General features: G+C 38.2%; 2 protein-coding genes, 1 long non-coding RNA gene and 2 other non-coding genes across 5 annotated transcripts; 2 read left to right on the plus strand and 3 right to left on the minus strand.

The window, feature by feature from the left end:
* The first annotated feature begins 111,665 nt into the window (after positions 1-111,665).
* HCN1 (hyperpolarization activated cyclic nucleotide gated potassium channel 1) lies at positions 111,666-646,249 on the plus strand. The gene is made up of 8 exons (XM_073236418.1): positions 111,666-112,183; positions 157,646-158,069; positions 340,068-340,229; positions 388,814-389,032; positions 435,711-435,857; positions 454,450-454,690; positions 641,390-641,554; positions 645,242-646,249. The coding sequence occupies exons 1-8, from the start codon at positions 111,783-111,785 to the stop codon at positions 646,111-646,113; spliced, it is 2,631 nt and encodes an 876-aa protein (XP_073092519.1). The 5' UTR covers positions 111,666-111,782; the 3' UTR covers positions 646,114-646,249.
* LOC118973090 (U6 spliceosomal RNA) lies at positions 370,446-370,549 on the plus strand. Its single transcript, XR_005062314.1, has one exon. It is a non-coding gene; the product is annotated as a U6 spliceosomal RNA (small nuclear RNA).
* On the minus strand, positions 472,313-474,539 carry LOC140848886 (uncharacterized). Its single transcript, XR_012130152.1, has 3 exons — positions 474,273-474,539; positions 473,997-474,128; positions 472,313-472,861 (listed from the first exon to the last, which is right to left on the minus strand). It is a non-coding gene; the product is annotated as an uncharacterized lncRNA (long non-coding RNA).
* Positions 646,250-890,497: 244,248 nt separating the features above from the next.
* LOC118973429 (U1 spliceosomal RNA) lies at positions 890,498-890,661 on the minus strand. The gene has a single exon (XR_005062740.1). It is a non-coding gene; the product is annotated as a U1 spliceosomal RNA (small nuclear RNA).
* Positions 890,662-1,000,886: 110,225 nt separating this feature from the next.
* Positions 1,000,887-1,006,886, minus strand: MRPS30 (mitochondrial ribosomal protein S30). The gene is made up of 5 exons (XM_017654442.3): positions 1,005,917-1,006,886; positions 1,004,387-1,004,532; positions 1,003,531-1,003,636; positions 1,002,289-1,002,465; positions 1,000,887-1,001,294 (listed from the first exon to the last, which is right to left on the minus strand). Exons 1-5 carry the CDS (start codon positions 1,006,497-1,006,499, stop codon positions 1,001,005-1,001,007), a joined length of 1,302 nt encoding a protein of 433 aa, XP_017509931.1. The 5' UTR covers positions 1,006,500-1,006,886; the 3' UTR covers positions 1,000,887-1,001,004.
* Between the last annotated feature and the right edge of the window lie 146,547 nt (positions 1,006,887-1,153,433).

Genomic DNA, 1,153,433 nt, shown 5'->3' on the forward strand with positions numbered 1-1,153,433 from the left:
GATCCTTAAAACAGAAGTTATAGGAATCCTCAGGGCACATGAGGTTCCCAATGGACAAAGACTTTAGGGGCGATAAGACACATGTTTTAATGCCGCCAACATAGGCAAATCTTGCCCATGAGGTAGAATGTATGCAGCGGAGTTGTCCTGTGTTAGGACTGTAGCAGGCATGCCATCACTTCAAGGTCTAGTGTACCAAACTTTTACGTCTCTGTTTCTGTGGTTACTGTGGGGTCTGTATATAGCGCTCCGAGACGTGCAGTCACTGGCCATAACGATAAAGCACAACCCCCCTGTAAGATGCTCCTACCTTCTGCCCATTCAGTATACACTGCTGTGATGTTTGGCTGACACCCTGCTGTTATTCGAGGAACACAAGGGAGGCCAGCTTCCAGACCTTGCCCGCAAGGTGCCGGGAGAGGCAGCCATCATTGGTCCATGTGTCCAAATTCCTCAGGCCACGTCCACTCAATGGAGTTTCCGGGGTTCTGTGCAAGTTAGTGCTGGCAGCAAGATGTTATTCTCGTGGCCAAACCTCGGTTCCAGTGATTCTTCCTTGTTTCTTACTTCCAGTTGTATAGTGGAGTCCGCCATGTGTGTTAATGTGTCTGCTTGCCTGAGGGCTTCCTTTCTGGGTGTCTCTGTTGAAGCCGTAGCCTAGCAACAGGCCAGTTACATCATAAAGTGGTTGAAGTTCAGTGAGTATCCTGACCAGAAGTACTCACTGTCCCAAAAGTCCAGCTCTCCAGAATTCTCGCCTTACAATTTACACGCTTTCAATCTTCTGCAACGGTCCCGGAGATAGAAAGCTGGAGAACTTTTAGAAGATTACACAATAGCAAGGGAACGTAACAGCAACTTAGACATGATAAGAATGAAGACACAGCAAGGTTTTGACACAGGTAACGATAATTATGGGTCTCCTCCGTCCAGATGAGGACCCTCATAACAAAAGTTATAAAAATCCTCAAGCCAGAGGAAGTTCCCAAAAGCACAAAGTCCGTACCGGTGATAAGACGCATGTTTTAATGCCGCCAACATAGCCAAATCTTGTCGATCAGCTAGGATGCATGCAAGAGAATGGTCCTGTGTGAGGACTGTACGAAGTCTAGTATACCATTCCCGGTCTAGTATACCAAAATTTACCTCTTTCCCCATGGGGGTTACAGAAGGATCTTTACATAGAGCGACTAGAGGTGCATGTACTGGCTGTAATGATAAAGCAAAATAACCCGGTAAAATGCTCCTACCTTCTGTGGCCGTTCAGTGTATGCTGCTGTGATGTTTGGCATCCACCCTGCTGTTATTCCAGGAATACACAGGAGACCAGCTTGCAGCCCTTGTCTCCAAGTAGCTACGTGAGGCAGCCGTCATCGGTCCATGTGTCGAAAGGTCCAAGGCCACGTCCACTCAGTGGAGTCTCTGGGGTTCAGTGCAGTTGGTGCTGGCAGGAATTTGTTATGCTGGTGGCCAAACCTCGGCTTAAGCGATTCTTCCTTGGTTTGTACTTTCAGTTGTACAGGGGAAGCAGCCACAAGTGTTGACATACCTAAGGAGTTCAGGGCTCTCCCTGGGGTTCATTCTATGGAAGCCATAGACTGGCGCAGGTCAGGCACATCATCAAGTGGTTGAAGTCCAGTGAGAATCCTGGCCATCGGAACCCCAACTTACCCACACTCCAGCAGCCCTCCAGTATTCTCGCCTTACAATCTACACGCTTTCAATCTTCCGCAATGTCCCTGGGCGAGAAAGCTGGGGAACTGTTACAAGATTCCACGGTGACAAGAAAGGTAACAACAGCTTCCAGATTATGAAAATTAAGATACAGCAAGATTTTGATGCAGGTAACAAAAATTATAACAGTCCTCAAGCCAGAGGAGGTTCCTTAAAACAAAAGTTATAAGAATCCTCAAGCCACATGAGGTTCCCAATGGACAAAGACATTAGGGGCGATAAGACATAGCTTTTAAAGGTCACCAAAATAGGCAAATCTTGTCCATCATGCAGGATGCATGCAACAGAACTGTCCTGCATTAGGACTGCAGGAGATATGCCATCCCTTCAAGGTCTAGTATACCAAAGTTATCAGGGATTACTCTGGGGGGTGTGCATATAGTGCTACCAGAGGTGCATGCACTGCCCGCAACAATAAAGCAAAACTCCCGGTTAAGATACTCCTTCGTTCTGGCCATTCAGGGTACGCTGCTGTGTAACCTCCGGCAACCACCCTGCTGTAATTCCAGGAATACACAAGAGGCCAGGTTCCAGGCGTTGTCCCCGGGGTGCCAGGAGAGCAAGCAGTCGCTGGTCCATGTACCGAAAGGTCCAAGGCCACGTCCACTCAATGGATTCTCCGGGGTTCAGTGCACTTCCTGCTGGCTGCAAGATGTTATTCTGGTGGCCGTACCTCAGCTTCAGTGATTCTTTCTCGGTTTGTACTTTCAGTAGCAAAGGGAAGCACCCACAAGTGTTGACATGCCTAAGGGGCTCAGGGCTCTCCTTGGGGGTCTCTCTGTTGAAGCCATAGACTGGCAGCAGGCCACTTACATCAGCAAGTGGTTGAAGTTCAGTGAGAATCCTGGAAATAGGAACCCCAACTTCCCCACACTCCAGCCCTCCAGTTTTCTCGCCTTACAGTCTACACGCTTTCAATCTTCCGCAACGGTCCCTGGGCGAGAAAGCTGGAGAACTGTTACAAGATTCCACAATAGCAAGACAGGGTAACAAGAGCTTCGAGATTATAAAAATTAAGATACAGCGAGATTTTGATACAGGCAACGAAAATTATAACAATCCTCAAGCCAGAGGAGGATCCTTAAAACAGAAGTTATAGGAATCCTCAGGGCACATGAGGTTCCCAATGGACAAAGACTTTAGGGGCGATAAGACACATGTTTTAATGCCGCCAACATAGGCAAATCTTGCCCATGAGGTAGAATGTATGCAGCGGAGTTGTCCTGTGTTAGGACTGTAGCAGGCATGCCATCACTTCAAGGTCTAGTGTACCAAACTTTTACGTCTCTGTTTCTGTGGTTACTGTGGGGTCTGTATATAGCGCTCCGAGACGTGCAGTCACTGGCCATAACGATAAAGCACAACCCCCCTGTAAGATGCTCCTACCTTCTGCCCATTCAGTATACACTGCTGTGATGTTTGGCTGACACCCTGCTGTTATTCGAGGAACACAAGGGAGGCCAGCTTCCAGACCTTGCCCGCAAGGTGCCGGGAGAGGCAGCCATCATTGGTCCATGTGTCCAAATTCCTCAGGCCACGTCCACTCAATGGAGTTTCCGGGGTTCTGTGCAAGTTAGTGCTGGCAGCAAGATGTTATTCTCGTGGCCAAACCTCGGTTCCAGTGATTCTTCCTTGTTTCTTACTTCCAGTTGTATAGTGGAGTCCGCCATGTGTGTTAATGTGTCTGCTTGCCTGAGGGCTTCCTTTCTGGGTGTCTCTGTTGAAGCCGTAGCCTAGCAACAGGCCAGTTACATCATAAAGTGGTTGAAGTTCAGTGAGTATCCTGACCAGAAGTACTCACTGTCCCAAAAGTCCAGCTCTCCAGAATTCTCGCCTTACAATTTACACGCTTTCAATCTTCTGCAACGGTCCCGGAGATAGAAAGCTGGAGAACTTTTAGAAGATTACACAATAGCAAGGGAACGTAACAGCAACTTAGACATGATAAGAATGAAGACACAGCAAGGTTTTGACACAGGTAACGATAATTATGGGTCTCCTCCGTCCAGATGAGGACCCTCATAACAAAAGTTATAAAAATCCTCAAGCCAGAGGAAGTTCCCAAAAGCACAAAGTCCGTACCGGTGATAAGACGCATGTTTTAATGCCGCCAACATAGCCAAATCTTGTCGATCAGCTAGGATGCATGCAAGAGAATGGTCCTGTGTGAGGACTGTACGAAGTCTAGTATACCATTCCCGGTCTAGTATACCAAAATTTACCTCTTTCCCCATGGGGGTTACAGAAGGATCTTTACATAGAGCGACTAGAGGTGCATGTACTGGCTGTAATGATAAAGCAAAATAACCCGGTAAAATGCTCCTACCTTCTGTGGCCGTTCAGTGTATGCTGCTGTGATGTTTGGCATCCACCCTGCTGTTATTCCAGGAATACACAGGAGACCAGCTTGCAGCCCTTGTCTCCAAGTAGCTACGTGAGGCAGCCGTCATCGGTCCATGTGTCGAAAGGTCCAAGGCCACGTCCACTCAGTGGAGTCTCTGGGGTTCAGTGCAGTTGGTGCTGGCAGGAATTTGTTATGCTGGTGGCCAAACCTCGGCTTAAGCGATTCTTCCTTGGTTTGTACTTTCAGTTGTACAGGGGAAGCAGCCACAAGTGTTGACATACCTAAGGAGTTCAGGGCTCTCCCTGGGGTTCATTCTATGGAAGCCATAGACTGGCGCAGGTCAGGCACATCATCAAGTGGTTGAAGTCCAGTGAGAATCCTGGCCATCGGAACCCCAACTTACCCACACTCCAGCAGCCCTCCAGTATTCTCGCCTTACAATCTACACGCTTTCAATCTTCCGCAATGTCCCTGGGCGAGAAAGCTGGGGAACTGTTACAAGATTCCACGGTGACAAGAAAGGTAACAACAGCTTCCAGATTATGAAAATTAAGATACAGCAAGATTTTGATGCAGGTAACAAAAATTATAACAGTCCTCAAGCCAGAGGAGGTTCCTTAAAACAAAAGTTATAAGAATCCTCAAGCCACATGAGGTTCCCAATGGACAAAGACATTAGGGGCGATAAGACATAGCTTTTAAAGGTCACCAAAATAGGCAAATCTTGTCCATCATGCAGGATGCATGCAACAGAACTGTCCTGCATTAGGACTGCAGGAGATATGCCATCCCTTCAAGGTCTAGTATACCAAAGTTATCAGGGATTACTCTGGGGGGTGTGCATATAGTGCTACCAGAGGTGCATGCACTGCCCGCAACAATAAAGCAAAACTCCCGGTTAAGATACTCCTTCGTTCTGGCCATTCAGGGTACGCTGCTGTGTAACCTCCGGCAACCACCCTGCTGTAATTCCAGGAATACACAAGAGGCCAGGTTCCAGGCGTTGTCCCCGGGGTGCCAGGAGAGCAAGCAGTCGCTGGTCCATGTACCGAAAGGTCCAAGGCCACGTCCACTCAATGGATTCTCCGGGGTTCAGTGCACTTCCTGCTGGCTGCAAGATGTTATTCTGGTGGCCGTACCTCAGCTTCAGTGATTCTTTCTCGGTTTGTACTTTCAGTAGCAAAGGGAAGCACCCACAAGTGTTGACATGCCTAAGGGGCTCAGGGCTCTCCTTGGGGGTCTCTCTGTTGAAGCCATAGACTGGCAGCAGGCCACTTACATCAGCAAGTGGTTGAAGTTCAGTGAGAATCCTGGAAATAGGAGCCCCAACTTCCCCACACTCCAGCCCTCCAGTTTTCTCGCCTTACAGTCTACACGCTTTCAATCTTCCGCAACGGTCCCTGGGCGAGAAAGCTGGAGAACTGTTACAAGATTCCACAATAGCAAGACAGGGTAACAAGAGCTTCGAGATTATAAAAATTAAGATACAGCGAGATTTTGATACAGGCAACGAAAATTATAACAATCCTCAAGCCAGAGGAGGATCCTTAAAACAGAAGTTATAGGAATCCTCAGGGCACATGAGGTTCCCAATGGACAAAGACTTTAGGGGCGATAAGACACATGTTTTAATGCCGCCAACATAGGCAAATCTTGCCCATGAGGTAGAATGTATGCAGCGGAGTTGTCCTGTGTTAGGACTGTAGCAGGCATGCCATCACTTCAAGGTCTAGTGTACCAAACTTTTACGTCTCTGTTTCTGTGGTTACTGTGGGGTCTGTATATAGCGCTCCGAGACGTGCAGTCACTGGCCATAACGATAAAGCACAACCCCCCTGTAAGATGCTCCTACCTTCTGCCCATTCAGTATACACTGCTGTGATGTTTGGCTGACACCCTGCTGTTATTCGAGGAACACAAGGGAGGCCAGCTTCCAGACCTTGCCCGCAAGGTGCCGGGAGAGGCAGCCATCATTGGTCCATGTGTCCAAATTCCTCAGGCCACGTCCACTCAATGGAGTTTCCGGGGTTCTGTGCAAGTTAGTGCTGGCAGCAAGATGTTATTCTCGTGGCCAAACCTCGGTTCCAGTGATTCTTCCTTGTTTCTTACTTCCAGTTGTATAGTGGAGTCCGCCATGTGTGTTAATGTGTCTGCTTGCCTGAGGGCTTCCTTTCTGGGTGTCTCTGTTGAAGCCGTAGCCTAGCAACAGGCCAGTTACATCATAAAGTGGTTGAAGTTCAGTGAGTATCCTGACCAGAAGTACTCACTGTCCCAAAAGTCCAGCTCTCCAGAATTCTCGCCTTACAATTTACACGCTTTCAATCTTCTGCAACGGTCCCGGAGATAGAAAGCTGGAGAACTTTTAGAAGATTACACAATAGCAAGGGAACGTAACAGCAACTTAGACATGATAAGAATGAAGACACAGCAAGGTTTTGACACAGGTAACGATAATTATGGGTCTCCTCCGTCCAGATGAGGACCCTCATAACAAAAGTTATAAAAATCCTCAAGCCAGAGGAAGTTCCCAAAAGCACAAAGTCCGTACCGGTGATAAGACGCATGTTTTAATGCCGCCAACATAGCCAAATCTTGTCGATCAGCTAGGATGCATGCAAGAGAATGGTCCTGTGTGAGGACTGTACGAAGTCTAGTATACCATTCCCGGTCTAGTATACCAAAATTTACCTCTTTCCCCATGGGGGTTACAGAAGGATCTTTACATAGAGCGACTAGAGGTGCATGTACTGGCTGTAATGATAAAGCAAAATAACCCGGTAAAATGCTCCTACCTTCTGTGGCCGTTCAGTGTATGCTGCTGTGATGTTTGGCATCCACCCTGCTGTTATTCCAGGAATACACAGGAGACCAGCTTGCAGCCCTTGTCTCCAAGTAGCTACGTGAGGCAGCCGTCATCGGTCCATGTGTCGAAAGGTCCAAGGCCACGTCCACTCAGTGGAGTCTCTGGGGTTCAGTGCAGTTGGTGCTGGCAGGAATTTGTTATGCTGGTGGCCAAACCTCGGCTTAAGCGATTCTTCCTTGGTTTGTACTTTCAGTTGTACAGGGGAAGCAGCCACAAGTGTTGACATACCTAAGGAGTTCAGGGCTCTCCCTGGGGTTCATTCTATGGAAGCCGTAGACTGGCGCAGGTCAGGCACATCATCAAGTGGTTGAAGTCCAGTGAGAATCCTGGCCATCGGAACCCCAACTTACCCACACTCCAGCAGCCCTCCAGTATTCTCGCCTTACAATCTACACGCTTTCAATCTTCCGCAATGTCCCTGGGCGAGAAAGCTGGGGAACTGTTACAAGATTCCACGGTGACAAGAAAGGTAACAACAGCTTCCAGATTATGAAAATTAAGATACAGCAAGATTTTGATGCAGGTAACAAAAATTATAACAGTCCTCAAGCCAGAGGAGGTTCCTTAAAACAAAAGTTATAAGAATCCTCAAGCCACATGAGGTTCCCAATGGACAAAGACATTAGGGGCGATAAGACATAGCTTTTAAAGGTCACCAAAATAGGCAAATCTTGTCCATCATGCAGGATGCATGCAACAGAACTGTCCTGCATTAGGACTGCAGGAGATATGCCATCCCTTCAAGGTCTAGTATACCAAAGTTATCAGGGATTACTCTGGGGGGTGTGCATATAGTGCTACCAGAGGTGCATGCACTGCCCGCAACAATAAAGCAAAACTCCCGGTTAAGATACTCCTTCGTTCTGGCCATTCAGGGTACGCTGCTGTGTAACCTCCGGCAACCACCCTGCTGTAATTCCAGGAATACACAAGAGGCCAGGTTCCAGGCGTTGTCCCCGGGGTGCCAGGAGAGCAAGCAGTCGCTGGTCCATGTACCGAAAGGTCCAAGGCCACGTCCACTCAATGGATTCTCCGGGGTTCAGTGCACTTCCTGCTGGCTGCAAGATGTTATTCTGGTGGCCGTACCTCAGCTTCAGTGATTCTTTCTCGGTTTGTACTTTCAGTAGCAAAGGGAAGCACCCACAAGTGTTGACATGCCTAAGGGGCTCAGGGCTCTCCTTGGGGGTCTCTCTGTTGAAGCCATAGACTGGCAGCAGGCCACTTACATCAGCAAGTGGTTGAAGTTCAGTGAGAATCCTGGAAATAGGAGCCCCAACTTCCCCACACTCCAGCCCTCCAGTTTTCTCGCCTTACAGTCTACACGCTTTCAATCTTCCGCAACGGTCCCTGGGCGAGAAAGCTGGAGAACTGTTACAAGATTCCACAATAGCAAGACAGGGTAACAAGAGCTTCGAGATTATAAAAATTAAGATACAGCGAGATTTTGATACAGGCAACGAAAATTATAACAATCCTCAAGCCAGAGGAGGATCCTTAAAACAGAAGTTATAGGAATCCTCAGGGCACATGAGGTTCCCAATGGACAAAGACTTTAGGGGCGATAAGACACATGTTTTAATGCCGCCAACATAGGCAAATCTTGCCCATGAGGTAGAATGTATGCAGCGGAGTTGTCCTGTGTTAGGACTGTAGCAGGCATGCCATCACTTCAAGGTCTAGTGTACCAAACTTTTACGTCTCTGTTTCTGTGGTTACTGTGGGGTCTGTATATAGCGCTCCGAGACGTGCAGTCACTGGCCATAACGATAAAGCACAACCCCCCTGTAAGATGCTCCTACCTTCTGCCCATTCAGTATACACTGCTGTGATGTTTGGCTGACACCCTGCTGTTATTCGAGGAACACAAGGGAGGCCAGCTTCCAGACCTTGCCCGCAAGGTGCCGGGAGAGGCAGCCATCATTGGTCCATGTGTCCAAATTCCTCAGGCCACGTCCACTCAATGGAGTTTCCGGGGTTCTGTGCAAGTTAGTGCTGGCAGCAAGATGTTATTCTCGTGGCCAAACCTCGGTTCCAGTGATTCTTCCTTGTTTCTTACTTCCAGTTGTATAGTGGAGTCCGCCATGTGTGTTAATGTGTCTGCTTGCCTGAGGGCTTCCTTTCTGGGTGTCTCTGTTGAAGCCGTAGCCTAGCAACAGGCCAGTTACATCATAAAGTGGTTGAAGTTCAGTGAGTATCCTGACCAGAAGTACTCACTGTCCCAAAAGTCCAGCTCTCCAGAATTCTCGCCTTACAATTTACACGCTTTCAATCTTCTGCAACGGTCCCGGAGATAGAAAGCTGGAGAACTTTTAGAAGATTACACAATAGCAAGGGAACGTAACAGCAACTTAGACATGATAAGAATGAAGACACAGCAAGGTTTTGACACAGGTAACGATAATTATGGGTCTCCTCCGTCCAGATGAGGACCCTCATAACAAAAGTTATAAAAATCCTCAAGCCAGAGGAAGTTCCCAAAAGCACAAAGTCCGTACCGGTGATAAGACGCATGTTTTAATGCCGCCAACATAGCCAAATCTTGTCGATCAGCTAGGATGCATGCAAGAGAATGGTCCTGTGTGAGGACTGTACGAAGTCTAGTATACCATTCCCGGTCTAGTATACCAAAATTTACCTCTTTCCCCATGGGGGTTACAGAAGGATCTTTACATAGAGCGACTAGAGGTGCATGTACTGGCTGTAATGATAAAGCAAAATAACCCGGTAAAATGCTCCTACCTTCTGTGGCCGTTCAGTGTATGCTGCTGTGATGTTTGGCATCCACCCTGCTGTTATTCCAGGAATACACAGGAGACCAGCTTGCAGCCCTTGTCTCCAAGTAGCTACGTGAGGCAGCCGTCATCGGTCCATGTGTCGAAAGGTCCAAGGCCACGTCCACTCAGTGGAGTCTCTGGGGTTCAGTGCAGTTGGTGCTGGCAGGAATTTGTTATGCTGGTGGCCAAACCTCGGCTTAAGCGATTCTTCCTTGGTTTGTACTTTCAGTTGTACAGGGGAAGCAGCCACAAGTGTTGACATACCTAAGGAGTTCAGGGCTCTCCCTGGGGTTCATTCTATGGAAGCCGTAGACTGGCGCAGGTCAGGCACATCATCAAGTGGTTGAAGTCCAGTGAGAATCCTGGCCATCGGAACCCCAACTTACCCACACTCCAGCAGCCCTCCAGTATTCTCGCCTTACAATCTACACGCTTTCAATCTTCCGCAATGTCCCTGGGCGAGAAAGCTGGGGAACTGTTACAAGATTCCACGGTGACAAGAAAGGTAACAACAGCTTCCAGATTATGAAAATTAAGATACAGCAAGATTTTGATGCAGGTAACAAAAATTATAACAGTCCTCAAGCCAGAGGAGGTTCCTTAAAACAAAAGTTATAAGAATCCTCAAGCCACATGAGGTTCCCAATGGACAAAGACATTAGGGGCGATAAGACATAGCTTTTAAAGGTCACCAAAATAGGCAAATCTTGTCCATCATGCAGGATGCATGCAACAGAACTGTCCTGCATTAGGACTGCAGGAGATATGCCATCCCTTCAAGGTCTAGTATACCAAAGTTATCAGGGATTACTCTGGGGGGTGTGCATATAGTGCTACCAGAGGTGCATGCACTGCCCGCAACAATAAAGCAAAACTCCCGGTTAAGATACTCCTTCGTTCTGGCCATTCAGGGTACGCTGCTGTGTAACCTCCGGCAACCACCCTGCTGTAATTCCAGGAATACACAAGAGGCCAGGTTCCAGGCGTTGTCCCCGGGGTGCCAGGAGAGCAAGCAGTCGCTGGTCCATGTACCGAAAGGTCCAAGGCCACGTCCACTCAATGGATTCTCCGGGGTTCAGTGCACTTCCTGCTGGCTGCAAGATGTTATTCTGGTGGCCGTACCTCAGCTTCAGTGATTCTTTCTCGGTTTGTACTTTCAGTAGCAAAGGGAAGCACCCACAAGTGTTGACATGCCTAAGGGGCTCAGGGCTCTCCTTGGGGGTCTCTCTGTTGAAGCCATAGACTGGCAGCAGGCCACTTACATCAGCAAGTGGTTGAAGTTCAGTGAGAATCCTGGAAATAGGAGCCCCAACTTCCCCACACTCCAGCCCTCCAGTTTTCTCGCCTTACAGTCTACACGCTTTCAATCTTCCGCAACGGTCCCTGGGCGAGAAAGCTGGAGAACTGTTACAAGATTCCACAATAGCAAGACAGGGTAACAAGAGCTTCGAGATTATAAAAATTAAGATACAGCGAGATTTTGATACAGGCAACGAAAATTATAACAATCCTCAAGCCAGAGGAGGATCCTTAAAACAGAAGTTATAGGAATCCTCAGGGCACATGAGGTTCCCAATGGACAAAGACTTTAGGGGCGATAAGACACATGTTTTAATGCCGCCAACATAGGCAAATCTTGCCCATGAGGTAGAATGTATGCAGCGGAGTTGTCCTGTGTTAGGACTGTAGCAGGCATGCCATCACTTCAAGGTCTAGTGTACCAAACTTTTACGTCTCTGTTTCTGTGGTTACTGTGGGGTCTGTATATAGCGCTCCGAGACGTGCAGTCACTGGCCATAACGATAAAGCACAACCCCCCTGTAAGATGCTCCTACCTTCTGCCCATTCAGTATACACTGCTGTGATGTTTGGCTGACACCCTGCTGTTATTCGAGGAACACAAGGGAGGCCAGCTTCCAGACCTTGCCCGCAAGGTGCCGGGAGAGGCAGCCATCATTGGTCCATGTGTCCAAATTCCTCAGGCCACGTCCACTCAATGGAGTTTCCGGGGTTCTGTGCAAGTTAGTGCTGGCAGCAAGATGTTATTCTCGTGGCCAAACCTCGGTTCCAGTGATTCTTCCTTGTTTCTTACTTCCAGTTGTATAGTGGAGTCCGCCATGTGTGTTAATGTGTCTGCTTGCCTGAGGGCTTCCTTTCTGGGTGTCTCTGTTGAAGCCGTAGCCTAGCAACAGGCCAGTTACATCATAAAGTGGTTGAAGTTCAGTGAGTATCCTGACCAGAAGTACTCACTGTCCCAAAAGTCCAGCTCTCCAGAATTCTCGCCTTACAATTTACACGCTTTCAATCTTCTGCAACGGTCCCGGAGATAGAAAGCTGGAGAACTTTTAGAAGATTACACAATAGCAAGGGAACGTAACAGCAACTTAGACATGATAAGAATGAAGACACAGCAAGGTTTTGACACAGGTAACGATAATTATGGGTCTCCTCCGTCCAGATGAGGACCCTCATAACAAAAGTTATAAAAATCCTCAAGCCAGAGGAAGTTCCCAAAAGCACAAAGTCCGTACCGGTGATAAGACGCATGTTTTAATGCCGCCAACATAGCCAAATCTTGTCGATCAGCTAGGATGCATGCAAGAGAATGGTCCTGTGTGAGGACTGTACGAAGTCTAGTATACCATTCCCGGTCTAGTATACCAAAATTTACCTCTTTCCCCATGGGGGTTACAGAAGGATCTTTACATAGAGCGACTAGAGGTGCATGTACTGGCTGTAATGATAAAGCAAAATAACCCGGTAAAATGCTCCTACCTTCTGTGGCCGTTCAGTGTATGCTGCTGTGATGTTTGGCATCCACCCTGCTGTTATTCCAGGAATACACAGGAGACCAGCTTGCAGCCCTTGTCTCCAAGTAGCTACGTGAGGCAGCCGTCATCGGTCCATGTGTCGAAAGGTCCAAGGCCACGTCCACTCAGTGGAGTCTCTGGGGTTCAGTGCAGTTGGTGCTGGCAGGAATTTGTTATGCTGGTGGCCAAACCTCGGCTTAAGCGATTCTTCCTTGGTTTGTACTTTCAGTTGTACAGGGGAAGCAGCCACAAGTGTTGACATACCTAAGGAGTTCAGGGCTCTCCCTGGGGTTCATTCTATGGAAGCCGTAGACTGGCGCAGGTCAGGCACATCATCAAGTGGTTGAAGTCCAGTGAGAATCCTGGCCATCGGAACCCCAACTTACCCACACTCCAGCAGCCCTCCAGTATTCTCGCCTTACAATCTACACGCTTTCAATCTTCCGCAATGTCCCTGGGCGAGAAAGCTGGGGAACTGTTACAAGATTCCACGGTGACAAGAAAGGTAACAACAGCTTCCAGATTATGAAAATTAAGATACAGCAAGATTTTGATGCAGGTAACAAAAATTATAACAGTCCTCAAGCCAGAGGAGGTTCCTTAAAACAAAAGTTATAAGAATCCTCAAGCCACATGAGGTTCCCAATGGACAAAGACATTAGGGGCGATAAGACATAGCTTTTAAAGGTCACCAAAATAGGCAAATCTTGTCCATCATGCAGGATGCATGCAACAGAACTGTCCTGCATTAGGACTGCAGGAGATATGCCATCCCTTCAAGGTCTAGTATACCAAAGTTATCAGGGATTACTCTGGGGGGTGTGCATATAGTGCTACCAGAGGTGCATGCACTGCCCGCAACAATAAAGCAAAACTCCCGGTTAAGATACTCCTTCGTTCTGGCCATTCAGGGTACGCTGCTGTGTAACCTCCGGCAACCACCCTGCTGTAATTCCAGGAATACACAAGAGGCCAGGTTCCAGGCGTTGTCCCCGGGGTGCCAGGAGAGCAAGCAGTCGCTGGTCCATGTACCGAAAGGTCCAAGGCCACGTCCACTCAATGGATTCTCCGGGGTTCAGTGCACTTCCTGCTGGCTGCAAGATGTTATTCTGGTGGCCGTACCTCAGCTTCAGTGATTCTTTCTCGGTTTGTACTTTCAGTAGCAAAGGGAAGCACCCACAAGTGTAGACATGCCTAAGGGGCTCAGGGCTCTCCTTGGGGGTCTCTCTGTTGAAGCCATAGACTGGCAGCAGGCCACTTACATCAGCAAGTGGTTGAAGTTCAGTGAGAATCCTGGAAATAGGAGCCCCAACTTCCCCACACTCCAGCCCTCCAGTTTTCTCGCCTTACAGTCTACACGCTTTCAATCTTCCGCAACGGTCCCTGGGCGAGAAAGCTGGAGAACTGTTACAAGATTCCACAATAGCAAGACAGGGTAACAAGAGCTTCGAGATTATAAAAATTAAGATACAGCGAGATTTTGATACAGGCAACGAAAATTATAACAATCCTCAAGCCAGAGGAGGATCCTTAAAACAGAAGTTATAGGAATCCTCAGGGCACATGAGGTTCCCAATGGACAAAGACTTTAGGGGCGATAAGACACATGTTTTAATGCCGCCAACATAGGCAAATCTTGCCCATGAGGTAGAATGTATGCAGCGGAGTTGTCCTGTGTTAGGACTGTAGCAGGCATGCCATCACTTCAAGGTCTAGTGTACCAAACTTTTACGTCTCTGTTTCTGTGGTTACTGTGGGGTCTGTATATAGCGCTCCGAGACGTGCAGTCACTGGCCATAACGATAAAGCACAACCCCCCTGTAAGATGCTCCTACCTTCTGCCCATTCAGTATACACTGCTGTGATGTTTGGCTGACACCCTGCTGTTATTCGAGGAACACAAGGGAGGCCAGCTTCCAGACCTTGCCCGCAAGGTGCCGGGAGAGGCAGCCATCATTGGTCCATGTGTCCAAATTCCTCAGGCCACGTCCACTCAATGGAGTTTCCGGGGTTCTGTGCAAGTTAGTGCTGGCAGCAAGATGTTATTCTCGTGGCCAAACCTCGGTTCCAGTGATTCTTCCTTGTTTCTTACTTCCAGTTGTATAGTGGAGTCCGCCATGTGTGTTAATGTGTCTGCTTGCCTGAGGGCTTCCTTTCTGGGTGTCTCTGTTGAAGCCGTAGCCTAGCAACAGGCCAGTTACATCATAAAGTGGTTGAAGTTCAGTGAGTATCCTGACCAGAAGTACTCACTGTCCCAAAAGTCCAGCTCTCCAGAATTCTCGCCTTACAATTTACACGCTTTCAATCTTCTGCAACGGTCCCGGAGATAGAAAGCTGGAGAACTTTTAGAAGATTACACAATAGCAAGGGAACGTAACAGCAACTTAGACATGATAAGAATGAAGACACAGCAAGGTTTTGACACAGGTAACGATAATTATGGGTCTCCTCCGTCCAGATGAGGACCCTCATAACAAAAGTTATAAAAATCCTCAAGCCAGAGGAAGTTCCCAAAAGCACAAAGTCCGTACCGGTGATAAGACGCATGTTTTAATGCCGCCAACATAGCCAAATCTTGTCGATCAGCTAGGATGCATGCAAGAGAATGGTCCTGTGTGAGGACTGTACGAAGTCTAGTATACCATTCCCGGTCTAGTATACCAAAATTTACCTCTTTCCCCATGGGGGTTACAGAAGGATCTTTACATAGAGCGACTAGAGGTGCATGTACTGGCTGTAATGATAAAGCAAAATAACCCGGTAAAATGCTCCTACCTTCTGTGGCCGTTCAGTGTATGCTGCTGTGATGTTTGGCATCCACCCTGCTGTTATTCCAGGAATACACAGGAGACCAGCTTGCAGCCCTTGTCTCCAAGTAGCTACGTGAGGCAGCCGTCATCGGTCCATGTGTCGAAAGGTCCAAGGCCACGTCCACTCAGTGGAGTCTCTGGGGTTCAGTGCAGTTGGTGCTGGCAGGAATTTGTTATGCTGGTGGCCAAACCTCGGCTTAAGCGATTCTTCCTTGGTTTGTACTTTCAGTTGTACAGGGGAAGCAGCCACAAGTGTTGACATACCTAAGGAGTTCAGGGCTCTCCCTGGGGTTCATTCTATGGAAGCCGTAGACTGGCGCAGGTCAGGCACATCATCAAGTGGTTGAAGTCCAGTGAGAATCCTGGCCATCGGAACCCCAACTTACCCACACTCCAGCAGCCCTCCAGTATTCTCGCCTTACAATCTACACGCTTTCAATCTTCCGCAATGTCCCTGGGCGAGAAAGCTGGGGAACTGTTACAAGATTCCACGGTGACAAGAAAGGTAACAACAGCTTCCAGATTATGAAAATTAAGATACAGCAAGATTTTGATGCAGGTAACAAAAATTATAACAGTCCTCAAGCCAGAGGAGGTTCCTTAAAACAAAAGTTATAAGAATCCTCAAGCCACATGAGGTTCCCAATGGACAAAGACATTAGGGGCGATAAGACATAGCTTTTAAAGGTCACCAAAATAGGCAAATCTTGTCCATCATGCAGGATGCATGCAACAGAACTGTCCTGCATTAGGACTGCAGGAGATATGCCATCCCTTCAAGGTCTAGTATACCAAAGTTATCAGGGATTACTCTGGGGGGTGTGCATATAGTGCTACCAGAGGTGCATGCACTGCCCGCAACAATAAAGCAAAACTCCCGGTTAAGATACTCCTTCGTTCTGGCCATTCAGGGTACGCTGCTGTGTAACCTCCGGCAACCACCCTGCTGTAATTCCAGGAATACACAAGAGGCCAGGTTCCAGGCGTTGTCCCCGGGGTGCCAGGAGAGCAAGCAGTCGCTGGTCCATGTACCGAAAGGTCCAAGGCCACGTCCACTCAATGGATTCTCCGGGGTTCAGTGCACTTCCTGCTGGCTGCAAGATGTTATTCTGGTGGCCGTACCTCAGCTTCAGTGATTCTTTCTCGGTTTGTACTTTCAGTAGCAAAGGGAAGCACCCACAAGTGTTGACATGCCTAAGGGGCTCAGGGCTCTCCTTGGGGGTCTCTCTGTTGAAGCCATAGACTGGCAGCAGGCCACTTACATCAGCAAGTGGTTGAAGTTCAGTGAGAATCCTGGAAATAGGAGCCCCAACTTCCCCACACTCCAGCCCTCCAGTTTTCTCGCCTTACAGTCTACACGCTTTCAATCTTCCGCAACGGTCCCTGGGCGAGAAAGCTGGAGAACTGTTACAAGATTCCACAATAGCAAGACAGGGTAACAAGAGCTTCGAGATTATAAAAATTAAGATACAGCGAGATTTTGATACAGGCAACGAAAATTATAACAATCCTCAAGCCAGAGGAGGATCCTTAAAACAGAAGTTATAGGAATCCTCAGGGCACATGAGGTTCCCAATGGACAAAGACTTTAGGGGCGATAAGACACATGTTTTAATGCCGCCAACATAGGCAAATCTTGCCCATGAGGTAGAATGTATGCAGCGGAGTTGTCCTGTGTTAGGACTGTAGCAGGCATGCCATCACTTCAAGGTCTAGTGTACCAAACTTTTACGTCTCTGTTTCTGTGGTTACTGTGGGGTCTGTATATAGCGCTCCGAGACGTGCAGTCACTGGCCATAACGATAAAGCACAACCCCCCTGTAAGATGCTCCTACCTTCTGCCCATTCAGTATACACTGCTGTGATGTTTGGCTGACACCCTGCTGTTATTCGAGGAACACAAGGGAGGCCAGCTTCCAGACCTTGCCCGCAAGGTGCCGGGAGAGGCAGCCATCATTGGTCCATGTGTCCAAATTCCTCAGGCCACGTCCACTCAATGGAGTTTCCGGGGTTCTGTGCAAGTTAGTGCTGGCAGCAAGATGTTATTCTCGTGGCCAAACCTCGGTTCCAGTGATTCTTCCTTGTTTCTTACTTCCAGTTGTATAGTGGAGTCCGCCATGTGTGTTAATGTGTCTGCTTGCCTGAGGGCTTCCTTTCTGGGTGTCTCTGTTGAAGCCGTAGCCTAGCAACAGGCCAGTTACATCATAAAGTGGTTGAAGTTCAGTGAGTATCCTGACCAGAAGTACTCACTGTCCCAAAAGTCCAGCTCTCCAGAATTCTCGCCTTACAATTTACACGCTTTCAATCTTCTGCAACGGTCCCGGAGATAGAAAGCTGGAGAACTTTTAGAAGATTACACAATAGCAAGGGAACGTAACAGCAACTTAGACATGATAAGAATGAAGACACAGCAAGGTTTTGACACAGGTAACGATAATTATGGGTCTCCTCCGTCCAGATGAGGACCCTCATAACAAAAGTTATAAAAATCCTCAAGCCAGAGGAAGTTCCCAAAAGCACAAAGTCCGTACCGGTGATAAGACGCATGTTTTAATGCCGCCAACATAGCCAAATCTTGTCGATCAGCTAGGATGCATGCAAGAGAATGGTCCTGTGTGAGGACTGTACGAAGTCTAGTATACCATTCCCGGTCTAGTATACCAAAATTTACCTCTTTCCCCATGGGGGTTACAGAAGGATCTTTACATAGAGCGACTAGAGGTGCATGTACTGGCTGTAATGATAAAGCAAAATAACCCGGTAAAATGCTCCTACCTTCTGTGGCCGTTCAGTGTATGCTGCTGTGATGTTTGGCATCCACCCTGCTGTTATTCCAGGAATACACAGGAGACCAGCTTGCAGCCCTTGTCTCCAAGTAGCTACGTGAGGCAGCCGTCATCGGTCCATGTGTCGAAAGGTCCAAGGCCACGTCCACTCAGTGGAGTCTCTGGGGTTCAGTGCAGTTGGTGCTGGCAGGAATTTGTTATGCTGGTGGCCAAACCTCGGCTTAAGCGATTCTTCCTTGGTTTGTACTTTCAGTTGTACAGGGGAAGCAGCCACAAGTGTTGACATACCTAAGGAGTTCAGGGCTCTCCCTGGGGTTCATTCTATGGAAGCCGTAGACTGGCGCAGGTCAGGCACATCATCAAGTGGTTGAAGTCCAGTGAGAATCCTGGCCATCGGAACCCCAACTTACCCACACTCCAGCAGCCCTCCAGTATTCTCGCCTTACAATCTACACGCTTTCAATCTTCCGCAATGTCCCTGGGCGAGAAAGCTGGGGAACTGTTACAAGATTCCACGGTGACAAGAAAGGTAACAACAGCTTCCAGATTATGAAAATTAAGATACAGCAAGATTTTGATGCAGGTAACAAAAATTATAACAGTCCTCAAGCCAGAGGAGGTTCCTTAAAACAAAAGTTATAAGAATCCTCAAGCCACATGAGGTTCCCAATGGACAAAGACATTAGGGGCGATAAGACATAGCTTTTAAAGGTCACCAAAATAGGCAAATCTTGTCCATCATGCAGGATGCATGCAACAGAACTGTCCTGCATTAGGACTGCAGGAGATATGCCATCCCTTCAAGGTCTAGTATACCAAAGTTATCAGGGATTACTCTGGGGGGTGTGCATATAGTGCTACCAGAGGTGCATGCACTGCCCGCAACAATAAAGCAAAACTCCCGGTTAAGATACTCCTTCGTTCTGGCCATTCAGGGTACGCTGCTGTGTAACCTCCGGCAACCACCCTGCTGTAATTCCAGGAATACACAAGAGGCCAGGTTCCAGGCGTTGTCCCCGGGGTGCCAGGAGAGCAAGCAGTCGCTGGTCCATGTACCGAAAGGTCCAAGGCCACGTCCACTCAATGGATTCTCCGGGGTTCAGTGCACTTCCTGCTGGCTGCAAGATGTTATTCTGGTGGCCGTACCTCAGCTTCAGTGATTCTTTCTCGGTTTGTACTTTCAGTAGCAAAGGGAAGCACCCACAAGTGTTGACATGCCTAAGGGGCTCAGGGCTCTCCTTGGGGGTCTCTCGGTTGAAGCCATAGACTGGCAGCAGGCCACTTACATCAGCAAGTGGTTGAAGTTCAGTGAGAATCCTGGAAATAGGAGCCCCAACTTCCCCACACTCCAGCCCTCCAGTTTTCTCGCCTTACAGTCTACACGCTTTCAATCTTCCGCAACGGTCCCTGGGCGAGAAAGCTGGAGAACTGTTACAAGATTCCACAATAGCAAGACAGGGTAACAAGAGCTTCGAGATTATAAAAATTAAGATACAGCGAGATTTTGATACAGGCAACGAAAATTATAACAATCCTCAAGCCAGAGGAGGATCCTTAAAACAGAAGTTATAGGAATCCTCAGGGCACATGAGGTTCCCAATGGACAAAGACTTTAGGGGCGATAAGACACATGTTTTAATGCCGCCAACATAGGCAAATCTTGCCCATGAGGTAGAATGTATGCAGCGGAGTTGTCCTGTGTTAGGACTGTAGCAGGCATGCCATCACTTCAAGGTCTAGTGTACCAAACTTTTACGTCTCTGTTTCTGTGGTTACTGTGGGGTCTGTATATAGCGCTCCGAGACGTGCAGTCACTGGCCATAACGATAAAGCACAACCCCCCTGTAAGATGCTCCTACCTTCTGCCCATTCAGTATACACTGCTGTGATGTTTGGCTGACACCCTGCTGTTATTCGAGGAACACAAGGGAGGCCAGCTTCCAGACCTTGCCCGCAAGGTGCCGGGAGAGGCAGCCATCATTGGTCCATGTGTCCAAATTCCTCAGGCCACGTCCACTCAATGGAGTTTCCGGGGTTCTGTGCAAGTTAGTGCTGGCAGCAAGATGTTATTCTCGTGGCCAAACCTCGGTTCCAGTGATTCTTCCTTGTTTCTTACTTCCAGTTGTATAGTGGAGTCCGCCATGTGTGTTAATGTGTCTGCTTGCCTGAGGGCTTCCTTTCTGGGTGTCTCTGTTGAAGCCGTAGCCTAGCAACAGGCCAGTTACATCATAAAGTGGTTGAAGTTCAGTGAGTATCCTGACCAGAAGTACTCACTGTCCCAAAAGTCCAGCTCTCCAGAATTCTCGCCTTACAATTTACACGCTTTCAATCTTCTGCAACGGTCCCGGAGATAGAAAGCTGGAGAACTTTTAGAAGATTACACAATAGCAAGGGAACGTAACAGCAACTTAGACATGATAAGAATGAAGACACAGCAAGGTTTTGACACAGGTAACGATAATTATGGGTCTCCTCCGTCCAGATGAGGACCCTCATAACAAAAGTTATAAAAATCCTCAAGCCAGAGGAAGTTCCCAAAAGCACAAAGTCCGTACCGGTGATAAGACGCATGTTTTAATGCCGCCAACATAGCCAAATCTTGTCGATCAGCTAGGATGCATGCAAGAGAATGGTCCTGTGTGAGGACTGTACGAAGTCTAGTATACCATTCCCGGTCTAGTATACCAAAATTTACCTCTTTCCCCATGGGGGTTACAGAAGGATCTTTACATAGAGCGACTAGAGGTGCATGTACTGGCTGTAATGATAAAGCAAAATAACCCGGTAAAATGCTCCTACCTTCTGTGGCCGTTCAGTGTATGCTGCTGTGATGTTTGGCATCCACCCTGCTGTTATTCCAGGAATACACAGGAGACCAGCTTGCAGCCCTTGTCTCCAAGTAGCTACGTGAGGCAGCCGTCATCGGTCCATGTGTCGAAAGGTCCAAGGCCACGTCCACTCAGTGGAGTCTCTGGGGTTCAGTGCAGTTGGTGCTGGCAGGAATTTGTTATGCTGGTGGCCAAACCTCGGCTTAAGCGATTCTTCCTTGGTTTGTACTTTCAGTTGTACAGGGGAAGCAGCCACAAGTGTTGACATACCTAAGGAGTTCAGGGCTCTCCCTGGGGTTCATTCTATGGAAGCCGTAGACTGGCGCAGGTCAGGCACATCATCAAGTGGTTGAAGTCCAGTGAGAATCCTGGCCATCGGAACCCCAACTTACCCACACTCCAGCAGCCCTCCAGTATTCTCGCCTTACAATCTACACGCTTTCAATCTTCCGCAATGTCCCTGGGCGAGAAAGCTGGGGAACTGTTACAAGATTCCACGGTGACAAGAAAGGTAACAACAGCTTCCAGATTATGAAAATTAAGATACAGCAAGATTTTGATGCAGGTAACAAAAATTATAACAGTCCTCAAGCCAGAGGAGGTTCCTTAAAACAAAAGTTACAAGAATCCTCAAGCCACATGAGGTTCCCAATGGACAAAGACATTAGGGGCGATAAGACATAGCTTTTAAAGGTCACCAAAATAGGCAAATCTTGTCCATCATGCAGGATGCATGCAACAGAACTGTCCTGCATTAGGACTGCAGGAGATATGCCATCCCTTCAAGGTCTAGTATACCAAAGTTATCAGGGATTACTCTGGGGGGTATGCATATAGTGCTACCAGAGGTGCATGCACTGCCCGCAACAATAAAGCAAAACTCCCGGTTAAGATACTCCTTCGTTCTGGCCATTCAGGGTACGCTGCTGTGTAACCTCCGGCAACCACCCTGCTGTAATTCCAGGAATACACAAGAGGCCAGGTTCCAGGCGTTGTCCCCGGGGTGCCAGGAGAGCAAGCAGTCGCTGGTCCATGTACCGAAAGGTCCAAGGCCACGTCCACTCAATGGATTCTCCGGGGTTCAGTGCACTTCCTGCTGGCTGCAAGATGTTATTCTGGTGGCCGTACCTCAGCTTCGGTGATTCTTTCTCGGTTTGTACTTTCAGTAGCAAAGGGAAGCACCCACAAGTGTTGACATGCCTAAGGGGCTCAGGGCTCTCCTTGGGGGTCTCTCGGTTGAAGCCATAGACTGGCAGCAGGCCACTTACATCAGCAAGTGGTTGAAGTTCAGTGAGAATCCTGGAAATAGGAGCCCCAACTTCCCCACACTCCAGCCCTCCAGTTTTCTCGCCTTACAGTCTACACGCTTTCAATCTTCCGCAACGGTCCCTGGGCGAGAAAGCTGGAGAACTGTTACAAGATTCCACAATAGCAAGACAGGGTAACAAGAGCTTCGAGATTATAAAAATTAAGATACAGCGAGATTTTGATACAGGCAACGAAAATTATAACAATCCTCAAGCCAGAGGAGGATCCTTAAAACAGAAGTTATAGGAATCCTCAGGGCACATGAGGTTCCCAATGGACAAAGACTTTAGGGGCGATAAGACACATGTTTTAATGCCGCCAACATAGGCAAATCTTGCCCATGAGGTAGAATGTATGCAGCGGAGTTGTCCTGTGTTAGGACTGTAGCAGGCATGCCATCACTTCAAGGTCTAGTGTACCAAACTTTTACGTCTCTGTTTCTGTGGTTACTGTGGGGTCTGTATATAGCGCTCCGAGACGTGCAGTCACTGGCCATAACGATAAAGCACAACCCCCCTGTAAGATGCTCCTACCTTCTGCCCATTCAGTATACACTGCTGTGATGTTTGGCTGACACCCTGCTGTTATTCGAGGAACACAAGGGAGGCCAGCTTCCAGACCTTGCCCGCAAGGTGCCGGGAGAGGCAGCCATCATTGGTCCATGTGTCCAAATTCCTCAGGCCACGTCCACTCAATGGAGTTTCCGGGGTTCTGTGCAAGTTAGTGCTGGCAGCAAGATGTTATTCTCGTGGCCAAACCTCGGTTCCAGTGATTCTTCCTTGTTTCTTACTTCCAGTTGTATAGTGGAGTCCGCCATGTGTGTTAATGTGTCTGCTTGCCTGAGGGCTTCCTTTCTGGGTGTCTCTGTTGAAGCCGTAGCCTAGCAACAGGCCAGTTACATCATAAAGTGGTTGAAGTTCAGTGAGTATCCTGACCAGAAGTACTCACTGTCCCAAAAGTCCAGCTCTCCAGAATTCTCGCCTTACAATTTACACGCTTTCAATCTTCTGCAGCGGTCCCGGAGATAGAAAGCTGGAGAACTTTTAGAAGATTACACAATAGCAAGGGAACGTAACAGCAACTTAGACATGATAAGAATGAAGACACAGCAAGGTTTTGACACAGGTAACGATAATTATGGGTCTCCTCCGTCCAGATGAGGACCCTCGTAACAAAAGTTATAAAAATCCTCAAGCCAGAGGAAGTTCCCAAAAGCACAAAGTCCGTACCGGTGATAAGACGCATGTTTTAATGCCGCCAACATAGCCAAATCTTGTCGATCAGCTAGGATGCATGCAAGAGAATGGTCCTGTGTGAGGACTGTACGAAGTCTAGTATACCATTCCCGGTCTAGTATACCAAAATTTACCTCTTTCCCCATGGGGGTTACAGAAGGATCTTTACATAGAGCGACTAGAGGTGCATGTACTGGCTGTAATGATAAAGCAAAATAACCCGGTAAAATGCTCCTACCTTCTGTGGCCGTTCAGTGTATGCTGCTGTGATGTTTGGCATCCACCCTGCTGTTATTCCAGGAATACACAGGAGACCAGCTTGCAGCCCTTGTCTCCAAGTAGCTACGTGAGGCAGCCGTCATCGGTCCATGTGTCGAAAGGTCCAAGGCCACGTCCACTCAGTGGAGTCTCTGGGGTTCAGTGCAGTTGGTGCTGGCAGGAATTTGTTATGCTGGTGGCCAAACCTCGGCTTAAGCGATTCTTCCTTGGTTTGTACTTTCAGTTGTACAGGGGAAGCAGCCACAAGTGTTGACATACCTAAGGAGTTCAGGGCTCTCCCTGGGGTTCATTCTATGGAAGCCGTAGACTGGCGCAGGTCAGGCACATCATCAAGTGGTTGAAGTCCAGTGAGAATCCTGGCCATCGGAACCCCAACTTACCCACACTCCAGCAGCCCTCCAGTATTCTCGCCTTACAATCTACACGCTTTCAATCTTCCGCAATGTCCCTGGGCGAGAAAGCTGGGGAACTGTTACAAGATTCCACGGTGACAAGAAAGGTAACAACAGCTTCCAGATTATGAAAATTAAGATACAGCAAGATTTTGATGCAGGTAACAAAAATTATAACAGTCCTCAAGCCAGAGGAGGTTCCTTAAAACAAAAGTTACAAGAATCCTCAAGCCACATGAGGTTCCCAATGGACAAAGACATTAGGGGCGATAAGACATAGCTTTTAAAGGTCACCAAAATAGGCAAATCTTGTCCATCATGCAGGATGCATGCAACAGAACTGTCCTGCATTAGGACTGCAGGAGATATGCCATCCCTTCAAGGTCTAGTATACCAAAGTTATCAGGGATTACTCTGGGGGGTATGCATATAGTGCTACCAGAGGTGCATGCACTGCCCGCAACAATAAAGCAAAACTCCCGGTTAAGATACTCCTTCGTTCTGGCCATTCAGGGTACGCTGCTGTGTAACCTCCGGCAACCACCCTGCTGTAATTCCAGGAATACACAAGAGGCCAGGTTCCAGGCGTTGTCCCCGGGGTGCCAGGAGAGCAAGCAGTCGCTGGTCCATGTACCGAAAGGTCCAAGGCCACGTCCACTCAATGGATTCTCCGGGGTTCAGTGCACTTCCTGCTGGCTGCAAGATGTTATTCTGGTGGCCGTACCTCAGCTTCGGTGATTCTTTCTCGGTTTGTACTTTCAGTAGCAAAGGGAAGCACCCACAAGTGTTGACATGCCTAAGGGGCTCAGGGCTCTCCTTGGGGGTCTCTCGGTTGAAGCCATAGACTGGCAGCAGGCCACTTACATCAGCAAGTGGTTGAAGTTCAGTGAGAATCCTGGAAATAGGAGCCCCAACTTCCCCACACTCCAGCCCTCCAGTTTTCTCGCCTTACAGTCTACACGCTTTCAATCTTCCGCAACGGTCCCTGGGCGAGAAAGCTGGAGAACTGTTACAAGATTCCACAATAGCAAGACAGGGTAACAAGAGCTTCGAGATTATAAAAATTAAGATACAGCGAGATTTTGATACAGGCAACGAAAATTATAACAATCCTCAAGCCAGAGGAGGATCCTTAAAACAGAAGTTATAGGAATCCTCAGGGCACATGAGGTTCCCAATGGACAAAGACTTTAGGGGCGATAAGACACATGTTTTAATGCCGCCAACATAGGCAAATCTTGCCCATGAGGTAGAATGTATGCAGCGGAGTTGTCCTGTGTTAGGACTGTAGCAGGCATGCCATCACTTCAAGGTCTAGTGTACCAAACTTTTACGTCTCTGTTTCTGTGGTTACTGTGGGGTCTGTATATAGCGCTCCGAGACGTGCAGTCACTGGCCATAACGATAAAGCACAACCCCCCTGTAAGATGCTCCTACCTTCTGCCCATTCAGTATACACTGCTGTGATGTTTGGCTGACACCCTGCTGTTATTCGAGGAACACAAGGGAGGCCAGCTTCCAGACCTTGCCCGCAAGGTGCCGGGAGAGGCAGCCATCATTGGTCCATGTGTCCAAATTCCTCAGGCCACGTCCACTCAATGGAGTTTCCGGGGTTCTGTGCAAGTTAGTGCTGGCAGCAAGATGTTATTCTCGTGGCCAAACCTCGGTTCCAGTGATTCTTCCTTGTTTCTTACTTCCAGTTGTATAGTGGAGTCCGCCATGTGTGTTAATGTGTCTGCTTGCCTGAGGGCTTCCTTTCTGGGTGTCTCTGTTGAAGCCGTAGCCTAGCAACAGGCCAGTTACATCATAAAGTGGTTGAAGTTCAGTGAGTATCCTGACCAGAAGTACTCACTGTCCCAAAAGTCCAGCTCTCCAGAATTCTCGCCTTACAATTTACACGCTTTCAATCTTCTGCAGCGGTCCCGGAGATAGAAAGCTGGAGAACTTTTAGAAGATTACACAATAGCAAGGGAACGTAACAGCAACTTAGACATGATAAGAATGAAGACACAGCAAGGTTTTGACACAGGTAACGATAATTATGGGTCTCCTCCGTCCAGATGAGGACCCTCGTAACAAAAGTTATAAAAATCCTCAAGCCAGAGGAAGTTCCCAAAAGCACAAAGTCCGTACCGGTGATAAGACGCATGTTTTAATGCCGCCAACATAGCCAAATCTTGTCGATCAGCTAGGATGCATGCAAGAGAATGGTCCTGTGTGAGGACTGTACGAAGTCTAGTATACCATTCCCGGTCTAGTATACCAAAATTTACCTCTTTCCCCATGGGGGTTACAGAAGGATCTTTACATAGAGCGACTAGAGGTGCATGTACTGGCTGTAATGATAAAGCAAAATAACCCGGTAAAATGCTCCTACCTTCTGTGGCCGTTCAGTGTATGCTGCTGTGATGTTTGGCATCCACCCTGCTGTTATTCCAGGAATACACAGGAGACCAGCTTGCAGCCCTTGTCTCCAAGTAGCTACGTGAGGCAGCCGTCATCGGTCCATGTGTCGAAAGGTCCAAGGCCACGTCCACTCAGTGGAGTCTCTGGGGTTCAGTGCAGTTGGTGCTGGCAGGAATTTGTTATGCTGGTGGCCAAACCTCGGCTTAAGCGATTCTTCCTTGGTTTGTACTTTCAGTTGTACAGGGGAAGCAGCCACAAGTGTTGACATACCTAAGGAGTTCAGGGCTCTCCCTGGGGTTCATTCTATGGAAGCCGTAGACTGGCGCAGGTCAGGCACATCATCAAGTGGTTGAAGTCCAGTGAGAATCCTGGCCATCGGAACCCCAACTTACCCACACTCCAGCAGCCCTCCAGTATTCTCGCCTTACAATCTACACGCTTTCAATCTTCCGCAATGTCCCTGGGCGAGAAAGCTGGGGAACTGTTACAAGATTCCACGGTGACAAGAAAGGTAACAACAGCTTCCAGATTATGAAAATTAAGATACAGCAAGATTTTGATGCAGGTAACAAAAATTATAACAGTCCTCAAGCCAGAGGAGGTTCCTTAAAACAAAAGTTACAAGAATCCTCAAGCCACATGAGGTTCCCAATGGACAAAGACATTAGGGGCGATAAGACATAGCTTTTAAAGGTCACCAAAATAGGCAAATCTTGTCCATCATGCAGGATGCATGCAACAGAACTGTCCTGCATTAGGACTGCAGGAGATATGCCATCCCTTCAAGGTCTAGTATACCAAAGTTATCAGGGATTACTCTGGGGGGTATGCATATAGTGCTACCAGAGGTGCATGCACTGCCCGCAACAATAAAGCAAAACTCCCGGTTAAGATACTCCTTCGTTCTGGCCATTCAGGGTACGCTGCTGTGTAACCTCCGGCAACCACCCTGCTGTAATTCCAGGAATACACAAGAGGCCAGGTTCCAGGCGTTGTCCCCGGGGTGCCAGGAGAGCAAGCAGTCGCTGGTCCATGTACCGAAAGGTCCAAGGCCACGTCCACTCAATGGATTCTCCGGGGTTCAGTGCACTTCCTGCTGGCTGCAAGATGTTATTCTGGTGGCCGTACCTCAGCTTCGGTGATTCTTTCTCGGTTTGTACTTTCAGTAGCAAAGGGAAGCACCCACAAGTGTTGACATGCCTAAGGGGCTCAGGGCTCTCCTTGGGGGTCTCTCGGTTGAAGCCATAGACTGGCAGCAGGCCACTTACATCAGCAAGTGGTTGAAGTTCAGTGAGAATCCTGGAAATAGGAGCCCCAACTTCCCCACACTCCAGCCCTCCAGTTTTCTCGCCTTACAGTCTACACGCTTTCAATCTTCCGCAACGGTCCCTGGGCGAGAAAGCTGGAGAACTGTTACAAGATTCCACAATAGCAAGACAGGGTAACAAGAGCTTCGAGATTATAAAAATTAAGATACAGCGAGATTTTGATACAGGCAACGAAAATTATAACAATCCTCAAGCCAGAGGAGGATCCTTAAAACAGAAGTTATAGGAATCCTCAGGGCACATGAGGTTCCCAATGGACAAAGACTTTAGGGGCGATAAGACACATGTTTTAATGCCGCCAACATAGGCAAATCTTGCCCATGAGGTAGAATGTATGCAGCGGAGTTGTCCTGTGTTAGGACTGTAGCAGGCATGCCATCACTTCAAGGTCTAGTGTACCAAACTTTTACGTCTCTGTTTCTGTGGTTACTGTGGGGTCTGTATATAGCGCTCCGAGACGTGCAGTCACTGGCCATAACGATAAAGCACAACCCCCCTGTAAGATGCTCCTACCTTCTGCCCATTCAGTATACACTGCTGTGATGTTTGGCTGACACCCTGCTGTTATTCGAGGAACACAAGGGAGGCCAGCTTCCAGACCTTGCCCGCAAGGTGCCGGGAGAGGCAGCCATCATTGGTCCATGTGTCCAAATTCCTCAGGCCACGTCCACTCAATGGAGTTTCCGGGGTTCTGTGCAAGTTAGTGCTGGCAGCAAGATGTTATTCTCGTGGCCAAACCTCGGTTCCAGTGATTCTTCCTTGTTTCTTACTTCCAGTTGTATAGTGGAGTCCGCCATGTGTGTTAATGTGTCTGCTTGCCTGAGGGCTTCCTTTCTGGGTGTCTCTGTTGAAGCCGTAGCCTAGCAACAGGCCAGTTACATCATAAAGTGGTTGAAGTTCAGTGAGTATCCTGACCAGAAGTACTCACTGTCCCAAAAGTCCAGCTCTCCAGAATTCTCGCCTTACAATTTACACGCTTTCAATCTTCTGCAGCGGTCCCGGAGATAGAAAGCTGGAGAACTTTTAGAAGATTACACAATAGCAAGGGAACGTAACAGCAACTTAGACATGATAAGAATGAAGACACAGCAAGGTTTTGACACAGGTAACGATAATTATGGGTCTCCTCCGTCCAGATGAGGACCCTCGTAACAAAAGTTATAAAAATCCTCAAGCCAGAGGAAGTTCCCAAAAGCACAAAGTCCGTACCGGTGATAAGACGCATGTTTTAATGCCGCCAACATAGCCAAATCTTGTCGATCAGCTAGGATGCATGCAAGAGAATGGTCCTGTGTGAGGACTGTACGAAGTCTAGTATACCATTCCCGGTCTAGTATACCAAAATTTACCTCTTTCCCCATGGGGGTTACAGAAGGATCTTTACATAGAGCGACTAGAGGTGCATGTACTGGCTGTAATGATAAAGCAAAATAACCCGGTAAAATGCTCCTACCTTCTGTGGCCGTTCAGTGTATGCTGCTGTGATGTTTGGCATCCACCCTGCTGTTATTCCAGGAATACACAGGAGACCAGCTTGCAGCCCTTGTCTCCAAGTAGCTACGTGAGGCAGCCGTCATCGGTCCATGTGTCGAAAGGTCCAAGGCCACGTCCACTCAGTGGAGTCTCTGGGGTTCAGTGCAGTTGGTGCTGGCAGGAATTTGTTATGCTGGTGGCCAAACCTCGGCTTAAGCGATTCTTCCTTGGTTTGTACTTTCAGTTGTACAGGGGAAGCAGCCACAAGTGTTGACATACCTAAGGAGTTCAGGGCTCTCCCTGGGGTTCATTCTATGGAAGCCGTAGACTGGCGCAGGTCAGGCACATCATCAAGTGGTTGAAGTCCAGTGAGAATCCTGGCCATCGGAACCCCAACTTACCCACACTCCAGCAGCCCTCCAGTATTCTCGCCTTACAATCTACACGCTTTCAATCTTCCGCAATGTCCCTGGGCGAGAAAGCTGGGGAACTGTTACAAGATTCCACGGTGACAAGAAAGGTAACAACAGCTTCCAGATTATGAAAATTAAGATACAGCAAGATTTTGATGCAGGTAACAAAAATTATAACAGTCCTCAAGCCAGAGGAGGTTCCTTAAAACAAAAGTTACAAGAATCCTCAAGCCACATGAGGTTCCCAATGGACAAAGACATTAGGGGCGATAAGACATAGCTTTTAAAGGTCACCAAAATAGGCAAATCTTGTCCATCATGCAGGATGCATGCAACAGAACTGTCCTGCATTAGGACTGCAGGAGATATGCCATCCCTTCAAGGTCTAGTATACCAAAGTTATCAGGGATTACTCTGGGGGGTATGCATATAGTGCTACCAGAGGTGCATGCACTGCCCGCAACAATAAAGCAAAACTCCCGGTTAAGATACTCCTTCGTTCTGGCCATTCAGGGTACGCTGCTGTGTAACCTCCGGCAACCACCCTGCTGTAATTCCAGGAATACACAAGAGGCCAGGTTCCAGGCGTTGTCCCCGGGGTGCCAGGAGAGCAAGCAGTCGCTGGTCCATGTACCGAAAGGTCCAAGGCCACGTCCACTCAATGGATTCTCCGGGGTTCAGTGCACTTCCTGCTGGCTGCAAGATGTTATTCTGGTGGCCGTACCTCAGCTTCGGTGATTCTTTCTCGGTTTGTACTTTCAGTAGCAAAGGGAAGCACCCACAAGTGTTGACATGCCTAAGGGGCTCAGGGCTCTCCTTGGGGGTCTCTCGGTTGAAGCCATAGACTGGCAGCAGGCCACTTACATCAGCAAGTGGTTGAAGTTCAGTGAGAATCCTGGAAATAGGAGCCCCAACTTCCCCACACTCCAGCCCTCCAGTTTTCTCGCCTTACAGTCTACACGCTTTCAATCTTCCGCAACGGTCCCTGGGCGAGAAAGCTGGAGAACTGTTACAAGATTCCACAATAGCAAGACAGGGTAACAAGAGCTTCGAGATTATAAAAATTAAGATACAGCGAGATTTTGATACAGGCAACGAAAATTATAACAATCCTCAAGCCAGAGGAGGATCCTTAAAACAGAAGTTATAGGAATCCTCAGGGCACATGAGGTTCCCAATGGACAAAGACTTTAGGGGCGATAAGACACATGTTTTAATGCCGCCAACATAGGCAAATCTTGCCCATGAGGTAGAATGTATGCAGCGGAGTTGTCCTGTGTTAGGACTGTAGCAGGCATGCCATCACTTCAAGGTCTAGTGTACCAAACTTTTACGTCTCTGTTTCTGTGGTTACTGTGGGGTCTGTATATAGCGCTCCGAGACGTGCAGTCACTGGCCATAACGATAAAGCACAACCCCCCTGTAAGATGCTCCTACCTTCTGCCCATTCAGTATACACTGCTGTGATGTTTGGCTGACACCCTGCTGTTATTCGAGGAACACAAGGGAGGCCAGCTTCCAGACCTTGCCCGCAAGGTGCCGGGAGAGGCAGCCATCATTGGTCCATGTGTCCAAATTCCTCAGGCCACGTCCACTCAATGGAGTTTCCGGGGTTCTGTGCAAGTTAGTGCTGGCAGCAAGATGTTATTCTCGTGGCCAAACCTCGGTTCCAGTGATTCTTCCTTGTTTCTTACTTCCAGTTGTATAGTGGAGTCCGCCATGTGTGTTAATGTGTCTGCTTGCCTGAGGGCTTCCTTTCTGGGTGTCTCTGTTGAAGCCGTAGCCTAGCAACAGGCCAGTTACATCATAAAGTGGTTGAAGTTCAGTGAGTATCCTGACCAGAAGTACTCACTGTCCCAAAAGTCCAGCTCTCCAGAATTCTCGCCTTACAATTTACACGCTTTCAATCTTCTGCAGCGGTCCCGGAGATAGAAAGCTGGAGAACTTTTAGAAGATTACACAATAGCAAGGGAACGTAACAGCAACTTAGACATGATAAGAATGAAGACACAGCAAGGTTTTGACACAGGTAACGATAATTATGGGTCTCCTCCGTCCAGATGAGGACCCTCGTAACAAAAGTTATAAAAATCCTCAAGCCAGAGGAAGTTCCCAAAAGCACAAAGTCCGTACCGGTGATAAGACGCATGTTTTAATGCCGCCAACATAGCCAAATCTTGTCGATCAGCTAGGATGCATGCAAGAGAATGGTCCTGTGTGAGGACTGTACGAAGTCTAGTATACCATTCCCGGTCTAGTATACCAAAATTTACCTCTTTCCCCATGGGGGTTACAGAAGGATCTTTACATAGAGCGACTAGAGGTGCATGTACTGGCTGTAATGATAAAGCAAAATAACCCGGTAAAATGCTCCTACCTTCTGTGGCCGTTCAGTGTATGCTGCTGTGATGTTTGGCATCCACCCTGCTGTTATTCCAGGAATACACAGGAGACCAGCTTGCAGCCCTTGTCTCCAAGTAGCTACGTGAGGCAGCCGTCATCGGTCCATGTGTCGAAAGGTCCAAGGCCACGTCCACTCAGTGGAGTCTCTGGGGTTCAGTGCAGTTGGTGCTGGCAGGAATTTGTTATGCTGGTGGCCAAACCTCGGCTTAAGCGATTCTTCCTTGGTTTGTACTTTCAGTTGTACAGGGGAAGCAGCCACAAGTGTTGACATACCTAAGGAGTTCAGGGCTCTCCCTGGGGTTCATTCTATGGAAGCCGTAGACTGGCGCAGGTCAGGCACATCATCAAGTGGTTGAAGTCCAGTGAGAATCCTGGCCATCGGAACCCCAACTTACCCACACTCCAGCAGCCCTCCAGTATTCTCGCCTTACAATCTACACGCTTTCAATCTTCCGCAATGTCCCTGGGCGAGAAAGCTGGGGAACTGTTACAAGATTCCACGGTGACAAGAAAGGTAACAACAGCTTCCAGATTATGAAAATTAAGATACAGCAAGATTTTGATGCAGGTAACAAAAATTATAACAGTCCTCAAGCCAGAGGAGGTTCCTTAAAACAAAAGTTACAAGAATCCTCAAGCCACATGAGGTTCCCAATGGACAAAGACATTAGGGGCGATAAGACATAGCTTTTAAAGGTCACCAAAATAGGCAAATCTTGTCCATCATGCAGGATGCATGCAACAGAACTGTCCTGCATTAGGACTGCAGGAGATATGCCATCCCTTCAAGGTCTAGTATACCAAAGTTATCAGGGATTACTCTGGGGGGTATGCATATAGTGCTACCAGAGGTGCATGCACTGCCCGCAACAATAAAGCAAAACTCCCGGTTAAGATACTCCTTCGTTCTGGCCATTCAGGGTACGCTGCTGTGTAACCTCCGGCAACCACCCTGCTGTAATTCCAGGAATACACAAGAGGCCAGGTTCCAGGCGTTGTCCCCGGGGTGCCAGGAGAGCAAGCAGTCGCTGGTCCATGTACCGAAAGGTCCAAGGCCACGTCCACTCAATGGATTCTCCGGGGTTCAGTGCACTTCCTGCTGGCTGCAAGATGTTATTCTGGTGGCCGTACCTCAGCTTCGGTGATTCTTTCTCGGTTTGTACTTTCAGTAGCAAAGGGAAGCACCCACAAGTGTTGACATGCCTAAGGGGCTCAGGGCTCTCCTTGGGGGTCTCTCGGTTGAAGCCATAGACTGGCAGCAGGCCACTTACATCAGCAAGTGGTTGAAGTTCAGTGAGAATCCTGGAAATAGGAGCCCCAACTTCCCCACACTCCAGCCCTCCAGTTTTCTCGCCTTACAGTCTACACGCTTTCAATCTTCCGCAACGGTCCCTGGGCGAGAAAGCTGGAGAACTGTTACAAGATTCCACAATAGCAAGACAGGGTAACAAGAGCTTCGAGATTATAAAAATTAAGATACAGCGAGATTTTGATACAGGCAACGAAAATTATAACAATCCTCAAGCCAGAGGAGGATCCTTAAAACAGAAGTTATAGGAATCCTCAGGGCACATGAGGTTCCCAATGGACAAAGACTTTAGGGGCGATAAGACACATGTTTTAATGCCGCCAACATAGGCAAATCTTGCCCATGAGGTAGAATGTATGCAGCGGAGTTGTCCTGTGTTAGGACTGTAGCAGGCATGCCATCACTTCAAGGTCTAGTGTACCAAACTTTTACGTCTCTGTTTCTGTGGTTACTGTGGGGTCTGTATATAGCGCTCCGAGACGTGCAGTCACTGGCCATAACGATAAAGCACAACCCCCCTGTAAGATGCTCCTACCTTCTGCCCATTCAGTATACACTGCTGTGATGTTTGGCTGACACCCTGCTGTTATTCGAGGAACACAAGGGAGGCCAGCTTCCAGACCTTGCCCGCAAGGTGCCGGGAGAGGCAGCCATCATTGGTCCATGTGTCCAAATTCCTCAGGCCACGTCCACTCAATGGAGTTTCCGGGGTTCTGTGCAAGTTAGTGCTGGCAGCAAGATGTTATTCTCGTGGCCAAACCTCGGTTCCAGTGATTCTTCCTTGTTTCTTACTTCCAGTTGTATAGTGGAGTCCGCCATGTGTGTTAATGTGTCTGCTTGCCTGAGGGCTTCCTTTCTGGGTGTCTCTGTTGAAGCCGTAGCCTAGCAACAGGCCAGTTACATCATAAAGTGGTTGAAGTTCAGTGAGTATCCTGACCAGAAGTACTCACTGTCCCAAAAGTCCAGCTCTCCAGAATTCTCGCCTTACAATTTACACGCTTTCAATCTTCTGCAGCGGTCCCGGAGATAGAAAGCTGGAGAACTTTTAGAAGATTACACAATAGCAAGGGAACGTAACAGCAACTTAGACATGATAAGAATGAAGACACAGCAAGGTTTTGACACAGGTAACGATAATTATGGGTCTCCTCCGTCCAGATGAGGACCCTCGTAACAAAAGTTATAAAAATCCTCAAGCCAGAGGAAGTTCCCAAAAGCACAAAGTCCGTACCGGTGATAAGACGCATGTTTTAATGCCGCCAACATAGCCAAATCTTGTCGATCAGCTAGGATGCATGCAAGAGAATGGTCCTGTGTGAGGACTGTACGAAGTCTAGTATACCATTCCCGGTCTAGTATACCAAAATTTACCTCTTTCCCCATGGGGGTTACAGAAGGATCTTTACATAGAGCGACTAGAGGTGCATGTACTGGCTGTAATGATAAAGCAAAATAACCCGGTAAAATGCTCCTACCTTCTGTGGCCGTTCAGTGTATGCTGCTGTGATGTTTGGCATCCACCCTGCTGTTATTCCAGGAATACACAGGAGACCAGCTTGCAGCCCTTGTCTCCAAGTAGCTACGTGAGGCAGCCGTCATCGGTCCATGTGTCGAAAGGTCCAAGGCCACGTCCACTCAGTGGAGTCTCTGGGGTTCAGTGCAGTTGGTGCTGGCAGGAATTTGTTATGCTGGTGGCCAAACCTCGGCTTAAGCGATTCTTCCTTGGTTTGTACTTTCAGTTGTACAGGGGAAGCAGCCACAAGTGTTGACATACCTAAGGAGTTCAGGGCTCTCCCTGGGGTTCATTCTATGGAAGCCGTAGACTGGCGCAGGTCAGGCACATCATCAAGTGGTTGAAGTCCAGTGAGAATCCTGGCCATCGGAACCCCAACTTACCCACACTCCAGCAGCCCTCCAGTATTCTCGCCTTACAATCTACACGCTTTCAATCTTCCGCAATGTCCCTGGGCGAGAAAGCTGGGGAACTGTTACAAGATTCCACGGTGACAAGAAAGGTAACAACAGCTTCCAGATTATGAAAATTAAGATACAGCAAGATTTTGATGCAGGTAACAAAAATTATAACAGTCCTCAAGCCAGAGGAGGTTCCTTAAAACAAAAGTTACAAGAATCCTCAAGCCACATGAGGTTCCCAATGGACAAAGACATTAGGGGCGATAAGACATAGCTTTTAAAGGTCACCAAAATAGGCAAATCTTGTCCATCATGCAGGATGCATGCAACAGAACTGTCCTGCATTAGGACTGCAGGAGATATGCCATCCCTTCAAGGTCTAGTATACCAAAGTTATCAGGGATTACTCTGGGGGGTATGCATATAGTGCTACCAGAGGTGCATGCACTGCCCGCAACAATAAAGCAAAACTCCCGGTTAAGATACTCCTTCGTTCTGGCCATTCAGGGTACGCTGCTGTGTAACCTCCGGCAACCACCCTGCTGTAATTCCAGGAATACACAAGAGGCCAGGTTCCAGGCGTTGTCCCCGGGGTGCCAGGAGAGCAAGCAGTCGCTGGTCCATGTACCGAAAGGTCCAAGGCCACGTCCACTCAATGGATTCTCCGGGGTTCAGTGCACTTCCTGCTGGCTGCAAGATGTTATTCTGGTGGCCGTACCTCAGCTTCGGTGATTCTTTCTCGGTTTGTACTTTCAGTAGCAAAGGGAAGCACCCACAAGTGTTGACATGCCTAAGGGGCTCAGGGCTCTCCTTGGGGGTCTCTCGGTTGAAGCCATAGACTGGCAGCAGGCCACTTACATCAGCAAGTGGTTGAAGTTCAGTGAGAATCCTGGAAATAGGAGCCCCAACTTCCCCACACTCCAGCCCTCCAGTTTTCTCGCCTTACAGTCTACACGCTTTCAATCTTCCGCAACGGTCCCTGGGCGAGAAAGCTGGAGAACTGTTACAAGATTCCACAATAGCAAGACAGGGTAACAAGAGCTTCGAGATTATAAAAATTAAGATACAGCGAGATTTTGATACAGGCAACGAAAATTATAACAATCCTCAAGCCAGAGGAGGATCCTTAAAACAGAAGTTATAGGAATCCTCAGGGCACATGAGGTTCCCAATGGACAAAGACTTTAGGGGCGATAAGACACATGTTTTAATGCCGCCAACATAGGCAAATCTTGCCCATGAGGTAGAATGTATGCAGCGGAGTTGTCCTGTGTTAGGACTGTAGCAGGCATGCCATCACTTCAAGGTCTAGTGTACCAAACTTTTACGTCTCTGTTTCTGTGGTTACTGTGGGGTCTGTATATAGCGCTCCGAGACGTGCAGTCACTGGCCATAACGATAAAGCACAACCCCCCTGTAAGATGCTCCTACCTTCTGCCCATTCAGTATACACTGCTGTGATGTTTGGCTGACACCCTGCTGTTATTCGAGGAACACAAGGGAGGCCAGCTTCCAGACCTTGCCCGCAAGGTGCCGGGAGAGGCAGCCATCATTGGTCCATGTGTCCAAATTCCTCAGGCCACGTCCACTCAATGGAGTTTCCGGGGTTCTGTGCAAGTTAGTGCTGGCAGCAAGATGTTATTCTCGTGGCCAAACCTCGGTTCCAGTGATTCTTCCTTGTTTCTTACTTCCAGTTGTATAGTGGAGTCCGCCATGTGTGTTAATGTGTCTGCTTGCCTGAGGGCTTCCTTTCTGGGTGTCTCTGTTGAAGCCGTAGCCTAGCAACAGGCCAGTTACATCATAAAGTGGTTGAAGTTCAGTGAGTATCCTGACCAGAAGTACTCACTGTCCCAAAAGTCCAGCTCTCCAGAATTCTCGCCTTACAATTTACACGCTTTCAATCTTCTGCAACGGTCCCGGAGACAGAAAGCTGGAGAACTTTTAGAAGATTACACAATAGCAAGGGAACGTAACAGCAACTTAGACATGATAAGAATGAAGACACAGCAAGGTTTTGACACAGGTAACGATAATTATGGGTCTCCTCCGTCCAGATGAGGACCCTCGTAACAAAAGTTATAAAAATCCTCAAGCCAGAGGAAGTTCCCAAAAGCACAAAGTCCGTACCGGTGATAAGACGCATGTTTTAATGCCGCCAACATAGCCAAATCTTGTCGATCAGCTAGGATGCATGCAAGAGAATGGTCCTGTGTGAGGACTGTACGAAGTCTAGTATACCATTCCCGGTCTAGTATACCAAAATTTACCTCTTTCCCCATGGGGGTTACAGAAGGATCTTTACATAGAGCGACTAGAGGTGCATGTACTGGCTGTAATGATAAAGCAAAATAACCCGGTAAAATGCTCCTACCTTCTGTGGCCGTTCAGTGTATGCTGCTGTGATGTTTGGCATCCACCCTGCTGTTATTCCAGGAATACACAGGAGACCAGCTTGCAGCCCTTGTCTCCAAGTAGCTACGTGAGGCAGCCGTCATCGGTCCATGTGTCGAAAGGTCCAAGGCCACGTCCACTCAGTGGAGTCTCTGGGGTTCAGTGCAGTTGGTGCTGGCAGGAATTTGTTATGCTGGTGGCCAAACCTCGGCTTAAGCGATTCTTCCTTGGTTTGTACTTTCAGTTGTACAGGGGAAGCAGCCACAAGTGTTGACATACCTAAGGAGTTCAGGGCTCTCCCTGGGGTTCATTCTATGGAAGCCGTAGACTGGCGCAGGTCAGGCACATCATCAAGTGGTTGAAGTCCAGTGAGAATCCTGGCCATCGGAACCCCAACTTACCCACACTCCAGCAGCCCTCCAGTATTCTCGCCTTACAATCTACACGCTTTCAATCTTCCGCAATGTCCCTGGGCGAGAAAGCTGGGGAACTGTTACAAGATTCCACGGTGACAAGAAAGGTAACAACAGCTTCCAGATTATGAAAATTAAGATACAGCAAGATTTTGATGCAGGTAACAAAAATTATAACAGTCCTCAAGCCAGAGGAGGTTCCTTAAAACAAAAGTTACAAGAATCCTCAAGCCACATGAGGTTCCCAATGGACAAAGACATTAGGGGCGATAAGACATAGCTTTTAAAGGTCACCAAAATAGGCAAATCTTGTCCATCATGCAGGATGCATGCAACAGAACTGTCCTGCATTAGGACTGCAGGAGATATGCCATCCCTTCAAGGTCTAGTATACCAAAGTTATCAGGGATTACTCTGGGGGGTGTGCATATAGTGCTACCAGAGGTGCATGCACTGCCCGCAACAATAAAGCAAAACTCCCGGTTAAGATACTCCTTCGTTCTGGCCATTCAGGGTACGCTGCTGTGTAACCTCCGGCAACCACCCTGCTGTAATTCCAGGAATACACAAGAGGCCAGGTTCCAGGCGTTGTCCCCGGGGTGCCAGGAGAGCAAGCAGTCGCTGGTCCATGTACCGAAAGGTCCAAGGCCACGTCCACTCAATGGATTCTCCGGGGTTCAGTGCACTTCCTGCTGGCTGCAAGATGTTATTCTGGTGGCCGTACCTCAGCTTCAGTGATTCTTTCTCGGTTTGTACTTTCAGTAGCAAAGGGAAGCACCCACAAGTGTTGACATGCCTAAGGGGCTCAGGGCTCTCCTTGGGGGTCTCTCGGTTGAAGCCATAGACTGGCAGCAGGCCACTTACATCAGCAAGTGGTTGAAGTTCAGTGAGAATCCTGGAAATAGGAGCCCCAACTTCCCCACACTCCAGCCCTCCAGTTTTCTCGCCTTACAGTCTACACGCTTTCAATCTTCCGCAACGGTCCCTGGGCGAGAAAGCTGGAGAACTGTTACAAGATTCCACAATAGCAAGACAGGGTAACAAGAGCTTCGAGATTATAAAAATTAAGATACAGCGAGATTTTGATACAGGCAACGAAAATTATAACAATCCTCAAGCCAGAGGAGGATCCTTAAAACAGAAGTTATAGGAATCCTCAGGGCACATGAGGTTCCCAATGGACAAAGACTTTAGGGGCGATAAGACACATGTTTTAATGCCGCCAACATAGGCAAATCTTGCCCATGAGGTAGAATGTATGCAGCGGAGTTGTCCTGTGTTAGGACTGTAGCAGGCATGCCATCACTTCAAGGTCTAGTGTACCAAACTTTTACGTCTCTGTTTCTGTGGTTACTGTGGGGTCTGTATATAGCGCTCCGAGACGTGCAGTCACTGGCCATAACGATAAAGCACAACCCCCCTGTAAGATGCTCCTACCTTCTGCCCATTCAGTATACACTGCTGTGATGTTTGGCTGACACCCTGCTGTTATTCGAGGAACACAAGGGAGGCCAGCTTCCAGACCTTGCCCGCAAGGTGCCGGGAGAGGCAGCCATCATTGGTCCATGTGTCCAAATTCCTCAGGCCACGTCCACTCAATGGAGTTTCCGGGGTTCTGTGCAAGTTAGTGCTGGCAGCAAGATGTTATTCTCGTGGCCAAACCTCGGTTCCAGTGATTCTTCCTTGTTTCTTACTTCCAGTTGTATAGTGGAGTCCGCCATGTGTGTTAATGTGTCTGCTTGCCTGAGGGCTTCCTTTCTGGGTGTCTCTGTTGAAGCCGTAGCCTAGCAACAGGCCAGTTACATCATAAAGTGGTTGAAGTTCAGTGAGTATCCTGACCAGAAGTACTCACTGTCCCAAAAGTCCAGCTCTCCAGAATTCTCGCCTTACAATTTACACGCTTTCAATCTTCTGCAGCGGTCCCGGAGATAGAAAGCTGGAGAACTTTTAGAAGATTACACAATAGCAAGGGAACGTAACAGCAACTTAGACATGATAAGAATGAAGACACAGCAAGGTTTTGACACAGGTAACGATAATTATGGGTCTCCTCCGTCCAGATGAGGACCCTCGTAACAAAAGTTATAAAAATCCTCAAGCCAGAGGAAGTTCCCAAAAGCACAAAGTCCGTACCGGTGATAAGACGCATGTTTTAATGCCGCCAACATAGCCAAATCTTGTCGATCAGCTAGGATGCATGCAAGAGAATGGTCCTGTGTGAGGACTGTACGAAGTCTAGTATACCATTCCCGGTCTAGTATACCAAAATTTACCTCTTTCCCCATGGGGGTTACAGAAGGATCTTTACATAGAGCGACTAGAGGTGCATGTACTGGCTGTAATGATAAAGCAAAATAACCCGGTAAAATGCTCCTACCTTCTGTGGCCGTTCAGTGTATGCTGCTGTGATGTTTGGCATCCACCCTGCTGTTATTCCAGGAATACACAGGAGACCAGCTTGCAGCCCTTGTCTCCAAGTAGCTACGTGAGGCAGCCGTCATCGGTCCATGTGTCGAAAGGTCCAAGGCCACGTCCACTCAGTGGAGTCTCTGGGGTTCAGTGCAGTTGGTGCTGGCAGGAATTTGTTATGCTGGTGGCCAAACCTCGGCTTAAGCGATTCTTCCTTGGTTTGTACTTTCAGTTGTACAGGGGAAGCAGCCACAAGTGTTGACATACCTAAGGAGTTCAGGGCTCTCCCTGGGGTTCATTCTATGGAAGCCGTAGACTGGCGCAGGTCAGGCACATCATCAAGTGGTTGAAGTCCAGTGAGAATCCTGGCCATCGGAACCCCAACTTACCCACACTCCAGCAGCCCTCCAGTATTCTCGCCTTACAATCTACACGCTTTCAATCTTCCGCAATGTCCCTGGGCGAGAAAGCTGGGGAACTGTTACAAGATTCCACGGTGACAAGAAAGGTAACAACAGCTTCCAGATTATGAAAATTAAGATACAGCAAGATTTTGATGCAGGTAACAAAAATTATAACAGTCCTCAAGCCAGAGGAGGTTCCTTAAAACAAAAGTTACAAGAATCCTCAAGCCACATGAGGTTCCCAATGGACAAAGACATTAGGGGCGATAAGACATAGCTTTTAAAGGTCACCAAAATAGGCAAATCTTGTCCATCATGCAGGATGCATGCAACAGAACTGTCCTGCATTAGGACTGCAGGAGATATGCCATCCCTTCAAGGTCTAGTATACCAAAGTTATCAGGGATTACTCTGGGGGGTGTGCATATAGTGCTACCAGAGGTGCATGCACTGCCCGCAACAATAAAGCAAAACTCCCGGTTAAGATACTCCTTCGTTCTGGCCATTCAGGGTACGCTGCTGTGTAACCTCCGGCAACCACCCTGCTGTAATTCCAGGAATACACAAGAGGCCAGGTTCCAGGCGTTGTCCCCGGGGTGCCAGGAGAGCAAGCAGTCGCTGGTCCATGTACCGAAAGGTCCAAGGCCACGTCCACTCAATGGATTCTCCGGGGTTCAGTGCACTTCCTGCTGGCTGCAAGATGTTATTCTGGTGGCCGTACCTCAGCTTCAGTGATTCTTTCTCGGTTTGTACTTTCAGTAGCAAAGGGAAGCACCCACAAGTGTTGACATGCCTAAGGGGCTCAGGGCTCTCCTTGGGGGTCTCTCGGTTGAAGCCATAGACTGGCAGCAGGCCACTTACATCAGCAAGTGGTTGAAGTTCAGTGAGAATCCTGGAAATAGGAGCCCCAACTTCCCCACACTCCAGCCCTCCAGTTTTCTCGCCTTACAGTCTACACGCTTTCAATCTTCCGCAACGGTCCCTGGGCGAGAAAGCTGGAGAACTGTTACAAGATTCCACAATAGCAAGACAGGGTAACAAGAGCTTCGAGATTATAAAAATTAAGATACAGCGAGATTTTGATACAGGCAACGAAAATTATAACAATCCTCAAGCCAGAGGAGGATCCTTAAAACAGAAGTTATAGGAATCCTCAGGGCACATGAGGTTCCCAATGGACAAAGACTTTAAGGGTGATAAGACACATGTTTTAATGCCGCCAACATAGGCAAATCTTGCCCATGAGGTAGAATGTATGCAGCGGAGTTGTCCTGTGTTAGGACTGTAGCAGGCATGCCATCACTTCAAGGTCTAGTGTACCAAACTTTTACGTCTCTGTTTCTGTGGTTACTGTGGGGTCTGTATATAGCGCTCCGAGACGTGCAGTCACTGGCCATAACGATAAAGCACAACCCCCCTGTAAGATGCTCCTACCTTCTGCCCATTCAGTATACACTGCTGTGATGTTTGGCTGACACCCTGCTGTTATTCGAGGAACACAAGGGAGGCCAGCTTCCAGACCTTGCCCGCAAGGTGCCGGGAGAGGCAGCCATCATTGGTCCATGTGTCCAAATTCCTCAGGCCACGTCCACTCAATGGAGTTTCCGGGGTTCTGTGCAAGTTAGTGCTGGCAGCAAGATGTTATTCTCGTGGCCAAACCTCGGTTCCAGTGATTCTTCCTTGTTTCTTACTTCCAGTTGTATAGTGGAGTCCGCCATGTGTGTTAATGTGTCTGCTTGCCTGAGGGCTTCCTTTCTGGGTGTCTCTGTTGAAGCCGTAGCCTAGCAACAGGACAGTTACAGCATAAAGTTGTTAATGTTAAGTGAGTATCGTGACTATGGGAGGCTCTGAATCTGCAGATGAGGCAAACGTAACCGGCTATCTAATTGACATGTTATGTGGTAGATCCTGGAAACTCTGAGACACGTCTGTAGAATAACTTCTGGTGGTCAAGGACACTCTTAGAGAGTTCAGTGCCAATTTCTGACTCTAGAATCTAAGTCTCAGTTTTTTGCTTATTTTGTTTGTGTGTGGGGTGTGAAAATAAGCTTCATATTATTGTAGGAACTGTTACTGGATATTAGGCTTCTAGGATATGATAGGATCTAGGTAATTCAATGATGGGTAAACATTTATCCAACTCTGATCCAAGAACCATGTTGAATACTTACTAATATCCAGAATTCTGGCGTCCTCCTCAGAAATAATTGGCTTGGAACATTCAGATAGGGGGTGAAGGGGTGGTAGCCACCAGGAAGATACGTTATAAAATAGGCCGCCCAGGTGGTTCTCTTGTGTAAGAAAATTCGAGAACCTCTATTTTGACAGGGGTCAAAATGTGATAGAAATATATCAGAACATACAACCAGCTTAAAGGTTAGTAAAGGCAGACTTGAAAGAGTTCAAGCTAACCTCTTAGGAAGGATTGAGAAATTATGGTACAGTGGGTGAAGACAAATAACTGGAATACAGATAGCTCCAATCAAAAGAGTATGTTCAGAGTCAAACAAAATTAGCATGGCATGAAGAGATCTGGTCCAACATAGTGGAAAAGATTTTAGGCAGAGGTGGAATCATTTTCTGAGAGTTCTTCTCCATGGGAATTTGGCCTCTAGGCTTCTCTTAATAATCTTGGTCATATTTTCAAGTTGGAACTCAATTTGATAAGGTAATGTCACTGTTATGTGATGTTTGCCCCTATGGGGCTTCAGAACCCACCTAATTCCCTAAAGAGCTTATAGTATTCTCCTCATAGGTGGGGCCATGTCAGCAGCCTTGGTTAGTACTTGCAAATGTCTGTATTTACAAGGGTGACTGTTTCACTGTCTTTTGATACCTAGTCTAATCAATTGTGTGTGTGTGTGTTTGTGTGTGTGTGTGTGTTTGTGTGTGTGTGTGTGTGTGTGTATTTCTAACCATCTCCCTCCTTGTCCATAGTTAGGAATCTTGTCTGGGTTATAGATCCTGATAATAATGTTCTATATTAATGTTTATTCATAGCAGTTGGTATTTTCATAATCCTAAAAAAGGAAGCACTGTCTCTAAGAATTTAGTGTATAAAATATAAGGACAGAAAAAGGTCTTAAAGAAGGGCGAACACTTTTTTTCTTCTTCCAATAAAACATCAGGGGAATTTTTCCAGTGCTCCTTTTCTCTATTCCCTCTCAATCTCTTGGCTTCTTTCATTTGTCCTTTCTTCTCCATCTTCTCTTTCCTGCCATAATCTACTTTATACCATTCTGTTATCAAAAATTAATGTGTATTTGTATACTGGAAACAAAGATTAACCAGTTAATGATTAATAAAGCCTTAATGCTATATATAAAAGATAAAAGCATCCATTATACTGCATTTAGAAAATCACTCTGTTAACCAGGGGATATAAATGTCAGTTTACTTCAGTAATCATTTCTGGTCCCTTTATCTCAACCCTCTCACAGATTATTATATGAACTGCTATACATCATGGGAATTTTTTAAATGCTCATTTAAAAATAACTATTACAAGTATACAAAATAATACTGGCTTCAACTTCTCTTTTACAATTATTAGAGTAGTTCCTATCAGTAACCACTGTAAGGTAGCTCATATATTGTGCTCTCATTACATTTTTGTGTAAAGTTATGAAGCAATAGTTTATATTATTTGAAAGTAGTGATAGTATCTTATTATTTGCATTAAATTTGTATTAAAACATATAATTAATAACTGTCCTAAAATTAGTAAATAGCAAAAGCTAAATAGTACAAGCAAAGAAATGCCATTCTTGCTGTGCTGGAGGCGAGCATTTTCCATTGAGAAAACACACAATGCTAAATATTTGATTAGTTCCCCATCTCCATCACTTTTTGAAAAGCTGAGGAATAAGAAGTCTTATTTATGTTCAATTTGACAGTAGTTTAGAAACAAAAAAATAATAATTGTGGTTACATGTCTAAGTTAAAAGATAGTATCCAATTAGGAAGCTAATTTACAGACCTGCATATATAACATCTCAGTGGAAACATATCTCTGCCCTGCATAGATTTTCTTTTAATAGCCATTAAATTGTTACTGCTACTAAAATATATTACTGAGAATTTGGACAGTTTAGATCTATTGCAGACTCACCACAGTAAGTCAATTTCCTGTTCATAACATGTCATTCAAGTTTTATTAGTATGAAAATTAACCTCAAAAATTTTTTAAATGACGAGTCTAATGTCTTTAAAAGTGTCAAATATTTTTATTTTTTGCCAGTGTTAGATATGGCAAAATGAAAAACTTTCTTGTTCCAGGAATTTGGGGCTAAGTTTTGACTAATGTTGGATTCTGATTCACTTCTTTCTCAGTGCTTAGCTGTAATTCAGTAATACTGTATATAATGAAGAAATATTTTGTTATAAAATTGTAATTCATAAATTATATAAGAAAAAAATCACTAAATTAATTAACGAGTACAAGTAATTTTTAGGTGCCACAGTGATACAAAGTCTTAAAATAGATCTTTATTAATTTCATGATTGAGAATGTTGGTACTTTAACCAGAACAAATCATGTTCCAGAAAGAAAAGAAAGTAAATGAGAAAAACATTCATATGATTACTTGATTAACAAAAAGAGGAAGTATCTTACACCAGCCATGGTCAGGGAATATCAGAGTGCCTAAAAGGACATTTAAAGACAAGGAGTCTTTTCCTTGGTATTGACTTGGCATTTTAGAAAATCTTAAGAGTAATATTTATTAATTATTACTTCATAATGTTAAATGCAATAGCTACTATATTTGTATTGTGAATATTTACTTTGCCCTTGTTATTATCCAAATATGCAACTCCATGGCTATTATAATGAATCAATCTTTCAGAAAAGAACTCTGGGTTTATTTTTGCTGTATAATTTAAAGTTATTTTGGAGCCTACTAGACAGAATAAGAGAGTATTACCATTTTGTGTTTTAATCTGAGTATTTCTCCTCTTGCTACATGAACCTGCCTACAGAAGTACTAGAGCATGTCCTCTTAGCTCTGTGGGTCACCCCACGTGTGAATTTAAATGATTAAAGAACAACATATGATAACCAGAAATAGAGTAGAAGATACCTTAACCAGCCATCATGTAAGTTACTGCTTCATTTAGTTTCTCCATTCCCCTTGAAAACAGAGTGGACTGCTGTTTCTGATATACTGAGAATTCACAATGAAGAGTTTGCTCTCCATAAGCCTGCAGACGTCTACTCTTAGATGTTTCTTACATGCTTATCTAGTGCATCAGTCAGGGTTGTTAAGCATCCTCCAGATAGTTTAAGCAGGAAAATTACATGTCTAAAATATGAGATAGCCTACAGAAACTCCAGGAAAGCTGGAATCAGTCTTTGAGACAGGACTGACCCAGCATTTGAGGAGCTGGAGCAATGGAACAGCAGTAGAACTCTGGCCCATAACCTCTCTGTTCCTCCCTTGCCTGATCCCATGTCACCCAAGAGTGGTATCTTGAACGTTTCTGTGGACACTTAGTCCACAGGTGGCCTAGAAAATGCAAAGCTGTGGTACTGTTAGCCTTCAGGAGGACTGAGCCAGCAGGAAATTTGGAAAGGACCAACAAAAAACCCCTTTAGCCAGGAAATATTGGGGTTTTGAGTTGCTGGAATATATTCTAGAAGCACATACTTCAGGTAGGTACTTCCTCTTCATCCCAGGGACTCCTTATTTCGTAGGAAGGGGTATGGCCATAGCAACACACAAGTTCCTAGGCTTTTAAAAGAAACCTTGGCTCGGAGCCAGTGCAGTCCGGCACACTGGTGTTACTGACCATCACTGCTAATGGCTGGCAACTTCATATTAGAATTGCTGTCACACTGCTGAAATGTTCACCACCATTCCCACTAGAAATACAATCCTTGTAGCCACTGTTTCTCCACAGAAAGAAAATCTAGGTAATTTACCTCTTTCCTAATGCATCCACATCTTAACTGGAGGGAGCTTGACCAAGACAATTTCTAGCCTCTGCTTCAGGGAAGCCTAACTCCGAATGTGGAAATTCTCCAAATCCAAGAATGAATGTTCAATATTTTTGCATGTCCCAAAGGCACACTCAGTGTTCATTAGGCTTTGGTTGTGTTTTGTTCTCAAAGCAGTTTATGTTGGTTGCACTTAAGCAATTACATAATTTAAATAAATACTATGTAAATGCATGGAAAGTAAATAAAAGAAAATTATTTCTTTGAAAACTTTGTTGAACACTTTGGAAAAACTTGATGAAGGTGAGTTGCTTTTAAAATTCTATTAAGTTAGGTGTGGGTGAAAAAATCATGAAACCCTAAAAGGGACTCGTCAGATTGCTTCTCAGTAGTTCAGGTTAGGTTTTCATTTCACTCTTAAGAAGGCAAAACTTGAAATCTATTGTAGAGAGCCCATTCTGGGTTTGGATAATGAAGGAAAGACAATAGGTTCCATCAGTCACAGACCCATATTTAAAGAATGGGTCCTACATCAAAAGATTGCTATCACAGTATTTATTAGGGTTAAAAACTGGGAGGAAAAAAAATCATGGTGTTGAGCCCTTGAGGAGAGCTATCAACCTGATACTCATAGTCTTACAGAAGCATTAAAGTTGTTTATTGAACAAATGAAGATAAATCCACAATATAGCAAACTTTATTTCATGATTCCTCACTTGGATTGGCTTTTTAAAAAGTAACCTGCTGATTAGTCTTGATCCCATTGATAAAGTGTCTTCTCCAAGATATCCAAATAATTAAAATTATGTTTATAGCTTTAATACTTGTGTTGTTACTTTGATCGGGATTAATTTCCTATGGATTCGATTTTACCATTAAGAAAATGAATGAAAGAATAGTCTCAAATTATTTTTGCCAAATTTGCACAGATAAAATGAAGAATAGGAATTATTATGTATAATTAATTACATCTGCTTCCAAGAAGAGGCATTGATGAGTTTTATATGTCAGTATTGGTTTAAGTTACAAAAGGCAACTGAAACAATTTTGTAGGTAATTATCTTTTTCTTTTCATCAGACTCTACACTATCAGGATCTGTGTTATGTAATTTGCTTTTATATCTGCAGATACCATCTCAGTTAGCTGTTATTCAAAGTTAGTAAACATTTTGGATACATTCTGCTTTAAAAGTGAAGTTTCTTACCCAGTTGTATTATGGTGTTTTCTCTTGCTACAGTCAGCTCTAGTTCCTTATTTTTACTGGGACTCAGTATGCTGATGTTTGTTTCTTCCTAGACCTTTTTTGACTCTTGTACTCTGTTCATGTCCTTAATTTGGCTTAACCATCTTTGATAAGAATTACTGACACTCTTAAGGTCATCTCTTAGGCAGAACCCCTGCTTAAACCTTGATGATCAGATTCTGAGTCCTAAGTGCAATTCACGCTGATTTCCATCACCTACTCTTCTATTTCCTGCCTGGTTACAACTTTCTTAGTTCTATTCATTTTCTCCCATTCATCACTTGCTGAAAACAAAGGCTTCAAATATTCAGGGAACTGAACTATCTCAGAATATAACTATTAATCCTCTTTGGTTCTTGGTATCATTTATTTTTCCCTTGTACTGCTCCGCTGTATTTATTTTTCTAATTTGTTTTGTTTATCAGCCCATATTTGTGAGACAAATTGATTCTATCTTGTCATTTGTAAGTAGATCTCCATCCATTACACCTTAACATATTCAGTCAGGATTGCACTCAGGTGCATATAACAGAAGAACCCAACTAAAAATTGCTTAAATAATTAGTCATTTGTCATATATTTTTTCCTCCACCACAAGAAATCTGGAGTTAAGAGGTTCAAAATCAATTTATCAGCGGAATACTGTAGACAGGGATCTAGATTCCTTTCTTTTTGGCTTCCTAATTAACTTCCTAAATACTTATGTCCTTCTTTAGCTTTTTCCAATTTTCAGCCTGTTCTTTCTTTCAGGAAGGATACCTTTCTGCCTTTAAACTTAAGAAAATAACTTTACTGAGGTAAAACTGACATGCAGTAAACAGAGCGTATTTGAAATAAACAATTTGAAAAAATTGGATCTGTGTAGACAAACATAGTATTGTCACTGAACTCAAAATAATTAGCATACCCATGACCTCTCAAAGCTCCCTAATATCCCTCTGTGTTCCTTCCTCCTAACCCCCTCCATCCCATGCTTTCTATCATTAAAATTTTTTTCCCATTTTCTAGAACCTTATAAAAATGGAATAATGCAGTTTATACTCTTTTTTTATTTTTTTGCTTGGATTCCTTTACTCAGTATAGTGATTTTGAGATTCATTCATGAGATCATATATATATCAATAGTAAATTCCTTTTTATTGCTGAATAATATTCCACTTTACAATATACCAGAATTTGTTTATCCAGTCACTCATTGATAGACATTTGCACTGTTCTCAGTTTTTCTTTCAGCCTTACAAATATGGCTGCTGGGGCATTTGCATAAGAGGCATTATATGGACATATTTTATAATATATTTTGCATTGTATTATTTATTACAATATACAATAAAATATTTATTGTAAATATTAATGTTGTATGAAACTTCTGTTTCCCAAAACATTTGTACCATTTATATTTCCACAGGCTGTATATGAGAGTCCCAGTTGCTCTATATTCTCACCAAACACAGCATAGTCCATCTTTTTAATTTTAATGTAGTGAGCATTTCATTGTGAAATTAATTTGCATTTATGTAGTGACTGTTGTTGTTGAGTATCTTTTCATGTGCTTATTTACCTCTTTATATCTTCTTGGGTAAAGTTTCTGTTAAAATCTTTTGCCTGTTTTTAATGGGTTATTTGTTTTCTTAATATTGAGTTCTGTATTCTGAATACAAACCCTTAAATATATGATTTGCCATATTTTCCCTTACTTATGGATTGTCTTGTCATTCCCTTGGCAGTGTATTTTGCAATTAGAAAATATTAATTTTAATAAAGTTAGACTATCAATTTTTATTTATATATTATACCTTTGGCTTCATATAAAAAAAAACTTTAACCAGCTGAAGGTAACATGGATTTTTCTCCTGTATCTTCTTTTAGAAAGTTTTACTTTGAGGTTTTAAATTTATGTATGATATATGTTGATTTTTAAAATGTTAAGCAGTATGGGTAGATGTTCATTTTTTGTGAGGATAACCAAATTTTTCCAGTATCATTTATTGAAAAGACTATGCTTTCTCCACTGATTTATCTTTACACCTTTGTTAAAATCAATTGGTCATATACATGTGAGTCTATATTTTGGAGTATACAATTTTGTATAGTAAGATGACCACTTTTCTTTCAAGCAGTGCACTTCATTCCTGTCCATAAGAACAGAGGAAATGCTAAAAATCTTTTATGAGACTTAAGGCTTTATTGCTTTTTGTTTGTTTTGTAATGAAGCTTTACTGAAGGATTTGAAACCTTCTCTCATGGGCCAAAACTATTCATATAGCAGAATGTAGTTGCAAGGCAGTCTGAAAGGATGAATATCTCCAACCACTATAATGGAATATGTCAGGAGAGAATGGGGATGGGGATGATGTTTGAGTAACTGGTCCATGAAGATTTAAAATAACTTCAGTCATGTGATTTTTCAGACCATCCTGGCTATTTTATTATATTTACTATGCTTTATAGCAGTGAGAATTTTTCATCTTCTATATAGAAGGAGGGTTTCCATTTCACATTGGGTATTCCAAGTTCCTAACTTTAAACTATTGAGTGAAGTCATAATTTCCCCAGGATTAAGCAATACTATTGCTGTTTAGACTGAATTTCTTTATCCATTAAATGTATTTATCTGAATGTAAATTTAATTAATTTTTTGTAGAAAATTTTTCTTATTATAGGGAGATCCAAGTTCTTGATAAGACCTATTGTTACTTTTGGTAGTGAGATCCAGTTATCAAGATCTCTAGTAAGAGCGGAATTTTGGCCTAGCTATCCCGGGATATCACTGACCCATAGTTAGAGGATGAGAAGAAACACTCCTGTATAAAGGGTAGTGTTTTTGCTCAACAACTAATGCACATGTCAGCCGATACTCCCCCAGCCTTGTGCCACATAATGTGGGAGATACTGGATATTAAAACTAGGAAATGTTACATTTTGTATTCAGAGTTTCTTCTGACCATATAATATTGGCCAAAAACATATACTTTGGAGCCAGCCTTGATGATCATTTTGTTATCTCTCTTCTGACTCTTTAGCTTTATAAAGAAATGAAATCTTCTAAGTTACTGCAAATCAGAGTGATCTTTAACATCTTTGAATTATCCTACAATTGCAGTAACTGCAAATAAATGCCATTAGTATATCTTTAGATGTCATTAATGACAATATACTGATAAAACACTATTTTTAAATCCATCTTTTCCATGACATAACCTAATATCACCTGGAGGCTACAGCCCAGAAGCAGACGGCAGCAGAAAATATAAGGTCTACCACTGAGGTGAGGAGAAGTGAATCTTTCCTGGGAATTATTTTCTTATTCTATCTGAAATGTACTGTTGTATAGAGATGATAACACAGATCATTTGGGGGTTCTAATACTAATTCCAACTCTCATTAGCAGAATGAACTTGGGTAACTAGTGAAATTGCTCTTGATTTCTTAATTTGGAAAATAGAGATAGTAAAATCTATTTAAATTTGTTGTTACCGTATGTAGAATATCTTAGGTGTAGTAAGTACTTTTAAATGGAAGCTAAATATAAGAACATGTAACAATGGTAGAAATAATATGGGGAAAATCCTAATTACTTCTTTTACTTATTTCTCTGAAACAAAATAAATCTTAGACTCTATTGCCTTCTATTCCAGAGAACATACTTACATTGCTTACTTTTACATCCCCTTAATCCACCCTTTCCCCAAGGAATTTGTGCGTCAGATGTAAATCTTTAATAGTTAATAGTGAGAATAAAACTAAAACATGGTACCGAAAATGGATGCCAAATTCCATTGATTCACCATGGTGGAGGTTTAATAAGATAACCTCTTTTTTCCTTGGATGTAGGGCCAGAAACCTTAGGCTAAAATGTAAGCTTATGGAATCAACAAGTTTAGTATCTCTTCTCAGACTTAAATAGAAATCCAGGTGAATCATCATTGGAATTACAAAATGGATTTAACCTAGATATGAAGGCATTGCTGTTTCAAGTTTGTACTGTTGAAGTCTGCATATCTATATATTTCTTGAGATTTTCAGCCATTTTCTAGTCACTGAGCTGTCAATGCATCATTGCTCCAGTTTCAAATTTATCTCAAAATTTAAATCTAGGGTTAGTGTCATTGGAGATTTTTCTTATGATAACAAAATGTGTGAGAAAAACAAACACTGGTGATCCAACATAAAGAAAATAAGTCAACTGTTAAGAAAAATGGCATTTTGTGATTCCTGACATATTGTGGAATTAGGCATAAACTAGATCTCATAGCATTTAGTATCAATCACCACTGTCTGGACAATTAACTAAAATTCTATATTCCTTGATTAGGGAAGTATAAATAATTTGGTGACTGGGAGAAAAAGATTTCAGTACCTCTACTTTAAATACTTGAGTTTTTGTTATAATTCATTCATTATGACCACACAGTTCAGGCATACATGTGCTCTTTCTATTTTACATGCAGTCAAAATGTTCTGTGTTAGGATTTCTTTATCTTGTTCTCCAAATGTTATTCTCCTTATAAATGTACCTGATAATTAAGAGCTAGTGGCTGATACATCAAAAATGTAGGACATGCAGTGTGGGAAAGGTAAGGGTTGTGGAGTAAGACTCAACAAATTGCAAGTCTCAGCCCCACGATGGATTTGCTTACAGTGGCATCAGGGTTAGAGTTTGGCTCAGGGTCAAGATCAAGTAATTAGAGTTCTATGTTTCACTTTCCTTGTCTGTAAAATGTGAATAATAACACTTCAGACAGAGCAGTAGTAATAATGGTAATACTAAAAAAGGTTAATAATGAAGTGTCTGACACAGGTTATCCTAAAAAAAGTGAAGCTTTTATAAGAGTATTACTTTGTGCTGTAGTGTGGTATCCCTTAGCAAGGGTGGGTTTGCATAATATGAAGTAACAGGTGTTTTCGCTTCTATGTCTGTTACATATCTGGCTGTTGAGCCTTTCTGTCACAGTTTAAGAAGTTTCTCTTCAAGGAACTAAACTCTTAGGGGATAGAATGTTCAACAAATTCAGGGCTGTAAAGGAATTTCTTCCCTATGAATTCGGGAGTTTACGCGGTGGAGTGGAAAACATGAATTGGGTACAAGAGAGAAAGGAGTATTTGTTGCAAGTCTTTTATTTTGCTCTCCCATCTCCATACTGTAAATATCATATCATTAGAAGGATATCATTTAAATCAATGTGTTGTCAAGTGTATGTACGAATGTGCATTTGGGTGTGCTTGTACATGTGCGTGTTAGTATATGTTCACACATTTTGAAAAGAAAAAGAGAAGCTCTTTTGGTTTTTTTATTCCTTAATTATTTTCATCCTCTTTCTTTTTTCTTCTCTTTTGTCTCTAAAAAAACCTGGTGCCTAAGAAATATGTTTATTTATGTAATGATGGACATAAAGATTCAGCACAAGCTTAAAATAACAACCACCACAACAGCATATTGGGGACATTTTAAACTCCAGCGGGTTATCAGTTCTGATTGAACTGCTCTGGCTATTTGCTGCCTAGATGAAGCTCTGTTGTGCTATCCTTGACTGAAACTCCCAGGGAATGTGCAAAATGTTGCTTTGGAATACGAGGAAGAGAACATCTTAGACGTACAGCTATATGCACGGAGAGGCAGGAAATGGCCAAGTCAGCTGTAGTATTATTTCATGTGAGTAAGATGTAATCTGTAAACTTTCTCTTTGTTTTTAAAGTAGAAAGAATGGATGGCTGTATACATTACAGAGCTATAAGTCATATTTGATTTGAATATAGCTGGCCTTATTAATACCTTTCAATTCTCAAAGCCTTTTTGTAATATAAAGAAATAGAAAAATCAGTGTATGAAACTCAGATACAGTTCGATGATTTCATGTATTTAGCCAAGATTCTGCCTTAGAAATTACCATGTAGATGAGCTTGAGGCTATAACATTCAAAAGCTTTCTATGAATATTTTGATCATGAACAAATTTGAGAACTGTCTTCACTTTGAATCCAGGCAATTAAAATGCAGTATTTGCCAGTGTGTGTAATTTTATGATCATTAGAATTAATGAAGTCGTATTTTCAAACAATAGAAATATCCACTGCACTGAAAAGAGTTTTTGGATATATGGAAACACATTTTATTATACTTTGTTCTCATCCTTTTAATTTTGGGGCCACTGATTATAAAAAGTTTTACCAGGTGACTAGAGTTCATGGCTTCCTGACCCAAAAGCCAACCTCCTCCTCTTTATCTGAATTAACCAAAGCACCACTAAAAACTCTAGCTCCTTAATGAAATATGATGCATAGGTTTACAATGTTCATGTAGCAGTTTTTCAGGCTTTTCTGTAGCCTTTTTTGGTCAACACCTTCAGTAAAATATTAGAAAACTGAGTTGCATCAGTCTTGCCTTTGATGGGTTAAGTGATACCTAGTTTTGTGTTTCTGATTTTCAATAAACGAAACTGGGGTGGATAATCCATAAAATACAAGATAAAGTACTTTTAAAATATTTTCTCACTTCTGTGGTTAATTTATAGCATATGCATTAGGTGTCAGACTTAACTTGATGTCAATAATCTGAGTTCCTCATGACTAAGAATTCAGAAAGTTCAGTGGCCAATTTGGCTTCACTTATCTAAATCTAAACCTCCATTACTGAGGGAAACACCAAAGCGTTTAAAGGCATTTATATTATATCTAACCAGTTTTATTCGTTAAACCTCTCTCTTGAGGACTCCTTAAAGGTGAAAAGAAAAGAAACCACCTTCTTCTTCAGCTACAAAACCACAAAATATTACAATCAAATATTTCATATCTAAGGAAGAAACACAGGGGCAGCCAGCTAACCCACCCCTACTCCCATGAACAGAATCAACCAACTTAGATGGAAGAGTGTTGTACAGGCCAGGGGGTGCTGTGATCCCTCTCCTTTCTTAGGGTTGTCTGCCTCAGTGTTGTGGGGGAAGTCAGGCAAGACCGTCTTGTGGAAAAACATTTATTTGTTGTTTCTATCCCCTTTAATCCAATGTGACCCATCTAAAATTATGATTTATACCATGGTACAGAATTGTTCCAGGCCATTTGTGAGGAAAGTTTAATGGTGTTGCCTGGGAAGCCATGCTTTCAGTGTAATTAAAATCTGGTTTTTTTTTGTTTAATCCCTAAAGAGAAAATTTTATTCCTGCCATCATCATCCCATCATCCAGAAAAACACAGAAGTCTCAGAATAAAAATCTCAATCTACAACAGTATGCAAATATTTTATGGTCAATAAAGAAACCCGTACAAACTGCATAAAGTGATGTTATGTGGTTATTTTCTTCTTTGTTAGTAGCCTCCTTCATGAGACTATAAGCCCTTTGAAGTTCTCTGGTTCACTGCTGCATCTGCTGTGCTCAAAACATAGCCTGGCACACTATAAAAGTTCAGTAAGTGTTTGCTGGATTAGTGAATCAATAATAAGAGTCCTGTAGCAAGAAGTGAGTATTCTGGCAAGATAACTGTGGTGGGAGGAGAATGATATGATATGGGATTCTTCAAAAGAAACAAAACTTAAGAGCCAGGACAGAGACATTTCTCTAAGCCAGAGATATATAGGGAGGATTGAAATGTGGTATCAGAATTTACAGGATATCCTCTATATACTTTCTCATTTATTGCATATAAATAGGAAAATTGCATGCATGTGTAAGTATATTGTCATATATTACGTACAATATAGGTTACATATAATATATGCTTATATATGTATGAATGGGTATAATAAATTACATATGCATATACATCATAACTTAAACTTTATATATAAGCTTTATTGCATATAAATAAGTATAATAAATCATTTACATATATGTTTGTTATATACATATATGAAGTATACATATATCTATAATACATATATGCATTACATATATATAATAGCCAAAACTAGAGGAAGGGTCTCACAGAGCATTTATCCAGTATGTTTAAAAGTAGGAGGAATAGATTCATGATCATCCTACACACACACCTTACATATAGATACTCCAAGAATATACTTCCAAAAGAAAGTCAGTGGGAACATAGGTATCACCGAGTCACAGATAGAGAGGTGAGATATTAATTAAAGGAGGGTTTATTTATTTATTTTTCTAACTGGTGTAATGATTCCCATAGAGAAGGTGGACTTTATACACAAGAGAGTAAGACTAATTGATATCTTTATGCAGACTTCTGGAGATAATAGGATCCCCAGCATAAGACTGAGCTTAAATACAAGGCTGGAAACTTGATTACTGGATGAGAGAGAAGAGAGTATAAAGGAGGCAGATAGAAGTTATTATGTCTCAAAGTGGACATTGGAAAAAACATGAAAAGTTTGCAAAAATTGGATAAAAGAAAACGAGATAGCTGATGGGAAAAGTGAACTGCATAAAGGTAAACATTGAGATTACTGTACAATGTCAAGAGTCCTTTTAAATTTGTGAAATCATGATTTTTTATTTTGGAATGAGGACACCTTGTTTTTTGCATTTTCCCAGAAGTCTTTGCTTCAGTGGATCAAGCATGAAGAAGATGAACCCTGCCTGAATCAGGGTTTACTTTTGGAATGGAATCTTACTCCTAAAATCTTCCTCAAAGTGGTTTATCCCACAGACATTTTAAATAATAATTGAGTAGCAAACTTTCCTAAATTATATGGTATTATGTAAATTTTTTTGAAGAAAGCTACCAAAGGACTATTCAAAACAAGTTGCCATTTATCCCATTGATAAGAAATCTATGATAATTATGTATGTCATCAAATACTTTTAGGCCACAGTGCAGCACTCCTTCTATATGTGGAAATAATAGCTTCTAATGGAGAAATGGCCGCCATATAATAAGGTACCATTAGAATTCTTGTTTAATGCAAGTATAGCAAAGCAAAGTGAATTTTGCTTGATTGCAAAGCTCAGGACTACTCTCTCAGGTAAGCAATGACCACTCTGATTTTATTATTGAATTCAGGATGTTACATATAGTCTGCTTCCCCATAAATGTGGAATGGATACAGCCCTTTAATCACTTCTGCCTGATCTCACAAGATCATTCAGTGCAGTTCCATTTCTTTTTGGCAAGCCAGTGTGCAGTTGCTGAGGTTTCTTTATATTTCTCATGCTAGAAAGAGAATAAAAAAGACTACACAATATGAGTACAACTCATGTTGGGCACTGAGATGTTTTTAAATCATATTTGAATGGGGGTTTCTTTGTTCTTTTGATAATTCAAAAGAACAGGTAAGATGGTGCTGCCGTATTTTGCAGCTATGAATTTAAGAGAGTGAGATCATTAGTTTTTGCCTTCAACCTGCCACACTATTCATAATTCTCTCTTTACTTTCTGTGCTTGCTGGCTTTTGAAACCCTTCTACACTGAAGTGCTCTTTTTAGAATTAAAGCAACTCTGGGTCATGTGGCCTTAGACTGGTAAAGAAATTAATTCTTCATGTCTTAGAACTTCTTGCTCTAAGACTGAATAGAAACAGATAAAATCAACAAAATGATTTGTCATGTATTTTGATAGTTAATGCACCACCGGAAAATGAGTCATCTTCCTGTGCATACTTTTTAAAGAATATAAAACATGTGTATGTTGTCATGGAGGACTCAAAATTAGGTGGTTGAGGTGTTTGAGTTTTCATTGTTCCTGGCTCTATATTCTTCTTACTTATTTTGGGCTCAACAGAAGCACTAACAGCTCAACTCTGGGAATGAGTTTTCATGTTAGCCTTGCCTTGAGACATCTGCTAAGGCCTGGGAAAGCTCCTGGCCTTTTCCATGCACAAAGCTGCCCATGCTCATGCAGTTTTGAGCTAGCGTTTATCCAAAAAGAATTTATTTAATAGTTCCTATTTATAGCATGATGCCAGAGCCAAATATAATTTTTAAATGTGTAGAGGTAGAGTTCTTATACTCAATACAATGAATGAATACAAAATTTGGAATGAATGATATGAGGGAATACTCAAATTTTAGAGATGATGGGTATTAGAGAATGGAGAGGAAATTTTTAAGTAGATGATTCTGAGAAGGTCTTACACAGGCAACATCACTGAAGATAGATCTTTAGTACTTAGCAGAAATAAAAAATTAATACACTGAATAAAATATAGTAAAACCAAAATTAAAGTTTCTAGATTAAATAATATTTTCAAATAGTTACAAATTTCCAGTATGAAAAAGTTTGGAAAAGAAGACAGGCCATTAGATTTCACACACTGCAATATGGGTACAAAAGCTTAGGAGTGTATTCACATGTATGTTTACTTATGATGTTTAGAATGTTATATATATATCTAGATTTGGATCTTCAGTTCATTTTCTCAATTATTTTTTAATTCATTATTTTTAAATATTGTGTTGTGAATGCCAAAAGAACAATTTTCTATAATTGGGCCTATGAAACAGAGCAATGGTTTGGTCTTGTTAGAGACAGGTCTGGATTGAATTCAAGTTCTATCACTTACAACTTACTGGATGTGGGCAAGTCATTTAGTCCTTGGTTCTAGTTTTATCCATCTGTGACAGAGGGGATGAACATATTTGTAGCTGATCAAACTGGAAAATCCTATAGAAAGCTTTAGAGTTGTCAGGGTAGAAAATGGGTGATGGATATTAAGGATGGAAAAAGATAAAGTGGGTAGAGTAATTCCTTGGCATAAATGTCAGGAGGGAGATGACATAGCTAGGTGAGGAATAACTGGAAAAATAGATTCTAAATGAAGATTTTACTATATTTTGCTGTATTACTTATACTGTAACATTGTATTCTGTATCCTTTATTAATTCTTCAGTAAGTAACTTATTCCTAATTCTAAAAGAATTGTTTTTCTTTGGGGAATGTACATGAGTTAGATCCTGTCTCCAGGTTAAAAAGTGATATTTGCTGCTGTTTTCTGTGGAGGAGTCATATTTAAGATATATTTGTAATGTGGACAGTAAAATTTACTTCCAGGATTGCTATATGTTTATAAAGTATTGAGCATGATACCTGATGTAGAGCATATGCTCAATGTAGCTTAGCCATTTATTATTTCTGGAGATAGTAGCATTAGTCACAATAATGTATAAGAAACCTCAAAGGTGGACATAATTTGTATTCTAATGATGTTTTAGCAAAGGGACAGATTGAATTTTTCCTTCTAAAGTTTGCTTACATAATGAATACATGACTAAATCTTGCCATGATATGAAATGTATCACTTCAATCAAAATAATTATTGTCTACTTTTGACTACATATCTAAATATGTTGACTTCAATTTAGGATATATTTTCTCTTTGTCTTCAAGATCTGGGCACGAGTATGTAGCAGTAACAGTTTTCAAGGTTAAATAGGTGTTTTTAAAGACATCCTCCAATGCAAAGTCTGTTTGGTTTACAATCTGTCTGGTTTATTTTCCAAACTGTGCAGAATACAGTGAATATTCACGTGAACGACACAGTGTTGAACAATGTATTTGCCTTCAAGTGATGAAAAGAGGTGTTGACTGAAGAGGCCCTGGTTGGGTTGGTATTTGTGTGCGGTGAGGGGATGGTCATTCATCCTTTTGTGAGCTGCCAGTCATCATTTAGAACACATGTCTGTGTGAGGCTGTAAACTGTGGCTGCTTGGGTGCTTTGCATTGTCCGGGCAACTCAGACACTGTGAGAAACCTCAGAACACATCACCTCTGGAATCATTTGAATTTCTCCAGAGAGGTAGCTGGGGAGCTACTTTCCCAGGTCTTCCTGGTTCCCTGTGGATTAAATCAGGCAGACATTCTGTCATCCAAGTCCTGTGTGACTTTAATAATATGAGTAACACCTTTGGAAAAGAACTACCCTCTCAGGAAGTCAGTTCTCAAAAGAGATGAAAAAGAAGAGAGAGGAGATGAAAAAATATATTCATGATATATAATTAGGTATTACATATATGCATATCTGTATGTTAGTTTCTAAAGTTGCCACCTGTGTGAGAAAATCAAACATCATTATTATACTAAATACAGCCCTTAATATCCATGAGTATATTTTGAACTAAATAAAAATCAGTCTTTTCCTACTTGTGTTGACACCCAGAAGTTAAAGAATGGGTGTCCATAATTAATCCTTTAATTAGTTTGTTAAAACAAGCCCTTTTACCATTGAATTGTGTGGCAAGTTCCTGACAAGCCAGAGAGAAGACAGTGGAAGCAGAGCCAACAGTTGGTTCAGTTAAAAGAAAGAGAGAATTGCTGACAGAACCTAGAATATCTATTGTACAAAATCAATGAAGAGATGATGTTTTCCAATTTCATTTGCTTTAAAAAATCATATATAACAATGAAGAAATATGTTCTTTCTGGCTAGAATTATTCTGTAGTTAATAGTTTCTGGACATTTTACAGAACACTATTCCAGGGTATGTAAATAGGTGGACAAAAAGTTGTAATTTGTGAAGTGACTTTATATCTCAATCTAGAAATTTCTGATTATAGCACCTTATAAATGGTACTGAAAAGCACAACATTTTTCTGATTGTTTTACCCGTGAAATGCTTTTTTTCTCAGCATACTGTGGAGGAATACTAGATCAGTGTTGAATCATCATAATTTGAAGAAAAACTGTGTATCCCTGGGGTCTGGGAATGCAAAGGTAAATAATCCATAGTGCCTGCCTTTGAGTAGGGGACAGGCAAATCCGTCACAATGAACTGTCACAATTATAAAGATACATTCAATAATGATAATAAAATTCATGTTTCCAAGGTAGTAAGGAAGAGGGAGTGATTGACTTTACCAAGAAGTTATGGCTTCGCAGAGAAGGTTTTGGGAAAAAAAATTAATTTGAAAGGGTTGGGAAGAGCATTTCATACAGAGGAAATAGAAAATGTAAATCCCTGAAAAATTTTAAGCCAGAAAGATACAAATAAAATTTAATTTTTAAGAGCAATTAATCTAACAAATTAAGGATTAGTAGGAGAGGACAGTGACTCAGTTCACTAGACACAGTCACCAGGTGACTAAAAAATTCACTAGACCTCTTCCTCATCACTTTACTGGTGCAGTCTACCCACCTTTGGGGCTAGGAGGGATTTGAAATACAAAATATGGCCAAACTCATCACTTCAGCTCTAGATTGTGAGTTAACTTGGCCTGTTATAGACTGGTCTAGAAAGTTGACATCTGTGTCTATGGCATCTAAGTTCATATAGCTGGGGAACAAATAAAGTTTTCATAGGTCAAAGACTTCCTATATAATTGTATGTTTCCAGAGACGAGGATCTAATTTATTCTGTTACCAGGTAGCAGAATGTGTGAGAACTGCTTGAAAATAAGGAGAAAAACTAAGTAGGCTCTCATGCCTTCTGAGAGCTGGCAAAGAGAGCAGTGCCATCAAGCTCCACTCTACATTAAAGGGTGGCTGGGAGCCAACCAAGTCCAGCTTTCCACATGATGGTGAAGCGTGGAATTGCCACCCACATCACAGCTGGCTTCTCAAGTCGTCTCATCAGTGTCACCTACAGAGCATCCTTCGCCTGAGATAATCTGGCAGAATCTCCAACCCAAGGATAATGGGATGCAGCCAGTCTCTCAGCATGGAAGTTAGCTCCCAGAAAGCTCATGTGACTATTGGGTATAGGGCTAATTGAAGGAGGGTGATTTGGAGCAGCTTGGACAGTAAAAGCTCCTTATGGATATAATAACTTATTACTCAGGCTGCTGGACTATTTTTCAGGCAGTAAAAAACCCCACAAACAATCTGATTTTGTTTACTTTTTAATTTAGTGAAAGATAACTATTCAAAATAAGAGAACACCTATCATCAAAAGTGTGTGGCAAACCACAAAGCAGTGTGTCCCAACAGATTCTGAATTTGAGAGTTGGCATACTCTATTTATAAATCAGAGCACTCTGTCATCTTGTCCAATGGCAGGCTTATTAGGCAGAATTCATGATATTTCATTTAGCATAATCTGGGGCAATATGTAGTCAGCTCCACTGACTTCTGGAAATCCATCCTTATGATTACAAAGCCAATGACTGTATTGATTCAGAGTTTATTTCTCCCAGGTTAAAAGGAGAGTTCTGTTTCTAAAAAAAATTAGTAATATACTTAGGAAAAGCTGAGGTTGCAACTGTGAGTGTAGGCCCAGTAGAATAAGGTGGGGCTTGTGGCCCTGGAAGTAGGGGAAGGGCTGATCCTTACCTGTGTGACCTGATATGAAGTTGATCATGAAACATCTACACACATTTCCAGATCATCAGTCAGTACTACCATTCAAAGAAAGACCTGTTAGGAATAAAAACAAACTACCCAATGGCAGAAGAATCCCATACCAGCTATCTCCATTAGCTGGCCAGGTCTGTTGTTCTTATGAACTGACAACCAAGGATCTCAAGACACTTGAAGAAAATCAACAACATCGGAGAGAAAAGCCTAGATGAACAAACAGAACAATTAGAGGTGATAGAAATCACTTTGAAAAGAAACGTATGATAAAATTATAATTACCATGCTCAGATTGGAATAAAGAGTACATATCTATTCAAGCAAGAATGGGTTGATTTAAAAGAGAACTCTGAGAGGATTAAAAAAAGTTGTTTCCAGAAAGCAGTAATTTCCAAATAAAAATGAATTGCAGTTCTAAAAGACATAGAAAAGAAATTAAAAATGCAGAGCAAAGCCATATAGAGCTGGAATACATTAAGAAATGTTAATAATGTAATAGGTGTAGATAAACCAGGAAGCCCAGCTTTTATGTAATAATCAAGGAAAGAATGCACAGAGAAGTGGTGAGGAGAAAAGAATTAAGGAATGAATTTCAGTGAAATAGGAGAAAGATGTGGGCTATAAGAATATTTTATAAGCATATTTTCTTTTCCAAAAGAAGAGAAAACAAAAAGTAAATTGCAGAATGATATATGTAGTGAGTGTGCCACCAATATCAAAAATTCTGTAATATGAAATATTATATTACTGTAATGTTTTAACACATTATGTGATATGATACATAGTTGTATGTTTATATGTTTATATGTGAGTGTGTGTTTGTGTAAGGGCTGTATAGAGATTGAGCAAAATCATGAAAATCTGCCAGAGAATGATAGACATAAAAACATAGTCATGGCAAACTCTCTTGGACCTAAACATGAGCAACTTCTTCATGAACATATCTCCCTGGGCAAGGGAAACAAAAGCAAAAATGAACAAGTGGGACTATATAAAACTAAAAAGCTTCTCTACAGCAAAGGACACCATCAGTACAACAAAAAGGCATCCTACAGTATGGGAGAATATATTCATAAATGACATATCTGATAAGGGTTTTTCATCCAAAATATATAAAGAGCTCATGCACTTCAACAAACAAAAAGCAAATAATCCAATTAAAAAATGGGCAGAGGATCTGAACAGACACTTCTCCAAAGAAGAAGTTCAGATTGCCAACAGGCACATGAAAAGATGCTCCACATCGCTAATCACCAGAGAAATGCAAATAAAAATCACAATGAGATACCACCTCACACCAGTTAGGATGGCCAACATCCAAAAGACAACAAATGTTGGTGAGGGTGTGGAGAAAGGGGAACCGTCCTACACAGCTGGTGGGAATGTAAATTAGTTTAACCATTGTGGATAGCAGTATGGAGGTTCCTCAAAAACTAAAAATAGAAATACCATTTGACCCAGGAATTCCACTCCTAGGAATTTAACCTAAGAATGCAGGAGCCCAGTTTGTAAAAGACATATGCACCCCTATGTTTATCATGGCACTATTTACAATAGCCAAGAAATGGAAGCAACCTAAGTGTCCATCAGTAGATGAATGAATAAAGAAGATGTGGTACACATACACAATGGAATATTATTCAGCCATAAGAAGAAAACAAATCCTACCATTTGCAGCAACATGGATGAAGGTAGAGGGTATTATGCTCAGTGAAATAAGCCGGGCAGAGAAAGACAAGTATCAAATGATTTCACCCATCTGTGGAGTGTAAGAACAAAGCAAAAACTGAAGGAACAAAACATCAGCAGACTCACAGAACCCAAGAATATACTAACAGTTACCAAAGGGAAAGGACTGTGCAGGATGGGTGGGAAGGAAGGGAGAAGGGGAAAAAGGGGCATTATGATTAGCACGTAAAATGTAGGGGGGCAGGCACAGGGAAGGCAGTATAACACAGAGAAGACAAGTAGTGACTCTATAGCATCTTATTACACTGATGGACAGTGACTGTAATGGGGTATGTGGGGGGGACTTGATAATGGGGTAGTCTAGTAACCATAATGTTGCTTATGTAATTGTATATTAATGATACCAAAATAAAAAAAAAGGAAGTGCAAGGAAAAAAAAAGACTGTGGGGAAATTTGACCTTCTGCAAAAAAAAAAAAAACATAGTGGTGGTTAACTCTGGGGAGGGAGGGAGGAGAATGGGTTTGGGGAAGGATTATATACTGTACTGGGTCCTCAAATTTATCTGTAATTTTTAACTCTATGTATGAAAGATAAGCAAATGTGCATCATTTTAAGATTTGGTAAAGCTGAGTTATGGATCTAAGGATATTTGCTATATTTCTTTATTTTGTGAAATTTTATAGAATTCATAATTATAAGGTAAAAATAAAATCCTAAATATGTAGATATGGCTATGAAATTCCTGAGAAAATGCCTTGCAAGAATATAACTTTGTAAGTAATGTTTCTTTCTCTTTTTCTCTTTATTGCCTACTAATGTGACGAAGTTGAAATAGATTGTTTTGGGAAATAATTAAAAACAAAGTGGACTTGAGGAGATAGCTGAAATCACACTTATGAGAAGTAGTTAACACTGGGAAGACTTATGTGAAGCCCCTAGCAAATTTATTAGGCTCAATATGGAGCTTTACCTACTTTCCTAAAGTGGGAAGCCTTTTGAGGGCAAAGTTAATCTGTCTGTGTGTTGATGAAGCTATTGGCTCATGAGTAAACTGTTCAATGAATTGGGAATAAAGAGACTATGATGACTTGCTCTAAAGAATAATATCCTTTTGTTTCACCCAGAATCTTAATGGTACTCAGGATTGAACTTAATTTGTACATTCAATGATGGGAAATTTCTATCATTTTGCCTATTGAAGTCATTGTGGAATGCTCTAATATTTTTTTCTTGTGCATTTGGAATACTTTTCAAATTAAACATCCACTACATGTCGCTATTCATTTTCAAGTTAGTAGTGGAAAATGACAGCAAAAGGGATGACAATACAAGTAAATGCTCTGAACTGAGCAGTTGAATATGCTTCCTCCCCATTCTCGGGAAGCCATATATAGAGTGTGCTACATAAATCTTGATACACACTAAGTGAAGTACTCCTATAAGTGTTCCACAATGGAGAGATAGGTGACAGATAGAAAGACATGTTCACATATAGCTGCATATAGAAACAAGGAGATGAATATAGATGTAGGCATGAATATATAGAGATATACAGAGATGGAGTTAGTTAGGCAAAAATCATCTAAGTAATGCCCTCAATATCTAGGAAGGTATATAGTTATAGTAGTATAATACAGGAAGTGTAATACAGAAATATAATATAATACAGAAAGAAAGCAATGTTATGATTAGCTAGTGAACAACATTCAGAATCTGGGAGAAGAGAATGCTTCTGTACTTTCCCTTTTTGGTTCACACAGAGCTACCTTGGATGACCCCACAGTCCTCTCTCTTCTGCCTTCCTCCCTATTCTTAGCCAGTCTCACCTGTTCAGTCTTTTCCATGGCTCTTGTCCCTCTACTGATCTTTCCTTCTTGGAGATGCCCTCAAAATCTCAAAAATCATGCACAGTGTGTGCTTCCAGGAAGGATTGCTGTAAGTCCTTGCAGTTTCAATGGAAGTGACTATTAACTTTGATGTAATTTAGAATGAAGCTTCTGTTGCTTTGGTGATGTGTCTAAAGTGGAATGTATACCTTCTGGACACACACCTTCAGAATGAAGGAACATTATTTTAACAATTACATTTATATTCAGTTTTTATAATTTCCTTGTAATATGTATTTTATAATGCTCTCTGTTGCAATAATAAATATACATATAGAAGTATATAAAATATAATTAAGTATAAATGCATAAATGCACATATATTGTGGCTCAATTTGTTTAAATAAGATAGGTTTACTATCAAAGGCTACTCGGTAGAATAAGAAAAACTATTATTGATATTGTTCAACTTTATATGTTAGTTTTGCTGCACTTTATACAGTAACAATAGCAACAGAAAACAGTATATTTTTATACCATTTTAATAAATTTGCTTTCCCTCCTAGGAATAAAGAGAAGGAAAGAAGGGGCAAAAGAAATCTCTCATCCTATTCTATAAGGGAAATAGCATATAAGGATGATTTTCAAAGTATGTCAGCTCTCTCAGGATGAAGTGAAGAATACAGAAAGAACATCGGGTGACCAGATTGCCTTTAATATGCTGTGCCCTGCTGCTCTTCCTGTTCTGCTTCCTTCTTCCTTCCTCCAGTCTCTGCTATATAACAGCCACCTAGGTCTTCATCCTCATAAATCAGAGCATGTCATTCTCCTGGTCTCAGCTTTCCATTTCTGCCCGATTCAGTATAAAATCTAAAATCCTTTCTCTGTGCCACAGAGTACATGATCTGGCTACCTCTGTGATCCCATTTCTTACTGCTCTTTTACCTTTGCTCATTGTCTCAGTATAACAAACACATTCCCTTCTTCCTCAGGGATTTGCATTTCCTCTTCTCTCTGTGTTCAGTATTTTTTCCCTATATACTCATATGGCTCCCTTTCTTACCTTTATTCATTCCTTCTTTCAAATAGTACCACCCTTTCAAATGACCATTGTAACTAGGATCCCTATGTCACTTTATATCCTCTTAATTTACTTTAATAATCCTCTGGGCACATATTACCTGGTACACTAGATGGAAGTTGAATAAAAAATGAGCTGGGAAAATTCACCTAGTCCTCTTGACTTCAAATTTCTCATTGAAAAATAGGAAAGTCTTAAACAGATCAACTTCCAGGAAACTCTATATATCCATGGAAGTTCATAATGAAAGTATATTTGTCTGATTTGGTTTGAATCAGCAGCATTATTGTTAGTTCATTCAACAATTGCAATTTTTTTGAAGCTTCTTGGCAGATTGCTCTTCTTTCACCAACATTTAGCAACAGTAATATTTTCTTTGGGATGAACACTGTTGAAGCAGATTTCTTTTTAGATTGAGAGGAAAGGGGTTAGTGACATGGTGAGCAAAGCTACAGGCCCTCTCCCAACATTGGTAGAGCCCAGAGCAAGAGATACACAAACATATTTCTAAATATGTAAACGTTTTAAATTAAACTATTCTCATAGTCCAGACTAGTCCCCTCAGTTTGTCTACCCTCACCAAAAACTGTTCCTTGAGTATATGCTTTGACATCTGGAAGCTGAAGGGGCAGCAGTTCTGCTCAGCCCACCATGCTATACAGAAACCTAGAGGGTAGTAGGAACCTGATGAGAAAAGACAAGGTGGGGGCAGGGGCCTTGGTGGTTACAGGATGTTCTTGAACTTGTGATAGAGATTGACAAGGTCAAACTCCCCAGAGAGTCAGAAACAGCAGCTTTCCTCCCCTATCATATCACTTTTCTGACTCATAATTTCTAGGCAGTTCAAAGACATATGCCACCCACCTTCAAAGATTTGGGACTGTGAAACTTGAACAAAGACAATCACTCTTTCTCTGTTTTTCCCAGAAAATGGCTATGATTTTCTCATCTCACCACCCTCCACACACACACATGTATGTACACACACACACACGCATGTGCACACATGCACACACACACACACACACACACACACCTTCTAGCCTGAGAGGCTAGAGTATTCAGCTCAAGTATTCATATCTTGTGATTTTTCATCATAACCCAAACTGTTACCAAACTTCCCAGAATTTTTCATGGGTGCCTCAAAACAAAAGAGAACATTTTTGTGTCAGTATTTGTAATATGTGTGATACTCCCAAGGCAAATGTTCCTCTTGCCCAGGTCTGAGTACAGGATCAGTAAACAGTGTCATGTCACTTATCTAAAAAATCTACTTAGTTCTCAGGGGTTCAGTGACCCATGGAGGCCTTATATACAACACTTAATTTTGCAAGAGTGTTATTTCTTTTTCCGATATTTTTTAACAATAAAACAACCTCTACCACTATCATGAGAATTATAAAGTTGGTTTGACAATTACAGATTGATTCATGGGAAATCCACAATATTTCAGATACATTGGATATCATAAATAGTGTACTCCCAAGATGTTTTGCAGAAAATGCTAACAATTTGTGTCTAAAACTTTTTACTAAATATTATGTAACTTGCATTCTACTGTATATAAAAAAGACTCTCCTTAAATGAATATAAGTTTAATCCTAAGTAATAGATAGCTGCCTCATTGGAAAAATATATGATTTAAACAGAACAACTGTATTAATTCAATTGTCACTTAAGATTAATTGAAATATAGTTGACATACAATCTTATATTGGTTTCAAGCATACAACAGTGGTTCAGCAGTTACATACCTATTGAATCCTCACCCCACCTAGTGCAGTTACTATCTGTCAGCATAGGAAGATGTTGCAGAGTCACTGGCTGTATTCCCCATGCTGTTCTACCATCCCCTTGACCAACTTATATTACGATTGAGAATTTTTATGCCCCTTTATCCCCCTCACCCTTCATTCTTACTCACCCAACCCCTTCCCCTTCACTTATCAGTGTCTATGAGCTTACTGCTATTTTTCTCATTTTGTTTGTTTTGGTTTTAGATTCCACAGAAAAAGTAAAATCATATGCTATTTGTCTTTCTCCACCTAGTTTATTTCACTTAGCGTAATACCCTCTAGGTCTATCGGAGTTGTTGCAAATGGAAGGACTTCTTTTTCTCCAATCCCTGAATGATATTCCATTGTGTTTATGTACTGCTTATTCTTTACCATTCATCTGTTGATGGACGCTTGGTTGCTTCCATATTTTGGGTGTTGCAAATAATGTAGCAATAAATGTAGGGGTGCATGTACCTTTTCAAATCAGGGATCTTGTTTTCTTTGGGTAAATTCCTTGAAATAGAATTACTGGGTAGTATGGTATTTCTATTTTTATATTTCTGTGGAACCACAATACTGCTTTCTACAGTAGCTGCACCAGTTTACATTCCCAGGAACAGTGTAGGAGGGTTCCCTTTCCTCCACATTCTCTCCAACACTTGTTAGTTCTTGTCTTTTGGATAATGGCCATTCTAACTGGTGTGAGGTGATATCTCATGATGATTTTGATTTGCATTTCCCTGGTGATTAGTGACGTGGAGAATCTTTTCATGTGCATGTCGGCCATCCATATTTCTTCTTTGGAAAAATGTCTTCGGGGGTTCTGCCCCTTTTGTAATTGGGTTATTAATTTTTTTGGCATTGACAGATATGATTCTTTATATATTTTGAATGTTAACCCCTTATTAGATAAGTCATTTATGAATATGTTCTTCCATACTGTAAGTTACCTTTTTGTTCTGCAGCTGGTGTCCTTTGCCGTACAAAAGCTTTTTTAGTTAATGTAGTTGCACTTGCTCATTTTTATTTTGTTTCCTTTGCCCAAGGAGATATGTCCAGGAAAAAAATTGCACATGCTTATATTCAGTAGATTTTTGCCTATAATTTCTTCTAAGAGTTTTATGGTTTCATGTCTTACATTTAGGTCTTTAATCCATTATGAGTTTACTTTCATTTATGGAGTTAGACAATTATCCATTTCATTCTCTTCATGTAGCTGTCTGGTTTTCCTAACATCAGTTATTGAAGAAACTTTCTTTTCCCTATTGTATATTCATGGCTCCATTATCATGTATTGATTGATCATATATGTGTGGCTTTATATCTGAGCTATCTATTCTATTCCATTGATCAATGGGTCTGTTCTTGTGCCAATACTATAGTGTTTTGATTACTGTAGTTTTGTAGCGTAGCTTGAGATTAGGGAGCAAAATACCCCAGCAGTGTTCTTCTTTCTCAGGATTGCTTTGGCTATTCAGAGTCTTTTGGGGTTCCATTTGAATTTTAGGATCATTTACTCTAGTTCTTTGAAAATGCCAATGGTATTTTGATAAGGATTGCATTGAATCTGTAAATAGTTTTGGGCAAGCTGGCCATTTAGACAATATTGATTCTTCCTATCCATGAGCATGGGATAGATTTCCATTTATTGGTGTTGTCTTTAATTTCTCTCATCAGTACCCTATAGTTTTCAGAGTACAGGTCTTTCACCTCCTTGATTATGTTTATTCCTAGGTATTTTATTCTTTTTGATGCAATTGTAAATGGAGTTTTCAATTTCTTTTTCTGCTAGTTTGTTGTTAGTATATAGGAATGTGACATATTTCTGTACATTAATTTTGTATTGTACAACTTTGCTGAATCCAGTTATTAGTTGTAATAGATTTTTGGTGGAGTATTTAGGATTTTATGTATATAATATCATATGCAAATAATGACAGTTTTACTTCTTCCTTACCAATATCTTGTCTGATTGTCATGGCTAGGACCTCCAGTACTGTGTTGAAATAATATGCTGAAAGTGGACATCCTGTCTTGTTCCTGATCTTGGAGGAAAAGCTTTCAGCTTTTTGCCTTTGAGTACGATGTAAATGTGGGTTTGTCATATATGGCCTTTATTATGTTGAGGTACATACCCTCTATACACATATTGTTGTGAGTTTTTATTTATGAATGAGTGTTGAATTTTGTCAAATGCTTTTTCAGCATCTGTTGAGATGATCATATGTTTTCTTTTCTTTTTTTACGTGGTGTATCACATTGATTGATTTACAAGTATTGTACCATCCTCACATCCCTGGAATAAACTCTGCTTAGTCATGATGGATAATCCTTTTGATGTATTTCTGAATTCAGTTTGCTAATACTTTGCTAAGGATTTTTGCATCTATGTTCATCAGAGATATTTGTCTAAATTTTTCTTTTTTTTGTAGTTTATTTGTCTGGTTTTGGTATTAGAATTATGCTGGACTCATACATGAGTTTGGAAGTATTCTCTCCTTTTCTACTTTTTGAAATACTTTAAAAAGGATGAGTATTAGGTCTTCTTTAAATATTTGGTAGAATTCAGTTATGAAGCCATCTGGTCCTGGAATTTAATTTTTGGGAGTCCTTTAATTACCAGTTCTATTTTATTAGTGATAATTGGTCTGGTCAAATTTTCTGTTTCTTGCTGGGCCAATATTGGAAGGTTGTTCTTTTTTAGGTTTGTCCATTTCTCCTAGGTTGTCCAATTTATTGGCACATAATTTTTCACAGTGTTCTCTAATAATTCTTTGCATTTCTGTGGCATCTGTTGTGACTATTCCTTTTTCATTTCTGAATTGTTTATTTTTGTCTTCTCTATTTTCTTGATAAGTCTGGCTATGAGTTTATGTATTTTGTTTATTTTTTTGAAGAACCAGCTCCTGGTTTCATTTTCTTTTTCTATTATTTTATTCCTTATTTTATTTAATTCTGCTCTGATCTTTATTATATCATTCCTTCTACCAACTTTGAGTTTCATTTCTTCTTCATTTTGTAGTTTCTTTAGTTGTGAGTTTTGAATGTTTATTTGGGATTGCTCTTGTTTCTTGAGGTAGGCTTGTATTGCTATAGACTTTCTTCAAAGTACTGCTTTTGTGGCATCCTGCAAATTTTGGACTGTTGAATTCTTGTTTTCATTTGTCTTCATGTGTTTCTTAATGTCTGTTTTAATTTGTTCATTGATCCATTGATTATTTAGAAGCATGTCGTTTAGCTTCCAGATTGTGGGGTTTTATTTTGTTTTATTTGTGTGATTTATTTCTAATTTCATACCATTTTGATCTGAAAAGTTGCTTGATAGAATTTCCATCTTTTTGAATTTATAGAGGCTCTTTTTGTGGTCTAGTGTGTGATATATTCTGGAGAATATTCCACGTACACTTGAGAATAATGTGAATTCTGATGCTTTGGATGCAATGTTTTATAGATGTCAGTTATACCTGTCTGATCTAATGTGTTGTTCAGTGCTTGTGTTTTCTTACTTATTTTCTGTCTGGTTGATCTGTCCATTGAAGTAAGTGGTGTGCTAAAGTCTCTTAATATGAGTGAGTTGCAGTCTATTTCCCCCTTTAGTTCTCTTAGTATTTGGTTTCCGTATTTAGGTGCTCCTATGTTGGGTGCATAGATGTTTAGAATGGTTATATTATCTTACTGGATCAATCTCTTTATCATTATATAATGACCTTTTTGTCTCTTGTTACTTTCTTTGTTTTGAAGTCTATTTTGTTTTATAAAAGTACTGCTACTCCTGCTTTTTTCTTCCTATTATTTGTATGAAATATCTTTTTCCATCCCTTCACTTTTAATCTATGTATGAATTTAGGTCTGAAATGAGTCTCTTGTAGGCAGCATATAGGTGGGTCTTATTTCTTTATCCATTCTGCCACTCTGTGTGTTTTGATCAGTGCATTTTGATCAGTGCATCCCTTTACATTTAAGGTAATTATTGATATGTATCTGCTTACTGCCATTTTATTAATTGTTTTCTGGTTGTTTTTGTAGTTCCTCTCGATTCCTTTCTTACTTTCTATACTCCTGTCATCTGATGGTTTTCTTTAGTGTTGTGATTGCATTTCTATTTAAATTTTTTTTCTGTATCTATAATAGGCTTTCGTTTTGTGGTTATCCTCACAGTCACAGATATTTGCATAAACATATAGTAGTCTATATTAAGTTGATGATTTTTCCATTTCAAACACAATATAAAAGTATTTCTTTTTTATTTCTCCTCTTCTACACTTTACGTATTAGATGTCATAATCTGCACTTTTTTGTGCCTTCTTTGACTGATTTTGTATACAGTTGGCTTTACTACTTTTGTTACAATTTCATACTTCCTTGGTAAGTAATTGGTCTACTACTTTACTGTGGATTTATTTTTACTGATGAAAAATATGTAGGTTTAAGAACATTTCCATCTACAGAAATCCTTTTAACATATACTGTAAGGGCAGTTTGGTAACGGTTAATCCTTTCAGCCTTTGTTTATCTGGGAAATTTTTAATCTCTCCTTAAATTCTGAATGACAATTTTGCTGGCTACAGGATTTTGGTTGAAGGTCCTTCTGTTTCAGCACATTAAATATTTTGTGTCAGTAAAATTTCCACTGAGAGTCTGCTGATAGCCTGAAGGGGTTTCCCTTATACATATTTTTTTCTCTCCCTAACTGCTTTCAGTACTCTCTCTATCTTTCATCTTTTCCATTTTAATAATTATAGTCTTGGTGTTGTCTTCCTGGGGTTCCTTTTGTTAGGGGCTCCCTGAACTTCCAAGACCTGGGTGTCTATTTCCTTCCCCAGATTGGGGAAGTTTTCAGCAATTATTTCTTCAAAGAGACTTTCTACCCCTTTATCTCTTTCTTTTCTCATACCCCTGTTATGCAAATATTGTTTCTTTGGTGTTGTCACACAGCTCTCTTAACATCCTCTCATTTCTAGAGATTCTTTTTTCTCTCTGTTCATCAGCTTTGTTGTGTTCTTCTTCTCTAATTTCCATCTTATTGATTGTCTCCTCTACTTGAAGCAGTGTATTGTTCATTCCTTTCATTATATATTTCATTTCAATTACTGTATTCTTCAGCTTTGAGTAGCTGTTTTTCAGCTCTTGTATCTTTGTTGAAGCCCTCCCTGAGATCATACTTTTTCCACAGATTAGTAAGCATATTTATGATATCCATTTCATTTTTCCCTCTTTCTGGTGTTTTATCCTGTACTTTTGTTTGTAATATTCCTCTTCCTACTTATTTTGTCAGGGTTTCTGTGTTTCTTCCTTTGTATTAGATCTGCTATGCTTCCTGGTCTAGAGAGTAATGACTTTGTGAAGGAGGCATTCTGTGGTGCCTGGAAGCTCAAGATCATTTACTCACCAGTTCTGCTTTGCAGTGGAGCCCCAGTTGCAGCTGGTGGACTGCGGGCCCACTGCCTTTCTGTGTGTATATTGGCAGTGATGTATCTTAGTTCACCATGGATGGCAGTTCACCTCAGCCAGCCCTTTGTGTGCCCAGCAGTGGTGGTGCTTCTGCTGGGATCATTGTAGGTGGGGCCACCCTCTGCCTGCCCTGCAGTGATGGTGGTGCTGCTGGGATAACTGGATGGGGGTGGGGGCAGGCATGTGGTGCTTGGGAAGCACTGGGGTGGTCACCTGCTAGGAACAAGGAGCACTTGGAGCTAGCTCCCACAGGTACCTCCCCAGTTGGGTTGGGAGAGGGCCAAGAAAGCTGGGAAGGCCTCCCTCTGCTTGCCAGGCAACAAAGTCTCCCTTTGCCTTCCATGTAGCAAAGTTTGTCACCACTAGGCTGGTTGCCCTGGTGGTGCAGTTGGGTGCATAGGGGAGCATCTCAGGAGTGAGCTGCCCATGTGGGGTGTGGGGCCTTTGGGGCTCCTGAAATCCCCCAAACAGTTGGGCTGAGGGAGGGCTGAGGAAGTGTCCACTTGGCCTTTCTCCTGTGGAAGGAGATCTGTCCAACCTGTGCCCCTCTGACACCCTTCCCACTGATGGTAAATCTTTCAAACTGCCACCTCTGTGTGGGGTCTCAACAAGACCAATGGAGTGTGTCTGTCCTCCACAAGCAGCAGAAGTCTTAGCCTCACATAGTGCTCCAACTCTCCCTGGTGTCCAGCCTCTTTAATCACCAAAACCCAAAGCAATGTGGACTTGTGTTCCCAGAGCAGATCTCCAGGGCCAGGTGTGCAGAGTTCCTGAGCACTTATCCCCTCCCTGCTCCATTCCTCTCCCTCCCTCTCATGGCTGGGATGGGGGAAGGGCTGGGGTCCCTATCTTGGCTCTCTCACTTTACCCTTCTCTGTGTGGTCCTTTCTTCCTCACCAGTGTAGGTGGGTTGTTCTGCAGTCTTCAGGGTTAGTTGTGTTTGCTATAGTTGCTTCCTTGGTGGGTGTGTGTCAGGAGGTTTCTACCTTGCCTTCCTACTCTGTCATCATTTTTCAGGATAATTAGACTTTATTTTAATAGCATAGACCATCATATGTGCCAGTGTTGAGAGAATGTGGATAAATCTGGGTAAGACAGTCACCTAGAAAATATTAATAGGTATAAATATGGTAATAATATTTAAAGACCTCTAACTACATTTCTTACAAATTACAGGTGCTAGATATACTAAATTTCATTTTTAAACAGCATGTTAACATATATGCTAACTTTGGCTTTACTCTAAACTAAGGTTTATGCTAAGGTTGACTCTAAACAAGGAAGTGTCAGCATATTTGCTGAGTTCCTATTTAGGATAAGGCACAGTGCTGAGTTATCTGGGGAGATACAAAGATGAGGAAGACAGTTCTTGATCCTAAGAAAAACATACTAAGACAAATATATACATCAGTATAGCATATCCTAAGATATGATTGATGTGTTTATAAAAATTTTGGAGACCTCTCTATATGTGTTGTCATAAACATCCAAAAAGATGGATAGCCATCTGAGATTATTAATCATATTATGGGTAAGGTTATGCCTTAATTTCTATCATGACCTAGTAAAATAGAGGACTGGCATTGGAGCTGTAAGTCTTTGGATTCCAAATTGAGTGCTTTTTAATCACATGATGCTTTCTTTTTCAGATGAAACATCATGAATTTTACAGGGCAAATGTTTGGTTCTGGCTGAATCTCTGTCTTTAGCTGATGAGAGTTGTTATTAGAGAAATCAAATTTATTTTAATACATCTAAACAATGTATTATTAAATAATATGGTAATAAGTCAATTTTGGATCCCATAAACAGGATAGAGATTAAATTATCTGAGCTGCTTTCTAAATGGAAGTTGACTCGTTTGGGGGCATTTTTCAGAGATGAGTTGAGACTGAGTGAGGGCTCGTTTGTTCTGTAGGTCTATGTTTTGTAAAGCAATTAAAACAAGGTTGGCTCTTTATAAATGATTGATATATATTAGCTATTACTGTTTTTGGCTCTTTTTGAGTTCATCAGAGAGCCAAGGAAACCTTTGGCTCAAACAGAAATCCCAGGCAGCAGTCACCAAGCTTCCTGCCCAGCAGGATAAGTGACAGGTGTCTCACAGAGTGCCTCTCACCCAGAGCCAGGGTCATTCACACGGAGGGCTGCTGGTGAGACTTGTTGCAGCAGTTGGCTTCATAACCTCTAATTCATCATAAATTCTTGACTGTAAAGAGGGAGAAAAACAAAAGGAGGAAGGAGAAATAAATGACATACTTTGCTAATAACTGTCTGATTCTACCTGGAATGGACCCAAATTCCTGTGAGAGAAGTTTAAATGCTGACACCAAGCTCACCTGAAATGTATCTGGAACAGCAGAGATCACCCAGCTCTGGCCAATAGAGAAATCAAGCTCAGGGCATTTCACTATTGTCATTTTACAAATAATTTTTTTCCTGTGGTTATAGTTGTATTCTTTTGCCTTTCTCTGTTTTTTTTTTTTTTCTGTAAGGAACACTCTTCTTTGCTCATAATCAGTAAATTTCCTTCTATTTGATTTAGTCTCTACCCTAGACTGTGACCTTCCAAGGCAGAGACCAATGTAATCTTTTCACATCAATAATCCTCTGATCCTATAATAATGTTGTGCAGATAATAATTAAATGAATGATTACTAGTATTAGGTAGGAACTGACAATCCATCCAATTATCTAGAAACTTTTAAAAAATAATTGAGTAAACCTGGTTCTATTATAATCCAAATGTAAATAATGTAACAAACATTGAGAAACGATCCGTTGAAAATTGAAAAGAAGCCATAGCATTATAAGCCTAGTTGTCAACTTGTAAATTCTGCAAAGATCAAAGATTATGAAAATAGGTAAAACAGGTTTTTGTTGTGATAAATGGGCCTAAAAACTTAGAATCAAAACATTTTCTAGTGACTATGGTACTGTTTGTAAGATATAATTTTATTTTCTCATTTTGAAATTCTAAACTTTTCATGTGACATGTGGGAGTTGATTTTTGGGCCATTGTATTCTAGCTGCTAAAAGAATGCAACATATTAAACTGTGTGTGGGGTTTTAAATGGTTCCTTCTGTCATATTTGTAGGACCGAGTCCTACAAATTGCAGTTTGATTTCATTATCATGTGCATATTCAGCTGATTCTGGTTCTGTGCCTTTTAAATGTTATTCTCAGTTCACACTGAAGTAGTGTTAGATGAGTATTTTTCTCTCCCAGAGGATAATTTAGTCTGTTGCATGTTAACCAATTGACTATATCCCCTTAACTGTAGCTGATGTTAAATAAAACATCTATTTCAGGTAAATTAATAATATATTTGAATCATATTAAAACAGTCCAGCTTGATTTTCCATTAGAAAACAGTTTATTTCAACCTTATTTTCAAAATAAAGTTGTTTTCACTGTACATCAAATATCTGCTCAGGAGTGTTACAATTTCTTAGGGTTTTGTAAAGCAAAAACATCAGGTAAACAATACTTCCCCACTCTTTTTTCATTTTATGCACTCTGTCTTTACCACCTTTGACTTACAGGACATAGTAAAGTGTTTGATACATGGAAAGTATTTACTAAACATTTTTTGACTGAGTTAATCAATAAATGAATCCTAACAGTGAACATTCAACTGACTACAGCCTTTTCTTTTAAAGATGAAATGTAATGACATTTATATTGCTTATTTGATGTCAGTCTGACCTTAATTTTTGATGACTCTTTATTCTGTCCTCTTGCATGAGACTAGAACTACACCACGGCTTCCCTAGGATCCTGCAGCCATTTCAAGTAAAAGTCCATATATAAATTAGGTAGAATACTGGTATTCATCCAGTTTCTGATAAAATGTAGCAATCTTTTATGAGCTATGCTGTAATTTCCGGATCAAAAAATCTTGGAAGAGAGTCAAAATCTTTAGAATAGCTATGAGTAGTAGGGTATGCCAGGAACCATAAACAAGTGGTTCTAATTCCCCAATATGCATTTTCAGTGTCCCCATGGTTACAAGGTAAATAGAGAAGCAAAATAATCACAGCACAACACAATTCATTAGTGAAATGATCACTTATAAAATTAGTCTGAATTCAAATTTCATTTTTCCCTAGTGTTTATATGGCCTGTGTTTTGGATGCTTGCAACAGGACAGTGCAGTAGAGAGAAAACTGGTGACAAAGTAAAACTGTCAATGTCAAGATTTCATGAAACCAATAATATGATGCCAGACTACTGCTGAAATCCAGTGCCCAACTATTTCCCAGTAGTAAAGGTATAATGGAGTGACAATAGACACAAATGCAAAAAAAAAAAATCACTAACTCTTAGAAAAAACAAACAAAATGAACGAAATTGTGTTTGTGTGTGTACATGTGTGCATGCGTGTGTGTGTTTGGAACAGGTAAATTTTCAGACACATTATATGAGAGGAGTAGGTATCTCAAAAGATAATATTTGCTCATCAAAGAATTGAAGTATCTGATAAAAATGTTGATGAATATTGTGTACAAAAATATGATTTATGAGTGGTAATTTGGCCATGAAAATCAAATGTGAGGTAAAAGCTGTGATTTTGTGATATCATAAAACTTTGGCAGAAAGATTATTCCTGGAAAAACAAAGACAAAAGTTTAATTAATTCACATTCAAATATTAAGTATATTGGTGTAAGTACTCGTTTTGTTAAATACAAAATAAACACTTTGCAAATTTTAGTTTAATTCTAAAATAGGAAAAAACAATCAATCTGTTTTAAAAATTATTTAGCTGAGTATCTAATTTATATGGTCATTTTCCGATATAATTTATCCTCATATAACCAAACATCTTATATTTCTAAGCATGATGGCATGATGTTAACAGATCCAAAGATATGGCAACTACAAGATAGACTTTTTTAGCTCCTTTCTGTAACTGCTAGAGATTCATTCTCAACTGAATACATATAGTTCTGAGACTAACACAACCATGAAAATGGTGATATAAGACAAAGACAGACATCATCAGAAACTCAAGGGATTATTGGAATATAACTAATTAAATGGTAGCATTTGTTCAGCATCATGAAACCAGAATCATGTCTATTAGAATTTATGGAAGTGCTTCTCAAAGTACTGTCTACTCACAGACAACACCAGAAATAATGAATCAATCAGAATCTCTGTATTGGGTATCATGAAATCTGCATTATTTTACAAAGTCTGAGAGATTCTTATGCATATAAATTTTGAGAATTCATGTTAATTTTAAGTATTGACCATATTCTTCTTAATACACTTGTTTTACATAAAATTCCTGTACTTTGGAGATGAGAAAAATGTTCTAATATTTTTTCCCTGAGAATCTCTGATCCTATTTCAAACATCTTGATCATGATCAGGCTTTTGTGACCTAGGTAAATTTTTGTCCATTCAAACAAGAAATGGATTTCAATCTTGTCACACATTCTCATATTCCTGCAGGGGTCATTGTTATGGCATTATCTTATGTCATTTGACCTAAGACAAAGTTATCTATTTTCTTATGTAAGAAATACCAATGAGTCTATTTGACTGCCTCTGTTATTTTGGTTTTATTGTAGGTATGAAAGCCATTTGTGTTTTTATTATATCTTTATAATATCAAGTTCATAAAACTCCCAGTAAAGAGTACTCACTTACCAGTCTACCACATACCAGTTACATGTAAAGTTATATATAGAATGATATCTCTCACTTTCTACTGCTTTCTAAATCTTTCATCACCTTTTAATTATTTTCCTAGGGCTTACAATCATGCTCTGCCTTTCCTCCTTTAAACATAAAACAAAGCACCTTCTTCCTTGATGAAATAATCAAAATTTTAAGGATCCTTACTTGATACTTTGAAAAACTTAAATTTAGCAGTTTATTATGTTGTTACATTAACATGAGTTTTGATAATATTGATAAATGATCCAAGAGCAATTTAGGCGGATGTATTTATGTATTTACATATATACAAACCCATACATAAGATCATAATTTAGAATCATTAATTGATTAAAATAAAAGTTAAAAATAAATTTGATAATTTTTCAAACTTTAAATTTCAAACTTACAGAAGTTTTGCAAGAATAAGACTTCTATAAAGAACACCTATATACCCTTAACTCAGACTTATTTCTTTTTAACATTGTAGCTCAGTAACTCTTTTTCTGTCCCCTTTCTATATACACTATATATTCTATACCATTTGATACTATACATGGTCCTTTAGCCCTAAATAAATTTCAGTATTTCACTCAAAATATATTCAAATATTACCAAGAATGTGGATATTCTTTTATTTATCAGTTTTGGTAAGCTTAACATTGATAAAATACTTAATCTACCATAAGTATTACAATTTTGTTAAGTAACTCTAAATGCTCATTATAGAACTGTTTTTCCTCTTGTATAAAATCCAGTCTATAATGAGCTCTTGCATTTTATTTTTATGAGTTGACCTGAAACATTTTCACAGTCTTTCTTTGTCATAAAGACATTTTAAAAGAACTTTTAATTATTTATTGTACTGTTTCTCATTTTGCATTTATCTGATGTATATCCTCATGATCAGATTCAGATTATGCATTCTTGGTTGGGAAGAATCCTAAGTGAGGTGTCTTGCTCAGGGAATCACACCTGGAGGTACATGATATGCCCCTGTCCCTCTCTAGTGAAGATAGTTTGGTCACTGGGTCACTTGTCTGATGTCTCCATTCTGTGATACTACATGTCCTTTGCAAGTAGTAAGCACTCTGTATGAAGACACTGTAAGGTCATGTAAATATGCTACCTGTCATCCTTTGGCAATAGCATCCATTGGTGATTCTTATCTGTACCAATCTACCACAATGATTACAAAATATTGCCATACTAATCCATACTTGGTAGTATTTTACTGTAAGCAAGGGTTTTCTTCCTCCTCTCCCTTTATTTATTTATTTGTTTTTTAAAAAATTTATAACTTATTATTGTCCTTACTTATTTTGATGCGCAAAGTGACCCAGATTTTGTCAGTAGAAGCCCATTCTAGCTGACTCCTGTATTCTTGTGATAGGCCTACATAATTTTCTTGAACATTTCCTTACTTTCTGGTGTAATCCAGTATTCCAGGCCCATCTTCCATCTTTGTTGCTCCAGCCCTGGAGTCATTTCTCTAAAAAAACTGAGGATTTTTGTAGTGGGGAATAATATTAAAGATATAACCTCTGGTCAATGTATACTCATTTTCATTGTGATGACTTTATTTCAAGGCTCTTTTAGCAGTTGAGAGCTAATAAAAAAACCATACACACCTACCTATATACATACTCATTTATACATTACTGATATATATGCATATCCATGTGTATACATGCACCGAAGTATTTTAAAAATCAGGATCTGGCACAGAAACATACCATCCTAATCCATCCTGAAAGGTTTTTCCTTTATTTTCTCCATTTCATATTTGGTGAGTCTTTTCTTCTACCCTAAAAACCCTGGCCCCCAACAACAGTAACACATTTGCTGACAATCCTATAACATATCTAAAATAGTTTAAGAATGGCTTCCTCCATAATTATTGATCAGTAAGTCTAAAATAACTATCATTTTTTCTGTTCTGATCCAGCAGAAGTATGCCTCTATTATTTGAAAATGAGTCTGCTTTGTCATTTGCAAAGAGGATATGTGCTAGCATAGATTTATTATTGTTAGTTTTATATTTATATTTTGCAATAATAAGGAAAATTCTCTTCCCGTGAATCAGAACATTGTTTCTAATCCATGGATTTAAGCATTTCCTCCTTGAATAACTATGAGGAATTTGTAGAAAGGAGCCCTAGACATAATTAAGTCAAAATACAAATTAGAAACTAAGCAGGACCTTCCCAATTAGCTTTCCTTAGTTTATTGCCATATTCTAAAATCCCTACTTTACTCTAAGTTACTTCAGCACTTGACTATATTTTCAGAGTCAATTGTGAAGAAATACAAAAACTGTAGTGTTGAGAGTAAACTTCCCAGTCAGATGAATCTACTGTTGAGGCCCAAAAGCACCATTTACTAGATGAGTGAGTTCTTTAAGTAAGCATGCAAATAAACCTAGTTAAAAGGCTTGTTTGTAAATTAAATTAACAATTTATGTAAAAGTGCTTAGGACAGGGTCTCACACAATAGTAAAGTTTGGTTAGTATTATTTGTTACATAAACCATATGATATCTGCATACATTATTTAATCCACTTAGAATCTTAGTACCTTATTCTAAATTGCAATTGTGTAGTTCCTGATTTTAACTGTATTTCACTGTGGAAATCCACTTAGTAAATGGATTGCTGTATTTTTCAGTCACACATTCTTTCCTAAAGAGATAAATGATGGGGTCGGTTTTTAATTTCTTCCATTAGTTTATTATAGAATAACTCAATTGTTTGCAATTTTGTAAAGCCATAAGATTGCCTGATTCCTAACTAGTTTATTATAGAATAACTCAATCGTTTGCAATTTTGTAAGCCATAAGATTGCCTGATTCCTAACTAGCACATAGATTCATTGTTCTTCAAGTATATCCAATAAAGAACTGATCTTAAAAATAAAAAGCTTGTAAAGTCTAAAAAAGGAAAGGCATTTGAAAGGTATAGCTGAGAGGAAGTCAGTGCATAAAATGCTGACCTTTTATCAAGTACTGATTTTTCTACTTTCCTGTGGGAGCATTAAGGAGAGAATGATCTCATAGATTTCCACTAATGTTGTGACCTATAGCTTCCACCCAACATTTCTGCCAATTATGGAGACTTCCCTATTGTCTTCACAATGTGCTTACCTGTTTTCTTATGCTAGGTTGACAGCTTGTTCACTTCCCTTGGCCTTGACCTTGGCTTTGACATCCACGGGAGGTAGGCAGACTGTCAATACTAATATAAGAATAGTGCAAAAACTGTCTGGCAGCTTGAATCTGGGACAACTTTGGCAGGTCCTGCAGATTTGTATTCTCCATGTGATTATTCTGCTGGCTCCCCCCATCCTAAAATGTTAGAATGCATTCCAGTGCTAGACGGCTCATACATGTAATTAGAGAGGCGTGGTTTTTGCTATTCCCATCCCATCTGCAACAGCTTGAGTACCACTGCATTACTCATTAGGAGTCATAAGCCCTGACCTACTGGATACCCAAAGGGCTCAAAAGCTAGGGGTGGACAGCTTGGAAGGGAGCCAACATTGCTTCTGACCTTGGGTGGTCAAATCAGCCCAAACAAGATTTATATTCTGCATCTCACATTAAAAAAAAAAAGATTTTAAAAGATTCTACTTTTATGTGTTTCCATGAGACCCAGTATTTTTAGCTATGTTTGCTTTTTATTTATTAATTTATTTTTACATTTTTAAATTTAGGGAGCCGTGTAAGTTTAGCAATATAGCATAGCAAATTAACAGTTTCCAAAAAGGATTCAAAAAGTAAAAAATATGAAAATATATATTGTAAAAAATACCCTTTAGTTATCATTTCCATACTAATAATAGAATACATTAATGTTCTTTTTTTAATAATTAGGAGTAAGACAAGTAAAAAAGATTCAGAAGAACTGAATTTGCAACCCCTTTGTTTCTTTCTGGAAATAACTCCCACCTAACTGGCTTTATAATTTGGGCAACTTGGTATTCTAAACAAATCAGGTGGAATATATGAAAACAGGTATAGGAAGATCTGTCTTTGACATTCTTGCTAGCTATTTAACAAAGGCAAGAAAACTGACTGAGATACAAAATCAAAATGATGAATGAAATCTTCCCAACAATGCTTCTACTCATGTTCCTAACAGGAGTCCAATAGAATATTTTTCCAGTAGTGACATATCTGAATGCTATCCTGACTCTGTCCTCCACTATCATGATCACAGTAACGTCTGAAAATGGAGAAAAGTTGTATGGAGGGAAAGAAGGAAAGCGAGGAAGAGAGGGAATGAAGAGAAGGAGAAAGAGATGGAGAAAAAGAAAGACAAGAAGATAAGGAAGATGATGAAGAGGGCAGAATAAAGGCATGAAAGTGGAATAGGGAAATAGTAGAATGAAGTAGTTTTACTTATTTTGTACTCATCAGGATTTTTCTAAAGAAATATAAAAATTCACAAATAATTAACAACAAAATTACCTGTCTTCTGCCTTCTTATACCTCCTCCCCAAGTAACTTCTGTTCTTGGAATTTCTTATCTTAGTAATTAACAACCTCATTATTCCCTTTGTATAGCTGGGAGAACTTGGGGTCATCCTGGCCTCTTCTCTCTCACATCTCACATCTGTGAATCCTGTTGGCTGTACACTCGAAACAAATCTAGAATCCTGTGATGTCTTTTTACCTCCAGCAATATCCCTCTGGTAAAAAGTACTATTGTTTTATGCCTGGACTTTTGCTTTAGCTTGCTAACTGGTTCCATGCTTCCATCACTGCTATTCATCAGTTGAAGTCTCAATGAAGCATCAGGAGATATTCTTTTAAAACATTATGCCACTCTTTAGCAAAAAAAATATCTAATGCCTTCCCATCTTACAATGAAAGTCAAAGATTTTAGTATGACTTACGAGGTGCTACTTATTCAACTTCTCTGCCTCCACCCTCTGCACCCACATCACAACTATCTTTCTAAACTCAACTGCTACTATTCTTCCCTTACCTCTTGTTCACTTTGTTTAGCAATTCCTTGATCATGTCAAATATGTTCTTGCTCCAGGAACTTCGTGCTTACTATGGTCTATGCCCTTTCTCTGAAAATTATCCTCAGTTTTGCTCAATTAACTTTATATTAGTAAAGTCTCTCCTGATCATCTATCCATGAATGTCTAACATACATATTTTACTTACTTGTTCATTATCTGCCTCCATCCATTAGAAAAACATGCACTTCATGAGAGCAGAAATTTGCTGGTTTAATTCATTCCTCTATTCCCAGGACCTAGAAGCATATGCTACTTCTATCTTGCTTGCTATTCAGGTGCTTGGTTATTATTCATTAAATAAATTAATGAAGGATTAGATTGAAGATGTGATTTATATTAGAACAAGAAAAACTGAACATAGGCAAAATTACAAAGGAAGTTTAGTTCATTTTTGCACTCTTTTTCACTTTCTTACCCCTGTTCTAGGAGACTGGCAGTAGCAGTGTAATATAAGGAAAATGAACTTTAGGATCAGAAAGTTTGTGATTGACTCCTGGCTGTATGACTTTGGGCAAGTTGCTTATCTTTCTGGGACTTGGTTGTTCTCTAGTGCAAAATGGAAATTATAACTTTACCCTGAAGAACTGTTGTGAGTATTAAATAATAACAAGAATATAAATTGTCTAGTACAATTTTGGCACATTAAGACATTCAATTATTTCCATTTTCTCTGGTTTCTCTTTCAGTATTGCTTCTTATTTTCTATTTAATGTTACCCTACAGTGCATGAGACCATATGCTTGAGTGCTTCAGGGTCTGACAAAGGTCTGGAACTCTCTAGAGACTAATGAGGTCTTCCAGTACTTGTCTAATTTCTAAGACATTGCTTTAACTTGAGGCACTAGAGTTGTGTGTATTGCTATATAGCAGAAAGACCCTGTCAGAGATCCACTCAGATTCCCTCAGATGAATTTTATCACTTTTACACATACCTTCCCTGGATTTTGTGTGCTTCTGCTGCTGACTAGCATCTACTACTTATTTGGGAGGACTTCCCTTGGGCTAATAAAGCTCCTGTGTCCTTGGAGTTAGAGAGTCAGAAATACCTAGGAGTTTACACCACCCCCCTTCACTTAAAGGTCCTTAGCTATTGAATGACTGGTGTGGGAATATAAAAGTTTGATTTCCTTGTCCCTGGTTAGAATAAATTCTGAGATCTCCTCCAGAATCAGGTTTATTCTTCCCCCCATGGGATTTTGCCTGAAATTGCAAATGTCCTTGGTTTCTTTCCCTTTTCTATCTTGTTTCCATCACTCCCTCATGTTTTTCCTGGGAACATTTCCTCAGTATATGACTTACACAAAAATCTTGATCTCAGGTCTGCTTTTGAGGAACCTGATCTAAGACTGTCCCATAAATCAATGTCAGGAGGAATCACTGATAAACTAGAGCCTAGTGTTACTTCCTAGTTGTAATTAATCTGAATAATACTTTCCCAACCCTAATGCATTAAGTAATTTGGATTCTGTAACAATTAAGGAATTTTATATAGGAAAAAAGTATCACATTCACCAAAGGGACCTGTTTTCAAAATTGGATCCACTTTTCTTTATTCTCCATTCTTGAAGTAGATAGGCTTGAATTGTGTGTGTTTGTTCTCTGCTTGTGTGTAATCTTTAGAGACAATCCTCTAATATTCAATTGATTCCTTAATTTCTCAGTGTTGCTGTTCTTCCCTTTACCAAAAAGGCTATACTTACTTATGTATAGCTCATTCTTCAAGTGTAGGCCATTCCCTCCTTAATAAAAACTTAGATAAATTGACACCCTTCTTTCTTTTCTCTAGTTCTTTCTGTATTAATCTTCTGTGTAATGCAATTTAGAGTATTTTTCAAACACTTGTTCTATATTTATTCTATCAGTTTTTGAGAGCCAGGAGTTGAAATCTCCATTAAGTAATTGTGGATTTGTTTTTTACCATAGTTCTATTAGGTTTTCCTTCACATATTTTGCTTGGTACAGGTATATATTTAGTATTGCTGTGTCTTCTTTGTGGAGTTACCCTTTATCACTGTATATCTTTCTCTGTCTCTGGTAATTTTCCTTGTTTTGATGCCTACTTTGATATTATGTTTTTTAATATCATGCTTAATAGCATGTTTATTAATACCCATGCTTTCCTTTCTTTTTGTTTGCATGATGTAACTTTCTCTATCCCTTCTCTTTCAATCTGACTATATCATTAAATTTGGAGTTTCTTGTAGATAGCATTTTGTTGGGCCATGTTTTTAAATATAGTCTGCCAGGCCCTGTCTTTTAATTAGTTTATTTGGAACATTTATATTCATTATAATTATTGATCTGTTAGGGCTTAAGTTTGCCATTTTATTCTTTGTTTTCTGTTTTTTCTATCTTTTTCTTCTTTTTCTTTTTCAGCAACTTGAATCTATAAATTATATCTCTTGCCAAATTTGGGAAATTTTCAGCCATTATTTCTCCAAGTATTTTTTAGCCTCCTTCTATTTTCCTCTCCTGGGATTCTGATCCTGGAACATTAATGTTGCATTTTTTATTGTGGCCCCACAAGTTCCCTGAGGCTTTGTGCATGTTTTTTTTTCAACCTTTTTTCTCTCTGTTGTTCAGATTGTGTAATTCTTTTGTTCTATGTTGTAGTTTACTGATTCTTTCCTCTTTTCTCTTCATTCTGCTGTTGACCCATTCACTGAGCTTTTAATTTTGGTGGTTGTAATTTTCAGTTATAAAATTTCCATTTACTTCTTTTTCATATTTTCTGCTTCTCTTTTTTAACACTGCTTTTATATTGAGTCTTCCTATTTTTTCATTTGTTTCAGATATATTCATAATTGTTGAAGCATTTTTATCATGTGTGCTTTAAAAATATTTTTTGGATAATTTCAAGTTCTCTGTCATACACCTGTTGATATCTATTGGCTTTTTAAAGAATTCAGTTTGAGATCTTCATAGTAGTTGGTATAACAAATAATTTGCAGTTGATATTTTTGTACCTTTATATGATGAGACTCTGCACCTGATTTTGTTTTAGATAGCTTTCTCCTGGTAGATCAAGAGATGGTAGGAACATCTCCTTGCTGCCAGGTGAAGGTAGAAGTTCAAGTTCCTCATTCATTCTCAGTTGCTACATGAAGGTGCTGGGTTCCACATTATTGTTGGGCAGTGGTAGGTGTTCTAGCTGTCAAGTGGGCCTCCATTGACAATCTGATGGAGGTGTTCTTATTACCACTAGGTGATAATTGAAGTTCTGACTGTACACTAGGTTTCTTCTGATATCATCCCAATGCGGGGTGGGGGGAAGGTACCTTGTTAGTGCTGAGTGGGTATGTAATCAGGTGTCCCACATAATCTCTACTGCCACTGCAGTTGAGGCAATGGTTTCCCCTTACTGGCTGGCAGGAATGAAAATCCAGCTCCTTACTCGGTCTTCTCTGACATTACCCTGACAGAAGTGTTTAGGTGGTTTTCTACAGCTTCACAATGGTGGACATCTAGATCCCCCATTTGACCTTTCTTGTTGGGGTGAGGTATTTATTTCCATAGTGTTTTTCTGGAGTGAAGTGTTTATTGTTTAAATAAGCATTTTGTTTTTCTATACTGTCTCCTTCCTGGTCCTTTGGCTAGACAGATAGCATGCTTTTTTTAAGGATTTCTTTCTTTTTTTTTTTTTGTACCCATTGCTGTTTTCAGGTTGCCATTCACTGTAATTTTCAGTCTGAGACATATTAAGTAAAAATAAAACCCAGGGAAGTACTATGATCTGTTCTTTGGGGTCCCAAAGTTCTTGCCAGTTTACCTTCTTTTCTATATCTTTCAGCATCTCCTTATGTTTGTGTTCTATATATATTTATCAAGTTGTTTTTAGTCATACTTAGGAAGGTATAGGGAAAGTACATCTTCACCGTCTTCCTGGTATCAGGAGTCAGAAGAAATTTTTTGTTGTTGAAAATTTTGAATGTATATGAAGACTTCAGTAACTGTTTGCTAATTTATTGATAGGTTGAAATAAACACATAAAACAAATGAGTAATAGAGTAAACTATTATCTAGGATGTAGGTAAATGTATTGGGATATAGTTTTGGTAAATCTTGGACTTAAAATCAGTCATAACTGTAATATTTTAGTTGATCATGTAGCAGACTACATTCCATGGTGTCCTTTATATCATTATTTTTTAAATAGTAGATATTGTGATTTTTAGGCCTTATAAAATTAGGTTTTCCCAATATTGAAACCACACCTTGTGTCAAGCCACAGAATTCTTCCCTAGCCCTGAGGAAAATTTATTAAGTGACAGCTCTTATTAAGGTAACTGTATTCTCTCTTCAGAAAAGCTATTTAGGGGCAAGAGAGAGCTTTGCCAAGGTGTCCAGTAAAAATTTGTTCCTGTAATTTTATGTGGGACAAGCATTTTGTGCCTAGTTCACATTAAGATTTATTTTAAACTCTCAGAATGACTAGGAGGAAATTTTGACATTTCAGTGTACACTTAGATAAGATGAACATTCTCATGAAAACTTTAACAATACTTTGTATTTGTGGATGTAATATTTGGAAACTTCTTTCAGATAAATTCTTTCCATACATTTGTCATTCTAAGTAAGTAAGCCACCTCATAAATTATTTTCAATTCCATTAAGCTGCCTAATAAATGTATAGAATTTGAGGTAGCATGTACACAAAAGAGAGAAGATATTAAAGAAGTATCAGAGAGAATTCTTAATTATGTTCAAAAAGTGATATTCTGTGATTCATCATTAGATTAAAAAATCTGAGTACTTTGTTAAGAAGCTTCTTCTTCCATTAATCTGTGACCTATGAGAGATGAAGTACGACACAACAGAAAAGGAAGAGGATCAGCTTTTAATCCAAGTGGATTAGTTAACCAAAGCCTGTTAACGTACATTACATGATTTATAAGTTAATGTCCCAAATGTTATGTTAAGTTCTTACAAGAGACCGAGTGTTCTAGTTTGTGTTCAAAAAGTCAACGTAGGCTGATTTTAGGGACAATATGTGGCATAAATCCCTATTAAATACCTTATATTTAATTTTATCAATTGTGCTATCATCCAGTTGATAAATGATTCCTTAACAGTGATGTATACAGTCTTAGCTCTTCATTTAGAATGGGGACATTTGATATTTTATGGCTTGTAGAGAAGCTGCAAAGGAAATACCGATATGTTGTATAATATTTAACTTTCCACTATTTTTCATATTTATTGATTGTAGCCTCTCAAAAAATCCTTCAAGTGAAGAAGTATATGCATATTTGCATATACTTAAAGAGGATGCCTTTGAGATACATAGGTAAAGGTGACCCAATAACTGGATTAGCAGTAAAGAAAACTAAGATGTAGCCCTAGGTATCATTAATCCATAGTTATCCTATTCTCAGACAAATCTCTTAAATTTATCATAACCCAGTATCCTCATTCATAAAGTACAAAAGTTGCCCCAGACCAGTGACATTCAAGTCATGTTCTCTGGAGACCTAAATTTCTTAGTGGTACATCAAGATTGCCTCAGGAAATGGGGTCTTTGGGGTTCCTTCTGTAACCAAAGCAGCCTTAGTTCTTTCTGGTTATAGACAGATCACTCTTTAAAATTTAAAATTAAAAAATTTTTAAATAGTTCTATTAAAAAAGAATAAACTTATAAAACCATGCATAAGATTCTATTTGGTTGCTCCCTGCTTTATGGTTATCTGATTTGTCAGAGATTACAGAGGGGGATAGTGGTAGGAAATAAAATTCTTACATCAGAACACAGAGTTTTGATTTTCTATTCTACACTTAGAATAATAAACTTAGGGTAAGTGTGTGTGTGTGTGTGTGTGTGTGTGTGTTTTAAGTAGAGAGGAAGCTATAGTCTTTCATCTTAACAACGAACAGAATTTGGGCCGATTTATATGCCTTCATTTTATTTTCAATTTTAATTGAAGTTCAAGTGTGCACTAAAGCCTTACACAAGAGGCCACTCTCTCTTAAAATAAGCTTTCATTAAATGTGTATATATATTTATGTCAATTATGAACACATTAATATTCATTATGTATACACACATATAGTGTATATATCATTATATATATAAACTTTCATTAAATATATATATACTTACGTCCATTATGAATATATTAATATTCAATATGTATCTTTATTTATAGTGCAAGAGGTATATATATATATATATACACACACATATATATATATATACACATATATACATATAGTGCAAGAGGTATAGTGCAAGAAAGTTAATCTGAAATGTCCTATCACATCGGAAAGCAAGCAAACAATCTATCAAAGACTGTAGAAGGAATGCCAAAAAGAGTTTTGATCCACTGTAAAGAAATACTCACTGGTGAGTTTTGGGACATCTTGAACAACAAATAATAAAACTACAATCGATTGAGACACATCAAATACCTTAAAATCTGTGGTCTCATTATCAAACCATAGTTGATAATACTGTATTGTTAATTTGAAAGTAGCCTGGTGAGTGAATCTTAAAAATAAAAAATGTTAAAAAACAATTTTGAGAATTTGCATAATAACTGGATGTTTTGGGATACTAAGAAATTAGTATTACAATTTTAGGTGACATGGAAGTATTGTGATTGTGTTTAATAAAAAGAATACATATACACAATGGAATACTACTCAGCCATAAGAAGTGGAAAAATCCAACCATTTGCAGCAACATGGATGGAGCTGGAGAGTATTATGCTCAGTGAAATAAGCCAAGCGGAGAAAGAGAAATACCAAATGATTTCACTCATCTGAGGAGTATAGGAACAAAGGAAAAACTGAAGGAACAAAACAGCAGCAGAATTACAGAACCCAAAAATGGACTAACAGGTACCAAAGGGAAAGGAACTGGGGAGGATGGGTGGGCAGGGAGGGATAAGGGGGGGGAAGAAGAAGGGGGGTATTAAGATTAGCATGCATGGGGGGGAGGGAGAAAGGGGAGGGTGGGCTGCACAACACAGAGAGGACAAGTAGTGACTCTACCACATTTTGCTAAGCTGATGGACAGTAACCGTAATGTGGTTGTTAGGGGGGACCTGATATAGGGGAGAGCATAGTAAACATAGTATTCTTCAGGTAAGTGTAGATTAAAAATTTTAAAAAAAAAAGAAAGAAAGAAAGAAAAGGGGGATTACTCCTTAACAGGATAAAACTATTGGTAAATCAAAGATCAACGCATGCTTTAAATATCCTTAATGTTGATCACTTAAAGGGTGTCAGATGATCAGCTATGGAGGTACTCTTTTCTGATAATATTCCTTTCTCTTAATTAAAAAAAAAAAAAAAAAGCAGTTACTGTGTGCTGACCTCCAATGAGTTCTGCACAGTGGTATAGAGGGCATGTCAAAGTGTGGGCAAAGGGTCTGTTTGTTTCTATGCAGAAGATCAAGGCCTAGCTTGGATACCCAGAAAATGAACTAAGATACGATATGAGGAGGAGCTTCCGGCATCAGCACTCTCTGGAGGACTCGTGCCAGGGGATGATCATCAAAAAGCCTCCACAGGGATCCGGACGATGCTGCGGTTGTGGCTGCATCCAGCCCACCGTCTCCTGGACTTGCCATAAGAAGGAGGAGGGAGATGTCTAGGCTGGCATGTTCATACAGTGAGACAACGAATTTGACTGGATCTGTACTGTTGGAACTCAACCAGGAGTTGGGAGGGGTGCAAGTTGTAGCACCCCAAAATCTCATGACTATAGACTATCTATGGTTAAAAGAACATATGGGATGTGAACAGATCCCAGAAATGGGCTGCTTTAATTTGTCTGATGGTTCAAGTACAGTTGGACAATATCCATCATATCATAGATAAATTTTCACAAATGCCTAGGGTGCCTAAATGGTTTTCTTGGCTTCACTGGAGATGGCTGGTAATTATAGATTTGCTTTGTTTATGTCACCGTATTCCTATTATGTTAATATGTGTGTGCAAATTAGTTAGTAGTTTAAAAACCTATACATACTTAAGGTACTATACAAGAAGATATGTCAAAGAAATAATCAATCCTCCCAAGTTTCCTTCATATGCTACATCTATAGCTTTTCTTCTTCCTTCCTAATTACAAACCTTAAATAGAATTCGTGCCTCATATCGAATTTACCGAGTATCATAATTCCTCCAGGTGGTAAAGATACCTCGAGACAAGTGCTGGGCATAGAAGCCACAGGGCATAAATCTGCAAAGAAGTAAAAAGCTAACCTTTGCAAACAATATGGCTTCTCTCTCACTTACCAACTTTACATTTCCCTGTATGGCCCCGGAAGATGACTGGTTAGCCAGAGACGGGTAAGATTCCTCAAGGGAGGAACAACCTAAGACAGGCACAGTCGCAGGGGGGCCATCAGGTGAGAATTTGGGGATCAACAGAGGTGAGGCTCAGAACCTCACCCCCCCTGCTTTGAGAGAAATCTTCTGCATCCTGGATGTCTTGCTGCCCTTGTCTAGCCTGGATTAATACTTAGTCCATAGGCACACACCTGATCATCTGATCATCTATATTTGCCTTCTTACAGCACTAAACTATGTTTTCTACCTTTATCTTGCATCTACCTACCACTTCAGCATTTTATTAAAAATAAAAATAATAATAATAATAGGAGAAATGTGGGATCAACATATAAATCATGTACAAAAATCAAATGAATATTCATATTTGACCTGATGGTTTATAGGTCATATTGCATGATCAAAACCGAAAGTTTCTGTGATGACTGCCCTTGTACTGTTCACCATGTAAGAATTTATTCACTCTGTAAGAATTCGTTCACCATGTAAGAACTTGTTCGTTATGCTTCAGAAGATTGGAGACTGACGAGAATTAGGCTTGAGATGGATTAATGATTGTACATTGAGCATTGACCCCCCTATACTGAATTTTATTGTTGTTAACAACCATTTGATCAATAAATATGAGAGATCCCCTCTCAAAAAAAAAAAAAAAAAAAAAAAAAAAAAAAGAATATTTTTCTTTTAAAGATATATAATGAAACATTTATGAATGATATTTGATGTCTGGGATTTTATTCATATGTTCTTGGTTAAGGAAGTGAATAAGAGTATGAATGAAACACAATTATCCATAAATCGACAGTTATTGAAGCTGGGTGACTCTGAGTACATGGGGATATATTACACAATTCTCTCTACCTTTGAATATGTTTTAAATTTAATAATACAAATTTAAGAGATAGTGTTAAAATTTAAAGTAAGGCTTTAATAACTAAAATTCTAACGCTGAGTTATCTTCATCTTTAGTGTCACTATAAAGTTTCCACAGGTAGGTGATTCTTAGAAGGACCATGAGTCCATCCCCAAACTGTGAATTAAGCTGTTAAAACAACACAAAATAGATACCTCAGTCAGGCAGTGGACTTTTTCATTCTAATTGCCTCTGCTATTCTGGGTGTCAAAGACTCTTCCCTTCACTTTGTAAAAGTGCAGTTCATATTTGCTTGGAAGAACTGGAGGTGGTGGAATATATGGCAGTGGGATGAAGGTGGTTACAAAAGCCAGTCCAGTCACATAATTCAAGAACAAGAAGTCATCCCATTTCTGCACCATGCAAAGGCTGATGTTGATGTAGCTGGCCGTGGCTTCCACGGTGAGGAGCTAACATGGTCTCTCAGCCTGATTATGCTGCGGCCTTCTCTCATATGCTGAGATTAGTCTGCAGCCCTGACTTTGGCTGTCTTTTGGGCTTTCTTCTTAAACTTAATGCTTAGCAGACACAAGAGGCTGGCCCTGATTCTCTGTACTGAGTCAGCGTATATCAGAACCCTGTTCTCCAACTCTCAGTCTTCTCTAAAATAAACGTCATCCTGAATCTCTGACCATAACCTAGGTTAATGCACTTTAAGATGACAGGGGAAAATGGGGTTATTGTCCTCAATTTTCTTTTATGTACTGTCAGTGTGGCCTCAACTCTGTGACTGACTTTTCTTGAATATTTTGTTTAATTATCTAAAACCTGGTTTGGAAGCTAAAAACTCAACATGCGTCCTCTCTTGCCTTCCTTTTTTTTTTTTTCTTTTCTCATTCCTTTTTTTCTTATCTCAATCCTACTCTTTGGAGCAATGTAGATGGTACTGATGGATTAAAGGAGAACTGGAGAAAAGATAATAATAAAAAATCACATTTCAAAATTATTTCTCACTGTATCAAGGCAACCTAAAGAGATTGCAATCAGGGTCAAAAACAGGACTGGTAAACAGGATTTCACTGTAGCCTATTGATTTTTGTTTGTTTTGTAACAAACAGACATCTTGCTCTGCTCTAGGAATGTTAGATGAATAATGCATAATCCTTGCCCTTGTTGATCTAACAGCTCATGATACTTCAGATGCCACACAAAAGATGTGCTTGAAGTAAAATGGGAGTCTGAGAAGCAGTGCTTTAACTCAGCTCCAAGAAAAGCCTCTCAGAAGTGAGAACACTAAAGCTGTGTCTTGAATGATTATTTAGTCAGGTTAAGAAAGGAGAGGGGGCATTTCACATTGAGAGAGGGGCAGGAAAAAAGCATATAGGACTAAAGAAGGGTGCTCTGGGCCAATAACTAAGATCAGCCTTGTGTTACTTGGACATAAAATATGAGCCAGGAACAATAAGCAAGTTATGTGCTCATGATATTTGACCAAGAAGGGTTTGGAGCAGGAGAGTAACAAGGCCCTTACATGTTTCACAGATAGTTTTCTCTATGTGAAAATCGACTCCAGGAAGCAAGACTAAATTCTTGGCATGGCTGTTAGAGGCCGGAACTGGAGCAGGACTAAGAAGAGATGGGGAGAGGGGGATGGTGTTGAAGAAGAATCTTGATTGGCAGAAGTCCAGAAAATGTTGTGAATTCTGTAGGCTCTCTTCAATGTCCTTCCCTGGCCTCCACTTCACCATTTACAAGCATGAATGAGAGGCCTTGGATTTTCCCTTGCTCCTGGCAAGAAACTCTCCCCGTCTTTTCCCCTCCCAGCACTTCCAGCCTCACCAACATTCTTTGTGTGAACACCATCAGTAGAAATCTCATTACACCCATTACACCCTTAATCCTCACAGTCATCACAAGGTGCCCAAGGATCTCAGGTCATGCTTCCTTGCTAATTCTAATCCCTATCTGGCTCTTTGAGCAGCAACATATTCTTCTACCCTCAAGCACTCCCAGAAAAAAAATGCAATTTCCCCCAAACGAATTTTTTCTTGCACCATTTCTGATATACTATATATTTTACTTATTTGATTGTCCCACTTCCTGACCTCCCCCCTCCACTGCCAACCCTCTACCAGTGCACACCCTAGAATGTAAGTTCTGTGATGGCATCAGTATTTATCTATTTGTTCATGGCTATTTCCCCAGTGTTTAGGACAGCATCTAGCACAATAAACATTAGTTAAATGAGTAAACTTAAAAGTGAAAGTAGTAACAGGGCTTGTCTATCAAATGGACTTAAAGGGTAAGGGAAAAACAACAACTGAAACCGATTTCAGCTTTTTGGCCTCAATGACCAGAAGGTATAATTGTAAATCTAAATATGTGGTTTCTTTTTGTATGCTATACTAATTTTTCATTCCCATGGCACTTTGCAAACAGTTAAATTTATTTGTTACAACCAGTGAAATTTGTTTCTCGGGGAACCTGTACAGATATTTAGAGATTAATATTTTCAGTGCAATAGTCAACAGAAACAATTTTTAATCCCATTTCCCAAGAATCTGAGGATTCATTAATTATATGTTAAATATCACAGGGTTTCAGGCTGTGGAGATAAATTAGTCACAGGTGCTGTACTGGAACATTGGCATCAAGTCTCAAGAAAGAAAATAAGGAGGAAGAAAAGAAGTTGGAAGGAAAAGGTGAAGGGATTAATTTTTTGACATTTCTAAAGAAAGACAACCTCAACAAAGGACAGATATGGAAGTTCAAGAAAATGGGGGGAAGAAAATTGACAAGTGACATCAAGCCTCACCTCAGTCAAGGATAGAACGTCCCCATATTCTGAGGCATGTTTCAAACTCATATTTTGTTATTCAATAAGAAATTGCTTGATATCTGACTTTTCGATAAAATTCCTCTAACTCTCTTCACCCCATATATACAGTGTATTTGCCAGTATACATATGACTCAAACATATATATACAGAATTTCCTATGGGAGGTTTTACATTTTGGCTCTTGACTTGTTTTGATTATTGCAGAATCATTATATGTAGTCACATATAAATAGATAGGAAAAAAGAAAAGTTTAAACAATATATATCCCATCAGGAAAGAAAGTTATATGGGAAAGTGGAAATGGAGCTCTCAGGAAAGGAAGTTTTATGGGAAAGTAGAAATAGAGCTGTCAGGAAAGGAAGTTTTATGGGAAAGTAGAAATAGAGCTCTCAGGAAAGGAAGTTTTATGGGAAAGTGGAAATGCAAATAAAAAATTGCATTTATTGTCACATGCAGTATTTATATACCTTAAAAATATTCTCATTAAATCATTACCATTATCCTGGAAAGTATTTATCATTGTCCCAATTTTACAAATGACGGTGAAGAATAAAGTTACTCAGCTGTAAACTGAGGGAATGGAAACCTAATCCATGTTGTCTGACTTCAGATGGACTGTTCTTTAACATACATTTCATATATATCTCAAAAGAAAAATAATTTTTGTGTGTTAGTTTCTAAAAGCCTTGTACAAAATAAGAACATGGTAATCATGTTTGGATTGCTAGCCCTCCCATGCTTTGTTGGCATTTCTAAAATTCTACTAAATTTTGCTCAGAAGCAACACACACTACAAAGAAGCAGTTGTTTTATGAGTGTTTTGGGAAGGAGGAGAGAAAGCAGGAATGCATTGTGGGAGTGCAGACAAAGAGCAGTGTTCTTAATGTGAAGTAGTAACTAAGAAAGGTTTTGAGCTTCAGAATAAGAGTGGGAGATATAAAGTATTACACAAGATTAACCTGGATTATAAGAAAATGTAAAGGCTAGGAGTTTCCACATTTGTCATGCTGAAATGTTTTAAAATAATTATTTCATAATGGTGTATATGTCTCATATTCAATTGCATTAATATATTTATTCACTGCCTAAACTTAAGCAAGGAAAAAAAAATTCAACATGCATTCTTCCACATAAGAGAAAGTGGATAAATCATATAGATATACCATTAGGAGAAGAAAATGATTTGAATGAGATATTCAGTAAAGATGTTGCTAATACCATTCTTTTGTTACATTGTACATTCACTAGACTGAAATACTTGGTATTTATTTTTGGCATGGCATGCATTACTTTATTTTATTTTCTAAGTTACAAACAAATGATTTGACCAATGAGAACAAGCATTCCTAAATATGAATGTTATGAACTTGTGTTGGAGGCAATAAACACCTGTCCACACCTGAGAACCAGTTATTGCGTTGTTTCATACCAACGAACAACTTTCCTGGAGAAACAGAAAGGGTTTTAATTCTGTGTCTTCTACTTCATGGGATTTGAGATAATTGAATATATTCTGAATATTGTCTCTAACAGGTGGATGGAGAATATTAAATGAGCTTACATATACGAGCTCAGTGGTTGGGACATGGTAGGCATTCTATAATGACAATTGTTCTTGCCTTTTACCTATTAACTGGGAGTCAAGGGATAAGTGTGAAGGAAAAAGAGAACAGAAAGGGGAAGGAAGAATAGAAGAATGGAAGGACAAAATATAAGTAATGTAGTGTTATTTTAATCCTTTATTTGAAGAAGTGATTCAATTTCATCAAGAGTCATAGAACTCAAATCTTTGAGTGATGTACCAGATGAAACATGGCAATTAAGTGATGTTACCTATCAGAGATGACTGGGTCTACAACATTTCAATGTTGATCAAGCTCTACAGGTGGAAATAGTCCTATTATTTTAATCATTTTGTGGGAAAAATAAAATGCTTTACAATTAAAGTGTTACTATAAATGAAGCAAGAAATACTGCTGATAATTAAATGAAAAGATTCTTAAAAGTAAGAAACAGCATAAAAGCTTGTTTTTAATTATATTTTGCTAACACAGTTTCCATAAATATCATCTTACATTTGGCTTATATCTGCAAAATTCCAACTGTTCAAAAATCTGTACGTAACAAAGAAATGTGTGCCATGACCTATGAATCAAGTATTCCTAAAAATGTACAGATAGAGTTTGTTTACCTTTAGATTGATCATTTATTGAAAGAATTAAATTATACATTAAGCAGTTGGCTTTCAGAATAAATTTGGTAAAGTGATGCAGATTTTTTTAATATCATAAAACCATAAATAATTTTATAATTACAGATTTTCTGTTAGTCAAAAAACATCAGACATGATTATATATCTACTGTAAGGCTTCTTTCTGGGTATGTGAGAAAATTTTCCCACAGAATACCAATTTGGTACAGAATATTCTACAGTAGAAAATTTGGAAATACAAGAAATTTAATATCTCTGAATTTTGTTCCTTTGAGAAGTGTCTGTAAGGATTTAGGCCAGTTTAATTACAGTATCTTCTCATGGCCTGTCAAGTATATATCAAACATATTCCCCTGTCAACATAAAATTGGGAGCATTCACTTCTTTTAATAAGTTAGGCAGGTTTGCATATATAATGTGCATAATATGCTCAATAAAATTATTTTTGCATTTCACACAGGATCTACATTTACTAGAACATACTCACCTAGAAGGAGAAAAACCGCTATTGCGGTTTATCTCCCCATTATTCTCAGTCTCTGGAACCTATAGTTTTCCCAGGTCTGGAATTTATTAAATACTATGAGAATGAATATAATACTTGGCAATTTTAGAGATATCAATCCTTTATGAGTGCCAGAAAGAACAGATGCCACGCAAAAACAGAATTTTGCAGGGGAAGTAAGCTCTAGAGAAAGTTTCATAAATAAATATAGAATTATAATTTGAAAAGAGCTAGTTCCTTTGTGATTGTTATAGGAAGCTTAAAGCATCTAAAACATTACTATTCTTTTTTTAATGAATAGGAGGTGAGAAATGGAAACTGCTAATTTCCTGTAATGTAGGAGTAGTCTACTATGGTAAAAGTGGGAGTATTACCATAAATTAGTTTGATTTCTAAAGAACAGAAATTAACTCAATATTATAAGAATGTTCAAATGAGCTTTGTGAAAAATTCTCTTTCCTTTTCATATGTGTTTCATTATTCCCCCTATGAATTAATGACAAGTTTATCGAAGATGGTGGGAGGACAAGAGTGTAGGTAACAGGAGACACTTTCTCTGCATTTGCTATTTCATCTGCAAGACAAAGGGCAAATGCACGTTACATTGTTTGATACCTGTAACCAGGTGGTAGTCTTACCAGTGTGCTATTTAACAACAAAACAAGGTATCTGAAGACTCATCTGGGTTCAGTGAAACATAATCCATTAGTAATGTCCAAAGACACCTAGTGAAAGGGGTGATTGGGTTTTTGCTAAAGTATTTGCAACTCCTGACCTAGAACATTGCTGGTATTTACTGAATGCTGAAAATTTCATGGGAGAATCAGTATTTGTTATTTTAATAGCTTTCTACTTCATGTAAACACAGGGTTTAGAAAAATTCAATTTTTAGAGTTTTTTGTTATATTGCTAACTGCTAATTCTCATGTTGTCTCAAGACTGTGATTTTGGTGATGCAATGGAATGGTGAAATGAAAAAAACATGTCATGATAGAGAAAAAAAAAGATCTATCCTGCTCATGCTCTGGAATTTCTCTCCTCTTATTCTCTTACATCCCCCAGTGTTCCCATCTTCTTTGATCTCTCTTCCTTTCTGAACAGTATTATTTAAAAATGTTCTTCTCTTTGAAGCAGCTAAATTTGAGTTGATATATGCAGTGTATAAGTTCCAAGTTTATCAGCAAATACTCAGCAGGAAGCTACCCCTCACAAGTGCACTTCGGGTTACTGGCAGCCACTATGCTTTGGAAGGCTGCCGTCGTTTTCTCTTGCTTAAATGATGCCACTTGAAAAGACAAATACCACTATAATTCCTGTTGAGTTGGGACACCAGCCTTCATCTAGCACACTATGATTTCATGAAAGCATAAATCAGGCTCACAAGATAAATATCTGAGTCAGCTGTTCCTACTTTTGTATTGAGTCTAATTAAAAGCATGAAACAAATGCTTGTCACACATTCTGCCTCACTGAAAAATAAATAAATAAATATGAAGACAAAGACTTAGAAGATATGGCAGTTGGAATGACAACAGGTAATTTTATCCAGAGGGACCTCAGTCAGCTATCTAACACCCAGATAGTAAGTTTAACTCAAAGTAGCATAAAACATGTTAAACATGTTAAATGCTAAAGAATTCTAATTAGTACCATGACAAGATATTTTTATTAAGATGGATAGCTGTCAAATGAATCATAGATGTAGCTAATATTACAGGTGGGCTGTGAGGAGGTCTGGTTCTAGACAATTGTATAATCAAAATTCAGACTGGACGCTTAATAGCAAAAAGGGACACCAGGAAAGTAAATAAAAATTACTTAATTTTTTGAGTACTCACTAACCAACAAATTCATTGTATTATAATTGCTGAACTTATAGTTCTTTTCAGAAACCCTTTCCAAAAATAAAATTGTTAGTAAAAATTTAAATCTATTGATACACAGTATAAAACATTTATGTCGATTATATGAATTTTAAAAATAAATTTAGAATAATAGTTGTCCTGGGAGGATTTTACTGATTTGGTATGTATTTCTGCCTGAGTATTTTCAAAGGTACTATGTTTTCAACTCTACCAGGGTAATATTTTAAATTAACATTTTTCAACCTAAACTCATCAGTGTTTTCTCTATTTATGACAGGCTTTATGACTTGTAGGATTTTTAACGTTCTGGTTTTCCTGACAAATTTTAGATTCTACAGCATCATAGACCCTCTCAATTTCATTTCATTCATATTCGACATCATAGTCGTAGCAAAACTTTTTGCATGTTATTACTCTGACTTCACCAAACGCAGCCTGGTGGTGGTGCGCATCTTGCAGGTTCCAGCCTGGGCTGTGGTGCACAAATCTGCCACCAAGGTTTGTCAAAGCCGCCGCCTGGTGCTATGTATGTGTCAATTGTATATATGAGTAAATGTGAGTCAGTGTAGACTAGAAAGGGTAATCTTCTCTCATTTACTGTTACATTTTGTTATAAAGATCCCAACACTCTTATTTCCTTTGCTCATACGTGTTAGTGAAACAGTTCTTTCGTTTCCTCTCTCATGGATACTGAGGCATCCATGAAGGTGGGGAGGGGTGAAGCCTAGTAACAGGCACTAACACTGTCTCAACATCTAACTTCTTTGTCTTATGACTGTTTCAGTTAGTGGTTCAGGTTCATGGTGCCTGTCTTCTTTCCTTGGCATGAGTTTTCCTAAGAAGCTTCTCAGTCTTCACACAAATTGGCTTCTGATTGTTCATTCACCAATTTACCAGTCTGCTTATTGACACTACCAATTTATGTTTGGGCATCCAAAGTCAACCTAGCCCCCACAGAAGTAAAAAGTGTTTCATCAATTCATGACCTGTAGTACCAATTATTTGTGCTAAACTCCGGGACCAGGAGTTGCCTACTGCCATTTCAGGCTGAGGTAGTCTGTGAACCTGTGAGTTCCCAATTCTTTGGACTGTCCTTGGAATGACTAATTTACCTTATTTCCAAGGCTTGCTATTCATAAGCAGTTCAGTCATGTAATGTTCCTGGAGAGTGACCTGATTTTTAGCATTTAAGTACTTTCCAAGACTTCTGATGAATAAGGGCCTTTCATTCATTTATTACATACTTAAATACCTAAATGTAATATATTATTAATTCCCTCAACCCCTAATGCATGCCATATATATGAACACTTTCATTTCTTCTGAAAAGTTACATTTTTTAAGATTCTGGTCATAAGATACTGGCTTTCTTTACCCAAATTCTATTTAGTGTCTCTGTAACAATATACCAACATCTGTTTTTTTTTAAGAAAAATAAATTCTTATCAAGCCTAAAATTTAGAGTCATTTCTTTCTTGCATTAAGTAATCTGAATATTTTTCAATTATATTATTGACTCAATAATTTTATTACTATTATATGAAATTACCCTAGTTCTGTAATGCAACTTTTCCATAGAAAATACAGATGAAGATGAAAGAGAAATAAATATTTTGTGAAATTTTTTTACCTTGTAAGACTATCTCCTTAAGCCTATAGTCAGTTGTATTAAAAATAACAATTGAAATAATTATTTAATTACCAATACATAATCAGATCTTTCATTGTAAATTTCTTTCCTTGAAGGGAGAAAATATGTCTATTATTTCATTTATCTGAAAACAATTTATTGAATAAGACTAGATGGCAATCATTGTTATAAGTGCTGGAGATACATCAGTGAATGAAGCCTTATGCACTTATATTCTGGTGGGGAGACAGAGGTCAATAAATATAGAAGTAAAAATATTAAGCATGTCACTTGGTGTCAACAGCAGTGGAGAAAAGTAAAGCAGGGATGGGAGATAAGGAGAAATAGGAGGGGTTGCCTTTTCTGTAAAGCTATCAGAGAAGGCTTTACGGATAAGCTATCCTAAAGCAGACACTGGTTTGAGGTGCGAAGGAAACATGGCAGGTAGAAGGAAGAGCGTTTACCAGGTCCTGAGGGAGAAGTGTACCTGGTAGGTTTGAAAAAGAGTAAGAAGGTCTGTGTGGCTGCAGCAGAGTTTGGGGGAGGAGTGGTGGGCAGTGATGTCATAGGGGTATTAGGGCCATTGTCAAGATCATGCCTTTTACTGGGACAGTCAGTCCCTGGGAGGACTGAGATTAGAGGAATGGCCTGGCTTGGCTTCTGTTACAAAATACTCACTCTGGTTGTGGAATTTGAGTTTAAATTATAAGGAGACAAAGTAGTGAGAAGTGGTCAGATTCAAAATGTAGAGAAAATAGCGTTTGTTGTCAAATTGGATATAAAGTGGAAATAAACAGAAAGACAAAACCATTTTCTATGTGAGCAGGTAGAATGCATTTTAGATTTGTAGTGAATATTTTACAAAGATTGTTAAAAAAGAAATGGGTTAAGAAACTTTTCTAAAAACAAGTGCTACCAAACAATATTCTTAAAGAACATACACTGAAGTGTACATATATATATTTAGTTAATATAGTTCACATATAAAAGTAATGAAAAGTAAACAGTTTTGATGATAGATAGATCAGTGGATCTGTGAGTCCTTTGGTGTGGGAAACAGATGCCAATTCTGGCAAAGAAAATTATTAGACCTACATTAGGAAGTTTCACTAGTCAAGATCCTGGCAAGACAAAGGTGGTACACTTAAAAGATTTAATTGAAGATATTTTAATGAAAGGAGGTATGCACACAGAGATATGAGCAGAGTTAAGGAAACCAAGGATGGTGAAGCAGCGACTTCAGAGGTAGGCACAGCAGTGACAGGAGAGAGGGAATTAATACTGAAAGGGCATAAACTATATGATTGAGAAGGCTTTAGGAGCTGTGGCCGTGGAAGGAAGCAGCCTAGAACAGGACTGTGGTGATGGAGGGAGGAAGTGGGACAATGGGAATAACAGCCCTCTTTTCTTCCCCTGCCCTTCCATCTTCTACTATTCCCTCCTTTTGGCCTTGAGAGACATCAGAGCATATGGAGCCCTGGCAATGCGATCCATGGGTGTCAGCCTCTGGGACACAGAGAGGGAAGAGAGGGTCAGACATTGAGTTTGGAGGGACAAATGAAGAATATACAGTAGAGAATTTCATGGAATTAATGGAATATCTGAACACCAAGACATGAATGAGGACAGGAATCTGTAGGAGAAACTAGAGGTTGCATCTCTACATTGTTCTCATGGAAAATTCAGTTTCAACTGCCCACTTTCTCACTTAGTCTGTTCTGAAAAGCTCAGATTCTGGGAGAGTAAGTTCCATGGTGGTAGGAGAAAGGAAGGGAGGAAGAGTCCTCTGAGTGGAGCATGATCCTAACCATGAGAAGTTAGGAACAGGCTCTAACTCAAAGAAGGGGATTGTAGACAAAATCAACATAAGGCTCCCTCCAATAAAGCATTTATATCATACATATATATATATCACATTGTATATATATATCACATTATATGTATATATACACCCAAAAGGGAAGGTAAGTTTCTCTAAATGGACACCAGCAATTCAGAATACAAGAATGTTATTTAATTCACATTTAATTCAAATTAAACCTTTGTCCTTTTGTGGGATTCTTTACCCTCTTTTCTCCAGCTAAAATTTTATCCCTAACTCCAGGTCATTTATTTTAAAATCAAAAGCTTAAGAGAGGATTTAAGTGGATAAGTGTAAAGTAATTGCTACTGTTGGGGTGGGAGGAACAAAACAAATAAAACCTCAGAATATAGGGTTTTGTAAATTGCTAGGGACAAGAATTACAAAAATTAACCTCCTTTAACCCAACTTATGCATTCTAAATGATTCAGAGACAAAACCAATAATAGTCTCATTTGTACTAATATGCAACTTCATTTCCAGACTTACTCTGAAATTTCTTGCTAAAGAGGTGGACAAAGTCAGTTGTGAGACTGAAAGTTGATCAATGGCAACTTTGTTGGTGACAGCCCCCACCTCTTCTCTTTTAGAGAATGAGTGAGTCATGAGGTTTGGCCTTGGAAGTGAAAGGTTAAGAGGGAACACGATTCTAAGAAGGAAAATAAAATTCATCAGTTCAGTATTGGCAATGGCAAACTGTTAACCCTGTTTTGTCTTGTTCATTCATTCATTTATTCATTCATTCATCTGGTGAGGCATTTAATAATTTTCAACACCAAGAAACATGTGAGTTTGAGAAATACATATACTTGTATACAGGGAGGAAGTACATCACTGAGTTGGGAGCACAGGTAGCTTTGGAGCCAGATGGAGTATGGTCAAGAGGGAGTGCCAGCCCGTTAGGTCAAATTTTTATGTGAATAAGCTCTGCATCCTAGCCTGTAAATGTAGACAGTATTTCCCTTAAGAATTTAAAGTGAGATACCTGTGGAGCACATAGCTCAGGGCCTAGCACCAGGTAGGCTGGTATTATCACTAGAAGTTATAGAACTAATATTGCTCATACTCTAGGGTAAAAAATGCACATTGGTAACTAGAATGCCCTGTACTCTTTGCACAGTAGTGAAATGCATAGTGATATATGGAACAAATCAGTAGCCAAAAATTTATCTGAAGAAACATAACAAACTCAAACATAACAAAACAAACATAACAAAACTCAAGTGCTATCTTGAGCAAAAGTGGTGAAAGCAAGCATCCTTATCTTGTTCTGTATCCCACAGGAAAAGCTTTCCGTCTGTCACCACTGATGTGATATTTGCTGTGGGTTTTTCATATATATGGCTTTTATTATGTTGAGGTTGTTTCTTTCAATCCTAGTTTGTTGAGTGTTGTCATGAAGGGGTATTGGACTTTATCAAATGCATTTTTTGTTCATCAATTGACATGACCGTAAGGATTTTTCCTTTGTTTTATTACTGTGGTATATTACATTGGCTGATTTTTGCATGCTGAACCATCTTGCATTCAGGAATAAATCCCACTTGGTCATGGTGTACAATTCTCTGAAAATGCTGATGAATTTGTTTTGCTTTTATTCTGCTCAGAACTTTTGCAACAATGTTCATAAGGGGTATTATTTTTCTTATAATTTTCTTATAGTATATTAATCAGGGTAATGATAGTCTCATAGAATGAGTTAAGGAGTGTTCTGTTCTCTTCATTTTCTTTCAAAAAGTTTAAGAAATGTTGATATTTGTTGTTCTTTAAATATTAGTAAAATTCACCAGTAAAGCTATCAGGTCCAGGGATTTCCTTTTTTGGGAGATTTTTGATAACTGATTTAATCCCCTTACTAGTTCTATATCTATTCATATTTTCTGTTTATTCATGATTTAGCTTTGTTAGGTTTCATGTTTCTAGGAATTTTTCCATTTCATTTAGGTTACCCAACTTGCTGTAGTACTCTCTTACAATCCTTTTGATGTCTATAGAATCCATAGTAATATCCCCATTTTAATCTTCTCTTTTTTTCTTGGTCCATCTAGCAAAAGGTTTTTCAATTTTGTTGATCATTTCAAAGAACTAACTTATGATTTTATTAATCTACTATTTTTCTGTTCTCTATTTCCTTTATCTATGCTCTAATCTTTATTATTTCCTTCCTTCTGATGGCTTTGGGTTTAGTTCTTTTTCTAGTTTCTTATCTTTTAAATTTAGGTTGCTAAATTGAGATTTTTTTTTAATGTAAGCATTGATAGCTCTTACTATGCCCCTTAGCATTGCTTTCATTGAGTCCCATCAGTTTTGGTATGTTCTGTTTTTGTTTTCATTCATCTTAAGTATTTTCTAACTTCCCTTGTGATTTCTTCTTGATCCATTGATTGTTTATGAGTGTGGTGCTTAATTTCCAAAAATTTGTTAATTTTCCAGTTTTATAACTGTTATTCATTTCTTATTCTTTTCCACTGTGGTCAGAGAAGATACTTTGTATGCCAGCTACCTTTCAAAATCTATTGAGAGTTAATTGTGGCTTAACATAAGGTTTATGATGGAAAATGTCCCTGTGCACTTGAGAAGAATGTTATATAGTTGATTACTATGGTGTACTTTGTTGTCTATTAAATCTAGTTGGCTTATTGAGATGTTTAAGTCCTCTATTTCTTTATTTATCTTCTGTCACATTGCTCTAACCATTATTGAGTGTAGGGTATTAAAGTCTCCAACTATTATTATAGAACTGTCTATTTCTTCCTTCAGTTCTGCTAGCTTTTGCTTCATAGGTATATTGACAGTCTGTTATTAGGTGTGTAAATGTTTATAATTGTTACATCATCTTCCTGTACTGAACCTCTTATTAATATATAATGTCCTTTGTCTCATAACTTTTTAATGTAAAATCTGTTTTGTCTGGCATTAGTATAGCCATCCCTGTTCTCTTTTGGCTACTATTGGATGGATTATCTTTTTCTATCCTTTCACTTTCAGTCTAATTTTTCCATGTTTACTTTGCATCAATTTTCTAAATTCTATTATTAAATATTATGATGGGCATGCAGTTGATTCTTCTGGGTTCTCACAGAGGCAATATTATTGACTAAAAATATGACATATTGTAGACATGCTGGGTATGAGTGTTTTGTTCTGACTTTAATAGTTCTATTGTTTCACTTTAAACATAATACTTGTGTTTGCTTTCCAGACAGTCAAGTTTGCCTGTGCATAAGACACAGAGGGGCTCTAAGGTTGCCTTCGGTGAACTGTCCTTTTCACTATTCCTTACCATTGCCCTCTTTAACAGAGATACATCTGATTTTATTTCCTTACATATAAAACACATGTTTAATATATTCTTCTATCCTACTAGGAGGACTAAAATGTTTTATCCTTTAAAACTTTGTTTCCCTTAGAATTTTCCAATAAACTGTCACATTTCAAGTCACCCATCTTTTTTGTTTCATTTCACATGTGCTTACATTGCTGCACAGTGGTTTTTAGTTTCATATTAGTCTGCTGCTGTCTCAAATTTGATATTAAGCAGAGCATTAAAGGAGACAGCACATTTTCAAAGGTGCATGATTGTTGTATGTACTGAACAGCACCCATTACAACTACTGATGGGACATTTTCATGAAATTAATTAATAATTCTCAGAAATCTGAATCCTCTGAAATACAATGCACTTTGATATCATGGACATCTAATGACACAGAATCAACATAATAGCAATCATATTTCTAAGATGACTGAAAACCACACTCTAATTTAACCTGGTGGATTTCAGCCTGAGGTAAAACTTCAATGAACAGACATGGAAACATGCTAAGAAGAGGTTATACTCAAAATCCAGACCTGTCCTGGGATATAGTATGCATGCATCTGGAGTGGGTTAGGGGAGGATAGACTGATGGGCAAAAGAAAGTGATAGTAGGAAAGTAATGTTTAGGTCTGGGGCTCGGAAGTGGGAAGATAAGGAAGAGCAGAGCCTAGATTGCTCTTACCTGTGATTCTAATCTCTACAGTTCTGCTCTGAGCAAATAATCAGTCCCTAATTTCTTCCTTTGTCAAAAAACTTTTCAAGTTATGCAATAAATTCAGAAATAGATCAGAACAATTAAACAATGCCAAAATTTGTCTGTTCCAGCCACCGAAGCCTAGTTTCATGATTGGGTCACATTTCCAATTCTGTCTGTCTGTCTCTCATTGTCCTGATCTTTTTGGAAGTTCTTTTTTTCTAAGGGAGTTTTCTTGAATGTAAGTACACATTCTAAATTACTTTAACTCCAACAATATGAAAATAGAGTGAAGAAACTTGACTTTTTCTATTGCTGACAACTTTAGGTTAATAAATTAATACACACATTCTCAAGTTTTAAAAAATCATGTATGTTTTTGAGAATTTAAATGAAAGAAAAAAGGTGGCCTAAAAGTTATGCCTGGAGCATCCAATGACTTGTGACCTTTAAGCATTTCTTTGTTCTTTTTTGAAACTTGTTTTTCAGTGATTCTTTTATATTAGTTTATTACAGACGTTGAGAATGAAAAAAATTCTGACCAAAATAACTGCCTGGTCATGATTAAGAGTAAGTTAGAATAAAACAAATAGAAGGATTGGCTAGAAGAAAAGATAAACTGACTTAAACTCAGCATAACATTTTAGATGGTATATTTTAAAATTATTATAACATTTAAAATTTATGTTAAAATATACATTGTCATACTCATGACTGAAAATAGTGGGATTGGAGAAGCTGCAGAATGGGAGAAAAGTAGGAATATCTTTAGTCTAATAAAGAAAAGCTGCCTGAGTAATTGGGCCTTTCTTAGGAAGAATTTTGCTTTAGACCATGTTTGTTTTTATTTATTCCTTTGGCTTCCTTCTGCCCTTGTTTGGCACCTGGTATCCTCCTCTGAGCTCTTGGATTTCCAAAGGCCCTACTCTGATCAGATCACTCTATTGTTCCTATTTTCTCTGTTGTTTACCACTGAAATTTGGCCACCTGTATTTGGGATTCTAGTTTTTGATTAGTTGAAAACAGATGGTGTCTGAGTCAGGATGAAGCGCACTGAAAAAAGAGATTTAGCATAGACCACGGTAAGTGGAATGGTAAGAGGAAACTTACAGAATTAGAACACGGGCCTAATGGCTTCTTGTTTTGGCTGCTGTTTTTTCTCTGTTCTGTGCTTCCTGTCTTAGCCTCTGTTAACCCATGAGGGCATCTAATTGGCTTCCTTTGTCTTTATCTCTGCCTCTACCAATATTAACTGGCTTCATCACTGTTCCATTTTGTAGGAAAGCCCCTTGACTGGCCCCACTCATTTTTCCATGGCAGGCAGCTTATCATGGATTCCCTCCCTGAGGGGCCCACCCCTCTCCCTCCCACAAGTGCAGCCATAGCTGATAGGAACCCTTAACATCAGGGATTCTTGGCAGGGCAGGGTTTCCTTTAAAGAGGCTGTGGGCTGGAAGGCAGTGCTGTATCTAGAACAGATGTTTGTGGCCATTTGGGAGTCTCGAAGCTCTTCAGACTCCGGCGCTGCCCTGCTGGGCGACTGGTGAGTTTGGCAGCACATCTTGCTTCCACTAGCTAATCCAGTGGGTTTGGGAGACACTGAGGGAGTAAGAGGATTCTCGGAATGCTTTCCTCAGCATCAGTAGGAAGCTTCAAGTGTTGCTTGAGAATACCTTCCCCCATCTGAAATGGTGATTACATTCTGCATAGAACATCTTGGCTTCCTGGTGAGGTGTAGGTAAACACTGAGCGACATGCATGCCACTTAGTGTGTTTTATTGATTACATAACCTACCACAAATGATAGACCGGCTCTGGCGAGGTTTTCCTAACACATTTTTCTCTCAGTAGTGGAATATCTACTCACATGTGTGCTGATCAGTGGCCTTGATAAGAAGGAAAGTCCATCCCCTGCTTAAGGATCTCCAAGAGAATAAATACGGATAAATGTAAGGAGGTCAGTTGTCTGTCCCTGGGTGCAGAGCCTTCATCTGAAAATCCCCAAGCAGCTGATTAACTAGACCTAGTCTCTTGCTTTGTTTTCCAGTACACACACACACACACACACACACACACACACACACACACACACACACAGAATTTCTCTTCTACTCTTGAAATTTATTATCCATTGTCAAATCTTTTGTACATCTCGATTTACACGTGAATTTTCTCCATGCGGAGCCAGCCTCTTTCCCTTTGCTTAACTGTACCACCATTCAAACGCGTTCAGGGTGACAGTGTCTCAGTGAGTTTGAAGATGTTTATTTATTTTGGACAAACACACATCTGCCAGCTCAGTCTTTCTCTGTTTCTCTCTCCTCTCACGTGCAAACATATAGTCGCTCACAACATGTGCAAATAAAAGTCTCCGAGGGCTCCTGAGTTCAATGTCACGCTGGGCCTAAGTGGAACAGGAGTGGAAAGCGTGCGGCGCGCGGGCGGGGAGAGACCCTTTCCGGCCAGCAGAGGGCAGCCGAGCGGAGGCGCTGGCGCTCGAGGGCTGAGTGGAGCCTCGCCTCGCTCGGCAGCCTCAGCTTCAGCACCAGGCGCGCCGGAGCCCGGAGCGCAGCCGCCGAGGGCAGCGGCGGCGGCGGGAGCGAGGCGCGCAGAGAGCAGCGGCGCGGGCGGGAAGCAGGAGCCGCCGCCGCCGCCGCCGCCGCCGCGACGGGCAGCCGGGCTCGCGGGCAGCCGGCTCGAGCCCCTGCCCCTCAGCCTCGTGCCCCCGGCGCCGGGCGGCCGGCGAGTCTGGAGCGCGCGCGGCCGTCGGCCCCGTGCCGCGGGCATGGAAGGAGGCGGCAAGCCCAACTCCTCGTCCGGCAGCCGGGACGATGGCCACAGCGTTTTCCCCGCCAAGGCGCCCGCGACGGGCGCGGGGCCGGCCGCGGCCGAGAAGCGCTTGGGCACCCCGCCGGGGAGTGGCGGGGCCGGCGCGAAGGAGCACGGCAACTCCGTGTGCTTCAAGGCGGACGGCGGCGGGGGCGAGGAGGCGGCCGGGGGCCTCGAGGACGCCGAGGGGCCCCGGCGGCAATACGGCTTCATGCAGAGGCAGTTCACCTCCATGCTGCAGCCCGGGGTCAACAAATTCTCCCTCCGCATGTTTGGAAGCCAGAAGGCGGTGGAGAAGGAGCAGGAAAGGGTTAAAACTGCAGGCTTCTGGATTATCCACCCTTACAGCGATTTCAGGTGAGGACCCGCGGCGCCGCCCGACCCTCCCTTCCGGGCGCGCCCTCCCACCGCGCTTCCCGGTTCCTGGGAGGGGGCGCGGGTGCTCGGAGGGAGGGGCTCCGGGCGCGCGGGGGCGGCGCTGCCGGCGGCTTTCACTCGGGGAGACGAGGCTCCGCTCGTTCAGCTAGCTCCCACCGAGGGGGGCTTGCCTCAGGAGTTTGGTTGCTGGGAACCGCGGGGGCCGCCCTCCTGTTTTTGCCTTGAGAACTTTGGGGACAGATGGGGGAAGAAGGCCACGCTGACCCGCGGATGGGGGAGGATGTTAAGTTGGTGTCAGGGAAACTTTACTTCGGAGATGGGAGTGTAAGGAAGCGGCCAGAAAGTCGTCTTGGGGGTGACAGCCTTTCTCGCTCTGCTTCCCCAAGAAGTGGGTCCCTCCCAAAGGGGATAAAGGCGCCCCCGGGGTTGAGGAGGAGAGGACGGGGCGGCTGGAGACACTCACAGGTCCTTGTGTTCCAGTCGCCCTCGCCCCTGGGGAGAGTTCGTCTGTTTTTCATCTGTCTGCAGGCACTGGGTATCAGTGCATTTCCTCAGAGCAGCGGCTAGCAGGCTGTGGAAGGGTGATTTGCGCTTGGGTAGTCCCCGACTTGAGATTTCAGGGGTACCGGCGCTGCCAGGTTGGGCAGCAGCGTGACAGGAAGCCTGGAGTTCCTGAAACAGACAGGGGGCGTTTTCAGAGCCCCCTTCCTGAGACAGACTTCCTTTCTTGACCTTGACTTCAAGTCTATTTCAGAAATCTCTTGCCCGTATCCCAGTTTGGGAACAAGGGCAAGAGAGCCGTCAGCTGTTTGGGAAGCTGACTTGAGGATTAAGACGTTGCCTGATCTTATTTGTCACCCAAGTATTTCGCTTATAAGCATGTTCAGAGATTATCAAACGAAGGTCGTGAAGTAGACCTTTTTTTTTTTTTTTTTAAGCGTGCATTCCCCTGAAGCTCCTGAATAAGATTGGGTTTTCCATTTAAAATTAAAAAACAAAAAAAAAATCAGGGTGGATTTATTAAATGAACTCTTTCGAAAAAGAATCGACGAAAAGATGTGTGCAAGCCCATCAGTTTTCATAGGCTTCTGTTAAACAACAAATGTAGCAGTAAAAAGTAGCATTATTCTGAGTTATGTTTAGAAACTAGAGAATTGCTACCAACCCCTTACCTTAATGGAGCTGTCCACGGTGCTGAATAACGTTAGTTCTGAAAAACCCACATACTCCTGCCACAGATGGCCTTAGAGTGACTGTCTTTACCCTCTCTAAGATAAATATAAATTGTCTCAGAAATAAATAGCCTGTATTATTTATGCATAGAGTGAATGGATTTTAGGAAGTACATAATTTTAATTCTTGTTTTCAAAAACACAGAAATTACAAAGGAAGGCAGACCTAAGAAACCCAATGACATATGTAGCCTACACAATTGGGTTTGAAAGAATGTTCCTATTAAAACTTTTTACTAAATAATCTAGCTTGTTTCCTCCATTAGAAAGTCACTTATAGAAGCAAACTTATAAATGACCTTGTTCTAAGGTATCTAGGGTATATAAGATTGTCATGTTCTCTAGAATTTTAAAGATTGAAATCAAATGTAGAATACTACCTGTCCCTCAGCCCTCACTGGGAATATGTTGCAATACATATTACATTTTTTTCATGAAAAAACTTTGCATGGAAACAGCCTTCATTCTTAGTAACAAAAGTAAGTATGGTCTTTCTAGAAATATGAGGTTCAATATTCACATGCAAATAAAACACTAATCCTTGTTTATTTAATTTCACACCCAATTAAATAATTACATAAGATACTTTTATTTCTTGAACAATATGGAAAGAGTCTACAGTCTTCAAAATGGTGGCATATGTCAAGTAATTGAACTTCCACCACATACTGGACAAAAACATAGGGCCACCTTCCGGAATTGGAATAGTGTGCCAAAATCTTTCGAATGAATGAAATTCATGAAATTAAATATCCTTTAAATTTTTCCATAAATCATATAAGACTATATCTCTCTTTAAAAAACAAAAACATTGTTATTAATTAAAAGGAAGAAATTGAATTCAGATGATGGTTCAACTTTCTTATTTATTTCAAAGAAATGGAAGATGGTTGAAAAGTGAGCTAATATTCAAACTCCAGTGTAAAGTATTTTGGAATATTTGATATAATTAGAAGAAGAAAATGACAGACATAAACTCTTACCATAATTTCAGTTTTTAAGTGGAAAGTATCTGAAAAAAATAGATTTTCAAAGTCATAATTACAATATACATGATTTTCTAAAACAAAGGCAATAATCTCATAAATACCTATTTGCATACATTAAAACACTTAGATGTGTAATTAATGTTTTCATATCTCAATGCTAATGTAAGATTTCTCAAAACCTATTACATATCAGGATAATGTAATGAAAAAAGCAAAGATAAGAAAGACAAACTTCTGGCAGTATCTTTTCCTTTTCTAAAGGAAAAGCAATATGAGACTAATCTCCAACAAAACAGAAATGTTATGGTCATGATCTGTTCACCTCAGGTACTTCCCTTAAGAAGACACTTTAAGGGTTTTTTTGCTGATTCCTGTAATGCCCAACTTATGAACAGCAATAATTTAGCGACTGAGAAAGTGGCACTTATGAATAAATTTCCATGGAGGGGAGAGCAATACTAGAAGTAAAGATACCCAGAGGGTTTTTTCCTTGGCATTTTCATAAGCTTTTGCATGGCCAGGGAAGTTTACTCTGTCTGCTCTTTGGTCAGCCCCACACTGCTGAGTGTAGCGTGAGTCTGCTACTCCAGAGCAGGTCAGGACTTTAATACCATAGCTAATGATCTGGTATTCCTTCTCAGGAAGATTTCTAAGGTGGCTTCCTTCCTACTTCCCTTAGGCGACAGAGTTGTGCTCCCACTGAGACTCTGGGAGAGCTAGCTAGGTGCCTCTTCCACCCGCCAGGGCCCAAGAGTGCTATTGCTGTGTCTGGCAGCTAGTTTTCTCCTACCTCCGGTGGAAGTAGGGCAGAGGCGCTGTATTTCCCTTCTTTCTCTGGAGAGGATGATGTTAGAAACCTTCAGGGACTAAAGAAGAGTCAAATGCTACCGAGTGTCAGAAATAACTGGGTGGGAGCTAGAGAATTTAGTGTGTTTACTTATAGAATGGTTTATAATAATCCAAACTAGGGAAAATAAAGATAGCTACTTAAAAAATAAAATTACACTGATCGTCACATAGTAAAGACATGGTCTCAGTCTTACTGAGTTTACCTGTGTACACACACAAAACTATTTAATGTGGAGGTTAAATATGATGTTTTTTGAGATTACTAACAGTGATTATATATTTATTAGCTGAAATTTTAATTTTAATTTATTTTATACAAAAGAGACACTGGCCAAGCATTGTGCTTTCACAGCCAATCCATGGTCATGATATAATCATGTAAATGGATTGAAAGAATAATGTAGAGTACTTCTGTGGATTTTTATCATGCAAGAAATATACCTTGTAGGACTTTATCACCAGACTGTTTGCCATTTCAGTGATTCTGACATTATTTTGCTGGAGCATGCTTACATAAGGGCTCTTTCAGAAATGATGCTCTTATTCCATATATATTGTCAGCCAACATCTTGCCACTGGTAAGGGAGGATATTTTAATATCTAGATTTGTTACTTTGTCCACTGCTTTTCATCAGTTAGTGTAAATAACTGCATGAAGAGCTTACTGTATCCTAAGTACACAAGGACTACAGATGGAGTCACTTCCTGAAGATACTGCCCTTTCTGGCCATCCATCTCTGCCTCCTGGTGCATCCACAACTGTGCTGATGTCAGAGGTCACTGATGTGTTTGGTAGTGAAGGGAGGGTTCACCCATATTACACAGAGAATAAACCCTTGTTTGCAGGAGCTTCTCAGGAGAAAATAATTCAGTCTTCTGGGGTTTAAGGACTAATTAGCCTACTGTTATGTTATCTTTGAGCTGAATGTACCCTGTACTCTCCCAGCAATGCTCCTTTTATTTGCTTTTCATGTCAACACAGCCAAAGTTAACCCTAAGAATTTACTTTTTTTCTCTGTTAGGTGAACCTTTTTATTTCTTATGAATTCGATTAAGTTTTTCTTGGTGGCCCTAGCAATTGTGAGACCCAATTAAAGTGAAATTATTTGGAAGATTTGAAGTTATGAATTTATTCAGTTCCTTTTTCCTAGTATACATCTTTATTGTATAATACTTTATTGAATGTTATACTATACTTTATTGAATGTTTCACTATTTAATTGCATTTAATAGTATTACAGTGATATTTTACTATTAAAATATTACAAGATGTTTTCCACTTTTTTCTGACCAGCTTTCCCTTTAAATTATACCAATCAACTTGGTATAAATTGAGGGTCATTGGGAAGATGAACTTTTTTTACCAATTCATATTAATTATGTGGACCTGTATTATTAACTCAATATTGATTAATATTGAAAGAATTTTAAATGCATTGGAATGATGTTACTTATCATAGGCTCACTGAAGAAAATCTAATTAAACTATATCTACGTGATTAAAAACCACAAATACCACCAACACCAACACCAAAAAGCAACTTACATAGTATTTGTAATTCTGCATTATTCCACTCAATGAACCTGTGTCCCAAGAGTATGAGGCAAGCAAAATGTGTATGATGTGATTTTCATGTGAGCATTTGCCAGTCTATTTTTAGTAGGTAATTCACTTTATTACTTAGAGACAAAACATGGGCTCAGGATGAGAACTATCAAATAGAGTTCCTTATAAGTGCAATACAAATTTTGGAAAACAATAGCACTGTAAGAAGTGTACTGAACATTTTCAGCACCTGTGATGAAATTTCTTTTTACCCTTTTGTGTAAAGAAGTAGAAAACTATGAATTAGGCTGACACCATGTATCTTAGGGCAGAGGTAGTGATTAATGAAGAAAAACATCTGCATGCACTAGGAAAGAAGACTACATTCACTTACTCCAAGTACTCTCTTCTAAAAATAATTTTCTTTGTGAAGGCATCATGATGTATAACTTACTGTTATTTTGCCTGAAAAAGAAATCAGGGGACATAGCTTCCTTGTGCATCTGTTAATTCTGTGTGTGTGTGTGTGTGTGTGTGTGTGTCTTGAGGATATGTGACAGGAACTATTCAAGACACATCTGTATATGATTATGGACACATAAGCATAAGCATATATCGACGTTGGTTATGTTTGGGTTTCCATTTATCTTACACATTTCACCCAAGTTTGAGTGACAAAATTCATTTCTTGACCCCTTTCAAGTTTTTTAGTTCATTTCCCCATAATAGTTTTTGATTGTTTCATCTAATAACTGATGATCCAGTTAAAGCAAAATAGCAAAATTACACAAGCCCTATATTTAAAATTTGACAGCTTTATTTATATATAACCATTTTTATTTTCAAGGCATTAGCTATAACTCTAAATAAGTAAGGCTGGTTACACACACAGGGTTAGCAACTATTTACATTTTGTACATTCAACTTTCTTTCCAATATTTCAGTGTTATGAATAGTGCTGCAGCAAACTTCTTTGTGTATTACTCTTCATTATATTCTGGGCAGAGTTCAAGGGATAGAATTACTGGCTATAAACTTTAAAGAGATTCTCTGTATATTGGTTTTACCAATTAATACTGCCACCAGTTGAGACACTTCTTAAAATTATAAGAGTGATGTAGATTCTGCAATGTTATTTCTGTTTAGAGATGCACAGGCAGATTTAGGACAGAAAGTCAAAACTGTCCTCTGTTCTTCATAGAGTGGCAAGAGTGATCTTAAAAAGCAAATAATGTTATCTAATGTCTAATACTGTTGTGATGCTGCTTAAAATGCTTTCGAAGCTTCCCATTACTCTTGGAATACATTTAACAGACCTTCCATGAGCTACAGAACCTTGCATAACTTCAGCCTATAGAAAATACCTCATCATGCACCACTCACGCTCTTACTGTTTTCCAGCCATTTGTGTAATTTTCACCTGCTAGAACAAGCTGAGTTCTCTCTTGCCAAGAGATTTTAATCTGACATTTAACCCCACTGCCTGGCATTTTCTTTTCACTTTTCATTATTCTGCATCATAGCTGGTTTTTCCTACTTTGGAATTTTAGTTTAATCATAGTGACACCCTTAGCACTTCCCCTCTTCATTTTATTTTACATCTGGGCTTCTTGTTCATCAGAATTTCGAATTACATGTTTATGTATGTTCTTCCACTAAAATTTAAGCTCCATGACCTTATCAATGTTATTGAATTTTCTATTTTTAATGTGCACATAATAGACTTTTTTTTCCTGTTAAGCTTTCTCAAATGCTTTACTTTTAACAGCATTTTTGAGCTATAAGTTACATACCATGCAATTTACTCATTTAAATTGTATGAATGTTTTCTAATATGTTCACAGAATCATGAAACCATTACCAAAATCAATTTTTAAAGAATGTTATCACCCTCACAGGGAGTCCTATATGCATTAGAATTCATTTTTACCTTCCCATTCCCTCCCCCAGCAGTTCTAAGCAACCACTAATCTACTTTCTGTCTCTATGAATTTTGTTTTATTCTGGACATTGCATGTCAGTGGAATCATACAACATGTAGTCTTTCATTGACTTCTTTCACTTAGCACAGTGTTTCCAAGTTTCGTTCATGTTGTAGCATGTTTCAGTACTTTATTCCATTTTTTGCTGAATACTATACCATTATGTGGATATACCAATTTTAATTTATCCATCCATCAGTTGATGGACATCTGGAGTCTTCTACCTTTTGGTCATTGTGAATATGCTGATGGAAACATTCTTGTACAATTTTTTTGTGCAGAAATGTATTTTCATATATCTGAGAAGTAAAGTTGCTGGGTCAATATAATAGACTTTAAACAAATATTATTGAGTGAATGGACAAAGGATTAGTCTCTGACCATGTACACATTTACTCTTAGAATTAATAAATCCAGAGAAAGAAAGCTCTTTCTTTCTCTACAGCAATTTCTGGCATACCTTTCTTGCTGCCACCTGTCGGTGTGTCCCAACTATTATATTTTCCTACCCAATGTGCAGATGACTAAGAGAAATTACAGGAAGGTTAAGCAGCATGATATGGTAACATAGATAGATAGTAAGAACTCGGCCAGGAATTCAGCTTTTATGAATCTTAATCCTCTCTTTCCAACTGTTTTACCTAAAAAGAAATAAAATTACTGGTATAAATATTGCTCCAAATCTGCAGAGAAACATTACAGATTAAACCTAATAATTTATTCCTTCTCCCTCTTGAAACCACTTCAAAATAATATGACAAGCACACAGATAGACAACTAGAGGAAAGAAGAGAAAGCAGAGAACAAATAGTGAATGGGGAAGTTATTCTACTTCCACGATCCTTCTTCATTCAACCCCAAAAATGTTCAGGACATGAAGGTAGCAGTTTAATTATTTTCGGGAAAGACAAACTGAAATCAGTAGGATTAAATTAGGTCTCCTTAGTGAGTACTGAACTCTCAATCCTAAAATTTAGAATGCATGAAGACTGGTCATTTCTCTGCAGGCAGGAAACTGGAGAAAAATACCTCCAATGGGAGACATTTCAAAGTCTTCAAGTAAAAATTCTTATTTATTACCTAAAATCTTGCAAAAAGCCTCACATATGTACAAAGAGACTGTAATTTTATTTTGGTATTCTACTGTCTAATGGATCTGAAAGCAAAAAGATTATGAGACTTTTGAGACAAGTCTCTATCATAAAAGACAAAAAACAAAGTACATAGGACAGAGAAGCATTTGGGATAAGGGAAAACTACATTTAAAAAATTACTCTATAAATGATATCTTCAGGAAGATATTTTATCTATGCAATGTAAGAGCAATATGCTATGAAAAGAGTACCCAGAGAATAAAAAAGAGCACTTGGATGTAATAAGGTGTCACATAAAAATTAGGAAACCTTGCCAAATTAGGGCAAAAAGAAAAAAAAAGAATAGAAAATATGAATAATATAAAGGCTAATTCATAAGATTAAAATCTATAAAAGGCATTCCAGAATGAGAACAAAGTGTAAAAATGGACATATGGAATTAACAGAGACATTTTAAACAAATTTTCCAGATAGGGAGTGAAATGTGTTTTCTGAGAAACTCAGAGTGCTTAGCACTGAGAAAGAAAAAGACCCCAGCAAGGGTCATCACACAGAAGTGTCAGGACACCAGTGAATTAGAAAAAAAGTACTGAGTCTTCCTAAAGAGAGACTTAGATATGAAGTGGGGAAAATACGGCAAGCTAAAAGACAGTGCAACCAATTCTACAAAATTCTGAGAGAAAGTGATTTCTGAAAGAATCGTGTATCTTGCCATAATATGAACATTAAATAACGACATTCAGAATTTAAGACTCTAATGTTAACTACCCATGTATCCTTTCTTAGAAAGTGACTGGATATTGTTCTCCAGCAAAACGGGAAATCACACTAAATGATGTGAAAACTTAGAGAATGAGATATGGGATCTAACCCAGGAGAACCTTGAAAATCAGGCGTACTCCTTGGCAGCTGGCCTTGAAGAAACAGTTCAGACAAAGACAGGAAAGCAGAGCACTGTGAAGAAAGACTTTCAGGGGGAAAAAAATGAGTATGAGCATTTAAAAAGTAATATTTAATAGGTGTTCCACAGAACATTTGAAACAAGGTATCTATGAATTTTATATAAATACCTGTAGGTACATTGAATACAAGTAAATAAAGAAAAGACCTTTATCAACTCCGGAATAATGTGAAGGGGTATAAAGAAGGGAAATTCTTTGCTTGGCTCAGCAATGAGTAATACTTGTTCATAATAATGTTAACAAGATTGATTGATTGACGCAAAGATTATGGCCCAGTTATTCTGGGAGGGCTAAAGAAAGGTTAAAGAGGGTTCAGTGTTGTAAGAAAGCCAGATACTCATCTGCCATAATTGGAAATTACCAGGGTTTAAAGGTGATATATCAATTTCTTTTTGAAGTATGAATTAAATGTCAACCTATTAGGATGTTTGAATTAGGAAGGTAGGTGTGTTCAGTCAAAAGAATGGGCTATATTCTTCTTATAATCCTTATAATACTTTTCTGCTTAAAAAAAAAAAGACTATGGGTATGTTTTGAAGTAACAGTTTTGTTAAGAAAACAGACTCTGGAGCCAGACTGTTTAAGTTAGAATCCCATCACCTGCCACTTTAGTATCTGGGCCTCAGTTTTCTCAATTACAAAACAAGGAAAATGGTACATGTATCTTGTGGGACTGTTTGGAAGATACACATTTTATATTGATATAGATATTTAGTGTCTAGATATATACTATTTGGAAATTATGCTCTGCACCTAGTGCTGTGTGTTAGCTATTCTTACGACAGTAAAAATGAAAAAGAATTAAGAAGTGTGAACTCTTTCAAAAAGGAAAACATTGTCTATATGCTTGACAATCTTCAGAATTCCCCAAGCAGATGTGTCTGGAAAGCAGGGCCATGTAAATCATACACTAGTCTGTTTTCTTTTCTTATCGTCATGGAAGTCTGGGCAGCCGAAGCCCTGATGTGCAATGGCAGTTTTTGTGTATGCTATGTGAGACAGGTTTGCTCATGAGGCAATTAGCATTGGAATACTTCTGATACATCCTGTCTCTGCAGAATTTTCCAGATATAGCAATATTATCTTCTGAGTTGGTGTAGAATTCTATAGTAGTCCAGACTTAAAAATAGCTCTTAAGGATAACTCTAATGGTATTGAGTTGCATGTATTCCTTCCTGTTTATTTTCATCAGAAAATGGCACAAACCATTTATGATCTTATTTCAAATCAGTTTAATGTTATATATGAGCCAAATAGGATGATTGATAACTTGCTAATTCATTTTCTTTTTTATTGTCACACTAATAGTCTATGAAAAATGGTTATTTAGAAATGTAATATAAGAAACATTGCAAATTAAAGAATGATTTTTAAATCTTTTTTACATCATTTCAGAGCAGATGTGACTTTCTGTCCTTGTAGAAAGTGTGTTAGTTATTAAACTATTAAAAAAGAAAGATACCTTATTAAAATTTATACAATCTTAGTTGTTTGAGAGATACAAGCAGAGACTGAGAAAATGGATATTGAAACTTTTATGAGTAGTACTTATAGGGAGAATGAGGATTTCTTATTTTTTTTCTGTAGAAGGTTATTCATTGTTTAAGTGATTATTTTTTTAAAAGATTCTTTGTTCTGAGCAGTAGATTTGGTATTTGTCTTGAATAGCCCTGTTAGTGAATTATGATGAAGATTAGAGACATATATGTTGTCTGGGATCATATGTAGTTTTTTCAACATATAAGATAGCAGAAATATATGCCAAAAGCACCTAGTTATGGTTGTATGTGTACTGAACAATTATAATAACCCCAGAATTCTGTTAGCTGTAATTATTAATTATACTGATCATTCATGGCTATCTAGTCATGTTAGTAAGTCTTAGACTTCCAGGCTCATAGAATGAGAATTAAATGAAAGCTGTAGTAGACCCTCTACCCTGGAAAAGTGCATATATTCACGAAATTTTGTCTGTGATTTTGGGAGGTTTATGTTCCCTGCGAGCACATCTGTTTCTGAATTCCAAGTTAAGAATTCATGAGCTTTCTAATATTTGTAAACAGAAGTATGGTACTAAAAACAATGTATAGAAGATAACAGGAATAGTGTTTTGTTTGGACAAGCCACTTAAGAATTAGAATTGAAGCCAGAAAGACCTGGCCTTGAGAGAGAGAGAGAATTCCCAGTCAATTAGGTAGTTGAGTTTTGAGGTTTTACCTGGTCCTCTGGAACTGAATAGAGCTTTGTCTGGAAGGGTCAGTCAGTACAATAAGGCACAAAGTTATAGCTAGAAATATATCTTGGGTGAGTTAATTTATTATAAGTTAATAATAAATTAACTTATTTTTTGCAAATGATGTTTACCTTGCCTTAAAAAGATGATTGAACCAACTGATAAATGATAAAATTAACTTTAAAGTTCAGTAAGATGGGTGATTATAAGATAAACATTTTAAAATACATCAGTATCTTTCTTACTTATTAACAGCTATGATTGAGAATGTACAAGAGAAAAAACATTACTGATTACTGAAACAAAAATATGAACTATTTACCCAGATTCAAATTAATACAAAAGATGAGTTATACAATAGTGTTAATCAACTGAAATAACTGAGTAAGATCTATTCTTATCAGTTTGCAAGAAAATTAAATCTAAATATGTTTAAATTTATAAAAGCTAAAAATAACTGAACTCAGAGTTCCTAGAAAATTTAGTGAATTATTTAATAATATTGCTATGGGGGAGAGCTTTCCAACGTATAACTCCAAAGACTATGTCAATTGTTTGAACCTCTCTGAAGGTCATAGGGTTATTGAAAAATGTGTGGGCTAGTAAATTATCTTACAGAAAATATTTGACATGTTTGCAAATACGTGCAAGAATGATCCCTATAATAGTTGTCATAAAAGATATAACCTGAGTAAAATTTCAAGCTTGACTTAAACTCCTAGCCCCACCATTTCTTCATTGAACTTAACATAATTTATTTTGCTAAATATTTTATGTAATTTGATTATTGTCTCCCATTATCTATAATTAAGCCTCAGTTATAGTGAGGGTTTAAAAATATTTTAACCACTGTATTCTGAGAGCTGTACCCATGCATGGCATAAAGTAGGCACTCATTAAATATGAATGAAGGAACTTAGCAACATTATGCTCAGTCTTGGTTTTTATACTCGATTTCCAACTAATAGATGGTCTTTTCCCCTGTATTTCCTGCATAAAATGTAATATTTTAATTTAGCTTTAAAAAATTGGGAACATATATTATGGATATCTTGGGATGGCCTTTGTTTTACAGCCCTCTAAAAGCATTTAAATGTCACTGCCTTTGGAATCAATGCTATCATCATGAAAACAGAGTTGAAAATACATTTCTTTGGGTAATGACTAAGAACGAATGACATTTCTTTCTTGTATCTTTCATCTTTTTTTTTTTTTTGCCTTTGCCAAATTGGGCTGTCTTGGTATAACAGTGCACACATGTCATTTCAAGCCCTATTGTATAGAGATGGACAATTCACACTGTCTTTATAGGTATAATTAATAAAGTAATAGGGAATTAATTTTGAATTTAACTCTGTGGTAAGTAGGTTTTTTAACTATGCTCACTAAACCTAAAGAAAAATCGTGCCAAGCAAAAATTTTCTAAGCAACACTAGTAAACTAGTCCTTGTGTAAAGTTAATGGAAAGGATAATCGAAGATGTTAATTCATGAAAATTAAAGTTGACATAATTTTCAAAAGAAGAAAGGTAACTTCAGTCTGAGAAAATAGTGGTAGCTTAGTTTTTGCACATAATAACCAGAGCAAATAGACAGCAAAACCAGAAACACCATGGACAACATTTTTGGCAAAACTGTCCCCATGAACCTAAACGATAAGTACAGGCATGCATACCTTATTTTATCATGCTTGGCTTTGTTGTGCTTTAAGATAGTATGTTTTTTACAAACGCTCTGTGAGGACCCTGCACCAAGCAAGTCTGTTGGTGCCATTGTTGCAACAGCATTGCTGTCCTTATGTCTGTATCACATTTTGGTGATTCTTGAAATATTCCAGACTTTTTCATTATTGTATTTCTTATGGTGATCTGTAATCAGTGGTCTTCGAGGTTACTATTTTAACTGTTTTGAGGGTGCCATGAACCATACCCATAGAAAATGGTGAAATTAATTGATATATGTTGCCCATGTTCTGATTGCTCCACCAACTGGCTGTTCCCCATCTGTTTCCCTCTCCTCGGGCTTCCCTTTTCCCTGAGATGCAGCAATATTGAAAGCAGGCCAGTTGATAACCCTACAATGGCCTGTAAGTGTTCAGGTGAAACGAAGAGTCACATGTCTCCCACTTTACATCAAAAGCTAGAATTGATTAAGCTGCATGAAGAAGGCATGTCAAAAGCCAAGATAGGCTGAAAGCCAGGCCTCTTGTACCAGTTAGCCAAAGTGTGAATGCAAAGAAAGTGCTGAAGGAAATTAAAATTGTTACTCCAGTAAACACGCGAATGATAAGAAAGTGAAACAGCCTTATTGCTGATATGGAGAAGGTTTTAGTAGTGTGTATAGAAGGTCAAACCAGTCACATTTCCTTAAGCCAGAGCCTAATCCAGAGCAAGGCCTTAGCTCTCTTTAATTCTGAAGGCTAAGAGAGGTGAGGAAGCTGCACAGGAAAAGTTGCAAGCTAGCAGAGGTTGGTTCTTGAAGTTTAAAGAAAGAAGCCGTCTGCGTGACATGAAAGTGGAAGATAAAGCGGCAAGTGGTGATGGAGACGGTGCAACAATTTATCGAGAATATCTAGCTAAGATGATTAATGAAGGTGGATACACTTAACAGCAGAGTTTCAATATAAAGAGCCTTCTATTTGAAGAAGATGCCATCTAGAACTTTTATAGTTAGAGAGAAGATGTTATTGCTTGGCTTCAAAGCCTCAAAGAACAGGCTGACTCTCTTGTTAAGGGCTAATGTAGTTGGTGACTTTAAGTTGAAGCCAGTGCTCATTTACCATTCCCCAAATCCCAGGGTCCTTAAAAAATTTTGACAAATATACTCTGCCTGTGCTCTGTAAATGGAAAACTGAAGTCTGGATTATGGCAGTTCACTTCACAACATAACTTACTGAACTTGTAAAGCCTTCTGTTGAGACTTACAGCTCAGAAAAAAAGATTCCTTTTAAAATATGACTGCTTATTATTGACAGTGCACCTAGTCACCCAAGACCTCTGATGAAGATGTACAGATTGATACTGTTTTCAGGCCTGCTAATGCAACATCCATTCTGCTGGATTCATGGATCAAGGAGTAATTGTGACTTTAAAGTTTTATTATTAGGAAGTACATTTGTAAGGTTATAGCTACCATAGATGTTCCTCTGACAGATTTGGTCAAGATAAATTCAAAACCTTCTGGAAAGGATTCACCATTCTAGATACTATTAAGAACATTCATAATTCATGGGAAGAGGTCAAAATATCAACATTAACAAGAGGTTGGAAGAAGTTGATTCCAATTCTCATGGATGACTTTGAGGGATTCAAGATTTCAATGGAGGAAGTAACTGTAGATGTGGTAAAATAACAAGAGAACTAAAATTAGAAGTGGAGCCTGAAGATATGAGTGAAATGCTGCAATCTCATGATCAAACTTGAATGGATAAGGAGTTGCTTCTTACAGATGAGCAAAGAAAATGGTTTCTTGAGGTGAACTCTATTCCTCGTGAAGATGCTCTGAAGATTGTTGAAATGACAACAAAGGATTTAGAATATTACGTAAACTTAGTTGGTAAAGCAGCAGTAGGGTTTGAGAATATTGACTGCGATTTTGGAAGTTCTATCCTTGGGAAAAATGCTATTAAACAGCACTGCCTGCTGCAGAGAAATTGTGTGAAAAGAAGAGTCATCAATAGAGCAAACGTCACTGTTGTTTTACTTTAAGAAATTGCCACAGCCACCCCAGGCTTTAGCAACCACCACCCTGATCAGTCAGCAGCCATAAACATGAAGGCCAGACTCTCCCCAGCAAAAAGATTACAACTTGCCAAAAGCTCAGATGAGGGTTAGCATTTTTAGCAATTAAAGGATTTTTTAATTAAGGTATGTCCATTTTTTCAGACATAATGCTATTGTCTGCTTAATAGGCTACCATGTAGTGCAAACATAACTTTTATATGTGCTGGGAAACCAAAAAGTTAATTTGACTTGCTTTAGTAGGATATTTGCTTTATTGGTGTGGTCTGGACCTGAGCTCGCAGTATCTCCGATGTATTATGTAGGTTGGGACAAACCTGTGACAACTGCAAGACCTGTGTTTTTAGAACCTCCACCTAGGTTTAAAGAAGGACATATGGGAAACAAAGTCATCTTATATACCTGAGTATAGGTGTACCCCCTGCATACCCAATGGGTGTTTGATTGGAAAAGCGTTTGAACTGGAATAGTATTCACACAATCCAATAGGAAACTGTCTGTAGTAATTTGAAGACGAGAAATGGCTTATACCAGTTCTGGGACAGGAAATACATGTTAAGGTCTGTAACAACTTGACATATGAGACAGTAAAGAAGTTATCAGATACCACCAGGGTAATATGAAGAAGAATCAGGAGCCAGCTTGAAGAAACCAATATAGGCTTCAAAAGATAAGAATATCACTGAATTGAAACTCATCAGATGTTTAAATTTGAGTTTATAATGATATAAATAATGGTTATTCACTGAAACTTATAGGGTACCACTTCATTACCTTGAAACCTGGATAAATAAAAGGAAAGAATCAAGCACTTACCTGCTTTACCTATATTATCTGAACCAATGTGTAACCAAATAGTAGAGGTGGAAAAGAGTTTCCATATAAAATTACTAAAGCTAATACATGAATAGGTAATGACATAGTTAGAAAGTAATGATTTTATCCACAACCCCCCATTCAATTCATGTATCTAAATGTTGAACATCAATGACCATCAATTACAAAAAAAGATAAAACCACATACTGCATTTTCTTGCTGAAGGAACATATACCACCTGCAGTTTTGCAAGTGAATGGAATCTGAGTCTAACCAGGCCTCTGGGTCCAGGTATCAAACTGCCAGAAATACAGAGTGTGGAGAAACATGCTGAACTTGTACCATGAGCATATAATTAGCAAAACCCAGTGTTGGAGAACTAACGGGGCTGCCAACCAGGCTCCTCAACAGGTAAATAAGGAGATGAATGAGATGGAGGGCAGATTGAGGCACTCTTAAAATGGAGGTTGGAGCAAACCAAACTCTACCATTTCATCACAATTGTGATGAAACTGGAAAAATTCAAGGAAGCAGCTACTATGAAATTCAGCAGAGCTGTTATTTTAGAGGGTGCCAGGGGACTGTGATTGGGACTGTGAATGTGGACAGGCTTCTTGCATCGGGGGCAAAGTTCTTGTCCTGAGCAGTGATTTCAAGGGTGTTTGTTTGAATAAATCACTCTTTTGTGGTTCTCCATCTCTGTTTTATTTTACAATAAAAAGTAAGGGGAAATGAAATGGAAGAGGTCTTAATTTTTTCAAAAAGATCAGGCTACAGTGCAAAAGAAGTACAATATTACTGTTCAACTCTGTGTTTTATTCAGAGATTCTGATTTGTATTTGCAACAAATCCCTAATAATGCTAAGGCAAAGCAATGTAGTGCAACTTTATAGTGAGAAAATGACCCAGCATAATCTCAGAAAAGTCAGAACCTTAAATAAGTTTAATTTGGTTTGAGGAGACAGTCAACCTCTTTAAAGCTAATCTGTAAAATGTGAGAAAATAATCTGTCCCCTTGAAAATGTAATATGTGAAAAGTGCTTGACATATAGCTAATATTTAACAAATATTAAATTCCCTTTTCATTTCCTTTTTGTTATCCTGCTAATGATTACTCTGTAAGTACAAATAATGAAATAACAGTAGTTTATCTAAAAAACATGGGATTACACACATGAATTCACTCATTCAATAAGTATTGCTAAGTACTGAGTATGCTTTCAGGGGACTGTTATGTGCATTAAATAAGAAAATAAATGAAACCAAGTCACAGCTTTTCAGAGGCTTTTTGTCTAGTAAGAGGACAGATATATAAGGATATAACTTTAATGGAGGGAAAGAATGCCAATAGGGTAATTGTGCAACATGATGTATTTCTAGGAAAAAATCATGATGCATTAATTCTATAATAATCATTAGCTAAGGTAAATTTAGAATTTTTTTTACTGTTTATTTCTCAGAATTTTTTTTTGGTAAACCTTCACAAATAATCCATACTTTTGCATATATTAAAAAAAATAAATAGTAATTCCCTATTGGGATAAAATTATCTCAGATTTTTAACATTTAAATCTTTATTAGTCCTTGTTATACTGTTGTGATTTCTGAAAACAGAGTATTTTTAGGCTTGTTTTAAAAGTCAATCAAGTTGTGAATTATTTCAGAATTTTGTGTTTAAAAGAAAAATCTGTTGGAAAATAGCAAAGGAATTTACTTATTGACTAAAATGTGGACTGCTTCTGTATCTCTTCCCTGTATAAAATAAAGGTAATGTATGTTCATTCTGTATCAACAAATTGGGAAGAGAGAGAAAAGCACTTAACCTACTTTTCTTTCTTCAGTTTTCAACTTTATCATGCTTGTTAATTGCCTGGGTGTCCTTTAACCATCTCTTTCCATGATTCTTTCCCAGAGGCTTGGTTTAATTTTAAAAGTGCAGTGTATTCAGCCCTAATTATGTGAGAACTCACTGCAGGCAAAAAAGCAAGTGATAGTAATGACCAAAATGTGTTCTTAAATCAGTGCCACAGACACCACAAACACATTGTTTGTAAACATTTAATAACTAGGAAATACAACCATATAAGGTAATACTTAAATTTAGTGATGTGAAAATAGGATTCCTTCCTAGAAAATAACTTCACTGTGTTTTTTAAAATATGTATTTTTTGAAGTTTTGCATTTTTTCTTTCTTATCAAGTATTTAAATCAGCTGAACATCCACACAGTCTGAAATTCTTTTCATAATCAATATGGTTCTAATTTCTCTGAATTAGAATGAAGTTCACAAAATGTGTAATTTGTATTGGAAATATTGTCCATTGTCTTCTTTGAAAATCAAGCTACTATGTTGACTTAAGTGTCAACAATAAATTAAGATTTTAAGCATTATCTGTCACAGTTATTTTTACATTAACATAATGGAAAGAACTACCATTGAAATGTTTTAACTGGTCACATTGGAAAAAGCAACAGTGGTTTGTGCTACAAAGATGTTCAAAATGCAGTATTACCTACTAAGGTCTAACTATGTGCCAGACACTCTTAAGTCTCTTTATATTATTTATGTTATTTGTATATTAAATATCTTAGTCCTTTAAGCATCCCTACTAAAGGACTTGTGTCATATTATAGTTTAGAAAACCAACTCATGAAGAGGTTAAATGTTCAGACAGCTTCTAAGTGGAGAAGCTGGGATTTGAACTTAGGAATCTGGTTCAGAGCGCAGGATCTTAACCATTATTCTTTGTCCCAGAGGAATTCAATCATATCCTGATCAAGTTATTCAGTTGTTTTCTCTGACTTTATAAGTACTATTAGAGTTTATATGTTCTTTTTCTGGTTGTAAGAATCAGTTATTTTGAGTGGGAAATTGTGCCCCCAAATTGTGGCAGTTTTCTGAGACCTTCATTTCTAGTTTATCATGTTGGATTGGATCCTATGTGTCAAAACCTAATTATTTCAAATGTTCATTTGTTTTTCAGAAAAACTAAATAATTGATGGTAAAGAGTTAAGGTTAAATATTAAAAACTGAAATGGTCATATCCAGGCAGGAAAATAAAACAGAAATGAAACTATAAAGACTTATTTTAGTTTTTTGACTCTACTTAAGTTTAATACTACAGAAAAATATAAGAACCAGTGAAAACAATTCTACTTCCTAAAAATGCTTTTAGTTTCCTTTCATTTTATTTTTCTGTATTCTTTTAAACACTAGTGCTTATATACCAAAATGCACAGACTATTCAAATGAAAATAGCAGTGAAGAGCTGTGCCCGTAATGAAGGCACTGGTAGGTGTATGGAAATAGAAAGAGGTCATAAGACTTTAGTTACACATATTATTGAAGAGAGACATAGTTAATTGCACAAAAAGGACAATGTGTGCCATTAGGTTGCAATGTACTACCATATAACTGTAATATTATATATTACATATAAGGTAGCTTATAAATTTGAGTTCATTAGAGTAAAAATGGATTACAATTGCTTGGGAAATTTTAGGAGAATTTTATTAGATTTTGAGTCTACTGAAAAAAGGTAGTTTAGAAAGGAAAAAAACAATGTTTATGTGGCAGAAGCCCAAGAAATTTCCCCCAAACTATAGTCCTGTTGTATCTCTGAGATCATTCCCTCTGGTTTCTTTAAGTCTGATAACAAGATATTCCATTGAATGGACTCACTTATAAACAATTATTCTTACCATAGTTTATTGTAATTTTGGAGCTGTAGAAATAACCTGAAGAAAATAGATGCCAAACAGAATTAGAAGAGAAAAATAGAGATATTGGAGAACTAGGGAAAATCCTGCAGATACTTATCTGTAACAAAATGGGGTAAATTTAAATTCTTGGAAAATGAGATAGGTCATGTTTTCACCAGTCTTTCAGATCAGGATTTCCTATAATAATGGTTAATTTTAAAATGCTTTTGATCATTTATCCTTCATAATTTAGGTAAATTTAAATTCTTTATAAGAAACATGCTCAAAACACTTGAAACAATGCAAAATGAAGCAAACGCTTGGTTCTCAGTTATTTTTCCTACTTCCATAGCTTACCTCTTTACCTTTACAAACTTTGGAAAAGAGGTATTTATATTCACTATGCCTCTCTTGCTTGTCATTACTTCTAAATCATGTATTACCTGGCATTCCATTTAAGCAGTATCCTAAAAAACAACCTACCAGCCAATACATCTTGTAAATGTTATTTAACCTCATTTCTAAATCTCGTAAATAATTTCCAGACCTTACTTAACTTGAGCCCTTACTGGCATTTGACATTTCTTCCTGACTTCTCTGACCCTTCTCTCCTCTGATTATTTTCCTACATCTCTGTTCACAGCTTCTTAAAGTCCCTGCCAGGCTTTAACTCTTCTGTTGTTAAGTTACATGTTGGTCCTCAAGGTCTAGCTTCAAGGCCTTTTCTTTTTTCACTGTATATATTCTCCTTTGGAAATGTCATCCATTACCATGCCTTGAACTATTGCTGCCTATATGCTAATGATTCCCTTGTCTATTCCATCCCAGGCCATACTCCTTAACATCAGAACACATATGCAAGCACCTCTGTGATTTATTATGTTACCTTTGACCTGATAGGCAAATCTCCTTGTTCCTCCATGGCACTCAGCATCAGTGTGCATGTAGACACATACACACACTCACACACACATGCACCAGGCCCACCATGCCATACATATTGTACCTCCTAAATATCTCCTGAATCTATCTCTGTTTCTCCATCACCATTACCATGGATGAAGTCATCTTCCTCTCTAATTTTTCTATCATGACTCATCCACTGGCTTCTAGCACAGTTTCAAATCTGTCTTCCAAACCAACACCATGTTGTTCCTGCAACATTTTGCTTATTATCAACATACATGCAGTGGTCTTTCATGTGTCTCTAATTTTGCACATTTTTTCCAAGTATTTAATATATGTCAAGGATAGATGTCTTTTGCGCATTTTTCCAAATATTGAATATTTGCCAGAGGATGCATATATTTAGTATATATCTAAGGACAAAGCCAAAATTTAAAAGCTAAATAAAACCTTTATCTAGTTATCTATTCTGTAGTGTTATGCAGAGGAACTATGCTAGGTTCCAGAATTAAACTAGAGATAATGAACCAGAGCCAGACTATTTGCAATGGAATTTAAGAGGCAGGGCTGTGAGAAATTTTCTGAAACTCCATAGCTGTGCAATTCAATTCAATACTGATTTACTAATCACCTAGTGTGTGCCAACCAATAAGCTAGACCCAGGATGGAACACTGAAGAAGGCAGACATCGGTCCTGTTTTTTATCGCTTCCAATCTTGTGTGAAATGCATGCATTCAATGAGTAATGAAAGATATTCACTGTTAACAGAGGAAAACTTTAGGGTAATTTATGGAAGGATAGAGCTAGGGGTTTAATCTAATCCAGAGGCGTTAGGAAAAGCCTCCATGAAAATGTGACAATTTAATCAGAATCCAAAGACAAGCAAAAATGAGTGAGGTAAACCAGTAATTTCAGGTGTGGGTGAAGAGAGAACAAAAAACCTGAAAAATGACACTTGCAGACAAACAACTGTTGATGAACATAGTTGTTTTCCATAAGTATTTGTTGGATAGATAAGATAGATGGGCTGATGAGAGATCAATAGGTAGATAGAGAAGTATCTCTCAAGGATCACACTGTGTATGGATTTCTTCTATATTGTGTCATCACAGTCTTTGCCTATTTTTCCTCTGGCATGATTGTGTTTGAATGTATTTCCATTCAAAGCTCAGATTTCCCACAAATCTTTCAACACATAAATGATCATTTCTTTACTTTGCATTCTCTTGGAGTTTATTTATAATTCATATTCCATTATCTTGAGACTACATTCACTTTCTGGTTATTTTAGCCATTCTATTCTTTCCTCTATTTCTTTCCAGAGCTTTTATGTCTTCTACCTCCTTTTGCTTTTGTTCTCTCCCTTACCATTATCTAAATGGCATGAATGTCTTGTTCCAAGACATGCTCCAAACATGTCTTACTGAAAACATAGTAACTTTTTCCTTTGACTTCCATGTAGAGAAATAAAAAAAAAATTAATAGTACAATTATGGTTTTACTTTATTTTATGTAATATGACTTTTGATATAACATTGATAAATAAAACTATATAGGTATATATAGATTTGATTGTGTATGTGTATACTTTTTCTAGAGTAAGTTAAAGCTGTACTACTCTTTATGTAATGGCAAGGTGTATTTTAAAAATCTGGTTGTTTTTCTGAAGATTTCATAGACAATCTGACTAATTCTCATGATGACAAAGCAGATCATACTGGAAAAGCTAAGTGGTAAAGTTCATATGGACATTTGAAATAAAGTGATACATCAAGAAATGTATCTTCTGGGAATAAATCTTATATGGTACAGTCCAGCCATGTTGAAATACTCATACATACACATACACATATTGTCTAAATCATATGGAGCATGGAAGTACACACCCAACTACAGTGGAGAGCTCCCTATGTGTTTTGATCCAATTAATCTATGGTCTGCTTACCAGCCTTTTCCTACAGCGTTTTCCTTTTTCACTAATGTAGCCTCTTCCCTATTAAAAGAGAAAATATCTAACATCAACCATTATTAATGGTATTTAGACTTAAGTATATGCACACAGAGGTTACTTTATTTTTATACTTATGTTTGTTTATATCTAGTAGTAGAAAAGAAGTTATTCACAATGGAAAACAGTGAGTACATTACTTAATGCTGGTGGGTGATATACAGAGATGACCTTAAATTATATTAGGCTTACTTGGCTCTTCCTTAAGGTCAAGCTGACTTAATACTTTGGGATGATCTAGGGAAAGGTCAAAAGATACTGTAAAGTATAACAAATGGAGCTGAAGTTGAAGAACATAAATTTGTGGTGCCACCCTGGTGTGGATGTGTGACTTTTCTCTAAGGTTTAGGTATCTCTGGGAATACAGAGAGAATTCAGATTATGGCCTAGATCCACATTTAGGTCTGGCCAGTGTATGTGTTTGAATGAAGGATCACTAGTGACTCACTGGCCTAGAAAATGAGAACTGTAGGTGATCCACTATGACATCTAGTATGGTTGGGAAAGAAACAGCCAAAAAAGGTTTGAGTGAATGTATTATAGACATAATGTGACTCGTGAGAGAGAGGGATTTGGCTGGCATAAGAGATCTTAAGAAACAAAAGTTGATTTCATGCCACATCTGAATCAAGAGCAAAGCTGGTGTCAGACATGATTTTGAAGGGGCTTTGCAAATTATCTCCAAGTGTGTAGCAGTCTGTCTCTCCCAAAGTAGATCTTGTAAAATTCAGAGTAGTTGTGAGAGTACTAGTTACAGAAAGGTTATCAAATCATATTCTCCAAGAAATCATATTGTTACTTATTTATATTTTCCTCACCGCAATAATTATTTGGGAATTCTGAAGTTATATGCCACATACATACAACATATGTTAAATGCTTTTATGTCCACAATCTCTTACTGAAGATGTATTCGTTGTGGACTTTCTTACTTTAATTCCCACAGACATTTTTAATGTACTCTAAAATGTATTAGCAAAACATTCAGTTTTCAGGATACTGGGGAATCTTTTCAATTTGTAACATTATTTCCTGATTTATATGTAATGATTAAAAATACACTTAAAATTGTGTTAAATTAATTCTGAGAGATGGAAGAGGACACAAAAATTAAGTCTTATCTAATAAAAATGCATTACTATGAGTCCTAGTATAAATCACAAAATAAATATTCTGTTTCATCCTTCCAAACTCTTAGTTTATAATGTAAGCATAACATAATATTATGAACAAACATGCAAATTATGTAGATAGAAGATATTCAATGGAGAAATATTCTTTGTAGAATAGAAAATGTCCCTCTTCCCATTTTTTTTTGTTAGCAGTTTTAATAATTGGTGGCACTTAAAAAATATAGACCTCTAAGTTCTCCTCATAAAACAGTTTTAAATGATTTAATTCTAACTGGAGATATTTGAAACTTTTTGAGTATTAATCCCAAAGAGATTTACATAATTCATAATAAGCATCTTAGTTGGGCAAATTTGTGTAGATGTGTAGACTAGAAGTCAATCCAAATTAGCATTTTAATATTAAAATTTAAAGCATAACTGTCTCATGGAAAGCTTAGTACAATGCCTGAAAGGTCTTCATTTATTATTTAAATGTCTTAGGTTGTTGTTTCATCAAGGAGGGAAACATTATTTTGCCTTAAACATTAAAAGAAAAATTACTTAAAATGTGAAAATAAATAAATGTGTAATAAATAATTTGGAGGAATCAATATATTCATACTTAAAATTGTATGCACTGAGAGAAAAGTAATACAATGATTCTGCTGTGCCTTTCTTGTTGTAGAGAGCACAAGGTGGTGACAGTTGCTTAGGGGTCTATTTTAGAATGTCTTATCAGTTGATTGTAGCTATAGAAAACTGTATTTGAAGACAAACACATTTCTCTGTCACCTCTAACCCTCCATTTGTGATGCTGATACAAGCAAAGAATTGTGCTACTTGAAAAAGCCACTAATGACTAGGGATGCTGGGGTGGAATTTGAAAAGATAACCTAAAGAGCCCCCAATGACCAAATATGGAACAAACCAAGCAGCTGAATACAGAAGAATATTGAATTATAACCCGAAGTAAAAATAAGTATCCATGAGTCCATATTGATGTAAATAAGTAACTAAATCAATATATAGAGGAGAAGAGACAAATCTGTGGGTCAAAGAATTCCAGTTAATTTATGTAAATACTCAGCCCTCAAGGATATGTACTGTAACTCCCCATCCCTTAGTTGTGAGCTGTGAGTAGTGACTTCTTTCAAATCAAGGGTGAAGTGGGAGGAACTTCACAGTGGAGAAACCTGACCAGCACTACTGCCCAGCTAAGTGATCAAGATTAACCATTGCTCACCCATGTTGCTAATTACAGACTTGTGACATGATGTGGGCTCTATCTGTGGCCTTGCTCTTTAAAACCCATAACCCCAGTCTAGTCATGAGAAAAACATCAGAAAAATCCCCACTTTGAGGGTACTTTATAAAATACCTGACCCAGTTTGCAAAACTGTCAGAAGCAGGAGTCACTGAGCCATGACAGCTAAATTGTACGATGGTATTCTGGATAGAATCCTCGACCTGAAAATGGACAAGAGGTAAAGAATACAGACATCCGAATGAAGTATCGACTTCAGTTAATAATAATGTACCAATACTGGTTCATTACTAATGACTAATCTAAGATACAAAAATAGGGGAAGCTGGCTATGGGGTATATGTAAGTTTCCGTAAATTTGAAGTTCTCCTAAAACGAAGTTTATTTTAAAGAAAAAAGACAATAGAAACAATCTTTAACATAGCATATTTTTATGACACTGTTTGTATTTCTATGGCAACTTTCTGTTCCAAACACTTAGACCAAAAGCTGTTAGGGCAAAATACACCTACTTACTCATCAGTTATTTTGCCTTAAGGGCCTAACCAGTTTTAATCCCTTAATAAATTCAGTTATTTTGTTCCAAACTGAATCAATAACATATTTACTTACAGCCTGTGAATGCATTCTAGAAATACACTTAATGTTGAGGAAGTGTCCTCTGAGAACACTCTATGACTAGTCAGGCCCACTGAAACCTAAGGAGATTTTGCTGTCTAGTTTTTGGAGTCCATTATCATGATGCTAATAATATTATTTAAGAAACCCAAAACGTGTAAATGAGTACAATAAAATAACTTATAGAACTTTCAGCGCAAATACCCTAATAAGGAAACCTTCTTATGTACAGTAGATATATGTCTTGGTAGGATGATCACATTTAATTTGAAGTACAAGCCTAGCAATCCACTCCACAGTTCCGTGGTGTTTTATGATTGGTCAGATGCATTCCCATAGTCAAACTAATTTATACACATAGATGAAGCATTGGATAATTTATATTTTACAACATTCTTTCTTTCTTCTTCCCATTTTCTCATCACATTTTTGAAATTCAGGAGAAAAATCATTTTAAAATTTAGATTTTAATTAAAAAATTTTAACACTTGGTGCACACATATTTTTTAATGGATTATAAATTTCAAACTAGCTAAAAAAATGTATTATCTTCTAAGTTAGATTTAGTGACTTTGCAAAAGGTAAATCCTTGAATGTAACAATAGCAGTTTCTCTGCCACCTCTGACTCATTTGTAATAGTGGTAACTTAGAATAGAAACCATATCCCTTCCATAAGGAAAGTCTTACTATTCTTTATAGTGGAACATTTAATTCAAAGCTTTTCTTTTGAAAGTGGATATGTTGAATAACTACATTCAATATAATGAATTGATTCCACATTTCTGATGTGGTTATCATCAAAAAATGTTACACTTATCAAAGCTTACTTAACTTATAAGTATTGAGTTATTAATTGGAATTGATTTCACCTTTTCTATGTGGTAGTCATCAAAGAATATTACACTTGTCAAAAGCTTTTCAACATAGAAATATTGAGTTATTACTACATATAACTAGGTGCCATAATAGATTCAAAGAAAAATTAGACATGAGTCTCATTCTCAAGGGCCTTACAGTCTACCGGGGGTGGAAGGGTTGAGGGATGAAGCATTTATATAAGGTACTTTAATAATACATAATGTCAGATTACCTAATGCATAATGAAAATAACTTCCTGTTAATGAACATTAGGGTTAATGGAATAAAGTGAATACTTGAAACTGCAAAGTTCCAGAGAGTTAGTGGACGTTGGTGGCATTTGAGTTGAACCGTGAGAAGAAGTGGGATTTGGGTGGTGGAGGTAAAGAGGAGAGAACAGACATTTCAAGCACATGGTTACAACACTGGTGATAACAGAACTGTTAGTGGGCGATATTAAGGAAGGTGTTTGTTTCTCAAAAATGACTTGACAGTGGGCTTGGGTTTTCTGATTGAGAATGCATTTAATTGATGTTTAAGTACAGGTATTGGCACTTTCCCAGGAATTAAAACATTTGGTATTATATTGAAAACAATTTGATCATGTGACTTAAAGTGTAACATAGAGGCATCAAGTTCCTTGTGTCATCCATATGTGTCAGTTACTATTGTAAAGTGAGATTTAGGAATATGTGTTTGAATCCTTTTTGTTAGGTGCTGTTTACTTAGAATTTTTTAAAATGAAACTAATTTTTTGAGGAAATCTTATTGTGAGTAAATACATTGTAACTAACTTTATTGTAGAATTATGTGAGTATATGTGTTACTAATATCCTCTGGAAAAATATGCATTAAAAGCAGGATTTAGTCATTTTTTAAAAAAAAGAGATCTTTTCCCAGTAGATAAATCCTGAGGTAATAGAGCTTATGTTTGATGCAGCTCAAACATTAAAGAAATTTATGTTTGCAAGTTATAGCATAATAAATGGAGGCTTTCTTGGATTGCAGTAGTGTAGGGTCCAACAGTTTAACAAATTTATTCTATTAAATATATGTTCCAGAATTATATAATATTCTAATGGAAAATGATTTCTTATTAGGAGCGTCCATCTTGAGGACTAATGCTTACATCCTTTCAGGAAAATGCACTGCTGTGTGTAAAAGCTCCTTTGGGAGTAATATTTTAAAGAGGCCGAGGGCTTGAAGTAGGCATTAAAATTCTCTCTGAGTTTCCATGGTTTAACTAAAAAATATATGGAATGTGTTGGATTTAGGATATGGCAATTACGTTTTTTTTTCAGGAAAAAAACAAGCCCCACTAAAGCATAATTTGAACTGGTTTTTCACCCTATGTTCCTAAATTTACTTTTCCTCCTTTTTCTTCAGTCTGTGTGGACTGAATATATCACATCTATGATTCAAAGCAAATTTCTCCACTTTGGTTTATGTCCCATTATTTCCCCTCATCTGTATTTCTCATATTTTTACTATTCATAATAATTTTTTAATAGTTTTCATACTGTCAGCTTTCAAATATGATCAGATGTCTCTTAGTCCTGGAAAGTAGAAAACAAGTATATGTACATCCCCCTCTTCCAGTCACAGAGGGGGATAGGGAACACTGCAAGTTACCTAAATAAGGGAATAAAAATTTGATTTGTTCTTCATACTGTCCCACTACCATTGCTTTTGTATTGGTAACCCATCTTTGCATGATCAAACCAGAAATTTATGCTCCACTTTCATATTTCTCAAATGTTGAACATTATTTCTTATACCCATTTCCTAGTTTTACCTGTGCTTCTCTAACCTTGAACTTTCTGTTATCATTAGCCTCTATTCCTTTATTTCTTCTGTACTCATCATTCACTGCCTCTACTCACATGATTTTTAAACCAACACCTCCACTTCTGATCCCTAGTCTTCCTACTCTTTAGACTCATTTGTTTTCAACTGAAACAGAACATTTTCACATGGGTGTTCTTTCAGCCTCCTCAAAATGAATATGCCACAGAGCCAGATCCTCCCAATCACAAATTTCTGTACGTGGCATCATCTTTACTCCTTTATGCTAGATTCTCAGGCTGGGAATCTTAGAATTCACTTTCCCTTGCCACCCTTCCATTTCCGCACTAGGTATTCTCACAAAGGAAAACCTATTTCCTCTTTGTCCTTTATTTCCACTGTGTCTAACCTAGTCAGACCTTCATCATCCTCATCATCTCATACTACCAAAACCTCCTTCTAACCGAATTCACTTTCCATCCCAATTCATCATTTACATTGCTTTCACAGCAAATTTCAAAGAAAAAAGAGTCATATTTCATTATGGTGCTCAGTTATTCAAGAACTTCCAGGCATTCTTACTGTATTCCATAGTGACTCCAAATTCTTTAGGCTATTTTAAAATTCCTTTTAATGGAAACCATTGTATCTATTGCTCTCTATTTCCAACTTTTCTCCAGAATTCGCTCTTCTTCTCTGCAAGGGTTGATTTCTGCCCAGTCTCTCAAATACTTTCACACTTCTTTACATATTGGCATATTTTATTCCTCTTGACCCTTTCATTTTGCCTTTTCAAATCCTGCCTGTCATATCTAGCTATTCCAACCCCTTCTCTCTCCCTTCCACATATGTTGCATTTTTTGCCTTGAGCTGCATTTTCATGAATTTATTGCAGTTAGGTAGTTAGTCATTGGCTGGGTCTGGGAAAATTAACCAGCTGTTAAGATTGGTTATACAGTCATTCACACTGATTTCATCATCATTCATTTTACTTTTATGCATATGATTCTTAAATGTGCATCACTGCTCTTTGTCCTCTTGTTGGGTGAAGAGCAAAGCCATACTTATAAGATGAATGTAGTTTTTATACATATTTTATGTGAAAATGAAACTAAAGTTTTAGGGAATTTTAGATAAACAGTATGCATATTTTCAAGATTTGGATGATACAATACCTATTGAAGTGTCTGTATTATTACAGGTGAGAAATAATTCTATTTCCAGGCCAAATATTCTCAACCAAATTTTAAACATTCAATTAATTTTTTAAAGTTAGGCTTTCTCAGTTTGAGCTTACATTTTCAGTGAAGACAGTGATTCTCAATAACTCTTGGAGGTGGGCAGAGAACAGTAGCATCATCAATAACCAAAACTACCTCTATTCACTTGTTGCAATCTACATTCTAATTCAATCATGTGACTTTCCAAGGTTTGAATGCTCATTCATTCAATTAATCATTCCTCAATACAACAATATATTTGGAACATCTACTTTCTGCCAGTATTAAGTCATATGCTGAAGCTGCTCCCTTTAGGCCTTTCCGAATCCATTTTTTTTCCATCTGAAATGATCTCTAGCCCCAACATCATCTTCAGGTATTAAAATCCGTAGATCAGCTAAATGTCACTTCCTGGCAGTTTCCCCCAACCCCTGAACTAACTAGTTTTCCTCTCTTCTGAATATCTAAAGTGCTTTGTTTATGTTCTATTAATTGTCATCCAAATTATTGTACCTTGTATTTTAGTCATTTTCATACATCTTACTTATCATAATGTCTTATAAAGTATAAAAGATAAAAACTTCTGTTGAACTGAAATAAAATTTTGTGGCAGTGAAAAACATGCCACTACCAGTACTATGTTTAGGTGAATTATCAAACATAGCATTTCACACTGATCAATATAATTACATGATGACTTGTCCTGTCTTGGCTTGGGTTATTAAAATCTAGCTAATAACAGACTTAGGAAAATATGTATTTATTCCTAAAAGTGAGTCTTGTGAAGCATTCAATTTTCATTTTAGAAAATCTTCACTATCACGTTAGTACAAATAAATACAAAGACATATTAATTATTATGGTATAAGAACCTAACTTATATAACTATCTTGGATTAGTTACTCTGTCATCCTTGGAAAGACACATCTCTCTGAGCTCTTCATGCCAAGCCACTGCCTTCTTCTCACAGAGATCTCCATCTCAGCCTCATTTCCTGGTTTGCATTCTTGTTACCCAAGAATGGATATGGCTTTTGACCATCACTTTGGTTCTTTCTCCCATTTTGTCTATAATTTCTCCCTTGGAGGACTCATGGTCTCCCAGGATGTCAGTCTTTAAATCTATACAAAGACTCTTAAAGTTGTTTCTTCAGTCCTGACATCCTAAGTTCTAGAATATTACAGTTCCAACTCTTCTGGAATGTGAATATGAAACATTAAACTCATTATTTCCAAAATTGATCTTAAATTTTCCCCACATCTACTCATAAAACTTTCAAGTGATGATTTTCTAGTTTTTCTGGTGTAAGAGAGAGACGTTTTATTTGACTCCTTTAATTCCCTCTCAAGACCAGACAATCCTACATCTTATTTTTTTCTCACAAGGATTCTTCGCTATCTTTTCTTCTCTGCCTTCCCCAAGTTAGCTTTCATATTAAATCTCTCAGTTTTTTGCTTTTACACACAAATAACTCCTACAAAATAAAACTCTCAGATTTGAGAAGATTGCTTGAACCTGTCTCCATCACTTTATATAAAGAAAAAGGGGATTTTCTCAAGATTGTAAGGTTTTGATAATACTAAATATCAGAAGTTTCTGCTATGTTATACTGTTTATACTTAAGTATTTTTTCTAGCATCAATAATTTTTTTGGCTAATAATAAGCATAAATATGACTGACAAGATAATAGCAGATGACTATTTTGCCTTAGACACATAACTGTTATTTTACTATAAAATTATTTTAAAGAAAGGGCTATTAAATTGGAAAATATTTAAGCAAAAAGCACCAACATTATGCTTATTAAATAAGACTCCTGTGACCAAGTAGAGTGCTTGCCTGTCTGTAAATATCCATGAAGGTTGGAATTTAATAAGTGGATATCACCTAAGTCCAAATTATGGATCTGTAATTTTAGATGCATTTTTGTTAGTACCTATTTGGAGGGAGGCAGAGATAAATACACAGTTTTGTATTTCTGACTATTTTGATGATTAATACTTATTTTCAATTAAGTCACTCCTGTCTATATAAGGAAAATTGTGCTATGACTATGGCATAAACAATATTGTTTTTGTATGTAAAAATACAAATAAATAGAAATAAAAATAAATACAATGCATGATACCGTATTGGAAAGAAGCCTGGGTTATTTACCAGAAACCCTGGCTTCAAGCCTCAGATGCCACTACTGGCACACTGATCTTGGCTAAGTTACATACCATTTTGTTTCAGATTTCCCATCAGTAAACATAAAACTAATAAAACATTTTTATATGTCTCACAGAACTGTTGAGTAAATACAATAAAAATGATTAGTGTGAACATATTTTATGAATACTCACTTGTTTTATAGCAATTGGAATATAGCTGTTGTCTAACAAACTCCTACAATGTCATTGTAGTTTGACAACCAAGTTGAAAGGTAGCAAACAGGGGTGTAAAGTTGAGTCACCTTACTAGTATTAGTTCCTAGATTTTCGTCAAGTGAAAATTCAGAGTATCCTAGAATGTTTGGGTTAATAATTTGCAGAACATTTCATATTAATTATAGGTATAAATTTCTTTCAGTATATGTTTGATAATTTTATGTACTGTAAATTTATTAATGGCATCAGTGTCTGCTAGTATTTTTCCAGAGTCTATACCATATGTTTGACACAGTGCTAGTACTTAAAATATCTCAACTCATTGTTATTTTTCTTGAAAGTTTTTGGAAAATCCAGTAATTTTCAATGTGAAGGGATTTGTCTTTCTAACATAATACCTCTATTTCTTTGGAAATCTGACATACAATTTTACTCAAAGTATAAGACAAGTGGGTATAAAACAAATAGTTTTCCCTTGGATGTTTGTTTTATAGCAAACAGTGTGAGAATAGTAGCTTCCACTCCCACCAGGTCTCAAGGCAGATTGTAGACCAAACAGTCCTTGAGCTCTGGTCTTAGGGTAAACCACTGGGTCACTTCAGGGGCCCATGATATTTGAAAAATAACCCTCTAAGCATTCTTAATGTACCTCTTTGCTGCTTGTTTCTTGAAAGCTGTTGGCATTTGTAAGACCAGCCAATATGCATTCTGTGGCTCCTTGTCCACTCTCTTATTATATCAGTTAAACTAAGTCCTTGTTTACTTGGAGGAATGTGTGAATTTGTTCATGTTTCTTCAAAGTTTTAATCTAGCCAAGTTTTATGAGTTCAGGCTCTTGAGTCTTTCCTCACAAGTTAAGCTTTCCATTTCTTTAATCATCTTCACCCCACCTATTCTTTACTGGAAATCACCTAGCTTGTTCACATTTTCATGATACTAAGGTGCCCAAAACATAGTAAAACATTCAAGGGACAGATACTTGTAAAACTGAAATTACAATACAGTGCCTTTATTTCTGAAAGCCCTGAGAATTCATGCATTCATTTATCCATAGAGAGTGTTCACTCTGGGATTTGAAGACGGTTTACTTAGTTGCAGGCACTGCATTAGTCAGTGTGGATATAATGGGAAGCAGAACAGATGTGTTCCCTGACCATGATACATCCACTGTATGTAGCTGCAGAAACAGACCTTAGAAAAATTGTCCACATACATATAAAAATACAAGGCATTTTCTGTGTGTAATGGAAAAGCCGAGATTATTGGAGACTGTATGACTGGGTTTCTGGCCAGTTCTGGAGGTGATCTCTTCATTCCGTCTACAAATAATTCTCTAGGGCTTACCATGTGCATTGCCTTACTGTGGGCTTTCTGTAAATTCAGTAGAAGAATAAGACATAGGCATTGCTTTCCACAAAAATACCAAGAAATGGCTGTGAGAACTTATGCCCACCCAGATATTTTTTGCAATCTTGTATGAAGTGTGAATAAATATGTTTAGGATATGTTGCTATTTTTTACTGACCAGTGATTAAAACTAAGTAAAAACAGTGTGCTGGCTAAGGAAATAGTTCTACTTCAAATCCTCATAAATCCTTTTCCCACATCACCAGTTTGCCACCTCCTAAGGCCCCCCAAAACTGTAATTTGGAGATGCCATTGCTGCTGGATTAGGCTCAATACATTCTAAGGTTCATGTGCCACACATGTTTAGAGGAAAAAGAGGAGTGACTGTGGCTTAGAGACCTGTGGATTGTACTGGAGAAATTGCTTGTCCACTTGTGGGTGGAGAAGGTAAAGAAGTGAAGGGGTGAAATGTAATTCCAAGCACTTCCAGGGGGAGCAATTGTACAGAAGAAATCAAGAAAAGAAGTGTGAAGGATTAAGTAATTAGATTATGCTGTCTAAAGCTCTGTGATCTGGTTGAGGATTAGTGAGAGAAAAGGTCAGAGAGATTGGGTAGGATGTGAATGAAGACATCTACATTGATTTTAAATTGCCAAAAGTTTTGGCATGATTTAATTCTCATTAACATTCTATAGGTTGATATTTCTTTTACACTTTTAGGTTAATACATAACACCATATGGGTTTTGAAATAATGACTTTTGAGTTACTAATCTCAAAAGTTAACCAAGTAATTTCAAGAATTGCTATTTTTGACACATACACAATCAGTTCTTAAGGCTTTACTTTTTTTCCTGTCAGTTATCTCTCTGGTACCAAGAAAAGTCTTAAGATTTTATTTCTTCACAAGTTTTCTGTTCTTGTTATTTGCTTTTTTAGCTGTGGAAGAAACTGAATGCACAACCTGTCACTTACCTGAAGGTGGAAGCCGTATCTTTAAAAAATGAACTGAAATGTACAAATCACGAAAACTCTTGCAGAATTTACAAAATTTATAATTAGTTGTAACATGTCCTGCAAGTCACCGTGCTACATAGAAAAGCACATGTAACTTCCACCTGTTAATGGGATTCAGTTATTTTCAGAGCAACATCGTATTATGGATATATTCTCTGTTGAAGCAAAAAAAGGTTGAAAAATAAGTATTACTGAAGGAAGGGATGAAAGAAAAGAGGCCAAACTACTTTGAATTACAATTATGCAGAAATGTATATATATGAGTTCTTTGTGGGGACTGAAGTGAATTGGAGTGTGTATTCATTTAACTCGTGTGTAGGTGACTGAAAATTTCTTCTTGTACTGGCAGCTCTGCTTAAAATACATCCTAGTGTTTGTGTGAATTGCCCAGGCAATTAAAGAAACTTGGTCCTCAATTCTTAAATATTCCACAGCAAATGTTACTCTGCCCACACACCCTTGATACTTGTTACAGACCTGGGAACATATGCTCCTGGTAGAAGCATTTTCTTCCTTGATGCTTCACCCATTCTGTTATTCAGATAATATGCAGCTGCCAGTGGGTAAAATCTTTAATGTATTTTGAGTATGAAATAGCATCATCAAGTATTATCATTTTAGAGGAAAAAAACAAGTTAAATGGAAATAGTATTCCCATTTATCCATGTAGAACCTAAATTCCATGAAAATGTATAATCTTCAACTCTAGAAGTCTGTTAAATAAGTAGACATTGATTATTTTAAAAATATGACAAAGAAAATGTATGGTACTATAACATTTATGAGCAGAACTTAACATTTTTTAAATTGAGCTTTTGTTAGATCACATTCTTGGCTGTTCCTGATCATGATCCTTCATTTTAACTGGGAAATCAAGGTTTTAAAATATATGAAGAGAAAACACTTGATGCAGCCTTAGATTTGTTTTATATCATAATAGCTAAAGTGTTAACTAAAACAGTAAATACACCACCAGACCTTTTAACTTTTCATGGCATTTAATTCCTTTATCTCTACCTTGCATCTGTTTCTTTTGGTATTCCTAGTGGCAACCTAGAAACTAGCAGTTTTAGTGCTCAGTAAATTTTTGTGGTGGTGTTGCATATACCAAAACAAATTTTTGTAATTGTGTATGTAAAGTATCAGTTCACTGACTCTATCAAATCCTGCCCAACTCTCCTGTCTTTCCCCCAAGGAAGACTTGATCTATACTCTGGTTTTGTGTGCTTTAGGATTGCTCTTTATATATAATAGAATTTATAATGTTTTGCAAGACATTTTTGAATTGTGTTCTTAGACCTTTTCTTGAGGGCTGAGCTAGGTCTAATTCTTTTTGTATGTATAATGATAAACCCAGCAAGCAGCACATAGTTGTTGATAAATTAGTGTTTGTGCCATGACTAAAATGCAGGCTCAGGAGCTGCTCAGCAAATGCTCTCTTTGAATTTCCTTAATAATAATACTTTCTTTGAATAGATGATCAAATTTTCTCTCTTGGAAACCCAGAGTATCTATAGTGTACTAGTTATGAACATGTCTTAGATACTCTCTTACTTTTATTTAAGTACAAGTTTTTGTTTTCTTATTAAGTTGAAGGTTCTTGAGGGCAGATTTTGCATATAATTTATATTTGCATTTCTCAAAAAGTGATTAGAAAATACCTGCTATGTAGGAGATAGCCAATACATTTACTATTTGGAGAAAATATTTGGTACTAAATTTGACTCTTGCCTTCCAAGTGCTTTTTACCTTTTGTTCATCTGAATTGACTTCAGTTTATAAACCAATGAGGTATCTTTGGAGGACAAGGCAGAAAGAATTGAGAAACCCCTTTGAAATAGGCAATACCATTGCTCCTTTATTTAGAAGATGTGTGCTACTCTGGGTGTATGGGCAGATGAGCTATCATGATGACTCTCTGGTAATGTAGGTAAGCTCTCAGTGGCTTCTGTACTGAAAGGCACTGAAACAAAAGGCCAGTCATTGATCCATACACGCAGCACTGTAGTCTGTTCTCCTTCAGGGCTTAGACCTTCCATTGTGAAAACAATTTTGTTTTCATTTCAGATGGGTGACTGATAAAGATATGTGAAAATGTGGCTATGTTGCACTATTAAGTGTGATAAAGTGTTTATTTAATGCTACTCTTAAGTCTTTGAATCATTTATTCAGGTATTGAATGTGGCATAAGGAATGTAGCCATGGAAGTTGACTGTGGAAGTTGAGTTCAAAAGCACATTTCCTCATTTCCTGCCTACAAGAATGGTGACACTGCCTACCTCTTTGACTGTTTTTTATAATAAATGAGAATGTTTACAAAGTGCTTATTATCTAGTAAATGTTACACTTTGTTGCCCTGATGCTGCCTTCTTTTCAGTATTCAGGAGGTAAATTATTTTATACAGAAATCAAGATTATGAACACATTCTAAAACTTCCAGAAAATATAAGCATTTTGCAGACTTAAGGAAACAGTAATATGCTTGGACATTGATTCTGTACCTTCCATCATACCCTCAAACTGGAGCAATAATGCAGAAGATCTGTGTGGGATTGGCAGTTTAGGAATGACAAAGAAGATGAGGGTTTGTTGAAATCTGCAGAGTCACAAGAAACACAGAGGAAGTGACCTGTATTATCAGTGACAAGAAAGAAAAGATGAATGATTTGAAAATAAGCCATGTGGTAGGAAGATGATGATAGCAGTGAGGGAAGAATTATTCTGAAATTAAAACCTCCAAACTAGAATAAACCTTACTTAGCTATGTATTTAGACAGGGACGAGTTCAGTTATCTTCATTCTTCCCAAAATTTCACAGTGGTTGGATCACAGTCCATCTCTAAACATAAAGCCCTTAGCACCTTATAGTCACATAACTGAGCTTCAAATTAAAGGTGTATTCAGTGTCTGTGGCATAGTACTATCAGAAACATCACCTAATATCAAGTTGCTTTTAGTCCATCCTTGGAAACAGTTAAAAAGAATGGATATCAGCTTGTTGAATTTTACAGTAGAGTGAATGGTGCTAGAACACATTTATACTGACATGGCCACTACACTTTTTGCTTTCCTTGAAGAATAAAGTGTTATGAGTCCTAAGTAGAGAATAAAATTTAAAAAAATCATTCAATGGTAAATTAAATAAAAATGCTAAGAAGTTAAGGAGTACTTTTATACTAGATTTTTTAAAGAACTCTAAATTTGTTCATTAGGAGCTATTATACATTTTGTACTTACCTTTTACAAATTAAGGATTTTTATTTTTATGGAACATCTATATGTCATCATAAAGATAGAATACTGTGGCACAGACCTACTTAATCCTCATGGAGTTCTGTCCTACTCTGTACCTTTTGATTAAAGCTGTAGACTTAGAGAAACACATTGCGTATGTGACAATTAGGGGTTAACAGGTATTTTAATTCAGTGGAATTAAAGTTGTGGCCTTCATTTGAAATCTATTTGAATGACATAATGAATTTACCCCTGAATAATATCTTTCTTCCTGTTTTCTAAAGCAAGAAAATTAGAGTAATTAAGAAAAATGCGTTGTAATTCTACCACTCAAGGAGAAATAAAAAACGGCTTATTCCTATTTGATTTCCAAACCATCCATAAGATGGTTTGGAATTAAAATAAAAATTAAATCTCAAAATGTTGTAATAAATATTCATTAACATAAATGCGATTAATTTGGGATTTAATCATTGAGAAATTGGAAGTATGTATACTATTTGTTAGGCAATATAAGTATAAAGAAGATTGGCATTTGTGCAAAAGCAGTATTTTCAGACATTGGTAAGTGGTCCTTATCAAATTATTATTGACACAGTAGTATGTAAGATATTCACTGTTCACTGTTAGGTGTCCTCAAATGCTGGAAATCACATAGAAGATAGAAGTTGAGGCAGGGAGGAGATAAACTCCAGCTGGGCTGGGTATGGGGTAAAAATGAAAGCTGTGAAAGAGCTGGCATTTAAGTTGACCATTGAAGGAATATTCAGAAATTTAGAGGTTGAGTTTGGGTTTTGGTGGAAGGAAATCTGAAACATTTGTTGGGCAGTGGCAGAGACAAGGAGTCTGAAAAACAGAGTCTTGTTAATTTAGCTAACAACTTTGTATGTTCATAAAGGTAAGCTTGGAAGATACAGAATTAGGACGCTTTATAGAGGATTTTGAAAGATTACATTTTGTTTTGCAAGCAACAGGAAAGTCTGGTGAATATAAATAGGAAGTAATTGGGGCAGGTAGAAACAGGAAAATTAATAAGCAGAATAATGATATAAAAGTAACTTGATGGAGGATGTTGGCAATGGAACAGAATGAAAAGCTAAATATGAAAACTGTTGTATTAGAAGTAATGTATGGCTGGACAAAGGATGAAATGCCAGAGCTGGGCTGACGGAAGAGTCAGGGCTAATTTTTAAGTTTTCTGCGTAGTGACTGGTGAAAGAAAAAAAAAATTGGAGAGGCTATGCTGTAATAAATGGGAATAAAAGTATCAGGAGAATTATTTTGGGGCCTTGAGGTTAATTGGCTTGGAATTTAAACCTGTTGGGATGGCTGTCCCATTGGGACGTTCAGAGGTCACTAACTATGCAAGGTGTAGTTAGAAATGCATAAGTTCATCTCAGAGGTTAAGGCCAGTAATTGCTTTGAGAATCACTGACATTAACATATTATTAAGGCTGTGGGTGTTGATGAAATCAAAGGGGAGAGTGAGTTAGGAGGATGAAAAGTTGGGTGAGATAGTCATGTAGAATGCCCACCTCATAGTGGAAGAAGAGGATTCAGGTGGAGGTCAATGAAAACAAATTTTCTGCTAATATATAAATAGGAATGATGACGAAAATGCAGAATCACAGAAACCAAAGATTTGGGAGAGTGTAGAAAGAGTGAATAGTCTAAGTTGTAACATGCTACAAACGAGTATTTTTAAAACAGTATATCAAGAGTATGGACCAATGTAAGCCAAATAATATCAGCTGTTAGATTAACACACAATGAAAAAGTGCAGTTGCAGAGGAAGAGAAAACATGTTTACTTTTTCCTTGATTGGTACAGATCTTAGTACTTTTAGAGGGATTACATTTCTATCCCATTAGCTCATTTTAATAAATAAGGTGAACTAAAACATAATGCACCTCCTACCCATCTCATGTTCTCATTGGGTAAATTGCTATATTTACTGGAAGGCATCTAAATGCCATCAAGTATGGTCTCACTTAGTTTATCCATAAATCGGGCTAAACTTTCCTTCAGTTGCAATCTTAGCAAGGTTTTACTTGTACTAAGAAAGCTAGCATATTTGCAGTTCAGATTGCCTGTATTTGGATTGTTTTCTGCTATCTTCACTCTCCACCCCTGACTAACTAGTGAATTTATCCTTGTAAGACATCCAGGCATTAGACCAAGTAGTAGACCTGATCAAGAAAAGCAAAGCTTAGGAAAGGTGTATGTCCTGCAATATGTGAACTCCAGTGTGAGTGTTCTGTGCATAAGTAAAGTTTATGAGGTGTCAGAGGATGTCTGAGAACCCAGCAGATGTTCAGGTGTTAGCTGCTGAGTTGGTGGGGTGAATTACCGCTGGTAGCACTAAGGATATAGCATATAAGAGAAGTCACTTCGTGTTACTGTTCAAGAAATAGGTGCCCCCAAATCAAGACATTAATTGATTTTTTAAAATTGAGTCCATTTTAAATAAAATTTGAAATGTAATTGCAGGGACTATGTGTTCTATAAAAAGTAAATCCAGCTGTGCATTTATTTATGTAGATTGATAAACTGGTTTGCAAATGTATGTCCAATTTATGGTTGTTACCTAAAAATAGAATTTTTAGGAGTGAGTCCTAAATATGAGTAATGGGACAGGTTTGTAGTATCATTTGACTGCAGTTATAGGTAAAATAGTAGCCACATATAAATGTTATGCCATTTCAAAAGTTTAACCAGATGTCCTTTTTTCCATTTTACTTAATGACAAATATTAATTTCAAGAGAGAGGAGAGAACCAGTCATTCAAACTGAGAAAGATTTAAAGGCAATCACCTCTAGTAGTGAAATATGGAAATTATTTAAATATCTTCAAAGCTTTAGTTTAGAAATGTCTGACACATTATTTCAGCTAGAGCAGATATCATAAGGGGGACAGAGGAGCATGAAGGACAGTGGGAGATTCTTGTTAGGGTTGTCTTTATTTACTACAAGCCTTACATAAAGAAGCATGACCGCATTTTGAATTCCTCACTGTTCAGTATCATGGACTCATGTTCACACTGCCACTTTTTCTCTTCTAAACACTTATGGGGAAAAATGAATTTTTAGCATAAAAATTAATTTGTCTGTGAAAATTATTTTCATAGTAATTAAAATGCTATGTTATTAGTCACATATTATTATAATTGAAATACTCTTTTATTTGTTCTATTTTATCCACTTTCTGTATAAGGTAAAAATGATTACCCAGGTTATTACTCTATTGTAATTGTTAAGACTGTTGGGTTTTCCAAAGAGTGTCCTCTCTGCTGTGCTAGTCTTTCAGAGAAAGAAACTTTGTATATAACAGGCCCACACTCTACACTTTGCATACATCATTGCATGCAGTCTTCCTGCAGAGAAGCTCGGAGGGTCGCAGAAGAAAGTTGAACTTAAATACCTTGCCCCTAACCACACAGCTAGTAGGAATAAGGTTTGAACTCTACTTTGCCTTCAGAGTCCAGTCAAGATCTCTTACAAATATTGTCTCTCTAGAGCAGGATGAATAAAAGGAGATGGGTTTTATAATATACCAAACCACTGTGAAATCCAAAATCGTTTTGTTTGCAGGCTGTCTGACCTAAGAACATATTTGTAATCTCTTTGTTTCCTATTTAATTTATTTTAATGTATTCTGTCTTAAAATACATACAACCCTCAATGAGTGAAAATCCAGTTACTACAAAATGGATAAATTAAGAAATTATGTACTGCATTAATGGCTCTTTGTCTTATTAAAAAGGATTTCTTTAAAGTAAAAAGCTAACCTTTTCAAACAATATGGCTTCTCTCTCACTTACCAACTTTACATCTCCCTGTATGGCCCCGGAAGATGACTGGTTAGCCAGAGACGGGAAGATTCCTCAAGGGAGGAACAACCTAAGACAGGCACAGTTGCAGGGGGGCCATCAGGTGAGAAATTGGGGATCAACAGTGGTGAAGCTTAGAACCTCACCCCCCCTGTTTTGAGAGAAATCTTCTGCATCCGTGGATGTTTTATTGCCCTTGTCTAGCTCAGATTAACACATAGTCTACAGGCACACACCTGATCATCTACAATTGCTCTCTTACAACACTAAACTATGTTTTCTACCTTTATCTTGCATCTACCTACCACTTCAGCATTTTATTAAAAATAAAAATAATAATAATAATAAAGGGAGAAATGTGGGATCCACATATAAATCAAGTATAAAAATCAAACGAATATTCATATTTGACCTGATTGTTTATAGTTCATAATGCGTGATCAAAACCGAAAGTTTCTGTGATGACTGCCCTTGTACTGTTCACCATGTAAGAACTTATTCACTATTTAAGAATTCGTTCACCATGTAAGAACTTGTTCGTTATGCTTCAGAAGATTGGAGATTGACGAGAATTAGGCTTGAGATGGATTAATGATTGTGCATTGAGCATTGACTCCCCTATACAGAATTTTATTGTATTTGATCAATAAATATGAGAGAGGCCCTCTCAAAAAAAAAATGATGTTAGATACTTGTAGTACCATTTAAAATACAAGTGATTATGTGATTTCTGTCTATTTTTGCTCTGTGTTTGTAAATTTAGGATCCTGAAAAGGTCTGTAAATGTAAATTTTTAATAAAATTCACATTATTAAAAAAAAAGGATTTCTTTAAATATCCCCCACTGAAGTGTATATGTTCATTAAAAATTCAATTGAAAACAAAACAAAATGAACAGAACAGCAGTAGACTCATAGATACTGAGAAGTGACCAATGGTTACCATGGGGGAGGGGTTGGGGCAGGTAAAGAGAGGGTGAGGGAGATAAAGGAGCACAAAAATTCTCATAATATAAGTTGGTCACAGGGATGATAGTTCAGCATGGAGAATATAGCCAATGATTCTGTAACATCTTCCTATGTAGACATATAACTGTACTAGTTAGAGTGAAGATTTAATAATATCAGTAACTGTTGAATCACTGTGTTGTATACTTGAAACCACTATAAGATTGTATATAAACTATACTTCAATAAAAAATTCAATTAATATGTCTTCTTAGTATTTACTATCCTAGATAGCACAGAAGTTAAACAGAAGACAAGATGCAGTTGTAAACTTCAAAGAACTTAAGTCTAGTAGTGATGGAGGAAACACAGACAATTAGTATCAAAAGCAAAAATAAAATAAGCATACTGAAAAGTATATACTGCTCTGTGGGCTGTAGAAAAAACAGAATTGAGAAACGTATTGCTAGAATAGGGCTTGAAAGATAAGTGGAATGCTAATAGGAAAAAATGGTAGAATGGAGGTAACCTAATCTCTTGTACATATACCTAGGTGTGCATGATGGCAAGGTAAGAGCAAGTACTCTTGCTTGTGACCTGAGGTGCTTGCCATGAAAGTGTTGAAGAGGCTGGAAGGGAGGAGGAGACTATGTTACAGAGTTCCTTGAAAACAAGGCTAAGTTGTTTTTATTTAATTTGAGAAAGTCATTGATGATTTTTTACCTGGCAAGTTACATGTTAGATTAATCTGGGACTGTCAGGTGGAGTTGATCAGGTTCCATAGCTTGAGATATTGTAAGCAAGAGCTCGCTCTCCCTGCACTGGAGATAAAACAATGGGAATGAGAAAAGAGAATGGATAAGAAAGACAATTCTGTCATAAATGTATAAGACAAAGAAACAGAGTTAATGAAAAGGGAACCCCTGTGTATCTAAGATAACATTTTCAGAGCAAAGAATCAAGGAGAGAAACTCATGGGCAGATAGGCAAAATAGACCCATGAGGTCAGCATTCAGGAACATACTCCTTGCTTAAAAAACAGAAGTAACATCACACTTCCAGAGTGGGTGGTAACTGTATTTTCCTTGCCTAGTGAAGGAATGAATCCACATGAACCAAAAAGGTGTTATATTATTCAGGGTCTATAGCAAAATCTGGGTTTATGTCAGTACAATAGAGTCAGTGTTACTTTAAAAGGAAATTATAAGGTTTAATGGGATTTCATATAAATAATATGACATCTTAATGGTTTCAGACCATTAAGTACCACTTATAAAAAAGCTGGTGTAATAAACATTATTGCTATAATAAAGAGTATATGGTACTTTATCCTGTTGACTAAGAGGGATAGAGTATGATATTTTTCTTAAAAATACAGCTTCTTCCTTAATGATAGCAATGCAAGGATGTCTGTAAAAGTGAGCATTTTTCAATGGGCTCCTGGCTGCTCCCCACAGAATTGGGTTCTTTTGATAAGTAAGGAAATGTAAATGAATACTGAGCAGGCCACCAGCACTGTGTGCCATAGTTTGTTACATGCTAGGATGTGTGATTTGCATATATTATTTCATTTATCCTGTAAAACCCTGCACATTTGGTTATATAATAATTTTCATTTTACAGATCAGAAAATTTAGGATTAAAGAATTTAAGTACCTCATCTCCAATAAACATCTGGTAAGAATTTCTGGTTGAAGGTAGCTGCAGTGGGAATCATAAAGGGAAAATGGGTGACTATAGCTTATATTTAGGTATTAGAACCAAACCGACTTAATGATTGATTAAATGTGAGATTGAGTAGATTTAGGGCCAGAAGTTACCTAGGATGGCTCTAAAGTTTCTGGCTTACAAATCAGATCCAGAGTTGTTCCATTCCCTGATATAGGGAACATATGAGCCATACATGTGGGAGGGCATGCTGTTTGATATGAGTGTGAAATCCTAGGGGGTAGATTTAATAGACTGCTGATTATAAAGATTAGGAGGCTTAGAAGACAGGAATGGACTGGAGATAAAGCTTTTGGAGTGCTCAGTTATGAATTAATCATTAAAGACATGGATGAGTATATAATATTGCCCAAAGAGCATGTGTAGAACAGAATACCAAAGGGCTCTCTATGTGACACCCAGGGGAACAGTGGTCGTGAAGGGCAGGGCAGAGAGAGGAGCTCGCAGAAGGCACTGATCAGAGTGTCCAGAGAAGTGAAAATTCTCAAGGCACACAATTTCCTTTTAGAGCCCAGTGATGTCATTTCTTTGTGAAAGAGCTATTACAGTATTGCATCTCCTCTGCATCTCTCTTCTGTCCTTAGCGTATTAAATGGCACATTTTACATTTCCATTAAGAGAAGAGAAAGAAAAAAGATAGAAGATTTCAATGACATTGCCAGTGCATTATGTATGATTGGCAGGGGTATCTGTATACTTGTCCATAGATTCTTAGGTAAATGTTAACAGAAAGACTGGTGAAATCTTAAAAATGTCAAACACTTGTTTTTTATGCAATCCTGAGGGTGGAGATAAGGGGAGAGAAGGTCTATTATAGTTGTACAACTGCTTTTATCCCAGTAGTTATTCATAATTCAGAATGATAGTAACTTTGAAAGGGTTATGCAAATGTATACCTTCCCAGAATGTAGCCCAAGTAGTCTAAGTAGGAGAATTAATGTAAGATGAAAATATCTAAGTGAACAGAAACTTCTGTCATAGAAGTTCATATTGTTTGTACAATAAATACACCAGAAGAGGACACCAGTGACCAGGATGAAGTAATTCATTTCTGGAGACTACTTCATGGTTATAGAGATGTATCAATTGTTTTGTTTCTTTAGTTTTGTACATATATACTGTAACTAGTATAAATAGTCCATCTAGTCTGTTAACTGCATTATCAGGAAATTTTGAAAGAACCTGCAGGAAAATAATGTTATAAAATCATCTTTGATGAATTTAGTTATGCTATGTTAACCTGGAGCAAAGTTCCTGGTTTTCTCCCAATTTTAAAGTAAGGTGAGACAAGAATGTTTCAGGGAGTAGTTTAGTAGTCATAAACATGTTGAAAATTAAATTAGAAATTTTAAAAAATTGGAAAAATAGTGGCAATCTATTTAAAATAGGTATTCAATGAAGTAGAAATAAAAGTGCAAATTTTAGATATATTCTAGTTTAAAATATAGAATCTGTTTAGTTGTTTTCAGCTTCAGGACAAAATTAGTTTCTCATTTCAAACTAAAGAAGAAGAAAGCATAAATATTTGGAGTACTGCAAAGCTGTGGGTTAGTCGAGGATCCATGACTGACCTATTCTGTACTCCTAGAGGTAAATCTGCAATACCAATATTTTTAATGTAACCTGTTTATTGTATATTTTAGTCTGTGATACAAAGCCTCCAAAGGAGTCTTCCCAAAATTGTTTCTTATGGTAGATGTGTTGGTCTTATACTTCTTGTTTCCATCCACGTTATATGTTAACTTTAAGGGAATTTTTTTTTTTACCAGATATATGGAGGTGTGGGTATTTTGAATTTATTTCTATCACACTTTATATATATCATATAATTTTCAGAATTATATAATCACAATGCCAAGTTTTAAGAATATATTAATTTTACTTAGATTTAAATGTATAGCCCTAGGAGGAGTTACCATATTTACAAAACAACATTTTGTTCTTTTACTTAATTATTTAATTATAAGTCAGTAATAATTTTTTGAGGGGGCAGAAAAATGGCCTGGTTGTTGTCTATATGTTAAAATCTGATTTTTTTTATTTGTTATAGGTTTTATTGGGATTTAATAATGCTTATAATGATGGTTGGAAATCTGGTCATCATACCAGTTGGAATCACATTCTTTACAGAACAAACAACAACACCATGGATTATTTTCAATGTGGCATCAGATACAGTTTTTCTTTTGGACCTGATCATGAATTTTAGGACTGGGACTGTCAATGAAGACAGTTCTGAAATCATCCTGGACCCTAAAGTGATCAAGATGAATTATTTAAAAAGCTGGTTTGTGGTTGACTTCATCTCATCAATCCCAGTGGATTATATCTTTCTCATTGTAGAAAAAGGAATGGATTCAGAAGTTTACAAGACAGCCAGGGCACTTCGCATTGTGAGATTTACAAAAATTCTCAGTCTCTTGCGTTTATTACGACTTTCAAGGTTGATTAGATACATACATCAGTGGGAAGAGGTAAGACACATTTTTCACTTTTTTTAATGCCTCTATATCATGAGATTATTAACTACCTCTGTTTTAAAATGAACAATTGTGTATGTATAATGGATTTTATGAAATTCAAGGAGAAAAATTTCATTTGTTTCTTTTTGGTACATAAATGATGTATTTCTATCTTCAAAAATATGGCCAAATAGTGGGTTTAAATCAACTGAAAAATTTAGTGATCGTAAAGCAATCGTTTTATGCTGATTCAGACTCTTTTTTAAAACAAATTCACTTTCGCCAACAAATTTTTATCCTAACCAATGCAACCCCTCCTTTACCATGGGAGGTTGTTTTTACCTACTATGAATACGTCAGGTACCGTCTTTGACAAAGATGTGTAGGGTCTGATTGCTAATCTAGTTTCTATTGATAGTTCTGTGAGATAATGTGGCATATGTTTCCTTTAACATTGAAGTTTCAGAGAATTTGTGTTTGAAGAAAATATAGTATTTTTGAGTATTTCCAAGTTTTATATGCAAATATTAATTTTAGTGTAATAATTTTGCTCATGCTTTGGCTATAATTATTTATTATCATTACTGTTTCTCCCTATTCATTTTATAATACTGAAAAACAGCATACCCAGGAAGGAAATTATTACATAGAAAACACAAATAGTACAGTGAATAAATACAGTGAATCTGGCCAATATTTTGCTGAACTGAGCATCTGTTGTTCTTAGGGAGTTGGTGGGACCCGAAAGGGCTCAGCTAACTGGAGTTTCTGAAGATCTAAGTTAAATGTACTATCACCAAGCCAAGGAGTTTATGTCTCTAATTCCAGAATCTGCATATTAACATTTTTGACTTTCTTTTTCTTCTCAGTCTACTTTTTTCTATTAATTATAACCTGGATTTTATTGTCTGCTTAAAAATGAGGGTCACAAATGCACTGCAGAGTACCTAATTCTGCACTAATGAAAACTATACTGGCTGTAGATTCATGTTGATTTAATTACTACAGAAATGCTTTTTAGCATTTTTTTATATACCTTTTATTTTCTTATCTCATTTAATTGCTTTAGTTAGGACTTCTGTACTATGTTGAAAGTGTAGTGAGATGACAATCCTTGTCTTATTCCCATCTTAAGATCTAGTGTCCTACCATTAAGTATGATGTTAGCTATGCTTTTTTCTTTGTAGATATTCTTTATCAAATTGAGAAAGTTCTCTTCTATTCCTAGTTGGTTGACTGTTTTATCTTGAAATGGGTGTTGGATTTTGCTATATGTTTTTCTGCACCTATCAATATTATTATTATTATTTATTTTTATTTTTATTTTAGTATCATTAATATACAATCACATGAGCAACATATTGGTTACTAGATTTTCCCCATTATCAAGTCCCCATCACATACCCCATTACAGTCACTGTCTATCAGCGTAGTAGGATACTATAGAGTCCCTACTTGTCTTCTCTGTCCTATACTGCCTTCCCCGTGCCCCCTGCTACATTATGTGTGCTAATCCTAATGCCCCTTATTCCCCTTATGCCTCCCTTCCCACCCATCCTCCCCAGTTCCTTTCCCCTTGGTACCTGTTAGTCCGTTCTTGGGTTCTGTGAGTTTGCTGCTGTTTTGTTCTTTCTGTATTTTTTTTTTGTTCTTATGCTCCACAGATGAGTGAAATCATTTGGTACTTTTCTTTCTCTGCCTGGCTTAATTCACTGAGCATAATACCCTCTAGCTCCATCCATATTGTTGCAAATGGTAGGATTTGTTTTCTTCTTATGGCTGAATAATATTCCACTGTGAATATGTACCACATCTTCTTTATCCATTCATCTACTGATGGACACTTAGGTTGCTTCCATTTCTTGGCTATTGTAAATAGTGCTGCGATAAACATAGGGGTGCAGATGTCTTTTTGAAATTGGGCTCCTGAATTATTAGGGTAAATTCCTAGGAGCTTTTTAGCATTTTTAGGAAGAATTATGTTTTGAAAATTAGGTTTAAAACATCATAAAATGGAACTTTTGTGTGCATTAGCTCTGTGAGGCTATAGCAATAGTTTTCCATGTGCTTGTCAATGACAACTGGTTTGCAGGATTTCAGGTAATGATATTCAGTAATAAACCTGCGTGAGACACTGCTAAAGAGACATAAGTATGGATCATTCTTAAAACAAGGATGTACATTGTATTTAATATCAGGTGAAGCACATTTGAGAAGTTAGATTCTTGTAATGTGTCTCTGTATAGCACATTTCACCCAAAATTTAATGAATGTTTGGATTTCAAACATTATACCAATTCGAGATTAATATCAAATAAGTTGATTATTGATAATAACAGCTAACATTTTTTGAGAACTTTTTATATGTAAATGTATTTGATTGTTTACATGGATTAGTTCATGAATCTTCCTAATAACTCTGATACCTTGCCCAGATTTAGAATTAGTAGTAGGTGGAGCTGGGATTCTGACCTCGGAGATCTGACTCCAGAGCCATGCTCTTAACCACAGAACTATAAGCTTCTACTGTAACTATACTCTTTCATTGATAAATACTTTAATATTCCACCATTTTATAGATTAAATAAGAAATTTTGTAGGAAACTTTTCTTAACTAATATTGTGTCCACACAATATAAATAATTGAATAATTACGTTGTAAAACATGGCCACAAAAAATATTTGAATGAATAGCCTGTGAGAAGAACAGTCACTCCTGATATAAATACCCAGTCAATTAAAAATACAGCAGGCAATGTGACTGTCTTCAATGTCTTACAGTTTTAACCCAATTACTCTAGGGAATGGCAGCAGGATGAACAGATGGCATCCTGTCAGGTAAAATGGCAGGGCATGCAGTCATGGAGGAGGACACTGTACACTGACATCCTCTGGTTCCTGGCTGTGCTTATAGGCATCTAGTTTTGTGTAACATGATGGTATGGTTTTAAAGATTCCATGATGTAACTCAGGAGCATCAGCACACTGCCATCATTACTGTAAAATATAATTTAATATGCACTTACAGGCATTTGGTCACCAAACACATTCAGGCCAGAGCTGTAAGTTGGCAAGGTCTTTCTTATAAATAAATGACCTTGATAATTAGTGAACCAGAAGCTCATTTAAGTGAAGAATATTCTCTTTGTTTTATGATATCCCCATAGAATACCACGTACATCATGGCTATTTGATGTCCATTAGTAACACTGTTAAACAGGGAGGAAACAGTAATAATTAATCCAGAATTTAATATGAATTCATTGTTTCATCATCTACATGATTTAAAACAAACTCACAAAGAAACTGGAATGGTTCCAAACCAGCAGATCTCTACCTGATTCCTATAAATGCCAACAGGATGTGTTTACAAGTAGAAATATAACAAATCAGAAGTTGCTCTGTGAGCATTTGCAATGAGACTGCAGAGAAGATGTGAGTTCACCCACATGTCTTTGAGTTCTGAGTGTTTTAATACTAAGCTGCCAATGCTAAATTCAGCAAATTTGGGGAAGTAATGTGTGAAGTCTGGAAGCTGCCACTGTTCTAAATGAATCATTCCCAAGGAAAGCAGCAGCCTTCTATAGGAAACTGCTTCCATCATCATGATACTCTCCCCAACCATCTAAATTAGTTCAACTGAAACTAATTTTCAGTTAATTTTCAGTTAACTAGACTAAGTGCCAAAAGCCAGATAAACTAGAGAAATATTGTAAATGAAATAGAGAAACTTTAAAATTTAGCCCTTATGTTACTACCATTACTAAAATTGAATGTAGTGGCTAATGTAGAAGAAAAGAGCTGATTTGGCTAACAAATTTATGAAACACATGGTGTTAAGAAGTCAGAAGAGAAGTTGTTTTCATGAAGCAATTATAAGATCAATGACTTTAGGATAAAAAAATAGATCTCTTTGATGCTATACTGTATATGTATTGCCAGGTGAGGCGAAAATCTGGGGCAATTTAGATAGATCATGCCAAAAAATTCCATTTCCTGTAATCTGCAGAAAACTGAGGTGAATTTTTCCCACTCTTGTATTTTGGTTTAAAAAAATCATTCCCTTAATTCAGCATTGTTGTTAATGTTGTATTTCAAGTAAAGACAGTGACCCAAGTAAGTGTACTCTTTTGTAACCAGTCACAGGGGGAACCAATTCTCTGTGATCCTCCTAAAAGAAACATCTAGAGAGGAAATCTCTGAAAATTAAATGAAATGTTATTAATAATTTGTGACAGTCACAAACCACTGGAGATAAAGGGTAGATTAAAAATTTAGTAGTTTAAGGTGAAGAGTGTTAGGAACCTTGAATTCTACAGCTGCTGATCCAATTTTGTCAAAGGGGTGGTGACCCTTGTGATTATTAGAGATTAAGGAAATAATAATTAAAGTGAGAAATGGTTGTCTTTTTGTAGGATTCAATGTCAAAGAAAGTGTAAATTCTTCATGAGCAATGTAAAAAAAAAGTATGGGAACTAAATGATGCTCATATAATATCTATGGTTTTGGAATACATATGTATAATATTTTATTTTTATTCCTTATTTACTATCCCAGCAATCTTCTTTGTGAAGATTTTAGACATATAATAATTAACTAAATCCATTTTGTGGCACGAAAGAGGGCTTGTAGTTCAGATCTTTACATGTCTGTTTCACTTTCAGGTGAGTCATGTTTCTGGAACATTGCAATGCTCTTCTAGCAATTGATAATAGATTTTTATGTTGGCTTAGAGATAGACTTATATACAAATTATATTTAACAACAGAGCATTAACAAAGAAATTTATTCCACAGGGAGCTAATGCAGACTGCAGTTTCTGTCTTTGGTTAATTTTAGCATTCTAATTGATTTAGATTAGAAACTAACTCTTGCTATATATAAATTGCCTATCTGTAATTATACAATGTATATTTGAACTACTTTCATTTTTTAGAAAATACATAGAATTCTAGGCTTGCCATAAGCAAACAGCAGTGTTTTCCTAAACCTGCCCTCTACTAGACCTAAGAGAGGCTCCCCATTTCCTATAACATCACATCAAATCTATGTTTCTTTGCTGTGCCTTCAAGGCCCTCCAGCAAACTGTTACCCCGTCTTACCCCGTCTCACTGTTGTCATTTCATATTTGTACCCAACAACTCTTTCCTGTTTGTTTGTTTTCTAGTTTTACAGTGAATCTTGCAGAGAATGATTCTTTCTGCTTCTGTAATTTTGCATGTGCCTCACCTCAGATTTGAAAAGCCATTCTTTTTCTATTACTCCTTTAATAATTGGGCTTAACTCATCCCCAGAAAATACTCTGCATCAATTGACTGGGACTATTAAAGATAGTGGTCTGTATCTCTACTTTGAACAATTCTAGTGACTCTGCCTGCATTTGTTCATGTTGATAATTGTTGCCAATGCTTACTGACATGCATTTTTCCTTTCTTTCATTGGACATAAACATCTCTAGGGAAGAGTTGGTGTCAGCTTTTGTCCTTGAATGTGCCTGTACACTAGTACAGAGTTTTAAACACAATAGGTTATCAGAGCATGCCTATCCTCTAAATCCATCCTCCATGTTCTAAATCCATTAAATAAAATTGCAATGGAACACTCATTCTTCACTCCCAAGCATTTACTGAGTAGCTTCTATGTGCAGATGTTGCAATGAGAATACAAAGCAGATCCCAGCTTTGTAGGAACAGACGTGTGAGCAAATAATCACAGATGGTGCTGTAAGTGGTGGCATAAAGGAGGGAGTAAACAATGCAGTTTTGCTCAGGCAGGGAGATTCACAGGCACTTGAACTGAGGTTGAAAGCTGGAAGCTGGATTACCAAGCTGAGCCGGATGGGTTAGGAGTGCATTCCAATAAGAGATGAAATGGAAAAAGTCTAGCACAGTAGTTCTGGATCTTCAGACCCTAGGTTGTCTAGGGAGTGAATTTGGAGGTATAACTAGGAATTTGTGCTTATGATGGACTTAATCAGGTCTCACTGAGGCATTTTAGGCAGAGGATTTAAATTGTAGCATGTTGCAGAGTGAGGAGGACTGAAGACCACTGAGGATGGAGCTAATAACGCCAGTTAAGAGAGAGATTTACCATTCATTTGCATTATTTTAATATGCAGATTACATAAGGCACGATACTTTTTTAGATATCTAAAGGAGGTTTATCTTTGTAAAGCACTCTTGTCCTTGAAATGTTTGTATCAAATAATTAAATGTGATAAGGACTTATATAAAGTATTTTTGTAATGTTTCACAATTTAAATACCAACTGCATTTGCTATAGTAATATATAATATGCTAATATAATAATTTAACATTTTTAATATTATTGAAACATTTATATTTGAGATTTGTATATCATGCCACCACACACATGGTGGTATGAAATGGAGCTTATACTAGAAATTAGTACATGTGGGTGTTTATTCAAATTGTGCCTTTTATTTTCTGTTTAATCTAGGTAGTAGCACTTAAAGTGACTTATTTATGCCTACAAACTTAATACAAGGAATAATTGTGAAGTTCTAATAAAATGAGATACATGGGAATTATTTAAAATATTTAAATTCATATATGCCTCTAATATTTATAAATATTATGATTCGTTTTTCTCAGATTAGCAAACCTACTGACACTAACATTATTACCTGTGTGTGAGTTGCTTTACATTTTCTGCAGGCAAATATTGATTCTACTAAAGACCACTAGGTGTCCTCTTGGTTGTGTTACTTCAAGGTTCTTTATTCTAAAACACCAAAATAGTCTTTGAAATTTTTCATTTATACTATCTTATAATCATCTAATTTCTTGGCCATCTATGTCTAGATAAAGTAGATGACCATGGATATATCATATAATGTAAAAGTTATTTCTCATTATACTTTCTTCCCAAGGTAACAAAGAGTTTATAAAGTTCCTTCTCTGAAAAATCATTTTTTATTCCAAGAGAATTGTTTTCATACTATACTGTTCATTTTTTAAGGTGGTATTTTGACAGATGCCCTGAAGTTCTAAGGTATAATATGAAGAGTTCTATTTGGATAAGAAATGTTATTAAATCAAGACAGTTAAGAAAAGATTAATAAAGTGTGTGTGGGTATATGTATATGTGTATAAGAAATAGATACATAATCCTATAAATGCCCTTAGTCAGTGCCCTTCAGCAGGTCTGTATAATTCTGAAGCCTTTGATATGGAAATCTCAGTTTAGTGCTAAAATATTAAGATCAGAGTTGAAATGTTCAGGCGCATATTTCAGGTTAAAATATTAGACTTTATCAATGCCCTATCCTTGGCCTGAAGTATATTCCTATTTTGTATGTTTTTATATGCTTCCATGACTATATATTGGTAGTAATCAGATCCAAAGCTTCAAAATTATAAAACTCTCCCTGCTGTCTCAAGATCTACATGACTGTGTGACATCTCTGTAAAGACACCTCTTGAGCTCCTCAAGCTCAGTATATCCATTTCCCATTTTAAGATCTCTCTTGTTTATTGTTGCTCGTCAGAAATGTAAGAGGTATCCTTCACCCTCTCTCACATTCCACAGTTAACAATAAGCAAGTCCTAACAGTTCTACTTCTTGATGTGGTTTATATTCTAATACTCCTTTCCTCAGTCCTCTCTATCATTGTCCTAGTCCAGGCCAAAATCAGGCACTTCCATTTTTCATTTTTATAATAAATCTATGCTTAGGCTTACCCTTGCTTGTCTTCCCAGGGCATCAAATGTGATATTTTTGGAAAGCAAGTATTACCATGTCATCTACCTGCTGGAAACACTTCTGACTTTTCATTACCATTACTACAAATTCCACAATTCAAGATCCTTTGAGATCTGAGTCTTTCTCATTGTAGCCTGGGAAACTACTTGCTAATTATTTTTTAACTGTGCTGAACCTACTTGTCATGTCCTCTGTTTTAAAGGCTTTACATGTGTTGTTCACTTTTCCCAGAACTTTTTTCTTTCAGTCTCCCTCAATTTATCCATTATATTTTGTCAGTTGACTTTGACTTTAAGCTTTTTGGGGTGAAATTAACTAATCTCTTAGGTAATGTTAGTTCCGTCTCTAATATGTTGCCATAGCCCTGCATGCTTTTGCTTTGTAACACTCATCACTTTTGTAATTTTTTTTAAACTATGCCTTTTCATCTACATTAAGGGCAGAGGTCATAGATTTCCTGTATCTTCAGTTCTTCAAATAGTATCTGGAAAACAATAGGGCACAAGGATATTTGCTAAATGAGTTAAATTATGTCAAGAGAATTTTAGTTCAGTAGAAAAGGCAAACATGTAAAGAAACACATAAGTATACCAGCAGATTGTCTCGAATTCACTATTAAATGTATTTATGGTATGATAATAAAACAGAAGAGAAAGATGTATGGAGAGAGTGGTAGAGGTTAGAAAGGAGGTTCTAAATAAGGCATCCTAAACATGGCCACTTGGGAATTAGGTTTGAAACTATATGTCCGTCTAAGTTGAAAAGCCTGGGAAATATTCCAAGGGATGTAAGAAATCAGACAGTCAGTCAAGTTCCACATGTATAGATGGGGTGATAGTATTCTTCTGCCCAATCTCAGAATTATTCTGAGGCTCAAATAAGGTGTTATTGTTGAAAATACTTGAAACTTAAAAGTTTATAAAAATATAAATTATTATCACAAAAGTTTCTAGTGTAAAATATGAAAATTCTCAACAGATAGTTCTACTCTCGGTCCTTTGCTTTGCTGACTTAACTGCCTTTGCAAATATTAGAAGCATTATAAATGTTACTATGTATTACTTCTGCCCAAAAAATACCAAGTGGAGAATTGAAGCAGCAAATGAACCATGCTGATTTAGGACAAAATGCATTCAGCCTTATATTTATCTGAAGTTACTGAACAAATGTCTCAGTTTTGTCCTTTCATTGTGCATGCAAATGTATCTGGTATTAATGGCCACTGCAATTTTAGAGTCATCTGTATGTTGTTAGAATGAAACTGGGAATGCCATTGGTTTGTGAGTATTGGACACAATTTATGATGTGATTCTTGTTCAAACTTGAATTCTGGTTCAACTGTCAGAATGCTTTATAATAAACATGTGTTACTTTATCTGAGTAGTTACCTCAGTTGAACAGGTCACTTTGGTTGGTGTTATGTACTGCGGTGCACCTGTCTACAAACCAGCAAGGTGTGATGAGACATGACACAAATTGGAAATGAAAGGTACAGTGACACTCAAGAATATTTTGTTGTTGCAATGAAGTGAAATTGAGCTCACTCTTATGAAAATGTTGAATATCTTATCTAATCAGAGAATGTGTTCTTGTTTTGATTGTCAGTTTCTAACAAATCAACCTTTCACTTTAATCAGATATGTCAAAGGAGTTCTTATTAGCTTGAAATATTTTGGAAAAAAATTATGCTTGCATTATGTCAAAAGCAGCAGTTGCTTCATTTTCTTTGGTTGAACCATAGTCATTGAAATACATTAGAAATTGTCACAGAAAGTCAGTTTTTGAGGTATTGTAACTGTGTTATGAAAGCTCAACAGTAAATAAAATTAGAACCCTTCAGTTGCAGAGGGTAATGACTAAGAAAGACCTGCTTTGACTTCTTTTTCTGTCTTGCTCCTTAGATTTTGTATTAGAGGAGTCATATCTTAGTGTAAAAAGGAAATACAGTTGGGTGGTTATTTAATTCTGGTGGCTATTTTGAGTGAAGTCTGCCATTTAGACCATTTTTTTTTTTAAAGAGAGTCAAAATCTTTTCCCATCTTAAAGTAAAAGTATTTATTGAATAAGGATTCTGGAAATTAGTCCCAGGGTTCCATATAATTTAAAGTGGTTAGAAAGTGAGAGAATAGCTTTTTAAAGATAATCTTATCCATCAGGAGTGGGAGAATTAAAAAAACCAAAATTTAAGACTGGTCCTCAGTGGGAGTATTTGCAATTACATACTATTTATCTCAATGTGCTACTTTTTCTTGTTACTCTTGTGGATTTATGAGTTGGGTGAATGTGCAAAGTAAATGAAATTCAGCTGAATTGAAATAAACATCAAGCAAACCTTGCACCGTCATTTTTAGATACTTTCATCTCATTTTAAAATTGCAGATGGCTTCTACTTCTCATATAATAAAAGAAAATTCATATGAAAATGCTTTGTAAACTCTAACATTTTAAGTCTAAATAGCATACAGTCAAATTATTTCACTGAGTTTTTTGTCAGAATTTTTAAAAGAATGAAATTCCCATCTTTTTCAGTAATCTACATCACATTAGAAAGTAAAATGTAGAATTTGGATTGTGGTGATGTGTGCTTTGACAAATAAGAATCCAAGAACTGTAACTAATAGTACCTAACAGTAATATTTGGGGAATCAACTAAGATTGTACCACATCTTCTTTATCCATTCATCTACAGATGGACATTTAGGTTGCTTCCAATTCTTGGCTATTGTAAATAGTGCTGCGTCCAGGACCTTCCCCCTTCCAGTTGACTGGCAATTAATCACAAGCATTCAAATTTATAGGTTTTAATAATATTGTACAATTAAAAATGCTTCCCATTTTTATTTAATCTGAAATTTTGGAAAATTCAGTCTTAGGTAGTCCTTAACCTGGTGAGATTTACCTTCCCTTTTCCATGGCATATGTTTGTTGTAGAAGCAAAATCATTTTATAATGACAATAATTACCAAAAAAATTCTAGTCAGTTTATTAGGAGAATTACTTAAGAACTTCTGGATTCCATTGCCGTGGCTAGGACCTCCAGTACTATGTTAAATAACAGTGGGGAGAGTGGGCATTTAATTATCTGATAAAATTTTAGGCTTCATTTCTGATTATGTTGATTTGTGTTGACTCTCTTTTTCTCTTAATAAGTTAAATTAATGACTTTAGAATCTTTGGGTTTAAGGTGAGTTTCTTGTAAGCAGCATATAGAGCTTTTTTATCCATTCTATTACTCCTTTTGATTGGTGCATTAAGTCCATTTACCTATTGAAAGATATGTACTTATTGCCATTGCAGGCTTTAGATTCGTGGTTACCAAAGGTTCAAGGTTAGCTTCTTTAGTATCTTACTGCCTAACTTAGCTCACTTATTGAGCTGTTATATACACTGTCTGAGTCTTTTCTTCTCTCCCTTCTTATTCCTCCTCCTCCCTTCTTCATATGTTGTGTGTTTTGTTCTGTGCTCTTTTTAGGGGTGCTCCCATCTAGAGCAGTCCCTGTAGGATGCCCTGTAGAGGTGGTTTGTGGGAAGCAAATTCCCTCAGCTTTTGCTTGTCTGGGAATTGTTTGATCCCACCATCATATTTAAATGATAGTCGTGCTGGATACAGTATCCTTGGTTCAAGGCCCTTCCTTCCATGCCATTCTCTTCTGGCCTGTAGGGTTTCTGAGAAGTCTGATGTTAGCCTGATTGGTTTTCCTTTTTAGGTGACCTTTTTCTCTCTAGCTGCCTTTAAAACTCTTTCCTTGTCCTTGATCCTTGCCATTTTAATTATTATGTGTCTTGGTGTTGTCCTCCTTGGATCCTTTCTGTTGGGGGTTCTGTATAATTCCATGGTCTGTTCGATTATTTCCTCCCCCAGTTTGGGGAAGTTTTCAGCAATTATTTCTTCAAAGACACTTTCTATCCCTTTTCCTCTTTCTTCCTCTTCTGGTATCCCTATAATACGAATATTGGTCACATATTTCTCTTAGTGTTGTTTCATTCCTGGAGATATCTCTCTCTATGTCAGCTTCTATACGTTCCTGTTCTCTGGCTTCTAATATGTTTGTTGTAGAAGCAAAATCATTTTATAATGACAATAATTACCAAAAAAATTCTAGTCAGTTTATTAGGAGAATTACTTAAGAACTTCTCAATTTATGATATTTTAGGCTCACATAAATTAATGACTTTAGAATAATATTAGAACATGTATGGATTCCGAAAGTAGTATATGTTTTCACTCTTCTGACTTGGAAGGCCAGCTTATGAATAATGATTCTAAAGTTCTAAATGACTGACTCATTTTCTACTCTCAGATATTTCTTGGGAAGTATGACATGGCTGATTAAAATTTTACCATTAAGGGATGATTAATATATGTGTCATGGCTTTCTCAGCTTTAAAAGTATCCTGTAGAATCTCAAATATACTTTAAGCCATTTTGGATAACATCTTGGCAGCTGATTGGCTGACAGGTAGTGAGAGTAATTCTCAAGTATTTGAGAGTAATTCTCTACACAAAAAAGATAGTGTATAGACGTGCATGTCACAACTTTAGTGAGAGGTACATTCGTGTGAGAAAGGGGTTCTGCAAGGATAATGAGACATTTTGTTGGACTTCAGAGGAAACAGGAGGACACCAGAAGCAATAAAAAAAAATATTTCACAGTTTTGCTTAAGTCTTTCCCTGTTGCCAAATTACCAGTCTTTGCATAGTGTCAAAGACGAATGTTTTAATGTTTCTAAGTGTTATTGCTGGGAATTTTACCAACTAAATATCCACCCTCCTTTCCCATTTAGTTGAATTGTTATTTCTGATGTTCCAAAAAATCTCCAAGGTCTTGAAATTAGAAGATGACTCTGTGGCTTCAGATGAAAAAATTTTTACTTAGCATATGTTCTAGTAAAATGCTACTGTTTTTGAAATAATTTTGTTGTTAGCATATTTCTTAAATGTATGATTCTATACATCCAGTTAAATATTGGATATGTAATGATATACTATCCTAAATAAAACTAAGAGATGTAGGTAGTTACTTTCCTGACTCATTTGCAAACTTCGTATCTTTTTTATTATTATCAAATATCTGGCCACTTACCAGATGCTGAGTACTGTATTACATATAGGAACACATAGGTGAATAATTCACAACCATTAAAAGAGTTTTTAAATAAGATTTTATAATCTAGTGGAGGAATTAGAAGAAGAAATCAACAATCTCAACAGATATGTGTGAATTCCTATCTATTGGAAATTGCTGAATGAAAGATTTTGAGAATAGTTTTAACACTACATTTCAGCTCATTCAGAAATTGATTCATTATGTCCTCTAATGGAGCAGGAATGGGGAGTGGTGGTGGCTGGGCCAGATACTTACCATCCTTTGGTAAGTCAGTTGAAACAGAAAGGGCTGTTAAGTACAATATTAAATGCATATTATATAACATATCATATTATTATATAAATGTACATATTGTGTAAATAAATGTACATAAAATACATATTAAATACATTAAATACATATGTACTAAAATGTGAAATTTGCTAAGTTTTACAAACAAAAAATAATTTTATTTAAAATAATAATACTTTATTGAGATTGCAAAATGACTTCCTCATACTGGATTATGAAGCATTTGAAACGTGAAGGTTTTTAGGAAGAAGAAAGAACAATATATTTAAATTTCATTTAGCTTAAAAATTTGTAATTAGAGAATTTAGCTTAAGAAAACCTAGTTTCTCTCTCACTTTCTCTCTTTCTCTCTTTTCTATCATATGGATGCTCTCTTGCACTGAGATTCCTAACCAGAAAATATGTTATCACAATTCCTAAATGAATAATCCCTAACCTGGGTGCCCTTCTGCAAATTGGTTATTGTGTAGCTATGAAATACCAGCATCATTCAAAATGGCTAGAATTTTTCTTACATTTTACCCTTAAGTATATTATTTGTTTCCTTGCACCTCTACTTTTATTCCTGCATTGACTCACTTATAATATGAGTGGCTGTTGTAGATATTACTGCATCTCTCTCTCCCTGATGAATCCATGTGTTGATGAATTCTGTCTTCAAACAAAATGCATTCTTTCCACCAAAAACTTGTCTCAAATATCCTTCCGTGATAGGAGTATTTATTGATGTTGTTTTTATTGTCGTTGTTATTGTTGTTACTGTTGTTGAGAGAAGCTGGAGGCAGTGAAATTAACCAGACTCTGATAATGAAATGTATGCTTCAAAATAATAAAGGCCATATAGACAAGCCCACAGCTAATGGTGAGAGAAGCTGAAAGCTTTTTCTCTAAGATTAGGAATAGACAAGGATGCCTACTCTCACCACTGCTGTTCAGCATAGTATTGGAAGTCTTAGCCATAGTAATTAGGCAAGAAAAAGAAATAAAAGGCATCCAAATTATAAAGGAAGAAGTAAAGCTGTCACTATTTTCAGATGCTATGACACTTATATAGAAAAACCTAATATGGTTTATATGTATATATATATATATATAAAACTGGTAGAACTAGTAAGTGATTTCAGTAAAGTCATGGGATATAAAATTAACAAAAAGAAATTGAGCTTTTCACACTAATAACAAGGTCCTAGAAAGAAATTAAGAAAATAATCCTGTTTATAGTGGCATTAAAGAGAATAAAATATCTAGGAATAAATAAAAGTGAAAGACCTGTACTCTGAAAACTATTGATGAAAGAAATTGAAGAAAGCACAAATAAATGGAAAGATATTTCATGCTGATGAATTAGAACAATTAGCATTATTAAAATGTGCATACTTCCCAGAGCAATCTACAGATTCAGTTTAACCCCTATTGAAATGCCAATAGTATTTTTTGCAGAGCTAGAGAAAATAATCCTAGAATTTGTATTAGTTGAATATTTTAGAATCCCTCTCTCAGGAATAACCAGTACAAGCAGTCATAAAATCAGTAAGAATAACACATTGTGAATTGAACTAGTTGAAAATTATAGAACACTCCAACCAATAAGAGCAGAAAACACCTTTTTTTTTTTAAGTGCATATAGAACATTCACTGAGAGAACTATTTTGGGCCATAAAAAATTTTCAGTAGATTGGAACTAGGCATAAAATTACAAAATGATTAAAGATATGATAATAGGAGCAACATTTACTAGTAGGCTAAGAATTGTACTTGAGTACTTTTCAATTGTTTGAATTGTTTGAAAAATGAAGCCCAAACAAAAGTAATATATTCAAAGGAAAATAGATATATCTATGAGCAACATTTAAGATCTGGTTGTTTAATTCTTGCATTTCAAGTGTTCTCAAGATTTCAAGTATAATAAATTTTCCTTGTAAAATAATTATCCTGATCATATCATATATTTATAACACTACTCTGTTTGATTGGGCAAAGATCTAAAAATTAAGCATTAAATTCTTTTTAGTGTGGAGGATAGGAAATTAAATTATGCAAATATCGATCCACATTTAATAAATTATTAAACTCACACTAAATCTAATGTTTTGAAGCTTGGAAATCAGTACTTCCATTAGTAGAGTGATTTAAATTCCTATTAGGGTTGAGTTCACTTATAAAAACTAAGTAAAATAAAGCTTCCTTTATAATTGATACCCAAGAGGCATCTCGAAGGAAGTCACCAACTGGCATCTTAAGTGCCAGTTCCCTTCGGTGCCTAAAAGAATGTCCATCAGCTTCCTATGTACTTTGTGAGCTTAGGAAAGATGTCATATGGTAGCACCACTATGGTCACTCCAACTCTTCATGTCTTGTCTAAAATATAGCACATGGCATTTAATGGGGGTCCTACCTTACATTCTTATCTGCCTCTTTTACAAAATATTTGTATGCTGTTTTCAGTCATATTTATGTGCACACAGTACAGCAGAGAGGGAGCAAGACCTATTAAGATTTTGGACCATAGAGTATGATTGGGTTTAAATACTGGCACTGTCATTGAATAGCTGTCCAACTTGAGCAAAATTGTTCATCTCTCAATGCCACACCTTATTTATGTGTTTATAGACATAATGATACTACCTATTTAATAGGGTTGTTTGGGGATTAATTCAATTAATATTTCTTAGTGCTTAGAAGAGCATGTAATTTCATAGTAAGTACTACATGTTTGTTAGGTAAATATATCACATTGTTGCGCAAAACCTTTGAAAGTTTTCTTTTATTGCACTCAGGATAAAGTCTGCACTGTTTAATTTGACTTTCAAAATATCAGCTTATATTTCCAACCTCTACTCTATATACCCAAGCTATATAGTCTCTAGGCTGTTGAAAAGACTCCTACATGTCTTTTCACACAAGTAATATTCCCTTGACTATGACACATTACTTTTACTTTTTCCCTAAGTTCTTCTCATCTTATGTCTTAATTCAGATATCATTTCCTGCAGGAAACCTTCCCTTGCTCCGAAACTGTGGTACACCCTCACAGAGAACTCTGTAATGTACCTCATCATAACATACTATATTTCAACTGCTTTTTACTCATATGACTAGACTGTAAGCTGTTTAAGAGTGGAAATTATTTCTCGTGTACTGTTGTAATCTATAATGCATATCATACAATATGAATCCATTATATATGTATTCAATAAAACAAGAAAGGATGAATTTAATTAATGATACTATGAATGTATTATAGAAAAGTATAACACATTCCCTCCATCATGACCTCATTCACTGTCTAGAAGGTTGTCTTAAGACCAAAAATATCTATGAGAGAAAAACAGTGGGATGGTCAGGCAGCTCTGTGATTTATTTTGAATAGTTCAAAGTTTAATGCAAGTTAGCCACAGGCCTACTTAGTGAGCCATTCAAGATACACCTTTTCTCCATCTCAGTTATTCCAGTGCCAAGTAGAGTTATTAAGCAAATAGCTCCAGTTCTGCTTCCCAGGTACATGGTAGATTGCTCTTCTTGACTTCCTTTTAGCTGGGTGGTGTCATGTGACAAGTTCTGATCAAAGAGTTATAAAAAATAACTTTTATCTCTTTGAGTCAGATCATTTAGATGTCCATCAAGACCTTACTGAGCTTTCTATCTCCTTGTTAGAATAACTGGCAATGGTCAAGAGGGAAGCTGCTTGGTCAGTCTGCATCCAGGTCCACAAGGAGCAGGACTACTCGCCCATCCATGATGACTATGTAGCAGAAGCAGATAAAGACCTCCATCCACTCTGAGAAGCTACTAAGATATCTTGGGCCAGTGTTAACACATTCAACCTAGAAAACAAAAACAAAATTTTGTCTCCATCAAACCATTAACAACTCACAGAACACACACTAAGGAATATTGAGTAAGATTTCTAAAAACTCTTAGTTAGAGCACAAGAGAAACACTAAAGAAAATACTCCTCCAAATTCTATGACACCTTTATTTTCTTCTGTAGCCCCAAGTTTTTAACAGTACAGTGCTTTTATGACTGAACTGTGAGGAAACAATTTTGATTGTTTTCTTTGGAGAGAAACCGAACTTATTTTTTTTTAAATTTACTTCTAGGAAAGTTCTAATAGCATAATTTGGGAGAAATTGTTTATAGAATAATTGTAAAATTTTATCACATTTAAATTATATTTTAACCTGAAACACTTACTTTCTCTGTGTCAAATAAAATAATTTAATGAAATAAATTATCATCTGGAGATTTGGATTAGGTAAAGAGGAAAATAATTAATCTGAACTGTCTGATTTTGCAAGCTGAGTGTTATTTTGCCAATTTGGAAGTCTTCTATTTTGAATTTAGTCATCTCATTAATTGCTTTCCTTTTTTCATAGAATTTTTTTTCTTTATTTTGGAAGTCAGAAATAAAATGATATAGCAATTCATGAATATATAAAACCAATGATTCTCCAACCAGGGTGTGGATCACACTGGTTTATTTACCCCAATAACACCTTCCTTCAATTGGAATGGAATATAATGCCCAGAATATAAGATATTAATACCGAGAGTCCTGAAATTGGATGTACTGGCCCCATGCTAAGTCTCCATAGTCTGTGTGTGTGTGTGTCCTGTTAACAGAAATACTTCTTTTTTTTCAATAGTAAAAAACAAAGACTAATAGATATTTTGTTTACACTCTTTGTCAGCAAATCTTCTAATGGAAAATGCTACAGAAGAAAAAGACAGGGAAAAATTAATGCTACCATAAAGGTAAAGGTGATAAAAGGAACTCAGAGTATTGGCAGGACCTTGTTTTCTCAGGGAGCAGGGAAAGGTGTTGATTTCATGAGAATTATTATTAGAGCTGCGATATCTGACCTTTCACTTCCTATAAGAATAGATATTGTTATCTCACCCAATCACATTGATTGATTTGAAGATATTGAACCATCCTGGCATCCCTGGAATAAATCCCCTTTAATCATGATGTATAATCTTTTTAATATATTGTTGAATTTAGTTTGCTAATATTTTGTTGAGGATTTTTGCATCTGTGTTCATCAGGGACATAGGTCTGTAATTTTCTTTTCTTTTTCTTTTTTTGTGGTATATGTCTGGTTTTGGTATCAGTAGTGCTGGTTTCATAGTATGAGTTTGAAACTATTCCTTTCTCTTCAGTTTTTTTGGAATAATTTGAGGATAGGTACCAGGGTTTCTTTAAATGTTTGGTAGAATTTGATGGTGAAGTTGTCTAGTTCTTAACTTTCTGTTGTAAGTTTTAAGATTACTGATTTAATTTTGGTACTTGTAATCAGTCTATTCAGATTTTCTACTTCTTTGTGATTCAGTCTTGGAAGGTTGTATATTTCCAGGCATTCATTCATCATTTCATCTAGGTTTTCCAATTTGTGATATATTGCTGTACTTAGAATTCTCTTCATGCTCCTTTGTATTTCTGTGGTGTCAGTTGTAACTTTTCTTGTTTCCCTTCTGATTTTGTTTATTTGAGCACTCTTCCTTTTTTTCTTGATGAGTCAGCCAAAGGCTCATTGATTTTGTTTATCTTTTCAGAGAACCAGCTCCTAGTTTTGCTGATCTTTTCTAGTGTGTGTCTTTAGTCTCTATTTCATTTATTTCCACTCTTATTTTTATTTCCTTCCTAGTACTAAGTTTGGGCTTTGCTTATTTTTCTTTTTCCAGTTCCTTTAGGTGTAGTCACTTTTTATTTGGGAATTTTCTTGTGTCTTTTGGTAGGCCTCTATCACTATACACTTCCCTCTTAGAACTGATTTTGTGTGTCCCATAGACTTTTTTTTCATTTTGGTATCAATATATGTAAGCAACACTGTGGTTACTAGATTCCCCCCATTACCAAGTCCTCACCACATACCCCATTACAGTTACTGTCCATCAGCATAGTAAGATACTATAGAGTAAGATACTAAGATACTATATTTCTTCTTTGGAGAGGTGTCTGTTCAGATCCTCTGCCCATTTTTTAATGGGTTATTTGCCTTTTGGGTGTTGAGGTATGTGAGTTCTTTGTGTATTTTGGATGTTAACCCCTTGTCAGATATGTCATTTACAAATGTATTCTCCCATACTGTAGGATGCCTTTTTGTTCTATTGATGGTTATCCTTTGCTGTAAAGAAGCTTTTTAGAATGATGTAATCCCTTGTGTTCATTTTTTATTTTGTTTCTCTTGCCCGAGTAGATGCGTTAAGGAAAAAGTTGCTCATGTTTATATTCAAGAGATTTTTGCCTATGTTTTCTTCCAAGAATTTTATGGTTTCATATCTTACATTCAGGTCTTTGATCCCTTTGAGTTTACTTTTGTGTATGGGGTTAAACAATAATCCAGTTTCATTCTCTTGCATGTAGCTGTCCAGTTTTGCCAACACCAGTTGTTGAAGAAGCTGTCATTTCCCCATTATATGTCTATGGCTCCTTTATTGTATATTAATTGACCATAGTTGCTTGTGTTTATAGCTGGGTTCTCTTGTCTGCTCCATTGGTCTATGGGTCTGTTCTTGTGCTAGTACCAAATTGTCTTGATTACTGTGGGTTTGTAGTAGAGCTTGAAGTCAGAGAGTGTAATTCCCTCAGCTTTATTCTTCCTTCTAAGAGTTGCTTTGGCTATTTCAGGTCTTTTGTGTTTCCATATGAATATTAGAGCTATTTGCTCTAGTTTGATGAAGAATGCTGTTGGTATTTTGGTATGGATTGCATTGAATCTGTAGATTCCTTTAGGTAGGATGGCCATTTTCAACAATATTAATTCTTCCTATCCATGAGCATGGAATGTGTTTCCATTTATTGGTATCTTCTTTAATTTTTCTCATGAGTATCTTGTAGTTTTCAGAGTATAGGTCTTTCACTTCCTTGGTTAGGTTTATTCCTAGGTATTTTATTCTTTTTGTTGCAATTGTGAATGGAATTGTTTTCCTGATTTCTCTGTAAGTGTATAGGAATGCAACAGATTTCTGTGTATTAATTTTGTGTCCTGCAACTTTGCTGAATTCAGATATTAGATCTAGTAGTTTTGGAGTGGTTTATGTAGGGGTTTTTATGTACAGTATCATTTGCAAACAGGGACAATTTAACTTCTTTCTTGCCAGTCTGGATGTCTTTTATTTCTCTGGGTTGTCTGATTGCTGTGGCTAGGACCTCCAGAATTATGTTGAATAAAAGTGGAGACAGTGGGCATCCTTGTCTTGTTCCAGATCTTAAAGGAAAAGCTTTCAGCTTCTTGCTGTTAAGAATAATATTGGCTGTGGGTTTGTCATATATGGCCTTTATTAAGTTGAGGTACTTGCCCTCTGTATGCATTTTGCTGATAGTTTTTATTATGAATAGATGTTGAATTTTGTCGAATGCTTCTTCAGCATCTATGGAGAATTTCTTGTGGTTTTTATCCTTCGTTTTGTTGGTATAGATGATGTTAATGGATTTTTGGAATGTTGTACCATCATGCATCCCTGGAATAAATCCTACTTGATCGTGATTGATGATCTTTTTGATACATTTTTGAATTCTGTTTGCTAATGTTTTGTTGAGTATTTTTGCATCTGTCCCACAGATTTTTTTAAATTGTGTTTACATTTTCATTTGACTCAAGGTGTTTGATTTCCTCTTTGATTTCTTTCTTGACCTATTGGTTTTTTAGTAGCATGTTGTTTAGCCTCTGTTTGTTTGTGTTTGTCCAGTATTCTCCTTGTAATTGATTTCTAGTTTCATATCATTGTTGGAAAAGATGTCCAATATGATTTCAATCTTTGAATTTACTGGGATTTGTTTTGTGGCCTAACATGTGCTCTGTCATGGAGAATGTTTCGTGTGCACTTGAAAAAAATTTTATTCTACAGTTTTTTAATAAAATATTCTGTATATCAAGTCCATCTCATCTACTGTATCTTTCAAGGTCAGTGTTTCCTTATTGTTTTTCTATCTGGGTCATCTATCCATTGATATAACTAGAGTTTGAAGTTCCCTACTATTATTGTATTACTGTCAATTTCTCCCTCAATATCTGTTAATATTTCCTTATATATTTAGGTGCTCCTCTGTTAGGTGTATAAATACTTATGAATGCTATATCCTCTTCTTGGATTGACCTTTTTAAAATTATGTGAAGCCCTATTTCATTATTTATTATATTCTTTTTTTTATAATTTGTTTTTTCTGATATGAATATTTCTATTCTAGTTTTGTTTTTGTTTCTATTTTCATGGGATATCTTTTTCCATCCCTTCACTTTCAGTCTGTGTGCATCTTTAGATTGAAGTGAATTTCTTGTAGGCAACATACAGATGGAAAAGCATACAAATGTTTTTCCCATGTGTATTTTGGTGTTTCTTTCCTATTTAACGGACTTTTAAATTAATTTAATATTTTTTTCTTTTTCTATTTTATCTCCAATATTGAATGATTAACTATGCCTCAGTTTTTTTCCAGTGCTTGCTCTGTAAAAGGTTTACAATTCATCTTTACCTTATCATAGTCTATATTCCAATAATATTGTACCATTTAACACACAGTATAAGAAATTTAAAATAGTACAGTTTCCATATTTCCTCGCTATCCTTTGTGTTATTGTTACATAATTTACTTCTATATTTGTTATAAATGCCAGAATGTATGATAATTATTTTTTCTCTGAACAGGAAAATGGACTTACTGTTGCTGTTTTTTTCATTCCTTTGTGTAGGTCCAAATTTCCATTTGGTATCATTTTTCTTCTTTCTAAACTTCCTTTAATTTTTTTTTTCCTAAGAAGGAAAACATATTTTTTATTAAGGTAGCATTGATATACACTCTTATGAAGGTTTCACATGAAAAACAATGTGGTTACTACATTCACCCATATTATCATGTCCCTCCCCATACCCCATTGCAGTCACTGTCCATCAGTGTAGTAAGATGCCACAGAGTCACTACTTGTCTTTTCTGTGCTACACTGTCTTTCCCTTTTGTAATAGTGATCTGATGTTGATTAGTTCCTTCACCTCTTTTATGTCTGATAGTCATTACTTTGTCTTTATTTTTGGAAGTTACTTTTGCTGCATATATTTCTAGGGAGGTTTTTTTTTTAGTACTATGAAGATATCAGTCAACGTTTTTCAGCATGCATTTTTGATGATAAGTCTGATGTGATTCTTTTCTTTCTTCTACTGTATATACTATGACTTTTTCCTCTGTTTACTTTTAAGAATTTCTCTTAAGGATTACTTTTCAACACTTTGATTTTTGTGTGCCTTAATATGATTTTAATCATGTTTCTTTTGTTGGAGTTTGTTGACTGCTTTGGATCTGTGGGTTTATAATTTTCTTCAAATCTGTAAATAAAGGCTGGACATTATTTCTTCAGATATTTTCTGTTTCATCTACTCTTTTCTTGGAAGCTTCTCTCCTGGCCTTTGTAGTGACTTCACACGAATGTGACATGTACTCAGCCAAAGACTCAAGGAATTCCCTCTGCTAGTCTTCAAGCTTTGTCTTGTGAAGCTCCTTTACCTTTGGTGTTTTGCCACACGCATTCCTGCCACCACACTCTGACTGTCAACTCTGTGAGACTGCTGAGCTCTGTTTGGGTTCCCTTTCTTTGCATTGTGCCCTGAAAACTCTCCCTAGGCAGGGGACTGGTTGTAAGGTTAGGGCTCAACTTATTTCCATCCTTTCTTCCACAGATACTGCCTGTTATCCAGTATCTGAGCAGGAAAGTTTCATGGACTTTTTCAGGTCTTCTATTTTACAGTTGTTTAAGCAGAAAGGGAAACCTGATCCCTGTTATTCCATTATGGTTAGAAGCAGAATGATATGCCTTATTTCAAAATAATCATGTTTTATAGAGATTTTCATTTCAGAGATGGATATAATTTAAAATAATAAGATCATAACATTTTAAATTTATCTGGTATAACAGCATAACTTACATTACATTATGGATGAAGAAAAATTGTTACAAATGGCATCATTTGTTTTATACAATTATGTCTATATAGAAGGACCAGGCAAGCAGAATAAATGCGTACATCACAGAAAGTTTTTTCATTGAAAAAGTAAAGATTATTAAACTAACCTTACATGTTGTTATTATGCTTAACTAGCCATGATTAGGCTTAAATTATAGCCATTTGAAATTTTAATAATTGTAGTTCATTAGGTCCTGGCTTCTACAACTGAGATTCCCAGTGCTTTGGGTTAGTTCACCCAGTCAGTTCACTTAGTATGGGCAATTTAAATAAAAGGCATGCTCATTTCATGGACAAAGGATTTAAGAAACAATTCTTGGCCATGATACAAAGTAACACCTAGGTTTAGTATGTCATTGTAGACACTCTTGAAGAGGTACATGAATAGTCAAAGCTATTTCTCCCAAGAATACAATACATGTTCAAGTAGCCTAGGGCCTCTATTTTAATTCAAATATCAAGCACTCTTAAATAATAGAATAACTGTGCAGTTTAGTTATCTTTCACTAAGACAACACTTTTAGAGGGACATAATAGGAGGTAGTATGATGGTCCTGGCTAAAAATGTTTCATTCCCTTTTTTAAATTGAGACTTTAAAGGTGAACTTTTTACTCTGTTTTCATTTTGCTACCAATAACCATTTTCAAAACAGATATGGTTCTAGCTAATTCTTAACGGCATTCTTCCAATACTCAGGCAGTGGTTTTAATTTCAACCAAATGGATCTGTCGAATGAGAATACTTTAGGACAAAATGTATTCAGTGAAGGTAGTGAATATATTTTAAAGTTATATAATAACTTTACATAAAATGAATAATAATCAAGAATATATTTATGGATCTAGGTTGAAATGTACATATACTTTTTGTTCCTTAGTAGAAACACAAATGAGCACCTGTGAAGAGTGAAAAAATGGGATTTCATCTCTGCAGTTATGCTGGATTTATCCATTAACAATTGGCTTGGTTACTTTCTTCTAAAATAGCAGATCTTTTTTACAGCACTAAACTTTTTCCAACCAAGTATTATGAAAATTGTCAAACATATAGAAATGTTGAAAGAATTTCACAGTGAACACAAATACCATGTTCTTTAACTAACATTTTACTAAAATTTCTGTATGGCATATTTATCCCTCTATTCACCTATAAAGGTTTTCCCTCAATGCATTTGAAGGGAAGCTGCAGACCACAGATATTTTCCTCCAAATATTTCAGCCTTTATCAGATACTCAATATTGAAGCTCTCAATATTATATATATACTATAACATATATCAGCACTTACTTTGATATAATATAGTTTTATAACATAACAAGAATAAGAATGATCAGGTAATATGAATAATATTATGAGCACTAAGAAACTTTGAGAGATTATAAAACCCATTCCAATGACGATTGTTCTCATCATGATTATGTTTATTCAATGACTATCATATTTTCCTTTTCATGTCTCTAGCTTCTTTAATCTGTAGTCATTTTTATGATCAAAGTAGTAAAGCTATCCTAACATTAGAAAATATTCTTAATGTCCTTTGATTTGGTTCCTTCACCTCTGTAAAGAGGTTGAACTGGGGGACACTGAATAACGTTTCTAGGTTTGGCTTTCCCTGATCCTCATTCTTCTCTTTTCTTCTCTTCCTAACGCATCAGATACACCGTGCCATGGTTTGTGAAAGCAAATAATTTGGACTCTTTCAAGCTACTGTTCTTACAGCCCATATTCAAAATGTATTCAGTGAGGGAAATGAGAAGTTGATCTTTCTACCAATAGACATTTTATAAAGAATTGCTTGCTTCTTAATGCATTTCTGTTCACCAAATATTGTTTACAAGACTTCAGAAAAACTTTCCCTGCTTCTCTGTAGCTTTTCTTCTTTCTTTGCTTTTCCTTTTGTGATTTTTTTTCGAAGTAGGTGATTTCTTGAGAGCTGTATGAAAGGGTCTACAATTTATATAATAAAACAATAACAGTAACAATTGTTCTCAGCAAGAAGCACCATGGCCCACATTATCCAAGTTCAGGTGTTTGGTGGTCTGCCAGCCGATAGGTGTCATGTAAATATTCAGCAGTGTTAGGGAGACACTGACTTTTTAGATTTGTTGTTGTTCTTTGCTTTTTAAGTTCAACTCAAGGCAGTCTCTACCTTAACATTACAGAACCAACATTTATTTCACCAAGAAAACTGAAAAGAACCAAGTTTGAAAACATAATTTGGCATTTTATTGTATGTTTATGCTGACAGTGTTCTAGTGCTTCTTACAGACTGAAGTGTCCTAGAAACTGCTAGCTTGCCAGTTCTCTCTTCCGGTGTGGCGATCCATATATTATTCATTTTGCCTCTATACTTCGTAGGTTCCATAAATAAAATGTGGTATGTTTAAATAAAGGTATCTAAATGTTTTCAAATTAGCTGAGAATATTACTGATTCTTTGCTTGTGAATAGTTTATGAAATCATTTGGTATTATGACATTACTCTGATACACAAACTCATGGGTAATAATCAGTTAACCATAATAACCTTCCCTGCCACTCAAAGTAAATTGATGTATATTTCATGTATATTTCCCACCATATCCATTTAGCCCAAAGCTAACCATATTCGTAGACAGCAATATACAAGATAGGTTGTATCTGTATTGACTGTGAACCCTAAATCCACAGTTCTTGGCTTTTATTTCATATGCAAGAAATTAATTTTCTTCTGAAACAATCTGTGTGGTACAGAGTAGATATTTTAGCTTTTTATTTTGACAATAAGGGACTTAAAAAGAAATATGCCATCTACTATTATTACAGTTTTGTATTAACACTAGAAATGTAGGAGACCATGATTCACAGTCAATGAAAAGCTCCCTTGCTTTCTCGGATTAGTGAAAAATCTCACCATGGCTGCTCCTGGCCCACAGAGGAACATTTGGAGTAATGGCTTAGTCTAAAGCAAATCATTGAGAGGATTAAAGAGAATGTTATACATCCTTTTTCATGTTGCAAATTGATCATATGCTATCATACCCTGATTATTCTGGGAGAGAAGTGACACATGTGTAATTTAGGAAGAGAAGGTATTCCTGCTATTCAGGTATGAAGCCTTCTAGTGGTTTGGAATGATAAATGGCCTATTTTGCAGCTTCTGCATTTCAGTGTCAGTTGCCAGAAAGAAACCTGTCATCTCAAGAGGAGGAACAAGATGAAATCAGAATTACCCGAATTACAGAATTGTATTTATTCCTGCCTCAAGGCATAGTCATCTTATTCAGCATCAGTTCTTAAGTGTTTGACTTTGAGAAATATATTTGGAGTAGACTTAGGCAAATTAATGGACCCTGAAGGTCATATATATGTGTATGTACATATAAACACATAGCATATGTACACACACACACACACACTCAATAATATATATTTATTTTCTGTGTTTTCTTTTCTTTTCCAAATTGGATCTTGTAACTCCTCTGAATCCTCTAACTAAAATCTTGCAATGACTTACAATAAAGTCTAAATGCCTCAGCATAACCAAGACATGCACAGTCTGGCCCCTGCTTACCCCCAACTCAGCTTGTATCACTCACTGCTTTTGCAGACTGTTCACTAGTTCCATTAGACTTACATTTGTTCCTTGAAGCTTGACCCTTCATTAGCAGTTTTTGCATTGGTTGTATTTTCTGCCTCCCCGTCTGCCTCAGATGTTACCAGAGGGATATTTTCTGAATACCGTTAGCTAAAATAGCTACTTCTCTACGTTCACTTTTACATTATGATAGGTCTCTTCTTCTTGGCACTTAGAATGGTTTTGTTTATTGTGTGTTTACTGGTATATTTCTCCGTCTCCATAAAATGGTAACTGGTTGAAATTAAAATATCTCAGCTCTCTGTATTAGTGTCATATTCCCTCCACTTAAATATAGTCCCTGGTACATGGTGAACACTCAGTCGTTTGTTGAAAGGTGTTTTCTGGGAAAAGCCACTGCTGATGGTGGTATATTTATGATTTCCACATTAATATTCCAAACCACATGTCTAGATAGTCATGTAATTATTTTCAACAAAGAAGCATTATTAGATGTTTATTTACAATTAGAATGAATAATCTTTCACAATTATCATAAAATTGATAAGTGACAGGAATGTGATATCGTCAGTGTACACATGGTTGAGTTGAAACTTTGTTTCTATTTCTTTTGAGCTCTGTAACCTTGCTAAGCCTCTATTTCTGCATCTGGATAGTAGGGGTAATAGATAACTCTTGGGAATGTTGGAAATGTTGAAGGAGCTCATGTATCTGTAAAGAGCCCAGTACAGGGCCTAAACACAGGACATAGCATACATAAGGGAGTTTCTTAATTGTAAACCCAAAACTTTTGTCTGTATCATTTCAAATTTTCTCCTTTTTGCTATAACTATGCCTTGTATGTAAACAAGGCCAGAGAAATAATTATATAGATGAATCAAAATGTGGCATAATAATTTATGGAAATATTTACTTAACTGTGTTTAGGTGTTTATAATAAAGCAATGTATTTCACAAAGCAGCGTATGGTCAAGGCTTAGCTCAGTGCAATTTTGCAACTTTTAAAATTTGCATTTTTTTGATATATTTTAAGAACATTGTTGATACATAAAGCAATGCCTTTTAGGCTTCCAAAAATATGTAGTTTTGTTTTAAAAAGAAAAATTCCCTTTGTTGCTGAGAATGTTTTGCATTCTACTATTTTAGAGGTAAATTTTTTAATTAGAGCTCTGAATATTTTTCCCATTTTATATCTAAATAATAGAAACATCATTAATTAAATATGTCCTTCTCTATAATATGTGCAGGCACTAAGTTTACAGAGGATAGTGGTATGAGGTGTTAGGGAAATATGAGCTATAGCAAGCCTGAGGGAACTGGGGTTACCATATTTTTGTACTTGCTGTAGGAGAAGGTAAACCCTCTCTAATTGTACATGCAGATAAATGCTTATCTAATACTAACATGTAATCCAGTACCTCAAATAGCTACATGCTGTTAGATCAAGTGTTCCTATGAAAAAAACCAAGGATAGTATTTTGGCCAGGAACCTGAGAACAGAGGAGAGACAGTTTATTCTTATTATCTCAGAGCACTACAGGTTCCTGGCAAAAGGCCCCCTCTGTCCAGAGCTGACTCACAGCTCTATCACCAGTCTGCCTGATTTGTCATCCAGACTAATGCCAGTATGCCTCACATCCCAGTTTGCTTCTGTAAAAGCAAGAAGCCCCAGATTATCATGTGTTTTCCATCCCTATATTACCATGTGTTTTCCATCCCTATATGGCTCCACACATCTGCTATCCTTTCCGATCACCATCTCCTGCTCCTTTTCAACCACCATCCTCCACTGTTTCCACTGGGCCTGTGGAGAGCTAGAGGATTTATCAACAGAATCCCTCTGGCCTCTAATTCTTCTTTTACATATTCGATTCACTTTTTTTTTCTTGAACTGAAACCTAGTTTCTCACTTAAGGAAACTGCCCTGCAGCCCATGTAAGTGGTGACTTTTCTTTTTATTTCTGCTGATCCCCTAGGCCTGCAAGAAGAATGAGTTTGTTAGTCCTCATTGTCAGTTACAGCCCATTTCCCTCTCTCTAGCCCAGTGCTTCTTGACTCCTCTTTCCTACTATCTCCATATCCAATCTGTTGGCTCTATTTCATAGTAGATCTGGAATATGACCATTTCTAACCAGTTCCACCTTTACCATTCTGTTTCAAGCTACCATTATCTCCCACCTGGGTTATTGTAACACTTTGTTACTTCTACCCTTGTGCCCTTTAGGCTTTCTTTCCCTATGGCTGCCAGAGTGTACCTTTGAAAACCTAAGTCAAATTATGTCATTTCATGGCTCCACACCATCTAATGGCTCCAGTCCCATAAAGAGACCCAGATGGTTCTACATTATCTGATTTACCAATTACCTCTACTATTTTGTCTTCTACTATACAGTCCTTGTTTACTTCTTGCCAAACCGTCTTCAAGCTGTACTAAGAACTTTGCCAAAGATGCCCTTGACTCATGGCCTTTGCACCAGCTCTTTCTTTCACCAGATATTTTGTCATCTTTCACATCTCTACACAAAGGTCAAGTTATAAGTGAGATTGTCTTTATAAACCCTATATAAAGCAAGGATCTTTTCCCTATTGTTGTCCATCCACCCTGTTCTATTTTTCTCTTTGATAGCACTCATCACAACTTTGTGTATTTTATAATCATTTGCACTTCTCCCTCCAGAGTTAAGGCTTGAGGAGAAATGAGCTTTTGTTCATTTTTTATTTTGTCCTCTTGACCAGAACAATTTCGGGGAGTTAGCAAATTTATAGTCATTATTTGTTGCATCAGTGTTTAAATTATCTCATCACTCTTTTGAATTAGAATAGAATGGATTCTTCACTTCAGTCACTAGATGTTTCTCCTACCTGAAGAGAACTACCTTTCCCAGTCTAAGTGAAATTATAGAGGATGGAAAGACAATGAATGCAGGATAATAATAGTAGTTAAGATTAAGATTTCTTGGGAATTTCTTGTCTAAGTCAAGAAAAGGATATTACACAGCCTCCTTATTTAAAGGTTAGAATTTTAGAGATAGAGTTGATCTTAAGAGAAACTGAGACAATAAGGGGCAAGTGAACATGTCTAAAATAATTAAACTAATTCATGGCAGGCAGTGCTTCATCGCACTCTTATTATTCTCCATTCAGGATTAGTTTATTTGACAGTGAGTATTTACTGAGAACCTACCCAGGGTATCTATGGGCAAAGAGGTACAGACACTATCTTCTCTGATAGATCTTACCGTAGTATAGGAGGTAAATGCTAACAATAATAAAATTAAACACATACATGGCTGGGCTAAGTACTCTGAAGGAGGAGGCACATTTAAAAAGTGGTGTATGTTTGTGAGAGGAAACTGACCCTATCTGAAGGATAAAGTATGCTTTCCCTGGAAAAGAGCAGTCATGAAGCTAATGGGGTTTTGAGTGTTCAGATGGAATTAGCAAGGGGAAAAGAATGGGAATATGTTCCTGGCAAAAAGGCCAGACATCCCCTAGATGGAACAGGAAGGAGCCCAGTGCTAGTACTTTACTGAAGAAAGACTTAAGTGACTTCTAATGCTAGAATCCTGTTCTGATATTATTATTGTCATACTGACTACTTACTGAAGAATAATAGATATTGAAAACTGTAACTTTATACGCAACTTAACTATTAATAAAACAGTTCTTTTGCCTGCCTTTTTAGTTTTAGGAATAGGTTTGCCATTAGCTGAAAACCTCAACTTCTCTGGTTTGTGTTGATGGACGTATTTTCACTTCCTATTCTTTCTTTCAAAGAGCCCCTTCCGGACAATCTGGTTCTTTGTCGCTCATCCTTTCTCATACATCTAGCTTCCTATTTTTATTGCTGAATCATACAATCAGGCTTAATTGTCTCTTTCTCCAGCTGGCTCTGTCCTTTTAGAGAAAAAAAAATTCTGCTATAGGTGCATTTTTTATAATTAGGAAAATATGAGTGACTAAATAATGGCACAGCTATATTTTAATGGTGAAATCTGAAGTCATAAAAGATGATGAGTGTCTTTCACATTTCATCATGGTGACCAGTAGATTTTGAATCATCTTATCACAGGCTGACCTGTAACACTCACTGAAAAATACTTCTACATAATTCCTTACAAATAACTTTTAGTTGTTGCTTAAGTATTTTTCTTTTCAGAAATTTTAGATCAATTCAAAATTGAGTCACACAGTTTTTTCTAAGGACTTGTGATTTGAAATAAAAATAGAACTAAAACAAAGTCGGGTTTGGAATTATTGACAAATCATTTGATTTCTCCTCTGTTATCCATGAAGAATGAGATTTCCAAATAAATTCATTGCTTAAATATTGAAAGTGGGTGATTAACCTACTTAAGAAGAAGGCTTATAAGTCCTACTATATGGAAGTCTTTGGATGAATGTTAAAAAAAAATGAAGTTAACATATATGTAAAGTTTCTAAAACACTTTGTTCTCTGTACTTAAAAATAAGAAACAGAACTGATTTTAATGTAGTCTATTGGTCATCAACAATTGGTCCTAGTTAGTGAATTGCACTGAAGGTAAATAAAACATTTTTTCTTTCTCAGTTTATTCAAATATTAATGTTCAAATATTTATATTAGGCTTACCTCTTCATAAAAATTTCACTTATATTTTCCCAGATGACATGTTCTAACTCAAGTAGATCAAATAAAAGATTAAGGTTGTTTGATACATTGTGCTTTATGGGCCCAGCATCTTACATGATATTCAAAATGTGGCCAGAAAACTTTTTTCATCGGATATTTAATTTCCCCCTTTACTGTATTCATATTGACCTAGCTCCACAAATAACTCTTGCTGAAGTATCTGATATTCTAAATTTTATTTATGGGGCTGCAGTTGATGAGGAAATAAAGGGAAAACTTAATTTAGCATCTACAGATACTGTGCTAGCACTTCACATGCATCATATCAAACAATCCACACAGTAACTACAAAGATAGTTATTATTTATCTCTTTTACGATTGATGAAATTCAAGTTCAGAGAAACTAAGAAATTTGATCATCATAGAAAATCAGTGGAAATGTCCTCTAAAGAAAAATAATTACTGGTGTACTTACGAATTTCATAAGTATATAGTAATGCTCCATTGGCATCTCCATCTTCCATGCTTCACAGTGCTTTGGAACACCTTTCCCTGATAGTGAGAGTACTACAGAAAAATAGAATTTAATTCAGCGTGATAACATGAGGTGAAATAAGGCAAACATGAGGAATCCAACACTTCTATTTTTGGCTTTGTCACTATCTCATTAAATGAGCTTGGGAAAGCATTTAACCTTTCAGAGCCTGACTTTCTACTTCTGGGGAAAAAAAAGAAGTATAACAATTACGAGATTCATCTAACAAGGGTTTTCTGAAGATTAAACAGCATTAATTTTAAGTTCCTGGAATAAAGGATGCTAGAAGCAAAAGCTCATTAAATAAATCATTTGGGTGAGCTCAAATCACCCTTAACAACTGCAGACTTTTTTCATTTTTTCCTGGTTACAAAGGACACAAATATGTTTTATACCTTTCCCAGTGTCTCTCTTCAACTCAGAATCATTAATTGGGTTGAGAAGAAAGTTGCTGAAAAAGAGACTGATTTTTTCTAGTCTACTTCTATCATTGTTTCTTTGTGCCTTGGTGAAGTCATTTAAATACTGGAACCTCAGTTTTCTCATCTGAATAATCAGGGATTGGATTAGGTGGGCACTATTGTCTGTTTCAACTTTTAAGTTACATCGGTGTGATCCAGTCTCCCAGAATAATAGATGCTTGGCACATAATAGATGCTCAGTAAATAGCAGGTTGAGTGAGTAATGAATGGCTCATTACGCTGCCTTCATCAGCTTCATTACATGAGGTGATGCAGACCTGTCAGGGTGAGAAACTACAAGCATTCCCTGTGAGGGCAATACAGGGGCAGGGGAGCATGTTTGAATGAAATTAATAGTTTTCTCTTATGCTTACCCATGAGAGTTGGGCCTCTGGCAACTTGGAAAAATTGCCTCAGTGTACTGTGTATATTTGTGTTTCTGATAATCAGCAGAGAACTGCCTTGGCATAATAATCACACAGGTATTATGTTTTACTTGATTTCCTCACATAGTTTAGTCCCTTAATACTCGCAGCATTTGTCTTCTGCTACTAGTGAGGTTTTTTTTTTTTTTGCTTCTTATTTTGAAATAATTTTAGATTTCCAGAAGAGTTATGAATACAGTAGAGGTTCTGTATACCTTCACCCAGAGTCCTTTAATGTTGCATTTTATGTAATATATACATTTATTAAAACCCAAAAATTAGTTTTGGTACATTGTACATTGGCACACTATTAACTAATTGCAAACTTTGTTTAGATTTCCCCAGTTTTCCACTCACATCCTTTTCCTATTTTAGGATTCCAGAACACTTACATCACATTTAATCATCATGAGAACTGATCAGATATTTGCAGAATTTTTTTCTGAAGTTTTCTCATCATTGGACTTGAATTACAGCTTTATTTTTTATGAAGAATATTGATGAGGTGAAGTGTTCTTTTCATCACATCTTAGCAGGATATATGACATCAACATGACTTACCACTGGTAATGTTGACCTTGATAACTTGAAGGTGGTGTCTCCTAAGTTCTTCCACTGTAAAGTTACTATTGTTCCCTTTTCTTACTTTGTTCATTAGAAGCAAGTCACTAGGAACAGCCCATATTCAAGGGGAGGAAGTTTATCACTACCACCTGGAGGGAAAAATACCAAAGAATCTGTAGACATGAGTTATAATCACCACATTAATTAATAAAAACTTTGTGGGGGATGCTTTTAGGTTAAGTGACTATCCTGTTTCCCTTAGAGTTTTGCTTATTTTACCAGTCTTCATGAACCTTGGCTTTAGCAAATATTACTGTGGTATCCCAATGGTGATTTTTCTATTTCTCTCATTTCTTCCACATTTATTGTAAATTCTTCTGTAAGGAAAATTTGCCTCCTGTATTTAGTTCTTTATTCAGTCATGTGTTCACATTAGTATGGACTCTTGAATATTCATTTTATTCTTTGGTTTTAATACAAAACTATTGTTATTTATTTTGTTGCTCAAGTTGTTCCAGCTGTAGTCAACTCCTTTAAGTTTGCTCCTGTGTCCTTTTGACATGTCCCTAATTTTTTTCCAGCATCAACTTTTTGACACTACATGATGCTTTAGATTCCTCATGTATTTTCCCTTCTCTAGCTCTGGAATCTGCAGTTTCTCCAGGAAGCCCTAGATATTCTTATTAGAATGGTGTTTAGAAATTCAGATCTGAGCACCACTTGTGCTTATTGCTACTGAACTATCACTGCTTCTAGACCGTCTCATCAGGCAGACAGAGAGAGAAGTCTTAATCCAGGTTAGTGTTCATGTATGAACACATTTCTTAAGAGGCTTGGTTTCCATTTCTTCTCATTATTTCAGTCACTTGAAGACTTTAATATGACTGATTATATATTCCCCACTTTTTCTACCAATTAAATGTTAAAGGTAAATTTTAAAGCACTTGGCAACAAAGGAATAAGATTTTGCAACTATTTAACTGTAGTGACTCCAAAATTGCACCCTAAATCACTTTTCTAAGTTTCAGGCTTATATGCCTAACTCCTTGCTGAATGTTCATATTTGAAAATCTGTGTGGTACTTCAAATCCAGTATATTAAAAGGTGCACTCTTCATGTACCCTATAAACTGATCTTTCTCCTTTTCCTGTATCTTAACAGCAATACCACCCATCCAAGTCATTTAAGTTAGACTTCATCAGCTCACCCATCCAATCATTGATGAAGTCCTACTGCTTTTACTTTCTAAGTAGAATCAATGTTCTTTTCCTTTCCTTCTTATCTTGTTCTAGTTCAGAAATTCATTGCTTTTCTCTGGGTGAATTGCTCCTGTTTCCTAACTGGTCTTGTTTATATGGGCTTTTTTCCTGCCCATATCCATTCTTCTCACAGCACAAGCAAAAATCTTGCCATGTTACTTTCTGTTTAAGCTCTCTCAAATGAGTCTCCAAGATTTACTGTAATAAATCCAGCTCTTTAAAATATCATACAAAGTTTTCTAAACCTCTGTGTTCCCCAAATCCCTGTTGGTAGTGGCTCTTCTAGGGTGCTTCTGTTTTTAAGTGCTTTTGTGCTTCCGCTTATTGTATCCTTTCAGCAGACACAATGCCTCCCTTTCTCTCCCCTTTGCCCTCCCTCATCCCTACCCTTCACCGTGTGACACACACTAACACACACACACACACACACACACACACACACACGCTTCTAGGATTCCTTCCCTGAGTTCATCTCATTGGTTGGTTTAGTAGATTTTCAATGCAGCCATGGCTGCCTGCACTTACATAGCTGTTGTTATTATTACTGACTGTTTATAACATGCCAAGAAATCTGCTAAGTCAATTACCTGCTTTATCTTTGTTATCTTCCTTAAATTATTACATCATAATTTCCCATCTGTGTTTCTGGATTCTCAAGTAGAGTGAGCTTCTGAGGAATGCACTAGACCTTCCCTTTGTTGTATCAGTGGTAATCAGTTTCTGGTGGGTAGCAGGTTCGTAATCTATTTTATAGTGAATGAATGAATGGTTGAGTAGACTCTGGATGAGGCTGGTGTACAGGGAGGTCAGTTATAATCTCAGAATGTTATTTTGTTGAATTTAATTTCTATTCCTAGAAATTTTGTTTTTTTTGAGAGGGCATCTCTAGTATTTATTGATCAAATGGTTGTTAACAACAATAAAATTCTGTATAGGGGATTCAATGTACAATCATTAATCCACCCCAAGCCTAATTCTCATCAGTCTCCGATCTTCTGAAGCATAACGAACACGTTCTTACACAGTGAACAAATTCTTACATAGTGAATAAGTTCTTACATGGTGAACAGTACAAGGGCAGTCATCACAGAAACTTTCAGTTTTGATCACGCATTATGAACTATAAACATTCAGGTCAAATATGAATATTTGTTTGAGTTTTATACTTGATTTATATGTGAATCCCACATTTCTCCCTTATTATTATTATTATTATTTGTTTTTTAATAAAATGCTGAAGTGGTAGGTAGATGCAAGATAAAGGTAGAAAACATAGTTTGGTGCTGTAAGAAAGCAAATGTAGATGATCAGGTGTATGCCTATAGACTACGTATTAATCCAAGCTAGACAAGGGCAAAAAAACATCCATGGATGCAGAAAATTTCTCTCAAAACAGAGGGAGTGAGGTTCTAAGCCTCACCTCTGTTGATCCCCAATTTCTCACCTGATGGCCCCCCTGCGACTGTGCCTGTCTTAGGTTGTTCCTCCCTTGAGGAATCTTACCCGTCTCTGGCTAACCAGTCATCTTCCAGGGCCATACAGGGAAATGTAAAGTTGGTAAGTGAGAGAGAAGCAATATTGTTTGAAAAGGTTAGCTTTTTACTTCTTTGCAGACTTATGCCCTGTGGCTTTTATGCCTAGCATTTGTCTTGAGGTATCTTTACCACTTGAAAGAATTATGATACTCGGTAATTTTCGATATGAGGCACAAATTCTACAAAAGGGTTGTAATTAGGAAGGAAGAAGAAAAGCTATAGAAGTAGCAGATGGAAGAAAACATGGGAAGATTGATTATTTCTTTGACATATCGTCTTGTAGAGTAACATAAGCATGTATAGGTTTTAAACTACTAATTAAATTGTGCACACACATTAACATAATAGGAATACAGTTACATAACCAAAGCAGACCTACAATTACCAGCCATCTCCAGTGAAACCAAGAAAACCAGTTAGGAACCCTAAGCATTTGTGAAAACTTATCAATGATATGATGGATATTGTCTAACTGAATATGAATAGTTTGAGAAAAATCAGACAAATTAAAACAACACATTCCTGGGAACTGTTCACATCCCATATGTTCTTTTAACAGTAGATAGTCTATAGTCTCAAGATTTTGCAGCACTGCAACTTGCACTTCTCCTAATTTGTGGTTGAGTTCCAACAGTATAGATCCAGTCAAATTTGTTGTTTTACTATATGCACAGGTCAGCTTAGATACCTCCTTCTTCATTCCAATGGCAATTCCAGGAACCCATGGGATGAATGCAGCTACAACGGCAACAGCGCCAGGATCTTTGTTGAAGTTTTTTGATGATCATCTTCTGGAATGACTCTTCCAGAGTATGTTGATGTTGGAACTTCTTCATATCATATCTTAATTCGTTTTAGGGGTAGCCAAGTTAGGCTTTGATCCTCTGTATAAACCCAAACATACCCTTTGCCCACACTTTGATATGCCCTTTATACCACTGTGAAGAACTTTTTGGAGGTCACCACACAGGAACTGCTTTTTTTTTTTTTTTAAGAAAATGAATATTATCAGAAAAATGTACTTCCATAGCTGATCATCTGACACCCTTTAAATGATCAAAATTAAGGATATTTAAAGCATGCATTAATTGTTGATTTATACTTAGTTTTACCCTATCGGGGAGTAATCCCCCTTTCCCTTTGTTTTTTTTTTGTTATCATTAATCTACAATTACATGCAGAATGTTATGTTTACTAGGCTCTCCCCTATACCATGTCCCCCCTATAAACCCCTTTACAGTCACTGTCCATCAGCATAGCAAAATGCTGTAGAATCACTACTTGTCTTCTCTGTGTTGTACAGCCCTCCCCTTTCTCCCACCACCCCCATTATGCATGCTAATCTTACTACCCGCCTTCATCTCCCCCCCCTTATCCCTCCCTACCCACCCATCCTCCCCAGTCCCTTTCCCTTTGGTACCTGTTAGTCCATTCTTGGGTTCTGTGTTCCTTCAGTTTTTCCTTTGTTCTTATACTCCACAGATGAGTGAAATAATTTGGTATTTCTCTTTCTCCGCTTGGCTTATTTCACTGAGCATAATACCCTCTAGCTCCATCCATGTTTTTGCAAATGGTAGGATTTGATTTCTTCTTATGGCTGAGTAATATTCCATTGTGTATATGTACCACATCTTCTTTATCCAATCATCTACTGTTGGACACTTAGGTTGTTTCCAATTCTTGGCTACTGTAAATAGTGCTGTGATAAACATAGGGGTGCATCTGTCTTTCTCAAACTTGAGTGCTGCGTTCTTAGAGTAAATTCTTAGGAGTGGAATTCCTGGGTCAAATGGTAAGTCTGTTTTGAGCATTTTGAGGAACCTCCATACTGCTTTACACAATGGTTGAACTAATTTACATTCCCACCAGCAGTGTAGGAGGGTTTCCCTTTCTCCACAACCTTGCCAACATTTGTTGTTGTTTGTCTTTTGGATGGTAGCCATCCTTACTTGTGTGAGGTGATACCTCATTGTAGTTTTGATTTGCATTTCTCTGATAATTAGCGATGTGGAGCATCTTTTCATGTGTCTCTTGGCCATCTGTATTTCTTTTTTGGAGAACTGTCTGTTCAGTTCCTCTGCCCGCTTTTTAATTGGATTGTTTGTTTTTTTGTTTGTTGAGGTGGGTGAGCTCTTTATGTATTTTGGACGTCAAGCCTTTATTGGATCTGTCATTTTCAAATATATTCTCCCATACTGTAGGGTTCCTTTTTGTTCTATTGATGGTGTGTTTTGCTGTACAGAAGCTTTTCAGCTTAATATAGTCCCACTTGTTCATTTTTGCTGTTGTTTTCCTTGCCCAGGGAGATATGTTCAAGAAGATGTCACTCATGTTTATGTCTAAGAGGTTTTTGCCTATGTTTTTTTCCACGAGATTAATGGTTTCATGACTTACATTCAGGTCTTTGATCCATTTTGTATTTAATTTGGTATATGGGGTTAGACAATGGTCCAGTTTCGTTCTCCTACATGTAGCTGTCCAGTTTTGCCAGCACCATCTGTTGAAGAGACTGTCATTTCGCCATTGTATGTCCATGGCTCCTTTATCAAATATTAATTGACCATATATGTTTGGGTTAATTTCTGGAGTCTCTAGTCTGTTCCACTGGTCTGTGGCTCTGTTCTTGTGCCAGTACCAAACTGTCTTGATTACTGTGGCTTTGTAGTAGAGCTTGAAGTTGGGGAGTGAGATCCCCCCTCCCCCCACTTTATTCTTCTTTCTCAGGATTGCTTTGGCTATTCGGGGTCTTTGGTGTTTCCATATGAATTTTTGAACTATTAGTTCCAGTTCGCTGAAGAATGTTGCTGGTAATTTGATAGGGATTGCATCAAATCTGTATATTGCTTTGGGCAGGATGGCCATTTTGACGATATTGATTCTTCCTAGCCACGAGCATGGGATGAGTTTCCATTTGTTAGTGTCCCCTTTAATTTCTCTTAAGAGTGACTTGTAGTTTTCAGGGTATAGGTCTTTCACTTCTTTGGTTAGGTTTATTCCTAGGTATTTTATTCTTTTTGATGCAATTGTGAATGGAATTGTTTTCCTGATTTCTCTTTCTATTGGTTCATTGTTAGTGTATAGGAAAGCTACAGATTTCTGTGTGTTAATTTTGTCTCCTGCAACTTTGCTGTATTCCGATATCAGTTCTAGTAGTCTTGGAGTGGAGTCTTTAGGGTTTTTTTATGTACAATATCATATCATCTGCAAATAGTGACAGTTTAACTTCTTCTTTACCAATCTAGATTCCTTGCATTTCTTTGTTTTGTCTGTTTGCCGTGCCTAGGACCTCCAGTACTATGTTAAATAACAGTGGGGAGAGTGTGCATCCCTGTCTAGTTCCCGATCTTACAGGAAAAGCTTTCAGCTTCTCTCTGTTTAGTATAATGTTGGCTGTGGGATTATCATATATGGCCTTTATTATGTTGAGGTTCTTGCCCTCTATTCCCATTTTGCTGAGAGTTTTTATCATGAATGGCTTTTTCAGCACCTATGGAGATGATCATGTGGTTTTTGTCTTTCTTTTTGTTGATGTGGTGGATGATGTTGATGGATTTTCAAATGTTGTACCATCCTTGCATCCCTGGGATGAATCTCACTTGGTCATGGTGTATGATCTTTTTGATATACTTTTGAATTTGGTTTGCTAATATTTTATTGAGTATTTTTGCATCTACATTCATCAGGGATATTGGTCTGTAATTTTCTTTTTTGGTGGGGTCTTTGCCTGATTTTGGTATTAGGGTGATGTTGGCTTCATAGAATGAGTTTGGGAGTATTCCCTCCTCTTCTATTTTTTGGAACACTTTAAGGAGAATGGGTATTATGTCTTCTCTGTGTGTCTGATAAAATTCCGAGGTAAATCCGTCCTGCCCCGGGGTTTTGTTCTTGGGTAGTTTTTTGATTACCATTTCAATTTCTTTGCTTGTAATTGGTTTGTTTAACTTTTGTGTTTCTTCCTTGGTCAGTCTTGGAAGGTTGTATTTTTCTAGGAAGTTGTCCATTACTTCTCAGTTTTCCAGCTTTTTTGCATATAGGTTTTCATAGTAGTCTTTAATAATTCTTTGTATTTCTGTGGAGTCTGTCGTGATTTTTCCGTTCTCATTTCTGATTCTGTTGATCTGTGTTGATTCTCTTTTTCTCTTAATAAGTTTGGCTAGAGGCTTATCTATTTTGTTTATTTTCTCCAAGAACCAGCCTTGGTTTCGTTGATTTTTGCTATTGTTTTATTCTTCTCAATTTTGTTTATTTCTTCTCTGATCTTTATTATGTCCCTCCTTCTGCTGACTTTAGGCCTCATTTGTTCTTCTTTTCCCAGTTTTGATAATTGTTATGTTAGACTATTCATTTGGGATTGTTCTTCCTTCTTCAAGTGTGCCTGGATTGGTGTATACTTTCCTCTTAAGACTGCTTTCGCTGCGTCCTACAGAAGTTGGGGCTCTGTGTTGTTGTTATCATTTGTTTCTATATATTCTTTGATCTCTATTTTAATTTGTTAGTTGATCCATTGATTATTTAGGAGCATGTTGTTAAGCCTCCATGTGTTTGTGAGCCTTTTTGTTTTCTTTGTAGAATTTATTTCTAGTTTTATACCTTTGTGGTCTGAAAAATTGGTTGGTAGATTTTCAATATTTTGGAATTTACTGAGGCTCTTTTTGTGGGCTAGTATGTGGTCTATTCTGAAGAATGTTCCATTTGCACTTGAGAAGAATGTATATCCTGTTGCTTTTGGATGTAGAGTTGTATAGATATCTATTAGGTCCATCTGTTCTACTGTGTTGTTCAGTGCCTGTGTGTCCTTACTTATTTTCTGCCCGGTGGATCTGTCCTTTGGGGTGAGTGGTGTGTTGAAGTCTCCTAAAATGAATGCATTGCAGTCTATTTTCCCCTTTAGTTCTGTTAGTATTTGTTTCACATATGCTGTTGCTCCTGTGTTGGTTGCATATATATTTAGAATGGTTATATCCTCTTGTTGGACTGAGCCCCTTATCATTATGCAGTGTCCTTCTTTATCTCTTGTTACTTTCTTTGTTTTGAAGTCTATTTTGTCTGATATTAGTACTGCAACCCCTGCTTTCTTCTCTCTGCTGTTTGCCTGAAATATGTTTTTCCATCCCTTGACTTTTAGTCTGTGCATGTCTTTGGGTTTGAGGTGAGTTTCTTGTAAGCAGCATATAGATGGGTCTTGCTTTTTCATCCATTCTATTACTCTGTGTCTTTTGATTGGTGCATTAAGTCCATTTACATTTAGGGTGACTATTGAGAGATATGTACTTATTGCCATTGCAGGCTTTAGATTCGTGGTTACCAAAGGTTCAAGGTTAGCTTCTTTAGTATCTTACTGCCTAACTTAGCTCCCTTATTGAGCTGTTATATACACTGTCTGGAGATTCTTTCATTCTTCCTCCTCTATTCTTCATTTGTTGGATGTTTGGTTCTGTGCTCTTTTTAGGAGTGCTCCCATCTAGAGCAGTCCCTGTAAGATGCCCTGTAGAGGTGGTTTTTGGGAAGCAAATTCCCTCAGCTTTTGCTTGTCTGGGAATTGTTTAGTCCTGCCATCATATTTAAATGATAGTTGTGCTGGATACAGTATCCTTGGTTCGAAGCCCTTCTGTTTCATTCCATTAACTATATCATGCCATTCTCTTCTGGCCTGTAGGGTTTCTGTCGAGAAGTCTGATGTTAGCCTGATGGATTTTCCTTTATAGGTGACCTTTTCTCTCTGCTGCCTTTAAAACTCTTTCCTTGTCCTTGATCTTTGCCATTGTTATTATTATGTGTCTTGGTGTTGTCCTCCTTGTATCCTTTCTGTTGGGGGTTCTGTGTATTTCTGTGGTCTGTTCAATTATTTCCTCCATCAGTTTTTGGTAGTTTTCAGCAATTATTTCTTCAAAGACACTTTCTATCCCTTTCCCTCTCTCTTCTTCTTCTGGTACCCCTATAATACGGATATTGTTCCTTTTGGATTGGTTTCACAGTTCTCTTAATATTGTTTCATTCCTGGAGATCCTTTTATCTCTCTCTTTGTCAGCTTCTATGTGTTCCTGTTCTCTGGTTTCTATTCCATCAGTGGCCTCTTGCATCTTATCCATTCTGCTTATAAATCCTTCCAGGGATTGTTTCATTTCTGTAATCTCCTTCCTGGCATCTCTGATCTTCTCTGGACTTCATCCCATTGCTCTTGCATATTTCTCTGCATCTCTGTCAGCTTGTTTATGATTTTTATTTTGAATTCTTTTTCAGGAAGACTGGATAGGTCTGTCTCCTTCTCTGGTGTTGCCTCTGTGATCTTGGTTTGCCAGTAATTTTGCCTTTTCATGGTGATTGAAATAGTTTGCAGAGCTGGGACGAGTGACGGCTGGAAGAATTTCCCTTTTTGTTGGTTTGTGGCCTTCCTCTCCTGGGAGAACAGCGACCTCTAGTGGCTTGTGTTGGGCAGCTGCGCGCAGACAGGGCTTCTGCCTCCTGCCCGGCTGCTATGGAGTTTATCTCCGCTGTTGCCTGAGCGTGGCCTGGCTCGGGCTGCAGCTCCAAAATGGTGGAGCCCCGTTGGAGGGGGAGTAGCAGTGAGGCTATTTATCTCCGTAAGGGGCCTCCATGCTCCCTGCTTCCCAGGGGGTTAGAGTGCCCAGAGATCCCCAGATTCCCTACCTCTTGACTAAGTGTCCCGCCCTGCCCCTTTAAGACTTCCAAAAAGTCCTCGTCAAAACAAAACAACAAAAAATATTAAATAAATAATTAAAAAAAAAGAAAAGAATCCGCTCGCTTTTCTTTGTCCTCACTCGCCAGCCTCAGGCACCTGCTCACCAGTCTTGCTGCCCTGTTTCCATAGTATTGGGGTCCCTGTCCCTTCAAGGCTTCCAAAAAGCACTCGCCAAAAAAAAAAAAAAAAGCCAACAACAACAAAAAATGGCCGCTCGCTTTTCTTTGTTCTCCGGTGCTGGCCTCAGTCATCCACTCACCAGTCTTGCCTCCCTGTTTCCCTAGTATCCAGGACCCCACGCATGCACTGTGACTGCACTCTGGTCCGGAATCCTGGGGCTGGGTGTTCAGCAGTCCTGGGCTCCTTTTCCCTCCCTGCTGTCTCCTCTCCTCCTGCTGGGAGCTGGGGGGATGGGTGCTCGGGTTCCACGGGTCTGGGGCTTGTATCTTACCCCCTTCGCGAGGCGCTGGATTCTCGCAGGTGTGGATATGGTCTGGATGTCCTGTGTCCTCTGGTCTCTATTCTAGGAAGTATTGTCTTTGTTATATTTTCATAGATACATGTGGTTTTGGGAGCAGATTTCCGCTCCTCTACTTATGCTGCCATCTTGTCTCCGCCTATTCCTAGAAATTTATCATGTTTGTTGCTTAAATGGTATGGATGAGAACTGGGGAGACAACTGACACTGGTTATTTCTTAGTGAGTATTTAGGAGTTCAAAACACTTCCCTTAAGTATGTTACACAGATTTTTCTCAATTAATCTTCATAAAAACACTACAAGGTAGGTTTTCTTCCCAATTCTATAAATGAGGAAATTGAAACTTTCACAGAGGTTGTTAGAGCTTCTTCTAGAACTCACAATACCATTTTGTCCATTCTACCTAAAGAGTGGGAAATGAAGTGTTGGGACTGAGTTGTCTTCAGTAGAATTTAGTGAAAATCATGTGCTGCATTTTTATGCCTGGCCCATAACACCTTCCCACATTTCATCTTCCTTCTCCTCTCCTTGCTGTGGCTTCAGCTGTGGTCACTGCTTGTTGAAGATAGTGGAACCACAAGATGGAAAGAGCCTGAGTCCTGGAATTTCTATGTGGAACAGAGACACTTGTTAAAGAGAAACACTGTTTGGACTTTGAAGAGCATGATTAATTTCTGTTTCATCAAAAATCTGAGATTTAGAGTTGGTAACAACTTTCTACAGTGGTGTCTTCATAACAGACACCTTCAAGATTAGGATAATCCCTGTGGTATGTAGAATATTTTTGGTGACTGATTAGACTCCATGACATTTCTAGGTTTTTTATTGTGTATTGGAAGTATAGTTGTTCAGTGTTTATGGTGATAAGAGTCATTTTATTTGGCTAAAAGCTGATAGAAAAATTGAACTAGCTGATAATATTTCAATCAACCAAGTTTCTTTTTAATTTACTGAAGGAGCAAAGAATGTCTTTTCATTAGCTTCTCTCTTTTCCTGAATTTTCAGTGTAATGTAAGGTAAAGTTCATGTTTTTATTAATGAAACCATCATTTAAAAAACTTACTACTACATACCAATTACATCTTTTAGTCACTGTCATTTGCATACTTCATAAGTATATAAGGTTACTTGAAATAATACTTTAAAAGTGTCTTTTAAACCTTTTATTTTAGTTAGGTTATTTTTCCAAATCATTTTAGAAAAATAATTTCAGTGTTTTGAGTAGACTAACTATTGTATTTCAAACCATATTACAGGTAATCACTACAGGAGAGTCATTAGTAATCAGAATTTCCTGAAGAGAGGAGTGAGGCCAGTGCGTCATCCCCCCCGCCCCAATAGTTTGTGTGATCGGAGGAGGGCCAGGACACAGATGCAGGAAAATAGTAGATGACCCCAAGCCACCTATATTTTGCTTTAAAATAAGTCTGATAGCTTTGAGAAACAGATTTACATTGAAAATTAGATAATATTTGACAACATTTCTACGGTTTTAATCCTTAAGTACATAACAAGTTATATAAAGCGGCTTTGACTGAGAATTGTAGCAAGATCCAAGATGTGAATCAATTGTGAAATGATCCACTGACAGAGCTTCTCTATTCTTGCGTCTTGTAACTAAACGCTGCATTCTGTACCAATATTAACATGTCTGTGAAGCTGCAGTGTGTTTGCAATGAGGCTTTTTGCAAAATTGTTACTACATAAATTTAGTTAGCATCTGTTTCCTCATAAAGGTACCAAAAATTTTTTTTCATTCCTTGTGATGAGGACTTTTTAGAATTTTCTCTCTTAGCAGCATTCAGGTATAGCATACCGCAGTGTGAACTCTAGTCACAATGTTGTACATGGCATCCCCAGGACTTATTTATCTTATAACTGGAAGTTTGTACTTTTTGAACACTATCAATTCTCCCCCCTCCCCCACATCTCCTCTCTCACTACTGATAACTACTAATTTGGTCTTTTCTGCTACGAGTTTGTTTTTTTGTGTTAGATTCCACGTATAAGTAATATCATACAATATTTAGCTTTCTCTTTCTGACTTATTTCACTTTACATAATTTCCTCAAGAACCATCCTTGTCATAAATGGCAGGATTTCCTTCTCTTTTATGGCTAAACAGTATCTCTCACACACACACATGCACACACGCACCCATCGCTTCTATGTCTTCATTACTGTAAATAATGCTGTAATGAACATGGGGTGCAGATTATTTCTTTGTTGTAGTGATTTTGTTTCCTTTGCACATATACTAGGAGTGGAATTGCTGTTGTATTTTCAGTTTTTTGAGGCTCCTTTACTGCTTTCCATAATCACCGTATACCCATTCACTTTTAGTATAGATCCCACATGTTGTAATTCATTCTAGCTTAAAGATTCTTTTGCATATAAAGAGTTAACATACAGTTTAAAAGATAATTTCCATTCTATTTTAAGCTTTGATAATTACTGCTTCCAAGAAAGGTTGTGAATATTTTCCATGTAAATTATTATGAATAAAAGGATTGAAAGAAACAATGCAAATACCTTGATATTAATGAAAATTGGCGCATTCTATGTGAAGATAATCATTGGGGGTGGAGTGTGGGGTGAATTAATTTGGAGTGTGTCATATAGAAATAAAAGAACATAGAAAGTGGAAAATCCAAAAACGTGGGCACAACATTCTATGTGAAGATAATTATTGGAGGTGGAATGTGGGGTGAATTGATTTGGAGTGTGTCACATAGAAATGGAAGAATATAGAAAATGGAAAATTCAAAAACATATGCAGAACTAAAGTTGCTGCACAGTGCTCCTTATGTACACCAAATTTTACTGTTTTGGTTTCTTGTCTGTTTTTGTCTAGCTAATTCAGTATTTGTGTTTTAAGATAGCCAAAGAGGAAAAATCAGGAGAGAAAGATGACAAGCCACAGGGATAGCTCACAGACTGGATAATCAGTCCCTGAATAATTGATAGGTGATAAGATTTGAAAGGCTTATCAATAACAAGAAACACTCAGGTAACCTTAAACCTGACTATTGTCAATGGGGAGAAGTGATCAATTTCAAGTTTCCTTTTCTTTATCTGCTTTGGCAGCTCTTGTGAAAGAACACCATAGCAAGCCCCAGCCTAAAAAACTGCTAGAGACCCCTAGTTTGTTGTAAGACATGTCTTTTACAAATATATCCCTATCTTTTCAGGAATATGTATCACTGGTTTTATTAAAATGACAGGTCTATATTTTCCTAGGCAACTAGGAGATAGATGGATAGATAGTTACATATAACATGAATAAATAAATGAGGAAAATGAATCACCCCCCCAGGGTAGAAATGAAAATGTTGAATTTCTTTGGATCTGCAAAGTTAAGATAGTGAGAAAGGGAGGGACATTTGAAAATGGCAGTTTGGGTTAATAGAGAATTCCTGAGTATCAGTGATCAATATCACAGAACAGATGCCCTATAGTGGAGAAATATTATCTGGGGTGTCATTAGAACATCATTTTCCACTACCTACTGTACTTGACAAGAATAAACCTGAGTCCAAACAGCTGAATTTTACAAATGCATTATTCAACTTACTTTATCACAGTAACCTTTTTTTTCCTACACTTGAATTTGGAGGGCCCATAAGACTATAGATTATTTACAATACCCTGGATCATACTTGAGAACATTTCTACCACAGAATGCAAACCCTACTGATTTGGTAATGATTATTGGTATAGTAAAAGTTTTTTCTTTAATTTCACTGAGGATTTCTACACTGAAATTAAATTACATCAAATAGTGCATCCCTCTATCCAACATGATTTGTCTTTTTAAATAATGAACTATTTGAAAATAATCATTAGGGATAGCTGCCAATTAGAGATAGCCTGAAATAACAATGTGCATCTCTCAACAATTAGTCTTTGCTCTAGAACATACCCAATACATAAAACTTACAAGTACCCCTCTGTTTTCCAAGGTCATTTTCATTTAGCCTTTTGAAAACAGAATGGGGCAAAAGGGGATATAATCAGGATAAATGGCTGTGAATTTGTCAGTGAGTTTGAAATGTACACAGAGCTTTCAGGATTCATTAGTGTAGTTGGAAGATTGAGCAAATATACCCAAACCAAGAAAAATGTAAAAATACACAAAAATAACATGATTTGATATAAATCAGTAGAGTGCAAATTATATTACACTTAGATGTCTGGAAACAAATATTTTCTTTGCATACTATCATAACATATCAAGATGCATTTATCTTTCAGTATGAGAAAATTTAAATGGCTTTGATATTAATAAATATGTATTGTGTTGACTTCAATATACTGTCCTATCCTTTAGGCTATATAGTGGAAACTAAAATTGTTATAGTACACTCAGCTGGCCTTGAAGAGGTTTATAACCAACTGAATCTGAAATTTAGAATAATATATTTTATAAGCTAAAAGGTATATGAATGGTGCAGGCAACAGTTGTCATTAAAAATTGGAAATCACTGAAGAGTTAGAGGGCTTGATCTAGCATTTTAAATTAGACACACTCTTTAGGTAAGAATGAGACTGAGAAAAGTCACGACACCAGAAGTAGTATTTTTAACTATTGGAAGATTAGGCATTACACTTGTGATTTTGATGAAGTTTGTTATTCATGTGTCTCAGAGGTTTTAAATCTGGGAACAAACTTCAAGTTAAACTCTGAAAAATTTGTTTGCCAACATTTTTGTCCAGGGGCAACATAAATATTTAGAGGAAGTATTCAGGTTCATACTTTTTTACAGCTTCATAAAGTGGCATAACTTCCCTGAAAGGTTGAGAATCTTTGCTGTGTGTTCAGAACTTTCTCCCACAGATACTTTTTTCATAATCACTAATCAGCTTAAACTTGACTGTCCAAGTTACTGCATGTTTTATGCTAAAATAGGAAAGTTTTGACAAAGATGGTCTTGCTAGTCTATAAAAGAGTTAATTGAATTTTTAAAATAAAGAACCATATTGAAATATCTTTTTTATGGCATGATAGTGGACTAATACAGTGTATAAATTCTAACATTATTTATGGTTCTTATTTTTAAAAATAAGGTTCAAATGAATGAAACTAATCAATGTTTATTATATAATTAGAAATTTAATGGATGGAATTTCAATTTCAGGTACCAAATTAAGGTAATAGTTCAAAACACTGTATTTTTTTTTTTTTTTTTTTTTTTTTTTTTAGAGGGCATCTCTCATATTTATTGATCAAATGGTTGTTAACAACAATAAAATTCAGTATAGGGGGGTCAATGCTCAATGTACAATCATTAATCCATCTCAAGCCTAATTCTCGTCAGTCTCCAATCTTCTGAAGCATAACGAACAAGTTCTTACATGGTGAACGAATTCTTACAGAGTGAATAAATTCTTACATGGTGAACAGTACAAGGGCAGTCATCACAGAAACTTTCGGTTTTGATCATGCAATATGACCTATAAACCATCAGGTCAAATATGAATATTCATTTGATTTTTGTACTTGATTTATATGTTGATCCCACATTTCTCCTATTATTATTATTATTTTTATTTTTAATAAAATGCTGAAGTGGTAGGTAGATGCAAGATAAAGGTAGAAAACATAGTTTAGTGCTGTAAGAAGGCAAATGTAGATGATCAGATGATCAGGTGTGTGCCTATGGACTAAGTATTAATCCAGGCTAGACAAGGGCAGCAAGACATCCACGGATGCAGAAGTTTTCTCTCAAAGCAGGGGGGGTGAGGTTCTGAGCCTCACCTCTGTTGATCCCCAAATTCTCACCTGATGGCCCCCCTGCGACTGTGCCTGTCTTAGGTTGTTCCTCCCTTGAGGAATCTTACCCGTCTCTGGCTAACCAGTCATCTTCCGGGGCCATACAGGGAAATGTAAAGTTGGTAAGTGAGAGAGAAGCCATATTGTTTGCAAAGGTTAGCTTTTTACTTCTTTGCAGATTTATGCCCTGTGGCTTCTATGCCCAGCACTTGTCTCGAGGTATCTTTACCACCTGGAGGAATTATGATACTCGGTAAATTCGATATGAGGCACGAATTCTATTTAAAGTTTGTAATTAGGAAGGAAGAAGAAAAGCTATAGATGTAGCATATGAAGGAAACTTGGGAGGATTGATTATTTCTTTGACCTATCTTCTTGTATAGTACCTTAAGTATGTATAGGTTTTAAACTACTAACTAATTTGCACACACATATTGACATAATAGGAATACGGTGACATAAACAAAGCAAATCTATAATCACCAGCCATCTCCAGTGAAGCCAAGAAAACCATTTAGGCACCCTAGGCATTTGTGAAAATTTATCTATGATATGATGGATATTTTCCAACTGTACTTGAACCATCAGACAAATTAAAGCAGCCCATTTCTGGGATCTGTTCACATCCCATATGTTCTTTTAACCATAGATAGTCTTTAGTCATGAGATTTTGGGGTGCTACAACTTGCACCCCTCCCAACTCCTGGTTGAGTTCCAACAGTACAGATCCAGTCAAATTCGTTGTCTCACTGTATGCACATGCCAGCCTAGACATCTCCCTCCTCCTTCTCATGGCAAGTCCAGGAGATGGTGGGCTGGATGCAGCCACAACCGCAGCATCGTCCGGATCCCTGTGGAGGCTTTTTGATGATCATCCCCCGGCACGAGTCCTCCAGAGAGTGCTGATGCCGGAAGCTCCTCCTCATATCGTATCTTAGTTCATTTTCTGGGTATCCAAGCTAGGCCTTGATCTTCTGCGTAGAAACAAACAGACCCTTTGCCCACCAAAACACTGTATTTTTTAAATCATCTTTTACAAATTATATTTTATTATTATTAAACAAATCTAAAATAAAGCTAGTTTTTAAAAAGCAAATAGTTTTCTTTTAGGTTATTCTAGATAAAAACAGTTGTAAAGAATATTCCCATTATTCTTAATTTTATACTATTTGTATTATGGACACATACCTTTGCGCAGAAGTAATTTAATTATTATAAAACAAAGCAGGTGTACAAGTTAAAGGATATTTTAAATTGTTCCCTATTTATCTATTATTCTCTTCATTCTTCATTAAGTTGTTAACTTAATTATGGTATACAGAAGTAAAAATTAATATCTTAACTAATGAAAATCATATCATTAAATCTAATACCATGAAATCCTTAAAAAAATTTTTCATCATAAAAAGTTTGGAATTAGAATATATAGAAGTATCTTCTTGAAATAGAGTTGGTTGAAATTGAAATGGATTTTCATTCTTCATTTCAGAATAAAAATTCACTATATATTCCAATACCAGTTTTTAATTCTTAACTTCTGGTTTCACTTTTTTTCTGCATCTACAGTTATATTGTTATGCAGATATATGATTTTATGTGTTCACAGATAGTTTCATAAGGAGGTAAATACTTCAGTGCCATTTGTACTATATTGCTTACATTATCAGTGTTATTTTCTCCCAGAATATAAAACCTACAAGTAAAAGAGTTTAAGTTAAAAGAGGGACTAAACACAGGGAAAGATATTTATTTCTGAGAGTGATAGCTCCTTGTAATATGTTCTCTATACCACTGTCAAAATCTTCTGCAACATAAACCTTCTCTTCCCGTATCATTCCTTAACTCATTCATGACTCCTCATTTTCTGCAGGATGACATTCTGACATATTAGCATCATACACAAGACCCCTTTTGATCTGACTGTAATTTTCCCCAGAAGCAACTTTTACTGCCACCTAATGCCAAAGTCTTTTTATCCCAGCTTCACACAGTTACTCTCCATTTCTCAAAGAAGCTATGGCATTTCAACTTGTTTGTACCTCTTGTGAAGTTTCACCCTCCCTCTCAGGCCATTTGTTGGCTTTTCCTCTCTGCTCCTGTTCCATATATAATACTATGACTGTACTTAAAGTTTTTTTACAAGTCTGTCTCTACCATTAGACTAAAAGATCTTGGAAGATATTTAAAAATAATAAATAAAGATATTTAGTTATATTTTAAAGCAAGGACTACCTTATTCATCAGTGCATCCTTTGGAGCTAGTGGTATAAGTAGAGACTCCATCATGATTTACTAAATTAATTCTCACCAGGCTAGGTAGAATTGATATTGTTACTGCAGTAGCTCTTATTAAGGCCTAATGGTCCTGATTACTTTAGATACAAAAGGACAATGTTAAGGCATGTCCATTGACACATATAAGCTCTTCACTCTGTCCTACCATTGTGAAACAGCTATCATGCCTAAGATACTTTGAGCACTAATATTCTCCTTAGTCCAACATAGCAAACAGGAAAAATACAGAGGTAGGAGAGCTAACATTCAGTTCCTTTATGTCAGCTATAACCATACTGTCAGTGGACACTTGGATCACTCCTAAGTTTTGTTGTTGCAAGCAGTTTTACATTTCTTGTGGTATACATTTGCAAGATTATACGTAAAAGTAGAATGCCTTCCAAAAAATGTTGGGGAGATGGCAAAGATGGTGATATGAGAAGTGAGGCAGAAATATCTTCCCCAAACCACATATAATATGAAAATACAACAAATGCAACTATTCCTAAGAGTGACCAGAAATAAGACTGTACAAGCCAGTCTACATCTGGGGAAAAGGGTAAAGTAATAAAGCTGCAACCCAGTGGGACACTGGAGCTCACCCCACCCCAGCTCACCAGTGGGAGGAAGAGAATCAGAGCGGGGAGGGAGTAGAAGCCTAGGACTGCTAAATACCCAGCCCTAGAAATCTCCAGGAGCACAAACCCACATTGCATGGTGCTGTGGAGGTCAGAGGGGTTGAAAATCAAAGTCAAAGACTGAGACTCCAACCACATGTGGCCAACAGGTTCCCATAACCAGCTGCTCTCGGGCAAAAGAAAGGCGGAAACTTTCAAAGATTTCCCAACAGTGAGAGGGCTGCTAAAGGTGCAAGGGTTCAGGAGAAGGAACAGGTGGACAAAATTGTTCAGGCACTCAGCCCAGCAGGTTGGGAACTTTCAGGAGCTTCAGGCACTCCATCTCCCTGGCTGGCAATGCAGCCCCAAGGCACCCCACCTGCTGCTCCTTCCTCCCTGCAAGCATCTGCATACAAAACCGCTGCTCCTGCCATCGCTCCAGACCAGCTGGAGGGCAGCCCTGCCTTCAGCAACTACACGGATTAATGCAAAGGCTGCTCACTGCACACATGGCTAACTGGCCCTGACAGCGGAGGCAGGCACTCCATCTGGGAAACAGGAAAGGGCTCTGTCCTCCCAGCAGGCATCAGTGAAGCTTGCCTGCAACCTCCGCCATCGCTCCAAGCCAGCTAGAGGGCAGCCTCACCTATGGCAGTTTAGGAGATTAATGCAAAGGCTGCTCCCTTTGTGTGACTCACTGGCCCTGATAGTGAAGGCTAGCTCTGTGGCCAAAAAGCAGGAAAGAGCTCACTCTTTAGGGTAGGAACCTGCACTGCTAACCTGTGACCACTGTCATGGCTCTAGGTAACTTTGCAGCTCCTGAGAGCAGAGCTTCTGGGTACTAGAAGGTACCGCCTACCCAAACCTTACATTACTTACTATACAATAGGATTATGAAAAGGCAGAGGAATCTTGTTTAAACCAAAATCCCACAAACACCAGAAAAAGGATTCAGTGAAACTGAAATCACCAATCTTCTTGAGAAAGAATTCAAAGTAAATGTCACAAGCATCTTAATGGAGCTACAGAAAAACACTGAAGAGGCAAGAGAGAAATTCAGTAGGGAGATAGAGACCTTATAAAATACAGTAGCTGAAATGAAAAATACAGTGGAGGAATTTAAAAGCAACAACATGGATGGAGCTAGAGGGTATTATGCTCAGTGAAATAAGCCAGGTGGAGAAAGACAAGTATCAAATGATTTCACTCATCTGTGGAGTATACGAACAAAGAAAAAATTGAAGGAACAAAACAGTAGCAGACTCACAGAACCCAAGAATGGACTAACAGTTACCAAAGGGAAAGGGACTGGGGAGAATGGGTGGGAAGGGAGGGATAAGGGGAAAAAGGGGCATTATGATTAGCACACATAATATGGGGGCAGGGTGCAGGGAAGGCAATATAGCACAGAGAAGACAAGTAGTGTTTCTATAGCATCTTACTATGCTGATGGACAGTGACTGTAATGGTGTACGTGTTGGGAACTTGATAATGGGGGAAATCTAGTAAACACAATGTTGTTCATGTAAGTGTATATTAATGATACCAAAAAAATTAAAAGAATAAATAAATAAATAAAAATAAAGTATCTCCATCTCCAAAAAATAATAATAATCCACTCCAAATGAAAGAGGACACTAATAAATGGAAATACATCCCATGCTCTTGGGTAGGAAGAATTAGTATTGTCAAAATGGCCATCCTGCCTAAAGAGATCTACAGATTCAATGCAATCCCTATCAAAATACCAACAGCATTCTTCAATGAATTGAAACAAATAGTTCTAAATTTCAGATGGAATCACAAAAGACCCCGAATAGCCAAAACAATCCTTAGAAAGAAGAGGGGTGGATTATACTCCCCAACTTCAAGCTCTACTACAAAGCCAGAGTAATCAGGACTATTTGGTATTGGCATAAGAACAGTTTCTTTAGCCATCTGACCCTGATGTTTTTTTTCTCTTAGAAATACTGTTTAGTAATGACTCATTTTTCAAATTGTTATTCAGATTTTCTATTTGTACTTGAGTTATTTTAGGTCATTTATATCTCTTTCCAAAATGTGACTTAAGTTTAAAACTTGAGGGCATAAAATAAAGGTGCTCATATGTTACTTCATTTTAATATCTGACGTTAATCATACTAGTTTTTTCTTTCTACTTTCTTTGGATTTATTCTTCTGTTCATTTTCTAACATCTCTAGTCAGGTGCTTAGTTCATTACTCTCCCATCTTTTCTCTAATATAAGCATTAAGTCTGCATGTATACTTCTTAGTACCACTTTAGTATATCTGACAAGTTTCTTGTGTAGAATTATTATTGCTCAGTTTCACATTATCTGGAGATTTAGACTTATCTATTTTGATATATAAGTCTATGTATTTTGATTGATTCCCGACAACTTCTCTTTTCACAACTGTTTTATCTCACTTTTTTGTTGTTGTTTTACTTTGTTGCCTCCTTGGGGCTGAGTCCTTTTCCTCCCTTCCATTTTCTCCTTACACCACTAATAACCTAATTATATTATCCTGTCTCATTGCAAACCCAGGCCTAGAAAGATGGTTGATTTTTGTGGGATGGGTTTTATTTTGATTTATCTTCTGGGAATGTGGCTCTTGTTCTCTGTTTTGGGATATTGGAGGATCTTTCATTCAATGTTCCACCTTCTTCTGGGAGTCCCTGAACTTCTTGCCCCACCCGCCTTTTTCACTGAGTGTATACAGTCCTTTCAGATATACTCTAGGCCAGTAGAACTTGACATATTTTCTCAGAATGAATTCCAGCTCATGAATTTACCATTGTGGAATCCTATTTTCTATTGTTTCAGTCTTTTAGTTTTTTTTTTTTCTTTTCCATAAGCCCAAACATGGGGCATCTATACATGTATACACACACACATATATATCCCCCGGCTCCTGCACCACTCAAGATCTGTTCTGCATCAGGTGGGGTTTCTTTATACATGCACTTTCTCATATTGTCCAAAAGTCTTTTATTTCCATTTCTTAGTTGCTTTAAAGCAAATGAAAATTTGTTAGCATATAGAAAATGAGACTTAATTTTTCCTGAGAATGGATGCCTAAAAAGTGGGAGTCCTGATGGACTTGATTGTGGGTCCATAACTGGAGGGATTGGCTGTCCTAGCCTTTCCAACCCAGTTTAAGAATATGAGACAAAACTGAGGTAAAAGTTTTGCATTAAAAAAAATAAAGGACATGAAGCTAATATTTCCGATAAAAAATTCTTATCTGTGAATTTTGATTTTGTGTCTTACAGTTTTCATTGTTCACATGTAAGAGAGAAATGTGAGCTATGCAATTTCCTTAGAATTACTGATTTCTCTCTTTTAAAAACCTTTAAAAAATTCATCCTGTAATCTTCACAGGTGAATTGGCTTTGTTTTTTTTTTTAATTTTAATTATAGGAGTACTGCAGCTATTCTATTAAAAAATTCTAAACATAAATCTTAAATATGCTAATAAGCAAAAAATCAAAGTCTTCATATCATTATATCATTCTAATTCACTAACTAACAATTGTCAGTTGTTTGATGTCTGTGCTTCCAGGTTGTTTATGCAGTCATTTACAATACATAAAGACAAATTTTGTATTACAAAATTTGTATGTTTTTAAAACTTTGATCATGTTGCCCATACCATTATGAAACTAGTTTTTTTCAATTAAAAATCTGTTACAGACATCTTTTCATATTAGCATTAGAGCTACCTTAGTATTTTTAAATAATCGTGCAGACTTGTATTCTGTATTATTCTGTATTCTGTATACACAATATAATTATTCCTTAACTGATGGGTGTTTAGATGGATTCCAGTTCATTGCTATTAGAAACAATGCTATAGAAAGTATTTTTATACATAGCTCATTGATCAGACTTTACAATTATTTTTGTATAACAAATTCTAGAAAAAGAATTACTGAGTTAAAGACATGCATATTTTTATTTTGAAGAAATATCATTAAAATGACAGTATTAAAATCATTAAATGTTTGGTTCTAGTCACAAGTATAGAGCTATCCATTTAATTTCAAGCATCCATACATTGCAAAAGCACCTGTCTCAAATATATGCCAACAGGCAAACATTTGCTTTGCTCTTATTGCCTATTTGATTTAGATTATATGCTTACATAATAAAATACTATGTTCTTCTCATTTTCATAAGCTTTTGATAAGCCTTAAATATTAAAAGTTGCAATGTTAATGTTCGTGTTTTATTTCTATGGAAATATAGTAGAAATTATTTCAGAAAATATAGTAAAGCAAATGAAAATTTGTAAATTTATTGACACATGGCTAAATCACCTTATTTCTCTGTCCATCCCAAGCAGCAAACTAGTGTTGCTTAATAAAAGGTATAAATTCAAGTAAATTACAGTTTAGGCACAGTCTTTGGGTAATTTGCTAATTTTATAAGGGCATAGTTCCCTTTGCCTGTATTTGTGAATTAGTTATGATAATCATTGTCTGGTATTTTGAAGTTGTGTCTTTAGTTTTATTATTGCTCTCAATTATTCTCTAAGTATTTTCGATTATTCAGTATCCTGTAAGTATTTTATTTGAGAATCTTAACATTAAAATATTCAGTAGCTCAAGTGTATCATTTTTAAAAAGTTGTTTGATATATTTAGCTTCTGTGACCATATGACATGCAATTTCTGTCTCTTTATTATTAATACATTTGAAGAATCATTAATCAGCAGAGCACAGAACAGTAGTTAAGAGATGTTTTGTCACCTCTGTGACTGGCTCCTTAATTTCTTACAATGCCACTATTTATTGATTGGACGTTTTTATTGAGTCAAAAGCACAGATATTATTTAATGTTCCTAATTCGAAAGTTGAATAATGACCTTTCTATTAGAGTGGTTCAGAGTGTGAAATTGCCAACCAGTCTGCCTGTTGGCATCTTGGCTATGCCACTCACTAGCCGTACCGCTATAGACATGGGCAACCTCTGGGTAACCACGTCTATAAAATGGGAGCCTAAGTTTTATCTTCCTCATTCTGTTAAGATTAAGAAAGGAAGTTTGGTTAAACTACTTATAAATATATTGGCAGTTGGGTTATTTCTAAAATTCTTCTTGTCATTCCTTTGAATCTATATAAATGATCAAAAATCACTCCATTGGAGTTTGAATTCATTGCAATTATTTGTGAACAATCATTTTAGAGTTCATTGATGTAAAATTTTAAGTAGATAAGCAGTTCCCTTTCAAAATCAATTTTTGTTTTGCATTATCTGCTATAAGTTCTTGGTAACTATTAATAAATTAATCAATTTGTAAAAAGCAAAATACATTGTTTTATATATATATACTTGCTTTGCTTTACCCCTTAATATACTTGCTTACTCATATATATTCAAAACCATAAAAATAAGTGAATATTTCATTAACTGAATAATCTTAGATTATCTGAATTATCTAAGGTGCCAAAAAACAAAAGCAAAACAAAGAAATAGGAACTTACGATAATTGTGATTGAAATATTATATTTATGTCATGAAAGAAACTGTAATGCTTTTTAGAAAAATACCTGGCATTCAGTTACCCACCTCTTCCTGTAATGGTTAAGCTTTATCTTTATGTATATGGAGTTGCCTTTGATGTAAATTTTAAACTCTTCAGGTAGTATTGCTTGGTTTTCAAGTGCGCGATAATTTTCAAACTTGTAATAGAAAAATCACTATAAGGGAAATAGCTCAGAGAGGGAAATAGCCGCAAAATATTTGCAAAAAATAAACCTTTTACAAAAATCAAGAGAGAAAAAACACAGTATTAATACTCTGAATGGGCAGGAAGCCTGTTTTTATATTACTATATAACACTGACAGATACCTGTAACATAATAGGTTTCTAATAAAGTTGAATACACAGAGGGAAATAATCACAGGTGTGTGTCGTGTTGGGATGGGGGTACCGAATTCATCATCATTGCAATTGTCTGTTGAATACATATTATTGCTACAAAACATTAGCACAAAAAGAACTAATGTTAAAGAAGCATGCATTATAATATTGAAACCAGTCAAAGTAGGGTTATTAAATACATAATAAATAAAACCCTGTAATAAAAGACAGTCTGCTCTCCTTAAGAAAAATTAAATAGTATAAAAGGTTTTCTTCATCAATTATTTTTTAAAACTGGGTATAGATTTAATGTTCGCTACACTCACTCATGTCCGCAGACTAAGTAAGACTATCTTCCTGGCAGTGTGATAGAGAGAATAGACTGGCTACTATGACAATGCTGCCTCTGTAAGCTTTTACCTGGATTTATCCAGAAATTATGACATTAAATGTTTTGTTTTTATTATCAGACTAGCAGCCTTAATGATTCACTTTTGGAAATGAAGGAAAAACACTATTCAAAAGCAAAAATAATATTTTAGTGCAGGGATCAGAAAGAAGACCAGAAACACATTTCTCTTTTTTAAAAAAGCTTGGCATTATAATTCAATCAGTAACTAATTATGGAAAGTTTGAGTAGACCAAAAAAGGCAAAACTGTAAAACAATTAGTTGCATTTAATTGGGATTTTAGGGATTGCAATTTGGGAACATAGATTCAGGAGGAAACCCAAATGTATGCTCCAAAGAGGGGAAAGGGCTTACGATTTTTGACGGAAAAAAGGAGAACTCCAAGGGGGTTTACATGAGTTGTTTCAAAAGAATTAAGATTGGCTAAAGCTATTGTAATCTACATTTAGCTCCATCTAATTGGTTACATGGCTAAGGCTATTCCCTAGGCAGGAAGTGCATTTTGTTGGAGGTAGCAGTTGTTTGTCCACAATGTTTATGGTTTGATAGAATAGAAAGTTTAACATTCTTCTGAGAACAGCTAGTTTCACAAAAGAGGAAGTGCATAGACCCAATTTCCTTAATGGCTCTTTGACCCTAATTTAATTTACTCTCATTGTCACTGGTGACTCTATTTTGTCTGTGTTTACATTTGTTATATGATTAATCATATTTTAAAATCCATATGACAATGTTTTCAGTAACTGGTGAGGTTTCATTTTGCTTTATTCTATGCCTTTGGACATAGTCCTTCACAAATTGATTACCACTTTAATGGTTTTGTTGGCAGTAGAGATTTTGTGGGCAAGGATTTCAGTTGTGAATTGCATACAGGAAGCATGTATCTACTTTTCCCATTAAAGAAACAATCATTTAATGCTATATTTAGAGTCCATTTTAAACATTCTATAGAGAGAGCATGAAAAAATTATTAATTTAAAAAAGCTACTTGATAGATGTGCTATCATTTACCTTTATCCATTATTCATTTGTAAGAAGTCATCTCTAAGAAGCTAGATTACATCATCTTCTAACAGCCTTTCCAGACCAAACTGCCTTGTTCATATGTACCACTGCATAGCATTTTATGATTTTTTTACACAAAAATGCTGGAAACAAATTGGCAATTATTCTGGCCATTAGAATATCTTTGAGCCATATAAATCTTAAAGCATATGCCTGAAGGGATGTCTGAAAACAAAAGAGAATTGGTTGGAGAGCTTTTTTTCTTGGCAGTGCTATAGCAAGGAATGGATTCAGAGTATATAAGATACTGTGACAACATACATTTGAGTTTTCATCTATATTATTATAGGTCATGTTTCTTGGGTATTCCTGAATTTCTGAAAGGATGAGAGGTAGGGAACATTAATCTAGTCATACTGACCTATGAAATATAGTTAGTTGAGATACTTCCAACTCTATACTGGCCACTCTATTTTCTCCACTGAATTGGGCAGATGGTTGGGCAAGGTAACCAGTTTGGACTGTGTTGATATTATGTAGGAGCAGATTGCCTCTAAACAATAGAAAACAAGAGCTTAAACACACATATACATTACTTTTTTTATATTTTTAAATTTTGGTATCATTAATGTACAGTTACATGAGCAACATTGTGGTTACTAGACTCCCCCCATTATCAAGTCCCCCCAACATACTCCATTAGAGTCACTGTCACCATGAGCATAGTAAGATGCTATAGAGTTACTACTTGTCTTCTCTGTGTTATACTGCCTTCCCTGTGCCCCTGTCCCCCTACATTATGTGTGCTAATCATAATGCCCCATTTTCCTCCCTATGCCTCCCTTCCCACCCACCCTCCCCAGTCCCATTCTCTTTGGTAAATGTTAGTCTATTCTTGGGTTCTGTGAGTCTGCTGCTGTTTTGTTCCTTCATTTTTTTCTTTTTTTTTATACTCCACAGACAAGTGAAATCATTTGATACTTGTCTTTCTCCACCTGGCTTATTTCACTGAGCATAATACCCTCTAGCTCCATCCATGTTGTTGCAAATGGTAGGCTTTGTTTTCTTATGGCTGAGTGGTACTCCCTTGTATATATGGATTTGTTTTCTTCTTACGGCTGAATAATACCACATTGTGTATATGTACCATCTCTTCTTTATCCATTTGTGGATAAAATGAGAGTTCCTGTGGCCAAGATTCTCACCTGGCCGTGGTTGACTAGCTCACTGCACACCTGTGGGAAATACATGGCTGTTGACTATAAAAGGAGCTCTGCCCAGTGCTCTGGGCACTACATGGTGGCAGGGCTGTAAGGCTGCAGGAGAGCAGAGCAGAGGCTGGAGTGGTGGCAGCACCAAGGACAGAGGCCCAGAGGACAGCTGTGCAGGACGACTGTGCAGAGAGGCCCAGAGGACGGCTGTGTGAGACCACTATGCAGCCAGGGAGGCCCAGAGGATGGCTGTGCAGACAGAGGGGCCCAGAGGACGGCTGTGCGGACAGAGGCACCCAGAGGCAAGGGGAGAGACCAGCTTGTTGCGTGCAGACTTGCTCTGAGTGAACGGGATTTTAGTGACTGACCTGCCACCTGGAAATAAAGTTGGGTATATCCCTTTCACCCCAAGAACGTTTTGCTGTCAATTTCTTTGGTCACATTGAATCTATAGCGAACCTGCCTGGGGCTGAAATACATTGGCAAGACACCATTCATCTACTGATGGACACTTAGGTTGCTTCCATTTCTTGGCTATTGTAAATAGTGCCATGATAAAAATAGGGGTGCATATGTCTTTTTCAAACTGGGCTCCTGCATTCTTAGGGTAAATTCCTAGGAGTGGAATTCCTGAGTCAAATGGTATTTCTATTTTGAGTTTTTTGAAGAACCTCCATACTGCTTTCCACAGTGGTTGAACTAATTTACATTCCCACCAGCAATGTAGGAGGATTCCCCTTTTTCCACATCCTTGTCAACATTTGTTGTTGTTTGTCTTTTGAATGTTGGCCATCCTAACTGGTGTGAGGTGATATCTCACTGTGGTTTTAATTTGCATTTCTCTGATGATTAGTGATGTGGAGCATTTTTTCATGTGCCTGTTGGCCACACATCTACTTTCATTGATAGTTAATAAGAATAAAAATGACATTTGAGTGCAAAATCCAGTCTTATTTTGCCACTATGCCAAACTACATGCATGTGTCTATGCCAGTAATTTAATGAATACTCAGAGAGAGCACTTCTCAGACCTTGAATATGAAGAGAGGATTATAATGTTATAAATACATATGATATCTTAATCACAGGAGAAATAAAGAGAAACTCTGGCACTGTTTTCCCAGTCAGCAATCACATAAGTATTCAATAGGAAGCAGCCAAATTCTTGATTACTTTTGGTATATATGGAAAGTGCGGGAGGCACAAGTATTAGTTTGCTTGGGCTACCATAAGAAAATACCACAGACTGGGTGGCTTAAACAGCAGAAATTGATTTTCTCACAGTTGTAGAAGCTAGAAGTTTAGCAGTTTTGTTTTTCTCTAAGGCTTCTTTCTCTCCTTCACTTGCAGATGGCCAACCACCTCCTTGCCGTGTCCTCATAGGGTCTTTCCTTTGTGCATACGAATCCATGGTTGTCTCTATGGGTCTAAATTTCCTCTCCTTATAAGGACACCAGTCATTTTGGATTATGGCCTCAATTTAATGGCCTCATTTTAATTTAATAACTTTTTAAAAGATTTTATCCCCAAATACAGTTACATTCTGAGATAGTAGAATTGAGACTTCAACATATGAACTTTGGGAGAGTACAGTTCAGCCCATAATGGTATACATCCCATTCTTTCCCATTTTCTTTCTGTAAAGTATAGATGAATTATCAGGACATGTAAAGATTTTTGTTAGTTTGGTTTAACTATTTTAAACAAAAATATTATTATGCAGTATATGGAATCCCTAGGTATTGTTAACTAATCAAATAACTGGGACTCTACTACTATTTCTCTAAAGGATTTTGAGCTACCTGAATGGATACCATGAAGTCCATATACAAAAGATCATATGCATTACTCACAGGAATACATTTTAGGCCCTCACTCAAAGCTGATTTTTTTTAATTTATACATATTTGTCACAGAAATGATAATCTGATTTTCTAGGATTATAGCATTAGAAAAGAATTAGGGTTAGAATTAAGGTGATCTTAGCTCTCATATCCCAGCTTCAATTTTATAGGTGAGAAACACAGTCCCTGAAGGTCAGTGGAAGGATCCACTCTAAAACCTGCCTTCCTGGATGGATATCTACAGCTCTCAGATGGGCTGTTTGCCAGTGTGGAGTTGGACTCCAGTGTCTTAGGTTCCACAGAAGCTACGCTTTAGTGGAAAAGGATGCTGAGTTTACCTACCCACAGTGGGGCAAAAACCTTTCTTAGATTTTTTTTGTTCCCATATATAGAAGAAAAATCTACTTAATATGACAAGTCAAATGACATTGAAATACATGACCAAGGCCAGATAGGTCCATCCACCACCCACAATATACTAGTCACTGTGCATCCTCCCTTACTCTTAATTTGCATAAGCATTATTCATTTTTAGCTTTTTCTTATAGTTGGCTAGAGGTAGTAAAATATGAATAGGAAAATACGTATCTTCTGTCCAACCCTGTACCCTCTTCTCCCATACCCTGTATTGTTTCAGTCTTACTTAATTAACACAGGGAAGAGGTGAAGAATTTAAGCTTCAATTTCTATATTCTTCACATCCTGCTTTCCAGTGTACTTTGTTCACAGACACAAATTTGGGCTGTTTTTAGTATACTTAAATGCTTTTTCCAGGAAGTGTTTCCTAACTACTGTAACTCACAGAGCTCTTTTCTGGAGTCCCCAGTAAATACCCCCTGGCTGGAATACTCACTTGATTGTCATCTTGAGTGATGTGTGCCTTTTTTCTTAAATGGATTGCAGAACTCTTGGTTGCAGGGGTTTGATTCAATAGCTCTATAAATTTGCTTGTTCTCAGGTCAGGAACTACCAACAAAGTCCATTTCTGTCTCCAACTGTTTCCAGTCAGTAGCTTCAAAGTGAGCTGCTCTTAAAAACCTCTCCTTCCAGGTGAGCCAGACTATAGATTTCTGGCAGGATCTTTTGATGGGTAGTATCATTCTTATTATAATTTTACATGGAAAGGAACATTTTCATATGCTCTGAAGTTCATATAGTACAACAGTTGGAAATTGTTCTTAAAACTATCACTATTTTTATAGAGTAAATCCAGATATTTACTTAATCTGTCCTTATAAAATGTCATGGCCACATATCTAAACACATTACACTAATCACCCGTGTTAGCTTGAGGGGGCTTCTTGTTTTTATCCTCCTGAAGCCAGCAGGTGCTGAGTTGTGAGCAGACCTGGACAAATGGTCATGATCTAAATATCATTTTCTTTTAAGTTCATTGTCTCCATGGACCTTTAATGAGACAAATAAAGTTCCGTGTTAAGATCTGCAGTGAATTCAGTCTCACATTTGTTTCAGTGAAGTAGCACAGAAAATGGAAAAGGTTTAAAAAAAACAGAAAATAACTCTGTGTAACCTGCCCGTGGAGATTACTTAGCCAATGTCACAGCCAGTTACCCCATGGCAACCATCACCAGAGTCTAAAACATCACAAAACTTTTTTCCCAACGGTGATAAAAAGCAGCTGGCTGTCCATGTTTTTCTAAGAACTGTCAGTCACTGGAAGAGCTTCAAACTGTTCCAAACATAGACTGTCTTTTTTTAATGGAACCCCAGCAGTTTTTTTGTTTGAAATCTCTAAGAAGTAACTTTCTCTTTTAAGATAAACAAACAAGTAATTAACAGCCAAGCAAATAAAAGTACTCTTTGATTTGAAGGAAATTTTAAACACCTCTTCTTTTTCTAGTTATTTCTGGTCTTGCTTTAGATATTCTTCTAATTTTATTTTGGGTGATGCAAAAGTTCCAGAGCTTTTCTAATCTAGTTTGTCCAGTCAGCAGCTTTCCCTTCACTATGCAATTCTAATGGAAATTATGAACTAATTATGTGGAAAAAAAATGTGCATAGCATAACATTGAACTGTGCACAAGATTTCATAAAATTCATGGGCAAACTGAACCCTTCATATAGGTCCTTGTTTAAAAGCTTTCCCTAAATGGCTCTTTGACAGGAAGAAAGTCACAATTTCACTCTGCTAGCCCATGTTCTAATCCCCTGTTCTGAGAAGACAATGGCTGGACTTCTTTGCTGTTTGCCATTTAACATGTTTCATGTCTGTCTCCATGCGTTCTGTTGACCTATACATGATTGTGTGCATGAACTATTTATTCCTTGGCACTCCTCTTTGTCCAGCTGAATTTCTCTTGAATGAGGAGTCAGACTAAATGAGTTATTTACAGATCACAGTTTTGTGCAAGGCATTGCCACTCTGTATAGTTGGCAATTCAGAAAAGCTGATATTTTTGATTACCTCCTATAGGCAAGGCATTGTTCATGCACTGCTTTATTTAAATGTCAGTGACCTCAATGCAATGACCACTATATCCACAAGACACTGACGCACACAATGCCTTTTGGTTTAGTTGTTTCATATAGAGTCACTATATATATACATATAAAGTCAAATATCTTATTAAGATGTAGAACCAGAGTAAGTTGCTAAACTAAAGGATTTGAATGTCTCTGCTCATTTCACTTTAATGTACTTTAAATATATCAAGATATAAACATTTAAATAAATGTTGAAACTATACAACGATTTGTTGAGCTTTAAATATATCTATTTCCTTTTCAAATATACTGAGACAATGATTTGTTGAAATTTAAATATGGACTACTCAAGAGATAAGACTATTTTATTTAACGAAATTAGACAAAGCAAAGCACCATAAGGTGTTTGAGCATCTGTTTCATAATGTGTATACCAACTGATTATCCTTAAAGCTCCCAACTCAGTCAGAATCAGAATGAAGAAACAAGGTTTCATAAGGAATTCCCAAAAGTTGAATTTCTCCTTGTGCATTACTGGTCCTGGCAGCTTGGATGTTAGAAGGCTTCTGAGTTTTAGTTTTTAAAAGTTTGGAAGTGTCTGAACTTCAATACCTATTGATCTCTGTTACTTGCAAAAAAAAATCCTCCTTTTCCTGCTATTACCTGTTTTATCATTTATTTTTCTCTTCCTGGGTAAACTCATTCCATGTCCATAACTTCTCATGACAGTGATTCCCACATAAATATTTCACTCTCAATTCTTTCCTGAGCTCCAATTCCGAATTACCCATAAATGTTTTAACTTAGATGTTCTACGGGCCAGAATTTTCAGGTCACTTATCTCCTCCTGGCTAATTAATTCCATTCTATATACCCACATTGATGTAACTCCTCTTCTTTCATAATGATCCAAATAAGAAAAGGTGACAGGGGGAGATTATTTCTGGTGTGGAGAGATGTTTAATGTAAGGAAGCATCGCTAATATGCAGTTGGATTTAGAGCTGGATGTTGTACTAGAGGTAACCTTTAGAGAAATAAAGAATCTCTGTGTGCAAAATGTGTCTGTATTTTATGTTTTTCTCACCCTTCCTTCCTGTCTTCCTTCCTTTCTCTCATTCTTTCTTCTCCTCCTCCTCCTTGCCCACTACCTTCCCCTTCTCTGTAAGACTCCCTTGTGGCATAGCTAATGATGAAGTTTAATCACCTTAAAGTCAGGTAATGCTACAGTTAGAATTTGCCTTAGCAATCATTTCGTCTAATGATTTTTCTTTTCAGTTGAGAAAATTAGGATCTAGAAAAGTTAGGTGACATGGTCAACAGTTTGAGCTAGGGCTACTTTTCTGGGCTCCTCATGTATAGTAGACAAGTTGGGAATGCTTCAGTAGGTGGGTTTCACTAGAATTTCCATCATCTGTGACTGATTCAAGCAAAACGGATGCATCTTCTTTCATCTCAGAGAGAGGATTCCAGAGGCAACAATTTATCTGAATTGAAAATAGCAGAATCATTATATCATGATACCTTGATGTAATATTGGCCAACTGAATGCAAAGAAAATGCATCACCATCAAACAACAGAGAGAACACCTTTTTCCTCTGAGTCCTGGAACTCTGCGGCACTTGGGGATGGAGGCATGACAGCACTTTCATTTCATCAAGGGAAACAATTTAGTAAATTGCCACTGAATACTCTTAAGAGTCCACTAAGAATTCTGCAAGTGTTAAGGTAGCTCCCAAAGTGTATGGCCCAAGCCCAGGTAAGAACAGGGGAAATTAGGGAATAATAATAACAAAAATAGCTACTTCTTATAACCATTTAGAAGCCATTCTCTTGTAGCCATTTTGCTCCTCCGCTTCATGTTGGCAGTAGCAAGGTTAAATGAGGTTTCTTGCCTGTCTGTTAAACATGTGGGTATACCCATTGGAACTCTGCCCAGGTGTTACCAAGATTTACCAGCTTTACAGTTTTGCTAAATATGGCTCATTGTCAGGGATAAGCAAGGTTGTGATGAGAATATTGAACTTGTTTGCTAGTGTGAATGCAGCACAATGTGTCCCATGTGTCATAGATATGTTTGTGTGCCTGTCGATGTCTTTGTCAATCTGGCTGTCTCTACCAGTGTGTGTGTGTGTGTGTGTGTGTGTGTTTGTGTAGGAACTAATAAAGTCATTATTCTAAAAATAAGAAAAGATATGAATAGAATATATGAAAAATATTTCCGTTTAGTGATCCAAAAGATTTGAGGGAAAAGTGTTACTTTCGAGTTAATTTTCCTTTCTGAAAATTAAACTAGTGATTTTGTTAAATATTTTAAAATAAAAGCAGTAGGGTATATTAAGACATATTTATTTTCTTAACATTTCCAAAATGTAAATACTTTTAAAAAGAAGTAACCAAAAATTTCTGACAATGCTTTAGTGAAGGTATCTAGAGAGGTATGAATAAACTTCTTACCCTAATCTTCACTAATTTTTCTGTTGTGCTTACACTGAAGTAGACATTACCTACCATGGTTTATAAAGTCTTATTATGTGACTATGTTTATGCAAATTCAAATCCCTATAAGGTGTGCAAATAATGGAATTTGTATAGTTATATTAAAATTCATTAACTATACTTCTTTAGACATGTTCACATTTACTGAGTGAAGTACAAGGAAATAAAAAACAGTTCAAGAAGAAAGCCCATTCCAGGAAAAGAAAACTTCCTAAACCAAACCAATATTTTTGATTTAGAACATATGATATAATGAAATAAAATTTATTTAAGACTTGAAAATGTATGAATAGAAGAATGCATGGATAATTGAAAATCAACAGCTTACTGGAATCCTCTATTATTTATTTTCTTTCTCTAAGGTAATTTTTGTTCCTATGGAAAATGAAGCATTATGCTAATACCCACAGTCAGTCAAATAATGAACTCCCCATTGACATTCCATTATGAGTCTCATTTACAAAATAATCATCAATTATTTATATCTACTCTTAAGGACTTCTTCATTCTCAGTTTAATTTCTTTATAAATACTAAGCACTTTAATATTTCACTATTTAAAAGCATTTATTATAAATGATATTGAAGGAGAAAAAATATCTATAAGAAATCTATATTCCCATTCACATGGAGGTATAGAACAGTCTAGAAAGTACATGTAGAAAATGTCATGTTCACAAAATATCATTTTACTTAATATGGTAGAAAATTTGTCTAGTACATTTCATGGGGTGAACTTTTAAACGAATGTGAAAAAAGGTAGGTAAAGTAATCAAACAACCAATTCTGTTAGGATATACCTGAAACTACCCTGAGGTTTCAGGTCTTTGAGTCTGAGAAGGTGTACAAGGACAAAGAGTTTTCTTCATTTAGACAAGAAAAGTGAAAGAGAAAAAAATATCTGTAAGTGGAATAAGTACTACACCCATCCAATTGCTGTCTTCTCTCTGATGATAGATTGATATTACTTTCTAAGAATAGGTTGGGCAGTGTCAAGAGTAAAGGACAAAGAAGCTGCAAGCTATCAAATGTGTGCCCAATGTAACCATGAGCCTGCAAATTTATGAAGATCATGGAGCTGTCCTGTTTAGGCCGCTTGTCCAGATGTCAATATATTACTTCAAGAAACTTAACTATCAAGTGATTTTCTTGTCTAATTAACTGTTAGCACTTGCAACCACTGGATAAATAAGAATTATTACATAATGCCAGAATCTGTTGACATATTAGTGGCCTTATGAAACATATATTCCCATACACATGGAGGTATAAAACACTCTAGAAAGCACATGTAGAACAGACAGAACCTCATTCTTTTGAAGCTTATAACCTCATGTTCTACTACCTCCTTCTTGTCAACCTAAGCCTTTGTTTACACTGTCTTTATTTGTTACTATTAACAACAACAATAGAGAAGACATGTTTTTCTTGCTGAGAAGTATAATGGTCTAATGTAGTCTGGTGGGCAGCCAGTGACATCTTCCTGGAGGGAGTAATCCCTGACTTGAATCTGTATGGATGAATAGGAACCAGTCAAAAATAAAGGGTTTGGAAAGGGATTCTAGGTCTTTTGTTGTTATCATAATGACTGATTGTGGGGAGGGCTTGCTATAGAGGGAAAAAAATACTGACCCAAATGAGCTATTAGGATTTCGTTTGACTGTAAGTCACATTGCATTTCTGTTTGTCATTTGTCAACTTGAGGATTAGGCTTATCTTTTTAGGATATTTTCAAGTTTTGCAATCAGTGATTTCATGTCTTATTTTTCAATTCAATAGTTCTGTGAATATTATTTATTAGACTAGTTTTTATAATAACATTATATGAAAATACAAATAATAAAGTTTGGCTAAAAATGTTCCTTCTCATATGACAGAGTGCTTGCTTTAAGAAGTTTGAAATCATGAAATAACAGTGATGACATCTGCAAAAAATTGTTTGCAATACTGATTAGTTCCACCGAGGTGAGTGCGCACCATACAGTGTAGTGGATGTGTAACTCAGATGTCATTTTCAATTTACTGTATTGTTTTTGTTTTATGTATCTTGCTGCCCATCACAGAATAATGAAAATACCTTGCTTTTTCTTTGCTCTTTGTTCTAGAGCAAAACTGCCTATTTGAATGTCAACCCTGTTGTTTCCACTGTGTGCTTTGGCCAAGTTAATTAGTTTCTCTGTGCCTCTATGTTCTCATCGGTAAAATGGGATATTAATGGTATCTACCATATAGAGCATTGGAAGAATTAAGTGGATTAGTACATGTAACCACATAGAACAGTGCCTAGGACAAGTAAATGTTCAGTACTGATGGGCCATTATGATTCAGGAGTCATGCAGTCTCCAAAATTGGATTAGAGACAGTGTGACGGTATAGACACAGCGTGACTGCGGATGTTTGCCTCACCGCCTCCCACTCTTATCTAATGCTTCCTAGAAACACTGGGATAAAGTTGTGAACACACGGGAGAGAGACTGAACTGGGTGCCTTTTCCTTCTTTCTTTTTTTCTCCATGGCAACAAGGAAGGAACAATATGTATGGCGTTTTAGGTTAAAAGGCTTCAGTATTTTACTGTCCAGCCAGAATCTGGAATCAGTTTATATTCAGTGCCAAGAAGAGACCACCTAGTCACTGCCTGGGCTGTGCTCCGAGCCTGGTGTTGACATCTGTGAGACTGTGGGGAAAACAGTAGCAATGGAAACATCCAAATCTTTCCTTATCACACCTGTGAGAAAAGACTCCTTTCTTCCTGGGGTTTAATTGGCTTAACTCTACTGTAACCAATCATATTATATGTGTTTGTGAACCTCCTTACACCAGTGAATTACAGGCATATGTTCAAATACCATGGGTTAGAAATGAGACACACAGAAGAGCAGCTACACTACTTCCGATCAGTATGATCCTTGGCTAATGGGACTTTGAAAATAATTCTTAATATTTAATATCAATCCAGACAATAATATTGTTTTCTTAATTTTTAAATTTTATTTTTTTCCTTCAAATTCATTTAAAAGGACAGATGCATTGCTTCATATTTCTAAGCACATTTAAGAAAATAGATCTCAAACATAAGAAAAAAATACTTCATGAGATAAGGTTTGTTGTGTCAGAAAAGCTCATTTTATAATTTGCATATTAGTTGTCAACATAAATGTTAAGATAACTAAAGAATTATATTAAAGATATTTTAAATGTTTTTTTTCCTCCATGTGAAGATTTGTTATTTAAGGACTGGAGACAAAATCTTTTGTAAAATTACAAATTATTTATTATATAAATAATCATTGTAATATATCTATGCTGGGCCTATAATTTTACATTTCCTATATTCTTATATGGTTGTATTTTAAATTACAAGATGCTTTGCAAATTGAATACAGCATGATTGGTGAAACTAGTTGTATGTACATTTAACCAAAATGCCATATGACATAGCACAGCTAATTCCCCATCTTGACATTTTAAAATTATGCCTAACCACCAAGGCCCAGCACAGAAGTCACCTCTGCTATTCAGCTTTATAGATCATCCCAGCCAGAATAATTTTATCTTCCTTTAAAACCTCTAGCAATTTTTGCAAATACATACCGTTCATGTTGCTATAATTTGCATGTGTGTTTTTTCCATATATTATAACATTGAAGGGAGGAATAATTTTATTCATTTTATTTATCTTCTACAACACTCTGATTATAATGGGAAGTTAATAATATTTACCAATTAAGAGTCTTTATAGAGAGAGTAGCTGCCAGTAAAGTTTGTTGATACTCAAACCCAGGAAAAATAAAGGTTAGATTCAGGGAGATAATATTGTAGATGTGGGAAATATTTAGTTCACTCATTTGGTTCAAAGATATATAAAAATATGATTTGTAACATTTAGGATACTGTAAGCTTAAGTAGAAGAATAAAAGCCTGAGTGTATTTCCTTATGAGTGGGAGAGGTGAAGGATGAGGTTTAGGATATTCAAGAATTTGGAAGATGGACCAATTGGGATTTGGGAAATTTAAGTAAGTTTTTCCAGAGGTAATAGGTATGTATCCTCATGGCATCATAAATAGCAAAAAATTAATTTTCGTCATTCAATGTCATTTTCAAATGGAACATTACATTTAATGATCAGTCATAAGCTGTTTCACTGTCATCTGCTATTGAGCATCTACTTATCTTTAAGTAATTCTTACAAATTTTAATGTAAAAACAGATCTTAAAAATATTTCTTTTAAATAATTTTTTGTTCAGAAACCTCATTTGGTGGTTTTTAAAAACACACATTCTAAAAACATTTCTTATAATGTAAATACCTTTTTTTCAGAGACCTCACTTAATGGTCTTTAAAACACTACTCAGAATGTAATTTCCCATGTCTAAGTGTTAGCAGTCAGCAATAATAGATATCTTAAATCAATCATCTCAGTATTTTCAATCCACATAGTTTTTATCTGAAAGTGAATGGCATGGCATTGGGGAGCAATTTGTAAGTCTATTTCTGGGAGACACTATTCCTTTTAGTAGTACACAAAATCATTTTTTTCCCTCTTCTTTTGGTTTCAGCTCTCTGACAAAATGACTGAACTTGTAAACATACAAAAAATAAGAGAAGTTCACAGTTAGCTGTATTTGCACTAGGACATTATTAGCAATGGGATTTTGGGAGTAGAAAATGCGTCTTCCCTGCTGAGAGAGTGCCTTAGTTATCCCGAGAGTTGAGTTACAAGAAGGCTATCTTAATGAAGTCCAGATTTTGAACTGCAATGCTTGGGGTGGTCATGTTCCTTACTAAATTATAAAAGGAAGGAGAGAAGAAATAGATCTGGGAGAAGGTGATTAGTTTAATTTTTAACTGTTTTGAAGCTAGGTTCTTTTGGGAAATTTGAACAGAGACCTTTATATGCATAGAGACTATTATGGACATGGAAATTTCTTAATGCTAATACGCTCTTAGCACCAACCTCCCAAGCATGAATTTCTGTGTGCCAAAATATTTTGAACAGCATGCCACAGCAATTGCTAATGCAGGTGTTTGCTCAACTGTTACTTGTCAATAAGGCCTTTCCTGACTATCTTTTCATTAAAAAAAAAAAAGCAGGTCTCCACCTTATCTCCATACCCCCTATTCTACTTCATCTGCATTTTGTCTCTTTATTACTTATCATGATTTGACATTTTATATTGCACTTGTTTTTTTTTTTAATCTCTTCATCCCACCCACAGCACTACAAAGTCCCTTCATGAAGGCAAGGGCTTAAGTTCAATGCTGTATTTCCAACAGCTAAATTTGTGCCAGACACATAATAGGTCCTCATAATTTTGTTGAGTCAATCAATGAATACTGAGTCAACTGATAATCCTTGAAGTTCTGTTTCAAAAACTTGTATATGTGGTAAGACTATTTCACCATTTAAAGAAATAAACATGTTTCTCCAATTTAAAAACAAAGCCGTATGATTCTATTACCCTCAACCTTGGCTATATATAGGTTGAAATATCACAGATGTACATCCACACATACAAAAATGACACAGCCATACTTTCTTGTGAGAAGTGTTTGCAGATTTTTTCCAAATGATGAGTCCTTATTATATTAGTCCTGAGCAGACTGCAGGATATCCAGGTTCATTCTTTTTACACACGAGTGACAGAATTAAGTTTTAGGGCCAAAGAATAGCCTAACTATGTACATACCCAGAAGGAGAATATTAAAGGACAATGAGAAATCCTTCCAACTTTTTCACAATTCCTGTAATTCTTTGATTAAATATTCCATTCCTCTCATTTCAGGTTTGATTTAAAGTCCCCATTAGAATGAAAGTGCCTCTTTAACGGTGTGTATTTATTACTAATCCTTTGACATTAATTAATTATCAAAGCACTTTTATGGTGAGGAATATATTAGTAAACGATAATGGGTATCATGTCTACACATGAATGGAGGGGAGTGGGAGATAAATCTGCTTAGGAATCATCGCTTCTGTGTTCTGACTACATCAAACATTATAATTCCTAACAAGGAAGGCCAAGCAAGGATGCCCCCAAATGCATTTATAAATAAAATGTAAGTGCCCATAACTCTTACTGAGTTTAAAATTAGGATATTTGTTATAATTCATAATAGATAGCCTGAGGTAGATCAGGTTTGGAGGTGATTAATTTGGTGACTCAAAATTCTCATCAAACATCTGGATTCTTTTATGTCATCCTTTTAGCCCCTCCATCTGCAGTGTCTGCTTTGGTCTCCATTCTAGCTTGTGCTGGGTCACAATATGGCACAGAAATTATAAGTAATATAGTGTACAGAAGAGAGAAAAAACACAGCTTTCCTGATTCTCCTTTTAGGAGTCAGGAGATATTTCCAACAAGCACCCACAAAACCACCCTACATGCCCAATTTTATACTAATCACTGTCAGGGGGAATGGGACTACCAGGTTTGTCTAATAACCTGGATTTATAGGAATTACATGGGGACTAGTGGACACACAAACTTCTCTCTGCTATTAGGAAAGACTGAAGAAATGGCCATAATTAAGATGATGATGCCTGCTATTGGAGCAAAAAGCTCTAGAAACCAGGACAACTTAATTAAATCAATGTACATATGGAAAAGTTGAAAATGTGAACTACACAAATAGCCCTCTGTACTATTTTATTCAACAATACAAACGTATCAAATATTTAGATTATCAAGTGAGCAAGATTGCCCATAATCCTTATCAATGCTAATAGCAAGAGTTTAAGATGTGAACATGTTAAAAAAAAAAGATACTTGTCACAGGACAAATTGTTTCATAAGAATTTTAAATCCCTCTAGTAGTTTTTTAAACATTAAATTTCTTTATATGTTTGTGAATGAAACATCAAATAACTCTAGAGTAAGGATAATAAAAGTTTGAAGAACTATCTGATTTATCTTTTGCTCTTAGAATATCTATTACTCAAAGTTTTAATCTTTTAAAAATTAAAGCAATAACAATGGTGTTTTGTTTTGTTTTTTTGTTTTGTTTTGTTTTGTTTTTTCTTACAACTAGGCCAGTTCAACTATCAAGTTTGCAATTTAGGAGAGATAGGATGTAGAGATAAAAGTCAGCCAAATCATCTAAGTAATGCTGTAGTGACCTAATATTGAAGATATTTGGCTTGCTGATTTCCATATCTTCTGTGTAAACCATGATAGCAACAGTAGATTACCTTATCTCTATTATAATTATTGCTTCACTAAAGCTTCTCTCCCAGCTGGTAAGCTCGTGTGCTGGTGCAAAGACTATTGCTGTAAAATCTCATTATAATAGATTAGCCTTCCTGCCAAACATGGAGATGATCAGATGAAAAAATGGATGAGTCAGTGGATTCTATGCTCTAGATGATATGGAATGTAGGAAAGTTTAAAATGAGGGAAATATAGGCAGTAAAAAACAGAAGATTCTGAGTCAGCTTTTAAAGATGCAATAAAAATACTCTGGGGAAAGGAGAAATGGTGGAAGAGGGGGAGGATCAGATGGAATTAAATATAGATACAGGATGTTTAAAGTCACATAATTAAAAATAAAAATAACTTTGATAATTAAAAATAGTGAAATAACTCCAATTTGCACTAATATTTTATGACACAACTTTAGATAATGCATTTGGCAAGTTCCTACAAACTTATTACTTTAGTCAGTGGATTGCCACTAGTCAAATCTCTCTGGAAGGTTTGGTAGTTAAGCTTGGTTTTCCCATCAGGTCATACAGATCAGTTCTCCTCTCTATGTCAAAATACACTAGCACAAGATGTTGTATTCTTGGCTCCCAAGCAAGTCATAATAAAAATAATGATAATAGGCCCATATAATCCACTTGCAAAACTATAGATTAATTAGAATGGTATTGTTAATCTTAAACTTCTATTAACAATATTAAGCCTTAGATGTAAAGTTATTATATCAGTGTAAAAACTAAGTATTTGAATTTTATGAGAACAGGCAAAGACTGTGACAATTAGATAAATCTTATATTACTGAAGAAATTTATGAGTAGTTTTATTTCTGATGTAAATGTTAACAACCAGTACAAAAGTCTGAGATCCAATCTAATAAATAAATAAAGTATAATGATAAACTTGATTGAATATTATGAACTAAACTAAAGTTTCGAAGTGAACTCATAGAAATCTTGAGGTTTCACATATCAAACAGACTTTCAGATATATGTAACAGCCTGGTTTAACAGCATCTCTCAATTTCCAAAATGAATTTCTGAAACAAATCTATCTTTCCACAGGGCAAAAGCTTCAGAACTACATAATTTAAAAATAAAGGTAGTTTTTAAAAAACAAAATTAATGTTTTGAATAAAAAAATAGTTGTAATGCTCCTAAGATTTTGAAGCATACAGTAAAATTCTGTGAGCATTTAAAAACTAATGATAGCAATAATAATAACAATTACTAACATTTACTAAGTGCTTAGTAATGCCAGGAAATCTTCTAAACTACACATATTAAGTAATTTAGTCCTTATAGTAATTTAGAGTTAGACACTATTAGGATGCCTATTAAATAATGAAAAAATGGAAGGTCATTCTGAGACCAGTGTTACTTTGGTCCAAGTTACCATGCCTTTTCAACTTTTGTTCTTTATAAAGAAAAAATGTAATAAGAAAATTCAAGACCTTGTACCTTTCCTACATCATCTGGGGAAGGTTGAATTGTGTTCATGATAGAATCTTGTTTATTAGGGTAAAGAGTTGAAGATCAAATATTTTTAAGAAGAAAACTTTGTTCAAAATGTAATTTTTAGAACTGATATAAAAAGTAGCTCAAAAAGGAGAAAGGCTTTTCTCAATGTGCCATTACAAATGACAATGATGACTTAAACAGTAGAAATAGTAAAAACAATAACAAAAACTTGGCTACCCATGATTTTATTGGAAAGAAAGATCTATCATAGGTGATGGTAATACTCACTTTAAGTCTTTACTGATAATATAATTTCAGGCCCATCTCTTAGTGAACATCTTAAGTACCATAATCATTGTTTTTGCTGTTTCTTTACATATGAAAGTTAGATAGAGATGGGATAGGTATAGGTTTAAATACATAACCATGCTGAAATGCAAACAAGTGGAACAGGCTTTTAAGAATCCTGCCAAGAAAGGCTGAATACAGAATCCAGGTGGATTTTAAAAATATGCCAAAACCAATAAAAATGGTTATTTCAATGGGATTCAGAGTTAGAACTCAGTCTTACCCTCATTTGGTTGACAGGCACTGTTGTAGGTGAGGTTTCTTGTTCGGTCAGTATTTCCCACAGAATGCTTTTATCAATTCAGTCTTTTTAAGAAGCTGTGTTCTCTTGTGCCATCATGCTTTTTACACTTTTTTATGTGTGTCTAAAGTAAATGCCCTCTTGTCCCTCACCCTGTATGTTTAGATAACCTGTTAATTGTTAAGATTTACTCCTGCATGCCAACATTTAATTCTGAAGACAGCTCAGAGTTATCCTACACTGTGCCCCACAACTCCTTCCTGTCTGTGGTTATTCATCACAGCACTTTCATCAAACAAGATGTTTTATTACCAATCTTCTCCATTTCTTTACATAAGAGAGAAGCTTTCCTTCTTTGACTTTGTATTCCTAGAACCAAGAACAGTTTTTTGCACATAGGTGTAGAATAATTTTTGAAGAGTGAAGGGAAGTGCCAAGAGAGGATGACCAAAAGAGAGGAAGGTAATTTTGTAATGCAGGCAAATGAGTACATTTCAACTCAATTAATATGTCTTAATTCCACTTTGAAGTTATTAGCTCATCTTGATTGTCTTAATTCTTTTGTACACTACAAATAATTTTAAAAGCAATTAAGTGAAGTTCCCTTATGAATTAGGGACAGTATTCTTAAACCCTGAAACATTTCATGAGCTTCAAGTGGACAAATCATGCAACAACTCAGTCCCTCTGAGATGGGCCTGAGTTTTTTGTTATTCTCAACCCGACAGAAAATAACGACGAAGGTACAGGGGTCAGATTGACTTTTATTACATGTATGTGGCTCATTCCAAATTTGATTTGTTCAAAGACTTTCTGCTTTGTAAAGCTCCTGTGAGTTGCGTAGGAAACCACCTGAGAGTTTTTGCTCAGGCGTTTTCCCTCGTAGGGTATGGAAGGCCTGAGCCTAGAGAAAGCCATTGTGAGAGCCATCCACTCAGGTCTGGGAACCTGTTGTCAGAAGTGTGTTTTATTTTAGTCTATGTCAGTATTCATTTCACTCTCAGCTTCCTCAGCTTTCCTTAGCTTCCTTTCACTCTTGTTTTTCTTTGGAAAAAATTAGTATCAATTTCTACCTTGTGATTACTGCTTCGTATTGCACCGGTCCCTTTTGCTGTTCTGGATTTTTACTTATAAATCTATATTTACCCTTTGACACAAGGATTTTAGACACTTAATGCAAATTTAATATTCTAATTTAAGATACATTGTAATTACTTGTGTAGTCATTGTAGAATTTAAGTAGATAAATTCTATATACAGAAACACTGAACTACTTGGAAGTGGAAAGTGCTGAGTAATGAAAAATGAGCATTTGACCATTAACTTTTAGACTTTATAAATATGGGAGAATAATGATGAGAGGGCTATTGTTTAAAAGGAAATTAGCTTCCCCTAATTAAGTTATTATATCCTTTTCATTCCTTGAAGACAACTAGGTATAAAGCTCAAAAAGGAGGTCAAATATGTATATAATCAAGGTGGTATTATACTGATCAAGGCTACTAGGGATGAGGAACAAATAGTAATTCCACTGTTAGGAAGAACAAATAAATGCTGGCTTCTGATGGAGAGAGAGAAATATTGACGTGTTGTGAAAGAGCTATTCAGTTTAATAGAACCTCAGTGAAATGGCAGCATGCGAGTTCTGCCGCTTATCCACAACTCATTACACCACCATAATTTCAAGTTATGCTGAAAATGCAATTCAGTTTTATTAGTGGCCAGAATGAGAATATTCTTCAAAGTAATTTTGTCTCAAGGCTTTAAATCATGTTCAGTTAGGAGAATCCTTACACTGAGAGGGTGATCTTAACATATAGAAATCTTATTTATCATTTTTATAACAATGATTTGACAGTAAGTTGATTTCTTGTTCATACAAGATATCACTCCTCAAGGCAACAGTTTCCTTGATTACAGCTTTGTTTAGTGATGGTAGAACAGGCATCATTATACATACAAACATATTCAATAGAGAAAATCACTTGTCATGTGTGGGTTAGCTTTTTGAGGTCACCAAGTGCTACAGAGTGAGTAGAACTTGATAGGTGCTGGGAAAGACGTCAGCTCAATAATGATACTTCCTCCATTCATTGCTCCCATTAGTTTCTGCAGACAAAAACATCTATAATGAATTTGATACCATTCCCTGGATAGAACATTAGGGAATGTAGCAGAGCATCTGAAGGAATAAAGGAGAAAATACCCACTAGTGTCGTAACTCATGAATTTGTTAGTCCCATTGGAGGGAACCTTAAATCTGATGATTTTAATTTACCTTTCCCTTCTCTTTTCTCTGATATCTTCTTCTCATGAAGAATTTCAGTTCAATTTAATTTGACTACAATACAGAGAAGATTCTTCTGACAACATAATTATTCTGGGCTATTTTGTAAGGTATTTTTAGTTTACAAGGCAGAGAAAGAAAGGAAGCTCTTAACAAATAGAAATGTGTAGCTTCAGTATGCTTTACAAATCTCTTTATGTTTTTCTCCTGCTGTCTGTTTTTCCCTTCTCCTCTGATACAGATTAATAACAGATGTAATTCAGGCTGCCACCTGTCCCTTGTTTATTTGAGATTATTCCTTTTTATAGTCTCATTTTCCTTACTACTGATAATTATGGAAAGCTTATTTTGATATCAGGTTTTCTATGAAATATGATCCTTTAAAAAGAATGAAGATAATACTTGGCATATTTGACCTTACACAATTGGACCTGCTTAAAGGAACTTAAGTCAGAATATAATAATTGCTGTTTTAAGAGTCTACCTTTAAAACATCCAAGAAAATACACACTGACTTCTTTATGTTTACATGGCATGTCTAATAGAATAAGACTTTGGAGTTGGAGGTAAGAGTTTGCTGCAAGTTCATCCACACTTAATTTCCTGTTCGCATTACTTGTAGCGAGTGGAAAGTACATTTGTGAGGTACCAGAGTGGAATTAATCATTTAAAATGTTTTGTAGAGTAAAATGAAGTTAAATTAACTGAGTGTTTAAATTTTGAAATAATTAACAATTCACCTTTTGTCAAATAAGAATTTTACTACATACATGACTGGGTCTGAGGTTACAGATAGTCAATGGTGAGGCCAATGCTTTTGCCCAAGTGCCATATGTTTTTGTTCATGTTTCTCTAATCTGTGGACGTACTTGGAGGAGCACCTAGTACCAACTAAAATTAAACTAATCTAGGTAGAAATTGGAAGAAAACTCATAAGTAATCGGAAGAGGGCCTATAGAGCCAACTTAAAGGACTTAGGCATGGAAGGCAGGAGGACCCTCTCAGTGCTTTAGAGATAATATATTCTTTGTTATGGCACTCCTTTTTCTGGGATTCAGTTCTTTCATCTAAAAATAGAGACCAAAATGCTTACCTTGCAGGATTAGAGATAATGTTTATAAGACACCTTATGAAAGGTGTCTGCTATATGATGAATGTTCACAAACAATTATACATTTACTGAAAAGTGCTTAAATAAATTTAACATCTAAAATTTTTTTTATGAATTGATGTGAAACATTATTGGAATTTTTGTGGGAATAATTTATATTATCTTAATAAATTTGAGAATGCTTAAGCCTGGCTCCTTTAAATGTAAGAATTCTGATGTAAATCTTACATTTGTAATTCTTATATTACTTTCAGCATATGTCCAACTTAAAAGTGAAGAGATAGAGGGATTCTACTATGTACGGTCAAGTTCACTACATAAATTCACTGCGTAAAAAGGAAAATAAATTTAGGTATGTCAAATATTAAATTATTTCCTCTAGATTGATTAAGGGATTGGTTAGGGAAAAGCCATCAAAATACTTAAAATTTATTCCTTGGAATTTAACCCTTTGAGAAAAACTATGTTACAGTACTGTATTCTACCATTCAGTATCATGTTGTTATGATGTTTTGAAATAATTAACAATTTACCTTTCTTACAAGTTCTAGTTTTACATGGTCTATTACATACCATAAATACTTTGTTTAATCAAAGTAATGTTGCCTTTTATCATTTGCCCATTCAGAAAATGAAATGTCAGCCCTGGTGGTAGGAAATAATTAAATTTATATGAAGCATGGTCTATACCAGAGAGTTTTTCATCTATTAAGCTATTTTATTCTGAGGTGATCTGTAGGAAGGAAATGCGATACTTTTCCTTTTGGCCTTTTTATCACTTTCACTCTGACAATTCTCACTTTCTTAGTATTCCAAATCACAGAATCCATCTCAGGGGGTTACCTTTGTAGCTGTTATTTTTACCCAGGTGTTCATTCATAGCTTCTCACTGTAGTGCATTTGTGTGTGTGTGTGTGTGTGTGTATGTGTGTGTGTACTCGTGCATGCATGCATGTATAAAATTCATTTATTTTCAGTCAACAGACTTGCCTAGGACCTTTTCTGTGATATTATTCTGCTGATGAATATCCAGAGGAAGAGGATTGGGAAATATAGTCTGGTAGATTAAGAGGCATGTATATAAATGCGGAGAATAGTAGAATAAGAAAACCACAAAATGTGTGCACTTGGGTATACTGTAATATAATTGCGATGCTGACCACCTGGAGTTAGTGTCAAACTCCATAGGTTTAAAGATATGAAGCCCGACAAAACTGTCACTCTAAATGCCACCCACAAGCTTGGTGAAGGGTCCCCAGGCCACCTGCACTTTTGACCAACTGGCCACAAATCTGAGAGTTCCCATGACCACTCTCAGGTTTGATAATTTATTAGAATGACTCATAAAATTCAATAAAGCACTATACTTATGATAACAGTTTTATTATAAAAGAAACACATGAAGACCAGCTAGATGAAAAAACACATAGAGAAGGTCTGGAAGAGTCTCAAACAAAGAGCTTTCATGCTCTCTCCCCATGGAACCAGGGAGCAATACATTCCAGGTGCGCTGATGTATTCTTTAACCAGGAAGTTTCAAAGTGCAAACTTTTTATTGATTTTTCATTATGTAGGCATGAATGGTTGAAAGATTGAATCATCAGCCACATGATTGAACTCAATTTACAGGGCCCCTCCCCTCCTAGGAGGTCACCTCATGGGTCTTTCTGATGACCAGCCCTGTCTAAGTAATATCCATAATATAAACTTAGGTGTGATCCAAGGGGCTCATAAATAACAAAGACACTCTTATTACTTGGGAACCTGGAACAAAGGACAGTGAAATTCTTTATTATGCAATAGTGATGAATCCAATATTAAATAGTGAAGTGTACATTTCATCTTGGGTAATACACATTTTCTCTTTTTGCTACCCACTAGGAAAGTCTGATTTATAAAACATGCTAGCCTTTGAAGAATGACTTTAGAAATCAAGACCTAGATGTGTCACAGCTGAACTTTTTGCTAACATAAGTCCTTTAAGTTTTGTTTGCATTTTGTTTAAGGTCAGCTGGAAATTTTAGTCAAATAATTCAAGTATTTGATTTAACAAAAGTCACATTTGGAAGCTTTCTGTTAATAGAAATTGTTAAACATAAAGCTTGTGCAGAACACACTGTAAAAAAATCAGGATATTTCACATCCATAATTCAGATGTTCAGCTTGTCTTAAAAAATTAGATCCAGAAACCCAGTTCAAGTTCCAACAAGGCAGCAGTCAAGTACAGCTGCCTTTTGGGGAAAGAACATGATTTCATTAATTCACTATGGTTTCCAACATAGCCTATTCTGTCCAATACTAAAGCTTAGTGTCCATTCTCACTTTTTATTTTTGCTTACGCCATGCGTTTGCTTTATAATAATGGAGAAATATTTCTTTGTATCCATATCTCTATGTAGAATGGAAAATCAAAATCAGCTTAAAAGTGGACATCGTATGTCCTGCATATCAAGAAAACAGAATACATGTATTTTTGCAGAAGTGTAAAAATTTCTGCCTGATTCGTATGAAAACTTTCAGCCTACTTGCCACTTTTCCATTATTTTTCTAGCTCTGTAGACATGTAAGCCCATGCCCTTTGATTTACACTCAACAATCCAAAATTTAAAATATTTAAAGTTCATTACACAAATTCCTTAGGTAATTTGGTTTCCTAGAGTTTCTACTTACAGAACATAGGTACCCTGAATACTGCACTAATATGCATTAGCAGTAAATCATCCTGGTGTCTAAGGCTGTGAGTTTGGGCAGTGTGATTTGACCATGTGAAACCTAAGCAACCTATGTAAGTTGTTGAAAAGAAAAGAACTTCTGGGAGGATAAAGAGGTGCTGGATTGTGCTTAATCAAGCACCTAAAATAGCTGACTATTCTGGTCCTTGGTATCTCTTTATGTGAAAAAATGCGTCATATTGTTCTGAAGTTTTTGCATGTCAACATTTCTGAAATAAGAATTTATCTGCCATATTTAATATGCAGTCTTTTCTCTTTAAGCCTCTAAATAAATGTTATTAAATTGATAGCCCCTAAACAAAGAGGAAATTAAGTAATAATTGCATTAATATATACACTTAAAGATCCTGAATAGTAAGTAAAAATGCTAAAGAATTCTGGCATGGTAGCAGCTCTAGAAGTAAAACAGTTTTGGAAAGGTAATCTTTCAGATCACTTCAGATCACTTGTGTAGGTAGTTGCCTGTTCCCTGAGGGAGACTGACCTGAGTGTGCTGTCCTTGACTGTATTTTTAATTCCAGACCATTTCATCTTCCCTACTATCCTTCAAGAGTTCGGATTGCCTTCCTCCCTCATATAGGCAAATATATTGAGATTGCATGAAGAGATTCAAATATTTGCTTAAGTGAAACCTTGGTAGAGAATCAAAAAAAAAAAAAGTTTAAGGGACACTCAGGAGTTCCAGAAGGTCTCTCCCACTTACTCCCATTTGCTCCTTAAAGAAGTTTTCCTTTCCTTCCTGATTCCTAGTCTCATCAGTGGACCACAGAGCTTTGGTGCTGCCTCTGAGAGGCCCAGAATAAATGCCAGACTTGCCAGGCAACGACCCTCCAGCCTGCAACAGTTAGTCCCCCTACACATCTCAGGCAGAGTAAACTTTTGTAAACACTATTTCCCTCAAGTCACTCTGCACCCCCAATCCTCCAACCTGTTCTGCCTGGTTTATGGGGCCCTCCACAATCTGGCTTTTTTATCTCTTTAAATCCTATCAATTGTTAAAAACCCAGCTCAGGTTTCATATCCTCTTTAAGACCTTTTCAAGTTTTTGTTGGACTTGTCTCTGAATTCTTTTTTTTTCTTTAATTCATTTTATTATCATTAATCTACAATTACATGAAGAACATTATGGTTACAAGACTCCCCCCTTCACCAAGTACCCCCCCACAAACCCCATTACAGTCACTGTCCATCAGCATAGTAAGATGCTGTAGACTCACTACTTGTCTTCTCTGTGTTGCACATCCCTCTCTATGCCCCCCCGCCACACCTTATACATGGTAATTGTAAGGCCCCCTTTCTTTTTGGCTGCCCTTATCCCTCCCTTCTCACCCCTTCTGCCCAGTCCCTTTCCCTTTGGTAACTGTTAGTCCATTCTTGTGTTCTGTGATTCTGCTGCTGTTTTGTTCCTTCAGTTTTTCTGTTCTTATACTCCACATATGAGTGAAATCATTTGGTACTTGTCTTTCTCCACCTGGCTTATTTCACTGAGCATAATATGCTCTAGCTCCATCCATGTTGTTGCAGATGGTAGGATTTGTTTTCTTCTTATGGCTGAATAATATTCCATTGTGTATATGTACCACATCTTCTTTACCCATTACTGATGGACACTTAGATTGCTTCCATTTCTTGGCTATTGTAAATAGTGCTGCGATAAACATAGGGGTGCATCTGTTTTTTTCAAACTGGGCTGCTGCATTCTTAGGGTAAATTCCTAGAAGTGGAATTCTTGGGTCAAATGGTAAGTCTATTTTGAGCTTTTTGAGGAACCTCCATACTGCTTTCCACACAATGGTAGAACTAATTTGCATTCCCACCAGCAGGGTAGGAGGGTTCCCCTTTCTCCGCAACCTTGCCAATATGTGTTATTGTTTGTATTTTGGATGGTGGTGATCCTTACTGGTGTGAGGTGATATCTCATTGTGGTTTAAATTTGCATTTCTCTGATGACAAGTGATGTGGAGCATCTTTTCAAGTGTCTGTCGGCCATCTGAATTTTTTCTTTGGAGAACTGTGTTCAGCTCCTCTGCCCATTTTTTAATTGGATTATTTGCTTTATGTTTGTTGAGGTGTGTGAGCTCTTTATGTATTTTGGATGTCAACCCTTTATTGGATCTGTCATTTATGAGTATATTCTTCCATACTGTAGGGTACCTTTTTGTTCTATTGATGGTGTCCTTTGCTGTACGGAAGCTTTTCAGCTTGATATAGTCCAACTTGTTCATTTTTGCTTTTGTTTCCCTTGCCTGGGGAGATATGTTCATGAAGAAGTCGCTCATGTTTATGTCTAAGAGATTTTTGCCTGTGTTTTTTTCTAAGAGTTTTATAGTTTCATGACTTACAGTCAGGTCTTGGATCCATTTTGAATTTACTTTTGTGTATGGGGTTAGACAGTGATCCAGTTTCATTCTCTTACATGTAGCTGTCCAGTTTTGCCAGCACCACCTGTTGAAGAGACTGTCATTTCCCCATTGTATGTCCATGGCTCCTATATGTTTGGATTAATATCTGGGGTCTCTATTCTGTTCCACTGGTCTGTGGCTCTGTCTTGTGTCAGTACCCAACTGTCTTGATTACTGTGGCTTTGTAGTAGAACTTCAAGTGGGGGAGCGAGATCCCCCCCAGTTTATTCTTCCTTCTCAGGACTGCTTTGGCTATTTGGGGTCTTTGGTGTTTCCATATGAATTTTTTAACTATTTGTTCTAGTTCATTGAAGAATGCTGTTGGTAATTTGATAGGGATTGCATCGAATCTGTATATTGCTTTGGGCAGGATGGCCATTTTGACGATATTAAGTCTTCCTGGCCAAGAGCATGAGATGAATTTCCATTTGTTAGTGTCCTCTTTAATTTCTCTTAAGAGTGTCTTATAGTTTTCAGGGTATAGGTCTTTTACTCCCTTGGTAGGGTTTATTCCTAAGTATTTTATTCTTTTTGATGGAATTGTGAATGGAATTCTTTTCCTGATTTCTCTTTCTATTAGTTCATTGTTAGTGTATAGGAAAGCCACAGATTTCTGTGTGTTAATTTTGTATCCTGCAACTTTGCTGTATTCCGATATCAGTTCTAGTAGTTTTGGAGTGGAGTCTTTAGGGTATTTTATGTACAATATCATGTCATCTGAAAATAGTGATAGTTTAACTTCTTCTTTACCAGTCTGGATTCCTTGTATTTCTTTGTTTTGTCTAATTGCCGTGGCTAGGACCTCCAGTACCAAGTTGAATAACAGTGGGGAGATTGGGCATCCCTGTCTTGTTCCTGATCTCAGAGGAAAAGCTTTCAGCTTTTCACTGTTCAGTATGATGTTGGCTGTGGGTTTATCATATATGGCCTTTATTATGTTGATGTACCTCCCCTCTATACCCATTTTGTTGGGAGTTTTAATCATGAATGGATGTTGAATTTTGTTGAATGCTTTTTCCTCATCTATGGAGATGATCATGTGGTTTTTGTCCTTTTTGTTGATGTGGTGGATGATGTTGATGGATTTTCGAATGTTGTACCATCCTTGCATCCCTGAGATGAATCCCACTTTGTCATGGTGTATGATCCTTTTGATGTATTTTTGAATTCGGTTTGCTAATATTTTGTTGAGTACTTTTGCATCTGCGTTCCTCAGGGATATTGGTCTGTAATTTTTTTTTTTGGTGGGGTCTTTGCCTGGTTTTGGTATTAGGGTGATGTTAGCTTCATAGAATGAGTTTGGGAGTATCCCCTCCTCTTCTATTTTTTGGAAAACTTTAAGGAGAATGGGTGTTATGTCTTCCCTGTATGTCTGATAAAATTCCGAGGTGAATCCATCTGGCCCGGGGGTTTTGTTCGTTGGTAGTTTTTTGATTACCGCTTCAATTTCATTGCTGGTAATTGATCTGTTTAGATTTTCTGTTTCTTTGTGGGTCAATCTTGGAAGGTTGTATTTTTCTAGGAAGTTGTCCATTTCTCCTAGGTTTCCACGCTTGTTAGCATATAGGTTTTCATAGTACTCACTAATAATTCTTTGTATTTCTGTGGGGTCCGTTGTGATTTTTCCTTTCTCGTTTCTGATACTGTTGATTTGTGATGACTCTCTTTTTCTCCTAACAAGTCTGGCTAGAGGCTTATCTATTTTGTTTTTTTTCTCCAAGAACCAGCTCTTGGTTTCATTGATTTTTTTTCAATTTTTTATTCTTCTTAATTTTATTCATTTCTTCTCTGATCTTTATTATGTCCCTCCTTCTGCTGACTTTAGGCCTCATTTGTTCTTCTTTTTCCAATTTTGATAATTGTGATGTTAGACTGTTCATTTGGGTTTGTTCTTCCTTCTTTAAATATGCCTGGATTGCTATATACTTGCCTCTTAAGACTGCTTTTGCTGTGTCCCACAGAAGTTGGGGCTTTGTGTTGTTGTTGTCATTTATTTCCATATATTGCTGGATCTCCATTTTTAATTAATTGACTATTTAGGAGTGTGTTGTTAAACATCCATGTGTTTGTGAGCCTTTTTGCTTTCTTTGTACAATTTCTAGTTTTATACCTTTGTGGTCTGAAAAGTTGGTTGGTAGAATTTCTGTCTTTTTGAATTTACTGAGGCTCTATTTGTGGCCTAGTATGTGATCTATTCTGGAGAATGTTCCCTGTGCACTTGAGAAGAATGTGTATCTTGTTGCTTTTGGGTGTAGAGTTCTATAGCTATCTATTAGGTCCATCTGTTCTGGTGTGTTGTTCAGTGCCTCTGTGTCCCTACTTATTTTCTGTCTGGTGGATCTGTCCTTTGGAGTGAATGGTGTGTTGAAGTCTCCTAAAGTTGCAGTCTATTTCCTCCTTTAGTTCTGTTAGTATTTGTCTCACATATACTGGTGCTCCTGTGTTGGGTGCATATATATTTATAATGGTTATATCCTCTTGTTGGACTGAGCCCTTTATCATTATGTAATGTCCTTTTTATCTCTTGTTACTTTATTTGTTTTGAAGTCTATTTTTTCTGATACTAGTACTGCAACACCAGCTTTTTTCTCCTTATTATTTGCATGAAATATCTTTTTCCATCCCTTGACTTTTAGTCTGTGCATGTCTTTGGGTTTGAGGTGAGTCTCTTGTAAGCAGCATATAGATGGGTCTTGTTTTTTTATCCATTCAGTGACTCTGTGTCTTTTGATTGGTGCATTCAGTCCATTTACATTTAGGGTGATTATCGATAGGAATGTACTTGTTGCCATTTCAGGCTTTAGATTCATTGTTACCAAAGGTTCCAGGTTACTTTCCTTACTATCTAAGAGTCTAACTTAACTCACTTAGTATGGTTCTAGTTCTCCTCCTTTTTCCTTCCTCCTTTATTCTTTATATATTAGGTATCTAATTCTGTACTTTTGTCTATCCCTTGATTGACTTTGGGGGTAGTTAATTTAATTTTGCATTTGCTTCATAATTAGCTGTTCTACTTTCTTTACTGTGGTTTTATTACCTCTGGTGACAGCTATTCAACCTTAGGAGCACTTCGATCTATAGCAGTCCCTCCAAAATAGACTCTAGAGATGGTTTTTTGGGGGTAAATTCTCTCAGCTTTTGCTTATCTGGAAATTGTTTAATCCCTCCTTCAAATTTAAATGATAATCTTGCTGGATAAAGTAATCTTGGTTCTACACCCTTCTGCTTCATGGCATTAAATACATCATGCCACTCCCTCTGGCCTGTAAGGTTTCTGCTGAGAAGTCTGATGTTAGCTTGATGGGCTTTCCTTTGTATGTGATCTTATTTCTGTCTCTGGCTGCTTTTAACAGTCTGTCCTTATCCTTGATCTTTCCCATTTTAATTACTATGTGTCTTGGTGTTGTCTTCCTTGGGTCCCTTGTGTTGGGAGATCTGTGGATCTCCATGGCCTGAGAGACTATCTCCTTCCCCAGATTGGGGAAGTCTTCTGGTACCCCTATAATGCAAATATTGTTCTGTTTGAATTGGTCACACGGTTCTCTCAATATTCTTTCATTCTTAGAGATCCTTTTTTCTCTCTGTGCCTGAGCTTCTTTGTATTCCTCTTCTCTAGTTTCTATTTCATTTATTGTCTCCTCCACCATATCCAACCTGCTTTTAATACCCTCTATTGTGCTCTTCAACGATTGGATCTCTGACCTGAATTCATTCCTGAGTTCTTGGATGTCTTTCCATACCTCCATTAGAGTGTTGATGATTTTTATTTTAAACTCCTTTTCAGGAAGAGTCACGAGGTCCATATCATTTAAATCTTTCTCGGGAGTTGTATTAAGAATTTTACTCTGGACAAGGTTCCTTTAGTGTTTCATGTTTGTATATGGCACCCTCTAGTGTGGAGCTGCTCAGCTCCTGAAGCAATGGCGGGGGTCGCAGGGGAGTGGTACTGGTGCCTGGAGGGAGGAAAGAGCCGTTCCCCACCTCCTGGCTGCTGTGCCTGTTTCCACTGCCTGAACCAGCAGGACGAGCACACAGGTATAAGCTTTTGTTCCAGAGCAGCCAGATGGATCCCTGCTTTCCACAAGCGGCTGGAATCCCAGCCTCCCCAGGAACTCTGCCTCTATTAACTTTCCAACCCCGTAGTTGTGCGAGTCTCATGAAAGCACCATGAAATATAGGTTTGTGCTCACAGCGCAGCTCTCTGGAGCTAGGTATTCAGCAGTCCCAAGCCTTCCACTCCCCACCTGCTCCATTTCTCTTCCTCCCCCTGGTGAGCTGGGGTGGGGGAAGGGTTCGGGTCCCGCAGAGCCACAGCTCTGGTACATTACCCCGTTTGGTGAGGTTTGCTCTTTTCTCCAGGTGTGTGCAGTCTGGTACTGTCCTCTTTCCTGTTGCTCTCTCAGGATTAGTTGCACCAACTATATTTTCTAATTATATCCAGTTTTAGGAGGAAGCCTCTGTCTCTCCTCTCATGCCACTATCTTTAATCAATAAATCTGTGAATTCTTATTATACTTACAATCCACACCATAACACAGTATCCTGCCTTGTCATTTGTCACTTTAAATGGAGTAGTGATCACTCCCGTGCTAGGTGTTTAAGTTTTCTGAGGATACAGAGCATATAAACCTATATATACCTTTATATCAACAAATACAGAATTAAGCACCTAGAAAATGAGCAATATAGAGTTCTTTGATTAATTGGTTGTTTTTTCCTTTCTGGCCTCAGCCAGCACATCTGTAAAATGGCAGCACTGTGAACAAAATCTTTTCTAACTTTGGTGCTCCCTAGAGTATGGGGGAAAGCCCCAAACTTTTATCAGAAAAGATAATAAATCTTAGATGTAGACAAAAAAATTAAAAATAAAATAAATAAAACTTGTATAAAGGATTATATTAAAATTTCCTGTGAAATCAAAGGCAACTAAACAAATTAAATGATAGCTATAAAGCTTTAGAATATCTTACATCATGTGCATAAATTTGGATGGAATTCTTGTTTACTTAATTTTTTTTTTTTTACCAAAGTGGAATAAAATGAAAGTACCTGAAATATTGCAACATTCAAAAGGATCATTAATAGACAACTAACTTGACATGTTTTCTCTTTTAAAAATATTTGTTGAAGAAAGACACTCTGAGCAGAGGCAGAAAGATAGGATTTGCAAAAATATTTTCGCCAAAAGAGTTACACATTTTAATATGAAAATCTCATGGTATCCTGAAGCTAAAAGAATTGATATGAGCTTAGTAAATACTTTAACACTTGTGAAGAGATTGTTTTTCACCATTAAAAACTTCCAGTCTATTGAGAAAAGTTAATAAAAAGTGTATTAAGAAAAAGTGTAAGCAATGTCATATTTACTAACCATAAAATGAACCATAGGAGAAAATTAAAAAACGGAATGACTGTATAAAAAAATAGTCTTCAGATTAATACTAGATACACAATATTAGATTCAGACACAGAAATTGATTAACATATATAGATATGTACCAAAAATAATTATTCTAATGAATATTTTTAATGTTACACTTCATTTTTTTCATTAATAAATGTACATTGTCTTTATTCATTAGAAATAATTTTATTTTTGAAAATAATTTGGTACAACTATTTTTAGTCCCATCAATACAATACCAGTTTATTATCAGCATATAAATATTTGAAAAATAGATAATTTTTATTATTTTTAGAGCTTACTTTCATATTTCAAAATCACTATTGTTTGGACAAAAGATTTAATAAGTCCTCATACTTACAAATGCATATTTGCAATTACTTACATAATGGTTAGATATGAAATAATGACCATTTAGAAATTACAGAAATTCATACCTCAGTAAATTACCCAATAAAATTTAATATGACAGTGTTTCTTTTGGCACAATGATTATAAATCCAACAAATTATTTTTGAAATAATTTAGCCTCATCCTCCAAACAGAATAAATAGTCCTAATAGCTACTTATATTTCTTACTGTAAATCGTTTGGAGGAAGAGTGTAACGGAAAGAAAATGGCTTTTGTCTGTATGGTTATATCATGTTTGATCTTTCAAACATTTTATATTTGTTACTCTTAACTTTCATAATAGTAGTCCCTGAAATAGCACCATTTCGGAATGGTCGCCTGGTAGATATTGATACTTCATCTTTGACAAAGGTTTTCATGCAGGTGTCAGGAAAGTATCATCACTGCTGTCATTGATGATATTATATCCTGCTTGATTTTTCTTTGCAGAAAGGCTAGGATGAAGATTATTTGTTTTGCCTTATTTAATGGTGGATCACTCAGCTGCCTTCCTTAGAAAGAAGTGGCCACTGGAAACAGAGCCCACTTCTATTTCTTAATGGAGTCAGCCTCTCATGAGACATAGAATGACAAGAGTGCCAAGAGAATTTTTGAAAGGGTTTGTAGTGATTATGCTCTGGGCCTAGTTCCAAATTCAGGGCCTGTGTTCCAAAAAGCCCTACTGCAGTAGTGTGTGCACGTACCACTCCAGATAGTCTTTTCAAAGTTAGAATTTTCCAGGTGTCCTGTTTCCTACATTTGAATACAATAAACAAAACGAACGCATTTTTACATTTGCAGTAGTTTCAGTGGAGACTAATGTGCTAAGTGGGTATCAAGCATTGAACATGTACAAATATAAATTCTGAAGTAAGAGCATGCAGTTACGTACCAGTTACTAAGTGCTTTATGTGGATTGTATTAGTTTTCTAGGGCTGCTGTAATGAATACCACAGACTGGATGGTATTCCAGAAACAGCAGAAATTAATTTTCTCACAGTTCTGGAGATTAAGGTTAGGTTTCTTCAGAGGCCTGAGACTCTGTGGCTAGTAGATCATCATCTTATCCCTCTGTATTGTAATCTCATCTTCTTAATAATGATACGAGTCACATTGGATTAGGGCCCATGCTAAAGATCTCATTCTAACTTAATTACCTCTTTAAAGGCCTTAGTTCCAAGTATAGTCACATTCTGAGGTATTGGTGTTAGGACCTCAACACACGAGTTTTGAGATGCACAATTCATAACATATATCAACTCAACTATCCTCGTAATAACCATATAAGATAGGAATAATTATTATCTCTTTTACTGAGGCAGAATCAGGGCACAGGAAGGTTAAGTAACTAGTTTAAGGTCACATAGCTAGTGACTGAAGGACCTGGGCTTTGAATCCTAGGCAGTCTGTCTCCAGAGTCTGTACTCTTAATGACTGCAAAATACTACAAAGAATCAATTTTGATATATATTCAGGTACTATACTTAATTAAAAATTGCAACCAATGTTATTTTTTTTCCCAATAATATGCTATCCATGTGGTAATTTTTATAAATGATAGTAAAGTAGAACATTTCTTGCTGTGGCATCAATTCCAATACTATGTAGATATGCACAAATCATAGACATAAAATTTCAGTACATTACTAAGAAATTAGCATATTAACAAATAACAAGAACACATGGAAACCCCTGTATTCCTGACTCATAGCAATGAGAAGGCATTTCAAGCAATTTGGGAGAAAGAAGTACGTGATAGACTAGAACCTTCTTATTGCATGCTATTTGCTCAATAATGTAGAACAAGAAAAAGTCAGAAGCACTAAAAATGTAGTTGACAGTAAAAGATGTAAAAGCTGCAGTTCTTTCCTACTGGAAATTCACATGGTTCAATGATGAGGATTGTGAGAATGTTGGGTTTCTGGATTAATGTGCATTGTTTTGAAGAAAACAAAATAAGGACAAAAACATAAAAAGTTCCCAATTCTGGAAGTGAATATTGGAGTATATTGGGAGAGATTAGGGGAGCTTTGATATTTCTACCTTAATGGTGGCTAAAGCAAATAAAGCTCTAAACTTTCAAGAATATGGGAGGCTCTGATAAGGAAAAGGCATGATAGACCTGTGATGGAGTAGACTGAACTGGTGTGAATGGAAAGAGAATGGAAAATGAAGTTCTAAGGAAAATGCAAGTGAGGAGTAGGTAGAAAAATGGGCTTGAAAGATGAGTCTAGTTTTAGACATGTGATTTTTTTGAGGTATAGATGAGATCTTCAAAAGATGAACTTTATCTGCCAGTTGGCAATTCAGAGAAGAGATTGGGGAGGGAGATAAATATTTGTTAGCATCTCACAATTATTTGGGAATCAGAGGAAATGGATGACAGAAGGAACACCGAGGGAAAGAGCATGAGGAAAGAATGAGTTTTGTGGAGTCTCTACATCAGAAAGTTTGTGGAGGAAGTTTTGAATAGATAAGAGACAATCAAAGCAAGTGTGGTCCCAGCATTGAAGAGACCAAGACATCTATTTCTGTACTATCAGTGCTTGTCTTACTTAATAGGAAGAAGGAAAGCAGGAGAGTAAGGAATGAATACTATGGTAGTACAATGTTACTCAAGGGTTTTTGGACTCGAGAAAGTAAAGGCTCCATAGAAGTGCGGAAGAAGTCATGGTGAGATATGACTAATGTAAAGAAGGAATTAGAAAAAGATATTGAGCTGTAGACAAAGAACAAACAATGGCCTTGTCAGGCTCATTTTATTGTGAGAAAGAATGGGATGGTATCAGAGGTTCTCACTTTCTATGCTGACAACCAGAATTCCTTGGAAAAAGAAGTGAAGGATAGATTTGAGTTAGGGATTCAGTGGAAACACAGGAGATTGACTTTTTGGATTTTTATAGCAGTCAATCTATTCATTAATAATTAAAGATAATATCACTTATAATACTGAGCTGCTGTATGTAAAAGAAGAAGAATTCAAAGTCTGAGAGTCAAATAAGTAATTATTAGTTACATGGTTATGGAAATGTTTCTGAAATTTTCTGTTGTCTCTTTAAGAAAAAATGAGAATTTCAGAATTTCTTAAATAACATAGGTGAACATTTTGCAATATTTTAAAGGAAAATGATTGTGAACATGTTTATTCCAAACCAAAATGTTTTCATGTGGGTGTTTTTTGCCTTAGGGATATTTTGAAGCAGGCTCATCGAAACAACTATAAAAATGTGAAAATGTAATTTTTTTATTAAAAATAATCTCTTATTTCATGCCTGAGCTCCATCTCCATTTCTGAGCATCCATTAGACTTGGAGGAAGGCTAAGTGTTATGGATGGGATGAGATGCTCATGCACATATTATTAAGAAATAATACAGAACAAAGTTAAACTGTTTGTCAGACCAGATGACCACATTTTAAGGTCAAATTGATCTTACCAGAATGCACACTGATTATTTAGGGCAATTTAATAATTCCTTGGTCTTTTTGATCTCTTTCTGGTTGCCTTAAGGCCTGGTCTGAATCCCCAGGGTGGATTAGACTAGCGTGCCAAGCTAAAGAGTTCCAGCTAAACAGCCTTAGTTTATTCTGTTAACTAGGTTTTGAGCTCTGCTAGATGTTTACTGTGCAGGAAAGAGCAATTTGGTAACCCTAGAGTGAGACTGTTCCTTTCACATCAAAACTGAATTTCATTAAGTTCAAAGACTGTGAGCAAGACAGTATTACATTTGATTAAGAAGAACCTTATATGTTATATTTTATCATACTCATGAAAAACAGAATTTTACAATTGGAAGGGAACTTAGGGGTCTTTCAGTTCAACCCTCCTCCTAACTTGAGAATCTCCCTTTCAATATCTCTGACTAATAATTACTCATTCTACACACTTACTGCCTGGAAATCACTATTTCATGAGGATGCCTATTCCATATTTCAGTGAGCTTGTTAATGATAATAAATAACTGCTTGCTTGGCGCTTCAAAATTGTGGGTTTCTTTTTGCCGTGTCTAGGTTCTGCTGGGTACAATTGCTATGAGCCTATCAGTCAGATGGAATATGAAAAGTTGAAATCAGGGATGGGGCAGGGATTTAGGGCTGAGGCTGGGGCAAGGCCAGACATCCAGTAACTAACTTGGATGTTGAGGTCCAGTTAGAATTTGAGGTAAGTGGGAAAAAGCAGAGATGTCAAACATACTATTTGAATATGAGTGACAATATTTCATTCTTGCCATTCTTAAAGATAGAGTAGTTGCAGTGTACTTCCAGATGTATTTTTTATTGTGATTAATTCTACCATTCTCATCTTACCTGATATTCTTTTAAGATCATATCCCAATATGTGTGTCTCCATCAGCTATTAAGAGGATCTGAATTCACAGTGTCTTTCATTTTCTATATACCTTATGTCATGTAGAATACATGTATCTTTGTATGGAACTAAAATTACCACTCTTTAACATTTATATGTAGGTACTAATTATGAGGAGAAACATAAAAATTTGCCTTTACTGTTAAAAAAAATTTGTGACACTTGTTAAAGTGTTAAGGCAGACTTTATTCAGGTGATATACCTATCACCATAGGTATAAGGACTACTGAAATGGGGTTTTGCAGCAGGGGAGAGAGATGGGACTCAACTCCTAATACAAGAAAAGGTGGGGATACCTAGGCCCAGAACAGAGTAAGAGGAAACATCAGGGCTGAGGGGGCATTCTAGCTGAACTGACCTAATAAGATTCTTGCTGAAGGCAGAACTAGCGTGAGGAGGCATCACATCACCTGGGGGATGGTGGGACATGACGACTTTGATCAGAAACCAAGTGTGTTCAGATATTGAGGGTGGAAAATTCTTGCTGAACTGACTTAACAGGATTTTTGCTAAAATTGGACAATGAAAACAATGACCATGGAAGCCAAAAGTCTGGGCCTACTTAAGAAGAGAGTTGAGAGAAGTCCTACTAGAATTTGGTCAAGGAGAGAATTTTTGTCATTAGTCATCATGACCTTCGTGAGATTTCATTTCTATAAGATAAACGTTATTTATGACTGGATGAGGAAAATATAGTATGTTTCTGAACTTCTCAAATCCTGCTTAGTGTCTTTGTAAGCTCTTATCTTCAAGTCTTCCTTTAAAGCAAAGAGCCAATAAAAAAAAAAACCCAACTGTTTCAGACATGACATTTCTAATACAGAATTAAATGTAGTAATGAGATCTTTGTCATAGAAATCTGCTGTTTACTCAAGGAGCTTATTTCAAGGTTTTTACTTGATTATACTTATGGATAGAGATACTTAATAAGTACTAGGAAATAACATTATGGATATAGTAGTTTTAGTTTGTGGCTAAACTGTGTCAACAACTGCATTATAAAATCACAGTTTGAGAGATGCGGTGTACTGCTCAAACATTACAGAGGGAATGTACTGCTGCTGGAGTTAATGGAGAAGTCAGATTTAATGAAGGCTTTGCAGTTCTTTGGAGAAATGTGATGGATTTCACTGAAGATGTTATTTATAGACCAGCCTTTCTTTTAGCTGAAGCTCAAATGCAAAGTTTCAAGATGGATCTGCTTCTGTTAACCACTTTCTTGTTCATGGATTTCTCTTGAAGAAGAAAGGATAATCTCAAGGTGCAATTAAAATTTTGGCAAAAAATGTCAAAGAGCAAATCAGTGGTCACCGTATATATAAATTTATTTTGGGATTTGGATGTATGCTATATAAAACTAATGACTTTATGCTTCTTAATCTGTTACCTTTTTGGCTACTTATGAATAATAAATAAAATTACTCTATAAAAATAGCCTTACAGAATTAATACCTTATACATAATTGAGAAATAGTAATTTTGAAAAATTTTCTCCACTAAGCTCCACATTATTATTTATTATTATAAATTCTTTTTTTCCCAGTCATCATTCTGTTTTTAATGGTGGGGTATTATAAATTCTTGATGGAGTTGCCCATAGTCTTCCTCCACAGCTACTAAATTGTAGAGGCAAAAAAGCAAAATGATAATTGCCAGAAGTATATATCACTGCTAAGAAAACAGTATGAAAATGAATGTCCTTTAGTAATCGAGTGTCACATATAATGATGCTGACTATAATCTGAATCAAACATGTCTGTCATGAGGCATTGAAAATATATCATACCTTCTTTTTGAAAATAAAGATAGCTTTTACCCATCTTCAACTTGCTACCACTTTGTAATTCTCCATAACTGTCTAAAGATATGATTTCCTTTTTTATATCAGAGAATTCTATTTGTGTCTTGGGATACACTCATTTTTATCCAGATTTGAGCTTGTGGATATATTCCTTTATGGACCCCATCCCCCAAATTGACAGATTTTACTAAAACCCTCATGTGGCTTAATATTATTTTGGTAAGTTTGATGTGAAATTCAATGGGTAATCAATATGTGCATGGTATATTTTCCACCCTTTGATCATGGATTAGTTGTCCATTACTTACTGACCCATTCGTCATTTTAATACCCAACCAGGAAATTGGGCAGAAAATTTTGATAGCCAGACATGCATATCACAGAGTATGAGGTAACTTACCAAAATTTAGACCAGTGAAATAGATGTAATAGAGTATTACAGAATGCTAATATGTAGCAGAGTTTTACTTAAGAATAGGGCTAATGAATGCCATTCTAGAATTATTAAGATCTGTATGCTTAAGATGAAGTCACTTAGTTTTCTGTGCATGGCTTTCAAAAATAGTATGATCCCTTTTCTCTTTTTCTAACAAATGCAAAATCCATAGAAATGAAAATTAGCTGCAGCTGTGATTTTATGAATAACTAGTTTCCTAGAAACTGCTTTGAAAGAAACTTCAATCCACAAATTAGTTTTTTACTGCTCTTCTAATAAACACGTGCAGATGGGAGGTTTGTGAGTTTTCACTTTTGCTACCAAAATACATTAAATACATTTTTTGAAGATTACAGTGACTTTTTTTCAAGTTTAAGGAAATATTTAAGTAATTATTATCCTTATGGAATGGATAAATTTGCATGTTTTGCACTTGTTCACTAAAATAAAAAAACTCATCTGTTACAATATTTACCTCTTTTTAAAAAATAATGTGAAGGTTCATTGAAATTTTTATTTATTTAAACAAACAACGAATTCTCATATCATCTATAATGAAGGATGACTGTCATCATTTATCTTTTTATTAAATCTAGGCTTATAAAATTCAAAATTTTAAAATAAATATTATATATGGTAATGCTTACTATATGCAGGAAATTGGCACTTAATCATCTTGGTGAAAAAGATATAGTCCACCAGAAAACATGTCTTTTTGAAGTTTATAAATTACTTGGGGAGATAAGAAATGTGTCTTCACATTGAGGAGATGAATAGATTGGTAGACCATAGTCAATTCTAGGCAATTATTAAATACATTATTTTTGAATGCTGGAAAAAAGAGATGATAGTAGGTGCTTGGATAGTATACTGTTTGAACATGTCATATTCAAATACCCTATGTGTTTCTTTGATGAAATTTGTATTATGATTTCACAGAAAAATACAGAAGGTGTATTATATCTGGAATACAATGAGGGATTTGATAAACTTCTTATGACAATTTAGTGATATAGCTTCTTATAACCAGAGAGTAAAAAATATGAATATATTTATGACTATATATTGGATTGACATAGCAATGAAACAAGATACCTGATTAAAGGATTAATCCTAATTAATAAATTAAAGGACAAACCCTTTTCTCTGACCTAGCCATCAGAACATTTTATACATTTTATATATTTCTTAGATGAAGACATTGAATGTCTATTTATAAGATTTATGAATTCTTTTTTTTGGTGTCATTAATGTACAATTACATGAGCAACATTATAATTACTCGACACCCCCCATTATCAAGTCCCCACCAAACACCCCATTATAGTCACTGTCCATCAGCATAGTAAGATGCTATAGAATCATTATTTGTCTTCTCTGTGTTGCACTTCTCTCCCCATGCCACCCCCACCACACCATGTGTGCTAATTGTAATGCTCCTTATCCTTCCCTTCCCACCCATCCTCCCTAGTCCCACTCCCTTTGGTAGTCCATTCTTGGGTTCTGTGAGTCTGCTGCTGTTTTGTTTTTTCAGTTTATTCTTTGTTCTTATACTCCACAGATGAGTGAAATCATTTGATACTTGTCTTTCTCCACCTGGTTTATTTCACTGAGCATAATACCCTCTAGCTCCATCCATGTTGTTACCAATGGTAGGATTTATTTTCTTCTTATGGCTGAATAATACTCCATTGTATATATGTACCACCTCTTCTTTATCCATTCATCTATGATGGACACTTAGGTTGCTTCCATTTCTTGGCTATTGTAAATAGTGATGCGATAAACATAGGGGCGCATATATCTTTTTCAAACTGGGCTCCTGCATTCTTAGGGTAAATTCCTAGGAGTGGTATTCCTGGATCAAATGGTATTTCTATTTTGAGTTTTTTTAGGAACCTCCATATAGCTTTCCACAGTGGTTGAACTAATTTAAATTCCGACAAACAGTGTAGGAGGGTTCCCCTTTCTCCACATCCTTGCCAACATTTGTTGTTGTTTGTCTTTCAAATGGTGGCCATCCTAACTGGTGCGATGTGATATCTCATTGTGGTTTTAATTTGCATTTCTCTGATGATTAGCAATGTGGAGCATCTTTTCATGTGCCTGTTGGCCATCTGAATTTCTTCTATGGAGAAGTGTCTGTTCAGATCCTTTGCCCATTTTTTAACTGGATTATTTGCTTTTTGTTTGTTGAGGTGCATGAGCTCTTTATTTATACTGGATGTCAACCCCTTATTGGATATGTCATTTATGAATATATTCTCCCATACTGTAGGATGCCTTTTTGTTCTATTGATGGTATCTTTGCTGTACAGAAGCTTTTCAGCTTGATATAGTCCCACTTGTTCATTTTTGCTTTTGTTTCCCTTGCCCTGGGAGATAGGTTCATGAAGAAGTTGCTCATGTGTATGTCCAAGAGATTTGTGCCTATGTTTTTTTCCAGGAGTTTTATAGTTTCATGACTTACATTCAGGTCTTGATCCATTTCGAGTTTACTTTTGTGTATGGGGTTAGACAATGATCAAGTTTCATTCTCTTACATGCAGCAGTCCAGTTTTGCCAACATCAGCTGTTGAAGAGGCTGTCATTCCCCCATTGTATATCCATCACTCCTTTATCCTATATTAATTGACCATATATGCTTGGGTTAATATCTGTACTCTCTATTCTGTTCTACTGGTCTGTGGGTCTGTTCTCATGCCAGTACCAAATTGTCTTGATTACTGTGGCTTTGTAGTAGAGTTTGAAGTTGGGAAGTGAGATCCCCCTGCTTTATTCTTCCTTCTCAGGATTGCTTTGGCTATTTGGGGTCTTTTGTGGCTCCATATGAATTTTTGAATTATTTGTTCCAGTTCGTTGAAGAATGCTGTTTGTACTTTGATAGGGATTGCATTGAATCTGTATATTGCTTTAGGCATGATGGCCATATTGATGATATTAATTCTTCCTAACCAAGAGCATGGGATGAATTCTCATTTCTTGGTGTGTCCTCTTTAATTTCTCTTAAGAGTGTCATATAGTTTTTAGGGTATAGGTCTTTCACTTTCTTGGTTAGGTTTATTCCTAGGTATTTTATTTTTTTTGATGCAATTGTGAATGAAATTGTTCTCCTGATTTCTCTTACTGCTAGTTCATCATTACTGTATAGGAGTATAACAGATTTCTGTGTATTAATTTTCTATCCTGCAACTTTACTGAATTCAGATAGTAGTTCTAGCAGCTTTGGGGTGGATTCTTTAGGGTTTTTTATGTACAATATTGTGTCATCTGAAAATAGTGACAGTTTGACTTCTTCCTTACCAATCTGGATGCATTTTATTTCTTTGTTTTGTCTGATTACCATGGCTAGGACCTCCAGCAGTATGTTGAATAAAAGTGGGAGAGTGGGCATCCCTGACTTGTTCCTTATCTTAGGTGAAAAGCTTTCAGCTTCTCACTGTTCAGCATGATGTTGGCTGTGGGTTTATCATATATGGCCTTTATTATGTTGAGGTACTTGCCCTCTATAACCATTTTGTTGAGAGTTTTTATCATGAATGGATGTTGAATTTTGTCAAATGCTTTTTCAGCATCTATGGAGATGATCATGTGGTTTTTGTTTTTTTTTGTTGATGGATTTCATGTGGTGGATGATGTTCATGGATTTTTGAATGTTGTACCATCCTTGCATTCCTGAGATGAATCCCACTTGATCATGGTGTGTGATCCTCTTGATGTATTTTTGAATTCAGTGTTCTCATATTTTGTTGAGTATTTTTGCATCTATTTTCATCAGGGATATTGATCTGTAATTTTCTTTTTTTGTGGGGTCTTTGCCTAATTTTCATATTGGAGTGATTCTGGCTTCATAGAATGAGTTTGAAAGTATTCCCTCCTCTTCTATTTTTTGGACAACTTTAAGGAGAATGGGTATTATGTCTTCTGTAAATGTCTGATAAAATTCAGCAGTGAATCCATCTGGCCCAGGAGTTTTGTTCTTGGGCATTTTTTTGTTTACCGATTCAATTTCGTTGCTGGTAATTGGTCTGTTTAGATCTTCTGTTTCTTCCTTGGTCAGTCTTGGAAGACTGTATTTTTCCAGAAAGTTGTCCATTTCTTTTAGGTTACCAGCATGTTAGCATGTAGATTTTCATAGTATTCTCTAATAAGTCTTTGTATTTCTGTGGTGTCCATCATGATTTTTCCTTTCTCATTTCTGATTCTGTTTATGTGTGTAGATTCCCTTTTTCTCTTAGTAAGTCTGGCTAAGGGTTTATCTATTTTGTTTATTTTCTCAAAGAACCAGCTCTTAGTTTCATTGATTATTTCTATTGTTTTATTTTTCTCAATTTTATTTATTTATTCTCTGGTCTTTATTATGTCCCTCCTTCTGGTGACTTTGGGCCTCATTTGTTCTTCTTTTCCCAGTTTCAATAATTGTGACTTTAGACAATTCATTTGGGATTGTTCTTCCTTCTTTAAATAGACGTGGATTGCTATATACTTTCCTCTTAGAACTTCCTTCTCTGCATCCCAGAAAAGTTGGGGTATTGTGTGCTGTTGTGTCTGCATATATTGCTTCGACTCACCTGTTTATCACTATGTAATGTCCTTCTTTATCTCTTGTTACTTTCTTTGTTTTGAAGTTTATTTTGTCTGATACAAGTACTGCAACACCTGCTTTATTCTCCCTATTCTTTGCATGAAATATCTTTTTCCATCCCTTCAGTTTTAGTCTGTGTATGTCTTTTGGTTTGAGGTGAGTCTCTTGTAAGGTGTATATAGATGGATCTTACTTTTTTATTCCTTTTATTACTCTGTTTTTTGATTGATCCATTCAGTCCATTTACATTTAGGGTGATTTTGATAGATATGTGCTTATTCCCATTGCAGGCTTTGGATTTGTGGTTACCAAGGTTTCAAGTGTAGCTTCTTTACTATCTAACTGTGTAACTTTAACTCACTTATTACATTATTATAAACACAGTCTGATGATTCTTTATTTCTTTCCTTTCATATTCTTCCTCCTCCACTCTATATGTTAGATGTTTTATTCTGTACTCTTTTGTGTTTCCCTTGACTGCTTTCATAGATAGCTGATTTTATTTTTTGCCTTTAGTTAGTATTTCGTTGATCTTCTATTTTTGTTGTGATTTTGTTTTCTCTGTTGACATCTGTTGAGCCTTAGGAGTACTTCCCTCTAGAGCAGTCCCTTTAACATACCCTGTAGAGGTGGTTTGTGGGAGGCAAATTCCCTCAACTTTTGCTTATCTGAAAATTGTTTAATCCCTCCTTCAAATTTAAATGATATTCTTGCTGGATGCAGTATTCTTTGTTTAAGGCCCTTCTGTTTCATTGCATTCTCTTTTGGCCTGTAACGTTTCTGTTGAGAAGTCTGATGATAGCCTGATGGGTTTTCCTTTGTAGGTGATCTTTATTCTCTCTCTGGCTGACTTTAATACCCTGTCCTTGTCTTTTATTTTTGCCATTTTTATTATTATATGTCTTAGTGTTGTCTTCCTTGGGTCCCTTATGTTGGGAGGTCTCTGGGCTTCCATGGTCTCAGAGACTAATTCTTCCCCAGCTTGGGGAAATTTTCATCAATTCTTCAAAGACACCTTTTATCCCTTTTTTTCTCTCTTCTTCTGGTATGCCTATTATGTGAATATTGTTCTGTTTGGATTGGTCACACAGTTCTCTTAATATTGATTCATTCCTGGAGATCCTTTTATGTCTCTCTGCCTCAGCTTCTCTGTATTCCTGTTCTCTGATTTCTGTTCCATTAACTATCTCTTGCACCACATCCAGTCTGCTCTTAAGTCCATCTATTGATTGTTTCATTTCTGTTATCTCTCTCCAGACTTCATCCCTTGGCTCTTTCATATTTCTCTGCAACTCCATCAGCATGTTTATGACTTTTATTTTGAATTCTTTTTCAGGTTGATTGCTTATATCTCTCTCGCCAGGCCCTCTTTTTGGCATTTGAGGTTATCCAGGCGTTTGGCTGGAGGAGGTTTTTCTGCCTTTTCATGGTAATACAAGTGATTCCTGGCAAGTGGAGCATGTGTCAACTGGAAGAAGAAAGTCCCTTCCTGCTTGCTGGTCGGTTCACACTTCTTCCCTGCCTGTGTCAGTTATCCGCACACAGGGAGCAGTCTCTGGGTTAATTCCCTGAGCTGCCTTTGACAGGGCTGCCCTTAGGATGCTCTAGGTCACTGCCAGGGGTCATAGGCATGTGGCGTGTGTTCTCTTGTGAGAACAGCTCCCATTCGTGACTTCCAGACTTTGCTCTGACTTCCTCTGTACTGTGCAGTTTCATGCTGGTGACAGCCTCTGGGTCTTGCCCGGTTATCTGCGCCCCAGAAGAAGACTCTGTGTGGTTGCTGTGGGTGGGGCTGCTCCCTGGGTGGTCCACAGCAATGGCACATCAGCCGGTTTGCTTGCAGTGCTGGCAGAGAGGAATGAATGGCAGGCTGCTTATCACTGTGAGGGGCTTCAGAGCTGCATTGTCACCCAGGGGGTTAGGGCACCTGAAGTTCTTTAAGATTCCCAGCCTGCTGGGCTTAGTGTGCCGGGACGATTTTGTCCACCTGTTATACCCTTGTACCTTTAAGACTTTTAAAGCATCCGCTTTTCTTTTGTCCCAGGGCAACTGTCCTTGGGGATCCACTCACAGTCTCTGTCTCAGATTTTACTTTTTCCTTTCTCTGATATCCAGTACACCATGCAATGTGTTTTTGTGCTCCCGATGCAGACTACTAGGGCTGGTTTTAAGCAGTCTTGTGCTTCCACTCCCTCCCCACTCTGATTCCTTTCCTCTTGCCCAGTGAGCTGGGGTAGGGGGAATCCTTAGGTCCTGCCAGGTCACGGCTTTGTTTCTTACCATTTTTGTGGGATGTTGAGTTCTTGCAGATGTAGATGTAGCCTGGCTGTTGTACTGTATCTTCTGGTCTCTCTTTTAGGAATAGTTGTATTTGCTGTATTTTCAAAATATATATGGTTTTGGGAGGAGATTTCCACCACCCTACTCATGCCACCATCTTGAGTGCCTCCAGATTTATAAATTCTTGACATTGAATAATGTCTTGGCACATAGACTTAGAACCTAAGATATTGCAACAACTGAGAATGGTCTTCCAAATCAAATCACATGAATTTTAATGAATATTGATGTATTTTCTGCATTTGGGATCAAAACACACTTAAAATATATATATACAATATGAATATATTCATATATATGAATAGGTATGTAAAGCAATATGAAGAAGGCTCAGTAGGCAGTAAGTTCTACATGAATCTTCAGGGACATGACAGGGAAACTGCTAATAAGATGTCACAAATCTGTTTTAATTAATATATACCATATGTGCTAGTATATTATCTAACTATTCAATAATTTATATTTCTACCTTAATATGAATAGCTAACTCATACCCAGAATAGTACAAAAGAGAAATTCACCATCCCAAATTGTCCATTCTTGTTCTTTTTCTGTTCCAGCAGCACCTTTTTCCTTAGTTGAGGAAACATATGTGTCAGCCTCAACTTCTCCAACTCCATTCATATAATTAGTGTATCATATGTGTTATGTGAGTATAGTTGTAGTTGTTTAGTGCTGGGTTGGAAGTGAGCAAATATAGTAATATTCATTAATTTAGTTACTTATTCATTCCTTCATTTAAATATTCAAAAAATGGTTACTGAATACAAGCTGCAAGATTGTACTTTCAAGGGTATAGATCCCAGTTAGGAGATAAACATTTGTAACAGAATTGGAAAACAAAGTAGAAGTACCAAGAGAAATATATAAGTCAAATGTTAATAACAATGAAAGAAATTATCTCTAAAGTACATCATTAGTTTATCATTATTTGGGAAGATAATACAATTCCATTGGCTTTTTCCCAGTGTTTTCTGCTAATGTTATCATTTAAAAAAATATCTCCCTTTGTAACATTGTCACTATAACTTTAAAGTTAACTTTTGGCTGTTGAATATATCAGTTTTGACTGTCATTTTGATTTTGAAATGGCTCCTGATCAATTTACCAATTCAGTGCAAAAATAGTCATTGTGAATAGACATCTAAACTCAAATATTTCTTTCTTATAGGAATAAGAAGAATCTAAAGTTAGAAGAATGATATTACTCTTTAGAGAAAGAGAAAAATGTCAGTTAGCAACTTTTCTGATTATAATCTATTCAAAATGAAATCATATTTGGTCTTGGCTAAAAAATGCATGGTATCTTAGAGTCAAGTTAATTGGTGCCACAAAAACAATTTGGGGTTATTTGACTAGGATGCAGATTGGGGTCAAAAATAAGAATTATTATCCAAAGACATAAGGATAAGTACATTTGTATTTTTATTGTACATATTTATATCCAACCTAATATGTTCTAAAAGCAGCTCAAATCTCTTCTGTATGGAACAAGTCTTCAATTGCTTGAATATACACTGTACTTTCAATGGCTAGAACATTTTCTTTTAAGTGATGCTGTTCAGTATCTCAGTATAATAGCTTCTTCCAATTTCATCAAGATCTGATTTCAGCTAAGCTTTGTTGGAAACACCAGCCTAATAAAAAACAGCAGAAATCCTGTCACTGGAAAATACACAGAACTCCAACCTCTTGGGTTACTTCATCCGCCTACTGCTTGCCATAGTTCCTAGCTAAGTTCACTGGAGAGCATTTTGTCCTCTAGCAGAACTGTTGCTGTTCTGCTGTCACCACTGAAGTGTTCATTAAAGTAACACCTCAGAAAGAAAGCACAGTGATGTTCCCAAAGAACTGCTAAGCTGAAGGAAAGCCTTTTTTTTTAAACTTCTTTTTTCCTTTGTTAAAAAAAGCACTTAAAAAAAAGAAAGATTACGGGCAAGGGCAGAGGGGAAAGGGAGTGACTGCATAATGGTCTCAGAGAGTTTGCTTAGGGTGATGGAAAGATTTGGAAACAGTGGTGATGGGTGCCCAACAATGTCAATGTAATTAATGCCACTTAATTATATACTTAAAAAAGCACTAAAACTATGTTAACATATTGTAAGAAGAAAATATGTGCACTAGAAAAAAATTCTGACATACAATAGAGTCAGATACCATGATGTGATAGGATATGTCTATCCTAGTCCAAAAGCTAAAGAAAAAGCATTAATCAACTTACTGGGAAATTAATTCATAAAATGAATTTAGGTCAACATGAATTTCCTAGAAAAAACTTTCTATGTTTTAGTATATTATAAGTGGTTATTTTGACATTGCCTGTGCGTGGTTTCAATCTTCATGTAAATAGGAAGGAGAAATCAGTTTTAGTCTCCATGTGAATGGTGAGGGAGGAAAAGACATAGCTGTGTCCTATAATCAACATTATTATTATTTATTTGTTTACTAGTTAGGACTATGTATGTTCCTGCTAAAGTAAGAAATAAATACTGTGTATTAAATAATGAAACTGATTAACATTTTCTCATGCTTCTGCATATTTATGGCCAGAATAATGAAACAATAATACTCAGAAAAAATGTTTTCTGAATTATCTGACTTCACAGGAAAATATTCACTTTAAGCTGCTTTTAAAGACATTTAAACATATTATTTTTATTTTTATAAGATACTGTGTAAAAAACTTACATTATACCATGTATGTACTCTAAAGAACGCTGATAAACAGCCATGTGTCCACATATGGCTTAAGAAATAGAATTATATCATTGCCTTTGAAGACCCTCTGCAAGTATATTACCCACTTCCCCATTCTTTCAGGGGTAACCATTATCATGAATTAGGTGTTATTTTGTTATTTATGTTTTTGCTTTTCCTTATGTCTCTCTCTCACACACACACACATGCATGCACGCAGTCACAGACCCTATCTATATATTCAATTCAGTAAATACAGTAATGTTTAATGAACATGAGGTAACCCTCCTTTGGTGATTAAAACTCTTGCGCCCTCAGTGCTACTGGTCTGAATAGTAGTTAAGATTTTATTGTATTGACAATGTGGAATGTGTGAAAAACATTTCAACTGATGGTGACTTGAACTTAATGATGTGGTATTTCTTCAATGTTATTTGACTCCATCTCTCACTGGTATTCCATTTCTAGTTATCCACCTCTTTCACTTGAATTGATTGCAGAAAAATACATAAATTCATCTCGCGTATGGTAATCAAGATTTAAACATATAACGCTCAGTTTTTTATATTGTCTACAAATGTGTTTATGTTAGTTTGGCAATTCAGTAGCTTATTTTTCATTTCAAAGTCATAATTTTGAAGGAAAGCTTTAAAACTAAACTGTGGTTATTCATTTTTATTCTGCATTTGATCGCAGAAGTTATCTTTAAGGAAGTGAATGTTAGGCAGATTTGGAGGTGGCTGGCTTACAGCAGGGGGCAGCTGGGTGTTCTAGAAGTGTGCAAGGAGACAGCATGACACTGGTCAGCACAGAGCAAATCTTATTCAGGACAGTTTTCAGCAGAGATGTAGGAGATGCCCAGTAGGTCATAACTGTAGAGACTTGGTGATAGATAGGCTTTGATAATCAATAAATTATTGCAATTTGTACAGAATTGAGACAGCACTTAGGGGAGCTTTATCAAACACAGTGTGATACCGCCACCATTACCTAATGTAGATTCATTTCTACAACAACTGTTTTGTAACAATATCTGTGGCATTCAGCCCACAGATTTTATTCAATTTGTAATAGAACAGTATTTTAGGTTTATCCTCTTAGATGAACATTTTTTGTATGCATGTGTGTGCAGAAAACATAGTAAAACTAAAACATATTAAAAATGATTTGTGTATTTCATTAGAATAAGTCAGCTATGTACAGTTATCTCTAGGTTCCAATTTTGTTGTTATATTGAAGGTAGGCCAGTAGTCGAAATACTTCATGTTATAGACATATGCTCCTTTTTTTTTTGATTTTGAGATCACATGAGGTTAGAAATGCCTACTGGAATTAAAAAAGTAAATTCATGGTGAAATATTTCCGTCAAGTAAAACACAGTACATATTAGCAGTTTATAGCAATTAGAATATGTAGAGTTTGAACAGCTCAGTAAGAAAATAATTAGAATACCAATAGCAAAATGTATAAAGTAAAGGAAATCTACAATTTATATATTATGAAATACATAGAATAACAAAGACATGATAAATTGTAAAAACAGTAATAATGAAATAAAATAAAATAGATAACATGTTCACTTTCAGCAATGTTATGAAAATCAGAACAGTAAAAAATGGGTTAGTTTTCTGGGAAGTAGTCACTCATACATTTTGGTTGTATGTATGTATGTATATATATGTATATACTTTGTGTGTGTGTGTGTGTGTGTGTGTGTGTGTGTGTATATATACACACACACACACACTTTGTATATGTATATATATATATATACATATATATACACATTGATTGGCAGAACTCTTTGAAAAGCCATTAGGCAATTCTACCTAGAGTCTTAAAAATTTTATACTGTTTGACTTCAGTATTTGAATTCTATCTTAATGAACAAACAAAATATACAGAAAAGGCTCTATTTGCAAAGATGTTCACTGCAGCATCTGTACAATTATGTACACTTGGAATTAACCCAAACACCGTAACATAGGAAAATGATTATGTATACTAGGGCCTATTCTGACAGTGAAATATTTTGGAGACTTAAACATAATTGTATACATAATTAAAAACATGGGAATTTTTCTTACACTGTCAAGGCAAATGAAATTATACATCGAGCTTACTTAAAATCATGCAAAAAGTATGTATATGGGTGTGCGCAGGTATGTGTGTCTGAAAAATGATTATCTTCAAATAATGGAATTGTGCATATATTTTTCTATTTCCACTTCTGTGTGTTTTCCATATTTTCTGTTGTACATAAGTATATGTATACATAAGTAAACATATACATATGTTATACGTAAGTTTTATAGTTTGAGAGTAAAAAGGTTTGTAGGTAGAACACATGGAAGGAAATAAGAAAAGGGAAAAGAAAACAACCAGAATTGATGAACATCTGTTCATGTCAAAGGCTGATTTAATACTTAAATATACAAGGTAGATATTATTATCTGCATTTGAAAGATGAAGATACTGATGTTTAAAGGGTCTAGAATTTGAGATATATGAGACTAACCCTTGGTTACAAATAGAAGGAATTGGGTTTTTAAACGCCAACCTATTGATTTAATGTGACTTCAGTTACTATATTTTCTTCTTTATGAAGCTAGATGATGGATAAAGAATATTAATCATTGTGTGGAAGAGGGAAAAAAAGCCTGTTGGCATAAAATTTATATGTAACTTGAAAATCCTGTCTCACACTATCTGAGACTTGGAAACTAGCAGTTGAATCTAACCACTCCAGGTGTAGGCCCATCTTAAAGCTGCTTCTGAGGGCATTTAACAACCTTGATTTTCTTTTGTTCTTTACTCACTATCTTTAAAGTCGTTTAATTTCTGGGTGAGTGTATGTGCATGTGTGTGTTTTCCACTGGCTATATCAGTTTAATTACTTTTATTGACATTACAATGTTGATGTATCACTAGGTTTCTTAATACCAATTGGATATTTTTAACCTTATCCTTCTAAAAGCATTCATTGAATATTGCATATGAAGTAGAGAAACTCAGATTAAGCCTTTTTTTGGGGGCATTTAGAAAGAGCATAGGTTGTAACCTTACAGTTATATCAAATACCAGATCCCAGTTCAGCTGCTTACCAACTATGTAACCTTGGGTAAATGATTGACATTCATGAAATTTTATTTCTTATTAAGCAAAATTACTGTAGAATGTATCTGTTAGGGTTGTTGGATAAATTATAATGTATATATAGAGCATCTTAGACATTATTCTCTACTTGATGGTTAATCAATAAATGGTTTTGATTACTCTTATTAATGGAGTCAATATTTCTGATTTTATACTAAATATAGTATTTAGAATGTGAAGCCTTTACATCATAGTAATTAGTAAATTCTTGTTTACGAGGTGGAGGAACTCATTGCTTATTGTGCTACTAAAACTGAATCCAACACTTCTCAATGAAGATAAAATAGGCATTGGAATGACAAGATCCTCCCATTTAGTTCATTTGAATAGAACAAAACTTAACAAGAATTAACAATACTTCAAACTCTGAAATTAATCTACTGGTACTTACAGTAACTTTGCACCCCTTTCCTGGCAATTACTAACATTAAATTGTATAGATTTACTTCTTACTAATACTGTACAGAAGAAAACTATAACCTGTAGCAGGAACATTGATTATTTAATGGCAGTAGCAGTTTTAACAGCTAGAGGACTATTTCTCCTTTCAGTAAAAACTATTAACTTCAGAGTCTATTACAAAGTAATGTTACCTTTCAGTGCTTGATATTTCTAGCTTTCTAGGTGATTCTAGATATAATTTTTACATGGCTGTAGTCAAGTAGCCAATAGCACAGGAAAGACGAGAAGCAGAAGGACCAAACCGCCCATTCAAGTAGCAAGAAGATGGGAAGGTAACTGAGTGACTAAAGAATCTAATAGTGCCTTAATTCAACAGAATCAATAAAACAAACACCAATAAAATACCAATGCTTTGTCAGAGAATGAAAATCTAACATATTTGGTTAATGTATTCAGATGGGGTTACTATTCATACAACTTATAATAATATCTTTGAGTCAGGATTTTCATGTTGACTTAAATAATAGTTCAGTGAAGAGGCTTTCATCCTTTGGTAAAACTTCAGCATATAGCAAGCATAAAATCTGGACAAAATATTTTTTAAAAAATTATTTGAAAGCATTAGAGATCAGTAAGAGGAAGTGCCTATCCCTCATGGGATTTTTACATTTGTTTTTTTTTTTATTCCCAGGGGCATTCCCCAACCCTAATTCAGGTTTGAGACCAGGAAGCTACAACTTTACTAGTCTGGCCTGTCAGAGGACAGAATTTGGGGCAAAAAAGAAGCTATAAATTTAAGGGGAAATCCTGAAAAGCAGGGATCTTCCAAAGGGATCAAACATCCAAATCTTAGTACAATATCTGCTGAAAATTGTCTGACCTATAAATTATACGTGTTGGTTGAGAAATTGTGCATGAGGTTGAAGGGAACTAGTAAAAAAGCAGAAGTTAGTAGCTAAAATAAACTGATTGAAAATTTTAGCTGTTGCCAACCTCAAGTTAGTCTGATTTTGAAGTTTCAGTTCAAAGTCTAAGTGACTCTTAGAAAAAAAAAGGATTTTCAGAGAAATATAACAAAATCCAGATTCTATTCACTATATCATTTCTAACATCTATTATCTAATCAAAAAACAGTAAACATGAAGAAACAGAAAAACATGACCTATACTCATATTTTCCTGTTTCTTCAATAAACAAGAAAATCAGCAGCTACTAGAATATGACAATAGCATAATTAAATTATTTCAGTTAGCAGACAAAGATTTTCAGAGTAGCTATTATATTTTCAAGAATGTAAGGAAAAATAAATACATAATGAATGGACACAGGATGGAATTTCAGCAGAAAAATTGAAACTATAACAAGAAAAATGGAAATTGCAAAGCCGAAAATACAGTAATTGAAGTGGAAAGAAATCACTGAGTAGGTTTAACAGAAGATTGTATGTGGTAGAAAACAAGTAGTCAACTTGAAGATGGAATTTTATCTGAAGACAGAGGAAAAAGAGATGAAGAGAAATGAACAAAAAGCCTCACAGACAATTCAAGTGGTCTAATGTAATATAATTGGAACTCCAGAATAAAATGAGAGAAGAATTAGGGCAGAAAAAATTGTAAACTTCCCAAAGCCATCAATTTATAGATCCAAGAAGTTTAGTGAGCACAAAGAATGAAAACCCCATCTAGACATGTCATAGTCAAACTGCTGAAATCTAAGAAAGAAAATCTTGAAATTAAAATGGGGTTAGGAGGAAGAACTAAAAAATAAAATTAAGTGCCAAGCAGAATTCTGTATCCCGTAAAACTGTCCTTAAAAAAATTAATATGAATAAAAAATTATTGATGGGCAGGAACTAAAATTTTATTCATATGAGACTAGTACTACAAGATACTAAAAGGAAGTTCTTAAGTCTGAAGGCAAATGGCACAAGATGGAAACTCATGTCTACATGCAGGAATAAGATTACCAGAAAAGTTTAAAAGGAACTGATGTATATTATGTTTGAAATCAGTTATGTGTGTGTATGTGCATATACATGTATTCATATTTCAGACTGTGTCATTTCAACTTTAACACTGAAAAGACAATTATGGAAACTGCCTCGATACTAAAAATAATGCAAACAACAGTGAGATTTATTGAATTATGCATAGAATTTCTGAGTGATGAGTTTCGCTGCTCTATTATCTTTCTCCTCTGGAAGGATATCACTAGGAAATATATTAAGACATTTCATCTACTGTATCATTCAGGACCAAACATGTTTCTTATTTCTGTGTTATAAGATAGTTTTCTGTTTTGTATTTCAATATAGGAGGGTCTAAATATCATTCATCTTATTGCTTTATGCAAAGATCATTTCCTGTATTTATATTCTGTGATTTGCATTCTTTTACAATAAAAACATAATGCTATTGTGTTCAGTTTTATAGTGCATGGTTTAATCTCATAGCGTGTAAACTGTGGCACTCAGCAGAATGCTGATACTTTATTTTGAAAAGATAGGATTGCTAAGTCTTATTCAGTGTTTCAGTAGCTTTCAAGTCAAGCATATAATTAACGTATGTGCCTGTTATGTCGTTAGGCTTGAAATGTTTTTCACATTTGAATTTTACACTTTGTAAAAAATGTTTTTGTTTTAAAAAGAAACCATGTGCTTGTAAGCAATTAAAATGGGCTATGTAGTAAATCAATACAAAACATAAGTTTGGCTCCTTTATTTCCCAAATCACTCCTCCCAACTAAGGTTGCTGAAGCAGTTGACACATGTTGAGTCTGATTCATTTTTGTTTTGGTTTTTTTTTTACTTAGAATTACCCTACAAGCTATGCTAAGCTAGACCCCCATCTTCATCTTCTTTCCTACACTTTCATAAGTTTCTTACATATTGTGTAAGTTAGTTACGTATTTCTCCCTTTCTGGAGCGTCACTGGATTGCCCTAAAATCTTAAGCAGAAGTAGTCTTACAGCAAAACCCTGGCAAGAACACTGATCCCCATCCACGGCCATTGATTTATTACTTTCCCTATTTAGGTCAACATTTCAAAGCATATGCTGTGGACATTGGGTAGTAAGTAATCCTTAGGTGTCTGAGAGCAGAAATTTGTGCACAGTATAACTGGATTTTCTTATAAATCTCAAATAGTTTTAGCTAATGCATTTTAAAATTATGCCAGAATTATATCACTTCTTGTTCTCTCTTCTCCCCTCTACTGGCCACTTAGCAATGGCTTCAAGACCACAGAACTGTGCCCTGCCACACTCCGCTAATGACCCTGTTGTCAGCACTCTCTGTCTCTTGAGGGATTGGGTAGTTTGCATGACACACAAAGGCCCTTCCCTGAGCCGTGAGTAAGGGCAGAATTCCAGCTCAGTCCCTGTTCCCCAAGTTTTATTCACTTAGCAAGCTATCCAAAGGAATGCTTTCTTTTCTACATTTATTGGCCCAGAAGGAGAGGCTTTATCTAATTCTTGCCATGCTTGTGGTTCTGTATAGTTTAGTTCTGTGCTTATCAGACAGCACACATAAATTACAATAAATGAAAATATTCCTTGCATATTGAAACACGTTAATGAGAATATGAACCAATGGTTTATCATCCTACCTTGGATTGGCAAATGAGTGCATGTGAGATAGTCTCTCCAGAGCCTTTGACACAGAAAGGAAGAACTCATCTTTATCACATCACTTGACTTAGAGAAACTTTAAATGACATTTAGCAAGGCATTAAATTATTCCATTCCTTGGATTAAACCTAAATTTGTAGGATGTAGAGAGGCACTGACTTGGAGTCCTGGACTTCAGTGGGATGTTTTCCTTTTGTTTGTTTCTTTATTGATTGTTTTTGAGTTAGAGTAAACAAAGATTTTTATTTTTTTATTGAAATGTAGTTGATACACAATCTTATATTAATTTCAAGTGTACAACACAGTGGTTCAACAGTTAACTATATTATTAAATCCTCATCCCCACTAGTGCAATTACTATCTGCCAACAAAGGAAGATGTTAACAGAATCATTAGCTATATTCACTGTGCTGTATTTCTATTCCTGTGACCAACTTATATATTATGACTGAGATTTTTGTGCTGTTTCATCTCCTTACCCTATCCTCCTACCCCACCACCTCCCCAATGGTAACCACAGTCACTTCTTAGTGCCTATGCGTCTACTGCTATTTTGTTCATTTATTTTTGTTTTCTTTTAGTTCCACAAATAAGTGAAATCATATAGTATTTGTCTTTCTCTGCCTGGCTTGTTTCTCTAAGCGTAATATTCTGTAGGTCCATCAATGCTATTGCAAATGGCAGGAAATTTTTTATTGCTGAATAATATTCCATTGTGTATATGTACCACATCTTTATCCATTCATCTATTGATGGACACTTAGATTGCTTCCATATCTTGGCTATTGTATATAATGTGACAATAAACATAGGAGTGCCTGTATCTTTTCTAATTAAAGATTTTGTTTTCTTTGGGTAAATTCCTAGAATGGAATTACTGGGTTATATGGTATTTCTATTTTCAGTTTTTGAGGAACCTCTATACTGCTTTTCACAGTGGCTGCACCAATTTACATTCCCAACAACAGTGTAGAAAGGTTCACATCCTTGTCAACACTTGTTATTTCTTGTCTTTTGGATATCGCCATTCAAAACTACTATGGTACTGGCACAAAAACAGACCCATAGATCAATGGAACAGAAATGAGATCCCAGCTATAAACCCATGCATATATGGTCAATTAATATATTATAAAGAAGACATGACATGAATATACAATGGGGAAAAGACAGTCCCTTCAATAACTGGTGTTGGGAAAAATGGACAGCAAGAGAATGAAACTGGATTACTGTCTAACTCCATATACAAAAGTAAACTTGAAATGGATCAAAGACCTAAATGTAAGCATGAAACCATAAAAACTCTTAAAAGAAAACATAGGCAAAAATCTCTTGAACATAAGCATGAGCCGTTTTCTCCTGGATATATCTCCTCAGGCAAGGGAAACAAAATAAAGTGAGCAAGTTGGACTACATCAAACTTAAAAGTTTCTGTACAGCAAAGGACACCACCAGCAGAACAAAAAGGGAACCTACAGTATGGGAGAATATGATCATAAATGATTTATCTGATAAGAGATTAACATCCAAGTATACAAAGAACTCATATGACTAACACCATAAAAACAAATAACTAGATTAAAAAATGGATGCAGAACATGAATAGATATTTCTCCAAAGAAGAAATACAGATGGCCAATAGGTTCATGAAAAGATGTTCTGAATCCGGGAATCATCTGGGAAATGTGAATCCAAACCACAGTGAGATGTCACCTCACACCAGTTGGGATTTTTATTTTTCTAATCAATTATTATTTAACAAATGTACAATGTTTACTGAAAACAAATTTTTTACATAAGAAACACAGAAAACATACACCAAAGGCATTGATTCTCCAGAGCTTATTGTGAACCTGACACAATTCAGAATTGTGTCCTCAGCACAGTAGCTCTTCCCTTAGAATTCAAAATCTTAGCTGTCAAACTTCCCCTAAACTCATTAGGACTCATTTGTCTCAGTGACATGTTCTCGAAAGCCAGTTCATACCAGGCTGCTTTGTCTCACAGCCACTTTGAATAAGGCCAGTGTTCAAGAAAAAAGATCTGTGCTCTGGAATGCATAGTACCTCAGGGAACTACATAAAATTTTCTTTCCAAAGTTCCACTTGCAAGGAAAAGTGCAGGTTAAGCACTGTCTAAGTAAATTAAATGGTACACAATAAAAATATCCTTTCTATAAAAAACTCAAGTCAGAATACTGTACAATGGTCCAAATGAATATAGTTGAGATTCTGATCACCTTGTCTAAGGACAAAAAATAGTGTCGGATAATCTCTTAATACTCAGTTTAGAAGTGCCTTAGTACCATATGTTGTGATATAAAAGTATAACTTACAACATTCTATTTGTTTTAATTCAAGGGTGGATGGTCTAATCTTATTCCAAGAATAGATGATGGGTGGAATGAATATACCTAAATCCAGTCTATAAATATAATTTTCTCAATTTAGTTTTTTTTTAAACAAATCAAATGTAAATGATTCCTAGATTACTCAAGTGGCTGTACTTAATAGTATCAAATTTTGTAACTGAGTATTAAAGGCTGGAAATGACATTGTCTTAAAAAAGTAAACTAATAAAGAAAACACCCAAACAAAAGGCTGCTATAATGATCAATATTGTCTTCAACAATATTGTCTGCCCTGACGTAAAGTCACAGAAACTATAGAAGTTAGAAATTTCTATACTATTAAGCATGAGCACAAGTGTTTAGCCTTTGATGTTTTGTTAAGATCTGTGGTCTCTGACCTGGAAGATCCATAGTCTAGTGAAGAAGATGATATTTAGCAAATAATTAAAGTGAGATGAGCACTAAAAATCATATGAACAAAGTGTGGAAGTGTAGAGGAGGGAGATTGGCTATGACCTAGAAAAGCATCTCAGAGATGTCATATTGGAAAAGAATTTGAAAAAAAAAAGTCTTCTCACTTCAAACTTTTTAGTCATCATGCTCTGTCTCTACACTGCCTCCAAGGTTATGTTTATAAGAAATGGAACCAGCAGAGTGCCAGGATCAGATTTATGGCTTACAGGAAGTGCCAAGTGAGTGGGGAGGCTATTTCAAAGCCCAGCACAAGGGCAGTTAGAGAAGAAGTACAAGAGGGAGTATGAGGAGAGAACAGAACAATTCAGAGAAACATTTAAGAAGTAGAATTAACAGTGCCAATTAGAGGAAGAGACAACAAGAAGAAAAACGTATTGTGGAGTACTCAGTTGCACTGTTCCCACAGATTATTTATATGAAACAGCTGAATTTGGGGCAGAATTAATGATACAGCTTTGAGCATAATAATTATTGCTATTTTTTATGTGATGATTTGGTATGTATAAACATTCCTTTAATTTTAGATTGGCAAACTACACCCAATATTTCTTAGTATTCAAATCCAAAATGTATGCTTTAAAAAGACCTTTGCACTACCACCACTCTTGTTCTCCTTTGTTCCTGCTCCCCTAGGTTTATGTCCTCCCTTGTTCCTGCTCCCCTATGGACCCACGCTGTCAGGGTAACTCCTGTATCCAGCTGTTATTAGATGTGTGACCTTGGGAAATACATGGAAATCTCCTTGTGTCATCAATGACATTACCTGTCAAATGGAGATGATAATAGTAGAACCTGCCTCGTAGACTCAGGGCAAGATTTAAATGAGTTAATCTGTGTGAACTTCTCAGTTTATTTATTTTTTTTTTAAAACAGAATTTAATTAAAGTTAAACTTTGCTATTTGGACCAGATCCTTTGGGAGTGAGTATGAGGAGTACTCTTCAAATTATAGTTATCTTGAAATTGAGAGCCTAAGATGTTCATTGGCCATATATTTTTTTATCCTAAGGATAGTTATTCATAGAACCACATCAAAATTCCATAATTATGAAACATTATGAAATGGGTAAAGTATAGTTCTTATTAATCACATAATGCTAGTAGTTTTTGCTGCTCTCATAACACCAAACTAAATCTTCATAATAAAACATAAAAAGTGATTTGGCAACTGTGGACAGTGCTAGATTTCCTTAAGAGTTTACCTAGGAGAAAATGTTTATCAGTAACTGCTTTTAAATTCCGGCGAGTACTTCTGATTTTGCCAATTTTAATTTGGTGTTCTGCCCAAGACACCATTTGGATCTGATCAAAATGACTTGGTTTCAATACATTCCTCATTTCTGGATTTTTCCATAGTCATCACTAATTACCCTCTCTCCAAGCTACACAGTATTTCCTTCCTTACCTTGAATATTTTAAGTGAGCAGGAAGAGTCTATGTCTCAAATAAAATACATTGTACAGTCTTATGATTAGAATAAACTTCCACAGAGATCTTTATACTTGCTTCTAGCTCTCAATTGTCTAATGAAATAATGAAAATTGACTTTATCTGGGTTCTGGTTTGTCCTCATGATTCATTATCTATCTAATTAGTGGCTAATTAGCTCATACACATTGACAGAGTAAGATACAATGTTTATATGTTTAGTGGGGTGGGAGAGTGTGTTGTCTGCTTTCCTTGGAGTTAGTATATAGTAAAAGAAGGAAAACGATTCTTGAAATCTTTGAACTAGAGAAAAACAGTGTAACATTAATGTGTCATGGTAAACTTCTTTTTCTCCTTTATTCTGAGTGAAAAAATGATCTTGGTAACTTTAAGAAGCATTAGTTCAACTGCCCTGATGGAGAAGATAGATGACCTATAAAATGATCTGTTTTTATTTTAAAGCCTAAAACTATTTCATTTTTTTACTGTGGATATTTCTTGCCCCATTTGTCCCTATTAAACTTTTAAAATAAATGGCACCTTCTACATTTTACTTATCTTTACTTTCATAATTGTGTCTGTGATCTTTAATTACCAAACCAATTTAATTTGCCTTCAGAACCTATGCTTTCAATTTTAATGACATGGTCTATACTTTTCTTATCACTGAGACTCAAAATCACAAGCAAAGACGTTGTGGAAGAATTATTTTGTCATACTTTGTAGATTTTGAAGACAGTGTAGACCTGAAGGCAAAATTTGAAAAGGCACAATGTTTTCTTTGGTCTTCCCATTTCCTCTTTCTGGAGACTTGCTAATTTTTCACATTTATTAAGCAGCATGAGCTTTCAGAAGGTTACTTAACCTCCCAAGATATGGATTCCACATTGATAAAACTGATATAATTAATGGCACCTGCTTTTTCCTCCTCTTAAATATGTTTTAAGAACCAAAAATCAAAATGAGAATTTTTGTGTTAGAAAAGGGTTATTAATAAAAATATTTACCAATCGGTAAAACACAGTAATGAAAGCCAGTTGTCTACAGTACCATCTATAGTGCATACAAGCCAAAAGACAGTCCTGGTCTAAAACACTTTATATAACTATAATATGATACATATGAAATATAAGGTATTAGTCATATTGTTCATAGGAATTATAGTATATGATAGTTAGAACAGAGAAACTTAATTTGTAAGTACAAATCAATAACTGTGGGATTTAGGGTAGGTAGTCAGATGTATTTGAAAGAAAAGTGTCTGTCACAGAATGTATCATATATGATTGCATAAGTAATTAACAATTCTTTTTAGTCTGTTTGAGAATATACGACATATAGGTGATGATGTTCATTGCCTAATCTAAATTTATTTACAAGATTAAAACACCAGAATAATAATACCTACATATTAAAAAGAAATAAGTGGAACTAAAGCAAATGTAATGATTTTATTTTTCATTTAAAATTTATTATTTTTCTAGGAATACAGAATATCCTTGGGTTAAAAAAATAATCAGCCCTAACTTTGCAGTCAGATGTAGTTTGGTTTAGATCCCATTTCCACCATTACAGGCCATGTCACTTTCAGCAATTTAAGCTACTAAACATTTATTAAATGTGTACCACATGTCATGCAATGGAAATATAAAAATTAGTGCAATGTGGTCTCTTGCCCTCTCTTCTTATATTCTGTCCAAAAAGATAAACAAGGAAAGAGATAATGATAATATAAAGGAAGTTTCTGGACCCAAAGGAGGAATATCTGTGTCAGTACACGTAAAACGATGTGAATGTCTCTGTGTGGTGGTGGTGTGTGTCAGGGTTTAGGGTGGAAGTGCCAGGAAAGGAAAACTTCTTGGTAGGGAGCTGAAACCCCTGTTGAGCCTTACTCATTTTACTTATCTTTCCTTGCATTTTCTGAAATTTGGAGGAAGGAGCACAGAGGGTACTTCTGGAGGGCAAGAGGATTAAATACAACTTGCCTCCACCTTTCATAGTCTTACGATATACGCTGGAAGCCTAGGTGACTGGCATGGCTAGAAGGTAACTGGGAGGTTATCAGGACGTAAAGCTTTCCATAGTGTATGAAGGCTTAAGGGATCCGTGATCAGTGGCAGGTAATCAACGCTCATTTACTGCTATATCTTTGAGAATTTTATCACGGCTCCTTCATCTAAGCACTAATGTAGGAATTGAGGTTGGATCGGGTCTGAAGGAGGGGCTTATGTGAACACATCAGTGGGAGAAATGGTTAGCTAACACCCACAATCAGAATCTTTGACATTTTACAGTAAATTCCTTGATTCACTGGAAATTAACCAGCTGGAAGACCAAGACTAAATGTTATAGAGAATGTCTAGGGACAGAGCAGAGCAGCAGGAGACTTTAAATCCTAGTTTGTGCAGGTGACTACTTCTGTGGCCTTGGGCAAATCAGTTCCCTCTCTCATCCTCATATTACTCACTTGCATTTGAACTTCATTTGGGGAGTTAATAATGCTTTTTTAAACATACTTAATTTATTTAATTTGTTATTTATTTGTTAATATTTATTATATTCCATTCTATTTAAAATAGATTTTAAAGAAGCAACTGTGTACAGGACTTAACATATTGACTACTTTGTAAAATAATACTTTCTTCTTTACCTTCATCATCATTACAATTACTTGAGGCAAATGTTCAAATATCTCTAACTCAGAAGCAAAATAAAATGAGGCCTATTTTTTCTATGTATATTCATTGCAGATTTATTTATTTAAGGCCAATTTACTTTTACAAGTTTAATTTATTGTGAAAATCTCTTATACTTTATATGTTTTCTTTTTAAGTTAGGAAAAAAGGAAGTTTAATCAAAGTTAGGATAATAAATGCTTGTATTTTAAACTGTTCTTTTTAGTTTGCTAATGAAAAGAGACTCACATTTAAAGAATTTTTCCTAAGTCAAATAATCTTCTGGGTACAACTTTCAGCAATGTAAGCAAAATTAATTGTCCCTTCAAATTACATTTCCTTCTGAATTGTGGTGGTAGGAGAATAATACTGATTAATTCCTGGACTTTGAGATCGCTGCTGGGGGCTACTCTGTGGTTCCTTGAGCTCAGGTCTGAAAATCAATGCATGCTTTAATTCAGATGAGTGAATTTAACAGTAAATTTCAAGACAGCAGAGATTTTAACCAAAGATTTTAAAGATAATTTCTATAACCTGTTAGAATTATCAGAGATACTAAATTATTAATAGAATAAGTTTAAATATGTGGCCTGAGATGAAGCTGAAGGTAATAAAAGCAAAACTCACTGTGGGTAGATGACTTTCGTAATAATTTAGGGGAATCAAATTAGAAAGAATATTACTGTAAATTTCTATATTATAAAATAATGGAATAAGGTCAAGGTTTTTAGCTCTGTGACTATTAAGATGGAAAATACAGTTGAATGAAATTTCAAAGTCACTTAATTTTTAGTCTTCTAAAATTTAGGAATAATTTAATAATCTCACCCATGAATAGCTAGACTCTAGAATGTTCTTAAATTCATCTGAGTCTTAGTTGTATTGAGAAGTCTCGAATACTCTGTAAAATTACTCTGCCAACGGTAATCATTTTCTTCTTTAATAATAGAGTTGAATCAAGATTATTGAAAACTCCTTAACTACAGCTTTGCTGACAATAAGCTAAATTATAAAAATTATTCACTTTCTTGGCTACATTAATGGGATTCCTTGTTGTTTTGGATTAAATTGTGTCTTCTGAAAATATGTTGAAGTCCTAACTCCCGGTACCTCAGAATACGATCTTATCTGGACACTGGGTCATTACACTGGTTACCAAATTAAAATGAGTTGTTAGTGTGAGCCCTAATCCAATATGACTTGATATACTTATAAACAAGAGATAATTTGGACACAAAGACATGCACGGAGGGAAGATGATGTAAAGAAACTGAAAGAATGCCATCTACAAGCTAAGGACAGCTGAGGTTGACAGAGCCTCAGAGAGATGCCGGGATCAGATTCCTCCTCAGCCCTCAGCAGGAAGAGTCTCGTCAACAACCTGATTTTGGACTTCTAGCTTCTAGAACGGTGAGATAGTAAATTCCCGTTGTTCTAAACTACCTAGTTTGTCACACTTTGTTGCTACAACTCTTGAAAACTAATACACCTGCCCTCTGGCTTCCTCTTAAGTTTGGCCAATGGGTGGCCCCAGAAGGTGAGAGGAGAAATTGAGGTAAGGTCAGGCCATTTGTTCTCCTGGCCTGCTCTTGGCAAAGACCCTGGGGGCTGGCTGCACTCCCCTTTAGCTTGTCCTGTCCATAAAATTCTCCCCTCTCAATTTCTGATGCTACTCCTTGTGTCTTCAGGTCCAGGGGTTCAGAGGGCTCCCTGCCACTGCAAGGCTCACATGCACCATCTCTTCCTGCCTCTCCAAATCTTTCCCACCCCTTTGAAAGTAATCCCTTTAGATTCTTATTAATGTATCTGCTTTGCATGTAACATCTTTTTCTTGGCAAGACTTTGACTGCTATAAGACCTCTCCTCCTTATGAGAATTGATTACCTTCTATTTTGTACTACTACTGGACTTGTACATATGATAGCTCTTATCACAATGTATTACAAGGCTTTGCTTGAATTAAGTCTTAACATCTGTAAGAGAAATTCCTCAAAGCTACTTATTCTTCATTGTAATGACAGTACCTTATACAGGTTCTGGCATAATGTAAGTCCTCAAAATACACTTACTGAATGGATGCATAGGTGAATGTTTACTTTTGAAATGTTTGCATAACCTGTTTTAACCACAAAAAAGAGACTTCAGGTATCTAACACAAATTAGCATCATATAATATTAAATATTAATAGGTAAAGAAATTAAAACTAAAGGATAATGAGGTCAGGGAAGAAACATCAGTACAGGAATAAGACTAGTATGTGAAATGTCATGATAGGCTATGTACTTGCATGAGGCAAATAACAAATATGGGTCTGTGCCTTCTAACATACATGTGAAGGCAAAAGAAGGTCAGTTACATGAATCACAATGTCTGTAAATTAAATACAAACTAATTACTTAGGCAATGCATACATATCCAAAAGCTGATACCAGATTCAAATATCAATCTCCTGTGAATCCTCATAAACAGTCAAGCATATCATTGGTGAAAAATGTCTTCAATATGCTCCAACAGATAATTAAAACTGAGTTTCATAAGGATGGTTTTTCACTATATGTTCTTGTGACCAATGTGTAATGCCCAAATATTGTTCAGTAAAGACTATTTCAATGAAGCAGGCTAAGCAAAACAATGTCAATCAGGTGCCCTGCCAGAATGGATTAATCTAAGCATCCATGCACAGACCTAAAATATACAGACTGCCCATAGTTTTGATAAAATATTGTGATTATGTCCATAGTGTTTATATCATAAATATTATTTTTCTCACTATGATTTCTTTATTTTGTGGCAGTGATTTCAAGTCTTAGAAGTACTGAGAACACAAATAACCATTCTTAACTGCTACAGAATGCATGATTTTACAGAAAGCCAGGCTACAGAGTGAAAACTGCTTATAAATATTTTAACCACCTGGTTAAGTTTATTTCATATTTAACAAACATAAGAGATAAAATGGTAAAAATGAAAACACATTTAAGATGAATAGATGCAAGCAAATTAGTAAAATCCAGAAAATAACAGTTTGCCCTTTTGTCCCTCTTAGATTTTCCAAAACAGGTTTCAGTGAATAAGGAGAATTGGAGCCCTGTAGCAGCTATTTCAGATGAAAAATATTGTATAAGTAATTTTTAAAAATCCATGTGATAAAATCACATATTCTGCACATACTTCTTTTTGTTGTCCCAGGAGGAAAAACATACCAGGATGAAGTTCACATAATGCTCACTGCTTGTCCTCAAAGAGAAAAATAAGCATTGCTTACTTTCAGAAGATTACAAATCCAATGCTTACAAATGGCCACATATGAAAAGTAGAGTTGTCATTGCACTCACAGTAGGATCAGTTTTGAATCTGTCTACTAACAAATCAGCACATCTAATGAGGAAAAAGTGTGTGTGTGTGGTATTTATATTTTATCTTATGCTTGTCAAAGAAAAAACATTTTTCAGGACCCAACAGATTCCCTCAGTCTCAGCTGTGCATCTTGAACTTCTCATAGTGCCTGTGTTCAGTGGTCTTCTCATTATCTTTATGAGTTAAGAAAAGAAAATAGATTCTCACTTTCTAGTGTCATTTAGTCTCAGGAGCCAGGCTTTGGCTCTTGTTTCTCCATGTAGAAGCTTTAAATTCCAGTAATGAAATTTGTTATACTCTCTAGTATTAATGTGGCAAGCCCATAACTTGATTTTGATGGCTTTCATCTTGTTCTAATGCTCAGCTACCAGAATGGTCTTAGTACCACCGTCTGTGAAAATTTTGTTTATATTAATTATAAATACAAAACACACACACACACACACACACACACACAGAGTTCACATCAGTGCTTGTGCCCACCTTTTGGCCACTCAGCATCCTGTGAAAATACTTTCACAGTTTTTCTTAGCTTAGGAAGCTCAGATGTTCCTAGGAGTTTTTTTATGAAGAGTTCCCTCATTTCTTCCAGTTTGCTTTTGGCTCCTCATATGCAGGGATTCCCTTAATCTTCTTCAGTACCTTCTTGGCTCAAAGTTCTTCACCATATAATTCGTGTTGCTTTTTGCCGATTAATGATCTCCAGACTGAATTCTTTCTTTTCCCTAATCATTCCCCATGTGCGGTTCTGTCTTCATTTCCTGAAAGAAATGTCCATGGAATTGTTCCTTTCTGTACCTTTTCTCACTCCAGCAGGGCCACAGCACATCCTTTCTTGGGCCTTCTTAAGCTAAGTATTTTAGGTTTCTTCCACTTTCAACAGGACCTCCCTCAAGTTTTGCATATATTTCTCAGGACCATGGTTGTCCCTGTGACATGAGGAGCTTTCCCAGTAGCTAATATGATCCTGCCAGTTCTGTGATCAGGCTGTCAAGACCACATGTCACTGCCCAGGGGCTGACTTGAACACTGTGAGGAGACTGACATGGACAGGAGCTTGCAGAGAAGGCTCTTCAACTGCTCCATATATGTGGGTCATTAGGATGTCTACAATCTGACTTGAGATTTTACCCACATAATTTAGGATCTGCTTTCATACAAAGAGAAATAAATGATTGAGGTGCCAAATATGTCTCTTTAGAGATGTACTCTCCTTTTATATCCATTAAAGAGATGTAAATCCTCTAAGATAAGCTGGTTTATGAAGCCAAGAAATAAGTTTCCTATAAATTACAAAAAAAAAAAATTCCTGTTACCACAAATTGTTACCAAATTTAAACTATGACTTACTCCCATTGGAGAAGGTTTTACTTATGAATTCTGACCGTCTTATCTTTCTATCTCAAGAATTACTGAAAGAACTAGAAAATAAAGAGAAAGAAAAGACAATTCTCACTTTGTTTAAAAACTGAGTTTTATAATATGTTGTTACTTTACGTGAACCATTCTCAGAATTCTGGGAATATGGATGGTACACTGTATTTAATCAAATGGTGATTGTGTTTTGTAGACTACAAGTACTCTTCTAGTTTAAGGACAGAAAAATTGCTCAATGTTGAAACAGCCAGGAAAGGCTGGATGAGAGAGAGAAAAATGTGAATTGTGACTAAAAGAATGGTTTAGAATTAAAGACTTTGATTCCAGTGAGGAGACACCTTATAGAAGGGCAGACGTGGAAATAATCTATGTGTTTGTGTAGTGACAAAGTAAACAGTCACATTGAATGAAGTGTATGTGATGCATATGAAAGTAAAATAAGAAAAGGGCTGAGCTGGAGAAAGGCAAGTACCAAATGATTTCACTCATTTGTGGAGTATAACAACAAAGCAAAACTGAAGAAACAAAAATTAGCAGACTCACAGACTGCAAGAAGGGACTAGTGGTTACCAAAGTGAAGGGAGTTGGGAAGGAGGGAGAAGGGAATTAAGGGGCATTATGATTAGCACACATAATGTAGGGGGTTATGGGAGAAGCCAGTATATAGCTCAGAGAAGTCAAGTAGTGACTGTATGGCATCTTACTATACTGATGGACAGTGACTGCAATGGGGTGTGTGTAGGGGGACTTGACAATATGGGTGAAGGTAATAACCACAATGTTGCTCATGTGAAACCTTTGTAAGATTGTATATCAATGATACGTTAATAAAAATAAAGAAAAGAAAAGGGCCGGAATATTTTAAAAACTAACTGGGTTTTTCCAACTTAGATTTATGAATTAAAAGTTGACTTGCATTTATATATTATAGAGAATCACTTTCTGTGTTCAAAGATGTTTTTATATTCTTCTTAAAAGAAAATATTTTGTGGTAAATTTAATGGAATATTTTGATGAGTTCATATTTTGCTGTATTCTGTGGGATACAGTTTTTGACATTGCTCTTTCTGAGTTACATTTCAAAGTTTTTGTTTATTCTTTGAAACCAGTATCAGGTATTAGAAACTGAAAGTATATGATGTTTCATAATGCAATTATGGATTGAGTATGAAGTAGCTTGTAGGAACTCTTTCTCTATATCCATTCCATGCGGAACTCTCTAATGGCCTCATTTCCTTATAGTATCATTGAATGAATATATCTGTTATACATTAGCTAACCCTAGTTGTTATAATAACTTATATACTTGACATTTCTGCTATTCCATGACAGCCATGAAGACAAGAGTCAAGTAAGTGATTTATATAGAGTAGAAGCTTAATATATTTTTCTTGAATTGAATTGACTGGTACTTAATTGCTGCATGATTTTGTTCATGTTTCTCTAAGATGTCAACAGATGTTCATGGAGTAATTTGTTAAACAAATAATTGACTACAGCAGTTTCAACTGTGACTCTACTGAAGGTTTTGGGAAAACATGCTAAGTTCTTGAAGTTCCTTAATTGGACACCATATAACTAAGCAGCCCCCATTACTGACAATTATGATATCTTTGAGCAATTAATTAGGTTCTCTATAAGAAAAAAACTAATACAGCATGATGGACTTCACAGAATGTGGAGTAGCAACAGTTGTCATGAGTTTTTAACATCAACTATGATTTTCCTTCTGTTCTCCATATGTTAAAAGGAAAATTGTCACATATGGTCTGTATACCATAATAAGGTTTTGTGGGCATACATCTAATTGTTTAGTTCTTATCTTTAATAAACTATCATTGGATGAACAGAAATAAACAAGGAACCTTAGTACCAATGAAATTTAATACAAAGAACATTTAAAAACACTCCAATTTAAACAGAATTTTCTGGATAACTGGATAAAAGTTTCAAGACAAATTCCAGTTCAACAAAAATTGAAAAAAATCTATAACAATGAATTACCTCATGAAGCAATGAATTATTTTTGAGATATTAGAGACTGGATTTTTTTTTTCAGGAGTTTCTTACCTGAATAGAGTTTAGGAGGTTTCATATCAATTCTATAAACATTCACCAAATATGTATTCTGTTCAAGGCTTTATGTGTTTATTTATTATTAAGGTATTAATAACAGACACTTATGAAGGTTTCACATGAAAAACATGAAAAACATTGTGGTTACTGCGTTCTCCCATATTATCAAGTTCTCCCCATACCCAATGAAGTCACTGTCCATCTGTTTAGTAAGATGCCACAGAGTCACTACTTGTCTTCTCTCTGCTACAGTGTCTTCCCCGTGACCTCCCCACCGACATACCATGTGTACCAATCATAATACCCCTTAATCCCCTTCTCCCTCCTCCCCCCCTACCCTCCCCCACTTCTCCCCTTTGGTAACTGCTAGTCTATTCTTGGAGTCTATGAGTCTGCTGCTGTTTTGTTCCTTCAGTTTTGCTTCCTTTCATGCTAGTTAGATTTTGAAAGATGTGAAGAAATTCAGCAGCTGGGATGGAATTAGGCAAAAGTCATTTCAGTTAGCCAGATTAACAAGAAGGAAAGAATTTTGGGTGGGGTAGTGTCCTAATAAAGAATGATTAAATATTGAGGGAGAAATATCCTTAAAAAATAAATTTGACCCAACTTTTACCACATCTTGAATTCAGCAAGAAATTTGGTCTTAATTCTTGTTTGAAGCGTAGTCTTTGAAGATTTTGAATTACATGATCAAATTAGCATTTTAGTAAAATCATCCTAGGTCAACAAGAGTTGGATTGAAGTAAAAGTGTGGAAAGTGAAGAGAATGGACGTGAAGAGATTGTCCAGGAGGCTATTTTCATGATTCAAATAAAGGATGATAAGGAGGTAGTAAGAAAATAGAAGGAAAAACAGGGCAGGGTATTTGAGGTAGAATTTTAAAATTTAGGATACTTATCCTACTGCTGTGGAATAATAGTGTAAGATTGTAAGCAGCAGTCACAGGATATGTAAATATATAAGTAATCATGGCTATTTTTTAGCTCATAAGGTGAGGAGGATAAATTTTGAGAAACTTCATTCAGGATTCTAGCATTTTGTCTATTGGACTTAAGATATTCCTACTATTGACTCTGCTGTAAAATAAAGCTCCTAACTTGTCCTTTTCAGGGGACTGTTAGCAGGTGGAAATTTGTTAGCAAAGAAAAAACAAGGATGTTGATCAATATGCTAGATGTTTTCTTCTTATCCATTGGATCCTTCTGTGTCCTTTTGAAAGATTTATATCATGGAGAAACTTTCAAATTTCTAATGTTTACTTACTTATCTTAATGTGGATCATAATTCTATGGCGGTCTATGGGTAGTAAGTCTATGTAACTACTTATTCTAACCTGGATTGTTTTATATATTTGAAGGAAGTATCCTAAGTGCAGGTGGGAATTATTTTGATTCTGTAATTTAATCACATAGGAAATGTAGTTTTACATAATTCTTTCCTACCTTCTCACTTTCTTTCCTTTTTAAAAATCTGATACATCCTCCTAAAACCTCTTCTAGGCTTGGCTGATTATTACTATTTTCTGAATTATTTGCATTATAATTTTTCTTCTTGTTTTAGTATGAATAGCACTCTTTCCTAAGCAGAAATAGGTGATATATTTGCTTCTCTACTTCTTAAAGTTTTTTCTGCAACGGAGATTTTTCCTTTCTCTCATATTTATTTTATTGATTCAATCACCTGTTTATATCATCAAGGACACATTGGTATTCATTTTATAATTTGGATTATAATCTAACACTATGTTATTTATTTTGTTCTTCAGTTGTTCCAGTTTGGGCCATTGGGAGCTCATAGAAAATGGCAATTAGAGGCCAACATCTAGGCACTAGATGTACTCCCTGTTACTGGGGGTGTTATTTTGTGAACTAAAAAATTTTTCTTCAAACTAAGTAATTGCTTAAAGCATGTTACACATTTGATAAAATCCAAACTCCATTAAAATTCGTGGCAGAGATTGTGGATTTCCCCCTGGTATTTATTTTCTATTTGTTTCCTATAATAGGACCCCTGAATATTAACTGGATCTGGGCATCAACAATAAATTCTGCATCTCTAAGCCCCTCTGCAGTTAGGTGTGGCCACGTGACAGTTACTGAGGATGGAATGAAGCCAATAACTTTACAGATCTTACAGTCCTTAAGTAGAGGAGGCAGATCTTTCTTCCTCTGCTGCTTCTTTTTGCTTGGCTGGAATACGAATATGATGGTGGGGGGCCAAGTTAACTACAACAACATGGTAGAAGGACTTGGGTCCCTGTTCATGTAGTTGTCACATGACGCCTGGAATGCCAATACTTCAAAGAGAGATTAGATTTTTTCTTTAATCTTTTGTTATTTGGGGTTTCCTATCACTCACACTCAAACCTAATCCTACTTATATTTGGTATAACATATTTTTTATGATATGAATCTTGACTACATCTGGACATGTTGCCCACAGCCTCCCACTTTAGATGATTTTGTGTTCTAGCCACTTACACCTAATTAAATAAAGATTTATTAAATACCTTCCATGAGCCAAGCTCTGTACTAGGAACTATGAAGAAATTTAAAAATGAACAAGTTAAAAAGAGTTCCTTCCCTGCTGGGCTATCTGGCAGTCATGTAATAGGAAGTTTCATGAACACACAATTAAGTTTTTATGTCATATTTGTATACATGTCTCTACTTGAGATGCCCTTCATTTTCTATTGTCTTCACAGAGATCTCCTAATTGTTTAAGACTCAGTTGAAGCATTACCTCTTCAGGGAAATCTTCCCAGACTTCTGCAGGTAGTCTTAGCCACTCCTTCATCTTCATCAACCTTTAATCTCAATATCAAATCAGATAATTTATCTACTAGACCACAAGCTCCTGAAAATTGGTTGTGTATTTTCACATAAGCATTATTATCATCTATGAAAATTCTGGCAGATGCAAGAAGTTGATATAATTCAACTTTATTAATTTATAGTGGGTGACATTGTATCTGAAAGAAGGCAATATTAGTATCTACTGTACTATCCAGGGAACTTCCTTTCCCTTATCACAGTGGCAGGGAAGTTCAATTAATGATCCAAAGTTTGCATGATGATTCTAGAATCAAAGTACAGCTTTCCTGATGGCCTGGAGGGTGTTTGAACCAGGGCATATTGAGGTCTGAAGAGCATTTACTGTTTACAACAGGATACATTGCAAGAATCATCAATTTTAGATTCTAAATTTTATCTCATCATAATGAACAAACTTGAAAATCCCTCATAATAGCAATACAGATAATATGTATCAAGAGCTCTAACACAGCCACTTTTCACTCAAATTAGAATATATCACTTTATTTTGGTTGAACATAAGTTGAAATAATTGACTAGCATTTGGTGGGCATATAAGAGGAAGAAGTCCTATCTTTAAACACTGGAATCACCCTTGGCCCATCGAGATGCTCCTACAGTGAGAGGCATGTACAAACTGAGAAGAAGCACACATAAACTGAGTTTACTTTACGAAAGTTAATTTGTGAATGCAGTTCATGTTCATACTATCGCATGCAGGCCTCAAGTGTAGCAATGACTGGCCTCTCCTGGGCTGTTCAAAAGATTGCCTGCTTGCTTCCTTTCTCTCTTACACCTTCCCTTCTTCCCTTCTGTCTCCTTCCCTCCTTCCTTACTCCATTTTTCCCTCCCTTTCCTTTCCTTTCCCCTTCCTTCTTCCTATCCTCTCTTCCTCCCTCCCTTCATTTTCCTTTCTGTCATTCTTTATCTATTTCTCCTCTTCAACCTGTAATCATGTATAGTTGTACTCATAAATTTAATATACATGTGATATACTCTGTCATACACTTTAAGTAACCTAACTAGCCTAAATATGTCTCACTCCCATGAATAACCAAATTCCTTGTTTTTTTCTTCCCTGGGATATTACATTTATTGTATGGTAATCTCACTGTTCTTATTTGGTAGAGGGACCCTTATTGTTACAAATATAAAAGATCAATTTATTAGAAAATGATATAATGCTGAGGACATGTTAAATACTAGCATCAATAGTAGTAAAAGAAGAAGCACGTTTGTGTGTTGATCATGTTTTAAGGCCTTAAAAGAAAGGTTTTTTTTTTTTTTTATTCTAGGACATTGGGTAGGGTGGACATAGTAAATATTTTCAGGATTGATAAAATATAATGGTGGGGTTTTTAAAAGCAGGCTGAAAACTCAGATAAAATTATAGCAAATGAGATAAAGATAAAAACCATTGGTTCACCCCACAGAGCTCTTTTGACGTTGGAAAGGCTTCAATCTGGAAGCAAAGCTCTTGGCATTGTGAACAGGCTGTGGTTTTATCTATTAGTTTCTCAAAAGAGAAACTGTTATTGCAATACAGCCTGCTTGTATTCTCTGAAATGTCCTAAATGTACCCTTAACCTATTAAAGCCACCCTTTCTTTTATTAATAAGGTTACATTATTCTCTAATATTAATGCAGATATTCTACATAGTAAAGTCTGACCTTTATGAGAATGCTTGAAAATGTCAGTCTTTTCATGGAAGCTGTCCTGTGTTTTGAAGATTTTCAATATTCTGATTATTAGTACAACATTCCCCTTATTTTTCTCCTCCTAATTTTTTCAGAAAAAGAGAATGTACAACATTTGATAATAGAAACAGGTAATGTTGACTATTTGAGGGAAAGGTTGTAATTTATCTTCTGTTATTTAAATTACAAAAAGGTAAAAATTATGACCACGGAGAATAATTTGGATTATAAGAAGGTGAAATAATCTGTCTCCCCATGGCTTTCAAAAGTAGGACACAGTGGCCTTTGTCTGGGAGTTTTCTGTAGTCCTACTTGGAGGTAGGAGAAAGACAAGATGCCCTTTTAAAACCTATTTCCTATTCAGAAATCATCACATTAAGCTTAAGAGCTAGTAGTATTCCTACTTGCCAAAAGGTTTCACAGTAGGCTTTTTTAAAGCTAAGATTGGAGCTCATTGATTTCTATTGTCCTTTTAGTTTTCAGTGCTTAGCTTATGATATGTTGCCTCTCTGCATACAGTGTTTACATATATCTTTGATTACCCTCAGAATCCATAAACTTAAAATAAGTTTTTGGTGTAATTCTGGTAAAAATATTTTTCTGAAAATATATGAACATGTATTGTATGTCCTTTTAAAATCAGGAATTAAATATTGGTAATGATTATTTTAATATGGAATTATAATATAATAGCTAGAAAATCCTTACCTTTATCTTTATTCAAATATTGATATAGAATTTGAGAAATCAGTCTATGATTTTTAGTTAAAAAGGAATTTCTGAACATTAAGTTAATCCTTTTGCTTATAGCTTGTCTTTCTATCCTTCCATTACAAGGGCCTAAGTGTCCTCCTTCATCACTCTCACCCCTCAGTGGTGTAATCTGTGGTCCCACTTCTGACTGTGGGAAGGTGCCCCTTAACTGGCAATTTGCAGTGCTGAAGCATTTCTCCATACTACACGTTTATTTCCCTTTGGAAAAGGTGTTCCCTTTTTATGTTGTAAAGCTGTTTTTTCCTGCCACATTTTCCATTGGCCCTTGGAAGCATTTCAAATCTCAACAAGGAGCATGGAAATGCAGTGTGTTTCCCTTCTTTTCCCATCCTGTCATAGTCCTCTTAGCTGCTGCTATGGCAACAGACTGCCAACAGTTGTAGAAGAAACCGTGATCAGACTAAGGCCAGATGGAGGGAGTGGGTGCCAGTGGAGCATTATAGGAAAGCTGTGTGTAGCACTGATGAATTGAGCTTGGCTGTGTTCCTCTCCAATGGATAGGCAAGACGGAAAGGGAAGGAAAAGGGCAGGCACTGTGGAGCACCACATAAGCTGAGCAGTTGTTCACTTGAGTGTGGTCCATGTAAATGGGAAACTTAGATCTCCTGCTTAGTTTTTTTTTTAATGGTATAAAACATGCTAATGTCTATACTCCATTTTGTTTTAAAAAAGCTTATAATGTGACTTCTGTTCTAACTGACAGGTTATGAAACATTCCCTGTGCAAAATATATTTCATCCTATTTCCCTAGCCTCATGACTAATGATCTCCAGGATTCTTCTTATTAACAGAAAATCTCTTTATTGTTGATGGTGACACTCAAAATATTTCATTTCATTAAGAAAAGTCACCATTGGTTTGCAGTTTTGTAGCAGCTAAATGTATTATAGTTATGTTATAAATATTTTTTGAAAGTTTCTTTACATTTAACAATTGTGTATTCTCAATGAGCTTGTATGATATAATAATCAAAATAAATATTAAATGAATGGAAAAGAACAACAATTGATTTAATAATAAAAACCAGATATCTGCAGAGAGCTGTACTTGTAAGAAAACAATTTGTTTTCAGGGAGAGGTTTTAAAGCCTTTTCAACTGATAATCAGACCATAAATAACTGGCATTTTGCTTATGCCGCCCACTCAGTCATTATTTTGGCCTGCCACCTATTCAAGTTTGACCCAGCATATCAAATCTTGTGTAATGTTACTCGTTATCAATCCATGATGTTTAACTGTCTCTGGTAGCATTTGATTTTGTTTTACAGAAACTATTAAAATAGAGAGTGATGCAAGTAGAAAAAAAAATCAAGAGAAGTGGCACATTCACTGATGTGAATTTTCTTAAATTCTAGAAAAAAGTGTCATTAGAAACTTTAATAAATTGAGACAGCTGTGCCATTTTTTTTCTGAATATTATTAAACAAAAATGTGAGTTAGCTCACAGAACATAGATTATTTTTCCTCAAATTAAGTGATTTACATTTACTAACAGATTGAGTTAAAAGTAATTATGTCCAAGCTATTACTTTTAGGATTTATTTTTTATTATGCATACCTTGTAACTTGCCTCACCATGGTGACTGATACTGACTAAATTATGTGCTAAGATCAGATAAATCATTGCACAAAGGCAATCCAGTTTTAAATAAGAATTATAGGCTATTGAAGGTACACTGTGAAATTACAAGGTGCTAATTTAACAGTTACTTCTACCATATCTAATACTCATTCACCTAATCCAAAAGTCCTTCACCTGTATGTCTTACATACTGCATATTACACACTATTTTATTCACTGTGATTATTGTTTATGTCTATGACAAATACGTAAGAATTCTTCATAAATATTTCATCTTTAATAAGCACGTTTCTTTCATTTCAACTTGATTTACAATATCTTGGAAAGTTATTCTAAATAAATTAATGATTTTTTTACCTGAACTATTGATTCTTTGTACTTTCAAACCCACTAGAAAATGGTATATTCTGCTTGTCTTAAATTCTATAGTCTGGCCAGGGTTGGACTTAGACAGTGTCTTAGCTAGAACATTATTAATTTTAAAGTAAGAAAATTTGTATGTTTTGAAATTGCCCAAACTTCTCAAATTTTACTAGATGAAAATGTCATCTGTAATTTTGTCCATGTAAACATCTCTGGTACAATATTCCCAATAAGGATAAAATCAACCCAAGAAAGATGTTTATTTAACACTATAATATTCTATAAAATATGTGTATTACAAAATTATAATAATATAATTGATGAATATTAAATATGTTTCAAAATTATAAACAACCAATGCAGTGTGTATTTGTGTTTTTATATGTATGGGCATTTATGTGGGTGTAGATCTGAATAAAGATTATCTGCCAAGTAGGTTGTGAATACATAATCAAAAAATAAACAATTGGCACTTATAATTTTAAATTTTAATATACTCTAGGGACGCATATATATTTTAGTACATAAAGTTTACCTTACATAAGAGCAATATATAAAAATACTACATTAAGTCAAGATGGCAACATGAGTAGGGTGGTGGAAATCTCCTCCCAAAACCGTATATATTTTGAAAATACAGCACATACAACTATTCCTAAAAGAGAGACCAAAAGATGAAGTACAACAGCTAGGCTACATCTACATCTGCGAGAACTCAGCATCTTACAAAAAGGATAAAACACAAAGCCACGATCCAGTGGGATCTGAGCACTTCCCCCACCCCAGCTTATTGGTGACAGGAAAATAATCAGAATGGGGAGGGAGTGGGAACACAGAACTGCTATATAACCAGCCCTAGTAATCTGCACTGGGAGCACAACACACATTGCATAGTGTACTGGATATTAGAGAAACGGAAAGGTAAGTTCTGAAACTGAGACTGGGAACAGGTCTCCACAGCTGTTGCCTTGGGACAAAAGAAAAGTGGGTGCTTTAAAAGCCTTAAAGGGACAAGGGTTTAGCAGGGGGACAAAATTGTCCCAGCACACTCAGCCCAGCAGGCTGGGAATTTTAAGGAACTTTAAGTGCCCTAACCTCCTGGGTGGCGACATAGCTCCAAAGCCCCTCATGGTGATAAGCAGGTTCCTGTTCATTCCTCCAGCTGGCACTGCAAGCAAATCAGCTGATGTGCCATTGCTGCAGACCAACCAGGAAGCAGTCCTGCCCACAGCAACCACACAGTCTTCTCCCAGCCCGCAGCTAACAGAGCCAGGCCCAGAAGCAGCCCCCTGTGCACAGCTGCCCGGCACAGGAAGAGGAAGCCACTGCAAAGTCCTGAAGTCATGAAGGGGTGCTGTTCTCGCAGGAGAACCCACGCCGCATGTCTGTGACTCCCGGCAGTGACCTAGGCTATCCTGATGGCTCCACTGCCCACAGCAGCTAAGGAGATTAACCCTGGGACTGCTTGCTGTGTGTGGTTAGCTGGCACAGGAAACGGAGAAGGACAAGGCAACCAGCAAGCAGGAAGGGACTTTGTTCTCCCAGCTGACACACGCGCCACTCACCGGCAATCACTTCTGTTGCCATGAAAAGGCAGAAGAAACTGGTCCAGTCCAAAATCACTCAAATGCCAGAGAGAGGGCCTGGAAAGATAGATATAACCAATCTTCCTGAAAAAGAATTCAAAATAAAAGTCATAACCGTGCTGATGGAGCTGCAGAGAAATATGCAAGAGCTAAGGGATGAACTCTGGAGGGAAATAACAGAAATGAAACAAACAATGGAAGGATTTAAGAGCAGACTGGATGAGGTGCAAGAGACTGTTAATGAAATAGAAATCAGAGGACAGGAATACAGAGAAGCTAAGGCAGAGAGAGATAAAAGGATCTCTAGGAATAAAAGAATATTAAGAGAACTATGTGACTAATTCAAACATAACAATATTTGCATTATAGGGGTACCAGAAGAAGAAGAGAGAGAAAAAGGGATAGAAAGTGTCTGAAGAAATAATTGCTGAAAACTTCCCTGAATTGGGGAAAGACATAGTCTCTCAGACTTTGGAAGCCCACAGATCTCCCAACACAAGGGACCCAAGGAAGACAACACCAAGACATATAATAATAAAAATGGCAAAGATCAAAGACAGGGACAGCGTATTAAAGGTAGCCAGAGAGAGAAAAAAGGTCACGTACAAAGGAAAAGCCATCAGGCTATCATCAGATTTCTCAACAGAAACCTTACAGGCCAGAAGAGAATGGCATGATATATTTAATGCAATGAAACAGAAGGGTCTTAAACCAAGGATACTGTATCCAGCAAGATTATAATTTAAATTTGAAGGAGGGATTAAACAGTTCTCAGATAAGCAAAAGTTGAGGGAATTTGCCTCCCACAAACCACCTTTACAGGGTATGTTAATGGGACTGCTCTAGATGAAAGTACTCCTAAGGCTAAATAGATGTCATCAGAGGAAACAAAATCACAACAAAGAAAACAGACCAAACAAATACTAACTAAAGGCAAAAAATAAAATCAGCTATCAACAAAAGCAGTCAAGGGAAACACAAAAGAGTACAGAATAAAACACCTAACATATAAAGAGTGGAGGAGGAAGAACAAGAATGGAAAGAAATAAAGAATCATCAGACTTTTTTTATAATAGTGTAATAAGTGAGATAAAGTTAGACAGTTAGATACTGAAGGAGCTACACTTGAAACTTTGGTAACCATGAATCTAAAGCCTGCAGTGGCAATACATACATATCTATCGATAATCACCCTAAATGTAAATGGACTGAATGTACCAATCAAAAGACACAGAGTAATAGAATGGCTAAAAAAGCAAGACCCATCTATATGCTGCTTACAAGAAACTCACCACAAACCCTAAGACATATACAGACTGAAAGTAAACGGATGGAAAAAGATATTTCATGCAAACAATAGGGAGAAAAAAAGGTGTTGCAGTACTTGTATCACAGAAAATATACTTCAAAACAAAGAAATTAACAAGAGATAAAGAAAGACATTACATAATGATAAAGGGGTCAGTTGAACAAAAGGATATAACCATTGTAAATATCTATGCACCCAACACAGGAGCAGCAACATACATGAAACAAATACTAGCAGAATTAAAGGAGGAAATACAATGCAATGCATTCGTTCTAGGAGACTTCAACACACCACTCACTCCGTAGGACAGATCCACCAGATAGAAAATAAGTAAGGACACAGAGGCACTGAACAACACACTAGAACAGATGGACCTAACAGACATCTACAGAACTCTACACTCAAAAGCAGTAGGATACACATTATTCTCAAGTGTACATGGAACATTTTCCAGAATAGACCATATACTAGGCCACAAAAAAGAGCCTCAGTAAATTCAAAAGGATTGAAATTCTACCATACAACTTCTCAGAAGACAAAGGTAAACTAGAAATAAATTGTACAAAGAAAATAAAAAGGCTCACAAACACATGGAGGCTTAACAACATCTCATAAATAATCAGTGGACCAATGACCAAATGAAAACAGAAATCAAGCAATATATGGAGACAAATGAGAAGAACAGCACAAGGCCCCAACTTCTGTGGGATACAGCAAAGACAGTTCTAAGAGGAAAATATATAGCAATCCAGGCCTATTTAAATATGGAAAAACAATCCCAAATGAATAGTCTAAAGTCACAATTATTGAAACTGGGAAAATAAGAAAAAAACAAGGCCCAAGGTCATCAGAAGGAGGGACATAATAAAGATCAGAGAAGAAATAAATAAAATTGAGAAGAATAAAACAATAGAAAAAATCCATGAAAACAAGAGCTGGTACTTTGAGAAAATAAACAAAATAGATAAACCCTTAGACAGACTTATTAAGAGAAAAAGGGAATCTACACACATGAACAGAATCAGCAATGAGAAAGGAAAAGTCACTACGGACACCACAGAAATAGAAAGAATTATTAGAGAATACTATGAAAATCTATATGCTAACATGCTGGTAACCTAGAAGAAATGAACAACTTTCTGGAAAAAATACAGCCTTCCAAGACTGACCAAGGAAGAAACAGAAGATCTAAACAGACCAATTACCAGCAATGAAATTGAATCAGTAAACAAAAATTACCCAAGAACAAAACTCCTGGACAAGATGGATTCACTGCTGAATTTTATCAGACATTTAGAGAAGACATAATACGCATTCTCCTTAAACTTTTTCAAAAAATAAAAGAGGAGGAAATACTTCCAAACTCATTCTGTGAAGCCAGTATCACTCTAATACCATAACCAGGCAAAGTCCCCACAAAAAAAGAAAATTACAGACCAATATCCCTGATGAACATAGATACAAAAATAGTCAACAAAATATTAGCAAACCAAATTCAAAAATACATCAAGAAGATCATACACCATGATCAAGTGGGATTCATCTCAGGGATGCAAGGATGGTACAACATTCAAAAATCCATCAACATCATCCACCACATCAACAAAAAGGACAAAACTACACAATCATCTCCATAGATGCTGAAAAAGCATTCAACAAAATTCAACATCCATTCATGATAGAAACTCTCAACAGAACGGTTATAGAGGGCAAGTACCTCAACTTAATAAAAGCCATATATGACACACCCACAGCCAACGTCACACTTAACAGCGAGAAGCTGAAAGCTTTACGCCTAAATCGGGAAGAAGTCAGGGATGCCCACTCTCTCCACTTTTATTCAACATAGTACTGGAGGTCCTAGCCACGGCAATCAGACAAAACTAAGAAATACAAGGCATCCAGATTGGTAAGGAAGAAGTCAAACTGTTCCTGTTTGCAGATGATATGATTTGTAATAAAAAATGCAAAAGAATCCACTCCAAAACTACTAGAAGTAATATCTGATTTCAGCAAAGTTACAGGATACAAAACTAATACACAGAAATCTGTTGCATTCATACACTAATGATGAACTAGTAGAAAGAGAAATCAGGAAAACAATTGCACCAAAAAGAATAAAATACCTAGGAATAAACCTAACCAAGGAAGTAAAAGACCTATACCCTGAAAACTACAAGACATTCTTAAGAGAAATTAAAGAGGACACTAACAAATGGAAATTCATCCCATGCTCTTGGCTAGGAAGAATTAATATTGTCAAAATGACCATCCTACCTAAAGCAATCTACAGATTCAATTCAATCCCTATCAAAATACCAACAACATTCTTCAATGAACTGGAAAAATAGTTCTAAAATTCATATGGAGCCACAAAAGACCCTGAATATCAAAGCAATTCTGAGAAGCAAGAATAAAGCAGGGGGCATCTCACTTCCCAACATCAAGCTCTACTACAAAGCCACATTAATCAAGACAATTTGGTGCTGGCACAGGAACAGACCCATAGACCAGTGGAACAGAATAGAGAGTCCATATATTAACCCAACCATATATGGTCAATTAGTATAGGATAAAGGAGCCATGGATTTGCAATGGGGAAATGACAGCCTCTTTAACAGCTGGTGTTGACAAAACTGGACAGCTACATGTAAGAATGAAACTGGAGCACTGTCTAACCTCATACAGAAAAGTAAACTCAAAATGGAACAAAGAACTGAATGTAAGTCATGAAAACATTAAACTCTTAAAAAAAAACATAGGCAAAAGTCTCTTGGACATAAATATGAGCAACTTCTTCATGAACATATCTCCCAGGAAGGGAAACAAAAGCAAAAATGAACAAGTGGGACTATATCAAGCTGAAAAGCTTCTGTACAGCAAAGGACACCATCAATAGAACAAACAGGCATCCTACAGTATGGAAGAATATATTTGTAAATGACAGATCCAATAAAGGGTTGAAATGCAGAATATATAAAGAGCTCACACACCTCAACAAACAAAAAGCAAATAATCCAATTAAAAAATAGGCAGAGGAGCTGAATAGACAGTTCTCTAAAGAAGAAATTCAGATGGCCAACAGACACATGAAAAGGTTCTCCACATCGCTTGTCATTAGAGAAATGCAAATTAAAACCACAATGAGATACCACCTCACACCAGTAAAGATGGCTACCATCCAAAAGACAAACAACAACAAATGTTGGTGAGGTTGTGGAGAAAGGGGAACTGTCCTACACTGCTGGTGGGAATGTAAATTAGTTCAATCATTGTGGAAAGCAGTATGGAGGTTCCTCAAAATGCTCAAAATAGAAATACCATTTGACCCAGGAATTCCACTTCTAGGAATTTACCCTAAGAATGCAGCAGCCCAGTTTGAAAAAGACAGATGCACCCCTATGTTTATTGCAGCACTATTTACAATAGCCAAGAAATGGAAACAACCTAAATGTCCATCAGTAAATGAATGGGTAAAGGAGATGTGGTACATATACACAATGGAATATTATTCAGCCATAAGAAGAAAACAAATCCTACAATTTGCAACAACATGGATGGAGCTAGAGGGTATTTTGCTCAGTGAAATAAGTCAGGTGGAAAAAGACAAGTACCAAATGATCTCACTCATATGTGGAGTATAAGAACAAAGAAAAAGTGAAGGAACAAAACAGCAGCGGAATCACAGAACCCAAGAATGGACTGGCAGTTCCCAAAGGGAAAGGGACTGGGGAGGATGGGTGGGAAGGGAGGTATAAGGGGTCCAAAAAAGAAAGGGGCCCTATGATTAGCATGTATAGTGTTGTGGGGGTGTACGGGGAGGGCTGTGCAACACAGAGAAGACAGGTGGTGATTATACAGCTTCTTGCTACACTGATGGACAATGACTGTGGTGGGGTGTGGCGGGGGGACTTGGTGAGGGGGGAGCCTGGTGAACATAGTGCTCTTCATGTAATTGTACATTAATGATACCAAAATAAAAAATAATAATAATGACTAATAATAAAAAAATTAATGGGCAGAGGATCTGAACAGACACTTCTCCAAAGAAGAAATTCAGATGGTCAACAGGCACATGAAAAGATGCTCCACATCACTAATCACCAGAGAAATGCAAATTAAAACCACAGTGAGATATCACCTGGCACCAGTTAGGATGGCCAACATCCAAAGACAACAGGAATTGTTGGCCACAATGTGGAGAAAGGGGAACCCTCCTTCACTGCTAGTGGAAATGTAAATTAGTTCAACCATTATGGAGACCAGTATGGAGGTTCCTCAAAAAACTCAAAATAGAAATACCATTTGACCCAGGATTTTCACTCCTAGAAATTTACCCTAAGAATGCAGGAGCTCAGTTTCAAAAATATATATGCACCCCTATGTTTATTGCAATGCTATTTACAATAGCCAAGAAATGCAATCAACCTACGTGTCCATTAAGTAGATGAATGGATAGAGAAGGTGTGGTATATATATATATATATACATACATACATATATATATATATATGTATATATATATGTATATATACAATGGAATATTATTCAGCCATAAGAAGAAAACAAATCCTACCATTTGCAACAACATGGATGGAAGTAGTGGGTATTATGCTCAGTGAAATAAGCCAGGTGGAGAAAGACAAGTATCAACTGATTTCACTTATCTGTGAGTATAAGAACAAAGCAAAAACTGAAGGAACAAAACAGCAGCAGACTCACAGAACCCAAGAATGTACTAAAAGTTGCCAAAGGATGAGGGACTTGGGAGAATGGGTTGGAAGAGAGGGATAAGGGGGAAAAGGGGGCATTACAGTTAGCACACATAATGTAGGGGAGAGAGGGCATGGAGAAGGCAGTACACCACAGAGAAGACAAGTAGTGTTTCTATAGCATCTTAGTACCGTGATGGACAGTGACTGTATTGGGGTATGTGGTGGGGACTTGCTAACCAGGTGAGTCTAGTAACCATAATGTTGCTCATGTAATTGTACATTAATGATTCCAAAATTAAAAAAAAAATACTACTTTACTAAGGGAAAGATAATGCCCATGCATATATTAGAATATCATTTTTAAAAACGAAATTAATTTTTTTCTTAGAGTGCAAAATATTCTGGACCAACTGTCATATTCTGCTATTTGAAAAGAATCATTTTTTAAAAGCTTTCAGGTGATCCTGAAGCTTCAATCTTCCTTTTTTCTGGATGTCTGATGTTAACTAATACATACCTCTGTCTCTATCTATCTGTCTGTCATCTGTTTGAGAGTCTGTCTTTGCAGATTTGTTTAATTACAAAGGAGAAATTTAATGCTTTTTTTTAAAAACACAGTCAGCTGAGCTATAAAAATCTTCCCAGTCCAGTTTAACCTTAGTATATGCACAAAGTGTGGCTAACAAAATCTTTTACATAAATCTTTATGACATGTAATCTACAATGATTTTGTACTGCCGCATAAGCAGTAATTCTCTTTAAAAAAAGTAATTCTCTTCATATTTTACATATCAAGTGTGAAACATTTTAAAGTTCTACTGGATTAGAAATTATATTAAATCATGTGAAGGCCCCAGTTTAGCCAGTCTTTGAATCTTTAGGGCTATTCATCCTCCAGTTTCTTCTCATTCCTCAAAGAGTTGCTGTGAGAATAAAATTCAAAATAAGAGGATTATGGGAAGTACTTATAACCTGGAAAGAAATATATTAAAATGTAATGCAATATATTATTTTAAAAATTCTAGCAACTTCAGAATCACAAAGTTTTCACCAAGAACTTTGATACGCACAGATGCAAAAGATTTTACTTAAAAACACATGTTCTTCTGTCATTTAAAGAAGTCTAAGGACCTCTCAAACCTTGGTTGGGCTTATTTGTCAAACCTACTGAAGACGATCTTTTTTGTTTTAAATCGTAAGGATAAAAAAAGCAGTCCAGTGCTTATTCCTACTCTACTGAATGGACCCTTCTAAGAAGTGCTCTGTGGTAAATGTAAGATCAGTTAAAATGTTTTCATGCTTTGTTACAAATGGTTATATCTTTCCATGTTCTGACAAAATGTCCTAAGTGTCAATGTAGCAAATAATTATACTGACATATATATAGTGGTTATTAATTACCTATTAGGCCTATATCGGATCTTGAATTCATGAAGAATACAGAATTTAAGCCGAGCTTTCACTAGTTCCTTTCCTTCTTATAGAGGGTCTGTATCATTTCTGTAAGATACACATTTTTTTTCATAAAGCATTTTGGCATTTATTATTTTTCTTATTTGTTCCTTATAATACTCCTCTGATTTTCCCAGCTAACATGAGAGACCTAGAGAGTTGAAACTGCTATTCAACTTAAAATATTCCATGCCATACCCTGTGTCTTATAATAAAAGGAACCCATTAAATGCTGGCAGAGTAAATAAGTTAGTAAACAAATGACGGAGCATTCAGGAAGTCTAAGAAGTTCAGTGAGGGTTGGGTAAACAATTTACCAGGTAACTCAGCAAGTGACTGGAGAAGGTTAAAGACGTGATAAAGGCTTGGACCGTGTGAAGACCTGGGCACTAGAGGGCAGTAAGTTAAAAGGCCCCTGGAAAAAAGTCCGAAATTCAGCTTTTTGAAACAAGGAATTGAATAAAATTAAGATATAGTTCCTTTTGTCTAAAATCCATTCCATCCTTTCCTACTTTTGTATTATGTCTCCTTGGAGCATGGAAAACACTGTGCGAACCTTGTGAGAGATTAAGGGATAAATTTGAGGCTGCTTTTGGATAAGGCTTCGCATGACAAGGTTTACCAAATTTGAGTTAACTTGCAATACCCTTCCAGAAATTAAAAAAAGGTTATTTCTTAAATAGTCTGTGAAATAATGTTTCAGAGTTCTGGGGAAGTGAATCCTACTTTATAATTTTCATATGCAGACTCTGAGTGTTATTCACTTACTACAGTGCTTAAAGATGGCTAGTGAAAAGGAGGTGAGAAAAGCCAAATAATAAGTTTAGGTGAGTAGGGGTTTTTACATAAAAGGTTCATAAGGCAGGGAAGACAATGGGTGGGCAAGGTGGGCTGTATGAGGGAAGGTTTTCTGTTTAAGATGGAAGCTCTTTGAACAAGTTCATATGTGGAATAGAAAGCCACTTGAGAAGGAGCAGTAATTGTAACAGTCTAGGCAAAGGATGGTTGATGGAGAAATGCCAAGTATAATTGGGAAAGTATGGGATGGATTCTATAGCAAAGGTGGAGGAGAGTTTCCTCTTCCACTATGAAAAGAGTAAGAATAGGAAGGAAAGTTGGTTGAACAATTTGATAATGATGGTTGTGTCAGCAGCAGCAGTGGGCACTGTGGTGGATGTGAGTTGAGGAGGAGGGACAATGGGAAGGGACGGACTGAGAATTGTGGCACCACAGTTTATTCCTCAGAAGAAAGAAGCAAAGTCCTTTGCTTAGAATGCTGAGAAGGAAGAAGGCGCAAGGAGGCTGGAAGAGAATACAGAAATATAAATAAATAATATTTTAGATACATTAAGTAAAGAAGCTATGAACTGTGGATTTATCAGTCATTGCTGAGGGGCTAGTCAGTTCTGGAAAGCATGAATTCTTGTTAGTCTATCAGCCAGGCCATCCCCAACATGATTCCTGGCCACCCTTACAAATTTCTTCCTTTGCCACTGCACTGTTGGAATTCTATGACCTAGTCATACTGAATTTTCTTGCAGTTTTCCAAACGAGCAATGCTCTCTCCTGCTTCCATATGTTGCACATGTTACTACCTCTGTTTCAAGTTTTCTTTTATCATGTTTCATCTGGTTGGTTCCTATACTTCAAGATCCTGCTCCAGCAATATCCTCTCCAAGAAGTGTTGTCAGTAGGGTTGCCAGGTGAAATAGAGGATCCCAGTTAAATTTAAATATTTGGGACCTATTTATACTAAAAAAATTACTCATTATTTGTCTGAATCTCTATTGATCAGTCTGATTTGTATTTGCTAAACTTGGCAACCCTAATTGTCAGCCCTAGATAGACTACGTTAGTTGTTTTCTATGTTCTGTTAAAGCACCCACTATGAAATACTGCCTACTGTTCTATCTTGACTGTCTCTCCTATTAGACTGAAACTTCTTGGGACTAGGGACCATGTCTTGCACTTAGTCACATAGACAATGCCTAGCCCTTCATAGGCTGATTCACCATAGGCTCACCATGCTAAATTATTTAGTGCTTTCACTGGAGAAACTTAAGCTGGTTGTCTAAGTAAGGGTTATGGACCTGGCTAAAAAGAAGTAAGTTCAGTTTGACCACTCCTTTTATTGTTAGCTGTGGGAACGGAGAGTACCTTACTCTTTGTGGGTGTATCTGAGTGGGAGATGCATTGCATTTCAGAAGAATCACCAGTCATCTGTAGCCCTGTGGTTCTTGTCAAACTGCTTATTATCAGAAAAACACTTTTTTTCTAAAACTGATCCAAATAGGATTCTATTTTGTCATTAAATCCCTTCTGGAATTCACCACTATTGCTTCCAGAATAAAATTTAAATGCTGTTCCCTGAGTTTCATGGCTTTGCACCTCACCCTCTCATTTCAGCCGCAGTACTTTTATTTTTCCTACATGCCCTGGCTTCCCATTATGCAGAACTATTACTTCTCCCCCAAAATGCAGTGAAACTTCACATTGCAGCAACACTATGCTATACCTCAGCCATCCTCTCTGCTTTAGAAGTCCTTCTCCAAAGTACAATTTAAATAACATATCTTGCCTTCTGGGAAGCCCGTAACCCTCACTCTTCTGAACTCAAACTTAGCTATTCCCTATTTGAGAATTTCTGGAGGGCTTACCTGTGTCAGAATCAAATGAGTACATGTCATGCTTTCCCAATAAATCATGAAATACTTGAGGGAAAAAGATGTATTATTTGTTCTTGTTGCAAGTGTACAGTAACTGCTTTACCCAGTGAATTGTACAGTCACAGCTCTAGGGCTGGAACATTTCATGACACAAGCCTCATTGCCCCTGAGGTGAGCTTTGAGACTTGTGGTTCCTTACAGAATTGTGGTCAAAATACCCAGTATCAAATCATAGACTAAAAATACTTAATTATAGACTAAAAATACTTAAACATTAAACACAGGAATAGAGAGCTCACAGTAGCTATGATATTATTTATCAAATGTTTATATGGTTCTGTGTACTTTCTTCAGTGTTCTCTGACTTGCTACATCGCTTTCAAACACATAAGACTACATCCTTTGGAATTTCTGAATTCTTCCGTTTTTCTCAGTATGAAGATTATTAAGGCAGATTTCAAAGACTGGTTTTTCATGAACTCCAGTAACCCCCAAGGACATTTTAACATATTTTGTGATAATATGGAAGTCGCATATATCTTTTAAAGCAATATTATTCAGAATTCAATGAAAGTACAACCAACTGATATTATTATTTTTGTATTAAAACAGAATATAAACAGTCCATGCTTTTTGATTGATGCGAATTGCTGTAACATGGGAAAATTACTTTTGTCCAGTGTTTCTCAATGCAAAATATTATTAGTTTTAGCAAATATTTATTGAGGTACTATTTAAGTGTCCTTTAGTGTTTAAGTACTTGTGATCCATTAATGAAAAAAATAGAAAAAAATTTCTATTTCCATGAAGATTTTATTTTAGCAGAGAGGCATATAGAAATAAACATAATAAAAGGTAAATTACATAGTGTTATGAAATCAAAAGTTTTATGCAAAAATTATGAAAGCCAAGTAAGAGAACAGGACCATGGGAATAGGGATATGGGGAAATATTGGGATAAGGCAATTTGCAATAATAAACCAAGTGGTCAGGGAAGGCCTCAGTGAAATGTAAAATTTGACCCAAGACATGAACAAGGTAAGATAGCATGTGTTGATGGTAATCCTGTATACCTTGATCCAAATTTAGACAATCCTTGTTTAATACCTCTTGCATACTCTTCTGTCAAGATCACTATATTCACATGCTAGTCTGACATCTCCTAAGTACAAAAATCAGTAATGTCATGTCTGTTAAAAATAAGAGTCAAATCAATATTTCCAGTTCAAGACCTGTTTCTTCTCTATCACCCAGTCAGTAGGATCTGTGACTGTTTAATCCAGGCTTCCAAGATTAATTCCACCCACATAATGCATATGTAAAATCTTACATTTTCTAAATTTGGCTTGAAAATGTTGAATATGTTAATTTGATTTTATTTACCTATCTAGACATATTTATCTGAAAGAAAAATTTCACAAGTTTTTACTTCATTTTTTTTCCAAATTGTGACATATGTAATATACTACTTCATACTAACAATATTCGTGGATTATTTTGAAATAACAAAAAAATGTTCAAGTCATAGAAATTGGAATAAGAACTCACATCATTTTGCTAATTTTCTCAGGAGGAATAAAAAATCAGAAAAATCCCTTGTCTTTGAAAAGTCACTTATAACAATGGGTTTTCATGTTTGTGATGCTCACATTAGGACAAAGCTCTGGTAAAATATGCCTTTTAAGTGAAATGGCTTAGATATATCAAAAACAGTGATTGACCCACCATATGTTGTTCTAAGCCATCATCTTACTGATCTTTTAAATGTACTGTGCAATTCTTAAAAATGTATTTGATATTGAACAAGAAATACTTTTAAGAAAGCCTGAGCATGAGTCACCACTTTTATGCTTCCTGTACAAACTTACCAAGTGCAGAGGATGGCAAAAAATAGAGCTCACTATTTCAAATTCTTAAATATCTAGTGATACTATGTGCTAGATTTTCAGTTTAGTATATTAATCAGGAACATTTTTCAGTACCCAAGATTATTGTTGAATACACTCTGGAGAAGGACCTAAAGTTGTTAATGTAGTGGCATTACTCTTTTGGCATTAGATAGAAGAATGGCCAAAGTTTAAAGTCTTTCACAGTTGTACAGCATAAGAAAGTAACAAACAATTATTGCTAAAGGGGATGCAAAATGCCTGGTTAGTTACAGGTAATACTAATGGAAATGTAAAAGAGGTACTCATTAAAAGCAGACAGTAAAGGCTGGATTTTGGACAACTAGGATAATTGCGTATATCTGCTTTACCAACTAAAATAGATGGTTTGGTTGGTTACTCATCTTCATATTTGAAGATTTATATGAATGACCCCAATTTAAAAATTATGATTAAGCTTATAAAGATTATAATTTTATATATAAATAAAATTGTATGTATGTGTATATATTCCTGTACTTTTTTATAATTTTTGTAATAATAAACCTTTACCATATTTCTAAAACATTTCACTTAAATTACACATTAATTTTGATGAGAAATTGTTCTTCTACATGGTGATAATACCACTTGCCATAGTTAGGCTGAGTTGTGTAACCATAATAAGATAACTAAGTCTTCATCATTTGTACCTTAGTGCTTCATTTTATTTTTTAACAGGTTTATTATTCATTATTTTGAATGGCTTAAAAATCACCTCGAAATATGTGTCATCAGTAATAGAGAATGAGTGATCCATGCAGTAAAAATTGATGGTGTATAATTCTGGATACATCCTTGAGCAGTGTTATCTTTTATTTAACATCACATGTAATATTTATCTTTTATATGATTCTTAGCAGAAGAATCGTTCTTTATCCCTAGGGTATTGGATAAAAGTGGAGGTTTTAGCAATAACAGTTACAGATTTGAAATATGACTCCACTTCCTCTGGCTTGGTAAAATTTGGTATGTTACCTCATGTCCATGACCATTTGTTTGCTCATTTGTGAAATGGAGATAATTAGATAATGCCTATCTTGACAGTTTAAAAGTGCAAGCACTTATAATTAATCAATATATAATAGCTATGATTCTTCCTATTACAACATCTGTGTAAAAGGATTATGTCCAAATATACTTCTGAATCCATGGAGTTACCATTGCTGACACTTTCTATCCATGCTCCTCTATTACTGACATCCACCCTCTGTACCACACATGAGAATATAGCTTCATGATTTAGGGATATTTGATCTTGACCTTTTGGATCTTCCCTAGTATGCAAAGCTGAGAATTTTTTGCCAACTTTCTTTTCTAACCCTGAATTTTGTTCTTTTCTAAATATGTGAATAAATTTCCTTTTAATTCCTCTGTTGGAGAAAAAGAGGGCAATAGCTTTTATAAAGATAAATTATAAATCAATCCCTAGTCCAAAGCACCATTGCACTGGCTGGCTGGCTTAGTTAAAATATAAGTACTTCCCTGCTGTGCAAGTTGTTGGGACTTCATAAAATAGAAATTATTTGTAATGAATGAAACAACATTAAAACAGGTTTTTGGCTTGTCATAATTTTTAATAAGACAAAACTTTCACTTTGTTATTTTTGTACTGTTAACCACTTTTTATAGTAATCTCCTCCAATTTTTAATTGTCCATCCAAAACAGGATAGATTTCAGAAAACTGGGGAAAAGAGGAGAAGGGAAGAATATGATTTTCATTCAAGGTTTTACAGTATTGATACCGTATTCTTAAGTGAAAAGAACCAGAATGAAGTGTGCATGGGAGATAGTCACACAGCAAAAAGTCATCACTTATTTGAACTAAGCTAATACTTTTGAGCCTGCATTGAGGCACAAACCAATCAATTGCTTTTGAATATTTTCCTAGAACTATAGTTCTCCATTAACAAATGTAATATGATAAATAAGGAAACTAAGTAGAAAACTACCATATCTGAGTGAACTCTATCAGGATATTAGGGCATACGTATGAGGAATGAGTTTACCCAAATTGGGTTTTGGCTGTGACTCGAAAAGCAAGCTTACAGTTGCCAAATTGCCACCTGTGCCCTATATACCCCAGGTGTTCAGGCATTCAGAGCAGCTCTTCTTCCTAATGATTTCTGGGCCAGCAGCATTCCCACACACCCAGCATTAGCTCATGCACTGAATCGATACTCAATTCTGAACCAAACATTAACATTCACCTTGACTTTGACCATTTGCTAATCTCTTTTTTTTAAGTAATAACATTATAAAACTATAAGCTCTGTACCTGTTAGGATTAGGTTAAGCTGTTATTGTTAGAGACCCAGAATAAAACTTAAGTCCAGGGGTTACATGGCAGCTCCATGGTCATCAGGAAACCAGGCCAATTCCTTATCTACATTCCACCAACCTCAGCCTGTGGCTTCTATTATCCACATTACATTATAATCACAGTATGACTACTGGAGCCCTCACATCTTGCCCTCGTTTTGAAACAAAGAAGCAGAAAGGCAAAGGGTGAGCTCTCCCTCTTTGAGTCTCTTCCCTTCTTAAAGAGCTTTCCTGGAAGCCCCAGTTAAGTACTTCTGTTTATACTTTACTGCTTACTCCTAGCTATGAGGAGCCTAGAAAATGGAACTTGTAGTTAGAAACATTTCTGACACTATCAAAATAAAGTTACTTTAAGGAAAAAAGGGCAAAGGGCTTTAAGGAAAAAATAGGCAACAGGGAGTTTCTGTCATGCCCTTTTTAAAATGTTTAAACTCATCAATCTGTAAAGATGTTTCAGCAAATATGTAGAGCTAGTAGCTTCCGTATAGCTGTACCTTAGCTTAGAGACAGTATACATACACCAATAATGTTCAAAGTTTAGTCTGCATAAAAGGGTTTTATATTAAATATGGCTTCCAGATACTCTGGTTCCACAGATTTCTGAGCTGGTAAGGCTCAGAAATCTCTTTGGAGGTCCTGAGCCATCTTAGAGTTAGTGAAGTCCCCCTAACTGTGTTGCTGTGAAAGTCTTCTCCCTGGTATTTCTCAACAGTGCCAAGTCCAGAATTTCTCTTGGGGCATAAGGGTGGGAATCACTTGAGGAGGGAGAGAATCTCTTGAAGTATGGAGTGTTGGCAGCTGCAGAAGTAAAGCTTTTATATGAAATTGAGGACATGGGCAGACACAGTTTGTGGGTAGCAAGCGAGCCCCTTTCAAGGTTACCACTTCCTGTGAATCTGTTTACCTTTTAAGTCCTGATGTTGCAGTACATGGATGATCATCAGATCTTTGAAATGCTTCAAATTCAGCCTTTGTCCTCTTTCTGTCTTCTCCAGGTACTTGATACTAGTGAAGTCAGAATTTAATTTATCAGAAGAATTATAAGCAAAATGAGAAGGAACAGGTGGGCCAACTGAAGGGAAAATAACAGTAACAAGCCTACCAAGATCACTTGCTGCATGCCTGCCAAATGCTTACTTTGGGTGTTTTCTTTTTTAATTTTGAGGACTTCAGTCAATCCTCAATACACCTCTCCAAAGTAGTTATTTTATCATCACCATTTGGTAAATGAGGAAATGGAGTATCTGAGGGTAAACTATTCAAAATTACAGTTGGTAACAAGCAAAGGTAGATTCATTCCTGGATCCGACTTCAAATCCATATTTCTTTGATTCTGCCATGCTGATTCTACTATGGCAGAAGGAAGGAGACAAACCTAAACCCTGATAATCCTCCTCTGCCTACCTTAACCAGACTGTGCCCACCTCCTAATCAATTGGCATAATAGTAAAGAAGGGGATTACAAAAGGAAAACGGAATAGGTGCAGGGAGCAAGATAGGAGAGCCAATCTGTCACCAACTTGCCTCCCCAGAGAATTCTCAACTCTCTACACTCCAGATACTCCCTTACCATCCCAGACTGTTTCCTTTAAATTCCGCTGCCATGTCAGGGTTTGTGAGCTTTCCCATTTGTCAGTCCTCCAGGCACCAGCCCAACCACAATGTCCAGTCATGGCTGACATCAGTCCTCATTCCTCTCCAAACTCGCTGTCCTCACTAACCCCTTAGGTTTGATCCTACCTTGTTCCATCATTCTGCATCCAGTGCTTTCCTACTTCCCATCAGACTGAAACATGAGAAAATACAAATATGTGTTATGTAACCAGCTTAATATCTGGCTCTAAACCTTTATTTAAAGAATCACTGGAATCAAGTTATTTAAGTCCCTCATTTTCCTGACAGGAGAAAAGGTGGTATATGTATCCTTGTGGGTGTCCATGATAGATGTCAGCAGCCAGTAATGATAATTTATTTTCTGCCACTACATGGCCTAAATTATTCTGTTGGTCTCCTATTAGGCTGAGTCAGTACCAGGCTGTGTTATGCTGCTCTACTGACATACTTTCTCTTATCTTTACCCTGTTTTCACCTGGGTTCTCATGTGGCTCTTACAAAATTGTTGGACCTTAGTAAGGCAATATAGCACAGTCATTCAGCTCTTTCTTCTGCCATTAACCAACTGTATACATTTTTGGACATTATTTAAGCTCTAAGCCTTATAGTCAAACATTAGAATATTTAAACTACCAGATTGGAGTCTTTAGAATATGGAAAAATGATTCTCAGAACTCACCTGGCACTGTTTGAAAAAAGCTAGCTATATTACAAAACCTATTCCCATGCCAATCTTGTAATCTTATTAGGATCCTTTCAAAGGTGGCATCTAACCTGATGTCCCTAATATTGCAGATCTGTCTTAATTGCCTTCCTTACAAGTTTCCTTAAGTCTACTGACTATGGAAAAAAAATCAGGGGCAACTTCCCTGAAGACTGAGTTAGGAAGCATGATGTTAATGACTGAATAAAATCACACTCAGGTTTCAAATCTTACTCTACTTTGTCCCTGTACTTTTATTCTTGACCTTCCCAGAGCATTCTATGACCATTACAGTCATTGTCCAGGAGTTAAGACACGATCTCTGCCCTCCCTTCTCATTTGAGAGTCTCAGCCCCAGAACACACCACCAGTTTTGACATGTCCATCCTCTCTCTCTCTCTTTCTCTCTCTCTCTGAAGGCTGACAAGCCTTCATGTAAATGGTGTTTCTCCCAGCTGGCTCTTGCATGCTTGAACTTGTCAGAGCTTTCCGTGGATATTAAGTTCTATCCACTTTCTGTAATTCGTTATTTAACAAATGTGTATTAAGATCTAGTGATATTCCAAATAAGAAATATGTAAGATGTTGATTTTTAAAATTGGAATAAAAACTAGCTTATAACAACTGCAGAATGAAAGTTCAGTTGGTCAAGAGAGAAATCCCTGACCTTCTGTATTATAATTTGCTGCATGGAAGAGGTGCTAGACTTAGAATGAGTAGGCTTTTAATAAGTGAGGTTCAGTGATTTGGATTTTCACTAAGAACTACATGTGATGAGGTACAAACTACGGGAAGGTGTAAACATGTGGGAAGGTGTAAACAGCTTTGTGAGAATACAAATAACTTATTAGTCATAAGCAAAGAGTACATCTAAGCATTTATTCTGGCTCTTTGGAAGTGGAGACATGAGCCACTTAAGTGATCAGCCAGAAGAATTTACTTACCTTAGGAGAGAATGCTAAATCATGAAACATAAGGGATTGTTTGACCAGCAATGTGTCTTAGGAGGTTTACCTGTCATTGATATCCAAAATATATTGGGATAAAAGAGGGGAATGTGAACTGACCAGTTCAAAATAACTCCACTGTGTAGAAAGGGGAGAACTTGGCCTTTTTATTCTGCATGTTCCTGTACTGTTTGAACTTTCACAAAAAGAATGAATTTGTGTATTATTTGTGCAACTCCAATGTTTAGCAAAGACTAAAAGAAAAACAGAACAAACAAATATTTCACAATGATCTCAAAGATTTTCAACTCAGCACTGGCTTAAGAGGTGTTATAAATATAAATAGGATGTCAATAACTTTAATTTAAAAATCATAAATGGAGATTGGAAAAAGGGATGGCTTATGAGACTGGCTTAGCAAGTCATAGGTAGTCAAAACAAGTGTTTATTACAGAGCTAACTTTTAAAATGCATTTGAAAGATCTGACATTCTTCTTCTCCGTTTCCTGTTGGGTTTGGTGATTAAAAATGTGGAGCCATAGATGTGATGCATCTTCTAACAAAGCTGCTCCTCTTAGGGTGTGTGATATTTTACATACTGCCCTCATCACTTTTCTTATTTTTCCTACCTTCTTTCTACTTATGCTAAGTTCCTAAATTAGTTCTTTATAAGTTTACCTTGTGTTGTAAGCTGTTTAAATTTTTTTAGAATGAAAGTAGTCACAAATTAATAAATAAACGTATGTAGAGATTCTTGAACTTTAACATACAAGAGAGAAGCTTATTAGAACTGCAAATGCCCAGTGTGGAATCCCAGAGATGCTGATGAAGTTACTCTATGAGTCACACCAATGTTCATGTTAACAAGAATGTTGGTGATTCTATATGTAAGCGGTCTGCTGGCCACACTTTTAGGAATCCTGGTTTAAAGTCTATTCCAGCAACATAAGGGCCACTTTGATTGTGTACATCCACAAATCAGGGAGGCTTTCTATGTTGAGCAAATTTTTCACACATTCAGAAGCATGCCAAACTGAGATCTTTGTTTTGTTTTGTTTTCAACTTAATTTCAACCCATTAGAGAAGCATTACTGTAGCTACAGTTACATTGTGGGTATTAGTAGAATGAGGTGATTTGGAGACTGACATCGATTTTATCACATTTTTCCACAGGATGAGATCACTGGCCTTTCCATCTACTGAAACAGGCATTTATAGTCTCAAGAAGGAATTTTTATATATAAAATATCCTAAAGATTTTTTAAATAATTGATAAATAACCAAGTGAAGAGTTTGTGGGTTATGAAATGTGATGAGGTGTCAGGCAGCATGCATTGGGGCAAGGAGTGAAAGGACAGGACAAGGATCCAGAGATCTTCTTCAGTGGGTACTGAAGAGATGGGTAGCTTAGACTGGGGAGAGAGCATAGTCTCAACAAAGACATCAGATTGGAGATAAAGGGAGTGAAGGAAAGGAAATATTCCATTAGAAATTAAAGTTATTGACATCCCATTTATATTCACAACTTAATTCTGCAGCACTTCTCAAACTAGTCATCTCATCCTACTAGTGCTCAGCATGTAACTGTAGTCAGCATGATGCTTTGCTAGTGGGCTGAACTTAAATTTAAAAAAGACAAAATCCAGTTAAGATCCACAGTTTGGCATGCATTTGAATCAGTGAAAATTTTGTTCTTCATGGAAAGTCTCCCTGACTTGTAGACTTGCACAATTAAAGTGGCCCTTATGTTTATTGGAGGAAAGAGACTTTAAACCAGACTTTAAAAAAAATACAAAATTATTAATTATCTGTTGTCATTATTTTAAAACCATTCATGTTTATGCCACCATACTAGACTTAAGTTACTAATGTTAAAATCACTCCTGGGATGTGATGTACTTAGAATATACATGGATGAAAATCTTCCTGTCCTTAAACTGATGCCAAAAAAAGGAAGACGGTTTTATAAAATAGATATGGAGAGGATACAACAGAGATCCAAGAACTAGAGGGTGAAAAATAGATAAGCAATTTCTATGAGAAACAGAGAAGGAAGACTTTAAATTCTTATAGAGAAACTAACATTGAAGTAAAAATTCTTATTGGTGATTTGATCATCTGCCCTTATGCTTTCCATGTTTATTTTTGTTATTAATGGTTCTTCTTGAAATAAAACAAGGTATGGAAAAGTCAATTAAGGTGACCTGTAAACAGCATGAATTTTAGGTGTTAAAGATCATAAGACTCAGTTGGAGATATGAATATTCCCCCTAACCCTAAGCACTAGATGTGATATTTAAATGTACTATTACGAGTTACAGCACTTCCAGATATATCATCTGATGTAGACTGTAACTCCAATTTCTCTAGAATAACTACTTTCATATCTTATTGTTTTTTGTGGAAAACTGAATAATTAATATCAAATCTACTAAGAAATTTTAGGAGCTATGTGAAAATTCTATTATTGCCTGGATTTAACAAATGTCCATATGAATAATAAAATATTATTTTTGAGATACTAGTATGAATTTCATGTTCCTTAATTTTGCTCATTCATGTCAATATATTGGCAGTGAAAGTCGATAAATCTTACTGTTTGGGGAACCATCTTTTTCTTCTTCAGTTTTTGCTGCTGCAGGCCTTCCTCCTCTTCCTTCTCCTTCTTTCCTCTTTTCTTTCTATAATTTTTACTATTTGCTTTGCTATTACAATTTCGCTTGGATTTGGGAAAATCAGACATACCTAACTGTTTTTACATAGGAATGTCATTTCAGATTTTCCTTGACTATTTAAGTAAAGCTAAGTAAAACATCCTTCAGTTACTGTATCCTAAAAGTAGGTGTTTTGACTTATTTATTGATAATTATAAATGTTATGTGCTCAGTATTAGTTATGAATTTTTATAGAATATGTAAAAGCATATTTAAGAAAGTGATTATACAAGACTGCATATATGTGTATATATATATACATATTAATATATAAGTGTACACAGCACACACACACACACTGGAGCTTTCTGAGAAAGGTTCTAAGAAAAGAAGTAAAATGTTTAAGCAGTTAAATGTGGATTTCAAAAGTTAGTTAGGTTTTACAACATACTGCATATACAATACCCTTGAAAAAATAGTTTGGTTCATTAAATCACAATGAGTATCTGGAAAATGTGAAATGAATATGGAATTGTTTAACATTTGCTTAAAACTAGCTTAACAAGACCATTTTAGAATACATAATAATAATAAGCTACTGATATTTTAATTCTATTAATTTCAACAGTGTCTGCCAAGATTCTTTTCAGTGTATTAAAAACGTACAATCAGATTATAAAGAGAAGTACTACTTGCTGAATACATACTGCTGCTAAGATGTTATTTCTTTTATTAATCATCGTAATTTTATTAAGAAAGAGATTTTGCCCTCATTTTACAGGTGAAGAGACTGAGGCTTAGAAATGTTAAATAACTTACCACTTGTCACTCAGGATAGGTCAAACCGTGATATTGCAGACTCCAAAAATTTGTACAAAATATAAAGTTTATGCTGACTCTGAAATATACTTACTACCTTAGGCCTTGGCACCAAAATTCTAAGTACATTCAAAATAATTCAGATAAATTTATGAATGCTAGATCTAAGTTGGCCAATAAGGGAGAAATGAGTGCAGTATAATATCAAGAGGAAAACATTCTTTTTTCACAGTAGACTAGTAACAAAAAGGAAGTTGCCAACATAAGCGAATAATTAACTCCTTTTATGAATATGCACCTTGTTTACATTTAGCAAAATAAATTTCTGTATGTCCCATCAAACAATGAGCTATTTGGATTTTTAGATCCACTTCTATCTTTATTTTCATGGATGGTGGACTATTTCTCCCTTCATAATGGGTGTTATTGCTAGCATGAAGTTTTCTTTGACAATTTCACTTAGCACAATGTCCTTACTAAAGGGTTCTTCCACATGATCAGGACAACATTCTCTCCTGAGGAAACAGACTGTGAAAATGAAAACTTGGGAGAATACTGACCAAGTCCATTTGGGATAATGATGGTGAAAACTGTCAAATACCATGACCATTTTTCCATGGTAACTCATTTTGATTTAAGGAAGAAAGAGAATTTTAGAATGACTTAAATTTTACATTTACAATAAATGTACCAATTACTTATTTTATAATTTACACATTTATATTTTAGAGAATATTTTAGCATTATCTGGGAAGGTCAGAGTTACATTGTTTTATTTTTCTTTATTCTGTAAGCAGAATATATAGAGGCTTAAAGATAATTAATACTGTGATATTGCAGCTTACTTGATATTCTCGTGCATTTCAGCTTACCTTAAGTAATTTTTAAAATATTCTAGAAAGTGATTCATAATGTAAATGACCACAAAACTAAAAATACACTGTATATTACCTGAAGAAAAATGTCTCTTGTTAGATTCTCATTTTGCAGACTCCAAAAATCTGTACAAAATATAATTCTCATTTTGAGAATCTGACCCTGAGTTCAGCTTCCTGAACAATATGACAAACCAGTGAGTTTTAGTTTATAAACCCATCTCTTGTATTGATGCTTCTTCAATTCTAAATTTTACCCAAAAAGAAAGAGGTAGGAATATACAAAAAAAACCTACTGATCTTTTGATTATAAAATATAAGATGTTATATTTCATATCTATATATAATCCTCTTATAAAAAAGGATTTTGTATTCTAAAAATGTAGAAAATTATAAGAAAGATAATAAATGTTACCATTAATCATTATGTTATCATATTCATTTTTGTCTGTTTTGCAGTTCTTTCTTCTAGAAATTCACTTACTTTTTACAAAACATTATTGGTCTTCAGGGCTATGTCTTAGACTACCTTTTATCATTCTACGCACTCCTCATGGATAATTCACTCATTCCACGGTTTTAGATGTGGCTGGGAAATTGGGAGCCTAGCTTCATGGGGTGGATCCTGTGCAGTCACCCAGACTTAGCAGAGCCCTGTGCTTAGCTTAATGCTCTTTTGACACCATCTTGAAATTCTTAATACTGTTTGACCAAGGAGCCTTGCATTTTCATGTTTCACTGGGTGTTGTGATTTATGTAGCAGATATTGGGAGTTTGTGATGATAGTAAAACTCCGGCCTTTTTCATTTCTAGCCATGAGCTTTGTTACAATCCTTCATCAAAGGGGAGATGTTGACATATTCTTTGCACAAAGGTGTCTTCAGATTCCAAACTTCATGTTTGTGAGGCCGAGACCTCAGTGAAGATGACTTTGTCTAATTATTTGTTGGACTTCCGCCCCCCTCAAGTTCGTGATGATAAATTACAGGCTACCAGTGATCCTGACCACAAATACCCCAATGCCTTCCCAATTCTTACCACTTGACAAATCTCTCTTCTGTATGTCATACCCACATTTCTAACTGCCCTGAATATTTCCAGTGGGGTAACCTATGGGCAATTTAGTTGCAGATTGTATAAAACTGAAATTCTACTTTTTCTCCTTTGAAAAATGGCTTTATATTTCCTACAGTGAATATTGGATACTTCCACTCACCTAAATACCACCAACTACAAACACAGAAGCCACCTTGTCTTTCTCCTCCTCTATTACATCCAGTTCATCATGATACTGTCATTTCTGTCTCTTGCTTTTAATTGCTTCTGCCACTGTTTCATACAGCCATTAACTCAAGCTTAAGTTATTCCAGCAACAGTTTCTCTTTTATAAATCATTCTCCAGTGTAGTTAAAGGAGTGATAGATGAAAAATTCCTATCTGGTCATCTCATTCCCCCTTTTTAAGGCTCGTATGATAACATTCTTATTTTCCTTATTAAATGATGCTTCTAAAGCCATTCATATTTGAAGCTTCCAGTATCTATCTTTCATCACAGCATTTCTCTCCACCAGAATTCCCTCTCTTTTTCATTACCCTGCATTCAGATATTTCATAGTAAATTTCTTTAGGAGACTCTAACATCCAAGGTCTCTCACTTCCAGACTCTTTATCAGCTCATCTTTCTGTTTAGCTCATTTTCTATCACTCTCCCTTACTTCTTAATGTCCATTCCCACCACAGTTTGAGTTAGCTAACTTCTAGACATCAGTCAGGTTCTTGTTTTGCCCTACAAAATCGACACACCTGCACACTCCACACACATCAGTTATTTGACTTTATTTTCTAGGAAAATTCTTTTCCTCCTTCTATTCTAGCCACATTGACCACCAAGCATTTTTTTAAACTGTCAAATATGCACGAACATTAAGACCTTTACATTCATTGGTTGATGTCTATCTCTGTCACTGTGATTCTTCTTCCAGAATTATTAAGACTGACACTGTCACATCATTAAGTCTTTCTTTAATGAGGCCTATCTGCTTCAATGATCCCAAATTACACTGCAAGTGCCCAACACTTGTCCGACTCTAGCCAAGCAACTTGCATTTACTGAGCTCTCTGGCATTACTCTTCTTTTCCATTTTTCCCCATAAAACTTATGATCTTCTTTCCAATATATTGCATAATGTGTGTACTTAAATTTGTATTGTTAACCCCTTCCTCCACCATTAGATTGTAAGCCTCATGAGAGAAGACATCTTTGTCTGTTTTATTCACTGATGTATCCTGAGATATATACATATTTGACCACATCTCTGACTATTTACACAGAACTGACTCTTACATATTCATTGTTTCAAAGTATATGGAATATTTAGAAATATTACTGCATTGTTGTCAGTTTCTTACACAAATGTTGTACCAGTTTATCCAACTGATAGTGAATGAGTCCATTTCTCCATGTCCTCAATAGAAAAAAATATATTTCAAATTAACCAATATTATTGGTGAGAAATATTATCTCTTCTTAAAAATTGTTTTATAATTTTTATTATTCAGAGGTTGAACATTATTTATATTTTTATTGGCAAAATTTATTTTTTCTTTTGTGAAATGTGTTTATAACCTTTGCATAAATTTCTGTTTGGATGGTAGTGTTTCCCTTGTGTATTTGTTATACATTTTTGCACATTAATTTCTATCTCTTTACCTTAAAACATTTGATTAAAAATATTATTTTTCTAATAATTTCTCTTCTGCAATCTTCTGTTTATTGCCTATGCTAGCTTCATAAACATTTATAACCAAGTTTATTGACCTCCTTACCAGCAAAAGTAAGAGCTGTATTTTTCTCCTTTTCTCTCTTCTTTTATATAAAAACTGCATTTGACTTTAAAATAGTCTTGGCCTTGCTTAATATTTATCAAAACACATTTTAGGTACTTCCTCTTGTCATATTTCTTCTATAAACCAATTTTAGATCAGCATTCTGAATGATGATATTATTTCCCTCAAGATTTACTCTGAGCAATGGGCTTGTTCCCACAATCTTGAGTGATATTGGTGTATTGTCATAGTCTACTTATTTCCTCTCTCTTTTGGTTGAATCCCAGATCTTCTCAACAGTGATGACATATAAAGGTTTTCTGTTTCTGGAAAAAATGCTTTAATTAGTTTTAAGAAATGATGGTATAATACAAAGTGTTGTCATTGACACCATGCTGATTTATACTAGGTGGGAAGATTTTGAAATTAAGTTGGGGGTATGTAATGTTCTGATGTGTCCATAATGGCTTATTTCAATATACAGAAGCTTATTTCAATATACCTTAGGTTGATTTACATCCTGTGAATAGTATGAAGCCAAATCAGCTAAGTCTATGATCTTGCAAATTTGTTTAAAATTTTTATTATTTTTAATTCAACATATGTTCACTGAGCTTTATGTAAAACTGCAAATATGTGTGAAGTACCCAGAATATAATGGAAAACAAACTATTGTCCTTATATACATGCAGCAGTGATCTAATGAAGAGGAAAATCAAACAGGCGATTATGCCTCAGCCTGATAACTGCTAAAATAAAGCACAGCTTTATTTTAAAATGGGAAGACAGGAGGAAGGATTTCCAATATATTCCCAAGGGGCACAGGAAAAAAGAGGTAAAGAAAATAAAAGCTACAGGAAGTAAAGGCTATGCTGAGACCTCAGTTTGTAAAGGAGTTAGAAGAAATTATAGAGAACGTGACTAAAAGGTCAAAAAATCCACAGGCAACCATGGCCACTCTAAAGCTTTTTCTTAAAATGATAAAATGGTGAGATATTTTAAAGTAGTTTAAAAAAGAATAAGTGGTGGCACAAATATGACTCATTGTGAGCACTGTTTATTATTTTTATTTTTGAACTTTTTCTAGATGCGTAGACATGGCATTTGAAAATTACATTTGCTTGTGAATATTACAGCTTAGCCCTTCTTTTCACATTGTTAATACTCTTTTAGAAAGAATAAAAATGTATGTCATTAAATGTAGTGAAAAACTACTCTTTATTCCAAATGGTATGCTCTATATAAGTATAAAACTTTTCTGTTGAATAAAAATGTTTTACTGAAAAAAATTAAGGTTTCTCTGTACATCCTCATTTATAGCTGTTGTCTTCTGTCTTTAGATAAATACATATTTATATAAAGTGTGTATATGCATATATAATATATTACATTATATTATATATATGTAAATATGTATATGTATGTGTGTGTATATATATATATATATATATATATATATATATATATATATATGTAATAGAAATATATATAATCTCCAAAATGGAAGAAAGGGGGTACCTCACAAACCATTTCTATCGTATCCTAGTTTCAGAAAAGATGATAGATTTAAGGACAAGTTTATGCAATATATTTAAATAGCTATAAATTAAGACAGAACTGTTATTAAAGGGCCGGAAATTATTTAAATGCAAAATTGCATCATCTTTATCTAGAGGAATGTTAACTCCACTTAGAATTAAATGGAATCATGCCTTGAAGTAAATTCTAGTGTGCATATTTTACAGTATCATTACAATTATGTCACCATGGAAGAAATGTTTGTCTTTTAATCTTTCACAGTGACAAGTAGAAGAGTTTTCTATTGAAAATACATTATCCACTTGAATTGCAAAGTAGATAGGCCTTTTGCTATTAACTTTAATGAATAGGTTTTTAATATTTTTATAAATTTTGATGAATAATTTGACAGTCATTTGAGATTATGCATTTTAATTTTGATACTTAAAAGAATGAATAGATTCTTCTTAAAGCTAGGTTTCAATTAAAAAATGTACAGAAGCCAAAATGTGTGAATGTGCCTTTTTCCTTATAATTATTGCTATGACTCTGAGTAAAGTATATACATATAATAGTAAAGGCATTGTGAAAGATTTAACTGGCAAATTTTTGATTAATTTAAACATGTTTCATCAAAATACAAATGTAAGTTTTTTCTCTGTTGTTCAAGATGACCAGGAATATCAAAGATAAAAAGATGTATTACAAGTGTGAAGAAAGGACACACACACACACACACACACTCCTCAGAGTATTTTGAAAGTGAAAACAAGTTAGAGTCAGTGAAATTCATCACAGTATATGGGAAAAGCACTCAAGAGATGAAGAATACTAGTCCTTGAGTTTTATATTGTTAGGGTCAAGTCATTTATTCTCTTTGGCTTCCATTCTTCCTATCCATTCAAAAATAGTAAGTTGGGTGACACCTTTTCGAATTGTTGAACTTAGGAAATTGAATGATTTTTGTAGATGCTTATTTATTTAGCATTTTGCCAGGACTGTATTGATGAAAAATGAGAGGTAGCTTTCAGTTCAGGGTAAAAATAATGAGAATATAAGAATGGGTAAGAAGCAAAAACATGTAAGAGATAAAACATAGGAATAGGTAACATAAGATAGGTAAGAGAAACTTAGGAATGGGTAAAAAGCACAAAGTATTTAGGTGACAAAATTTATGGGGATATAAAGTGAACAAAAAGGAAATTGTCAAGGCTGAATCCTAGATTTCTTGGCTATCTAGGTACTGACTTTGCCACTGACTAACATGACTAAAATAGAGAATACTTTCTAAAAGAAAGTTCAAGTTTACCTTTGGGCAAGTTGAGTTTGATGAGTCTAGCTCTCATAGTGAAACAAACAAACAAATAGATAATATATAACAGGGAAAATGTGTCCTATAGAAAGAGCTCTTGCAGGGTAGGTGTGATAGAAGTCAGCTAGACAAAGTGAGCTCCATAAAGGACAAGAATAAAAATACAATCCATGAATGAGGCTAAAAGAAGTAATCTGATAACTGATGTCTTGAAAAACTAAGGGAGCAGAAAGTTTTAAAAAGTCAATAGTCAGAAGTGTGAAAAGCAACAGAGACATTAAAACAAAATGTAGGCTTCAGAACATCAACTGGTTATGACAGTAAGAGGATATTGATGTGGACTTTGGCAAGAAGAGGCAATAGGTACAAGAACTAAATTGTCAGGCTAAGGCAGTGAGTGAAAATGAGAGACTGTAACTAGTCAATGGGAGCAATATTTTTCGTAGGAAGTCTGAGGAGGAGAAAGGGAATGGTGTCCAGATGTGGATTCTGGTGAAGAATTTCTTTCCCATTTTATTTTTGTTGTTTTTCATCTTTATTTTTTGATTTTTTTAAAGGATGATTTAGACTTAAATTGGTTTATAGCTTAAGGTGTAAAAGTTATTCAAATTAAGGACAAAAGCAGAAGGGAATATCACATTTAATTAAATTTTCCCCTCCTTTTCTTTTTTCCCCCTCTAAATGGTACCTGGTTTAAATTGAATTTTTGGCACACACCAAGTGACTATAGAAGGACAAACCAAAGATGTGAGGTAGGTTGTAAGGAAGAGAGTTTAAGATTGAAAACTTCATATAGGCCCATCAAGAAGATTTCACTGGTATATATATATAAAAGGCAGCCCAAGACAGGGAAACCATTTGACAAGCAGCCACTCCAACCCAGTCAAGAACTAATGTAGGTCCAGAACATGAATGAGGAAGAAGAAATAAGGAAGGAGAAGAAAGCCAAATAAACAGTAGTCGCTGACTAACTGAATGATCACGAATCTCTAAGCATCTCTAGGTTTGACCAGTTGTACTGAAGCAGCGAATATTCCTGAGTCTAGAAAGCAGATCATTGGTCCCACTGCCCCTGGAAGAGCCTCGGCCTTGTGTTCCCCTTTGATGTTAGGTCCTCATCCCTCTGGATTTTTTGGTATTGAGTCCACTTTAAAATTCATCTACTGCTCATCAATTGCATCTCACAGTTCTCTGTCTTTTTGTCCAGCAATGACAGTTTAACTCTGTGTTAACTTCCAGTCTTGCAATCCCAGTTGGCTTGGTTGTAGACTTAGCTTGTCCATATTTTGGAGCTGAATTTGGTGTCTGTGCTCTGACATGCCCTAGAAGAGAAGTCTATATGACCATAAAATTCAATATTTGTCACACATATTCCGCACTAAACATAACTATCTGCTTTATATTGGCTTTACTAAATACTAAATTCTCATTAACAACATGATTGTTGAATATTTAAAAGATATGAGTCATTTTTTCCATATATTTAGCCTACTCATTTATTTAAATTTGCTAGGTGAGCATAACTCTTCTGATTTTCAAATTAACAATAAAATTAATACCTCCTCATCCCTGTCAGTTTAGGCTGCTGTAATAAAATACCATAGACTGAGTGATTTAAAGAAGATACTTATTTCACAGTTCTGACAATTAGTAAGTCTAAAATCAAGTGGTGGGAGATTTGATGTCTGTTGAGGGTCCACTTCCTTATTTCCAGATGGTCTTATTCTTGCTGTATCCTCAAATGGTGGAGTTTGAGAAAGCAAGCTCTCTGGTCTCTGCATGAAGACCCTACCCTCGTGACCTAATTTACCTCCCAAAGGCACCATTTCCAAATACCATCACATTGGGGTTAAGGCTTCAACATGAATTTTCAAGGGATACAGTCCAATCCATAGCATTGTTTTAAAGGATAGTTATCCATAAGTTTGGTTAATGAATAATAGAGGTTCTTAAATCCTTAAAAGAACTTTGTGATATTGACTGCATCTAAGGAATTTTAAGAACTAGTTTTTCTTTTTCAGGGTAAAAATGTTTCCTGTAGCTACTATTACCTACTGCTTTAAAAAAAGTGCTTTGTAAATATTTTTATTTAAAATTGAATCCTAAGCATTTTAGAATTTCTCTCATTCTGTCTTTGCAACCCAGAAACTGGGCCCGTAAATATACCTATTTCCTTTAGGAAATGCTGGTTCTTTTTGACAGGAGTTAGAAAAAGGGGTCAGAGAAATATAACTATAGAAGTAGACATATTAAAACTTTCACCTTTGTTAGTCTTAAATAAAAATGCATGCTTTTATTTCTAGATAAGCTACTAAGCATAATACAAAAATATTCATTTCTGTTAATTCTCATACTACATAAATATACCAAAGGAATGTAATAATGTGGAGTCCAGAACCAATGCTGAATTTAGCAGAAAACAGGACACTAATTTGTGAGTTAGAATGCTGGGTGAAAGCCCAGATAATAATGATAGTAACCTTTTGGACTCCTCCATTTAGAACTTGTCAGAAACACTGGAATCTATTGAGTTTAAACTCATGCCAACTCAATAGGAATAAGTCCAAATCTTCAGTTTTTTATAAAATAGATTTTGGCTCATCTAGGTGTCTGTTACAGGGTTGGCCCATTAGCTCAAATTGATAATGGATCTGGAATGCCTAAGACACATGGAATTTATGTTGTTAGATCCACCACGAGAGGAGACCAATATTTTTGTTAATTCAAAATAGCCTCAAAAACTTAGAATAGTGCAGACCCTCATAAAAAGAATATCTGCAATCCTGCAGTATTTTTAAAATTCTGCAAGTGTAACATGCATTCAAAACATTGAAACCAAGCTCTTCTGTTTAATAACAATTTTATCATTATAGGATGTATGACAATGCCTTTAAAATTAACACTGTTTTCATACACTCATACATGTAATAATAGTTTAATCACTAGTTTATTTTACACACTATTCAAACCACTATTACATTACAGATACTCAAGAAAGAAATAGAGATTTCAATTTATTTCTACTAGAATTAAAAGGAAAATATCTCATTAATATCATTGAGATTTTTTAAAACAAAAGTTTTTGAGTAAGCAACACCTAGATTGCAATATTTATTTTATATACATATGAAACTGATTTATACGATTAACATGTAATAGTTTTCACACATCCATTCTCCAGTCATTCACCATATATTTATGGTAATAAATAGTATGCCAAAGACCTTGAGAAACTAAGACAGAGATGACCATCCCCATCAAGTTTATGTTTTAATAGAGACAGTTTGAAGAGAGGATCATGAAAGTTTTCAAATATGATGACCAGAAGTAAACAATGTGGAAGCTAAGAGAAAGGAATGTACATGAAGCTTGAGAATTAAGCAGTGTCCAGATCATGAAGGGCCATGGAGTTGGAATCAGAAGGCATAATGCAGAAAGTAATTGGGCGGTAGGGCTGAATACAGGAAAGGCACTTCATTTGAGGTCAGTAAGACATCTCCATGATGGTCACCCACAGCCCACCTCTCATGCCCTGCACACACACATAGAGGAGGACAAATCTAGCAATGGAAATAATTTAGGAAGTCTTGAAATAATCCAGGTGAAAGTTGTTTGAATTAAGGAATTTACAGCTCAAGAACTTTCACAGGGGAGATTTATAGAATGTAGTTATTAATTGGATGTGGAGGCTGAAGGAACAGAGTAAGTCTTCCATTACCCTGATGAGAGGCTATTCTGAGGCTTTATATGTTATTAGTCCATGTGGCGAATTCAACTGTGATATGTAGGGAGAGATTAATATAGCTTTGGAGATCTTCAGGGTGACTTTATTATGAGTTTTAAAATTAGGGGGGTTGTCTTCAATAGAGACTAAGGTAATAGAGTTTCCTGCCTATAATAATAGATGAAGTTATGGATGTGGTATAGTCCCTGAATGAGAGTAGTTAGAGTAGAACCTGAGTAATTTCAACTCCTACAGAGAATGCATAGTTTAAGGACGCTGACTCTAATTGACCAAAGAAATGGTAGTAAACAGGAGCAATAAGAAAAATTTCATGTCAGAAACAGAGAAAACACAGTGTTAAGAAGGAGTAAATATAACCTGGTAAATGTTCAGGGAGTCAAGCAAATGTGTTTTGCAAGTTGTTCATCAGATAGCAATGAAAATACATGCCAATTTTACCATTAATATTTTCAGTTGACAGGAGACACTACATTCTAAAATGTTTGAAAGTTGAATATTGGATTAAAAAAATGGAGAATATGTAAACAATTTTCCAGTATATTTAAGAAGCAGATATTAGTATAGTGGATGGAAAGGAATATATATGTTCAGTGTCCTTTCTTTTTAGTATCAGAGAGATTTAAGCATGCTGAAATGCGGGTGAGTAAAAATATGAAGAAGAGTCTGAGGAAGAAGAGGGAATAAATAATGAAATAAGGTCACTGAGGATATATAAAGAAAAACATGTCAGGGAGAAACAGAGTAAATGAATAATAGAGGTTACTGACAATATTTTCTCAGTAAAATTGGAAGTGAAATATTTTCTTGCTATGGGGTGAGCAGACAAGGTATGGTGGACTTTGAGAGACCTGGGTAAGTTTAAACTAGTTGCCCTGCAGAATCAGATACATGCTGGCTAGGAATATGTCAGTATCACCAAACAGTGTTGGAAACCTAGTTGACAGTAAAACTGTGAGGTAGTTATGCAGTTGGGAGTTCTCTCTAGCAATATGTAGGAGCTCTTTGCAGGTGTAATAATGTACACAGTCAAGTTAATCTTGGAACAGGATATTACCATGAGAATACAACAGAAGAGAAGAGAATTGATAATTTTGATAAGATATTGGTTCAATAATGTATTTGTGTCAGACTACATAAGGAAGTGATGAGCAGAGAAAGGTCAGTGGGAGAAAACAGAACTTTGCAAAGACTAGCCATCTCAAACAAACAAAATAACTGTTCAGTGAGAGTAAGACAATGAAAAATAAAAACTAGACAGAAGAAAACATGTCATCAGAGAAGTAAATTGTAGTAATTCAAAGCGTGAATAAAGACAAGTTGCAATGACAGTTTCTGTATGGATATTGATCCTGTAACCAGGATGTGACAAAAGATGACATATTCTAGAATTAATGGATACCAAAATTATAAACAAAATTTGTATATATAAATTTATTGTATTATAGGTGCATGATGATTCTATTCAAATGAGAGTCTTCATTCTGTTTTCACAAAAAAAGTGTTTGGAAAAATATATAATAATCACAAAGGTCTCCATTTAATAAAATATGCTACTGTTTTCTGAACTTGGAACTTGCTTCCTTCCTTCTTCCTTTTTTCCTACCCCTACTTTCCTTCTTTCCTTCCTTCCTTCTTTCCTCTTTTGTTCACTTCCTTCAGTTATGTAAACATATATTAAATACCTGTTTCGCCAATATAGTCCTTGACCTCCAGGTGCTCACTGTCTAGTGAGAACACAGACATCTAAACACATAATTACAGTTAAGTATTGAACACTTCATAGGGTTATTGACAAGGCCCTATGGGAAGAAGCTCTTAATTCTTTCCCTAGAGAGGTCAAATAAGTCTTTCCTGAATAAGCAATGTCTGAGCCAAGATTTGATGAATAAGGTCATCAATAGAAAAAGGGGTTGGATGGAAGGCATTATACCAGGAGAGAATAGTAGGTAAACAAAAGGAGGTTCTGATCAATCATGCTGTGTAAATGAAATTATGACAACTTCGGGCTGCTCCATGCATACAATACTTGTAGAAGAAGATGAGAGATAACAAGTGAAATGCAGAGAGATGGCAGATCGCATCAGTCTTTTCTATAAGGCCAAGGAGTTTCAACATCATATATGAATCTCTTAACAAAAGTTCAAGCAGGAACTTCCATGATCAAGTTTGAATCGTAGGATGATAATTCTGGCTGCCAAGTAGACTGTATTTTCAAAGAAGATGAGACTGAAGGCTTGAGATAGGATGTAATTAATAATATTGAAGAAATAATAATAGACACAAATTAATTTATGAATTAAATCAGTTACAACAAAGCCCAGCATAATTTTATGAGTGGGTGAGGGACTTGACGTAGTCCAAATTTATTTTTAAATATAAGTGTATGAAACACAAACTATTTACCAGGGGAATTATTGAAGGAGGTTAATTTAGAAGTTGGAAGTATGCTACAGAGACAAATTAGTATAAGCAATGACTGTTGGCACTTGAATAGATCCACAGCTGATTGGGATGAACCAGTTAGTCCAAAATAAATATGTAGTTATGAATTTGAGTTGTATAGGACCTCTTACATTAGGATTGACAAAATCAAATAATTGGGGAAGGGAAGATATCATAAAATAAAGGTTTCTGGTTCAAGAAGATAGATGAGGCACACATGTAGGTTTTCTGTCCCTCCTGAAACTCCAGCACAATTAAAGAATAAAACTAAAAAAAGGAATGCATCTGTAAAACAGAAGAGAACAAGAACAAAGGACTTTTAACAAGATGAGAAAGTTCTCAAAGTTATTAAAGGATTCAAAACCAAAGGGAGCAGAATGTGGAATGGCACAAGGAGAGGAAATCACATCCTGGAATATGCTATATAGGGCTTTACAAAAGGAGTGAGAGCCAGTCCATCAGTGAAACCATTGAGACATTTGGAGTTGGAATCAGAAGGCATAATGCAGAAAGTAATTGGGCGGTAGTGCTGAATGCAGGAAAGGCACTTCATTTGAGGTCAGTAAGACATCTCCATGATGGTCACCCACAGCCCAGCTCTCATGCCCTGCACACACACATAGAGAATTTGGGCAGTTTTCACTTAATCCCCATGTAAAACTCCTCATCTTTTCACTAAATACACAGTTTCATTAGATGCTAGAGGGAGTGGAATCAAGTCTTCAAATATCTGTGAGAACATTATTTTAAATCTAGACTTCTATACCCAGACAAGCTGTTGTTAAAGGAGTAAGATGGAATGATAATTTCACACATGTCCTGGAATGCTCTAAGCACACCTCACCCCAAATAAAGCTGTTATCCTGAGGTTAAAGGTGGCTCGTATGAGATGTGTTAAAGGAAACAATTACAATAGCTCCACAGCAGGTCTAGAGAAAAATGCTTAAAACAAATAGGCAGGCTTTGGAGAAGAAAGTGTTTGTGTGACTGTGTGAGTGAATGGTGGTGATAACGCCACAAGTACTGGAGAATCAGTGTCTAACGTATTTTGCACAGAGACAATATTTGATAGGTGGGTTTTGGTGATAAGAAAAAACAAATGTATACAGAAAAGATATATTACTTTTAGGGGCCTTTAACATATGGCAGTTTATATAATAATTATAATAATTCTGATATTTAAGCATTTTCAAAATTTCAGGTGAGGTCTGGCGAATATCTTGATGCACTATTATCTGAATTGATGAAATGTTATAATGCATATGTAATTCTGGAAGGTGTCCAATTAGTGAACCTGAAATCATGCCATTTTCCAATAGACTAAATCTTACTCAAATGTTTCTTGGGTTGCTAAGAACTTTGTCTACACCTGTTTACTTTTTAAGTTTTAGTTTCTTTTTGGGAGGTTGTAGTAATAATGCTTTTCTCACTTATTAGGTTTCGTCAAATGACAAAACATGTGATTTCTTTCCTAAGATTTGTACTTCTATCTTACTGGCTTCATACTAAAAATCATGTACTTAATGTTTTTTTTGAAAGGCATTTGCCAAGACAGTGAACCAGCACCACTTTTTCTTCTAGAGCAGCTCTGACAAAAATACACTCAAATAAATTAGAATTGTGACCCTGAGTGGCTCATCTGTCCAGATTAGCAAAATGGCATGCCAATGCATGAGGTCACTCTGATGGCTACTACTAAAAGAATTATGAAGATGCATTATTTTCACCTTAACAGTTTTTTCCGAATCCAACTTTCCTTTCTCTTGTCTCCCTTATTGACTTCTCCTGTGAAATGCTGCAGTGTGCTGCTTTGCACTCGACTTTCCTAGACTATAAATGATGAGTATAGGCTGGGGATGTTGAAAAGACACTGTGCAATTTATCCAGATATAATGGCCTCTATCACATTTTATTACATTTTATACTAACATTAGTTTTATTTTTATATTTGTTTGTTTTAACAATACAGGTTTAGGGGAATTACCCACATAAATTAGTTTTTACCTTTCAATAATCTTCCGTGTGTGTGTGTGTGTGTGTGTATGTATGTGATGTTGGCTTTTCTGTGTTTTCACTTGTAAAAATTGTACTTTTCCATTTCTAAAGTAAAGGGGATTATGGAATTTTACATGTACAGTGTACTTTAGTGGCCATTTGCTCCACTCCTTTTTTTTAGCTGTAAAGCTAAGGCAAATTTTTAGAACTGATTAGGGACTAGACTCTATAGTTTCCTAGATTCCAAGTTATTCATTTCCCCAGTAGATAATTTTTTAAGTGTTTATATGGCAAAAACATTAGCTTAGTGTCTTTTTATTTCACATTAGCTCTATTTATCTCTAAGATTAACAAAATAATTGCCCCCAAATTTGAAAAAATGTATGTTTTATACCTAGCCATTTAATGTTCCATTAAAATATATGACTAAACTTTAAAGATTTCACCATACTGCAAACAATGCAAGCTTAAATATTTTAAGCCTAAAAAATTGATTGGGATGGCAACATTTATTACTTACTAACTTAATAAAGTTCTTGAGTGTGAAACCAGAAACACTGGAGTAGATTCTTTCTCATAGAATTTATAGGCAATTGAAGACATAACAGTATGTAATATTATTTGAGGTAATACTTTAAAAATATATTAGCAAGAGACCACTAAAATGTATTATGCATTTAATGCATGTCTCAGGGACAGTTTAATGAAATTTGACTAACAAAGATTAGTAAAAAGTTATTTCTGGATGATATATGAATGGAATGGAAAAATATGTCATATTCTTACTTGGTAATTCAAAGCAATTAAATAGCTATTTATCGACTCTGTAATATCTGCAAGATGATGTCTACAGATAAACAGTTTCTGTGTATATAAAATGAGTTTAGGCATCCTGTTGCTTTGTTTGCTTTGATAGTTCAGTCACCAGCACTTATATATGGAAGTGGTCTTCTGTCTGTTCTAAGAGTGTTCATTATTTGGACAAATTTTAAAATACAAATTAATGAGATGAAGTGTCCAAAGTAAAATATCTATTTTTACCAAAATTAAGTAAGCTTCTGCATTCTATTGTCTGGTATATTTTTGACCCTCAGAAAGCATAAATCCATGTGACTGGTTTCTTAAACTGAGAAAATGAACTACTGACAAAAACTAGAATAATTTTACTGTTTGTAGTTCAAAATGCAGACACAACTAAATTTATACTTATTGGAGCATGTAACATATTACAAATCTGATGAGATAATTATAGAAAAGAGAGTGAAAAAAAGATTGACACTTAAGTATAAGGATAAAAATGAGATTATTATTAGTATTATATTTTTTTAATGAATTATTACTCAATCTGTAAAAAACACAGTTACAGAAATATGTGAAATTCATTCACAAGGGCTATGCAGAATTTGTAAATATTGCTAATGTGTTTATTTGATTTTGCACCCTCTTTACAGACACATGCATACATTCACTTACATATCCATTTATGATTGTTTTCTTAATAATAATTTTTACTGTGTACTAGACAGTAAGAAAAGAATGTTAAAAATGTTCCACTTTTTAAAATATTTAATATTTTCATTTTCAGTTTTCAAGACAATATTTTCCCAAAAAAGGCTTCAGAAAAAATTTATTATATTTCATTACATCAATATTTTAGTGCTGACTTCATCCTGAAATTAAGTGTGTATGGAAAGCATCAAAGAGCCTCCACACAAGCATTATTAAAATAAGGTTAGAAGATCCATCATCAAATATGTTTTTTAAAATTCTCTTCATTTAAATATCTTGATAGATGCATAATTTATGTACATTTTCTACATTTACGGCCATTTGAAATTTGTAGTAAAGGAACAGACAATGTTCTTAAGTTGTTTAATTTTAACTATCATTTTTTCCATGGTACTAATCCACCAAACTCTCTTTTTAATATGGCCATTTTCAATATTCATTCCTAATTTGACTTTCCCACTGTGTAAGCTACTGCCTGAAGTAAATTAAGCACATGACGGTTATGCTTGCTCTTTCATTTCTCTAGGGCAGTGTCCAATAAACAGATGTTCTGTTACACTGCATAGTCCTCAAATAAGTTAAAAAGATACACTCCTTTATCCTAAGGAATTTTAAAAATGTGAAAATTTGTGTATATTCAGTTAACAAAATGTAACCTATCATAAGTAGTTTGTTTTTTATTTATTCCCAATTGTGAGCTAATACTGACTTCAAATTCAAAGGAAAATGAATGTTTAGTTGAAATGCTTCATCTCCACTAGGTATTCATTAGCACCGACCCGTTTATGAAAATTCTTTGAAGTTGAGTAACCTCTGTGGGAGGAAAAATATTTGCTGAGCATCAATTCTGTATCACCAGACATTGTGCTTCCCAGATTCCAAGGTTTTTACTTTTACAGTTTACACTGTAACTGTCTCCTACCAAAAATCTTCAAGGAATCCACATTACAATATTTTACCAATATTCTTACGTTTCCCTAGTAATACATGATCTTCGATTTTTCTAGTAAAGTTAAGCAAATCAATTTTGCATAAAGACATACTTTTCTTAAATGTTTAGGTATATGAAATTATACCTTTGTAAAAAGAATGTATGATTAGAAATGGCTAATATAGAGTAGCAAAGTAATGAAACAAATTAATAGAGTCTAAGTGAAAAATAGTTAAGAAACATGACAATTGTTTTTACAATGAAAATATCTAAAATGGATTATTTTTACTTTATATATACATGTGTATTTGTTAAAGAACTATGTGGACAAGATCAAAATAACACATGCACAGTTAACCATACTTTATTTTTTAATAGTCATAATTGATAATTAGTTCATTCTATTCTGTAATCAAAACTATACTTCTATAACTATACAATTTATAGTTGACTATATAAGTACTGTGAAGAGACATAGTGATGAGACTACAGTCCTGTGATGAAGCACAGCCTTTTCTATAGTTCCAGTGATATGATATCTATCCTTCAAAGAAATGCTCTAATAGATGTGTATTTTCTTAAGACCCAATATCTCATTTGGGGAAAGGAAGTCAGCCTTAAATATTTTTTTCACACTCCCATCATACATGAGGAAGGGAGAGAGGGACAGAGGCACAGAGTAGCTTTGACACATACATTCTTCGGGAAATCAAATTTTGCACCAGATGGTAATTTGCACATGTAACTGAAAAGAAAACTGGTGTACCCACTAGGGCAGGCCAGCTTTCATTCTATCTCAGTTTCAGTGAGGGGAGTTTTCTGAGAAGCTAAACTGAGAAGACTTAAAAGTAATTAGGAAAGTACCTAGGAAATGAAGATCCTTTTTCAATTTTAAATGTTTTTGAGAAAATGGGAAATTTTATTGCTTCCAAGTATTTGGGGGTAAAGCTAATGTAGAAGAAGTTAATGATGTTGAAGAAAAAATAATTACAGTAATTTGATAATGTTACCACATCCAAAAGCATAAGCAGTAGGCTTGTATTCCGTATGTCTCAGTGTTTCAAATTTTATTTTTGTATTAATTCAGTTTTACTGTGCTTTACAAAAATGTTCACAACTGGTAGGGGAGAGAGTTGGTTTTAACTATAGATTGAGGAGCTCTGAACTAATTATTTAGGTTCCTGAAGGGGAAAAAAATCAGATTAATGTCAAACATTGGTAGGGACTCATTTTGAATAAAAGGCACCTTCATTTGACACTAGGCAAAAGCCAGTAAGAAAAGCTGCAGATTTATGTTCTTTTGATGGTGTAAAGGGTCAGAATTGAAGGAATTCAAACATAAGAATGCGTTTCCTCTGAAAAAGGTAAATATTTAAGCTGGAACTGAATAGTCATGGACTTTGGGGAATAGGAAGAAAGAAAAAAATTTGGGATAGATGGTGTTAGAAGTACTGAAATGAATAGATCATAGTCAAGGGCCTCAAATAAGGTTGCAGTCCTTTAAAAATCTTTAGTAGCACAATCTAGTTTCCTCTCCAATAATCTTAAGTAGCTCAGGTATAGAAAATGGCTGTTGTGATTAATCAGAAGTCGACATTTTGCAAAAAAAGTCAATGGAAAAATACAGTCATTAATAAATAGAGATGCATTGTGAGTGGAGACTGAAAGGTGGTTATATGCCAAAAATGAGGAAAAGATATGGGGGGAATAGCCAAACAGAAAGAACACTAAAGAAAAGGAATTTTCTTGTACGACTGGATAAATAATTGTCCAAATACAGCACAGAGAGCTGGGAAAATGAGGCTACTGCCAGCAGAACCTAAGGCTTAAGAAGTATGAACCAACTGAACCAACTCTGCTTGAGAAGGCGACCAGAGGAGCTGAGTCTTTGGGGACAGGTAAGGAGGACTCATAAGTCTCAGGAAAAGCACAGAAGAGGAAGAATTTTATGACAAGGCTGAGGTAATGAGAAATAGCTGACAATATAGGGGACATTCTGGAAGGGACAGTGGAAAGAAGAACCCAGGAAAGAAGCACTCCACAGCGTGAGGTACTCAAGCTTGGGGAATGGATAATTGTACTTCGACTCCCTACAGAGGCTGATGGAAATGAGAGGCCCAGATGGTTGACTTCTCTGAAGGTTATGGGCCATTCTGAATGAGATCCTAGTTGGGGTAGGGGGCTGGTGAGATTCGTCCAATGATTGCAGTCATGGGCAGTGTTCAAAGAGGTGACTATGAAGAGTGCTTCTCGTATATCAAGTAAAACCTTCTGTACTTTGTACTTAAAGCATGATTGGGAGCCTGGGCCATTCTCAACATAAGAATTGCAGAAGGTCCAGTAGGGCTCTTAAAATACTGGTTAGGATGACTACATACTGAATCCTGGATATATGTGAGCTGTGAAACAGACTGAATGGCTAAAAATTTGTTTTCCTGTATTGTGTCATCGTGGCACATAGACGCTCCATTTAAAAGTTATGTTCAAGTTGTGCAGGTGCATATTTATAAAGAGAAACAAAAGAACCCAAGTTGTTTTACACCTTAAAAATAAGAATGTCAAAGAGCTGTTTCGGGCACATTTGATTCTCTTAATGTTACTTTGATAAGAATTTTGAAGGCATATTCAAAACCTTGAGTCAATAAGGAGATAATAGAAGCAACCTAGACTATAAATGATTCCTCTATGTGATGTCAAAGACTAAGGACAGATCAGTGCATACTATGAAAATTCTTAAATTACTCTTGACAATTCTTGTGGTCAGGTATAGTTGGGCCCACTGATTTCATAGGCAGGCTCTTAGATTGAAAACCTGTGAACCCACTTTATCAAGGAAGAATATGGAAGCATTTTTTAAAAACTCAGATAATTTATGGATATCTGCCATACAACATACTTTAAGATTTGACCTTTTAAAAACAGGATAGAATACACAAAATACTATACTTATGGTGAATGATTCTGCAAATATTAGGGCAGAATTGGGGCTTCTGAATTGAATTTTCTTAATCAGATCATTTTTCAGTTTTGAAAAGTAATTAGCTGTCCTGTCTGGATTCACTGGATTCCAAATGGGCAGAATTCCAGAACTATAATCTAAGATGAATTCAGTGAGAATTTGTGACCAGATCTTTCCTGTCACTGAAATCATATGAACAACACGGTGTTCTGGCCTGGACAAATGCAAAGCCCAGTGCTGCCCACTGACATACCACAGAGTCTAGTTTTTGACAAAAATAAAAAAGAGCTGCTTTAAAACTTACTTTAATTCCCTTTTTTAGTTCAAGTACCACTTAAAAAGAGTATTTCTAATGGGTCAGAACAGCCTGTTTTTCTGCTACCCACACTGAACACTCAAATCAGGCTTCAAATCAGATTGTTTGGAAGGCAGAAAATAATGAAGAGTTTTTTTTTTTTAATTCCTTGGTTTAAAACACAGAAGCAAAAGCTTTGCACTCTTATGATCATAAAAGGTGACTTAGGCTTTTTTCTTAAACTCCTGCAGCACTCTCATTCATTCATTTAACAATTTCTGTGTTTCATCTATTTTGCCATTCTTGTGTGAAGTCAGATTTTCATGCAACAGCATTAAGATAGTTGATTTAAATGGGAATTTATCACTTAAGGATGTCTGCCTTATAAGATGTAAAAAAACTGAAAAAAATTAATGGATTGATGGCACTGAACCACTGGATCAGAAAGTTGAATAAAGTCATACTTAGATTTATCCTAAAGACTGACTTAGGTGATAAGTTGTGGCTGTGCATAAATTAGATCAGATATTTCCTTTTTTGGTTAGTGTGGATGTATACTACAGATGTATATGTCCCATAAAGAAATAATCTCATTCCAAATCTTCCATACGCAAGGTTTTAACAGGGCCATTAATAATCTTAGCAACTGTCCATATGCTGATTATGTCTGCCATAGTGCATTAGTTATAAGCTCTCAAGAGACAATCAGTTTGGGCCCAGGCACTGTACACATTCATGTACACATCAAAAGTAATACTACATACAGTATGGTGTTCTTTTGTTAGGGAGATATATCAGGATGGAGATACATGGATTTGACTACTTGAAATTAGCCTCCAATCAATGTCAAAACTAACCAGTGTCAGAATTGCCAACTTGCTTATGCCTCTTCCAAAGTTCAATTTTGGGGTAGCTTTAAAAAGTGAGATTACATTGAACACATAATGTTAGAAACCAAAAAGGGAAATAGTTTATGAGATTATGTGAGCTAATCCTGAGCACTCTGTATAGTAGAGTTAGTGTATAAATCTAGCAGTAGGACATAATATACTAATATATTGTGAGGTTGAGAATGGAAATTGGTAGAAAATAGGCTTAATTACAGGAATTATCCTGTCAGAATAGGAGTTCAGTAATCACATGGAAGCAAAACAAAACAAAACAAAAAAAAATGTTTCTAATATGTTATGAAAGGCCTTATATCCCTATTAACTTTCTTTATAAGAGTGGTGGCTTTGTTTCTCTGGAAAATATTTCAGAAATAATAGGGTTTTCTTAAAAGAATTGATGAATAACTGCTAGCATATCTTATCTTAATTTAGTAAAGAGTGTCTTAAAAATCCCACAAAAATAATATAATTCCTCAAAAAGAAAGTAGAAAATTGATAAAACTCAGCTGTACTGTGAATGGGCTCTAGTTCTCTATTAACATCCCAGACTTCACTCTAAAGTCTGATAATTGAATGACAGTTGCAGCCTGTATGCTTTTAATTTGGCAGAGTTGGAGATATTGTTTACTTCAGATTATTAGGTTTAGTGATTAGTTTCTTATTTGATCCAGAAGTTAATGTTCTGCAAATTTACCCTATTACCCAACAGAAAACACTTACCCAAGACAGTGAGCCATTTTGTCAGACTTAGATATAAATACAGAATTCTATTACTAGACAAATTTTATTTTTAATCCGTGGTGATATTTTTCTTACTTTTATAGTAGAAAAACTTTAATTTGTGTTTACTATATTGCTTTTAATGAGAAATTATTGATAGCTATGTTTATACAATTTCTGCTTACAAATTCAGCGGCCAAGATATATCAGAGAAAATAACATTAAAGGGATTTTTCTGTGGGTTTGACAAATACAAAATTGAATAACAAAATAGTTTAGAGGAAAATACAATTCTTAATGCTTTAGAGTAAATTGTGTATAGCTGTCTGTAATATCAAAATATGATTGATATGTTTCCTTTAAAGTCCAAGACCCTGATCTTACTTTTAAAAGGAAATGTGTACCTTTCCACAAAGAAGAATTTTTTTGTTTACTATAATTACCATGTAAAAAGGAAGATTGTTTGAAGAAATAATTAATGGCTAATAAAAATGTATTGAAGTGAAAAGCATTTAATTAAAGAGACTTGGTGATTTTATAAAAGCAAAATCCCTAGCGTCCTGTCATCTTACTTCTGTATATGTCAGTATGCATCTATTAAGAATTATTGAAGTTTCCTTATGAAGATATAGTTTCTAAATCAAAAATACAAAATTTGTATTTTTTTTCCATTTATCAGATAATTTCTCCATAAATGGTATCTTAATTACTTCAAAAATAAATCATTCTTTGGACTAACAGTTACCAAAGGGAAAGGGACTAGGGAGGATGGATGGGAAGGGAGGGATAAGGGCAGGGAAAAATAAAGGGGCATTACAATTAGCATGTATAATGTAGGGGGGGCATGGGGAAGGCTGTGCAACACAGAGAAGACAAGTAGTGAATCTACAGCATCTTACTATGCTGATGGACAGTGACTGTAATGCAGATTGTGGAGGAGACTGGGTGAAGGGGGGAGCCTAGTAAACATAATTTTCTGCATGTAATTGTAGATTAATGATAACAAAATAAATAATTCTTTTGGTGCATTATACAAAATGTGATTCTAAATATCTAAAAGTATCCTTTTTGTCTTTACACATTCAAAATTTTTATTTATTAGTTCAGTAGCCCTTTAACAACTAAAAAAAAAAAGCTTCATCCTAGAATGTAGATCTGCTCCCAAGTGGGTTATGTTATTCTAAACTCGACGAAATATAAGCAGAAACCATATTCGCAGTGGGAGAGTGATAAAACATGAGTTGCTAAAGAAAGGATTCAGATCTGATTTGTTTCTGGTAATAACTAGATGAATGAGAAGTTAAAGATAAAAGTTGTATGTAAGTTTTCACTTCTAAAATTCTGATGGAGGTTGTTGATTAGTCATAATTTTTGTGCTTTCTGAAATAATATCACCTATCACATTGGATTTTGTTAAAATATAACTAAAAATAGTTCACAGGAAAGAGTCACCTGTACTATACACAGAAGTACAAATAGAACTAACAATTTTAATTTTTAAACCTGTACTATATAAATAGTACAAATGGAAATAATTTTAATTTTTAAATATTTAAATTAATTTTAAATAAATATCATACAAATATTTTTTAAGCAAATTCAGAGAACCTTTATGTCAAAGTCCACTATTCATGTTCATTATACACAATAAAGTACGTCTACTCATACCTGTAAAGCTAATTGTGATTGATTAGTTCTCAATCTTTATATTTTACAATTAAACTACTTTTGCTCCTTTTTTTTTTGTCCTTCAACAAATTCCCTAATTAAAAGAGAGCTGAGAGGTAGAGAAGAGGGTGCCCATCATTTGTCAAATTTCTTAATCTGTTTTAAAGCTGTTAAAGGACAGTAAATGAAAACTAGTGGCAAAATCAATGTTCTTTAAAACATGATCCAAGCATTTGAGTGTTCATATGATCTCTGTTCTTCTGGTGAACCCACAGTTGGTTGTAATATTCATAAAGCAGAGTGCCAGGCCTCAATGTAAAGATAAAAATATGGAATCTCTGTTTCTATTGGTAAAAGTTCTTCCCAGGATTGTATTAAATAAGTACTGAAACCACATAATGCCTACTGACATTGGTAGTATTCTTGACTTAAAAAAATTGATTGTAAGTATTATAAGAATCAATTTTCTGTTTTGGTCAACAGATTTTTCACATGACATATGATCTCGCCAGTGCAGTGGTGAGAATTTTTAACCTCATCGGCATGATGCTGCTCCTCTGCCACTGGGACGGCTGTCTTCAGTTCTTAGTTCCACTGCTACAGGATTTCCCACCAGACTGCTGGGTGTCTCTAAATAAAATGGTTGTAAGTAATTTGTATTATTTTACACCCTGTGTTTTCACCGTTTTGCCAAAAAGGTCTGATTTTAATGTCAGAATGATCTAAGTTTTCTTCCATTAAATATTCAGAGAAAATTTAAGTTGCTTCTGTGGCTATAGAATCATGTTATATTTCTTTTTCTGTAATTATATTTCATTTACATGAAATGTTCCTGGGGATATATGTATTATAGCATCTTTTTTAGATATCTTATTCTGTGTATACTGAGCCATTTTATTTCAAAGATATACTCTAAACACACTTGCATACATGCAATCATAATACAGTGTTCTTTGACTACTGCTTATAATAACTCCTTTCTTTCCACTTTATTTAGCATTTACTATCTTCAAGGCATGCAGGTCTAGGCTTGTTAAACATGCAGAGGCATGAACATCAGTATAAATGCAAATGAGATGTATGGCTTGCAATGACATTTCAGATAGTGCTTTTTGCTAAGGAAAACTTCATGGAAGTGGTAGCCTTTAAACTTTACCCTGAAAGATGTGTAAATTTAAAAAATCTGTGAAATATAAATTTGATTTGCATAGTGAAGTATATTCAGATTCATGTTTAATTTTATAGAATATGTTTTGATTTACATAGTGCAACACAAAATAATTGAAATAATAGTGAATATTTTTATATATAAATATGTGTATATATATTCCCAAATACTTTTTCTCCTTATATGTAAGTTCTCATATTTTCTTCTTGCATTACATTTTAATTACATTACCTTTAATAAAGGGATTTTAAAGTTAACTATGCATTAGAGAAGCCTTCTCTGTGCCATTTTATTTTCCTCCCTCTCCCCCTTCTTTCTATCTTTATTCTTTTCACTCCTTTCTTTGAGACATGACGTTCACCTGGTTCTCTTCTTCATTTCATTCATATATGTTTAAATATCACTGCCTCTCAGAAGCCTTCCCTGATCACCCTACTTAGTACATCACCAACTGGTTTACAGTTTACCTTGAAAGAAGTTAGCAACACACATACACACATGCACACACACTTTCGTTACTTATATTTTCCTGTGTCCCCCACACCAGAATGTCAGCTCCATTAGCTCAAAGAGTTTGTCTGTTTTGTTCTGTATTTTATCTCTAGTTCCCGAGCAGTGCCTGACAATAATTTTTTGTAATCAAGTCACTTGTCATTGAAAGCTTATTTGAAAAATGGTCCATGTGAGAGTTTCTGTTAAAAAAATCATGGAGTTTGATCAACTCACTTTTAAAATCTGTGAAGTCTCTTTGATTATAGATCTGTCACTTTTACTTACACTGAAAGTAAAAATATAATGACATTATTAAGGTACTTTTGGAGAGAGGGAGGAAAAAGCAGCAGCTGTATACCAGCTGTGACTGAGTGTACAATATCAGAACACCAACACTACTGCCAAAAGGTGGTTCATTATTGGCACCAACTAATACTTATGTTTGCAAATTATTATTGTTTTAAATTTTCTGTAGGTATCTTTCGGAAAAAATAGCAATTGTCTTTATTAAAACAGTAAAGAGACTGTTTTGGGAGTATCCATAAAATGCATATGACTGCATAATCATAATGTAGGGCAATGTCCTACCTTATATATCCAGTGGCAAGCACATTTAATGAAGGAAAATTTCAATTTGTTGATTATTTTTCTTTAAATGTGTCTATATGTGCTCACTGGTGTGTATATATCTGTATTTACTATATCAGAGTCAGACCTTACTATATCCTAATGTTGTACAAAATACCTTTCCTGAATTTGCAATTTGTTTCTTGGGTCTTTTTTTGTGGTGGGAGAAGGGGTGCTGCAGGTTTACTTATGAAACTGGCTCTTACTTTCTTTACAATTATTAACATTATTTTCATGTTAACAGGGTAGGAAATAGTTAAGTCTATGCTTAACTATGAAGGCCATAAATTATTTTATATTGTGAATAGTAGTGATATGAAGGAGACAACCATAAAAAACAATTTTTTTATAATAGTCTCAATGGTGTCATTTGATCTTGAAAATACTATTTTGTATCCTAAAGCTATGGAGTTATATATAGAAAGTCTTCTGTTACAACAAAACAAAATGTATTTATACACTAAGAGAGCTATAAAGGAGGAAATTAAAATCCAATGTAAGTAAAAGCACCCCACATTTACATATGCTTAAATATACAAACCCCTGTACTTTGAAATCTGGTATCTTACTTGGTCTTCAAAACAGAAGGATGAGGTAAAGCACTATTATCCCCCATTTCACTGTTCAGAAAACTGAAATTTTAAGAGGTTAAACTAATTATCCAAATCACATGGGTAGTAGATTGACACAACCAAGATCAGAATGCATATATAACTCTGTAATTTCTATTCTGAACTACATTATATTGTGTTACATACATTGTAAAAAAGTTAAAAATAATTACAAAAAATTAAAACTGTAGTCACAGAACACCAGTTGTAGTAGAAAGTTGCTCGAAAATCAGCATTTGAGCTCTGACACTGAAAAGTGGCAAGAATGATATGTGATGTAGATGTAGAAAAGCAAAATCAAATTGGGAAGGAAAAAATTGAGAATCCAGGTGAGGGTGGATGCAGGACATGATACTTAACCATTCTTCAGTAGGTTATTGACAGTTATGCTTTGACATTTGACATTGATACTAAATGATTTATGATAAAGACTGGAGTGTTCTACAGATTCCTTGTGTTCTCCCTTTTTTTCTTATCTTGTATATTTAAATAACATATATCCTTAAATATTATTTTAAATCCTTCTTAACCATATTTGCATTTGTACCTATGTCCTTTTCTATATATTTTAAATCCTTTTAAAACACATTTGAATTTATGTCTATATCCATATATATATATTTTAAATCCTCCTTAAGCATATTTGCATTTATATCTATATCCTCTTCTGTATCTATGTAACACTTGCTAGTTATCTATATATGTCCTGCAGAGTCAACGCTGTAACTACACTGTATCTTTAACTGGTAACTTATTCAATATGTTTATTCTTATATTAACTGTTTCTAACCTAAATTTCATTCATAGAAGTAGATTCAGTTCCTCTCAGATAGTTCCTTTACAACTTTATAAATTCTTCACCTAAGAATTCTTTAATGTTCTTTTTTTAAAAAGTCAGTCATTAACCATGATGGGCTACTTGAATTGACAAAGTAGTAGGTAATGCCTTGCAAAATGCAATTTGAAGAGGGACTAATCTTGCTCTGCATTTGTAATATTTGTGTTTGCTTTACTCAAGAAATGCTATAATTATAGAATCCTGTCTGAATTAAAATCTTCAATTTATCAGATAATCAGTGTTAAATGAAATTAGTTTTGAAAATTTTGTAATCCCCATGATATTTTGTGACCGTTTTTAGGTGCTCCACACTAAAATTGTGATAGTACATTATAAAGGAATTAGAGATAATGACTGTTGGTTTAAATTATAATTATCTTGAAATATTAATTTTAAGATTCTATGAAAGTAAAAACTGATGCATTTGAACTTGCATATTAATTTTGATATAATTTAAGAGAATGACTTTACAAAATAGATAAAGCAGGATTTGTAGCTAAATAGTATATTCCTAGAACAGTGTTTCTTTAATTGAAGTCTACAGGTTTACTTTCAGAAAGTTCACAGTTTTTCTCCCAGCAAGCTTGTAAATCTATAGATATATGTTAGCCATAGTTTGAAAGGTTTGAACATAAATATATTATGAATCTAAGATCATCTGAATACCCTAAATATGGAGATTGGATATGCTTTTGTAATTGAATTGTGCAAGGTATTATATAAAAAATTCTAGTTTATGGGCTTAATAAGCAAATGATTCATTTGGACCAAAAGAGGGCTATATGACATTTATTAAAGGTTGTACAAAATTTTCACCATAAGACAAATTGGAGAAATGGGTTGGAAAACTAAGTCACTCATTACATAGCACACAAATATATGGTAGTGTGTAAAACCACATACTTTATAAAAACTAGTGCTGTAATAGCACTACATTTACGTTGTGTACAACTATTTGGTTTTAGCAAAACAACATTATCCATCACAATAAATTTACATTAAGATGTTTATTGATTAATTATTTTGTTAGTATTTGATTTGTAAATTTATGTTTAACTTTACAAGAACTATAAGGATAGGAAACTCATACTTAGTTCATACTTGTATTTATTTGACTAATACAATTAAAATAATTTGAGACAACTCAAAGGTAATTCCATGAAGATAATATTTTATTTTGTTTCATTTGAAGGTATCTAGGCATATGTTAATCTCTAGAGATCCCATCCTGGAGGGCAGGCAACATACCTTACAAGTATCTATGTAACCCACAGATCCTATGCCAGCCTTGCATATATTGCTAAATAAATATTGTTTCTAAGCAAACAAGTAAATTGTGAACAGTATTTAAAAATGGCACATAAACTAGTTATTTTATTATACATTTTCAGTGTTCTTCTTTGGACAATTTTTGCTTTAATAATGTGTACATTAAATTATTTTTTCAAAGATAAATAATCACTTGGCCAACTTGTGGACAATATAGCATACTCAAAATTCATGAAGTCCAAATGAATAAACCTTTAATGCTCTTCATTTGTACATAAATAAGGTATTAAGGTATAAATATTTTCTAGAAAAATATTAAGATGTATGAACCATGCTAGGAATATCAGAAAAGAGAGATATAAAATATCTAAAAGGGTATAATTAATAAAATCTATGTGGAGAAGGTAAGAGATTTGATTGGAAGAAAATCTAAATCACTACCCAATTTTATTTTCATTTGAGACAGTGTGTCAGGAACACTTACTAATAACCAAGTCATCACACACTGGTTTCCAGTGCCCTTCTTGTTGGATGGGGCCCTGTGGTAGTTATGGTCAAGGGCCTCTGAGTGGCCATATCCTATTTCACTTATAGGTCTAGGAATTGAAAAGCTAGTATGTAACCCTCCAGTTCATTTTCTCCTCTCCAGAGGTGTGCCTCTTAATTTGTAATGGGCAACATAACATAGCTTATCCTGACACATCTAGACAGGGAGGGAAAAAACTGGCAGAATTAAATTTGGGGACATGCATTCCAAAATTGCTTCTACCATTAAAACCTCTTTAGGCAACTCACTCAACTTGCCTGTAGTTAATCTATGAAATGAGTGTGTTTTACATACTCTTTGATTTAGGTAATCTGAATATCTGCTTTGTGCCAAGCATTGTCCTAGGCACTGAACATAGTGTAGAGAATAAAAAAAATTCTTGCCTTCACAGTGCTTACTTTCTAACCAGCTTTCATTCATAGCACTTCTTTCCAGGTGCTGAAACTATACAGAGATTTAAAATTTTTATTTTCTAATCTAAAGGAATAGAAAATCATGTGCAAAGCCATTAATATGAATTTGAATTGAGGCCTCTGAAATGTATGCACTGCCCAGAGATCCCTGAGCAAGGGGACAAGTGCCAGTGCATTATTGAACTCTTTCTGCTTGCCAAGCTATACATGCCTGAAAATAGTCATTCTTACAAATGTTTTTTTTTTATTTTAGCCACTAGAGACTACTACTTTTTTGTAACACACCATGGTGCACTATTGTCAGTCTTGTGTGGATTGAGATAAAGTCTGTGAGAAATGGGTGGGGGGACACCAAATAGGGATACATTTATTTCAACTAGTCAGTGGGTTTTTCATAAGAAAACTTTAAGAATGGGCATTGAGACATTTCATTTCTAGCTGAAAAACTGTTAATAGTCAAAATTAACAGGCAGGGGAGCTAAAGTAGAAAGAATATTTATTGTTATTTCCTATTTTAAGTGAATGATCTGGGAAAAAAAAGGAATACATGCTATTCATATGCAAGTCCCATATAACTTGGATTATTATATTATTATCTATTGATATTATAGCAAATATATAAGGTCATAATTAAAACAGGTTCATTTTTTTGTTTGAAGTCCCAATTAATTAATTACCAAAATAATCATTGATTGAAATAATATAACTAAGAAATGAAGCTAAAAATCTCTTAATTAAAAATGTATTTTACCTCTCTTGAGATCTAGCAATGTATTTTGGATTTGAAATTCTATAAATTAGAAATTGTATTATTATACTGTTGACTTTTTAATAAAAAGAATGTTTTGCTTTAATAGAATTTTTTTAAAGTCCTAACAAAAAGTAACTAATTTGCTGACAAGTCACTATGTAACCTTACTGGGAAAAAAGTGCATTCATAGTTCCTATGAGTTATAATAACAAAGTAGGTCAACAGGCTGCTGAGTGTTGTGATTCTCCGTTGCCATCCTGTATCTGCCTATTAGGACAGCCAGCCTAGTGACTTATCTCATGACCTCATCACAAAAAGTGAATCAATTCACATACTGCATTCTTCATTCTCAGACATGTATTATTTTCTGGTAACAAACAATGTGGAAACAAATGCTATCTAGGATTTTCTTTACAAACATGCATTTCAGAAAATCTTTAACATGAATTATAGTTTTGAGAAGTATTTTGAGAAGTATTTTATTATTTCTGAAGATGTAACATATTCTGGAAATGAGTAACTGCTATGAGAAATTGAAATGGGCTCGTGAATCTTTAGTTAATTTCAGTTATTTTACATTATTCTTGCAACATGCCAATGAGCATAGACAATTTATCAGGTAAGATCTTAAAAATATGTACCAGAATCAGTGGCTGGTTTTCTCTATGATATAAGGATATAGAGATGGTTCCAGTGTGACCAAGACTTAAATACCGTTCTAGTACTACCAGCCAGGTGTCTCAGAAATATGGCTCTGCCTAACTAAGCAAGAGTTAATGAACATCTGACTGTTGTGCAACCTATTTCATACTCCATGTATAGAATTATGAGTACTTCCCATCTGTGGACTGTAACTCTTTATTCTAATTGTATGAGCTTGATAGTGATGAAAAAGTACATAGGAAAATTTAAGAATTTGCCACCACCATATCTTTGTAATTCATAAAAAGATACATAATAATAAACAACAACATATACTCTGTATTGCAACAGCATTTTCTAGGGCATGTCATAAAGTTAACAACAATTTTCTCTAAATATATTCTAATGATAGAAATAAATGTTAATTATAATACCTACTTATAACATCAACCAAAGCAATTGATATATATATACAGAGCACCTGTGGCAGCTTTTGCCATTTGATTAATATAGTAATCTAAGATACTAATTCCTGCAAGTTAGGAAAGGCCTTCAGTAGAAAAATCTTTAATTTCAAATTATATTAAAATGAGGACATAATTGTTTGACCATCTCAGTTTGCTACAAATTATATTTTTGTCTTTTAGGTGATTAAAAAAATTATTGTGTTCTAAGATCAGCTATTTGTATTTTTTAAAATGTATTTTTAAATATGGATTCCATTTTTTTAATGGAATTATAAGATGATTGGGAAAAAATACCATTTTGGTTAATACTAATACTAGCTCCCCATTGCTCTCAAGAAAAACTAAAGCATTAATGCTCCATTAAATACTGACTTCATTCTGTCTGGCAACTTTTGTAATTATGTTGTCAACTAGGTTACCTATCTTTAAGGAAGAAGAAAAAAAAGGTTTGACATAGGTCTGTAATCAGTAAATATTAGGCAAATCAAATTAAAGTCATTATTAATTTACAATTTATTTATGGAAGTCATTCTCCTGAGAATAACTACTTTTCACTCATCAATGTTATTATTTATTTATGATTTTTTATTATTTTACCAGAAAATTAGAACTTGAAAAAATAGGTCTTTAAAAAAAGTCCTAAAAAGAGATTCAAACACATGTAGATTTTTATACATTTAATCATAGAAAAATGGATACCTTATAAGTGGTAGATCTGGATGCTGTTTATATATGAAAATTTGTGAGACTGACATGTTCTAATGTCTTCTAATGTATTTTTCTATCATTTAACTTAGTGCTTTGAATGAACAGACTGTTATATAGGTTGAGTGTTCTATAGGAATTAAATGATCACCAAATTTCAAAGAGAAACAAAAAAGAGGATGAACACATTATTTTGCAGAAGAATGGGGGGGCGGAAGAGAACTAGGAGATAGGAACCAAATAGCTAATACAATGAAAGCATATTGTCTTTTTTCTTTCAAGCTGTGTTTCTGCCACTGAGTCCATTCACCATTATAATTAGATGTCTTTGAGGCTGACTCTGTTTCTTCCAAATGAAAGAAAACATACCTTTTATCATAACCAGCTATTGGGTTAGATATTAATACTGTTTCTTTTGTTGAGCTATATTCCTATTAAGATCTTTTATTTCTCATCTAATAAGTAAATGAAATGTTATGGGTGTATTTCTGCCAATATTTGTATAATAACCTATTACAATAATTCCTCTAACAGAACTTCTACCAGGTATCTAATATTTGGTATATTCAATTAGGTATTATTATTGATTGATTCTTTAAGTATTCGACACTTCTGTGACATCCATTCATAACCATGCTCAGGAAATCGTATATATCCAGTGATGAATAGAGAACTGGTTAATTACAATGTCATATTTTATGATGTTACTTTACCTTTTAAAAGTACTTTTACATACAACAACCAATATTATGAATACATTATGAACAAAGAAGGAGACATTCAATGTATCTGTCAAAGGTCAAACAGAAAGACAGTGATAGTACTGGATCTAAGACAGCAGTCTTCTCCTTGTACTTTCTGCTATTTCCCATTAATGCATGAATGAATACTTATTGAAAACCTTGAATGAAGAAGTCATATGTTTAATAAGTCATATGTTTTCAAAGTACAAAGCTTACCAAAACCTCTCTTGAGAAAATAGCTTGAAGGGTAACTATAAGTAAAATTTATAATCTTGGATTTTCAACATTCTAATGAACAGATATGGGCAGAATGACACAAATTCCAAGGTAAATTATAAAATTCAGTGGGTTAAGAATTATGGTCAAAATAATGGCTTTTTGAAACAAATCAATCTAATTGAAGGAGACCGTGTATCGAGCAGATGCACAGCTACTGGAAATCTAGTATGAGGAAAAGTCTACAATAAAGAGATCTGAAGAAATCATTAATAAATAGGTATTATTAAAGGGCATACTAGGAGGCACTAACTAGGTAAGGTGGAGGGAGGATTTGTGTCATTTCATAGAACTGGTAAAGGGAATCAGTGATGGGGATTGGAGACACTTACTCTTCTTTTAGCACAATACTGAGGAATTCTTGGTTTGCCTGATTGACATTAGTGCCTAAAGCATAGCAGAAATGATGATACTTTACTTCAACTAAAATTGAAGAATTTGTTGTTTAGGGTTAACTGTTAAGAATCTGAAAGGAGGCACGCAAGTAATCTTAAACTAAATATGAGAAATGATATTGCAAAGTGGTTAAGGATGGTCAAGCTCTGAAACAAGATTGCATAGATTCATTTCCTGGTTCTTTCATACAGCTACGTGACCTTGGATAAGTGACTTTATCTGTGCCCTGGTTTCCTCATCTGTAATGTGGGGTGGGTAATTATATTCACTTCACAAAGTTTTGGAGTAATGAAGGAACTTATATATACCAAATATAAAGACCCAGTTCTTACTAAATTTCTTATCTCCATACACATTATTAACAGTTGTAGTTAAATGTGAGGAGAATTGATTTTTCTTGTCTATGAGTTTGTGCATAACCCTCCCATTAAAAAATGATTTAGGGTAGCTTGATGTACTATATATAATGAAGTAAAAGATGTACTATATATCTAGAAATATGAAAGACATGGAAAGAAAATTTATATTTCATAAGCCTGGCTAAAGAGACAAAGAGAATTTGAATGTAAAATTGCTTTTATTTTCCTACCACCTCAGAAAATTGGATAAAGTGGTTTAAACCCATAAGGATAGCCGTAAGTAACATTTAGAATGAGAGAAACATCAATGACATTAAGTAACAGTTGGAGCAAAGAGCAGGAAGTGGATAGATCCTCCAGTTGGAATCCATAGAATGAAATAGACAGAATGTAAGTAGAATATTTTCAGCACTGTTTAATAATGCCTTCTGTGAAGGTGAAATATTTTAAACTGAGTAGACTGGGAATAAATCTAGGGAAATTGAACTGAGTCACTACTTTGATACTCTAAATGAGCTCAATCCCCTGGCCCATGTGAATTGCACCTTAAAACCATATCTTGAAGAAGAAATGGTGACTGATTGCATAGGATCTTTTATAAACCAAGAAAATGAGGGAAGAACTTGTTGTCCATGGAATATGTAAATAATGTTTGAATTTACAATGAGAGAATGAAGATAGGTGCTGCAAATTACAGCCTGTTTTTTTATGCTAATTCCAAGCAAGACTCTGCACTAAGTTATAAAAGAAATTGTTGTGAGTACTGAGAAAAGGCAGTGTTTCATCAGAGCAAGTACTGGTTTAATGAAAACTTCTCATACAGTTTATCTTTTTCTTCTTTTATATATAAGATATCATTAAAAAAAAACTTGTTGGAAACCTTGCTAAATTACATATACCAGCCCACTAATTTCTTTTTGAGATAGACTGGTACATCAGACTGGTGGTACATGCAGTTTATATAAGGCTTTCTGCAAAGTTCTTCATGGTATCTTACTATGAAATATCTAGACTAACAGAAAGTAGAATCCAGTGGGTTAAAAATTGGTCAAGTGAGTGTTTTCTGTTCCTACACTGCAAAGTGCAGGTTACTTGATTGCAATCAATATAGAAAAAGATGTTTAGGACCTCTGTAGGATATGATGTATTTTCCTCATATTAAGATTATCTGAGGTCTTTTCAACCTAATAATAACCTGGCTGAGGCCATCAAAGATGCAGCTAGCACAAAGTACAAAAGAAATGGCTAATATGTTGGATATAGATTCATATTTAAGATATTTTTATATAGGAGGATGAACATCTTTTTTATAGGAGGATGAACTGAATCTAACGGAATGGATTTTTTAAGTGGCAAAACGTAAGGTCTTATAGTAAGATCAGAAAAAAGAAAGGAAAGAGACCAGCACAAGAATCAAACATAGCTCTCAGACAAAAGTGTAAAAAATATATAGGGTTTTGGTGACCCTAATTTCAATATATGTCAATAATTGAGATACTGCCCATGCTAATTTGAAATAGAAATTCTAACCAATGACATTTTTATAAGAAAAAAACTTCAATTTTGGGCATCAAATTCTAAGATCTTTTTATTCTATAGCAATTATTTTCTGACCAAAAAGATACCTAATTATCTCTTTGAAATGTAAATATTCACTTGTTATCTACCTTTATTCCTAAATGATGCTTTTAAAACTAATTTAGATCCATTTATAAATTATGTAAGATAAATTAAGAGCATCATGACACATCAGTAATTTGTTTTTCAATAACCACTTTTCTGATATAACTCACTTGATTATTTAACATAGTATTTAGGTATTAGAGAAAGCATTAAAGCATATGTACATATTGTGAAAACCTACAGAGTTTAGCAGAGGAAATGAAATTATGCCAACTTGAATAAGAGATTTCATTGTTTTTATACTTAACCCTCTCAATTATATAAACAGGAAACAGGCTCATTACCTTGCAGTGTGTTTTTCGTTGGAGTGTATCTCTTACTGTGTAGCTGAATTTAGTTAACAAATTTGTATCACTCATTATGACAGATCACTCTGGTGAACTCCTTGATTGAGAAACTCAAGAATATGTTGCTCACCTTCCACAAACAATTAACATCTTGTCTTTTAAACATTTATTCTATTTTTATCACTAGTAATAAAATCTTTAAAAATATTTTTAAAGATTTATTTTTACTTATTTTTACTTTTATTTTTATTTTTAAACTATTTTTATTACTAATAATAAGAAAAATCTTTAAAATATAGCAAAAATATTATTCTAAATTATACTTAGTAGAATTATTAAATTAGTCATTTAACTGTTTCCTTTTGGAGCACAGAGAAAAAGACTAACTTATTGCTTAACTTGCTGAGAGGAAGTCAGCATTTGTATATTTCACAATTTGACTTCACCAAAAATAATACCACTCCTAACACAATTGTGATTCTTTTGTTTGTTTCATGGCTGATTATTGTAATTGCAGCCAAGTTACGATAAACTGAAACTACCTCTTCCTAAGAATGCTTGTTATTTCTTTATTTAGAGAAAAAGGAGACAACAGATCCTAAGTTAACTCATCCTCTCTCTGTGAATTTTGCATTTATAAAATTACATTTCTTTAGAGGATCCAGAGCAAACCTTGGGAAGAAGAGCATTAAACAGTAAACCATCTCATTCATAATAATAAAACAGAACTGATCAAAGTCATTGAGTAGCTCATTTTTTTTCACTTACTTTCTAATAATTTGGTGCAGAAGAGTTCAGTGACAAGAGAAATGGTGAAAGTATCTGAAATTTATTCTAAAAAATATTCCTTGATTATGGAGTGAATGCAGGTTCAGCTCAACCCAGTGCTCTGTGTTTTATATGCCTCTTTGTAATGTGCTTCAGCTGAATATATAATGGAGATCCAAAAAATCTTGATTATCAAATAGTGATTTATACTTTAAGTATATGTATATATGAAATACATATTATATATTTATGATGTTCCGTTTACCATGATAGGAAAGAAAAATCTTTCACCAACTTTTGAAAGCAAAAGTGCCTGTTCCTATAAAGGTCAACTGAGTCACAAGAGTAATGAGAAAACTTTGTTCTCTGAAAATACTATGTAACATACAGATTTGACTGCACATAACCTGAGACTATCAAGGTAAACTAGCTTTTAAAAATAAAACAAAGAAAATACAGTCAATTTAATCTGAGGTTACTACCCAAACATTGTCTGACCTATCCAAACTAACTCCAAAAAAGATAGCAAACTTAAATGCATACAGGAGCCAATCTAATCATACAAACATGTGAATTAGACCAAGTTTAAGACAAAAAGCAGCCCCTTGCCTCTCGTGAACTATGTAAAGCTTATAACCTGTCTAAGAGACATAGCTGCTTCTCAATTTCAGCTGATAATTGTGTGGAAATTTACATCCAGTGATGCCCAAAGTTTTCAAGGAAAGCTGGATATTCAAATTTTTATGTAAAATGCCTTAATTTTCTATATATAACAACATATACATATATATAAACATATTATTTAATTATGTATCATTTTACATAATTATTACTTTAAAAAAATAACATTTTTCCCAAAGAAATAAACAGCAAGCCTGATTTACAGCCAAAAGGCCATTAGTTTCCAACTTATGAAATTAATCAAAAAGCTGGTAAGGTTGAATACATGCCTTGTGTTACATGCATTGGTTTCTTCCTTAACTCTCATATCAGGCCCTAACAGAATTCTTCCTTTCCTCTCCATTTACAAAAGGGAAAAAAAAAAATCAAGTAATGTGAAAAGCACCTAGGGAAAATGAAAGAGAATTTGTCCACATTAGCAGCTCATCCTGGACTTATCAGAATGGTTACATTAATTTTAATTTCATTTTACATGGATATAACTAGTTTAGCAATTTGTTTCAATATAATGATAAATTATTGAACAGCTAAGACTGAAAGAAATGGCCTGATAAAATGCATAAATAAAATTAAAAAGACAAGACAGACAAGTTAATTAAATACTGTCTAGGCGAATTCTTTATTTTTGCAAGGGAAAAAATAACGCATTTGCAGTTATGATGTTACTGCCAAACAGCAAGAATTCACCATGGACAATCTATTGAGAAGGGTTTTCTTGAAATTAATATCCTTATCTTCTTTACTTCTCATGTTGTCTACTGCTGAGAAATATCTGATGAGTAATCCATTAATAAATCAAGATCTAGAGCTTTACGGAAGCCATCATAGACAGTTTCAGGGGACCTGGAATTCAAGTTGTTAATTCTAAATATTGCAGATGAAGAAGAGCTTTATTAATTATTGGGTATATATCATCACCCTTATGTCAATGATAAAATCAGAAATATATCCAGTATCTTAAATTTATCACAAAAGAGGTGTTCTTCAGTTTTGAGTATGTAGTGTAGAGACTAGACTGAAAAAGATTGGAAGTATTGTGTATGCAATTAAATATAACACCCCCCTATCCCCATACCACAGGATCAGTCTGCATCTACTTATTTGCATGACATTAGGATTATTAATAACATCTGTCTATCATGTATCTATTTATTTATTGAGTAACTACTTTTATGCTTGCTGATCTAGTGGGAAAATAGATTAATAATAAGGCGAAGTCTTGCCCTAGTGGTTGTCTATTTTTCCCAGGAAAATAGAAAATAAAATAAAGAGCTAGAAGACAAAATGCCAAGCAGCACAAATCCTACTATGAAGTCTAAAACAAGAGAACAGAATCCAGTGACTTAAGTCAAGCAGATCCAGTTAAGATAGAATGGTTCTTAAATGCCATCTCTGAAAAGATGATGTTCAAGCAGAGAACTCAAGGAAATGAAGGAGGGAATTACAAAAATATTTGCAAGACAACTAGTCCAGGAGGGAGGCATATCATGTTGAAAGCTAACTGGTGTTGCTGGAGTGGAGTGAGAGAGGAGTACAAAAATGGTGTTGGGAAATGAATTGAGCTAGAGGGTATTATGCTCAGTGAAATAAGCCAGGCAGAGAAAGACAAGTACCAAATGATTTCACTCATTTGTGGAGCATAAGAATGAAGCAAAAACTGAAGGAACAAAATGGCAGCAGACTCACAGAACCCAAGAATGGACTAACAGTTACCAAGGGGAAAGGGCCTGGGGAGGTTGGGTGGGAAGGGAGGGAGAAGGGGAATAAGGGGCATTATGATTAGCACACATAATGTAGCAGGGGGCCCGGGTAAGGCAGTATAGCACAGAGAAGACAAGTAGTGACTTTATAGCATCTCACTACGCTGATGGACAGTGACTGTAATGGGGTATGTAGTGGGGACTTGATAATGGGAGGAATTTAGGAACTACAATGTTGTCCATGTGATTTTATATTAATGATACCAAAAAATGATGTTGGGAAGACACCCAGGGGCCAGCTAAATCACAAAGTGTCTTGTAAGATTTGGAGTTTTATTCTTTCTAACGTGGAGAGCTGCATGAGACCCAGTTGCCTGTGTTGTAAGAACCCCTACTGGGGCAGAACACAGAGGGAGTCCTGTATTCTTATTTCAGAGAAAAAGCTACAGCACCAGGGATGGGATGTGCAGGTCTAAGCAAATTGACAACAAGCAAGCGGTTGAGGCAGAGCAGCAAGCAAGTCCAGAGCAGCACAGAGGTCTGCTGTGTGTAGTGAAAGCTCAGGGCATCTGGCCAGAGCAACACACAACAGCAACTGAGGTTAACCTGCACCAGTGAGGACGGGCAGTGAGGCAGCAGCCACCTTCCTCCTGGGAGAGCAAGGAAGTGCAGTGGCCTGCAGAAGTAGGTCAGACTCATTGGGAAACACATGTAACATATTTCTTAGCATTGGAGGTGGAAGAGGGGGCTGAGTTTGTCTGTAGTAAAGGAGGGAGCAGCTAAGAACTTAATTCAGGTATAAATATTAAACAGACTTCGTGGTATTCTAAAGAGAGATGATTTAGCTAGATTCATTCTTCCATTATGTCAGTCAGTCAGTTATTATTTATCATTTGCCTGCTGTGTGCCAAGCACTGTGGTAGGTACTATTATTCTGCCCTGGTTGGTCTACATGTTAATTAAACTTGTTGATATTAAAACAGTAATTCAGGATAAGCTTGATTTCCTCAAGTATCTTGTTTGGTGAAGAAAAACCAAAATAAATGTTTGATTTCTGGCAGTCTTGGCCTTTCAGTGTTGCTTTAAGCTCTTTGATTTATGTTTCTGTCTTCATTATTGAAAGATTCTCAGCATTTATTCCAAATTGAAGCTGATTCCTTGTATGTGTATATATATATATATATATATAATTATATAAAATATTAATGTTTGAATTTTCTTTTACCCTCCCTTTTAATCCCCTTTAATACCACTACTTCCAAAAAGTCCTTGTTAAAATGCCCTGTGTACTTGTGTTTATATCAAATGAAACCATTAAGGATATACTTTAAAATGCTGCCACAATTATAAAAATATTATTCTGTTGGTTAACTCACCAATTTTTTAACCCTGGAGAGGATTTTCCATGTTTCTATTAGCAGTGTGTTCTATCTCACTCTAGTTAAGTAGTAATCCAGGGGACCTGAAAAAACTTTAAGGAAATAAAACAGAACTGTTTAAATACAACAGGAGATTTTAATTTAACTCATTTTCCTATAAAGAAGACAAAGATAACATATTTTCAGGTATTTCCTATTTTAACTTGTGTTTTTTCTTTTGCTAAAAGAAAAAACTTATTTGAAAAAGTGCCTCTATGTATTTAATTTGAAAGCCAAGATCATTTTGGCCTATCATATTTCCCTGATCATGATATATTTTTCTTGTCTCAAATTTGATTATATCAAATGTGTGCTATAGCCACTCTGATATATGTATGAAATTGTATTAATAAGAGAGAAATTTTCTTTAAGTATTAGTTTAATTGAAAAAAGTTACATTCAGGTCTCCTTTCTGTTTTTCTCTCCTCACTCTATCTTTTCTGAAGAGAGAAAGCTGCACTTAGACTCATTAGGAAAATGCTTAGTGATCGTTCAGTAAAATTTTAATGGGACTACTAGTTGAACACATAAAATAATCAATTTATTAAATGGAAATAGTGCTTTATTGAAAACATAATCATGATGCGAAAATACACACAGTTTATCAATTGAAATATAACTTCTAGTTCTGCCAGAGTTACAAATCTTCTTACAAAGTAAGATGTTCATGGAATCTGAGGAGTATTCAGAACATTACGGAATTCTTTCATGCAATTGCTGTCATATTAGGCATTTGATAGCTGTGCATAATTATTTTCATAATGGTTGCTATGAAGAGAGGCATAATTTAAATGCTTATCTTTCCTGTAGCTAGGGCTAAAAGAAACACAATCTCTATCATACAGTGAATTAAGGAAGTGTTCCTCTTTCTCCTTGGTCCTTTACTAAATAATTGTGCTTTCTATGTCAGTCTAATAATGTGCTTTCTGTGTATCTCATGTGCACATCATCTCATTTAATTTTAAAGTGCACATCGCTAATCCCAGGTTTACAATGAGGGAACAAGAATACTGAGTTGTTAATATCTCCCCTATAAATGGTAGAGCTGAGATTTAACTAAGGTGCGTCCAATTCCAAGCCTCAGAGCCTTCTTTATTGGCTTAGCCATTCTAATGTCTCGACATCGAAGCTCTGTTATCTAGTGTCTTAGCTCTGGCTGCCGTAAAAAAATACCACAGACTAGGTGGCTTAAGCAAAAGACATTTATTCCTCACAGTTTCTGGAGGCTGGGAGTCCAAATCAAAGTGTTAACCAGTGTGGTTCCTGGCAAAGCTCTGTCCCTGGCTTTCAGAGAACCATTTTTTCAGTCTCCACATGACAGAGAGAGTGCAAGCTCTCCGGTCTCTTCTCATGGAGTCTCATGACAAAGCCCATTGTGAGGATCTCACCCTCATGACCTCATTTTAACCTAATTGCCTTCCAGAGTCTCCATCTCCAAACACTATCACATTGGGGGCTGGAGCCTCAACATACAAATTGGGGTGGGGGTTGGAGGTACGCAGTTCAATCCATTGTATCTAGCTTGTTTTAACACTTCTTTCAGTTTAACCCCAGCCTGCCACATCTTTTAGGTGATCACAGTTGCAAGTGTCAGCATGTTACTGTTCCATCTGGTGGAGTAGCCAGCTGAGGGTGATCTTGCCTCTTGGTATTCACAACCTCTGTAATCCCCTTCCACACTGTACCAGGGTTGGTCTGTTTTACCAGTAAATATGGCAGCAGTGCCCCTTCTATTTTGGGTTCTCCCTCTCTCCTCTCTTGGATCACTTGTTCCAAGGGAGAGCCAACTACCGTGTGTGAGCTGTCCTGTGGAAAGGCACTGAAGTCTCCTGCCAAGAGACATGGGAGTAGCTGAAAGTGGACCCTGCATACCTTCAGATGATGCATCCCTGGCTTATTCTGCACTTTTTTAATAAGAAATCCAAAGCCAGGGGTAGCCAGCGAAGCCACTCCCTGATTTCTGATTCTCAGAGACTGTATGAGATAAGAAAGGTTTGCTGTCTTAAGCTGATAAATTTTATGGTAACTTATTTCACAGCAATAGTTAACAGATGCATCTGGCATTATCTTTTGTTTTCTGTCAATCTAACCAAAGAAAATTCCAAGCCGCTTCTCCTCTTTACTGAGAACACACCTCAACTGTCACACTCTTCTGAAAACTTTTATTCACTTTGATAATCTCAGGATTTAAAGTTGCATCCTGAGTTAAAAGCACAACATGAAACAGTTGTCATATATACCGTGAATGTGATTGGAGGACATTTGGAAAATATATTCTAGGAAATTATGAAATGTCTTTATTCAAACACAATAAATTTAGAATTTGGGTTATTTAGTGGAAACCAGAATGAAATTTGCTTTTCATTATCTCTGAAGAAAGTGTTTCTAAGCAAATTAAAAATAATTTCTTTGTGAAGAATAAATTTAAATATATTAAGTAAAAATGTTTGCATATTTGTGTTTTTTAATCACATTGATAGGAAATGTGTATGTATTCATGTTGATGACTACAGTGCAATAGAACTGATTCTCCTGTGAGGCTTGAGTATATCTCATCATTTATTTCTGAAATTTTTGTATGTGTTAAGTCATTACCCTCATGTATATACTTAAAAATAATACCTTTATTGGACTAATGCCCAACTGATAGTTAAATTAGCAACATAACTGCATTTCTTTTTAAAATACTCTGGTTCTGAATTGTCATCAGTTTGGATTGCCAATACTAATGTGATCTACAGCAGGGATATTTGATGTGTTATTAAGGAGGCAGCATTATACAGAACAAAGTGTACTAGATAGATTTTCGAAGTTTTCCCTTATTGAACTGTTTAACCTTGTAAGTAAGATTTATATTCTGTGGCCTCTCTTTACATATCTATAGAATAAGGAAATTGAACTATTAGTAGTTAGTCTTACAATTCTTTATTCAACAAAAAACTGGAGACAGTCATGTCAAATAAATGTGTGAACAAAAGCATAGCGCTCTGACTGAACTAGAGGTGGGGCCTGGAGCCCATGCTTCTATCTCACCACATCCTTCAAAGACGCTGTCAGTGCTGCAAGAAGCATGGTGCGGCAACTCAATGCATTGCGTGCTCTCTAAACCTATTGTGTGTATATATTCCAGAATTATTCAGTACAAATCAGTTAATAAAATATATTTTGTTACTTGCCATGGCAAAGGGAAATTGAATAAAGGGATTTTCTTTTGGAGCTATCATTCATAACTTCTTTTTACTGGCTCATGAATCATTTGATCATCATTTCATTATTATTATTACATTGTAATTGGTGACCTCTATACGTAGGCCTTTATCAAAATTCAGTGGGTTTAACCAGCCTGCCATATGAAGTGAATAAATGCAGCAGGTAACACAGGTATGACAAAATGCAGACCCTCCTTTACCTTAAGCAACACATGTTCAAGCCAAGAATATCTGGAATATCTCATATAGTCTATTGGGTTTAGATAATGAATTCATTATTGGCTGTGTGCTGGCCTTGGTTAAAACTGATTGGACAGACCCTAAAACTCTGAGAATCTACTGCCAACATGAAATAAAAACTGTGGGAAGGAGAAGATCTGTGCCATAAGGAGCTTTCTCCACTGATATTCACAGAAGCCATATAGCATATTGCACACAAGTGCTGTCTATATATCCTTAGAGTCTTGTATTTATATATATGTATGTTAAACATTTGTAAATATAGAGAAAACTGAAGCTTAAAGTCTTTTTTGCTGTGGAATAATTCAGGAAGTCCAGATAAAATGTTCAAATCCTGGAATTTTTAGTATGATTTAATTTCCTAGTGAGCAAGAACTCCATTTTGGTTTCTGGGGTGAGGGTGGGGGTCTGTGGAGCAGACCCCAAATCGAAAATGTGCACTTTCTTGAAAACATGTTACTATTACATTTGTTGCAAATTGTTTTTCCTAAAATGTGCTATAGCAGAAAAAAAATTTTGTTCTGTCAAAATTATTTAATTTTACTGTGTTTGGTTGAGTTTATCTTATATATATATATATATATATATATAAGTATCTTATATATATATATAGGTATATTTGTGTGAATTGACTCTTTAAAGAATGTTAGAAGAAACTGTCTTTGAGAATTTTGAATAGTAGTTTCCAAAGTCTCATATATTACCTTTTATTCTTTAGATGGATTTTGAACCCATCTCTAATTTTAATCAGTAACAATTTTATTCTTTCATGTCTAACAGGTCCTTATGATTTTTTAAAAGTTTAGTCCTTGTCACTAATAAGGTCTATTTACCCAAACCTTCTTTATAATATAAATATATTATCCTATTGATAGGTATTTCTAGTTGTTTGCTAGAATCTATTTACCCAAAAAAAAATCTTTCTTAATATATATATCATTTTACTAAAAAAATATTATAAATTGGGATGACTAATTTTTCAGAGGAAGTTAGAAAAAAAAGAACTTTTTAAGAAAGTTTGAAAGTGAAATATATACTTTATTGACTAATTATGTTCTGCAGGAGATATACCAGTCAAGTAAAATGCCTTGAGAATATTTAAACTTAGGTCATTAAGCTTTATACCTTACAATTTTTCTGCATTAATAAATATGAATTTTTAATATGTAAATTGCTGATTTCATTATTTACTTTACAATTTGTAATGTTAATTATAGCTAGATCTTTTTTTTTGCCAAAAAAAGAATTGATGTTCTTCTTACTTGATATATTGCACACTTTGACTTTAGTCTTAGAAATACATTAGTCTTTATATAATGTCACAAGTGTCATTTTCAAAGAAAAAGAATAATCTGTTTGTATTATTCTTTAACAATATGTTGGCTCTTTTGAAAATAAGCAGCATAATTCTTTTAGAACATAGGATATCTTACAAAAATAGAATTTCATTTTTATTATTCAGTATTTTCCTTTTCAAAGTTTCAAAACACCCAGTAATGACCACTCCACTGGGTTGTTATAGAATTTATAAATTTGGTCTATAAAATGCTTAGCACATCTGATATATGGTCAACACTCAAAAATATTAGACATTAGCAATATAATCCTCTAGCATCAAAATCTGGCAAAACTGGCTATTTTAAATTTATTCATACTCTTCATTACTGTTCAGACATTGGCCAAATACCTTTTCAGCCTACAACTCTGATAACTAATGATTCTAATTGCCATATAATTTATTCTCAGGACAATGCCAGTCCTTTCCCTCATGTACATATTATTTTAATTTCTATTTTCTTTTTTTTTTAATTATTTAGTTCTACTTCCCTTCTGGATTCCTACTAAGTTTTGTCCAATGTGCAAGAATAATAGTCTTTGTTTCACTTCAAAAGGCTGCCCAGAGATGTTCATTCCAGTACTGTGTAAGCCTTTTTGATTGAAATAGTGCAGCGGCAGAAGTTTTATGGGCCAGACTCTACTTGTCCCTCAAGGGATTATCAATAGTTAGGGACCTATAATCTTATATGTGTTCATAAAAATTAAAAATTTACCACTTTCTTCATAAGTTATTACCTTGTGCCATAAGGCTAAAATATTAAGTATATAAAGCCCTCATAACTGACTTAAAATTCATTTCTTAAAAATTTTCTCCAGAGAAGTGAAAAACACTCTCTATGCTGATGCCTGTTATTAAATCAACTTTTCTGAATACACCTTGTAGGGAGTGAGAAACTGACCTGCATGTTCTTTGACACTGGGACACCACTCCAAGTTATTATTAATGCCTGGTTTAACCCCTCTCCATCAAATCACACTGGTTAGGTTTGAGAATAAACCAAAAATGTTTGCAATTTTCCCATATGTGATATTTTATCAATTGGAATTCAGTCATTCAGTAAACATTAATTGAGCACCTACTATACATCAGTCATGTGCCAAGACTTATTGTCTATGCTTTTTGTCATTAAAATTTCCCCAACTTACAATAGAAAATTTGCCGAATATTGAAGTCCTGCCCTTCTGTACTCATTTAATTATCCAGGGATTTAAAAGAAACAGAATATATTGAGAGATATGTGTGTGTTGCGTTTTGTTTATGCCTAAAGGTAATATATAAAGATAAGTGCTCTCCCTTACCAGCTGTCAGCATTAGCTGAAGTTTCATAGACAACCAGCACCAACTTGTGCCTATACATATACCAAAATATATAGATATGCATATATACTTGGGACTTGTAATTGGCTCAGTTCTTATTTATACTGCTGCTGCTTACAGTCCATTCTCTTGTCCTTCTTCCTAGAACATCCAGCTTTGAAGTCATAACTGTCTGTCTCCTAATCCTTACTGTAGTTGATCCCACTGCCTCTCCTACACATGTAAATTACTTTCCTGTGTTGCTTGAAGGTCTCAGCCTCATGCTCCCTGAGTCCACAACTACTGCTATTATTTTTCTTGTGTATTTTGATATCCAAAGTGGTGACTTTTCCATCCTCTCAAACTCATCTCCCCCAGTGATCTTATCCTCACTCCAGCACAGCCGCTCACTGGTCTTCACACAGACTTTTTCATTACCAGTTCTACACCCGCTTGTGAATCTCAACTTCCAATATCCTGCTCCCTAGCCACCACCTTAAAGGACTCGCTCACTCCATTGCCTTGATGCCACAATTTTTACAGTCCACTGGGACCTTCAAACAACTAACTGATTGTACCTTCTTTTCCGTATCTTTCATGCAACACACATTCTCACCCCACTCCCCAGAAGAGGTAAGAGCTCTCCCTCCCCAGCTGTCAATATCAGTTGAAGTTTCAATAGACGACCATCACCAAGTTGTCAGCTGTGTGAGAGAGACATCTCAGAAGAGTATATCTCAGCCACAGTTGAACAGCCCCATGGGAAGCTCCACACATCAGAGATGAGCCATTTTTGCTTATCTCTGCCCAAATTTCAGATTCACAAGCAAAGTAAAGGAATGCTGGATTTTAAGCCAATAAGATTTAGAATGGTTAAATCATTACAAATCATACATAATGCTTAATATAAAATGAGCAATTGCTTTTATTGCTAGTAAATCAAAATTAATAAATATGTATACAAATCAGCTGTTAACCAGTTAAATTACACAAATTTTACTAAAATAATTCATTTTTACAAATTCATAAATACCTAAGTTAGAATGACTTGAATATTTTTTTAAATGAATGCTTCTGCATTGCTTCAGTTTAGCAGTAAAATGTTTGAAAGACAGACATCCCCATAGAGATAAAGGAAAAACAAAGACCTAATGATACTTGACATGGATAATCAAAGTTTTAAATAAGAAGTCCAAAACTCATTATCACTAACAACAGAAAACTTGTAACTGACTGAAATCACATCTAAAATCAAATGGTGCGATGTTACTCAATTTTTACAGAGTATGAATATATATGATAGGGTTTTTTGTTTTTTTTAAGTATGTAGGAGTTATGATTTCACTTTGTGCCATAGGCTTTGCATTCATTATCTCATTTAATTCTCATAGTGATTCTTCAGGTTTTGTCTGTACTTTTATAAAGGCCAATACAGGCTCAGAGACATTGAGTGTACTCCTTAATGTAAAAAAGCTAGCAAAAAGCCAAGCAAGAATTTTACTTAAGCTCCATCTCTTTCCATCATACCGCAGATTTTACAGGCCAAAGACATACTGTTCTCCTTGAGATAATATCCTGAAATTTTGAAAATGGAAAGTAATCAAGAACTATCATCTCCATACAATCTTAGCAAAGTAGGATTTGTTCCCAAAGCCGAGGATTAGTTGAACAAGGACATGAAATACTCCCTTAAATTACTAAGAGAAAATGTCATTATCTATTGTACCATAATTTCAATCAGGTTGTTTCATCAATGCTAACTAATCAAAATTTTTATGGATTAATACTTAAATTGAAAGTGTTTTCCTAGTTTGTAGTTTTTCCTAGTTCAAGATGACCTTTATTCTTTATATGCATTTTATACTTTGTTTTAATTGTACATATGACTATAATTACCTAATAAGTACAGATTAGAAAATTGATATTCAATATTGAATTCTGTATTTTTCAATCCCTTGCTTTTAATTAGCAGTTATAAAAACATACATGTGAATTTAAACAGTATATTTTTCAAAACATACTGTTTAGTTTTAGGTATTTTTGAAATTTTATAGAAAGATTAATAAGCTGTATATTTATTTTGTAAAATCTGTTTTCACTCATTATTTTGTTGACATGCTCATCCATGTCATTGCATGTTGCGGCTTCTGATTCACTCATTTTCTATACAGTATAATATTCCATACTGTGCATATGCTGTTTCTGCTTTTTTTGCTGATAAAGGTATGCTGCTATGAACATTCCTCTTTAAACACATAGATGTGCAGGGATTTCTCTTGGGTCTTTAACAATAAGTGAAATTGAGAAGTTGTCAGATAAGTAAATAATGTGAATTAAACAAGTTAACTGTAATGTTTGGAACTGAAATTACAACCCTGTGTGGTTTTAATATGTCCTTGTAAATTTAAAGAGAATGGGTTGAATGTAAGATAAAGGAAAGAGTAAGCAGGGCTTACTGTAGCATCTGAGTAGAATCCTGACCTCAATGTTTTCAGGAGCACATTGGTGTGTGTGTGTGTGTGTAACTTGATGATTACATTCTGCTATGAGTTAGACAGGCTTGGAAGACTATGGTACAGAAGCATAAAAGACTGCATTATGTGAGCTCTATTAGGTAATATATAGAAATGTAGGCCACCCAAGGCTGGGGTCCTACCTCCATGATGTTATCAGTGCCCAGCCTCCATCTACCATAGGATGCTGTCACTTAAGGGAAAACTTCCCTACCTAACCATCGAGTTCATGTTTCAGGCAAGAAGAGAAAGGGCAAAGGGCAGAAAAGGACAACTCCAGTTGAGGGATCTCTTAAGTTTTCAGAACTCCACCTAGTAACTGACTTTCACCTCCATGAATCACTTAGTTACCCTATTCTTCTAAAAAGTACAAATAATGTCTTTTATAAAGCTGGGCATATTGCCAACCCAAATCTTTTGGGTTCTATAGGGAAAAGGTCATAGATATTAGTAAAGCAATCAGAAGTGTGCCACATCATACAAGAAGGGTGTGAAATAACAGACATCAGTTCTCTTATATATATTCAGAATAATAGAAATACAAATTTTTAGAGGCAAAAATAAACCTCAGATTCTAGAAGTCCAAATTTGCTTTTCAAAAAGAAAAGGATATCTAAAGAAGGTACATGACTCCTAGAATTATTAGTGACTCATCTCTTGAGCCAGTAAGGCTTGACTCTTGGGCAGGTTTATTTCTGTTCCCCCAGGTGTTTCTCCCCTTTCTACCTGAAGAACTACACAGACAAGGTCTCCACAGAGAACAAATGATATTCTCAAGTTACAAAGTTGAGGGAAGATTTAAAAAGGGGACTATTTACCAAGTTGTGAGGGGGATGTTGGGGACCATGAAGGACAGCAGGGTAACCAGAGATAGCACTCACAGAACTGTTACCAATGAGGAAACCTTAGACAAGGGAGTCTTTTAGATGGGGCTGTATCATTAAGAGTAGTTACCTTTATCAGAAAACACAGCCACTTCACTCTTCCACCCAAAGTGGAAGCCCAAAATACTGACCACCTTCATTCCCTCTAATCATCTGTCAGGGATTCCCATTGACCAAATCCAACTGGAAGTCAAAGGCAAGGGAGGCTATTACTGTAATCCATAATAGGTCAGTTTCCTGGATAAACAGGAGGAGAAAGAGGGGAGGAGGACAGCCATGGAAAGACAGATTTCCATCACAATAGCTTAGTCTGAGGTCTGCAATAGAAACACTGGTCTACTCAAATATCCTAGAGGACTTTTGGCTCTTGACTTCTCCAACACCCTGGTTATCAGCACTCCTTTGAGCTTCTAATTAACATACCACTGTCTGCATTTCCTGTAGGATACTGATTTCTTGAATCCAGAGTATCTCCCATTAGCTACTTACAAGTATTGGATAAGCAGCCACTTGGTAAACTATTCTGGTGTTTCCATGAGACTCTCCCACCCTAGTAACTATGCCATATGAGTTAAGTTTGCTTGGCAAAGGAAGCTTGGGTAGTATCATAGCATACCACACTCCCAGTTCCCCCAGACAAGGCACAAGCTATTAGATACTTTTAAGTGTGCCTAGATTGTCACAATATAATGTTCACCCTCAATGCCTTAAGTGTCCAAGAAGACACCAGGCAATAGCATAAGTTCTACATCATTGGTGCTTCCTGATACAAAAGGATACGGATGCAAAATACACTCAAGGACACAACTATTTATATCATAATATTCTGTGATGAAGATAAGCCACTCCAATGCAAATGTGCAATTTATGCTCTGGTAATACTTCCAGGTAGGGTTATACCAATGGCATATATAATTAGATACAAATTTCAAAATAAAAAAAATATGAACTTTTACAGAGAGGTATTAGAACTTCGTACAGACAAACTGGCTTGATTTACACCTTCTGCTCAAAGAAGCAATTCGCAGATGGCTGATGTCCTTAAGCATAGCGTTTGCTTCCATTGCCACAATTGTGTTTGCTTTCTTTTCCCACATCTGTGTTAATCTTAGGACCCAGCTGTTGACAGTTAATATTGATTTAGCAGCATCAGAGTCTAACTGGAAATGTACTATTATTTTCCTCATGGGCTTGCCAGACTGAACAATTCTGACCTTTTTCCTACCGTAATGTCATTTCAAGAAGATCTCATTGCTTGGTTTTAAAAGCTGTATGCAAAACAGTATTATAGATTAGCAGTCCATTAATGCTATCAGCATTATTCTTTGGCTCAGATGGGCTCTGTGATAGGTGATTGCCCTCACTTTATATATGCATATATCACATATTAAATTATATATTAAAATAGAAAGAAGTGTTTATAATGGAGCAAACATGTTTAATCTTCATGTTTGCATATATTATTCAATAACTATTGTTCAGTGAATGTTTTCTCACCTTCCTTTGCTTGCATTTCAACAGAGTACTTGTAGTCTTTTTCTTCTATCATTCTAAATATGGCAAGGCAGGATTAAAAGATAAACAGATGAATGCATTTTTATCTATCCAGTAAATCAATTCATAGACCTTTGTTGGCTTTTTTTTTCCCTAAGATGTAATTCACACAAAACTGCCACTTTAGAATTTTGAGGTGCTTACTTTTCCATATGCAAACTTGTGTGGTGATAATGCTATATGCTATTAATAACGGACTCTCCAAGCCAGCCTCCAACCTTGTCAGCCTTACTTTGTAAAAATATATACCTTGGTATATTTAGAATATCTACTTTTTTCTACCTCAGTATTTGTCCAATGGTCTAAGTGAGATTTTAAAATCTGCCTGGCAGTTGTTTTTCCTCTTGCTTTTGGTCTCTTTTTTGGGAGCTATCCAGAGGGTTGACATTTTCCACCACACAGTCACACACCTTTAGCATATGACCTTGATCTCTTTTTTTTTTTTCTGCACTAATGAGAAGCTAGGTAGCTCGCTCTTAAGGAAACTGCTTTTGTCTGCTTGGGCAAATTAAATAGATCATAGCTGACTATGGGTAACCCATTGTTTCATTTATTTACATTTTTGAATACATTCAAAAGGCCTTAAAAAAATTTAGTTTTGTTTTGGGTGTCACGAGTAAAATTATACTGTACTCTTTCCAGTCACCTGCTGTAGGCAATGACCTTGTATTTATTTTAGCAATGAAACTGGATATACCTTCTCTGCAATGTCTATGGCAGGACAAAACAGTGGTTTAAAGGTCAAGGACGACAGGACCTTGTATAGTAAATGTTAACTATAGATTCTGCTCCTAACTCTGACCTTGACCTGATTTAGTACCAAATACTGATTAAAAATGGCTCCTCTGCTAATTGCAGTGTGTTTTTTCCAGATAATAATAATAGAAACATTGCATTACCATAATAGGCAGGAAAGTAAATTATTAGTAGCAATTTGTTCAATGCTAAAGTATCAGTAGGCATTAAATACCTCAGACCATCCATCAAAAATAGTCCACTAATGTTTAATGGCTACACACTATGTACCTGACACTGTCCTATGAGACACTACATTTGAATGTTATTATCCACTGAGTTTTGAGAACTACACAATGTCAAACTAATTCAGGGTTGGTGGAAAAGCACATGCCAACTTTCGTGTATTTAACTTTTGTCCTCTCTTATTTGGTCCATACATGGGGAATGATTCTGGGAAGCCCACAGCATTTTAAGATTAGGTAGGCAACACAGAATGTTTGCATTTCCTTTATATGTTTTTAATGTGTTGATCATAGTGAGAACTAGTAAAGGAAAAGATAAAATTCAGTATCCCCATACGCCAAAGATTCATGGCTTATTCTGAGGTGGAGAAACCTCTGCACTTTTATCTTCTGTCCTAAAGAGAAGGTTGGGACACATTGAGAACAATCATATCTGATTTTTTTTTTTTTTGGAAAACAAAAACAATGTTTTATTTTTTTTTATATTCACAATAATCATCAGAAGCTAAATAACAATACCATATACATAATACTGCATTTTAATATATGTGCCACCCATGCTTATCTCATTAGAATTGTAAGAACTGTTTTCCCTGGCTGGTCACATTTCTGCATTTGAATAATGCACCACCTTTTTACCTTCAATGTCAACGCTAGATTGTCATCCTATGGGAACCAAAAGCAACTTCTGTTAGGTTGTTTGTCAGTTTGTATATTGGGCATGCATTCCATCTTTGTTTCCTGAAGAAAATATGTAAAGGGTGATATTCACATTATTGGAGTGGTGTTTCAGATGTAATTCTCAGCACTTTGAGTCCAGAAAAGCATAAAAATCTCATTGTGATAAGACATTTGCCTTCTCCTGGGAGAAAACAACCAAGGAGAGAAATATTATGAAAAAATATCTGAAAATTATCTGGGGATGCCAGTCTTCTGATAAGGTACTCATGAAGGAAGGAATACTAATACATTTGAAATATTTTGTTTTATTTCAAGTTTTATATTAGTATTTAAATATATGCAGAGTTGTTTCTGCCATCTGCTATACAGATATCAGATGGGAGAATAGATGATCAAACTGCTGAAGGACATCTGTTTGATTTCATTAAATTTAAAGTTCACCTTTCAATCACTTCATTCTATTCAGTGGAAATACCCTGAATCTTAATGACAAATCTGGTTTTCCTTTGTGGTTCAGGTGAAGGGATCTGGCTTCTTAACTTCCAATGCAGTTCAAGGAAGCTATGGTCATAGAACAGAATAATACTTGACTACTGTCAGTAAGTCAGTTAAATATTTTTCCAAGTTCCATAAATGTCAGTCACTACTGGATGATTGTGATACAGAGATGGCTAAGGTATGGTCCCTGCTCTTAGGGAGCTTTGGTTATACTGGTGAAGGCAAACAAATAAACAGACGGTATAATGCAATCACCCGGCAAATGGAAGCACAAGTGCTTAGGGCTATTTAGATGAAAAAATGGACCCAACTGGGAGGGCTGATTTGGAGGGAGGACTGTAGAGAGATCTGTATGTTTGAGAATGTTGCAAGATGACCTGTAATCATGAAAGATTAGCAGAAGTGTCCAGGCAAAGATGAAGAAGGCCAGAACGCATACTGAGTTGGGGAAAACCAGCTTTGTGAAGACATGGTGGAGAGTGAATTTGTGTGTTTGGGGACTTACCAGCAGTTCAAAGGGGCAAGAACACAGTGTGGGTTTTGGTATAGTGGTTGGGAAAATTCAGGAGTGTAGCTGGTGAGAGCAGAGGGGCTATAGCGTGACCATGTTGCCGTGATTCCCTTGGTAGGTTTGACGTACTCTTGAGGCCCTGAGGAAACTTAAGGCATGGAGGTGGCTTCGGACTTGCTGCGGGCTGCTCCAAACAATGGACTGAATGCAAGTTTAAGTAGTGATAGTGTGTTGTCATTCATGTTATAATTTATAATCCACAAGAAAAATGCAAGAAAAGAAAAGCGCTCTTCACTAGGTTGAAGAAACGCTCCAGTGCTTGCTTCCACAGCACACATACTAAAATTGGAACCACACAGAGGTCAGCATGGCCCCTGCTTAAGGATGAAATGCAAATTAGTGAGGCAGTCCATATTCTCTGTAACTATGTGCAGTGATGAGAGTTAACTAAACTTATTGTCGTGATCATTTCATAATATATACATATATATGTTTGCCCTAGAAGCTAATCCAGGGCTATATGTCAATTATATCTTAGTGAAACTGAAGAGTAAAAAAAAAAAGGAGTTCTATTTTCCTATTCTAGAGAGAAGTAAAAACAAACAATAAAAAGACACCCTATATAGCCTCAGATATAAAGGAGCGGAATCCAAGTCCAAGAACAGATGGATCAGTTTAATACCAGCCACTCCCTGTAAGATGATGATCTCTAGCATCTTACAGGTTGATATTATCTAGTTTTGCCATAGTGTTTATCTCAGAAGTGTCATTTGGTTTTGAAAAACCTTGGAAGGGAAACACCTGGCTTCAGAATTAGACAATCAAGGAAGAAGTTTACAGAGAACAAGCATGTTTATTAAGGATGACAAGTAATTTTCCATATTATAAATAAATGAAAATAAAAGTGAACAATAGCAGGACCTAATATGACTCCAAACCAAGTGATACTATAAGATGCCTTGGAGCGGAGCACTGGGCAGGGCCTGGGTGCCTGGCTGCAGGAAAGGTGGGGATGGGCAAAAGATGAATTATTTTTCATTGTTGTTTGTATGTGTGTCTTGCCAATGGGTTTCAGCCCTGGGCAAGTTAACTATGGATCCAGTGAGAGCAAAGAAGGACAATGGAATGTTCTTGGGGTGAAGGGCTTATACCCAACTTTATTCCCACAGTGGCAGGGCAATCACTAGAATCCTGTCCACTCAGAGCAAGTCTGTATGCAGCAAGCCAGTCTCTGCCTCTGGACCTCTCTGCCAGTCTCAGTCTCTGTCCTCGGTCCTGCCACCACTCCAGTCTCTTCTCTGCTCTCCTGCAGCCATGCAGCTGTGCCACCGTGTCACCCAGAGCACTGGGCAGAGCTCTTTATATAGAGTCAGTAATAACATATTTTCCACTTATGTGTAGTAAGCAACCTGACCAAGGGCCAGGTAAGAATCCTGGACATAGGAACCTGCACTTTCTCCACAGTGTGTTTGGCTGGTTGCTTTGTGATAAATATGTACTTTCAAGCATGCTAACCTAGGGATTATTGGATGGTAAAGTGGAAGCAGACATTGCTTAGCTGGTCTTCTGCGTGGATGCTTTGGGTCTACCCCATGGAGAAAAGGGAATTATAACATGGAGCTAAATCAAGAGGTGCTAAGCTGAGCTGGGAGATTTGGGAATAATAGGTTTCATTGATGGTATGTTCAGGTGAGATGAGTTTAGTTTGGAGACATGGAATTTGGGACTGTTTAAAGCCCAATACAGGACATCCAATAAACAAGGTAAGAAGAAGTAAGGAGAGTGGTTTGCTTATTTTGATGAACCATATCCAACTCTGCTCACCTAAGTAATTGAGAGTAAACTAGATGTATTGGATTTGTTGCTTGTTTTATGGAAAGGAGCTGCAAGGAGTGGGGAGATGAGATTAACAAATAAATAAATTATTTATTGGAGTGAAAGTTGTTCATTTAGATCATATACATAAAAAATATCTCCTTAGTCTATCTAGTAAATGGCTCAGAACCCCTATAATGCCTTCAGATATAGATTTTGATAGATGTGGAGAAAGTGAAGGTTTCTATGGCCAGGATTCTCACCTTGCTCTGGTTGGCTAGCTCACTACACACGTGTGGGCAATATGTTGCTATTGACTCTGTATAAACAGCTCCACCCAGTGCTCTGGGCAACACAGTGGCATGGCTGCAGGAGAGCAGAGGCTGAAGTGGTGGCAGCTCTGAGGACAGAGACTGAGACAGCTGTGAGGCAGAGAGGCCCCGAGGCAAAGACCGGCTTGCTGCATGCAGACTTGCTCTGAGTGGACGGGATTCTAGTGATTGACCTGCCACCATGGGAATAAAGTTGGGTATAAATGTTTTCACTCCAAGAACGTTCCATTGTCATTCTTTGGTCTCATTGAATCCATAGTGAACTTGCCTAGGGCCGAAAGCCATTAGCAAAACAATAAGGTAACAGTGGTCAATTGGTTATGAAGGTTTGTGTTCTGAAACTTCTTTCTTCTCATATGGTCCACTTTACTAACATCCAAACTGTATTACAAGGCTTAATTGGTTTTTCATAAACTTTGAGGACAACTTGTTGGGCTTTGAGATATGTGAATTCTGATTTTTATCTTAGCTTTAATCCTTGTATTCTGTGTCCACAGAAATTATTTTTTTATCTCTTCTAGCTTCCTGAAAGAGATCATTTACTATGAATTTATTTTATGAAGATTTGCTCCAAGAAGTAATTTATAACCTTTGAAAATGCCTTAGTTCACTATCAAATTTGTCTTTAGAAATTTCTTAGTGCATTCTGAAATACAATTTTTTTTCCTTTATGGTTAATATTCTGAAGATCATTACTTTAACCCAATTTTCCTTCCCTTTCTTATTCCTGTACTTATATTACCATTCTAAATACAAAACGTTCTCTGTTTTTTCTATTTCTGAACCTTCTCCGTCTAAACTTCATTGAAATACCCACCCATTTTACTTAGGCAATTTGGTCCTGCATGATGTAGCTAACAAATTGTGGAGAAAATATGTAACCAGAATCAAATACGAATATTTTCAAGTTGGCATTCTCAGGAAACCATGTCATTGTCAATTATGTAGTGCTAATAGTAATAGTAATACTAACACTTACACTTTTCATGGCCCCTGTTGTGTTGGTTTACAAGTACTGTCAATACATGTTACCTCTTCTGGTAAAGCTGCCCTATATCTCAAAATTGACCAGTGTCAGATTAATTTATAGAAATAACTGAAATTTAAAAGATTTTAATTTTTTCTTCCTGACTTCTTTTGATACTTCCCCTACCCCACTGGCTCACATGTCACCTCCATCATAATCAATAATTAATCACTCTTGTGTGTTAACAATTTTCTACTCGAAGTTTCTGTAAGGCTTTATGTTCCTCATGTGGAAACATACCAGTCTGAATTTTCATCCTTTGCCAACCTTCTAGGATAGCTCGCACTAACCCAGCAATTCACTCTAACAGAGTAGAGAATAAAGAGAATCCATTGAGAAGTTCCATTTTAAGCACATAATGTATTTCTAGTGATGGGCAAAGGTAAGCCATGGACATACCAAAGCAACAGCCATGTGCCTGCACCCCATCTTATATACCTGGTGCATATTGACTCTGATCCCCTCTCCTTTCAGTTGGAAGGTCTTACCTATGACATTTGATTTCAACTCTGTGCAATCAAGCCTCACCTTTCCCTAAAGAATTTATCTTGGGATGTATCTCATGCTGTCTCCATCCTCTGGCAGGTTATGCTCACCCAGGCCCAGTGTCTTGAGAGTCAGCCCTGAACCCTGTTGGAAACCTGCAGGCCATGGTAGGAGGATATTTGAATACTGACTTATAGGTAATGTACAAGCATTTAAATCATGACATCCCAGCGATGAGGCATTGGCTTTACTTTCTTGCCTAAACCAGGGAGACTCAAGGTAATTTCTAGCCTCTTAGAAGATATGAGAGAGATTTTTAAATAGGCCATTCTTTGCCTTGATTCTCTGATAGGAGAACCAGGTACTTCCTTCCCAAACCTCACCTGCAGTGTGATCGACGTCATCTCACTGAGGCTGACTACTGCTTCAGCTGCTTCAGTGTCTGCTGTCCAGAGAACCTGGTGTCACAGACTCACCAGGGAGAGCACACAAGTTGTACATGAGAAGGGCCACTATGCCACACCTTTTCTAGGGAAGCCTGGGAGTGGACATACACATATACCTACACCCAAATCCCTGTGCATAGATGATTTTGTTAACCCATGTCTTTAGTGCCTAAAGAACTGTGAAGATGAGAGACTTGACCCACTGGAGCAGATTAATCGTTTTAGGAGTATCCTGGGAAAATCTGGCATGAGTCATGGAAGCGATGCACAGGAGAAATCATTAAGCTTTGAATGTTTACTTCTTTCCGAACAGTCCCTATTGAATGAGAAATGCGTGCCATTAATTGCTAAGATATTCTCTAGCTTTGCTAGTAAGCCATAGTGTTGTCTCCTTCCATACCCAGGAAAGTTAAGGAAGACCTGTATGTGAAGTGCCTGGATGTGTTCATAAAAGTCAGTCTGCCACTTTGTGGCAAATTTGGCATTTTACCTAATTAAGAGACTTCTACAGGAATAGTACTAAGCAGTGTGCTCCTCTTGGGAAGCACTGATAATTATGCCTCACACCCAGAATTATGGGAGGGTTTGGCTTTAGGTAATATTAGAACTAGAAACAAATAAGAATTTACCAAAGGATTTACAGACCTCCATTTCTGATAGCATTTGCCTTTTTATTATGATTCTTCATGCAGAAATAGAATACAAACTTCTTCTTTCCTTAAAGTAAAATAACCTTAATTTTCTTCTCTATGCTATAAAAAAAATAGCTAGAATATGTTCATTAGCATGATATCAAATTGAAACCAATAAAGTTCAGTGGGAACCTGCTTTATATTAATATTTTCTTTGGCTAGTAATGCCATGGTTGAATATGAGACAATTTTCCATGTGTTTTTGTTCTGATTTAGAGAATTCAAAGGAGCTCATCAGAAATAGGAATTATGTCCAAGTCACCATTTTCCTTATCTTCTTGTAAGCCAGTAGAACCAAAACCTGGAAGAAAAGGGGGAAAAAAAGTGAGAAAATGAAACAGATCGTTTCAAATTCTCTTATCTGTTTTATAGTTTGTTTTCTTATAGATTTACAAGTCAGCCTGTATCCAAATTTAGGGATGTAGCTGAAAGAAGATAGTCTGAGCCTTGAAAAGAAATCTGTCATACACACACACACACACACACACACTCACACTCACATTCACACACACACACACACACTCACACTCACACTTAATGTAATGTGAGTGGAGAATTGATTTACCAGAGACAGCTGAAACTCTAGGGATTTAACCTTTCTAGGTACTAGTAAAAAAGGTATTTGGTTTGATTCTATCGGTCAAGAAGCAGCAATCTGCCTCTCCTAAGTACTATTTGCTTTTTGAATTTTCTCTAATGTTGTACATGACATGAGAGAGTCCACACGTTATAAAACTTACATTTGTATATAGCTTATGTGGATTTGTAATTCAAAGCAGAATATTCTCTCAGAGCAGTAATTGACACAGAAGCCTTATGTACTAAGAAATAACTAAATACACAACATAGGATAAGAGCTTTAACTTGGGGTTAGGCTTCTAAAAATAACTGCCAGTGCTCAATACTTTCTGCTTTTCACACAGTCTTAACAGCAGAGGATTTCCTAGGCTTATCTTGTCAAATTGCATAATCAATATGCCAAGTCCTAGCATTACTTGTAATTGAAGGCTTCATTTTTTCCTGCAATTTAAGGTCATGCCTTTGGTATTAAGTAACGTGTACTGTTACTGATTTGTGTCATTACTTAGCTACAAATAAAGATGAATTTTAAATGTACTTTTTCTAAACACAGTAATTTTACTGTCAGGTCATTATCTTTTAAAGTTGTGATTGAAGTAACTTTAGCATAGAGAAATGGTTTTCTGTGTATTTAGCCATGGATCTAATAAAAGTATATTTGCCTGAAATAGGTAACTCCATGACATTGTGTGGGGCAAGCAGATCATAATGGATATCCTCAGCACTTTACCCAGGTATACTGTAATAATGATTTGACTTGTACTATCACTTTCAGAATGGAGATGGTTTTCCTCCTAATAGCCATATGTGAGCAGAGTACAGGATAGAAATTATGAAGGTACAGCTTGAAATGCACTGTATCTGCAATCAGCAGGCCTGAGACTCAGTGGAGAGATACTACTTCTTTTTTTCCTTCTCTCTTTTCTTTATTGAAGAATAGTTGATATACAATATTATACTGATTTCAAGTATACAACACAGTGGTTCAACAGCTGCATACTTTATTAAATTCTCACTCAACTAGTGCAGTTACTGTCTGTCAATATCGAAAGATGTTACAGAACCATGGCATATAGTCTCCATGCTGTACTAACATCCCCTTGACCAGCTTACACTGTGATTGAGAATTTTGTGCCCCTTTATCCCCCTCATCCCTCTCCATCCCAGTTCCTCCCTCATGATAACTACCCAACATTTCTTAGTGTCTGTGAGTCTACTGCTATTATGTTCATTTTGTTTTGTTTTGTTTTTATATTCTACAAATAAGTGAAATCATATGGTATTTGACTTTCTCTGCCTGGCTTATTTCATTTAGCATATTCACTCTAGGTCCATCCATGTTGTTGCAAATGTCAGGATTTCTTTCTTTTTTATGGCTGCATAAATTTCCATTGTGTAAATATACCACCTCTTCTTTATCCATTCACCAATTGGTGGATACTTCGGTTGCTTCCATATCTTGGCTACTGTAAGTAATGTGGCAATAAACATAGGGGTGCATGTATCTTTTCAAATCAGGGATTTTTTTTTCATCAGGTAAATTCCTAGAATTACTGGGTTGCATGGTATTTCTATTTTTAGTTTTTTGAGGAACCTCTGTACTCTGTACTGCTTTCCACAGTGGCTGCACCAATTTACTTCCCACCAATAGTGTTGGAGAGTTGCCATTTCTCTATATCCTCACCAACACTTGTTATTTCTTACCTTTTGGATAGTAGCCATTCTGACTGGTGCAAGGTAATATCTCAATGTTTTTTCTTTTGCATTGTCCTGATGATTTGGAAAAATCATTTCATGTGCCTGTTGGCCATCTGTATTTCTCTTTTGGAAAAATGTCTGTTCAGGCCCTCTAACCATTTTTCTAATCAGGTTATTTATTTATTTTTGATGTTGATGTGTATGTGTTCTTTTTATATTTTGGATGTTATCCCCTTATCAGATAAATAATTTATAAATGCATTTTCCCATACTGTAGGTTGCCTTTTTGTTCTGCTGATGGTGTCCTTTGCTGTACAGAACTGATCCCACCTGTTCCTTTTTTACTGTTTCCCTTTCCCAAAGAGATGTGTCCAGGAAAAAATTGTTCATACTCATGTTCAAGAGATTTTTGGCTATGTTTCTTTTAAGAGTTGTATGGTTTTCTGTCTTATATTTAGGTCTTTAAACCATTTGAAGTTTACTGTTCTGAATGGGATTAAACAGTAATCCGGTTTTATTCTCTTGCATGCAGCTGTCTGGTTTTCCCAACCACAGTTACTGGAGAGGCTGTCTTTTCCCCATTGTGTATATATGGCTCCTTTATCATATATCAATTGACCATATATGCATGGGTTTATATCTGGGCTCTTTATTCTGTTCCACTGATCTATGGGTCTGTTCTTGTGCCAATAGCATACGGTTTTGGTTACCATAGCTTTGTAGTGTAGCTTGAGGTCAGGGAGTGTAATACCCCCAACTTTGTTCTTCTTTATTTGCTCTATTTCACTGAAAAATTCCAGATACTACTGAGATACTACTTCTTATCATGAGGCCATAGGCAAGTTAATGAACTTAATTCTCATTAATGACATGAAGATAATGAAGGCTGTTCTAGCTACCAAAAGATTGTTGTGACAATCATCAGGTTAAATTAGATTCTTATTGTGCAAGAACTATCTAAACCATATTCAATGTTTTTATTGTTGGTGGTATTATGATTACTATTATGATTATGCAAATCTAATGGAAGTAGTACTTGCAAGCATGTAGAGATATGAAGGCTTCTTTTTGCTTTTCAGTTTTTAGAGAAATCAGATAAAACCTTGGATAAGTAATAATATTTTTATGATTTTAAGATATATTGATCCATGTATATTAGATAATAAAATAAATTTGGGTAGTTGGCATACATGTATGTATGTATATATGTATTTGTTTATTTACTTCTATATTCATTACATTCTATATTCATGTATTTTAATTTTAAAATTATGGTGATTCTAACATTCAGTTTGCTTATAAAAATTATGGAGTAAATTTTTTTCAAGATTTCATACAATCCCACCTTTTTATGGATCTGTGTATAGAAGTTAGTCTTCCTTAGGGAAAAAAAAATTTTATGGGTAAACTCTTTTATTTTATTTCATTATCCCTTGTACCTGTGAGGAGTGGAGGCTCTCATTCCCTAGCAAATTCAGGTAGAAAAAGAAAAATTTCAGGGATATGTTAAATGCTAAGAGCAAAGTACTAATACTAGGGGGATTTCAAAAAAGACTGACTTTTGGGATAATGGAAAAGCTCATTTTAACCTCAACCTCAACATAAATAACCAGTTACTATGTAAGCTTCTTATCAACTTATACATTTCTTCTCTATTGTTTAAAATTTTCTGTGTTTTAGTTATGCTTATCTCTGAACATTAGATTTTTTTTAAAATTCTATAAATTTAGTATAATAAAATTTGACATGTTTGTAAAGAGGTTAGACTTGTACCTGGTATTAGACATTGCTATAAACATTCTTAAATCAAAAATAGATTAAATATTGTTGTTAGACTAAAAAAACACATATGTAACACACTGTTAATAAATTTAGACCCTGATTTACAGAAGTATTTTAGAGGAAAACACCTAAATACCTTATATGTATCAGCTCTTTTATATACAGCCATTTTATGTGTCAACCTTTTATATAGTGCTTTCATTTACCTTCATAAAAAGTACAAATTCTTTCTGTATTACAGACTGATATGAATATAAAATATGCATATTATCTAAGGAGACAATCTAATACCTTATTTTTTATATAGCAACATAGATTTGTTTAAACAAAAAGTGGTGTATTTAGTAAATCTTATGATAATCATAATAACCACCCAAGGGCTACACTTCAGGCTGAAAAGATGTTCTTAACTCTTCTTTTTTTTATGTCTCAAGTGGCTAATTTCTTTATTAAGAGCAGAAGTTTAAAACTAACCAAAAGAATTGTGTTTTTTTATTTCACTTAAATTTTAGTAGTTTTTAATACTTCCAATGTTCTAAACCTCTAATTAGCAGAGTTAAACAACTTGAGAATGCCATCAAAAGAGATGATCTACTGATTTGAAGATCTTCAGTGCAAAGTTGCCTTGCTAAAATTCTTAAAATTAATTTTAAAAAGTGCATATTTAATAATAGCACATAGGAAATACAGCATCATTGCTCATTTTACCTTGGCCAGGCTTTAAGTGAAAGCACACAGCATCACTGAGGTTTCAGATTAAACCTGCCTTGTGTCACGTGCACCTTCCACATTCTCTGGAGGATTAAGCTTCAGGAAAGGATTTCCTTCCAGAAATGCCTCCTATTGGATACCAGGACAGTTTGTTCCTTCGCAGGCTTTGGGGATAGGAGAAAAGGAAGAGAACCCCTTGAGAGTTCTTGGCCAATAGGAATATATAAAAGTGAAGTATGTATCACCAGGTCATTTTTACTGACTTTAAACTCCAGGACATTTTCCCTCAGAGATATTCTCTGAGATAATTTTTCCTCTAAATTACCTTCAGGTGTTTGTTGGTTGAGATGAAAACACATATTTTAAAGAATTTCTGTGCTATGGTTATGTTCTTAAAATGATAAAAAATTCTGCATTATAATTATGAATTTGAAGTCATGAAATATATGGTTGTAATCTTTGGAATAGAGAGGGTTTCAACTGTGGGTGAGACAGAACTGCAACTGAATTTCAGCTTTGGTACCTATGAAGTGTGGAACTTTGAGCAATTTCTTAATTTATCTAAGCTTTGCATTCCTATGTGGGTACAGTATTAGGTTTCAAAGATGTTAATAGGGGCAATAAGATCATGTAATAGTACCTTGTGAGGAGTTAATTGCTCAGTGTATGCTAATATCTTCCATTGTTCCTTTATATTTATGCATATATACACAATAGTTTCCTGATGCATATATATGCAAAAATATGTAAAATATACTTGCTTATATTTACCTATACAAACAAGCAAAGAGGTACACCATGAAAATATTTTGCTCGAAAGACTAATTGTAATTTAAAATCACACTTAAAATCTTAAAGTAATGTCTGATTTGGGGCCTTTCTGTAAGAGGTATTAATGAACATTTAGTATAAAAAGTTGGGTTAATAGACACCAAATTAAAAACTGATTTATTGATTTGTTTTATTTTTATTTTAAAATATTACAACAACAGGGAATGTAAACTACTTCAACCATTGTGGAAAGCAGTATGGAGGTTCCTCAAAAAACTAAAAAAAAGAAATACCATTTGACCTAGGAACTCCACCTAGGAAGTTACCCAAAGAAAACAACTTCTCAGATTCAAAAAGACATATGCACCCCTATGCTTATTGCAGCACTGTTTACAATAGCAAAGATAAGAGAGCAACCTAAGTGTCCAGCAGTAGATGAATGGATAAAGAAGATGTGGTACATATACACAATGGAGTACAATTCAGCCATAAGAAAGAAACAAGTCCTACCATTTTTAACAACATGAATAGAGCTAGAGGGTATTATGCTCAGTAACATAAGTCAGGCAGAGAAAGACAAGTACGAAATGATTTCCCTCATTTGTGGAGTATAACAACGAAGCATAACTGAAGGAACGAAATAGCCTCAGACTCACAGACTCCAAGAAGAGACTAGTGGTTACCAAAGGGGAGGGGTGGGGGAGGGCAGGTGGGGAGGGAGGGAGAAGGGGATTGTGGGGTATCATGATTGGTGCACATGGTGTGTGTGGGGTCACGGAGAAGACAGTATAGTTCAGAGAAGACCAATAGGGACTCTGTGGCATCTTACTACACTGATGGACAGTGACTGCAATGGGATATGGGGGGAACTCAATAATAAGGGTGAATGTAATAACCACGCTGTTTTCTTGTGAAACCTTCATAAGAGTGTATATCAATGATACCTTAATAAAAAAAAGTATTATACCAACATTAAAAGAAATATGAGAAATAAAATCCATAATCCCAAACATCATTAAATTTTAATTTATAAGTCTACTTAATGCAAATTTTATATTTTAGCATCTTTATTGAAGCAGGAAAAAGTACGCTTAGCTCTCCAGATATTAATTGACCAGGGGACAAGCCTAGAACTTAAAATGACCAGACACCATTCTTTTTATGACAACAGCAATTTAGTTATACAGTCACTTTATATTTTATTACAAAAAACTGAACCCTTTTTATAATGCAAAATGGTGGATATCAGAGGTACAAATGTTTGTGAAGAGCTCATAACAGTACAAATAAGAAATTAAATTTCTCCAGCAAAAAATTTATGCAGTGTATATCTGATTTTCTTAAAGTAGTATTGCTAGAAGTCATGGCATTGAAATTTTTGGAGATCATGCTATAAAGAATATAGATATAGTAAAAACCCAAGAGCTTCTATCATGTGAATAGAAAGGAAATAATTCACTACTTCCTAATACATTTAAAAATATAGTGCTAATATTATGTAACAAAGTTGACAAGTCATGATATCAACCCTCACAGTGTTACTAGAGTCTCTTAGTAGAGTCTCTTCCTGCATATTTTGGAGTTAATGTTGGCTTTGCACAGCACCATGCTATGCGGGACATGCGGCATTATATATCTATTTTTAAAAGAAATATTGACTATCTCCATTTTGACCTTAACCCAACATAGCTAGCAGTCTTTTTCTCCAAGTTTCCTAAGAAATGGCATTCATAATATTCCTACAAAATGATTCAATTTAGGATGGCTTCATTGAGTTGATCTCCACTTGTCTTCATACTGACATTATGACTTAATATGATCTGTAGCAGAAAGTCACAAATAATATTTCATTCAACTAAAAATCCTCAAGGATGTTTCTTACATATTTCTCTTTGTAATATATAAATTCAGTAACTTGAAAAGACCTATTTCAAAGAACAAAAAAATTCTAACTTAAAAACAGTGATATTTCTATTTTAGTCACTAATCAGTGTAAAGCTTGCTCTGAAGTCTATTCCTGACTATCATACTATAGCACTGTGAAGCTCATGAAGAACAACTGCTTACTACCCTGACACTGGTCTCTCATACACAGATGAAGTACAATCATGGCATAATCTTTTGCTAAGATTTTTACCTATTAAACATATTCATACTCATATTTTCTTTCAAATGATAAAGAATAATTCAGGTATTCAATAATGAAATATTTTGGCCTTCTAAATTAACAAGATTTCAGTTTATATGAAAGATGATGTGCTGCAGTACTTTTGTTCCTAGGGTAAGACAATAAGTTACAGTTTGAATGTCCTAAGTCGGGAAGTCAGGACACTTTCGAATAAACATTTCTTTTCTTTTTCTTTTTTTATTTTCCATAGCCCTCACCCTGACCCAAATTCAGTGACAATATAAACAGTGTCAAGCAAATACCTAGAAAGCATTTTAAGTTAAACGTAGAGAAAGCTTAAAATATATCTTTTTCTGTATGAAAGTTCCCAGATGGAATAATCAAATTTACTTATGTGTGTTGTTGTTAATTTGCCTCTATATGTTTTTCTCAAAAAATTAATTTCAGTGATGCCTCAGTGATTAATTAAATGAGTAAACACTTTGAATAATGAAAAATTAATCTAAGGAGCAATTTGTTGATAAATCATTACCTAAAATGAAAACAAGGTAAAACCCTGATTAAGTCAGAGTCTGCAGGTAAGTTATCTACTTTCAATAGTATTCAAATTATATGTTAAATTGGTAATATTTGGATCATATGATGAAGCACGCTGAGTATACAATCTCCCATTCATGTTATTACTTTTGAGGTAGATTAAAATGCTATAGAGTCACATTTAAAAGATGAAAATAGAACATCCATATAATAAATAAATAAGGCATATGGGGAATAGAAACATTCCTGGATTTTCACATAACTATCATATCCTAGTTTTTTTTTCTTTAAGCCTCTTCTTAAACTTATTTTAATTCACTACACCAATAAGGGTTTAAACATGAGATTTGGGCTGATCATTTAGTCATTTGGCCTTAATATTTTGCCTGAAATTATAAATACAGTATATAAAATGATCAATATTACATAATGGTTAATCATATGGTCTCTAGAGTCAGACTGCCTGGGTTCCAAACACTGCATCTTCCACTTACAAATTTTTAGCCGTGACAAATCACTGTTTCCTCTGCTTCAATGTTATCATTTATCAAGTGATGATAAGAATGATATGATGATATGTCTAAATTAGTCTTACATAATAATTGGTGCTTTGAACAGTTTATTTAGTACCATGCATGTTATTTGCATCCTCATATTGCTTCTCAAGGTTTACCCTTTGTGTATTTTATCACAGTTTACTTAATTTTCCTGCTTTTATCATTTATTGCTGGGAATACAACAGTGGGTGGGGATGGATGGGAGGGTAGAGGGGATAAAAGATTTTAAAATGGTATAAAATATCATTGCTTTACCTCAGATTCTATTAGCAGCAGCCTCAGAATCACATGGCTGCCACCTAAATGCTCACATTCCACTGTGAGGGCTGGGTTGGCTCTTGTATATACAGTGTGTACAGACAAAATTTAATGTCTAAGGAAAATGATACTGGTCTGGTAGAATAACAGAAAAGATCCTTACATCTAATCATGTTCTTCCATAAATAAAAACCTATATTACATGAATCTATCTAAATTTTCCATAATTCCTGAGTTATTCTTCCCTTTTTCTTTTACCATTCATAAAAATCTAATATGCTATTAATAGATCATATCTCTACAAAATTAGTGTTGTTTTATATTTTATGCTTTTATACTATTTCAGTTTGTTACTTCCCTTAAACTTGTAATAACTTTTAAACTGACATTTTTATCTAGTCATTGTTGAATCCATCCACCTCAGAATTCCACAACATCACCACTGTCAACAATTTGGTCCAGATAATTTTTGCTGTTGGGAGAGCTTCTGTTGTAAGGTATTTCACAACTTTAGCCTCTACCGATTAGATGTTAATAGCACTTTCCTTAGTCATAAAAACCAAGAGGTTTTACAGTCTTCCCTGGGTGGCAAAATCCTTAGTTGAGAACCACTGCTCAACGATTCCTCCTAATCTATTTTAAAGTGCAGTTCAGATTATATCCTTCAATGATGAAAAATTTTCAGTGATTTCCCATATTATACCAAAAACTGTTTTGACTTCCTCTAACTCTGGCCATCACCATGTTTACTGGTATATTCTGTATTCTATCACATACATTTTCTATAATTTAGACTGGCTCACTTATGAGAAACTCTTTAGATGGATGGATAGATAGATAGAAAGATAGACAGACAAATAGGAGTTATCTGGCTTTTCTACCAAATACCTTGCCTGTCTCATATCCAGCATCATATATCCAGATTTTGCCTGATTAAAACATGATGTTAATCAAATATCTTCACATAGTAATTCAGTTTAAATCCCTTTTGAAATTGAGAGGTTTTTGCTTTATATACATATTAAAATACATTATAAAGTCACTGTAATTTAAAGCCGAATGGCATTAGCATAGAAATAATCAAATAGATCAGTAGTTCTACTGATACTGAGCCCAGAAACAAATGACAAAATATTTAGAGAAAATATATAACAAAGAAGGTATTTTTATGTCAGTGGGGATCAGATTGTTCATTAGAAGTTATATGCTGGCTCAAGAGACAATCCTTTTAAAATGAAATAAAATGTGAACTTCATTTCATATACAAAAAAAAGTCAGGTTAAAGATTTAATATAACTAAATGTACAAATAATATCTAAAAATGTTTAGGACGTATGAATAATCTCAGATTTAGGGAGATCTTTTTAACCAGTACAGGAAATCCAGCAGCTCTCAAGGAAATTATGGATTTATTTTTCTTCATAAAATAATCAAAATTTTTGTATGGCAAATTCTATCATTAAAAGGCAAATAGGCATATAGTAAGTTAGGAATAAATATCAAGTGGTTAATGAATTGATATCTAGTCTTCAATATATATTACAAATAAGGAAAAAATAAGATGTTCATCAAAAATGAGAAAGTCCATTTGTTAATAAGTATATGAATACCTTCTCAACTTTGCTTGTCTAGGGAAATGCAAATAAAAGTTACAATTTCTCACTATAGAGAATTTCTCACTATACAATTTCTCTCTATAGAGGACTACTATTTCTTATTATAGAAGATGAGACTTGTTTTCAGAAAAGTTACAGACTGTGAAACTGTGTTGCAGTATATTTTAAAGTCAAATTAAAAACTTTACTCTTTGACCCAAAACACTCCTGGTAATCTGATTGACAGAAATAAAGGTTGTATGTATAAGGTTGTTTATTGCAGAATAGTTTGGAGGGGCAAAAACTGGAAAACAATAGAAAAATGGGTGAACTAACTATAACAGTATCAACAATGGGTTATTACATAGGTATATGAACACAACATTATTTGGAGGAATTTTTCTGTGATAGAAGCAATATTCAGAGAAGTATAAATGATTGGTTGCATTTCTGTAGGAAAAAAAAAGCCAGAATCCATGTGTGTGTGTGTGATTATATCGAAATGAAGAAAGGTAAAGAGAAATGCATACCTGGTTTTGAGAAGTTGTAGGTGAAGAGAAAGGGAGGGAGACATGGATAAAACAAAGAGAAAAGTTGTTCTTGATTTTAAAGAATCAAAAATCGTATATGAAAGATACTTATTTCAAGTCATTTAAAACTCTGTGCATGTGTTGTGTGCCTAAGGATATAAATGAAAGTGAACATAAACATATGTTCTTATATAAAATAATTTAGCTAACTAACTGCATTACCTTAGGAAACTGAAACTCTCTTCTCCAGTTCCACATACTGGTTCCCCTTGAAAACAAAGAAAAAACAATATGATCAGAATTAAAGTGCAGTCTTCACTGGACATTCATTTGACTTGAATTATTCCCATTATATTTAAGTCTATCAAGATGCCTTAACAACATGTCTTCTCTATACCCCTGTGTAAGGAGAGGAAATCTTATATTAGATTTAACATCATAGTCAAAATTTATTCATTTTCTCTTTCTTTTGACAATAAAAAATGTTCAGTGTCTCCTCTGACTCATGTAATTTCGACTCTAGAACATGATCAGTGAGACATGGCCTCAGCCTTGATCTATGAAGAGATGCAGGCACATGAAAAATCATCATATAACGGATGGAAGTTGCCATGACAGGTGAATACCTGGAGTTCTGATAGAACCCAAAGATATTTAAAGCCAGTCAGAAACAGATGAAGCTTATTTTCTTTGTATCCATTCTTTGTATGGATCATAGGGATTAAAGACTTAATTTAGTTTATAGTATGGTTTATAATAAATTCATTATTAGTATATCAGTGTATAACTAGGGTGAATTTCAGAAATTTAAATGTTATTTTAAATAACATGTGCATTCAAGATTCTTAAAGAACACATTGAATTATGGGAATGTTAGGTTCATTCCTGTATGTTTATTCATGTTTATTCCTTAGGTTTATTTCATATATGCAAAAAATGTAAGGCATGAATTTTGTTCATTTCCCAAAATGAAAACATGTGCATGGGTTCATTGTACTACCTGACTAGTATAATATATACAGATATTTTTCCCTTTACATTGAATTTCACTTGTACATTTGTGTGTAGTTAAATATAGATAGATTAATATGGCAACATGGCCTCATTTTATAAGTAAATAACAATGATTTCACTTTAAGAAACTTTTTCAACCAAATGGAGCTCATTGTTTTTATTTGCCAGCAGCCACGTGCAGTTCTAAAGTTCATGAGGTTAGGCTTTCAAATCTTACCATGTTCTATTATTTAAATCTATAAACTTAGTTTTGGAAGACCCCATCAAAACGGAGCAAAAATGTCCACATCTATTTTATATATTTTCTAAATAACTTGAAATTTTTCTGACAATTCAAGAGTTAACTTGACAAAGGCAGGGATGGTTTACAGGTGTGCTATGTGGCCCAGCCATTGCGTAGGGACCCACTTTTAGAAGGACCCTGTGCTCAGTTTAATGCTCTGCTGCTGTCTTAAATTCTCAGTAATTTTATCTTTGAATTCATGTTTTGTAAGTGAAGTCCACTGGGACAGCGGAGCATGCACAGGTGCAGCAGAACTGCGGGTAGCAGCTGTGCGTATTCAGGCCCAGGCCTGCAGGCACAACAGCAGAGACAACCTGACCTGGCACTCCTCAGCACTCTATGTCCCCAGTAGGGACCAGATTAGCAAGGGCAACTGCGACCCTGGCAACCGAGGGAGGTAGGAGTGGCTCCCAGTGCCGGCAGAGAAAGGACGCACAGCGAGAGGCCCATTGCCTGTCAGTCCCTGGAGCCCATCTCTGAGGGACGGACACAGACGTTAAATCTCCTACTTAAACTCCAAGATAGTGCTTTAGCACTCAAGCAGCGAACTTTGTCAAAAATCACTGCAAATGTGGAAATATAGATTCTTTGCAGTTTACAATGTGAGTTTTGAAAACTGGTGCAACATTGCAGAGTAAATATCCACCAGCCTATAATACAAATTAAATGTAAATATTACCACATTTGATGGAAAGCAACACTGTTTTCATAGGAAGTTTTAAATGAGCCAATTATTAAAAAGGAAGACAATTTTTAAATTAAATTTTCCTTTTAATTGAAAATACACGAATAGAATACATAAATCATTTTGATTATATATAAATCATGGAACTATTCTGGTTTCTTGCATGACCTCAGCAAGTTACAGGAAATGTCAGAAGAAATATTAAAATACCAATGCATACATTTATATGTAACATCATATTCAGTATAAAGACAGTATAAGGGATCTTTGCTGTCATAGAATTGTTCTTTATTTTGATTATGGTGATGAATACATAAACCTACAATGTGACAAAATTGCATAAACTAAATATACAAATGAGTACATATAAACAAGTGAAATATGAATGAGATTGGTGGATTGTATCCATTTCAGTTTTCTGGTTGTAACATTGTAGTATAGTCTGCAAGATACTGACATTGGGTGAAACTGTATGAAGGACACGTGGGATCTCTTACTGTTTCTTAAAAACAGCAAACCTGAAAGTGACAAGGAATGCATGTATTAACAGCAGACTGCTTCTATTTCATCAAGCTAGGCAAGCTTTGAAAAACATCAAGTCATTTGATTGGGCAGTTAAGGAGAAGTAGCTGTGTAAATGCTCCATTACAAGTTGATTTCTCCATACTTACAATTTTATAATGCTTTTCTGTTCAGGTCATACTCACATTTTATTCTGCTGTCCTAATCGCTTGGTCTATTTTCTTTTCTGTTCCAGAATGATTCTTGGGGGAAGCAGTATTCCTATGCACTTTTTAAAGCTATGAGTCACATGCTGTGCATTGGGTACGGAGCCCAGGCCCCGGTCAGCATGTCTGACCTCTGGATCACCATGCTGAGCATGATTGTTGGGGCCACCTGCTACGCCATGTTCGTTGGCCACGCCACAGCTTTAATTCAGTCTTTGGATTCCTCAAGGCGGCAGTATCAAGAGAAGGTAATTTGTTTTATCTCTAACATCTTCAACCAGCTAGTTTGTAAATTGAATTCATGGTGTTCAAGGTAATTAAACTATTCCCTCTATCAAAAATATAATGAGATAAAATACTTAAAGCAGGAAACAAGATCTGTTTAGGTATTTTGAGGTTTCTTCAAAATGGTCCTCAAAACTTTTGTTTCCAATTTCTCTTTGAATAATTTTTTTTTAATCTGAATTTGCATTCAAAGAAAAAATAGCTGCAGGTTTCAAAATGTATGAAGCTGATTTAAGGTACCATCATAATTCATTTTCTATTATATTTCAACAGTTAATATAAAGCCTTCTCTAGGATGTGTTAGAAAAATATGTTAGCTGATTAAATGGAGCAGGCAGTCATTGCACATGTTCCTCTGTGCCTTTCTGTATTTTATAATCATAATTTATATTATAATCCATATGCTTAGCTGAACATATGTTGCCCTTATATCTAGATAAGTCATCATACCCTCTAGTCTTAAAAATTCATATTAATAGCTGTTATCATGCATTTGTATGCACAATGTGTTAATTAAAATAATTGCTGTTTTAAACTTTTTTAAAAAGAGAAAAGGTGAGTATGTGCAATGATTTTTTTCCATTAGAGTGTTTTCTTTTCATGTGCTGAGTTATAATTAGACAGTGCTTATACTCTTGACCAAACATTAGCAACTTCCTCACAGCTAAATAAGAATATTTTATAACTGAAGGAAGAATTTATAACAAGAGGGGTCTGTTGCACATGACAAAGTACTTAGTATGCACCCTGCTAAAGAGGGTTTCTGAAAGTAATGGTTAAAATAGTTGTAGACTACTTCTGGTGAGTGATAACAGCTTAGGCTCATAATTACTTATAAAAAACAGTGGAAGATCGCTTCAGTTATGTTTACAGAAGTTTTCCACACTATAATCACACAATAGGAGAAAGGGAATCTAGATACTTTATTTCCCTTGAATGTAATTGCATTGCCACCCACTATTGCAGTGAGCAAGTTGGTATTTTATTACTGAAGTAATGAAAAGATGAACCACCAAAACTGCTTTGAAGTTCATTTTAAAGTAAAGCCTCCAATTAAATTGGAAAGCACAAAGTGCATAGTAAGGGAAAAGAGACTTTATACAATAGTGACTTTGGAAATTATATACTCAAGGGCAATTGGGCTAAATTTGTGGAGATTTAGGATAAGACTATAGCATGGTATGTATTTCCATCACACTGTTTCTCTTTTCCCACTCCCTTTAAGTTTGCATCTTTACTACATATTTTCTTAAAAACAAACAAATCTTTGATTTCCAGGATTTCATTTATTAGCATTGTATTGCACATACATGAATTCATCATTTCTTAGCTTTTTAGAGCTGCTTTATAAGCCAAGGTTGATTTGGACACCCAATTTGCTCAACTGTATAATCACAGACATTTATTTATAAGCAAAGATGTTAGGGTGTTTGCCATAATTCAAGTCATCAAGTTCTTGATCTTATAAGTGTTCAATATAGGGCAAACATACTGGGATAAACCCTTGTTTCTTTCTGACATGTGGAACAATTTAATCAGAACAGCTGTTTAAAGAATATAATTTTTTTATATCTCCAAACCAAGGTCTGTCAAGTAGTTTGGTTCTAGAATATTGTACTCGTTTTCCAGTCAGCATAATTCAGAGCAGGTCTTAAGGACCTTATGCTATCTTTTTGAATTTTTTTCATTTATGAACAATATGTGTCTGATTTTCAATTTAATCTTGTAGGACGGCTCTGCATGGTATATGACTAATTTACAGCATCTTTTGTGATTTGGCCAGAGAATTTTTTTTTCCTTATTATTATTTTTTGATTTAGGTAAAATTGTCATAACATAAAATTCACCATTAACTCTTTTAAAATGTACAATTCAGTGGTATTTAGTCCATGCACAATATTGTTCAATCAGCCCCTCTGTCTACTTCCAAGACATTTCATCACCCCAAAATTCAATCCTTTACCCATTAGGTCATCCCTCCAGCCCCCAAAACAACTATAAGTTTACTGTCAATAGATTTCCCTATTCTGGATATTTCATATAAATGCAATCATACAATACATCACCTTTTAAATGTTTTTGAGGTTTATCCACATTGTATCATATATCAGTGCTTCATTCCTTTTTATGGCTGATTAGTTTCTATTGTATGGAAATGACGCATTTTGTTTATCTATTTCTCAGTTGATGGACATTTGAGTTGTTTCCACCTCTGGCCATTGTGAACAGAGCTGCTATAAACATTTGTGTACATGTGTTTGTTTGAGTACCTACTTTTTCAAATCTTTTAGGTATATACCTAGGAATGGAATTGTGAGATCATATAATAATTCTGCTTAACTTTTTTAGGAACTGCTTAATTATCTTCGTAGTTAATATTTGTCTTTAGGTATATTGGAACCATCTGCCATGGATGCCTGCAAAATTGATATTATTTTCACCCACCATATATGCATTCATAACATCTTTTTTTATGTAAAAGACTTGGACTCCAATTAATACCTTATATAGCAGCCATTCAGAATGCACTGGTATTCAACCCACCTAATCTGGCTTCAGAATGCACTCCCAGACATAACATTCTTCTGTCTCTGCATAACTCATACTTTTTGGCTCAAGTGAGCATACTGATCCAATTTAGTCTACTGCAAGTCATCCAGCCCACTTCAGAGTCATTTACTTCTTCCTTCCTAGGAATTGGTGTGCAATCTGGATCCCCAACCTTGAGTACTTCTGTCATCCCAAGAAGTAGCATAAGATCCTCTGATTATGAGTGTTGCTACATGATACGCCAGTGCTAGTAATTGCCAGAAGTATAGTAGCAGCAGCAGCAGCAGCATTATCATTGTCATTATTATTATTTTCTCTTTGACCAAAAAATGTGTGATTTTTATACTGTAACATTGCAGATTAAACTTTTACTTGAAGTGCTATGTATGCTGCTGATTTCATGGGCTATCATATTTTCTGTTCTACTCCTTTTCAGACAGCTACATTTTTCTCTTTTCTCAAATATAGAGACTTTATGGTATGAGACAGGTGATATTTAAACTGTACTCCCAAAATGCTCTGCTCTTATTACCAGCAAACTGCATGTTTCTGTAACTGGTATATTGAGCAAGCTCAATTTCAGAAATAACCAAAAACGATTGTATTTTTTTGTCGCCAAAAAATTGCCACCTTAACTTTATTTAGTGAGGGTCACCTTTTCTGAGAAAATTGTATCTTTCTGCACCCACACTGTCTTGCCAATGGATTTCAGCCCCGGGCAAGGTCACTATGGACTCACTGTGACCAAAGAAATGAGAGTAGAACATTCTTGGGGTGAAAAGGTCCTACCCAACTTTATTCCCACCGTGGCAGGTAAATCTCTAGGATCCCGTCCACGTAGAGCAAGTCTGTATGCAGCAGGCCTGTCTCTGCCTCTGGGTCTCTCTGCTCGTTCCTCCACGCCCGCCCACCAGCCGTCCAGTCTCTGTCTTCAGTGCTGCCACCACTCCAGTCTCATCTCTGCTCTCCTGCAGCCTTGCAGCTGTGCCACTTTGTGCCCAGAGCACTGGGCAGAGCTCTTCATATAGAGTCAATGGCAACATATTTCCCACACATGTGTAGTGAGCTAGCTGACCAGGGCCAGGTGAGAATCCTGGCCATAGGAACCTTTAATTTATCCACCCACCCAGGACTTTTTGGGGCCAAAAGCCAGGAGGAAGAAAGGCAGGTTTGCGCAGGAAGCTCTCTTCTCCTTTCCATCATGAGCTGACCAGGTGCTGCTGTTTGTTTTCACAGTAGAAGACAGAAGGTGACAGTAAAGGGAAGGGACGTGGCCTGATACATGGGTTCAGCTAGCAGATGGTGGGTCTAGCAGATGATTAAAGCTGACCCCTCCTATGTGAGATCCTCTGGGCTCTTCAGGTAAGCCCTGCTGAGTCCCTCACTTGCCCTTCCCTGGATGAGGCCCTGAGAATCTGGTAGTTATCTCCAGCCTCTTTCTGTTGAGGGCTCTGGCTCTGGCAGGTGGCACTCTTGGACAGGACCCAAGATGAAGAAAGCTGGCCCCACGTACGGCTCACAGGTATCCACAAAGAAGCACTCCTGCAGCCTCTCCTAGCCCCTCTCTCAGCAGTCCACTGCCTCTCCACCAAAGCAATGAGGAACCTGTATCTGGCCTCCTCCAATTCCTTGGCAGGAATCAGGCCCCAGTGTCCACAGGCTATTACCATGTTCTCACATGTGATTCAAACCCCAGACAGATCTCTCCAAACTATGTGGGCTTATTTCAACGTGGATTTTTGAAGCTCTCCTGACAGGTCAAGTGTTTAAATTAGCCCTCCCATAGCACTGTCCCAAAGGGAGTTCGGAAAGAAACTCACAGCAGAGCAGTCACTATCTCCAAAGAAATCCACTTACTAATCTCTTCAGGAAAGTTCTCCCCCTGCTGTTTGACCTCTGGGGAGCTCTGATGGGACTGAGACCTCTGGGAGTTTTGATCCTTTGATCCATGGTGATGTACAGGTGTAAACCCATATATGAGATATCCTTTTTTACAACCAATATTCTGATAACTCTAAGATAAGCAGTCAGTAAATGTGAGGAAGAAAGAATATGTCCTAATCTTGTAGCCTTTCAGACCTTTTATCTCAGCTCTTTCCAGAGCCTCCTCCATGGATAATGTGAAAAAGTCACGTATTCATACACATATATATATTATTGAAGTGGGCTTTTTCTTATAAATGTGTATGCCCTGAACATTCAGTGTATTGTCTCTGCCCTCTATGCCACACCCTCATGGATTTTTAGTGCTTAATAGGCACTTTGGGAAATATCTATCTAGACAAACACCCACAGTGACCATTCCTTTTTTTTTGTAATGACCTTAGGTAGTTACTTTTTTTTCTAGATATATCTGCAGTTCATCTAGTCTTAATTAAATAAACTGCACTTGATCATCCTGTGTCTTTATTCAACTGCAACTTAGTTCTTACATTTGGGCACCCCAGGGAAGCCTACTATTATTTCTAGACTTGTCACTCTCTTTCCTGTCAAATAATTATAGTAATAGCAGCTTTTAGGTGTGCAATTTTTCCTCTGCAACCAGCAGGAATTCTAACACAATGCACATTAGGGTTTTAGAGTGAGGGATTTTCAACTCATCTTGGTATAGTTGATGTACATGAGAGACTTTCAATGTGAAATTTGAATACGACCACAGAAAACTTCAATTATATGATGACATAAAATGAAACACCTTTATGGACTGAATAGCTTCCTGGATCCAAAGCAGGGGCAGGAATGATTTGTGCTTTCTAATGGTATAGCACAAGACAGTGAGCTAGTGCTACTCCAAGCTTCAAATATTGATTATGTTTTATGCAATTTTTAAAAGTACATGTTCTCAGTTTAATAATGAAAAGAAACTAAAATTTATGCAAAAGGACAAGATGAAAAAGTTATGTCCATCTCTAAGAGTTCACATGATGCCTAGTAAAGAACATTGGGAATAACAAGGTTCAGTTTGATGTAAGTAGTCTAAAGCCATACAAGTGAATTATACATAATTCTGTAAGAAACCATATTGAATTATACAATTTTATGTAATCATACCAAAAAAATAATATTCTAAATGTAGTCAGTTTAAGCAAATACTTTTTCTTGGTTTAAATTAATAATTCATGGATCTTTAGTGTTTCCTTGGAAATGAAGGACTATTGGGATGATCACATACATTTCTTATTCCACAGAAATCATTTTTTTCTCTTTTGATGAGTCTAATCTTCCAAATTTATATAAGCTAATGATATGACCAGAAAGATAAAGCTAAGCATCAAGGCTGGCTCTCATTTCAATCCACTCAAATCCCATCTGCAATAAAGCAGATTTCAGGTCATTTAACATAAAATGATTATGGTTTATATAGATTTTCTTGGTAATATGCCCTTCAAGAAGAATTTGACTGGAGGAGGACCAATGCCAAATAAACTTTTAAACTCTTATGGGTCTCTCAACCAAATCTTGTTTCCAGCGAAATAATTACTGTTCTCTCAGCAAACCAAATGATTCAGACCTGCCACACCCTTCATCCTACTCCTTTAAATACCTTTACCCCTTTCACTGTTTACTTAGGTTCTGCTGTTCCCTTTGGAAGGCCCTGATATCTTCCTTGATCATCCCAACCTATGGTAATCTGTTTATGGTGTATATTCTACCTGTTCATGAGGAGTATAAACATCATGGCGGGAAGACCTGTCTCTCAGGTCTAGTGAATTTCAGCCTCATACTTAGAAACCTCAGTTTGATGTTTAGGATACAGCATTACTTAGATAGGACAGTGAGGATCAAGAATGTTTACTGGTGTCCAGCCTGTATTCTGACATAGATAGGAATAAGAGTTTACTACTTGAACTTTTCTAAAATCTGTCACTTATGCATGAAAGCATCTTTTAAGAAATATGTATTATGCTGCGTATTTACTTGTATGTAAACATATTGTCTGGGTGGTATAGCATGTGCTTGCTTATGTATGTATGTGTGTATTTAGCTTAAATACAAGTCACTTTTTGGAAAGTAAATTTCCAATATGTTTTCCCTTCTGGAATTCTGAGACTGGTTTCTCTGTAAGTAAGAGGTGTATTATCAAAGTGTTTTTCATGAAGCGATTTCTTAGATGCTGGGTTGATCAGGAGTGTGCTCTGCTTTAGGATATGATGGGACCCATTGTCTCAAAAAGACGGATGGGGGAATTTATCACTGCTGTCATGTGATTCTGCATCTTCAATAAAAAAATGACTCTATTATCACAGTGATGGCATAGCAAACAGGAAAACTTTGGAATAATGGCCATGATGGTTTATGAATAATACTATTACTCAATTAAAATATAGTTATATCCTATTTTCAACCTATCTTCATTCTATCAAGAAATGTAGTCAGTTGAGCCACTATTTGGTTTACCTATTTTGAAGACTCTGATTGTATTTGTCTTCAGAAGAGCAAAAAGACTTTGAAGTTACAATGATCCTGACCTTGGAAAAACATACTGACCCAGTGCTTAAATGAAAAATGACTTGATACCTTCATTTTCACTGGGAACACTGTTAGGGGAAGGATGTATCTCTACAATCCACATGCATTAACAAAACGTTTCACTTGCTTTTCTTCATTATTTATAAAGGTTTTCTTGCTTCCTTTACAAATAAGAATGCCATGAGTACAACTCCCACAGGGTTCCTTAATTAGTCAGAAAGATTTCCAATTCGGCTTTACCATATACTTTTGCTTCCTGGCAGCTGAACTTAATGTACTCTGTTATGTTAAAGTGATAGGTCTGCCAAAATGTTCTCAGTCCAGGGAGATCCTGGGACTGGGGAATATCTGCAAGATTTTCTCCTAGGGAAATAGTGGTGCAATAGCCCTTGGGTTACCTTCATGTGGCCACTTAAGTTGCTAACAAATCAAGGTCCTGTCAGGATAATATTTTACATTCTTAGCTGGGAAAAATATTTTTTACAGTAACTGAGCTCTGGGCAACATGGTGGTGCAAGTAAAGGAAGGGAGTTTGAGACTGTTAATTTAACTAAAATAGAATTTTGCTAACTGTAAATCTTATACCATTTGTGGATAAAATGAAATTTCCTGTGGCCAGGATTCTCACCTAGTGCTGGTTGGCTGGCTCACTACACACGTGTGGGCAATACATCGTTATTGACTCTATATAAAGAGCTCTGTCCAGTGCTCTGGGCAACACGGTGGCTGCAAGGCTGCAGGAGAGCAGAGGCTGGAGTGGTGGCAGTGCTGAGGACAGAGACTGGGGAGGCTGTGCAGGTAGAGAGGCCCAGAGGTAGAGACTGGTTTGCTGCAGGCAGACTTGTTCTGAACAGACAGGATTCTAGTGATTGACCTGCCACTGTGGAAATAAAGTGGGGTATAACCCTTTCACCCCAAGACTGTTCTACTGTCATTTCTTTGGTCACAGAATCCATAGTGAACTTGCCTGGGGCTGAAACCCATTGGCAAGACAATTGGCCAGTTGGTAGGATTCAATGGTGACCAAGGAAAAAGAACAGGCTGCCCTCATGGAAGGAGTGTTTCAGCAGGCTGCACCTATGGACGGGGAGACACTTGAGTGTCCCCCAGTGGACATGTGGTACTGTGAAGGGGTAGAGGATTGGGGTCCACCCCAAGAGAAAGAAAATTTGTTGCTGACTGAAGTGGTGTCACTATAAAGTGCTGTTGAAATAATAAAGGATGTCGTGGTAGCCCGAGAGGAAGCAGCACAAGAAGGAGCAGTGGCCTGAGAATGAGCGGCACAAGAGCCACCAGCTGCCAGGTGCCGTGGGGCAGTAAGGGATGTAGTGGAGCCATTAGCCTCAGAAATGGAGGAGCAGAGATTTGATGAACAGGTAGGGGTGGAGGCCCTGCAGTGCCAGAGGCAGGGGCCCCGCGTTGGTTGAGACCCCACCTGGTTGAAAGCTGGTGGAAAGCCAGAAGGACTGGCAACCACGGTTTCTTCCAGGAGAGGTGCAGCCGCCACCTTAGGTTGTGGAGCACTTCATGCTCTGCTTCTATCCTCAGGCTCAAGCACAAAAGGAAATACGGTCTGCTTCTTCAAGGAGGAATTTAAAGGGCCCCCGTGAAGGTCACAGGACCCAGATGAGGGTTGGTTTGAAAAGGCAGGAGCAGACAGAAGGAAATTGGATGACTGGAGCTGTGGCAACAACTGAGACCAGAGCAGCGGTTCTGGCCGCTGAAGAAGCAGAAGGCAGAGATAAAGCAACAATTGGCCTGTGTGTCTGCAAGACTTTTTGCCGGAGAGGCTGGAGAACGTGGGTATTGTAAGGCCCACCTGTGCGTGGTCCTTTTGGTTAACTCATTTGAATAGAACTGGTTTGAATACAGCCAAGATGACCAGTTGATGTTAGTGGATCTCCTCAGGCTTGAGGGTTATTATAATTTGTTGTAATTTTTGTTATTTATATATTGTCATACATTATGGAATTTGGGTACAGTGTTCCAGCTTCCTTGCACAGGGACCATTGCAGAGGATTGAGGGCAAATGGATTGAGAGGCAAGAATCCTGGAGGGGTCAAATGTGGATAAAATGAAGGTTCCTGTGGCCAGGATTCTCACCTGGCCCTGGTTGGCTGGCTCACTGCACACGTGTGGACAATACATTGTTATTGACTCTGTATAAAGAGCCCTGCCCAGTGCTCTGGGCAACATGGTGGCACAGTTGCAAGGCTGCAGGAGAGCAGAGCAGAGGCTGGAGTGGTGGCAGTGCCAGGGACATAGACGGGGATGACTGTGTGGGCAGAGAGGCCCAGAGGACAGCTGTGTGGGTAGAGAGGCCCAGAGGCAGAGACCAGCCTGCTGTGTGCAGACTCACTCTGAGTGGACAGGATTCTAGTGATTGACCTGCCACTGTGGAAATAAAGTTGGGTATAATCTTTTCCCCCGAAAACGTTCTGCTATCATTTCTTTGGTCACAATGAATCCATAGTGAACTTGCCTGAGGCTGAAAAGCCCATTGGCAAGACACCATTGATTTTCGATATTCATATTTTAGTATGCCCCACTGGGAGATGTGGTATCCCTCTTCACTCAGGCATACTTTCTGTACCAACACTGTGTCATATGATGAAATTTCCTACATTGTTATTGTAGGTATTCATGGTTTTAGGTACTAAAGATCTGTCTTCACCAATTCTTCATTTAGTTCCTTGCAGTTTAAATATTTATAATTTACAACTCATCTGACTGCTTCTTGTAATAACTTTAAAATAGAGTTGCAGTTTCTACTATTTTCTTTCATTGACCTATGGATTTAATTTTTTAGAATTGTTTGAACTTTCATTTGAAGGTACCCCCTGAAGTTCCCTTTTAAGTGTTTTACTGTATTGTATTTGTGCTCCAATATGTCATCAGACATAAATACACTATTAAGCACTTTGACAGGGCAGAAAGCTGTTTGTCAGGGATCCACTAATCTGACAAGAACCCACAATAGACAAGAATCAGTGCATGTAACTTGCATTTGCTTAGTCATATCATTGGGATCCACTGGAAATGGGCCTTGAAGAATGCAGAGGAAATCAGCAGGTGCAGATGGTCACTGCAGGAGAATTGTCCCAGAAAAGAGCCCTAAATCTGAAAAGTTTCCTGGCAGACAAGACAAAATGTGCGAAGGCCCAGAAGTGGACATATGTGGACAAGACGGAACTGTCTAGTTTGAATGAAGCAAAACTACCTTGCTAGGGAAAGTGTGAAATAAGATTGTGTATGGTCTACCTGAAAATAGTTCTGACTGTCAGTGTGATGGATTTTACACTAGGAAAAAGATATGCCCTGAAAAATTTTAGCAATGAAATGTGGTAAGCAGAGTTGGCTCTTAGGAAAATCACAGCAGCACCTGTATGGTGCACTCCTGACCTAGGCTGTAAGTTTTCAAGATCAAACAGAGCACTCCAAAGAGGTGCACTGATAGAATCATTACACAAACATAGTAAACAAGAATAGAAACTTCAGTCTTTTAAGTAGATAGGGACATGCTGATTGGTAAAAATTCTGGAAACAATTATTTTATAGGAAAGTAGGATCCAAATAGTCTTTGGAGATAAGATGAGTAAAGTCCCAAATAATCCATTTTTTATCCATTTACTGCATATATTTATTGAATGCTTGCTAGTCAGGCTAGATGCTACACATACAAAGTAAACAAATAGACATGGTACCTTCCCTCATCAAGCTTCTTGTAGTACTGTGGGTATGGGGGGCATGGCACTCAGTAAAAAGATTCATAGAAAACAGTGTTACTATAAAAATGTTAAAGTGCTATGAAGGGAAATGGAAAGGCATGGTAAGAAATGTTACAACTTTCACGTGATTCCTAAGGGATGCAGTGGGGGTTGGGGAGAAGAAAAATGATATTTAAGAGGAGACCTGAAGAATGAATGGAAGTAAGATAGTGAAGCAATGGGAGACAGACTGAGGTGTGAAAAATCTTGCCGTAATTCAAGAAGAGACAGAAGGAAAGTGACTGAATAGAGAGAAAAGTGAAATGGCTTTAGATGAAACTAGAAAGATGGATAGGGTTACATTAGGTGGGACCTCATAGGCCTAGTCAACCGTGTTGTATTTTAGCTTAAATGCTGTGAGAGTCTAGTAAGAATTTGAAGCAGAAGAGTAGTAGGATTAGATCTGAATGTTTTTTTAAAAGAGTTTTCAGTCAACAATGTGTTTAATAGGATTAAAGGAAGACAAAAACAGCTGAACATTCTTTGATGATTTGATTTGATACATGTTCTTAGGAGAATGCCCTAGTGCTAACTAACTTAAAGACCCAGGTAGAATTTCAATTTTAGCAAATGGAATTTTTAAGTAGGATGGAATCAGTAAAAGGTCATTCCAGATCTGATGAATAGGACTTAGGGCAAATGCTGAGCTGCTGAAAGAAGATTCAGTGAATTTAAAGAACTGTATGAGTTCACTAATAAACTTCATGACATGAGAGGCCAGGTCAGTGGTGTGGTACTGTTCCACAATGTCAGTTTCAGAACAGGTTCTTCCAGGTCATTCCTCCACTAACCCCTGGGACAGTGCTTCCCAAAATTTCATATGCATTGTGATCACCTGAAGAGTTTGTTAAAACAGATCCGTGTGCCCACTCCTGGATTTCTGATTCATTAGTCCTAGGGTGGCCTGAGAATTTGCATTCCCAACAAGCTGTCAGGTGCTGCAACTGCTGGTCTACAGACACCACCCTTTGAGAACCACAGCCCTAGGTTACTGTTCCTGCCTGTGCTTGAAGCTGTGCCATGGACGTGTCTGTCCTCTAGGTCACGACAAGAGGAAGGGAATATGGAGAGACTCATGCACCACTTCTAGGCTCACCTTCCATTGATGGAAACTTAGTGATATTGCCACTCAAGGAAGCAGAGGAATTTAGTTTAGTTTGGCAGCTCTGTGACCAGCTAACAACTCTGTACATATAGAGGAGTCAGAGAAAAGGTTAGGTAGGAAACTAGTGGCTTCTGCCATAGATGCTAGAGCAAAACTGAGCAGGAAAGTGGCTGGGATTTCCTGAGAAACTGATATATTTTGGATGGGTCAGGGGGATTTGTAAAGGATATTAGATGTAAGACCTAAAGCCATTTGTATTTGGTTTCGTGAGCAATGGAGAGCCATTGAGACTGAATTATATGGCCTAACTCTATAAAATAGGTGGAAGAATAAAATGGAGTAAAGAACTTATGTTTTCCATGAACACATAATGAAATAATAAACTGGAATGTATTATCTAGGCTTTTTATGTGCAGTGTCATATCTGCGGGCAGAATACATTAATAGATTAAAATGTAAATACATCAATGAAATGTATACTCTTTTAACAAAGATTGCTGTAAAAAATTCATGTACCTATAATTTTATTTCCCAGTGCTTTTCAATTGTGATCTAATCATTCATTTTGAATTACTAACATTGATATTCTGTTATTTTCAATGAAAAACTATTTGTATAAGATAAAATTTTAACAGATATATCATAAATAGTACGATAATTCACTCTTGAAGTCAGAATTTTTTTTCTCTCTAAAGAAAGCATGAAATAGGAACTCATAAGTTTTGAACTAAGTATACTGATAGTGTGAACTTACATTACAAATTTAGAACTTGATATACAAATGATGCAAGTACAGACCACTTTGATGCAAAATATTTTAAACATTTTTTGATATACCAATATTTTAAAGGATACAAAGGATAAAAATGATAATATAAGGTGGATGATTATATTCTACATTCACTGTTTAAACTTTGCCAAGTGAAATTAGTATATTGATTTAAAGAGATTTACTGTCCTGCTACTTAACCATTATTATTAAAATTAATGAACTAAAATTCCAAAAGTTACTTAAGCAGTTGGGGAAAAGCCAGTATAAAAATACTTAGCATTAGCATAATTAATGAAAATTGACCTTCAACTTCAGTATTATAGTTTTATTAAGTGATATTTAGAGAGGATTCAAGATGTATATTACATGAAGCAAATAGATTATTTCAACTTTTTCTCCAGTAAGAAAATAAAATACTGAATTGCATTTTAATATTATTTTTTATTTTTCATTTCCCAGTTGTGGGCTGATCATGAGAACGCTGAATTATTTTTTCATTATCAGTAATATCTTGCTTACTTGGAGCTCAGGTTCTCCAAATTAAGCTCTACTCTAAATTTAGGAGAAAAGCAACAAATTTAAAGCAGATGCAGCACTGCTAACAGTAGGTGCCTGGAAAGGAATTAGAAGGAAGAATCCACAAAGAAGAGCAGGAACAGGAAAATGATAAAAAGCTACATTCAGCAACTAAAATGCCAGCCCTGTGGCACAGTGCAGTGGAGAACCTTGCCTCTTCTGCACTAGTATCTTTTGACTAGTTTAGATCAGGCTCTGCTTGGAGGACTCCCATCCTGCATCTGGGCTTCATCAAATTTTGATCTACTTATAAAATGTATTTTTACTACAGTGATGGTTTCTTCTGTTTGAGTACATCTGACAGCCAGATTGTAAAGCTGAGCTGGCGCTACAGACCTGGAGATTTGGGGACAGGCTGTAAACTGGGATGAGGCCCTGAATCACACACCTGCAGTGTCCAGAAACGAATGCACCCCTCAGGCTCCCTGCAAGAGCAGTGAACGTTCTCCGTTCAATGACAGCTACATGGGGCTCAGATGGAAGATGATAGTGGTGGAACTTTGTTTTCTAGCTTGCCCTAAACTTACTCTTTAATTGCATTTTCCATTTAATTCCTTCATATATTTTATCCAAAATTTTTAATTCTTAAAAACAAACACAAATTCTTAAAAACCCTAAATACACATTTAAATTGGTGGTAAATATTACTTAGAGTATCTAGAAAATTTACAGTTGATTGAGGAATGATTATTCTGAAATATATTAAAATGTTTCAAGAGGGTGCAAGAATAAATTCTTAATTATCTGGAAGTTTCTTTATTGGATCTCTGTTCCCTATTTGGATGACTCATTCTTCTCAGCTTCTTGGCAATAATATATAACTTCCTAGTCATCCAAGCTCCAGGAAGTTGTATGTTGGAGAAATCACAAAATTTCAGAAATTAAATTTACAAATGAATTTTCTGTTATTTTTATAAATGATTCAGATGACTAGATTCTCAATTTGAAGAAATTAGTGATATAGTCTTTATTTCAGTAACAGTGGTAGTCCCTTCTATTAGCAATCTGAAAAATTCTAGCATAAAGAATGATATCTTTTATAAAAATATGAAATAGTATCCCATTTTTTCATTTCAGTTTTAGATATTAATAATGATAGCTGAATCTACACAGTTCTAAAGAATCATAACAAAAAAACTCAGTAAGTATTCTGAGAATGAGTGTACATGAGATTCCCTAGTATTAGAACATATCTGTAAGAATATAGCTGCATTTTTAAATGGCTAAATTATCATCCAGATTAATATTAATAGACAACATTAGCATAAATATTTTCTTAGCTTAAGAGCTATTAGATTAAATTTGTTTGATGTTCCTATACTGCAGAAAAGGAAGATTTTTCTGCTTAGGTAGCCTTATAATGTCACTCTCAATCGATACACATTTTAGAGATTAGAAACCTGAGATTCAGGGAGATTAAATTATATTTCACTTTCACACATCTAACCAGCATAGTGGCAAGGATACCAAACAACATCTTTACCTCCCTCTGCTGTGCTTTGGAGAGAAGCATATGTCATTAAAGAGGACAAAACTATCAGAAGTACTTTGCAAATCAGGCTTTGCACTTTTCCTTCCAACCTCCAAAACACTGCAATGTCCAAAAAAGACCTCACTGTGAGCTAAAATTACTATTCTAAGATTGTAGCATTTGTATAAACAAGTTTTTTGGAAAAAGCCAGTGATGCTCAGGTCAAACACTTAAAATCAGATTAATTACATTCTTCCTTGGATGAGCCCTTGTGCTTGGTGAACCACAGTGTAGGTGGACATTGTATCAAAATATAAATAGCTTTTCACATAAGATGTTATTTTGCCAGTAGGGCTTAGGTGCTTTGTGCTTTATAAACCATGAACTTACACTTTATAAAATCAATTCTCATGATTTTTATTGACAATAAAGTAGTAGTCCACAGATTACATATAATTCCAAAGGTTTAATGTGGCTGTATTTGATGTAATATACTTACAGTTCAGATGTCTGAAGGTTGTTAATGTCCTATGATATTCATCAATCTGATTGGTACGCAGGACTTTCATTTAACTGAAAGAAATGTACTTGGCATGCAAGTAGCTTTATAAAACCCCTAATATTGCAGAGATATCTGAAGGGAAACATGAGTGCATACTGTGGCTAAGCATTTATCATTACAACTTCCCAACAAACCCCTAAGGGAGTTACTTTTCCTATTTGTTAGAAAAACTAGTATAAATGGATTATCTTATTTATCTGAGGACACAGATCATTTCACTGTTTTAGAATGTAAATAAGTAGTCAATTCCATGGGTTTTGCTAACAACTTTTTATGTTTCCCAGATATTGTATATGTTCAATTATTTTGGGGCAAGGAGAAGTATATGGAAATACTCCTTTGGTTAGTATTTTATTCTTCTATATTTTAATTTTAAAGTGCTACTGAAAAATATTAAGAATTTTTGACATTACCTGCAAATAATTATAATTTTACATGAGTGAAAGTTAACAAGTTTTTATATTTCCTCATGGAATTTGAAACCTAGCTGTAGATTTTAAAATTATGTATTCATGTTTTAAAATAATAATTGCTAATTTTTCCAAAAAAACTAATACAAAGTTACAATAATTTAAAAGACGAGGTGGTGGCATTAAACATACAAAAAGTATTATGACGGGGTATGATTTGTAACAAATTATCAGCATATTCAGGTGATAATTTTGGCCCTGATGTTTCCACAATGATGAGGGAGGGGCACCCTAGTATCAATTGTTTTCTGTAGAAACTTACCTGAAATTTGTTTACCATAGATTAGACTTTTGTTAGTTCTGAGAATTTCTCTGAGATTTTTCAGAAAAATCCTAAATTATCTTCAAAAGCATCAGGATTCACATGGAATAAACCTTCTTAATAATTAAAAGGATATGTTCTTCATTTCTGTACCCACTAATCCTACACTTAAGATTCTTATATAAATTAATTTTAAGAAATTGTATAAGGAATCTAACTTTGTTCCCTTGAAAAGAGCTTTGCAATATAATAACAACTCTCTTCTAATGGAAAACACTGTATGATTCAGTGTAGCTGAAGATAGCTGCTAATCATTACTGTGCTTACAGCACACTTGTCTTGACTGTGCTATTTTCTCTGGAAAAGGAGACAACATTTAATATTTTCTTGTTTTACAAAGAATAAGAGAATTAACCTCACTTTGAACAAGCAATAGGATGTCTTAATCTCATAGTCCCAGGAAGTTTCCTCTGTTGTAAGTAACAAAAAGATTTCTTTATGATCCTCTGACACCAAAGTATAATATTTCTGTATCTGTAGCATATAAAAGGAGGTACAGGCCTAACAAGGAATTCATAGGTACTCTTTCATGTGTCAGGACCATGAAATCTTATGTTCTTTAGTTTTTCCTATTTTGTGTGTGTGTGATTAAATATACCTAACATAAGACTTACCATTTAACCTTATTTTCCTGTCCATTTTTTATAAACTTACTTAATAACCCAGAACTCAGCAATTAGAACATTAATGCCCCTCTAACCTCACCCCTAATATAACTCAAGTTCTTACAGAATGTTCACTTAGCATGCACTACATACCCATAATATATACAGAAAATAATGAATTCACACACTTCAACTTGTTATTTGAGCTCTTGCTTTTCACTTCTTAATATACCTTAAATGTATTTCCATAGTTGTCCTATTTTTAAATTTTTATTTTATTGTCATAATGCATAACATGAGATCTACCCTCTTAACAATTATTTAAGTCTACAGTTTATCATTGCTGACTATATGCAGATCTAATGGTATACTGCAGATCCCTAGAGTTTATCATCTTGTATAACTGAAACTTTTTGCTTGTTGGTCAGCAACTCCCCTTTTCCTCCTTTCCTCTAGCCCCTGGCAACCACCATTCTCTTCTTTGACTCTATGAATTTGACTATTTTAGATACCTCATACAATTGGGATCCTGCAGTATTTGTCTTTCTGTGACTGGTTTATTTCACTCAGCATAATGTCCTGAAAGTTCATCCAGATTCTTGTATATTGCAGAATTTCCTTTTTTAAGGCCAAACAGTAATACTGTATGTATACACCATATTTTAAAAAATCCATTCATCTGTTTAGTCTGTTTCCAAATCTTGACTGTTGTGAACAGTGCTGCAGTGATGTGGAGTGCTAATAGCTCTTCAAGATTTTGATTTCAGTTCTTTTGGATAAATACCCATCAGTGGGATTACTGGATCTTGTGGTAGTTCTATTTTTTAATTTTTAAAGGAATCTCCATTGTGTTTCCCATAATGGCTGCACCATTTTGCATTTCCACCAGTGTGCAAGGGTATCAATTTATCCACATCCTCACCATTACTTGTGTTTGACAGTTGTCATCCTGACAGGTGTAAGGTTATATCTCATTGAGATTTTGATTTCCATTATTGTGATGATTAGTGATATTAAACATTTTCTCATTTACCCATTGGCCATTTGTATTTCCTCTTTGGAGAAATGTCTATTTAAGTTCTTAGCCCATTTTTAAAATTTGGTTATTAGTATTTTGTATGCTTTTGTTTTCGTTTTTTACTCTTGAATTGTGCAAGTTGCTTGTAAATATATGTCACTCCTTTTTTTTAATTGTGATATGCAACCATCACCCTTATCCATCTCCAGAACTTTTTAAGCATCCCAAAGAGAAGCTCTGTACTCATTAAATAATAATTCCCATCCCTCCTATTTGTTTTTGCTATTAAATTTTAAATGTATTTCTACTTTTGCTATCAAATAGTAGTAGAATGTATTAGCAGACAGCATCAGTTAAAAAATGGAACCTAAGATTGTGTGCTAGAGTGCCCCAAGGTGCTACTCATCCCTTGTTATGCTTTCCATGAAAATATTCATTAGTCTAAGCTTTCTTCATAGGTCTTATATAGAATTATGGTAATCATATTTTTTAATTTATATTTTTTTCCTTGAGAAAGCAAATAAAACTATAGGAACTTTAATAAGATATTCATGGCAATCAAGAAATACCTTGATGTTTTGGGTAAATTATAAAGCTGGAAGTTTATTTATATTTGTTATAATATCCTTTCAGACTTTATCCAGGTCATTTCGTTTCATTTCCAAACCAAAATATAAGGTTATTTTGATTAATTCATCATTGACTATCATCTCATAGGATTTTTTTAATTAACTATGGGTATGAAACAAAATCTTATTTTTATCTATTTTGGACAGTTACTTGTTGGCAATTTGTCACTTCTTATGTTAAAGAATGAGTTCTCTTGAGATATGAGGACCAAAGTTAAGAAACATCTCTAAGTTTAACTTGACTTCAAAAAATTAATCAAAATTATTTCATGGCTTCAAAATATTTTAGACTATATTAAAAGTATCTTTTGAGGACTGAAAGGGTAATTTTGTGTTCTATTTAATCCCTAGACACCAAATAAATACGGCATTGGTGCATAGTTAGTGCTTAGCATATTTCTTAAGTGAACTGAATAAAAGTTAAACAAATAACAATATAATTTGCCTTGATTTAAGAGTCTCTTTTCTATCTTTAGTGAAGATTAATTTATCCCTTTTCAAATAAGAGGTCCTTGAATATTGATGTAAGTTCCTTCCCTGTCATTATTATTGTTGTTGATGATGTTAAAATCATTTTCCTCTAACTTTGCATGAATTATTATTTTTACTACATTTTAACAAAAATAATATGAAGGAAGGAGATATATATTTATGATAATGAAGGTTTATTCTTGAAAAAAATAACTTTAAAGAATTAACCTAGAATCTTTTAGTTGATAAATTCGAAGCTGGTTCGATAAATTTGAAGTATATTTGGAAAAAATTCAAATAATCAAATAGAAATATTTATTTTATATCATTTCAAACAAAAACTAAAATCACTATAAATTTTTACTTTCAGAAAAAGGTATACTTTTCAGACACACAGTTCAGAGACCATGTTAAATGAATATTTTCCTAAGGAGTGCTGCAAATTAAGAGGAGTAAAAAAGTGATAGGAAAGTGGGCATGAGAGAAAAATCGAATGCCAGTGACCCAATATTGTAAAGTTCTGGAATCTGGAAAGTCCAAGATCAAAACACAGGCAGAGTTGGTGTCTTGTTAGAGTGTGTTTTCTGGTTGATAGATGGTGCCTTCTTGGCTATAATCTTACATGGCAAAAGGGGCAAGGGAGCTTTCTTGGGCCATATTCATTCCTTGGATTCATAAGGACTCTGTCCTCATGACCTAGTCTCTTCCCAAAAGCCCCACCTCCTAATACCATCACCTTTGGGATTAGGTTTTTACATATGGATTTTGGGGCGACAAAAGCATTCAAGCCATAGAAGAGTTATAAAAATATGACCCAAGAACTAACCTTGTTCAAAGTACCAAAGAATAATAGAACATGCTGAATGGTATGGTGGCCATGGGGATAAGGAAAAGGTAGCACATTAAGAATTTAGAGACCTGGTTTTATTCCTGGTATTTACTAACTAGATGTGAAACTTGTGTAAATGAATATGCCATTCTGGACCTTGTTTCCTCATCTGTGAAATGAGAGGATTGGAAATCTCTCTCTCTCTGGTGCCCTCCAGCTCTGAATGTCTCCCTCTACACTAACTATATGTTAAATCTTCCTTGGATGACCCAGAAGGCACTATAAATGTGCATGGGTCATCCTTAAACATATAATTCATTAATGTATAGTACTGGTTGGGGAAGTAATAAGGAAATCCCCTTTCTTAAAATTATCTGACTCCTTTTATTCTGTATAAGTGACCTGCAGGGTTTATGCTAACAATTATTTTTAATGTTTAATGCCTTCTTTCTATTTAATGCTCTTGGGGATTTTATTCCACTAGCTTTGGGTTTATAGCTACAATCTAGTTAGTAATGACATTACACTTTCTTAGTAACACCCAGTCGCACTGCTACCTAACTTCCAACAATCTCAAGTAGGTCAGTCACAAAGCTAGAAATAATTAAGCTAAAGTATTTAGGGAAATCAGTGTCAACATGTGTTATAAGAAGTGTTTGCATTTTCTGTGTTCTCAAATGCTTACCATCTCTTTAACTGGTTTTATCAAAAGCTATGAATTTTGTTCTAGATTAGTTTGAGCAGGGAGTCTGACAGCTAAGGCTATAAAGATTAGGTTGTGCATGATTGTGTGCAAATCAGACCCCCAAGTATTTGGAAAGCTACAGTTAAAAATAGATCAGATCACTAAGAAAGGAGCTAAATAATTACCAACAGGAGTAGGCAAGGACAATTCAGTGAAAAGCCAAGAGCACTTCACCATATAGGCGCCTCTGAAATGAGAGATGAAATTGAGCAGAAGCCTTAGGAAAAAGCAATCAAGAAATACTGAAAAATCCAGGCAGCAACCTCTGCCCTATGTATAGGACAGGAATTGTTATTCATGATAATTACCATGAATCACCAAGAGCAATTTAAACCAGGTTCAGTACTCTCTATTTACTCTGGCCATGAAGTAAAGGGTTTGAGAACATTTTAGAATCGGAGTTCTAAAACTATTTGAGTTATGGAGTTGCAGAGATATCCAAATTTGAGATCTCTGGGGAGACAAAGAAACATCTTCATATTGTTTTTCATAAAATTTTAATATGTTTATATAAATATGTTAATTTTGTACCCTTTCATATTTGAGTTTCCTTGGCCATATTTCGCAAGTATCCTTGTTTGTTGTTCAGGAGACTTTACTAATTAGGTTGGACATAATTTATGAAATTAGTATTTATTTAGCAACACTATGTCATTCACATTTAATCCTTAAATTTTGTTTCTATAATTTCTATTACACCATTTTAATAGATGAAGAAACAGAAGATCATCTTGGGATGCAAGTTACAAGTTCAGGGCCACATAAACAAAAATTAACAGGGCTGAAATTTGAATTCAGATCTGTCTGTCTCCAAAGGGAAAGTTCTTTTTAATGTATTCTGTCTTCCCTCCTAAAAAATCTTAAGGGAGGGCATGAATATTTGCTTCATCTCAGTCCTTGAAACACACTTCTTCCTTAAATTTTATGGCAAGTTCAGAAGTCAGTTTTAAAGTGAGCACATTTGGTTTTATTATTAATAATGTAAATTAATTATGGAATAGTTTAGGATAATGGAGATTAGGTTCAAGACAAATGAGAAAGTTTGTAATTATGTCAAAATTTACTCTTTGAGCAATCTCTTATATCTCAATATATTAATTTCTGGCTCCTGCATTTTCCTTCAACTGTAGTTGTCCATTTTTTGCTTGAGCACTTTCCTTTACAGGGATGTTACAACTTCACAGGGCACACGTTTATTTTGAAATGTTTTAATTTTATAATTGTCAAACCTTCTATTAATTTGGCACCTGTCTCTCTTAGCTCCTAGCCATTGACTCTAGTCTGCCTGGAACAGCAGAGCACACTAAGTCAAAGCTTCTCTTCCAATTTCTTTGTTTTCCAGGATAGCATTCTTGCTTTTTTCAGTAAATCTTCATATGACGTTTTCCTCATATTACAAATTTCTGGTTGCTTTCTTATTTTAGACCAGTAGTTCCCTGCCTGGGCTTAACATCTGAATCATCTGGAACATCTTTAAAAACTAATAATGTCAGGAAGTCACAACAGGTTTTCACTGGCTTCATTAATAATATGCAACACATATGTTCTGTGTATGAAGCACATGGTTCAGGGTCCCAGCTCCACAATGAAGTTACTGTGGAGGAATTATAAATCTCATACTTTATTCATTTTTCCAAGTAAAACCTAGCTATGAGTCTGAATTCTGCACAAGAGAGGTAAAATTCTCACCAGACACTAAATCCTCCAGCATGGCATGTTTTTTTTTTTTTTGCTGTTGTTGTCATGTTATTGTTACAAACTTGAAAACTTAACAAGATGCAGAGCTAAAATTATCCATTCTTAGAGGTTTCCTACAGCTGTCATTACATTTTCTTATACTCATGACAAAGGATGATCAATTAGGTCAATTAGGCCACACTTCTTTACCAACTACAACTAAAATGCAGAGAAATTTAAACACATACACTGGATGTTTGGGGGATAGACTAAAGCCACTTGTTCTCCATATGAAAATTTATTTAAATTCCAGTTTTACAGTATATCCTACAAGTTGTCTTATTTAATATCACAAGGCTTTAAATTTATCACCACTGAGCAAAACTGATGATGCACGAAGATATATTTATTCCTTGCCTTCTCTGATACTCCTTTACTCTCTCCTGTGTTCCCAGGCTTGAGGTACCAAGCAGAGTGGAGCTCAGTGAGCAAGGACGATAGTAGTAGGAGAAGCCTCAGGAGCCTAGGTAACATATGGCCTTGTATGTGATTGAGAGATTTCAGCTTTCACTCTAAGACAGGAATAGTTGGAAGATTTTAAACAAAGGTGTGACATGGACAGACTTAAATTATAAGAGGATAATACTGGTTACTGGGTTGAGAATAAATTATGAAAAGTTAAAAGATGAAGAGAGAGACCACTTAGGTTACTGAAATCATCCACATAAGAGATGATGATGACTTGGACCAAGTTTGTAGAATCAAGATGACTAGATTATTATAAAAACAGATACAGGAATATTACTCATCAATAAAAATGTTTAAAATTTATTGATACAATGCACAACATGGATGTATCTAGGAAACATGCTAGGTATAAAAATGCCAGATTTAAAAGGTTACATAGTGTATTATTCCATTTTTGTAAAATTCTAGAGAAGACAAAACAAGTGACAGAAGACAGAAGTTTCCTGGGACTAGGGATGGGAATGTGGGGTGACTACAAAGGATAACAAGGGAAGTTTTGAGAGTGATTGAAGTGTCCTAAAACATGGGCGTGACAGTGATTGTTCATGGACAGGTACACTTTAAGTGTGCATTATTATGTATAAACTGTAACTCATTAAAGCTGTAAAGAAAAAATATGCATCTAATAAGACTCGCTGACAGTAGTGTATGAGAGAAAAAATTACAGCAAAACCAACTGAAGTGTTTTTGGTCTCAGCTACTGTTAGGAAGTGATCATTGTCTGTTATGCAGAGATGAGATCTGATAAGGTAAAATGAGGTATTGGGGGAAGATTTATGCTTTGGATGGGTTAAATATGAGTTGTTTATTACACATCCAACTATATATTCCAATTAGGCAATTGACATATGAATCTGGATTGAAAGAAGTCTGCACTGCAGGTATACATTTAGGATTTCTCAAATTACATATGCTACTTAAAGCCAGGAAATTAGAAGACAAACATTCTCTAAGAATGAATGATGGTACAGAAAGAGAAGGTCACTAAAATAACTTCCAAATTCTTGTGTCATTTATTATTTCTATTAAATGTCTATAACTCACCCCAGCTGCCTAACTAAACTGTAAGGAAAAAAAATGTGTGTGATTGATTGAATGTGCCTGTTTAAGACCCTTTGGCACTGAGAAGAAAAGAAAAAAGAAAAAAAGTCAAACTAGTATCACCATTTAGAAGCCTCAATTGATGTTGAGGAATTATAGCTTGAAACCATAAATACTTAACAAATTAAACAGAATCTCCTCCTCTTCTCTCAGAATAAAGTCACAAAAAATCTTAGTCATTATTTGGAACAATGTAAGCCCTATGACTTCTTAAAGATTGAGGGAATAGGATTAGAAACTTCCTGGCTTTGCTGTCTCTGATCACCTGGCTTTGACTATGGATATCCAGTGACCCACTGGTCCATTTCTTGTATCCACTTCTTCACTTTCCTTGACCAAAAACAGCCAATTCATTATCTGCATGATAACACAGGTGGTCTGACTCATCTTCATTTTGTGTATGATACCACCGGCCTTGGAGTAGGTTCCTGATATTTCAGTAAGCAGCTGCTCTCGTCTTTTGCTAAAATGTTTCCTTGGCAATCCTGTTCTGTATTGTTTTACTAAAGTAAATGGTTCTAACTTTAACATGACACTTTTTAATTTATACTAATGAGATTGGAAGTCATTGTCTTCTCTCACCACTTCAGGAAACATACTCTGGAATTTATGATATTGGCTTGGCTCTGGAAAGCCAGTCAAATTTTAGATCAACCAATAATTATTAGTTTCATAGTGGCTGAGTTGAGAAAACCTGGATTCTTTTCTTTTATAAATTCCATATCTGGTTTTCTGAAAGCATCTCCTTTCCCTTGGTAAGATAATGAATGATGTTTATGATTCTGGTTTGTTCTCAATTTAAATTTTTACATGGTGAGACTAACAACTGATCAATACTTGGGTCTGAAACATGAATTTTGACTGATTATGTTTAATATATGTGTGTTATGCTGCATCATTGCCTCTTAATATCACATCATGTCAGACTTAATAAGTACTATAATAACATCCATTTTAATTTTACCAGATATTATATATTTAAAGAAAAATATGCTTTTAATTGTACAAAATGAAAGAGATCTTTGTTACGTTTTTCACCTTTGAAAAGAAAACTAATCCAAAGCAGAATAAACTGTAAGCATTGTAAAAGCTCCTTTCTTTATCAAGTGTGTTGCTTCTCCATGGTAATTTGATAGTGAGTCATTAATTTATTGTTTTCTTTTAATTATTCTCCAGATGATACTTACTCTTAGTAAATGTTGTGTATCCTCAGATATTCAGTTGCTTTAAATTTGGAAAGCCATGGACAGTGAAATAAAAACAGCTCTATTAAAAACAAACTAGAGAGACTTTCAAAAGTAAATCAAGTTGTTACTAATGCTAAGAAATATTTTGATCAGAAATAATGAAGAAGAATATCGGGGATATTTAAATGATATCCTTTGTTTCAAACTACTAACTTTTTAATGCACTTATACAGGACTTATGTAAATAACTCATCACCCATCACTAACAGCTTAAAAAATTGGTTGAGGGTGGTTGAAATAGGATATTGAGAATACACTATTAAAAGAAATGTTCAACTCTTCATTGCAATGAGGGTCCAACTTAACTAAACTTGCATCTTTTCATTAAAGAATTACATACGTAACACAGCTGCTGTATCTCTTACACCAAAAGCAATGGTGTATTTTTTTCCCTGCATATATGTATAACAGTAACAATATTATACACAGCAGTAATAGTAGTATAACTTCATTCAGGTTCCCAGACCCAATTCCAATGTGTGTAAGTATGTGGGAGGGAGTCTTCCCACACATACTTACCCCAAGCAATTCTCAAACACCAGCAGGGTGTTGGAGAACTCAACTCAATTCTGATGCTATCTGCACAGACAGCACCAGATTCCCAGGTTAAGGGCTCCGTCCTCCAATACAGCCCTCTACCGGCCACCCAGACAGCAGTCACAAGGCCCAGGCAGTTCCCTGTGCTTCTGACCTACCAGCTACAGATAGGAGGTTCCCACGACCTTCCCCTTAGGTTTGATTAATTTGCTAGAGCAGCTCACAGAACTCAGGAAAACACTTAGTTTACCAGTTTAATGAAGGATACAAGCCAGATGAAGTGAGATGAAGGGCAAGGTCCCAAATAAAAGAGCTTCTATTCTCGTGGAGCTTGGGGCCTGGTTCTGTGGCCCGTGGAGGCGTTCTGGTTCCGAGTGCATAGAAGCTCTCCCTGACCAGGAAGCAGGGTACAACCAAGCAGAACAGGCAGAGGAGAGAGGAAGCGAGCTCTTCTTGAGGGTTTTGTGAGGGCTTCCTTGCATAGTCATGATTGACTAAATTACTGACCATTGGCTGATTCAGCCTCCAGCCCCTGTTCTTGGATGGGGGTCCAAACATCTCTCATTAACATGACAAAACCCCCTTTTCACCTTTATGACTCTGTTGTTTTCAGGAACTGTGGATGAAGACCAAATATACCTGGGTATATATATATTTGGTCATTCATGACCAAATATGTATTTCTTACAACTCGTTATATCACAACAGCACACACAACATAGAACACATACACACCCTACATAGCACACATGCACACACACAAAATACACAGACATAATGTGGGAACAGTCAATGCACCTAAAAATTTGTTTAAACTTATACTGATTTAATCACTCTATACTAACCCAAATTGTTAGTTTAAAAGTTGCAGTCATGCATAACCTGTAAGATTTAACCCTGGTGTGACATATTACCTCTAGATATATGACTAATGAGCTTCACAGTTTAGGAAACACTTTGTTCTTCACTATCTAATTTTTAAAAATTGAAGACCAAATCATTTAATCTGAAAGTTAATGAACTAAGATACAGATCTTTCAACTACTTCAAATAAGGCATATTATCCTCCTTTGAAAAAAAACAAGACTAGACGTTTTGTGACAATGAATAGTTCTTTCATATTTCTCTCCAATGTATCATTAGAATAAAAAAAGTTAAAGGCATTAAATGTTTTACATGTATTTGACGTTATCAAAGACAAATGGCCTTTTTGCTAGTACTTCAGAAGAGTACTTCAGGTCTGGCTCCCAGTCGAGACTAAATAATATAGTTTACAAAAAATATTTTAGAACATTTATAACAAATTGATTCAGCAAATATGAAACACCTACCATAAGTGAGTCACTGTTAGAAAATAAAGATGCAATGGTAAGAAGACATCTCAGGCTGCTTTTGGTCTAGTAAAGAATACTCATGCCTTTAAGGAGCTTCTGATCTTTCAGAGAATACAGACAATGTGATATGTAATTACGGTAGATTGGCAGAATGTGGACTTGGTGTTATTGAAGTCTAAATGGATCATCTAATCTAATCTGGATCCTTACTGCTATAAATTTTGATAAGCATCATCTAGGACATTATTAGAAATGCCAAATCTCAGTTCCAACCCCATCCTTACTGAAAGTAAGTCTTCATGTTAACATGATCCCCATGTTATTCAATGTATATTACCAGGTATCAGAGAAAAATACTCAGAGAAAGTGACATTAATAATTAACTCCTAAGTAGGATATAGTTTGTGGAAGATAAAGGTAAAATGTGTTGCAAACAGAAAGTTCATTGTCTTAATAAACCATATCTACAGCTTAAAGTACTTGTTGAGTAGAGAAAGTGTAGGGAGAATAAGGGAGGTGATTTCATTTGGGGCATATTGTATGATGTGCTATTGAGACATGTTTTAAGGGTAGATGTTTAATAGGAAGATGGTCTTGTGAATCTGGAGATCAGGGGTTAGTTCACTACTGAAGCTGTTGACTTGGAATTGGTGTTTTATTGATATAACTGAAGTCATGTGAGTAGGAAGGGTTGCTCAGGGAAAATGCATAAGGTGAAAGAGAAAAGGCCTTGGTGATAGTCCTTAGAAACACCAACATGAAGAGATGGCAATAAATAAGAGTGCAAAGAGCAGCAAGAGAGGAAAGAGGAAAGCCAGAAGAGTGTATAGATGGGAGAAGACAAGAGTTAAGACATCTCTAGGTGGAAGGGATCAATAGCAATGTTGGCTTAGTTTGGGTTCTCCTGTAGGTGCCTAAGAAAATGATTTGGGTATAGGTTACTTATTGGGGAATAATTCCAAGAAGCAGGATGGAGAAGCAGGAAGAGTAAGACTGGGGAAAAGGCAAAACCAATGAAGTATTTTGTTGAGTTGTTTTCCAATATGGGCAAGTGAGACTTAGTCTAAGGAACTGTGTAGAATATACTTTAGAATTGTCTCTCTGAACAATGGGAGACTTTGACATTAATCTGTAGACTCAAGTCCCACATTGGTTGAATGTTGCCTTAGGAGGTGCTACAGTGTATACCTCTCTCTATCCCTAAAATTCCATGCAACTCTAGCTTGAACTGAGCAAGTTTGCTAAGAAAAACTGCAGTAATTAAGATCAAAGCCATTTAGAGCAGGAAATACCCTCATGGATTTTTTAAATATCCAAGCAAACACTTTAATTCTATTATAATGATAATTATGAGTGTTTGACTTTCTAGCCATCATCTATTCCCTTTACTTTTATTCTGTAATTACTGAAAAGTTAAACTTACAAAAATGTTTTATATGAACAATTTCATAATTAAGCAATTTCTCCTAATTGCTAAATACCCTGACTGCTTGTTACTTTCTCCCCCCCCCCAACCCCCAATTCTTTGCTTTAGTCTCAAATGGTGTTACACTGACTTTTGGAAAATTTTTGGAATCTGACCATTTTCAAACCAAACTATAATAATAAGAAGAAATAAAGAATATTATAGTGTAATCAATTTCCAAGTTGTTTTTGGAAGTCTGACTTTATTTTTAAATATATGAAAGTATAATCCACTGTGAAGTATCTGAATGGATAGTGCTAGGCTCCATAAACAAAAGGGCAAATGCCTTTTATATTAGAAGAAATCATTCTGGATGGAAGAAGAATAGCATTTTTTATCTGGTATTATTTTCTGTAAGGATGTTAAGATCATTTGTGAGGTTGTAATTTTGTCAGCTTTCCAGACCAAGTATATATTTATTCACAATTTCAAAAATCCTTCCCTGTGTCTTGATAGCTGAAAATATTCACTTTCTTATAGAGAAACCCATGTTTCATTATCTTTCAAAAAAAGATAGAAATTAAAGGTAATATAGAGGTATCTCAAACTTATGCAGAAAAAATAATTTTGCAACCATCTGCTTTTCTTCTTGTGTAATTTACCTTCAGTTTTTTTCATTTAGTATTCTGGAAGTCAAATTTAGTTGTTAGGATAACCTCTCTTACTCCGTGACTTACTCTGATATGACTATGCTGCTTAAAAGAACTTCACAAAATAACCAAGATCCATTTTTGCTAAAAGAAAACTTTTTCCTAAATAAGTATGAATTGAAGATTTTGCTCTGTTGATAGCATAGTTCTTGCAAATGATTCAATCCCACAGTAAACATTTTTTAAATATTTGATAAACTCATTTGCATATAACCTTTTTTTTAAGTTTGAATTTTTTTTTAATTGAAGTATTGTTGATATACCATCTTATATTGGTTCTAAATATATAATACAGTGGTTCAACAGTAACCCATATTATTAAATCCTCTCCTCTGCTAGTGCAGTTACTATCTGTCAGCATAGGAAGATGTTATATATCATTGGCTATATTCTGTACTACCATCCACATGACAAACTTGTATTATGACTGAGAATTTTTGTGCCCCTTTATCCCTCTTACCCTCTCCACTCACCTACCACACCCTTCTCCCATGGTAACCACACATCTCAGTGTCTGTGAGTCTACTGCTATTTTGTTCACTTTGTTTTGTTTTTAGGTTCCACAAGTAAGTGAAATCATATAGTGTTTATCATTCTCCACCTGGCTTATTTCACTTGTGTAATACCCTCAAGGTCCATCCATGTTGTTGCAAATGGCAGGATTTCTTTTCTTTTTATGGAGGAATAGTATTCCATTGTGTATATGTACCACATCTTCTCCATTCATCTACTGATGGACACTTTGGTTGCTTCCATCTTGTGGCTATTAGAAATAATGCAACCTAGCTTATATATATATATATATATATATATATATATATATATATATATATATATATATATATATAAAGGGATTTGTTTACTTTTAACTGTAGGATCAAAATAGAAACCATGATTTCAATTACCATATAAATCAATGGCAATACTAAAAATATCTTTGTAAAATATGCCAGTTTAGTCATAAATCCAATGATGATTGACCTAAAAAAAGTGATGATTGATTTTTGATATTTGAAGGGCTGTTTTAAATATTTTATTATTTCTAATTATGTTCAAAATCTATAACATATAATCATTTGAATATATAGTTACATCAATTTTTCATTCCATAAGAAAAATGTCATTTCGGATAACATTTTAACAAAGATGCTTTAGTAGATTGAGTGGTGAACAAGAAAAGGCAAAGACAGACATTTAACAAGTAATTGCAGATGCTCTTAGCATAACAAAGGAATAAATTCAAAATTCTTTGTAAGTGTGTACCAAAAGGTATTTAAGGGGCCCAGGGAGTCAGACAGTACTTCCTTGATGTAGTAACTTTTGAGGAGAAAATTGAAGAATGAATAGATATTAGCCAGGAAATTATGTGGTGGAAGAGCATTCTAGATAGAGGAACTAGCATGAGCATCCAGAGACCAGAGTAAGCTTAAGAATATAAAAGAAATTAAATATACTAAGGCATGGTGAGTAGAGTGAAAATGGACATGATAGAACAGGAGAGGGCACAGAGGCCAAGGAAGTTGAACTTGCTCCTGAAAGCATTGGGAAACCATTGAAAGACTTAAAAGAGAGGAATGGCAATAAGCTTAGCACTTTTAAAAGATTCCTCTGTCTGGATTGTGGACAATGAATTAGAGTTGCAGGAAGACATATACAAATAGATATGGAGAATGTAGTTAGAAAGCTGGGAATGAGATTAGTGGAGAGATAAAGTTACTTTGACTAGAATGATGATGATGATGGAGAGAAATGGGAAATTATTGAAACTTTTGGAGGTAGAATATACATGATATAGTGATATCTTGAGGATTGGGAATGAAGGAGTAGGGGATATAAAGTAAAGTGATTCAGTTTTCTGATAAGGATATAATTTCTTGGATATAAAGGTAATAAATGTGTGATAAAAAGTTCCTTTTTTAGATTTGTTGGAATTGTGTACATTTGTCATGCCATCATTCTAGTTCTCTCCTTTTAACCAGAGCATGCCAGAGAGATGGTTACACTTGTTATTTCCATTTCCACCTCTTACTTCCATTCACTCTCAAATCATTGCAACCTGTTTTGAATGATCCCTACTCCTAACAATACATACTGTCCAGTGAAGCTGTTTAGGGCATAGTCACCAAAGACCTTGCTGAAGCTAAATCCAGTGGACACTTAAAATTATCTCTATTTAGATATCCCAGATATTTCAGAATGAAAATATGCTTTAAAAAAAGCTTTTATGAAATATTCCAAACTAAACACAACAAAATTATAGAAATAAAAGATCAAAGGAAAGGAGAAGATATTTGGAATTACAATAATCTCTAAGAATTTCAGGAAATGTTCAAGACTGTAGGGGAAATGGGAGGGAATGTAGAGAAAATGTAGGGATTATAGAGAAAAATAGGAAAACTCAGAGAAGACTATGTGAAATAAATGATAAGAAACATGTACCAAATCTATCATAGAGGATTGAATTCAAAGGCTCAACATCCAATTGAAGGAGTTCAGCCTAGGATTCCCTATGTAGTCAGGTTATGAATCAAGTTCAAATTTAATATAGACATTTTTTTAAATTTTTTAATTTCGATATCATTAATGTACAATTACTTAAAAAACATTATGGTTACTAGACTCCCCCCATTATCAAGTCCCCCCCACATACCCCATCACAGTCACTGTCCATCAGCATAGTAAGATGCTATAGAATTATTACTTGTCTTCTCTGTATAAACAGCCTTTCCCATGTCCACCCCCAGCATTATGTGTGGTAATAGTAATGCCCCATTTTCCCCCTTATCCCTCCCTTCCCACCCACCCTCTATACTCCCTTTCACCTTGATAACTGTTAGTCCATTCCTGGGTTCTGTGAGTCTGCTGCTGTTTTGTTCCCTCAGTTTTTTCTTTGTTCTTATACTCCACAGATAAGTGAAATCATTTGATACTTGTCTTTCTCTGCCTGGCTTATTTCACTGACCATAATACCCTCTAGCTCCATCCATGTTGTTGTAAATGGTGCGATTTGTTTTCTTCTTATGGCTGAATAATATTCCATTGTGTGTATGTACCACATCTTCTTTATCCATTCATCTACTGATGGACACTTAGGTTGCTTCCATTTCTTGGCTATTGTAAATAGTTCTGCGATAAACATAGTAGTGAATATGTCTTTTTCAAACTGGGCTGCTGCATTCTTAGGGTAAATTCCTAAAGGTGGAATTCCTGGGTCAAATGGTATTTCTATTTTTAGTTTTTTGAGGAACCTCCATACTGCTTTCCACAGTGGTTGAAGTAGTTTACATTCCCACCAGCAGTGTAGGAGGGTTCCCCTTTCTCCACATCCTCACCAAAATTTGTTGTTGTTTGTCTTTTGGATGTTGGCCATCCTAACTGGTGTGACGTGATATCTCATTGTGGTTTTAATTTGCATTTCCCTTATGATTAGCGATGTGGAGCATCTTTTCATGTGCCTGTTGGCCATCTGAATTTCTTCTTTGGAGAAGTGTCTGTTCAGCTCCTCTGCCCATTTTTTTAATTGGCTTATTTGCTTTTTGTTTGTTGAGGTGTGTGAGCTCTTTATATAATTTGGATGACAACCCCTTATCAGATATGTTATTTATAAATATATTCTCCCATACTGTAGGATGTTTTTTTGTTCTACTGATGGTATCCTTTGCTGTACAGAAGCCGTTTAGTTTGATATAGTCCCACTTGTTCATTTTTGCTTTTGTTTCCCTTGCCTGGAGGAAATATATTCATAAAGAAGTTACTTGTGTTTATGTCCAAGAGATTTTTGCCTATGTTTTTTTCTAAGAGTTTTATGGTTTCATGACTTACATTCAGGTCTTTGATCCATTTTGAGTGGGGTTAGACAATAATCCAGTTTCATTCTCTTACATGTAGCTGTCTAGTTTTGCCAACACCAGCTGTTGAAGCGGTTGTCATTTCCGCCATTGTATATCCATGGCCCCTTTATAGTATATTAATTGACCATATATGCTTGAGTTTATATCTGGACTCTCTGTTCTCTTCCACTGGTCTATGGGTCTGTTCTTGTGCCAGTACTAAATTGTCTTGATTACTGTGACTTTGTATTAGAGTTTGAAGTCAAGGAGTGTAATTCTGCCTGCTTTATTCTTCCTTCTCAGGATTGCTTTGGCTGTTCAGGGTCTTTTGTCATTCCATGTGTATTGTAAAACAATTTGCTCTAGTTCATTGAAGAATGCTATAGTTATTTTGATAGGGTTTGCCTTGAATCTGTAGATTTCTTTAGGCTGGATGGCCATTTTGACAATATTAATTCTTCCTTGGGATGAATTTCCATTTATTAATATCCTCTTTGATTTCTCTTAAGAATGTCCTGTACTTTTCAGGGTATAGGTCTTTCACTTCCTTGGTTAGGTTTATTCCTAGGTATTTTATTCTTTTAGATGCAATTGTGAATGGAATTGTCTTCCTGATTTCTCTTACTGCTAATTCATTGTTAGTGTATAGGAATGCAACAGATTTCTGTGTATTAATTTTGTATCCCACACCTTTGCTGAATTCAGATATTAAATCTAGTAGTTTGGGAGTGGATTCTTTAGGGTTTTTTATGTACAATATCATGTCATCTGCAAACAGGGATAGTTTGACTTCTTCCTTGCCTATCTGGATGCCTTTTATTTCTTTTTGTTGTCTGATTGCCATGGCTAGGACCTCCAGAACTATGTTGAATAAAAGTGGGGAGAGTGGGCATCCTTGTCTTATTCCTGATCTTAAAGGAATAGCTTTCAGCTTCTTGCTGTTAAGTATAATGTTGGCTGTGGGTTTGTCATATATGGCCTTTATTATGTTGAGGTACTTGCCCTCTGTACCCATTTTGTTGAGAGTTTTTATCATGAATGGATGTTGAATTTTGTCATATGCTTTTTCAACATCTGTGGAGATGATCATGTGGTTTTTGTCCTTTTTGTTGATGTAGTGGATGATGTTGATGGATTTTTGAATGTTGTACCATCCTTGCGTCCCTGGGATGAATCCCACTTGATCATGTTGGATGATCTTTTTGATGTATTTTTGAATTCGGTTTGCTATTATTTTCTTAAGTATTTTTGCATCTATGTTCATCAGGGATATTGGTCTGTAATTTTCTTTTTTTGTAGTATCTTTGCCTGGTTATGGTATTAGAGTGATGTTGGCCTTGTAAAATGAATTTGGGAGTATTCCCTCCTCTTCTACTTTTTGGAAAACTTTATGGAGGATGGGTATTAAGTCTTCACTAAATGTTTGATAAAATTCATCAATGAAACCATCTGGTGCAGGAGTCTTGTTCTTAGGTCATTTTTTGATTACCAATTCAATTTCATTGCTGGTAATCGGTCTGTTCAGATTTTCTGTTTCTTTCTGGGTCAGCCTTGGAAGGTTGTATTTTTCTAGAAAGTTGTCCATTTCTTCTAGGTTATCCAGTTTGTTACCATATAATTTTTCATAGTATTCTCTTATAATTATTTATATTTCTGTGGTGTCTGTAGTGATTTTTCCTCTCTTTTCTGATTCTGTTTATGTGTGTATACTCTCTTTTTTTCTTGGTAAGTCTGGCTAGGAGTTTATCTATTTTGTTTATTTTCTCGAGGAACCAGCTTCTGCTTTTATTAATTCTTTCTATTGTTTTATTTTTCAATTTTATTTATTTCTGTTTAATTTTTATTATTTCCCTCCTTCTACTGACTTTGGGCCTCATTTGTTCTTCCTTCTCTAGTTTCATTAATTGTGAGTTTATACTGTTCATTTGGGATTGTTCTTCTTTCCTGAGGTAGGACTGTATTGCAATGTATTTCCCTCTTAGCACAGCCTTCACTGTGTCCCACAGATTTTGTGTTGTTGAATCACTGTTGTCATTTGTCTCCATATATATTGCTTGATCTCTGTTTTTATTTGGTCATTTATCCATTGATTATTTAGGAGCATATTATTAAGCCTCCATGGGCTTTTTCATTTTCTTTGTGTAATTTATTTCTAGTTTCATAGCTTTGTGATCTGAGAAACTGGTTGGTACAATTTCAATCTTTTTGAATTTACTGAGGTTCTTTTTGTGGCCTAGTATATGATCTATTCTTGAAAATGTTCCATGTGCACTTGAGAAGAATGTATCCTGTTGCCTTTGGATGGAGTATTCTGTAGATGTCTGTTAGTTCCATCTATTCTAATACTCTGTCTCTTTACTTATTTTCTGTCTGGTTGATCTGTCTTTTGGAGTGAGTGGTGTGTTGAAGTCTCCTAAAATGAATGCATTGCATTCTATTTTCCCCTTTAATTGTGTGAGTATTTGTTTCACATATGTAGATAATCCTGTGTTGGGTGCATAGGTATTTATAACAGTTATATCCTCCTGTTGGACTGACCCCTTTATCATTATGTAATGTCCTTCTTTGTCTCTTGTTACTTTCTTTGTTTTGAAGTCTATTTTGTCTCATACAAGTACTGCAACTCCTGCTTTTTTCTCCCCATTAGTTGCATGAAATATCTTTTTTCCATCCCTTTACTTTCAATCTGGTATGACTTTGGGTTTGAGGTGAGTCTCTTTTAGACAGCATATAGACAGGTCTTCTTTTTTAATTCACTCAGTGACTCTATGTCTTTTGATTGGTGCATTCAGGCCATTTACATTTAGGGTGATTATCGATAGGTATGTACTTATTGCCATTGCAGGCTTTAGATTCATGGTTACCAAAGGTTCAAGAATAATTCCCATACTATCTAACAGTCTAATTTAACTCACTTTGTGTGCTATTTCAAACACAACCTTAAGGTTCTCTCTTTTTCTTTTCCTCCTTTTTCTTCCTCTTCCATTCTTTATATGTTATTAATCATATTCTGTACTCTTTGTCTATCCCTTGGGTGACATCTATTTTGCCTTAGGAACACTTCCATCTATAGGAGTCCCTCCAAATGTACTGTAGAGGTGGTTTGTGAGAGGTAAAATTCTCTCAACTTTTTCTTATCTGAAAATTGTTTAATTCCTCCTTCATATTTAAATGATAACCTTGCTGGGTATAGTATTCTTTGATCAAGGCCCTTCTGCTTCATTGCATTAAATATATTTTGCCACTCCCTTCTGGCCTGTAAGGTTTCTGTTGAGAAGTCTGATGATAGCCTGATGGGTTTTCCTTCATATGTGATCATTTTTCTCTCGCTAGCTGCTTTTAAAAGTCTGTCTTTATCGTTGATCTTTGCCATTTTAGTTATTAAATGTCTTGATGTTGTCTTCCTTGGGTCCCTTGTGTTGGGAGATCTGTGCACCTCCATGGCTTGAGAGACTATCATCTCCTTTCCCAGATTGGGGAAGTTTTCAGCAATTACCTCCTCAATGACACTTTCTATTCCTTTTTCTCTCTCTTCTTATTCTGGTACCCCTATAATATGAATATTGTTCCATTTGGATTCATCACACAATTCTCTCAATATTCTTTCATTCTTAGAGATTCTTTTTTCTCTTTGTGCCTCAGCTTCTTTGTATCAATAGATTTCTCTAATTTCTATTCCTTTTACTGTCTCTTCTACTACATCTATTCTGCTTTTAAATCCCTCCATTGTGTGTTTCATTTCAGATATGGAATTTCTTAATTATTGAATCTCCAGCTTAAATTCATTCCTGAGTTCTTGTATATTTTTCTGTACCTCCATAAGCATGTTTATGATTTTTATTTTGAACTCTCTTTCAGGCAAATTAGTGAGTTCAGTTTCATTTGACGCTTCTTCTGAGGTTTTTGAGATTTTGGTCTAAACCATGTTCTTTTGATGTTTCATGTTTCTGTGTGGTGCCCACTAGTGCCCAGAAACTCCAGTCTCTGGAGCTTCTCAGCCCCTAGAGTGAGGTTGGAGGTTGTTCGGGAGCAGAGCTGGTGCCTGGGGTGAGGAACGATCTGCTTCCTGATTCCCATCTGTGTTGCCTGTCTCAGGTGTCAGGGCCAGTGGGCCGAGCACACAGGTGTAAGCCTCTGTGCTTTGCGTCTCTAGCTCTTGTAGGCAGGGCTTCCCTCTGGCTGGCCTGATGCCAGCACAGTGACTACAGGTTTGTGAACCGGTGTTGGCAGGCCAGGAGGAAAACTTGGCAGGCTGTGTGTCACAGTGGGGGGCCTCAGAGCTGAGTAAGCAGCCAGGGGGATGGAGCACCTGAAGCTCCTCAAAGTTCCCAACCAGCTGGGCAGAGCGCTCCCAGACAGCCTTGTCCAGCTCTCCCCTCCCCGCACAGCAAGCTCCGTGAAAACCCCACCCCTTCAGCAGCCCTCTCACTGCTAGGAAGTCTCTCAAACCACCTGCCTTTCCCTTCTTCCAGAGCCGTTGAGTGTGGATCCTAACCTCCACAAATGGCCAAAATCTGTTTCTCAAGCGCTCCACCTGTCTGAGCTCCCCAACGTCCAGAGCACCACACAGTATATGTTTCTTCTCCCAAAGCAGACCTCCAGGGCTGGGTGTTCAGCAGTCCCAGACTTCTACCCCTTCCCCCACTCCATTTCTCTTCCTCCCAGTGGTGAGCTGGGGTGGGGGAAGGGCTTGAGTCCCACCTGATTAAGGCTTTCAAAGTACATTACCCTGTGTTCCTGAGGTCTGCTGTGTTTGTGAGGTCTGCATGCAGTCTGGTTCAGCCTTCTTTCTTGTTGCTGTTTTAGGGTTAGTTGTATCAATTAACTACATTTTCATACTATCTGTGGTTTTGGGAGGAATTCTCCATCTCACCTCTTATGCTGCCATCTTGAATCCCCAATATAGACATTTTAAGACAAAAAAATAGTCAAAAAAACTATATCCCACTCAATATGTCTTAGTTGTTTACTTGAGGATTGGGTTCCAGCCACAAGAATAAATAAGCCAAAAGAGGAATCTAAGCTCTAAGAATAGTGCAGCAAACCAGGGATGTTATAAAAGGAAATCCTAAAGGAAAATCTGTGAAGAAAACTCACTACATATTGGGTAGGATGGGAAAGGCAGAAAAAAGAGAATACAATAAGAGATAATTGTGCAAGAAAAAGAAGTCATTAAAAATCCAGGAAACAAAAGAAAATGTCATCACATGCTTTACCTAACATTGTGGTGCAGGATCAGAGTGATGTAAGCACTTTCTGAGTTTGGTAGGTTCAGTTACAGTTATAAAATTGTATTTCAACTTTACATTATAGAGATGACAGAAGCTAGAAAGTAGAAGTGAAGGAAGGAGTTTCTTACTTTCATTGGTGAACTTGTGTAGGGTTATCTGAACAAGAAATAAAGGTATAAATATATCATGTAAAGTTACAAAGGAGACCAAAGGAATTAATGCAAGTGATGTAAGTGACATGAGAAAGGTGGTGAGAAGATATGAGGGACTATAAATGGCTACACCACCTTTTCATGGCAAAACTTAATAAATGATGCCTATAATTAATCATATTGGAAATAGAAAGAGAAGCATGCTGCTTGGTGATACAGACAAAACACCTTTTTAAAGTGGTGACATGGGAGAAGTGAAAAGTGGTTTTGAGAACAGAATGTTGTCACTCATTGTAAACACCTAATAGATCTCTGAAGAATTAAATCTTAAGATGTTTAAAAATGTTATTTTAAAACCATCAACTTAAATATAGACTTATATATTTAGAAAGCTATTTATGAATGTTATGGTAACCACAAGCCTAAAGCCTATAACAGATTCACAAGAAATAAAAAGAAAGGAATCCTGGAATAACACTAAAGAAAGATATCAAATCACAAGTGTGTAACAGAGGAAGAAAAGAACAAAGGAGAACTCCCAAAACAACCAGAAAACATTTAACAAAATGTTAATAAATACACACCAATCAGTAATTACTTTAAATATAAATGGACTTAATGTATCAATCAAAAGAGATAGTGTAGCTGAATGGATAAAGAAACAAGATTCGTCTATATGCTGCCTACAAGAAACTCATTTCAAACCTAAAGGCATAGGTAGACTGAAAGTGAAACAGTGGAAAAATGTATTTCATGCAGATAAAAAGAGATAAAAATAGGAGTAGCAATACTTAAATAAGAAAATGGACTTCAAAACAAAGAAAGTAACGAGACAAAGAAGGACAGTACATAATGATAAAGGGATCAGTCCAACAAGAGGATATAACAATTGTAAATACCTATGCACCCAACATAGAAGCACCTAAATGTATAAAGCAAATATTAACATACCTAAAGGGAGAAATTGACAGCAGCAAAAAAAAAACTAGAGGATTTTAATAACCCACTTACATCAATGGATAGATCATCCAGACAGAAAATAAATAAGAAAGTAGTGGTATTGAACAACACATTAGAACAGATGGGCTCAAGAGATACAAAACATTCCACCCAAAAGCAGCAGAATGTACATTCTTCTAAGTGCACATGGAATGTTCTTCAGAATAGATCACATATTAGGACACAAAAATGTCCCAATAAATTTAAGAAGATTAAAATTTTATCAAGCATATTTTCAGACCAGAATGATATGAAACTAGAAATTAATTACATTAAAAAAACAGAAAAACAAATGCATGGAGGCTAAACAACATGCTTCTAAATAATAAATAGATCAATAATTCAAAAGGAAGTTGAACAATACAGGTAGACAATTAAAACAAACACAACAGTTCAAAATATGTGACATGCAGCCAAAGGGGTTCTAAAAAGGGAAGTTCATTGCAATACATGGGCCTACCTCACGTGAAACAAGAACAATCCCAAATAAACAATCTAATCTTATAGCTAAAGGAACTAGAAAAAGAAGAACAAAGCACAAAGTTAGTATAAGAAAGGACATAGTAAAGATCAGAGCAGAAATAAATAGAATAGAGAAAAAGAAAACAATTTTAAAAAATCAGTGAAATCAAAAGCTGGTTCTTCAAAAAGATAAAAGAGACAAACCCTTAGCCTGACTTATTAAGAAAATAAAAAGACACAAAATCAGGAAAAAAAGGAGAAATTACAACTGACAACACAGAAATTGAAAAAATTATAAGAGAATTCTATGAAAAATTATATGCTAATAAATTAGACAACCTAGAAGAAATGAACAAATTCTTAGAAACATACAGTCTTCTAAGACTGAACCAGGAAGAAAGAAAATCTGAAAACACCAATTACTAGTAATGAAATTGAATCAGAAATCAAAAAACTCCAAACAAACAAAAGTTTACGACCAGATGGTTTCGCAGGTGAATTCTACCAGACATTTAAAGAAAATCTATTGTCTATCCTTCCAAATAAAAGAGGAGGGAGTACTTCCAGACTCATTCTACAAGGCCAGCATTATTCAAATACCAAAACCAGACAAAGACACTACAAACAAAAAGAAAATTTCAGACCAGTATCCCTGATGAGCAGATACAAAAATCCTCAATAAAATATTAAGAAACTTAATTAAAAAATACTTCAAAAGTATCATCCATCACAACCAACTGAGATTTATTCCATGGATACAAGAATGGTACAATATTCATAAATCAATATGATATACCACATTAACAAAAGGAAGGATAAAAAAAACATATGATCATCTCAGTATATGCTGAATAAGCATTTGACAAAATTCAACATCCATTCATGATAAAAACTTTCAGCAAAGTGAGTATAGAGGGAACACCTCAACATAATAAAGGCCATATATGACAAACCCACAGCTAGCATCATACTCAATGTCAACAAGCTGAAAGCTTTTCCTCTAAGATTAGGAGCAAGACAAGGAGGTCCACTGTCCCCACTTCTATTCAACATAGTACTGGAGGTCCTGGCTACAGCAGTCAGACAACACAAAGAGATAAAAGGCATCCATATTGGTAAGGAAGAAGTTAAGCTGTCACTATTTGCAGATGACATGATGTTATACCTAGAAAACCCTAAAGAATCCATCCAAAAACTATTAAAACTAATAAATGGATTCAGCAAAGTTGCAGGATACAAAATTAATACACAGAAATCTGTTGCATTCCTATATACTAACAACAAACTAGCAGAAAGAGAAATCAGGAAAATAATTCCATTTTCAACTGTATCAAAAATAATAAAATACCTAGGAATAAACCTAACCAAGGAGGTTGAAGGCCTGTACTCTGAAAACTGTAAGATGCTCATGAGAGAAATTAAAGAACACACCAATAAATGGAAATCTATCCCATGCTTATGGATAGGGAGAATTAATATTGTCAAAATGGCCACCCTGTCCAAAGCAACTTATAGATTCAATACAATGCCTATCAAAATACTAGAATAACCATTCAATGCTCTAGAGAAAATAATCCTAAAATTTATATGGAACCACAAAAGACCCCAAGTAGCCAAAGCAATCTTGAGAAAGAACAACAAAGCTGGGGATATCATGCTCCCTGATTCCAAACTATACTACAAAACTACAGCTATTTAAACAATATATTGTCATAAGAACAGACACATTGATCAGTGGAACAGAATAGAGCCCAGAATAAATCCACACATATGTAGTCAATTAATATATAACAATAAAGGCAAGAATGTGCAATGGGGAAAAGACAGTCTCTTCAATAACTGATGTTGGGAAAACTGGACAGCTACATGCAAGAGAATGAAACTGGATTGTTGTCTAACTCCATACATGAAAGTAAACTCAAAATGAATTAAAGACCTGAATATAAGAGATGAGACCATAAAACTCTTAGAAAAAAAATAGAGGCAAAAATCTCTTGAATATAAGCATGAGCAATTTTTTTCCAGACACATCTTTCCCAGGCAAGGGAAACAAAATAAAAAAATGAACAAGTGGGACTTGTTCAATCTAAAAACCTTCTGTATGGTCAAAGGAAACCATCAACAAAACAAAAAGCCAGTCTACTGTATGGAAGAATATAGTTGAAATGATATATATGATAAGAGACTAATATCCAAAATATATACAGAAAAAACAACCCTTTTAAAAATGGGTAGAGGACCTGAATAGACATTCTTCCAAAGAAGAAATATAGTTGGTCAAAAAACACAAGAAAAGATGTTCCACATCACTAGTCATCAAGGAAATGCGGATGAAAGCCACATGAAATATGACCTCACCCAGTCGGAGTAACCACTATCCACAAGACAAGAAATAACAAGTGTTGGCAAGGATGTGGAGTAAAGGGAAACCTGAACTGTTGGTGGGAGTGTAAATTGGTGCAGCCACTATGGAAAGCAGTATTGAGATCCCTCAAAAAACTAAAAACAGAAACACCATATGGCCTAGTAATTCCCCTTCTGGGTATATACCAGAAGAAAACAAAATCACTAATTCAAAAAGATATATGCACTCCTATATTTATGGCTACATTATATATATGCACTCCTATATCTATATGGCCAAGATATGGGAGCAACCAAAGCACCCATAGTAGACAAATGGATAAATAAGATGTGGTGCATATATACAACAGCATGTTTCTCAACCATAAAAAAAGAAATATTGCCATTTGCAACAACATAGATGGAACTAGAGAGTCGTGCTAAGTGAAATAAGCCAGGCATGGAAAGGCAAATACCACATGATTTCACTTTTATGTGGAATCTAAAAAAATGAAACAGAAATAGTCTGATAGATACTGAGGAGGGACTGATGGTTCCGTTGGGGAGGAGTAGGTATGAGTGGGTAAAACAGATGAAGGGGAAGGGGATAAAGAGACACAAAATCTGAATCATAATATAAATTAGTTTCAGGGCTGAAAGTACAGCATGGAGAATATAGTCAATAATTTCATAACATCATTCTTTGTTGACAGTAACTACAGTAGTTGGGGAGAACATTTAGTAGTGTAGCTAATAGTTGAACCACTGTGCTATATACTTGAAACCAATTTAATACTGTATATTAACTATACTTCAAGAACATATAGCAGTAATATAAAATAAAATATGATTTTAAAAATGAAAGTACATTAGAATTTTGAATGGTAATTATTTTATAGTCTCAGATCTCATGGGGTAATCTTTTGATTTTTATATTCAAGAAAAGTATATTTGCATCTTTTTTCAAAACTCTATTCATCAGTCACTATTAAGTGTATTAAGTCATCTTTTGTGTAAAGTACATTACTACAATTAACAAAAACTTTTCAGTTTTATTAAATTTTTACTTTGCCAGCTTATGCTTAACTTCCAACCTCTTATTTCATTGTCTAGCTACCACCAGGTGTCTTCTTCAGAGAGTAGTTTGTTATTTTTATTTCTTCACATTACATGGAGGTGATATTTTCTTTCATTCTTGCAAGTCTTGTTAGGTAAGAGGGAAACATAAACAAACAAAAAAAGCTCCTCTTTTCAATAAGTGATGTATTCTAACAAAGCTAACTACCTCCTTCCCAAATTCACTGGCTATGGTTCACTACTCTTTTCCTTGAATACATGCCTTTGAGTGCTCCCCTTTTGAAATTTTATCCTTCTTTTGATTCTGCTAATGAAGTTTTTCTGGTTCTGCTTTTACATCTTGTTAATGTCAGTTTTCCCTTAACTTGATTAACCTCCATGACTGAACCGCTTTTAAAACAGAAGTTCCACTTTGTGTTTTTTGTCTCATTTGACACATTCTCTCTTTATCATTGCCCATGTGTATATTTCTCTTTTCAGTGCCTGACCTACATGTAAGTATTAGGATGTGTCATGGACATCTTACACTTGACTTGTCAAAAACTGACTTTCCTTTTTTTCCCCTTCTCTAATTTAATTGTGTTTCCTTAGGTCCTAATGTAACACAGTACTTGGCATATAGAAGTGGTTCTGATATTTTAGTTAAAAATTGGACTGCTAAGAGTTTCTGATTCAGGAGGACTGGGTGGAAACTATAAATGTGCATTTCTCATAAGTTCCACAGTGATACTGATGGTTTGTCAACCACACCTTAAGAACCATTGGCACATAGCCTCCAGTTAATATTTGTTAGATTAATAATTGTTAAGAGTCAATGAATGTCTGAAATATGTAATATAGTCTCAAAAATCAAACTGGAGTCAGTGTAAGTAGATGACAAGAAATATTCATTGAACTTTAGTCTGAAAGAAGGAAGATCATTTTGTGTAACACTCTCTTACTATAGTTTAATAGACGGAAGTCTAAATAGATTCAACCAACTCGACTTTCCATAAAAACAAAATAACTTTATATGTAACATTTATGTTTAGCTAAGCAAGGATTCGTTTTCCAATTCCAGAGGTAGACATAGATTATTTTTTTCTCTAGATGAGTAGGCCTTTGCACGTAAGGCTCATATTTCCCCCAAATGAATAAAATACCACTAAGTTTGAAAGCTACCTCCACATATCTGAGATGCATGCAAAGAATAGAGAAATATAGAGCTTAGTATACTGGTTAAGGTGAAAGATTCTCCCCGGTCCAAACACTGTTTCGGCACACAGTCCTTTGAGAAAAATAAGCAGATTCGTTGACATTTACTGGTTCTGAAGAAAGTTGAATACTTTATTTGTCCAGAACTGAAAGGACTTTCATGAATGCAGTAAATGTTGACACTGTGGCAGTCCTGTTGCCTTGAACTGTTTTATTGTTTTCCCAAGTTCAGATATTTGACAGGGCTCACCAGACTCCACTCATACGAGGGTTTTGTTTAAAGACAAAGGATACAGTGCAGCAGAGAAAAGAGAATGCAGTCAAACACCCATGGCCTGACAGCTGCCTCCAGTAGAAGCTCCCCGTGAGCTCAATCTTTGGGCAACTCGAGCATGCTGAGTCACTGGCTCCATCTGCTGAGATCTGTACGATCTTGGTTTGGGGAGAGCTGACCAGCAAAGATCGCAGTAGCCCTTTAAGGAGTCAAGTCAGTTTAGTCAGACCAAGCAGGCTAGTTGCAAATGATTAGTGCAAAAGTTAAACTTTGGAGTTTCCAGTGGAGTTTCAGGTCCTAAATGGTACATCTAATATCCCACTGCCTTCTTTTTGGCCAAGTAAAATCAGATATACAGATGTCTCTAGAAATAAAGATAGAACTTTTCCAGTCCAGCTGCAAATCAGCTTTATCCTACACAGGAGAAGGCCCCTGAAGCTCTTTGTTAAAAACCAGCAAGAGGCACCAAGCAGACTGAATCCTAGCTCTCTAGAAGTGGGTTACCAAGGATAGATAAGCATATGGATTCTGAGCTCATCAGGATAAATTTACCTAATGTTCTCAAGTACATGCTAGAAGCCACTTATACCCAATGACAGGCATACAGATTCTGAGCTCATCAGGGAAATTAACCTAATGTTCTAAGTACATACTAGAAGCCACTTATACACAGTGACAGTGACAGCATTGTGCCTACATTCAGAATACCTAAATTAATCAAGTTACTTCAGGAAAAATATATAAAGGCCCACAGGCTTTAAATACTGTAGGGGATAGTCTGGTGACCAAATGAAGTCTCCTGACAAAGTTTCATTTCCCTTGAGAATACTAATCTCTCAAAGGTAATGTCTAAACAATATGGATATTATATGTCAGGAAAGCATATATGAAAAAATTGAATAAATACAACAAAATAAACTGCCATTTCTCATTATATGTATGTGTTATCAGTTACTAGTTATAATTATGACCAAGTAATTAAGAGGCCTAGGACTTCTAGTCAGAGCTCTGTTACCAGGAAAAAATTTGAGAAAAAAATCTTCCATAAATAATACATAAAATGTGATTAAAGGGAAAATCTTAATCCAATATCTTTATCCAGTTTTATTATCTACTTTTTAAAATTTGCACTCAGTGTTATCACTTGTACAATTAAATTTTTGGGTGTTAATTTTTTTCAAAGTGTGGTCTCAGAATCATCTGCATTTGAAGCATCAAGGGATGTTTCTCAGTGGTAAATGTATCTGAGTCAGCTAGGAATCTTTCTAAGATGCAGATTCTGATTTCATATGTCTGAGATAAAACCTGAAATTCTCTTCTAATATGTTCATAGGTAATATCCATGTTCCTATGTTCCTGTTTAATTAGCAGGGATGTTATTAAAAGAAAAGATATACGCATGTGTGTGTGTGTTTGTATATTAACAAAGGCAGCTTCATCAGTAGAATCAGTCTCTGGAGAAAAGCCTAAAAATCTGCATTCCCAAAACACAACCTCCCTCCAAGTTTTATCATCAATCAGGCTTAAGAACTACTTGGCTAAATGAACTTAAGCATCTGAGTTAAGTTTCAGCCATAAAATTATATGGATCTAGTCCCACCCAGATATTCTCCTAAATCCTAAATTGAAGTGTGACATATTCTCTTACTTTTCAGGGCATCTGTGTTGCTTGAGAATCTGTGACTTGCAAACAGGTGCCAAGCTCTCTGCCTCCAGATTCAAAATTTACTTATGTCCAATCTTTTGCTTTAAGGTCTAAGATAAACCTTTTGTATTATCTAAAGTTTTGAGATTCTGTCTCCAAATGTAGAGTCAAAACATCAGCTTCATACTTCTTTTAGAACACAGCATGAAAAAAAAAAAGCACCACATTTTTTTTTTCTTGACCTGTCACTGGCTTTTCTGGGGTGAGACCTTTGAATTCACTCTGACCTCTTTTAATGCTTTCTTTCCATAACCTCTCAGTTCTTGACAGAAAATATTTACTTAAATCAATTACTAATATAGTATGTGACAGAGTAGGTACATTACAACCTAGTACTTTAGTTCCTTCCCCTTAAATGATTTTTTCATGTTCCTGTTATTCAAATGGTATTGAATGTAGCACAACAAAGTAACATGATGATTTCTCAGGCAGCCTAACAATGTTTTCTAATTTCCTTTTTCCTTTCCATGCAGTATAAGCAAGTGGAGCAATACATGTCCTTCCATAAATTACCAGCTGATATGCGTCAGAAGATACATGATTACTATGAACACAGATACCAAGGCAAAATCTTTGATGAGGAAAATATTCTCAATGAACTCAATGATCCTCTGAGAGAGGTAAGATTAATAGTCCTCAGTCTCCATGATACATGATCATTGTTTCTCTTTTCATAGGAAATCCTCAAGTCCATGTGATGACATTACTCAAAAAAAAAATTCAGAACTAAATGTTAAGACATCTTGTTTTGCCTTTATTCTCCCTATGTTCTCCAATATATAGGCTTTTAATTGTTGGGGGAAAAATGTACTAGAAAATTGTTCTTCTGATTATGATTGTCAGAACTGTTTTACTTTCTGTATCCCTAGTTATTAAAATTCCTTCTTGTATCCTCATTGTCTATACCTTCCCAGTATTCCATTCCCTTATCTCATGTTCACCAAGCTATTTATTGTCTGATTTCTATTCTCCTCCCACATTCATTTTTCCCTGTTCATTCCCTGGACCCAGATCAGGACTGACCGGGTCCATTGTGATTCATTTCCTATTTGCTCATTAAAACACTGTACCACATCAATAATCACCTCTGCCTTGCATCTTCTTTCCATCCCTCCCTAGAAGTCAACCTTCTGCCCACTAGAATGTCAGGTGACCTCATAGACCAAAAGAACATTCTCGATATTTCCTACACTGGTTTGCTGTTTCTTCATTCTTTTATTACCAATCTTCTCAAAATATTACTATATAATCATTACATTGTGGTTTGATCTCCATTTCTTTACCAAAATTGTTTCCTTGAAAGTTATCAATGATCTGTTACTTATCAACTGCTTTGTCTTTGAGCCCTTGGTTGTACTTTATAAACTGTTAATGAAACCCATGTGCTGAATCTCTTTTGGAGCTTCTTTAACACTGAACCTATACTAAGCCATTGGCTTTTCATTTTGGATTCTGAATTTATTCTTTTATTTTTCATCTCATACTTTAATTTTGTAAATTTGAATTCCAACTTGTTGCTGTAAGCTCTGTTTTCTTAAAAGCTACATGATACTCCCCTAGCCCTGTGTGTATATATGTACACATACATATACATATATATATACATATACACACATATATATAAACAGATGTATATATATATGTGTGTGTATACACACACACACACACACATACACACACACATATATATAGTGACCTATGTAATAAAGTCATTATATTCCATCATTAAAACATTTATCTTTTGAAGTCTCTGTAAATGTTTTAATCATTCTCTGAAGTCCTTTGGAATATGAATTTTTTTTCCTTTTTAAATCTCTCCTTTGCACAACCAATCACTATGTGCCAATAACTGTGGCAGTACATCTTACATCTGTGCCCTCATTTTCTTTCTGTCTCCCTTCCTTCATGCCATCACCCTAACCATAGTTCTCTCACATAGACTCTGCACAGTCTCTTTAATTTGCCTTCCAGTGTCTGGTTTGTTTTCTCTAATTACCATTTGAAACATGACTGCCAGATTCATCTTCTTTTATATGTACAAGCTAATCATTTCCCTGCTCAGAAACTTTCACTCTTCACATTACAAATTAATTCAGATACAGCCTCCTTGAGCTCACATTCCAGCCTTTCTGTGCTCTGATCCCAGTAAATTTCCCATTTTGTTTTTCCCTGCTGCCCTACATGTTCCAAAGTGGCCTGCAGCCAAACTGTGCAACTTGCTGTTTTGCAAAAATCAATTATAATTTCTCACCTTGCATCATATGTTTTCTAGAAATGTCTCTCATCTGTTGGAAAAATCCTGTTCAAGTAATATTTATTTATTTATACCTTCATTGAATTGCCAGACTAGAGCTGATCTCTCTTCTCTCTGACCTCCAGTGCACGGATTCCATAACTCTTGTGTGCTATTTATCCATCCTGTCTGTTATCATTATTTTTCACACTTGTTTCTTCACTTTTGTGTTAAAGATTCCTTAAAAGCAAAGGCCGTTGATCATATTTAATTTTTTATTCAAATTCCTAGTTCTCGTAGCATGTATTAAAAATAATATTTTCATTTCAACAAATATTTTTACCATTTATAACCATTCCTAAGTTTCTGCATCCACTAAAAGTTATTTGATTGTTTGGTTTTGTTTTTAAGCCTTAGGAGACCAGGTAAGGCTCTTGACAATAAAGGGGGCTAAATGTCTGTTATTGATTATCTAATTTCCATCAATCAAAAATAAATCAAATAAGAATATTCTACATCTTTTTGCCTTGCCAAACACCATGCAAACTTTTTAAAAAATGTTTATAAAGATATCATTTTTTTGCTAGTTTAAATCTACGAATATGTTTTGCTTTATCTCTTTGTTGGATTACGTAATCTGTTTTGAATTAAAATACCCTTCCCTAAGAGGCAGAAGCTCAGAACATTGGAACCAAATTGGGTCAAAGGCCTGGAGGGATTCAAAGTCAGGCCAGAGCAAGGAGGTAAAGGTAATCCAAGAGACAGCATCAGGGATTGGGATCAAATCAAAAGACAGGAGATAAGGTAAAACTAGAGATGTATTTCAAAGATTGAGGGAAATACTGGCATTCCAGCATAAAATATCATTGAAGGAATAGAGAAAGCTGACAGGAAAAGGGAGTATAAAACTGAACCCTAAGAAGAAGCATTCCTCTGTGCTGAAAATTCTCAGTGTAATGTAAAATCAGCATAACAAGAAAATTTTCTTAATCCTGTGTGTTTTATTAATGAATCTTTCTCCTGCCACACTTTAATTTACTCTGAACTTCAATGGGAATAAAATCCACATTTCATTTTTACCCCCTTAGAACCATCCTCAGACATGTGAAGACATATGTCCAATTTCCTCATTTCCTACAACTATCCAGTCACTACATCATTTTTTCCTTATATTTTTAGGGTCTCAGTTATCTTTTACTGAACTTCTGAAGTGCACTCACAACTTTTCTCCCTGCCCATGATTGCAGTTAGCTCAAATGCATACCATTGCTCCCAAATGGATTGATATTTTAAGACACAAGTTTGACAATTCCACTCTCTTAGAACCTGATCATAAACCCCTATGCCCTGCAGGAAAAAGTTTAAGTGCCTTGACGTGGCACATGAGATGCTCCATGCCCTGCCTCTACCTTCCATTTCTTTCCATTCATACTTCATCACAGGAAATTGTTGATAACTTCCTGGAGGGAAATGCTGCTTTCTCTATCTTCAATCCTTTCTGTTCTGCTCACCTTCTGCTTTTCATTAAAACACTCTTACTAGGCATGAACTTCATAAATTTTCCCTGACCACTCTGACACTGTAATTATAAGTTGTCAGGTTATTGTTCATCTCTTTTAAGACTATGACCTTCTTGAGAATAGAGACCATGTCTTAATATCTTCATATCTCTAGTGACCAGTATATAGTAGGAACTCATTAAATACTTACTGAGTGATTGGTCTTTAACATAATTATGAATGAAAACAGGGTAAGAATTATGGCTTCCTAATAAAATTAGAGGTCCTAGAAGTGAAAGCATGAAATATGCACACACTTAACACCTTAAAAAAGGTGAAAACAATGTTCTCCATTTGCTCCCTTGCTCTGCAGCGTTCTGTCATTGGGCATCAGAATCACACAAAAACCTAAATACAATATTATGCTCAGTTAAGGCTTTATTAGAAGAGAAACAGGATGAGTAGAATAGGAAAGTGAAACATAGTGCAGAGATAACAAAAATCATTATTCAACTAAAACTTGAATCTAATACAGCCAGACATGGTTTCTGAAGAGAAGTTCAAACAGAACGATGAGAAATATATCTTGCTCCCTATTAAATTGAGTATTATGTGCCTGCTGTTTTAAAGCCATAGTGGTAGATCACAATAAATATTTTAGATGTAGTAAAATACATCATACCACCTTTGAAAGCTGCATCCCACTTAGAAATGAGGCATAAGTTTATGCAAATGAATGTTTTGGTCATTATTGTACTTCTAGTGCCTAGAGAGTGCCTGGCACATGGAAGACACTGGATGACTGATGCAGTAAATGTCAGATGAGTGAAATGAGGTTGCTTAGACAGGGAAAACTGGATTCTTTGATACATATTTTGTAATACAAGGTAAAAATATAAGATGTGCTTTGCACACATACACACATCACATACAAATGCTAATCATTTATTCAATTTTGAGTCAACCACCATTTATATTATAATATGACTTTTAATTTAAAATGCTTAATTGTCCAGGAGGCTTATTTTTATTAAAATATTTTGCATGATTTGACATGCTAATGTATAGTTAAGAGCTGTGATTTCTGTCAACACAAGTCAGCAACATATAAAAATGAAGCATAGCTCAAACCTTCAGACTCTCAAAGACTTACACAAAGTAACTAAAAATAAAGCAAGTAAATGCAATGCTAAGGTAGGTAAAAATTATCCTATATCATAATTAATTAATCTGTATTATATTTTATACCCCAGCCTTTTTTAAAAATGTGTTTAAATAGTTTTAAATATGAAGAGTCCCTAAGAAATAAAATGGGAGAAAAAATTTATCTGTGTGACCTTTGAAGATTCCTACAGAAAACCTCATACTGTGCATATATAAATTAGTTCAGTTTGTAGATATTTCAAAAACACTATTTTTTTTAAAGCACTCTCTTATTTCCATTTCTGTGGCAGGAATTAGATGATTTATCTTTTTCACATATTGGAGACAAATTGCTGAAATGCCTTTAACAAATACCTGGTTTTGTCTTATTGCTTCAGGCTCAAAATGTTACCTCCTCAGAGAGCCCTTCCCAGAGCAGTATTTAAATTAGTTCTATATCACATAAGCTTTTTTTTTTTGTGCACATATCATTCGGTTGTCTTGTTCTTGCTTAATATTTATTTCTGAATTGCCCATCTTGCTGTATGAACTTGGAATCCAAGAAGGCAAGGACTTTGTCTTTCTTTATTTCTACCGTAACTCCAGTCCCTAAATAGTACATACTTAATAACTACTTGTTTAATAAGTAATCAACTGCAAAGTAAATATGGATCTCATACCTGACAAATCATCTCAAAGAATCATTACTTGTTAGAGCTTAGGGACAACATTTTATCAACAAAACAGAGGAGTTTCTGTGGATAAAATGTGGTGCCCAGAACTAGGAAGCACTCTGACCACAGAACTTTCTTAGTATTGCTTTAGATTACACTGTGGAAAATACAGTTTCTAATATATAACAAAAGAAGCTGGAATCTTTAGAGTTCTCTGTGATTTTGTTTTGATTTAAGCACTATCAGCCAGAAGGTCCCCTTTGCATGCGGTTATTACTATTTTCTTTTCAACTTCCTCCAGATTTATGTGTCAATGATTTAGTGCAGTCAGCATGCGGTGGGGGCAGTATTTCAAGAGTACCATTGTAGAAGATGTGTAAATGTTCTGTCCAGTCTCTATAACCTAGTAGCATCCATGGAATACAAAGAAAATAAATACTTTCCCTCTTCTTGTATTCTACTCCAACTCATTCTAGAATATTGTCAGTGGCTCGTAAAACAAATGTTGCTAGTTTCCCTGTCCAAACCTAAGTAGTGAGCCACCTCAGAGTGTAAAAGATTCAGAGTGGTAGATAAAGTTGTGTTCTTCATCCTTGGGCTAGATCATATGATCTGAGCCTGACTCCATTAGAATTGTCAGCATTCTGGAAAGTGATTGTAAAGTCATCTTAAAAAAGTATCTTCATTTCACTGAGAGCAAAAATACATGGGCGAGAACAACTACAATTTTCCGAGAAAATCTTTCAGGTGGTACTCAGAAATTTGGCATTTTAAATTAAAGTTATTATTTTGTGATGTGTTCAGTATCTATAATGTATAATTTTCACTTTCTGGGTGCTCCGTGTCTATGTCTAGTCAAAATTCTGCATCTGGAAAGCTGGACTTCAGTGATCTCTAGAAACCTGTCCTCTCTCCCAGTTGTTCCTGACCTGGCTCAGCCTGGAGACTGTTCCTTTTTCTTTTCCTTCCACCCATTTATAATATGGTCCTGTTTCCCTGTGGCTGTTCAAAAGTATTCAGTTTCATTGTTTTGAATAGTTTAAATCCCTTCTATGATAGTCTCACTGACATGAATAGTTGATGCATCCTTTCAGTTATATAACAAAGAATGAATGTGTACCGAGAGGCTGGGCAGTATTATGGTCACGAGCATCGCCCGGTTCCACCAGCCACTTTAAATCCAGCTCCACAACTTACTGTATGTACAACTTGAGCTATTTCATAACTTGTATGTATTTCACTTTCCATCTTTAATATGAATGACAGTGATGATCACTGCTTCATAAAGTTGTTATGAAGATTAAATGAGCAGAAAATATTTAAAAATTAGAAAAGTGCCTGGCACATAGTAAATACACAGTAAAATTCAATCCTTGGTATTACTATGATTTAATGAAGAATAGGGTATCGACCCAGCCCACATGGCTCTTACAGCTTAGTGAGATAGTTTATAAATTGTTTATAAATAAACAATTGTAACTTTTTGTAAAGACTGTGAGAGCGTCATTCAGAGGGTAATAGGCCATACACCAGAGGTACAGCCTTATCATGTGTCTCATTTCTTTTGGAATTTATTCTAACCTGCTAATAAGCTCTTTCTTCCTTTTAACAGCCAGCTTTCTGGAGACAATGTCTTAGCTTCAGAACTTGACAATGAAATGTTAGGATCATGAGACTGATGAATGTTTTAGTAAAAGCGGGCAGAATATTTAAAACTAAACCTAATTACAAAAATTCAGTGAACTATACCCCTTTGCTTATGAGAGCCTTTGGGGATATATACAAAGTAAGAAAGTCTATTTTTAGCATGATCAGATTTATACTGATTTGATTAGAGCAAAATGGCAAACTAAACAGTCCAGAAGGAGGTTAATGCCCTTCTGAGCCTGTCTCCAAAGTTCAGAACTGATCTATTTTTAAACAATGGAGTGTGAAGAGCCATGGGCTGAAAATAGGTACAGATCATGTGTCCCAGTAGAATATAGGACATCAGTATATTTCATTTTCACAGAACATGAATCGGTCTGAGAGTATAATACTGTCCTTCTGACCTTTAATTTGTCAAACTATTAAGGAAGAAAGCATCATTTGCATGCATATTTTAGTGAGATTCTGAATCATTTATTTTAAAGTATATACTTGTTGATTTTTTAAATGCCCTCTAAAAATGTATTTAGTTAAGATAAGTTGCACAGGCTAGAATCATAGTGTTGTAAAATTATATATAGATCTTATCAATTGTCAGATACTGACTGAACAGACCCAGTAATAAAAGGCTAGAAAAATTATGTAAGTGGCTTAGTCATGATCACATTACCAAGCAAAGAATTTGGTCTTCTTCTTACCCCTTTGAACCAGAGCTTTTCTCCTGCATCCCTCATTTCTAGAAAACAGACAAAAAAAACATTTATTGATTTCATAACATGTGCAAAACATTGACCAGATGTGAAGAGAAGATAAATTGTAAAATGTGGTTTGCAGTCTCAAAATGCTTACTGTATGCTTGTAGAGAGAGAATATAAATACATAGAAAAGAAAAACTATGATCCCTGACTCCCTTTTCTGCACTTCCTTGCTAGCATGGGCTACCTCTTGTCTTCGTGATACCAGCCAATCTGTCAAGGGTGAGGTGATCATGTGGTTTTGCTTTGCATTTCCCTGAGGATCAGTGATGTTAAGAAAAGAAAAACTATGAAGGAAAAAGTTAAAATGCATTCTTAAAAATAGAAGATGTATAGAAAATCATATATGATTAATTTCCAGAGAAAAGCAGATACTATATAGTGAAATTTGAAATAAATTAAAGACAAATGTCTGAAACCACACAACTCCTGAAAGAAAACAGAAGAAAGCTACTTGATGTGGGTCTGGCCACGATTTCTTGGATGTGATACCAAAGGCTCAAGCAACAAAAGCAAAAATAAGTGTGTGGGACCACATCAAACTAAAAGACTCTGTACAGCAAAAAAACCATCGACAAAATGAAAAGACAGCCTAGCAAATGGGAGAAAATGTTTGCAAACCACATGTCTGATAAAGGGTTATTATCCAAAATATATAAGGAACTCATGCAGCTCAACAGCAAGAAAACAAATGGTCCAATTAAAAGATAGGCAAACAGACATTTCTTCAGAAGATACTCAGACGACCAGCAGATACATTCAAAGATGCTTACTGTCACTAATTATCACGGAAATGCAAATCAAACCCCCAGGATCACCTCACACCTGCCAGAGTGGCTGGTATCGTGAAGACAAGAGGTAACCCCTGCTAGCCAGAGTGTGCAGAAACAGGAGTCAGTGGAATTGGACGGAGAGGGGAGAAGATAATTTGCATGTATTGTTGTAATGAGGGAGAGTCAGACCACTGAGCCTTTTCCTTGATTTTTCCTGACATTACTTCATTATTTCCCCTGCCCCATTACTTTCTTTGGCAATGTTTATTTGGAGAACTTCAAAAATTAATCCTGTGCAACATTGTATAATTCCATTTGCAGGAGGCCCTGAAATAGGTAAATACATAGTGACAGAAAGTAGAATAGAAATTATCAGGCATTGAGAGGAGGGGAAGGGGGAATTATTTCTTAATGGTTACAGAGTTTTTGTTGAGGATGATGAAAAAGTTCTAGCTAGTCATGATGGTTACACACCCTTGTGAATACACTTGTGAACTGTACACTTAGGAATGGCAATAACTATAAATACTGCTATATATATTTTATGAAAATGTAAAAAATTAATCCTATACTCCTGTATCTCATCTCCATGCCATTTCCATCTGCCTGCTGCTCTTGTCACCCAGTTGCCCGACATGTTTCCCAAAACTAAATATCTTTCTGAATTTATTTCTCTTCAGACCCAGTTGCTTAGATGTTGAAGGATGTGGGTTGTGTCCCATGTCTCCTCACGGTGACCCTAGCTGGATCATGTGTAGCCCACCACTGCCACACTTTCAGAGCTGAGGTGCTGCTGTGTCCTGGCAGGTATTCAGGAGTGGGGGCTTCATCTTTCCTGCCACAGTTTCACCAGCCTAACTTGCTCTCTGAGTTTGCTAGAGCTACCCAGACAAAGTACAACAGACTGGGTGGCATAAGCAACAGAAATTTATTGTCTCATAGATCTGAAGGCTGTAAATTCAACATCATGGTGCCAGCAGATTTGGATTCTTTTGAGGCCTCTCTCCTTGGCTTGCGTGTGGATACACTCTGCCTCCATCCTAACATGGTCTTTTCCACGTGTCCATCCATCCCTGGTGTCTTTGTGTGTCCAAATGTCCTCTTCTTACAAGGACAGCAGTCAGATTCAATGAGAACCCACCCATACAGCTTTGTTTTAACTTAATTACCTCTTTCATACAGCCACATCCGGAGGTACCAGGAGTTAGGGTTTCAACACAGGAATTTGGGGGGGACACAATTCATCCCATAGCACATACCAACATGTGCACTGCTCCATACTTATCTAACTAAAGTGACAGATCAGTCAATGTTTAATGCATCTTAGGACTCATGCCTGGTTTTAGGACTTGGCCTGATTTTCTTGTGTCCTTTGCACATGTACCTATATTACTATGCACAAATTATTCCTCTTCATGACCTGTTAATGAGGAAAGTGAATTTATATAGATTATATTATAAAATTTCAAATGCAGCTTTTTTATCAAAGTCTCCAAATCACCTTATTTCAAAATTAAATCTTCTAATTCATCCTACTATCTGCTGGTCCTGTTTTAACTCCTGTTCTGCAGATCGCTCTTACAGCTTGCTTACAGATTGCTGGCCACTGGAGCTGCATTCTGCCGGGGCTTAAATCCTACTGAGCTTCAGGCTGTGATACTGAAGAATGGGGACAAGATACTAAGTCTCCAGTGAACACTGTCCTTATCAATATTGGATTCCTTGATTTAGGTTTTCTTGGTCTGTTTCTTCCTCTTTTTCTTTTCTTTGTCATCAAATTTAAGTGACCAGTAAAAGGATTTTATGTTATCTGCTGCCATCTTACATGGTGCCTAATAGAGCAGTATGTTCCTCTGTTCTAGGAAGGCAAACAAGTGGGACTCCGTTAAAACTAAATTTCCAACTTCATTTATGCTCAAATTGTAAGGTTTAAATGTGATTTAATACAGCAAATCCAAATTAGATGCATATGAGAACTATAACTAAAACACTCAAATTTTTGAATGTATACATCTTAAATTTATTTTGTTCTGATTTATCCATTACAAGCAGGCAGGTTTCATTTAAGCCACTTAATCATAATTGGCTATTTGTATATGCAAAGATTTTAGGTTAATTACCTTTTAACTCATAATTGGGGGATATTAAAAATCTAGCAATTAATGATGTAGCTGAGTTTCAAAACACAAGTAATTATGAAAAATGCTAAAGCTTGCCAGTATTTAAGAGGCCATTGCAGACTATTTCTCTCTATCCCTATTGTACTTTCTTAGCATAGAACTGTGATTAACACAAGATGGAATATTGTGTGGCCAGTAAAAATAGCAATGAGTATCCTGCTTCAAAATGAGAAATATTTTATGTTGCAAAAGTGGAGAAAACTGAAACAGATATTGAATGTATATTATGATTACAACTATATTAAGGCAAATTGATTATCTTAAGGGAATATATAAATATATAAAATTACTTTCAAGAAGATGATGAGAATACAGAAATTTTGTTCTTATGTATTTTAAAGGAAATTTGAATATTCCTTTGTTTTCAAAGACTCTGAAATACAATTTGCTAGCTAATACAAAATACTTAGTTGCTCTTTCTTCTGTAACAAGATGGAAAACTACAGTAAACTATATTAATTCATCAGTCCTCCCTCTTCTAACTCTAACTCCATTAACTTCCCCAAAGTAAACATTTAAGGTATTTCTTACCTTTGTATTTATTACATAATTTTGAAATTTAAATTATTTAGAAGTTGCAATAAAAGCTCTCTTTACAAAAATGAAACAGATTATCCCAACTGGAAAGAGAGGTTTGTGGTAAATCCTACCTAACAGGACACATAAATCAAGGGAAATACTTTGAGTGTAAAAAAATTGAAGTGGTAGCTAAGTTAATGGTCAATATTTGGATGCATGTTTAGAACATTTTTAAGCATTTTAAGATCTGCTTGTATGGGTTGATTTTCCTATACATGCTTCTACCATGTTGAAATTTACTCCTCTTAAAAATCTTGAGATCTAAATCTAAACCACCAGATCATTATAAGCCAGGTGAGAATGCTCAGGGAAATTTGCTTTTTAATTGCCCTAATCTGCTTTCTTTAAAAAAAATGGTATGTGAATATAATTTACAATTCACTTTCAAATTAATTATATCATTAAGGCAGCTGTATTACACAAATCCTTTATTTTATCCTTGACTTAGGCCAAAAGGGAATTTTATTGACTATGCCCTAAGGATATCTTGTTATTTTCTTCTTCTGAACCAGTGTACCCATCTTGACTTTGGTCTTTAATAACCAGTCCCCAACTCAACTGTTTTTCTTCCTTTTAATCTGACCCAGTAACCTTTTACCAAGTTATCTTGAAATATTTGTTTCTTTGAAATTTTATAGAATATATGGTCTCTACCCATTCACTTGATCTTAACAGACATCATTTTACAATATAGCTATGAGTTATAATAATTAATAATAGATAACACTGAGTGAATTTTGTTAAATGCTTTACTTATGTTATTTAATTTAATCATTGCAGTGATCAGTAATGGAACTGCTAGTATTAACTCCATTTCATAGTTGAGAAAATTAATATTTGAAGAGTCTGAGTCACTTTCTATGACCATAGTTAGCCTTGGAATCAGGGACTGAGCCCACACACATGCACGTATACACACAGAGTCTAATCTATGTTTATTTTAGTTATTATCTTCTACTGAATAGGTACATATATATCTTCCTCCCTCAACTAGATACAGACTTTCAGATACTTCTTTATTTGAGGAAGTAATAGTTTACACATCTGACTTCTTATAACTTTAACATAGAGTGTGTTATTAAAAGTATAGTTTGCCTCTAAAACTTCATATAGTTGTCTTAGAGGTAATGATTGCAGAGGACTTCCTTACAGGTTTTCAGTGAGAGCTTTTAAAATTAATTTTGGATATGAATAGACATTTCCAGATACTGATTTACTTCTTTTAAAAATCTTGAGATCTAAATCTAATCTTTCCAAGAATCAAACTAAACTGCATTTTACTGTCTATGGAAGTTTTACATACCATTTTATGTCTCTCTTCAAGGTATAAATAAATATCAAAAAATTGTGCTTTATGCAAAACTGAAGGAACAAAACAGCAGCAGACTCACAGACTCCAAGAAGGGACTAGCGGTTACCAAAGGGGAAGGGTGGGGGAGGGTGGGTGGGGAGAGAGGGAGAAGGGGATTGGGGGGCATTATGATTAGTTCACATGGTGTGTGTGTGTGTGTGTGTGTGTGTAGTGGGCGTCATGGGGAAGACAGTGTAGCACAGAGAAGACAAGTAGTGACTCTGTGGCATCTTACTACACTGGTGGACAGTGACTGCAATGGGGTGTGGGGGGGGACTCGATAATATGGGTGAATGTAGCAACCAAACTGTTTTTCTTGTGAAACCTTCATAGGAATGTGTATCAATGATACCTTAATGAAGAAAAATGCTGTTAAATGTAGATTCAGTACTATATTACAAAAAAAATTGTACTTTGTTTGTCTTGCTGAATTCTTCGTTAAATGACATATTTAACTTCATTCTATATTCCAAATCCCCTTACATATGATATCACACTTACTTTACAGCAGCACTTTTTGTCCAGTAGAAATGTAATGTGACTCACATAAGAAATTTAAATTTTTCTAGTAGTTTCATTAACAAATAAAAAGAAATGTGGAATTAGGTATAATAAATTTTGTTAACCATACTATCATCTCAACATACAATCAGTATAAAAACATCATTAGTGAAATAGTTTACATTATGTTTTTTGTATTAAATCTTCAGAATCTGATGTATTTTGTTATAGTTATAGCACTTCTCAATTTGGATGCTGAATTTTCCTCAGAAACCTTTTATTTTTATGTAGATTTCATAAAATTTACAGCTGAAAAAATATATCCACCTATTCAAGTTTTCCCAACACAATTTAACATTTTCTAATAACTGAACCGTCTGCTGTTAATTTTAAACTTAAGTGGTTAAAATTAAGTAAATTAAAAATTCAGTTTCTCAGTTACACTGGTCACATTTCCAGTGGTCAGTAACTCCATGTGGCTAATAGCTACCATGTTAGAAAATGTTTCTTTATTAACAGAATATATGCATTTAAATATCAGGCTTACTTCCTACACATGTGTTTTTTGTGAAATGACAACCTTTTTGAGACTCATTTGGCGCATCTATACCACTGGATTAATAATGCAACTGTTTAGTCGGACTGTGGTTGTAATTAAGTGAGAGAACAAAGCTCATCTTCATTGTGGTCATCCCACCACAGTCAGCCCAGTGCACTTGCCTTCCTGCTGGGAACAGCGCCTTCAAAAATCTAGATAGAGCTGCCATCTGTCTCACACAGACCCACACAGTAAATTCAAACGAAGAATTTCATAATTAACTTAGAAATTTTCAGGACTTGCAGTGATTCTAGGTATGTGCAAGGGTAAACTGCTCCCTAAAATCCATCAAAACCCTAAGTTAGGGAGCTGGGTTGCTTGACAAACCCCAGTTCTGCATCTTGCAAATATGTGGTCTTGGGCAGATTACTGTCTTTTATAAAATGGAGCAATAATAATATCTAAATATAGGATTTTTGTGAAGGTTAAATAAATTTGTATTCACAAAACATGTAGAGCAATACCTTAGAACTGAGAAAGAATCAAAAAATATTCTCTCATTTTTTATCATGTTCATTCTTAAAATTTTCCCTGCCTTAAAGAAACCCCTAACGTATCCAATTACTCTGCTTCAAGTCTACCCAGTCCAGGCTACTGAATTGGGAAAAAAAAAAAAGAAGGGCAAAATCAGCAGCACTTTTTAAAAAAATGTTCTAGTTGATAAAATATCACTTGCTATAGATTTGACTACATGTATTGTTTCCAAAGTTCATATCAAAGCCTGCATATCTGTATGCCGTTTGAATGTCCGTCTGATGTAACTTCTTAGAAGGAAGCTCCTGTGTGCCCTAAAAATACAGTGTGTGCACATGTAGTAACTTAGCAATGTAACAGCAGCTCTGTTTTGCTAAGATTACTCTATGATTCATTATTGTAATGATGGTAATTATATATATAGCTGCCATGTTTAAAACTTTTAGAACTGTGCTGTGTAGAATAAAATGTAGAATGGAGGAAAACTGTGTTTTACAAAATGGAACTTTCCACAAAGATACATAAGTTACCAATAAAGAATTGTAGTATTAGGAGACTTAAAATATTGCTATTCTTTCAAATAATGACCAAACAAGATATTGCTTAGTTTCCCAGCATCTCAGAGGACACATGATTCCAAAGCATAGATTTATGCTTAAAATAAATCTTTTTTGAAGAAATCTAAATATATCACATGCTGTTTTCCTGGTTGTCATAAAGTGAAACAAACAAAGAATCAAATTGCCAACAAAATAATAATAAAAGATATACCATGGAGAGTGAAAAGGCAAGCAGACAGAGAGAAGATATGTGCAGTGCATATCCCAATAAGGAACTCATGTCAACACTATAAAAAGAACTCCTACAATAGAAAAAAAAGTAGCAAAAACTCTTGACTGGGCACTTCACCAAACAGGATATTCATCAGATTAATAAACCTATGATGATGTGCATAACAACTTTTATCATTGGGGAAATTTAAGACAAAATCACAATGAAAATAATCTAAAAATAAAAAGATACTCCTACATGCCTTATAACGGCTAAAGTTTTAAAAAGTGATAATATCAAATGTTCCCAAAGTTCCAGAACAACTGGAACTTTATATATTGCTGGTATGTGTGGAAAATGACACATTTTTAGAAAACTTTTGGTGGTACCTACTAAAGTTAAATATAAGTTTGTCCTGTTACCCAGCAATTTCAATATAAAGTAAATAATCAAGAGGAATCAGTGCATAAGACACTTTAAGAATTTTCATAACGGGTTAATTTTGTTACTTAAAGCTGGAAGCAACCTAAATGTCATGAAGAGTAGAATGGAAAAGTTGTGGCATAATTATAAAGTGAAATACAGCCTCAAATATAAAAAACGGATAAACTACCACCCTACAACATGAATGAATCACACTGGCTGATGAGCAAAAGAAGCAGGACATGAAAAGACACATCTATGAATCCATTTATGTGAATTTCAAGAAATAAAACTTCTTGTGGTGATAGAAGTCGGAATAGCTAGAACCTCTGGGGTTACCTGAAAATGGAAACAGGAAGCCTTCTAATCAATGTTCTGTAAGTGGATCAGGGTAGTTTTACAGGTGCACATACTTGAAAAATTCACTTACAATTTGTGTGCTTTACACTATCTGTGTTATACTTTTAAAAAATACTCTACACTCTGACTGAACAATGAACATGAATAATTCCATCATACTTGAACAAAATAATGAGAAGGACTGATGAAAAGACTTTCATATCAGAACTAAGTTGATATTATGTCAAAGTAAGATGGAGGGCAGGGTTCTACCTGCTTTTTACAGATAAAAGTTGGTGTGTTTGGAATTTGAGCAGAAGCTTTGTCTATTTTCCCCTACTTTTAATCTTCTATTTTATTTATAAAAGTATGGAATTATGGTTATTTAGTTTATATCTTACAGTTAATCAAATATTACGTTATTTTTTGTTACTCAAACCATTACGGCTTTAGTTATCAGTAACTCTTTCAGGCGGCTCTTTGTAAATACCCTCATCATTGTGGGTTTTTTGTTGATGTTTGTGTTTGCTTTTTTAGCACTTCCATTCTTTATGGTACTACAAGATACTATAAGAAAGAAGTAATTACGTTTTTTTTTGTTTAGTGTTAATAGTAAGCTTAGTAATTTGGAGTACCTTATTAAGGTCAGGGCCATGTGTATCATTCCCTTAGGAACTGAGCATTGCTCCATTTAATGCACATAGACAATACTCAACTCAGGCTAGACACATTGCTGAAAAACTCATTATAATAACTACAATAAAGAATCTAGATGGAGATTTAAAAATATTAATAGCTTAACTATGTGTTTTATTTAAATCAATGTGCTATAAAGAATTGTGATTGATGGAAAAGGAGCTTCAAAAGTCTTGTTTTACTTATGAAGGGATATTAATAACTTCATTAAAAATGTTCTCTTTAAGAAAATGTGCTATAAAGAAATGTGATTAATGGAGAAGAGTTTTTAAAAGTTTTGCTTCTGGAGTCACATGATTGTTTCTATCAAAGCAAGCAAATTTCATGAGAGGAGGAAGAACTTTTAAATGCAAATGAGTTTCTGTCTCACTACATCTTTTCCTATCAAATTATTTGTTAGAATTTACAGTTTCAGTTAGATAGTATTCATATTGGAGGTAAAGGAGAGAAAGGGAGAAAATAAGTAGACTCTTTCAAGCAATAACAGTAATATGAAATTATCCCTGCAGTGTTATAATCAAGACAGTTCTAATGGTATAGCTGAATAAGCTGTGCATCATAGAACAAGAGTTATTCCTATAAATAAAAACCAGATAATCCTGGTCTTCCCAATTATTTTGTAAAATAACAGGTGAGAGAACAATAAAGAGAGAAATTTGTATAGGGCAAAGAACATGGATGAAAGGATTCCTTACTATTTTTGTTTAAAAATTCTTATTTTCTCTGCAGCCAGACTTATTTTCATTTTCTACACATTCTTTTCCTATGTCATTTTACATGTAAAATCGTTGACTTTCAAAACCTAGTTGGGTCATTTTAATGACATATCTCCGCCTTCTTTTGACTCATGCAGTTGCCTCGAGCATTTTGAATGGTTCACCTTTTATCTTCATAAGGTTTTATAAGAAGTATTTTGAATAGAAAAAAGAATTTTTTATACACATAAAACTTGTTTCTCAAGCTATCTGCTTGAAAGAGCATTCCAAGTGATTTGAGTATTTTATTCCCTATAGGAATAAAACTAGACTCTGGGAGCACTTTTTATTTTACTATTGGAACTCCATCTTCCTTCTTTCCTCCCCTACTCCCTTCCTTCTATTCCTGCATTCCTCTTTCCTACCTTCCACCCATCCATGGGTACATATTTATGGAGCATTTAGTGTGTGCTGAACCTTACTGTGGGCCCCTATTCACACTTCAGCTCTTAAGCGCCAGATAAAATTGACCATAAATTGCCCTAAATATAGCCTTGTCTGGAGTCAACTGTACATTATTTGGGCTTGAATGATGCTGCCCCCATACTACATGTAATATATTTCTTTTGTTTTTGTTGCTATGTTCACTTTCTGGTTATTGCTGCTAATTTTTAAATATCTTACCATGAAGCCCCACTATTAGAGATTGCTCTGCTGAACTCACAAGATAATGTTAAAGATAAAACACCTCTTTCATGGTGGACCCAAAATTTTGTGCCCTATATATCAGCTGGAAGTTTTTACCTATTATGGGATAATACCAGGTCATTTTTTGAAGCAAGATTGGGGAAACTGTCTTGATAATGTTAAAACACCCAAATTTTTTTTGCTCTTTCCCATCTCTTAGCAGAGTTTACTTCAGTTTCTCTCTCTTATGTAAAATCACAAAATCAGGTTCAACCCTTTTCTCTTGGGGCTCATTGGAGAAGAATTTCTGAGAAATGGCCATGTGATAAAATATAGATTCTTATTATTCTGTTACATATTAACTTGCAAGATTAAAAACAGTTGATCCCATATCTCTGTTTTGGTACAGAGAGGTGGCCCTATCCCTAATCTTGGACCAGAATCCAAAGAATGAAATCAGAGTTGTAGATCTTCTAACTTACAATTGGCTTTTTCCCAGAAATTAAACAAATATTCAGGGAAAGGAAAATATAACTTCTCTCCAGTCCAATACTTCCAATGGAAACCCAAGTGGCTTTGGAAACAATGATTTTCTGGTCTAGCCCCAAAACAAATTGAATTTATAATTATAGATTACACTTAGAGTCTCCGTTGTGTAACCTTTCTCTACACTTTCCATCGTCCTCCCTTTAATGTGAACAACATAAGAACAAACATCAAAGTGCTCTTGTCTGGCAGCTGAGCCCTTATTTCAGAATTCTAGTCAGAAAAGTGCAAGTTAGATGGTTCAACACAATGGAGCACAGAAGCAGTAATGTCTTAGCAAGTAGGAAGTGATGTGGCTTCCTTTCTTCATTAAAAAAAAGCTAAAGGAAGACTAAAATATTTTAGTTCTAATTTTATTTAAAAAATAATGACAGAATATTAAGTTATTAAGATTTATAAATGGTTAATTCACATTTATTAAATACCCAATATATGCCTGTACTACACTAGGTGTAGGAAAATAATTTCAACACAAAAACAAAACATTGTTCATGGCCTTGAAGAGATACGTAGATTAGTAGAATTCATGTTTTTTTAGTTCTTAATTTAAACTGCAATGTTAGGCTAAATGTAGATTTTAATGTCAGCACATGTTTTCTTCCTGGTATGATTAATACATTTCTTAATTTTTGTCTACTTTTGTCTTAGGAGATAGTCAACTTCAACTGTCGGAAACTAGTGGCTACAATGCCTCTTTTTGCTAACGCGGATCCTAATTTTGTGACAGCCATGCTGAGCAAATTGAGATTTGAGGTGTTTCAGCCTGGAGATTATATCATACGGGAAGGTGCTGTGGGTAAAAAAATGTATTTCATTCAACATGGAGTTGCTGGTGTCATCACAAAGTCCAGTAAAGAAATGAAGCTGACAGACGGCTCTTACTTTGGAGGTTAGTAAACAAAGATTGTGCCAATTCTTTGATCATGTGTGGATTTTCTTCTTCAGCCTGTTGATATGATAGGTTCCATTGATTGAATTTGGTTTTGAATGTTGGACCAGCCTTGCATACCTGAATTAACTTGTTAATATATAAAAAATGTATTAAAATGTATAGAAAATTTTAGATTTAATTTTCTAATATTTGATCAAAATATTTTTGTCTCAGTTCATGAGAGATACAGCTTCCTTTCCTGTAATGTGTTTTCTGGTGTTTGTTATTAGTATAAATCTCACCTCAGAGAATGGAATAGTAAGTGTTCTTTCTGTATCTATTTTCTAGAAAAAAGTTATGGAGAATTTATATCATTGCTTCCTTAAATATTTGGTAGAGTTCAAGAGTGAAAAATTCTGATGATACATATTTTTAAAGATTATTAATTATTGATTCAATTTCTATAATAGATATAAGGTTATTCAGGCTGTGTGCTTCTCATTGTATGAATTTGATTAGTTTGTACTTTGTAGGAAATGCTCCATTTTATCTAAATTTTCAAATTTATGGGCATAGAGTTGTCTGTAGTGTTCTTTTATTATCCTTTTCTGTGTTCCCAGTATCAGTAGTGATAATCACTCTTTCATCTTTTTTTGTTGATAGTTTGTGTGTTCTATTTTTTTTTGTTAGGCTCTCCTAGAAAAAAGTTCTTTAATCTTTTTAAATCTTTTGGTATCATTGATTTCTCTCTAGTATCTGTTTTCATTTTATTGATTTCTGTTTGAATTTTTATTATTTCCTTATTCATCTTGCTTTAGGCTTCAACTGCTACTTTCTCTTGCTTGCAAAAATGTAAGCTTAGATTATTGATTTTATATTTCTTTTCCTTTCTCACATATGTATTTAATGTCATATGCTATAAATTCCTTTTTAACATTGCTTTTCCTGCCTCCCAAAAATTTGATGTCATATTTTAATTTTCTATAGTTCAAAATATTTGTTTAATTTCTATGGAGACTTCTTCCTTAACCTTTATGCTACTTGAAGTGTTTTAAGTATTTGCAGATTTTCCAGCTATCTATCTGTTATCAGTTTCTAATTTAATTCCACTGTGGCCTGAGGATTTACTTTCTATGAATCATATTATTTTATATTTGCTAAGTAATGTTTTATGGCTCTGATTCTTGATGAATGTTCCATATGAATGAACTTGGAGAGAATATATATTCTGCTGTTATTGGATGGAACATTTTATAAGTGTCAGTTAGACCAAGTTGATTGATGAGGTCGTTCAGGCCAACTATATCCTTGCTGATTTTTGTCCTGCTTGATCTAATGGCCCCTTTATTATTATGTAATATCCTGTTTTATCCCTGATCATTTTTCTTATCCTGAAATCTGCTTTGTCTGAAACTGATATAGCTATTCTAGCTTTGTTTAGTATTAACACTATATATTCTTCTACATCCCTTTCTTGTTTGTTTAAGTTTTTTTATTGTGGTAAAATGCACAAGCATAAAACTTGCCATCTTAACCATCTTTAAGTATACAAACAGTTCCGTGATTCTAAATACATTCATAATGTACTACCACTACCACCATCCATCTCTAGAACTCTTTTAATCTTGCAAAACTGCAACCCTATACCCATTAAACAATAAATCCCCATTCCACTCTTCCTCCCATCCGTTGGCAACCACCATTCTGTTTTCTGTCTCTGATCATTTTACTACTCTTGATACCTCACATAAATGGAATCAGAGACCATTTATCTTTCTGTGACTGACTTATTTCACTTAGCACAACATCTTCTAGGTTCATACATGTTATATCATATGTCAGAACTTCCTTTCTTTTTAATGGGGAGTAATATTCCATTATATGTATATACCACATTTTATTTATTCATTCATCCATGATACACAACTGAATTGCTTCCACATTTTAGCTATTGTGAGCTATTGGAATTGCTTCCACAGGCTATTGTGACTAATGCTGCTACGAACATAGATATATTCATAGACCCTGTTTTCAATTCTTTAGTTTACATCCATAAGTGGAAATGCTAGATCATATGGTAGTTCTATTTTTAATATTTTGAGGAACCTCTATACTATTTTCCATAGTAACTGTACCATTTTACATTCTTCTCAACAGTGTATAAGTGTTCTAATTTCTCCACATCTTTATCAATACTCATCATATTTTGTTTTTGATTACTCTCCTAATAGATGTGAGATCTTATTGTAGGTTTGGTTTGCATTAATCATTAATCCTCAGGTGATTAGTGATGTTGAGCACCTTTTTTATGTTAATTGGTCATTTGAATATCTTCTTTGGAGAAATATCTAAGACCTTTGCCTATTTTTAAGTCAGGCTATTGTTGGTTTTTAGGAGTTCTCTCTGTATTTTAGACAATAATCTCTTATCAGATATATGATTTGTAAATGTTGAATCCCATTTTGTGGGTTACCATTTTACTTTGTTGATAGTGTCTTTTGATGTACAAATTTGTTTAATTTTCATGAAGTGCAATTTTTCTGTATTTTCTTTGGTCATCTGTGCCTTTGGATCCATATGCAAAAAATTATTGCCGAACACAATGTTGCAAACCTTTTGCCCAAATTTTCTTCTAGGAGTTTTATAGTTTTGGGTCTTACGTTTATTTGTTTCATCCACTTCTGGTTCATTTTTACGTGTGGTCCTAGGTAAGGGTTCAACTTCATTCTTTTACATGTAAATATACAATTTTCCAGAAACATTTGTTGAAAAGATTGTCTTTGCTAAATGATCTTGGCACTTCTGTCAAAAGTAATTTGATCATGTATGTGACAGTTTATTTCTGTACAAACATTTAATTTTTTAAGACTTTTTTCAGCAGTTTTAGGTTTATAACAAAATGAGAGTAATATGCAGAGATTTCCCATGTACTCCTTGACCACAGACATGCCTTATCAACATCACTCACCAGAATGGCACATTTTTTACCAATGATGAACCTACATTGCCCATCATAATCACCCCAAGTCCGTAATTTACCTTATAATTCACTCTTGGTATTTTACATTTGATGGATTTAGACAAATGTATAGTGACATACATCTGTCATTGTATCATGTAGAATATTTTCACAGCCCTTAAAATACTCTGCTTTCCCTGCTCATCAATTCTCTCTTGCATCCCACCCACCCTCCCACAGCCAGTGATCCTCTTTATTGCCTCCATAGTTTTGCCTTTTCGGGAATGTCATATGATGTAATCATATAGTATGCAGCCTTTTTAGATTGGCTTCCTTCACTTAGTGATATGCACTTAAGGTTCTTCCATGTCTTTTTATGAATTGACTGCTTGTTTGTTTATAATTTATAGGATAATATTCCATTATCTGAATGTACCAGTTTCTTTATCCATTCACCTACTGAAGGACATCTTGGTTGCTTCCAAGTTTGGCCAATTATAGCACAAAATAATTTGCTGTAAACATTCATCTGCAAGTTTTTGTATAGACATAAATTTTCAACTCTTTTGGGTAAATACCATAACAAGGAGTATGATTACTGGATCATGTGGTAAGAGTATATCTAGTTTTATAAGAATCTGCCAAAGTGTGTTCAGAAGTGCCTGTACTATTTTGCATTCCCACCAGCAGTGAGTGAGAGTTCCTGTTGTTACAGATCTTCACCAGCATTTATTGGTTTAGAAAATATTCCTGATTTGGGTCATTCTAATAAGTGTATAGTAATATCTTGTTTTTATTTGCATTTCCCTGATGACATATGATGTGGAGCATCTTTTCATATGCTTTTTTACCATATATTTTTTTTGTTTATTTTTAATTGAGTTGTTTATTTTCTCGTTGTTGAGTTTTAAGTGTTCTTTGTGTATTTAGGATAACAGTCCTACATCAGATGTGGCATTTGCAAATATTTCCTCTCGGTTTATGGCTTGCCTTCTCATTCTTTTGACGCTGTCTTTTGTAGAATAGAAGTTTTTAATTTTAATGAAGCTCTAGTTCATTAAGTATTTCTTTCATAGACCGTGTCCTTGGTGTTATATCTAAAAAAATATCAGAATACCCAAGGTCATCTAGCTTTTCTCCCATGTTAATCTAAGAGTTCCATAATTTTGTTCTGCCTTTAGGTCTGTGATCCGTTTTGAGTTAATGTTTGTGAAAGATGTGAGGGCTATGTCTAGATTATTATTTCTTGCATGTGGATGTTTTGTTTTCCCGGCACCATTTGTTGAAGAGACTTTGTTTCATTGAGTTGGCTTTGCTCCTTTGTTGAACACTAAACTATATTTATGGAGATATACCTCTGGGGTCTCTATCCTGTTTCATTGATCTATATGTCTATTTTTTTTTTTTACCAATACCACACTGTCCTGATTACTGTAGCTTTATAGTAAGTCTTGAAGGTGGGTTATCTCTTCATATGTTCTACCTGGCCCACCTTACTAAAGTAATCATATTATTAATATATTATCCACTAAGGTAAAATTCCATTCATATACACCATTAAAATTTCAAATGAAGTATCTTAGTTTCCAGTAGTTCATGATTTTAAAGAAAAGCTTCTGTTTTTCTAATATAACATATTTCATCATTATTAATGTCTCTATCCATTCACCTCTTAGCAGTCATTTGTCTTTCTGCACAGTGTTCTAACTGAATCATTCTCTTAACTTTCCTTCTTTCAAAACATCTGCCCCATAAGATCATATGGTATAGAAATATGAAAAAAAGTCTACCAGAAGGAAGGTACTCCCATGATTGTTACATTATAAATTATTTGGTATTGAGTGCTGCATAATCATGCCTGACACTTTGCAAGCCTTGAGGAGACTATATTTTATATAGCTAATGTGCATATTTAGGATTTTTATGCCCAAAATGCATTTGGCCAGATAATGATCATCTGGAATTTTTTAATTTAGAGCCACAGATTTGAAAAACCACAGGCAATCGCTATCATGGTGACTGATCATTATTTTTAAGAGGATTGTGGCATCTGCCAATCTGTAGTTTACAGTTTACCTCCGATATTCATTCCAGATTATGAAAATCAGGATAAACATTAAGACATTTAGTTTTGAAGTCATTATGTCTTTCTCTCTTTAATGAAATAGAAAAGGTAGAAGAGGTCAAAGAAAAAGAGAAAGAGAAAATAATGAAGTCCTTCTTACAATTCTGGATGCTCTTGTATTCCTGTGATTGCTCACATGGAGATTTTATAATTAGAGAGGCCAGGCCACATCTTGAACCTAAAATAAAATCTCCATAAGGCAAGTGTACTTTACAATCTTCACTTGTAGTTCTAGTTCACACACATAATTTTTTTTCCTAGTTTCCAAATTTCAACATCCACCAAAAACTGGAGAAAGTCATTTTAGTGAAAAACATGGGGTTCCGATTGCAAGCTGAAACAAATCTAGGAGGTCATAATTCACTTTAGAATGTAAAATTGTTTTGAATATTTAAACAATGTTCTTTCTCCTTCTTTGAAAACAAATTGCTAAATTTTGATTACCAATACTCTTCAGTATTCACATTTTACTTGTGTTATTGAAATGCTAACTTTTGTAATGATAAACTTTGTATGCTATTAAAAGAATTTTTGGTATTAAAGAACAGATGGAAGACCTTTTCCCCATTTTTGGATGCATAGCTCAGAGGGTGAAAAGAAGTAGGGCTTCCTATCAAGGCCAACTGGAGGAAAATGAAGCAGGATATACAGCACCAATAAGGACAGTCAGTCTATGAGAAAACTCTCTCCCAGATCGATGTTTTCTTTAAGGCTTTTCCTTAGTGTCTGTTTCAATGATTTGAGAGTAACCAATCTTTTGAACCTTTTTCAACTCAACTTTTAAAGCCCCAGTTTCTGAATCCATGCCTGTATCCTAGGATTCCCAGAAGAGGGGGCTGCCAGCAGTATCCTCTTTGTTTTTCTTCATCCATCCTGCAGCTATTCTTTCCAAAAGGTTCATTTGAATTGTCATGACCTTTGCCCTCTAAGGTAGGTATCCAAATCCTTTAACAAAATCTCCAAAATCCTGTGCAATCTGGCCCAACCTATTTTCCTAATCTCAATTCATATATTTGCCCCCCCTTTTTACCAACCCACAAGACACTAGTTCTTACTTAAGCAAGCAAAGATTGCCTTTGCAAAGGTTTATCCCTTTAGTTAAAAAAAAAAATCTCTCTATGCTCCAGTCTGACTCATTACTTCTCATATTTTTTAAGACACCAATCAAATGTTACTTTTTTCATCTCTTAGGGCAGATGTTTTTTGTTTCTGCTTCATAGCACTTTGACCTTAACTTATTATTGAACCTTTCCTTATTATTTTATATGAAAATCTTCCATATTAGATTATGAATTTTCTGAACTTAGGCAGTATGATTTCTTCCAATTTAAAACTGCAGCACCAAAGCACAGTGCTTGAACTGTCACAGATGCTCAGTGAAAACCTGTACAATAAGTAGATGGATGGATGAATATATTTTCCCTTATCTCTTTACTGCTATCTCTTCTGCCTTCTCTCCAACACTAAAATAAGAAAAGCCATCAAGCATCCCATTCACTCTGGTATTATACCATGATAAACTCATTGTCTTTATCTCAAGATAGGAAATCAATGCGAATAATGATAAATTGCAAGCTAAAACTAAATGAAACACAAACCCACAGCCTATTTCTGAGTGTTAATATTTAAATTACTTTCTGATTTTAAGTTAATCTCACTGTATTAGGTGTAATTCTAGAATATAAAACAGTCAAATCTAGAGCAATGCTGTCTAGTAGAACTTTCTGTGGTGATAGAAATATTCTCTCTTCAACACTGTCCAGTAAGGTAGCCATTGCCATATGCAGCTATTGAGCAATTGATGCTAATGTGACTGAGGAATTGAATATAATTCTATTGTGTTGCAATTAAGTTAAATTAAATATGAACAGCTACATGTGGCTAGTACCTACCATATTGGGTAAATCAGTTCTAGACTGCTGTAAAAAGGGATGGGAAGGTATTTGTTTACAAGGCAGTTGTATCTAGAAGGGTATAAAGGGGTATTATCTGCCCTCTCTTATTATCTTCTTGGAAATTTTTCAGTCTTTCAAAAAATCTTTTTCTGTGCTAAGCTCCAAATATCTGTAAGAGTTAATTTACCTCACAGATGAGGCAAATGTTGTTTCTCCTCTTCCTTTCTTCTTTATTTAATTCCTCTCCTTTTTTCCTTCAACAAACAGATACTGAAAATCTCTAATGTCCCAGGCAGAATTCTAAGTATGTATCATACAGTAGCTTGTAAGATGAAACTCTAGTATTCATGGATATTATATGCTACTGGGAGACATCCAGTAAGCAAAAAATAAATGTTGCATGAAATAATTTAAAGTATTAGTAGATGCCATGAAAACAAATCATAAAGCAGGATAATGAAAGAATAGTTGAGCAGAGACGTAAACAAAAAGAGATAGCTAGCCATATAAATATCTGCGGGAAAAGCATGGGGAATAGCAAGAACAAAGTTCATGAAGTAGGAACATAGGTGGTAAATTCCAGGAGCTAAGGCTAATGTTGCTAGATCAAAGTGAGAGGTTGAGAGAGTTATAGGAGCTGAGCTCAAAGTGGTGTCTAGAAAACAGAACTGGACATATGTAGACCATGATGTGTTTGTAAGTTGTGTATCTTAGTAACAGACCAAGAACTCTAAGGTAATTTATGTGGGAAGGTTGTGAATGGTGAACAATAAGTGGAGTTAATGAACTGGAGGCCCTTTATGGGGTAAGAAAATTCTTGGAGTTAGAGCAGAAGAATAAATTGAGCTAGATGTCCAAGAAGTGATGATCTGAATGGAAGTTTTGGGGTTCATTAAGCTATCAGTGATAACAAAGTCTAGGATATAACCTTTAAAACAATGGCTAAATAGAAGTTTTTAAATGAGAGATTGTTAGTACCGAGCATGCTCAAACCAGTGTGTGGGATGAAGCATCTCCAAGCTTCTTGATGGACACAATGATATATACTTTAAATGCTATAACAAGAATTATCTGTATTTCAGTGAAAGCCTACTTAAACTAAGTTAAGGGTATAACTTTAAAAGTTTTTCCTGTATACATTATTTATACTTTTTATTTTCTCTCCATCTCTAATTTTTCTTGTGATTTATTTGCAACATTTATATAAAAGATGCAAAGAAACTACAAGACTGAAAGATTCCTATCATACTAAAAACTTACAGATCATCTTATATTTTTATTTGTATCACCAACCTTAGCACATTCCTGAAACATGATTTTTATTGAATAAATGTGGCATTGCAATTTTGGAGCCATCTTTATTTGGATAATATTTTGTATCAAATTTCTAATAAATAATCTCTATTTATATTTCTTTTCATTTCTTCAGTCATGAAATCATCATGCCACTCTTCTTTGTTTCTTCCGCAAGTTAACGAAAGTTTTAAATAGGAACCAAATCATTAGACTTAGTATTTTGCTAATACCTTACCTAGAACAGAATAGAGCAGCGAGATTACTTTGCAGTTCCTTCTTTGGCTGCCCCTGGGTTTTTGATTTTTGTTGTTGCTGCTCTCCGGTCTCACGTCTGGCATTTAGAGCCTTAGAACAGTGTTGCCCACCAAGGTCCTCTTGCCCTACTTCACCTCTGTTCATCCTCTGTCACAGCCAGGTATGATGAATGAGCTCACATTAGTAAGGCACTCTGAGTTCTTTGGGTAAATGCTGTGCAAACTATTATTCTGTTGTGACATGTAGTTTGAAGAACCAGTATCATACTTCACTGTATTTGTGGCATCCAGGAGAGAAAACAAGAGAAGTGTGCCTCTAGGTGGGAGTCCATCCACAAAGTACAAGTATAGCCACAGCATAGAAAGAACTGGGCTTCAGATTTTATTTCTGGCATTTTCTCATTCTCCTTTCATCAATTCTGTTCCCTACTAGCAGATCAGAGCGAGGTGAGGTGAAGACCATCATTTTATGGGAAAAATAAGTATCATCTTTTGAGGCATGAAATACACATTTGGAAACAAAATCTTTTTGATGTTCTCAAAGTTATATTTATATCCTACAGAAGAGGTAACAGATATGCATATTAAACATGCCTCACGGTGACACATCGTTAAGACCTTTTTTTGGTAAATGGTCCAAAACATACTGTTTCTGATTTGAGGAGCCCACTCTTGCATGGGTTCATTTGGAAGGCAGTGGTGTCCTGTGGTTACTTTATGTGCATCATTGCTGGTGGACAGATGGCTGGTTTCTCACTGTGTCCTCATTTCAACTCTCTCTAGCTTGCTCCTTTCCCATGTGGCCTTCCACTTGTGCTAATGACAGTCTTTTTATTCTTTGCTCTGTTTTACTTACTTTTAAATTTAGACCCTCCCTTCAACTCTGAAGGTTCACAGTGCTAAAAATATACAGTGGTACCAGTGATTGCCCCTATTGCACTATGTACCACATACAATTTAAAAGGTTATGACTGAGGAGACTAAGCATATTTTATTGCTTGATTGTTCCCCTCTCATAATATTATAAATTAAATGATCAAATTCTATCTTTAGGAACAAAACTGTTAAAGGATTAGGAAGCAGCATAACGTGGTGAAGTACTCAGCATCCACAGAGCCAGGTTCTAGTCCCATCTGTCAGTAGGACCCAACTGTATGTCCTCAGGCAACTTGTTCAACATCTAGGGACTTGGGATCATCATCTGGAAAATGAGATTATTAATGTAGACACTCTCTGCAGCCTCCCAGCACTAGGATTCTGTTGGTGGCATATCCTTTTTTTGACAGCTTGCTTGTTATAATAGCTTTGTGAGTATCTAAAATGTCTTCATGCCTATTCTAGAGTCCGCAGTAGTATTTTTGAAAGAAAGCTGTATGTTTTGTTTGTAGTATTCACATTGAAGATATTTTCCAGGACAAGGTGCTAGCATTTTAAAAAGAAATGGAGGCAGTTAATATTTGTGATGATTCATCTTCTAGGAGAAAAAAAAATTAACCACCACTCTTTTTCATGGGTAGTGAAAAGAATAAGAAGTGTCAGGTGCTGTTTGTAAAGCTCTTTGAAATGTGACAAGGATCATGTTTAAAGGTGTAGATGTCAGAGTCAGATCTTGAGAGGCTGTTGGGCCTTGAAAAAGTCACTGATCTTCTCCAAGCCCCTGTTCCAAATCTGCAAAATCAGGATAATAATAATTCCTACCTCATGAGTCTTGCTTAGAGGACTGAATGATTTAACATAGATAAAATGCCTAGCACATCACCTGGCACAGTGTCTACGTCATGATGTTGGGCAGGAATGACAGCACCAGGACTGGGGTAGTATAGAGCAGCAGATGTATAAGACATTCCTGAGGTATGATTGACCCAGTGCTCGTAACAAGTGAATCAACACTGGAGAACTGGATTGTCAATTTGTATGTGCTCCCGATGAGTGTTAGTCTTAATCCAGTAGCAATGAAAGTCACTCTAAATCAATGGGTCTGACTGGTGGAGGGGTAGGGAAGGGAGGTAGGATAAATAATCTTGAAATCTATCAAATTGAAGAGCCTGTACTCTAAAAATTGTAGTTTCCTCACTACGTACACCAAGAAATAATTGTAGGATTTTATAAAATCCAATTCTCCAAAAACTAGTGCTTAATGTGCCAGGCACTGTACTAAGTAACTTCACATATATCGTATAACTCCATATGAGATTAAAATAACTACAAAGATAAATAATCTCTACCACTGTCAATATCAATTTCCCAAATGCCTTAGAAGGGAAATGGAAGGATAGACATACGTTTTCAAAAACTAAATTATTCAGAAATACTTTTGTAAAATTAGGAAGGATCTCATACATGATCTCATCCACTTATATAAAAAAGAAGACTGAAAGATGCATGGGCCACAGACATCAGCAGTGACAGGGAAGGACTGTCATTTAGGCCACTGCTCTTCATACAGTAACAGGTATATTTTCTGCAAGTAGTTACCAATGATGTTACTTTATAGCATGTCATAAAACAAGGATTCTTTCCTCTTAATTATGAAACACATTATGAAATTATAAAACACATACACACAAACATACACATATACACAAATTACTTCTAGCCTATTGCTAAATAATATGTAGCTACTAATTCTAAGCACGCTTCAAGTAAGTGTTACTATTTTGACTTATCTCTTACCTGTGCAGACATGTCTCCATGGTTGAATTTACTTAGACGGAAGGAGTAAAATTACTGTCCAGAATAGTCTAGCAGAAAGATAATGAAGCAGAAAATGACTAGTCACTTTAAATCACATTTTATCACCTGTTTATCACAGTACAATATGTTTACTGAAATGCTTGAATATCCTTAGCAAATTTAACATGTCAGAAGTATTTTAAAAGTTTCTTTGTACCTCATAACATATGTCACAAGAGAAACACATCAACAACACATTAATGTTTTAATGGCATGTAGTGAATCAGTTCCCTTTGCTGGGATATGTTTGTGTGCCCCAAATAAAGGAATAAATATTCCAAAGATGTGTCTAAATATTCTTGATGCAACCAAGCCAATTAATAGCCACTCATGCTTAAATAGCCATACTGGACATAAATGAGAACACTAATTAAAATCTAATACAGATCACACTTTTTGAAGACACAGCACTGGAAATCTTAATTGAATTCACTGCACAATGCAGTAGTTCACTTATTTAATTCAGTACATATTTATCCTCTTATTGTAAGGATTTAAAATAAGCTTGTTAAAAATTCTCATTTTCTTGGAATTTATGAGATATCTGTAACTATAGAACAACCACCATGCTTCTTGCCTCACCTAGAGATTGGTAATATTGGTACAACACTTAATAAATACTGAAATTGCTTTTGTATGCATAACATGCCTGTTTGTGCATGAACTGTTATAAGTTAGAGGAGAGAGAGGATACAGTATAAATGTTTGGACTCATGGTTTCTAATGGGTTATCTTTTTAAAGAAACAACGTAAATAGGTAAAGGTACCATTATTATCATTAAAAATTTGCCAGAGAGTAATAAACCATAATAGTATTTCTGTATCTTGTCTTCTGTATATCTCCCCTTTTTCCTGTATAATTAGAAGTGGAGTTGATTCCTAGTTTCTGAGAACCTTGAACTTGGTGTAGCTTGTGTTTTGGCATCAGTGCCTTTAAGTGCCAGACTATTCTGGTTATAACTCTATAGCTCAGAGTAAAGAAAGGACTTGAGCTAAGGCAGTTGATCATTGTGGAGTCTGGTTTCTCTGATTGGACCTCTTCTTGGGTTAAGTTAGACACACAGGTACCTGCTCACCTCCTTGCATTGTATGACTCAGCCTTACTGTGTTCTAGATGGAGATTAATTTTCTTACTGGACTGGATTTCTTTGAGCTTCAGTAAGATAGCTGGGAAGGGCATTCCTCACTGAGGATGCTACAGTGAAGAATAACATCTATTATAGGATTTGAAATGCTTGTGCTGCAGTCAGATAATCATAACATGGAAAACTTCAGGCAAGCTTTACCTGAGCAAATACCTTCTGAAAATATCATTTTGAAACTTGGGCTTCTATTACAGAATATATTCTTGTTCGAGAAATCAAAAAAGGAAATTTATAAGCATGATCATAACCCCACCCCCTAAATCTGAACTTTATCCAGTAAAAGTTTGCAGTTGTCCAAAACCTTAGTTGTTATAAAGTTCCTTAACAATGTATCTGTTTAAAAACATAAATTGGCCTGTGGTCTGTGCCCCAAAGAGCAATAAGGGACATTTAACAGAGAAGACAGGGAACTGAGGGTGTTGGATACCTCAGGTATAAGAAAATCATAGAGTGCTGCCGAATGAATTTCTGCTTTATGGAGTCCCTCTGAGTCACTTATTTGTCATAATTATCATGTTTTTGTGTGAATATGGCCTTCTACCTTGAAATTTTGCTGGAGGGTAGATATTGTTTCAGGGAAAAACAAAAATCAACATTCCTGCCATCATTAGTTTGAACATCTTCAGCCAAGTCCTTTTGTCACTAAAACTGTGAAGAGAAAGGAAACTGGTGATAATTGGCCTTGGCTACATTTTCAGATAACAGCCTTGAGATTTTTCTCAGGGACACAAAAATGAGTAAGAAGCCAAGATATAGTTATCTTTAATAACTGAAAGCTAGGATGATTCAGTAAAAGTGTTTTAAGTAGAATACCCTTCCAAGTGAAATGTAATGTTTTTAAAATTTTTAAGTCTATAGGGGAACCTCAGAAATACCTAAGAATAAATGTAATTCCCACTGGCTTCTGAGAAGTCTATAAGGATATAAGAAGAGTGAAAATGGGATATAAGAAGAGTGAAAATGAGATAAACAAATGGCACTTGAGGATGTAAAATTTCATTTCCAGCCCAGAGAATAACGTTTTAGAAAGAGATCTTGGATTTAAAGTTCAATTCTTTGCCTTTGCTGAGTTCATTGGCCCACTTGTGCCTAAACCAAATGCCCAAAGACTGCGAGTAGCCAGGGAAAGGGACAAAGTGGGCCTCCACAGAAAAGAGAAAAGTAATTACTTTGTGAGAGAGGTGACCCTTGGGTTGTCTTGACTCTGCCAGTGACTCGGAAGGGCTGGATTTGCCTTCTCACAAAAGATCTCTAACAATTGATCAGCAAGTCAAGGGCATTGCCATAATTGCAGGGATTTGGACTAGAATCTGATACAGTGGCAGTAGGAAGAGAACACAAGGTTTTGAACATGTCAGTGAGGAACTTGCAATTAAGATCAAAGCTGCAGAAACTTCTACATATTTGGGACTGAAGAGAAGAAACTCTTTGAGGAATAATATAATCATTGGAACAAACCAAAAAAAGATTAAAATAGATACCAAATTCCTGAAACATACACAATCCTGTGATTATCATGTTCTAGATGCACACTCTCACTCTGTCACAACACCTTGTTTTATTTTTCTACAGCACTTGTCATTTGAGTCATCTGGAGATTTTCCATGTTTTTCTCTAGAATGTGAATTCATGAACATAAGGAACTCTTATACTTGAAGCACCTGGAATGAATACTGCCCACATTAGACCACAATATACATTTCCTGGATGGATGGATGAATGAAATAATTTCTGAGCTGAGTTGTAAAACGTGAACAGTAGTGTGCTTAGTAAAAATTGGGATGGGGATGGCAAGTTGAAGGAAAGGGTGGCCTATTTCAGAGAAAGAAATTATATGGCATCACTTCTGTTCTTTCACTTCAAGAAACCCATTTCTGATAGTCTGAAATCTATGCAGTTCATTCTGAAGTAAAACATGACCCTAAATGTGGACTTGGAAAATTGATTTTAAAGTAGTTGTTTCCCCTCTATTACAGGATAGAAACTTCTGGAAGTCCCACCCACAGTGTAATAGATTTAAGATTGATCAAGATTGTTCTTTCAACTTTAAATGGATCCATCCACTCTTATGGGGCATGGAAAGCAGGGAAGAACACTTAGATAAGATAAAGAAATCTCTTGTCCATATCGCTAAACTAATGACTGTAACATCAAATAGTTTAAAGACTTAACAGTTTGATTTGAAAGTCTCTCTTCTGCAAAGAGAAACTGCCATATGGCCTCCATTGTGGTCTTTCCATTTACACAACAATTTAATATGCCCGGTTCATGATGAAATACCAGCTCCCAGCTGGAAAATTAAAGAAGCATTCAGCTACTCTCAGCAAGAAGGCTGCAGTTTGATATATTCTATAAACTGGATTCTGCATTAGCCAAGGGAAAGGATTGGCATAGTTAGGAAACACAGTTGGACTTGTTAAAACAAGTGTTTCAGTGCACAGATGCTAAGTATCTTTGGAGTTATGCTTTGGATCACATTGCTCCTACTTAGCTATCAACTAAATATATTTTTGTTTCAGTTCCTTTTAATTTTCATATTTACAGCAATTTATATGAAGGCAGCCTTCTACCTCTAAGATATTTCAAGAATGTTTATTGGGAAAGAAAGGGCTTACAATGTATTAAAACATTCCCTTTTCTTGTGAGTGCCATTTTTATTAGCATAATACAGTATCTGTCAAGATGCCATGGTGGAACAAAGATGACCTCACAAAGACAGAGAATCAAATGGTGGCCCTATTACCAACTGGTTATTTACTCTTCAGTAGGTAAGTCAAATTCTTTCAATTGACCCAGGTAGTCTGGAAAATAAGGGTAATAATACTTACTTTGTGAGGCAGTTGCACAGAATAAATGATGATATATGTATATACATGTGTGTCTGTGTTCGTGTGTGTATAAAATGCCATATGTGGTTTGGTAAAGTGGATACAGATGCAAAATCAAACATTCATTTGTTTTAATAGTCCATTATCTATATCAGCATATTCACACATATCTGTGTATTTGTTCAGTAGATATTTGCCACAGGGTGGCATACTTGGGCTTGTAGTTGTTGACCCATCTTTCAGTGTCTTTCCATTCCCCCCAGATATTGGACCAGATAACCCTGAAAAATATCATTTTACAGTGAAATTCCTTAGATAGATTTCATGGTCAAAGTTGATAGCTGGTAACATTTTCACACATGGAAAAAAAACACTTTTTACTCCTTTCCTACACTTGTCTACTTGGAACTTAGTCTTTAAGTATACTTCTCCAGGTAACCTGCTCTGAATATTCAGGCTGGTCCACATATCCCTTCTTTCTAACAGTATTCTCTGCCTATTTCTCTCTTTTTATTGAATGTATTATGATTCAATTATCTATGCTTGCCTCCTCAACTGGATTTTTTTCAACTTTGCAACTCTGTTCCCTAGCCCAGGGTTTTGTAGGTCTTCAGCACTGTGTGTCAGAATAACCATCCACACACACTCACAAATGGCCATATACACAAACATACTTTGTTTCTCATTTGTCGTTTATTTCCCCATTCCAGATCATTATTTTCAACCTATTGCATATTAGTTAGTAAAATTAATATTGGTTATGTTAAAAATAATATAGTTATCAACTAAACATTAACTCTTTACACTCTAATATTCATTTGTTCAACAAGCTTTGAGACTCTGTATGCCATTCACTAAGTTCTGTAATAAGTATGTCTTCAAGAAAATTAATATGTAGGAAGTCAAATAGATGGGCAGATCATCATAATTCAATGCATTAAGAGCATAAGATAAAATCAAAACTTAAGAAGAAGCAATTTGTTTAAAAAAATCTTCTCTGAAGGAGGTGACACCTAACTTGAGTCCTGAAGGCTGAGTAGGAAGTAGTAGATTGAGGGGATAGCTGTGGAATGAGCATTCCAGATGGACGGAACAGCGAAGTGTAAAAGCAGAGGATAGAAAAAGCATGGCATTTTGACAAAATGCACATACAGCATTGAGAGTGTTTGGAATGTAGAGTGGGAGGCAGACAGTAACAGAGGAGTTAATCTGGACCTATATATTTGCAAGAAATCAGGATTTCATCCTACAGGTAATAGGTGAGAATCGAAGGCTTTTAAAATGAGGAAAGGGATGAACATATTTGCATTCAGGTAAAAAGTGTTTTCATAGAGGGAGGCACTGGTGTCAGCAAATAGACAAGAGAGTCTTAAAATAGCTCAGGTAAGAAGTTTTAAGGATTTAAACTAAAATCCTTGGTAAATGATTAGAAAAAAACTAAGGATAGAGAATCAATGGAACTTACAGTCCAGCTGTTTATGGACAGTAAGAGAAAGGGAAGATTCACAAATGATACTATGTTTTTGGTTTGAATGGCAGAGTAAATCTGATGTCATTTCACATGATAAATGAATATAGGTAAAGTAGGTTTGCAAGGCGAGAAGTGGGAGGACATAAGAGATGAATTGGGTGTTGGACTTGCTAGCCTATGTATTCTAAGACAGGGTAATATGTATCACATTTACAGTGTATCACAACATCTGCCACATTTGCTATTATTTAATACATGTGTTTGTCCACTATCTATTTGTTGAATTGATGAATGAGTGACTGTCGAGCAGGCAGCTTGTAAATGTTCAGGAGGATCAATAGTCTGTTTGCAGTACCAGGGACCTGCAATATGTAATGAAGATAAAGATTCTGGTTCACAATAAATTAGGAAAATTAATTTCTCTTCTGAAAGCTGCCACTAACATGAGAGCAGAAGAGATGGTACACTAGCCTCATAAACATCATAAACATGAGGAATTCTCACAAAAGTGTAAGAGGGCATCTGTGTTCCTATTATAAACTATTATAACTTATTTAATATGTTATTAAATTTAGTCCACTACTCCCAGCCCTGCTGAACCAGATCCTGGAAAGAATTAAGCCCTATTGTCTTAAAGCGTGTTACAAATAGGGAATTAACTTGGCACCTAAGCATCTAGACTGGTATTACTTATATACCAGCCTTGTGAGCATAAAATAGTCACTGAAAAAATTTTCTGTGCTGTATGGTTTAGACAAGGAACCCTAACTGAGAAAGTCCTCCCCCACTCCTAATGTTAGAACAATAGACAAAGCTTTCAAAAAGCATTTCTAATGTGTTTAAATAGAATTCTCTCATTAATAAAGTGATAGCAGTCATTTTGCAAAGTTCTAAGATTATCCAAAAAAGACTGACACTTAAACCAAATGTCCCAAAGAGTTTAATTATACATGCTTTAACATCTATGACATAATTTTAAGCCTCTGTTGTAAAAATGATGTAAAAGCTGGACGAAGACACAGAGTGATTGCATGTCTCTCCCTTGGATTTTCAGAGCAGGATTTATAGAGATATGAGACCAAAATAATGTCCTCATTAGCAGTGCCATCGGTCCATCAGCATGATGCTTCTAGTACAAGGGGTTTGCTACTGGCATCTGGTAGATGGAGACCAGAGATGCAGCAAAATGTACAGGCAGTTTTGTTTGTTATTTTTACAATATGCAGACAGTTCCTGACACCAAAGAATTATCCAGCCTGAAATGTCAGTAAGGCTGAGGTTGAGAAATTCTGGTCTAGAGAGTCTCATTCAGTTTTACATACTGGAACACAAGTCTGATAATAATGAAGACAAGTCTGACAATAAGAAGAATCATCTTTCTTGCATTTGTTTTGCTTTTCTCCTGAGATTCTTTCAGCTCTTCCTACATTTTCACTTCATCACTGAAGATTCAACTGTTTTCTGTCTTCCTGTTCAGGCATTTCTGCAAATGATGATAATGAAAATGCAACAATAATAAATAAAAATATCCTTGATAAACCAATATTCTAAAATTAGGGCATTTTGTATTTTACTGGTGTTCAACACAACAAAGCTGCCTTTTGTTTTCAATTAATATCCTCTTAAAATTACTTGATATCCTTTTTTTAATGTTTTTATTTTGATATCATTAATGTACAATTACTTGAACATTATGGTTACTAGACTCCCCCCATTATCAAGTCCCCCCACATACCCCATTACAGTCACTGTCCCATCAGCATAGTAAGATGCTATAGAATCATTACTTGTCTTCTCTGTATATACTGCCTTTCCCGTGTCCCCCCGCCCATGACATTATGTGTGCTAAACTTGATATCCTTTTTTGAAATATATGAGTATACTCTTCCTGTCCTGTTAGTGTTATAATGTTATTTTGCTACTTTACTTTATTTTACTATTATTATTTATACTATTCCACAATTTATTAGACTATGATATACTATCCTACTAGTATTCTATTAGTATACTATATATACTATAGCATAATAGTATTCTACTATTTAAAATATCCCACAATAAAAACCTAAAAATAAAAAATATAAGGAAAAATATGAGCCCTTTTTATAACCTTTATCTTTTTAGATGTGTTCCCCCTACCCCCACCTTCTCCAAAAACCTGAGAAAAAATCCTAGTTGACTATCTGGCTAAGTGAAGCTTCTATTGAATGTATTTTGAAAAGGTTGGAATCACATCTCAGTTAAGCTTATAAAGCATGAGAAGGTATCTTTTCTCCAGGATGAGACCAGCTTATCTTTGGTGGGAGAGTTCTTGGCATCCATTTATCATACTGACCAAGTAGGTCAGGGAAGAATATTTTAAAAATGTAGTTTGGATAAACCGTGGAGGCGTTTGACCCAGTTCTTCAGTTCACTTTGCTGAAAATCACAAACTAAAATATGGTTTAGATATCCTTAATCCACTGATTTCTATTCTCTCTGGACTTTGTGATTTCACTAAATTAAGATATAATAAAGGTCATCTCTTTGGAAGAGAAAAAGTCTGTGTAACCTAGGGGTTGAAAACATAGGGTCTCTCTCATGTATTCATCTTTTAACTTATTTATTGTTTTACAAACCTTTAAGAATTTGAAAACTCTTCTTATCGCAGTACAGAAAGCAGCAGAATATATCATGATTGGATTTTTCAGTAGGTCTCTTGATATAACCTCTCATTTCAAAACTAGACTTTCTTCCAAAGTTAACTCATTCTGATAATACAAGCAAAAGCATTCTGTAAAATATATTTTACTATTATTATCTCTTTAATCCATATATATTTTACTTATACAATTAATGCATGCTACTAACTAAACCAACTGATTATCAATGTAGACTTGAGCCTCTATACAAACTTTTTAATTCAGAACTTTAGTGCCATACACAGAAGGCCAGGTTGCAAGCCTTGTCCCCAAGGCACCAAGAGAACCAGCTAACATTGGTGCATGTGTTGAAAGGTCCAAAGCCATGCCCATTCAATGGAGTCTCCAGGATTCAGTGCAGTTGGTGATGGCAGCAGGATGTTATTCTGGTGTGCAGTCCTTGGCTTCAGTGATACTTTCTTGGTCTGTACTTGGAGCTGTATAGGGTAGGCAGCCATATGTGCTAACATGTCCACCGAGCCCAGGACTCCCTTCCTGGGTGTCTCTGTGGAGGCTGTAGCCTGGCTGCAGGGCAGTTACATCATAAAGTGGCTGAAGTTATGTGAAGATCCTGGTCATAGGAACTCCACCTTCCACACATTCCCCCGCTCCAGCAATCTCGCCTTACAATCTACCCGCTTCCAGTCTTCAGCAATGGTCACCGTGCGAAAAAGCTGCAGCACTGTAACAAGATTCTACAACAGCTAGAGCAGACAAAAGCAATTGAGAGACCATGAAAATTAAGATGCAGCAAGATTTTGATGCAGGTAACAAAAACTATAATAATCCTCAGGCCAGAGGATGTTCCTCGTAACAAAAGATATGATCATCCTCAAGCCAGAGGAAGTTCCCAATGCACAAAGACTTTGGGGTGATAAGACACATGTTTTAATGCTATCAACATATAGGCAAATCTAGTCCATCAGGTAGGATTCCTGCAAGAGAGGGGTCCTGTGATAGGAATGTAGCGGGCAGGAGGTCCCTTGCGTGTCCACTATGCCATACTTTCACTTCTTTCCCCTTTGGGGTTACTGAAGTGTGTACATATTACTATTCGAGTTGCTTTCACTGACCATTATGATAAAAAAAAAAATTCCCCGTTAAGATGCTCTTACCTTCTGGCCGTTCAGGATACACGACTGTGGCCTTCGCCCGGACACCCTGCTGTTATTCCAGGAATACACAGGAGGCCAGCTTCCACGCCTTGTCCCCAAGGTGCCAGGAGAGCCAGCCATCGTTGGTGTTGTGTGGAAAGCTCCAAGGCCATGTCCACTCAATGGAGTCTCGAGGATTCAGTGCAGTTGGGGATAGCAGCAAGATGTTATTCTGGTGGCCAAACCTCAACTTCAGTGAATCTTCCTTGGTTTCTACTTGCAGTTGTAGAGCGCAAGCAGCTATATGTGTTAACGTGTCCACTGGGCTCAGGGCTTCACCTCTGGGCTTCAGTGTTGAACCCGTAGCCTAGCAACAGGCCACTTACATCATCAAGTGCTTGAAGTTCCGTGAGGATCCTGGCCCTGGGAACCCCATCCTCCCGACACATCCCCGCTCCAGCATTCTCGCCTTACAGGCTACCCTCTTTCTATCTTCCACAATTGTCCCTGCGCGAGAAAGCTGGAGCACTGTAACAGGGTTCCACAAATGCAAGACAATATTACAACAACTTGGAGACAATAAAAGTTAAGATACAGTAAGGTTTTGATATAGGTAACAAAAATTATAATAATCCTCAAGCCAGAGGAGGTTCCTAATAACAAAAGTTATAATAATCCTCAGGACATCGGAAGTTCCCAATGCACAAAGACTTTAGGGGCGATTAGACACACGTTTTAGTGGCATCAACGTAGGCAGATCTTCTCCAGCAGGAAGGATGCATGCAAGAGAGCTGTCCTGTGATACAAATGCAGCGAGCACGACGCCCCTTCCATGTCCACTGTGCCATACTTTTAGTTCTTTCCCCTTTGGGGTTACTGAAGGGTGTATATGTGGCTACTGCTGGTGGATTCGCTGGCCATTATGTTGAAACAAAGGTCCCTGTTGCGTTGCTTCTAGCTTCTGGCAGTTCAGGATACACGACTGTGGCCTTTGGCGGCCACCATGCTGTTATTCCAGGAATACACAGGAAGCCACTTTCCAGGCCTTGTCCCCAAGGTGCCAGGAAAGCCAGCCATCGTCGGTGTATGTGTCGAAAGCTCCAAGGCCATGTCCACTCAGTGGAGTCTCCAGGGTTCAGTGCATTTGGTGGTGGCAGCAGGATGTTATTCTGGTGTGCAGTCCTCGGCTTCAGTGATTCTCTCTTGGTGTACACTTGGAGTTGTATAGCAGAGGCAGCCATATGTGCTAACGTGTCCACCGAGCCCAGGGCTCCCTTCCTGGGTGTCTCTGTGGACGCTGTAGCCTGGCTGCAGGGCAGTTTCATCATAAAGTGGTTGAAGTTCAGTGACGATCCTGGTCATAGGAGCCCCACCTTCCACACATTCCCCCACTCCAGCAATCTCGCCTTACAATCTACCCGCTTCCAGTCTTCCGCAATGGTCCCTGTGCGAGAAAGCTGGAGCACTGTAACAAGATTCCACAACAGCTAGAACAGACAAAAACAATTTAGAGACAATCAAAATTAAGATACAGCAAGAGTTGGATGCAGGTAACAAAACCTATAACATTCCTCAGGCCAGAGGATGTTCCTAGTAACAACAGATACGATCATCCTCAAGCCAGAGGAAGTTCCCAATGCACGAAGACGTTGGGGTGATAAGACACATGTTTTAATGGCATCAACAGAAGCAAATCTAGTCCATCAGGTAGGATTCCTGCAAGAGAGCGGTCCTGTGATGGGCATGTAGCAGGGAGGTGGTCGCTTCCATGTCCACTATGCCATACTTTCACTTCTTTCTGCTTTGGTGTTACTGAAGGGTGTATATGTGCCTACTGCAGGTGCCTTCCCTGGCCATTATGTTAAAAGAAAAGTCCCTGTTGAGATGCACCTAGCTTCTCCCAGTTCAGAATACACTACATTGGCCTTTGGTGGCCACCCTGCTGTTATTCCAGGAATACACAGGAAGCCAGCTTCCAGGCCTTGTCCCCACGGTGCCAGGAAAGCCAGCCATCGATGGCGTCTGTGCCGAAAGCTCCAAGGCCATATCCACGCAATGGAGTCTCCAAGAATCTGTGCAGTTGCTGATGGCAGCAAGATGGTTTCCTGGTGTCCAAACCTCGGCTTCAGTGATTCTTTCTTGGTTTGTGCTTGGAGTTGTGTAACGGAGGCAGCCATATGTGCTAACACGTCCACCGGGCTCAGGGCGCCCTTTCGGGTTCTCTCTGTGGAAGGTTTAGCCTGGCAGCAGGGCAGTTACGTCATAAAGTGGCTGAAGTTCGGTGAAGTGCCTGGTCATAGGAACCCCACCTTCCACACATTCCCCCGCTCCAGCAATCTCGCCTTACAATCTACCCGCTTCCAGTCTTCCGCAGTGGTCCCTGTGCGAGAAAGCTGGAGCACTGTAACAAGATTCTACAACAGCTAGAGCAGGCAAGTACAATTTAGAGACCATGAGAATTAAGATACAGTCAGGTTTTGATATAGGTAACAAAAATTGTAACAATCCTCAAGCCAGAGGAGGTTCCTAATAACAAAAGATACAATAATCCTCAAGCCAGAGGAAGTTCCCAATGCACAAAGAATTTAGGGGCGATAAGACACCTGTTTTAGTGGCATCAACGTAGGCAAATCTTGTCCTTTAGGTATAAGGCATTCAAGAGAATGGTCCTGTGATAAGACTGTAGCAGGCAGGTGGTACCTTCCATGTCTAGGACACCATAGTTTTCCTTCTTTGTTCCTAAGGGTTCCTGAAGCGTCTATATATAGTGCCACTGGAGGTGCATGCCCTTACCATTATCATAAAACACAAGTCCCCGGTAAGATGCTCCTACCTTCTGGCCACTCAGGATACACTGCTGTGGCCTTTGGCGGCCACCCTTCTGTTATTCCAGGAATACACAGGAGGCCAGGTTCCCGGCCTTGTCTCCAAGGTGCCAGCAGAGCCAGCCGTCCTTCGTCCATGCGTCGAAACCTCCAAGGCCATGTCCACTCAGTGGAGTCTCCAGGGTTCAGTGCATTTGGTGATGGCAGCAGGATGTTATTCTGGTGTGCAGTCCTCAGCTTCAGTGATTCTTTCGTGGTCTGTACTTGGAGTTGTATAGGGGAGGCAGCCATATGTGCTAACATGGCCACCGAGCCCAGGGCTCCCTTCCTGGGTTTCTCTGTGGAGGCTGTAGCCTGGCTGCAGGGCAGTTACATCATAAAGTGGTTGAAGTTCAGTGACGATCCTGGTCATAGGAGCCCCACCTTCCACACATTCCCCCACTCCAGCAATCTCGCCTCACAATCTACCCGCTTCCTGTCTTCCGCAAGGGTCCCTGTGCGAGAAAGCTGGAGCACTGTAACAAGATTCCACAACAGCTAGAGCAGACAAAAGCAATTGAGAGACGATGAAAATAAAGATGCAGCAGGATTTTGATGCAGGTAACAAAAACTATAATAATCCTCAGGCCAGAGGATGTTCCTCGTAACAAAAGATATGATCATCCTCAAGCCAGAGGAAGTTCCCAATGCACAAAGACTTTGGGGTGATAAGACACATGTTTTAATGCTATCAACATATAGGCAAATCTAGTCCATCAGGTAGGATTCCTGCAAGAGAGGGGTCCTGTGATAGGAATGTAGCAGGCAGGAGGTCCCTTGTGTGTCCACTATGCCATACTTTCACTTCTTTCCCCTTTGGGGTTACTGAAGTGTGTACATATTACTACTCGAGTTGCTTTCACTGACCATTATGATAAAAAAAAAAATTCCCCGTTAAGATGCTCTTACCTTCTGGCCGTTCAGGATACACGACTGTGGCCTTCGCCCGGACACCCTGCTGTTATTCCAGGAATACACAGGAGGCCAGCTTCCACGCCTTGTCCCCAAGGTGCCAGGAGAGCCAGCCATCGTTGGTGTTGTGTGGAAAGCTCCAAGGCCATGTCCACTCAATGGAGTCTCGAGGATTCAGTGCAGTTGGGGATAGCAGCAAGATGTTATTCTGGTGGCCAAACCTCAACTTCAGTGAATCTTCCTTGGTTTCTACTTGCAGTTGTAGAGCGCAAGCAGCTATATGTGTTAACGTGTCCACTGGGCTCAGGGCTTCACCTCTGGGCTTCAGTGTTGAACCCGTAGCCTAGCAACAGGCCACTTACATCATCAAGTGCTTGAAGTTCCGTGAGGATCCTGGCCCTGGGAACCCCATCCTCCCGACACATCCCCGCTCCAGCATTCTCGCCTTACAGGCTACCCTCTTTCTATCTTCCACAATTGTCCCTGCGCGAGAAAGCTGGAGCACTGTAACAGGGTTCCACAAATGCAAGACAATATTACAACAACTTGGAGACAATAAAAGTTAAGATACAGTAAGGTTTTGATATAGGTAACAAAAATTATAATAATCCTCAAGCCAGAGGAGGTTCCTAATAACAAAAGTTATAATAATCCTCAGGACATCGGAAGTTCCCAATGCACAAAGACTTTAGGGGCGATTAGACACACATTTTAGTGGCATCAACGTAGGCAGATCTTCTCCAGCAGGAAGGATGCATGCAAGAGAGCTGTCCTGTGATACAAATGCAGCGAGCACGACGCCCCTTCCATGTCCACTGTGCCATACTTTTAGTTCTTTCCCCTTTGGGGTTACTGAAGGGTGTATATGTGGCTACTGCTGGTGGATTCGCTGGCCATTATGTTGAAACAAAGGTCCCTGTTGCGTTGCTTCTAGCTTCTGGCAGTTCAGGATACACGACTGTGGCCTTTGGCGGCCACCATGCTGTTATTCCAGGAATACACAGGAAGCCACTTTCCAGGCCTTGTCCCCAAGGTGCCAGGAAAGCCAGCCATCGTCGGTGTATGTGTCGAAAGCTCCAAGGCCATGTCCACTCAGTGGAGTCTCCAGGGTTCAGTGCATTTGGTGGTGGCAGCAGGATGTTATTCTGGTGTGCAGTCCTCGGCTTCAGTGATTCTCTCTTGGTGTACACTTGGAGTTGTATAGCAGAGGCAGCCATATGTGCTAACGTGTCTCTGTGGACGCTGTAGCCTGGCTGCAGGGCAGTTTCATCATAAAGTGGTTGAAGTTCAGTGACGATCCTGGTCATAGGAGCCCCACCTTCCACACATTCCCCCACTCCAGCAATCTCGCCTTACAATCTACCCGCTTCCAGTCTTCCGCAATGGTCCCTGTGCGAGAAAGCTGGAGCACTGTAACAAGATTCCACAACAGCTAGAACAGACAAAAACAATTTAGAGACAATCAAAATTAAGATACAGCAAGAGTAGGATGCAGGTAACAAAACCTATAACATTCCTCAGGCCAGAGGATGTTCCTAGTAACAAAAGATACGATCATCCTCAAGCCAGAGGAAGTTCCCAATGCACGAAGACGTTGGGGTGATAAGACACATGTTTTAATGGCATCAACAGAAGCAAATCTAGTCCATCAGGTAGGATTCCTGCAAGAGAGCGGTCCTGTGATGGGCATGTAGCAGGGAGGTGGTCGCTTCCATGTCCACTATGCCATACTTTCACTTCTTTCTGCTTTGGTGTTACTGAAGGGTGTATATGTGCCTACTGCAGGTGCCTTCCCTGGCCATTATGTTAAAAGAAAAGTCCCTGTTGAGATGCACCTAGCTTCTCCCAGTTCAGAATACACTACATTGGCCTTTGGTGGCCACCCTGCTGTTATTCCAGGAATACACAGGAAGCCAGCTTCCAGGCCTTGTCCCCACGGTGCCAGGAAAGCCAGCCATCGATGGCGTCTGTGCCGAAAGCTCCAAGGCCATATCCACGCAATGGAGTCTCCAAGAATCTGTGCAGTTGCTGATGGCAGCAAGATGGTTTCCTGGTGTCCAAACCTCGGCTTCAGTGATTCTTTCTTGGTTTGTGCTTGGAGTTGTGTAACGGAGGCAGCCATATGTGCTAACACGTCCACCGGGCTCAGGGCGCCCTTTCGGGTTCTCTCTGTGGAAGGTTTAGCCTGGCAGCAGGGCAGTTACGTCATAAAGTGGCTGAAGTTCGGTGAAGTGCCTGGTCATAGGAACCCCACCTTCCACACATTCCCCCGCTCCAGCAATCTGGCCTTACAATCTACCCGCTTCCAGTCTTCCGCAGTGGTCCCTGTGCGAGAAAGCTGGAGCACTGTAACAAGATTCCACAACAGCTAGAGCAGGCAAATACAATTTAGAGACCATCAGAATAAAGATACAGTCAGGTTTTGATATAGGTAACAAAAATTGTAACAATCCTCAAGCCAGAGGAGGTTCCTAATAACAAAAGATACAATAATCCTCAAGCCAGAGGAAGTTCCCAATGCACAAAGAATTTAGGGGCGATAAGACACCTGTTTTAGTGGCATCAACGTAGGCAAATCTTGTCCTTTAGGTATAAGGCATGCAAGAGAATGGTCCTGTGATAAGACTGTAGCAGGCAGGTGGTCCCTTCCATGTCTAGGACACCATAGTTTTCCTTCTTTGTTCCTAGGGGTTCCTGAAGCGTCTATATATAGTGCCACTGGAGGTGCATGCCCTTACCATTATCATAAAACACAAGTCCCCGGTAAGATGCTCCTACCTTCTGGCCACTCAGGATACACTGCTGTGGCCTTTGGCGGCCACCCTTCTGTTATTCCAGGAATACACAGGAGGCCAGGTTCCAGGCCTTGTCTCCAAGGTGCCAGCAGAGCCAGCCGTCCTTCGTCCATGCGTCGAAACCTCCAAGGCCATGTCCACTCAGTGGAGTCTCCAGGGTTCAGTGCATTTGGTGATGGCAGCAGGATGTTATTCTGGTGTGCAGTCCTCGGCTTCAGTGATTCTTTCGTGGTCTGTACTTGGAGTTGTATAGGGGAGGCAGCCATATGTGCTAACATGGCCACCGAGCCCAGGGCTCCCTTCCTGGGTGTCTCTGTGGAGGCTGTAGCCTGGCTGCAGGGCAGTTACATCATAAAGTGGTTGAAGTTCAGTGACGATCCTGGTCATAGGAGCCCCACCTTCCACACATTCCCCCACTCCAGCAATCTCGCCTCACAATCTACCCGCTTCCAGTCTTCCGCAAGGGTCCCTGTGCGAGAAAGCTGGAGCACTGTAACAAGATTCCACAACAGCTAGAGCAGACAAAAGCAATTGAGAGACCATGAAAATTAAGATGCAGCAGGATTTTGATGCAGGTAACAAAAACTATAATAATCCTCAGGCCAGAGGATGTTCCTCATAACAAAAGATATGATCATCCTCAAGCCAGAGGAAGTTCCCAATGCACAAAGACTTTGGGGTGATAAGACACATGTTTTAATGCTATCAACATATAGGCAAATCTAGTCCATCAGGTAGGATTCCTGCAAGAGAGGGGTCCTGTGATAGGAATGTAGCAGGCAGGAGGTCCCTTGCGTGTCCACTATGCCATACTTTCACTTCTTTCCCCTTTGGGGTTACTGAAGTGTGTACATATTACTACTCGAGTTGCTTTCACTGACCATTATGATAAAAAAAAAAATTCCCCGTTAAGATGCTCTTACCTTCTGGCCGTTCAGGATACACGACTGTGGCCTTCGCCCGGACACCCTGCTGTTATTCCAGGAATACACAGGAGGCCAGCTTCCACGCCTTGTCCCCAAGGTGCCAGGAGAGCCAGCCATCGTTGGTGTCGTGTGGAAAGCTCCAAGGCCATGTCCACTCAATGGAGTCTCGAGGATTCAGTGCAGTTGGGGATAGCAGCAAGATGTTATTCTGGTGGCCAAACCTCAACTTCAGTGAATCTTCCTTGGTTTCTACTTGCAGTTGTAGAGCGCAAGCAGCTATATGTGTTAACGTGTCCACTGGGCTCAGGGCTTCACCTCTGGGCTTCAGTGTTGAACCCGTAGCCTAGCAACAGGCCACTTACATCATCAAGTGCTTGAAGTTCCGTGAGGATCCTGGCCCTGGGAACCCCATCCTCCCGACACATCCCCGCTCCAGCATTCTCGCCTTACAGGCTACCCTCTTTCTATCTTCCACAATTGTCCCTGCGCGAGAAAGCTGGAGCACTGTAACAGGGTTCCACAAATGCAAGACAATATTACAACAACTTGGAGACAATAAAAGTTAAGATACAGTAAGGTTTTGATATAGGTAACAAAAATTATAATAATCCTCAAGCCAGAGGAGGTTCCTAATAACAAAAGTTATAATAATCCTCAGGACATCGGAAGTTCCCAATGCACAAAGACTTTAGGGGCGATTAGACACACGTTTTAGTGGCATCAACGTAGGCAGATCTTCTCCAGCAGGAAGGATGCATGCAAGAGAGCTGTCCTGTGACACAAATGCAGCGAGCACGACGCCCCTTCCATGTCCACTGTGCCATACTTTTAGTTCTTTCCCCTTTGGGGTTACTGAAGGGTGTATATGTGGCTACTGCTGGTGGATTCGCTGGCCATTATGTTGAAACAAAGGTCCCTGTTGCGTTGCTTCTAGCTTCTGGCAGTTCAGGATACACGACTGTGGCCTTTGGCGGCCACCATGCTGTTATTCCAGGAATACACAGGAAGCCACTTTCCAGGCCTTGTCCCCAAGGTGCCAGGAAAGCCAGCCATCGTCGGTGTATGTGTCGAAAGCTCCAAGGCCATGTCCACTCAGTGGAGTCTCCAGGGTTCAGTGCATTTGGTGGTGGCAGCAGGATGTTATTCTGGTGTGCAGTCCTCGGCTTCAGTGATTCTCTCTTGGTGTACACTTGGAGTTGTATAGCAGAGGCAGCCATATGTGCTAACGTGTCCACCGAGCCCAGGGCTCCCTTCCTGGGTGTCTCTGTGGACGCTGTAGCCTGGCTGCAGGGCAGTTTCATCATAAAGTGGTTGAAGTTCAGTGACGATCCTGGTCATAGGAGCCCCACCTTCCACACATTCCCCCACTCCAGCAATCTCGCCTTACAATCTACCCGCTTCCAGTCTTCCGCAATGGTCCCTGTGCGAGAAAGCTGGAGCACTGTAACAAGATTCCACAACAGCTAGAACAGACAAAAACAATTTAGAGACAATCAAAATTAAGATACAGCAAGAGTTGGATGCAGGTAACAAAACCTATAACATTCCTCAGGCCAGAGGATGTTCCTAGTAACAAAAGATACGATCATCCTCAAGCCAGAGGAAGTTCCCAATGCACGAAGACGTTGGGGTGATAAGACACATGTTTTAATGGCATCAACAGAAGCAAATCTAGTCCATCAGGTAGGATTCCTGCAAGAGAGCGGTCCTGTGATGGGCATGTAGCAGGGAGGTGGTCGCTTCCATGTCCACTATGCCATACTTTCACTTCTTTCTGCTTTGGTGTTACTGAAGGGTGTATATGTGCCTACTGCAGGTGCCTTCCCTGGCCATTATGTTAAAAGAAAAGTCCCTGTTGAGATGCACCTAGCTTCTCCCAGTTCAGAATACACTACATTGGCCTTTGGTGGCCACCCTGCTGTTATTCCAGGAATACACAGGAAGCCAGCTTCCAGGCCTTGTCCCCACGGTGCCAGGAAAGCCAGCCATCGATGGCGTCTGTGCCAATAGCTCCAAGGCCATATCCACGCAATGGAGTCTCCAAGAATCTGTGCAGTTGCTGATGGCAGCAAGATGGTTTCCTGGTGTCCAAACCTCGGCTTCAGTGATTCTTTCTTGGTTTGTGCTTGGAGTTGTGTAACGGAGGCAGCCATATGTGCTAACACGTCCACCGGGCTCAGGGCGCCCTTTCGGGTTCTCTCTGTGGAAGGTTTAGCCTGGCAGCAGGGCAGTTACGTCATAAAGTGGCTGAAGTTCGGTGAAGTGCCTGGTCATAGGAACCCCACCTTCCACACATTCCCCCGCTCCAGCAATCTGGCCTTACAATCTACCCGCTTCCAGTCTTCCGCAGTGGTCCCTGTGCGAGAAAGCTGGAGCACTGTAACAAGATTCCACAACAGCTAGAGCAGGCAAATACAATTTAGAGACCATCAGAATTAAGATACAGTCAGGTTTTGATATAGGTAACAAAAATTGTAACAATCCTCAAGCCAGAGGAGGTTCCTAATAACAAAAGATACAATAATCCTCAAGCCAGAGGAAGTTCCCAATGCACAAAGAATTTAGGGGCGATAAGACACCTGTTTTAGTGGCATCAACGTAGGCAAATCTTGTCCTTTAGGTATAAGGCATGCAAGAGAATGGTCCTGTGATAAGACTGTAGCAGGCAGGTGGTCCCTTCCATGTCTAGGACACCATAGTTTTCCTTCTTTGTTCCTAGGGGTTCCTGAAGCGTCTATATATAGTGCCACTGGAGGTGCATGCCCTTACCATTATCATAAAACACAAGTCCCCGGTAAGATGCTCCTACCTTCTGGCCACTCAGGATACACTGCTGTGGCCTTTGGCGGCCACCCTTCTGTTATTCCAGGAATACACAGGAGGCCAGGTTCCAGGCCTTGTCTCCAAGGTGCCAGCAGAGCCAGCCGTCCTTCGTCCATGCGTCGAAACCTCCAAGGCCATGTCCACTCAGTGGAGTCTCCAGGGTTCAGTGCATTTGGTGATGGCAGCAGGATGTTATTCTGGTGTGCAGTCCTCGGCTTCAGTGATTCTTTCGTGGTCTGTACTTGGAGTTGTATAGGGGAGGCAGCCATATGTGCTAACATGGCCACCGAGCCCAGGGCTCCCTTCCTGGGTGTCTCTGTGGAGGCTGTAGCCTGGCTGCAGGGCAGTTACATCATAAAGTGGTTGAAGTTCAGTGACGATCCTGGTCATAGGAGCCCCACCTTCCACACATTCCCCCACTCCAGCAATCTCGCCTCACAATCTACCCGCTTCCAGTCTTCCGCAAGGGTCCCTGTGCGAGAAAGCTGGAGCACTGTAACAAGATTCCACAACAGCTAGAGCAGACAAAAGCAATTGAGAGACCATGAAAATTAAGATGCAGCAGGATTTTTATGCAGGTAACAAAAACTATAATAATCCTCAGGCCAGAGGATGTTCCTCGTAACAAAAGATATGATCATCCTCAAGCCAGAGGAAGTTCCCAATGCACAAAGACTTTGGGGTGATAAGACACATGTTTTAATGCTATCAACATATAGGCAAATCTAGTCCATCAGGTAGGATTCCTGCAAGAGAGGGGTCCTGTGATAGGAATGTAGCAGGCAGGAGGTCCCTTGCGTGTCCACTATGCCATACTTTCACTTCTTTCCCCTTTGGGGTTACTGAAGTGTGTACATATTACTACTCGAGTTGCTTTCACTGACCATTATGATAAAAAAAAAAATTCCCCGTTAAGATGCTCTTACCTTCTGGCCGTTCAGGATACACGACTGTGGCCTTCGCCCGGACACCCTGCTGTTATTCCAGGAATACACAGGAGGCCAGCTTCCACGCCTTGTCCCCAAGGTGCCAGGAGAGCCAGCCATCGTTGGTGTCGTGTGGAAAGCTCCAAGGCCATGTCCACTCAATGGAGTCTCGAGGATTCAGTGCAGTTGGGGATAGCAGCAAGATGTTATTCTGGTGGCCAAACCTCAACTTCAGTGAATCTTCCTTGGTTTCTACTTGCAGTTGTAGAGCGCAAGCAGCTATATGTGTTAACGTGTCCACTGGGCTCAGGGCTTCACCTCTGGGCTTCAGTGTTGAACCCGTAGCCTAGCAACAGGCCACTTACATCATCAAGTGCTTGAAGTTCCGTGAGGATCCTGGCCCTGGGAACCCCATCCTCCCGACACATCCCCGCTCCAGCATTCTCGCCTTACAGGCTACCCTCTTTCTATCTTCCACAATTGTCCCTGCGCGAGAAAGCTGGAGCACTGTAACAGGGTTCCACAAATGCAAGACAATATTACAACAACTTGGAGACAATAAAAGTTAAGATACAGTAAGGTTTTGATATAGGTAACAAAAATTATAATAATCCTCAAGCCAGAGGAGGTTCCTAATAACAAAAGTTATAATAATCCTCAGGACATCGGAAGTTCCCAATGCACAAAGACTTTAGGGGCGATTAGACACACGTTTTAGTGGCATCAACGTAGGCAGATCTTCTCCAGCAGGAAGGATGCATGCAAGAGAGCTGTCCTGTGACACAAATGCAGCGAGCACGACGCCCCTTCCATGTCCACTGTGCCATACTTTTAGTTCTTTCCCCTTTGGGGTTACTGAAGGGTGTATATGTGGCTACTGCTGGTGGATTCGCTGGCCATTATGTTGAAACAAAGGTCCCTGTTGCGTTGCTTCTAGCTTCTGGCAGTTCAGGATACACGACTGTGGCCTTTGGCGGCCACCATGCTGTTATTCCAGGAATACACAGGAAGCCACTTTCCAGGCCTTGTCCCCAAGGTGCCAGGAAAGCCAGCCATCGTCGGTGTATGTGTCGAAAGCTCCAAGGCCATGTCCACTCAGTGGAGTCTCCAGGGTTCAGTGCATTTGGTGGTGGCAGCAGGATGTTATTCTGGTGTGCAGTCCTCGGCTTCAGTGATTCTCTCTTGGTGTACACTTGGAGTTGTATAGCAGAGGCAGCCATATGTGCTAACGTGTCCACCGAGCCCAGGGCTCCCTTCCTGGGTGTCTCTGTGGACGCTGTAGCCTGGCTGCAGGGCAGTTTCATCATAAAGTGGTTGAAGTTCAGTGACGATCCTGGTCATAGGAGCCCCACCTTCCACACATTCCCCCACTCCAGCAATCTCGCCTTACAATCTACCCGCTTCCAGTCTTCCGCAATGGTCCCTGTGCGAGAAAGCTGGAGCACTGTAACAAGATTCCACAACAGCTAGAACAGACAAAAACAATTTAGAGACAATCAAAATTAAGATACAGCAAGAGTTGGATGCAGGTAACAAAACCTATAACATTCCTCAGGCCAGAGGATGTTCCTAGTAACAAAAGATACGATCATCCTCAAGCCAGAGGAAGTTCCCAATGCACGAAGACGTTGGGGTGATAAGACACATGTTTTAATGGCATCAACAGAAGCAAATCTAGTCCATCAGGTAGGATTCCTGCAAGAGAGCGGTCCTGTGATGGGCATGTAGCAGGGAGGTGGTCGCTTCCATGTCCACTATGCCATACTTTCACTTCTTTCTGCTTTGGTGTTACTGAAGGGTGTATATGTGCCTACTGCAGGTGCCTTCCCTGGCCATTATGTTAAAAGAAAAGTCCCTGTTGAGATGCACCTAGCTTCTCCCAGTTCAGAATACACTACATTGGCCTTTGGTGGCCACCCTGCTGTTATTCCAGGAATACACAGGAAGCCAGCTTCCAGGCCTTGTCCCCACGGTGCCAGGAAAGCCAGCCATCGATGGCGTCTGTGCCGAGAGCTCCAAGGCCATATCCACTCAATGGAGTCTCCAAGAATCTGTGCAGTTGCTGATGGCAGCAAGATGGTTTCCTGGTGTCCAAACCTCGGCTTCAGTGATTCTTTCTTGGTTTGTGCTTGGAGTTGTGTAACGGAGGCAGCCATATGTGCTAACACGTCCACCGGGCTCAGGGCGCCCTTTCGGGTTCTCTCTGTGGAAGGTTTAGCCTGGCAGCAGGGCAGTTACGTCATAAAGTGGCTGAAGTTCGGTGAAGTGCCTGGTCATAGGAACCCCACCTTCCACACATTCCCCCGCTCCAGCAATCTGGCCTTACAATCTACCCGCTTCCAGTCTTCCGCAGTGGTCCCTGTGCGAGAAAGCTGGAGCACTGTAACAAGATTCCACAACAGCTAGAGCAGGCAAATACAATTTAGAGACCATCAGAATTAAGATACAGTCAGGTTTTGATATAGGTAACAAAAATTGTAACAATCCTCAAGCCAGAGGAGGTTCCTAATAACAAAAGATACAATAATCCTCAAGCCAGAGGAAGTTCCCAATGCACAAAGAATTTAGGGGCGATAAGACACCTGTTTTAGTGGCATCAACGTAGGCAAATCTTGTCCTTTAGGTATAAGGCATGCAAGAGAATGGTCCTGTGATAAGACTGTAGCAGGCAGGTGGTCCCTTCCATGTCTAGGACACCATAGTTTTCCTTCTTTGTTCCTAGGGGTTCCTGAAGCGTCTATATATAGTGCCACTGGAGGTGCATGCCCTTACCATTATCATAAAACACAAGTCCCCGGTAAGATGCTCCTACCTTCTGGCCACTCAGGATACACTGCTGTGGCCTTTGGCGGCCACCCTTCTGTTATTCCAGGAATACACAGGAGGCCAGGTTCCAGGCCTTGTCTCCAAGGTGCCAGCAGAGCCAGCCGTCCTTCGTCCATGCGTCGAAACCTCCAAGGCCATGTCCACTCAGTGGAGTCTCCAGGGTTCAGTGCATTTGGTGATGGCAGCAGGATGTTATTCTGGTGTGCAGTCCTCGGCTTCAGTGATTCTTTCGTGGTCTGTACTTGGAGTTGTATAGGGGAGGCAGCCATATGTGCTAACATGGCCACCGAGCCCAGGGCTCCCTTCCTGGGTGTCTCTGTGGAGGCTGTAGCCTGGCTGCAGGGCAGTTACATCATAAAGTGGTTGAAGTTCAGTGACGATCCTGGTCATAGGAGCCCCACCTTCCACACATTCCCCCACTCCAGCAATCTCGCCTCACAATCTACCCGCTTCCAGTCTTCCGCAAGGGTCCCTGTGCGAGAAAGCTGGAGCACTGTAACAAGATTCCACAACAGCTAGAGCAGACAAAAGCAATTGAGAGACCATGAAAATTAAGATGCAGCAGGATTTTTATGCAGGTAACAAAAACTATAATAATCCTCAGGCCAGAGGATGTTCCTCGTAACAAAAGATATGATCATCCTCAAGCCAGAGGAAGTTCCCAATGCACAAAGACTTTGGGGTGATAAGACACATGTTTTAATGCTATCAACATATAGGCAAATCTAGTCCATCAGGTAGGATTCCTGCAAGAGAGGGGTCCTGTGATAGGAATGTAGCAGGCAGGAGGTCCCTTGCGTGTCCACTATGCCATACTTTCACTTCTTTCCCCTTTGGGGTTACTGAAGTGTGTACATATTACTACTCGAGTTGCTTTCACTGACCATTATGATAAAAAAAAAAATTCCCCGTTAAGATGCTCTTACCTTCTGGCCGTTCAGGATACACGACTGTGGCCTTCGCCCGGACACCCTGCTGTTATTCCAGGAATACACAGGAGGCCAGCTTCCACGCCTTGTCCCCAAGGTGCCAGGAGAGCCAGCCATCGTTGGTGTCGTGTGGAAAGCTCCAAGGCCATGTCCACTCAATGGAGTCTCGAGGATTCAGTGCAGTTGGGGATAGCAGCAAGATGTTATTCTGGTGGCCAAACCTCAACTTCAGTGAATCTTCCTTGGTTTCTACTTGCAGTTGTAGAGCGCAAGCAGCTATATGTGTTAACGTGTCCACTGGGCTCAGGGCTTCACCTCTGGGCTTCAGTGTTGAACCCGTAGCCTAGCAACAGGCCACTTACATCATCAAGTGCTTGAAGTTCCGTGAGGATCCTGGCCCTGGGAACCCCATCCTCCCGACACATCCCCGCTCCAGCATTCTCGCCTTACAGGCTACCCTCTTTCTATCTTCCACAATTGTCCCTGCGCGAGAAAGCTGGAGCACTGTAACAGGGTTCCACAAATGCAAGACAATATTACAACAACTTGGAGACAATAAAAGTTAAGATACAGTAAGGTTTTGATATAGGTAACAAAAATTATAATAATCCTCAAGCCAGAGGAGGTTCCTAATAACAAAAGTTATAATAATCCTCAGGACATCGGAAGTTCCCAATGCACAAAGACTTTAGGGGCGATTAGACACACGTTTTAGTGGCATCAACGTAGGCAGATCTTCTCCAGCAGGAAGGATGCATGCAAGAGAGCTGTCCTGTGACACAAATGCAGCGAGCACGACGCCCCTTCCATGTCCACTGTGCCATACTTTTAGTTCTTTCCCCTTTGGGGTTACTGAAGGGTGTATATGTGGCTACTGCTGGTGGATTCGCTGGCCATTATGTTGAAACAAAGGTCCCTGTTGCGTTGCTTCTAGCTTCTGGCAGTTCAGGATACACGACTGTGGCCTTTGGCGGCCACCATGCTGTTATTCCAGGAATACACAGGAAGCCACTTTCCAGGCCTTGTCCCCAAGGTGCCAGGAAAGCCAGCCATCGTCGGTGTATGTGTCGAAAGCTCCAAGGCCATGTCCACTCAGTGGAGTCTCCAGGGTTCAGTGCATTTGGTGGTGGCAGCAGGATGTTATTCTGGTGTGCAGTCCTCGGCTTCAGTGATTCTCTCTTGGTGTACACTTGGAGTTGTATAGCAGAGGCAGCCATATGTGCTAACGTGTCCACCGAGCCCAGGGCTCCCTTCCTGGGTGTCTCTGTGGACGCTGTAGCCTGGCTGCAGGGCAGTTTCATCATAAAGTGGTTGAAGTTCAGTGACGATCCTGGTCATAGGAGCCCCACCTTCCACACATTCCCCCACTCCAGCAATCTCGCCTTACAATCTACCCGCTTCCAGTCTTCCGCAATGGTCCCTGTGCGAGAAAGCTGGAGCACTGTAACAAGATTCCACAACAGCTAGAACAGACAAAAACAATTTAGAGACAATCAAAATTAAGATACAGCAAGAGTTGGATGCAGGTAACAAAACCTATAACATTCCTCAGGCCAGAGGATGTTCCTAGTAACAAAAGATACGATCATCCTCAAGCCAGAGGAAGTTCCCAATGCACGAAGACGTTGGGGTGATAAGACACATGTTTTAATGGCATCAACAGAAGCAAATCTAGTCCATCAGGTAGGATTCCTGCAAGAGAGCGGTCCTGTGATGGGCATGTAGCAGGGAGGTGGTCGCTTCCATGTCCACTATGCCATACTTTCACTTCTTTCTGCTTTGGTGTTACTGAAGGGTGTATATGTGCCTACTGCAGGTGCCTTCCCTGGCCATTATGTTAAAAGAAAAGTCCCTGTTGAGATGCACCTAGCTTCTCCCAGTTCAGAATACACTACATTGGCCTTTGGTGGCCACCCTGCTGTTATTCCAGGAATACACAGGAAGCCAGCTTCCAGGCCTTGTCCCCACGGTGCCAGGAAAGCCAGCCATCGATGGCGTCTGTGCCGAGAGCTCCAAGGCCATATCCACTCAATGGAGTCTCCAAGAATCTGTGCAGTTGCTGATGGCAGCAAGATGGTTTCCTGGTGTCCAAACCTCGGCTTCAGTGATTCTTTCTTGGTTTGTGCTTGGAGTTGTGTAACGGAGGCAGCCATATGTGCTAACACGTCCACCGGGCTCAGGGCGCCCTTTCGGGTTCTCTCTGTGGAAGGTTTAGCCTGGCAGCAGGGCAGTTACGTCATAAAGTGGCTGAAGTTCGGTGAAGTGCCTGGTCATAGGAACCCCACCTTCCACACATTCCCCCGCTCCAGCAATCTGGCCTTACAATCTACCCGCTTCCAGTCTTCCGCAGTGGTCCCTGTGCGAGAAAGCTGGAGCACTGTAACAAGATTCCACAACAGCTAGAGCAGGCAAATACAATTTAGAGACCATCAGAATTAAGATACAGTCAGGTTTTGATATAGGTAACAAAAATTGTAACAATCCTCAAGCCAGAGGAGGTTCCTAATAACAAAAGATACAATAATCCTCAAGCCAGAGGAAGTTCCCAATGCACAAAGAATTTAGGGGCGATAAGACACCTGTTTTAGTGGCATCAACGTAGGCAAATCTTGTCCTTTAGGTATAAGGCATGCAAGAGAATGGTCCTGTGATAAGACTGTAGCAGGCAGGTGGTCCCTTCCATGTCTAGGACACCATAGTTTTCCTTCTTTGTTCCTAGGGGTTCCTGAAGCGTCTATATATAGTGCCACTGGAGGTGCATGCCCTTACCATTATCATAAAACACAAGTCCCCGGTAAGATGCTCCTACCTTCTGGCCACTCAGGATACACTGCTGTGGCCTTTGGCGGCCACCCTTCTGTTATTCCAGGAATACACAGGAGGCCAGGTTCCAGGCCTTGTCTCCAAGGTGCCAGCAGAGCCAGCCGTCCTTCGTCCATGCGTCGAAACCTCCAAGGCCATGTCCACTCAGTGGAGTCTCCAGGGTTCAGTGCATTTGGTGATGGCAGCAGGATGTTATTCTGGTGTGCAGTCCTCGGCTTCAGTGATTCTTTCGTGGTCTGTACTTGGAGTTGTATAGGGGAGGCAGCCATATGTGCTAACATGGCCACCGAGCCCAGGGCTCCCTTCCTGGGTGTCTCTGTGGAGGCTGTAGCCTGGCTGCAGGGCAGTTACATCATAAAGTGGTTGAAGTTCAGTGACGATCCTGGTCATAGGAGCCCCACCTTCCACACATTCCCCCACTCCAGCAATCTCGCCTCACAATCTACCCGCTTCCAGTCTTCCGCAAGGGTCCCTGTGCGAGAAAGCTGGAGCACTGTAACAAGATTCCACAACAGCTAGAGCAGACAAAAGCAATTGAGAGACCATGAAAATTAAGATGCAGCAGGATTTTTATGCAGGTAACAAAAACTATAATAATCCTCAGGCCAGAGGATGTTCCTCGTAACAAAAGATATGATCATCCTCAAGCCAGAGGAAGTTCCCAATGCACAAAGACTTTGGGGTGATAAGACACACGTTTTAATGCTATCAACATATAGGCAAATCTAGTCCATCAGGTAGGATTCCTGCAAGAGAGGGGTCCTGTGATAGGAATGTAGCAGGCAGGAGGTCCCTTGCGTGTCCACTATGCCATACTTTCACTTCTTTCCCCTTTGGGGTTACTGAAGTGTGTACATATTACTACTCGAGTTGCTTTCACTGACCATTATGATAAAAAAAAAAATTCCCCGTTAAGATGCTCTTACCTTCTGGCCGTTCAGGATACACGACTGTGGCCTTCGCCCGGACACCCTGCTGTTATTCCAGGAATACACAGGAGGCCAGCTTCCACGCCTTGTCCCCAAGGTGCCAGGAGAGCCAGCCATCGTTGGTGTCGTGTGGAAAGCTCCAAGGCCATGTCCACTCAATGGAGTCTCGAGGATTCAGTGCAGTTGGGGATAGCAGCAAGATGTTATTCTGGTGGCCAAACCTCAACTTCAGTGAATCTTCCTTGGTTTCTACTTGCAGTTGTAGAGCGCAAGCAGCTATATGTGTTAACGTGTCCACTGGGCTCAGGGCTTCACCTCTGGGCTTCAGTGTTGAACCCGTAGCCTAGCAACAGGCCACTTACATCATCAAGTGCTTGAAGTTCCGTGAGGATCCTGGCCCTGGGAACCCCATCCTCCCGACACATCCCCGCTCCAGCATTCTCGCCTTACAGGCTACCCTCTTTCTATCTTCCACAATTGTCCCTGCGCGAGAAAGCTGGAGCACTGTAACAGGGTTCCACAAATGCAAGACAATATTACAACAACTTGGAGACAATAAAAGTTAAGATACAGTAAGGTTTTGATATAGGTAACAAAAATTATAATAATCCTCAAGCCAGAGGAGGTTCCTAATAACAAAAGTTATAATAATCCTCAGGACATCGGAAGTTCCCAATGCACAAAGACTTTAGGGGCGATTAGACACACGTTTTAGTGGCATCAACGTAGGCAGATCTTCTCCAGCAGGAAGGATGCATGCAAGAGAGCTGTCCTGTGACACAAATGCAGCGAGCACGACGCCCCTTCCATGTCCACTGTGCCATACTTTTAGTTCTTTCCCCTTTGGGGTTACTGAAGGGTGTATATGTGGCTACTGCTGGTGGATTCGCTGGCCATTATGTTGAAACAAAGGTCCCTGTTGCGTTGCTTCTAGCTTCTGGCAGTTCAGGATACACGACTGTGGCCTTTGGCGGCCACCATGCTGTTATTCCAGGAATACACAGGAAGCCACTTTCCAGGCCTTGTCCCCAAGGTGCCAGGAAAGCCAGCCATCGTCGGTGTATGTGTCGAAAGCTCCAAGGCCATGTCCACTCAGTGGAGTCTCCAGGGTTCAGTGCATTTGGTGGTGGCAGCAGGATGTTATTCTGGTGTGCAGTCCTCGGCTTCAGTGATTCTCTCTTGGTGTACACTTGGAGTTGTATAGCAGAGGCAGCCATATGTGCTAACGTGTCCACCGAGCCCAGGGCTCCCTTCCTGGGTGTCTCTGTGGACGCTGTAGCCTGGCTGCAGGGCAGTTTCATCATAAAGTGGTTGAAGTTCAGTGACGATCCTGGTCATAGGAGCCCCACCTTCCACACATTCCCCCACTCCAGCAATCTCGCCTTACAATCTACCCGCTTCCAGTCTTCCGCAATGGTCCCTGTGCGAGAAAGCTGGAGCACTGTAACAAGATTCCACAACAGCTAGAACAGACAAAAACAATTTAGAGACAATCAAAATTAAGATACAGCAAGAGTTGGATGCAGGTAGCAAAAACCATAACATTCCTCAGGCCAGAGGATGTTCCTAGTAACAAAAGATACGATCATCCTCAAGCCAGAGGAAGTTCCCAATGCACGAAGACGTTGGGGTGATAAGACACATGTTTTAATGGCATCAACAGAAGCAAATCTAGTCCATCAGGTAGGATTCCTGCAAGAGAGCGGTCCTGTGATGGGCATGTAGCAGGGAGGTGGTCGCTTCCATGTCCACTATGCCATACTTTCACTTCTTTCTGCTTTGGTGTTACTGAAGGGTGTATATGTGCCTACTGCAGGTGCCTTCCCTGGCCATTATGTTAAAAGAAAAGTCCCTGTTGAGATGCACCTAGCTTCTCCCAGTTCAGAATACACTACATTGGCCTTTGGTGGCCACACTGCTGTTATTCCAGGAATACACAGGAAGCCAGCTTCCAGGCCTTGTCCCCACGGTGCCAGGAAAGCCAGCCATCGATGGCGTCTGTGCCGAGAGCTCCAAGGCCATATCCACTCAATGGAGTCTCCAAGAATCTGTGCAGTTGCTGATGGCAGCAAGATGGTTTCCTGGTGTCCAAACCTCGGCTTCAGTGATTCTTTCTTGGTTTGTGCTTGGAGTTGTGTAACGGAGGCAGCCATATGTGCTAACACGTCCACCGGGCTCAGGGCGCCCTTTCGGGTTCTCTCTGTGGAAGGTTTAGCCTGGCAGCAGGGCAGTTACGTCATAAAGTGGCTGAAGTTCGGTGAAGTGCCTGGTCATAGGAACCCCACCTTCCACACATTCCCCCGCTCCAGCAATCTGGCCTTACAATCTACCCGCTTCCAGTCTTCCGCAGTGGTCCCTGTGCGAGAAAGCTGGAGCACTGTAACAAGATTCCACAACAGCTAGAGCAGGCAAATACAATTTAGAGACCATCAGAATTAAGATACAGTCAGGTTTTGATATAGGTAACAAAAATTGTAACAATCCTCAAGCCAGAGGAGGTTCCTAATAACAAAAGATACAATAATCCTCAAGCCAGAGGAAGTTCCCAATGCACAAAGAATTTAGGGGCGATAAGACACCTGTTTTAGTGGCATCAACGTAGGCAAATCTTGTCCTTTAGGTATAAGGCATGCAAGAGAATGGTCCTGTGATAAGACTGTAGCAGGCAGGTGGTCCCTTCCATGTCTAGGACACCATAGTTTTCCTTCTTTGTTCCTAGGGGTTCCTGAAGCGTCTATATATAGTGCCACTGGAGGTGCATGCCCTTACCATTATCATAAAACACAAGTCCCCGGTAAGATGCTCCTACCTTCTGGCCACTCAGGATACACTGCTGTGGCCTTTGGCGGCCACCCTTCTGTTATTCCAGGAATACACAGGAGGCCAGGTTCCAGGCCTTGTCTCCAAGGTGCCAGCAGAGCCAGCCGTCCTTCGTCCATGCGTCGAAACCTCCAAGGCCATGTCCACTCAGTGGAGTCTCCAGGGTTCAGTGCATTTGGTGATGGCAGCAGGATGTTATTCTGGTGTGCAGTCCTCGGCTTCAGTGATTCTTTCGTGGTCTGTACTTGGAGTTGTATAGGGGAGGCAGCCATATGTGCTAACATGGCCACCGAGCCCAGGGCTCCCTTCCTGGGTGTCTCTGTGGAGGCTGTAGCCTGGCTGCAGGGCAGTTACATCATAAAGTGGTTGAAGTTCAGTGACGATCCTGGTCATAGGAGCCCCACCTTCCACACATTCCCCCACTCCAGCAATCTCGCCTCACAATCTACCCGCTTCCAGTCTTCCGCAAGGGTCCCTGTGCGAGAAAGCTGGAGCACTGTAACAAGATTCCACAACAGCTAGAGCAGACAAAAGCAATTGAGAGACCATGAAAATTAAGATGCAGCAGGATTTTTATGCAGGTAACAAAAACTATAATAATCCTCAGGCCAGAGGATGTTCCTCGTAACAAAAGATATGATCATCCTCAAGCCAGAGGAAGTTCCCAATGCACAAAGACTTTGGGGTGATAAGACACACGTTTTAATGCTATCAACATATAGGCAAATCTAGTCCATCAGGTAGGATTCCTGCAAGAGAGGGGTCCTGTGATAGGAATGTAGCAGGCAGGAGGTCCCTTGCGTGTCCACTATGCCATACTTTCACTTCTTTCCCCTTTGGGGTTACTGAAGTGTGTACATATTACTACTCGAGTTGCTTTCACTGACCATTATGATAAAAAAAAAAATTCCCCGTTAAGATGCTCTTACCTTCTGGCCGTTCAGGATACACGACTGTGGCCTTCGCCCGGACACCCTGCTGTTATTCCAGGAATACACAGGAGGCCAGCTTCCACGCCTTGTCCCCAAGGTGCCAGGAGAGCCAGCCATCGTTGGTGTCGTGTGGAAAGCTCCAAGGCCATGTCCACTCAATGGAGTCTCGAGGATTCAGTGCAGTTGGGGATAGCAGCAAGATGTTATTCTGGTGGCCAAACCTCAACTTCAGTGAATCTTCCTTGGTTTCTACTTGCAGTTGTAGAGCGCAAGCAGCTATATGTGTTAACGTGTCCACTGGGCTCAGGGCTTCACCTCTGGGCTTCAGTGTTGAACCCGTAGCCTAGCAACAGGCCACTTACATCATCAAGTGCTTGAAGTTCCGTGAGGATCCTGGCCCTGGGAACCCCATCCTCCCGACACATCCCCGCTCCAGCATTCTCGCCTTACAGGCTACCCTCTTTCTATCTTCCACAATTGTCCCTGCGCGAGAAAGCTGGAGCACTGTAACAGGGTTCCACAAATGCAAGACAATATTACAACAACTTGGAGACAATAAAAGTTAAGATACAGTAAGGTTTTGATATAGGTAACAAAAATTATAATAATCCTCAAGCCAGAGGAGGTTCCTAATAACAAAAGTTATAATAATCCTCAGGACATCGGAAGTTCCCAATGCACAAAGACTTTAGGGGCGATTAGACACACGTTTTAGTGGCATCAACGTAGGCAGATCTTCTCCAGCAGGAAGGATGCATGCAAGAGAGCTGTCCTGTGACACAAATGCAGCGAGCACGACGCCCCTTCCATGTCCACTGTGCCATACTTTTAGTTCTTTCCCCTTTGGGGTTACTGAAGGGTGTATATGTGGCTACTGCTGGTGGATTCGCTGGCCATTATGTTGAAACAAAGGTCCCTGTTGCGTTGCTTCTAGCTTCTGGCAGTTCAGGATACACGACTGTGGCCTTTGGCGGCCACCATGCTGTTATTCCAGGAATACACAGGAAGCCACTTTCCAGGCCTTGTCCCCAAGGTGCCAGGAAAGCCAGCCATCGTCGGTGTATGTGTCGAAAGCTCCAAGGCCATGTCCACTCAGTGGAGTCTCCAGGGTTCAGTGCATTTGGTGGTGGCAGCAGGATGTTATTCTGGTGTGCAGTCCTCGGCTTCAGTGATTCTCTCTTGGTGTACACTTGGAGTTGTATAGCAGAGGCAGCCATATGTGCTAACGTGTCCACCGAGCCCAGGGCTCCCTTCCTGGGTGTCTCTGTGGACGCTGTAGCCTGGCTGCAGGGCAGTTTCATCATAAAGTGGTTGAAGTTCAGTGACGATCCTGGTCATAGGAGCCCCACCTTCCACACATTCCCCCACTCCAGCAATCTCGCCTTACAATCTACCCGCTTCCAGTCTTCCGCAATGGTCCCTGTGCGAGAAAGCTGGAGCACTGTAACAAGATTCCACAACAGCTAGAACAGACAAAAACAATTTAGAGACAATCAAAATTAAGATACAGCAAGAGTTGGATGCAGGTAGCAAAAACCATAACATTCCTCAGGCCAGAGGATGTTCCTAGTAACAAAAGATACGATCATCCTCAAGCCAGAGGAAGTTCCCAATGCACGAAGACGTTGGGGTGATAAGACACATGTTTTAATGGCATCAACAGAAGCAAATCTAGTCCATCAGGTAGGATTCCTGCAAGAGAGCGGTCCTGTGATGGGCATGTAGCAGGGAGGTGGTCGCTTCCATGTCCACTATGCCATACTTTCACTTCTTTCTGCTTTGGTGTTACTGAAGGGTGTATATGTGCCTACTGCAGGTGCCTTCCCTGGCCATTATGTTAAAAGAAAAGTCCCTGTTGAGATGCACCTAGCTTCTCCCAGTTCAGAATACACTACATTGGCCTTTGGTGGCCACCCTGCTGTTATTCCAGGAATACACAGGAAGCCAGCTTCCAGGCCTTGTCCCCACGGTGCCAGGAAAGCCAGCCATCGATGGCGTCTGTGCCAATAGCTCCAAGGCCATATCCACGCAATGGAGTCTCCAAGAATCTGTGCAGTTGCTGATGGCAGCAAGATGGTTTCCTGGTGTCCAAACCTCGGCTTCAGTGATTCTTTCTTGGTTTGTGCTTGGAGTTGTGTAACGGAGGCAGCCATATGTGCTAACACGTCCACCGGGCTCAGGGCGCCCTTTCGGGTTCTCTCTGTGGAAGGTTTAGCCTGGCAGCAGGGCAGTTACGTCATAAAGTGGCTGAAGTTCGGTGAAGTGCCTGGTCATAGGAACCCCACCTTCCACACATTCCCCCGCTCCAGCAATCTGGCCTTACAATCTACCCGCTTCCAGTCTTCCGCAGTGGTCCCTGTGCGAGAAAGCTGGAGCACTGTAACAAGATTCCACAACAGCTAGAGCAGGCAAATACAATTTAGAGACCATCAGAATTAAGATACAGTCAGGTTTTGATATAGGTAACAAAAATTGTAACAATCCTCAAGCCAGAGGAGGTTCCTAATAACAAAAGATACAATAATCCTCAAGCCAGAGGAAGTTCCCAATGCACAAAGAATTTAGGGGCGATAAGACACCTGTTTTAGTGGCATCAACGTAGGCAAATCTTGTCCTTTAGGTATAAGGCATGCAAGAGAATGGTCCTGTGATAAGACTGTAGCAGGCAGGTGGTCCCTTCCATGTCTAGGACACCATAGTTTTCCTTCTTTGTTCCTAGGGGTTCCTGAAGCGTCTATATATAGTGCCACTGGAGGTGCATGCCCTTACCATTATCATAAAACACAAGTCCCCGGTAAGATGCTCCTACCTTCTGGCCACTCAGGATACACTGCTGTGGCCTTTGGCGGCCACCCTTCTGTTATTCCAGGAATACACAGGAGGCCAGGTTCCAGGCCTTGTCTCCAAGGTGCCAGCAGAGCCAGCCGTCCTTCGTCCATGCGTCGAAACCTCCAAGGCCATGTCCACTCAGTGGAGTCTCCAGGGTTCAGTGCATTTGGTGATGGCAGCAGGATGTTATTCTGGTGTGCAGTCCTCGGCTTCAGTGATTCTTTCGTGGTCTGTACTTGGAGTTGTATAGGGGAGGCAGCCATATGTGCTAACATGGCCACCGAGCCCAGGGCTCCCTTCCTGGGTGTCTCTGTGGAGGCTGTAGCCTGGCTGCAGGGCAGTTACATCATAAAGTGGTTGAAGTTCAGTGACGATCCTGGTCATAGGAGCCCCACCTTCCACACATTCCCCCACTCCAGCAATCTCGCCTCACAATCTACCCGCTTCCAGTCTTCCGCAAGGGTCCCTGTGCGAGAAAGCTGGAGCACTGTAACAAGATTCCACAACAGCTAGAGCAGACAAAAGCAATTGAGAGACCATGAAAATTAAGATGCAGCAGGATTTTTATGCAGGTAACAAAAACTATAATAATCCTCAGGCCAGAGGATGTTCCTCGTAACAAAAGATATGATCATCCTCAAGCCAGAGGAAGTTCCCAATGCACAAAGACTTTGGGGTGATAAGACACACGTTTTAATGCTATCAACATATAGGCAAATCTAGTCCATCAGGTAGGATTCCTGCAAGAGAGGGGTCCTGTGATAGGAATGTAGCAGGCAGGAGGTCCCTTGCGTGTCCACTATGCCATACTTTCACTTCTTTCCCCTTTGGGGTTACTGAAGTGTGTACATATTACTACTCGAGTTGCTTTCACTGACCATTATGATAAAAAAAAAAATTCCCCGTTAAGATGCTCTTACCTTCTGGCCGTTCAGGATACACGACTGTGGCCTTCGCCCGGACACCCTGCTGTTATTCCAGGAATACACAGGAGGCCAGCTTCCACGCCTTGTCCCCAAGGTGCCAGGAGAGCCAGCCATCGTTGGTGTCGTGTGGAAAGCTCCAAGGCCATGTCCACTCAATGGAGTCTCGAGGATTCAGTGCAGTTGGGGATAGCAGCAAGATGTTATTCTGGTGGCCAAACCTCAACTTCAGTGAATCTTCCTTGGTTTCTACTTGCAGTTGTAGAGCGCAAGCAGCTATATGTGTTAACGTGTCCACTGGGCTCAGGGCTTCACCTCTGGGCTTCAGTGTTGAACCCGTAGCCTAGCAACAGGCCACTTACATCATCAAGTGCTTGAAGTTCCGTGAGGATCCTGGCCCTGGGAACCCCATCCTCCCGACACATCCCCGCTCCAGCATTCTCGCCTTACAGGCTACCCTCTTTCTATCTTCCACAATTGTCCCTGCGCGAGAAAGCTGGAGCACTGTAACAGGGTTCCACAAATGCAAGACAATATTACAACAACTTGGAGACAATAAAAGTTAAGATACAGTAAGGTTTTGATATAGGTAACAAAAATTATAATAATCCTCAAGCCAGAGGAGGTTCCTAATAACAAAAGTTATAATAATCCTCAGGACATCGGAAGTTCCCAATGCACAAAGACTTTAGGGGCGATTAGACACACGTTTTAGTGGCATCAACGTAGGCAGATCTTCTCCAGCAGGAAGGATGCATGCAAGAGAGCTGTCCTGTGACACAAATGCAGCGAGCACGACGCCCCTTCCATGTCCACTGTGCCATACTTTTAGTTCTTTCCCCTTTGGGGTTACTGAAGGGTGTATATGTGGCTACTGCTGGTGGATTCGCTGGCCATTATGTTGAAACAAAGGTCCCTGTTGCGTTGCTTCTAGCTTCTGGCAGTTCAGGATACACGACTGTGGCCTTTGGCGGCCACCATGCTGTTATTCCAGGAATACACAGGAAGCCACTTTCCAGGCCTTGTCCCCAAGGTGCCAGGAAAGCCAGCCATCGTCGGTGTATGTGTCGAAAGCTCCAAGGCCATGTCCACTCAGTGGAGTCTCCAGGGTTCAGTGCATTTGGTGGTGGCAGCAGGATGTTATTCTGGTGTGCAGTCCTCGGCTTCAGTGATTCTCTCTTGGTGTACACTTGGAGTTGTATAGCAGAGGCAGCCATATGTGCTAACGTGTCCACCGAGCCCAGGGCTCCCTTCCTGGGTGTCTCTGTGGACGCTGTAGCCTGGCTGCAGGGCAGTTTCATCATAAAGTGGTTGAAGTTCAGTGACGATCCTGGTCATAGGAGCCCCACCTTTCACACATTCCCCCACTCCAGCAATCTCGCCTTACAATCTACCCGCTTCCAGTCTTCCGCAATGGTCCCTGTGCGAGAAAGCTGGAGCACTCTAACAAGATTCCACAACAGCTAGAACAGACAAAAACAATTTAGAGACAATCAAAATTAAGATACAGCAAGAGTTGGATGCAGGTAGCAAAAACTATAACATTCCTCAGGCCAGAGGATGTTCCTAGTAACAAAAGTTACGATCATCCTCAAGCCAGAGGAAGTTCCCAATGCACGAAGACGTTGGGGTGATAAGACACATGTTTTAATGGCATCAACAGAAGCAAATCTAGTCCATCAGGTAGGATTCCTGCAAGAGAGCGGTCCTGTGATGGGCATGTAGCAGGGAGGTGGTCGCTTCCATGTCCACTATGCCATACTTTCACTTCTTTCTGCTTTGGTGTTACTGAAGGGTGTATATGTGCCTACTGCAGGTGCCTTCCCTGGCCATTATGTTAAAAGAAAAGTCCCTGTTGAGATGCACCTAGCTTCTCCCAGTTCAGAATACACTACATTGGCCTTTGGTGGCCACACTGCTGTTATTCCAGGAATACACAGGAAGCCAGCTTCCAGGCCTTGTCCCCACGGTGCCAGGAAAGCCAGCCATCGATGGCGTCTGTGCCGAGAGCTCCAAGGCCATATCCACTCAATGGAGTCTCCAAGAATCTGTGCAGTTGCTGATGGCAGCAAGATGGTTTCCTGGTGTCCAAACCTCGGCTTCAGTGATTCTTTCTTGGTTTGTGCTTGGAGTTGTGTAACGGAGGCAGCCATATGTGCTAACACGTCCACCGGGCTCAGGGCGCCCTTTCGGGTTCTCTCTGTGGAAGGTTTAGCCTGGCAGCAGGGCAGTTACGTCATAAAGTGGCTGAAGTTCGGTGAAGTGCCTGGTCATAGGAACCCCACCTTCCACACATTCCCCCGCTCCAGCAATCTGGCCTTACAATCTACCCGCTTCCAGTCTTCCGCAGTGGTCCCTGTGCGAGAAAGCTGGAGCACTGTAACAAGATTCCACAACAGCTAGAGCAGGCAAATACAATTTAGAGACCATCAGAATTAAGATACAGTCAGGTTTTGATATAGGTAACAAAAATTGTAACAATCCTCAAGCCAGAGGAGGTTCCTAATAACAAAAGATACAATAATCCTCAAGCCAGAGGAAGTTCCCAATGCACAAAGAATTTAGGGGCGATAAGACACCTGTTTTAGTGGCATCAACGTAGGCAAATCTTGTCCTTTAGGTATAAGGCATGCAAGAGAATGGTCCTGTGATTAGACTGTAGCAGGCAGGTGGTCCCTTCCATGTCTAGGACACCATAGTTTTCCTTCTTTGTTCCTAGGGGTTCCTGAAGCGTCTATATATAGTGCCACTGGAGGTGCATGCCCTTACCATTATCATAAAACACAAGTCCCCGGTAAGATGCTCCTACCTTCTGGCCACTCAGGATACACTGCTGTGGCCTTTGGCGGCCACCCTTCTGTTATTCCAGGAATACACAGGAGGCCAGGTTCCAGGCCTTGTCTCCAAGGTGCCAGCAGAGCCAGCCGTCCTTCGTCCATGCGTCGAAACCTCCAAGGCCATGTCCACTCAGTGGAGTCTCCAGGGTTCAGTCCATTTGGTGATGGCAGCAGGATGTTATTCTGGTGTGCAGTCCTCGGCTTCAGTGATTCTTTCGTGGTCTGTACTTGGAGTTGTATAGGGGAGGCAGCCATATGTGCTAACATGGCCACCGAGCCCAGGGCTCCCTTCCTGGGTGTCTCTGTGGAGGCTGTAGCCTGGCTGCAGGGCAGTTACATCATAAAGTGGTTGAAGTTCAGTGACGATCCTGGTCATAGGAGCCCCACCTTCCACACATTCCCCCACTCCAGCAATCTCGCCTCACAATCTACCCGCTTCCAGTCTTCCGCAAGGGTCCCTGTGCGAGAAAGCTGGAGCACTGTAACAAGATTCCACAACAGCTAGAGCAGACAAAAGCAATTGAGAGACCATGAAAATTAAGATGCAGCAGGATTTTTATGCAGGTAACAAAAACTATAATAATCCTCAGGCCAGAGGATGTTCCTCGTAACAAAAGATATGATCATCCTCAAGCCAGAGGAAGTTCCCAATGCACAAAGACTTTGGGGTGATAAGACACACGTTTTAATGCTATCAACATATAGGCAAATCTAGTCCATCAGGTAGGATTCCTGCAAGAGAGCGGTCCTGTGATGGGCATGTAGCAGGGAGGTGGTCGCTTCCATGTCCACTATGCCATACTTTCACTTCTTTCTGCTTTGGTGTTACTGAAGGGTGTATATGTGCCTACTGCAGGTGCCTTCCCTGGCCATTATGTTAAAAGAAAAGTCCCTGTTGAGATGCACCTAGCTTCTCCCAGTTCAGAATACACTACATTGGCCTTTGGTGGCCACACTGCTGTTATTCCAGGAATACACAGGAAGCCAGCTTCCAGGCCTTGTCCCCACGGTGCCAGGAAAGCCAGCCATCGATGGCGTCTGTGCCGAGAGCTCCAAGGCCATATCCACTCAATGGAGTCTCCAAGAATCTGTGCAGTTGCTGATGGCAGCAAGATGGTTTCCTGGTGTCCAAACCTCGGCTTCAGTGATTCTTTCTTGGTTTGTGCTTGGAGTTGTGTAACGGAGGCAGCCATATGTGCTAACACGTCCACCGGGCTCAGGGCGCCCTTTCGGGTTCTCTCTGTGGAAGGTTTAGCCTGGCAGCAGGGCAGTTACGTCATAAAGTGGCTGAAGTTCGGTGAAGTGCCTGGTCATAGGAACCCCACCTTCCACACATTCCCCCGCTCCAGCAATCTGGCCTTACAATCTACCCTCTTCCAGTCTTCCGCAGTGGTCCCTGTGCGAGAAAGCTGGAGCACTGTAACAAGATTCCACAAATGCTAGAGCAGGCAAATACAATTTAGAGACCATCAGAATTAAGATACAGTCAGGTTTTGATATAGGTAACAAAAATTGTAACAATCCTCAAGCCAGAGGAGGTTCCTAATAACAAAAGATACAATAATCCTCAAGCCAGAGGAAGTTCCCAATGCACAAAGAATTTAGGGGCGATAAGACACCTGTTTTAGTGGCATCAACGTAGGCAAATCTTGTCCTTTAGGTATAAGGCATGCAAGAGAATGGTCCTGTGATTAGACTGTAGCAGGCAGGTGGCCCCTTCCATGTCTAGGACACCATAGTTTTCCTTCTTTGTTCCTAGGGGTTCCTGAAGCGTCTATATATAGTGCCACTGGAGGTGCATGCCCTTACCATTATCATAAAACACAAGTCCCCGGTAAGATGCTCCTACCTTCTGGCCACTCAGGATACACTGCTGTGGCCTTTGGCGGCCACCCTTCTGTTATTCCAGGAATACACAGGAGGCCAGGTTCCAGGCCTTGTCTCCAAGGTGCCAGCAGAGCCAGCCGTCCTTCGTCCATGCGTCGAAACCTCCAAGGCCATGTCCACTCAGTGGAGTCTCCAGGGTTCAGTGCATTTGGTGATGGCAGCAGGATGTTATTCTGGTGTGCAGTCCTCGGCTTCAGTGATTCTTTCGTGGTCTGTACTTGGAGTTGTATAGGGGAGGCAGCCATATGTGCTAACATGGCCACCGAGCCCAGGGCTCCCTTCCTGGGTGTCTCTGTGGAGGCTGTAGCCTGGCTGCAGGGCAGTTACATCATAAAGTGGTTGAAGTTCAGTGACGATCCTGGTCATAGGAGCCCCACCTTCCACACATTCCCCCACTCCAGCAATCTCGCCTCACAATCTACCCGCTTCCAGTCTTCCGCAAGGGTCCCTGTGCGAGAAAGCTGGAGCACTGTAACAAGATTCCACAACAGCTAGAGCAGACAAAAGCAATTGAGAGACCATGAAAATTAAGATGCAGCAGGATTTTTATGCAGGTAACAAAAACTATAATAATCCTCAGGCCAGAGGATGTTCCTCGTAACAAAAGATATGATCATCCTCAAGCCAGAGGAAGTTCCCAATGCACAAAGACTTTGGGGTGATAAGACACACGTTTTAATGCTATCAACATATAGGCAAATCTAGTCCATCAGGTAGGATTCCTGCAAGAGAGGGGTCCTGTGATAGGAATGTAGCAGGCAGGAGGTCCCTTGCGTGTCCACTATGCCATACTTTCACTTCTTTCCCCTTTGGGGTTACTGAAGTGTGTACATATTACTACTCGAGTTGCTTTCACTGACCATTATGATAAAAAAAAAAATTCCCCGTTAAGATGCTCTTACCTTCTGGCCGTTCAGGATACACGACTGTGGCCTTCGCCCGGACACCCTGCTGTTATTCCAGGAATACACAGGAGGCCAGCTTCCACGCCTTGTCCCCAAGGTGCCAGGAGAGCCAGCCATCGTTGGTGTCGTGTGGAAAGCTCCAAGGCCATGTCCACTCAATGGAGTCTCGAGGATTCAGTGCAGTTGGGGATAGCAGCAAGATGTTATTCTGGTGGCCAAACCTCAACTTCAGTGAATCTTCCTTGGTTTCTACTTGCAGTTGTAGAGCGCAAGCAGCTATATGTGTTAACGTGTCCACTGGGCTCAGGGCTTCACCTCTGGGCTTCAGTGTTGAACCCGTAGCCTAGCAACAGGCCACTTACATCATCAAGTGCTTGAAGTTCCGTGAGGATCCTGGCCCTGGGAACCCCATCCTCCCGACACATCCCCGCTCCAGCATTCTCGCCTTACAGGCTACCCTCTTTCTATCTTCCACAATTGTCCCTGCGCGAGAAAGCTGGAGCACTGTAACAGGGTTCCACAAATGCAAGACAATATTACAACAACTTGGAGACAATAAAAGTTAAGATACAGTAAGGTTTTGATATAGGTAACAAAAATTATAATAATCCTCAAGCCAGAGGAGGTTCCTAATAACAAAAGTTATAATAATCCTCAGGACATCGGAAGTTCCCAATGCACAAAGACTTTAGGGGCGATTAGACACACGTTTTAGTGGCATCAACGTAGGCAGATCTTCTCCAGCAGGAAGGATGCATGCAAGAGAGCTGTCCTGTGACACAAATGCAGCGAGCACGACGCCCCTTCCATGTCCACTGTGCCATACTTTTAGTTCTTTCCCCTTTGGGGTTACTGAAGGGTGTATATGTGGCTACTGCTGGTGGATTCGCTGGCCATTATGTTGAAACAAAGGTCCCTGTTGCGTTGCTTCTAGCTTCTGGCAGTTCAGGATACACGACTGTGGCCTTTGGCGGCCACCATGCTGTTATTCCAGGAATACACAGGAAGCCACTTTCCAGGCCTTGTCCCCAAGGTGCCAGGAAAGCCAGCCATCGTCGGTGTATGTGTCGAAAGCTCCAAGGCCATGTCCACTCAGTGGAGTCTCCAGGGTTCAGTGCATTTGGTGGTGGCAGCAGGATGTTATTCTGGTGTGCAGTCCTCGGCTTCAGTGATTCTCTCTTGGTGTACACTTGGAGTTGTATAGCAGAGGCAGCCATATGTGCTAACGTGTCCACCGAGCCCAGGGCTCCCTTCCTGGGTGTCTCTGTGGACGCTGTAGCCTGGCTGCAGGGCAGTTTCATCATAAAGTGGTTGAAGTTCAGTGACGATCCTGGTCATAGGAGCCCCACCTTTCACACATTCCCCCACTCCAGCAATCTCGCCTTACAATCTACCCGCTTCCAGTCTTCCGCAATGGTCCCTGTGCGAGAAAGCTGGAGCACTCTAACAAGATTCCACAACAGCTAGAACAGACAAAAACAATTTAGAGACAATCAAAATTAAGATACAGCAAGAGTTGGATGCAGGTAGCAAAAACTATAACATTCCTCAGGCCAGAGGATGTTCCTAGTAACAAAAGTTACGATCATCCTCAAGCCAGAGGAAGTTCCCAATGCACGAAGACGTTGGGGTGATAAGACACATGTTTTAATGGCATCAACAGAAGCAAATCTAGTCCATCAGGTAGGATTCCTGCAAGAGAGCGGTCCTGTGATGGGCATGTAGCAGGGAGGTGGTCGCTTCCATGTCCACTATGCCATACTTTCACTTCTTTCTGCTTTGGTGTTACTGAAGGGTGTATATGTGCCTACTGCAGGTGCCTTCCCTGGCCATTATGTTAAAAGAAAAGTCCCTGTTGAGATGCACCTAGCTTCTCCCAGTTCAGAATACACTACATTGGCCTTTGGTGGCCACACTGCTGTTATTCCAGGAATACACAGGAAGCCAGCTTCCAGGCCTTGTCCCCACGGTGCCAGGAAAGCCAGCCATCGATGGCGTCTGTGCCGAGAGCTCCAAGGCCATATCCACTCAATGGAGTCTCCAAGAATCTGTGCAGTTGCTGATGGCAGCAAGATGGTTTCCTGGTGTCCAAACCTCGGCTTCAGTGATTCTTTCTTGGTTTGTGCTTGGAGTTGTGTAACGGAGGCAGCCATATGTGCTAACACGTCCACCGGGCTCAGGGCGCCCTTTCGGGTTCTCTCTGTGGAAGGTTTAGCCTGGCAGCAGGGCAGTTACGTCATAAAGTGGCTGAAGTTCGGTGAAGTGCCTGGTCATAGGAACCCCACCTTCCACACATTCCCCCGCTCCAGCAATCTGGCCTTACAATCTACCCGCTTCCAGTCTTCCGCAGTGGTCCCTGTGCGAGAAAGCTGGAGCACTGTAACAAGATTCCACAACAGCTAGAGCAGGCAAATACAATTTAGAGACCATCAGAATTAAGATACAGTCAGGTTTTGATATAGGTAACAAAAATTGTAACAATCCTCAAGCCAGAGGAGGTTCCTAATAACAAAAGATACAATAATCCTCAAGCCAGAGGAAGTTCCCAATGCACAAAGAATTTAGGGGCGATAAGACACCTGTTTTAGTGGCATCAACGTAGGCAAATCTTGTCCTTTAGGTATAAGGCATGCAAGAGAATGGTCCTGTGATTAGACTGTAGCAGGCAGGTGGTCCCTTCCATGTCTAGGACACCATAGTTTTCCTTCTTTGTTCCTAGGGGTTCCTGAAGCGTCTATATATAGTGCCACTGGAGGTGCATGCCCTTACCATTATCATAAAACACAAGTCCCCGGTAAGATGCTCCTACCTTCTGGCCACTCAGGATACACTGCTGTGGCCTTTGGCGGCCACCCTTCTGTTATTCCAGGAATACACAGGAGGCCAGGTTCCAGGCCTTGTCTCCAAGGTGCCAGCAGAGCCAGCCGTCCTTCGTCCATGCGTCGAAACCTCCAAGGCCATGTCCACTCAGTGGAGTCTCCAGGGTTCAGTCCATTTGGTGATGGCAGCAGGATGTTATTCTGGTGTGCAGTCCTCGGCTTCAGTGATTCTTTCGTGGTCTGTACTTGGAGTTGTATAGGGGAGGCAGCCATATGTGCTAACATGGCCACCGAGCCCAGGGCTCCCTTCCTGGGTGTCTCTGTGGAGGCTGTAGCCTGGCTGCAGGGCAGTTACATCATAAAGTGGTTGAAGTTCAGTGACGATCCTGGTCATAGGAGCCCCACCTTTCACACATTCCCCCACTCCAGCAATCTCGCCTTACAATCTACCCGCTTCCAGTCTTCCGCAATGGTCCCTGTGCGAGAAAGCTGGAGCACTCTAACAAGATTCCACAACAGCTAGAACAGACAAAAACAATTTAGAGACAATCAAAATTAAGATACAGCAAGAGTTGGATGCAGGTAGCAAAAACTATAACATTCCTCAGGCCAGAGGATGTTCCTAGTAACAAAAGTTACGATCATCCTCAAGCCAGAGGAAGTTCCCAATGCACGAAGACGTTGGGGTGATAAGACACATGTTTTAATGGCATCAACAGAAGCAAATCTAGTCCATCAGGTAGGATTCCTGCAAGAGAGCGGTCCTGTGATGGGCATGTAGCAGGGAGGTGGTCGCTTCCATGTCCACTATGCCATACTTTCACTTCTTTCTGCTTTGGTGTTACTGAAGGGTGTATATGTGCCTACTGCAGGTGCCTTCCCTGGCCATTATGTTAAAAGAAAAGTCCCTGTTGAGATGCACCTAGCTTCTCCCAGTTCAGAATACACTACATTGGCCTTTGGTGGCCACACTGCTGTTATTCCAGGAATACACAGGAAGCCAGCTTCCAGGCCTTGTCCCCACGGTGCCAGGAAAGCCAGCCATCGATGGCGTCTGTGCCGAGAGCTCCAAGGCCATATCCACTCAATGGAGTCTCCAAGAATCTGTGCAGTTGCTGATGGCAGCAAGATGGTTTCCTGGTGTCCAAACCTCGGCTTCAGTGATTCTTTCTTGGTTTGTGCTTGGAGTTGTGTAACGGAGGCAGCCATATGTGCTAACACGTCCACCGGGCTCAGGGCGCCCTTTCGGGTTCTCTCTGTGGAAGGTTTAGCCTGGCAGCAGGGCAGTTACGTCATAAAGTGGCTGAAGTTCGGTGAAGTGCCTGGTCATAGGAACCCCACCTTCCACACATTCCCCCGCTCCAGCAATCTGGCCTTACAATCTACCCGCTTCCAGTCTTCCGCAGTGGTCCCTGTGCGAGAAAGCTGGAGCACTGTAACAAGATTCCACAACAGCTAGAGCAGGCAAATACAATTTAGAGACCATCAGAATTAAGATACAGTCAGGTTTTGATATAGGTAACAAAAATTGTAACAATCCTCAAGCCAGAGGAGGTTCCTAATAACAAAAGATACAATAATCCTCAAGCCAGAGGAAGTTCCCAATGCACAAAGAATTTAGGGGCGATAAGACACCTGTTTTAGTGGCATCAACGTAGGCAAATCTTGTCCTTTAGGTATAAGGCATGCAAGAGAATGGTCCTGTGATTAGACTGTAGCAGGCAGGTGGTCCCTTCCATGTCTAGGACACCATAGTTTTCCTTCTTTGTTCCTAGGGGTTCCTGAAGCGTCTATATATAGTGCCACTGGAGGTGCATGCCCTTACCATTATCATAAAACACAAGTCCCCGGTAAGATGCTCCTACCTTCTGGCCACTCAGGATACACTGCTGTGGCCTTTGGCGGCCACCCTTCTGTTATTCCAGGAATACACAGGAGGCCAGGTTCCAGGCCTTGTCTCCAAGGTGCCAGCAGAGCCAGCCGTCCTTCGTCCATGCGTCAAAACCTCCAAGGCCATGTCCACTCAGTGGAGTCTCCAGGGTTCAGTCCATTTGGTGATGGCAGCAGGATGTTATTCTGGTGTGCAGTCCTCGGCTTCAGTGATTCTTTCGTGGTCTGTACTTGGAGTTGTATAGGGGAGGCAGCCATATGTGCTAACATGGCCACCGAGCCCAGGGCTCCCTTCCTGGGTGTCTCTGTGGAGGCTGTAGCCTGGCTGCAGGGCAGTTACATCATAAAGTGGTTGAAGTTCAGTGACGATCCTGGTCATAGGAGCCCCACCTTCCACACATTCCCCCACTCCAGCAATCTCGCCTCACAATCTACCCGCTTCCAGTCTTCCGCAAGGGTCCCTGTGCGAGAAAGCTGGAGCACTGTAACAAGATTCCACAACAGCTAGAGCAGACAAAAGCAATTGAGAGACCATGAAAATTAAGATGCAGCAGGATTTTTATGCAGGTAACAAAAACTATAATAATCCTCAGGCCAGAGGATGTTCCTCGTAACAAAAGATATGATCATCCTCAAGCCAGAGGAAGTTCCCAATGCACAAAGACTTTGGGGTGATAAGACACACGTTTTAATGCTATCAACATATAGGCAAATCTAGTCCATCAGGTAGGATTCCTGCAAGAGAGGGGTCCTGTGATAGGAATGTAGCAGGCAGGAGGTCCCTTGCGTGTCCACTATGCCATACTTTCACTTCTTTCCCCTTTGGGGTTACTGAAGTGTGTACATATTACTACTCGAGTTGCTTTCACTGACCATTATGATAAAAAAAAAAATTCCCCGTTAAGATGCTCTTACCTTCTGGCCGTTCAGGATACACGACTGTGGCCTTCGCCCGGACACCCTGCTGTTATTCCAGGAATACACAGGAGGCCAGCTTCCACGCCTTGTCCCCAAGGTGCCAGGAGAGCCAGCCATCGTTGGTGTCGTGTGGAAAGCTCCAAGGCCATGTCCACTCAATGGAGTCTCGAGGATTCAGTGCAGTTGGGGATAGCAGCAAGATGTTATTCTGGTGGCCAAACCTCAACTTCAGTGAATCTTCCTTGGTTTCTACTTGCAGTTGTAGAGCGCAAGCAGCTATATGTGTTAACGTGTCCACTGGGCTCAGGGCTTCACCTCTGGGCTTCAGTGTTGAACCCGTAGCCTAGCAACAGGCCACTTACATCATCAAGTGCTTGAAGTTCCGTGAGGATCCTGGCCCTGGGAACCCCATCCTCCCGACACATCCCCGCTCCAGCATTCTCGCCTTACAGGCTACCCTCTTTCTATCTTCCACAATTGTCCCTGCGCGAGAAAGCTGGAGCACTGTAACAGGGTTCCACAAATGCAAGACAATATTACAACAACTTGGAGACAATAAAAGTTAAGATACAGTAAGGTTTTGATATAGGTAACAAAAATTATAATAATCCTCAAGCCAGAGGAGGTTCCTAATAACAAAAGTTATAATAATCCTCAGGACATCGGAAGTTCCCAATGCACAAAGACTTTAGGGGCGATTAGACACACGTTTTAGTGGCATCAACGTAGGCAGATCTTCTCCAGCAGGAAGGATGCATGCAAGAGAGCTGTCCTGTGACACAAATGCAGCGAGCACGACGCCCCTTCCATGTCCACTGTGCCATACTTTTAGTTCTTTCCCCTTTGGGGTTACTGAAGGGTGTATATGTGGCTACTGCTGGTGGATTCGCTGGCCATTATGTTGAAACAAAGGTCCCTGTTGCGTTGCTTCTAGCTTCTGGCAGTTCAGGATACACGACTGTGGCCTTTGGCGGCCACCATGCTGTTATTCCAGGAATACACAGGAAGCCACTTTCCAGGCCTTGTCCCCAAGGTGCCAGGAAAGCCAGCCATCGTCGGTGTATGTGTCGAAAGCTCCAAGGCCATGTCCACTCAGTGGAGTCTCCAGGGTTCAGTGCATTTGGTGGTGGCAGCAGGATGTTATTCTGGTGTGCAGTCCTCGGCTTCAGTGATTCTCTCTTGGTGTACACTTGGAGTTGTATAGCAGAGGCAGCCATATGTGCTAACGTGTCCACCGAGCCCAGGGCTCCCTTCCTGGGTGTCTCTGTGGACGCTGTAGCCTGGCTGCAGGGCAGTTTCATCATAAAGTGGTTGAAGTTCAGTGACGATCCTGGTCATAGGAGCCCCACCTTTCACACATTCCCCCACTCCAGCAATCTCGCCTTACAATCTACCCGCTTCCAGTCTTCCGCAATGGTCCCTGTGCGAGAAAGCTGGAGCACTCTAACAAGATTCCACAACAGCTAGAACAGACAAAAACAATTTAGAGACAATCAAAATTAAGATACAGCAAGAGTTGGATGCAGGTAGCAAAAACTATAACATTCCTCAGGCCAGAGGATGTTCCTAGTAACAAAAGTTACGATCATCCTCAAGCCAGAGGAAGTTCCCAATGCACGAAGACGTTGGGGTGATAAGACACATGTTTTAATGGCATCAACAGAAGCAAATCTAGTCCATCAGGTAGGATTCCTGCAAGAGAGCGGTCCTGTGATGGGCATGTAGCAGGGAGGTGGTCGCTTCCATGTCCACTATGCCATACTTTCACTTCTTTCTGCTTTGGTGTTACTGAAGGGTGTATATGTGCCTACTGCAGGTGCCTTCCCTGGCCATTATGTTAAAAGAAAAGTCCCTGTTGAGATGCACCTAGCTTCTCCCAGTTCAGAATACACTACATTGGCCTTTGGTGGCCACACTGCTGTTATTCCAGGAATACACAGGAAGCCAGCTTCCAGGCCTTGTCCCCACGGTGCCAGGAAAGCCAGCCATCGATGGCGTCTGTGCCGAGAGCTCCAAGGCCATATCCACTCAATGGAGTCTCCAAGAATCTGTGCAGTTGCTGATGGCAGCAAGATGGTTTCCTGGTGTCCAAACCTCGGCTTCAGTGATTCTTTCTTGGTTTGTGCTTGGAGTTGTGTAACGGAGGCAGCCATATGTGCTAACACGTCCACCGGGCTCAGGGCGCCCTTTCGGGTTCTCTCTGTGGAAGGTTTAGCCTGGCAGCAGGGCAGTTACGTCATAAAGTGGCTGAAGTTCGGTGAAGTGCCTGGTCATAGGAACCCCACCTTCCACACATTCCCCCGCTCCAGCAATCTGGCCTTACAATCTACCCGCTTCCAGTCTTCCGCAGTGGTCCCTGTGCGAGAAAGCTGGAGCACTGTAACAAGATTCCACAACAGCTAGAGCAGGCAAATACAATTTAGAGACCATCAGAATTAAGATACAGTCAGGTTTTGATATAGGTAACAAAAATTGTAACAATCCTCAAGCCAGAGGAGGTTCCTAATAACAAAAGATACAATAATCCTCAAGCCAGAGGAAGTTCCCAATGCACAAAGAATTTAGGGGCGATAAGACACCTGTTTTAGTGGCATCAACGTAGGCAAATCTTGTCCTTTAGGTATAAGGCATGCAAGAGAATGGTCCTGTGATTAGACTGTAGCAGGCAGGTGGTCCCTTCCATGTCTAGGACACCATAGTTTTCCTTCTTTGTTCCTAGGGGTTCCTGAAGCGTCTATATATAGTGCCACTGGAGGTGCATGCCCTTACCATTATCATAAAACACAAGTCCCCGGTAAGATGCTCCTACCTTCTGGCCACTCAGGATACACTGCTGTGGCCTTTGGCGGCCACCCTTCTGTTATTCCAGGAATACACAGGAGGCCAGGTTCCAGGCCTTGTCTCCAAGGTGCCAGCAGAGCCAGCCGTCCTTCGTCCATGCGTCGAAACCTCCAAGGCCATGTCCACTCAGTGGAGTCTCCAGGGTTCAGTGCATTTGGTGATGGCAGCAGGATGTTATTCTGGTGTGCAGTCCTCGGCTTCAGTGATTCTTTCGTGGTCTGTACTTGGAGTTGTATAGGGGAGGCAGCCATATGTGCTAACATGGCCACCGAGCCCAGGGCTCCCTTCCTGGGTGTCTCTGTGGAGGCTGTAGCCTGGCTGCAGGGCAGTTACATCATAAAGTGGTTGAAGTTCAGTGACGATCCTGGTCATAGGAGCCCCACCTTCCACACATTCCCCCACTCCAGCAATCTCGCCTCACAATCTACCCGCTTCCAGTCTTCCGCAAGGGTCCCTGTGCGAGAAAGCTGGAGCACTGTAACAAGATTCCACAACAGCTAGAGCAGACAAAAGCAATTGAGAGACCATGAAAATTAAGATGCAGCAGGATTTTTATGCAGGTAACAAAAACTATAATAATCCTCAGGCCAGAGGATGTTCCTCGTAACAAAAGATATGATCATCCTCAAGCCAGAGGAAGTTCCCAATGCACAAAGACTTTGGGGTGATAAGACACACGTTTTAATGCTATCAACATATAGGCAAATCTAGTCCATCAGGTAGGATTCCTGCAAGAGAGGGGTCCTGTGATAGGAATGTAGCAGGCAGGAGGTCCCTTGCGTGTCCACTATGCCATACTTTCACTTCTTTCCCCTTTGGGGTTACTGAAGTGTGTACATATTACTACTCGAGTTGCTTTCACTGACCATTATGATAAAAAAAAAAATTCCCCGTTAAGATGCTCTTACCTTCTGGCCGTTCAGGATACACGACTGTGGCCTTCGCCCGGACACCCTGCTGTTATTCCAGGAATACACAGGAGGCCAGCTTCCACGCCTTGTCCCCAAGGTGCCAGGAGAGCCAGCCATCGTTGGTGTCGTGTGGAAAGCTCCAAGGCCATGTCCACTCAATGGAGTCTCGAGGATTCAGTGCAGTTGGGGATAGCAGCAAGATGTTATTCTGGTGGCCAAACCTCAACTTCAGTGAATCTTCCTTGGTTTCTACTTGCAGTTGTAGAGCGCAAGCAGCTATATGTGTTAACGTGTCCACTGGGCTCAGGGCTTCACCTCTGGGCTTCAGTGTTGAACCCGTAGCCTAGCAACAGGCCACTTACATCATCAAGTGCTTGAAGTTCCGTGAGGATCCTGGCCCTGGGAACCCCATCCTCCCGACACATCCCCGCTCCAGCATTCTCGCCTTACAGGCTACCCTCTTTCTATCTTCCACAATTGTCCCTGCGCGAGAAAGCTGGAGCACTGTAACAGGGTTCCACAAATGCAAGACAATATTACAACAACTTGGAGACAATAAAAGTTAAGATACAGTAAGGTTTTGATATAGGTAACAAAAATTATAATAATCCTCAAGCCAGAGGAGGTTCCTAATAACAAAAGTTATAATAATCCTCAGGACATCGGAAGTTCCCAATGCACAAAGACTTTAGGGGCGATTAGACACACGTTTTAGTGGCATCAACGTAGGCAGATCTTCTCCAGCAGGAAGGATGCATGCAAGAGAGCTGTCCTGTGACACAAATGCAGCGAGCACGACGCCCCTTCCATGTCCACTGTGCCATACTTTTAGTTCTTTCCCCTTTGGGGTTACTGAAGGGTGTATATGTGGCTACTGCTGGTGGATTCGCTGGCCATTATGTTGAAACAAAGGTCCCTGTTGCGTTGCTTCTAGCTTCTGGCAGTTCAGGATACACGACTGTGGCCTTTGGCGGCCACCATGCTGTTATTCCAGGAATACACAGGAAGCCACTTTCCAGGCCTTGTCCCCAAGGTGCCAGGAAAGCCAGCCATCGTCGGTGTATGTGTCGAAAGCTCCAAGGCCATGTCCACTCAGTGGAGTCTCCAGGGTTCAGTGCATTTGGTGGTGGCAGCAGGATGTTATTCTGGTGTGCAGTCCTCGGCTTCAGTGATTCTCTCTTGGTGTACACTTGGAGTTGTATAGCAGAGGCAGCCATATGTGCTAACGTGTCCACCGAGCCCAGGGCTCCCTTCCTGGGTGTCTCTGTGGACGCTGTAGCCTGGCTGCAGGGCAGTTTCATCATAAAGTGGTTGAAGTTCAGTGACGATCCTGGTCATAGGAGCCCCACCTTTCACACATTCCCCCACTCCAGCAATCTCGCCTTACAATCTACCCGCTTCCAGTCTTCCGCAATGGTCCCTGTGCGAGAAAGCTGGAGCACTCTAACAAGATTCCACAACAGCTAGAACAGACAAAAACAATTTAGAGACAATCAAAATTAAGATACAGCAAGAGTTGGATGCAGGTAGCAAAAACTATAACATTCCTCAGGCCAGAGGATGTTCCTAGTAACAAAAGTTACGATCATCCTCAAGCCAGAGGAAGTTCCCAATGCACGAAGACGTTGGGGTGATAAGACACATGTTTTAATGGCATCAACAGAAGCAAATCTAGTCCATCAGGTAGGATTCCTGCAAGAGAGCGGTCCTGTGATGGGCATGTAGCAGGGAGGTGGTCGCTTCCATGTCCACTATGCCATACTTTCACTTCTTTCTGCTTTGGTGTTACTGAAGGGTGTATATGTGCCTACTGCAGGTGCCTTCCCTGGCCATTATGTTAAAAGAAAAGTCCCTGTTGAGATGCACCTAGCTTCTCCCAGTTCAGAATACACTACATTGGCCTTTGGTGGCCACACTGCTGTTATTCCAGGAATACACAGGAAGCCAGCTTCCAGGCCTTGTCCCCACGGTGCCAGGAAAGCCAGCCATCGATGGCGTCTGTGCCGAGAGCTCCAAGGCCATATCCACTCAATGGAGTCTCCAAGAATCTGTGCAGTTGCTGATGGCAGCAAGATGGTTTCCTGGTGTCCAAACCTCGGCTTCAGTGATTCTTTCTTGGTTTGTGCTTGGAGTTGTGTAACGGAGGCAGCCATATGTGCTAACACGTCCACCGGGCTCAGGGCGCCCTTTCGGGTTCTCTCTGTGGAAGGTTTAGCCTGGCAGCAGGGCAGTTACGTCATAAAGTGGCTGAAGTTCGGTGAAGTGCCTGGTCATAGGAACCCCACCTTCCACACATTCCCCCGCTCCAGCAATCTGGCCTTACAATCTACCCGCTTCCAGTCTTCCGCAGTGGTCCCTGTGCGAGAAAGCTGGAGCACTGTAACAAGATTCCACAACAGCTAGAGCAGGCAAATACAATTTAGAGACCATCAGAATTAAGATACAGTCAGGTTTTGATATAGGTAACAAAAATTGTAACAATCCTCAAGCCAGAGGAGGTTCCTAATAACAAAAGATACAATAATCCTCAAGCCAGAGGAAGTTCCCAATGCACAAAGAATTTAGGGGCGATAAGACACCTGTTTTAGTGGCATCAACGTAGGCAAATCTTGTCCTTTAGGTATAAGGCATGCAAGAGAATGGTCCTGTGATTAGACTGTAGCAGGCAGGTGGTCCCTTCCATGTCTAGGACACCATAGTTTTCCTTCTTTGTTCCTAGGGGTTCCTGAAGCGTCTATATATAGTGCCACTGGAGGTGCATGCCCTTACCATTATCATAAAACACAAGTCCCCGGTAAGATGCTCCTACCTTCTGGCCACTCAGGATACACTGCTGTGGCCTTTGGCGGCCACCCTTCTGTTATTCCAGGAATACACAGGAGGCCAGGTTCCAGGCCTTGTCTCCAAGGTGCCAGCAGAGCCAGCCGTCCTTCGTCCATGCGTCGAAACCTCCAAGGCCATGTCCACTCAGTGGAGTCTCCAGGGTTCAGTGCATTTGGTGATGGCAGCAGGATGTTATTCTGGTGTGCAGTCCTCGGCTTCAGTGATTCTTTCGTGGTCTGTACTTGGAGTTGTATAGGGGAGGCAGCCATATGTGCTAACATGGCCACCGAGCCCAGGGCTCCCTTCCTGGGTGTCTCTGTGGAGGCTGTAGCCTGGCTGCAGGGCAGTTACATCATAAAGTGGTTGAAGTTCAGTGACGATCCTGGTCATAGGAGCCCCACCTTTCACACATTCCCCCACTCCAGCAATCTCGCCTTACAATCTACCCGCTTCCAGTCTTCCGCAATGGTCCCTGTGCGAGAAAGCTGGAGCACTCTAACAAGATTCCACAACAGCTAGAACAGACAAAAACAATTTAGAGACAATCAAAATTAAGATACAGCAAGAGTTGGATGCAGGTAGCAAAAACTATAACATTCCTCAGGCCAGAGGATGTTCCTAGTAACAAAAGTTACGATCATCCTCAAGCCAGAGGAAGTTCCCAATGCACGAAGACGTTGGGGTGATAAGACACATGTTTTAATGGCATCAACAGAAGCAAATCTAGTCCATCAGGTAGGATTCCTGCAAGAGAGCGGTCCTGTGATGGGCATGTAGCAGGGAGGTGGTCGCTTCCATGTCCACTATGCCATACTTTCACTTCTTTCTGCTTTGGTGTTACTGAAGGGTGTATATGTGCCTACTGCAGGTGCCTTCCCTGGCCATTATGTTAAAAGAAAAGTCCCTGTTGAGATGCACCTAGCTTCTCCCAGTTCAGAATACACTACATTGGCCTTTGGTGGCCACCCTGCTGTTATTCCAGGAATACACAGGAAGCCAGCTTCCAGGCCTTGTCCCCACGGTGCCAGGAAAGCCAGCCATCGATGGCGTCTGTGCCGAGAGCTCCAAGGCCATATCCACTCAATGGAGTCTCCAAGAATCTGTGCAGTTGCTGATGGCAGCAAGATGGTTTCCTGGTGTCCAAACCTCGGCTTCAGTGATTCTTTCTTGGTTTGTGCTTGGAGTTGTGTAACGGAGGCAGCCATATGTGCTAACACGTCCACCGGGCTCAGGGCGCCCTTTCGGGTTCTCTCTGTGGAAGGTTTAGCCTGGCAGCAGGGCAGTTACGTCATAAAGTGGCTGAAGTTCGGTGAAGTGCCTGGTCATAGGAACCCCACCTTCCACACATTCCCCCGCTCCAGCAATCTGGCCTTACAATCTACCCGCTTCCAGTCTTCCGCAGTGGTCCCTGTGCGAGAAAGCTGGAGCACTGTAACAAGATTCCACAACAGCTAGAGCAGGCAAATACAATTTAGAGACCATCAGAATTAAGATACAGTCAGGTTTTGATATAGGTAACAAAAATTGTAACAATCCTCAAGCCAGAGGAGGTTCCTAATAACAAAAGATACAATAATCCTCAAGCCAGAGGAAGTTCCCAATGCACAAAGAATTTAGGGGCGATAAGACACCTGTTTTAGTGGCATCAACGTAGGCAAATCTTGTCCTTTAGGTATAAGGCATGCAAGAGAATGGTCCTGTGATTAGACTGTAGCAGGCAGGTGGTCCCTTCCATGTCTAGGACACCATAGTTTTCCTTCTTTGTTCCTAGGGGTTCCTGAAGCGTCTATATATAGTGCCACTGGAGGTGCATGCCCTTACCATTATCATAAAACACAAGTCCCCGGTAAGATGCTCCTACCTTCTGGCCACTCAGGATACACTGCTGTGGCCTTTGGCGGCCACCCTTCTGTTATTCCAGGAATACACAGGAGGCCAGGTTCCAGGCCTTGTCTCCAAGGTGCCAGCAGAGCCAGCCGTCCTTCGTCCATGCGTCGAAACCTCCAAGGCCATGTCCACTCAGTGGAGTCTCCAGGGTTCAGTGCATTTGGTGATGGCAGCAGGATGTTATTCTGGTGTGCAGTCCTCGGCTTCAGTGATTCTTTCGTGGTCTGTACTTGGAGTTGTATAGGGGAGGCAGCCATATGTGCTAACATGGCCACCGAGCCCAGGGCTCCCTTCCTGGGTGTCTCTGTGGAGGCTGTAGCCTGGCTGCAGGGCAGTTACATCATAAAGTGGTTGAAGTTCAGTGACGATCCTGGTCATAGGAGCCCCACCTTCCACACATTCCCCCACTCCAGCAATCTCGCCTCACAATCTACCCGCTTCCAGTCTTCCGCAAGGGTCCCTGTGCGAGAAAGCTGGAGCACTGTAACAAGATTCCACAACAGCTAGAGCAGACAAAAGCAATTGAGAGACCATGAAAATTAAGATGCAGCAGGATTTTTATGCAGGTAACAAAAACTATAATAATCCTCAGGCCAGAGGATGTTCCTCGTAACAAAAGATATGATCATCCTCAAGCCAGAGGAAGTTCCCAATGCACAAAGACTTTGGGGTGATAAGACACACGTTTTAATGCTATCAACATATAGGCAAATCTAGTCCATCAGGTAGGATTCCTGCAAGAGAGGGGTCCTGTGATAGGAATGTAGCAGGCAGGAGGTCCCTTGCGTGTCCACTATGCCATACTTTCACTTCTTTCCCCTTTGGGGTTACTGAAGTGTGTACATATTACTACTCGAGTTGCTTTCACTGACCATTATGATAAAAAAAAAAATTCCCCGTTAAGATGCTCTTACCTTCTGGCCGTTCAGGATACACGACTGTGGCCTTCGCCCGGACACCCTGCTGTTATTCCAGGAATACACAGGAGGCCAGCTTCCACGCCTTGTCCCCAAGGTGCCAGGAGAGCCAGCCATCGTTGGTGTCGTGTGGAAAGCTCCAAGGCCATGTCCACTCAATGGAGTCTCGAGGATTCAGTGCAGTTGGGGATAGCAGCAAGATGTTATTCTGGTGGCCAAACCTCAACTTCAGTGAATCTTCCTTGGTTTCTACTTGCAGTTGTAGAGCGCAAGCAGCTATATGTGTTAACGTGTCCACTGGGCTCAGGGCTTCACCTCTGGGCTTCAGTGTTGAACCCGTAGCCTAGCAACAGGCCACTTACATCATCAAGTGCTTGAAGTTCCGTGAGGATCCTGGCCCTGGGAACCCCATCCTCCCGACACATCCCCGCTCCAGCATTCTCGCCTTACAGGCTACCCTCTTTCTATCTTCCACAATTGTCCCTGCGCGAGAAAGCTGGAGCACTGTAACAGGGTTCCACAAATGCAAGACAATATTACAACAACTTGGAGACAATAAAAGTTAAGATACAGTAAGGTTTTGATATAGGTAACAAAAATTATAATAATCCTCAAGCCAGAGGAGGTTCCTAATAACAAAAGTTATAATAATCCTCAGGACATCGGAAGTTCCCAATGCACAAAGACTTTAGGGGCGATTAGACACACGTTTTAGTGGCATCAACGTAGGCAGATCTTCTCCAGCAGGAAGGATGCATGCAAGAGAGCTGTCCTGTGACACAAATGCAGCGAGCACGACGCCCCTTCCATGTCCACTGTGCCATACTTTTAGTTCTTTCCCCTTTGGGGTTACTGAAGGGTGTATATGTGGCTACTGCTGGTGGATTCGCTGGCCATTATGTTGAAACAAAGGTCCCTGTTGCGTTGCTTCTAGCTTCTGGCAGTTCAGGATACACGACTGTGGCCTTTGGCGGCCACCATGCTGTTATTCCAGGAATACACAGGAAGCCACTTTCCAGGCCTTGTCCCCAAGGTGCCAGGAAAGCCAGCCATCGTCGGTGTATGTGTCGAAAGCTCCAAGGCCATGTCCACTCAGTGGAGTCTCCAGGGTTCAGTGCATTTGGTGGTGGCAGCAGGATGTTATTCTGGTGTGCAGTCCTCGGCTTCAGTGATTCTCTCTTGGTGTACACTTGGAGTTGTATAGCAGAGGCAGCCATATGTGCTAACGTGTCCACCGAGCCCAGGGCTCCCTTCCTGGGTGTCTCTGTGGACGCTGTAGCCTGGCTGCAGGGCAGTTTCATCATAAAGTGGTTGAAGTTCAGTGACGATCCTGGTCATAGGAGCCCCACCTTTCACACATTCCCCCACTCCAGCAATCTCGCCTTACAATCTACCCGCTTCCAGTCTTCCGCAATGGTCCCTGTGCGAGAAAGCTGGAGCACTCTAACAAGATTCCACAACAGCTAGAACAGACAAAAACAATTTAGAGACAATCAAAATTAAGATACAGCAAGAGTTGGATGCAGGTAGCAAAAACTATAACATTCCTCAGGCCAGAGGATGTTCCTAGTAACAAAAGTTACGATCATCCTCAAGCCAGAGGAAGTTCCCAATGCACGAAGACGTTGGGGTGATAAGACACATGTTTTAATGGCATCAACAGAAGCAAATCTAGTCCATCAGGTAGGATTCCTGCAAGAGAGCGGTCCTGTGATGGGCATGTAGCAGGGAGGTGGTCGCTTCCATGTCCACTATGCCATACTTTCACTTCTTTCTGCTTTGGTGTTACTGAAGGGTGTATATGTGCCTACTGCAGGTGCCTTCCCTGGCCATTATGTTAAAAGAAAAGTCCCTGTTGAGATGCACCTAGCTTCTCCCAGTTCAGAATACACTACATTGGCCTTTGGTGGCCACACTGCTGTTATTCCAGGAATACACAGGAAGCCAGCTTCCAGGCCTTGTCCCCACGGTGCCAGGAAAGCCAGCCATCGATGGCGTCTGTGCCGAGAGCTCCAAGGCCATATCCACTCAATGGAGTCTCCAAGAATCTGTGCAGTTGCTGATGGCAGCAAGATGGTTTCCTGGTGTCCAAACCTCGGCTTCAGTGATTCTTTCTTGGTTTGTGCTTGGAGTTGTGTAACGGAGGCAGCCATATGTGCTAACACGTCCACCGGGCTCAGGGCGCCCTTTCGGGTTCTCTCTGTGGAAGGTTTAGCCTGGCAGCAGGGCAGTTACGTCATAAAGTGGCTGAAGTTCGGTGAAGTGCCTGGTCATAGGAACCCCACCTTCCACACATTCCCCCGCTCCAGCAATCTGGCCTTACAATCTACCCGCTTCCAGTCTTCCGCAGTGGTCCCTGTGCGAGAAAGCTGGAGCACTGTAACAAGATTCCACAACAGCTAGAGCAGGCAAATACAATTTAGAGACCATCAGAATTAAGATACAGTCAGGTTTTGATATAGGTAACAAAAATTGTAACAATCCTCAAGCCAGAGGAGGTTCCTAATAACAAAAGATACAATAATCCTCAAGCCAGAGGAAGTTCCCAATGCACAAAGAATTTAGGGGCGATAAGACACCTGTTTTAGTGGCATCAACGTAGGCAAATCTTGTCCTTTAGGTATAAGGCATGCAAGAGAATGGTCCTGTGATTAGACTGTAGCAGGCAGGTGGTCCCTTCCATGTCTAGGACACCATAGTTTTCCTTCTTTGTTCCTAGGGGTTCCTGAAGCGTCTATATATAGTGCCACTGGAGGTGCATGCCCTTACCATTATCATAAAACACAAGTCCCCGGTAAGATGCTCCTACCTTCTGGCCACTCAGGATACACTGCTGTGGCCTTTGGCGGCCACCCTTCTGTTATTCCAGGAATACACAGGAGGCCAGGTTCCAGGCCTTGTCTCCAAGGTGCCAGCAGAGCCAGCCGTCCTTCGTCCATGCGTCGAAACCTCCAAGGCCATGTCCACTCAGTGGAGTCTCCAGGGTTCAGTGCATTTGGTGATGGCAGCAGGATGTTATTCTGGTGTGCAGTCCTCGGCTTCAGTGATTCTTTCGTGGTCTGTACTTGGAGTTGTATAGGGGAGGCAGCCATATGTGCTAACATGGCCACCGAGCCCAGGGCTCCCTTCCTGGGTGTCTCTGTGGAGGCTGTAGCCTGGCTGCAGGGCAGTTACATCATAAAGTGGTTGAAGTTCAGTGACGATCCTGGTCATAGGAGCCCCACCTTCCACACATTCCCCCACTCCAGCAATCTCGCCTCACAATCTACCCGCTTCCAGTCTTCCGCAAGGGTCCCTGTGCGAGAAAGCTGGAGCACTGTAACAAGATTCCACAACAGCTAGAGCAGACAAAAGCAATTGAGAGACCATGAAAATTAAGATGCAGCAGGATTTTTATGCAGGTAACAAAAACTATAATAATCCTCAGGCCAGAGGATGTTCCTCGTAACAAAAGATATGATCATCCTCAAGCCAGAGGAAGTTCCCAATGCACAAAGACTTTGGGGTGATAAGACACACGTTTTAATGCTATCAACATATAGGCAAATCTAGTCCATCAGGTAGGATTCCTGCAAGAGAGGGGTCCTGTGATAGGAATGTAGCAGGCAGGAGGTCCCTTGCGTGTCCACTATGCCATACTTTCACTTCTTTCCCCTTTGGGGTTACTGAAGTGTGTACATATTACTACTCGAGTTGCTTTCACTGACCATTATGATAAAAAAAAAAATTCCCCGTTAAGATGCTCTTACCTTCTGGCCGTTCAGGATACACGACTGTGGCCTTCGCCCGGACACCCTGCTGTTATTCCAGGAATACACAGGAGGCCAGCTTCCACGCCTTGTCCCCAAGGTGCCAGGAGAGCCAGCCATCGTTGGTGTCGTGTGGAAAGCTCCAAGGCCATGTCCACTCAATGGAGTCTCGAGGATTCAGTGCAGTTGGGGATAGCAGCAAGATGTTATTCTGGTGGCCAAACCTCAACTTCAGTGAATCTTCCTTGGTTTCTACTTGCAGTTGTAGAGCGCAAGCAGCTATATGTGTTAACGTGTCCACTGGGCTCAGGGCTTCACCTCTGGGCTTCAGTGTTGAACCCGTAGCCTAGCAACAGGCCACTTACATCATCAAGTGCTTGAAGTTCCGTGAGGATCCTGGCCCTGGGAACCCCATCCTCCCGACACATCCCCGCTCCAGCATTCTCGCCTTACAGGCTACCCTCTTTCTATCTTCCACAATTGTCCCTGCGCGAGAAAGCTGGAGCACTGTAACAGGGTTCCACAAATGCAAGACAATATTACAACAACTTGGAGACAATAAAAGTTAAGATACAGTAAGGTTTTGATATAGGTAACAAAAATTATAATAATCCTCAAGCCAGAGGAGGTTCCTAATAACAAAAGTTATAATAATCCTCAGGACATCGGAAGTTCCCAATGCACAAAGACTTTAGGGGCGATTAGACACACGTTTTAGTGGCATCAACGTAGGCAGATCTTCTCCAGCAGGAAGGATGCATGCAAGAGAGCTGTCCTGTGACACAAATGCAGCGAGCACGACGCCCCTTCCATGTCCACTGTGCCATACTTTTAGTTCTTTCCCCTTTGGGGTTACTGAAGGGTGTATATGTGGCTACTGCTGGTGGATTCGCTGGCCATTATGTTGAAACAAAGGTCCCTGTTGCGTTGCTTCTAGCTTCTGGCAGTTCAGGATACACGACTGTGGCCTTTGGCGGCCACCATGCTGTTATTCCAGGAATACACAGGAAGCCACTTTCCAGGCCTTGTCCCCAAGGTGCCAGGAAAGCCAGCCATCGTCGGTGTATGTGTCGAAAGCTCCAAGGCCATGTCCACTCAGTGGAGTCTCCAGGGTTCAGTGCATTTGGTGGTGGCAGCAGGATGTTATTCTGGTGTGCAGTCCTCGGCTTCAGTGATTCTCTCTTGGTGTACACTTGGAGTTGTATAGCAGAGGCAGCCATATGTGCTAACGTGTCCACCGAGCCCAGGGCTCCCTTCCTGGGTGTCTCTGTGGACGCTGTAGCCTGGCTGCAGGGCAGTTTCATCATAAAGTGGTTGAAGTTCAGTGACGATCCTGGTCATAGGAGCCCCACCTTTCACACATTCCCCCACTCCAGCAATCTCGCCTTACAATCTACCCGCTTCCAGTCTTCCGCAATGGTCCCTGTGCGAGAAAGCTGGAGCACTCTAACAAGATTCCACAACAGCTAGAACAGACAAAAACAATTTAGAGACAATCAAAATTAAGATACAGCAAGAGTTGGATGCAGGTAGCAAAAACTATAACATTCCTCAGGCCAGAGGATGTTCCTAGTAACAAAAGTTACGATCATCCTCAAGCCAGAGGAAGTTCCCAATGCACGAAGACGTTGGGGTGATAAGACACATGTTTTAATGGCATCAACAGAAGCAAATCTAGTCCATCAGGTAGGATTCCTGCAAGAGAGCGGTCCTGTGATGGGCATGTAGCAGGGAGGTGGTCGCTTCCATGTCCACTATGCCATACTTTCACTTCTTTCTGCTTTGGTGTTACTGAAGGGTGTATATGTGCCTACTGCAGGTGCCTTCCCTGGCCATTATGTTAAAAGAAAAGTCCCTGTTGAGATGCACCTAGCTTCTCCCAGTTCAGAATACACTACATTGGCCTTTGGTGGCCACACTGCTGTTATTCCAGGAATACACAGGAAGCCAGCTTCCAGGCCTTGTCCCCACGGTGCCAGGAAAGCCAGCCATCGATGGCGTCTGTGCCGAGAGCTCCAAGGCCATATCCACTCAATGGAGTCTCCAAGAATCTGTGCAGTTGCTGATGGCAGCAAGATGGTTTCCTGGTGTCCAAACCTCGGCTTCAGTGATTCTTTCTTGGTTTGTGCTTGGAGTTGTGTAACGGAGGCAGCCATATGTGCTAACACGTCCACCGGGCTCAGGGCGCCCTTTCGGGTTCTCTCTGTGGAAGGTTTAGCCTGGCAGCAGGGCAGTTACGTCATAAAGTGGCTGAAGTTCGGTGAAGTGCCTGGTCATAGGAACCCCACCTTCCACACATTCCCCCGCTCCAGCAATCTGGCCTTACAATCTACCCGCTTCCAGTCTTCCGCAGTGGTCCCTGTGCGAGAAAGCTGGAGCACTGTAACAAGATTCCACAACAGCTAGAGCAGGCAAATACAATTTAGAGACCATCAGAATTAAGATACAGTCAGGTTTTGATATAGGTAACAAAAATTGTAACAATCCTCAAGCCAGAGGAGGTTCCTAATAACAAAAGATACAATAATCCTCAAGCCAGAGGAAGTTCCCAATGCACAAAGAATTTAGGGGCGATAAGACACCTGTTTTAGTGGCATCAACGTAGGCAAATCTTGTCCTTTAGGTATAAGGCATGCAAGAGAATGGTCCTGTGATTAGACTGTAGCAGGCAGGTGGTCCCTTCCATGTCTAGGACACCATAGTTTTCCTTCTTTGTTCCTAGGGGTTCCTGAAGCGTCTATATATAGTGCCACTGGAGGTGCATGCCCTTACCATTATCATAAAACACAAGTCCCCGGTAAGATGCTCCTACCTTCTGGCCACTCAGGATACACTGCTGTGGCCTTTGGCGGCCACCCTTCTGTTATTCCAGGAATACACAGGAGGCCAGGTTCCAGGCCTTGTCTCCAAGGTGCCAGCAGAGCCAGCCGTCCTTCGTCCATGCGTCGAAACCTCCAAGGCCATGTCCACTCAGTGGAGTCTCCAGGGTTCAGTCCATTTGGTGATGGCAGCAGGATGTTATTCTGGTGTGCAGTCCTCGGCTTCAGTGATTCTTTCGTGGTCTGTACTTGGAGTTGTATAGGGGAGGCAGCCATATGTGCTAACATGGCCACCGAGCCCAGGGCTCCCTTCCTGGGTGTCTCTGTGGAGGCTGTAGCCTGGCTGCAGGGCAGTTACATCATAAAGTGGTTGAAGTTCAGTGACGATCCTGGTCATAGGAGCCCCACCTTTCACACATTCCCCCACTCCAGCAATCTCGCCTTACAATCTACCCGCTTCCAGTCTTCCGCAATGGTCCCTGTGCGAGAAAGCTGGAGCACTCTAACAAGATTCCACAACAGCTAGAACAGACAAAAACAATTTAGAGACAATCAAAATTAAGATACAGCAAGAGTTGGATGCAGGTAGCAAAAACTATAACATTCCTCAGGCCAGAGGATGTTCCTAGTAACAAAAGTTACGATCATCCTCAAGCCAGAGGAAGTTCCCAATGCACGAAGACGTTGGGGTGATAAGACACATGTTTTAATGGCATCAACAGAAGCAAATCTAGTCCATCAGGTAGGATTCCTGCAAGAGAGCGGTCCTGTGATGGGCATGTAGCAGGGAGGTGGTCGCTTCCATGTCCACTATGCCATACTTTCACTTCTTTCTGCTTTGGTGTTACTGAAGGGTGTATATGTGCCTACTGCAGGTGCCTTCCCTGGCCATTATGTTAAAAGAAAAGTCCCTGTTGAGATGCACCTAGCTTCTCCCAGTTCAGAATACACTACATTGGCCTTTGGTGGCCACACTGCTGTTATTCCAGGAATACACAGGAAGCCAGCTTCCAGGCCTTGTCCCCACGGTGCCAGGAAAGCCAGCCATCGATGGCGTCTGTGCCGAGAGCTCCAAGGCCATATCCACTCAATGGAGTCTCCAAGAATCTGTGCAGTTGCTGATGGCAGCAAGATGGTTTCCTGGTGTCCAAACCTCGGCTTCAGTGATTCTTTCTTGGTTTGTGCTTGGAGTTGTGTAACGGAGGCAGCCATATGTGCTAACACGTCCACCGGGCTCAGGGCGCCCTTTCGGGTTCTCTCTGTGGAAGGTTTAGCCTGGCAGCAGGGCAGTTACGTCATAAAGTGGCTGAAGTTCGGTGAAGTGCCTGGTCATAGGAACCCCACCTTCCACACATTCCCCCGCTCCAGCAATCTGGCCTTACAATCTACCCGCTTCCAGTCTTCCGCAGTGGTCCCTGTGCGAGAAAGCTGGAGCACTGTAACAAGATTCCACAACAGCTAGAGCAGGCAAATACAATTTAGAGACCATCAGAATTAAGATACAGTCAGGTTTTGATATAGGTAACAAAAATTGTAACAATCCTCAAGCCAGAGGAGGTTCCTAATAACAAAAGATACAATAATCCTCAAGCCAGAGGAAGTTCCCAATGCACAAAGAATTTAGGGGCGATAAGACACCTGTTTTAGTGGCATCAACGTAGGCAAATCTTGTCCTTTAGGTATAAGGCATGCAAGAGAATGGTCCTGTGATTAGACTGTAGCAGGCAGGTGGTCCCTTCCATGTCTAGGACACCATAGTTTTCCTTCTTTGTTCCTAGGGGTTCCTGAAGCGTCTATATATAGTGCCACTGGAGGTGCATGCCCTTACCATTATCATAAAACACAAGTCCCCGGTAAGATGCTCCTACCTTCTGGCCACTCAGGATACACTGCTGTGGCCTTTGGCGGCCACCCTTCTGTTATTCCAGGAATACACAGGAGGCCAGGTTCCAGGCCTTGTCTCCAAGGTGCCAGCAGAGCCAGCCGTCCTTCGTCCATGCGTCGAAACCTCCAAGGCCATGTCCACTCAGTGGAGTCTCCAGGGTTCAGTGCATTTGGTGATGGCAGCAGGATGTTATTCTGGTGTGCAGTCCTCGGCTTCAGTGATTCTTTCGTGGTCTGTACTTGGAGTTGTATAGGGGAGGCAGCCATATGTGCTAACATGGCCACCGAGCCCAGGGCTCCCTTCCTGGGTGTCTCTGTGGAGGCTGTAGCCTGGCTGCAGGGCAGTTACATCATAAAGTGGTTGAAGTTCAGTGACGATCCTGGTCATAGGAGCCCCACCTTCCACACATTCCCCCACTCCAGCAATCTCGCCTCACAATCTACCCGCTTCCAGTCTTCCGCAAGGGTCCCTGTGCGAGAAAGCTGGAGCACTGTAACAAGATTCCACAACAGCTAGAGCAGACAAAAGCAATTGAGAGACCATGAAAATTAAGATGCAGCAGGATTTTTATGCAGGTAACAAAAACTATAATAATCCTCAGGCCAGAGGATGTTCCTCGTAACAAAAGATATGATCATCCTCAAGCCAGAGGAAGTTCCCAATGCACAAAGACTTTGGGGTGATAAGACACACGTTTTAATGCTATCAACATATAGGCAAATCTAGTCCATCAGGTAGGATTCCTGCAAGAGAGGGGTCCTGTGATAGGAATGTAGCAGGCAGGAGGTCCCTTGCGTGTCCACTATGCCATACTTTCACTTCTTTCCCCTTTGGGGTTACTGAAGTGTGTACATATTACTACTCGAGTTGCTTTCACTGACCATTATGATAAAAAAAAAAATTCCCCGTTAAGATGCTCTTACCTTCTGGCCGTTCAGGATACACGACTGTGGCCTTCGCCCGGACACCCTGCTGTTATTCCAGGAATACACAGGAGGCCAGCTTCCACGCCTTGTCCCCAAGGTGCCAGGAGAGCCAGCCATCGTTGGTGTCGTGTGGAAAGCTCCAAGGCCATGTCCACTCAATGGAGTCTCGAGGATTCAGTGCAGTTGGGGATAGCAGCAAGATGTTATTCTGGTGGCCAAACCTCAACTTCAGTGAATCTTCCTTGGTTTCTACTTGCAGTTGTAGAGCGCAAGCAGCTATATGTGTTAACGTGTCCACTGGGCTCAGGGCTTCACCTCTGGGCTTCAGTGTTGAACCCGTAGCCTAGCAACAGGCCACTTACATCATCAAGTGCTTGAAGTTCCGTGAGGATCCTGGCCCTGGGAACCCCATCCTCCCGACACATCCCCGCTCCAGCATTCTCGCCTTACAGGCTACCCTCTTTCTATCTTCCACAATTGTCCCTGCGCGAGAAAGCTGGAGCACTGTAACAGGGTTCCACAAATGCAAGACAATATTACAACAACTTGGAGACAATAAAAGTTAAGATACAGTAAGGTTTTGATATAGGTAACAAAAATTATAATAATCCTCAAGCCAGAGGAGGTTCCTAATAACAAAAGTTATAATAATCCTCAGGACATCGGAAGTTCCCAATGCACAAAGACTTTAGGGGCGATTAGACACACGTTTTAGTGGCATCAACGTAGGCAGATCTTCTCCAGCAGGAAGGATGCATGCAAGAGAGCTGTCCTGTGACACAAATGCAGCGAGCACGACGCCCCTTCCATGTCCACTGTGCCATACTTTTAGTTCTTTCCCCTTTGGGGTTACTGAAGGGTGTATATGTGGCTACTGCTGGTGGATTCGCTGGCCATTATGTTGAAACAAAGGTCCCTGTTGCGTTGCTTCTAGCTTCTGGCAGTTCAGGATACACGACTGTGGCCTTTGGCGGCCACCATGCTGTTATTCCAGGAATACACAGGAAGCCACTTTCCAGGCCTTGTCCCCAAGGTGCCAGGAAAGCCAGCCATCGTCGGTGTATGTGTCGAAAGCTCCAAGGCCATGTCCACTCAGTGGAGTCTCCAGGGTTCAGTGCATTTGGTGGTGGCAGCAGGATGTTATTCTGGTGTGCAGTCCTCGGCTTCAGTGATTCTCTCTTGGTGTACACTTGGAGTTGTATAGCAGAGGCAGCCATATGTGCTAACGTGTCCACCGAGCCCAGGGCTCCCTTCCTGGGTGTCTCTGTGGACGCTGTAGCCTGGCTGCAGGGCAGTTTCATCATAAAGTGGTTGAAGTTCAGTGACGATCCTGGTCATAGGAGCCCCACCTTTCACACATTCCCCCACTCCAGCAATCTCGCCTTACAATCTACCCGCTTCCAGTCTTCCGCAATGGTCCCTGTGCGAGAAAGCTGGAGCACTCTAACAAGATTCCACAACAGCTAGAACAGACAAAAACAATTTAGAGACAATCAAAATTAAGATACAGCAAGAGTTGGATGCAGGTAGCAAAAACTATAACATTCCTCAGGCCAGAGGATGTTCCTAGTAACAAAAGTTACGATCATCCTCAAGCCAGAGGAAGTTCCCAATGCACGAAGACGTTGGGGTGATAAGACACATGTTTTAATGGCATCAACAGAAGCAAATCTAGTCCATCAGGTAGGATTCCTGCAAGAGAGCGGTCCTGTGATGGGCATGTAGCAGGGAGGTGGTCGCTTCCATGTCCACTATGCCATACTTTCACTTCTTTCTGCTTTGGTGTTACTGAAGGGTGTATATGTGCCTACTGCAGGTGCCTTCCCTGGCCATTATGTTAAAAGAAAAGTCCCTGTTGAGATGCACCTAGCTTCTCCCAGTTCAGAATACACTACATTGGCCTTTGGTGGCCACACTGCTGTTATTCCAGGAATACACAGGAAGCCAGCTTCCAGGCCTTGTCCCCACGGTGCCAGGAAAGCCAGCCATCGATGGCGTCTGTGCCGAGAGCTCCAAGGCCATATCCACTCAATGGAGTCTCCAAGAATCTGTGCAGTTGCTGATGGCAGCAAGATGGTTTCCTGGTGTCCAAACCTCGGCTTCAGTGATTCTTTCTTGGTTTGTGCTTGGAGTTGTGTAACGGAGGCAGCCATATGTGCTAACACGTCCACCGGGCTCAGGGCGCCCTTTCGGGTTCTCTCTGTGGAAGGTTTAGCCTGGCAGCAGGGCAGTTACGTCATAAAGTGGCTGAAGTTCGGTGAAGTGCCTGGTCATAGGAACCCCACCTTCCACACATTCCCCCGCTCCAGCAATCTGGCCTTACAATCTACCCGCTTCCAGTCTTCCGCAGTGGTCCCTGTGCGAGAAAGCTGGAGCACTGTAACAAGATTCCACAACAGCTAGAGCAGGCAAATACAATTTAGAGACCATCAGAATTAAGATACAGTCAGGTTTTGATATAGGTAACAAAAATTGTAACAATCCTCAAGCCAGAGGAGGTTCCTAATAACAAAAGATACAATAATCCTCAAGCCAGAGGAAGTTCCCAATGCACAAAGAATTTAGGGGCGATAAGACACCTGTTTTAGTGGCATCAACGTAGGCAAATCTTGTCCTTTAGGTATAAGGCATGCAAGAGAATGGTCCTGTGATTAGACTGTAGCAGGCAGGTGGTCCCTTCCATGTCTAGGACACCATAGTTTTCCTTCTTTGTTCCTAGGGGTTCCTGAAGCGTCTATATATAGTGCCACTGGAGGTGCATGCCCTTACCATTATCATAAAACACAAGTCCCCGGTAAGATGCTCCTACCTTCTGGCCACTCAGGATACACTGCTGTGGCCTTTGGCGGCCACCCTTCTGTTATTCCAGGAATACACAGGAGGCCAGGTTCCAGGCCTTGTCTCCAAGGTGCCAGCAGAGCCAGCCGTCCTTCGTCCATGCGTCGAAACCTCCAAGGCCATGTCCACTCAGTGGAGTCTCCAGGGTTCAGTCCATTTGGTGATGGCAGCAGGATGTTATTCTGGTGTGCAGTCCTCGGCTTCAGTGATTCTTTCGTGGTCTGTACTTGGAGTTGTATAGGGGAGGCAGCCATATGTGCTAACATGGCCACCGAGCCCAGGGCTCCCTTCCTGGGTGTCTCTGTGGAGGCTGTAGCCTGGCTGCAGGGCAGTTACATCATAAAGTGGTTGAAGTTCAGTGACGATCCTGGTCATAGGAGCCCCACCTTTCACACATTCCCCCACTCCAGCAATCTCGCCTTACAATCTACCCGCTTCCAGTCTTCCGCAATGGTCCCTGTGCGAGAAAGCTGGAGCACTCTAACAAGATTCCACAACAGCTAGAACAGACAAAAACAATTTAGAGACAATCAAAATTAAGATACAGCAAGAGTTGGATGCAGGTAGCAAAAACTATAACATTCCTCAGGCCAGAGGATGTTCCTAGTAACAAAAGTTACGATCATCCTCAAGCCAGAGGAAGTTCCCAATGCACGAAGACGTTGGGGTGATAAGACACATGTTTTAATGGCATCAACAGAAGCAAATCTAGTCCATCAGGTAGGATTCCTGCAAGAGAGCGGTCCTGTGATGGGCATGTAGCAGGGAGGTGGTCGCTTCCATGTCCACTATGCCATACTTTCACTTCTTTCTGCTTTGGTGTTACTGAAGGGTGTATATGTGCCTACTGCAGGTGCCTTCCCTGGCCATTATGTTAAAAGAAAAGTCCCTGTTGAGATGCACCTAGCTTCTCCCAGTTCAGAATACACTACATTGGCCTTTGGTGGCCACACTGCTGTTATTCCAGGAATACACAGGAAGCCAGCTTCCAGGCCTTGTCCCCACGGTGCCAGGAAAGCCAGCCATCGATGGCGTCTGTGCCGAGAGCTCCAAGGCCATATCCACTCAATGGAGTCTCCAAGAATCTGTGCAGTTGCTGATGGCAGCAAGATGGTTTCCTGGTGTCCAAACCTCGGCTTCAGTGATTCTTTCTTGGTTTGTGCTTGGAGTTGTGTAACGGAGGCAGCCATATGTGCTAACACGTCCACCGGGCTCAGGGCGCCCTTTCGGGTTCTCTCTGTGGAAGGTTTAGCCTGGCAGCAGGGCAGTTACGTCATAAAGTGGCTGAAGTTCGGTGAAGTGCCTGGTCATAGGAACCCCACCTTCCACACATTCCCCCGCTCCAGCAATCTGGCCTTACAATCTACCCGCTTCCAGTCTTCCGCAGTGGTCCCTGTGCGAGAAAGCTGGAGCACTGTAACAAGATTCCACAACAGCTAGAGCAGGCAAATACAATTTAGAGACCATCAGAATTAAGATACAGTCAGGTTTTGATATAGGTAACAAAAATTGTAACAATCCTCAAGCCAGAGGAGGTTCCTAATAACAAAAGATACAATAATCCTCAAGCCAGAGGAAGTTCCCAATGCACAAAGAATTTAGGGGCGATAAGACACCTGTTTTAGTGGCATCAACGTAGGCAAATCTTGTCCTTTAGGTATAAGGCATGCAAGAGAATGGTCCTGTGATTAGACTGTAGCAGGCAGGTGGTCCCTTCCATGTCTAGGACACCATAGTTTTCCTTCTTTGTTCCTAGGGGTTCCTGAAGCGTCTATATATAGTGCCACTGGAGGTGCATGCCCTTACCATTATCATAAAACACAAGTCCCCGGTAAGATGCTCCTACCTTCTGGCCACTCAGGATACACTGCTGTGGCCTTTGGCGGCCACCCTTCTGTTATTCCAGGAATACACAGGAGGCCAGGTTCCAGGCCTTGTCTCCAAGGTGCCAGCAGAGCCAGCCGTCCTTCGTCCATGCGTCGAAACCTCCAAGGCCATGTCCACTCAGTGGAGTCTCCAGGGTTCAGTGCATTTGGTGATGGCAGCAGGATGTTATTCTGGTGTGCAGTCCTCGGCTTCAGTGATTCTTTCGTGGTCTGTACTTGGAGTTGTATAGGGGAGGCAGCCATATGTGCTAACATGGCCACCGAGCCCAGGGCTCCCTTCCTGGGTGTCTCTGTGGAGGCTGTAGCCTGGCTGCAGGGCAGTTACATCATAAAGTGGTTGAAGTTCAGTGACGATCCTGGTCATAGGAGCCCCACCTTCCACACATTCCCCCACTCCAGCAATCTCGCCTCACAATCTACCCGCTTCCAGTCTTCCGCAAGGGTCCCTGTGCGAGAAAGCTGGAGCACTGTAACAAGATTCCACAACAGCTAGAGCAGACAAAAGCAATTGAGAGACCATGAAAATTAAGATGCAGCAGGATTTTTATGCAGGTAACAAAAACTATAATAATCCTCAGGCCAGAGGATGTTCCTCGTAACAAAAGATATGATCATCCTCAAGCCAGAGGAAGTTCCCAATGCACAAAGACTTTGGGGTGATAAGACACACGTTTTAATGCTATCAACATATAGGCAAATCTAGTCCATCAGGTAGGATTCCTGCAAGAGAGGGGTCCTGTGATAGGAATGTAGCAGGCAGGAGGTCCCTTGCGTGTCCACTATGCCATACTTTCACTTCTTTCCCCTTTGGGGTTACTGAAGTGTGTACATATTACTACTCGAGTTGCTTTCACTGACCATTATGATAAAAAAAAAAATTCCCCGTTAAGATGCTCTTACCTTCTGGCCGTTCAGGATACACGACTGTGGCCTTCGCCCGGACACCCTGCTGTTATTCCAGGAATACACAGGAGGCCAGCTTCCACGCCTTGTCCCCAAGGTGCCAGGAGAGCCAGCCATCGTTGGTGTCGTGTGGAAAGCTCCAAGGCCATGTCCACTCAATGGAGTCTCGAGGATTCAGTGCAGTTGGGGATAGCAGCAAGATGTTATTCTGGTGGCCAAACCTCAACTTCAGTGAATCTTCCTTGGTTTCTACTTGCAGTTGTAGAGCGCAAGCAGCTATATGTGTTAACGTGTCCACTGGGCTCAGGGCTTCACCTCTGGGCTTCAGTGTTGAACCCGTAGCCTAGCAACAGGCCACTTACATCATCAAGTGCTTGAAGTTCCGTGAGGATCCTGGCCCTGGGAACCCCATCCTCCCGACACATCCCCGCTCCAGCATTCTCGCCTTACAGGCTACCCTCTTTCTATCTTCCACAATTGTCCCTGCGCGAGAAAGCTGGAGCACTGTAACAGGGTTCCACAAATGCAAGACAATATTACAACAACTTGGAGACAATAAAAGTTAAGATACAGTAAGGTTTTGATATAGGTAACAAAAATTATAATAATCCTCAAGCCAGAGGAGGTTCCTAATAACAAAAGTTATAATAATCCTCAGGACATCGGAAGTTCCCAATGCACAAAGACTTTAGGGGCGATTAGACACACGTTTTAGTGGCATCAACGTAGGCAGATCTTCTCCAGCAGGAAGGATGCATGCAAGAGAGCTGTCCTGTGACACAAATGCAGCGAGCACGACGCCCCTTCCATGTCCACTGTGCCATACTTTTAGTTCTTTCCCCTTTGGGGTTACTGAAGGGTGTATATGTGGCTACTGCTGGTGGATTCGCTGGCCATTATGTTGAAACAAAGGTCCCTGTTGCGTTGCTTCTAGCTTCTGGCAGTTCAGGATACACGACTGTGGCCTTTGGCGGCCACCATGCTGTTATTCCAGGAATACACAGGAAGCCACTTTCCAGGCCTTGTCCCCAAGGTGCCAGGAAAGCCAGCCATCGTCGGTGTATGTGTCGAAAGCTCCAAGGCCATGTCCACTCAGTGGAGTCTCCAGGGTTCAGTGCATTTGGTGGTGGCAGCAGGATGTTATTCTGGTGTGCAGTCCTCGGCTTCAGTGATTCTCTCTTGGTGTACACTTGGAGTTGTATAGCAGAGGCAGCCATATGTGCTAACGTGTCCACCGAGCCCAGGGCTCCCTTCCTGGGTGTCTCTGTGGACGCTGTAGCCTGGCTGCAGGGCAGTTTCATCATAAAGTGGTTGAAGTTCAGTGACGATCCTGGTCATAGGAGCCCCACCTTTCACACATTCCCCCACTCCAGCAATCTCGCCTTACAATCTACCCGCTTCCAGTCTTCCGCAATGGTCCCTGTGCGAGAAAGCTGGAGCACTCTAACAAGATTCCACAACAGCTAGAACAGACAAAAACAATTTAGAGACAATCAAAATTAAGATACAGCAAGAGTTGGATGCAGGTAGCAAAAACTATAACATTCCTCAGGCCAGAGGATGTTCCTAGTAACAAAAGTTACGATCATCCTCAAGCCAGAGGAAGTTCCCAATGCACGAAGACGTTGGGGTGATAAGACACATGTTTTAATGGCATCAACAGAAGCAAATCTAGTCCATCAGGTAGGATTCCTGCAAGAGAGCGGTCCTGTGATGGGCATGTAGCAGGGAGGTGGTCGCTTCCATGTCCACTATGCCATACTTTCACTTCTTTCTGCTTTGGTGTTACTGAAGGGTGTATATGTGCCTACTGCAGGTGCCTTCCCTGGCCATTATGTTAAAAGAAAAGTCCCTGTTGAGATGCACCTAGCTTCTCCCAGTTCAGAATACACTACATTGGCCTTTGGTGGCCACACTGCTGTTATTCCAGGAATACACAGGAAGCCAGCTTCCAGGCCTTGTCCCCACGGTGCCAGGAAAGCCAGCCATCGATGGCGTCTGTGCCGAGAGCTCCAAGGCCATATCCACTCAATGGAGTCTCCAAGAATCTGTGCAGTTGCTGATGGCAGCAAGATGGTTTCCTGGTGTCCAAACCTCGGCTTCAGTGATTCTTTCTTGGTTTGTGCTTGGAGTTGTGTAACGGAGGCAGCCATATGTGCTAACACGTCCACCGGGCTCAGGGCGCCCTTTCGGGTTCTCTCTGTGGAAGGTTTAGCCTGGCAGCAGGGCAGTTACGTCATAAAGTGGCTGAAGTTCGGTGAAGTGCCTGGTCATAGGAACCCCACCTTCCACACATTCCCCCGCTCCAGCAATCTGGCCTTACAATCTACCCGCTTCCAGTCTTCCGCAGTGGTCCCTGTGCGAGAAAGCTGGAGCACTGTAACAAGATTCCACAACAGCTAGAGCAGGCAAATACAATTTAGAGACCATCAGAATTAAGATACAGTCAGGTTTTGATATAGGTAACAAAAATTGTAACAATCCTCAAGCCAGAGGAGGTTCCTAATAACAAAAGATACAATAATCCTCAAGCCAGAGGAAGTTCCCAATGCACAAAGAATTTAGGGGCGATAAGACACCTGTTTTAGTGGCATCAACGTAGGCAAATCTTGTCCTTTAGGTATAAGGCATGCAAGAGAATGGTCCTGTGATTAGACTGTAGCAGGCAGGTGGTCCCTTCCATGTCTAGGACACCATAGTTTTCCTTCTTTGTTCCTAGGGGTTCCTGAAGCGTCTATATATAGTGCCACTGGAGGTGCATGCCCTTACCATTATCATAAAACACAAGTCCCCGGTAAGATGCTCCTACCTTCTGGCCACTCAGGATACACTGCTGTGGCCTTTGGCGGCCACCCTTCTGTTATTCCAGGAATACACAGGAGGCCAGGTTCCAGGCCTTGTCTCCAAGGTGCCAGCAGAGCCAGCCGTCCTTCGTCCATGCGTCGAAACCTCCAAGGCCATGTCCACTCAGTGGAGTCTCCAGGGTTCAGTCCATTTGGTGATGGCAGCAGGATGTTATTCTGGTGTGCAGTCCTCGGCTTCAGTGATTCTTTCGTGGTCTGTACTTGGAGTTGTATAGGGGAGGCAGCCATATGTGCTAACATGGCCACCGAGCCCAGGGCTCCCTTCCTGGGTGTCTCTGTGGAGGCTGTAGCCTGGCTGCAGGGCAGTTACATCATAAAGTGGTTGAAGTTCAGTGACGATCCTGGTCATAGGAGCCCCACCTTCCACACATTCCCCCACTCCAGCAATCTCGCCTCACAATCTACCCGCTTCCAGTCTTCCGCAAGGGTCCCTGTGCGAGAAAGCTGGAGCACTGTAACAAGATTCCACAACAGCTAGAGCAGACAAAAGCAATTGAGAGACCATGAAAATTAAGATGCAGCAGGATTTTTATGCAGGTAACAAAAACTATAATAATCCTCAGGCCAGAGGATGTTCCTCGTAACAAAAGATATGATCATCCTCAAGCCAGAGGAAGTTCCCAATGCACAAAGACTTTGGGGTGATAAGACACACGTTTTAATGCTATCAACATATAGGCAAATCTAGTCCATCAGGTAGGATTCCTGCAAGAGAGGGGTCCTGTGATAGGAATGTAGCAGGCAGGAGGTCCCTTGCGTGTCCACTATGCCATACTTTCACTTCTTTCCCCTTTGGGGTTACTGAAGTGTGTACATATTACTACTCGAGTTGCTTTCACTGACCATTATGATAAAAAAAAAAATTCCCCGTTAAGATGCTCTTACCTTCTGGCCGTTCAGGATACACGACTGTGGCCTTCGCCCGGACACCCTGCTGTTATTCCAGGAATACACAGGAGGCCAGCTTCCACGCCTTGTCCCCAAGGTGCCAGGAGAGCCAGCCATCGTTGGTGTCGTGTGGAAAGCTCCAAGGCCATGTCCACTCAATGGAGTCTCGAGGATTCAGTGCAGTTGGGGATAGCAGCAAGATGTTATTCTGGTGGCCAAACCTCAACTTCAGTGAATCTTCCTTGGTTTCTACTTGCAGTTGTAGAGCGCAAGCAGCTATATGTGTTAACGTGTCCACTGGGCTCAGGGCTTCACCTCTGGGCTTCAGTGTTGAACCCGTAGCCTAGCAACAGGCCACTTACATCATCAAGTGCTTGAAGTTCCGTGAGGATCCTGGCCCTGGGAACCCCATCCTCCCGACACATCCCCGCTCCAGCATTCTCGCCTTACAGGCTACCCTCTTTCTATCTTCCACAATTGTCCCTGCGCGAGAAAGCTGGAGCACTGTAACAGGGTTCCACAAATGCAAGACAATATTACAACAACTTGGAGACAATAAAAGTTAAGATACAGTAAGGTTTTGATATAGGTAACAAAAATTATAATAATCCTCAAGCCAGAGGAGGTTCCTAATAACAAAAGTTATAATAATCCTCAGGACATCGGAAGTTCCCAATGCACAAAGACTTTAGGGGCGATTAGACACACGTTTTAGTGGCATCAACGTAGGCAGATCTTCTCCAGCAGGAAGGATGCATGCAAGAGAGCTGTCCTGTGACACAAATGCAGCGAGCACGACGCCCCTTCCATGTCCACTGTGCCATACTTTTAGTTCTTTCCCCTTTGGGGTTACTGAAGGGTGTATATGTGGCTACTGCTGGTGGATTCGCTGGCCATTATGTTGAAACAAAGGTCCCTGTTGCGTTGCTTCTAGCTTCTGGCAGTTCAGGATACACGACTGTGGCCTTTGGCGGCCACCATGCTGTTATTCCAGGAATACACAGGAAGCCACTTTCCAGGCCTTGTCCCCAAGGTGCCAGGAAAGCCAGCCATCGTCGGTGTATGTGTCGAAAGCTCCAAGGCCATGTCCACTCAGTGGAGTCTCCAGGGTTCAGTGCATTTGGTGGTGGCAGCAGGATGTTATTCTGGTGTGCAGTCCTCGGCTTCAGTGATTCTCTCTTGGTGTACACTTGGAGTTGTATAGCAGAGGCAGCCATATGTGCTAACGTGTCCACCGAGCCCAGGGCTCCCTTCCTGGGTGTCTCTGTGGACGCTGTAGCCTGGCTGCAGGGCAGTTTCATCATAAAGTGGTTGAAGTTCAGTGACGATCCTGGTCATAGGAGCCCCACCTTTCACACATTCCCCCACTCCAGCAATCTCGCCTTACAATCTACCCGCTTCCAGTCTTCCGCAATGGTCCCTGTGCGAGAAAGCTGGAGCACTCTAACAAGATTCCACAACAGCTAGAACAGACAAAAACAATTTAGAGACAATCAAAATTAAGATACAGCAAGAGTTGGATGCAGGTAGCAAAAACTATAACATTCCTCAGGCCAGAGGATGTTCCTAGTAACAAAAGTTACGATCATCCTCAAGCCAGAGGAAGTTCCCAATGCACGAAGACGTTGGGGTGATAAGACACATGTTTTAATGGCATCAACAGAAGCAAATCTAGTCCATCAGGTAGGATTCCTGCAAGAGAGCGGTCCTGTGATGGGCATGTAGCAGGGAGGTGGTCGCTTCCATGTCCACTATGCCATACTTTCACTTCTTTCTGCTTTGGTGTTACTGAAGGGTGTATATGTGCCTACTGCAGGTGCCTTCCCTGGCCATTATGTTAAAAGAAAAGTCCCTGTTGAGATGCACCTAGCTTCTCCCAGTTCAGAATACACTACATTGGCCTTTGGTGGCCACCCTGCTGTTATTCCAGGAATACACAGGAAGCCAGCTTCCAGGCCTTGTCCCCACGGTGCCAGGAAAGCCAGCCATCGATGGCGTCTGTGCCGAGAGCTCCAAGGCCATATCCACTCAATGGAGTCTCCAAGAATCTGTGCAGTTGCTGATGGCAGCAAGATGGTTTCCTGGTGTCCAAACCTCGGCTTCAGTGATTCTTTCTTGGTTTGTGCTTGGAGTTGTGTAACGGAGGCAGCCATATGTGCTAACACGTCCACCGGGCTCAGGGCGCCCTTTCGGGTTCTCTCTGTGGAAGGTTTAGCCTGGCAGCAGGGCAGTTACGTCATAAAGTGGCTGAAGTTCGGTGAAGTGCCTGGTCATAGGAACCCCACCTTCCACACATTCCCCCGCTCCAGCAATCTCGCCTTACAATCTACCCGCTTCCAGTCTTCCGCAGTGGTCCCTGTGCGAGAAAGCTGGAGCACTGTAACAAGATTCCACAACAGCTAGAGCAGGCAAATACAATTTAGAGACCATCAGAATTAAGATACAGTCAGGTTTTGATATAGGTAACAAAAATTGTAACAATCCTCAAGCCAGAGGAGGTTCCTAATAACAAAAGATACAATAATCCTCAAGCCAGAGGAAGTTCCCAATGCACAAAGAATTTAGGGGCGATAAGACACCTGTTTTAGTGGCATCAACGTAGGCAAATCTTGTCCTTTAGGTATAAGGCATGCAAGAGAATGGTCCTGTGATAAGACTGTAGCAGGCAGGTGGTCCCTTCCATGTCTAGGACACCATAGTTTTCCTTCTTTGTTCCTAGGGGTTCCTGAAGCGTCTATATATAGTGCCACTGGAGGTGCATGCCCTTACCATTATCATAAAACACAAGTCCCCGGTAAGATGCTCCTACCTTCTGGCCACTCAGGATACACTGCTGTGGCCTTTGGCGGCCACCCTTCTGTTATTCCAGGAATACACAGGAGGCCAGGTTCCAGGCCTTGTCTCCAAGGTGCCAGCAGAGCCAGCCGTCCTTCGTCCATGCGTCGAAACCTCCAAGGCCATGTCCACTCAGTGGAGTCTCCAGGGTTCAGTGCATTTGGTGATGGCAGCAGGATGTTATTCTGGTGTGCAGTCCTCGGCTTCAGTGATTCTTTCGTGGTCTGTACTTGGAGTTGTATAGGGGAGGCAGCCATATGTGCTAACATGGCCACCGAGCCCAGGGCTCCCTTCCTGGGTGTCTCTGTGGAGGCTGTAGCCTGGCTGCAGGGCAGTTACATCATAAAGTGGTTGAAGTTCAGTGACGATCCTGGTCATAGGAGCCCCACCTTCCACACATTCCCCCACTCCAGCAATCTCGCCTCACAATCTACCCGCTTCCAGTCTTCCGCAAGGGTCCCTGTGCGAGAAAGCTGGAGCACTGTAACAAGATTCCACAACAGCTAGAGCAGACAAAAGCAATTGAGAGACCATGAAAATTAAGATGCAGCAGGATTTTTATGCAGGTAACAAAAACTATAATAATCCTCAGGCCAGAGGATGTTCCTCGTAACAAAAGATATGATCATCCTCAAGCCAGAGGAAGTTCCCAATGCACAAAGACTTTGGGGTGATAAGACACACGTTTTAATGCTATCAACATATAGGCAAATCTAGTCCATCAGGTAGGATTCCTGCAAGAGAGGGGTCCTGTGATAGGAATGTAGCAGGCAGGAGGTCCCTTGCGTGTCCACTATGCCATACTTTCACTTCTTTCCCCTTTGGGGTTACTGAAGTGTGTACATATTACTACTCGAGTTGCTTTCACTGACCATTATGATAAAAAAAAAAATTCCCCGTTAAGATGCTCTTACCTTCTGGCCGTTCAGGATACACGACTGTGGCCTTCGCCCGGACACCCTGCTGTTATTCCAGGAATACACAGGAGGCCAGCTTCCACGCCTTGTCCCCAAGGTGCCAGGAGAGCCAGCCATCGTTGGTGTCGTGTGGAAAGCTCCAAGGCCATGTCCACTCAATGGAGTCTCGAGGATTCAGTGCAGTTGGGGATAGCAGCAAGATGTTATTCTGGTGGCCAAACCTCAACTTCAGTGAATCTTCCTTGGTTTCTACTTGCAGTTGTAGAGCGCAAGCAGCTATATGTGTTAACGTGTCCACTGGGCTCAGGGCTTCACCTCTGGGCTTCAGTGTTGAACCCGTAGCCTAGCAACAGGCCACTTACATCATCAAGTGCTTGAAGTTCCGTGAGGATCCTGGCCCTGGGAACCCCATCCTCCCGACACATCCCCGCTCCAGCATTCTCGCCTTACAGGCTACCCTCTTTCTATCTTCCACAATTGTCCCTGCGCGAGAAAGCTGGAGCACTGTAACAGGGTTCCACAAATGCAAGACAATATTACAACAACTTGGAGACAATAAAAGTTAAGATACAGTAAGGTTTTGATATAGGTAACAAAAATTATAATAATCCTCAAGCCAGAGGAGGTTCCTAATAACAAAAGTTATAATAATCCTCAGGACATCGGAAGTTCCCAATGCACAAAGACTTTAGGGGCGATTAGACACACGTTTTAGTGGCATCAACGTAGGCAGATCTTCTCCAGCAGGAAGGATGCATGCAAGAGAGCTGTCCTGTGACACAAATGCAGCGAGCACGACGCCCCTTCCATGTCCACTGTGCCATACTTTTAGTTCTTTCCCCTTTGGGGTTACTGAAGGGTGTATATGTGGCTACTGCTGGTGGATTCGCTGGCCATTATGTTGAAACAAAGGTCCCTGTTGCGTTGCTTCTAGCTTCTGGCAGTTCAGGATACACGACTGTGGCCTTTGGCGGCCACCATGCTGTTATTCCAGGAATACACAGGAAGCCACTTTCCAGGCCTTGTCCCCAAGGTGCCAGGAAAGCCAGCCATCGTCGGTGTATGTGTCGAAAGCTCCAAGGCCATGTCCACTCAGTGGAGTCTCCAGGGTTCAGTGCATTTGGTGGTGGCAGCAGGATGTTATTCTGGTGTGCAGTCCTCGGCTTCAGTGATTCTCTCTTGGTGTACACTTGGAGTTGTATAGCAGAGGCAGCCATATGTGCTAACGTGTCCACCGAGCCCAGGGCTCCCTTCCTGGGTGTCTCTGTGGACGCTGTAGCCTGGCTGCAGGGCAGTTTCATCATAAAGTGGTTGAAGTTCAGTGACGATCCTGGTCATAGGAGCCCCACCTTTCACACATTCCCCCACTCCAGCAATCTCGCCTTACAATCTACCCGCTTCCAGTCTTCCGCAATGGTCCCTGTGCGAGAAAGCTGGAGCACTCTAACAAGATTCCACAACAGCTAGAACAGACAAAAACAATTTAGAGACAATCAAAATTAAGATACAGCAAGAGTTGGATGCAGGTAGCAAAAACTATAACATTCCTCAGGCCAGAGGATGTTCCTAGTAACAAAAGTTACGATCATCCTCAAGCCAGAGGAAGTTCCCAATGCACGAAGACGTTGGGGTGATAAGACACATGTTTTAATGGCATCAACAGAAGCAAATCTAGTCCATCAGGTAGGATTCCTGCAAGAGAGCGGTCCTGTGATGGGCATGTAGCAGGGAGGTGGTCGCTTCCATGTCCACTATGCCATACTTTCACTTCTTTCTGCTTTGGTGTTACTGAAGGGTGTATATGTGCCTACTGCAGGTGCCTTCCCTGGCCATTATGTTAAAAGAAAAGTCCCTGTTGAGATGCACCTAGCTTCTCCCAGTTCAGAATACACTACATTGGCCTTTGGTGGCCACACTGCTGTTATTCCAGGAATACACAGGAAGCCAGCTTCCAGGCCTTGTCCCCACGGTGCCAGGAAAGCCAGCCATCGATGGCGTCTGTGCCGAGAGCTCCAAGGCCATATCCACTCAATGGAGTCTCCAAGAATCTGTGCAGTTGCTGATGGCAGCAAGATGGTTTCCTGGTGTCCAAACCTCGGCTTCAGTGATTCTTTCTTGGTTTGTGCTTGGAGTTGTGTAACGGAGGCAGCCATATGTGCTAACACGTCCACCGGGCTCAGGGCGCCCTTTCGGGTTCTCTCTGTGGAAGGTTTAGCCTGGCAGCAGGGCAGTTACGTCATAAAGTGGCTGAAGTTCGGTGAAGTGCCTGGTCATAGGAACCCCACCTTCCACACATTCCCCCGCTCCAGCAATCTGGCCTTACAATCTACCCGCTTCCAGTCTTCCGCAGTGGTCCCTGTGCGAGAAAGCTGGAGCACTGTAACAAGATTCCACAACAGCTAGAGCAGGCAAATACAATTTAGAGACCATCAGAATTAAGATACAGTCAGGTTTTGATATAGGTAACAAAAATTGTAACAATCCTCAAGCCAGAGGAGGTTCCTAATAACAAAAGATACAATAATCCTCAAGCCAGAGGAAGTTCCCAATGCACAAAGAATTTAGGGGCGATAAGACACCTGTTTTAGTGGCATCAACGTAGGCAAATCTTGTCCTTTAGGTATAAGGCATGCAAGAGAATGGTCCTGTGATAAGACTGTAGCAGGCAGGTGGTCCCTTCCATGTCTAGGACACCATAGTTTTCCTTCTTTGTTCCTAGGGGTTCCTGAAGCGTCTATATATAGTGCCACTGGAGGTGCATGCCCTTACCATTATCATAAAACACAAGTCCCCGGTAAGATGCTCCTACCTTCTGGCCACTCAGGATACACTGCTGTGGCCTTTGGCGGCCACCCTTCTGTTATTCCAGGAATACACAGGAGGCCAGGTTCCAGGCCTTGTCTCCAAGGTGCCAGCAGAGCCAGCCGTCCTTCGTCCATGCGTCGAAACCTCCAAGGCCATGTCCACTCAGTGGAGTCTCCAGGGTTCAGTGCATTTGGTGATGGCAGCAGGATGTTATTCTGGTGTGCAGTCCTCGGCTTCAGTGATTCTTTCGTGGTCTGTACTTGGAGTTGTATAGGGGAGGCAGCCATATGTGCTAACATGGCCACCGAGCCCAGGGCTCCCTTCCTGGGTGTCTCTGTGGAGGCTGTAGCCTGGCTGCAGGGCAGTTACATCATAAAGTGGTTGAAGTTCAGTGACGATCCTGGTCATAGGAGCCCCACCTTCCACACATTCCCCCACTCCAGCAATCTCGCCTCACAATCTACCCGCTTCCAGTCTTCCGCAAGGGTCCCTGTGCGAGAAAGCTGGAGCACTGTAACAAGATTCCACAACAGCTAGAGCAGACAAAAGCAATTGAGAGACCATGAAAATTAAGATGCAGCAGGATTTTTATGCAGGTAACAAAAACTATAATAATCCTCAGGCCAGAGGATGTTCCTCGTAACAAAAGATATGATCATCCTCAAGCCAGAGGAAGTTCCCAATGCACAAAGACTTTGGGGTGATAAGACACACGTTTTAATGCTATCAACATATAGGCAAATCTAGTCCATCAGGTAGGATTCCTGCAAGAGAGGGGTCCTGTGATAGGAATGTAGCAGGCAGGAGGTCCCTTGCGTGTCCACTATGCCATACTTTCACTTCTTTCCCCTTTGGGGTTACTGAAGTGTGTACATATTACTACTCGAGTTGCTTTCACTGACCATTATGATAAAAAAAAAAATTCCCCGTTAAGATGCTCTTACCTTCTGGCCGTTCAGGATACACGACTGTGGCCTTCGCCCGGACACCCTGCTGTTATTCCAGGAATACACAGGAGGCCAGCTTCCACGCCTTGTCCCCAAGGTGCCAGGAGAGCCAGCCATCGTTGGTGTCGTGTGGAAAGCTCCAAGGCCATGTCCACTCAATGGAGTCTCGAGGATTCAGTGCAGTTGGGGATAGCAGCAAGATGTTATTCTGGTGGCCAAACCTCAACTTCAGTGAATCTTCCTTGGTTTCTACTTGCAGTTGTAGAGCGCAAGCAGCTATATGTGTTAACGTGTCCACTGGGCTCAGGGCTTCACCTCTGGGCTTCAGTGTTGAACCCGTAGCCTAGCAACAGGCCACTTACATCATCAAGTGCTTGAAGTTCCGTGAGGATCCTGGCCCTGGGAACCCCATCCTCCCGACACATCCCCGCTCCAGCATTCTCGCCTTACAGGCTACCCTCTTTCTATCTTCCACAATTGTCCCTGCGCGAGAAAGCTGGAGCACTGTAACAGGGTTCCACAAATGCAAGACAATATTACAACAACTTGGAGACAATAAAAGTTAAGATACAGTAAGGTTTTGATATAGGTAACAAAAATTATAATAATCCTCAAGCCAGAGGAGGTTCCTAATAACAAAAGTTATAATAATCCTCAGGACATCGGAAGTTCCCAATGCACAAAGACTTTAGGGGCGATTAGACACACGTTTTAGTGGCATCAACGTAGGCAGATCTTCTCCAGCAGGAAGGATGCATGCAAGAGAGCTGTCCTGTGACACAAATGCAGCGAGCACGACGCCCCTTCCATGTCCACTGTGCCATACTTTTAGTTCTTTCCCCTTTGGGGTTACTGAAGGGTGTATATGTGGCTACTGCTGGTGGATTCGCTGGCCATTATGTTGAAACAAAGGTCCCTGTTGCGTTGCTTCTAGCTTCTGGCAGTTCAGGATACACGACTGTGGCCTTTGGCGGCCACCATGCTGTTATTCCAGGAATACACAGGAAGCCACTTTCCAGGCCTTGTCCCCAAGGTGCCAGGAAAGCCAGCCATCGTCGGTGTATGTGTCGAAAGCTCCAAGGCCATGTCCACTCAGTGGAGTCTCCAGGGTTCAGTGCATTTGGTGGTGGCAGCAGGATGTTATTCTGGTGTGCAGTCCTCGGCTTCAGTGATTCTCTCTTGGTGTACACTTGGAGTTGTATAGCAGAGGCAGCCATATGTGCTAACGTGTCCACCGAGCCCAGGGCTCCCTTCCTGGGTGTCTCTGTGGACGCTGTAGCCTGGCTGCAGGGCAGTTTCATCATAAAGTGGTTGAAGTTCAGTGACGATCCTGGTCATAGGAGCCCCACCTTCCACACATTCCCCCACTCCAGCAATCTCGCCTTACAATCTACCCGCTTCCAGTCTTCCGCAATGGTCCCTGTGCGAGAAAGCTGGAGCACTCTAACAAGATTCCACAACAGCTAGAACAGACAAAAACAATTTAGAGACAATCAAAATTAAGATACAGCAAGAGTTGGATGCAGGTAGCAAAAACTATAACATTCCTCAGGCCAGAGGATGTTCCTAGTAACAAAAGTTACGATCATCCTCAAGCCAGAGGAAGTTCCCAATGCACGAAGACGTTGGGGTGATAAGACACATGTTTTAATGGCATCAACAGAAGCAAATCTAGTCCATCAGGTAGGATTCCTGCAAGAGAGCGGTCCTGTGATGGGCATGTAGCAGGGAGGTGGTCGCTTCCATGTCCACTATGCCATACTTTCACTTCTTTCTGCTTTGGTGTTACTGAAGGGTGTATATGTGCCTACTGCAGGTGCCTTCCCTGGCCATTATGTTAAAAGAAAAGTCCCTGTTGAGATGCACCTAGCTTCTCCCAGTTCAGAATACACTACATTGGCCTTTGGTGGCCACCCTGCTGTTATTCCAGGAATACACAGGAAGCCAGCTTCCAGGCCTTGTCCCCACGGTGCCAGGAAAGCCAGCCATCGATGGCGTCTGTGCCGAGAGCTCCAAGGCCATATCCACGCAATGGAGTCTCCAAGAATCTGTGCAGTTGCTGATGGCAGCAAGATGGTTTCCTGGTGTCCAAACCTCGGCTTCAGTGATTCTTTCTTGGTTTGTGCTTGGAGTTGTGTAACGGAGGCAGCCATATGTGCTAACACGTCCACCGGGCTCAGGGCGCCCTTTCGGGTTCTCTCTGTGGAAGGTTTAGCCTGGCAGCAGGGCAGTTACGTCATAAAGTGGCTGAAGTTCGGTGAAGTGCCTGGTCATAGGAACCCCACCTTCCACACATTCCCCCGCTCCAGCAATCTCGCCTTACAATCTACCCGCTTCCAGTCTTCCGCAGTGGTCCCTGTGCGAGAAAGCTGGAGCACTGTAACAAGATTCCACAACAGCTAGAGCAGGCAAATACAATTTAGAGACCATCAGAATTAAGATACAGTCAGGTTTTGATATAGGTAACAAAAATTGTAACAATCCTCAAGCCAGAGGAGGTTCCTAATAACAAAAGATACAATAATCCTCAAGCCAGAGGAAGTTCCCAATGCACAAAGAATTTAGGGGCGATAAGACACCTGTTTTAGTGGCATCAACGTAGGCAAATCTTGTCCTTTAGGTATAAGGCATGCAAGAGAATGGTCCTGTGATAAGACTGTAGCAGGCAGGTGGTCCCTTCCATGTCTAGGACACCATAGTTTTCCTTCTTTGTTCCTAGGGGTTCCTGAAGCGTCTATATATAGTGCCACTGGAGGTGCATGCCCTTACCATTATCATAAAACACAAGTCCCCGGTAAGATGCTCCTACCTTCTGGCCACTCAGGATACACTGCTGTGGCCTTTGGCGGCCACCCTTCTGTTATTCCAGGAATACACAGGAGGCCAGGTTCCAGGCCTTGTCTCCAAGGTGCCAGCAGAGCCAGCCGTCCTTCGTCCATGCGTCGAAACCTCCAAGGCCATGTCCACTCAGTGGAGTCTCCAGGGTTCAGTGCATTTGGTGATGGCAGCAGGATGTTATTCTGGTGTGCAGTCCTCGGCTTCAGTGATTCTTTCGTGGTCTGTACTTGGAGTTGTATAGGGGAGGCAGCCATATGTGCTAACATGGCCACCGAGCCCAGGGCTCCCTTCCTGGGTGTCTCTGTGGAGGCTGTAGCCTGGCTGCAGGGCAGTTACATCATAAAGTGGTTGAAGTTCAGTGACGATCCTGGTCATAGGAGCCCCACCTTCCACACATTCCCCCACTCCAGCAATCTCGCCTCACAATCTACCCGCTTCCAGTCTTCCGCAAGGGTCCCTGTGCGAGAAAGCTGGAGCACTGTAACAAGATTCCACAACAGCTAGAGCAGACAAAAGCAATTGAGAGACCATGAAAATTAAGATGCAGCAGGATTTTTATGCAGGTAACAAAAACTATAATAATCCTCAGGCCAGAGGATGTTCCTCGTAACAAAAGATATGATCATCCTCAAGCCAGAGGAAGTTCCCAATGCACAAAGACTTTGGGGTGATAAGACACACGTTTTAATGCTATCAACATATAGGCAAATCTAGTCCATCAGGTAGGATTCCTGCAAGAGAGGGGTCCTGTGATAGGAATGTAGCAGGCAGGAGGTCCCTTGCGTGTCCACTATGCCATACTTTCACTTCTTTCCCCTTTGGGGTTACTGAAGTGTGTACATATTACTACTCGAGTTGCTTTCACTGACCATTATGATAAAAAAAAAAATTCCCCGTTAAGATGCTCTTACCTTCTGGCCGTTCAGGATACACGACTGTGGCCTTCGCCCGGACACCCTGCTGTTATTCCAGGAATACACAGGAGGCCAGCTTCCACGCCTTGTCCCCAAGGTGCCAGGAGAGCCAGCCATCGTTGGTGTCGTGTGGAAAGCTCCAAGGCCATGTCCACTCAATGGAGTCTCGAGGATTCAGTGCAGTTGGGGATAGCAGCAAGATGTTATTCTGGTGGCCAAACCTCAACTTCAGTGAATCTTCCTTGGTTTCTACTTGCAGTTGTAGAGCGCAAGCAGCTATATGTGTTAACGTGTCCACTGGGCTCAGGGCTTCACCTCTGGGCTTCAGTGTTGAACCCGTAGCCTAGCAACAGGCCACTTACATCATCAAGTGCTTGAAGTTCCGTGAGGATCCTGGCCCTGGGAACCCCATCCTCCCGACACATCCCCGCTCCAGCATTCTCGCCTTACAGGCTACCCTCTTTCTATCTTCCACAATTGTCCCTGCGCGAGAAAGCTGGAGCACTGTAACAGGGTTCCACAAATGCAAGACAATATTACAACAACTTGGAGACAATAAAAGTTAAGATACAGTAAGGTTTTGATATAGGTAACAAAAATTATAATAATCCTCAAGCCAGAGGAGGTTCCTAATAACAAAAGTTATAATAATCCTCAGGACATCGGAAGTTCCCAATGCACAAAGACTTTAGGGGCGATTAGACACACGTTTTAGTGGCATCAACGTAGGCAGATCTTCTCCAGCAGGAAGGATGCATGCAAGAGAGCTGTCCTGTGACACAAATGCAGCGAGCACGACGCCCCTTCCATGTCCACTGTGCCATACTTTTAGTTCTTTCCCCTTTGGGGTTACTGAAGGGTGTATATGTGGCTACTGCTGGTGGATTCGCTGGCCATTATGTTGAAACAAAGGTCCCTGTTGCGTTGCTTCTAGCTTCTGGCAGTTCAGGATACACGACTGTGGCCTTTGGCGGCCACCATGCTGTTATTCCAGGAATACACAGGAAGCCACTTTCCAGGCCTTGTCCCCAAGGTGCCAGGAAAGCCAGCCATCGTCGGTGTATGTGTCGAAAGCTCCAAGGCCATGTCCACTCAGTGGAGTCTCCAGGGTTCAGTGCATTTGGTGGTGGCAGCAGGATGTTATTCTGGTGTGCAGTCCTCGGCTTCAGTGATTCTCTCTTGGTGTACACTTGGAGTTGTATAGCAGAGGCAGCCATATGTGCTAACGTGTCCACCGAGCCCAGGGCTCCCTTCCTGGGTGTCTCTGTGGACGCTGTAGCCTGGCTGCAGGGCAGTTTCATCATAAAGTGGTTGAAGTTCAGTGACGATCCTGGTCATAGGAGCCCCACCTTTCACACATTCCCCCACTCCAGCAATCTCGCCTTACAATCTACCCGCTTCCAGTCTTCCGCAATGGTCCCTGTGCGAGAAAGCTGGAGCACTCTAACAAGATTCCACAACAGCTAGAACAGACAAAAACAATTTAGAGACAATCAAAATTAAGATACAGCAAGAGTTGGATGCAGGTAGCAAAAACTATAACATTCCTCAGGCCAGAGGATGTTCCTAGTAACAAAAGTTACGATCATCCTCAAGCCAGAGGAAGTTCCCAATGCACGAAGACGTTGGGGTGATAAGACACATGTTTTAATGGCATCAACAGAAGCAAATCTAGTCCATCAGGTAGGATTCCTGCAAGAGAGCGGTCCTGTGATGGGCATGTAGCAGGGAGGTGGTCGCTTCCATGTCCACTATGCCATACTTTCACTTCTTTCTGCTTTGGTGTTACTGAAGGGTGTATATGTGCCTACTGCAGGTGCCTTCCCTGGCCATTATGTTAAAAGAAAAGTCCCTGTTGAGATGCACCTAGCTTCTCCCAGTTCAGAATACACTACATTGGCCTTTGGTGGCCACACTGCTGTTATTCCAGGAATACACAGGAAGCCAGCTTCCAGGCCTTGTCCCCACGGTGCCAGGAAAGCCAGCCATCGATGGCGTCTGTGCCGAGAGCTCCAAGGCCATATCCACTCAATGGAGTCTCCAAGAATCTGTGCAGTTGCTGATGGCAGCAAGATGGTTTCCTGGTGTCCAAACCTCGGCTTCAGTGATTCTTTCTTGGTTTGTGCTTGGAGTTGTGTAACGGAGGCAGCCATATGTGCTAACACGTCCACCGGGCTCAGGGCGCCCTTTCGGGTTCTCTCTGTGGAAGGTTTAGCCTGGCAGCAGGGCAGTTACGTCATAAAGTGGCTGAAGTTCGGTGAAGTGCCTGGTCATAGGAACCCCACCTTCCACACATTCCCCCGCTCCAGCAATCTGGCCTTACAATCTACCCGCTTCCAGTCTTCCGCAGTGGTCCCTGTGCGAGAAAGCTGGAGCACTGTAACAAGATTCCACAACAGCTAGAGCAGGCAAATACAATTTAGAGACCATCAGAATTAAGATACAGTCAGGTTTTGATATAGGTAACAAAAATTGTAACAATCCTCAAGCCAGAGGAGGTTCCTAATAACAAAAGATACAATAATCCTCAAGCCAGAGGAAGTTCCCAATGCACAAAGAATTTAGGGGCGATAAGACACCTGTTTTAGTGGCATCAACGTAGGCAAATCTTGTCCTTTAGGTATAAGGCATGCAAGAGAATGGTCCTGTGATTAGACTGTAGCAGGCAGGTGGTCCCTTCCATGTCTAGGACACCATAGTTTTCCTTCTTTGTTCCTAGGGGTTCCTGAAGCGTCTATATATAGTGCCACTGGAGGTGCATGCCCTTACCATTATCATAAAACACAAGTCCCCGGTAAGATGCTCCTACCTTCTGGCCACTCAGGATACACTGCTGTGGCCTTTGGCGGCCACCCTTCTGTTATTCCAGGAATACACAGGAGGCCAGGTTCCAGGCCTTGTCTCCAAGGTGCCAGCAGAGCCAGCCGTCCTTCGTCCATGCGTCGAAACCTCCAAGGCCATGTCCACTCAGTGGAGTCTCCAGGGTTCAGTCCATTTGGTGATGGCAGCAGGATGTTATTCTGGTGTGCAGTCCTCGGCTTCAGTGATTCTTTCGTGGTCTGTACTTGGAGTTGTATAGGGGAGGCAGCCATATGTGCTAACATGGCCACCGAGCCCAGGGCTCCCTTCCTGGGTGTCTCTGTGGAGGCTGTAGCCTGGCTGCAGGGCAGTTACATCATAAAGTGGTTGAAGTTCAGTGACGATCCTGGTCATAGGAGCCCCACCTTTCACACATTCCCCCACTCCAGCAATCTCGCCTTACAATCTACCCGCTTCCAGTCTTCCGCAATGGTCCCTGTGCGAGAAAGCTGGAGCACTCTAACAAGATTCCACAACAGCTAGAACAGACAAAAACAATTTAGAGACAATCAAAATTAAGATACAGCAAGAGTTGGATGCAGGTAGCAAAAACTATAACATTCCTCAGGCCAGAGGATGTTCCTAGTAACAAAAGTTACGATCATCCTCAAGCCAGAGGAAGTTCCCAATGCACGAAGACGTTGGGGTGATAAGACACATGTTTTAATGGCATCAACAGAAGCAAATCTAGTCCATCAGGTAGGATTCCTGCAAGAGAGCGGTCCTGTGATGGGCATGTAGCAGGGAGGTGGTCGCTTCCATGTCCACTATGCCATACTTTCACTTCTTTCTGCTTTGGTGTTACTGAAGGGTGTATATGTGCCTACTGCAGGTGCCTTCCCTGGCCATTATGTTAAAAGAAAAGTCCCTGTTGAGATGCACCTAGCTTCTCCCAGTTCAGAATACACTACATTGGCCTTTGGTGGCCACACTGCTGTTATTCCAGGAATACACAGGAAGCCAGCTTCCAGGCCTTGTCCCCACGGTGCCAGGAAAGCCAGCCATCGATGGCGTCTGTGCCGAGAGCTCCAAGGCCATATCCACTCAATGGAGTCTCCAAGAATCTGTGCAGTTGCTGATGGCAGCAAGATGGTTTCCTGGTGTCCAAACCTCGGCTTCAGTGATTCTTTCTTGGTTTGTGCTTGGAGTTGTGTAACGGAGGCAGCCATATGTGCTAACACGTCCACCGGGCTCAGGGCGCCCTTTCGGGTTCTCTCTGTGGAAGGTTTAGCCTGGCAGCAGGGCAGTTACGTCATAAAGTGGCTGAAGTTCGGTGAAGTGCCTGGTCATAGGAACCCCACCTTCCACACATTCCCCCGCTCCAGCAATCTGGCCTTACAATCTACCCGCTTCCAGTCTTCCGCAGTGGTCCCTGTGCGAGAAAGCTGGAGCACTGTAACAAGATTCCACAACAGCTAGAGCAGGCAAATACAATTTAGAGACCATCAGAATTAAGATACAGTCAGGTTTTGATATAGGTAACAAAAATTGTAACAATCCTCAAGCCAGAGGAGGTTCCTAATAACAAAAGATACAATAATCCTCAAGCCAGAGGAAGTTCCCAATGCACAAAGAATTTAGGGGCGATAAGACACCTGTTTTAGTGGCATCAACGTAGGCAAATCTTGTCCTTTAGGTATAAGGCATGCAAGAGAATGGTCCTGTGATTAGACTGTAGCAGGCAGGTGGTCCCTTCCATGTCTAGGACACCATAGTTTTCCTTCTTTGTTCCTAGGGGTTCCTGAAGCGTCTATATATAGTGCCACTGGAGGTGCATGCCCTTACCATTATCATAAAACACAAGTCCCCGGTAAGATGCTCCTACCTTCTGGCCACTCAGGATACACTGCTGTGGCCTTTGGCGGCCACCCTTCTGTTATTCCAGGAATACACAGGAGGCCAGGTTCCAGGCCTTGTCTCCAAGGTGCCAGCAGAGCCAGCCGTCCTTCGTCCATGCGTCGAAACCTCCAAGGCCATGTCCACTCAGTGGAGTCTCCAGGGTTCAGTCCATTTGGTGATGGCAGCAGGATGTTATTCTGGTGTGCAGTCCTCGGCTTCAGTGATTCTTTCGTGGTCTGTACTTGGAGTTGTATAGGGGAGGCAGCCATATGTGCTAACATGGCCACCGAGCCCAGGGCTCCCTTCCTGGGTGTCTCTGTGGAGGCTGTAGCCTGGCTGCAGGGCAGTTACATCATAAAGTGGTTGAAGTTCAGTGACGATCCTGGTCATAGGAGCCCCACCTTCCACACATTCCCCCACTCCAGCAATCTCGCCTCACAATCTACCCGCTTCCAGTCTTCCGCAAGGGTCCCTGTGCGAGAAAGCTGGAGCACTGTAACAAGATTCCACAACAGCTAGAGCAGACAAAAGCAATTGAGAGACCATGAAAATTAAGATGCAGCAGGATTTTTATGCAGGTAACAAAAACTATAATAATCCTCAGGCCAGAGGATGTTCCTCGTAACAAAAGATATGATCATCCTCAAGCCAGAGGAAGTTCCCAATGCACAAAGACTTTGGGGTGATAAGACACACGTTTTAATGCTATCAACATATAGGCAAATCTAGTCCATCAGGTAGGATTCCTGCAAGAGAGGGGTCCTGTGATAGGAATGTAGCAGGCAGGAGGTCCCTTGCGTGTCCACTATGCCATACTTTCACTTCTTTCCCCTTTGGGGTTACTGAAGTGTGTACATATTACTACTCGAGTTGCTTTCACTGACCATTATGATAAAAAAAAAAATTCCCCGTTAAGATGCTCTTACCTTCTGGCCGTTCAGGATACACGACTGTGGCCTTCGCCCGGACACCCTGCTGTTATTCCAGGAATACACAGGAGGCCAGCTTCCACGCCTTGTCCCCAAGGTGCCAGGAGAGCCAGCCATCGTTGGTGTCTGTGTGGAAAGCTCCAAGGCCATGTCCACTCAATGGAGTCTCGAGGATTCAGTGCAGTTGGGGATGGCAGCAAGATGTTATTCTGGTGGCCAAACCTCAACTTCAGTGAATCTTCCTTGGTTTCTACTTGCAGTTGTAGAGCGCAAGCAGCTATATGTGTTAACGTGTCCACTGGGCTCAGGGCTTCACCTCTCGGGCTCTCAGTGTTGAACCCGTAGCCTAGCAACAGGCCACTTACATCATCAAGTGCTTGAAGTTCCGTGAGGATCCTGGCCCTGGGAACCCCATCCTCCCGACACATCCCCGCTCCAGCATTCTCGCCTTACAGGCTACCCTCTTTCTATCTTCCACAATTGTCCCTGCGCGAGAAAGCTGGAGCACTGTAACAGGGTTCCACAAATGCAAGACAATATTACAACAACTTGGAGACAATAAAAGTTAAGATACAGTAAGGTTTTGATATAGGTAACAAAAATTATAATAATCCTCAAGCCAGAGGAGGTTCCTAATAACAAAAGTTATAATAATCCTCAGGACATCGGAAGTTCCCAATGCACAAAGACTTTAGGGGCGATTAGACACACGTTTTAGTGGCATCAACGTAGGCAGATCTTCTCCAGCAGGAAGGATGCATGCAAGAGAGCTGTCCTGTGACACAAATGCAGCGAGCACGACGCCCCTTCCATGTCCACTGTGCCATACTTTTAGTTCTTTCCCCTTTGGGGTTACTGAAGGGTGTATATGTGGCTACTGCTGGTGGATTCGCTGGCCATTATGTTGAAACAAAGGTCCCTGTTGCGTTGCTTCTAGCTTCTGGCAGTTCAGGATACACGACTGTGGCCTTTGGCGGCCACCATGCTGTTATTCCAGGAATACACAGGAAGCCACTTTCCAGGCCTTGTCCCCAAGGTGCCAGGAAAGCCAGCCATCGTCGGTGTATGTGTCGAAAGCTCCAAGGCCATGTCCACTCAGTGGAGTCTCCAGGGTTCAGTGCATTTGGTGGTGGCAGCAGGATGTTATTCTGGTGTGCAGTCCTCGGCTTCAGTGATTCTCTCTTGGTGTACACTTGGAGTTGTATAGCAGAGGCAGCCATATGTGCTAACGTGTCCACCGAGCCCAGGGCTCCCTTCCTGGGTGTCTCTGTGGACGCTGTAGCCTGGCTGCAGGGCAGTTTCATCATAAAGTGGTTGAAGTTCAGTGACGATCCTGGTCATAGGAGCCCCACCTTTCACACATTCCCCCACTCCAGCAATCTCGCCTTACAATCTACCCGCTTCCAGTCTTCCGCAATGGTCCCTGTGCGAGAAAGCTGGAGCACTCTAACAAGATTCCACAACAGCTAGAACAGACAAAAACAATTTAGAGACAATCAAAATTAAGATACAGCAAGAGTTGGATGCAGGTAGCAAAAACTATAACATTCCTCAGGCCAGAGGATGTTCCTAGTAACAAAAGTTACGATCATCCTCAAGCCAGAGGAAGTTCCCAATGCACAAAGACTTTGGGGTGATAAGACACATGTTTTAATGCTATCAACATATAGGCAAATCTAGTCCATCAGGTAGGATTCCTGCAAGAGAGGGGTCCTGTGATAGGAATGTAGCAGGCAGGAGGTCCCTTGCGTGTCCACTATGCCATACTTTCACTTCTTTCCCCTTTGGGGTTACTGAAGTGTGTACATATTACTACTCGAGTTGCTTTCACTGACCATTATGATAAAAAAAAAAATTCCCCGTTAAGATGCTCTTACCTTCTGGCCGTTCAGGATACACGACTGTGGCCTTCGCCCGGACACCCTGCTGTTATTCCAGGAATACACAGGAGGCCAGCTTCCACGCCTTGTCCCCAAGGTGCCAGGAGAGCCAGCCATCGTTGGTGTCGTGTGGAAAGCTCCAAGGCCATGTCCACTCAATGGAGTCTCGAGGATTCAGTGCAGTTGGGGATAGCAGCAAGATGTTATTCTGGTGGCCAAACCTCAACTTCAGTGAATCTTCCTTGGTTTCTACTTGCAGTTGTAGAGCGCAAGCAGCTATATGTGTTAACGTGTCCACTGGGCTCAGGGCTTCACCTCTGGGCTTCAGTGTTGAACCCGTAGCCTAGCAACAGGCCACTTACATCATCAAGTGCTTGAAGTTCCGTGAGGATCCTGGCCCTGGGAACCCCATCCTCCCGACACATCCCCGCTCCAGCATTCTCGCCTTACAGGCTACCCTCTTTCTATCTTCCACAATTGTCCCTGCGCGAGAAAGCTGGAGCACTGTAACAGGGTTCCACAAATGCAAGACAATATTACAACAACTTGGAGACAATAAAAGTTAAGATACAGTAAGGTTTTGATATAGGTAACAAAAATTATAATAATCCTCAAGCCAGAGGAGGTTCCTAATAACAAAAGTTATAATAATCCTCAGGACATCGGAAGTTCCCAATGCACAAAGACTTTAGGGGCGATTAGACACACGTTTTAGTGGCATCAACGTAGGCAGATCTTCTCCAGCAGGAAGGATGCATGCAAGAGAGCTGTCCTGTGACACAAATGCAGCGAGCACGACGCCCCTTCCATGTCCACTGTGCCATACTTTTAGTTCTTTCCCCTTTGGGGTTACTGAAGGGTGTATATGTGGCTACTGCTGGTGGATTCGCTGGCCATTATGTTGAAACAAAGGTCCCTGTTGCGTTGCTTCTAGCTTCTGGCAGTTCAGGATACACGACTGTGGCCTTTGGCGGCCACCATGCTGTTATTCCAGGAATACACAGGAAGCCACTTTCCAGGCCTTGTCCCCAAGGTGCCAGGAAAGCCAGCCATCGTCGGTGTATGTGTCGAAAGCTCCAAGGCCATGTCCACTCAGTGGAGTCTCCAGGGTTCAGTGCATTTGGTGGTGGCAGCAGGATGTTATTCTGGTGTGCAGTCCTCGGCTTCAGTGATTCTCTCTTGGTGTACACTTGGAGTTGTATAGCAGAGGCAGCCATATGTGCTAACGTGTCCACCGAGCCCAGGGCTCCCTTCCTGGGTGTCTCTGTGGACGCTGTAGCCTGGCTGCAGGGCAGTTTCATCATAAAGTGGTTGAAGTTCAGTGACGATCCTGGTCATAGGAGCCCCACCTTTCACACATTCCCCCACTCCAGCAATCTCGCCTTACAATCTACCCGCTTCCAGTCTTCCGCAATGGTCCCTGTGCGAGAAAGCTGGAGCACTCTAACAAGATTCCACAACAGCTAGAACAGACAAAAACAATTTAGAGACAATCAAAATTAAGATACAGCAAGAGTTGGATGCAGGTAGCAAAAACTATAACATTCCTCAGGCCAGAGGATGTTCCTAGTAACAAAAGTTACGATCATCCTCAAGCCAGAGGAAGTTCCCAATGCACGAAGACGTTGGGGTGATAAGACACATGTTTTAATGGCATCAACAGAAGCAAATCTAGTCCATCAGGTAGGATTCCTGCAAGAGAGCGGTCCTGTGATGGGCATGTAGCAGGGAGGTGGTCGCTTCCATGTCCACTATGCCATACTTTCACTTCTTTCTGCTTTGGTGTTACTGAAGGGTGTATATGTGCCTACTGCAGGTGCCTTCCCTGGCCATTATGTTAAAAGAAAAGTCCCTGTTGAGATGCACCTAGCTTCTCCCAGTTCAGAATACACTACATTGGCCTTTGGTGGCCACCCTGCTGTTATTCCAGGAATACACAGGAAGCCAGCTTCCAGGCCTTGTCCCCACGGTGCCAGGAAAGCCAGCCATCGATGGCGTCTGTGCCGAGAGCTCCAAGGCCATATCCACTCAATGGAGTCTCCAAGAATCTGTGCAGTTGCTGATGGCAGCAAGATGGTTTCCTGGTGTCCAAACCTCGGCTTCAGTGATTCTTTCTTGGTTTGTGCTTGGAGTTGTGTAACGGAGGCAGCCATATGTGCTAACACGTCCACCGGGCTCAGGGCGCCCTTTCGGGTTCTCTCTGTGGAAGGTTTAGCCTGGCAGCAGGGCAGTTACGTCATAAAGTGGCTGAAGTTCGGTGAAGTGCCTGGTCATAGGAACCCCACCTTCCACACATTCCCCCGCTCCAGCAATCTGGCCTTACAATCTACCCGCTTCCAGTCTTCCGCAGTGGTCCCTGTGCGAGAAAGCTGGAGCACTGTAACAAGATTCCACAACAGCTAGAGCAGGCAAATACAATTTAGAGACCATCAGAATTAAGATACAGTCAGGTTTTGATATAGGTAACAAAAATTGTAACAATCCTCAAGCCAGAGGAGGTTCCTAATAACAAAAGATACAATAATCCTCAAGCCAGAGGAAGTTCCCAATGCACAAAGAATTTAGGGGCGATAAGACACCTGTTTTAGTGGCATCAACGTAGGCAAATCTTGTCCTTTAGGTATAAGGCATGCAAGAGAATGGTCCTGTGATTAGACTGTAGCAGGCAGGTGGTCCCTTCCATGTCTAGGACACCATAGTTTTCCTTCTTTGTTCCTAGGGGTTCCTGAAGCGTCTATATATAGTGCCACTGGAGGTGCATGCCCTTACCATTATCATAAAACACAAGTCCCCGGTAAGATGCTCCTACCTTCTGGCCACTCAGGATACACTGCTGTGGCCTTTGGCGGCCACCCTTCTGTTATTCCAGGAATACACAGGAGGCCAGGTTCCAGGCCTTGTCTCCAAGGTGCCAGCAGAGCCAGCCGTCCTTCGTCCATGCGTCGAAACCTCCAAGGCCATGTCCACTCAGTGGAGTCTCCAGGGTTCAGTCCATTTGGTGATGGCAGCAGGATGTTATTCTGGTGTGCAGTCCTCGGCTTCAGTGATTCTTTCGTGGTCTGTACTTGGAGTTGTATAGGGGAGGCAGCCATATGTGCTAACATGGCCACCGAGCCCAGGGCTCCCTTCCTGGGTGTCTCTGTGGAGGCTGTAGCCTGGCTGCAGGGCAGTTACATCATAAAGTGGTTGAAGTTCAGTGACGATCCTGGTCATAGGAGCCCCACCTTCCACACATTCCCCCACTCCAGCAATCTCGCCTCACAATCTACCCGCTTCCAGTCTTCCGCAAGGGTCCCTGTGCGAGAAAGCTGGAGCACTGTAACAAGATTCCACAACAGCTAGAGCAGACAAAAGCAATTGAGAGACCATGAAAATTAAGATGCAGCAGGATTTTTATGCAGGTAACAAAAACTATAATAATCCTCAGGCCAGAGGATGTTCCTCGTAACAAAAGATATGATCATCCTCAAGCCAGAGGAAGTTCCCAATGCACAAAGACTTTGGGGTGATAAGACACATGTTTTAATGCTATCAACATATAGGCAAATCTAGTCCATCAGGTAGGATTCCTGCAAGAGAGGGGTCCTGTGATAGGAATGTAGCAGGCAGGAGGTCCCTTGCGTGTCCACTATGCCATACTTTCACTTCTTTCCCCTTTGGGGTTACTGAAGTGTGTACATATTACTACTCGAGTTGCTTTCACTGACCATTATGATAAAAAAAAAAATTCCCCGTTAAGATGCTCTTACCTTCTGGCCGTTCAGGATACACGACTGTGGCCTTCGCCCGGACACCCTGCTGTTATTCCAGGAATACACAGGAGGCCAGCTTCCACGCCTTGTCCCCAAGGTGCCAGGAGAGCCAGCCATCGTTGGTGTCGTGTGGAAAGCTCCAAGGCCATGTCCACTCAATGGAGTCTCGAGGATTCAGTGCAGTTGGGGATAGCAGCAAGATGTTATTCTGGTGGCCAAACCTCAACTTCAGTGAATCTTCCTTGGTTTCTACTTGCAGTTGTAGAGCGCAAGCAGCTATATGTGTTAACGTGTCCACTGGGCTCAGGGCTTCACCTCTGGGCTTCAGTGTTGAACCCGTAGCCTAGCAACAGGCCACTTACATCATCAAGTGCTTGAAGTTCCGTGAGGATCCTGGCCCTGGGAACCCCATCCTCCCGACACATCCCCGCTCCAGCATTCTCGCCTTACAGGCTACCCTCTTTCTATCTTCCACAATTGTCCCTGCGCGAGAAAGCTGGAGCACTGTAACAGGGTTCCACAAATGCAAGACAATATTACAACAACTTGGAGACAATAAAAGTTAAGATACAGTAAGGTTTTGATATAGGTAACAAAAATTATAATAATCCTCAAGCCAGAGGAGGTTCCTAATAACAAAAGTTATAATAATCCTCAGGACATCGGAAGTTCCCAATGCACAAAGACTTTAGGGGCGATTAGACACACGTTTTAGTGGCATCAACGTAGGCAGATCTTCTCCAGCAGGAAGGATGCATGCAAGAGAGCTGTCCTGTGACACAAATGCAGCGAGCACGACGCCCCTTCCATGTCCACTGTGCCATACTTTTAGTTCTTTCCCCTTTGGGGTTACTGAAGGGTGTATATGTGGCTACTGCTGGTGGATTCGCTGGCCATTATGTTGAAACAAAGGTCCCTGTTGCGTTGCTTCTAGCTTCTGGCAGTTCAGGATACACGACTGTGGCCTTTGGCGGCCACCATGCTGTTATTCCAGGAATACACAGGAAGCCACTTTCCAGGCCTTGTCCCCAAGGTGCCAGGAAAGCCAGCCATCGTCGGTGTATGTGTCGAAAGCTCCAAGGCCATGTCCACTCAGTGGAGTCTCCAGGGTTCAGTGCATTTGGTGGTGGCAGCAGGATGTTATTCTGGTGTGCAGTCCTCGGCTTCAGTGATTCTCTCTTGGTGTACACTTGGAGTTGTATAGCAGAGGCAGCCATATGTGCTAACGTGTCCACCGAGCCCAGGGCTCCCTTCCTGGGTGTCTCTGTGGACGCTGTAGCCTGGCTGCAGGGCAGTTTCATCATAAAGTGGTTGAAGTTCAGTGACGATCCTGGTCATAGGAGCCCCACCTTCCACACATTCCCCCACTCCAGCAATCTCGCCTTACAATCTACCCGCTTCCAGTCTTCCGCAATGGTCCCTGTGCGAGAAAGCTGGAGCACTCTAACAAGATTCCACAACAGCTAGAACAGACAAAAACAATTTAGAGACAATCAAAATTAAGATACAGCAAGAGTTGGATGCAGGTAACAAAACCTATAACATTCCTCAGGCCAGAGGATGTTCCTAGTAACAAAAGATACGATCATCCTCAAGCCAGAGGAAGTTCCCAATGCACGAAGACGTTGGGGTGATAAGACACATGTTTTAATGGCATCAACAGAAGCAAATCTAGTCCATCAGGTAGGATTCCTGCAAGAGAGCGGTCCTGTGATGGGCATGTAGCAGGGAGGTGGTCGCTTCCATGTCCACTATGCCATACTTTCACTTCTTTCTGCTTTGGTGTTACTGAAGGGTGTATATGTGCCTACTGCAGGTGCCTTCCCTGGCCATTATGTTAAAAGAAAAGTCCCTGTTGAGATGCACCTAGCTTCTCCCAGTTCAGAATACACTACATTGGCCTTTGGTGGCCACCCTGCTGTTATTCCAGGAATACACAGGAAGCCAGCTTCCAGGCCTTGTCCCCACGGTGCCAGGAAAGCCAGCCATCGATGGCGTCTGTGCCGAGAGCTCCAAGGCCATATCCACTCAATGGAGTCTCCAAGAATCTGTGCAGTTGCTGATGGCAGCAAGATGGTTTCCTGGTGTCCAAACCTCGGCTTCAGTGATTCTTTCTTGGTTTGTGCTTGGAGTTGTGTAACGGAGGCAGCCATATGTGCTAACACGTCCACCGGGCTCAGGGCGCCCTTTCGGGTTCTCTCTGTGGAAGGTTTAGCCTGGCAGCAGGGCAGTTACGTCATAAAGTGGCTGAAGTTCGGTGAAGTGCCTGGTCATAGGAACCCCACCTTCCACACATTCCCCCGCTCCAGCAATCTGGCCTTACAATCTACCCGCTTCCAGTCTTCCGCAGTGGTCCCTGTGCGAGAAAGCTGGAGCACTGTAACAAGATTCCACAACAGCTAGAGCAGGCAAATACAATTTAGAGACCATCAGAATTAAGATACAGTCAGGTTTTGATATAGGTAACAAAAATTGTAACAATCCTCAAGCCAGAGGAGGTTCCTAATAACAAAAGATACAATAATCCTCAAGCCAGAGGAAGTTCCCAATGCACAAAGAATTTAGGGGCGATAAGACACCTGTTTTAGTGGCATCAACGTAGGCAAATCTTGTCCTTTAGGTATAAGGCATGCAAGAGAATGGTCCTGTGATAAGACTGTAGCAGGCAGGTGGTCCCTTCCATGTCTAGGACACCATAGTTTTCCTTCTTTGTTCCTAGGGGTTCCTGAAGCGTCTATATATAGTGCCACTGGAGGTGCATGCCCTTACCATTATCATAAAACACAAGTCCCCGGTAAGATGCTCCTACCTTCTGGCCACTCAGGATACACTGCTGTGGCCTTTGGCGGCCACCCTTCTGTTATTCCAGGAATACACAGGAGGCCAGGTTCCAGGCCTTGTCTCCAAGGTGCCAGCAGAGCCAGCCGTCCTTCGTCCATGCGTCGAAACCTCCAAGGCCATGTCCACTCAGTGGAGTCTCCAGGGTTCAGTGCATTTGGTGATGGCAGCAGGATGTTATTCTGGTGTGCAGTCCTCGGCTTCAGTGATTCTTTCGTGGTCTGTACTTGGAGTTGTATAGGGGAGGCAGCCATATGTGCTAACATGGCCACCGAGCCCAGGGCTCCCTTCCTGGGTGTCTCTGTGGAGGCTGTAGCCTGGCTGCAGGGCAGTTACATCATAAAGTGGTTGAAGTTCAGTGACGATCCTGGTCATAGGAGCCCCACCTTCCACACATTCCCCCACTCCAGCAATCTCGCCTCACAATCTACCCGCTTCCAGTCTTCCGCAAGGGTCCCTGTGCGAGAAAGCTGGAGCACTGTAACAAGATTCCACAACAGCTAGAGCAGACAAAAGCAATTGAGAGACCATGAAAATTAAGATGCAGCAGGATTTTGATGCAGGTAACAAAAACTATAATAATCCTCAGGCCAGAGGATGTTCCTCGTAACAAAAGATATGATCATCCTCAAGCCAGAGGAAGTTCCCAATGCACAAAGACTTTGGGGTGATAAGACACATGTTTTAATGCTATCAACATATAGGCAAATCTAGTCCATCAGGTAGGATTCCTGCAAGAGAGGGGTCCTGTGATAGGAATGTAGCAGGCAGGAGGTCCCTTGCGTGTCCACTATGCCATACTTTCACTTCTTTCCCCTTTGGGGTTACTGAAGTGTGTACATATTACTACTCGAGTTGCTTTCACTGACCATTATGATAAAAAAAAAAATTCCCCGTTAAGATGCTCTTACCTTCTGGCCGTTCAGGATACACGACTGTGGCCTTCGCCCGGACACCCTGCTGTTATTCCAGGAATACACAGGAGGCCAGCTTCCACGCCTTGTCCCCAAGGTGCCAGGAGAGCCAGCCATCGTTGGTGTCGTGTGGAAAGCTCCAAGGCCATGTCCACTCAATGGAGTCTCGAGGATTCAGTGCAGTTGGGGATAGCAGCAAGATGTTATTCTGGTGGCCAAACCTCAACTTCAGTGAATCTTCCTTGGTTTCTACTTGCAGTTGTAGAGCGCAAGCAGCTATATGTGTTAACGTGTCCACTGGGCTCAGGGCTTCACCTCTGGGCTTCAGTGTTGAACCCGTAGCCTAGCAACAGGCCACTTACATCATCAAGTGCTTGAAGTTCCGTGAGGATCCTGGCCCTGGGAACCCCATCCTCCCGACACATCCCCGCTCCAGCATTCTCGCCTTACAGGCTACCCTCTTTCTATCTTCCACAATTGTCCCTGCGCGAGAAAGCTGGAGCACTGTAACAGGGTTCCACAAATGCAAGACAATATTACAACAACTTGGAGACAATAAAAGTTAAGATACAGTAAGGTTTTGATATAGGTAACAAAAATTATAATAATCCTCAAGCCAGAGGAGGTTCCTAATAACAAAAGTTATAATAATCCTCAGGACATCGGAAGTTCCCAATGCACAAAGACTTTAGGGGCGATTAGACACACGTTTTAGTGGCATCAACGTAGGCAGATCTTCTCCAGCAGGAAGGATGCATGCAAGAGAGCTGTCCTGTGACACAAATGCAGCGAGCACGACGCCCCTTCCATGTCCACTGTGCCATACTTTTAGTTCTTTCCCCTTTGGGGTTACTGAAGGGTGTATATGTGGCTACTGCTGGTGGATTCGCTGGCCATTATGTTGAAACAAAGGTCCCTGTTGCGTTGCTTCTAGCTTCTGGCAGTTCAGGATACACGACTGTGGCCTTTGGCGGCCACCATGCTGTTATTCCAGGAATACACAGGAAGCCACTTTCCAGGCCTTGTCCCCAAGGTGCCAGGAAAGCCAGCCATCGTCGGTGTATGTGTCGAAAGCTCCAAGGCCATGTCCACTCAGTGGAGTCTCCAGGGTTCAGTGCATTTGGTGGTGGCAGCAGGATGTTATTCTGGTGTGCAGTCCTCGGCTTCAGTGATTCTCTCTTGGTGTACACTTGGAGTTGTATAGCAGAGGCAGCCATATGTGCTAACGTGTCCACCGAGCCCAGGGCTCCCTTCCTGGGTGTCTCTGTGGACGCTGTAGCCTGGCTGCAGGGCAGTTTCATCATAAAGTGGTTGAAGTTCAGTGACGATCCTGGTCATAGGAGCCCCACCTTCCACACATTCCCCCACTCCAGCAATCTCGCCTTACAATCTACCCGCTTCCAGTCTTCCGCAATGGTCCCTGTGCGAGAAAGCTGGAGCACTGTAACAAGATTCCACAACAGCTAGAACAGACAAAAACAATTTAGAGACAATCAAAATTAAGATACAGCAAGAGTTGGATGCAGGTAACAAAACCTATAACATTCCTCAGGCCAGAGGATGTTCCTAGTAACAAAAGATACGATCATCCTCAAGCCAGAGGAAGTTCCCAATGCACGAAGACGTTGGGGTGATAAGACACATGTTTTAATGGCATCAACAGAAGCAAATCTAGTCCATCAGGTAGGATTCCTGCAAGAGAGCGGTCCTGTGATGGGCATGTAGCAGGGAGGTGGTCGCTTCCATGTCCACTATGCCATACTTTCACTTCTTTCTGCTTTGGTGTTACTGAAGGGTGTATATGTGCCTACTGCAGGTGCCTTCCCTGGCCATTATGTTAAAAGAAAAGTCCCTGTTGAGATGCACCTAGCTTCTCCCAGTTCAGAATACACTACATTGGCCTTTGGTGGCCACCCTGCTGTTATTCCAGGAATACACAGGAAGCCAGCTTCCAGGCCTTGTCCCCACGGTGCCAGGAAAGCCAGCCATCGATGGCGTCTGTGCCGAGAGCTCCAAGGCCATATCCACTCAATGGAGTCTCCAAGAATCTGTGCAGTTGCTGATGGCAGCAAGATGGTTTCCTGGTGTCCAAACCTCGGCTTCAGTGATTCTTTCTTGGTTTGTGCTTGGAGTTGTGTAACGGAGGCAGCCATATGTGCTAACACGTCCACCGGGCTCAGGGCGCCCTTTCGGGTTCTCTCTGTGGAAGGTTTAGCCTGGCAGCAGGGCAGTTACGTCATAAAGTGGCTGAAGTTCGGTGAAGTGCCTGGTCATAGGAACCCCACCTTCCACACATTCCCCCGCTCCAGCAATCTGGCCTTACAATCTACCCGCTTCCAGTCTTCCGCAGTGGTCCCTGTGCGAGAAAGCTGGAGCACTGTAACAAGATTCCACAACAGCTAGAGCAGGCAAATACAATTTAGAGACCATCAGAATTAAGATACAGTCAGGTTTTGATATAGGTAACAAAAATTGTAACAATCCTCAAGCCAGAGGAGGTTCCTAATAACAAAAGATACAATAATCCTCAAGCCAGAGGAAGTTCCCAATGCACAAAGAATTTAGGGGCGATAAGACACCTGTTTTAGTGGCATCAACGTAGGCAAATCTTGTCCTTTAGGTATAAGGCATGCAAGAGAATGGTCCTGTGATAAGACTGTAGCAGGCAGGTGGTCCCTTCCATGTCTAGGACACCATAGTTTTCCTTCTTTGTTCCTAGGGGTTCCTGAAGCGTCTATATATAGTGCCACTGGAGGTGCATGCCCTTACCATTATCATAAAACACAAGTCCCCGGTAAGATGCTCCTACCTTCTGGCCACTCAGGATACACTGCTGTGGCCTTTGGCGGCCACCCTTCTGTTATTCCAGGAATACACAGGAGGCCAGGTTCCAGGCCTTGTCTCCAAGGTGCCAGCAGAGCCAGCCGTCCTTCGTCCATGCGTCGAAACCTCCAAGGCCATGTCCACTCAGTGGAGTCTCCAGGGTTCAGTGCATTTGGTGATGGCAGCAGGATGTTATTCTGGTGTGCAGTCCTCGGCTTCAGTGATTCTTTCGTGGTCTGTACTTGGAGTTGTATAGGGGAGGCAGCCATATGTGCTAACATGGCCACCGAGCCCAGGGCTCCCTTCCTGGGTGTCTCTGTGGAGGCTGTAGCCTGGCTGCAGGGCAGTTACATCATAAAGTGGTTGAAGTTCAGTGACGATCCTGGTCATAGGAGCCCCACCTTCCACACATTCCCCCACTCCAGCAATCTCGCCTCACAATCTACCCGCTTCCAGTCTTCCGCAAGGGTCCCTGTGCGAGAAAGCTGGAGCACTGTAACAAGATTCCACAACAGCTAGAGCAGACAAAAGCAATTGAGAGACCATGAAAATTAAGATGCAGCAGGATTTTGATGCAGGTAACAAAAACTATAATAATCCTCAGGCCAGAGGATGTTCCTCGTAACAAAAGATATGATCATCCTCAAGCCAGAGGAAGTTCCCAATGCACAAAGACTTTGGGGTGATAAGACACATGTTTTAATGCTATCAACATATAGGCAAATCTAGTCCATCAGGTAGGATTCCTGCAAGAGAGGGGTCCTGTGATAGGAATGTAGCAGGCAGGAGGTCCCTTGCGTGTCCACTATGCCATACTTTCACTTCTTTCCCCTTTGGGGTTACTGAAGTGTGTACATATTACTACTCGAGTTGCTTTCACTGACCATTATGATAAAAAAAAAAATTCCCCGTTAAGATGCTCTTACCTTCTGGCCGTTCAGGATACACGACTGTGGCCTTCGCCCGGACACCCTGCTGTTATTCCAGGAATACACAGGAGGCCAGCTTCCACGCCTTGTCCCCAAGGTGCCAGGAGAGCCAGCCATCGTTGGTGTCGTGTGGAAAGCTCCAAGGCCATGTCCACTCAATGGAGTCTCGAGGATTCAGTGCAGTTGGGGATAGCAGCAAGATGTTATTCTGGTGGCCAAACCTCAACTTCAGTGAATCTTCCTTGGTTTCTACTTGCAGTTGTAGAGCGCAAGCAGCTATATGTGTTAACGTGTCCACTGGGCTCAGGGCTTCACCTCTGGGCTTCAGTGTTGAACCCGTAGCCTAGCAACAGGCCACTTACATCATCAAGTGCTTGAAGTTCCGTGAGGATCCTGGCCCTGGGAACCCCATCCTCCCGACACATCCCCGCTCCAGCATTCTCGCCTTACAGGCTACCCTCTTTCTATCTTCCACAATTGTCCCTGCGCGAGAAAGCTGGAGCACTGTAACAGGGTTCCACAAATGCAAGACAATATTACAACAACTTGGAGACAATAAAAGTTAAGATACAGTAAGGTTTTGATATAGGTAACAAAAATTATAATAATCCTCAAGCCAGAGGAGGTTCCTAATAACAAAAGTTATAATAATCCTCAGGACATCGGAAGTTCCCAATGCACAAAGACTTTAGGGGCGATTAGACACACGTTTTAGTGGCATCAACGTAGGCAGATCTTCTCCAGCAGGAAGGATGCATGCAAGAGAGCTGTCCTGTGACACAAATGCAGCGAGCACGACGCCCCTTCCATGTCCACTGTGCCATACTTTTAGTTCTTTCCCCTTTGGGGTTACTGAAGGGTGTATATGTGGCTACTGCTGGTGGATTCGCTGGCCATTATGTTGAAACAAAGGTCCCTGTTGCGTTGCTTCTAGCTTCTGGCAGTTCAGGATACACGACTGTGGCCTTTGGCGGCCACCATGCTGTTATTCCAGGAATACACAGGAAGCCACTTTCCAGGCCTTGTCCCCAAGGTGCCAGGAAAGCCAGCCATCGTCGGTGTATGTGTCGAAAGCTCCAAGGCCATGTCCACTCAGTGGAGTCTCCAGGGTTCAGTGCATTTGGTGGTGGCAGCAGGATGTTATTCTGGTGTGCAGTCCTCGGCTTCAGTGATTCTCTCTTGGTGTACACTTGGAGTTGTATAGCAGAGGCAGCCATATGTGCTAACGTGTCCACCGAGCCCAGGGCTCCCTTCCTGGGTGTCTCTGTGGACGCTGTAGCCTGGCTGCAGGGCAGTTTCATCATAAAGTGGTTGAAGTTCAGTGACGATCCTGGTCATAGGAGCCCCACCTTCCACACATTCCCCCACTCCAGCAATCTCGCCTTACAATCTACCCGCTTCCAGTCTTCCGCAATGGTCCCTGTGCGAGAAAGCTGGAGCACTGTAACAAGATTCCACAACAGCTAGAACAGACAAAAACAATTTAGAGACAATCAAAATTAAGATACAGCAAGAGTTGGATGCAGGTAACAAAACCTATAACATTCCTCAGGCCAGAGGATGTTCCTAGTAACAAAAGATACGATCATCCTCAAGCCAGAGGAAGTTCCCAATGCACGAAGACGTTGGGGTGATAAGACACATGTTTTAATGGCATCAACAGAAGCAAATCTAGTCCATCAGGTAGGATTCCTGCAAGAGAGCGGTCCTGTGATGGGCATGTAGCAGGGAGGTGGTCGCTTCCATGTCCACTATGCCATACTTTCACTTCTTTCTGCTTTGGTGTTACTGAAGGGTGTATATGTGCCTACTGCAGGTGCCTTCCCTGGCCATTATGTTAAAAGAAAAGTCCCTGTTGAGATGCACCTAGCTTCTCCCAGTTCAGAATACACTACATTGGCCTTTGGTGGCCACCCTGCTGTTATTCCAGGAATACACAGGAAGCCAGCTTCCAGGCCTTGTCCCCACGGTGCCAGGAAAGCCAGCCATCGATGGCGTCTGTGCCGAGAGCTCCAAGGCCATATCCACTCAATGGAGTCTCCAAGAATCTGTGCAGTTGCTGATGGCAGCAAGATGGTTTCCTGGTGTCCAAACCTCGGCTTCAGTGATTCTTTCTTGGTTTGTGCTTGGAGTTGTGTAACGGAGGCAGCCATATGTGCTAACACGTCCACCGGGCTCAGGGCGCCCTTTCGGGTTCTCTCTGTGGAAGGTTTAGCCTGGCAGCAGGGCAGTTACGTCATAAAGTGGCTGAAGTTCGGTGAAGTGCCTGGTCATAGGAACCCCACCTTCCACACATTCCCCCGCTCCAGCAATCTGGCCTTACAATCTACCCGCTTCCAGTCTTCCGCAGTGGTCCCTGTGCGAGAAAGCTGGAGCACTGTAACAAGATTCCACAACAGCTAGAGCAGGCAAATACAATTTAGAGACCATCAGAATTAAGATACAGTCAGGTTTTGATATAGGTAACAAAAATTGTAACAATCCTCAAGCCAGAGGAGGTTCCTAATAACAAAAGATACAATAATCCTCAAGCCAGAGGAAGTTCCCAATGCACAAAGAATTTAGGGGCGATAAGACACCTGTTTTAGTGGCATCAACGTAGGCAAATCTTGTCCTTTAGGTATAAGGCATGCAAGAGAATGGTCCTGTGATAAGACTGTAGCAGGCAGGTGGTCCCTTCCATGTCTAGGACACCATAGTTTTCCTTCTTTGTTCCTAGGGGTTCCTGAAGCGTCTATATATAGTGCCACTGGAGGTGCATGCCCTTACCATTATCATAAAACACAAGTCCCCGGTAAGATGCTCCTACCTTCTGGCCACTCAGGATACACTGCTGTGGCCTTTGGCGGCCACCCTTCTGTTATTCCAGGAATACACAGGAGGCCAGGTTCCAGGCCTTGTCTCCAAGGTGCCAGCAGAGCCAGCCGTCCTTCGTCCATGCGTCGAAACCTCCAAGGCCATGTCCACTCAGTGGAGTCTCCAGGGTTCAGTGCATTTGGTGATGGCAGCAGGATGTTATTCTGGTGTGCAGTCCTCGGCTTCAGTGATTCTTTCGTGGTCTGTACTTGGAGTTGTATAGGGGAGGCAGCCATATGTGCTAACATGGCCACCGAGCCCAGGGCTCCCTTCCTGGGTGTCTCTGTGGAGGCTGTAGCCTGGCTGCAGGGCAGTTACATCATAAAGTGGTTGAAGTTCAGTGACGATCCTGGTCATAGGAGCCCCACCTTCCACACATTCCCCCACTCCAGCAATCTCGCCTCACAATCTACCCGCTTCCAGTCTTCCGCAAGGGTCCCTGTGCGAGAAAGCTGGAGCACTGTAACAAGATTCCACAACAGCTAGAGCAGACAAAAGCAATTGAGAGACCATGAAAATTAAGATGCAGCAGGATTTTGATGCAGGTAACAAAAACTATAATAATCCTCAGGCCAGAGGATGTTCCTCGTAACAAAAGATATGATCATCCTCAAGCCAGAGGAAGTTCCCAATGCACAAAGACTTTGGGGTGATAAGACACATGTTTTAATGCTATCAACATATAGGCAAATCTAGTCCATCAGGTAGGATTCCTGCAAGAGAGGGGTCCTGTGATAGGAATGTAGCAGGCAGGAGGTCCCTTGCGTGTCCACTATGCCATACTTTCACTTCTTTCCCCTTTGGGGTTACTGAAGTGTGTACATATTACTACTCGAGTTGCTTTCACTGACCATTATGATAAAAAAAAAAATTCCCCGTTAAGATGCTCTTACCTTCTGGCCGTTCAGGATACACGACTGTGGCCTTCGCCCGGACACCCTGCTGTTATTCCAGGAATACACAGGAGGCCAGCTTCCACGCCTTGTCCCCAAGGTGCCAGGAGAGCCAGCCATCGTTGGTGTCGTGTGGAAAGCTCCAAGGCCATGTCCACTCAATGGAGTCTCGAGGATTCAGTGCAGTTGGGGATAGCAGCAAGATGTTATTCTGGTGGCCAAACCTCAACTTCAGTGAATCTTCCTTGGTTTCTACTTGCAGTTGTAGAGCGCAAGCAGCTATATGTGTTAACGTGTCCACTGGGCTCAGGGCTTCACCTCTGGGCTTCAGTGTTGAACCCGTAGCCTAGCAACAGGCCACTTACATCATCAAGTGCTTGAAGTTCCGTGAGGATCCTGGCCCTGGGAACCCCATCCTCCCGACACATCCCCGCTCCAGCATTCTCGCCTTACAGGCTACCCTCTTTCTATCTTCCACAATTGTCCCTGCGCGAGAAAGCTGGAGCACTGTAACAGGGTTCCACAAATGCAAGACAATATTACAACAACTTGGAGACAATAAAAGTTAAGATACAGTAAGGTTTTGATATAGGTAACAAAAATTATAATAATCCTCAAGCCAGAGGAGGTTCCTAATAACAAAAGTTATAATAATCCTCAGGACATCGGAAGTTCCCAATGCACAAAGACTTTAGGGGCGATTAGACACACGTTTTAGTGGCATCAACGTAGGCAGATCTTCTCCAGCAGGAAGGATGCATGCAAGAGAGCTGTCCTGTGACACAAATGCAGCGAGCACGACGCCCCTTCCATGTCCACTGTGCCATACTTTTAGTTCTTTCCCCTTTGGGGTTACTGAAGGGTGTATATGTGGCTACTGCTGGTGGATTCGCTGGCCATTATGTTGAAACAAAGGTCCCTGTTGCGTTGCTTCTAGCTTCTGGCAGTTCAGGATACACGACTGTGGCCTTTGGCGGCCACCATGCTGTTATTCCAGGAATACACAGGAAGCCACTTTCCAGGCCTTGTCCCCAAGGTGCCAGGAAAGCCAGCCATCGTCGGTGTATGTGTCGAAAGCTCCAAGGCCATGTCCACTCAGTGGAGTCTCCAGGGTTCAGTGCATTTGGTGGTGGCAGCAGGATGTTATTCTGGTGTGCAGTCCTCGGCTTCAGTGATTCTCTCTTGGTGTACACTTGGAGTTGTATAGCAGAGGCAGCCATATGTGCTAACGTGTCCACCGAGCCCAGGGCTCCCTTCCTGGGTGTCTCTGTGGACGCTGTAGCCTGGCTGCAGGGCAGTTTCATCATAAAGTGGTTGAAGTTCAGTGACGATCCTGGTCATAGGAGCCCCACCTTCCACACATTCCCCCACTCCAGCAATCTCGCCTTACAATCTACCCGCTTCCAGTCTTCCGCAATGGTCCCTGTGCGAGAAAGCTGGAGCACTGTAACAAGATTCCACAACAGCTAGAACAGACAAAAACAATTTAGAGACAATCAAAATTAAGATACAGCAAGAGTTGGATGCAGGTAACAAAACCTATAACATTCCTCAGGCCAGAGGATGTTCCTAGTAACAAAAGATACGATCATCCTCAAGCCAGAGGAAGTTCCCAATGCACGAAGACGTTGGGGTGATAAGACACATGTTTTAATGGCATCAACAGAAGCAAATCTAGTCCATCAGGTAGGATTCCTGCAAGAGAGCGGTCCTGTGATGGGCATGTAGCAGGGAGGTGGTCGCTTCCATGTCCACTATGCCATACTTTCACTTCTTTCTGCTTTGGTGTTACTGAAGGGTGTATATGTGCCTACTGCAGGTGCCTTCCCTGGCCATTATGTTAAAAGAAAAGTCCCTGTTGAGATGCACCTAGCTTCTCCCAGTTCAGAATACACTACATTGGCCTTTGGTGGCCACCCTGCTGTTATTCCAGGAATACACAGGAAGCCAGCTTCCAGGCCTTGTCCCCACGGTGCCAGGAAAGCCAGCCATCGATGGCGTCTGTGCCGAGAGCTCCAAGGCCATATCCACTCAATGGAGTCTCCAAGAATCTGTGCAGTTGCTGATGGCAGCAAGATGGTTTCCTGGTGTCCAAACCTCGGCTTCAGTGATTCTTTCTTGGTTTGTGCTTGGAGTTGTGTAACGGAGGCAGCCATATGTGCTAACACGTCCACCGGGCTCAGGGCGCCCTTTCGGGTTCTCTCTGTGGAAGGTTTAGCCTGGCAGCAGGGCAGTTACGTCATAAAGTGGCTGAAGTTCGGTGAAGTGCCTGGTCATAGGAACCCCACCTTCCACACATTCCCCCGCTCCAGCAATCTGGCCTTACAATCTACCCGCTTCCAGTCTTCCGCAGTGGTCCCTGTGCGAGAAAGCTGGAGCACTGTAACAAGATTCCACAACAGCTAGAGCAGGCAAATACAATTTAGAGACCATCAGAATTAAGATACAGTCAGGTTTTGATATAGGTAACAAAAATTGTAACAATCCTCAAGCCAGAGGAGGTTCCTAATAACAAAAGATACAATAATCCTCAAGCCAGAGGAAGTTCCCAATGCACAAAGAATTTAGGGGCGATAAGACACCTGTTTTAGTGGCATCAACGTAGGCAAATCTTGTCCTTTAGGTATAAGGCATGCAAGAGAATGGTCCTGTGATAAGACTGTAGCAGGCAGGTGGTCCCTTCCATGTCTAGGACACCATAGTTTTCCTTCTTTGTTCCTAGGGGTTCCTGAAGCGTCTATATATAGTGCCACTGGAGGTGCATGCCCTTACCATTATCATAAAACACAAGTCCCCGGTAAGATGCTCCTACCTTCTGGCCACTCAGGATACACTGCTGTGGCCTTTGGCGGCCACCCTTCTGTTATTCCAGGAATACACAGGAGGCCAGGTTCCAGGCCTTGTCTCCAAGGTGCCAGCAGAGCCAGCCGTCCTTCGTCCATGCGTCGAAACCTCCAAGGCCATGTCCACTCAGTGGAGTCTCCAGGGTTCAGTGCATTTGGTGATGGCAGCAGGATGTTATTCTGGTGTGCAGTCCTCGGCTTCAGTGATTCTTTCGTGGTCTGTACTTGGAGTTGTATAGGGGAGGCAGCCATATGTGCTAACATGGCCACCGAGCCCAGGGCTCCCTTCCTGGGTGTCTCTGTGGAGGCTGTAGCCTGGCTGCAGGGCAGTTACATCATAAAGTGGTTGAAGTTCAGTGACGATCCTGGTCATAGGAGCCCCACCTTCCACACATTCCCCCACTCCAGCAATCTCGCCTCACAATCTACCCGCTTCCAGTCTTCCGCAAGGGTCCCTGTGCGAGAAAGCTGGAGCACTGTAACAAGATTCCACAACAGCTAGAGCAGACAAAAGCAATTGAGAGACCATGAAAATTAAGATGCAGCAGGATTTTGATGCAGGTAACAAAAACTATAATAATCCTCAGGCCAGAGGATGTTCCTCGTAACAAAAGATATGATCATCCTCAAGCCAGAGGAAGTTCCCAATGCACAAAGACTTTGGGGTGATAAGACACATGTTTTAATGCTATCAACATATAGGCAAATCTAGTCCATCAGGTAGGATTCCTGCAAGAGAGGGGTCCTGTGATAGGAATGTAGCAGGCAGGAGGTCCCTTGCGTGTCCACTATGCCATACTTTCACTTCTTTCCCCTTTGGGGTTACTGAAGTGTGTACATATTACTACTCGAGTTGCTTTCACTGACCATTATGATAAAAAAAAAAATTCCCCGTTAAGATGCTCTTACCTTCTGGCCGTTCAGGATACACGACTGTGGCCTTCGCCCGGACACCCTGCTGTTATTCCAGGAATACACAGGAGGCCAGCTTCCACGCCTTGTCCCCAAGGTGCCAGGAGAGCCAGCCATCGTTGGTGTCGTGTGGAAAGCTCCAAGGCCATGTCCACTCAATGGAGTCTCGAGGATTCAGTGCAGTTGGGGATAGCAGCAAGATGTTATTCTGGTGGCCAAACCTCAACTTCAGTGAATCTTCCTTGGTTTCTACTTGCAGTTGTAGAGCGCAAGCAGCTATATGTGTTAACGTGTCCACTGGGCTCAGGGCTTCACCTCTGGGCTTCAGTGTTGAACCCGTAGCCTAGCAACAGGCCACTTACATCATCAAGTGCTTGAAGTTCCGTGAGGATCCTGGCCCTGGGAACCCCATCCTCCCGACACATCCCCGCTCCAGCATTCTCGCCTTACAGGCTACCCTCTTTCTATCTTCCACAATTGTCCCTGCGCGAGAAAGCTGGAGCACTGTAACAGGGTTCCACAAATGCAAGACAATATTACAACAACTTGGAGACAATAAAAGTTAAGATACAGTAAGGTTTTGATATAGGTAACAAAAATTATAATAATCCTCAAGCCAGAGGAGGTTCCTAATAACAAAAGTTATAATAATCCTCAGGACATCGGAAGTTCCCAATGCACAAAGACTTTAGGGGCGATTAGACACACGTTTTAGTGGCATCAACGTAGGCAGATCTTCTCCAGCAGGAAGGATGCATGCAAGAGAGCTGTCCTGTGACACAAATGCAGCGAGCACGACGCCCCTTCCATGTCCACTGTGCCATACTTTTAGTTCTTTCCCCTTTGGGGTTACTGAAGGGTGTATATGTGGCTACTGCTGGTGGATTCGCTGGCCATTATGTTGAAACAAAGGTCCCTGTTGCGTTGCTTCTAGCTTCTGGCAGTTCAGGATACACGACTGTGGCCTTTGGCGGCCACCATGCTGTTATTCCAGGAATACACAGGAAGCCACTTTCCAGGCCTTGTCCCCAAGGTGCCAGGAAAGCCAGCCATCGTCGGTGTATGTGTCGAAAGCTCCAAGGCCATGTCCACTCAGTGGAGTCTCCAGGGTTCAGTGCATTTGGTGGTGGCAGCAGGATGTTATTCTGGTGTGCAGTCCTCGGCTTCAGTGATTCTCTCTTGGTGTACACTTGGAGTTGTATAGCAGAGGCAGCCATATGTGCTAACGTGTCCACCGAGCCCAGGGCTCCCTTCCTGGGTGTCTCTGTGGACGCTGTAGCCTGGCTGCAGGGCAGTTTCATCATAAAGTGGTTGAAGTTCAGTGACGATCCTGGTCATAGGAGCCCCACCTTCCACACATTCCCCCACTCCAGCAATCTCGCCTTACAATCTACCCGCTTCCAGTCTTCCGCAATGGTCCCTGTGCGAGAAAGCTGGAGCACTGTAACAAGATTCCACAACAGCTAGAACAGACAAAAACAATTTAGAGACAATCAAAATTAAGATACAGCAAGAGTTGGATGCAGGTAACAAAACCTATAACATTCCTCAGGCCAGAGGATGTTCCTAGTAACAAAAGATACGATCATCCTCAAGCCAGAGGAAGTTCCCAATGCACGAAGACGTTGGGGTGATAAGACACATGTTTTAATGGCATCAACAGAAGCAAATCTAGTCCATCAGGTAGGATTCCTGCAAGAGAGCGGTCCTGTGATGGGCATGTAGCAGGGAGGTGGTCGCTTCCATGTCCACTATGCCATACTTTCACTTCTTTCTGCTTTGGTGTTACTGAAGGGTGTATATGTGCCTACTGCAGGTGCCTTCCCTGGCCATTATGTTAAAAGAAAAGTCCCTGTTGAGATGCACCTAGCTTCTCCCAGTTCAGAATACACTACATTGGCCTTTGGTGGCCACCCTGCTGTTATTCCAGGAATACACAGGAAGCCAGCTTCCAGGCCTTGTCCCCACGGTGCCAGGAAAGCCAGCCATCGATGGCGTCTGTGCCGAGAGCTCCAAGGCCATATCCACTCAATGGAGTCTCCAAGAATCTGTGCAGTTGCTGATGGCAGCAAGATGGTTTCCTGGTGTCCAAACCTCGGCTTCAGTGATTCTTTCTTGGTTTGTGCTTGGAGTTGTGTAACGGAGGCAGCCATATGTGCTAACACGTCCACCGGGCTCAGGGCGCCCTTTCGGGTTCTCTCTGTGGAAGGTTTAGCCTGGCAGCAGGGCAGTTACGTCATAAAGTGGCTGAAGTTCGGTGAAGTGCCTGGTCATAGGAACCCCACCTTCCACACATTCCCCCGCTCCAGCAATCTCGCCTTACAATCTACCCGCTTCCAGTCTTCCGCAGTGGTCCCTGTGCGAGAAAGCTGGAGCACTGTAACAAGATTCCACAACAGCTAGAGCAGGCAAATACAATTTAGAGACCATCAGAATTAAGATACAGTCAGGTTTTGATATAGGTAACAAAAATTGTAACAATCCTCAAGCCAGAGGAGGTTCCTAATAACAAAAGATACAATAATCCTCAAGCCAGAGGAAGTTCCCAATGCACAAAGAATTTAGGGGCGATAAGACACCTGTTTTAGTGGCATCAACGTAGGCAAATCTTGTCCTTTAGGTATAAGGCATGCAAGAGAATGGTCCTGTGATAAGACTGTAGCAGGCAGGTGGTCCCTTCCATGTCTAGGACACCATAGTTTTCCTTCTTTGTTCCTAGGGGTTCCTGAAGCGTCTATATATAGTGCCACTGGAGGTGCATGCCCTTACCATTATCATAAAACACAAGTCCCCGGTAAGATGCTCCTACCTTCTGGCCACTCAGGATACACTGCTGTGGCCTTTGGCGGCCACCCTTCTGTTATTCCAGGAATACACAGGAGGCCAGGTTCCAGGCCTTGTCTCCAAGGTGCCAGCAGAGCCAGCCGTCCTTCGTCCATGCGTCGAAACCTCCAAGGCCATGTCCACTCAGTGGAGTCTCCAGGGTTCAGTGCATTTGGTGATGGCAGCAGGATGTTATTCTGGTGTGCAGTCCTCGGCTTCAGTGATTCTTTCGTGGTCTGTACTTGGAGTTGTATAGGGGAGGCAGCCATATGTGCTAACATGGCCACCGAGCCCAGGGCTCCCTTCCTGGGTGTCTCTGTGGAGGCTGTAGCCTGGCTGCAGGGCAGTTACATCATAAAGTGGTTGAAGTTCAGTGACGATCCTGGTCATAGGAGCCCCACCTTCCACACATTCCCCCACTCCAGCAATCTCGCCTCACAATCTACCCGCTTCCAGTCTTCCGCAAGGGTCCCTGTGCGAGAAAGCTGGAGCACTGTAACAAGATTCCACAACAGCTAGAGCAGACAAAAGCAATTGAGAGACCATGAAAATTAAGATGCAGCAGGATTTTGATGCAGGTAACAAAAACTATAATAATCCTCAGGCCAGAGGATGTTCCTCGTAACAAAAGATATGATCATCCTCAAGCCAGAGGAAGTTCCCAATGCACAAAGACTTTGGGGTGATAAGACACATGTTTTAATGCTATCAACATATAGGCAAATCTAGTCCATCAGGTAGGATTCCTGCAAGAGAGGGGTCCTGTGATAGGAATGTAGCAGGCAGGAGGTCCCTTGCGTGTCCACTATGCCATACTTTCACTTCTTTCCCCTTTGGGGTTACTGAAGTGTGTACATATTACTACTCGAGTTGCTTTCACTGACCATTATGATAAAAAAAAAAATTCCCCGTTAAGATGCTCTTACCTTCTGGCCGTTCAGGATACACGACTGTGGCCTTCGCCCGGACACCCTGCTGTTATTCCAGGAATACACAGGAGGCCAGCTTCCACGCCTTGTCCCCAAGGTGCCAGGAGAGCCAGCCATCGTTGGTGTCGTGTGGAAAGCTCCAAGGCCATGTCCACTCAATGGAGTCTCGAGGATTCAGTGCAGTTGGGGATAGCAGCAAGATGTTATTCTGGTGGCCAAACCTCAACTTCAGTGAATCTTCCTTGGTTTCTACTTGCAGTTGTAGAGCGCAAGCAGCTATATGTGTTAACGTGTCCACTGGGCTCAGGGCTTCACCTCTGGGCTTCAGTGTTGAACCCGTAGCCTAGCAACAGGCCACTTACATCATCAAGTGCTTGAAGTTCCGTGAGGATCCTGGCCCTGGGAACCCCATCCTCCCGACACATCCCCGCTCCAGCATTCTCGCCTTACAGGCTACCCTCTTTCTATCTTCCACAATTGTCCCTGCGCGAGAAAGCTGGAGCACTGTAACAGGGTTCCACAAATGCAAGACAATATTACAACAACTTGGAGACAATAAAAGTTAAGATACAGTAAGGTTTTGATATAGGTAACAAAAATTATAATAATCCTCAAGCCAGAGGAGGTTCCTAATAACAAAAGTTATAATAATCCTCAGGACATCGGAAGTTCCCAATGCACAAAGACTTTAGGGGCGATTAGACACACGTTTTAGTGGCATCAACGTAGGCAGATCTTCTCCAGCAGGAAGGATGCATGCAAGAGAGCTGTCCTGTGACACAAATGCAGCGAGCACGACGCCCCTTCCATGTCCACTGTGCCATACTTTTAGTTCTTTCCCCTTTGGGGTTACTGAAGGGTGTATATGTGGCTACTGCTGGTGGATTCGCTGGCCATTATGTTGAAACAAAGGTCCCTGTTGCGTTGCTTCTAGCTTCTGGCAGTTCAGGATACACGACTGTGGCCTTTGGCGGCCACCATGCTGTTATTCCAGGAATACACAGGAAGCCACTTTCCAGGCCTTGTCCCCAAGGTGCCAGGAAAGCCAGCCATCGTCGGTGTATGTGTCGAAAGCTCCAAGGCCATGTCCACTCAGTGGAGTCTCCAGGGTTCAGTGCATTTGGTGGTGGCAGCAGGATGTTATTCTGGTGTGCAGTCCTCGGCTTCAGTGATTCTCTCTTGGTGTACACTTGGAGTTGTATAGCAGAGGCAGCCATATGTGCTAACGTGTCCACCGAGCCCAGGGCTCCCTTCCTGGGTGTCTCTGTGGACGCTGTAGCCTGGCTGCAGGGCAGTTTCATCATAAAGTGGTTGAAGTTCAGTGACGATCCTGGTCATAGGAGCCCCACCTTCCACACATTCCCCCACTCCAGCAATCTCGCCTTACAATCTACCCGCTTCCAGTCTTCCGCAATGGTCCCTGTGCGAGAAAGCTGGAGCACTGTAACAAGATTCCACAACAGCTAGAACAGACAAAAACAATTTAGAGACAATCAAAATTAAGATACAGCAAGAGTTGGATGCAGGTAACAAAACCTATAACATTCCTCAGGCCAGAGGATGTTCCTAGTAACAAAAGATACGATCATCCTCAAGCCAGAGGAAGTTCCCAATGCACGAAGACGTTGGGGTGATAAGACACATGTTTTAATGGCATCAACAGAAGCAAATCTAGTCCATCAGGTAGGATTCCTGCAAGAGAGCGGTCCTGTGATGGGCATGTAGCAGGGAGGTGGTCGCTTCCATGTCCACTATGCCATACTTTCACTTCTTTCTGCTTTGGTGTTACTGAAGGGTGTATATGTGCCTACTGCAGGTGCCTTCCCTGGCCATTATGTTAAAAGAAAAGTCCCTGTTGAGATGCACCTAGCTTCTCCCAGTTCAGAATACACTACATTGGCCTTTGGTGGCCACCCTGCTGTTATTCCAGGAATACACAGGAAGCCAGCTTCCAGGCCTTGTCCCCACGGTGCCAGGAAAGCCAGCCATCGATGGCGTCTGTGCCGAGAGCTCCAAGGCCATATCCACGCAATGGAGTCTCCAAGAATCTGTGCAGTTGCTGATGGCAGCAAGATGGTTTCCTGGTGTCCAAACCTCGGCTTCAGTGATTCTTTCTTGGTTTGTGCTTGGAGTTGTGTAACGGAGGCAGCCATATGTGCTAACACGTCCACCGGGCTCAGGGCGCCCTTTCGGGTTCTCTCTGTGGAAGGTTTAGCCTGGCAGCAGGGCAGTTACGTCATAAAGTGGCTGAAGTTCGGTGAAGTGCCTGGTCATAGGAACCCCACCTTCCACACATTCCCCCGCTCCAGCAATCTCGCCTTACAATCTACCCGCTTCCAGTCTTCCGCAGTGGTCCCTGTGCGAGAAAGCTGGAGCACTGTAACAAGATTCCACAACAGCTAGAGCAGGCAAATACAATTTAGAGACCATCAGAATTAAGATACAGTCAGGTTTTGATATAGGTAACAAAAATTGTAACAATCCTCAAGCCAGAGGAGGTTCCTAATAACAAAAGATACAATAATCCTCAAGCCAGAGGAAGTTCCCAATGCACAAAGAATTTAGGGGCGATAAGACACCTGTTTTAGTGGCATCAACGTAGGCAAATCTTGTCCTTTAGGTATAAGGCATGCAAGAGAATGGTCCTGTGATAAGACTGTAGCAGGCAGGTGGTCCCTTCCATGTCTAGGACACCATAGTTTTCCTTCTTTGTTCCTAGGGGTTCCTGAAGCGTCTATATATAGTGCCACTGGAGGTGCATGCCCTTACCATTATCATAAAACACAAGTCCCCGGTAAGATGCTCCTACCTTCTGGCCACTCAGGATACACTGCTGTGGCCTTTGGCGGCCACCCTTCTGTTATTCCAGGAATACACAGGAGGCCAGGTTCCCGGCCTTGTCTCCAAGGTGCCAGCAGAGCCAGCCGTCCTTCGTCCATGCGTCGAAACCTCCAAGGCCATGTCCACTCAGTGGAGTCTCCAGGGTTCAGTGCATTTGGTGATGGCAGCAGGATGTTATTCTGGTGTGCAGTCCTCGGCTTCAGTGATTCTTTCGTGGTCTGTACTTGGAGTTGTATAGGGGAGGCAGCCATATGTGCTAACATGGCCACCGAGCCCAGGTCTCCCTTCCTGGGTGTCTCTGTGGAGGCTGTAGCCTGGCTGCAGGGCAGTTACATCATAAAGTGTTTGAAGTTCAGTGACGATCCTGGTCATAGGAGCCCCACCTTCCACACATTCCCCCACTCCAGCAATCTCGCCTCACAATCTACCCGCTTCCAGTCTTCCGCAAGGGTCCCTGTGCGAGAAAGCTGGAGCACTGTAACAAGATTCCACAACAGCTAGAGCAGACAAAAGCAATTGAGAGACCATGAAAATTAAGATGCAGCAGGATTTTTATGCAGGTAACAAAAACTATAATAATCCTCAGGCCAGAGGATGTTCCTCGTAACAAAAGATATGATCATCCTCAAGCCAGAGGAAGTTCCCAATGCACAAAGACTTTGGGGTGATAAGACACACGTTTTAATGCTATCAACATATAGGCAAATCTAGTCCATCAGGTAGGATTCCTGCAAGAGAGGGGTCCTGTGATAGGAATGTAGCAGGCAGGAGGTCCCTTGCGTGTCCACTATGCCATACTTTCACTTCTTTCCCCTTTGGGGTTACTGAAGTGTGTACATATTACTACTCGAGTTGCTTTCACTGACCATTATGATAAAAAAAAAAAATTCCCCGTTAAGATGCTCTTACCTTCTGGCCGTTCAGGATACACGACTGTGGCCTTCGCCCGGACACCCTGCTGTTATTCCAGGAATACACAGGAGGCCAGCTTCCACGCCTTGTCCCCAAGGTGCCAGGAGAGCCAGCCATCGTTGGTGTCGTGTGGAAAGCTCCAAGGCCATGTCCACTCAATGGAGTCTCGAGGATTCAGTGCAGTTGGGGATAGCAGCAAGATGTTATTCTGGTGGCCAAACCTCAACTTCAGTGAATCTTCCTTGGTTTCTACTTGCAGTTGTAGAGCGCAAGCAGCTATATGTGTTAACGTGTCCACTGGGCTCAGGGCTTCACCTCTGGGCTTCAGTGTTGAACCCGTAGCCTAGCAACAGGCCACTTACATCATCAAGTGCTTGAAGTTCCGTGAGGATCCTGGCCCTGGGAACCCCGTCCTCCCGACACATCCCCGCTCCAGCATTCTCGCCTTACAGGCTACCCTCTTTCTATCTTCCATAATTGTCCCTGCGCGAGAAAGCTGGAGCACTGTAACAGGGTTCCACAAATGCAAGACAATATTACAACAACTTGGAGACAATAAAAGTTAAGATACAGTAAGGTTTTGATACAGGTAACAAAAATTATAATAATCCTCAAGCCAGAGGAGGTTCCTAATAACAAAAGTTATAATAATCCTCAGGACATCGGAAGTTCCCAATGCACAAAGACTTTAGGGGCGATTAGACACACGTTTTAGTGGCATCAACGTAGGCAGATCTTCTCCAGCAGGAAGGATGCATGCAAGAGAGCTGTCCTGTGATACAAATGCAGCGAGCACGACGCCCCTTCCATGTCCACTGTGCCATACTTTTAGTTCTTTCCCCTTTGGGGTTACTGAAGGGTGTATATGTGGCTACTGCTGGTGGATTCGCTGGCCATTATGTTGAAACAAAGGTCCCTGTTGCGTTGCTTCTAGCTTCTGGCAGTTCAGGATACACGACTGTGGCCTTTGGCGGCCACCATGCTGTTATTCCAGGAATACACAGGAAGCCACTTTCCAGGCCTTGTCCCCAAGGTGCCAGGAAAGCCAGCCATCGTCGGTGTATGTGTCGAAAGCTCCAAGGCCATGTCCACTCAGTGGAGTCTCCAGGGTTCAGTGCATTTGGTGGTGGCAGCAGGATGTTATTCTGGTGTGCAGTCCTCGGCTTCAGTGATTCTCTCTTGGTGTACACTTGGAGTTGTATAGCAGAGGCAGCCATATGTGCTAACGTGTCCACCGAGCCCAGGACTCCCTTCCTGGGTGTCTCTGTGGACGCTGTAGCCTGGCTGCAGGGCAGTTTCATCATAAAGTGGTTAAAGTTCAGTGACGATCCTGGTCATAGGAGCCCCACCTTCCACACATTCCCCCACTCCAGCAATCTCGCCTTACAATCTACCCGCTTCCAGTCTTCCGCAATGGTCCCTGTGCGAGAAAGCTGGAGCACTGTAACAAGATTCCACAACAGCTAGAACAGACAAAAACAATTTAGAGACAATCAAAATGAAGATACAGCAAGAGTTGGATGCAGGTAACAAAACCTATAACATTCCTCAGGCCAGAGGATGTTCCTAGTAACAAAAGATACGATCATCCTCAAGCCAGAGGAAGTTCCCAATGCACGAAGACGTTGGGGTGATAAGACACATGTTTTAATGGCATCAACAGAAGCAAATCTAGTCCATCAGGTAGGATTCCTGCAAGAGAGCGGTCCTGTGATGGGCATGTAGCAGGGAGGTGGTCGCTTCCATGTCCACTATGCCATACTTTCACTTCTTTCTGCTTTGGTGTTACTGAAGGGTGTATATGTGCCTACTGCAGGTGCCTTCCCTGGCCATTATTTTAAAAGAAAAGTCCCTGTTGAGATGCACCTAGCTTCTCCCAGTTCAGAATACACTACATTGGCCTTTGGTGGCCACCCTGCTGTTATTCCAGGAATACACAGGAAGCCAGCTTCCAGGCCTTGTCCCCACGGTGCCAGGAAAGCCAGCCATCGATGGCGTCTGTGCCGAAAGCTCCAAGGCCATATCCACGCAATGGAGTCTCCAAGAATCTGTGCAGTTGCTGATGGCAGCAAGATGGTTTCCTGGTGTCCAAACCTCGGCTTCAGTGATTCTTTCTTGGTTTGTGCTTGGAGTTGTGTAACGGAGGCAGCCATATGTGCTAACACGTCCACCGGGCTCAGGGCGCCCTTTCGGGTTCTCTCTGTGGAAGGTTTAGCCTGGCAGCAGGGCAGTTACGTCATAAAGTGGCTGAAGTTCGGTGAAGTGCCTGGTCATAGGAACCCCACCTTCCACACATTCCCCCGCTCCAGCAATCTCGCTTTACAATCTACCCGCTTCCAGTCTTCCGCAGTGGTCCCTGTGCGAGAAAGCTGGAGCACTGTAACAAGATTCCACAACAGCTAGAGCAGGCAAATACAATTTAGAGACCATCAGAATTAAGATACAGTCAGGTTTTGATATAGGTAACAAAAATTGTAACAATCCTCAAGCCAGAGGAGGTTCCTAATAACAAAAGATACAATAATCCTCAAGCCAGAGGAAGTTCCCAATGCACAAAGAATTTAGGGGCGATAAGACACCTGTTTTAGTGGCATCAACGTAGGCAAATCTTGTCCTTTAGGTATAAGGCATGCAAGAGAATGGTCCTGTGATAAGACTGTAGCAGGCAGGTGGTCCCTTCCATGTCTAGGACACCATAGTTTTCCTTCTTTGTTCCTAGGGGTTCCTGAAGCGTCTATATATAGTGCCACTGGAGGTGCATGCCCTTACCATTATCATAAAACACAAGTCCCCGGTAAGATGCTCCTACCTTCTGGCCACACAGGATACACTGCTGTGGCCTTTGGCGGCCACCCTTCTGTTATTCCAGGAATACACAGGAGGCCAGGTTCCCGGCCTTGTCTCCAAGGTGCCAGCAGAGCCAGCCGTCCTTCGTCCATGCGTCGAAACCTCCAAGGCCATGTCCACTCAGTGGAGTCTCCAGGGTTCAGTGCATTTGGTGATGGCAGCAAGATGTTATTCTGGTGTGCAGTCCTCGGCTTCAGTGATTCTTTCGTGGTCTGTACTTGGAGTTGTATAGGGGAGGCAGCCATATGTGCTAACATGGCCCCCGAGCCCAGGTCTCCCTTCCTGGGTGTCTCTGTGGAGGCTGTAGCCTGGCTGCAGGGCAGTTACATCATAAAGTGTTTGAAGTTCAGTGACGATCATGGTCGTAGGAGCCCCACCTTCCACACATTCCCCCACTCTAGCAATCTCGCCTCACAATCTACCCGCTTCCAGTCTTCCGCAAGGGTCCCTGTGCGAGAAAGCTGGAGCACTGTAACAAGATTCCACAACAGCTAGAGCAGACAAAAGCAATTGAGAGACCATGAAAATTAAGATGCAGCAGGATTTTTATGCAGGTAACAAAAACTATAATAATCCTCAGGCCAGAGGATGTTCCTCGTAACAAAAGATATGATCATCCTCAAGCCAGAGGAAGTTCCCAATGCACAAAGACTTTGGGGTGATAAGACACACGTTTTAATGCTGTCAACATATAGGCAAATCGAGTCCATCAGGTAGGATTCCTGCAAGAGAGGGGTCCTGTGATAGGAATGTAGCAGGCAGGAGGTCCCTTGCGTGTCCACTATGCCATACTTTCACTTCTTTCCCCTTTGGGGTTACTGAAGTGTGTACATATTACTACTCGAGTTGCTTTCACTGACCATTATGATAAAAAAAAAAAATTCCCCGTTAAGATGCTCTTACCTTCTGGCCGTTCAGGATACACGACTGTGGCCTTCGCCCGGACACCCTGCTGTTATTCCAGGAATACACAGGAGGCCAGCTTCCACGCCTTGTCCCCAAGGTGCCAGGAGAGCCAGCCATCGTTGGTGTCGTGTGGAAAGCTCCAAGGCCATGTCCACTCAATGGAGTCTCGAGGATTCAGTGCAGTTGGGGATAGCAGCAAGATGTTATTCTGGTGGCCAAACCTCAACTTCAGTGAATCTTCCTTGGTTTCTACTTGCAGTTGTAGAGCGCAAGCAGCTATATGTGTTAACGTGTCCACTGGGCTCAGGGCTTCACCTCTGGGCTTCAGTGTTGAACCCGTAGCCTAGCAACAGGCCACTTACATCATCAAGTGCTTGAAGTTCCGTGAGGATCCTGGCCCTGGGAACCCCGTCCTCCCGACACATCCCCGCTCCAGCATTCTCGCCTTACAGGCTACCCTCTTTCTATCTTCCATAATTGTCCCTGCGCGAGAAAGCTGGAGCACTGTAACAGGGTTCCACAAATGCAAGACAATATTACAACAACTTGGAGACAATAAAAGTTAAGATACAGTAAGGTTTTGATACAGGTAACAAAAATTATAATAATCCTCAAGCCAGAGGAGGTTCCTAATAACAAAAGTTATAATAATCCTCAGGACATCGGAAGTTCCCAATGCACAAAGACTTTAGGGGCGATTAGACACACGTTTTAGTGGCATCAACGTAGGCAGATCTTCTCCAGCAGGAAGGATGCATGCAAGAGAGCTGTCCTGTGATACAAATGCAGCGAGCACGACGCCCCTTCCATGTCCACTGTGCCATACTTTTAGTTCTTTCCCCTTTGGGGTTACTGAAGGGTGTATATGTGGCTACTGCTGGTGGATTCGCTGGCCATTATGTTGAAACAAAGGTCCCTGTTGCGTTGCTTCTAGCTTCTGGCAGTTCAGGATACACGACTGTGGCCTTTGGCGGCCACCCTGCTGTTATTCCAGGAATACACAGGAGGCCAGCTTCCACGCCTTGTCCCCAAGGTGCCAGGAGAGCCAGCCATCGTTGGTGTCGTGTGGAAAGCTCCAAGGCCATGTCCACTCAATGGAGTCTCGAGGATTCAGTGCAGTTGGGGATAGCAGCAAGATGTTATTCTGGTGGCCAAACCTCAACTTCAGTGAATCTTCCTTGGTTTCTACTTGCAGTTGTAGAGCGCAAGCAGCTATATGTGTTAACGTGTCCACTGGGCTCAGGGCTTCACCTCTGGGCTTCAGTGTTGAACCCGTAGCCTAGCAACAGGCCACTTACATCATCAAGTGCTTGAAGTTCCGTGAGGATCCTGGCCCTGGGAACCCCGTCCTCCCGACACATCCCCGCTCCAGCATTCTCGCCTTACAGGCTACCCTCTTTCTATCTTCCATAATTGTCCCTGCGCGAGAAAGCTGGAGCACTGTAACAGGGTTCCACAAATGCAAGACAATATTACAACAACTTGGAGACAATAAAAGTTAAGATACAGTAAGGTTTTGATACAGGTAACAAAAATTATAATAATCCTCAAGCCAGAGGAGGTTCCTAATAACAAAAGTTATAATAATCCTCAGGACATCGGAAGTTCCCAATGCACAAAGACTTTAGGGGCGATTAGACACACGTTTTAGTGGCATCAACGTAGGCAGATCTTCTCCAGCAGGAAGGATGCATGCAAGAGAGCTGTCCTGTGATACAAATGCAGCGAGCACGACGCCCCTTCCATGTCCACTGTGCCATACTTTTAGTTCTTTCCCCTTTGGGGTTACTGAAGGGTGTATATGTGGCTACTGCTGGTGGATTCGCTGGCCATTATGTTGAAACAAAGGTCCCTGTTGCGTTGCTTCTAGCTTCTGGCAGTTCAGGATACACGACTGTGGCCTTTGGCGGCCACCATGCTGTTATTCCAGGAATACACAGGAAGCCACTTTCCAGGCCTTGTCCCCAAGGTGCCAGGAAAGCCAGCCATCGTCGGTGTATGTGTCGAAAGCTCCAAGGCCATGTCCACTCAGTGGAGTCTCCAGGGTTCAGTGCATTTGGTGGTGGCAGCAGGATGTTATTCTGGTGTGCAGTCCTCGGCTTCAGTGATTCTCTCTTGGTGTACACTTGGAGTTGTATAGCAGAGGCAGCCATATGTGCTAACGTGTCCACCGAGCCCAGGACTCCCTTCCTGGGTGTCTCTGTGGACGCTGTAGCCTGGCTGCAGGGCAGTTTCATCATAAAGTGGTTAAAGTTCAGTGACGATCCTGGTCATAGGAGCCCCACCTTCCACACATTCCCCCACTCCAGCAATCTCGCCTTACAATCTACCCGCTTCCAGTCTTCCGCAATGGTCCCTGTGCGAGAAAGCTGGAGCACTGTAACAAGATTCCACAACAGCTAGAACAGACAAAAACAATTTAGAGACAATCAAAATGAAGATACAGCAAGAGTTGGATGCAGGTAACAAAACCTATAACATTCCTCAGGCCAGAGGATGTTCCTAGTAACAAAAGATACGATCATCCTCAAGCCAGAGGAAGTTCCCAATGCACGAAGACGTTGGGGTGATAAGACACATGTTTTAATGGCATCAACAGAAGCAAATCTAGTCCATCAGGTAGGATTCCTGCAAGAGAGCGGTCCTGTGATGGGCATGTAGCAGGGAGGTGGTCGCTTCCATGTCCACTATGCCATACTTTCACTTCTTTCTGCTTTGGTGTTACTGAAGGGTGTATATGTGCCTACTGCAGGTGCCTTCCCTGGCCATTATGTTAAAAGAAAAGTCCCTGTTGAGATGCACCTAGCTTCTCCCAGTTCAGAATACACTACATTGGCCTTTGGTGGCCACCCTGCTGTTATTCCAGGAATACACAGGAAGCCAGCTTCCAGGCCTTGTCCCCACGGTGCCAGGAAAGCCAGCCATCGATGGCGTCTGTGCCGAAAGCTCCAAGGCCATATCCACGCAATGGAGTCTCCAAGAATCTGTGCAGTTGCTGATGGCAGCAAGATGGTTTCCTGGTGTCCAAACCTCGGCTTCAGTGATTCTTTCTTGGTTTGTGCTTGGAGTTGTGTAACGGAGGCAGCCATATGTGCTAACACGTCCACCGGGCTCAGGGCGCCCTTTCGGGTTCTCTCTGTGGAAGGTTTAGCCTGGCAGCAGGGCAGTTACGTCATAAAGTGGCTGAAGTTCGGTGAAGTGCCTGGTCATAGGAACCCCACCTTCCACACATTCCCCCGCTCCAGCAATCTCGCTTTACAATCTACCCGCTTCCAGTCTTCCGCAGTGGTCCCTGTGCGAGAAAGCTGGAGCACTGTAACAAGATTCCACAACAGCTAGAGCAGGCAAATACAATTTAGAGACCATCAGAATTAAGATACAGTCAGGTTTTGATATAGGTAACAAAAATTGTAACAATCCTCAAGCCAGAGGAGGTTCCTAATAACAAAAGATACAATAATCCTCAAGCCAGAGGAAGTTCCCAATGCACAAAGAATTTAGGGGCGATAAGACACCTGTTTTAGTGGCATCAACGTAGGCAAATCTTGTCCTTTAGGTATAAGGCATGCAAGAGAATGGTCCTGTGATAAGACTGTAGCAGGCAGGTGGTCCCTTCCATGTCTAGGACACCATAGTTTTCCTTCTTTGTTCCTAGGGGTTCCTGAAGCGTCTATATATAGTGCCACTGGAGGTGCATGCCCTTACCATTATCATAAAACACAAGTCCCCGGTAAGATGCTCCTACCTTCTGGCCACACAGGATACACTGCTGTGGCCTTTGGCGGCCACCCTTCTGTTATTCCAGGAATACACAGGAGGCCAGGTTCCCGGCCTTGTCTCCAAGGTGCCAGCAGAGCCAGCCGTCCTTCGTCCATGCGTCGAAACCTCCAAGGCCATGTCCACTCAGTGGAGTCTCCAGGGTTCAGTGCATTTGGTGATGGCAGCAAGATGTTATTCTGGTGTGCAGTCCTCGGCTTCAGTGATTCTTTCGTGGTCTGTACTTGGAGTTGTATAGGGGAGGCAGCCATATGTGCTAACATGGCCCCCGAGCCCAGGTCTCCCTTCCTGGGTGTCTCTGTGGAGGCTGTAGCCTGGCTGCAGGGCAGTTACATCATAAAGTGTTTGAAGTTCAGTGACGATCATGGTCGTAGGAGCCCCACCTTCCACACATTCCCCCACTCTAGCAATCTCGCCTCACAATCTACCCGCTTCCAGTCTTCCGCAAGGGTCCCTGTGCGAGAAAGCTGGAGCACTGTAACAAGATTCCACAACAGCTAGAGCAGACAAAAGCAATTGAGAGACCATGAAAATTAAGATGCAGCAGGATTTTTATGCAGGTAACAAAAACTATAATAATCCTCAGGCCAGAGGATGTTCCTCGTAACAAAAGATATGATCATCCTCAAGCCAGAGGAAGTTCCCAATGCACAAAGACTTTGGGGTGATAAGACACACGTTTTAATGCTGTCAACATATAGGCAAATCGAGTCCATCAGGTAGGATTCCTGCAAGAGAGGGGTCCTGTGATAGGAATGTAGCAGGCAGGAGGTCCCTTGCGTGTCCACTATGCCATACTTTCACTTCTTTCCCCTTTGGGGTTACTGAAGTGTGTACATATTACTACTCGAGTTGCTTTCACTGACCATTATGATAAAAAAAAAAAATTCCCCGTTAAGATGCTCTTACCTTCTGGCCGTTCAGGATACACGACTGTGGCCTTCGCCCGGACACCCTGCTGTTATTCCAGGAATACACAGGAGGCCAGCTTCCACGCCTTGTCCCCAAGGTGCCAGGAGAGCCAGCCATCGTTGGTGTCGTGTGGAAAGCTCCAAGGCCATGTCCACTCAATGGAGTCTCGAGGATTCAGTGCAGTTGGGGATAGCAGCAAGATGTTATTCTGGTGGCCAAACCTCAACTTCAGTGAATCTTCCTTGGTTTCTACTTGCAGTTGTAGAGCGCAAGCAGCTATATGTGTTAACGTGTCCACTGGGCTCAGGGCTTCACCTCTGGGCTTCAGTGTTGAACCCGTAGCCTAGCAACAGGCCACTTACATCATCAAGTGCTTGAAGTTCCGTGAGGATCCTGGCCCTGGGAACCCCGTCCTCCCGACACATCCCCGCTCCAGCATTCTCGCCTTACAGGCTACCCTCTTTCTATCTTCCATAATTGTCCCTGCGCGAGAAAGCTGGAGCACTGTAACAGGGTTCCACAAATGCAAGACAATATTACAACAACTTGGAGACAATAAAAGTTAAGATACAGTAAGGTTTTGATACAGGTAACAAAAATTATAATAATCCTCAAGCCAGAGGAGGTTCCTAATAACAAAAGTTATAATAATCCTCAGGACATCGGAAGTTCCCAATGCACAAAGACTTTAGGGGCGATTAGACACACGTTTTAGTGGCATCAACGTAGGCAGATCTTCTCCAGCAGGAAGGATGCATGCAAGAGAGCTGTCCTGTGATACAAATGCAGCGAGCACGACGCCCCTTCCATGTCCACTGTGCCATACTTTTAGTTCTTTCCCCTTTGGGGTTACTGAAGGGTGTATATGTGGCTACTGCTGGTGGATTCGCTGGCCATTATGTTGAAACAAAGGTCCCTGTTGCGTTGCTTCTAGCTTCTGGCAGTTCAGGATACACGACTGTGGCCTTTGGCGGCCACCCTGCTGTTATTCCAGGAATACACAGGAGGCCAGCTTCCACGCCTTGTCCCCAAGGTGCCAGGAGAGCCAGCCATCGTTGGTGTCGTGTGGAAAGCTCCAAGGCCATGTCCACTCAATGGAGTCTCGAGGATTCAGTGCAGTTGGGGATAGCAGCAAGATGTTATTCTGGTGGCCAAACCTCAACTTCAGTGAATCTTCCTTGGTTTCTACTTGCAGTTGTAGAGCGCAAGCAGCTATATGTGTTAACGTGTCCACTGGGCTCAGGGCTTCACCTCTGGGCTTCAGTGTTGAACCCGTAGCCTAGCAACAGGCCACTTACATCATCAAGTGCTTGAAGTTCCGTGAGGATCCTGGCCCTGGGAACCCCGTCCTCCCGACACATCCCCGCTCCAGCATTCTCGCCTTACAGGCTACCCTCTTTCTATCTTCCATAATTGTCCCTGCGCGAGAAAGCTGGAGCACTGTAACAGGGTTCCACAAATGCAAGACAATATTACAACAACTTGGAGACAATAAAAGTTAAGATACAGTAAGGTTTTGATACAGGTAACAAAAATTATAATAATCCTCAAGCCAGAGGAGGTTCCTAATAACAAAAGTTATAATAATCCTCAGGACATCGGAAGTTCCCAATGCACAAAGACTTTAGGGGCGATTAGACACACGTTTTAGTGGCATCAACGTAGGCAGATCTTCTCCAGCAGGAAGGATGCATGCAAGAGAGCTGTCCTGTGATACAAATGCAGCGAGCACGACGCCCCTTCCATGTCCACTGTGCCATACTTTTAGTTCTTTCCCCTTTGGGGTTACTGAAGGGTGTATATGTGGCTACTGCTGGTGGATTCGCTGGCCATTATGTTGAAACAAAGGTCCCTGTTGCGTTGCTTCTAGCTTCTGGCAGTTCAGGATACACGACTGTGGCCTTTGGCGGCCACCATGCTGTTATTCCAGGAATACACAGGAAGCCACTTTCCAGGCCTTGTCCCCAAGGTGCCAGGAAAGCCAGCCATCGTCGGTGTATGTGTCGAAAGCTCCAAGGCCATGTCCACTCAGTGGAGTCTCCAGGGTTCAGTGCATTTGGTGGTGGCAGCAGGATGTTATTCTGGTGTGCAGTCCTCGGCTTCAGTGATTCTCTCTTGGTGTACACTTGGAGTTGTATAGCAGAGGCAGCCATATGTGCTAACGTGTCCACCGAGCCCAGGACTCCCTTCCTGGGTGTCTCTGTGGACGCTGTAGCCTGGCTGCAGGGCAGTTTCATCATAAAGTGGTTAAAGTTCAGTGACGATCCTGGTCATAGGAGCCCCACCTTCCACACATTCCCCCACTCCAGCAATCTCGCCTTACAATCTACCCGCTTCCAGTCTTCCGCAATGGTCCCTGTGCGAGAAAGCTGGAGCACTGTAACAAGATTCCACAACAGCTAGAACAGACAAAAACAATTTAGAGACAATCAAAATGAAGATACAGCAAGAGTTGGATGCAGGTAACAAAACCTATAACATTCCTCAGGCCAGAGGATGTTCCTAGTAACAAAAGATACGATCATCCTCAAGCCAGAGGAAGTTCCCAATGCACGAAGACGTTGGGGTGATAAGACACATGTTTTAATGGCATCAACAGAAGCAAATCTAGTCCATCAGGTAGGATTCCTGCAAGAGAGCGGTCCTGTGATGGGCATGTAGCAGGGAGGTGGTCGCTTCCATGTCCACTATGCCATACTTTCACTTCTTTCTGCTTTGGTGTTACTGAAGGGTGTATATGTGCCTACTGCAGGTGCCTTCCCTGGCCATTATGTTAAAAGAAAAGTCCCTGTTGAGATGCACCTAGCTTCTCCCAGTTCAGAATACACTACATTGGCCTTTGGTGGCCACCCTGCTGTTATTCCAGGAATACACAGGAAGCCAGCTTCCAGGCCTTGTCCCCACGGTGCCAGGAAAGCCAGCCATCGATGGCGTCTGTGCCGAAAGCTCCAAGGCCATATCCACGCAATGGAGTCTCCAAGAATCTGTGCAGTTGCTGATGGCAGCAAGATGGTTTCCTGGTGTCCAAACCTCGGCTTCAGTGATTCTTTCTTGGTTTGTGCTTGGAGTTGTGTAACGGAGGCAGCCATATGTGCTAACACGTCCACCGGGCTCAGGGCGCCCTTTCGGGTTCTCTCTGTGGAAGGTTTAGCCTGGCAGCAGGGCAGTTACGTCATAAAGTGGCTGAAGTTCGGTGAAGTGCCTGGTCATAGGAACCCCACCTTCCACACATTCCCCCGCTCCAGCAATCTCGCTTTACAATCTACCCGCTTCCAGTCTTCCGCAGTGGTCCCTGTGCGAGAAAGCTGGAGCACTGTAACAAGATTCCACAACAGCTAGAGCAGGCAAATACAATTTAGAGACCATCAGAATTAAGATACAGTCAGGTTTTGATATAGGTAACAAAAATTGTAACAATCCTCAAGCCAGAGGAGGTTCCTAATAACAAAAGATACAATAATCCTCAAGCCAGAGGAAGTTCCCAATGCACAAAGAATTTAGGGGCGATAAGACACCTGTTTTAGTGGCATCAACGTAGGCAAATCTTGTCCTTTAGGTATAAGGCATGCAAGAGAATGGTCCTGTGATAAGACTGTAGCAGGCAGGTGGTCCCTTCCATGTCTAGGACACCATAGTTTTCCTTCTTTGTTCCTAGGGGTTCCTGAAGCGTCTATATATAGTGCCACTGGAGGTGCATGCCCTTACCATTATCATAAAACACAAGTCCCCGGTAAGATGCTCCTACCTTCTGGCCACACAGGATACACTGCTGTGGCCTTTGGCGGCCACCCTTCTGTTATTCCAGGAATACACAGGAGGCCAGGTTCCCGGCCTTGTCTCCAAGGTGCCAGCAGAGCCAGCCGTCCTTCGTCCATGCGTCGAAACCTCCAAGGCCATGTCCACTCAGTGGAGTCTCCAGGGTTCAGTGCATTTGGTGATGGCAGCAAGATGTTATTCTGGTGTGCAGTCCTCGGCTTCAGTGATTCTTTCGTGGTCTGTACTTGGAGTTGTATAGGGGAGGCAGCCATATGTGCTAACATGGCCCCCGAGCCCAGGTCTCCCTTCCTGGGTGTCTCTGTGGAGGCTGTAGCCTGGCTGCAGGGCAGTTACATCATAAAGTGTTTGAAGTTCAGTGACGATCATGGTCGTAGGAGCCCCACCTTCCACACATTCCCCCACTCTAGCAATCTCGCCTCACAATCTACCCGCTTCCAGTCTTCCGCAAGGGTCCCTGTGCGAGAAAGCTGGAGCACTGTAACAAGATTCCACAACAGCTAGAGCAGACAAAAGCAATTGAGAGACCATGAAAATTAAGATGCAGCAGGATTTTTATGCAGGTAACAAAAACTATAATAATCCTCAGGCCAGAGGATGTTCCTCGTAACAAAAGATATGATCATCCTCAAGCCAGAGGAAGTTCCCAATGCACAAAGACTTTGGGGTGATAAGACACACGTTTTAATGCTGTCAACATATAGGCAAATCGAGTCCATCAGGTAGGATTCCTGCAAGAGAGGGGTCCTGTGATAGGAATGTAGCAGGCAGGAGGTCCCTTGCGTGTCCACTATGCCATACTTTCACTTCTTTCCCCTTTGGGGTTACTGAAGTGTGTACATATTACTACTCGAGTTGCTTTCACTGACCATTATGATAAAAAAAAAAAATTCCCCGTTAAGATGCTCTTACCTTCTGGCCGTTCAGGATACACGACTGTGGCCTTCGCCCGGACACCCTGCTGTTATTCCAGGAATACACAGGAGGCCAGCTTCCACGCCTTGTCCCCAAGGTGCCAGGAGAGCCAGCCATCGTTGGTGTCGTGTGGAAAGCTCCAAGGCCATGTCCACTCAATGGAGTCTCGAGGATTCAGTGCAGTTGGGGATAGCAGCAAGATGTTATTCTGGTGGCCAAACCTCAACTTCAGTGAATCTTCCTTGGTTTCTACTTGCAGTTGTAGAGCGCAAGCAGCTATATGTGTTAACGTGTCCACTGGGCTCAGGGCTTCACCTCTGGGCTTCAGTGTTGAACCCGTAGCCTAGCAACAGGCCACTTACATCATCAAGTGCTTGAAGTTCCGTGAGGATCCTGGCCCTGGGAACCCCGTCCTCCCGACACATCCCCGCTCCAGCATTCTCGCCTTACAGGCTACCCTCTTTCTATCTTCCATAATTGTCCCTGCGCGAGAAAGCTGGAGCACTGTAACAGGGTTCCACAAATGCAAGACAATATTACAACAACTTGGAGACAATAAAAGTTAAGATACAGTAAGGTTTTGATACAGGTAACAAAAATTATAATAATCCTCAAGCCAGAGGAGGTTCCTAATAACAAAAGTTATAATAATCCTCAGGACATCGGAAGTTCCCAATGCACAAAGACTTTAGGGGCGATTAGACACACGTTTTAGTGGCATCAACGTAGGCAGATCTTCTCCAGCAGGAAGGATGCATGCAAGAGAGCTGTCCTGTGATACAAATGCAGCGAGCACGACGCCCCTTCCATGTCCACTGTGCCATACTTTTAGTTCTTTCCCCTTTGGGGTTACTGAAGGGTGTATATGTGGCTACTGCTGGTGGATTCGCTGGCCATTATGTTGAAACAAAGGTCCCTGTTGCGTTGCTTCTAGCTTCTGGCAGTTCAGGATACACGACTGTGGCCTTTGGCGGCCACCATGCTGTTATTCCAGGAATACACAGGAAGCCACTTTCCAGGCCTTGTCCCCAAGGTGCCAGGAAAGCCAGCCATCGTCGGTGTATGTGTCGAAAGCTCCAAGGCCATGTCCACTCAGTGGAGTCTCCAGGGTTCAGTGCATTTGGTGGTGGCAGCAGGATGTTATTCTGGTGTGCAGTCCTCGGCTTCAGTGATTCTCTCTTGGTGTACACTTGGAGTTGTATAGCAGAGGCAGCCATATGTGCTAACGTGTCCACCGAGCCCAGGACTCCCTTCCTGGGTGTCTCTGTGGACGCTGTAGCCTGGCTGCAGGGCAGTTTCATCATAAAGTGGTTAAAGTTCAGTGACGATCCTGGTCATAGGAGCCCCACCTTCCACACATTCCCCCACTCCAGCAATCTCGCCTTACAATCTACCCGCTTCCAGTCTTCCGCAATGGTCCCTGTGCGAGAAAGCTGGAGCACTGTAACAAGATTCCACAACAGCTAGAACAGACAAAAACAATTTAGAGACAATCAAAATGAAGATACAGCAAGAGTTGGATGCAGGTAACAAAACCTATAACATTCCTCAGGCCAGAGGATGTTCCTAGTAACAAAAGATACGATCATCCTCAAGCCAGAGGAAGTTCCCAATGCACGAAGACGTTGGGGTGATAAGACACATGTTTTAATGGCATCAACAGAAGCAAATCTAGTCCATCAGGTAGGATTCCTGCAAGAGAGCGGTCCTGTGATGGGCATGTAGCAGGGAGGTGGTCGCTTCCATGTCCACTATGCCATACTTTCACTTCTTTCTGCTTTGGTGTTACTGAAGGGTGTATATGTGCCTACTGCAGGTGCCTTCCCTGGCCATTATTTTAAAAGAAAAGTCCCTGTTGAGATGCACCTAGCTTCTCCCAGTTCAGAATACACTACATTGGCCTTTGGTGGCCACCCTGCTGTTATTCCAGGAATACACAGGAAGCCAGCTTCCAGGCCTTGTCCCCACGGTGCCAGGAAAGCCAGCCATCGATGGCGTCTGTGCCGAAAGCTCCAAGGCCATATCCACGCAATGGAGTCTCCAAGAATCTGTGCAGTTGCTGATGGCAGCAAGATGGTTTCCTGGTGTCCAAACCTCGGCTTCAGTGATTCTTTCTTGGTTTGTGCTTGGAGTTGTGTAACGGAGGCAGCCATATGTGCTAACACGTCCACCGGGCTCAGGGCGCCCTTTCGGGTTCTCTCTGTGGAAGGTTTAGCCTGGCAGCAGGGCAGTTACGTCATAAAGTGGCTGAAGTTCGGTGAAGTGCCTGGTCATAGGAACCCCACCTTCCACACATTCCCCCGCTCCAGCAATCTCGCTTTACAATCTACCCGCTTCCAGTCTTCCGCAGTGGTCCCTGTGCGAGAAAGCTGGAGCACTGTAACAAGATTCCACAACAGCTAGAGCAGGCAAATACAATTTAGAGACCATCAGAATTAAGATACAGTCAGGTTTTGATATAGGTAACAAAAATTGTAACAATCCTCAAGCCAGAGGAGGTTCCTAATAACAAAAGATACAATAATCCTCAAGCCAGAGGAAGTTCCCAATGCACAAAGAATTTAGGGGCGATAAGACACCTGTTTTAGTGGCATCAACGTAGGCAAATCTTGTCCTTTAGGTATAAGGCATGCAAGAGAATGGTCCTGTGATAAGACTGTAGCAGGCAGGTGGTCCCTTCCATGTCTAGGACACCATAGTTTTCCTTCTTTGTTCCTAGGGGTTCCTGAAGCGTCTATATATAGTGCCACTGGAGGTGCATGCCCTTACCATTATCATAAAACACAAGTCCCCGGTAAGATGCTCCTACCTTCTGGCCACACAGGATACACTGCTGTGGCCTTTGGCGGCCACCCTTCTGTTATTCCAGGAATACACAGGAGGCCAGGTTCCCGGCCTTGTCTCCAAGGTGCCAGCAGAGCCAGCCGTCCTTCGTCCATGCGTCGAAACCTCCAAGGCCATGTCCACTCAGTGGAGTCTCCAGGGTTCAGTGCATTTGGTGATGGCAGCAAGATGTTATTCTGGTGTGCAGTCCTCGGCTTCAGTGATTCTTTCGTGGTCTGTACTTGGAGTTGTATAGGGGAGGCAGCCATATGTGCTAACATGGCCCCCGAGCCCAGGTCTCCCTTCCTGGGTGTCTCTGTGGAGGCTGTAGCCTGGCTGCAGGGCAGTTACATCATAAAGTGTTTGAAGTTCAGTGACGATCATGGTCGTAGGAGCCCCACCTTCCACACATTCCCCCACTCTAGCAATCTCGCCTCACAATCTACCCGCTTCCAGTCTTCCGCAAGGGTCCCTGTGCGAGAAAGCTGGAGCACTGTAACAAGATTCCACAACAGCTAGAGCAGACAAAAGCAATTGAGAGACCATGAAAATTAAGATGCAGCAGGATTTTTATGCAGGTAACAAAAACTATAATAATCCTCAGGCCAGAGGATGTTCCTCGTAACAAAAGATATGATCATCCTCAAGCCAGAGGAAGTTCCCAATGCACAAAGACTTTGGGGTGATAAGACACACGTTTTAATGCTGTCAACATATAGGCAAATCGAGTCCATCAGGTAGGATTCCTGCAAGAGAGGGGTCCTGTGATAGGAATGTAGCAGGCAGGAGGTCCCTTGCGTGTCCACTATGCCATACTTTCACTTCTTTCCCCTTTGGGGTTACTGAAGTGTGTACATATTACTACTCGAGTTGCTTTCACTGACCATTATGATAAAAAAAAAAAATTCCCCGTTAAGATGCTCTTACCTTCTGGCCGTTCAGGATACACGACTGTGGCCTTCGCCCGGACACCCTGCTGTTATTCCAGGAATACACAGGAGGCCAGCTTCCACGCCTTGTCCCCAAGGTGCCAGGAGAGCCAGCCATCGTTGGTGTCGTGTGGAAAGCTCCAAGGCCATGTCCACTCAATGGAGTCTCGAGGATTCAGTGCAGTTGGGGATAGCAGCAAGATGTTATTCTGGTGGCCAAACCTCAACTTCAGTGAATCTTCCTTGGTTTCTACTTGCAGTTGTAGAGCGCAAGCAGCTATATGTGTTAACGTGTCCACTGGGCTCAGGGCTTCACCTCTGGGCTTCAGTGTTGAACCCGTAGCCTAGCAACAGGCCACTTACATCATCAAGTGCTTGAAGTTCCGTGAGGATCCTGGCCCTGGGAACCCCGTCCTCCCGACACATCCCCGCTCCAGCATTCTCGCCTTACAGGCTACCCTCTTTCTATCTTCCATAATTGTCCCTGCGCGAGAAAGCTGGAGCACTGTAACAGGGTTCCACAAATGCAAGACAATATTACAACAACTTGGAGACAATAAAAGTTAAGATACAGTAAGGTTTTGATACAGGTAACAAAAATTATAATAATCCTCAAGCCAGAGGAGGTTCCTAATAACAAAAGTTATAATAATCCTCAGGACATCGGAAGTTCCCAATGCACAAAGACTTTAGGGGCGATTAGACACACGTTTTAGTGGCATCAACGTAGGCAGATCTTCTCCAGCAGGAAGGATGCATGCAAGAGAGCTGTCCTGTGATACAAATGCAGCGAGCACGACGCCCCTTCCATGTCCACTGTGCCATACTTTTAGTTCTTTCCCCTTTGGGGTTACTGAAGGGTGTATATGTGGCTACTGCTGGTGGATTCGCTGGCCATTATGTTGAAACAAAGGTCCCTGTTGCGTTGCTTCTAGCTTCTGGCAGTTCAGGATACACGACTGTGGCCTTTGGCGGCCACCCTGCTGTTATTCCAGGAATACACAGGAGGCCAGCTTCCACGCCTTGTCCCCAAGGTGCCAGGAGAGCCAGCCATCGTTGGTGTCGTGTGGAAAGCTCCAAGGCCATGTCCACTCAATGGAGTCTCGAGGATTCAGTGCAGTTGGGGATAGCAGCAAGATGTTATTCTGGTGGCCAAACCTCAACTTCAGTGAATCTTCCTTGGTTTCTACTTGCAGTTGTAGAGCGCAAGCAGCTATATGTGTTAACGTGTCCACTGGGCTCAGGGCTTCACCTCTGGGCTTCAGTGTTGAACCCGTAGCCTAGCAACAGGCCACTTACATCATCAAGTGCTTGAAGTTCCGTGAGGATCCTGGCCCTGGGAACCCCGTCCTCCCGACACATCCCCGCTCCAGCATTCTCGCCTTACAGGCTACCCTCTTTCTATCTTCCATAATTGTCCCTGCGCGAGAAAGCTGGAGCACTGTAACAGGGTTCCACAAATGCAAGACAATATTACAACAACTTGGAGACAATAAAAGTTAAGATACAGTAAGGTTTTGATACAGGTAACAAAAATTATAATAATCCTCAAGCCAGAGGAGGTTCCTAATAACAAAAGTTATAATAATCCTCAGGACATCGGAAGTTCCCAATGCACAAAGACTTTAGGGGCGATTAGACACACGTTTTAGTGGCATCAACGTAGGCAGATCTTCTCCAGCAGGAAGGATGCATGCAAGAGAGCTGTCCTGTGATACAAATGCAGCGAGCACGACGCCCCTTCCATGTCCACTGTGCCATACTTTTAGTTCTTTCCCCTTTGGGGTTACTGAAGGGTGTATATGTGGCTACTGCTGGTGGATTCGCTGGCCATTATGTTGAAACAAAGGTCCCTGTTGCGTTGCTTCTAGCTTCTGGCAGTTCAGGATACACGACTGTGGCCTTTGGCGGCCACCATGCTGTTATTCCAGGAATACACAGGAAGCCACTTTCCAGGCCTTGTCCCCAAGGTGCCAGGAAAGCCAGCCATCGTCGGTGTATGTGTCGAAAGCTCCAAGGCCATGTCCACTCAGTGGAGTCTCCAGGGTTCAGTGCATTTGGTGGTGGCAGCAGGATGTTATTCTGGTGTGCAGTCCTCGGCTTCAGTGATTCTCTCTTGGTGTACACTTGGAGTTGTATAGCAGAGGCAGCCATATGTGCTAACGTGTCCACCGAGCCCAGGACTCCCTTCCTGGGTGTCTCTGTGGACGCTGTAGCCTGGCTGCAGGGCAGTTTCATCATAAAGTGGTTAAAGTTCAGTGACGATCCTGGTCATAGGAGCCCCACCTTCCACACATTCCCCCACTCCAGCAATCTCGCCTTACAATCTACCCGCTTCCAGTCTTCCGCAATGGTCCCTGTGCGAGAAAGCTGGAGCACTGTAACAAGATTCCACAACAGCTAGAACAGACAAAAACAATTTAGAGACAATCAAAATGAAGATACAGCAAGAGTTGGATGCAGGTAACAAAACCTATAACATTCCTCAGGCCAGAGGATGTTCCTAGTAACAAAAGATACGATCATCCTCAAGCCAGAGGAAGTTCCCAATGCACGAAGACGTTGGGGTGATAAGACACATGTTTTAATGGCATCAACAGAAGCAAATCTAGTCCATCAGGTAGGATTCCTGCAAGAGAGCGGTCCTGTGATGGGCATGTAGCAGGGAGGTGGTCGCTTCCATGTCCACTATGCCATACTTTCACTTCTTTCTGCTTTGGTGTTACTGAAGGGTGTATATGTGCCTACTGCAGGTGCCTTCCCTGGCCATTATGTTAAAAGAAAAGTCCCTGTTGAGATGCACCTAGCTTCTCCCAGTTCAGAATACACTACATTGGCCTTTGGTGGCCACCCTGCTGTTATTCCAGGAATACACAGGAAGCCAGCTTCCAGGCCTTGTCCCCACGGTGCCAGGAAAGCCAGCCATCGATGGCGTCTGTGCCGAAAGCTCCAAGGCCATATCCACGCAATGGAGTCTCCAAGAATCTGTGCAGTTGCTGATGGCAGCAAGATGGTTTCCTGGTGTCCAAACCTCGGCTTCAGTGATTCTTTCTTGGTTTGTGCTTGGAGTTGTGTAACGGAGGCAGCCATATGTGCTAACACGTCCACCGGGCTCAGGGCGCCCTTTCGGGTTCTCTCTGTGGAAGGTTTAGCCTGGCAGCAGGGCAGTTACGTCATAAAGTGGCTGAAGTTCGGTGAAGTGCCTGGTCATAGGAACCCCACCTTCCACACATTCCCCCGCTCCAGCAATCTCGCTTTACAATCTACCCGCTTCCAGTCTTCCGCAGTGGTCCCTGTGCGAGAAAGCTGGAGCACTGTAACAAGATTCCACAACAGCTAGAGCAGGCAAATACAATTTAGAGACCATCAGAATTAAGATACAGTCAGGTTTTGATATAGGTAACAAAAATTGTAACAATCCTCAAGCCAGAGGAGGTTCCTAATAACAAAAGATACAATAATCCTCAAGCCAGAGGAAGTTCCCAATGCACAAAGAATTTAGGGGCGATAAGACACCTGTTTTAGTGGCATCAACGTAGGCAAATCTTGTCCTTTAGGTATAAGGCATGCAAGAGAATGGTCCTGTGATAAGACTGTAGCAGGCAGGTGGTCCCTTCCATGTCTAGGACACCATAGTTTTCCTTCTTTGTTCCTAGGGGTTCCTGAAGCGTCTATATATAGTGCCACTGGAGGTGCATGCCCTTACCATTATCATAAAACACAAGTCCCCGGTAAGATGCTCCTACCTTCTGGCCACACAGGATACACTGCTGTGGCCTTTGGCGGCCACCCTTCTGTTATTCCAGGAATACACAGGAGGCCAGGTTCCCGGCCTTGTCTCCAAGGTGCCAGCAGAGCCAGCCGTCCTTCGTCCATGCGTCGAAACCTCCAAGGCCATGTCCACTCAGTGGAGTCTCCAGGGTTCAGTGCATTTGGTGATGGCAGCAAGATGTTATTCTGGTGTGCAGTCCTCGGCTTCAGTGATTCTTTCGTGGTCTGTACTTGGAGTTGTATAGGGGAGGCAGCCATATGTGCTAACATGGCCCCCGAGCCCAGGTCTCCCTTCCTGGGTGTCTCTGTGGAGGCTGTAGCCTGGCTGCAGGGCAGTTACATCATAAAGTGTTTGAAGTTCAGTGACGATCATGGTCGTAGGAGCCCCACCTTCCACACATTCCCCCACTCTAGCAATCTCGCCTCACAATCTACCCGCTTCCAGTCTTCCGCAAGGGTCCCTGTGCGAGAAAGCTGGAGCACTGTAACAAGATTCCACAACAGCTAGAGCAGACAAAAGCAATTGAGAGACCATGAAAATTAAGATGCAGCAGGATTTTTATGCAGGTAACAAAAACTATAATAATCCTCAGGCCAGAGGATGTTCCTCGTAACAAAAGATATGATCATCCTCAAGCCAGAGGAAGTTCCCAATGCACAAAGACTTTGGGGTGATAAGACACACGTTTTAATGCTGTCAACATATAGGCAAATCGAGTCCATCAGGTAGGATTCCTGCAAGAGAGGGGTCCTGTGATAGGAATGTAGCAGGCAGGAGGTCCCTTGCGTGTCCACTATGCCATACTTTCACTTCTTTCCCCTTTGGGGTTACTGAAGTGTGTACATATTACTACTCGAGTTGCTTTCACTGACCATTATGATAAAAAAAAAAAATTCCCCGTTAAGATGCTCTTACCTTCTGGCCGTTCAGGATACACGACTGTGGCCTTCGCCCGGACACCCTGCTGTTATTCCAGGAATACACAGGAGGCCAGCTTCCACGCCTTGTCCCCAAGGTGCCAGGAGAGCCAGCCATCGTTGGTGTCGTGTGGAAAGCTCCAAGGCCATGTCCACTCAATGGAGTCTCGAGGATTCAGTGCAGTTGGGGATAGCAGCAAGATGTTATTCTGGTGGCCAAACCTCAACTTCAGTGAATCTTCCTTGGTTTCTACTTGCAGTTGTAGAGCGCAAGCAGCTATATGTGTTAACGTGTCCACTGGGCTCAGGGCTTCACCTCTGGGCTTCAGTGTTGAACCCGTAGCCTAGCAACAGGCCACTTACATCATCAAGTGCTTGAAGTTCCGTGAGGATCCTGGCCCTGGGAACCCCGTCCTCCCGACACATCCCCGCTCCAGCATTCTCGCCTTACAGGCTACCCTCTTTCTATCTTCCATAATTGTCCCTGCGCGAGAAAGCTGGAGCACTGTAACAGGGTTCCACAAATGCAAGACAATATTACAACAACTTGGAGACAATAAAAGTTAAGATACAGTAAGGTTTTGATACAGGTAACAAAAATTATAATAATCCTCAAGCCAGAGGAGGTTCCTAATAACAAAAGTTATAATAATCCTCAGGACATCGGAAGTTCCCAATGCACAAAGACTTTAGGGGCGATTAGACACACGTTTTAGTGGCATCAACGTAGGCAGATCTTCTCCAGCAGGAAGGATGCATGCAAGAGAGCTGTCCTGTGATACAAATGCAGCGAGCACGACGCCCCTTCCATGTCCACTGTGCCATACTTTTAGTTCTTTCCCCTTTGGGGTTACTGAAGGGTGTATATGTGGCTACTGCTGGTGGATTCGCTGGCCATTATGTTGAAACAAAGGTCCCTGTTGCGTTGCTTCTAGCTTCTGGCAGTTCAGGATACACGACTGTGGCCTTTGGCGGCCACCATGCTGTTATTCCAGGAATACACAGGAAGCCACTTTCCAGGCCTTGTCCCCAAGGTGCCAGGAAAGCCAGCCATCGTCGGTGTATGTGTCGAAAGCTCCAAGGCCATGTCCACTCAGTGGAGTCTCCAGGGTTCAGTGCATTTGGTGGTGGCAGCAGGATGTTATTCTGGTGTGCAGTCCTCGGCTTCAGTGATTCTCTCTTGGTGTACACTTGGAGTTGTATAGCAGAGGCAGCCATATGTGCTAACGTGTCCACCGAGCCCAGGACTCCCTTCCTGGGTGTCTCTGTGGACGCTGTAGCCTGGCTGCAGGGCAGTTTCATCATAAAGTGGTTAAAGTTCAGTGACGATCCTGGTCATAGGAGCCCCACCTTCCACACATTCCCCCACTCCAGCAATCTCGCCTTACAATCTACCCGCTTCCAGTCTTCCGCAATGGTCCCTGTGCGAGAAAGCTGGAGCACTGTAACAAGATTCCACAACAGCTAGAACAGACAAAAACAATTTAGAGACAATCAAAATGAAGATACAGCAAGAGTTGGATGCAGGTAACAAAACCTATAACATTCCTCAGGCCAGAGGATGTTCCTAGTAACAAAAGATACGATCATCCTCAAGCCAGAGGAAGTTCCCAATGCACGAAGACGTTGGGGTGATAAGACACATGTTTTAATGGCATCAACAGAAGCAAATCTAGTCCATCAGGTAGGATTCCTGCAAGAGAGCGGTCCTGTGATGGGCATGTAGCAGGGAGGTGGTCGCTTCCATGTCCACTATGCCATACTTTCACTTCTTTCTGCTTTGGTGTTACTGAAGGGTGTATATGTGCCTACTGCAGGTGCCTTCCCTGGCCATTATGTTAAAAGAAAAGTCCCTGTTGAGATGCACCTAGCTTCTCCCAGTTCAGAATACACTACATTGGCCTTTGGTGGCCACCCTGCTGTTATTCCAGGAATACACAGGAAGCCAGCTTCCAGGCCTTGTCCCCACGGTGCCAGGAAAGCCAGCCATCGATGGCGTCTGTGCCGAAAGCTCCAAGGCCATATCCACGCAATGGAGTCTCCAAGAATCTGTGCAGTTGCTGATGGCAGCAAGATGGTTTCCTGGTGTCCAAACCTCGGCTTCAGTGATTCTTTCTTGGTTTGTGCTTGGAGTTGTGTAACGGAGGCAGCCATATGTGCTAACACGTCCACCGGGCTCAGGGCGCCCTTTCGGGTTCTCTCTGTGGAAGGTTTAGCCTGGCAGCAGGGCAGTTACGTCATAAAGTGGCTGAAGTTCGGTGAAGTGCCTGGTCATAGGAACCCCACCTTCCACACATTCCCCCGCTCCAGCAATCTCGCTTTACAATCTACCCGCTTCCAGTCTTCCGCAGTGGTCCCTGTGCGAGAAAGCTGGAGCACTGTAACAAGATTCCACAACAGCTAGAGCAGGCAAATACAATTTAGAGACCATCAGAATTAAGATACAGTCAGGTTTTGATATAGGTAACAAAAATTGTAACAATCCTCAAGCCAGAGGAGGTTCCTAATAACAAAAGATACAATAATCCTCAAGCCAGAGGAAGTTCCCAATGCACAAAGAATTTAGGGGCGATAAGACACCTGTTTTAGTGGCATCAACGTAGGCAAATCTTGTCCTTTAGGTATAAGGCATGCAAGAGAATGGTCCTGTGATAAGACTGTAGCAGGCAGGTGGTTCCTTCCATGTCTAGGACACCATAGTTTTCCTTCTTTGTTCCTAGGGGTTCCTGAAGCGTCTATATATAGTGCCACTGGAGGTGCATGCCCTTACCATTATCATAAAACACAAGTCCCCGGTAAGATGCTCCTACCTTCTGGCCACACAGGATACACTGCTGTGGCCTTTGGCGGCCACCCTTCTGTTATTCCAGGAATACACAGGAGGCCAGGTTCCCGGCCTTGTCTCCAAGGTGCCAGCAGAGCCAGCCGTCCTTCGTCCATGCGTCGAAACCTCCAAGGCCATGTCCACTCAGTGGAGTCTCCAGGGTTCAGTGCATTTGGTGATGGCAGCAAGATGTTATTCTGGTGTGCAGTCCTCGGCTTCAGTGATTCTTTCGTGGTCTGTACTTGGAGTTGTATAGGGGAGGCAGCCATATGTGCTAACATGGCCCCCGAGCCCAGGTCTCCCTTCCTGGGTGTCTCTGTGGAGGCTGTAGCCTGGCTGCAGGGCAGTTACATCATAAAGTGTTTGAAGTTCAGTGACGATCATGGTCGTAGGAGCCCCACCTTCCACACATTACCCCACTCTAGCAATCTCGCCTCACAATCTACCCGCTTCCAGTCTTCCGCAAGGGTCCCTGTGCGAGAAAGCTGGAGCACTGTAACAAGATTCCACAACAGCTAGAGCAGACAAAAGCAATTGAGAGACCATGAAAATTAAGATGCAGCAGGATTTTTATGCAGGTAACAAAAACTATAATAATCCTCAGGCCAGAGGATGTTCCTCGTAACAAAAGATATGATCATCCTCAAGCCAGAGGAAGTTCCCAATGCACAAAGACTTTGGGGTGATAAGACACACGTTTTAATGCTGTCAACATATAGGCAAATCGAGTCCATCAGGTAGGATTCCTGCAAGAGAGGGGTCCTGTGATAGGAATGTAGCAGGCAGGAGGTCCCTTGCGTGTCCACTATGCCATACTTTCACTTCTTTCCCCTTTGGGGTTACTGAAGTGTGTACATATTACTACTCGAGTTGCTTTCACTGACCATTATGATAAAAAAAAAAATTCCCCGTTAAGATGCTCTTACCTTCTGGCCGTTCAGGATACACGACTGTGGCCTTCGCCCGGACACCCTGCTGTTATTCCAGGAATACACAGGAGGCCAGCTTCCACGCCTTGTCCCCAAGGTGCCAGGAGAGCCAGCCATCGTTGGTGTCGTGTGGAAAGCTCCAAGGCCATGTCCACTCAATGGAGTCTCGAGGATTCAGTGCAGTTGGGGATAGCAGCAAGATGTTATTCTGGTGGCCAAACCTCAACTTCAGTGAATCTTCCTTGGTTTCTACTTGCAGTTGTAGAGCGCAAGCAGCTATATGTGTTAACGTGTCCACTGGGCTCAGGGCTTCACCTCTGGGCTTCAGTGTTGAACCCGTAGCCTAGCAACAGGCCACTTACATCATCAAGTGCTTGAAGTTCCGTGAGGATCCTGGCCCTGGGAACCCCATCCTCCCGACACATCCCCGCTCCAGCATTCTCGCCTTACAGGCTACCCTCTTTCTATCTTCCACAATTGTCCCTGCGCGAGAAAGCTGGAGCACTGTAACAGGGTTCCACAAATGCAAGACAATATTACAACAACTTGGAGACAATAAAAGTTAAGATACAGTAAGGTTTTGATATAGGTAACAAAAATTATAATAATCCTCAAGCCAGAGGAGGTTCCTAATAACAAAAGTTATAATAATCCTCAGGACATCGGAAGTTCCCAATGCACAAAGACTTTAGGGGCGATTAGACACACGTTTTAGTGGCATCAACGTAGGCAGATCTTCTCCAGCAGGAAGGATGCATGCAAGAGAGCTGTCCTGTGACACAAATGCAGCGAGCACGACGCCCCTTCCATGTCCACTGTGCCATACTTTTAGTTCTTTCCCCTTTGGGGTTACTGAAGGGTGTATATGTGGCTACTGCTGGTGGATTCGCTGGCCATTATGTTGAAACAAAGGTCCCTGTTGCGTTGCTTCTAGCTTCTGGCAGTTCAGGATACACGACTGTGGCCTTTGGCGGCCACCATGCTGTTATTCCAGGAATACACAGGAAGCCACTTTCCAGGCCTTGTCCCCAAGGTGCCAGGAAAGCCAGCCATCGTCGGTGTATGTGTCGAAAGCTCCAAGGCCATGTCCACTCAGTGGAGTCTCCAGGGTTCAGTGCATTTGGTGGTGGCAGCAGGATGTTATTCTGGTGTGCAGTCCTCGGCTTCAGTGATTCTCTCTTGGTGTACACTTGGAGTTGTATAGCAGAGGCAGCCATATGTGCTAACGTGTCCACCGAGCCCAGGGCTCCCTTCCTGGGTGTCTCTGTGGACGCTGTAGCCTGGCTGCAGGGCAGTTTCATCATAAAGTGGTTGAAGTTCAGTGACGATCCTGGTCATAGGAGCCCCACCTTCCACACATTCCCCCACTCCAGCAATCTCGCCTTACAATCTACCCGCTTCCAGTCTTCCGCAATGGTCCCTGTGCGAGAAAGCTGGAGCACTGTAACAAGATTCCACAACAGCTAGAACAGACAAAAACAATTTAGAGACAATCAAAATTAAGATACAGCAAGAGTTGGATGCAGGTAACAAAACCTATAACATTCCTCAGGCCAGAGGATGTTCCTAGTAACAAAAGATACGATCATCCTCAAGCCAGAGGAAGTTCCCAATGCACGAAGACGTTGGGGTGATAAGACACATGTTTTAATGGCATCAACAGAAGCAAATCTAGTCCATCAGGTAGGATTCCTGCAAGAGAGCGGTCCTGTGATGGGCATGTAGCAGGGAGGTGGTCGCTTCCATGTCCACTATGCCATACTTTCACTTCTTTCTGCTTTGGTGTTACTGAAGGGTGTATATGTGCCTACTGCAGGTGCCTTCCCTGGCCATTATGTTAAAAGAAAAGTCCCTGTTGAGATGCACCTAGCTTCTCCCAGTTCAGAATACACTACATTGGCCTTTGGTGGCCACCCTGCTGTTATTCCAGGAATACACAGGAAGCCAGCTTCCAGGCCTTGTCCCCACGGTGCCAGGAAAGCCAGCCATCGATGGCGTCTGTGCCGAAAGCTCCAAGGCCATATCCACGCAATGGAGTCTCCAAGAATCTGTGCAGTTGCTGATGGCAGCAAGATGGTTTCCTGGTGTCCAAACCTCGGCTTCAGTGATTCTTTCTTGGTTTGTGCTTGGAGTTGTGTAACGGAGGCAGCCATATGTGCTAACACGTCCACCGGGCTCAGGGCGCCCTTTCGGGTTCTCTCTGTGGAAGGTTTAGCCTGGCAGCAGGGCAGTTACGTCATAAAGTGGCTGAAGTTCGGTGAAGTGCCTGGTCATAGGAACCCCACCTTCCACACATTCCCCCGCTCCAGCAATCTGGCCTTACAATCTACCCGCTTCCAGTCTTCCGCAGTGGTCCCTGTGCGAGAAAGCTGGAGCACTGTAACAAGATTCCACAACAGCTAGAGCAGGCAAATACAATTTAGAGACCATCAGAATTAAGATACAGTCAGGTTTTGATATAGGTAACAAAAATTGTAACAATCCTCAAGCCAGAGGAGGTTCCTAATAACAAAAGATACAATAATCCTCAAGCCAGAGGAAGTTCCCAATGCACAAAGAATTTAGGGGCGATAAGACACCTGTTTTAGTGGCATCAACGTAGGCAAATCTTGTCCTTTAGGTATAAGGCATGCAAGAGAATGGTCCTGTGATTAGACTGTAGCAGGCAGGTGGTCCCTTCCATGTCTAGGACACCATAGTTTTCCTTCTTTGTTCCTAGGGGTTCCTGAAGCGTCTATATATAGTGCCACTGGAGGTGCATGCCCTTACCATTATCATAAAACACAAGTCCCCGGTAAGATGCTCCTACCTTCTGGCCACTCAGGATACACTGCTGTGGCCTTTGGCGGCCACCCTTCTGTTATTCCAGGAATACACAGGAGGCCAGGTTCCAGGCCTTGTCTCCAAGGTGCCAGCAGAGCCAGCCGTCCTTCGTCCATGCGTCGAAACCTCCAAGGCCATGTCCACTCAGTGGAGTCTCCAGGGTTCAGTCCATTTGGTGATGGCAGCAGGATGTTATTCTGGTGTGCAGTCCTCGGCTTCAGTGATTCTTTCGTGGTCTGTACTTGGAGTTGTATAGGGGAGGCAGCCATATGTGCTAACATGGCCACCGAGCCCAGGGCTCCCTTCCTGGGTGTCTCTGTGGAGGCTGTAGCCTGGCTGCAGGGCAGTTACATCATAAAGTGGTTGAAGTTCAGTGACGATCCTGGTCATAGGAGCCCCACCTTCCACACATTCCCCCACTCCAGCAATCTCGCCTCACAATCTACCCGCTTCCAGTCTTCCGCAAGGGTCCCTGTGCGAGAAAGCTGGAGCACTGTAACAAGATTCCACAACAGCTAGAGCAGACAAAAGCAATTGAGAGACCATGAAAATTAAGATGCAGCAGGATTTTTATGCAGGTAACAAAAACTATAATAATCCTCAGGCCAGAGGATGTTCCTCGTAACAAAAGATATGATCATCCTCAAGCCAGAGGAAGTTCCCAATGCACAAAGACTTTGGGGTGATAAGACACACGTTTTAATGCTATCAACATATAGGCAAATCTAGTCCATCAGGTAGGATTCCTGCAAGAGAGGGGTCCTGTGATAGGAATGTAGCAGGCAGGAGGTCCCTTGCGTGTCCACTATGCCATACTTTCACTTCTTTCCCTTTTGGGGTTACTGAAGTGTGTACATATTACTACTCGAGTTGCTTTCACTGACCATTATGATAAAAAAAAAAATTCCCCGTTAAGATGCTCTTACCTTCTGGCCGTTCAGGATACACGACTGTGGCCTTCGCCCGGACACCCTGCTGTTATTCCAGGAATACACAGGAGGCCAGCTTCCACGCCTTGTCCCCAAGGTGCCAGGAGAGCCAGCCATCGTTGGTGTCGTGTGGAAAGCTCCAAGGCCATGTCCACTCAATGGAGTCTCGAGGATTCAGTGCAGTTGGGGATAGCAGCAAGATGTTATTCTGGTGGCCAAACCTCAACTTCAGTGAATCTTCCTTGGTTTCTACTTGCAGTTGTAGAGCGCAAGCAGCTATATGTGTTAACGTGTCCACTGGGCTCAGGGCTTCACCTCTGGGCTTCAGTGTTGAACCCGTAGCCTAGCAACAGGCCACTTACATCATCAAGTGCTTGAAGTTCCGTGAGGATCCTGGCCCTGGGAACCCCATCCTCCCGACACATCCCCGCTCCAGCATTCTCGCCTTACAGGCTACCCTCTTTCTATCTTCCACAATTGTCCCTGCGCGAGAAAGCTGGAGCACTGTAACAGGGTTCCACAAATGCAAGACAATATTACAACAACTTGGAGACAATAAAAGTTAAGATACAGTAAGGTTTTGATATAGGTAACAAAAATTATAATAATCCTCAAGCCAGAGGAGGTTCCTAATAACAAAAGTTATAATAATCCTCAGGACATCGGAAGTTCCCAATGCACAAAGACTTTAGGGGCGATTAGACACACGTTTTAGTGGCATCAACGTAGGCAGATCTTCTCCAGCAGGAAGGATGCATGCAAGAGAGCTGTCCTGTGACACAAATGCAGCGAGCACGACGCCCCTTCCATGTCCACTGTGCCATACTTTTAGTTCTTTCCCCTTTGGGGTTACTGAAGGGTGTATATGTGGCTACTGCTGGTGGATTCGCTGGCCATTATGTTGAAACAAAGGTCCCTGTTGCGTTGCTTCTAGCTTCTGGCAGTTCAGGATACACGACTGTGGCCTTTGGCGGCCACCATGCTGTTATTCCAGGAATACACAGGAAGCCACTTTCCAGGCCTTGTCCCCAAGGTGCCAGGAAAGCCAGCCATCGTCGGTGTATGTGTCGAAAGCTCCAAGGCCATGTCCACTCAGTGGAGTCTCCAGGGTTCAGTGCATTTGGTGGTGGCAGCAGGATGTTATTCTGGTGTGCAGTCCTCGGCTTCAGTGATTCTCTCTTGGTGTACACTTGGAGTTGTATAGCAGAGGCAGCCATATGTGCTAACGTGTCCACCGAGCCCAGGGCTCCCTTCCTGGGTGTCTCTGTGGACGCTGTAGCCTGGCTGCAGGGCAGTTTCATCATAAAGTGGTTGAAGTTCAGTGACGATCCTGGTCATAGGAGCCCCACCTTTCACACATTCCCCCACTCCAGCAATCTCGCCTTACAATCTACCCGCTTCCAGTCTTCCGCAATGGTCCCTGTGCGAGAAAGCTGGAGCACTCTAACAAGATTCCACAACAGCTAGAACAGACAAAAACAATTTAGAGACAATCAAAATTAAGATACAGCAAGAGTTGGATGCAGGTAGCAAAAACTATAACATTCCTCAGGCCAGAGGATGTTCCTAGTAACAAAAGTTACGATCATCCTCAAGCCAGAGGAAGTTCCCAATGCACGAAGACGTTGGGGTGATAAGACACATGTTTTAATGGCATCAACAGAAGCAAATCTAGTCCATCAGGTAGGATTCCTGCAAGAGAGCGGTCCTGTGATGGGCATGTAGCAGGGAGGTGGTCGCTTCCATGTCCACTATGCCATACTTTCACTTCTTTCTGCTTTGGTGTTACTGAAGGGTGTATATGTGCCTACTGCAGGTGCCTTCCCTGGCCATTATGTTAAAAGAAAAGTCCCTGTTGAGATGCACCTAGCTTCTCCCAGTTCAGAATACACTACATTGGCCTTTGGTGGCCACACTGCTGTTATTCCAGGAATACACAGGAAGCCAGCTTCCAGGCCTTGTCCCCACGGTGCCAGGAAAGCCAGCCATCGATGGCGTCTGTGCCGAGAGCTCCAAGGCCATATCCACTCAATGGAGTCTCCAAGAATCTGTGCAGTTGCTGATGGCAGCAAGATGGTTTCCTGGTGTCCAAACCTCGGCTTCAGTGATTCTTTCTTGGTTTGTGCTTGGAGTTGTGTAACGGAGGCAGCCATATGTGCTAACACGTCCACCGGGCTCAGGGCGCCCTTTCGGGTTCTCTCTGTGGAAGGTTTAGCCTGGCAGCAGGGCAGTTACGTCATAAAGTGGCTGAAGTTCGGTGAAGTGCCTGGTCATAGGAACCCCACCTTCCACACATTCCCCCGCTCCAGCAATCTGGCCTTACAATCTACCCGCTTCCAGTCTTCCGCAGTGGTCCCTGTGCGAGAAAGCTGGAGCACTGTAACAAGATTCCACAACAGCTAGAGCAGGCAAATACAATTTAGAGACCATCAGAATTAAGATACAGTCAGGTTTTGATATAGGTAACAAAAATTGTAACAATCCTCAAGCCAGAGGAGGTTCCTAATAACAAAAGATACAATAATCCTCAAGCCAGAGGAAGTTCCCAATGCACAAAGAATTTAGGGGCGATAAGACACCTGTTTTAGTGGCATCAACGTAGGCAAATCTTGTCCTTTAGGTATAAGGCATGCAAGAGAATGGTCCTGTGATAAGACTGTAGCAGGCAGGTGGTCCCTTCCATGTCTAGGACACCATAGTTTTCCTTCTTTGTTCCTAGGGGTTCCTGAAGCGTCTATATATAGTGCCACTGGAGGTGCATGCCCTTACCATTATCATAAAACACAAGTCCCCGGTAAGATGCTCCTACCTTCTGGCCACTCAGGATACACTGCTGTGGCCTTTGGCGGCCACCCTTCTGTTATTCCAGGAATACACAGGAGGCCAGGTTCCAGGCCTTGTCTCCAAGGTGCCAGCAGAGCCAGCCGTCCTTCGTCCATGCGTCGAAACCTCCAAGGCCATGTCCACTCAGTGGAGTCTCCAGGGTTCAGTGCATTTGGTGATGGCAGCAGGATGTTATTCTGGTGTGCAGTCCTCGGCTTCAGTGATTCTTTCGTGGTCTGTACTTGGAGTTGTATAGGGGAGGCAGCCATATGTGCTAACATGGCCACCGAGCCCAGGGCTCCCTTCCTGGGTGTCTCTGTGGAGGCTGTAGCCTGGCTGCAGGGCAGTTACATCATAAAGTGGTTGAAGTTCAGTGACGATCCTGGTCATAGGAGCCCCACCTTCCACACATTCCCCCACTCCAGCAATCTCGCCTCACAATCTACCCGCTTCCAGTCTTCCGCAAGGGTCCCTGTGCGAGAAAGCTGGAGCACTGTAACAAGATTCCACAACAGCTAGAGCAGACAAAAGCAATTGAGAGACCATGAAGATTAAGATGCAGCAGGATTTTGATGCAGGAAACAAAAACTATAATAATCCTCAGGCCAGAGGATGTTCCTCGTAACAAAAGATATGATCATCCTCAAGCCAGAGGAAGTTCCCAATGCACAAAGACTTTGGGGTGATAAGACACATGTTTTAATGCTATCAACATATAGGCAAATCTAGTCCATCAGGTAGGATTCCTGCAAGAGAAGGGTCCTGTGATAGGAATGTAGCAGGCAGGAGGTCCCTTGCGTGTCCACTATGCCATACTTTCACTTCTTTCCCCTTTGGGGTTACTGAAGTGTGTACATATTACTACTCGAGTTGCTTTCACTGACCATTATGATAAAAAAAAAAATTCCCCGTTAAGATGCTCTTACCTTCTGGCCGTTCAGGATACACGACTGTGGCCTTCGCCCGGACACCCTGCTGTTATTCCAGGAATACACAGGAGGCCAGCTTCCACGCCTTGTCCCCAAGGTGCCAGGAGAGCCAGCCATCGTTGGTGTCGTGTGGAAAGCTCCAAGGCCATGTCCACTCAATGGAGTCTCGAGGATTCAGTGCAGTTGGGGATAGCAGCAAGATGTTATTCTGGTGGCCAAACCTCAACTTCAGTGAATCTTCCTTGGTTTCTACTTGCAGTTGTAGAGCGCAAGCAGCTATATGTGTTAACGTGTCCACTGGGCTCAGGGCTTCACCTCTGGGCTTCAGTGTTGAACCCGTAGCCTAGCAACAGGCCACTTACATCATCAAGTGCTTGAAGTTCCGTGAGGATCCTGGCCCTGGGAACCCCATCCTCCCGACACATCCCCGCTCCAGCATTCTCGCCTTACAGGCTACCCTCTTTCTATCTTCCACAATTGTCCCTGCGCGAGAAAGCTGGAGCACTGTAACAGGGTTCCACAAATGCAAGACAATATTACAACAACTTGGAGACAATAAAAGTTAAGATACAGTAAGGTTTTGATATAGGTAACAAAAATTATAATAATCCTCAAGCCAGAGGAGGTTCCTAATAACAAAAGTTATAATAATCCTCAGGACATCGGAAGTTCCCAATGCACAAAGACTTTAGGGGCGATTAGACACACGTTTTAGTGGCATCAACGTAGGCAGATCTTCTCCAGCAGGAAGGATGCATGCAAGAGAGCTGTCCTGTGACACAAATGCAGCGAGCACGACGCCCCTTCCATGTCCACTGTGCCATACTTTTAGTTCTTTCCCCTTTGGGGTTACTGAAGGGTGTATATGTGGCTACTGCTGGTGGATTCGCTGGCCATTATGTTGAAACAAAGGTCCCTGTTGCGTTGCTTCTAGCTTCTGGCAGTTCAGGATACACGACTGTGGCCTTTGGCGGCCACCATGCTGTTATTCCAGGAATACACAGGAAGCCACTTTCCAGGCCTTGTCCCCAAGGTGCCAGGAAAGCCAGCCATCGTCGGTGTATGTGTCGAAAGCTCCAAGGCCATGTCCACTCAGTGGAGTCTCCAGGGTTCAGTGCATTTGGTGGTGGCAGCAGGATGTTATTCTGGTGTGCAGTCCTCGGCTTCAGTGATTCTCTCTTGGTGTACACTTGGAGTTGTATAGCAGAGGCAGCCATATGTGCTAACGTGTCCACCGAGCCCAGGGCTCCCTTCCTGGGTGTCTCTGTGGACGCTGTAGCCTGGCTGCAGGGCAGTTTCATCATAAAGTGGTTGAAGTTCAGTGACGATCCTGGTCATAGGAGCCCCACCTTTCACACATTCCCCCACTCCAGCAATCTCGCCTTACAATCTACCCGCTTCCAGTCTTCCGCAATGGTCCCTGTGCGAGAAAGCTGGAGCACTCTAACAAGATTCCACAACAGCTAGAACAGACAAAAACAATTTAGAGACAATCAAAATTAAGATACAGCAAGAGTTGGATGCAGGTAGCAAAAACTATAACATTCCTCAGGCCAGAGGATGTTCCTAGTAACAAAAGTTACGATCATCCTCAAGCCAGAGGAAGTTCCCAATGCACGAAGACGTTGGGGTGATAAGACACATGTTTTAATGGCATCAACAGAAGCAAATCTAGTCCATCAGGTAGGATTCCTGCAAGAGAGCGGTCCTGTGATGGGCATGTAGCAGGGAGGTGGTCGCTTCCATGTCCACTATGCCATACTTTCACTTCTTTCTGCTTTGGTGTTACTGAAGGGTGTATATGTGCCTACTGCAGGTGCCTTCCCTGGCCATTATGTTAAAAGAAAAGTCCCTGTTGAGATGCACCTAGCTTCTCCCAGTTCAGAATACACTACATTGGCCTTTGGTGGCCACACTGCTGTTATTCCAGGAATACACAGGAAGCCAGCTTCCAGGCCTTGTCCCCACGGTGCCAGGAAAGCCAGCCATCGATGGCGTCTGTGCCGAGAGCTCCAAGGCCATATCCACTCAATGGAGTCTCCAAGAATCTGTGCAGTTGCTGATGGCAGCAAGATGGTTTCCTGGTGTCCAAACCTCGGCTTCAGTGATTCTTTCTTGGTTTGTGCTTGGAGTTGTGTAACGGAGGCAGCCATATGTGCTAACACGTCCACCGGGCTCAGGGCGCCCTTTCGGGTTCTCTCTGTGGAAGGTTTAGCCTGGCAGCAGGGCAGTTACGTCATAAAGTGGCTGAAGTTCGGTGAAGTGCCTGGTCATAGGAACCCCACCTTCCACACATTCCCCCGCTCCAGCAATCTCGCCTTACAATCTACCCGCTTCCAGTCTTCCGCAGTGGTCCCTGTGCGAGAAAGCTGGAGCACTGTAACAAGATTCCACAACAGCTAGAGCAGGCAAATACAATTTAGAGACCATCAGAATTAAGATACAGTCAGGTTTTGATATAGGTAACAAAAATTGTAACAATCCTCAAGCCAGAGGAGGTTCCTAATAACAAAAGATACAATAATCCTCAAGCCAGAGGAAGTTCCCAATGCACAAAGAATTTAGGGGCGATAAGACACCTGTTTTAGTGGCATCAACGTAGGCAAATCTTGTCCTTTAGGTATAAGGCATGCAAGAGAATGGTCCTGTGATTAGACTGTAGCAGGCAGGTGGTCCCTTCCATGTCTAGGACACCATAGTTTTCCTTCTTTGTTCCTAGGGGTTCCTGAAGCGTCTATATATAGTGCCACTGGAGGTGCATGCCCTTACCATTATCATAAAACACAAGTCCCCGGTAAGATGCTCCTACCTTCTGGCCACTCAGGATACACTGCTGTGGCCTTTGGCGGCCACCCTTCTGTTATTCCAGGAATACACAGGAGGCCAGGTTCCAGGCCTTGTCTCCAAGGTGCCAGCAGAGCCAGCCGTCCTTCGTCCATGCGTCGAAACCTCCAAGGCCATGTCCACTCAGTGGAGTCTCCAGGGTTCAGTGCATTTGGTGATGGCAGCAGGATGTTATTCTGGTGTGCAGTCCTCGGCTTCAGTGATTCTTTCGTGGTCTGTACTTGGAGTTGTATAGGGGAGGCAGCCATATGTGCTAACATGGCCACCGAGCCCAGGGCTCCCTTCCTGGGTGTCTCTGTGGAGGCTGTAGCCTGGCTGCAGGGCAGTTTCATCATAAAGTGGTTGAAGTTCAGTGACGATCCTGGTCATAGGAGCCCCACCTTCCACACATTCCCCCACTCCAGCAATCTCGCCTTACAATCTACCCGCTTCCAGTCTTCCGCAATGGTCCCTGTGCGAGAAAGCTGGAGCACTCTAACAAGATTCCACAACAGCTAGAACAGACAAAAACAATTTAGAGACAATCAAAATTAAGATACAGCAAGAGTTGGATGCAGGTAGCAAAAACTATAACATTCCTCAGGCCAGAGGATGTTCCTAGTAACAAAAGTTACGATCATCCTCAAGCCAGAGGAAGTTCCCAATGCACGAAGACGTTGGGGTGATAAGACACATGTTTTAATGGCATCAACAGAAGCAAATCTAGTCCATCAGGTAGGATTCCTGCAAGAGAGCGGTCCTGTGATGGGCATGTAGCAGGGAGGTGGTCGCTTCCATGTCCACTATGCCATACTTTCACTTCTTTCTGCTTTGGTGTTACTGAAGGGTGTATATGTGCCTACTGCAGGTGCCTTCCCTGGCCATTATGTTAAAAGAAAAGTCCCTGTTGAGATGCACCTAGCTTCTCCCAGTTCAGAATACACTACATTGGCCTTTGGTGGCCACCCTGCTGTTATTCCAGGAATACACAGGAAGCCAGCTTCCAGGCCTTGTCCCCACGGTGCCAGGAAAGCCAGCCATCGATGGCGTCTGTGCCGAAAGCTCCAAGGCCATATCCACGCAATGGAGTCTCCAAGAATCTGTGCAGTTGCTGATGGCAGCAAGATGGTTTCCTGGTGTCCAAACCTCGGCTTCAGTGATTCTTTCTTGGTTTGTGCTTGGAGTTGTGTAACGGAGGCAGCCATATGTGCTAACACGTCCACCGGGCTCAGGGCGCCCTTTCGGGTTCTCTCTGTGGAAGGTTTAGCCTGGCAGCAGGGCAGTTACGTCATAAAGTGGCTGAAGTTCGGTGAAGTGCCTGGTCATAGGAACCCCACCTTCCACACATTCCCCCGCTCCAGCAATCTCGCCTTACAATCTACCCGCTTCCAGTCTTCCGCAGTGGTCCCTGTGCGAGAAAGCTGGAGCACTGTAACAAGATTCCACAACAGCTAGAGCAGGCAAATACAATTTAGAGACCATCAGAATTAAGATACAGTCAGGTTTTGATATAGGTAACAAAAATTGTAACAATCCTCAAGCCAGAGGAGGTTCCTAATAACAAAAGATACAATAATCCTCAAGCCAGAGGAAGTTCCCAATGCACAAAGAATTTAGGGGCGATAAGACACCTGTTTTAGTGGCATCAACGTAGGCAAATCTTGTCCTTTAGGTATAAGGCATGCAAGAGAATGGTCCTGTGATAAGACTGTAGCAGGCAGGTGGTCCCTTCCATGTCTAGGACACCATAGTTTTCCTTCTTTGTTCCTAGGGGTTCCTGAAGCGTCTATATATAGTGCCACTGGAGGTGCATGCCCTTACCATTATCATAAAACACAAGTCCCCGGTAAGATGCTCCTACCTTCTGGCCACTCAGGATACACTGCTGTGGCCTTTGGCGGCCACCCTTCTGTTATTCCAGGAATACACAGGAGGCCAGGTTCCAGGCCTTGTCTCCAAGGTGCCAGCAGAGCCAGCCGTCCTTCGTCCATGCGTCGAAACCTCCAAGGCCATGTCCACTCAGTGGAGTCTCCAGGGTTCAGTGCATTTGGTGATGGCAGCAGGATGTTATTCTGGTGTGCAGTCCTCGGCTTCAGTGATTCTTTCGTGGTCTGTACTTGGAGTTGTATAGGGGAGGCAGCCATATGTGCTAACATGGCCACCGAGCCCAGGGCTCCCTTCCTGGGTGTCTCTGTGGAGGCTGTAGCCTGGCTGCAGGGCAGTTACATCATAAAGTGGTTGAAGTTCAGTGACGATCCTGGTCATAGGAGCCCCACCTTCCACACATTCCCCCACTCCAGCAATCTCGCCTCACAATCTACCCGCTTCCAGTCTTCCGCAAGGGTCCCTGTGCGAGAAAGCTGGAGCACTGTAACAAGATTCCACAACAGCTAGAGCAGACAAAAGCAATTGAGAGACCATGAAAATTAAGATGCAGCAGGATTTTTATGCAGGTAACAAAAACTATAATAATCCTCAGGCCAGAGGATGTTCCTCGTAACAAAAGATATGATCATCCTCAAGCCAGAGGAAGTTCCCAATGCACAAAGACTTTGGGGTGATAAGACACACGTTTTAATGCTATCAACATATAGGCAAATCTAGTCCATCAGGTAGGATTCCTGCAAGAGAGGGGTCCTGTGATAGGAATGTAGCAGGCAGGAGGTCCCTTGCGTGTCCACTATGCCATACTTTCACTTCTTTCCCCTTTGGGGTTACTGAAGTGTGTACATATTACTACTCGAGTTGCTTTCACTGACCATTATGATAAAAAAAAAAATTCCCCGTTAAGATGCTCTTACCTTCTGGCCGTTCAGGATACACGACTGTGGCCTTCGCCCGGACACCCTGCTGTTATTCCAGGAATACACAGGAGGCCAGCTTCCACGCCTTGTCCCCAAGGTGCCAGGAGAGCCAGCCATCGTTGGTGTCGTGTGGAAAGCTCCAAGGCCATGTCCACTCAATGGAGTCTCGAGGATTCAGTGCAGTTGGGGATAGCAGCAAGATGTTATTCTGGTGGCCAAACCTCAACTTCAGTGAATCTTCCTTGGTTTCTACTTGCAGTTGTAGAGCGCAAGCAGCTATATGTGTTAACGTGTCCACTGGGCTCAGGGCTTCACCTCTGGGCTTCAGTGTTGAACCCGTAGCCTAGCAACAGGCCACTTACATCATCAAGTGCTTGAAGTTCCGTGAGGATCCTGGCCCTGGGAACCCCATCCTCCCGACACATCCCCGCTCCAGCATTCTCGCCTTACAGGCTACCCTCTTTCTATCTTCCACAATTGTCCCTGCGCGAGAAAGCTGGAGCACTGTAACAGGGTTCCACAAATGCAAGACAATATTACAACAACTTGGAGACAATAAAAGTTAAGATACAGTAAGGTTTTGATATAGGTAACAAAAATTATAATAATCCTCAAGCCAGAGGAGGTTCCTAATAACAAAAGTTATAATAATCCTCAGGACATCGGAAGTTCCCAATGCACAAAGACTTTAGGGGCGATTAGACACACGTTTTAGTGGCATCAACGTAGGCAGATCTTCTCCAGCAGGAAGGATGCATGCAAGAGAGCTGTCCTGTGACACAAATGCAGCGAGCACGACGCCCCTTCCATGTCCACTGTGCCATACTTTTTGTTCTTTCCCCTTTGGGGTTACTGAAGGGTGTATATGTGGCTACTGCTGGTGGATTCGCTGGCCATTATGTTGAAACAAAGGTCCCTGTTGCGTTGCTTCTAGCTTCTGGCAGTTCAGGATACACGACTGTGGCCTTTGGCGGCCACCATGCTGTTATTCCAGGAATACACAGGAAGCCACTTTCCAGGCCTTGTCCCCAAGGTGCCAGGAAAGCCAGCCATCGTCGGTGTATGTGTCGAAAGCTCCAAGGCCATGTCCACTCAGTGGAGTCTCCAGGGTTCAGTGCATTTGGTGGTGGCAGCAGGATGTTATTCTGGTGTGCAGTCCTCGGCTTCAGTGATTCTCTCTTGGTGTACACTTGGAGTTGTATAGCAGAGGCAGCCATATGTGCTAACGTGTCCACCGAGCCCAGGGCTCCCTTCCTGGGTGTCTCTGTGGACGCTGTAGCCTGGCTGCAGGGCAGTTTCATCATAAAGTGGTTGAAGTTCAGTGACGATCCTGGTCATAGGAGCCCCACCTTCCACACATTCCCCCACTCCAGCAATCTCGCCTTACAATCTACCCGCTTCCAGTCTTCCGCAATGGTCCCTGTGCGAGAAAGCTGGAGCACTCTAACAAGATTCCACAACAGCTAGAACAGACAAAAACAATTTAGAGACTATCAAAATTAAGATACAGCAAGAGTTGGATGCAGGTAGCAAAAACTATAACATTCCTCAGGCCAGAGGATGTTCCTAGTAACAAAAGATACGATCATCCTCAAGCCAGAGGAAGGTCCCAATGCACGAAGACGTTGGGGTGATAAGACACATGTTTTAATGGCATCAACAGAAGCAAATCTAGTCCATTAGGTAGGATTCCTGCAAGAGAGCGGTCCTGTGATGGGCATGTAGCAGGGAGGTGGTCGCTTCCATGTCCACTATGCCATACTTTCACTTCTTTCTGCTTTGGTGTTACTGAAGGGTGTATATGTGCCTACTGCAGGTGCCTTCCCTGGCCATTATGTTAAAAGAAAAGTCCCTGTTGAGATGCATCTAGCTTCTCCCAGTTCAGAATACACTACATTGGCCTTTGGTGGCCACCCTGCTGTTATTCCAGGAATACACAGGAAGCCAGCTTCCAGGCCTTGTCCCCACGGTGCCAGGAAAGCCAGCCATCGATGGCGTCTGTGCCGAAAGCTCCAAGGCCATATCCACGCAATGGAGTCTCCAAGAATCTGTGCAGTTGCTGATGGCAGCAAGATGGTTTCCTGGTGTCCAAACCTCGGCTTCAGTGATTCTTTCTTGGTTTGTGCTTGGAGTTGTGTAACGGAGGCAGCCATATGTGCTAACACGTCCACCGGGCTCAGGGCGCCCTTTCGGGTTCTCTCTGTGGAAGGTTTAGCCTGGCAGCAGGGCAGTTACGTCATAAAGTGGCTGAAGTTCGGTGAAGTGCCTGGTCATAGGAACCCCACCTTCCACACATTCCCCCGCTCCAGCAATCTCGCCTTACAATCTACCCGCTTCCAGTCTTCCGCAGTGGTCCCTGTGCGAGAAAGCTGGAGCACTGTAACAAGATTCCACAACAGCTAGAGCAGGCAAGTACAATTTAGAGACCATCAGAATTAAGATACAGTCAGGTTTTGATATAGGTAACAAAAATTGTAACAATCCTCAAGCCAGAGGAGGTTCCTAATAACAAAAGATACAATAATCCTCAAGCCAGAGGAAGTTCCCAATGCACAAAGAATTTAGGGGCGATAAGACACCTGTTTTAGTGGCATCAACGTAGGCAAATCTTGTCCTTTAGGTATAAGGCATGCAAGAGAATGGTCCTGTGATAAGACTGTAGCAGGCAGGTGGTCCCTTCCATGTCTAGGACACCATAGTTTTCCTTCTTTGTTCCTAGGGGTTCCTGAAGCGTCTATATATAGTGCCACTGGAGGTGCATGCCCTTACCATTATCATAAAACACAAGTCCCCGGTAAGATGCTCCTACCTTCTGGCCACTCAGGATACACTGCTGTGGCCTTTGGCGGCCACCCTTCTGTTATTCCAGGAATACACAGGAGGCCAGGTTCCAGGCCTTGTCTCCAAGGTGCCAGCAGAGCCAGCCGTCCTTCGTCCATGCGTCGAAACCTCCAAGGCCATGTCCACTCAGTGGAGTCTCCAGGGTTCAGTGCATTTGGTGATGGCAGCAGGATGTTATTCTGGTGTGCAGTCCTCGGCTTCAGTGATTCTTTCGTGGTCTGTACTTGGAGTTGTATAGGGGAGGCAGCCATATGTGCTAACATGGCCACCGAGCCCAGGGCTCCCTTCCTGGGTGTCTCTGTGGAGGCTGTAGCCTGGCTGCACGGCAGTTACATCATAAAGTGGTTGAAGTTCAGTGACGATCCTGGTCATAGGAGCCCCACCTTCCACACATTCCCCCACTCCAGCAATCTCGCCTCACAATCTACCCGCTTCCAGTCTTCCGCAAGGGTCCCTGTGCGAGAAAGCTGGAGCACTGTAACAAGATTCCACAACAGCTAGAGCAGACAAAAGCAATTGAGAGACCATGAAAATTAAGATGCAGCAGGATTTTGATGCAGGTAACAAAAACTATAATAATCCTCAGGCCAGAGGATGTTCCTCGTAACAAAAGATATGATCATCCTCAAGCCAGAGGAAGTTCCCAATGCACAAAGACTTTGGGGTGATAAGACACACGTTTTAATGCTATCAACATATAGGCAAATCTAGTCCATCAGGTAGGATTCCTGCAAGAGAGGGGTCCTGTGATAGGAATGTAGCAGGCAGGAGGTCCCTTGCGTGTCCACTATGCCATACTTTCACTTCTTTCCCCTTTGGGGTTACTGAAGTGTGTACATATTACTACTCGAGTTGCTTTCACTGACCATTATGATAAAAAAAAAAATTCCCCGTTAAGATGCTCTTACCTTCTGGCCGTTCAGGATACACGACTGTGGCCTTCGCCCGGACACCCTGCTGTTATTCCAGGAATACACAGGAGGCCAGCTTCCACGCCTTGTCCCCAAGGTGCCAGGAGAGCCAGCCATCGTTGGTGTTGTGTGGAAAGCTCCAAGGCCATGTCCACTCAATGGAGTCTCGAGGATTCAGTGCAGTTGGGGATAGCAGCAAGATGTTATTCTGGTGGCCAAACCTCAACTTCAGTGAATCTTCCTTGGTTTCTACTTGCAGTTGTAGAGCGCAAGCAGCTATATGTGTTAACGTGTCCACTGGGCTCAGGGCTTCACCTCTGGGCTTCAGTGTTGAACCCGTAGCCTAGCAACAGGCCACTTACATCATCAAGTGCTTGAAGTTCCGTGAGGATCCTGGCCCTGGGAACCCCATCCTCCCGACACATCCCCGCTCCAGCATTCTCGCCTTACAGGCTACCCTCTTTCTATCTTCCACAATTGTCCCTGCGCGAGAAAGCTGGAGCACTGTAACAGGGTTCCACAAATGCAAGACAATATTACAACTTGGAGACAATAAAAGTTAAGATACAGTAAGGTTTTGATATAGGTAACAAAAATTATAATAATCCTCAAGCCAGAGGAGGTTCCTAATAACAAAAGTTATAATAATCCTCAGGACATCGGAAGTTCCCAATGCACAAAGACTTTAGGGGCGATTAGACACACGTTTTAGTGGCATCAACGTAGGCAGATCTTCTCCAGCAGGAAGGATGCATGCAAGAGAGCTGTCCTGTGACACAAATGCAGCGAGCACGACGCCCCTTCCATGTCCACTGTGCCATACTTTTAGTTCTTTCCCCTTTGGGGTTACTGAAGGGTGTATATGTGGCTACTGCTGGTGGATTCGCTGGCCATTATGTTGAAACAAAGGTCCCTGTTGCGTTGCTTCTAGCTTCTGGCAGTTCAGGATACACGACTGTGGCCTTTGGCGGCCACCATGCTGTTATTCCAGGAATACACAGGAAGCCACTTTCCAGGCCTTGTCCCCAAGGTGCCAGGAAAGCCAGCCATCGTCGGTGTATGTGTCGAAAGCTCCAAGGCCATGTCCACTCAGTGGAGTCTCCAGGGTTCAGTGCATTTGGTGGTGGCAGCAGGATGTTATTCTGGTGTGCAGTCCTCGGCTTCAGTGATTCTCTCTTGGTGTACACTTGGAGTTGTATAGCAGAGGCAGCCATATGTGCTAACGTGTCCACCGAGCCCAGGGCTCCCTTCCTGGGTGTCTCTGTGGACGCTGTAGCCTGGCTGCAGGGCAGTTTCATCATAAAGTGGTTGAAGTTCAGTGACGATCCTGGTCATAGGAGCCCCACCTTCCACACATTCCCCCACTCCAGCAATCTCGCCTTACAATCTACCCGCTTCCAGTCTTCCGCAATGGTCCCTGTGCGAGAAAGCTGGAGCACTCTAACAAGATTCCACAACAGCTAGAACAGACAAAAACAATTTAGAGACTATCAAAATTAAGATACAGCAAGAGTTGGATGCAGGTAGCAAAAACTATAACATTCCTCAGGCCAGAGGATGTTCCTAGTAACAAAAGATACGATCATCCTCAAGCCAGAGGAAGGTCCCAATGCACGAAGACGTTGGGGTGATAAGACACATGTTTTAATGGCATCAACAGAAGCAAATCTAGTCCATCAGGTAGGATTCCTGCAAGAGAGCGGTCCTGTGATGGGCATGTAGCAGGGAGGTGGTCGCTTCCATGTCCACTATGCCATACTTTCACTTCTTTCTGCTTTGGTGTTACTGAAGGGTGTATATGTGCCTACTGCAGGTGCCTTCCCTGGCCATTATGTTAAAAGAAAAGTCCCTGTTGAGATGCACCTAGCTTCTCCCAGTTCAGAATACACTACATTGGCCTTTGGTGGCCACCCTGCTGTTATTCCAGGAATACACAGGAAGCCAGCTTCCAGGCCTTGTCCCCACGGTGCCAGGAAAGCCAGCCATCGATGGCGTCTGTGCCGAAAGCTCCAAGGCCATATCCACGCAATGGAGTCTCCAAGAATCTGTGCAGTTGCTGATGGCAGCAAGATGGTTTCCTGGTGTCCAAACCTCGGCTTCAGTGATTCTTTCTTGGTTTGTGCTTGGAGTTGTGTAACGGAGGCAGCCATATGTGCTAACACGTCCACCGGGCTCAGGGCGCCCTTTCGGGTTCTCTCTGTGGAAGGTTTAGCCTGGCAGCAGGGCAGTTACGTCATAAAGTGGCTGAAGTTCGGTGAAGTGCCTGGTCATAGGAACCCCACCTTCCACACATTCCCCCGCTCCAGCAATCTCGCCTTACAATCTACCCGCTTCCAGTCTTCCGCAGTGGTCCCTGTGCGAGAAAGCTGGAGCACTGTAACAAGATTCCACAACAGCTAGAGCAGGCAAGTACAATTTAGAGACCATCAGAATTAAGATACAGTCAGGTTTTGATATAGGTAACAAAAATTGTAACAATCCTCAAGCCAGAGGAGGTTCCTAATAACAAAAGATACAATAATCCTCAAGCCAGAGGAAGTTCCCAATGCACAAAGAATTTAGGGGCGATAAGACACCTGTTTTAGTGGCATCAACGTAGGCAAATCTTGTCCTTTAGGTATAAGGCATGCAAGAGAATGGTCCTGTGATAAGACTGTAGCAGGCAGGTGGTCCCTTCCATGTCTAGGACACCATAGTTTTCCTTCTTTGTTCCTAGGGGTTCCTGAAGCGTCTATATATAGTGCCACTGGAGGTGCATGCCCTTACCATTATCATAAAACACAAGTCCCCGGTAAGATGCTCCTACCTTCTGGCCACTCAGGATACACTGCTGTGGCCTTTGGCGGCCACCCTTCTGTTATTCCAGGAATACACAGGAGGCCAGGTTCCAGGCCTTGTCTCCAAGGTGCCAGCAGAGCCAGCCGTCCTTCGTCCATGCGTCGAAACCTCCAAGGCCATGTCCACTCAGTGGAGTCTCCAGGGTTCAGTGCATTTGGTGATGGCAGCAGGATGTTATTCTGGTGTGCAGTCCTCGGCTTCAGTGATTCTTTCGTGGTCTGTACTTGGAGTTGTATAGGGGAGGCAGCCATATGTGCTAACATGACCACCGAGCCCAGGGCTCCCTTCCTGGGTGTCTCTGTGGAGGCTGTAGCCTGGCTGCAGGGCAGTTACATCATAAAGTGGTTGAAGTTCAGTGACGATCCTGGTCATAGGAGCCCCACCTTCCACACATTCCCCCACTCCAGCAATCTCGCCTCACAATCTACCCGCTTCCAGTCTTCCGCAAGGGTCCCTGTGCGAGAAAGCTGGAGCACTGTAACAAGATTCCACAACAGCTAGAGCAGACAAAAGCAATTGAGAGACCATGAAAATTAAGATGCAGCAGGATTTTGATGCAGGTAACAAAAACTATAATAATCCTCAGGCCAGAGGATGTTCCTCGTAACAAAAGATATGATCATCCTCAAGCCAGAGGAAGTTCCCAATGCACAAAGACTTTGGGGTGATAAGACACATGTTTTAATGCTATCAACATATAGGCAAATCTAGTCCATCAGGTAGGATTCCTGCAAGAGAGGGGTCCTGTGATAGGAATGTAGCAGGCAGGAGGTCCCTTGCGTGTCCACTATGCCATACTTTCACTTCTTTCCCCTTTGGGGTTACTGAAGTGTGTACATATTACTACTCGAGTTGCTTTCACTGACCATTATGATAAAAAAAAAAATTCCCCGTTAAGATGCTCTTACCTTCTGGCCGTTCAGGATACACGACTGTGGCCTTCGCCCGGACACCCTGCTGTTATTCCAGGAATACACAGGAGGCCAGCTTCCACGCCTTGTCCCCAAGGTGCCAGGAGAGCCAGCCATCGTTGGTGTCGTGTGGAAAGCTCCAAGGCCATGTCCACTCAATGGAGTCTCGAGGATTCAGTGCAGTTGGGGATAGCAGCAAGATGTTATTCTGGTGGCCAAACCTCAACTTCAGTGAATCTTCCTTGGTTTCTACTTGCAGTTGTAGAGCGCAAGCAGCTATATGTGTTAACGTGTCCACTGGGCTCAGGGCTTCACCTCTGGGCTTCAGTGTTGAACCCGTAGCCTAGCAACAGGCCACTTACATCATCAAGTGCTTGAAGTTCCGTGAGGATCCTGGCCCTGGGAACCCCATCCTCCCGACACATCCCCGCTCCAGCATTCTCGCCTTACAGGCTACCCTCTTTCTATCTTCCACAATTGTCCCTGCGCGAGAAAGCTGGGGCACTGTAACAGGATTCTACAAACGCAAGACAATATAACAACAACTTAGAGACAGTAAAAATGAAGATACGGTATGATTTTTATACAGGTAACATAAGTTATAATAATCCCCAAGCCAGAGGATGTTTCTAATAACAAAAGTTATAATAATCATCAGGACATCGGAAGTTCCCAGTGCACAAAGACTTTAGGGACATTTAGACTCATGTTTTAGTGGCATCAACGTAGGCAAATCTTATTCATTAGAAAGGATGCATGCAAGAGATCTGTCCTGTGATAGGAATGTTGCAAGCATGCAGTCCTTTCCATGTCCACTATTCCATACTTTTACATCTTTCCTCTTTGGGTTTACTGTAGTGTATGTATGTGGCTACTGCAGGTGCATTCACTGACCATTATGTTAAAACAAAAGTCCCCGTTGAAATTCTCCTACCTTCTAGCTGTTCAGGTTACACTACTGTGTCCTTTGCGGCCACCGTGGTCCTACTCCAGGAATACCCAGGAGGCCAGCTTCAGTTGGTGTTGGCAGTAAGTTGTTATTCTGTTGTCCAAACCTCGTCTTCAGCGATTCTTCCTTGGTTTGTACTTGCAGTTGCATTGTGGAGGCACCTATATGTGTTAACATGTCTGCGTGTCTCAGGCTCCCTTTCGGTTTCTCTCTACTACTAATTGTTCAACAGTTTCTTCCTGCTTTTCACTAGTATGTGTCCCTGGCTCCAACAAGCATTGGAGTTCTTCACTCAGGGGGCTACTAGAGAGGGCACTATGATCCTCTAGTAACCACCGCCCTTGTCTAGTGTGAGTGTTTGTGCGACTCTACTTTTAGGGATCATTCACCTGCTGTGTCTTTATTTTCTTTTCAACCATTGGTCATGCTTTCAATACAGGAGGTGCCAGTGCCTCCAGTATCACCCTTCATCCTTGTCCAGCTCCTCCATTCTAAAGCTAATGGCACCTTTCTCTCCAGTCCTCCTAGTGCCTACTGTGCTACAGTGCATCACAGCAATTCTAGCTCAGTCTTCTGCACCTCTCTTACCTTCACCTCAATGTTTTGCCACTTGTGTTGTCATGCCACCTCCACCTGTGCTTCCCTCAGGAATTCGTCTTTTCGCTTGATGGCCTTTTCCTCCTTAGAGCACATGGTGGCGCTGCCATCTCGTTCTGTAAAGAATGTTTTACCTCTTCAATGGCACCTCACTGCTGGCGTTCTCGAGCTGCCTCTCTCACATCAATGCCATTTCCTTCTTCAGGGAATCCACAGAAACTTGCAACTCACGTTCTTGTGCCTCCATTTTTTTTTTTTTTTTTGAGGAACATGTCCTTCTCTTCTGTAGACTTTTTTAATGCTGTGAGAAGCAGCCAACCCACAGTCCCCACTGCCTCACAGGCCCTCTGTTTCTCAAAGGACCTACTTACTATACCAAGGGCCACTCCACTTGCCTCCAGTCCTGGGGTGGGGCCCAGTCCTCTAGGAGGCAAGCCACCTCAGACCACATACCCATTGGGGGGACAAGACACTGTCTTCCCATTCACTCAGGCAGCCCGCTGGAGCATCCCTCCCATAAGGGCAGCCTGTCTTTTTTCTTGGTCAACAATGTACCCTGCCGACTTCGCCAATTCTCTTCCAGTGGGTTTCAGCCCAGGCAAGTTCGCTATGGATTCAATGTGACCAAAGAAAATGACAGCAAACATTTTTTGGGGTGAAAGGATTTATTACCCGGCTTGTTCTCCTGGCGGTAGGTCGAACACTAGTTTCTGTCTCCGCCCAGACCACTGGGCCGAGCTCTCTATTTAGCGCAGTTATAGCTTGTTGCCTAAAGATGTGGAAGTGGCAGCCCAGCAACAGGCCAGTTACATCATCAGGTGGTCAAGTTCAGTGAGGATCCTGTCCATAGGAACCCCAACTTCCCCACATAGAGTCACACTGGAATTTAAAGACACAAACACCCTAAGGGGAAGAGGGAAGAGGCTGAGTAATAGAAAATACAAATCTTAATGGAAACATCTACATATCCAGCAGAATGAAACAACCAAGTCAAATATATTTACAACCAGTAGGAACCAGATAAAAGATGAGAGTGGTGCAACTTCTGGTGGTTAGGATCAAAGCTGCTCCAAAAGATGTGGCTGTTTGGAATGTTGTGTTCAAATGTGAGGATGTCATTTCATGAAGAATATCTAAAAGTTGGCATAAGTCATTCTGCTCGTCATTTATTGATTCACTCAGTTCTTATTTCATAATATTATGAGAGTTAGTCTAAGGAATTCTAGACATTGCCAATGTGAATGTTGTACTTTACATTAAAGACCTTATAATTTAGGGTAGTATACACATCACATTATCAAGTTCAATTATGTGCTGTAGGGGCTAAGATGCAAGACTATCAAGTATCAAGGTAGAGTGGAGGCTCAAAGATAAATTCTCCTTGGGGTAATGAAGAAATTGTGTCCATGGGTGTGAAACCATCTTATTTGAGATATGTCTAAGGAATCGGGATGGTTAGTTTATGAACAAATTGTTTATGAGAGGGTAGAGGGTATTAGAGATGTTAGTTAGATTGCACTAATTTGGAGTTCCTGGCTGTAGGAAACATTACCTTTCCCTTGGTTCTAGCAGGTAAAGCCAAAATGAGGAGAGAAAACATACAGAGAAGAGAAGGAACATAAGGGGTAAAGGAAGTGACTCTCTTTAAGACACTCGCTCTGTGCTAGGCTTGCACCAGGCACTGTATAGGAACCATTTTAGTTAAGTTTGCCAGTAAATAACTTGTGTGAGATGCTGCTACTTGGTTGATACTCAAGAGCTCCAGGCGATCACCCTACTTCTTTTTTTAAGAGAGATGATTTGACCAAACATAAGGGAGAAAAGATTTTTTTGACAAGGCAATAACTAGATGATCTAAATAATCATAGATAACAACATGAACAGTAGTAAAGGACACTAGTAATTGTACAAATAATGACTGTGTGTGTGAGAGCTGAAGTAGGTTATATCTTTAGAAAAAAAGCAAAATTTGGTATTCTAGTTTAGAACATTTATCATGATATATAATCTATCTACATATATTTGCATAATTATTCCTTTATAATATTTGTGTTTGGAAATATGCTATATCCAACCTGTTTCTGAAGATTACAAAAAACATGAAATATTTCAAAATACATCAAATACTACAAAATTTCCATCTATTTAATGCTCTGTTCTACTTTAAATTTCCTTAGATCCTATTCAAATCCATCTGACATCTAAAGTTCTTCTACCAGCCAAGCTTTATATGCAAATTGTTTAAGCCAAGTGTTACCATCTCTTATGCCACAAGAGATGATATTTTACTAGTTCACTAGTATAAATACAGAAAGATTTCAAATACAAATATAGAAAGAAAACCAAAAAGTAATACCCTTGCACATTATTATAAGACAGTAGATTAGAAACCTAAGCACTTTATACGAAATTAGTATTATGATGCACAACAGAGAGTCACTTTTATTTCACGATATTGTGTACAAAAGAACGTAGCAGCTTCCTGCTTAAGGTTACTATGAACAGCCGAATATAAATTTTTCAAAAAAGTCTAGAAACTTGGGTTACATATATTTCCTTACAGATTTCTGTTATAAGTTCCTGATTAATTCTGTGTTAATACAATGGCAAACTCTGTTTCAGAGGTCAGAGAAATATTTCTGAGTTGCAAAATTCTTGAGGTTATTTGCTCTAACATATAATAAAATGACTTTATATAGGTGATGATAATGTCAGGTAGACTGAAATGTTTATGACCAGGGTTAACTAATATAAGCAAGAAGAACATTGAGTAGTTGATAAATCTCATATTCTAAGGACTATTGAAAGCATATATACATATATATGTAGGCCAAATTAAATCTCCTGGGACATACTCCTTATAATGTTAAAATTGGAAACAGAATTTTCCAGTGTGCCTGTGATGGGGTGCATTACTGTCAGTTTTCCTCTTCAGTTAGTGAAATAACTCACCCTGTTAAGAAAATAATTTTACAGGATAAAGTAAAGAAAAACAGAAGAATCATACAGAATTAAAATTAATATACCAAGTCCTCATTATTTGTGCAATTGATTATAATTTAGGTATTTGTATCCAGATTAAATGACTTGTTTCCAAGTAAATTTGAACTAAAATTTTTAAGGCACTGATTGCACTGCTACGAAATTCCTAGTTGAATTCTCAGAGAGTAAATAAATGAGATAAAAAACAGAAAGAGTGTAATAACCAATAAGGTCTAGAAACTATGCCAGAAGATGCTTTAAAAAGCTTACATCGGTAGGCTGCACTTAACTTGTTCTTAGGGAGTGCAATTTTATTTCATTTTATGTTTTATTTTCTATATGAAGTCAATTTCAGCCCCCAGAAGTAAATTCATGTTATACCTGTTAAGTAGGAACATATATCTACACTTGAAGAAAACATTACCAAAACTTTCAGATACTTTCTTCAGTATAGACATTGCACAAAAACCCCAAAGATATACTGTGTTACTTAAAGAAGGTACATGGAGCATTTGGCAAGCTCTTCTACAAAAGGAGGAGATACCTAGCAAGAGAACTGATAACTACTTCATCTAAAACTTAAGAATAGCATTGTCTTGCCAGTGGGTTTCAGCCCCCGGCAAGTTCGCTATGGATTCAGGGTGACCAAAGAAATGACAGTAGAACGTTTCTCTGGGGTGAAAGGGTTTATTACCCAGCTTGTTCTCCCAGCGGAAGGTCGAGCACTAGCGTCTTTGCCTCCGCCCAGAGCACTGGGCCAACCTCTCTATATAGTGCAATAATAGCTAATTGCCTACTGATGTGGAAGCAGTAACCTAGCAACAGACCAGTTACATCAGCAAGTGGTTTAAGTCCAGTGAGGATCCTGGCCATAGGAACCCCAGCTTCCCCACAAGCACTTAGTGTGGGCCTTGGGTTCATCCACAATTATTGAGGTCATAAGCATTTAAAAATAACTTGCTCTGGGCTCAGAACTCAAGGGGGCAGGCACTAGAAGGGATACAGTAATCTTACTGAATGACTGTTGTCAGTAAAATGTCTTAAGCCATCTAGGGAGACAAAATCAATACTCAGGATACAATTAGAAAATCCAATACAGGAAAATAAAAAGTGATATATTAATATGTACATAATTTCTAAGGAACCATAAGGATAGAATGGGATACAGATGACTAAATTGATTTTTCTCTCTGCCTTTACCCAAACCCAAATGCACATACACAAAAAGTGAGTAAATAACATAGGATTCTCTTTACTTATGGGGTTCTCCAAAATAATTTAATATCGGGATAATATTAGTCACAGAGAAGCCCCTACTGCATTCATACTGAATAAGGAAATTTAGTTCATGAAATCTAAGACTCACTTATAATCTAAATGTTTACCTTTGTTCATTGCTGGATGTGTGGCATTTCTTCATTTATTCACGGTAGAAGCAAAGAACAGGGAGGCTTTAAAGGAAGAAGGCACAATTTGAAGTTTTTTGCACTAACCAGTGACTGTTTCCACTCTTATGAATATGCCTTCATTTGTTCTATTTCTCAATAAGAAATCATTGAGGACATGCTGAGAGATAATGGCTCATGAGTTTATGTTGGTAATAAACGAAGCCCTTTATTTAACTTCTGAAAGGACTTTGTTACTGTAAGTCTACATGTAGCCCTTAGTTTTTCCCTTGATTGAAACTGACTGTATAGAGCATGTTGCTATTTAATTCAATGACTCATTGCAGCAAACATTAAGCCCCTCCTAGATGCCCCTAAGGCTTAGAAGATAAAAAGATCATTGAGACTTTACAATAAAAAATGACTGTCATCTGAGGTTATGGGTTAAATGTTAATAAAACTCTGGAGATTTAATTAAATTTTACCTTTTATAGATGAATAAATTTCCAAAGAATATATGTATTTGTCCAAATCCTTACAGCCAAGGGTAATCAAACAGGGATGCATCATCTGAAGGGATGAAGATTCCACTTTCAGTTACTTAAATGTGTGTTGGCAGGAGACTTCAGTGCATCTGCACAGGGCAACTCACACATGGCAGCTGGCTCCTCCTTGGAAGAAGTGATAAGAAAGAGAGAGAGAGGGCAAGAGGAAGGAAAGACAGAGAGACAAAATAGAAGGTGCACTGCTGCCATATTTTACTGGTAACATAAACCAACCCTGGAACAGTGTGGGAGGTTATTACATAGGTTTTGAATACCATGAGACAAGATCACGCTCAGCTGGCTACTCCACCAGGTGGAAAAACAGCATGCTGATACTTCCCACTGTGATCACCTAAAAGACATGGCAGGCTAGGGTTAAACTGAAAGAAGAGTCAAACAAGCCAGATGCAATGGGCTGAACTGCATCCCTCTGACCCCCACCCCAATTCATATGTTGAGGCTCCAGCCCCCAGTGTGATGGTGTTTGGAGAAGGAGCTGCTAGGAGGTGGTAGGTTCCAGTGAGATCATGAGGGTGGGGCCCTCATGTGACGGGGTCAGTCAGGAGACATTGTAAGAAGAGACCAGAGAGCTTGCTCCCTTCCATGAGTGGAGCAGAAGAAGGTGGCCTTCTGGGAGCCAGGGAGACAGCTGTCAGCAGCAGACCATCATATTGTCACCCTAATTTTGGACCTCCAGCCTCCAGAGCTGTGATAAAATAAATTTCTGTTGTTCAAGCCAGATTTTTTTTTAAAGTCCTGTGTATGGTACATGAGGGCTCTCTGTCTCTTAGTCCACATGGCAGAACAGCCTAGAGCCAGGCATTTTTATTCTCCTAAGATGGGAGTAGGGGGAGGCCAGAGCCTGTGGTTCTCTCAAAAAGCAAGTGAACAAGCTGGGGAACTAGTACAGTTATGAGAGATATTGGAGACCCTGGAATAAAGCCTTCCCCATGCTGGCATTCCGGGAAATACGAAGACAAACTCCCCACCTCTTCACTCTAGAGAGAAAGTCCAAGTCCACAAATTATGCCACACACTGGAGTTTTCATACTTAAATGTGGTCATCAGTGAGTTTCCTGAAAATATTATTCAACATTCAAGGGAAAGATCTAGACACAGAGGCAGAAACAAGCAAGTCGAGAGAGTAAAGAGGAAGGATTAAGAAGAGAAATTAAAATGTAAACATAAAAATGAAATATAATGACAAAAGCCTTTTTTCTTTGCATTTTGTTTTATTGCAGTGTATTTTACATCTATAATCCACCCACTTAAAGTGTATGGTTCAATTATTTTTAGTAAATTCACCATATTATGAAACCATCCCCATCCATCAGGTTTAGAACATTTTTCATCACCCTGAAAAGATTCCTTGTGTCCATTTCGTGTTAATCTCCTTTCTGACTCAGTGCCCCAAGCAACCGCTCATCCGTTACCTGTCTCGATAGGCTTCCCTTTTTTGGATATTCCACACAAATGGAATCATATCGTGTGTGGACTCTCATGTCTTGCTTCTTTCACTTACGTTTGTGAAGCATACTGAGGCTTATCCAAGTTGTAGCACATATGTGTAATTCAGCATCAGAACTCTCAATACCTATTGGGAGACAGAGGATATCATATCTACAACAAAAGAGAAGGATATAATGACAAAGCAACAAACATAGGAAAATGGAAAGTGCTGGAAATTAAAAATGTACCAAAAATTTTTAAATATATCAAAAACAATGGAAGGTAAAATTGAGGAAACCTTCTACAAGAGTAATAATCACTATTAACAGGTTTGTTTATGTTCCTTCATATCGTTTTTTTGTATTCTGTGTGCTTGGTTTTTTATTTTTTAAATAAAATTTTTAAAATAAAAGCTATACTTGTCCACAAATAAAAATAATTTATATGAGGGAAAGTGAAAAAGAAACATAAATAGATAGCATACCTACAAAAAGGACTGTTTTCCATCCAGAGCAGGACATGTTGGTATATTTTATTGTCATCTTATTTATATGTGATCATCTTTATCATGTTATACTTAAAATCTTATATCTGTGTTTTCTCACTTAAGCTTTCATGACCTTTTTACCATAATTACACAGACCTTAAAAGCTTTACTCTTAATAACTGCCTCATAGTTCATCTGGTGGCCATATAATTATGAATCTTGACTTGTTGAACATTTAGGTCATTCCCATATATTCAGATGTATAAATAAATGTACATCACCACATAAACAACATTGTTCTAATTTATTTCTAGGTTAGATTGTCAAGTGAGATTCCTGGGTTGATGAGTAAGGATATTTGTTAAGACCTTTGTTACATATTATTGGGTTATTTTCCCTGAGGTTCATAACCATTCTACATGGTGACTTGTTTAGATCTGAACCCAATGCTCAGCAGTAAAACACTTCTCATTAGCTTCTTTGCCATATGTAGCATTCATAAATTATATAATATGGCATTAATACTTAAATGACAGAGGGATTTAATTTTGGGGTAGTATTGAAAATAGTTCCTTTTATTACATTTTTTTAGAGTAGCCAGGAAATTCCATGATGTGAAAATAAGCTTTACACTTAACTGATGACCAATATAGATTCCTACACACAACCAGTGCACATGTGCATGCACACACACACACACACACACACACACACACACACATGAGCACTCACACAAACATGAACACTTGGCAAAATTATTTATTGTTTCCAACATGTTTATCAGCATGAACAACAACAAACATAATTGGGGGCTTAGGTGGCATTTCCTAAAATCATCTCTATGCTTTTGTAGTACTCCCACAGTGCTTTTCTTCTGTATCATTATCCTTACCAGAGTGCATTTAAATGAACACTTAAGATGAACTCTTTTTTTATTACCACCAATATAGATGTAACACAAAGTAAAAGTTATGTATGACTTACCTTTCCAACCCTAATATCAAGTCCACGATGTCTACCACATAATTTACTAATAATATTTATCAACATGGACTGAACTTCTTTAAAAAAGTTCAGCGAAGTGTGAATTTAGGCCCCTTTTGGTAATTATTTGCTATATTTCCTTTAGTTAAGCAACTGTGCCTTTCAGAAATGCCAGTCATTTTCCTTTCCTTTCCAAACAAATCTTTATTTCTTGTTTTTCTAGAGATCTGCCTGCTGACCAAGGGACGCCGCACTGCCAGTGTTCGAGCTGATACATATTGTCGTCTTTATTCACTGTCTGTGGACAATTTCAATGAGGTCCTGGAGGAATATCCAATGATGAGGAGAGCCTTTGAGACAGTTGCCATCGACCGACTGGACCGGATAGGTACTCTTTCTTCAGTTTTCTAATCTTCTTTGTGCACAATGTAATTTTAATCCAGTGGACTGATGTATGTTTGCCATCATAAGTCCTAAATGTAAGGTTGTAGATTGCTTGTTGATTAACATACAAATTGCAGTTGGCTCTAGCCATATTTCTACTACGTAACTTTTTAAAGTATTCATCTCTATTTTTACTAGCTGCACAATCTGATTTCCCCAGTTGATACCAAGACAATTTGAATCCTCAAGTTAAAAGCAATGATAAAAATTCTAGGTAGCACTAAAATTGAACTAAAAATACATAGTGAGTCTACATCACAAAACAAATTTTATTATGAAGGTTTTTTAGTTTTTAAGGATCAACTTTACATTTTTATCCTTAGATTGAGAATTGGAAATTTGTGCGTTTTAATTGTCTCAGTAGAAACTTCTGGAATTGTTTGTAATACAGACTCAAGCAGAAAAAGCCTCGATAGAAGTGCCTTATATGGATGCTTTACTTTGCAAATATCAATTTATTTCAAAGTCTTCTCTGCTCTCAAATAAAAAAATGTAAATTAGACTTTAGTAGATATACTAGTTTACAGATTTGATTAATTGCCATAGTAAAGTTAGATCAGCTGGGCTTGCTGTTCACTTCCCAAGATACGCTGGAACATTCTGATGTCAGAAGGTGGTATGGATTCATTTTCCACACCTAAATCCTCTTCTCCCACCCTACCCTGCTCTGCCCCCTTGCCCTACTTAACTCTACTCATCCCTCCTTAGTTTAGACCTCACTTCCCTGTAAAAACCTTCTCTGACCTCCTGTCCCACTAAGAGTCTGAGTATGCTGGGTATGTTCTCCCAGACTCATCGGAAGGTCTTCCATTACAACATTGCCTTCATTATTGTAATTGCTTCACAGACTCTGAGACTTATGAATGCAGAGATTGTGTCTAATTCACTATTACACTTACAGTTCCTAGTACACCATGAATATTGTAGAAGAGAGGTAGGGAAGGTTGACAAATCAATGAACTCGAAGGAGAAAGGGCTGGGATCTTTGGGAGTAAGCAAAGAGGTCCTTCAACTGCTTCATTCTTATTAGAGGTAAGGACTTCTGACTGATAAAGTCTTGCGTCAGCTTTTCTTCTATACTTTACATTTTTGTTTTCACTCTATATTAGTAGGACAAAAACTCCTTGAGGGTCTGAAATTCAGTTAGAAGTAAGGGTGGTATTTGGACATTGCCTTTAAACATAACACACATATTAGAAATTCACATTGACAACTTAGAGATGTAAGAGGACATAGTGTCCATGGAGACAAAGCCCATTAAAGAAGTGAGTACTCCTGAAAGCATCTTTACTTAATTTGAAAATAACATCCCTCTTTGTGGTGTATGAGTTCTCATGGTAGAGCTAGGAACTAACTTCTGAGCATAGGAGTTCTTTCCTAAGCCAGCTACACAGCTTTAGAGAAAACATTAAAATCAGGATATTTCAAGAGATTTCTGTTACTCATAAAGAGGGTTAAAATTTCACTCTTATCTAATTTATTACAGTTAATTTTTATAAAGAAGTTGGCATGAAATGGTTTGCAGTCAATAATGTGGGCCATAAAATTGCTAATAAGCACCAAGCATTTGCAGTTTTCATACCTAAAAAGTTGTAACATTGTACTACAAGTTACGGTATTTTTCTACAAGTCCATAGATACTTAAAATTATGAAATACTGACTATTCTCATAATCACACAGAAATATCATCCTTCTCCATTTTATGGCTATTGCTTATGAATGTATACAGTATTTAGTGTTAACGAATCTCTCTATAAAATAGGAAATTTAGTTAAGGACAACTTTATTGCTAAAAAAATGGATATGTACCCAGGAGGCACAGCCCTTGGTTGTCTATGAACCAAAAGTGCGACCAGAGGAACAAAGGGAGAGGATTGGTTTTATAGTAAAAGTTTCTGGCCAGGTTTCGGCACAGGCCCATTATGTAAATGAGGGAGGCAAGCTTGTTACATCTGGATTGGTTGATGCAAGTTGCAGCTGATTGATTTTCCAGCCCTTGTCTGTTTTGGCAGCAGTAGTGGGACCATGTGAGGGACTGGTTTGGCTTTGGAGAATATGCTTTATTTTGTGGGTCTTCCAAGAACACAGAATAGTGTGTCGCCTCTTGTTAACACATGGGTATCCTACTCTGTTTTGCTTTGGGCCTCAGTGAGCCTGACAGAAGCCATCTTGTTTTCTGGCATAGCTGGATTTTGGGAAAGGCTGAACTCATTTGCTTTCATGCTGTTTTCACATTAGCTAAGACAGTATGCTCAGTCATCATTTATATTTATTACTAACATAGGAGGTTTTGTTCTTTGGGAAGTTAGGACAATTCTGTAAAGAGAGACAGTAACTATTTTGGCAGTCATCTAAAATGATAGTTTTACCAGTCAAGTAAATTATAGCATGTATTTCCATTCAAAAATATTCCTTGTTACTTTATATGATACTTTATTTAGCAATATGACAAATTGATTTACTTTTCTGTTACCGTATTCACCTGGGTATTATTTTATCAAGAGGTCATAAAAAAATCACCAATTTTCTCCTCTTTCTTCAATCTAATTTTAATTCTGATGGTTATACTGCCAGAGAATGTCCACTTATTGCAAACCACTCCAATACCAATGTCATCAAAAAAGGAGACGTAATGCTTATTGAGGTACTAGAGTGAGCCAAGAGCCTGCCCTCTAGGAGGTCTCTTCAATCTCACAATCTCTCAGAAGAGGAAAGATTATGAGGTGGTTCTTGATCTGACTATGCATAAGAATCCCCTGGGGACATTTGCTTTTGAAGTACTTAAATCTAGACCCCTGTCTGGTTATTCTGATTTAATTGGCAGGGTATAGATGGCAATCAGTATGTTTTAAAACTCCAAAGATGAGAAAAATATGAAAGTGGTGGGGAGGATCACTTGCATAGGCCTTGCCACAGTGCTTCACAAATGTGCATGTGAGAATCACTCAGGGATCTCAGTAAAATGCAGTATCTGGTTCAGCAAGTGCGGTGAGACCCAAGAGGCTAGAGAACCCTCAAGCGATACACATGCGGCTGGCTGGTTGTCTGTAGTAAGGATCTACAAGCGATTTATGTTTTCTCTCCCCAGTCCTATTAGTTTTTAACCACATTTTCATGGGCATTGTTCTTAACCTTCCTGTGTCCCATTCTCCTTTTGGGTGAAGTGGGATTGTGAACACCCTACCCCCTAAGAGCTGAGGATTAAAAACAATTAATCTCCCTAAAGCCTTCAGTTGAGTGTCTGTCAGATAGTAAGTGTTCCATTGTCTTTCTTGAAAAGGTAGCTTTCAACTGAAGTTTTTTTTCCAGGCCCATCCTGATCCAAATGCCCTCTCCTCTCCCACGCTTCAAGGCAGCCCTCATGTTAAATATCTCCATTTCTTCTGTAAAATGGCAGCCATCTTACAGACTTTTCAACTTGACTTGCATAGTAGGTAATATTCATCAGAGAGACAACAGGAAGCGTGCAGGGCAGGAGCCACACTTTGCATATGCTGTCAAGGTGAGTACTTGCTTTTAAGCCTCTCCATTAAACACTGGCACACTTCGGTTCTCAGAAGCCACTCTCACTTGCGGTTGTCGTCAGTCATTTGTAGGCTTTCTAAATGCCCTTCTTTGTTCTGCTGACAGGAAAGAAAAACTCAATTCTTCTGCAAAAGTTCCAGAAGGATCTGAACACTGGTGTCTTCAACAATCAGGAGAATGAGATCCTGAAGCAGATTGTGAAACACGACAGGGAGATGGTGCAGGCAATCCCTCCGATTAATTACCCTCAAACTGCAACCCTGAATTCCACGTCTTCGACCACAACGCCCACCGCGCGCGTGAGGACCCAGTCCCCGCCGGTGTACACGGCCCCCAGCCTGTCTCACAGCAACCTGCATTCCCCCAGCCCCAGCACGCAGACGCCGCAGCCCTCGGCCGTGCTGTCGCCCTGCTCCTACACCACGGCGGTCTGCAGCCCACCAGTGCAGAGCCCGCTGGCCGCGCGAACTTTCCACTATGCCTCTCCCACCACTTCCCAGCTATCGCTCACGCAGCTGCCAACACCGTTACCGCAGCCACCGCAACCGCCACAGACGCCGCAGCCGTCGCAGCCGCCCAGCAGCTCCACGCCCAAAAATGAGGTGCACCGCAGTGCGCAGGCACTGCACAATGCCAGCCTGACCCGCGAGGTCAGGCCTTTGTCTGCCTCGCAGCCCTCACTGCCCCATGAGGTTTCCACTCTGATTTCCAGACCTCATCCCACCGTGGGCGAGTCCCTGGCCTCCCTTCCTCAACCCGTGACAGCAGTCCATGGCCCAGGCCTTCAGGCGGGGGGCAGGGGCACTGTCCCCCAGCGAGTCACTCTGTTTCGACAGATGTCGTCGGGAGCCATTCCCCCCAACCGAGGAGCACTCCCACCTGCACCCCCTCCACCAGCAGCTGCTCTTCAGAGAGAGTCCTCGGTCTTAAAAACAGACCCAGATGCAGAAAAGCCACGATTTGCTTCAAATTTATGATCCATGCTGATTGTGAAAGCAGAAAGAAATACTCTAATTTAAACTGAGGATACTCTCAGACCTTATTTTCCTCTGTCTCCTGATAGATCCCCTATAGCCTACTACGGAGAGATATTTTAGACAGCTCTGGCCTACATGCAAAATGTAAAAAAAAAAAAATATATATATATATATATATATATATATATATACGTATATACTATTAAATATATATCTAAATTCCTAAGAGTTCAAAAGACCTGTTTAGCATTCAGTGTTATATGTCTTCCTTTCTTTACATCATTAAAGGATTTAAAATGTTGTTGTAAGATTATTTATTTTTAGCCTACTTTTACTGAATTCCTTTGATATATGTATTTCTCTTTTATGAAGAGTTCTTTGATTCATTGGAAACAAAAACAAAACTGATTTTTAAAAAGGCAACTCAAGTGAGCTACTGAATAGTACCAATCAGAACTTTCATTAGCTGTGTCTCTGCATCTAAATTGTTAATCATTAATTATGAAGGATTACACAGCAAATCCGATTTTATAGGTCTAAATTATATTTAGGTGCTTTCAATTTTGAATTAAGGTAAAGAACACACTGTATGCCTGGCCATGGTTGGAGACTAGCATTGCCGCTTACAGAATCTCTCTAACCTCAGATGTGTTCATTGTCCTTTCAGAAAGCTGAAGGGTATTTGTCTTCATGTTATCAGACTTTTACCAAGACTCAATCAATGTTAGCTGTAAATAACTTTTTCAACCCAAATGAAATAGCTATTCTGTTCTGTACGAAGGTAAAAGTCATCGTTTAAGAATTTAGTTTTATTGCTTTACTTCAGAACTTAAGAGTTTTAAATTTTACAAAACTTTATTGTGACACTTACTCAACTGTAATGCAATGGCTTGAAACCTACAATATTATTTTAACCTGCAATGTTTTAGGCAAACTTGTATGCTCAGTTCCACAAATTGCTTGTATTACACCAAAAAATCATTACTTTTCTTCCTTCTTGCCATAATCAAGCATCTGAAACTAGTCCCTGCATGCTTTTTGGTAAAAAGAAGAGCTTCAAATCAGTCATTACAGGAAAAGACTTAAACTATTTCTCATTTCTAGAAAAGAATAACCATTCATTAATTGCTTATCTTAAAATTCCTCTAAGGCTGACTTGGATCTCTGACCTAAATCTAGAAGTGAGGTTTTCACTTTCATTTAATATCATTACTGTTATCATTTAGATAATAATTTGCAAAACCACAGCTTGATTAGGAATTGCCAGGGTGTCTGTGTCTTCACTGTAGTTGGTAGTTTACTGTGGTATTAATTTAAGGAAATAAATGCACTATAGCATCAGGTCCATTTGGGAACACACACTCTGCCCTGTGTACGTTATAACAAAATGGTTAGTAAACCTTTAAGCCATGTGGTGACTAACATAGCCCTTAAATAGGAGGTTTGTTATTCAAATGCGCTGAAAAAAAATGAATGGACAAGGTGACAGAAAGCAGGGGTCAAACTGAATGTCTGTGAGCATTGTTTGTTTGTCTGTTTCCTTAACTCCATGATCTGTGAGCATCTGCTGCTTCTCAAAGAAGTCCCTTAGTAATCATTTGTGCCTAATGACCCCACGATTGTGGTGGCTGATTGGAACACAATTGGATGATTCCTAATAACCGACTTCTATAAATAACCCAAGTTAAGAGAATGACCTGAAGTGAAGGTCTTCGGTATCTTTGACACCGGCGATACATTTAAGAAGAACTTAACAAAGATCACACATCAAATGGGACAGGGCCTCCACATAGACTTGAGGACAGAAAAAAAAAAAGCAAAAACTCTAAAATGGATCCACGCTGCCGGTTATGCCTTTTACAGATATAATACCTATAATACCAAAATGAGTTGTTATGTTTAACTTCTAACAGATCCCAGCTTATGTAGAGGTTATCAACAATGCTAGCCAATGTATTGTTATCACTAACATGGTGGTGACATGTGATGGCATGTTAGGAATGGTGTAAGAAAGGGATTGTTCAGTCTACCTAAAACTGTGGGAAAGCTGCAACATTTACATATCAGTACCAAACTCCTTTATTTTATTAAAATATTGAGATTAACTTCAGTTTATTAAGATCATGTATTGGTCCTTTAAACTATTAAAGGTTTACATTTGATAGGACTAATGGGTTTGGTAGTGAAATATTTTTATATATATAAATTTTTGGTTTTTTTTTTTTTGAGCACTATTGGGAAATGTAAGCAAAATTGAATTGCATGGTCTTTCAGTGCAACCATAAAATTTTTATTCACTTTGTAACAGAATGGACAAAAAACTAAGGTTTATATGTTAAACTAATAAAATGATACAGGGTAAATTATATATATATAGATGTATGAATATATATACTTAGGTTAAGAAAAAAATTGACTCACTTTCCTGTAATATAAAAGTCCATTGTTAGTTGAAAAGTGACCTCTTTTCTCTGTACATAGTTAAGCCCCCAAGTATGGAGTTTTAATCTGTACAGAAAGAAATGTATTACTGAAAAGACTGGTCTTTCTGCTGCTGGGAAAATAGCTGATTCTTACAACTGTATGATCAGGGATGAGTTAGAATATTTCTTTTGTCTTTGCTCAAAGCCATACATATATAAATATATATAAAGATTATTAATAAATTCAACAGAAAATAAACAAATCATGAATATTTTATTTTATCAATATACTCTTAATCAAACATTTTGTTTTATTAATGAGTACAGATTTGCCTCTTTTTATCTTTGCATCATAAGATTTCAAAGTGTGCTTATATTTGCACCATTATAAAATTAATTATAGATAATCTATAGTTGCAGAGAGAAATGTAAATAGAATATTGGTTTTCCAGTTACTCCTGTATTTTACTTCTCTCTATAGTACAAGTTAATCATTTTAAAAAATTATTTGCTTCTTTAGTATGTGGTAATAACCAGTTTCAAAACACACCCATTTCTGTGCTATTATTGGATATGGGGATGAAAAATAATTGTCCTAAAATTTACTTAGACAGCCTATTTTATGATCGCCTTGGGTCTTGAAAAGGCTTTGGATAGTGCTAGAAACTCCCTCTTTTTGAATTGAGATTGAAAAGCCTGACAGTTTATTACAGTGAGTGAAGGATTCTCGAAAACATAAGGATAAATGGCAGGAATGGCAGTAGATGTTATTCATCAAATAAATAGCGTGTCTTCAGGTCTGAGTGACCACTCCGTGAGTGAATGATTCTCTGATGGATTCTACTCCACTTTAAAAAGGTGGTTATTTTACCATTTCTAAACTTCAAGTGAGGTAACATCCACAGGACACTATAAAGTACACAGTCAAATTATTAGAATAATTCCTAAAGTACAGTCAAATTATTAGAATAATCCATAGGGGGCATATGTGATGTAAACAACGTAAGTGTTTAAACTTTTAGGTCTATTATCTCAAAGCCTGAATTATTTATACTTCAAAGTATAGGAGGTTCCTATAATCTTCCAGGCCTATTTTTAAAGACTCTTGCCTTCTTTTTCAACTTAGGTGTTTATATTTGCCAATTTTACTATGCTGCTTTGCTTTTATGGACCTCAGTTTCATTGTTTATAACATTAATCTGTTTGAATAAGATTTCTCCTTTATACTTCTTTCTAGAATATGTATCTTAAAACCCAGATATGGTTATTTTGTTCATATACACTACACCTAGCAAAGTTCTATTACATGCTCTGCCTGTTCAAAAAATTATTTATGCTGTACAATACAAAAGAAATGTGGTCCTTGTAGAATAATTGCATGCTGAACATCAATAGCCACTTTGAGTCCTGAAAGTTATGGTCAAGTATTTAAGCAAGTGTGATTGGCTGCATGCACTGAATTGTTAGCTCAGTTCTATAACTTTACTCAGTATGTCCTTTTTCCAGGAAAATGGGATGGAACAAAGAAGATTTGCCGGTGTATTCAGAGTTAAGTAGACCTATTGGCACTAGAAAGCAGTGACTTTCTGAGCAATTTTAATTTTTTCCTTTTAAAAATGGCATCTATTTTTTATAAACTGGCCAACAGTGAAGTCAGTTATGTGGAGAACCCCTGCTTTGAGAAGGAGAGAAGAAAGTATGAATTAACCTCTGCCTAAATTCATCAAGGATATAGGAACAAACCTGGCCAGAAAACCATATTTGTCCTCCTCCCATTTTGGAGTTTTGACCAGAGGCCACATTCCTTCCTCCGAGGGGCAACTGACATTTCCATTCATATTTTCCATTTTGTTCATCATTTCCTTTATAGCTTTAGGGTATGAAGTGTATGAGCTTTACTATATAGGAAAGATTTTATGGCATAGTCACAAATCTGTTGCTAGGAAAAGATAACTTTATTATAATTGTTTAGAATCATATCAGTTATTTTGAAATACTTGATGGAGTCTCAGTTTTGGCCACTCTCTCAATGAAATTACACTACCTTTTCTCCAAATCCAAACATGTTTTCTCTCTGTCAACGAGTGATCAGAAAAGGAGATTGTCACCCTAAGCAGCACAGCGACGAGGGCAGCCTGAGCGAGGCATTTGCCTCAAGCACAAACTTCGGAGTGCCAAAAAAATCAATGATCAAGACAAGTAATGTTTGAAGCAATATTTAAAAATTAAAATTAAGGTAATAATTATGAGGCAAATGTCAATTTTAAATTGAAACAGAGATCCTGCCCTGCGCCTGCCTGACCTGCCTCAGTTGCCTCACTCTAATCCTGGCCTGGCTCCCTACCGAGACTTCCATGGGACAAAGGGTTTCAAAGGGTGTCTGTGATAAAAGCTTTGCCCCACTTTGCTTTGTCACACACACTGCGAGTTGTTTGAAAGGCAATGAAAAGGACCTATGCATAAGGTTCAGGGTTTGTTTCCCAAATCCCTGATGGGGAGAGAAAAAGTAATATATTAAATGCTGGAGAAGGAGCTAACCTTTAACTGATAAAGGAAAGGAAACCTGCTTTTTTCTAAAATAGGGATGTTCAGCAGAACGCAGGTGACTGGGCCCCTCGGCAGTACAGTGCTGCTGGCCGGTATGACAGGCTGACTGAGAGTGGAAATGGAATGGGTTTTAAACCTAAACACCCTGAAGAGTTTTATCATCAGGCCAATGGTTTTACAGTTTTCTCCTTTATCTTCCCAATTTTACAGAACCAGGATTATCAGCTGAGAGGACACATGTTGAGATGTGTGTGTTGCTAATGTGACAGGAAAAATAATTTGTGACAGAGCAAAATTAGGGGCTACTTAGAACCTCATGCAGCCTTGTGGTAATGCCGGATCCTCAGGAAAGTCCTAGGTCTGCTGAACAGGGTAATGGGAATGAGAAATTGAAACTGAAATGGCACTGCATAAGACAAAGAATATAGGGGCCGGGAAGGGTCTGAAGGTAAGTTAGAACCTGTATGGAGGAAAAGGGGTGATGAAATAGCTTTGGTTGAAACAAAATGATTACTCCAGGTCTTGCTGGAAGCACTGCACTCAAGGGTTGATGAAGATAGTAGTCGCTGGAGCTATTTCATTTTCAATGTAGAATCAATGGTCATTCCCTCCCAAAGGGAAACATCTCTTTATTTTTTTAATTGTAAATAGTTAAATAATAACATTTGAGCCAAGGATAGTATATATTCAATTGAACACATCTGAATAAATAAATAAATACAATACTTGTTCAAAAAGTAAGCACTGTTTTGTTTTTAATAAAACAATTGAATACAAGTCATTCAGAGTTATTCAGACATTTTTTAAAATAATGAAGGTGTTTTATCAAAAAAACAAAAAGATAAACCAAATTGTTATTTAGCCAGGCTGATCATAGCTTTCCCCAGAGAAAATTCAGATTTGTAGAAGCAAAGATATTTCCTTGACAGATTCTTAATCTCTCTTAACTTTATGAGGGAAACTCCTCAGAAGTGGGAAATCTATTTTTTAAAGAAAAACATGAAGAAGTTTTAAAGATTTGAACAGTTTGCCAAATGCATTCTCATTTTCTCCTTGTAATGTTTTTGTCTAACGCCTGTTTCCAAACATTTAATGATAAAAGTTGTTTGCCTAACTCTTCTCCAAAGACCTATTACCAACATACTGTAGTTCCAGTGAAAATGTGCAGCTCTGCAAAGCATCATCATATGCTGATATCTACCATAATGAACTATTTCATTTGAGAAATATTAAATAGTATTTAATAAAGGCCTATAATTTATAGCATGCAAATTCCCCATATATCTTCATACAAAGGATCAAAACATAAACTGTATTGCCTTGTAAAGAGACTGATGGGAGGGTGATTATTATCCTTCCCACAGTAATTATCTTAAAATGCTTAGCACATATCCCAAAGACGTAAGCAAAAATCAAAAGAGATTTGTCTCCCCAATTCAAAATAGCCTTCAGGACCAGTAGCAAGTGCATATGCGTATCCTAAACCGTCGTTTATCTCAACTTGGTAATAATAAGGCCCATTTTGGGAGTCAGCTAAAACTCATTAGAAGCCCTAATCTCTCAATGCAGTAGATGATCTAGTTTAGCATTACTATCTGTGATCACAAACAAAATGTGGTCATTTTCATGTATGGCTAATAAATTATCTCTTAAGGCCCTCTAGACATGTTCCAAAAGCTTTTTGATATGTATACAGCTTTACAAACTCAAACTCTCAAGAATCTAAAGATCTGTGCTATTTACTTATAAAAGTCTAATAACTTTATAACCTTATATCTAACCTAAGTTATATTTACTCTCATAGAAGAACAATGATCAAATCCATCAGTTTGGGCTGTTTTGCATAGCTATTTATGAAAGGATGATTATTTGCATATGACATTCTATATTTCTATGGGTAAATGAACAAATAATTTCTCCACATTTGAAACTCCTAGCTAATGGCTTCTGAAGGTGATACCTGTAATTAAAATTTAATTTTTCTAAAGCTAATTTATTATTAGCCTTCACATGAACACATAAGCAGGAATGTATTACATGATTTTGTTAATTGCTCCAAGCTTTGAATATTGGCAAGTTTTAAGACTTCAGCTAGATTGTTAAAACAATTTTTCAGATAAATCAGTTACAAACATTCAAAATTTTAGTTCAACTATTTTGACAAGAGTTCTGAGTAAGTTAATGCAAAGATTCATTCTAGATTGAATTATTTTGCAAGAAAAAAAGGATTGGTTGACAATGATTTTTCAGAAAATTACTGGTTATAGATTATTATCATGGGCGTTAACTATTTCCTAAGAGAGTGAAATATGTCTCAGAAGTGCTGGCCTTAAGTAATTTTGGGAAATATCTTTTTCTTTTAGATGTAACAAACATATATGAGAGCAAAATGCAAACTTCCCTGAATACATTTTTAAGTGACTTCAGTATCTATCTGACATATCTACCTAAGCAATTAGTATTTCTGCAAAATGTTAAGTATCTCTGATAGCTCATCTAATTCCTTCCTATTGTCTCAGTTCAACATATTAAAACACATGTTACTTTGATGACAAAAAAACAGCAAAGTTTCCAAAGGCGCTCCATCCTTCCAAAATGAAATAGTTGACAAGAGTCAAAGCCTCATGTTATGTAAACAGACCACAGCTTTGGAAATTTTGAAAAGGGCTTTCATGCCCTCAGATATGAAGACATGAAAAATTAGGGAGTTTAAACACCAGCTAAAAATAAAAGATATGTCACATCTGAGTTCTTAAACTATCCTAACCTAATCTTTTATACATAAACACAGTTCAAGACTTCTTCCTCCCCATTTTACCAGGAATTGTTTCAGGATCCACAGGGCCTAGAGACCCTTGGATTCACAAGGAAACAAACTTTGTTGGCAGCGTACACTGGAAAACACTGCAGTAACAGGGATGAAAAGGGGAAATGACACTGAAAGAGATCAAATAAATATCTGAAAAGTGCATTAAATATTCATTTTGATAGCAAGGAGTGCTGCAGTGTTCTGAAGAACAAAAGGGAATATGACATTGAAGAAGTTAGGAAGATTTACTATTAGAACATGTGGCATAGACTTTGGTTGATTATCAAGGGACTGCTTTTTTCATCACTTACTACCAAATTCCTTCTGGAATATGTGCATAGATTCCTCAGTCTCTTTAAAGATGCGCTTTGTGGGCATTTAACATTGTATTTAATATTCTCATTTGCTATGATGAATCCTCTCCAATGACCATGTTCCTTTATTATAATGGAGCTAAGAATATGTTCCTTAAGCAAAGATATGCATTTCAAAGGAAGTCGTGAAATCTTTATAAACAACATATGAAAAAATAAGACAGAACTGGTTAGTTTATAAGGACAAGGAGAATGCAAAGGTGAAGGAAGCAGCCTTACTAACTGTCGGCTATAGGAACTCAGTTTCAGCAAATTAGAAATACAAGATATAGTAAGAAGGAGGAAAGTTTTGGAAAACGAAGACATTTTTATGCCTCTGTTTCAGAACTAATCTTACTTCTCTTCTCTATGAAATGTCAATTGCATCAGTATGAATCCTAGGCACATCAAGAAAAATGTGACTATTTTGGAGAGAAGAGGGGGTGGATTGAACTAAGAATGTGAAAAGACCTAAAAACATGGTCTATTCCAAAACAAAAAGCAGCATTTCAGCTTAGAGAGAAGCCAACCTACTAGTGGACCAAGAATTGCTCAGCTGGGGGTGGGAGGTGGGGAACCTCTAGGTGTGCAGGCCACATGGAAGGTTTCTGCTACCACAAGATCATGACCACGATTAAAAAGTTGTCCACATTTTCCAGAGCTTAAACATAAGAAATCAGCTAATACTATACATACACATATAAAACGGCACACTGTCAAAGATATGTATCTTCTCATGTACTTACAAATAGTAAAATTCTCTCTGTAAACAGTTCCATCCAGTGGGTACCAGTCCCTAGAGAGTGTGGGTTTGTATGGGGAAAATGAGAATCTAAGAAAATTTTTCTGATATAAGTATGTACTAATGTTTAAAAATTATTTTACATAAATACCTTTTTGAGGTCTCATGCATAGTGCACATAAGACATACATGTATTCATTAACAAAAATTTTATTCTATCAATGACTATCATTTCAGAGAGTAATAGGCATATTACAAAATATTAGTTATAAAAAGGAAGCATTGATAACATTAAGAACCATTGTCCTAAATGCTAATGTGTACAGTGATTTGTGCTGCATTCTTGTAATGAATGGCCTTACTGCTGAACAGATATTCTAATCTTTATGTGATAGTACATTTTATAATAGAAAGTATTTGGAGTTCAGAGGCATAAAAATAAGAAAAGGCAACAGTGAGGAGAAAATTATCAAATTAATTTGAAAATAGCAAATTGGACTCTCTTTCCTACAGATCGCCCATCATCAGATTTATAAAATTTGAAATATAAAATAAAGTTATTGAAAATTACCTAAGAATGGAAGGAATGTGGGCCTTATTTTGCAATAATTAATTAATTGATTAATCTTGCAGACTGCCTAGTAGTAGTTGATCGTTTGCATAGCCAGAGGAATCAGCTGAATGGTAACATCTGAAGAAGTTCTATTGGTCCTTTTACTAAATGTCCCCTACATTGCTTGGAGTTCCTGTTACTTAATCACTCCATTTGGTTTCATTTGTGTCCATTTTCTTGTATATATGTTACCTTAGAGGTTCAATCAAACTAATTCATCAAATTCATTTCTTAAGCACATATGGTGTGGCAAGAAACATTCTAGACAATGTGGATATGGCTGTGAAAAAGGACCCAAATTTGTGCCTTCATGAAGTTTGTATTCTTCTATGAAGAAATACATAATAAATAAAACAAATAATTTAGATAGTGAGAAGAGCTTTGGAAGAAAACAATGCAGAGAAGAGAGAAAGGACAGTCAAAAATAGGGATTGGGGAAGGTTTGCTATTTTTAAGTGGCATAGCAGGAAGGGCTTTATTGAGCTGATCGTTAAACAGGGACCAAAAAGGATCTATCAACCGACATAACTAGGTGTCCTCCTGTACCTTGCTATTGAAAGTAGGTGCATAGACCTGCAGCACCTGTATCATATGGGAACTTGGAAGAAGTGCAGAATCCTGAACCTTACCCTGTACCTACTGGCAGGAGTCTGAATTTTACCAAGATCCTTAGGTTATTCATATGGGAATTAATATTTGAGAGTACAGAGCTAGTAAATTCCTAAGAGAGGTAAATAAATTTTAAGGGCATTTGAGGAAACTTCCTGGTGTAAGAACATTTCTAGGGATGCCAAGTGAATGTCAGACATCATAGCAAGGGTTCTTGGCTAGATGGGAAAAATGGGACATTACATAAGCATGAATATCAATGAGAAACAAAGCTAGACACTTGTGAAAGCCAGTAAGGCAGATTTTATTCAGGCAATTGTAGTAGGGGAGAGAGTCTCCATGTAAAGTGTGTTTACTGAAATCCACTGGTTAAAAAAAAAATTGGGGGAGGGAAAGGCTTTTAAAATGCTGGGATGTACTAAAAAAAAAGTACTAAGGATGTTTTGGGAGGTTGATCAGAGTTTGTTGACTGGCCCTTCTCTGATGGAGAAACAAACTTCTCATATCATTAGGGGAGGAGACAGTTTTACAAAATGGAGCCAAGTACCCACCATAGTTAGGTTCTTATTCTCTCACAGGAACTAGGAAACAGGAGAGCTATGTCTGTGGATGTTTATTTACTTTTCAAAGAGATGGCTCCCAGGTCCTTGAGGAGATATTTCTTGGTGGTATAATTGCAGCTCAAAAAAAAAAAAGAGAAAGGATTTATAATTGCAAGTTTTTTAAAGAAACTACTCTAAGAAAAGGGAGTGGCCTATAGCAGAACAAACAGCAAATTCTTGTGGCAGTGTTTAGGTTTCTTAGGAAACTATTTTGAGGGGGGCTGGGATCATTCTAGGGAGATGTTCTTGGGCCAGCAGAAGCCATGCTAGTGTTCATTCAATACTTATACTGTGGGAATTTGGGGGCTCTTGGGCAGAATTGTTGGTGGTGAGAATTTTGAAGTTCTTATGAAGACACTGAAACTGATGACCAATCACCTATTTAATACTTTTAACCTGGACCATCCCTAGACTTATTCTTGGTCACACAGACTTTCCTAGCCTTCATCCTGGCACTTCTTAATAAGATCTAGGAAGGAATAAATTAACATGTGTTAGGTGTTATCAGATCCTTATTTGGGATGAATTTTGGTACCATAGTCAGCAATGTTCCTTAATCTCATATCTGTCCAATGTGTCTATTGTTTTTTGTAATATTTTTTAAAATTCTAACAATGATACATTGACATTGTAAAAATAAATTTGGTCAGTGTTTTATAAATGACTTTTTTTTCTATTCCTCTGCCATATGTATATATCTGCAGTGCTTAGAAAAGCTGGCTACAAAAACTAGCCCTACCACTTCTCATGTAGCCACGGTAGAATTACATAATCTTGTGATATTTCAGTTTCTATAATCAGAAAATGGAGATTTGAAATAGCTTCTGCTTCATAGAGTAGTTATGAAGATTAAATGAAACAAAGTTAGCAAAAAGTTTATCCCAACTCTTGGCTCACATCAAATATTCTAGGTGCAATAAGCAGAAATTTCTAAGTCATACTGGATATGTAGAATATAAACTATATGAAACTGATGTCTCACTCCCAGTGGAAGGAGCTATGCAGGCAATTTTGATTTTCCAGGGGAATTCAGGCTTCTATTCACTACAAATTTCTCAAGGCCTCCAGGACAATGGCAGCTGATATTTCCAGATGACTTCCGTGAACAACTGGCAACCACTTATCAAGTCTTCTTGGCTGTCTATCAGCTAATTACTGATGCTGCTTTCTCATGTCTGTCCTGCAAAAAGTAAAATAGCAAGAGGTCATTGTTCTTCCACTGGCACTCTGGCTGCATCAAGATTCTCCATGAGATATGATGCAGAGAAGGGAGCATTAGTCTTTAACATATATCTTGTGACAGTAGAATTTATCTCAAAGCCTGGTACATGAGAGGTCAAGCTCCAGATAAGACACCATGTATGACACACTTGATAAATGTTATTATAATCATGCCTCTTTAGAATAGAAATCTGCAAGAGTGTAGTAGTCACCATGTTATTGGTGAAATTGATGGTGATTAAAATGTGTGTGTGTGCATGCACATATATGAGTTTGGTTACACATATAAAGCCTTGTCTTTATGATTTATTTAGAAATCTGAAAGATATTACACTCTAAGTATGCTCCTCTTGGAAGTACTGACCTAGTCAAGATGTCTCGTGCCTATTCGATGTTCTGAGAGTGATGGCAACAGTAACTGAAGCTCTGTAGATGCCTATGTGCAGTCACACTCCTCTGGCATGATAAATTCACATCCTTCCCCAAGAATTTGACTTTCTACCCTGCCCTTCCCTTTAAATGCAGGCTTATTACTGGACAGCAAGCTGTTTGGAAGGAGTTATAAGACCATTTGTTTTGTTTGTTTTTTTAGAATTGTTGCTTTAAAACCTCCTACTACAATTATAAAACCATAATATCTTTTAGGCACATAGGCTCCACAGAAGATCATCTGGACTCAGTTCCTAAAGTTTTGTCCCCAGCAGGAGCTGAGACTTCAACCTCTCACTACTTTGTGATTTATACAAAAAAAATATGTCGGAAAGAAAACACTCATTTCATGTCAGAGTATCTTAGTGTTACAGGGATGAACATTGTTTGAGATCTGTAGACAGATGATAAAAATATGAGACTAAAATAATCAAAGAAAGCTGAAAAATTAAAGCTTCTGAAAGTTCAAAATCAGCTGCATCTCTGTATAGCAGGTGTCATATTCTGTACTCTTTCTGTATTCTTTGACTAACTTTGTGAGTAGCTGATTTAATTTTGTCATTGCTTAGTAATTAATTGGTCTACTACCTTTACTGTGTGTTTATTTTCTCAGGTGACAGCTATTTAGCCTTAGGAACATTTCTGTCTAGAGCAGTCCCTTTAAGAGATCTTGTAGAAATGTTTTGGTGGTGGTGAATTCCCATCTTTTGCTTATTTGGAAGTTGTTTAATATCCCTGCTTCAAATTTAAATGATAATCTTGCTGGATAGAATATTCTTGGTGGAGGCCTTTCTGTTTCATTACATTAAATATATCATGCCACTCCCTTCTGACCTGTAAGGTTTCTGCTGAGGAGTCTGCTGTTAGCCCAATGGGGTTTCCTTTATATGTGATCTTTTTCTCTCTCTGGCTGCTTTCAGAAGTCTCTCCTTGTCCTTGACCTTTGCCATTTTAATTATAATATGTCTTGGTGTGGTCTTCCTAGGTTTCCTTTTGTTGGGTGATCTTTGTGCTTCTATGACCTGAGTGTCTATTTCCTTCCCCAGAATAGGGAAGTTTTCAACAATTATTTCCTCAAAGAGACTTTTTATCCCTTTGTCTTTCACATCTTCTTCTGGAACCGTTATAATGCAAATGTTTTTCTGTTTGGATTGGTCACACAGCTCTCTTATTATTCTTTCGTTCCTAGAAATCCTTTTTTCTCTCTGTTCCCCAGCTTCTTTGTTTTCCTGTTCTCTAATTTCTATTTCATTTACTGACTCCTCTACCTCATCTCATCTACTGTTAAATCCCTCCATTGTATGTTTCATTTCAGATACTGTATTCTTCAGCTCTGAGTGACTTTTTTTTTGAGGATTTCTATCTCTTTGCTGAAGTCCTCTCTGAGATCTTGAACACTTTCTATAAATCTGTGAGCATGTTTATGACTTTTATTTTGAAGTCTTTACCAGGAAGATTGGTGATTTCAGTTTCACTAAGCCCTCTTTCTGGTGTTTTTTTCTTGAATTTTTGTTTGGATCAAATTCCTCCATCTTCTCATTTTTTTGTTTTAGTGTTTCTTATGGGATAATAGGTTTTTGTAGGAGGCACTCTCGACTGCCCAGAAACTCAACTTCCTGTGGGGGAGCCCCAGCTGTTGTTTTCAGGGCAGTCTGTGTGGCATCTGTCTGCCTTGCTCATAGTGTTCTGATTTCAGGTGGGCTGATCATTGGAGTAGGAATAACACCCTGCAGGACTGGAGGAGAGAGCTCCTGGGGCTTGGCTGTGCATGTGCATCATGTTCTGCTGGGCTGGAGCCCAAAATAGGGCTGAGAAGGCTTGGGGTTCTCCCCATGCCAGACTGGTATAAAATTTGATTTCACTGCCATCAGGTGGGTCACATGTCACTGGGAGGAGACTCCAGGCTGCATTTCCAGTGAGGTGGATGGAGCGTCTGAAGCTCCTCAGGGCTCCCAACCTGCTAGGCTGAGGGCTGGCTGGAAAGTATTGTCCACCTGACCTTTCTCCTAAACAGAGACTGATGCCTGGGTTCTTGTTCACAGAGTAGAAGAATGAACTTCACAAGCACTCAAGGTAGGAGAGCAAAGCAGAGATTTTTATTTAGAGGTAAAGTGAGGACAGAGCTCCTGGCTCACACCAGGAGGGGACAAGAGGGCGGGGGTGGTGCATTGTCTAGGGGATTTTTAGGCAGTTGAGAGACACCAGGCTAAGGAGGCAGACCTGCTATGTGGTCCCAAAATGTTTTTCTTCAAAGAGACATTAAGTTTCTCCAGGTTATTTACAAGAAATTTACTGCTCTGATTTCCTCCCAGGATAGCAGCTTCCTGGTCTGGGAGCATATCAATCAAGACTGCTTACCTTGCTCCCAAGGTGAGCTGAGTTATTGTCTGTTTGTTAAAGAGTATGTTAAGAAACTTACTTTTTAACTAATTATTAGGTTTTAAAATGCAATCTTATCTTCAAGATGGAATCTTTCTTGTTTTTACTATGTTGCTTCCTAAATCAATTGCTCAGGTTGCAAATCATTGATTAGGGCTGAAGGAGGAAAAGCAGCACCTAGGTAAAGTCAAAAAAAATAAACTGGGCCCCCCAGCAGGCCAAAGCGAATCCCACAATGGATTATCTTGCTTTGTTTTTTTCTAGAGGCCCTCACCCTACTCTAAGCCCACGGTCCCTGTCTCAAGAGCACTGTGCAATCCTTGTCCCTCTGGCACCCCTCTCATTGCTGGGAAGTCTTTCAAACTGCCTGCTCTGCTTTCTTTCTCAGGGGGGTCAGTAGAGCATGACTCTTCAGCCTCCCCAAGTGTTCCACCCACCTCTATGGTCCAGCCCCACCCATCAACAGGGCACCATGAAATGTGCTCTTGTGTTCCCAGAGCAGATCTCCAGGGCCAGGCATTCAGTGTCCTGGGCTTATACTTCCTCCCATCTTGGTTCCTCTTCCCCCTATCTGTTGGCTGGGGCTGGGGGAGAGCTTAGGTCCTGCTGGATCGTGACTTTGTCACTTGACCTTTTTTGTAGGGGTTTCTCTTCTTCCCAAGATGTAGGTGGTCAGTTCTGTAGTCTTTTGGTTAATTTCAGGCCTAGTTGTATTTGCTGTATTTTCATGTTCTATGTGATTTTTGGAGGAGGTTTTTGTCTTGCCTTCCGACACCACCATCTTTTTTTTCTGTCTCCTTTTTAAGCACATTTCTTACTTCAGTGACAAGTTTCTGCCTGTTATGCATAAACAAAACCTACAATTCATATTGTAGTATACATATGATAAAAGTGAATTCATTTTTGAATCATTCAACCTCTGTTTTTTACATGATTCCATCCTTTCACAATCTCTCAGTTCTTTTACCAGGAATAAAATAGATCTGATATCACTGAGAAAGCTCTGTAATTTTCCCAGATATGTTTGACAGGAGGGAAGAGATTTATAGAGAAGAGGCATTAAGACTGAGAGAAGTCTTAATTATAACCCCCTCAAATTTTAGCCACAACAGAGAGTCAATGGCATATGAGAAACCAACAAGATATAGTTTTATAAAGAATATCACCATATAGCATGAATTAGATGGCAGTGGCTAGAATCTTATAAAAAAAAGTTAACAGATTTGTGCTGCTCTCCCAACATGAAATTCAGTTTCCAGTCTGAACTTAATGATTCACACAAATGATAAGGTGATCTGTACAAATCACAAATTTGAAAAACTGAAGCATTGGATCAGTTTCATAAAAGATAATAAATATCATTCAGTGAATGAGTGAACAAATTGAAACACAACTATCCTAAATACCCTACTAGAAGAAATAAAAAGGAAATAAATATTTCATGTCTATATTAGTAGTTGGTGCTTCTTTCTCTTAAGGGATAATTGGGAGAATCTTGTCATTGAAGGTATTAGCTACACAATCAAAATTCTTTGAGATAAAGTTCACCTTTGTGCATTGCCCAGCACTTTTGGCAACACAAGTTAGCTTCCATAAAATGTTTCTCCTGTCTAAAATAACTGGTGTGGATAAAATGAGAGTTCCTGGGGCCAGAATTCTCACATGGCCCTGGTTGACTAGCTCACTGCACACCTGTGGGCGATACATGGCTGTTGACTCTGTAAAAAGAGCTCCGCCCAGTGCTCTGGGCATGACACGGTGGCAGGGCTGCAAAACTGCAGGAGAGCCGAGCAGAGGTTGGAGTGGTGACAGTGCTGAGGACAGAGAACAAGAGGACGGCTGTGTGGGATGACTGTGTAGAGAGGCCCGGAGGACGGCTGTGCAGACAGAGGGGCCCAGAGGCAGAGACCAGCTTGCTGCATGCAGACTTGCTCTGAGTGAATGGGATTTTAGTGACTGACCTGCCACCTGGAAATAAAGTTGGGTATAACCCTTTCACCCCAAGAACATTTTGCTGTCAATTTCTTTGGTCACACTGAATCCATAGTGAACTTGCCCAGGGCTGAAACCCATTGGCAAGACAACTGGAAAATCTGAAGTTAAGGGTGTCAAAAGAGCTATGCATAAAACAATATATTTCTGTGACCTGATAGACAATAATAATTGTTGAATCATCTCCAAGAAGTATAGCTTCTAAAGTTTTGAACCACAGTAAACAATCATTAGTTAGATATCATATATAGTTATTACCTGTCCCCAATTTGGCAATGTTGACTATAGATTCATATTTTTCATCTTAAATAAAGTAGACCTGCCTGTGACTCCCATTTGACCAAGATGGCCTCAATGTTCCCCTGCATAACTAAACTCTAGGCAGGCTTCTTCCTAATTATAGTCCTCTGACATCCTTTTCTAAGAGCATTTGCTCTAGGAAACTTGCTCTTATAAATTCTTTCTCTGCCTTTTTGAGATACAAATTTTCTACAACCCTGGAGAGTCTTTTACTGTGATGATGTGGGAGCCATCTTTTTTGAAATGTAATAATCAAAAAAAGTTAGAGCTCCTGTCTTCCAGTCTCCCAAGGAGGGTAGGAACCTAATTTCAGTAAGTGACAATTAAACACAGATGGCGCAGTCACATCGACCAGCCTCGGTACAGTATCCTCTCATACCTTTCCATCAGCTCACCTCAGCATTCGATATGCCTCCTACCTTTTGTTTCTACATAGTTGAGTTTTTTCTTTCTCCCCTGTTACAATAATCTTGAATAAAGTCTTCCTTGCCTATGTAACTGGCCAGGTGAAATTCATCTTTTGCACCTTGTAGTTGCAAAATCTAGTGGAGCTCCTTTCTCTCCCAGTTCAGACTTATTTCCTTTGCATTCTCATCAAGTCTTATTTGCCTCATTTTCTAAGATTCTGCTTCTGCCAACATTTTATGTTACCTCATTACCTAACTTAATTTTTTTCTCAGTTTTCATTTTCATCAACCTCTCTTTTCTTTTGAAATAATAGCCTGTCCCATCCTTAACCCCGTACAATTCTTGAAATTTCTCCCTTAACTTCCATGATTCAATTTTCCAATACATTATTTATAGGGCTCCTTTTATTGTCTTTTACCCGCTTCAGTTTTAAACCGTTCAGAGTTGAATTGGTTCATCCTCTTAAACCATAAAAGTTCCCTATTCAAAGTTCCTTATTTTGTTAGTGGCACCATATTTTTAACAGACCCTAATTAGAAAGTATCATCTACAATTGGTCTTTTTCCCTTTGCTGTTTTAATGCCTAAATATAGCTTGATACATATCCTACATTTTTGGCCCTCCAAATTACTTCATATTCAATTAGCCATCTCCATTCTCACTATCATTATCCTAATTCAAGGTCCTTATCTTCAACTTGGGTTTTTCAAAGTTTAGTTTCTGCAAAATTATCCCTCACGACAGTCTCCTGTATCTATATAGTCTATATAATCTTCCTAAAATACTGTTCATTTCACTTTGCTGTCCAGATTAGAGATTATCTCCAATGAAACAAGTCTATCTAAATTATCTGCATAAACATATAAAAATAAGTCTTAAATCTTAAGAATGAAAAGTACACTGTATTCTGTACACACACACATAAATATGTATTTATATATATAAATTACTGTGATTGAAATGAATTCAATATGTAGTAAGTTATAGTTTTCTTCAAAATTGAAGGTCCAAATCGGGACACATTTGGGAGTGCAAGGGGAGTCTCTTAAGGGCTATACTGGGGAAATAGGTATAAACAGAACTGTGCCAAGTAAACTGTGACTGCTGGGTACCCTACATTTTGTTCCTCTATCTTCTCTATGACTAGTTCAAGCTGGGCCCAAATCTCCACCAACTCCTGTGATGTAGATAAAATATGGCGTGAGAAACTTTGGTGATATTCCTTTAGTGATTTCTTCAATATTTTACTCAATTCAAAGTGAACTGGACGCCCCCAAAGCCTAGAGTGGCCAACTCAGTGCCAAGTTAGTACTTTATACTGGTTATTTCCCTATTTTATTATCTTTGAGTACTTGTTCTAAAACAGTTTGTATGGCTGGATCATCTAGGGCCATGGGGACACTGAGAAAGAAGGGAGAGAGAATGCCAAAAAGTTTTTTTCTTGGCTCTTAACTTCTAAAGCTTCAATTTTAGAGATTACTATTTAGTCAAATATCTTCAGTAACCATCTCATACTGTTGCTCCTGTTCTTTACTACCTATAGAATTCAAGGTCTGTACTACATATTTGGGTACATATGGATAAACTGGGTTGTATTGTTCATGGAATTGATATACTTAAATGTCTCTCAGACTAGATTAAAGGCCTTCAAGAATGTCAATTATATACTTCACAATGCTGAGTACAGAATAAACATTCAGAATATAAGGAAGTGGTTGTTGAACAGAAGGTCATTAAATTAAATTTCTTTGATATTATTTTTTATTGCGTCATGCTGTCCTAAGACCTGCTGCTTTTCTCACTCTTCAAAAATTTCTAAACTATTCAACTCCCTGTTTAATGTGAAGCAATGTAGAGTGGTGGTTGAGAGTTTGGACTCTGGAGCCAGTTTCTCACTGAGAACAATAGATCTGCTACTTCGTACCTGAGTAATTTTTAGCAAGTCATTCAACCTCTCTGAGTCTAAATTTCCCCCTCTGTGAAATGGAGATGATAATAACAATGATGCACCTTCCTTTTGAGACTCCTGATAAAACGACTTGACCTCTAGTGTGAATGCTTACAACTGTATTTAACACACAGCAAACACTGAAGACTCCTAAGTCTCCAGCTCCAGTTAATCCTCTCTTCTGAACTCCAGACCCATCCATCACTCACTTTTTCCATATGTATATTCCACAAGTACCCAAACGTGTTCACAATTGAACTATATATTTAACCCCAAACCTATTGTTCTTCCTGTGTTTTATATTTCAGTACCACCATAACTGAGGTGCCCAAATCATGAATCTGAAAATCATACCTACACTTTACTTCTTTTGACCTCACATTCAACAATTCCACTACTAGTTCCATCCCATTATTATATTTTTGGATCCCTTTTCTCTACTTTTAAGACAACATTTGAGAGCAAAAACCCTTTCCAAAGTACAGCTACTACAGCCAGTCTTTTGTTCCCACTCCCTCCCGCATTCTCTTCATTCTGTGCAGCAAACACCCAGGTGGCCGAGGACCAGCAGGAACTCTCCTTGGTAGGGAAAGAAGGGAAGTTGATTGTTAAAACTTGTAATTTCTATATTTCTTTTCTGCCTCTCACATAATAAAAAGGACAATGTTTTTATAAAACAGTTGATTATCCTGACATGGCTCCCCACTCATCTTTCTAAGTCCACCCTTCTTGTATTTGTCACTAATTAGTCCAAAATAATGGAAAAGTCAAAGGAAATGGGGAAATAGCAGATTAAAAACTCATTTTAAGCATGTGCCATTTTGCCCATTTTTTTCCTGAGTTTAGGTGGACAGATCATCTTCATTTCTCAGCCATGAAATCTGAAGGTACTGAATCACTTTAACATATGTTAAAGCCACTGTTTGAACGTCAAGGCCTCTGTGAGTGAGGGCAAGTTGTCTTTTTTGACCCATCAGTCTTTCTCTGCACCTGGTAGATGCAGCTGACTGGCTTTGTTGTTGTTTCTGTTTCCTTTGTTACTTTGAGAGAACTGGAAACAGTGCGGTGTTTTCTGAGTGATGACTTCATGTTCTTTTTAAAGTGTAGGTCAAATGTGTGTAAACACATGCACACCTACAGACACACCCACATAAATCTTACGTTTTTCCCTCCTCTTTATCCTTTTATCCACCATTATCCATTAGCTATAGAAGAAATGAATACCCAGAGTAACAGGAGCAAGATCTCTTTTCTTTAAGCAAATATGTTCCAAGGAAATAAAATGAATTTTTCTTGTTCTTCTGCAGGGGTTCAGATGGTATATATGTATGTAAATTTACTTTAAATGTATAGTGGTTTCTTTTTTCTTCCGGGTATATAGGAGGAGCAGAAGGATGTTCAGCAAGGATAATTTTGAAATATTTTACCTTGGTGTCATTGACTATAAATGACTTAGCAATTCAAGTCAGTCATTTCATCATCTACCTTTTTATTTTAAAATTTGCTGCCTAGCTGAATATTGTTTTTTAATGTCTGTAGGTAAGTATGACTCACTTTTTTCTACAAGCCACCCACACTGGCATGGTAACAATCACATTTTAATTCTATGGATGTTTTATTCTCTCTCTTTATATATCTTTGAACAAATACATTTCATATTTAAGTATTATATATGATATATAAATATATAATAAAATGTTTACTTAATTAATTAATACTTTATATTTGTGGCCTGGCCTTATGACCTTTTTTTGCCAATAGGATGCAGTAGAAATCAATAAAGGCCAGATTCAAACCTAGGCCTCAAGAGTCCTGGCATACTTCCCCTTCCCCTTTCTTTTTTGTAGCACTGTCCAGGCACAGTATACAAAGCCCAAAATCACCTGCTAAGAAAATAAGAAACCATGGTAAGCAGAGACATGACATGCCAGTTGAGGCAGATCCTAGACCAGCAAGATGAGCAGCTGACCCCAGTTGTACAAATGAGACCAGACAAGACCAGAAGAACCACTCAGCTAACCCATTTCAAATGATCACCCCATAGAATTATATTGTAAACAAATGGCTGCAACTTAATCCACTAAATTAGCAGGCGCTTGGCAATAAAAGCTAGTTGATAAAGTCTCATTTCCCCAGCTACTGTGACTGGTTAAAGGGGTAAAGTAAGCTAGGTCAGCCCAAGTTCTTCCTTAGAACATTTTCAACTGGAACTAGGAGAGAAAAAACTTTTTTTCCATGAGTTGTCTCATTGGAAGTATACGAGTATAAAACTTTCTAAACCCAGGTATCCTATTACAGGAAGAAAACCATCTGCAGGAAAAAAAAGAATAAAGCTTAATTACAAGGAAATGATAACAAGAAACAGAAAAAGTGAGAAAACTCCTTTTGACAGTCCATCCATGATTCAGTGTCTCCTAAGGTCAAATTCATTCCTGCCTCTTTATTGGAGTTTAGTTCTAAGTCAGTAAATTCTCCTGTTTGGTTTTAAACTAGTACCAGTTGGGTTCCTGTCACATGCAATTGAAAGAACCCTTACTCAAACTGCCCAGCCAATCAGTGAAGAAACAAAATCAAAAGTGATTGAGTCACTAAACAAGCCAATGCTTCACACATAGAATAAGCCATTCAGTCAATGAACACTTGTTTAGGATCCACTCTAGTAGGTTGGGAGATGGGAGTTTCACCTTATCTTTAAAGGATATGTATTCAAGTAGGGAAGACAGACTGGCCACCAATAATTAAGACTTACAATCAGGGCATAAGAGGTGTACATATAGACTAAAATAGTCACCAGTAGTCTTAACAAGGTGAAATCTCAGTTTAATTTTCTGCTCAGTGAAGAGGTCAAAGAAAGCAATCTAGTTCAGAGATCATGGTTGTAGACTTATTTCCAACAAAATGTACCCTTCATTGATTAACTGATGCTCCCGAAGCTAGAATTTTATTTTTTTTAAAAATAAAATGCTGAAGAAAGGAAGAACAAAAGCTAACATTTTTAGACACCTACTATGTGTTAGAAATTATATAAGACACTTTGTATATCATTTCTGTCAAATATATAAAGGATTTTGATTATGTCAATATATTTTCACAGCAAACCTGTGAAATAGGAAATATCATATCCCATTTAAGTTTAATATTTAATTGTAAATTATCACTGAATTAAGATGTCTGCAATAGTTTGTATTACATTTAAGAATATAGCTTAAGTTTCTTTTTGCCTGTTTCCTTTAATATACTCCCAGAGAATATTAATAACACTGCAATTAAAAATTTAGGTGAAAATTGAAATTTTTCAAAAGAACAGTGGAATCTGTGCTCTTAGCCATTGTATGTGATGTTTTGCAATATTTGAGTATATATATGTATTTCTGGTTATGAAAGACAGAGGAAATATTGATAGCATAGGTGAATAAGGATAATTGAAAGGAAAAAAGTCTTTTAAAAAGTGAAAGGAGATGGAACTATGAGTACCAGCAGGAATTGATTTCTGATAGATAACATTTTCCCTTGAATCAGATGAAAAAAAGAAATGACATGTGCAGTTGCTGTTGGCAGTACTGTGATCAGTGATGACGATGGTGGTGGCGGTGGTGATGTCCAGGGCAGCTTAGAGATGCAGAAGCTCACATGTAATGATTTCTGTTTTCACAACACTCTATGAGACAGACTTACTGCCAAGTGAGGGTGAAGAGGGAAGGCAGATTGCTTATGGAGAGAAGGTATGAAAAGGGAGCACTATGGGGAAAGATTTAAAGGTGGTCACTCACATTGGAGTATCTTTCACATTTTTTACCACATCCTTCATTGACAATATGTGACATAGTTGTATAATTTTCCCCAGTGAGATTCAGTTACTGACTTTAGGTATGGAGAGGTCAGATGGTAAGGTGCATCCAGAGTTGAGGATTAGAGGTGCAGTTACAGTGTGAAATGTGTCCCTGTGATCCTTCAGGATTGGAGTAAACACCTGGGGTCAATTGGACCAATTCCTCTCCTGAGATTGGTGTGACTATGTAATTTCTGCTGAGCATTTGGTAAGACAAATACCGAATGGTTCCTCTTATAAATACCATGTAAGCATCTCAAATAGGCTCATGGGGACAGGAAATGGGATGGTGGTTGCTGGGGGCTGAGAGGAGGAGGTGGGGAGTTGTTGCTTAATGGGTATACATTTTCACAATGCAGGATGAATAGTTGTAGAGACCTGCTCTACAACACAGTATCTATAGTTAACAGTATGGTATTGTGCACTTCAAAATATGTTAAAAGGATAGATCTTAATTTAAATGTTCTTCACATGCACATGCACAACCCTCAAAAGAATCCAAGAACATTTTTGGAGGTGATGGATATATTTAGTAGCTTGACTATAATGATAGTGTCATGGATATATGCATATGTCCAAGCTCATCTAAAGGTGTACATTAAATGTGTGTAACTTCTTATACACCAATTATATCTTAATAAAGCTAAAAAAAATGAAAAAGGCAATGTGAAGCTGGAAATGGATTAGTCATGTTTTAATTAAGCAAAGAAAGTACATGAGCAGAGAGAACAGGGCATGTGCGCATGTATAGAGCGTAAACCAAAAATCAGAAATTCACTGATAAAGTAGGCCAGTGTAGTCTGGGAATGAGACTCCACCAAAGGGCAATACAAATATAGAGGGGACTGACCAAGTAATACATTCTGAAAGGTAGCATAGTCTACTCTGAATTGAATGATTTCCAAAGTGTTTCAGTCAGTGATCATTTGATTCCAAGGAACAGAACTCATTCAATGTCGCTTAGGAAACAAAAGATGAATTTATTAAAAGGATGAAGCTGTCTGTCACAGACCAAAATGACAGTAACAAGGAATTCATAAGGTACTAAATTTTGGCTTTAGAAAGTCAAAGGTATGGCCTCTGAACTTGGACAGCCAAAAGTTTCAGTTGACCATAAGATAAATAGAAAACAGAAGGTTGGTATGCTTTCCAGTGAAGCTGGCGATCTATAATTAATAGAGAGAGGTGTGCGTCCAGGACAAGGGAAGTGTTCACATTAGCACATTGTGTTCTGATCCCACTATGAGAGTGGAGCAATGAGGATGGTATGTCTTTCATTAAATATAAGTTGTACTAGATCAGCAAGATTTTTCTCTCTTGCTCGCTAGTGTCCCCAGAGCATAGGTGCTCAATATATATTTGCTGAACAACTAAAAATCACATTGTAAAAAGACTTGTCATAACTAAGACTGTCTCACTTGGAGATTTGGGCAAATGGTGGTGAGATATCTTAAACATCTGAGAACTATGCTCATTCCCATTAGCTCAAGAGGGCAGAAAGTTGAATTAAATACTCAATCTTTAACTTTTTGTAATCCTCCCACACTCAAGAGTATCTAGTAATGTTCCTTGTCTCATTAGTTACCTAAATCTTTACTAAACTAAGCTTGTGCAACTATATCTGAACACACACCCTGCCTTATGCCCAGGAAGTGTCATCTTGAAATAAAACAGAGATAAATAACTATGCCTTCCCCCACAAATACTGTTCTAATTGAACAGTGTTTTCATTTACCCCCCTTGCCCCTTGATAGCAAGGATGGCAATTTTAACCTTGATCATTTTTTCACAGCCTGTATGAACCCAAGATGGATAGTCAAGCTGATTATCTGGTGCACACCTGCTAGCTGATTATCTGGTGCATAACTGTAAGCATAATTAGAGCTAGAATATGAAGTTTTGTTCATTAACTAAATTAAAAATTGCTTATACCATGTGTGGCATCAGTGTTTCAACAATCAACTATCTTTTGGGTACTTTGAACATCAAGTTCTTATTAAACCAAGCACTAGTACCTTTTATTTATTTTTTTTGAGAGATTGAGTGATCTTTTTTTCCTTATGCTGTGGGTCATCGATTCTGTGGGACCTAGATATGGCCTAGAAATCTACATTTTTAACAAACAGGGTATAGTAGATAGGTGGTAGACAACACTTTGAGAAGCAGCAATGTCTTAAGGAGAGAAGAAAACAGAGCTCGTTTCCAGATATTCATACACTAGAATTATGCATTTTCATTTGAGTTAGAACTTACTAGGCTTAACTATGCTCTACAGAAAAGCTAGTAAAAAGTTCTATTAACATGCCCAGGCTAATCCTTTAATGTTGTTTCTAACAGGCAGAAGTTCCATATTACTTAAGATCTACTTCTGTGGAAACACATAAATCATTTAAAGTTGTCTACCATTCAACTTTAGCTATAGAACTGTATATATAGTTTCTAAGTATCCCTTCAATCAACATCAAATCATACCTGGTAGAACCTTTCCCTGTTGGACACAAACCACAACCCTAAGTGTTAAGACGTTCAAGAAAGAAGTCAGAAGTCACGCAGAAATATTTATTTTTGTCACACCTCCAACAGTTCCTTCTCTTTTTATTCCTGGATCTCTCTCCTTGTCTGCTCTACTGGTGAGTTCTCTTGAAGTACGTTGGTGCTGGAATAATAGTCCATTTTCTCTCCCCTGGGCTCTTAACATGTTTATTTGCTTGCCTTTTCTCTAACTTCCTTCAGCTTCCATTTTCCTATCTTCACTGTTGAGAAGACTTAAAATTTTTTTTTTAGGTAGGAATGATTCCCTTAGTCAACCTTTGATCACCATAAACTGCTAAATTTATGCTTATAAATGAATGTATCTTCCATTCTGAAAAACGTCAAAGAGCTACTTCACGAGACTAAAATGACACAAAATAAGCATTTAAAGAGGAAGTTGCATCCAGGTGCAAAGTAGAAGGATTGGCGGAAATTCTAAGAGATAAAATGAGTCAGCAAATAGGAAGCCCCAGGATAGAGTTAATTAAGCTTGCTATGAGTCAGAAGGCAGAAGGCAGTACACTAATGGGGCAACTGGAAAAAATATGGGGAGCTGGGACATGAAGAGGAACCTGAAATGTGCAGTGAGCTGTGAACTCAAGAGAATGAGAATTTGACATATTTTTGTCTTAGTGGCTCAGGAGAATAAGGATATATTATTGTTGTCTCAGCCCCTCATGAATCAGGAAAAAATGGAAAGAAAAGGAAATATTTGCGAAAAGAATGTTTATTGTTGTTTTTATCCATATTTTCTGTTGGCATTTAAGAAAATAACCTTTAACCCTTTCAACCACTCTTTAAAGTAATTGTGGTGGTCTGTGGAATTAAGCAAAAAGACCATTAGCAGAGGTATTCTAATACCCTAGCAGCCTGGTAAGCAAACTGAAATCTGAGCCTATAAATAGTTCAAGGTTAAGAAATAAAAACCTAAGGACAAACAATCACAGACAACTAGAATTTTCCAAATAAAGCAAACACTTAAGCTATAGCCAATAAAGTAATTTCCTTGCTTTGCTTCCACCTTTTCTTATAAAAATCTATCCCAAAGCTCTTATCCTTGGAGTACTCCTAACTGCTTCCAGTTGATGCTGCCTGATTCTAGTTTATTTCAGCCCAAATAAACTCTTAACATTTTTAATATGCCTCAGTTTATGTTTGAACAGGTCTCTATTTACAGACAAAGAAACAGAGATTCCAGGAAGTTAAGCAATTCATCCAAGAGCACAGGGCCACTATGAAATTTCATTATTTAAACTCAAAATTCATGTTTCTTTCTTTCTGCCAAAGAGAGAACTAAAGAACTAAAAATCATAAAATTCATAGGCCTTGAAAAAAGAAACTGCAATTTTGGAGAAAACTATATAACAAAAATTCATTCAAAATTTTTGATTAGTGTTAAACATGCTCATGGGTGCTATAGCTTCTGGGGAAATAGCAATGGACAAGACAGATAAAAGATGGACAATAAACACACTGTGCCTCTGATTTGCTTACCTGTATCTGGTCCTATTTTGATTTGCTTTACCTCCAATAAAGTAGCCGAAGGAAAATATGCTTTCCCTGAGGAAAGAGAGTAGAAGATAAGAGAAATGAAAATGATGAGACTTGGGAATGTCCCCCAAAGCCAAACATTTCCTTTGCCCACGTTGTCAGCAACAAAAGTAACCGGTGACAATGAGACTTGGGATGTCAGCAGGGAAGGGAGTTTGCGTCACTGCTCCTTTACAACAGAGTCCAGAAAGGCTTTTCAAAAACCATAAATAGTAAACAGTGGAGCTGCAGACATTTGCATTGAGCCCATACACTCTGAATCCTTTGAACTGTTAGGCAAAAACATAAATAAATGTTTAAAACTCTCCAAGGAGCTAAAAAATATTAAGAAGAAAGTGAGGATGAGAGTTTATGATCTTATATTTTAGTTTCACCCTTTATCCTTTTTCCTCTATTGCTTTCTTTTGGATTAATGATTCTTTTCCTGATTGGCTGGTATCTGTTAACTGAATAACTCTAGTTCTTTGTTGCTTTACTCAAGTAGTTGCTTCAGGCTTTAGATGATATATATTTATATCATCACTCTCATCTATACTGTACTGCTTCACAGGTAGTAGAAGGACCTTCAGTTGTATAGTTTAATTTCTCCCCTCCAGGCCTTTGTGCTCTTATTATTTATTATTTAACTTCTATATATGTTATAAATTTGTTATATATTGCTGCTGTTTTTACTTTAAAAATAGTTGATTATCTCTGCAAGAAATAAAGTAAGAGAAAAAGTTTGCAGTTAACGATGCATTAACCATTTTTGATGCTCATCATACCTTTATGTAGATCCAGGTCTCCATCTCTTTCCATTTTCTTTCTGCCCAGTGTGAGTTTCCAGTCCTCTTTCTTCTAAGCCCTTCAGCTGTTGTCTTGCCCCAACCTCAACTGCACTTGCTGATCTGTATGCAACTCAGTACTTGCGTGTGGCCCTCTGCAGTCGTCTGGGGTGGTCTTTGTGTGCATCTCCCTCCTCTCCAAGCTCTGACCTGTAAATTCTAGTTACCTGGTCTTTTCCAGATTTGCAGCTGTCTTCTCCACTGAAGAAGCCCACCAGCCTCTGCCTGGGATCCCCTTCTTGAGCCACTACTTGGAAACTTTCTGCATGCAGTAAGCTGGGCAATTATATGTCTCAGCTTGTTTGTTTCCCATATCCCAGGGATCACTATCCTTGGCTGACTGCTGTTCAGTGACCTGAATGTGGTTTCTTCCATGTAGTTTGCCCAATATCTTAATTGTTTCAGGTGAGCAGATATATTTAGTACTTGTTACTCTGTCTTGATTTTAAGCAGAAATCCAAAGCTATATTATTTTAACAACTCTCATATAATGCTCACTATATGTGAATCCCTGTTTTATGTATTTTACAAATATTAATTTATATAATTCTCATAACATCCCTATAAAATAGCTAGTACCCTGACCCATAGAAGAGCAAACTGAGACACACAGAAGATGAGGTCACACTGGTAAGTGAAATAGCCCATTTTAACTACCAATGATCACTGGCCTACAGAGACCAGCCACTAAAATGACTTTCAAAGATTCTGGCCTTCCTAGTCTGACCAAGGTACTTCTCAGGGTCATGATCAAGAGGTAAAGAGAAGAGTAATGCATGATAACTCTACTTCAACATCTAAGTGTTTGAGTCCCTATTTCCACAATATACTAAAGACTTCTGGCATTTCCAAAATCATTTACAGTAGGTCACTATTGAGTTCAGTTTTCAGTCAATCAATCAAGATGATATTTAGAAATATTTTAAGCTGCTTAACCAAGAACATTCAATCCAGAATCTCTGGTAATATTTAAATATACAAAACCCACTCTAAAATTATATTCTTCTCTACCAAAACAGTTTTCATACAAATTTTCCTGATTTTTACTGTAATTATCAGTGTCTTGCAATTCCTTTGGTGTGAATGCTTCTCTACCTGACGTGAGCATTACTGACCTAAACACACACACACAGACTTCACAGTGGGATCTGACAGTAATTAAACAACTGCAGTAAGGGAGATTGAGAAGTTGGAGAAATTTGAAAAGTGTGAGAGGGACTTGACCCATTGTTGCTAAATGGGACCACAATAAAACAAAAATAGGAATGGAGGCAGTCCCTAGGAGCAAAAACCTGTCCCCCATGGATAACCAGCAAAGAAACAGGGATTTCAGTCCTACAGCCTCAAGGAACTGAATTCAGTCAATAACCTTGTGGGCAAAATTGCAATATTTCCAGACTATCTCACCTGGCTTTAGTGCATCTGCATATCCATAGGTGTTTCCAAGGGATGGAGACTATTAGTTCATCTACATATCAATAGGTAATTACAAGGGCTTGTGAGGGCTTACCTGGACTGGAGAGGTTGGGTGGAGCTCTTCTGTAGCAGTCTGGTCAAGAGAGAGACAGGATGACTACTTGTAAGAAATAAACAGGTTCCTTAATTTTATTTCTCCCTTTGACTGATTTCAGTTTTAGAGGTATTTTGCCCTGGGATTTTCTCCCTCGCTGGAGTTACAAACCTGAATGAACCTGGGAGCAGATTTATCCCCAGAGCCTCCAGAAAGGAATGGAACCTTGGCAACATCTTGATTTGTGCTTTGTGAAATTCTAAGAAGGACCAGCTGAACCACACTATACTAGGATTTCTGACCTTCAGAACTGCGGCGTAATAAACGAATGTTATTTTCAGGGCCTAAATTTCTGGAAATTTGTTATGGCAGCCACAGAAAATTAATACACCCGTTATTTTCCTGAAAATTTATGTCTGAAGCTAGTACTTATTCCAATTCATATATTGATTAGATAATTAACAGAAACAAGCAGGCTGTTTTAACTTGATTATTAATATTGAATTTATTAGAGATATTAAGTACCACACACTGTCAAGAAAAAGGAAAAGAAACAGCTTCTGAAAATGACAAGAAACAACAGTTAAACATCAGTTCCTTGGCCAAAAACATGCCTAAGAACTAATGTGATGAAGACATTCCTATCTCTTCCATGGCACAGTATGTTTGCTCCACTAATTCTGCCATCTCTAGACGGTGTATATATGCAGCCTTAACCACTGACCCCATTGCTTTGAACAACAGCTTGCAAATTCTACCCCCACCACCACTAGAAATTCAACATCTGGAAATGGGTGCACTTGCATGGCTATCTCTAGCTTTCACGCATACACCCAAACTGTGCTTGCAGCTGGAAAAGTGACATTTTCTATTTTCAGACATTACAGAAAGAGATGAGCTCTGCTGACTACCATGTAGTTGGGAGAACTTCAAACAGACAGGAAGGGTTTTCACACGATGGGCAGACAGATGTTCAGTATACCCAATTATTTGGGTCACTTGCCTAAAACGTTTGAAAGTCCTGTCTTAGGATCCTCTAGATCCCTGCTTTCCTTAACTTCTTAAACTGTCTGAGGCCTCAAGTATCATAGACTGTATGCCCAGAATGTTTGGTTAATATCTAAATTTTTCCTTTTTCCCAGTAAGATGGTTATATCATTAGAATAGAGATTATAGAAGCACAGTGGTGGGACAAATATAATATAAAATGTACTCTTTGAATCTCAAGTGAGGTGAGCTTTGCAATGTCTCTACTTAGGCTTTTAACGTTTGTTTTATCAAGTATAGAAATGATAATGAGCCTAGTTCAAATGTGTATTGATTAGTTAATTGATTTTATAAAACTATTCAGAGAAACCTCAGAAGAGCTAAATATGGAAGACAAATTGTGAATAGAGGGTGGAGAGGTAGAGGGTTCAAAATGTATGAATCATGTCTGTAAAATTACGTCTTCTATCCCAGATACTGACTTTTGCTGCACTGCATGCATCATGGACTGAATGTTTGAGTCTCTTCAAGATTCATATGTTGAAATCCTAACTTCCAATGTGATGGTGTTTGGAGGTGGGGCCTTTAGGAGGTGACCAGGTCATGAGGGCGGAGCCCTAGTGAATGGAATTAGTGCCCTTTAAAGAGATCCCAGGGGGCGCTCTCGCTCTTTCCACCATGCGAGGTTACAACGAGAAGATGATAGTCTGCAACCCAGATGATGGCCCTCGTCAGATCCTGACATTCTGGCACCTGATCCCAGTCTTTCCAGTCTCCGGAACGGTGAGAAATCAATATCCATTATTAATGATCCACCTGGCCTATGGTACTCTGTTAGAACAACCTGAACAGACTAAAAAATTATAATGTATATATAACATATATATGTGTGTATGTTATAAGACATATATCTATGTTATATATAGATATTATCTATACCTAGAAATACACATATGTTATATAGGCATATATATATTTAGAAAGATATTTATATCTTTCTCTGCTGGTTTTTCTTCCCCCTGCTGACTAATGGTGTTCTAGATGAATTGCCCTTTACCCTCTCCATTTCCCGATCTCCTCAACTCCTGACTTTCTTAGAAGAGCAATGATATATGACTCACATAACACTTTTCTTGAATGACTTGTGTATAAGGAGCTGATTATTTAATTAAAGGAAGCAATGAAGTAACTTAGAGCATTCTTATCTTGTTTATATATAATCCATGTGACCTTCAAACTAACCCCCAAAATTAAATAGGATGACTAAACAAATACGAAAGACGAAATGATGGATGGGTAGAAGAATGTACAGCAAACAAGTCACTGAAAATTATAGTGAGTAGGCATGGCATATCATGGTTTACCATATGATTCTTTTAGTGTTATGTAATAAATAACTTTATTTTAAATGTAAATGTTAGGAAAAACAAAGAATGTTTAAGATAGAAAAAGCTTTGGGATTCATATAGCACAAATTCATCATTATGTGACAGTTCAGTGTGCTAAATACTAATTTTTTGTGTGAATGAATGGAATGAGTTTCACAAATAATATCAAGACTCAGGATGGATAAGGGCACTTATAAATTGCATAGCTAGTCACTGGGAGAGTCACACAGCTTGATTCAGGCCTCCTGACTCCCAAACAGGTGATCTCTTTTTTTAGTCTGTGTTTACATTTGGATAACTAGTCATAGTCACAATTAATATGAAGGAGGTCTGGCTTGAGACACACATGGGCAAGTTCTTTGGACATAGTATGGCATCTGACATAAATAAGGAAGTTTTCCTTTCTTTTCAAGAAACATTGTCTAAGGATGCTCTAATGATTTTGAAATTTAATCTCATCACCTTAAAGCTAGAATCATTTCTAATATATCCTCATTCTAAGTCTTACCTCTACCATTGATTCATCAGGATTTCCCTTTGCCATGTATGCATGTGTGCCAGATGGGTTGAGGGAGGGTGACGGTGGTGAAAGTACACCCACTCCTACACAACTCAGGAGGGTAGGGGTAACTCTCTCTTCCTTTTCCACATCAACAAGTCACATTCTGATATCCAACAGGTTTGGTGATGGATGCATTTCGGAATTCAGAATATTTCAAATTTTAAAAAGGTGTATTATGTATGCATGCATTAAATGTTATACCTCCAAACCCCATAATCAAATATATTAATATAGCTGAAGTGAAACATAACAAATGAGATAAAGACCATAAATTGCTGCACATCGATTCAAGTTTTTCTCTTAAATAAGAAACCAAGACAAAATTACAAAGCTTTCTGAATTTCATGACTGCAGATAAGAGATTGTGTGTCTACATGTGCACTGCAGTTATCTTAAAACTCTGAAGCTTGGGGAAATGGGGAATGCTTCACAAACATGCTGCATGCTCTTCATGTCTGCTGAGTTCTCCGTTTGTACTGAAGAGAAGAGGAGAGGAGGCTGACATAGATTATATAAGAATTTAGATAAACAGAACGTAGTTCGCTGGTTTTTTCTACATTGCTCCTGCTAGACTAGCAATTCTGTTGTGTTAAGCAATATGCTAGGCTCATGGTACATACTAAAACAAATTGGTGTGAAAAATGGCATGAATGATTGACCAAAGAAACTCCCCTCTTCACGTGGGTGGCCATTCTACATCATTTTAGCATTTCATCTGTTATCTCCTGCAGGAGTTCCTCCATCGCTCCTTGGATGGGTTAAGGATCTACTGCACGTATTCCCATAGCCATCCCTACTGGTTTTCTACATACTATATTTTCCCTCTATATTTATCTCTTTCCTTATCTGTCTTCTACACTTTGAGGAGGATAAACACTGAACCTTTTCATCTCTATTTGTTCTTGGCATCCAGTACGTTCTTTATTATTGAGTGATCCAGTAGTTTTTAATTGAATGAATGGGCAAATAGCTGTTCATTAAACAGGCATACTGACTGATACAATGGCCATTCTACTGGTTCCCAGTTTGACAGTATTAGATTAAATCAAATGTTAGTCTATGATAGACTTTTTCAGTTAACAGTGAAAAGAGGACTAAAATACATTCATTTAATGGATAAGGATTCATGTAAAGATATCACAGGACTGGCCTAGCTTCCAGATTTTACCAAGGTGGGAGTCATATATCAGAACACAATACCTAGGCAGGGCTTTGCTCTAATGCTTTGCTTCCAGGAACATGCAGTGCCTCTTGTCTCTGTTGCTTATACTTCTCCAGCCACCTCTAAATAATTTGTCTCACTTTCTCTCAACTTCATATTTCTACTCATTCATGTCTTTTAAAGCTTCATGGTTTTTTTATATCTCTTTTCTAAGGAATATTTTTGCCTTGGTCTCACTGTATTTAGTCACACACATACACACACACACATACATGCAAAATTCAAAGGATAAATGTCTTATCTTGCTCATGGTTGCCAATCAGTCCTGAGATCTTCCAGTTTGCAAAGTCACTGTAAGAAGTCACAGACACTGTGTTTGAAGCAGAGAGCAGTACCCAATTGCACGAATTATGGCTAAGGTAGTAGAGACAGGAGGTTAAAAGCAAGCATAAAGAGCCACTTCTGGCAGCTTTGATCAGATCCTCTGAGCATAAGTGCCTCTTTGGAGTGTAGACTCACAAGATGGAATTCATTCTTTCTACCTCTGTTGCACTAATGAATTCCATCATTGTCTCTACTCGATACCCAACTACTCATTAATATGCCTCATCAGCTTGGCATCCCATTAGCACACATAAGTCAGTTCAGAGTTCAAACTATGGTCAATAATTCTGTGGGTAACTCTGTAAAAGCACCATATAACCCTGTTTTACCACTTCAAGAGCTCTAATCAAAGTAAAACAATACCCAAAACATCAGTAACACTAGTCATCTTAAATTCTAAGTAATAAAAGCTCTAGAAGTTTAATAAGCAAACTGACTTGTCTTCTGCCTCAAGTAAGGTTAAGTAAATCACATACCATAGTAAAAAGACACAAAATCTTTGTTTCTGATATAAACACAAACAGTAAGCAGAAATAGTGCCAGTCTGCCTAGAAGTAGCCCCTAAATTCATGAAGCCTTGGGCCTTTTTTCGAAAAAGTACTAATGCCCTTATAAAAACAACTCAGTTCCTAACTTCTGAGAAATGATTTCTGAAGATATATGGTAACATTTGCAGATATATAATCATGTGAAGAGATGTGTGTTTGTTTGCTTTTTTTCAATCACGGACTGACTACCTGGACCGTGGTAACCTTCTGGGCTTTTTTTTTTCTTTTAACACTCCCTGTGTCTTTTTGTTGCTTTTGTTTGTTGAGAGTTGGGGAGGAGGGAGGATGGTGATTAGTTCTCTTGAGAGCTTAATATTTTTTATTCAAATTTTATTTATTTATTTATTTTTGTCTCTGGGCTTAAGTCTAGAGACAGAGTAAGTACCCAGAGCTGTGAAACCAGGGCAGAGCTTATAAAGTTCACAAAGAATTTGAGGAACCGCTGGGAATGGAGTTTGTATATGGGAGTAGAAGTAAGCCATCGATAGAGGGAATAGCATGAATTAAATTATGGGAAGTGACATGTCCAAAATGTGGCAGGCATCCAGTTTAGATGGACCACAGGTCTCACGTGGTAGTATGACCATAACATAGAAAAGATAATAAAAACATCTCAGACAGTATGCCACCACTGGTGCTTTTAGCCAAAAAAGCCAGACTTACTTCCTTGGCTTTTTTCTCAGAAACCACACAAACCACCGTGGGAATATGGAGAGTAAGATTATTTTCCCTCACAGTCTTTCAGTGTGCCTTGCTGCTTGTACAATATCACTTCTGTCCTACAGCTCAGAGAGGAATGTCCTATTTGAATCTTAAAGTGAAAATATAAAAACACATTCCTCTGTGTCACATACAGTGATGAAATATACAAGATCAGTTATCACAGCCACACTAGATAATAAATGTATTTCAGTAATCATGTACAGAAATTATTTACCAGCCTCCCACATTTCCTGGGGGAATAAGTTCCCCTGGCATTTATTCCCTATAGAGTTAAATTAAACTTGTTGTGTTTCCTGATGTGAGTAAGTATCCATCTGTGGCTCTGATTACCACCATCATTACGTGCTATTAACCAATGTGGAAATTACCAAGTTACGTAATGATACCAGTCAGTTAGCACTATTTGTCTTAGTACGCTTACTTGAAAGCATTTTCTTCAAAGAAGACTTTAAAATTGAAATTTTTCCTTTAAACAAAGGAGATACAGCTTTTTGGTGTGTGTTTAAAATATTGTTTATATGTTACTATTATAATATGTAATATATTAGATATAATTATATCATTCTAAAATTATTTGTATTATTTCTCCAAAGCCTCCATCAAGTGTGAATAATAATCATTGATTTACTATGGAATTAAGTACAATTGCCTAGGATGATAATGGCTGTAGAAACCAGACTTGGCTATTCTGGGGGGTAATTAAAAGAGTGATCTTTTCAGAATTTCAATTTCAGGCTTTCTCACTGAGTAAATTATAAAGATGTACCCCAGGGAACTTCAAGGAAGTAATGAGGCTTTCATTTCCATATGTCAGATTAGTTTTTTCCTAGTGTATTTATTATCAGAAAAGGCCATGAGCTAATTTCTTGGCTCATACAAAGCATAAAAGAAGACCCTGCACAGTATTTTCTAATAAAAGGCACAGGAGAAAGTCAGTGCTGATGGGAATTGGCTGCCCAAGTGTTATTCCTGCTTCTGTTATGCTCTAGGACCCTCTGCGTTGCATTTACGCACATGGAAACTGGCATGTAAACAAGAGAATCCATCTTGAAAAGGGATATGACATTGTCTATCCACACTATGTACGACTCTTACCAGTGTCAAGGCCATTCAATTCATCAAACATTGGAAAACACATTTTGACGTAGCCTGCTTTATAATATCTTAGTCAAACTGCTTGTTGCAATGAAGTTCACTGAATCTCTCCAGCTGGATATTTTAATAAAGTACTATTTTAGAACAGAATTCTAAAATTAGAAGATTCTATTTTGAAGTACTTTGTAACCGGCCTGCACACGTTACAGATCCAGAGGGCATGGCTGACCCCGGGTGGACGGGAACGGCCGTTTCATCTTCCTTTTTGTCAGGATGTGATACTCATCCCGTGCTCTTGGCACCTGCTGGGATCCTAGTCACTCTTAATACTGGTGATGTTTTAGAAACTTACCCTCATCTTCATTCTAGTTCCAGGCTCAGGCACTATTTTATATGGCTTGGGATTATATTTCTTAAGGAAACAGGTTTTGCTGGTGGACCACCCAAATATACCAAGAAGTCCTGCCATTTCATATGAGGAGTAAACTCTCATTAATAGATCTCTTGGTAGCATGAGGCCACAGAGCTGTTACCAGTATCTCCAGATACGTCCGCAAAGTTCTCAAGCTAGTAGGAGTTGATCTACCATTTAGGCTTTGTAAAATAGGCTTTTGAGCACACTGGGTGTGCTCAGTGGAAAATTATTTTACCACCACATTATCTATAAGGGTCAAAATATTATAGAGAAAAAATGATGGAACTACATGTATATAGAGCTATTTCAGTTTAGTGTGTAGGATGGGCATGATAATCAGATTTGGGTAACTAATGTAGAGAATAAATTTTCTTTTATTTGAGAGGGAGAATAAATATAGAATTCTCATGTAAAGATGTTCTCCATTTTTACTCCCAAGTTAATTTTGGTTTTGAGCAACTTGAAATAAATGCGTTTAAAAGAAATGGGTAAATTTCCACTCCTGCGTTCACACAGTACTCAAGAAAATCCATCATTTGAGCTTGTAAATAGATTAAATGGGCAGTCAAACAAATCTTCCATTGTCACGACAACTTGAGATAATGTATGTGTTCCACTACTTAGATCACAAAAGTCATAAACCTGCCAAAACAGTGCATCATTTGATTTGAAAAAGTAAGGTAGACTTCAACTCAGAAGTAATTATAAAATATAGTTTATTGCCTCTTTAGAATGACTTGTTAATATACATCCTCTTAACAGTAATGCAGCATTAAGAAAATGCTTTACCATTGGTAAAACTTAAATTCAGAAAATAGTTTAAGAAAAATATTTCACCACTTTCCTTGTATATTTTCCTAAATTAAGTATTTTGATCCACTGTAATAAGTCATGTCAAGTGAAGTTAATGCTTCACTTGATCCAGCCAGTCACAAAAGCCATAAAAATTTCAGTAGCGTAAAGTGTTACTGATTACTGAGAAAGCAGACATACAGGAAACTAGGTGGTAATAAAATTGATTAATACAAACAATATAGGGAATGGAATGAAAACATTTCCTGGTCAATACTCATCATTAAAACACAAATATAATCCTAAATTTAAGACTTTCATACAATTACATCTCAATAAAAGTGTATGGTATCAGAATTACCCTTTTGCTCAATGTATCATTGATGTTACTCATCATTAACAAAAAAGAGGAAATCTGATTCCAGGTGTCTGTTAATTAATTCTATTAATACTGTCATAAGATACCACCTCCATTTTTCACATGAAAAACTTAAAGGATTGGAAATTGAATGATGAGACTAGGAAAATAAATTCAGGCCATGTTCATCTAGGGTTCAAATGAAATCTAAACTTCCTAGATGAAAAGATAGTTATCTATAAAAAAGCAGAAGACATGGCCTCTGACCTGAGATAATTCTACCAAGTGAAATAAAACTATAAACAAATATCTATAGCACAGCTTAGTGAATGAGATAAACCTGTATGTAAAATGACCACAATATCTATCATATCACAGATTATATGTGATATCTATTATATCACAGAGGTACCTATAATGTTCTATGATATCAAAGAAAAAGGAAACCAAAATCTACAGGAGGCATCAGAAAAGGCTTGCTGACATAATGAATGTATGGAGTTGAGCCCATATGTCAGCAGAGATGGGAAATTTGTCAAGCAGACAATGATGAAAAGGAATTTGGGGAAAGTATATTAAGAGTTATTATGTGCCATGTAGTGGAATTTAACTTTTCCTACTGCCTTTGCAGGATTATTGAAAGATATTGAAAGGGGTAACAACATAATAATATTGCTGTTTTAGAGTAAGAATTGACTGGCAAGTGTTTTTTTCATTCAAACAGAAGAACACCAAAGTTTCGTTTTACTTTCTACTACAGGTGCTTATAGATGCTTTCATGTATACAATCCATGGGGGCATTCTTAAAGAAATTAGTAACAGAGCACAATTTTTTTAAAAACGAGATACCAATTTTAGGACTTTTTTAGATTTTTTAGACTTTAGATTAATTGCTAAAGAGGAAGGAACATTGGTTAACATTGAAATCAGGTCCTCACTCTGTTACTAACATGTTTGGAAAGTAAATGATCTTCTCTGGACTTCACCTTGACTGATTATATATGGTAAGAGTAAGGACAATAATACTCAGTTCTTTTTTAATTCTTAACCACAGAGTTCTGTTGGGTCCTCTTCTAAAAATAGCACTTTGTAGTTGTAAAGGTATGTGAATGAGGACCATTATTCTTACCTAGATAACAGAGTTAGTGGTGATAATAAATACCTGAGTCTGTTTAAAAAAATAAAGACCTTGAATAAATCATAAGCTACAAAGGAAAAAAGAGATCAATAGTTTGAATATTTGTTTCAAAGGCTTGTTATGATCAAATGTGATACTGTACAAAAAAGTGCTTTGAAAGGGAGGAAACATTAAGACACTATTTTTCTACACACAACCATTGTAAAAGATATCCATGGTTCCAAAGACCAGAGTGGCATTCAATATTTATTCAACAATTACTGAGTATTTACTGAGTCAGGCACTATTTCAGGCATTGACTTAAAACTCTGAAGAAAAAGCCAGATTCTCATTATGCAATCTCAGAGTTTTTTCCATGCAGTCAATCTTTATTATAGCAGTATTCACATATTCACATCAAGTACATAGAAATTTTTTGCCTTTTATATAATACATAGTTTTAAAATAACTTTACACAGAAATAAATTTCTTCCATCTGAATTTCAGCTTTTTAAAAAATTTTATTCTCTGTGCTTTCTATCCAAACTGAAGAACATTTTCTACTGTATAAACTGACATGAGAAAAACTCCAAAGTACAAATAGAGGGACCTGAGCAGGAAAGAGAATCAAAGTATCAAGAAGTAGGTATGGGGGAGAATTAAAAAAAAAAAGAGTCAAGCAAGCATTGTGGATTAGGAACAAATAGGAGGTGACATCTATTTGAGTGAAAATAGGTGTATTTTTATATGAATTGAAAAATAAGCTTTAAATATAGTTATTCCATAATAATTTTTGCAAAGCAGGTATACTCCATAATAATTTTTGCAGAGGTCTGTGGACAGTTTAAAAGTCCCCATCTTTTCACTGGGCATACCCCAGACTCCAGGAGAACCTTTTAAATGTTTGAGGGGAACTCAAGTGAACTAAACCTGAACCTTTGCAGCAAGAGAGAGGAGAGGTATGTATATGGGAATTAACCTAAGGTTTGGGGTGGTAAACCAGGAACCATTAATTCACTGCAGTTAAAACATGAAGGATTTCCCTTGCCTCTTCCTTAAAGAATTGTTCTCAAACTTAGAAGTAAATGAAAAGGTGGCCAGTGAGTTCCTTTGTCTTAGTCTAAAACAAAGAGCAATCATAACTACTGAATAGAGTTCAAAGGGGCATAATATTGATGAATGGTCAAATTAAATCCCCTGATCAGTTGAATGGTCCTATGTTAGGAAAGGGTCAGAGTATACAACCAGTTATTGAGATTATCACAAAAAAAATCACATTGTGGTAGAGTTCTTCTGATCAGATGATATCATGCAGGCCAGAGACTTAACCTGTGGCATGGCCAAAGGAGACAGAGGATGCAATGAATTCATTTTCAAATTTTCAAATGAAATTTTAGATTAAAAATTTGAGATATGAATAATTGTAAAGGACATTTACATGATTCTTCTTGATTTATCTGGCTTATTTAGAAAAATATCTGACTAATACCTCTTAATTTCAGAGTAAAATCATAGAGTTCTAGTATATTGGAGATAGAAAGATAGATTCTTTAAGCCAGTGCTGTTCGACAGAAATTTAAGATGAGCCACATACATAATTTAAAATTCTCTGGTAACCCTATTAATTAAGGAAAAGGGAACAGGTGAAGATAATTTGAATAATGTATTCTATTTAATTAATGTAGCCAAAATATTACTACTTCAACATGAAACCATTATAAAAATGTAATAAGATATTTTACATTCTTTTTTTTTGGAGGGGATAACAGTCTTCAAATCAGGTGTGCCTTTATACACTTACAGCACATCTCAGTTTGGACTAGTCACACTCAATTCTTGGTAGCTACATATGGGCTAGGGACTGTTGTATTGGAAAGCACAGTTCTAATCCATATTTAAGGTATGAAGAAAACAAGATCCTAGATTAATAAATTTGTCCAAAGTCCCAGAATGAAAACTGTGCAATCTGACTCATATACATCATTCATAATGTTGGGTTTATGAGAAACAATTGTTGGCTACTTCTGGACGTTTATCATGTGCCAAGTACTACTCCAAGCCCTTTACATTTATTAACTCATGTAAGGGTCACAACAATGATGAAAGTGCTCTTTTCTCTTTAATACTAATGAGGGAACCAAAGGATGAATAGGTTAAGTCTTCAGTTAAGGTTCCAGCTTCTAAATGGCAAAAAAGGATTTGAACACAGAGTCTGCCTCCGATCTGTATTCTTGGCCATGACAGTTTTCTGGCAAAGGGTAAAATAAATGAGTTTCTATTTTATAGTTGAAAGCAAAGTACAGAACAATACCGCCAGTCAAAGGCAGTATGTGCTTAATGTTTTCATCAATAATAATGTTTGTTGTACTCAACTAAACTCCTGAAATAATGTTGTTCTAGAGAGCTGAAAGCATCCTTTTCAGAAAACCCACCGCCTTTCTGGCCAAATATGTTGTTAATGGGCTGATTTTCAGAGTCTGGCACCCCTTCCAGACAAGCTTTAGGATATTTCCCTTTCTTTTCCTGATTTTTCAATTTGGTGGATTTCTTTTAGCCTCTTGCTCTTGTTTTGTTTTATTTTGTTTTTGTCTGCTTGCTTTAACAGTAAATACCAATGGATTGGTATTTTTTCAATAGTTCAGGACATTTATTAGTAAGGATTGCTGTTAATAAAATTTCCCTGCATATTTACTTCCATGACGTTGTCCTTATACTGAATGCTGATACGCACGGGGCTATTTTTGTTCTATGAACAAATAACCAACTGACTGACTTCATACAAAATTAGCACTGTCAAACAACTTGTTTGCATTAAAAATATTTATCTCAGACATAATAATAGATAAATATTTAATCAATTTCTGTATGAAAGAAACTGATTTGACTTATTAACAATATTAAAGTTAATATATCATGGATCACCTATCCATGTTGGAAACTTTAAAGGTCAAAGTATTAGTGCCAAATATAGGGGTGTGCTTTTGTATGCATTCCATTCATTTAAATCAGTTAGTAGTTTATATTAAGAAACTTTCTCCTCTTCTCCCTCTGAGAGAAAACAGGACACGTCTCTGTTTAAAAGCTGCATCATGCAAAGTCCATTGCACTTAGTCTACCAATTTCCTTCCCAACTGAGATGAAAGGTTATGCAGATTGAATAGGTCATGATTACCTAGGTTTTGCTTATCTTCGGACACTTCAGAAGTAGAAAAGACCCCTGACCTGCTCACACAGACCATTGAACCAGGCACATCCCTCACCTGCTGAGTAACCTTTCTAATGACCTTTTGCTCATTATACAACCTTCCACCCTAAGGCATCAGATTCGAGGGAAATGAAGACATTTGCTGAAGAGGTGGCAGCTGTTATAGACCATGTTCACTGTCACTCAAGAACTCCAGTTGACTATTTTAAGTCAAAGGACTTTTAATATAATTCCTTTATTTTAGACAGAGTCTAGAACTGTCTCTCTCTTGATTACACTGTTTCAAATATGGCTCATGTTGCCACAATTAACTAAAGGCAGTTTTTTCCTCAAGTTTTAAGTTGACAATAAATTGATGACAATTCTTTTACTTCAGATTTTCTAATCAAGCTTTCCTGTGAAAAGTCAAGCAAATACTGATTTTTAACCATTTTAAATGGCTGTGTAGATGAAAGTAATTTCCCTGATTATTTCATGGCATTACAGCCTTAGATGCACAAACACAACCCTAATGTCAGTAGATTCATAATATGCATTCTGGGGTTGTACTTCTGTAGGAAGCATCATGACTGTATTGCCAAATGTGAATTTCATTTCCCTGTTATGACTTCTGCCATTCTTGTTCCTGCAAGGCTGTATTTTACAGAACAAAAATGGCCTATGTTTGGTTAAAAAAAAATCAGTGTATGCTCATTACAAATGCTGAACAGCAGATCAAATCATTGTTATGAGTAATACCACCATTACTTTCTGTGGGGAAAATTGCTATATTTCTAGAATCTCTTGCCTGCCTTTAGAGCATCTGCATATCAATAGGTGTTTCAAGGGGTGGAGAGTCTTAGGCCATCTCCATATCTATAGGTAATTACAAAGGCATGCAGGATTTATCTGGACCAGAGAAGCTGGGTGCAGTTCTCTTCTGCTGCAGCTGGGTCAAGAGAGAGACGGGGATGAATGCTTGTAAAAAATAAATGGATTTCTCAACTTTATTTCTCCCTTTAACAGATTTCAGTTTCAAAGGTATTTTGCCCTGGGATTTTCCCCCCAGAGTTACACTTTCTTTTAGCCTGAAAGTGTTTTACATTGAATCTCTATTTTCCTATTTGTATAGGACTCCTTATTTTTTGTCCTGAATAACTTCCATCTTACTTAAAAGAAAAATAAACTCTGATTTAAAACTATATTAGGATATCAATGCACATAGCAGAAAAAGGATAAAGCAGTACGGATAGTTTTGACTATCTTAGAAGAACATTTTCTTAGAGTTCCCTACTGGATTAGATGTTAGAGCTCCTATTTGAAAACTTCAAATCTACAGTACTGCCAGGAAGGCTGAATTGGAAAGACATAACTAAGCTTCTTAAATATTTAATTGTGACAGTTTCTTAAATGTTATTGTGATAGTTAATTAGATAAAATACAGAAAAAAAGACTTTTATTGTTATTATCTTAATCAAATAATACAACTAAAGCCCAGGTTCAATCTTATCATCCTGCTCAGAAACATTCAGTCATTCTCCATTTGCCTCCAGAATAAAATATGAACCCTCTCAGCTGTATTTAAGGCCCCCATAATGTGACTTGACCTCTCCCACCTGTCTTATCTCTGTTACGTTCCTTACGCAGTAGTCAATGTTATTCTTAAAAATATTCAGGAATAAGATTGAAATGCCTCCCTTGATAACCCATGTCCATGTTAAGCATTCTTATCTTACTCTGATTTCTTTCTGCTGTTAACCAGATAGTTAAAATACTCTCAGTAAACATTCTGCTTCAATTCCACAGGAAGGCTGCCTTGAAGAGAATAGGCTACATCAATATAATTAATATGTTAAATCAGCAAATAAAGAAATGCATTATTACTATCCCATAGAGAGGCCCCCACAAATGCACAATACTGGTGCCTTCAGTGGACTCTGTCTTGAAAATGTTTCTGTTGCACTTCACTTCCTCACCTTGGCTTCCAATAGCAATATACGCGCCAAGATACACTGACATCATTGCTCATGTCATAAGAAACCCACCCTGCAGGAGATGTTAGGCTGGTGGAAAAGATTTTAGTGATTGAAATTTTAGAATAATAAATTGACTCCTTTAAAAATAATACTCTTAAAGTATATGCCATAACAACTAACAACAGCAAGACTAATTCTTTCCTATATAGAAAGATATATCTTCTTCTAGCTTCTTTAAAGCCTATTTAGTTACTTGCATCAGTTTTGTCATGAAATACACATCCTTACCTCATAATGATTGATTGCCACATAATTCACTGACCAGAATAATTGCTGAACTTTCTCAGTGAACAAGGAATTATGTTAGTATACAACCTTAACATTAACAATATAAATTCTCTTCAAAATAGAATGATCTTGTTTACAATGAATGGGAAACTGTATTCCAAGTGATCTTTAGAGTGATGCAAATACACTTTTATATATAAGAATTTGGAATATTGAGCCCCTACACCTGACATTTCTAAACCTAAGAAACTAGGAATGATACTGAAGTGACCTGACATCTTTTGGGATCCACTTCCCCCGCCCCCCCAACAAACTTCATAGGAGGGAAAAATTGCTTGCCTGTAAAGTTAGCCAGTAGACACTAGCAATACTGAAGCTCAAGTGACCCTGTGCCTCTAAAAAGAACATGCTTCATCTCCAGCATTGCCTCGTCTATGGACACCACCACCACTAGGTACAAATGATCCTTCTTTTCTCTGAGCTCCATAGGATCTTGTTGATGTGGTAGCATTATTGATTACTTTAAATATTTATCTTGCACTAGCTTAAGAATATCTGGTAATCAGAAACTGTCTTATTCATTTTTGATTCCCCAGAACTAGCCTCACAAACAGTAGATGTTCAGTAATGATTTGCCAATGAATGAGTGTAACATTTCAAACCTCTTTGGTTTTCTTATTCTTTAAACAAATGTAGCACTTTCACTCAGCATTTTGATAATTAATCAAGTGTTGCCTGTAGTTGTGGCATGGTCATTTAACATAGACAGGACCGTAAGGTCAAGAAACTGGTTATTAGTCTTTTTTCTATCCCACTTAGTTTTCCAATCACTGGAAAAATAGCAAATGCAAAATTGTTGAATAGGTTATACTGTAATTTCTCACTACTTAATTTATTAATAAAATATTTATTGAGCAACCACTATGCCAAGACAGTTTTGGTCCTCAGGTCAGGATTATTTCTTAAAAAGATAATTTCAAGCATGACTCCAAACCCACTGAATCAGAAATTCCATGAAAAGAGCTGAGAAATCTATGTTTTGAAACCTAATAGGTGATGCTGATAATCAGCTAAGTTGGAGATTCTTGCACTGGAGTTGACCAAGAGATTAAAAAAAAAAAAGCATGAGATTGAGGATAACTAAGACACAGGGTGTCCTGTGTCAATCTCTTGCCATTCTTCACTGTCTGGCAAGTGGATCTGGACTCACAAAGAACCCACCACTAGGATAAAAAATCAGAACCATCTTCACAAATAACAAAGCAATTACTTAAAGAGAATACATGATTGAAATACATATATGAATGTTTTAAACTATGGAGTGGTTTCCTGAGACCTAAATCTCTTACTTCTGAATATGATCAGAAGGCGAATTAACTATTCATGTCAATACACTCCCATTGAGTAAGGAATTTAGGAGGACAAAAAAGGAGGACTAAATGACAAAAGGAGAGAATGGCAGAAATGCCTCAACTAGAACAGTGGACTAGCAGGTTGACACATACAACTGTGGTTCTATGTGTGGTCCAGCATTTCATGGGATCATAGAAAAATTAAGTGTATCTTATATTCTTATTCTTTGATTACAGAAAATTTGCCTTTTGAAATATTAGGAAGTGTGTTTGGCTAATCACACAAGACAACCTTTGAGCCTAATGAACTGCTACCAGTGTAAAGCTAAGAGAAACCTACTCTAAGTAAAATAGTTTAGATAGACATCATCAATCTTTAATCAGATGTAATATATAATTTTACATCGCAAAGACATCTTGGGACAAAAAAAAGTCACAGAGAAAATCAAACCAGTGTGAAATTATGCACACAGAACTGATGAAAGCCTACACTGACTTATAAGCAGTTCCTGAATAATCAAAGACAGATGGGAATTTTTTTAATGGTTACATCCTCTCATTTTCAAATGAAAATATACATCATCTGTGGACTTGATTTCCTGATATTTTTAGGCTGAAGAGAAGGCCTTCTAATAATACAGTAATTTTTAATGGGCTAGTATCTGAAAATTGTGTTTTTAGGGAATATTTATCATTAGGTGTTCATTAAAGGGCTGCAAAGTGTTCATAAGGTATTCTGCGCAGTTCATGTAATTGATCTGCAAATCGATGGCACTAAGAAAGTCCGGTCAGAAGTTTAACAGGTAGTTTAATGGGAATTGAATGTGCACAGTCAGGTTGCCAATAGCATACTTGCAGGCATATCTTGGAGATACTGTGAATTGGGTTCCAGACCACCACAATAAAGTGAATACTGTAACAAACCAAGTCAAGTGAATTTTTTGGTTTCCCAGTTTATGTACAAGTATGTTTACACTATGCTACAATCTATTAAGTGTGCAATAGCATCATGTCTACAAAAATAATGTACATACCTTAGTTGAAAAATACTTTATTGCTAAAAAATGCTAATCATCATCTGAGTTTTCAGTGAGTCATGATAATCACTCATCCCAAATCACCATAACAAATACAATTATAATTTAAAAGTTTGAAATATTTAGAGAATTATCAAAGTGTGACACAGAGACATGAAGTGAGCAAACGCTGTTGGAAAAATGGTGCTGATAGTCTCACTCAATGGAGGTTTACCACAAACCTTCAACTTGCTAAAAAACTCAGTATCTGTAAAATGCAGTAAGGCAAAACACAATAAAATGAGATATTCATGCATAATGCTGACACTCTAAATGCAGTAACATGCTTTCATCTTCAGTGAGCTAAAGGCAAATTTGAAATTTGGTGATTATTTCATTGCTTTTCATCCTGAAAATTAGAGCAACTTTGAAACTAATAGATATATAAGTAAAACCATAGGAGACATTTTGCAATACAAGAAGACACCAGGCTAACCTGATTTCCTTTCCACCACCATTTTTTCCCCTTTCTACCCATATTCTGTTTTAACCATCTAGAACCTGAAAAGAAACCCACTGCATTCTGTTTTCTTCTGACTGTGCATTGTGACTTCTTGCTCTAAGCTTCTTACTTCATAAAGACCAAGTAGTATTTATAAGGATGTGAGATGGAAAAACAGGAAATACATCTTTCCCTCTGCTAAGTCTAGTGGATCTTCAATATTGTTAAACCAATTAATTAAACATAAATTTGTTAATTACCTTCACTATGTCAGTACTGTGTACAATATTACCTCCTTTCAATGAGCTGTAACTGAATTGGGGTAACGATACCTTTAGCCATGAGTTAATTAGGTAACTGCACAGGACAGTATAGGTTTAAGTGTTGACTGCGTTTTACTGACTCTCAGTTCACATCAGAAGTTTAGGTAAGTGGAGGAGAGAAGTGAAAGATCAGGGGTTGGTAGAATGATAAGAATCTGCAGGAACAGATACTTAGTAAAATATCATACTTCATGCTAATTATTGAATTTCCTCCATTTTACTCTGAACTTATCCACAATTAACCCTTTCAGATAAGCTCCATTTCCAGGAGCTTTTATAGTGAAAGGAAGAGCAACAAGAAATGTATAAAGATGAACAAAGCCGCTTTGATCTTCTACTCTCATCTCTCCTACTACTACCTCAGCATCTGAGTTTTTCTAGAGAAATGACTAGACCCAGAAATCAGAGGTTCCTGGGAGCATTCCAGGAGAATAGATTGCTTAGTCTGGATTCTTCCATTTTGAAGAAAGCAGGCACAATATCTATACTAACCTTTCAACACCTAAACAGACAGGTAGGGAATATGTTGGGGAAGACTGAAAAAAAGCTAAGGCCTAGGTTTGATTATTTATTTGCAGTAATAATTGTGTTACATGTTTGCAAGCTAGTTTGTATGACTTTGCTTATGCATTTCCCATACATTTACATGTCATTTTCAGAAAACACTTACTCTCACTGTATCAAATTGGATCGAGTAATTAGTTCAACAATGTCCAAGTGCTGCCTAATTTACTGTTCTTGAACGTGGAAGTAATACCCACAGATACTATAGTAGATAAATGGACAAAGTAATTTTAAATTCAGTGGATTTGAATGCAAAATAATGCACGCATGTTACCAAATTCTTGATCATTTCTAGGACAAGCATTTCTTTCAAAACTCCTTGCAATTGATCTTGTAAACTTCCCAATTCATAAGACTTATTTTTGGAAAAAGTACTAACTTTTCTTCTCTTAGTGTGTCCAATTATTAGACAGGAAGGATATCAGAATAACCAGGAAGCCAGGTAAATTAAGGATAATGTCTGCAACTTTAAAATAAATGTTACGTCCTTTCCCAAGAAGTTTTTAAAGGAGCATTTATTAATTTAATCAAAAGTCATAGGCATAAATGTTATCCTGAGACTGGAAGCTGATGGAATGAAGTGGAGGAGAAAAAGGAGAACCAAGCCTGTGGCAGGATTCAAAACTCGGCTCAACATCCATTATCTTAAAGGTGACTGTGTCATAATGACAGATCACAAAGGGGGAGAACAAATGATGAGCGAGGGTGGGGTGGGGGTGGGACTAAACACAGGCTCAGAATGCTCATTAGTTACATTAATCTTGACCTAATGGAAGTCTTGGCTTAGGAAGGTGGCACTTACATGAATGAGACTACTGTTCTAAATGCAGGATGCTGGCAGCACAGAAAGTAAATTATCAGAAGGTCATGGGCCATAGTCTCGATATTATTTTGTGAATTCTGAGAGATGAGTGATGAAAAATAACCATTGCTTAAATAATATTTGGTAATGAAAATTGACTTCAGATGCCATAAACATTTCAGATGCACACACACACACACACACACACACACACACACACACACACACACATCTCAAACAGATCACTATGCCTCTATGAGAATCTCCCTGGAGATACTCTGTTTAATCAAACATACTCTCCTTGTTACTTATGCGCATTTTTAAAATTTGAAAACTGGAAAGAAGGATGAGTTGCAGGAAAAAGTAAAAATATGTGCTGACAGTCTTCTATCAGTTAAGTCTATTTGGACCCCAAAGCATTTAAAAATAATTAATGGTTGAACTGCAAGCATATCTGAGTTTATAATTTACTTATAAAGTAAATGAGAACTGCTGTTGTGGGAAATTTTTTACTTTGGTTTTTTCTTTAGCATTGGAATTGAGGCTGATCCATGAAAACAATCTCTGCTCTGTATCCAACAGCAGGAAACAAATAGATCACTATTACCAGACGAAGTTATGAGATAGTGCTGTAATGAATTCTGGTAATGAATGTTTTACTGAAACTGGCTTATCTGCCAGACTGGCAATGTGTGATTCTGGACAATCCAAAGCATGAACTATATACCACTTTTCAAAAGTGTTTCTTTAACTCCTGAAAGGTTTACAGGAAAGGAAACAATTAATAATATGTGTATCTGTAGGCTGAGGGAAATGTAGGACATGGGAGGAGAAAAGAGAGAATAAGGAATATTAATCTTTTGAAATTAACTAGAACTTGGGTCCCCGTGGCTGTTTACGAGGTACCATAAGGGTCCTCTATCTTTTAAAGGAAGAATTAGGAACTAGACAACCACAGACCCTTTGTGAAAGGTATTTAGGCTTGTATTTCAAGCTCTGTATCTAATTGCATGGAGAGCTAATTGCATGGAGAGTTAATCATAAACCAACATAAACCTAAGGAAGAGCATGCCGAGGAAAGGATTTCTCCTCCTGTACACAGTAAGCTTTTCTATGGCTTTACATTTTCCTAAACAACCAGTTTCTCAGGTTTTAGGTACAGCTAGGTTCATTTTCACCATGTCACTGTGGGATAAGTGATAGTTAAGAATGATAAAGGAATTATAGATTATTCCCTAAGCTTTTGGACCCAGTCAGTATCTTTGAAGCTAAACTGCTGATTAAAATTATTCAGCAAAATGTTCAAAACAAAGAAAGATGTCTCCTTCCTGAAGCTTACATTCTACAGGGGCAAGGCAAACGATGTTAAAATGTATGTATCTATTAACAAACAAATAGTACTTACTATGGGTTAGGTACCTTCTAAATGTTTTACATATATTAATACATTTGATCCTTGCTACAACCCTGAAGTGTTATGTGAAGTGGTTTGCTACCAGCTACTTGCAGGTGGACTGAACTAAGTTATACATGCCTGCCATAAGCCCTAAAGCAACCACCGTGAGGCCAGTAATGCTGATACTCAGACTTGACAGAACATGAAGAGAAATTAGGTCAATATTTTTCATGAACATAGATGAAAAATTCTTATAAAATTTTAGCAAAAGCAACCTAATATTTTATTTAAAAACTATGCAAATGGAAGTACATGATCTCCAAGTGGGCCAGAGATGCAAAGTTGCTGTCCACTCCCCCTTCCCCTTTCCGACGCCACTGCTAGTTTGCTGATTAATATTCATTCTACCTTACCTTGTCTGGGAAGTTTGCTTTTAATTTTTATTCCAAGGTCAATTAGTGTCCCCTTCTCCATTTTTTTTCAGCTCCCTGTTTTTCTCTACTCATTCTGGCAATTATTATGCTATTTTGTAGTTATTTCTGCCATGAGATTACAACTTGTTGGAAAATAGGCTGTGTTTTACACATCTCTGGATTCTCAAAACCTCTCATACTTCTATTGCTCAATACACATCTTTTGTATTGGACAGAAGTAAAGTGGAACGTAGATAGGCACTAACTGCAAAACTGTCCCTATTTTCTTATTGTTAACATTCCTTTATTAAAGTCTAGTCTCTTCTTTGGGGAGAATGCTTTGTCCTTTATTAGCATGCAAATATTTCTGACTACTTAACACATTTCAGTCTTTGTCAGCTATTTACATCCTAGTGTTAATTGGTTTATAAGAGCCTTTCTAATGCTATAGTTCGCTTCCAGCAGGCTTTAAGAAAAGAAACATATATAAGGAGTGTGTGTATGTGTGTGCTTAATGGAAAGAAGAGAGGGAAGGTGCAGGGGAAACAAAACAGACAGGAGAAAGAGCCTAGATTTAGTACCTGGAGGGAAAGATCATTGATAAAGTTTACCACTACGGAGGATTGCGTAGAAGCAAAAGGAACAAAACAAGTGAAATTCCAGACAGAATGACTTGGTACCTGGGGAAGCTAGTAATGTGGAGTCATTGACCAGTGTTCTTTAAATATTTGTTCAACATCTATTAAGAGAGAATGACAAGGCAATGGGACATTACTCAGCCTTAAAAAAGGAGATCCTGACAATGGAGACGACATGGATGAGCCTGGAGGATATTATACTCAGTGAAATAAGCCAGACACAGAAAGAGAAAAATGGAATCATCTCACTTATATGTAGAATCTAAAAAAAGTTGAATATGTAGAAATAGTAAAATGGTGGTAACCAAAAGCAAGGAGGTGAGAGAAATGGGGAGCTGTTAGTTAAAGGGTATCAATTTATAGCTATGTAGGATGACTAAGTCTAGAAATCTATAATCATTTCACTAAATACATGTTTACTGAATCATTATGTTGTATATCTTGTGTATGTACAATTTTTATTAAAAAAATAAAAACAAAGACTTAGCAAGATTATCTATTAATTCATATTGGTAACAGATAAATACTTCTCATCTGCTTTCTCTAGTAGAAATAGAGTTAATGTACTACCAAAAAAAATTCTGCAAAACATCTCTCACTTTTCTATCCACATTCTGTTGTTTTTGATACTTCAGCTCTGCAATGCATGTATATGTAGTTTTCTTACTCAGTTTCTCTGAAGGCATGTTGAAGGGCTTCTCCTGTAGATAGTTCAAAAAAACCACTCTTTTCTAGTAAACAGATATAGGCAGTGCAGAATTATTTATTTTATAATTCAGTTCGTTTTCATCCTACATAAGCTTTACAGAACAACACAGCTGCATTAACCTGTCATATAGAAACCCATTTTAATTACAGGGGTTCAGGTTCTAGAGTCTTGCATTCAAATCCCAGCTCCATTTTTTCCCCCCTGTCTTTGTAGCACTGAGCAATTTAACCTTTAAACCTCATTGTTTTTTCAATGTTTTAAGTTAACTTTTAATTTGAGAACAGTTTTAGGTTTACAGAATTATTGCAAAGATGGTACAGTTCTCACATACCCCACATCAGTTTCCTGTGTTACTTACTATATTACATTCATATGGTACATTTGTCATAGTGAACAATGAACTGGCACAGATGCATGTTATTAACAAGGTCATAGTTTATTTGGATGTCCTTGGTTTCTGCCTATTGTCCTTTCCCTGTTGCAGAATCCTACCCAGGATACCACACTATATTTAGTGCTCATGTTTCTTAGGCTTTTCTAAACCATGACAGTCTCACAGACTTCCAATGTTTTTGATGACCTTGACAGTTTTGAAGCATACAGGTCAGGTAGTTCTGTAGAATGTTCCTCAATTTGAATTTGTTTGAAGTTTTTCTCTTGAACAGAATGGGGCAACATGTTTTGAGAGGAAGACCATCAATGTAAAGCCCCATTTGCATCACATCAATCATAGTATTGTACATACTATCAATATGACAGATTAGCCTTTATCAACATTTTTAAAAATGTATTTTTCTGTAAAAAATCCTGTTAAGAGGACAAAAAAACAAGCTACAGAGTTGGAGAAAATTTTGCAAAGACATATCTGATAGAAGAATCCTATCTAGAATTCATAGACAACTCTCAGTGCTCAAGAGTAAATGGATAAATAAATATCAATTCCTTTAGAAAATGGGCAAAAGGCAAGAAGAGAAATTCACCAAAGAAGATATAAAGATGGTAAATAAGTACATGAAAAGATGTTCAACATCACCAGTCATTAGGAAATGCAAGTTGAGACCATAATGAGATATCATTACATATTTTTTAGAACAACAAAAATAAAAAATAGTAATAATACTAAATACTCATGAGGATGTAAAGAAATGCATTTCTCATATGTTACTCATGGATATGCACAATGGTTTAGCCACTCTGGAAATTAGTTCAACAGCATACATTTACCATAGGACTCAGCATTCATACCTGTGGGCATTTACCTCATAAAAATGAAAACATACCTGCACAACAAGATGTACATGATTGTTCATAGCAGCTAATTTATAGTGGCCAAAACTAGGAAAAAGCCAAAATGTAGTAAGGTGAAGAGTTAAACAAACTGTAATATATCAATGCCATGGGATAGTACTCAACAATAACAGGGCACATACTGTTGATAGATGCAAGCACTGGGATGGATCTCAAGGATCTTATTCTGAATGAAAAAAAAAAACCCAAAAGTTCACGTATGGTATAATCCTATTTATATAACTTTCTTGATATGTCAGAGATAGATAACAGATTGGTGGTTGCCAGGGTTTAGGGATGGTGAGAGATGAAGGGTGGGTATAACCATAAAGGAGAAGCACAAGGTAGATCTTTGTGGTGATTGGATGGTTCTGCATATTGATTGCTATGATAGGTAAATCTACACATACAGTAAAATACAATTTATTCCAGTGTCAATTTCCCATATTGCATGATAGAGAGGTGGTAGACATTTTGTGCAGTATTTGTAAAAGACAAGGCAGAGGATTCTATGAGATCATAAACCAAAGGACTTACCTCTAAAAGAATTAGTGTGAAAAGTCTGAGAGAGGCATTTTGGGAAAAAATGTGTTAGGACTCCATGATATTTTACTTTTCTACAATGGGAAGGAGAGAAAGGACCAAGTAAGAAAAAACTTAAACTATGGGCCCTGAAGTCTAATACATATTTTGAAAGGCCAAATTGAAAAATGGGCTTGCTCGAAGTTCTGAATGAGGAAGGTAGCTGCACTGGGGAATTTCTAGACTGAAGATTTTCTCAGTACCAAGGATGCATTATTATTTTCCAAGGACCAAATCTGAATGTTCCAGAAGAATATGGAGGCACTTCAAATCTTGACTGATAGTACTTTTTGGAAGTAGATATAATACCAGTATACAAGTTGAAGTACTGAATTTGCAGGCACTGAAGAAAGAAATACAATATCAGATAGATGAAAAAGCACAGCCCACAGCTTGGACGCACAGTCAAATGGTCCTGGAAGAGAGTTTCTAGTGAAGCAATAAAACTATGTTTTCTCTCAAAACCATCAAGCTCAGAAAGCACCAAAGCAAATTATGCTGATATAAATTAAGAAAGACATCGTTTGCCTCTTAAATCTTATCCCTCTTAGGCTTCATTCCTGGAAGAACCAGAGGAGTTTAAGTGGAGAATAACAGAAATAGAAGAAATAAAGAAATTGACCATTCCCTATTTCCTAAACCTAAGGCAGATCTTTTAATCCCTAAATGCTTCAGTGCGTATTTCCTAAATATAAGGACATTATTTTACATGCTAGTACAATGATCAAACCAGTAAATTATATTGATTCAATATTATCCAATCTATGAACTTTTTAAAACATTTTACCAATTGTCTCACTAACATCCTGTATATCAAATTAATATTTATATATATTTCTGATCCATTATTAGATCCAAAATCACAGTTAACATTTATATGTCATGTATATATAGATGTCTTTAATCTGGAAGAGTTTGACAAATCTTTCATGATCTTGTCATGTTTGATGAGCTCAGGCCAGTTTGTATATAGAACATCTCTTAATTGTGTTTGTGTTGAGATTTCCTTAAGAAAAGATTCAGAGTCTGCACTTTGACAAGAGTATTATCACAAAAGTGATATTGTATCCTTCTCAGTGCATGATATCAGGAGGCACATGATACGTTAGTGTCTCATTACTGGTTAATTTTGATTACTTGGTTAGATTGTGTCTACCACATTTGTACACTATAATGTTACAACTCTTTGTAATTAATAAGTATTTTGTGGGGAAATTCTTTGTAACTCAGTAAGTATCCTGTTTCTCATCCCTGCAATTCACTCACATGATTCCTGGCTAAGCAAATATTATGATAGTAATGTTTATGAAATGATGATTTTTTAATTCTATTATCTCTTCTATGTTTATTGAGATTCTTTTATAAGAGATTTCCTGTCTCCCCTTTTATTTATTTTATTAATTTATATTGGCATGGACCTCTGAACTTGATATACTTTATGAGTCATGATCTGCTAATATCATTTTTTTGATACCTAAATTCTCCCAGATTTGGTCAGTGTCAGCCACTTCAAGGAAGCACCTATGCTGTTTCCTCATTATTGCTAGAACCTTTTCTTTTCTTCCTATTTCTAATCTGATCTTTGTATGTTCTTTGCACCAGTTCACAAATCAGTCATTTCCATGAGAACCTACTTTTATTGGAGAATGGTATTTAGAAACCAAGATCTCAGTGATAGGTGTGCTTATTGTGACTGCAGTGTCTTGCTTCTAGGCCCAATAACAGGCAATGTTATAAATTACATACACACACACACACACACACACACACACACACACACACACACACACCCCTGTATCTACTTCTGCATCCACGTATCTACCTATATATATTTAAAACATGATTTCATAACTATGCCTTCAATTCTAACCCAATACCACATACACTTGTTACCTTAGTCTTATTTAAAGTATCTATCCCTAGAGCTTGCCATGGGGCCAATCTCACCTGAACCATAGGCTACTAGACAATGGAGTGAAAACAGACTGAATGTTGCAAAAACTTCAACAATATACAGAACACCTGGTAATCATTTCATATGTCCCACTGTATCTATTTGAAAGCAAGAGAGTAGGGGAGGTACTCATTTTGTGAAGCTCCTAGATCATTTTCACATTTCCATTTTAGAATTCCAGGAGGAGGGCTTTCATATTTTGAGCCAAAAATTAAAAACAATGCTTTAGGTCCTCTCCTCAACCCATATATTTTTGTTATTACCATTCATTGAACAAAAAGAGGTGGGTGGGGGAAGAAAAATTATAAATATATTCTCATGCTTCTTTTATTTCCAAAATGTGAAGAAAATGTAATATTATTATCTATTACAAAGAAAGTTTGGCAATAAATTTAATGTATTTTAAGAAATTTAACATATTTTAAGATAGAACCAAACATGATCTTTTCTTTCTGTTATGGCAAGAAAAGAAAAGTGGAAATGATGTCACTGGTTTAATAATAAAACATTTCCAAGTTTCCTTGTACTGAGACTTAGTAGTTTCAACATTTCTATTTTCTCTTTATGACATGTTATATGACTTTGCAGTGTGGGGAAGTTTTTTGCATAAATAAAAACATTTAATTCCTTTTAATTTCTTCTTTCTAAATGTGTGTTCTTGTGCCTTAAAAAAAAGAAAAAAAACCCTACTAGAACTGCTAAATATGATGCATATCTGCCAAGAAAAGAAAAGTCTTATTCTTAGGAAAACAGATAATCACATTAGGATAGCTTGATAAAAATGAGAATTATTTGTAAGCCTTAAGGGAAATCATTAGTATAAGTAGGGATGCTTAAAGAACACATCACATAAGGAAAAAGGAGAGTCTTTCCTCATTACACTGACTAATTTATGCAGAAACTAAACATATAATAATCATGGTGTATTTGTTTTCACTGCATTGTTTGAATTAATGTCTCCAAGGAAAAGATAATCAAGTGAAATCAGCATTAAGAACACCTTTCATGAATTCCAAAGGCCCAAATTAGCATTAACTATTTGTTATTCTGAATACCAATCTTCAAAGCTATCTTCATGAAATTATCTTTGTTTTTAGAATATATTCCTTATTATTTGTTCAGTGTTTTTTGAATGTAGCAAAAACTCCCCAAACTAAAAAATCATGGGAATGAATTTTCTAATTGAATTCCCTGAAAGGATATGGAAACAGAGATTGTAATTCCATCCTGAGTTCATAAGTGGAATCTCTTTGGTGCTCAGTCCACTTTACAGTGATAGGGAAAGGGAGACAAAGGACCATATTTCCTGATAAGCAGTAAGCATATTGTGATAAATAAGGTGAATAACAAGGAATGTTAAGACTTACATAGACCTCACCACCATAATAGACAAGATAGAGACTCTGGAGTGGGGTGGGGTAAAGGGAAGAATCAGAAGCCTGTGGAAGGAATGGGGAACAGTGAGCTGTCCGTACAGTTTCATCTTATTACTTCCCATGGATACCATACAAATGACAGGGAGGGTAGATAATATTTAGACAATAGCGTGACCCTCTGGCTCGGTGGTATTATGTGCAATATCCATATACAATGCTTTTGGATGCCAGAAGCTTAGTGTCCTATGGGGGTCTGAAATAAGTTATTTGGTGACACATTCTAGGATCTTTTCTAGATCCTATCTCCCATCTCCACATGAAAGAATCAAGAATTTAGATAGAGCCTGACTCTACAATTCTACAGGATGGTGATGACCCAGAGAAACATTGTTTCATTGCTGAAGATTTTCTTCATGATCACAGTATACTCATAACTGTCGGTAAGGGGTATGTATTAAATACAGCTATCCTTTTGCATTTTTTCCTTTTCTTTTGTAAAATGAGGAATCTATCAATATATCCAGAATCTGAAACTGTGTTCATTACATCACTTATATATCATCAAATTTCTAGGTAAAAATATGAAGAATGGGCTTTTTAAAAATTAAAGATTGCCTCCTAAATAAACAAATATTTATCATCTAAATGTTTATGAATTTTGAAACATTGAATTAAAAAAAAAGAATGTCAAAGATATCCACAGATGCCTTAGTGTTGAGGTGTAGATGCTTGGGCTTCCTGTCATATAGTCAGTTCGGCTTCTCCCCTGGATTACCTGACCTGATTCACCCTCGTTCCATTTCCTTCACCTTGATTTCTGTGTGGAGATAAAGAAATGGCTTGGAGAAGAAGCTTGAGGAAGAGATTATGGATAGAATTTGGGGGGTAAAAGATTCTGCAGAACTCTGGAAGTAGGTAAAGGGAATGAGGGGTGTATTGAATAAACATTCTTTCCTAACACCAGCTGGAAGCATCTTTTAGTCCTTCCATCAACAAGCTAAATCATTCAACTCAATTTCTCAGGAATACCAAGCTGAATTCTGTTAGGATGTTGCTCCAGTCTGATGGCAGAAGACCCCTATTCTTTTATTTTCTGTTTCCAGCTTGGTTACTTGATTTTCTCCCTATGTGGATAGCTGTACAGTGTAGATTGCTTTTATTCTTCCCTGTGTCTCTGATCAGCTGGTACAGATTTAAATGCTATAATGCTCTAATAGGAAACTCTAACTGAATCTAGGTGAAGCAAGATGGGGGGTTCTTTATCTTATGCAAATCTACTGAATTCCTAAATCTAAGAGAACAGGTGGTATATACAACAGGACCTCATTTTCAGGATAGCCTAACATGTTTGTATTTTCATAGAGAAGTCATGGAGCAGGGGAGCCGAACCAGCTATGTGCATGAGGAGGAAGGTAACTGGCGGAAGCAAGATGAGAGAGAAAACAACTGCAGAGGAATCTGAAGTGATGCAGAGCCAGACATTTTAGAAAAGAATGATTAACAAATACAGATGGCAGAGATTAAGAACCTACTTTCTGGAGTCAGACCACCTAGATTTGGAATGAAGCTTAACATCTTCCTGCTTTGATGCTCTCATAAGCAATGGGGGCAGTCCTCTTTACTGTCTATTTTTAAAGTTGTTATGACAACTGCAAGGCCTATCATTAGTAAGCTAATTATCTTATCAAAAATGTTCTGATTAATAAACTACTATCAGAGGGAAGGTCTGGTAACATGCCCCAAGAATCTTATTTCACTCTAATCTGTTCCACATTTTCATCAATAAATTATGCACCTTTTACTTATCAACATATGGTTACCTTGGATCTAGGTAAGATAAAAACTATGTTAGAAGAAAGAATTGGCAGTAACAAAATAATTTGGCTCCTGGAGATTGTGAGATGATCTGACAAATTGAAATCTGGTATTTATAAAAATGATGAGGCCTTATTTATGTTAGAAAAACCAGTTGCTTAAGCATAATCTGGGGGGTGGGGGCAGGGCAGATAATTTAATACCAGGACAGTAGGTATAAACCAAATGTAAGGTGCTAAGTCAACTAGAACCTTATCACAGAGCAGCTCAGTGAAATAAGTGTTAGAAAAGTCATTATTACTTCAGGCTGCATAATAGATTTCCTCTTTCCAAGTAACATTAAATCATAGCTCTTCATTCAACTTTGGATGGCATAGGTGAACTGCTTCTCACGCAAAGGAGAATAGCCAAGTTGAGGAAAGTGTTGAACAGAAAACCATGGACCCCAAATGGAGTCCCTTATGTTAAGGCCCCATGTCAGCAAACTAAGATTTAATGCATAACCTAAATGCAGTTTCACCCCCTAACCCCACCCCAGGAGTGTAAACTCTGATTAATCAGCATGGAATTTCCTGGTCAGCACTAGGAAATTTACTAATCAACCCCTCTATTCTCCTTATACGATGCCCAAAACAATGGATTTATTGTTAATAAAATTCCTTTAAAACTACTTCTCTACCTTTAAAAACCTTTACTTTTTAATAGATTAATGGAGCTCCTTTCTGTTTGCTAGGATGATGCCCAATTCATGAATTGTTCAATGGAGGAATCAGGGTAAAAGGAAGTAGAAATGCTAAGCCAGATAGAAGAGAATAGAGAGGAAACTTGAAAAAAAATTCTCTTCAAATATTTAAGTGGCATAGTTGTCAATTAGAGAATAGTTGTAGACCTAATAGTTTGAATCTAAACCACAGTAGGAAGAGAAAAACAGATTTGAATCACTCTATGGAAGAATTTCATTCTTTTCTAAATGTAAAGCTTTTAATAGTAAAATCCATAGATTTTTATAGTAGAAATTTTGAAAAATTGAGAGAAGTCAAAAAGAAAAGAACTGTGCACAACCCCAGGAATGTGTAAACTCGGTCCCCTGGAAACAACTGAATATAAATTACTTAAAATTTGCCTCACCGTTCAAGACTCTTCAAATTCATTATTTCTGATACTTTCCTCACTGAATTTGGAAATAACTGGAAAAATGTCTTCAAGCAATAAGAAAACTAAACAGAAAAGACAGGAGATTTTGAGAATGCTCACAGTGTGACCACCCTTATTAGCCTGTCTTATGATGTGGTCTGTTTTGTTGGAGTGAGAATTATTTTGTTCCTGCGCCTCATGAAATATGCAATTACTGTCCCTCAATTTCACCCAAGAAATTAAAACTGTAATTTTGTATTCTCTGAAGATCAGTCAATAACTGTATAAAACATATCTTGTATAAAATACTTTATTATTTAGAACAGAACACTGATGTTCAGTTGTTAAGAGCCTTTTTCTTTTCTATTTTTTCTTAGTTTATAATAAAGGTCATGATTATGTAAGTAAATGCACCTCCCAGCTAATCATTAACCAAAACTATGTCACATAAACATCTCAGGGCTTCGGTTCACTGTATCCACCCCCTAACCCCATTAATTTGCTAATTGCGTATGGCTTCTGCCAGTGACTCACCAGAATCCTTATTGAGGCAAAGTTAACAAGCCATTTCAAAGATGCTAAACTACAGTTTCAGTTGCCCTCTCCATGCTTAACAGACCCTTTTTTCCTCTGTGACAATACTTGGAATCATTCAGGAAGAGGTTTCCTGTTTTTTGTCATTTTACACCCATTATCTTGTTCCACTGCTATCTTGACATGTTCCCTTCTCACAGCTTTGATTCAGGAGACTAAGATAATAAATGAGTTTAGGCTGTTTTTGGAAGAGACTAGAAATTCTCAAGAATGACTCTCCTCTGCAAAGCTTGCACAGCTTCACTCTGCCCCCATTTGGCTTTGCAGGCTGGCCACAGCCAGTTCCCTCTGACTAGAATCATTATTTCCTCCCCAGAGGGGTTCACACTTACTTCTGGGGTGGAAGAGGTGACCTTTGTGCGGAATATTGCTACCAAGTAGTTGAGTCCATTGCTCATGGGATTTCCCTGAAAACTTGTAAAGCAATGTAGCTGAGCCATGCATAACCTTGCTGTATACCTCCTCAGGAACAATTTCTAGAGACTAGACAAAGATCTCCATTCAGTACCCCAGACTATTTTACCTAAACTATGTCACCTTCTCTGGTCAGCTATTCTAAAATAGGAGCTCTCCTATCAACCTCTCTCCCTTATCCTGCTTTATTTTCTTCTCAGCACTTTCAGCATCCAATGTATTACACTATTTTGTTATCCATCCTCCCATTCCTTGGAATGTAAGCACCGCGAGAGCAGGACCTTTGATAGCTTTATCGTGCATGGTTGTTTTCTTGCCAGCAGAATAAGCACACACATCAACATATACACAGAAATCAAGAGCAGCTTGTAAGATCATCCTCTCCTATGATACAGGATATGTGCTCAGTTAATATATTTGTTGACTGAGTAAATGCATTAATGAAAGAATGATTTTGATTTTGACTGTCGGTCAAAGATTGTTTTTCTAAATAGAGAACCAAAAGAATAACTGGGAAGAAAAGAAGAAATGAACAAATGGGACAACCCTATTATCCTCTCTTCATAACTGAGGGGATGTTATGAGGAAGGCAGGGAGCTTTTCTTTCTAATTATCAATAGTGAGATTATGAGAAAACACTAGATGACTGAAAGTCAGTGTATAAAGTCAGTGTATCTCACTGGATGATAATTAAGTTGAAATTTAATAGAAGAGTTAGAAAAAAAATTCATTTTACTCCCTATTTCACAGGAGACATAATTTTAACTTTTTGGTTAGAGGTGCTGACAATTTTCTCATCAAAAAAGCACAGCTAAAGGGAACAGTAAGGCCTGCCAGAATGTCTTCTATCTCAAGGTGCAATTTAAAAATAATTTTCTGTCTTCTCTAAAGATATGGAAACAGTGTGAGGAGAGCCCTGAGTGGGACCCAGCAGACATCGGCATTTTCCGTCCATCAATAAACATTGGCTTGACCTGACTTTTAAAGACTGACCAAGTTGGTCCCCAGGACACTTCCAGGTTTGCTGCATGTCATCTGGACCACAAAGAGGTCCTGGGAGAAAGGATCAACTTTAAAGATCCCAAGGTGGCACCTGGTGGCACCACCTTACAGTTGCTGAGAGAGGCTTCTTGATTTAGGTGTACATATCAATGTACAAATGCTCTCAGCAGCCTGGAAGGGAGCCCAGTACAAGAAAAAGTGTTATGCTTCTTTTCGCCAAGTGCCATTAAAAGCTGTGGACCATGCCCAGACTGACTTATGAGATGCTCCTTAACTTTTTAGCTTACTTAGTTTATCTTTAGTGTCAGTACAAGGTTTCTCTATAGCCATTTCTCAGTCCTAAATTACAGCCAGGACGGTTTGGGGAAGGATCTTCCTCCACATTTGGTAGTTAGTAAGATGTAAGAAAAACTGAATTTCACAATGCTGATTAAAAAACAGTGCAATTTAAAAATAATTTTTAAATTGTATACAGTACTATATATGTGCAAAGAGCTGTTTCTATGTGGACCTCTTTAAAGGGAAGATCTTCCAATTTCTGATAGCTTTCTGTGAACAGTCCCTAACAATAATTTTATTCCTTTGCAAGAAAAAGAAAATTTCAAGTTTGATTTCTCAAAACTTTATCTTAACTTTTTTTTCCTCTTTACATCCATTCTTGCTCATAAAGCAGATCCCTGAAGCCATCTGTTTACCTCTGGCTAAAAGAATTCTGAAGAGTTCTACTATACCAGGGCATTTACTGCATTATTAGTTTGTTATTAGTTTTGATAGGTCATAGCCCCCAACTGGTGTGGACCATGTTTTATTCAGACCTTAGTACCAAAGGAATAGTCATAAATGAAATTATCACTGCATTTATTGAGAGTTTATCATATGCTTGGTATAACTTTAGACAGTTTACATACATTAAGTCATTTTGTCTTTACATCAGTTCTAGGAAGGATAATTATGGTTTTATAGGTAAGGGAGCAGAATCAGAGAGAAGTCAAGTCACATATCTAGGAAATAGTTCAAAGCCATGTGAATGTCACCAGATACTCTTACCTGGAGTATATGTTTAGGTCCTCAAACACATGCTGAGTGAACAGTTATTTACCTGTTGAGTATATAGAGTTGTTGGAGGCTTTGTATAGCCAACATGATCATATGCCCTCCAAAACAGTTCTGGTAATGCGCACAGTTCATTTTATTAGTATTTCCATTGCTGACTGTTCCAGTAGTGTCCTAGATGCCTCACCCTGGCAGGATAACTGTTGCAGTAGCCTTTGTTTGCTTACCAGGACCAGAAGAATACCAGGAGAATATTTGGGTAAAAGTGGCAGAATATAAGATTAGATAAGCAATAATTCATTGTCTCGGGGGGCACTGTGTCAGGATACTATACTTGAAACTCTGTCAAGGACCTCCAAGAATGTGACAAACTCAGTGTTTGGAAGACTCTTAGAAGTCTAAAGAAAGACTTGGCTAATGCTGAGCAAAGTAGAATGCCTGAGTTGCCTTGGAAGATGGTAAAGGAAGAAATAAAATAGATTGAGAGAAGTAGGATATTGGAATGGGTATATTATGTAAATTAAGAAAATTCCCCAGAGAACTGTGTACCATGGAAGAGCTCAGAGGACACACTATTTACCAAATCTATTAGAAATGATCTGGAAAAAGGGACATCAGCATCACTAATTTCAGAGGTGGCTTTCTGTAGGTCAGGGCTGATGGCAGGGGAAGTAGTTGCTGACTTGGGCTTATTAATATTCCATGGAGATGATGAGACCCCAGTGTAATAGAAGCCAAGTGGTGGTGCTTAATGGCCAAACTATTTCTGTAATGGCTGACAAGGTCAAAGAGATGGCCAGTGGGCCTTGCTTAACCCACACAGAGTTGTGCAGCTGGCTAACAGAACATGGTGTCCCTACAGAAAAGGAGGGAACTATTTTCTTTTTAAGATTAACATCAACAACCAAAAGAATGCAAGAATGGAGAAACAGGAGCCCAAAAGTGCTAAAAAGTCACAAATTTAAGCCCATTTCCAAATCCAGAGCCCATTGCTGAAGTGATTGGTTCACTAAGAGGAAGCAACGTGAAACACCATGGCAAGGATATACTGTAAAGATTCTACCAGTCCTTCCCCACAGCAACCTTGGGCTATTTACTTAGGTGGTTTTACCCTGGGAAGATAATACCTAGATCCCAAAGACTATTGAACACAGTGTCTGAGTTGATTCCCAGAGAACCAAAGTGTCATCATGGCTACCCTGTGAGTGCAGGGGCTTACAGGGGCCAGCAGATGAGTGAGCTTCTGGCACATAGTGTCCATGGTCAAGTGTTCTTTCTCTATTAGAGCCCAGTTATTCACCAAGAGCTGTTTCTCAAAAGGTTTATATTCTAGCAATGACATCACATTTGGATGCCACCAGGGCTTCTACTTAGTTAAGCCTACATTAGTCTACAATCCACACGCACTATCCTGGATTCATCTAGATTCTAAAAGGATGAAATGGAAAATTGGCAAATTAAACCTGGATATGGTTAATTTTACATATCAACTTGACTGAGCCATGGGGTGTCCCGACATTAGTTAAACATTATGCTGGATGTGTCTGTGACAATGTTTCTGGATGTGGTTAACATTCGACTCAGTAGACGGAGTAAAGCAGATTGCTTTCCCTAATGGGAGCAGGTCCCATCTAATCAACTGAAGGCTTAGCTGGTTGACCCGGGACGTGGGTTTTTTCCTGCCTTTGGACTCAGACCAGAACACTATCTCTTGGGTCTCAAGCCTGCTGGCTTTCAGCCCAGAACTTACGTCAGCCCTTCTGTTTATTAGGCCTTTGCACTTGGACTGGAACTATGCCATTAGCTCTCCTGGGTCATCAGCTCACCAAGTGCAGATCTTGGATCTTCTCAGCCTTCATAATCATGTGACATGATTCCTTATAATAACTATCTCTTTCTGTAGTAGATGATAGGTACAGATGATAGGCATAGAGAGATGATAGATTAGATAGATGATAGATAGATAGATAGATAGATAGATAGATAGATAGATAGATAGATAGATAGATGATAGATAGATAGATATAGATAGATAGATAAATAATAGGTGATAGATATAGATAGATGATGATAGAAAGATAGATAAATGATAGATAGATGATAGATAGATATAGATGATAGATGATAGATAGATAGATAGGTAGATAGATAGAAAGATAGATAGATGGTAGAGAGATATAGACAGACAGATTCAAAAGCTGTGTTTGAAATTCATCAGTGAGTTTGCACCAAGGCTCACTTCCTGCTGGAAGCTGCCTATCAATGACGGGCAGGAAGAGATGGTAAAGCAAGCCTACGCGCAGGAGAGGTGCGGCTCCTTTGACTAGCAATATTGGCTCAAGGACTTCTTACTGGCTTTGTCAACATGACTTTGTCAACAAGACTTTTCTGATATAAACTTCATCACAGGGTTTAGACTTGTATCACAGGTCTGTCGTCTCTCTTAGTTCCCTTTATATCATAAGTGTTTTGCCCAAGAAATCTCTTTAATATGTGATCACATCTTGGTGTCTTCTTGAAGGGCCTGAACAAAAAAGAAGCTTACCTTTCAATTTTGTCTTGTTTTGGATTCTCCCTAAAGCAGTACTTGAGATAACTTCTTGGGTTCAGTTTATTTAGAAGATGATCCTGGGATGCTGAAGTGGGTAAGCAGAGAGAGGGAGACAGGGAAGCAGGGAAAGCCAATACACAGATTACTATTGTAGGCAATGAGGACTCAATTCTGCCAGATCTCCTGAGAAGGATATTACGCCTCCCAGGATTTTCCTCCTGAAGGGCAGAAGTTGGCTTACCCATGAGCTGCTATTATTCCCCCATTGTTTGAGGGTTGCTCCATTGTTCCAAGCTGTGTAGAGTTGGCTCCTGCACACCAAAGAATACCCTTTGTGTCAGAGTGCAAGACATATAGTTCATGAGAGAGCAGACACGTTGTTTATCTGTTCCTCATAGAATTTCCAGTGCCTTACACATACTTATTGCTCAATAAATATTGAATGAATGAACTTATTGATTGTTAGAGATCATTTACTTAAGTAGTCTTTAGGCACCAGTCCATAGATGGACAATATCAGAATCATCTGTGAAAATTTTAAAAATCAAATATTCTACCCTATCTTTTGAGTATCAGTGATTCAATAGTCCTGATATAACTCAATAGTTTTTAAAATATTATTCTGTGATTTAAAGGCAGAGCCTGCCCTGATCTGATTGCACTGATCTGTTGATCTGATTCCATCAACTACAGCTCATCACTCTTTGCTCCTAGTGGAAGGTGTCTTGTGGTATGTTCTTCCCAATACCCAAACCGCAGCACTTAAGGTTTTGTATATAAGCCTTTTAGTCAACCTGACGCCTTTCATTTGTCAGGGGTTGACAGCACTTGTACAGATGGAAATAAAATCTGTAATTAAATATCCTTTAAGGTATAGAACTTAACAGTTTCCCATCATGGATTAGTATTACTTCATAAATAGACTGATGTAAGTTTCACATCTTTTGATTTTCCAGTTAGGAATTATCACGAGTCAATGATTACAAGCTTACGAGGTATCATCAAAAGAGGTGTCTCGGAGCTCGTGGGCTCTGGTGTCATGACTGGAGAGGGTCTCAGGAGGAGACACGAAAATGACCTGAGCCCAGGCTTTCAGCATTGTTCAGTTTCACGTCTCACAGTTTTTAATTCTCTCTGCCATCTAATCACATAAACTCAGGGATAGAAAAAGAAGGTTTCTACAATTTCAGGAATGAAGTCTTAAAAAGTAAAGGAAGTAGATCTAAGAAAGAGGATTTAGGAACTTTAAGCTATAAATGCATGAGTCACATTTGTCCTAGAATCTCCTGGGCACAGCTTTTAGTTTAACACGCATGGTGAAGCAGCTGCTTTGATGTCCTCTTCTGGCCACTCAGAGCCACCCTCTGCTGGCATTCTTCCTCAGGGGCCCCATCCAAACCATCACATGTGTAAATTAATATGTAAAATCAAGACTTCTATTATCTCTTTTAGGCCACACCATTTCAGAACAAGATAATGGTAATAATGGAGCAGGGAAAAGGATGTGACCCATAAACATCTTAGTACTGACTCTGACTTAAATATATTTTTATATTATAAAGTAACAGAGACTCAGAAAATCTGAAAGATTCCAAGGGAGCAAGTAGAAGATGTAACCATCTGTATTTTCTTCCAAAGATAATCAAAATCTTGGTGTTACTTCTTTGTATTTATATGTGCTTATTGTTTTGAGTAGTCCATTAAGTGAATAAATGAATATGTGAAAAATATAGATTGACATCTATCTGTATAGATAGATAATGTCATTCTCCTATAGATAGAATATTTATATACTTTTTTCACTTGAGTATAACATAAGAAAATCATTCAGTGAAAAATCTTATAGACAATTTTAATGGCTGTCTTGTATTCTTCTATGTATATATTCTTTATTAATTTAACCATTTCCATATGGTTATTTAGTTTCATTTTCCTTTGTTTCCCTTGGTATCAATCACATGGCCATGATCATATATCGAGAGAATATTTTTTCTCCATTAACCATTATTTCCTTAATTTCATAAAAGAGGAATTATGGTGTTGAAGAGTGTGAATGTGTTTATATTTCTTGATGTGGTATTTTTAAACCCTTGAGGAAATACCAAATTAAAGAGAAAAAATGCACAAAAAGACATATGCAGATTCTAGTGTTTCTATTTTTAGCATAGAATTACTTGGACTAAAACTCTGGAATAACATGCAAAGAAGAGTGGGAATGCATGTGTCTGAAGGAGTGCTTTCCACTAGAGAGCATGATGGAAGCATGGCCATTTTTCTCCTTTCCTACAATTATTAGCTTTCTTTGATTATCACACTGTAAGTTTAAGAAACAGCTGTGAACTGTAGTGCACAAATAGGAAGATGGTATCCATTTATTCACTCAATAAACATCTATTGACTAACCACTATATGCCAGGAAACAGTCTACCTACTGGAGATACAGATGTGAAAGAGAAGGAGCAGGCCTACTGAGGAGTAAGGACAGTAAGTGCTGGGCAGAGACCCAGAGCAGGTCTTGTCTTGGAAGTAATTGATTCCATGCTTTGGTTTCGGAGGTCAAAGAAAGCCTCACTGTGGGAGACAAACAAGCTCAGATGTGAAGGGCAAGTAGGAATCCTACTGATTTTAGAGAAAAACCATCTAAGGCAGGATAAACAGTGAGAACAAGTGTTCTCAGTGAGAGCTTGCTCTGTCATAGGAAATAAAAGGGCAGTGTGACTAAAATCTGTCATTTTCATCAATTAAGAAAACAGGAAAAAATAAAACAATATACATTTGAGGTATATGCTACTTTATCATTAGACATCTTACATACATTCATAGTAAATTATAATTTTAGAAGATATATTTAAATAATATTTATGCTCGTCATTACTTCAAGATTATAGTAGCTATTATCTGTTGCTAAGTATTATTATTTATTGTTTCAATAAAATAGTATATATATTACCATAACAAATTTCCTTTAAAAGATATTTTGATGACTACATCAATGTAATTGGTTTTCTTTTTTAACTTTATGCCTATAAAACATTCTGAGAAAAAGTTCAGAACTTCATCATAGAGTTGGAAGAATTCATGGCACCAAAAAGGTTATGCACCCCTCTTTAAGGAAAGGGGGAGGCCTGTGGGATTTTTTTCCAACCATATCATAGAGGGTGTATCATTAGTTCATGGCTTGTCCATGCCATTGAGTCAATTAACCCAAATAACTACAGCAAAAATTAGTATCATGTGCTTTTTTCTTTTTCTGTTTTATTTTTAATAGACTTTTTAAATGATTAGTTTTATATTTACAGCAAAGCTGAGTGGAAGGTACAGAGATTTCCCCTATATAACCTGCTTCACTCATGCGTTATCAACATCCTCACCAGAGTGGTACGTTTGTTAACAATTGATAGGCCTACAATGACATATCAGAGTCCTCCCAGATCCATAGCTCACATTAGGGTTCACTCCTGATGTTATACATTCTATGAGTTTGGGTAAATGGATGATGACATATATCCGCCATTACAGTACCATATGGAGTGTGTCACTGCCCTAAAAATCCTTTGTGCTCCAACTATTCATCCCTCCTTTCGCACTAGCCCCTGGCAACCACTCCATAGTTTTTGCCTTTTCTAGAGTGCTAAGTAGTTGGGATTATACACTATGCAAACTGGTCAGATTTTCTTTCACTAGGTAATATACATTTACTCCATGTCTTTTCATGACAAAAAGCTCATTTCTTTTTAGCACTGAATAATAGTCCATTGTCTATATATACCACAGCTAATTTATCCATTTACCTCCTAAAGGACATCATAATTGCTTTAGGTTTTGGCATTATGAATAAAGCTGCTGTAAACATCCATGTGCAAGATTTGTGTGGACATAAGATTTTAACTACTTGGGGTAAATGACAAAGAGCATAATTACTGGTTTGTATGGTAAATGTTTAGTTTTGTAAGAAACAGCCAAACTGTCTTCCAAGGTAATTGTACCATTTTGCATTCCCGCCACCAATGAATGAGTTCCTGTTGCTCCACATCCTCACAAGCATTTGATGTTGCCAGTGTTCTGAATCTTGGCCATTCTAATAGGCACACAGTAGCATCTCATTGTTGCTTAAATTTGCATTTCCCTCATGACATATAATGTGAAGCATCTTTTCATGTGCTTGCTTGCCATCTTTATATCTTCTTTGTTGATGTCAGAGAAAATAAGCTGATAAATTAGTTCATGAAATGCACAGTTTCTGCCTAGCAAAGGGCCTTTTATTAAAAGGTGGTTGGTAAATATTTGTTTAGGGAATTGAATTTGGCTGTAAAGAATGTAGAACCCATTTAATAGGTGATTTCCTTTCTTAAAAGTTAGTTTTCCCTCATTGAGGACCTGTTCTAATTTTAAATGTTTAAATATTTAAGCAATCAAAAGGAAGTAGTGAACAGAATTGACTTGTAGGCAACACTTCAAGCAGACATGCTTTATTAGAGGGCCATAAAATGAACCATTAAATGAACAGGATAATTTCTCAGCTTTCTAACTGCCATTTAGCAGTTGCTCAGAAATCCTTGAGAGGGCTTCACCTTTCATTAAATGAAATCCCAGCTGGATCATTTTGATATGACAAATAATTTGGCCTCTTCAACCCTGCCAACACAGGTAGAAAACTGGATGAAAATTGAATTATTGTGTATCAACCTCTGTATCTCAGCTTATTTTCTCTGTACAAAGAACAAGTAAGCATTTTCCATTTACTCATAGTGGAAAAATATTCCTTAGAATTGATTATAGAAATCTTAGCTATTTAAGCAATCCCTGGAGTCACCATTTTAAATGTGTAAGGATAATTTGGTGAAACATATTTAGCACTTACTCAGAAAATGGAATGCACTTACTTGATAAGTGAAGAGCTTGAACTATGCATGCTTTAATCAGAAAGTCATGATATTTGCATTTAAATTTTACTCTCACAGGTCAGAATGAAGAAATAATTATGAATATGCATGACTAAAGATGTGGAAATGTCATTATTTATTATGTTTCCAGTACATTCTATTACCTCAAAAACAATTGAGAAATTTTGTTATGTATAGCAGGTTGTTTTATAAATATCAAATATGTTTCAGAAATTCCTCGATATCCAATGGATTGGAAAGGCTATTTTCTAGGACTTTCAGAATTTTATTCTACATTTTTAACAGCTTTTTTGAAGCAAAATTGGTTGCAGTTTTACTTATAATAAAAAATTTTATTTAGCAATAGTTTTAGGAACACAGAAAAGTTACAATGATGTACACAGACTTCCTTTACACCCCAACCCCAATTTCACCTATTATTAACATCTTATATTACTATAGCATATTTATCACATACTATAGCATATAGCAATGTTATTATTAATGTAAGTGCATGCTTTAGTTAGATGTCCTTAGTGTTTACCTAGTGCCCTCTTTCTGTGCAGGATTCCTTTCAGGGTATCACACTGCACAGAGCCATTGTGACTCCCTTAGCTGCTGCTTAGTTGTGACAGTTTCTAATAATTTTCTTGTTTTTGATGAACTTAACAATTTGAAGGATTATTGGTCAGACTTTTTGTAGAAATGGAGATTGTCTGTTGTTTTCCCCATGGTGAGAGTGGGGTGATATATTTTTGCGCGGATGACCACAGAAATAAAGCGTCGTTTCTCATCACATCACATCAAGGGAATGTATTAACATGACATTGTGGTTGGTATTAACACTGATCACATGACTTGAGGCTGTGCCCATCAGGTTTCTGTACTATTCCTTTTCTCCCTTCCCACATCGTATGTGTTGGAAAGATCACAATGCGTGACCCGCACTTAAGGAGGGAGTATTTGTGCTCCACCCCCATGAGAACAGATCATCTACAACAGTTATTTAGAATTCTTCTACATGGGAAATTTGTTTAATCTCCCTTTTTATTTATTTTTTCAGTCATTTATTTCTATAAGTATGGACTCATAGATATTTATATTATGTACTCTGGGTTCTAATTCATTACTACTATATTTATTTTTTGCTCATTGGCCCACCTTTGACCAATGGAAGCTCCGTCAGTTGGTTCCTGTGTCCTTTTGACATCCCCTTGTCATTGTAGTTTACATTCTAGTACTTTCTTCCGTTCAGACACTGTATGATGTTCCAGGCTCATCTGATACATTTCTTGCTCCAGCACTTCAGACATTTCTACAAGGAGCCCTGGGCTTATTTTATGGGAGGAAAAATGTCTGGGTGCTAAAAGTGCTTGCTGCTGTTGAGGCGCTGTTATTTCCAGGCCCTCTCAGCTGGCAAAGCAAAATATATATGTGTATAATAATCCGTGTTGGTATAGCTATCTGTAAATATTTCTATATGCATTCATCTAAATCCATGATAAGTTCAACAGGAGTTCATATTGTCTCCAACTTTAATTCATTATCACATGCATCATTCTACTTTCCCCTTGCTTGTCTGTTACCCTCCACGCTAAGAGTGAGAACCATGACGCCCGCCTTTTACTATCTGTGTTGAGCGTGGTGGATCTTGCTTGCAGTCTTTGACATGGTTATAGCCAGACTGTCTAGATCTAAATAGCGAGGGACTGAACCAGGGCCAGATGGGTGTATCTGTCTCTTTACTGTCAGAATCTCTCCGTATAGTCTCAGCAAATGAGCGAGTTTGGGTTTCCTCAGAGCAGGGCAGCCTCAGGGTGGCAGGCTTCTTACATTGTGGTTCAGGTGAACCAGGCAGGAACTCTCACCTTTTATGACCCAGCTTTGGAAGTCACACACTGCTACTCCTGCCATATTTTATTGGTCACCCAAGTGCTAAGGTCAGTTCACATTCATGGGGCGGTACATAGCCTCCAGTTCCATGGCAAGTGTGTTAAAGAACTGATTTATTCAATTACAATTGTTACAATACTATACCATTTTTCAGGACAGTACTGTTTATTTTTATTATTTCCAAGTTATAGATAATAAAACTGAGGATAAAGGAGGCAATATTACTTGAATAAGTTCATATTGTCAGAAAGTCGTAGAAGTAGACCCAAATCTGACCTGTTTGGTTCAAACCCCATATCCAATAGTTATTCCCCATAAAATTCTCTTGGTAAAAAAGCTATGAGGACCAGAAACATCACAGAAGAATTTTAAAGTAAAGAAAAGTCTGAAATCCAGTGATAATCAGTCAAAATGTTAGACTACTTAGATGTTATAGGGGAGAAAAAAGTTTTCCTCAAACCTCTTAGGGTCCCTGAATGGGTCTGAAAATTAAACTAATGAAGATTTTAGCAGAAATAAAGCATACACATTTTACTGAATTTTTACATGTACATGAGAACTTTCACAAGAGAATGAATACCCAAAGAAGTGACTAGAGGAAGAAGCTTTTATGCCTTTTTGATAAAGAAATGATAAATTGTGAAGAATTGACAAGACCAGAGGGGTGTGGTCTTGGAATAGTAGATGGTGAAGAAGGAATTAGGAAGATAAGGGTGAGTTAACAAGTTTTGTTTGTACAAATTTCTCAAACCCAAATTTCCCATCTCTGGTTATAATAGTGTCTTCCTTCCTCCTGGTACAGGGAGGGTAACTTTTGCATGCGATTTTTTATGACCTGTTTCAGAAAAGGGAAAAGGAATAGGGGAAGGTCACAATGACAGCCCTGATTCTGGTATTTTCTCAGACTCCTTTGCTTAAGATACTCAATATGACAAAGTGCCGTATTTTCTGGTACCATGTCCTGAACCCCATCAATGCCTATTTGGTTTTGACTTTTAAATAGTCTGTGGGTCATCAAGGCAATTTACTAAAGCAATTTTACATGGCGTGACAGAAAAACATGTAATACCATGGATATTTGTTATGACATGTGGTTGCGCCAACAAACTACTGGATAGCTTTTTCAGAATCAATCCTCTCTTTCAGTCTGAGTTACAAGCCTGTTTAACCTATAAAGCCAAACCTTAAAACAACCATTTGAAGCAAGACAAACACGGAGTGGGAGTAGAGGAAGGTATTCTAGAAGACAAAACTGTCAGTGTACTTGTTCTGATTTTGACTGAGAACTATTATATATCAAATTTGCCTGTAAGCTAATTCAACATTTATAGAAAACAAACCCAGGCAGATGACAGGAGATATGACAACTGGGTAAAGAAAACAGAAAATGGTGGGAAGAACTCATTCTGTTTTACAAATATTTACTGAATGCTGACCATAGGTTACTCTATGCCCTGATTTGGGGAGATTATATCCTATTGAGTAAAATTAGACAATAGATAAATAGACAGATAAACAAATAAGATATTTTCAAATACCATCTACTGGGAAGAAAATTTTATAAAGATAATAGGATGGAGAAAAAAAATCTTGAGATTTTGTCATTGAATGACTTTAGCCCTGAAAACTGAATGGAGAGGAGCCATCTATATAGTTTGTAGAAGACTATATCACGAAGAGGAAATACTAAATGTAAGATGTATGGATTTGTACAGCAAATTAAGCTCTGCCTTAGAGTTTATTTAATGTAAATGGCACTTGGGAGCAACTTACATTTTCTAAAAAGAAAAGTGACAGAATCCTCAAAACTCTGATGATAAGATTTTTAAGGCTGTACCTGGCACAGGTTTGAGATCAGAAGAACTGGACATGTACCCGATCTGCAGAAGTCCACTGTTGTGAGAGGGGCAGGTTCAGACCTCTTACCTTCTTTTAGTTTCTTAGAATGCACTGTTTCCTCCATCTTTGTACATGTGCTAAGAGTCTTTGTACGTATACTTTCCTCTGCTTAGAAAGCTTTCTCTATCTTCATTTAGTTAACTCTTACTTAGCCTTCAGGTATCAACTCAAATACCACATTCTTTACAGTCCTTATTACTGTTTGCAGTGACTTATTTGGATGATTTATAAGTCCCGTGAAGAAAGGACCAGTGTCTGATTTTCTCAGTGGAGGTTATCCCTAGGGCCTACCTGAGGGACAGGGACCATTTCCACAGAAGCTGGCTTGAAGGGACCTGTGAAAGCTGAGCAAAATTCCATGGAACCTCTCCTCTTATGTCCAACATATCCTTGCTGATTTTAATGGAAGTAGACTGGTGTACAAATCTGCAATAAACTAGTTCTGAAAATGGGTCACAGAATGCCATACACAGCATTTTGTGCCCCTTGAAATTAGTTCATTGGCTTTTTATTTATTTATTTTTAGAAAAGAGTCAGAAGCACCTTAAATTCAGAGGTGGGTACATCAAAATAAAGGTCTATCACAAAAAGCAAATTGCTAACAGTTTTGTGGATTGTATTTCAGACGATCTTTTAGAATCAACTCCTAAAAACATACCTGGATATGGAGGTGGAGCAAGTAAGAATTCTTTATAGCATTTGTTACTTCTGAATGTCTTGTACATTCTGAGAAATCTTTCTTTTAGTAAAATGTATTGCAATTGTGAAAACTAGATAAATTGCCTATCATCATGATAGATCAAGAATAATATGCTTGATTTAAGTAGCGAGCTTAAAAGTATCTTTGAACATCATTTCTAAAAACTTCTCATGCTGTTTTCTTAAGACTTTGTAAAGAAGTAAAATGCATCTTGCACTCTGTATTGGAATGCTTCATTATTTAGAAGTCATCTAAATATATTGCGTTGTTTGGGCCATGAGAAGCCATTTATGCTACAAAGTTCACACCCTCACATACACACACACACACACACACACACACACACACACACACACACCCCTTATAGAGATATATGTATTCCTCACATAGTTAAAATAAAACATTGGAAGGTTTACATTTTCTTACTTAACTGAATTTAAGTTGAGAACATCTATATTACTTTCTCTTTCAATTATGTCGAAAGTTAAAAAAAATTTCTTCAGAGGGACAGAGTAAACAATGCCATGAGAGATTATTTATGGCTCAAATGCATTTCTTCCATTCCCAAAAATAACTTATCATGGAAAATTTATAATTACCCTTTTTTACCTGTGTTTGTAATTTTAAAAAGGAACAAAGAGGAAGTTTTTAATACTGGAGAGAAGAATTCAAGCTCAAGTAAGAGCAGGTGTTAGGGGAGTGCCAGGGCAGGTGGAACTAGGATGATACTTAGGTGACAAGATGTCCTATTATACAAAATGGCCTTTGGCAATTACCCGATGAAAAGAAAATACATGAAATTGCCTTTACATTGTTTATTGACCTTTGAATTACATAAATGTTGAATTATGCTCAAAGAATAAAGAAGTGTTATTATACAGGGTCTTAGGACTGGGAAAGAAAAAAAGGTTTGTTAAAATTCAGAAGTCATGTTACTATGAATACATTGCCTAATCTTAATATTCAGAAACTAAAATAAGTTTAAGTATAGCTGAATATCATCTTGAACCTATTTGCCTATTTGGAGCCAGCAAATTCTTCAAAATACTTATCTAAAAATTATTGCTAAAAACTGATCAAAAAAGTCAGTAGAAATGAAGAATTCTGAAAAAATATAATTAGAGATGCTTTTCTTTGGTAATTCCTTATAAAATTTTGTCCTGAATGATAATTAAACTGCCCTAACCACTTTGATGGAATTCTGGAGTTTTTGTGCATTTAATTAATATTGTCTGTTTTTTTTAATATAGGACTGAATATATGACTAACTGGACATTTAAAGAATATAAATGGCTCTAAACATCTAGTGGAGAAGAGAAATCAAATGTAACAAAAATGTTATGAATGAATATTGGTATGTGTGCGTAAATGGCCGAAACAATGTGAATTTAAAAGAGAGAAGGAATCTGATACATCCCTTGGGATTTAGCAGCAGCAAATTGTGTTAGGACTTGAGACATAGCAGTTTAGCAAAACTGCTGATTGTACCAATGGACTCTTGAGTTAGCATATTTCAAAATCTCAGGTCAGTTGTGAAACTTCTGTGTCTGGAGAAAAGATGAGTCTTTAAATTGCAGGTTTGATCCAGCCTGGAGACAAGGACACAATCCCTACAATTTTACTATTTTCAGCTAACTCCCTTTAAGCCCACTTGCTTTCGTTCAAACCACAGTCACTTCCCCTAAACAGTATCTTTGTTAAGATGAGTGTAATGGGTTGAATGGTGTCCCCCAAAATGATATTTTTGTGTCTTTACCCCAGGAACCTGAGAATGTGTCCTTATTTAGAAAAGGGTCTTTGCAGATATAATTCAGGATTTTGAGAGGAGATCATCCCGGATTATGTGGATGAGCCCTAAATCTGATAGTGTTTCTGTAAGAGGAGAAGACACAGACACAGACACAGACACAGAGAAGACCCCGTGACTGTGAAAGCAGAGGCAGAGGAAGTTATGTATTCACAAGCCAGAGAACACCTGGACTGCCAGAAGCTGGAAGAGACAAGGAAGAATTCATTCCTGAGACTGCAGAGGGAACACAGCCATGCCAACACCTGGATTTCAGATTTTTGGCCTCCAGAAATGTGAGAGAATACATTTCTGTTGTTTTAAGCCACCAAGTTTTGTTAATTTGTTATAGCAACCACAGGAAACTAGTGCACGTGCTTTTAGCGAATCTTGGCTTCGTTGTTTCCTCAAATGTTCTAAGTTCTTGCCTTAGAACTTGTTATTCCCCCTCTCTGCACAAGCTTCCCAATAATTTGGAGGATTCCCTTCCTCACTCCATTCAGGCCTCTGCTCAAATACCACTTGTTAAGAAAAGCTTCTGCCAATCACCTAAAGGAGTAGCCCCATCTCTCACTTCCTTTTCTATTTTTCTTCTTAGCATTGACTATCACCTATCACTAGTATGAAACTATCACAAGGATGGTGATCCTACCTGTCTTATTTACTGCTATAGATTCTCCTCTAAGGCTCTTCCTTACACATAGTAGTTACTCAATAAATGTATGCTGCATGGATGAATGAAATAGAGACCGACCGAGTCTCTTTTTCATCTGTTTTTTTAGGGGATGGACAGTCAGACAGGAAAGAGAACATCAAATAACTGGAAATCCAATATGCTAGTGACAATAATTTAAAACCAGCAAGATTATGTTAGTGGTAGCCTCTAGATACCTGTAACAAACTCATTAATGATAAAAGAGAAAGATCCCAAATTCATTGTTGGTGCCAGAATATTAAGAACATATTTCTGTAAAGTTAGTATCAATGGACTATCTGTGAATTGACTCTAATACTGAGATGCATTATATGACTAATTCTTCATTTTTATCTCTGATATTTACATAGCTGCGGCTCTTAATTTTTAAGTACTAAGTGTCTCTATCCCTTGTTCCCTTTCAAGTAGCTAATGATGTGTAAACTCATTTTAAATACAATAGGAGACATGCTATTTAAAGAACCCCTGCTGGTTTAAGTAACTGCTTTTTATTATTATGAAATGGTCAACACTCAATTTTTCCAAATCAATTGTTTTAAATAACACATTTGCCACTTTGGTGATAGATGAACTTGGCTCTTTTAGTTGAGGTTTTTTTTTTCTTTCTTTTCATGAATCAGAGAAGAGCTGAAGATGGTAACATCTTTATTTGCTCCTGGGAGGAGGGAATTGCAGGACAAGAATTAAGCAATGCCATTTTTATACAATGTCATTGTGGAATCTTTTAACTTGAGTAAGAATGAATGATTGAATCATCAACATTTCTTTCTTCAGACATCACCTTTGCTTCCAAACATTTTGCGAAATCATAAAAACCACACATATTCTCTCAGTCTGCAGGATGAGGATTTATTATTTTATAATCTTCAGCTAATTGCAGATTTAATAGGCTTGCAATTATCTGGCACATATTAAAACAAAATATGGACTATTTTCAAGATCTTTGTTAAAATTGGTCAAGTGAAACATTTATTTTTGTGATAAAGGAAGAGTAACTATTTTTGCCATATTGTTTTTGTTTGATTCTAAAGAATCAACTGATGCAAATAAACTGTAGACTTTACTTCTTTTTTCATTTAGAGTTAGAATATCAAAGAGTTATCTTTCAAAGTATTCTTTAGTAATAAGCATCACAATACTTACCCAGCTCATTAAGTAAATATCTTTTTCTGTGAATAAAGACCTAAGGGAAAGTGTTCGTTTGATGTTTTACTTGGTTTAGTATATAGAAAAGAAGACAGAAATCTATAGTGCAGTTTTGGAAATACAAGGAGAATGAAGAGGTCCTTGCAGAAAATGGTGTAAAAGGAAGAAAAGCCAAAGACTTTGTATGAGGCTGTTACCATAGAGGGAGGTTAGATCTGGACTGAAATGCTGAAACAAGGAGGGGAGGGTCTTGAAGGGCTTGTGTGACCTAGAGGGAAAGTGCTGGAGGACACAGGGGGATTGATCAGTGGGATGTGTTGAGCTTCTTAAGTTATTTCCTGAATGTGCAAATATTTTTCTCTGTAATTAGGCCACCTGTCTTTGTTAATCAGCACCCATGGAAATGAGGCTCCTACTCTTACACAAAGACTGGGAGATATGGGTGCTGTTTTTCTTGATGATTGCATTTCAGTGTGATGGTTCCCAAGTCCTTGTGAAAGACATCCCTTCATTGTGAAGCCAACAAGAGGCTTTAAAAAGTATTTACCTTTCACAGGGACAGAGAAATAGCTTACAATGATGTTTTCTAAAGATAATGCTCTAGGTACAGGGAGGGATAGAAACTCTCTATATAGGCTATCTGAATTCATAAGGGCAGGTGTGACAGGGAGGGAGGGCAGGGACTTAGAGGCAGAAAGAAGTCCATCTATAGTTCAGTTAAGATGAGGGAAATCTGAAGGCCATCTTGTCAATGGCACCTTAAATTTTAAAAATTTGCTGCACTTGATAGATACTGGGGATTCTTTTCTTAATGATCTGCTTTCAATGTTTTACTTATTTAATTATTATAAAGCAGTAAAACAGAGGTGCTTATGTCCTTTAATTCTTAAGGGTTATAATATATTCAATCATTATTTTTCTGTCAGTCACTCAATACTTTTAATGTGGAATAAGAATATTTAGATCCCACAGTTATACAATGTAAACATGGCTGGCCTGTTTATTCCAAAATTATTTGACTATCATTACAAGGTAATGACAGCCTCTTCGGTGCTGATAGTAAGAATCAAAGCCCACCAGAAAGGGTAAACAAAAACATTTAGGTCTTTCCTTGCTCCTGTAATTTTGGCCACACTTTGGTTGGTTTACATGAAGAAGATACCAGAATATTAAGAAACAAATACTCCAAAATAGGAAATAAGGAAAAGATGATTGTTTAAGCATTTAATATCATTCTATAGCACTGTCTAATCGGCTCACTCATGTCATCTTACTCTGTAGGAATTTGGAACTTTGTTTAATATAATACTCACTATTGATTATGTCTAGACATTTTTTTAGCCCTGGAAAATTAGAAACTAACTTACAGGAAACTGATAAAATGCAGTGATTTTCTGTCCATTAGAGAATATTGCAATATTGCATCAAAAATTATGCTTTATTGTCCATTGATAATTAAATAATTTATAACAATTTAACACTGTATTTCAAAATTTTATTTTCATAGGCTATACAATGTCAGTTTTCAAAATGTCTTTGGAAATAGCTCTGTCATCCTTCTAGTTTCCTAAATTGTAACATGTGCTTAATATCTAATTGTGTGTGAATTATTCATTTTTTTACTTTGAGAATTATACTTTGATAAGGGGCTATAGAGAAAATCCTTATAGTCCTTTAGTTTGGGAATATAATGAAACCAATCCATTCCTGATTCCTTTCTCGCCTTTTGCTTTCTTGCTTTTCCAGTACTGATGCCTTCCTGCTGTCACTTACCAACCTGCTCCTGACCTAAAAATCTACCCAGCTACTAACAGACCAAAGAGGTGAGGTGCGTGTGTGCACGTGAGTTAGTGTGTGAGCAAAACAAAATGGCAGATAGGAAAGTAAGAAGAAACAGAGTTATTCATTTTTATTCTACTTTCTGAAGGACCCATAATCTTACATGTGGGTGAGAGAATTACCAATATGTACAGAAGCCGCTCTACTCTAGGGAAAAGGAACAATATTGGTACAACCTTAGTGATAGACTGAATTGTGTCTTCCCAAAATCATTTTGAAGCCCTAATTTCTCATGTGACTGTATTTTTAGACAAGGACTTTAAAGGGGTAATTAATGTTAAATGAGGTTATAAGTGTGGCCCTAATCCAATATGACTGGTGTCTCAATAAGAGGAAGAGACCCCAGGAATGTGTGCTCACAGAGAAGAGGCCACATGAGAACAGGGTGAGAAGAAGGTCATCTGCAAGCCAAGGAGAGAGGCCTCCAGAGAGATCAGACCTCCCAACACCTTCATCTCAAGAAGTGTGAAAAAAAAAATTTCCCTTGTTTAAGTCACTCAGTCTACAGGATTTTATTATGGTAATTCTAGCAAACTAATACACTAACATTTATTTTTTACTACTTAGAATCAACTTATCTTGAGTTTTTAAAAGCATGTCTTACATGCATCTGATATTTGCTCTTACTTTTAACATGCAAATTACTTTTCAGTAGATGTGATATAATAAGCCAAATAAATGACCAGAGGAGCACAATTTCAGTGGTTACTGAGTTAGTGGATGCTGAATTAGCTTCATTCACATTCAGTTTTCCCCAATTACTAAAGTAGAATCTATTAGAAAAAAATTAGTAGTTCATAGTTATGCATAACAACATTAAATTATATATAGCTATAATAGCTGTTTTAGAGTTTCAGTTCTCAAAATACTTTCTTTCGCAAACAAGGTAAGTTTCAAAAATCTCCAAATAATGTATTCTCTGTTACAAATATTATCCTTAATAGGCATTATCTCTTTTCTTGCAGCCATATTTAGTGGACACTCTGGTCCACTGCCCAGTTTGATTGTTTAGGAGCAAGCCACCTATTTCCCCAAATGCAGGGAATATTACCTGCTAATTATTCAGGAGTGAGTCCATATCTAGGAATTGCTGTTTGCTGAAAAGAGCCACCATGCCAAAATTATGTCCTTTTCTGGGTGCAGGCAACATCCAAAGACTGATAGATATGTGATTAAAAAGTCTAGCCCCCTTTTCTCAATTTAGAACCACTCTGAAAGGCCATTCCAACCCTAAGATTTCCTGAGGAATTGGTTGTCTCTGTTTCAACTTCCTGGAGCTCACTTTCTTCTCAAGCCTGTGCCCCTCACTTCCTTAAAGGTTTTGTTTCCATGAGCACACACTAAAAAGACCCCTGCATACAAATCTCCATCTGAGAACCAGTTTACTAGGGAAAAACAAAACAGTAACAATTTTTTTTTAACCTCAAAAACTAAAAGAGTTGGCAATAAAAATGGTCCTAAGTAGCAGACTCAAACAGATTTGGAACTGGATCACCCTCTGGCCAGTTCCCAATGAGAACTACATTTGGAGCACAGATACACTGTAGTGGTACAATTATTAAGACTTTTCATTGGTGTTGAAAGGGGATGTGATTGAATGCTTTGATAGACACCAGACAATTGAGAGGGTTGGTGGAAGTGGTTACTTTAAAGACTATGAAGTCATAATGGTTATTTATGAGGACTATTAAGTCATAGGAGAAAGACAAGCTAAAGTTGAGGGTGATCAATTTGAAATGAATGATGAAAGCCAGGGGACCTCTTTGGAAACATATAGAAAGACTGATCTGTAGCTGGAGGACAGAAAAAGCTAAAGATTAGGCTCAACACTTAATTATAAAGATATAAAGGCACCAGAGAAGGTTTAATTTTCAATGCTGTACCAAGATCATGACCTGGACTGGGAATAAGTAGAACCCTGGGACTTGGAATGGAAATACATAGGTCACTGTATTCAGAAATCTTGAATCTCTAGATTTTCCAAAATTCTCTAACCCTGCAAAAATCTCCCTCCCGCCCTCCTTGCTTAAAGATGACCAGAGGGCTCTGCTTTCAAAGACAACGCATCCCAGGCCACATCAGTGTCCTCTCTCCCCTGCCCTCCAGGCTTGTATATGACTAGGAATAGTCTCAACACAACCTGAATAGAAAATTGCTGGATTGGATAAGAAAGAAAAAGGAACTGTACGCCAAGGAGTGGCAGGATACAGCCAATATGCACTACCAAGGTCCAGGAGAATACGCACGGGTGCTGGATCAAGGGTAATGAAATATAAAATTGGATAAAGAAGAATTTATTAAAAAGAGATTATTCTCTTATGATTCAAGACTTCACACCCAGGCAAGAAGCTTGGCAGATGTTGCTGGCATGTGTGAGAATGGTTGTTGGAAGCTTTGAAAAAGTGATGTCCCGCAGTGAGTCATGAAAAAATATCAGGACTCCATTCACCAGAGTGTAGGAAAGTATCAAAGGCTCCGAGTGGGGCTGCTACAGAATATATACACACATATGTGAGGCTGGAAAACCCACCCATTCACCATGTTCCACATAGAGACCCAGAAGATTGTCCGTTTTCCAAAGTTGTAAGTTATGTGCTGGTGAGAGGAGCACCAGGATCATTGATAAGCTCACTGGTGGATGTTCTCTGTAGGCCAGGGGAAGAAGAGGAGGTCTTTCACAGAAGTGGTATCCTTGATAGAAACAGGAACGATAGTCTCCTGAAGTTTTAGAGGCCAACTGCAACAGTTAACTGCCAGAAACCATTCAGGTGGAACCACTAAAATGAGTGGTCAAGGGAAGAGAACTGTGGAGAAAGATAAAGAACACAGTGTCCATGATACATGGACAGTCAATAGAGTATTACTTAATTTATACAAAGAAAATAAAGAGTGGGGGTGGGGAATCTGAGGGTAGCCACCTCAATCTAAGAATGTTTTACCTGGTTTCTGTACTTCAGCCAGTTCTTAGACCTGAAACTCACTGAAGAAGAGGCTGGGTCCTAATGAGGATCTGTGGCAAAAAGAAATCATGGCAACTATATACGATAATGACTCTTTCCGACCTTCTTCAAAAGGACTCCTAGCCATTCTTAAGTACCAGTGGGCACAGGATCCTTGAGGACATTGATACCTAGGAACCTGAAGCAGGTAGTAAGTAGCTGTGTCAGGTTCAGCCTGGCAGGGTTCCACTGAGTCCACAGACTTCGCCACTTGTCACTTTTTTAACCTCTCAATATAATTGAAATGGACATATTTGGAAGTTGCCAAAACCACCACATTGTTTGCTTGGCCTTTAAGGTTAGAACTGTACAGTAATGATGAAGGTCAAGTATAAGTCTGAAATTGGCCTCCATGCCTATAATTGCTCAGCCAAGAAAATTTAAATTTATATTTAAAAAATCTATCCCAGAAGGAGAAGCAGAGATTCATGTTAATTATAAAGACCTAAAATATGTAGGGGTGGGGATCTGTACATCTATTTTATCATTCTGTCCCTTACAAAAAAAAATTAAGCAAATAAAATAAACAGTAGACTATCATAAACTCTGCTGAGTAGAAGCTCCAATTTTATTTCATATTGAAACCTCTCAGGGAAAATATGTTCCCAGCCTGGGGCAAATTACCTTGGAAACCGAAATCAGTCAAAGGGAGAAGTAAAGTGGGAGAAACCATTTATTGCTTACAAGCAGTCATCCACTTGCGCTTGCCTGTGTCACTCATGACCCTGCTGCAAAAAGGGCCCCACCTAACCTCTCCAGTCCAGATACGCTCATGCTCCCCCATGTAATCACCTATTGGTATGGAGATAGACTACTTCTCTCCACCCCTTGGAAACACCTATTGATATGGAGATGAACTAAGGTCAGGAAAGAGATTCTGGAAATACTGCAGTTTTACCCACACATAAGAATTCAAACAGCAGCAAAGTTAATCGGCCCATTTTCACTGATTGTAGGGAAAATGGAAGTTCCATGTTCAGGATCGTCACCTAATACCCACTGTGTATGAGCGATGAGGTAATACTTAGCCCGCTGCACAGGCACATGCTTGCATACCCATTGGCAATAAACCATTACTGCCCGTACTGCTATGAGTTCCATCCGGGACTAAGGAAACTGGGAAGCAGGAGAGCAGATCCTGGGGCAGAGAGCCTGGAGACGAGAGCAGGAGAGAGGAGAGAGGGGAGCAGAGCCTGGGGCAGAGGCTGAGCTGGGGCAGACGGAGGTGGACGGGACTCCAGCGCGCAACCTGCCACCTGAGAATAAAGCTTGGTTGGTCCAAGCCCCTTTTTACCCGCAATGTTCCATTGTCATTACTGGGTCTCACCGAATCCGTAGTGAACTTGTCTGGGGTTGAAACCCACAAGTGAGACATTGATCATGTAATTTAACTAGAGACTGGGTTACATAATTATAAAATTAATTTTTCAAGAAACCTTTATTCACTTAATTTGGTTTGAATTCTTTTAGAGGTACATTGATTGTATTCTTGTTCAACAATATCTTATTTTTTCTTCAGTGTCTTGCCTTTTCTTTCATGTGCAGCATTTATTCTCTCCTTTAGTATCTTTCCCCCATCCCACGCACTTGAAAATTTATTTTCATCATCTCCTTTTTCATTTTACTCTTGTTTCTATTTACTAAGAAATTTAGACAAATGCCATTCAGTGAATTTACTTAGAACTTCCTTCTTGCCCCTTAAAGAATGACTTAAAATATGAGAAGATATAGTTTCAGAAAAGCAACGTTATAATATTTTAGAAAATATTTTCTATATTAAAACCTGTAGATTATTAAGATAAATCAATGCATTATAACATCAATACTTAGCTCAACCTTACGCACTGCTGATATGTATGGTTAAGACTAAAGTGTTCATTCACTGGGAGCATTAACTTTGTAAAGAGCAACCATACCTTTCATTTCAGGTTTTGCCTTTATGCTTGACACTTAGCAAAATAACTTTACCCAATGTTGTTTCATTTATTTTTCCTCTAGGAAGCAAAAATTCTTGGTGATTTTTCTTTGTTCAACTAGGTGGTGGTTCTATGGGTTTTTTTATATTTCTGTTTTTTATGCCTTTTGTAAACCTGAAATATTTCATAACTATAAAAAGAATTATTATGTTATCCAATTAAATTACCTTTTTAACTCTTAAAGTGGTAGATACTCAAAGAATAGATAGTTCAAAGACTGTTAAATCATATGAACAGTGATCAAACCTGGACATCTGATTTGCTGTAATTACTATGAATTTAGACCCTTTTGAAATTAAATAATTAAGGAGGATAAGATGAGATTATAAACATGTTAAAGATATGAGTATTTGCTAGAGAAAAGCTTAATTCTTAAAAAATGAACCTGAGGAATCCAATTAAACTTCTAGAATCACAAACACATCTCTGAATAATATTGAAGATTTTTCTCTGATTACAATGAGAAGCCTTTTGCCAAAAGGTTATTGTTAATTAGAACCAGTGGAATTATGTCTATGTGATTCAGAAACTAACTGAACTGCTGTTACATTAGAATGCATTCAAGAATAGCAATTATAGGAACTACCAAGCAGCCTTTATAAGGTGCTGGCTATACATCCATAAAATTTTGTGTAATATAATTGATCCTATTTTAGAAGAGTATATCCCTTTCTTAATATTGGATATAAAAACAATCTTTCCAAAGTAATCTCTCCTTTTTTCCAGCTTTATTGAGGTAAAACTCACAAATAAACGGTATGTATTTAAGGTGTAGAGATGTTAATTTGGTATGCATATATATTGCAAAATCATGACCACAGTAAAGTTAGTTAAGGCATCCACCACCTGACATAAGTAAGTGTTTTTGCATGGGTGATGAGAATGTTTAAGATCTATTCTCTAAGCAAATTATAGGTGTACAATACAGTATTGCTAATTATAGTCACCCTGTTACACATTAGTTCCCCAGAACCTACTCACCTTAACACTGAAAGTTTGTACTCTTTGACCAACATCTCTCAATCCCCCCACCCACCCACACAACTCCTGGCAACTACCATTCTACTCACACTTCCTGTAAATGCCAATTTTTTTCCCTGTTCTTTGCTTTAATGCAAATTCAATGACCACTTGCAAAATATAAATCTAATTTTGTTGAAAAGTAAATTTTATAGGGCACTGTCTTCTTATTCATGTTTAATAAAAAGTAAAATTGTAATTATAGAATGGTCTTTGTCTTAGAAATGTCCATTTATGTTGACATCTAATAATTTGTCCCTTTTTTTATTGTAACATGTGCTAAAAACCCTGACACAGGTATCTAGTAGTCAAGGGACCAGAGTTACCTCTGACATGTGACTAAAAGCTTGTGTCAAAGGAAACTACAATTATTTTCTAGGAAGAGAGCTGTCACTAGAAACCAACCCTGCTGGCACCTTGATCTTGGACTTCCATCATCAAGAACTGAAAAAAATTAGTTTCTATTGTTTATGCACCCATTTCTGTGGTGGTCTATTATGGCAGCCCAAGCAGACTGAGATTTGAATGAAAAATGTCTATTTTATTTTAATTTCTCAATGGAAGTAAGATTAAAGAGATTTGTTTTCCTTGATGTCTGAGGATTCCTATCTGTTGGGAAATTGAAAGATTTTATACTTGTGGATTCTCACCCAAGTAGGGACTGCTCCAGTTTCCACTGGAAACTCTCAAGGACGTATTCAAAGTGCCCACCTCCAACCCTCTTTTATCCTGAGCCTCATCAAAGACTTCCTAGTATTTTAGCAATGTTCATTATGGTGGCTGATAGATTTTAATTAAAAGATTCATCTTACTCAAATAGATGAAAATATTTGCCAATATCTCTATTTGAAGTGGTCTTAATACAGACCTTCAGAAGACGAAAAATTTGTTCGAAGTTCAATACAGTTCTTTAAGACTTCCCCTTGAGAATGAGTGAATTTATTGATAGTAGGTAAGAACTTAAAATGCTGCATTGGTTTTTGACAATACTATTTAAAAAGCAGTGATTTAAGCCCCTTGGGCTGATGAATTTGACAAACTTCATGTCAGTTGATGTTTCTTTCAAACATTTTGGCTGGGTTTTTAATGTTAATGCATGGCAATATAGAACACAGTAAAACTAGTTGTGTTGCCAAGCACTAGACGTACCTCATCTGTATAGTTTTTGTCCAAGTAGAGGTTCAACACTGCAAATAAATCCTTCACTATCACAAGGACACTGTAGCCTTTGAAAGCTTTGAAAAGAGGCTCCTACAGTAGAGAATCTTCTTGGACAGTATCATGGTGAACATAAGAGATAAATACCAGTGTTTGGCTGGACTGAAGGAATACCTAGGTTCATGTTTATGAAAGTTGAAGATAAGTTAAATAGCTTTCTGTTTTCATAACTGTTACATAGCTGACCTGTTGCAATGTATTATATAAATGTATTACTGATTCTAGAAGTAATGATGTCATTTGACTGCAGTATTGCTTTAATGTTTTGTTCTCTGCTCTAAGACATAAACCAGATTGACTATTTAGAAGACATATGGCTTCACCCCTAATCTACATTCACTCAAAGTAACTTCCAAGGTATTAATACAGCAGTGGTTGGAAATGAATTTAGTCTCTACTTACACATATTTATTTAGTTAAAAAATATATTTAACTGTCCAAAAATTGGGCAGTTAAATAAATACTAGTAAGTATATTGGGATTTCTTTTCAAGAGACTTCCTAAAATTCTTATCTTGAGTCATAGTTTGGGGACGGTCAAATAAAAAATACAGACCTGTAGCTCAGCCATTGGTAGTGTTGGGGATAGGGACATTCCTTCGACTCCTCTTGGTTCTTTTGGCAGTTAAGACTTAAAGTGACACAAGACAGAATGGCAGAAAAAAACAAGAGGACTCATAGATATAAGACTCAAGAATTGACCAAAGCAGGCTATTTATAAACCTGTTAGACAAACAAACAATAAATTTGTGAAGGACAAGACAAAGAAACTTAGGCTTTAGTATTAATTACACAAGAGGCTAAGCAGAACTGGTTTACAGAGACCCTTAATTTTCTATCTGGTGATAAGGATGTCTTTCCACTTCCTGGTACAGGGAAGGCACTTTTCCTTGGGAGACTTATTTCCTGCTTTCAAGAGAACAGAAAGGAAGGTCAGAATGTCCATCTTGTACTTGCCGTTTTTAAAGCAACTTTTAATTTTTAATCATCAGCATGTGACTTGGGCCCGTTTTGGAGCAGCCTTCCCTGGACCCCTCCCTGCCCTGCCCCTCTCTATGGCTTCCACAGGTGACCAGCATCAAAGCGCGGAAGAGAGAGAAGCACGTTGGTGCTCTTTGGCGCTCTTCTTGAAAACATTTTCTCAAGATCCATACCATCTTTCCCTCTTCAACCTTCTTCAGTTTAGAGGTCATCAGATTCCCTTTCAAGGTGGAGGGATTCACCCAAGGACTCTTCTCATTAATAGCACCATCACTTAATAGCTTTGTTCTTTTCCAAGAGGAAAGAGCAATATGAAAATTAAATATTAAATGTGTTAAACAAATTCAGATCATTAGATATGATGTTCCAAATGTTAATTTCTCCTCTTCAAATGACACTAACAACTTTGCATTAAGATTAAAACTAAATTTTATTCATTCATTTGAGAATGCCTCAAAGATATTCTCAATCTTTTTTCCCTTATAACAGGTTAAAAATAATAATATAGCATGTATTTAATACAATTCTTCAAGTTATAGGTCATGGCATGATTTTTAGATTTATTAAATAAGCAAATAGTTTTACTGTGATGTCTGTGATAGGTCTGTTAGAAAAAAATAACCCAATTGGGGGAGAGTAGAGTAGGAAAATTTAATCACCTTCATGTATTCAATTGCCAAAAAGAAATTGTAAGCAGCTCAAATAGATTTGAAAGTCCATGAGTACAGTGAGCTTGTGTTATTTTTCTTTCCCTGCAGTGTTAAGTACTAAGAGCTGAATAAGTTCTTTTTGAATGAATGAATGAAGAAATGAAAGAAAATGATACCGAAGCCATTTTCCACAAAATAAAAAAATAATTCCATAATTATATAGTTTTGTTTTCTGTTTATTCTAATATGTACTTGGAAAGATATTTTTTACTCTGCCAGTAAGCTATCCTAGGATGGACATGGTCATGTATCATACCCAGATGTAAGTATTCCATAGTAAGGCAAGGGCCACAAAACCTACTTATTTACATATTTTCCACTTTTGCAATTTTCTTCCTCATTTTATTGTAACCAACTTCAGTGGAGTTTGAAGCACAAAGAATAACCAGCAATCAAGGATTCAAATTCCTTTGAAATTGTTTTTTTACTTTGCGTCTTCTGTCCTTCTAGAGAAAGATCCATGTAAATTTTATGAAAATTGAAGTACCCCTATTTATATGTTTTTTTTTTCTAAGGTGAATCTAAAATATTCCTTACACTCTTAAAGGTTGTCAGACTCCCAAAGTGTTTAGAACCGTTGTTCAAATATGCACTAGTTATTTCTAGGGAACTGGGAACTAGATTCACTTTTTTACAGATCTGGTTAAGTGGTATTAACACAGTGTAAAGATAATAAAATCAATGCAGTGAAGATAATCAATCCATATATAACAACATTCGGTGGTTTAATCACACCGAAGTATTGAGCAAGGTATATCCCACAGAAATTCCTAATTTCTTTGTCGATCTCAGAAAGAAAGAAACATTTGGAAATTCAAATTAGTTTTCCATTGAATGATTCAAGTGTGAGCCAAATAGTGATTCTAATGATTCCTTTAGAGCATTTATTAAAAAAGAAAGACTAACAAGTCATGGCACTTGATCTACTTTTTCACTATGCTTTCCCCACAAATATCATGAATGACCTCTAGCCACTGGTGTCTGAAGAGGGCCAAATGAAACTAAATAAATCAGAGAAAGATTTCTATGTAAGGCTTTCTTTGTGAAATCTTAGGAAAATCTTCATTCTTTTATTTTTAAAGGGTAACTAGTAAGCTATAATTATGCTTGTTTGAACTGGATTATATCTGCTTCAACAGTACATCACAGATAATATTCTGCTGACAAAAAAGGAAAAGAAATAATGTTGAAGAAAACTGCTGCTGAATTTAATTGAAGCATAGCTGGTCAGGAAATCTAAAGGGCGGTAATTGCATTGGATCTATTGGAAACATGATTTTTCTAACTCTGCCCAGCATGTAACTAATTCTCACTTTGAAAATTGCAAATACTTAACATGTCACCATCAAGTTGCACAGTGAAATGAACTTAACACTTGGGAAGATAATTCAATTTAAGGGAGAAAATACTTTTAAAAACCCCACTGTGTCAACTTTTTCTGTAGGTAAAGTGTAGACCAGAGAACAAGAAGATGGAAAGCCATGTGTATGTGTGGGCTTCTTCACTTGCTAATGCTAAGGAATATAAAGATGAGCATGGTTGCTCTTAAGATTACAAGGGATATAGTATTATAAAGAACAAATTACGATATTGTAGAAGAAAAGAGACAAGTTTATGATAAAACTACAGGCTGCATTCGAAAGTAGCAGCTGTGATCGGGATTATTAGTTTTGGTGATGGAATGAGCAAGTCTTCCTGAAAGAGATAAATAACATCTGGCCTGGATATTGAGAAATAAGCAGGATTTCATTAAATTCCTCCTATTTAAAAAAACCTCAGGGACAACTGTAACAAAATATATCAGTAGCTTAATTTTGTAAATCAAAAAATAGCATAAACAGCTTAAAAATAGACTCCAAACAGGCAGACACGTAACAAATTCTAGTGTGAAAATGTATACCATACAATGGTGGGTTATGGAGACGAAATATCCTGTGTCCCACAAACACTACTGGCCTGATGTAAAGCTGTGTGGTGGGAGGTCCAGCCATCAGCTGCTAGGCTTGGTGATGGGTCTGCTGCACCCAGCCTCACAAGCCAAGTCTCTCTGTTAAATTGTGGGGAAAAACATGCTGAGCTAAAGGAGAAGCTGAGATACGTAAAGAAGACACCTACATGCTTGTTAAGAACATAAGCAAATTTTAAAAGCAAGATTAAGAAACAAATTTTTCATTTTATGACCCTGTTGGAAGAGGAGGGGCAGGTAAGCTGCAATGTGGAGGGGGCAGAGGTAGGGACTGGAGGGAATTCCTTGGCTCACTATTCTTCTGTCATTTCTTATTAATTTTTTACAATATAAACAGCTTCTCTGTTACAACAATCGCCAGCCTCACCCAGCACTGGTGAAGTTTAAAATATGGAGAAGTTCAGAGAGGGCATCAGGAAGCATAAAATCAAATATTTTGTGTTACTGAAAAGTCAGAAGAACAAAAGGCAGGAATTAATATTTTCTCAGGCTCAGGAAGATCAGGATTTTGTTTAAAGCAGTCAGCTATCAAGAGCCCTGGGCTTAGTTTGAACATGCTCAGTTTAACTGTGCAAGCCTGCTCTGGATGCTCTCAGGATGTCTGCACTGCAGGCCACCAGGGAAAGGGACTTCCCGGGGGCGTAACAGTGCGTGAAAAGGTAGAGAGCCTCCTTAGATCTCGAGTCAGGATAAATGTTTGAGGATATGTGGCAAGAGAAGAGGGTGATACTGTTGAATACAGAATGTAAATGACCTTAAATGCAGGACTAAAGGAATTTTAGACTTTTGTCCGATAGTCCTTGTAGAGTTATTAATGTCTTATGCGTAGGAACGAGGGCATGTGGGTTTCAGCAGCGTCTCTCTAAAGAGCTTCAGGGATAGATTAGCCTAGAGGTAACACACAGGCAGTTAAGTGAGAGGCTGAGGAAATAATGCAGGTTAGAGACACAGTGTAAATTCAGGAGATAACAGAACTGTGAAAAGGAAAAAATGGATTTAAGCGACATTTTGTAGGTAACACTAGGGGCTTGGTTTTGCGTCATTAATAGTACAGCAAAATATGACTGGAAAGACAATGATGCCATTACTGATACTGCAAGTCCCAGGGAAAGGAAGAAAAGATTTGGGGAGATCTATGATGGATTAGTTCCATTTTAGATTCCTTGACTTAAAAGTGTACATGAAAATTCCAGTAGCAGATAGTCAAAAGGCAACTGACAGCTTCAGTGGCTTAACGTAACAGAAGTTTCTTCCTGATGTGAATTTCAAAATAGGCATTCCTGATCAGTGAGCAGCAATCCTACAAGCAATAATGGAAGAAATCAGGCTCATTCCAAGTTATCCTAACCCACGACTGCTGAAGTCACTGGGTTCATCTGCATCAAGGGAAAACAGGAGCAGCCTGGGAGATAATCATGGCCCTTGCCTGGAGGTAGTGTAGTAACGCACACCACTTCCACTCACATCCTATTGGCTGGAATTAAGTATTTAGCCACAGGTAATTGTAAGGGAAGCAATAACAAGTATTCTAGCTCATGTTCAATTATTGCTACTAACTTGTGGGCCTGAGTGTCAGTGGACAGGTGAATTGAGGAGTCAGTAGCCATTGGGTGAGAGAGTGGACCTGGCCAACAGGGGTCTCTTTCCTAGGTGCAAAGGTTTGGAAGCCTCCCTATATTATAAACATCTTTTCATGTTCATTATGAAGGTTTTTAGAAGTTCAGGGACTGAATAACAAGGGGAATTCTGGGAGAAGAACTTGTGAGTGAACTGAGGCCCCCGCCAGAGATTGCCAGGGGAGAGGCTGTGCACAGGTGCATGTGGAGGGGAGGAGAACATCACAGCCTCTGCCTGGGAAACCAGAGGCAGAGAGGCTGGCTTTTTAAAAACTATGACTGCCTCTAATCACCCAGATGAGGCATCTCAGTAGCCCAGGATCCCCAGATAACTGTTCTCACTCTTTCATTACTTCTTGGCTTGGAACAGTTTTGGAAGATGTTAAAAATAGCTGTGATCTTACCCTAAGCTGGAAGAGAAAAATGTGTCGAAGACAGACTTGCCCATCTCTGAGGGACATGACAAGACCAGTCGCCATCTTGGGTTCAGGAAGGTCCAATCAATACCCAGGAATCCTGGGCTGGCCCAGTTTTTGCGATGCTCTGCTCCAGCCAACCTCTGCTACCATTCAAGGTACTAAGCAGGAGGGCTGCCCCAGAGCCTTTATCCTTGAGGTCATATGGTGGTGCCTGGAGAGTGGGATATGGGATCTGGATGGGAATGTGGAGCCACAGAGGTGAATTATATTGTAATTTTGTAATATGTAAGCACATGATACACTGTCTCCATTTGTGCTTTTGCACTGGGCCTTGCAAATGTTGGCAGAGGACCTGGTAAATGTAATTTTAAAAGTAAAATGAGGAGAGAAATAAGTGAAGAGGATAGAGATTTGAACCATGGGGAAAACCAACAATAGAGAATCATCAGGGAAGGGTGCAGGAGACTGAAGAGTGTTGAGAAAATCAGAAGGAAAACCAGGGAAGAGCAGGGTTGTAGATGTAAAGAGGGGAGAGGTTTTCATGGAGCAGTATATACTCTCAATGGTTACAGAAAGATCAAGAAGTATACGGCATAATGGCTGATGAAATTTAGCTATCTAGAGAGTCAAATGACAGAACAAAATAAAACGTTTATCTTGACACAGCAGAATTTTCTCCTATAGTTCTTGTGTAAGGTACAAGATGACTATGAGTCAGCTTGATAAATCAGAGCCAGGGGCTTGTGTGGAAGACCCCTATCCCAGGAAGAAGATTCAGCAGTTTAGTATATTTAAGGTCTGTATTGTGAAATGTTTCTGCATATTTTCTTTCTTTTTTTTTTTTGACTGCATCCATTGGATATAATTGACCTCCCAAATGAAGTGTGTTCTCTAATGCTAACTGACATGAATCACTGCTATTATTCTGACAGTTTCAATGGGAACTCAATTCCCTCCCTGCCTAGTTCTACTCCACGATGCAATTCGAAATGCAGAACTTTAATTCACATGACAACTTAGCTTTCCCAGGCAAAGAGAGCTGACTCTAAAGGTTACTAGATCTTGAGCAGTTTTATAAACACTTATACTTAGTGGAACTAAGACATTTTCTTATCATTTATTGAAGAGTGTTCTTCAAAATGAGGATCAGCAGAACCTATGATTTTACATAAAATGTATGTCAATTGTTTCAATAATCCCTGTATATGTCTGTTTTAGGTACATGGTATTTCCATCATGCAGCAGTCTCTGTTCCATCAGACCTGCAGCACCTGTGTCCCTCTTGAAGACAGACCACCCCAGAGGGTGTTCAGGGCACTGCAGTAGCTGGATTACTCCATCTTCAGTTAGTGAGAAGATTGCCAAGAAGAAACCCTGTTTTTGCCATTGACACTTTTGCAGTGAGTGAAAACTCTCTCTCAGGAAAGCTAGACATGGGGCTTTGCCTCCAGCTTCCGTGTCCTGGACCTCAGTAGCTGCAACTGCTGCTCTGGCTTTAATTGGTGCCACAGTTCTAGCAAGATCCTATTGGGCTGCCTATCAAGTTTTCTTTCCCTACCCCGGCCTTTATCAAATCAACCCACATCTGGATCATCGAGACCTTCACAGGTCTCTTTGCACCTCTCCTTTCAGTCATAGCCCATACTTCCTTCTTTGCTCTTATTGTTTCAACCTCCCCCAGATCTGCTAAAGTACCAGTAGCCTCACTTATGGGTTGCCCTATGTGGGGGGCAAGAATAGTCACAAGGAACCCAAAGAGAGCTGGGGGAGCTGTATGCAGCACCAGATTTCTCATTCTTACAGTTAACAACTCCTCATTGGGGCCCTGGAGGGGGGTGGTCCATATTATAGATTATATTTTTCATGCCCAGCTCCCGTAACACCTGCTGAAGCTCTGCATATGTTTTCCAGCTATTGAGCAAGTATGGTAAATCACACTGATTAGTCCAAACTTCCCTGATGGCTGCTGTCAGCCAATCCACAAGTGCCTGATTCCCTGAGGTGTGATGGGCACTTTGCAACCATTGCCAGAGGGAAGGGTGAGTCATCAGGGAAGCCAGTCTACCCATTTCAGAACCCAGTATAACAATGTTTTCCATCCCCACATCCCTAAGACACACATGGCGCAGGTGAGTCATCACCCCCCCACTGCAGCAGACACTGGGGCCTCCCCACCATCCACAGATGGGTTTCCAGGTATCTCCCCACCATCTCTAGGGGCACCACCCTAGTGTCACATCCATGAAGACAGATTTCAGGTTCAGAGGTCCTGCTGACTAGCACCAGGTGTAACTACAGGGGGAAAATATGTTCCCAGCCTGGGGCAAATTACCTTGGAAACCAAAATCAGTCAAAGGGAGAAATAAAGATGGAGAAACCCGTTCATTGCTTAGAATCAGTCCTCCACTTATACTCACCAGTGTCTTTTGTGACCTGGCTACAAAAAGGGGACCCCTCCCAACCTCTCTGGTCCAAATATGCCATTGCTCCCCCTTGTAATCACCTGCATATTTTGCAATCACCTGTTGATATGGAGATAGACTACTTCTCTTCACCCCTTGGAAATACCAATTGATATAGATATGCACTAAGGCCAGGCAAGAGATTCTGGAAATACTGCAATTTTACCCACAAGCCGAAATCAGTCAAAGGGAAAAAATAAAGTGGGAGAAACCCATTTACTGCTTACAAGAAGTCATCTACTCCCATTCACCTGTGTCTCTCCTCATCCTGGCTGGGAAGAAGCCCAAAATAAAAAAAATAAAAAAACTCTCCTGTCCCAGGGGTACTTGCCCCTCCACCCACCTTGTAATTACCTATTGATATTTAGATGGCCTTCTTCTCTCCACCCCTTCGAAATGCCTACTGATATGGGGATGCACTGAGGCCAGGAGAGATTCTGGAAATACTGCCATTTTACCCACACCATAATATACATGTCCACATATGTACACATATTTTTTTGTATTTATATGTACATATGTAGAGATATGAATATACCTACAGACTTAGATGTACAGTGTACAGTGTGTATATAAATATGTATATATACATAATTTTATCTTTAAGAAAAAGGTACATGTTTCTTAGGTATTTCTGTAAAGGTCTGAATGTATATAGACAGACAATCTTCTACTTTCTGTAGTTTAACCCTAAACTTTAAAGCTGGTTCATTATTTTTCATACATGTAGTCATCATTGGTATTATTTCCCCCAGGTACTTCAATTTTGTGTGGGTTTTTTTTGGCCCATACTCACCTTGACAGCTAAGCTTCTGATCTCAAAGAAAGCAAAAAGAATCCTCTTTCTATCCACTCATCTCAGCCCAGAATATCATTGAAGAGCACATTCCTTTTTTCCTATGATTGTAACTGTGTGAGCTATGCTAGTCTTCCTGAGAGTGGGTCTGAGGGATGCCATTCCTTGTTGTCTTACGGAGACCAGCCTACAGTGATTAGTGGAAGCTGTTTATGATACAGTCACTGATAAGCTGTACAATTTGAGTGGACCCACTAGGCATGAGGTGACTTTCAATGAGGGCAAGATCACCATCACCAGAATAGGTTCCTTTGTGGTCTCTGGATATTCTCATTTGACAGATTAAATATAGTCTTTCAAACTTTGATGCTATTTTAAATCAATATTTATCAAGCATACAAAACCTGGGGATAAGGATTGCTTGACAGGAGGTAGATTTTACTCTTCTTAATTTTATTACGTCAAACGTTGCAAAGTGGTATGAGTTAATTATTGAGATAATTCAAGCTAAGTATAGTTTTGCCTCTACTGCCTGCTGGGAAAGGCAGTCTCAGGCATGCAGTCTTTTCATTTCCACTTATTTGCATAAGAATAGGCCTTGGGCCAGGAACACTTCCTTACCACAGATAAGGAGTCCTCACAGCTGGTGCTGGACTTACTGCCTCCTGTGGGAATATCCTTCCGGTTTCAGATTCAGTGTGTACTGCTTGTTCTGCATATGCATGGTATCAAATAGCCCCTGGCCAGCCCCTCTGCTGTATCTGTGCCCTTGAGAAGGAATGGGTGGAGGTCTTCTGCAGCAGCTGAAGCTGAGGGTGTATAGGCCAACTGCCCAGTGTCGGCGCCAGGAGGGACCGGCTGGTCATGGGGACCCAACACACTCAGCTGAAACTGATCTTGCTCTGTTTCTTCTGTATGTGAGGAAAGCATTGTTCCATCCAGTGCTTACGTGCATTGTCTTTTCCTTGGAGACTCTGATACCAAGATTCAGCCAGCAGAGTGTTCACACTTTTACTCCTGGTGATAGGCAGCAGGTGCCATTAGCTTGATACTAACCAAAAGACTATAGGTAGAATTTGCATCATTTTGCATTTTACATTTTTCAACTTAAATGACTGAAACAAAGAATTATTCTGACAATTCTATATATAGGTCATACCATATGTATACATAACAAGAGAGAAAAGTGAGAGAGAATTATGGGTACAAAAACCAGTTAATGCCCTCTTCAGAAAGGCTCAACTTCCCCTCCCACCACCAACTGCATGTTCTGCTTGTCCTTTTAGTGGCTTCTTGTTGTATCCCACCATTCCTGCCCAGACACCTTCATTATCTTTTTTCCCCTTGTCTCCTAATACCACTGACTGTCTCAGCCTCCTGGGAATGATGACTGGACTTTAACATGGCCTGGATGCTGCCACAAAGCAGCACAGGAATTTCATCTTCCAAATCCAAACCAACCTGACCTACAGAGGCTCTTACTTCTCCAATAGCTGCCTGGAGGTGCCGGGTAACAACCAGAGATGGCAGAAGAGGTGAGGCCTTATCAAGTGAACTTTGACCAATGTGACATAGGACACCAGAAAGAGCCATCTGGTAAATTGCTTGCTCTTTATCTTTTAATGGATGTTCTTAGATTCCATTTAGACTTTTAGGGAGGTGCCACAAGACTTAACAATAGCTATATCTTCTTATATTCCTTGACCAGCTTGGTAAGACTAAATAAAAGCCTACAATGCCAAATCAAGAAGAGGATTGGATTCAGAGCAGAAATTTGCGAAGATATTTTCTTTAGCCTCCTGCAGCCAATGAATTCATTTTCCTTTAATAAGAACTTGAAAGTTAATACAAGAATATTCTGTGTATTATTTATAGTCTTTTTTTGTGTAACAAGAACATAAGAATAAAAGTGTATTTAGAATTCCCTCCCTCTCAGCTTTCAAAGAAACACAGGTCCTGAGGACACGGCTTTTTGCTCTTTGGAGCTGTGATGGATGGGATTGCAAATGGTGAAGCAGTGAGATCTGTAGGAGAAAGGGCACAGCTACCCAGAGAAGCGTCAGAAAGAGAGTGAAGGAGGAGGAAATGAAAGAGGGGATGACTGCTTTAAGCAGCAGCAAAGACAAGCAGAACTTTATGAGGAAGAAGAAATACCCCTGACTGTTTAGAAAGCTTAAAAATTTTCTGTAAACTCCACCATCATGACCCTAAATAGGACCTTCAAGGAAGACCTTCATTACTACTTAAGGTTTGGTGTTTCACTTTAACACAACACAATGCTAATGGGGATCTGGAAGCAAGTCAAGATGGCCTGATTTTATTCAGATTACATGTGGGAACATTCCATGTTGGGTAACTGCTTAGTAACATTTGCAGTTTATATCACAGTGTGAGTACAGTTAACCTTTACCATTGGGTGTCTGGATCTGAAGTCCAGGTTAAAGAACCATTTCTGGGTGTACTGTGATCCTGATGATAAAAACCTAATGATACCCACTCTTATTGTGTAGTGGCATTCAGCTCTAAAAATTAAAACGTAGCCCCACAGCTTGCGAAGTTCAAGTAGCAGAGATGTAACAGGAACACCCTGTAAATCAGGTGAGCGGACATAGCTGCCTCTCTACCACATCCCTGAGTTCTGGCAGGTGGGCACTTTGCAGTGGCCCTCCTGTCTGTGCTGGATGGCCATGTCATGATGTTCTGCAGCCCTTGTTCTGTATGCCTGACTGACATCCCCTCAGATACCTACAGTTAGTTGTGCCGTCTCACATCCTGCCTCTGATCTCTCTTCTCGGGAAGCAGAAATCTGCTGAGCATTACTTTGAAGCCAGTAGAGTGGTAGCTCAGCATGACCTCATTATTAGGGACCTTTACTTAGTTCTTTGATGCTAATTCATCCAGAAACTGGAAGTGAGAACTCTGGCAAGTTCCATTGTTATACTTACCTGTGTACAGATTAAGTTCAGGGCATACTAAAAGCACAGACAAAGCAGGGCTCAGCCCTGGGGAACAACACGGCCCTAACAACTTCAGGTCTGAGACCAGGCAGGTGACTGACAAATTGAAGTCAAACATAAAAGAACCACTAGTACTCTGCTGTCTATTCACCTGTTCCTCCTTCCCACCTCTATCTACTCTTGCCAGGTTCCATTTTCCTCCAGCCTGTAGCTAAGTTTGGCCAGGAAGAGGCCTTAGCAGAAGGTTGGAGGATAAGGGGAGGGGTAAATTGGAGTATTTCTCTCCCTGTCTATTGTGGAAGGCTCTCTGGAAGCTCCTCTGTGGCTCTGCCTTTCACAAGGTTTGCCAGCTCCTGGCTGTCCTCCTGTGTGGCCCTCCAGGCCTTGGGGTGCTAGCTATTCCTCAGTGTTGCTAATATCGGCCTCGCCATCCTATGTTTAACTCTTCAGCTTTTCATTGCATGCAAGGAGTTATCTGTTCTAAATTTACTGTTTAAAATATTATGTTGAACCATATACAATCGCTGATATTAAAGTAAAAGTGATCAGCAACAATGGCAATCACTTATGGCTTTACCAAATGTCCAATAATTACTGTTGCCTGTCTAGATTCTAACTGATATACACCCCAAACTTAACTTAGGGAAGTTAAGGCACTTAAACCTCTAATTATATAAGTGGAGTGGGTGGAGACTTGGGAAAAGTTAAAGAAATAAATCTTATTTAAACTGGCATTTTAAAGATAAGCAGGAGTTTGCCAGATAAAGAAGAAATGAATTGGTGAATGACAAACTCTGAGAAAGACTAAGGTTAAGAAAAGACAGCATCTGGGCAAAGAGCAATTTGCAATGGCTCTAAGTCATGACTTAAATCTGATGGCAACATGGAAATCAGAAAACCCAGGTATTCATTTGCTAGGGTTGCCATTACAAAGTACTTTAAACAAGGTGGCTGAAACAGCAGAAATGTATCATCTCACAGTTCTGAAAGTTAGAGATCGAAGGGTCAGTAGGGTTGGTTCTTTCCCAGTGCTGTGAGAACGAACTTTTTCCAAGCCTTTTCCCTACTTTCTAGTGGTTGGCTGGTGATCTCTGATGCTCCTTGGCTTGTAGACAAGTCATTCCAACCTCTGCCTTCACGTTCACATGGCTTTCCCCCTGTGTGTGTGTCTGTGTATCCAAGTTTCCCCTTTTTATAAGGACATGGGTCATACTGGATCAAGGCCCACCCTAATGATGTAACTTTACCTCAAATACCTCTGAAAGGCGCTATCTCCAAATCAGATCACATTCTTAGGTACTGGGGCTGAGGACTTCAACATGTGCATTTGAGGAAGAAGAAATTCATCTTCTAACAACCAGTCATAACATTTTGCCATAATTTAAGCAAACAATAAGGGGAACTACAACTAATTACATGTAGGATATTGAGAAAAAACTGATACTTAGACTGTGAGTCTATAAGAGTGGCACATTGACTATGAAACAGGTGAGAAAAAAAGCAAGCACTGGAGTTGGCATCAAATATTCTTTTCAAGGAAATTTGGGAGATGGGTGAGGCCTTTAAATAAAAGAGGAAATATAAGAGAGAAAGCAAGTTCACTGGACTTCCAAAAAATGACCGAAAGATAGAGATTAGAGGTATGGAAAGTTGGGGTTTTGATACATTGAATTTGAAGTACATCCAGAACACTTAACTGGAGATATCCAGCAGGCCATGAAAATCTGGGGTCTGGAACTCTGGAGTTAGTTCTTGGGTTCAGGTCCCATCTCTTCTTTTCCTGATGACTTTGGACAAAACATGTGTGCTCTCTAAGCTGCATTTTCCTTATTTGTGAGATGTGTATGTTAGCAATGTTTCAATGGATTGTTGGAGGATGAAAGATACAAGCCCCATGTTAAGCAATTTAATGCCTGACACTATGAAAGTGTGTCATACTGGTTATTATTCCCATGATTACTCTTGCTGCCTTACCAATATTGATATTTGGAGTGGATCTGCAATTCAGTAAATGGAGAATGGCATGGAAAAGCAATCTAATGTTCCTGTATAACACAATGGAATGGAAGGGACACCGAAGGTTTAAAAGAAAGGAAGATACATTCCTCTTACCTTTTTGGAAGACAGTGTAGGAGCCAAGGGCAAGCGGCCCCAAGATGTGCCGTTTGGACATGTGGATTATGTCAGAGCTGAAAACAGTCAAGGTTCAAAAGACCCAGGAAGAAACTCTGACCTTTCCCCTAACTGCCTAAAAAGAATTAGATAGAGGATCTGCTCCTGGAAGAAAGCTATCACCACAGATAAACTTTATTATAACATGAACTAGGGGTTGTAGCCAAGGAGGAATTTAGCAGTCTGTTTGTTAAAATTCCTCTCTGGGTCCCATCCTTTCGGTGTGGCGCGGCAACCATTTGTTTACCAATCACGGGCTCTTTTTCATCTTACTGTGAATTGCTTTCCTTTCCTTTGAAGTCCAGACCCCTACCTACTTCTCAGTTCAGGCTGACATATATAATAACTTTGTCCCTGACTGTCTTTGGAATTGCATGTGTGTATGGATTCCCCTTATGTGCATAATTAAACTTCATTTTCTTCTATTAATCTGTCTCATCAGTTTGATTCTTAGACCAGCTAGGAGAACCTTAAAGGGTAGAAGGAAATTTTTCTTCCCCAAAAGCAGTAAGAAGACCAGGAGGAGAAGTCCTGCCATCTTTGCCTAATATATTTACTAAATTCCATGTGCCCCAAATTATTCTGAGTTTATTATTATCCAGGTAGATAGTACAATAACTCTTTAAGAATTACTAATTCCTCTGAAAAACACTTAGGCATACTGTAAATATATAAATAATAGTACTCTGGTTCTTTCCCTACTGATAAGAAATCGTGTTCTGTATTAAATTACTTGAACCCACTCATCACTAGGAGGAGACGATCAAGAAAGAATTGAAGGGGACCCTGCAAGAGGAGCCCCACTGTATCACAAGCAGTAGTATTTACTGTTAATAAACACCCATCACTTTTCAAAATCTTCCCTCAGGGAAAGAGATAAAAATTGCAGCCTGTGTATAATTGCATTCACATGCACATTCTGTGAAATTTTCCAAGCCTCCCTCTTGAAATACACAAAGAAAAGAGAGCTGGGGAAGATTGAAAAGGTAAATGAAATGCTCTATAGAACTGCAATTAGCCGCACACATTTACACAAAGTGGGAATGTGCATGTGGTGAACTGAACATTTGCCGGTCATATGACAATAAAATTAGGAGTAAACCTGCTTGGAATTTGACAAAGATGCTTCTCCTCCTCAATATTTTAGAGTGAGAGTTAAAATTTTTGTGACATCAAACTCTTAGAATCTCAGACTTCCAGAAGATTTTAAGGTTCATTTTGCTCAGTGTTTCTCAAACAGCTCCTGAATTGAGACTTCTAGTGACGGCTTTTTTCAGAGGGAGGACAGGGAGAGTTGGGGGAAAGTGATTATTCACTTGACACAACTGTGTATTTAATTGACAAATAAATTACACACTGAGGGTGGTAGGAGCAGTTTGGAACAATCTGAAATAGAGTGATAAAAGTTTAGAGCTGAAATGGTCCCTCAGGGAACGTCCTATCTTACCCCCACATTTTAGTTATGCAGTAACTAAACTCAGAGAACTTGGGTGACATTTTTATGAAGTCTGACTGGAACTATACCTTCTGATTCTGAGTCTAGAGTTCATTGCATTTAATCATGATGAGCAATTAGAGAGTATGTTATTAAAAACAAAAGAGAGCTGGGGAAGATTGAAAAGGTAAATGAAATGCTCTATAGAACTGCAATTAGTCACATACATTTACACAAAGTGGGAATATATCATCTTTCGGAGTTCCTAATCCAAGCGGAACTGAGGAGGATAAAGATTTTAGCTTTCCTCTCCACCACCCACACAAGCCAGGCACAGTACTGAAGCAGACATGCTCCGAACAAGAGGGACTCCATTTTTGAATGAGCCTCCCTCTTGGGACATGTACCTAACTTGAAAACACCTTCTTAGAATAGCACTTGATCAAGCACAAGTTTTGGGTTAACTTGGCCTTTGACAGTTTACTCTAAACATTTTTTTTTCTTATGCCTCCTTTCTAGGGCATCAAAAGAAACCTTTTGACTAACAGACTGTGAGATTATAAACTGACACCTGTCAAACGTCAAAGTGGTGCCTTACCTGAAGACATATTGGCATGAAATTATCGAAAAAGATCAATCATTGCCATGCCTCTAAACCCCTGGACTGTGAAAGACTGCCTTTATAAACCTCACACTATCTCCTATCCAGTGGTCCTGACTTCTTTTAGTATATAATCTATCTCTCAGAAACTATACCTGCTTTCTTTCTTTCGTGTTCAATGTTCATTTCTATAACACTGAAACTCAAGAATCTAGTCTTTGGGGGTCTGGTATCATTGGAAGGCCTGGCAGTATCTCAAATATAAAATGGTCCAGTCTCCTGAGAAGGAACCACAGTGAAGGAGAGAAGCACTGGGTGAGTGGTTTGACCCACTAAGTGAAACAAAAATAAGTCAGTTTCCCGCTCTGGTGTTGCTGTCTTGATTCCTGGGGGAAGCAGGTGACGAAGGAGGGAGAAGGTAGGTGCAGCCAAGGATGGAGGGAGAAGGAATTGCAATCTTGCTAAATTAGATGTTGGTTTTCTTTGTGTTTTGCAAACTTTAATTAAGATTACAGGCTGATTTCCAGCCAAACCAAGCCATGTGGAATTGAAAAATGCTTCAGTATGCCAAAGAATCCAGCGTCCAGAAGGGAAACTAAAACCAAACCAAACCAAACCAACAAAAATACACACACACACACACACACACACACACACACACACACAGGCACCACAGCTCAGCAACATGTAACATATGATGTCACACAACTTGATAAACAAAGCAAACACTGTTTTAAAAGTGAGAATTTGAATCTAAATCCATTCTATTCACTCCATTGTGTTTTCAGATCCTATCTCTCCAGCATTTCAAAGCTTCTCCCCATTTGACGCTCACTTTACTCTCTAACCCTTATTGATGTTGAACATATTTTTATTGTACTGGAATTACTGAGGCTGAGAGAAAATGACTGCCACTTGGCCAGAAATAAGCCATATTCTGCTGGCAGAGAGAAAAATCAGCCATTTTTGAGCTGCCTCTGTGAAAAGCAATATCAGGGGCCTGCAGATGCACAACTTCGTTGCATCTCCTCAACCCTATTGTACAGATGAGAAAACTGAGGCAGCGTGAGTTCAACTGACTTGCCTAAATGACTGTAATGTGGCAGAGAAGGTTTTTATACAAAGTCTGCCTACTAAAAAACTTAGGCTTTTTTCCAGCATATCTCAATGCCTCTGACATGAGTGATTTACTGGAATGATCAGTTTAGAATTTATATACTTGCATCCATATGCAGACATTTTATATATTTCTATAATTAGAAATGCTGTTTCTTGCTATTTTTCCTCCTGAAGAACAGGAATATTAATACTAAACCAATCAGACAATTTCTTAACATGAGTTCTATTATCATAATTATATTTATTATTAAGACATCAATTTTCATTACTTCTGTAAGAATTTTATTGCAATTAAAGCATCACTTTTTAAATGACTCATCAGAGTAATTTCATAAGTGTACACTCAAAAAATTTAGATTTCACTCATATCATGTCTCTTGGGATCAAGTTCAGAATAATGAGTTGTGCCTTTTACTGTTTTTGAAAAATCAGTATCATGAAGTTGGGCTTACATGATATGTCCATTGTCTCTAAGTCCGTGAGCACATGGGTCATTTTCCACATGGCTGGAATAGGTCTCTGTAATATTAATATTTTATATGTCTACCTGCTTAAAAATTGAATTTAGGTGCAACACTTTTTTTTTGCTTACAGAAACAGTTTTGACTCTTGTACAGGACTCCCAAACCATTGCTAATCAAATTTTTTATACTCAGGTAAGGTGGCAGATAAACTAGCATTCTATAGAAGAAAGAGGTGGGGTGAGGTGGGGTCTTCTTAATATAGCCATGATTATGTGGGTTGCTCTTCCATTAAGTGCATGTTTAACCATGTCATCCAGCAAAGTCACACCAGAGAACTATGTTTAGTGCCAAAGTCATCCATTCGGGCATCTTTTTGTATTCCTGTGCCCAGTGCAGATGGCAAATAGACAAGTACAGCCAACTTGACCTGAGGATAATGAGACCAGGGGCTCAGATTCCTTCAGGGTGGAGACCTCTGTCGTGCTACCCACTAAACCACCAAGACCAGCAGAAGTGCTAGCTGAGGGTGAGAGTGGCCTTGAGTGGATAGTGGCAGAAGGTGCTGATCAGTTCTGGCCGAGACCAGCAGCAGAGGCCAGAGATCAGGTTGAAGTTCATCCCAACACCCTTCTTCTACTTTTTTCCCAGGAAGAAATATCGGATTGCAATCTGGAGGAACTGCTCCCATAATGTGTATGAACAAAGATGGTGTGAGAGGCAGGAAGAGAGGACTGTGTGGACAAGGAGGTGCACTGTGTGGACAAGGAGGTGCACTGCGCAGAGTTCCCAAAATAAATGACTTGCCACCCAGCTGAGGGGAACGTGGCCAGTGTTGCTAGTATCTGCCTCGCCATCCTATGTTTAACATCGTCCCCTTCTGATACTGCTTCTGCTGCTGGAGGCAACCCTCCTCCCGGAGGCAGTCCACTCCAATGGCTGATTAATGCAAGGCACATACTAGGGGTACAGTAATTATTTTGGTGAGAGTCTAATCACATTGTTTATAAACTACAACTAAAATAAAACCAGTTAAATGACATAACTCCTTTTCGTGCACTTTGTGGCCCATAAAACAACTTATTTCAATACCATCCTGTTCCTTTCTGACTTTTCCATCTGTTTTAGGCATTGCACCATCTGTGACTCTTTCCCTAACCATCCCCCACCTATAGTTTAAGTCTCGTTTAAATATAGTTTTCTTCATACACTTTTATCTGATCCTCTGAATCACAAGTGATCTTTCTTCCTATCCTCTTTCTCAAGCATATTTTTTGTGTCTCTTTTTATGCCTACAATCAGATACTGCCTTAAACTAGTTTCAAAAATACTTTTATTTACCTTACCTTAATTTTAAACTCTAGAAGACAGTAAAAGACATTCTTTATCTTCTGAGTTCTTGTAATATTCTCTGAGTACTTTGGATATAATAATTCAATAAATGTATATTCAGTATATTTGTAATAGATTCTTATGAACAGTAAGAAAAAAATGAAGCAGAATATCCCTAATGGGGTAAAAATAAGATTCCATATGAACAAACAGACAGGAAGGTAACTAACTACGAATCTTAGAACTCTATTTTCCCATGGCTGATGATTCATACACTTGGTGTAAGAAAAGCCAAAAAAGATGAGTGAAGCATTCCAATTTCCCTTTGTGGAAAGTCCTCTCTTCTTATGTTGTATAATGTGCAAGGTGGGAGTTTCCATTTTTTTCCCCTAAATATCCTCTTTGTACATGCTTGGAGGAGAGTCACTCTCAGTAGCAGTATTTTTAAAAAATATAACTGAACTTTAAATTCAAGAAAATCTAAATAGAATAAGTATTCTGTGAGGAAAGAACTTGATGAGGCACAAATGAAAACTACCTTAAATTGTCAATTATCTCTGTTGGTATGTAATCCAAATGATACCTGAGGTAGAATTGTTTATACTCCTTCAAAAGCAGAAGCATAATTGCCTATTGCTGAAAGAATGCCATTAGTCCAATCTAAGTGATCCTCAACTGTTAGTGTTGTGCTGTTTGGTCCAAAATGCTCGTATTTCCCTTGGGTATTTCCCTTGAATGCATATTCGGTGTACGGCCCAAAAGCCAAGATACTTGTGGGATTTGTTGCCTCTCTTGTTGTTACTTTGTGAAAGGATTATTTCATAAATTCTATCTAGTATGTTAAACTAGATTATAACATTTCCATAATAATAGATGCTGTATTAATCTACAGATATCATTTATAAGCTTTTTCTTGTTCAAAGGAAAATGGATTTTATCTAAATAATGTTCCCTAATTCAAAATGTGTTATGTATTTGGCACATATCGTACATAAGTATTTGGCACAATAAAGCCCAAACCTCAAACCTCATATTTCTGCACTTCCTCACCTCAAGAGCTTAATGACATGCTCTACCCTGCCACCTCCACTCAAAACACATCATCTAATTACCTGTTTTAGAGATACTGGCTGTCAGGAACAAAGGTGCAAATAGTACACAGAACACTGCTCTCTTAGCTAGCCCACAGAATGTGCTCTCTCTACTACCAACAATATTTCGCTTCCCAACACAGATCTAACGATCAGGTGCCTTTCTTCTGTGACAGTTGTAATCATCATTAGGGATAAACCCTGAAAATAAAGTTGCCAGAATGTTCTGGAAGAGTTCAGACCTAAAGCAACATATTCACTACCCTTTTTACAATACTACTGTGTAAGTGAGTATCTCCATATTGATGATTACAATTACACAGAAGATATTTGTAGGCAGATCTGGATCTTTTTATGGTTGTATTGTGTAAATGTACTGTTGATTGAGAGTGCACAAATAAAATTCTGTTGTTAGAGGATGTGAAAGAAACTAGACGAAATAGGAAGCTACATGCAGTTCAAAGTACTGAGGCAGAATGCTTCTGAGGAGGAGGAATTGTCCTCTACCTTTAAGGTACTCCTAGCTGCTCTGAGAACCAAATTGACATCAGACAGATCAACAGGAGAGAAAAACAAAGTTCAATTACGTACATATGGGGAAGCCATGGACTTGGGTTCCAAAGACAGTCAGGGAAGATCTGAGACTTCAAAGGAAAAGGGAAGCAATTCACAGGAATATGAAAAGAGCAGATGTTTGATACATGGCCACACAGAAAGATGCGGCACAGAGAGATTTTAAGGCACTTCGCCACATCCGTGCCTGTCTACCCCCCAGTTCCCTTTGGCAGCAGCTCTTCTCCTGGAGCAGTTCCTCCATCTGAATTATTTTAGGCAGTTGTGTGTGGGGTCTTGGGGAGTGGGGGTTGTCAAAGTATCCTCCTGAGTTTTGGAGCCTTAATGGTTTTTTGGGTCAAAATAATCTGCATGTCACAATGGCACATCTTGGGGCAGCTTGCCCTTGGTCCCTACCATGCTATAATTGAGAAAGAACCCTATAATTCAGGATGTTTTTCAGATGGAGGAAAATTGGAGCATAGGTCCTGAACTGTTCCATTAGTGTCTACCTTGTTCTAAGCACTTGATCTCTGGTTCTCTGTTGTCTCATTGGTGCACTCAAGAGTTTTTGTAAGAACTCATGCAAGTGTCTTACACAATGACTGGCTCTTAGGGAACACTTAATTCTGCTTTCCTTTTCATGACTATTCAATACACTTAAATAAAAGTACCTTTACTTCTTTTGAGTAAGGCTTAGAAAAAAAAAGTTAAATGATTCACTCCAGGAATTTAGTTATAGAGTATTTTGAAAATTGGCATTCAGTGGCCTGTTCTTAGTAATCCATTCTTGACTGTAGCATTCTACAAGAAATTGGTTTGACATAACAGCGTTTTCTAGAATTTCCCCTCATCCCCTGCTACCTATATGAACAGTGTAATACCCTCTACCTTACACCAGGAACCAGGGCTTTTTGGATGACTCCACTTGGGGAGCATTACTATAGGAGTGCATGGAAGATTTTCCATACCAGAAAGATCTGTACATAAGTGTCAGGTAGCTAGGGAGACATGAGTGGGTCCCACCTGTTCTGGACAAGGTCCTCCCCCTTTCCAACTATCCCCTTGTCACCAGATGGCAGAACACGCCCTATACCCCTCTTGTTTGTGGTTGAGTCTCCTGCATTATTAGGGCCAAACAAGATGTAAAAAGCCCAATGTGGCTTGCAGACGACCAACACAGGTTGGCTACAGGCACACTAAGACCCAGATGGTGAACTGGAGCTGCCTGCCTCTGGGCTCATTACACCATAATTATAATAACTTTACATTGTGGTTTTGGCCCTCCCTCTCTCCCACCATGGGTTTCACTTGGGTACTTATGTCAGGCAGCAAAATAGATATGAGCTGGGTGGAAAGAGAATAAGGCCATTAAAGCCCACTAGAAGGGACTCAGAGAGTTAACCAGATAAAAGGAGAGAGCCAGAAAAGCCTCAGAGTTGATCAATCAGTTAAAGCTCAAAAGGCCAGGAGTAACTTGGAATGTCCAGATATTCCCCAGATAAAGAAAAGTATCCCAGCACAGCACATGTCTTCATGTGTCAATTAGATCATGCCATTGTAAGATTCACTTTAGCCTGCTAAAAGGCCCAGTTTATTCTTTAACTTAACCCATATGCTATTTTGTTCTCCTCCAGTTCCTAATCCAGTAATTTGCAACCTTGGCAGGAGATAAGCATCAAGGTTAACTTTTTCTGCCTAAGACGAAAAAAGCCCACAGATAAATAACATAGTAGGAACAGGAAAGATTCCATCTTAAAGCTAAGATTCCATTTTAAAAGCCAGGAAGTTAGGAAGTAGGATTCCTAACTTATTCTTTAGCAAACAGATAATAACTCAGCCCTTCTTGGGGGCAGGGCAGGCCTTTGACTGATACGTTCCCAGAGGGAAGCTGCTATCCTGGGGAGGAACCGGATCAGTTAATTTCTTGTGTTAATTTTGCAAAATTACCTAGAAGACTGATAATAGAAGAGATTTACTGTCTCTCACCAAAGATAACCATCTTGAGACCACTTAACAAGTCTACACCCCCTAGCCTTTTGTCACATTCCTGAAGAATCCTTAAAAGGGGGAACCCCCAACCTTTCAGGGCGGCTCCTCTTTGAGGATGCCCACACTTTCTCTCTAAGTGTGTAACTTTAAATAAAACTTTTACTCTGCTTCACTACTGTCTCTCCCATTCAATTCTTTGTTGCAGCAGGGTCAAGAAGTGAGGAACATAAACAACCACCCCCTAAAACTCCTGGTAAGAGTCTGAGCACTAGGAAGAAGGTTGTATTACCTGAAACTGTCAATCAACATGTCAGTTAAATTATGTAACATTCACATGGACTTCCACCATTTTAAAAACCAACCCTAATCCTAATAGCAGGACTGTTTCTGGTTTCCAGACAGCCCACTCCCCACCCTTCTCCAGAATGTACTTTTGCTTTGTTTAATAAACTTCTGCTGCTTACAATTGTTCTAAGTCTGTCTCTTGACTGAATTCTTTCCTTTGAGAAGACAAGGACTGACAAAACACAGCACACTCAACTGGTAATAAAAATGGACTTATTTCAAAGCCACACTGATATCCACTCCAGGAAACAAGAAATTAAACTACTTTTACTGGGTTTTTCCAGAATGAAACTTTAATTTCTCTTCATGGGTGTTGTTTAATAGGTATTTTTTCATACTCATTGTCTTTAATTTGGCAGGGTTTTAGGAACTGAATTTACTAGATGGTCATTTTAAGTTCTTTATTTCACATGGTGAGTGAAAGACCCAAGAAGCAGGACTCATCCCAAGGACACCACGTGCCCAGCATCTTCAGACACTGGGGCCCGTCACTCCTTTTCTGCCCCTACAGAAAAGGATCTGAAGGAGAAGGGAAGATTAACACAATGCAGTTTAACCATGTGTCAGGTACTAAACTGTGCACTTTATGTATTATTATTTATTGCACTTTATTGTCATCTTAAATTAAAGTAAGTTGGTCTGCTTTGTTGTTTTTTACCACTTCAGAGATGAGGATGATGCTCCAATTTGTCTCATCACATATTCATCTGGGAGCCAAAAGGAAATAGGGTAAATTGAACTTTGGAATAATTTATGTGATTATGTCATTTTTAAATTCATTAAGAAATGGAAAACATGAAATTTATTTACCTTTTTAGGTCAATTATTACTAAATTTTTTTCTGATTAATGTAAATATATGTTAACAAATATTTGGATAACAGAAAAGAAAAAGGAAATCAGAAAATATACTACTAGAGAAGCCACTATTAATATTTTGTTATATAACTTTCCATAGGCTTCATATTTTACATATATATGTATTATATATATAAAATGCCATAGTATAAAGTACATATGAATATAGATTTGTATATTTCATAATTTTATTGATTTTTTTTAATGTACAGGTAATACATTTTTTCATAATATATTCCCAATTCTATAAATTCTGTATTCGATAAACATTGACTTCATCACTGGAAAAAAATACTCTTGCATCTCCCAGCTGAATTTGCTGTATATTTTCCAACAGGTTATCTGCATGGACAGGCACATATTTTTTCTTTTTACACAAACGGCAACATAAATTACACAGGAGTATGTGTCTCATGTTTTAAATGTCAGATCTACTCAGATTAGCATCTACAATATCAGTGCTGATTGGTTTCATATTGATTAGCTCATTGATAGACAGTTACATGAGTTAACAGGGAATATATGATTATAGTCATGATTTTCAAAGCTATATATCTAAAATATATTAGAATGTTTCAAATAAGTGTGATCTAGTTTCAGTCTATTTTAGCCAACAGATTATGTTAATTCCACTTTTTTTGTGTGTGCAGCTTCTGAATATTACAGATTAATTTGATTTATGGCTAGTTTATCCATTTGTTAATCTTAAGCCCAATACTTTATTTTCTAATATCTTCTAACTGGTTATTTTTAATTGAGTTTATAATCTTATTGAATTATGGTTTCTAATACTTTCAGACAATTTTTTTTGGCTTTCTAAGTGTCATCAACACCTGAAAATAGTGACAATTTTTGTCTCTTCTTTTCCAATCTGTATCCCTTATATGCACTTCTCTTGTCCAATTACATTGAGCAGCACCGCCAGAAAAATAGTAGACAGCAGTGGTGATAGGATTCATTTTAGTTCTTCCTGCCTTCAGAGGAAATCATTATTTTTTAAAAGAAATTCTAATTGCCATCAATTAGGAGATAAGAAAGCACATTGAACCTCGGGCACATACTATTCTTTTTATAAGATTATCTTATTCTTCACTGAGGGAATCTATTCATATTAGATTAATGCTTTCCAATCCAGACATCTGGTTTTCTATCTCACTTCCTGCTACATGTTCTGTTGGAAGTGATCCTTTTGCTCAATGTTGTAATTTGATAGAAATTCCAGAGAATTTGATGTCCAAGTTAAAATAAAATAGCTTTGGAATAAAAGACATTATTGCCTAGATCTTATACAAACTGTCATTCAGTTGTGTTTTACAACACTACTCCTGTATCAAAATAACTCAGATGAGTTTCCTTAAATTGAGCAGAAAAATACCTCATGAAGAGCTATGAGCATACCATATGATAACAGTTGCATTGCCTCAAATGATCTTATCAGGCAAAGATAAGAATTCAGGTGCTGAAATGCACTCTGCATCCTAAACACAGTAAGGTTACCCTGACTATGCATATTTTGCAAACATTTAAAATTTTTAAAGTACAATGGGTTGAATTATTGAGTTAAATTCCCTCACTCAGACAACAAAATAGTGGAGGATATATTATGTTTCCCCCTACAGAGGCCATCAAATGAGAAGCCAAGTCTTTCCCCTGGGAGTCATTCAGGCACACAGTGGCTGTGGTCTCCCATGCATGTCCCGAAGCCTGACATAAGTCCCTGGCACACAAAAGCTGTGGATTCTTAAGCTCTATAGCCTCACATGACATTTGGAATGGAAGAGGGGAAAGCACGTCTTCCCTCCACTGACTTCTCAGTATGCACCTGCTCACTGCACAGCTGGAAGAAGAAAATCTGGAAGTTATTATGTGGTACAGTTGTTATATTTCATTATTATCCCCTGGTTATTAAATGCTTATAAAGTTATTTCCTGAGAGAAATATGAACTATTCATTTGAAGTAGTATCTCAAGTACTATTGATCAAAGTGTTTGATTTAACAGCATTTTATGTTTATACATAAGAGTTATAAAAGGAGTAGATTAAGCTCTCTTAATTTACAGGATAAGGATATGTGATGAATTAAGGCTAAGTTTTCCAAAATGATCAATGTCCACATTTAAAATCACCAGAGAGAAAGATGCTTTTAACTAAAGTCCTAGAAAAGAACACATGGGTTATTTTATCTAGTCTTTCCTTTAAGGAACTACTTTTTTTATATAAAACATTAAACTGTTATGTGTTCACAAGTTCCATAACATATCTTACTTAATGCTGGAGTACTGGTTTTAAAGACTTACAAAGAAAATCTTCTCCATCACACTCAGTTTGTAACCTAAGAGAATATACTAACATTGCATATTTCCTTCTGTTTTCTTGTCATTATTATCTTTGGACAATTAACATTAGTCCTATGTTATAATTTTTTTGGGGAAGCACTAATATTTTGTTAATCCACATTAAAAGTTTGGATCCATTTATCCACATTTGTATTTATGTTTTAGCCTTAGTGCCTAAAACAGAAATTACTGTTCATAAACAAAGAAGAACTATTTGCATATGCAGGAATGCCATCCTTTTTATGATGCTAACACAAACTTCACTTTATTGAAAGAAATATCCCAAAACAAGTCTCTGAAAATACTAAACCACAAAACTCATGTTCCATATGCATTTGTATTTTCTGTTACTAATAGTCAAGTAGTGACTTTGTGAAAACTAAATTAAAAGACCTTTGAATGAACAAATATTATATTCGGCCATATAAGTGCAAACAGTGCTGCATGCAGTGATGTAAATAACCCTGGAAATAATTATTCTGTGTTGATGATAGCCTAGATATTTGAATAGAGAGTAGGAACTTTAAGTCAGCCACCAGGTACTAACAGGTGCGGTACTTAATGCATTCAGACTTGTTTTCTCATCTGTAAAATGAGTGTGTGTGTGTGTGTGTGTGTGTGTGTGTGTAGCTGGGGATCAGGCAGAACAACACTACTAAATAATGTTATGATTTCTTTCCAGTTCTAACTTTTCATGCCTGTGAGGCTGATTATTATGCTTCTTTTAAGCCCCACATTTATCATATTTGATCCATTTTAGATTCTGCTAGCTCTTCACATTCTAACTCAGCTGTTGTTTTCACTCCCATGATCCCAGCCTTACCACCTCATCTTGAACTCTTGGTTCATTTTCCCAGCTGCCCCTGAACATCCCGACTGGGATGGTCATTCAGTCATTTCTTCATTTATTCTACACATTATTTACATATGATTTTTTAAATTAAAACATTTCCTGAGGTTTATTGAGGTAAAATTGACAACAAAAATTTAGATTGTAAAAAGCGATTTTTAAAATGTGTACATGATGATTTAATATACATATACATTGTGAAATGATTAGCACAATCAAGTTAATTAACATGTTCACCACTTCACAGTTAATTTCTTTCATTATGAGAACACTTTTAACATATACTCTCTTAGAGTATTTCAACTATTCACAGTATTTTTTTAAAATTTTGTATTAAGGTATTATTGATTACTCTCATGAAGGTTTCACATGAAAAAACAATGTGGTTACTACATTTACCCATATTATCAAGTCCCCCCCCCACACCCCACACCCTACACCCTAGTTAGTCACTGTCCATCAGTGTAGTAAGGTGCCACAGAGTCACTGTTTGCCTTCTCTGTGCTACACTGTTTTCCCCGTGACCCCGCCACACTATGTGTACTGAACATAATAGCCCTCAATCCCCTTCTCCCTTCCACACCCCTACCCTTTGGTAACCACTAGTCCCTTCTTGGAGTATGTGAGTCTGCTGCTATTTTGTTCCTTCAGTTTTGCTTCGTTGTATACTTCACAAATGAGGGAAATCATTTGGCACTTGTCTTTCTCCACCTGGCTTATTTCACTGAGCATAATATCCTCCAGCTCCATCCGTGTTGTTACAAATGACAGGATTTGTTTCTTTCTTATGGCTGAATAGTATTTCATTGTGTATCTGTACCGTCTCTTCTTTATCCATTCATCTACTGATGGACCCTTAGGTTGCTTCCATATCTTGGCTATTGTAAATAGTGCTGCAATAAACATAGGGATGCATATGTCTTTTTGAGTCTGAGAAGTTGTATTCTTTGGGTAAATTCCAAGGAGTGGGATTCACAGGTCAAATGGTATTTCTATTTTTAGATTTTTGAGGAACCTCCACATTGCTTTCCAAATGGTTGAACTAGCTTACATTCCTACCAGCAGTGTAGGAGGTTTCCCCCTTCTCTGCATCCTCACCAGCATTTGTTGTTCTCAGTCTTTTCAATGCTGGCCCTCCTTACTGGTGTGAGGTGATATCTCATTGTGATTTTAATTTGCATTTCCCTGATGATTAGTGATGAGGAGCATCTTTTCATGTGTCTGTTGGCCATCTGAATTTCTTCTTTGGAGAACTGCCTCTTCATATCCTCTGCCCATTTTTTAATTGGGTTATTTGATTTTTGAGTGTTGAGGCATGTTGAGTTCTTTATATATTTTGGATGTCAACCCCTTGTCGGATATGTCATTTACAAATATATTCTCCCATACTGTAGGATGTCTTTCTGTTCTGTTGATTGTGTCCTTTGCCATACAGAAGCTTTTTATTTTGATGTGTTCATTTTTGCTTTTGTTTCTCTTGCTCAAGGAGATGCGTTCAGGAAGAAGTTGCTCATATTTATATTCAAGAGATTTTTTTGCCTATGTTGTCTTCTAAGAGTTTACAGTTTCATGACTTATATTCAGGTCTTCGATCCATTTTGAGTTTACTTTTGTGTATGGGGTTAGACAATAATCCAGTTTCTTTCTCTTGCATGTAGCTGTCCAGTTTTGCCAACACCAGTTGTTGAGGAGGCTGTCATTTCCCCATTTGTATGTCCATGGCTCCTTTATCATATATTAATTGACCATATATGCTTGAGTTTATATCTGGGCTCTCTAGTCTGTTCCACTGGTCTATGCTTCTGTTCTTATACCAGTACCAAATTGTCTTGATTACTGTAGCTTTGTAGTAGAGCTTGAAGTTGGGAAGTGTAATGCTCTGAGCTTTATTTTTCCTTCTAAGGATTTATTTGGCTCTGCAGGGTCTTTTGTGGTTCCATGTGAATTTTAGAAGAATTTGCACTAGTATTTTGATAGGGATTGCACTGAATCTATAGATTGCTTTAGGCAGGATGGCCATTTTAACAGTATTAATTCTTCCTATCCATGAGTGCAGGATGTGTTTCCATTTATTGGTATCTTCTTTAATTTCTCTCATGAGTGTCTTGCTGTTTTCATAGTATAGGTCTTTCAGTTCCTTGGTTACGTTTATTCCTAGGTATTTTATTCTTTTTTGATGCAGTTGTGAGGGGAATTGTTTTCCTGATTTCTCTTTCTGCTAGTTCATTGTTAGTGTATAGGAAAGCAACAGATTGCTGTGCAAGTTATTCCCATGGGATGCGGAGTGAGAATATAGATAGCAGACTGGCCAAAACCACCTAGTTCCAACATGGAGTAGAAATTGACCCAAACTTCACCCCAAAATCCATTACCATATATAGGAAAAATGGAAGTACCATGGCCAGGATCCTCAGCTGATAGCCACTGTGTACATGTGATGAGGTAATGCTTAACTTACTGTGCAGGTGCATGCTTTCATACCCATTGGCAGTGAGCCATTACTGCTAGTATTGCTATAAAAAGAGTTCCCCTGTGCTAAGAACAGAGCCTGGCAAAGACATCAGAGACTGAGGATCAAGAAAGCAGAGCCTGGAGTAGAGGCAGTATCTGGGGCAGAGGCAGAGACTGAGAAGGGCTTGCTACTTTAGAGCTTGACCTGCCACCATGAAAATAAAGCTTGATGTGAGCCCCTTTTTACCTCCAATGTTCAGTTGTCATTTTTCAGTCTCCCTGAATCCATAGTGAACTTGCCCAGGGCTGAAACCCTCAGCCAAGACACCATAGTAAAAAAATCACATCTCCCTGCATCACGGCAGTTCTGATGGGAACCAAATATAGTAAAAAATCCCTCTGCCCAATGTAAGGGTAGGATTCACTGAACTGCTGAGCCCAGGGCAAATTCCTGCCCACTCCTAAAGCCAAGGTCACCTGGTGTCCAGTGTCTGCTTGAATCTGCACGGCGTGGGGACTAAGCTCCTACCACCCCCAGACTTGGGAGAGCTGCAGAGCACCAGATGGAGTGAGATTATGTTCTGAGAACTTCCCAAAAGAAAGACTTCCGGGCAGGCTACTAAAGAGCGTGATCGCACAGCAGCAGTCTTGTCTGGGTCAGCCCAAATCAGAGCTCTCAGTAGCCCTTCCTTGTCTGAAGTAGGACAGAGAGAGGGAAGACTTGTGTTTAAGTATTGAAAATTGAGTGAAATAGCAAAGTAACAAAGGCTCTTACCACTGGAAGAACAGAGACAAAATGCGGTAAATTGAGTAGTGAGAAGTCTATTTAAGGCAAAGTACATGCTTGAAGAAAGGGAGTATGGGCAACCTCAGAGAGGAGGCATGCTTAATGGCTTAAGATTCTGTATTTTAAGGCTTTCGAGAATGTAGCAAGGGATCGGGGGACAGGCTTGACATGAGGTCTGATGGTGTCTCTCTCTGGTGAGAGCCATTATGTCATTATCCATAATCAGTCCTCTAGATATTCTGTAAGATAAACTTATTACACAGAATTTCATGATCCTGTTCTTTTCCAAGATAGTCATTACCCTCAAGCACTGGGAACATATCATTTAGGACAGCTTGCCTTGCCTTAAGATAGGATAAGTTATTGGCTGATTACCATAAAATGTGTTAGGAATCTTATCTCCTAACTCCCTGGTTTTTAAAATGGAATCTTAGCCTTAAGATGGACTCCCTCCTGTTCTTACTATACTGTTTATATTTCAGCATTTTTCATCATAGGCAGGAAAAAGTAATCGTGATGCTTATCCCACGTCCCTGCTCTACCTCAATATCATATAAGCAGTGCTCTTTTTCTTTATTTCTTCATATCTTTTAATGTTTTTTTCTGAACATGGTTAAACAAACATCAAAATCTAGGTGGTTGTTGGGGGTGGAAGGAAACAAAGGAGAAAAAATGTTTTGATTTTAGGATTGAAAGAACTTCAGAAGAGCCTCCCTCAACTTGTGGTGTCGGAGTTGCTACAGAAAATAATTAAACACGTACACTACCAGACCAAGCTCACAGAGAAGGTGTTAGTAGCTCTGAGGAGAGGTTCAAGGAATCTGTATTTTTAAAGAATTGTCCAGGTTATTCAGATGCAGCTGGTCCATGAATTAGCATTTATGAACACTGACATAACTAGCCTATCTTATTTTTTTTTTACAGAGGAATAAATGGAAGCTGGGTTAAGGGCATTTTCAGGGTCACTTAGTTGCTTTTATGAAAGAGATACTAACTTAGCAGGAACTAAAGAACAATAATCCAGTTTTATATCATGGCCAGAAGGCCTAATTTTCTTAGAAGGCCAGGTTCAGAAATTATCCTAGAGGGCAGATGATTCAAATTAACCTACTTAATACATTGTTCTAGAAAGAGGGAAGAAACAGCATCATGTAGTAGGAAATGGGACTTTAAAGACTGCCCCTCTCTCTCTCTATTTTCTTTCTTATCTGCATTGTACCAATATATTGGCCAATAATCCTGAGGCAGAAGTATTACAATATTATTATTCAACCCATACAACTCAGCAATGGAAGTTCAAGAAGATGGAGTAAGTTTACAAAAGCAAACGAAGCCATAAACTAAGAATACAAATTTGGATTTCCCTGACCAGAAAGTCTGTGCAATTTTCACTACACCCAAAATATTTTTAAATTTAAAAGTGTCACATGCAGTTAACATTTGGATTATCATTATTTCCTCAAATGTACTTTTTCCCTCTTGACCTGTGACCGAGACGCTGCCTTTGCCACCTCTTCAAGGACTGTGCCTCGCCCAGCCTGTCCTCTCTCTGTCCACTCACCCTTCAGTTCCTGACGTCAACATGTCCCACGCCTTCGCCTGGTCATTCCCAAACTGTTCTTAGGCTCCCTGGCTTCCAGGGCAGGTGAAGCATATAGGCTCCACCTCCACCCCCTAGCGGACACTTCCGGAGTTGTTCGTTTTCGTACATGCAGGTGACACAAAATACTTCCTGAATAGGATCTTGCGAATAGAAGCTGGAAAATCCCTACACATTAAATAAGAAGTATTAGAATCATACTTTATATCAGCTTTATAGCCAGTACTTTCTTACATTAAAATTATAAAATGAAAAAATCAAACTATTGTGTTTCTTGTATCACAATAATATATCAGTGCAAAAGGAACACTGTACTTTGGAGGCATTTTCTGTTGTAGAAAGAGACTAGACCCCATACCAAGAAAAGAAGTAGTTATCATCGCCTGGTTATGCTGACAGATAAATTCTCCTGGGTGTGACTCCCAGGTACTTCTGGGAGTACTTCAGGATAACCTGGTACCAAACCATCCTAAGGACCTCACATTTGTCGTCATCTCTAAAGCTGTATAATGTCAGAGGAGGCCTATTTTGCTACCACCTTTGAACAGACCATGTGTCATGCTCATGCAGGGTCCCCAGTGAGGACACACTGCTGAAATTTAAAAGTTTGCCTTATTTCTGTAACAGCATGCTAAAGAATATTACCCGTACTGAGGACTGAGAGGCTGGTCAGAGGTGTCCCACTGCTCAGTGCACTGCACACAGTACTGTTCCCAAGGCCCCTCTGACTCCAGGGACCTTTAGAACCTGCTTATAACACTGAGCTTCCAAATTCCAAAATGCCGTTATCGCAGGTGAGTGACTGCAATAGGTCTGGGGTTTTCTTCTTCCCTGTCACTGTGCTGGAAGGATTAGAATGCAACACTGACCCTTTTATGATTTAAGAAAAAGCAAGAATTTTGAATTCAATAGCCCTGTATATACTTAGATGACAGTACCTTAAGTAAATAGTGAATAAAGCAATGAATAATGAGTAATGAATAATAAAATAATGAGTAAAACATTAGGGACCTGAGGCCCTGCTATCATACAAGCTGGAGGTAAGCTTGGGCTTAGTACATATGCCCTTTATATGTCTGCAGAGCTCTGGTTTGGATATTAGATTTTCTTTAAAGGAATTCCATATTTGAAGTTTGAACTTCTCCTTTAAAATATTAGAAGTTTGAAAAACTTGAGGTTTAAAAAAAGCGAAACACAGAAAAACAAAACAAAAAAATAGGAAAAGAACAACTTGAGGTCTGAATATTTTTCTTTGAAACATTTAGTACATGAAGGAGTAATCTTCTTTGGCCCTGAGAGGAACTGAACCTAATGACTTTTATTTTCCCATTTACAAAGCCTCACCTTACCCTTCCTCCTATATTTCTTCTGTTGCGCAAGGGTGGTTCAAGTTTCTGGAAGGACCAAACACGGAAGCAGCTGACGGGGGAGGGACAGGGATTTGAGGAGGAGGAAAGGCCTAGGAGGTGCCTCAAAGACGTGTCCCCCACAGGGGACGGAAGAGCAGTGTTCGTTACCGCCCGTCAGTGTGACCACTTCATGACAGAACTGCACACATAAAACACCAGCACTTTATTTTTTTTTCCAGAAAGTGTAAGGAATGGGGTAGCATCATCATTGTGTATCACAATCTCTTTTTACCCATGACATAATTAGTAAAAAATTTCATGAACTTTAGATTTTTCTTAACTTTTATCTCTAGCTTTTATACTGTTGAATTTATTAATGGGAATTTTGTAGAAAGCATATCACACAGTTACTATTAGAATATCAGTATGTTAGCCAAAATATTTGCCTGAACATTTTATGAGAATTTATGATGTGACAGGCATTGCTGTAAACACAATACATGGGACTAACTGATTTAATCCTCAAATCAACCTTACCAGTACGCTTTTTTTGTTTAATTTTTTTAACCTAAAATGTATAGCTGAACAAATGGAAGTGCATAGAGACTAAGCAATTTTCCCAGGTCATAGAGCAAGTAAACAGTAGAAGCAGGATTTGAGCAGCAATCTGGCTCCAGAGTAGATGCTTAAAAGCTATTGAATAACTTACATGGATTTGCCTGGTGGATCTGGATTTGAAGTAGAAAACCAGTAATACTGAGGAGCTTTCACTTTATGGTCATTTCTTAAATAACCATGGAAAGTCCCTAAGATGAAAGAGAAGCAGGGATTTGTCAGGAGGGCTCAGGGGCAGCACAGAAATCTCACCTAATTAATCAGGGACTGAACTGAAGAGATTCAAAGAAAGGATGTTAAATATTCGTGGCACTTTTCCTGGAACTTCTCTTCTCTGCTCTCTTTTCTGAACTAAAGCAGCCAGGGACTCTGATTTTATCTAATCTGATCCAGTTTGCCCCCATCTTGGCTTCTTCCTGGTTCAATGGTTTTGCAGATGGCTTTGCAGAGAGAAGGTTGGTGAGTTCAAATCCCAGTTCAAGCCAGTTTCCCCTTTGTAAAATAGTCATAGTGTGAGTATCTACTCTACAGTCGCTGGAGGGAATCAGTGCAATAGTCCGTGTGATGTTTAGCATAGAGCCTAGCAGAGTGAATAGTGTCAGCTGTTAGTCATGCTCTTAATGTTCTTTTTCCTTCCTCCTTTGCTCTTTGCCTTCTCACTCTGCTCTTCCTCTTCCCTAGATGCTAGATTACCTTCTAATACTTAAGTTAAGGTTCAGTTGAAGATTATCAGTAGTTGAGGTCCATGCTCGTCTAGATTGAGGTCTTTTCATTGTTTATCTGGAAGTAATCTGCTATCTCAGCTGAAAATCTTTTGAGAAAGGGCATGTTTCCTTGGACTGTGGGGTTAGGGCTGTCTTCTGGGGAAGTACTTTGTGAATCAGTCAGTCCTCCTGGACAAATACAAAGACACGCTGCATTTTGAAACAGAAAGTTGTCCCATTTAAATTTGGGGTTAAACACAAGGGAAGAGGTTGCTAGCACTTCTGGAGCACCTACTCTGTGTTTGGGGCTGGATAAGCATGCTCATAAAGAGCTTCATTTAATATTCCTAATGATGTATAAATGGATTATAACCCTCATGTGACAGACGAGGGCTATGAAACAAAAGTGGTAACTCATTGTCTCAAGTGCCACATGTCTCATTTGACTCAAAGTTCAAAGGACTTCTGTAGCTTGAAAGAATATATCTGAACAAATACCATTAAGACAACACAAAATAGACTGGTGACTCAGAATAGACAATTCAATTAAACAAAAGACACAGAAAACACCATTCAAATACGACTAAGTCCTCTGCAAACAATAAAACCGGTTTTGCTGAATGCCCTGAGTGGAAAGAAAAATGAATTAAAAGAATCTGTACTTCTCAGATTTTGCACTCTACAATTATGTAGTATGTTCCTCAGAGCTGAAATTGCAGAATTATTTTATTGCTGTCCCTATTTATTGATATATCTATTTGAGGGAAAATGATTTTCCAGATAACCAGGATCCAGAGCTCTCTTCACTATTACAACTGTCACCAGCATTTTTTCCCCTAAATTCATATTCTGTGTTTTCTTTCCCCTTTCAAGGTGGCTCTTATTAACTTTTGAATTTTCCTTTCCCTCTCTTACCCTTCTCCCATCCTTATCCCAAGATGGGTCCAACAAAAGCTGTAAGATCAATGCTTCAAAATAAGTACAATGTTTCATGCTAGTCTGCATTTTCCAAAGCAAGCAAGCTTATCAGAGCTTCCCAAATATAACCGGAACTTTCCCCTCTGGATCGGAAGGAGATGCATAGGTTTGCTCTCCAGCACCCAGTCCATTTAGCCTTGGGACCCAGCACCATTCTGTTCTTCCCCCTTATCCTCTGTACTTAGTACTCCTTATTCTCATGCTTTTTCCTATCAAATGATGCTGATGTACATTTAAAACTCCTCACTTCTTAAGAAGACGTTTATCTGTTCAGACCATGGTGTTTTGTAGGCACTATCATGCATGTAACATGTGTTTTCTGCCTTGTGTTGTCTGGCCATTTAGCTGCATTAATCTGGGAAGTTAGTGCCTTCATTCGTGTTACAAATATTTACTAGCTTCCTCTATGTACCAGGCGCAGGAGAGCCTGCCTAGACTAGGGGTTCCTGGGTAGAATCTGACATACAGCTGGATGTGTAGTAGTTATATATGTAGTTAACTGGTTCATCAAAATTAGTGATTGAGATGAAATCCAAACAAAAAAATAGCCTTTTGGACATAGAGAATGATTTAAGTTAAAATCATCAGTTTTGCCTATATCCAGGATTTGACCAGAAGCTGAATTGTATCAGTTTCTTAAAGCATGAATTATAAGACAGTAGGATGAATTTCTCTGTACTTCCATTACAATTGCCAGACATAAATGCAGCTCTAGAAATCAAATTAACACTTAAAGACCATAGTTCATAAATGTATAAATCAATAAACATGTGTTTATTCATTCAACAAGCATTATGGCACTCTTTATGAGAACCAAGCAAATCCTGTGAAACATATTAAAGACAGAGGGACAGAAAGATGTATTCCTTGTTCTCAAGTATCACATTCTATGGGGAAGCTGGATACTCAAATGAGCAGTTTCAATAAATTGTCATAAGTATTAACATAGAGATGTACAATAGACTATGAAGGAGTAAAACGAAATACAAAGTTTTCTCCTTTATCGTGGTGTGGCAATTAGAGAGACTCAACAGATTAACCTGCTGAGAATGGGGAGCATGGGGAGGCTCTCAGAGTCAAGACATATGATTGCAGGTAACGGCAGGCAGCAGCCATTGCTTTCCAAAGTTGGAGTGTCGGTAAGCGGGATGTGAAGCTGCTGGACCCAGTGAGCTGGCAGCCTTGTGAGCCATGGGAGCAGTTTGAACAGACTCTATGAATGGAGGCAAGACTGATGAATTTTTAAAGTGGAGGCATGGCATGACCTGCTTTGAAAAAGCAGAAGAGCTTAGAGGCACCAGCTCCAGAGGCTGGGCAGATTGAAGAGGAGAATAGTGCTGATAAATTGGTTTTCCTCCATGCTGGGGCAAAATTCGTAGCGCCATTGACTTTGGAGAGTTTCTATTCTCTGCTGCCCACAAATCCCCAAAAAGGTGAAACAGAAAGCTAATAATTTACGTTTAGGTAGATAAAAGAGCCATAACCTAAAAACTTTCTGTGTATAAATATATATATATATATATAAAGCCTTTTTTTAGGGGGAATGTTTTCTTTATATGCCATATTAATGAACTTGGGACACTTGTCATCATATTGATGAATTTGGACATTTGCCGTCAGTGACTAAGGTTGTCACTTAGTTGGTTACATTTGACTTAGTCCGTAAGTGGCATAACAGTTTTGAGTTAAAGAATCAGAAAACACCCTAAATATGCCAAATAGAAGGGTATCTGATGTGAGAATTTGTACACAGCAAAGCCTGAATGATCAGAGGGCAGGGAAACTATTTCCAGCTTTCAGAAAATCAGGCAATTACGGGAATTTCAAGAAACCATCACTGACGAGCTCCTTGCCTGAAGCATTTAAGTACATACTCTGCACGATGCCTGGAATCTGCTGACAGATCACCTAACTGCTCTCACCTGAAGTTCAAAGAGCACCCACCTTGTGGAAGGAACAGTGATGTCTACTTCTCTTCCACTTTCTAAATCATGCATGCCTCTCAGTGATGGAACCTAAGCTGGCGATGGCAAGAGAGTCAATCAAATATAACTGCCAGGTTTCCAGCTTGACACACAAAAGACATATAGAAAGAAAGAGAATGGGGTTAAGAGGGCAGTAGATGCACCAGCTCACATGACGTGCCTTTCTGGGAGTCACTCACCTTGCATTTGCTCATTCTGGAGCCCAAGTAAGATTTGGCTTATGTGTCAAAAGAGAAGCCCAAGTGTCAGAAAGAAGGTCATTAGATTCTAACGAAGTTTGAACATTTAATAAGTACAAGGATATAATAAACAAAGAAACTGTAATCATTTAGTCACTGACATGAATTTAAGAATCATTTCTGAATATTAATATTCAGCTTGAGGACATAAATTCCATTTCTATGTTTTCACTTGAAAATACTTAGAAATACAAGTTGAATTGCATCTGAAATAATTTCTACTAATCTGTCAGTTAAAAGAGGAATTGAACAAAATACCAATTATTTTGAAGATATATAAATAGAATTAATAATGAAACTATTATATAATATAAGTACTATATGCAAAGGACTATGTTTTTCAAGGCTGGTTTTGAGCTTTTTATTATTTCAAAATTTGGTTACTAGACATCTTCCATTTCTACCTATTTTCTCATTCTAATCCTGCAGAGTTAAACCATAAAGAATTTGTTAAAGATGAGAAAGGTAGGTTCTCTAAAATTATTTTTCTCCTATACATATAATTAGAAAATACTGAATTGTTTTCTATTAAACTTAACCTGATATAAATTGTACATAAAAGGGATATTAATATTCTTTTCTAGAAATTAGCTAATTATATCTTTTTATATTAAAAATAGAAGACATTTCATTTAGATTGAAAAACCCCTTAACAACATAATATAAATGGTGGCTAATATTATGGAAATAATTTTTATAAATATAATTCTAATTATGTCCCTCAGCATATAACACAAAAGTGAAGTCCTTATTATAGGAAGTAATATAATGTTAATACTGAAGTGTTCCCATTGCCAGAATAACAATAATAATAATAATGAATCTTAATTGTCATGATGAAACTCAGTAATAATAATAAAAGTAATAATCTCTAAAACTTGTATTCCATAGAAGTCCTACAATTAGAGTGTTTCTTTTCCAGTATCCTTTAAATATAGTAATAAAATCTAAAAGGAATCAATTACATGTAAAATTCTAACCAAAATAATATAATTCAATAGCTGTATTACCTGCTTCAGAAGACTGTTAAATAATTAAATGAAGTAATCACTGAATACTATTATTCTTGCTACCAAAGAGGGATTATTTAATGATTCATGGAATGAAGAGAAGATACAAAAGGTGTGCCACTGATATAATGAGACAAGAGAAAACTTAGAAAACAAATGATTTATATACTGCATGTAATCTAAATCCCCTAAAAATCTTATTAACATTTCTGATTCATTTAATGACACATTTATTGTAACTTATAATCAGAATCTTGCCTACTTTGCTCATTGAATTAGTGGCTATAAGGAAGTAGGAACTCTACTAAGAACTGGAGATACTTAGGAGGTATTTTTCAGTAGAGGCTGAAAGATAATTACTATGCATCTGCTCTCTATTAGAGCTTACAATCTAATGTTGGAGCAGGCATTGATAAAATATTCAGACAAACAGCTCTATAACCATAATTGCGAAAATGGCAATGGCGGAAATGTACAACAAGGCTTTTTAAGGATAAATAATAGAAGGATGTGACTTAGGCTTAATATCCAGAAGGAACTCTCTGAGTGACATTTAAGATAGAATATGAAATATTATTAGTTGTTATGCAAGCTAATAAAAAGGAAAGGCTGGAAGGAAAGAAAAGAGGGTGTTCTAGGCAGTGACAAACAGGCTATGAGTGGAGAAGAATTCTAATACATTCGTTTAGTGGAGAAAGAATAATAAAGAAAATATATTACCTGCTATTTTGGAATTCATATTAGTAAGGTGTGTACCCATGAGACTGTCAACTAGTGAACATGAAAGAAACCAAACCAATACAATATTAAGGTTTAGACTGTGTTCATAGTTCATACATCCTGTTGAAACTAAAACAAAAATCTAGACTAATGAAGCTATTTCTGATTTTATTGTTTGAATTTACAAAACTTTTATATAGGTACTTGACATCAAATTGAGTGTTTCTCAAAGTAGAATCCAAGAACAATCTGAAAATCAGTCAGCAGAGAAGCGTATTAAGATGTGTATTCTTGGACTTCCAAATGTCTCTTTCACACACATGAGAATCTCTGGGGTGAAACTCATGTGTTTGAATTTTCATAAACTTCCCTGGTTGCATTTATGCACACCAAATTTTGAGAATCATAAATGTGGATGCAGGGGGGGTACTTGTTACTTTTCCCATGTTCCTGCCAGAATCAAAAGAGAAATAATTTCTGCTTTCTTTGCTGCTTGGAGAAAGTTGGAATAAGCATTCTAGAACTCTCCATGACCTTTACTTTCTTCCTCCTACTGGAGGAAGTATACCTTATATGATTGGTGAAATTAGGGAACCTCTAACATCCATAGTGTCCATTGACAAAAGGAAGAATCACTGCACTAAAATGAAATAGGCACAAAAATGGCTCTGTCATTTTCCTCTCTTTAACTAACATCATCTCAGGCAGAACAAATTTTTCTCCTCGTCTCCCAATAGTCACATGATAAACCCACCAAGGCAGGACTCCTCCCTCAGGGCAGAGGTTTGCAATCTCCAGTAAAAGGGAATTTAATTCATTTCAGAGAGAGAGGTAGGAGGCAATGACACATTTAATCTAGAGTTATCAGCAATCCTTGTGTTGTAGATGTTAAAGCTGCTATTTTATTTCATTTTCCCCCTTGCAACTTGGTCAGAGGATGGGATGTGGCAGATGAAGGACTGGTACCCTAAAACCTTCAACACATTAAAATTCAAGTAAAAATCTCTACAACTTCTAGGGATTGTATCTTCAAAAAGGGAAGGGTATGTGACAGAGAGTGCCTAGATAAAAATAGCCTGGCTCAAGGCCCATGATTTGTAAAAACTTTAAATCACTAAAGTAGTGATAGGATTCTTCAAGCTTCCAGAGGGTTCGGGGGAAGATAGCTCACATGCAAAGAATGAAGAATCAGAATGCTTTCTGACTTAACTCTGAGGGCTAGTAGATAATGGAGTAATGCCTTTAAAATCCTGAAGGAAGATGATTTGCAAACTAAAATTCTATGCATAGCCAAACTATCAATCAAGTAGGAAGGTATAATCAAACAATGTAGGGTCTCCCATTTATTTATCTAACCCTTTCTTGGAAAGCTACTGGAGAATGTGCTCCACCAAATCAGTGGAGTAAATCCATAAAGAGCAAGACTCTGCATACAGAAAACAGTGGTAATAATGCAGGTATAGAGAGGATAATGGTAAAAAGAAATCATAGAATTATAACAGTGGACCAGATATGCAGTGCAATTAGTTTAGATTAAAAAATCTCCAAGATGGATATCTCCAAGAAAATGAAAACTGAACTAGGAAGTCACCTTACATGATTGACCTTGTGGAAAGTAATACTTTTGCTTGGTGTAGTGAGATTTAGTAATGGGTACCAGGAGTTTAAGCAGAGAGGGAAAAAAAAACAATTATAAACTCCTGAAAAAATTAAGAGAGGATACATAATCACAATATATTATAATCCTCATCTCTGAATAATATTTTCATACATCACATTTTCAGGGATGGGAGAGGAGAACTGAACAGGGTGGCAGGGGAATGAGCTCAATCATAATCTACTAAAATGGGTAAATAATCGTCTCTAAAACTGATAAATCAAAGATAGAACTATATTGAGTATTTTAAAATACAGTGCCAGAATATGGAGTTAAATAAGTTGGAAGTCATTGCCCTTAGGATGGGTGAGGATGAAGTGGGGTAAGTTCTTGCAGATAACATGTTATGGGTGTTTTAGTATCATTTGAATTATTATAATGTGTTCATATATTTCTTTGAGAAAATAACACTGCATAAAAATGAATTTTAAAGCTAGACTCAATTTAAAGTATTAAAATTTATAATAATCTCTTAATAACAAAAGAGAGAAAAACATTTCTCCCTCATCAGATTAGCAGAGTTTAAAAAGAGGAGTGAATGAGCACTTATCTGCATCTGATATACTGCATGGTTTCCTCACTGCGTTACCTATGGCAGCCTCTTCCCACTAAACTGTAAGCTCCATGAAGACATGAACTCATTACATGCAAAACTGTATGAGAAAACCTATTGGTATTGTATCAATGTAATAGATGCTTGGAAAATATTTTCATTAAAATAATATAACAGAATAGAATGTAGGTATTATTTTGTATTAAACAATTAAAATATTCATCTAGAGATAAATTTATGATATATTAAGAAAGGAAAGAAGGTACAGAGCATGATACAATATATTTGTACTTTTAAAAGATAACAAATATTTGTGTGCACAGAAAAGAAGAGAATCAAATATATCATTTGATATGTTTCTACCTGCCTATTTTTATTTTCTGAACTTTTTTCTAAGAAACATTTATTTTTTATTTTTCATTTATTTTTTATATTTGAGAGGGCATCTCTCATATTTATTGATCAAATGGTTGTTGACAACAATAAAATTCTGTATAGGGGGGTCAATGCTCAATGCACAATCATTAATCCACCCCCAGCCTAATTCTCATCAGTCTCCAATCTTCTGAAGCATAACGAACAAGTTCGTACATGGTGAACAAATTCTTACATAGTGAATAAGTTCTTACATGGTGAACAGTACAAGGGCAGTCATCACAGAAACTTTCAGTTTTGATGACTCATTATGAACTATAAACAATCAGGTCAAATATGAATATTCGTTTGATTGTTATACTTGATTTATATGTGAACCCCACATTTCTCCCTTTATTATTATTATTATTATTATTATTATTATTATTATTATTATTATTATTTTTAAATAAAATGCTGAAGTGGTAGGTAGATGCAAGATAAAGGTAGAAAACATAGTTTAGTGTTGTAAGAGAGCAAATGTAGATGATCAGGTGTGTGCCTGTAGATTATGTGTTAATCCAAGCTAGACAAAGGCAACAAAACATCCACGGATGCAGAAGATTTCTCTCAAAACAGGGGGGTTGAGGTTCTAAGCCTCACCTCTGTTGATCCCCAATTTCTCACCTGGTGGCCCCCCTGCAGCTGTGCCTGTCTTAGGTTGTTCCTCCCTTGAGGAATCTTACCCACCTCTGGCTAACCAGTCATCTTCCGGGGCCATACAGGGAAATGTAAAGTTGGTAAGTGAGAGAGAAGCCATATTGTTTGAAAAGGTTAGCTTTTTACTTCTTTGCAGATTTATGCCCTGTGGCTTCTATGCCCAGCATTTGTCTTGAGGTATGTTTCACTTCTTGGAGGATTTATGATACTCAGTGAATTCAATATGAGGCACGAATTCTATTTAAGGGTTGTAATTAGGAAGGAAGAAGAAAAGCTATAGAGGTAACAGATGGAAGAAAACATGGGAAGATTGGTTATTTCTTTGACATATCTTCTTGAAGAGTAACTTAAGCATGTATAGGTTTTAAACTACTAATTAAATTGCACACACACATTAACATAATAGGAATAGAGTTACATAACCAAAGCAGATCTATAATTACCAGCCATCTCCAGTGAGGCCAAGAAAACCAGTTAGGCACCCTAGGCATTTGTGAAAATTTGTCTGTGATATTGTCCAACTGTACCTGAACAGTCTGAGAGAAATCACACAAATTAAAACAACCCATTCCTGGGAACTGTTCACATCCCATATGTTCTTTTAACAGTAGATAGTCTGTAGTTGTAAGATTTTGGAGCCCTACAACTTGCACTTCTCCTAATTCTTGGTTGAGTTCCAACAGTATAGATCCAGTCAAATTTGTTGTTTTACTGTATGCACAGGCCAGCTTAGATATCTCCTTCTTCATTCCAATGGCAAGTCCCGGAACCGGTGGGATGGATGCAGCTACAACTGCAGCATCGCCTGGATCTTTGTTGAGGTTTTTTGATGATCATCTTCTGGTATGACTCTTCCAGAGAGTGCTGATGTTGGAAGTTCTTCTTCATATCGAATCTTAGTTCATTTTCTGGGTAGCCAAATTAGGCTTTGATCCACTGTATAAACACACACAGACCCTTTGCCCACACTTTGATATGCCCTTTATACCATTGTGTAGAACTCATTGGAGGTCATCACACAGGAACTATTTTTTTTTTTTGAGAAAGGAATATTATCAGAAGAAGTGTACCTCCATAGCCGATCATCTGACACCCTTTAAGTGATCAAAATTAAGGATATTTAAAGCATGCATTAATCGTTGATTTACAGTTAGTTTTATCCTATCAAGGAGTAATCCCCCTTCTCTTTATTTCTTTTTTTTTTGTTATCTTTAATCTACACTTACATGAATAATATTATGTTTACTAGGCTCTCCCCTATACTAGGTCCCCCCTATAAACCCCTTTACAGTCACTGTCCATCAGCATAGCAAAATGTTGTAGAATCACTACTTGTCTTCTCTGTGTTGTACAGCCCTCCCCTTTCTCCCAACCCCCATGCATGCTAATTTTAATACCCCCCTTCTTCTTCCCCCCCTTATCCCTCCCTACACACCTATCCTCCCCATTCCCTTTCCCTTTGGTACCTATTAGTCCATTCTTGGTTTCTGTGATTCCGCTGCTGTTTTGTTCCTTCAGTTTTTCCTTTGTTCTTATACTCCACAGATGAGTGAAATCATTCCGTATTTCTCTTTCTCCGCTTGGCTTATTTCACTGAGCATAATACCCTCCAGGTCCATCCACGTTGCTGCAAATGGTAGGATTTGCCCTCTTCTTATGGCTGAGTAGTATTCCATTGTGTTTATGTACCACATCTTCTTTATCCATTCATCTACCAATGGACATTTAGGTTGCTTCCAATTCTTGGCTATTGTAAATAGTGCTGCGATAAACATAGGGGTGCATCTGTCTTTCTCAAACTTGATTGCTACGTTCTTAGAGTGGAATTCCTGGGTCAAATGGTAAGTCTGTTTTGAGCATTTTGATGAACCTCCATACTGCTTTCCACAATGGTTGAACTAATTTACATTCCCACCAGCAGTGGAAGAGGGTTCCCCTTTCTCCACAGCCTCGCCAACATTTGTTGTTGTTTGTCTTTTGGATGGCAGCCATCCTTACTGGTGTGAGGTGATATCTCATTGTGGTTTTATTTTGCATTTCTCTGATAATTAGTGATGTGGAGCATCTTTTCATGTGTCTGTTGGCCATCTGTATTTCTTTTTTTGGAGAACTGTCTGTTCAGTTCCTCTGCCCATTTTTTAATTGGATTATTTGATTTTTGTTTGTTGAGGCATGTGAGCTCTTTATATATTTGGGACGTCAAGCCTTTATCGGGTCTGTCATTTACAAATATATTCTCCCATACTGTAGGGTTCCTTTTTGTTGTATTGATGGTGTCTTTTGCTGTACAGAAGCTTTTCAGCTTAATATAGTTCCACTTGTTCATTTTTGCTGTTGTTTTCCTTGCCCGGGGAGATATGTTCAAGAAGATGTTACTCATGTTATGTCTAAGAGGTTTTTGCCTATGATTTTTTCCACGAGTTTAAAGGTTTCATGACTTACATTCAGGTCTTTGATCCATTTTGAATTTACTTTTGTATATGGGGTTAGACAGTGGTCCAGTTTCACTCTCCTTCATGTAGCTGTCCAGTTTTGCCAGCACCATCTGTTGAAAAGACTGTCATTTCACCATTGTATGTCCATGGCTCCTTTATCAAATATTAATTGACCATATATGTTTGGGTTAATGTCTGGAGTCTCTAGTCTGTTCCACTGGTCTGTGGCTCTGTTCTTGTGCCAGTACCATATTGTCTTGATTACTATGGCTTTATAGTAGAGTTTGAAGTGGGGAGCGAGATCCCCCCCCCACTTTATTCTTCCTTCTCAGGATTGCTTTGGCTATTCAGGGTCTTTGATGTTTCCATATGAATTTTTGAATTATTTGTTCCAGTTCATTAAAGAATGTTGCTGGTAATTTGATAGGGATTGCATCAAATCTGTATATTGCTTTGGGCAGGATGGCCATTTTGATTATATTAGTTCTTCCTAGCCGTGAGCAGGGGATGAGTTTCCATTTGTTAGTGTCCCCTTTAATTTCTCTTAACAGTGACTTGTAATTTCTCTTAAGAGTTTTCAGAGTATAAGTCTTTCACTTCTTTGGTTAGGTTTATTCCTAGGTATTTTATTCTTTTTGATGCAATTGTGAATGGAATTGTTTTCCTGATTTCTCTTTCTGTTGGTTCATTGCTAGTGTATAGGAAAGCTACAGATTTCTGTGTGTTAATTTTGTATCCTGCAACTTTGCTGTATTCCAATATCAGTTCTAGTAGTTTTGAGGTGGAGTCTTTAGAGTTTTTTATGTACAATATCCTGTCATCTGCAAATAGTGACAGTTTAACTTCTTCTTTACCAATCTGGATTCCTTGTATTTCTTTGTTTTGTCTGATTGCTGTGGCTAGGACCTCCAGTACTATGTTAAATAGCAGTGGGTAGAGTGGGCATCCCTGTCTAGTTCCGGATCTCAGAGGAAATGCTTTCAGCTTCTCGCTGTTCAGTATAACCTTGGCTGTGGGTTTATGATATATGGCCTTTATTATGTTGAGGTACTTGCCCTCTATTCCCATTTTGCTGAGAGTTTTTATCATGAATGGATGTTGAATTTTGTCAAATGCTTTTTCAGTATCTATGGAGATGATCGTGTGGTTTTTGTCTTTCTTTTTGTTGATGTGGTGGATGATGTTGATGGATTTTCGAATGTTGTACCATCCTTGCATCCCTGGGATGAATGCCACTTGGTCATGGTGTATGATCCTTTTGATATGCTGTTGAATTCGGTTTGCTAATATTTTATTAAGTATTTTTGCATCTACATTCTTCAGGGATATTGGTCTGTAATATTCTTTTTTGGTGGGGTCTTTGCCTGGTTTTGGTATTAGGGTGATGTTGGCTTCATAGAATGAGTTTGGGAGTATTCCCTCCTCTTCTATTTTTTTGAAAACTTTAAGAATGGGTATTATGTCTTCTCTGTGTGTCTGATAAAATTCCAAGGTAAATCCGTCCGGCCTGGGTGCTTTGTTTTTGGGTAGTTTTTTGATTACCGTTTCAATTTCTTTGCTCATAAATGGTTTGTTTAACTTTTGTGTTTCTTCCTTGGTCAGTCTTGGAAGGTTGTATTTTTCTAGAAAGTTGTCCATTTCTTCTAGGTTTTCCAGCTTGTTGGCATATAGGTTTTCATAGTAGTCTTTAATAATTCTTTGTATTTCTGTGGAGTCTGTCGTGATTTTTCCATTCTCATTTCTGATTCTGTTGATTTGTGTTGATTCTCTTTTTCTCTTAATAAGTTGGGCTAGAGGCTTATCTATTTTGTTTATTTTCTCAAAGAACCAGCTCTTGCTTTCGTTGATTTTTGCTATTGTTTTATTCTTCTCAATTTTGTTTATTTCTTCTCTGATCTTTATTATGTCCCTCCTTCTGCTGACTTTAGGCCTCATTTGTTCTTCTTTTTCCAATTTCAATAATTGTGATGTTAGGCTATTCACTTGGGATTGTTCTTCCTTCTTCAAGTGTGCCTGGATCACTATATACTTTTCTCTTAGGACTGCTTTTGCTGCGTCCCACAGAAGTTGGGGCTTTGTGTTGTTGTCATTTGTTTCTATATATTCCTTGATCTCTATTTTAATTTGTTCATTGATCCATTGATTATTTAGGAGCATGTTGTTAAGCCTCCATGTGTTTGTGAGCCTTTTTGTTTTCTTTGTAGAATTTATTTCTAGTTTTATACCTTTGTGGTCTGAAAAATTGGTTGGTAGAATTTCAATATTGTGGATTTTGCTGAGGCTCTTTTTGTGGGCTAGTATGTGGTCTATTCTGGAGAATGTTCCATGTGCACTTGAGAAGAATGTATATCCTGTTGCTTTTGGATGTAGAGTTCTATAGATGTCTATGAGGTCCATCTGCTCTACTGTGTTTTTCAGTGCTTCCATGTCCTTACTTATTTTCTGCCTGGTGGATCCATCCTTTGGGGTGAGTGGTGTGTTGAAGTCTCCTAAAATGAATGCATTGCAGTCTATTTCCCCCTTTAGTTTTGTTAGTATTTGTTTCACATATGCTGGTGCTCCTCTGTTGGGTGCATATATATTTAAAATGGTTATATCCTCTTGTTGGACTGAGCCCTTTATCATTATGTAGTATCCTTCTTTATCTCTTGTTACTTTCTTTGTTTTGAAGTCTATTTTGTCTGATATTAGTACTGCAACCCCTGCTTTCTTCTCACTGTTTTTTGCCTGAAATATGTTTTTCCATCCCTTGACTTTTAGTCTGTGCATGTCTTTGGGTTTGAGGTGAGTTTCTTGTAAGCAGCATATAGATGGGTCTTGCTTTTTTATCCATTCTATTACTCTGTGTCTTTTGATTGGTGCATTCAGTCCATTTACATTTAGGGTGACTATTGAAAGATATGTACTTATTGCCATTGCAGGCTTTAAATTCATGGTTACCAAAGGTTCAAGGTTAGCCTCTTTAGTATCTTACCGCCTAACTTAGCTCACTTATTGAGCTGTTATATACACTGCCTGGAGATTCTTTTCTTCTCTCCCTTCTTATTCCTCCTCCTCCATTCTTCATATGTTGGGTGTTTTGTTCTGTGCTCTTTCTAGGAGTGCTTCCATCTAGAGCAGTCCCTGTAAGATGTCCTGTAGAGGTGGTTTTTGGGAAGCCAATTCCCTCAGCTTTTGCTTGTCTGGCAATTGTTTAATCCCACCATCATATTTAAATGATAGTCGTGCTGGATACAGTATCCTTGGTTCAAGGCCCTTCTGTTTCATCCCATTAAATATATCATACCATTCTCTTCTGGCCTGTAGGGTTTCTGTTGAGAAGTCTGATATTAGCCTGATGGGTTTTCCTTTATAGGTGACCTTTTTATCTCTAGCTGCCTTTAAAACTCTTTCCTTGTCCTTGATCCTTGCCATTTTAATTATTATGTGTCTTGGTGTTGTCCTCCTTGGATCCTTTCTGTTGGAGGTTCTGTGTATTTCCGTGGTCTGTTCGATTATTTCCTCCCCCAGTTTAGGGAAGTTTTCAGCAATTATTTCTTCCAAGATACTTTCCATCCCTTTTCCTCTCTCTTCTTCTTCTGGTACCCCTATACTATGGATATTGTTCCTTTTGGATTGGTCACACAGTTCTCTTAATCTTGTTTCATTCCTGGAGATCCTTTTATCTCTCTCTATGTCAGCTTCTATGCATTCCTCTTCTCTGGTTTCAATTCCATCAATGGCCTCTTGCATCTTATCCATTCTGCTTATAAATCCTTCCAGAGTTTGTTTCATTTCTGTAATCTCCTTTCTGGCATCTGTAATCTCCCTCCAGACTTCATCCCATTTCTCTTGCGTATTTCTCTGCATGTCTGTCAGCATGTTTATGACTTTTATTTTGAATTCTTTGTCAGGAAAACTGGTTAGGTCTGTCTCCTTCTCTGGTGTTTCTGTGATCTTGGTTTGCCTGTAATTTTGTCTTTTTATGGTGATAGGAATAGTTTGCAGAGCTGAGACTAGTGACGGCTGGAAAAGCTTCCCTTCTTGTTGGTTTGTGGCCTTCCTCTCCTGGGAGAATAGCGACCTCTAGTGGCTTGTGCTAGGTAGCTGCGTGCAGACAAGGCTTCTGCCTCCTGCCCGGCTGCTATGGAGTTTATCTCCGCTGTTGCTGTGGGTGTGGCCTGGCTCGGGCTGCTGCTCCAAAGTGGTGGAGTTGCATTAGAGGGGGAGCGGCCGGGAGGCTACTTATCTCTGTAAGGGGCCTCTGTGCTCCCTGCAGCCCAGGGGATTAGAGTGCCCAGAGATCCCCGGATTCCCCACCTCTGGACCAAGTGTCCCACTCTGCCCCTTTAAGACTTCCAAGACATAACAATGACCACACACACACACACACAAAGTTGGCTGCTTGCTTTTCCCTTGTCCTCCAGTGCTCGCCTCTGATACCCGCCCACTGGTCTTGCTGCCCCATCTCCCCAGTATTGGGGTCCCTGTCCCTTCAAGATCTCCAAAAAGCACTCACCACAACCAAAAAAAAAAAAACAGAAAAAAAAAAGATGGCCGCTCGCTTTTCTTTGTCCTCCCGCACCAGCCTCCAGTACCTGCTCACCGTTCTTGCTGCCCTGTTTCCCTTGTATTCAGGGCCCCGCGCATGCACTGTATCTGTGCTCTGGTCCAGATGGCTGAGCCTGGGTGTTCAGCAGTCCTGGGATCCTTCTCCCTCCCGCTCTGACTCCTCTCCTCCTGACGGGAGCTGGGGGTAGGGGCACTCAGGGTCCACCAGGCCGGGGCTTGTATCTTACCCCCTTTGTGAGGCACTGGGTTCTCGCAGGTGTGGATGTGGTCTGGATGTTGTCCTGTGTCCTCTGGTCTTTATTCTAGGAAGAGTTGTCTTTGTTATATTTTCATAGATATATGTGGTTTTGGGAGGAGATTTCTGCTGCTCTACTCACGCCGCCATCTTGGCTCCACCCCCCCAAAACATTTATTTCATACAATGAAAAAAAAACAGTTCATGTTTAATTCATAAGATAACAATTACAAGTTGAGTTATTTTTGGAATGGCAATGATCTCTTTTACTCTTTTTCCATACATTCCTCTATAAGGCAAATTCCAAGTTGATTTAGTGATTGTTAACACCTTGACTGTTCAAACATCTCACCCTCCCAGAGATGGGATGCAATCATTCTGCTAGGCAACATTATTGGTGAGCAACTTCACAATTAACAATCTAACTATGAGTTACTAGGGTGGGATTTATAAAACGTAAACGAAAATCAATAGTCATATTCTGGGCAACAGAAAAATAAGAGCAATTTTCTGACAAAATCTCCTCTGCCACCTCATAAGAGGTTTCCACTGCACCCTGTTCAGCCACCCTTTGATGGAACCACCTGTTTCCTGAATTTAAGCATCCAAGACACTCAACGCTCTTCTGACACAATATAGATTGTGATTTAAGAGTACAGATTTTAGGACCTAACTCCCTGGTTTAAAATTCTAGCTCTGCTGTTGCCCTGTGTTGACCTGGGTCAATTTGTGTAAATTCACTGAGCCCAGTCTTAACTGTGAGGCTACGTGGAGTGTCATTTCTTGAATTCTTCTGAGTTATTGCACGTGTAACTCCAGGGGGAAGGGTGTTCCCAGCCCAGGGCAAGTACCCGGGCTAGTACTTGTGAATCTGCTGAAACCAAAATAGTCAAGAGAAAGGGTAGGATAGGAGAAAGGCTTTTAATTTCTTATAGTCGCTAGCCAGGCCTGGCTACATCTGACTCCTCTGGCCACAGTTCATGCTCTACAGCCACGACAGGCTCTCTCCTTCCCTGCCCGCCCCTTCCAGGAGGAACTCCATGGGTGAGTCCTTGGTGACTGGCAGCTACCAGACCAATTATGTACCTTGAATGGGGGGGAGGAGAGAATGGCCGTATTCTCTCCACCCTTTGCCCTGGATCATCCAATGGAGACTGAGAGAAGCTGCCGCAGTAATGGGCTAAGGTGGGGGAAGGGTGAGATTCTGGAAATTCTGCCATTTACCCTACAACATGACTCACAATATGTAAATTACTGTTAATAGTACTTTAGCACACCTATGTATATAAGCATTTACTCGTTATACTAATAATATTTACTTGTATGTATTCCTATTAGCATTTACTGATCCATATTATTTGTGTGTTGTTATATGTATGCATATATATACATTTACATATACATATATACTATGTCATACACACATTACATTTACTTTTCCTAACCACATTGGTTGCCAGGGATGAGCTAAGGTGTTCCCATCCTGACTTGAGCAATGATTGAGGATATATATTAATGTGTAACAAAACAAAAAAAGTTTTGAAACAAGAAAAATTATTCATGGGAGGAAAATAAGAGCACCAAGAAGGTAGAAGGAGAAGCAATACTCAAGGAGTTCAGAAGGACAGGGGGAGGATGTCTTGAAAATTTTGTTGGGAAGTTGAAAATGGAAAAAAGAGTTTGAGAAGAGGATATGAAAGCATCAGAAAATGGAGGTTTTAAGATATCCTGCTTTTTGTTTTATTCATAAACAACCCAAAAATTGGAGATTTTTCTTTTCAGGGACTATTTCTTTGAATTGCCACCACACACAGGCTGGGCTAGGTGGGTTACCCAGCCCTTCAAGCAGAGATTACACTTCTGGAAATGAAGTATCAAGCTGAGAATGCCCCCTTCTGAGATCTGTACCCTTCTAACCCAACTCTAAATCAACAGAAATGACCAGGTAGTAGGGACAGTATGTTTCTGCACAGTGTGAGGCTCCATATGTTTGTTTTTGAGTCTTTCATTTCAGCCTTCCATGTTCTCTCTGTTTTTGGATAGGTTGATTTTTTCCCCCTATCCTCATGGCCTCAGTCTTAAGTAGCTATTGAAAAAAGGAATGGGAATATCAACCAGAACAACTGTACTCAGTATGCATTCCACATAGCAAGCTGACACTAAATTACCATCACACAATATGTACCTGGGCAAGCATTATGCCTACAGCTTTCTAACTTAGTGATATTTGTTCCTTATCTGAAATAGTAACTTTTAAGTTTTTCTTGTTCCAATTTCTGACTAGAGAGTAATTTCCTTCACCTTGAGCAGGAAGCATTATGGCTTCTGTTCTGCTTTCTGGAGATTTATTGGAAGCTCTGACATTTCTTATAGTATTTGTTAATGTCTTCATATTTTCTAAATTACATATTCTGGGGAGGATTGAGACCCAACTATAATCAATATTCTATTCACTATTCTGAAACCAAAGATAGGAATTCATTAAGGAAGCCAGTTACTGGAGATGTCTAAATGTTGCTGTGTTTTAGTGAGAAGAACATGCAATTGGAATTAAAGTACTAAAACATTTTGTAGGAGAGTTGTTTATAGACTCTCTAAGTCAATTGGTTTACAGTTACAATTGGATTAAAGAGAAAATACTAGCTAATTGTCAGGGAGGTTGAGAGGAGGATTCAATAAAAAAATGTATTATATGGTGTCCATTATTGTGACAGATACAGTTGTCACTCTACCTACATCTGATAGGCACTCAACTCAAAGATTTTCAGCTGTAAGCACCTATGACTCAGCCTCGAGGATTTCTATGACCACCAAGTCTTTAGCAGAGGCTCTCAAAAATTAGGCAGAGAGAATAATGTCTACTGGCTGCTACTTAGCCTCTATACTTGGCTACTCCACTACTTACATCATAGTCCATGAATGGAATTGTATAAAGGATTAAGACTATGCATGGGCTACTTCTCACCAAGGCTGATTTAAGTACTGCTATCATGCAACTGGCCTGATAGAATGTTGAATGGCTTCTCAAAGGTACAACTCGAAGTACCAAATTGGGAAGAATGACACTATAGGTTCAGGACACTTTCTTTCAAGATATATTTTGAACTAGTAACAATTAGGCAGTCCCATGATCTTATTAGCTAGAATACTTGGATCCAATAAAGAAGGGCTAGAAATACAAGTGTCCTCTGAATTAATGTGGATTCTCCCAAAGACAGCAACTGAAGCAAGAATCCCAAAGTTAATAATTTATTGAAGAGGCAAAGGGCACACAAGTGGAGTGTGAAGTGACAGAGAGAAGGACAGGAGCTAATAAATGTTGCTCTATTATATGGTTTACACTGCGAGCTATATAGTCTTGCATCTCCTGGAATAACTGAGCTCACAGAAGACCTATGGTTTAGAGTTATACCATTAAGAGACAAGGGATCTGGGATATACATAGATAATTCCAGCAAATAACTTGTTGAGGACTGCTCCTAGAGGCTTTGGTTAATTTCCAGACATTCAGGCAAAGAAATGAAGATGCTGGCAACTGGAAGTCAGGCCAAGCACTGGGGCACTCAGGTGGAGGGTATGGGAAAGATATCACTTGGGTCTGTCACACCCTTTCATCCACTTGGGGAATCTGTTTTCTGTTTATTCAACTTTAAGATCTGCCAGATTAAAGATCCGAATGGATCGAGTGGAGGAACCTTCTTCCAGGTGATACAGTAAGGTGTCCATATAATACAGTGCCATTGCCACCTAGTCACTCAGTTTTTCTGCCAGTAGATCTCAACTTAAAAGGGAATTACTGTACTGGCAGTGGTAATTGGTCCTATTTTTAGAACTAGAGTGGCCTCTGTATGATGGAGGGGAGGAGCATGTCTGGAATTCAGGGAAGTCACTAAGGCAGCTGTTGGTGCTTCCACACCTGGTAATAACTGTGAATGGACAATGTCAGCAATTGCCCCTTGACAAGAGCATGGTGACCAGGTGCCGAGATGCCTCAGTGCTTTTCCCATTGGGCAAGTGACCTAGACCAGCAGAAGTGATGCCTGAGGCTGACCCGAATCTAGAGCGGCTGGCAGAGGAGGCAAGAAAAATGATTATGGTTCTGGACCCAGATGGAGGAGTGAGGAGTGTGCCCTGTTGTAAGTCCTGGTTTTGTTGTCATTGTTGTATAGGTAAATGAGAGAAAGAGAAATACAAGGAACTATAATGTAAGTTCTAAAAGTGTGTACTTTAGATATGAATTGATATAGGCCACAAAAGGGAAAATGCTAATGTGGTTGGAATAATCAAAATTTTATTATCAATACAGGAAATGTTATCCAGATAAGGTTCTTAAATATAACTGTTAACATGTCAGCTAGCATGCTAACTGGACAGTCAAAATTCTACATATATATATATATATATATATATATATATACTTAGCAAATATACGTATGCACACTTTGCTATCTGAAGAGAGATTTCCATTGGTATGAGTGAGTGAAGAGATTATTCTAAGCCAGAGGAAAAAAAACATAAAAACCGTATTTTCTTTTCTCATATACTCTACCACTATCTTACAGTTAATAATCTCCATATGTTATAAAATATCGTAACTTCAAATTTTTCTCTCTGAAATTATTATATAATTCCTAGTCATCAAGCATAATATGTGGTGACCTCTTCACAATAAATCAGTTTTTGAGCCCTACTGTTTTATTTAGGACTATAGAAATAGGTCAGTTTTAAAAGACTGGGCAGCTTTAATGACTCCTCTTGTATGAATTCTTCAGACCTGATATACTTGCTAATTTCCTCCCTCCATAGGGGAACCAATATTCATTTATACAGAACTTGACACACCTATCTGGCAAAATAACTAAACCAAGAATCACTGCTGGAAATACTGTTGACAAGAATTACTTCCTTAGAATGGTGGTGTAATGTTATTCAATTGGCCCCACGTATTTGATACATAACATTGTGATACTAAATTCCAAAACATTCCATAACATACTCACTTTCACCTTCTTTCTAATGTAAGATAAAGGATAACTTTTTTTACATTTAAATTTGATGTCCACTTTATAATTTCACATATTAAAAGATGATAAAAGGCAACTGCATGAGATTCATAAAATTCAATTTGGTTACCTTGTCTTGGATTTGTGATACTTATTTCCTTAGGTATATTTTAAAGTTGCCTTATAATTTTTTAAAACAGGCATGACATAAATTATAAATATTTCAATATTTAATATGTATAATACTTTATGATGGAGTGATTCAATAATCAGACATCAGCCAGATAGCACATGCTGAGGACTTACTGGGTATGGAATACCTTACCTAGGATTGTGGAGAGATGGAAAAGAAGAGATTACTTCCTTCAAAACACTATACATGGCAGGATAAACTATGCCACCCTTGCCCTCTAGAAGCATATACTCTGCTAAGAATGGCAGGTAAATAAAGCACAAGAAAAGCTTTAAGATGGAATATGTACAGGACACTGTGGTAACCCAGAGTATAGTTATGGCTCCATCTGAAGAAGTCAGGGAAGGTGTTTAAGAAAAGATGAAGCTGGTAGGGAGTCTAATAGGACTACAAGTTGGCCAGGAAAAGATAGGAAGAAGGATTCTCAATGCTGAGAACCTGCAGGGCAAAGGCTTGGATTTACAAGAAAGAAGGCATAATAAGATCATGAAATGTCCTCTGGTAGGACTGCACCATGGGTACCAGTTTCCTTAGTAGAAATGAGACTGAGTAGGCAGGCAGCCGTGGAATTTTTTGTTAGATTCCTCCATCATCTTTAAAAAATTATATGATATTTGGATTTTTCTATCTAAAGTTACCATTTCATTTTAATATAAAACTGGTTTTCCATGCAATATTTTATTCAAATGGGAAATCCCAGATTTGCTAAGTCGTTTTTATTGTTTCAGGCATACCTATCATAGCTCCATATGCCTTTGAAAATTTAAGAAGTATAAAAGTGTAAGAGGTTCAAATTAAATGAGAACACCTAAGAGTTGCTTGAGTTACACAAAGTGAGCTGTAATTATTGGTAAGTACTAGAAAATTTACCACTGAAACTTTCTGGCTATATTTACATACCATGGGGAATTCCTGTGAATGAGTGTTGTATGAACTGGGATTTCACTGTTAGTATCTTAGGCATTGCCTCAGTAACTCTAAATTAGTTTCAACTGTGTACTTACATCTTGGAGAGCTTTTTTTATTCTAGAGAAAAAAATACATATTATGCCAAAGGAATAAAATTTGTAATGATGTTGGTCACAACGTAATTCATTTTCTTTTCATTGTCAAAATACCAATGTGCCATTGACAGGGAAAGGATAAAAATACATTCTGTTCTCAGAATAACGTTAGCAGCTGAACAATTTTGGTTGTTGACCAATGAATAGACTTTTGAGGACATTTAGTTTGTGGAAAAAATAAAGGAGTTTTGTTAAATCCATTGTGTCAATAAAAAACTAAAATGTCTGTGAAGATACATGGGGCCAGAATTCATGTATCCAGCCATTTTCTTTAACAAGCTAATATTATACTATTGCATTTCATAACTGAGATAATCACCCTTTTGTATTTGCTTAATCAGTTAAAACGATTGACCTTATGGTAGTTTATACCTCTTAAAAGAATAATAAAATATTCTCAAAGCCCATTTTCAAATAAAGATGAAGTTTTTGATACAAATTTGTAGAATTAATTACATGTCTGGGATATCTTGTTCTTGAGGTGAAATTTTATATTTAAATATTTCTCTCATCTTTCCTAATAGGAATATATTAGGTGATCATTAAATTACTGAGATTTATAAAAGTGCATTAAAGAATGTTTTCCACATTTTGCATTGTTAGAATAAAAATGTATGGTTGTATTAGATTCCAGAAATATTGATGCCTGAAGGGCCATTCTTGTAAGTACTGAAAACTGAAAAGAGATTCAGAAGACATTCTCTGAGCTGCTCTGATTCTTCTGAGGTCACTTTCAAATCCAGATAACTGAATCCACCAGTAAAGTCTGTCCAAACAATGGATGTCAGGACAATAATACTATACTAGGACCAATTTTTTATAACAGCATAAAACTTAAGAGATCATGCCATGAAATGTGAATTGGTATTACATAAAACTTTAATAATTAATTAAATCGCTGTTTTCTTTGTCACATGGCATTCATTCATTTTTTAATTTTCAAATGATTCGATCAAACCTATGGCAACATTGTTAAACTGAACAGTCCAGAGGACTAGATGCCTTATTTCAATGTATATGGAAGAGAAATTAGTAATTTAAGAGGCACAACATTTGTACTATGTAAAATAAATGTTGAAAAATAGAGATAGAGTGTTCTTATTGGTCTTTATGTTTCAAGCTAGACTGCTCCACAAAATGCAGAACAGCATCATGCTAAAAAATGCAGGGATTAGGAATTATACTCTTCAGGAAAAATAAGCATGTTTTTGTTTTCTTTACTGAGCACTAAAAAGTTTGAGCTAGATAAATTGAGTTCAATTCCCATTGTGTAACTAGGCAAGTTAATGTGATTATTTATGTAGCCATTCATTTAGTCACAACAAATTTCCTAGTGGGTACCTGCCAGGTACCTGCTAAATGCAATATAAAGTCAGATTAGGCAAGGAGTTTACTCTGTAACTGGAATTTAGTTAAACTCTTCAAGCCTCAGTTTCCCAATTTATAAATGAGATTTTTCCACCCTTTTCCCTAGTGATAAGGATATTAGCAACCTTGACTATTAAACTGGTTAAATTTGATGTATTCACATGCACACATGCGAGCACTTACACACAGGCACATGCACACACACACAATCAATATAAAATTTTCTTCTCTAAATTTTTTAATCCCACAAAATGATTTTACCTGTGTCCTTAATCGAATAACATTTTCTGCAGACATATGGAAAGAAAAAATTATTTGTTAATAGTACCATAAAATTTAACTTCAAATCCACAGTAAGTAGTTTTGCAGGGGTTGGGTAATCACTGTGGTTATTTTTTGTTTGGAGATAGCTAAATATGTTTGATGTATGAGATATGTATTTCTTTTTCTGAGAAACACCCACTACTGCATTGGAACTGAGCCCCTACCTCCTTTGATAAAAAGGCAGATACCTGTCACTCTAAATTCACAGTACCCAGACTGTTCAGGACTGACATAGTTGTCAGTTGGGACTTTAGAAGTAGATTTACGGTTGAAAGCAGACAGGAAACTGAAAAGAAACAGAGTGAGTCATTATGAACCTTGTGAATAAAATAACTCATATCTTTGCACAAGAGACACAACTACTAATATATAGGGCACAATGACTCATACATAGCTGTTGACATCATCCTGTTAGTTAATAATAGTTAATCAGACCCTTTCAGGTGTAACTTGAATAAGACAAAGAACAGATATATTAGCACAGATGGGGAAAGCATACTGCAACCCTTCACTCCTGAGGTATTTTTTATATCCCAGGTCACCATCATTGCCCAACAAAATAGATCCATATAGCTTTTCTTATTTCCTTTTGTCTCAGAATAACTAATATAAAACTATATAAGGTACAGCATGGTGACTGTAGTTAAAAATACAGTATTGTATGCTTGAAATTTCAAAGAGAGTAGATCTTAAGTGTTCTCATGACATGCACAAAAATTGGTAACTGAGAGACAATGGATGTGTTAGTCAGCTGTGTGGCAATCATTTCAGAATGTGTACATATATCAAACCATCACATTGTACACTTTAAATATATACAATTTCTATTTCTCAATTAAACCTCAGTAAACCCAGAAAAATAAAAACAACCAAAGTTTCAGAAGAAAAAAACCTTTCATATACTTTAGTGAAACTAACAGGAATATGACTGGTATTATATGCAGTGTATAGGTGGAAGTCTGTCCATACTGTTACTCTGATCTCTCTTCAGAATTCTTCAAAGACAAGTTGCTTCTAAGACCTTATTATTTACCAGTTTCTATTGTCATCATCTTCTCTTACCTTCTCTATGGGTGATACACCATCGATGGTTTGTGGTGTGGTGACCCCACCTAGTTTTTCTTCAAATATCCCAAAAAAATATGTATAACAAATCTATCTTTTTTGTCTGGTGTTCTTTACTGAGCTTTCTCTTGTTGTTGCTGTTTTTTAACCCATAAATATGAGATAAATGACCCATATCAGTAACTATAGGAACACTCCAAAATCCATGTATTCAACCCTTAAATATTAGACTACTTAATTCCTACATAGTTTTATTCTGTGTAGTCTTTCCTAATTTTGCTTAATTTTCTTGAAATACAGTTTAGCTCACTATTAAAACCAGACCCTACTATCTGGAATTATATTCCTTAGTATTTCCTCATTTTTTAGCACTCTCCCAGGCCATGTATTTAAAAACTGGTTAAGAGCTATCTTAACAAATTAATCTTTTTCTACGTTACTTAGAAACTTGTAGTGTTAAGGAAAAGGTCAAATCTAGATGCTTCATATTATGCCCCAAAAGAAGGAAAGAAAAGGAATTTAAAATTAACATTTTGAGATTTATTTTCTTGATTACTGAAAATCAAACCACCAATGCTTTCATTAAAATAAGTGAGGAAAGAATTGAAAGAGCAGATAAAAAAGGAAGATTTACCCTCCACACTCAGAAAATATTTTTTGGTAAATTTTTCTGGGGGAAACCAAACCAACCCATTATAAGGTTATCCCATAAAAACAGTTTGTTATTAATAGACATTGAAGATACTGCCTCAGTTGAGTCAGTGAATGAATGTCTTCTGATTTTAATTTTGAATAGACTTCACAATCATAACATACTCAGCACTTTTATAAATGCTCTATTTATGAAAGATGTATTTATAGCCAATGTAAGAGAATTCATCCACTCTTTATTTTAATTAAGGAAGCCAAGTAGAGATTAAATTAAATCTGATTTGCATGACATGTTACTTGCTACATCTTGAAGAAGGCACACAAACAAAATGTGGTCCTTGAAAAAGGACCAAATTACCACTTTCTAAACGAAGGAACAGATTAAAGTGTGATGGTATTCAAACCCTTTAACACTTTAATGACAAAACTGATCTCAATCCTTTAAAGACAATTCATCAGAGTTAGAATTGAGGTCACATTTGGTCTGGCCAATGCTTCTATTCACTCTTTCATAAGAAAACATATGGTACTGATGACAGCCAATTTCAGATATTTCTTACCCATTTATCTCAGAACTGGTCCTCTCTTATCTTCAAAATACATCCTCTCCTCTCATTACTAGGTTACTATTGCCCAGTATTCATAAGGAGAGTTGCTCCAGAAGTATCTGGTATAATGACGGAAATAGACTCTAGGATTCAAGGACTAATGGAAAATCTAATATGAATCCTGTCTTCTTGGAGGAATATAGAACTATGGTAATACAGAACAATGAAATAAGTTTTTTTTCCCCTTTTAGTATATCATGTGCTATAGAACCTAATCTTCTGACAATGGACTCAAATTTATTGAGTAAAAGCCTTCTGGGGACAAAATCTCTACTGCAATCAGTGGTTTCAAGGTCATACTACAAACCTTAGAGATGTGTATTGAGGGAACAACTTTATTGGAAAAGGAAACAGATTCCTTGAGAAATTGTTAGCCTCATGCTTTGAGGGAGTTTTCAGCACACCTTGAACATTAACTTAATAGTTAAGCCTGGTAGGTTAAGCAAGCAAGTAAGAAAAAAATTGGAAAATTCTGGGGATATGGAGGACATTTCTTCCACACTCTTGAGCTCATTAGTGTTTCATTCCTGATTTATCTCCAGTCCCACATTCTCTTTGCCCCAAGACAGTGGAATCACCAGTCTGACTGGAAAGGAGCTGTCCTAAGGAGCACACTCTCTACTCTGCTCCTAGAGCAGGTCAATCTGTCTAATTTTGGGGATCACTACTGGTAAACTGGCTTGCTCACAGATATGTGACATTCACCTATGTCACTGTTATCAACAAAACTGAAAATATTTTGGCTACCATATGTCTTAGTCCTTAGTTGGTTCAGAACTATGGCTATTAAGATAAAACTACATTTTGCTGATTTGCAAATTCATGTTTCTTAATATCTTAAAACTTTCTCATAGTACTAAAAATAAAACATAAATGGGGCATTAAATTAACTAATGAATGTAAAGTGCTTAGTACAGGCATACCTTTTTTATTGTGTTTCACTTTACTGTACTTTGCAGATACTGTGTACATTTTACAAATTGAAGGTTTGTGGCAACCCTGCATAGAGCAAATCTATTGGTGGCATTTTTCCAAAAGCATTTGCTCACTTAATGTCTTTGTGCCACATTTTGCTAATTCTCACACTATTTCAAGCTTTTTCATTACTATTATTTTTTTGGAGTTTAAAATAATTATTTTTATCACTCTCATGTGTCTAGGGAATGTTCTTATAGCAGATCACTAGAAAACAAGAGAAAGCCAAGGCAAATAAGCACATTTTAGACTTCTATTATGTCCATTGGTCCATTGGTCAAAGCAAGTCACATGGTCAAGACCAACATCAATGAAGTGGGAAATTTACCCACCTTAAGAGGGGAAAAGAAGTGATTATTTGCTTAACAATAATTTGTGTCAATGTGCAAAAGGTATGTTTTTATATGTGCATTCATATATATACAGTGTGTGTGTGAGTGAATGATTACTTTTAATTACCACTTCCCTTACCACCTGATAATTATGTCTTTCTTGAGTTCATATAAACTCATAATTTTAAAAAAATGTGGCCTTACTTTGCTCCTATTACTAGGAATAGAGAATCACAATAGAGACAGTGGGCTCTGCCCATCATCATGAATAAAATCAATCATTTTCTTATGACTAAAACTATTTCAGTACCTATGTTTCTTCCCAGTTTACCTGCTCAGTAGATCAACTTTCCAATGATGACACTTAAGCTTACTTCCTTCTCTTTGAAAAGGAATGTAATTGGAAGACTTGGATCCGATCACAGTTTGTAAACTAAATTTGCATTTCCTATACCTTTCTTACCTAATTCATCATTTTTTTGGTTATGATTTGTGATCAGATTACGATTCACTGAAAGCTCAGATGATTAGCTATTTTTTGAATAAGATGTGCACATTGGCTTTTTAGATACGATGCTATTGCACATTTAAGAGACTATAGTATGTGTACACATAACATTTATAGGCACTGGGAAACCAAAACATTCATTTAACTTGCTTTATTGGAATATTCGCTTGATTGTGGTGGTCTGGAACAGAAGCCCCAGTACGTCCCGTGTGTGCCTGTAACCAAGCACAGTACCTGGGACATGGTCATACCCCTTTTCCCTTCTACCTCCAGGTCCTGCTTTAGCTGCTGCCACTGAAGCTACAACTGCAGCTCCTGCTGTCACTACTGCCAGTGTTACTATGTGTTGTACTGACAACAGGAAAAATGAGAAAACAAACCAAGAAATATATTATCAACAACCATCAACTATTTTATTTCATTAGATGTTCACCAAGAGCCTTATAGTTTTAAACTGTTGTGGCTTCACAACATTTGCAAAGTTGTTACTGAACACTGAAAACTGATTCTGAAGATGGAGTTATCTTCTACTACCATTAACTTGCTGTGCAATTCTAAGCAAATAACTTCCTGAGTCTATAAAGAATGGAAATGGCCAACAGTTACCTCATGAGTAATTATCACATACGGGAATACTGGATTGTAAATGGCTGATAGTATTACCCTCTTTGGCTGAATATCCTAATAGTTTTTCGGCATTTCTAAACACTTCTCAAACCAAAGCATGGATACAGCCAAAACCCAATTGCCTTGAATGAGGACGGGAGGTATATCTCTCTGCCATCCACTAGTATAATCTTCCCCTACTGAGTTTAGCAGAAAGCAGTTCTAGAACTGCACCTTGGAACAAGCACAGCAAGACTGTAGGCTTGCTTTTCACAATGAAAAAAAAAAAATTCTCCTTCTGAATGAGTCACAACATTCTAAAATCATCCTGCTACAAAATACAACAAATCTTTCTATGTTTGGAATTCAGAAGGTCACAAATTTCCTTATTCAAACTCTACTTGAAGAAGAGAGTGGATGAGCAACAATTCTGGCCCACTTCTCCCACCATTTTCTGTAGCCACAGGAAGGGAATCTGTGCCCCACAGGGCCAGTTCTTGTTGGTCATCATCTGGCACTGGTGCTTTGATAACAGAATCCTGAAAATACCTGTTTTTAGCTCCATTACAAGTAATTTTGGAATGGCTCTTAAAAGGCTCTGACAAGGCTTTCAGCTACCTTTGTACTACTGAGAGTTGCATCGACACCCATCCTTCCCAAATAGATCCAGTTTTTCCTGTCTACAAACTACACTGCTTCTCTTTCATTCTTGTCTTAAGATTTAGAATGGAATGTTTCATTCCTTGTTCTTTTATCATTTGTTTGTTGGAAGGGCTCATTTTCCACCACCCAGAGCTACAATATAAATTGTGTCTGCATATAAGAAAACTAATTAGTTGGTCCAAAACCCCAGATAATACAAACTGAAGGAACGTGAACTTTTACTTTGATGGGTCTTGGCACAAAGAAAATGAGAACTGATTGCATCTTTGGAAAAAAATAAAAGTTAACCTTTGAATTGGTCACAGAGAGTAATAGTAATACTAAAATTCTGGTATGTTTTTATGAATATGCTGAGAAGTGAGCCATTAATTAACTTACAGGATCAATTAGGTAAAAAGTTTTAAGTTGGGCATTTTTATTTTATATTATAGTGGGCCACTGTTTACTACAAAAGGGTACCATTTCATAGAAATGTCCTCTTAGTTATCTTCAAATTTGGAAGCTGGACATCTCTTGAGCTGATACGTATACTGTGTCTGGATTGTAGATTATCTGTCCAATCTTCTTTCTTGGCCTCATGGCTTTTCTTACCACTTACAGGTAAGAAACTTTCTTACTTAGTTGTTTTGAATGCTCCATAAGCTACCAATAAGTCAATGGGTTATACATTAGTGCATTTTAAAATATGAGAAACTTTTGAATAGAAAGGGTATCCTGCCAATGAAATTTTCACTATACCTTTATGTAATTTGTATGTCCGATAATCTTAACCTCCAGCTACCTAAAGCCAATGAATGGCAAGTATAATGAACAGTTTTGCTGATCTCTCCCAAGATGATTCCATTGTTTTCCAAAAGTGAAAGAAAACAAGGGTGTCGTTGCCATAAATTTTTAATACTGGAGTAGTATGCTCCCCAGAATTTTGCTAAAATGTAATTAGAAGCTATTAAAATTATGCTGTGGTTATATCCTTTGGATATTCTGTCTTGTAAGTAACCAAGTTGATGTTTTTCCTGATTTATAGAATATGAATAAAAATAACACAGTACACATAGCATGAGTTATTTGTACAATTAAATCTTGTAGTTGCCATGATAAAGAGGCAGCACAAGCTTGCTATTCAACAGTAAGTGATAAGTTACTAAAGATCCATTTAATAAATTTTAATATGCATCTATACAGAGCTCTTTTTTCACTTTTTTTTACTGTATTTAACATTGAATTTACAGGTTGGCTAGTTAAGTGGGTTGAGTCAGCATCCTAAAGAAAGCCTCTAAATTCTGTTGGTTCAGAGCAGTCCAATACTCATCTACCATCTTAGGATAAAGTTTATTAATAAAGGGATCCAAGCTCATTAATTTGCTTATTCAGATTCTTAGTGAGCACCTCATATGGTCAGAGCCCTGGAATAGCAGCAGAATGAAGGATACTTAAAACATGCCTTTTCAAAATGTAAAAATCATTATCATTTTATTTCTAATTAATATGTCCCAATAATTCTAATCATTTTTGTTTTAATAAAAGTGCACTTCATCTGAAAAGTACAAACAATGGGACATGACTATGTATACAGATGTGACGTAAAGCAGTGTATAGCATGTGTAATGTAAGTGGTGTCACACAGGTCTTAAAGCCATTCAGAGGACAGATGAGTTCTATTCATGAAAGCTTTTGTGTAAAGGATGGAGCTTATGGATCCAGTGGAGTTTTTATTTCTCATGATGATGATGATAATATGGGGGGAGGGCTGTAGACAAAACCCAATAATTTGCATATGCAAGAAGACCAAGTCATACAAATTATATTACTTCAAGTAGTATAATAGATATGGCACCATTTGGAACTGATGAAGCAACTGAATCATTTGTGCCTAAAATTATAGATATTACTTCTTGAATTATCATATATATGGTTATTCAAATTTATTTTTATAGATATTCAGGCAGTTTTCTGCTACTGAAGGAGAAGACGTTATATGTGTTCCAGTTGGTTATTTTTAACATACAGCATCAATTACACTATATGGTTATACAGACAATTAGAGAGCTTCCAAGCTTAGAAATAAATTTAGCTCAGTCATCCACAAATATTCAAAGTCAATTTAACACAGGATGCTATTCATCAAGAATAAGCCACTCAGAAAAGTACTAGTCAGTAGGTGCCAATTTTGCCAATAAATATATAAATAATTATACTCTCTCTTCCCACTCCCTAATATTTCAGCCCAGAAAAGTTTCTGAATGGGTTTGGTGTCAATATCCTCTTATCGGCAGCCACTACTTCACATCACATAGTTTAAAATCCTATTTTCAGTATTTGGCAATTAAAGTCTTTTGGAAAAAATAAAAAGAAACTATTGAATTGATCGTGGATTTTAGTATATCCCATTACAGCTGGTATCACTCAGATTCTCAGTTACTTTTCCAAAGCATCAGAATCTACTTTTTATGAAACTTTTAAGATTACATTCCATTTTTATTCCTTAGAGGAAAAGACTCAGTTTATGTATGTCCATTTCTTGTTTCAATATTCTGCAAATATTTATTGTCTAGGGTGGGAGCCGGGAGGCTGGTAGACATCTGAGCCCAGAGCCTGCCCAAATATGGCATTAGCTCAGAATGCCTCACACATTGGATCTGTTACTCCAAGAATTATACCCACAGTGTAAGGTGGAGTGGAACCAGGCCCACCATTTTCCCAGGTGAAATGCAAGGAACATTTCCTGGGCATTGAGATGAACAGGACAGACTGAGGGGTCGCACAGTACCCTGGGACTCTTGGGAACTCGTAGTCTGCTTCATATGACCCAGATGGCCATAAACTTGAAGCTGTCATTTAAAGTTCTCAGACTTGTGGTCCCCGGGATAATAACTCCTTAAAGCAAATTTATGGAGGCAGTAGAGTCTAGTGGTTAACAACACAGACTCAGGCCAGACCCCTGTGATCAAACCATGGCTTCTCCCCACCACCTACAACTGCTGAGGGTGTTCCTTCTTCTGCAAAATGGGTTTCACAATTAAAACATTTTCATTAAGAACTATTATGATGATTAAATGAAATGACATGAATAAAGTATTTCAAAGAGTGCATGACTGTTAGATGCTAACTGTCGATATTGCCATTGCTATCTGAGGAAGATACCCTTATTGCAGTTATCCATGAATACTCATCTTGCAGACACCCTATTGCAGGACTTGTAGAAAAACGATCTTGATCATATTTTATACACACAAACATATATCTTTATATAAGAAGATGCTGGTAGGTAATAGGGCACAAAGCTAATAGTGGATATGTCCAGATTATGCAATTATAGTTATCGTTAATTTCTCTTTACACCTTTCAATATTTCATAAAATATTTAAATTTAATATCAGAAAAGATGTTATTAAAATACTCAATAATCTAGGGAAAAACTTACTCAGCCTCTATCTACAGATAAATAAAAATAACAAAAATAACAGCTGATGTTTATTACATATTTAGTGTGTGCTCTGTTCTAGGAGTTTGTATGTTTTAAATTAATTAATAATGTTCATTACAACCCTATGAGGTGACATAATTTTAAAACCCTTTATGTTTTGAAAATAATTTAAGATTCATACAAAAGTTGTGAATATAGTACATATAGTTGCCCTGTACCTTTTACACACCATGGAACAATTTTCAAAACTGAAAAATTAACAACAGTTCCACACTATTAACTAAAATACAGACTTTATTCAGATTTCACTAGTTATTTCCACTATCACCCTTTTTCTGTTGCAGATAAGCCAGGATACCACAGCACATTTACTTAGTCTCCTCTAATCCTCTAATCTGTGACAGTTTCCCAGCTTTTCTTTATTTTTCATGACACTGACACTTTTGAAGAGTACTAGTCAAGTTATTTTATAGAATGGCCTTGATTTGGGGTCGTCTGATATTTTCTCATGATCAGACTGGGGTTATGAATCTTGTTGAAGTACCCTTCTCAATGCATTGTATCACAGGGTACTTTATATCAGCATGAGTTGTTACTAGTAATATTCACCTTGATCAGTGGGGGAGGGGCGTGTCTGCCAGATTTCTCCATTACAAAGGCACTATTTTTCCATTTCCTGAACTGTATTCATTAGAAGTGAGGTGCTGGATCCAAATCACATTCCAGGGGAACTGAGCTCCTGGAGGGAGGAATAGCAAAGAACATTAACTATTTTGCTAGTTAATAATTATTTGGGAGGGGACACTCTTTATAGTCATGCAACTATTGTCATTCTTTTTAAAATTTTGCCCACAAATTCTAGCCTTCATCCTTGGACTTTGCCAGCAGCAACAATTACTAACTGTGATGGTTTAAGGGTGATTTTCCATTCCTTCATTCCTTCTACATCATTTGGAATTCTTCTGAACGAAAACTTGTCTCTTCTCCCCAACTTATGCATTTAATCAATCTTTTTTTTATATCAGTGTTGATTTATGGATGTTTATTTTACTCTTTGGATGTTTTATTCTTTATATTTAGTCCAGTATTACCACTACTTATTCTGTTGGTCAAATTGCTACAGCTTTAGCCATTTGGAGCTTTTTAAAATGTCATTTAGATATGCCCCTATCCTCATCTGAGATTTTCCTGCCCTAATTCTAGAATCAGCGGGTTCTGCAAAGAGCACTGGTTCCTATTATTGGAGAATAGTATGTATAAATAAGTCTAGAAATTAGATATGTTCACTGCTACTACTTCTAGTACCTCTTGGTGGAAAGAGCTAGGAACTATGTGTTGGTACTATTGGATGTGTGCATAGATATGTTAGGCAGAAAGACAGAAATGAGCGGAATGAAGAGGAGAGAGGGGCCCCCAAAGATGATTCAGGAAATTGATCAAATAGAGCCAGAAAGGTAGAAATGACTCAGAGAGTTCGTCAGATGAAGCTATAGGGTCCAAGAGTTCCTCAGGAAATGTCCAGGGTCTCCCTAGATAAGAAACCTCAGAAGCACAGCACAGCCCCTGTCCCCATTTCACCAATCAGAACAAGCCTGGAGAGCTGACTGCTGCCAATCAAGGACCCCTCTGCCCTGCCAAAACCACGCAAAAGAAGCCTCAGAATGAGCATCTGGGCCTGTCTTACCTTAGGCAGGCCCGCTCTGTTACTCTATACAGAGTGCATTAAAACTTACTTTGCTTTCTTGACTTGGTTTTCTGTCTTACTATATCTGACTTCCCTGTGACACCGAGCCTCGATCTTTCCTTCCTAACATATATATATTCATTTTGGTGCCTTTTATCTGTATACATGTATTAGAAAAACATGAGTTCACACTGTCCAGCACCACAGCGTTTATTCGAATTCCTCTTTGTTAATTTAAAACTTTCTCTACCATTAGAAATGGTAGAAACTTCACTCCCTTTACGTACATTTTGTTTACTTATTTGTTCAACCTCAGTATACATATCCTGTAGATTCAGAACTGCTAACATATGCCCCAAGAGGAATGAATTTACAAAATAGTGCACAGTGCTTATCTATAGTTCTTTTTTGTCTTTAGAGTCATGAAAGCCAATCAAAACCACGATTTACAAAGTTTCTTAGGTCCGCTCCTTTTGCCTGCCTGTGTGACCCCTCCATCACTGTGGGCCTTCTATCCCGAGATTCTTGACATCATGGTTGATTTTTCGATTTGCATCCAGTTGAGCACACTCTGTGGTTTTGATAAATGCAGGGTCTCATCTCCCAACTATAGTATCATACAGAACAATTCCATCACCCAAATCTTTCCACGTGCAGCCCTGTTGCAGTGAGCTCTTCTCCCCCTGAACCCCTACCATCCCTGATCTGCGCTCTGTCCTGTAGTTTGCTGCCTCCAGGATGTCATAGAAACAGGGTGATATGAGCTTTTGGGGTATGGTTTCTTTCAATGTGCAAAATGAATTACAACAAAAAAAAGATCTCATTTCAAAGGTAATTTAAAAAAAGAAGAATGAGCAAAGAAAACTTCTGCTGTGGAAAGACTATTTTTAAAATATTTTAAAACGTTTTTAGTTCTAATAATAAAAGTGAGCCATTTCTAAATTACTCAAATCTGTATTCTCGAAGGACCTAAAATGGAATTTTAAAACTTTTTAAATGGAGAGTTTTAGTGGATTTTGAAAGCATCCTTTAGAAATATAAAAATTCATTAGCATTACAATAAACTTATAAGAAAAACTCAGAGCAAGAAAGTTGAAAACGTAGAGGCAAACTTTAAAATGTTGCAGTTTTTATAACTGAAAAAATGGGTTCCCTGGTTTTATAAATCTTATTGGTATACAGTCTTCCCAATTTATGTATATTTTGGAGGTAAGTTTTACAAGTATGTCAGCTATTACAATAAAGTGCAAAAATATACAGAACTTAGATCAGGATTTTTAATCACTTTACCACAAAGTATTAAATCAAAATTTCAAAAACATTAAACAATTATACTATTGTCACTGTGTATTTCTGATTAATAATTACAATTAAGAGTACTTCAAAATATTATTTAATTTATATTCATTTTGTCTTTTAATGTATATTCTTGAGCGTGTTTTTAAAGAAAATATCATATTGGTTAAAATATGGGAAATATATGTAATTTATAAAAGTTACATGGATAAAGGGGACATTACAATTAGCATGTATAGTGTGGGGTGGGGCACAGGGGGGCTGTGCAACACAGAGAAGACAAGTAGTGATTTTACAGCATCTTACTATGTTGATGGACAGTGACTGTGAATGGGGATGTGGGGGGGACTTGGTGAAGGGCAGAGCCTAATAAACATAATGTCCTTCATGTAATTGTAGATTAATGACAACAAAATAAAATAAAAAAAAAACTCTTAGAAGAAAATATGGGCAAAACTCTCTTAAATATAAACATGAACAACTTTTTCCTGGACACATCTCCTCGGGCAAGGGAAACAAAATAAAAAATGAACAAGTTGGACTACATCAAACTAAAAAGATTTTGTACAGCAAAGGACACCATCAGCAGAACAAAAAGGCATCCTACAGTGGCATCTTACTATACTGATGAACAATGGCTGCAATAGAGGGGGTGAAGACCTATATATGGGTGAATGTTGAAATCACAGTGTTGTTTATGTGAAACCATCATAAGATTATATATCAATGATATTTTAATAAAAAAAGTTTATGAAAAAAAAGTTACATGGATATCTGGGAGTAGATAGCTAAAGTTTTATGTCATAGTAAATGAGCTGATAAAGAATGTCTGTAGTCTACTACAACAGCACAGGCTTAATTATATAGTGTCTCATAGGCCTGGGAGTACAGTGGGTACATGATATATTTATACAATACCTGTGAAATCTTTGCTCAAGAGTGTGATTGCTATATTCACAGACATGTTTTCCCTGCATTAAAAAATGTGACACATTAGGCAGAAATCATTAAAACTGGATGGTTGAAGTAACAGTATTTTGAGAGAGTGGCCCTAGCACCTGTCAGTATAAGGCCTCCCCATAGCAGAATATCCCAAAAGAGTTGGGAGGGGGAGGCATGTGTGCTGTATTGAAACATTCAGGCAGAGAAAAAGCTAGAAGCATTCAACTCTCTCCTCTTAAAACTGTTTTTAAATATTAAAAACAAATACCCTAACAAATTTCTGGGCACAAAATGTTTAAAGGTCAGAACAGAAGTTCATTTTAAGTCATTTAGCAGCAGAATATTTTCATACTTGACAATAAAGTTTCATTTTTGGATTTGTGACTTCAAAATATACTGTTAATATAACATTTGTATATATCCAGCTTCCTAATCACCTCCTGAAGACTTATATTTTTTTACTCTTATTTGATCAATCATTAGATCTGGAAATGATCCACGTGAATGTGCTCTACCATACACCGCCCAGGAGAAATATTGGCGTAGTTAAATGCTGACTTGGGTGTTGGCAATGAGTTCTAATCACTTTGTTTTCCATAGAAAATTACTTAGTGTTGCTGATATTAATGTTGAGTCCTTTATTTACCTTGTATATAAATAGTATTTATTTAATCCAGTCAGACATCAATTAAAAACATATAGAAAGTAAAATAATAATAGCTAAGATTTAGGAACTGGACTCTGGAATTTTTCCTCTGCCATTATTTTCTACTTCTCAGCAGGAAAAAGGAATTTAACAAAAATGGACTGGATTTCTCCTCTTGAACAATTGAGATGACAATACCTTGGGATGACAACAGTTTGGCACAGTCAAAGATAGAGTGATGTTTCTGAGACCGAATTGATCTTGCCTGGGTGGAGGAGACCAAACTACTACTTCTGAACTACAACAGTCTGCCTGGCAAAATGCTTTACTTGAAAGATCACAGCAGGTTCAAAACAAGGAACTGTTTTATTCTTTTTTTTCTTGTGGGGTTTTGCTTCCTAAAAAGAACTTACTTAGCCTGTTATGAAACCCGCATCATGTAGTATTCCTGAAAGATACTTAGCCATGTTTATCATTGTATAAAATGTCACAAGATTGAGTCCATAAAGAGAATCATTTTCCATGAAGAACCTATTTTGCAAAAGTTAAAGCCTTATAAAATTTTAAAAAGACAATATCAGAATCATCATTTTCATCTCTTTTTTCCACACCTGTGCAAACTATTTTCTAAATTTTGATTCAATCTCTTATTTTTCATTCCTTATCAAATATTGAGAATACAGCTCTGGAGACTTAATGTACATTTTAGAGCTTTGAGAACAAATATTTATTTCTGTCTCCTGTTTTCCAAGGTATTTCCTCAAGGCTGTGTTCTCATGGCAGTTGAACCATTGTCAGTAATAAAGTAGAATATAGATTGGCCTATTAAAGACTAACACACAACAAAACACATAATAATAGATTGATAAAAATAGATAGACAGATTAATATTCTATTGAATTGACTTTGAAAAATGATGATCTTGTCATACACTAGGGAATTCCCTTCTGAATGATCCCCTATTTAGTCTGTGAGCAAATATACTTGAAATAGAGTTTTTCATGTAGGTTGAATATTCCTACTACTCCATATTCCCAAATGAATCAGTTCCCCATTTTCAAAAAGCAAAAATTAATTATAAATTAAATTTATTTTTCATGTCTTCTCTTTGTCCTAGGAAATGCAGTGTTCTTTTAACTACTGTAACAGAATATCGTGCTTTAAATATATATATGTATAGCATTATATAAGAGCAAATAACATATTGTAGGTTGTAACCAAATTGTTACATCCTATAAAATACTTTAATCGAAAAGAAGATTCAGAAGAATTCAAAAATAATAAACTTTGATTTTTGAAGAGTATTTTCAGATCTACATATTATTATCATATATATACATTGTTTCACTATAAGAAATAACATAAAACAAGTTTACATTTTACTCTATTTGTCTTTACTCAGTCAAATTGGGGATTTGAAAATACTGTTACTCAAAAGATTGTTATTTAGCATGAGCAATCACACAAAAATTTATTGTTTTTTCAAAAACATTGATTTCCTGGCAGTCTCTTCAACAGATGGTGCTGGCAAAACTGGACAGCTACATGTAAGAGAATGAAATTGGATTACTGTCTAACCCCATACACAAAAGTAAGTTTGAAATGGATTCAAGACCTGAATGTAAGTCATGAAACCATAAAACTCTTAGAAAAAAACATAGGCAAAAATCTCATGGACATAAACATGAGTGACTTCTTCATGAACATATCTCCCCAGGCAAGGGAAACAAAAGCAAAAATGAACAAGTGGGACTATATCAAGCTAAAAAGCTTCTGTACAGCAAAGGACATCATCAATAGAACAAAAAGGTATCCTACAGTATGGGAGAATATATTCATAAATGACAGATCCGATAAAGGGCTGACATCCAAAATATATAAAGAGCTCACACGCCTCAACAAACAAAAAGCAAATAATCCAATTAAAAAATGGCAGAGGAGCTGAATAGACAGTTCTCTAAAGAAGAAATTCAGATGGCCAACAGACACATGAAAAGATGCTCCACATTGCTTGTCATCAGAGAAATGCAAATTAAAACCACAATGAGATATCACCTCACACCAGTAAGTATCGCCATCATCGAAAAGACAAACAACTACAAGTGTTGGTGAGGTTGTGGAGAAAGGGGAGCCCTCCTCCACTGCTGGTGGGAATGTAAATTAGTTCAACCATTGTGGAAAGCAGTATGGAGGTTCCTCAAAATGCTCAAAATAGAAATACCATTTGACCCAGCAATTCCACTTCTAGGAATTTATCCTAAGAATGCAGCACTCCAGTTTGAAAAAGACAGATGCACCCCTATGTTTATCGCTGCACTATTTACAATAGCCAAGATATGGAAGCAACCCAAATGTCCATCAGTAGATGAATGGATAAAGAAGATGTGATACATATACACAATGGAATATTATTCAGCCATAAGAAGAAAACAGATCCTACCATTTGCAACAACATGGATAGAGGTAGAGGGTATTATGCTCTGTGAAATAAACTAGGTGGAGAAAGACAAGTACCAAATGATTTCACTCATATGTGGAGTATAAGAACAAAGGATAACTGAAGGAACAAAACAGCAGCAGAATTACAGAACCCAAGAATGGACTAACAGGTACCAAAGGGAAAGGGACTGGGGAGGATGGGTGGGAAGGGAGGGATAAGGGCCAGAAAAAAGAAAGGGGGCATTACGATTAGCATGTATAGTGTGTGTGGGGGCACAGGGAGGGCTGTGCAACACAGAGAAGACAAGTAGTGATTTTACAGCATCTTACTACACTGATGGACAGTGATTGTGAAGGGGTATGTGGGGGGAACTTGGTGAAGGGGGGAGCCTAGTAAACATAATGTCCTTCATGTATTGTAGATTAATGATACCAAAATTAAAAATAATAATAATAAATAAATAAAACCATTGATTTCCTTTTGTGAAAGCAATTTAACAAATAAGAAAATTCAAGATTCTCTATTACACTACATTTTTTTTTAACATTGGAAGATCAAGTTCTGCTTTAACAATAAATGCTTTTTATAAATTTATCTTTAACTCTGTTGGCAAACTTATTTAACAAGCTGGGTCACATTTTCGAGGGAAAAAACATAGCATGTGAAAACGGAAATACATACTTTTGTTATGGTATTCTGTTTCTTCCCCTTTGCTCACCAGAACCATGAGATAATAGAAGTGAGGGGCTACCCTGATTGTGTGTCTCAAAAACTGGGTTGAAACCTGTTCTTCATTAATTGAGGATGACTGAAAGGACATTTTGTAATGATATTATTTTACTAGACATAAACTTAAGCATGAGTACGCAGACCAAACTACAAAGGGTGTACAGAGTGTTACAATGTATCTTTCATTTCTTCTTCATTAAAACATGGATGAAAACCTTTAAGCAAGTTGGGCAAGACAGATATGTTTTTTACCCAGTCCCTTCTCATTGTGTTGTCCAAATTTTGCTGATTGTCATTAGGTATTAAGTCATCTCCTCTGGGATTGATTCACTTACTTGTTTGGGAACCATTACTTGCAGGTAAGTCTCAAATTTTGTTAATGGATTGCCTGGAGATCTGAGTAAAATAAAGCCATTATGAATTGATTTCCATGGAGATTTGTTCCACCAACATCTCTACAAACTGTGAGGGCCTCTTGAATCTGCTCACCTTTGCCCTAATGGCACAAAAGTTGCAGGCATCTAGGCTATGACCTGAGGAGGGTTTTATTCTACTTCTGCTAGCTAACCGTGCTGTCTAATTGGATTCCAAGCTAAAAACAGGCCTCTCGCTAATAGAATTATGGGTATGAGGCCACTTCCTGTGTGGCACCACTAACTCCCACTCTGAGAATAATCAGGATTTTCCTGTTTAATAATTTCTGGTCTTGTTCAACAGTATCTTGGGTAGGTTGTACTACAATTGAGAAGACAACTGAACTGTATTTTTCCCTTTCTGAAACAGCTACTTGTTAAGTGAGACACTTTCAGAAGCTCTGAAATTTCTATCAGGTTTGCTGCATTAATGTAATTGTGCTACCTGAGTGAGGCATGGATTACTAATCCTTAATTCACAGAAGTAAATCTTCAACACTTGACTTTCACAAGCCCATCTTTTGTACACTATTCTTAATAAAGCCTCTAGCATGTCCAGATTAATGGCCTTTATCCTTTGTCCACTGGTTCTTTGCTAATCTATAAACCTCCCGGTAAACTTAAATCTCTTGGAATAGAGTCACATGGCTGTTTTATTCTCTTTGAAATCAATGTCTTCTTCACAATTCATATTTTAAACGTGTGTTGAATGCTTGCCATGATTCAGTTTTCTAATCCTGCAGCTATTTGCACACTATAAACCTTTGACACTATCAGCCCTTGTACACTATTATCCTTTGATAATGAAATCCATTCCTGAAAAAGTAATAACTTAGCAAAACATGCTAACAGACAACAGCAAGACATGCTCAGAAAAAAAGTTTACAGACATTGAAGAGTTTTCATTGATACTAAAGAAAGTCACTTCTCAGCCTTTTAAATTATTTGAAAGGAATATTTCTACATTTGTAAGAATATCTAATAGAATGAAAGTTCGTAGTCATATTTATAGCAAAACTCTCTGACAATATCATCTATTGGAAAAATACCGCCACAGATAAGGATTGGTCCTGCTTCTTCAGCCAGTTGTATAAACCAAGTTCACTGCGGAGTGGCTTCTGTAGGCTAATTTTAATAATTTACAAGTCATCTTTCCCATGTGGGCGGTCACCAACATGGTTTCACCAGATTTAACATGTGTTATATGTTGGTGATCAACACTACCCCTTCCTTTCTAAGTTTGTCCCTCTACTGCAGGAGCTGGAAGACTGGAAACCACATTTTCTATATTCACTCATAGGATGATTATGGTTTAGTTTCATGCACAAGACTTAAAAGAGGAAGAGAAGTCGAACCATTATTGTTGAAACAAGAGTGGGGGAGGTCTATGAACTTTAGCAGTTGAACTAGAAAAGACCTTGCCAGGATTTCTCTGCATTCTTCTATGAATCACTGACTTCAGAACTGCAGACAGCTACAGTCACTGAGGATATTTCCTTGTTTTGTAATTCATTATTTCCTAAACATTGGTATTGGCTTCCCTGACCTAATTCTCTCAACCTCCTGACAATTTTGTACGTCTCTCATTCCCCATTTTGAATCCCCTTCCTAAGTGAAATATATTACAGCAATGTTTTCCTAATCGAAGCTTTACTTATAAGACACCTACAAAACAGTTTCTCACTGTTAACTTACTTAAGCCAGATTTCTGTTCTTCTTAACAAACTCACAGGCTGGCAAAGGAGCAGACATTGATAACATATTTTGGAGGAAAAATCCCTCATTATCTGAGCATTAGTCTTTGACTCTGTTTTTGAGAAAAACATGCTTCCTGAACTCATTCTAAAAATCCTTGCTACAATTTGTAAATTGCTACAATTATATATAATCACTGAGCCTTCATGCCAAACACAGTGGAGAATAAATTAAAAACAACTTTTGAGATACATATTTATATGATTTTTGGAAGAATTAAGAATAAATACAATGTATGTGCATACTATATACACATACAAGAACCTGAGGAAGAGAAAGCGAGATAGACAAATAGGTCAAAAACCAAAAATCCAGAGTTAAGAGGGATGCATTAATTAAGCAGAGAGCCTTCCTGCATACACAAGGCAGTGAGAAGACATATATGCCTGACTTTTGCATGAAGGTTATGGGTGTGGAAGGGCATATGCTGAGTTAAGAGAAAAATGACATTTCATTAGTTGAAGATGCTGAGGAAAAGTATTCTATTTTCAATTGTAAATTAATTGGACACTGTTTATGCTCATGGGCTTATTAGTAGAGCTGAGTTACTGTGAAACTCAAGTGTGAAAAATGACCTTTTCTTTAGAAAACAATGTTGGTTTTAAATTTCTAATAAAAGATTCTCTCATGTAAATGACCGTGTATTCTGGGAGCAAATTAACTTCAAATCTTACAAAGGTACTTTAATGTGAAATAGCCTATTCCATGAAAGTTAGATATCTTTGCAATAGAATGACCAACCAAGAAGGAATAAATTAAATATCTTTTTTTCATAGATGAAATTCTTTATATGTCACTCATGAATTGACCTAGTTATGAGTTTTTTTAAATGCTAATTGTTCATAGTTATACTTTTAATTAGAATAAGCTTCTTTTGAATTGAGAATAGATGGTATTTAATATTTCATGTATGTATCTATGACTGTTAGAGTTAACTGTGGTTCATTCTTTTAAGACTCAGTAGAAATGTCTATCCCTTTGAAATAATTTGATATACATATGGCCAAGGGAATAGATAGATCTAATTTAATGTGTTACTTAATACTTAACCAAGCTTAAGTTATAGAATATGCCAAAATATTGTGTAAGAATATACAAACTTACATAAATTTGGTACCAAGAAACATTCTGTCTACAATCTAGAAAGTTAAGGCTACTATATATGTGTGTATGTATATATAAAATACATACTATATATATTAATTATATGTATATAATTAATATATTACAAAGGATATTTATATATGTCAACATATTTATATATATAATATTTATGTATACTAATATATTTTAACACATTCATCACAGATTTTGTTTTACTGACCTTAAGGAAAAAAGAGCCATATTTGTGGTCAGCCTAGTAGATCCAGAGCAAGACAAAAACAGATTCTATATAGATATCTACTAAATACTTATACAATGATATATTTGTATATTCATTTAATGAATCAACAACAGCAATAGCAAGCTTTTATGAAATATGAACTAGCTACTCTATCAGTAAGCATCAAAGATGCTCAGAAGAACATTATGCAAGTTTATAGGTATCAATTTAAGCTCTACTGTTTATTCAAAAGAAAGTAAGTTCTGAGATGACTCTTTGAATGTATTTTCAACTGAGGGAGAAAGTAAATCATAGTGGAAATGTCAATAACAAACTAATTAAAACTTCAAATGAAAGGAAAGACTCACTTAAGTAGTTCATTACATATATAGTTTGAATTCAGCAATATATCTCTGTGTGTACGCATTTCAAAGCTATTTTGATCTCTCTCCTCTCCTCCCCGCAAGGTATTTTTTTTAAACAACTATTTATATAGCACTTCCTATGTGCCAGACACCATTCACAATGCTTTATCAATATTAACTCATTTAATGATCTGAGTTCTATTCAACTTTTAGTTCAATTATTCTACAATTATATCTTTTATTTTCATCATGATAATAAAAGTAATACAATCTGCTTTAGATATAACCTTAAACCTAAGTATGAGTTCATCATGGAATGTCCTATTATGTGCTCTACTATATATAATATTGCTTGCTGTACTACAACTATCTATATGCTGGAGCCCATGAAATTTCTATATGGAGAGCTGACTTTGGTTGGGCAGTGCCCGGGGACATACTCAAGGAGGGTACGAAGTCTATAGCTTGTACTTCTCCAGTCCTTCCCTCAATTACAGTTTTCCACTATTGCCTGTTGCCCAGCCCCCTAAACTGCATGTAATATATCAAATAAATGCATAAATGTGTTCATATCAGCATTGTCCAATGCTCATTCCACACTAGTTCTTGAGGGATCCTCTGATAAACAAGCAGAAAACAATTAAAAGATGACATACTACTAGAAATAAATATATAAGTTATTCTGTTGAAATACGTATTCTAAATGTCTTGAGAAATCTGGCTGTGCTAAACATATTTGCCTAAAAAAAATCCCTTCCCTACCTTATTTTTTAATTAACACCTCTACAAATTCTGAACAACTAGTATGCTAGATAAGAGCAATACTGGTCTACACCAGGGTTCAGCAAAAAGTCTGGTTTGTTATTTGCCCTTCTTTTTTCACCAAGACAATGGTGATGACTGTATTTTTCAATGTTCTATCATCAAGACTTCCTGCTTATGTGAGAAGTCATATATTTTACCTGATAAAAAATGCAGTTGCAAAGCTCTAAATAAATCAGCAACTATTCTAAATACAGGCATTAATGCACGGCAGAAAGTAGTCTGGGGTAAAATATAACTACTTCAGTATTTCATCCAGATTGTGTTCTGTCCAGGTCCGCACATATACCAAATACAAAAACAAAAAAGTTATTTATGACACTGTTAAATTGAGCCCATGTCTAGACAGTCTGCAATGTATGTGACTATGAAATCTCAGCTATATAACCATGTGATAATTGCTCAGACAAACCCGTTGGCATACTGAATTACTATTCATGATGGTCAAAACAATACCCAGTTTAATATTAAATATCAGCTTAGGCACATAGTTTTCCTTACAGTGTAAACTGATATAACTTTGAAATCCTTTCTTTGTGACTAATGTGTTAACATTCATTAATATTTATTATCTTATCTACCTAGTTGTAATTTTTAATCACACTTTGATGAAAAAACTACAGTTCCTTCTTCAAATTAGATCAATACAAATCTAATTACTTTGGCTTGTTTGTAACATTTTTATTCTTGAGAAAGTATTCTATGGTTCTGCATATAACTGGCATGGCAATCAATAATAATTAACCAAAATTAAGCCCAAACAAGAGGTAAATACTCTCCTTGAAAGGCAATAAGGCTCACTGGAAAGATTACCAGTCTAAGTGTCAAGAGGTGTAAATTTAGCCCTAATTCCTCTTTTAACATATTATGTAGGGTTTGTTAAGCAACGAACCTCAATATTATCACTGATGCAAAAAAAAAAAACAAAACACCACTTTTGTACTTTGAAGACCTTTTCACATCTAAGATTCTGTATTTCCTACATTTTTAAAGCACATATACTCTACTGCATATTATACATTGTAAGAGGTATTGGCTAAACACAAATATTTTAATATTTTTATTATTTTCACTAGGAAGTGATATTTAAAACACAAATTTACCTTTATAGCATGCTCTCTCTCTCCCTCACTCTGTTTCTTTCTTTTTCATTATCTCTCTCTCCTTAACAAAATGAGATCATATTAAAGACATTACTCTGTAACTTCATTTTTCCTCCCAGTTAATTATGTATACTTGGGTGTTCTTTCTGTTTAGTACATAAATATCTACCTCACTCTTTGTGATAGCCGCATAATGACCCATATTACAGATTTACCAATGTCTTTTGATGGGCATTCAGATTCAGATGTTGGGGAGGAAGAAATTTCCTGTTCTACTTAACATTCTTCTAACTGGTTTAATAATCAAATTGACATGAGACAGACTAACAGGAGAAAAATTAAAGTTTAATTATGTATGTACAGGGACTCCACAGACATAGATTCCAAAGACAGTCAAGAAGAACGATGTGTACATGTCATCCTGAACCAAGGTGAAGGGGGTCTAAGTCTGGGTCTGAGAGACTTTAAAGGAAAAGGAAGAAAATCACAGGAATATGAAAGAGTAAAGGTTTGATAAACAAATGTTTGCCAGGCCGCACAAAAATAATGGGCACAGAGGAAATTAAACAGACTTAGCCACATCCCTCCCTGTCCACCAGGCCTAGTTCATGTTCATATTATAATACAGTACCTACGGTGACAGCTCTCTTCCTGGGGCAGGTCCTCTATCTGAATTCTATTCGGCTGTTGAGGGGAAGGCCAAAGTTTCTGTCTAAGTCTTTTGGACCTGAACATAAGAGAAGATGATTAATGGGGAAAAATTTGGCACAATACAAAATGGAAACTAAAAATTACACTGCGAAATTATACTTGACAATTTCAGACCCTTTTATTTCAAGAGGCATTCTGTTAAATTTTTTAGGCTTTCATCATAGATACGATCTTTAGGCAAATTAATAAATGACCCCATTAGAGGAGCGTTTATGAATTTGCCTACAAAAGCAAATGCTTTTAAAAATTACAGCCAGCTCATTAAAATAATGATGGCCAAGTTAGAGTTCTTGGTTGCTCTGTAGAGACTGTGGATGTCCCTGTCCTTGTGGGGACATCCTTTCCTCTTCCTGGGTTATCTGGGCAGAGCTGCTTCTGTTCTAAATGCATATTGTATAACTGATTTCATAATATTCTGCGCCCTCTGTGGTCCTAGTTGCATAGGTAATCAGAGTTTTATTTAGAGGGTGTAATGCAACAGACAGAGGATTCATTTTCACACTGTGACATCTAAGTCTGCAGAGAGTTGATTGTCCAGAAATTTTGTGTAGTCTTCCTCAGCCTACAAACAAGAATTAACAATACGTTTTGAAATGAACATAATTAAGTCAGTGAAGAAATAGGATCATTTTAACTGTAATACCTGTTTTCTTATCATTTTGGAGAATTTTAGATGAAGCATTCCAGTTTTTTTCTCAGCAACCTGCCTGCTATTATTTTTCATCTAATGGGAGAGTTTTCTTTATCTCTTTGAATTTTGCATATAATTAATAAATTTATTCATTTCACTGATTCAGTTTAATTTGGAAGGCATATTTTACAAGATTGTGATTCTAATCACCTTCTGAAAAATACCAGCTGCCCATATGGTAAACATAGATATCAACCCTAGGAAAAAGAAAAATGAAACTTTAAGATATTTTCAATTATAATTGAATGAGGAATTTAGTTAGAAATTGGAATTTATAGCTAAATCTAAATCAATCTCTAATCTTTCTAAGCCATAGATGCATAAAAATTAATTGCAATGAAGAAATAACATTTAACTGCATTTATTCATATGTATGTGGCCACCCATACATTTTGCTCTGTATGAAATTTTATTTAATCTATATTTTATAGTAAGATGCCTTTGTTCTTAACAACAATCCATACTTTATATTTGAACTTGATATATTTTTCTTATATTATTTTGGTCATTTGTTCCTGGTTTAGACATCATTATTCATACAATTATAGAAACTGACACAAAAAAAGAAGTCTGGGACTTCTAGCCTCTAGAACTGTGAGAAAATTAATTTCTGTTGCTCAAGCCACCAAACCGATGGCAGTTTGTTGTGGTAGCCGAATCCAAGACACTAACTACCCCAGGAAACAAAATAGTCACATGCTTGCAACTGGAATCATCACAAATTGGGAACTGTAATTACAAACCACAAGAGGTGTGCACTATTTTCCACCCTAATTGTTTTTCCTACAGATTTACAAAACTTGCTAATGCTAACTTCTTCCCTGGTTCTGAAATTCTAAGATTCACATCTCTGCCTTATTATTTCATTTGCTGTGGTGTCTAATTTCTTGCTCCTTTCATCCTTGTGCTCTCACTCTCTCCTCTGACCCCGAAATCGTTCTCTCTCTCTCTCTCTCTCTCTCTCTCTTCCCCCCTCACTCCTGCATGTTGGACTCTTCATAAGCTCTTTTCTAAATTTTCACTCATAAGGAAAGAACTATTTAAAGCTTTTTAAGGAAATTCTATGGTTCACTTGAGAGCCCATCCAGAATCCCCTAAAGTCACATATTACACCTCTGGCACTTGGATGTAGGGAACAAAACCAGTAGCTTACTCTCTTCCACAGTGCTCTTTACTACAGCTAATAGCAGAGAACAAAGGGCCCTATAGGAAAGATCACCAACTATTCAAACGGAGAGCTGCTACAACACAAAGCAGCACAAGAGCTCAGTGATTCTCATTCACATCTGCATGTGACTCAAGATACAAAAACATATTATGATCCAACTTTATATATGTTAAATATTACTGAATGCCTACAATTAGGGCAAAAAGAACCAAATTGACATGCTTTGGGTAATGTATAGTTTGGCATACACAATAGGCGTACGAAAAAATTTGCTTTTATATTCACTAACAAAATAAGTAGTAGCTGCACAAGTATAAGAAATATTGTTTTATACCAAAAAATTAGTTGCAGACTCAGATTTCTCATTTTCAATAATAGATAAAGAAGGCAGAAAAATTCAGAAAATGGAAGATTTGAACAGTATTATAGATCAACTAGGTATAACACACATCTGAACAACACTTCACCCAACAACAGGAGAATACATCTTATTTTCAAGTGCACCTGGAACATTCACCAGGATAAACCATATGTTATGCCATAACAGATATTTCAAAAAAATAAAAGGATTGAAATAAAATAAAGTATGCTATCTGACCACAAAGTACTAAAGTAAGAAATCAGTACAAGAAGTAAAACTGGGATATTTTTATATATGTGGAAATCAAACTGTACACTTCTGCATAATGTCTAAGTAAATAGGGAGCATATCACAAGGGAAATTAACACATACTATGAGATGAAAGGAAATGAATACTCAGATACCAAAATTTATGAAATTCAGCTAAAACAGTGTTTACAAGGAAATTTATATTGTAAATGCCTATATGAAAAAAGAAGTTCTCAAATCAACAATTTAACCTATCACATTACCAAACCAAAAAAAGAGAGGGAAGAAAACAAAGCAAACAAAGGCAGAGAAAGTTAAGATTTATGCGATAATAAATTAACATTAAAAAATAGAGAAATTCAACCAACCAACTTCTCACATCACAAAGGTATAAAACTAGAAATAAATTGCACAAAGAAAACAAAAAGGCTCACAATCACATGGAGGCTTAACAACATGCTCCTAAATAATCAATGGTCAATGACCAAATTAAAACAGAGATCAAGCAATACATGCAGACAAATGAAAACAACAGCACAGTGCCCCAACTTCTGTGGGACACAACAAAGGCAGTTCTACAAAAGTATACAGCAATCTTATTTAAAGAAGGAAGAAGAATCCCAAATGAATAGTCGAAATTCACTTACTGAAACTGGAAAAAGAAGAAAAAATGAGGCTCAAAGTCAGTAGAAGGAGGCACATAAAAAAGATCAGAGAAGAAATAAATAAAATTGACAAAAATAAAAGAATAGAAAATATTAATGAAAGCAAGAGCTGGTTCTTTGAGAAAATAAACAAAATAGATAAACCCCTTGCCAGACTTATCAAGACAAAAAGAGAATCTACACACATAAACAGAATCAGAAATGAGAAAGAAAAAATCACAATGGACACCACAAAAATAAAAAGAATTATTAGACAATACTATGAAAAATTACATGCTAATCAACTGGATAACAACTGGATAACCTAGAAGAAATGGACAACATTCTAGAAAAATACAACCTTCCAAGACTGACCCAGGAAGAAAAAGAAAATCTGAACAGACCAATTACCAGCAATGAAATTTAATTGGTAAACAAAAAACTACCCAAGTACAAAACCCCCAAACCAGATGGCTTCATCACAGAATTTTATCAGACATTTAGGGAGGACCTAATACCCATTCTTCTTAAAGTTTTCCAAAAAGTAGAAGAGGAGGGAATACTTCCAAACTCATTCTATAAAGCCAGCATCACTCTAATACCAAAACCAAGCAAAGACACCACAAAAAAAGAAAACTACAGATCAATATCCCTGATGAACATAGATGCAAAAATACTCAACAAAATATTAGCAAACCAAATTGAAAAATACATCAACAGGATCATACATCTTGATCAAGTGGGATTCATCCCAGGGACGCAAGGATGGTACAACATTCAAAAATCCATCAACATTATCCACTATATCAATAAAAAGAAGGACAACAATCAAATGATCATCTCCATAGATGCTGAAAAAGCATCTGACAAAATTAAACACCCATTCATGATAAAAACTCTCAACAAATGGATATAGAGGGCAAATACCTCAACATAAAAAAGGCCATATATGACAAATCCACAGCAAACATCATACTTAACAGTGAAAAGCTGAAAGCTTTTCCTCTAAGATTAAGAAAAAGAAAAGGATGTCCACTCACCCTGCTTTTATTCAACATGGTACTGTAGGTCTTAGCCATGGCAATTAGACAACACAGAGAAATTAAAGGCAACCAGATTGGTAAGGAAGAAGTCAAACTCACACTGTTTGCAGATGACATGATCTTGTACATAGAAAACCCTATAAAGAATCACACCAAAATTACTAGAATATCTGAACTCAGCAAAGTTGCAGGATGCAAAATTAATGCACAGAAATCTGTTGCATTCCTATACACTAATGATGAACTAGCAGAAAGAGAAATCAGGAAAACAATTTTATTCACAATCGCATCAAAAAGAATAAAATGCCTAGGAATAAACCCAACCAAGGAAGTCAAAGACCTATACCCTGAAAACTACAAGACACTATTGAGAGAAATTAAAGAGGATACTAATAAATGGAAATTCATCCCATGTACTTGCTTAGGAAAAATTAATATCATCAAAATGGCCATCCTACTTAAAACAATATACAGATTCAATGCAATCCCTATCAAAATACTGACAGCATTCTTCAATGAACTGGGACAATTAGTTGTAAAATTTATATGGAACCACAAAAATACCTGAATAGCCAAAGCAATCCTGAAAAGGAAGAATAAAGCTGGGGGAATTATGCTTCCCAACTTCAAGCGCTACTATGAAGCCACAGTAATCAAGACAATTTGGTACTGGCACAGGAACAGACCCACAGACCAGTGGAACAGAATAGAGAGTCCAGATATTAAACCAAACATATATGGTCAATTAATATATGATAAAGGAGCCATGGATATACAATGGGGAAATGACAGTCTCTTCAACAACTGGTGTTGGCAAAACTGGACAGCTACATGTAAGAGAATGAAACTGGATCATTGTCTAACCCCATACACAGAAGTAAACTCGAAATGGACCAAAGACCTGAATCAAAGCCATGAAACCATAAAACTGTTAGAAGAAAACATAGGCAAAAATCTCCTGAATATAAGCATGAGCAACTTCTTCCTGAATGCATCTCCTCAAGCAAGGGAAACAGAAGCAAAAATGAACAAGTGGGACTACATCAAGCTAAAAAGCTTCTGTACAGCAAAGGACACCATCAATAAAACAAAAAGGTACCCTACAGTATGGGAGAATATATTCATAAATGACATATCCGATAAAGGGTTGACATCCAAAATATATAAAGAGCTCATGTGCCTCAACAAACAAAAAGCAAATGATCTGATTGAAAAATGGGCAGAAAATCTGAACAGACAATTCTCCAAAGAGGAAATTCAGATAGCCAACAGGCACATGAAATGATGCTCCACATCACTTATCATCAGAGAAATGCAAATTAAAACCACAATGAGATATCACCTCACACAGTTAGGATGGCCAACATCCAAAAAACAAACAACAAATGCTGGTGAGGATATGGAGATAGTGGAACCCTCCTACACTGCTGGTGGGAATGTAAATTAGTTCAACCATTGTGGAAAGCAATATGGAAGTTCCTCAAAAAACTCAAAATAGAAATACCATTTCATCCAGGAATTCCACTCCTAGGAATTTATCTTAAGAAGGAGGATCCCAGATGCAAAAAGACATATGCACCCTTATGTTTATCACAGCACTATTTACAATAGCCAAGAGATGGAAGCAACCTAAGTGTCCATCAGTAGATGAATGGATAAAGAAGATGTGGTACATATACACAATGGAATATTATTCAACCATAAGAAGAAAACAAATCCTACCATTTGCAACAACATGGATGTAACTAGAGGGTATTATGCTCAGTGAAAGAAGCCAGTCAGAGAAAGACAAGTACCAAATGATTTCACTCATCTGTGGAGTATAAGAACAAAGCAAAAACTGAAGGAAGAAAACAGCAGCAGACTCACAGAACCCAAGAATGGACTAACAGTTACCAAAGGGAAAGGGTCTTGGGAGGGTGGGTGGGAAGGGAGGCATAAGGGGATTAAGGGGCATTATGATTAGCACACATAATGTGGTGGGGTGGGCACAGAGAAGGCAGTATAGCACAAAGACAAGTAATGACTCTATAGCATGTTACTATGCTGATGGACAGTGACTGTAATGGGGTATGTGGTGGGGACTTGACAATGGGGGGAACCTAGTAACCACAATGTTGCACATGTGATTGTATATTAATGATACCAAAATTAAAAAAAATAGAGAAATTCAACAAAAACAAAACTTGTTTTTATTAAAGATTTCTAAACATGACAAACTTTTCTAGACTAACCAAATAAAGAAAGGAGAGAAATCAAATTAGGAAAATCAGAATGAAAAGGAGAAATAAGTATCAATCTTACAGGTAGTGAAAAGATTATGAGTGAATAATTTGAACAATCATTTTGTCAATAAATTGCACAACATACATAACACAAATTCCTAGTAAGATGCAAACTACTGAAAGTGACCCAGTTAGAAATAAAAAGACTGACTAGACAGATAACAAGAAACTGAATTAGTAATCAAATACTCTCACAAGGAAAATTCCTGTCCAAGATGACTTCATTCCTTGTATTCTATTAAATATTTAAAGAAAAATTAACACTGCCCTGTCATAAACTCTTCCAAAAAATAGAATGGACAGAAACATTACCCTAATAGTTATAGGATGTTAGTATTACTTTGACACCAAAACCCGAAGATATCACCAGAAAAGAAAATTATAAGCTAATATTCCTTTGAATATAGATGCAAAAATCCTACATCATGGTCAAGTGGGATTTATCCTAGGAATATAAGGTAAATTTAGCATATGGAAATCAACTAATATAATACATAATACACCATATAATAGGATAAAGAAGGACAAAACAGGATCTTCTCAATAGAGTCACAAAAATCATTTGACAAAATCCTACATGCTTTCTTGATAAAATCACCCAATAAATAGGAATGAAGGGGAACGTCCTTAACCTCATAAGATCATTTATGACAAATCCATAGTAGTATCATAACTAATGGTAAAAGATTGAATGATTTCTCTTTAGGATCAAGAAAAGATGAAGTGTCCACTGTTACCACTTATATTAAGCATTGTTTTGGAGGTTCTAAACAGGAAAACTATGGGAAAAAATACAAAGCACTGGAAAGGAATAGATAAAATCATCTCTCATGATTTTGTATATAGGAACCTGTTAAATTATCATAAGTAGTAAATGAATTTAATAAGGTTTCAGGATGCAAAATCAGAATACAAAAATTGATACCAAAATCCATTATATTTCTTTACACTAAACTAACAATGATTAATTTGGAAATGAAATGAAGGAAACAATTTAATTTAGAATAACATCAAAACTATTTTTAAGTAAATTTGTAAAAGTAACTGCAAGACTTAATACACTAAAAACTCCAAAATATCATTGAAACAAATTAAAGAAACTAAATAAATGAAAATACATTTCACATTTGTGGACTGGAAAACTTAATATTGTTAAAATGGTAATACTCCTTAAATTGATATGCACATTTAGCACAATCCCTGTCAAGACTCAGCTGCCTTTCTGTAGAAACTGATAAACCAATCCAAAAATTCATGAAGAAATGCAAGGGACCAAAATAGCCAAAAAAAAATCTTGAAAAAGGAGTACCAATTTGGAGTATTCATGGTTCCTAATTTCAAAACTGACTATAAAGCTATAGTAATCATGACACAGTAGTATTGGCATAAGAATAAACATATAGATTTATGTATATGTAATTGAATTGAGAGTCTAGAAATAAACTCTTACATTGATGGTAAGTTGATTTGCATAAGGGTGCCAAGAAAAGTATTGGGGATACAATAATTTTTTCAACAAATAATTCTGGGGCAACTGGATATCCACTTGCAACAGAATGAAGCTGGATCCCTACCTCACACAATTTCCAAAGAGTAATTTAAAATGGATCATAGACTTAAATAAAAGATAAAACTATTAAATTATTAGAAGATAATTAATAGGTATAAATCTTCAAGTCTTTTAATTGGCCAAATTTATATATATATAAAAGACCAAAAACACAAGTGGCCAAAGGAAAAGAAAATAGGTAAGTCAAACTTCATCAAATTAAAAATTTGTACATCAAAGAATACAATCAAGAAAGTGAAAAGACAAGCCAAAAAAATTGGAGAAAATATTTGCAAATCATATTTCTCAGAAAGGTCTAGTATCCAGGATATATAGATGACTCTTACAATTCAACATTAGAATTTCAGTAATGGGGCAGATAACTGTTGTTTGATAAGGCCAAAGAAAGAATCACAAAACAATGGTGCTTGGATTAGGTCCTAAAGAACGGGAAGGAGATATATAAAGATAAGGGCAATTTTAAGCAAGGCAACTATGCATTACTCATTGTCTATTTGGTCAACCTTACATATATTTTGCGTATGTATTTCTAAGTGATTGTATCTTGAGGACATTGGAAGCAGCATTCTATAACATTGTATTGCATAGTATTTGAGCTATCATAGGTGATTATTGTATTCAGTGATTGATTAGACAAGAAATATAGAGAGAGAATTTGTATACAAGAAACATCTTTCATCTACACTGGGGCCCTCTGAAGTAACACAAATTTTTGTTCAAATGATATAAAATATATTACTTCACATTGTAGAGTATTTTCTGGCTTTAGAGGTTCCTTTTATCAAATAGCAACCATACTATCTGAAACAGAAGGAGGATATTCAGTCTGGCATGCAGCAGAAAAAGGAGTATTTTAAATTGGCGCTAACAATGGCATGAGCCAAATATTCAATGGGTAATATCAAACTTCAAGAAACTTTGGTACCATAGAGACCTGGATTCCGGACTTGTTCTCACCCTTATTAACTATTTTATCTTTGAGCAATTCACTTAGTCTTCCAATGTCTCATTATTTCCTTATCAACAAAATAAAGGAAATAACAAATTCCACATCGTAGAGCTGTGGTAAAAAATTAAGAGAAAAGAGCTTTGCCACAAAGAAAATGCTAAATCAATTTTAGCTATCACTATTACTGTGTAATGTGAGTAAAATTATCTTTGTTAAGGTTAGGTTATTATAATAAGCCACTCTGAGACATAGGAATAACAGAAAGTGGTAATTTAAACTTGCCTTTAGTAGATTACATTGGTGAAGTGTGGAAGTATCTTAAGGATCGTGCCAAAGGAGAAGCTGTGCTCAGTGTGCGAAAGCAGAATCTCCTCTCACCGTACATTATGTCCATTCCTGAAGATACAAGTTGACACACTATTTCTCCATTCAATTTTTGACTTTTTGACAGACAACTCAACTAACCAAATATAGAGAAAGATACTATTCCCTAGATATTATAAATAAGAAAGCAGGACTGGTCACCAGGGTACAGTTTGAGCAAGATGTTTAAAAGAGGCTCTTAGTGCCCCCTAGTGTTAAGTACATGTTTTGTTTTGTTTTTCTAAGTAGGTGTTTTACCAGAGATTCCAAAGTTTGAAGCAACTAAGCTTTGCTCAAATGATCCTTCATGTTAGTCTGCTTAAAAACGCACATACACACAATTCTTCTAAGACAGAAAAGGCTTAAAACTCTAAAGATGCACAATTTGTTTTTTTCACTAAAAAGAGGCCAAAGTACAAGACGTATATCTAGCAGAGCAAATTAAATCCTATATTTAAATATATTCATTTGTTGAAGCAATCAGATAATCAGAATATGTGTATTTGAGTAGAGTATTTAAGCCTATGTAACTCTAACTGAAGCAACTTAATGACTTAGTCTAGTTAAACTCCTTACCTAGGCTATTTTTTAATGGAAATGCTGACATCCTTTAATACAGAGATCTGAAAACTTCTATTCTAATAGTATATATAGCCTGCAGGCAAGTCTCACCAAAATGTGCTGAGTTAACTTCTCAGGTTTGGGGTTTTTATTTCACAAGGGAAGCATGTTTAATGCAAGCCCTTCAAATGTTCTAAGTGATTGTAGATAAGCACTGAATTAAGTAACTAGTTTTATTTTATAGTTGTAAATAGCACAGAAGTCTCAAAGTTATAGAAATTGGAAATTACTTCTGTAGTTTAATTTTAAAATATTTGGTATTTTTGCTGATAAAATTTGCTTTTTGACAACCTTTTATAAAAGTGGCAGATAAAATTTCAGAATATTTATAACTAGCCTAAAAAGAATTGAAATAGGTAATCAGAAATACTTAATTGGCTTAATTTCAACCTAATGTTTCTGTCAATGTGGTTACATTAGACAAGATTTTTATTCTTTAACAGGGAAATCATGTCTGATGTAAAGTTGGTCTTAACAAACCTTAAGTTTGAATTAAGATTTTTTTTATATTTATTTTTATATAGTCCTTCCAAAATCCCAGGAGAAACACATTTACTGGTTTTTAAAGCCTGGTTTTGTATCCTAGTTTTGCTTGGATAAGGATCATTCTCAAGTTTTATTTTAAATTTCTTTAAAATTTGAGGAAGGGGGCAGCGAGCTATCATTCAAAGAATCAAGCAATGAGTTTTTATTCATTATGCACCCAAACCATACCATTTCTTCCCCATAATTTCCCAGCACAGTTATTCATCGTGAACTCTACTGATTCTGCACAGTAACTCCTCCCCAAAACTCATTCTTAGCAGACATGGAATGTATTTTTAATCTACTCCTTCTATATCCCTTAATTCAAATGCAGAAGAGTTTAAGGTCATGATTATATTTGATGAGCTTCTCCTGGGTGTGAGATCAATTAGTAAAGAGTGACAGTTTTTTCCAAGAACAGATACTGAAGTAATCAGGATAGCTGAAATCACCCTTGGTAAGGATGTTGACATATATACTAGAAAGAGCTATCAAAAGCAGGTGTTTAGATTCTGAAGAGTAAATGTACAGTTATATATTTCAACTGTTGTTATGTACATATATAACATTTAGTGAAGGAATCAAACAGTTGCCATGATGATTATCTATGCATGTTACTCTATTTTTATATAATTTTTATGCAATAACCTCTAAAATAAGATACCACAAAATATGTTCACAGTCAATGGGATCTACTTGGACTTATTTTCAAGGATATTATAAAGCAAAAAAAAATGAATAGGAGTAAGATGAACCTTTTTTGGTGGATCATAATCATAGCAAATAATATGGGAAGAAAGCAGAGAGTAGCACAGTGCCTTTGGTCATAACACAATTTAAGAATTAGAGGGTCTTGTAGAATAGGAAGGGGACTGAATTTTAAATACAGGTACAAAATCCCACTATTTTTTCTTACATTTTGCTTTTTCCACTGATGCCTTTCCTAGAGAGCCCAATGGGACAATCATCTCTCCCAAGATAACACACAAACACTATTTCACAAATTGGGGAGCAGAATATTTAATGAGATCATTGAAGGGAGTCATCTACAATCACCTAAATACAGTATGCTTATGAAAGTCAATAGAAGTAATAAAATATGAAAGTTTTAAAAATAATTTCATTCCCAAACAAGATATCTCTGGCTTAAGTTTGGAGACTCTCTCACCATTGTCCATTAGTATCAAATAAACACATTTGAATATCTTTGGGGGTTTGTTGAAAACAACAAACACATAGTTTCTACTCTTTATAGAATTATTGCCCAAGTCAACCATCATCCAGTCTCTGAATGGAAAATATATGAGGAATTTCCTGTGCAGAGTCTGGGCAATGGCCTCACATGCTCACTGATAAACCCACAGGCCACTCGGTGTCTTATTAACCAGAACCTTTGACTTGGACTTGTCACGTCATTGTCACCTCATACTCCCCAGTCCAGGTGATTTGGACTCTGATTCTTCCATTTTTTCCTGGATCCACCATTGCCAATGCCTATAGCTTGACTGCCTTCCCTCGATTGTTCTTGCCAACTCAGTCCAGATTAACCTCACTCACTGACCTGCCTTCCTCAGCCTGTCCTACTACTAAATGAATCCTGGTGTGACTACTCTGAATTAATATTAACCAAGCAGATCTAAATATTTCAAATAAAAAAATGCATATAATACCTACTAATTATCTATTTTTAATTTTTACACATTATGTAGAAGTCACAACCAAAATCAAAGAAAACTACGTAGTGTCAGGTTGGAGATGCAGAAGAATAGCCATGGGAGTTCCAGGTCTACCACTGAAACACAAAATGTCAAAGAGGCACAACTTTCTTAACCACGGTGAACTTTGTTACCGTGAAAGGAATCTCTTTTTTCAGTACTGGGTGAAAATATAAGCCATGAAAGTTTTACTTAATATTTTGCACAGTGCTGGAAAGAGAGTAAGTTCTCAATAAATCAAAAATGAGCAATAGAGAGGAAAGAGAGAGAGGAAAGAAGGGGAAAAAATGAGGAAAATAAGAAGGAAGAAAGGAAGTGATGTGAACAGACCTAAGCTAAACTGAGCAATCAGTGAGTGACAAGTTCTTTTGATAAGCAGGGCTACTCTCTTGCCATATACAACCCTTACCTGCAAATGAACCACCAAAGATGAGACCATGCAAACGAGAGTTAGACCAAATACTGTTGAATCACAAATATTTACTAGCAAGCATAAAAAATAAAATAAAATAAAGCACAAATAGATACAATGTACTTCCATAAAGGTCTGAAAAACTCCACTCTGTCCTCAGACAAGCCCTTTGCCTCAGATGTTCACTCTGAGGCAGATGCAAAAACATTCTCTGTTAGGCATCCTTTTACTTGAGTCAGCCAAGAGTTCTCCATGAGCTCTGAAATTTGCCCTACTTAGAAGCCTTAGTTATGCACGGGTGGCATCTGCACAATCCTGCTCACCAACCACATGTCTTAAATACCATTTCCATTAAAGAAAAAAAAATATCCTAATTTTTTATATATCTAATGCTAATTAAGAAACTCCTTGATATAGATATTGACACTTACTTGTAATTTTGATCCACCAAAAAAGTATTTTTATAAGGCATCTATTTTTTTTTCCTAATACATTGACAAATTAGAGAACCAGTATCCCTCAGATTTATGCCAGCCTGGAATTGGAATATTCTAGGACTTTATTTGACCTTAGTAGTCTTTAGGAGATTTTACTTAATATATTTATATCTTATCTTTTCAATGAAAAGACAGCTAGCCAGACGTCATATTTCTAGAAAAAATACTTTAAAAATTGCTACCGACAGACTATTTGGCTCTTCTTTGTCCATATACTGAAAGGCATCATCTTATTGAAATATATTAATAATTGAAATAATAGAAGGTAAAGAATAAGGTTATTGTCTGTCCTGAACTACTTGAAGCTCTGTGTCTTACAATCTGATAATCAATTATTACAGATTTTTAGTTGAAGAAATAGCTAATCAGGGCGATATTTAAGCTAAAAACATGGCAGGAAGAAATTATATTAAATGAACAAGAGAGTGTTATATAAATATAAATAAGATCTTTATTAACAAATTGAAACAGAGAAGTGAATAATCTCTAAGGACTTTCAGAGGAAAAGTGACCTTCATCAAATATCTAGACAAGGAAAAAACCCCGCAAATTTCAACTAACCAGGAGTTAAAGGACCAGAATCTTTAATAGTTACTGCAATGCTTGGCTTTTAGAAGAAAGAAATTAATCAAGCATTAGTAAAACTATCTTACAGATTCTCTCCATTGTATTCCAGGTTTACTTTAAGCAAAATAGGGAATAAGTGAGATTTCTTCTCCTGGCATCTTTCCCCACTTTGAGACCTTCATACTGTCTATTGGCTGACAAGTACCCTTCACTTAAGCCTGAAATCTTACCTTTATACATTCTGCTATAAAAATGTCCCAGTTTTGTGTCCACTCCTTTTATACTTGTTCTTTATATTCAGTGGTGACAAACCAATACAGGCTCAGATTTCTGTAGTAATAAAAACTTTTTTCTCTCTCAGAGAAAAATTAATTAATTTTTTAATTTTAATTAATTAATTTCAGAAAAAAATTAATTGATTTGCATTTTAATGGGGAACTCTGAACATGAGTAGGTTCAGAGCTCAAGTCACTAAACCTTTATTCATTTGAAAATTAGATGAAAGTAAGGAAATCTACTGTTATCACTTCAGTCATTTACTTAGTCAGGTTCCCACTTAGTCTGATCCTTTGGGTGCTAGATAAATTCTTAAAAATAAGTAAAAGTGATGTCTTATAAATGTAATTAATCAATGAACATGTCCCAGAAAAAGACTTAAATAAAATATCCTATTCTATAGAATGTTGGATTGATCACAATGCCTTTTGAGCATTTATACATTTGCATTGCTTTGTAAACAATGCCATCTGCCCAAGTCCCCCATCCATTTTAGATTTAAAACAATGCAAGTAGCTTAAGCAGTTTGATACTGAATATGACTTATCTGTAATAGCAACCTTGCATTTAAAGCGGGTAGAAAACTTCTGTCACTGAGAAATTGTCTTTGATGAAATGTTTTTTTACTACCAATTAATGCAACACCTGTCATCAATTAGAAAAGGCTTAGGTACAGTTTAAAACAGGTTTTTTTCTCTTATATATTAGAATAATTTATCTCTAATAAGGCTGGCAGATTCCATTTATAGTAGATTCATTCAGGATAATATATGACTGCAAGTCTTTGCTGAAAGTCAATCCTTCTAAAAACTAAACAACAAATTAGTGAAATTAGTTGCAAGCATAAACACTTGCAAGCAAATAATATGTGTCAATGACATACTTGCTCAATCACTGATTTGAATGATCAAGCTCTTCCTAAAGATAACTTGGTTAATATGTATATGCTATTGGAACACTTTTCTGTAAATTGCTTTCTTTATAATGAAGTTTCCTACTTAGCTAATAAGATTTAGAATTCAAATTTTTTGTGACTATAATACCAAAATTTTATTAAAATAACATTGACTTCTATTGAAATTCTTAAAAATTAAAAAGAATGAAAAATTACCATAATTTGAAGATTCATAGGATTGATCAACAGTACATAAGTACCTGATTCACTGGTTTAAAATCAAAATGAAACTTAGAAATATATTAAAAACTTAAATGATTGTCATAATGTTGGGTCCATATTTTTAAGGTTTGAAATTAGTACTCACAATCGTAAAATTCATCTTGATAAACACTGGAAAGTGTTATGCTTTAAAAGATTAACAAAGTTTAAGAAGGAGTTAATTTAATAAGCTTAGGCATTCTTTTATGAAAAAAAATTAAAGCTGGTTTGAACTTGATTTTTAAATAGGCTGCCTTTCCACCTCAGCACCTCTGGTTATTTTTCATTTCTCAATCCCTCAGGAAGTAGACTTTACTTTGGAAAGTGAGATATTTTATGCTACGTACTCATTTTTTCCTGTAATAGCTTTTCTTATAGAAACATTTAATCCAACTCAAAGATCTCTGTAAACTGAAAACACATTGCTCTGAAAATGCTGCTGGCAAGTGTCTATCTGGCGGTCTAGCCCTTCAGTTCCAGCATTCTTCCTTCCACTAGTTGCCAAACGTCCTTATTCTGCTCCCTCCAGCTCAGAGCGTGCATGGAATCACCCTTATGAATGCGTGTCCTCCTTTATACATCCTATGTTGTACTGAGAGCGTCCCCACCTAACCCCACCAAAAATCTCCTGCCTTCTGCTTAATCCAGATATGATAGAATATACCAACCAAATGTGACAAAGATGCTAATACACATGTTAATATATTCATTTGACCTTCTGCTAGCTGGAGGTAGTGCTATCAAAACATAGTGTTTCTAATGTTGGAATTTCTATATAAAGTTGTGTTAACCAAACTTTTCAATGGCTATTCCCTTTCACAAAAAAATGTATCCTTGCTTAAGCCATCTCCATGGAGGACTACCCCCAACATACATTTTAGATTTCTTCTGCTCCAATGAGTCTAGACTGTTCATAAACCAAATCTGATTTTAACTCCACCTCTGCCATCATTTTGCCAACTATGTTCCCTCACTCTCTACCCACCCTTCAAGGTTTAGTTGAAGTCTTAGCTTTTCCATGATTCCTAAGAGCAACCTAGAATACAGAAGATTTACTTTTTCTGAAAGACAAACCATGTCAACTGGACAAATACTGGGACCTTGATTATCTTTCAGGTATAATCCTAAGGCACAGATTGTTGGGGTTTTGTTTTCTATGATTTTTGATAGAATTTTTCAATTTTCAATGAAACTTTTCTAAGGGCAAGATTTCAGTTGTTATCTCTGCTGTACCCTGGTCATGCCCTACATCTGCAGGTGACAAAATTCCCATTTGAATGTCGACTCCTAACGTATAGAATGAACATGAACGTGTTTGTAGGAAATGGTGTGTCAAAAGATGGTAGTTCATTCTTAATGTGCTCAATAAATGCATACCTATTAATTTTTGGCTTTATTTGTAGAATCTAATTTAAACCCAGTGGAAATTCAAGTAACAAGAATGTGAGCACTTAATAATCAAAAAAGTATTATGAGAACAAATTAAATACCATTAACAAGTACTGCACCAATGTCCCCATATGCTTCAAAACCAAAAGAAACAGTACATAAAAACAAACAAAATACCCTTGTTTCCTTTCATTTATTTAATTTATTTTTTAAAACTTTCTGTTTTCATGAATAGAGGATTACATCACCTAAACAGGAACTGCTGTTAACTCAGAATTTATGTCTGAGGGAGTTTCACCATCACAGTATGTCAAATTATCAGTACTCATTGAATGAGTACAATTTGAAGATATTTGTTTAATAGGTAGAGTGAAGGCATAAGTATAAATTACCTGGCACTTCAGAAATTATTACACACTTAGAGAAAAAATTTCACTGTGCACTTAAAAGTGTTGATGTAAAATATTAACCAATGTTTTGGTTAATAATTTAGAAAAAACGATTTTCTTTCTAAAACATATAAATCAGTGGTTCTCAACTGGGGAGAGGTTTTGTCCCCTGATAATATTTGGCAATATTTTAAGCAATTTGGTCACAATTTAAAGAGTGTTTCTGGCATGTAGTAGGTAAAGGCCAGTGATGCTAGTTAACATCCTAAAAAAGCACAGGATAGACCCTCATAACAAAGAATTATCCCACCCCAAATATCAGTATTGCTGAGATTTAAAAACTCCAAAGTAATCCAAGAAAGGACATATTTTGCCAAACTGCACATCTTTCCTTTTCATATTATTAAAAAAGTAGCTCATGTGTGTGAGTCTACTTGGGGGCAGAAATGTGTTGTCTGCTCCTATCTAAAAGGTGGAATGCAAAACAAGATTTGGGAAGCAGGGCAGAGGATAAATAAAGAGGATTAATATCCATATAAACTGTATTGCTAGAAGATCTCAGTGATGTGAGCATAATGAATGATGAACACCAACCTCCACTTGCACCCTTGCAGTCTTGCCAGCTTGGAGTCTGAACACCACAGAGCACCAGAGTAAACCTTTCAAATCTGTTCAAAACCTTTGGATGGCCTTCCATCACACTGAACAGAGGGAGGTTTATACTGATAAAACACCTGTGTTGAAGAAGAAAGATCACAGATAAACAATTCCACTTTATACCTCAAGGAGCTGGGGGGAAAAAAAAAGAACAAAGTAAACCCAAAGTCTGTAGAAGAAAGGAAATAATAAAGATTAGAGCAGAAATAAATCAAATAGAGAACAGAAAAAAACCCAACAAAACTAAGAGTTGATTTTATAAACAAAGTCAACAAGCGCTTAGCTAGACTAACTAGATTAACTATTGAGAAGGTTTAAGTAAATAGAAGCAGAAATGAAAGAGGAGACATTGTGATGAATGCCTCAGAAATAAAAAGAAAAAAATTATAAGGCACTAGTTATGAACAATTGCATGCCAACAGACTGGATAGGCTAGAAGAAACGGATAAATTTTTAGAAACATAAAATCTACCAAGCCTGAATCAAGGAGAAACAGAAAATCTGAACAGACCAATAATAAATAAGGAGGTTGGAGTAGTAATTAAAAACCTCCCCACAAAGAAAAGCCTAGGACCAGATGGCAATTCTACCAAACCCTGAAGAAGAATTAATACCAATCCTTTTTAAGTTCTTCCAAAAAATAGAGTAGAGGGAACACTTCCAAACTCATTTTATGAGGCCAGCATCACTCTGATACCGAATCCAGCAAAAGCACTGCGCGAAAAGAACTGCAGGCCAATATTTTTGATGAGCATAGATGCAAAACTATTTAATAAAACACCAGCAAACTGATTTAACAACACATCAAAAAAGATTGTAATGTTGGACCAAGGAGGATTTATCCCTGGGAGCAATGTTAACTTAAGTAAATCAATCAGCGTGACTCGCCACATTAGCAGAATGGGAGAGCAAAGCCACATAGTCATGCCAGGAGATGCAGAACAAGTATTTGACAAAGTTGAACTTTCACTCATGATAAAAACTCTCAAAAAACAGGCACAAAATGAATTTCCCTCCACACAAGGAAAATAACTCAATCCCTGGTTCCTTCTCTGTTCCCATATCCTACCACTGTGTCTCTCTCTCCCTGTGTTCGAGCTACACTGGCCCATTTAGGGTTCCCTATAAACACACTCCAAGCATACTTCCATCTCAGGGCCTTCCCTCTGACTGGGCCCTTCTTCCACCAGAACTCTAGAGGCTTCTTCCTTCACTATATGTTATTAGTGATGTTTCTGCTCCAATGTCACCTCTGTATTAAAAAAGTAGCTTTTACCACTTGCTATTCACTTGTAATGTTTTACCTCCTTCATCGCATTTTTAATTAACTGGCATCTGACAATCTTTTTTATTGGTTTGTTTGTTTATTGTCTTTTCACCTCTCCATCACTACTGTAAATAAGTGGAATATTTGCCTATCTCTTCTGTATCTTTGGACCCTAGAAGAGTGCCTGAAAAATGGTATCTCTTCATAAATATTTGTTAATCAATATATAAATCAATATATGAGAGAATCAACATTTAAGATGATCAAGCCAACCAAACATTAAAATAATATTTCTTGTGCCTTGATATTCTCATTGCATACCTTATTTTTTCAAACAGAGGAAAAGATAGACTTACCTAAAATCTAATCAAGTCCCTATCCAGAAGGACATTGGAGAAAAAAAAACACACACACATGGTAGGAAAACTTAACTGTTCCAGCCAAGGCTACTAACATTTATGAAAAAATTCTTTTTTGTGAACAGAAGTTCCATTTTCTGTGCTACAATGTGTGTATTTTAGTACATAGAATAAAGGGTAGGTGTCAGGTGTCAAGTTTAGTACATAAAATAAAGGTATATAAAGGTAAAACACAAAGAAAAGAAAAGGAATAAAATTAACTGATAAAAAAGAGGAAATGTGGGAAACTAAAAATGAAGTAACCTTTCAGAGTGATCGGTTAACTGAATTTTCTAACAGACTAGATCTGTGCTGAGATCCTGCATGCCTTCCCTGGGATGCCCAGAAGCAGAGGCTGGGCTGTGGTTTCCTGTTTAAGTACCCCAGAGAGCAGTGGGGGAGTAAGGGAAAAAGGAAGAGAAGAGGAAAAGCCAAACTAGTACCATTACAAGCAAAGCTCCATCTCTGCTTGATCCCTCCTGGAACGCTGGAGTGTGAACTAATTTAAGACAGCTGGGCTTGCACACTCCCACCCTAGTCTATCACTGACAATGAGCCACTCAAGGATGTGAGCTCCCAGGCACTGGCAGTGCTTAGTGGCTGGGCTGAGCAGCCACACTGGTGAGCTAGTGGGAACTAAGCAGGGCAGAAACTGAAGGATGGGTATCTAAAATAAATCAAGGTAATAAGAGGGGCAATAAGCATAGCTCTGACAGCCACTGCTACCCTGGCTTTTGACTTTGGGCAAATTACTAATTTGCCAGGAGTCTTTATGTTTTATATAAAGGAATCAATGCTACTTTATAGGTGTTTAAGATGAAATACAAAGGATACATATATATAAATATACCCCCTAATCCAATTCCTGCCACATTGCTCAATGATGGTAACTGTGTACTCATATTTTTTAGGATATAGAAGAATTGAAAGATGAGAAAAAAAATGGGTGCTTACACGTTAAGTTTCAATTATTGTTTCTACACCGCTGAATTTAGGATCTGCATTTGTTGTTCCTTTTAGCACATTATTGAGTTTCTAGAGAAGGATGAAAAATATCCGGCCACTGGAGATATGAAAGCTGCAAAATGCTCCACAATACACAAAAGCAGAAAGCTCTAAGCTGCTCTCTGGCACAATAAGCAAATGGATTATCAGATATCAGAGAAGCACTTTAATTTTAATGTGTTAACAAGGAATATCTCAGAAACACCATTGTATCTTAAAACCTCAATATTTAGTTTCCCTTTCTACAATTTCAAAGAGCAAGCAACAGATTTCTCAATTATAATTAGAATAAAGCTGTCATATGTTTTATTTCCTGTTTCCCAAACTGATCTCCATTAGCTGGAGCAGCCTGGTTTCACTGAGGATCATTTAGATCCAGGATAGCCTGAGTTTAACGAATTAAGGGACTCTTTTCCTTTTGAATGATAATAAATGCATTCCAATGATATGGACAATTACATTAAATATCTAGAACATACAATTTAAAAAATCATTTAGCCAACGATACACTCTTAATGAAGACTTTGGATATACATTTAATTACCATACTTCAGCAACTCCTTTTTTGGAATGAGAATTAAAGTAAAATGAATAAATAACTTTCCAGCATTAGATGATTTTCTTTCATTATAAAATCAGCCTTCCACCCAGAAGAATTTTAATTATTAATGAGTTCTTGATAATTTGTGTGCATGTATTTGTTAGAAAAGCAGAATTTATATTTCCCAGCTAATATTTCTGAGAAACAAACTATTGATTTAGTGACTCCCATTTTAGTGTGAGGGGTATGTGTTAATGCATGTTAGAAGATCATAGAAGAAACTTTTTCTGGATCCAGGGAGATGTGGACCGATGAATAAAATCGATAGAGCAAGGAAGAGAATGCCCAGGCAGTTGCTGAAGTGGGACATACCATCTAATTTCTTGGCACCATAGTTTCAGTGATTATTTCTTCCCCAGTAGGAATTGGTGGGTGGGGGATAAAAGTTTTATGCCCTATTCCTGCTCCATGCACACAAAAGAGACAAGTTGTCAGGTTAGCTTAGGCACATGACTCGTGTTTATGGGCACACTGAATAACTGATTGACAGTATATCACTAAGAGAGACTCTGGTCATCCTTTTCTCCAAAATAGCAATGACAGGGAGAGATACAAAAAGAGTGGACTGAGTACCACCTTGTAGGAAATATATTTGTTCATTTCCATAAACAAGTCTCCTTGTATTCATTAGCCCTTACTAAGATAATGCTGCATAACAACCATGAAGTCTCAGTGGTATACAGTGATTATTATTATTATTACAGATTCCTTGAGTTAAGCTCATCTAACCTAGGCTCAGCTGGGCAACTCTGGTCCAGACTACAGTGAGTGGGGCAGCAGCCAGGCTCACTGCATGTCTGTGAGTCAGGGGAAGCAGCTCCTTTCCTCATGTCTCTCATCCTCCTTAAATGAGCATGCTGGGCAGGCCATCTGTTCTCTTTGCAACGTCAGAAGCTCAAGAGAGCAAGCCACAGCATGGAAGGCCTTTTTAAGCTTCAGCCTGAACCTGACACAGTGTCATTGCTGCCTGCGTTCCACCAGCTAATGCCATTCATAAGCCTAGATTCAACGGTAAAGGAAGTCCCCTTTGCACATGCATAGGACATGACAATGGTGGGCTTGCAGGAAAGGCTAAAGAATTAGGGCCAATAATTAAATTACTTCATTTCCCTGGTTTTCATGTTTGAAGACTTACTGCTACAGATACTTAGGTATATTAAGAAATGTCTTCTTGAAAGAAAAAAAGAAAGTTAAAGTAATGTAAGTAATTGGTATGAAGGTTTTAATAGCAAATCTATACTAATTTGCCTATTTAAAGTTTTTTTGTCAAACTTCTCCTACAAATATGTATGTATGCATATATAGAGAGATTTTCAATTGTACTTTCTGTACTAAAACTCTTAGAATTATGATTGTTTTAGATGAATCACAAATGCTAAAATGAAAATATTTCTAGTTTTGATAACAATTTACATACAATAGTAGCTTGCACTGCAAGATGTGTCAGCTAGTAGCTTGCCAATTAAGAAATGATAGGACTCAAAAAGATTTATTTAGCATTATGTCTGCAATCAGTCAGAAAAAATTCAATCACAGAGATGACTCAGCCTGTGCTTGTGACAGGCTGGGCAAACTTTGAAGAATTCCTTCCTTAGCATCAGTGTAAAATGAGGCAATTGTTACTCAAGTAATCTTAATAATCTGCCTTTTTCTAGGCACACTAAAAATTTGTGGTTGAGGATTTAAGAAGAAACAATTCTTTTATTTTTCCCTTCAGAATGCCCTCTTTATGGTCTGTGGTTGATTTGATGCCAGAGTTTTAAGATAAACAAAACCAGCTGAAATGTCTAGCAGATGCACACATTTAAAGCTCTCCTCAGACACAAAAAAGCCTGAGAAGTGTCTCATGGGCATGTTCTGTGTATAGCTTGAGAGGAAGTGACTGATTCTATAAAAGCGAAGACTAAGTTCAGGTGTTCAGGTCAACAACAAAGCCAACCCTGACTTACACAACTCAATTTTGTATTGAACCCCCAGGGAGAATTATGAAAGGATCACAAGTCCATCAATGAACACAACAGAGAATTGACTTAAGGCACATGGTCATCTGTACATAAAAGTAAAGCAACATCTACATAAATATAACAACTTTCTACACTTCAGAAATCTGATTTAAGGAGAATAATCACTCATTTTTAATGAGAATTATGATTCTTTTAGCTCTTTATTAGAGTTAACAGAGTGTTCCTGCCCAACATCATCTTTACTCTCGGAATAACATCTCCCTGTCTGTTTTTCATATCCTAAATGGATATTTAATATGTTCCTTGGATTGTATAGCTTAAGAAATGTCACCAATAAAATTAATGAAGACTGTGGATGTAGAGAGCTAGCAAGAGTGTTATTACCAGGATCTACACTCTTCACATTTTATTAAATCGTATGGATTATAAATATTCACCCTTTTTTTTCTTTTTACATTGTATTAATAACACATATATCTACCCAGTTGCTAAAATTTCAAGAATATCATAGAGTAAAAAAAGAAATATCCTGTTCTGATACAGGAAAAATAGTAGATATTAAATATTCATTCAAAATTTTAAAAGAAAAAAGCTTCAAATAAGAACTGAAGGTTATCTATAAGAAATTATAAAATAGGTTATCTATAAAAAATTTGTAACAAACATCATTCATAGTGGTAAAAACTTGGAAGCATTCCCTTAATGCTCACTCTCACTGATCTTTTTCAGCATTATACTGGAAGTTCTAAATATTTCAGTAAGAAAAAAGATAAAAGTATAATAATAATATTGTAGGAATAAATAAAGTGTCAGTGTTCACGGATGGTATATGATTGTTTAAAGACTATCACATACAGCCAAACATGTCATGAGCAGACCAAATCTGTATTAGGTTACTAGGCTGCCATACAAAGTACCAGAGGCTGGGCGGCTTAACCAGCAGAAACTTACTGTCTCACATCTGGAGGCTAGACTTCTGTGATCAAGGTGTTGACAGCGCTGGCCTCTTTTGAGAGCTCTTTCCTTGGCGTATGGATGGCTGTTACCTCTCTGTGTCTTCACAGGGTCTTCCCTCTGTGTGTGTCTGTCCTAACCTCTTCTTTTAAGGACACCAGTCATATCAGAGGAGGGCTCACCCTAGTGACCTCATTTTAACTGATCTCTTTAAAGAACTTATATCCAAATATAGTCACATTCAGAAGTAGTGGGGTTAGTTAGGACTTCAATATATCAATTTGGAGGGGACAAAGTTCAGCCTAGCAAAACCCAAGAGTATATATAGACAAATTATTAGTATTAATGAAAGTTTAGCAACTGTTGGATTTTTTTTAATGTCAGTAATGATAAAATATGAAGTACCTAGAAGTCAATCTAACAAAAGATTCACATGACTGTTTTGTAGAAAACTGAGAAGAAAGAATTAATTTATTCCAAGCTGATGTGTGTCATGTCCTCTTATAAAGTTATATGGAAAACTAGCTACACCAAGTTTTTGGGCAATCACTTTGGTAGAGTGCTAAGGTCACAAATCAGGCCACTGGACTTCCACATGGTACAGGGGGATCTTAAAAGCATGGACCCCAGCTCCCTGACCTCACCAGGGGAGACCTGCATGCTACCCATCATGAATGCTGATACGGCAGACACAGGGTGGGTGTCAGGTTTGGAGCATATAAAAATCTAGTGTTTCCAAGTCATTCATCTTTGTTCATCAAAAATCTAAATGTATTACAAAACACCTAAATACTTAGAGGTATGGACCCTAATTCATGGATAGGAAGACTCAATATTATAAGAATATAAATTATCCTCAAATTAATCTACAAGTTCCATGCAAATTCAGTAAAAATTTTAGCATGGATTTTCAGAGTACTTGATAAGCTGAATTATATGAAACAACAAAGGGTTAATACAAGATGAAGAAGAATAAGGTGAGGTAATATTCTACCATAAAAAACTATTATAAAGATATATATTTGTGCTAATGGGTAGGGAGCAAAATTAAAAACATATGTTTATCAAAACACAGCCTAATGAAAACAAAAATCAAGTCACTGAATGGGAATTTATCTCATTCTGCCTTTGTCACTTACAGGTAATTTTCCATGAGGCAGCCAGGATGATTCTATAAAACACAAGTAAGGCCAGTTTTCTGCTCAAAACCCTCTAATGACTTCCTAATTCACTCAGAGTGAAAGCCCCCATCTTACTTTGCTATCCACGTTCTCTCATGACCTGACTTCACTCTTTTTTTCTGACCAAAGTAACTCTCTCCTTTGACTTCTTTGCTCTTCCTCAGACACACCACCCAGGGCAGCCTCAAGGTCACTGCCCCGCTGCTGGTTCTCCTGGACAGAATCACTCTCCCCTTCACTCCACTTCATTCTCTTCCTTTGTCTCTGCTCTAATATTTCCTTTTCAGGGAGGTCTTCCCTGATGAGTCTATGAAAATACAGCAGCATAGCATTCTCTTCCTCATTAATTGTTACATCCCTGCCTTGATTCACTTTTCTCCCAAGTATCTACCACAACCTGACTTAAACATTGTTTTGTTTTTATTTTTAATAGACTTAATTTTTTTAGCAGTTTTAGGTTTACCAAACAATTGAGTGGAAAGCTCAGACAGTTCTCATAAACTCCTTCCCCTATGCCTTTATTTTTCTCTACTGTTAACATCTTGTATTAATATGGTACACTTGTTTTAATTGATGAGGCTATATTAACATATTAATCAACTAAAGTCCATAGTTTATATTAGGGTTCCCTTTTGGTACATTCTATGGATTTGGACAAATGTATGATATATATATCCAGAATGGTTTCAGAATAGTTTCACCACCCTAAAAATACTCTATGCTCCATCTAGTCATCCCTCCTGTACCCTGACAATCGCTGATCTTTTTACCACCTCCATTGATTTGTTTTTTCCCAGAATGACATATAGTTGGAATCATAGAGCATGTACACTTTTCAGATGGGCTTCTTTAACTTGGCAATATACATTTGAGGTACCTTTGTATCTTTTGTAGCTTGCTAGCTATTTCTTTTAAGTGCTGGGTAATATTCCACTGTATGAACATATCATAGTTTGCTAATCCATGCAACTACGCAAAAACAACTTGGTTGTAGCAAGATTTGGCAGTCATGAATAAAAGTGCTATAAACATTGCTGTGGAGGTTTTATGTAGACATAACTTTTCAACTCATTTGGGTAAATACCAAGGAGTGTGATTTCCAGATCTTACAGTTAAAGCATGTTTAGCTTTGTAAGAAACTGTCAAGCTGACTTCCAAAGTAGCTGTACCATGTTAAATTCTCACCAGCAAAGAAGGAGAGTTCCTATTATTCCAAATTCCTGTGAGTATTTGGTGTTGTCAGTGTTTGGTATTTTAGCCATTCCAGTAAGCAAAAGATCCATAGACCAATGGAACAGACTCAAGAGACCAGATATAAACCCAAGCATATATGGTCAATTAATACATAATAAAGGGGCCATGGATATACAATGGGGAAATGACAGCCTCTTCAACAACTGGTGTTGGCAAAACTGGACAGCTACATGTATGAGAATGAAGCTGGATTACTGTCTAACTCATACACAAAAGTAAACTCGAAATGGGTCAAAGACCTGAATGTAAGTCATGAAAACATAAAACTCTTAGAAGACAACATAGGCAAACATCTCTTAAATATAAATATGAGCAACTTATTCTTGAATGCATCTCTTAGAGCAAAGGAAACAAAAGCAAAAATGAACACATGGGACTACATCAAACTAAAAAGCTTCTGTATACAGCAAAGGACACAATCAACAGAACAAAAAGACATCCTTCAGTATGGGAGAATATATTGTAAATGACATATCTGACAACAGGTTAACATCCAAAATATATAAAGAACTCACATGCCTCAACACCCAAAAAGCAAATAACCCAGTTAAAAAATGGGTGGAAGATATGAACAGACAATTCTCCAAAGAAGAAAGTCAGATGGCCAACAGACACATGAAAAGATGCTCCACATCGCTAATTATCAGGGAAATGCAAATTAAAATCACAATGAGATATCACCTCACACCAGTTAGGATGGCCAGCATTGAAAAGAGAAAGAACAACAAATGCTTGTGAGGATGTGGAGAAAGGGGAACCCTCCTACACTGCTGATGGGAATATAAGCTAGTTCAACCATTGTGGAAAGCAATATGGAGTTTCCCCAAAAATCTAAAAATAGAAATACCATTTGACCTGAGAATCCCACTCTTTGGAATTTACACAAAGAATACAAGTTAGCAGATTCAAAAAGACATATGTACCCTTACGTTTATAGCAGCACTATTTACAATAGCCAAGATATGGAAGCAACCTAAGTGTCCAACAGTAGATGAATGGATAAAGAAGTTGTGGTACATATACACAATGGAATTCTTTTCAGCCATAAGAAGAAAACAAATCCTACCATTTGTAACAACATGGATGGAGCTGGAGGATATTATGCTCAGTGAAATAAGCCAGGAGGAGAGAGACAAGTGCCAAATGATTTCCCCCATTTGTGGTGTATAATAATGAAGCAAAACTGAAGGAATAAAATAGCAGCAGACTCAATGACTCCAAGAAGAGACTAGTGGTTACCAAAGGGGAGGGGTGTGCGAGGGCAAGTGGGGAAGGCAGGAGAAGGGGATTGAGGGTTATTATGTTTAGTACACATGGTCTAGGGGGTCATGGGGAAGACAGTGTAGCACAGAGAAGGGAAATAGTGAATCAGTGGCATTCTTACTACACTGATGGACAGTGACTGCATTGGGGTATGGTGGGGACTTCATAATATGGGTAAATGTAGTAACCACATTGTTCTTTCATGTGAAACCTTCATAAAGTGTTTATCAATAATACCTTAATAAAAAAATCACAATGTAACAATTTCATACACCTCCATCTATAATATAGTTGACATATTGATACATACATCACTTGATATTTATCTTACCACCACATAACAACCATAAACCCAAATCCATAGTATAAGGCATTACTAAAATTTTCTGCTACCTATTTTTTCTTTCCCATTCTATCTATCTATATCTTGCCTCCCATAGAGAGAATCACTTTCCTGGTCTTTGAATTTATCATTCTCCTGCTTTCAAGAAAGGGTATTTGTATGATACTGAAGGTGGACTTCTTAAAGTTGCTTTTATCGTTTAACTGTAACTAAGATTGATCCACGTGTCCATAGCTCTAGTCTGACAAAATTTAATACAGTACCAAGTGTGGATGAGGATATGAAGCATGAATCAATCTCCAAAATGCCTTATGGGAATGTAAATTGGTACTAGAAATTTGGAGAACAAGTTGACATATCCAGTCCAGTCAAACATTTAACAATTTTGTGATCGAGTCATTCAACAACTAGGCTATAGTCTACAGAAACTCTGACATAGATACATAAAAAACTACTCACAAAAATATCAATAGAAAACATTTTATTAAATACTAAATTGGAAATAGCCTAATTTTGCTCTTCAGCAGAGGGAAAAAACCAATGAATTAAAGCTATATAAAAATATGGATGAACCTACAGTTGTAATGTTGAGTAAAAAATCAAGGTGCTGAAGAATACTATGAGATCTAAATAACAAATATATGAAGTTTAAAAAGATACAAAGCTAAACTGTATGTCCTATATATTATATTTATATACATATATGCAAATACATGAAAAATACATATAGTGATGAACAAATTTAAGTTAGTTACCACTACCACTTGTAGTTTGTTGGAAAAGGCAATCTTGGAAAGTTCATAGAGGGTGTCAACTGTTTTGAAAAAATTGTATTTTTATAATTTAAGCTGGGTGTTGGATTTTTAAAGGGTTTTTTATTATGTTTAATATCTTTTCTATCAGTTGAATATTTACTGTTTTTTAATAAAGCATTACTAGGAAACATTCTGGTGGAATTTTTATTTGTTCATTCGTTGTCTTGAAACTTTATAGCTTTCCTAAAAGAATCAAACACCAGAACACAAAATTAGATCCTCTCAATAAAAATTTTTTGTAATCAAAGTGGTGCTAGAAGTATGGATGAAATATAAAGATTGCTTTTAGTTGTAAAAAACTAAACAATAAGTCATCAACTGAAAAGTAATAGTACGGGTTCTATGAGGAGATAAGTCACCATCTTAACTTAGATTTTTTGACAGGCCTTTCAATAGATGCTAGGGGAGCAGGCTAGCCAGCCAGACACCTCTCTGTCATGCCCTCCGACATGTTCTCATAATGGCCTATGTTTAGCAGTTAAATAGAGATTTTCTATTAAATTAAATAATCACGCAGTTCCAAAGAAAAATAAACTGTTGATAAGTGTTCCTAAGGAGAGGCACATGGTCCTATAAAACATCTATCTGAGAGAACAGATCAGAAAAGTTGGGAATGGTCTTTTGGAAGGGAAAGTGATGAGTCAGCGACCTGTAGGACAAATGAATGGTTGAGGAGATATTTCCTGGAAGAGGAAAAGCAAGTTGGAAGGCCTCATGTCCAGAGTACAGAGAGCAAGCTCTGTAATAGAGTCAGGGAATACGAGAAAAACAGAAAAATTAGTTTACTGCTAATTTAAATCCTGACCTTACCTCCCACTGTCAACTTTCCAGTCACTACTCTCTAAACAGAAATCTTTATTCATCTTCAGTCTTAGAGCAACTTTTTGATGAAAAGAGACTGAAAAAAGGCTAGTTGTATAAGACTGCAGCCTACACGTATCAGTAAAGCTCAGCCACTGTGAACTATCGTTGTTTGAAAATATTTTCAACATATAAAAGCTGTCTCTAACAGTATTCTTTATAACCCAGTTGTGGTTTAATAATTATTGTTGATTTCTCACTTTTAATCACTTTTTTTGGGGGCTTGGAGGGTTGGAGACTAAAAGAAACTGGGAAATTGCTCCCTGCTCGTATGAAAAAATACAGAAGCTAGTACAGTATTCTGTGTCTTTTCTCTATTAAAAGCATGTTATTAACTATCATTTAACTCTGATTTGTCAGACTATAGAACAATTGATATTTTTAATGCTCCAGGAAGGATTGCTACTTTTAGGGTCTCAATAGCTTTCCACATGAACTAAATTACACCAATTTTCACTGTTCAGTATGTGATGGCATAACAATGTAACATTAAATATCTTTTGCGTATAAGAAAATGACTATATGGGGATCTAAGAATAAGTAATTCATCACGTATTTTTTAAAGGAAAATAACAATTAGTTTGGTTCTGTTCTTTGTAATCTTTAGCAGTGTCATTTTCTCTACATCACTGTTTAAACACAAGATTTCTCTAATTTTATGAACACCATCTGGAACATTACATTTGCTATAAAATGGGAGGAATTAATCTAAGTATCATAAATAACATAAATTGCAATTGAGTACATTCTTTTTTTGCTTCTGACCTCTCCCTCTATACTCACCAAATGTAGTAGAAAGATTTCCAGACCTTGAGTTAAAATATATGAGGTTTTAATTTTACTTCCAATTTTAACACATTGGAGCTTTGTTACATTGTGTCTAATCTTCTCAATCAGCAAAGTTGAAATAATAGTACATACTTTACAAGGTTTTCTCTAAGGAATAATTAAATGGTGCGCATACAAGCATGACTTCAATCTTCTTGGAAGGGGGGATCATGTCTTAAGGACATTGCAAATGTTAATGTCCCAAATAGTGGTCATTAAATTGTATTCTTAGTAATATGTTAGCACTCCCTTGCATATAGAATAGGCTCAATTTACACACAAAAAATTAGATCTAATAAATTATTGGGATTACCATTCCAATAAAAGCCTTAACATTGTAAGTAATTTGAGGGGATAAACGAAAGACCATCTTTCTTCCAAAGTTATCAAGAAATTTCAGTCTTAAGCAACATAGATTGACTCAACAACATATATTTCACAGGTTCTTTTCTGATAAAACTAAAGTCATTTCATGCCTCGTCTAAAAGTATATACCTTTGGAAAAAAATAGTGTGAAGATATACATTAGACCATGATTGATCATGGAGAGGATTGAACTGGATTCATGTCAACAAATGAAGCATCCTTGGAGTAAAAAATGTATTTTTCTCTGTCCTTTTGTTCTGTTAAAGTAAGGGTATAAACTTTAAGACCTTGGTCTTCTTGATTTTACAGCAGAATGATTTACAGATCTAAGTGAATGGAATCACTCCTCTTAATCTGGAAGATAATGAAAACTGCCATTATTTTGAAAGCAGAAGCTTTTTAACATAACATTTTGAGAGATGTGGTATTTTAAAATGTTTTAGAAAACTTCTTCATATATATCCAAATCATTTGTACATCCAGAGATGTTGAACTTTCTAATTAGCAGTTATTTGTATTTCAGACAAGTATAAGATCAGACAAGATGAGACAGCTGCTAGTGTCTATATGAAAGCATATGAACTTAAGGTTCTGAGGGAAGTTCACCATAGAGAAGGATAATAAAACAGTAAAAATAAACCATATGTTGCTAATGATTTAGAATGTGAGAGCATTTTTTTAACAGCTGAGATCTACTTACATACGGATTTAATTTGTTTTCTGAAATCCAAAGCTTACTGTAATTATCAAAATGGGTAAGTTTCTTCAGATCTGGCAATAGAGTATTTTTCTCAGTTTCGCTGTAAAGGTGTCTCCCATCCGTCTGTCCCATTTATTCAGTGGAGAAGGAGTGTGAGCTAAAACAAAAATGGCCCTAATCCACTCCAATGTCCTCTGTGGCTTTGTTAAAAATCTCCAAATATTTGAAATTCAGAATGTTCACTTAAATTTTCTACAAAATAATATGCTATAATAAGCCCCACAAGCTGAAATCATTAGAGCTACAAGTTCTGAAAACTCCTAGAAACTATAAAACTGGTGATGGAAGGGACCTTTAGAGATTTCTGTGGCAGCCTTTTATAAACTGTGGATCCCCAATCTCCTGCATGAAAATCATGAAAATACCATTAAGATGTAGATTCTCGGGTCCCATCCCAACGTATTGAATCAGACTCTGTGAGAGAGAACTTGAACCTTTAACAACTTCCCCATGTGACAGTCAGTCTCCTTACGGATTGAGAGGCAGCGACAGAGGAAAGTACTGTCCAACATGGTAGCCATAGCCACATGCACCCGAGTCCTTGAAATATGGCTACTGACATGCTTGAAGCATAAAATGTGCTCCAGGTTTTGAAGAATCATAAAATATCTTAATAATTTTATATTGATTACATGGTGAAACTATAATACTGTGGATACAGTGGATTAAATCAAATATATTACTAAAATAAAATTCACTTTTTTTTTACAATTTTAATATGGCGACTAGAAATTTCAAAATTACGTATGTAGTTTGCACCGTGCTTCTTTTGGATAGTGCCACTCTCTAGACTACATGTTGATAATAACTTCATACCTTTTGGTCAGCTTCACACTGAAACATTCATATTTTCTTAATAATTTGTTAGACTATTCAAAGGATATTGACTTTAATTTTATCTGTGAGGTTCAAGTACAAAATGTTATTCTTATTACATAAATATAAACTATTTGTTATAAGTTACATGTACTTTAATATTAAGAGAACAATCAGTTCTGTATATAAATATGATGTAATTTGAAAGAATAAACTTGAACAATTACCACAGATTCTTAAATTAGGCTATTGTATTAGCATTAACAGTTGACTGCTGTTTTTGAATGAGATTGTAAACTACTTCTTCCATATTATGTGTGTGTGTGTGTGTGTGTGTGTGTGTGTGTGTGTGTGTGTAGGCATGTGCACTTAATACAGAAACTAGCTAGTTCATTAAACAAGTTCCCTATTCCACTGAAACACACAGTGGAAGAACATATCCCAATCAACCTTTTTTTGCACTTGTGTGAAAGCCATGTGACTAAGTTCTGAACAATGGAATCTGGGTCGAATTGACAGACTATACTTTTAAATATGGCCCACTAAAAACACTCCCATTCAAAAATCTTTCATTCTCCATCAAAAAGTAAAACGAAGAAAGCTCCAAGGACCTAAAATAAAATGCTACCTCAAAAATGTGAGCTAAGGAGTTCTAGGCAAAGGACATGGCTCCTTCCAAAGAGGAGGACTCCTTTCAGATTGTTGATACGTAAAAAACTAATAATATTGTGGTAGGTCACTTCAATTTTAGAGTATTTGACATAGCAACTAGCCTGCCCTAACAACAGGTATAGTTTTAGAATGCTTTCTTTTTTCTTTTAAATCCAAATCAGTAGTGTTTCACACTCATTGCGTACTTGGAGTAAAGCTGTTTTTTCCAGGAAACACACAATTTTAGAAAGACAAACCTCATAACACACTATTGCTTATCTCAGACATCTGTAACTCATCTTCAACAGTTCATTATTAAAATTGCCTCGATTTGTCATTTTAAAATAGCTTCAACTTAATTGCTTGCATTTATATAGACCAGGGTTTGGAAATCTTGTTCTGTAAAGAGTCATATAATATATACTTACACTTTGTGAGTCTCTATCACAACTAATCAACTCTACTCTTAAAACACAAAAGTAGCTACAAAATATATAAATGAATGGGTATGGCTATGTTCCCATAGAACTTTATTTATGAAAACAGATGGTCAACCCACAAGTTTTTCTTTCTAAGGGAGAACCTGCTAAGTAGAAGTTTGGAGGTATTAAATATCAGGATAATTAAATAATATCAGAAGGTACTAAATAAAATTCTTTAGCATGCTAAAAATATCACTTTTTTGTGGTACTCTGTATTCAGTTAGCTGTATTTTCTTGTTTAATGTACAAATTTGGATAGATTGGTACAAGAAGTCTTTCTTGCTTATGTACAAATTTTGGGTAGATTTTTCGGGACTTCATCAAAAAAACATTTTTTAATTTTTTCCTACAATGTTCAGCCACTTTACATAACAGTTTGGGCTCGTCTTGATTTCTTACTTGCTTCTGCACTATTTCTTTGCCTACTTAAAAAAAATTTAAGTCCTTGCATAGAACTGACAAGGCAGCATGTTAAAGAGATGGAAGGAAGAAAATGCAGTTCAGACAGAAAATAATTAATTACCTAAGACTCTAAACGGTCACACATTTAAACTGTCTTGAGCAAAATCTCTTTGCAGCTTTTTTTCCTGATAATGTTGATGCTCTGTTCATCGTATTATTGTTTGTTAACTTTTTTGGAACATCTTCCTAAATTGTTATTAAGCTCTGTTTATAAGATCTGCTTTTATGGAAGCTTCATTTAGGTCCAGCTTCAGAGATTTCGTATAATTTTTCTATATCAACAACACAATTGAAATAGACTTCCCCAAAAGAAAATAAGTTCTAGGAGAAATAAATATGTTGTAGCAATGTTTTACTATAAATTAATCAGCACACAGAGAGGTAAGGAATGAGAAAATTAGTTTCAACTAAATGATTTCCTTTAAAAGACTAAAATCTAATTTAGATGAACTTTTGTTTGATTATGTCAATTTGATCAAGGCATATACAAAACAAATACTTCAGTTCTGTCATTTATATGATTCCTGCCATTTGCGTTTTATGGAATGTTTAATTTTTATCAAACATTTTGGGTCACATTTCATAAAGAAATCTACTAAGAATAAAGCACCTCATACATATCTTAAATTAAATTAATTTTAAGACCAAAGATAATTTTAAGTGTTCTCTCTTGTTATGTAGTAAGAGTAGATCTCATGTTTTCTGTCTGTCATAAAAATGAAGAAATGCGAAAGGCTGTGCTATAATCCATTGATTATAATCAGCACAGCATTTGCCTCAGCCAATTATAGGTTTGGGTATTTGTTCCTTCCTGGGTGGACTCTCAGTGGTTATTATCAGTGGTTTCCTCTTTTGTTCATAATACTAACTAGGAACAAAATAAGTAGGAACTGGGAAAATATTCTGTAAGGAAAGGTGATGTGAGACACTCCTGCCCTGCTCCCCCACCCCCAATATTCTAATTGTTGGAGAAAAAACAGTTCCCATTTTATAAAGTCAGAAAGAAGCTTCTTAACAAGTAGGGAATATTTTTCATGAAGCCTTGTAACCATACACAATCCATAATAAATTCAGCAATTTCAAGATATACGCTCATCAACCTTTGAACATACTTCTTATATCAGTTTTGAAAGTCCCATTTACCTCTGATCTTGACACTTTTTACCAACTGAGAGTCTAAGATGCTGCCCTAAGACAAGAAGGATTCTATTTTTATATTATAAGTTTGAATGGTCAAAAAATTCTGAACTTACTGAAGAACTAGAACAAGATCAGGATTTGATGAAGGCTGAAACAGGATATTGCTTACTATTAAGACATGTCATATTTATTCTTCTTTGGAAATCATTCCAGCGCTATCTGAATAATTGTCCTAAGGTAAATAGTCGAGACACTTCAATATTCGCTGGAAATTATTTCGGCACCTACATCAAACTTATTGCTTAAAAATATATTAGTGACTTTGCAAAATAGTATGGTAAGTATAGTTAAAATAATGCTTGCTTTATCATTAATGCTTTTTGCTTTATTCATGCCATGTGTTTTTTAATAATATGATATATGCATATATCTGTTGAGCACATATCATGATATCTCTAAGGACAACATAGAGGAAAAAAGTGGTATTTTGCCATTTTTCAGAGAACACAAATATCAGAGAACACTCAGCTCCACAGTATATAGAACACAAAAAATACAAGACTATAACAAAGTGTCAGAACACTGTGTTACTTCGATTTTATCATTCTTTAGCTTGAAAAAGTCATGGCTTTTCCTTGTGGTAGGAAGATTCCAAGATCAGTTCATACATCATGGCCTTTCAAGGCTGCTGTGTTTCAGAAGCACCTGTCTCAAGAGATTGATAGGGCTGCTCTGTTCTTGATCTCCTACTTCTCTCTTTACCTACCATCAATCTCACACAAGCAGGATGGCTAAAAGCAGGATTAGTGACAGTGTGACATAGTTCAGAGACTCCTTCTAAGACCGAACAGATGGAGTGTGCCTGTTATTTGGAAGAATTCCCTTCCTTCTTCAGAATCTTTCAATAAAATAGCACATAAATCCTTCCTTCTCTCTCTCTCTCTCTCTCTCTCTCTCTCTCGCCACCTTCAGGCCCTGCTTTCTGACTTTCTATTTCTAGGCTCCACTGAAAAGATTACTATTTTCATATTGGTTTGTTCTGTTAATTTATTTTTTAACTTCCCCAATCTTTTTCATAATGTAAAACAGAGTTCTATATGACAGTAACAGGGTATCCCACAGAACAGCACAGCAGTAAATTAAGGCAAACTGAGGAAGCTTTTCACTGTTGAGTCATTTGAGAGAGTCAGTGTATGCTTCAGAAGTTTTTTTTTGATATCGTTAATGTACAATTATTTGAACAACACATATGGTTACTAGACTCCCCCTATTATCAAGTCCCCCCAACATACCCCATTACAGTCAGTTCATCAGCATAGTAAGATGCTATAGAATCATTACTTGTCTTCTCTGTATATACTGCCTTTTCTGTGTCCCCCACCACCACTACATTATGTGTGCTAATCGTAATGCCCCATTTTCCCCCTTATCCCTCCCTTCCCACCCATCGTCCCCAGACCCTTTCCCTTCGGTAACTATTAGTCCATTCTTGGGATCTGTGAGCCTGCTATTGTTTTGTTCCTTCAGTGTTTTCTTTGTTCTTATACTCCACAGATGAGTGAAATCATTTGATACTTGTCTTTCTCCACCTGGCTTATTCCACTGAGCATAATACCCTCTAGCTCCATCCATGTTGTTGAAAATGGTAGGAATTGTTTTCTTCTTATGACTGAATAATATTCCATTGTATATGTGTACCACTTCTTTATCCATTCATTTACTGATGGACACTAAAGTTGCTTCCATATCTTGGCTATTGTAAATCGTGTTGCCATAAACATAGGGGTGCATCTGTCTTTTTCAAACTAGGCTCCTGCATTCTTAGGGTAAATTCCTAGGAGTGAAATTCCTGGGTCAAATGGTATTTCTACTTTGAGTTTTTTGAGGAAACTCTATACTGCTTTCCACAATGGTTGAACTAATTTACATTCCCACCAGCAGTGTAGGAAGGAGGGTTCCCCTTTCTCCACATCCTCACCAACATTTGCTGTTGTTTGTCTTTTGGATGGTGGCCATCCTAACCGCTGTGAGGTGATATCTCATTGTGGTTTTAATTTGCATTTCTCTGATGATTAGCAATGTGGAGCATCTTTTCATGTGTCTGTTGGCCATCTGAATTTCTTCTTTGGAGAAGTGTCTGTTCAGATCCTGTGCCCATTTTTTAATTAGCTTATTTGCTTTTTGTTTGTTGAGGTACATGAGCTTCAGAAGTTTTTTAAGAAGAGTAGTAAGAAATTCAAAGCTCTGTCTCCTCCCCAGATACAGCATGTTTAAATTCTCAATGTTCAGGCAGGTTCTGCAATCGGCAACTTTTTAAACTTTGCATGGTCTTACATTTAATTTTTCTGTGCTGTCTTTCCATTTCTTCACTGTACCAAATTATTTCAGTAACAGCAAAAACTACCCATCTTCTAAATCATTCATTCATGCAACTATGATATACAGGCACTGTCCTAGCATGAAGGCTGTGAGGACAAGGAAAATAACCCTAGTTTCTGCTTCCCTAGATTTTGTTGTCTAGTCAGTAACTCATACATGAATCAAATAATCCCATAGCAGTATTTGTACTAGCTGGCTTTGACATTGCCAATGGTCTTCTGATAATGTGAGACAGAGACCTGACCTAGTTTAGGAAGTCAAGGAGATGCTTGCTGGAGGAAGCAAAATACTTTTTTATTTTCAAGGATGACTAGAAACATTTATATATTTTTTCTGGCAATACATATGTTATCATTATGGGACATAGTTGCCATTTGATATGTTACCAACCCACTAAAGGTTACCAACCACTAAAGGTTACCAACCCACTGTCCACCCTTTGCCCATGCTCTTTCTACCTACAGAGACTTGACTTTATTTGTTCAGATTTATCCTCCCCATATTTGGGGGAATATGAGTTTAATGTCAGTCTAACCGAATTATAGTCATTCTATTCTTGTAGGTAATTTGTTTAGGAAAATCATGAATTGTAAACCTGGCCAATGAGATGTCAGGAGGAGTTTTCTGGGGCCTTCTGGGAAAATGCTTTTTAGGGAGATATGTTAGGAAAACTGCAGTTTCTGCCTTTGGAGATTGCTGAAAACCTGATATTAAAAAGAGCTGTAGCCTATTTGTAACCACAGACAGGTCATGGAGTTCTCTTAAGTGGAAGAAGGACATGCAGAAAGGTGGAGGGAACCACGTTCTTGCTGATATCATTTAGTTCCTGGGTTTCCTTTGGTGTCCCTGCCTAGCCTCTGGACCTGATTTGTGAGATGATAAATAATTATTTTTAAGCCTCTGTCTGCCACTGAAGCCAAAATTATTCCAACTGGGAAAAAAGGTTCAATTCTTGGGCTTGGTAGACTAATCATAAAATTATAACAATAACAGAAAAAAGATATAGATACACACAATGGTTAACTACAGAGAAGCAAGAAATGCTAGAGGATGGGAAATGAATGACTTTGACAAGTTCATAAAAAATATATTTTCATCTATGACCTTGATAATTTAAGATTTTGGAAAAAGCAATAAAGTATAGCTTTACTCCCCTGCTTACAAAACTTAAAATTTCCAGTCTTTAGCACACTGCCTTCAATGCCTTATAGAGAAAAACCAATTGATGTTTACTGAGTGAACAAATTAATCAAACCCTTTCAAAAGTATCTAGAGAAGGATGAAACTGTTGTATACATTTATTTAACATGACATCAACTTGTATGAGTATCATTATTCCCATTTTGTATATGAAAAAAATTCAGCCTCAAAGAGATTTAATAAGGGTATAGCTATTGAGTAATGGAACTAAAATTTAAACCCAAGGTTATCTAACTTAAAAGCCCAGAAGTTTCTCCAGTCAGGCTCTTTTCACAATAAATGACCAGTAATTAACAGATGGACTGTTTCCCCTTTTACTTGTAATCCTACAACCATTTTCACTAATTATTTGAACTCCTTGGACTTCTGACTTTTTTCCTAAATAGAAAAACAAGTTTCCTCCCTCATTTTACTGTTTTCTTTTATCATGAAATATTCTAGATTTATTTTTCCTCTCCAAAATAGAGTCCTTAAATCAGTCATACCAGAATCACTTGCTAGACTTGGAAAAAAATATTTCTAGGATCTACTTAGTGATTAGACCTAAAAATATACATTATATAAAGCCCTAGAGAAACTAACATACACACCAAAGTAGAAGAACCACCATATTCCACTCAGAAAATGTTATTCTTGTTAAATAAAATTCACCCATAGAAAGAGGAAAAAGTCCATTAAAAATACAAAATATATTTGTGGCTATATAAACTAGATAGACATAAATCTACTTATGTTCTTAGTTCTTAATATTTAAAATAATACTTGACTCCCAAGAAAGCACATGCCCTTTTGTAATGTATTTATTTCATCAGAAGTTGATTTAAAAATAATGAATTTTTATATAATTAAATTATGGTACCAAAATAAATTTGTTAAAAACTGTAATCCACATGAGTCTGAACTCTCTGTAATAACAAGTACATTTAAACTAAAGCAAATTAAAAGGTGGTGATTTGGCCTGGTATTATGTTTTTAAAGGGTGACGCAGCACACCCTTTGACTGTATGAAGGTAAAAACAAAAATCTTGAACGGGAGGTTACTTCTTTTTTATGGATACAACAATGAAGACTTTGGGATGTAGTAGGAAAACCAAAGAATATGTGTTAAGTGCAATTAGATGCTACTCATCTAAGTCCGGCGGAACATTTTGAGCAGAGCAAATGCATGTGCAAATATAAGAGCCATATTTTCAGTGACCTTTAACAGCTTTGCAAAGGCCGGTGGCAAAATTAGGTTGGAGAAGTATCATCAAGGGGCTTATATGCTAGGTTAGACCAAATTAGGTTAAATTATCAAGAGGTTTACATGTTAGGTTATAGACTTTGAGCTTTACTTTGAAAATTTAAGAGATTCTAAGAAGTATAGTGACTTTAGAAGCATAGTGACATGAAACACCCTGAATAAGGGTTATCAACATAGATCAGAGTTTATTACCCTTATCTCTTTTTCATGGCCAGTGAGTTAATGAGTTAATCAACTAATTACATGCCTGGAAAAGTTATTTAACTTTTCTACTTTAATATTTTTAATTTACTCATTCTCAACCATGCCCGAAGAAGGTGTGCCTGTCCACTGAGTCCTTTCAAAGCCTTCTGTGTAGGGGAGTCTGGGAACATTCTATAAAACACACCCCCATTTTCATTTGCCTTACACACAGGGCTTTGGATAAGATTAGATTTATACAAAGTATTAACTACCCTCAACCAGGTAACCTCTATTGGTATAGAGCCCCACTATCATAAGAAAACATGTCTATGGTTCTAGTGTAATATTCATCAGCATAATTGTCCAAAAATCAGGGGAATGTTTGAGGTGTCTAACCAAGAACATTATTCTTCTCTAAATGAATTACTCAGAACTCTGTTTCAGGTCACAGAAAACCAACTCAAATTAGTTTTTAAAAATAAAGAAAGTTAATTGGCTCACCAACTTAGGAAGGACAGAGGTGGAGCTGGCAGATCTAGATACTAGAATTCAGATGATAGCATTGGTGTCCCCACCCCAAACCTGTCCTATACTTCTTTTGTTTCAATTTCTCCGGGTACTTTAAAATTTTCTCCAAACAGAAGAAAACTTAGCCAGAGACAGCATGAGGTTTCCTTCATCTAAGATGGGAAGAAAATAAGAGGAAGGTGAAAGTTTTAATTTCTTTGCCCTCACATGTAAATTCTGGAGAAGCTATGTCCTGGCTAGCCCTGGATCTTGTGTCTAGGTCATGTCTCCACATCTGTTGCTGTTAATTTCTGACCAAACTGAACATGCACACACACACACACTTTCAATTATATCGAAACAAAAATTTTAAGCAAAGTATCAAAATTGGTTGTAAGAAAAGGAGTGATCAAAGGTACTCTTATTTCGGTTCCTCTCAGTATAAACAGACTCTTCTGGATAGAGAGTCTTGGCATGTGCTGATAGCACAATTTAGATTATTTCTATTTATTATTTCAACCCTGTACTCTTGAGTACATTCGATTCTTGAGTTCACTACATTAGAGTCATTCTATGGACCAAAGATCCTTTCCTTTCATCTAGGTTTGCCACACCAATTTATCCATTCTTCATTCATTTCTTCAATAGACAGCACCTAGTAAGGACTTCCGAGTTGGAATGTAGCAATGAAGAATAAGAACAGCTAAAGGTCCTACTAGTTTATGCAGAGCTTGTTTGTATGTAGAGACACATAATAAGCAAGTAAACACAATCAACAGTATAATTTCACATAGTGGTAAGTGATATGAAGCAAACGAGGCGGACTAAACGGTAGGACAGGAGAAGTAAGGGCAAGGACAGCGGCTGGAAGGACAAACCTGCTTTGTCAAAGACAGAGCACCCAGGCAGAGGAAAGAGGAGGAGTTCACAAGTTTAAAGGGAAGTTTGGCTTCTTGAAAGGACAGAACAAATGCCTAAGAGTCTGAGGCTGATTAACTGGATCGGGAGAACAGAAAGTGAATGCGAAGAGGGGCCAAATCAAGTAAACCTTTTTAAGCCCCAGTGAGAATGCTAAACTTTGTTATAAGTGTAATGAGAAACCATCAAAGGATTCTGGTGCCATAGAAAGATAGGCTTTAATTTGTGAAAGATCACACTGGTTGCTGTATGAAGAGGCTGTGAGGGGTTAAGAATAGAATCTGAGAGACCTATTGGGAAGTGATTGCTATAAATCATATGACATATGATGATGGCCTGGTTGCTCAGAATAGAGTGACAAGAGGGAGTGGTGAGAAGAAATTTAATTCAAAATAGATTTTGAAAGTGTGAGTGACAGAATTTGCTGATGGAGTGGATACAGGGTATGAGGAAAGGGAAGGAGAGAACAAGAATGATTCCTAGGTTTCTGGCCTGGAAATGAGTACAAGAAAATGAGTACAAGAAGAAATAGAAACAATAGCCTACATTGTGAACACCTATAGCTCTCAGCCCATTCTTTAGGCAAAATTATCAACTATTATAAATATAATCCTACAGGAAATGTCTTCTGAAAAGATCATTACAGGGGTACTCTGTGGAAATTTCAGATAATTTCTGAAGATTGTTCATGAAAATGCTATTTCTGGTATGTAAGACGTAGAAGAACTGTTTTCAGAAATTCTGGTTCTGCTCTTCTCCAATTGTTTATCTTTGTTTGGCATTGTTGGTTTGACTGATAATGAATATTTTTGAATTTTCAGTAAGTGATGACTATTTTTCACTGACTTACTTGGCAGCATGTCAACACTTTGATTAAATTCCCACAATTTTTTTTTTTTAAATATGTTCTTCTAATTCAAAAAGATCTCCATAGGCTGGTTATTTACAAGCACTTCACTTTACAGTAGCCTCTGGGCATTTTAATAAGAACACTTAGCTGAAAAGAAATTCAAGTTGTAAGACAGAAACAACACGATATATGAGGGAAATCTATTATAAAAAGGCATCCCTGGAGACTCAATGAGAAGTGTCCAAGAGTTGTGACATATATCAAACCCTGAGTATAATATTTGCTATTAATTTTAGATTTGATTTATAAAATTCTACCTCCAGAGCCTTCATTTCAAATGTTTCTTAATCAACAATGATTCTAATAATTACAGCACCATCATCTACACAGCTGGGCCATCCCATATCCATTCAATTACTAAAAGCAATTATCATAATTACCCTAAGTTAATCTTCAATGCACATTTTAGACCAATATAAAAGTAATGCAACTCTTTAGGGTTACTCTACTTTACCCACCCATTCTTAACTGCCCTTTCAATGATTAATTAACCAACAAATAACATTCAACAACTGAGTTAGAAAAACAGTAGTCTTCCTCCTCTATTTCCTTTACTTTCAAAGAGTGAGGCCTGGGAGTGTCCCAACTGCAGGAAGGTCTGCAGTTAGTTCCAACTAACTACAAAGTTAGTTCCAATTCCGTGATATAATTGGCACGTGTGATGATTAATACAATGTGTTAACTAGGCTAGGCTATGGTACCCAGATATTCAGTCAAACAACAGTCCAGATGTTGCCATGAAGATTTATTTTAGATGTGATGAAAGATCTAAATCAGTGGACTTTAAGATAACTTGTCTGGTATCACAGGTATCACAGATGGAGAGGAATTTTTCCCCAGGATGAATCACACCCCAATTGATTTCAATATTTAGATGATGAGATTTGAGACATTGAGTGGGAGCAGTTTAGATGAGATTCTTGGACAGAGAATTTATGCTGGAATTAAGACATTAATAGTTGATGCTTTTGAAGACATTGGATTAGGGTGAATGCATTTTGTACATGGGAAGGTCATGATTTTTGAGGGAGGTCAGAAGGCAGACTATTATAGGTTGAAATGTGTTCCTCAAAAGAGATATGTTGGATATTGACCTCCAGTACTTCAGAATGTTACCTGATTTGGAGATAGGGCCTTTACAGAGACTGTGAGGTTCAAATGAGGTCATTAAGGGGAACCATGATCTAATATGACTGATATCCTATGAAAAAGGGAAATGCTTTATTTCTAGATCTCAATCCCTTAAACATAATTCCCTAATCAAGCTCTGATTAATAAGAATTATCACATTTTTAGCCGTATTTGATTCAAGAGACAAAAGGAATAGAAAAGCAGTATCCAAATTTCTTTTCTCCATAGAGGGCTTCTGGCCCATCTATAAAGTAATCCTGAAAGCATGTATCACACACCTAAACTTACAAACTGAAACACAACAATATCTCTAAAACTATGTGAAATGCTCTCTTAATAAGTTAAAACAACCAGACATGACCTCAGGAGCTCAAATAGGGGAGGATAAGTACCTGATTATAAGTAAATAGACAGTTGTAGGTTCTCTTGAACTCCCACACCAGTCCCAAGATGGTTCCCATTGCAAAAACCAGTCTTCATGCAATTCTATGCCCCCAAAAAACCTTTCAAGTACTTATTCAAGGGTAAATCTAGAATTCTGTACAGGGAACTGACCAGAAATATCACACACAAAAAGAAGTCTCTCTAGGATAATAATAAATTGAAGAAGTTAGTAAGTACAGATTCTACTGTGTGGACATTACTGAGTAATAGTTTGGCGCTACTACTAAATTCCCTAAGTAATGGAAATAAGAAGTGTTAGTAACATTCTTAAAAATAAACCCATCAAGTTCTGTACAACTCTATCAATTATCCCCTAAATGATCAGTACTTTCATTTGAGTTGCTATAGATTATCTCTAAAAGCAATGAAAAATGTGATAAATGTATTTAAATCAACAATTGCAACATTGGGTCTTTTTTCTATGAAAAAAATTCTAGAATACTTGATAATTCTGACCTGGGTGGGTAGACACATAACAACTTGGTTCTCAGGACGCCCCAAATACAGGCATCCCAAAATTCACACAGTTATGAAAATACATGAACCTGATTCCTATGTAAAAAAATTGCATGGCTTTTGGGTTGGCATGAGTTGTGAGATACAACTCTAGACGTATAATCCATAAGAGAAAAAAATGATAAATTAGACTTTATCAGAATTAGAAAGTTTTTCTCTGTGAAAGATGCTAGTTATGAAAAGACTGAAGAGATAAGCCACAGACTGGGGAGAAATATTTGCAAGTTATGTATCTGCTATGAGACTGATATCCAGAATATACAGAGATTTCTTAAAATTCAACAATAATAACACAACAAATGGTTCCATAAAAAATGGCCAACAGATCTGAAGAGACACTTTATCCAGGAAGATGTATGGATGGGAACCAAGTATGTGAAAAAAATACTCCACAAAATTTGTCATTGGGGAAACACAAATTAAAATCACTGGATACCACTGTATATCTATTAGAATTACAAAAATCAAACAGACACTATCAAATTCTAGCAAGGGGGTGGAAAAACAGGAATTCTCATTAATTGCTGGTGGGAATGCAAAATGATAAGATATTTGGAAACAGTTTAGCTATTTATTACAAAGCAAAAAAGTAGTGATATTACATGTAAGTATTTACCTAAGTGAATTTTTCACACAAAAACTCATACATAAAAATTTCTAGTGGTTTTATTCATAATATCCGCAAACTGAAAACAAGTCTCTTCATTCCTTAACCACTTCCACCATATGCATACACGATTTTAATGTTCCCAGACAAATAGAAAATAAGACGATTACAATGGCTATAGTAGTATAGGTTAAATACTTGAACACAGAAATATGTTCCATTAAAACTTACACCAATATATAAAATGATAATTTGGGATCATCTAACATTCTCATTAGCTTTCTGGGCATTTTAGATTATGGTAAAACCTTAACTAATAATCCATTGATATGCTAATGCTTCCTTGGGAGCAGTTCAGAGGCAGTTTCTCAGCTTGGGGAGAGACATTTCCTGATGTGCTACATGAAAGCTTTGTATGTAACAAACCTTTGGTAAATATTAGCTCTTCTCTAATCCTTCTTAGGTTCAAAAGCAACATACTTTCCTTTCTTCCTCTCTGTTTCTGGGTTTGCTTCCTGCAGCCAGGCCAGCTTTCATGTCAGGGAGGACATTTCATGTTGGTTTTCATGTGGGATGGAAATGGAAGTGAAGTTGAATGAACAAAAAATATGAACTATGATTACATGTCCTTGTATTTATTACAAACTCACTTAAAATGTTTTAATAACAGAAAAAAAGAAAGCCTTCTCTGAATACTTTTGAACATGAATGGGTTTATTGTTGAAAAAACACACCTTATTTCTATCAACTTCAAGCATGTCACTTTGGACAATATAGAAGTAGCATTTCCTTCATTAAACACACACACACACAAATACTTAGACTCTCAATAAAAGCAAATAAAGATTATGAATTTATAAAGCAAAGAAAATAAACATAAGAACTATCTAAATTTGCAAATATTACCACTCTTGCTCAGTGTCTGAATCATCTATATAAGCTTGTAATGTTCACATCATTTCTCTCATTGTCAAAAACTCACTCTAGGCATGTATCGCATGATAGAATAGATAAACAATTTCTGGAAGGCAAACCATTGTCTAATCTGTATCTTAACTGAAATAGACCAAGGATAAAAGCAGAGCATTCTTATGGTGGGGAAATTTCCTTACATGTTTTCAAACCACCTTTATTCCTCTACTTGGTCTGCACAAAAATGGAAGGCCACATCATATAGAAAGCCTGATGTTCATCTTAAGTAGATACTGCTTATTTTCAAAATAACTGTATGGACTAACTCTCACCAGTAATGTGTTAAGTTTCAGTTACTCCATATCCTGGCCAAAACTTGATATCATCGGATTTTTGGTATGTTTATGTTTGTGCATGGGTTTATTAAAATTGTAATCATTCTGGTGGTTGTGTGATGATAGTTCATTGTGATTCTATTTTGCACTAGTCATATTGCTAATAATGTTTTTTGGACTCTTAGCATCTTTTCTTTCACTTTGAAGTGGCTGATCAAGTCTTTTGATTTTAAAAATCGGGCCACCTGTTACTGTCTTGGTAATTTAAAGGATTTTTATATATTGAGGATATGAATCACTTGAGTTATATCTATTACAGGTGTCTCTTACAGTCTGTAGCTTTCCTTTCTACTCTTTCATGGTGTCTTTTCAATAACATAATTGCATTTGAATAGATTCAAGTTTATTAATTTGTCTTTTTCTGTGCCCTGTTTAAGAAATCTTTGCCTAAGATCATATGCTGTTTTATACAATCTGTATTATCTTCTCTTTATACTAGGTCTACGTATTTAGACCTACAGTGGAAATGGTATTTTGTGTATACAGTTTGATAGAGAGATGAAAATTAATTTTTCCATATAGATACCCAATTTATCTTCTCTATAGAATCTTGGACCTTTAAGAACTGGTAGCTTTGGCTGTTCTCTGATATCTTTAAATTTCCATACTTCATAGTTGTTTATGGTGAGAGGATTAGTCTGATAAAAGCTCTTTACTATAAGAAGCAGGAGTCTTAGATATTTTTAGTATCAGGCAAGTGTCCATATAAGTTCATAACAAATGATGGTCACAGGATGTGGTTTGACAGCAAGCTGTATCCAGCATCCTTCTGATACGAAACTGCAGAGGTGCATTTTCTTAATGACCCCAACTCCATATTAGTTGTTTGTCTTAGCCATGCTGACTCCATTTAATATTAGTTTGTCACATTTCACATAATCTTTCCAAATCTGCTATTGGTGCTTAACTATACATATACGTATATGCGTATACACACACACACACACACACATATATATGAAAGATGCCAAATTCACTTATTCATTTATTCGTCCATTTTTTCAAACATGCACTTAAGAAAGCTAGACAATAGACAAATTTGGAAGAAGCCTCTTTGAAGAAACAAGAAAGTGCTGAAACAAAGCTATTAATTGAAACAATAGGAATTTGGCAGCACCAGAGGGAAGATCCTTAGGATGACGGCACTACCCTGAGCTAGGGGCAAGGCTTTTATAGAGAAGAGGAGGAAGCAAAGAAATTACTTGATTGGCTACAGCTTCAGTGGTTGCCTTATTTGGGAAAGCCTGGCTGACCGGTGGCTGTTCAGTTTCGTTTTCTCCTACTGGAGTGCACTGATTGGCTTAGGTTTGGGCTTGCTTATCTAGGCTGTCAGGGCAATAGAGACCTCTCAGTCTAATGGCCTCCTTGTTAACTTACTTTACAGGTGCTAGGTTTGTCAGGGAGGTCAGTGGGTTCTCTTTTGTCTCGGTCCAAGTTCAACCTCAGGCCCTATGCACAGGGCAAGGCTTCCTCTGCAGTCTTGCCCCTTCTCCCTGTGGCAGCTAAACCCTGCCTGTATCTGTGCGGGTTGAGGGGGTGTTTGGCTGAGGATTTCCTGACCAAGAGATTTTTACACCTACTTCTTTCAGAAGCAATGGACCTTTGTACACTTGGGAAAGAGGGTGTTTTCTCTCTCCATTGGTAACCTAAGCTTTAACTCTGCAGGAACAAGTTTTGTGAAAGTGAGCAAGTTATCTTCCCATTCTCCTGGGGCCACTGATCATCCATTCCCTTCACACCTGCCCTGTCAACGGGGCCTCTCTCTTAACTCCTGCCCTGCCCCCAGTCTTTCCCATGAGTGTCTGCCAGAAGGGGTAAAAAAAAAAAGGAGCTTGAGAGAGAAGGTGAGTCCCTTTTGTGTTCTGGGTCCCAACTATTCCAAAGTGCTATTTTCTTGGTTGCTTTACAGCCTCAGCTTTCTGATGGGCTCAAGAAAACATGCTTTTGGTGATTATTTGACATTTTTCTCATTACATGAGGGTAGCTTTCTTTCTAGATTTCTTCATCCTAAGTGGAGGGAGGAACTCTTATATTTGTATAGCTATATAGCTAGCATGGAAATTTTCTGCAAATGCTATCTTATTTTAGGTAGTATTCATTACTGTAGGTTGATAGTCATAAGCCAAACATGTGTCTTAAGTAATAGGATTATTTATGATCAAAGACCAAAATTGAATTAGTCTTTTATGTCAGTCAAAACTCTGCTGAAGTAATCTGTCAATAAGTTAAAGTTGAATAAACAGTATCATTTTGAATAACAGTGAAATTGAGAGATATCAGAATAGTAGGTGAATGTTCTTGGTGCTTCTTACATTATTTATCACATACAAGTTACCTACTGCTTCTTTCATGTACTCTTTGTCCAATTTTCTTGTTTGCATTTGTTCACATGATTTCATTTGTTTTGATTTAAGCAATCAAGATATAGCTAAAAATTATTATAATTTTTAAGGCTATAAAATTATTAATTTTATTATGCTATTTCTATAAAAATACATAGAAAACCAAAAGAAACTATTTCAAAATGCCCTAATAGCTGCCTCTGCATCTTAGAATTATTGATTAATTTTATAGTTAATTTTTCTTCCTTTTCTCTCTCTCAGTTATATAAATGGAACATATTACTATTATTATAAAAAGAGTTAAAATATCCTAAGTATTCAATATATTCATCTATATAATATCTCCTCCCAAAAGTCTGCTTATAAATTCCACCTCAGCATAGAAAAAGACCTTCTTCTCCACCCCCAACTTGGTATTCAACATTTTCTCCTTTAACTGTGGGAAATCAATTCCTCACTCTTTGAAGCCTTTATCTTTGTTATTTTCCTTGTCTTTCTTCTCTCTCTCATTGATATAAATTCTAATACTTTGAAATATAATCATTCTTTTATATTTCCACAGTATAGCTATCAATTGTACATTAAATATCTTTCATTGTTTTTCATTCCTCTGTCTACACTTAGGAGGTGAAGTAAATACCTAAGGTATTTATTTTAATAATGCCCAGATAAAATTCAAAGTAAATAGGGCACTAATTTTGAGAGATCTCATCTCTAATTATCTTTGGATTTATAGACAAATTTCTTAAGAGTGCTTCTTCTTCTAGTCAATTGCATTATTATGTAGGAAGTCACTACTCTGAGTGACTATATTTAAACATTATTAATTTATTCTAGGAATATAAATTTTCCAAATTTCTTTTTCTGGATCTGATTATGCCACTTTCTCTAAGTACTTTAAATACTTGATTCTTGCTCCATGAAAATCATCTAACAACCCTACCAAAGTGTATTTGTTGTTGAATTCTTTAAAACCCTGAACCTAGCCTATCACCTTTCTCTGAGATGATCTCCTGATGCCTGAGAGTTCTTCCATTATGTTTCTGAGCACTGTCACCTCCTACATTTTCATAAAATAATTTCATTTTAAAACAACTTCAAATCTTTGTCATATAATAACCACAACCTAGTTGAAAAACAGATGGTCATAGGTCATCCAACAAATAACTATTCAAGGTCATCTTTCTGTGCTTTATGATATCGTGTGGTTTAAAAGTTTCAAGTCAAACAATTTAAGAAGAGAGGCTTTGTCAGTAATCTTAATTATTTTTATACTGCTTCTTTCCTCCTTTCCCAAGTTCCTCACTTTTTTTTTTTTGACCTCCTAGTTTTAAACAAAATTCTGCACTGAGGCATGGAGCACGGAGGCTATTACCCTGAGATGGTCTGAATCAGCAACAGCGTTTGTCCACTCCCAACTCCCTACTCTCCACCGCATTGTTCTGAGATTCCTATGCTCATAATTCGTCCCAGAACCTGCTGACTCTAAGGATGAATCTCTCCTTTTCACTGTCTCTGTGTAAGTCAAGTATTACTTTGGATCCTCCCTCCAAGCGCAAATGAATAATTTTATTTAAGACAGTAATTATTTTCAAGAATGTAAGACTAGCCTCTGAGCCCTAATACCGGGACTAAAGACCTCCAAGCCAAGGAACAATCTCCAGGGCAATGTTCACCTACCTGATGGAATTCCAAATAATGAACCCCAGCCCCCTAGGGCTCCCCAACCAAGCTCATGTACCCATACCTTTTCTGATTAGGGTAATCTACACAATGCTGAGGATCATGTGGAGATACTCATTCTCCAATACTGAGATCAACAATTTATATATAAATAACACAGAGATATATAAGGCATTGATACCACACTTTTAATAACAATTAGGTGAAATAAAATTGGAATGTAGCTCACAATATGCATTTTTTCATTGTCTCTATTAATAACAAGTTATAAGGCTATAAGGTGGCATTTTATCACTTGATCCTATTAACTCTTAAGCAAAATGAAAGCTTGGGCCTGATCTCATATTCCTCAGTCACTGGAAACCATACAAAATGGGTAAGTCACATGAAGACTGTTCCTATTATTTAAAGACAGTTTAGCAAATAATTAATAGTGTGTTATAGGAAAAATAAAAATTTTGGAGCCACATAAACCTGGGCTAAATAACTGCTCTGCCAGTTACTGTCTGCTTTTTAGTAAGTTACAATTATCCTGAGTCATAGTTAGTTAACTTATATATGCAGACAGTGGGGTACGATAGCGTTATAAAGATTAAACAAAGTCACCTTTCTAGGCCCAGAAGGCACTAATATGTTTTAGGCCCATTGCTCATCTCCTGTTTCCTCACCATTTATGAAAGGGAACACCACATTTTTTTGTAATTCTTTTTTTTAAGCCTCCTGGTCTGTGGTATTTTGCTGTGAGTCCATATTCTGTGGTATTTTGCTATGAGTCCATATTTTGCTTCAAAAACACTAATTTTGGAAGACAAAAATCAAAGAAATCCTGCTTTTTAATACTAGGCACTTGATTGCCTTAAATGTATGCATTGAAGTGTCGAGAGTTTAATATAATAAAGGATTAAGGAAAATCTGGCATTGTCATAGGAAATTCCAATTGGAAAGTAATGTCAAATACAAGGCTCCCTTGAGTGTATTTATTCTCCTTTCACAATTAAAGACATTTATATTCCCCTCTTGATTTCCTTTATCACTAAGAGAGAAAAGGGAAGTGACAAAAATACAAATCAAGGCACCAAATTACAATCCATATACATATATCATGAGCAAAAGAGTACCACTTTCAGACTCTTTTAGTTATTTTTATCAAATTTATTCACAAAGCTCTCTGAATATTATAACACCTATGTATCAAAGCTGAAGAATAAGTGTTGACTAATTTGTCTCAGCAGGGAAGAACACTTATCTAATCATAATTTATAGTTTTGTTTACCTTTCTATTGTGAAAGCTAATTATTTGTCTGAGTAAGAGTTTCTTCCTTATTAAGCCATTGGTGAGTGAAAATACAATTTACAGCTCACAAGTTTTATACCTCTCATTAGGGAATCCAAACCCTTCAGGACTTTTGTGAATGTGTATCCCTAAAAGAACTAAGAAATCCTTCTTAAATTTTAAATGATGACCAGCAGAAGCTGCAATAAACACCAGAGGAAATCAAAACCCAGTCTCTTGATTTGCAGTTTCAATTAGGTGACCAGACAGCATGTTACTAGCTTTGCTAATATAGAGATATAGAGATATCTAAATAGCTTTATTTGAAATGAATCAAGAACATATCTCCTTCCTATTCTGTTAACAAATGGCATGTGGATTTCCTGAATAATTAAAAACAGCCCTTGTTCCAATATGCCGAGACCATTCCCATGTGTCACGCCAACTCAATGTTCAAGACCATGAACTAAAAAAGAAGTCTCAAGAAAAGGAAGCAAATATCATCCAGCACTTAAAATCCTTACCTTCTGATCCCCCTCTCTTCCACTTAGCCCTCTTTATTCATTTGGGATAAATATGATATAGCAGATTCAGAGCTAATAGCTCCTGTTAAACAATGACTCAGCTATGATTCCGCAGCTTCTCTACTCTGGGGAGAGCCAGAAGAAAAAGGTTACCTTCCAAAGAGAATGGATTTCTGTCGACTACAGTTTCTTGTTTTATAAATGTGCACCATTAACAATGTCTGTTTCATAGAACCCACTGAAGATCAAACTAGACAACATATGTATGTAAGCTCCTTGCAAACTATAATGATGCTAGTCATTGTTTCATTATGTTATAAACAACTTGAGGTTTTTCAGGGAAGAGGGATGAACATGGTGTATTATTCAACAAATACCTTAAAATGCTGCTAGGCAATAAAATGAACTGGAGGGTTGATTTTCATTTGTACCTGATGACAATCAAGTGAAACAGATAATATTTGTAGATATTTTACCAATAATGGCAATGTAGTAATAAAGGCACATTGGATTCTAGGGTTACTGTGGCAATTTGTGACATTATTACTTATATATACTCAACAGAAAGACTCCCGTTAAAGAATAAGATTTCCCAGCCAAGAGTCAATTAATCAAACCTAAATTTTAAGAATGTATTTGTTCATTTTATCATCTTCATCCTTCCAGTTTGTGTAACATTGGAAGAAAATTAATGATGTCAAAATTAGTATTTCCAAACAATTACGAGTACAGATCTTTCTTAACTTACAATGACGTTATGTCCTGATAAAACCATGCTAAGTTGAAAATGCCTTTATACACTTGAACTACCAAACAACATAGCTTAGCCTAGCCTACCTTAAATGTGCTCAGAATACTTACATTAGCCTGCAGTTGGGCAAAATCATCTCACACAAAACCTATTTTACAATAGAGCATTGGATATCTCACATAATTTCTTGAATACTGTACTGAAAGTGAAACACACAATGGTTATGTGTGTACAGAGTTGTACATGGCTGTATGTGCATCAGTTGTTTACCCTTGTGATGGTGTGGCAGACTGGGAGCTGCGGCCCCTGCCATGCCCCAGCATCACTAGAGAGTATTGTGCCACCTATCTCTAACACAGGAGAAGATCAAAATTTTAAATTTGAAGTACAGTTTCTACAGATGTGTATCACTTTCACAGCCTAATAAAATAAAAAAATCCTAAGTCAAACCATCATTAAAGTCAGGACTATCTGTAATGAGCAGGAGACACAAGGTTTGTAAGGACATAATAAGTTTTGCTATTTCAGTGATCCCCTGAAACTGCCTCTTTGCCTCCACTGCCTACAAATCAAAGAGAATTGTTTATTAATAAAATGAATACCCCAATAACACAGTGGGATTGTGTCAGTTTAATGTGCCAAGGTGAATTGATTATACATTGTTTTTTTATTTTACTTTAGTTTTAATAAATCACAATTCTGGTACATTCAATTATCCCTTAACTCACTTTTCCAGATTTCATTCTTGGAAGGAATCTGTTTCAATATGAGAACACAGTTATTTTCCATTCAGGACTAGAGTATGTTTGAGTGGATGATTGGTAAACCAGGAGGAATTTACATTATGACTTGAGGAAATATCTGGGGAGGGGAACTCAACCCCTTCGGAGAAGGAAAATGCATCAGCCAGCTCCTCTGGCTAGGGAACAAATCTGGCTCTGCAGGGTAATGTCCCAGTCGGAGCCCAGCTCCCCTTTCAGGTTCACTTCTCACATTCCAAGATGCCTTAGATTATTAGGCTGTCATAACAAAATACCTTTGACTGGGTGATTTAAACAACAGAAATTTCTTTCTCACAATTCTGGGGGCTGGAAAGTCCAAAGTCAAGATTCAGAAGAGTTCAGTTTTTGGTGAGAGCTCTCTTCCTGGCTTGCAGACAACCACCTTCTTGTTGTTTTCCCATAAGAGGAAGTAAACTATCTTCTTCTAAAGTGTTAATCCCATCATGAAGGCCCTACACTAATAACCTCCTCTAAACCTAATTACCTTCCAAAGAACCCATCTTCAAAACCTATCACATTGAGGGCAGGGTTCCAGCATATGATTTGGGGAGAATACAGTTCAGTCCATAGCACCTGGTTCTTCTTTCTTTGTCCTCTAGCCCATTGCCTGTAATTTCTTCTCACCCCTGTGTTTATTGTCTCAGTTCTGTTGTCCATGTTGCCTGTTAGGCAGGGACTCACCCACCAAATTCCTAATCACACTGGAAAACTCAACCCTAGTATCACCTGCTCTTAGAAGACTTTGTCTACCTTTCCAAGAAGTGACTTTCTTTACGATTTTATAATATACCTGTATATCATATTATTGCATTTACTATCTGATTTACAAGTACCTATGCATTTCCCCCCCTAGATTCTTTGAAGACGAGGGCTGGGTGTTATCTATCTTTTTATGTTCAGGGCCCAATACAGTACCTGGGACATGATGGGCTCAAGAAGATGTGTGTTGAATGAACTGATAACCAATAAACAAATCAAAGAAAAAAATAGTCCAAAGTGTCTAAGCCAATGTCAAAGTGAAAGGAAAACAGTGTAGCATATTTCTCAAGCTGAAGCCTGTACAAAGCCAGGGGAGTACAGTGAGGTGTCAAGAAGATACAAAACAACCTAAGAACTTGGACACATTTGTTTTCATTGTTGTCTTGCATTTATCTTTCGATTTCTGTGTTCTTTATTTTTTTTCTTTTTCACATGCATGAAGAAAGCCAATTCCAGAAAGCGACACTTTTAATATTGGCTCTTTGGGGTCTTTTTATTTTCTTTTGTTTTTCCTTTCCTTTTCTCTTCCTTTCTTTTCCTCCATTCCCTCCACTTCCCAACCCTCCCCTCCCCTTCTTTCTTCTATTTCTCTTCTCTCTCTCTCTCTTTCTCTCTCTCTTCCTCTCTCTCTCCATTTTTTTCTTTCATAGCCCTACAAGTAACAGTGCTGATGAACAAAGACTGACTACAGCAGTGGTGTGTGTGCTATCAGAGAACCTGAGGGTACCAGTGCTATCTTCATGTCACAGTGAAGAGGAGATGTTGCTCTCAGAACTCATTATGCTGAACTCAGTAGCAGTGGCTCTTACTGCAAGCTCCAGCCTGCTTAGCAGAGGGGATGGTGCGTGTGACTCCTTGGCAAGTCTTCGCATCCTGCAGGTGAGTTTCCTGAAAATGATTTTGCCTTTTTTTCCCTCTGCTTCCTCAAACACACATGCACACACAAACTTGCTCACATTAATTATTTCAATTTCCTGCAGTTATGCTCACACAAAAGTTTGTTTAGAAACACAAGGTCTAATCCCTTTCTGTGCATTTTGTCTCCCAAACATTTGTCTTGAATTATGAAAGTTAACAAATGCTTTATTTCTGGTGATGTAACATAGTTAAGACTTTTTATTTTTATTTGATTTATAAAGTATCATGAGGTTTAGTTGCTTAAATTAAGTATCAGGATTGCAGGTTAAAAATAGAAAGTCTGAAGCATAAAACTTGAAGCCAGAGCTAATATGCAAGAGGCAGGGAATTCAGAAACCTGAAATCAGCAAGAATTATGACAGGTATGATGACCGTTGTGGCCATGGCATAATAACCCACAGAGTTTGATTATGTGGAGGTATTTTTCTCAAGGTAGACTGCATACACAAAGCATTCACACTGAAAATAAAACTGGAGACTACGTTAAGTCTAGGGCCAATGCCCTCCTCCACACTCCCTTCAATGTTTAAACTTGGACCAAAAATTTTGATCAATACTGGAATACAGCCTGATTTCTCCCAAGCTTGGACCCATGAACTCATTTCTAGTTCTAAAGAGGGGCCTGAGGTTGAATCAGCAAAATTTTAAGCTTTGTTCAGTAAAATCTCTGTGTTGTAGCCTGGGTCCCAGGAGGCACAGTTCTGAAGCAAGTCCACTGCCTTACTTACAGGAATGCCTTAGAGGAAAGAATTCACACAGTTGCCTAGGATGCCCAGTTGCCTGCCAACGTCTGGACCAGAGAAGGAGCAGGAAAGCCAACAGCGTGCTGGCAACTTTGGTAGAATTGTGTGGTCCTGCCACCAAACAGAAAATACCCCTGAATTGATCTGCAGCACTAGTGAACAGAATGGTAACTATTCCTTCTAGAAATTAAGAGAGTTCCCAAGTTCCCCAAAAAAGTTCCAAATATTAAGAATCATTAAGGGTGTAAGTGGAGCTAAAGCGAGACAAAGGCCACCCTGTGATACTACTGAGCCCTCTTCATCTCCATTACGTGAGGCCTGTGGGAACAGGTTACATAAGTTTTTGCTGATGACAAAGTGTTACTCCATCAACTCCTGTTTCCCTGCAGCAGCCTTCTCTTCCCATTGGTTCTTTTCCACTGAACTATTCAATTTGATTCTCAAAATAATGAAGCAAACAAATGAAGATTTCTCACCTGCCCCTGCTCCTCAGCCTCCAAACCCCAACAGGAACTATAAAACTGCCCTTGATGATGTTCCCTGAATGTAATTTTTATATTCCCTGCCTTCAAATATGTGTACTTCTTTTTTTCTTTCAGTTCTTGAATTTAGTACACTTTCTACTTTCTCACAGTCTTCACTTCAACTCTGCTTTTCTACCTGATGCCTCATAGAATATCACTGCAAACCCTTTCTGAACTGCCTTATATGACTAGATGTGACTTTCCACATATTTATCTTATTCTATAGCATCTCATAACTTCTATCAGGCACACTTTCCTGGAACAAAACCTTGGTCACATTTCTTCTGAAGAAAAGTTAATAGAAGCAACCCAGTTTGCTCAATCAAATTTAAGTCCCAGACTGCCAGGGCGACTGCTATTAATACTTTGAACCTGCATTAGCTGGCCCCTGTGTATCTCCAACAATTCTTCACCACTGAACTTAAGTGCCTCTATTTCACATTTACCTCAAGAGGCAAACTCCTTTCCCATTGTGTGTCCTGGGTTCATATTTTCTCCTGCCTAAGAGCTCTTAAGGTTTTCCCACAAATAACAATACAAATTTTTCCTTTTTTTAAAAGATGCTGTTTTCTGGATTCTTTTCATTATTCCTCTAGCCCTCCATGCCTGTGTCACCACATTTTTGCTCTATTTCTGCTTCATCAAAACAAAGGTCAATTATATATTTACATATATCTCCCTAGCTAGTTTATATTTTATTCTTTTAATCAACAAATAGTTAATGAATACCAGCTATGTCCCAGGAACTATTCTAGGCAGTGAAGATGCAAAAATGAATAAAATTTGGTTCTGCCCATATAGTCCAGAGAGGGGGGCACATTTATGCATGAATAATAAAAATGGGTAACACAGGTTTGTATTTCTGTCAAGTAGAAAGTACATTTATCTCCTTTTTCTCTTTAAATCCCTCTAAGCAACTATCACAATGTTGAAGAATTGCTAAATGCTAAACAAATGGCAGTGGTGAAAATTATTAAGATGATGAGCTCAGGCATAGAAAACCATATGACCCACTAACTCCACTTTTAGAAATTTACCCAAAGAAAACAAAATCCCTGATTCAAAAACATAGGCACCACTATGTTTATCACTACATTATTTGCAATAGTCAAGATATGAAAGCAACCAAAGTGTCCATCAATAGATGAATGGGTAAAGAAGATACAGTACATATATACACTGGAATATTACTCAACCAGTAAAAGAAAGAAGTACTGCTATTTGCAACAACATGGATGGACCTAGTATTATGCTAAGTGAAATAAGCCAGTTAGAGGAAGACAAATACCAACTATACTTCAGTAAAAAATTAAAAATTTTTAAAAAGATGATGAGAATCAAGAAGTATCCTTAATTACATAAGTTATTTTATATAACTAAAGAATGTTAAAGTAATATAGCTTTGAGTATAAAATGACAACTGTATGATCCTGATGTCAGCAAAAGTAGCATACAACAAATATACCTCAATTCCATTCCACAGATAGTGGTAATCATTGCTCCTCCCAGGGTCTCCAGGAATTCAGGGGATGGGGGAGAAGACGCAGTTCTGAAAAGGGGAAGGGGAAGCTTTTCCAGTCAACTCAGACTCCGAACTCATGTTCCCACAGTCTTGTACAGTCTAATCATCCTGTGTGTGTATCTCATTTTTCAAATGGTAGTACTCTATCAATTTATTTTTTACCAAGAAATGCTCATTTCAGAAACATGTGTTCATGTCAGAATGTACTAGAAGGTAAAAAGCATGTATGTGCAGTTCTGCACAAAACTTAAATATGAACAATACCCATATCTATGTGTAAACATCTCTGGACCATTTTCTCATACAGTGGAATCTAGTCTGTGTTCTATTGTGCCCTCTCCACTTTGACCACCCTGTAGGGCCTAACTCTTCACACAGAATAGTCATTCAAGATGCGTTCTCCAACAAAGCCAATTCTCTCCATAGGAGATACTGGACAAGTCATTTTAAAACTACTTAAAATTTTGGTTTTGTGGAATTATCTTAAGTTCTTTTAAAACTACTTTTGAAAAATTTTAGTTTGTGCAAATACCTTTTGTAATTTGATAAGGGCTGAAAATCTTTTTAAAAAGAGGCAAGAGGATTCATTCAAACTCTACAAACACTTTGTAATTGCCATTGGGACACAGAGAACAGGATGACAACGGTGAAGGCAATCATCAAGGGGTGTTAAAAATGAAAGTGTAGGAGGAAAACATCGTTTTTAACAAGGAATGTTCTGGTGCAGAAAAATCACTCGAGAAATAACAAATAAGTGATAATTTATCATAAACCTCATTATCAATAAATATTCACTAAGCCCATCAATGATGTGCAAATGCTTTATAAAAGACTTTTTAGATTCTTGGCAGTCTAAAGTCCCTGGAGGCCATGAAAAGGAGGAAAGACTTATAAATACCTTAGAAACAGAGAGAGGTTACTATTGATTCAGAAATTTAACATTTTGCACTCTAAGTAGGCCATAACTATTTCTGGTATATACTAGTGTGACGCACATTTTTTTAAATTAAAAAAAAAAAATCAAAGGCAGTAAGTTTCCTAAAGTTATCATTTAAATAACAAGCTTTAATAGAGAATACAGTCAACAGTTCGTAACATCTTTCTATATTGACAGATAGTAACACTAATTGGAGTGAGGATTTAATAATGCATATAACTATTGAACAACTATGTTGTATACTTGAAGCCAATAAAATACCATATATCAACCATACTTCAGTTAAAAAATAACAGTAACAAAAAGAAAATAAACCACTCTAGTAACTGAGAAGAAAAATCAAATAACAAGCTTCAGCCAATATTTAGATGTTGTTTATATTCAACTGTTCAAGACAATTTATTTTGTTTATTGTTTTTTACTGATTTTACTTCATATTATTTTATTCTACAGTGAAGGAATACCAATTTGATGGGTTAGATCAGACAAGTTCATGTGTTTTAGTCTGTTTTAATAATGAAATCAGAGAAATCTTTGTTAGAGTACCAATAATTATTAGAGATTTATTAACCAATCCTTCTTGTACACATATAATATTTGTACACTGTACAGTATTTGTACATTATTTTATTTACTGTAAAGTAAGTGGGATCTAGGGCTAGTACCATGCTTGGTTAATGATAGAGAGAAGTTCAGCATTTAGAAACAGAATCGTTTTCTTGAAGTGGTAGTCACAGAGCAACACTGGGAAGCACTGGAAGGGAAACTGAACTAGGGAATTTGTTAAACCTAAATTAATCATAAGCTTAACAATTAATCCCTCCAGTTTATGTCATAAAGAACCAGACCTAACTACTGTGGACTTGAAAACATGGTTGAAATAATATTGAAAAAGAAAGGTGACCACATTTGGAGTTACATCTCAGTCCTAGTTCTTGTGTCTATTAATATAGCCAGTATTAGCTTAACTGCATAAATCTCCTTAATATCTGTGACCCTTAGTTTCTCACCCAGAAAATGAGGGAATGAATTGCATTATTGTCATGTGACTATGTTTAGGGAGAAGGCTCTTTAAAGAGACACAAATTTATGTGTAATCAGGATTTCTAACCTTTAAATTTTATAAATAATTTGGACTCGCTGCCTTCTACATCTTGTTACTTATTTCATTCATTTTCTTTTGTTTTGTCCTTGGACTTCACACTGATCCTAATTAGTTTGGAGTTTTATCTTAACCTAGGAAGATAATGGTATCTCTTCTCCCCAACTTTATACTGACAATCTAAACCCTGTTATTCAGTCATCACAACCCCATGTCTTTTCCATCCTCTGAGTTACCTATGGGCTATCAGCTTTACATTTCTGACGTGGCTGTTGTCAGCTCATATCAGGACTAGTAGGTCTAGACAGAATATAATCAGTTTAACTTTCTTCTCTCAATTTTTTAGGGAAAGGGGCTGGATGTTCTATAGCCTCTAGTGCCTAATGCACTAGAGGTAAGAATGGAGACTTTAATATAAACAAACAGTTAAATGCTGTCATTGATACTATCCCTATAAATCAGCCCAAACCTCCAATTCTCTAAGACTAATGATCAATGAGTGGTAGCAAAGGATATGTCAGCTCTATTCACAGAAAGACTCCACTTTGCTTCATCTGAATTTTTATTCTTTCTGACTTTTGGCTTCTTGTTTTATTGCATTTAACCCTGACTTTATTCCATGATTTTGAACTGTCCTCTTTCCTGTTGTTCTCCTAACTCTTCTGAGCCTCTTTACTAAAATACAAGTCCATACACAATAGATATGATCTCACAGGATTAGGACCTTTACCATCACACACACACACAAACATTCACCCAAATGACAGCATGAAATATATGTTAGCCATACTGAGTCTCAACTCCCCAAACAAATATGTAACTATTTCTGAATGAGAGCACATGTTCAAAGTGTAAAGTGAGCACATGAAAGGATTCTCAACATCACTAGCCATCAGGAATATGAAAATCAAAACCTCAGTGAGATACCACTTCATACCCATAGGATGCCTATAATTAAAAGACATAGTAACAAGTATAAGTGAGATTATGGGAAAATTAGAATCTTAATACACTGCAGCAAATTTAAAACCAACTTGGCAGTTCCTCAAAAGATTAAAAATAGAGTTGCCATAAAACCCATTAATTCTACTCCTAGAGAAATGAAGATACATGTGCACACAAAAATGTGTACACATATGTTCATAACAGACAAAAAAGTGGAAGCACCCAAATGTCAATCAACTGATGGGTGGATAAATAAAATATGACTTACCCATAACTGTTAGATATTCTTTGGCAATAAAAAGAAAGGAAGTGCTGACACATGCTACAATGTGGATGAACCTTGAGAACATACGCTAATTGAAAGAAGCCAGTCCCCAAAAACCACATATTGTGTGATTCCATTTATACAGCATGTCCACAATAGGCAAAGCAAGACAGAAAGCACATTAATGATTGCCTAGGGTTGGGAGGGGGCAGGTTGGGGGGAAATGGAAAGTGACTACTAATGGGTACCGGGTTTCTTGCTGGAATGATGCAAGTGTCCTAAAATTGATCGTGATGATGGTTGCAGAACTCTGTGAATATACTGAAATCCTGTATGTATACTTTAGGTACACTATATATGTGCTATATATAAAATCCTAAATGTACACTATAAATGACTGAATTGTATGGTACACTATATATGTGCTATACATACAATCCTAAATGTACACTATAAATGATTAAATTGTATGGCATGTGAACTATATGTCAGTAAAGCCGTTATACATAAAAATAAAAGTAAAGACAAGTGAAAAGCTGAAAAACAAGTTCTAAGTCATTCCTTCTCTGTCTTACTTGGACTAGAATATACTCATAAAATTTAAGCCAGCACTATTCATTCTCAATGCTTACATAAGATGAATCTCAGATTCTTTGGCAAATTCCACCAAGATTAGGGGGAACGAAATTCTCCCTTGCCTAATTATTGCATTAGAGGGCAGCACTCACTGAAGCCTGACGGAAAAGTGAAATGGTCCAACACGCTCTCTTCTTACAATCACAAAGAATGAAAACAACCACTTATTTCCTCCAGATCCGCGGGTGTCAATTTAAGCACAATGATGAACTACAATGTTGGGGCAGCGCTATGTTATAAATGCAGGTTGGATATTTGAAACTTGAGCTTTAGAGAATATTCACAAAGATGCATAAAATGAAATTATATCTCCCAAGATTGTCTAATGAGCAATCAGTGAATGAGATCCTTTCCAGGGGAGAAATCATTCGCACCCTAGTGTTTGTGTAGTCTTCCAAAATACCTCAGCATATGCGATTTAACCTAAATCATAGCCTTTCAAGCTTAGAAAAACTTACTGCAAATTTAGGCCAAAATGCAAGGTAAGAGGGACTGATATTTTTATAATATAAACAACAGACCTATAGTATACACAATGTATCTACTATGTCCTATACATATCTAATATTATTTTTGCTTTATATTCCTATAGTAAACAATACCATAGACACTTTGTGATGGCTGCAATTTTTCTTTCACACATTTTTCATGATTTTAACTCTGATATTTATGCTATGTGAGTCAATTTTCCTATGTTTGCAAAATATATGACAATAACACATTACAAGTTCCTCACCAGGAAAGTAATGGAGATTGATCAAGAATATTTGCAAATCATTTAAAAATATTTATGTATTTGACAACACAGCCTAGATTATAATAGTCAAATAAGTACCACCTAGGCCAAGGGTCTATATATATAGCAGTACCTATCTTCTTGTTTTAATTTGGGATACTATTAAAAATGATAAAGTTATTTGCTGAGAACAGCTAAACCCACACTATAAAACAATAGTTTGCAGTTTAGTAAATGCTAGCTTATACATAACTATAACAAAGAAGCCTTGATATTACATTAATTATTTTGATATTAATTTGTTTTTTTCTTAACAAGGAACTGGTATGAATGCCTAGACCTATTCTTTTTTCTAGTTAGATATGTAACTTTCCCCATATTTTGCTGATCTACTTTTTGTCCCAAACCCACTGGTACCTCACCTTCACTCCCTCTGTCTTGAAACTCATTACTATTTGTAAAAAGTCATTAATCTTCATAAACTGATTTCTGTGAAGGTTTACTTTTTCCAATAAGCTCTGCAAATGTTGGCTGCCACTTACCCGTGTTATCCCGAAGAAAACAATAGTGGAGGTTTCAGTAATTTCCCTTTGGTCAAAAGATTCCCTTTCTAATTGACATCTGGACTGATGGCAAATTCTTTTACCCAGTACCATGACATTACCTGCATTAAGTTTTAAATGTTCCCTCAGAAGCAACAGCCCAGAGGCTTTACTATTTAATTACTTTGCACTCACTATGGCAGAGTTTTACTTACAAGGTAAAAATCATAGGTGATTACTTTGTTCAGATGGTTCAGGTTACAATTTTTCATACAAATTAAATCTAGATGATAATACTATTTTTAAAAGAAGAGTATATACAAAAATGAAATTCTAGTATCTATTCACCACAAAAAATATTATTTTATATTACTTAAAATATTTGAATTTATATTCTCTAAAGATATCAGTATACATGTTGCATTACTAGAGTGTATTATCTATTGCAGTGTAACAAAATAGTACACATTTAATGGCTTAAAACAACATGCACTTATCTCACAGTTTCTGTGGGATAGGCCTCTGGGTATAGCTTAGCTGTGCCTTCAATTTAGAGTCTCACAGACTGCAGTTAATGTTTTGGCCAGGCTACATTCTCTTCAGTAGACTGGGAAAGAATTTGCCTCCATGTTTACTTAGGTTGTTGGCTGAATTCGTTACTTTGCAGCAATAGGACTGAAAATATGGCTTCTTGCTGGCTATTAGACAGAAGCTACCATCAAGTCCTAGAGGCTGCTCCGAATTCCTTGCCACATAGGCCTCCCCAACATGGCTGTTTACTTCATCAAGCCAACAAAGAAAGTCTCTAGAGTGAGTTTGCTAGCAAGACAATCTTTTTTTTTCTCCCTACTTCTTCCTCCTCCACTCTTTATATATTAGGTGTCATATTCTGCCCTCTTTGTGTATCCCTTGATGGACTTTAATCAAGTAGTTGATGTAATTTTGCATTTGCTTAGTAATTAACTGGTCAACTTCCTTTACTGTGGTTTTATTTTCTCTAGTGACAGCTATTTAGCCTTAGGAGTACTTCCATCTATAGCAGTCTCTTTAAAGTACACTGGAGAGACAGTTTGTAGGGGGTAAATTCTCTCAACTTTTGCTTATCTGGAAATTGTTTAATCCCTGCTTCAAATTTAAATGATAATCTTACTGGGTAGACTATTCTTGGTCAGAGGCTCTTCGGTTTCATTGCATGAAATATATCATGCCACTCCCTTCTGGCCTGTAAGGTTTCTGCTGAGAAGTCTGATGTTAGCCTGATGCGTTTTCCTTTGTACATGATCTTTTTTCTCCCTCTTTTACTACTCTCTCCTTGTCCTTGATTTTTGCCATTTTTATTATTATATGTCTTGGTGCTGTCTTCTTATGGTGTCTTGCATTGGAAGATTGCTGCACTTCTTGTGGTACCCCTATAATGTAAATATTGTTCCATTTGGTCACACATTTCCTAGAGATCCTTTATTCTATCTGTGCCTCAACTTCTTTGTTTTTCTGTTCTCAAATTTCTATTTCATTTACCATCTCCTCTACCTCATCTAATCTACTTTTAAATCCCTCCATTGTATGTTTCATTTCAGATACTGTATTTTTCAAACTTCCTCTTTCTTGAAGTCCTCCTTGAAATCTTTAATATTTTTCTGTAGTTCTGTGAGCCTGTTTATGATTTTTATTTTGAAATATTTATCAAGAACATTGGTGATTTGTTTCACTTAGCCCTCTTTCTGGTGTCCAGTGAATTTTTGTTTGTACAATATTGTTTTGCCGTTTCATATTTCTAGTGATTCCTATGGAATAATAATTTTTTGTAGGCAGCGCCCTCTAGTGCCTAAAAGCTCTACTCTCTGGAGCTGCCCAGCACCTGGAGCAATGGTGTGGGTCGCAGGCCTGTGGCACCAGCACCTGCCAGGAGGAAAGAACTCTTTCCTGTTTCCCAGCTGCAATACCTGCCTCCACTGCCAGGGCCAGTGGGCCAAGTGTGCAGGGACGAGCCTCTGCATTATGCCCCTATAGCTGTGGAAGGTGGGGATGTCTTCCAGCTGACCTGGAACGATGGTGGAGCCAGCAGGTGTGTGGACTGGTGCCTGCTGGGAGGAAGGAGCAGCAGGCTATGTATGGCAGTTGGGGGCCTTGGAGCTGCATTGCCAGCCAGGGTGATGGACCATCTGAAGCTCCTGAAAGTTCCCAACCTGCTGGGCTGAGTGTGCCAGGACAATTTTGTCTACCTGTCCTTTCTCCTGAGCAGCAAGGTCTGTGTAATCTTTGCCCCGTTAGCACCCCTCCTGTTGTTGAGAAGTCTGTCAAAGTGTTCACTTTTCTTTTGTCCTGGAGCAGTGGTTGTGCTTACCTGTTTTCCACAAGGGGCTGGAATCTCAGTCTCAGTCTCTCCGAGTATTCTGCCTGTTCTTGCTTTCCAACCCCACTTATCTCCAGAGCACCACGTAATGCAGTTTCGTGCTCCTGGAACAGATCCCCAAGGCTGAGTGTTCAGTAGTACTGGGCTTCTACACCCTCCCCACTCCATTTCTCTTCCTCCTGCCTGTAGGCTGGGGTCGGGAAAGGGGTTGGGTCCTGCCAGATCACAGCTTTGCTGCTTTACACTTCTCTCTGAGGTCTTCTCTTTCCCCAGATGTAAGCAGTCTGTTCTGCAGTTTTTGGGTTGCTCTTTCAGGATTAGTTGTACTTGCTGTATTTTTGTATTATATGTGGTTTTGGGAGGAAGTTTCTGCCTCACTTCTCACACCACCATCTTTTTCCAAGAAGCAGCAAGACAATCTTTTATAACATAACACAATCATGAATACCAAGAAGTAAGAATCACTGCAACCATCCTACAGCATTTCCACCGGATGCAGTTTTTAACTAATTAATTGAGAAGATATATAGTAACTAAGATTAAATAGAGTAATACATAATTGCTAGCCAGATCATGACTACCAAAAACAGATAGGCTCTATTTCTAAAAGGCTGTATTTTTCTAAATATGTTCCATGTTCCTCTTTCCAGTACCATGATCTACAGAGATATCATCCTCCTTGTTCCTCCTGTGCTCCCCCACGTCTTCCTGGGGTGCCAACCCTGACTGCTCTTTTTGCTGGGCCATTTCTCAAGATCATTTATGCAGCTAGCAACCTTAAGATGTTCTAACCCTCTTGTCCCTGGAAAACATGCAGGCTTGCTTAATGCTTTCATAAAAAGCAGTGGAAGTCCCAATTAGCATTCCTCTGATATGACACAAACCTACTGCATGTAAGCATAGCAGCCACCTGGGCTTATTGTGTACTCCGGGGGGACTTTGTTTGCAGCTAAAACAAACTGACATATTTATGGTATATGGTGCTCCTGCTGCTTCCTGTGCCATAAGTAATAAAATCCTTTGTTTCTGACCCAAAAGGCTTGTGTCTTCCACCAGCACCTCTGAAACAAGAAACAGGCTAACTTCTTAACTTGTAAATAGTATAAAATCAAATCCTAGATCCTTCACAGTTCCTGATACCATCTAACCCTGGAATTTTAGATAAAAGGACTATTTGAATTCCACTCACACCCAAATTCAATATCACCAAACTAATAACTATTTCTGTTGCTAATTCTTTTAGTGTATTTTAAGATACTTTGAATTTCATTTGCAGAAGCTGAGTTAACAAATCCCACAGTACCTTCCAAGGTTTAGTCTATAGAAAATTAATTAAAACTAAATTTCAAATTGGTCAGACTGTTATGAAAGTCATAAATATAGGAAAGTTCTAGGATTATGGAGTTCCTGTTATGATCTCCTAATTGGGAAGGAAAATGAACAGAAGTCCTTCTTAAGATACACAGTTCTGATGAGATGCACCAAATTTTCTGTCTTATTTAGGGCTCATAAATTCACATTATTCTTCCTTGTGATATGCAGCAAAGTCAGTACTATTGCTCTCCTCACTTGCAGGTATGATGAAAGAGATACATAATGGCCCCTAATAAGGGGTAGAGCCAGATCCTACCCGATCAAGTTAAATCCAGAACCCAAGATTTAAAACTACACAAATAGGACAATGAACCTTTTAAGACTGCTAAGGGCTAAGTTATCTGTGGCTTCCTACCCCCTCCTTACAGACTTCACAGCTCTTCAGTTTTCACCTCTATCTTTCCACTGTTAGTTCACTGTCGGCCTGTTGCTTTTCCTAATGTGCTACAACACCTTTGTTCTGAACGCTTCTGTATATGTATTAGCATAGTTATTGCTTCCTTTGTTCCCTCCCTTCACTTCTCTTCCCATCCCTGTGATTACATCTGTCTTCAGTCAGCCCCACCAATTATCCTGCTTAGATTATGCAATGCCAGGTAAAAAATATTTTTGATCTGTCATTGTTCTTCATAAAGACAAAGATTTGACATTAACAAATTGAATCATACAACTGCTACATTACGGAACCCATACTATTACTTTGACAAGTTATTTTTTTAGTTGTATTTTTTTAAGGTCTTGCCACATTTTAACTGTTCGTGGAAACAGGAAGATTTAAATTTGTAACGTGATTAAACTTTGTAGTTTAATCATAGAACAAGATTATTGTTTATAGTTTAAAAATAGAACAAGAGATTTGGAAACTTTCTGTGACTCAGTTTTCCCATCTGCAAAACACTGAGGTACAAAGAGTGTCTCAGTATGGGGTGATTATGAGGATCCCAAGTTGGTATTTACAAAGTACATGGAACAAATCTTGGCATAAGTCATAAATAGGGTATAAGACCCTACCAAGCTGGCAGTGTTTGCCTTATTTCAGAGGAAGAAACTCTCAGAGAGACTTACCAGCTTTCTTAGATTACATGGTGTGTAAGGGCCTGGATTTGATAGCAGCACTGGAAATGAAGAAAAGATTTCTGTGACAAATGCTGCCAAGTCAGATATATTAGTTATAATTGTTATTATTGGAATTTACAGGACTTAGCACTTAGCAACCATTCAATCTTAGGGAGTAAAACACTTCTGAACATCTCTAGACTTAACAAAAATCTAAAAGCAAAAGCTCCACCTGTTGTCTTTAGTTGACCCAAAATGACAAGCTTTCCAGTCATTTTTCACAATAGCTTTTGGAAACCAAACACCTGAAAAGCTTAGATTCATTTAGGTCATTATACCTTCAGCTTGAACATCAGTTGTTTTTCACTCAGTCCTTTTTACAGAATGCAACATAGTTAAGGAGCATAACTATAAACATGAAGTTGCTTATAAAGATCAGTATGTTCTGACCCATGTCATTTACAGAAAAATTTTGTGTGAATTTTTCCTCCTGCAGAAATCTGTGCAATCACATTTGAAGCAGAAATTTTTTAAAGTGAATGTTTCTATGAAGTTAAGAAGCAATCAGAAAGGGCATCTCAGCAACGTGTTCTGCAACTGGGGGAGGAGTGAATACCTTTTTATAAAATCACTTAGTGGGTCCTTTGGTAAACCTACAAGTTTCACCCTATTGAGGCTTGGTGTAGAAGAAAGAGGCGTGTGTTGAAGAATTTGCCTGCTTTTGTTTACTCCTCATTTACATGGTGTAGTAGCATATCCAGCCAAAAGAATCTTAACTGATTCAAAGTCGCCTAATAATAAAGTTATTGTTGTGTGGAAGAAAGTAGGCATTATGGCAGCAGTGAAATGCCTTGAGCATCAGGAATATTTCAGGTTTCTGGAGCAAGCCAAAACATCACAGGGATTCATTCTGCCCTTTGCCTTCAGCCCATAACCCCCACTGATCTTAATGGCTCCCAGATACAGGCATCCAATATTTTGCCCCATGTAGGGGAGGGGGAAATGAGTAACTTTTTGATAGATCTCTGTGTGACATCTGTGAGAAGGAGGGGAGAGGAGATGATGATTCATGCTGAGTATGCCCAACTGGGATCCCAAATTTATGTAGGGTTTGTATTTTCTGGAAAGCATTTCTTAAATATAGCCAGTATGATTTAACAAGCAGTTTTGTCTTCAATTGCTGAATAATCCTACTATAAATGGGAAAGGTACCCAGTAAGCTACACAGTAATTTAAATGAAAGTTTAACCTTTTTACATTCTAGGAGACTCAATAAGTTAAACAGCCAGGTTGGTTTTTGTTTTTGTTTTTGTTGTTTTTGTTTTTCTTTGCCTCCAATGCTTAGTTACTTTGTTCAACAGGTCTAAACAAGCCCTAGGTAGAGAACTGAGAGCTGGGGGGCGGGGGGGTGAAGGCACCATGTAAGTACTGAAGAAGACATGGAGGCATCTCTTCCAACTGAATCTTTGATTAGAAAAGCAAACTTTCCAAAGGATCCATCATGGCAACCATTTCCATGGGGAAATTCCCCAAATGTGGCATTTGTGCTTCAAAATGATGAATCAAAAATGCTAGAACAAGTAGCAATAATTGGCATGCCATTTTAATTACTTCTTTGGATTATGAAGAAATACAAAAATAAATCTAGAAATTAGAGAAAACCATTAAAAGGAAAATAGAAATCCAATTCCCTAGAGATGATCCATTGCCCTATTACAAATACAATATGTATTCCAATAAAAAAATAACTTTGAATATACAGAAAAGAGAATGAAAAAGTTGTTCATGATTCTTACAGTTCAGGGACTAACTATATAGTTAGTCACTCTTGGCCATTAGGTCAAATGATGTGATTAATTTTATGACATTAAGGACATTGAAAATTTAAGTTAATTTTCATAAAATCAACTTAAAATTTTGGATTCTAATTAAACCCAGCCTAATTAATAACAAGGTAATATACAGCAGATTATGCAATCATTTCACAATTTAAATGCATGTACATAATGCTAATATTCAAGGGTCTCATATGGATCATTCTTTTATGGAGTTAATTATAAGAAACATAGTTTAGCACCATGAATAAATAGAAAAAAGTATTCTATGGAGTCATCCATATTCAACTGAAACCCCACACTAACACTTTAAGAGGTCTTTTAGTCACTGCCTAATTCTCCAAATCCAGCATCAGTGGGAAGAAAACTTCTTGCAATTGAAAGAGCAAAATTTTCTTTCTACTATTTAAGCTCTTAATATGCAGTTTCAGTTTAGAAGCTCTGGCTAATTGCACTCCCAACCCCACTGCAATTCCATCTACTTCATTAGCCCCTCTGTCCTCCTAAACACTGAGAATTCACAAAAATTAACTTTCCTTCCCTCAGAATGTGGGTAAGGACAGAAATTCAGTTGCAAATAACTATTTGTGTTATGTGTGGGAGACGGAGAAAGGAGAAACTGTAATTGATTTCCTGCTAGTTTATTTTCACCTGTCACATGACCAAAATTTGGAGTTTTGTTGAATCCGTTTGTAGGGTCCTATGTGAACTATAAATCTTAGGTGTATTTTCTGGTGGCGTAGGTATTATGAAATATTTAATGAGCCACATCAAAAGATTGCAAACTAGTTGAATGTAGAGGGTGTGTGCGTGTGTTTTCAGTAAATGTGTCACTACTGAGCGAATACATAGTTACCAGTTCAACGGTAAGGAAGGGAGCCTTGGAACTTAAATAAATAACTAAATGGACCAACGTTCAAGAGCAGAGATGTCCATGATATTTCTTTGTATATTATCAGAAAACCTATCTGTAAGCAGGCAAATCTTTTCATGAGAAAAGACTGTAGTGAGTTATAAATACTTCTGCAAACAAGGAGAACTATCACAATCTGTAAGAGTAAAAATGAAACCCAAATGAAATTATATGATAAGAAATGGGAAAATAGCATTTTTAGAATGAAAACCTCAGACTTACACAATAAAAGAACACTAACCTTACTGGAAATTTATGTTTTCTTACCTTATATGGAATTCAAACCATAAATGGTAAAAATTGAATTAATTGTGAATGAGCTGGCTTAAATGCATGCTTAAATAGATACCATTAAGCTTAAATTATAATTCATATCAACTCTCCTTCATGGGTATATCCCCTTCTGAATAACAACATTTTGGGTAGAAAAAATTGACAAAATTCTAGATCTAAAAGGAGAAATTTTAATAATTGTTTTATATATTCCACAGAACTATCAAAATGATAAAGTGAGTTGAATTATTTTAGACCAAAATTGGTAATGTCAGTACTGACACACACTCATTACTTTATTTGGTTACCCACAGTCCTTCTCAAATTTAATGCACCTAAGTAACCTAACAGTCTTATTGGATTGTAGATGCTCACCCAGTAGGTATGTGCTGGGCTGATCCTGCCTTTCTAATGTGCTTGTCATCTCCTGCTGCCACCCCTTGCTAGTGTTGCTGGTCACGTTCTTGGAACACATCTTGCACAACATTTGTCTGTACCAGACTCATCCAGTAGTAGTTTCTGTGATGGTGGAAGAGCTCTGTATCTGTAAATGTCTATTGAGAACTTGAAATGTGGCTACTGTGACTGGGGAAATTGAATTTTTATTTTACAAAATTTTAATTAAATTTGTAAAACCATACATTACTGGTAGCTACCAACTGGTCAGTACAAGACTCTACACAATACAACACATCAGAAAACTGTCATTTACACGCTACCTGTGAATGTGTGTACTCTGTAAGTCTATGTGAGAACACAGGTGCATGGGCTCTGAGACAATGCAAGTCAGTAAGTACTTTGGGTGAGACTTATTATCCTGGGAAAGTTCATTCCAGAGTGCTCTGAATTTCACCTGCTAAAGACTGGAAAATATAAAAAATGAGTCATCATAAATGTTTCAGACTATCCAAGGATCTTTCACAGCAAAATAAATCGTTCCTGTTTTTGCTCTTTCAGCTGAGTGAAACAGCCACAGGACATATATACAATAGAAACAGTAGTCATATACAATCAGAACCCTACTTTACCAAAATGATTCCAATTTCAGCTGGGCTTTTATACTATGATTGTTTCCAACAGGATAATGGCAATATCAAAGTCATTTCTGAGCCATGTGACAAGGGAGCTACATGTCATGAATTTGAAGAGCAGACATTTGAGTCATAAACTAAATTCTGGCTTTATCCTGGTATCATTCACTCCCATCTCAGCCTCGGGCAAGGCGCTTCTCATAAAAGTCAGCTCACATGCACAAACATGGAGACATGATAAATGGTAATAGGACTATTCATTGATCAAATAAGTATTATCATAATGATACAAATAACAGTGAAAAATAAAAATACCTTACCCTCATCAATTACTTTGAAATTTACAAATTACTTACACATGATATTTTTATTAATTTGGAGTTAATAGAGCAAACAAAATGCCTAAGACAAACAACTATGTTATTGTTTTTGTGTAGGTTTTTTTGCTGTTAATGTTTCCAAAGACTATATCATCATCTCAGACTCCTTTGGAGAGGTGTTTTGATGCTTCAAATCTCCCATCCTTCCCCTCTTCCCCCTCCCTATCTGCATCATTATCATCATCTTCATTTTCTTGACAATGTCCCTAAAGACTAAAGTAGAAGCATCAGTACTTCTTATTTCTTCTTCAAAGCCAGTGGTGTTTTATGCAAGAATAAAGGTACTCTTTAATTTATAAGAATTGTTTTTCCTTTTCTAAAACCTACCTCTTACAAAAAGAAGTCCTTTAATGATTAGAGTTAAAGAAAATTAACTTTCAAAGTCCACAAAACTGCAAGACAAAAATCAAGGAGTACTTTAGGTTGCTAATAAGCATCCAAAAACTAAAGAGGAATATTAAAAACAAGCAAAAACAACTAAAATATATTGTCCATGTTCTCAGATAACTTTTGTCTTAGTATTTGTCTTTGAAAAAAACAACCAGAATACTGACTTCTGAAATATACCCAGCAAAGAAAGATACATGACTTTGCTATAACTTGCAAATTATAAAGTGCTCAATACAATTTGATTCAGTGTTCAAGGGATATGCACAAAACGGATGTCAAAACTTTATACTTTTAATGAAAAAAGCAAAGTCAAATATATATACACTATTTGTGTTAGAAAAATTCCAAAATGGAGTCAAGATCATTTCAGGCTGATCCTTTTGTAAGTTTTTATTAACATCAAAAAATTTTGTCTTTAAAGTTCTATTACCTCCTAACATAAAGGAAGAAAAGGGTATATGTTCAATTAAAAATGCAAGAACATACGATACCATTCAATCTTGATAATCGAACATCCATGAAAGCATCGAATATCAGCACTTTCTTAAAGCTTCTGAGAATTTCTTCCCTTAACAGTATTATCATTGTTACTGTTGCCCATGATCTCTTCTGACCCAGAATTTTTACCAGTGTCAGTTTTAAATGAGCAGATAGTCCAGTGAGATTCTGTTTCAGAATGTTGGTAGATGACCTCAGTCAAGTTGTTTTGAACTAACCATACACAGTTCCGTACAGTGACCAACTCTTATAGCACATAATGGAGCTAGCAATTGGTAGACTCAGATATGTATACAATTTATAAATGGAGGCATCTGCTTTGGTTATTTGCTTCTCAGACCTCAAATTCTATTTGGATTCTTTTTTCAATTACATCTAATATGAGTTAAAATGCCTCCTTTGCATGGTTATTCAATTCTTGAAAGCTGAAGACAGAAAACATTTTAGATGAGTCAAAATATCTTTAGCTTCAAGACTGTTACTTTAATGCACAATTATGATGCCATTACATTACTGGACATCTGATAAATCTATATTATGGGAGCATATTTATGGACAGGAAAGACTTTAATAAAATATTTATAAGTTAAAAGTTCCTCAACACATACATTCATTGAATGCTATATTGGGTCTGTATTTTTATAAAGAGAAACATAGAGACAAACATACAAACATGAATCCAAGCATCTGTAAAGATATACATCAAAATCGTAATAGTGGTTACTATTTGGTTGTGGAATTATGGATAATTAGCCTCATTTCTCCATATGCTTTTTGAAGTTTCAGATATTAAGCATGAGCTACTTTCTGATTGGAAAATATGTTATTTTATATGTGTGTGTATGTGTGTAGTTTCTTGCTCTTCAAAGAAATTTTCTTCTGATACATGCCTCTCTATAGAGATTTTCGAATGAGCAAATATTTATACATAAATAATATCATTAACAGCTTCATTTTTTTATTCTATTATAAGCTTTTCTGCTAAAGGATGAACCCCATTCTTTATTTCTTATTAATACAAACAATCGACTTCAAGGTTACCACAGACATCAAAGTTCAGAGAGCAAGGAGCTTATTCTACAATTAAGGTTTTCTAGCACAATAAAATTGCCATGGGTAAAGAAACTTGCCTAATGCTTAAAGATGGTTTAGTGTCAGCCATAACCCATGCAAAGGTATTGAAATTGCTCAGAGAGCTTTATCCTATGATGGCTGAGATGAAAGAGCTTTACTGTGTGTTTATTTCTTCAGGGAAACCAAAATGCAGTTTGAGAGAATGAATTAGGCAATTTAACAGTTGACAATTGGAAAATTAGGCAATTTAACAGTATGAATCACTACTCTTTCTGGAGGACAATTTATCCTGCCATATTTGATGAAATACTGAGAGCTAGTTTAGGTAACAAAGTTGGTGAGAATCATGCTAAGCTATGGTAGTCAATTCAGTTTAGTTCAGCAAATACTAGTGCACAACTACTGTGTGCTGCCAGGCAGTGAGTGTCGTAGTGTGCAGAGCCAGCTCCAGAGAGAGAATTCCCAAGTCAAGTCCAGATCCAGCACGTCATAATTCTGAGACATTACACACAACCTCTCTCTCTGCTTTGATTTCCTCAGGATTAAAATAGGGACTGTAACTACTACATAGAGTTAAATAGGCTAGAAACATGAGGACCCGACCACATATTTCACCATGCAAAATCAGAAAATCAGACAATGTCACCTTCTCAAATGCAAGAAGGAAGTCTTCAGCATCACCAATCTGAAAAGGTGATTATTAATGAGCTTAGGGAGTATCTCAAGTGAATCTCAAATTTATTTATTTATTTATTTATTTTATTTATTTATTTTTTTTAATATCAGGGGAAAGCGCGAACGCAGTCCCCCACTACCACAAATAATGCAGTCGAGTTTCCCACATTTGGGGAAATCGCAGGGGTCAGCACATCCGCAGTGCAATGGATAAGCCTCGCCCTGGGAAAACCACCTTCGTGATCATGGTATCTCCCCTGCCAGGTAAGTATTCAAATTTATTTTTTTTAGGAGAGGTCCCATGTCTACTCAAGGAAGTCAGAAGTTTATCAATTGTATTGTAATATGCCTGAGATTATATTTGCATGTAACTTTGAAAAAAGGAATTAAAGAAGAAAATTATGTCATTACGTCTGTAACCAGTGTATGGATCATTATTAAACCAGAAGTGTTATATCTTTCTTCACTGTCCTTGAAAGACTTTATGAGTAAATTCTATAAATTCTCTGCCAGTTTTAGGTTTTAAATTCTAATCCACTGTAATCCAATTTAAAACATTAAGCTCATATCCAATTTACTGCTCAAAGCCCCTTCGCCCCTCAGGGCCATGACGTGGGTAAGAGAGGGGGGTGGAAAGCTCTTCCAGATCCCCCTTCCTTCCCTATTCTGGGTCCATTTTCTCCAGGAATTTAAAGACCAGGATTGATATTTAGAGCAAAGGCAGCAAAGGCTTTCTGTTAGTCAGACTATTGTAGTTCTCTGCTGCCTTCTGTGGCGTCTCTGGCTAACTTCAATTGACTCGGCCTTTGAGTGGCAATAATGCCAGATGCCCCCTCTTGGGACACACAGATGGGCGAGTTGGGGGCAGACAGGTGGTACAACCTCTGAATTCCTGCAGTTCCCAACATGACCCCCATCCTCACACAATGTGGATACTCCAGTGTTCGATGACTGCTTCTCTCTCTACCTCACCACCTGCCTCTAATTTTAGTTTCTCCCCTATTCGGTCTGCCCAGAGGGCAAAACATCAAGTTTGCTGCATAAAAAGAAGTCCACCAAGCAAAGGAGTTGCTATTCTCACCTTCTTTCATGCACTCCCAGTCTCTTCCGTGGGCTCTTTTGGGGCTTTCCCGCATTCGGCTACAAAGGAGCAAAGGAAGCCAAAGAGCCTCCTCAGGTGAAAGACTCGGGATTCCTTGAATGTATTGAATTTTCCAGGGGTTGGGGAAGGGGATAAGGATTGAGGAAGTGGTTGAGAGTAGCCAAGCTGATTTGAGTACTTTTTAATAAGCCCTGGACAAAGGTCTGTACTCCAGGGTTTACAATTTCATTTAAAATAACCTGGAGTGGGTAGAATCATGTCCTCCTAAAGATGGCCATGTTCTGATCTCTGGGGCCTATGAATGTTACCTCTTGTGCAAAAATGAATTAAGAGAGCAGATGAATTTGAGGTTGCTGATCAGTAGGACTTAAGACAGGGATATTAGCCTGAAGAATTATCCAGGGGGACCCAGTGTAATCACAAAGGTCACTAAGTAGGGGCAAGGAAGGCAGAAGGGTCAGTGTCAGAGTGATGAGATATGATAAAGAGCTGAACAGCCACTGCTGACTTTGAAGGTGGAAAGGGCTCACAAGCCATGGAATGCAGGCAGCCTCTAGCAGCTGGGCAAGGCATGGAAAGAGACCTTCCCTAAGGCCTCCAGATGGAATGCAGCCCTGCGGACACTTTAGCCTAGGGAGAAACATTTCAGACTTCTAACCTCTAGAACTGTATTATTTTAAGATACCAAATTTGTAGTAGTTTGTCTCATCAGCAAAAGGAAGCTTGTACAGGGTTCTACTGATCAATTTTTTTTACAAGAAAGAAATCCCTCTTTTCCCTGTTTCATGACTAAGAGAGACCCACCTCATGATTTGCTAATGTAAATGTTCCACTTTACTTTGAAAATACAGCCTGATTTTGTAATGTGTAATAAACCGGCTATCCATTCAGATGAAACACACTTTGCTCCAAGACCATGTTTGTAATCTAATGTTTGCATTGACTTTTTTTTCCCTTAAAAGATGTCTTTTAATGTGTAATAATATGAGTGAGATAATGTATTAAATCATGATCAGAGAATTTTTCATCTATTTTGCACTGAAATGGTAGGCTTGAACACATTAGGGGAGGCTTTGCATACCAGACCAAGAAGTTTGACAAACAGATACATGAAAAGATATTTCACATTATTACTCATCAGGGTAATGCAAATTAAAACTACAATAAGTTATCAGCAGATATTTACCTGAAGGGCCAAAAAAAATGCTGGCATGGACACAGAAAAACTAGATAATTCATACCTTACTAGTGGGTATGTAAAATAGTTCACCTACTCTGGATAAAGTATTTGTCATTTGCTTAAAAATCTAAATATGTAGCTACCCAGCTTCCTGGCATTTGTACAGAGAAATGAACATATATATTCAAATAGAAATCTATACATCATTGTTCAATGTAGCTTTATTTTAATAGTCCAAAACTAGAACTAATAAGACATCATTCAGTGGGTGACTGGTTATGCAAACTGTGGTACATTCAATCTAAGTTGTGTGATCCACACAACCACCTGTGCATCACCAGAGAATTATGCTGAGAAAAAAGCCAATCTCAAATATTTATAGCTGTATGGTTCCATCTATTATATTATCATCTTATAAATATAGCTCCAATATTTTTGATTGACAAAGTTTTAGAAAATGGGAAGATTAGTGATTGCTAGGGTTAGGGATGGGAGAGGGTAGGAGGCAGTGAGCATAGTTATAAAAGGGCAACATAGGAATCCTTGGTATGTATCTTGACTGTGATTATGGATGTGGAAACTTAGACATACGATAAAACTACACATATCACAGAACTACACACACATGAACACATAGATGATTACATACAAAACTGAGAAAATCTGAATAAAATATGTGAATTGCATTAATGCCAATACCAGGTTGTTATATTATAGCTTTGCAAGATATTACCACTGGGGGAAACTGAATATAGGGTACAGGGTATATCTCTGTTATTTTGTACAATCCCATGTGAATCTACAATTTTCTTCATAAAAGTTTCAATTAAAAACCTCAGAAAGACTTAGTGTGAACACACTGCTTTAAATTATATTCTAATTATTGTTTTTTTAAAGTATCATTGATATACAATCTTATGAAAGTTTCAACATTCACTCCTATTATCAAGTCCTCAAGCCCCCCATTGCAGTCACTGTCCATCAGCATAGTAAGATGCTATAGAGTCATTACTTATCTTCTCCATGCTGTACTGCCTTCCCCTTGACCCACCTACATTGTGAGTGCTAATTATAGTGCCCTTTAATCTCCTTCTCCCTCCACTGGAATATACCAATAATGTTTTTACATACTTGCTTAAAACAATAAAATATTTATAATATAACAAAGGCACTTGAGAAATTTAGTGATAACTTAGTAAATTATTTTACGTATAACATTTTAATTTAGCTTTTAATATACAAATTGTCCCATGTTGAATAAGTTTATATGATAAAGAGTCCCAAATCTAAAGTGTCTAAACAGGTGATAAAGAAAGCTCAAGAGAATTCCATGAGGAAAAAGTAGAAAGTCGTAAAGATGAAACGTAATCTTGATTCTTGTGTAAACCAAAGTTTCTTCAAAAAAATTCATCTTGGAGGAATGAGAGAGAGAGGTGGATACCACAAGTCTTATCCCCATTGCAGGTAATCTACTCACACCACACTGAGCCAGGTGCTGAGCTGAGACACATATTTGGATTCAACCTTTTGTTTTTTGGTGTCTTTCAAGAGAGAGTCCATCTGGAAATGCACAAATCTCTCCATTCACAATTATTTTTAATATGCTTTTTTGATTGGAGTTGTTTTAAGCTAAATTATCTTCCTCTAACAGTACTTTGAGCTCAAAATAATTGTGAAGGAATGCCCTTTGTAAGGGCTTGATTATAAAATGTGAGTTCCTTATTCAAAGGAATAATTCTGGAGGTGAGAAAAAATGCCAATAAGCCTGCCTTATATTTGGGTATGTTTTATACTTAATCTTATCACATGGCCCATCCCATCCTTAATTATATAAAAAGCAAACAGAAAACACCTAGAGTATAACCATTAAAGTAAAAGCAAAAGAATAAATATAACTGAGGGGAAATTTATACAAGAAATTTTGATTAAAGACTGTTGCAATTAAGTACGATATCGTATTTTGATGTTCCTTGCTGTTAAAACCAAAAATTAAGTATGGAGGATCACTTAATTTTTTTATTTAAAAAAAGCATAACCATAGGTGAGTTTTTTCCTACCAAGAAATTATAAAGCACTTTATGAAAGATAAATAATGTAATACTAATATCTTAAATGCAGTTTTTTGATAAAAAGGCCAAGAATTTATTTTTCAAAGATGAATATTGATTTATATTATACTATAAATGTATAAAGGATATTGTATGGGTGAATATGGATAAACTTTGGTAAAAATAAATTATAGGCAGCCTTGAAAAATGGTTAGGGGCTAATCTTTTCCTCATTCTCATCTCCAACACTCAGTTCATCATCAAGTCTTTCTGATTATATCTTCTAAATTCTCCTCCAATTCATATAATTTAACCAGGAACCTGCAACTATCACCCCTATACCCCCACCCCACCTCCCCTGCCAAACCAGGCTGCCACTTGAACAACTCATGAGTAAAATGGATGTCTAGCACCTACCCAGTTTTCTCAGACAGCTCACTTAACAAATCAAAGTTTTGCATTTAATTGGCTGAACATAAGTGACATGTCTGAACCTTAACTGCAAAGGATATTAGACATTGTCGTTTCTGAATTCAATCTTAGAAAAATAAAACTCAAAATGCACTAAAATATCAAGATGTGTGAGAGAGTACAAAAGCTGTCAAGTGTCCATTTCAAAGCCTTTGCATGATACAGAACCTCTCATCTCCTGTCTTATTTCAAGCCATCTCTTCTCTTATTTATATTATGTAGCCATGATGGATATCTCTCTTTTCCTCAGATGTACCAAACTCTATCCCAATTCATGTCTTTATACATTCAGTTTTCTTTACATAGAATTCTCTTTCTCCAGCCCTTTACTTGGATAATTTTACTAATTCTTGAAATTTTAGAGTAAAATGATGTGATGGCTAATTTTTGTGAGCTTGTCACAGCTGTGGTGCCCAATTGTTTAGCCAAACTCCAGTCTAGATGTTGCTGTGAAGGTATTTTTTTTAAATGTGATTACTATGAAAATAAGCAAACTTTGAATAAAACAGATTATTCTCCATAGTGTGAGTAGGCCTCATGCAATCAGTTGAAGGCCTTAAAAGACAGATGCCCTGAAAGGAAGGAATTCTGCCTTCAGGCAGCCTTCACATTCATGGCTGAAATATTCACTCTTGTGGGAATTTCTAGCCTTCCCTGCAGATTTCAAACTTGCCAGACCCTATAGTGGAACGAGCAATTCCTTAAAATCAATCTCTTTCCTTCTCTTTTACCCTTTCTCTATGTACACATATGCACACTATTGATTCTGTCTCCCTGGAGAACCCTAATACAGATGATTTATTCAAACAGGCTTTCTTTCACGTTCCAAAATAGGCTAAATCCTCTTAATTGCAATCTCTAAGTACTTTTTAAAAATTTCCTTTGATTATATTCACATGTATAATTACTTTAGTGTTCAAACCTTATGACTGTGATTTCATGAAAATGAAATAAATTGTCTTGTGTATTGCTAAGCATGTAGCAAGACACACTTCTTAGAACATACTGAAGACCGAATAATTATTTTTTGCATTTGATAAGGAACATAAACTCTGGGGTCAGACTGGCTACCTTCAAACTCTGGGGTCAAACTGGCTGCCTTTATTTATTTATGAATGAATAAATCTCAATAGCTGTATGTCCTTGAAAAAGTTACTTCATCTCTCTAAATCTTAGTTTGCTCATTTATAAAAACCATATAATAATATAGTACCCTCATAGACTGGTTTGGAAGGTCAAGTGAATGACAAATGCAAACCATCTAGCACCATGGTTGGCACATAGAAAACCCTCAACAAATGTCAACCACTTGTGTCATAATTTTACTATGTTTATTTAACTTCTCTTCTAAAATTTTACTGTCCTTAGTTGTATGTTTATAACAATTACCCATTACCAGCATGACAGATGATCGTGTTTATGCATCCTATGTAATCATTCTTTTTCCAGCTGTTCTCATTAGTGGAGCTAGCCTCCCAGACCAGAGTGTAAAAATGCCAGACATTTCATCTCCCAACATCCTTTGTAGTCAGTGTGGCCATGTGACCAAGTCTGAGCAATGAAATGAAAGAAGTCTACTAGGGGAATTCTGGGAAAGTGATCTCTCTTATAAAAGTAAAAAAGTAGATCTGCTCCTCCCTCTCTATTTTTACGTAAGTGCCAGATAAGACTGTAATGCCTGATGTGGCTAGAAAAGGCACCACCAGATGAGAATGGCAGAGGAGAGGGAGAAATCGCCTGAGCCCTTTCTAAAATGTTTAATTTGCTAGCCCAATCCTGGCACGTCCTACTTCTTACTTTTTGTTTGTGAAACAATTATTTTTATTTTTAAAACCACTCGGTAATTTGAAAAGCTTCAGTCAAAAGCTGAGACCTCAGACAGTTTAAAATTGACGTCTCCCAAAGCACACATTTGCATAAAGCAGATGGTATATAATGAAATCCATTGGGTAGGGACAAATCCCTATTATTCCATCCACTTTTAGTTTTATAACTGCTCTAGACTAAGGAATAGCACAGGCAACATAAAGACAGCTACTCTGCTGGAGCGCCTTGTGCTCTGTTAGAAAGGTACATGATAAGGATGATGAAAATGTGTGTGAAGCAGCTAATGACGAGCTTATAAGAGCAGAGCAGCAAGGCCAGTGCTCCTGGGCAAAAGTTGGCTATAAACGGCCAACTCTCTCTGCTCAGGGAAACTTAGATTTTGTAATTCTACAATTGTGGCTAGAAATGACAACCTAATTATTAAAATTCCTATAAGAAATGTAAATTTGTTTTTTCTAGTCTGAAGCTTTCTGGGCCATAACCCCCTTCTAGCTCACTGAAATCATTATTTGGATAGTACTTTGAGACTAGCATATTTTTTGATGATAAAAGATGACTCAGAAATGTACATACCAGCTATTTTGTTAATTTTGAGAAGTGTAGATCTTTTGAAACAGTGGTGATCTTAAGTCATGTTGTAATTTCCTTTTCAGTGAATGAGATCAAATTTCAAAGTTGCAGATCCACTTCAGAAAAAAGTCATCCAGGCGGGGTGACATAGTCTGTAGGAGGGGACATGGGAAAGAAGCAGCCAGCATTCACTGAGTGACTGCCCTAGGCCTGGAGCTGTTTATATACATCTTTCTAAATTCTTACCAAACCTCCCTAAATTAGGTAGAATATTCCATTTATTACAAGACCAGAAAACTAAGATACAGAATTTCAGCAATTGCAGTTTTTTTTTAGTATTAGCCTGTCAGCTTACAAATCCTTAAAATAAGAAATTATCTGTGACCCAATAAGCAAGAATGAGAATGCTCTGATGCTCGTTTCTGTTTATAATTAGAAAAGCCACTGAACTTTAAATATCAACTATATCACCACTATCAAGTTTTTATCCTTCCAAGTTAATCCAAACCAAGTTAAGACACAAGACCATAAGGCCTAAAGATTGTTGATAATAGAGACTCAGATGCCAGTTGCTTTCATTTTGGCTTAATACAGACCAACAAACAATGCAAAATTATGAACCAGTTAACAACAAAAGTGAGTGCAAGTAGCACCTTAATACTTAACTATTTGCTAGTTACCTAGATACCAGTTCCTCACAAAGTAGCATTCAAATTTCAGGGGTTGGTGCAACCTACATAGGATAATCATTCTGCCAGGTCAGAATTGCTCAGATCTCCAGCTTCCCTGCTTTTTAAACCATTAGTTAGGCTGAAAGGGCCATGGCAACATCAAGAATTTGCCTACTAATACTTAACTTACATTAATTCCTTGTTCTGTTAAGGCACTGGGCAACAGCAGGCCTGGCATTACAAAACCTAGAGGGGCTTACTTCTTCATTTTACAAAGATGTGGCTATTTTAAAGCATTCCCTCCTCCAAATTCTTTGATATTCCTTCCATCATGAGGTACAACCTGCATCCCCTCCTCTTGTGTCGTAGTGGTCCTGTAACTGCTTCCTGAAATAGAATACAGCAAAGGTGGGAATGGCGGAGGATATAGCTTCTATCATGTTTATTGAAGCACTTGTATTTGGCGTCTCGTGCTAATCTATAAGATGTATGAATAAATACCTTGAGTCCACTATGCGCTGAGAAATTCGAGGCACATGGAGAAACTATATATAAGTTACACCAGCCAGCAATTTGAGTCTTTAAATCCTTAAAGGACAGCAGCAGACATACATGTAAGGAATGAAACCAGATTAATTCTAGCCGCTGACTCTAGCCACCCAGCTTTCAGCTCTGCTCTGTTGAGGTACAGATATCACACAGCAGAGTCCAGCAGTTCATTCTTTGCCCCTGTCCAAATTCCTGAACACAGAATTCTGGAGCATAAAAGGTTGTTTTAAACCACTAAGGTCTGGGTGTTGTCTTACACAGCAATAGAAGCCAGAACAAGTGCTCAGAAATGAATCACAGTTTGCAGTCCTACTATGTGGAGTTTATGGAACCTAAAGCTTATTTAGGGGCAGTGGATTCCTGTCTTAATTGCCCTTATTTATTAACTCATGTCTTGCCAACTTCCCTGTCTTATACAGAATTTTTTTGTTCTACTCCCAAATATGATTTGGGGTTGCTATTTGTTAGGATTGGGTTTTGCTACTTGTGACAGGAATCTGAAATTAATAGTGACTAAAACGAATAAGATTTTATCTGACAGTCTAAGGCTCTGGAGTCAGACAACATATCTAAGTTTGAGCTATGTTTCATTCGAAACACACAGGCTTTTCCCAGCTTTTTAATGAGTCATTCCTAAAGTGTGGCCTTCTTTCAGATGATTCAAAATGGCTGCTAGTGTGCCAGTTATTACTTTCACACTCCTGTCAGCAAGAATTAGGAATGGGGAAGAGTTGGCCAAACTATCTATCTAATACACTTTCAGGAAGTTAACCATTCTATTTTCATTTTCATATTGGTCAGAACTAATATGTCACACTTAGCTGCAAAGATATCTGGGAAATGAAATATATCTGGAGAAGCAACATGTCCTACTAGCAGACGTTCTGTCACTAAGGGCAAATTGGAGAAATACGTGGTGCTACTAGGATTCTCCTCCTCAGAGGGAATGCACAGGAAAACATTTCAGTTGAATACTTGTTTAAAAGAGAGGAGGGAACGCTAACACAAACGAAGCACCTACCATGTGTTAGAGACTAACTACACCGCTAGCCTAATGTGTGATGTAGAATTATTGGCCTCATTTTCTAGAACAGAAATTGATTTAAAGTTGGGAATAGCATGCCCAAGTATTTGTTGCTAATAAGTAGCTGAAACATAGTTCAAATCTAGGAGGGCTTTCTAACTCCAATGCCCATTCTTCACTTCTCAAACAGGAGAACCCTGGAGAAAGAATGGTCAGTAGCCTTTGAAGCAGGAACCTGTGTCTTGTTTGTTACCAGCTACCCACCACACAGGATGATGTGACAAAGACAATGACGATGCTAATTCTTACTGAGCACTACATGCAGGCAACTAAGTGCCAAAAGGTCATGAATTCATTAACGTAGACTCTACAGATTTTTTTTCCTGAATAGCAAGATTGACTTTCATTTGAAAAGGAACAACAACCTCTTTTAGCTTTTTTTTTTTTTTTTTAGTTATTTCTAAAGAATAGCAGTATGATTTTGTTCACATTTTCAAGATGACTGTCAAGAGTTCCTCTTTGGGGATACAGTGCCTTGGCACACCAGTGCACTCTCACTCATCCTGATTGAACTCAAGAGCACATTTTCATATTGTTAGTTGTTTATCTGAACAATCTAGAGTACTTTTTTTCCAGCTTGCGAGGCTAGAAAATAACTCAAATGGCAAATATTAACATTACAAGAAATTCTGCAACCTTTTAACTTTCCTTGATATACTTCAGATGGAGCTATGTTCTTCCAATCGCTTACACTTGGCACTACAGGAGTTTATTCTTTATTAAAAAATAAACTGTGCATAACTGGGAAATTTTGAAATCTAGTGTGACTAATAACTTTGGAATTTATCAAATCATCTCCTGTTAAAGGATTATCATCCTGAAATCCATGAAGCCTGCAAAAATAGTTGTAAGAAAATCAGAAGTCACCAGAATAACAACACTTTGAAGTAAGCAGAAACAGAATAAGACCAGTTAAGTACACAACAAAATGGCCAGGGTGCAGGAAGAGAAATGGTCATAGCAAAAACTCCATGAAATTTGGGAACAGTTTGCCTGAAGGAATCCTGTTAGTACTAATTGCTTTTGAAATGAAAAGTATTCTTTAGATTTAATATTTTTGTTGGTTTCCTTATTTTCCTACCTGCTCTTTCAATTCTTCAAGCAAATACAAATTTAAGTACCAGCATTATTTAATGGCAAGAAACCACTCTTCCCTTAGCATTGACACAGATCTCAAAAAGCAGTAAAGCTGAGGCTATTATCATTTGTTAGATCTCTCTACAGGAAACCTTAGGTCATGGCTCTCTGGGCTTTGCAAGTAAAAATGTAAATTAAATATTGGAAATAAAAATCAATCTTTGTTTGCAAGTAAAAATGTAAATTAAATATTGGAAATAAAAATCAATCAATAACCAATATTAGATGATTATTAAATATCAATTTTTATTGTCCATAGAAATATCTAAGCAAATATGTTCCTATAATCCTAAATATTAAGGCTTTAAACTCTAAAACTTTATCAGTAGGGGGCAAAGAGCTATATGTTTATATATATGAATGAAATAGACTTTGAACTCAATTGCAGTAAGATATAAAATCTTGAGTTTGAGATGTCATAAAAAATTATAGTGAAGTAGCTATTTACTAGCAATATGTCTTTATCGGCTATTTTCTAAATTAAAGTAGTCAGAAGTCAATGAGACACAGAGAAATTTCCAGTCTTATAAATTAGAATACATTTAAATATCCAGCTGCTGGTGCCATTCACATGGTTTTGTTTATAATCCAACGTTGAATAGCTCTGGTACTGGAATTACAATTTCAGGCATTTCCATGCCACATGTAGAACCTGCTTTTAATTCCATAAACAATCAGTTGCCTTTTAGTTCAGAAAATTTTAAATTTGAATTACAGGAGGAGATACTTTTCAAAACATAATACCACTCTTTACACCCTTGTTAGATACTAACATACAATAATTTGATGGTTTTAACATTTTTGGCTACTTAACAATTCTTAAAATTAGAGAAGCTAAATTCCCAGGAGTCCTGTTAACACCCACAGAAATTGTCTCAGGTGGTGAAAATGAACAATTAAATAATATAAAATTAGAATTTAAGAGTCACAGAATGAGGCCCTATAACAAGTTATGGGTTTGAAGCTGGCGTGCTGTATGCTCGACCTCTTCACTTGTCAGCTTGTGAGGGTAAAATTGTAACATTTCCAGAATATCTCATCTGCCTTTAGTACATCTGCATATCAACAGGCGTTCAGAGGTGGAAAGAAGTATGGTTTTAGTGCATTTGCATCTTTCCTCAGGGATAGAGAGAAGTTCATCTCCATATCAATGGGTAATTACCTGGGCAAGGAGGGTTTATCTGTACCTAGGAAGTGAGGCGAGGGCCGGTTTTGCTGCTGCTGGAGCAGGAGAGAGAGATGGGCCGGACTACAGTTTCGTAAGCAATAAAAGGGTTTTAAACTTTATTTCTCCCTTTGACTGATTTCGGTTTTTAGATGTATTTTGCCCTGGGATTTCCTCTCCCCAGATTTACAGCTCACTATATGGTGTTGGGGATTATTTGAGAGGCTGCAAGTAGTCAAGGCTAAACACAATTTTCAGTCAGCCATTCCGAGTGTAAGACTGGAAATGGAATATGTGTAGAGAATGTGAGGACAATGGATTTAGCAAAAGAATTGCTGAAATCATTGTCTGAAACCTGAATGGTTGAATTGTGTGTTGCAGGCAATTTCCAAGCATGATAATTTCACTCCCATTTTAATTTGCCTGGACAGAATATTCAATATGTAAGCAATTAGTGTTCCAATACATTATCACAATCTAAAAATGAAAGATTATTTTACCTTTCTTTGATTTTTTTTTCCTTTAAATTCATTTTTTGCTGATCTGGACATTTATAACATTTCCTCTTATAAACAATATTGATTTTTTTAATGAAGGAAGCTTTTTAAAAATGAGTAGCTTAAAAACTGAAGGAACAAAACAGCAGCAGACTCATAGACTCCAAGGGACTAGAGGTTACCAAAGCAGAGGGGTACGGGAGGGTGGGAGGGGAGGGAGGGAGAAGGGGACTGAGGGGTATTATGATTAGTGCACATGGTGTAGGGGGGTCATGGGAAAGACAGTGTAGCACGGAGAAGGCAAATCAAATCGTGAATCTGTGGCATCTTACTACACTGATGGACAGTGACTGCAATGGGGTATGGGGGGGGACTTGATAATATAGGTGAATATAGTAACCACAATGTTTTTCATGTGAGACCTTCATAAGAGTGTATATCAAGGATACCTTAATAAAAAAAATGAGTAGCTTATGCCTCTTAAGTTTCATTTATTATTCCTTGGAAGAAAATGTAATTACAAATCATTTGGAAACAAATTATCATGTTATTCCATAGGATTTTACATCAAAAATATATTTTTCTTTGTTAATTGAAATGTATTAATTTTCTGATTTTAAAATTGGACATGGAAGCCCACAGAGCTGCCATAATTTGGTGTACCAGATATAAAACTAATGTTCATTAGAGAGAGTCAAAGATGTAACAGCATGCCTTGATGTAGTGATCATTTATCTGCCTTAGAAACTAGATACACGAAGAAGATTTGAACAAGAAGACAAAGGCAATTCTATTTCACGCACACACACACACACACAAAAGGTGTATTAGTTGTTTAAAGGGATAGGAGTTTCAAATATGTATTTAAAACAAAAAAACAAGATTAAAAATTGACATCTAACCAACAAAGACACACTTAACCAAATAGCTTTGGTGGCATTTTAGAATTCACCTCTAATAAGATCTTGAATCACTAATTAGCTGATTTTTTTCACATGTGTTGTTTGTTCTATGTTGAAACTATTATGGCACAGGTAGTAAAGACATGCTTTGATTACATCACCAATTATTGGTACATGGTACAAGGAACGAGCCTTACTGGGGCACAGCTTGGGAACCTTTTATTGCTGGCCTTGCCCAGTATACATGTGAATGCTTTTTATGCCTGTGATTGTCTTTCAATAGAAAAGTACTATTTAGACAGTCCTTCCTTTCTTGCTCTTATCATACACATCTGTTAGGTGGTTTTCTCAATGACCTAATTCCCATACATCTTGCATATGTATGTACGCGAAATGTAAGTGGATAAAGAAACCAATTAATATACAACAGGGAATGATGAAGGTTGTAGGAACTCGAGAGCATGTGTCCATAAAAAAGAGTCAGGTACTTCTCAGCTCCTGCTAATTATTGTCATAAGCCCAATATAGTAAGAATCTTTATTCTCCTTTCTCTCCTTTTTATCTAGAAGTTTACTTTTTGTGTGTAATCTCACCATTTTGAAAACACGGTTTTATTTATTAGCAAAATGTATAATAAGCAAAATATATATATAAAGATGGACATTACTAACAGGACACCAGTCCAATCTGCTCTCGTTTTACAAATGAGAAAAATAAGTTCTCATCAAGTTAAACACATACATTGAACCGGTGAAGCCAAGAACAGAATCCTGGATATGCAGACATATCCAGGCAAGCAGTTCTCTAAATCTATCTCTCTACTCCATTATTTTAGTTGCCATGGAAGTGAGTCTATTTCATTTCTCATTAATCAAAAATAACTTAAGCTATTCTAATATACTTTTCTTTTTACAATCTATCTGTGTTTTTACTAGGGAGATATAACTAAAACCACACTCTCCTCCCAGCCCAGAAAACCTACCCACAAAAGTAGAAGAAAAATAAAGTTTTTTTAAAGGAATAAACATTAAGCTGGGGGGCAATGGATATCACAAGCACCTGCTCAGAGACTGCAAGGACAGGAAGCAAGCTTGCCCTTTGTAATACAGAGCAGATAGCACCCAGTATGTACATGTGTTCAAGATAAACAGTAACTAGTCCTCAAGGAAGGCTTGACAGCATCATTTGTCACACATGCATCTGAAATTTACCTGGTAATTGGAGAGACCATCTGTGTTAGCTCATTAGCTTAATCCAAAAAATAAATGAATTTCTGCAATCTTTGTGACAAGAGAGAGTTTTGTTACTCAGAGTGAGGCAGTTGCGCATCCGCCTTCCCCAACAGGAACTGGGAGAGAGGAGCTCTATCCTCCTTGATTACCCCTGGAAAAGAGGGTTCCAAGTCTGTGAGAAAGACATCCCTAGGTCATAAAGCGGACAACAGGCTTATTTTGTTTTTAAAAAGATGTACATTATATTTCAGAGACAGAAAAAGAACTTAACAGCTTTCTAAAGTAAATGCTCTAAGAAAAGGGAGAGGTGTTTCTTTCCTTCTTTTCAACGGGGAGAATTAAGCCTCTTATTTTTAATTTGTATCTGCTCTTCCAACTACATAGAATGCTGCTACAATTCCAGGTTGAACTGAGTTACTCTGGTACCTGTAATGATTTAGCTCTTTAAAAATATTTATTTTTGCAGATAATTTACAATTAAATGATTTTTAAAACTGGGAAAAAAATGTAATTCCCTCACCAAGAGATGGGTATATATATATATATATATTTTGCAACAGAACTAGAAAAACAACTGCTGAAGAATCTAATTGTTATGTAAATTATATGGCAGACTTTTACTTTTGAAATTGTGTTCTTATGCCCAATATAGCATATTTTCCTCATAGTCTAAACACTCAGATTCATTTTGAAAGGTATTAATCAAATTGCTCTCAATCACCAGCTCTTGTTTAATTTGCTTGTCCCCTAGAGTAGTTTAGCATTTTCAATGGCTGTCTTCCTCTTGAATTATTACTTGATTGAGTGGCCTAGACTTACCTTATTTTTCTGTGATCTATTGTATTAAACTCTAAATATTTCTTGTTAATATGTATGTGTGTTTTTTAGTTTGTTGATTTCTTTCCATTTCAGGTTAGATATAAGGAAGTGGTTAGGAAAATATGATTTTCACTATTTAATCCACATTCTAACCTCTGCTATGATTTTTTTAAATAAATATTTTCTCAGGTTTTTATGGAAGACTGTCTGCTAAATGGTTGCCAACAATCCCTTACATCTCTGCATGCCTGCCACTTGTTCTATTAAGAGCTAGAGTCTATTTCTTTTCTGTTGAATATGAGCTGGACTTGTAATTTGCTTTGATCAACAGAATACAGTAGCAGTGACCCTGTGCTAGTTCTGTGCCTAAGCATCTAGAGAGCTGTCAGCTTCTCCCTCCCACTCTCTGGGAAGCCAGTTGCTATGCAGAGTTGGATAGCCTGGCTACAGAAATAAGTCCTTGTGGGTGAGACTCTACGTAGAGAGGTCACACAAGGAAAAATGATACTTGTACAACTGAGTCAAGGAAACTCCATGAAAAGAGAGATGTCTGGACATTTTAGATAATAACAGCCATTTCAGCCACCCAAGATGAGGTTCTAGACATGTGACAGAGGCCACTGAAATCCTTCAACTCCGGTGGAGTTGTCCTCACTAACACCATGTAAAGCAGAGGCGCCATCCCCACTGGGCCCTGCCTGAATTCCTGGCCCAGGGATAAGTGGACTGTTCCCTTATCCCTGACCCCTGCTGGATGGACTGGACTACATGAGGTACCAGGCACAGAGCCCCTGCCCCTGTGGCAAGCTCGTCCCAGAGGTCCCTGACACTGGACCACAGACGTGTGCTCCGAGGCTCGCTCTTGCTCATCTGCCCACGCTCCTGCTCTGTCACAGATTGTCACTCCACGGGAACTGTCTCCTCTGCATCACCTTCCCCTAGGGAAAGACGAGAGGCTGATTGGGACAGCCTGGACCTGAACCACCTGTCGTGACCAGTATGAGATGTATTGATCCGTGATATGTGTGATTTCCAGATATGCTCGATCCCCCCTTTGAGTGTTGTGTGAAAAGAAATTGCAAAATAAACTGTGTGATTCGTGCAACCTTGGGGGTGTTAAGTTCATTACTCCATCACCCTGCAGACCCATACTTCCTGACCTGCTCATGTCAGTATTATAGAGAATTTCCTGTTTATAAGACACTTTAAAAATATTTTACATGTGTTATTTCAAAATTCCTTTAAAAAAGCAGTGTTATTATTTTAGTCATTATCTAGTTAAGAATATGAGGGCATAAAGAGGTGAAATTATTTGCACAAAGACACACCAAGTCTGAGAATAGGGATTCAATCACAAACAGTATAACCCAAAGCTGTGAGGTTTATTACTGTGTTCTTTCAAACAAAATTATTTAATTAAAAAAATTTCCCCAGTCACTGAATTATGTTATCAAACTGGCCATGTTTAGCAAATAATACATTCATTCATTCCACAAACATCTGTGGATCGCCTTTGCATGAGGCACTGTTCTAGGTGCTAGGGATAGAAAGCCAAAGAGACCAACTCCCTGCCTCATGAAATTTTCAGTTAGGTGAAGGTAAGCAGACAATAAACAAGAACAGAATATGCCATGCAGTGTTAAATGTCATGGGGCTCGATAAAGCAAGATAATGGAGACAGTAATATAGGAGATAGAGATAGAAATGCTATTTTAATAGGATGGTCAGGAAGGAAGGCCTCTTTGCTATAGTTACCTTTGAGAAGAGACAAAGAAATAAGAGAGTGAGTTTTGGGAATATGTAAATCAGAGGAAACAATAGGTATAGAGGCTTTAAGACACACATACTTGACGGGAAAGAAGGAAGTTCCAAGTGACTGGAGCAGAGGAATGGACAAGGACATGTGGCATGCAGAATTCTAAGGACTCTCAGCCCCTCAGCCCCCTTGCACTACACCTAGTACGTTCCCTTACCTTTAATACGCATGGGATCTGATTTGCATCTAGCAAAAAAATACAGCAAAGGCAATGGCATGTTACTCCCCTGTAACGTTAGGTCACATCATACGGCAAAGGTGACGGGCTGTTTGTCCCATGATAAAGTGGCATTGTATGAGACTCCATCACAGTAGACTGGTGTGAGGCTCCCCTCCCTGGCTTTGAAGAACTAAGCTGTGATGTAAGAGCACACAGGAAAGCAACTACGGGTGGCCTCTTGGAGTTAAGAGTGGCTCCAGGCCAATAGCCAGTGATAAGCAGGGAATTCAATCTCAAGGAAGTGAATTCTGCCATGGACTCAACGGAAGCAGGAAATTGGATTTTTCCCCCCACAAAAGCCTCTAGATGAGAACAGAGCTTGGCTGACACTCTGATTGCAGCTTTGTGGGACCTTGAACACAGGACCCAGTTAAGCTGTGCTCAAACTCCTGACCTGCAAAAACTAAGACATTACATGTAGGCATTTAAACTACTACATTTGGGGTAATTTGTTATGCAACAGTAGAAAACTAATACAGGAGAAGAGAAGATTGTGGTGGCAATGTGGTGGGGGTGAGAGTAAGGGGCAGCTCACTTAAGGCTTGTAAGTCATAGTAAGATCTTTGTGATGAAACTGTTCTGTGTCTTGACTGTGATATCTGATGGAGGCCCATGGATTATATTGATGTCAAGTACCTGGTTGTAATATTGTACTGTAATTATGCACTATGGTACCATTGGTAGAAACAGAGTGATGTGTATACAAAACTTCTTGTATTATTTCTTATGTCTGCAGGTGAAGTTAAAATTATCTCAAAACAAAAGGTTTTTAAAACAATAACTCTTGTCAAAACAGAAAAAGGGAGAATGAAGGGGAATTAGGGAACATACCCTAAGTGCAACGAGAAACCATAGAGTTTTGTAAGCAGGAGAATGACCTATTCTGGTATTTGTTTTCAGATGATCTCGGTATAATTATTTTCCTGTCCATTATTTTCTCCTGTAATGATCCTGAAGATTATGTTCCTTGACAAAAAAATCTAATAACTACTACCAATCAACAATTTCAACTTCTCTTAAATCATTCCAGGGGTTCCTTATTCTTCCAATTACAATATAAACATTAAATTCCCCTTTTCTATTTTATTTCTGTTGCCATTATATCTCTCATTGATCTTGGTATCCCTGGAGTCCCTCAGAAACCTAGTGAGGGCTGGCTCTCACCTGCGGCATGTCAGGAGAGCACAGTGGTAGGTCCGGGATTTCCATCTTTAAAGAGTGAAACAAACAAAGCTCGCCTTCCATTTCTGCCCTCTTTTCACTATCACTGAATATCTTAATAATCCTATCACAGGTTGTTGGAGGAATATTTTGAAAAGTCAGGCGAACTCCTCTTGAGATAAAACTTTTGCCCTTCACTTAAAGGTGTGTATCCCGAGGTCCCCTTCTATTTTTGCTGAGCTTGTGACCTCTTAGCACACTCAGCTTGACGTCTTTGAAATGGGCTCATCCATTTCCAGCATTGGTAAAAGGGAAATTATTATTTAATCTATGAATTCTACATATGCACTGAAAAAAGGCTTAGGGAAAATATTGGAACCTAAAGAAATTTTATTTTAATATTAGGTAATCTCTTGATTTAATAGAGAAAGAAAGAACAGAGTAAATGAGAGCAATGGGAGAAATACATCAACCAGAGCAGTTTGGCCTTTCCACCCCAAATAGCCCTACTCATTTCCAACTGAAGCCAAATTCAACAGCCAGTAGCAAATTTTGCAAACCTTGGCTCATTATGGAGGTTGACCTTCCTGCATTATTCTTACTGATCCATACTACATTCCTATATTTAGAGTTATTTATCTTCCTTTTGGTTATCTGTCTTCCTTTTCATCTTCTGTTCATGTATTTTTACAATCTGAATACAGAATAAAATTCTTTGCATAGTTGACATTTTCTTCAATTATGAGTCCTTTCTTCCTTATCAAAATAATTTGAGATTTGCCTTGTCAGAATTATATCACTAGCACTTTTTGCTATCTTTTTTGAGATTCCCTTCTAAGCTTTTCATATCTGAAAAATTTTGTTCCTTCATAAAGTTGAGAGTACCTGTCTAATGAATCTGTCTCCCAAGATAATCCAAATTCTAAAATAACACAGTTTTTCAGAAGTCTCCTGTCACTGGTACTTTATGAACCAATTCTCCTTGCTGATCAAAATCAGGCCAAAAATATTAGTTCCTGTAACACCTCCTTTACCCTCCAGGGCACAACAATGTTTCTCTGCACAGTATACAGTTCATGGTATAAAGAAATGACAGCTTCACTTCTGATTCCATGCTTTTGAAGTTTAGGAAACTTAGTTACATACATATAACCTAGAATAGTACCTGGTACATAGTAGGTGCTAATTAAATATTTGTTAGAAGAATATCACATTATGAAGATGATTATTTTTCTCATTAGGGATGTCTCACATCTCTCCTTTTGCAGCTACCTGCTATGTTTCATGTTATTAATCAGCATTGATATACTCCTCTAACCATTCTTGAAGACTGGATTAATGTGGAAGATGGGATGACTGAAGACTGAAAATCCCTGTAACAGATGTTCCTGGTGTGCAGCCTCAAACTCATTATTTGCACAAAGGTTTTAAAGTGGTTCGAGCAGAAAGAACAAACCCAGTAGGTGATACCAGAAAGCAGCTGTAGGACATGACAATGGCTTGAATAAAGGATTACAAGAATGAGAGTCCTTAAACTCTCTATGTAAGACAGACTTAATAATACTATCAGGTTTTGGGGGAGGTTAGCGAAGTGGATTGATATAGAATGAAAAGACTAGGAACTCATTTTTTTAAACCATACTGTATTTCAGGTATCAGAAGAACATCTGACCAAAGAAATCAGATCTGCAGATGATGATGCACATAAATTCCTCCATTAGGTAAAGTGTTCTCAAAGGTTCCAACAATGGATGGTTTCATTTATTCCAAGGAGAAAGTTCAGATTCCATTTGGTGAATGTTACCATGAATGGCAATAACGAAGAATATCTGTGGGTTAATAATGAAAAGATCTTCTACACCAAGTTGTAGCACTGTTAAAACATTTGACAGTTTTAGAGTTTGGTTTTGCAGAAATAGAGATATAGACATGTTTCAATGTTACCCTCAATGTTTGGCCCATGAAAATGAAAACCATAGATGATGTTTTCCTTGTTATAGGAAAAAAAACAAAACAAAAATCAATGACAGTTGTAATTATAACTGCTGGAACTAATTTCTATGTATTTCAAAAGAGTAATGTCTAAGATATTTGAAGATGAAAACCTATTTCTCTACAAAGATCACTGGTAGTAGGTACTTTTTCTAACTTAATTAGCTCTAATAAAATCTGTCATGGTGTTTGTTCCTATGTCATCTACAATATCATTTGATGGCTTCTATGAAAATTCCTTGTGAAAAATAAATACCTGGAAAAAAATTACTTTCCTTGAGAGTATGGTAGGTTTTGTCAAGAACAGTGAAATTCATATGAAAAAACATATTGTGCTTTTAAACCCTCATCACTACAAATCTCAGGACTAAATATAATAATCTCAGTAGTAAATTTCTAGATTTCTGTTGTCTATCTGCATTTCTGATTTTCCATTCCAATTTATATTTTCACAAGTACTTGACTGTAACTTATTCTTTATATATTTGATATTTGTGGAATATCCTATGCTATCTCAAATCTATCCTGAAACAAAATAACATAAGGGAAGAAAGGAAGGAAAAGGGGAAAGAAAAAGTGAAAGTAAGAAATATACTAGCAAGGTGTGAATAATTTAAGATAATAGTTAATCAAATACGTGGGCTTTATGGCTGTGAAAGTTCAATATCATTATAATTAAACTCCTACAAAATAATTCAAATTTTCAACTGTTTCCATCACTCTGTTCATCAAGATACCCAGGAACTAAAAGTACAAATATAAGAACTAATCAAAAAGAAGCTCCTAGTATGTAAGTTATTTGCACTGATAATACATTTTACAATGCAATCAGGAAAAATGATAAATTCAGTAACATAAAAATAATATTCTAGAACTAGTAACTACATTTTTAACAATAAGGAATAAAATTCATTGATAGTCTATCATCTTCCCAGGTTTCTTTGGGATTCCTCTTTTGTAGTTTAGTAGTCACTGTGTTGAAAGTTTAAAAATTCAATGTTTAAGTAAAAACATTACATTAGAAATTAGCATTAGGTTAAGTTTATTCCATGTCAGCTCCAAAAATGGCATCTATTACTCAAGTAAAAACAGGTATGTGAAAGAGAATAAACATAAATCTAAACATGTCCCCTCAAAACAACCAATTAATCTAAAGGTGGGAAAAAAAGATACAGCCTACACAAAGTGGACATGAAGTGATCAATACAGAAATGCCTATGAAGAGTCACTGCTCGAAAGAGGTTTAATGGTGTTACCTAGGACATATAATGGTAATAATGCACAAGTCAGAGATTGTTGTCAACACAGCATTCAAGGAAGAAAAAGACTTCTTCACCAAGAGGTAGGCATAAATCTTCCTCAAATTTGGGACAAATAAGTAATAAAACAAAACTTCTGTTTTAAATACTATATTAGACCATCTCTTATGTAATATATACAACTGAGACTACATTCTACTAAAGGGACTAAGTAAAGTTATTCACTTATTTCATTCACTCGTCATCCATCCATCTATCCATGTAGTAATATGTACCTAATACATAACAGGCATTGTACTAGACTGAGGTGCAGCCATGAGCAGGACAGACAGAATATTTTGTCATTGTTTTCAGAATCTACTAGATAGTTTATACAGTTTGTCATATATAAATATGTATAGTAAAATGAATAAATTTACTATTTAGGTTTAATCAACAAATTATTTCAACATCTTCACAAAACCCAGTAAAAGATTGTCCCCAACAACATATATAGATACCTAAGATGAGTCTATCCTACATGACTATTACAGTCAAGAACAGTAGCCAGAGATGGAAATTCAGAAAAGAAGTTTTTAGTATTCATTAACTACATTATAATTAAACAATTCTGGATCTTAACTTCACAAGATATAAAATCAAACTATGACCCTCACTAGTCCAACTTCACTGTAACTTAACATTAGCCATTATGTGACTGGTTGCCCTCAGCCACATCAGGAAAAATATTCAGCAGACTCTCTGTATCTATTAGAATAAAAATAATTTTAAATAAATTTATCATTATTAGCTTACCAGTATTAGTGATAAACTGATTTATCACTATTAGTTTCATAACTAGTTATAGTGATATACCTGTTCAAATTTAAGTCATTGTTTATTTTCTATTTTGTATAGCATTTCTTTAAAAGACAGAGAATAAAGATGAGAAGAGGACCAACATTTATCATCACTATTCTATCCAGGCACTTCGCTAGATGCTTTACATGTATTATCTCAGTTTTATGGGATATCTAGTCCCATAACTTAGCTTCATTATCACAGCAAGTATCATTATAGAGCAGAAAGAAGCATAACTAACCTTTTTGAAGCAAAAGAAATGACTGAGTAGATAGCACTTAAGATGCAGGTAGGAAAGAAACTTTATCTTCCTAACTCTATTATTCTATTTTTAAAAGAAACCTCTTTTATCCCATGGTAGCCTTCTACCTACAGCTACCCAGCCATTCCAGCTAAGAGACAACTGTTTAGCACAGAGATGGGAAAAGGTAGAAAATAATGTAAAAAATGGAAAATAATATATTAAAAATTCATAAGGAACATTTTTATGGATAATAACCCAGTATATTAGTTCGCTAGGGCTGCCATAGCAAAGTACCACAGCCTGGGCGGCTTAAGCAACAAATGTATTTCCTCACAGTTCTGGAGGCTGGAAGCTGGAGATCTCGGTACTGGCAGGGTTGCTTTCTTCTGAGGCCTCTCTCTTTGAATTGTAGGTGGCCATCTTCTTTCATAGTCACGTTGGACTAGAGCCCATCCTAGGGACGCCCCTTTAATTTCCATTCAAAAACCCCATCTTTAAGTGCTGTCACATTCTAAGGTACAAGGGCTTAGGACTTCAACATATGAATTGCGGGTGGGGAGGACAGTATCCCATAACATCCGGCAAAACACAAAAAGCCTGAAAATTCTCAAGTATAAATTATTACAATCTCTTTCTATTACCTCTAGCTTTATAACTAAAATTCAGCAGAACAAATATATTTAACAAAGTTGCTCAAGCCAGTCTACCAAGCCTAATAAAATCTTTGGTCACATGTGCTCAGGGGCAGGTTCTCCTGTGCATAACAAAATTACATAATTCTTGGAGAAAGTTGCCCCACACTATGATAAGCTATTGATAGTAACACACAGGGGTTTGCTTTCATTTTTGTTGTTGTTGTTGTTGTTGCTACTTTGTTGGGTTTTGCTTTCACTTTTTTGCCAAAGTTATTATTTGATAGGGTTGTTTCCTGTATGAGACTAAAAAGAGCTGATGTATTCATTTTCCTGATAACATCTGAAACTCATCCTTCAAATGCAAAGGTCAGTCATTGTGTTTTCCCGGGTATTTGATTTTTCTCTCTTTGTAGATGGTGAAACTCACTATAATGGTACCAAGGGGTAAGTGGAGAACACAAGTGACAAGATAAAAGTCCAAGGACATATGCCACTGAATACCGAATGACATATTTGTTATACCTAGAAAACAATCAACCCACCAGCAATGTTCTGTAGGAACAGAGTAATTAGTTCATTCTTTCTGTAAGATAATTTCTAATTATGTTAAAAATGGGTCCCAAGAGCTCAACTTTGAATGAATCTTCCCTATATGCTTTAAAAGCATAAATTTACTCAAAATTATGCTAAGTGATATTTCTTACTTCAAAGAATAATCATTTCTTCCCAAGTCATATCGCTGCTAAGTACTAAAAAATCATATATAATTTGTAACTTTCCAAGGTATATTCATTAAAGAAATTAGAGGCAATTCTATGTGCAGTTTGTCAGAAACATTTAACTGTGTAAAACTGTCTTCAGATATTTTTTAAATACATGAAAAAAATACTAAAATTGAGCTTTGCCAGGCAAATGACTTTCATCATTCATACTGATAATAGACTAAACCAAACTGATATGAATCAAGAGATTAAAAAGGTGTTTTTACTCATAAACTTCCTCCATTCTTCATGAAAAGTGCCTGTATTTATCTCATTTTGTTCCCAATGTAGATCACACATTTTAGTCATGTTTTACCTCCAATTCTTATTTAACACCCTAAAAATGGACTGCTTCCTGCTAATCCAAGAAGCTGCAGGAAAACTACCTGATCTCATCAGAGTGCCTGCCTCTAGGACCATGCATTAGTAATGCTGCACCAAAGAGCAGCTGGTGTTCTTTTCCCACTCAGCTCAGTAACTGGACTCAACTCTGTGGGATGTTCTTACAGTTGACATAATACTACATAGGTGTTTAAATGATTAACTTGACCACCTCAATTTCCTCTCCCTCTTTCCTGCTTGAGCTCTTCATCCTTGCTCATGAGCTGTTTCCATTTTGTTACATTGCTTTCTCTTTACGCAGTGGCAATTGGGAGTTTCCAGATCAACCGGAGTGAGTCGGTAAATGTTTAACAACTAGCTCAGGATGGGGGTGGAGGGATGACCTGATTTATAGCATTTACTTAATTTTGCATTATAAATACTTCCATCCCAGTCTGTTGGAAGCTATGTGGCTGATATCACTGAGCACAGAGATGGGAAGAGATTGACACCATCTTCTCCGAGAGCCAGCCACCAGCCTGCTCTAGCACACCATTGTGTTAATTCGAATCTGAGCTCAGTAAATGCAAAAATTCACTAAAATCTGCCTTCCTTTCCCTCATTCCTTACTGCCTTCCCCTTTCTCATTCTCTCCCTCTCTTTTCTCTGGTCCTTCTTTTTTCTCTTGAAATAGTTGGATTTTCTCCTCCTTTGGAAGTCACCTTGAGTTTGAGTAGGCTATGTAATTCCCTTCTCAGTGCACTCTATGGAAGCCACCTATGTTCACCATATGATAAAGTTTCTGTGGATCTAAGAAGACCTTTGTTAACTCCTTAACACCCAAGTTTACACATGAGGGTCAGATCATTTGGAACACTATGGGCAATTGTCTTTTTATAATAAATCAGTCAATTCACCAACAATTTAAAAATTCTGATATGAAACAAGCCCACATTAGAAATTAATGAAATATATGGAAGCATATAATCTAACCTTCAAAAAACAGGAATGTTAAATTTCTGCCAACATATGGTTGGCAAAACTGCCCAGAGAGAAATGGAAGAGTTTTGCTAGGAAAACTCTAGATTACAAAGTTTAGTTTTAGTTTTTTTTTTCAGAACAGAGGGTGGGCGTTGTCAGAAAAATCTCAAATGTTTTCCTAGTGTAGAATCATTTATTCTGTTTGATATTTGAAGAGTTATTTTTGAAGTGAGACAAATTCCCTTCTTGAATTATATATCAAAAAGTTAAAATCTAAGGGAAATTTTTTTGCAATACTAACTGAATGAAGGATTTATCATTACCACTATGGTGAAGGCAGATCTTCTCTACTTGTTTTCATTTTCTCAGATCTTTTTAAGTATCAGTCCAGAGATTTTTAGATCTCTTGCCAACATAACAGCTTAGTCAGGACATTTCTATTTTAAAAATTAGGTTCCATACCAGTACCTTCACCAGAACTGTTCCTAACTATTTGACATCATTCTCTTGTAGAAAGAAACAGCTTTTCTGAGTGGTGCTCCGAATCACACATATGCATCATATACCATTTGAAAGCTTTTTAAATTTTCAGATGGTCTTAAAGCTTTTTAAAATTTCCTAGTTAGACACAATATGAAGTCAGTGAGTGGACACTGGCCATCATATATTATTATTACCATTGCTAGAGGGAAAGAAATCCTATTATAATAAATAAATATTAGGATTTCAAGCCAATATTTGGCTGTCTAGTTATTCCTAGGGAAGAACTTTAATCAGTGTGTGAGGAAGTTACTTGGATAAAAACTGTAATATGTAACATTTGTCTGGGGATGTAGAATTCACATTTATTAATTCATTTTCCACTAAAAGGTCAGCATTTTTAGCTTTGCCATTTTGCATAATTGTTTAAGAAGCTTCATCAATGGATGTGGAAGAGAGTGAAGTATTTTTTTAATCTGGGATTCTCTAGTTATGATCAGCTAATGCTTATTAATTAAGCAAGGCTGGACTAGAGTAAAAGAGAAAAATACCTAGGGTGCCAAAGTGAAGGAGGCATGGCACTTACTATCATAGTATTGGAGTGCAAGCCCTGATCCTGGCTCTGCAATTAAGTCACATTAGCAGAAAAATTTAAATGATACTATTACCTCCAACACCTGTCAGTGCATCTGTACCACATGTCAAACATCCCTCAATTACTGCGGTAAATCCCAGGAGCTGTGCTACAGGGGGTCAAGAATAAACTCACAGCTGCAGAGACAGTCTCTTAACATTTCATGGTGCTTTGCTGTAACGTAAGAAGGGTTTTACTCAGTGTTGCCAAGCATTGCTACCTGTGACTCAAGTCTTACCGAGGTTTAATGAAACCACTTTCTAGTCATCATTCACAATTCTCCTGATATTCTCTGGTCTTGGACATGAATTCAATGCAATCATTTTGGACAGGAAACGAACACCATGGACAGATCTTTTGATCAGTGATCAACCTTCTGATAATCCAGAAAAGATTTCTTTTTTATCTCTATTCTTCTCTGTCATTCAAGATAAAACTTCCCTTTCTCTTTCATCCATCCATCCATCCACTCTTGCATTAACTTATCAATTCAACAAATATCAGTGGAAAAATTTCTACAAGCCAGGAACAATGCAATGAAGTCTCAGTGTTGGACAAGGATTTTATACCCTTCTTGGGACGCTATTAGACTTCTACATCCCATTCCATCAATCAGCCAGACCTGTCTGAATCTTTATATTCAATTTGGAATCTTGGCTTTAGTTCTACAAAAATGAAGAACATGGTTCTGTGAAAAAATGAATAAATAAAGGTAATGATGATAGTCCTGCAAACTTCATTCATGTAGGATCATCTCTCTTAATAATCTCTGAAAAAATACGTTCTCTTTATTCAAAGATTCCTAATCACTTTAAAATTGGTAATAGATTAAGGAAAAATTTTCCTTAACTAAATATACTACATGGAAAAATACTCATTTAGCAAATAGTATATTTAAGTTCATTAATTCTGCTCTAGATAGAAGTAAGCCACAAAATGTTTTCTTTTGAATAAATGCTTCAAGACAGAATCAAACTAAAATGAAAGCTAAATGAAGCAACTAAACTCTAAGCAATGGAAAAGAAAACAAATTTGTATTTGGGTGGTCCTAGAGGAAAAGTGAAACAATTGGGTTATACTGACTTTCAGAAACAAACAGAAACATCACAATTAAAGCTACTGAAGTTTGTGCAGAAAGTGAAACCAATACCTTTTGTTTTTTGTGATCCTTTCCTCTTATATTAAATTATATCACTATGCTGAAATTAAAAGTAGTTCTCCAAGTCTTAATTTTTGGCCCTCTAAAATGGTTCTAAATATCATCTACCTGGTGCCACTTGCGGGAATGTTGTGAAATGCACAGGAAAAAAAAATCCACTTCCCCAAATTATCTGACTTATTTTACTATATGCAGATGATTTTTTCCTTCTTTACTGATACAGTAAAGTTTATATGATCTAAACTCTCAATTTACAAAATTTTCTCTAATTTTAATTTTTTTTCTGTAAAAGAAGTATTTCCCCTTCTGGTCAAGGTTATATATTCTGCCTCAAATAATCATAATCTCTCCCTGCTTTTTCTGAGAATTGCTCTGTTAATTGTTCTTTATATCTTCAAATAGTCTTCTCCTTAATTAGTTCCTTTACACATGCTAATACGAATTCTTCAGGCCACTAATTCAAGAGTTAAATATAATTTTTTTTTTACAAATTCTTGATTTTCAAGTGATCCTTCTGGGTACCCCAAAATTAAATCTGCTTAATTATGATGAGGTTGTCTGCCCACTGGCTGATGGCTCCTGCCTACTTGGTCATAACTGAAATGCACAATTCTTTCCGGTCCTAAACTGTGTATCCTTCCAAAGTTGTTCCATACAACTGTTCCCCTGTGCTAAACCTCTTTTCATAATCTTTAGACTCCTTCAGTATCCAAGCACTGTCTCTTGCTATCTCTCACTCTTTCACTGAGACAGCCTTCTTGGGAAACACGAGACAACTATTTCATTTTCCAACCAACTGTGAACTGGAAATCCAGTAGAGCTGACAAAGCCGTTTCTGCGCTTGACACACAACCAGCTATAATCAAGGTAAACTCTGGTCCTCATAGGCCTAGGAAACTCTCAGGGTTACAGATAGGAAACAGAGCGTAAGTTCCACCGACTCTGGGATCATTCAGTTCTCTGAGGAGTTCTGATGCCCACCTTCACCGCCTCCCCACAGTGGAGGCCGGCCAAAGCCAGCCTCTTCTCAGAAATCCTTCTCCCTTCATTCTCCTCCCTCCCCTGACTCAGATCCTCTTCTGGGAGAACAGGGAAGTGACATTTTCCTATTTGAAATTTGCATGTGGGGGTTTGAACTTCAAAGTTGAGGATATCAAGTTAACTGTTCGCTGTTCCCACTCCCTTGGAGCAATGACTTCAAGGCCGAAAAGTCTGAATGAAGTCTGACCATTAGGCAAAATAAGAGTTATGAGCATAAATTATCAATAAATACTTGAAAATATTTCAATCCTGATATACAGTATCTTTTCCCTCTCTGAAATTTATTTTATTAATATTTCTACACAGGTTAGGGCTTGAATGGTGGTTCCATGATTATCAGACTCCTAGTTCTCTAATGCCAAGGTCAACTCAAGCTCAAAGCTGCCAACCACATCCTTTTGTCTCAAGTTTCACAGACCTGAATCAGAAACCAATCCAAGATGCTTCACGACTGCAGGGAACACTTATCAATCTCTTCAATCATTCCCGGTGAAGCCATCTTACTAGTTTTAAGGAAGACAGCCAATTATCCCCCTCCCTGCCTTTGGGTGGGAGATGTGACTACAGCACAGGTTTTTCCAAACCAGTACTCAAATCCTGCTGAATCTCAGCAACCTGACAGTTTTAGACCCTTGTTGTAGATGACTCATCCAACAAGTTTGCAGACACTTTCGCTGAAATTTCAGCTTGGTAATCTGACTCATAGCACACTGTAACTTGGAGTTCAGTCAAAGCTTCCAGCTTAACATTCTGTTACTAGCATAAAAGGAGAACTCTTGATTTTTTGTACCCAGCCATCTTAATAAATTTTCTTTTTAGTTCAAATAGATTTTCAGTTGAATTTCTTGATTTTCTTAGGTAGTCAATCATATGTGAAAAGAAAACCTTTTTACTACATTTATCCCACACAGTGTCTTATTCCACTACTTAGAACCACCAAAACAATATTGAGTAATCCCAGTGACCATTAGAACTATTCCTTGTTCTAATTTTAATGCAAATGTCTTTAGTATTTCACCATACAAATTTGATGTTGGTTCCTGAAACATACTTTTTTGGGAGTTTAGGACCTTTAAAGGCACTAATATAATCATGTTTATCTTCTTTTTCCCATGAAATAAACTAAATTTCTTAATATTGAACCATCTTATATAACTAGAATGTGGAAATTTCCCTTAAAAAGTCTGCTACCACTTGTCCCTTCCTCAAAACTATTATACTATTTCTCCCCCTCTCAACATTAACTGTTCCTTCAAAGATCTCTGAAATTCTCTTTATTTTCAAATTCCTTCTTTAATCTTCTTTCACTTCCAACCTATATTATTTTTTAATTTATGTGCCTGTGTCAGTGGGTAGACTGAAGTTTTTAAAACAGGGGCTGACATATTTTTGCTCTCTACAGAAGCCGTCATAATGTCTGGCATGTAACAGATATTTAGTAAATACCACAATGACTTATAGGACACTACTTTCTGACTTGACAGTTAAATAAATATGTAACTGCAATTATTTAGGTATATTTTATTATCACCCACATCTTTTGCATATGGCTACTTTTATATTTAATGAAGAGATTACCCTTCCCCTATCATCTATTGTTGGCAACTTTGTTGCAGTTTAGTTGACTATATATGCATGGGTTTATTTCTGGGCTCCCTATTCTATTGTATTGGTCTGTGTCTTTCTATGCTAGTACCACACTATTTTGATTATATGATTTTGTGATATAATTTAAAATTAGGAAATGTGATGCCTCCAGCTTTGTTTTTCTTGCTCGAGATTGCTTTGGTTAATGTGTAGTCTGTCATGGTTCCATACAAATATTTTAGAATTGTTTTTTCTATTTCTGTGAAAAATGCCATTGGAGTTTTGATAGATATTGCACTGAATTTGTAGAGTTTTGGGTAGTATGGAAATTTTAACAGTATCAATCCATCCAGTCCATAGGCATTGGATATCTCTCCATATATGTGTGTCTTCTTCAGTTTCTTTCATCAATATTTTATAATTTACAGTTGCTGGTCATTTACCTCCTGGTTAAATTTATTTCTAAGTATTTTATTCTTTTTAGTGCACTTGTAAATGAGGTTGTTTTCTTACTGTCTTTCTGGTGGTTTATTCTTACTGTACAGAAACACAACTGATTTTTATATTTTGCAACTTTACTGAATTTGTTCATTAGTTCTGACAGTCTTTTTTGTGGAGTCTTCAGGGTTTTCTATTTTAAATAATCATGTTGCCTGCAAACAGAAACAAAGAAAATTCCAGAACCAGATGACTTCACTGATGAATTCTCCAAACATTTAAAGAATTCATATTAATCCTTGTCAAACTCTTCTAAAAAATAGAAGATGAGGAGATACTTCTAAACTAAATTTATGACAACAGCATCCAAAGACACCATAAAAAAAGAAAATACAGGTCACTATTCCTGATGAACATTGATTTAAAAATCCTCAACAAAATCCAAGTAAACTGAATTCAACAACACATTAAAAGGATCATACACCACAATCTAATGGACTTATCCCTGGGATGCAAGGATGGTTCAATATTTGCAAATCAGTAAGTGTGATATAACACATTAACAAAATAAAGGAAAGAAGTCATATGACCATCTCAGTAGATAGAGAAAAGCATTTTACAAAATTCAATATCCTTTCATGATAAAAACTGTCAACAAATGAGGTACCTCAACATAATCAAGACCAAAATAAGTTAACATTAAACTCAGTGGTGAAAAGCTGAAAGTTTTTCCTTTAAGATAAGGGACAAGACAAGGATGCCCACTCTTACCACTTCTATTCAACATAATACTGAAGTTGTAGCCTTAGAAATAAGCAAAAATAAAAATAAATAATATAAAGTATCCACATTAGAAAGCAAGAAGTAGAATAAGTTTTATATATTTCTGATAAAACTATTCCTTACCTCTTTTGGTTAGTATTTCTATAGAATTTCTTAATTTTCTGAATCATTTCTTAATTTTCATTTTGTCATTTCTAAATTTTTATCCTTTTTTATTTTCAACCTTTCTTTTATAAGGCACTATCATTTGCAAATAGCACATAGATTTTTGTTATTTTTTAACCAAACCTAATAGTCTTGGTCTTCTAAGAGATGATTAACTTATTACATTTATTCTGATTACTAATATATTTGAATTTATTTCTACATCTTATTCTAAGTTTTTAAATTTACTCTGCTTTTCTTAGTATCTCATGTTTTATCTTTTCCTGCCTTTTATTGACTTAATAGAAATTTTCCTCCTGGTATAGAAATTAAACTTTTTATTTTTCTTGTTATATTGGTTCATTTCCTTTAAATTTTAACATACATGTTTATCTTTATTACTTCTTAAGAAAATAAAAAATCAATCAATAGCACAGTCTCTTTCAAAAGACTCAAAGGTGTGTAGCAAATTATATTCCTTCAGGTACTGTTCTTTAGTCATTTCAATTACTATTCAGTATTTAAGTTTCACCTTGTTTCACTTCCAAAAGTAGTTATTACTGCTGATTTTAGTATTTTTAAGTATGTTTGGTCAATTATGTTGTTCACTAATTTTTCTCACTTTCCAAACTTATTTATTAACTCAATTTTCTTCTTGCCAAAGTATATCCTTTAGTATGTCCTTCAGTAAGGGTCTATAAGCTACATTTTATTTTTAGGAATAAATATGTCTTAAATCCTTACTTTTGAATAATAGTTTAGCCACGTATCTAGAGTTTTATTGCCTGCAATTTTAAAGCATCATTTCATTGTCTCCACACATCTATTGCTCCTAATGAGAAATATAATATCCACCCAATAATGTCTTATTATAAGTAACACTCCATTTCTTTCCAGAGCCCTCATATCTTTCTTATCTTTGATATCCTACAGTTTCAGAACACTGTATCTAGTTATATGGATTTGATGTTCTCTTCCTATCTGAAAATTCACATTTCTCTTCAAACCTAAAACACTTTTCATCAATATTTCTTAGATTAGTTATCTCTTCTCAATTCTCTCTTATTTTGAGTTTGACTGGTGGATTATATAGTATAATTACTTTCTTCTAGGTGATTTCCTTGAATATTTCTTATATTTTGTTAGTTGTTTAGCCCTCATGAAGTTTATTTCCTGTGTGTAGGTACACACTTTCCAGAAATTGTGTCTCTTTTTTGTCACACTTCTCTTTTTAGAGGAGTCAGAGTTTTCAGGCCTGATTCTTAGTATAGTCAATGCTCACTGACATTTAAATACCAACCATCTCTTAAGAACAAATGCTTCAAATATCCTTGTAGGTTGGAATAGTTTGTCTACAATTCACTTCTTCAGTTATAAGTACCCTCAGTATTTCTGCCACTTGATATTTTGAATTTTAAAATGTTCATATATTCAACTTTTCTTTGTGTTTTGTGGGTGGAGCAATGAGGACATATTTTGATGACTTTGTTAGCTTGTTAGCTAAATTTAATAAAATTTTCTCCACATAGAAAAAGAAAAATCTTAATACCTATCAGTCACCCATATGTTCTCGTAAGGATATATTCTTATCAATATATATAGCTATATGGTTCCTAATCTGATTATAGACTCATAATACATGGCCTGGGAACCATTTTTCTATAAGACAACATAGAGCAGATGGAATTGTATACCCTGAACTTAAAGAATAAATTAACCTAAGTTAGTACAAAATTCTATGAGGATGTTTTCCACTGTAGTCAAAACTTTGAGTATGATTATTGTCATTTCTCTCTATCCAATGTCTTACTTAACTGAGTCTTACTATATAAAATTGATGTTTACTTTATAGAAATCATCATTTTCCTATTGTCATCATTTTGATTGACTAAGAAACAATATTACTCTAGGGCAAGATCATATGGATTGTTTCATAAACACAACATGAAGATGAGTTAAATATGCAGTTAAAACAATACTGGCATTCTAAATTAGTGAATATGTGACTTAGTGAAATTTATGTACAGAATTAACTATAATCACATTTGGTAAACCTTGAAGTTTAAGATATAATCCTAAATATTTTCAACAAATAATTGCTCAGCACCATGACAATAACTGTCAACTACTTGTAAATTGAACTAGGACTCCATAATTATGATATCTGTCATCAGCACTCAATTCAAATACCAGTTGATCCCTTAGTGTTAAATGTAAATTGACCTGTTCATTTAACTAGTTAATTTCATGTGTTTGATTCAATTATGCCACTCTTTTATACTCACCACACATCTGGATTTATTTTTGCCATGGCAATAATTTTGTCAATAAACATCAAAATTTGTATCATTCAATTACTATTCTTTTCTACTCTATAGTTTTAAGATAGATCCATTTGACCCTAGAACTCAGGTGTATTATTTTACTTAGTAGCCAGAGTAATTCTTTCTTAGTTAAAATTTTTAGTCCAGATAGAAATTTTTTTTTAAATACCCATATCACAGTGATGTAGTTGAAAACCTATTAGGGATAAAAGAACAAAGTATGAAAAATCTTCAATGTCATTTTGACAAAATCTCTGAAAATAAAACAACTTTGTATTCATTTAAAGGCTGAAATAAAGGAATGTTCAAAGCTTTACATGTGGAGATGTTTTTATTATTTGTCTAAATCATGGGATTCTGTACAATTATTCTCATTAAACCTAATGATAATCTTGATTTCAACTTCCCTAGGGTCTCAGTGGGAAATTAGAGGCTGACTTTTCTAAAGTTATCTAAAGGTAAGCATGCTATAAAATAACTTGGATGTTACTCACTACTTACAAGCTGTAGTTTACTTTAATGGTTTTAATGTTCTGTACAACACACATGTCAATCATCATTCACAACTGACATTACAAATGTTGTACCAAAAGGTAGACATTTTCATTGTAGTGGATACTGTGGTAAACTGCTCAGAACTCTTCCACAGAACAGAAATAGTCACTTTTACTTCTGGAATTGTTGGTGATCAACAATTCTCTGGCTAGTCTCTCTCCATGAACTGGCCTCAGCCAAAGAGAGCAGACTAGCCCAGGGTCAAACCTCCTCCCCTAGGGAGGCCTGCATTCAATGACTGGAAAAATCATGAAAGCCTGCCTGGCTCCTTATTTCAAGACACGAAAACTCTGAAGGGCCACCCCATATGGAGGGCTTCCTGGAGGATTGTCTGAGGTCATTGTTGCAACTGCATCAAAGCTCACCTTCTTAGCCTGCTCAATATTGCTTCGATTGCCTTTCCTAATTCCTAAGAACAGTGTCCAATAAACATCCTGCATGTAATCTCAGGGTCTGCTCCCTAGGGAAGCTGTCCTATGGCATTAGTTCCCTTGACTTACTGATATTTCAGTAATAGTCAATATAACATTCACACTTTCTACATTAAAAAAAGCTTCACAGTCAATAGAAATAGAATGAAAGAAGTGAATCACTTGGTACTATCATCTAATAAACTGGAGACATTTGGAAATAGGTTTTCAGCTATTAGCAGAAATCTATTTTAGAAGCATTCACAAAAATTTGTTTTCTCAAGGTAGGAGATAGAATTTCTACTTAACGAATGTAGCAATACCTCAGATAAACAGGAAATGAAGATGGCACTTACGCAGTAGCATTTAATTAGCTATAGTATATGCATTACCCCTGAATAAAAAGGATGCTTTTGTCAGAGAAATACTTCATCAAAAAGGAGAAGAAAGAATATCACATGTAGTATATTATTCAATACATTTAGGGTAGGATAGCTAGCTATATGGCAATAACTTAGCTATATGGAAATGCACAAAGATAGAAAAACTTGGGCTCTGGCAGTGAAGTAGGGTAAAGATATGGAGTTAAATATAAGTCCATTCACTACAATCTGGTTTCCATCAGGTCTGTTATAATGGTAGATCATTTTTATACTTGCTGAAATGAAAAAGAATAATAGCAGGTCTATCAGAAATTCCATTTAAAGAATGAATTCTGAAACACTTCCACACTGCCTCCTGCACAATTTGGGAATCTGTAAGGAAGTAGCTCATTTATACCACCTAAGCATGGTTTCAGTCATAGACTGTGTAACTATAATTTGTTATATAAATGAGGTCCATCAAACCCAATATAAACATACTTACAGAAGTTTCACTGATTTTAGTCATTCGGAGAGTCATTAATAATTGGAAACTGATAAATCAGCATTACATATGTTCAAATTTGTTTACTCAGATCATACACACACAAAATATCATTGTATTTTTACTCTTCTAAAGAGAACAGAATAAGCTTGCTAGCCATTACAAACAGTGGTTAATCAGCAACAGCTGTGCATTATAACTCCATATATGGACCAGAAGTCATCATCTCTAGGAGCTCATGTCTTATTAATCATGTTTAAGGTTTAGAGGTTGTACTGATGAACACATTTGTGCTGATAAACAAATATAATCTAATTAATGTCCTACATGTAAAGTTTGACTTTCTTCATATTGGTATTGAGGGGAATAACATAGCTTTATGAAAAGCATTTATCTATGAATTCATTATGTAAATATGAGTAGTTATATTTAGGGCACTGCCTTTGAAAGATCATGATTTGCAAGTAAGTCATTCAAGAGAAATGTATTTGCTGCCCCCACTATGTGCCTAGAATTATGTTGTCATGGGGGATACTAAGGTGATATAAGACAAAATCTTGCCCTCAGGGAGCTTCAGTCTGGAGAAGGAATGATGAGTGAAGAAATAATGGCAATAAAATAAGGGTAAGTACTGTAATAAGGTACAGATTACTATGATAGCACAGACAAGTGGGGAATTAGTTCTTCCAAGTGGGGAAGGGTTGGCTAAAGTTAAAACATGCAAGGAGAATCAGTAGAATTTTTCCAGATTGTCAGGATGTAGAGGGAATTCCAGATAATGGAGCAAAAAGGGCTAAATCATGGAAGCATGAAGTATATGGCAAATTCTAGAATAATCCAGGGAAAAGTGGGTAAAAGGTGAAGCTGCAAAGGTAGCCTGAATCCTGAAGTATGGTAACTCTACTCTCCTATACTATGTGCCTTCTTCTAATTTTCTGTGGCCTTTATATTAAAAATAGCATTTCAAACAATCATTTAATGACTGCTGCAAATCAACCTGGTCAGTAAATTACATACACACACAGTGTCTATCACCTTCATAATAGGTTGATCTCTGAGCCTCTCGTTAAGAAACAGTTTATCACAGAATTCCATTGAGCTGCGAATTAGAAGACCTAAGTCCCTCCCATAATCTAAGGAAATCATGCCACTTCACTGAATGTCAGCTTTTAACTGATCAGTAAAATGCTGGTTTGAGGTTCAATTTTGCCTTAAAGTCTCTTGCAGCTCCAAGAGTATGATTCTTATGGAACTGAGTTTCAATCCTAAAAGAAAATCCGTTAAAGGGAAATAGTTTTTCTAAAAAGGAGAAAGGCAAGTTAAGGAGAAATACAAAAGGCAAGGATTCAGAGGTCAAGTAGAGAACACACTGAGTGAGCTGGAAATGCCATACCCCTTAAAAAGTTAGCAATTTACGTTAAATGGCAAATCCTGTTTTTTTCCCCAAGGCTGCAGGTAGAATGTTCTTTGGAGGAAATTTGAAATATATTTGCAAATTTCCCTTTCATCTAGTTTTTAGAGAGTCTAAACTCTCTTTGGGAGATTTTGATCAAGATAGCTAAATGTGGGTAACATTCTCGTAAAGGCAACATGGACTAAGAGAAAAGGCATGGCTCTGAGATCAGATGCATCTGCCTTTTGATTCTGATTCCTTGACTTCTCAGTTGCAGAGCTGAGGGCAAACACTACCCCTTCTTTCTAGGACACACTTTCTTGATAAATAACAATGAAGTAAAAATGTTGAAATCACCTCCTAGAGTACTAGTGAGGAACTTAATGGCTAGTCCATGAAATACTAGCATCCCTGACAAAAGAGTGGGCACTCAATAAGTACTAATTCATAATAATGTCTGAATAACGTACTTTCCATTGTGCTGTATTAGGCTCCATCCTAAAGTAGTGATAACTCTTCTTTAGAAGCAGCCTAATTTGGGTTCTTCAAAAATAATTTTAGAAGTTGAAATGTCAAAACACTGGAAAGTTTAGAGATAAGCCAAGAGGATTTTTCTATAGCCATTTCTTTTTTTACTGAAAACAGTATCTTTTAACTTCCAGGTACTTTTACTATATTGATATGAAACATCTGCTTGTGAGAGATTCATGTATAATGATCTGAGTGTTTCCCCATCTTTTCTAGATACAAATAGCATTTATCTCACAATTGGGTATTTATTTCAAAGGAAGAATATATTTCAACATCTCTTTTTTAAAGTAAAAAATTAAATATGAGACCTTCAGGCTAATAAGGCTCTAGCATGGTGCCATAAAAATCATAGGCAGTCAGAATCGCTCTTAAACTTGATTGCTCTAAAACTATCTTTTTTTGTGAGCAATCATGATTTGGAAGAGATTATTCTTCTAGTTCTATAAGTGGGAACAATTCAGTCAACTCCTAACTATCTGAACTATTATTAAAGAGAAACATGTATGTATGTGTCATCTTATCCTTAAAATATGACTATCCAAAATATATTTTATATTTTAGACATTTTTGAGTAACCAACACATTCAAGGTACCATGAGGGCACAGAATCATAAGACTCATTTACTCGCCTAAGAGTTGATTGTTCAATAAGACATATGACATTTACTAAAAGTAAGAGCAGTAAGACAGTATAACAGAAAATTTATGAGTGGAATTGGTAATAAATGCTATGAGACACCAGAGGAAGGAGCGATCTGGTCAGGCTGTATGATCAAAACAGTCTTCACTAATGTGACAGGGTTTGAACTTGGTCTTAAATAATGGGTAGGATGTTGATAGATGGTTAGGAGGGAAATGGCAAGTGACACAGATAAACAGGATAGCAGAAGCTATTTCATGACTATGTGGAGAACTGTAAATTATTGGAGAAATTTACACCTAAAACCAAGGTAGCCAATTAATTAAACTTTACAGAATTCTCAACACATAGGGACCTGTCTAAACGAACTTCAGACGATGCCAAGCACTTATGAGGACTCAAACATATCATTTAAACTACACATTTATACATAGGAATCATATGATTTTAAATACAATATTCCATCACTCAAAAATCCTACTGAATATTCACTGGCTTAGGGCAAAAAAATAAATGGTTTTCTGGCTATGGAAAGAAGCAGACACATTGGATCATCTAAGGGACATTTATAATATACGTTAAGATCTTTCTACAAAGTCTGCATAACCCTAGGTAAGTAGATAGACAAGCATTTGATACTCTGCCAAAAACATACCTTCCTATTCCAAAAAACAAGTGAGCATATTGTTTTGAAATTTTTTATCCTTTCTCTTTCTTCCTAAATTTTTTCTGTCATTCTTTCGGGAGGTATTGCTATGAATACATTAACTAGTGAGTTTTCAGGGGAATGTGATTTCTTTCAGTCAACCTAAAAAACTTTTTACAAATAAATATGCACTTCAAAGAAACTCTTTAAAAATCTTCTCTTAAATAACAATTTCTTTCTTTTTAACTTTATGTCAGGTTGACACCAAAAACATAACATTATTGAATCACTTTTCCTGTCTGGAGCAACTCAGCTGGCAGTCACTAATACTGTTTGTTTCAAAGACTTATGAGGCAAATAAAAGATTTATTTAGGCTAATTTCCTTCTTCAAGGACAATCTAAGGGAGTCTTGCCTGGAGACAATGTCCATCTAGCTTGAGGGCAAGAAAATGAGTGTGCCCAAGCTGAAGTAATCCATCTGTAACCTGCTGGTTTAATTACTGGGAGCTGCAGTACAAATGACACAAATAACAATGTTACAGCTTAGGAAGGGGAAAAATTATCTTAACTGACCTTGAATTAATTGACCTTAGAATTTTTCTGTCTTAAAATAGATGAAGTATACCAGTTTCCACAGGTAGCATTAACTCTGTTCTAATGAGAATTTTTTTCCTGAGAAGTTGAGAGTAAATAATGTAATAATAAGCAAGCTAAAAACAGGTTATTTAACAGAGGAAAGAATTATTTATAATATTTTAATTCATTCTGCTCATTTTCTTTATTTCATCTTTTACCAGTTTTGCTTTTACCTTAATAAAACTCCTATACATATTATAATATTTTTTATTCAATGCACACTTACAATTTCTATCTACTTTTTTCAAATGTATGTTGTAAATGCTTAACATGTAACATATAACCGTTATAAGAACAAATGATAAATGATAAGATATAGGCTAATAAAATTGCACTAAATAGCATCACTTAGAATTAGGAGTTGGTGAACTTTTTTCTGAACAAAGCAAGATAGGAGATATTTTAGCCTTTGTGGGCCATGCAGTCTCTGTCACTCCAATTCTATTGTGGCGCTAAAGCAGCCACACACAATGAGAATGGCTATATCCTAACAGAATTTATTGACATTAATTCAGGATGGATCTGATGGTTCCAGAAGTAGTCTGCCAATCCCAGAGATGGATAATTAAAAATCAGCTTGTAGATGTAAAGATACCTTAGAAATTAAATCATGCTATAAGCAGTAGGAGAGTGTTCAGATTTAGAGGTTTCCTTCAGTAACAATGAAGCTCAGTGCAGAGTTGGCTCATTTTCTTTCAGCACTTTTTATATGTTTATTCGCACATATAAAGACAAGAGGGAGCTGATACCACACCAACCTCCTGTTGTGCCAGTATAAACGTTGCAGACTCCTTATTCAATGTCAACATCACAAATAATAAAGTCTACAAATGAGATTCTTCAAAAACACTGGTTAACAAGGTAAGTGATACTAAAAAGAAAGCAAGTCTATTTCAAAAGCCCAGAAGTGGAGGTAAACACGAGGGAGCTCTGCTTTAACATCTCTGCTGCATGTTTAATCTCCACCTCCACCCATTGCTGTTCACTAAGAAACAAAGTGGGCTCGGTTGGCTTCCTCCAAAGAAACACTGATAGGTGAGATCAAACGTGTTAAATCTGTATTTGCATTTTCATGGCTTGAAGCATACTGGAAAAAATGGATATTTTCCTCTTCTTCCCATCTCACGCATTAACAAGACTCGGGAGTCGGCCTGAAATATCCATTATTCTCAAGAAGAGTAATAAATAAATAACAAAAAGGATTATTTCTCTTTGGAAAAAAAGAACTTTAAGTGAGAGTATGAAGAAGGAAACAATTGTCTTAAATAAATTCTAGCAAAGATTTTTACTTTAATGTCATATTATCAGATAACCTTGAAGAAATGAAAACTGTTTCTTTGGTATCATAAAGTATAAAACATAGGATAATAGTAGGCTAATGTTGCACAGATTATTTATATTGAAACACTGGTTTGAAGTTAACTTGTCCTTCTTAAGTCTAAAAAGAATGAGCCAAACAGTCCCATCGCTTACAAGATTATTTCAATATTCGTTTATCCCCCTACAGCTCTTCCTTTATTCATTTAGCAAACACAGATCTACTTGATAGCTACTATGCACAGTCACGGGCCCAGGTGCGAGTAAAAGCACAAGGGCCTTGCTGGCTTAGTGAAGAATTAGATGTACAAAGAGATAAGTACTAAAAGCAGTGTGTATTTTTGTTATACTGTAACATCCCGAGTGTGAGACTGTTAGTTACAGACACACAAGGGAAGGGGAAAACAAATATGATCCCTAGGCTGAGGGAACAACTTGTGCAAAGGTCTGGGATTTCCCTAAAATGTCAGGTTATGGAAAACGAAGAAATTTGGTGTGAGTGAGCAGAGTGTTCAGGAGCAAGGAAAGAAGAGGCCCTGGGGAGGCCGACGGAGAACCACGGGAGCAGCTGTGCAGGGATGCCGCGCAGGACAGGGCAATGAGGAGTCACCAGAATGACCGACTCGGGCAGAGGAGAGCTACCCGAGAGCACAGGGGGCTGGGCAGGGGCTTTCAATCCATTTTATTTCTCATTCAGATTTAAATACAGAGACTCCTGCTGCATCTTGCCAAGAAGAGGAACCTAAAGCCTCAAACTCTAGAACCCACCATTTCCTTTCCTCAATGCTTGTACACCAAGACCAAAGACAAGAGCAGCAGTTTTACTAGAGGACTAGCAAACCTCTCTAAACATAATGGTTGAATTGCGTAAGTCCCTGAGGGCAGCACTGTTAAGACCGTAAAATATAATTAAAATGCGTTTTTGTATTGTTTTCTTTCAATTTTGGATAGTTTGGGTTTCCTTGTTGCCTGCCTTACAAAAACAATAAATGCACAAACATTACATTCTGACCAGTGTTTCTCTTCCTTAGAGTCAGTAATGCCCCATTCTCCACAGCCCCTTCTCATAAGATTTAAAAAATGAAACTTGCCCACCTATAGCAAAAGAGGAGGGGAAATGAGAAACATGGGGAGGCTAGGGAATAAAAAGAAAGATTTTAAATTGTTTTTCAGGCCATTGCGTGGGTTTATTTTTTTAATTCGGCTTGGACCTTGATTAGGGAAACTGTTTTCATGTGGTTAGTGATTAAAGTAACAAATAGATATTAAGGATATTTCTACTTAAGCCCTTTTTCTACCCTCAATATGAAACATCCAAGGATTTATTTCCCAACCGCATTTTACATATAGCAAGCAAAACTCCGTGCTTGTGTTACAAGACCAGGCGTATTTCCCCATTCACTCCCCAACATTCCTAATATGCTACATTCTCTTCTGACTTGGGGCTTTGCTTTGCTCTGCTTGTTTTTTCTCCCCTATGAAATATTAACCCCCTCCCCCAGCCTTTTACTGTCTTTCAACACCTACTTCCTGTATCTGCTCTTTGTGAAATCTCTGATTCTCAGTAAGGTACCAACCTCCGTGTCCCCACTGCCCTTATTATTATCATCTTTCTATTGTGGTATGTGTAAAGTTGATTTGTAACTCTTTGCTTTATTTTCTGCACTGAACTGAATTTCTTGAGAACAGTGGTCCTGTGTGATTGTTTTTGCACACACCATCGCTTAGTAAAAAGGCAGGTAGGCTCGCAATAATTAAATAAGCAACATAAAAAATATAAAGTACTAATAAAATCAAATAATTATTACTCAAATCACTATGTAGATCGTAGAATCATTACTTCATCTACAGCCATTTTCATTCTTCTTTAAAATCCAAACAGGGAGCTGTTTTTCTCAGTTAATAAGAAATCTCAGCCCGGCTTTACTTCCAATGACTTAGAGTAAGTCAAGGAATAAGCCCAAACTGTCTCTTAACCTTCAAATTTAGAGGCAAAATTAGGATTTTTATATATTTACAATACACACATAATGTGTTCATAAATTATGTATAAATGATAGTGGTTTTCCACTTCTGTGCAATATTAACAAGAAATTTTTACATATTGCAGTTAGCATCAGAAGCTGTTCAACAAGGAACTAAAATGATTCAGCCATGAATACAAATAAAATATAAAATGATGCACTTTAACTATTCTGAATTTTAGGGTTTGATTATTTTTGTTGTTGTTTTCTGGGCCTGACACCTAGCAGAAAAGATTAGCCTTAAGGTTACAGAACGCTAATAATTACTTAAGTTCTTAAATAAATTACTTGGCCAAGAATTTCTGTCAGCATCTTTGTTAGAGACTTTTCCTCATCAGTTGGAGGAGATGCAGCTATTATAAGTCCTTTGAAGACCTCTGGTGGTAAAAAGGAAGCATTGTTCGCAATTCATGAAGTTAAATTTCTCTTAATGTACTTTCCTCCTAATGATTAATTTCTGTTTTGCACAGGAATAGTTCACCAACTAATAGAGTTTCCCAAGGTATGTATTTCCGTTCTAATAATTACTTGAATCCTAACTTTTCAACTGTAAGTTGAGCAAACAGTAAGAACAATGTCAAGAGGACTAACAAAAGCCAGGCAATTAAAGCACTGTGAGGGCACCTCCCCCCACCCCCCCACTGAAACATCTTTAAAGTCTGAAGATACAACATGAAAAGAAAAGGCAAATTCATGCCACCTTGCTCTGGAATAGAGACTTGGTTTGGGACCAGAAAAGGAGAAAGTTTTCTAGTTCAACATAATAATGCTCTCTGTCAAACATGGAAAGGAATATATTCACAAGGTTGAACTTTAAAGCTCAAGCTGAATAACTATTTGTTAAGCAAGCCACAGAAGGGAGCATTACATGCGACAAAGTGACCTCTGAATTTTCCATTTATGATTCACCCCACTCTTGCAAACAAATTCAGATTAATAACTTGCCATTTATATGAGCCATGTAGTATTATAAACTGTTGTTTTATATGCAAATTTAGGCAAATTCCCTGCTCATCCTGAGACTCAATTATCTCCTGTGCAGGATTGAAGAGGGGGTGGTTGACTAAAATTCTGAGCATCAGAATCTGACAGCACCATACTCATTGGAATTGAAATAGACTTGGTTTTGAGTTCCAGCTCTGATTTAATCTGCATGATCTACAATTTAACTTCCCTGATGTTCAAAAACATTGTCTACAATATGGGAGACATCTCTTAATCCAAATACCTGTTTAGTGCTTCAATTGCTTCTACAAAAACACCTGCAAATGAGGGAAACACTCTAATGACTGCTGTACAATGATTTTTAATATTTCTCTGAAATTTGTCTTCCTACAGTTTTTACCCATTAGCATGGGTGCCTTTTTAACATCTCTTTAAATGCTTAAGAAATTACACTTCTCATGGTTAGCTCAAATTCCTTTAGCTCTCCTCATATAATATACAAAGCCCCCCTTTTTCCACAGGGGATCCGTTCGAAAACCTCCAATGGATGGCTGAATCTACAGGTAGTACTGAGCCCTGTATGTACTGTGTTTTCCTATACATGCACATCTATGATAAAGTTCAATTTATGAATTAAGCACAGCAAGAAATTACCAATAACTAATAATAAAATAGAACAATTATGACAATATGCTTCAATAAAAGTTATGTGAATGTGTTCCCTCTCTCTCTCTCTAAATATCTTATTGTATTGTATTCACCCTTATTGCGATGATGTGAGATGATAAAATGCCTGTATGATGAGATGAAGTGAGATGAATGACGTAGATTACTACTGACCTTCTGACAATATGTCAAAAGCAGGATCATCTGCTTCCAGACCACAGCTGAACATGGATAACTGAAACTGTGGAAAGAAAAACTGCAGATAAGGGGGGAATACTTTAGCTTCCGGTTTCTCACTGCCCTTACCATTCTCCTATAAGCTAACTCTGGTAGGGTTTGTATACGTTTAAAATAGAACATACAGCAAGATAAAAGATTATTAGAGCTTGTAAAAGGCCAGGAACTTTCTTTTCTAATAGCTTTAAACTTCATCTACCTTGAAGGCTCAAGCCAAAATGAGAAGAAAAAGAAATAGGCACAGATAACCTTTTAAAATTCATTTCAGCCTCATATTATAACTGTATGACTCTTCCATGAAAGGTCCCACTGCTACAATCTGAGTTAAAGGGAGCAACTTGAGTCATAAATGCAAAATGATGTTTACCTTACACATTGTCAATGGTCTGGAAAATTTCTTGTAAAAACATTTTTATACAAAACAAAATTTCCTAAGGTTTTACTGATTTAGTAGTTTTCAGTACTTGAAATAAAAAGGTCAAATTTCTTATCCCTCTGCATACAGAGTGTCTGCCCAGTATTACAATATTTAATTATAGGTATCTATGTTCAGCTTGGACTATTTTTAATCCACTATTATTTACACATAAATTCTATCAAGCTAAAAGTTGGATGTTAACTTCATAATTCTAATACTGTGATATAGAATACATCACTAAAGAACAGACAGTTACAGAACACAGGCTAAAATAGATTATAAGAAGAGATTCTAGAGAAAATGTAACATAGTCAATAAAAAGTCATTGGTTACTTTAACAGGGATTATTTAAGTCTTCTGGGCAAGATTCACTGTCTATAGGTTGCTTCTCAGAAAAAGTCATTTGATGCCAAATGAACAGTACAAAATAGGTCTCTAAAAGGGCTACTTAAAAAATTCAATCAATGTAAACATTGAAAACCTTTCTAGGGTAAAAACCAAATAACCCACATGATGGTTAGGACTCCGTCTTGAGTGTTCATTATAAGACAACAGAGAGCTGAGCTTGAACTGAAAACCCAGTGTGGGAAAAGAAGCCTTTCTGCACCTCAGTCACGGCATTTGTGACTGCACCTCACCCTGAGGAACTTCTGTGACGATTAAAAGAGACAACGCATGTAAGATTCCCATAGCATAGTAGTTATCATTCTTTGTCCCTTCCACTATCTCCCCCAACTGGAAAACACCATATGGAATTCTTTACCTTTTTTCTTTGAGTTGGTTCAAAATTTGGACCAGTAACTACCAGTCACGTTTGACCTTCTCAACCCTAGGAAAACATACCTGTGCTCCTTCTGGCATCCGGGATAAAATTGATTTAGCTGAGCAGCTTCCCAGGGGCTCTTAGCACCTTTTCTGGCAGATGGCTCTGGCAATCCCCGCCCCAGGGTCATACTCCTGGAGGACTGGGCATTCAAGAGGGAGTTTTATGTATTGCAGGGTTTCTGCCATCTGGCTTGTCAGCTGACCCTACTTGTAGTTTGCTGGTCTAGCCTTGGCTATGTAGTGTCCAGGCCCCAGGTGCCACTCTTCTGAAAGTGGGGAGTGAGTCTCTTGGTACTAGAGTTTTCAGCTGTGCTTCTCTGCCCTGATCCGTGTAATCTACTGTTTGCCCACAGCTCTAAAGCAATGTTTTATAAACTTTATTGATTGTTAGGATCACCTGGGGACCTCATTAAATGTGAGGATTCCCAAGAAACTCTCTTATATATTTGTCTGCAGTAGGTCAGGGCTAACCCCAGGGATCTGATTTTTTTTTTTTTATAAACAATTATCACCAGTGAGACTATGACTACCAAGTTTGAGAATCATCACTCTAGAAAAATGTCAAAGAAGGGTCCAGGGAACACCTGCAGAAATATCAGTAAGGAAGCATGTTTAAAAATATAGACTCCTATTATTCACTATGTAAAAATTTGTTCACCATGTAAGAACTTGTTCGTTATGCTTCAGAAGATTGGAGACTGTTGAGAATTAGGCTTGGGGTTGATTAATGATTGTGCATTGAGTCCCCTGTACAGAATTTTATTGTTGTTAACAACCATTTGATCAATAAATATGAGAGATGCCCTCTCAAAAAAAAAAAAATATATATATATATAGACGCCTGGACTCCATCCCATGCTTATAACTGTAGAAATCATGCTAGTCTTACTAAGATGATATTCTCCATCCCTGGAAGAACAGCTTTCACAACAATAAAAGAAGAAATTGTCTAAGTAAAAGGCTATTCTAACACTCAAGGCCAGAGACAATGCTGACTGGCAGTATAAATGATAAGACAGAAGTAGAAATGGTAAGAAATGAAGCAGATTTTTCTTTGCTTCTTAAAAATATACACAAAATATTTCTTTTTTGTTCAAACACAAAAAAAATGTAATTTTGTTTTTCATTAATATTAAAATCATTGGTAGGTTGTCATCTCTTCTTTTCCCCAATTGTAGGATACATTTCCCAAGGAAAATTTTCTTTTACTCTTTTCTTTTCAAAATTAAGTTACACTCAGGGTCACTGTCTTGCCAGTGGGTTTCAGCCCTGGACAAGTTCACTGTGGATTCAATGAGGCCAAAAAATGACAATGGAACGTTCTTGGAGTGAAAGGATTTATACCCAACTTCATTCCCAGGGTGGCAGGTCAAGCACGAGAATCCTGTCCACTTGGAGCGAGTCTGCATGCAGCAAGCTGCTCTGCCCCTGGGCCTCTCTGCCCCCCACAACCATCTCAGCCTGTCCTCAGTGCTCCTGCAGCACTGCAACCTTGCAGCCGAGCTACCATGTTGCCCAGAGCACTGGGAGGAGCCCTTTACATAGAGTAAAGAGCAACATATTGCCCATGCATGTGTAGTGAGCTAGCCAGGGCCAGGTGAGAATCCTGGCCATAGGAACTTCCACTTTAACCACAATCATAAAGAACACAAAACGCTGGAAACAAACAGAAATTGTTGTCATCACAATATGTAATATTTACAAGAACCAGTTGCTGTAAAGAAACATCATAAGTATTAGGACTTGGGTAAGTGCTATAAAAAACATAGGCTGCAAATGATACATCTCAAAACAGTGTGTGCCTCAATTTCACTACTGAGAAATATTATTCAACAATCAAACAATTTCAAGAGCTGACAGAATTTTTTAAAGCATAATAAGTAGCACAGTTCAAAAACTGCCATCATCGAACAACTTATATCCCCTCCAAATTAGCATTTTATCATACAATTAAAGATCGCCTTTACTACAAGCAAACATAGTGATTCAGGAATAAGTATAGAGGTGTTTCTATTATTCTACAAATCACAATGTTGAAAAATCTATTATTTCAAAACTTAGAGGTCTTGATGAAAATATTTCTGTTAAGAGGTTCGACAAAAACACCTGGCTAAACTGCACATGCATAAAGATGAATTAGGGTTATGATAGATGCAACCATTAGAATCAAATTTATGGCTTCAGCTCTTAGATTCATAGTTTGCATAATTATGTCTAATGTAAATGAGTCACATTGTGTAATGGGTGCTAAACATAGCTAAGACACTAGTGATTTAAACTGATTTCACTAATGTTCATAAAGCTCTATACCTCATCCACTAGGCCTGCTATTATGAGATTCTGTAATGAAGTGGCATCATTGTTACCTTCATTAGTACTCTTTAATCGTAATGACCATATTACCCATAGGCACACCTGTTTGGGAAGGAAGGTATTACACTTTTCTCATTTACTCAACATTAAGTCCCTGTTAATATAATTGGACATGGATATTTCTACTATCCAAATAAAATTATAATAACTATTACACTACTTGAGAAGACACAATGAAAAGCAAGATTTCAAGAAATGCAAAGTTCTAGATATTTTTTAAAAGGTCATCTTTTAATTATTCCTGAAATATATTTTAATAAAACAAGATCACACAGAATTGGCAAAATAACTATTACCCTGATTTTCAGACAAGAAAATGGAAGCTCAGAGAAGTCAGGTATCTTGTCATAGATCACATTCTTGGTGAGGGACAGGGCTGGTAATTACACCTACACCTTCTGGCTCCAAAATCGTAAGATTTTACTTTAGGGAAAAACTCAGTAGGCTACTAAAGACATGCTGTTGAAAAAAAAGCACATAGACTCAGAATCCTTTTACTGCATATTCTATATATGTCTATATATATTCTATATACGTTTTTAACAATTTAGTGACCTCCAGGGCTTCCAACAACTTCACAATTGATTAAACATCTGCAGCTTTTTTTGGTTTTTCTGTTTTTAATATTTAGCTTCATACTATAGACCAGACAGCCCAAGGGAACTACAATGACAGAAATGTTCTGTAACTGCACTACCCCAAACAGTAGCGAATAGCCTCATGGGGCTATTGAGAACTTGAGATGTGCTAATATGACTGAGGAACTGAACTTGCAATTTTATTTAACCAATTTTAATTTAAGATGCCACATGTAGCTAATAATTATTGTATTGGGCAGTGTAATTATTGACAATATAGTGTTTTAGCTTTATGTTTTGAGGTCAGGTGCTTCTAATGTACAACAATGGAAGATACTAATGTTTAAAAAAAACAAGTAAAATCGAATAACAGTAAATAGCTTAAACCTGAAATGAGACAACCATCGTTGTAGGACAGGAATGGAGTTAAAACAGCACCGAAGTAGAACTGCAAGCGGGCGGGGGCTTGTAAGCAGGCAGGGTCAGCTGGGAATTCCCAAATCAGGAAGTACCAGAAACTGAAAAGCGAGTCATGCCAGCTTGAAACATTTCATCATACTCAAGGTTTGGTTAATTGTCTCAATCTGTCCCAAAGTCTGCCTGAGTCAAAGCTTAGATTAAAAAAGGGCAGTAGGAGCAAATAAACATAGCCTAGAGGTCAGGACATGGGCCATATTATCAACCGGCTTAGTGACTAAACTCTCCTCTCTTGCCAGTACCTCTGAGGACAAGGAGCACTGCATTACAAATATCAGACCCCCTCTGGAGAGTCTGTGAAACTGACAAAAAGAAGGGGGTAAAAGAAAGTGAGACAGGGGAAAAAAAAGTCTATTCACTATAAACCAATATATAATGAATAGGCAGCCTACACCAAGCTGATAAATTCACTGTAGACAAAATGAAAACAAGGCAATCTGTAAATATTTTTTAAATATGTTTAGCATCTGTAACTCTGGGGGGAAAATACTTTCCCAGCCTGAACCAAAATCAGTTAAAGAGAGAAATAAAGTGGGAGAAATCCATTTAGTGCTTACAAGCAGCTGTCCACTTCTGCTCGCCTGTGTCTCTTGCGACCTAGCTGCAGAAAAAGGGGCCTCACCTAACCTCTCTGGTCCAGATATGTTCTCGCTCTCCTTTGCAATTACCTATTGATATGGAAATGACCTAAAACCAAGCAAGGGATTCTGGAAATGTTGCAATTTTACCCACAGCATCCTTACAGAGAACAAGAGGAAGAGATAGCATTCACAAAACAGAACAAGAATTTACGAAACAAACTTGGAAAAATGATACAGAATGGGTGAATTTAAAGAACAAATTAGAAATCCTAAGAAATTATCAAGTAAATTCACTGAAATTGAAAACTTAAAAATGAGGTAAACTCCAATCTGAAGATTGTGAAGAGAAAATTAGTAAATTCAAGGATAATGTAGGAAAATTTATCTAAAATATAGACTCAAGAGATAAAATATAAATCAGGTCACAAACAGTATCTTAAACATAACAGTAATTCCTTTTTTAAAAAATTCAGTTATGATTTAATGAGTTTTAAGAAGTAAATATTTGGTCATTCTTATGACCAAACATGTATTTCCCAGATACACTTGGTCTTCATCCACAGTTCCTGAAAACACTACAGAGTCTTAAAGGTGAAATGGGTGTTTTGTCACACTAATGAGAGACTTTTGGGCCCCCACCCAAGGGCAGGGGCTGGAGGTTGAATCAGCCTATGACCAATAATTTAGTCAATCATGACTATGCAAGGAAGCCCTCACAAAACCCCTGAGAAGAGCTTTCTGCTCTATTCCCTCCTCTGCCCAGTTGGATCCTGCTTCTCAGTTGGGGAGAGCTTCGAAGCTTGGGGAACCGGAACACCTCCACATGCCACTGAGCCAGGCCCTAAGGTCCACGAGGATAGAAGCTCCTTTATTTGGGACCTTGCCCTGTGTCTCTCTTCATCTGGCTGTTAACTTGTGTCCTTTATGGTATCCCTTTATTAAGTGTTTTCCTAAGTTCTGTGAGCTGCTCTAGCAAAGTAATTGAACCTAAGGGAGACGTCATGGAAACCTCCCTTCTGTATCTGGTAGGTCAGAAGCACAGGTAACTGCCTGGGGCTTGTGACCAAAGTCTGGAGTTGCAGGTGGAGGGCAGTCCTGCAGGAAAGAACCCTTAACCTGGAAATCTGTTGCTGTCTCCTAGCAGATAGCATCGGAATTGAGTTCTCAGACACCCTACTGGTGTTCAAGAATTGCTTGGGGTAAGTATGTGTGGGAAGACTCCCTCCCACACATTTACACACATTGGAATTGGGTCCAGGTACCCGAATGAAGATATGCTATTATTACTGTTGTGTATACTATTGTTACTGTTGTATATACATGTAGAGAAGAAATACACAACTGTATTTGGTATCAGAGATAGTACATCAGTAAAAAACATAAAATGACATATTGTGGGTAATATTGCAATATTTCCAGAATCTCTCGCCTGGCTTTAGTTCATCTGTATATCAATAGGTGTTTCCAAGGGGTGAAGAGAGTAGTCCATCTCCATATCAGTAGGTAATTACATGGGTGAGCAAGGGCTTAACTGGACAGGAGAGGTTGGGTGGAGCTCTTCTGCTGCAGCCTGATGGAGAGAGATGCGAGATGCGGACCACTACCTGTAAGAAATAATTGGGTTTCTTAAACTTTATTTCTCCCTTGAACTGATTTCGGTTTCAAACGTATTTTTCCCTGGGATTTTTCCCCTGGAGTTACACATATATAAGCTTTTAAAAAATTAGTAAACACAACAAATAAACTCTAGATAGATAATTATATACCTTAAAAAAGAGGCAGGAAGTTTAACAGTGAAGACTGATGCATATGCTCCAAGAATATAATACTCAATAACCAATAATAACTAAAATAATAAAAATGAAATTATAGGCAGATTATTAATAAAGAGGGAATTCATGTTTAATGATAATAATAAAAGAAAGTAGAAAAAGTCATTTACATGTAAGTACATAAAAGCATTACCTTAAAATGTGTAAAGTAACAAGTACAGAATTGTAAGAAATTAATAGAATTCACAAGTATAGAGATTTAAATGTATTTCTTTAATAAGTGGGTAGATTAAGAGTCAAACAATTAATAATAACAGAGGGGATTTTAAGAACACATTTAATAAATTCAATTACACAGACATACACTTGAGAATCCCGTTTACAACAAATAATCTTCTCAAGCTTGCATGAAACATTTTCAATTTTTAGCTGCACTGTCAAAAGATAATTTATATTCACTCATAAATTATCAAAAGAAAGACCCCAGCATGATCTTTTCTTTGTTCAGCCCATAAATAAAACAAAAATGATTCTGACAAATAATGCTTCTCTTTTCTGTAGATGCCAGCAAATTTAATTTTCCTCCATTAGAAGATACTAATTGGCTTTTGAACATTAACAGGAATATTTTTCTCTTTTGAAGATATGGAGGGGAAAAAGCAGAATATCTTGAAAGGGGGAAATTCTCATTACCAACTTGGTGCTATTCTATTCTAACAAAATCTCTAGTCTGAAATATCAGCACCATTTTATTTCTGTTCTCACTTCTATTCTAAAACAAGGACGTAGGTAAATCCTGATGGTAAGAAATAGTCAGCCTGCTCTAGCCACCCACACATTTACCCCAGTTTCCCCAAGGTTATTACTTAGATTCCTCCCCATGGTCAGTATATGACTGAGTAAAAGAAAATATGTTGCAACCAAGTTTTCAGTATCATGGAAAGCTGTTAGCAATTACCGTGACCTATCTTCTAGAAATAACACACTGTGATGGAAAGTACCAGAACCTTGGCTCTGATGAGGTAGAACTCGGTTGCTTGGTTCTTTATCTTTTACCAAGACAAAAACTTATATTGGGCATATAATTTATTTACAATTGCACATTAGAATGGTACTAAAATAAAATTTCAGTACCTTATTCAAGTATAACTCCTTTTACAACTTATTCTTGTTGTAACTCCTGGGGGAAAATCCTGGGGCAAATACCTCTAAAACCGAAATTAGTCAAAGGGCGTTTGACTTTTATTTCTTACAAGCAGTCATCCCACCTCTCTCCCGACCTTGCTACAGCAGCAGACCTCACTCAACTTCTGCAGTTCAGATAAACCCTCTCACGCCCATGTACCTACTGATATGTAGATGGACTAAAGTCAGGCAAGAGATTCTGGAAATATTGCAATTTTACCCATGCTTGTATAAACCAAAAGATGCATAACTTAGTCTAATCACTCTTTGGTGGGTAATTTATTTCTAGTATCAGAGATAGTCACATTTAAAAATTAATTAACAATGTAGTGATATAATAGAATCTGTCTCCTAACTTACTTTTTTCTTATTACTCTGATACAGAGGGACACACACATAACCTAAACTAATTGGGGCTTGTTCATTACTTTTACACTAAAATATTTTTCCAAATCAGTGTGCACACATTTATTTCTAATTAGATTTTCATTTTAATCATATTGAGGTTCCAATCAATTCAATATCTGCTGAAAATTCTAAATAGGCAGTACAATATTATGCAATTATTGCACAATTAGCATAACAATTTTGGGTAATAAATATATCCCTCTGTATTTTTATCTAAGGATTTTCTTCTAATCTAGGACTTGCTCACTCTTCACTCTATTTTGCTGTGTGCAGAGTTTTGTGTCTGCACCTACGTTCCTGTGGGTTGGCTTCCTCTACCTGCTCTTAAATTCTCTTATTCTGTGCCTAAAATGTCAAAGCCAATGACCCACCATGGGTGAAATCATTAGACTGGGGCAAGGGCTCAGTCACCATTGCCTGAATCACCTGCTACATCTACTGAACAAGCTGGTCCTCCTCAGCAGCCTGCAATGTCCACCCCTCCTTTCTTTGGCTCTGCTACAAACCACCCTGTATCTCTCACCTGCCATGGTAGTTCTGTTTACTTCTGTTTAGAAGTAACTTCTGTTTAGAAGGCTTAGCAACCCCTAACATCACCTGAGACCCATGCTAACCGAAGTCTACGCAGTCTGCTTTGTCGAGGAAAACAGCACAGGGATATATTTTTTTTTATTCTCCCTAAGAAAGCTGTGTTCAATAACAAAGAAGGAGGGAGAAGTGGAGGGGGGTAGAAGAGGAAGAGGAAGGAAAGGCAAAGGACAAATTAAAAGGAAGAGTTATATTAAAGGCTGTTTTTTATTAGAGGTGAACTTACAGAGTCAGACTTTTCTCTGACTTGAAATTTCCCTTTTGCATATTTACTGAATGGTCCTGCTCTACTTCAGGAGGCAAATGGGAAATGAGCTATCATAATTTTCACCTAACAGTTCAAGGAACTTTTATTGTTTATTCATGATTTATTGATGAAAGGATCAATAGCACTTTCTCTGTTTCCAGCTATTATTTCAACAAACAGCTGTGTAACCTTGCTTGGACTCAGTGCCTCAGACACAAAAGAAAATGCAATTCATCAGTCTACCTTTCATCGACATTGTGTCCCAGGTTGGTCCTTTCATGGACAGATGGCAGAGTGGATAAGGTACAGAACTGGTTCCTGCTATTCTTTTTACTGGAATTTACTTTCTACTGTACATGAAAATATTTAACCTCAGACATTTAGCAAAAATATAATCACATATACCTCAAATGAGAAAATCTACTGTTTTAATATATATTTGCCATTGAGTTAAGATTACATTGCTTTGTATATAACTTTCCAGATAATGATTTTGAAATTGGTCATTAATAGTGATTTTTAAAGTAGATAAATGAATCAAATTTTATATTATTTCAGTAAATGATAGTCTTCTACTCTATATTAACAATGTTGTCAATTTCCTTTACCATCTCTAGATAACACCACTTGCCTTCATTTGAGAGAAATTTTGTTTTCAAATTCATTGATAGAATCTAATTTTCTAGGGATTTGAACTCTCTTGGATAACATATATAGTATAAGGAAAAGCAACATGTCAGTAATAGAAATAGGAAAGTTATACAAAAAATAATGAAATATTAGGGCTTCTTTAACTGTGTTACCACCATAGAAGAATGATGGAATGAATTAAAGGACATCAACCCAATGAAATATCTTGCAGATATTTAAAACTGTATCTGTGAGAAATTCAAAATATAGGAAAAATATTATGTGTACTGGTAAAAAGAAAATAGAGTTTCCTGTTGCTTATATACACTTATGAAAATCCCTAAAGATAAGCATAAACACTAGAGGGCAATATGTTGAAGGTTAAAAGAGACTACCTTTGAATAGTAAAATTTAAAATGTTTTTCCCTTTTATTTCTCCTTTTAGTATTTCCAAATTTTCCAATGAAATAGGAAAATATTTTTAAAAAACAAGAAACTACACAGTTTTTCTCCTTTCTTTCCATCAGATCAGATCTGTTGTTATTACTTTACAACAACAGCATCTTCTGACATGGGAAATAACCTCACAGGTTATTTATTGATTTTATTTTTTTGTTGGAATATAGTTAATATACAGCATTGGTTTCAAACGTACAACATAATGACTTGATAATTGTTAGGCTGGAGGAAGGAAAAACAAGGACATGCAAACAGAACAGAGAGATACCATAAAATGAGAACAGACCAGACCCCAAGGTCCATGCCCTATATGGAAAGGGGACAGCTCTTCCTGAATTACATCCTTCTGATGTGTCAACTAAGACCCAGATGTCAGCCTCCTCCCTCTTGGAAGGAAAAAAGTTTCTAGTTGTTTATTATGTCACCTTTAGCCAATCATACCTCTCCACACCCCCTAGGATAGCTTGCCCACTCCTCCCCCTCCTAACCCCTTATAAGCCCCCACCTCCCTGACCGGGTGTGACTTCCCTGGCCTGTAATACCCAGACCGGGGAACATCACCTGGGAATTGCGCTCAAATAAACTGCCTGGCCCTTTGTTGCCTCTTGTCGCCTGCTTATTTCGGCTAGAATTTATCTTATAATAATTATATACATAACTAAATGGTATCATGGTAAGTATAGCTACCCCTTGCTGCCATGCCAATATATTATGATATTATTGGTTAAATTCTCTGTGCTGTACTTCCATTCCTATGACTAATTTATGTTATAATTTGGAGTCTGTACCTCCTTACCCCCTTCATCTATGGACATATCCCTTTACCTCCTTCACTATGGCAAACAACAGTTTGTTGTCAGTATTTATTGGTCTATTTCTTTTTTGTTCGTTAGCTTTGTTTTAAATTACCTATGATTTTGGATTCTTTACCATTATTGTACATAATCTAAAATTAATATATAAAAAAGGTGAAACTTGGAAGTCATGTCATTCACTTAAATGCAACACTGAGTAATCAGTGGGTAGTATGAAAAGTGTTACTATTGAAACTGTTTTTATTTAATTGCCAAATGACCAAATGAAAAACAAAGAAATGTCCCAGGAAAAAAACCCATTACCAATGTTGCTGCAGGGGTATACAGCAGATTTTACTATGCAAGGACTAAACAAATGATGATTTATATGTTTAATACATTTATATATGGAATCACTTATTTATGGAACTGTAATTTAGCGGAATTAGTTAAATTTCACTTGTATAAAAAAAGAAAAATATTGTAGCACAGGTGTCACTCTCATTTTTAAAATTATTATTCCTTTAATAATCACTGTTTGAGAAACTCTTCAGAATATGTCATAGTCTTCCTCCATGTAAAACATGGTATCTAACATCATGTGAGTTCTTATTTTAACCATGTGAGAAATAATGTAGTATAATTACCTACCATTTTTAATCTATCTTAGTCATTTCTATATATTCATATCCATAAGTTGGAAGGTAGAAAACACCAATGATAATAAAAGGACTAACAAATCAAATATTAGTTCTTAATAGAATACAAGGGTTTTCTGGGACAATGAAGATTAGAGTGAATTTTACAAATAGTTTGCACAGTTGACAGCCTATTCCAAGTACCAGACAAAAAAATGCAAATCATTATTTTATGCAACATGAAATGTGGCGCATCTTCGCTTATTTCTGTGAAAAAGATTGACAAAAGAGAAGAAAATATGTATTTTTTCATTTTTGCTCAAGGACCTAGAGTTAATACACACACACACATATATATATATGTTTGATTTATTTAAAGTAAGAGACCTAAGATAAGGACTGTGCTGTAAAACATATACTATGTGGCCTAGGACAATTCATTTTTTTGATATCCTGAATGGCAACTAGAATCAAAATATTTATCATAACCACATTTGGAGAGACTACTAACTATACATAATGAAATCTTACATTGGTCTAAAGTCTCATTTTTATAATCAAAGTTTCAATTATTTTCCTCCATATCCTAGAATTTCTGAAGTCAAATGTAGTCTCAGAAATATATAGATGCTTGTTCAGTAAAACACTGATGTACTTCAAGAGAAAATACAGTGTAAATGTGTGTGTATTGGAGGGCAGATGAGGCTTAGGGACAGAAAGAAATAAGGAAGGAAAACTAGATATCTAGATATATCTAAACTATATGAAAATAAATAGAGAAAAATTAAAGAAGGAAATATTTTAATAATACTTGAAAATCATTTAGCAATATCTGGGAGCAGAGTAATCAATCAACTACATTCTATATGGTTAGACTTACTTTGATGCTTAAGAGCTTCACAATTTAGGAATTTTCATTTTGAACACAATAGTCATTCTTCCTTTTGGGTATAGGAATTGAGCTTTAGGAATTCTAACTACAAGATACATTCCAGGAGTTGTTTTACCACACCTACACAGTCTCTGTATACATTCATTTTCAGATGATTTTCCTGTTACCCTAAGAGGAATACAGAAAATACAATCAGTCATTGAAATAGTTTCATTGAATTCATGTGATAACACATACAGAGCTAGACCTAAATATCTTATTAACTGGCATATATTAGATATCCCAAAATGTGGACTCTGTGTCTCTGAGGACAATTCAGATGCCTTTACAATGAGAAATTAAGATAATGAATAAGGAAAAATTAGAAAGTAATGAAACAACAATAAAGCCACTGTCATAGCTGGCTATGTAGTAAAAATGAGTTTTTCAATCTAAGGATTGAATCCTATGGTCTCAGGGGATGCTAAGTTTTTTTCTTCTTTTTTTGGGAAAACTTCTGAATTTTACTTTTTCAGTTTAAAGGTAAGCCTTAAAACTAATTTTGACACATGTGAAAGCAAAACCACTCTTTTTCAATGATAATTACCATGTGTGAGACATTTTAAAAACAGAAGCCTTTAGCATCTTGTCAGTGTTTCTTAAACTGGTGAACTTTGAAATTTTCAGAGATTAATAAAACTAAATATTCCCATGAGTCCCTATCAGTGAGCCCCAACTTTTTCTGATGCTAAGGAGGCCTTATATATGACTTCCCCAGCCTCTCTCCTGGAGAGTCAGCAATCTCAGTTGTGACTATAGAGCATAAAATTGAAAAGATTACCCAAAGTAATTTTTATCACCAGGCAACTTTGGTAAATACTGCATTAAACGAAATTGGCTCCTAATCCTAAGGCTCAGAGTTGTTGTTCTTCCCAAAGTTTAGAGGCAAGAATGAGAGATCTGATGCAAAAGTAAACTCAAAATGGATAAAAGAACTAAATATAAGACATGAAAACATAAAACTCTTACAAGAAAACATAGACAAAAATCTCTCAAATATAAGCATGAGCAATTTTCTTCTGGACACATCTCCCCAGCAAAGAGAAACAGCAAGAAAAATGAAAAAGTGTGACTACATCAAACTAACAAACTTCTGCACAGCAAAGGACACCATCAACAAAACAAAAAGTATGGGAGAATATATTTATAAATGATTTATCTGATAAAGGGTTAATGTCCAGAATATATAAAGACCTCGTATACCTCAACACCCAAAAAAACAAATAACCTGATTAAAAACCTGAACAGACATGGAGGTTCCTCAAAAAACTAAAAATAGAAATACCATATGACCCAATAATTCACTTCTAAGAATTTGCCCAAAGAAAATAAAACCTGATTCAAAAAGATACATACACTATTATGTTTATTGCCATGTTATTTATAATAACCAAGCTAAGGAAGCAACCCAAATGTCCATCAATAGATTAATGGGTAAAGAAGATGTACATATATACAATGGAATACTATTCAGTCATAAAAAAGAAAAATCTTGCCATATGCAACAACATGGATGGACCTACAAGGTATTATGCTAAGTGAAATAAGCCAGGAGGAAAAAGACAAATACCATATGATTTCACTTATTTGTGGAATCTAAAACAAAACAAAACAAAATGAACAAAACAGCAGTAGACACATAGACACTGAGAAGTGACTGGTGGTTACTCTGAGGGAGGGTTGGGATGGCTGGTTGGGGAGGGTGAAGGGGATAAAGGCCACTGTGGATGGGTAAAATATGAAAATGGATTAGAAAAGAGATGGACTACCGGTAGGCTGAATTTGGATGCTACTGCAGTAAAGTAAGCAAAAATTTATGAGACTTTGAAGTAAGGTGGTGATGTGGGTAAAATTGCAGTATTTCCAGAATCTCCATATCAACGGTATTTCCAAGGGGTGGAGAGAAGTAGTCCATCTCCATATCAATAGGTGATTACAGGGGTTGGGGGAACGATGGTAAATCTGGACTGGAGAAGTTGAGTGGGGTCATGAGAGACATGGGAGAGCAGAAGTGGGTAACTGCTTATAAGCAATAAACAGGTTTCTCTCACTTTATTATCCTCTTTGACAGAATTTGGCTTCAAAGGTTATCTGCACTGGGCTGGGAACATATTTCCCCCCTGGAGTTACAGGTGACATACAGAAAGGAAAAGGGATTGACACCAAAGATGTTAAGGAGGGTGAATTAATTGTAAAAGATATAAAAAAAATGATGGAGTTTTGATCTTAGATTGCAGTCCTAGTAATATAGGTGATGTTTACTGAAATTAGGATATAGTTAAAGGGCCATATTATGAAAACAGAAGAAAGGAAGATATTATGTGTTAACATTCTAACATACTGAGTTTTAGCTAATATACACACTTTTTCTACACCACTAGGCAGTTAACTCAATTCTCCATGAACAATAACATGGCATCCCAGAAATTTAACTCAATTCTGACACTCTCTGGAGTTAGCTATGAAATCCCACATGTAAAGGCTCAGTCCCACAAAACTACCTCATTTCAGACACCAATCCCAAATCCAGGTTATCATTTGTGTTTCTGATCAACAGGCTATAGATTGGAGGTTCCAATGATCCCCTTATTGGGGTTTGATTAATTTGCTAGAAACACATTATAAAGGCATTATAAAGGATACAGATGAACAGCTGGATAAAAAGATGCACAGCACAGGAATGGGAAAAAGGGTGCAGCACTTCCACACTCTCATACTGTGCCATTCTCCCCAAATCTCCACATGTTCACCCAGAAACTTTCTGAAGCCAGTAATCAAGACAATTGGTACTGGCACAAGAGCAGACCCATAGACCAGTGGAACAGAATAGAGAGTCCAGATATTAACCCAAGCATATATGGTCAATTAATATACGATAAACTTCTATGAACATGAAATGTTCAGAGGGCATTTAGATATACATGTCTGAGTATTCAGGACAAAGATATGGGTTGGAAATTTAAAGTAGGCATCTTTGGTACATACAGGATAGTACTAGAAACCATAGGAAGAAAGGAAAGAAGCCAAAGAGCATTAATAGAATAGGAAGGTCAAAGCATTAATAAAGCCAAAAGCATTAATAGAATAGGAAGGTGTGTGTGCAAATTGGCACTGATAGAAACATGCACAACCTCATGCATAAGGGGGTGGCTGGCTTTGCTTTTGTGAAAGAAATAAAAAATTTCCACTGCACCTGGCTAAAGCAGCTGCCTGTAACAGCATAATTATAAAGTAGAACAGTCCCCTTGGGAAAGCCATGTGCTGAATGGAAGAGTTGGAATAAATCCAAGAACTACTGTCTTCTGAATAGAGAGGATTCCAATATATCATAGCCTTTGGTAACTGTTATCCTTTAAGGATAAAAAACAAAAACAAAAACAAAAAACTGACATTTACTAAAAAAAATAAAATTATTTCCTTAGAATTCAGAATTGTCAATATAATTTGATGGACTAGAAAAACTGAACATAAGATGATAAAAGTTTTAATTCAGTCTGCTAAGATGCATCTGATCCTTCTTTCAGAGATTAACTACTTGTACTTGAGTTATGAAAGTTAGAAGAGTAACATGTTTATCTAGTATGTGCAGATTTAAAAGCCTCATAGTTAAAGCATTATAGTTTTTAATATCCAGTAATGGCTTTTTCTCTCCTACATCTCCCTGCTCCATACTAAATCACCATATAAGAAATACAGATACTCACAGTGATGATTTGAAAGGAAATGTGGAATGATTTCATAAATGGGAAATTGTGAACTAGAGCAAGATTTAAACATTTTAACTAGAAGTTTTAAAAGCAGCAGACTATTTTACTTTATATAGAGCTACACATTTAATGACGTTTTATTTCCGGTGAATATAGTTTAACATAGACTTTTGAACTCTGTACCACTTAGTTTTGCATACTCTCTCTTCATTCCTTCTTCTCTCTGTAATCAAATACCCAAATCAGTTAACCAGTCCTGTGTTTGCTGGTGGGAGTACAGCAATGAATTAGACTGTGTGCCTGCCCATCTATGGCTCAAGGTCAAGTTTATATAGTACAGCTCCGACTGGATTTCTGTGCCGCCTCATTTCATGATGATTTATTTTGGCATATCCCCTATTAAGGCTCTCACCTATTCTACCTTATAGCAGAGGAGACTTATCCTAATCCAGGATATGCTACACCTTCCCCACACACCCCTGGTAGCAGACCAACTCAGACATCTACTGTTCTGATCTGGATTTACAATGAATTCTGCTTAGCATTTAGCTCTTTCTTCAACTTTTGAGTTTTTCTTCATTAATTCTGCCTCCAGAGAGGGGGAAAAAAAATCTTTAGAGAAGAAGTAGCATTTGAGCTGGGATCTGAAGGAAAAAAAAGTATATGGATTCATTTCTAGCTGAGAAAAGAGCATGAAGAAAGACATAGGGTTCTGCCCCCTGATGAGGCAGAGCAGAACTACAGGGATAATTTTTAAACACTGAGGTCTGGGACCCCAGAAGGAGTAAGATGCAATAAACATATAAAAATAGGGAGCATGGATTTTAGTAGACTCTGTTACAACAGTAAAAAACAATGGCTTTTTCATTGAGCAATATTTGCTTGGAAACACATACTGCCCTTAATAATGTATAACCTCACTTAACCCACACAGACTCAATGGAGTGTGAGTGCTGTAATTAGCAGCATTTTATAGAGGAAGAAACTAACTTAGAGAACTGGAATTTGAATCTAGCAACAATTTCTTACACCAGAGCATTTGCTTTTATATTGAATTGCTTGGACAAGACATGATACTTTCTGGCACCTTGGGAATCTAAAGTCCTATTTCTCACATTGTTTCCACAGGAAAATGGGTTATGACTTCCAAAAAATTCACTTTCAAATGAACTTCAAGAATACAACCTATTTATAACTAGATGGAATTGTCTGTGTACTTTAAAGTGCCCTCTCTCCTCATGCAAAATGATGTTTCCTACAGCAATAGCAAAATAACTGGATATGTGAAGTCTTAAGGGAAAACATATCCTCATGTAACATATTATCTAATTCTAACCTGTTTGGAAAGTGTAACCGAACAATGTTGACTTACCATTTTTTCTATTACATTAATTCATATCTATCTAAGATATATTTCTAGGTAGCAGTTAATGTTTACATAATAAATTATCCAAAAATAGGACATTAAAAGATAGTTACAGATGCTGAAAAAGCATTCGACAAAATTCAACATCCATTCATGATAAAATGTAAGTCATGAAACCATAAAACTTTTAGAAGAAAACAGGCAAAAATCTCTTGGACATAAACATAAGCAACTTCTTCATAAACATATCTACCCGGACAAGGGAAACAAAAGCAAAAGTGAACAAGTCAGACTATATCAAACTAAAAAGCTTCTGTACAGCAAAGGACACCATCTGTAGAACAAAAAGGCATCCTAAAGTATGGGAGAATATATTCATAAATGACATATCCAATAAGAGTCTGACATCCAAAATACATAAAGAGCTCATGCACATCAACAAACAAAAAGCAAATAATCCAATTAAAAAATGGGCACAGGATCTGAACAGACAGTTCTCCAAAGAAGAAATTCAAATGGCCAACAGACATGAAAAGATGCTCCACATCGCTAATCAGCAGAGAAATGCAAATTAGAACCACAATGAGATATCACCTCACACCAGTTAGGATGGCCACCATCCAAAAGACAAAAAACAACAAACGTTGGTGAGGATGTGGAGAAAGGGGAACCCTTCTACATTGCTGATAGGAATATAAATTAGTTTAACCATTGTTAAAAGTAGTATGAAGGTTCCTCAAAAAACAAAAAATAGTAATACCATTTGACCCAGGAATTCCATTCCTAGGAATTTACCCTAAGAATGCAGGAGCCCGGTTTCAAAAACACATATGCACCCCTATGTTTATCACAGCACTATTTACAATAGCCAAGAAACATAAGAAACCTAAGTGTCCATCAGTAGATGAATGGATAAAGAAGATGTGGTACATATACACAATGGAATATTATTCAGCCATAAAAGGAAAACAATTCCTACCATTTGCAACAACACAGATGGAGCTACAGGGTATTACGCTCAGTGAGATAAACCAGGTGGAGAAAAACAAGTATCAGATGATTTCACTCATCTGTGGAGTATAAGAACAAAGCAAAAACTGAAGGAACAAAACAGCAGCAGACTCACAGAACCCAAGAATGGACTAAAAGTTACTGCCAGAGTTCAGTTCCGACTGGGGTGGCAACCGCGAAGGAAAGGACAGCACTGGTGAATGAGGAGAGGAGACTCAGAGTCAGCGTGAAGTATCTCCTGACATCAAGTAGCATGGTCTTTATTTTTATATCTTTTAGGTCTTACATAATGTTAAACATTTTCTTTGATCATGGATGATACAATGTTTATATCCTTCAGTTTTTGTGTAATTCTGGCTCATTAGCGATGTTATCATTTCTTTGAACAGCTTCTTTGTAACATTTAATATTTAACTTTCCCCTAACCTTTTTGGCCAGAGATGTAGGTTACATGCTAGGTGCTAGACAGGAAAATGGCGTGTGACAGCATGTGGTTTATAATGTCTGCTTTTGCTTTTAAGCATGTGAGGTTATATATAAAGTTTACTTACATAGTTCATATTTAGAATCTAAGGTTATAAGATACTCAGGTTATAGGATTCTTTTCTAAGCTAATACCATCTTATATACCATCTGTATACAGTGTAAACATTTTATTCTGTCATAATAATCATTCCGCATTTTTAACTCCTTGCATCTTTCCTCTCGTGTCCATGGGCAGTACGGTTTCCTAGCTCTTTTTATCCTCTCATATAGTGACACACAGTCTGCACGTACTACTTTGCCATTGATGTAATAGTATTTTATCATTTCATCATAAATTCCTGTGTAAGGGGTATCTGTAAATGTCCATCTGTCTATTTTGTCCATAGACTTCTTTCCCCTGGGTGGATACCAGAGGCATCCCCTTATTTTATAAACAACATGGGGAGGCCCCTGAACCGTTGAGATTATTGGATCTTTTTTAGTTTCACTTTGCTGTTTCGTATAACTTTCTAATAAAAATGGGATTTTCCATGGCCCAGGTTCCCATAATTCTTTCTTAGCCAATCCAGTGAAGAACTCTTCATTAGTCATGTTTGTATTACTGCAAAAGGGGGGACAAGCCGTATCTAATTCCGTGAATGTTTCAGGTTGTTCTAATGTAATTGCGTGTGGCAGCATGCCTGGGACAGTAGGTCCTGGAGCACTGCTTTTGTTCCCAGCACTATTATTTTGATCGTAGCTTTGGGTGAGATTATTCTCCTCTACGAGGGTCAGATTGTTAGTCAAAATATTTGTCATGAAAATTTTCCTGAACATGAATCCAATTATCAGCATCATAACTGCAAAAACAAATACAGGGACTAGCAGGGGCCAGCTGTAAGGTTTCCTGACTTTCAGGATTCTTCCTCGTGCCTGGACCTTGTCAGACAGCATGAGTAGCATGGCCCGTGCCAAGTTACCAAAGGGAAAGGGACTGGGGAGGATGGGTGGGAAGGGAAGGATAAGGGGAAAAAGGGGCATTATGATTAGCACACATAATGTGGAGGGGGCATGGGGAAGGTAGTATAACACAGGGAAGACAAGTAGTGATTCTATAACATGTTACTACACTGATGGACAGTGACTGCAGTGGGGGTATGTGGTGGGGACTTGATAATGTGGAGAGTCTAGTAACCATAATGTTGCTCATGAATTGTATATTAATGATACCAAAATTTTTTTTTTAATGAAAAAAAATATCTTTAGACAGAAAACTTACTGATTGCCCAGGGCTGGGGAGAGGCTAATGGGGAGGGACTATCAGCGAGCACAGTGTTCTGTTCAGTCATGGAATGTTCTAACGCTGTGTTGTGGTGGTGATGTACAACTCTGGGGGTACACAAAAATCCACTGACTTGCACACACCTTATAAGGATGAATTATATGGCATGTAAATTATTTGTCAATGAAGCTTTAAAAAAAAACAGAAATATGACATCCATAGCATGTAAATTATGAGAGGCTACATGGCTCCAAGTGTTCTGAGATTACTGAATTGCCTGGGAAAGGGACAGATTAGGAATTAGTCATGAACAAAAAGAGTTTCACTGCTGAATTTATCCTTCACACTTACCATTCCCACCCAAGTTTGGGCTCTGAATTTCTAATAACCTGTTATTTTTAAAGCCTTTTCCATTTACAAACTTTTCTCTACTTGCTAATGCATGAATGAATCAGTCTCTCCCATCTAAAACCACCCCTTGCCCCCACCCATAAGATCACATTTATAGTATTTCCATTAATCAGAGGTTACCCACCCAACAAATACTGAGATCCTCTATGTGCTAGACACTGTGTTAATTACTGTGGTCCTCCAGAACTCAGTGCAGGAAGCAGGATGTATATAACCCATATTTTTCAACAGAATCACATGCTCTCTAAATTAAGGTAGCCCCTCTGAATGAGACAATTATCTCTTGAGGCACAGACATAACTTAGACACAGCTATAATATTTAAAATGGGAGAGACTTCATGTTTTTTGTATCTTCCTATAAGTACTTTACAGTTATTGTTTTAAACACACACCTCCAAACAGCAAGTGTTGGGAATATGGAATTAAAAACTGTGAGCACAAATTGCTTAAAAAAATAATATTGCTAGGGTTGTTGCCAAAAGTATTAGTCCAGTATACACCTACAATCTTCAAAGGGAAAAATATACAAAGCTAATATTGTTAGATATTTATAAGCAACTATACTGAAAACATTTCTAAATTATTCAGTGTCTAATTATGAAGTCTACTTATTATCTGGGAATTTTATTGCTTCATCTTCTCCATCCATTTCACATTTCATGGCATATATTATTATTGTCAGGAAAATAAAGCTAAGTCAGACCTTAGATCATAGCACATGTTTAGTGAGTACCTCTCACATGCATGGCCCTGTGAATGTCCCTGATGGGAGGGAAGGGGAGAATTGAACCAAGAAATAATATTGTTAAAGATGTGGGAGAGATTGAGCCAATGAAGCCTGGTGGGGGATATTAAAGATACATGCCCCAACATTATGAAAAATCAAGACAGATTTTTAAAAACTTAAAAATAGTTAAAGCTTTAAAGTAAAAGATAATTTCCAGTTAAATAACCATTCACAGATTGAATACATTTGTTCTATTAACATTTCCTTGGGCATTTTTCTTCTCTAGCACTCCTCTGACCTCCTTAAAATTTGTCTGCATCTTTTGTTTCTTAAAACTGCTTCTCAGGCAAATTTCTCAAAATTGCTCCTACATCTCCAAAGACAAATAGAGGTGAGGAATATGTTTCCTAGTAAAATAATCATTTCTCAGAATCATTAGTTTTCTCTGTTTACACTGGCTGTATTTAACATTGTAGATTGCTTTGGCTCATATATGTATTTGACTGACATATCAATATGAAATGTAAAAGAGAATTAGTATATTTGTATAGTGTACACATCACTCTTTTAGTGTTCAGATGGACCCCATTTTGTGTCCTCTTCATATAGCTTATCACTATACACTTTTATTAAACCATATCTGGGATTCATTGTAAGATTTTAGAAAAAGCCATGGCCTTAGAAGCAGAAACATCTGGGCCTTCATCCTGGGGTTCCCCCACTATGCGGCTTTAAGCAAATCATTTAACCGCTCTTGGATTCAATTTCCTCTACTATAAAATTGTGGTAATAATCCTTGCAGTAATTGTCCCGTAAAGTGTCTGGAAAACCTAGATTTAATATATGTAAATTAAAAAAAAAACTGTGGTGATATTACAGTATCTGGGTCCTGATGTAGTTTGTTTCATCTCTGAATTTAGTCCTAGAAATAAAAGATCTTCTCAAGTAATTAAATGAAGTATGATTTGACAGCCAGGCTGTTGGTGAAACACTTACTCCCACTAAACACCTAGCCAATGGCCATGACAAATGGAAAGAAGTTTCCAGTAGAGTACCATCATACTCTTATGTTATTTATCCCTTCTTTTCTTGATTTAGTTAGGCCATAATCTTAACCTTATTTGCAAACAACAAAAAAGCTGGCACAGGCACAGGCACCAGCTCACTTTTCAGTGCTTGTACACACTAGGCCCAGGACCCTTCAAACCCCTCTCCGCTCCAACGTACAGGCCCTCTTCTCAGCTAGCCCTTAGTTCTAAGACCTGGTAACACTATTTTCTGTGGCTAACTCCTTGTTTCCAACCAACCATGAGCTGCCAGAGCTGCCAGAATTATGCTGCCAAGGCAGAGGCCACCATCAACTGCCTGGTCCACCACAGATACATCTGGGCTTCCATTTCAGCAGCAGAGATACAGCCTAGAGGGCATGAGCCACTTTTGGGAAATCACCTGACCAACCTCCTCAGTCCTGCTAGCCCCAGAATGAGCTGAGAAACTCTCTTCATCTGACTCAACCTCAGCACAACACAGTGCCGCTGGAGCCCAGTGGTCTTCCTCATAGTGGACCCCTTTCCCGAGGTGTGGACTAAATGGAAACAATCAACAATAGAGTTTCTTTTTGCATTAAAGAAAAAATAAACTTTCAGAGGTGATTCATTTATTCATTCATTAGCTACTGGATGTTCTGCATACACAATATATATTTATTTCCCTCTGTCTCATTTTATCATGTTTTTCCTCTAACCAAAGGATTCGTTCCTTCCTTTCTCCATCTTCTAAGTGGTATCTTACTCCCCTTTTAAGACATAGTTCAAAGGCTTCATGGGGAGTCCTCACCTAAACTGTCCATTCTAAACCACCCCTCCAGAATAACCCTCAAGAGGGTCAACGGTTGCTTAGCAAGCACTGTAGGGAAGAGATTTCTTCGTTAGACTAAAATGTTGAACTAGATAATTCCAAAGGTCCTTAGATTCAACAAGATGTTCCAAGATTTGAAGGAGCAAATTATCAGCACAAGACCGACTTTGATACTGACCCAAAGGTGCATCACAACTAGAGTCGAGCCTATTTTGAACTTAGTGTATCTTCAGAGTGTACAGCCACTTTTCAGTCCAAGACCAAAAGTTCTTACTTCAGAATTTCCCAAGGCAAATTGTTCCAAAAAGTTATCTAGAATGCCCTCTCTTTTTTAAAATATACATTCCATTTTAGCAATAAAATGTGTTTTTCATAATTTTAAGTGTCTAGGTCTCTGGAGCTTACTAATCATGTTTCCATTTTATTTTGTGTATACTGGAAAGTGCTGATTAACTCCTAAAATCCTACCTCTGTAAGGAAGGAATGATGGGCTGTCATAAAATGTTAATGCATGAATGATCCTTCTCTGTCCTATGCTTTCTTGGCTTCTCAGCTCTTCAGTATATTGTTCCTGCATTGGTCAGGATTATGGAGTAGGTATCAAGCGGCAGGGTCAAACAAAAAGATGATTTATATTAAGATAAAGTCCATTCTTGGGAGAAAAGAATGGATATGGAAAAGGTGGAGGAAAAGGAGAAAGAAATAAAGAAGACCAGGAGTGATTTAAATTTTCAGAGAGAGATTTTGGGAGAGTTTCCATGATGGGGAGGGAAAATAAACCAAGAGCTGTGTGAAGTAAAGAGAAGGTTGAGGGCAGCAGCCTTACTATGACAAGGGACTTTGGGGGGATGGTGTAGCAGACTTTTAGGATATTTTACAGTGCTTCATGTGATAATCACTCTTGGACTTTTCAAGAATATACACAAAAATAATTTAAATTGGTTTTCAACTTTTGGAATGAGTTCCTCATGCATGCCATACCCTATGGGAAATAATCCTGTTGAAATGGACTACATGATAGTTCAGCTTTCTTCAAGTTACCAACTATGATACTTACATTATGGTAATTGGCACTTTAGTGTCCTGTCTTTCTTACTAAACTATAATCCCTATGAGGATAGGGATTCTGTCTTAAAAATTTTTATAACCCCATCATCTAGGAAAATATCTAGGAGGTACTTTGGTGTTCAATAAATATTCACTGAATAAATGAATGAACACAATGGTAGAAGCCTTGTACCAACTTCAGTCACAATAACATTCAGTAACATGCAAGAAAAATGTCTAAAGATAGAAAATTTCTTCAAAGTTGGCATCAGTTATGTATCAATATTTTTCCCCAAAGTTAAGACCAACACCTTCCATATCTTCCTCCAGCAATGATTTTCTTTTCTGCATGAGCAAATTACACATCAGAGCAGCCACACATAGTACCTTGTAAAAGAGAACAAATATAATATACAAAGTATTCTGCTGATTGTAAGGGAAAAAGACACAAAGTAAACAGTAGAGATAATAAATGTGCTGACATCTATAATTTACTGCAGCCATGTAATAATACACTATAGTTGCAAACTGTATTTTCCCCAAAAGGTCAATGTAGTCAAATCAGTGTTACAGTCTTAAAATATTATGACTGATTACTAGTGAAGCAATAGGATATTCAATATATTTGTAACTCCAAAGTTTGTAAGTTAAATTTCATTTCATACTAAATTATATTTTAATTGCTTTTGTCAAAGGTTCTAATTAAGGGGATGCATTCATTCATTAGCCAGATATTTATTGAGAATTATTAGGTAACAGATACTGTGTAATGTACTAGAGACTAAACAAAGAACAGACATAACTCACACTCTCAAGGAACCTAGGAACAAGAAAATACAGTACAAAGAGAATGTAATGGAAGTGTATTTTGGGTAAATGGGAGGGAGCCTTCATCCATGTGGAAGAGGCAGGGAAGGGTTCCCAGATAAGGCAACTCCAGAGCTATGTCATAAACCAATTTTATATACAGGTGGGAACAAAAAAACAAATATAAAGACAAGGAGCTCAGGGCCAACTCACTGCATTTAGTGAAAGTCAACTCCATCAGTATTCTTACACCTTAGAAAGTGAAGAATGACAGGACTTCAGGCTAGAAAGGAAGCCAGAGGCTTTGCATGTCTTAGTGTAAAGTGTGGACCTCAATTTGGCAAACGACTTGTATCCGTCTGATTGCACTATGAAGGCTAGTGAGAGGGAAAGGAGCCTTACAAAAATTTTGCAAATGTCCATGTAATAAGGAGTGACAAGGATCTGAAATAAGGAATAACTGGTAGAGGAAGAAATGAATGGTTGAGTAGAAAAATATCTTTACGTATTTGCAATACTTGGTAACTGACTGGGCATTGGGAAGGAGGAATGACTGTAAAAAAATGACTCCCAGATTTCCAGATGGGAGACTGTGTAAACAGCAATGCCAGTCCTTGGATTTGGGAGAAGGACAGGAAACTAATGAATCCAGAGTGGGGCATATTGAGTTTGAGCATATTTGGGACATCCAAGTGGTGATAACTGGAGATATCTGGCCCTCATGAGCAAACTTCTGGCTGAAAAAAAGAAACCATTTCTCAGGTGTACGTGACCATTGAAGCCTTGGGAAAACACATGAAGTGTTTGAATATCTTAACAAAGCTGTTACCTCAATTAGTCTATTGTCTAAATCTAGATTTTCACATATAAGTTTGTTGAAAACAGTGGTGCACAAATTTTTGTTTCCTGCCTCAGAACAACTGGGAAATGTAAAATACTCTTAACAGGACAGAAGCTCAGCACAGCAGGATTTTCAATATTGTTGACAAGGTCAGATGGCCACACAGTGTCAACACTTTGGGGAGACAGAAGATCTGAAAGTACCCCCAGATAACTCACTTTTCTATCCATGGATTACCACTGATTAAAAGTCAGGCATATTCTTATGTACATAACTATTTAAATAACTATTTTAGCAACAGAAATCCATGATCTCCTGTTGATATGTTGTTTCATATTTTTTCATTAAATGCAAGAAATTGAGAAAATATGGGTTTTTATAATACTTAATGAGAGAATGCATTTCCATCAAAATTGCTTATACTTCAGCAAAAGTAGGTACATGTGAGAAGTCTACAGCTCAGATATCAGAAGATAAAATCCCTTATGATAAAATTTATTCCTCCTTGACCACCAAGGCCATCAAGTTTACTAAAAGCATTTTAAGAATATTACTTCAAAGACTCAAAGGATATTATGGCCTTGATTCTATTATATGAATTCTTATTTTAGACAAACACATACAAACATACACAAACTTAGTTTGCATGAATAAAACATTTTTTATATCAAATGCTAGATGTATTAATTATAGCTCCTTTATTATAATTTGTTTTAAATTACTGCGCTGGAAAGGTGATCATTCAGATGTTTTTGTTATTGAGACTTATTTGTGCTTACTCAATGCATTATGACAAAAATAACACTATTTTATATTAAATTTTAATTGTATTTGCTTCCTATAAATGAGAAGAAAGTAGATCTAAGAAATAACAAAGAGGGGGTTGAATTAGGATTCTCAAAATCCATACTCATCTGAAAACATCTGACTCCTTTACTGTTTTTTATTATTGGGGAAAAGTAAACTTGGATATCAAAAATATGAACACTGTCCTCTGAAACCCCATTGCGTCTGGGATATTTCCAAACATCCCTATCACCTTCACCAAATGTAATCCTTGTAGGTATAATTTAAGATTATTCAAACAACTGTCTATCTTCCCTGTCATCTTTTTCTTTCCCACAGTCCCCTCCCTTCTCTTGCCCCACACCCCCAATCAGGGAGACATTGGTGTTTAGGGGGGAGAGGGAGAAAGCATGCTGCATGTGTCTAAAGAGGCAGAAGGTGAAGGAGGTGGGGTATCCAAGGAAACAATCAGCATAGACCTGCAAAGTGGCTGAAGAATCAGGGGTCGGCAGTGGTGACCTGCATGGACGACATACAAAGGTGGAGGGAGAGGTGCAAAAATGGTAGTTGGAAGAATAGTTGGTTTCATTGAGCAAATAAATTTATAGAATAAGTACATACATGAGAAGCCAGATTTCTTACCACTCAAAAAAGATTTACAAAGAAAAGGGAAGACTAATGCAGGAAAAAATTGTGAAAGACTTTGAAATGGACCAAAACTATGAATGGATGTCTTCAATGGACAACTCCTCCTTCTGATACATCTCTTTCGAAGAAGTCGTTGTGCCTTTCATTGTCTTTAAGCTACTTGACAGCTGTATAAGCTATAGGTAACACGTCAATGCAAATTATTCTTGTTCATAAGCATGTAAGTGAATTTTGCCATAATTTACCCCCTCAATGGAATAAGCCAGTTTTGTAACTACTTTCAATTTTATTTAAGCATTCTTTATCTGCCTATATATGTGGTTCTTTGACTTCACTGTTAGCCAGTTGCAATCTTACAATTCTCTCATTAATTTATGACTTAAGTATTTGTGTAGTGCTCATTTTACATCTATATGAGTCAAAATTTTACCCCTTTAAAGTTTACCTTTTAACACTATTCAAAAACCCTGAGGGGTTGAATTAGAATTGAACGTGTCTGTATGAATACAGAGTTTTTGAAATATATACACAGATTTAGAAGTAGTCATGAAGGTGAGCACTTATCTCTCTTTCTCCCTTCCTGTCTCTCTGTTCACACACACACATATTTCCTAGCCTTGCTCACAAAAGAAATCTTAGAATAAAATTCCAGTAGCAATAAGCACTCTGAGAACACACATCTTGGTTTCTAAATACTGCTCTCCAATAATGGAACCTGGGCTTCTTGGAAACTCCCAGAACTCAAGGAGAAACAGAGAAAGAAGGAAATAAGCTTGGGACTTTTCTTATGCAATAAAATAAGTAAATTCTCAAAGGAGTCAGCTTTAGGGATCTCTCACAGGCCAAAACTTACATGATCTGAGCATTAAAATAAATAATGAGTGTTTAAAATTACAACCTATTGAACACAATAGGAACCTATTATTCCATGCTGATATAAATAGATGAACAAGGCATTTCTTATGATGAATAAATAAAAAAGGAACAATACAAATGAATAATCAGTATTTGGCAATTGTTACAGTGATAGTTGATAAAGGTGGAAGTTTTCAACAGGTCCTACAATTGGTAAGATTTGATGAGGACAGTGTATTGGTGTTGTATCAAAATAATTTGCCACAAAATATAAATCAAATTCAGAGGGGAAATGATGATTTTATATTAGAGAAATTTGACAAACATAAAATTGACCAGGTGATCAGTGGTGGGAATTTGCCGAAATTACGGGTGGCCTGATGTTGCATGTGGAGAATGAGAACAGCATCTTTGTCGTTTTGTATTCCTGCCAAGAACACAGGAATACATTCTTGGATTGGGAGTCTGCTTATGGGAAAACGTCAATCACACTAAGGTTGAGGGTCCCTGTACTCTTTAAGACTGTCAAGGGAATGGGAGGCAGAGAAAGGGAGAAACTATTTCAGACTGAAGGAGGAACACAGGAAGGAAAAAGACATCAATATGATGTTTGGTAAAATTCTAATGGGATTTAAGGTTTGCATGGTAATATCATATTAATGCTGATTTGCCAATATGATGATAATGTAGAACAGTTATGTTTTGGGGCCATACACCCTGGCATGTAAATGTAAACTACATGCTAAAGAAAAGCCTCACATAAATGCATTCAAGCAAGAAGGCTATGCTCTCTGTCTGGTGTCCATTCTAAGTATGAATGTGTTCAGTTTTCTAGGAGGAAACAGATGCATACTTGAACTGGGGGGTTGAAGAGAGTTTAATAAAGAGACTATTTTGAAATATGTAGGGATTATGTGGAGAAACCACAAATAGTGGTGCAATTCCTCCAGACCAGAAACAGCAGGATTTCCTCTGGGACAAGTTCCTTAGTGACTCTGGAGATGCGAAGGGAATTTATACATTCTCTCTTGTGTTATTTGGCTCTGGGATTGCTGTCACATCCCACACTGCCCTTGTGCTAGGTACCACCAAATCTTCACTGCAGCCCTCCCTCTGGAGCCACACTGACAGTGACAGAATGAACAGGAGCCCTTGCTTTATTTTGGATGACCAAGTGTCCAGATATTGAAATACTTTACTTCCCTTTTCCTTGAGGCTGGGTGGATATGTTATCTTTGATTAACCACTCAGTTTAGCCTGCCAAAAACTGAAGTGGCCACTAGCATTGTTTCTGGCACTAAACAACTCAGTTGGCTAAAGATGATTTGAGTGATCATGCAGAATCTTAAGTGATTCCAGCTGTTGGCATCATTAACTTGTAATGCAGAAGCCAACATGTGTTCTGATAATCTGCATAAAATTGCTGCTGAACATTTCTGGAAGTGCTTAGTGATTGTGCAACTAACTCCAGCCAATGTCACTGCTGCAACAATCAACAGAGGCACTATGGTTTTTTACCTTTGTGTTTGTGGATAAAAATTAGATGGTGTCTTCTTAGGAACATTACTAATTCTGAGTACACTGGCCATTGGTACCAACATAGTTGTCATATATGGTGATGGTCCAAACAGCCCTCCAGGCAAGGGCTGTTGCTAACACATTAGCCCTCCTTCATTCACATCACTCATCTCTGTTACTTGTTGGGGTTTGACTTAATATCAAAATTTAAAAGTGGAGGACATGGCAAAAGATATAGTAAATACAATCAAGTCACCACGTTGCAAGTATTTTCAACCCTTTGTTCCCAACACTAAGTATGTGAATAAGCACATGCTTCAAAGCAGGACTTTGGAGCTCATTATAATTAAACAAATCTTGGTTTAGGTTCGTCACCAAGACATTTTGTTTTGCTGCACCAATATTTATTTATATACATGCACACACACACATGTGCATGTGCATGTGTGTGAGATGTTATGTGATGGGGGCAGGGAAGAAAAGAAAGGGTGGAAGTGGAAAAGAGAGGAGAGAGGAAAAATGCTTAGATATAGATATTGTATAAATAGGTGTGTTGAAACATAACTGGGTGGGAAGAATAAATTGGCCATCAGACCAACTAAGAGCAGCAAGACCATATCTGCATCTTTACAGGCTGTCCCCCATTATCTTCATTTCCTGTGCCTGCTGTAACAAATTACCACAAACTTTTGGCTTAAAATATCAGAAATACATTCTCTCTCGCACAGTTCTGGAGGCCAGGGATCCAAACTCAGTTTCGCTGGGCTCAAATCAAGGGTCAGCAAACGCCTTTTTTTCCAGATAACATTCTCAGGTTCCAGGGATTAGGACTTGGGCATCAGCTCAGTGCTTTCCACACTGTAATATGCAATACGTGTCCACAGAATAAACAGGTGAATTATCATCACAGAGCCCAGGCTTCCTTCAACACTGACAAAGTCAGAGAAGGCAGTCACAGGCGACAGTGAGGTTCACTGACCTGTGCGTCAGTCCCGGGCTCCGCGCCCCTGCTCCCCTTTCTTCTGTCTGGCTCTTCCTCGCGCTCACGACCAAGCACCAGCAGCTGGCTCTTGCCCCGGTGCTGCCGCCTCCAGCAACATGGCTCCTGAGCAGCCCCAGCACGAGGCCATCCTTCAAGCGGAGACCACAGGAGGACCCTGCAGAGGACTCTTTGCTGTCAGTCAAGACATACCTTCAAAGCTCACGGTCTCCTTTCATCAGGGTTTTCTTTCTGTTACATCCTTTTCTAAAACTAGGAGAAACCCCTCTGTTCTTCTGTAACTCAGCAAGTCACACTGAGTACATTTGGTCGGAGTTTTTTTTGCTTTCTTTCACCCCCAACCCTGAATGGAAGCTTTTGCTCTGCTTTGAAAATGGAGTTAAGAGTTATGTCCTCTGATTTCTGCCCACCATCCACACACTCACAACCCCTACACTCACCTCCTCACACAGCGACATCATTCTTTCTCAGACCTTATTGATCATTCCTTTACTCTAAGGACCTCATCTCCAGAATTTGTGTTTTGGTTCTACATCTCTACCTACCATCCAAAGGAAAAGTATAGGTTCAGCTACGGGAGCCTGGGGAGAGAAACAACCAAAGTGAAATCATGTGTCAAGTTTGGATCACACATTGTGGATAAAATGAGAGTTCCTGTGGCCAGGATTCTCACCTGGCCCTGGTTGACTAGCTCACTGCACATCTGTGGGCAATACATGGCTGTTGACTCTATATAACGAGCTCCGCCCAGTGCTCTGGGCATGACACAGTGGCAGGGCTGCAAGGCTGCAGGAGAGCAGAGCAGAGGCTGGAGTGGTGGCAGCGCTGATGACAGAGGCCCAGAGGACGGCTCTGTGGGATGGCTGTATGGACAGAGGGGCCCAGAGGATGGCTGTGCGGGACAACTGTGCAGAAAGGCTTGGAGGATAGTTGTGTAGGACAGCTGTGTGGACAGAGGGGTCCAGAGGATGGCTGTGCAGACAGAGGGGTCCAGAGGACAGCTGTGCAGACAGAAGCCCAGAGGCAGAGACCAGTTTGCTGCATGCAGACTTGCTCTGAGTGAACGGGATTTTAGTGACTGACCTGCCACCTAGAAGTAAAGTTGGGTATAACCCTTTCACCCCAAGAACATTTTGCTGTCATTCCTTTGGTCACATTGAATCCATAGCAAACTTGCCTGGGGCTAAAATCCATTGGCAAGACAGTTGGTGAAAGTTGGCAGGGTTCATTGTTGACCAAGGAAAAAGACAGGTTGCCTTTATGGGAGGGGTGCTTCAGCAGGCTGCCCCTATGAATGGGGAGACAGTGGATCATCCCCCAATGGGTATGTGGTCTGAGGTGGCTTGCTTCCTAGAGGACTGGGCCCCACTCTAGGACTGGAGGCAAGTGGAGGTGACACCTGAGGCAGTAGGGGTGGCCCTTGGTATAGTAAGCAGATTATTTGAGAAGCAGAGTGCCCATGAGGCAGCGGGGACTGTGAGTTGGCTGCTTCTCACAGTATTAAAAAGGTCTACAGAGGAGACCCAAGAAACGGTGGCATGAGAATGCAAGCTGCAAACTTCTGTGGATTCCTTGAGGAAGGAGATGTCCTTGATGTGGGAGGATGCAGCATGAGAGCGCTGGCAGCAAGGTGCCATTGGAGATGAGACGGCAGCGCTGCCAGGTGTTCTGAAGGAGGAAGAGGCCATCAGGGAAAAAGATGAACTCCTGAGGGAAGCACAGGAGGAGGTGGCACGAGAATGTCAGCTGAGAAGCATTGAGCTGAAGGTAAGAGACCTTCTGAAGACTGAGCTGGCATTGTTGCCAGGCACTGTAGCAGAGGAAGCACTTGGGGGAGTGGAGAGAAAGGTGCCATCATCCCCAGAAATGGAGGAGCTGGGGAAGGATGAAGGGGTGGTGCTGGAGGCACTGGCCCCTCCTGTATTGAAAGCATGCCCAGTGGTTGTAAATAAAATAAAGACCCAGCAGCTGAAAGTTCCCCAAGGAGAGGAGCAGCCCCCTCAGCAGGTCATGGAGCACTCTGTGGTCCGCCCCTATACTCAGGCTGAGCCGGTGGCTGTGGGACTTAGGGGTGGATGGAATTGTTCTTTCAGGATCAGAGATGGGAAAGCGGCCTTCCTGACGGTGCAGCCCGCATTGAGGCAGCGATTACAAAATGCAAGGTGATATGTACGGGAGCTGAAGAAACAAGAACCCGGAAAGAAATAAGACCTATTACTCACAGGTGGAATTTGAGGGGCCCCAAGAGGATCACGAGGACCCAGATGTGGGTTGATTTGATATAGGCTGGAGTAGATGGAAGGAAATTAGATGGGAAGCCAAACAGGATCTTACTGGAGCTATGGCAACAACTGAAACCAGAGCAGCAGTTCCAGCCATTAAGACTAAAGAGGCAGAGGTCAGAGACAGAACCACGAGTCTGGCCTGTGTGTCTGCAAGACTTTTTGCTGAAGAGGCTGGAGAACAATGTTCGTGCTTCCTTGTACAGGGACCACTGCAGAGGACTAAGGGCACATAGATTGAGAGGAGAGAATCCTGGAGGGGTGGAGTGTGGATAAAATGAGAGTTCCTGTGGCCAGGATTCTCACCTGGCCGTGGATGACTAGGTCACTGCACATCTGTGGGCAATACATGGCTTTTGACTCTATAAAAAGAGCTCCACCCAGTGCTCTGGGCGCAACACAGTGGCAAGGCTGCAAGGATGCAGGAGAGCAGAGCAGAGGCTGGAGTGGTGGCAGCGCCAAGGACAGAGGCCCAGAGGACCGCTGTGTGGGAAGGCTGTGCAGACAGAGGGGCCCAGAGGCAGAGATGGGCTTGCTGCCTGCAGACTTGCTCTGAGTGAATGGGATTTTAGTGACTGACCTGCCACCTGGAAATAAAGTTGGGTATAACCCTTTCACCCCAAGAATGTTTTGCTGTCATTTCTTTGGTCACATTGAATCCATAGTGAACTTGCCTGGGGCTAAAACCCATTGGCAAGACACACATGCTGGCTCAAAATGGAAGTTTCTCTCAGGCTTCCTTCCGAGAGCGCTGTGCACTAAAAGTGTTTCTAGATTTGCTGTAGGATTTGGGGTGCCAGTTGAGCAGCTGCAATCTTATTTAGGTTCTGATCTCAGCTCATGAAACTGTTCCAAATAGCTGACATGCTTCCTTCCACAGTGGCCCAAAAAAGCACTTTCTGGAAGGAACTGCAAGACTGACAAAATAGAAATCACCTAAATTCTGACTTGGAATATATAGGAATCTTGTGGGCACGACGATATCATCTCAAAGATGATTGCTTTCATTAACATCAAAAGGACACTAAGATCAGTTTAATGAAAACAGGAAGAACTATTTCATAGGTAAAAGAATGGTAGAGGAGAAAACAAGTAAAATAGAGTAAGTGAGGCAAAGGAGGCACTCAGTAAGGGTGATTGACTTGCCCAAGGTCAACGACTTGTGGTAGACAGGATTGTAATTCAGGTGTCCAGACCCCTAGGCCAGAGTTTTCCTCTACCACACTTAACCCAAGTGTCGACAGGGGGCTGTAAATATTGATTCCTTTTGCACAGCCAGATGGAAGCTGGGATGGGAGGAATCCATAAAACAGTTGCAGTAACCAAAAATAGCTCCATCCTGTTTACAACAGTGTGCCAAGTAAATATAAATTTCTGTGTTCTGTAATATAAAGGATGTTTAGAAGCACTGTGGAGTCTATACATGGTGAGATATGAAGGCAAAGTTCTTGACTGAGATAGTAGGCTCCTTTGCAAAAATGTCCTGTCTCACGAATCTGAGGGGACATGGGATCTGGGTCTAGGATCCTGAAGGCAAGTACCCCCAAGGTTCTGTGGCAGGGATAAGGACAGCCAGTACTCCTGGAGGAAACATTATATTCAGAAGACCTACAGTAAGGAAAGAAATTCCTTGAAATAGTACTTAAAAATAGGACTGACACCTGAAAACTCTTTTCACACATGTGTAGTTGAGTAATCTAACACTGAATACTTTAACTGGGCAGACCCGATGGCCAGCAAGTAAACTTGCAGGAAGCTCCCACTTTTTGCTACTCCCTTCTGGCAGGTAACAGAGATCATGTAATGTGGCTGATGGGAGGTGTTCTTATTGTTCCTGCTAATGCAACAGTAGTGAGGAGGACTTCCCGAACAATCTAGAGAAATCTCTAAGACAACACTTGGATAGCCAGCAGCAGTGACAGCTTAACTAGAGCCTTACCTTCCACAGGCAGCCTGATATGGGCGAAGAGGCAGTTTCTCATAATCATTTTCCTTTCGTCATTCTTTTCTTCTGATTTTGGTGGCCATCACATAGCCTACGCCACTTGTAAAACATGACTCCAAAATTATTTGATATTCCTGCCATCAAGAAATGGGACCTGCACCCTCTTCTTGTGAATCTTGTTGGACTTAAACTGCCTTGACCAGTTGATGACAGTGGAGGGAGCTCTATAGGACTCCTAAGACTAAGCCACAAAGGCCATGCAGTCTCTGCAAGTTCTTTTTAGGCACTCTTTTGTGGAGCCCTGAGCCATCACATAAAAAGTCCAAGTACCCTGAGTCCTCTGTTCTGTGAGGAGGCCCAGGCCACAAAGACTAAGTTGTATGTGCGCTGGCCAACTAGCCCCAGCTGAGGACCCAGACACAGCTAGCATCAAGTGCCCGGCGTGTGAGTGAAGATGGCTCCAGCTGATCCCAGCACGTAGGTGTTGAGTCACTCCAGCATTTAGGTCTTACCAAGTGAAACCCCAGACACCATGGAGCAAAAATAAACTATTCTTGCAACAGGCCTTTGTAATATCCAAAGGATACTATGTAAGCTATCCTACTGCTCCACTATCTAAAGCCAAAATTGTTAACTCCCCACTGAAGCCAACCCCACCTTAAATGTAGTGTTACTTTCCCCGATGACCAATGCCCCTCTTTTGCAGATATTTTACCATTTTCCAAAGGTCAAACACTAATACTGAAAACTTGAAATTACTATATTCAATAAGCATTAATTGATAACTTCTCACATCTCTCTCTGGGTTATTTAGCATTAAAACCCATTGTTCAGATGGAGAAATGGTATATAACAAACAACTGATACTGGTAGAAATGTCAGAATAGCAAGAATCTAGTTCCTAATATCCAGCTCTGTGCTCTGTCCCCAGGGAATGTTTAGTGATTATAAATAGAGGACAAAGAGGATGGGTACAATAAATGACCTTCATTCTTTGTCACTTACTTTAATGCTTCCATGCTCAGTATTCCTCCCAGAGGACATAATTCTTCAACTAAAAATATAACTCCTTCTCCATAAAAATCTACGTGGTTCTACAAAATATTTGACAACCCTAAAAATGTTCCATTTTGCTAGTCCAAGTCTAGGTTGTCACAATTACCTAGGTTGTCAAGAAAAGAGAAGACAATCTGGATTCTAATATACTCATTGAACATTTTCTTTTCTACTAACTATAGTTACAAAGAAACAATATATGGATCTTTTAATCCAAAAGGTTGTGGATAGTTAATACACACACCAACCAAATTCATCTTTTGATGACAGTGGCATACTGGTTTTGCAAGCCCAGTTTGGCAAACAGAAATAGGTCAATAAGTAATTGATTTTACACTGCAAAAAATTCCTAAATGCTAATAATCCTCCTCAAGCTTGATGCTAACTGGAAAATTCCCATCTGGAAGTAAATGGTATCATCTCAGAATTAGTCTGGACATCCTAGCATCAATACATCAAAAAGCCTTTTAGTGTTAAGTAGAACTGCTGGACTATAAAAGAGAATGTCTGAAGTACAGCTCATAAAATTATCTACCTTTTGAAACCAATCTACAAGGCATTATCTAGGTGTACATTAATGACCTGTTTGTGGCAATTTAGGAAGGACACTGGACAGGACTTCAGACACTTGGATTCTAGACCCAGCACCATTACAAATGAATGTGCGACTGGGCAAATCTCTTAACCTCTGGCTTCTACTACTTTAAAACCAGAAAATTGTATCAGATCATCATGAATGCAGAATGTGGAATGCAGATTCTCAAGTAAGTCTATATATTTAGGCCAATTTATTTTTCCTGGGATTATTCCATGCTTATGTTACCCAGAAGTTTGTCCTTCCTGCTTTTGCCTGTTTCTCTCTCTCACACACAGAGCTCTTGCTATATACAACGTAATATTTATTTATATTTACATAGATATAGTGTAAGCTCTGACCACTATTATTTTTTCTTTTTTGTAATCCAAGTGCCTGATTTAAGCTTAGATTGTGGAGACATCCACTTCAAAGACAGCTGTCCTCAATAAACATATTGCCAGCCTTGGCTAGATAAAGAGCCAGGCCTACCCTCCCTGCATGAGTCTCCTTTGCTTTAAAGATCTTTGTCGATTTCCATAACTGACCATCTGACCCACTTGTTTTTCTCTTTCTGCACTTTAAATTTCCCCTTTGATGCTTTAAATTCACCAGTACAAAGTGAGCCTGTGAATCCCTAAACCCCGACTCTCCATCCCAGTAAAAGCAGAACCCAGGCCTATATGCTCTCTTTACTCACAGTCTCTCGGTGTGGCTCCATGTGGCATCTCATTTCCAGGACTTATAGGTAATTGTCTCACCTGAGGGTTTCAACCCTGGGAAAGTTCACTCTGGATTCAGTGTGGATAAAATTGCCGTATTTCCAGAAACTCTCACCTGGCCTTAGTGTATCCCCATATCAATGGGTGTTCCCAACAGGTGGAGAGAAGCAGTCTATCTCCGTATCAACAGGTGATTATAGGGATTGAGGGAGCAATGGCATATCTGGATGGGAGAAGTTGGGTGGGGGGCCCTTTCTGCAGCTGGGTCATAAGAGACACAAACAGAAGTGGACAACTGCTTGCAAGCAATAAACAGGTTTCTCCCACTTCATTTCTCCCTTTGACTGATTTCAGCTTCACAGGTTATTTGCCCCAGGCTGGGAACATATTTTCCCCCAGAGTTACAGTCAATGACACGGTAAAATGACAATGGAATGTTCTTAGGGTAAAAGGCTTTATACCCAGCTTTATTCTTGTGGTGGCAGGTCAAGTGCCAGAATCCCATCTGCCTCAGGGCAAGTTTGCACACAGCAAACTGATCTTTGCCTCCAAACCTCTCTTGTTGCCTTGCAGCCCCAGAGAACTGGATGGAGCTCTTTATATAGAGTGAATAATAACTCATTGCCCACAAGTGTGCAAACCTGTGCCTGTGAGTATCACACGTGTACAGTGGGCAAGCAGACCAGGGTCAGGTGTGACTCCTGACCACGGAACTTCCATTTTCTCTACAATAACAACCTTTTTTTCCACAGTTGTTGCTGAGGGTATCTTGCAATCATAATGAAAACCACAAGGACCAGTCCAGCCACAGCCTTGGTTATCAATAGGCTAAAAGTGGTGTAAAGCGATAAATTTGCATAAATTTGATAACATAGGTATATATCAAGCATTCAGAAAAACTTAAATACTGAATGAAAACCAATATACCCATTATTCAATCTTAACAAGTATTATTTTACCATACTCCTGCTCCTCCTTTAAAATAAAATGTTGCAAACATAACATAATCAAACATAAATCACCAAACAAAACCACCACCCCAGTCCACTTCATACCTCATCATACTGTAATATCCTCTTATGTATCATGTGCACCTGAGTGAGAGTACATTTAGGGTATTAATCTAAAAGTTCAATTGCTGTGGCACAGGGAATGTTCAACTGCACTGGATATTACAAAGCAGCAATCCAAACTGGTTGCATCAATGTAAACACCTCCCTGCATGAACAAGAGCTCCCATTTTCCCACATCCAAAATGATACATGGTACTCAAACATTCTAATTTTTTTGCTAGTCCAATGAGAATGACATAGTAACTCATTATTTTCATTCACATTTCCCATACTGATTCTGAGGCTAAGGATTTTTGTTTTTCTTATATTTCTTGGCCACATAGCTTCATTTTCTGTGAATTCTTTCTCATGGAAGGGAGATACATGGAAGACTGATTATAAAGTTGGATTGAGGGTTTGGGCTGTTTTCTAGTTTCTGGTATCATGAGTCTTTAGCCACGGCCATGCTTCCTTTTCTCAAGCAAGTGTTAAAATGCTTAATACTCTCCAAAGTCCACATTCAGGTATGATATCACTGGATACTCAAGAGCTCACTGTTCTGACTTTCAATATTCCACTTAGTTCCCACCTATGAGTCCTTTCTTCCTTCTTTACTTCCAGCTCAGGCATACTTTTAACTTTGTAGTACATTTCTTCATTAAGAATCTGTAATACAGGGAGAAAATGGTTGATGCTTTAGTATACCACATTGATTAAACTAGAAATCTCTGCTACTTTTATTTCATTTTAAGCCAATATCACTACCTATTATTCTATCTAGTTCTCTTTTTCTCTCTTGTGGAAAAGCACTATATTTCAAAACTTTTCTACCTCAGTTTTCTGGACATTTTAGAAAATTACCCACTAGTTAATCTACTATCAAATATGTAGGAACACTAACTTTACCAAAATGCAAAGTTGGTGCAAGAGACTGTGAGAGATAGAGACAGAAAAAGAAAAATCGGCCTTTAAATCTTACCTGTACTGAATATTGGGAGCCCTTATTTGGCAGAGAGTAAGAGTAATTCTATTTGCTCTTAACGTAAGGTTTAGTTTTCTTTATCAAGTTACTGAAAGTTTAGATCAGGAAGATTATAGTTGATACTGGACTCAATCTAGAAAAACTCAGCCCTCCTCAAAATTGCTGTCTGGGTTGTGGAATCCCAATACTTTGTACTCAAGCTTTAGGCAAACTTCAGTTTGATGCTCTCACAGCATTTCTGGCTTAAAAAGTACTTTAAGGTTCAAGCATCAAAAAAACAGATACTGCATATGATGAAAGCAGAAATCAAGGCTTCGAAAAACATTAATGTGGGTGCTTTTGAATTTGGATATCCTGTTTCCTAGCTCAGAGTTTCATTGTTAACTATTTGTATTAGTTTAGTAGTCAAAACAAAGTACCACAAACTGGGTGGCTTAAAAAACAGTTTATTATTATCTCATAGTCCTAGAGACTAGAAGTCCAAAATCAAGGTGTTGTCAGGGCCGTGTTCCTTTGAAATCTGCAAGATAGAATCCTTCCTCACTGCATCCTGCTTTTCGTGGTTTATTGGCAATCTTTGACATTCTCTGACTTGCAGCCCCAATACTGTTGCCTCATGGTGTTCTCCCTCCTGCGCCTGTGTCTCCACTTGTCAGTACAGTCATTTTAGATTAAGAATCCACCCTATCCCAAAAGCATGACTTCATCTTAACTGATTTCATCTGTACTGTTTCCAAACAAGGTTATATACTGAAATCCTAGGGATTTCAACTTTTTTGGGGACATAATTCAACACATGAACGCTATACAAAGTTGATAATTTGTGAGAAAGAGCTTAACAGTGGTAGACTTCTTAAAAGAGGATTTCTCCCACACCATCAATGAGAACTTGTGTGTGCTCCTGTACGATATTAGATAACAGACTACTTATCCATTTCATCATTTTAAGTAGTTTTATAGTATTTGTCATGAGTTGAATAGTATCCCTCGAAAATTCATGGCTACCTGGAACCTCAGAATATGGAATAAGGTCTTTGCAGATGTAATTAGTTAAAGATCTTGAGATGACATCATCCTGGATTTAGTGTTGATCTTAAACCCAATCACTGATGTCCTTATTAAAAAAAAGAAAGAACACAGGGAAGAAGGCCACATCAAGACAAAGCAAAAATTGGAGTTTTGCTGTCACAAACCAGGGAATGCTAAGGAACCACCAGGTACTTGAAGAGACAAGGGAAGATCCACCCTCTTAGGGCCTTCCAAAAAAGCATGACTTGCCAGAACCTTGACTTTGGACTTCTGGCCTCCAAAAGTGTGAAGGAATAAGTATCTGTCACTTTCAGCCACCAGTGTGTGGTAATTTGTTATGGCAGCTGTAGGAAACTCATGTAGTATTTCTTTTATATAGTTCAAGAAAAATTTATTTCACCAATCCCTTACTGTTGAATAATTAGGTTCTTTACAATTAGAAAATAACAAGTTTGGGGTTTGTGTGTGTATGTGTGTTTGCTATTATAAACAACAACGAAATGAATATTGTACATACTTCTTTGTTTCATGATCTAGTAGTTTAATTTTGGATAAATTTCTAAATTTATCCTAATTTATATATACACGGATTGCTAGGTCAAAGAATTTTCAGACTCATGATACATACAGGAAAGGAGCTCTTAAAAGGCTACAGCCATGTATACTTCTAAAATATACAGGATGTATTTTGTCATCCCCTTCATGATACTGGATATTAATGTTTTTCACCTTTGCAGTGATAAAAATTCTTTACTTATTATTTTAATTAGCATAGTCTTTATCTTCAACAACATGGAATATTTTTCATACATTCCATCACTATTTGTAGTCTGAAGTGAATTGCCTATTTATACATTTAAATCACTACTCTATTAAAGTCATGTTTGTTGTAAATATTTTCCAATTTATTGATATTATTTAAATTTTGAGTATTCTTAAAATCCCCCAAATATTTTTAATTTATTTACATGATATATGTAATCTACATATCTATACATATAGATATATTTTTACAATTTCTACTTATGATATGACTTATATACCTTTATCTACCTCAGTTATATAAATTATATTGCCTATTCAGTCTCATTATTATAATTTCACTTTTACATTTTAATCCATGTATTTTACTCTTACAAGTTAGACATCAAATTTTACTTTTTTTCTAATTAGCTAGCCAATGCAACAATATTATTTGCTTCTATCCTTTCCCATCAATTTGAAATAATCCTTTATTGCATGCTTGTATGCAATTAGATCTATTTATGAACTATTTACTCTGTAGAATATCTATTTTTATGTCACTGAAATATCTTTTTTAACTGATTGTAGTTTTATATTATATTGGGAGAATGGATCAGTGGGGAGAAATTTAAGAGACAAGTGAACAGTTGGGAGTATTTTATAAAGGTCCGTATGATGAAGGCCTAAATTAGGAAATTAGTCATAGAATAGGAAAGAGAGGATGTATTTTAGAATATTTATGGAGTGAAGTCAGCAAGACTTCTGGTTCAACTAGATGTGTGGGAGGTGGATAAAGACAGGAAAGCATCTAAAATGAACATGAAGGTTTTTGCTTTGTTTAGTTTCTTTCTTTTTTTTTAATAAGCAGGAAAATGCTTACATTATTAACTATTTAAAAGAGTTTGGGAGAAGGAAGATGGTAAGATTCCACTGTGAAAATAATTATTCTGAAGTGCCTATGGGTCATATGAAATAAAACTCAGTAAGCATCAAACATGATGACTTTCAGGGTTAGGTTCAGAGCTGGCAATCAGAACTTGAGGGCCTTGATCAAGTATGTCATTATTAAAATCATGAACATGGATGCAATTTCCATAGGAAAACACATAAAGCATGAGTTCTCACACTTCATTGCATGTAATACTCATCTGGAGATGTAAATAAAGGTTCCACTCATAGATTCTCATTCACGGGGTCAATGGTGAGGCCCAGGACTCTTCATTTGTATCATGTGGTCCAGGTCATACTGAAAGAGTGGTTGTAGTCTTTTGAGAATCATTTATATAGTATAAGTGATACTTTGGGCCAGAATGAAACACTGAAGAGCTAACAAAACTTAATATAGTCCAGGAAGAATTGAGCAGGAAGCAGTATGAGGAATGATTTAAAAAGGTAGGAAAATAATCAAAAAAGGAAGCAAAGGAGCACAGCCTTTCAAGGAGTGAGACTCAGCTGTTGTTAAGTGTAGGACAGGTGTCAAATAATTTTAGAAGAAAAATACAGTTAAAAGGCCTTTCAAGGAGGACACCATCAATAGAACAAAAAGGTACCCTACAGTATGGGAGAATATATTCGTAAATGACAGATCTGATAAAGGGTTGACATCCAATATATATAAAGAGCTCATGTACCTCAACAAACAAAATTCAAATAATCCAATTAAAAAATGGGCAGAGGAGCTGAACAGACAGTTCTCCAAAGAAGAAATTCAGATGGTCAACAGACACATGAAAAGATGCTCCACATTGCTAGTCATCAGAGAAATGCAAATTAAAACCACAATGAGATATCAACTCATACCAGTAAGGATCACCACCATCCAAAAGACAAACAACAACAAATGTTGGCAAGGTTGTGGAGAAAGGGGAACCCTCCTACACTGCTGCTGGTGGGAATGTAAATTAGTTCAACCACTGTGGAAAGCAGTATGAAGGTTCCTCAAAAAACTCAAAATAGACTTACCATTTGACCCAGGAATTCCACTTCTAGGAGTTTACCCTAAGAATGCAGCACTCCAGTTTGAAAAAGACAGATGCACCCCTATGTTTATCGCAGCACTATTTACAATAGCCAAGAAATGGAAGCAACCTAAGTGTCCATCAGTAGATGAATGGATAAAGAAGATGTGGCACATATACACAATGGAATATTATTCAGCCATAAGAAGAAAACAAATCCTACCATTTGCAACAACATGGATGGAGCTAGAGGGTATTATGCTCAATGAAATAAGCCAAGTGGAGAAAGACAAATACCAAATGATTTCACTCATCTGTAGAGTATAAGAACGTAGGAAAAACCGAAGGAACAAAACAGCAGCAGAATCACAGAACCCAAGAATGGACTAACAGTTACCAATAGGAAAGGGACTGGGGAGGACGGGACGGTAGGGAGGGATAAGGGCAGAGAAGAAGAAAGGGGGTATTATGATTAATTAGCATGTATAAGGTGGGGGGTGGGGGAAAGGGGAGGGCTGCGCAACACAGAGAAGACAAGTAGTGATTCTACAACATCTTACTATGCTGATGGACAGTGACTGTAATGGGGTTTGTGGGGGGGGGGTGCTTGGGTAGGGGAGAGCCTAGTAAACATCATGTTCTTCATGTAATTGTAGATTAATGATAACAAAATTAAAAAAAGTATGATCTTCCTGTAAAAAAAAAAAAAAGGCTTTCAAGGGCAAGAGTTCAGTCAGAAGGAAAATCATGGTGGAGATTATGAGACTTTATTTTAAACAAGAGTGAAAGAATTCATGTTCCATGTGGACCATGTGTTGTTTGGGTTCTTTGAAATGTTAAACTCTTAGTTTAAAGAAATCTTTATCAAAAATGTGTTTTGGTAATTTTCAAGTTAATAGATGAAATATAGAATAAGAATCATTCAACTTTCTATGTAACATGAATTTGACTCAGTTGTTTAAAAAAAACAAGCAGTATAAGTTTGATTTGAAACTAATCTCTGAGAATAATAATTAAGACATTTCTTCAATAAAGACAGTTTAAAACTTCATGCCAGTCTCCCCAATCTCCACAGGAAAAATTGTTTCATAAACTGATTGAAATTCCTGGCAATACCAACAAATAATTTCCATATGTAGAATGAAACAGATGTATTCATATAAGCAATTAATTCATAAAGATACAGCAAAAACAGAAAAGCATAAACAGCATGATTTCTTCCGTATCATAAAATAAAACAATAAAACCATTCACCTTATTTTGTGAGTAAATTACCTTCATTCTGTTGGTCATGTTGAGATAAAAAATATATATAAATGTATATTTATATATGTATATTTTATGCAAAATTTTATGTATTTTATTTAAAAATATGTATTTAAAATAATGTATATATAGAGAGATAGATATATGTATATATATCTATAATACACATATACCAAGTATTTAGTATTGTTTGAGATTTAACAGGTATTATTATTAATACAAAGAACTCTTCATTTGGGAAGCAAAGATTAAAACAGGGACAGTGACATTTCCTTTGTTTTGAAGATTAAGGGACATTACTGCATGGGTACTGAGTGAATGTTAATTCTTTCTCAAAAGGTAAAGGAAATAAGTAAGCAAACAACACATAAGAGCCTAATTCTAATTAGTAAAAAGGAAATAATTGCCAAGGTACAATCAAGATTTTACAGATTGCATGGTAAAAAAAATAGCCACATAATCTCAAAGTTCGTTTGAAGCTTAGCCAAATTGGGAAGAACTAAACATTATAATATTTTAGACCTTGAGAATTAGATTTCAAAATTTTCAGAGAAAATATTAGCATCAAAGGCCCAATGGGAAAAAATATCTCAAGAATATAGCAAGATGCTTAAAAAAATGTGCTTAAACCTGCTGAAAAGAAATGGACGATACCCAAATAACCTTAGGATACAGCTAAGATGAATGTAAAGAAGCTACCATAAAACAGATTTCAACTCAAAATGAACATTGTCCAGGAATCTGTATGGTTCAAACTGGGAAAATGGCAGCCTTAGAGGTAACAGATCTTCATCTTGAGGCACAAAGAGGGAGTATTTGGTGCAAACGTTTTAGAGCATTGAATAGTGAGTTGAACTTGATGACCATTAAATTTCCTTATATTCTAAAAGTTTATGATGCTAGCCTCAGTGATAGTGTTGTGGGGAAAAAAGTATGAAAGAAATAAATCACAATGGAGGAAATTTAGTGATAGGGCAAGCTGAACCCCACACAACTCTCCAGCTCTTAGGAACATTATCATTTTGTCATTTGGAAATGGGAGGTTTAAAAAAGAAAATTTTTTAAATGTTAACGGCAAATTACATCTGCCATGGCAGGCTTAGAAGGAATGATTCATCATACCAAAGAGTACGAGGGATTTTGAAGATCTTCTTGTATAATCCTCTCAATTGAGTAGATGAGCAATCTGAATTTGAGAAAAATTGGTTAGCTCTAAGTCACTTAGCTAGTTAATGACTGAAGGTAAGACTTCAATCTAGACTTTCAGATCCAACTATTATACTGATTTTAAAACTGTTTACATTTTCTGGCAACATTAGAATTTGACTTTAAGAATTTTTCTGGCATTGTTCTTTCAATTGACATTTAAAACTGTTAAGCTCCAGAGGTTGCAAAAAATTACAATTTACCAAAGGATAATGTACAGATATTTTTACTTCTTTTAGGGCCTTCCAAATACACAGATCCTTTAATTTTTCCAATTATGAATCACACGCAGGTGGTGAGATATGGAAATCTTGCAAATATATTGAAAGTTAGGATTTAATTATGTGCATACTAGTCAACTATTCCAACATTAAATGTTTATGCCTACATTAGCTACAAGATCAAGTTTTTATAATTGAAAAAATTGTGATTCTTTACCTTCTTGTAAATGAAAGTGAACTTAATATTATGGAAATTTCATGCTTATGTATTTCTTTTTTTAAAATGGGAATACTGTTACTATTTAACCACCTTCAAAATACCCTCCAAAGACTATTTATAGAATATAGAAATTTATTTTGGGAGTGATTATGAAATAAACACATGTATGATCTCAAAAAACAAAATATCAACAAAAATGCATAGATGTAAGGCAACACACCAAAATGTTAACAGTATGAGATTATCTTCCCCACCTCTCTATGGTTTTTCCAATTTCTATAATGATCACGCATTTCATGGGAACAATAAAAATAATCTTACATTCTACACATTAAAATGAATGTAAAAAACAAAACAATATGAAAATATGATTTTCTAAACTAAATCAAAAGCTCATCCATTCTCCATGTTAGTAGATAATTCACTAGTACATAGGATATTATTGATATATATGGACAAATCTTATATAACCTTATGCTTCTACAGAGAGCTGTTATAAATAAATATTAATATATATATTCCCTTGGGTAGTCTCTGATAAGTAACTAAACAATTTCATCGAGTTTCAAATGAATATGAATGCTAAATGTTGAACGCTTTAATGTTAATGTAGTACCTGGCATTAAGAAATTTACTCACCATATGCTTTCCTTTTTCTTCCTCGCTTCCTGTGCATCTACTCAGATTATGAAGAAAGTTCCTGGATCTTATTCAACATGAATCCAGCTGGAGATCATTTTCAAATTAATATGTAACTGATACGATCATTAAATATAATGAATTCTTAAAAAGGAAAAATACCGTAATGACTCAGTTTATAGAGATCTTTGCTTATCAAAGGTTACAGGTAACTTGGTTTTTCTAAATTGCTGTTTCCTCTCCAATTTTGCCAGTTGAAATTAGTCTCAGACATAATAATGGTTTAGTCTAAAGAAACCCTGTGAACATTAAAGAGATTTTCCATTATAACTAAAGGAACAAAGAGAGAACCCTATGAGAACACCTATGAGACTAGTTCTTGACCCGCAGTTACTTTTTTAACATTTAAACAATTTATTTACTGAAATATATGCTAATTTGAAATATAAAAATATCATTCTCCCATAAGGTATCAGCTAATTTAAAAGTGAACATTTAAGAAAACTGAACACTTCACAGAAATAAATAATATGTATGCATTTTGAAAATCCCGTGCAAAAAGAAAATAAGCAAGATAAAATACCCTGCAATGGCGAACAGTTCATAGATAGACATTTCCACTGATATAAGGTATAATTTATAGGTATAATACAAGGTATAAATTATGTAGAACTCATTACAAAAAGTACTACTAACTGGATATCCACTGGCATCCAGAGCAAGAACAAATGGAATTCCTAAATATCTAGTTTGAGCCTTCATTTCTTTACCTAGTCTCCTTATTTCTAAGGCCCTACATTCAATTAACATATTTCCTTATTTATCCTCTCTCCACATTACTTCCTTTGTTTCTAGGCATGGGTAAATATCAACCCCTTCTTACAGGTAATGGCCGAGTAACAAGGTTTATGAAGACAACATTCATTACAAATATTTTATTCTGACTTTTAAGTTCAGTAATTCTGTCTTCACTTGGGTTTGTCATCTTTTTGGTGGGCAGACCCTAAGATAGTCCCCAATGATTCACATCTATTCATGCCCTGTGTAACCACTCTCCTTGGTTATGGACTGCATTGTGATTTAGCTTCTGACTGGTAGTCTTGTTAGTAAACTCTCTCTATAGGCTCTCTCTGGCAGGCTGCCATGTCCTAAACTGTCCTAATGAAGAGGCCCACATGGCAAAGAACTGAAAGATGCCTCCACTCAACAGCCTGGAAGGAACTTAGGTCTCAGCCCAACCACTTGCTAGCAACTACATATATTTGAAGATCCCTTCCTAGCTGGGCCTTCCAATAGAGACCATTTCCCTAGCCAATACTTTGATTGCAGCCTTGTAAGAGACTGAAGCAGAAGATCCAGTTAATCCATGTCTGGATTCTTGACCCACAGAAACTGTGAGAAATAAACGTGTGTTGTAAGAACCTAAGTGTGCAGTTATGTGTTACACAGAAGAGACAAATTATACAATGTTTTGAGTTCTTAATTTTATTGACTGTTTTGTTTTTCTCATTGTCAAATATTTGGCTCTTTTGCAAATCTGCAGTGAGATTTTTTAAGTTTCCAGTTCTATACTGAAATGTTCAATCTTTTATCTTTTTGAACATAGTAAACCTACTAATTTTAAAGTCTACCTCACAATCCAATTATTTGGTGCCCCTTGGGTCTCTTTCTATTGTCTATTGTTTCTGCTGGTTTTCATTCCTGCTGTCTTTTTCCTCTAAGACCTCCAACTTTGGAACTCTGATAGAATCCACTGGTTTGAGATCCTGAAGGGCCACATGCTAGGGGTAAGGATGATCCAAAAGTAAATCATTCACAGAGAATATAGTTGGAATGGAGTCATCTAGGTAGGTCAGAAAAATCTGAACTTCTGAAAGTAGATTAATTTGACCTGTAATTTCTAATGAGATTATCTTCCCCACCTCTCTATGGTTTTTCCAATTTCTATAATGATCATGCATTTCATGGGAACAATAAAAATAATCTTACATTCTACACATTAAAATGAATGTAAAAAACAAAACAATATGGAATCTGAAAGACAAAATCTGAAGAGAACATTTTATTAGGCCTCAAACTATTTCTACAAACACTTTTCAAATACAATACCTCATATTTAATTCAAGCATTATCCAAAATGGGCTAGAATTTAATATAAAATGCAACACACACAGTCATTAACTTATCTATCAAAATAGCTCATGAAAAAAATCTAAGGTCTTACAACAATTTATAATTACAATATAAGTTGGTCATGGGGACAGTAGTACAATATGGAGAAGAGTCAATGATTCTGTAACATCTTTCTACATAAATAGATAGTAACTGCACTAGAGTGGATGAGGATTTAATAATAGGAGTAACTGCTGAACCAGTGTGTTGTATATTTGAAACCAACATAAGATTGTGTACCAACAATATCTCAATAAAAAAAAAAATCTAAGGCCTAAGGCCTTCATGTCTGGTATCTAAATCTTCAGTATCCAGGGACCAACTACTTATAATAAGTTAAACTGTATGTACAATGAAACTCACAATAACCTTTCTTGAATAAACATTTCCTTAAATAACAAATATAATCAAGAAATGCCTTTTCAAACACAATTTCACAATGAAACTATTTATGATGGAGTAGAATTTGATGTAGGATGGTGGTTACCTATTAGTCTATTAAAGAACTAGTTTCGATTAAAGTGAATTTTTTTCATTTATAAATATATAAATGTATATGAATTCATTACAGAGATAAGAGATATGCAATTCAATTATAAATTTTTAAATATGAAAATAATATGTATTTTCTGGAAGTTTAAAAAATTGAAAAATTAGCAGAAAAAAATCACCTGTACCTTATCATTCAGACCTATTCAATTACCCTGGTGATGCATACAGTTCAGATGTGAAACCAAATTATTGTCTTCAATGTGCTTATAAATATATTTAAGTCCACAGGATGTGAAAAGGTCATCTAGGGAAAGAGTGTGGTTAAAGAAAAGGAGGGAGCATGTGTGGGCTGGTTCATGGGGCAGGAGTGGCTGGCTGGCCCCTGAGGCGCTGTCCCCACAGCATCCACGGAGGTCCCTGTGGGACAGGGCAAGGCCCCGAGGGCAGGGCTGGGCAGGGTGCAGGACAGTTGTCTTTACCGAGGAAGACACCTCCAGATGATGCCAGCTGGGAGGAAGCACCTGGAGAAAGCTGAGAAGGCCTTGAGGGAGGCTGAGGACCTGGCAGCCTCTGACTCTGGCATGCAAGAGTGGAGGGAGCTCACGGGGCTAAAGGAGGTCACCTAAGGAACTCTCCAGTAACTGATGAACAGGGGCAAAAAAGGCAAGAGATGACGAAGAAGTTACAGGGGATGAAGTACACAAGATGCTGGAGAGTCTTGGAGTTAAAATTAAGCAGGCTTTTCTTGTAAAGAGAAGAAAGTTTGAAATGATTGCTAAAGCTTCTATCAACACCATTAACAAAAAAATTGAGCAAGTTTGGAAAATGCAACAAAAACAAAGGCAGAATCTTCATCTCAAATATGCTAAGCAGTTTTTGCCTTTGCTTCAAGTGGGATACAGATATGCAGAAACTCCAGGAACAAGAAGAAAAACTAGCTAATGTTTCAAGAGGAACAGAAAATTCTTCAACAAGCTCTAATTGTTCAGAACCAGAAATGGCTAAAAGCTATAAACATACATGAGCAACTCTTAAAGAGTATGGAGTGTAAGGCTAGAGGCACCGGAGGGAGGGGTGAGCACATCAGACTACCTCAGCCCTAAGGAGACCAACAGATTCCGGCCTGATGATGTGCCAAAATCCCTGGCTGCTGCCCCCTCCCAACGTGGAAAAGGTGCCTTAGGCTAGCCAATCTTTGCGCCCGCTGTAAACCTATGCTCTCCCTCCCCCTAACTTCTTTAAAAACTCGCTGCCTGCCCTGCTGGGTGCGATTTCTCCAGCCTGTGACTAACCAGACAGGCAAACATCGCCCAGGATTGCACCCTTTTTAACTTTGGCTCCTTGGTAGCCTCCTTGCCTGCTTATTTCGGCTCGATTTTTACCTTACAGCTGGTGCCGAAACCCGGGAGGGAGGTAAGGTGAGGAGCTCTGGCTGGCCACTGGCAGCTCCCACCCCTCCTTCCCTAATCCGGGACATCCACCTACTCTCAGCACCTTGGATGGTGATTCGGTGAGTCCTTCCTTTCCCCAGGTCTGTTTTCCCAGTCCCGTCTCCACCTGGTTTGAAATTGTAGCTACTCCAGGTTCTCCAGGCATTAAGCCTGTCCTGGTCCCGAAATAGAGGAGACGTCCTCATCCGGGCTCCCAGATCTCCGGGGAAGTGCCGGGCACTTCCCTGTCTCCTCCTAACCTGAGCGAGTTTGGGACGCTGGGCTCACCAGCTTAGGGGCTCTGGGAAACAGGTAACAGACATGGGGAACCAGTCCTCTAAACCAGAGGCTCAGACCCCTCTGCGGTGTCTCATATCCAATCTGTCGACCCTATACTAGAGGAGATCCATAAACGGGAGCTGGTCTGACTCTGTTCTCAGACTTGGCCCCAGTATCCTATAGACAATCAATGTCACTGGCCCTCGAGAGAACTTTTGATTTTAGCTCCCTCATCGACCTAACTAATTTCTATCACCGAACTGGGAAGTAGTCTGAAGTCCCGTATGTCCAGGCCTTTTGGACGTTGCACTCCCACCCAGACCTTTAAGTTAAGTGTTCAATGACCTAGGTTCTCCTGGCCCCATCTCCAGTTAAAGATTGTCGGCCTCTTACTCTGCCCTGTCCTTCCTCCTTTACAGATCCACCGGAGGACCTCGGTCGCCCACCTCCCTCAGCTCGCGATCCCCTCCCCGTCTCTCCGCCGCCATCTTTAAGTCCTTTGTCGTCACCCGTGTCGCCACCATCTTTAAGTCCTTTGCTTTCGTATGTGTTGCCGCCGTCTTTAAGTTCTTTGTCCTCACACGTGTTGCCGCCATCTATAAGTCCTTCGTTCTCAGCCAGGCCGTCTTCCTGCTCCTCTCCTCTGGTGTCCGCGTCACCCCCTCCCCTTCTCCTCCTTCACCACCCTCTTTCCCCACCGGAACAGCCTCCTCCCCCGCTCTGGTTCCAGAAGCCACCGACAAGACTCCTCCCAGCACAGACCTGCCTCCTTTCTCTCCCAACCCTACACCCCTCCCCACACCTGCCATTTTGTGGGTGTTCTGGCGTGGTTGTTAAAGAGTGAGCGAGCTGGGCATGGCAAGTGAACATCTTAGTGGTTGTGTGTTGCAGTGTGTGTGCCTGCCTGCGGCCTGGGAATTTTTGTAGTGACCTAGAATCTTGAAGTTTTGCTAATTTAAGTAGACGTATTTTGTGCTTAGAGATTATGCTGTAAAGCACATGGTTTCAGGAATTATAAGTGTGTTCATGAATTTGTTAATCTAAAGAATGTTAGTGCAGTTTACAGTAGCCCACTTCTGAGTGTTCACAGAAAATTAAAGTTCCTAATAGTTTTAAGGTTTAATTAAAGCTACTTAAGGAAGAAAACATCTCTACATGCTAAAAAAAGATGTGTTTTAATAAGAGAAAGTATAAAGAACAGAAATTCATTTTGTTGAAAGTAAAAGAAGGTAATTGTTCTAAAGTACAGCTATTTATTTAGAGGGAGAACACTGAATGTAAAAGGAAAGTTGTAGAAAGCTTATGGAAGAATTTAATATGGCCATGCTACATAAAATTAAAGCAAATGAGTCTCAGTATCAGGCACACAGCAAAATTAGAATTTTGTTTTCAGTTAAAAAGACAAAGTTTTCTTAACTGTTAGTCTGCTCTTAATGTTGAAAGATTACAAAGAGTTTTCTAATTGTTTTATCAAAAAGTTTCTCATGCTTAAAGTCTCTGAGTTGTCTGAGTATTTAAGAAAATGAGACCTTAACATTAGAAAGGATTAAAAGCTAAGCTTTGCTAACAACTGTGTAAACTTCTTTATTTGCCTTTGAGGTATTTTGTTGTCATTCTGGTTAAATGGATAAGTATTTCTACTTGGCAACCTATAATCCTATTTAAGCAAGTGCCAAAAAAAAAAAAAAATCAAATTCAAAAAAGTACTTTTACCTCTTGTTAACTCTGATATTTTCCAGAGGGCCCCTGGAACATGTCAGAGGAATTTTTTCTCATTGAGGAAAGTTATTTAGCTAATTTGGCTTATTTATCTAATATATAATTATCTGCTTAATTACCTAAAGCACTGTCAAAGAGAATGATGCCAAACTTTGTTACTGAATGTTTTGTTACAGAAATATCCAAATTTCCTTACGTCAACTGTCTAACAGTAAGCTCTCATCAGATCTTTGACCATTGTCATTTGTAAGTCTTTCGTCATTTATAGTCACTATTTTATTACTCCTAAACTAGTAAAGAACTAGATTTCAGCAGAACAGGTAACAGTCACATAAGACATATGTTAAAAAAGGCACAGGAGGGGCCCCCGACTCCACTCCATGACCTGGTAACTATGGCCTTTAAAGTCTTTAATACCCGTGATGAAGAACATGAGAGGAGGAGAGCGTTCCAAACCAGAGCCCTTGCAGTGGCCCTACGGCCGGCAGGACAGGGGTCTCATCACACCAAAGACTGGTCCAGAGCTCATGAGCATCCGGGATCTTGCTTCCAGTGCAGCCAAGAAGGCCACTGGGCAAAGAGATGCCCCAAGCTGACCAAAAAGCTGACAAAACCCTGCCCAGTTTGCGGTAACAGAGGTCATTAGAAGGTAGAGTGCCCGGTTGGGGAAGGTTGTCCCCCCAAGACAGAGTCTCGCTGGAGGCAGGCCCCCCTGAGGGACTCCCCTCCAGACCTGCTGGGCCTACTTGAAAACTGAATCTGCCTGGACTCGAACACCCCTATCACCCTTGCTAAGCCCAGGGCCATGCTGTAGGTAGCGGGTAAGTCCATCTCCTTTTTGGTGGACACGGGAGCTACCTACTGTTTTACCTTCCTTTCATGGGCGTTTACATCCTTCCCAGGTCTCGGCTGTGGGTGTCACGGGAATCCCCTCTAAGCCTCTGGAGACAGGTCCGGTAGCCTGCACGTTTGAGGGCCATCCTCTTACCCAGTCATCTCCAGTCATCCTGTCCTGTCCCATCCCTTTGTTAGGGAGGGATCTCCTCTCCAAGCTTTGTGCCTCTATCCCCCTGCCGCTTAGTCATTCCCAACCGAGATCACTCATCGCCTTAGCCAGTCCTCAAGGACCTGTCCTCCTTTCCTTTTAGGCCCCAATTTCCTATTTCCCATGCCCCTCGCAAGGGCATCCAACCTATCATTAACCGTCTTCTTTCCCAAAAGCTTCTGTTACTGACTAATTCTCCCTGTAACACTCCCATCCTTCCAGTCAAGAAGCCGAGGCTGTGGTCGCTCTTCACCAAGTCGTCCCTAATCCTTATGCTCTCTTATCTCAGGTTCCCCCGGACACCTCTCCTACCTACCTTACTTCTCACTCCTAAGACATCTCAGGGAACACGCCGACCAGCCCCTGCCTCAACCCACCTCCCCCTCGGATCCAGGAATCACGGAGGTTCCTTAGCCAGGAGATGAAGTCATTCTTAAAGAACTCCAACCTCGGTCACCACACCCATGGTGGACAGGACCATACATGGTGATCCTTACGACTCCCAAGGCTGCCAAGCTTTTGGGACACTCCCTGTAGTAACACATCTTCAGACTCAAATGATAGCCCAGTCATGATAGGTGGAGCTCTAGAGAGACAGGGCCCCTCCGCTTGCGCCTTACTCACACTAGTGCTGGCCAAAACGACCCATCCGGCTCTAGCAAACTGAGTCTGTAACATGTGCATCATATTAGGTCTGCTCCAACTGCACCAATGGGTCCCCAAGACATGTTACTTTCAAAAGATATCTTGTCAGCGGGGAGACCAATTGTACTGGGCTGCTATAATGTTAAGAGATTTCCAAACTGGCTGCCCAAGGGGAGCCAGCAAGACCATTTGCTGGGTACGAGACCCTCCACCAAATCCCCAAGGAAAGATACTCCACTGTCCCACCCAATGTTCGTCTTTCCATTCTTTCATCTGGGCTGCCTGCTACGAACAAGCTTCAGTCTGTCTTTCATTGTCTGGACAACACTAATGGACGGGGCCAAAAGATTCTGGCCTGATGACCTGCCAAAATCCCCGGCTGCTGCCCCCCTCCCAACTTGGAAAAGGTGCCTTAGGCTAGCCAATCCTCGCGCCACTGTAAACCTATGCTCTCCCTCCCCCTAACTCTTTAAAAACTCGTTGCCTGCCCTGCTGGGTGCAATTTCTCTGGCCTGTGACTAACCAGACAGGCAAACATCACCCGGGATTGCGCCCTGTTAAACTTTGGCTCCTTGGTAGCCTCCTTGCCTGGTTATTTAGGCTCAATTTTTACCTTACAGTGACTTTTTGTCCCTAACACTGTCAATTAACTTTTAGCAATTATTTGACTTAATTTTAGGCTTTAGCACCAGCCATTCTGTATCAATTCCTAAACGTAGAAAGCACAAGTATGAAACGTTGTTGCACTGTTCTTAAGAAAATAAAGAATACAAAGGCTTAAAAAATGAAAAAGAGGGGGAGAAGCCAATATGGTGGTGTGAGTAGTTCAGTGGAAATCTCCACCCAAAAACATATATATTTTTGAAAATACAATAAATGCAACTATTCCTAAAAGACAGAACAGTGGATACAGTACATCTGTGGGGCCAGGCTACATTTACATCTGCAAAACTCAGCATCACATGAAGGGGGTAAGATACAAGCCACAGCCTGGCAGGACCTGAGCGCCCCCTTACCCCAACGCCTGGGTGAAAAGGAGTTGGAGCGGGGAGAGAGTGAAAGCGCAGGACTGCGGAACAACCAACTCTAGTATTCCACACCGTGAGTGTGGACACACAGTGCACCGTGTGCTGGATAGTAGAGAAACAGAAGGACAAAATCTGTGAGCAGGTCCCTGCAACCGGCTCCCCCAGGACAAAATAAAAGCAGGTGTTTTTTGAAAATCTTAAAGGGACAGGTACCTCACAGCTGGATGGGATCGTCCCGGCACACTCAGCTCAGCAGCTGGGAATCCCAGGGAACTCCAGGCGACCTAACCCCCTAGGCAGCAGCACAGCTCTGAAGCCTCTCACAGCAATAAGCAGCTGGCCAGTAATGCCCCGCCTGGGGCGGACAATGACACACCAGCCCAGTAGCATGCTATCTGGCGCCAGCCGAGCGAGGGGCCTGGGAGCAGCCTGTGTGAGCCTGCGGTGATGGCACACGAGCAGCCCAGGAGTGGCTGCGCCCCCAGCAGCTGCCCAGAATCTCCTCTCAGCGCACAGCTGCCAGGGCCAGAGCCAAAGGCCGCTGCCAGCGTGCATCTGCCAGGCGGGGATGCCGCTTTCACAGGAGAGCACACCCAGCACGCCTGCCACCTCCGCAGGACTTGGCCCTACCCTGACAGAGACTCCACCCACAACAGCTTAGGGGATTAAGCTGGAGGCTGTTTCAGGAGTGTGGTAACAGATACAGACAGCGGAGAAGGGCAAGGAGACCAGCAAGCAAGAAAGGACTTGTTTTCCCAGCGGACACACGTGCTACCTACCTACAGCTACCTCTATCACCATGAAAAGGCAGAAGAATTTGGTCCAGTCCAAAATTACCCAGACAACACCTGAGAGAGGGCCTGGGGAGATAGATTTAACCAATCTCCCCAAAAAAGAATTCAAAATAAAGGTCATAACCATGCTGATGGATTTGCAGAGAAATATGCAAGAGTTAAAGGATAAAGTTGGGAGGGAGAATACAGAAATAAAACAGTCCCTAGAAGGACTTAAGAGCAGACTGGATGAGGTGCAAGAGGCCATTAATGGAATAGAAATCAGAGAACAAGAACACAGAGAAGCTGATGCAGAAAGAGAGACAAAAGGATCTCCAGGAATGAAAGAACATTAAGAGAACTGTGTGACCAATCCAAACAGAACAATATTCACATTATAGGGGTACCAGAATGGTGAGAAAAAGGGATAAAGTGTCTTTGAAGAAAATTGCTGAAAATTTCCCCAAACTGGGGGAGGAAATAGTCTCCCAGACCATGGAGGCCCACAGAACTCCCAACACAAGGGACCCAAGGAGGACAACACCAAGACACATAATAATTAAAATGGCAAAGATCAAAGACAAGGAGAAAGTATTAAAGGCAGCCAGAGAGACAAAAAAGGTCACCTACAAAGGAAAACCCATTAGACTATCATCAGACTTCTCAACGGAAACCTTACAGGCCACAAGAGAATGGCATGATATATTTAATGCAATGAAACAGAAGGGCCTTGAACCAAGAATACTGTATACAGCACGATTATCATTTAAATATGATGGAGGGATTAAACAATTCCTAGATAAGCAAAAGTTGAGGGAATTTGCCTCCCACAAACCACCTCTACAGGGTATTTTAGAGGGATTGCTCTACATGGAAGCACTCCTAAGGCTAAATAGATGACACCAGAGAAAATAAAATCACAGCAAAGAAAGCAGACCAACCAAATACTAACTTAAGACAAAAAAATAAAATCAACTACCCCCAAAAGCAAACAAAGGAAACACAAAAGAGCACATAATAAAACACCTAACATATAAAGAATGGAGGAGGAGGAATAAGAAGGGAGAGAAATAAAGAATCATCACACTGTGTTTATAATAGCTCAATAAGCGAGCTAAGTTAGACAGATAGTAAAGAAGCTAACCTTGAACCTTTGGTAACCATGAATCTAAAGCCTGCAATGGCAATAAGTACATATCTCTCAATAATCACCCTAAATGTAAATGGACTGAATGCACCAATCAAAACACACATAATAACAGAATGGATAAAAAGCAAGACCCATCTATATGCTGCTTACAAGAGACTCACCTCAAACCCAAAGACATACACAGACTAAAAGTCAAGGGGTAGAAAAAGATATTTCATGCAAACAACAGGGAGAAAAAAGCAGGTGTAGCAGTACTGGTATCAGATAAAATAGACTTCAAAACAAAGAAAGTAACAAGAGATAAAGAAAGACATTACATAATGATAAAGGGCTCAGTCCAACAAGAGGATATAACCATTATAAATATATATGCACCCAATACAGGAGCACCAACATATGTGAAACAAACACTAACAGAATTAAAGGAGGAAATAGAATGCAATGCAGTCATTCTAGACTTCAACACACGAGTCACTTCAAAGGACAGATCCACCAGACAGAAAATAAGTAGGGACACAGAGGCACTGAACAACACACTAGAACAGATGGACTTAACAGACATCTACAGAACTCTATACTCAAAAGCAGCAGGATACACATTCTTCTCAAGTGCACATGGAACATTCTCCAGAATAGACCACATCCTAGGCCACAGAAAGACCCTCAGTAAATTCAAAAAGATTGAAATTCTACCAACCTTCTCAGACCACAAAGGCATAAAACTACAAATAAACTGTACAAAGAAAACAAAAAGGCTCCCAAACACATGGAAGCTTAACAACATGCTCCTAAATAATCAATGGATCAATGACCAAATTAAGAGATCAAGCAATATATGGAGAGTAATGACACCGACAATATATAGCCTCAACTTCTGTGTGACCCAGAGAAAGCAGTTCTAAGAGGAAAGTATATACCAATCCAGCCTATCTAAAGAAGGAAGAACATTCCCAAATGAATAGTCTAAAGTCACAATTATTGAAACTGGAAAAAGAAAAACAAATGAGGCCCTAAGTCAGCAGAAGGAGGGACATAATAAAGATCAGAGAGGAAATAAATAAAATTGAGAACAATAAAACAATAGAAAAAAATAAATGAAACCAAGAGCTGGTTCTTTGAAAAAATAAACAAAATAGATAAACCCCTAGCCAGACTTATTAAGAGAAAAAGAGAATCTACACACATCAACAGAATCAGAAATGAGAAAGGAAAAATCACAACAGACCCCACAGAAATACAGAAAATTATTAGAGAATACTACAAAAATCTATATGCTAACAAGCTGCAAAACCTAGAAGAAATAGACCACTTCCTAGAAAAATACAACCTTCCAAGACTGACCAAGGAAGAAACAGAAAATCTAAATAGACCAATTATCAGCAAAGAAATTGAATTGGTAATCAAAAAACTACTCAAGAACAAAAAAACACCTGGACCAGATGGATTTACTGCTGAATTTTATCAGATATATAGAGAGGACATAATACCCATTCTCCTTAAAGTTTTCCAAAAACTAGAAGAGGAGAGAATACTTCCAAATTAATTCTATGAAGCCAGCATCACTCTAATACCAAAACCAGGCAAAGACCCCACCAAAAAAGAAAATTACAGACCAATATCCCTGATGAACATAGATACAAAAATACTCAACAAAATACAAGCAAACTGAATTAAAAAATACATCAACAGGATCATATACCATGATCAAGTGGGATTCATCTCAGGGATGTAAGGACGGTGCAACATTCGAAAATCCATCAACATCATCCACATCAACAAAGCAGAGAGAAACCACATGATCATCTCCATAGATGCTGAAAAAGCATTCAACAAAATTCAACATCCATTCATGATAAAAACTCTCAACAAAATGGGTACAGAGGGCAAGTACCTCAAAATAATAAAGGTCATATACGACAAACCCACAGCCAACATCATACTTAACAGCGAGAAGCTGAAAGCTTTTCCTCTAAGATCGGGAACAAGACAGGGATGCTCACTCTCCCCACTGTTATTCAACATAGTACTGGTGGTCCTAGCAATGGCAATCAGACAAAACAAAGAAATACAAGGCATCCAGATTGGTAAAGAGGAAGTCAAACTGTCACTATTTGCAGATGACATGATAGTGCACATAAAAATACCTAAAAACTCCATTCCAAAACTACTAGAACCAGTATCTGAATTCAGCAAAGTTGAAGGATACAAAATTAATACACACAAATCTATTCCTCTCCTATACACTAATGAGGAATTAACAGAAAGAGAAATCAGGAAAACAATTCCATTCACAGCTGCACCAAAAAGAATAAAATACCTAGGAATAAACCTAACCAAGGAAGTGAAAGACCTATACCCTGAAAACTACAACACACTCGAGAGAAATTAAAGAGGACACTAACAAATGGAAACTCATTCCATGCTCTTGGATAGGAAGAATAAATATTGTCAAAATGGCCATCCTGCCTAAAGCAATCTACAAATTAAATGCAATGCCTGTCAAAATACCAACAACATTGTTCAACGAACTGGAAGAAATAGTTTTAAAATTCATATGGAACCAAAAAAGACCCCAAATAGCCAAAGCAATCCTGAGAAGGAAGAATAAAGCATGGGGATCTCACTTCCCAACTTCAAGCTCTACTACAAAGCCACAGTCATCAAGACAATTTGGTACTGGCACAAGAACAGACCCACAGATCAGTGGAACAGAATAGAGTCCAGATATTAACCCAAACATATACGGTCAATTAATATATGAAAAAGGAGCCATGGACATACAATGGGGAAATGACAGCCTCTTCAACAGCTAGAGTTGGCAAAACTGGACAGCTACATGTAAGAGAATGAACCTGGATCATTGTCTAACCACATACACAAAAGTAAATTCGAAATGGATCAAAGACCTGAATGTAAGTCATGAAACCATAAAACTCTTGGAGGAAAACATAGGCAAAAATGTCTTGGACATAAACATGAGTGACTTCTTCATGAACATATCTCCCCGGACAAGGGAAACAAAAGCAAAAATGAACAAGTGGGACTATATCAAGCTGAAAAGCTTCTGTACAGTAAAGGACACCATCAAGAGAACAAAAAGGCATCCTACAGTATGGGAGAATATATTCATAAATGACAGATCCAATAAAGGGTTGACATCCAAAATATATAAAGAGCTCACGCACCCCAACACACAAATAGCAAATAATCCAATTAAAAAATGGGCAGACGAGCTGAACAGACACTTCTCCAAAGAAATTCAGATGGCCAACAGACACATGAAAAAATGCTTCACATTGCTAGTCATCAGAGAAATGCAAAGCAAAACCACAATGAGATATCACCTCACACCAGTAAGGATGGCTACCATCCAAGAGACAGACAACAACAAATGTTGGCGAGGTTGTGGAGAAAGGGGAACCCTCCTACACTGCTGCTGGTGGGAATGTAAATTAGTTCAACCATTGTGGAAAGCAGTATGGAGGTTCCTCAAAAAGCTCAAAATAGAAATACCATTTGACCCAGGAATCCCACTCTAGGAATTTACCCTAAGAATGCAGCAGCCCAGTTTGAAAAAGACAGATGCACCCCTATGTTTATCGCAGCACTATTTACAATAGCCAAGAAATGGAAGCAACCTAAGTGCCCATCAGTAGATGAATGGATAAAGAAGATGTGGTACGTATACACAATGGAATATTATTCAGCCATAAGAAAACTGATCCTACCATTTGCAACAACATGGATGGAGCTAGAGGGTATTATGCTCACTGAAATAAGCCAGGTGAAGAAAGACAAATACCAAATGATTTCACTCATATGTGGAGTATAAGAACAATAAAAAACGAGGAACAAAACAACAGCAGAATCACAGAACCCAAGAATGGACTAACAGATACCAAAGGGAGAGGGAATGTGGAGGATGGGTGGGAAGGGAGGGATAAGTGGGGAGGATGAAAGGGGGCATTACGATTAGCATGTATAATGTAGGGGGAGGCATGGGGAGGGCTGTGCAACACAGAGAATACAAGTAGTGATTCTACAGCATCTTACTACACTGATGGACAGTGACTGTAATGGGTTATGTGGGGGGTACTTGGTGATGGGGGGAGTCTAGTAAACATAATGTTCCTCATGTAATTGTAGATTAATGACACCAAAAGAAAAAAAAGAAAAACAAGAAGAAAAAAAAAAAGAGAAGAAGGAGCCTAGAGCAGACCCTGGAGGCATACCAGTATTTCAATAAAGATTAGAGGAAGAACAGCAAAGAGGAATGTGAAAGAATGTTCAATGAGATAGGAAGAAAATCAAGAGCATGTTTCATTGAAGGCAACAGAGAAACCACCACATTAAGAATGAAGGAAAGGGGTGGTCAACCACACTAAATACATCAGATATGCTGAAAAAAGTAAGGTCACAGAACTGTCCAATGCATTTGCTATATGGAAGTTAATGTTTGTCTATATTGATAAAAAGTTTCAGAGCAACCCAAGTCAGATTGGACCTATACACCTCAGGAGAAGCAACTAAAAAATTCTTCATTTAATGAACTAATTATACTGGCCTTTTATAAAATTAATATTTAGCAATCATAGCAGCTACATATGAAAAAAATATAACATGAAACAATTCATTCACAATTACCTAAAAATCTAGGTGTAACTAAGAAATGTGTGGAGATCCTCATAAAGAAAATCCTAAACTTTGCTGAGACAATAAAGGTGCAAAATAAATGGAGATACACCAGAGCTCAAACTAGAATGACTACCTAAGTTCATTCATATCCACTCAATAAACTGAGTGCTTATTTCTAATGATTCTAGGCACTTGAAATGGATCTGCAAATAAAACATGAGGGTCAAACCTGGCATTCATAATTATTTGACTTCAATGGGAATATCACTTGTTTCACCATTGAACATGGTGTTGGGTGTTGACTAATACAGGCTCTAAATAAAGTATCCTACTTACCTATTTTCTTTCCTTTTCCAAGAATTTTATCAAGTGTTTTCTCCTTTTAACTGTTGATGTCTTCTATTGTTTTCTAACATCAATCCATTACTGAATTTCCACAATTTACTTTATTAGGGTATATTCTTTTAATTACTGATGGGTTTGGTATGTTAGCATTTTATTTGGGGTTTCTATATTTATACTGAAACTTTGGCTATATTCCACTAGCTTTATATGTATTTTATTCAATTTTAATCTAAAGTTTTATTTTTACATTAATAAAATGCATTCTTGGTCAAAGAAACCAGTCATGCATAGTAAATGTACAAATGTCCAGATCATATAAAATACACCTGACACGATAACTAACTTTGATTTTGGATTGTGAAATAGCTCTGGGAATGTTCAACTGTGTATGTACTATTCTGTCCAGGTAAATTAATAGCAACTCAATAGTTATTTAGGAAAATATTTCTATTTTCAAATGATTAGGTGTTTCTGGTTAAAAGTGTATTAATAATTCCTAGATACACTTGGGTTAAGTAATGACCTATATAACTCCTGCTTTTAATAATTTCCTGAGACTTTCTGTAGTCTAATAAGTGATTTGTATACATGTTCTATCACATTTAAAAAAAGCTATTGTTTATAAGGTACCAAATTGCATTAACTTTACTAATTATTTATTTTTAGTTGCTCCAACTTAAGACTTACATTAATATGTCATATACTGATTAAAACTTGTAACATGTAATGACCTCTTAACAGTGGGGTTTTTTTTTGCCTTGAATTGTTTGAAATATTCCTAACCCTGCTTCATGCTTAATTTTGCTGATCATGATTTGTGTACTATTCATTCTGATTCTCCATTAATTCCTCCTATTAAATCATTTGCTAATCAACTGTAGTACACTTTCAGTAAACTTAGTTTAAAAGAGGTTTGGGTGTTCTATTTATTTTTTCAGTTGTCCTACACTATCTATATCTTGACTAGTCTAGATACCGGTTTTAACTTCTCCCCCAGAAGTCCAGAAGCATTGCTACACTGTTTCCTCACGGCCATCATTATGCAGAAGTCTGTTTCTTGGTATTTTTGTTTTCTCCAATTGCAGACCACATACAACTTGCATATATCAAGTTAATGCTTATTTCTCAGAGTCCTACAGCTTTTCACCTTCATTCACAGTTCTGTTTCCCCTATGTTTTTAGAAAATGTGATCTACCACAAACCAATTCAAAAATCACTTGCTCTAAGACACATTCCTAGGATCCACATTGGTCAGAATTAACCTTTTCTTACCTAAATTTATGCCATTGTTGAACTACCATAGCACTGACATCTACAGTGTACTATCAGAAAATTATCTACTGAGTGGTTTTAAGTAGATTCTGGAGTCAGACCACCTGAGCTCAAATTCTAAATCTGCCACTAGCTAGCTGTGTGACCATCAGTAAGTCATTGGGCTCTCTGTGCCCTGTGAACTTATCTGCAAAATGATAACAGTATGTGGCTCTTAGAATAGTTTTGATGATTGAATGAGCTATTATATGCAAAATATCTAGACCATGCTCTAGAATATAGGAAGTGTTTTGTGAAGCCATACATACATATACAGGTATATGTGGTGTGCTCTCCATCTGTGGTGAGAGAAATTATTACAAGAGAATGAAACAGGTGCTATTATAGAGGTAAAAGTATTCAAACGATGGTACAATTTAAAATGAATTAAATATGATCAGCTTAGGGAAGCAATGGCATTTCAACTAAATCCAAAATATTTTAATTGTATAGCATTTTAAAAGCACTTTCACATGCACTAGCTCATTTAATCCTTACAACTTTGTGAGAGTGTCTTATTTTATGGAGCCAGAAGTCAAGGTTGGCTAACTCAAATTAGGTTCAATAAGCTAGAAACTGAGAATCAAGATTAAGAGATAATCGTTCTAAAAGGTCGCCTTCTATACACCTGCATTTTTCCAAGAAAGAGCAATGGAAAAGCAACAGACAGACTGGAACAGATGGGGACCAAGAGTAGAGAACAGTATTTAAAGCTTTGGAAACAGCTTAAATAAAAGAATGGTGGAGTGAAATTACATGGCATTCTAAGTAAACTGACAGTAGTGCACTACAGATGGAACACAGCACAATGCCTTGCAAACTAAACATTCGGCTGAACTGAATTATTTCAAATGATAGCCCTCAATTCAGCAATTATTTGTGGCAAATAATCCCTAGGCTTCTCAACTAAATTAACAACTTTACCAACTGACAATTGATTTTGAAACAGACAACTTAAGTTTCCTAATTTTGGGGATAAAGCAAGGAATACCAATTGAATTATGTTAATGTTACTCTTAAGTGCTAAGAAAGTTGCATATAATTCATGTTATATTATTAACCATCTGTGAAACCTTTGGAAAGTCACTTAATTTCTCTGGATTACAGCTCTTCATATTTACAAAATATTGTTCATGTTTTAAAGGAGTTTAAGTAGGACTCTGAAACTCTTGTTATTAACAACAACATCATCTACGTATTTTCACACATTTGAATTACCTCTCATACTTTTAAAATCACATGTAATAACAGGTATTGAAGTTAACTCAGAAGGTAACTCAGTCTTATCAATCATATATAAATAAAATAACTTTTAAATCAACATATTATATCTATTCAATCTTTCAGCGTATATTTTGAGCAGAATGGAAAGGTCTATCACAGGTCAATGTAAGAAATACATATGTCAAAATCAATGTATTTATTAATATTTGATAGTTACAAGCCTCATCATTAAAATTCCTTTCATTGTTCCGCCAGTGAAATTAAAGTAATCCCAAAGTCCTGAATCAAATGTTTGTTAGTTTTCCATCAGCTGTGATTTGTCTTCTTTCGGTCTATTCAGTAGAAATTGAACTATCTGAAGTAGTACATTGTCATCAAAACCTTTCACATCATTATCTTCGATTGTTTCATAAAGAGGCTTACTTTGTGTTCCCCAACATATATTTTTACGAGGGTTATTTTGGTCAGCTTGTTTAGTCAGTGCCAAAGTATTTAACTGGTAGCAGAAAAAGGAAAAGTACTTTCCGTCTGTAATCACACCCTGAGAGACAAAAGGCCGAGTAACATCTGCTTCGCTCCAGAATCCTAGAGAAGAAAATTATGCTGAAATTTACACACAGAATACATTTTACCAAAACAAAACATACACATTAGAGGGCATGAAATACCTACTAAAACATAGATAGTTTATGTATCAAATTCCTGAAGACCTTAGTTTTAATCCTATATTCCACTTCTGCATCAAGAATTATTTCCTTCCTTCTTTCAACACTCCAAATCTGATCCCAGCTCAGGAATTTTAGTGGCCATTCCTTTTGCCTGCAAGTGTCTTTTCCCCAGGTTTGTGCTTAGACAGCTCCTCACCATTCAGGTCTCTGTTCAAATTGTCATTTTTTTTAGAGAACTCCCCTGAATTACCCTACATAGATTCTGCCCCCGCACCTCATTTATACCTGTCTCCCATAAATCATTCTAGTGCTTCTCTAGTGTATTTCCTCCATAGCAGTACCACTACCAAAAATAATTACATATTTATAATATTTTACTCTTTTCACTGTAATGCAAGTTCCAGAAGACCAAGGACTGGCTGTCTCATTCAATGCTATGTCCAAGGGGAAAACAGTGCTGGGTACATAAAAAGCACTTGCTATTTACTGAATGAATGAACAATCTCCTAGTCTATATTCTGGATAAGGCCTTCAAAAAATTATGTAAGGACAGTTGTGATTTAATCTAAAATGTAATCCATGAAAGCAGTTCTTTTCATAGCTTCAGAACACTGCTATCACCTACAGAGTCTACTTAGTTCACTATATAGTCTTTGAACTGCTTAAGAACACAATCAGAAAGAAATACATCCACACAAAAGCAGGCCAAGTAAATGATCAATGTAACTACCTAAGTGCAACTTGCCAATTGCAAATGTAAAATATTTAATTACGGATTTTAAAACAAATGTATTTTGTACCACTGTAAAAGTTTTCAAAAAGTTAAGTCAACATACCCAAAGAAAACAATCTGAACTACTGAATTCTTAAAATATCATCATCTTCCAAGAATAAATCCATAAAAGTTTTACCTTGATACATAGCTTGTGCTCCAGTCCAAGCAAAAAGGCTTGCAATAGCATTAGCTCTAAAAACAACTTCTATCTGATCAGCACAGTTTTGTTTCAAAAGCCTTTCTCTTTTTAATTTTTCAGGTAACAGATGAAACTGGGTATGACCATAACAATACGGATCTGCTGTCTTTGAGCCTGAAGAGCAAAAGAAAAAACATTTCAGATGAACATCTGGGGCATATGTCCTTAGTATTTGCTTCAAATCCATCTTTCGCCTCTATATATCACATGATCAGTATTCACAATACACAATGGGAAGGTTGGTTAACTTATTTTATTGATAATATTATAATAAAAATCATGCCAGAAAGTACAATCTGCTAGCTATCATCAAGCCCACTGTGACACAGGGTAAGTCAAAAGATTATATGTAAAATTTATTTTAAATTCCATATTATTTAAACCTCTTAGTCATCACTGGAAAATTTGTTATTCACCAAAAGATAGAAACATTTCATGACTTTAAAAACTTCCTTTATTATTTTAAGGTAATAATTACATACCTTGTTCCTAATTTAAAAACTAAAATTTGATTTTATACTATCTTTCTAAGTAAAGAAAATAAAGGCCAATTATCTCATGAAATGTTGACATTCTTGCCGTTTAGTTGAAATGTCTTCTCAACCAAAAGTGCCCCAGAATTCACCCTCTAAGATCACAGTGATTGAGAAGGAGTTGATACAATAGGTCTGGAGGACTAGTACAGAGCTACTTCCTTAAAATCTTCCTCAAGTCAGCTAGGAATTAACTGACAAAAGAAAAAAATAGCAGAAGAAAAAGCTGCAGGAAGGGCAGCCATTAGGCCTTATTAATTTTTATATCCCTGATGGTTACACCGTGGCACAAATGGGAGTGTTTTGTAAAAAAGCCAATCACTGCTCAAGTTCAGTTCTTTACTTGCTTAGAATAGACTTGTCTATACTTTTGAAAAAACACAAATTACTTTTCTACATAATGCATCAACAGAGCCAAATAACTATTTTTTAAAGTTAAACACTGCTAATTTAGGAGAAACAAAATTTAAATGGTGAACTGAAATAACATTTTCTTTTCTATGTTCATGTATATGGCAACAACCTGAGGTTATGAATTATATTGCCATGGACTTTCTGAATCTCTTGGTCATCAAAAAATAATTTTGCAAATCTGCACAGAACACTGGACACCATTATGGCACAATATATCAAAAGAGCAGCTTACCAATAAATATGGTATTTTCATACTGTCGTTTGAATAATGGAAGTTTGTCTGGCTTACAGTTCATAGCAGGGATTTCTATGGGTACAGAATAATCCAGAGGCACAAACTTAAAGAAAAAAAAGTGTTAAGTGAATTTACAGCAACACTAGTATATATTTTACTCACATTAACATATATAAAAACCTTAAAATGAGATGTTTTTTACAAAATGATTTGCTAACACTACCACCTAATGATAAGCCAAATACAGCCAGCAACCTGTTTTTACAAATAAAGTTTCATTGGAATACAATCATGCGCATTCATTTATATATGGTGCTGCTTTTACACTGCAACAGAGACTTAGGGCCCCCAGAGCCTAAAATATTTACTATCTGGATCTTTACAGAAATAATCTGCCAACCTCTGACATGGACACACAGGCAACACTCAAGGTACACTTGTTTTCTACAAAATAACTATAAAGAATAAATTGACCAGCTAATAATTATAAAAATGCCCTGACTTATGTTTCAGTTGTGTAGACTACTGTAAAATACAATCATAAACTACTTACAGTTTTCTATATATTTATATTAAGAAAAAGATAAGATTTGTATGGTCCTGAAAACTGATGGCTTAACCTCACTTAAAATGGTTGACCTCTGAGGAATATATATATATATATATATATATACATATATATATATATATCATTCAGGTTAAAAAGCTGGAAAGAATATTAGGTGAGAAATATTGGAAACAAACTTGAAAGGAAAGGGATCCATCCAAAACTTTTTATCCTACCAAGTCCATTACCCAGCCTTTTTATCTTCCTCACCAGGTATCAACAGATATAGATAAAATAAATCCTTACCTCTGGGAGTTGTTTGGATATTCGAATCTGGTTGTGTGGTTTATCATTTATTTGGTATCGCAAAGCATCAATATGACCTTTCCGATGACCACAAGGAATAATTTCTTCACCACGCAACCAATAAAAGTGAACTGGGCGTTTATAATCTATCAAAAGATATTAGAAAGGTTATCTGATCATTTAAGTAAGTTTGGTTATGATTAGAATACGAAACTCAGCAATACCGAACTCAAGCATGATTGTACTAATTAAAAATGTATCAAATTATTCTTTGATATAAGATAGTCAGGGTTATGTGATAATTTAACTTGAATGTTCGTGGCTGAAATAGCATGCTCAAACATTTACTGCTTACTTGTGCCGTCAGTAAACTAAACACTGTAACCAAAGCGATTTCTCATCTAAGCACAAACATAAAAAGAATAAGACCAACAGGAATATCGTTCACCAGAAATATAAACTCTAATAGTAGTCAGAACTGTGTCATGAATTACTAATTCAATATTCACAGTAACTCTCAAAGGTATGTATATCTCCATTTTATGAAAAGGAACCTGGATCTTAAGACTAAGTAAATTTTCCTTGGCCACCAATCAAGAGTAGTCCAAGTCCATGGTGCTTCCCCTCAAGACCACTTCCTTCCCAACTGCAAGGGAAGTAAAGAAACATGGACACTACAAGACTCAGCTGAACACGTTATCTACAGTTGTAATATTAATTCAATAAATATTTATTAAGATCCCTACTGGCTGGTTGACACAAAATGATGAACACATCAGAAACACAGTTTTTAAAAACTGTCTTTCTGCTCATTATTTTCATGTCTGCAGCGAACAGTTATAAATATAAGTTGCTCATTATTTAAATGGGAACCCAGAATGGCTTGGGTTTGAATTCTGCCCTCCAAATCTATCAGCTATAAGCTCTTTGACTAGATAAACTTTGTTTCTATGCCTCAGGGTTTTGTTTAGTTTTGTTTTTCTATTTATAAAATAATGCTACCTATTGTAAACAGTTATAGTGAGGATTAAATTGGTTGGCACTTTGCAACAGGGCCAAACTACCGAATAAAGGTTAGGCAGATTAATCACTATCACCTTTAATTTTCACAATTCGCTTACGGGAGCCCTATTACCGTAATTTTTATCTTGAAAATCGGAAAAATTAGGCTGAAAGAGGTTAATGAATTGACATGGTTTAACTTCTTGGTAGAAAAACCAAAAGGCAACCCAAGTCTGTCCCACCCTCTGAGAACTCATTCTCTTAACCAACAGCTCTTCTATTTGGCTGGATCTTCATAAAGCAGATTTAAGGCCTGGGGTTTGGGAGCGAGGTGCAGCTGGTAGGCGGCAGCACAGGGACGGGAATCCAGTCTCCACACTCCGAGCACCGCGACTGCTACTAAACCAGACTGGCCCTAGCCAGAGGCGAGGGGCCAGAAAAGAACAGACAGAACAGAGAGGGCAGCTCTGGGGCAGCGTCTCCCAAATCCCCCACCTCCTCCGTCCGGTTAGAGATCCCAAGGCTCACCAAGGGAGGCTGCTGCCAGGGTCGGGTTGTGCGCGCTGAGCAGGCCCACAAGGGCGGCCGCCAGCTGATCCAGGAAGGTCGAGGCGACGGCCTCACGCTCCCGGAAGAGGGGTGCCCGCCGCCGGCGCCGCAGGTAGAAGTGCTCTTGCAAGAGGCAGTCAAAGGCGGCGGCGCGCAGGGCCGCAAGGTCCAGGGAGGGCCCCTGCTCCGGCTCGGCGGGCGGCGGCGGGAGGCCTGACAGGAAAACAGTCTTGGTGAAGCCCTGATACCAGCGGTCAGCGTTCAGGCTGAAGGTCTGGGGGTAAACCACGTACTTCATGAACTGCATCTTGGTGAGGATTCGCAGCTTCTCGTCCACCGCCGCGGCCGCGTGCACCGCCGCCTGCCAGCGCTCCACTCGCCGCTGCCGAGCCGCCTTGCTCTTGGCAGTCAGAGAGGCCAAAACGGGCGGGTAGCGCGCGACAGGGGCCGCCGGGACATCGGGGCCGGTCACCTCTGGAGCTGTGACGGCGGCCTCAGCTGAGGTGTGCAATGACGGCCCCTGACCGCGGAGGACAAGCCTCCAGGTCCTGGCCGCCGCCATCTTCGCTCGGCGTTCCGGAGCCAGAGGCTGACGTTAACAATTGTCCCTGCCCGCCTGCCGTATCGCCCAATCGAAAAGCGGTATCAGCCACGCTTGGGGAGGCCGATTCTTACTGGGTTTGAGATATGCAGCGTCATCCATTTTTTAGCCAATCAGGCCACTTCTCCATCTTGGTTTATCGTGGTCCGGAGCGTCTGTAGTTCAAAGGAGGTACTTAAGCGTCAATAGGTTTTTCACTGGTTTGGCGGGAAGGAATGAAACTTTGAAATAGGAGATTCTGCCACTTAGGAGCAACCCTTCCAATAGGTGCAACCCTCTTGCCAGAAACCATTTAGGACCATTCTGCATGAAACCTCTAGCCTTTGGCTGTATCTGTTGGTTTCATTGTTATATGGCGCACGCCACTTTTCTGTTTGAGTTCTTGGAGTTGAAACTTGTTATTGAAAATACTGTTCTTGTATGTGTTTTGATAATACATGCTTATTTTTTAAATGATGCACGCATCACTTACAGATGACCATTGCTAATCTTTAGGAAAATAGTTTTATATATTTATCTATGCTAAGTGCTATAATTTGTTTGATGATACAATTTACAAAAAGGAAAATTCTTGTATTTAGTTGAAAAAAGGGAAACAACAGAAATAAAAAAACTACTAAGGAATTGTGTTTAAGTTTTCCTTTGTGTTAAAATCCATTATTTCAGAATGTCCATTCCTACTAAACTATGAGTTCCTTTAAGTAGGACCTGTTTTATTTTTTAATTCTCAGCAACCAATCAATAGCTATGCAGAGTGTGTCATCCCTAAATGTCTGCTGGAAAAAGTCACCTTAAAATCTAAGCTCATTTCAGGAACTCTAGTTATAGACTCACTGTCATATTATAATTAGGAACTGGAAAAATATTTACTTGGCTATATTGCAATAATTCTTAAGGGTGTTGCAAACCAAACATTTTGTTGCTAAAAGGGCGTTATAACACAGGTATACCTTTAAGTTAGAACTGATGGTACAATTTATGATGTTAAGCATTTAGAAATAAATACCTCAAATTAAAGTATCTTTATTAGAAGTTGCTAGCAGAATTTTAAATACTCTTTTTCCATTAGCAATAAAAAGAGGACATGGAAGAGCTGAGTTCTCTAAATCCCTATTCACTATTTAAAAGATGGAAGTGAAGTGCTCAATATTGCCTAAATTGAAATCATACTTTTTTGGGTGAACAAATAATATATATGTTTTTAGGGAAGGTATCATAGCCCAATATTCTTAGAAATTCTCAACAATTCAAGCATAGATTTTAGGATTAAAAATCAACTAGAGACAAAGACATGAAATTCTGTCAGAAATTGCTTTCATACTTTTTTTGGATAAATGAATACAAATAATTTTAGTTTATCCAATATTTACTAATTTTCAACATGAACCAAATAAGGAGGCCCTGGGGAAAGGAAAGAGCATGGTTAATGAAGGATGGGATTAGGACCATGTAAGTATGAACAAAAGAGCTTCCTGATGTGAGAGGACCAAATCATGCCTGTGGAAAGGAATAGGCTTTCTTCGCAGTCTAATCAAAAACTTTTATATTACACACAAAGAAACAGATATAAGGCCAAGTCATACAGCATGCTACGGCAGTATTGAGACTGGAACCCAGGTTGTCTGCCTCTCCATCAGTTCTATTTAATGGATATTTATTGAATGCGTTCCATGTGTGAGACAGAAAGCTAATTGCTCAGGATATTCAATGAACCAAACAGACAAAAGCTTATACTGTAACAGATGGAGGCAGACAATCAAATATAATAAATAAGTAAATTTTATGATTTGTTAGGAGCAGGTAAGTGCTATGGAAAAAACAGCTGGGTAAGTAAGGATCGTCAATGCAGTCTGTGGGAAGGGGGTTTGTTTGTAATTTCAAATGTGTGGTCAGAGTAGCACTCATTTTAAAAGATGACATTCAAGCAAAGGTTTAAAGAAAGTGAGGAATGCATCATGCTAATATCTGCGGAAAGAGAATTCCAGAAAACGGAGCAGCTAGTGCCGATGCCCAGGAATGGGACCACGCTGGCTGTGTTCCAGAATCAGGCAGGAGGCCAGTCTAGGTGAAGGAAGTGGCAGATGAGGAGAGTAGTAGGAAATGGGATTAGGAGGGAAAGGAGCCAGGATTTATAGGCTGCTAGAGGCAATTGTTATAACTCTTAACTAAAACTCTGAAAGGAGTAGAAAGTCATTGGAGGGTTCTGCTCAGAGGAAAGTCATGGTGTGACTTAGGTTTTTAAAAGAATGACTTATGTATTAATCAGTTTGACTAATACCATAGACTGTGTGGCTAAACCAATAGTGATTTATTTTTTCATGATTCTAAAGGCTGGAAGTCTGAGATCACAGTCCCACTATGGTTGGGCTCAGGTGAGAGGTCTCTTCCTGGCTTGAAGATAGCTGCTTTTTTGCTGTGTCCTCACGTGATAGAGACTGAGCTCTCTGATATCCCTTATTATAAGGAGTGAAGCCCATTGGATTAATGATCTATCTTTATGACCACATTTTAACAGACCCTCTCTCCAAATATAGCCACATGGTGGGTTAGAGCTTACACATTTGAATTTCAGAGGGATGTGATTCAGTCCATAGCACCTGGCCAATATGTAAATAAAGATGATCAAAATTGGAAGCAGGGAAACCAGTTAGAAGAAATTTGCCATATTTCAGGCTAAAGCTGATTGTGAATTGACAGGACAATAGCTGTGAAGATAGTGGGAGTAGCCACGGATTCTGAACTGAATGTAGGTATGAGAAAGTCTCCAAAATATGGGGCCTGAGTCTTCATGAGAGGAGAAGGCCCATGGACAAGAGATAGTTTTTTTCTTTAATCTTTTATCTTTTTTTTTAGTTGTGGGTGGTCAGGGAGTGGGTTAAGATTTGGGGGAGGAAATAGTAGAATCTGTGAAACATGTTTTTATCTATATGTATCTATGTGTTTATTTAGTTGACATTCTTCTAGAAGAAAATGGATAATAAGATTGTCCCTATTAAGGTTGCTATTGATCTTAGATTTAAAATATTATAGTCAAAAGCCATGACATTCTCCAATGGCCTTTTGAATACTCCTTACTTTATTCATTCAACAAATATTTATCAAGTGACTACTATACACCAGCACTGTTCCATATACATGGGATACATAGGACACAGCAGTGAAATAAATGTCTTCATGGAGCTGACATGCTAATGGATGAAATAATCTAAACAAATATATCAAATATACATGGTCTATGTTAGATGGTAATAGAAGCCAAGAAGAGAAACAATGCAGAGACAAGACTGAATAGTAAGTATTGGGTCTAGGGGTTGAGTAGAGTGATTTCAACAGACTGATCAGAGAAGGTCTCCCTGATAAAGTGATATCTGAATAACATCTGAAGGAGATGAAGGATAGAAAGAGGAATATCTAAGGGAAAAACATTCAAGCCAGGCAGAGCAAAGGCTACAGTACATTTGGAAAATGTGAGGAATGGCAAGGAGGCCAGTGGGCAAAAGTGGAATGAGACAACACTATTTTGCCAGTGGGGGCCAATATCTTATTCAGAAACAGGTTCTGACAGTTGAGTAATATTTATAATCACATTTTTTTTTATTGGATATCTATCTCCACCTCTCCTGGTTGAGCATAAGAATAGTTTCTGTTGACGTTTGGATGACAGCAAAGCTGCCGGGTTGATTATGGACCTTTGAAATATCTCACATTGGGGATGGGAGAAGGAAATAGAGACAGGATATTTCCTATCTACAGTTGTGGATGCAAGTTACAGCGGGTCCTGTTGAGCTGTTTCCTTCATATATATACAAGTATACCATATTTTATTGTGCTTTGCTTTATTGTGCTCCACAGATACTGTATTTTTTTACAAATTGAAGGTTTGTGGCAACCCTGCATCAAGCAAGTCTATCAGTGCCATTTTTCCGACAGCTTCAGCTCACATTGTGTCTTTGTGTTACATTTTGGGAATTCTCACAATATTTCAAACTTTTTGGTTATATTATGCTGATCTGTGATCACTGATTATGAATTACTGAAAGCTCAGATAATGGTAAGGATTTTTTTAGCAATAAAGTACTTTTTAATTAAGAAATGTACATTGTTTTTTAAGACATGATGCTCTTTCACACTTAGTAGACTACAATATAGTGTAAACATAACTTTTATAGGCACTGGGAAACCAAAAAGTTCACTTGACTTGCTTTATTGCAATATTTGCTTTATTGTGGTGGTCTGAAACCGAACCCACAATATCTCCAGGGTATGGCTGCATTTCTTACTGAAGGCATATTTCTAAACTGGTTGCATATATAACACATTTGCATAAAACTGAGAACACAATATAAAGTATTACTTGGGAAGTTGTGTGTGTGTGTGTGAGAAGGATTTCTGATGGTTGGTTTAGAATCAACAGGAAGAAAGCTAATTGTCTACATCATATGTTAGGTACTATCATATGTGCCATCTCCTATAATCTCCCAACCACTCCCCAAAGAAAACATTATCTTCCCTCTGTTTTGTGCAAAATCATAGAGCTCTTGTTCATCAATAGATGAATAATAGGTAAAACAATTTTTAAAAAGGAGAATAAAGAGGGAGGGTCAGTCTACTTGATTTTAAGACTTAATATTTAGCTGCAGTGATCAATGGAGGAAAGATAGCATTTTTGATAAATGGTGCTGCAGCACTTGGACATCTATACACAAGAACAAAACATAACAAAACAAAAAGCCTTTGACCTCTTACACCTTTGGAAAAATTAACTCAAAGTGGATTGCAGACTGAATGTAAACAAAAAATTATTAGAAAGAAAAATTTTTAGGTTCTAAGATTATGCAAAGAGTTCTTGGAATTGACACCAAAAAAGCATAATCCATAAAAGGAAAAACTGGTAAATTAGGCATCATCAGAATAAAACTTGCTGTGTAAAACTTCCTGTTAAGAGGATGAAAAAGATACCCTACAGAATAAGAGAAAATAATTGCAAACCATATAGCTTACAAACAACTGTAATATCTAGAACACAAAAAAGTACTCTCAAAACTCAACAGTAGAAACAAATCCTATCACTTGCAACAACATGGATGGAGCTAGAGGGTATTATGCTCAGTGAAATAAGTCAGGCAGAGAAAGACAAATGCCAAATGATTTCCCTCATTTGTAGAGTATAACAACAAAGCTAAACTGAAGGAACAAAATAGCAGCAGACTCACAGACTCCAAGAAGGGACTAGTGGTTATCAAAGGGGAGGAGTGGGGGAGGGCAGGTGGGGAGGGAGGGGGAAGGGGATTGTGGGGTATCATGATTGATGCACCTGGTGTGTGTGGGGTCATGGGGAAGACAGTGTAGCTCAGAGAAGACAAATAGGGACTCTGTGGCATCTTACTACACTGATGGACAGTGACTGCAATGGGGTATGGGGGGGTACTCAATAAGGGTGAATATATTAACCACATTATTTTTCTTGTGAAACCTTCATAAAAGTGTATATCAATGATACCTTAATAAATAAATAAATTAATTAAATAAAAGGAGAGAGACTCCATGTAAAAAAAATAAAAGAATGCTGCCTCACTAAAGGGGTGAAAAAAAAACCAGTAAATAAAACAATCCAATTAGAAAATGGATGAAAGACATGAATATCAAAGAAATTATACAGATGGGAAATAAACATATGAAAAGATGCACAAGATCATTAGCCATAAGAGAAGTGCAAACTAAAATCAAAATGAGATTTCATTACACACCTATCAGAATGGCTAAAATAAAAAATAATGACAACACCAAATACAGATCATTAGGTGAAACTGGATGATTCAGTAAAAAGCTGGTGGGAATGTTAAATAGCACAGCTTTGCAGGAAAACAGTTTGTCATTTTCTTTAAAAAGAAAACAAACCATAAAACTAGTTCTTGGACTTGGGGAGGAACTTTTTCTATCTTTGGGTTCAATGGATTTCAGTAGTTCTGCATCTAGCTGTCACAGTCCCAATGGCTCTAGGATATAAAGGTGTTCTTTATGATCCCTAGTGCACTTTATATTGAAATGCAAATTTTCATTAAATTGCTATCCTTTTATTTCTCCTTGTGTTATATAGCAGGGTATCATGTATGTGTATGTGTGTATTTTTTTAAATTCATGGGTATATGTAGATTATCTATAAATTTTATTTCAGGATAGTAAATGGAGGGTTACAGCCCATTGTAATAAAAGAGGCCATTGGATCCAATACAGTTGAGAAACTTTAATGTAGATAATTTACACTTAGTGTTAGTTAGAAGAAAAAACTTTGAAGATCTGTATTATTTTCCCACAGGCTCAACATGTAATAACTTATATGCATCCATTGGTCTTCCCTGAAACAATCTCTGTGCTGATTTGAAGCTGTCATGTGAAACACAGGCCTGGCTCTCACTTCTGCTTTTCTTATTATGGAGACTAAATAATACCTACTTCACAGATTTGCTATAGTGATTTATGAGATGGCATTTGTAAAATAATGCAGAACAATATTTGCTGAGTATTAAATACTTTATATAAGCCAATGATTTTAATTCCCTCAGCAACATAATTAAATCAGAGTACCAATTGTCCTGAGATGTGAGGGATTTGCTCAAGCTCATAGGTGCCAGAACCACTATCTCTGACCATGAGGCCCATGCTCTTTAAATCAGTGGTAGGTAAACTAGAATGATAATTTCAGAGGAAATCTATGGATTTTTAAAAGGTAGTAAGTCAATTTCTTAAGATTGTGTGCACAGTTTAGTAATAATAAAAAACTGGGATAGTATGAAATTCATCTATATTTACCTAGCATGAAAGAAAATATTTCAGAATTTCTTGTGTATTATTTTGATTAGTCCATAAATCTCATCAGGGAAAGTGAATCTCATCAGAGACACAGGGGCAATAGGAGCATAGCATAATTTAATTAATAATTTCATTAATTAATTAATAATGAAAGGGCACATTTCTTTAGGAATATTATGCTTGCATTTATTTTAGTAATAATTAGACATTTTGACACATTCCTAGCTCTGTTTCAGTTAAATGAATTTAACACAGTGTTTGAAGTTGGTTGAGCTAAAAACAGAACACAGGAGATCCCAGTGGAATTCTAATGAATAATGTTGACACTGTACCAGAAGAAAACCTAAGTCAACACAAAAAGACATAGATGGTGTGAATGAATAGAGAAAGTGGACACCATGTCAGCAAAGAAATTTTCCTTACAATAAATAAGATCACTTTAACTTTCAGAATCAGGATATAGTCCTCCACTGTAGGTGAACAACTCAGAGACACTAGTGTCCTACGAACCTACACAAGAAAAATTAATAGCATAAATAAAAAATAGCTACTTGGGTCAACTTCTATAGCTGATATTCTATAGTCCCTCTCAATAGTATAGGTTGCAGAAAACTTCCCACAGAAATATATATATATTTAAAGGGCTCTTTCCAGATTTCTGGCTGCCATGAGCACATTGCCTCTGACCAGGAGAATAATTATGCTAGAACTGGTGTGATAAGAATCATATCCATTTTCCCAGCTCTATTCTAATATTTTTCCCCTTTTATATTCTAGGTCATATCCTCCTTTGTCAACATCCAATTCAGTATAGAGTCACTGATGTCACATTGAACAGCTTCTAAGGGAAAGCATACAATTCACAACTGTCTTCTACTTAATGGAACTCTCTATTAATGACACTTGCATATCTGTCAATTTTATTTTCTCATCTCTATTGTATATTTTCCTACCCTATACTAAAGGAAGCTGAGGGAATAGTACCCAAGGGCTCCTCTTTCTCTACATGTAATTGATTCCTTTTCTCTAAGTATAATATTTCAATATTAAGTAATTTCCTAGATTAACAGATATCTCCCCCACTTGTTTTTCCTTCCACATACTTTTTTAGTTTTCTAGTAGAATTTAATCAAGCATTAATTCAGTTGAACATTTTAAAGAACCAGAAATGCCCTGCAGTCTGTGTTCTCTTTGAGTTCACACTAATCTACCTATTACTATTAAGAAGCATAGATTGTCAGATATTCTGCTGTGGAGTTAGATAGTGATTCGAAATTTAGGGAATTCAGTCTTTGAGAGATAGAGAATTAGACTAAATTCTACCCTTTCTCCCATTACTGTTTCCTAACACCGTAATGCAGTTATAGAAAGAAAAAGTTGATTGATATTAGAAAGAGGTAGAAAAATTTAGGGTAGGAAATTTCAGCAAACATAATTAATTTAATTAATTAATAATGAAAGGGCACATTTCTTTAGGAATATTATGCTTGCATTTATTTTAGTAATAATTAGACATTTTGACACATTCCTAGCTCTGTTTCAGTTAAATGAATTTAACCCAGAAGAAAAATAAGGCCAAGGATGCCATTCTGATAGAGTAAGTAGTCTGTCCAAAAATCTGATACCAATCCCCAACCTCTGGTTGCTAGGAACAGCTGCACTGATCACAACTCTCCACTCTCTAAGCAAGAAAACAGGCATTTCCTAGGATTCTATGAGATTATCTGGGGCTGGTCTCCTGCAAGTCCCCAACAAGGATTTCTTTGGGGGACATCAATAAGATTGAATCTGCTTTTTTATGTATTATAAGACCAGATTTTAATATGGTTTAGGATCCCAGAAAACTTTCTTTATCTTAAACATGGGGCTATACATTTTCTTACTTCTCTTTCATTGAAATATGAACATGTCTGCTATATAAATTATCTGAAATTCAAACATACACTTCAAATGTTCTTTCAACTTATGCAACACAGTGTTCCTTAGCTCATGCACATGGCAGTAATCTGTTACATTTAGAACATATGGCTTCATTTGATATATCAAATGTCTTTTGTAAGTGAAGTCATCATCCCAGCTTTACGGAAACTTGTCTGCAATATGACATACGGGAAAAACAATGACTTTCCTCTCATTATTCATAGATTTCCTTCAAATTCACATCAGTATAACTTGGCCTAAACATTAATTTTTCCTTAAATAACTCTAGCAATTAAAATAGTCAAATAACTTATAAATAGGCATCAAAGCATGATACTCACAGTGAGAGAGTAAATTGTTACCACCTTTCTGGGGAGAGTATTTTGGTGATATAGTTCAGCCTTCAGAAATGCCCATTAATTCTCACCCTGAGGAAATAACTCACAATTCAAAAAGAGTGACTCCATATAATTTTAGAAATTAAAAATATATATGTATAAATTGTAATGATGATGCTGGATCAACTGCTGCCCCACTCCCAGGAAAAAGTTTAGTTTTGCCCAGGTCAGATACAGAGGTTCACCTTCTGTGATGGCCTTAATCAATAAACTTGAAGTTTCTGAGATTTATCCACATTGGATATTGGAGTTGTAGTTTGTTTGCTTTTATGTTATATAGCATGGCTTTTTATGGATAAAGTTCAATAGGGTAATCCTCCTGTTGTTTTATATTTGCATTTGTTTCTCATTCCTGGCTATTTCAAATAATCCTCCTTGAACATATCTTTTGTATGGGATGTTATAGAAGTTGGATGGTTGGGTCAAATTGGGTCATCTTGAACTTCAGTAGAGTATAAATTTTTTTTCAAAAAAATTGCATTTACTAGGAATTTATCATCAGCAAACCTTGATACTGTCAGACTTAAATTTTTGCTCATATGATTCATGTAAAATAATATTTTTTTGTGGTTCTAATTTGCATTTCCCTGGCTATTAATGAATTTGAGCATGTTAATATGTTTATCAGTCATTTGTATTTCCTCTACTATAAAAATGCCTGTTCAGGAGTTGTTCATCTTTTTTGTTAATGATTTGTAAATACATTTTCCAGTTTGTGGCTTGACATTTCACTGTCTTTATTGTCTCATCTTTATGAACACAATTTCTTAACTTCAATGTGGTCATATTTATGTTTTACTCATTTAAAAATCTGGTTAAAGCAATACTTCTTAATCCTGGTGTGATAAATATATTATCTCCTCAAATTTTTATTTACTTTCTCACATTTTAGTGTTTAATTCATCTGGAATTGATTTTTGTGTATGGTGTCAGATAAGGGCTCATTTTCATGTTTTCCCCTATGACTGATAAATCATTTCCTTCTGTACTACAAGCAACTGAGACCAGTGATGGTAACATTCCTTTAATAGCTGCATTTCTAGATTTCCTGAAAGCAACCTTTCTGCTCTAATTTCCTGCATTAAAATGCTTTCTGCTCTAAATTCCTACTCTGAACTCTGACTGTAAGGGAATAACCAAGGGTAGAAATTTAATGTGCTGGCAGCAATCAAAATGATTCTAAATTTTTTTTTCCAGCAATGGAGTAGGAAAGACAGCTGGGGATTGCACAGAAAGGGTGTGCAAAGAATCAAGAGGAGATGGAATAGGATAGTTTGTAAGTTAAGTAATTAGAGTAATGCACCATGGAGTTCAGATTGATAGAAGGAAGGTCTATTCCATGTGCACATGTGAGCACACACATGTATGTAGACAGAGGCAATCCCCACATACCCATGTTTTGTTTTTGTGCATTGTTCAGCAAATGTCAGTATCTCTCAAACTGCCTTTTATACAGTGAATTTGAACTTTAATGTATTAAAAGAAGAGAATTCAATCTCTAGTTCAATAGTGGGTGACAAAGATTCTTAGAATTTATAGCACTTAGAAATCTACAAGTTTCAGTACATTTCATTCAAGGACTTAAATTATTTGGATTATTGAGTTCATCTTTAAAATGGAAATAATAGCATATCTACCTGGTAAGGATGTTACATTTAAATAAGATGATACAACTTCAAAGTGCTCAGAAGACTGACAGGAACATTGTGACTGTCAATAAATCTTAGCTGTTATTATGATCTTTGATCACTCTGTGACATTCGTGACAGGGGTCAGGAAGATGAAGTAAGTCCACACATCCTAATGAGATAACAGAGACTGTTTTTCCTGAGCCTGCTCTCATCCCCTGATCCTCAACACTCATTCAATATCTATTTTATGTTTGTGGAAAGTTTTCGTTTATAACACCTGCAATATATAACACTTAGGATGATAAAAGAATATTCAGTAGGGCAGTGATAACACTGTGTGGTTCCCAGACTAGCTTCACCTGAGAACTTGTGAGCAATGTAAATTCTGGGGCCTCACCCTGGATCAACTAAATCAGAAACTCAGGGTGGTGCCCAGCAATCCATATTTTAGCAAATCCTCAAGGTCATTCTGATGCATTCTAAAGTTTAAGAACCACTGCTCCAGGGTATCATTCTGGGTCACACTTGGAAAAAGATTCAACATGGTACAAATGAAGAGATTTAACTAACAGGCTACGTACAGAGGTGTGGGCGCAGTTTAGAGAGCGATAGAGAGATGATGAATCACTCAGCGACCAACAGCAGTAGGCACACCTGCTACCTCAGAATCTGAAGGGGCAGAGGAAGAAAGCACATTACCCACGCCCAGGGAGACCTGCACCTGAAGGAGGGGCCACCTGATGGGACCTCTCTTCATGGGAAAGCCAGGTTCAGAACAGGGAGGAATCACCCCAGCTTCTTTCTTGTTGTGCTCTTTATCCAAACCCAGCTAGAAAACAGTCACCAAGAGAGCCCAGGTGCGGCAGTCCACTGGGCCTGCAGCACGGCAGAGAAGGTCAGGGAATAGCGTTGGAATCCAGGTTCAGGTGGAAAATAACCAGTGCAAATAGTGTGGAGCCTGAGCAAAGAGGAAGACAGAACTGGGAGCTGAGTACATCATTAATATAGGCTGTAATGCAGAAGACAGACCAGGTTTCTCCTCTTTGTACTTCCAGTTAGAAGAACTGGAATAGTAGACCCCAGCTTCAGATGAGACTTTAGCTTCATTGAACAAATATTATTGAGTGTCTATCATGTATTCACACTGTGCTGGGCACTGAGGATTCAGCTATGAACAAAACAAACAAAATTCTCACTCTGATGAAACTTAGATGCTGGCCCAGCTGGCTTTTTTAGATAAGTTGATGAGCAAAAACCCCCTCCAGTAAGGGACATTAGAACAAGAACTGAAGGAAATGAAGGAGGAAAGCCACGCAGATATTTGAAGAAAGAGAGTTCTGGGCAGACAGACGAGCAAGTGCAAAAGTTCTTAGGTGAGGAGCAGAAGAAAGAAGGAGGAGGAGGAGGTGGAGGGAAAGGAGAGATAGGCAGTATCATCAAAGGTAGCAAGAGTTAATTCCATTGCATTTTTAATTCCATAATGAAGTTACCTTGTTTGTGGTTGGAAAGATTCAAGGAGAGAAATCCAGGAATATGGTATCCGGGGTGAAGCCCTAAGGCTTTCTGTAAAAAAATAAGGTTTATACTAAATTGCAGATTTGTAGCAACATAAATGCACTACATAATATTTGGAACATTAGAAATTACAAAATCTTTTTCTTTTTGTTGTTTTTGTTTCTTAGTTTTGGAAAGGGCAATATGTCCCATCCAATAACCTGTGATGTTTCATAATCTCCAAGTACTTTTTAGAATCAGCTTTTCAAAATTTTAGACTCATTTTAGATTTACAGAACAGTTGCAAAGAAAGTATAGAATTCTATTTCCATATACCCCTCCACCAGTTTCTCCTATTTTTAACATTTTACATTATCATGCTGCATATGGGACAAGCCAGCTTTGCTGCATTGCTATTAATTAAATTCCACTTTACTTGAGTTTCACTCATTTTTTTCATAATGCCCTTTTCCTGTTCCAAGATACCATGTGACATTTCGTTGTCATGTCTCCCCAGCCTCTCTGCACATTTCGTGATTTCTGATGAACTTGAGTTGTGAGGAGCCCTGGTGGGCTTATCTGGGACTGTGTCTCAGGTTGGGTTTGTTTGGTATTTTCCCCGTGGTTACACTGGGATTATGGGTTTTTTGGGGAGGAAGACCACAGAAGTAAAGCGCCATTCTCATCATATCAAGCATGCATATCAAGCATGCATGCTATCAACATGACTTTGAAGGTTTTGCAATTTTTTTTAAATAACAAACTTAACAATTGAAGATTGGTACAGGGGATAAGCATCACAAAAATGTTTGCTTAAGTGTAAGAAGAAATTGGATACTTTTTCAGTAAAACAAAAGGATGTGTTTCTGTACTTGGCATGTACATACATACATACACACAAAAGATGTATTTCTGTGCTTTGCATGTATATACGTGTGAGCTTTTCTTAAAGTAAGTAACCACAAGATGTCACTGTTACCTTGTGTATGGGCGTGTAGGTTGCCTCCAACAGTAAGATTTTGCTGGACATATGTGGTTAGACACCATTATTAAACAAACCTTGGCAACAATTAACCCCGAAATGTTACAGTTTAACAAAACCACCACTAGAATGGTTTGAGTTTGGATGTTACATTTTTTTCTTTGAGTTTTGAGAAGTATTTTCCCTTTAATTCACACCCAAGTATATTTATTTGGAAATTTAATTTAAAAACAATATCGTTTGCTAATGAAGCTCAATGTTCTACTCTTAAATAGAAAACAAATCCACAAAAATCATTCTGAGTTTATATCATGCTTTTGAGTAGTAACAATAGTTTTATTTGAACTAATGAACATTTCCTCAAGAGAAAAAACTTAACAGATGAAAAAAACATTACACAAGAGGCTTTACATGATTAGAATTGCTCTTATTCCTGAACAGTAGTTTAAAAATGGAAGTATTAAATTTGTAACTCTCATTTTTCTACTACGTAATTTTAAAAAATTGCCCTGCAGGTGAAGTAGAAAGATCTCTTTTTAACCCCCTGCTCTCCAGTGTATCTCTATTTTAAACATTCCTGGCTATGAGAGTTTTGATTTCCAAAGCGGATCTCATAACCGACTCTGTTACGATTCTGCTGCTTTATACAATATACTTTCCTTAGAGTCCGTCTTTCTCTTGCCCCTCATTTCTCATCTCCTGCCCTTGACAATACCTTCATTTCTTTTTCATTATTTGTGAATTTAGGGCAGCCTCTTACATTGTTGACTAGTAATAATGACTAGAAAGTTCTTCTTAGTTGAATCAGATGCCTGCCTCATGCAGCTGTTCCCCTTTGGTCCTAGTTCTTTCCCGGGGACCCACACAGAGTCGAGGCCTTTCCTGCGTCTACGTAACAGCCTTTCAAATACTTAGTGACAATTGTCATTTAACTCCCTAAGCTCTGTCATTTTTCCAAACTCACTCCAACTCTTTGGCTATTATATTAGTAACACTTTTAGAGCCCCATCATCTTGCTACTCTCCTCTGATATTACAGACTTGCAATAGTCCTCTTAAAATGTGATGTCCAGAACTGAAATTTAACATAATTGGAGGAGCCAAGAATACACAGGGACCACTGGTTTCCAAAATAATTTTGGTAGCCTAATGACATTACTCACTTTATTAATTAACGAGTCATCTGGAAGCCCTCTACCAGTGCAATACCACCACCAGGTTCTTACTGGTCTGGGGAGTGAGTTCGTGTGTGTGTGTGTGTGTGTGTGTATGTTAGTGTGTGTGTCTGATGCCTATCTACCTCTTCAGATTTATCCTGAATTTAACTGCCTTTGACATCTAGGCTGTGACTGATAAAGCAGAAAAAAAAATTTGTCCTTGCAAGTGCATTTCCTCTTTTAATAACAGAGGCCAAGATGTGTATGTTTGAGATCTAATTACATATACATATGTGTATAGATAGTTCTCACATCATTCTCATGATCATTCATGTGAAATCTGTCCATCAGATTATCAATTAGCACAGAAAAGGGGAAAGTCGTATTTGTTGGATTACTTGTAATAATGCAGCCAAAGCAGGGCAGCCCAGCTGTAACTGGACTTGAAATCCCAAATGTTTGAATTGTCATCTAGATTTAAATTCTACAACCTATATTAACCTATAAATTAACAAACTCTTTCAAAATGTAACACCTAGTCTTGAATGGCTATAGAGAAACAGAATACAATGGAGTAGTAATATAATGAAGTGACGTAGAATGTAAGAATAAGGAAAAGATGGACTGGTTTCAAATCTTGTATCTCCCACTCACTAGCCATGTTACTCTGGGCATCCCACATATTTGGTTTGATGTCTACTCCCAGCATTAGTGTAAGGGTTAATTGAGATTTGGTATGTAGGTTATTAGCATAGCACCTGGTCCACAGTGTGAACTCAGCAAAATAATAGCTATTATGATTAATAACAAACAGTTCTCAAATACGTTTGTACTTTCTGTGTACACAGAATTGACATATATTTAAAGAAACACGTTGATGGATTTACAGTGATACCAGAATACCTAGCCCTTTCTGTGATACACAGTTAGTGCTTATGAAAAAGCTGTTAAGAATTAGAGAATTGATTTCCTGTGATGGAATAGAAGTATCCCATACAGGATTCATTTCTAACAGATGCTTGATCAGCAATCTAACCAACTGATGACCCTTTCTTAAGTGTGGCAGTAATAGTATTTAGCTCTGATTTGTTTGACCACCAATTTTAGTCTGCACAAGATTATGACGAAGAGGGTAGCTAAACCCCCTTTTGTTTCTTTCCTCACTACCTCTTTAAATTCTGTATTTTCTTTTTATCTTAGGGCTCTCCAAAAGCTGAGACTTGCTAGAGGAAAATATAAACCTTCATATAATAACCACATCTTATTTCTTTGGTAATTTAGAAGATGGTTACACTGAAATCAGGGTCTCTGCATTTATTCCTTGAATGAGGATAGATTTGGGGATTTCGAAAAGCTTTCACCATTACCTCATATCTATCCCATGGATACATTTAAGTAGCTAGCTCAGCAAGAAGTCAGATGACAGATTTCTCAATACTGTGTTATCAACTAAAGGTTCACTGGCTTTCTTCCCATGTCCAGTAACCATGGTTATCAATCATTCCATGAAAAGTTAACATCTGGGCCCAGGGCTTACAATATTTTGCCCCCACACAATTTGGCCATGGCACAGGGATAATTTCCTTTTCAATGATAAATAACCTCATGATTTATTCCCACTTATCTCTGTCAAAATGATGATACTAGAATATGTCACAATTACTTTGTTAGCTATGCTATTATGAATTATGTATGTTATTGAGTTCTCAGGAAAGGAGGTTGAATTGTATTCACTCCCATGCTCTATGAAACTACAAATTTTAAATTAGGCAATTTTAGAAAATTTGAGGATTCTTTCAGTAATTACTAAATAAGTTCTATATCCACAGGCATATGGTCAAGTTAGTTATACAGATATTCACTTTACTGGAATCCTGTTTTAGGGATCTCTAACATCTATAGGGTTTTCTCCTGCTTTTCTTTTCATCTTATTCTTAAAAAAAATACTTTTTAAAATTATATATAGTCAAAACTTTTTTTTTGCATTGACAATTTGCACTTGACAGATATGTTCTTAAGTCAGAGAATCTCAAATTTGGATTCATAGTGTCTTTTCTCTCTGGTCCGTGAGAACAATTTTTCCCTTAAAAAGGAATCTGTATGTTAGTTGAGAAGTAATTTTATAAATAACAAAAACAATCTTATTAAGTTTTCTATAATTTAATTTCAGTGATATTGATTTTATCTGAAGGACACATTATTCTTGATTTTTCTGATCCACAAGACTGAACACAAATTACTGTAAACCACTAGTCTCTGACCTTTTCCCTCAGAGGACAGTTAAGGTCAGCTGTGATGTATGTTCCAAGACATTTTCAGGAAGAAGTGTAAACGGTCCTTTAAAAGCTGTCCCCTTACTTGTCTTCTCATATTTTGGACGTGTTGGGGAACTGTTAGCCAGTGCAGCTGGCTCTGAATCTGTATAACTTCACCCTGGAGCTCAGCTCAATCTGGGCATTGGGACAGAATCTCCATGGGGGCTGGTGGAGGTTCATCACTCAACAGCGTGCTCATAGACCATAATGTTCCAGAAAATATCACAGAGCCCTAAATGGCTAAATGGCCCCAGATTCTTAATCAGTCCTGGTTGACATAAATGAAATAATATGGGTTCTGAAACATGATGCCTTTACAATCTAATGAATCACTAAACAATTTATATTATGATGTTAACTCAGTTTCTAAACTTGGTCAGTGAATACCAGGAATGGTGTGCTAACTTAGAACTGAGGGACAGACCTAGTTTTACTTCATTTGTTTTGTGTAAGAGAGCTATACAAAAGAACCTTAGAATTGGATGTATGGATATTTATATCACAGTTTAATTATAAATGACAAATTTGTGAGGAGTGGTTATGATGAATAATTTCCTTTAGAGTGTGCATGCCTCTAAAGTTGAAAAATGACATAATTTTCCAAAGACAAACACGTTTTTCCTCCTGGTGAGCAGATTCCTCAGACTGCTCACTGATGCACTATGGACATCAGTGGGGAACCTGGCTGAGGGACTCTCTGCTATTAATGATTACAGGTCAGAATATTTCCTTGAAATTGATATTGAAGCTGGGAATATAATCTTTAGCTTGAATCTAGATGATTCATTGGATTTGTAATGTTTCATAGTTTTAATCTGCAGCTCTATCTTATCTCCTTGGATCATCACTAAAAGCTGTGCATTGAAAATCTGTTACTTAAAGCTAACGATTATCTGACATGAATTAGAAATCCCTTCAGTGAGGTAGAAGGGATTGACTATGGATCAGTTTTTTCTACATCAAAATTCATGTACTGAACTACAGCAATGCCAGCCGCTTAGTCACTGATCTTGTCTTTGTTACCAACCCTCAGTGATTATATAGACAAATGTAGTTTTAGTCCCCTCCCCATCCTGGTCCATCTGCCACATACTTACCTTTCACCAGCACCTAATTCTCTATCAAAATATTTTTCCAGGATGAGAAAAGAACCAACTTCCAGGCAAGAGAGAAAAGAGAATGAGTGATTCTAGTTAATGACTTCCAGATAAGAATTTGCTTATTTTCCTAATGGCCTACTGTGTCCTGCTAAGCTATCATATCACAAACAGAATAGATAACTTTAATGGGAGAACTGTCTAAGGCTCTCAGGATACAGCCACAGCACCTTTGTCTACATAAAATATTTTAAAAAATAAACAAACTAATCAGAGCTGCAAACATGTGGAATCTTAAGAATAACATAACTAAATCTTTGGGCAAAATGTTTTCACAACATGTGAAATCAATAAAAGTACAATCTTTAAAGACTAAATCCATTTTTGTCTACTAGATGAAAAAATATTTTCTGTACTTACAAGAGATAATGTGGAGAAAGCTGTTAATGTAGTGAAAACACATTGGTTTACTTGAAGGCAAGACTGAGAATTCCAGTCTAAGGTTGCATTATTCAGACTTGCCTTTACTATTTTTCTGCCTTAATTTATCTGAGCTACATCTCCCAGAGTAGCCACTAATATGAAACCCCTGCTAAACAGAATGTAAACACTAAACAAACAGTAATGTTGGCCTTTTAGTTCACCACACTGGTCTGACCACATCAAATGTGAATGAGTAGGTGGTTTCCAGAACACTGTCAAATAACAGAAAACAATCTGTTGCTGAAAATAACACTGAGTAGTGGAAAAAGGGATCCCCAAATTGTTTCATCCTCATAATAATAAATGAAATAAAGTAACAATATTAATAAAAACACAGCAGACTATCTGGTCTATCACATAAGGATATGTGATATCCTTATCCGTATAAGGATAGGGTTGGGAGAGGGGAATCCTACTTTAAAGAGAGAATGAGTTTAATATTTGTAAAGTGCTTTGGGTGCTTAGAAAGCAGAAAGAGTAAAGCAAAAAGTATTATTACAGCATTTATGGCATTTAAACCTATAATTAAGGTGACCAAATATTTTCTAAAACCCACCTAATATTCAGTCCTTTACAAATTTTTTGCAAGTTCATAATTTGAAGCTAAAACTTTCCATATTCTATGTATCACCAAGTATGCATTGCCTAGAATCATTAAAAATCAGTCAAACAAGTTTGAATTTTAGTAATTTGTGTTTCCTTGGAGAATTTGAAAATCACTGGTTTCTCACATAAAGCAAAAAAAAATGGTATGTTTTATTTGGATTACAACTTAAAATCAAATATAGCATGCAGGGAACTAAAGAGAGCTTATTTAGAGTTGGAAAACAATTTATTGACAATAATGCCATTCATAAATTAAAACCATGATCTAAACATGTTCTGTTGCAAATTTTACTTTGGAAATGCATTCTTGCTACTTGGACCAGTTCCTCTTCCTTCACATGACTGATAACCTAACCAACTTGTTTAATGCTGTACAGAAAGCTTAGAAAATAATATTTATTTTTATATTTTGAAAATATCTATGTTTCTAGAAACAGTGTAGATTCCAAAATTTTCCATTATACTATACTTATTTTCATCACTCAAGAGAAATAAATATATCAACTTTTGAGATGAATTACAGTATTATAAATATATGCTATACAAAATTCAATCATTGATTGATTATAATATTTTAGTTTTGGTTCTTCAACACTTAGCCAGTGAATATTATGAGGCAAGGGATTCAGGATGACGGTGGAGAACAAGAAGGGGGAGTCTTGATAATCTTTTTGGTTTTATATATTATGTACATTTCTGTAATATTAGTTAAAACCCAGTAACCAGGAAGTGCAAGTGGCTAGGCTGTTGAAGTTATGCTATAAATGAAAGGAAACAAGCTGCTGATTTTTCTTTTTTTTTTTTTTTTTACATATAACTCTAAGAGGTTAGGTAAAGATACTGGCATATTTGGAACACCTAAATTGAGAGCACAGGTCATTCATCATACATTTACTGAGACTATTCTGAGTCTCACCAGATGAGGCAACAGAAATACCAAAGAATTAGACACATCTAGAGAGTTGTTTTAAGGAATTGAGAAGAAAAGAAAGTTATTTCAATACAAGGTGATGAATGTTACCTTGAAAGTATGTTTGCAGATTTCTGGAATTGCTGGAGAAGACAGTCATATCACAGTCCTATACAGTCAGCAAGGCAGGTTGAAAGGATGGTAAGCTATCCCAAACTTTTGTTCAACATTAACTCTGCCTTCCAGTCTGTGTTCGAAACTCTGGAATTTAATGAGACCCTAATTTCTCATAGTGTGGTCCATGGACTGCCAATATTCACATTACCTGGGGAGTTGTTCATATACAGAATTTTGGGGCCCTGATCCAGACCTACTAATTGAGAATCTACATCTGAAAGAGATAGGTAGATAATCATATGCATATTAAAATGAGAAGCATTGTCCTAGATTCTGTCTCCTTAATAACGTTCAAACCCAGCTGAGAGCAAAAGTGTGTATAATTCCTTTATGTATGAACTTTGTTTGAACACCTTCTCAAAGAGTGCCTCCAGCCATGCAATGTATAGAAGCAGAGAATGAGCCCAAGATAACCATTGTCTCTAGTTTTCAATGGCCTACATGTGAATGGAAACGGTTCACAAGATCCTTTTTGCTAAGGGCATGTGAAGTGATAAGAGACCTGAGGATTTGAAGACACGTAGGATTGGGACTGGAAAAGTATTTGAACATGGGTGTAGCTCTGGAAGAAAGGGCTTTCCCAGCCTGGGGCGAATCCCCTATGAAACTGGTAAAACCAAAATAAGTCAAGGGAAAAATAGGTTGAGAGACACCATTTTTATTGCTCACAGCTTGCTCAAATTCGCTGGCCAAGCTCGGCAACCTCTGTCTCCTCCAGCAGTGGCTCCCATTCTGCTGCCTGGACATGCTCTCTACTTCCCACCCACCCCTTCCGGGAGGAGCTCCATTGGCAGTTCTTTGGTGACTGGCAGACGCCAGACCAATTACTTAGCAGAAACAGAGAGGAGGAGAGAATGGCCGTTTTCTCTCTACCCCGTGCCCTGGGTGGATGGGAGGCTCTGCAGTGATAAATACTTATTGATATGTAAATGATCTAAAACTAGGCAGGAGATTCTAGAAATTCTGTAATTTACCCCACAATGGGTCTTTTGAATGGGGACATGGCATGAGCATGGGCAATAGCAGCTAATGCTATAGACAGAAGGGAATGGATACTGGACACAGAAGGATTGCTAGGGCAGTTTGTGGAACAGAGGCCCCTCCTACCCCACTCTTAGAAGTTTTTTCTTACAATCAGATATGCCCCAGGAAGCAGTGAAAAAGAAGGTTGATGTGGGAATGGGAGAAGTAAAGTAGAAGGAGAGAAAGCCTTTGATTTACCTAGCGAACCTGAAAAAGAAAGTAATTCTAAACTGGAAGAAACTGGGTTGCCTTGCAGGGCCAAATTTATGTTTATTTCCTCTTGAGAAATATGGGCTATGAGCAAAAATAATTCTTTTATAGAAAATATAATTGCACTTCTGTACATCTGACTGATAACATGCCAATTTTAAAACACAATAAAAACAAAATATCTGCTTAGAATCCTTCAGTGTTTTTTTTTTTATGGCTACTACATTTCCTTCTACTAATTTTATTTGGTTCTTACCCACCTCTCTAGTGTCATTTCCTGAAATGAGCAACAGAGACTGGAAAAAAAAAGTCACAGAAATAGAAGAAAATTTCAGTCAAGTTCCAAGCCAGCACTAGTGTACTGGTGTGTGTCTGAGTGTGTTTGTGTGTGTGTAAGTCTGTCTGTTTGTCTATGTAATATATATAACAACATTACTCCTTTATCAGTGAACTCTGACTGAAATAATGTTGCATTAAAAACCATCACAAAATTGAATGGGAGGAAAAATAAAGAGCCTAATGTATAACTTAGATCTGAATCCTATAAAAATTTTGTTAAAAATTCAAATTTTTGAAACAAAACTGGTTTAAAACACTAAATCCCTTATTCTCACTTGTCTGCCCATTGGCTGAAGGTTGTCTAAGCTGGGCTTGTTTGGATGATTCTACTGGTCATAAATTAAGTCACTCATGCTTCTGAAGCCAGCTAGGTTCAGCTAGCTAGGGGTGGTTCTGCCCCAAATGTTTGATTGCCTCCGTCATGGGATGGGAAGGCTAGCTTAAGCATGTCATTCTCATTGTGCTGGCAGAAATTCTAAACTACAGAGGCAATCATGCTACAGCTTTACAAACTTCAGTTTATGCTACATATTCTAATATCCCACTGACCAGAGATAGTAACATAAAAAAATCCTAAGTCAAGGGGTAGGGAAGTCTGCTTCACCAACTATGGAGAGTCAGTTACATGCCAAAGAGTATGGATCTATAATTGAATTACTGTAAATGGAATGAAGAATGGAAAAATAATCTACTCCACCACAAATCTCCTTTTACAAATAACTGACACCAACTACATCATACAGAAAGATCTAGCAATTTGTAGTATCTAGAGATGCAAGATCTGGGCCAGTGATGGTTAATTTCTCCATAATTTGACCCATAATCAAGTCATTTTCCTCATTTTCTATCTTTGAGAAAAACTTGTTTATTATTGCAAAAATTGATTGCTAAATTATGTTTCACAATTTACACATTTGTAAATTTGATTGCATCACTTTCATGTGATATGTGAGGGGTCAATAAACAATATGCCACAGGTGAAATCTGATCCACCACCTGAATTTGTAATAAAAGTTTTATTTGAACACAGCCACTCTCATTTGCTTACGGTTGTGTATGGCTGCTTTTATGCTACAACAAGGTTGAATAGCTGTGTGAGAGAACATATTGCCTGCTGTACATTTTCTGAAAAGCTCAAAGTATTTACTATCTAATACATTATAAAAAACTAGACACTCCTGCTTATCATATTTAAGGCAGATACACAGTTAATTCCTCTTGGAAGTCACCAAAGATCCATCTCCTTTCAAAAAGAAGAAAGTTGTTGTAACTAACAGAACCAAAATCTGAATGCACATATGGCTGAGTTCAAAGCCAAAGCTCTTTCCAATATACTTCACTGTTTCCCCAGTATTTACAGTACTTTGAAGCTACTTACTCTGACATGGAAGGGAAGATAGAGAAATCAATGTTTCACATCAGAATCATGTGAAAAATTTGTTAGACATTCACTCTTGAAATAAAATCTCTGTGGTTGAGACTTGGAAATATGGATTTTAACCAAAGGGAATAAGGTGCCCCATCTTCTTCCCACACACATTTCATCATGACGCCTTAAAGACTTGAATGCAGAGCCCATTCCCTAGACTTCCAGGCTTCACAAACCCCTCTACTGTAAGAGTGAACAAATCTCTATGTTGATCCTTATTCATGCTAAAAAGAAAGAAAAGGAGGTGTAAGTGAAGGAAACAACTTGTAACTGAAGTTGGATTTGAGTTGATGAATTTGAGGAGAGTTGAGAAAACTTGACATCATTATGCTGTAAATTGAGTATAATCAGTGAAGTATGAGGAAATAAAGGACTGCTAAGGAGAAATTAGAACTTCACTTGAAGTTATCTAAAATATATTTGGTAAATATTACATTCTAGCCCTTCCTCGGTTTCCTTCCTTGTCTCTACTTTTGATAATTATGATTTTCATGTGAGTCTCCAGTCAGAAGCAGTTCAGATAAACAGAAAACTTAGAGTAACAGGTGTAATGCCTATAGGCTATATATACAGATGTCTGTTTTATGAGTGGAATTTCCTTATAACCCACTTTTCCAAAAAAGCAAGTGAGGCAGGTTATAACAATATCAACAAAAATATGACAAAGGATTAACACAGAAATGGGTTATCTTAATGTACATCGCATTTCATTTCATTCAGAATGTTGAGTGATCCTTTTCTTTTTGTTTAGAAATTTCAGTAAAGGAATAAAGCTGAAAGTAAGGGGTTAGCACCACTTCATTTTCCAAGTTCAGAAAGATGTCAAGAGAAGGCTGTAGCCGCTATGCTGTGGGGCTTGTGAATAGGCATTGGAAACTGTCTTTCTACCACCCCTCAGTTGATATTACATAGAAGTAGTGTTGATTTTCCCTCCCAAAAGCCAAGTTAGGCACTGAAAGCAAATTTTTAAAAAGACTAGAGAGTGTCTGCCAAAAAGAAAATGGCATCTTGTCTTTCCCAATTCAAGACTTTCTGATACACAGAGAAAAATTTAAGCCAGCACTGGAGAAGATTCCAGTGACAGAATTCTCAAGAGAATATTCTGAAAACCTCTGACTGTGTTATACTATGCTCTTCAATTTCTCTCCTTCAAGTATGAGGAAGAATTAGGGACTCTTGACACGCATCCTCTAAAATCTGAACATAGGGACTTATTTCCTCTTCTGATGGAGATAGTTCTGAAGCTTGGACGGTTAGTGAAATGGGTCTTGAAGGGGCCATGGTGAGACAAATGTGTCTGGAAAGAAGATGGGGCAACCTTATTCTCAACCCAGTTCTCTTTGGTTAGGGGTGCAAGAGAAGATAGCAATGGTTCTTGGTGTTACAGGTGAAGAAATATGAAGGTTTGTAGTAGACATGAGCCACTGAACTGCTCCAGAAGTTGCAGAGGTCAAGTGATTAGACATCCGTATTAGAGAAAGGATTGGTGATTTTCTATCAAAGAAAGTTAGGGCTATCCTTTGGAAAAGGAAAGGAATCTGGAGCAAGGTGAAAACAATATTCCCTTGTATTACCTGAGCATCAGATCAATAGAAGATACTGGAAAAGATGAGGCCAATCAATACCAGGGTAAGAACAGAGACATCTCTTTCTCACCACGACCTAAGTCCCCTATTCTTCCACCTTGCTCCAAATAGTGGAGAATAAGTACCTAGAAAGGGAAGATGAGGTTTCTTTGAGCCAGAACCTGCTACCTTACACCAAGAGCTAAGGGGAAAAGATTTTAGTTTGTGGTTGATCAGAGGAGATGATCCTTGAACTAAACTGACATTAAAGTTTTTACAATGACAAGGAATGTATCCAGTAATGAAAAAAAAAAGCCTCTACTAATAACTGTAAATAATTTGTGGGAGAAAATTCCCCATGGGTCTCTTGAACTTGTTCCAAGCAGAGGCACTAACTGCCTTTACTCTGGACTACCTTTTCAAGGATAGTTGTACAATGAATAGCCTTGGAAGACAGATATGGAATTCTCCTTCTGGAGCAAAAAGCCAGTATAATAAAACTAATGTCTCTCTCCAGAGCAGTGGCAAGCAGGCTTACTGCCCATACTAAGAGATTTTGGTTCCATTAGCTTGGAGTTCTCCTGTAATACAACCTATTATGTGTGCAGGGATGATAGACCTCCCTTTATGTCACCCTTGAGAACTGAGATTTGTGTAACTGGCAAAATAACGATAATCCTCTGGCTACTACTATTGGTAAGAGTAATAGTCTGTCTCTTAGCTCTGACCCCAGAGTCTTGTGCTTTCTACCAGAATCAGTGAAACTGTGGCAGGCTAATTAGTCTCATATTTTCCACAGTTGTTGATAGCGATATACACAAGATCCCTGTATATGGGGGATGTGGAGAAAAGGGAACCCCTGTGCATTGTCGATGGGAATGTAAATTGGTACACCCACTAAGAAAAAAGTATGGAGGTCCCTCAAGTTAAAAATGGAATTACAATATGATCCAGCAACTCCACTTATGGGTATTTACCTGAATGAAATGAAAGCACGAACTCAAACAATATATGCACTCCCATGTTCATTGTGCCATTATTTATAATAACCAAGATATGGAAGCAACCTGGAAAGGGCTCTTGACTACATTTCTTGAAATAGTGGTATGTCTATTGAGTTTCAGAGACAAATGTAAAACTTTTCTCACTAGACTTCAAGTATTTTAATTCTATAATTTTCTGTTAATACCCATCAAAAGTATTACTTTGACTTTTTCCAAGTTGTTACTCATGGAAAAACATATAACTGTATGCTCTTATTTTGACTTACTGCTTGTTAAAACTTACAATCTTTGCACAATTTCTTTTTCCTCTGTGAGCAACTTAAATACGAAAAAAAAAATGCCAAACACTATACAATTGATTTCAAGAAAGGTAGCGAATCTTTTACAGTGGGAGTAGTAACTTCAATTTTCAGATGGTTTTCATATAAAGGGTCCCATTTGATTCTCACAACATTAGATAGAAGGGCAGGCATTTTCATGAAAATGTCACTAAATTAATTCTTTCAGAAACTCTTGTGGGTTATGGTGGGGATTAGGAATGGAAAGCAGAAGGATCTAACTCATTCTAATCATTCACTGAATGGCAGCCATCATTGCTATTACTATGTGCGTGTGAGAAGTGAGATTCAGAGTGACTGTGGCTGGCCTCAGGACTGTATTGAAGTCCCAAGTGTCATCCTCAGTGTCTCACAGAGATTTCCAGGTGATTTTTTTTCCCTTCAAAGAATGGGGATTGATTTAACAAGAGAAAAACATCAGGAATAATCCCACTGTAATATTCCACCTGCAGGACCTCAGGCTTTTAGGATCAACAGTTACTTCTGGACAGAAGGACTCTGCCAAGACCTTGATCCTTTCAACCTCCCACACTCCCAGTGTTTATCTTTAGAAGAGAAAAAGGAATCCTTAGAGAGGGTCTCAGTCCTTTTCTCTTCAATGTAGGGGGAAAGCACTTTTTTGAAACTACTCCTGCTGTCAAAAGTTCAGGCCTTGATTTGTGAAGCCTGGTCTTGCTAAAGTACTAAATCAAAGTAAAATGGATTTACATTTGTAAACTTTGTTTCCACTTAATGGGATTAGAAAGACCACTCACATTAAACAAATAAAAACATCAGTTCAGTATCAAGACAGATAGAACAGTAAATTAACTGTGTACAAGCTCAGAAGCTCAGTAAGAACTCAGACTTGGAAATTTTATTTTTAGATAGTTTCAAGAGTCAAAAACCTTCCAGAGTCCGTCTATACATTTTCACACCTCCTCTATACCTGAGCCATGTGCATTGCTGGGGAAAGAAAAAAAGCCACAAATAGAGTGATATACAATGTGCAGTGAAGATGGTTGGAGAAGAGTTAAATGACAAGTCTAAACCCAAACTTCTCCAGATGTGAAGATTTAAGTGGGAGGGTTGAAATGAGACATAGGCAGCAACAAGTCTGTTGGAAAATCTCAATATGCAGAGAAAAAAATTTTTTGCAGAGAAAAAAAAAATATTTTCCAGAATATACAGCAGTGAAAATTTTCTTATATGTAAAGAACAACATCTGAAGTATTCCCAAATAAATTAGTTTTAAATATTTCAGGTAATAGGAGAACCTGATAATAATTATCCTTATAACCTATTATCTGCTCAGAATTTTTGCAATCTTTTAATTACATCTGTTTACATTTTTATCTGCTCAAAAGAGGGCTCAAAGCTGTCTTCACTTTCTGGCCCTGGTTCCCACTGACATCAGATTTCTCCATGTGGAAATCAAGCAAAGCATATGAAGTAAAAACTGCAAAGTATGTGATTTTTATCAATTTGTTTTGGCTTTTTGGCTTTGCCTATACAATGTCCCAACTAAATTTACAAATTCAAGCAATAGCCTCATTTGAAGTGGGAGAGAGAAAGATTATGTTAGGGGTTGAACAGGCACAGGGCAGATGAAGGGATAGAGTTGGTAAAATAAGGAAAGGGGCTAAATCAATAGGCTTAAAGCCTCTTTCAAAAAGTTCAGCTAAAATAAAAACAGTTTGGCAGCTGTTGTAGGGCAAGGCTAGCAAGGAGACAGAGCATCTGACTTTGAGGACCAAAGCTATGTAAGTGGCCAAAATAGACATGAACCCAAATCAACGGATCTGACCAACAAGAACATATCTGGGCATATCTTAAGGGACCAGGAAGAAATGTTAAGTTGATACAGAGCAAAGTCTCTGTGAGATTCACAAAAGCTTTTTTTAAAGGAATAGCTATACAATATTAAGAGGAATTTCAGGTATGTCTGGTGTAGCAAACATCTTAAAGTATATACATCCAGATATATACTGCCCTGCATCTGAATCACAAGAGTTAATCCGTAATTCATTGTGGCTGCTGTTAACAAGCTGTTTTGAAAGTCCTGTGTTAAAATTGCCTTCACAGCCCACTTAAATCCACACAGTGGGATCAATGATATTATTGATGGAGAAGGCAAGCAAAACATGTGTTTATGCTTCTGCTCATCCACTCTGCTTCTAAAATCTCAACTTACATTCTCAATTATTTTAAGTCAAAGTAAAAGAGTGAATTAACTATTACCCATTGTGACAAGCACATATCTTAAACTTAAAATGTGGAACCACTGCCTTGTTTACATTCTCAGTTCACTAACAGTGGCCTAGTGAGAATGGTGCTGCAGGATTCCAGGTGTGGGATATTCCCTTCTTGGTGCGTATCAGAAAGTCGCCAATAGTTACAATAGTTTATATGCGGCTGAATCTCATTGATGTGACATGAATAACCCCAGAGATGTCTGCTGAAAAAATAAACTCACCATCTCCCTTGGATGTCCCAATTCCATTGATTGAACTGCCACTGACCCTCTATATACTTACATACTGACAGAATCCCTTCCCAGGACAACAACAGAAATAAGTTGATGCATATAATTCTTGGCCTAATACATTTTAACTAAGTGCCTGTGAGGGGCTGCTGATCTGAGGTGGGCTCTCCAGGACTTCAGTGCCTAACTTTGCAGCACTCTGAATAATGAAGTGCCTTCCAAACATGCAGTATTCATTGTTCTCAGTTGTTTCTCATTAATATCTTTCTGTAACACTACATTTCTAGGGAATATACCTTCTCCGATGTTGTGAAGAATCACTAGACAGCACCTCCCCAACACAAACACATACATGTGCACACATTCCTGACCAGTTAATTTCTGTTTTTTTTATAGTCTCTAAATATACAAAGGGAGATAGTTATGGCAGTAACCATCACTGGGATGTGTGGAGGGAAGAGGAATCTCAAAATATGGCCCCCATATAATAGATAGTTCCTTGTTTCAGATGAAGATTTATTTCTGAATCAGGGAAAACCGCAGAGAGGAAAAAATTTTATCTGCTTTTAATCGGGCAAAGTAAGGTTGGAATACCTATTATAATTCTCAACCAAGTCTCTTAGCTTTGCAGTTTCTGAAAATTCCTCTTAGATGCTGGTAATGGGTTTCTTGTCAATTCTGGTTTATGATATTTTGATTTTGTGATTTCCCTCTGCCTTCAACAGATACTTTTGTGTAGAGCTGAGACCAGCTGGATCATGGGCTGCAACCCATATGCCATTTTATAACAGAAACCTCTTTCCTTCCTGGACCTGCTTGCAATTACTTCCATCTTCTGATTTCCTGGATTTTTGGCACCTCAGTTCATTTTCTACATCTGCTTCAATCCCATTGGTTTGATGAACATCCCTTTCCAAAATTCTTGGACTTAGGTTCTGCACACACTTCTGGGATCTGTTCATTACTCGGGTTTTGGTGACATTTACTCCTATCTCCCAACCTGCTACCATTCTAGCTTTCATACTGTTACAATCACTGAATGGATTTACTCCCAGAATTACAAACACAGAGTAGTAGTGATTATAATGCCACAGTTCATGTATAGTTCTTGAATCAGGTGAGTTTGCCTTTCTGGAGTGTGAGTATTATATTATTGTTATGCATTTATTAATGTTTTTGTGTATAGTCTATAGCTTTTTGACAAAGACAATTTTCCCATGGTGTGCACTAAATAGAAAGTATATTTATTTAGGCAAGAGCCTTAGTGAGGTCTGGGTTGCCAGAGAATGTATTATGTTTAGAAAACAAATGCAAAATTAAACATGAGATAATTATATTAAGAGCTGAAGAAGACTATGAGGTCTGACGTAACTAAAAATTATTGGGTTAAGAGCTCAAACACATGCTTACTGCATTATCGTAATCTTAATCTAATGAACTGAACTGATTCAGAGGATGAATATCACACTATCTTGCTGAATTGCATTAATTCTCATCTTTCTTCACCTTTTTGGAGTCAGAGATGGGAAGAAACAAGAACTTTGACATGCCTGATGTTCTTGCCCAAGTATTGAGAGCTTATAAGTGAGCAAGTGTGTGTGCTTTTATATTTTTGTAAATTACTGGAAGTGATTTCACAATGAATTAAAAAACATACCAGTTAAATATTATTACAAAATGTGATTATCTAGTTACTTAAATGAAACAAAGTAAGTTAGCTGCTATTTTTGGCAGCTGGAAGAATAACAAATGATTTGGAGAACTAAGAATTCTTCAGATATCCACCACAAATTAGAAGGTTAGCTCCGTGAATGATGATGTCATTTTCTTTAAGATGAATAATTTAGTAGTATGTTATCTGTTTATGTCCTGTTCCTCTAACTCTTTGAACTTTTGTCATATAGTTGAAACATCTGTACTATTCATATATTTCTGTGAAACAGTATACATTTCTTTATTCATTTGATTTCAAAATCCCTTTTGGATCAAAAAAGGCATGAGATAAACAAACTATATTTTTGAGTTGTTAATTTGTTCTTTAGCAACATATTTTTTCCTTTGAATTTGTTCTTTAGCAACATATTTTTTCCTTTGTAAAGAGACTTTATATTTTTCTTTTTTTTTTTTTACATATTTCTCTCCTTCATGTTCTTTGGAATATGAGGTCAAAATGCTTTAAGATTCTACTTCTTTCAATCTAAAGTCTTAGTTTGATGTGACCTGGTTTCCTTTATATCTCCAGATACCTAATTTTTTTTTTGGTATCATTAATCTACAATTACAGAAAGAACATTATGTTTACTAGATTCTCCCCTTCACCAAGTCCCCCCACATACCCCTTCACAGTCACTGTCCATCTGCGTAGTAAGATGCTGTAAAATCACTACTTGTCTTCTCTGTGTTGCACAGCCCTCCCCGTGGCCCCCACGCACTATACATGCTAATTGTAATGCCCTCTTTCTTTTTCCCCTCCCTTACCTCTCCTTTCCCACCCATCATCCCCAGTCCCTTTCCCTTTCGTAACTATTAGTCCATTCTTGGGTTCTGTGATTCTGCTGCTGTTTTGTTCCTTCAGTTTTCCTTTGTTCTTATACTCCACATATGAGTGAAATCATTTGGTACTTGTCCTTCTCTGCCTGGCTTATTTCACTGAGCATAATACCCTCTAGCACCATCCATGTTGTTGCGAATGGTAGGATCTGTTTTTTTCTTATAGCTGTGTAATATTCCATTGTGTATATGTATCACATCTTCTTTATCCATTCATCTACTGATGGACATTTAGGTTGCTTCCATATCTTGGCTATTGTAAATAGTGCAGCGATAAACATAGAGGTGCATCTGTCTTTTTGAAACGGGAGTGCTGCATTCTTAGGGTAAATTCCTAAAAGTGGAATTGCTGGGTCAAATGGTATTTCTACTTTGAGCATTCTGAGGAACCTCCATACTGCTTTCCACAATGGTTGAACTAGTTTACATTCCCACCAGCAGTGTAGGAGGGTTCCCCTTTCTCCATATCCTCACCAACATTTGCTGTTTGTCTTTTGGATGTTGGCCATCCTAACTGGTGTGAGGTGATATCTCATTGTGGTTTTAATTTGCATTTCTCTGATGACCAGCGATGTGAAGCATCTTTTCAGGTGTCTGTTGGCCATCTGAATTACTTCGTTGGAGAACTGTTCAGCTCCTCTGCCCATTTTTTAATTGGATTATTTGCTTTTTGTTTGTTGAGGCGTGTGAGCTCTTTATATATTTTGGATGTCAATCCTTTATCGTATCTGTCATTTATGAATATGTACTCCCATACTGTAGGATACCTTTTTTGTTCTATTGATGGTGTCCTTTGCTGTACAGAAGCTTTTTAGCTTGATATAGTCTCACTTGTTCATTTTTGCCTTTGTTTCCCTTGCCCAGGGAGATATGTTCATGAAGAAGTCACTCATGTTTATGTCCATGAGATTTTTGCCTATGTTTTTTTCTAAGAGTTTTATGGTTTCATGACTTACATTCAGGTCTTTGATCCATTTTGAGTTTACTTTTGTTTATGGGGTTAGACAGTGATCCAGTTTCATTCTCATACATGTAGCTGTCCAGTTTTGCCAGCACTATCCAGATACCTAATTTTTAAAATTGATTTTGTCTGCTGCTGTATCATACCTTTAATTGAACTTATACTGCCAATGAACAAAGATGAAGAGGTCTTTGTTAGTTTGTTTTAATTTTTCTCTATTTTCCTTTTTTTTGTAAATGACAATGTTCTGTCCAGAAGAGTTTATATTTCAGAATATACAGTCTGCAACTTTGATACATTTCATTGCTGGACTAATATTTCATTTGGGGGGATTTGTGTATATTGAAGAGGGGTTGCCAAAAGCATTTAAGGCAAACTAAAAATAAGCAATTAAAATGCAAAAAGCAAGTAAGAAATCAGTTTTAGTTCTGCAGGATTATAGTTTGAGTTTCATAAAGTGGTGCTGGGTACTGATCAACTTTAAATTCTCATAGGCAACAAAGTTTTGTTAGGGATTGTGTTATATACATTGGAAAAATGTCTCCATTAGTCACAATTAATTAGTTACCAACAAACTGTAAATTCCTTGATGGTAGATCTAAGTCTGTTTATCCTTTGAATAACCTAAAACACTGAACTATATAAAAAAATATTATGTATTTCTCATCTGTAGTGGAATTCCTTGGCATTAGAGAGCTCAGTGTTCCCAGAAGGAAGGCAGAAAATAAACCACCAAAGTTCATTATAACCTGGTTTCCTAAGTGTTTGCATTTATAGAACTCACCTATACAAAATTGTAAGGCATGCCTTCTTAATATATGTATTTTTATTCATAAGTGTTTTCTATACTTTCACTGGTTAATATCTCAAAGTACAGTTTATACTCAAAGTTCAGTGTCATTGGCCTTTGTTATAAATCCACACAAATAGTTTTCTCCATTATTTCCATTTCTTTGTCTGATTTTCTTGGGTAATTTTATTATTTTTAGCAAATGCTTTCTTAAAAATTAGAGAATGTGAGGACTGCAATTTTTCTTGCTCACATGTGCTTGCATTGTTGACATTATGTTTAGTCCATGGTTTGTTTGCATAAACTTTTAAAATGCACCCTCTAAAGGCTTACTTCAGCATTTTAATTTGATGACATAATACATAAATCTCATTATGTGGGCGCATGCTAATTGCCAATGGGTTTTGTGGGTTTTCATTCTGAGAGGTGAGCACTGGCAGCAAGCATTCATGTGACACAACAGGCACACATCCACACTGCAGAAACCTCCTAAGGACACACCGTGTTTCATGTTCCCTCTCAAATTTGTGCACAATGATATTTCATGCAGCACCACTGTCCACCAATGAACCAAATACATGTCAGAACACAGAACTGCATTTTCAATTTGAAAAAGCCTGTGAAGAAAAATGCCAATTAGCGATTTGGTGCAGTAATATTTAAGGTAAAAGAAAAATTTAAAAAACAGAGTTTGTATGCAGAAAGAGCTATGATTTGTCCATACAGGGAAAATAATCAATTCACCAAAATATGTAATACAGATTCATATAATGGTAGAAAGACATAAGAAGAGGAAGACATTTAAAAATGACAATGAGGTTAATGGAAGTTTTGTGAATTTCTTTTTAAATTTTTGAATCCTTATGAGTTGTGGTTTTAGGGGGAAGAAGGGTGAAACATTTAAGTTCTTCTCTCTTGGCAAATTCCAGTTATAGAATACAGTATTATTAACTAGAGTCACTATGTTTTACATTAGATCCTCAGACCCTATTTATCCCTTTCATCAACCTCTCCCTATTTTCCCAGCCCCCAGCCCCTGGCAACCACCTTTCTACTCTCTGTTTCTATGAATTTGACTTTGTTTTCTTTTTGATTTCACCTTAAAGTGATACCATGTAGCATTTGTCTTTCTTAGTTTGGCTTTTTTCATTTAGCAGAATGCCCTCAAGTTCCATCTATGTTACTGCAAATGGCAGGATTTCCTTCTTTCTTGTGGCTGAGTAATATTCCTGTGTGTGTGTGTGTGTACCCCACATCTTTCCTTACCCGTTCATCTGTTAATGGACACTTAGGTTGCTTCTATATGTTGACTATTATTACAAATAATATTGCAGTGAACATGGTAGTGAAATATGTTTTTGAAATCCTGTTTTATTTCCTTTGGTTAAATACCCAGAAATGGGATCACAGGATCATATACAATAGTTCTGTTTTTAATTTTTTGAGAAACTTCATACTGTTTTCAATAAAGACTGTACAAGTTTACATTCCCACTATCAGTGCACAAGGGTTTCCCTTTTCTCCCCATCCTCACCAAGACTTGTCTCTTCTGTTATTGGTGATTGTCATTCTAACAGTTATGAGGTCATAACTCATTGTCATTTTGACTTGCATTTTCCTGATTAGTGATGTGGAGCACTGTTCATGTACCATTTTGTATGTCTTCTTTGGAAAAATGGTTTTTGTGAATTTCATTTTGAAAAAATTCAGTTCCTTTACCTATTTTTTTTATTGGATTATTTGGGGTTTTTGCTATTGAATTGTATGGGTTATTCATATATTTTGGATAAAAGCCCCTTATCAGATATGTGATTTACAAATATTTTTTTCCCACTCCATAGGTTGGTTGCTTTTTCATTTTGACAATGGTTTTGTTTTTTTTTGCTCTGCAGAGGCTCCTTAGCTTGATGTAGTCCTACTTGTTTGTTTTTGCTTTTGTTGCCTTTGCTTTTAGTATCAAATCCAAAAAATCATTGCCAAGACTGACATCAAGGACTTTTTCCTGTATAGTTACTGTACAGCTTTTGCTCTTATTTTGTTACCACAAAGCGAATCCTTAATTCTAAGTAACAGTTTTGCATATGAGGTTGATTATTAAATCCAAGTCCATCCATAATTTGAAATAAGTAAACATATATGCATATTTATTTAAAATCTATTAATGATAATGGATCATTAAAATCAGCTCTCTAAAGAAAAGTCATACAAATTAGTAGTTCTGAAGATTGTTATCTAAATATGATCCCTTTTGGGAAAAAAGAGCCAACCGTAAGTAAAAAAATTTTTTTGAGTAACTTCTGCACTGTTAATAAATATTTCAAACAAGGGAAAGTTGATTCTTGTTGTCAAACTTTAAGTGATGATGATGTGTGAATAATAATAATTCAAGTGAAAAGAAAACAAAGCTAGGGATACCTCGTTTATTGAATGTGATTTAACTTATTATGCAGATCACTTTCTGAAACAAGTTCAGACAAGAGTTAGGACACTGAAACATATAACACATTACTAATTCTTCACATACAAAGGTTAAAAACTAGTATGTTATTAAGAGTCACCCAAGAAGTGCATATTCACGTTGCTTCCTAGAAGTATCTTTTATGAATAATTGGCAAAATGAAGAAATTTAAGATCACCCTAGGTTTGTATGTATATCCTTTAGCTGCTCAAAACATGAAAAAATATTTAAAAATACAGAGATGATATGGATCTAATTTATAATTCACAGTCTTGCTAAATTAAAAAGATATAGATAACATGTAGAATACATCTTTTTTTAAACTGAGAAAATGCCACTGATGCTCTCTGTAATGGTTACTTTCATCTGTAATGGTTATTTTCATTGAAAATGAAAGACAAAGGCATTATATGATTCCTCAGCCCAGCATTGTTTTGATGTAACAACAAAAAATGATCCTCAAAATGCAGCTCATTAACAAATCACTGTCTGATTTTAGACATTCAGCAAAAGTGCTATCCTTCTTTTAATGATGCTCATTATAAAGTAGTTATAAAAATGTGTAAGAAACACACAGCACTGAGCATGCCAAGTAAACTGTCAAGATGATTCAATATGAAAAGAGTTCTTCAAAATATGCCATGATTTTTTCTAAATAACAAAATCTATCAATTACAAATATCCATATTAGTCATGCATAAAGATACCAATGATTCACAGAAAGCAAACATACCTAGCCTAATGAATCCTGGCTTTTATCACACCCACCAATGAACATCCTAGAAAAACTTGGCATCTTGAGAGTTTAATTGTAAATGAAATTTTCGGTGAAGTTTTTGGTCATAAGATGTTTTGCCAGAGCATGAAAATTATAGCTATTTGGTTTTGCTTTAAATTTTTTAGCCACAATTCTATTTTCATTACATTGTTATAAAAATTACAGAAGTGCTACATACTTACTGATTTGGGAAACAAGTCATGTAAAGAAAAGGTTAACAAGTTCTTCCTTCCTTGAAATCTTTACAGCCATTGCCCTAAAAAACATGTCAATGGCCTAATGTGTTTTCTTCCATACGTTTTTCCCCACTTACAAACATATATTCATGTATTTGCATTTTGATTTTGTTATCTACCTTCAATTTTTTTAAATCAACAATAACTGCAGTTTTTTTAAGTCGAGCTATGTGTCCCTAACAATCATTTATATCAATATAGTTGAATGATTAGCACATTTGTTTTAATAGATACATAGTATCTATAGTATTACTTATGCAATAATTTTTGTGTGACTCTGTGCATGTATGTGTGTCTGTGTCTATATAGCATATTCACTGATCTGCCCTCCCCTATATGTTGCCACTACCAAAAATGCTGAAATAAACATGTTGAACGTTTATCTTTACACTTTAATTTCTATGGAACTGACTGTCAAAATTGAATTTGCAAAGTCAAAGGATGAATGTATTGTTACTTTTAGTAAATATTAAGAGATTAATATCCAAAATGATCTTGTAACTTACACTTGGGCCATTTAATTTGCATCTTCTTATCAGTGAAGTTAAGAAATATTCTATGCTTACTGACCTTTGGCATAGCTCTTGCCTGAGTTACTGTCCTTATCTGTGATAGCCAGTACCTTGTATTGTTTGTCTTTTAATTTTAGACATTCTGGGGGGCATGTAGCAATATCTCATTTTGGATTTAGTGTACATTTTTCTCATCCTTAAGACTTTAAGCCCTTTTTCATATGTCCATTGGTCTTGAATATCTTCTTTACTTTTAAGTTTCAATTGTCTATTTTCCTATGGGGTTGTCTTTTATTGAATTGTGATCATTCTTTAAATATTTAGATATCTTCTCTTGATGATTTAAATGTCACAGATATCCTCCTCTTCCACTATGTTGCCTTTTTACTATTCAGTTAGTACCATTTGATGAAAATCAAGTAACTCAGTTTTAAAAATGCCCAATATATCATGTTTTTCCTTTATGGTTAGTGCTTTTTGTGCTGTGTTTAGGAATTTTTTCTCTACTCCAAGGATATGAGGATGTCTTTTGTTATCTGCCAGAAATGTTATTGTCTTGCATTTCACATTTTTATCTTTAATCTAGGTGGAATTAATGGCATGTATGGTATGAGATGAGGGTAAAGCTATGTTTTTCCCCCATTGTTATTTTCCATATCATCCATTTACTGAAAGACCATTCTGTTCTCCCTACCCTGGGGGGCAGCCCTAGAGGTGGGTCTGTTTGAGTCTCTTTTCACTGGTCTATTTGTCCATCCTGGGTCAACACCACACTGTTTTAATAACTATAGATTTTACCTATTAGTCTTAATAACTAGTAGAATAAATCTTCCTTCCTCTTGTTCCTTCATATTGTCTTTACTATGTACTTTGGTTTTCTTGACACCTTTTATTTTATGTTTGTTTGCTATTTTCATTAATTTCTGTTATTTATTTATTATTTTCCTTCTACTTTCTTTGGGGCTTATTTATGGTACCCTTTTAATACTTCCTTTCTACAGTATACATTTAAAGCTGTAAATTTCTCTGAGGACAGTAGAACAATTCATGTACATGCAGGTCAACCTCCTCAAGTAGGAAACAGGAATGAGAAGTGCAAAGACAACAAAGGGAAAATATTGGGTTACCTCATTTGCTTCTTTTCTTGAAATGGAACCCCCAATTTTTTTCCTTTGTAGTTTTTTAATTCTTTTTAAAAGATTCTACTTCGATTTGTTTAGCTACTCTAGTTTTGTTTTGTTTTTGTTGTTTATTTGTCTGTTTTCAGCAGAAGGCTTGGTATAAATGACATATTCTACTATTCCTGAAAGCCTGGAATTTATTTTTACATATAACATAACCTAGGCTTTTTTTTCCCCAAATACTTAGTGAATTATTCAGTGCCATTCATTAAATGAACCATCATTTTGCACAGAATTAAAATGCTTATTTGCTAAACCAAACACTGAGTTCACATTATGTCTATAATATAATACATGTAACCAAATTATAATAATATATAATATGATATAATATATAATAATCTAATTCTGGTTTCTATATTCTGTTTGACTATTTGTCCTTTCCTGCAACAGCATTTTTTATTATATTAGTGTTATGACAAATATGACTCTTCCAATTTACTGTTAAAAAAGCATTCTTTATATGATTTCCTGGAGGATTTTGAATATTGTAGCTAAAAAACCTTGAAGGTTACAAGATTGGAGATCTTTACAATGTTAAGTAATCTAATCAGTGAACAGGGTATGTGTGCTTAACTCTGTGATGTTCTTCAAGAGAGTTTTTAAAAATTTTATCTGTAAGGATCTTACACATTTTTAAGTATTAACAGATAATCTAATTTTGTTGCTTTCTAAAAATGATATATTTTTAGGTTGGTAAGCTCTGACTAGCTATTGGTTTTGGGAAGTTTTCTAAATGGATGCTTATATAATCTACAAATAACAATAGTTTTATTTCTTACCTTCTAATTCTTATATGTATTTTTCTTTCTTATGCATTAGCCAGGGCTTCTAATACAGTGTTAAATAATATAATGATTTTGAACATCCTTGTTTTAATCCTGCTCTTAATATCATTAAGTTTATTTAAATATTATAGTTGTAGAGATTTGTGTATACAACCTTGTACAGTTAAGAAAGTTTTCTATTTCTAGTATTTTGAGAGTTTCAAATGATAAATAGATGGTAACATTTTTATTGCCCTCCCTAAATCCACCGAGGGAATATTATTTTCCTTTTGATCCATTAAAATAAGGAATGACATTCAACATTATCTGATATTGATCTATCCTTTGATTTTCAAATATCCTTACTTTGGAAACTCTTGGTGATTATTTAAATAATCCATTCCCTCTATTTATACTTATTTTTTAGATATTCCTATATATAAAGAGATCGACACTTCCTTACTTTCTTAGATGTTTTAGTTCTCAATTCTTTATTACCTTTTGTTATCTTCTGGACAAGTTATCTGATCTGAAATTCTAACCCACTCTCATTATCTGGCTGTTCATCCTCTCTGATGAGCTCCTTACTGAAACAATTCTACATTTCATTCGCAGTATTCCCACTGGGATATTTTATATGACTGCTTGCTCCTACCTCACATTATCAGTATCTTAGTTCTATGAAAATTTATATTTATTTTAATTTCTTGATTTATTTTTTCAGAAAATCTTGATTCTATTATAGCAACTCATGGTTAGGCATGGATTCCCCTAGAGATTTCTGCTCCGGCACTTTTCGAATCTACAGCTAATGATTCACTGGAATTTCTTCACACACTAAAGTCTTACTTGCAAGACATCAGACAGTTTATTCTGATTTCTTCCAAAGTGAATTTTTATGATCTCCAAACTGAAATTACTATATTTTTACCCTGAAAAATTTTTTAAATCCACATTTCTCAGAAAATCCCAAGCTTATAATATCATGTACTCAAGGTCAGTCACTAAATCTGCATTCAATTTCTTTACTACCGTCTTTAACCAATTCTGTCAGGTAAACTTTATAATAATCCCAAATTAGCAGTGAGTACTGTTACGTAAGGCTAATATGTCTTCCTCGAATAGATCACTGTTTTTTAAGACAAACTGAGAGCATGATATTTTATGAAAGGCTTTGTAAGAATTCAAATATACAATGATTCACCTATGAGGGAAAATTTCATAGGACAAAAAAAAACCAAACCCCAAAAAACCCTATACCTGCCTTACATGTAGGCATTTATGTCATTACTATTCAAATTTATTCACTATAACTCTGAAATAATTCCGGTATTAAGGTTTTAAATTCTCCCATAAGTACAGCATTTGTAGGTCTCATAGATAAGCTTTATTTTCAGTTCCTGGTTCAGAGGTTACTTATAAGTGTTTCTTGATTTCCAATATTTCTATATTGTATTGCTGATTTCTAGTTTTATTAGATTATCATTAGAAAATATGCAAGTGGTTTTTGCCCTAAAAATACAAACCTTCAAAAAAGTATTGGCAAGCCCTTACCTAGTACAGCTATGTGGAAGGAGTTTCTATCCTCCAAGTTTTCCTTTTATGCAGCTGCATTTCTGGCCCAGTTGCTGGGGCTGGGAACAAGTCAAGCCGGCAGCACACTGCCCTTGTAGTTCTAAGAGCACTAGAATGAGCAATCAATGCCATAAAGAGCAAGTCCAGAGATAGCCCTTGTGCAAAGCAATCAACAGGATTCTGCCGCTTGAAGTATGAAATAAGCTTTTTGCCTAGTTTCTGAGAAAAGAGTCTTCTCTGCCAAGAGTATCTTGTCTTTTGCCTGGTACCAAAGTCCTGTAGTGGCTCTCGTCCGTGGATCTCAGAAGAATCCTAGCCTTGTACGTACTCTCCAGGTGAGGGCAGCATGCCTCTCAGTATTATGTAACTTCTCAGAGAGAGAGAGAGAGAGAAGGCTCATGGTACCCAGGAGTGTGGCCAACATGCCATGCTCCTGGAATTCCTCCAGCTGGCAGCTGAGTGAGTCTAAATGAAACATTTCAGTAGCAATGTGAAGCATAGCTAAAATGATCACATGGCCTGTGGTACAGCAGCTCCATAGCAAAATTCACTAAGGCTTTATTACCATTAATTGTTAGTCTATATCCTTTTCCCAGCATCACAACATGAATTGGACATTGTGACAGGACAGTTAGTGATAAGAAAAAGGTTTTTAGTAGGATCCTATTTTCAAATTCAATGACTGGTGAATTAGTTCACAAATAGGGTTGTTCATTATTTCATGATCCATTATGATCATTGGATAACAAAGATTTCATATATTGGTATAAAAATACTACATTATGCTTTAAAAAGGTAATTGATGGAGAAAACTGTGGCTGTCATAATGGTGATTTTTTCCTTCTTAATTACCTGTGTAGTAAACCTGCATTTGCCTAAACCTTATCTTCAAAACTGAATGCAAAGTTCTAAAATTTGAAGGGCTTTCTGATTACCAGTTACAACTTGGAATTTACAAATCTCTACATAGAGTGGCCTTATTCCAAATAGTGAAAACTGGTGCCAAAGAAAATCTCATAGAATCTGAGTATTTAAAAAAAAGTTTTTTTAAGTAGTCAACAGTCCTAAGAAAGGATAAACATGTTGAGTAAATATATTCAGTATTGCTTATTAATATATTCAATATATTCACATTGAATAAATATATTCAGTATTGCTTATTAATCTGTTATTAATATAACAGAACCAATCTACCCTTAGAATATGAGTTTCTCTTGCACATTACCATGACCTCAGTTATTCTGGACAAATGCTGTTTTCAATACTGAGACACAAGGCCATTGTGACAGCCCATATCTCCCACGTCTGGCATTGGCTAACAAGGATTCAGAGCAGTTCTCAAGTTTTCAGATGAGCCAACCTTATTCTTTCTGATCATGATAAGCTCCCTGCTACTAACATTTGTACATCAAACATTGATATTATCAAACAGGAAGTTGATTGTCTCAGGAAGCCTATACATTCCTAATCTATTTCAAATGGAGGTTAGTTTTTATCTTGCAAACTTTTTGATGCATTTTCCCTAGGAAGTAATTTGCTTTTTCCATGATCATTTAACAACTCTTTTTGACGCTATGTTGTTCTTAGTTACATCTCCTCTACCCACATTCACACCTTTCAAAGCTGCTTGCAGATTTTGAAGATTGTCTTAAAAATTCATATCAAGAATACCCTTATGAGTATATGTTTTTATTAATCTGGGCTCCATTAATGTTTGTTTTTTTGTGATTTATAATTTCATTCTCTTAAGATAATGCAAGAAAATTTTATGGGAAAAATCAGAATTCTTTTTACTCATTCTTTTAAAAAAGCTACAGATGTAAGAAGAAATATATTTTGGTGGGTCTTTGAAAACTGCTATTTTTATTAACAGATTTCCCTTTGGAAAATTGATTCATTATTTGCAAAGTATAATTCGGAAAAAAACACTTTTAGTAAAGTATGGTTATGCTCTGTTCTTAATAGGCCTTTTTTTTCCTTTGGTCTTAAAAATTATGGTCAAAATTAATGAAAGCCTAGTGAAAGAAAATTTAAAGAAGCTGACATTCCTTATTTCATATTCTTTACTAAATTGTGTTTTGTGGCAAAAATTAACTCTAGTGTTAATGCATTTTTTTCCTTTAGATAATTTTCTTTAAAAAGTATGTTTCCAGAGAAAACTTTTCAAATGTGATGGTAAATACAATGAATTATTGTCTAAGGACAGAAATTTGGTTGCTACTGTACAAAATTATAACATAAGTAAAATTTGTCATGAACACTCACATACCATTTCCTTATTCTTTTGAAGATGGGAGGAAGGGGACCCTGTTGCTTATACCAGAACTTTGGACATAGTATCAAACCCAGTCACATTCTGGGTAGTGAAAACATAAATAAAGTAGGACTGGGGATGCTAGTGGCACATTTCAAAATGAGGCAAGTAAGGTACCAAAAGTTTAAGATACTTGTTCAATTTTCACAAGCAGGGGCCAAATTAGAAAAATGGTACATGTCTGCTGACAGTTCATGGGTCGTGTTGCAATTACAATAGTAAAACCAGTCATATCCAGGAAGTCATAAAAATTATTCCTGACCTTCTATGAGTCAAGGAAGTTAACTGTAGCATTTTTTCATTAATATAATGTTAAAACAGATTTAACTCTGTAAGACCATACTCCAGGATAATGCCTTTAAAATTAGCTTATATTTGGTCTCCTCTAGCAAACCTGCACACCATTCCCCTCATCCCAGTCCAGGACAGGCACTCTTCCCACTGGCTTCCATAGTTCCCCTTTTCTATCACGGAACTTTCCTTATTTTGAAATTTAAGGTCTCTGAATACAAAGATCACACTCATGCATCTTTTTGCCCTAAAATTATATTATTGCCTATAATAAAATAGGTTCCCAGTCAGTGCTTATTTTCTAAATGAATGAGTAAATAACCATTTGCTGTTTCAATACCCTATTACACTTGTCTACCAAGTGCCCTGCTCATAGCTTGCTCTCAGCTAATCAAGATTTTCACTAATACAGTTTGCCATGTTTTCCTTTTAATGATATTTGAATTTTTATTGGAGACACATTAGTCTAAAGAAATTCTGATAATGGACTTTCAGGAACTGTAGAACCAGAGAGTTACTTTTTTAACAGAGACACTCTCTATATCATATCACGTAGGCAGCCTATGTCACCATTTCATAAAACTAGCCTCACTTTGATGTTATATAGAGGCATACATATATCTGTATTTGCAGAGATCCAGTGGGTCTGATGGATGCTAAGATCATTGAACCATACTGCTGCAGTCGAACTTGATAGACTAAACTTCCTTTTGGCTTGCTTGGCAATGCCTGTGGTATCAGATGTGGTGAAAGAGGAGAAAAAAATGCCCCATCTTATCAGCAATAATACTGTGGCTAATTTGCAACCTTAGTAAAGCACGAGTCTAATGGTTGCTGAGATGTCCACTCTTTGCTATTTTGCTTCTCACCTGGTTCTAATTCCAAATACATGACATTGAGGAAGACATAAACCATCAGTTCCCAGTTAAAAAGCAGCTCTAAACCAAGCCATACTTTTGTGTGTTTGGCATTTTCAGAAACACTTTATTGGAATGATCAAGGGGTTGAAAGGCTATAATGATCATTTTCCTTAAGTGGGAGAAGGTCATGATGAAAGTTACTTTTTATCAGTAATTAGAGTTCTTTAGCAGCAACATGTCCTAATTATGAAATTTAGACCATTAGCAAATGAACAATGCTATTTAGATTCTGCTACAGAAAATTACCCCAGGCCATGTGGTATCTTATGGAGTCACTGAGTATAATGCTATTTGTGTTCTACAACTCATGCACTTACCCCACTGCCTTGCATACACACATTTATTAAGAGCATGTTAGTGCTCAACACAAAATTTGAGAAGTGGTACCTCAATGAGCTTGAAGATTAAAACCAACATCCTGTGTCTTATTTTCCATGTACAACATACAGTGAAATTTTAATATGTAATAAGCAATAAACATTTATATATGACCACAGTCCCCTTTGAATCATACTTTTAGCAGTATAAGCAATGAAATCAGAAGGATCTAGAATGAGCAATTAGAAAATATCGTGAGGTTACTTCAAAATTTTTTGCCCAAGCATATATTTCAGGCTAACTTATCAGACATATTCATCCATCATTCATGTTTACAGTGTCAGGCACTATATCAGACATTAAGATAGGAAGAATCCTGCCTTACAGATGCTTTGGCCTAGATGAGTCTGAAATGTAAAAAAATAAAATAAAATAAAAATTTCAGCCCAGCAGACTATGAAGATTGACCGTTGATACAGTTACCTGGAACTGTTTTGCCCATTTCCAGAGTGAGAGAGAAATAACACCAGCTTGATGTTCCCACAAACACAGCTGGGGGTTAAGCATCAAGCGGACTTCCCTGATCTGACTGGTGTCGTTAGTCCAGCTCGGCTGCCAGAGGCTGGGAATCTAGTGTTACCCGACCCCAGGGCGGCTCAGTCTCTTTGGTCACAGTGCAGCAAAACTTGAGAATTTAAGGGCTCTTTTGTTTCAGGAAATTTTGCCAATTATTCAATCTAAGGTTTCATTTGCTTAATGACTTCCTCATTTTACCATCTAATGTGCTTCCTCATTCCTTCATCTTCTTTGCCTTTTTATTTAGTTTAGTTATTCTTTGGTGTAGCTATGGCTAATTTAATCTTTCCTCCTAGATCAATGCCTCTAACCCCTGAAGGCACAAGGCCAAAGGCCAAACAACTTAAACTGCCAATGTATGAAAACTCTGGAAGCCTAGTGGGGTGGGTGTCATTCCTGGGGGCACATCAGTAGAGGGGGGACCTCTATACTGCCAGTCATAGAGCGTCAACTCTGAGCTGCAATCATTCAAACTGATGTCCTTTTATTGGGGATAGTAGAAGTTTTAAAGGTCTTCCCTTTCTTGTTTATTTAGGTATTTTGTCCCATTAACTGAGTGGGAGAGTTTACAGGAACAAGTCCAATAAGCACAAAGGGGAGTTACCAATTTTGGGTAAGGGTGGCCACTTGGAGCTGTCAGAGGGAATGTGTTTCATGGAAAATACTTAAACGCATTTCTGTAAAATGTTTAAGAGAATTTGTGCATAATACAATAATGTTTTAAAAGTATTACTAAGCAGATAAATCATAATTTGTAGTATGAAAAACACATAAACCAATGGAAGGAATCTTAGAGGCTATGAACATACCAGTACGTGCCCATAGCTCCTTTGTCAGGTCTGTGATTGTCTTGGTTAGAATCAATACCAGATGCATAAGCTTACTCAATAAATGCTCTTTAAATGGGATAAATCTTACTTACGTTCATCACTTTTTCTTTTAATTTTTCGTGGTTTTGTGCTCCATGAATTCTGACCTTATTTTGTCAGTCTTTTAAGTTTTAATTTTAATTTCCTTTTCATTTCTTTCCAATATCTTTAGGTTTTTGTTGGAATTTATACTTTATCTTCTTACACTCTTTTTGTTACATATTCACTTTTGTCTTTGTTCTGTTTTGGACATTTTTCTTTACTGTTCTTTGCCAGTGTTTGCTGATTTGCAAGTGATCTTATGCTAATTTTCATTTTAAACAGCTTAAACTTTTCCACAAAATTATTTGAGTCCTGTTTTAAAATGTATGTTTCATAAAATGATTTTTCAGAAATTAGAGACTGACAAATTTGTGGTATGTGTCACTTTTCATACAATGAATGCACAGCTATCTTGAAAATCCTAGTTCTCATCTCTAAGACAATTTTTACAGTCAACATTTTATTAGTTGGGAAGTAATTCTCATTACTTTATGCCAGTAATTCTCATACTTTATAGTATATCTGACACATAGTACCGATTCAATAGATACAGATTACTTTCTGTTATCTGATATGCTTTAGGTCCTAGAAATCATTTTACTTAAGAAGGGAGAACATTACATTTGGATCAAATTGTCAGAGAAATAAGGTGGATCCTCTCTTTTTCCTGTGGGCTAGTTTGCTAGTTTATCTTTTAGGCCAATAATTAGTTACAGAGTATTTAGAGGAATTTGTTGGTCCATTTCTTATAGCCAAATGAATATCTAACAGTAAGTGCAAGAAAATTCTCCCATTGATTTTATGAGGTTAAACCACTTTAGATATTTGAGGACTGGTATTCCATACAAAATACCATGTATGATGTTACTAAATCTAGATTCAAGCAAATTGTTATTAATGAACATTTCCAAGCATCACAGGTTGGACCAGGTTATCACTCATCTGATACTTTTGATACTTTCAGATGTCTTAACAGTTGATCTGAAACATCAACATATTCCATTTGGTGGTAGCAGCCATCACAATAGCCAAAATTACTATACTGACATGCCAGGTCCAGTCTATCGGTAACATATAAACATGATCATCATTAGCAAATATGGGCCAGATGTTCATACCGTAAGAATCTATGGAAGTAATTACTTATGTTATGGTGTATGGTCAGTCTTGACATGAAAAAAACAAACTTAATTTAGCATAGAAGAAAGTACAAAATTTCAAATGATCCTATTGTACCTCTGGAAAAAAAGAAACTGTATGAAATTTTCTTAAGTATAGTTGATATTTTTGGATATTGATGCCTATTAAGTTGCCGAACAAGAGTAATCTTTCCATCTGATCTACTTTATTAGAACTGCCTAATTTAACAGTGATTTTTTTTTAACTTAGATATACCTCTTTTCTTTCAGTTACTCTAATTTTACCTACTTTAATTAAGAGAGAAAATACAGTGGAGATTTCTTTCTTAACTATCCTTCTTTGTTTAAAAAAATGACTTTTTTTTTGCCCACATGGCTTTACTTTATCACACCAATTGACTTTAAGACAGAATTTCAATTATAACCCTAGAGGACATATTCATTATTTGTCATTTTTTTTTGGTCATTTTGTTTTCTTTTCATTAATATGAAGGCCAGAGAAAATGATCACTTTTTAATACCCTGTTTTTGGACACAGCTGGCTTTTATCTAATACTGAAGTAGAAATGGAAACTCAGTACTAAAGATTAAAATATGGCTGCCAAAGTAAAAGAATACAGAAACTTCTCCTGAAGAAAGATGTTCAAACACTATGCTTGAATATCAGATTAGAGTGAAATAATATGTTTTATAGTGAGTTATTTCTTTAAGTCATGACTCTACTACAATAGAGTATTACCTTGGGGGCATTATATTAGTTACAAATGTACTGTAAGGGCATGGCTCAGACAATTTCTTATACATCCCAATTCCGTGTGCTTTTATTAGCATATTGGAAGCAAAGGTTTTCAGTGAGGCTGGATGTGGATTGTTTACACAAACTACACTGAAAAGAATTGTGAAACTCAGTCAAGAGTCTGTGTGTGTGTATATATATAATTGGAGGGTAGAAATTTTGCAATGATACCTTGAAAGGAAAAATGGTTCATTTGTCAGATTAGTTGAAATAATTCATTCTGTAAACAAACTTGCTGCAAAATAATTTAACAATTTACTTTTCCCATGAAGTTTGTATAATTAAATCTCTATCTTTCATACACACACACGCACGCACACACACATGAACACTATGGTATTGGTACAGTGGCTATATATTTATGTATATAGATATGTGTGCATATTTTTTTTGCCACTTAACATCTGAATTTACTTCCTTTGCTCATGAAATTACTCCTTTCATAAGATAAGGTCCACTTCCTATGACAGAAGCTGGAAATGCCAAAACTCATATTCTCAGCTACACAGGAATATAAGAATGATCTGGGTTCTTCCAATAAGAATTATTTGTGGCATAATTAAGGAAGTAGGGGCCACACAAGATCCATTCTGGTGAGACTATGACTGCAGTGGTAAGGCTTCATGTCAGAGGACATGGTATCAGATGGTCCTGTGGAAGCGCCCTGGTCATCAAAGCCAGATGTTGGAGGTTGTCATGCTACTGAGCAGAATCATCAGGGTGTCTTTGGAGGACCAGTTATGTAGTGGGGTTTTAAATTCTGTTTTAGGCCACTTGGAATGAAAGTCTGATGCTCCCATCCTGCTGCAGATTCTCCAAGTTCTGCAGTGGTCAGAAGAGATGCTCACAAACACCTTTGTTCCTTACTTCTGAGCACATAGTAGGATTGCTCTGTCCCACTTCCTTTGAAATATGTGTGGCCATAAGATGTGTTTCAATAAAATAACTGGACCAGAAGTGATGTGGCAGAAGTTTTCAAGCCAATGTGCAATTTTCTGTATTCTCTTCCCATTGCTGCAGTGATTTTGAAAGCATTTGTCAAAATAATGACTCCATTAGCCCAGTTCTTTGAGCAGCTGCAATGAATGGATGAGGCCATGGCCAACCAGCGTTAGACATGTGACATGAGCGAGTAATAAACCTGTTTCTCTTTATAAGCAACTAAGCTTTGGGAGGCTATTTACTTAATTTCCAACAATATAACCTGCCATGACTCATTGTAATAGTTATTGAATATTTTTTTTACTAATTCACATCCTGCTTAATTATCTAGAGTTTCTGTTTTTTTATTACTAAGATATCATTGATATACACTCTTATGAAGGTTTCACAAGAAAAACAATGTGGTTACTGCATTCACCCTTATTATCAAGTCCCCACCCATACCCCAATGCAGTCACTGTCCATCAGTGTAGTAAGATGCTACAGAGTTCTTACTTGTCTTCTCTGTGCTACACTACCTTCCCCGTGACCCCACACACACCATATGCACTAATCATAATACCCCTCAATTCCCTTCTCCCTTCCTCCTCTCCCGCCCTCCTACACTCCTTCCCTTTGGTAACCGCTAGTCCCTTCTTGGAGTCTGTGAGTCTGCTGCTCTTTTGTCCCTTCAGTTTTGCTTCATTGTTATGCTCCACAAATGAGGAAAGTCATTTGGTATTTGTCTTTCTCTGCCTGACTTATTTCACTGAGCATAACACCGTCTAGCTCCATCCGTGTTGTTGCAAATGGTAGGATTTGTTTTCTTCTTATGGCTGCATAGTATTCCATTGTGTATATGTACCACCTCTTCTTTATCCATTCATCTACTGATGGACACTTAGGTTGCTTCCATATTTTGGCTATTGTAAATAGCACTGTGATAAACATAGGGGTGCATATGTCTTTTTGAATCTGAGAAGTTGTTTTCTTTGGGTAAATTCCTAGGAGTGGGATTCCTGGGTCAAATAGTATTTCTATTTTGAGTTTTTTTGAGGAACCTCCATATTGCTTTCCACAATGGTTGAACTAGTTTACATTCCCACCAGCAGTGTAGGAGGGTTCAGGGAACTTAATCTTTTCACTGTCCCTCAGAACATCATGCTGGCCCACTACCTTGACAAAAATCACACTGATAGTTCCAGGAAAGTAGAAGCTTATTGGTGATCTTCTAGAATACAGTGGATAAATACATGGAAATACAGAACCCTGCCACCTTGGTGAAGTTTCCAGGGACTCAGGGATTTGTAACATATAGACATATTCTCTACAAAGTGGCAGAACAACTGCTGAACTTTGCATTCCCTCCCATAAAATAGGGATGTGGTATTTGGTGATTTTGCCTGGATTTAGAAGCAACAGACAAAATCTGTTTACTGTATGGCCCTAAAGGCTAACAGCCTTGAGTGGGGCCCACAGGGAAGAACCTCTGCCATGTGGCCCTTGAGAGCCAGTGAACCAGTGACTCATGAAACATTTGTGGATTGCTGTGTGCAGCCAGTTCTCTGATAAGGGAACTGCAGTGGCTAAGGCCTCCTTACTGGAGAAGTGTTCTAGCCTTTACCAAAGATTCCACAGATTTTAATCTGAAGTTAATGATGCCCTAAAATGGAATGTTGCAGAATTCATTCTGAATAATGTTAATACACAGTGATGGGAATCCTGCCCCATCTCCATAGACAACAGTGATCACTCATCATTATTCAGGGCCAAGTGTCTGATGTCATCATTTTGGGTAGGGCTGAATCCTATCCATGCTGGTGGCAACAGCCCAGGAAATTCCCCCGATAGGTTCTGCAGCATTATCTTGGAGTTTTTCCTGGCTGTGTGAGCTCTCTTTGGTCATCCTAAAGAGCCTGTGAACTATCTAATGCTTTTATCATAAATCATTTTCTGCTTAATATGTCCAGAGTCAGTTTCCTTTGCTTGCAATTTAGAATACTGACTGATCACTTACTATGTCATTAAAATACTTCTTATTGAGGATATGCTGGAAGAAAACGGTTGGTTTACAGTACTCTAGAATGTGCATTAGGTGGAAAAATAACTCTGGAAAAACTGAAAATCGAAAAGATCCACAGGTTGATAGATTTGAAACTATAGAATTCAAGCAACCCTAAGGCTTTCTCATAAGATCATGCATCATAAGTTTTATAAAGTGAAATCAACAGTGGTGAATTGCTAATCCCCCTAAATAAAACCTAATCCCTTCCCAAACACATGGCTTCTGTTTTTTTATATTTCTAAATCATATGTCTTCCCTGATTAGAAATATGCCATGGCTCCCTAATGAAATATCTGCAATTTATTAGAAGTTTTAACACCTCATTGTTTTAGTTTGATTTCATGACATTTTTCACACAAATTTTCTAGAGGCACTCAATAAAAATAATACTGTTTTAAACATTTCCCCAGCACTTTTTGAAGTTTTAAAAGAGAAAGAGAAAAAAATACCTTGGGCTTCTATCAATTGGTCCTTCATCGCTTAAACACTTAATTCTTATTTAGTCAACTCTGATTAAACCTTAGCCAATCAAATATGTTGAACACCTCTGACTTACAGATACATGTTTCCCTGTTACCTTGTTGCATGACATTACACCATGCCATCACACCCCTATAAAATTCCTTTTTTTCCACTCTTTAAAATATGCTCCTCATTCATTCCACACATGAATCAATAAATCTTTTTTTAGATAAATAGCACTTTACCAGGGACATTTCTTCCTTTCAGGACTTACTATCATCATGGGACAACTGTGGTGTTTTAAAGAAAGCACTGAATTAAGAATCAAATGTCCTTGATTTTATTCATTATATATTAATTCATCTAGCCAACATCTGTTAAAGACATTCTGAATACTAAACACTTCCCTAGATGCTGAAATGTATAAATGAGTACTTGATTTCAAGGTGCTAATCCAATAGAACTATGGATCCTACTTTTCCCAGATATTAATTGTGAAATCTTAGAAAATTCATTTTGTTTTTCTGAATCTTATTTTTCCATCAAAAAGGTGGGGAAGTATGGGGTTATCACTCTGCAGAGATTGTGAGTCTAACTGGTACTAACAGTTGATTTAAATGGTATTTAGAGTTGATTATATTGCCTTTGCATCAGGAACTCGTGTAATACATAAGTTAAGGAATGGGGGCAGTGAAGTTTGATTACCTAGGTTTGAGTTACAGCTCCTTTACACTGGCTGAATGAACCTGGGCAAGTTTCTTGATCTCCCTGTCCATTCATTATCTCCTGAAGACAATGAGGAGAGTAGCAGTTGTGAGGGTTAATGAAATAGTCCCTGTAAATCACCGAGCTCTGTACTCTGTGTACACTCAATAATTAAGATGATGATAATACTAGATTTTCTTTAGAGAAAGAGGAATGAGTATATTGTTGGTCAGGAGTTTAGGGAAAGGTGGGGGCAAGAGTATAAAGATGGAGGAGTATAGATAAGTAAAATCCTCCTTTGTGGCCCTATCGAAAGGCCATGGTGTTTAAAAGGGTCGGGTCAGAAGGTGAAGCAGTCATTTAATGACCTCATTGAAGAATCTAAGTAAAATTAGCACTGGCTTATTCTCCAAGTGAGAAAGCATGGCATAGGATTGGAGAAAGAACTGCTTTCCTTTCTTCTTCAGAACCAATCTGATGACATAAAAAAAGGATATATATACACACAATAAATTGATTATATATAATATGTATAATTTATAATATATATAATGTATATGTATAATTTATTATTAGGAATTGGCTCACCTGATTATGGAGGCCAAGACCCGGAAAAACCAGTGATGTAGTTTTACTCCAAGTCTGAAAGCCTGAGAACCAGGAGAATTGATGGTACCGGTTCCACTCTGTGTCTGACCATCATTTTTCCTGGTGTAAGTTCCAGTCCTAAAGCAGGAGAAGACTGATGTCCCAGCTCATGAAGTCAAACAGAGAGAGAGCAAATTCTCCCTTCTTGTACCTTTTTGTTCAATTCAGGCCCTCAGTGGATTGGATGATGCCCACCCACATCAGGAAGGGCAATCTGCTTTACCCAGTTTATCCATTCAAATGCTTGTGTCATCTGGAAATACCCTCACAGACACACCCAGAAATAATGTTTAACTAAACACCTGTGGCTATGTTGAGCTGACACATAAAATTAACCATCACAGGCAGATGGGAAGGACTGTAAGAAACCATTGTTGGCACAGATATTCCAAACTTCGCAAGAAACACTTTTCCCAGGGTGAAGACTGTCATTCTTTCAAGAGACGTTGTGAGCAGCAGGTATTGAAGAATATGAGCCGCATCAAAAGAGGAAGAACCTGAAGACACATGTCACTCAGTGACTGTGGCTGATAGTCGGGGTTAAGGTAGAAACACCCTCTGCAGCAATTACTCAAAATAGTTGAAGTGTACATTGTCAATGGATTTAAGGCATTATATGAGTGGATGTCTAGAAGATGAGGAACTTGTGGTCTGGGGAATAAATATAATTTAATATTAAAATGATTTAATTTGTACCACAGGTAATGCCTGTGGCATTTGGTTTATATAAAAGGAGCATTAATACTACAAAGTGCTACATTGTTATACATGACAGAAGTTACTATGTATGCTCATTTCTACTTTACCTTTAACACATTTCTAATCCTTTTGTATGTGCCTTCTGAACTATTTTGTAAACACATTTGTTGTTTTCCTTTTAGAGAGGGAGGAAAAATAAGAGTGTTTTTTAAAATTCCTGCCAGAGTACTTAAAACTGCTCAATTTACACTTAATAAATATTAGCTGATTTACTTCAGAAAGGACTTCAGGGAATTTATAAAGATACCTGTGGAACTACAAGATTAAGAAAAAAATAAGTGAAGAAGTTCAAGGTAAAAAAGAAAGCACAAGTAAGAAAATGAAAATTAAGATAAAGATTATACCCAAAACATCTTGTGTATATCCTAGAGGTATATTATACACTGGATTTTATGCTTCATGGTAGCTAAGATAAAACTTGAATCTTGATCAGTATATGCATCAACATCCATAAAATAAAAACTAATTTCCTGGAAGACATATAGTTAATCCTCCTACTGAAACCTGAGGGAAATGCCTTCCATAAAAACAAGACAATGTTATATAGTGAGCATCAACCATATTGTAAATACAATAATGAGATTTGTAGAGATAGGTTACTTTAAGTTTAAATGTGGACTGACAAGTAATAGAAAAGTCAAGATTAGTAAATTCTATCTTTTGAGGACCAATAATGTACAGCATGTGTCTTAACTCCCTATAGGTCTGACTTCATTCCAGGATAATGTTTAGAATATCTAGAATAATATCACAGCTTACAGTGATGACCATTAGCTGTTGACAGCAAAAATTTCAGTTTATAATGTCCTGCAATGCCCTGGAGAATCAAGTTAATTGTCAGGTAGATTCTAGTAAAAGAATAGCAACAGCACCAACGATAATGTTATGCTGTCTTATTTATTAGAATTGTTTTTATTAAGGTTTTATCAGGCAGAATGCTAAGATGGCATCAAGATTCATGCCTGCAGTCACTCAGTGCAATTTCCTCCACTTGACTGCAGGCAGGGCATGTGAATATGACAGATTACTCCTATAATTAGGTTGTGTAACATGGCACACAAATGTAAAAGGATTTGCAGATTTAATTAAGTCTGAAGTCAGGTGGTATTTATATAATCAAAAAGGAACTAATCCTAGGTGAGCCTCATCTTATCAGGAAGGCTCTTTTTAAAACAAAGCGGTAGTTGTAGGCCAAGGAGCTGCTCTCCTTGGCCTTAAAGAAGCAAGTTGCCATGTTGTGGAGAAGGCCATATATGTTGGCCGTGAAGGTGGCTGCTAGGAGATGAGAGGAATCCCTGCCAACAGCCAGAAAGAAATCAGGACCTCAGTCCTACAACCCCAAGTAGATAAATTCTGAAAACAAGTTGAATGAGCTAGAAATAGGTTCTTCTCTAAGATTCCAAGTGGGAGCATAACCAGTCCATTGATTTCAGCTTTGTAAGACCCTGAGAAGAGAACAGAGTTGAGCTATGCCAGACTTTTAGCTTACCAAACTCTGACATGATAAATGGGTGCTGTTTTGTGGTAATCTGTTACACAATAACAACAAAAAATGAATACAAATGTCTTTAAATAGAAATTATAACTAAACAGTAACTGCTCAGGCTTACATAAAAGGTAAAAAAAAGCTTGTCTCCAAATTTATTTAAATACATTATTAATCAAAGCCTGATGTAGATTAGAAACATAGGCTCAGAGAAAATTCCAAGATTATTAAGGAGTTATGTTTCAAAAATTTTAAATAACATTTCCTTGAAACAAATTGATAGACAGAGATATGTGGTAATGATAAAATACCTTAGATGTGTCCAGGCTTTGAAAATTAAAACAAAACAGCAGTGGGTTCTTTTGAGGTTTCTATTTGGATACTGTAGATTTTTAACAATTGCTATCTCTAATAACTGCTTGAAGAATGAAACAGATGAAAAAAAGAATGAGGAGTTGTTAGAGGTTGACTAAACATTTAAAAAAAAATCTTCAGCCTGATTTAGGGTTTAAGTAAAGCATAACATGGCATACCAAAAGTACATTTAGATGCATACAATGAGCATATATAGTGATAACAGTATGAACACTTGATGGACTCCTATAGGGAGAACAGCCAGGAAGAATGAAGATAAATAAGGAGTAGTTCTCTGAAATATCCCCAGGGTTATTTTTTTAAAAAAGGCAGGGTTGTGGGGAGAATGAACTGGTGTCCAGAAATACAGCAGTAGTTGCTTAATGCAAAAGCCAGGCTGATTCAGCCAAACTGTTCAGTAAATGTTGATCAGAATGAGAGTTTCACTCACAATGGTTAATTAGTACCTAATTAAGTCAGTTAGGAGAATCTATTGACCCTAAAACTCTGTAGAGGCTTTGCAAATCCTCTTGCCTGCTCCTGGGAGTATGCAAGTTTGCCCTATGGACAGCGGTCAAATGTTAATGGGCCCTAGGCATTGATGAGTAATGCTTCCTGTAATGAGGAGGCTGCCCAGAGTGCGTACAAACACAGAACAAGCCCTTGGGTTGCAGGGAGTCTTGAAGTATGATTGTGAGCAGTTGCTCCCTCCAACAATAAAAACCCTCTAATGGGACCCTGCCATGGCCCCCTTGAGCTGGCCAGGCTGCTTGTGGCTTTGGGGCTTACTCCACTCTGACAGCTAATGTAAACATGCTAACGCAGTTACTGAAAGAAAGAGAATTCAGAAGAGAGGCACGCTACAAAGGTGATGAAGCCCAAAGAAGGGAAAAAAGAAATAAGGCCTTGGGGTTGGGGGGAGACAAGGTGCATTTTCTTTCAACCTTCCACATGCAAAAATCCATTCGACAAGAGAGAATTAATTAGAATGTTATGACTATGTATTTTCTGCTAAAAAAAATCAAACCTATATTATCCTCTTACTAATTAATTGGTCTAAAACTGGTTGTGTGAAAATGGGCAGCAGAGCTGACAGTTTTCACAGAGCTACATATGAATTACATGTTAATATTTTAAAGCACTGATTGTTTTTAGCATGGGAAGGCTTGATTGAATCTATAAGGGCTAATCCCTTTTAGCCAGGGATTTTCACATTAATTTTTTTCTCATAGAAACCATGTGAGGTAAATAGGGCTAGAATCATAATTTTTATTTGAGAGACAGAAACATTAGACTGAAGTGGTTAAGGAACTTGGCTGAGACGGTACAGAAAAACTGGTGAGAGAAGCCAGGTTTGCTCCCAAGACATTACTTTTCCTCACCAGGCATTTTCTTGCTTAAGAGAGAACAAAATATTATTATGATGGTTAAGAGAAAGCCATTTCCCAGGGATATTATTAATTTCATTTTTAACTATAATATTATTGTGATGTTGGAGATAAGCAATTTAGCTTTGTCAGGAAAAGTAGAAAAAAAATTACAGGCCAGTGAAAGCCATTCTGTAATTACAGTAACAGTCATGGATTTCAGACTTACTCTCCACCTCTTCCCAGCACAGTTAACTCTTCAGGGTCCTGAGTTTTGGTGAATCAAATAGCCTCTTTAATATAGAGTGCTTTTGTGACATAGTGAATGAGAACACAGTGAAATAACTGAAACTAAAACAGTATAGTTGATCTTGACATTTGCAGATTCTTGATACTTACTGTTAACTATTTATGAAAAAGCTTGAAGGTTTATAATGTGGAGTGTGTAATTTCATCAGGCATCCCTTTGTATCACCTGCACTAATAACTCGGTAAAGAGATAATTGAGTACAGTGTTGTATTCCATTGCCTTTTTCTTTTTATGCTATAAAATCACCTTCAAGTATTTTAGAACTATTATTAAAAATGTAGCTTCATAGGACAGCAGATGTGTCAAGACATTGGGAAATAATACCAATGCCAGATAAATCAGCCTTTTCTCTATCAGGAAGAAACAGAAACAGTGTTTTAAATGTCAGCATAAATTCAATTTTGGGTTTTTTTAAAGTGTGTAGGTTAAGAAACTTCACCATGTGTATTCTTCCTGAGTCACTGATGACTGTGTGTGTGTGTGTGTAATTGCAAATCCTAGCATTGCAATTCTTTGCTTTCATTCTCTTTTCTTATTCTGTAGCTTTTGAAATTGGTGTCTCTACCCTTTCTGAACTACTTTACTCCACTGGCTGCTGTGAAATAATGTCCTACTTTGCTTCCTGCTTCCCTGATTAATCCTTCCTTGCTTCCTTTCCTGGCTCCTTTTTAACCACTGACACTTCCAGTTTTCAGTTTTTGCACCTTAGTCCTCTTTTATATGGATTCACTTTTCAACTATGTTGGAAATGGAAATTCGCATTTCCAGAATTTTCTCATCTAATCTCTGGCTCACCATACATACCTCCTGATATTTTGGGTTCTCTGCTGTAACTGCAGAGTCAGGTGTTCAAAAATTAACCCATGATCTTCTCCACCTCACATCTCTGTATTAGTTTTTACCTGGGACTGAAGGTAAGAAATTACTTTAATTCATACCTTTCTGTGACATACGCATTTAGCAAGCAGTCAAAGCAAAGACACATTTGTGGGGGAATTTTTAATCCAATTTTACTTCCATCTAGATACATTGCTACAATAGAATTATTTTGAGGATTTCTCTCTTGCAAAGTCAATGCCAGCCTGATCTTGACCTACCACTTTGATAAGGTCTTTCTTCTACTTAGAAACCTTTGACAGCCCTTATTTCCTATCAATGTAAGTTTAGGCCCCTTGACCTGGGGTTAAGTCATCCATTACCTGACCCTACCCTACCTGTCTTACATAAATCCCTTTACTATGTTATTTATACCTTTCTCTTGCATCAGAAAAGACTTTTTCCCTCTCCAGTCAGCATATGATTCTCATTCTGAACTTTGTGTCATTGTTTTGATGGTGGACTTGTGTGGCATCCTCCTTCATCCTCTTCGCCTCTACATCTCCCATCTATCTTCCAAGTTCCAGATCAAGTCCCACTTTCTAAAGACAGTAGTCCTCCATAGATGTGGTCTTCTCTGAAGTTGTTCAAAATATAATATAACGTAGAGGGTATATCCTACAAGATACCACTGAATCATGTTATTTTGTATGTTTTAGTTAAGACTGAGAATCTCCTGAGGCAGAAGAAATGGTTAATAGTGTGTCAGATTCTGGTTCCCAGATTAATGTGTACCAAATAAATAGTCAATAATTAATTATTTATGGAAAACTCTGGTTTGTCAGATTTCTCAGTCCTTTACATTATTTCAATATCCCACTCGGTTATCTGGAAAAATAAAGCAGTACCTCAAAGTTTCAAGGCTAAATGTAATTGTGTTCTCTTGTTTAGCTTTCCAGTTCACCTTTGGGAAAAAAGAATAAATATTAAACCCTTGATTTTTCTTTTATTAATGGAAATCATTTCACAAGTCTGGCCTAAGTTTATCCTAATTTATTAACAGGAAACACCTGAGACTAATTGCCTTCTGGCTTACAGAATCCTACTTTATTTTTTTTTTTGACTTTCCATTTAAATACAGATATAGCTTTGATAAATGCTATAATTACTTATGTTTAGAAAATGTAGCACTCTTTGTTTCTATGGTTGGCCCAAATTCTTTAATTAAAGGTGATTTTAATTTGGAAATTCAAGATGTTATGAATTAAATTCTCATGTACTTAACTGAGTTAGAGAAGAAGGAAAATATTTGAAGTGCTGCTGTGGGTGTTCTGTAAGCTATGGAAAAAATGTCCAGTATAATTTTAATATATTTATTAAACTGAAACTTCTTTTGTGAACTTACAGAAATAAATTTTTACTTTGTAGCTATAGCTGAGTAGTTTATGTTCTTCCAGATTTTCTACATTAAAATTCTTTCACTTAACGCTTTAGATTTTTCAGGCATCTCTCACATTAAGTAGCATATCTTTTACACATCAAAATGAGTTCAAATTGATATTGTTGTTTAATTCTTACTAATTCAACATAGGTGTAGAGATTCCAGCTGCCAATTGTTGTAGTGTTTGCGTGGGGATAGTGAGAATATTTGGGGAAAGTAAAGAAAAAACAAAGCCAGGTATCATGAAGTCTCTAAATGCTCTCATAAAGTTGAAGAGCACAGTAGAATGAGTGAGTGTGACACATTATCTGTGAGCTGTGACCTTACATTACTGGAAGATCAAGTTACTGTTCAATGGAAGGGCCACATTTTGGGTGGCACTTTAGTGCATGTCTCAGGATTTCCACTTTCCACTTGGCAAGAATACACTCTAGATACACTCACTCAGTTTTTCTCCAAGATTTGGTGGTAAGACATTTAATTAGAAGAAGGATGGAGAAATTTGAACCCCCTTTATAGAAGTCGTTTGATAGGTTCAATGTAGAGGAACCCTCTATTAGGGAAATAGCTTTTGGGAACTAAGTTATTAACTACACTAATAGCACACAAAACCTGTGACCTGAAAAAAACAGAAATCATTAAAGATATAGCTGAAGACCATTGTGAGAACATTACTTTCAGTGCTAGCCTCTACCTTCTTCCTTAGACATACATTTATCAACTTGGTGTGTGAGCTTTTTCAGTTAGTTTATGTGTGCCCTTACAGAAAATGTACCACTGTTTTATAATTATATTTCTAACAACTATATTAGATATAAGGCACTTATCTTACACTTCAGTCATTTAAAGTGTACAATTCAATGGTTGTGTATGTTCAGAGTTGTGCATCTATCACCACAACCAATATCTGAACATCACCTCCAAAAAGAACACCGCTCCTATTTAGCTGATATTATCCCAATCCTCGCCTTACCAACTTCCCCCTTAGCACGAAGCAACACTAATCTACTTTCTATGTGTATAGATTTGTATGTGTATCTATTTTGACTATTTCACATAAATGGAACCATACCTTATGAAACTCTTTGTGAATGGTTTCTCTTATTTAGCATAGTTTTCAAAGTTAATCCTTGATGTAGCCTGCCCTAGTACTTTATTTCATTTTCCATTGTATGAATAATATCCGATTGTATGAATATACATTTTTATTTATCCATTCTCTGATAATGGACATTTATTTGCTTCTACTTTTTGGCTACTATGAATAACACTGTTATGAACATTTGTGTACAGGTTTTTGTATGGTCATATGCTTTGTCTTCTCTTGCTTATATACCTAGGGGTGGAATTACTGAGTCATAATGGTAACTCTATGTTTAATCTTTCGAGGGACTGCCAGACTGTTTCCAAAATGGATGCATCATTTTTTTAAATTAAGGTATCATTGATATACACTCTTATGAAGGTTTCACAAGAAAAACAAAGGGGTTATTACATTTACCCTTATTATTGAGTCCCACCCATAATCCATGGCATTAACTATCCATCAGTGTAGTAAGAAGCCAGAGTCCCTATTTGTCTTCTCTGAGCTACACTGTCATCCCTGTGACTCCACACACACCATGTGCACCAATCATGATACCCCACAATCCCCTTCTCCCTCCCTCCCCACACGCCTTCCCTCACCCCTTCCCTTTGGTAACCGCTAGTCCCTTCTTGGAGTCTGTGAGTCTGCTGTTATTTTCTTCCTTCAGTTTTGCTTCGTTGTTATACTCCACAAATGAGGGAAATCATTTGGTATTTGTTTTTCTCTGCCAGACTTATTTCACTGAGCATAACACCCTCTAGCTCCATCCATGTTGTTGCAAATGGTAGGATTTGTTTTCTTCTTATGACTGAATAATATTCATTTGTGTATATGTACCACATCTTCTTTATCCATTCATCTACTGATGTACACTTAGGTTGCTTCCATATTTTGGCTATTGTAAACAGTGCTGCAATAAACATAAGGGTGCATTTGTCTTTTCCAATCTGGGATCTTGTTTACTTTGGGTAAATTCCTAGGAGTGGAATTCCTGGGTCAAATGGTATTTCTATTTTTAGCTGATTGAGGAACTGCCATATTGCTTTCCACAACAGTTGAACTAGTTTACATTCCCACCAGCAGTGTAGGAGGGTTCTCCTTTCTTCATATCCTTGCCAGCATTTGTTGTTCCTGGACTTTTGTATGTTGGCCATCCTAACTGGTGTGAGGCAATACCTCATTGTGGTTTTAATTTTAATTTACCTGATGATTTGTGATGTGGAGCATCTTTTCATGTGCCTGTTGGTCATCTGAACTTCCCCTCTGGAGAAGTGTCTGTTCAGATCCTCCACCCATTTTTTAATAGGGCTATTTGCTTTTTGGGAATTGAGGCATGTGAGTTCTTTACATATTTTGGATGTTAACCCCTTGTCAGATATGTCATTTACAAATATAATCTTCCATACTGTAGGATGACTTTTTGTTCTGCTGATGATGTCCTTTGCTGTACAAAAGCTTTTTAGATTGATGTAGTCCCATTTGTTCATTTTTTATTTTGTTTCCCTTGCCCGAGGAGATGCGTTCAGGAAAAAGTTGCTCATGTTTATATTCAGGAGATTTTTGCCTATGTTTTCTTCTGAGAGTTTTTTTGTTTTGTTATCATTAATCTACAATTACATGAAGGACATTATGTTTACTAGGCTCCCACCTTCACCAAGTCCCCCCCACATCCCTGTTCACAGTCACTGTCCATCAACATAGTAAGATGCTGTAAAATCACTACTTGTCACCAAGTTCACAGTCACTGTCCTTCAACATAGTAAGATGCTGTAGAATCACTACTTGTCTTCTCTGTGTTACACAGCCCTCCCCGTGCCCCCCCAACACTATACATGCTAATTGTAATGCCCCCTTTCTTTTCTTCCCACCCTTATCCCTCCCTTCCCACCCGTCCTCCCCAGTCCCTTTCCCTTTGGTAACTATTAGTCCATTCTTGGGTTCTGTGCTTCTGCTGCTGTTTTGTTCCTTCAGTTTTCTTTTGTTCTTATACTCCACATATGAGTGAGATCATTTGGTACTTGTCTTTCTCTGCCTGGCTTATTTCACTGAGCATAATACCCTCTAGCTCCATCCATGTTGTTGCGAATGGTAGGATTTGTTTTTTTCTTAGGGCTGCATAATATTCTATTGTGTATATGTACCACATCTTTTTTATCCAATCATCTACTGATGGACATTTAGGTTGCTTCCATATCTTGGCTATTGTAAATAGTACAGTGATGAACACAGGGGTGCATCTGTCTTTTTGAAACTGGAGTGCTGCATTCTTAGGGTAAATTCCTAGAAGTGGAATTCCTGGGTCAAGTGGTATTTCTATTTTGAGCGTTTTGAGGAACCTCCATACAGCTTTCCATAATGGTTGAACTAATTTACATTCCCACCAGCAGTGTAGGAGGGTTCCCCTTTCTCCACAACCTCACCAGCATTTGTTGTTGTTTGTCTTTTGGATGGTAGCCATCCTTACTGGTGTGAGATGATATCTCATTGTGGTTTTAATTTGCATTTCCCTGATGACAAGTGATGTGGAGCATCTTTTCATGTGTCTGTTGGCCATCTGAATTTCTTCTTTAGAGAACTGTCTACTCAGCTCCTCTGCCCATTTTTTTATTAGATTATTTGCTTTTTGTTTGTTGAGGTGTGTGAGCTATTTATATATTTTGGATGTCAACCCTTTATCAGATCTGTCATTTATGAATATATTCTCCCATACTGTAGGATACCTTTTTGTTCTATCGATGGTGTCCTTTGCTGTACAGAAGCTTTTCAGCTTGATATAGTCCCATTTGTTCATTTTTGCATTTGTTTCCCTTGCCCTGGGAGATACGTTCAAGAAGAGGTCACTCATGTTTATGTCTAAGAGATTTTTGCCTATATTTTTTTCTAAGAGTTTTATGGTTTCATGACTTACATTCAAGTCTTTGATCCATTTCTAATTTACTTTTGTGTATGGGGTTAGACAGTGATCCAGTTTCATTCTCTTACATGTAGCTGTCTAGTTTTGCCAGCACCATCTGTTGAAGAGACTGTCATTTCCCCATTTCTTCTGAGACTTTTATGGTTTCATGACTTACATTCAGGTCTTTGATCATTTTGAGTTTACTTTTGTGTATGGAGTTAGACAATAATCCATTTTCATTCTTTTGCATGTAGCTGTCCAGTTTTGCCAACACCAGTTCTTGAAGAGACTGTCATTTCCCCATTGTATATCCATGGCCCCTTTATTGTATATTAATTGACCATATATGCTTGGGTTTATATCTTGGCTCTCTAGTCTGTTCCATTGGTCTATGGGTCTATTCCTGTACCAGTACCGAATTGTCTTGATTACTGTGGCTTTGTAGTAGAGCTTGAAGTTGGGGAGTGTAATCTCCCCTGCTTTATTCTTCCCTCAGGATTGCTCTGGCTTTTCAGAGTCTTTTGTGGTTTCACATGAATTTTAGAACTATTTGCTCTAGTTCATTGAAGAATGGTGTTTGGATGCACCATTTTATATTCCTTCCAGCAGAACATGAGGGTTCCAATTTCGTTGCATCCGCACTAACACTTGTTATTATCATAAATTTTTTTAAACATAACATTTTTATAGTTCTTTTACAATGTTCCTTTGTTTACTTTACAATATCTGAAAGATCTTATGTATACCTATATGTTTAATAGATGCAAGTTCCTCCATGCTATAGACATGGAATAATTTTCTTTAGTCATTCTGCTTTCCACAGACTTTCAGTTTGTTTTCAATTTTTCACTGTTAAAAATGATGCTACCCGTACATGAATATCCTTGTATAAGAGTTTTTATATACATGAAAGTATTTCTCTAGGATGAAAAACTAGATGTTGAAATATTGGTACACAGAATATACAAAATACTTTACTTTAAAATACATGCCAAAGTGATTGAAATATACTGTCAAAAGTGGCTGCCCAAAATACAGCTCTGCAGGCAATGTAGAAAAGTATTTGTTTACCATGTCATCACCAACATGTTACCTTATTAAACTACTTATGTTTTTATAAACCTAATAGATCAAAATGTGTGTTATCTCACTTTGCATTTCCTAGATAACCAGCTATTAAACATCATTCATGTTTACTGGGCATTTGTTTTATTTGTGATCATTGCCAATTTTTTTCTATTTCTTATTGATACATAGGTATTAAAATATGGGTTTGCATATTAATCCTTTGTAATGTGTTAGTTTATTGCTTACCTTTTAATTAGAAATAAAATTAAAATCTATATATAACCAAATATATCTTTTTCTTTATTTTTTTCTTTTTTGGTCTAATTAAGATAATTATTACTACTCTATTATAAATACACTTTCCTACACTTTCTCCAATACTTATATAGTATTTTGATCAATTCTTAGAATTATCTGAGATTAATTTTACTAATAGTGGTAGGGAATCTTTTTTAAAAGGATACACTAATCAACATAATTAAGAAATTTGTTTAGGCAACTATGATATGATAGGCATAATTGTAGGTGGTGGGAATCCAGGTGAAATATAGCCAACATGTTCCTATCAGGAAGCATACATACTAACCAATTTTTCAGTGCCACTTACTGAATGGGCCATTCTTTCTCCACTAATTTGTAAAAACCCATTTTAAAGACACACACAAGTGCAAATACACACACACACACGCACACACACACACACACACAGATACACAGATATGACAACCATGCAAATACAACACTCATATCAGCTATAGAGAACATAACTGATTAACAGTCCCAGCTGCCAAACCCTGAGTATTCATTCCATTTCCCCTGGGCAACTCCCAATCAATTCCAATCAGTGACTAAGCAGAGTTAGAGATGCTAATGCAAGCTTGTATCTATAGTCATGGAACTTCTCAAACGGACAACTTGGGCTCAAAGTTTCTCTATTGCCCTACCTGAAAATTCACTAGAAATGTGTATTAGATTTGGGCTTCAGTCTAAGACTCTACCCAAAGCTCCCTTTGTCCTTTCCTTGCACAGCCCCTTAGAGCCCCATACAGGCTTTTCCTGCCTATACCTGCTTCTCCCACTTTATTCTTCATATGTGTTCCCTCCAGTAACTCCATTGCATGTATAGTCCCTTGGTATCTGCTTCTCACAGAACCTTGACTTAACAGCTCTGGCTTTGCCAGTTATAGGGAAAGTGGGAATTCCATGGCCACATCCTCACCCTGATACCTCATTGTGTATGTGCAATAAGGCAATACTTAGCCTACTGCATAGGTGCATGATTGCATACCCATAGGCAATAAGCTATTACTGCCAGTATTGCTATGAAAGAGTGCCCCCTGTGCTGATAGACAGAGAAGGAGAGCCTAGGGAAGAAAGCAAGAGAGCAGGAGAGAGGGAAACAGAGGCAGGAGGTGTGGGCAGTGCCTGAGAAGAGGCTGAGCCTAGGTAGAGGTGGAGGTGAAAGAGAATCTAGGACTTGACCAACCACTGTGAGAATAAAGCTTGGTAGAAGCCCCTTTTAATTTCCAATATTCCGTTGTCACTTTCCTGTCTAACTGAATCCATAGTGAATTTGCCTGGGGCTGAAACCCTCAGGCAAGACATTTGGCATGCTCGGCAGTATTCACTGCAGACTAAAAACAGAAAAGGCTGCCCTCATGGGAGTGTTACTTCAACTGGCTGCCATATGGATGGGGAGACTCCAACGTATGCCCCCATGGGCATGTGGACAGAGGTGGCTTTTCCTCCTAGAGGCATGGGCCCCTCCCCAGGACTAGAGGGAGATGGAGGTGATGCCTGAGGCAGTAGAGGAGGCCCTCTGCAAAATAGGGAACTCCTTAAAGAAACAGAGTGCCCACGAGGTGGCAGGAACCATGGGTTGGCTATTTCTCATGGTGTGAAGAAAGGCCATACAGGAGAAGCTCAGGAAGATGCAGCACAAGAACGCAGACTGCAAGATGCTGTGGGGGAGGTGAAGGATGCAGTGGTGCTGCCAGCTCCAGAAATGGTGGAAGATACATCATGCGAGGATGAGGGGTAGAGATGGTGCCTGAGGCACCAACCCCTCCTCTACTAAAATCCTTCCTGGTTGTAGTTAAGAAAATAAGGACACAGCAACTGTAGGTTCCTCAGGGAGAGGTGCAGCCCCCTCCCCAGGTCATGGCACCCTCCATCCTCTGCCCTATACTCAGACAGAGCTGGTGGATTTGGGTTCCCAGTTTTAGCAGAAACCTCAGAGTCTATGTCAACCTAGCTCCTGTGCCTTTGGGATGTAGGGGTGGATGGGATCATTCTGTCTGGGTCAGAAATGGGAAATCTGGCTTCCGTGACAACTCACCCTGCCCTGCAGCAGCAATTACAAAATGCAGAGCAGATACTAGGGAACCAATTCCTTCCTGATTGGCTGATGGCTGCACTTGTATGCCCAATCAGGGTAGTTTGCCATCTTTCCCCAGTATATTGCAGACATATGTTGAGCTCCAGCAGGTGTTACTGAAGTTGGGCATGAAAAATGCCATTTATAACCCAGGAAATCAAGGCCCAGAAAAGGAGCTGTTTACCTCAGAGATGAGGGGTACTATGCTTTAGATGGCTCCCCCATTTTTTTTGGGTACCTAGTGGCCGTTCTTGCCCCTCATATAGGGCAACCCATAAATGAGGTTACCCATACTGGAGCAGATTTGGGAGAGGAAGAAGCGATGCAGGGATGGAAGGGAGGCTGGTCCACTACTGAGAGGAAGGGTTTGAAGGGCTCTGTGAAGGTTGCGAGGACCCTGATGTATGTTGATTTGATAAAGGCAGGAGCAGACTGAGAGAAATTGGATGGAAAGTCAACACTCAAAGCCGGAGCAGCAGTTTTGGCTGTTAGAAGTGGTTTCAGCTATTGGCTAAGGCAAGGACCAAGAAATGGAAGCTGGAGACTGAGCCACAAGTCCAGCCTGCAGGACTTTCTGCTGGAAAGTAAGCTGACCCTGCCTGGATCCTCCTGGGAAGAAAATTGGGTGATATGGTTTGACTAAGGGGAGGGACAAGGCACCCACCTTGGGGGACCAGGAGGGGACCAGAGACCACGTGTTGAAATATCAATTCATTGGTCACCAGTGAATATACAATGTGTCCAGGCTCTGGTGGATGTAGGAGCTGAATTCTCACTGATTTATGGCAACCCCAAGTGGTTTCCCAGGACCCCTGCTATTATAGGTGGATACAAGATAAGTCTAATAGAGTGAAACAAGCCCAAATCCCATTGGGAATAGGGCATCTGCCCCTAAAGGAGTATATTGTTTATATCTCACCCATCCCTTAATATATTTTGGATATATTATAGATATCCTGCAGGGCCTATGTTTACAGACCACTGCAGGTGAGTTCAAACTGAGGATAAATGTAGTAAAGGCAGTTCTGAGGGGGCATGCTAAGCACCTGTCTGTATTTTTCCCTGTGCCTCAGTGGGTGACAAATACCAAGCAATACAAATTGCCTGGGGGGCATAAAGAATTTGGAGAAACCTTCCAGAGACTGGAGAAGATGGGTGTTATAAAGCCCACCCATAGTCCTTTTAATTCCCTGGTGTGGCCTGTAAAAAAGCCAGATGGCTCTTGGTGTATCACCATGGATTACAGAGAATTGAAAAAAGTCATACCCTCCTCTGCATGCTGCTGTCCCCTCTATAGCAGCCCTTATGGATACACTCAGTCATGAACTAGGGACATATTGTTTTGTGTCATATCTTGCTATTGCCTTCTTTTTCATTGAAATAGCACAGGAAAGTCAGGAAAAGTTTGCTTTCACTTGGGAAGGAAGGCAATGGACTTTCACTGTCCTTGCACAGGGATACCTCCACAAACCCACCATCTGTCATGAATTTGTAGCCAAGGGCTTGGCAGCACGGGAGAAACCACCAGTGGTGCAGCTGTACCATTATATTGATGATACCATGCTCACATCTGATTCTCTTTCAGATCTAGAAGATACAGCACCTAGACTGCTGCAACATCTACAGGAGAAAAGATGGGCTGTGACCAGCACCAAGATTCAGGGACCTGGTTTGTCTGTCAGATTCTTGGGGTTTGTCTGGATGGGTAAGAATAAAATTATACCAGAAGCAGTCATAGATAAATCCAGGCCTTTCCTATCCCTACAACTGTGGCATTGTTACAGGAGTTTTTGGGTCTTTCAGTCTACTGGAGAGTATTTATCCTGCACTTGGCACAAATTCTGAAGCCCTTATGCCATTTGGTATGAAAGGGTGTCTGGTGAAAAGAGGATGAGACATGCACATATGCTTTTCTAATGCAAAATGGGCAGTCAAGCTGTGCAGGCCTTGAGTGTGATAGACCCATCAAGTCTCTGTGAGCTGGATGTTCATGTGACTGAAGATGGTTGTGGCCAGGGCCTCTAGCAGAAGCTTGAATGAACTTGCCAACCTTTTTGATTCTGGTTGCAACTCCGGAAAGGAGCAGAGGTATGGTATACCTTAGTAGAGAAACAATTGGCTGCCATCTTCTACACCTTGCTGGCTACAGAGCCCATTACTGGAATGGCCCTGATAAAGGTAATAACCACCTATGCCATTGTGGCGTGGGTATAAGACTGGACCCAAAAGCTGCAGAGTGGTATGCCATGGCTGCCTATATTGGCCAAGAGGGGTGAGTACCTACAGCAGTGTAGCACCATCTCTAAAGGACTCTTGAGAAAAGAACTCCAACACTTACGGGGGCCAATGACATATACCAGTGAAAGGCAGGAAGAACTTGCTCTTGAGCCGTTAGTAGCAGAGAGCCCTTATCAAGAGAGAAGAGCCCCTGTACTTGAAGATGCATGGTGCACAGATGGCTCCAGACATGGGCAGCCCCCAAAATGGGGGGGCATAGCTTTCCATCCTAAGATTGACGCAATATGGATGGAAGATGGTGAGGGGAAGAGCAATCAGTGCGAGGTGTGTGAGGGTAATATGGCTTGTGATCACTCAGGAGCCCTCCCCACTAGTTATTTGCACTGACAGCTGAGCCACCTATTGGGGCCTGATTCTGTACTACTGACATGGAACCTTGCCAACTGACTGGCTGGTCACCATCCCCCTTTGGGGGCAAGAATTGTGGCAAGACATGGGCTTCTGGTAGCCCAGGACTAAAACAGTTAAAGTAGATCATGTGATAGGATATTTGCCACTGATATCTCCAGGAAATGATGAAGCAGACACATTGGCCCAGGCACACTGGCTACAAGGAAAGCCTGCCTCTGATACAGCCCAGTGGTTATATCAGCATTTGTTGCATGTAGGCCAGAAGATAATGTGGGTTGTAGCCCATTGGTGGGCCCTGCCTTTAACCTCTGAAGAAGTCAACAGAACCCAGAAGGAGTGTATTTATGTGCTCTAAGAGGGACTTACACCAAGTCCCACAGCAACCTGGAACTATAGCTAAGTGGCTGATACCTCTTTGTCAGGTGGCAGATAGACTATATTGGGCCTCTGTCTGTATCAGAAGGGTATCAGTATGCCATGACTTATGTATACACAGCTACTGGACTTCTGGTAGCTTTTTCCTATATGCTGTGCAGATCAGCAAACAACCAAAAGAGGCCTGGAGCACCTTTTTGTAGCCTATGGCTGACTGCAGATAATTGATAGTGATGAAGGCACCCACTTCACTAGACATGCACTACAAGCAACAATTAGGGATAAATTGGAAGTTTCATGTACCGTATAATTCTACTGGGGCAGAAATGATTGGAAGGTACAGTGGTTTGTTAGAATCTGGCCTGATGCAATCCCTATAAAAATTCCAACAGCATTCTTCAATGACCTAGTACAAATAGTTCTAAAATTCATATGGAACCACAAAAGACCCCGAAAAGCCAAAGCAATCCTGAGAAGGAAGAATAAAGTGGGTGGGATTATGCTCCCTGACTTCAAGCTCTACTACAAAGCCACAGTAATCAAGACAACTTGGTACTGGCACAAGAACAGACCCATAGACCAATGGAACAGACTAAAGAGTCCAGGTATGAACTCAAGCATGTATGGTCAATTAATATACGATAAAGGAGCCATGGACATACAAAGGGGAAATGACAGCCTCTTCAACAACTGGTGTTGGCAAAACTGGACAGCTACATGCAAGAGAATGAAACTGGATTATTGTCTAACTCCATGCACAAAAGTGAACTCGAAATGATCAAAGACCTGAATGTAAGTCATGAAACCATAAAACTCTTAGAAGAAAACATAGGCAAAATCTTTTGAATACAAACATGAGCAACTTTTTCCTGAACGCATCTCCTTGGGCAAGGGAAACAAAATAAAAAATGAACAAATGGGACTACATCAATGTAAAAAGCTTTTGTACAGCAAAGGACATCATCAGCAGAAGAAAAAGTCATCCTATAGTATGGGAGATTATATTTGTAAATGACATATCTGACAAGGGTTTAACATCCAAAATATATGAAGAACTCACACACCTCAACACCCAAAAAGCAAATAACTTAATAAAATAGGCAGAGGATCTGAATAGACACTTCTCCAGAGGGGAAGTTCAGATGACCAACAGGCACATGAAAAGATGCTCCACATTGTTAATCATCAGGGAAATGCAAATTAAAGCCACAATGAGATATCACCTCACACCAGTTAGGATGGCCAACATCCAAAAGACAAGGAACAACAAATCTTGGCAATGATGTGGAGAAAGGGGAACCCTCCTATGCTATTGGTGGGAATAAATATGTTAGTTCAACCATTGTAGAAAGCAGTATGGAGGTTCCTCACAAAACTAAATATAGAAGTACCATTTGACCCAGGAATTCTACTCCTCAGAATTTATGCAAAGAAAACAAGGTCCCAGATTTAAAAAGACATATGCACCCCTATGTTTATTGCAACACTATTTACAATAGCTAAGATATGGAAGCAACCTAAGTGTCCATCAGTAGATGAATGGATAAAGAGGATGTGGTACATATACACAATGGAATATTATTCAGCCATAAGAAAACAAACCCTACCATTTGCAATAACATGGATGGAGCTAGAGGGTTTTATGCTCAGTGAAATAAGCCAAGCAAAGAAAGACGAGTACCAAATGATTTCCCTCATTTGTGGAGTATAACAATGAAACAAAACTGAAGGAACAAAAGAGCAGCAGATTCACAGACTCCAAGAAGGGACCAGCGGTTACCAAAGGGAAGCGGTGGGGAAGGGTAGTGGGGGAAGGGAGAGAGAAGGGGATAAAAGGGTATTATGATTAGCACACATAATGTAGGGCAGTCATGGGGAAGGTAGTATATACAGAGAAAACAGGTAGTGACTCTATAGCATTTTACTGATGGACAGTGACTGCAATGGGGTGTGTGGGAGGGGAATTGATAATATGGGTGAATGTAATAACTGCCATGTTGCTCACATGAAACCCTATAAGATTATATATCAATGATACTTTAATAAAAATTTTAAAAGCTATATAAAAAAAATCTGCGCTGAAATCAAGACACCAATAGTCTAAGGACATGGTCAGTTTGCTTATGGAAAGTGCTAGTGCTTTGACTGAGAAGCCCCGGAAGGGAACTCTGAGCCCCATGGACACACTAACACTCATTGCTGTCTCCCCTATACAACTGCAAATACAAACCAAGGAGGAATCATTGAAGCCAACGTTTGACCACAGCATAATATCTTGCTGCAAGCACCAACTGCAATAAACCCTGGAGACTCAGCTCACTGGACATGGCCTTGGACATTCTGACACATGGACCAGTGACACCTGGCCCTTCTGGCACCTTGGAGAAGAGGCCTGGATGTCGACGTCCTATATATTCCTGAAGTAACATTAGGGTGCCACTTTGGGGTAGTGTACCCAAAATCGCTGGAAGGTAAGAGCATCTTAGTGGGAGTTTTGTTTTATCTTTATGGCCAGTGCATGCACCTTCAGTAGCAATATACAAAGATACCTCAGGAACCCCCACAGGGAGAGAGGTAAAGATATGATATACTAGACCCAGATGGGATCCCCTTCCTGCCACAGTCCTATCACAGGGCCACTCTCTTGCATGTATCCTACCCAAAGGACAAGATTTGCTTATGTTGGTGTCATTAAAACATGTGTCTCATCGCCCTTAAGGTTCATCTCCTCTAATGTCTTTGTGGACTGGGCACACAGCCTAGCAAAACCTGCTGCTTGCTGGGTGTGCACAGAGCTCCCTATCAGTTCCATTACTGGCCTCCCATGGAAAGTGCAAGTCATGGACTCATCTGAGTAGAACTGATTTGAATATGACTGGAATGACCACTTGGTGACAATCAATCTCCTCAGGCTTGAGGATGACTATTATTATCATAATTTCATTGTTATCTGTATAATAATCTTTGTTGTTATTTGTATGTTGTTATAGTTTCTATTGCTGTTGTGGATCTGGTTAAAACACTCCAGCTTTCTCATATAGGGACCATTATAGAAGATTGAGGAAGTGTAGACTATGAGGCAAGAATCCTGGAAGAATGGAGTGTAGGGAAAAGAAAAGTTCCACGGCCAGTATCCTCACCTGATACCCATTGTGTATGTGCAGCAAATTAATACTTAGCCTACTGCACAGATGCATTCTTGCATACCCATTGGCAATAAGCTATTACTGCCAGTATTACTATAAAAGAGGTTCCCTGCTGCTAAGAGACACAGAAGAGAGCAAGAGAACAGGAGAAAGGAGAGCAGAGGCTGGAAGCAAGGGCAGTGACTGGGACAGAGGCTGAGCCCAGGCAGGAACAGAGGTGAACAGGATTTGTTGAGAATAAAGCTTGGTATAAGCCCCTTTTAACTCGCAACATTCTGTGGTCATTTTTTGGTCTCACTGAATCCATAGTGAACTTCCCTGGGGCTGAAACCTCAGGCGAGACACCAGTACTGTGTGACAGGCCACCATCATGACAGATTGGCAGCAGAAGCCACTGCTGGGGCGAGATGTACAGAAGAATTCAGGGCAGGGGGGCCCAAGGTCAAGACATAGTGCTAATATGCATGTATCTCTGTTTCTGGTGATTTTAAATGTTCTCTTTCTATTAAGTGAGGAGTCTCTTAGAATTCTGGGATAATCAGTATTGTCTAACCCATATCTACAGTTGTCACCTTGAAGGACCCTTTTATCCTGTAAGTGGAGTGTGCTTCTCCTGACTTGCATCGGGATGAAGGCTGTCAGCACATCACCTCTGAGAGGCAGTACATGATCCTGGAAGTGCGATGTCACATTTTTTCAGAGGGCAGAGACTGGGTACAGCTTCCATCAGGAGGCCACCACCTCCAGGTTAGGAGACCACAGTGCCTCTGGGTATACGTCTCCTCTCCACTTGGCTCGAGATCCCATCCAGACATCACAACCACTGAAAGGTGTAGTCAAGGTGAAAAATATATGTGGCAAGATATATCTGGACTCAGGGCCCTGACCAGAGTTGTGCTGCCTGGGCCACTCCCCATTACCCTCAGCCCACCCCAAGATTCTCATCAGACTGCCAAGAGCATGTGGAACCCTGTAGGGAATAGTTTTACACAGAGCATGTTTAGCATAATTAGTTATAGGCAGCCTGTCTCAGAAGGCAAAACACTGGCCTGGAGTATTTTGCCTTTGTTAAACTATTCCAGGGTTCTATTGCCTGACAGTTGCAGTCACAGAATATCCATTTACTTATTGCTACAGGGCCTTGTTCTTGCTGCCTGGGCAATGAAGAGTTTCATTATTTACAGGCTGCCATTATAAATGGAGACGGTTCTCCAATCCTTGAACTATGCTCGGGACCATCTACACTTGAACAACTAATGCCTCTGCCTCACATCACATGACTTCCATTTTTTACCAAAGAACTGGTGATTATTGGCTAGCCGTACCTTCTCACCGGGGCTTGCCCCATTAGATTGACCTCTTTACTATCCTAACATACAGTGAAGGGATACAGTTATGAGGTATCCTTATTCCTGTCTTCTGCATGTTCTGCAGTCTCCCCAAATATATCTTCTATTCTATCTTTTAAAGGGTCATTTGCTTGTTAGGAACATTCAATGTACCAAATCAGTACGCCATGCACTGATAGCCTTTTTTCACTGGTTAAGTTTTCCCTTTACAGGCCATTCTTGTTAGATGACTCCTTCCAAAAAAACTACATAATGAGAAAACCCAAGGAATTCTAAGGGTATTTTTATTCCCCTCCACCCTACTCCTTCCCCAAGCCTTCCATTCTTCAGCATTTTGAGAGCTTGTTCCCTCAAACTGGGACCAGCTGCTCCAGTGACTGGTTATACAGCCCTAGACATACTTTTCCACTCACCAAGAGAATCTTTAACGTCCAGTCCTTGATTCTCTCCCATAATGACAAATTATATTGATAATCTTTTTATCTGTTACTTGTTGGATTCAATTTGCTGAAAATTTGTTGAGAATTTTAGCATTTAGTGCCACCACAACATTTTTTTTTAAAGAGGTAGAATTGATAGGGTAAGAGAGGTGGAAAAATGGAACCACATAAAGTGTGCAATTAAAAGCAGGACAGACATAAAAAGAAAAAAAAGAAAGGAAATACTGAAACAAATAACAAGTGCAACAAGCAGGACATAATTTCATTCACCGAGAATCTACATTATGATACACATCATACAAAGTGTGTCCTCAGATCACAAGTTTAAGTTTCCAGTTTAAAAGTACTGGTTCAGATGGTTTCAGTGGTAAATTCACTGGTGAACTGAAGGAAGAAATACCAGCTTTCCATAATCTCTTCTATAGAAAATAGAAGTACAGGGAACGCTTCCTAACTCATTCTATGAGATCAGTACTACTCTGATACAAAAACCAGATACAAGAAAGGAAAACTAGACAGCAGTATCTGTCATGAATACACATGTGCAAATTCCCAACAATTCTGGAAACGGAACTATTATTTATCCAATCTTTCAAATTCTAATCCAAGTTGAACCTATTACCTTTTCTCAACGCACTTGTTCACAGAGTACCAACAACGTCACCTCTTAGGTAGTTCTTGAATCTCTCCCTAGGATGGGAACCACCTTAAAACTGGCACTTCTCTCTTGCCTTGACTATGGAAAAATTCCCAAACTGGTATGCTTGTCTGCAGTCTGTTCTCCTTTGGATCCTTCCTCCTCTTTTCTGACAGAGCCCATTTTAACAAATAACAAATCCAGGTCTGTTTTTCCCTTCGGTGGCGTTCTACCTATGCCATTCATGATCTGGCCCACAGCCTGCTTTCCAGTCTCTTTCCAGATGCTGTTTCTCAGACCAAATGTTCTGCTGTGCCCAACTATTTATATGTCTCCAACCAAAACATGCTGTTTCGCTCTCAGTGCTTTGCATATGAAATCATCTCTTTTTGAAATCCTATCTCCTTATGCTATCTTCGTCCAATAATGATATGACCTTTAAAATAGATATACTTGTTGTATTAAATCAAAAGGATGAACAATGCATATGACAAATTAAATCCTATAAAATGGTGGTTTCTACTTTAATGAACTCTGAATTTCTTGGCTTTCTTGCATTTGGATGACTAAAAATTACATCAGTATAAATTCTTAGTCCCACTCTGTCTTTTCCAACCCGCCTCTAGGTTTCTGTATGAAATAACACCATTAAATGAGTACATAAGAGGAACTACAGCTTAGAATTGGAAAAACCTGCCTTTGAATGCCAGCTTTTACACTAATTCTATGACTCTAAAGCTCATTTTTCCAATAAAAAAATATAGTTAATATTAGCACTTCATTTATAGGGGTATAGGATTATTAAAGGAGATAATGCATATAGAGAGTGGATAGTGCCTTGTATAAAGTAGGACCTCTATATTACTCAGTATCAAGATATGTCATTTAAAGGGTTTATAGTTGTTATTTTATTTTTTCCCTGGTCTTTGAATGTGGTAACTTTGTGCCGCATCAGCTGTCCTAAATGTCAACTCCTGCTATTCTAGGTTTGGTCTTCCAACCAGCACCATCAAGCATCTCCTAAAAGTTTGTGAAGATTCAGTCTTAGGCACCTCCAGTATTCCCGAATCAAAATTTGCATTTTAATAGGATCACTAGATGATGTGTTTGCACATTAAAATTTGAGAAACACTACATTTTAGAGTATGTTTCTTATAAACCTTCTACTTTGTGTGTTGCACCTCGTAATATTTGCTATGCTGAACTATTCACCACGTGCTTTCCTAACAAGCATTATTATAGAATAGTTGCAATACCAGGGTTAAATATAGCAAAATATGACTATCATATATATCAAATATTGTATTAGGTTGCAGAAGTCCTGGAAATATCAGTGGTTCACTGGCCATTTTCCACACTTGTCATCATGTAGGTTGTTAGGCTCACTCTCTGATTTAACTTGATTGCATGCCCTTTGTTCAGGCTTCAGAAACTCCCAGGTTCCTGAGATATCTAATAATTTCACCCATTTCAGATTCCTCCTACATTTATGTTGTATATATCTTTTAAAACACATGTTACTTTCATACATCTTAGGGCTTTTTCTTAAAATCAAGCCCTTACTTTGTTTGAGACAAAATTTTCACACAGGCAAATGCACCTTAAAGGTAAAATTCAATAATGGGCAGGACTAAACTTAAACATTCTTAAGAAGACATTAATTTAACATTTCATAGTACATGTAAACATAAGGATGAGTCATTAAATGTTACAATGTTGATAGGATGACCACATTAAAGTTGTATATTATAATTGTAAATTATAAAACATCATTTTGGGTCTATGCACAAATTATTCCTAACATAGTTTACAATTAAGTTTACCTTGCATTATCTTGAAGAAAGCATAGTATTATTGAAAAAATGATTGTAGCTGAGATTTTTAAAACATTTGAAGACATTTATGCACTTTAAAATACCCATTTATCTGTCTTGTTTTGAAAAATTACTCAGCAATCAAGAGCTTTAAGGATCTTTACTACATAATAAAATTCCTCTTAAATACAACATCCTTAAAAATATTATAACAATATGGTTTTTTTCTAAATATTCTACCATAATTTCAATTCTAACTATTTAGATTAGTCTTCTTTAAATTATGATGATCCATTAAAGCTTTTGTATAGATGCATTTTAATAATCCACTCATAAGTTAGCATTTATAAAAGGTGTGTTTTTCTTGTTCTGTATCTTTGCAACACAGATTTTTATGGTGAAAGATGCAAGAACATGTTAGGGATGAAGTTGTGGTCATGTATTGTATGTATTTCCTCCGATTTTTGTGCTTAAAATTGTTTTGAGGGGATTGTGTGGGATGAGAGATGGGGAAAAGATTGTTGAGGACGGTCCATATCACATTTTAAAAATTATTTCAAATACCAGAATGGCACCTTCCACTGGAGCTATGGTTTTCTCTGGCACCTGCAGCCTGGGGACAAACTGCTCAGGGTCAGCTGATTGGGGTGACCATTCTTTGAAAGTCTCTGTAAGGATGTGCCTAAGGCTGTTAGTTAGCATTCCATAGCTTGCTTATTTTTCTCTTCAGCTCTACATCTGTGTTATTTTGGTTTCAGGTCAAGCAGTGCTTAATAGCAAGATAATATATTCTGACTTCTTTGTAACTTGCTGCCATTTACATTTCTGAGACTGAAGTATAGAAGAAGTGGTTTTGCTCAGTAAGTGGCCTGCTTTTGTTGGGGATGGGTAGGAGTTGGGCAGGGCAAGAAGCAGTGACCCAACTCACTCAAAACAATTCTAAATGACCTTGAACCCTGAGAATTTACTAAGGATGATTCAGGGTGATATTTGAGACCTGATCTTGGCCTAAGAAGAATGAGAAGAGGGTGTTTGTTATAAACAGTAAATTCTGCCATTCAGAAATTCCTCTTTAGGAATTCTGCCATAGATTAGTGGAATTCACTTCCCATTTACAAGCTCTCCTCTGTGACCACCTAAAAATAGGCAAGCAAACCTTTTTTTTTTTTAAGAAACCTATTTCCAAAGACAGCTCTCACTATGAATAGGAAGGAAGGGATAAAAATAATTTTAATACATAAATAACATTTTTAAGCATGCATAATTCTCTAGAAATTGATATTCTTAAATTAGTGCAATATTTTTATCCTCAGATTTAAATGGTACATTTTTCTTTTTCTCTAAGACCCCCCAAGAACAGACATATTTTTAAGTAATGCATGAAAGTTGATATACTTAACCTTAAATGTACGAATGCCTCTTTGACTATCAAAGCTTAGATTCTAACCTTAAAAGCAAAGAAAGCATGTGTAAGAAAAGGAAAGCAATAAAAATAAATGAAATTTTTTATAGAAAGGATTTATGTCCCTCCAAAAAGATAAGTAGTCACTAGATGGAAATGTTCAGGATTTCTCCCAGGGAAGCAAGCCTACTGATTGCCACCATCACAATGTGCAGACTGATTACAGGGGCTGGAGACAGTAACCCCAAATGTTCTGTACCTGAGATAGGAAGCAATGACATGCAGTATGGCTAACATATGTGCCATATTAGTTTCTTATTCCCAGTCAAATGAAATTATCCTTCCAAATCCAAGACCTGTTCATAACAGAACAGTTTTTGCCAATCTCAGGAGCCTTAGGGCCTACATTTATCCAGATGTTTTGATTTTTCCAACAGATGACTCTCAAAATGTTATTCCTATTTCATTGCTGCTGCCACTCTAAGTGTTTCCTGAAGCTCTGTGGCATATCCTACTAAGAGCTTCATGGCACAACAGTCAGGCATCCAGACCTTTTTTGTTGTAATGGTCACATACTTGCACAAAATGTAATGAAATCTAGACTGATATAGAGCACCAGAGATGTGAACAATTTTATTTATAAAAATGTGCTTATATTTCTGAAAAGTTCATGTGCTTATGTTAGATCACCTCTACATAGGTGAAATACGATGAAGAATTATAGCAAATGCACATTGTATAAATATCAGTTATACATTCATGAAACTTTGGTGTAACAAACAAGTAGCTTGATAATCTCAGTGTCCATATTATTGGATTTGTAATCATTTAAGGTAGTTTACATCAATAAATGTTTAATTCACATTTATTTGATGAAAGGAGGGTGCCAGCAGTTCACTATAAAATGTAACCTTGCCACATTTAGAATTTCCCTTAACTGATAGCTCAGGCTTATTAAAGACAGAGTAATCAGACAATCTTTTCTTCTCAGATTAGTTTTAAGATTGTTAAGCTATTATTGATCTAAGCTATGTATAATTATGCACAAGTTTCTAGTTGCCTGAATTGCTCATGTTTCTAATGAGAATTCTAATCCTGATATGAATTTTGTCCCTTTCTGTGTTCATTTTGTAATTATTTTTCATTATTTGCAGAGAGTTCAATATTGATTTAGAACTAAATATATTTAAAAGCTTTCAGGGATATCAGAAAAAATACTTGGAAGAATTTTGACTTAGAAAATTTCTAGAAAATATCAAATCATTTGAGATTTTTCTTACTTTAATCAGTCTTTTAAGAAGTGAAGGGCCAGCTTTGTTAATTAACCAAGGGTATAAACAAAGGAAAAAGAGTCAGAGACAGTGTAAGCTTTTCCATTAAGTTCAGGGCTTAAATGACTGAAAATTGGGTCACTACAAAATTGCTTAATGCAGAATCCAGACAAGAAATAAATGGAGAAAGATTAAGGACATTGAAAGAAAGGCTACAGAACCAAATATTGATTTTTAAAAATTGAACAATACTGTTTGGCCCAAAAAGCACATAAATAATTGAAACAAACAAACAAATGATCTGTAAATCTAACTGCTTTACAACTGAAAAGTTTTGTGTTTTTCTTAGTTCCTCACTAGTTCTTCTCCACATCTACAATTTACTCATAAATACAATCACAGTGTGAATACATTTTTACTCTTGCTTTTTCTCATTTATCCTCTATCACAAGATACTCTCCAGGTTGCTGCTATTATTTTCATGTGCACTATTTTGGTCCTATAACAAAAGTTGTTAAACTGCAATCTGTTGTTCAGTTGCCTGTTTCATAAATAGTTTTCCTGGAACACAGTCACTCTTTTGTTTCTATATTGTCTATAGCTGCTCTTATGATAAAACAGAACAGTTGAATAGTTGCTACACAGACCTGCAACCTAACATTTGTTAATTTGCCCTTTAAGAAAAAGTTTGCTGATGTATCATAAACCTTTTTCTGCCACTGAACTTTAAAGTTCTCTCCAAATCTTTTCCAATTATAATAAAATCCTTGCAAACATTTATGTGCATGTCAAATTATCCTTTTTTATATTTTTTCCTAAAAAGACATGCTGAGGGTTAGTGAATCAAAACATATATACATGTTTTTGTTCATTATAAAATTGATTTCAGAAAGTTTTATAGAAGTGACAAGTATAAATTGCCACAAGTAATATCTTAGTTTATGAGATATAATTTTGCTAATATTAAATATTATTTAAAATTTGAACAATTCTCTCATCATTGAGAAGAAAGTTGTTTTTTATTATAAAAGAAATACAACTCCATTATATTACTTCTCAGTGGGCCATTGAGTTTCCTACTGTAAGGGCATATCAAGCAGAGGAAATGACTATAGCAAATCCCTTAAATAAGAACATACTTACTGTACTTGAGATGTGGGGAAACCTATCTGAGAAAGCAGGAGGGTCAAGTGAAGAGGAGAAATCATTTCAAAGAGGAACAGAACGCATTGGTCACTTACGTGGAATGCTGCAAAAGTTCAGTCATTTTGTGACATTAACATATTTGCTTTTTCATTTGCATGATCTAGTGCCACCACCTAGAGTTCAGTCTGGCACCAAACACCGCTAAAAGTTTGCATCATGTAACAGAACCTTTGTCACCCACTTGTGAGGAGCATATTACTATCTCAATAACAAATGAAAAGGCTGACGTCAAAAGATTTTAAATAATTTATCTGTCATCATTCAGATAATAAATGGTAGAGCCTAGACTCAAACTCATATCTACACTTTTTCATTCCATGTTCTTCAATATTATAGTCTATGTGAACTTCTAAGCCTAGGCAAAAGTAATGTATTGTTTTATCAAAGAATCCTAGGTTTTCTAGATGACATTTTGGCCTCAACCAAATGTCACATAAAAATTTTTAGTATTTTAGTTCTTCAATCAGTCATCAGACACTGAGAAAACTGAAATTTTATGATAATCATTGGGTCTTCAATCTCCTTAGAAGTTTCCTTTTTTCTCTATCTTGAGTAGTACACTATTGCTTACAAGTAGCTGCTGCCTTTAATAGCCACATCTTTGACTGTTCTTCTCTCCCCTAGTGCTCACCTTCTCTCCCCTTCTCTCACCTTACTGCTCTTGGTTCTCAGGTCTATAGTATAACCCTGATCCTTTTCCTCCCCACTCCCAACTGCAGGATATTACTTTCAGTAGCTACAGGTTATTGGAATGGTCCATCCGTGGTGAGTACCAGAGCTGGATCCTGACAATGCCTCATTCCCAGTTTTGAAGAACTGTAAGAAGTTCCCCAGGAAAAGGAGAGGGAGAATCTGAGGGAGTGCACACATTGCCATCTATGAAAACATTTTTTTCTTGTTACGTAAGAAGGATTCAACATCTTCTCACCATCTTTTATGTCCAAAAACATTCCTTGCTATGCCTGAATACTATCTTGCTCCCCCTACTCAAATTGTTCCCTATCCCTTTTTTTAGAGTGGCTTTCATGGCTCTTATTTTATTTATGTCAATGAGTCTTATTCCCAATGTCTCTGGGACCTGGCCACCATTCATGCATTTGTTGAGATTCTATTTCGTCATGAATATCTAAAGGTCTAGTAAGCAAACAGGAATCCTAGTGCCCTCCTGGTATTAAAAATCACTAGGAAGATGAATGAAAATGAGATCCTTTCTGTGACCGGTATCTCACTACTGATACCCTTGCTTTGCCACTGAAAAATAACATGTACGCTAAAGTGTTGCCATTAAAATATAGGATATGATTAATCAATAAAACTAAACCATATTGTAATCCTATCCATTTCCATAGCTCTTAAACTTTATAATAAATATTTTCATTGTTATTCAAGAAAGTGTTATGAGACAGGTGACTGTAAATATTCTAGGCAAATTTTCAGACACTGAAATCTTTTTCTAACGTTGCTACATTTAGTGCACATAAGATTTAGGGAAAGTCTCTAAAACTTGCATGATCTGTTTCTTCTTTTGGGTTTGGTTTTGTTTTAAAACATATATCCTTACAGTTAATTCAGAGTAAAATGTGTGTATTTGTAGAAGCTATACATTTAACATTTGTAAGAAAATCACCATGCAGTCTGAAAAGACAAAAAATATCCCCTTCTAGAACAAGCATCCTCACCTAGCAGAGATCAAGTTCTATTCCATCCAGCTTGGCACCTGTGGCAATCTCTGTGTTTGATGGTGACATTCTATTGAAAGCATCAAAGTTTTACAGGAATGAAGGAGAAAAAGAAAAGTAAGACATTGGTTTACCTGACACTGAGGCATGCATAAATAAACTAAACTCTCAGTCTCTAATAAAAAAGGCTGATGCTTTGTTCTCAAAAGCATTCATGACAAAGTTTCTCCTTTCTCCAATGCTGAAATGCACAGAGGATTGTGGAGGAAAATAAGAAAGATTAAAGGTCTTTATTTCTATATTGTTAAATTATAGCAGTTTCAGCATATCACTTGGTTGTCATCTAGTTGAGAAGTGCATTCAATGGAAGTGGTAACGAAATTCACCTTGACACCTGATTTGTCATGGAAGATAAAAATCATTTGGATCATTTTAAGGACCTGGCTAAAGAGGATTTCTGTCCTATCTTTTTTGATCCTTCCTTGCTTACAAAATTGTATACATCACTATAGTTTGGTAGGTAATGATGTTGACATATGAAAGTTCTTCCTTAACAAACCTGATTATCTAGTTTTTCCCAAAGGAATTCCTTTGATGTAGCATCATGTAGAAGGTGGCTAGCAAAGGTGAAACACATGAAGAAAATTCCTAATATTTTTGCAACTGGGAAAGACTATTTGATGCTGAGATCAAACTGCACAGAATTTTGTGCCGAGATCACTAAGCCTAGAAAAGCAGTGGAATTGTTTTGTGACTCTTGATTTTTTTAAATGAAATTTCCTATTTCTTTTTCTAATGTTGAGAGAGCAGTAAGTAGCTTAACTTTATTGTCTTCATTTATCAACCAGTGGGTTACAAACCATTGCCTATGGAATAGTAGAGGTTTTGGGACCTAGGCTTATGATACAACATAGGAATATGCAACTGTAACTCTTTACCAACAGCTGCATCATATAAATGGCCCAGTGGATTTTGCAAAGGCCATCTCAATGCTGTAATTGGTGGACTAACGTTTCTCAGAGCCAGCTGCATAATGACATCATAAAATGATCATGGCTGATCCTAATTTAGAACTCTCTGACTTAGTGAATTTAGGTATGGCTAAAAGAATGTTCAAGAAAAGCCTTGACAATTTATGTAAGACATTCAATTTACTATGCCAGTTTTAAAACATTGTAATATAGAGTATGTAATATTAATTTTTCAATCATCCATGAGGTAACCTGACCAGTGGATGAAGGAACCAGACTCAGAGAACTGCAAGGTTATGTGCCTAAAAAAATGATATGGCAGCACTCATTATTGCTGTCCAATTTAATTTCCATACAGTTTAATTGCTTGTTTTCCCCCAGAATGTTGTGATTGAGGATTTCTCTGTCTTAATACTTAGTTTCACACAAAACTATACCCTCCCCTCTACCCCAATGGGGTCACCTTTTTTTTTTACATTTCTGTCCACGTCTCCTTCCTCCCCCTCCTTACTGCTGTTTCCTGGAGGCCAGGTGTGGAGGATGCTGCTCCAACCCCAGAGCTGCCCTGGGCTGGAATTGCAGTGTGGCCACAGCCCCTCACTGAACACCAGTTCTTGCACTTGGGGGACGTGGATGAGGCATGAGGGAGCTAGAGTAAGTACATCTCTCACAAGCAGAATGCAGAAGGTTTGATGTAAAAAAATCGCTCCTCACACTGACGTGCAGAACTACATATCCTTTGAATTTTATTTGCCAAAAGATTCTGTTGCTTCTTTTATAAATATCCTGTGTTACCGGTCAATTTTTTGCTCAAAGATAATCTGTGTTGTATGTATATTCAGTATCCTTCACCTGTCTTACAAAGTGGGTTTTTTAAATTGAAGTATAATTGGCATGTAGTATCCTATTAGTTTCAAGTGTACGTTATAGTGATTGAATATTTTTCTACATTATGAAATTATCCCACGATGTCTAGTTACCATCTGTCACCATGCAAAGTTATCGCAATATTATTGACTGTATTCCCTATGCTGTACATTAAATCCCCATGACTTATTTATTTTATAACTGATCTAACAAAGCATTTTTTGGCGGGGGGTAAGTAATTGAATGAATGGATAGATGAATGGGTGAATGAATAAATGTCTGTTCTTGATCTTGATCCTCATCTTAATAGCAATTTCAATGCATAAGACAACTCAGTGTGCATTTATTGGTGCATCTATTTTAGGAAAAATAATATAGAAATGAACTGTGTATAGTATCTACACGACCAACATAAAGATGCTTCCTGTTGGGGCTGTCAGGGTTCATGAATACATGGGAAATTTTGGAATATTTGAACCCAATGCCAAGTACATATTTTAACTCTCTCACTTCACTCTCTATTCTTGACTAATTAGGTGACAACCCCACTTAGAAACATCCACAAAAACAATTCCCTGAATAATAAATTCAATCAGTTTTTCCCTGGCCAAAAATATATATACTATTAATAGATCTTGTAAACAGAGGAAATAAAAATACAGAATTTCAAATTTTCAATGTAAATTCACATTCATTTCAATTTTCTTTCCTCTTCATTTTACCTGAGATAGACTGAGTCAGGTTATTTAACATAGTAGTTAGTAAAACAATGAGAAGAATCATCTTTCTCCCAGAAGACACAAACTAATATTCATACGTTTGTTTTCCTTCCAACTATTGCATACCTTATATCAGGTCCCCTTTCTGTTGCCATTCAGAAAATTTCTGAGCCACCTTATCAACAAGCACTTGGCCATTTTGCCATTGCAGTCCCTTCTGTTAGCATCCTGCTCAGTGTCTCATGGCAACAAAGAAACAAACAAAAAACGCACAAAAAAAACACCCCACAAAACAAGAAAAGAGAAGCAACAGCAAATAATAACCATCCCACCTTCCAAAAGCCAACAGAGAGGATTTGGGGATTATCCACCGTTTGGTGTAATCTTCACTCCTGATCCGCTCCAATATTAGCATGCATAATTGAGAATTCCCTGCATGTAACCTGACTTCTCCGCAAAGAGCCATAAAAATCTCTGGCCTTTAGAGCAGTTTCAGTGAATGAAATTAATTAGGAAAAAGAATTTGAGGTCCTGGGATGGGAATCATTGTAAAGCACTTTTAAATTATAGTGTCATGACTGGGGACTGGAGTAAATTCTTTGATCTCCTTTCTCATTAACAAGATGATATGATATGATATTTTAAAGGCAATCATTCCATTTTGAAGGTCTGCTGCTGACATCACAAACCATCAGAGCAGTGTGGAAATAAGATACCCACTTCTCTCTGCTTCCTCTTACTGATTTCATGCAATGACCTTGCAGTTATTAAATATAGGCCAACTTGCACTCTCAGACCTCAGGCAACCTCTTTTTTAAGTGATCGTTTACTCCCCAACATTTCTCCTAAAACTTGATGCTTAAAGATCACTTAATGGAGGCAACCAATTTATCCCTGTCCCTTGGGTGGTCCCCCCAGGGCAGTGTTGGCTGTTTCAATACAATTACAAAATGCTCCCAGGCTCTGTGAACTTGGTTATATAAGAAGGTTATGGCAACAAAGACTGTTTTCTTTGGAAAATTGTTACAAAGTGCTGACCTTCCTAAAGTATACAGCATTCTGAAAAGCCTAAAAGCCCAGATGCTTAATACTGTGCGCAGCAGCGCCAAATTCTAGAACTAGAGTAATGAGTTAAAGTGCAGGATGCATTGAACCAAGACAAGAAGGAAGAGAACTTTCTTTCAGGAACACTTATTTCATGTCCTGTATCCTGGATTCACGCAAAATTCCTTTGTTGACTCTCAAGTGTGTTCAGGAGAATCTGACCTAGGGATGGCTTTGAGTGGCATACATGGAGCAGACACGGGAGACATTCAGTCAAGTGGTAAAATCGAGTGTATAACCTTTGGGAACAAAATACAATCAAGCATACTTCATTTATTTCATTTGACAAACATATTTTGAGTACATCCTATGTGGCAGGCATTGTGCTGAGATTCAGGGATTTAAAGAGGTTTAGCTCCTACTAAAGGGAGCTTACATTCTAGAGTGGTAAGTATATATATTAAACCAATACAATTTATAAATAGCTATGTAATTATAATTCATGTTAGAATACAGTAAAAAAATTAGAGAAGGAACGGTTTTTGTTTTAAAATATTTTAAAACTGTAAAATAGAAAAATCTAAGAGCTCAGAGACTACCTAAAATAAAAACAAGTACAAATATAGACAGAAATTACTAGGAAACAAATTTGGCTCAGTGTAAGGAGGAACTGTCAATTCTAAGGATGGAACAGGATGTTTAAAAAGGTAGTGAATCTCTTATCTAAATGGTCAATGCCTCCTTAGTGATATTGTAACGGAGTGCAGAGAGCATCAAGTCAGGAAAAAGAACTAATGACACTTAACCTGACTGCTTAGAGAGAGAGCCACCCAGTCTTTTCTTGTGTAAATTACCCGAGGCTTCTGAGAAATGCGCCTACCCTAAGTTAGATAACTAGAAGTGGGCAACAGCCAGGGAACGCCTGGGGATGTAACCGTGATAAGTCACATAGACATGCTTGGGTAAGCAAGAGATAACAATTGAAGCGGGCAGGCAACTGGCGCGTTCCCTAAAAAGGTTACAATGTTTCCCATTGGTTACAATATAGAGTGTTTTAAACCTATTAGTTGTAGAACTGCGCGGGCTTTGATGTAACTGCTGTGAAGATCCTATATAATCAATACCCAAAGTTGCTCCGGGGTCGACAGCTCGGACTCGGCCTGCGTGTCAGGGGAGGTGCTGTCGACCCCAGCTTGCTGGCTGAATAAAGACTTTGCTTGGATTTTCATCTCCGTGTCCGTGTGTCTTGTTCTCTGGGAAACCCCGGAGTCCTAGACCCTAACAATATCACATAGGATACTCAAGCTGTGGGGCAAACAACTGAAATAGTATTTTCAAAATCTTTCAACACCCCAAGGTAATAAAAAAACATCACTTTTAAGTAAATAAAATAACTTATAACAGAGTTCTCCATTAAAAAAAATAGTCATGTAATCCCTTATAGCTTCTAAGTTAAAATAAAGCTGCCAGATTTTCTTGTACTGAAACTACATAGAGGAAAACCACTGAATTTTATTTTGAAATGAACATTGAATTTGGTATTATTTTTCTATTTTCAGCAGCTTCTTGTTATTTTTGTACCTTCTTTCTATCAAAGATATGTAATATAAATTAGAAAATATAGATATTGAATACAAATACATTTATAGTTTAATGTTTTCAGTGATGTCCACTGAACTTGTCAAGTAAAAGTCTTTGAAACTGTTTTTTTCATGATGAGTGAGGATCCTGAGATCTGATGGACCTTCATTTCCTGTAGTAAATAATCATATTCACACTTGAACTATTGAATGTGTAATGCAGGAGTCAAAATTCATGTGATTCTACTGTGCAGCAGCTGCTAAATGTGTCAAATGATGTGGCCATTTTGTGATACAATGGAACTTCTCCCACAGATAAACTGGGACCTATAATGCTTATTTAACTTGTGATCTATTGATTTTGTTCTGTGATGTTGACTTTCTCCAAGACAGCAGAAGAATTCAGACATCCTCAGATTCTTTCAAGTTTATCCAAGAGTGATTGGCTAGTGCAATGTAATTACAACTACTATTATATCCCACTGCAAATATGTACATAATTTAAAGGGTTGAGTATTCCAGTAACTTAATTGGACCATGAAATCACCAGTGACATACATAGATTGACAGCTTGTGGCCAAATTTGAAGGACTTAAACATTTGGAAATCCTATATAAGTTCACAGACTATATACTGTCTATGGATCAGCTGGTTCTAATCATGGTACAGTATCTACATTCTGTGAAGTGCTGAAATCACTGGAGACACACAGTACAATAGTGAGAGCAAACATGGATTACAGTCTCATTTACTGACAAGTCAGGTGCTCTTCTAAGCATTAACATGTATTAATCCCCTCTGAATCTAGTAACAGTGTTACTCAGAAAGCACTATTAAATTTCCTATTTTTATAAACAGGAATACTAAGGTGTATACACTTTAAATAGCTAGTTGAAGTTTACACTGTTAGGAAATGGCAGAGCCTGGATATAGTTAGTAAAAAGAATATGGAGTTCCAGGTAAGGAAACCAGGTTTCAATTCCCTGCTCTTTTACATGCTGCTTCTGACATAGCAGGCAAATCCTTGGAACTCTCTCTTACGGAGGATCTGGGATAGAGGGAGACTTCTGCTTGGCCTTTTAATACTTCTGAATTTTCAAACACCTTAACATTACTACTAAGAAATGTTCAAAAGTAAGTAGATTAAAGTAAATAAAAGTTCTATAGTAATACTTCCTAAGGTCAATGTTATAAAATGAAAAGTGACATAACTAAATTTCAATTGTCTTTGCTTATGTTTTTGTGCTCATGATATCATATATATGAACTAAAATACAGGAAGCATTGTCAAGCATTTTTCATTAACTAACTAATGTATTTCTGTTCCTTCCAAGAAATACAATTCATCATCTCTATTAAAAGGAAAGCTATGAAATTGAACCAAAGCCTTCTCAAAGCTTATATTCCGAATCATCTCATCTGTCACTAGAACACAAGCAACTATTCTACACATATCATTATCTCAGTGATTTGGTTTCAGGATTTAGTTTTGGAGTCAGGCAGACGTAGAATTAAACCTACTTTGGCTCTATATTAGCTGAATGATCTACACAAATTACTTATCTTCCCAACTCCCAATGTATTAATCTGTAAAATAAGAGCAAGAACACTGAATTGTCATTGATTATTAGGTATTCGAATGAAAAAAATGTGAGTAAATAAAAGGAATTAAATTTTAATATGGTGCTTGACATCTTTATTACTCAAGAATGCCAACAAAACATTTTAATTACTCCTTTTTTTGATAAAAATTTGCAGTTCTTCTGGAACAAATAGTTTTAAAATTCATATGGAACCACAAAAGACCCTGAATAGCCAAAGCAATCCTGAGAAGGAAGAATAAAGCAGGGGAGATTTCACTTCCCAACTTCAAGCTCTACTACAAAGCCACAGTAATCAAGACAATTTAGTAATGGCACAAGAACAGACCTACAGACCAGTGAACAGAAGAGAGGGTCCAGATATTAACCCAAACATATATGGTCAATTAATATACAATAAAAGAGCCATGGATATACAATGGGGAAATGACAGCCTTTTCAACAGCTGGTGTTGACAAAACTGGACAGCTACATGTAAGAGAATGAACCTGGATCATTGTCTAACCCCATACACAAAAGTAAACTCAAAATGGATCAAAGACCTGAATGTAAGTCATGAGACCATAAAACTCTTAGAAAAACACATAGGCAAAAATCTCTTGGACATAACATGAGCGACTTCTTCATGAACATTTCTCCCCAGGCAAGGGAAACAAAAGCAAAAATGAACAAGTGGGACTATACCAAGCTAAAAAGCTTCTGTACAGCAAAGGACACCATCAATAGAACAAAGAAGGCATCCTACAGTATGGGAGAATATATTCATAAATGACATATCCGATAAAGGGTTGATATCCAAAATATATAAAGAGCTCACACACCTCAACAAACAAAAAGCAAATAATCCAATTAAAAAATGGGCAGAGGAGCTGAATAGACAGTTCTCCAAAGAAGAAATTCAGATGGCCAATGGACACATGAAAAGATGCTCCACATTGCTAGTCATCAGAGAAATGCAAATTAAAACCACAATGAGATATCACCTCACACCAGTAACGATGGCCACCAACCAAAAGACAAACAACAAATGTTGGCAAGGTTGTGGAGAAAGGGGAACCCTCCTACACTGCTGGTGGGAATGTAAATTAGTTCAACCATTGTGGAAAGCAGTATGGAGGTTCCTCAAAAAGCTCAAAATAGAAATATCATTTGACCCAGGAATTCAACTCCCAGGAATTTACCCTAAGAATGCAGCAGCCCAGTTTGAAAAAGACACATACACTCCTATGTTTATCGTAGCACTATTTACAATAGCCAAGAAATGGAAGCAACCTAAGTTTCCATCAGTAGATGAATGGATAAAGAAGTTGTACACATACACAATGGAATATTATTCAGCCGTAAGAAGAAAACAAATCCTACCATTTGCAACAACATGGATGGAGCTAGAAGGTATTATGCTCACTGAAATAAGTCAGGTGGAGAAAGACAAGTACCAGATGATTTCACTCATCTGTGGAGTGTAAGAACAAAGAAAAAAGCTGAAGGAACAAAACAGCAGCAGACTCACAGATCCCGGGAATGGACTAACAGTTACTAAGGGGAAAGGGACTGGGGAGGATGGGTGGGAAGGGAGGAATAAGTGGAAAAAAAAGGGGCATTACTATTAGCAGGCATTGTGTGTGGTGGGGGGCGCGGGGAGGGCTGTACAAAACGGAGAAGACAAGTAGTGATTCTGCAGCATCTTGCTACGCTGATGGACAGTGACTGTAATGGGTTATTTGGGGGGTACTTGGTGATTGGGGAAGTCTAGTAAACATAATGTTCCTCATGTAATTGTAGATTAAGGATACCAAAAAAAAAATCTTGCAGTTCTTAAAAAATGGTGTATAAACGTTCCTACCTTTCTGAAACAAGAGGTGAGAAGCTGTAACTACTAAACTGCTTAGTAGATAATGCTGACTAAATAGAATGTCAGGATTTCTTTACCTAGAAAGCTCAATACACTAATTCTCTTTTAAGAAAGCATTAGAAAATAAGTAGCAGGAAGCCATTGACAGTGTATTGTTTTAAATAAAATATCTAAGGTCATGCTATTAAATTTGAATCTCAACTGAGTCATGGGCCTGAAATTTAAAGCCTAACAAATTTCACAGGAGTTTGCATTTATTTAGTGTATACTGGGTATTTTCTCTAAGGAGGAAAAACAAATGTTCAGAGAAATCCTGCATAGACTCTAGAACTGATATAATTTCATACAGAATGTACATATGGAAATAGTATTAACTAGTTAAATTCGCAGGAAATCAGAAAGCATTATGCCAAATGCAAAGTAATGAGTAATAATGCAGTTTATTTTTCCTGACCCCAAATTTTAAAGCTGTGGTCTACAATGAAACTGAACTTCATAGTCACCTGGGGAATTTTTCTAACTCCTCAGACCCAGACCACACCCAAAACCACTTGGAGCAGACATCAATAATTCTTAAAGTTTCCAGATGATTCCAATATATATCTAAGGCTTAGAATCTCTGTTTAAAGGCAGTTTAGTACTTGTTTTTACTTCCAACCTGCTTTATGATAAGGATAGGAGGATAGAATTTGTATGAAACCAGTGCAAAGCACTTTTCAAGAGGAGAGGTACCCCACTGGATATTTTAGAATAAGCCCTTTCAGAAAAGCTTATATAAAATTCTAAAAGCATTACTTTTTTTCAAGAAATAATTGGTGGGTAGTAAGGTGGTTTCAACACAGATTTCACATGATGTCAGCATCGCCCCATGTCACTAATTTAAAAGATGATGGAATCATCTGCTTCCATTTTTCTACTGATAAAAACCTCATGTCAGAAGTGGGGCCTGATGACTTGAGACTCATTTAGCCATAAACATGGGAAATGACAGGCAATCCTGATGGATGTTTAAGAAAAGCCAAACCACTATGTGCAGCTTTCTTTGGCCCCTATGCAAATAAACAAGATTCATTTGTGCCCACTTGGTATCTGATGGGCCACTTTGGAATGCTCTCAAAATGTGTGCAGCATGAAATCCTGCAGCTGCTGCCAGTTAGCTCAGTTGGTTGAAAACAGTACTAACGAAGCCAAGGTTGCGGGTTTGGCCAGTTTGGATTCCTCTGTTCCATGGCCACAGACTTCACCACTGGCCTCAGCCAGCCATCCCCAAAGTATGTGCCTTCGGTCACAAAGCAGACTGGGTGAGAAAGTGCAGATGAATCAGTTCAAATATATCACCGCAACTAGAAAAACAACTCAGCACATGTCCAGCTGACTATGGATGCATTGCACCATCTTCGTGCGTAACACACAGTCATCATACTTCATCTTGTTATGATTTTATTGGCAGCCATTTCAGTCCATTGAGAGAAAGGGATAGTACTTCCTAGGAGTCTACAGGCAGTTTATATTCTATGCGTGCTGTGCATATGCTGTTAGAATAATTATTATGAGTTGTAGTTAAAATTATGCAGTGAATTTCACTGAAAACACATTTTACAAGAAAAGAGGAGTGACAGACATTTCACCTTATTTGATCTTTCACCTTCTACCTTTTAGGTAGCCAAAGAGGTTAAATGGTCCCAAGATCACATTCTGCAAATGAGTCTTGACCTATCTACCCCTGGTCTGCTCAGGAATTTCATCTCCCTAGACCATGATTTGGGGTGTGTGTCTTCTTCCCTTACCTTTTCTACAGGACTCTCTTCACTTTGGCTCCTTAGCACTGTGCCAAGTTTACTCATCTTCTGGAGCAACTCAATTCATCCAATGGGAAGAAATCTCACAAAGCAAATTATGTGTTGGCAAGAAATTTGGTAGTACTCAAGGTGTTTATTTATACTGGCTTACTGGTATTGTTCTAAAGACCATTTTACATGGACATTTTCATATTAGGTAAATCACATGATCAGTGCTCTGGAGGGATATAGTTTGGTGTATGTCCAGAAAAGAGAAGAATAAGCAGGTAATCTTTAAGACATTACTCTCAACTATATCCATACTGATTTCTAAAGAAGTTCAACAAACAGGCCCACACACAAACACACATACACACACAAACCTATTTCTAAAATAATTTAAGAAAAAAGTTTTATAGTGACTTGGATGATACTCCTAAAAATAAATGCAGAATTTATGCTTTATGTTTTCTGATATATGAGTAAATGGTCCAACTTTGCAAATTTCCACAATAAAATACATATTGACAACAAAAAGTAGATTGAATTATTATTATCCATAATTTTAATTTAAGAGATAATGACCTTGTGATGAACATTAATTGTAAAAGGAATTGGATCTTATTTCTGTTGCCATCTTCTAGAATTTCAATTGTAAAAGATGAGGAAATACAATTAGAAAGCCTGTTTGTTATTATGCCTGTTTTTCAAAGTTGTCTTTCTACTGAAATTTATAGTTTGGTTTCAATGGGAAAAATACTAGCAACATTAAACTGAAGAAAATGAGGATATGGGATGAACAATAAGTCTGTAACTGGGTATATAACATTAAAACAGCATGAGTATAAAATAGTTTAAGACTAGTGAAATTTTCAAGTTATGGAAAACAGAATGAGCTTACAAAAAATGTATTATCCTTGGTTCAAATTGAAATCTCTCATAGACCCACTTCCATTATTACACTTTCTTCAACACAGTGTCACTGAGCACTTAGTACGCTATCGCTCTGTCATTGCAGGAAATACAAGCTGATCACGAAAAGGTCTCTTCCCACCATAAGTAGCAATATCCGGTGTAAAACAAAATGCAATTCAACATGTTGAGTTCTGCAATAAAAGAATACACAGGAGACAGTGGTGCCCCCAGGAGTGCTCTCACTCCTGCTAGGGAGCTGGAGCAAAGGCCCCACAAACATATTGCTCAAGCTGTAATTTCTAAGAATGAGTTGTAAGTGGATATTTAGAGTTGGAATCAAATTGTACAGTGATTCAGAACCCAAACGGTCGACCCACAAACCTTGATTCAGGTCTTGGCTCTGCTGTACTTTCTAGCTCGATGAGGTCTTTCCAACTTTGCTCTGTTCTCACTCATTCTTCCAAAGTAATATTCTGTGTAACCCTGTCTCAATGAATGTGCATTCATGAATGATTTACAGATCTACATCTCTGTGGATAAAATGAGAGTTCCTGTGTTCAGAATTCTCACCTGGCCCTGGTTGACTAGCCCACTGCACACCTGTGAGAAATACATGGCTGTTGACTCTATAAAAAGAGCTCTGCCCAGACAGTTCTCTAAAAAAGAAATACAGATGGCCAACAGACACATGAAAAGATGTTCCACATCGCTAATTATCAGAGAAATGCAAATTAAAACTACAATGAGGTATCACCTCACACCAGTAAGGATAGCTGCCATCCAAAAGACAAACAACAACAAATGTTGGCGAGGCTGTGGAGAAAGGGGAACCCTCCTACACTGCTGGTGGGAATGTAAATTAGTTCAACCATTGTGGAAAGCAGTATGGAGGTTCATCAAAATGCTCAAAACAGACCTACCATTTGACCCAGGCATTCCACTCCTAGGAATTTACCCTAAGAATGCAGCAATCAAGTTTGAGAAAGACAGATGCACCCCTATGTTTATCGCAGCACTATTTACAATAGCCAAGAATTGGAAGCAACCTAAATGTCCATCGGTAGATGAATGGATAAAGAAGATGTGGTACATATACAGAATGGAATACTACTCAGCCATAAGAAGTGGAAAAATCCAACCATTTGCAGCAACATGGATGGAGCTGGAGAGTATTATGCTCAGTGAAATAAGCCAAGTGGAGAAAGAGAAATACCAAATGATTTCACTCATCTGAGGAGTATAGGAACAAAGGAAAAACTGAAGGAACAAAACAGCAGCGGAATTACAGAACCCAAAAATGGACTAACAGGTACCAAAGGGAAAGGAACTGGGGAGGATGGGTGGGCAGGGAGGGATAAGGGGGGGGAAGAAGAAGGGGGGTATTAAGATTAGCATGCATGGTGGGGAGGGAGAAAGGGGAGGGTGGGCTGCACAACACAGAGAGGACAAGTAGTGACTCTACAACATTTTGGTAAGCTGATGGACAGTAACCGTAATGTGGTTGTTAGGGGGGACCTGATATAGGGGAGAGCATAGTAAACATAGTATTCTTCATGTAAGTGTAGATTAAAAATTAAAAAAAAAAAAGAAAGAAAGGAAGAAAGAAAGAAAAGGGGGATTACTCCTTGATAGGATAAAACTATTGGTAAATCAAAGATCAACGCATGCTTTAAATATCCTTAATGTTGATCACTTAAAGGGTGTCAGATGATCAGCTATGGAGGTACTCTTTTCTGATAATATTCCTTTCTCTTAATGAAAAAAAAAAAAAAGCAGTTACTGTGTGCTGACCTCCAATGAGTTCTGCACAGTGGTATAGAGGGCATGTCAAAGTGTGGGCAAAGGGTCTGTTTGTTTCTGTGCAGAAGATCAAGGCCTAGCTTGGATACCCAGAAAATGAACTAAGATACGATATGAGGAGGAGCTTCCGGCATCAGCACTCTCTGGAGGACTTGTGCCGGGGGATGATCATCAAAAAGCCTCCACAGGGATCTGGACGATGCTGCGGTTGTGGCTGCATCCAGCCCACCGTCTCCTGGACTTGCCATAGGAATGAGGAGGGAGATATCTAGGCTGGCATGTGCATACAGTGAGACAACGAATTTGACCGGATCTGTAGTGTTGGAACTCAACCAGGAGTTGGGAGGGGTGCAAGTTGTAGCACTCCAAAATCTCATGACTATAGACTATCTACGGTTAAAAGAACAATTGGGATGTGAACATATCCCAGAAATGGGCTGCTTTAATTTGTCTGATTGTTCAAGTACAGTTGGACAATATCCATCATATCATAGATAAATTTTCACAAATGCCTAGGGTGCCTAAATGGTTTTCTTGACTTCACTGGAGATGGATGGTAATTATAGATTTGCTTTGTTTATGTCACCGTATTCCTATTATGTTAATATGTGTGTGCAAATTAGTTAGTAGTTTAAAACCTATACATACTTTAGGTACTCTACAAGAAGATATGTCAAAGAAATAATCAATCCTCCCATGTTTCCTTCCATATGCTACATCTATAGCTTTTCTTCTTCCTTCCTAATTACAACCCTTAAATAGAATTCGTGCCTCATATCGAATTTACCGAGTATCATAATTCCTCCAGGTGGTAAAGATACCTCGAGACAAGTGCTGGGCATAGAAGCCACAGGGCATAAATCTGCAAAGAAGTAAAAAGCTAACCTTTTCAAACAATATGGCTTCTCTCTCACTTACCAACTTTACATTTCCCTGTATGGCCCCGGAAGATGACTGGTTAGCCAGAGACGGGTAAGATTCCTCAAGGGAGGAACAACCTAAGACAGGCACAGTCGCAAGAGGGCCATCAGGTGAGAATTTGAGTATCAACAGAGGTGAGGCTCAGAACCTCACCCCCCCTGCTTTGAGAGAAATCTTCTGCATCTGTGGATGTCTTGCTGCCCTTGTCTGGCCTGGATTAGTGCTTGGTCCATGGGCACACACCTGATCATCTGATCATCTACATTTGCCCTCTTGCAGCGCTGAACTGTGTTTTCTACCTTTGTCTTGCATCTGCCTGCCACTTCAGCATTTTATTAAAAATAAAAATAATAATAATAATAGAGGGAGAAATGTGGGATCAACATATAAATCAAGTACAAAAATCAAACGAATATTCATATTTGACCTGATTGTTTATAGGTCATAATGCGTGATCAAAACCAAAAGTTTCTGTGATGAATGCCCTTGTACTGTTCACCATGTAAGAATTTATTCACTATGTAAGAATTCGTTCACCATGTAAGAACTTGTTCGTTATACTTCAGAAGATTGGAGACTGACGAGAATTAGGCTTGAGATGGATTAATGATTGTATATTGAGCATTGACCCCCCTATACTGAATTTTATTGTTGTTAACAACCATTTGATCAATAAATATGAGAGATGCCCTCTCAAAAAAAAAAAAAAAAAAAAAAGAAGTGAATAAAGACACAGACAGAAAAAAAAAAAAAGAGCTCTGCCCAGTGCTCTGGGCGCGACAAAGTGGCAGGCCTGCAATGCTGCAGGAGAGCAGAGCAGAGGTTGGAGTGGTGGCGGCACTGAAGACAGAGGTCCAGAGGATGGCTGTGTGGGATGACCGTGCAGAGAGGCCCAGAGGACAGCTGTGCAGACAGAGAGGCCCAGAGGCAGAGACTGGCTTGCTGCATGCAGACTCACTCAGAGTGAAGTCTAGTGACTGACCTGCCACCTGGAAATAAACTTGGGTATAACCCTTTCACTCCAAGAACGTTTTGCTATCATTTTCTTTGGTCACACTGAATCCGTAGTGAACTTGCCAAGGGCTGAAACCCATTGGCAAGACAATCTCCAACCTGGATCCCTTTGTTGGACTCCACACCATTTATCCAACTACTCATTACATATTATCACTTAAATATCTCTAAGGCAATTTAATCTTGACATGTACAAAACTGAATTTATCATCATTCTGAATAAACATGTTTATTTTTTCTTTCTTCTCTTTTTTATTTCCTCACTTGATAAATGAGTCTCTCATATAACCAATCGCTTAGGCAGGAGACCTGGGATCGTTACTGTAGTTTCCTTTTTTTTTATCTCCTCCCACAGCACAATTCTCTGGATTCTGTCTATACTCACATATCTACCACATCGACTCCTCTCCTCTCTTACCACTTAAACCTTGGTTAGGATTTCGGGGGGAGGTTGCAATATCTTCCACTGTTCCTTTAATTTTTTTTCCCATTTCTCAAGTTTTCTTTGTTACTTTATGTGGACATCTACAACAGCCTCCAAGTTTCTGCCTCTGGTCTATCCTCAGTTCCAATATCTTCTCTTCACTACTTCTGGTTACCTTTCTAAAACACCAGTTTTATCATGCCACTCTTCAGCTCAGCAATACTTCCTATATCCTGCCATATGAAATGTAAACTACTTTCCAAGGCCTATCCTAATTTTACCCCTGATCTCTTCTTCTGCTGTGTCTCTTCATCACTCTTAAATTAAACATCTCTGCTCTGGCAAAGTAGAATTACTTACATTTCTTTAAATGCACCAGGCTCTCACATTGTTGCCCTCTCTTTCTGTCTGTTTGGCTCTCTTTCTCTTACACACACACACACACACCCACACATTTTTGCACCTGCTGTTTCCTATAAGTACATTGCACCTGCTGTTTCTTACAAGGACAACAGTATCCTTCCCACACCTTTCTAAATGTGATTAACTCTTCTTTGACCTTCAACACATAAGTCAGGCTTCTGGAAAGCCTTGTTGGCTTCTCTCTCTTCCTCTTTTAATCAACTAGTTAAAGTCCTCTTCAGAGTTCATTCATGACTACAATTGTTTCCTTTTCTGATTTCTCTGCCAGACTGCAAGCAATTTAAATGCATCACTGGTCTAGCAATAAACACTGTGCTTAGCACATAGCACCAACTTAATAGACATTTCCTGAAATGAAGTCAAAGATAACTCGCTTTATTTCCCAACTGGTCACTGTGTCTCTCTCTAATATGCCTTCCCAAACCTCTCTTCCTTGGTTAACCTTCCCTCCACCCTCATATTTTCTCCAGTGCCACCAGAAAGTCCCCCTAAAAAACCTCTCTCGTAAAGCTTCTTTCATTTTCTTATTGTTGCCACCGATGACAACAATTCTTATTGTACTTCACCGATGGGAATTTTTTTGGCCCCTAGTAGACACTTGGAAAGATTTGGAGACATTTCTGATTGCCACAGCTGGGGTGGGGGTATGCTCCTTGGCATCTAGTGGATAGAGATTAGGGAGGCTGATAAACATCCTATAGATGTAGAGGACCTCCCCACAAAACAAAGAATTATCATGTCCAAAATGTCAATAGTGCCAAGGTTGAGAAATGTTGGTCTATAGTAGATAAATAAACATACCAACTATCAGTCTGCATGTCTATGAAACATGCCGTAATATGGAAGATATGGCAACTAAAAACTGCCTATAGCTGGCCAGCTGCCCATCTGCAAGACTATAAAATTCAGAGCTGCTGCACTGGCCTCAGACTTGGCGATAATCTCATGCAGTCACTGCACCAGACAGAAAGGGCAGATTTCAACAGATAAAGTGCAGAAAAAATACTGGTCTTGATTTTATAGCCACACACCAGTGAGGCTTCATATAGTAGCATATTTGAATACAGGCAAAAAAGGTTTTAAAAAGTTTGCTATTCATGAAATAATGTCTCTGTGGAAGGAAGGATTAATGCATCTCCATGACTGCCTCACAAGGGAGTAACTCAGGCACTAAAGAAAATGATGCTCAACAGCCTCAGAAAATAGTTAGAAGTGGCTAGTTACCATCTCTATAATTCAAAATCTACTGTAGAATTTGGAATCCAAGGGGTTTATTGACCTAACTCTGTTTTCTACCCCTCTTTTTGCTGAAATGATTTTAAGGAAAAGGGAAGTATCTAGGGATGAAAAATACCAGATTTTATTTTTCAATTTAACCTCAGCCAACATGGATTTAGTAGTAAATGAGGCTACAGGTTTACATGTTAAGTTTCCAACTATTAAATTTGGCTTGGTTTCTTATGGGAGAGAGAATAGATATACTGCTCGTACTTGCCAGTGAGGCAGTGGTGGGCAGCCTGTTTAGCTGTGAGACGCAGTAATAAGCAAGACATTAGGATATCATAATAATACATGTTTGCTATAGGAACAGTGTAGTTGTCAAAATTCACATTGAAAAAAAAACTGGCAACTGACATTTTGGGGAAAGCAGTATTACCCTGCAGAGGATTAAGGCTCTTGGGGCTTTTCCAGGGCATCAATTTTGTAACATCTGCTTTTAATTTCTATATATTCTGTTCCCCTGGAAACTTAAAATACTCTAAATTTAACATAAACTGACCCTTTTTTGTAGCTTATTTTATTCTTAACAACTCTCAGATAGTCAATGATTTCAAACAGACTTTCAAACAATTTTCCTTTTCTGAATGACAATGAATTGCTATGTAACTTTCTAAAACCAGTTTTAAAAAGTTAAGTTTCATTAATTTAACTTATTTAAATTGCTAACTTGTGCCAATTTGGAAATCATCCATACATCTAGGTAAGCCTTATGTCAGAGGAACTCCTGAAATGGAAGGATTTAGTCGTATGACATCTAAAAAAAATCTTGGAAGCTAAAAAAAAAAAACAACAAAAAAGCACCCCATCAACCCATAATTCATTGCTTCTTCATTTACAAGAAGCCTAGGAACAAGATACCAAAACAAAAACTATAAGAATTTTTCAACAAGCAGGGCTATCTGATGTCAAAAAAGAGAACAGACTTGTGACTTAATTTTGAAGTTCCCAGGTTTTTTGTTTTCTAATATCAGCATAAAATCTGTTGGAACTACACTGCTCTCCTCCTCTGTTGGCAATTTCTCTGGCAAATGTTGATTTTTTATAATGACGGTACTGCCACTCCCATCCTCCTCCTCCCCCACCTTCACGTGCTCACATGCCATTGACGGGCTGCTTGCTCAGTTGCCTATGATTTTCAGACACTGATCATGCCTACTGAAGGGACCTTGTGTTTTCTGTCTTCTCTGTACCTAACAGAGAACCTCCCAGATTTGTGTGGTCAAAAAGAAAGCTTTGGCATATTCGCTGTCCTAGCCAAGTCTAGCTCTTTCAACAGACTCTACATCTTTCCATCAAATAGTGAATTGTCTTCCAAAGATTCTTTGTTTTCTGTGTTATTTCTATAGGAGAAAGGCCATATTTACCACAGTTCATCAGGTTGGATATATGATTTTCCTTAAATGGTCGAATTTGTCTGCCATCTTGAGTTCTTCATTAGAATATTCTTAGAATATATGGTGTTTCTCAATGGAAAGAATCAAATCCAGCTTTTGCAGGTGATCCCAGGCCTTAGGTTACCCCCAAAAGCACTTGGATATATTATGCAGATTGAGTTTCTGTATATACAACTAGCAAGGTTTAAATATATGTGGAAATTATCAATGGCAAGTTTCTAAATATTTTTTTCTAGTATGAATTTAAGGTCCTACAAATCCAATGGAGCATTCAAAGTTAGGATAAAACAAATTTTTCATCTTTAGATGAAATCGCACAGTTTTAGAATCCCACAGAAGTCTATTGACTATACTTTTTAGATTTGTTACACATTATTCTGTAACGAAGACCAATTCTAAATTGAAATTCTGTCATGTACCTTTTATTAACCAACTCATTTGAATTAAACTAATATACACCCATAATACTATTAATCAATGAGATTTCACTCTTGTCTGTACTGATTAAATCTAATTCCCAGCAAAGCAGGCTAGAAAAGGTCCAGCTAGGCAGTTCACAGATCAGGATAGAATTATGTGCCTCTGATATCTGTGTATATGGGATATATAAATGATAGAAAGCCTATAATTATGGAGGTAGAGGTCAACTTATATGACAAACCATGTGTAGGTAGATTATGTCCTACAGGAATACCTAGGCCAAGTCTAGGATATAAGAAAGGAGCATCAATTCAGAACACTGAGAGCAGAGGTTAAATTGCACACCAGTGCTATGTCTATACAACTCAGGACATTAGGAAAAGGAGTAAGAAGTGATGTATATATATATATACACACACATATCCCTCCAGCATGTCAGTAGAAAAGTGACTGAGAATCTGTGAAATAGTACAGAAAAGGTAGATAGAAGCCAATGATCATAATAGGAAACTTCAGTTTTATTTCAACTAAATGTAAATCATAATTATTTTAAGTGAGACTAACATGGTCTGGCTTACAATTTTCATAAAACATTCTATTTTCTGTGTATAAAGCAAATTGGCAGGGGGAACCATGTATATAAGCATGAAGATATGTATATCAGTTGTCCAGAAGCGATAAAATAGTGGCTTGGACTAGAATGGTGGCAGTAGAAGTAAGTACAGAGAAATTCATGGATTTGAAATATAATTTGGATGTAGATACAAAGGAATCATTGAAAGACTGATGGATTTGATGAAAGATGGTGAAAGAAAAGGAGGACTTTGAACATTCTGGCTGGCTCTCTTGAATAGATGGTGATGGCATGAACTGAGATGAGGATTACTGGATGAGAAACAGATTGTGTAGGTTAGTACACTTTGGACATGAAAACTTTGAATCATCCATCAAACAGACAGTTGGATATATAAAATATGGAGCTCAATGGATGATGTGGCCAAGCAATATCAACATAAAACAGAAAAATTATCAGTATTTGATTGCATTTAAAGTCAAGAGGCTGGATGATATCATCTAGAGAGAGAGTGTAGGTGAAAAAAAGACTAGAACTCTGGAAAAAGTTGAAGTAGATAAAGAAGGAGTAAGATAAATCACAAAGGAGATGAAAAGGAGAAGCCTGGGATATAAGAAAAAGAAAACCAGGAATCAGTAGTGTCAAGGATGATAAGGAGAGTATTTTAATGAACTGATTTTAAGTAGTTGGCTGTGTGTAACATCCCTGAGAAATCAAGGGAGATGAAGACTGAGCTATGTCCCTTAGAATTAGTAATAGTATGATTTTGGTGAATAGTATGAAAAGAGAAGTTTCAGTAGTGGTGGGCACGAAAGTGAAATTAAAATTAAAATGGGTTAGAATCTGAATGGGAAGTGAGGAAGGATGTGACTAGTGTCACTTGGGTATTATTTTAAGTGTGGAGCACTTATTTAAGAGACTGCTGTGAAGCTAAGCAGAGTAATGGGCAGGAGCTAGAGGGGAAAATGGCATCACAGAACGCTTATTTTTTAAAGGATAGAACACACTAAATTGTTCTAGATACTGATAGTAATAATCCAATAGAAAGGAAAGCAATATTGATGATACAGAAAATAAAAGAGATGATAATAGAGGCAAAATCCTTGAGGGGACATGAGGGGATGGGCTCCATAACACCAATGAAGGGGATTCATTTGGAAGGAGCAGAGATATTTCTTCTGTTGACTAGGATCAGGGGAAGATCCATACACCTTCAACTAGGTACATTAGATGTTGTGACAGCAAAAGGTTTCATTCTGATAAAATTTGTTGAATTCATCTAAAATAAATGATGGCTTCTAGCTTTTCAGTGAAATACAGGAGTATGGAGATTATTAGTCGGGTATATATATGTGTTTCTGTGGTGGTAGGAATTGGAAAGATGTTGCAGGAGAAGGTACGAAAGTGATTCCTTAGAAAAGGAGAGATTTACTAGAAAAAGACAGCATTTTAAAGTGCCCTTTTAAATTTACAAGTGGTAGTTTAAAACCAGTCAACCCATTTATACAATTTTCTATTCACAAGGATACAGAAGGCAGAACATTGGATCCAAAGAGGGTTAGAGTGCTTCAGGTAAGAGAATTTACTATGTTCACCAGGAATATCACAATTATGGATCATGGAATTGGATAAACGTGAAGACAGGAGGGAATGGTGGTTAGTGAAAAAGTAATAAAGTTAGCAATTGGATTAGAAGTCTCAATGTTGTGGAAGAATTGTTGCAGTGAGCTGAAAATAAAACAGTGATCAGATTGGGAAAAACTTGAACTCAGAATGTCAAATGCAGTACAGTTACTAGTGACAGAGTAATCCAGTGCATGGCTTTGGGAGTGAGATGCTAAGGCGACTGGAATTAAAAGTCTGCAGTATGTGAGGCAGGTAAGGAAATAGTTGACTGGTGAGGTATGTATCCCTCTCCTGGATGGTAAAGTCATCAGGAGCATGGCAGGGCTGGAGGTAGAGAAGGGGGTATGGTTCTTCCGTGAATAAGGGAAAGCAACCAGGTCTAGAGAGCAGCTAGGTGAGGGAAAGAGTTGGGCACAATGAAGGGAGAAAGACCTGGGGCTTTGGAAGGAGGAAAGAAAGATATGAAGTGGTTTCAGTAGCAGTGGTCAGCAAGGGGTCATCTAGCACAGTGCCCAGTCCTGGGGCAACAGAACAAACCCTCTCCATGTGAGGGGTCTGCAGGGAAAGGAGCTCAATCTCATTTTTACCAGGACAAAAAAGAAGAAATAAAAACTTGGAAGTGAAGAAGGATACAGGAGACTGTTGATTACAAAAGGGGTGTTTCAGGATGCAAGGAAAAGTGTCTGGGAGGGATAGGAGGGCGAGAGGTTGTGTTAGATTTGAGGTTTATAGTGGCATCATTAGAATAAGAAACCTCAAGCCAATGCACTCCCTGCAAGGCTTGGGATTCTTGTGCTGCCATGACGAAAACCGAGAGGTGACACATGGGAGTGTGGAAGGTGGAGAAGAAAATCATACACAGATAGTCCACGATGCTGTGAGGACCTGGTTATAGGGACCACCTGCAGTTCTGGATATCCTAAAATCTTAGGCCATATCAACTTTATATTGCATATTGCAGAATTCAACAACGGTGAGTCAAGTGTATCAGCTGGCAGCAAAGTAGTATAAAAAACGTATTTTCTTTTATATGTTACTGTCATGAAAAATATTAAACCTTTCTCCTTCTTTCATAGGATAGAGGAGATTTTTTAACTTAGGGTTTGGACTCTGGTTTATATTTTTATCTTTATTTGTTTTCTTTTTCCAAGTGAAGACACCTATAACACATTTCTCCCCAAAAATTCTAATAGAGAAATGATGTTCTCATTACTCCTTTTTTATTAAGATACCTTGAGTGGTGACTTAATACACTGCTGCCATGGCAATTATATAGGCTTGGAATTGGGTATCTCTACAATTTCATCAGTGATGCCATCCTAAGACCATTGATACCTCTCAGGAAATTTAAATCTCTGAACAGCAGCTGATGGCACTAGGAAGAAATACACAGTCAGTAATCCATGAGTTCAGAAAAATATTCTAGTCATAGAATGAGCTCGCTTTTCACTCTAATGCAGATATCTTTTTACTCAGATGATATTAGGTCAGACATCCTACCTCAGTGAACTGCACATCTTTCAGTCTGTGACAGACAATATCTGTGAAAACCAATTGCTCAATTTTATTGAGGCTGTGACTTGAAGCAGCAATGGATTTTACGAGAAATGCTCAACTCAAATGAACTCTCAAGAAAAGTATGTTCCTGGTCAGAAACCTCTTCTGTTTATTTCAACATAGAGTGAGAATGTCTCTTCATCTGAATCAGCAGCAACAGAAGCCAACATCAATCCACGTCACTGGTGACATTTGAACTGGGTCTTAAAACATGGAAAGGTGCTCGAAAGTGCAAGGGAAGGTTGGCTCAGTGTGTGCCAACTTATGGGTGCCTGAAAAAATGGCGACCTACTCGAGAATGAAATGTAAAGCTTGGTGTGGTTATACCGAGGGGTGTGGGTGCATGTGTGTGCGGATGCATTTGCTGGGAAAGGGAGAAGGTATCTGGAAACAGGAGTCACCAGACAAAAAAGAAAATTCCCATATGTTAATTCTATCAAGTAAATTGGGATAACTTTTTAAAACACTAGTTCATCATTTGATGATGTTGACAAATTGATTGAATTAGAACGATAAACCTAGTAGAAAATGAGGACATAAACATAGAAGCACTAATCCACATTACTCTTCTACTTAGCATTAATCACATTCTGTCTCTTTTTAGCTCTTGGCAACTTGTAATAATATTTCTTGGATTTAACTTTTGATTGTAAAATTACAGATCTGAGATGGGTAGATCTCTGAAATCTATGCAACTGTTTTTATCACAGTTACATATATGCATTTAAACACACACCTATATATTATTAACTGCATGTATATTATGAATCAAACCAGCTATTTAACCTCTTATTTTGGCAAAATTCCTCTAATTGAATTTACATATGTCATTATTTGAGATATTGGGTAATGAAATTACAATAGGCTTTACACAACAAATCTCAAATACTTTGCACTTTGGATTTTTGTAAGTTTGGATAATTTCTGCACTGATTCTTTACTTGGTGGTGAAAATCCCAACTTAGGCTCACAGGTATGTATTTCGGGGTATCACTAAAACAAAACACCAAACACTTTCATATTTGCTGTCCTCTTACCTAAATGTTTTTAGTAGAAGAAAAATTGAGTGAATCCAACATTTTAAAATATTTAAGCCCTAAATGTCATTTCAAAGTAGTGAAGATTTCTTTAGAATTGAGTAGACCCATTTCAGTAGTAGTGGCTTTTTTCTCTCAAAATGTTAAGTAAAATCTTTATCTAAAATTATGTCAGGAATTCTAAGCTTTGCCTTTTTTTTTCCTGTGAATAAAAGTCACACTAATATGGCCTTAAAAGTCGTTTTGAGAAATTTTGGTTTTCTAAACTATGTCAGTAGGAAAGGGGCAGCTCTGAAAATCAATAGGAAAATAAGATAGAAGAGCAGGACATATTGGAAAGCAATGGTTGTGAACAGGTTTGCAACAGGAAAGGTAAGAAGTTGGGGCCTCATGCCAACAAAACTAGTTGAACAGACCCAAGTTTAGGACAGGAGGCAAGGATGGAATAGAAGGCAATTCTGTACTTGTTCCCTCCCAGCAACCAGAATGCCGAAGGCCACAGGAGAGCAGAGTGGAGCAGCCAGGGTACCAGCTGTGGAGCTCACAGCTTGTCCCAGTCCTCACACTATGCCTGGTGGGGGGGAAGATTAGTTACCCTCTAACCTCCCCCCACCCATTCTTATCTGTATAAATGAATTAATAACAGAACCTAACTTTTTAGTAGAATGTGAGGACCTAATAATATAATTTATTAAGTGGGCACATAGTAAACGATATGAAAATTCTCAATAGATATTAGAGCTACATTATATATGTATTTTTCATCACATAATCTAACAGGGTAGCGTCAAAGTGAGGAATAAGTCTATTCCTATGCAAATGGAAGAAACAGCCCCTCCTGTATTCATTTGAGCTGCCTTAACAAAGTAGCATAAACTGGTGGCTTAAACAACAGAAATTTACCATCTCATAATTCTGTAGACTAGCAGTCTAATAGCAAGGGGTTGGCAGGGTTTTGGTTCCTTCTGAGGATTATAAGGAAGGATTTGCTTCACTCTTCTCCCAAGTCTGTTGTTTTCTGGCAATCATTGTAGTTTCTTGTCTTGTAGTAACATCACCCTGATCTCTACTTTCAACTTTACATGTGTCCTCCCCATGTGCAAATCTGTGATCAAATTTCCCCTTTTATGAAAGTGTTGGCAAGGACATAGAGAAAAGGAAACTGTCCTACACCGTTGAGGGGAATGTAAATTGGTGCAGCCATTATGGAAAGCAGTATGGAAGTTTCTTGAAAAACTAAAAAAAAAAAAAAAAAAAAGCCATACAACCTAGTGATTCCACTTGCGGGAATTTACCCAAAGAAAACAAAATCATGAATTCAGAAACATATCTGCACCCCTATGTTTACCACAGCATTATTTATAATGGCCAAAATATGGAAGCAGCCTAAGTGCCCATCGACAGGTGAATGGATAAAGATGTGGTGCTTATATACAATGGAATATTGCTCATCCATAAAAAAGAATGAAATCTTGCCATTTGCAACATGGATGGACCTCTAGGGTATTATACTAAATGATATAAGTCAGATAGAGAAAGACAAATACCATGTGATTTCACTTACATGTGGAATCTAAAAAACAATGAACAAACAAAACAGAAATAGATTCATAAACACAGAACAGACAGGTGGTTGCCAAAGGGGTTGGGCGAGGGGTGGGGGGAATGGATGAAATAAAGGGGATAAAAAGGCACAAACTTCTAGTTATAAATTTTTTTTAAGTTTCCTTTTTTGTAAAGCACCATTGGTTTTAGATTGGGGGCCTACCTTACCCAACATGGCCTCATCTTAACAAATCACATTTGTAAGGACTCTGTTTCCAAATAGAGTCACATTCTCAGGTACTGGGGGTTAGAACTCAACATATGAATTCTGGAGTGATGTAATTCAAGTCATAACACCTCTCTTTGAAGAACCCCTAAATGGTTGCACCTGCTCATATAGTTTTTATTACATTCTATTCTGTGTGCAGTTTTTTTCCATATTCTAGGGACTAGGGCTCCCTCCTCCTGGGCTCACAGGTCAGACCAATAAGTTAAAAATACATGTATATGGAATGAAACTGTTCTTTCAAACAGGTTAGTGGAAAACTGCTGTCACCAAACGGTACTGAGGCTCTGTGCAATATCTAGGAGACAGAATATCTACATTACCCCTATGATTGGTTCTTTTATTTTTATCTAAAATATAGTTGACATACAATATTATATTGGTTTCAGATGTACAGCATAGTGATTTGATGATTATATACATTACTAAATGCTCCCCACACTGAGTGTAGTTACCATCCATTAACTTCAAATTATTATTTAAATATTATTATAAATAATATTATTGACTATATCCCCTGTTCTGTACTCATTGAGTTTACTGAAAGCTAAGGACCTTTTTTCCCTAGAATACAAGTGCATGTGAAAACGTGCATCAATTTTTGTATAATCTTGGACAATCACTAGATCAACTCTTAAAGTCCTTTTAGCCCCCTGGGGGTCCACTGAAGCTGTCTACACCAGGGTTTCTCAGTCTTGCTACAAGTGAAACTTTGGACCAGGTAATTCTTTGTTGGGGGGCTGCCCTGTGCATTGTCGGATGTTTCTCAGCACCCCTGACCCCTACCCAATAGACGCCAGTAGCATGTCCCCTGTTGTGACAATCAAAAATATCCCCAGACATTGCCAACTATCCCCTGAGGAGCAAAAATCACTCGATTTGAGACCTGCTTGTATACATGGAGGTTTGATCCTTGCTCTCTAGTTGATTTATGTAAGCATTTGGTATAAGCTACTCCATTGCCAAGAATAGTGTTACCAGTTACCACTAGATTGAGGATGTCCTGAAAACATGTACTTGTATCTTTGTTTTATTCTTTGTTTTATGTCAAAGAATAATGGCACCCTGAGAGTCCAGAAATATTTGCTTCTATGTTTGTAGTTGTTGGTCTTCAAGCCATTCACTTTTAGTGGATGAGACAGAAGAATATGTATCTAATTAAAATAAATGTTGCCCAAAGATTCTTCCTTTAGTAGGAGTAGACGTAGAGGCCTAGAAGTAAGCTGGATATTTATGTCTGTAATAATACTGTATTGCTTGAATGAAGATGTGCTGTGAGAGCATATTCAGTCTCCTAAGACAACTATTCAATCTACTCAAGGCTGGGAACTTGTTTATGGACCTATTATGTTTGTAGGGTGGATGGTGGGATTTTCAGCAGATATATATGTGTCAAATGTCTCTCTTCAAATAAAATTTAGCTGTGAACAAATTATAAATGATATTTTTTCTAACAATAAAATAGTATAAATTATTTCATTTGTATCAAGCTGAAATTAAAACAGGACTACAGAAATATTTTCATATGATGTTTAAAAATAACAATTTGCCTTTGAACACATACCACATCAGTAGAGTATTATAACATTTTAATTTCCACGAAGTTAGTAACTGTCATGCAGTTATTAACTGCCTAGATTTGGAGGCTAGTGGTACATTAAACATTCTACAATTACCTTTCATTAAATAATCTGGGTTGGTAGAGATAGTATGTTGCTCTAGATCCTCACTAATAGGGCTTTCGGTAATGATGGAAAGGTTTATATCTGCATTGTGCAATACAGCAGCTATTGAGCCCTTGAAATATGGCCAGTACCACTGAGAAACTGAATTTTAAATTTTATTTCATTTTATTTAACTTAAGTATAAATGGCCACATATGTCTATTAGACAGTTCTAAATAACTGTGCATATGTGTTCAATCAGCAATTTCATTTTGTCTGCTCTGATCTAAAATAAGAAAACAGAAAGCCTTATGTGACAAAAAAAGAAAACCAAAACACAAATAAGCCAGGAGAAGAAAGAATGGGGAAAAACAAAAACAAAGAAACTGGTCTCAAGAAAATGGATAAAAAAGAAACAAAAATATCCCATGGCTTTCAGACTCTTTCATGATAAAATTGGGCTAAGGCCATAGAATACCTCACTTTTTTGATGATTCCTGGGAGGATTAAGACTCCAACTGCTGTTCTAGTAATGACAACTTAATGCCTGGCTTCCACACAAGCAGTATTAGTACCCCTAAAGAAAGTGTTCACAATTCACAGTTATTTGGATCCCCAAGTAAGACCTCCATCTGTGGGGAGCACAGAATGCCAGTGCCTCCAATGTGGCCCCCAGCCGGCTGGCAGGCTTTGGGTTCTCAGGTCAGTTTGAAAATCAAGTTTCGTCCTTGTTCTTAGAGGGGCTGTCTAAAGGCAGCAGGTCCAAAATGTCCTGCTTGTCTAAACTACCAACCACAGGTCATTCATCTGTACCACAGAATGACTGAGTAACCACTATAGGAATGGATGTAGAAAAGACTTCTGGAAGCAACAGGGACTTTGCATGGGAAATACAGGAGTTAGGGCCATACCCAGTTATTTCCAATACACCTCTCTGTAAAGTCAAGGGAAATGGTGATTAAATGATGGTCAAAGTCATCATCTGGCAGGAGATGAAAGACAAAGACCATTCTTATCCCCTCCCCCATACTTCCTGGGATCTGTTATTCCTTCCCAGGTGAAGGTGTTGCTCTCCCTCCATAACCACAAAATTAGTGTGTCTCATTCTGCTTCCTCTTTTCCCCTAATCATTTTTCACTTGAACCCAGACTGTTTGTCCAGAAGGATCAGATACAAGAGGAGAAGGGCATTTTCATAAACTTACAGGGATCCATTACGTCTCCCGCTTAGGCTCATGATGAAGAATGCACTCAACCCGGTGTTCATTGTCCTTATGATCTGGGACCATGTCAATCCAGCCAGAGACCCCAGCTACTGAACTAGATTTAAGTTTGAATCTTCTTGGTCTCCTTTTCAGTGAGTTGCCATCTGGAATGTTCCAACTAAGCTTGTTGCCATCAGGGGAAGGAAAAAATATCATACTTTGGAATAGTCAGGGTGAAATCCCAATTTTTTAGAATAGGTCTATATAACCCTCCACTCCTGGTTAGTGATTAGTTCTAATCACTATTCAGGAAGCAGCAGAGAAATGATTCTTTTTAGAGACCAATCATATTAAATAACAAAACTATCTAAGTTATGTGTTTGTACTGGGAAGAGGTGAGGGAGGTAGAGCAGAAATATTTTTGAGTACATTTTTGAGGAAGCCACTTCAATGGCTTCCTCAATAACAGGAGATGCCTGTGAATGGTAGGAAACATGGAAGATACAGTAAACACCCTAACAATCAACCCATTGTTGAGTGGCTTTTGTAATACAAGGTGCACAGTTGTCAAAACACTAATGGTCCTGAAAGTTGGAAACATGACACAAATTCCTTTACAAGGCCACAATGTTATCATCAGCATTTACTGATCAAAGTGGAAGAGCAACCCCGTAACCTGAAAAGATGTCACAGTGCTGAGCACCTTTGAGAGTCCAGAAGAATGTCAAAGTCAGCCTGTTTTCAGAAGTAGATGGCTCATAGTAGGGGGCCTTTCCATCACAAAGAGGTAAACTTTTGACTGGAATCACTGGGTGGCATGCAGTCATATCCTCTAAATCAGAAACAAACTTTCAACTGTTTCTCTTTCAACCTGTCATGGTTGTTTTGTTTTGTCTTGCCTTTTTGTTTCTGCATTTGTTTTCTGGTACTCAATGGCATGCTTCTTCCACACTGGAGTACTCACATCACGAGGGTGAACCATCTCAGGTGTCCAAGGACCCTGCTCTGGGACTAGTGCATGCATGTGGCTGCTGTGTTTCCCTCCCACCAGCTGCCAGATGAGAGTGCTGTGCCTTGGCCGGAGCCAGGCAAGTGAAACAATATGTCCTCTTCCCAGAGGTCAGTGCTTCAACCCACAATGGATGTGTGGCCCCCTGCAACAGGATGCCCTAAATACCTCAACAGGGGTTGAGTGAACAGCTTGCTTCACCCAGCATCTGCCCAATGCCACTAGGTGCTGGAGCCCCGGAGGCCCCTTGCTCCAGCACTCCAGGAGCCCAGAGTCCTGCCAGCTGTGGAGGGGGCAGCTCTCACTGGGAGGGGCGGAGCTCAGGGCACCAGGGGGTAGGGGAACCGATGGCTGTGAAGTGGTGCAGGGGAATTGACACAGTGGGAAATGGGATCTCCTGTGGGCCTAGGCTCTGGGCCACTGACACATACTCATTGTCTCATCAAGTTCAATTCTAAAACACAAGCCCAGACACAAAATTATTAAGCATTTTAAGACAGTGACCACAGAACATTAAACTTCAAGCAGGAGGGTGTCAGAGCAGGTGGTCACAACTGGTGGGCGTTGGCCCTGAATTACTGTTACTACTCCACTTACACACGTGCTCTGGACATGAAACTCCCTCTTGTCACTAGTTGTAAAGGGCTCCCTTGATAGGGATTGTCTTGTTCACTTACTCCTCCCATCAGTTAAGTTTAAACTTAGGGGTCAGCTCTCTTGCGATGCCTTCTGTCTGGAGGTAGCTAGGAGTTCCTTCTCTGAGCTTTTGTGGCTCTCGCTTGTTTCCTTGGTCTCAGCACCAATCACTGTCATGTAATTAATTGTCTGTTTACTGGTGTGCTTCTCTCTTTCCACAGAGGAAAACTCTTTAATGACAGGTGGATAAATACTTGTTGGATGAATAGGTCTGTTAAAGGGTCTCTTTCAGACAGTTAAATCGTTGACATTTAACATTCAGTTAAACCCTTGTTTTGTTTGATGCAGCAAGCATTATATTCTGTATAGAAAAATCACTTGTGAATTTCAATAGCTTTGTCAGTTTTTGGTCTATTTAGTGTTAAAATCCAAGTGACATGAACATTTAGGGAAAAATAACTTCCTCTTGAACATATTCATACTCTGAATGGCGTATTTTTGGAATCCTTACACAACCAGGAGTGTCTTGTCATGAGCGATAGTTCGCCTATGGATAAAAATCTTTGGTCACAAATTTTACTTCAAAACTTCATAGATTTTTTGCTTCAGTAGCCTCTGGCTTTTAATATTACAAACAAGTCTGAATCTTAACCTGATTTTTGTTTGTTTGTACACATCCCAATTCTCTTGTGGATTTTTGTAGAGTATTTATCTATTCTTTAAAAAGTTTCCAAGTGTATGTTTAAATATGGGTCTACATTCACTGTCTCCCTTCTGAAGGAAGCAATTCTTTTCAGTTCTCACACTTAAAGTATTTTTCAAAGTCAAGACGGGTTTGGTTTTTCTCCATTTCCATTGTTTTCATTCTATTCTCCCTTTCCTCTGCCCTCAGACTCAGTATGATTCAAATTTTCATAGTGCCTATAATAGTCCTTATATTTTCTAATGTGAATTCTATTTCAAGTATTTGTTTTTAGTCTATTTTTATCTAAGGCATTTACTTTTTGTAACTTTTGGTTATAATTTAATCTCAATCATTTTTCTTTTTGTGGTTTTCAACTTCACAGAGTTGTACACTATTTAGCACAGTTACTAGAACATATTCATAACTTAATCCCTCAGTAAATAATGGTTGTTATTATAAACAGTTCTCAGTAATGACATCAGAAAAGATCTCAGAGACATCTTCAGGCAAACATATTCACACTTTATATAAAGTTCAGGTCCCAAAGAGCTAGAAATAAACTTGAGGTCACAGTGATAGTTAATAGTAAAGGATTATATTCAGTCCAAGTCAAATATATTGCAAGCATTATATAACAACTACAGGAGCCATGTTAAGAATGCAAATGAAGTATGTGATTTGACTCTTTGAATTTTTAGTAGGATTTTTAAATCGTACTAAAGAGATGTCTGAAACAAAGCAGTACAGTTTCACACTGAACAATTTCACAAGAAATATGTCAGGGTTTTGGTGTTCAGGCTCGCAACTGAAATATCTGGACCTCCTACATTTGTTGATTATTTTCTTAATAAAAATTTGGACAATCCAGTAACTCTGAGTAATATCCTTAAGAACTAAACATTGCACAATGGGAATGAGACACACCATTCGTACATTAGAAGGGGCTGTATCCTTTCCTTTCCATTCTTACGAGATACAAAAATGGGTGGAGAATCAGTGAAGCAAAGATTATGGGTTAAATGCAGAATTTCCCTTATGTTATTCTCCCTTGACTATGAACATACACTGGAGGTGTCACATGAAGTTGGGTTGATTGATGTGGTTTCAAGACAAATAAATCTAAAACAACCTCCCACCTAGTGCTTTCCTCTAATTAACATGTTGGAACTCATGCTGTTGTTGTTCTGTAACTACTCTATGGGTCAGTTAAAGCATTTGACTTGGCCTTACCCAAAGTCCAAAGCTGAGCCATTATTCCATTGAGCACATGGGACTGCATATTGGCATGAATAACTTCAATAACTTTGCATCACAATCATCAGGAGGGAAAACAGAATATTTTTATCATGGCTGAGAATCAGAATTCTTCACCTGATAAGTGAAAATGTATTAAATTCTGAGGAAGAGGAAATGAAATATAAACATTCCCAGAAAGCCAAAAAGGTATTTTTATACTTGTATAAAATGCTACAAGTAATACATAAAATGCCATTAATACCGAATAAAGGGCATTTTCTACATTACAAAAGGCTATTTCTTAGATAATTATGATGTTTCACATTTTCCAACTGACAATGACTTGGGCTGTCACACAAGGCCTTTCTGGGCTCTTAGGTTTGCCTTGCCTTGTGACAGGCCACACTGAGTACCAAATAAGGCAAAAGGGAACCCTCAAGGTAAGACCAAGTGATAGTCATTAGCGAGTACAGACAGCAAGTGGCACTAGGCTCCTAGGATCTAAGCACAGACACATGGTCTGATACTCTGCTGGGAAATTCTGAATTGCTGAAGTTAGGATATCAAGGATGTCACAAAGTTCATCAAAACTCTTCGATGACTTTTCTTACAGGGCATTTCTTTGTTTGAAGGGAGGCCATTTCAAGGATAATATTGCATTGAAATGCTGGGGAAAAAGCAAATGCTTCTGAACTCTGGGGCTTTTATTAAGCTCTGTGTCACTTCAGCATCAAAATTGGCAACATGATTCTTCAGGGACTGTGAAGACCAGCTGTTCCCTCTCTAAGGTCACCACTAGGAGATGAAGACAGGATCTTCCTCCAGTGGTTTCAATATTATAGGCATATGTATATGTGTGTAAAATGTTTTTAAAATTGGGATATGCCATACATACATACATATATAGATAGATACACACACACATATACATATGCCATACACATACCTACTGTATAAAGTTTTTATGTACATTTCAAAGAATAATGTAAATTGAACGCTCATGTAGTCACTACCCATATTAAGACATAGAACACTTCCAGCCCCAGCCCCAATGTGTGCTCTCTTTGAACCACAATTCCATCCTTTCCCTAAAATTAACCATATTCTTTACTTCCTTTTATCTTTAAATTTTACCACTACACATGGACCTTTTAATAATAGAGTTTCATATTGATTGGTTTTGAACTTCTAAAAAATAAAACCACACTATATATATTTTCATTCTTTTTGTAAAATACTGCAAGCTAAATGTTTACTGTACAATTACATGTTGGGATATAATGGAGTAATTGGTATTGGACTTGCTTTTCTATGATAAACAACTAGAAAACAACACAAAATATATGAAACAACTGCTTCCAGGTATTCTCCAACAGGCCATACAGGACTCTGATCCTTATGAGGAGATGCAAAAAGTGGTGAGCCCTATAAATGCTTCAGGTTTCTGCCTTTAGGTGCTTTCTGGACTGTGAGAAAATATGGAAAACCCAAGCAGAGCAAGCTAGTCTCACTGCAGAGGACCAGAAAGGAGAGGGCTATGCAGAGAATGAGTTTCAGAACTCTGCATAGCTCCTTTGAGTCTATGGCTGGATATTAAGCAGTGCTTGTATAGAGTGAGAAACTCCATAAGGCCAGGCAAAAGATCACTTCAGAGAAGGAATAACTACCTGGGAGCTGTAGGATAAACTATTTCAATAACTAACTTTGTCTAGGAGGCATTTGAGTTCTGACCAGCCAAAGTAAAACAAACTTGTTAAACATACAAGGTAGTTTAAAGTTTTAGTTTACATACATAATAGTACCCTTAGTAGGGTCTACCTTTTGTGGCAAATTAAACTAGCTCTAGCATAAAGGCTGTTCTAGACACCCCTGCCCTTGACAAACTTTAAAAGCAAACTTCAGAAGTCTCAAGCTTATCTGCAACTAACTTAATTCGCTGTCAAAATGAACTTCAACACTCTTTTAAAGAAAAACAATAAAATCCAGAGACTCAACCATTTATCAGTTATAATGCTAGGATCTCATAAAATGTGACTATGTGTATGTAAAACTAAATGTTTCCTATAAACAGTGAAATTGCCAGACAATAAAAAAAGATCTGGAAATATTAGAGATGATGGAATTTGTACACAAAACCTTTCAAACAACTATCTTACATATGCTTAAGTATTTGAAGGAAAACTTGAACATAATGAGGAGATAAGGGGAAGATATCTTTTAAAAACCACAATGGAATTTCTAGAGAAGAAAAATTGAAAAGAAAAGTAGACATATCCACAGTTACAGTTGGATATTTCAACACTCCTCTCACAGGAAGTAAGAAAATAAGGAGACACAAAAAGCAGTAAGACAACTGAACAGCATTATTAACAAATTGGCTTAATTGACATTTGTAGAATAGTACACATACCAATGTTGACAAACATACCCTTTTCAAGAGCTTATGGAATATTAATCAAAGTAGACTATACAGCAGAACATAAACATGTATCAATAAATTTAAAAATTGAACTATTACAGAGTATGTTCTCTGACTATAATGAATCTATTCAGAAATCAATAAAAAAATCAGAAAACTCCAAAATTAAACAATATGCTTCTGAATAATCCATCAGTTAAAAAAAAGTCGCAAATAAGTTAGAAAATATTTTTAATTCAATTATAATGGAAAAGAGATGGTTAACAGAATTCAGGGATTTTTACCTAGTGGTATTTAGTGTAAATATTATAGATTTTTTAAATGCATATATTAGAAAATAAATAAGTTAAAATAAATTATCTAAGTTTCAAATTTAGGAAGCTAAAGTGAAAATTAAATCTAAAGTGAGTAGAAAAAAGGAAATACCAGAGAGTGGAAATTAAGGAAATTTAAAAATGAACAAACAAAAAATAAAATCAGTGAAACCAGAAGCTGATTCTTTGAAAAAATCAATAGGAGTTTTAAATCTCTAGGTAAAATGATGAAAGAAAAAAGAGAAGCCCAAATTACCAATGTCAGGAATGAAAGATTATCACCACAGGTTCTAGAGATATTTAAAAGATAATAAGGGATAAAACCCTCTAGACAACGCACCACTACAGACTCTCTTGTCCCCTCCTGGCGTGAGCCGGGAGCTCTGTCCTTTCACTTTATCTCTAAATAAAAGCCTGTACCTTGCTCTCCTACCTTGATTGTTTGTGAAGCTCATTCTTCAGCTCCGCAAACAAGAACCCCGGCATCATCTCTGGGGGCTCGTCCAGGATAACTTAGGAGAAGCCACAAAACTGCAAATGGAGATGGAACCTGGAATAGAAGTGCCCATCTTCCGAGGCCCTCTCAAATGACCACTGATGGAGACCTAGCTGCACCCCTTACTGCGCCCCCTCTCAGCATGAAGCAACCAGAGCAGTCAAGGTGAAAACCAGCTCTGAAAGAATCAGCTTTAAATCTAATAAAGGGCAAAGAAATGGACTGTTTTATGGAAAAGTGGATTCAGGAGCTGTTGGTGGCCGTGTTTCCCATACGGAGATGGGAGAAGCGCAGGAGACCAGTCTGCAGAGAGATGAATGAGGCCTATCTGAAGAAAACAATGAGATGAGGGAGAAAGCCCAAGTCCTGACTCCTCCTGTTCAAGCCTGACTCCCATGTCTTCCTAAAGCACACTGCAGTCGGCCCTTTGATTCTATGACACATCTCTGCATTATTTAATAAATTCCTCTTTTTGAGTCACAAGCCTTTTCAAGAACAGAATATAGAATGGAATGGAATGGAATGGAAAAAGCCTTACCTCCCTTGTAGAAGTATAAAAATAGTATGTCCTCGTGGGCCTATTGTGAAGACTAAATGAAGTAATATAGCTATTGCCTTACATGGATGGATGCTTTTTAAGTATTAACTACACCTAAACAATGAGATATCTACTCTATTAAAAGATAATAAAGTTGTGGAAGTGCATGAGAGATGTTCACTTATAGGCATATTGTATATGATATGGATATAGATGAATTTATCAGATTGTTTTACCTTTTTTCATGATGTGACAAGTATGGAAAATGATTGTGTTTGGCACTGTCAGTAAAGGGAATGGACTACTCTGGATGGAGATGACTGGCCAGATGTGACAGTGGCTTCTGTACAGGAACAACTGGCAGCCCCAAGGCCTGAAGGGATCACTAAATCTATGCTTGACCTATTCTTGACACAAGGTGGGAAGCTCTGGACTAAGAGGTACATGTCTTCCCTTGGCTGCAGTTATCAATTCAGGAGGAACTGTGATTCTGGCCAGCCAGTGAGACTGCTGAGAGGACTTAGAACCCACTTTGTCTTTCTCTCTCCTGTTTGAGGAGAAAAAGAAAGCCCATTGCTCAAATTGAGGCCAGGGCTCCCCTGAGAACTCCAATCTTAAGAGGATTCACAGAAGCCTACAACTAAACAAATGGCATACAGTGGGAGGGACAGTACTGCTGCGAGAAAAGTGCTGTGATTCAGTAGGCATGGCCTTGCCTGCTACGGCAAACAGCGTCTTTCAAAAATGGCTGCCAACACTTCCAATCCGTCATAGTTTTCTTAAATGTGACCCTGATGTTCCACCCATCGCGTATTGAGCTCTGTGTCCCTGGCTTTGAATTAAGGTGCACCTTTGTGATTGCCTAATCCAAGGAAGTGCTGTAGAAGTGAAGCTATATGACATCAGAGGCAAGATCATAAAAATGTCACCTTCTTCCACTTTACTTTCTTGGTATATTCATTCTTAGAACTCAGTCACCATGCTGTGAGAAATACCAGGCAACCATATGGAGATTTCAAAGTATCTCTCCACAAATAACTTACTATTTACAAGGGAAAAAAATAAAACCTATATGGTGGAGAAACCTGGTGGACACCACCTTAACCAAATTAACAAACCAGTTAATGTGACCAGTAATGGGGAAAATAGATGTCATGTGTCTCCTGATAGAATGCACTAAGACACAGCTTCACTTCAGAGGTATTTCTGCAAAAAATATAATCTAATAAAGAGAAACATCAGGTAAACACAAAATGATAGACATTCTATAAAATAACTGGCCTGTCCTCTTCAAAATTGACAAGATTAAGAAAGACAAAGAAAGGCTGAAGAAATGTTCCATATTAAAGGAGATCGAACAGACATCACAGCTCAATGTTATACATGATCCTGGATTGGGTCTTAAACTGGGCTGTGGGGAGGATAGCTGTAAAAATGTTACTGGGGTAGTTTAGTTGGAGAAATTTTAATAGACTCGGGATTAAATAATTGTATTATATAGCTGTTATATTTCCTAATTTTGATGATTCTACTCTGGTTATGTAGGGCATACTCACTGAAATATTTCCAACCTACTTTTAAATGGTTTAGAAAAATAAAAATGTGTGTGTGGTAAAAAAAAAAAAAAGAAGATAATAAGGAAATATAATAAAATAACTTTATGCCAATAAAAGTTGACATGAATAAATTCCTTGAAAGACACTAATTTCCAAACTGACACAATAATGTAATATATTTAAAAATCTGAACAGCTCTATCTCTCTTAGAAGAATGGATTTACAAGTAAAAATATCCCTTCAAAGAAAATTTCAGGCTCTGTTTGGTATCATACGAAGTTCTACAAACATTTAATATGAAAAAGAAACAAAAAATTTTACACAAATCCTTTTAGAAAATAAAGATGGTTGCAATACTTCCAAATTCCTTTCACAAAGCCACATTGTCCTGAAATCAGGTCCAACAAAGACATACAAGGAAATAAAATTACAGATTCGTCATGAACATAATCATGAAGGCTCCTAACAAAATATTAGCAAACTGAGTCCAACATTATATAAAATAAGCAAAATGGTTCTAGAAATGCAAGGATGCTTTGTCATCAAAAACCAAAGTAATTGACTATATTAACAAGGTCATTCACTATATTCTCTCCAACGTATGTAATCACACTAATATATGCAGGAAAAACATTTGACAAAATTCAACATCCTTTCATAACAAAAATTCTCAGCAAACTCTTCAACATCAGCATTAGTAATTTTTTTAGGTTATGTCTCCCCAAGCAAGTGAAACAAAAGCAAAAAATAAAAATAAAAAACAAGCGTAAATAAAAAACAATTTCACTGTTTATAGGAAACATTTAGTTTTACATATACATAGTCACATTTTATGAGATCCTAGCATTATAACTGATACATGGTTGAGTCTCTGGATTTTATTGTTTTTCTTTAAAGAGTGTTGAAGTTCGTTTTGACAGCGAATTAAGTTAGTTGCAGATAAGCTTGAGACTTTTGAAGTTTGCTTTTAAAAGCTTCTCCACAGCAAAGGCGACCTAGTGGATGGGATAATATATTTGAAAATGATATATCTGATAGGGGGATAATATTCAAACTATGTAAAGAACTCATATAACTCAACACCAAAACCTGATTAAAAAATTCTAGAGGACCCGAATACACATTTTTCCCATATCTTCCAAAGAAGACATATATACAGATAGCCAACAAGATAGATGAAAAGATGCCCAACATCACTAATCATCAGGAAAAAAAATGCAAATCAAAACCACATTGAGATATCGCCTCACACCAAATTGGCTAGTATCAAAAAAATAAGAAATAGCAAATGTTGGTGAGGATGTGGAGAAAAGGGAACCCTCATACACTGTTTTTTCTTTTTTGGTGCAACCTCTGTGGAAGGCATTATGGAGGTTTCTGAGAAACCTAAAAACAGAAATACCATACAACCTACTAATTCCACTTCAGAATTTACTTAAGAAAAAAAATTACTAATCTGAAAAGATGTATATACTCCTATGTTTACTGAAGCATTTATCTAGAATAGCCAAGATATGGAAGCAACTTATTAATGGATAAAGGAAATGTACTGTGTGTGTGTGTGTGTGTGTGTGTGTGTGTGCATGTGAGACATAAAAAAGAATGAAATTTGCCATTTGCAACAACAATGGATGGATCTAGAAAGTATTATATAAGTGAACAAGTCAGACAGAGAAAGACAAATACCATATGATTTCACTTAAATGTGGAAAATAAAAAACAAAACAAATGAACAAACAAAACAGAAACAGACTCATAAATACAGAGAACAGACTGGTGATTGCCATAGGAGAGGAGATGGGCAGATGGGTGAAACAGATGAAGGGGACAAAGAGGTACAGAATTCCAATTACAAAATATATTAGTCATGGGGGTGAAAATGAAAATTAGGGAATATGGTCAATAATATTGTAATATCATTATATGTTAACAGATAGTAACTACACTTATTGTGGTGAGCATTTAGTAATGCATATTATTGTCAACTCACTGTGTTGCACATCTGAAACCAATGTAATGTATCAAGTACATTTCAATTTTTTAAAAAACTCAGCAAATTAGTAATAACATCAAATTTTCTCAACATGATGATAGCATCTACAAAAACTTACAACTAACGTGTAATTAATAGTGAAAGAAGTAATACTTACCCTTTAAGATTAGGAACAAGGCAAGGCTGTGTACCCTCACCATCCATCATGATTCAACATTATACTAGAGGTCCTGACCAGTGCAATAAGGTAAGAAAAAAAATTAAAATACAGGTAGATTGAGAGATGACAGAGAAATAGACTGAAATTAAAGAAATAAGATGGCCTTTATTCATAGACAATATAAGTATATATGTAGAAAATCCGAAGGATCTACAGATATACTATTACAATTAATATGTTAACTTAAGAAATGGAATATATACCATAATCATTTGTTAGAAGACTCAATAATTTTAAACTCTCAGTTCCCCCCGAATTCAATACATAGTCATCAAAAACTATCAGGTTGTTTTTGAAAAAACTGAAAGATGATTATAAAATCTAAACGGAAATGCCAAAGCCCTAGAATAGTCAAAACAATTTTTTAGTAAGGACAAATTTAGAGAAATTTCACTATATTATTTAAAGGTATAAAGTATAGTAATCAAGACAGTAAAGAAACAGCACAAGGATGGATACATAGATTAATGGAATAGAGTCTGGAAATAAACATATATACATGTGTCATATTTTTTTCAATATATTCACTGTATATATTCAATAGATTTTTTTATATTGAAATATAATTGACATGTAATATCCTATTCGGTTCAGGTGTACATCAGAGTGACTTGATATTTTTATGCATTACAAAATGATCTCTGGTCAACAGATTTTTGACAAAGATGTGATAGTAGTTCTAAGTTTAAAGATAGCCTTTTCAACAAATGATCCTGAAACAGTTGCATATCCAGAGGCAAAAAATGATGAAACTCGACCCTGACAAAAGTTAACCGCACATCTATTATACATTTAAATGTAGAAGCTAAAACTATAGAACTTTTAGAAGCAAACATAGCAGAAAATCTTTGTGAACTTGGAGTAGGCAAATATTTTTTAATAGGATACTAAGAACACTAAGGATTAAAAAATGGATAAATTAAACTTCATCACAACATAGAATTCTGCTGTTTGAAAAACAACATTCAGAATCAAAAGATAAGCCATAGGCTTAAATAAATTCTTCACAATACATATATCTTACAATGTGTAAGAAACTTCCAACTAATGATAATAGCAATCAATAGCCTAATGAAAAGCGCAAAATATTTGAAAAGACACTGCACAGAAAAGATATACAAATACATGAAAAAATACCCAATAGTATTATTCATGAGGGATGTGTGAATTTAAACCACAGTGAATTACAACTGCATACCTACTAAAATGACTAAAATTATAAAGATTGAAATTTCCAAGTATTAGCGATGATGTGGAGCCATTTAAGCTCGTAAATGGCTGTTAGGAATGTAAAAAAGGTATATAATCACTCTGGAAAGTAATCTAGTAGTTTCTGTGTAGTTAAAAATTTACTTACATGTTTCATCAATTCCTCTCCTAGATATTACCCTATGAAATGTCATATGTCCACAAAACAGATGTGTACACCAAAAATGAATCTGTAAGCAAGTTGTACAATTGTCATACAATGAAATTAATACTTAGCAATCCAAATGGAACAAAGTACTGATACACACGACATGGACGAAGCTCAGAAACATTCTACTGAATAAAAGAAAGCAGACAGAAGAGAGAGCATACTAGACAATTTTATTTATATGAAATCTAAAAGGGGCAAATTTAATCTATAGCATAACAAGCAGATTGGTGTTTAACTGGGGTTAATGATAAGGGGAGTGGGATTGAGTCCAAGGAGGAATAGGAAATTTGGGGGATGATGAACAGGTACTGTGTATTTGACAGGTTGCTGTTTATATAGATATGTTTTTCTAAACTCATGGAGTTGTATACTTAAATAGGTGCATTTTATTTTGTGAACCTCAGACCTTAATAAAGGTATGTAAAAAATGTTTTTTAATGTTTAATTATCTGGGAACATTTTTCAAGTTTTACTTAAACAGAGATCAATCTGACCTAATGTGTCCCTTGTTAAAAATAACACAAAAATGAAAAGTAACTCACATTTACCCACTAAATATGCCTACTTTTCAGGCATTTAGACTTTCTAGTTTCTGTATTGTTATTTTCCAGCTTGCTTCTTTGTGTTAATGAAGCTATTTTAAGATAAGCCACTGGCTAGCAGCTGTCTATTTCTTTCAGTATAGTGACAGGGGAAATAAACATTTCCCGTTCTTCCCTACTAATGTCAGGCCACATTCAGCAAGCTCTTTGGTTACTGTCATAGGTAGCAGCCTGTCTTTGCCAATGGTGAGAATGCATTAATCCATCTGATAAAGGGCAGTTTGAGGAAGGTGAGTACAGCTCAGGGCTCTTTAATCTGTCAAGTCCTATTTTCTTTTACCTTTGAAATGTTCCAGAATCCTCTCTCCAATCTGTCATAGGCAAGTCTAACATCCCATCCTAACGTTTACATTAGCTTTTAATAATATTATCGGCAGACTAAAGCCAATTTAGAATGATGGTGGTCTATGGATTTTTGAATTATTAGTATCTGAAACATATTATAAATTTACCTTTCTCTCTTTGTTAATGGAAATCATATTCACATATGCACAATATTTCTAGGCTGTGGAGAGAAGAAAAATAAAAAACTTTTTGGTGAATAAATGAAATATGTTTGAATTATTTCCAGTTTGGAAAAACTTATAGGTTATTTACAATAAGCCTTCAATATTAGATGGATTGTCAAGAATGTGGAAAAAACTCTTCTGAAGTGAATCCATCCTCCTGATACAATTGGAAATTACAATTTTCCATGTGTGTGTAATAGTCAAACCATAAACTGCGTGATTGCATGTTTTAGTATACAGATTACAAGTTCCCTTCATTGAAGCCCTATGCTATAAAACCAAGGGAAATTTATGTACAACTAATGTAATTGTTTCAGTGAATTATAAAACTTTAAATCTCCTCTAGACATTCTCTGTTAGATACATCTCCAGTGAGAATTTCATTCCACCATCCCTGGCAGCTTCTCAAATCTCTTTTAATACAATTAGCTACTCAGATGGGAACATGTTATGGGAGACAGATATAATTTTAACTTGTGCTTAGAGTATATTTACTAGTACAGCTGAGAACACATTTCATTTTAACAAACAATTATTTCTTCTTCCTCTCTATCCACAGCTCTCATCATCTATACTCCAAATAGTTTCTATTAGAGACATGATTCCCATGAGCAACTCTTAATTGCCCATGGTAACAAGCACACATCTAAGGATGTTTATATGTCAAAGCACTAGACTTTAAGAAGTCTTGGCCATGTCAACAATTGGTAAACAGGAGTGTTCAACATTCACATGCACCCAACACTCCGTTAGTATTACACGGCCGAGCACAAGGACATATAGCTTCTGCATCCAAATATTTTTATCAGAAATAAAAATACATATATACATAAAGCAGAGTACAGTAAACTACAGTACGATTTCAAGCACACATAGTGGTAATAGCTGTAAATACATCTATCTGGCTGTGGAAGGAGGATGACACAGATTAAGAAAATAATCAGAAGAGAAAGCCTGGAATTTATTGAGTGATTTTACTTATAAGGTCTTATTTAGGGACCTTTATCTTAATACTAACAGCAACATATAAGGTCAGTATTATGCCCAATAACAAGATGTGGAAACTAAAGTTTACAGAGGTTATGATACCTTCCCAGGGCATGTGTCGAGAATTTACAATGTTAGATTCAATCCAGTTCTAGATTTCAATGGATATTTATTGGTACTGATGCTGCTAAGACATTTAGCCAAATAAAAGGCTGATCTCGCTTCCTTGTGGGTTTTGTCATCATTTAGAAAAGAAATGCTAAATGACATATATAATTATCCAGAAAATTCTACAGAGCTGAGTCCTTAATAGGGCCCTTCTTATGCCCAGAAATCTAAGAGAAGATGCAAGGTACAGGCAAGATGGAACAGTGAGTATGAAGAATAATAGCTTATTCCCATCATAAGCTGTTTAGCAGTCAACAAGTAGACTGTTATCAGATCCAGTACTATAAAGACTGAATTGATCTAATGAGTGTGAAATGTTTGAACTGGATGCTCAGAGTTTATAACCAAAAGTAGAATCTCCTAAGGACAGCCTAGGTTTTCCGATCAGAGGGTACTCTTTTTTTACTTCTATTTCATAACCGTAATTTTTCAGAAAACATTCTTTGAAGAATAACTGTATTTGTAAAGTTGATACAGGCTTGTCAATATAATTTACATAAGTGGCTTAATTGGGCTACAGATAATTTTTCCTTTGAAATTGCCAAGTATGTTTAATTCCTTTTCTAAATGTATTTCCATAAATATTAGTAAGCATACAGAATTCCAATCAACATGGGTTACATATACATTCATTCCTTAAAAATCATATCTCAGTGAGACACCAGTATCTCAGATTTTATAATACACACAAATAGATTTGACACAAATAGATTTTATTTTTTAATACTATTAAGCTATTTAAGATTTTAGATCAGAATGATTATTTGCACTTGAAGATATAAATTACCTTTCAATAGATAAACATCTGCTTTTGACATCCATGCTTTGTGCACTGTTTCACCCTTCCCACTCTCCTTCCTAAACACTACAAAAAGGAGAAAAATCTAGTATTTAAAATACAGGACCTAAAGAAGAGTCATCAAAAGCATAGACATAATTGGTATCGTCAGAAATAAGGTATGTATTTAAATTTCATTTCAGGCAGCTTCTTGGGGTAAGAGTGGTAGAAGTTAAATGAAATTTCTCAAAGTAATGCTCAAAAGTATTTCCAATAGTATTTTCCAAATTTTACTCTTTGACAAACTTTGTTTTTTGTGGCTAAACTACAAAAGCAAGATTCTACACCCAAATATATCACTCTTGATCAGTAAAACACAGGCAGAGAATATAAGTTTACATGCAAAACAAAATATTTCATGAAACTACTAATAACGGTAGGTCAAGAATTCTACCCCAGATTTCAAATGGACCATGTGAAAGCTGTGACCTAAAATCTAAGTATTTGTAATAAAATGAAAAATAAAAGATGAAATGTCTTAGTAGCCAAGATTTTGATATATTTAGTAAATTTTTTAAAAATAAAATATTTCCAGATCTTTTTGTTTCCCACAATAATTATTTAAATGTCCACCATGAATAGCCAAGAATGTTATTTTATCCAGTTGTCATTTTCATTCTAGCATAATTATTGAGCAGTATGTTTTTGTTTCAATATATAACTTATTATGCAGTTTTTTAATCCCATTTATTTGTGTACCAAGATATAAATCCCAGAATTACTTCTATTATCAGTAATTACTGTATAATAGTAACACATTTTAAAATGACAATTTATTTGGTTTTTGTACCTACTATTGCGCAGAAAATATATGATAGGTATGTAAGAAAAAAAAAATCAGTAAAGTTAAATAGTAGAAAATTAAATTCATATGTGATGTTCATATTTCATTGTCTGGGTTCCAGGCACAGAATTCCTCTCCAAGTGGGGCTTTCTATAATTTGGAAGGAATGCTGGTGTTCAATCAGTAAATCTTTGACATCTCTGATATCTTTACCCTTGGAACCCTACACATTGTCACCAATTTTCACACAGTGTAAGTCTTTGGGTGAATAATTTTGCTCAGTGAAAGTTGGAGACATGAATCATTGAGGCTGGGAGATCTTTCTCTAATGTAGAATCTTCAGAATTCCAGCAACAAGGCCTTATTGGGAACAAGAGAGAAGTCTTGACTTGTCAGGACACATGACTTAAGTTGAGAAAAATACTTTAGTTAATGAATTGAGATGGCTGAATAACTATGCAATAAATCAATCAAAAGCCCAGATGACACTGTAAACCACAGACATAATGCTCTTGTGGAGAAGTAATGCTCTTGTGGTTAACAAAAACACTGTGAGTGTTTGAGAGATTTCAAGGGTAGAAATTCACCCCTAGCCATCCAGTGCTGAAAGGGAAAGTAGAGGATTGTTTTTGTTGTTCTCATCGTTAAAATTTTCACCATAAGACAGCAGTTTTAAAAAGCCACTTAAAAATTGCTGTGAATTTTGATGAATAGCTGTGTTGCACATGCCCAGAGGCTATGTTATAGTACTGGGCTTCCAAATTGTCAGGTTAGTTTTACCTGTCATTCAGTGATACTGAACTCTCAACCTTAGTCACAAAAAGAGTATCTGCCCACTGAAAGTGGCATGGAATATCACACCAGATAGCTGCAATAAACTATATATTTCTCCAAATGACAGCAAAGCAAATTGGGAAAAAAATTATCTATTACTGTACCCTCTACTACTATTTCCTTGTTTCTTCTATATATATTTTCTCCCTCTCAAGTCCTTCTGATTGAATGAAAACTTTATATATTTGCCTTGGTCTAGAATGAGGTTATCCCTTAATTCCTGCAATTCAATTATCAGGATAAAGAAAAATGTGCACTTATTTAATATTAAGTATGCTACCCTTTTCCGAAAAGAATATTAAGCAGCTCCCATGAATTCATGAAATTATACAAAGTTACATAAATTAAATGGGAGATAAGAAACACAACAAACAAGATGAAATGCTAGGCCAGCACAAGGCTAAAAATGTTCCCTCCCTTACAATGATAGGTCACAAACTTAGCTTTAAATCTACTTTCAGTCAATGTGAAGAGAGAAAACTGATTAATTCTCAGAATTCATAATATAAAAACAAACTACTTATGGCCAATAATAATAGCAAATATCTAATAAAGTGATTATAAAATGCTAGGTGTTTTTATTTATTTTACATTTTATTGAATATTTAATTCTCATAACAAACCTATGAGGTAGGCATTATACTTATCTCCATTTTACAGATGAAAAAATTCAGGCAAAAAGGGATTAAGTACCTATTACCCAAGATCACACGGCTTGTAAGTAATGATGGGATATTAATATATGCAGTCTGGCTTCAAAGTCCATGTTCCTAACTATTCCATCATACTGCCTGCTGAGAAATACAAGTATTCTGATGGGGAAAAATTGTTTCTTCTATATATATTGTCTGACTGATTCTCATGATGATGCTATGCAGTAATGGCCTTGAGAAAATCCTTATAGTAAACTCCATAATAGACATGTTCACAAATACATGTTATATCAAAAAGTACATTAGCGGAATCACTTTTGTCGAAGCCAATTCCTGACAGTAAAGGAAGGAGTCCTTTCAACTATGATGATCATCGCAGGCCACCGAAAGGTGGAGCCATTTGCATTAAATCAAGAGGATTAATAGGTTTCTAGAGGAAGAAAGTATGGGGAAGGTGTGAATTATTTTTAGACAGTATATTTTAAACAGGCACTAATAACTGAATGCAGCAGAGGAGTCAAAGCCATTCGGAAACTGTAACTGCACATGAAACTGACCAAGTTTTCAGTTCATAGACTAGTCACAAGTCACATACACACTCTGGCAAAGGTTTGATTTTGCAGGATTTCCAAATGTGCCTATTGCCCCTATAAAAACACAGATTCCCAGGCTCTGCCAGACCTACTGAGTCCAAATTCCTGGGTGAAATCTGCAGATTCAAAAAATACTCAAATAATGTTCCCTGTGACTACAAGTCAAGGAATCGGACCCAGGTATTTCAAATCGCAATAAAATTCATCAGGTCTGAGTCACCAAACAAACCTTGAGAATCTTATAATTGGTAAGACAACTGAAAACAGTGAATTCTCTAATGAAGGGATTACGTTCACTTAGGCCCCCTTTATCCTTCAGATTCAGCCTGGTGTGGCATTTCTGCTTGACTCCTCTTTGACTAACGGAAGCATTTCATCACTTTTTCAAAGCACTAACTTGGAAAAAATATGGACAACGATACTAAAATGTGCCTCCCCCTGTTCATTCTGGTTAGAAAAAAAACTGTGTCAGTGTGTTAGGTTTTTAAAGAGGCATATTTTATGCGTTAATCAAAAGAATATCCATCTGGCTTTCTTAGAATGGAAATCCTAGGTAATATGCTTGATTCAGAACTGTTTTTCTCAAACATAAGGTTTAAATGAAAACATTTAATTGTGGATTAAATGATAAGTGGTTAAGAAATTCAGTTTTCACCCAGAAAAACTTTAAATACAAAATAAATGAGCAGATGGATGGAAGAACAGTGGATGGGTGGAGGGATAGACATAGATAGATATGTTCTAAATAAATAAAAATAAAATAAAACTGCCCCCCTCCATAATTCCACAACTAGACCCACAAATGTAAATAGCAACATCTATTACTTTAATTTCAATATGTATAATCAAAATTCTTAAGACTACAACTTATCACTCTTTCCCCCAATATCTATTCATGTTTATCCTGTTTATTTCTCTTTCTAACTGCTCTGTTCACTAAGTATTCCTGAAAGAATGTGTTAATCTGTAGGAAAATTGAGGACCAAGGGACCCTGATTTATTTCAATAATATGTCTCCCTAGATTTACATTCATTAGCCCTCTTAAAAGTGAAACACACAAAGCCAACAATATGTTGTGTTCACATCTTTTTTAACCTTTGGTATGCAAACAGCACACTGCCAGGCATCTAGTAAATGTTTAAAAAAAACTTGCTAAATTAAACTAACTATTACCCACACTACACATAAATTGCAGCCTTAAGAGAAGCAATGTGTGAAAACACACTTCCTAATGACCCAGTTCAGCTGGACACATGACTGTCTGCGGCGCAGCTTTTTAGCGGCTTGATCCATCTGCCACCAGTCACTTGCGGGAAGAGGCTTCTGTTTCTCGTCAGCCAGCAATAGGAAGCACAGCAGGATTTAGTAGTTGCTGAAGTACCAAAGGAAAGGGCACAGCACACACCATTCACGTCAAGTCAGGGATGGGATCCCAGCTGCCTTATCCTCCCCATCTGGTAAATAAACACTCTCCACACTGTTTTGCCTCAGATAGTACCTCACTTCAGGAAAAAATACGCTCAGAGTTCAATAAATGCATTTAAGGAATAAAATACGTTTCACTTAGGTTTTTACTCACAGAGGCTATCTGTAAATTTAAAAAGCCAACAATTTGGCCAGCTCCCATTTCTCCTTAACCACCTCTGATTAATTATTTGATATAGGCAGCCAGAGTGGGATTTTAGTAATATTATTAAGATACTATTTCAACTTTCAATCTCATATCCTGCACATACTCAGACTCAATGTGAAAGATGAGAGACAGTCCCCTTAATTAAACTACAAATGGTATTATTCCTTTGTTATCAAAAAGAAAATAGAGTACTGGAGACACTCATGATTTGTCATTGGATTCAGCACTAGGGAACTGCCCAAATGGGAAATCTTTGTATTGAGTCAATGACCATAGAATTTGAAGATATGAGACCATATTAACAATGTTTCTTTCTTTCTTTTTAATCTTCAGAGCAGTCCCTTTGTTCAATATCTTACAACCTTGCTTCTGATATCAAGGGAAAAGGAAGCAATGTAACATGATTTGCAACCCCTGAATGCACGTGTAAAATAAAAAAGCAAACCAGTAATACCCAACCAAGTGGAATTTGGGCAGTAAAATCTCTTAGTGAGCTTAGCCACCAGCCTTGCTGGGGGTTGGGAAAGGCTGGTCACCCTCAGCCAGTGTGTCTGAAAAGAGGAGACACTGGTGTGCAATGGAGATCTTCCAGGAGACGTGAGTTTGAGTTACTTCTGTGCCCCAGTTTTTGAACACCAAGAGTCCTGTATTTTGCTTTTGAGAAGACAATTATGAAAGATAAGAAAACTTTTTTTATGTACTTGTTTCTTTGCTTATTAAATAAAATTTCATTTGTAAAGGTTTGAAAGAGTAATTGTTATTAGTCGATGGAGTGAGCAGTAGTTTCCTTTATATGAAGTGATGTAGGCTATTAGCTTTGTGAGGCATCTGTTAATAAAAAGAATGTGTGTTTAGTTAAGAATAAGGAAAAACGTGTCTAATCCCGTACACAAAAGTGAACTCAAAATGGATCAAAGGACTGAATGTAAGTCATGAAACCATAAAACTCTTAGAAAAAAAAACAGGCAAAAATCTGTTGGACATAAACATGAGCAACTTCTTCATGAACATATCTCCCTGGGCAAGGGAAACAAAAGCAAAGATGAACAAGTGGGACTATATCAAGCTGAAAAGCTTCTGTACAGCAAAGGACATCATCATTAGAATAAAAAGACATCCTACAGTATGGGAGAATATATTCATAAATGACAGATCTGATAAGGAGTTGACATCCAAATTATATAAAGAGCTCACACACCTCAACAAAAAGCAAATAATCCAATTAAAAAATGGGCAGAGGAGCTGAACAGACAGTTCTCCAAAGAAGAAATTCAGATGGCCAACAGGCACATGAAAAGATGCTCCACATCGCTAATCATTAGAGAAATGCAAATTAAAACCACAGTGAGATATCACCTCACACCAGTTAGGATGGCCACCATCCAAAAGACAAACAACAACAAATGTTGGCAAGGATGTGGAGAAAAGGGAACCTTCCTACACTGCTGGTGGGAATGTAAACTAATTCAACCATTGTGGAAAATAGTATGGAGGTTCCTCAAAAAATTAAAAATAGAAATACCACTTGACTCAGGAACTCCATTCCTAGGAATTTACCCTAAGAACGCAGCAGTGCAGTTTGAAAAAGACATATGCACTCCTATGTTTATCGCAGCACTATTTACAATAGCCAAGAAATGGAAGCAACCTAAGTGTCCATCAGTAGATGAATGGATAAAGAAGATGTGGTACATATATACAATGGAATACTATTCAGCCATAAGAAGAAAACAAATCCTACCATTTGCAACAACATGGATGGAGCTAGAGGGTATTATGCTCAGTGAAATAAGCTGGGCAGAGAAAGACAAATATCAAATGATTTCACTTATCTGTGGAGTATAAGAACAAAGCAAAAACCGAAGGAACAAAACAGCAGCAGAATCACAGAACCCAAGAATGGACTAACAGTTACCAAAGGGAAAGGGACTGGGGAGGGTGGGTGGGAAGGGAGAGATAAGGGGGAAAATGGGGCATTATGATTAGCACACATAATGTAGGCAGGGTGGGGACATAGGAAAGGCAGTATATACAGAGAAGACAAGTAGTGATTCTATAGAGTCTTACCAGGCTGATGGACAGTGACTGTAATGGGGTATGTGGGGGGGACTTGATAATGGGGGAAGTCTAGTAACCATTATGTATGTTGTTCAACCAATTGTACAATAATGATATCAAAATAAAAACATTTAAAAAAAAGAATAAGGAAAAATGAAGGCATATAGTGTCCTCATGTCATGCAATTATCTGTCACCTAAGTAGACCCAATGACCCTGACTATTTTCTCTCTGTAATTCCACCTGTTCAAATGGACAGCCAGCCGGGGATAAAGAACTTACATGTCATGTGTATGTACTGGGTATTAAAAATGAACATGGTAATTCTCTTTAGCGATTGTCCAATCTCCTCTGGGTAAATCAGGACAAATTAGTGGGTAGCTGCTGGAAGAGAGTTGCAAAGGACATGTTTCTTACAGACACTTACAGGATGACCTCATCAGGCTCCTGTATCCCTGCTTCACAGCCTTTCCTTCCCTGCTCCATGACTGATCTGGCCCTCGGCAGCACTCGCTTAACTCCTGCATTTGCTCTGCCTGGTCTCTACTTTCTCATCCAGTATTTGAACAGACAGCCATATTTTTAATGAAGTCCTATCAAGGCCCACACATAAAACAAAAGTGATACTTTATAAGCACAGTGTTACAAAAGGCTCAGATTTATAATTTACTCCTTACTATACCAATGAGTGAGAAGTAACGTGTGACAACTGCAGTCTCAACATTTAATATGTTTCTGTTTTACTTTGATTACACAGGCTCAAGAAAATTTTTACTCATGCAAACTGTTAAGTAGACTCAATAGTTAAGCTTAAAAGAACATTTGAACATAAAGTTTGTTTCTAAGTCATATTATAAGATTTATAAGTTCACATTTCTCTAGTAGGTATCCAATTTGAAAAGCGAATGAATAGATTTCTTGGTTGGACAAGTGTTTGCTATGAGGCAGAAAATAAAATTTAAATGTATGTAACACTGTGAAATAGTCAATTATATATATAGTTTCAGATGCTTTAGTATTTATCTGTCAGATACCCACTCACTGTCTTGAAACAGTCACAGTTTATTTTGTTTTAATGTTAGGTTCCAGTGTCTCAACTTCATTTCCTATACTTTATCTGCAGCTATAAGCAAAGCTTTGCCAACTTAAGTCTGCTCAACTTTTTAAAAATATTGTTAAGATATGCAAGATGATGCAAACTTGTTTAAGGAATAATTTGCTAGAGAATTTGTCAGAAAGCAAACCCCAAAAGGTAGTATTCTTCTGTCTTTTTTGAAATATTTTATCTAGTATCTTGCCCAAAGGCATTTATTAAATTAGCATGGAAAGGGAAATTTCTGGAATTTACTGCCAACATGATTTTAGGAAATGAAAAATCTGCAATTTAATACTATGCCTAATAAATCAAGAATTTATATAGAATTATCCAATAGAGTTTTGAAAGGCATAGGCTCTGGAAGATTGAGCTGGAGCCCTTTCTCTTTTGCTAGAAATTTCCTTTCCTTAATGCAGATTGGCTCTGTCCACATTTCTTTCAGCCTACTAGCCTGCCAGGCCCTAGAGCTCAAGTTGGGTGGATTCTGTGTCGATAAAATACTTAACCCCTGGCTGGGTGAGGCCATCCTGCAATCATTATTTGCCCCCCTATTGACCCAACCTGTCCTTCTCTGTTGCTGACCTACCCAGCCTGATGTGCCAGGGATGGAATTAAGAGTCCCTAGCTTTCCACATTCCCAGGGAAATTCCAGGAAGACCTAAATCTTCTTCCCATGTCACAGATGCGACTGGCAGCTGATCAGACCTCAATAATTTTGTACTTAATAAGCTCTTTAAATGTTTATATTCTTATTTTCACAAACTTTTCATTTGTATTTACTGTCCGTGAGCTGAGTTAGATCCAGAAAATATTTAAGTGTTAGTTTTCAATATTTTACAGAAATACAGTATCATATTTACATATAAATAAACCTACATGATAAAAAAAGGTATGTTTTTATGTGACATTAAACTGTGACATAAGTGGAGGAAGTTAACCTTATTTTCATGCACTGAATGTTTTCTTTCAAAATGACATTGTAACTTCAGCAAACATAAAAATATTTGCTAATTTCACAACATAATATATATCATGATTGAGGCAATTTTTATTACATAAAAGGTGAATCTCAATGAATTACTAGCATCTAATTTCTTGTCATTCAGGAACTTTCTGTAAAAATTATGGACACATTTTTTTAGGAAGCAGCATAGCGTCATGGTTAAGAGAAAGTACTTTAGGATGTCAAAGCCAGCTTTCTGTTCAAAACCTAGGTCACTAGCTGTGTGGTCTCAGGGGGTGGTTTAACTTTTTGAAGCTTAATTCCCTCTTCTATAAAGTAGGGAAAAGGGTAGTACCTACCTATAAGATTACTGTAAGGATGATTTGAATTAAATCACATACAGGCACACCCTTGATATATACAGGACCTGGAATAAGAATACAAATGCAGGCTTGGATACTATATTTCTAAATATTTAAAAATAAAATAAAAATTATAATAAACTATTAAATAAAATATATGCTACCATTTACTTTGCAAATATACCTTCATAAAGATATGGATGTCTGGGTTTCAATTTAGAATTCAGAGTTCTGCCCTGGTACGTGGTGGCATGAGATTAACTGGCCCCCAGTCTGCAGTCAGGCCTCCTTCTTCCATCCTGGTTTCATTCTATGCCCTGAGGGGCTTTTCATGGATGTGCATGGTCACCTCAGCTACATGTCAAAGCTCCATCAACACCCAATAAAGAGTCACCCCAGGGCCACCCCTCAGTCCTGGGAATATATACACCAGCAGTATAGCACTACCTCGGAAGAATGGATCTTGGTAAGATCCCCATGCAATAAACTCTTCTTGCCTTAGCAAACCTCTCATAATGGAGTCGCCCTCCCAAGTCTTTGCTTAGTATATTCCCCCTTGATTACTTCCAACATCGGTTGGAATGAAAATAGGGTGGAACTCAAATCTAAGAGAAGAGTATGAGGATCAAACATGACAGAGGCGAAAGCCATTTGGAAAAGAGACTGAAGTCAATGTGAACAGAGAGCTAATACCTGAAATGACCTGATTTGGTCAGATTAGGGAAAATAGTGAGTCATGTACAGCTATGAATCTGCATGATGATGGAAGGCCTTGGAGGTTGTGTTTCTGGTGTTTGAGGTAGAAAGGAATGGAAGACACAATGGGATTTATTCTGAGGGCAAGATGGCTATTGATACATTATTGAATTTTGTCCCTCACTTCAGTTTAAGGTGGTGAGACTGGCAGTGTCATGAGTTGGGGAAGGAGAGGCTGACAGTCTTACCTGGAGCACACAGCTCCATAGGTCTTCTTTAAAAATGTTTTTTTTCCACCTGTCCCATAGCTATAAACTGTTCTCAAACACTGGCAATCATAATCAGAAAATTGAAACTGGTTACTTTTGATGATCCTATGAAATGGACATAAACTCATTGAGAAAAAAATAACTTTACTCTTAGTATGTAGCTGTAATTCTATAGGCCATATCTTACAGTTTCTGCTCAAAAACAGTAATCTTGCTGTTTTCATCCCTGCTTGGGGAAAATTCATAAAACATGCCTTATTTAATCAAGAGAATTTGCAGAGATTCGTGAGAATATCATGTGTTTTCTGGGAATCTGAAGTCAGCAACTACTTGTACGATCCCGGGCAATCCCTTTCCTCACCCAGACTGACTTCAGAATAGGACCCACCTGGTATGAGTACTGCAGGGGTATCTAAAATAATGCGTATTTACAGCACCTAGCAATGTTTCAATTTTTTAGAATTACTATTTTTTTTTATTCTAGCAAGTCTATTAAAACGTGCTCCAAGTCTTGAATCCTGTAATTTATATAGTATTCATTAAGAAATACTCAAAGCAAAATCAATGTAATATTTGAGCATTGACACATGCATTCCTCTTAGGAAGGAAACTATTCTTAATAAAGTCCTGGATTATAGATAATGAGACCCAAGGTGACATCCTTAACTTACTCATTTCTTCATTCACTCTTTCATGCAGTCATTAATGAAGTGCTTACTATCAGGCATGGAAGTGAAAGCAACAAACAAAACAGATAAAGCCACTGCTTTCATAAAGTTAATGTCCTAATGGGAGATACACACACACACACACACACACACACACACACACACACACACACACACAACTTCAAGCAGTGGAAAGTGCAATGAAGTAGATAAAATAGGGTAGCAAGGCAGAGAATGAGCGGATGTGTTAGGGGCTTAGGATGGTCACAGAAGGCATCTTTGAAGAGGTGATATTTGAATCAAGACCCAAATGAGATGAGGCACCTACTGGTAAAGAGAATTAAAAGCAGAGGGAAAAGCAAGTGTAAAGGATTTGTTTTGGCAAAAGACTAGGAAAGGAGAAAAGCCAGCACGGCCAGACCTTAGGACAAGAAGGACTCAGGATTTTATTCTAGTAGCAACCCTTTAATTCACCCATGTATTACTAATCAATTTAAAATAATGTATTTAAACCTATTAAACAGTACTGAGGTTTAAAACTGAAAGATAAAGCCATTCCCACTAACCCAGCACCTCTCCCTAAAAGGAACTGCTATTATAATTTTGGCATATCCTTCCAGCTCAAAATATGTTTATCTACTTCCAAAAATGGAAACATACCATAGACATCATTTTGTACCTTGATTTAGTTACTTTATAATACCTTTTGGAGATTTTTGCTTCAAGGATGTGCATACTTTATTATTATAAACAAGTGATACTGATACTACATTGTATGAGTTATCTTGATTGATTTAATCAGGCATAAGGAAACTTTGTTTCCAGTTTTTGGTATTACAAACAATGCTATTACTTAAATCTTGGGATGTATATATAAATCTGTGAATTTATTCTGAAGCACAATTCTGGAGGGGCTGAAGGACTGCTGGAAATACCCATCAAGAAGGATGGCTGAAGGAACGGGATGGACTTACACTGACTGTGAAGTCCTGTTTCTTGCAGTAGTGTACATGCTTTGGCCCTCTTAATACTCCCTCATCCCAATCTTCCAGATAGTTCTCTACATTTATGAATGTTTCAGGTGAGTGAGAAACATTGTAGTTTTATGAAAAAAAGTTCAGAGTCTAAACCTGAAATGATATGGTAGAAAACAGAGACCAGGGAACCCAGAAAGAGGAGGCTAGAGGAAGGGTGCACCTGAGAACCCAGGCTACTGGATTTCACTGACATTTTGAAAAGTGTTTCAGCCTCCACAGGGTGGGTATCAAGATTCAAGGCAATCTTATCTAGATGTCAGGGAGAACCAGGTGGCCCCTCCTGACATCTGGGTTACATCTTTAATGCCCAAACATCCAAGGAGGGGAGAATCAGTCAAGCTGATTCTTTTGATTTTGGATAAACGAAATAACCAATTGATGGACTGATTGCTTCACTTGTTTTGGATTTCTCTATATACAACCACATGCCAGTGATCAAAATTAAAGCCTCATCTTTAAATTCAGAACAATGTGCAGGAACATGCTATATTGCTCATAGCAATCTATGTTATAAAAAACAACGTATCTCCCAAAGTCACTCTTAATTCCTATTTTCCCAAGATATCCCAAATAACATCGATTATAGGCAAATAATCAGTTACCCAGGTTAAAGATAGCCTCATTCATTATTTTGGCTTGTTTTTCTTCCTTCTGTTAGAAGTGTGTGCTTGGTTATTTATTATTATTTCCATGTTAGTGTAGGTTGAGAAAAATATAAGAACAGAAATTTGATATTTTCAGCTGCCCCTACTAAGTGTTTAAGGGCAATACCAATACTTTGATTAAATAAATTGGGAGTTTGTATTTTTTTTATTTATCCATGTTTTCATTTTATTTCTTAAAAATACTGTTTCAGCTATCAAAAATGAGCCAATTATTATCCATTCCTCTAAATAAGTAATTTAGAAAGGCATTCAATAGTGTTTCCTTGTCTCTGTGCATAAAAATCATTGTACATCCAAACAAAAACTGTCTGGCTTCCTCTGTTTATTTGTAGCTTCTACATTTCTTCACTATTTTGGAAAATGGAATCTTAATAAATTACATGGATATGAAGCTAAAACCTTGATTATCAAAATAAATTATAAAACCTGCCATCCTTTAGAAATCCTAAAGATATTCTTTAGTAATGATTATAAATCTAGGACTACATAGCTATACACCTAACCAAAATCAGAAAAATGACTCATCTTTCAATTTTTTCTAATTCCCATGGCTTCAATTATCATCTGTTTAAAGCATATATCTAATCCAGATTTCTCTCCCAAGTTACAAACCTGCATATCTAACTGTCTTCTGGAAATAACCACTTACAGTTCCCATGCATACCTCAAAGTCAACAAGTTCAAACTACCTTAAGAAAGCTTCTTACCCGATTATCAACTCTTCCTCTGTTTCTTATCTTAAAGGCAGCATCATCCACCCATCCAACTGATCAAGCCAAATATTTTCTCTCTTCTTTTCCTGCTCCCTAATCCAGTCGCTAAATCTTATTTAATTTGTCTCCTAAGTGCTTCTTGGCTCAACTTCTTCCCACCTGCAGTTTCTAGCCTAACTTAGATCAGCGCTTCTCTCACCTGCATGACACCGTCTGCATATGGTGTCCCCAGAATTATAAAGTAGACAACTTTTGGAGCCCTTTTGCTTCATCTTTCACCCTCCTTACCTCAAAAACTACACTGTGACATACTAAACATCATTTAACTGCTTAAACATTTCATAGTCTCTTACCTCAGAGCCTCCAGATAGGCTGTGCTCTGCCTAGTGTGTGTGTGATACACACACTCACACACACAGTCACACACACAATTTGCTCTGAGATTCTCTTTATTATCACCACTATGATCACCACCAAGGCTGGTATGGGTGTCCCTCAAGTATAATCCCAAAATATCTGTTAATTTCTGATCAGAGGACTTATGACTTTTATTACAATTCCTTATTTGCCTGATTATGTCCTCCAGTGGTATCAGAAATGTGTATCTTTTTATTACTGCATCTTCAATGACCTAGAACAACTAGCAGAGTCAATACTCAGGAACCATTTCCTAAATGGGAGAATTAATGGGTCAATGAGTATATCCTAATGTTCAGGAAAAAGAGCATAAGCAAAGGGTCATTACCTTATTCAAACCAAGAATTATGGCAAATTAGGAAATATTTGTAAAGAGGGTTAATGTCATTATTACTATTCCATCTGTAAGATAAATTGTAGTGCTTATGCTTCATCTCCAAAAGCTGAGAATTATGAACATTGCCTCTACAAGTAGAAATGTTCAAGAAAAGGCTAGGATCCATGGTGTACCATTTCCTAATTTTGCCCCATTTGGAGATGACAGCTAGCTCTAGTTGAACATAGCCAGACAACTCCCAAGATATAATTAAAAACGCACAAGTTGCCAGCAAACTGTTTTCCAAAAGAATGATTATTAGGACAACAAAGTCATGTAAATGAGAAATGGAAAAGTCATGGCAGGTCATCTAATCTCTCCTGAGAGAATACTCTTAAATGTCAGCTTCAATGCTCAGCAGGGTAAATTTTAAGTACAACCAGTGATGTAAATCCCACCTTTACCCATGGGAGGCTATTGTGCAAAGTTTTCATTACTTCCACAAGGATAAAATACTTTAAAATGTGTCCTTTCTTTAATGTGTGCCCTTTTATTCCTCTATCTTTTTAGGTTTGATAAATTCAAAAAAAAGTGGTGATATGATCCTGGAGAAGTAGTTTTTATTCAACAAAGATTTGAGTTATGTGCAACAAATCTACTCTTTCGATTTAAAGGTATACCCAATGGTGACAATAATTTTTTTCTATTCTAGATTTAATATGCTTTTATTTCTTTCTATTGATGTTTAAAAATTGTAAGGGGTAAATAAGAAAGCATTTGTCACTTTAGTAGGTCAAATCTTAATAAACTTCAAAAGACATTTCAGGTTCATGGCTGTGATGCAAAAAAATTTTTACTAGAATATTGCTTAATTTAATGAACTGTCTGCTGGAACTGGGAAGTTTTGGATTAAATAGAATGTTATAGAAGTAATTTTTGCTTATTTGTTTGCCATTTTAATCTTACTTTTTCTTGAGAATCCTGCCTGTACCATTTCAGTATGCTATCCTTTCATGTAATTAAAAATATCTCTGGTTCATGGATAAAGCTATCTTGGCTTTCTATTTGTAGTATTTCATAAACATTAGTGTTCTGTGTATCAACTATTTGAATTTTGGCCATATTTTATATTACGGGACACTTTTCATTGAATATTTTTCCTGAGATGACTTACTTGTTTAAATTAAATACATTTTTAAGTAATATCTATGTCACAGATTAAATAAATTTTCCCTCATACATTAACATTTATATACATAAACAGATACAATTTAAAACATCATTGCAAAACTCCTAATATATATTGTAGCCCATATTTTGGAAAAACTGTTCTAACATACTTCATTATAAATCTATAGATAATTTTCTGCTTCTTGCATTAAAAGCTCTAAATCTCAGAGCTATCTTCTGATAGTCTCCTACCAGTTAAAAACCTGTTTTGCATTTATTATATTTTGAACTTGTTATTCCTACACTGTTCTCTTTTGATTTGAGCAAATCTATTTAATTTAAGCAAAGTATAGAGAAATTACAAGTATGAGTTATAGAAGTGCTATCAACCTTTAATAAACAGATAAGATGTATAATTAATAATAACTAAACAGCATGTGGTACTGTTTAGACTATTCTACTCTATTGGTACTAGTTATTACTAGAGTATTATGCCCTCATAACAAACATTTTAAGTGTCAATTTAAGTCAAATTCTAAATAAGATATTGGTTCATATGAGATCTTACATTGCTCTCATATATTGTTCTTATTTGCTCTCATATGAGGTCTAATTGCTCTTTTGTGGTTCCTGCATTGGGTACTTCTGAAACACTTCTACTTCAAAATTATTGAGGAAAAGCAGTCTCTAAAAACCAATAGAGATTTACAAAACTTTGATTATTGTGAAAATGTGTTGCAGTTTTCCTGTAACTGGATTCACTGCCATCTACTTTTGTTTGTGATCTTTTAGCCAGTTCCAAATCCATGTGACTCTGCTCTCATCCAAAGCAATTAAAATTAATTTGCAAGTAAAAGTTCATAATCCACTGTTTCAAATGCTTCACTGGAGCCCAAAGAGATGACGTCGGTTCCATTCTCTTCATCCAATTACTTTGGTAACTCAATCAAACAAGACTATTATCATAGTCTGGCATGATTTGTTCACTATGGACCATGCCACTTAAGGTTCAAGTTTCTATTGTCTTGTAACTGTTTACAGATTGTCCTTCAGTATTTTCTCCCTTACTTCACTCCATATTGACTTATTGCTTGGTTATGTGTAAATATTTTACTTATTTGGGCATGTTTACAAAGAAGAAAACCTGAAAGAAAATAACTTGCAAAATCACTTTAATCGCTTTTACAAATTATATAAGCATTTAAATAAGGTGCTTTGGGATCTTTGGTCTTTAGCTTAGATTTCTTTAATTTTACATAAAATCCTTTCCATGAAGGTTATTAACAAGTTTTGCATTATTAATTTGTGGGTATTTGCATTTTCAAAACACAATAAAACTAATTAGAGGGTTCATACACTAAGACAGTAGGTCCCACCATGGATTCTTCAGAAAATGAGAACAGAGTGGAGTAAATTGGAGAGGCTTTAAGGATGTCTACATAAGACAGGATAAAATTAATTCATATATAATATAAAATTAGATATGTATATTTGAATTTTTATAGATATTTGAATGTCTGTAATACAAACCTTGTTGTAAAAGTAAAAAATTCACAACCTTTAATATTTCCTGTGCACTAGCAGCTATTTATGGCAATTATTGATAAGATCTGAGATAAGCAATAGCTTTAATGGTATCAATCATCAGTTGTACTGGCTCTAACTTCTGTTAGTTAAATTATTTGATTGTATATGACAATCCTGAAGTATAGAACAATTTGTTCCCTTAGTATTCTGGATGGAAATCTTTGACATTTGTAGATTGTATACCAAATGTCATTTTCTTTTAAGACAGGAAATTCACAACATAGCAATTATATTCAACCTTCGAAATCATTAAAATGGATAGATTAAGGATTCCTATATTATATTTCCATTCTGTTTAGAGAAATTGAAAACATGTTTGTGATATCATTAACCATCAGGGCAATGCAAATCAAAACCACAATGAGTTATCACCTCATACCAGTCAGAATGGCTAATATCAAGACAAGAAATAATGAGTGCTGGTGAGGATATGGAGAAAAGGGAACTCTCCTGTTCTGCTGGTGGGATTGCAAATTTGTGCAGCAATTATGGAAAGCAGTATGGAGATTTTTCAAAAAACTAAAAATAGAAATACCATATGACTTAGTAATTCGACTTCTGGAATGTACTCAAAGAAAATGAAATCACTAATTAGAAAAGATATACACACTCTTATGTTTATCAGCACTATTTACAACAGTCACAACATGGAAACATCTCAAATGTCCATCAATAAACAAATGGATAAAGAATATGTACATATATGCAACGGAATATTTCTCAGCCATAAAACATAAAATCTTGTGCTTTGCAACAACATAGATGGACTTAGAAGGTATTATGCTAAGTGAAATAAGTCAGACAGAGAAGACAAATACTGTATGATTTCACTTATATGGAGAATTTGAAAAACAAAACAAATGAACAAACTGAACAGAAATAGACTCATAAACACAGAAATAGACTGGTGATTGCCATAAGAGATGGGATGGTTGGATGGGTGAAATTGGTAAAGGGGAAAAAGGTACAAGCTTACAATTATAAAATAAATTAGTCATGGGGAATGAAAGAACTTAAGCAATATTGTCAATAATGTTGTAATTTCTTTGTATGTTGACAGACGGTAACTACACTTACCATGGTGAGCATTTAGTAATGTATATAATGTCAAAGCACTATGGTATACCTAAGAAACCAATATAATATTGTATATCAACTATATTTCAATTAAAAACAGAAAAGCAAAAATAAAAAATCATATATGAAAAGTTAACTTAAAAAATTTGCAAATTGAGTATCCATGTTTAAAATGCTTTTGCAAAGCTTATTGCTTTTCAATTACCAAATATCACTGTTAAAATGAAAACAAGAACATACTATGTCTTACCCTGATCCAATTCAATGAGAAAGTATTTCCATTTATAATTGAAGAAAACTCTTATTTTTAAAATCTGATTGATATCTGGTCAAATTCTAGACTAAGACTTTTTTTACTAAAGGGCTTAGAAATTAGAAATTTAACAGGACATGTATAAAATGATCTTTTCAGTTGCTCATAAAGAAAGGATGTGAGCCTTAGTGCACTGTCAAAGAAAATTCATTTGGTATTTTTTCCCAAATAGCTAATTTCTGGAGAATTTTATAAAAGCATAAATGAGAAACAGTAATGAACTTTTGTGAATTAAAATACACATGTGAATAAATACACATGTGAATATAATACATATGATATAAAGGCCAACTGGAGTGTAATATTGGAATAGTGTGGAAGAAACTGAAAATAATGTTTTTTAATAGAAAAATTAGTTATAACATTTTCTATTTGAAGGGTTGTCTTCCCTTCAAATTTGCTTACTGATAGTGTGTTTATTTCCTTCAAGACTTAGATAAAAAATACATACACAAGGGTCTGATCCCAAATGTAAAAATGTTAATACTTATTTTCAATCTTTAATGATGAAAACTTTCTATTTTTTAAAGCCTCTTTTTATTGTTCTGACTAAAAACATTTAATGATTAAATATTTCCCAACAAAAGTATTAAATTTTTATGTTGTAGTTACATGAAAAGCACTCGATGACAGCTAGATAATCGAATAAAAACAAATATCAACAATGATGAGCAGTTGGGCAACACAATAAATCCTAGAGTAAATAAAATGGCCCTTTATTGCCTTGTTCACCTCAGTTTCAAGTAACTACAGGTAATCAATGTTCACTCATTTAACTCTGAATGTTTAAATTTTTATATTTCTCCACTTCAAAGAAAATCTATGTTTGTATTTTTAAAAACAGAAACTACATTCACAGAAACAACCAACCAAAAAACCTGTCAATGATTTAAGATATGTTTAATTTAAGGTCACTAAATTGTTTTAACTGTTTCCACATGAAAATTAAAGCATCTAATAGGAAAATAAAGTTCTATCTCTTTGTACTTCTACAGTTATTAGTTTAAATTTTTATATTATAATTTGTTTAGGAAAATATCCCTTATTGGTTCAATAATGACAGGGGCAATATCTAATTTGTTCTGTACAGAGACCTTGGTATCTAGAACAATACTTGGTATATAGAAAACCATTGATAAGTATTTGCTGAATGAATTCAAGCATCACCTCTGTATCAGCCAGGGTTCAAGAGGCAGAGCCAGTAGATCTATGTAAGAGAGATATTGCAAGGAATTGGCTTATGTAGTTGTGGGGACTGGCTGGACACATCACAACTCCACAGGGTCAGCTGTTAGGAAGAGTAAGACAATAAATCCTAAGTAAGGATTCAAAGTTAACCAGTGAGTGAGAGTTAAAAATAAAAATATATTTATTTCAAGGCCCTAACTCTTACTCTTAAAAGCTATCATCCTATAAAGCATTATTAAATGGAAATTGGCTTATAGAGAACGGGAAAAAAGAAATGCTCAAGGGTATCATTTTAATAAAGAATTTCAATCTCACTGCAATATGTTCGTTCCCACCTAACCCCTCCATTGCTGTTCAAAGAAAACTTTGAAAGGCACTAACATGCTAATTTAGCCAACAACAGTAGAAAAACAAACTTTTCTCATGTGCAACTGTCAAAGATTATGCTAAAATTATTACTGATTTATATATTAGCTTTATTCAGTATCTGGATCTGGTTTTTAGGAATTTTCATACCTGAAAAGTAAGAACAAGATTTCAGCCTTTTAGCACATGCTAAATGATTTCTCCATGATAGTGTTTTATTCTACTTTCTCTTCTTCTGTCTTACTACTCATTTACATAGCTAAGCTCTGAGCTACCCTTATATAAGGGTCTATCTTAAATATAGTCTGGTCTTCCAAACCACATAGAAATAATAATGGAGAGAGAAAAATGAGTGTGCCTATATGTAAAGTTAAATAGAATATTATTTGTTACAAATTTTAGTAAGTATTACCCAGTCTAAATTTACAAGGGTTTGGACTTTGACAGTTTTATTTGTGAATTTCATAATGAATCTCAAGTTGCCATTATTCCTTGCAAATCTTAAAGTTATAATGGTACAGTGATTTCTTAAGGGATAAAGTTAGTAATCCCTTTTGGCTTTTTCATAACAAAACTCACCTTTTTATATGATATTAAACATAATTATTTTCTTCTAGTTAATGTTAGTGCTACAGTGCTAGCTATGACTTCTGTGACTGTGCAAGAGGTAGAAATGGGAGAGAACTTGCAGAAAAGTCCAAATACAGTCCAAAAAGAAGAAAGTCTTCCCAAAATAAAGAAAAATGAAAACAGCTGCAGTGTCATCCTCCATTATATTAGCTCGTGCGTGGTTCTTGCTAAAGAACAGACAGTCAATCTGCTTTGAATTGTCAGTTGGCTTCTTTATATTTCCATGCCCTATTTTGCATTTTGTTCACTACTCATTGTGTTATGCAATCTATATTTCACAAAAATAATGTTAATATATATTCTTACCAACAATTGAAATATGCGTAACCAAGTTTAGAACCTTCGCAAACCTTGATGTTTCAGACTTTGCAACCAAACTTGATCATTCTGGGGTTTGAGTTCACTTGCTCTCAGCCGGGCTGAATGTGAAAGTCCAATGAGTTGGACTTTAAAAGGCTTATAAAATATTCAAAAAGCTTCTTGCACATAAAATAGCACTTAAGACAGAACATTTCGATGAGTTTAGTGTAAATGAATCAGAAGCATATGG

The sequence above is a fragment of the Manis javanica genome, chromosome 1, assembly GCF_040802235.1.
Source record: "Manis javanica isolate MJ-LG chromosome 1, MJ_LKY, whole genome shotgun sequence".
NCBI lineage: Eukaryota > Metazoa > Chordata > Mammalia > Pholidota > Manidae > Manis > Manis javanica.

What these genes read in the sequence shown, in the direction of transcription:
- HCN1 (XM_073236418.1), top strand. Translation starts at nt 111,783, where the DNA reads ATGGAAGGAGGCGGCAAGCCCAACTCCTCGTCCGGCAGCCGGGACGAT. An exon ending in GGCGGCAGTATCAAGAGAAG is followed by an intron (nt 389,033 to 435,710) that starts GTAATTTGTTTT and finishes CTTTCCATGCAG; the next exon opens with TATAAGCAAGTGGAGCAATA. An exon ending in CGACCGACTGGACCGGATAG is followed by an intron (nt 641,555 to 645,241) that starts GTACTCTTTCTT and finishes TTCTGCTGACAG; the next exon opens with GAAAGAAAAACTCAATTCTT.
- MRPS30 (XM_017654442.3), bottom strand. Translation starts at nt 1,006,499, where the DNA reads ATGGCGGCGGCCAGGACCTGGAGGCTTGTCCTCCGCGGTCAGGGGCCG. An exon ending in TATCCAAACAACTCCCAGAG is followed by an intron (nt 1,003,637 to 1,004,386) that starts GTAAGGATTTAT and finishes TTTTTCTTTAAG; the next exon opens with TTTGTGCCTCTGGATTATTC. An exon ending in AGCACAAGCTATGTATCAAG is followed by an intron (nt 1,001,295 to 1,002,288) that starts GTAAAACTTTTA and finishes TTTCTTCTCTAG; the next exon opens with GATTCTGGAGCGAAGCAGAT.